The 1,153,433-nt window shown below is 49.5% G+C and overlaps 7 protein-coding genes and 1 non-coding gene across 29 annotated transcripts in view; 4 read left to right on the plus strand and 4 right to left on the minus strand.

The window, feature by feature from the left end:
• Positions 1-25,464: 25,464 nt before the first annotated feature.
• KCNK9 (potassium two pore domain channel subfamily K member 9) lies at positions 25,465-117,492 on the minus strand. Its single transcript, XM_060128253.1, has 2 exons — positions 116,814-117,492; positions 25,465-26,306 (listed from the first exon to the last, which is right to left on the minus strand). Exons 1-2 carry the CDS (start codon positions 117,490-117,492, stop codon positions 25,465-25,467), a joined length of 1,521 nt encoding a protein of 506 aa, XP_059984236.1.
• A 27,762-nt stretch (positions 117,493-145,254) lies between these two features.
• Positions 145,255-671,895, minus strand: TRAPPC9 (trafficking protein particle complex subunit 9). Of its 6 annotated transcripts, none has more exons than XM_060127565.1 (24): positions 671,879-671,895; positions 643,913-644,506; positions 641,401-641,421; positions 635,067-635,212; positions 625,396-625,524; positions 615,643-615,669; positions 600,896-601,017; positions 596,963-597,088; positions 587,952-588,168; positions 579,684-579,827; positions 545,244-545,370; positions 536,866-537,011; positions 529,322-529,407; positions 526,054-526,180; positions 522,348-522,480; positions 520,132-520,295; positions 506,443-506,595; positions 475,242-475,366; positions 347,756-347,898; positions 328,367-328,477; positions 264,833-264,986; positions 252,005-252,095; positions 146,689-146,909; positions 145,255-146,031 (listed from the first exon to the last, which is right to left on the minus strand). In XM_060127565.1, the coding sequence occupies exons 2-24, from the start codon at positions 644,494-644,496 to the stop codon at positions 145,864-145,866; spliced, it is 3,465 nt and encodes a 1,154-aa protein (XP_059983548.1). In that variant the 5' UTR covers positions 644,497-644,506; positions 671,879-671,895; the 3' UTR covers positions 145,255-145,863. The 6 variants fall into 6 exon arrangements, with proteins under 6 accessions (XP_059983548.1, XP_059983549.1, XP_059983550.1 ...); XM_060127566.1 differs by lacking the exon at positions 671,879-671,895 and adding an exon at positions 652,341-652,468; XM_060127567.1 differs by lacking the exon at positions 671,879-671,895 and adding an exon at positions 649,011-649,130.
• Positions 576,777-577,039, plus strand: LOC132508290 (protein CEBPZOS-like). The gene has a single exon (XM_060128312.1). It carries the CDS (start codon positions 576,797-576,799, stop codon positions 577,037-577,039), a length of 243 nt encoding a protein of 80 aa, XP_059984295.1. The 5' UTR covers positions 576,777-576,796.
• A 17,234-nt stretch (positions 671,896-689,129) lies between the features above and the next one.
• On the plus strand, positions 689,130-692,845 carry CHRAC1 (chromatin accessibility complex subunit 1). 2 transcript variants are annotated; one of them, XM_060128249.1, is made up of 4 exons: positions 689,130-689,381; positions 691,080-691,206; positions 691,787-691,942; positions 692,609-692,845. In XM_060128249.1, exons 1-3 carry the CDS (start codon positions 689,235-689,237, stop codon positions 691,909-691,911), a joined length of 399 nt encoding a protein of 132 aa, XP_059984232.1. In that variant the 5' UTR covers positions 689,130-689,234; the 3' UTR covers positions 691,912-691,942; positions 692,609-692,845. The 2 variants fall into 2 exon arrangements, with proteins under 2 accessions (XP_059984232.1, XP_059984231.1); XM_060128248.1 differs by lacking the exon at positions 692,609-692,845 and having other exon boundaries at positions 689,131-689,381; positions 691,787-692,458.
• Positions 692,846-708,119: 15,274 nt separating this feature from the next.
• AGO2 (argonaute RISC catalytic component 2) lies at positions 708,120-805,433 on the minus strand. 2 transcript variants are annotated; one of them, XM_060127347.1, is made up of 21 exons: positions 805,351-805,433; positions 754,521-754,716; positions 742,485-742,605; positions 734,618-734,799; positions 732,860-732,996; positions 732,248-732,382; positions 731,407-731,494; positions 729,934-730,081; positions 729,016-729,135; positions 728,754-728,876; positions 725,009-725,142; positions 723,373-723,557; positions 721,989-722,148; positions 719,670-719,760; positions 719,190-719,264; positions 718,900-719,094; positions 716,514-716,648; positions 711,352-711,453; positions 709,401-709,451; positions 709,142-709,272; positions 708,120-708,686 (listed from the first exon to the last, which is right to left on the minus strand). In XM_060127347.1, the coding sequence occupies exons 1-21, from the start codon at positions 805,388-805,390 to the stop codon at positions 708,578-708,580; spliced, it is 2,658 nt and encodes an 885-aa protein (XP_059983330.1). In that variant the 5' UTR covers positions 805,391-805,433; the 3' UTR covers positions 708,120-708,577. The 2 variants fall into 2 exon arrangements, with proteins under 2 accessions (XP_059983330.1, XP_059983331.1); XM_060127348.1 differs by lacking the exons at positions 709,401-709,451; positions 719,190-719,264 and having other exon boundaries at positions 709,142-709,341.
• Positions 805,434-830,343: 24,910 nt separating this feature from the next.
• On the minus strand, positions 830,344-1,081,356 carry PTK2 (protein tyrosine kinase 2). Of its 9 annotated transcripts, XM_060127768.1 has the most exons (34): positions 1,081,229-1,081,356; positions 1,050,740-1,050,836; positions 1,026,652-1,026,896; positions 997,723-997,949; positions 989,160-989,326; positions 975,840-975,927; positions 962,896-962,975; positions 960,565-960,627; positions 946,757-946,811; positions 938,265-938,405; positions 937,669-937,746; positions 931,528-931,635; positions 929,716-929,833; positions 924,324-924,354; positions 920,552-920,604; positions 901,153-901,209; positions 899,757-899,777; positions 898,667-898,764; positions 893,478-893,562; positions 889,109-889,209; positions 887,358-887,473; positions 886,404-886,504; positions 883,456-883,545; positions 880,696-880,900; positions 867,982-868,093; positions 861,749-861,835; positions 860,138-860,275; positions 859,295-859,426; positions 847,572-847,634; positions 841,914-841,953; positions 841,472-841,578; positions 836,139-836,294; positions 834,370-834,450; positions 830,344-831,589 (listed from the first exon to the last, which is right to left on the minus strand). In XM_060127768.1, the coding sequence occupies exons 4-34, from the start codon at positions 997,915-997,917 to the stop codon at positions 831,377-831,379; spliced, it is 3,180 nt and encodes a 1,059-aa protein (XP_059983751.1). In that variant the 5' UTR covers positions 997,918-997,949; positions 1,026,652-1,026,896; positions 1,050,740-1,050,836; positions 1,081,229-1,081,356; the 3' UTR covers positions 830,344-831,376. The 9 variants fall into 9 exon arrangements, with proteins under 9 accessions (XP_059983751.1, XP_059983750.1, XP_059983753.1 ...); XM_060127767.1 differs by lacking the exon at positions 1,026,652-1,026,896; XM_060127770.1 differs by lacking the exons at positions 960,565-960,627; positions 1,026,652-1,026,896.
• On the plus strand, positions 955,254-955,360 carry LOC132508442 (U6 spliceosomal RNA). The gene has a single exon (XR_009536581.1). It is a non-coding gene; the product is annotated as a U6 spliceosomal RNA (small nuclear RNA).
• A 70,460-nt stretch (positions 1,081,357-1,151,816) lies between the features above and the next one.
• Positions 1,151,817-1,153,433, plus strand: part of DENND3 (DENN domain containing 3) — a 60,606-nt gene continuing 58,989 nt past the window's right edge. For all 7 annotated transcript variants that reach the window (XR_009536547.1, XM_060128487.1, XM_060128488.1 and 4 more), the window contains exon 1: positions 1,151,817-1,151,974. Coding sequence is in view for 6 of the 7 variants with exons in the window: in XM_060128487.1 (XP_059984470.1) it covers positions 1,151,873-1,151,974 (102 nt within the window). In the remaining variant the exon portion in view is untranslated. The remainder of the gene's footprint in view (positions 1,151,975-1,153,433) is intronic.

A 1,153,433-nucleotide genomic window follows, 5' to 3' on the forward strand; every position in this document is an offset into this window, starting at 1 on the left:
AAAGTCCTCAATTAAGCGGGCAGGTACTAAGTGTTCATACACAGGCTGGTCCCTTCTCAGCTTCGGGCAGCCCAGCCTTGCATTCCGGGGTGGGTGGGGAGGTGGTGAACAAATGTCTCCATCTAGAGACAAGGATGACTGTTCACATGGGCCAGGCTGGGCCCTCCTCTACACCTGCCTCATAAGGTGGTTGTGAGAGTATTTCTCCCGTTTTGCTGTGACTGGGCCGGGCCCCAGAACCAGGATGAGGGTTCTGCACTCTCATGCTGCCTGATCCCCTCTGCTTTCCAGGGCTTCTAGGGGCATATGGAGAGAAAGAGCAAAGTAATAAAAATCAAGGCTCCCGCTGCTTCTCTGCTTACACTGAGAGCTTAAAATAATAATAATATTGATGATAATAATAACCCTGTGCTTTCACCCTCGCCAACGAGTGGCCACACAGCGTCCAGGATTACACACACCCTGACTTCCTTGGGGAGCTGAGGAATGAGTGAGCGTCCCTGGACAGATGGGGAGGCCGCCTGACCTTCTCGCGGGTCACAGGGGCTTCCCATGCCCACTGGCTGCCTCTGCCGTTTTCACCATCCTCGGGTCTGAGGAACAGCTGGGCATCCAGGAATTGGGGCTGCGGTTTGCCTACAAGATCAGGAGGCCTTCCTGAAAACTGCAAAGGGCCAGTGAGGTGGATCTGAGAGGCAAGAAAATCTCTTCCTGGCTGGTATTTCCAGGGCCTCCGTGAAAGCTGTCTTGAATGTGGGTGTTGGTCAGCCTGAGGGGAAAGGCTCGCACTGTGAGGTAGGACCATCTGACGAGCAGGAACTAACCCCCTTGCTCTCAGTGAAAGGTCCTTCAGCCTTTGTACAGTGCTGTCCCAGTCCTGAAAATGGGAACGTGCAGGGCCTTGGAGAGCCTTGCCCTCGCCCTCAGCTGGGCAACCAGGGAAGAGAGGATTGTGAGGCTAGCTCCTGTTGCCTCCTGTCTCCTCCATCCCCACGAGACAGGGAGATGTAGCCCGAGCTCTCCCTTCAAGAAAGAACTTGCCGTTCAGCTGTCAGTAATGCTGTTCCCCGGCAGCTTCCAGCTCTTCGTGTTTTTAGAGTCCATCTCAGCTTTTGATCTGTGTCTACACTCTTCCCAGGCAGCCACTGGGACTGAACAACACGGGGGGTGTGAGGGGGCGGGTCCCAGGGCCTGGCCATTTCTGTCCAACACAGATTCCTCTAAGGAGCCATCTTTGCTCTGGAGCTCGTGGTCGAGCTGACCGAGGCTTTGTCAGATCTACTCATGATCTGATGGCTTCCTCTACCCAGGGCTGCTTCCTCGCTGCTTTATGTCGCACACATCATCCCCCACAACCTCTTGCAATCCTCTCTTTGTCTTGTGGTCAGCTTCCGGAAGTCTCCATCCACACAGCCCCTTAGCCAGTGCTGTCTCGGGTGTGTCTGAGGAAGAGGCTGCCCCCTGCAGGCCTCCATCTCCCCGTGTGGAAGTGAAGGCGTTGGCCTTGCAGAGCTCCGGGTCTCTTAGCTTGGCCATCACTGAACTTAGCCTCATTAGGAGGCCGTATTTAGAAAGCTTTACTCATCGTGTGCTGACATCATATCATTGGCTTTAGCACTCCAGGACGACTTCAGCCCTCAGGCACAAACCGTTCCTGCTGTTTTCTCTTTTGGACACACTTTTAAAGCCCCTCGGTTGACCCTTCTCTTCCTCCACAAGCCTCCATGGTCTTGGTTCCCATCCAGGGGGCAAAACCTATATCACCATGGATTTGTGAGAAACGCACAGAGTTCCCCAGAGTTAATCTCTTCCTCTGGACAAAGAGAGACAAGTCACACAGCTGGCTGCGGTCGGATATGGGCAAGAGAAGTGTCTCCTGAGGCTCTTGTACCTGAAACATGGTCTGTCCTAAAGAGGACACACTGTGCAAACATATCTGATTTCATTCTCTCTAAATCTCCACTAAAACTGCAGAAAAGGGAATTTTTTTTTTTTTGGATTTTTTTTTTTTTTTGGATTCTGTACTTCAACAGCAAGACCTTTTTTTCTTCATCTTTATTGGAGTATAATTGCTTTACAATGGTGTGTTAGTTTCTGCTTTATAACAAAGTGAATCAGCTATACATATACATATGTTCCCATATCTCTTCCCTCTTGCGTCTGCCTCCCTCCCACCCTCCCTATACGCCCCCCCCAGGTGGTCACAGAGCACCGAGCTGATCTCCCTGTGCTATGCGGCTGCTTCCCACTAGCTATCTACCTTACGTTTGGTAGTGTATATATGTCCATGCCACTCTCTCATTTTGTCACAGCTTACCCTTCCCCCTCCCCATATCCTCAAGTTCATTCTCTAGGAGGTCTGTGTCTTTATTCCTGTCTTACCCCTAGGTTCTTCATGACATTATTTTTCCCTTAAATTCCATATATATATGTGTTAGCATACGGTATTTGTCTTTCTCTTTCTGACTTACTTCACTCTGTATGGCAGACTTTAGGTCCATCCACCTCATTACAAATAGCTCCATTTCGTTTCTTTTTATGGCTGAGTAATATTCCATTGTATATATGTGCCACATCTTCTTTATCCATTCATCCGATGATGGACACTTAGGTTGCTTCCATCTCCTGGCTATTGTAAGTAGAGCTGCAATGAACATTTCGGTACATGACTCTTTTTGAATTATGGTTTTCTCAGGGTATATGCCCAGTAGTGGGATTGCTGGGTCATATGGTAGTTCTATTTGTAGTTTTTTAAGGAACCTCCATACTGTTCTCCATAGTGGCTATACCAATTAGAAAAGGGAATTTTCAACCTCATATCCAGAAGAACAGGAAGAAAAGAGTAGTACACAGCAACAAATTTCAGTAACAGGAAAGCAGACAGGATAGTTGTACTTATTATCTCAGCCTCTCTGAGAAATTCAAGTACTAATCAGGCCGTGGGGAAAGCCAAGAGCCAACTGGATGTACAGAGTCCTCAGAAGGCTCAGGAATTGATGGTACCAGGTACTTGCAGAGGTGGAGGGTGAAACAGGAGGCTAAAATAAGGAGCATTCAATGATAGCAATTTAGAAGCAGCCTTAGAAACCCCTCTCACCCCACCCCGCTTCAGGGTTTCCCCTGGCTTTAAAGACTAAAAGGGATCACCAAGTTCCCTGCGTATCAGTCCTTACACATCATCATGAAATTAAAGAACAACAGAGATGAAGAAGATTGTATACTTTACTTCCAGGAAAAACAAACTGGCATCAAAGGACCAGATATTAGAATGTCTTTAGACTTTCCAACGTCAACACTAGGAGACAGAATTCTAACGCAATACCTTTAAGAATCTGAAGGAAAATCATTTCCAAACCAAAATTCTATTCCTTTTCAAACTATTAATCAAATATAATGGTAAAATAAAGACAGGTTTTTACAGAAAAGTTCTTCCAAGAATTTACCCCCCAAGCAAACTTTTTGCAGAAAGCTCCTGGAAGATATGCTCCAACAAAACAATGGAGTACATGGGGGAAGTGGGATAGAGGAAGCAAGAGATGAAAAACATAAAATGATGAAAGATCCAGGATGACTGCTGTGTACCAAGCCGTTAGTCTGGACTGGAAAAGAGTAAATCAGGGACAAAGTTTTGATAACTGCCATTACCAAGAGACCTACTGCCAACATTAGTAAGATCCAGGACACACTTTGTCTGAGTATTTATACTATATCATCACATATGATAGTTTTGCTTGGTATAGAATTCTGAGTTGTAGTCATTTTCCTTCAGAACTTTATGATGACATATACAGAGCAAGTGTAGCTTAAATTTAAATGTTATAGACACTACTGTGCAAATACTTGCCGAATCTTTTCTTTCTTTCCAAACAAAAGCTGATGGCTGGCTAACCCAGTGCTTTGTGTTCTCAAAACACTTGTGCAATCAGCTTCATTATAAAAGTTATTTTTAAAAGGTATTCTCATTAACCAGTATGTGAATTTTGTGATCTACGGCTTTAACCAAATTTTAAGATAAAATCAAAGAAACTTGGGGCTTATGATGATACATTTCTACCAAAATCAAGCACATGAGATTTGCAATCCAACAATTGCCCAAAAGGAAAAAAAAAAAGAAAAGATTGGTATCTAAGAAGACACCTGAACTCCTAAAGAAGTCAGATACCCAAAAAAAGTTTGGATTTTTGACTCTGTCTACAGACAAGAAGAGCCTACCCCTTCTCTCCATTTTTATGATCGCTGAATTGAAGACCTAAAGAAATTAGTCTTATCCCACTGGGATTATCTCTGCAGCCTCCTTAGCTGCTTAAGATTATTTAAGCTTTCTGTGCCCCAGTTTCCTCCTACGTCAATTGTGGATAATAATAGTATCCACCTCATAGAGTGGTGACCATTAAATGAGATGACGTATGTAAGGCACTTAGAAGAGTGCTTGGCACGCAGTAAGTGCTATAGAAGTGTTTGCTCTGCAAGAGGTTCTGGAGTGGATGAAGCAAGAGAGGAAAACCCACTTTCTGTAGAGGATGATTCCCCAAATGTCTACATTTCTTTTCCAAGAGGAAGTAGTACTTTATTCATTTAAATCAGCAAACACTTATTGAGAGCCTGCTGTGTGATAGGTACCCTGATGCTGGGCCCTGAGGACACAGCAATGACAATGTTGTAGATTCTGCTCTCAGAGCTGGGGGAGGCATATTTAGTTGTCCAATTATTCGGTTACTGTCTTCTTGCAACTTTTCACAAGTGCTATGAAAGGAAAGTCCAGGGCATTATGAGAGTACAAGAGGAACCTGAAGTCTATGTTGAGGGGGCAGAGGAGGTATGGCCAAGGAAGCCATCTCTGAGGCCTGAAGGATGAGTAGGAATTGACCAAGCCCCAGGAGGGGGGCCTTCCATGCAGACCAAAGAGTGAGGCCCAGGCCGTGAGTCAGGAGAACACAAGGTGCCCTGAGCATGCCAGGAGAAGGCGACTGTAACTGGAGGGCAGGGAGCAGGGAGAAGGCTGGGCAGGACTTTCGGGGTCTTGTAGTCCAGGGCAAATAAGTCAGACAACGGCCTCCCTCTGCCCAGAACCTATTCATGGCTTCTCATTGGCTTAGGACAACAGTAGCCTACTGGTGGGGCGTTGTCATCAACTAGGGAAGGTGGACACGAGTGTTGAGAGGCTCCGAATTGATTCAGAACAGACGGTGATCAGTGGCTTCCTTCTGAGATTTGACACATCCATGATGGGTGGGATCAGAGTTTGACAAATGCCTCGAAGTCACCCCCAGGCCTCAGGGCCTGGACCTCCGAAGAGGGGTGTCTCCACTTGACACTGTTCTAATTGCTCTGGTCCAGCTGGAGACAATGGGAGGGTGACAGGCACAGGGCAAGCCCTGGAACGACTGGTCTGGTTCAGTGCTGTCTGCTCGGCTCCTAAGGAGGCCCGGCAAGGAGGAAGCACTCTATGGGTGGTTTGCTGAGCCAGGGAGGGTGGGCACCAGGCTCATCAGCGAGGGGAGGGATGCCCAGGCAGAGGGAACATGTGTAAACGAAGGTGACGCAGCCCCATCCCCTGCCTGTCATCACTGATCCAGCACAAACTTCTCATCCTTCCCTGTCCGGACTTTAAGAGGCGGTGGCCTGTAAGTTGACATTGTCATTACAGCAATTAAGCGTGCCTAGGGGAATATAGACCCCACAGTGAGAGGTACAGAGGAGAAGCTTATCCCATTTTCTTTTAATTATTATTAAATACTCAGTAATTGTGCTGGACCCTGGGGTTCCGGCTGCCAAGCAGTTAGACCCAGCCAGGCCTCAAGGAGAACCGCTGAAGGAAGTGACACTTCCAGGCTGCGAGCGCCCCGGTGAGGCAGGATGGACGGAGGGCCTGCCGAGCTGCCCCTTTCCCTCTGTGCCTCGGTCTCCGCACGTTGAGCTGCTCTCACCTCCTCCGTGGAGCCCAGACTAGGGTTCCTGGGGATGAGTCTGGGCATCTCCCTGAATAGCGATGCCAGTGAGAGTCGTGCAAGGCAAAAGAGGGGTAACTTCACTCTGGGGTGACCACCGGTCCCCATATGCCTGGGACTGGGGGTGTCCGAGAAGAAGGGGACATTTAACGTTAAAGCCAGGAATGTCCCCGGCAAATCGGAATGACTTTGGCACCCTGCTTCTCCCTCACACATCCAGGGGGCCAGACTCAGCTGATCAAAGGCTCCTAAAGCATGTTGTCCTTTTGCAGAGGTTGGAGTGGCCCTGCCCTCCCCCTGCCTCAATTCCTGCAGACACCTTCCATCACCCAAGGTGGGCTGCCAGCTAGCAGTTCCCAGATCTACCGGTTTGTCGGGGCTCCAGCAGGAGACAGATGGGGTGCCCAGAGGTTTCCTTGGAGGGAGTGTAATGAAGGGACTATCGGTAAAGATGAGGGCAGGGTCAGGGGAACCAGGAAGGGATGGTGAGGCCCCAGCGGTCTGAGAGCTATGGGAAACCTTTGCCACTCTGCGGCCTGGAAGGGTCTGGGAAAAAGGAGGTGGGTGTGTTGCCAGGTCCAGAGAGAGATGGGCCACTGCTGGTGCCGTGGCAAGGCAGGGAGGAGTCCAGGTCAGTGTATGTCCTAATCTCTCTCTTCCCACCCTCCCATCTCCTACCAGTGTCTCCCATTGACCAAGTCCAGCGAGAAGCCAGAGGGATCCTGGATGATGCAGTTCACGGGGTCAGCCTCCCGGGGCACAGAGCAGGGAAGGGGTGGGCAGAGAATAGGTCTGGAGAATGTCCAGCACATCATCTGTAAGGAAGTTATCCCCAATCCGAGGCTTGAAGCTTGAGTTCAGGAGCCCCGGGGCCAAACCAGACACTTCTTCCAACAATGCCACGTATCCAAGAGGCATAGCCTCGGAGTCACACAGGCCTCAGTTCAGCTCCTCACCTTACCTGCGGTCTCTGCGTCTTCAATGACGGCGCAAGGGTAATAATGTCGCTCTACGGGGAGGCACCAAGGGCTGGGGGAGAAGACAGGTAGAGCACGCGGTGGGGGCTGCCGCCTGTTTGAAGGAGGAGGCGAGAACGAGTGAACACAGAGTATTTCCTCGCTCTTATCAGGTTGAGTTTAACCCCCTCGCAGCACTCTTCTGTGTGAAGCGTCAGCATAGCACCTGATTTAAAATATGCCTTTCTTTGATTTCTGGATCCTACAGACCTTAGACTCGGGTTAAGGAACCTCTCTGGTCCATGAGGATCAGAACGGCACCTGCCAGATATGCTCATTGAGAGGATTAACTAGGTACTTAGGATATGCCTGGCACACAGTGAGATTCCGGCTGGCTACAGTTACGTTTTTGTCATTATCGCTAGTATTAGGCTTAAATAAGATAAGCACTTATAAATCACGTAGTAAGTTCCCCCAAAGGCCCACTGGCCCCACTTTAGAGAGGAGCCACTTGTCACGGTCTTCTTGTGTGTCCAACGGTCCCCAGTTTCTCAGCCAAACATTAATCTAGGTGCTGCGGGGAAGGTATTTTTGTCGATGTGAATAAGGCCGTAATCGGTTGACTTCAAGCAAGAAAGGTCACCCTAGATCATCCGGGTGGGCCTCGTTTGGTCCGCTGAAAGGCCTTTAAAGCAGAGCTGAGGCCTCCCTGGTAAAGAAGAAAATCCCACCTGCAGAGGGCAGCTCCCGCCGGTGCTGGAGAAGTCCAGCCTGCCCTTCCTGGTGGCCTGCCCTGTGGGCTCCAGACTTCCTGAGCCGGACCCCGCAATCACGTAGACCAGCTCCTCGCAGTAACATCTCCTGGTTCCGCTTCTCTGGGCCATCCCTGCCCGACTGCAGCACTGAGCCTTTGAGAGCTTAAGGGACTTGCCTGGGGCTTGCTCAGCACGAAGTGGAGACCCAGGCCCCTCTGACCCCAAGCTCTATGCTTTGCCTTTAACTGTGGAAGGCCATGTGGCCCAGGGTGGGCCCTGGCCTCCAGGACTCAGGGATGAGTGGGTCTTGGTTATACCCCCATCAGCCCCTGTGCCTCATACCTCACTCCGCCTCGTGCCCAGCATTGCCACCAGAACTCCACGCGAGCAGCTGACGTTTGTCTCAAAAATGAAAGGAAGAGCTGCTTGCTGGCAGGACAGGGTGGAAGTGGGCAGCCCTGAACTGGGGGGGGGCAGCCAAGGCCCCTGCACCCACTCAAAGAAGTCCCTCCCCCTCAACTGCTCATACTTCTTTCAAGATACCACCCACCCACCCCACCCCCTTTAAAAAACCATCTATTCCTGGTGCTGCACTGGGGCATTGCCATGGCAACAGGGCAACTCGGGAGGCTCAGTAAGCCGGCTTGCTTCTCTGATGGTTCTGTGGGGACCTCACGGTTCGCAGAGCAGCTGCACAAGCCAGCACCATCTGCTTTGAGCGGTGAATACACACCCTCCCTTCCTAGGCCCCTTCAGTGAGCTTGCCTCACATCGAGCCCAGGGGCCAAGGACCCTGGCAGAGGGGCCATAGAAGGGTTGGCTGAGAAATGCAGAAAACCAGGGTCCTGTTCTAGTGCTGAAGCTAGGAGCGGGGCAGGCTGTATGGGCCGAGAGCATGGGAGGTGTGTTCCTCCAGGTAAAAATCAACCCTGTTACCCCGTGAAGGAGAACACTGGGTGGGCGGTGCTCCCTAGGAGAGCAGTAGAGGAAAGATCCCACGTAAGCAGTGTCCTGTCCCTTTAGTCCAGAGCTGGGTTGGAGCTGGCCATCCTGAACCCTGGGATATTAGAGGGCAGCTGGACCACTGGGGGTAGGAGTAAGGGTGAGGCTCACCAGGTTGTGCTTCTGTGTCCAAGCAAAGGAAGGAGAGATTTTGTCTTCCATGTCTTCCTGTGCCCACTGCATCTCAGTGTAACAGACATGTCACATGGGCTGGGGAAGCATTATTCCCATCTTGCAGGAAACCCCTGGTCCTCTCCACAGTCCTCCCCCACCTCCTCCCCCATCCATTCCCCCACTGCCAATCTCAGCCTGTTCGCCTTTCTCTCAGCAGATAATAGGTTCTGGTTCTGAAGGAGACACGGCCACACAATCCTGGACAGATGACCAGTCACAATCCTCATGTCCTCATTGCTCATATACTAAGCAATTGCTTTCCTTTCCTGGACAACAGAAGTTAACTTCCCCAGGATCTTTGCCTGGGCAGAGATGTGCACCCAGCTCTCAGGATGAGAGGATCCCCAAGGTGATGTTCTGTCCACTTAGGCTGAGTCGTCTGGGGGTAGCAATCAGGTAGTGTATGCAGCTGGCAGAGTCTGCCGGACTACAGGATAGATAGCATACTCACATTGGGTGATTTGAGAACAGTTTAATGAAGGGACCATTTGCAAAAACTTAGAGTATAAAGAAACCGTAAAGGGTAGTGCGGTACAAGAAGCTAATAATGTCAGGGCGCCATCACCCCTTGTGCCAGGGTAAGAGGGGCAGTTCCGAGCCTGGAAGCAGAGGCTGTGCAGAGGAGGCTACCAGGGAGAGGCTGGGACCCTTGCTTAGGCGACACCCAGAGCCCAGGGTCTCCACGACTCAAACGGAGGGAAGACGTGCTCCCCCTCCCTTTCCTCAGACCTCCTGACTTTGTGTCAGAGCTCCCCATTGGCCAAATCTAAGTGGAAGCCACCCAGCTTTGTTTCCATGGACACAGCAGAGTGGATAAAGGTGGAGAGAGACTTGGAGGGGAAAATAGACGATTCCCAGCACAGCATTTGTCTTGGGACACTAGAGTCAAATCCAAGCTCTCACTGGCTCACTGAAAGTGATTAGCTTGTACCATCAGCCAGTAGAAAGGGCAAGGGTAGATCTGGTCTCAGGTATAACTTGATTCAAGACTTAAGTGCTCTTAGGCTCTGTGAGATGTGTCAGCCCACCTGCTTCAAGAGGCCACAGACACAGCTCTTCCCTACCAAGTCCTGCTGGGGAAAAAAAGGGAGGGCTCCCACTGGCTGATTTGGGTCACGTGGTCATCCCTGGAGCAATCACCGTGGTGGCCCAAGGGACATGGTGCTGTAATTAGCCCAGCCTGGATGACAGACCACACCTGTGGCTGAGAGCAAGGTCTGTTACCAGTGCTGGGACCCTGCCATTGCTGAGTGTGACTGCCCAATGATGCAGCCCAGAACTTGAAACAACGAACACAGGATGACTTGGGGGACCCGCTGTGAGACAGACTTGATCTCATTGATCACCTGACCTATATAGGCTCCTACTCTGACGGGGCCACCACGGTGACGTTTTGGGTCTCCTGGAATTAGTGTCAGCTCAGAGCCAGCGTCCAGGTATCCCCCCAAAAGTCTGATTATTTCCCTTTCCCCGCGGCACGGTCACCCTGGTAAACAGCCATGGGTCCTCTCAGAGAAGGCTGGGAGAAAGATTAATAATACACACTTTTGGCGATGTGCCCGGGTCCATCCTCAAGGGCACCCGACCTCCCCTTCATTCAAAGGGTTCTGAGTCAGTAATCTGGCTCACGTCTGGACAATTACCAGAAGAAGGAGCAAAAGGGGGCAGGCACCAGACGCATAGATACACTGGAAGCCCCTTTTCGTAGTAGACACACAGCCCACGGTAGACAAATAGTCAAAGGGAATGTGTGTGGAATGCATACAGCGGAACCAAAAACAATAACCACGAAATCAGGGTCTCGGAACAGTGCTGTACACAGCTAGCTTTTATTATGAGCATTGAATATATTATCTCAGTAGGTGCCTTGACTCGGGGGGTGATGTTAATAATCATAATTCCTCAAAAGAGCCCTGTTTTACACACAGGAAACCTGTGGTATAGTAAGCTACCTAAGCATTGCTACCTAAGGCTGTGGGTGCTGAGCTGGGAGGCTGGCCCCAGAGCTCCCACCCTCCCTGCCACTGTGCCCAGCCCTGCAGGTGGGCCAGGGGAGAGAGCCCTGCATCCTCAGCTGTTTGGGTTTTGGTTTTCAATGCAATTCTTGGTCTGCCTGAGGCTGAGTTGATCGGAGCTGCTAAGACAGTTGGACGTGACAGCTGGACATGACAAAGATCCTTCTGAAGTCTCAAAAATGGGACTGGGATTGGAGGGGCTTACGCTTAACTCAGATAAGTCAGACCCTGACGTGGAATTGATTTCAGTGCATGCAGCTGTCTCCAGGAAGATGTTGTGGGCTGATCGTTAACTCATAGATATTCTTGACTGTTACCGAGCCAAACTTGGGTCCACTTGCCTGCAGGCAGTAAAGTCAATCTACTGACACTGGGTTGTGGTGAAGGAAGTTGCAGCATTTATTGCAGGGTGCCAGGCAAGGAGAATGCACAGCTCGTGCTCAACTCCCTGATGGCTTTCAGGGAAGGGGGTTTTAAGGCAATGTGAGGGAGGGGCTGCAGGGTTCATGATCAGCTCGTGCACAATTCTCAGGTTGGCGGGCATCAAGGTGAAGTTCCAAGTATCATCAGGTCTCTGGTTTCAATGGTCTGGGGTCTGTGTGCTTGTGGTCAGCAGTTGTCATCTGGTGGGGGTCTGGTTCCTATAAAAAACAACTTAGGAATGTGTGTCAGGCCTTTATCTATATCTTTCAGAGAACTGGGAGTTTGGCCACTCTGCTGCGTGACGTATTTATAGTCTAAATTGTTACCAGTTTCCCGGCCCAACAGCTATTCTCGGTTTCTACATCTTCACATTTCTAATCATTAACTCTTGAGCCAGCCTTTGAGACTCAGGGGAGCCCTGAGAGACTAAAGCAAAAGCCTTTTATGTCCCAGGACAGGGACATGGCGGACTGTATACGGTTTCAACGGTTAACCATAAACTCGGCAGAGGAACTTGGTTTTGGGGGACTCGGTTTCATTATGAACCAAACATGTGCCGGGCACCACAGGCCTGAGAAACCAGTGTCCCAAGGGGTGCGGCTCCGTCAGGATATAGGCTGTGGATAGACCGAACCCCAGCATCTTAGCGGTTTAAAGGTATTTTTCCCCCTCACTTTCTGTGTCCGCTGTGGGCCAGCTGGGGACTCTATGCCCCACCTCTTCACTTCAGGACCTGGACTCAGCAGCCTCTATCTTAAAACCTGACTGTCAGCATGACGTTCTGGAGGGTCTCACGTCGGACAATTGATGCTCTATCCAAGAAGGGACCAATGTCACTTCACTCAGGATTCATTGGCCAGAACTAGTCTCATGATTCCACCCACCCAGGGGACCAGGAGCATGGGAAGCGGGAAGAACGGGTGCACCAGTGCATGTGGGGTGGGGTTCTGACTGTTGTAAACAGGTGCGCTGGGGAGCGAGGACCCCTTTACCCATCATGCTCGGGCGTCGCTGGGCCATCAGAGCTCTGGGTTTCTTCATATAGCAAAGGCTATGAGGCGCTGCGGTGTGGTGGCTTGTCAGTCTCCAGGGTGGGGACACGGGATACGGCAACGCACATAACCTGTGTTGGCGGGTGGGGCTGGGGACAAGCATTCCATGGAATGTGTTTTGGGAGAAGCTATGCGTTATTACGTGAGAAGGACTCAGCAGATGACTAGGCAGAGCACAGAGGAGTTTTTAGGGCAGTGAAACTGCTCTGTATGACACTCTAATGGTAGACACATGTCATTACACGTTTGCCGGAACCCACAGAATGTGCAACACCAACAGTGAACCCTACTGTAAACTATGGGCTCCGTTACTGTACCACGTGGTTAGATTTTCACCAAGTTTGTTGGGTATGTCTGTGAAGGCCTGGCACTGAACACAGGTATACACAACGTTCACTTTGGGGGGGTCCGTGAAGAGGACCCCAGGGGGAAGTGCAGATATACTCCAGTGCAGCTGAAACCAAAGTGACAAAGAGGCCTGTGAGTCCTGATTGGGGGCGACAGGCCACAGCATGAAGAGCACGCTGGGCAGTGGTGCCCAGGCACAGCCAGGAGGCCAGCAGGGCTGCAAGGGGGTCAGGGGAGCAGTTCTGGGAGGGCCTTGTCAGCTGGGGTGGATGGGAACAGGGAGGGTGGAGCAGGGAAAGTGACCTGACCTTATTTACACTCTAGAAGGATTGTTTTAAGTCACTGTGTGTTGTCAGGATTCAGAGATCCTACAGCCAGAAAGGGTGACTTGTTTTGTATGTGAGTTATGCCTCACTAACCCTGAGTTTAAAATGCAAAAGCATGCATTGGCTTCTGTATTGAAAGCAGATGGGAGGAAAGGGGGAGGGGAGGTGGGGGGCGGTGGAGGGCTGACGCAGTAATGCAGGCGAGACCTGGTACTGTGGACCCAGGGCGGGTTGGTGGAGGTGAAAAGGAGTCAGATTCCGGATAAATGTTGAAGGTAGAACCAACGGGACTTTCTGAGGGCTCGGATTTGGGGTGGAAAAGAGAAGTCAAGGATAATTCCAGAGTTCTTTGGCCTGACCAGCTAGAAGGACGGCACTGACTTACTGAGATGAGAAGCCCTTCAAGAGAAGCAGGGGTCTGGGGAGGTGGGGGGAGGGAGGTGATCAGGAGTTCACGTTGGACCCGCGAAGTTGGAGATGCCCGTTAGAAACCCAAGTGAACACGTGTCACAGGCAGGTGGATGTACAGACCGGAGATTTTTAATGAAGGGTTGCTGGATGGAAGGGCGGGAGGTGGGGAAGAAAGGGAGGAAGGCGAGAGGGGGCGGGAAGAGGGAGAGAGGGAAGGGGAGAAGGAGGGAGGGGGGAGAGCAGGAAGAATCCACACCCGACTGTTGTCCCGTCCGAGACCTCCCGTGCTCTCAGCAGCCTGGCCGGCTGACACTAGATGGAGGTCTGTCGCCGCACACCGAGACTCATGGATCAGAGCGAGACCTTCGTCTCTAAAATGTCAACACAGATTGTAAATCCTCTTCCAGATGCTGCCTGTGATCTTCTTGGGAACCTCCCAGAGGCAGGACGAGGAGACCCAGCCTAAAGAGGCTCTCTGTGGGGCGACAGTGCCAGGGACAACGGCCTGGGCTCCCTGACCTCCCCTGGGGGCGGGGCGGGACGCTGCATCTGGCCCTTAACCCTACGTGCTGGGTTCCAGCAGTGTCTTCGCTGATGCGTGATGTTCAGGTGGGGCTGGGGTGGTACAGAGCGAGGAGGGGAACCACCGTCAGGGGCAGCTGGCCTGGGCTGGCCGGGCTGATGACCTCTCTGAACCCTCCCAAAGGTGGACGTCCACGAAGGATGGACAAAATAAAGCCCCCTCGGACCCGTGAACTGAGCTTTAGCCCTTGCTGCTATTGTGAGAAACCCCGGCTCAGGTGAGAACACTGAGTGGTGAAAACAGTACCAAGCTCGGAGGTCGTGGGAAGATGAAACGAGTCCGTATCTGGAGAAGAGCTTAGGACAGGGGTCTGCAAACTGCGGCCTCCAGGCCACACCCGGCCCCCGGTGTCTGCGTGGCCCACCAGCTAAGAATGAGTTTTACATTATTAAACGGTGCAGGGGGTGGATACCAAGGACGAAGGATATTTTGTGACCCACGAAATGGCTGTGAAATTCAAATTTCAGTCTCCATAAATACAGGTGTATTGGACACAGCTGCGCCCGTTCATTTCCGTATTATCTCTGGCTGCTCTCCTGCTATAGCAGCAGAGTTGGGGTATGGCATTAAGTCTAAAATAGGTACCGTCTGGCTCTTCATTGTCAACGTTGTCTAACCCCTGGCTTAGAAGACCCGACTCCTGAAACAAGGTGTCCTATCGAGGAACAAACTGCGGTGATGTGATGTTGATCATTGAGAGTCAAGGTTCTTCCCAGGGTCAGGCCTCTTCCCCGTATGAGCCTCTGTTCTGGGGGAGCAGAGCAGGCAGCAGGTACCCCATGAATGAGCGCACTTACGACAGGACCGGTAGAGAGGAGGCTGGCTTCCGTGGGGCTCCACCTGTGGCCATGATGCGCTTTGGCCCAGAATCTCCCCTTAACCTCAGAGTTGGGGCAGCACGGAGAAGACCACGGTCCTCCAGGTGTCCCACCCCAGCAGCATCAGGACCCCTGAGGCCTTGTTAGAAACGCACAGTCGTGGCCCCGCCCTGGACCCACAGTGAGGATGGGGCTGGCAATCTGTGTTTTCAGGAGCCTTCTAGATGCGGGCAAAATCGGAGAATACCACCCCTTCAGGAAGCTCCGACACTGGCACCCCCAGAGTTCCGTGGTGCCCAGGCCTCTGGAACATGAGTGAAGTCAGACGCCCCTAACCTTTCAGCAGCTACCGTGGGTTGCCGGAAGCAGAGTTTACGTTTGACGCAGAGATGACAGAGCATCTTTTATCTGCCTGTTTCTGCTTTTTTCCACACACACGCAGAGACAGGTAGAAAAGGGCAAAAGGGGTTGTCTCATGTTTCGAACTCAAATTCCTCAGCCAGAAAAACAAAAATTGGCCAATCCGGGGGGTCTCGGTTGATCTGAAGTCCTTGCTGAGGTTTTTAGGGGCAAGGCTTCTTAGCGGGCCTGCCTGCAGTGAGGAAGACCAATGACAATTCTGACTCTGTCCACCTTGCTTGAGAAAGTTTTCCAAATGTGGCTTAAGGCGGGAGAGCCTGGACAAAAACACCTCGTAATTCCCCTTTTTCTTAGTGAAGGAAGACCAAAACACATTTGCAAACGTGCCATAGAGATTTTAATGAAAAAATTAGAAAAGTGCATTATTTTACAACACTACAGTAAATGATTTTCTTTTTTCTGTAAAGACATTGTAAAATATATACAGGGTTGCTTAGTGCATTCGTTACAAAAGAAAGATGCAATCCCTTGCATAAATTACATATTTTACATGGGCTGGATGTCTACTTGGACTTGTAAACATTGGTGATACAGTTTTGTTTTGTTTTTGTTTTTCATTTTTCAGATAAGCTGCGATAGTAAATACCTCTGATATTCATTTGATGGTTGTCTCATTCTGTTAAACTTCAGAACGGCATTCTAAGGCCATTTGTGAAGGCGCCCTCTCCACGGGTGGAGAAGGCCAGAGAAGATAAACAAAAGGAAAACGAACAGGAACAGTAGGCTTCTTTGAAACTGGTTCACTGTGGTCCAGTTGGGATCACGTCTGGTGCGGCTTCCCACCCAAGGTCTGATGCCTTGACCACAGTTGGGCCTGCCATCCAATCCCAAACGCCCACCAACGTGGGAAGGGAGAGCCCTGCTAGGGGGTCGGGACAAACCGTTCCATCCTCCTGGCCTGTGGCCAGGCTGACCCAGCTTCTGCTAGAAACTTCCTGATCTCCATCACTCCTCGGGAATGTTCTGGAGGCCTTCCAGCAGCAGCATCGCCATCAGAACAAACCCAGGTCCTTTTAGCATGCAGTCATGAAAGTGTCCAGCAATGCCAAGAAGAAAGAAAAAACTCCAGAGACCCAAAGATACCCGGTCAGTGCATACACGCGCGCGCCCCAGATGAATAAGTGAGTATCACACCTTTGTGCCCCCAACTCCCAGAATGAACTCCCTGTGCATATAGGCCAATCATTTTAACGGGTGTGAGTTTGAACCTAATTCAAGCTTAACTTCTTCTATGCCTAGGGTCACAAATGACACTTTTTAAATGTTTAATGTTTGAGGTACAAGGATACACAGTTGGCTAAGTTAAAAAGTGTACATGGTAGAGGGAGTATCAGCAATTTCCTGGCCTGCTGGGAATAGACTAGAAATTCTTCCTTCTTGTTAAGCGGTTCAGTGACTTAAAATCTCATCCTCTTTGACATCTTTCCTGTGTCTCCTCTGTTTGTTTAATTACAAGCCTTCTGATCAACATTATGGACAAGCGAGAGAGCCTCAGACCTTCCAGGTGGGGTTAGTCTGTTTTCCTATTTAAATTTCACTCAGTAAGGCCAACAGCATCACCTAATCCAATGCATTTTCTGTTCCGTGGAGATTTCTGATAAAGCACAGGGTGGACTGAGGTGGCCTCTGGAGGTCCCTTCCAGCCCCAGACGCCTGTCAAAATGCTATTTGTGGGCTGAATAAACAAATATGTAATTAGCCTTTTTCAGGACCATGTTCTTCTCTGAGGAGCCATCAAATTATAGAGAAATCTGGTTAATTGTGGGTTCTGCTTCATTGGATTCCCACTAATCGTGTTTTGCCTTTCATTCGATTTTTATTTTTCTACCCAACTTCTAAAATTCAGCTCAAGAAAGTGCAGCAATAGCTGAGCCAGGTTCTGATTCCAGGAAGTGCTCATCTGACTCTGTTTCTAGAACTTGTGCATCTTGGGAGCATGTGATCCAGTGGAATTTTAGCCTTATGAGGCCACAGAACTTGACCGTCCAGTTCACCACAATGGCCTCTCACTGAGGTTGACGGCAGATGCCCAAAAGCTCTATAAATAATCGCTGGATAAGTGAATCAATCAGCAGGGAGTACTGCTCAGAGGGGGCCCTGCAGAGCCACTGTTGCAGCTCACATCAGTAGCTGCTTTGATCTCTCAGGTTAAGGAAAGGTAGGACTTCCCCAAGGTTTGTCAGGCAAAGGGGGGACTTTGGTTCACTGGGCAATGCCCGCCCCACCCCCCATTGCCAAGCATTTGGTCCACGTGGGACTGAGCAGGGCCACAAAGGAGAACCCGTCAACAGAAGGGTCAGAGGAGCTGGGTAAAGACATGATTCTTTGGTGCGAGGAGGGTTATAGAACAACTCTACCTGGAAAATGTGACGTTCCCCAGGGGGAAGGAGCTGGCCCCGCTCAGGAACCCTATGCTTGGGAGGACTTGGCCATCCCGCCTCCAAAGCCCCCCCCACCCAAGGAAATGTCAACCAAGAGCATGGAACATAATGACACTGATCTCCTGTCATCTTCACCAGCATCTGCCTCTCCCCTGGCCATTCCATCCTTTGTCGGAGAGGAAGTGACTTGTCCAAGGCCACTTGGCCCGATTACAAAGAGGAAGGAAAGAAAGCCGTTGCCCGGGTGGGTGCTTACGAAGGCCCTGAGGCCTCCACCCCCCAATGCTCAGGAGCTGGAAGGGGCAAAGCTGAGGTTTTATGTTTGTAGTGGTCGAGGCTTATAGCTAAACTTCACAAGACCTCCCTCTTCAAGATCAAGAGCTGCTCTCTGGATGGTAGGGGTCCCCAGGCAACTCGACTGGAGCCTCCAAGAGGCTGAAGTTAGGATCCAAGAGTGATGGGATGATGTGGAGAATAAAAACTCTCCAAGTAAAAAGTTACCTTGCCCTCAAGTGCGTCCTCTTCTCCTCTCTCCATCCCTGATTCCTGGTCACAGGCAGTCACAAAATCTGTTGCTCCCAGAGTCTCAGGAAACAGCGAATTCTTCACGCCAAGGAAGCCCAAGAATTATACATTTTCCTTTTAGTGGTTTCATGCTAATCTTTGCTCAAGCTGTTGGAAGTCTGCACCAGAACAAGCCCCCAGGATGCTTAAATGAAAGACAAAGTAGATCTTATCCAGAAATATTCCCATATGCAAATTAGACCTAACGTCCAGAAGAAGGAAGAAAACCTCCACCTGAAGAATAGGACGCCACAGGATTCAAAGTGGGTGAGACTCCAGGATCTAGTTTCAGACTTTTGTAATCAGAGGAGAACCCAGTAGGGATATCAGGATGGACAGCTCCTCCATCAGAGCCCAAGGCTCAGGCTCTGGGTGTTAGAGCGAAGGACCTTGAAATAAAATGTGTGGGCACTGGGGAGCCATGGAAGGTTCTTGAGCAGGAGAGTAGCCTGGATGACTTAAGGTGTGACCAGCTTGTGAACGGCCTTGACAGCTCACTGACTCATCTTTCAGGTGTGGCTCTGTGTTAGGGAAGCCACGGAGCACTGGGTGAAATCTCTGCTCCCTGCCCCTTCCCACGCCTGGGCCTCTGCCCATGCAACAGTGCCCACTTGCTCCTTCAAGGCTCTCCTCAAAGATTACCAAAAGCCAATTCCTCCCTGAAGCCCTGCCTGCGTTCCTCCACCAGACTGATCACCTCTTTCCACAGCTGGACTTAGTCAAGTGCCCGGGAGTAAGCTTGCAGGAGCCTTGGACCGGCCTTTAGGAGAAATGCAAGCAGTGTTAAGAACTCTGGCTCGGCACTCTGCTCAGAACAGGCGCCCGATGTTGCCACATGCTGTTCTTGTAGGCACCCTGTGCAGTGGGGTTTATCTGAAATCTCCAACTCTAAAGGCTGGAACACGGAGGCTCAGAGAGGCAAAACCACCACCTGCCTGTGAACGGCAGAAGCCGGTCCCAGGTGTGCAGGCAGCTTTATTCCCTCACGCTGCTCTGCAGAGAAAGAAGAGCCTGCCCTGCCCTGTCTCAGGGCCCCAGAGCGAGCGCTGGGCAGGTGCAGAGCCGAGGCCGGGGATCCTGTCCCTCGCCGTGTGTGCCCCACACCGCTCAGCCTCTACCGGAAGTACTCCCCTGAGAAAACGGTGCTGCTCTGGCTCCTACTGACACTCGCATCAAGGGCTCACTCACTCCAGGGCAAAATGTCACAAGCGTGCCGCTGGCGTCTGAAGACGTACCGATCACCTGCTCTATGGGAAATGCCCAGCTGTGGACAGCTTGTGGCCCTGTTGCACGTGGCCCACCCAACTCTGCCAGGCAAATGCCTCTGAATCGCCAACGGTGGGGTGATGGTTTTCATCCCGTGGATGTGCATCGGTTTCCAGGGATGGAACAAAGTCTGGCAGTGACGTTAAGACGTGCCTTGATGACAGTGACGAGTGGCCATTTAGGGAAGATGCTGGAAGTCTGATTGTCCTTATGCCCTGCTGTGGGCGCTGCCCAGAACCTATAGCTCCTGTGGCCAGGTCACTGGAGGTTTGCTTCCCAGTGTATTTGTCCATGATAGAAAGAAGGACTGGGGACCCCAGAGGAGGACATCATTGAGTGCCTCATGGAACAAATAGTCAGAAGGAGCTTTTAAAGTATGCTCCCGTCTCCACCTCCGTGCTGGAGAGCGGCAGGGATACCTTCCAGGTAGCGGGAACAGAATGGGCAAAGGCTCAGAGGCGGGAATCTGTATGGACATATTTTCTTGATCAAAATTAAAGGGACCGTGCCTCAGCCAGTGGGTTGCTCTGTGTTACCAGAACTGAGAAGCCATGCTATAGAACTTGCCAGTGCAAACACACATCTCAAACAGAGATGAGAAGCAACTGGGTGCCGAGTACCCCACCGGCGTACGGGCATCCTTCCAACCACTCTACTGGGCTACACTTGCTACCCTTCACAACCCATGAAAGAATGTCTTGGCGCTTTATGTCTATTTATAGCTGCGTCATCCCCACAGGTGTTTAGGGGAAAGATTGCTGACTCTCAGCAGAGAAGAGAGATCCATGTGAGAAGTTAGAAACCGCAGAGCCTTGCTCGGCTTTGGTGACGAGACCCAGCATCCAGGGGCTCCTGGACGCCTTTCCTACAGCTTCAGTTCGTGTCTCCGGCAAAGGAGAACAGCACTTAATATGCCTTATTTATCTACGACGAAAGAGGTTATCACAGAGGTCTCCAGAGAGTCAAATTTCTCAAACGCGTTAATCGTAACAATATCACCTTTAATTCCTTAACCTGAGGAAACAGAGGCAGGTCGTGGGCCCGCCCACAACAGAACTGGCTCAGACAACAAAGTGGCAACGTCATGACAAACAAAAACGGAGAAAACATCCTAGACTGGGGGAGTCTGGGGTGAGCAGACAAGCAATGTGGGATGCAATCTTGGATTGTCTCTCAGATTCACAGAAAGGCCCTGGAGGACATTTTTGGGACGATGTAAGAAATGTGAATATGGGTTGCACGTAAGAAATGTGAATATGGGTTGCGTCTTAGACAATGTCATTGTATGACTGCTAAACTTAAGGGTGATAACAGCACTGTTACCAAAGAGAAGGCTTTTCTTCCTGGGAGAGAAACAATTTTTCCCTTTGGCCGAACCACCTAAAAGTTGCAGACGTCACTTCATTCTCCAAATGCCCCTGGGTATGAATGTCGGGATGGGGGGGTGGGTGGTTTAAGCAAATGTGGCAAAGTTCTGAAGGCTGGTGAGTCTGGGTGAAAGGGATATGGAAGTTTTCTGTAAATCTGGAATTTTCACAACAGAAAGTTGGGGCGATAGGGAGGAATCATGGTAATAGGTTTCCCTCCCCACCCCCCCCCAAAACAGCAACCTCTACTAAGGTGTGCTCAAGAAATAGCCACATAAAATGGGTGTATGCCCAGGGCCTTGGGGAACCCAGCACGCACGGGGCCTTGGTTTGCACGATGACCACCCTTCTTGATGCCTCTGCCTACTCACTCGCCATCTTCCCAGCTCCCAGGATGCTGCCAAGCGAAATGATTTTGGGTTTTCAGTGTTGTGGCCCAACCCTCAAATGTGCCCAGTGGCCAGAACATCAGGCCAGATGTCTCCATCGGTCAAGTTGACTTGGCGCTAAATGCTCACAGATTCAGCCCACATTGGCCCATTGTGTGGATGAGGAAGCTACAGAGGAGCCCAGAGAAGCTGGAGGTGAGAACCGGGTCCCCGTCCTGCCAAACTTTCCTTGCTGGGATCCTTCCGGGGTCCCACACAAACCATGACTCTGTAAGAAACACACGTCAGCCACTCCCAGGCAGCAGGCCTGCATGTGACAGACCCCACATCCCACCCCTTTCAGGGTGAAGATACAATTCATCGGAGTGTTGGACAGGTGATGCCGCCCGTCCCACCAAGAGAACGGACATAGTCCGGCACAGGCCTCAGACCCCACGCCTCTGTGGATGCCCTTAACGGGTACCCTAATTAGGGCCTATTATTTAAGAAGAAGTTTACCTAAAGAAATAGGGCCGAAAACCTCAGCGATGGGTGGTTTTCCTTCTTTAATCATTTTTACCTCTCTCACCTTCCCCTCCAAACTCAGTGTGCACAACGAATGCCTCCAAACCATTCTTCCCTCCAGGTTCAAACCGCTAGTGACCAGGAATCGCTAGGAATCAAGGCTTTCAGATCTGGAGGCAAAGAAAAATGACCTGCCTGGGCTTATCTGCAGGTTTCCAAGTCACCATCCAGATATTCTCCCAGCCGAGGCCCCGAGTGCAGAGACCAAACGACGGTGCACCGAGATTAACCAGTCAACTCACCCTTTCCCACAGATGGGTTTTGACGAGCACCTGCACAGCCAGGCCTCCTGGGCGGCGGTCTGCATCCATCTGCTTCCTCTGCTGGAAGGATGAGGGACCCAGTGGGGATTCCTGGGCTGCAAGTGATCTGCTGTGATCATTCCAAAGTGCAGGTACCCTCCTCCCAATTGGTGATGCACAGTGGAGCACAACAGATGCTTCAGAGAGTATTTAAATTTAGAGCACCAGGCAGCCTATGTTTAAGAGGCTGCTGCCCGAGTTTCAGGACAGAGTGGTGTGGATGGAAAGAAGTGCTCCGATCCCAGCTCTGGGGCTAACTGGGTATCTCAAAAGCCAAACAGGTTGGTTCACTCCTATGTAAAGAATCTAGTAGACCAATGGCATGACAGCACCTTCCACCCAGGATGGATGTCATAAAGATCAAAATGGGATGGTCTCTAGAAAGCATGGCACTCAGCTGCTGGGCTAATCGGTACCACTGCCTACCTTCCTTTTGTCTTTGATGGAGGGGATGGGTTGAGATCTCCTAGTTGGAAAGCATTCAAGTGAGAGTCCAAAATTTCTTTGAGTATCTATGTGGCATGTTGATTTCTAGACCCCCACCAGGGACCACGTGGCAGGCCAACCTCCTGTGATGCTGGTGGAACGTGGCTCTTCTTCAGCTCATTCTAACAGAAGTTGGGGCCCAAATTCAAACAACCTGGTGAGATTTCTTCCCCCTCCCTGAGTGGGTGTGGTCAACTGGAAGAAAGGTGTGGGAAACCTGGGCTGCAAGAAAGAAATCATCAGATGTGAAGGGGGAAGAGAGACCTGGGTCCGAGATGCTGAAAAGTCCAGCAACGAGGACTGTTTGGAGGGTGTGACAGCAATGACGAAGCAGCAGGATAAACAAGTGGGAAGACCTAAGTTCTGGCTGTGGGGCCTCAGAGTCATGTCCAGCCTTTCTGGACCTCGATTTCCTTTCCTGAAGATGAGGGACCTCAGCAAGGTGACCCAGACTAAGCTTCCCCCTGGCTTTTGAGGATTCCAATGCTGATGGGGTGGGCCAAGCTCTAGGTGGAGACGCCCCAGGCCTGCTTTATCAAGAGACGAGAACCCCGGAGAACTCCTGACTCAGTGCCCCCATCAGAGCACCTCACTGCATGCACCTAGAGGACTCCTTGGCCAGACAGCATGGTAGGGAAGAGCTCGAGCATCTGAGAAAAAGAAGGACATCACAAGGGAAGCAAACCGAGGTTCCCCTCCACCCTCGAACGCTCTGAGCATAAACAAGGATGTTTACCTTTGGAACAGAAGACTCGGTACGTGTCCTTCAGGGGCTGAGCTGGTAGCAAAGGGCAGGGGGTGGGGGGGCAGCTAGGATATGGAACCAAGAGAAGTTCCAAGTTGCTTCAGACACTTAAGTTGGTGGTCATCCCGCAAACAGGAAAGACTTCATCTTACCATCCTTAATCCTACAAAGAAGAGTCAGCTCTGTGGGAAGAGAGATTATGGGATGTTTTCTAAACTTCCCTGCGAAGGGAGGAGCTCCCTGTCACTGGAAGCATTCAAGCAGAAGTAGGTCACTTTATGACCACTGTACACGGTGAGGGGACCAGTTCTGAGTGAAGGGTTGAACCCGTGTACCTCTAACTGACTCTAAAAGCCTGGTACACTTAGCTGTGGAGAAAGAGATGCAGGTTCCCTCATCTGAGGGCTGAATGAGGGTGCCATAGTGTGGTGGGGTCACAGTTCCTTGGACCCTTTTGGGGTCCGGACCGAGACTAATGTCTCAGTTCTAGCAAAGACCAGCTCTCTGACGTTGAGCAAATCACTCACCCTCTCAGTACCTCTCTCTCTTTTATAGATCAAAGATTATCCGCGCCTGAGCAGCCCAGCCAAAGCCCATTGCTGTCCAAGAGCTGGAAGAATTTGAAAAAGGGAAGTGAGGATGGCTGATTTTTAGAAATGGCCGAGACAGTGATGAGGGAAATGAAGGTCCCCCCCGTGAATCTGCAGGTGAGACTTTGCTTTATTCCTGTCGTGGAAAGGGCCTCCAATGTGCTATGTTCTATAGCCCCCCCCCCAAGGATGTTAGCAGGCCTTCCCTTTGGGGTCATCCCCTATTGAGAGTGGGGAGGAATTTCTCCATTATTCAGAAAAAAAATCACCCCCTGAGACTGACAAGTTCCCAGCAGGCCAAGACGCAGCTCCTTGCCTCCAAACTCTTCCTGAGACCAACATCAACATTCCCTTATTTACAAATCAAATGCAGTTAGAGACAATCTTTCTTAAAATACATTATATATATTCTTTAAAATGAGGAATGCCCTGTCGTTTTTCATTAGGAAAAGAAACCACGTCCACTTACCAATACCCATTCTCACCCAAGCATCCCGAACTGTAATTCTTACTCGTGTAGGTAGATGCTACACAAATCATCATCATCACACAAATGAGAGAGAATAAGATACTCTGTGGTTGCAACAGTTTTCCAGTTTCCCCAACACGTCCAGTTACACGGAAAATCGTTGGAACTAGAGGTGGTGAAATTAAAAATGTCTCTGATAAATTAATATTATTGGCTTTTGATTATTCCATTGCTAGTTTTGTTTTCTTGTGTTGATAACGCATACCAGTTTAACAAAGTGCATGCTTGTTTAAAAAATTTTTGAACTGGCAAGCTAAAATGATCCGTGTCGGCTTGCCCACCCACCCCCTAAAAAGAAGTTAATATAATTTAGAATCTAGCGTTTTAAAAATGTGGTCATGACGTATCTGGGATAAAGATTGCTTGTGGAACATGCATGATTTGGCAAGATGATAAATCAGACACCTCGTGGGTTTTGTTTGTTTTCCCGTTTTGTTTGGAAGCGGCCGAAAGCAGGCTATTAACAAAATTGTGTGACGGAAAAGAAGGATGAATACCTGATACTTTCCATTCTGTCACATCAGCAGCACACTGGTGTGTGCACTCATTCACACACACTCAGACCACACACATTCGGCCACCCACTGCTTGGGGAGGAAAAGAGAAAGGAGTTGGGTCAGAGACACCACTGTGGGTGGGCACTCGAGGCTCTCAGCCGCGTGTGCAACTTTGGGTCAGGTATCCTCTGGGCTCTGTCTCCTTGTCTGGGTCTCACACCTGTCCTGGGAAAGCCACCCCAGAGGTGGGGCGGGCTGGGGAGAAATGTAAGGCATACTTTGCTGGGAAGAAGGAAGAAATCCATGCTTCATGCTCAGATGCGAGTTTCACAGGAAGACGGGCCTTTCCTTTTTTCCCTTTGGCCTGCTCTGTCTCGCTGGGAAGGTGGGGAAGAAATGAAACCAAGAAAGAGGGAAGGAGAGAAAGAAAAAATGATGACGATAACCATAACAATAAAGGATATAACCATAATCAATAAATAAGACAAGGGGGGCCAATGCGACTTAACGTCAGCTATGACAAATGACTTGTTTGTGTTTCCCTCCCCAGACCCTAGATGGACTTCCGCCGTCTCATCAGCCTGTGGTTGTCGGTAAAGCTGTGTAACCCGGGAGAAACGGAGCTAATAGGGGACGGGAAGAGGCTGTTTTTTAATGTGCTTGGTGAGATCTCCTCGATCTTGTAAGAGATGGGGTGGAAGTACTGGGGGGCGAGCTTGGTGCTGAAGGAGTTCTGCTGCGCCGCCGAGCGGCCACCGTATTCCTGCGGGCGGTAGCAGGTGCAGGAGCACACGGACTGTAGGTCCGCCGCGTCCGCCTTGTACCGGGGCCGGCCCTGCCGCGCCTCCTCGGGGATGTGGATGGCCATGCTGTTGCGGTTGCCGGCGAGGGACGCCCGCTCCTCGGCGTCCCGCCGCTCGTCCTCGCTGTTCATGGTCAGGAACCTGAGGACCACCAGGTTGAGGAAGGCCCCTATGACCGTCAGCCCCACCAGGATATACATAAAGCTAAAGGCCACGTAGAGCGGCTTCCTCTGCAGGGCGCCCTTGGTCTGCAGGGCCACGTAGTCCCCAAAGCCAATGGTAGTCAACGTGATGAAGCAGTAGTAGTAGGCGTGGAAGAAGCTCCACTCCTCGCACTGGGAGAAGGCGGCCGCCCCGATGCACAGCGTCCCCATGCAGGAGAAGAAGCCCACGGTCACCATGTTCTCCATGGACACCTCCGTGTTGCGCATGCCACAGCACCTCTTGATGCGCTTCAGCAGGTAGCGCACGAACGTGTTCATCCGCTCGCCCAGGCTCTGGAACATGACCAGCGTCAGCGGGATGCCCAGCACCGCGTAGAACATGCAGAAGGCCTTGCCCGCGTCCGTGCCCGGAGCAGCGTGCCCGTAACCTGCGGGAGGAGGTGAGAGGACAGGGAGACGGAGTCAGCTGGGGTCTCCTGCGGTTCGGGGGGGGGGGTGTGGATGTGGGCGCGGCCGTGGGGATGGAGCTGGGGGCGGGGCCAGCGCCTGAGGGGTGGGGTGAAGAACAGGGAAGAATCAGTGAAGAAATAGCCTTTGAAGTTTCGGGGGGGGGATGTCTGGGGCATTTGGTCACAAGAGGAGCTTGGGGGTCATTGCACTGTTCTTCCAGTAACACGGTTTTCTCAAAGAAAAGCAGCATATTCACTCGTAACATTTTGCAGAAAACTCCAAAAGTAGCCAGCCCAAGGGAGAAAATTCAATATCCCAACATCCCAACATGGGTCAACATTAAGAGTGAAGAGTCAGAGAACGCTAACTGGGTTTTTTGGTGGTGGTTCTTGTTTTTGACTGCCATGATTCTATTCTTAGACACATGCGTGGTCCAAGGCCAGGTAGAGCAGACAGGTGGGCGGACAGCCAGGGAGGTGTGGATCCCGGCACCTCCCCCGCTGGGAGCTGCCCCGGGAGGTGGGGACACCACGGAAGGTAAGAGGGGTGCACAGGTGGGAGGGGATGATGGATTCCCTAGAGTCCTTTCTGCGTGTGCTGGGGAAGGGGAGAAAGAACCCCGGTTTCCACGTTCTCAACGGTGGTGCCAGGAAGCTCAGCATGGAGCAAATCGACTTGCCTTCTGCCCCAGGCTCCCCGTGCCCCCAGCTCAGGCATCGGGGACCCACCAGCCCACGGCCAGTCCGTGTGGACTCCTTGTCATACATCACCTCCTTCTACCCTCGTGACGACCCTAGAAAACAGGCGTGATGCATCTGACACCACTGGCAAGGAAACCGAGTCAGTTACTTAATAGCAGGGGAGCCTGGTTTCTTCAGAGTTGGTGGATGAAAACTCTGGGTTCCAATCCCCAAAATGAGACTTTTTTTTAAAAGCAGACGTCTTGAATTGAGAGAGGTCATTGCAGGGTGGAGCATAAACACCACGAGGGCAAAGATTTTTACCTGTTTTGTCCCCTGCTGTATCCTCACACCTAGAGAAACACCGAGCACATAAAATATCGCTTTAACAAAGGACAGAATAAATTTATGCCACTGTGTGAATGTGGCCTTGTCAGAATCGACGGAACGAGTAATCCTTAGCGACCTCATGTGTGTAAGCGCTTTTGAAACTCTTCACGCAGCTGCACAGACCATCACTTCGTTGATCCCCTGCATCGACTATGCAAGACCGAGCCTGTATTTCCTCACATTCAAATGAGGACAGTGGTGCTGCAAAGGTGAGTTACCTGCCGGTGTCACCTGGCTGGTCAGTGATCGTGTCAGAGCCAGGACAGGGTCTGCACAACATGGCAGAAGAAACCTAAGACTAGTTCAAGTTCCGGGACTAATCCTGCCCAGAAAAATACCAGGATCATGGGCGGTATTTGGACTGAGCACTTGGAGGAGGCGCGTGGCCTTCCAACGTCTCAAATCCTGCCCCGTCACAAAAGGCTTCCCTGGTGCTCCCCGAGCCACACGCTCATGGTCATTTAACCAGCCCCAGACAACCTCTCCCAATCTGTTACGTGGGAGGATGATAATTTTGAGGTGGGGATGTTGTGCAGGTCCGCTGAGGTCAGAGAGCAGCTGGCCTAGGACTCAGGAGAGACCTGCACCCCGCCCACTGCATCCCCCAGGAAGACAACTGACTGCCCTAGCCCGGGCCTCTCTCCCAGAGACTCATCACTGCCGTTCAGCCTGCCCGCCTTTCCCCTGGCATGAACTTGTGCCACGTCCTGCCTGCCCCGGGGGCCCCACTTTCACAGCAGAGATGACATCACACGTTTGTATCCTCTCTGGCCCTCAGTCCCACTGAGCCAGTGCACAGCCCTGACCCCTCAGCAACCCCATAGTCCTTACGAAAGAGGAGAAATGGCAGGTCAGTGTTGGAGTTGGGCCAGAAAGGACAGAACAGTGAAACAGCAAGAAGGAGAGAACAACAGGCATATCAATGGAAATGATCCAACCTGAAGAGACGAATAAAGATCAGAAATTAATAAATTTTAAAAACCTCAGAGACATGTAGGACAGTGTCACCAGGTGTCCTAGAAGAAAGAGAATGAGACCAAAAAAATTGCAGAAATAATAACCAAAATTAACCAAATTTGGTGGAAGACAAATTTACAGATTCAAGAAACTCGGTAAGCCTCAAGCAAGATAAATACAACGAAAACCACACGTCGGAATCAAGCAACGAAACACCACACGTCGGAGTCAAGCTGCTGAACACCAGAGAGGGAAGAGCTTGAAAGCACCAGAGAGAAACCGCGTATCACATACAGGAAAACAACTATTTGAACAGCACTTACTTCCAATCGTAAACAACAGGGGCCAGGAAACAGTGGATAACATCTTTAAAGAGCTTTTTAAAAAGACCGTAACCCAGAACTGTCTATCCAGGGAAAGTATTCTTTAAGAATGAAGGCAAAAATCAAAACTACAATGAGATATCATCTCACACCAGCCAGAATGGCCATCATCAAGAAATCTAGAAACAATAAATGCTGGAGAGGGTGTGGAGAAAAGGGAACCCTCTTGCACTGCTGGTGGGAATGTGAATTGGTACAGCCACTATGGAGAACAGTATGGAAGTTCCTTAAAAAACTACAAATAGGAGACTTCTGGGAAGATGGAGGAAGAGTAAGACGTGGAGATCACCTTCCTCCCCACAGATACAGCAGAAATACATCTACACGTGGAACAACTCCTACAGAACACCTACTGAACGCTGGCAGAAGACCTCAGACCTCCCAAAAGGCAAGAAACTCCCCAGGTACCTGCATAGGGCAAAAGAAAAAAGAATAAACAGAGACAAAAGGATAGGGACGGGACCTGCACCAGCGGGAGGGAGCTGTGAAGGAGGAAAGGTTTCCACACACTAGGAAGCCCCCTCGTGGACGGAGACTACGAGTGGCGGAGGGGGGAGCTTTGGGGCCACAGAGGAGAGCGCAGCCACAGGGGTGCGGAGGGCAAAGCGGGGAGATTCCTGCACAGAGGATCAGTGCCGACCGGCACTCACCAGTCCGAGAGGCTTGTCTGCTCCCCCGCCGGGGCGGGCGGGGCTGGGAGCTGAGGATCAGGCTTCAGTCGGAGGAGCGCAGGGAGAGGACTGGGGTTGGCGGCGTGAACACAGCCTGCAGGGGGTTAGTGCGCCACGGCTGGCCGGGAGGGAGTCCGGGGAAAAGTCTGGAGCTGCCGAAGAGGCAAGAGACTTTTTCTTTCCTCTCTGTTTCCTGGTGCGCGAGGAGAGGGGATTACGAGCACTGCTTAAAGGAGCTCCAGAGACAAGCGCGAGCCGCGGCTAACAGCGCGGACCCCAGAGACGCTAAGGCTGCTGCTGCCGCCACCAAGAAGCCTGTGTGTCACCACAGGTCACTATCCACACCCCCCTTCCAGAAGCCTGTGCAGCCCGCCACTGCCAGGGTCCCGGGATCCAGGGACAACTTCCCCGGGAGAACGCACGGCGCGCCGCACACTGGTGCAATGTCACGCCGGCCTCTGCCGCCGCAGGCCCGCCCCGCCCTCCGTGCCCCAGCCTGAGTACGCCAGAGCCCCCGAATCAGCGGCTCCTTTAAGCCCCTCCTGTCTGAGTGAAGAACAGACACCCTCCGGCAACCTACACACAGAGGCGGGGCCAAATCCAAAGCTGAGCCCCTGGGAGCTGTGAGAACAAAGAAGAGAAAGGGAAATCTCTCCCAGCAGCCTCAGGAGCAGCGGATTAAATCTCCACAATCAACTTGATGTACCTGCATCTGTGGAATACCTGAATAGACAATGAATCATCCCAAATTAAGGAGGTGGACTTTGAGACCGTGTGGATGAAAGGCTCTTGGTGCTGCAGCCAGGAGTCAGTGCTGTGCCTCTGAGGTGGGAGAGCCAACTTCAGGACACTAGTCCACAAGAGACCTCCCAGCTCCACATAATATCAAACAGCGAAAATCTCCCAGAGAGCTCCATCTCAACACCAGCACCCAGCTTCACTCAACGACCAGCAAGCTACAGTGCTGGACACCCTATGCCAAACAACTAGCCAGACAGGAACACAACCCCACCCATTAGCAGAGAGGCTGCCTAAAATCATAATAAGCCCACAGACACCCCAAAACACACCACCAGACGGGGACCTGCCCACCAGAAAGACAAGATCCAGCCTCATCCACCACAACACAGGCACCAGTTCCCTCCACCAGGAAGCCTACACAACCCACTGAACCAACCTTACCCACTGGGGGCAGACACCAAAAACAACGGGAACTACGAACCTGCAGCCTGCGAAAAGGAGACCCCAAACACAGTAAGATAAGCAAAATGAGAAGACAGAAAAACACACAGCAGATGAAGGAGCAAGATAAAAACCCACCAGACCTAACAAATGAAGAGGAAATAGGCAGTCTACCTGAAAAAGAATTCAGAATAATGATAGGAAAGATGATCCAAAATCTTGGAAATAGAATAGACAAAATGCAAGAAACATTTAACAAGGACCTAGAAGAACTACAGATGAAACAAGCAACGATGAACAACACAATAAATGAAATTAAAAATACTCTAGAAGGGATCAATAGCAGAATAACTGAGGCAGAAGAACGGATAAGTGACCTGGAAGATAAAATAGTGGAAATAACTACTACAAAGCAGAACAAAGAATGAAAAGAACTGAGGACAGTCTCAGAGACCTCTGGGACAACATTAAACGCACCAACATTCGAATTATAGGGGTTCCAGAAGAAGAGAAAAAGAAAGGGACTGAGAAAATATTTGAAGAGATTATAGTTGAAAACTTCCCTAATATGGGAAAGGAAATAATCAAGTCCAAGAAGCACAGAGAGTCCCATACAGGATAAATCCAAGGAGAAATACGCCAAGACACATATTAATCAAACTGTCAAAAATTAAATACAAAGAAAACATATTAAAAGCAGCAAGGGAGAAACAACAACTAACACACAAGGGAATCCCCATAAGGTTAACAGCTGATCTTTCAGCAGAAACTCTGAAAGCCAGAAGGGACTTAAAGTGATGAAGGAGAAAAACCTGCAACCAAGATTACTCTACCCAGCAAGGATCTCATTCAGATTTGATGGAGAAATTAAAACCTTTACAGACAAGCAAAAGCTGAGAGAGTTCACCACCAAACCACCTTTACAACAACTACTAAACGAACTTCTCTAGGCAAGAAACACAAGAGAAGGAAAAGACCTACAATAACAAACCCAAAACAATTAAGAAAATGGGAATAGGAACATACGTATCGATAATTACCTTAAATGTAAATGGACTAAATGCTCCCACCAAAAGACACAGATTGGCTGAATGGATACAAAAACAAGACGCATATATTTGCTGTCTACAAGAGACCCACTTCAGACCTAGAGACACATACAGACTGAAAGTGAGGGGATGGAAAAAGATATTTCATGCAAATGGAAACCAAAAGAAAGCTGGAGTAGCAATTCTCATATCAGACAAAATAGACTTTAAAATAAAGACTATTAAAAGAGACAAAGAAGGACACTACATAATGATCAAGGGATCGATCCAAGAAGAAGACATAACAATTGTAAATATTTATGCCCCCAACATAGGAGCACCTCAATACATAAGGCAAATACTAACAGCCATAAAAGGGGAAATCAACAGTAACACATTCATAGTAGGGGACTTTAACACCCCACTTTCACCAATGGACAGGTCATCCAAAATGAAAATAAATAAGGAGACACAAGCTTTAAATGATACATTAAACAAGATGGACTTAATTGATATTTATAGGACATTCCATCCAAAAACAACAGAATACACATTTTTCTCTAGTGCTCATGGAGCATTCTCCAGGATAGATCATATCTTGGGTCACAAATCAAGCCTTGGTAAATTTAAGAAAATTGAAATTGTATCAAGTATCTTTTCCGACCACAATGCTGAGACTAGATATCAATTACAGGAAAAGATCTGTAAAAAATACAAACACATGGAGGCTAAACAATACACTACTAAATAACGAAGTGATCACTGAAGAAATCAAAGAGAAAATAAAAAATACCTAGAAACAAATGACAATGGGGACACAATAACCCAAAATGTAAGGGATGCAGCAAAAGCAGTTCTAAGAGGGAGGTTTATGGCAATACAATCCCAGCTTAAGAAACAGGAAACATCTCGAATAAACAACCTAACCTTGCACCTAAAGCAATTAGAGAAAGAAGGACAAAACAACCCCAAAGTTAGCTGAAGGAAAGAAATCATAAAAATCATATCAGAAATAAATGAAAAAGAAATGAAGGAAACGATCGCAAAGATCAATAAAACTAAAAGCTGGTTCTTTGAGAAGATAAACAAAATTGATAAACCATTAGCCAGACTCATCAAGAAAAAAAGGGAGAAGACTCAAATCAATAGAATTAGAAATGAAAAAGGAGAAGTAACGACTGACACTGCAGAAATACAAAAGATCATGAGAGATTACTACAAGCAACTCTATGCCAATAAAATGGACAACCTGGAAGAAATGGACAAATTCTTAGAAAGGCACAACCTGCCAAGACTGAATCAGGAAGAAATAGAAAATATGAACAGACCAATCACAAGCACTGAAATTGAAACTGTGATTAAAAATCTTCCAACAAACAAAAGCCCAGGACCAGAAGGCTTCACAGGCGAATTCTATCAAACATTTAGAGAAGAGCTAAAACCTATCCTTCTCAAACTCTTCCAAAATATAGCAGAGGGAGGAACACTCCCAAACTCATTCTATGAGGCCACCATCACCCTGATACCAAAACCAGACAAGGATGTCACAAAGAAAGAAAACTACAGGCCAATATCACTGATGAACATAGATGCAAAAATCCGCAACAAAATACTAGCAAACAGAACCCAACAGCACATTAAACGGATCATACACCATGATCAAGTGGGGTTTATTCCAGGAACGCAAGGATTCCTCAATATACGCAAATCAATCAACGTGATACACCATATTAACAAATTGAAGGAGAAAAACCATATGATCATCTCAACTTTCGACAAAATTCAACACCCATTTATGATAAAAAACCCTGCAGAAAGTAGGCACAGAGGGAACTTTCCTCAACATAATAAAGGCCGTATATGACAAACCCACAGCCAACATTGTCTTCAATGGTGAAAAACTGAAAGCATTTCCACTAAGATCAGGAACAAGACAAGGTTGCCCACTCTCGCCACTCTTATTCAACATGGTTTTGGAAGTTTTAGCCACAGCAATCAGAGAACAAAAGGAAATAAAAGGAATCCAAATCGGAAAAGAAGAAGTAAAGCTGTCACTGTTTGCAGATGACATGATACTATACATAGAGAATCCTAAAGATGCCACCAGAAAACTACTAGAGCTAATCAATGAATTTGGTAAAGTAGCAGAATACAAAATTAATGCACAGAAATCTCTGGCATTCCTATACACTAATGATGAAAAATCTGAAAGTGAAATCAAGAAAACACTCCCATTTACCATTGCAACAAAAAAGAATAAAATATCTAGGAATAAACCTACCTAAGGAGACAAAAGACCTGTACGCAGAAAATTATAAGACACTGATGAAAGAAATTAAAGATGATACAAATAGATATACCATGTTCTGGGATCGGAAGAATCAACATTGTGAAAATGACTCTACTACCCAAAGCAATCTACAGATTCAATGCAATCCCTATCAAACTACCACTGGCATTTTTCACAGAACTAGAACAAAAAATTTCACAATTTGTCTGGAAACACAAAAGACCCCGAATAGCCAAAGCAATCTTGAGAACGAAAAACGGAGCTGGAGGAATCAGGCTCCCTGACTTCAGACTATACTACAAAGCCACAGTCATCAGGACGGTATGGTACTGGCACAGAAGCAGAAAGATAGATCAATGGAACAGGATAGAAAGCCCAGAGATAAACCCACGCACATACGGTCACCTTATCTTTGATAAAGGAGGCAGGAATGTACAGTGGAGAAAGGACAGCCTCTTCAATAAGTGGTGCTGGGAAAACTGGACAGCTACATGTAAAAGTATGAGATTAGATCACTCCCTAACACCATACACAAAAATAAGCTCAAAATGGATTAAAGACCTAAATGTAAGGCCAGAAACTATCAAACTCCTAGAGGAAAACATAGGCAGGACACTCTATGACATAAATCACAGCAAGATCCTTTTTGACCCACCTCCTAGAGAAATGGAAATAAAGACAAAAATAAACAAATGGGACCTAATGAAACTTCAAAGCTTTTGCACAGCAAAGGAAACCATATACAAAACGAAAAGACAACCCTCAGAATGGGAGAAAATATTTGCAAATGAAGCAACTGACAAAGGATTAATCTCCAAAATTTATAAGCAGCTCATGCAGCTTAATAACAAAAAAAAACCCAATCCAAAAATGGGCAGAAGACCTAAATAGACATTTCTCCAAAGAAGATATACAGACTGTCAACAAACACATGAAAGAATGCTCAACATCACTAATCATTAGAGAAATGCAAATCAAAACTACAATGAGATATCGTCTCACACGAGTCAGAATGGCCATCATCAAAAAATCTAGAAACAATAAATGCTGGAGAGGGTGTGGAGAAAAGGGAACCCTCTTGCACTGTTGGTGGGAAGGTAAATTGATACAGCCACTGTGGAGAACAGAATGGAGGTTCCTTAAAAAACTACAAATAGAACTACCATATGACCCAGCAATCCCACTACTGGGCATATACCCTGAGAAAACCATAATTCAAAAAGAGTCATGTACCAAAGTGCTCATTGCAGCCCTATTTACAATAGCCCGGAGATGGAAACAACCTCAGTGTCCATCATCAGATGAATGGATAAAGAAGATGTGGCACATATATACAACGGAATATTACTCAGCCATAAAAAGAAACAAAATTGAGCTATTTGTAATGAGGTGGATGGACCTAGAGTCTGTCATACAGAGTGAAGTAAGTCAGAAAGAGAAAGACAAATACCGTGTGCTAACACATATATATGGAATTTAAGGAAAAACAAATGTCATGAAGAACCTAGGGGTAAGACAGGAATAAAGGCGCAGACCTCCTAGAGAATGAACTTGAGGATATGGGGAGGGGGAAGGGTAAGCTGGGACGAAGTGAGAGAGTGGCATGGACATATAAACACTACCAAACGTAAAACAGATAGCTAGTGGGAAGCAGCCGCATAGCACAGGGAGATCAGCTCGGTGCTCTGTGACCACCTAGAGGGGTGGGATAGGGAGGGTGGGAGGGAGGGAGACGCAAGAGGGAAGAGATATGGGAACATATGTATATGTATAACTGATTCACTTTGTTATTAAGCAGAAACTAACACACCATGTAAAGCAATTATACTCCAATAAAGATGTGAAAAAAAAAAAAGAATGAAGGCAAAATCCACTTTCAGACTAAAACCTTGTTTCCTGCTGCTCTGCATAGCATGATTACTAAGGAAGTTCTTCTGCCTGGAGGGAAATGGCACCAGATGGAGACTTAGGTCTTCAGGAAAGAATGAAGTGCATCTTGGTAAACAAGTGGGTTTATATTTATACAAAGTGCAGGGGTGGGAATCCCGCGACATCGCCATATAGCTCACCTGTGTGGCTGATATAAAACCCAGATGGATGCTGGAAGACAGTAGATTGCTGGCAACTTAATAAGGCGGTAAATTAGCTAACGGTTCCGGATGGGATATATTTACTGGAGGAAACCAGCACAGCATTTGCTGGCTCAAACCCAGGTGCTCAGGCCCCCCTCCTGTAAAGTAAAAATGATCAGAAGTGGTGTCCCTTCACAGGGCCTGGATGGCAGGATGCCCGTGTATCCTGTCCCGGGGTTGTGTCAATTCTCCCGCGGCCCATCATACTACAGAAAGAACTCCATCATTTTGACATCCCACAGTATATCTCACTGATCTGTTACAGCAATGACATCCCTTAGCAAGACGCGTGCACAAGAGAGTGTGGGCCGGTAACACCCCCAAAGTTCAGGACCTTCCAAAGTTCAGGCCCTAGAATAAGTCTCCTAGGGCCCCAGTGGTCCAGGGCACAGGACCATTACCACTGCAGCGAGAAAGAAGCTGCCCGACCTGCAGAGCCTTTCAGGAAGACGGAGGCCTGACCGGGTGTCTTCAGTTTCCCCATCTAGATGCACCCATCTCCACCCTGCTCTCCACTGGGGAGGCTAAGTCTGCATAAGCCACCTCAAGGGGTTCTTGGCCCTCTGGTGTCCAGCTGAGTTCATCCAAGGCACAGTCCCAGCAGGAGGTCAGAGGAACGGAGGAAGAGGAGGACCTTGGTAATGAGCTACATCTGCCAGCAGGCTCACGCCACGGAGCAACTCTACAAGTGCTAGCAGCTACATCCCAGGCATGTTGACCGACAGCTCTCCACAGTTGCTCATCCCAGGCTACCACACCTTTCCTTGTTGCTTTTCCTCCAACCTACCCACCCTCCCACACTATAAATAGCCATTAATTAACTGTTCACGTTGAGAGTGCCACCTCCTGCCAAGACCCTGGCTGATACACCACGTGTATTCTCCACTGCATCTGCTTCCCAGGTCTCCTTATGATGCAACGCGGTGGGCACTGCATGCAAACGGGTCAACGCGTATCAAGTCTACGTATAGAATATTCATAAAGTATCGATGGAACACACAGACATAGCATGGATGCTTTATACAGATACACATGGTATATATACGCTTGGAACTTTGTGAAAGATGGATGTGTTGGGTAGAGTAACTGCACGTGGATGTGAAACGTGGGCAAAAGCCACATACCATATATGTATTAGACGAACACACAAAGCATCTACGGTCTACCCACCGCACACCCAGAGTCACACACTTTGTGCAGCATGTGCATGTGCACGGAAAGTGCACTCAAGACACAGGATGTGTGCACCACATGTGTGCACAGGCTGCAGGGATTGTACGTACCCATATCTCAGTAGCATCCATGATATCTACAGATAACAGATATACGCAGTGGAGAACATACAAAATACACATGTGCCAGACACACGAGAGAAGACAGCTTCTCCTTCCCAAGAGGAGAATGGAATTAATAGACAGAAATCTGTTGTATTTCTATAACAACGAAAGATCAGAAAGAGAAATTAAGGAAACAGCCCCATTGACCAGCACATCAAAGAGAATAAAATACCTAGGGATAAACCTACCTAAGGAGGCAAAAGACCTACTACACTCTGAAAACTATAAGATGCTGGTGAAAGAAACTGAAGACGACACAAACAGATGGAAAGATATACCATGTTCTTGGAATGGAAGACTCAATATTGTTAAAATGACTGTACTACCCAAGGCAATCTACAGATTCAGTGCAATCTCTGTTAAATTACCAATGGTATTTTTTAGAGAACTAGCACACAAAAAAATTTTAATTTGTATACAAACACAAAAGACCCCGAATAGCCAAAGCAATACTGAGAGAGAAAAATGGAGCTGGAGGAATCAGGTTTCCTGACTTCAGACTATACTACAAAGCTACAGTAATCAAAACAGTATGGTACTGACACAAAAACAGAAATATAGATCAATGGAACAGCATAGCAAGCCTGTTATAAAGAGGAGAACAAGCTACAAATCTTCAGTGCTCTCAGAGAACCTGTGTGACAACTCAGATCCTAGAAGACTGTGGGTGGTTTTTTTTTTTTTTTTTTATCTGTGAGTGAATGAAGGCAGCCTGGCCTTCCTGGGCTGGGAGCCGGATTTATGTATCTACTCGTATGTTATCCACTGAGACTCATCCAGAGCCTTGACTATGCACCATGACCTGTTTCTGGCACAGGGGATCCACGGGGGCTTTTCATCTTCCCCCGAGATCTCCAGAGGGGCACCAGCCAGCCAGTGCTCAGAGCCCCACCCAGTGCCTGGACAAGGGGACCTTAGGTGGAGGGCATGGGTGTCGCAATGCCACCGAGGACTCCCAGGCTGGTGCCTGTTCTCCTGGGTTGCCTCCCACCCCACCTGTGAGGACCAGTCCCTTGAGCTCAGAGCCACATCCCTGTCCAGGTTTTTCCCTTTAAGATCCTGGGCTCCCCCTACCCCCCATCTTCCCAGGCACTGGGAGCCAGTTTCTCCTCCACCGACAAAACCTCAGGAATCCCACCTAGGACCATACTGCTCATCCTTCCATCATCATAAACAATTCATCCTTTTGGCAAAGACACATCTAAAATTGATTTATACGGGGCTCAGGAGGTGTGCTTGGGGGTGCAGAAGATATGCTGAAACCTCTGGGCTGCTGCTCTGTGACCTCAGCAGAGTTATTCAGTTCCCTGGACAGATGTGAGAAATGAGGCTGGAAAGGGGAGATCAGACCAGCTCATGGCCACTCTGCAAGAGACAGGGTCATCCTTCCCCAGCCCCACAGGAGCCCAGCAGTGACCAACATGAGCATCACCCAGACCTCCACAAACTGGGGAACGTGAAGGCCACCAGCCACCAGATGCGAAGCTCCCTACACACAGGGGACACAGTGACTCACACTGTCCCTCTGCACCCAGCCCTGCCGCCCCCTTTCTGCTGACTCTTCCACGTGTGCAGAGCCAGAGACTCAGACTTGCTCGTGGCCCCGATGGGCTGCTCAGGTGGCCACAAGGGGCCAGGCCCCTGGGTGTGAGGCCAGCCATGGGGACCACTGACATGGATGGCGACTGCGGTGACAGCCTGAAAAGCCACCCCCAGTGTGCACAAACGGCAGCTGCGGCTCCAACACTGTGCTCCCTGGGCCAGGGTTCTCTTTGTCAGCAGGTGGCAGGGCCCAGGACCAGCCTCAGGGCAGAGGCAGGGGGACATATGGGCTTCTGCTTAGCGCCTGAGCCCAGGACCCTGGCTTCCCCACCAGAAGCGCTAAGGGCAGGGCAGGTGGACCTATGCAGTGAAGGAGTTTAGCAGAACAGAAAGGAAGACCGCAAGCCCAGCCCCACATCCCAGCCCGTGCACGTGCACCCACGCGCTAAGCCCAGGGGTAGGGATGGAGCGTTCTAAGAGCTGCAAGGCTGTTTGTTAAGAGGAATGCACAAAGTCAGCCTTGCAAAGGACCTCCACGTCGCCCAGCCAACCTCCCCACCCAGAAAGGGCTGCAGAGCCCAGCTCCACACCACAGGCCAGCATGGCCGTCCTAACCTACAAATCCCAAAAGGGGATAGAACTGTTCAAATAACAAGCCCCACCTTGAAAAGCTGATCTGGACTCCTAAGCACCCTAGAACGACACCTCGGTTTCCTCATCTGTGAAATGGGGCCAAGGACAGGGAGCATAGACAGAGATGCAATGGGAACTGACCTCTTATCAGGTCACCAAGTCCCTGCTATGGACTAAATGTTTGTCCCCCACAAATTCATATGTTGAAGCCCTACCCCCCCAGTGAGATGACATTTGGAGGTCATCCCTCCCTCCTTCCCTCCCTTCCACTGCCTTCTTGCCAGACTCTGAGCTCCCAGGAGGGCAGAGCCCACCCCTGGCTCACCCCTGTGGACCCCAGAGCCCAGCACGGAACAGGCACTCAGAATTCAGAGGGCAGCCTCACCATGCATACGACCTCCGTCTTCCAGGCCTGCCTTGAAGTCCTAGCCCATCCCCAAGCCCAGCACGGCTGAGGGCAGCTTTGCCCAACACACTGCATCATCTGGCCCGATTTTCATGGCCCCTTTACTATACTTAGTGGGTCTCTTTGATCTGTCTTGGGAGAGGCTTTGCGGAAGAGAGGCCTGCATCTCTGGACTGCAGCTGGCTAACAAATAAAACAAATGAATAGGCTCTGTCTTCCCGGAGGGGAATGAGGCAGGGAAGGAGGGTAATAAAACTAATCATTTCTATTGGGTTGGGGGCTCCCCAAAGAGCCAGCTGCAGCTACAAGGCAGCGCTCCCTGTGCTCCCCCAGCTCCTACTAGATTTCCCAGAAGCTGACAACCGCCAGGTCCGAGAAGTTCCCAGGCCCAGCTCCTGCCCTGGGCAGCATTTCATTAAGGTGTCATGGGTGTCCAGCGGGCTGTCCTCACCGTGAGAAGTAAATCAGGCGACTGGGTAGTGTGGGTCGTAGACCAGCCTCACTCCTGACACTCTGGGACTGTCCATGGCTCCTTCCTTTTCCCTGGGAATCTAGGCCTATGAATAGTTGGCCGTAAAAGCCCTTTCCAGACTCCCACAGCACTTCACAGTTTGCAAAGCTTCTCCCACTGTGGAGCGCCCCTCCCTGAAGCCTGCCCTGATCCCTGCGCCAGAAACAACCAACCCAGCTTTGAATTCGCCTCCAGGACACTTCAGCGGGCGGACAAGGTTGGCCCCGGCATCAGGACAACCTGGGTTGGAGCCCTGACTCCGCCCCTTAGGGACCATGGGTGCCCAGGCCTCCTCACTCTCTTCAGTCAAGTTCACAGTGATCCCACCCTCCCAGGGATCCTCTGCTGCTCACTGCGCAGAAGCAGCTATCAAGGCCAGGTGCCAGTGGTCACGGGCATCTCTTCCAGCCCAGAGGCCGCCCGGCCCAGGCAAGGAGATGGCCACCCCGGCCTTTGGGCATCAGGAATTTGCTGCTGGACGACAATGAAATATTTATAAAGGACACGCAAGGATTTTGTGCCTGTAGGAATTAAAATAGGCACAAATTCCATGAGAGAATGACTCAAGGTGGCTTTGTGGAGAGAGGTGCCGGAGAAGGGGGCTGCCCTCGGCCCCCCGTGCCTTCTGGCTGGCTCCGCCACTTCAGCCTGCAACAAGCATCCCACTCATCCGCCCTCCAACCGTGCTGGCCCGGCTCCGACCCCCGCATGGGCTCTGCATGATTTTAAGACCCAGGTGTCTGCAGACACCAAAAGGGAAAATGATTCATGGGCCCCGTGGGGCATGGGGAGTGGGGGTGAGGGTGGGCAGGAAGGGTCCTCCAGCGGTTCCTGGATGGAAATCAGTAAGTCCCAAGGACTACATCTGGCTCCATCTCCTACTCTACCAACCATGACCTTGGGAAAGCCACCTAGACTCTAAGCCTTTACTCTCTTCTGTAGAGGGGAGTGAGGAACGAGGAGTCCCTTCCAGTTAGTTCCACGGCACTCTACAGTCTGCAAAGCTTTTCTGCATTCATTCTTTCATCTGAAAGGGCCACCCCTTGTGGCAGCCCCAGGTCAAGCCACCCTTCTCACATTATAACCGAACCTGAATTTCTCCCGGGTCCCACCACGGGGGCTTGGGCTAATGTGCAGGACTGCCGTTCAGCCCCCAAGAGGGGATGATGCTTCCTGTGGGCTCCGATTGGGTCTCCAGCCAAGCCCTGAACCAATGAGCCTTTTGTTCTTTCCTGCCAGACTTGAAGGGGCCAGGGTGTGATGTCCGGAGCCTCTGAAGTCATTTCACCACCATGAGGATGAGCCCAACCATGCAGGAGACTATCCTGAGAAACGGGGGCTATTGTTCCATCCCCAGGTCCGAGCCCAGTCTCCAGTCAGCCCTTCTCAGGCACTCCCGTCTGTGTCCCAGTAATCTGGCTTCAGCCAGTGCTCTGATTGCAGTGGCTTAACACAACATGTCCTACACCTCAGCACGGCTACAAATAATGAAGAGCAGTTTGGGAAGGATAACAGCACTTTGCAGTTCACACCCCTGCACCTCACACGGTTTCTCTTACGGCCACTAGGTCTGTCTGAGGGGAAGTGGGCAGGTGAGGCCAACCAGGCCTGCGGGCAGCCGGCGGCCAACTGGAGACCCACGTCCCCGAAAGAGCAGCTGCTCCCCGAGCCCAGCGACCGGGGCTGCAGGCCAGGGCGACCCAATGTCCTGCTTTTTAAAGAGAAGCTGGAAACACCGGATATTGAAAATGTGGGATCTAACTGGTATCTAATGAAACATTTTAAAACGTGGCACAGGCCAAACACAGTAAGAGAAAACTGACCATCTGTTTGTCCAACGGAGAAGTCACGATGCTCAAGGACTGGAGGGGAGGGAGGACAGGACAGAAGGGACTTGAGGAGAGAGAGGGCGGGGGCAGCAGAGGGGGCAGTGAGAGGGCAGCCAGGCCCGTGGCTCCCCACCCCCGAGCCCCATCTCACCCCCCCCATTCACCTTCCCCCATCACAGTGAGGTCCCTGCTGCAAGTCATCTGTTTGTTCCATTTCACAGACGCACAAATAAAGGCCACAGACGCGCCTGCCCCGCTCAGAGCACCAAGCAGAGCCACGGCCAGGTGAGCGTGACCATCTTGGGCACCATCCCCAAGGGGACTCAGCCCACAGGACCATGACCCCATCTCACAGATGAGAACCCTGAGGCTTTCTGTCCAGGGCCGGGGCTTCCAAGGCCTGAGCCCCGGCCCCTCTCAGAGGCGCCTGGAGGCCTGGTGAGTTGCTCAGTCACCAGTTTGGCACTGTGATCCCTGGAAGAAAACCTGGCAGATTTGGTGTTTTATTTAGTGACAGAGCAATTCCCTCATTAATTTCCCAAAACGTTCCCTTGTGGTTTCGCTTCATTGTTTCGATATGTCTTAAGAGGGAAAGAAGACCTAAAAATACAGTTTTAAAAATATGCAAGCTCACGAGGCGCAGGTTTCTAACAACAGCTCCTGACAGGTCTTTCTCTTCTGTCTGGAGGGAGGCCTCCTGTGAGGACGCCCTGGGGAGAGCCCGGTGAGCCCCTTCCTGGGAGGGCTGGGAAGGCCGGGGTGCGGGGTGTCGGGTGAGGCCGGGGCCTGCTCGGCCTCAGGGACCTTCCCACTCATATCAACCTGGCGCCACTCCCCCCGCTTGTGCTAAATGGACACGGCATCTCTCGCCTGGTCTGTGCTATCACTCAGGAGCACCTGGCAGACGAGACGGTGGGGGCTCCTAGAAACCCTGGTCCAGACTGCAGGTGGGCCTCTTCCCAGCTCTGGGCTGCACCTCCCTGGGCCCTGTTTCCTTTGTGCTATGAGGATCCAGTCACATGTCGTTATCCCTATCTTAACGGAGGAGGAAACTGAGCCTGGGCAGCCCCGTGTGCTTCTCCTTTGGTCCCACAAAGACCTCGGGAGGCTGGCATCAGGAGACCCCTCAGATGGAGGCAGAGCTGCATCCCAGGGGTCCCTGAGGGTGCTGAGAATGACGCCCACCGCAGACGGTGGTGACCACCCAGAAGTCAGCGGGTAAGTAAAAGGCAAGACTTTACAGTTTGCTCAAGAATGTTCTCTACTCTTAGCGCTGACCAAAGCAACAAAACATACTTCCTTTAAAAACTCCTTTTAGCAACTCTACTCCTAGTTATATAGCCGAAAGAATTTTAAATAGGTATTCAAATACTCATACACGCATGTTCATAGCAGCGCTATTCACAACAGCCAAAAGGTGGCGACGGCCCAAATGTCCATCAGTGGATGAATGGATTAGCAAAATGTGGTGTGGGACCTAATTAAACTCAAAAGCTTTTGCACAGCAAAGGAAAATATAAACAAAATGAAAAGACAACCTACGGAATGGGAGAAACCATTTGCAAATTATTCAACCAACAAGGGATTAATTGCCAAAATACACAAACAGCTCATACGGCTCAATATCAAAAAAAAGAACCCAATCAAAACATGGGCAGAAGATCTAAATAGACATGTCTCCAAAGAAGACATACAGATGGCCAACAGGCACATGAAAAGATGCTCAACGTCGCTAATTATCAGAGAAATGCAAATCAAAATTACAATGAAGTATCACCTCACGCTGGTCAAAATGGCCATCATCAAAAAGTCTACAAATTATAAATTCTGGAGAGGGTGTGGAGAGAAGGCAGCCCTCTTGCACTGTTGGTGGGAATGTAAATTGGTGCAACCACTATGGAAAACAGTATGGAGGTTCCTTAGAAAACTAAAAATAGAACTACCATACGACCCAGCAATCCCACTCCTGGGGGAAACTGTCATTCAAAAAGATACATGCACCCTTACGTTCATTGCAGCACTATTTACAATAGCCAAGACATGGAAGCAACCTAAATGTCCATTGACAGAGGAATGGATAAAGAAGATGTGGTATATTGATGCAATGGAATATTACTCAGCCATAAAAAGAATGAAATAATACCATTTGCAGCAACACTGATGGACCTAAAGGTGATCATACTAAGTGAAGTAATTTAGACAAAGACAAATATCATGATATCACTTATACACAGAATCTAAAACAATGATAAAAATGAACCTGTTTACAAAACAGAAATAGACTCACAGACACCGAAAACAAATTTATGGTTACCAAAGGGGGAAGGGGTGTCAGGGGAGGGATAAATTAAGAATTTGGGATTAAAATATACACACTACTATATATAAAATAGATTACCAACAAGGACCTACTGTATAGCGCAGGGAACTATATTCAGTATCTTGTAATAACCTATAATGGAAAAGAATCTAAAAAAGAATATATATATGCATATATATACCTCTATATAAAATCTGAATCACTTTGCTGTACACCCGAAACTAACACAACATTGTAAATCAACTATACTTCAATAAAAATTAAAAAAAAATAACATAAATGAACGAACCAAATGAAAACAAGCACACAGATACTGAGAACCAGGGTAGTGGTTACCAGGGTGATGGAGGTCAGGGGAGGGCGAAATGGGTAAAGGGGGTCCACAGTGTGGGGAGAGATGGAAACTAAACTTTCAGGGGTGAGCATGCTGTGCTGTGTCCAGAAGTAGAACTATAACACTGTACACATGAAACATATAATGCTATAAACCAATTAAAAACAACTAAATAATTTTAAAAAAAGAAAAGCTGGTGCATGTATACAATGGAACGTTACTCCCATAAAAGAGAAGGAAACCTTGCCATTTGTGACAACATAAATAGACATTACGCTAAGTAAAATGAGTCTGAGAAAGACAAATACTGTATTATCTCATTTATATATAGAATCATAAAAAAAATCAAGCTCATAGAGAAAAGATTGACAGCTGCTGGAGGCGGGACTCGGGGACGGTGGGCAAAATGGGTGCAGGGGGTCAAAGGAGCAAACTTCCAGGTGTAAAATAAATAAGTCCTGGGGACATATGTACAGCACAGCGACGGTAGTTCATAACACTCTATTGCATACTTGAAAGTTGCTAAGAGAACAGATCTTAAAAGTTCTCACCACAAGAAAAAAAACTAACTGTGTGTGGTAATGGATGTTAACCAGATGTACTGTGGTGATCATTTCACAATACAAACAAAAATAAAATCGTTATGTCATACATCTGAAACTACTATGTTTTAGTTCAATTAAATCTCAATAATTTTTTTTTTTTTTTTTTTTTTTTTTTTTTTGCGGTACGCGGGCCTCTCACCGTTGTGGCCTCTCCCGTTGCGGACCACAGGCTCCGGACGCGCAGGCTCAGCGGCCATGGCTCACGGGGCCCAGCCGCTCCGCGGCACGTGGGATCTTCCAGGACCGGGGCACGAACCCGTGTCCCCCGCATTGGCAGGCAGACTCTCAACCACTGCGCCACCAGGGAAGCCCAAAAAATGCTTTTAAAAGGAAGGAATCTCTGACACATATTACGATGTGGCTGAGCCTCGAAAACATTATTCAAAGAGAAAGAAACCAGACACAACAGGTAACACTGTATGATTCCATTTGTATGAAATATACAGAATGGGCACGTCTACAGAAACAGAAAGCAGGTTAGGGCTTCCCGGAGCTGGGCGAGGGGACGACACGGCAACTGCTCGATGAGTCGGGGGTTTCCTTTTGGGGTGATGGAAATGTCCTGGAACTAGACTGAAGTGGTGGTTTGCAAACATTATTGATGCACGAAATACCACTGAACTGTACACTTGAAAATGGCTAAGTTTACATTATGCCTATTGTACCTCAAGAAGTGGGGGGAAAAACATTATTTTTAAAGCCAAACGCTTCCCATTTTCCAGGGGTCCCGGCTCTGACCCGAACAGGAGAGACATCAGGAACAGGACTGGGACAAGGCATACCCAGACCCCAGACCCTCAAATATCTCAAGCTTGGACCCTCAGAGGCATGGAGCCTCACTGCTGGAAGAGGTTAGAGGCCCTCCATCCGCCAAGTAAGTTTGCTCTTGCAGAGGGTCATATAAAATGTGGCCAGTAAGGAGTTTAAGGGGCTGAGATGATGGTTAAAGCCTACAGCTCTCAGTATTTTCAGGCCCACTTGCTAAAGAGCCTCGGACCGCCAGTCAGCGACCAAAATGCAAGGGCGCCCTCTGGCGGGCACACGGACAACTGCAGAGCCGGAACTCGGCCGCATGGGCCACCAGCCCTGGGTTCCCCTGGGACAGCATTCAGAACCAGGGAGTCAGGGAAAAGCCATTCATCTTTTTTTTTTTTTTTTTACAGAGGACGTGTGTCGTGTGGTGAACTTCTTCTCATAAGTTACCACCAACCAACGGCATCACTGACGAAACATAATAATAGATGATGGTGGTCACAACCACCGTCTACAGAGGGCATGCACTGCACCAGGGACCGAGCTAGCATGTTTCACGTTCCTCAACTCATTCGCTCTGCAGGGAGAGGGAACGCCCTTTGCGTAGTGAGTGGTGTTCTCTCGGGGGGCACGGATGAGAAGCCCCAGAGTCAGACGGAGCTGGTGCCCATCCTAACTCCCTGCTCTCAGCCAGCCACATACTGAAGAAGAGGTGTTTTCCTTCTGTCTCCTCCAGCCCTTTGCAAGAAAATCCTCCTCTCTCTCCCATTCTACTCTCCTTCCCTCTCTGCACAGTCCATAACGCCCCCCTTCCCAAAACAAAAACTGCAAGGAAATCTGGGGAAACAAACTTAAAAATTAAGTTCATAAGAAAAATTATATAAAATCGGGCTGACTTCTGAAAAGTCTAGGGTGGAATAAGACAATTTTAAGACAGGCTTAATACCCAAGAATACCCACTCATTCGGTAATCATTGATACTTGTATTTTTAAAGAAGTAAAACCAAGTCACAACTATTTAAACTGCTGCTTTGTTTCTGTTTGAGGTGGAGACGGTCCTTCAGGGCCTGGAGGGCAGGAGACGGAGGGAGCAGGTGAATTCATGGAGGAAAGATCCGTGGGGGCCGAACAGAGGGAGCCCTGGATGCCAAGGTACTCTGCCTCTGAGTGCCAGCTCCCCAAAGCCCCCAGCCCCCCAGGTGCGGCCTGCCCTTCCCTCCCGGAAGCTTCTGCCCCCTCTCAGGGCCCGGCTCAAAGGCCACCTCCTCCAGGGAGGCCCTCTTCTCCTCACCCCCAAATCCCAAAGGCGTTCTGGGCACACAGGGACCTAAGAGACACGGCGTTAGGTGGCCTGTCTTCAAGCCTGGCTCCCCTCTCACTGAAAGGAGCATGACTCACGCCGCTGAGGGCAAAGACACGCTGCTTTCACGGCTGAAAATGCTAAAATGCGCACGCCTCTGCCTCTGGGACACACGATGAGCTGAAGTGAAGGTAAAAGGTAGACAGCTCGGCTTCCCAAACCACCCGTGTGCTCACGGGGATTGGCCGCCCCGGGGTCTTGTTCCAGGGCAGGGGGCCCGGGCCTGGGACTCTGCATTTCTCTCCAGCTCCCTGGATCCTCCCACCACTAGGGAGGGACCTGAAGGGAAGCAGGGGCCTGTCGCAGCTGAGGGGGTCAGCGCCCGGCCTCAGGGGATGTCACCGGCCTGGTCCCAAGTGCACGGTGATGGTTAGAACTGAGCTCGCGTCGCGCACACGACCCGGCACCCACCGGGGGTCTGACGGCAGCAGACTTGCTCCACGTGGCGAGAGAGACTCATTTGCTCAGGCAGCGGCAAAAGCAGGGGGGCTCTAGCCGAGAGCGCTGGTGCCCACCCAGATGTGGGCCCTCTCCTGCTCTGCACACGGCGGGCCACACGGCTCTCGGGCCTCCTGCAGGGCTCCAGGCCTGGCCCGTAAACCCGGCCTCGGGACTCCCGTTCTCTCTCCTCCTTCCTCTTCCCCGCTCTGCCTGAACAGGGAGCCGGCCTGGGACCTCGGGGAGGATGGAACCTTCCGCTGTTCGGAGCCCGGGTTCCTGAATGACCGTGCACGACAGAGGCCCTGCTGATCCCCGGTGACTGTGACACGAGGGGTAAAGGAGCTGGGGTCGCACGAAGCCGGGGATGAGGGGAGGTGCTTGCTGCGCCCCCCCCCCACCCCCCCGCTCACAACAAGCACTTGTAGAGATCAGGGTTTACCAGCACAGGGGCCACACTCAAGGGGCAGGTACGTACAGGCCGTCATCACCGACCCTGCTGTCCAACAGGATCCCCCAGACTCGGGTGCAGACACGGATGACCCCTTCTGTACCTGTTTCCACATCTGCCAGGGGCAGGGGCGGCCGTGTCCATTTCACAGGTGAGAAAACTTGGTCTCCGGGACATGATTAGCTGTGTGACCTTAGGGTCATCCCATATGTAGTGGGGCGAGGCGTGGGACATGGCCGTGACTACACAGTGCAGCCTGCTGTACGATGCTGACAGCCCCCGTGCATGTGTATGCAAATACAAATACACGCATGCACACAAGACATACAGATACCTATGCCCACACACACGCACACAGAGATACACACACATGCAGACACCACATGCACACGTATGTGTGCGCGCACCGGCATACACAGATACATAGGTACAGAGATGCACATGTAGACACACACCACATGCACACACACGTGTGCACACACAGATAAGAGACGTACACATATATGCCCCCACACGCACACAAGCAGAGACGTACACAGATATATATGCACACACATATGCCCACACATGCACACGCACACATGCACCTCTGCGGCCCAAGACACTCTGGAGAACAAGAGAAAAGAAGCAAGATAAAGCTGAGGAACACAACAAGCCCCTCACTCCTTCTCCAGTTATTAACAGTGAACGTGCGTTACACTGAGCCTTACAAAAACCGAGGGGCAATGCTCGGCGCACAGCCTCTGTCCTCGGTCCTTGTTGGAAAATGGAGTCATAACAGCTCCAGCCTCGTGGAGGGGGGAGGATTCAAGGATTCCAGCCAAGTCACTTGCCCAAGGACACACAGCTAATATGCGGGCCACCGCGGCCGCCATACAACCACCCGGTGTTCACCTCCTTTACAAAAGGCTGCAGCCAGCACCTGCGGGAAGATGCGCACGCGCGGCCCGGACCACAGCTCTCCCAGACCCTCGCTCGCACAACGGCAGCCCGAGGTGTCTGCAGGTCGAGTGGAAACAGCCCGGTGCGAGCCACACCAGCTCGGCCTGCTTGCTCGTCTGTGGGACTCTGGGAACGTGCTCCAGCACCTGGCGCCCAGGTCTGTCCTGGAGGCGATATAAACCCGCGCCTCCCCCTTGAATGCTGCGAGCATTCAAGAAGGTGACAGACACAAAACACCGGCACTGGCCTCCCTAAGGGCAGGGGCCTCTCCCTGGACCCTTCTGGCCTGTGATTTTTGCCTTTTGGTTTCCAAGACACCCTGCAAACGTTGTAAATGAGCTTGTCCCAGGTGCACATGAGTCTCCCTTCTTCTACTTTATGCCCAGGGACTTTGCACGTGCTGTGCTGCCAGCCATGGATGCCGGCACCCTCCTCAGCCCCACCTTGCCTACAGGTTCACCCCTGGGCCCTCAGCCTCAGGCTGGGATGGCTCAGCGGAGGGACCCAGTGCGGAGCCAAGGTGCCCCTGCCTTGTGGCTCCCTTAGTCTGGTGGCCTCAAGGGACCGGGTAAGTGCCAGTCCCGAGGGAGCAGGACTTGTCCCAGAGGTCAATGGGAGGAGACCTGAGGAAGGGGAGAGCACGTGGGCAGCCCCAGCCAGTTACTGCTCTGCAGGGTCACAGCCCAGGGGGCCTGACCTCCTTCGCAGAAAGGGAGGCGTCCAGATGCACGGACCGAACGTTTGCAAAGCCCTGCCTCATAGATGTCTTCTCTACCCTCTTGGCAAGGAGGCGCTGGTGTCTGGGTGCCCGGGGTCTGCCAGGTGCCCTCCCTGGAGCCCTCACTCCCCTCGGCCCGAGGGTTGCAGGGGAGGCACGTCCACCGTCACTAGCCCTGCAGGACGGCACCATCTCTCCGGTATCTCGAGGTTTCCCACTCCCTCCCACCCCCTGGAGGGGCTGGCTCACCCGTGCTGACCATCTGTCCTCCCCACACCAGCAGGAACACCTCAAGGGCAGCCTCTGACTTTTTTTCTGAAGCCCCAGGACCAAGCCTGGCATGACGAACGGCCAGACAAGGGAGGTCTCCTCTGGTGCGTCTCTTTCAGGTATGATTCCACTCGGGACCTACACTGGGTGTCAGTGGCATCCTTGGGTGAAGGCAGATGATACAGACATAAATTGGCCGAGGCATGCCTCTCGTGGTGTTCACAGGAATCGCGTTTTACCGAGGACCTTGTAGGAGGGGCGCTGCCTGGGGCACAGGGCTGGTCGGTGGATGAACAGGAATCACCTGTAACGCTGGCCGGGGAGGCAGGGGCAGCCTCGCTCTGCTCCCTGACTCAGGTCACCATCCGATCATTCCCCTGCGGCATACAGAGCCCTGGAAGAGGGGGCTGGGCGGCCAGGCTGTGGGCAGAGTTGGGGGCAGGCAGTGTCCCTCACACAGCTCTCTAAAGCCCATCTTATTCACGGCCATAAGTATCCCCAGTGTCTGGTACACAGGACCTCAATAAAACATTTGTGAAACGAATGAATAAGTGAACAAATACAAACCGTCGAGTATATAACATGTCAGCCATGTGCCGGCCACTGTTCTGAACACCCACAGGAGGTACAGTTACTACACCCATATTTTAAACAAGCAAACTGAGGCTCGGGGCCGGTAACTAGCACAGGGTCACCCAGCTGACAACATGGCAAAGGGGGAATTCAAACCCAGAACCCCCTCCCTCAAACCTGTCCCCGAGGCCACCTTGCTGCCAGGGTGGGGTCAGATCGTCCATATACGACAAAGCAGCGCCCCCTGTCCCATGGGGAGGTACAGGGCAGGGCCTTGGGAAGGAGGCCAGGGCAGGAGGAGGGAAGGCCGCCAAGAGGCAGGTGGGGAGTGGCGACATGGACGAGAGCAAGGTTGAGGGCTCTGACATCAGGGCCAAATGGCTCGAAAGTCTCCAAGGGTGACACCTGCCTTTATGTGAACAGACTGCCGCAGTGCAGGGTGGGAGCATCTCCTTCCTTCCTGCCACAGCGGGTGAAATGCCTGTGTCTTTCATCTCTGCACTCCCAGTGCCTGGGACATATAGGCACTTATTTCATCCCTTCATTCATCCAGCAGGTAACTACTGAGCACCCCCCATGTGCTGGGCACTGGGAAGGCCAAGAGAGTGATGACAGCAATGATGGGGATGATGACGGGAAGGAAGAGGAGGAGGGTGGTGACGAGGCTGAGGAGGAGGATGACGACAGCAGTGATATGATGACAAGGACGACAAGGACGACAAGGATGACGGTGACAACGGGGCTGCTCTGTGTCGGGCACTGTTCCAAAGGCTGTAAGTCGGTGGCATCACAGAAGGCACAGCAGCCACTAGGGTGTTGTGAAGGATGTGAGACAGAAGGGCTCTCGGATAAGCCTACTGTAGCCTCAGTTCACACTGTCACTTCCCCAGGACCTCACATGCCAAGCCCCCCACCCGGCCCCTGGCGGTCAATGAGGAAGCCAGCCCTGGGCTCAGCATGTGAGAAGGGCAGGGTACCCGCCTACCCACCCACCCACGCATCCCCACGGAGAAGAGCCTGCCCAGAACCTCCAGCCCTGCTGCAGGAAGCGTTTACAAACAGAAGCTGGCCTCAATTCATCTCTCCAGAGCCACGGAGCCCTTTTAATTAGAGAGCCTGCCCAGCTGTCTGTGGATGAGGGATGGCCCTTGGACCGTGAGAGCGGCCCCGTATCAGTCTTGTTAGTGGCTTGGTGTCCTGGAGCTGCTTGTGCAGGCCTGGAGACCCAGCCTCAGCCAGGGAGCCAGGCCGGAGAGGACCGCCCCATCCTCCTGCCTACACGGCCGTGCGGTCCTGCCAGGATGGGCTCCACCCCACTCAGCCCCCAGGGGAAATAAGGACGGGCTCCGCTTCCGAGGCTGCCCTGGGTGAGGTCCCCTTCTGACTGCACCGCACCCCTCTGGAGATCCCCAGATGCTGGCCACAGGGAGAGGTGGCCTTCGAGGGACAGGCCTGGGAAGAGCAGTGGGTACAGGTTACAGGAAGAGTGCTGGCCTCTCTGGGACCCAGTTTCCCCTCTGCCACATGGAACGAGGTTGGTCCTGCTGCCTGGGGTGTCTGCGAGGGCTCCGTGGGGTAACCTGAACTCTGATCAGACAGGGCCAGGTATATAGAAATTGGGGCATTACCACTAAAAACAAGGCAACGTCGCCATCTGTTACTGACCTTCCTGAGGACACCGCAGTTGGCGTGACATGACATTGAAGACACACAGTAGGCCCTCAACAAATGTTAGTGGAAACCCAACCCCCTTCCCATGCCCACCGTTCCCCCAATCAAAACCTGTCCCCAGAACACTATTCCTCCAGGACAGTCTGCTGGAAGAGCCAGGTGGGTATTGCAGCAGGAAAGCTGTCCAACCTTTTGCCTATAGGATGGAGGTGACATTCGGGGAGCCCTGCACTGGCTGCTCTAAAGTTGGACTTGCAGTGCTCACGCGGGTCATGTGACTGATCAAGTCACTTAGCCTCTCTGAGCCTCCATTTCCTCATCTGTCAAAGGGAAAGGAACCCCCCAAATGGGGGGTGGACATGGTGCGTGATTCCTGCCCAGGGCCAGGTACACACAAGTCCCAACGGTGGGTCATCTTCTCCCCCAGCCAGCCCTGGGCCACCCCCACGTGGCTTTCTGCAAAATCCCACATCCCGTCCTCTTGAGGCACCAACCATTCAGGTACTCCCCAGCCCAGTGTTCTGCAAAGCATGGCCACAGACCATTCATGGGACTCCCTAGTGCAATGGTCAAAATGCAGATTCTTGGCCCCGACCCATGGAATCAGGACCCTGGGAGCAGGCCCTGGAATCTACCTTACAGAACTACCCAAACCGGGTTCTGAGAGCCCCAGCCCTAACCTGAGCCGGGCGCTGGGTTTGGTGCCCATTTCTGAGCCTGGTGTGAGGTGGGAAGTTGGATGGATCTCCAAGGGTTTGGATGGACGCTCGCAGGGCCCCCAAAGGCAGTTGCCCACTGTTTTAGGCTTCTCTGTACCAGTCCCACAGGGAGAAAATCCTGCCCACCCAGAGCACTGCCCTTAATACCCTTCCCGAAAAAGCCAAGGGTGACAGTCACTGGGGTAGACTCTCTCCTGAATCTGTCACCATCAATTCCCATCACCATCTGATGCTGGAGCATCAGACACCACCAGCAAGGGGAGCAGGTTGGCATCTGAGTGGGATTGCACTGCATTCGTAATCACTCTGTCATGACTATGAGAGAAGACCCGGGTCCCGGCGCCACCTCCTCCGTGTCTCAGCCATGTGACCTTGGGCAAGTCACCTAACCTTGCAGAGGTCAAACACTGAGATGCAGAACAAGAGATGGAAAAATCCCCACCGACCTAATCCTCCTTATCTCCTGGACTTCCAGCCACTTCTGTTTTGTACTTTTGAGATCTTTCCATTTTGTAAATTGCTAATTGTAGGAATAATACGTGCTTACCGAAGAGCATTGCAAAGTTAAAAACTAAAAGTCTACAGAAGCAGGAAAGAATTACCCACAATCCCACCACTCAAGAGGCAGCCCTGTGAACATTTTGTTATATTTCCTCCAGCCTTTTCCTAAATACAGTTTCCATGGCTGAGAGCAAACTGTATATAAGCAATTATGTAGCTTTCTTTCTTCCACTTATAAGAAAATGCTTATGCCACTATATTGCCAATAAAAATTTTCATCAACATTGTTTTTAATTCTTCATAAATTTCAAGTAGACGTGCCATAATTTCTTCCCCTAAATAGGCTAAATACGGAAGCCACTGATCTCCAGTTTGTCTCTGTTGCTAATAACCATTTGTGTTTTAGCCAAAAACACACTGTTTCCGGCCCTTGGTATTTTACTCACACCACATTAAACAGACCAGAAACCAAAGAAATGCCTGAACCTGGGCTGAGCACGGCAAGAGATTCAAAGCTGAAAAGGATCCCTCACTGTCCCCTTTCCCGAGGGCAGCGTCTAATGAGAACCTTCTTCCCACGGCATGCCCATCTTCTAGGAACAATCACCCCCATTTTCCTGGATGAAGACACATGCTTAGAGAGGTCAAGTGATCTTCCCCAGGTCATAGAGCTAGTATGACCCAAAGTTCCAGCTATTCTCATGCTGATGGTCACAGCCAGGGCTGGAGACATCCAGGCTGGGATGAACAGGGCCGGCCCTCTGCCCCAAGGTAGGGCCAATTCCTGAGCCTCTCACCCGGCCAGATCTAGAGTCTCCCTTTTCCCCTCACTGTGGCCCTTTCCTTTCAGCAGAGGTGGATCCCACCTACTGCTGATGAACCCAAACCGTAATGTGCTTTCTGAGGTCACAGAACTTCACTGCTGGACAGCCAGCTTCCAGAACGGCAGAGTAAGGACCTCCAAAAATCTGCTCCGCCAGAAAAACAATGAGAGCCCTGGGAAAAGTGTCAAAATCAACTTTTTCAAATTCTGGAAATTAACAAAAGGCTTTCAATAATCCAAGATGTTTATTCAAGAAAAGTGACTAAATTGCAGTAAGAAAGGAAAGCTTTATGGTATTTTAACTTTTCCTAGTCCCATCTCCCTGTCCCCAGCTCCGTGGTAGCCTTGAAAACCAATAGCCCAGCAATCGTGACAGCTGTGAAAACAGCATCCCAGCAGCCGTGGGAGGGGGCAGAGGAGGGTTGGCGCTCCCGATAAAACCTATGCCCAGAGAACTGCCACTATTTGACCTGTCTGGCAGCTTCCTGAAAGGTTCCATTCCCATGGCTAGTCTTTATTTGACCTGACTCAGAGCCTGCTCCGTGAGAAACCATATACCCAGGGCATTTGCTGAAAACAGTCAGGGGCAAATTCTTTAACAGTGCAGCTGCCTGAAGTGGAGATACCAGTTGGGGCTAACAAGAGGCTGACCAAAAAGTTAAAAAACTGGGGAATGGAAGACTTTGAAAAGCTCTGACATGTTCCTGGGAATCTAGAAGGTACACATTACCAGGGAACACTTTAGATGGCCCTAATCCCCCACTTCTGGATGACCATGAGACTCTACCCAAGCAGGAAGTGAAGGCTAAGATGAAGCGGGAAACTGCCTGCCAGAGCACTGTGTACCCCAACCCACACGTAGATTCCCTCAGCAAAGACGCGGAGACTTATCTGCTCAAGGCATCTAAGGAAATCTCCATCCAACAATTAGATGACCACTAAGCTAACCAGGCAGAGACTTCATGGCCGCATGTGACAAAGGATATAGACTTTACAGAATTCATCCAGGAAAGTTGCTAAGCCAGCAAACAGCAGCATCAAAACAACAACAAAAAATAACAACATTAAATCCTGGAGGTTAAGGAGCAATTTGATTTCCAGAGTTTCCATATTATATCATTGTAAACATCTAGTTTTCAACAGAAAATTCCAAGACACACAAAGACACAGGACAGTATGGCCCATACACAGGGAAAAAAAAGGGGGGAGCAGTCAGTAGACACTGTCTCTGAGGAAGCCAGAGATTAGTAGTGATGCTAAATCGGGTTTTATAAATATGTTCAAAGATTAAAAGAAACCATGTCTAAAGAAATAAAGGAAAGCATGAGAATGATGTCTCACTAAATAGTAAAGAGATAGAAATTATTCTTTAATAAAAATTCTGGGATTGAAAAGTACAATAAGTGAAATGAAAAGTCCTCCAGAGGGTCCAACATCAAATATGAACTGACAGAAGAAAAAAACAGTGAACCTGAAGACAGATTAATTGAGATTACCAAGTCTGAGGAACAGAAACAAAAATGGAGAAAAGATAAACAGAGCCCTCAGAGACCCATGAGACTGTAATAAAAGATCTACCATTTATTTCATTATGGTCCTGGAAGGAAAAGAGAAAAAAGGGCAGAAAGAATATACAAAGAAATAATGACCCAAATCTACCAAAATTTGATGAAAACATTAATCTGCACATCAAAGAAGACTAACACATTCCAAATAGGACAAACTCAAAGAGATCCACACCTAGACACATAATAGTTAAGCTATTGAGTCATAAACAAGGATAGCCTCTTGAAAGAAGCAAGAGAAGAATAACCCAAAATGTACAGGGAATCTTCAATAAGATCACAACTGACTTCTCTTCTGACACCACGGAGGCCAGAAGGCTCTGGTGACATGTTCAAAGTGTTGAAAGACAAAGACTGTTAAGCAAAAATTATATACCCAGCAAAACTACCCTTCAAAAACAAAGGAGAAATTTAGACATTCCCAGATAAACAAAAACTCAAAGAAGTCATTGCTAGCAGACCTACCCTACAAGGAATATTAAAAGAAGTCCTTCAGGATTAAATGAAAGGACATTTGACAGTAACTCAAATCCACAGAAAGAAATAAAGAATGCCAGTAAAGTTAACAACTTTATATAGGTAAATATATGAGTACATATGTGTTTTATTTGTAACCCTTTTCTTCTCCTATCTGAGTTAAGACCATTGAATAAAACAATAATAATAAAACAGTGTCGAAAGGTTTATAATGTGTAAAGATGTAATTTTTTTTTTTTTTTGGCCAGGCTGCACAGCTTGCGGGATCTTAGTTCCTCGACCAGAGATTGAACCCAGGCCCTTGGCAGTGAAAGTGCTAAGTCCTAACCACTGGACCTCCAGGAAATTCCCAAAGATGTAATTTTTTTTACAATAATAGTGCAAAGGAAGAGAGAGGGAATGGAGCTATAGTGAAGCAGTTTTTATATACCATTGAAATTAAGTGAGTATCCATCAAAACTAGACTTTTTAAAGTTAAGATGTTAATTATAATCCCCAGGGAAATTTAAGAAAATAAATAAAAAAATATATATAGTAAAAGAAACAAAAAAATCAAAATTATATACTAGAAGATATCTATTTAAACACAGTAATGGAGGAATCAAGGCACAAAAAAGCATATATACAGAAGTAGCAAAACGATAGACTTAAACCCTACGTTATCAATAACTACATTAAATGTAAATTTACTACGTACTACGATTAACAGGTAGAAATTGGCAGAATGGACAAAAAACAAAAACACGATCCAACTATAGGCTGTCTATGAAAGACACACTTTAGATTCAAGGACACAAACAGGTTTAAAGCAAAAGGATGGAAAATATAGATCATGCAAACTTGACGAAAGAGCTGGAGTGTGGCTATACTATCAGACCAAATAAACTTTAAGACAAAAATTGTTAATAGAGACAAAGAAGGACATTTTAGAAGCATAAAAGGTTCAATCTATCAGGAAGGCATCATAATTATAAACATATATTTACCTAATAACAGAGGCCGAAAATGCATGAAACAGAACTTCACTGATGTAAGGACGGGTTCAATTTTTTTCCCAGTCCACTGCCATCAACCACACCCTGTCCCATCAACCCTTCATGATACCTGGGGAAGATTCCAAAACTGTCCAGTCCCTTTCAGTTATTCAAATCTCAAGAAAGTCTACAGTGCCATCTCAAACTCAATTTAAATCTTGTCTCCTCCTCTACTTCCAGTGCAGAATGGAGCTGGGATCCAGACTGGGAACAGGGAGAAATGGAAGGGGACCCACAGCCTGGCAAAGACACCTGCTCCCATCCCCTCGTAGACTCAGTCTTGTGTGAGTGGCAGAGCAGGGAGGGAGTCAGCTCCCTCCCGTGGCCTCAGCTGTCTCCGACGACGTATTCTGGGCACTTGCTCCCATGCTAACTGCACCCAAATATCAAAGCCCAGTATTCACGTGGAGCTCTACGATTGATAGACGCATACCATATGTGCTGCTAATTAACATAAGTGAGAGGGGCACGGAGAGGATGAAACCTGAGCTTTGAAGCCTAGTAGCCAGCTGTGCCACCTTGGGCACATTACTTCATCTTTCCGAGCTCCACTTCTCTCATAAAATATTAGCTGCTAATATGCACTGAACACTTTTTCCATGCCAAGTGATGCTAAGTGGATAAGCCCACTAACTCTCATCACGGTCCCCTAGCAGGTCCTAGTGCTACCCCCATTCTGTAGAAGCAGAAATGGAGGCACAGGGAAGGTGGAGGACCTTACCAGAGGCCAGGCCACCAGCAAGTAGCAACGCTGGGGTTTGACCCCAGGCGGCGTGACGACACACGTTTGTTCATTTTGCCGGTGTGTCTGGCACCATGCCTGGCATATAGTAGTTGACCAATAAATGCTAGCTACTCTCCCTTCTCTGTCCGAAAGTACCAACGAACCCCAAGGCCACGGGGTGAATAAACGTCCTGTGCCAAGCAACTGGGAAGGATGAGAACCCAGTTACAGAGCAGTTTGCCCTGTGTTGGCCTGTGGCTCCACCCCCAACAGTTCTGAGTATGTGGAACCTGGGCCTGGCCACGTGGCTCATTTTAGCCAAAGGGACAGTAGAAAATGCGACGCAAGGAAGGCTAGGAGGGCTTCCCTGGTGGCGCAGTGGTTGAGAGTCCGCCTGCCGATGCAGGGGACATGGGTTCGTGCCCCGGTCCGGGAAGATCCCACATGCTGTGGAGCGGCTGGGCCCGTGAGCCATGGCCGCTGAGCCTGCGCGTCCGGAGCCTGTGCTCCGCAACGGGAGAGGCCACAATAGTGAGAGGCCTGCGTACCGCAGAAAAAAAAAAAAAAAAAAAAAAAAAGGCTAGGAAAGTGCTTCTGCTTCAGGGCTGGCCTCTCTGACTGCTTTTGAAGCCCAGCCTCCGTGTGTGTGACAAGACCCCCAGCTTCCCTACGGGAGTGAGACCACATGGAACAGCCAGCCCAGCTGAGTCCCCCAAACCAACCAGCCCCCGGCTCGCCGGCACCACACCAGCAAGCTGTGGCCAGACCGCAGGGCTGCCCAGCTGGGCCTCAGACATAACCTCTCTGAGGTCAGCGTCCACATCTGCAAGAAGAGGTAAGGACCCCAGCTCTGCCCCATCCATCCCAGAGATGGCATCAGCGGACAGGCTGCCTGTACCAGGGCTGAGTGGCGGCCTCATGCCTCACCTGCTCCCTGCACGAGCCCCCAGCGGGTCACGAAGCCTCTGAGCCCGCTAACCGCACCTCCACCCATCCCGAGCCCAGCGTCCTCCTGCTCCTCTGGGCAAGGCGCAGATGGTGGGGCCTCCTGTGCTCGGCACGCCCCCCAGCCCCAGAAGAGCGGTCAAACCAGCCGAGCTCGGCGAACGCTGAGGAGTGGGCCCCAGGCACTGTGCTCAGCTCCACACGGCACAGAGAGGCTGTGTGCAGCTTAAATGAAATAACGCCCATGGCCTTCGCATCTGCAAAGCATCCCTGCCTGAGCACGTCAGCAACCGAGCTGGTGACTTGAACCCTAGTCTGTCCCTAACCCACCTCCTTAAATGTCTTTCTCCTTTGCTCTACCCCAGAGTACCCGCCAAGCTCCTGCTATGCTGTACACCTCCCACTCCCAGAACAAGTCAGGTTGTTGACAGCCACTGGGATGATGGACGGGCTAGTACCCCAGCCTGTGACACCTCACACCTCTTTCTCCAAGACGGCAGTCAGGGCTCATCTGTGGGGCCCTAATAAACTGGTTTGGGGTCCTTCCCGTGCTCCTACAGTCCCGTGCTGGCCACGGTCAGAACCCTCAGTCAGAGGATGTATTTCTTCAATGCCGTTCATCCTGGTCACAGACCTGCACCCAGAGCCACTTGGAGCTCACCAGGGCCTCCTCGAACCATGAGCCCATCTGCCCTCGGGGCTGCCGAGGACAGCCTTGGACAGGGACCCTGAACCCTGCGGGGCTGGGTCTGTGGATAGAATGCAGGGGTGTCCGAAACTTGGATGTGGAAAAATACACCATCTTCAATCTCACCACCCTCTGGCTGAAATTTAGCAATTCCTTCTATGACACTCATGAACAACAAACCGAAGAGGGGTCAGTAGTGGCTATTGCTGTGACGTCAACAGAAATGCGACGTGATTCCCTCCCATGTGTGCAGTTGGGGACATTCTGAGACGTCGCAGACATGCATCACCGCTGGGGGCTCATGGTAGTCGGCTGGACCCACCATGGTCCCCGTTACTGAACGCGTCGGTCAGAAAGCACACTTATCAGTGGGTCACCCACCTTAAAAAATTAGCTTCATACCTCTGTTTCAGTTTTACTGGTTTCTAGAGAGGATGAAGGGCGATGACTAGGGAACCGCCCTGCCCAGGGCCTGACACCAGGTAGGGGCTCTGTCTCTCCTGGTGGTTTGGGGCACCCTGTGACCTGTACTTTTGGGGGTGGCGGTGGATGCCTGGACCACCCTGCAGGTAGAGTTCACCCACTCCCTGAAGCTGCACCCCAGCCCCACCCCAGGGTGCCCTCGGGGCACAGGACACTCAGGGCACTTCCCTCTCCATCTTCTGTCTCCTATAACTACCCAGCTTTCCCCAGCCTGTGGCAGAAAGGCCACCCGTCAGCATGCCGAGCTCGGCACGGACCACACAGCCTGCTGCAGATTACCCGAGGGACACTGGGCCCTGGCATCCTCAGACCGCCTCAGCCTCCAGGAAATGGGCATCGTGACCTTTCTTCTCCTGGAGGTGGAGTGGCACGTGAGGGTCACCCCAAATAACGGTGTCCTCACCCACTCTGACCCACACCTACCTCTCCAGCCTGCCCCCGGCTGCACACCCAATTCTAATACACCACGTTACCCCTTCGTCCGTGAGCAGGCGGAAGCCCTCCTCACCAGCAGCCTTGCCCCTGCCATGCCCTCTGTCTGGTCTGACCCCCTATCATAGGACAAGCTGACCTTGGCCGCCCATCCATCGCAACTTTCCTGATGCCGCTTCTGCCCAGTGCCCAACCTCTGCGCCCTGTCAGGGCCATGATCCCCTGGTGATATGCTTCTCTCCCCTCCTCGCCCATCCCCCCAGCCAGCCCACACCTGACCAGGAGCTCCCTGAGGGCAAGGCCTGTGCTGCAGGAGATGAGAGATGAGAACTCTGGAGGGGCCCACTGGAGGAGCTGTCCCGCTGGCAGGGCTCACCCTGTGCAACGAACAGGTCTCCTCCCAGACTCTGCCAGACAGATGTCCACTTCCGCTCTGCAGCAGGGACCAGCCATAGCCCGGTGAGGTAGTGAGGTGCCCGTGGCTGAGAGTATGAAGCCAGGGCTGGACCACCACGCACCCAAGGTGGCTCAGAATGGACCCCTGCATCAGAGAAGGAATGCTGAGGTGTCCTTACTCCAGCTCAGGTGCTCCTATAACCCCAAGTGACATCCATGGCTCGGGGACAGCCCTTTCCCCACCTAAAATTGAAATCAACTAAATCCCATCCCCCACCAAGAGCAGGTTTTAGTGCAAATTTAGCGGCTCCTTCAGAGACAGCCGCCCAGACTCAGGAGATGTTAAGTATGTGGCTGGAACCAGAGGTCCTTGAACAAAGGCGATTCAAGCCCTGCTGAAAAAATTGGGAACAGCACCAAAACAATTAAATTGATTGAAAAAGAAGAGCTCGAATTCACTCGTTTGCTGTAATCAAAACCAATAAACAATTTTAGTGAGCTTAAAAGCATGTTTTTTTAAGTCTGAGTTTGGTTTCTTTCTGTTTTTTTTTTTAAGTGAGGCTCTTATAGAATGCCATGGGTGTGAACTAGCCCCCAGCCTTGTGAAGTGACAAGTGACTTTGCAAGTCAACGTGCCCTCCCTGGGCTCCACTGGGATCTCTCCCCACCTGGCTTAGCCTGGTGGCCAAAAGGCCCGGAGCACAGACAATTCTCGACAGGTCGCCCCCCAGAAGGGACCCTGGGAGAAGCTCCTTTCTCTGGGTAGAACCCACCCCCTCACAAGGCTTTGAGGAGCGAGGGTGAGGTCGGCAGCCCCAAGCTGGATCCCACACCTGAGGGACACAGGACGGGGGGCTGGGGGTGAGAGCAGAGAACATTCCAGAACCCGGACCCCAGAGGCCAAGGGGTGGTTTCTGAATCTGTTGTGTGATGGTGATGCCAACCCCCCCGAGCTCCAATTGCTCCCCCCAACGTGAGATCACCAAGTAGGACGCCTCCTCCAGCCTCCTTCCTTGCCGTACCCACTCCCCAAAGAGAAAAGCTAAGCCCCTGGAGTGGCACCCCCAGGTGGGCAGAGGGCGCCGGCCAGCTGGCTCCGGGCCCTGGGTGAGTATGTAATCCACGCCGGGACACCAGGATCCTCTCTGTCCGGTAGGAGAGCAGGTTTGGGGGTCGATGGCTGATGAGCGTGAGCTGTGTACTGTGGTCAGAAAACGGACAACTACCATCCCCCCGCCCTGCTTAAATACCCCTGGGGACGCCCCAGACACTCCAACCAAGCCCAGAGCCCTAATAGTCGAGACCTCTCCCAACCCGCCCCAAACTCGTCTAGGCCTCCAAGAGCCCCCCTACGCCCTCGGCCTCATCCCTCTACCTGTCATCCTTGCAGCAGGCGAGCCGGCTTGCCAAGGTCACAGGTGTTCTCATCGGGCAAGTGGAGAGCCTAACGCCCCCTCATCCCACCCTGTCACTGTCCCGCAAAGCAGGGACTTGCCGCCGGCGCCATGGTCAGCAAACAGTTCAGAATCCACGGAACCAGCCACGCTGGATCCCCTCCACCTCTGTGTCTCCAAGCTGCTCCCGTTCCACAAAGCCCCCCCTTACAGGAAGTCCTCCTGATATTCTAACAGGAAGCACTTTGGAGAAGGTGGGGGAGAAGCATCCCTTCCCTCACTCATTCATCTCACAGCTGAACACCCACCCTGTGCGGGTTTCATGGGAGCCCAGAGAGCTTGTGGTGGACAAGTCGGGCTGATCAGGGAAGAGCCAGGGCCCCCCACTCCGGAAGCCAGGTTCAAGGTCCACCCTGGTCAGTCCCTGGGCTGTGGGAGGAGATGAGGAGACCCTGGGAGCCGGCAGGAGATGTCCCTCACCCGGACCAGGGTCCAGAGAGGCCCCCCGGAGGAGAGGACTTCAAACCTGTCCCCCTGCAGGACTCAGCTGCAGCTGGACAAAACCCTGTACATGGAGGGGCGGAAAAGAGTGGGGAACTGGGTCCCGGACAGAAGGACTGCCTGAGCCAAAACCTGGGTGAGACCAAGCGGGTGCTTCTAAGAAAGGCCCTAGAGAGCCGGGGCAGGGAGCGGGGGGCAGGGGCCACACCCTGTGCCCCCTGAGCCGGGAGCCTAGGGAGGGAGATCCCTGGAGGAGAGGGCTCGCGTGGGGAGCCGGGGCTCCAGGGGCTGAGAGGGCCTAGCAGGGAGGAGGGACACAGGGGCCCTGAGAATTCTGACAACACCTCCACCTGGCACCGCGCATCGTGCAGCAGGCAGAAAGGTGAGCCTGGCCTCCAGCTCTCCGGGCCTGGGGTGTTCTCGGCATCAACACGGGCCCCAGCCGGGTGGTGGCTGTGGTCCCCACCCTCCCATGGCATCTTCGCTCGCGAGCTAGTAGCTGCTGCTGAAGTAACGGTAATCCCGGCTTTAATACTCTTGCCATTAGGAAGGGCCAGGGCCGTGCAAAGCGTTCTGCAAGTAAAGGGATTTGGGGGGACTGTGGGGTGTGGGTACTATCATTACCCTTATTATCCTGTCTGACCGACGAGGGACAGAGTGGGGGGAGCGAACCGGCATCTCCTGCTTGCAGGTAGCAGGGCCAACAGACCCAGCCAGGCTGAAACCCATGTGGCCAGAAATGTATTTAACGCAGTGTAGCAGCAGCCAGCGTGTGGAGCTGGGTCTCAGAGCAGGCTCTCCTGGCAGCGCGGCTCCCTCTCTCTATCCTACTATTTGATTCCCTTCTATTCTAGTCTGTGTTTTAATATGCTGGCTGTGACCCACTAACTTGATTTCATGACCCATTAATGGATCACAGCCCACGGTTCAGACGATATTCCCGGGCAGGGTTTTGCAGCCTGAGGCGGGCGGGGTGGGCTTGGGAGCGAGCGGCTGACACTCAGGGGGGTCCAGACGCTCAGACTCCCATTCGTCCGTGGGCATCACTGCCCCTGATTCGGAGCTGAGGCCACAGGCTCGGGAGGCCTGCTCCGCGGCCCCAGGGGGCACAGGGTGCCTACCTGGGCCCATACCAGGCGGGAGGAGGCTGCAGAAACAGAAGGCTGGCACCAGACTGAAACACGAGGCTGCTTCCCTCCCCACACCGGGGGCCGTTTTGTCATCTCAGCATTAAGAACGTGGAGTGGGAACCATGGGCCGTGGCTCCCCAAGCAGGGGCTCCCCCTGAGGGCTCCAGAGGGTCCCAGGGAAGCATTCCACAGGTGCCCATGGGCCCTGAGCATCAAGGTTGAGCGGAAGATTGATGCTGTGTGACTTCAGGTGTCTCACTCACCCTCTCTGGGCTCCTGTGGAACCACCTACCTGAAGAGGTCAGGATTCTTTCACCTTCCAAAGGCTGGGGCTGCCCCGTAAGCCCAAGGCCCGTCCCACTCAAGGATTTGGCTGCAGAGGGCAGAAGCCCCTTCCCCTCCCCACCCAGGCCCACCTGCCCTCAGCACTGGAAAGGGCAGGGGTCATCAGAGTCCAGCCTGGGCGGTCAGGAGGTTGGCAAAGCCAGGCAGTGGAAGAGCTGGGAGCCTCCCCAGCTCTGGGCTTCCCTGTCTGTAAATCAAGGCCTGAACTGCCCCCCGCACAGGGTGTGTTAAACGTTACAAGAGACGGTATCTCAGAAAACACTGAACTCGTGTGATGCCCAGAGCAGGTGCTCCGGGGAAGCCAGTCCTCTGCCCTCCTGACCATCCCCCAGCCTCCTGGCACCTGGGACCCGCCACCGCCAGCCTGGTCCACGTTTGTCTCGGGGACAGCTTCAGCCAGACACTCTCTCACATCACCTGGAGCCAATTAGGTATCCATTCTGAGCACCTGCTTTTGAAGCCCCGAGGGGTATATGGGGGAATTTGTTACCACTGCCTGGGGCCTCCCACCCCTCCACCCACTCCCCAGCCTCCCCCAGCGACAGCAAGCGGGGCCTTCTGAGCCTCAGACCAGATGCTGCCCTACCCCTGCAGGAGACCCCAAAGACTCCCCCAACACTGCTTAGCCCCCCACTGCCTTAGGCTGGCGCCCCAAATGCTCACAGCTCTCACCCACCTGCCCCTCCTGGCACTCAGAGCTCCCAGGAAAAACCTGCCGCTTCCCCACTGCCCCCCGACACCTCCACCTCGTGGCCCTGCTGCTCACCACAGCACCCCTCCTGCCCCCTTCTCAGGTTGGAACCGGACCCAGTGCTCAAGGCCCAGGTGGATGTCACCTCCCCTGGGAAGCCCTGCCTGGGCCCAGCAAGCAGGAGGACCCCCGGGGCCAGCACCTATCGGGAAAGGCTGTGAGCATGGCACGTCGGCAGCCCCGCTGAGATGCAGCCCTATGGTACACACGCCTTGTGGCCTCTCCCCTGCCGGCCCTGTGCGGGCTCCTGCAGATGTACAGTGCTGGTTCGATTTGCAAAGACCAAGACCAATAACAAGAGACATTTCGCCAAATTCATCAGTTTCTGAATCTCTTCCAGTAACCTGTGGAGAAGACGGGTGACCATGTGCAGATGAGGGGGCAGTGGCATCTGAACTTCTGTTACTAATAGCACAACAGGGATTCTAGTGACCAGGTCAACACGGAAGGAGGTCTCTAGTGGCTGGCCACAGGGCTCTATCTCGGACTTGACCTGAGCAATATTTTTCATTAATGACTCAGATAATGACCCAGAAGAAGGCTCCCACACAGAGCAATGAGGGACGGCCCACTGTAAGTGGATGGGTGTCCTCAAGGACGGTACCATGGCTTCGTGTCAAGCGGTATCTGAGACATGGGAATAATAGGTATTCCAGGGATATTTGCTAACTGACTGAATGAATGGTATTTTGGATGGTAGTTCTGGCCGTCTTTCCAGCATTTTAAAATCTTGACCCTAACAAGATAAAATAAATCGTGATAAACAAGAATTCCCAGAAATGGGCTCTAAGTTTATGGCGCAAACATAGACTTGACATTAACGGGTAACTCTTAGTTGAATACAGTAAACTGACGTGACCGCCCCAAAAGAGATCTCTGACATCTCTAACAGGGGGACCCTGGCTCACTGCCCTGAAACTGGTCACCAGCCCTAACACATCCACATAGCAGGTGTGCTATGCATGTAAAGGAGAATCGGTTCCTCTGTGCACTGGGCACACAGGCCCCTAACCAAGCATCCCCTCCCACCCTCTGCTGGCAGTAGGATTCTCTGCAAGTCTAGGTTCAAAGGCACGAGAAGGGGTGCTAGGGCTGTGCCCCGGTGAGCGTGCGTTTTCGAGGGGGCACTAACACAGTGGGATGGGCCCAGGGACAGAAGTCTGAAGGGGGGGTCCCGGTCTCCCCAAACCCACAGCCCCGAGAAGCTGGCGGGAGGTCTAAGGAAAAAGCTCATCTGTGTAATCACCTTCATTCATTCACTCAGGAAATATTTACTGAGCGCTTAACCGATAGGCACAGCTGTAGTCATTTGGATTCTTTTGTGGGGAGAGGAGGAAGGGAGACAGACAATGATTACCGAACACAATAAATAAGTAAATGATACAACAGGAGAGAGGGTGGTAAGGGCACATGTCACTGTCTTCTGCAGCAACCCCCATGGCTATGGGACAGCCGTGCAAAGGCCCCGAGACACGGGCATGCTGGCCACTGGAGGACAGCAGAGGGGCCAGGGTGGCTGGGGAGAGGGAGGAGGGAATGACAGGGGCGGTCACAGGGACCCGACGGGCAGGGCTGTGGACCATTTTAAGGGCTTTGGTTTTTCCTCCAAGAGACACAGGAAGGTCTAGAAGGTTCTGAACCCACAGTGTTCTGCGCTGGCTTCCGCTCTAAAAGGTAGGTCTCCAAGTCCTACCTTTGCCCCCTCTCCAGAGGCTACCGCAGAATATAAAATGGGGCGGCCATGTACAAATAGTTTGGTGGTTCCTTAAATCTAGAATGACCACGTGAGCCAGCAATTGCCCTCCTAAGTGTGTATGCCAAAGAACTGCCCACAGAACTCAGACAAACACATGTTCATAAGCGATGCTATTCACAACAGCCAAAAGGTGGAGACAACCCAAGTGTCCATCACACGAGTGTGTATGTCCTCAGGATGGCACACTGCTCAGCCGTGGACACACACTACAGAGAATGAAGATCTGACACAGGCTGCAACGTGGATGAACCTCGAAAACATTCTGCTGAGGGAAAGGAGCCAGACTTCGCACTAGATGATTCCACAAATTTCCAGAATAGGCAAAGCCATAGGAACAGAAAGCAGATGACAGGCACACCTCAGAGGGACTGTGGGTTGGGTTCCAAACCACTGTAACAAAGCAAATATGGCAATAAAGCCAGTCACAGGAACTTTCTGGTTTCCCAGTGCATGTAAAAGTTATGTTTATATTATACTGTCATCTATTAAATGTGCAATAGCATTATATCTAACAAAATGGACGTACCTTAATTTTAAAATACTTTGTTGGACTTCCCTGATGGTGCAGTGGTTAAGAATCCACCTGCCAATGCAGGGGACACAGGTTCGAGCCCTGGTCTGGGAAGATCCCACATGCCACAGAGCAACTAAGCCTGTGCGCCACAACTACTGAGCCTGCGCTCTAGAGCCTGCGAGCCACAACTGCTGAGCCCACATGCCACAACTACTGAAGCCTGCGCACCTAGAGCCCGTGCACCGCAACGAAGAGTAGCCCCCGCTCGCTACAACGAGAGAAAGGCTGCGTGCAGCAGTGAAGACCCAATTCAGCCAAAAAATAAATTAATTTAATTAAATTACTAAAAAGAAAAAAATCCAAAAGTGTTTAATAAAAATAAAATACTTTGTTGCAAAAAACAAATGGTCAGTTATCATAGAAACGCCAAAGATCGCTGATCACAGATCACCGTAACAAATATAACAATGAAAACGACTGAAATATTACGAGAATTACCGAAACGTGACACAGAGACACGAAGTGAGCCAATGCTGTTGGAAAAAATAGCACCAACAGGCTTGCCTGACGCAGGGCTGTCACAAACCTTCAACATGCAACAACCAGTATCTGCGAAGCACAGTGAAACAAGTTATGCCCGTCTGATGGTTTCGACAGCTGGGAGGAGTGGGGATGGAGTTAGTGTTTAATGGGTATGGGGTGTCCTTCTGGGAGGATGAAAATGTTTTGGAACCAGACAGAGGTGACGGTTACATGACACAACACCGAATGTATCAAATGCCACTGAATTGTACACTTTACAGTTACTGATTTTATGGGATGTATTTTACCTTAATTGGAGATGGGGGCCACACAAGCCCGACTCAAGATGGTAGCGGCTGCAGTGTCGACTCCCACTTGGGGCTCCTGCCTCCTACACCCTCCCCCCACAAGGGGGAGGCCACTAGCTCAGCACACAACTTCAAGAACTCGCTGTCACCAGCCAGTGACCATAAACATCCGTTGGCATCAGCCCATCCAGAGCAGCCGTGTTTCAACCCAGAGCCTGGTGCAAACGGGGTTACCCAGTGAAAAGCACATGCTGGCCTGCAGGTAGGTAAGGACAGGGCACCTGCCCCCAGGGAGCCACCCCCGGGCTATGCGTGGATGGGAGAGACAGACGCCCCACGGGCTGCCCCACTGGCCGGAGCTCTGTCCTGGGGACTGGGCTGGGGGCGGCTGCTGCCCCGCCCATCTTTCCCAGTTTCAATCTCCACCTCACGTCTCCCCTGTGGCAGGAAGTCATCTGCCTATAAGAGGGAAGGAGCCTCCCGAAGCCTAAGGACTTCTTTCCGTGGGTTTTCATAATTCACTTCTGTGAAATGCGCCCCCCGCCCCCCCCCAAAATAATCAAAGACGACTGAGCTGCTCTTTGCCCTCCAAGAAGTGCTCTCTTCCCTTCCACACCCCGCATTTCAGGTCCTTCAACTGCAGATGGGGTCCAATTGCTCACTTGCACTGAAGATGGATGTGCTCCGGTTAAATTCTCCTTTTTCACTGTAACTCAGCTGGTGGAAAATGACAGGATTTTCAAGTAGACACGATCTGGAAAATTGGCCGGAGTGGCGTGTCAGAAGCGTGTGTTTAATTATGCAAACGCTGGCGCTGGGGGCGCAGGAGGCCTGTGATGAGCTCGCTGTTGGATTTGGGGGTTGGCAGCAAGTGGACATCGTGGGTGTAGAAAGAGGGTGGGCTCAGCCAAAACAGAGTCACAGGTAGGCCAGATCCACTCCCCAACGCGTCCCACGCACAGGCCACGCTCCCGGGGTTCCGGCCGTGGACTCTGCATCCCACCCTGGTCTAACTCCCACTCCCATCCTCCTCCTGCACTGTGCCCAAGGGGGCACCCCCTGCTTAAGTACCTTTGATGGCTCCCCAGCACCTGCAAGGCAACCAGGGTCTGGTTCCAGGGCTGCGCTGCCTGGCTTCCAATCCCAGCCCTTCCACTTCTCAGCTGTGTGACCCTGGACAAACTACTTAACCACTCTGCCTCGGTCACTCATTAAGAGAAAATTCACTGAGCATCTAGCATGTTCTAAGATCTGGGGATACAGCAGAGAACAAAGCAGCGCTGACAGGCAGTAAAATAAAGTCTCCCCACCAGCACGGAGGATCCGAAGAAGCTGAGCGGAAACTCTCCGTTCACTGGGGGAAGAGGTAGTGTGGGGAGGGCCCCTCTATTTCACCTTACGAAAGGCAGTGAGAGAGCAAGCCAGACAGATACCTGAGGGGCAGCGAGAACAGCATGTACAAAGGCCCTGGGGCAGAAGCAGCCAACCCAGGCAAATTAAGGTCCCGAGGCCATGGGAGGAGCTTGACTCAAAACTCCATAGTAAGGTAGAGAGCTAGTGGGAAGCAGCCGCATAGCACAGGGAGATCAGCTCGGTGCTTTGTGACCGCCTGGAGGGGTGGGATAGGGAGGGTGGGAGGGAGATGCAAGAGGGAAGAGATATGGAAACAAATGTATATGTATAACTGATTCACTTTGTTATAAAGCAGAAACTAACACACCATTGTAAAGCAATTATACTCCAATAAAGATGTAAAAAAAAAAAAAAAAAACAAACTCCCCACGGCTTCTCATTTCACCCAGAATAAGCTGCAGAGTCCTGAATCTGAGTTCACTTTTCAGTGGATCATTCTGGCTACGGTGTGAAGCGTAGCCTGTTGAGGGCAAAGGTGGGGCACCTTTGGTTAATCATGTCTCCCCCATGGCAGCTCTATGAGTACCAGTAACTCCCCCCACCCCGCCAGCCCAGCCTCAAGTCTCACAGTGAGCCCTGAAGCAGCCCGGCGCACACACCGCTGGTTAATTCAGCGCTTATTACGATTGTTAACAGGGCACCGAAGAGCCCGAGGGTAGGCAGCGGAGGCAGACGCTGCCTTAGGACAGGGGAAGGGGCTGAGCCGAGGTGGCCCTGTGCCCACCCCCCCCCCGTCCTCCCCACTGAGAGGCGACCCCCAGGAGGGAGGGGAAGGAGGGTGAACAGAGGATCCACGTCCCCTCCCCACCTCAGGTCCTTGCCATCTGACCATAGCAGGAAGGGACTGGCTTTGGACTGGATACAGACGGAAAGTTTGCAACTGGCCCAGAGTGAATGTCAACAACCAGAAGTCCCTGGGAAAGGCAACACTCTGCCCAAGATGTGGGTGAGGGGTGGCCTGCACCCAGTGAGGGGCGCAGCCCGGCCATAGCTGGTGCTGTCGCAGGGGAGGAACGAAGCGGCCTCCCATCAGCCCTCAACGGGCTGGGCCCAGAGACTCACCGAGACTCCCCCAGCCCCTCGTCCCCTCGCAAGTGATGCTGGGTGGGGGCCTTTGGAGCCCCAGCCAACCGCAAGAACATCTGCTCCTACTAATATCGAGAGTTCCAGAATTTCTGGGTGAACGCAAAAACAAGAACGTTAGGCTGCGGGTCAAGAGAACGCGTTTTAAATTCCATTCCACTTCTTCCTGGCTGCAAGGCCAAGGCTGGATGACCCCTGAGCCGTTCACCAAACGTTCGAGGAGGGGCTGGAGCCAGAGGGAGGCCTGGAGGGGGTGTGAATGCGGGATAATCTGCAATGGCAACTCAGCCTCTATCAACGGGTACCAACGACCACAGAGTCAGAGACACAGGCATCTGGTCCACCTCCGGGATCAACACCACACCATACACCCCACACACCCAGTCTGGGGTCCTGGGGCAGGGGGGCTTCCAATCACAGCCCAATCCCACCCTCCGCCCGAGCCTTTCCCTGGAGTTGCATGTAAGGATGCTGTCTCTGCTCCGGCTCATGCTGCGGTTTGAGCCCCACTCATCCTCTGCGTCCTCCCCCTTCAGTGAGAAACACCTGGGCTCCTCTCTTAGCTCTGACAGCATCACCTGAGCCCTCAGAGCCCCAACCAACGCACCTAAAATCCGTTCTATGCCTGAACTTCCCCATCTTGTGAACCCCCCATGTCACCAGTTTGAGTCTCAAATGTCCTTACTCTCAACCCCCCGTGACCTGGGTAACAGGATCCCAGCTTTCTGCAAAATTAAATGAAATGGTAGGATAGGCGGACACAGGCGAGTGGCCAGCAGATGAAAAACACCCACAGCAGAGGTTCCACACGGCGCCGAGCCCTCCCAGTAGACCAGCGACAAAACCACCCAGGATCAGACACACAGGATGTTTCAGACCTGATTCAAAGGCACCACCACGCTGGAGTCATCCACAGCTCGCCTGGCTTCAAGCCCTACACGCACTTCTCAGCCCACGACGGCTCCAGGGCTCTGCGTCCTCGTTTGTGAGAAAATGGGCGCTTCTCCACTTAAATGCATTTAAGGACCGACACCTGAGCAACCTGGGCGTGGCGAGCTGACCACTTGCAGGTGGGGCGGCCGATTTCGGAGAACCACCCTCCCTACCTGGTCCCTCGGCTGTCTCAGGGGCTCAGGGTTCAAGCCCCTGTCCTGCCACTGGCCTGCTGCCTGCATCAGCACCCCTCCCTGTAAAAAGCTGGGGGAGGCGTCCTCTGATAGGCAGCAGGTGAGGGGCGGGAAGAGGTGGAGGCTGCCGGCCCTGGAGTCCTCCAAAGGCACGATTCTCGTGCCGGGAGCTGGGGGTTAATTAAATGGTTATTTGTTCTGCCTTCCAAATGGGGGAAATACGCACCCTAAAGAGCTTTCAGGAGAAAAAGTGCTGCGTGATGATTATTTAATATTTTATGGGTCCATAAATACACCAAGCGCTGTCAGCCGCTGGCTGCCGGGAGCACCCGTCAGCAGGTGGCATGCTCTGGGCGCCCCTGACACCCGGCTCCCGGTTGGCAGCAGCCCAGGGTCCCTCTGAGTTCAAAGCCGCCGAGACCAGGCAGGGGCTCCCAACCCCGGATGCATCCTCACCCGCCCTCCTGGAGTCGGAACTTGGCATCCTGGGGGTAGGGGTGGTACCATGTGTGCCATGGTAGCAGTTTGCTGCTGCTCCCTGGGGGCTACGCAGGGGCCCTCCTTCCACACGTGGAAGATGGGGGTGCAGAAGCGCTGGCCTGCCTGTGCCCTGCCGCCCAGTGTTCGCCGCAGGAAGCCATGGAGAACCATCACACGAGCCACCAGCCCTGTCGGCCTCTGATCCCAGACCCGTTTCCAAGCAGCTGAGACCACTCTTCTAGAAAGTATTTCATGATGAGAGATCACAAATACCTGGCCAGGAATAAGAAATGTTTGGACATACTTTATACACATCGGCTTTACCTTAACATAATAAAAAAGAGCACCTGAAACGTCTGCTTTCTTGGTGCTACATGTGCTTTGAATCAAATTGAGGCCTCCCACCCCGAGACCCTGCCTGATCTAGTCCCCCTGCCCCTCCCCCCGCAGATGACCCTCCTTCCAGCCTCAGGGTCCACGGTTCTGGTGGTCTCCATTCAGAACCCCCCACCAGAGACCTACTCTTCCTCCTGCTCTCTCCAGAGATTTCTGGGGTGGGGCTGGGGCCCCCGTGGGAATGTGAGCCCCTGGGGGCAGAGCCATCCCACTGCCTCTCGGACCCCGCAGGGCCCGGCTTCCCCTTGTCCACTACATGCAAACACTTGTTCGGCAGACACTCAAAACGCAACTCAGAGGACACAAGGGAAAGTGCTTTTAAAATCCATAGATTGCTCTACAAACACAAGGCGGTATTATCGGCTCAGAAAAAATCCGCCTTCCACGCTGTCCAGAGGCCCACAAGCTCCCTCCTCCCCACGCCAGCCCGGCTCAGCTCCCGGCAGCACCCTCCCGAGAATGTCTGCTCCATGCTGCCCAAGGCCTCACGGCCCCCAAGTCCCCCAACCCCAGAGCCTCAGAGCAGAAGTGGCAGGCTCTGATCCCCACATTCCTTTCAGCCAGGAGGAAGTGGAGGCTCAGAATGGGCAAGTGGGTGCTCGAAGGTCACACAGCAAGTCAGTGCCCACGCCAGGACGCTGGGCCCCACGCCCAAGGCCTTGTCCACTCAATTTCTTCAGGAACAGAGCTTTCCAGGTTAACACACCTGATGAGAAAAAGGAAGATGCTTTCACTTAAGAAAAAGAAAACTCTAAGTCCAAGCATAACCTAGGAATCGCTGAGGTTTATCTGAATTTTCAGCTTGTACGGCCAGGGAAAGCTCGGGGAGGGCTTTTAACACTTACTTGTAAAACATAAAGCACCAAATCGCTTGGGTGCCCCAGTGTCAGCTGCCCCGCCCCCTTCATCTGGGGACAGCTCTGTCTGATCAAAGAAGACAGTTTCTCAATAGGAAGCTGGCCTTGGAGTACGTGCCCATGTGTCCAGGCCCATCCAGGTGTGCCATGGACTATATCAGACGGCCAGACAGATAGACGCTCTCCAGCCCTCAGGGCCCCTCCCCCTCTCCCTCGCTGAGCTGCAGACCCTCTGGCTCCCTGACAACAAGCCCCTCCCACCTCGGGGCCTCACTGGCTCCTCACTCAGCTGAGTGTGCTGGGCAGAGACACCTGGACTCTGCCTGGGTGGAAGCTGGGGCACCATCCCTCCAGGAGCCTTTCATTTTGGCCCCCAGTGGTTTCCTCACACAGTACCTGGTTCAAATCTTCCAGACCCCTCAGGATACTGTAAGGTCCAAAAACATAAGCACTAAATGCCAGGTTAGTTGTTTAATCATGGCCTCTAGTGGGGAAGGCGGGCGGCAATAGTGTGTCCTGTTTACCATTCTATCCTGGAGCCTCGTACAAGACAAAGCACAGATATGGAGCACCTGTGGTATCTGCTGAAAAAGGATGGATGGGTGGGTGGGTGGGTGGGTGGATGGATGGATGGATGGATGGATAGATGGGTGGGTGATTGGACAGGTGAATGGATGGATGGATGGATAGATGGATGGACAGATGGGTCAGTGATTGGATACATGGATGGATGGATGGATGGGTGATTGGATGGATAGATGGGTAGGTGATTGGATAGGTGAGTGATTGGATAGATGGATGGATGGATGGATAACTGTTTCAATGAAGAGATGGTTCATATGGACAAATGGGTGGATGGGTGGGTGCATGGTTGGGGGATGAATGGGGTGGTAGATAAATGGGTGGATAGGTGAATGCGTAAGAGGATGGTTTCTTGCAAATGGACAGGTCAGTGGGTGGATGGGTGGACGCACGAGCAGATGGCAGAGCTGGAAATAAAACTCTGGTGTGGCAGGATCTGAGTTCCCTGCTTTTTCAACCCTCCCCTCCTCCACTCCTTTTCTCTCAGACACTGCTTGGGGACAAGATGACAGTGACAAGTGATGGGGGCGAGGCTGCAGACCCATGTGGCCTCCAGTTGTCAGGAAGTCTGACAGCCCATCTCGCTGAGAGCCAGGCCCTCCTTCCCTTCCCCATCCCTCGCTCAGCCCTCACTTGGTGTCCAGGGGAGGAGAGGCAGAACTCTGCCACCTCTTGTAATCACAAGGAGCAAACAAAACAAAACACTCCTTCCCCGCTCGTTCCCAAAATAGCCGCTCTCGCCACCCAGACACGCTGGCTGGCTGGCTCTCCCTCATTCAAACCTGACTAGGCAGATTTTCTAGAGCCCTGAGCTGGGGATGGGGGAGGGAAGGGGCAGGAGAGGCTGGACTCCCACCAGGTCTAGAAGGGAAGCAGGAAGCTGACTGGTGTCAAGCCCTGTGCTGTGGTGTCACGACATGGAGAGTCCCCAGTCCACCCTGCCAGGAAGGCACTGTGACCCCCATTTCTCATACAAGTAAACTGAGGCCCAGAGAAGGGAAGTAACTGCTCAAACTCGCATAAGCAGGTGTGGCTAATTCCACCAGCCTGTTTCCCCCACACCCTGAGCCTCCCCATCCAGGGGCTCTGCCAGAGAGTTGGAGGGGAGAAAGCAGATGTGGCAGGCCAACGCAGGGTAATCAGGGAGGGCTTCCTGGAGGAGAAGGCAGGATTCAGAAGAGGATTTCAACCTACAGCAAATGAAAGGTAGAGCAACACTGGGGGGACCTTGGGAAAGTTCCTGGAGCCCTGTTAGCCTCAGCTTCCTCATCTGTGTAATGGGAACAAGAACCCATCAGGGAGGGAGGTGGAGTGAGGTTCAAATCAGCTAAAGAGTTAGGGCCGCCCTCTGATGGGCACTGAGCCACATGGCTCGGTGGACATTCAGGTGACTCAGGGCCCCTCTGCTCCACTCTTCTCACAGGCACAGCGAGGGAGGTTCGGAGGGGCCAAGGTCAGGGGCCGCTGATGCCCCCAGGTGCAGGTGAATGAACCCCACTGGGGCTCTGACCTAAGCTGAGAGGCAGTTGTCAGCTCTCCCGGCCGCCAGCCTGGCCCTCAAGAGCGCAGGAAGCAAAGTGGGAGCAGCCTGAGAGGGGAGCTGGAAGTGGCTCGGCCCCAGGCCCTGACCTTCCAGCCTCCCCCAGTGCACACCTCCCTGCCACGCCTGCTGTCCAGAGGCAACAAGCACGTTCTCACCTCTGGGCCTCCGCCCACGCTCTTCCTCCTGGCCAAAGCACCCTTCCCTATTCTCCTTGGTATGCTCCCCCCACACCGACATCTCAGGTGGGACCACACTGACTTCTCCCTCACCATCTCAGGCTGGTTCTCCCCAAGGGGCTCCCAGCCCCGAGGAGCACACAGATAAGCAAGCGGCCGGGTGCACGGAGCCTTGTCAGATGGCCTGTCCTCCAGGAAGCCTCCACCCTCCTTGCCCTCACCTTCCCGGAAACAGCTGATCACTTCCTCCTTTAAGCCAAACTTTGGCGGGGCTCAAACTCACACAATGTTCCATCTACTGCCACAGAGATTTCCTGAATAATCATGATCATTTCCCAGACCCGTCACTTCTCTTGGGCTCCACGCACTGGCCAGGTACAGGCCACCATCATCTCTCACCTGGACACAGGCCACAACCTCCTCACGGCCTCCCCATCCCTGGCACAAGGGACGGAACATCCAGTGGCCAGAGTGGTCCTCTCCGACACAAATCGGATCATGCCCTAGCCCTGCTCGACCCCCCCCCAGTGCCAGGGCTCTACCCCACCCCGACCCACCCCTGCACAGTCTGTGCTTCCCCCTTCCAGCCCCATCTTCCTGCAGCCTTCCTGGACTCAGGATCCATTCTAAACCCACCACTTTGCCCCTCCACACCACTGCAGGTGCTGTGTGCTCCAAGGAACAGCCGTCTCCATCCTGCTAGGTCCTCCCGACTAAGTCCTGCTGCTCCCCAGGGCTCAGCTCCAACGTCGCCACCTCCAGGAAGCCTGCCCTTGTGTTCCCAGGGAAGCCAGGCTGCACTGAGCAGCAGAAAGGCAGGCACTGGTTTGAGCTAGGACTGAACTCAGGCATCCTGGTGCGCCTAACCTGCTGTGCGACCTCAGGCAGGTCGCTGAGCCTCTCTGAGTGTAATCCTCTTAGGAGTCTAACCAGGAAACGAGAACCCACTTGAAAAATTTAGAACAGAGGGAATTCCACCCAGTCATGGGGGTGACAAGAAAACTGAAGCAGCCCAGAGTGGGGACCAGAAGCTGCCACCAGGCTTGGGCAGTGAGAGCAGGCAGGCCAGCGTCAGGTCATTGGCCAGAGCAGGAGCCATGGCACTGTCCTCCAGTGGAGCCGCTGCCAGGGATGCGGGGGAAAGGAGGGTGCAGTGTGCACCCTCTCATCACCCTGCCGTTTGAACTTCTGCCGCTGCCTGCCCTGGGCTAAAGTCCCCCAGACCAGAGCACAAGGGAGCCTGGGAACGAGTTCCCTGCCGTCCGCCGCAGGAGAAGGGGGCAAGTGGGTCTGCAAGCACAGCCCTTCTCCCACCTGCCAAGCAGAGCTGACGGCATGGTCACGGCTAGCAAGGCCAAGGCCGTGTTCCAGGAGCTCTGCGTGACTTAGCTTCCGTCTCCCCGCAGAGTCCCAGGCTTGTCAGGGCCCTGGACCAGCCCTCTACGTTCCCGCTGACTCGGGCGCTGTCCGAGGTGCTGAGACCCCCAAGTTCAGAGGGTAACACAGCGTGGAGAGAACTAATGTTTTCTGGGGGGTTGTGGAGGGGACGGTCCTGGGAAGCTCTCCGAGGGGACAAGATCAGAAGTGATTTGAAAGTAAAAATTAAAATCCTGAGGCAGGGCAAGTTACCGAGGGAGGCATTCCCGGGGGCGAGGAACAGCACGTGAAAAGACACTGGGGGCCCCGTGGGTGCCAAATGAGTTCATAGGCCAGAAAGTGCTTGTGCCCCAAGGCACCCCATGTGGATGGGGGCCCTGACTGTCATGGGGGACTGGCCCAAGGCCCCCCACCTCCTAGGGACACAGCTGCAGGCTAGGTTTTCCTTACTGGTCCCAGGGGTCCCCCTTCAAATTTCTGAAGCAAAGCTCATGCCTAGGATTGAGGGCACAGGCTGGGTTTCTCTCCTCTCTGCCCTCTGCCTCAGGCACATTGATTAAAAATGGAGAATGCTGCCCTGTCCTACCCTCTGGCACTGGGCCCCAAGCCCCTGGAAGCTCAGACCTGACCCCGGTGCCAGGTTCGAGGTACCCGCCTGCTGCCTATCCAACAGCAGTGGCTAAGTGATCAGCAAGGGGAGAGGGTGGCCTCCTTCCCTGGGGGCCTGGTTCTCAAAGGTTCCCCCTCCTCTTTTTATTATTATTCCCCTATTTCTTCTCAAGTTCTGGAGAGCTGGAATTTGAACCTGGGGGTGGGGTTCAAAACTGAGAGCCTGGGCAAATGACACAAACAGACAATGTCCTGAGGAAAGAAAACCCACAAATAACCACTCAACATAGGAAAAGATACTCAACCTCACGCTCAAGCTACACCAAGCTACCGTTTCCCACTAATAGGTTGCTCGTGGGCAGGCACAATAGTACAACCCCATGGAGGGGAATTTCTACATCTACCAAGTTTACAAATGCATTTGCAATTCCACTTCTGCACATTTATCCTAAGGTACACCTGCATACGTATGCAATGATGTTGGTAAAAAGTTATTCATTCACGAGTTGTTTCCAGTCCTTTTCTATCAGGAAGAGAACATCAATTAGTAGAGGCCTCACTGAATTCTGGTATATTCGCAAAATGGAATAGTATGCCTATGTCAAAAAAAAAAAAGAAAGAAAGAGGAAGTTATGTACTGGTATGCAAAGATCTCCGGGATTTATTATTACGAAAAAGCAAGAGACAGAACAGTGATCGAGATGCTGCCTTTTGTGTAAGAAAGGGGGGATAATAATAGATATTTGTGTCTCCATCAGAAACACAAGATATTAATAAAAGTGATTCCTACTTTATTAGTAAGAACATGGAAAAACAGATGCAGATGGGATGAAAAGAACAGGATGGGAGTGAGTTACTTCGATGAACACCTGCGTACCGTGGCTTAATATCAGAACGATGGAAACGTATCAATGTTACCTGCTGGATCAAATAGCTGGTCAGAGTGGTTTTATTTATTTTTATGTGACCCTGGGCGAGTAACACATTTCTGAAGGTGCTAGTGTTAGCAATAAAACTGAGCCTTAGCCTCTCTGTAATATTATTATATGGATGAAACGTGAGAATCTCTAAAAGCACTTAGACCACCAAATCGCAGGTAGCAATCACTTGGTAATAACAACTGACAAGGAAGCACGGGGCTATTATGACCCAACTCCTCCATAGAAAGCACAAGAATGACTGGGTGAAACGTACCTATTGGATATATTTTTCACTCAGTTAACAGACGCTTATTGATTATCAATGATACACGCCGCTTGCCATTAAGGGGCTCAGCGCGCGAGACAGTCGCTCACACCCAGGCTGTTCTGAGACTTTCTGTGTCTGTGACCATCCCCATATTCCAGATGGAAAAACTAAGGCTTAGAGAGGTCAATCCATCTGCCTAAGGAGGTCTCAGAGCCAGTCAGTAAAAGGAGCCCAGTTCCCTCAGCTTCAAAACCCCCATTGCTGCCCCACTGCCGGGGGGGGGGGCATCCTCAACCCCCAGCTCCCAACAAGCACTAGAACCTTCCATGCATCTTTGGTAGAAATGCAATGAAAATGCTCAGCTCCAAATAACTTTCCTGGGGCCCCAGTTAGAACGTGGCCGAGCCGGGGCCGAGGGCGGTGGATGACAGAGCCCCAACCATGCCCGGGCCTCCAGCCACACAGCAGGGACCACTCATGCCACAAACATGCCCTGAGCGCCTACTATGTGCCAGGCCTGTTCTAGCCACTGTGCACAGGGAGTTGGGGACAGCCTCTCTCCCACTGGAATGTGAGCTCCCTGAGGAGGGGAGGTGACCATTTAGTTTGTGAGACAGAGTGAGGCAGGGCCAGGGCACCGGTGATAACACAGGAGGGGTGTCAGGGCTAGGAGAGAGCGGGGCCAGGCAGCCAGGTGGGCTTTGAGCAGATCTCGGAGGACGTAGAGGTGTCCAAGGGGGCAGCCTCTCTGCTGGAGGAAGATGAAGTCCCAGGGAGCAGGGTGACCGAATTCCTGCTCTCCTCCTGCTTCCTGCAGGGAGTACAAGGCGGGGCAGGGGACCTAAGGCCTTGTGGTCCACTGTGAGGACTTGACTCAAACCTTCCAGAAGTTTCCATCTCCTTCCAAATGGAAGCTGGAACCATGCAATCAGACCCCGTCTTTAGCGGATCTCCCTCAGTCTAGCTGTGGTGTGGGGGATGGAAGGGCCAGCGGGGCAGATGCAGGGTGCGGGGAGGCCAGGCTAGCATCAGTGGCCTGTCCGGGGTGTGGCCAAGGTGACAGGAGGAGGGCTGGATGCTGGGTCGCTTCCGCAGGTGGACCACAAGCCTGGGTGTTGGGTTGAACGGAGCCGAGTTTTCTAGCCTGAACGACTGGAAGGAGGGAGGACCCAACACCCGGGCAAGGAGGGAGCTGCTGGAGGCAGTGGGTGGGGCAATTATGAGGATGACTGCTAACAGCACTCCCATTTTGCAGATAAGGAAACCGAGGCACACAGAGGTTAGACTTGCCCTTTGCAGAACCAGGGCTCAGCAACAGCCCCCCCGGCAGGCTGCTGCCTCAGCACGCAGGCCTGGCGGGCGCCCCCAGACGTAGGCACAGCCGCTTTCCTTCACGGGGAAACTGAGGCTCAGAGTGGCGATAGGCCAGCTCCCCAGGTCTTCCCTGGGACTGAGGCCTGGGCCCCACCGCCCAGGCAGGCTGAGCCCACAGACTCCAGACCCCTGGGAGCCCCCCCCCACCACCCTGCTTCCCCGTTGCCATGACAATCACCTTATAATTCCTCACTGCCCAAGTGGCAGGGTGGACACAGCGTCTGGAGTATCCCAGCCGAGGCTACCAGGGCCTCAGCTGGGATACTTTGCCAGTATCCTTTGCCCTCCTCCAGCGCCGGCCCAGGGCCTGCCGTGCTCTGAGCCCCCTCTCTCCCCACTGCTGGGGCTCTGGACCACGGAGCTGTCCCACTCCCTGTGGGCCTGTCTGGTGTCCTCCTTTCTTCAGGCCGGCCCGGGGCCTCCCCAGTCCCTTGGCTCCTGAGTTCCCACTGCGGGCAGGAAGGCGTGAGTGGGGAGGCTGGTGGTCCCCCCTCCCAGCCCAGGGCTCAGCAAGTGAAGCCAGGAGGAGGACTCGGAGGGGACAGAGGCACAGGTGTGGCCGAGTGACACAGGCACGCGGTCAGGGATGGCCTTACCCTGAGTCTCCAACCAAGGCAGGCCCAGGGGGCTGTGTGCACACGTCTGGCCTACGGCCTCGGCCAGTGCCCCCCACCCACCCCAAGCCCTGCTCACCCAGCTGCTCCTGGCCTTGAGGAAGGGTCAAGCTCGGGTGGCCGTAACTGGGCACCATCGTTCCAGCGACTCAATATCTCACGAGGGCCTACGCTGAGCCGGACACGGTGGGCACGGACTCGCTGGCGCAGTGGGAGGAGAGGGGGCCAGGGGACCAACCGCAGGCCGGGACTGGACCACAGGGACGGGGCGCCACGGCAATAGGTTGGGAGCCAGCACGGGTGGGGTGACCCCTCGGTGTGAGGAGTTTAAAAGGAAGCTCCCCTGCCCCCAGCTTCTCACCAGGCTGGCCCCGCCTCCCCACGCCCAGGGGTCTTCGGCAGTTCTACCTGAGGGGTTTGGAGGATGTCTCCTTCCCAAAACAAGGATGGGCAGACCCCAGTACCAGCACAGTTCTACACAAAGTACTCAGGCGGACGCAAACTATTATATAGAGAATAGATAAACAAAGTCCTACTGTATAGCGCAGGGAACTATAGTCAATATCCGGGGATAAACCATAACGGAAAAGAATATGAAAAAGAATATATATATGTATAACTGAATCACTTTGCTGAACAGCAGGAATTAACACAACACTGGAAGTCAACTACACGTCAATAAAATTTAAACAACAACAACAACAACAAAGTAATCAGGATGACGTCTGCTCTGTGTATCGGCTTCTTACGGCGGCTGTAACGATTGCCACAAACCTGGTGGCTTAAGACGGCACAAATGTACTTGTTTGCAGTTTGCGAGGTCAGATGCTGAACAGCGTCTCGTTAGACTAAAGCCAAGGCGCCAGCAGGACTGCACTCCTTCTGGAGGCTGTCAGATGCCATGGGTCCTTCCTCCACTTTCCAAGCCTCTTCCCACCTCTCCCTCTCTCACCTCTGCTCGCATCACGACGTGCCGTCTGTGACTCTGGGCCTCTGTCTCGCTCTTTCAAGGACCCCGATTACACAGGGCCCTGGACAATCAGGACACTCTCCCGTCTCAGGGTCAGCTGGCTAGCAACCTCGGCCCCACCTGCTGCCTTAATTCTCCCTGCTGTGCGAGGGAACATATTCACAGGTGTGTGGACGTTTCTGGGAGAGGGGCACATTCTGCAACTGCCAGGTGCCCATCCCGCCTGGAACAGTTCACAGGAGGTCCCCCGGAGCTTGGATCCTTCCCCCCACCCCTCCCCTAACAGCCTGCCCTTTTGTGACATGGGACGAGGAGGTGCAAAGGGGGGTGAGGGGCACTACCCCAAGATGGACTGCAGAACAACTGAGGCAGGAGGACCCCCAGCCCACCATCCAGACCAGGCTTCTCGAACCTGAACGTGCACAGTCCCCTGGCGGGGAGGGGGATGGGGGTCTCATCAGAAGGCAGCCTTGGGTGCCGAAGGTCTGGCTGACACTCACCTGTCCGCCCAGCTGCCAGTGAGACCAGCGCTGCCGGCCCCAGACGACACCGAGCGCGGCCAAGTGGCAGGATTTTGGCTCTACCCCACGTCATCGGAGCTGGGCTCGTCAGTGCCCACGTTCTACTCCATCACCACCACACCTGGGACGCACTAAGCGGTCGTAACCCAAAGCTGAATCTTGCAAGGGAAGAACCGGGGACCCACCTGGGACCTGATCCCAGCTACCTGGCTGCCAGCCGTGCACCGTGGGGCAGTTAGGCCTCCCTAGTCTAGAGCAGAGAAAACTGGGGGCCGATAACAGTAACTAATAGGAACAGAGGTGCAAATCCTGCTTTTACCAAGTACTGCCTGCGGGACCAGAGGCAAGGTCCTAATAACCCTGAGCCTTGGTTTCCCTACGTGTAAAATGGGAATAAACCCTGCTGCGTAGGGTGGTTAAAACAATATGCAGTAGTACCTTAAGCCCTGCTACATGCCCTTTCTATGAAGTGCGAAATAAATGTATACACGTGAGTACCTACCTCTTGGGTGTTAGCAGGTTTGAACGGGTCAGCTCCTCGCTGGCAACCTCTACAAGCTGGATCATCCCATTTTACAGATGAGGAAACTGATGCAAGGGAGGCCCCATTCACCAGCCAGCTCTGGAGGCCGACGAGCGGCACAGCCGGCCCTTGAACCCGGCAGCCGGCCCGAGTCTGTGCTCTGAGCCACAGCAGCACTGCATACAGCAGGTGCTCAAAAGGCTCCACAGAAAAGCCCAGATGCACATCAGACTGTACCTGATGACTGAAAGCCCACCACCTCTTCACTAACATGCAGTGTGGTTTTTATTTCTTCCCACTTAGGTCTCCTCCACCTGTTTTTCGACCTTCAGCCACGTGCCTCCTTGGGCATTGACGCCCGTGGCCTTGCCCTGGCCTGGAGGGCTGGGTCTCGCCCTTGAGCAAAGCCCCCCCCTCACCTCCATCCACGGCAGCATCACTGTGGCTGCATCTGAGGCTGGCGCAACCCCCCCCCCGCCCCAGCCCAGCACCCGACGGCTCGATGGTCGAGGGCCCAGTGGGGACGCGTGGCCTGGCTCAGGCCAAGGCCGCACAGCCGCAGAGGCGCCTGAGTGAGATGGGAGTCAGGCCCCAGGCCTACGTTCCACAAGCAGCCCTGCGACGTGAGAGAGAACACAGCACACACCCGGCACGCGATGGTTCCCGCACTGCTGATGCGGAGACCGAGGACTTTCAGACACGATGAATCTACAGCAGAGGGGGAAGCACCCACCGACGGAACACCCACCTCCAAACCTTAAAACACCTCTAGGCAGCCTGTCCACACCAGTTAAAACACCTCTAGGCAGCCTGTCCACACCAGCAACACGCCACAGCTCCTGAAAGGTCTCCAACGGGTCAGGCGAGAGGCGAGGAGACACGGCTGGGGTCCGGCTGTGCAGCCTCTCACTAGGACTCGGCTCTCCGTCCTACACGGGGTGAGTCAGCGGCCAGAGGTGCGGGAGGAGCCCAGCCAAGGGCGATGGAAGCTCCCAGAACGAGGGCCACACTGTACCCCATGTGGGACATGTGTTCTCTCTCTGAATTCTCGCCAGGACCCCAGAGGCCGGGGCCCCCGTACACACCCCACGACTGGGAAAAGCCGAGGCCTCCGAGGCCAAGGGCTCGTCCAAGGTTCTGTGCTAAGCGTTCAGGGCAGCCTGACTCCAAAGCCAAGGCCAGGACCTTGGAGAGAGCTGCTCCCTTCGGACGCCGCCCCTGGAGAGTGTCCACTGACTTAAAAAAATAAACGAATAAAGGTTCCATCTTTAGGATGTCTTCCCAGTTCGGCTGGGGTCTCCGTGGGCATCTGGAAGGGGAGAGGGGCCGGGCGGGGAGAGGCCTGGCTCAGCAGAGCCTGTACCAGAGACCCACAGACAATGGCGGCGGATGGAGAACCCATTTCGCGGTTGCGACCCTCATCTTTTCCTGATCATGGAAAAGAAATGAAGAGAGAGAAGAGATGAGAGGGGCAGGGAGAGGAGGGCGGAGACGAGGAGGAAAGGAAGAGAGAAACAGGTCCAGGGGCGCCCAGCGCGGCTTGGGTGGCACCATCCTCCTTGCTTCACGGAACTGTCAGTTTTCCAGGAGAGAGGGGGGCGGGCGGACAGGTGCTGGGCCACGGGGTAAAACGTGTCCCTCACCCCTCTCAGCCTGTTGTCTCGCGAGCCACCGGCTGCCCGTCCATTCCCTGCAGGCAACACCGAGGACACACAGAGGGTCCTGCCCACAAGGCCCCCGGCCAGGGGTGGCCGAGACCAGCCAGCACTCAGACCCTGGCTCTCCCCACGCCGGCCCGGGCCTGCGGATAAATCAAAGAGGCCCGGGCTTCCCTGGCGGCGCAGTGGTTGAGAGTCCGCGGGCCGATGCAGGGGACGCGGGTTCGTGCCCCGGTCCGGGAAGATCCCACATGCCGCGGAGCGGCTGGGCCCGTGAGCCATGGCTGCTGAGCCTGCGCGTCCGGAGCCTGTGCTCCGCAATGGGAGAGGCCACGACAGTGAGAGGCCCGCGTACCGCAAAAAAATAAAAACAAAGAGGCCCCGCGGGGCCGGCAGCCCTCCTGCCCATCACGTCCCCCCACCCATGCCTGCGCCAGGCTGATGGACGACACACACCCGCTGGACAATGCGCCAGCCGAGGCGGTCCCAATGCCAACCCGCGGCAGCCGCCTGGGCCACCGGGTTCCTCCTCAGGAGCCTGGGCTGGGGTCGGGGGCATGGGGACAGCGCCACCTCTGGATCACACGGGGCGGCAGGTGGCGCCGGGCGGGAGTCGATGGCCATGGGGCCCTGAGCACGATCCTAACGTAACCTCTCCGGCTCCACAGCCCCGAAGGGAGCCAGGAGGCCCAGAGAGCTCTGGAGGTGTCGCCCAGGGAGACAACGCGACCACATTCAGCCTGCGCCCCGCCTGCGTGGATCCCGAGACACTGGCTCCGCTCCGGAACCTCCATTAAAAGGATTTTCCACCAAGGCCCAGGCGACCTGTGAGCAGCTGTTCAGGGAAACCACTCCCTTGGGGACGCTTCACGGCCCTCCCCGCTCATCCCCCTGCCCGGAGCCAACGCAAGCGCCTCCTCCATCGCCCTCAACGTCCCTCTGCATCTCTGCCTGCAGCCCTCCTGGTGGCCTCCCTGGCGCCGTAACCTGAGCGGGACAAGAATTCAGCCCAGGTCCCAGGAGCGGCAGCACGTGGACCGACCGAGGCAGGCGACGCGGGCCCGGGTCCCTGGCCTCCGCCCAGCATCACCCCGAAGCTGCCTACACCCCTTCCCCAAGGCAGGGCTGCGACTGGCATCAACTGAAAACAGTTCTGGCCCCCAAAATCACAGCTGAACTGCCTTCTCAGGCACAAGAACGTCCACTGGTGCTCAGAGCCCCCTTCCTGGGTTCTGGGCAAGGTAGGACCCAAAGACAGGCTCACAGGGGGGCAGGATCACGTGAAGGGCCGCCAGCCACCGGCTGGGGAGGCCGAGGGAGCGTGGGAGCCACGAAGCCCTGCCGCCTGCAAGGCACATCCCACCTGCCTCGACGCCCTTCCCCTCTTCGGGAATCGCTAGGCTAACGGATGAAGCCTTTGTCAGGACAACCCCCAGCCCACTATTCCCACCCGAAGGGGGGCTGCTCAGAGACCCCAGACACACCACATCCCTCAGTCTGACACCTCTGACCCACCATGCCGGAACTTTTTTTTAGCAATTACGCCAATCACTCACCTGGACCCCATTTCCTCTCCTCCCTAAACGACCTGCAGGAGACTCAAGGGGCCCTGAAAGTGGCAAAGGAGGGCACTGGCTCCCCCGCCCCGTTCATGCCCACCCCCACTCTGTCATCCGTACAAAACCCTGTCCCTTTGTAAAATCAATCCCCAAAACCACGGGCCCCAGAGAGTGAAGTGATTCACTCCCAGGTAGGTCCTGCTGACGTGTGCGGCTCCCCTGTGACCTCGCCCTGCCCAGGGATGGAGAGAATGAAGACCCAGATGCCACCCGGCCAGAGGCACCATCCACGCATTTCCTTAGAAAGGCCAGCGCCCGACACCACGAGGGACCCGGTACCATGAGATTTCACCTAAAGGAAGATCCAGAGAGGTGAACTGCGTTATCCCCGTTGCAAAGATGAGAAGCCCGAGGCTCTCGGTCACGTGCATAATTGCCGTGTAAGCAAGGAGGGCTTAGCAACTCTGGGGGAGGGGGAGGGGTGTCCCGCACAGTGCAGAGCCCCATATGTCAGCCGCCGTCCACGCCCTCCAGCAAGGACCCCCCAGCACGGGCTCCACCTTCACAACCCAGGCAGCTCTTGTGAGGATGGAGCAGAGTGGGTTGTAGATGACGACACTGCAATTGTCCTCACAGGACTGCATCCTAAGGGGACAACTGGACAAGTGTACAAAGGACTGTGAACAAGACAGTCAACACAGCGTTCCTTATAACAGCAAAACTTGATCTGAATCTCCAACACCGGAGAGCAGTTCATTATGACTTATTACGATTCCACCGCACAGATGGACCATGAAAGCAGGGCTAGAGATGTCCACGATTATACTTATGTCCATGAGAGTAGGTTCTGGATATACTAAATGGCAAACACCAAAGGTCCAGGAAAGTCAGTGTAGTACAATCCTGTTTCTTGCAAAATAAATAAAAATAAGAATAAGAACGGGAAACAGATGCCGGCTGCATACATATTTGAAAAGTGTGGACCAATACACTAGAAACCGTAGATTCAGCAGGTGGGAAATCAGACCTTTTTCCTCACCTGTACTTTCTAACGTTGCTTTACAATGACCATGTATTGCTGACCTGATTATAATGTTTTGCTTTTTAAAGTTAGAAACACCCGCAACAGGACACGTTTGGGCGGCCTGACCTCCCACTGAGAATCTCCCCAGCTCCAGGATTGGATGATGGCCCCGGGGACGTCCCCATCACCGAGCAGGGGCTCTGTGGCCGCATCATCTTGAGCCCGGCCCCCGCCCAGCCACGTGGAGCCGGCGTGCGAGCGTCCCCTGCTCATCCCGTGGGCTTCCTTCCTGGACCCACGTTTGCTTTCATCACAACATCACTAAGAGATCCGATAAGAGCAGCAGCTGGCCCGCACGCGTGCAGGCAGGTCACCTGCCAGGCCCCTCCTGGGACCAGAGGCAGCAAAGAGAGCCCACGTGCAGAGGATGTCTGGGATCCAGGTGGCCTGACCCCAAAGACAGGCTGTCCACGGTCAGCACGTCCCTCCCTCCCCTTCCTGGCTCATCCCTCCTAGGGGTCACCCTCCCAGACCCCCTCTGGCCGACGTCCTCAGGTCTTTGCTCTGTAGCCCCAGCGGCAGGACCCCGAAGCCGGCCCAGGGGAGGTGACAGGCCGCCAGAAGCTCCCGCAGGCAAGAGGCCTGGCCAGCATGGAGCCCCTTCCTGAGGCCTCTCGCTTCATCCATTCTCTTATTCACAAGTATTTATTCACGGTTCCCTTGTGCTAGGCACACCGCGGGGATGGCGGGAGGGGCACAGCCCCCGGCTTTCCCCTTGGGGCCCGCAGCCCAGCGGGAGAGGCAGACGTTGAGTGAATACACTCTCCGCTCACAGTTCAAGCTCTGATGCATGATGAATGCCATGCAGGGGAGGCCGGGGGCCCCGGGAGCCAACAGTGGGCGAGACCCCGCATCAGGCCAGGCCGCAGCTGACGCTTCTGCCCTCCTCCCAGCCGCTCATCACAGTACCGGCCACAGCCAGTCCCTCACCCCCAGCCGGGCTCCCATCGAATTCCCAGAGCCTGGGGATGACTCCCTCCTGGGTTCCTCATCTGTCCCACACGGCACGGGCCCCGCCCACTGATGCCCCGGCTGGCCAGAGGCTGGGGGAGGGACGCCACGTCGCGTCCTCTGAAGGGGGTCCTCGCAAGGCCCCTGCCCCACTGTTACTAATTGCTCAGACCGTGCTCTGGGCAATGCCACAGCCAGAAACAAACCCGGCCCAACCTACTGGCCAGTCAAAACCCGCTCACTTGGGAAAAACATAGAAAAACCAACAGCCAACACCAGGCGGTAATAAAAATCATGCTACAAAATGGTCTCAAAATAGATCCCAATACACAATTCCCATGGCAACTGCCCCACGCCTGAGGGCTGCCTCCGGAGGAGTATGGCCATGGGGCAGGTGGGCTCAGGCGCTCCGGGACACGGCACACCTCGGGGGCCGAGGGCCCGGCCCCCTTTCCAGTCCTGTGTCTTCTCCAGTGACAGGGTGAGTTAGGAGCTTGGGGCTCCAGCAACAGCCTAGAACGTGTGGACTGGGACGGGCCACAGGAGAAGCTGCCCAAGCCTGCAGGACCTTCACAGCTCCTCCCTGAGCCCAGGTCCCCAGCACCACCTCCCACGAGGCAAGGTGCCAGGCCCCACAGGGTGGGAGAGGTGGGCAGCGGCCAGTCCAGCCGGGCGACACGACAGGAGGGAGAAATAAACAAACAGCCATGGGTCCAGCCACAGAGTCCCCGCCTCAGCCCCTGCAGAATGGAGTGTGGGCCCAGAGAGTGACAGCGAGGAAGCCCTGGGTCCTCGGCTTCAGGACCTAATCCCCCCTGAACGGCCAAACCAACACCCAGGAGACACGAGCCCAAAGCCTTGCCTGAAAGAGGCAGCAAGGCGATCGGCGGTTGCTTCGAGCTGGTGGAAGGGGGACGGGGTGACGGTTAAAGGGCACAGGGTTTCTTTTTGAGGCGATGAATGGCTCTAAAAGTGACCGTGGACAGTTGCACAATCTGTAAATATGCTGAAAACCAGGGAGTTGTACACCTTGAATGAGGAAATTGTACCGTCTATGAACTGTATATCTCAATAAAGCTGCTACAAAGAAGAAAGGAAACCCCGCCAGACCTGTGTCAGCATCAGGAGGGGCACCTTAGCAGGACCTGGCCGATGCCAGGGAGCAGCGGGGACACCAAACGTTCCACCGATCACCTCGACAGTCAATGTCTCACTTGACAGCCCTGATAATCTGACCTGCTAAACGCCAGTAGCCCACTTTTCAGGTGGGGACAGTGGGGTTACGAGAGGTTCCGGAGCTCACCAGGGCCGCAGAGCTGGCAAACACAGGCTGGAGAGAGAACTCGTGGAGACAAGCGAAAAGCCAGCCGTCCATGTTTGAGACAGTGGGCTAAACACCTCTGCAGGTTGTGAAGATACCACCCAGGAGGCGGCCCAGCCTCCCATTTCCTTCTGTGGTGGTGGGACCTCAGGGTCCCACAGAGAGAAGAGAACCCATTCCAGCATGACACTGAGTGCACAGCCCACCCAGTGCCCCAGCTTCCCCCAAGGCTGGATTTGGGGCGCCCTCCTCCCAAAGCTGGGCCCCACTGCTCCAGCCCAAGGCAGCTCTGCCCTCCCTGCCGCCTCAGCCGTCTGGGCTGTCTTTGGATCCTTCCAGCTCTAGACCACTGTGCCCACCAGGGAGACAAAACCCCAAGCTTGTTTCCCACGGCCCGTTTGGGGTGTGTTATGTGCTGAATGTTTGTGTCTCCCCAATGTCCATATGTTGAAACCCTAGCACCCAAAGCAATGGTATTTGGAGGTGGGGCCTTTGGGAGGTAACTGATTATAGATGGGGTCATGGGGGTGGAGCCCCATGATGGGATTCACGTCCTTATAGGAAGAGGAAGGGACCAGAGCTCTCTCTCTCCAACACAGAAGGATACAGCGGGGAGGCGGCCATCTGCAAAGCAGGAAGGAGGCCCTCACCCAACCAGGCTGGCACCCTGATCTGACTTCCCAGCCTCCAGAGCTGTGAGAAATAAATTTCTGTTGTTTAAGCCACCCAGCTTGAGGCATTTTGTTATGGTCACTGAGCTGACCAAGACAGGCTGCCAGGGCCAGGTGGACAGACAGCAGTGCCCCCAGTACTATGTCTGTGAGGCAGGGGACACGGCGCTCCCATTTCCCGGATGAGAAGGCTGATGTTTTTTCTCATACAAAGCACACAGCTGTGGAGCAGGGAGCCAGGACTCGAACCCAGGACCTCATGCCCCAGCGCCCAGCTCTGCCCAGAAACCTGTGCCACCCCCCCACCCGGCCAGACGGCCTCCCTCCCCCACTTCTGCTCTGCTTGAGGCCCTCCTTCGCCGACATGTTTATGGGAATAACGACACTGTGACGGGACCCGTGCGGTCAGGGTCACAAGAGCTCAGACACCCGGTGGCCCTGAGGCCAAGCAGCAGATGGGGATTCAGCACAGGGCGGGGCCTTCAGAGGCCCCTGTGCACGGAACGCGCTTCCCTGAAAGCCACACCCAAGGGCCATGTCCCCTGGCATGTCAACCCAGAGACGCGCTCTTCCTCCCCCCAGAGGCTTCCCCACGCTGGGTGCTCGTGTGCACTCCTGGCCCGGTGACACAGATGCCGTGTGGAGCACCAGAAATGGCACTGGCCACGGAGTCAGACACACTGGGATTCAAATCCCGGCTCCACGCTATTTGAGTGAGCTATAGGAAAATTACTTCATCTCCCGGAGCCCCGGGTGTCCACCAGCCCCAAAGGGAGCAGAGGTGGAAGGACTGAATGAGGTAATAATGTTCACGGCGGGGCCTGCTCGGGGCACGGGCACTGCCTCAACTGGAAACGAACACCAAAACCCTCAGGGACTGGGGGATGAGGGGAGACATCCCATGATCCCCTGCACGCCTTTCCACGCACCCCATCCCCTGGGCTTCCTGTCTCCCCCAAATGTGCTGGGCTCTCTCAGCCCTCACCCAAGCTGCCCCCCTGCCTGGAGGGCCTGTCTCCCCTCCCTACTCCCAGGCATCTTCCATGGCCCGGGCCAGCCTCAGCTTCTCCCAGAAGCCTCTTGGGACAGACCCGCTGGGGCTCGCCAAAGCTGGCAAACCTCACACACTTCCTCCCGCACACAGCTGGACTACATCTCCCAGACTTCTTTGCAGCTAGGCAGGATCACATGACTGTGTGCTGGCCAATGGGATGTGGGCAGGCATGAAACACACCAATTCCAGCCCTGTCTCTGCACACACCTCCAAGCTCTCTTTCCCCATTGGCTAGCTGAACGGAGAGCACTCCAAGGACCTAGAAGAAGGCACAGTCACAAGATGGAAGAAGCCTGGGGCCCTGAGTGACCTGGTGGAGCAGAGTCTCTAACCTGCATTAACTTGAGCAAAATAAACTTGTACTGTGCTAAGTCACTGGGACCTGGGGGTGTCTGTTACAGCAGTCAGCCTATGCTGACGAATACACAGCCCCGACTCCTCCTCAACAACAAACGTGTCCAGTCGTGGCTCCCTCCTCAAGCCCCCTCCTGGCCCTCGGTCCTCTGCACCACCACTAGCCAGGCTCTTGTCTGTCTCCCACGCTGGTCTATGACCAAGGTACAACCTGTCACTTCCTCATTTCCATTTCCCTAGCTGGGGCTGGTGCAGAGTGGGCAACCATAACTTTTGCCTGATGAAGACACCAGAATTCCTCAGAATAGGACCACCTGGAAAATAAGAAGTTTGTTCCCAGAGGGCCTTCCAGCTTAGCCTGTGCCTGATTCTCCAAGTGTGAGCAATGACTGTGGATCAGCCTCGTGTAGGCACCGTCCTAAGCTCTTCCCAAGTACATGCTCACTTTACCCTTCCCAAAACCGAGGTAAGTCACTTGTCCACGGCCCATGGCAGGCAGGTTGCAAGAACTGGATAAAAGCCAGGCCGTGGGGCCCCGGCATGTACATGCTTCCCCCAGACGCAGGCCAGCATTGTGTTTGTCCCCCCTCCGGCCCCACCTCCTGCTGAGGACACAGATCCAGGCCATGACAGTCTGGCCCGAGGGTCAATCGTCCCCAGGGCCGCCCTCGTGAGCTGCTCACCCTCAGATCAGCTGAGTGCAAATTCCAGGCACTCAGGGCAAAGGAGTCAAGAGGGACAGACACTGTCCCCCAGCTGAGCGGAAGTGAGGCATCAGAGAGGGACAGTGGCCCGCGAGAGTGGGCCTCCCTGCCCAGGAGCCTACTTGGGCTTGAGAAAGAGGAACCTATCCCAGGGGCCCGGAGACCAAAGGGAACCAGAAGGGACAATGCACTCCACACATGAGGTGCCTCACAGACGCCACCATCCCTTGCGAGGTGGGCCCACATGTCACTAGCACTTCTCACCAACACAGGGAGGCCACGTTGCTGAAACACCGCCATTCTCCCCACCAGCTGGGACACAGCCACTCCCTCACTTGCCATGCTGTACTCCACTGCCCTATCCCTCACATCTACCAGCTGAAGGCTGATGCTGGGCAGCGGGCCCTGCAGCAGCTGTGCCGGGTGTCAGATGCTTTCCCTGTCACCTCTGGGTGTGCGAACCCCATGTGGCAGATGGGGAGACCGAGGCCGAGACACTGAGTCACGCCGGGGAGGAGGGACAGCACTGGGCTCACGAGCAGGCCTGCCTAACCCCAGGGCCTGTGGCTCTGTGCACAGCACTTGTCCTGCAGGCTACTCTGACCCCGAATGCCAAGAAGTGTTCGTCACCCAGCCCGCCTGGCCTGCTGGTTTGTTCAAACCCCAAGAGACAGCTCGGGGTCAAGAGAGAACATAATTCCTCTAAACACTGAGCACTCAGCAAAGGGGGAAACGTGGGTCGCAACCACTGACAAGAAGAGAACCAAGCGGGATGCTCCGAAGTCCAGCGCATTACCTGGCGCCCCAGCCCGAAGGCCCAGCGCCCTGGCCAGCCCAGGGCCGCCCAGCTGCCCCCCTGGCTTGGCCTGGAGCCTCCTGGACTCGAGCGCCCAACCTTCCTCCCCAGGCTCTGCAGGGCCGCAACAACTCCTGGGAAGTTCTGGAAGCGGGATTCCGCCCAAATGTGGGCCCCCCTCTTTCAGGTGGAAGGATTTCACAGGGTCGCGGAGAGGCCTCTCCTGGCAGGTATGCCTCTCGGGCCTCCCCTCTTGGATTCAGAATTTGAACCCACCTCCCCTCTGTGGGCTGAGAGCGCCGAGGTCTCTGCCCCTCTGGAACCACCGCCCCGTGTTCCCCCGGGCTCTCCGGACACCCCTCTCCACGTCACTTCAAAGTGCGTCTGGATCTTAGTCTGCAGCCAGCTTGGCCCTTCCACAGGGGCCTCCAGCTCTGCTGGGATGAGGCTCCGGGGAGCAGGGTCCTCACATACCCGGGACGTCCTCTGGTGTCCACAAGGGCGTCCGAGCCCGCTGTTGGGAAGGTCACTGGTTCAGCTGCACGGCCACTTCCAACGCCACACAGACACTATTCCCTTTGGGAGTCTGGGGCCTGCTGGCTTGGGGGCTTCGTGGCCGGGCTGAGGGCCATCACTGGGCCTTTAGGGACATATGGGCTCCCGTTCGGGACCCAGGGCCTTGCTCTAAGATGCAGCAATGAACAGCCTCTCCCCAGGCATTAAGTGGGCAAGAAAGCTGAACCCTCCCTCACGGGGCATGGCCACACCCCGCGTTACGTTCACACAGAGGCAGAGACGCGGCAGCTACTGCAGAGGCCCGGGTCCACACTGACCTGAACGACTACCCCTGACGCATTTGCAAGTTTCTTCTTTTTAAGCCCATTTCAGAGTAGTAAGCGTTCAATTTGCACGTGGGTTGGCCACTCCATACCGTACCCCCTTTCTCCTCATTGAGAGAACCCCAGTTTTACTTGGAACAGCCATGGGCCCAGCTAGAAACACCAGGGGTGGGCACGGGCCCCTGATCTGCCCAGTGACAGCGGAAGCGCCTGCCGACAGGGCTCTGGGGGAGCCCGTGTCCCCGATACACAAGGGCAGCCCCAACAGACATCCGCTTTCACTCCTCCCCTTACTCCTACCAAGGAGGCAGGATAAAAGCTGCTCGCTAAGATGGGGGGCACAGGGGGCCAGAGGGCCTGGGTCGTGATGACTTCCCCAAGGAGCTAGTCTGTTGACACCCAAACTTCCTGTTCTAGGGAAAATCCCAAACTGGTTAAGCTGCTGTGGTCAGATTTTTTTTTTTTTTTTTTTTTTGCGGTACGCGGGCCTCTCACTGCTGTGGCCTCTCCCGTTGCGGAGCACAGGCTCCGGACGCACAGGCTCAGCAGCCATGGCTCACGGGCCCAGTCGCTCCGCGGCATGTGGGATCTTCCCGGACTGGGGCACGAACCCGCGGACTCTCAACCACTGCGCCACCAGGGAAGCCCTGTGGTCAGATTTTTACAAGAAGTCAACCCATTCCTCACTGACACAGGTAGCAATCATTCAACCCAGGATCTCTGGGTACACACATGCCTGGATAAGACTGAGGGACTGTCAGCAGGAACCAGCCAAAGTCACCAAGAGCTCACCACGCACCAGCCTTTTCTCCATTAGTCCTCACACTGGCGGTCCCATTTTACAGATGCGAAAACTGCTCAGAGAGGTCACTGAACTCGCCCAAGGTCATACAGCCTGTGAGGGTACAGGTCAGGATCTGAACCCAGGTCTTTTCCGAGACGCCCAGTTTCCTCCTTCACAGAAGGGGAGGTTGAAGCCAGAGCCGGGAAGCAGCTCCACACCTGGGGGCAGAGCAGGACTCCGGGCGGACTCACTCGTTAGCAAGCAAGCACTGAGTTAGGATATGGGGACAAGGATGAAACAAGGACAGAGGCCGCAGCCCCACCACCTTCCCACCTCCGCTCTGGCCCTGGAACCCACACTTCGCCCGCAGCCGGAGCTCAGCCTCGCTTTGAGCCATGTCACAGCTGTTATTATTCACCAAGTGATGCACTGACCCCCGCGGGGCGAGCCTGGGGCACATGGCCTGGGGGCCCGCAGCTCCTGGGTCCTGTCCTCCGAGCCACCTGGGCCCACCCATGCCTGCGGGGACTTGGGGAGTCGCGCCCGAGGCCAGCAGGAGCTGGCAGAGACTCTTCCGGCTGGCACAGCCTCTGCCCAGGGCCAGCCAAGTGCGGGCTCCTGACCTGGCCTGGGCCAGCAGCGGCAGAGGTGGAGGGACCGGAAGTTCCAGTGCCCAATCCTGCAGGGGTGTCACAGGGGGCAGGGCAGGTCCCAGCTTCAGGAAGGAGCCTTCCCCTTCAGCTGCCCACCCTGACCTCCTGCTTCACTGGCCTCAGGAATCAGCAAGGGCCTCGTCCGGGGCCTGCAATGGCAGCTCCTGAGGCCAGCTGGGCCCTGCATACCTCCAAGGGGCTAGAGTTGGACAGCACTGAGGGCCACCTCGGGGACAGTCCTCGGGCTGGGGGAGGGGCAGAAGGGAGGGATCCTCCCCGTGGAGGAAGCTGCCCTCCTGTCACTTCAGCATCTCAGGTCTGCCTCTCCCCTTCCCTGAGGCCACCACCCTACCCAGAGCCTCCCTCTGCACCCAGAAGGCATGAAGGCTGCAGCCCACCGCTCCCCCCTCTCCCCTCCACACCCTGCAGCCCACCCTTCCCCTGCAGCCAGAGGTCCTTCTCAAGTGCACCTTGCAACCCCTTGCACTCAAGCGCATGCAGTGGTTTATTTAGCCGAGGTAGTGTCTGGAAGTTAGTTAGGTGAGCTCTCACTGTGTGCCGGGCTTGGCACTTGTACTCTCTCTCTGAATCTACACACAGCCCTTGGAGGCTGACACTCACGACCCCTACTCTGGAGTTGAGAAAACGAGGGCACAGAGAGGTTAAGTAACGTGGGCAAGAAAGCCACACACTAGCAAATGGCTAGGCCAGGATTTGAGCCCCACTGGCCCAATTCTCCAATTCCAGAGCTCTGCCACCTCCCTCAACTCTCCCAGGTCTCACCCATCCAGCCCAGGGCACTCGCTCTGGCCTCATCCCCAGCCTTCTTTCAGTCCCTCTCCTGCCACAGGGCCTTTGCACATGCCACGCGGTTCCCTTGTCCTGGGCAAGTAACTTCTCCCTACGTCAAGTCTCAGTTTAAATGGCACTACCGGGGGACGCTGTCCCTGACCCCCTAATCGGAGTTTAGTCGCCAGCATTCACTCTCATAGCGCCCACTTCTTGCCCTTCACAGCACATCCCACGACTTGGAGCTTCAGATTTGTGTCTTCCTTGTTTAACAACTATCTCCCGGAGCAGACATGTGGCTTTCGTGTCTGTTTCATTCGCCTCTGAGCCAACCGCATCAGGCAGAGTCCAGCACATCAACATCATCATCACAGCGTCCACTGTCCATCCATTACGGACCACATTCCAGGTACCAGGCCAAGCACTTTACCCGCTTTATCTCACTTAATTCTCAGAAAACCTCTCAGAAGCAGACACCTGTCTACCCATTTTACACATGAAAACACTGAGCTGCTCAAGAGAAAGGCCAGGACAAGCACTGGCAAAGCCTGAGTCCACAGTGGTTCTAACCAGGGAGCAGGGCTCCTCTCACCAGCAAGCTGCTTCACGCATGCGCATTGGATGAAGAGACAGCAGGGCAGCCTGGAGGGATGTGGGCCAGAGGGACCAGCCTGAGCCAAGGTGGGAAGCAGGAGGCACAGACCACAGTGTGAAGGAGAGAGGATGCTGGCAGAGATGGGTAGAGTCGTGGGGGGAGGTCCACACATCTCCGAGGTTTGGACTTGACCCTGCAGACTTCCCAGAGCCCCTGAGGGTTTGGGGGCGGGACAAGGGCCACAGGCTTTAGGAAGCTCACCCCACACCACAGGGGACAGCAGGCTGACTGCTCCCTTTGCTGGAAGGTACTAGAGTCCCAGAGGCTTCCGTAGTGAGGCCAGTGGTGGGTTGATCCTACGTCAGGGGGTGGGGCACTGGCCACCTGCAGTGGACGCCTGGACCCAGCACCCTACTTAGAGAGGTCTGCACGTGGACCAGTGCACAGAGTGACGCTGTGGAGAAATTTAACTGACTGGCAGCTTGCCTGGCCCGTGGTCAGAGCCGCACTCAGGGCTCAAGCCACCTGGAAAAGTGGCCCAGCCTCAGGTGGATGAGGGAAGGCCCCCTTCCTTCCCATGGCCTGCTCATCCAAAAGCTCCCAGCAACCCCAAGGGAACCAGACCAGGCCCTGCAGGTACCCTGGGATTTGGAGGAAAAGCTGCGAAATCAGCAGGCTCCTGAGTGAGCCAGGAGGGTGAGGGGTGCAGGGAGAACCCCACTCCCACGGAAAGCGGGGCTGCCCTCCCAACCGGACTGCCCACCACTTCGTGCAAACACCTGCCATTCAGATTCGTGGGCTGTGGTTTTTCCAGGATTTGCTTTTCTGAAAGACTTGGAGAATATTCTAGAACAATTAAATATGGCTCCTGTGGAAGCTGTTCCATTTCCATGCCTATATTCATTCAACAAACATTCTCCGAAGGCTTGCTCAGTGCCAGACACTGGCAGACACATGCCTCAGTCCCTGCTGGGGAGGCAGGGGGCAGGGGAGGAGTCAGACTTGGGAGGAGCTGGGCATGACACGGGGTGACAGGGGCTGAGATGGCGGGGGCCCCGGAGCTACAGGGACAACAGGAGGGACACCTAACCAGCCAGAGAGGAGCGGTCTTTAGTGGTTAGGGACTCCATCTACATGGCATAGGGTGCGGTGCTGAATGGGGCTGAGTGGTAGGCAACAGCTCAGACTGCAAGGGCCGTGGCGGGCAACGCCTGTGCGCTGCAGGCAGCTGGGAGCCATCGACAGCTTTGGAGCAGGGGAGTGACTCGATCTGATTTGATGGCCTGTGGCCAGCTCGGTGCCTATCAGCACAGGCCTTGAGCCATCGCAGAAATGCATGCATTGGGACAAGGCCGAGTGGGTAATGTGGTCTCAGTGCAGTGTTGCATAATGCCCCGTGGCCCCCCGCCAGCCCCTTAAAAACAAATGCTTAGGTCATCCCCAGAGCAGCCAAAAATCAGAGAGGGCTCCTCTGTGTGCCCAGAAAAGACTGAGGCTGAGCTGGAAAACAAAACCCAAAGGAAAAAACCCAGAACATTTCCGATGGCCGGGTCTCCTGGGTCTGGTGGGAGGCACGACTTCAGCCAGGGGCATCAGGCGCTGGGCGAGGGGACAGTAACAGGACAAGGTCCTGGCTGACGGCCAACGCCCCCTGGGTAGGAAGAAGCGAGTACAAGGTACCAACAGCACTTAACACCCCACCTTGTAAAGGTCACTGATGGGCCCTGCAAGATGTAAGACCAGGGCACCGGCCTGCCAGCATCTCCCCTGCCAGAGGGGTGGAGAGCAGGGGTCTGGACACCAGGCGTGAGCAGAAGGTAGCCAGGGAAAGCATCACCACCCGGGCCGCAGCTTCCTCTGCTCGCCTCTCCCACACGAGGTGATGCCCTGCCGCCAGCATTCCCCACCTCAGCTCCATCTCCTCTTCGGATGCCTTTGCCATGGGACTCTCGGGACACCCCGAGAAGCAAACAAAGCAGCCAGTGGCCTGCGTCGTCAGCAGCAGGTCCAAGGGTTTCCATCGCCAGCCGCCGGAGACCTCAGAGCCAACCTCGTCCGCGGACTCACTTCCCACTCCGGAGTTAAAGCCCAGACAGGGAAGGGAAACCTGCCCGAGGGGCCGGAGCTGACCACGCGGCTCCAGATCACACGCCAGGCCGTGTGGTAGGTGACCACGGCCGAGGCTCAGAGAGCTGCCCGTTACCAGCGGTGGGCAGGCGGGACCTGCAAGGCCTCTGAACAGGCTGCCAGGAGGCCCCTGCTACCCCAGAAGTCTGGGCTTCCGGTTCCCTAGGCCTTCAGGCACGTGTGAAATCGGGCACGCAGCCACACCCCCTTCTCCATCGTCTTCCAATGACTGGTCTAAGTGTGGCCACAGGATCCACCCCTGGCCAATGAGGGAGAAGCAAAAGTTGCTGGGTGGGGCTTCCAGGCAAGGTTGTTCAAAGGGCAATCTCAGCTGGCATACCCTTCTGACCTTTAGCCCACCCTTCTTCTTCCTGCCTGGAACATAGATATGATCAACATGGGTATAGATGACAAGACGTAAAGAAGACCAAGCAGGAAAATCAAAGGAACTGGGAGCCCAGATGGCCCTGGACAGAGCACCACAGAGACTAGCACGGTCACTCCCTGATGTTCCACCCAGACATCCCCCGGGAACTCCACGTCCTCCGGTTGTCTCCAGGTCAGCCACATCTCAACACAGCCCACATCGATGCTCGTGACACCAACACATTACTCAGCGAGCCCTTCTTGTGCAATTTAGTGCCAAACACTCTACAATAGCAGTTATAACATTTGACATGTTTTCTTTTTGTCCTTTATCCTAGGAAACTCCATGTAAATTTGAACTTCTATCATGGCCATCATGAGAGTTAATATACGTGAAACACACGCACACAGCCCAGATTCCTGGACCTTTGTACCTTATTTTTAGGCATTCGGTTATAAGCAATATCAAAATCTTTCTAGAAGAGAGAGGGTAAAAATAAGCTCAAAACATGTGTGTATACATATACACACACACACACACACACACATATAACAAATGCTAATAAAAGAAAGCAGGCACAGGGCTTCCCGGGTGGCGCAGTGGCTGGGAGTCCGCCTGCCGACGCAGGGGACACCGGTTCGTGCCCCGGTCCGGGAGGATCCCACATGCCGTGGAGCGGCTGGGCCCGTGAGCCATGGCCGCTGAGCCTGCGCGTCCGGAGCCTGTGCTCCGCAACGGGAGAGGCCACAGCAGTGAGAGGCCCGCGTACCACAAAAAAAAAGAAAGCAGGCACAGAAATAATATCAGGAAAAAAAGAACCCAAAAGGCAAAAAATATCAAACACAATAAAAAAAAGCATGTTTTATAAAGGCAAGCTTATCTCCACACCAAGAAGGAACGAGAAACACAAACCTTTATGCATCTAACCAGATAGCTTCAAAATACATAAAACTAAAATTGACAGAAATACAAGGAGAAAGTGACAAACCACAGTGATGAAGGACTGAAAGAGACACTAACAATCTCTTTCAAAAATAATGTAGACCTAATAATAATGACAATCAGATGATTATAAGGCAAGGGCACAAGCAGAGATGTCTACAGAGCTACAGGCAGCTGAAGGAAATGAGTGAGGTGACCTGATGTGATGGTGGGGACTGTGGCAAACCGGACAGAGCACGTGCTCCATTAAAGGCATGAGAATTAACAAAATAATGATCATTTAAAACAGTATAGAAGCACAGGTGTGCAGGCTGATTTAGCCAATAATCACTAGTTTCAACCCTTGAAAGGCTGTGAACAACATAATAAACAAGTTTGACTTAGATTTATACAGAACTTCATGCACAACAAAGAGATAAGTTCTTTTCAAATATACATGGAACGCTACAAAGAGTAATCATTGAGCTACAAAGAAAAATTATAGTAAATCTTAGAATATAGAAATTATACTTTAGAAATGTGCCTACAGACAGTGAACACTCAATAAACATTAGCTCTCTTAAACTTTCGGAATGCAATAGCTAACAATTTTCTCAACAACTTGAGGGTGATTATTATTATTATTTATTATTCCTATTATTCCTATCATTATCCTCAATTTTATAGATGGGAAAAGCCCAAGGTCACAGTTAGCAAGTGCCCAAGAAAGAATAATACCCAGGCAGTCTGGCTCCAAAGCTTATAACCAACTATGCTAACTTTATGTGTGTGTCTGTGTGTGTGCATAATTTTAAAACACATACACACACTTCAAATAATTCTTGGATTAAAGAAAATACTAATTTTTAAGTTATTTACAAATAAGTGATAATGAGAGACCTATGGGATATAGCCAAAGTGGCATGCAGAGGAACATGTATAGCCTTTGATACATTTATTTAAGAAACACAAACTGTCAGTGTGTGAAGGGCAGAAAAGAAAAATAAAACTAAAGAATGTAAAGTAAGTATTTAATAAATACAAAAGCAAAAATCAGTAAGATAGATAACCTTACTATACTATAATAAAACCAAGAGCTGGTTCTTTTGAAAGATCAATATATGTTGGCAACTAATTCAAAATATTTTCAAGCAACGTAACGGCCAAAGGGAACTTGTGAGCAGGCCAGAGCCTGCATAGGAGCCAATTTATCCTCTTCTACACAGCAACCTGCTGGCAGCTGTTACCTGGAAGTGGGGCTAAGGGGCTAGACTGTGACGAGAGACTTCCACTTTTACTTTATGTTTTGTTCAAATATATACTAAGGTAGAGATTAGAAGTATAATAAAACCCCAAACACAAATAATCAAACTTCAGTAATTAACAACCTATGGCCAATCTCATTTCATCTAAACCTCCATCCACTTCCCCTGCAATTCAGATAATTTTGAAGCAAATCCCAGACATATCATCTCATCTCTAAACCTTTCAGTATATATCTCTAAAAGATAAGGACTCATTTATTATATATAACCATGATAAAATAATCACACCAAACACTTAACATTAGTATGTATGTGTTTCATTACAGAAGTACTACATGCTACCTGTTAGAAAATTCAATTAAGAAGTTTAAAAGAAGCACAGTAGACCTCATATACCCCAAAACATGCTGAAGGATCACCCGGAGTGTACAAATGGGGACACTGAGGCTGAGACCAGTGAAGGGGTTTGCCCACCGTCTCCCAGCCAGTAAGAGCTGGAGCAGGGATTTGAGCCCGGGCCTCTTGATGACACATCCCAGGCTGGGTCCGCTCTACCGTGGCAGCCTTTTGACCCAACATATAACCAGATTTTGAAAATAATGATAGGATAATTAATACATCGGGGCAACAGCAGCTCCTTGGCCGTAAGGATATACGCTCACACTCTTACATGTGATAGGGCAGAGACCAATGTTTATGGAGGGAATTCTGCACGACAGGCCTGGATAGGTACTTTCATTTCCATTGTTCTGCTCTTAGCAGTCCTAGGAAGATACTATGGGCTGAATTGTGTCCCCCAAATTCATATGTTGAAGTCCCAACCCCCCACCTCAGAATGGGACCAAATTTGGAGATGGGGGTATTTAAAGTGGTGATTAAGTTAACATGAGGTTGGTAGGGTGGCCCTAATCCAGTGTGACTGATGTCCTTATAAGAAGAGATTAGGGGCTTCCCTGGTGGCGCAGTGGTTGAGAGTCCCCCTGCCGATGCAGGGGACGCGGGTTCGTGCCCCGGTCTGGGAAGATCCCACATGCCACGGAGCGGCTGGACCCGTGAGCCATGGCCGCTGAGCCTGTGCGTCCGGAGCCTGTGCTCCGCAACGGGAGAGGCCACAACAGTGAGAGGCCCGCGTACCGCAAAAAAAAAAAAAAAAAAGAAGAGATTAGGACACAGACGCCCATAGAGGGACAACCACGTGAAGACACAGAGGAAGCAAACCTGCCAACACCTTGATCTCAGACTACTGGCCTCCAGAATTGCAAAAATATAAAGTTCTGGTGTTTAAGCTACCCAGTCCATGGTGCTTTGTTATGGCGGCCTGAGCTCGATACAGAGGTAGATGGTACACTGTCTATTTCACAGATAAGAGAACGGCACATCTTAGAGCTATGAAATGGGCAGCATTTGAACCCAGATGAGAGTCCAGAGCTATGCTCTCTCCACTGCGCCAGGCAGCTAAGCACGGAGAGCAGGAAAGGCTCAGCAAGGGGCGTGGACAAACTGTTGGTCAGCCAAGAGGATGAGCAGACTGCACCCCTGCCTTGGCCTCATCGTGGGCAGGTGTATCTCCTGCCCTTACGCTCTGGACTTTGTCATGTGACTTGCCTCAGACAACAGTTACGTGGAAGAAATGACAGCACGGTAGCAGGGTCATGGCATAAGACACTTCACTTGCTTTCACTGCCCTCTTGCACCTCTGCCATCACCAAGAGGAAAACACACAGTGGCTTGGAACAGAGCTGCCCCGTCAGCTTCAGACCAGCAATGAGAAAAAAGCTGCCCAGCTGAGTGCTCTGGAGCGGTCAAGCCCATGTGAGCCACAGTCTGTGAACAATAATAAATGGTCATTGTTTTAAGCCTCTATATTTGTAGGTGATTTGTTACACGTCACTAGCTAACTGATATAGAAGGTCAAAAGAAGCAGTATATAATGAAACAGTAACAAGCACAGGCTCTGAAGTCAGACAGCCTGGGTGTAACTCCTGACTCTGACGTTATTTTGCTGTGTAACCTTGGGAAAATTGCTTGCCCTCTCTGATCTTCCATAGCCACATCTGTAAAATGGGAATACATGAAAATATCTATCTGATAGGGTTGTTGAGAGGATGCAGTTAATTGAGATGGTTATCTGTAGAAAAACAAAACCCCATGAGTGATAGCTCTATTGTTGTGACAGGGACTAGAGATTAAGCTTGTCCTGGGCTGCTCTGGTCAGCCTGACCAAGATGACAGACCTTTCGTCTTCTTTTGTTTTAACATCAGTCCCACATCTGCCTTTCCCTACTAATTTAGTGAGGCAGTGAGCTCCCTGTCACTGGAGGGTCAAGCAACGATGCCATCCTGAAAGGGTAGAACCAGATGACCTTTGAATCCTGTCAGACAATAATCGCCGAGGCAGATCTTCTGCCCTGTATCCAACCCATGATCCCAGGAAGGTGAACAGTGGAATAAAGAATAGAAAGTTGGGCTTGAGGGCAGAAGACCTGGGTTCAAGTCCCAAACGCCACTGTGTGACCTTGGGAAGCCACTGGACGTGTCTGGCCTCGCTGGCATAACAGAGTTAATCCTAACCATGCCTATTTCACAGGGTTGTTATGTGGATGAGACATGGTAGTGGATGGGACCCTGCTTTGTGAACTAGATAACAGCAGGGACAAACGATCCGTATCCATAGAGTCCTCTATAGAGATGTCACTCCAGGCATATTGAGGGAAAAGCCCTCCACCTCTGAAGTCACATCTTTCGCTAGCTTGGGGTGGGCAGGTACATGGCAGGGATACTGCCATTGCCCATTCTATACCCATGGCACACATGACTAATCGATCACAGCACTCCTCCCCACTGGAGCTGCTTCTCAGCTCAGAGTCCCAGTGACGAAGCCAACTGGCTGGACCAGAACTGATGAGGCAAAACCCCCGGTCCTGGGAGCCAGACCAAGGCCCACTGGCTCCCCTGCCTCCACCTGGTTCCGGGGTCTCCAGGAGATTGTGGGTTCCAGGTGTCAACTGCCCCCACAAGACTCCCTTGGACTAGCTGAGTCTGGGATGAGGATGGGTTTTCACAGCTGTGGACACCGTCCCTCTAACCCCACCTGACCTGGTCCAGGCCACATAAAGATTGCTAAGAGGATGTTCTAAAATAGTAAGAACATCCAAAAAATGTCTTCAACACTGCTGAGGGCTGCTGAAATTGCAGTGAGACTAGAAGCCCTGCACCATATGCTGTTGTTTACAAGACAACACACAACACTGCCAGGTGCTCATGGCCTCTGACCTGGGAATCCCACCACCACAGCAAACCCTTAAGTAATAACCCAGCAGAATCTACACACACACACACACACACACACACACACACACACACACACACACACACACACACACACACACACACACACACACACACACACACACACACACACACATTCAATAAAGCACTACCTATAATTGGCAAAAAAAAAAAAAGGAAAGACATTAAAACACTATAAATAGAGAAGTGGTTAAATAGATGATCATACATTCATTTAGTGGATATGGAGCTGTGAAAATATATTTCCCTTAAGACTGCGGAAACACAAGGTAATGTTTGGTATAAACTTAAAGAGAAAAAGACTCTGAAATGCCTAGACACCATGGGGGCCTACCAATACCTATCTCTACTCCTTCCCCACCTTCAGAACCCATTTGGCTTGAAAAGCAACATGCTACATATCTTGCAGATAGAGTTGGCCATAAGACAAAGTCCTGGCCGATGACGTGTAAGTAGAAGTCCTTAGGTGGACCATACAGGCAAGCTGTTTAGAAAGGAGCAGGCTCAGCTGATACATGCCTTTGTCTTTTGTTCTTTTTTCCTGCCAGGAAAGGATGCCAGAGGTGATGCTGGAGTTAGGGTAGCCATCTTGGAACCATGAGGCACCAGCCTGAGAACTAAAGCCAAGCTAAGACGGCCGAGCAGAAAGATAGAAGGAGCCTGAGTCTCTGAAGGCATCGTGGAGCCACCTGTCAGCCCATCTACCTGCCCCAGACTCCTTCATTGCTGTTTGGTCACTGTTACCCGGGTTCTCTGCTACCGGCAGCTGAACTAAGTCCCTTACAGATTCATCCTGATGAAAGGATAAAAACAGTGAGCACAGTTGGGCAACGAGGAGAGCGGGAACATGAAAAGCTAAAGCCATTCCTGCATGTGACCACGAGCCCACAGGGGAGTGGTGGGGACTGTTCTCCCCTTTATAAAACGACCTCTGCCACGGCTCACTTCTCCCCCTCTTCCGTGATGCAGGAGCTACTCTGTGAACCAGCACACACGGGGCATCCACTGCGTCGGCGCTCGAATCTCTCTGGCCTAAACACTTGTCCCAAATGGATGCTAGACCAACTGTGCTAACTGCCAGGGCCCCTCAGCACTGGGGGCGCAAAGAGGTCTTTATCTCCCCGGAAATGGCGCTCACACTGGGAAACCCTTCATTACGACCAGACTCAAAGGGAACATTCCCCCGCAGCCTGCAGCAGCCCTGGGCGAGGCCCCTTCCTGGGGCGCAGACGAGACTCGTGGTTAGAGCCCAGCCAGGCCAGCCCTGCATCACGAGCAGTCATCTCCCACCAGAGTCCAAGAGAGAAAAGGTCCCGACACTGTAGGTGCAGCCTGTGGGACACCGAGCTGCCTCCAGACGTACCTGGGGCCTCGCCGCTGGGCTGGAGCAGGAACCACACCCTCCGTGCTCCCTGACACACAACAACGCTGCCTAGAGCTTCTGCGTGAGGTGGGGAAGCCAAGCGCCCTCCTACGGTTCCCCCCAACACCTCCAAGCTCACCCCACCTGCCCAGAGTGAGCGAGCTCGCCTCAGCCCCACCTGGGCTCCCACCCCCCATCCACATGGGACTGTGCCTGAAAGCTCAACGCCAGAGTCACCTCCCTCCCGACGTGTGGCTGTGAGGCCTCCTCTGGGCAGGAGGAGGGGGCAGGGAGAGGGAAGGGACCCACCTCCCAGGCACTGACTGCGCACACGCACACGCCACACCGCTCGGCCCCCTCTGGCCATGATTCGGAAGGTGGCTTTTTCTCCCAGTCTGCAGAAGAGGCTCCGGGAAGGGAAGTCACCAGGCCAGGGGACATTCCGCACTTCGGGGAATATCTGGCAACGTCTAGAGACATTTTTATTTGTCACTACTGGGTGGGGGAGGGGGGTTGCCACTGGCAACCAGAGGATGGAGACCAGGGAGGCTGCTCCGTGTCCTGCGATGCACAGGACGGTCCCCACTGCAAAGAGGTATCCAGCCCCTAATATCAGTGGTGCACGGGGAGAACCCTGCCCCAGCCCGAGGTCACCCGGTGACCAGAGCCGGGGCCCTGCGTACAGCCCGCGATCTCTGCAGCCCTCACGCCAGGATCCTCACTGTGGGCCATGAGCAATCATGGTCTCCTGCCCGCAGAAGTGGGGACACTGCCAGTGGGCACCACGGAAGTACCTAATGGAACCCCCAAGAGTCAGCAGGTAGGTCCTCACCAAGCTCCCCTGTGCGCAAAGGTGTGGGAGAGGGACAGCAAGGGGGGCAGGCGTGCGCACGGGGAAGGTCCAGGGAGCAGCTGTGCCCAGCCTGGACACCTCAGGGCTGCAGCTCCCAAAGTGGCTGCCGGCGCCTGGCTCTGCCCCTCACTCCCAGCAGGCCTCACCCGCCCCTGAAACCCACAGCACCCCAGATGTGTGCCACCCTGCACGCCTCCAACAAATGGCCAACAGGGACCAAAGACACCACTGCCGCGTGCTTCACGTTTACTGACATTTTGGTCCCTGAGTATAACATCTTGTTCCTGACGGGCCATCGGGGGGTCAATCATCAAACACCTTCTGGGGCCCGGTATGTGCCAGGCGCTCGGGACACTGGGATAAAAGGCCTGACCCCAGCGCTCAAGCGCCTTTCATGTGAGCAGACCTAGCACAGTGCAGGCCCCTGCTGTCACCTACTGACCAGCGTCCAGAGGACAGACACGAGTAGTCTCAGCATCTTGTGAGTGCACGGGGCCAGGCTGGGTGGAGGGGACAGCACGGGCAAGGTCCCAGGTGGGAACTGCCCGGCAGTGGTGTCCCAGGGGGCGTGGGGAGAGGTGGAGGGAGGTCTGGGGGCCCACAGGGCGGGAGGGACAGGCAGGGCGCAACAGGGCGGAGGGCTGGGTGCCATGACAACACACTGAGCGCCTCAGCCCCGGGCAAACGCCTGGTGATGCTGCCCGCTGGGAGCCTCTCGCCTTCCTGTACCTCACGTCTAGCAGGGCTGGTGACAGCCCAAGGCTGTTTCACAGGTGGGTGTCTCTTCCCGCCAGGTGCCGGACAGACTCACACGAGCCCATCACTAGCGATGGCCTTGGGGACCGAGATCACACATCTAAGGCGTGGGAGTGAGAAGCTGCCCATTGGCAAGACGGTCCCTAACCTGCTGTCCTCCCTGAAAACCAATAGCTGAAGTTCAAAAGGCCAGGCTTCTGCCTGCACCTGCCCAGTGGCCCCAAACCACTCAGCTCAACGTCCCCCCAGCTCTCAGGGCCGAGCGCGTACCCTGGCCGCCGGCAGGTGCCCTGAGCGGCCCTGGGGACTCAGTTGCCCCCTGTGGAGGCTGTGGAACAAACACATGCCCGGGGCACCCTGCAGGAGGCGTGGTGGGCCTGGCTCTGACCCGAGAAGTTGGGGGCGCAGGGGTGTCGGAGGCAGAGGAAGATGGTGGCATGGGCTTCAGAAAGGTCGCCGTGGCTGCAGGGTGCAAGGCGGCCTCCCGGAAAGCCGTATTTTCTCAACAGGCCTGGGTTGAGAAAACCTGCTGCCCAGGGTTGGACCCCACGGCTCCAGAGGCCCCCCGAGGCCCCCAGCCTGGCATCCCACCACGGGAGCCTCCTTCCGCTGGATGTCAGAAGCTTTTCCATCTCCGGGGCTGCTCTCTGAGTACAGAGTGGGCATGGGGCAGCCCCCCAACGAGGGTCAGGGCCACGGCACCCAGCAGGGGCGGGGGCTGGAGACAGGCAAGGGATGGGATGTCCCCCGGGGGGGAGGGCGGGAGAGCAGGGCTGGGAAGCTGCAAATGACGACTCTCCAATTTGCCAGGAGCCGGCGGAGTGCAAGGAGGAGCGAGGCACCTGGCAGCCGCCGTGGACGCGGCAGAGCCCCGGGGCGGGACAGGAGGCCTCCCACGGCTGTTCTGCACGTTCTCTGATGCTCGAGAGCCACCAAGCCCTACGCCCCCACGTCACAGATGAGAAAAAAGCCCCAGGCTAAAGGGACGTGCCTAGGATCAGGCCTCCAGCACAGGCAGACGTGAGCAGTCCTGCCCACGGCTACGGGACCGCCGGTGATCTGCCTGCCGCCCGCGGCCCCGAGTCCCTTGGACTCAGGCTCTGGAGGCAAGCGGCACCATGACCCGCTCCTGCGGATACAAGACCAAGGCCAGAGGTAGGGCCTGGCCCCGGCCCCCTCCGCTCTCCATGCGCCCAGCCCAGCACGCCCCTTGCCACCCAAGGGCACCTGCACCCTCACGCCAGCCACAGCTCATCCACAGCGCCATCCTTCACCTCACTGCCACCCAGTGCTCTTCCCAGGGCTGGGGACACGACGAGGGTGAGGGCAGTTCAGGGCAAGCCCACCGCACGGGGCAGCCCTGCCTTTGAGCAGCTGTTTCCCGGCCAGGCCTGTCATCGCTCAGGACCCCAGGAAGGAGCACGGTGGCGGAGGTGGCTGAGGGCTACAGCCAGTCATCAGCTGGGGACCCCCTGCTTCTCCCGGGCCCAGGGACAGACATCTCACAGCATCCTGGCAAGCCGGGCCAATGCATTCACAGACGCTCCTAAATTTTCTCATTTTCCCCTGCTGCAAATTTTTCCATCAACCATCCCTTCTTCTCTGGGTCCACAACACAGAGCTGCTTTGCGCTCCAAGATCAACGTCAGGGCCTGGATTCACCCCAGTCCAAGACAGAGAATAAGAGAAGTTCACATGAGCCAGAGGCTCGAAACGTGTCAATGCAGGGAGGGGGCTGCCCAGAAATGCTGGGGTACTGACTGGGAGCGTGAACAAAAGTACAGTGCAGACCAGCGGAGGTGAGAAAATTCTCTGCTCTCCCTGCGTGATCAGACCCGACTGGGAGAGCACACTGAGTGCACCAGAGCTGCTCAGAGGAGAGCGGCCAGCTTACAAAGGTGTTATCAACAGAAACGCAGGGGCCCTGGGGCCATCTCCAAATCCCCAAGACTGTTACAGGACAGGAAGTGAACCACGCTCTGCTCAGCCCTTCTGCTGGAGAACTGTAAGCCACAGGGTGGTTGCCTGCAGCTTAGAAGGGAGAACCTTCTACAGACGGAGGTCCCAGAGTTGGGACAGGCAGAAGGGAACTTTGAACAAAATCCCTTAAGGAAATGAACACCAGACCCCGCCCCCTCTCCCCGCCCATGGGTGGCCTGGAGGAGGATATCCGCGGGGTGGAGGGGAAGGATTCTCAACCAGACTCTCTCGTCCCAGATTCCACTGCCCATGGACTCTTTTTTTTTTTTGGCTGCATCGAGTCTATGTTGCTGCACACGGGCTTTCTCTAGTTGCGGTGAGCAGGAGCTACTCTTCGTTGCAGTGTGTGGGCTTCTCATTGCGGTAGCTTCTCTTGTCGTGGAGCACGGGCTCTAGGCGCACGGGCTTCAGTAGTTGTGGCTCACAGGCTCAGTAGTTGTGACTCGTGGGCTCTAGAGCGCAGGCTCAGTAGTTGCGGCGCACGGGCTTAGTTGCTCCACAGCATATGGGATCTTCCCTGACGAGGCATCGAACCCGTGTCCCCTGCATTGGTAGGCGGATTCTTAACCACTGCGCCACCGGGGAATTCCAGGGTCCTTGCCTCCTAACTCCCTCCCAGAGCACTGCCAAGACCAGGCGTTACATTCATCTCCTCCGGCATTTTCCCTGGTCCTCTGGCGCGGCTGGTGTGAAGACAGTGCGGGGCTGCTCTGTGTTCTGACTCACAGAGGCAGGTGCCCGGGGCTGCCCACCTGTCCATCCTAGCTCCCCAAGCCCATCCCACCCTGGACCACTCCACACACATCCCACTCCAGACTCACCTGCACTCTATGTAATGAGTTCCCTCTCCTTTCCTGGGCCTGGGCCCCCGAGTTCCACTTTCTAAATGGAGACCTTCAGGCCGCTCCTCAGGTGACCACCATAGAGACTGGCCAGCCCTTTAAGAGAAGACCCCCCCCCAAGTACACACACCCCCTTCCACATGGAAGCCCACAGGTCAGAACTTCACACAATAACCTCAACGTTCATCTAAGCACACACACTGCATCACATGTGAAGTGATGAGCTCCCTGTCACTAGAGGCGTTCAAGAAAAGGCTGGCTGATGAGGCAGGATCGTGGGTGCTGGTAATGTTCTGTTTCTTGATCTGAGTGCTGGTTGCATGGCAGGGTTCGTTTATCGGAATCACTGAGCAATACACTTGTGACACGTGCGCTTCTCCACACGAACATTCTACTTTCTGAAAAATTAGAAGTGACTGGGATCGGCTGACCATTTGGCAGGAAGGAGATGAGGCTGGAACAACGTGAAAATCGCCTGCCATCGAGGCGTTAACACTCACTGAGCCCTGCCAGGGGTGCCGTGCACCCACCCTAACCTGCCCATGGGAGGAACTGGGTAACATCCCACTGACGGAGGAAGGACGAACAATGCACGGAGCCAAGTGAGTGCTCTGAGCAACGAGGAGTGAGCGACTGAGCAAGTGGACGACAGCAGAGAGGGAAGAATGGACGGATGCGGGGACGTGTGGAGCCTGACATACACGCGCAGGGAGGGCTGGCTGAGCAGCAGTGTGGGGGATGGATGGGTGCAGGTGCGAACGCAGGTCCACAGGGGAAGACATGTACACGGAAGCCTGGCTCACCTCCCGCTCTGACCTCCCCGGACTCAGCAGATGAAAGTCCAGGCCATCCGGAGAGAGCAGGTGAAGGCAACAGATGTCTGCACACGGGGTCTCCTGTGATCCGCGCCGTCTCAGAGCCCTCAGCGGGGTGTCTCATACGCCTCGGGAGAGCCGTCTCTCTCAGGTCACCCCGAGTCAAGTAACCCACCCCTTTGCCTCCCCCAGGACATCTATAAATAGGCCGTGCTTGCTGGAGGGCCAGGGCCACGTCGAGCAAGGCCAGGTCCGGGCAGGCCTGGGAGGAGCTGAACACGGCACCTTGTGCTCCTGCACCCGACCAGCTGCCATACTGAAAGTCACAAGGAGACCCCAGCCCTCCCGTCCAGCCCACGGTGTGCTGGGCGGCCGGGTCCTTCACCTGGGCCTGGCTGAGCAGCTTCCCTGAAGCGTGAAGGCAAAGGGAGAAGCAGAAAGACACAGATGGAACATTCCACAGGCCCATCCCTGGCTCCTGGGTGGAATCCATCTTTGGAGCCTGCGGTAAGGAGATCCCGACTGCAGAGTTCCAGGCCCTCGGCCTCAGTGGGCACTGCCTCCTCTGGGCCTCAGTTTCCCCATCTGTAAATCGGGGCAACACCTCCTCCCGCCTTGGGGGTGACGTGAGTGCGCGTGCGTAGAAGTGGTGCTTCCATCCTCGGTCCTTCTGGAGGTGACCACTCTGTGCGGGGCTCTGTGCGGGTCCCGCCGGTGCCGGGAGGAGACATGGTTCCTCCAGGGGCAGAACAAATGGCAGAAACGATGCTGGAGCTGGGGGAGGTGCGGAGGGCAGGGGGCACAGCTCGGGGGCAGTGAGGGGCAGAGGGTAAGCCGCGCCCAGCCCCTGGGCTGTCTGCCGGTGGCTCGGGAAGGGTTAACTGAGCTTAGCTGTCCCCACGCTTCACGCTGGACTGCACCCAACTGTTTGGGTTTCCAGCTCCCCTCCTGCCTCAAGGCCAGGCCTTATCTTGTCATCTAGACGGTCCCCAGAGCCCCAGAGGCAGCACAGGCCAGGGAGGGTCTGGCACGCAGCGAGAGTGTAAACCGTGGATCGAAACCTGCACCCCAGGGCGCGAGAGGAGGACATGGGACACGCTTTCCACTTGGTGAGAAGTCTGTTCAAGGTCCCGCGGATGAGCGAGAAAAGGGGTGCCCCACTGCATTCTGGGGCGGGGGACCTTGAGCAGGGAGCCCGCAGGAGCGCAGACCTTCTGGGACTGTGCCCCACCCCGAGCCGGTGCCCTGGAGCGGCCACCCCGCCTTCAGCCGGGCCCAAAGGGCCTGACGTCAGTCTGTTCCTCCTCCAAACAGCAGCAAAAACAAAACGCAGGGCCCTTCCTTCCCTCCTTCCCCTGTGAGGCCCAGGTTTTAAATCGGCCTCTTAGATCCTCCAAATGAGATCTGAATTCTAAGCACAGTTTCCTCTTTAATGATCCCGAAGGTGGTAACTACTTAGAACACAGATGTTAGAGTCGAAAGAGAAGTGTCTGGAGATTCCCGCTGTTGTCAGAAGTAGTCGCTGATGGCGGGACACAATTTTGGCCTCAAGCGCCTCCTGTAGGAAGAGCCCCCGCGTGCTGGGGGTTCCTTCCCACCCAGGCCTTAGCCCTGAGCAGAGCAATTCGGAGCAGGCGCTCTACAGCCCCTGGCCGTGGGGACTCCTGACTGCCACCACTCCTACCAACAGCTCAGGAAGGCAGGTGGGAGGGTTTCCAACCCGCCTGCTAATCAGATGGGCACGGCAGGGGATGCAGAAGGAGTTTTCATCTTGAACACGATGGAGAGTTCCGAAGGCCTCGGGCTCGCCAAATTTAGAACGCAACAATACCATCTCCTGGGCAGCAGCTACAAGTGGCACAGACATCAGAAGCAGCGAGCGGGGACGGACGGCACCCAGAACTGGAGCAGCGATGGGAGTGAATCTGCCTTCTTGGAGCCGGTGGGACCTGTGCTCGTCCCTCCTTAGGACAAAGGTGCCTGTGCCCGGGCTCCCGGGAGAGCTGGCCGGCGGTCAGTGTGAGAGTCCGACAAAGGCTCTGACGAAAACGGCGGCCACAGGTCCAAGGCAGAGTGGTAATTATACATGTTCTTAAAATCCCGTTCACGAGTGCGCTACTAACTGCATCCGGGAAGCAGCGTACATTAGCAGAGGGAGTGAGGGTGGTTCCCGCCCCACCTTGGAGACCCGAGCTCAGAGTTGAAGCATGCACACTCAAGAAACCGCTCAAGGTTAGATTAAAAAGAAGAGCGCCCCTGAAGACGCACCCGACTCATTACCATCACTGTCGGATAGGAGGCGCTTCCTTGGAGGGCCTGGCTTGGGGCTGGGTTTTGGTCTAGGCCTAGGAGCACCTTAATTTGCATTTATATTAAAATAGAAGAAAACAAACAGAATTAACTAGATAGGTGCTTGGTTTCCCGTAAATTGGAGCTCTTCAGAGCTAAACAGCTTCCTAGGGCAGAGTCAGGCTTAGCTGATGTCAAAATTCATGGATTCTCACCTACGAAGTGCACACAGCGCTGTACCAGGCGGCTGCAGGCACGAGGGATCCCACTGGCCCTTCAGAGTCACCCTGGCGGGAGGTTACGGCGTCACGCCCCTTCTACAGGTGGGGAAACAGGCTGGGAGTCAGCACACCACCCTGCCCTTCATGGAACCCAGGTTCCAAGCCCGGTCAGCGGGCTCCAGGTTCAGCATCTTTCCACCACAGGGCGGCTGAGTTAGGACAGTCTTTTCTTCCTAGCCTTACACATATATTCCACCCTCTCTTTCCGGAAAATCTGTTGAAAACTCAACAAAAGAAGTGAGGAATAAGCCAGCACGGTCATCGGCTGCCCCTCCACACGCTCCACCTGGCCACCCTGCTTTGCCCCTCCCTCTTTGGAGCCCTAACCATTAGAGGCATATGCCCAGAACTGCCAATCAGAATCAATAAACGCAATCGATAAGAACCTTATCAGGTAAACGGAACATCTCTAGGTTTGATTTTAACTCCAACCGTCTCTTCAACGTTGCAGTTCAACTCTTGGGACCGGCCAAAGGTTTCCTGTGCTCACTTCACTACTGGTGGCCAGCACGCTCGCAGCTTTCATCTGAGTTGGGTCTACGTCACTCAAGGCACTTTAGGGAACGATGAGTGCTTCCCCTCCCCAGGGGTGGTCAGTTTTGGAGGCATATCCCCGGCTCTCCCGCAAGCAGGCCCCTGCCCCGCAGGATGGACGCCCTGTGCATGTGTGTCACGGCCACAGCTCACACTGGAAGTGTGAAGAACAGGAACGATGGTTATGACTGGCTGGCCCTCTCAGGAGCTGGAAGCACAGGGTGGGAAAGGAAGGACTCTACTGTGTTTTGGCCCCTGGGCCAAGGACGTGTGGCAAGAGGAGCAAAGCTGGTTCCACAGACAACAGAAGGACAATTTCCTCCTGAAAACATAAAAACCTACACCAATGAATTAAACATTTCAAACAAGATGACTCTCTTAAAAACTCTTTTCAACCAAGAAGGAAAGACAAGCCGTCCTGTGCTGGTGCTTCCTGTTGCATATGGCACTGAGAAATCCTGTTTTTTCGGCACGCAGAGCTTTCCAGAGAGAGAAAAATATCAAGGGGAAAATCAGAGAAGGAGGTCCAGAGAAGTCAGGCAGGAGGGACGGAGAGAAGGATGGGGAAGACGAGGCCTCTTCTCAGGGCACAGGGGCACAGAGAACTGGAGGGGAGCAAACTAGAGGTGGCCCCGAGCCAATACAGTGGCCCTGACAGGTCCACGGAGGTGGCCATGAGAGGCCGGGTGCCGCGCTGGGACAAGGTGCACACCACAGAGACACCACCCTGCCTCCTGCGGCGTGGGGAGGGCAGCCCCAAATCCACTGGGATGAAGTGACCTGCTCTATTTCCCACAGGTCTCCAAGGGTGATGGACGCAAGTTGCCTGAACCCCTTGGCCTCAGTGGGGGTCCTGCCCTAGGTGCCCACCAGAGGCTGCTTCACGGGCAGCACCTTCGGGCTCAGACCCACAGGAATCCCCAGGGTGTACCAACTGGACTCTCTCCCTGGACCGGAGCTGAACTTCCCCGGCTTCTGGGCAATACGCACACGTGCCTTACCCACCGGCACAGCCTGGGGGTGGGCTGGTCCTGCCCCCCCACGGGCTCTCCACCGCGCTCCTAGAGCCTCTCACCAGGCCGCCACCGCCCCGCCCCCGCCCCCATCACCAAAGAGCAAACCCTCTCCTCCCAGGGGCCTGGCACGACCAGGTTCCAGCATGGAAGAAGAGGAGCCAGGAGTCAGGAGAACTGAAACCTGGGCTCGGAGGAGGCTGGAGGCTGGCGAGGGTCAGCGCCTGCCTCGCTCCGAGAGCCGTCCGCGGCCACCTGAGTCGGTCTCCGCGCCGCAGGTGCCAGGCCAGCCCTCTCCAACTCCCGGAGAGGTAGTAAGTGTAAGGCTTGGAGGCCCGCGCAGCCCAGCCCGCGCCGGGGCGGTGGGTGGGTGGGTGTCTGCTGTGGGATTATTCTTAGCGCTCCACTCTCTTTGCAAAAGTGGCGCCTCCGCCCTCCAGGCTCCGGCACGCTCGCTCCGGGCTCGCACGCCCGGCCCAGACACCGGCGCGGAGGAGGGCACCGGGTGGGGTCCGCGAGGGGTGAGACGGCGCGGAGGCGCAGGAGAGGCGGGGGCTCCCGGAGAGGAGGGGGCGCTGCGGGAGGGGCCCCGGCGACAGGCTGCGTTTAACCCTCGGCGCCCCGCACCCAGCCCTGCGCCGCGCGCTCAGCCGCCTCCCCGGACTCCTCCCGGGACGCGGGGAGCCGGGCGGCGGCGCGCCCAGCCCTTACCTATGGTGGTGATGACCGTGATGGCAAAGTAGAAGGAGCCGGCGAATTTCCACTGGACGCCAGCGCGGTGCGGCTCCGACTGCAGGATCACCAGCTCCAGCTGCCGGTAGTCCTCGCTGCTTATGTTGTACTTGCCCTTGATCCGGACCTCCTCCGCTTTGAGTTTTTCCTCCTCGCGCATCTCGTGGTCCGACTCGAGGGCGTCGAAGACGGCGGCGCCCACCAGCAGGTAGGTGAAGGTGCAGACGATGAGGGACAGAGTCCGCACGTTCTGCCTCTTCATGGCCGCCAGCAAGGAGCCGGCGCGGGGGGCATGTCCCGCAGGCTCGCAGCCGCGCGCGTCCCACTGCAGCGCCCGGCGGCCGCCGCCGCCTCCTCCGCCGCCGCCGCCGCCGCCTCCAAGTTGTAAGCGGCGGCGGCAGCAGCAGCAGCAGCAGCAGCAGCAGCAGCAGCGGGGAGGCGGGGGGCGGGGAGGCTGGGGGGGCCCCCCTCCGCCGGGGCCGCCACAGCCGCCGCCACCGCGAGGCGGCTGGCGGGGCAGGGGCGGCGCGGGCCCGGGCTCGGGCGAGAAGGCGGACAGGCACAGGAGGCTGCTCGAGCGCCGGGGCCAGGCGTCCGGGAGCCCCGCCACCCTGCGCCAGACCCGGCCGAAACAGCCCGCCCCACTGCGCAGGGCCATGCACGGCGGCCCCGCCGGGCACCGCGCGGGCCTCGCTGCCCTCCGCACCCCGCCCCCAGCTCCCGCCGGAAAAGCAGGGGCGGGAGCGGGAGCCGGAGCGCGGACGCCGGGGCCCGCGCCCCTCCGGGTCGGCTCCGGGGAGGCGGCACCCAGCTAGGAGACCACAGGTCCGCACGCGCCCCGCGGGACCTCCTGCCCCTTTTACCCCTCCGCGTTCCCCTTTGAGGGGGGTGAAAAAGTTTGCGAAGTGGCGGCGTCTCCGGAGTCCCCAGCGAGCGGGGAGGGGGCCGAGCAGGTGCAGCGGTTGGGGCGGCCGGGTGCCCGAAGGTCCGAGCGCGCTGCGTCCACCCAGGCGAGCCGGGACGCGGCGGGGTCCCAGCCAGGCGTCGGCCGGTCCACGAAGTTTGCTCGGCTCAGCCCCCGAGGCGCGGGAGCGGGGCGCGGCCCCCGGGTGGCAGGGCCCGCGGCGGAGCGGCCTCGGGGGCGGCCGGGAAACGGCGCGGCGGCGGTCGCCCAGCCCGCTCCTCCGGGGGCGGCGGGCGCGGCGGAGGCGGCGGCGGGAGGGGTCCCGCGGGCCTCGCGGAGATGCGGGGTGGGCGCGGGCGCATGAGCCGCGCGGGGGTCGGGGCCCTCCGGCGTCCGGGCGTCCGGGGAGGCGGCCGCAGCGCCGCTCTGCCTGGAGCGCTGCGTGCGTGCGCGCCGGAGGGAGCCCGAGTGTGTGTGCGTGTGTCTGTGCGTATGTGTGCCTGTGTGTATGTGTGCGTGTGTGTGTGTGTATGCGCGCGCGGGAGCGCGCGGGTGTGTGCGCGCGGGCGGGCGTGTGTGTGTGTGTGTGTGTGTGTGTGTGTGTGTGCGCGCGCGCGCGCGCGCGGCAGCCCCTCTCCAGCGGGAGGGCCACGGGGGGCGGGGGCCGGGCTAAGCCAAGGCCCGGCCTCCCTCCCTCCCTCCCTTCTTCCCTCCCTTCTTCCCTCCCTCCCGCAGCCTCCCGGGCGCGCCACCTCCCGCCTGGTCACCAGCCAGCTGGCGAGGCTGCCGCGGCGGCTCCCGCTGCAGACCGAGCGCGGCGCAGGGCGCACGGGAAGGGAGCTCGGGAGGGGCGGCCGGTGCAGCCGGGGAGGGGGCGGAGGCGGGCCGAGGACTGGGTGTCGCCCGAGAGGGGGTGGGGGGCGGAGCCACCAGCAGGTTTTGGCGGGGGATGGGAGGATAAATGAGGCTGCTTGGGCCGTTCTAGGCCAGCTCCCCGAGAGCACATGCAACCACGAGAGGCGGAGAGTTTGAGGGACCCGGGGTTAGGAGAAGAAACGGGATGCAGCCCAGCCGGAGAAGGCAGACAGGCAGCTTAAGGGAGAGGGGAAATCCGGCGGAGGGTGGGAGCACGAGGGGAGGGTCGGTGGGCTCCCGGGAGCGCGGCGGCGCACGCGGCTCCCCCAGGGTCGGCCACCTGGCCCGGGCGCGGGTGCATGTCACTGGCCTGGGGCGTCTCCTCGTCGCGTGCTGGGGTCCCAAGGGCCGCGTCAGACCCGGAGAGCATCGCCGGCCGGTTGGCCCAGCACCGGCCGACCTGGAAGGGCGCTGACGATGGCAGGAACCGCCACTCTTGGGATCGGGGCCGCTGGGGAGGGCGCCGCATTCCCCTTTCCCTGTCTGCTTCCTGTTGCTTTTCCGAGAAACACTCCTTGGTTCCCCGAGGTTGGGCGCGGGGTGCACCCAGAACTCAACCCTGACCCTCCCCCCTGCTCCCCGCACCGCGCGACGGCGCCTCTCGGGACCAGCCTGGGGAGGAAACCTGAGGCTCGGCCTGGCCGTAGCTATTCCCTGAGTCCAGACAGGGGTCCTCGCTCGGCTATACCCCCTTTCTATTTCAGCCTCCTTTGCCCTCTTCCCCCCATCTCCCTTCAGGTCGTCGAGGGGGTTTCCCTCAACCATCGGCCCCTTTAACTGCCTCTTGAGCAATGGAGCACGAAAGGGGCAAGCGCAAGTGGCGGAGACCCCCGGGCTCCACTTCCCTGGGTCAGGCGATCTCCCTTGGACCCCAGCCAAGAAAGAGATGGAGACCTGGGGAAAGGGGCGCCCTCCCCCGCTGGCGGCGGGCTGAAAAACGGGGCAGAAGCTAGCCATGGACTATGAGGCGGGTAGGCCAGGGAATTATACTCAACCCTCGCGCAGCTCGCTCCGGGAGCCCTGATCCCTCTGGGTCGCCCCCTCGGGCCGTGCTTGGGCTCCCCGCCCACAGGATTCTGTCTGGGTCGATCGAGTCTAGGGACCCACGGAGGCTCCCCGGCGGGGATGCTCTCCATCACATTTTGGGGACTCGCGGGTGCTTGCGCCCGGGGCGCACGAGGGAAGGGGGCCCCCCGCTGTGGGCGACGTCTGGGCCGCCCGGTCTCCACTGGGTCTGAGCTCGCCCGCGGGGGCGGGGAGCCCCACCCCTAGCAGCCGCTCTCCCCAGAATTCATTTTGGAAACCGAGGCCCCCGCGCTCGGCGAATGAGCCTGGCCGCCCGGTGAGTCACCGCGAGCGGGCGACAAGGATTCCCAGCAGCTGGTAATTAATTGCGCCGTGGCTCGGCCCACGACGGAACCCCAGTCGGGCCTCCCGCCGCCCTGCAGCGGCGCCACCCCTGAGTCACAGCCGTCGGGCCTACGCCGTCCGGAAGCAGCCTGCCCGCCTGGACGCCACCAGGGGGCACTGGACTCCGACCCACAGGTCGCCCCGCTTTGAGTCAACGCCTCGTAGGAAGGTCCAGGCTGTCCCCGCCGGCAGGTGCGGGAGCGGGGCATGGGGTGCTCTCCACCCACAGATTCCAAGCTTTGTAGGGAGCCACTTTTATTCAGTTTACATACAACCTTTCAGGAAAGCGGAGCAGCTTTGCGGATTGGAAGGGACCTCAGAGATAAACTAGTCCAAACCGCTTGTTTTACAGATGGGAACACTTCCAACGGGAGAGGATCACGTGCCCAGGGACACAGGCAATTCGGATCCAGAACCAGCACTGAACCTCCTCCTGGCTTCTGTCCTGCGTTCCTTCAAGGACCCAGCTGCCTTCTGACCCCAAGTTCACAGTGCCACGAATAGCCACAGACCACTCCCAAACGCCGTTTCTTCCTTTACCTCCCCCCCGCCCCCCCCCCGACATATGGCCTTTGGACTCAAGAGAAACAAGCCTGGGAGCCGGGCCTCTGGGGGGTTCTTGGTCGGGGAGGGGGGTAAAAGGAGGGTTTCCTGGTCTGTCCATGCAGCACCCACACTCCTCTCCTCACCCTACACTCTCCTTCCATGGTCTTGACCTGCAGGTGGAAGTGAACTTGAAGCAGAGCCTGGGTCTTGACATCTTCCCTGTGTCCCCAGCACTCATCCCCAAGGCAGGTGCTCAGCTAGCACTGCGGGTTGCTGCCGCATGACAGTCCAGAAAGCGGTTAGGCTGGTGGCAGTGCGTCTGGGGAGACCACCTTCCCTCTCTGCCCCTGTGGTCTGGGAGCACCAACTCCAGCTCAGCATAGAGGTGGATTCAGAGCTCAGGTGTGGCCAATCAGAGCCAGGTTTCCCCCAGCCACGGTGATTGGCTGGGCGTGGCTCACCTCTCAACCAATGAGAACCCTGGGAAAGAATTTCTTTGAGGAGGCGTGGGAGGGAGGCAGGTACTGAGACTGCAGGTTCTTTACACACAGTGGGCGTGTCCGTAGCCCCTGGGGCTAAGAATCACTACCCAGAGAGGCCGACCAGCTTATGCGGGCCCCTCAGTGAGTCAGTGGATCTCACTCCCAGTCTAGTGCTGCTTCTACATCAGCCCTATGTGTCTGTGAAAGACTCAGCTGCGGGCGGGAAGCAGGGAGGTACCGTGCTCTAGGCCAGCCACCCAGTGCAGCACGTCACACCTCTGTGCCTTTGCTCACGCCGTTCCCTCTGCCTGTATACCTTTCCCTGTCCTCTTCAGGCTCCCGTCTCCTCATCTTTCAAGATTCAGCTCTCCAGAAGCTTCCCCTGTGCCCAGCCTGGATGAGGCGCCTGTGTCTCTGCACATACTTCTATCCTGTGACCCCTTTGGTGCCAGTCACACCTCCCCTGCCAGACTGTGAGCTCCTTGAGGGCAGGGGCCATGCCGGCCTCAACTTGGTCATGCAGGACCTTCCACACAGTAGGTGCACAATAAATGTTTGTTAAAAACTAAAGAGCAGAGTTGAGTTCACGTGCCAGTGCGTCTGAAGTCATCACCCCAAGTGAGATCTCTCAAAGGAAGGCAGGAAGAGGTAGATGTAGAAGAGTGAAAGAAAAAAAAATAGCTGTGCAGATGGCAAAGGTGGTTGCCTGCCAGGACCCGGAGAGTCTCTGAGGTTTAGGCCTTGACTCTGATGTCCCTGGGGGTCGAGTGCAATGAAGAAGGAGGAGAAAGAACACGAAACGCAGAGGTGGAAGAGAGGGCAGAAAGCAACAAGAGCTCAGACAGTGGAAGGAGTGAGGAGTGAGCCTGGAGAGGGGAGTGGGTCCAAGGGTGAGCTCACCAATATTGGCACACAGGCTGCCTTCTCTTGGCCTGGGCCCACAGCAGACATTGCTAATCAATCCCAGCCCTGTCTTTGGTCGAGATCTGTTACAGCCTGAGAATCTTGAACACAGGGGTCCACACAGGGCTCATCCTGGGCTCAGTGCTCACCTGTTTCCTTTCAAGGCCATCACCAACCTGGCCCCAGCTGAGATGGCACTGTGAGAGGACGTAGGGAGCCGTGAGCAAGTGGCACCGTGATGGTGGTGTATGGCGCCCTGGTGGGCTGGTCCTGAGTGAGCCTTTCTTGAGCACCTGCTGGGTGTTCAGCCTGAGCTGGGAATTGAGCATTCATGATGACTCTGTGAGGCCATCATCATCCCCTTGGCCGATGATGAAGCCAAGGCTCTAAGCTTAGGACAGTGACCATGACTGCAGATCCTTTGTGGGGTGGGGTGGGGTGGGAGCTGGGGGGCTGCGTCCTCCTCTCCAGGCACAGGCTACCAGGCTGGACCAGTGTGATGGCGAAAAGGCTGCGAAGGAAGAGGGAGAGTCAGCCCAGTCCCTGGTACACAGGAGGTGCTAAAAGTTGTTTCATTGGCTCCATGATTAAATCCCAAATATGCTAAGGCTGGTCCCAGGGCTGATGTGGTGAGAGTCAGGGGAGGGGAGCAGGAAAATGGCCCAGGGCTCCCAAGACACGAGAGGCAGAGCCAACGCCAGAAAAGGGAAACTGAGGCTGGCCAGGCTCAGTCTGTCCAGAGGATTCCAGAATGTCATGTCAGGGGCAGGGGAAGTAGTTCATAGGGTGGACAGTCAGAGCCTGTGACCTGGGGCTGCTGGACCTGCACCTGCCCCAAAAGTCCATCATCAGGTGATGTGAGGACACAGAGCCCCAGATGGGTGGGCTCCTCCCTGAGATGTGAAGCCCAAGGGGGGTCTTACTTGGAATTTCTGAGCCCCAGAGTTCTCCTTGTGCGGTGATGTCTCCAATTGTGACCACGTGGGCAAAGACGCCTGGGAGATTCACACTCTAAACTGTTGCAGGAACGATCGGTGTGCAGGTTCGAGGCTCAGGGAGGATCTGATCTGCCCCCGGAGTTAGAGGACTCTTAAGAGTAGGAAGTTCATCTAGCAGGGGAGGAGCCAGCCAGCCCTCTCTGGGACTCAGGGTGACATGCGAATGAGGGCAGAGGCAAGGCCAGGGGCCCCTCCTTCGAGCCAAGGGCGGCCCCCAACCCCACCCCCCCCAACACACACACAAGCCCCCGCTTTACTGCAGGAAATATGATCAGTGGATTTCAGGCTTCTTAATGCACAGCCTGAACCACTGCCCAGCTCCACACCTGCTCCATAAATAGCTCCATCGTGTTCCCCACGGAGCCCCAGTGCTGCCAGGATCAATCAGGCCATCGGCAGAGGCTTCACCAGCTGACAGCTCCTGAGGGGGGTTGCTGGAGGGGCACGAACCCTGTGCCCAGCAGGAGGGTCTCATTAACCGAGGCCGGAGCGTCAGGGCCAACCCCTGATGGAGGCTGTTCGAAAACCAGGCCCAGGAGATGGGAGGGCAGCATGTCCACACCCACAGCGGGACTCCTGGGCAGTGGGGAGGGCATCCTGCCCCCAGCCTCCGCTTCTGGGTACGCGGGGCTTGGCAGAGCAGAGGCTCCTGGGCGTTTGCTGACTAGATTAATGAAATGGATTCAAGAACGACGTACCGGTGGCCAGGAAATGGCACTGGTGACCTTTCTCTCAGTCACCTCCTCACCACCCAGTGCGTAAAATAATTAGACACCCATAGAGAGGGGACATTTGTTGAACCCAGCTCTTCTCCTTCGTAATACTAATGCTGACGTAAATAAGAATAATTAAAAATAAAAAATCTTCCGCTCTTAAAAACAAACAATAGCTTACGGAGAACGCTCTAAATGTGGGACGTGGGGAAGCTTGCGCTCGGGTGTGAGACGGGATGCCCCGCGGTTGTTGATGTGGCTGTGGACAGGAACACCTGGAAGTTGTCCAGCACGGGCACGGGGCAGAGCCGGGGCGTGGAGGCTGCTCTGCGGACCCCCCCCCCCGGTCCGAAGCAGCGTGTCCCTAAAGCGCACACGGGGTGTGACCAGGCTCTCCATCACCATCAGATCAGTTCTCCCAGACGGACCCCGACTGGCATTCGGGCTGTGGGATAAGTACCGGCTTCTGAGTCAGGCGGCCGGGATCCAAATCCCAAGCTTGTCGTTTCCACCCGGCGTGACCGTGGGCGAGTGGGCGACCCGCTCCGTGCCTCTGCCCCCCACCCCACCGGTTGGTTGGCAAGGGCCGAAGAGGGCTCTCCATCCATCTGGATGAAGCGCGGGGAGGCGTGTGCGGCTCGCCGGCGGAGGCCTGGCCCGCAGGCGGGGCCACGCGGTGCGGGAGCTCATCCCGCCCGCCCCGCGGAGGACACGCTGCCCTCCTCCCTCCACCTCCCTGGCCGGGGAGTCAGCTTCCTCCAGTGGGAGCTAACTTTAGTCCAGTCACATGGCGCCATCGTTGTCCCCGTGCCGAGAGTTTACAGATCCCCGCGGAAGGTGTTTAAATATTTTCCCTTTTCAGAAGCCTGGTTCTCGCCTCTGCCATGTTCACCTTTGTGCGGCAGAAGGTATTTCTGCAAATGCAGCCGCGGTGGCAGCGAGACAGGCATCCCTGTACACACTGCTGCTATTCTGGGACTCGCAGGTGTATCGTTTGTATAATCGCGGGCCTGTCACCTCCCGGCGGAGGGAAGAGAGGGTGGGGTGCTTCCAGAGGCTCCTGTTCCATGGGAGCCTTCCCCTGGAAACCCTTCTGGCCCAGGTGGGGTCTGGGCCTGGCCCACGTGCCCCGGTGCGAACAGCCCCTGTTCCGGTCCAGGCCTCGAGATTCCTAGGACAGGGCCTGTCCGACCTGTCTGTGTCCCCAGCACAGAGTAGGGATCAGGAAACATCCACTGAGCTGATGGGAGCTCTGCAAGGGTCTGGGGCTTCAGAGGGGCTTTCTCTGCCCCTGAAACATCACCTGCCAGGCTCGGGGCCGCCGTGCCAGGCAGGGGCTGGGAGTTTGTGACACAAGATAGATGGGAGATGGCCATGGCAGGTCTGGAGCTGGAGACCCGTGGGTCACAGGGGCTGCGGGAGCCCAGACCAGTGTAGACGGTGGGACCCCAAAGGGCTTCCTGGCCAGTCCCCAGGCCGTGGGATGGGCTGATCCCAGCTCTCTGGTTGCTATGGGCGTGGAGAAGGCACAGCCACACTCTGAGGATGCACGCATTGTAGGGCCCCATCCGGGGTTTAAGTCTCTTCCCACAGGGCCGGAAGGTACACTGGCAGTTAGGTCTCCTTCCTCGTTCGATGAATAAGGAGACGGCAGCCCGGAGAAGTCCAGGGACTTATGGGAGGTCACAGAGTCATCATCGTCTGCAGAGCTGGGACACCATCCACCTCCCAGGCCCCCGAGCCCAGGTCCAGGGCCCCCCAGAGGGTCTCCAGGGAGTCCACATAGCTTGGCAATCCAGCCCTTGCCTCGAGGAGTATTGGGGGGCCAGCTGTCTCTGCTGTCACGGAGCAATCGTCCTGCTGGGAAAGTGAACAGTAAACCGGTTAACCATCAGGGAAAAGCCAGAGACAGGTGATTGCAGGAAGATGAGAAACACGGGACGGTGAAAAGTGTACTGGGCAGAGAGAGATTTGAGGTGGAGTGGTCAGGGATGGCCAGCCCGTGGAGATGACACTGGAGCTGAGACTTGAATGACACGTTTGGGCCCAGGAAAGGGTGTCTAAGCAGAGGAACAGCCTGTGCAAGGGCCCTGGGGTCAGGGGAGGGGCGCTGGCCTATTCAGGGAAGAGCCAGAAGGCAAATGCGGCTGGGATGTTGGCCCAGAGGAAGTTGGCACAAGATGAGGTCAGAGGTCAGGGCTCCGAGCCCCCCCAGGAGGACGGGAGGCAGGGCCAGATCACGGAGGTTCTCGCAGCCCACGGGAGGAAGATGGATTTCACTTACGCATTCATGGAAGTCCACGCGTGCATTGTGTGGGGAGGGAGAGAAGGCACATCCGCTTCATTGGACAGTGTGGGGCACCCACATCCTGTAGAATCAGCACCACAGGGCACCTGGGGAGCTCTCCAACCTGGAAGAAGAAGGGTCCCCAAGAAATGGGTGGTCAATTAAAACAATGACGACTCCAACTCTGATGACTGTGAAGGGGCTGGGCCTGCAGTGCACACAGCCCACGGCCCCAGCCTCCCAGAGGCCACTGCTGAGCGTCTCTTGTCGGGGCCGGGGTCCACTCACAGGGGACCAGGTGCCCCGGGGGTGAGTTGGGTGAAATCACTGCAGCTTCCGATGCTGTCTGGTCTCCAACGACCTAGGACAGGCCTGGTGGACAAGGTGCGATTTCCGCAGCAACAGGAAGAGTCCCCAGTTCCTCAAATCCCTCCCACACCTCCACTCAGATGCCTAAAATCTCTTTAATGGTGGCAGGTTGAATTACTGACTCTTTATAATCATTGTACCCTTTTAATTTATTTATTCTTGATCACAAACAATACTTTTTGCGTAAAATATGAAAAGTAGAGAGAAATATAAAGAAACAAAATCCTAAGGATTTTCCCCAGGGAAGTTAGCACCATTTCAGCAATGGGGCCGGCCCTGGGCAACACGGACTTTTACACCCTAAAGTCCACGGATGCTGATGTAAGACCTTCCTTAAGGGTCAAGTGCAAGGGAGCAGGTGAGAATGCAAAGGGGATGGATGTTCAAGAAGGTTCGAGGATACGGTTAGAGAGGAGGATGCCCAGGAGAAGGCTGAGCTGAGAAGGACCACATCACAGGTTGCACTCCTGTTTTTCTCACACTCCATTGCCGCTGTGCAGCTTGGATGGAGCCAGGCAGAGATTCCATCCCTTGAGTATGTGACAACCGTGCAGTTCCAACACAGCGCAAGTGAACAGCCCCGGATCAAGGCCGGCTGGAGCATGGGTGCATCAGGACCACGATGCTAGGGGTGGAGGAGGGCTGGAGGGGACACCTCGTGTGAGGTGGCGGCCCATAATGGTCAAGGACTCAGTCTGCGTGTGCACTAGGGCCGACCTGGCTCAGATCTGGGCACCGACTTCCTGGGTGAACCCCTGGACTTCAAGCCTCAGGCCCGTCCCTTGCAGAATGGGTGGAATGAGGGCTCCTGGCTGATTGGATGGTGGTGAGGGTGAAAAGCCAGGTACCACACTGGCATAGTCTCTGAGCTTGGGGTGGAGGCAGTGCAGACAGGTGGGCTTTGGAATCAGATGGTCCTGAGTTTGAATCCTGGCTCCACCATATACTGGCTGATTGACCTTGGGCCTGTCACTTCACCCAAGTCTCAATTTCCTCATCTGTGAAATGCGGACGCGGTGTGTTTTGTACTTAGCAGAGTGCCTGGCACAGGTAAGCACTGAAGGAAGGTGAGCTGGTTGTGTTTGTCTCTGTCCCTAGCTTTGAACCTCACTCTCTCATGAGCTCCTGTTGCTTCTCCAAATGCAGGGGCACCGGAGACTCCTGCACAACAGTCCTGAGATTTTGAACCCAGCAGAGCAGGGGCAGGAGCGGGAGAGTTGGAACATCGGAAAGAGGAAGGGAAAGTGGAGGACCAGAGAGAAGGATGGAGAGACTGGGGGATCAGAGCGAAGAAGGAGAGATGCAGGAACCAAAGAGGAGGGAGAATGTGGGGTGCAGACGAGGTAGAAGCGGGCAGCGATGACGGGTGGGGATGAGACGATCAGGGTAAGTTTCCCTGACTCTGGTGCTGGTGCACACCTCCTTGGTGCTCCCACCCAAAGTCTCTCTCTCCCAGACTATGTCTTAGAATCTGAGACCAGAGTAGAGATACAGGTCTTCATTCTTTCTTGAATGTCTGTTAAGCATGTACTCGGCCAGTTCCTGGTCCAGGCCCTGGAGGCTGCAAAGGTGAGGTCAGGATGCTTACACACCACAGACCGATGTACTGTGTACATGTTGGCTCCCACGATCCTTCATCAGCAGTAGTGTCCACAATTCAGTCCCCAATGCACCCCACACCCCTTTCTCTCCTGTGCAGCCCGTGCTTGGCCATACTGACCTGTGTTCTGGCCTGCACCTCAGCTACCATGGAAAGGAAGCGTCAGGCCAGACTCGGGGGCCAGGCCTCACTTCACCTCCTGTCTATTTGCCTTTTCTGAGCAGTATCCTTTTGGCAGCTAAATTTAACTGAGTATTTGGTTTCCACCCTACCATCCTTCCTTCCCTCCCTCTTTCACTTGGGTCAGATCACGGTGTGATGGCTCTCCCAGCTCCCTCCCCGTTTCCTCTCTTAAGTGTCCTCCCTAGTAAATTTCTTGTGTGTTTAGTTGCATCTCAACATGTGCTTCTTGGAGGACCCAGATCAACACAGGGGCACTCAGCTATCAGATCTGAGCCTCCAAAGAGCTGACAAAGAAAAATCATGGCATCTAGGGGGGCCCAGAGCCAGACACGACGGGGAGAGTTGTACCTGGAGAGTGAGAGCACCCCGCATCCTATCGGTTTCTGAATCAGTCAGGATGGGATAGATTATACAGCATGTCATGGACTGAATGTCTGTGTCCCCCACGTTCATATGTTGAAACCCTCAGTGTGATGGCATTCGGTGGTGGGGCCTTCGGGGGGTGATCACGTTTAGATGAGGTCATGAGAGTGTGGCCCCGTAATGGGATTAGGGTTCTTATAGTAAGAGGAAGAGATCAGAGCCCTCTCTCTCTCACTATCTCTCGGCCACGTGAGGACACAGTGAGAAAGGGCATCTGCAAACCAGGAAGAGGGCTCTTGCCAGGAGCCGGATCTGCCAGCGCCCAGTCTTGGACACTCCAGCCTCCAGAACCATGAGAAATAAATGTCTGTTGTTGGTCACCCCCCATCCCCACCACTGTCTGCAGCATTTTGTCGCAGCAGCCTGTGCTGACTGAGACATAGCAGAACCAGAACATTGTTTAAATAAAAAACTCAGTGGCTCAAATTACAAAGGCTTATTTCCTGCCCATGTTGAGTTGATAGTAGCTCTGTTCACTGGCCCCCTGAGACCTAGGCTGACAGATGCTCCCTTTCCCTAGGCTTCCACCATCCCAGACAGGGAGATGGAACCTGACAGATTTCACCGTGGTCCCAAAAGCTTCTGCCCAGAAACATCCTCCACCACTTCTGGATGCACTGTGTTGGCCAAAGCAGGCCACATGGCCAAGCCTGGGGTCTTCTGTCCACCCTCATACCTGGCAAAGACCTTCACCCAAGAATCCTGTCCCTAGGCAAGTTCCCACTCACCCGTCAAGGCAAAAGGAAGATTCTGAGAGTACACTTCCCAAATTCTCTTCTATCCCCTTCATCCTTCATTTGAAGAAAAGACTCAAGAGAAGACCCAAACCTGAAAATAAAGAAGACAGAACAGAGCCAATGAAATGAAGAACGATGAAAAGGGAAAGATGTAATGGTGAGCAGTGGAACTTGCTATGTGGTAAATTGAATAAAAATGAATAAGGATAGACCTGTCCCAGACTGTATCATCTAAGTGCTAAGTAAGGGTTCCTAAAATTGAAGGTCCGTACTGAAAGGAAAAATTGTAATGATAGTCTATTTATAAAAGTCATAGCTCAGCAACAGCTACAAGTTATGGCCAGGAAGGACAATTATAAACTTTGCAAGGATCTCATCTTGGAGGGGGAGGGGAAAGGAAGAAAATAAAAGATGTCTAGAAGTGTCATCTTATTGGACTGGGGAGGAATAATCAGGGGAAAAATAGAATATCTTATTGTGTGGAATAGGTGGTATCTTACTTTCAAAGTAGAGAGATCTGGGAAACAGGGAAGAGAGAATGGCTATCCGTGCAATGGAAGGGGTCTTAGGGTCTGTCTGCTTGGGCGATCATAACAAAATACCACAGTCTGGGGGGCTTACACAACTCACATTTGTTTCTCACAGTTCTGGAGGCTGGAAGTCCAACACAACATTGTAAAGCAATTATACTCCAGTAAAGATGTTCAAAAAAAGACATTACAAATAATAATAAAATAAAATAAGTTGCTGGGAAAATAGCTACAAGGATAAAGCAAATGAAAATAAAGTAGGACGGGTAGATAGTAATCTCAAAAAGGTTTAAAATATTTATATGTGATAAATTAGAATGTTATACAATGAAGTGCTATACAGTCATAAGCCTGTATTTAAAAAGAAAAAAAGAGTTAAATATGTAAGCAAAACCTATCAGGAAAGGAAAGAGAACTGGATAAAAGTATAATTATAGTGAGAGACCATTGCACGATCTCCGTAAGAAATGGACAAGAGTATTAGAAATTAAGAAACTGTTAGAAGTTAAGAGGCAATCAAATTTATTGCATGGCCATTGATTGGATCCTAGTTTGAGCAAATCAGATTTTTAAAAGCTGTCTTAGGGACAATTAGGGAAATTTGAATATGGATGGAGTTTTAGAAGATTATAGAACCTCACTGTTATTTTCTCAGGTGCAGTAATGGTATCATGGTTAAGTAGGGAAGCATCCTTCTTTAGTAAAGAGATAAACTGAAGTATCTAGGGGTGAAATGCCATGAAGCCTATAATTTAATTCTAAATACCTCAGTAAAAAACAAACATAGCAAAATGTACACAGCTACTGAATCTTGATGATGGATGTATAGTATACGTTATCTCTCTGCTTCTATGTATATCTGAAATTCAAAAACAACAAAGTAATAACACCAGAACTGAATAATGCAACCAATAACTGTGAACATATATATAATATAGTTATATATATATATATATTTTTTTTTTTTTAAAAAAAAAATAGTGAATCCCTTTTTATGTGCCCAAATGTCACCGAGGAAAATCAGTATATAATAGGCTGACAATAAAACATTACCAAATTCAAGAACCCAAGAATGAAGTTTTCACAGGCCTCATGCTCCAGCCATATTCAACACACGTAGTAATTAATAATAAAATGGGAGCCAAACACTTTACTTACAAATTTAAAACATTCATGCATAACTCTCGGATCAAAGAGAAAAATCAAGGAAGAAGTTATATATCATCTGGAAAACACAGAAAAAGAAAATGCTTCATGTTAAAACATGGAGTAAAGATAACAGCTTAGAAACACACCACCTAAATGCCTTCATTCGTAGGGGCAAAGGCTAAACATAACATCATTTTTAGTACTTGTCTCAAGCCATTAGGAAAAGAAACAGCAAAAGAAACAAGAAAAGGGGAATTCATAAAGAACTGAAACTGATGAAATAGAAAAAAACATTTAAACAGTGGGAAGAATATGTAAATGCAAAAGCTTATCCTTTGAAATGGCTAATAAAATAGAAAAAACCCTCGTGAGTCCAATTATGGAGAATGAAGAGAGACAGTAAAATTAGACAAGATTAGCAGTAAGAAGGCAGACATACCAACATAACTACAGATACAGCAGAGATAAAACTAATTATGAGAGAATATTACACGCAACTCTGTGATAACAAATTGAAAACCTCAGGGAAATGGATGATTTCCTAGTAAATTACCAAAATCAGTCCAAGAAAAAATGGAAAATTTTAATAGACCAATTACCATAGAAGAGATTAGAAGGTGACTGGAGATCTATCAGTGAAAAGACAGCAGAATCAGACAGGCTCACAGCTGAGTTTTATCTAATTTCTAAAGAATGAATCATTTTAATACTGTTGAAACTATTTGAGGCCATAGAAAAGGATAGGAGAGAAATGCCCTTATTCATTCTATGCATCTAGAATATCTTTAATACAAAATAAGGGGAACTATAGACTGATGGCACACGTATAGGTGAAAATTTCTAAATAAAATACTAGTAAATAGAATCTAGCGACTAATCAAGAGAACAATATATTACCCTTCAGGTTCAATGTGGGAAAGCAGTGTGTGGTTGAGGACCCTTAGCCTTGGAGACATTTTGTAGGCATATTTTCACCCCTCTTCTCTGAGCGTCTCTTGGCATGACAAAAAGTAAGGACATATTAGGCAACGATCAGGGGCCTCTAATGAACCAGACTGGACAAAGCTAAGACATCGACATCTAAGGGAGCCTTAGTATCTGTTAGCAATGCCAAGATTTTATACGGAAATTTTGTGGGGTTTATTTCCAGAACAGCCTCTAGTTGTTTCAGCATCTTTGAAATGTTCCAAAGAACCAATTTTTTTTTTCTATATGAAATCCACTGAGGGAGAGGGAATTTTCTAGGTTTTAAATGCACACCAGAGCACAAGATCTAATATTACTGAATTCTCGCAGCAACTCTGTGGGGAGTTGATATGACTGACACTGAGGCTTGGAGAGGTGAAGAGACTTCCGAGGGCACTCAGATGATGCAGGCAGGGTCAGATCTCAACCCTGCTGAGACTGACTGCGAAGCCCAAGCCTTCAATGGCATGTGTGAAAGCCACATGTGGAAGGCCCCTGGCGACTTCTTGGTTCAGGGAGGAGTTTCAGTCCATTTAGCCAAAGCCAGGAGCAATGGAATGAAGACCAGATTAGGTATCAGGAGACCTGGGTTCTGTTTCATCCTCTGCCTCCTGGGCCATGACTTTGAAGGCCTCTGCCCTTCTGCAACATTCTGAATTCCTACATAGCTGGTCTCAGAAGGGCCAGCCGTGGGTTGCTGTCCGTGGTGCTGAAGGTGCTCTTGTCCGAGGGCTCCCACTTCACCTATTTTCAGAGGAGCTGGTCTGGGCGGCTGCCAGGAACACACTGTGATTAATCAGCAGGTTTGAAATGGCAAACTAAAGGTGGAAGGAAAGAATTTCTTTATTGGTTTGCTGAATCTGTGCCAAAGGAGCTTTTTCTTTTTCTTTTTTTCTTTTTTTACCGAAAGCCATGTCTTTGACAATTCTCATCACCTGGGCCTGAACTGAACATCTCAATTTTTGGACAGAGGCATAGAACTAAGTTTTCACTGCCCAGGTGAATAAATGGGACATTACCTGATTCCCAGAGCCCCGTTTCCCCTCTCAGGTCCCACGAGAGTTCTGAGGGAATCCAGAGGGAATCTATGCTAAATTTTGTGTCAGTTACTCACTTGTTTGTCTCTATTGTCTTTTTTTTTTTTTTTGTAACAACTTGGTATGTATCCTTAACAAATACACTGATTTGCTTTTTGGACTTCAAGTAATTAGAATCATATTGCATGTGCTTTTCTGTTGTCTTTCTTCCATCAACGTTATGTTTTGGAAGTGGGTCCACATTGTTGCATATTCATCATTGTATACTATTCTGCTATGTGAATATGCTGAAACGGATCGGTACATTCCATTCTTCTATGGAATGTGAACTTATGTCCTTTTTTTCCCTGCTACGAACAATTCTGCTGTAAACATTCTAGCACACAGCTCATGTTACACAAGCTACTGTACATTCATCACGTTATGTACATGACAGGAGAATCGTTGGGTCTTCGGGTAGGACCAGTTCAACCTCACTAGGTGTGGTAGAAACTTCTGGTGCTCATTCTTCCCTCCTCCCTAAAAGAGACATGCCTCGTTTGCAGTCAGGCGAGGCCATTTCCAGGGTGAATAATCTCATTACGGTGTAAGACCCTCTTCATATTTCTCCCAGTTGGTGACTTGTCTCTCCACTTTCTTTATGGCCTTTTGATGAATGGAAGTTCTTAGTTTTAATATAGTGAAATTGATCATTTTTATGGCTTGTGCTTTCTGTGTCTTATTTAGATATCTATCCCTACCCCAAGATCGTAAGATATCTTTAATGTCTTCTAAATATTTTATACTTTGCCTTTCACATTTAGGTCTTAACCTAGAATAATTTTTACATATGGTGTGTAGCAGGGCCCAGTATCTCTTTCCCTATGGCTACTCATTTACTTTCTGAGCACTATTTAAGGAAAAGTCCATCCCCTTCCCACTGGCATGTGACAGCAATATTTCATACATCATATGTCCCTATATGCACAGGTCTGTTTCTGGGCTTTCCATTGACCCATTTTTCTATTCCACAGTGTGTACTTGTTTAGCTTTATAATACATTTTGGCTTATTCTTCAAGAGTATGTTGGCTATTATTGGGCCTTTGCATTTATATATGAATTTTAGAATCACCTTGCCAAGCTTCACCGCCCCACAAAAAAATTAAGATTTTTACTGGTGTTGCATTGAACCTATAGATCAATTTAGTGAGAAGTTACATCTTTATGAAAGAGAGTCTTCCAACCATTTACTTAGATCTCCTTTAATGTCTTCCAATAAATTTTTACAATTTCCTCCATAACGGTCTTACACATTAAAGATTTATTCCTGGATTCTGTGTTTGTTTCCTTTTTTTAAAATTTTATTTATTCATTTTTGGCTGCATAGGGTCTTCATTGCTGCACAAGGGCTTTTCTCTAGTTGCGGCGAGCGGGGACTACCCCTCGTTGCAGTGCGTGGGCTTCTCATTGCGGTGGCTTCTCTTGTTGCAGAGCACAGGCTCTAGGCACACGGGCTTCAGCAGCTGTGGCACACGGGCTCAGTAGTTGTGGCTCACGGGCTCTAGAGCGCAGGCTCAGCAGGTGTGGCTCACAGGCTTAGTTGCTCCGTGGCATGTGGGATCTTCCCCGGCCAGGGCTCGAACCCATATCCCCTGCATTGGCAGGCGGATTCTTAACCACTGTGCCACCAGGGAAGCCCCTGTTTCCTATTGTTTCTGTAACAAGTCACTACAAACTTGGTGGCTTAAACAGCACAAACTGATTATCTTACAGTTCTTGAAGTCAGAGTGCAAAATGAGTCTTGCTGAGTAAAAGTCAAGGTGTGGGCAGGGCTTTGTTCTTGCGCAGGCTCTGGAGGGAGACTCTGTTTCCTTGTCTTTCCAGCTCCTAGAGGTTGAGGCACCTCTTGACTCACGGCCCCTTCCTCCATCTTCAAAGCCAGCAACATCGGGCTAGATTCTTCTCATGCTGCCATCTCTCGGGTTCTCTTTTGTTTCTCTCTTTCCCTTTTAAGAAACCTTGTGAATATATTGGACCCACATGGATAATCCAGGATAATCTCCCTATTTTAAAGTCAGGTGATTAGCAACTTCAATTTTATCTGTACCCATAATTACTCTTTGCCATGAACCCATCATTTTCACAAGTTCTGGGAATTAGGACGTGGACATCTTTGGAATGTCATTATTCTGCCTACCACAGATTCTTTATATTTTTCGTAGTTCTATAAATGGTAATGTTTATGATTGTATTTTCTAGCTGGTTTTTGTTGTGGTACCAAAATGCTGTGGATTTTCTATATTGATTTTGTATCCAACAACACTGCTTAAGCACTTACTAATTCTGATAAACCTGAATATTCTTTAGGACTTTTTAGTGTAATTGATGATATAATGTGCAAATAATGACAGTTTTGTTTCTTCCTTTCCAGGCCTTATGCGTTTTATTTGCTCTTGTATCTAAGTTTCTGTGCTGGCATGGACCAATTATACAATGTTGAATAAAAGTGGAGACAATGAGCATCCTTGTTTTATTCCTGATCTTAAAGAGAGTGCTTACATTTCAACATTCAGAATAATGTTTTCTGTACCACAGTGTTCATTGCAGCTCTATTTACAATAGCCAGGACATGGAAGCAATCTAAGTGTCCATCAACAGATGAATGGATAAAGATGTGGCACATATATACAATGGAATATTACTCAGCCATAAAAAGGAATGAAATTGAGTTATTTGTAGTGATGTGGATGGACCTAGAGTCTGTCATACAGAGTGAAGTAAGTCAGAAAGAGAAAAACAAATACTGTATGCTAACACATATATATGGAATTTAAAAAAAAAGGGTCATGAAGAACCTAGGGGCAAGATGGGAGTAAAGATACAGACCTACTAGAGAATGGACTTGAGTACACGGGAGGGGGAAGGGTAAGCTGGGACAAAGTGAGAGAGTGGCATGGACATATATACACTACCAAATGTAAAATACATAGCTAGTGGGAAGCAGCTGCATAGCACAGGGAGATCAGCTCGGTGCTTTGTGACCACCTAGAGGGGTGGGATAGGAGGGTGGGAGGCAGGGAGACGCAAGAGGGAAGAGATATGGGAATATATGTATATTCCCATCAGTGTATAGGTGATTCACTTTGTTATAAAACAGAAACTAACACAGTGTAGTTATACACTACACTAAATCAGTGTATAGCTGATTTACTTTGTTATAAAACAGAAACTAACACATCATTGTAAAGCAATTATACTCCAATAAAGATGTTAAAAAAATAAAAAATAAAACAAGTACCCTAAAAAAAAGAATAATGTTTTCTGTATGTATACTTTTAATAGATATCCTTTTATTAGGTTAAGGAAACTCTTCTAGACCTAGATTACTAAGAGGTTTTTGCGGGGTTTTGGAGTTTTTTTGAAAGTCATAAGAGGATGTTGACTCTTCTCAAAGACTTTCCCCACATCTGTAAGAATGATATGATTTTTCTTCTTTAATTTGTTAGAGGGGTGGATTCATTACTACCTTTTCCAATTTAAAACCAACCTTGTATTCTCTGAATAAATACAGCTTGATCATAGCATTTCTTTTTTGCTGTGAAAAATAATTTTTATTTTATTTTTTTAACATCTTTATTGGAGTATAATTGCTTTACAATGTTGTGTTAGTTTCTGCTGTATAACAAAATGAATCAGTTATATGTATACATATATCCCCATATCCCCTCACTCTTGCGTCTCCCTCCCACCCTCCCTATCCCACCCCTCTAGGTGGTCACAAAGCACTGAGCTGATCTCCCTGTGCTATGCAGCTGCTTCCCACTAGCTATCTGTTTTACATTTGGTAGTGTATATAGGTCGATGCTACTTTTACTTTGTCCCAGCTTCCTCTTACCCCTCCCCGCATCCTCAAGTCCATTCTCTACGTCTGCGTCTTTATTCCTGTCCTGTCCCTAGTTTCAACACAACCATTTTTTTTTTTAAGATCCCATTATATGTGTCAGCATACAGTATTTGTTTTTCTCTTTCTGACTTACTTCACTCTGTATGACAGACTCTAGGTCCATCCACCTCACTACAAATAACTCAATTTCATTTCTTTTTATGACTGAGTAATATTCCATTGTATATATGTGCCACATCTTCTTTATCCATTCATCCGTCAATGGACACTTAGGTTGCTTCCATGTCCTGGCTATCGTAAATAGTGCTGCAATGAACATTGTGGTACATGTCTCTTTTGGAATTATGGTTTTCTCAGGATATATGCCCAGTAGTGGGATTGCTGGGTCGTATGGTAATTCTATTTTTAGTTTTTTGTTTTTTTTTTTTATTTTTTTATTTTTTGCGGTACGTGGGCCTCTCACCGCTGCGGCCTCTCCCGCTGTGGAGCACAGGCTCCGGACGCGCAGTCTCAGCGGCCATGGCTCACGGGCCCAGCCGCTCCGCGGCATGCGGGATGCTCCCGGACCGGGGCACGAACCCGCGTCCCCTGCATCGGCAGGCGGACTCCCAACCACTGCGCCACCAGGGAAGCCCTATTTTTAGTTTTTTAAGGAACCTCCATACTGTTCTCCATAGCGGCTGTACCAATTTACATTCCCACCAACAGGGCAAGAGGGTTCCCTTTTCACCACACCCTCTCCAGCATCTATTGTTTGCAGATTTTTTGATGATGGCCATTCTGAGAGGTGTGATGTGATACCTTGTGGTTTGGGGGTTATTTTTTTTTTTGACATCTTTATTGGAGTATAATTGCTTTACAGTTTTGTGTTAGTTTCTGCTGTGTAACAAAGGGAATCGGCTATATGCATACATATATCCCCACATCCCCTCTCTCTTGCGTCTCCCTCTCACCTTCCTTATCCCACCCCTCTAGGTGGTCGCAAAGCACCGAGCTGATCTCCCTGATGAATGGATAGAGAAGATGTGGCACATATATACAATGGAATATTACTCAGCCTCATTGTGGTTTTGATTTGCATTTTTCTCTAACGATTAGTGATGCTGATCACCCTTTCAAAATGAAGCAACTGACAAAGGATTAATCTCCAAAATATACGAGCAGCTCATGCCGCTCAATATCAAAAAAACAAACAACCCCATCCAAAAATGGGCAGAAGACCTAAACAGACATTTCTCCAAAGAAGACACACAGATTGCCAGCAAACACTTGATGATGGTATTCTTTTACACGTTATCACTGAATCTGTTTGCTAACATTTAGATTCAAATTTTTTGCATCTACGTTGATGCAAAATTTTAGGATTTAGCCTAAAATTTTCTTTTCTTCTGCTGTGTTTGTTAGATCTTGATATCAAGGTTATACCAGCCTCATAAAATATACCTGAGTGTTTCACCTCTTTTCCCATGTTCAGAAATATTTTGTGTAGCATTAGAATTTTTTGTTCCTTGAATTAGAATTCACTGGTAAAAAACCATCTGGGCCTGGGGTTTTCTTTTTGAAAAGATTTTTAACTACAGATTTGATTGCTTTAATGGTTTTAGGATTATTCATCCTATTTATTACCAGAAATTTTAACTATTATATTTACTAGAAAACGTATATTTCATTTACATTTTCAAGTTTATTGTTACGAATTTCTTCATCATTTCCTCTTATAACAGTCTCCTATTATTGTCTGCAGTATCCGACGTCCCCTCTTTACTTGTAGTGTGGCTATCTGTGCCTTTTCTTTTTTCTTTATTAATCTACTCAGAGGTTTCTCAATTTTATTAGCCTTTTCAAGAAACAACCTTTGGCTTTTTGTTACTGTGTGTCTCTTTCCTATTTTATTAATTTACAATCTTATCTTTATTATATTCTTCTGTTTTCTTTGATTTCTTATGCCATCTTTTTTAGCTCCTGGAGATGGTGCTTTGTTCATTAACTTTCCCACTTTCTTCTTTTGAATATAAGCATTTAAGTTTATAAAACCTTCTTCTAAATATTGATTTATGTGCATCACACAAGTTCCGATATACTTTTATTAATTGTTCAATTTCAGTATTTCCTACTTTCCATGGTTACTTCCTCTCTCAACTCTGAGTTACCTATAAGTGTTTACTAGATTCCAAATACATGAAAATTTTATCATCATCTTTTTCTCATTTCTAAGTTAAGAATATTGGGTTCAGATAATGCATCTGTAGGATAACAGTCCTTCAACTACTCACTGGGCCATAAAGCAAATCTTTAACATATGCCCGTGATAAAAATGACTTTCTAAGCTGCTGAGTATTCTATATAAATCCATTAAATCAAATTTAATGACGGAATTTTACAAATCTTGTATGTCTTTAACAATTTTTGTCTTCTCGATCTTTTAGTTACTGTGAGAGGTTTATTTCTCCTTTTAGTTCTACCAAGTTCTTCTTTATGTATTGAAGGCAGTATTATTGGTTGCATACATATTTGGAGTTATTATAGGCTTCCTGATGTTATTACTTTTATCATGATGTTATTGTTTTTATTTCTTAATTTATTTTTTGCTTTAGACTTACTTTTAATTAGGATTTTTCTGGTACATTTTTTCCAACACTTCATTTCAACCTACTATATCCTTAGGTTGTAGTGTCTCTTGTAAGTATCATAAACATGATTTTGTGGGTTTTCTCTAGTCTTCTATGTGGGATATTTAGCTTAATTTACTCTAAGTATGATATGCTTTATATCTACAACTCATTTTATAACCACTTCTAGGTGTTACTTAATTGCTCTGTGCCTCATTTTTTTCACCTGTAATATGGGGATAATACCACTATGGTTGTCATTTTCTTCTATTTGTTCTGTCATTACCATTTATTTCTTTGGTCATTTTCTTTCCTTTCTTTCCTACTTTTTGATTGAATAATTAACTTTCCTTATTCCATTTTTTTGGAGCATCTAGATTAGAAGTTGTTCATGTTATTTCTCATTTTCTTAGTGCTTATCCCAGAAATGGACACCTCCATAAACAAAGCACCAAAGTTTAAGTCTAAATTACTCAATATCTTTACCCTCCTCCTGAACCTTTAAAATTGAAATTGAAGCATTTTAGAATACTTTAATTCCAATCATCCCCTTACCAACACTTATGTGTTATTTTGCTATATGTCAATTCTGTTTTAATAATTATTACTATACAGTAAATGTTTGTTTAGATTTACCCGCATGTGTACCACTCAGTCTGTTGTTACTTCTTCCTCGCATCTCTGACTTTCTATCTGGCATCAATTTCTTTCTGCCTGAGATTCATTCTTCAGAACTCCCTTCCATGAGGTTTTGGGGGTGGAACCCCTGTTTTTTGTTTATATGAAAATATAATCATTTCATCTACTGAAAAAGATTTGCATCACTCAGCACATTCTCTGAGACTATACCACCGACTTCTGGACTTTGTTTTTGCCGATGGAAAGTCAGCTGTCAATCAATTTGCCACTTCGTTGAAGGTAATCTGTCTTTGCTTTCCAGCTCCTTTTAAATCATCCCTTTGTATCTGGTCCTTGAAATTGTATTATGACGTGTCTATTGTGTCTTTTAAGTGTTATGCTACTTGGAATTTATCAGGCTTGTTAAAATATGTGGACTTTTGTCTTTATCAGTTCTGAGAAGTTCTCAGTCATTATCCCTTCGAATACTGCCTTTTCTCTATTCTCTTTACCCACTTCTCCAGGAACTTGATTAGATGTATGAGAGAGTGTCTCACTCTGTCCTCTGTGTTTAAGTCTCATATTTTTTGGTCTTTCTGGGCTGCATTTTTTCCCTTAACATCTTCAGCTCTATCTTTCATTCACTGGTGCTCCCCCAAGCTGGGTTTAATCTGCTTTTCAACCTGTTTGTTAAGTATTTAATTTCAGCTCTATTTTCCAATTATGGGAGTTCCACGTGATTATTTTATGATGTTCTAGGTCTTTACCCATTTTAATCTTCTTCTTCGTTTCTCAAAACATATAAAGCACACGTATCTTGTAGTCTATGTCTGATAAAGCCAATGTCCGATTCCTTTTCAAGCCCAAGTTTGCTGCTTCTGTTTCTTCTGGCTCTCACACATGATGCATGGTTTCCTTGTGTATTTAATGACTTTCTTTCTTTTGAAACTCTGAATTATTCATTTTCCTTGTAGAAACCCTTGGAGCTTGGGACAAGAGTAGATTCCTCCAGAAAGGATGCATTTACTTCTGTAAGACGTCTGGTATGTGGTGGTAGGGGTGTGTATATTTAGGGTCATTTTCAAATTAATGAATGACTTGAAGTTTGGGGGTGGATTTCAGGGAGTGTGCCTTGGGACTGCAGATTCAAGGGAGGGCCAATGTGGGTTGGAATCAAAGGGTTGAGACAGAGAAGTTTTATTTCCACTCTCTAAGTATGGTAGGCCTCCCAAGTTATTGGGGAGTGGCCTTCTATTAGACTTCCCACCTGATGGGTCCTAGGATTTGTCTTCCTCCTTCCTGTTTTGTGAGACTGCAAAAAACTGATGCTCCTGCTTTGGCAAAAACCCTCAAAATGAAAGTTGGCATCCGTTCACTGCTTGCCTTTTTGGATTCTGCCTACACAGGTACTGGACTATTTCTTACTCCCCTGCCAGCTTTGTGGATGCACTCACAAATGTGTTTTTACATAATTACCATCATTTTTAGTTATTTTCAATAGGAGCTTAGTCTGGGCTCCTACTCCTTCATGTTGACACCCTCTTTTGATCTTTACTTATTATTTGTCGTAATCCCTTAAGACATTGCTCAGCGGCCCCAGGAGCCAGGTGATCACATGCACCTCACTCTCTTCTCTGCTTACTGGGACCAGGCTGGCTCTTAAGACATCTAATGACAGTGGCTTCTGGGCTCACAGGCCTCATCCGACACCGGCATCTTTTGAAACCATCCACAGTTCCAGCTTTTGCTTGACTACAAAGAGTCACAGAGCTCACTCCTTTGTCAGACAATCCCTTTACCATTTGAGCATTTGTGTTAGAAATACCTGCCTTGTATTATTTCATGTTACCTAATAAATTAACCTGTGCAGGGGTCTAATGGGAAACAGCAATATCCCTTGTTAAGCTTCCCAGGGGAATGGTGGAATTCCAGGCACACGCCGGGGATGTGGATGGGAGCACACGGGCGACGGGAGGGGTACGAGGAGGGAACCAGTATTCACGAGGAGTTGCCCTCATGTGTAGGAATGTTGAGGAGATCAAACCAAACTCTTAGCGTAAACTGCCCATGAAATAAGTATTTTTATCTCCATTTATTCGGATGAAAAGAAATCGAGTCTTAAGTGACATGTCTGAGGTCGCAGAGTTGACCTGTGGCTGGGTTGGAGTTCAGTTCCTCAGACCCCCTCCCATGGATCTGGGCTCTGCTTGGTGAATTTCGGATGACAAGAGTGTGATGGCTGGGTGATTACGGGGTCATTGCAGGCCTGTCCTGGCCAAAGGGAACAGTGTCAGGAGGCAAAACCAAGCCAGCTCAGCTAGTGAAATGAAAAGGACAGTCTATTCTGGGCTTAGCCTCCTCTGGCCTTGGGAGGGAGGAGGGTTCCAGACACAGCAGCTGTAGGACTGTTGTGCTCAGGAGCCGACAGCACGGGACCTGAAGGACCAGGACGCTGAGCTGTCACCCAGACACCTGCGCCTGGGTTCTCTGCCTCGACCACACACCTCCACGCTGGAACCATCCAGCCATGCCAACGCCAACAGTAACACCCCTGCTCTACACGGCTCCTGGGCTCCCGCTGACCCTTCGAGAAAGCTCCAAATGCTCACAGCCCACACAGGGCTGTCCTTGGGCCGGATGCAGTTCATCTCCTCTACCGTGGGGGGCACTCGGGACACAGGCCTCATGTGGGTCACCTTTCAGGGTGCCTGGGTTAGTTCCAACACCCCCTCCCCCAAGAAGCCCTTTGAGACTTCTCTCTCGGTGCATTCAGTAACTTCTCTGGCAACTGTTGTATTTGTTTTGGAAACTATAAAACACATGGGGTTCCCATGACCCCCTCCTCAGGTTTGATAATTTGCTAGAACAGCTCACAGAACTCAGGAAAACACTTTACTTACGGCTTATGCTGACCAGTTGATTATAAATGACGTTATAAAGGATACAGACGAATGGCCAGATGAAGAGGTGCCCAGGGTGAGGTCCGGGAGGATCCTGGGTGCAGGAACTTCTGTCCCCGTGGAGTTGGGATGCACGACCTCCAGCTTGTGGGTGTGTTCACCAACCAGGAAGCTCTCCACACCCCACAGCTGAGGGAATTCTACGGGGGCTTCATCTTGTAGGCATGATCAATTAACTCAATTTCCAGTCCCTCTCCGCTCCCCGGAGGATGAGGGTGGGAGAGAGAGGCCCAAGCTTCTAGTCATGCTGGGCCTTTCTGGCGACCAGCCCCCATCCTGAAGCCGTCTAGGAGCCCACCCAGAGCCGCCTTTTTTCGAACAAAAGATGCTCCTGTCACCCAGGAAATTCCAAGGGATGAAACAGCTCTGTCAGGAACTGAGGGCAGAGACCAAATACCTACTGTGTTACACTCAACCAGTCCCAGAAAACGGCTGTGGACGAGCCCTCACTCCCAGCCCCCAAGATTCCTTGCAATGTCCAGCATCCCCGGGGCTCCCAAGGCTGGCATCTGACCTGTTCAGGTCCGAGAACAGCTGGCATGGCAGGACGGAACCCCCGAGGGGTGGGGGACACACAGGCCAGCTCTCGCCGCTGGTAGGAGGAGTCTGAAGCTGTGTTCTCACTCCCCGCAAGTTCCCCGAGGATTTCAGCCCAGGGGCCCGAGAATGCTTCCGCCCCGGCTCGTCCCCGCCCCTGACCCCTCACTCCCCCGCGGGGGACCCCCCCATCTCCCAGATGAACTTGTGCTCAGATTCAGGGTTTGCTATGGGGCACTCAAACGAAGACCGTCCCTGGGCCAGCCTCTGCGAGGAACCAGGTGTGTGCGCCCTGGGCAGAAGGGAGGGCGGCTAAGGGCAGGGCTCTGGGAGAAGCAAGGTCCGCGAGGGTGGAGGCCGATGGAGTGGGGGGCACGGGCCACCCCAGGCCACGTGGCAGCTCGTGCAGTTTGAATAAGCACCCCCTGCCCAACCCAGGCGACACAGCCCCACGAGGGGCAAGACGGCTCTGGCCCTCGCTCGAAGCAGCCTGCACGGCCACGGGTGGCAGCCTGGCCCACGAGGCCTGGACTCGGGCCCTGAGAGCCTGCGAGGGACCTTACGCATCGTCAGGGAGGTGGAGTGTGGGAGAAGGCGGCTCCTCCCAGGTGTCTCCTGGGGTGACCCCGCCAGGGCAGCGGGATTCTGCGCAGCCGCCCCTGGCTCTGTGCTCCGGGCACCTGGAGACCCAGTCCCCCAGGCCCTGTGGTGGGGCAGTGCCCCAGGGCCCAGAGGGCTTGAGGACCACACAGCAGGGCGAAGTCCCGGCACTGGGAGGCGTGCCAGGAACACGTGCAGCCCATGTGAGGCGGGCCTGGGAAGTTCTTCGCTGCCCTGAGCCCAGAGCTTTCGTTGAGATGTTTTCTAATCGGGGTGTGCCGCTACGCATGGAAGGGCACCCACCTCTGAAGCCGTGGGGTTCCCACGGGCCATGCGGCCCAGGCCCACGGCAGCTCGCTCACTGCCCATCCTCCTCTGTCCCTGGGTGTGGGCTGGCCATATGCCTGCTGCCCGGGGGCCTCGTTTAAATGGGGTGACCCGGGAGCCTGGGACACGCCCGGCTTCACCGCACCCTGCTCTGTGCCTTGGGACCCCCGCCCTCTCTCTGGCCCCAGAACTCTGCTCAGCAGGTGGAGTTTACTAGACAGGGCCTGAGGATGCCTGGGCAGAGGTGGTCTGAACCTCCGGGGCTGGGAGTGAGGCTGCAGGGGGGCAGCAGGCTGGGCGACCCGGAGAGGAGGGAGCAGGGGCGAGGCAGCCCTCGCGGCGGGTGGGTCCGAGGGTGGCTGCAGGATGCCCACCTCCAATCTGCACCTCGACTTCTGGACACCTGTGTCACCCCCAAACATCTTCCCGAGTGTGCGTGGACCTCAGGAGAGAAAGTGAGAGGCCGAGATGGCCAGAGCCATTGCGGGGGCTGAGGACCATGGTGTAGGACTCGAGGCGGTGCTCTGAGAGGGGCGGCATAGAGGCCCAAAGAGCACACGCAGGGGAGGGGCCTGGGGGGGCCACAGGCACAGACAGACACAGGCCCAACCCTGCTGGCCACCAGCCGTGTGTGCTGCGTGGGGTCGTGCGAGTCCCTACCTGCGCCGGGGTCTGACGAGCTGGTGGGCGGCCCCCTGACCACACTGGACAAGCAGAGGCAGGGATGCAGGTGGACCAGCAGAGAAGTGAGGCAGGCCCTTTATTGGAGAATCTGTCAGCGACACGCAGACGCACGCAGGCCGTGGCCCCCCACAGCCCAGCCTGGAACCAGCCCAGGGGCCAGAACAGCTGGCAGAGGTGACCGTCTACCCACCGGGGGCAGGTGGCTCCTCCTGGGGTCAACCATGGTGCCACCTCTCCTGGCTGGGCTGCCTCGGGGCCCCGGGAAGAAGAGCCAGCCCTCGGGGGATTCCAACGGCCGAGGGGGCCGAGGGAGCTTCCCCAGACCCACCCCAGCTGTGCCCCTCCCTCACGCTCACCTCTTCTTCCTGCTGGCTGGGCTGTGAACCCCAGGTCACAGGGAACAGGTGCAGGGACCCAGGGCCACACTTTGGGGTTTGGTTAGCATTCACCCTAGCAGCGGCCTCTTGCAGGGGAGCCCTGATGGCCAGTGTGGGAAGGGGCCACAGTCTGCCAAGTCTGGGGGCCCCTGCAAAGCCCAGAGAGGACGGCGCAGGTAGGAGGGGAGGGGAGGGGTGGGAGGAGTGGACAGGAGTTGCAGCGAAGGCCTGTCCACTGCCCGGGGGGCCCTCTGGTCATCTCTCCCCGCGGGAACAGCGGCTCAGGCCTGGGCCCCCAGGGCGCGCACGTGCACGCTGGGCAGGCGGAACCAGGAGGGCGGCAGCCCCTTGCTGGAGCTGTCCTCGTGGAAGCGGATGCGGAGGAAGAAGTCGCCCGTGCAGAGGAACAGAAGGGCCCCAAGGCAGGCTGACTGGCCCGACGGCCGCACCTGAGGGGAGGAGGGGCATCAGCCAGGAGCAGCGCGGACCCCCAGAGCCTCTAGGAGAGCCCTGAACCTACCTAGATACGGAGGCGGGGGCGGGGGCGGGGGCGGGCGGGCCCCCAGGACTTGCTCCCGTGGCCCTCCAGGGCTTCCCTGCTGTGCTGCCCCGGCGAGTCACTGCACCTCTCCGGGCCTCAGCTCCTATCCTAGGATGGCGCTAATCACACTTCCCTCCCTGGGCCGTTTGGGGGTCAGGGAGTGTGGGGAGCGTTTGGGGCAAAGGCGCCATCTCAACAGGTAAGTGGAGCTTGAGGACTGTGCCTTGTGACCCCATCAGTCCCTCTGGGCCTGCGTGCAGCGACCGCGAGCAGGGAGGAGCCGGCCACGTGGGGCAGGGCAGCGGTGCCAGGGGCACAGAGATCTGACGCTGTCTTGCTGCTCCCCCGGCACACTCGTCTCAGCTCTTTAACAACCCTCGGGGCCAGTATCCCCATCCTAGCTCTGCTCCTGGGACTCAGGTACAGAGACGTGAACTTGTCTGAGGTCTCAGGGCGAGTCAGGGGAACAAGGGTCAACGCAGAGAGGCCGCCACGTCTACCAACCCCTAAGTCTGCCACTGGGGGAGGGGTGGGACAGGGGACAGTGACCGGGGGCTACACGCACCTTGTCCAGGTAGAAGGTGCCGGAGCCCACGAAGGAGACGGCATGGCGCAGGTCGTAGGTGTGCACGCCGTTCTGGTGGTCCTGGAAGGGCACCACGCCGAGGGCGAAGGGCCCCACGCTGCGCGGGCTCCGGTTGGTCAGCCTCACCTCCAGGCGCACGGGGTCGCCCACCCGGCAGGCCGCCGCCTCGCGGTCACAGGGCTGTCCGTCCACCAGCACATCTGCGAGGGACATGGGGCACGAGGCTGTCAGGGCACCGCCCAGCCGGCCTCCCTCCCTCCATTCATTCATTCGTTCCCCGCTCCTTCACCCACCAAGGCTGCCTCCTGGAAAACAGAGGAAGGGCCCCGGTTCCTGCTCTCCCGACGTGCAGGCCAGCGGAGACAGGCGTCGGGGCCGGAGCTGTACCCCAGGGGGGTCTGTGCCACGCTGGAGAGGCCGAGAGGGCCTCAGGGTCACTGGGGGGTCCTGAAGGGCCTCCTAGCTGCCCCCACCTGGAAGGGCTGAGCTCTGGCCTGGACCCCAGGGGCTCCTGCAGGTGGAGGCCAGCCAGGGGAGGGGCTGAGAACTGGCGGGGCCTGTGCACAGGCCGGGGCCGAGGAGCCGTGGCTGGGCCTCCGTTGAGCCACCTGCAGACCGCCCCGCCCAGACTGCCGCAGTGAGGGCCGGGGTGGCCCTGGGGCACCACGGAGGCGGGACGCTAGCTGGGGGAAGGTCTGGGGGTCACGGAGCAGGGCGCGCGCCCGCCAGGCAGGGAACAGGGAATGGGCAGCAGCAAGGGGGTGGGGTGATGGGGCAGGTCGACTGGAGAGGCTGTGCTGTGACCCCCACTCTTCTCAGACCACCAGACGTCCCAGCAGGACGGCGGGGTGGGTAGGCTGGGGGACCCGCCTTCAAGCATGGGTGCAAGGCAGAGGCTGCCATTTGAGAGTGACAAGTGTCCTTAAAAGAGGCAGAAGAGGAGAAAACTGACTCAGCGGGGAGCCCAGAGCCCAGAGGCAGCCCTCTGTCTGTGAAGACAGAGGCAGAGGCTGCAGTGATGCAGCCGCGGCTCCAGGAGCTGGGAGAGGCGGGGGATCCTCCCCCAGAGCGCTGCCCACACCTTGAATTCAGACCTCCAGCCTCCAGGACAGTGAGAGTCAGTCAAGCCCTGTTGCCTCGAGGCCCCCGGTCTGTGGTGATTTGCTACGGCAGTGCCGCATGCTGATACCGGCAGGAAGGGTCCTTCCTGACACCAGAAGGTCACCGGCTTGCTGATCCGGCCATGGAGGCCAGGGAAGGGGGTCCTAGACCTGCAGTGGGACTTCACACCACATGGTACTGGCCGTGGGGCTACCGAGCGCCGACCCTGAGCCCTGGCCTCGTCACATCTGCAGGCCCAGGAGTAATGATGTGACAGTGTCACCTGTGTACTTCCTCACGCCTGCCCGCCTTGCTGTTTAGGGACTCGTCACGTGTGTCTCAACCTTGACCCCGCCATTACCAGCATCCCGCAGTGGAGGCTAGTCGGGGACAGCCCCTGGGTCACTGCCACTGCTCCTGACACCAGGCAACTGCACGGAAGACCCTCCTGTCCAACAGCTATGGGGCCTCGGTGCCCACGGGAGGAGGCCAGCGCCTCACTGGGGTTCCTGGAAGGCACGGCTCTGGAGAGTGGCCAGCACTGGACGGGCCATGCAGACCCTCCCTCCAAGGCAGCAGCACATCCAGGACTCGGAGTGAAAGTGTGTGTGTGTGTGTGTGTGTGTGTGTGTGTGTGTGTGTGTGTGTGTGTGTGTGTGTGTGTGTGTGTGTGTGTGTGTGTGTGTGTGTGTGTGTGTGTGTGTGTGTGTGTGTGTGGAGAGGATGTATCAGGAACAAGAGACACTGGCTTCTGTCCTGGGCCTGTTTCAAACCTGAGAAGTGGGCGTAATGACAGTCCTGGGTCCCTCTCCTGCTCAGGCCAGGCCCCGGTGATGCGTGCTGAACAATGAACCCAGCCAGGCAAGTCTGAGCCTCATGTGGAGAGAGCAGGTGTAGGAGAGCCTCGGTTGATGGTTCCATTAAGGGGAAGACAGGATTCTCTGCAAATCAGCGGAGGGTGGCCGGCTCGCCGCATCTCCGCCCTCTCTGTTCTCCCTTGTAGAGAACCGCGTGGGCCACAGGCACTGGCCTATGGCTTACCTGCAGAGCAGCCCCCAGCTCACCTGGTGGTGTCCATTTAACCCTTCCCTGATGCCCAGCTCTACTTGGCCCCTGGGGCAATGAAGAGGGGAAATGAGGCTGTGGACACAGTTCCCAGTGGGACTCTTTCCTTGGCATTCTCTAAATGGGGGGAGGGGCATGTCCCGAGGTCAGGCCAGGGTGGCAGGGATGGGGGACGGAGCTGGCCCCTGGCTGAGCAGCAGGCCGGGCTGGGGTCTTGGCTCTGCCCTAACCCTGCATCCTGGAGGAGGCCCTTTGCCGAACTGAGCCTCCTTCACCTCATCTGCAAAACCGGGGTAATGACCCAGACGCAGACAGAGGACCCAGCCAGGCTGCCCTGCCCCAGTCTGGGGAGAGCTACTTGCTTCCTTGTCTGCCTCCCCAGGGAGGAGGGCGACCCTCAAGAGGGGCAGGACCCGCCTGTCTTGCTCTCTGATGTGTCTCCAGTCACAGGTGACACTGACTGTCATGGTTCATCCATGCTGGCTTTAGTACTGAAACTTCTGCGTCCCGGGAACCCCTCAGGCACGCTGGGACGGTTGGTCACGTCACACCCATGCCTGGCGCCCACAATAAGTGCCTGCCAAACTCACGACTTTCTGGGCTCAGCAGGCAGCTGTCTCCTCCCACCCTGCCGCTCCAGCACCTCCAGCCTGGGTCCGAGAGCACCAAACCTTCCCACGTCACTCACTGGGAGGAAACAGCAGAGGTCCGTTTTCTCTGAGAATATGACACGCTTCCTGAATTGAAAAGGATGCCAGGGCTGCCTCTCCTGGGACCCACGGGGTACTGTGCGAGAAATCTAGTGAAAATGCACCTGAGATAACAGTGTTGATGGTGACCGTGATGGCTGTGCTCAGGTCAGGGGTTGTAACTCCACTGGCACTAATGTCCCAGCATACCCCATTGCTGTAGTGAATTCGGTTCTGACTCTGGACCGGGGTAGCGGTGCCCCATGCCGGGGAGAGGGGACCCTTCTCGCGTGGAAGCCCTGCTGAGCAAGGCTGGAAGGAACAGCTGAGACCAGCCATCCACCAGGGAGTCACAGAACTCACCAGGAAGGAGCAGGGGAGAAATAATTAAAAATTTCTCAAAGGCAAGCTGTGCTGGAGCCGTTTCTAAATTGCCCAGAGGAAAGAGAACCACCTCGCGGCACTGCCGGGAGTTCAGCCGCCCTGCTCGTGCAGGGCTCAGCTCAGCTTCCCGCCCACCGTCCCTGGGGGCCCCCTGGCCCAGCCCCTCCGCCCTCAGGTGGGGAAGGTGGGCGCCGCGTCCACTCAGTCGCCAGGCCGGGGGGGCCCCTGTCAGGGACGGCGGGTTAGCACTCCCTCTGTGTCCGCAGCAGACTGGCCAGCTGCAGGAAGGGGTGGGCACACCAGTCCGAGTGTGTCCCGTGCACCTGGTGCCTCCCCGCCCCGAGAATTCCTCACCATCACCCGGGAGCCTTCCCGCGGCATCCAGGGTGGGCTCATTAAGACCCCCGCGGGAACCCCAGGTCTGATGTCCGGGTGTGCGGGGTCTAGTTGCTCCCCTTGGCCGCCAGGGTCGGCCCGTCAGGCCGCTGCCACTATGCACTTCCTGGGGTGGTGACCCCCCTGCCCACCTCCAGGCTGGGGTAGAGGGATTCCTGCTGCTGCGCACTTTTGAGTAGTTTCTCCTTGACTCCTCCCCGCTTGCCCTCTCCGAGCCTCAGTTTCCTCACCTTTAGAAGGGCTGATAGGAAAGCCCACCTCAAAGAGGTTTTGTGAGAACTGGAAACGCGCACGCAGAGGGGGCGGGGCACACAGCGGCCGCAGGGGGACGGCTGGATCATTGTCGCCATCACGCTCACATCACCCTGGGCAGTGGAGATGCGCGGGGCGGGCCAGGCCCCTGACCAGCTCTAATCCCCAGCCCAGGAGGACACTTTGCATTTATATAGCTTCTCCAGGGCCGCTCCTCACCCGCAGGCTGGCTGTGAATGCCGATGGGGAAAGAGGACCAGCACGGCGCTGAGGCGCTGGACAGAGAGGACCGAGGCAGCAGGACGAGCCCCTTCAGCCTCTCCGGGCCACTCTGTCCAGGAGGGGTGCAGACCCACAGGCAGCCCGCAGGTGGGCCACATGGCGACCTGGAATGCCCCAGCCTCCCGGGGAGGCAGGGAGGGGGGCCCCAGCCTGGAAGCCCACCTCCTGACCCCCAGGCTGCTGGGGGGCTGCACACGGGCAACCTTGACCTGGGGGCTCCTCGGGAGCGGTGGGCGGGAGGCACAGAACTCTGGCTCTGTGAGGTCTAGCCTTGTCCCCGAGAAGCTCCCGGAACCCTGAGTCTGTGCTGCCAGAGGGGGTGGTGTGGTAGACAGAATGACACCCCCAAAGATGTCCACATCCTAATACCTGGATCCCGTGCAGTGTGTTCCCGCACACGCTAAAGGGACTCTGCAGGTGACATTCAGTTAAGGACCTTGAGACGGCAAGTATCCTGGAGTATATGGGTGGGCCCAATGTCGTTACGAAGGTCCTTATAAGGGCAAGAGGGGGCAGGAGAGAGCCTGGAAGGCTGTGTGTCCATGGCGGCGGAGGGAGGCTGGGAGTTGCTGCATGGCTGGCTTTGAAGGCAGGACGGGGCCAAGGGGTGCAGGCGTCCCTGGAGCCCAGAAGGCGGGAACCGGGGTCTCCCCAGCCCCCAGCCTGCCGCCACCTCTTAGACTGGCCTACAGGACCGTGGGGTAGTAGCTCGTGTTGTTCTCAGCCACTAGGTTGGCGCTCACTTGTTAGAGTGGCTGCCGCTCGGCGACCAAAGAGCTGCCGCCGCCCCCCAGGCCCAAGGGGAGGGCGGGCAGAGCCCGGCCTGGACCTGGACCATGCACGCAGTCTGAACTCTAACTGTGTCCCTCATCTGGAAATGCAGTGAGTGTCACGTTCTCTGTGCAAAGTGCCAAAGGGAAGTGCTCAAAGGTTCGGTTCGTTTCTGCCCGACCTGCCCCCAAGACCCCAGTTTCTGAAACCCGAGGCCCGAGGCCAAGGCCACAGCACTCGTTATCTTAACGAGTGTCTGTGGAACATCCTGGATGTGGCCCTGCCCTCAAGCAGCTCCAGGTGGGAGGGACTCCTGGACAGGAAAGGTGGCCACCCTGCAGGACCGAGCAGGAGGGGCTCAGGACCCAGTGAGGGCCGCAGCCGGGCACTGGCTCCTCTGGGCAGCCCTGGCCTCCTCGCCCAGGTGTCCAGCGGGGTCTCACCCTTAACTTGGCCCAAACGAAACCCTCCCACTTTCTCCCGGAAACCCCGCCTCCCCAGGGTCTTCCGTACAGAAGCGGCCCTACCCGGCAGGCCTGCCTGGCGCCGGGAGGTCACACCGAGGTGTTCCCCGGGCACCCACACCCAGCCCCCCGGCCCGCCCGGAGGCCATCCCCATCTCCGCCCCGACCCACTCTATCTTAGCCCAGGCCAGCTCCCCACACGGCAGCCAACGGTTCACAGCGGCGTGAACCATGGTTTCACCTTGTCACGTCCTCGCTTGCCCCTTGCCCGGTCCCAGAATAAAAGGGAGTTTTGATCACATTACGGCCACTGACCTGGTCTCCAGGGCCCTGCACGGCCCTGAGCCAGGTTCCCCCATCCCCGCGCTCCTACCACGTTGCCTCCCTCCTCCCTGTTCCGCCAGCAGGCCCAGCGCATCCCTGCCCCAGGGCCTTTGCACCTGCTGTTCGCACCACCTTGGCCCCCTCCTCAGGGATGCTGCCTCTGACCACACGGTGAAGAGCCTTCCTGCCCCGTCACTCTTCCACTCTCTTCATTTTCTCGTGACCCTCAGCATCTTATCTGAAGTTCTTCTTTACCCATTTGTTTGTTAACCATTGTGTGTCTCTCCCTCCTCGCCCCAACACCCGGGCCAGGCAGGCACTCTTCTGGTTCATATTTGTTGAGTGAATGAGTGGATGAATGAAAGAGTAGGTGAGTGGGCTTTGGGGCAGGGGCACCTGGGCTCAAACCCCGGCCGTGCCCTGCCCCCTTCGGGCCCCCTGGGATCGAGGGGACTGGGCCACACCCCCAAAGCGCCCCTGCAGGGAGGACGTTAGGACCAAGCCGCCACCGCCCGGCTCTGGTCCTGACTCGCAGACCCGGCTTTCGTGGAGGACATTATTTATGCGGGATAATCTCATATCGTAAGAAATCTCCGGGGAGCGGATTAGTCTCTTTCCTCAAAGCGTTAAATTGGGCCACAGTCCATCTTCTCCCGCCGCCCCCGGCCCTGCTTCTCCTTCACTTTTAATACCAGCCAGAGTCACGGACTTAATTTTATCTGGCCCAGAACGGCTCCTGAAACGGCTGCCACGTTTATGCTATAGCACGTTGACAAGCTCTGGCAGGAGCCCATGCTATAAATAGAAGGCACGACGAGGGAAGGGCCTGCAGGGCCCAGGCTGGCGGGGAAGGCACTGGGGGAAGGCGGCCGGCGGTGCCAGCCTGCGCTCTGGCCAAGGGCAGCCACCGTGCGGACAGCGGGCGGGGCTTCGAGTGCGCTGAGAACGGGGCGGTGCCCGCACCCCAGGGCGCCACCAGGTCAGGTGGGTCTTCCGTTGCTCAGTCCCTCCCCCCCACCCTCTCAGGTGCCCGGCACAGGCCAAGCCCCTCCCCCCCACCCTCACGTGCTCCTGGAGGGCAGTGAGAACAGGGGAGGCTTTAGCGGGTTTTGAGCGGGGAGGCTGAGGTCCGGGAAGTGATGGGGCTGCCGGGGCCCGGGGCCGCTGGCCCGCCCCAGACGCTGCCCCAACAGAGTGCCCGTCGTCCAGGGCTTGGCATCGGCATGGCGGCTGGAGTCCTGCTTCTGGAGGGGGCGGCTCTGTCCTCCAGCCTAGGTCTCCCCTCTTGCTCCAGGAGGGGCTGCAACAGCTCCGCTTTCCCATGAGGGGCCGGTTTAGAGCCCCGCCTGGCCTCGCCAAGTGCCGCCCCTACTGCACGCTGCGCCTGGAGGGGGCCGGCCTTTCTTGGTGCCCAGGACACAGGCAGACACCGCCCTTGGGACCTGCCAACCTCTCGTGCCCATTGCACTCCAGAGGGTTCCGGGCCCACGTAAGCCCGGGAGCAGGTGGAGAGCGCAGTGGAAGGGGCCCGGCGTGGCCCTCTGCACCCAGGCGCCCCCCTCGCCCTCCCCCGCGGGCACCAGCCCGCTGCGCTTCTCACTGTTGTTAGTCTTGTGAGTGACAGGAGCTCCCAGTGGCACCCTGGCCACTGTTCTAAGGCTTCACAGGCACCGCCTCACGCAGTCCTCAGACCAACCCCATCAGACTGGCGCTGTCACTGCACCACTTTACAGGTGAACCTACCCCGGTGTGGAGAGGCTCGCGGCCGGCCCGAGGCGCCCAGCTAAGCGCCCGGCTCCCACCTGAACTCTGGGCACAGGGGCTGGTGTTATTTTTTAAACAGCTTTACCGTGATTTAGTTCACAAACCACACAGCTCACCTACGAAAGTGTACAATTCCATGGCTTTTCATAGATTCCCAGATCTGTGCAACCATCACCACGGGCAATGTGAGGGCATTTTCATCACGTCAAAAAGAAACCCCATACGCCTTCACCATCCCTGCCTCTCTCCCCGTCCCCCAGCCCTGAACAGCCACGAACCGAGTTTCTAGCTCTCCAGACGCCCCAGATCTGGACTTCCACATGAGTACCATCATATATATTCGGTCTTTAAGGACTGGCTTCCCTCCCTGAGCGTGACGCTGTCAAGGTTCTGCCCTGTGGGAGCCCGCACTTCCCTCCTCTTCACGCTGGAGTGATGTTCCGGCGTGTGGCCACACCACAGCTTGTCTTCATTTGTGGATGGGCCCTCGGGTGCTTCCACCCTTGTCTGGCGTAAGCAATGCTGCTGTGGACACTCCAGGACAAGTGTCTGTACGGACTCAGGTTTTCACTTCTCGAGGACACACACCTCAGGGCAGAACTGCCGGGTCGTGTGGGTCTGCGTTTGACCTGCTGAGGAACCCCCAGGCTGTGTTCTGAAGCAGCTGCGTTGTCTCACAGCCCTACTCGCAGCGTTCAGGTTCTCCACGTCCCTCCCAGCGCTTGTAGCGCCTGCCTTGCTCTGTCCCCGCCATCCTAGTGTGGGTGCGGTAGCGTCTCCCTGCTGTGCCCACGCCCGGCCAGGCAGCTGCGGCCCTCAGCGCCCCACAGGGTGGACGTGCGCCTCTGCCTGCCGGGACAGGAGTCTGCAAAGGCCCTTCTGTCCGGTCTTCTTTACTCATCCATCCCTCGCTGAGAACCTTCTGGAATCCCAAGCCCTTAACCCCACTCGTCCTCCTGGAGACTGCGGCTGGGCAGAGGGCTGGGGCATAGCGTGGGTTCCTCTCCCCTCGTGCATGGCAGAGAATAGGGGGCTGGGCGAGTCTGAGGCCAGCAGAGAGCATCAGGACCCAGACTTCAGAGGCGCAGGTGGGAGCAGGGCCTCTGAGGCCAAGACGAGGGCCGGGTAGAGAGCGGAGCCTGAGGACGAGCAGGTCACGGATGGGCCAGTGGTCAGGCCGGCCCTGCGGCGTCCACAGCCGTCTCTCTAGTCTGGTCCACGGAGTGGGAGGGCGTGAAGGTCAGGGGCGGGCAGATGGTCCTGGCACTTGGGAGACACTTGCCAAATGGCTGTGGACAGCCCAGCGGTTCTAAACCACTGTGGACTTTTCAAAAGGGACCTGCCTGGCGGCTCCCGGGAGTCTGGCCTCCTAGGTCGATTCTGACGTGTGTGTGTGTGTGTGTGTGTGTGTGTGTGTGTGTGCGCGTGCACGTGTGCATATCCCGGGCCACGGTCTCGCTCTGAGAGGCAATGGAAGACGGGTGAGGTGGGACTTTGGGTGGAGGCCGCACAGCACAGTTCCCTTGGGGCTGAAGGAAACACGGAAAAAATCAGCAGCCCCCCGGCCCAGCCAAGGTCACGCGCAAGTCGCTTTTCAGTGGCAAGGAGGGGTGAGTCGCGGACGGCCTGCTCGTCGCTTCTTCAGGACACAGCTCCCAGGGCCGGCAGTGGAAGGCTGCTTCCTCCCCGGAGCCCAAACCCCCAGCAAGGACACCCTCCCGGCCTCACCCCAGAGCTCCACCTTCCTTGCCTTTCATTTCTTTGATAAAACTGGACGACTAAGCAGACTTTGGGTCTAATTTTGGACAAAACATTTTCAAGACTTGGGAACAATGCGGTAGGAATTAATGAGGTGAAGCCTCCAAAACTGCCGGAGTGAGTCAAGTTTTCGAGGCTCTACCAAGCCTGCTTCAGCTGAAGCACATTTAAATTTCAAATTTCACAGGACACACATTTCTCCAGTTGACATGAATCTCGGGGGGCCTGAATTCTAGAGCCAAATTTGATTCAGGAGAGGCTAGGTTCGGGAATTTATCAAGGAGCTTTGTCACCCTTTAAATGAAGCAAAAAAGAAGCTCAAGTGGGAACAAAATACAACGGCTGAGGCTCGGGGATGCGGAGGAGAACCAAGGCCTGGGGCCCTGGCCCGGTGGTGCTGCCCGCTCCCCCCAGCGCTGGCTGTGCTCTGGGAGAAGGCACAGGCAGGTCCCGCAGAAAACCCTGTAATTCCCGACTAGCCAGTAGAAAGTGGTGAACTTTCTCTAATGCCAACGTAGCTAGTCGCTAGGTACACAACCAAGGCGGCAGGTTTTCCCTCGCTACCGACGAGAGCCAAGTAACTTGCCTTTTCTCTGTGGCTGTTAGGGAGCTCAGAGCCAAGAGTGTACCAACCTAAGGCACCACGCAGGCCCTCAGCGGCCGTATTTCAGTCTACACACACAGGCGCACACACACGCACGCGCACACGGACTCTCCTGCATGCCCACTCCTCCAAGTCTTGACCAACTGTGCCAAATACGGTTTCCCTTAGTCCAAATGTTTCAAATCTTATTTTGCTCCTTTATTGACAGAGAGTTTGCAAAAGAGGTCAGGAGCACGGAGATGCCCCGGAGGTGGGAGTGATGGTGTTCTGGGCGAGCGTGTTACACGCGAAGAGGCAGTGGGCATCTGGGGAGGTGGCATCAGGCCCCACAGCCGCCTCCCGCCTCCCCCCACCTTCCGAGCCTCCCGCACCGTGGGGGAGGGGGTCTTTCTGTCGGCCGCGCTGGCTCCGGCTGGGGGACACGAGCGGAGAGTGCCGGGCTGGGAGAAGGGCTGTTCCCGAGAGCTCGGCTCAGCTGCGCAGGCTCCACCGGGTCCCGGGCCGGGCGCGCATCAAGGTGGCACCGCACAACGCCTGAGCCCTGCTCCCAATGTGCTAAATGGCGCGCGTTTTTAACAGTTACTGAGGTAGATAATTAGTTCATAAGCCAGGATGCCTCTTCCCAGCATCCGGGGAGGGAGAACGCGCAAGACACACACGTGTAATTACCCTCAAGTCGAGAACAGCTCCTGAGGGGCCGTTTGTCTCTCTTGGGTAAATAATTTACTTTTACAACTTTTCATTAAAGATTTAAGGGAATTAGATTAAAATGAAGGAGAGCTGGAGTTGGAGGGGAGATGCGTGTGGCTTGGGGCTCACTCGTGGAATGTCCCCTAGCTTCCCGGGCACATCCCCCCGGCTGCCAGCACCTGTGGGGCGGGCGGGGACCAGGCCGGTGGAGGGGAGCCCCCGGCGGCTGCATCCTGTGGCCCTGTGGACTGTGCAAACCTGCTTCAACGACGGGGAGAGACGCACACGGCCAACACCACCCACCAGGTCAAGGGGTCCCCCTGCCCACGGTCGCCCTGGTTCTCGGGCCAGGCGAGCAGGGTGGCGGAGCTCAGACCAAGTCCAGGTTCCGGGAGAGCCCCTTGAGAAGCCGGAGCCTCTGCTTCCTCGCCTGCAAGGGGGTGATGCGGCCAGAGGGCTGGTGTGCAGAGCCGGGGCAGAGAAGTGCCCGACGAACGCGAGGGCTCACGACGGGGACCAGAGGCAGCGGTGCAGGCGGAGCTACAAGGTCGGTTCAGTTTGAAGAGACTGAGTTCGGGGCGGCCACATTCGAACCCGGGTCTCGCCTGAGGGTTCCGTGCTGGTGGCCGCCCTCTGCTGTCCTCTCCCTAGCAGTGTCCCCCTGCCCCAGGTCTCGAGGCCCCTCCACCCAGGGGCCCGCCCTGCTCTTCCCTCATGGAACACTTGAACTCGGGAGGTTCTGGTGGCAGAGGCTGGCCGCGTGTTCACCAGACCATTCCCTTGCCTCCCGGGCACACAGCCAGAGTGCAGTGCCCACAGTGCTGAGGCGTGAACACGGGACTGAGTCCCGGCCAGTGGACAGCAGCGGGGAAAATGACACCTCCCAGAGCTGGCCCCCACACACATCCCTCCTACAATCCCCCATCTGCCTGCTGACAGAACTAAAGGCGCTGAGAAGGGTCCGGGGGGAGCCGTGGGATAAGGGAAGCTCTGGGATGGGCAGGGCCCCAGGGTGGGCGGGGCCAGGGTCCCCCAGTGGGCTCCAGACAGGCCCCACCACCACCACCACGAGAACATAAAGTAAGGCTGCCGTGCTGGGCCCCTGAAACTTGGGGCTGTTTGTTAGGGCATTTAGCTATGACGTTTACCGGCCTCCAGGGCTCGTCTCTCCAAACTGCTCCCTTTCAGAAGCGACACTGGAACCCAATGAGGAGCTGACGTGCTCAGGACCATGGTGTGAATCAGCGGTGGCGTGGGCACTGGAGCCCGGGTGCCCTTCCCTTCCCAAAGGGACCGGAACTGCTTTTGCACGGGGAGCACCGTGCTTAGTGGAGACAATGCCTCTCTTAGGCCCTCTGCTTCAACCTTCTCTTTTTGGACAAGCACTTCAGACAACTGAAGATAAACCAGGAAAAAACGGAAGAATGAACGCTATGCCTGCTGGCTGGTAGCATTATGCAAAGACATCATTCTGAGAACAGCAGAGAATGTGAAATGACTTCTCTGTCTCCGAGCAGTGTCCCTACGTTCTCAATCTCTCCGTTCTCCTCTTCACTCAGGACTTTCTAAATAAAGATTGCTGCCCCCCAGGCAGCCCCTCCGCCGCTCCTGTGGCTCTGCGTCCAGGCAGGTCCTCACCACACAAGGCTGTCCCAGCCCCAGACCTTCTCACCCACAGGGTCAGATCACACGCTGGCACTGTTGGCACCAGGAGGATATGCAGGAACCTAAGGACCTTCCTTTCCCTAGATGAGGAAGCTGAGGGCCGGAGGGGAAGGAGCACGGGAGGCCCCAGCGGACACGCGAAGGGGCCGTGCAGTTGGTTTCATGCCGCTGGACCTTTGCACAGGCGGCTCATTGCCTGGGCCTGGGAGCCTGCCCTGTTCCGCCTGTCCAGCTCAGCCTCCCCTCCCCGGTGCCTCGGGGGCTGAACTCGGCATCCTGCATTTACCTGGGGTCCTGCCACCACCACGGACTCGGGAGGGCAGGACATGGGCACTCCTCCCTCCATCCCCTGGCGCTCAGCAGGGCCTGAGTACCTGGGGCGGCCCCCAGGATTTGCAGACCTTCTGCTGGCCGGTAGTGGGGCCAGGCCTAGGAGCCAGGGCTCTGGACTCCGGGGTCTGTCCAGGCAGGGAGACAACCAAGGAGAAGAAAAAGGGTTTCCAGAGAGAAAATGTAAAAGGATGTCGACATAGGATTGGGGCCCTCGACTGCTCCTCCAGAGTTTTCTAGACCGAATTGAAGGCCATCCGCCTCTCTCCTCTGCTCACTCTTCCCCAGCACCCTGTGACACCCCTCCCTCCATCCATCACCCGCTCACAGCCACACACAATGCCCCTCATACTCTCTGCCTTGCCAGCTCCTCTAGGCCTTTCCAAAACGCAGCTCGAGCAGCACCTCCTCCAGGAAGACTTCCTGCATCATACCCAGCCCCGCACAAGCCCCCTGTCATATCAGGTACAGCCTCATGCCGGAATTTTCCGTTGACAAAATGTCTCCCTGATTGAGGCGAGCTCTTCTGAGGGCAGGGCTCAGGGTTCACTCACTGAACTAACCGACGAACGAACAGGGCCCGACTATGGCTTGCTGTGTGACCTTAGGGAAATCACTTAACTTCTCTGAGCCTCTGCTTTCCCATCTATAACTCGAGAGGAACGAGCTGGATGATTTCAGAACAGGCTACTACTTCATGGTGCCCGTGCCTGGGCTCATCGCTCTAAGTCCATACTCACACTGCTCTTTCTACTGATCCAAGGTGGCACGTTGGCTCCCTCGGCGTCCTGACACCGTGCCAGGACCGTCCCCTCACCCCGCCACACACAGCCCAGGGCCTGACACCTGCCTGGTGCTCGGTCAACGTTTACCACGTCAAACAGACTCTTCAAGCGGTGGCAGCTGAAGCTTCCCGTAGACGTGGAGCACCCCAGAGCAGCTCAGATCACTCAGGAAGGACACGGGCCACGAGAGAAGCTTCCGAGCGGCCCACGCGCCCGAACCACGGGAGCCGGGCAGCTGGACAAACAGGCTGGAGATGAGCCCGCTGCCCTGCACTTAACCGGGGTCACTCCCGGCCATGAGAAAGGGCACCCTTTGAGCCCCCAGAGAGCGCTGCCCTGCCGAGACTTGGCCGCTGGCCCTTTGGAAGGATGCAGTAAGGGGGCCCCTCACGGCCCCTCTGCCCTGGGCGAGCGCCGCGCAGCAGGCTCCGCGGTGACGCTCACGCACGGGGTGGGGTGGGGCGGAGGCCCGCACAAACCCAGGACGGAGTGAGGAGCGGCCCCCGCTGCACCCACCCCGGGCGCAGGGCGTCGGATGCGGGAGGGCGGCGTCAGAGCAGAGCGGCCTCAGGGAAATGGGCCCCGGCTGTCCGTGCGGCGCGGGCTGTGCACTGGGCCCACAGACCCTCACCAGAGGTGGCCCTGCTGAATGAGGCCCCCGCCTGGGCTTGAGCGTCGCAGAGGCTCCAGGGGGCCCGACCCACACGAGAGTCCAGACTGTCCCGGGCTCGGGCGGGCTCCCTGCAAACGAGTGTGGACGGAGCAGCTCCTGGAGGACCGCCTGCCCAGGGCCCGTGCGAGTGCCCGTGTGCTGCCCTCCGTGCTGCCCTCTACCTGAGCTGCCCCTGGCACGGGGGACGGGTGCCCTCGTGCCGCTGCCTTTGCATTGGCTGGGTCCTCTGTTTGCAGAGGAAGAGCCCGGGGCGAGGCAGCAGCCCTGCACCGCACGGTGAGTGTGAAAGGCGCCGGGGCGGTGCCGGGCGCAGGCTGAGGGGCTGTCTGGGCAGCCCTGAGCCAGAAAAGAAGGCCCTTGCCCAGGGCTCCGCAGCTGGCTTGTGGCCTTCTGCTCTCGGGGACGGGCCTCTTGCCTCTCTGCAAGGACTGGTGGCTTCTCTAAATGTACTTTCCAGCCCGAGAGGGCCAGATCGAGGAGCCCTGGGATGAGTCCCCAGGGGCCACTCAAACCGCACGTGTCACCCAGGTGCCTGTCCCCTGCAACCCTCGGGCAGTGTGCCCCGGGGGGGGGGGCCTGTCCTAACACACGAGGTGTCTGCTGCATGTCATGCACTCCTGTCCTCCCAACCGACACAGAGCCAGCGAGAGAGAGCACTGACCCCAGAGCAAGCACGGAGAATCCTTCCAGGTCGACCTGGCTTCCCTAACTGAGCCTCCTGCAGAGACATCAAGACTGCCCCAGCTGTCCCTCGTCCTGTGACTGTACAGATGACACACCCGAGGCAGGTGCAGGTTTGGGGGGAACGCTCAGGAGGAAAGATGCACCGCGAGGGCCCAGGACTGGAGTCGGCACGAGGCGGGGAGGCTGGCTGACGGGGCCCTGGGGACGGGGGGCTGCCAGGCCACTAACTCGTGGGGCCCTCACCCAGCCTCAGTCTCTCACCGGTAAGATGAGACGGTGATGCCTGCCCGGCAGGGATGCTGAAAGACAGAAGGCGCAGGAGCGCTGCGATGTCCCTTGTGAGTGCGCTGTGCCGCGAGCTCGGGTGGCACACCCTCCCGGAAGCCCTCAGCTACGCCTGTACCCAGCCCGGACCCCCCTGCGCTGTCACTACCTGTCCCTGCTGCTCCCCCACGCGCTGGGAGCCCAGAGGGCAGGGGCTGAGGTCTATCTGTGTCTTGCCCAGTGGGTGTCTGTGAATGAATAGTGCGCGGGGTGAGCGGCGGTGGCCCCTTCTGTAGCGACACTGGGCCTTCCAGCTCCCAGCGACCCCGGGCACCCGCAGCGCCAGCACTGTGAACTCCCCTCCCCTGAGCACCTCCCACGCGCCTGCACTGTTCTCGGTGCTTGGCGCGCACGGGCCCGTTCCTCCTCCCCAGGGCCCTATGACAAAGGGTGTTACTGTCCCCACTTTGTGGACAAGGTACACAGAGCTCAGGTCCTTGCCTCAGCTGGGATTTGGCTGCAGAGCTCACACTCTTAACTGCTTCCTTCCACACGAGTTCCTTTGTCCCCTGCAGTAGCAGCAAGTGACATCGGCAGGATGGATGACCCCAGCGGACACGGAGAAGCCAAGCGCAGCTCCAGCCCGGGGGTCAAGGGCCCAGGGCCCCCTTGACGGGCCCCTGCCGCTCCACCAGGCAGTCCGGCCAGGCCGCTGCCTGCTCGCGGGCTGCAGAAGGCCGAGCGCGAGGGGCGGAGCCTCCTGAGGAAGGCCGCCCTGCTGCGCGCGGAGCCGATCCACGTGCCCTTTGAAACAAGCCCAGCCCGGCCCAGCCCAGGGGAAGGTTAAGGGCCGCCCACCCAGTCGGCCTACCTGGCTGCACATCTGAATCTCTGGCCCGATTCTGTCAGATGTTCGATGGAAATCACAGTGGAGTCCTCAGCCCTGAAGTGACCAGCAGCCAGAACTGGACAGAAGACATCCCCGCGAGGGTCCAGAGGCCAGGGATGCTCAGGGGACATGGACCTCTGCCTTGGCTCTCAGATAAACCCGGCCCTTCCGGAAACCACGTCTCCCGTAAGCATCCATGCTTCAGGTACCAGGGCCACGCCCTGGCCCTGACTCATTTCTCTGTCTCTGCACACTGCCCGCCTGCTTCCAACCCTAGCTTGTAACCACTGGCAACAGGGGCAGGCTCCCCCGTTCCACTTACTCAAGTTGGCGATGTTGGCTTCGTGGCCAAGGGTGGTGCCCACAGTTCCTAATCTGCCCACCTATCTGGGCTCCCGTGCCCCAGCCTCGGAACAGGGATCTAGATACTTCGTCTTCTGCCGCCACAAACTCAACCAACACTGGACGACACATCACCCATCCAACATCCATCCGTGTGTCTATCTACCCACGTGCTCACCTGTCCATCCATCCACGCATCTCCCATCCGCCACCTGCCCCTCCTTCCGCCCACCCCTGCCCCGCTCCCTCCCTCTGTTCGCTTTCCATGCAGTTTCTCCATTTTGCCTTTTCCCACTTTGCTACTTTGCCCTGTTCCTCCTTCATGGTGGGACAGCCCCGGTGCCTGCGGACTTCTCGGTCAGCCTTGGAGGCCTAAACCCACGAAAGTCTTCACCGCAAGCGTCTTCCATTCCTTCCAGATTTCCCCACACTTCCTGGGGGCCTTGACCAAACTTTCACTCAGCTGCCGGAGTTAAACAGGCCATCTGAAATGGTACCTCTGCCATTTATGAGCTGTTTGCCCCTTGGCAACCCACTTACTTCGTGAGCCCCAGAATCCTCCCTTGGAATATAGACTATGGTGACTGAAGATTAAAGGACACGGATACGTAAAGGGCCCGCCCTCGGCACATGGGGGAGTCAGACAACATCAGTCCCCTTTCCTCGCGCTGCGTTACGGCTTATAGGACGGTTCCTTGTGGGCCGGTCCATCTCCTCGGCTGGAGCACAATCATATGGTTTGCATGTCCCAACCCCATCTCCTGGCGCTTAGTAGGAATTCAGGAAATACTTGCTGCATTGAACTGGCTTCATCATGGCAAGTCTGAACCCTTGAACCTAGAACTGCAAGAAGAGAGATGCTCTGGAATACTCTCAGTTCATCCTGGCTAACCTGACCCTCAGCCACGACAGCCAAGGCTGCCTTGCGCTCTCTGGACCTTAGTTTCCTTCTCGGTAAAACAGAGCAGTCACACCAGAGACCTCCCCTTCGACTGCCTAGTCTCAGCCACCTAATCCGCAGCAAAGGCCACCAAGGACTGGTTGACGGCATAAACCCTGGATGTCCGCATCTGCCCTCAGTGGAGACAGGACTGACCCCTCCAGGGGTGCAGACGGTCTGCCACGGATGCTGTGATGCCTGCTCGGGGGGCCGCTCCTGGAGTGAGGCCTCAGGCCCCCCAGCCCTTCAGAGGCTGCCTCGCCCAAGGTCACAGCCCCTTTCCAGGGGGGCCCACATCCGGTGACCGGCTGACACAGGGCATCAAGCCCCAGGCCCCTTGTCCCAACGAGCCACCCCTGCTCCGGAGCTCCTTCACGGGGCCTGCGTCGCAGCCCGGCCTCCCCCTCCTCTCCCTCTCCCAGGGGCCCCAACCTGTGGCGCGAGCTGAACGGTACACCTCCCTCCCTGCTGAAGAGGCCTCCTGCTTCGGGTCAGAGAGACGTAAACCCTGGCTGCAGCACTTACAGAGCCGGATGAGGTTCCGAGCCTCCACTTTCCCATCTGCAAAATGAGCTTGAGCACTAAGCACAGACCGCGTGGCTGCAACGAGTCAATGAGATGAAGCCCGAGAGCTTCCTGGCACGTGGTGCTGCCACTGCCTGGGGTTCTGGGGAGGAGACTGAACCCGAGATGCTGCGCTCTCGAGCGGGGCCTCTTTCTGCCCCAACTCTGAGCGAACAGAGCTGCCGCTGCCCGTGACAGCAGCTGCGTTTACCAGGACCTTCCGTGGGCCCGGCCCTGTTCTAATCCTCACAGCTACCTTCTGCATTACAAGCCCTTACTGCCCTCATTCTACAGATGAGGAAACTGAGGTTCAGAGAAGTTGGTCACTTGTCCAGGCTGCACAGTAAGTGGCAGAGCTGGAGGCTGGACCCAGGCGTCTCTTTAACACCTTCGTAGCAGGCTGGGGCATGGGGAAGGGAAGGAAAGATGCGGGCTAGCGCTCACGGAGTATTTACGGTGTTCCTGGCGCTGCACTGGGCGTCTCCATGTCTGGGCCCATGGAAGCCACGCACAGTCATCTGAGCTGGGTTCTGTCTTCGTGAGGAAGGTGAGGGGTAGAGGCCGAAAGGCCAGCTGCAGGCTCGTGACTCCAGGCCCTTGACGGCCACCCTGGCAGTGCTGGGATGCTGACAGCAGGAACGCTGGGACAGCACACTCGGAACTTGGCCTTGCCGGCCAGCATCCCCCACTTCTGGCAAGAATCCTGCCCAGTCGGTTCAGCGAGAATCCCCGCCCCTGATGTCCGATCGCCTGGCCTGCCTTCAGCAAGAATCCGCCACCCTTGATGTCTCCTCTTAGTGACTTTCCACCCACTGACCCCTCACTCTGCTCGTTGGCTCCAAACCCCCAGCCGTCTTTGCTGCATTTACAGCAGAGTCTGACCTCTCTCTGCTACTGGACAGGCTTGACCCCTGTCACAACAGTCCTGAATAAAGTCCCCTTACTGTTTGAACAAGTGTCAGAATCATTTTTTGACAGCACAAAGCTTCCTGTCCCCACTGCAGACGCTGGTTGAAGGATTAATGCATGCTGTCCCCAGGCCTAGAGAGGACACGGAGCCACTCTGGGATGCTGGGAGGGGGTCCAGATCCCAGCCCAGCCTCTGCACGTGCAGGCCACCTGGACCTCCACGCTGCACGGGGCTGACCTCGGGTCCTCCTCACAACTTGAAGCCTGCACGCGTGTGCGCGTGGGCAGGTGTGTGGGGTGAGTTCACATAATCTGCTCCAGAGGCTTCTGAGGCTAAAGGAGGCCATGCCTGCGCGGGAAGGGCAGGGCCAGGGCTTGGGACTGGGGGTCAACATGGATCCTTTCCCCCTCTGTCCCTGCAGTACCAGATGGAGAGAGCAAAGAGCAGGGAAGGACGGAGATGATGGGGGCAGGAAGCCGGCCCAGGGAGGGCCCACCCTAGTGGGGGGGCTCGGGGGGCTGGGCGCCCTCTCCCCAGCCCCTCCCTCCCCAGGGTGATCTGTCTCAAGGCAGGCACGACAGTGGCCTTGTGCTCAGAAGGCTCCCACGGCCCAGCACCCAAAGGACACCAGCTTCTGGGCAAAGCTCCCAGGGTGCCCTTAGAGACCCCATAGGAAAGAGGGTTTCCTTCCTCACCCTGCAGGCCCCTGTGCCCCTGCTCCCTCCTCCGAGAAGCCCTCCTGGACCTGCGCAAGTAGAGCAGGAGCCCCCAAGGCCCCCTCCTCCCCATCTCTGGCCCTGTCTCTGAGCACAAAGCTCTAAGCCGTGACTTTCTTTCTCAGCACCAGGCAGGGCGTGGGCATCTCCAGGGTCGGCCAGGGCACCGTGAACACACACTGGGCCCAGCGACCCCCGGGCTGGGGGGGGGAAGCTCCTGACCCTCAGTCCCTGCTCAGACCTCCAGGTGGCCTTGATCAGTGCCTGTTGATGGAATGGACGAGCACACAAATCTCTTCCGGGTCACAGTGCTTTTCAACTTTTTGCTGGGATTCCTGCAGGTGTGGCCCGGCCACGGAAAGCAGCAGGTCTCTCCCTAGCCCCAGGCCCTGCATTTAAGTTTGCGGTGAGCAAGCTGCTCGTTCCCAGGCTGGGGCTCCTAAGAGAAGTCCTCTCGGTACAGTAAATAAACGGGGCTGAGCGCGCAGTAAAAGCCGGTGAGGGCCTCACTGGCTGTTTGCCCCGTGGTTTCTCATTAACGGAAAATAAAAAATTAAAGACAAAACGTCCCCAGAGATGCAGGAGAGGCAGGGGTGGGGATGGGGGACTTGCGGATGCCCCCTGGGGGCTGGGTCCCAACCACCCCACGGAACACAGTCACCTCCTTATACCCGCGCCAGGGTCCACAGCCGGGGTGGGGCACGGCTGGAGCAAGGCCAGGCCGGTGTGACGCCCCCAGACTCCACCCCTGCCCCCTCGCACCAGGCCATGTCCCTCCTCAACCTTCACTATCCACCAGCAAAGGCCCAGCGAGGCCGGGGGCGGGTCTGCTTGCTCCTTTGTCCCCGGGACCCAGGGAGGGTCTGGCCCAGCAGGGGCTCAGGAAATCCCTGCTGATGGGCAGCAACCTGGCCCTCCCTGCCCTGCAGCAGCGGGTGCACATCTGCCCGCCTGCCAGGGGCTCGCCAGGCTGCCACCTGCCCAGGGCCACTTACCCTCCCTAATCGGGCTCGGGAGACAGGCCGGGTTAGTGGAACAGCCTACTCTGTGGGGAGCTGCGGGGGGGGGGTGACAACCAGGAGATTTAATTAGACCTCTGAGCTCCTGCTGGTGTCCTCTGGGGCTCACACCTCACCTGCAGGGGTTGTCAGATCCCTGTCTCCCTGGGGGATCTCTGGTCTGGGAGCCGGCATGGGGGCGGGGAGGGGGCCCTTTGTGAGCTCTGGCTGAGCCTGAGAAACTCCACGTTCACTGGTTCAGCGAGTGGCATCAGCATCGCGAGGTCGGCACAGAAGAAACCCGGGTCACCTGCTCTCTCTCTCACCCCTCACCACCAGGGCCTGCGGCGTCTATGGCCGAAATCTCACTCCAACCGCCCCACGGGATGAGGGCCCAGAAGCTCAGGGGGTGGGTCCGGGGACCCCAGGTCTGGGTTCAAAGCCCCATGCCAGCCCTCACCAGATGGGTCCTGGACACGTGCCCCTGCGCTCGAGAGCGTGGATAGGCGCGCACGGCTCAGCCCCAGAACCCTGGCCCAGTCCCCAGGAGTGGGTGCCGCCCTCCACGGGGATCCCCGTGGTGCCTCTGCCCCGCCAGCTCCCACCCCGTCCACGCAGCAAACCTCTCTGCATCTTTCAACCCCCCTCGCGCCCCAGCGCTCCCCTCTTCTTCGCACGCGTCTGCCCTAGGTACCCCGGGAGCCCTGTCTCCCGTAGACGGTAGGTGGCGTCTCTCAGGGCCGGGCCCGCCGAAATCAGAGCCCGAGCCCCTCAACCCTGAACAGCAAGTCTGCGGACTCACAGCCCCTCAGCCCCAAAGCCCAGAGACAAGCAGCTCCCTGTGCTTCCCGGCTCAGCTCACTGTCTAAAGGGCCAGAGACCAGGAAGCAGTTGGGAAACGAATTCGCTCAGCACTGGGTGTTGGGGAGCCCTGGAGTCCGGGCCCTGGTGATCGGTCCGGGTGGTGGGGAGGGCACTCAGCAGAGCTCGCTGTGGGCTCTGGAGACCCTGGGGCTGACGTGCCAACTACCCTGGCGCTATTCCTAGTGTGGTGCGGTTCACTGTTCACTTCTGCTGCTCCAGGCGCCCGTTCGAAACTCGGGGGCACATCGTGCATGTTCCTTTAATCGTGCTGCAGAGAAGGTATAAATGTTGCCATTCTGCAGATGAGAAAGCTGAGGCTCAGGAAAGTTAAGGAAAGGCTGACATCACCAGGTACGCAGCCCTGGGTGGCCCCCACCTGCGTCTGTGCTCGGAACACCTTTGCTTAGTCCCGGTGGCCCATCAGACTCAGCACCCCTCTGGGAAGTCTGGGCTCCACGCTGGGCTCTCAATGCTCACCCGAACCCCAGACAGGGACACGGCTGCCATGTGCTCGCAGAACCCCCTCCTCTAGGCTGTAAGCCCCTCAGCCCGTCCCCTCTGAAGCCTGGCCTCCACACCAAGCTCCTTCCAGGAGCCCCCGTTCTGCTCAGCTCACACAGCCCGCCGCCTCCCTGGCAGCCCCACACGGGCGTGTGATGGACCTGCAGACATGAGCAGACGCTCCTCTGCACCCCCACCTGCACCCAGCCCCACTCCACGCCACCTTGAGAGGCCCCGATGATGGGGGGTAAGTGCAGCCCCCAGGCTGGGGTCAGGGCCGGGTGGGGTAAGTGCGGTGGGAGAGGAGGCCGTGCAGGGCGTGGACCCCTGGCAGGAGGACTCTGGGGGCGGCTTTCGGGGAAGCACGGAGGAGGTGACTTCCGGCCCAGTGAACGCTTGTGAGGGAGTCCGTGTGGGATCCTTGAACCGCCGAGTCGGGGAGGCTGGGGGTTACGTCAGCCTTTCTGCCCCACCCAGCACCCTCCCGGTTTGGCTGATGAGCCTCCTACCGTCACGTGAGAAGGAACACATACCTCACTGGGCCAAGAGCATCGCTTCCAGGAGAAAAATGGAAGTTTTAAAAGCAACTCGGAAGCCGATTGCCTGCCATGTTGTCTGCTTCATGAGCAGGAGAGCAATTCCAGTCACAGAGCAGCACCCGGGGCAGGGGACCAAGGTTCCGGACACGAGGGAGCTGGCCGCGGCGGCCTCTGCTGGTGAAGGCTGGGGAGAGACCCAGCCAGCCGGGCCCACCCACGTCCTGAGCTGTGGGACTCAGGACGGGAGCACGAGCGGCGACCGCCTACCACAGGGCCGGATATTCAGGAGCCGTAGACCAAGCTAACAAACAAGGACATAAGACACGTTTCATCCTCCCAGCGTGACAAACACACCTCCATCATGGCTGGGAGGCCGAGACCAAGTGTAGAATTGTGGCCCCTTGGAGTTCCGGGCTGGGATGCGATGCCGTGAGAGCACCTGGCGGTCCTCCTCCCTGCTCACCCTCACAGGGGATTCATTCCCTCCCATGCCTTCCACCACTTCTGGGGCTGGTGAGCCCCATTCTGAGTCCAGACCCATGGATCCCGGGCCTCTGGACCTCCGCCAGGTGACTTGCTGGCCAGCCCTCAATCCCCACCTGCTCTCTGGGTGGGGCCGCCCCTCGGCTCCACAGGGAGGCCCCGACAGTCACCCTGGCCCTGAACCCAGAGCTGCTGAGCTCCGCCCTCGCTCCCATGGTGCACGGCCCCTCTCCAGGGCCGGGGGCCACCACCCCTGTGGTTTCCAGCTCTAGGCCCTCCCTCCCCACCCTGCCTGTCTCCCCCTCCCTGCACCTTTGCTTCCTTTGCTTGTCTCCCCTTCCCACCTGCCCCCTCTGCCTATGCTCTGGTACCAAGTTCAGATGGAGGTTCCTGACTGATGGAAGCAGATTCCGCGGCGGGCACAAAGCCTCGAGGAGCCACAGACGGGAGGCTCCTGGCCGCACCCTGACACAACGCCAATCGGAAGGGGAGACCCAGGTCTGAACAGGCTGGGTTACGGCTGAGGACACCTCTGCGGTACCCCTACTGCACACAGGGCAGCCCCCTCGAGGGCTGGCTGGAGGGCCGTTGCTTTAGAGAACCCAGAAGAATGGTTGTAATGAGCACATTAGGATCTGGTATGCAAATCAAGGCGCTCAAAACAGTTTGTTCTCTTGAATAATTTAATCATCTCCACCACCATCTCCTTCTCCTTCTAAGCAGCCTGTATTTGCTTAGGAAGTGGGTGGGCAAGTCAGGACAGGGTCCCTGCGGCCAGAAGCCCCGGGGCGGCCCCTCTTCTCTGTGGGACTTGGCCTCCCCTGCAGGCCTGAGCTGCACCCCACCTGGAAAATGGGGATGAGAACCCCAGCCCCAGGCTCCTGGGGTCATGGGGCTGCACAGCTGGGGCGGACCCCTGAGCCCACCAGGGGCCATCCCAACACCTGGCTTTCTGAAAGCAGGACGGGTCTCAGTAACGGGACTGGCGGAAACTTTTCTTCGTTCCTTGATCAAATAGGAAAGAGAATAATATTTACTGAGGGCCTTGATCTGACACTAACGGGGCGTAGACCTGTGGCAATAGGCATATTTCAAACAACTCTTTTGTCTTCTCAGTAACCCTGTAAGCAAGGCTTGAGAGAGGGAAACAAATCAGGGCTCAGAGAGGTTAAGTAATTTGATTAAAGCCATCGAGTAGTGCTGGGATTGAAACATGGCTCTGTCTGAGCACACAGCTCATGATCTTTCACCAAAACCACACTAAGGCCTGGTCTCCCAGAAGAATGAGAAATATCGTGGATTCATCTAGGAAGATGACTCTTCACCGAAATGCCCTTACAGCGCCCTGAGGAAACAGAATCTGATGGAAGCTACAGCCTGTCTTCCCCACCAGAGAGCCCTTTAGGTCCATCCTTCCACGCATCCGTCCATCCAGCTCAGATGTTCTCACTGAGCACCCACAGGAAAGCAGCAAACAAATAAACACACATGCACACATGTGCACACACACGCGTGCATACACACACGTCTCAGTCGGTCGCGGGCGGTCCTGGGGCGTGAAGGATGAGGGCGGGATGGGAGGCTGTTTTATGTCGGCCGTCGCAGACGGTCCCTGCGAGGTGGCATTTAAGTCGAGCCCCAAAGGAGCCAGACAGACACCTGGAGAGCAAGTACCGGCAGAGCAAGCAGGTGCGGAGGCCTGAGGGACCAGGCAGAGACGTGCTGGGAGACCACTCGGGCTGCATCCGGGAGGTGAGGTGCTTGGCCTTTCCCTTGGGTGAGATGGAAAAGCCCCGGAGGGCCCTGGGCAGAGAGACCGGGCAGCTGGCCTCGGCTTTGCGGGCTCACTGGGGCTGCTGGGGAGCAGGCAGTGAAGAAGCGGGAGGTGAGTGAGTCGGGAGGCTCCCGCGGGCGGCCCGGGGAGAGGCAGGAGCAGTGGGGATGTCAGATGCGGTGCAGTCGGGCCCGGCCCCACGAGCCAGGAGCAATGAGGCCTTGGGTAGATGCCCAAGTTCTGGGAGCAGGAGGGAGGGAAAGCCAGGCAAAGTTGGCAAGACTCCATGGGAGGGAGGCGCTTCCGAAAGCTCAGCCCACCTCCGCAGGGTCCTGGACGCCCTGAAAGGACAGGCATGTTGTGTGTACTTATGTGAGTTTACACTTTCCAGAACAGATGGTTCGAAGCTTCCACTGGATCCTTGAGACACTCTGGGGCCCCAAGGGGTTAACAGCCAGTAACTTAAAGGATGGACTGGACCCAGGCAGGAGGAGGAGAGGTGAGGGAAAGAGTTTCTGAGTTAAGAGAGCGAGACAGGAAAAGAAAATGAAGGAGGGCTCAAGATTCGTTCATGGGTCAGAGTCCCCATCCAGTGCTGGCGGGAGAAATGGCGGATACTGAAGGCCCTGGGGAAGGGTGAGGGCAGGCCCTGTGTGCTGAGTCGGGGGAGATGCTGGGAGCTGCATGCAAGAGCTGCGGGCATGGGTACGAGAGGCACGTGTCCTCGAGATGCAAAGCCCACACCGATCTGCTTGAGAGTTACACCCAGAAGCGCTCTTTTCCCACAAGTGGATCTGTACCCACAGGATGAAGACGACCCGCCTGGATCACACTCCTCCCTGCGCTGCTCCCAGCAGGGACCCCAGCAGGGCCAGGAGTGGGAGACTCGCGTAGCCGGGCTCTGCGGCATCTGATCTGCAGCTTGGAAACTGCCAGTGGCCCCCTTTAAGGACACAGAACTCTTTATCCCCAAAAGGGTTACAAGTACGAAAATAATCACGGAGCAATTTTCATAGACACAACATCTAACGCACAAAGCAATTCAACAGCGGAATGTTTTGCTTTTTTCTTCTTTTTCACGAGGCCCCAGGGAACCTGCCAAATCCCTTTGGTCCCAAACATCAAGGAATAGCGATGGGAAAGAGGAGGAGCTTCCCTGCCTTACGGGGGGTGGGGCCGCGGGGCGGGGGGGCAGTTATCCCTGGGCAGGTGGCCTCTCAGGCTCTGCCCCCAGCTGTGAACAGGGGGGGCCAGAGTCCTAAGGGCCCCGCCCCGCCAGACTCCACCAGACTGGGATTGGCACCTGCAGCACTCCGGTGGCCCCTGGCTGGGCCAGGCCTCCTCCCCAGCCCACCTCTGAGCTCCCGTCCCCACGGTGAGCGTGACGGCTGTACGCTCGTGAGTCCCCAAAGTGACAACTTCTCCAAATGCAAACTAAATCCTTCCTTCAACAAATATGTACTGACTCCTGGACCAGGGCCTCTGGTATCAGACAGACACTCAAAACAGGGCTCTCACATTTACCAACAACTGGACTTTGGAGAGGTCAGGCCACTCTGGGGCACTTCCATTTCCTTCTCTGTGACATGCTTACCTGGCATCGTGTGGGGACTTGCAAGCTAGTCCCTGCAAAGGCACTCAACCCACAGTGTTTGTGCTTGGGGTCTCAGGGCTGGGGCTCTGCCTGGCCCAGCGTCCCCACCTGGCTCCTCCCAAGAGCACCTTCCCCAAGGGGAAAGGCCGAGCCTGTGTCACATCCTCGGGGAGGGTCCTCTTCTCCAGAAGGGCTTGCCTGGGCGTCCCACGCGCCCGCTGTTCAGCACTGTCACATGTCCTGAGTCCCTACTCCACGTGTGTGTCCCCTACACGACTGCAAGACCCCGGCACAAGCCTGCCAACAGTCACAGCACTGTCCCCACTGCTGCCGCCCCTCCTGAGGCCGCTGAGGACCACGGTGACGACCACGGTCTCAACTGCCTCTGGGGCTTTACACATCACCCGTCTCACTTCTCACAACAGCGGCACGAGGTGGGAAGGACGAGTCCTCAGATCACAGATGGAAGGCAGCCTCTGAGAGGCTCCAGGACCAAACCACACAGCGACACCTGCTCTGCCCGATTCCATAGCCCTGGTTTCCCCACTCCGGCCACGTGTTCTGAGGTGTGCGGTCAGTCAGCTCCACACAGGGAGAAATGCAAGGTGTCACGAGACGAAGGCTGGGCTGGACAGACGGACCCAGGTGGGAATTCGGGCAGGTGCGGGTGGGAGGACGGGGAGAAGCTTCCATATGGAGGCGACGCGGGAGCCGAGTGCAGAGGTGGGCAGGTGGTAGGAGCTGGCCGGGCCCAGATCCCGCACAGAGATGGGGACAGAGCAGACACGACGGGGCTTCATCCAAGAAGAAACGCAAGCAGCTGACGCGCACACAGCGAGAAGCCGAGCCTGGCCAGCGATCAAAGAAGCGAAGTGGAGGCCGCGGAGCCCTTCCTTGCTGACCCCGTGGGCTGGCACGGGCCTCTGTGGAAGAGGAACGCCGCTGCTGGCAAGGGGCAAGGGCAACGGGCATTTACACACACGGCTGGTCACCACCTAGAAGCTGTAATGTGGATGCAGGGCGACCTTGAAGTAAGTAGCAGACAGACACACTCTGACTCGGTGATTTCAGTTCTAGGAGGTTATCGGTGAGGGTGGATTTGGATAATAACACCGAGAAACCAGAAACTACCTCCAGCCCAAAACCAGAGGGGACGGGCTACATAGGTTAGGGGACACTGGAATAAAAGAACATCATGCAGCCGTGAAAAATCACGTTTTAGATGTACATTTGGTACGTACGGAAAGACAGGACTATGTACATTGAGGAAAAGTGTACTTATGTACCTATGTTTTCAGTTATATCTCATTTTTATAAAAGATGTACGCAAGAAATAATCTAGACAACTACAAACCTCCTTGTTAAGAGTTCACACCCCCGGATGATGGGATTGCTGCTAACAGGTAGCTTCTTTGTGTTCACCTATTATTGTTATTTCTCTACAACGAGCATACGTTTTTTGTTTAATCTGTCAATAAGGGTTATCTGAACAGAGAGCTCATAGCCCACTTTAATTCTTATCTTTGTACAATCTGTACTAAGTGTACGCCAATGTATGCCACATCTAGAGCTATGGGCTAAACTGTGTCTCCCCAAATTCATATATTGAAACTCTACCACCTGCAGAGCTCAGAATGTGACTTATCTGGAGAGACGGCCCTTAAGAGGTGATTAAATTAAAAGGGGGTCCTGAGGGTGGGCCCCAGTCCAGCATGACCAGTGGAAGTAAGCTATGCGCCAGTTGAAAAAACAGCAGGCGGCTGACGTCAGGGGCCAAACTGGACCCGGGGGCTTCTGGGCATCCTTCACCTGAGCCTCAGAGCCGCACAGGCCCCACTGAGGGTGGGAAGGTAACGGCGAGACTTCAACAGAGGCACGGCAGCAATCCTTATGTGCCCAGTCTTCTGAAATAGGGGCTTAAGTACATGCTTTCCAATAAAACATGCACAGCGAGAGAAAACTGAACTCTGCCCGGGCCACTGAGGACTGGACTGGGGGAGCTGGGAGGGACCTCGCTGACCACTTACACCCACTTCCTCCAGAAGTGGGGTGACTGGCTGGCAGGCGAGGAGGGCACACGTCTCCTGATTCGGACCCCAGGGCCCAGCGTGAGGACCACGGGACATTCGTGACGTGTGCACATGAGTGACCCCAGCCTGGGTGTGTGCACATGGCCGACCCCACCTGCCCCTGCAGCTTCAACATCCGGGCCAGGCGGGTCCCGGGACACAGTTCCCGCAGCCCCCTTGCTTGCCGAGAGCTGGGGTCTGGGAAGTCTGCCCCGGGCACGAGTCCAGACGGCTGCCCGGGTGGCTTGGGCAGGAAGATGACTCCGCTATTGGTGACAGCCCCGTCGGTGGAAACGTAATTATGCTGCAGCCTGGTCTGCAGGGACGGCAGGGGCCCTGGCTGCCCGAACGTTGCTAATGGCTATTGATTTGTCCTGCCAGTCTCTGAGGCCTATATATAGCCTGCTCATAAAATCACTTGGGATCCAAACGGAAAGTGACCGTTGATCAAGTCAAATGGCCCTCGTGCGTGTGCACGAGCACAGGTGAGCACGGCCGCGGGTAGGTCTGTGCACTCGGGCGACAGGGGAGAGGACTCGATGGGGCACCCTCGCGGGGCCTGGCATTGCGTGTATGTCACCTCCCCCCACGGGGACCCAGCCTGGCAAAGGGGCTTTGAGGACGTGGAGGCTCAGGGTTCAGTGACCTGCCCACAGGCTCCTGCCCTGCCAGGAAGTGGCTGAGGAGAAGAGTGGACAGCCAGTCTCTGGGAGGAGAAACTTGGCCCAGCCACTCCTGGCTCTAGAAGGGGGCCGGGGGCCCAGAGGGGCCTTGGTGTCCTTCGTGGGTGAAGGACAGGGATTGGGCACCCACGGGGGGCTCAGGAACTCAGAGCACGCGGCACAGTCCTTGCCCCCAGGAGCTATGGTCGTGCTGGAGAAGAAAGCGGATGTCGGGAAAGACAACCAGGCAGCCTAGGCCGGGGCCTCATGAGGGGTCCACCCGACAGTCCCCAAGCCCCTCCACTCCAGCCATCTCCATGGCCACCGCATCTCAGCCCCGTGCTCCCAGGGTCCTGTGAGCTCCGCTGGGATCTGTCCCACGTCCCGATGACGCTCGGGGGGTCCCAGGGCCACGGCCGAGCCCAAGTGAGTCTCTGCAGGGTGGCGTCGTGCAAGAGGTAGGGCCGGGGCTGGGGTGACCACGTCTCCTCCAGCCTGAAGTCTGCGTCCCCAGTATGGCACGCCCCAGGAGCCCTGTGGCTACGGGCCGGGGTCCGGCTCTGGATGGAGCGCCGGCTCCCTCAGCAGCGCCCACGCTCGCTCTGTGCCCACCCGGCAGGCAGCACGGTGAGGTTGGCCATGCCAGCCCGGGCCTGGCGCAGCCAGGTCCTTGCCTCTGTCTTTCCACGTGCTAGTGGCTTGCATAGGTTTTAACTAAAATCCAAAGTAAACGCTAGACAGTACTTAGTGCTAATTAAATGAAGATAAAGCTCCCCACGGCAGCCAGAGGCCCTGACTACAACTGGAGGCGTTTGTCCTGAGGGTAACTCGCCCCCTGGCATCCGGCAAAGCAGCAGATGGAGGCCGATGGGAATCAGAGACCCGAAAGGCATCATCCACCAGTGGGAAGTGGAGGCGGGGGTGGGACACGCTTCCCGCTCACGCACCCCTTTGCCCCGTGGTTGCCCTCTCCCAGCTCAGCCTTGCCAGTGCCCCCAGGTGCCCGTCACCACCCACCCGGCTGGATGCCCGCCCTCTCTGTGGACCTGTGACCATGGCAGCCCTGTCGCCTGCAACCAAACGATTAATGCATTCATTCTTCCGATTACCCTTCACTCAGCTCCCCCTACCTGTCAGGTAGTCTTCTAGAAAGGAAACAAATTTCTAGAAAGAAATAACATAGAAAGGCAAACCAAGGGCCTGCTTCCCTGAAGCACGGGTTCTCATGGGGAAGGAGGGCGGAAACACTGCGCTAGCACATCCCGCGTTGGTGAGGGATCAGCTCTAGGAAGGAGATGGGACGGGTGAGGTGGAGACGGACGTGGGCTGTGCTGGAAAGGGTGCTAGGGGAGGGCGGGCAGCTGCAGGACGGGCTGTAGGATGGGCTGCCGGATGGGCAGGCGAGGGCTCGCCTGGGCAGGCAGGACAGAGGAGGGCAAGAGGTGGCCGGAGAGGCCTGAGGGGGGCTGGAGGGAGATGGGAGGTGACGGGGGGTTTCAGCAGAAGAGTGACAGCCTGATGCACGGGTGTAGAGGGTCACCCGGCTGCCGTTGAGAAGAGATGGTGGCGGTGATGCGAAGAGGCCAGAGGAAGGCCTTAGAAGGGGTCAAGAGAAGCACGATGCCGGCGACCTGGACTTGGCGGGGGTGGGGGTGGGGTGACGACTGGGAAAGCTGCCAGCCTTGGGGCCGCACGTGTGTGCACGCGCGCATGTGAGCACGTGTGTTTGCAAACTGGGTGCCTCTCCCTCTTGCCTGCACAGGGCCCCATCCGGCGTGACCTTTGATGTCCACTCAAAGATGTCACCATCCAGCTGGGCACCGCCTCCCCCCTGGGCCGTCAGCAAGGCGGGTGCTTCCCCCCTCCCCGGGCCCTGACCTTGCCCACCCTGGGACAGTAATGCACTCCCCCGTCTCCCCGGGCCAGAAACAGGCAGAATGCTTCAGAACATTTACCGAAGGAACATGGTCTTCCTGTCAACCCCAGAGTAGCGGCTCACTACCATTAATTATTGAGAAGATTATTCCCGGTAAGGACACGGATGGCTCGGTAAGGGGAGGGGATTTGCCTGACTGACAAGTGAGGGGCAGAGCTGGGAAGTGACCTCAGCTGCTAGAGCCCAACCCCCATTCCCGTCCATGGCACACACTCTGGGGATCCTGGGAGCGACGGAGAACACGCAGTTAACAGCAGAGTCCGCTGGGCACGGAGGGAAACAACTCAATGGCATCGTGCGACCTTAGGGTAACGCTTGGTGAAGAAGCAGGTTGAAGGCTGTGATCCAAGGGCCAACAGGGGCTTTGTCCCTGACACACCCAAGGCCAGAGTGGGCCCAGAGGCATCTTGGTGGCCGCCGCACCTGGGGCTGGACTCCTGGGAGAGCTGGGATTCCCCCCATCCTACAGGGAGGGCCCCTTCCCACCCCTCAGCCCAGGAGTAGGGGGGTCGGTTCCCAGCTCTCTAGAGGAGCTCTCTCTTTGGTTCACTTTTCTAATAAAAGCGAGAGGCTAGAATATGGGTCTCTGGGGACCAGGATGGGGCCGCAATTATTCATTCACTTTGCGTCTTCCTTTCCTGTAAACATTTCCCCTTTTCACGAGCTGATAAATTTGCTTTTCCCAGAAACTTGAGAAGAGGGCCTTTGGCCCAGGCTGGGCACTGAGAATGTCACGCAGGCTAGAAATTACCAGCTGCCCTCCTGGGTGCTGGCAGGTCGAGGGCCGAGGTCACATCTTAGAGTGAGGGCGCGGCTGGCGCGGGCAGGGGGTCGCCCTGAGGGCAGTACGGCCCGGCCCCAGCCGGGTGTGAGCACAGCCTGGGCTGTGAGTCTGACAGGCTGGGTCCCCCTGCCCGCCTCGTGGGACCAGATGGAGCCCCAGTCAGGACCAAGCGCTCTGTCTTGCCCTCCATGGCTGTCTGTCATTCTGGCCCTGGCGCCTGGGCCTCGACACGGTGGGGCCCACGTGGAACATCCTCTGCATTCACGGCCCTGACATTCGGCTCCGCCTTTGGGGTCTACCCAAAGGCAAGTGTCTCCCTGACCCCTCCCTACCACAGTGTCTCGGCGACACGCACCCGACATGCAGCCACCCTGGCCCCTGCCCCCCGAGTTACGCTGCTCCGGTCCCCTGACACGCCCCCCCTCCCCCAACCAGGCACTCTCAGGGGACTTGGGCGTGTTTTGGCCACCAGCCTGGTCACTGCCTCACTGAGTACAAGAGGACCAGGCTGGGAAGCCTCGGCAGGACCACAGTCAGTTCAGGGGGGACTCGGGATCCAGGCGTATGTCCTCGGCTCCCAAGTGGAGTGCCCTCTACCCTACGAGGCTACTGGCCTGCACGCCCATGCCAGGCCCGGCCGGCCAGATGTCGGAGTACACGATCACTCAGCTGCGCGAGCACGTGGGGCCAGCAGGCCAAGCAGGGGAACTAAACTGCCAGGTAACGTCACCCCATTTTCGCAACACAGCGCTGACCAGACTGCCCCCTGTGGCCCAAGGAGAGGCGGGGCTGCTGGAAAGGATGGTGGCACGGAGGTAAGGACGCCAACACGGCTTGCTTACAGAAAGGGGACGCATAACCGCTTATTCGGGAAATAGGATCTTAATTACCAGATCGGTCACCTGATCAGGAAAGCGCTGCTGACCACGCAGCAGCCAGGGTTCCAGGCTGCCTTGCCCTCGGCTTCTCCCTGAACCCGGCCTCCAAAGTGGCTTCCGTCAGGCGGGCCTGTCTGCCCCATCCGTCTGCCTGTGTGCACGCACGCATACGTGGAAAGGCACGTGTCTGTGTCATGGAAAGGCACGTGCGGTGCTGCCTTCAACTAAAGTAACTATAAATTTTCCATAAAGAAATGACCATAAAGTTCCTTTAGGGAAACCAGAAATGATTTGGTTTTGGTTTTGGTTTTGGCAATAAAACCAGAAGTCCCTCATGCCTTGGAATCCTCATGAAATGACGACACAATAACGTCTTCTTAAACCACAGATCCGGTATGCCTTGGGCCCTCTGCAGCTCCTGCAACGCCAACCCCCAGCCTGCACGTGACCCCCACCAGCCTCGCCGCTGAGCCCTGTATGCTCTGCTTCCGCCACCTGAACATGCCGCCGCGATCCTTCCCCTTCCAACGCCCCCGCCTTGACCATCTTTCAAAATTCAGTTCCCCCGCCACCTTTTCTGGGAAAGGTCCTCTTTCCCCCCATGGTCGAAAGCAGCACCTTCACCTTTTCTCGGGATTTCTGTCTCAGCGTTCAGCAGACTGTTTTCAGATTGTACATCTACTACTCAGCCTACGTGCTCCTTGGGGCTGCGCCGAGATGGTCTGGCAGATGCCAGGCACTTAGTTAATGTCAGCTGAATGAATGATGGAAGGCTTTATGCTGCTGAAGCTTTCCCAAGGGAGTTGTTAAAAGTGGTTCCAAATAAGCTCCACAGGTGTGCCTGTTTTCTTCCTGGGTCCTCCTCCCGGCCTTGCAGGGACCAGGCAAACATTTCCTGAATGAGCAAATGAATGATTTTCTCCTTGATAATAACAAATAAGTTATCCACGCTGGCCATGAGACTTCTTACATATTAACGTGCACTTTGGTGAAACAAAATCACATGAAAACAGCTAGAGTGAAAGAGACTTTCGCTTCCAGCCAAGGAACGACAGGGACAAGTTTACCCTCCCCCAGCACAACGCGGCACAACAAAAACTGGACAGAAGGCATGAAACCATGGTTTTCAACACGCTGATCATTAAGCAACAAAGTACAGTGGCCCCTGAGAGATGAAGTGAGCCTACGATACCTCAGCTTACTGCCTGGAGAGGTTTCTGGGTCAGGACACAGGGAATGGGGACCTTAGGGGGACCCTGAAGATCCTGTGAGTTGAGAAGACGGAGCTGAGAGTCCAGGGAGGTGAAGGCAGCTGGAGCTTATCGGACAGAACGCTGGCGAGAAGACAGCAAGGGCAAGCGAGAGACTGCGGAGGTCCAGGGGGGCCCCTAAGGAGTCAGCGACATCCCGAAAGTACCCGAGGCTGGGGAAAGGAGCACCTAAAAGGCTCGTAGGGAAAAGTGTCTGTTGCTCACATAGACCCAGGAACAAGACCTGTTCCCACCTGTCAGACAACAAAACGTCAGAATTCGTAAGGTGTTAGCCTGGTTGGAAAGTCCTTGCCTTCGTAGCGGGGGAAAATTAGCCCCAGACTAAACGTTGTTCTGGTCTTGCCTAAAAGGTCTTGAGAGCAAAAACCTAGATGATATAACCTTCTCTAAGTAATAAAACTGTGTCCCAGCATCTCAAGAGTATTTATATCCTGCATCCGAAAAGGCAAAATTGATCATGTTTGCCACCCAATGGAAGATTACTAGGCATTCAAAGAAGCAGAGAAGTATGACTCACAATGAGAAGAAAAAAACCCCAACAATCCAAACACGTCCAGAACTAACACCAGAATTAGCAAATGAGGACATTAAAACAATTGTAATAATCCCAGATGTTCAAAAAGTTAAGCAATGACATGGAAGGTACAAGAGACCCAATTCAAACTTCTATCGATGAAATGTACAATATCTGAGATGAAAATATACAGGATGGACTTCACAGCAGACTACACGGCAGAAGAAAGAAATAAGTGTACTTGTAGGCACAGCAATAGAAAAGATCCAAACTGAAATATGCAGATTAAGAAGTTTACAGAAAGAAGAGCATTGGTAAGTTCTTGGAAAATTTCAAGTGGCCAAACCTATCCGCAGTTGGCGTCCCCTGAAGGAGAGGAGCATATGGAGGGACACAGCAGAAGCAAATGAGAAACAATGGCCAGTTTCTTCCCAAAACTGATAAAAACGATGAACTCCAAGACCCAAGAAGCCAAACAAGCACAAGCACAAGAAACAGGAAGCAAACGACACCAAGGCGCACTATAATCGTACTGCTCAAGCCCAGTGATAAAGAGAAGAATTCTTAAAAGCAGCCAGAGAACAAATGCTACATCTAGAGGAACAAAGGTAAGGATGACAGTGGTTTCTCACCAGAAACAATGTAAAGGAGGAGACGCTGCAGCAACATCTTAAATGCTGGATGGGGTGGCACGCAGAACTGCTAAACTAGAATTCGAAACCAGGTAGAAAACAACTTTTTCAAAAACTAAGGTGAAGGCCAAGACTTTCTCAGAAAAACAGAGAGCAGAAAGAATTTAGCAGAAACAGACCTGCATTTTCAGAACGCGAAAACAAAGTCTTCCAAGTACAAAGAAAATAACACCAGATGGAGACGTGGACTGATAAGAAACAAAGGCACAGGAAAAGGTAACTACATGGGTAAATAGATAAGATTTTGTTTCTATTGAAAACTCTATAAAACAATAAAAATGTTTTGTGGAGTTTATAATTTATATACAAATAGGATGCATGATAATAGTGGTGTTAAAACTCAGAGAGGAGAATTGGCACTATGCTATTATAAGGTCCTTGAAGTATATATAAAGTTTATAATGTCACTTTAAGATAAGCTAAAGATGTATACTATAAACCCTAAACCAGCCACTAACATAATACAGTAAAAGGGTCATAGTTTTAGCCAAAAGAGGAGGAAAACCGTCTTTGTTCACAGACGACACGATCATCTATGCAGAAAATCCAAAAAAACCAACCAAAAAACCTCCTGGAACCAAATGACTATAGCTAGGTTGGAGGATACAAGGTAAACATACAAAAGTCAATTAGCACCCCCCAAACATGAAATACTTAGATAGAAATCTAACAAAATATGTTTAAGATCTATGTGGGGAAATGAACAAAACTCTGATGAAAGTAAACAAAGTAATAATAAATATATAGAGAGATATTCCATGTTTGTGAATAGACTCAATATTGTCAAGATGTCAGTTTTTCCCAACCTGATTTATAGAGTCACTGCAATCAAAATCCCAGAAGGTAATTTTGTGGACACTGGCAAACTGATTCTAAAGTTTATACCGAGTGGCAAAAACAAACAAAAAACCCAAAGACAGAATAGCCAACACAATACTGAAGGAAAAGAACAAATCTGAAGAATTGACACTACCTGACTTCAAGACTTACTAAAAGCTACAGTAATTAAGACAGTGTAGTATCAGTGAAGGAACAGACAAACAGATCAATGAAAAGACTAGAGAGCCCAGAAATAGATCCAGGTAAATATAGTCCACCAATCTTTGACAAAGGAACAAAAGCAATACAATGGAGAAAAGACAGTCTTTTCAACAAATGGTGCAGGAACAACTGGACATCCATCCACATGCCAAAAAAAAAAAAAGGATCTAGGCACAGACCTTATACCCTTCACAGAAATTCGATTAAAATGGATCATGTAAATACAAAATGTAAAACTATACAATTTCTAGAAGATAACATAAGAGAAAAATCTAGATGACCTTGGGTATGGTGATAAATTTTAAAATACATCAAAGGCACTATCCATAAGATAAAGAATTGGTAAGCTGGAATGCATTAAAATGAAAAACTCCTCTCTGCAGAAGACACCATCAAGGGAATGAGAAGACAAAACCTGGGATAAAATATTTGCAGAACACATATCTGGTAGAAGACTGTTATCTAAAATATACAAAGAACTCTTAAAACTCAATGATAAGAAAACAAACAACTCAAAAAACATGCAAAAGACCTGAACCGACATCTCACCAAAGAAGACAACATTTGGCAAATAAGCATATAAAAAGATGCTCAACGTCATATGTCATTAGGGAATTGCAATTTAAAACAAGATACAGCTACATACCTGTTAAAACACCCAAATTCTAAAGCCCTGACAACACCAAATGATGACGAGAATATGGAGCGACTGGAATGCTCACTCACTGCTGATAGGAATGCAAAATGGACAATCATTTTGGAGGACAGTTTGGTGAATTCTTACAAAAGTAAACTCTTACCATATGATCCAATAATCATGCCCTTTGTTATTTACCCAAATGATGTGAAAACGTATGTGCAAAGAAAACCTGCATGTGGGTGTTTACAGCAGCTTTATTCACAAGTGCCAAAACTTGGAAGGAAACAAGATGCCCTTTAGTGGGTGAATGCATAAATTGTGGGACATCCAGACAACGGAATATCATTCAGCACTGAAAAGAAATGAGCTATCATGCCATGAAAAGATACGGGGGACACTTAAATGGTTATTACTAAGTGAAAGGAGCCAATCTGAAAAGGCTACATACCATATGATTCCAACTACATGACGTTCTGGAAAAGGCAGAACTATGGAGATGGTAAAAAGATCAGTAGTTGTCACGAGTCTTGGGGGAGGTGAACAGGTGGAGCACAGAAGATTTTTAGGGCACTGAAACTACTCTTTCCGTAGGATACTCTAACAGCAGATATACGTCATTATACATTTGCCACAATCCACAGAATGAACCACACCAAAACTGAATCCTAATGTAAACTGTAGATTCTGGGTAATACTCAAGTGTCAGCGTGGGTTCATTGATTGTGACGAATGTACCACTCTGGTGGGGGATATTGACAATGGGGAAGACTGTGGGATGGTGGGTATATAGGAACTCTCTGGACTTTCCACTCAATGTTGCTGTGAACCTAAAACTGTTGTAAAAAATAAAATCTACTTTTAAAAACGGAATCATAAAAATACTTAACAAATCCAAAGGAAGTCAGTAAAATAGGAAAATGGAACAAAGAACGGTTGGAATAGACAGACAGCAAACAGAATACCACAGGCTTAAGGCTAAACTTAATAATAATCACATTAAATGTTAATAGACTAAATGTAAATGGACCCAAATAAAAGGCAGAGATTGCCAGGATAAAAGCAAAATAAAACCAAACTAAACAAGACCTAACCATATGTTGCTTAAAAGAAATGTGCTTTAAATACAAAGAAACAGATACACTGAAATTGAAAGTATGGAAAAAGGTATATCATGAAATCACTAATGGAAAAGCGGCTGGGGTGGCTATGTTAATATCAGTGCAAGTGATATTATGAAGTTATGAATGTTATTTCACAGTTATAAAGGGGTCAATTCATGAAAAGGACATAAGAATCCTAAATGTTTATGTATTGATACCTAGTAACAGAGCTTCAGAGTTTGTAAAGTAAAATCTGATAGAGCTGCCAATAGAAACAGCAAAATCCACAATTACAGGTGTGTATTTCAACACCTCTTTCTCAATAATTGACACAACAAGTGAACAGAAAATCAGCCGAGGCATAAAAGACTTGACCAACACTGTCAATAACTTGACCTAATTAACATTTCTAGAGCACACTGCCCAAACGGAACATACATTACTTTCAGGTGCACATGAAATATTTATCAATACAGACCATATTCCCAACTGTAAGTTTAAGAAGACTGTCATACAAAGTATATTCTCTGACAACAATGGTATTATATTAGCATTTAATAACAGAAAGAGATCTGGAAAATCCCCAACTATTTAGAAACTAAACAACACACTTCCAAATAACCCTCAGGTCAAGAAAGAAATTAAATGGGAAATTAGAAATTATTTTGAACTGAGTGAAAATGGAAACATAGCAAAATTTGTGAGATGTCCATAAAGCAATGCTTACTGGAAATTTATAGCACTAAACACCTATTAGAGGAAAAGAAAAATCTCAAATTTAGGATTTCAGCTTCCACACTAAGAAATTAGAAACAGGAGAACAAATTAAGTCCAAAGTAAAAAAAAAAAAAAAAAAAAAAGGAAGGAAACAGACAGCAAAGTGGAAATCCATGAAATGGAAAACAGGAAATCAATGGAGAAAATCGATGAAACCACAAGCTGGTTCTTTGAGAAGCTGAATAGAATTAGTAAACCTCTAGCCACACTGATCAGGAGAAAAACAGAGAAAATGCAAATGATCAGTATCAGGATTGAGAAGGGTGAAGAGATGAACAAACACCTATCACGTGACCCAACAGCTCCACTCCTAGGCCGTGACGCCACATAAATGAGAGCACACGTCCGTACAAAGACTTTCACAGGAATGGCTGTGGCCGCTTTCTTTTTAACAGCTCCAAGCTGGAAGCAAACCAAGTGTCTATGAAGTGAGCAGATAAGGAGTACACGTAAGTGCATCTGATGGGACGCCGCCCAGCCACAAAAACGAGCAAGCTACCGATGTACACAACATGGACGAATCTCGACACGGTTATCCTGGATGAAAGAAGCCAGTCTCAGGGAGTACGCAGTGCAAGAGTCCACTTGTATGAAACTAACCTACAGTGACAGAAAGCAGATCAGCGATGGGAGGGCCGGTGAGGGGCGGGGGGGCCAGAGACGAGGCGTTCTACGGAGCAAGAGGCAACTCGGGGGGACGATGGCTCCACCAGCGCATACGCTTGTACACGTTAGATATGTTTAGTTTGCTGTGTGTCAACTAGACCTCAACAAAGCTGCTCAGGGCTTCCCTGGTGGCGCAGTGGTTGAGAGTCCGCCTGCCGATGCAGGGGACGCGGGTTCATGCCCCGGTCCGGGAAGATCCCACATGCCGCGGAGCAGCTGGGCCCGTGAGCCATGGCCGCTGAGCCTGCGCGTCCGGAGCCTGTGCTCCGCAACGGGAGAGGCTGCAACAGTGAGAGGCCCGTGTACCGCAAAATAAACAAACAAACAAACAAAAAAAACAAAACAACAAAAAAACAAAGCTGCTTAAAATCCGGAAACTGACTCAACCAGGGCGCACTGGAAGGCCACGGCTCTTCCGTGCAGAGCACTGAAGTGACGGGGTGAGTACAGTCACAGCCTGGGGGAACGTCTAGTCACTGCTTAATGGAAGTTTGAGGAGGAAAACTCTGGTTCAGAGTGATTGAGCTGCTTCACGTCTGTGTTACAGCCCACGCAGAGAGGGGAGAGGGGTACCAGCCATTGGCTGGGCCCCGCCGGGCACGTGGCTGCCAGGAGCGTCTTCCATCTCATCACAGCCCCAAAGCAGAGCTACTGGGCCCGCTCTGACGATGAGGACCTTGGTTCTGAGCCGACTTCTTCCCGGCGGTCTCACTGTCAACCCCCAAGACAGGAAAGGGCCTTGCTGAAAACTGCAGTGTGGGTGGATCAGGTCAAAGACGCCGATACGTGTCTAAGTTTTTTTCTAAACCTTGACCAGGTTAACATCTAAGAATTGGTGACTGTTTAATGTCCACTTTAAATTTATTTTTCAAATCAATTCCGTTGTGTTTCAAGCTGTGAATCTAACACTTCCCTGCCTGTTTGCGCCTGCGCCAGTTCCCGCCCAGGGACCTCTGTATGTTGGCCGGGCCCCACAGGAAAGCTGCTCTGAGGTGTGACTGGGAGTGACCTGTGACCCCGTGGCTGGGCCTTAAGGTTGGCTGGTAACGTGGGGATGACACCCGGACGCTGCCTCGCTCCCAGGGCTACTGTCAGCCCCACAGTAGCAGGGAGCAGACGAGCTCTGGAAGGCACAGAGGGCTGCTCAGAAGTGAGAGGGGGACCCACCTGCAGTGGGCACTGCCCCCATCCCCACGGGGTTCCCCTTTGCTGCCAACCCACTCCCAGGTGCAACACAGGGCACTGGACTCAGAGCCAGGCAGCCCAGTTCCAGCCGGGCCCAGCCCTCCCGGCCGTGTGACCCGACAAGCCGCTCCCCGTCCTTGAGCCGCACTGTGGTGATGTATGCGTGGGCACCAGACAGGACAGCGCCACCCGACCTCAGACGCAGGTGCCCCTCACCGAGCCTGGTGGGCAGAGGAGCCTCCGCAAACGCCCCCTCCCCCCAGCCCCTCCTGCAGGGCCCACCCCACCCCCTGTGGCCACCGGGCGTGCTGCAGGAGGGCCGGGGTGGTGGGTTAATTTAAAATTTAACTTGCTTTGCTTTTCCCACCGGGAAAAGATGTGGGAACAGGTTTCTAAAAATAGCCTGGCCTGTCAGAACTGTTAACCATCAGGCTGGGCAGAGACGCCGGGCTGCTGGGGAAGGAGCGGCGAGGACTCCCAGCTCCAGGCCTCCCGCTGCCGGCCAGTGGGCAGCGCGCTGTCCTGGGGCCGAGACCACCCCTCGGGGAGGCCGGGGGGACCTGCCGCGGGCGCTTCCAGACAACCACCACCGTGGAGGTGACAGCAAGTACCACCCGAGTCAAACGCTCCCCCTGTGCTGCCCGGCCAGGGACGCACGCTTTACGCGCTCTCCCTCGCTCCCCCTCACAGGCCTACAAGGACCCCACCTTCATCGGAGCAGACAGAGGCTCAGAGACACTGGGGGCAGGCTGGAACCCAGCTGGACCGAGGCAGAGTGACCGCAAACCCAGCCCGTCTGTGAGGTCTGTGGCCACTGGTAGCGATGCCTCCCGTGTACCAGGGTCCCTGGAGCTTGTGGAAATGGGTTCTGGCTCCCCCCAAAGGTCCTGGGGTGCCTGTGGACACTCCAGCCTGGGCCTAGGCTCCGTCTGCTACCCGCCTTCCTTTCTGGGGAAAGAACAGACCCGGCAGAGAGGGGAGTGGGAAGAGAGGGAAGGAAACCCAGGGCGGCTTCAAACCGCTGAGCCTAGAGGCAGAGCTCACGGCCCACGGCACCCGCCCAACACAAGGTCAACCCACCACGTTTCTGAGCAGACAAACCCACAGATCGCACCCAGGCTGCCTGCCTCCTGGGGGCGCTGACCCTGGGCTCTGCAAGGGACACAACTAGATCTGGGGGCCCCCATGCCAGCAGTCTTGGGTCAGAGCAGAGGGATTTGGAAGAGAAGTCCAAGCGAAGGGCGCCTTGTTTTAAAAGAGCCAAAAGGCAAACACCTGAGTGTCTCTAATACGAGAAACTGTCCATACACGAAGATGCAAATAAAGCCCGGGAGTCAGGAGAGCGGCGCGGCTAAGATCGTCAGCGTGGACATTGATCCAAACGTCGCGAGATGGTCAAGGTGCGCCAGAAGCACGGAGTCCGCGGCTCTCACCTGGGAAAGCGCAGGGCTCGCTTGAGCACTGGTTCCCCACACCCCCTCCTCTCTCCCCTCCAGGTGGGCGCCTCAGCTGGAGGGGAGACCCACGGAGGTGAGAGCCCAGGACCGTAGGAGCGCTGCGCCGTCCTCAGGGAGCTGGGGTGCTCTGGGTGAGGTCACAGTCTCCCCCGCCCGCCCCCCAGGCTGGCTGGGGGCCGGCGGAGGTGGCCGGGCTGCGCGCGCTGCCCAAGTCCACGGGGCCCTCACCTGACCTGCCCTCACACACTTGTTCACACTTGGCCTCATCATCGCCAGGCTGCTTGAATTTTAGCCCAGCTGAGCCCCACTTCAAAGCGGGGGAGGCTGTGTGTCTCACTGAGGGCTTCCTAGAGGCCCCACACTTTGTGTCTGTCATCTCACGTGACCTGGGAGCACGCCTGCGTGATCAGGATCCTCGGTGGCCGGAGACGGAGGCGAGAGGTGAGTCAGTACCGTGCCACAGCTCACCCAGCTTGGGGGCAGGGCGGTGCTGGGGGTGATGGCCCCGGAGCCCAGGGCACCCAGACCTCCCCCTTTTGACCGTCCACGTGGCCTCCTGCCCCGGCCGGACACAGCACATGCTCCTGGCTATTTGCTCCCTGGTGTCCGGGGCTGGGATAAAAGGCAAGCACACCTCTGACCCTGAACCACAGGGAGGCAGGCGATGGTGGGTGGCAGAGGTTAGCAAAACGGAGAGAACCGTGTTGATGGGGGAGGACGGAAAGGTAGCCTTGTTGAGGGAGAGCTCGTCCATTTTGCTAACGGGCCTCAACTGGAACACTGAAGCGGGTAATCTGATTAAGGAGGGCTTGGCCCGGGCCGTCCCCGCTTCCTCCCCTCGGCGCCCCTCCCGCTGCAGGCAGCACATTTGGTATGGATCATCTTTCTCGGTAATGGGGTTATTCGGGGCCTGGCCGGGCTGGGGAACATTACGACGTGTCGCCACTGAACTGGGACAGCAGGTGCTTGTCGATGCATCTGTGGAAAATGCTCGCAGCACAATCTCTGCATCAGGACACACACGGGCAAGGACACTGGGAAATTGAATCTTATTACTAATTAATGGCTTTAATGCCTATGATTAGGCCTCAAACACACTCTATTTTCCCAAAGATAAGGTTAGCCCTGTTTGAACCAGGAACCCAAGAGCTCTGCTAACGCTGACGCGAGAGAGCTCAGCTCCGCTAATCAAATTCAGACGTTCCGAATCGACCGCCTAGATTTTCAAAACTGTGACCTGAGAATAAATGACACCAGGAGGCCTGCTTTGTTCTCCAGCAAGAGGTGCCACGTGGGGAGAGCGAAGGAGCCGGGGAGGGGGTGCAAAGGCCCGGGAGCCAAGACTCACTGAGCGCCACCGGTGGACAGGCCCCACCGCCAGGGCGCGGGGAGCACAGAGCGAGGGTTCTAGACACGGGACGGCTCTGCCTGCCCCCACCCTGGGACATGCTAACGTCTAGAGACAGTTCCGGTTGTCGCACCTGGGGGAGGCGTGCCGTGGGCATCCGGTGCGTGGAGGCCACAGTGCGCGGGATGGCCGACAAAGACACGCATGGCTCCATACGTCCACAGCGCCCCGGTGGGCAGCCCTCGCCACAGGAGATGGACACGGGGCTTGGAGGAGGGCAGCAACACACCCTGCGAGAAAGGGGCCTCAAACCTTCGGGGGCTGCCCGCCAGTGTGTCCAGCAGGCCAGCCACAGGCACCCTCTGCAAGCTGCGTGCGTGCACACCCACAGGCACACGCGCTCACGTGTGGTGACGTGCATGTGTCGGACAGACAGCAAGGTGCCACGGCCCTGAGCAGAGCAGCGGTCTGCTGGCAGGAACCTGGACGCGGGGCCTGGCCACAGCGGCCCTGCTTCTCCTGTGAAGATGCCCCACTCCAGACCCCCAAGGGAGCAAGTGCTCGGCACACCGGCACCCACTTGGGAGGTGCAGGACCTCCATGGATGCAGGCCTGGGCCCCACCTCCCGCTGCACAGTGCCCTGCAGAGCGGACATCCAAAGGCCAACGAGGGTGGGCCGCTGCCGGTACCACCTCTGAGGCAAAGTCACACTGTTTGGTGGGACTTTAAATTCTATTCGTCCAGAGTCGACAATCAACAGCAGTTGAATAAAACCATCATTCACGGGAAAGCAGAGCGACAAAGGGCTTCCTTGGGCCGTTGTGTGTCAGGGGGACAGGAGCTGGCTGTTGGCAGGGCAGCTCTGGGCAGTCTCAGAGCCAACAGGACAGGCTTGCTGGCCAAATGACTCACTGGGTCTGGCTCTGCAGTGTGCGGCACGCCCAGCCGGGGGTCCAAGGCAGCCAGGCTGTCAGGGGCGAAGGAGCCAGGTTCAAAACCAGCCTGTGCCACTTACTAGGCTGTGTGCCCTGGGCGAGACGCTTAACTCCTCTGAGCCTCGGTTTCCTCCCCTTTTAAAATGGGTCAAAATCCCCACCTCCTAAGGAAGTGGGGCGATGGCCCAGGGGGCCCAGCACAGAGGGAGCATCTCCTGGACGGTGACTCTCCCGGCCCAGAGCTGGTTCCAGGGCAGAGGAGCTTTCTAAAGGCCAACTCGACTCTGCTCCATCCCTACCACGTCCATCCGCGTGGTGCCCGCCTCGGCAGAGCGCCCCGGGGCCCAGGCGGTGGCATCACCTGACTGCCGCCCAGCCAGCCCCCTCTGCTGCCGAGCGTGCCACTCTATGGCTGGTCCCATCAGACAGGGTCCACGCGCTGGATTCCTGGAGGGAAGAGACCGCACTCCCGCTCAGGGCTGCAGACGGCAGAGGGTCAGCTTGCGTCTAGGGAGGCGGCAGCCAAGGGGAGGGGCCTCAAGCTCGGGAGCCACAGAGATGGGGCTCAGAGACTGGTTTGGGAGCCCCGCCTCCGCTGGCAGCAGGCCCTGCCCTCCCTGGCTGCCCGCAGCTCCCACCAGCATGGCTGCCACGGGGCTCTCACCACCCAGGGCGTCCCCAAACTACTGCATGACCCAGGCAGTGTTGCCCAAGGTTGCTGTCAGACAGGCAGACAGGAAAAGAGGGTTCCACGGCCAAAGGGCGACACCCGTAACACGGGGGACCTCTCAGAGCCACGACTGTGCGGAGGGGCAGCGTGTCCCCACGAGGGGCTCGGTCGACGTGCAGCATCCCAAACACAGCTCTCCAGGCCGGGCCCGCCCGGGGGATGCGCTTTGGGACCGCCCGGTGTGAAACCTGACTGAAGACCGTGCGCTCCCCAGGAGCAGGACAACGAGCCAGCAGTCCTCCGCGGCCCCGGAGCTCGCCCACGGCCTACAGACCGCCCCTGCCCCCTATTCTCCGGCAGGGCTGGAGCCGCAGAGGACATGCTCATGCACATCGCTGGGTGGATGCTGCTTCTGCCTGGGGGCTCCCCTGGCTGAGCCTCGGGTGGGTCTGGCAGGGACAGGTGCTAAATAGAGACCCGCAAACCGACTGCAACCCCGCGTTCCAAACAAGCAGCAGCGCTTGCTGGGAATTCATCACACTTTAAAGCTGTTCATGTGACAGAGGCCGCATCCATCCCGAGAGGGATCTGACCTCAGGCGCGTGGCCCGAGAAAGCAATCGTTCCTTTCCTAAGCCTGGGCGAAGACAGCAAGGGAATAAAAAGACAGGAACCAGGATTTATGAAGCCCTTACTATGTGCTGAGCACGTCTCACACCCTAACTCCTTTAGTCCTCTCAGAGCTCTGGGAAGACAGAACCGGCTGGGTTCTTGGTGGGAGACGTGAGATGCTCTATGGACAGGCACAGAACTTGATTCTTTGCACCGTGTTGGGCTCTTTATACCCGAGACTCAGGGCCCGGCCCAGGTCCCCACGGGCCATGGTGAAACAGGGATGGGGGCCCAGGTGTCCTGGCTCCAGTGCAGAGCCTATTCTTCTTTGCCATGTTTGCATGCTGCCCGTGGCTCCACCCACCCAACACGTGCGGCAGGAGAAAGGCCACGGCTGACAAGCTGGAAGAGCGAGGCTGCCACCCTGTGTCGGCCGTGACCTCCCCGTGGGCCCTTCAGCGAGACGCCAGGCTTCTCCTGGACACAGAGATCTCAAAACACCACCTAGGAGATGGGGGAGTTGGCCAGATCCTCCCCGACCCTTCTAGCTTGAGTAGCCATGTTTTCATGATTCAGACACAGCTTTCCCCTGGGGCTCACTTGGCTTCATGGCCAGGCAATGCGGCTGATAGGATCCGTGATCAACGCTGGGTAGGAGTGTGGTGGAGGCGGTGGGAGAGGTGAAGCCACCAGCAAGTGGACACTCTGATGATCACTTACAAGCACCTGAAAGCATCCTTTTCAATTACGTGGAAAACAATCCACGACTAACCTGAAACCCAGAGTGCACAAGTGAGGTGTCGGGAAGCGATCAGAGATCACGATGCTCGCCCAGCCGGGGAGACGCAAGAGGTGGGAAGCAGGCCTCTGGAATTGAAAACGAGCCAAGCATGAGCCAGTTAGCAGCTTGAGAACCCTCCGCAAAACAGCACGGGGAGGGAACAGGGGCCCCGGCATGTGATGCTCAGGGTCACCAGCCATGGTGAAGTCACTGAGCAAACCCAACACAGGAGAAGGCGGTGGGGTTCAAACTGCATCAGTAAGAGCCTGACACCCTCAGTACAAGCAGAGATGGGTGGGGGAGGAGGCCTGCTCAGGACGCTCCCTCTCCTTTCCGCGCTGCTCACGGCGACATTCACAGAGTCAGCTCGTGAGCAGAGCCCTGGGCTTCTCTGGGTGCTCAGAGCCCAGCTCTGCACTGTTGGGGCATTGCCACAGGTCACTCAGCGATGCTGGGGCTCAGGGAGAGGAGTCAACCTCAGTCACCTGGTAGGTCTGTTCCAGCCCCGGGGCCCCAATTCTGAGACACATGCCCAGGAGCTGGGTGACAGCAGTTACTTCCCAGACTGTTCCCATCCTCCCCCCACCCCTCCCCCGGCCAGGCAGTCTCCATAGATTTGCCTATTCTGGACATCTCATATGAATGGAATTAGACAACAGGTGAGCACGTGTGTCTGGCCGCTTTCATTCAGCACGATGTCCTCCAGGTTCTCCCGTGTTGCAGCATCGATCAGGACTCCATTCCTCTTCACGGCTGAGTAATATTCCCTTGCATGGATGATCCACGTTTATTGGTATCTGTTCATAAGCTGACCGACATTTGTGTTGTCTCCAGTTTTTGGCTGTTATGAAAATGCTGCTGTGAACATTCGTGTACAAGTTTTTGTGTGAACATGTTTTCACTCCCCTTGGGTATATACATCTCAGAGTGGAACTGCTGGGTCATCCAGTAACCTTATGTTTAACTCTTTGGGGAACTGCCAGACTGCTTTCCGAAGCAGCCGCACCACTTTACACTCCTACCTGCAGTGCATCTGGGTTCCAACTCCCCCACGTCGTTGTCAACACTGGCTATCCTAGTGCGTGAGAAGTGGCATCTTATCGTGGTTTTGGCTTGCGTTTCCCAAATGACTAACGAATGATGTTGGAAATCTTTTCGTGTGCTGTTGGCCATTTGATCTCTTTGAAGAAATGTCTACTCTAGTCCTTTGTCTATTTTTAAACTGGCTTACCTATCCTTTCTATTGCTGAATTGTAAGAGTTCTTTATACACTCTGGATACCAGTCCCTTATTTGCACATATTTTCTTCCATTCCGTGGCTTCTCTTTTCACTTTCTTGATAGAGTCCTGAAGAGCACGCAAGTTTTTAATTTTGATGAAGTGCAAGTTATCTTTTCTTGTTGTTGTTATTGTTGTACTCTTGGTGTCCTATCTAGGAAGAGATCGCCAAATCTAAGGTCATAAAGATTTACCCCTACGTTTTCTTCTAAGTGTTTTATAGTTTTAGCTTTTATTTTTAGGTATTCGACTCCTTTGGAATTAATCCTGACGTATGGTGTGAAGCAGGGGTCCAATTTCATTCTTTTGCTTATGGATATCCAGTTGTCCCAGCAACATTTGTGGAAAACACAGTTGACCCTTGAACAGTACGGGTTTGAATCCACTCACGTGTGGCTTTTCTTCAGTAAATAGGTGCTACGGTACCACGTGACCCGAGGCTGGTTGAATCCACAGAGGCGGAAGCGTGGATATGGAGGGCCAACTATGAGGTTTTATGCTGATTTTGGGCTGCGCAGGGGTTTCTTGCCCCAACTTTTGTGTTGTTCAAGGGTCAACTAGACTGTTCTTTCTTTATTGAACTGTCTTGGCACCCTTGCTGAAAATTAATTCATTAATGTGAAGGTTTATTTCTGAACACTCAATTTGATTTCATTGATCTGTATGTCCATTCTTATGCCAGCGGCACACTGTCTTGACTGCTGTAATGTTATAATAAGCTTGAAATTGGGAAGTGTGAGTTGTCCAACTTTGTTCCGTTTTTTTTTTCCTTCTTTGAGATTATTTTGGCTATTCTGGGTCCCTTGACCTAGAATTTGAATTCTAGGATCAGCTTGTCAATTTCTGCCAAGAGACCACCTGGGACTTTTTTTTTTTTTTTTTTTTTTTTTTTTTGCGGTACGCGGGCCTCTCACTGTTGTGGCCTCTCCCGTTGCGGAGCACAGGCCCCGGACGCGGAGGCTCAGCGGCCATGGCTCACGGGCCCAGCCTCTCCGCGGCACGTGGGATCCTCCCGGACGGGGGCACGAACCCGCATCCCCTGCATCGGCAGGCGGACTCTCAGTCACTGTGCCACCAGGGAAGCCCAGCATCTGGGATTTTGAAAGGGATTGTGTTGAATCTGTTGGGGAGTACTGATTCAACAAAATTAAGTCTTCTGATCTATGAATAAAGGATTTCTTTCTAAAGATTTAGGTTTTTAAACATTTTAATTTCTTTCAAGGATATTTTGTAATTTTCAGCATATAAATCATACACTTCTCATGTTAGGTTTATTCCTAATATTTTATTCTTTGTGCTGCTATTGTAGATGGAGTGGTGCTCTTCATTTCACTTTGAGGTTGTTCATTGCTAGTGTATAGAAATATAATTGATATATCAATCGTGCGTGGAAACAGAGACTTTCAATCAGAGCTAGGATTTAGAAATATTACCTTATCATCCTAAAGAGAAGCTTCTGCAGATACAGGAGACCGGAAGAGGGCTGCTGTGCTAACCCAGGAGAAGACGAGGACCTGAACTGTAGCGGTAGACGCTTCTCACTGTTTGGTTGGTTGGTTTCTTCAAAGAGAGGGGTGGTAGGGAGGCCTGGAGGGGCGCTGCCCAAGGTGTGGCGTCATCAGGATCTGTGCTCCGGCAAGGGTATAATTAGCTCTGATGCACGGGAGCCTGTGTGAGCTGCCGCAAATGTTATCTTCCGAAACTCTGGATCCTGGCCGTCCCTTCAATCAGCCAATGTGGAAACACATAATGGGATCCCAGCAATACTGCTTGGAAGAGTTTCCTGCAGCTGCTTGAACAAATTACCGCAAACCGAGTGGCTTAAAACAATGGAAATTTATTCTCCTACACCTCTGGAGCCAGAGGTCTGAAATCGGTATCGCTGGGCCGAAGGCAAGGTGCTGGCAGAGCCGCGCCCTCCAGAGGCGCTCGCGGAGGTTCTGTTCCGTGTTTTCTCCGGCTTTGGGTGGCTGCTGGCAATCCTTGGCTTGTAGCCACTCTGCTCCAGTCTCTGCCTATGGGGTCACGTGGCCTTCTCTTCTGCATGTCACCTCTTCTTTGGCCTCCCTCTTATAACAACACACATGACGACATTTAGGGCCTATGCGTATTATCCAGGATAATCTCAAGTTCCCTAAATTACATCTACAAAGACCCCCTTTCGGCCATGTACAGTCACAGTGACGAGTTCCCGGGGACTAGAACTTGGATCTCTTTTGGAGAGTTGTTGTTTTTTTTTTTCCCTGGCTGCGCTGCTTGGCTTGCGGGACCTTAGTTCCCCAACCAGGGGGGGATTGAAACCAGGCCGCAGCAGCGAACGCACCGAGTCCTAACCACTGCGCCGCCAGAGAGTTCCCTGGAGAGCCGTTTCTCAGCTACTCCCTGCTGTGTGCGCGGACAGGTGGGATCCTCATAACCACGTCCATCAGATGCGGAGCCTCAGTCTGCTGGAACCGCCCCCCTCACTGGCTTCCAAAAGGGTCCATTTCCCCACAGTTGCCGTTTCTGTCCAGTCTCAGGGGGCTCTATCAGAACCTGTGCTCCTTGTCCCGTGTCGGCACCATGGCAGCTCCACCCTGTCTCCCACCATCCACACTGAGGCCCTGGACGAGGGACCCGGGGGGCTCCTGTGGGCTCTTCCTTACAGCAGCAGGCAGAGCCTCCTGCAGGGACTGGCAGTGGACGGGGCGGGGCCAGGCAGCCTCTGAAGGCCCTGCAGTTCCATGCGCTGGGGCTCAGGCAGTCACCTGTCAAACGTTTACTGAGACTGGCTCTGTGCGGGACACAGGGACACCCTCAAGGTACAATCCCACTTATTCAGCACCCTCCGCCACCTGCACCCTTATGGGCCGTGGAGCCTCAAGCATGTCACTCGTCACCTCTATACCTCTGTTCTCTCGTGGCCACCTGCTCCACTGTCTGTGGACTGGGTGGTCGGTGCCGAGTGGCAAGAGTGTGCCCGAGGCCTTCAGGGAGCTCTTGTGCTTACACGGGGCTTCTGGGAAAATCCTCCCATTTCATCCCCACAACATCCGTCCTTGCAGCCAAGAGTACCTCTTCCGGAAGGCCTGACCGGTGACGCTCTCTGGGCTCCCGGGGCCCCTGAGCGCCGTTTCGCTGTCTCTCTCTTCCTCTCTCCCTCCCAGCCGCATCCGACTGTCCCGCACTCGGAGGCCCCAACCTGGCGCACACGGTAGGCCCTCAGCAACAGCGGGCTGAGCTTTCTCAACACCGCGCCCCAAAGCCCCTTCTTCCTCTCTTAGAGACGTGCTGAAGGAGAATTACAGTCAAAGCCCGAACACTAACCCATCCTCAGAGGCCCCCAGTGGCCGGCCTGCTCCCCAGCCCCCGTGACTCTGCTCCAGCCCCAGGGTCCCCTGCTGGTCCCTGGACGTGGTTGGCTGTTTCCACCCAGACACCTGGCACTGCGTCCTCCTCGGCCTTGAATGTCCCTCCTGTAACATCCCCTGGCTTGGCCCCCCTCCCTTGGGGCCTTTGTGGGTGTCACCCCTCAGCGAGGCCCTCCCTGCCCACCCGCCCCCGGCCCCTGCCTGGCTCTTGGCACCAGCCAGCGTTTGTCTTGGGCCATCTTCCCCGATGGAAAGTGGGCTCCGGAGGGCGGAGCTGTGCCTGCCGTGCTCCCTGCTCTACCCCTGGCATGCAGTAGGTGTTTAATACACAGCAAAAGAATGCATTAAATGACTCCAAGAACGGAAGATGTATCCGTCCTCGGTGCGTGGGGACGCGTGCAGGGAGTGACTCGCAGTCAGGGCTGGCTCCCTGGCTGGAGGATGATGGCGGGATTTACTACCGAGATGAACGCTCAGGGCGTCGTTGTTTTCACTGAAAGAACAGAGCATAAAAGCAACGCTGTCAGATGAGTAAGGCTCACACTTAGAAATCATGCCGTCTTATCTCTGAGAGGCCAGATCAGCACAGGACCAGGAGGAGGGACTCCGCTCACTGGGTGGGTGTCGGGGAGGCAGGCCCCCTCCTCGCCTGGCTGTGTGCCCAGATGGCCCCTCCCGCCCGGGCCTTGGTCGCGCTGGTAACACTGGGGGCACGGCCACTTTCCTTCCGCTCAGCGCCTGGCCCCCAGTGGGCACGGAATGTGCAGGCAGCCGAGTCCTTCCCCTTCTGTGAAGTCACCCTCTGGCAGGGTTGGCACCACGACGGCCTGGAATAATCCAAATAACTAACAAACGCCACACCCTGCCATCCCAGGGGGTAAGGTTTGTTACTCATGTAACAGAGGTCCAGGGGCAGAGTCTGTTACTTATGCCTGTATCAACACACACACACCGTCGACACACCGTCCACCGAGCTTCGAAAAGGTCTGAAGGCAGTCTCATCAGCTCAGGAGTGGGCACCTGACACACGTTTGCTAAAATGTGTGTGGTCTAAAGGCAGAAGCAACCCAGGTGTCCACGGAAGGATGGACGCACAAAGTGCAGTGTGTCCGTACAAGGGAATATCATTCAGCCTTAGAAGGGTTAGAAGCCTAGAAGCCTTAGACGCTGGCTATGATGTGGATGAACCTTAAAGACCACAGGCTAAGTGAGATATAAGCCAGTCTCAAAAGGACAAACACTGTATGACTCCACTTACTAAGGTCCCTAAAGTAGAACGGGGCTCACCAGGGGCTCGGGGGAGGGGGAACGGGGAGTCGTTTCATGGAAACGGTTTCAATTTTACAATATGAAAAGTTCTGCAGATGGACGGCGGTGACGGTTGCACAAAAAAGTGAACGCGCTTAATGCCACAGAATTCAATGAGATTGCATGCACAAGGTTCCGGATGTTCTCACAGGGGGCGCAGGAGGCCGGGCTGCCGTGTCTGGCTGGCGTAGTGAAGAGGCCGTAAGAGGCAGGCACATCCCCACGTGGCTGGGACACCAGGAGCGCGTGGATGCCGTGCACGGGGCGGGGGGCGCTTCTGCGGGGCGTCCCCCACCCGGCCTGGGCTGTGCCCACCGTCAGGTGAATGAGGCAGGGGTGCGATGGCGCCGTGAGCTGTGACAAGCTCTGTGGGGATGGCGTAGGGGTCCGAGCCAGGAGGCGGTGTCCTCCCCCAGAAAGCACCATGGAGTCAGGAGTCCTGGTTCCCAAATGCACAGCCACCAGCTGTGGCCAAGGGACCCACCAGGAATCCACGCTAGCTACCCCGTCAGCTGTGCTGCGTTACCTCCTTTCCTCCGTTCTGTCCTGTGTCCTGAAACTTTTCAAGTGCCGACTGGCTAAGAAACGGGATTTGGGAGCGTGCAAGCAGGAAGCGGCAGTTCTGCCTTTGAACACCAGCATCTCAGCAGCCTCCCAACCCAGCACCGGCCTGCAGAACCCAGCGGCAACCCCCAGAGGCCCGCGGACGTGCCTCATGGACACCTCTCCGCCAAGCCCTGGGCCTCTGCTGGGACCCTCTGTACCCCACAGTCTGGCTGAGACTCACGTGGGTTTGCTGGGCGCCCACCCTGCCGGGCGCTGATTCTCCCACCGGGCACAGATGCACAAACCGGAGCACGACTGCCCAGCTCACCCCAGGAGCGCAGGGATGCCCTCCTGCTGGCTTCTGGGCACGCCTCCTGTGGGCCAGCCCTGGGTGAGGCTTTAGGGCTTGACGGGACCAGCGGGCAGGGGACTGGCCCTCAGGAAGGGGTGGAGGGAACAGGGAGAGGGGCTGTTGTTGGGAGAAGAGGGTGATATGAGATCCTGGTCACGTGAGGGGCCGCTGGGCAGCCGCAGGACATCAAGTGTGGTCAGAGGGATGCCCCTCCCCGCCCCGGCTCTCACCCCTCCCCAGCCAGGCCTCGGGCGGCCCCTGGCCCTCAGACTCAGTTTCTTCACCTTTAAAATGGGGATGGCCTCATATCACTCACAGGATTGCTGTGAAGAAGAAATATAACAGTAATATGTAAGCTATCAAATCCTGTAAGATGCTTACATTAGCCGCATGGAGGGAGACTGAGGAACAGTCTTCTTTACAGGCAACATGCCAACTAGTATTTATTTCTGATGATGATGGGAATATATTAGAAACAGAACATCCTGTTTGGAAAAAAATGACTATCTTTGCCTCTAGAGTGAGGACCTGTTCTCTGATTTGGGAACCGAAGCGTTGCACTCTGAGTGTTAGAAGGGTTTAGAACGCGGAGCGTGTCTGTGTATCTGTCTCTGTGTTGTGCGAGTGTCTGAGTGTTGTGTCTGTGTATCTGTGCGAGTATGAGTGTCTGAGCGTTGCTGTGTGTGTTTGTGTATCTGTCTGTTCTGTGTGTGTGTGTGACAGTCTGCATGGTGTTGTGTGTTTGCGCACCTGTGTTGCGTGAGGGTGCGTGTCTCTGCGTGCGTGTGTGCTGCTAGGGCCCTTCCCAGGCTCTCACCAAGGTCGTGGCCTCTTAGAAGGCAGCGTCAGAAGGAAACTTGAGCCCACCTAGCCCGTACTCTGCCCGTGACCCCTACCCCTCGTGCAGAGACCAACTCCGCTGCCCCGGGGGAGGTGGCCAGGGCACCCCATCTGTGCTGGACCACACGCAGGGCCAGTGCGTAGCCACCTTGCCCAGGAGCCCACCCCGAGGCGGTGCCAACGCAGGGGACCCTCAGGCCCCACAGATCCTCTCTGAGAGGGCCCTCGGACCGGAGCACGTGGCCTATGCCCTCTAGCGGCCCACAGTCACACGCGAGGCCCCCCCCGATACAGCTGAGCACCCACCCTTCCCAGGGGCCATCCTCGTGACCTGCACACTCAACCCGTTGACAAAGGCTAATTCCCCTCCACGTTCACTGGTGGAAGGTTTTCCAAAGAACTTCAAGCCCTTTCTCCTCAGAGGAGACGTTTCAAGGCCCACCGAGCATCTGGGAGGCCGGGCCCGTCTCTCCAGGTGTGTGCAACGCCCTTCGGCTCCAGTCCCCCATCTTGGAACCGCAGCTCCCCTTCACCCCTCGCCCGGGGGCACGCACCTCAGTGGGGATTTTTACCTCAGTCGCTTGGGCAACAACCTGAAGTAAATGCCATCCAAACGTGGTCTCAATGATCAGTGGGTTCACCTTCTATGAAGCCAAGATGTGCCGTGTGCCTTTCCCCGGGGAGCCCCAGTCAGCAAACGAGCACCGCCAGCCCCCGGGGGCAGCAGCGGCTCGCACACGTGTGCTCCACACACACCCCGAGTCCTCAGACCACCCCTCGTGCAGGGCGGGAGCCTGAAGTGCAACCAGCAAAGGTGTCGACCAGCCCCACCGGCCGGGCGGCAGAAGAGCTGGGTCGCCAGCCAGGTCCTCTGACTGCCTGCCTGTGCCCATCTGGAGCAGTAGCGCTCCCGGCGTGTCTCATGCAGGAACTCACGCATCACGCACCGAACATCCCTGTAGGTCCTCGCCCCGTCCAGGGAGGGCTCCTCTCATGCTGGGGGCCCAGAGGCACCTCCTAACTGGGTACACACTTGGGTAGGTGGTTGAGTCAGGCCAAGGCTCTCTCCCTGCCTCCTTCAAGCTGTCGAACCCCCACTGAACCCTCCAGAGAAGCCCCCAGGCCTCGCCAGGTGGGCAGGGTTCCCGGCTCTCAGCCCAGATGCAGAGCAGACGCCCCCCCAACAAAGGTGTGCGTTCCCTTGGGAGTTTCTGCGGGTCTGGGGAACGTGGAGCTGGTGGGAGTAGCAGTGCTCGTGCCGCCTTCCTGCCCGAATGTGTGTAAACTCCAGGCCATGCAGAGGCCTGGAGAACGAACGTTCCACGGAGACTGAGGTGGGCCCCACACGACTGGGTGAAGCGGCCCCGGCAGGGCTCCTGTCTCCCAGCTCTTCTCTGTCTGATGCCCGGGAAAGCCTGTGATCGCAAGCAGGCTGCGGACAGCCCGCAGCAGGTGCGCAGCAGAACTGCTGGGTGGAGGACGTGCCGGCACAGGGTCGGTGGCTCGTGCGGGTGGGGGCTGAGCTCCATGGCTTTGCCCTCATGGGCTGGGATCGCCCCACGCACAGGCGGGTGTCACGAGTCTCATTTTACACAAGAGGAGGGCAAGACACAGCAAGTTTAAGGAGCTCAGCTAAGGTCGCAGAGCCCGAGGGTGGTAAAGGCAGGGTTCTGCCTGACCCTTAAAAAAAGTTATTGTTTTTGAACATCTTTGAGACCTACGTCACACACAACACAATTAGCCCCTTTAAGGTGAATAATTCCAGAGTGTTTAGTACGTTCACAGTGTGCGACCATCACCACCCTCTAACTCCAGAGCACCTCATCACCCAAACAGGAACCCTGCGCCCACTAGCTGTCACTCCCACCCCCTCCCCCCCGAAAACCACTGATCTACCTTCTGCCTCTACGGAGTTCCCTATTCTGGACGTTTCACATAAATGGAACCAGACAATATATAACTTTTTACATCTGGCTTCTTTCACTTTGCATTATATGTTAAACACTCATCCACATTTCAGCATATATCAGTACTCTGTTCCTTTTACTGGTGAGCAATGTTCCATCGTACGGAGACCCTGAGTCGCTGAGCCATCCGCCGGTGGACACCTAGCTTGGTTGTTTCCACTTTCACCTGTTACAACTCATGCACGGGTTTGGCTGGTCCTTCGTATGTTTTCATTTCTCTTTGCCAAGGAGAGGATGTGCCTGCTTTAGACCCCTGTGTTCTTGTACCCAACCTAGTTCAAAACAAGAATAAATCTCTATAGACTACAATATCTCATCACTAAAAACATCTAACTTGATAACCCTCTGAGAACAGGGAGACAAATGCAAAGCCCAGATAATCTACTTAACTTGTCCCACTTAGCATTTACCCCCAAAGCAAAAAAGTGCTACCTCGGATTGTACAGAAGCCGCTTCTAAAATTGACTTTACAGCACAGTCTTCTCCAAAGGCGGACTCAGCACTTCGCCCCGCGGTGCATCAGCAACATTTGGACGAAACGGGCACAGGGAGGGGAGCGAGGCCGTACCGTAAGCGTGCCTGAAGGCCGGCGGTGTCGGGGCGGGAGCTGAGAAGCTGCGCTGAACGCCCCAAGAGCCAGCGGGCGATGTCCTGCTCCAGAAGGGAGGCTGGCTGTGAAATCGGCCGGTGCTGATGAGACAGGCAGGCGGAGGCCGCTCTGGGGAATGAATCCTGGGCCGTCGCCTTACGCTTCTGTCTCTTCCCCACTGTGACGCCCTTCCACTGTCTTGGGCAAATCTGAGTTCGCCTGCGGGCACCCGGTATCCTGACAAACCAGCCTGCCTGCCGTTCCAGCCCTGTGTCCTCATTTCCCCACTGGGGCTTCCCTCCTCTGTCACCAGCATCACCCCCACTAGCACGCTCATCCCCGAAACCACAACGGCCCCCAGCACACAGCAGCCCTGACTACCTCCTCCACAAGCACGGCACAGCCACAGACACGCAGCTCGACACACTTCGTGCCAGCCCCAGGGCTGACCGAGCACTTTCCCCCACAGACACCACCGAGCATCCTCCCAATTCCTCCCGCCTTCCCCCCCCCCGCCCGACTCCCCCGAGCACTCCCAGAGCAGAGGTTGCCGCAGGTGCGACGGACACCTGAGCACACCTGCCCTGGGTGCAGAGTCACTGGGGAACTGGAAAGACAGGGGTGGTGGGAGGGTCTGTGTAGATGGGCTGAGGAATACAAGTGATTGTCTGTTGCCTCCTGAAACCCACGGAAAGGACGGCGATGGAACGGATATGGCGTGAGGCCACGAGGAAAGAGGCCATGACAGCTGGGGGAAGAGGGCGGTCATCCCGGGGAGAAATGAAGAGTAATGGACAGAGCCCCGCAGAGGCCGAGGACAAAGGAGCAGCTGCTGGGAGGTGAGGGGTCAGGAGGACCGGCAGGAACCGGCCAGTGAACAACGCCCTGGGATAATGCAACCTCGGGCCCAGCGGCAGGGGCGCTGCTCTGGGAGCTGCGGAACATTCGAATGAGAGCCTAGAGTCTGGATCCTTAGGGGAGCTCTGTCCCCTGCGGTGCCTGTTGTCGCTGGTCTGAACTATGAAGTGGGACCAAAATGAGCTCCTCTCCCCGCTAGCTGGGGGAGTGGGGAAGGAAGCGCCGCAGGCCTGCCGCGTCCGGCTGCACAGACCCTTGCTGGGTGGTGGCACCGCGGGAGAGCGGGTCCCTGGCAGGCGGCCGTCTCCCCTCCTCTGGCCTCACTCCTGCCGTCTTCTCTGTCTCTGCTGCTCAACAAGAGGAGTGCAGCTTGGCGAGGACAGAAAAGCAGCGGGTGGGGACTCACGCCAACGAGCTCTCCCACCTGTCTGACCTGGGGTAAATCGACCTTGGGGCCTCAGCGGGAGCTGAGCTTGACGTCCACGTTCAGTTCCCAGGTCTCGGTCCAGGCAGACGTGAAACGGAGGCTCAGACACTCACTTTTCCAGGGTTTTCTGCTAACAAGTAGCAGAGTTATTACTACAAGTAGTAGACTCTGAATCCACATCTGAATTTAAACTCCACTCCCCCCAAACTCTGCTGCTGGCCTAGAAAAACAGAGAACGGTCACTGAGAACTCCGAGCGTTCCTACGCGGGACACGTGGAAAGGTGCAGGAGACAGCCAGAAAGCGGCCACTGCTTCTGCAGGAGAGCAGCTGCGGGGGTGCGGCCGGGCCACTTGCGCCGCAGAACCCCACGTGCTCCGGGTGCCACTGGCGGCTCTCACACCTCTCGGCCTGGGGCGGCTTCAAAACCAGGGTCAGGCTGGCAAAAGCTGTGCTGCCAACTGGCTTTATCTTCCTGCCAACAGAAGGGGGAGGCAGCTGTGATCGGAGGAAGAGCGTCCACAGCCGTGCTTCCAGCCCTTGGACGGCCCCTCAGGTTCCAGGGTCCTCGCTCTCCCAGCGCAGAGGCAAATATTATCACCCCGTGTCAGGGACGAGACTGGAGCGCAGAGGAGGTAAGCACTTGCTCAAGGTCACACAGCTGACCCCAGATTCAAATGCTCTCCATCTCTAGATCACCAAGACTACCCAGTACTCCACTCACGGTCGACACCCACTCACCTGCTAGACGTCCCCGGGCCGGGTGCTGGCTGCCTGCCGGAAGCCCCCCACGCCCCTGCCGAGAGAAGGCCGCGCTGGGCATCCCCAAGGGAGCTGCCAGCAGGAGACACACGGGGAGGGCAGCGGTGGACCCCGTTCTCATTAACCACCACTCCTGTCCCTCACTGAGCTGCCTCAGACGCCCTTCGAGACAAGACGGAGAAACAGGCCAGGGAGGCTCCAGGACATGGGCCAGGTGATGCCGGTGGGCGGCCCAGCCTGGGTTCCCGACCACTGGCCAAGCTGGCAAGAACGGTCACGGCTGGAGTCTGTCTGCTGCACGAGTTGTGGGGCACTCGGGGCAGACCTGCTGACCAGGGAAGCTTCCAGAAGGAGGGGACGCCGAGCCCTGGAAAGCAGGTCTGACAGACGGGAGGATTCGCTCCAGCAACAAGGGGCACCGTCCAGAGCTGTGGGGCTGGCCATGCAGAGGCAGAGGCAGAGGCAGAGACGGGGGAGCAGAGGAGGGGAAGGTCGGGGGCCTCGGGGAGGGAGGACGGAAGGCTGCAGGTCTGAACGGGACCGTCCCATTCCATCTGCCACACGCAGACCAGAGCCGCGCTGGACTCACTGCCGGCACGCACGGAGCTCTAAGATCCGGCCCCGGCGGTGGGCCTGAGATCCCCACAGGCAGACGGGGGGATCCCGACAACGTGCTGCATTAATCAATGTCGAATCTGTGTCACAGTTTTATTTTTCTTCTGCCAGTTGTACTAGTATAGGCTGAGCGACCCACACCCACTGTTTACACACGCGTGCAGGGATTACTCGCATTTCATGGACGAGGCTATGGGGTTGGGGACTTCAGGTGACTTGCCCTCGGCTAGAAAGAGACTGACCCCAGGTTTTTCCAGTTCTGAAGCTTTACAGCACTTCCCGTCTCTGGGCGCCAGGCCCGCAGACTGAGGAGCGGCAGGACCCTGCCCTCGGGGTGGAGGGTGATTAGAAGCTGAGGGTAAGTGGTGTGCTGGGCAACGTTTAACCATCTGCTGTTTGGAAAAACAAAACTGACTTGTCACTGGCCAATTTCCCTGGTGTAAATACTTCCACCTGACTGATTTGTAGCTACGAACGTGAAGTTAGTTGAATTCACAAAATTCCTGAAGGTGTGAGTGGGTCCACGGGCACGCGGGCACAGCCCGTCTTCTACTGCCACTTGGCGACGTCCCAGTCACTCTATGAGGGTCGGCCCCCTACACCGACATCCCGAGGAAGCCGCCCCTGCCCTCCTCGGGCACAGCCCCTCAACCCCTTGAACCCGTCTCAATCACAGCACTTATTCCCGAGCACCATCACTGTTCCTGGGGAGCCCCCCCCCAAGACAGAGACCACCTCATTAGGGCACAGAGGTGACATCTGGAAGGCAGCACTTCGGAGACAACCGTAAATAAATTCCACTTATGACTACAGATGCAAGAACTATAGATAAAATATTAGCAAGTCAAATCAAGCAGTGTGTCACCATGACCAAGCATGGTTTATCCTAAGGGTGGGTCACACCAAGAAATCTATCAGCCTAACTCACCACAACATTTAAAAGGGGAAAAAATGAGGATTACATTAATAAATGCCAAAAGTCATTTGATAGAAAAAAATTTAGAGAACTTCGCCCCCCCAAAATCCTCTTAAAACAGAAGAAAACTATTTAAATTATAAGAACTGTTTTTATAATAAAGAAAATATTTTACATATTCAAATATATACATATATGAATCTGTTACATTTCTAATTAGAATGTTAACTTTTAACTGGACAAAAATGCTCTTAAAGTTCATACAGACATACACCTAAGAAAAGTGTAAAAGAAGAATAGGGAGAAGGGGGCATGCTTTGCCAGATATTAAAACTTATCCTAAAGTTACTATGATAGAAGGGCATGGCATTAGTGCAGAAACGGACAAATCTTTTCAATACTACAGATAAGAGAATCCAGAAGTAGATCCATGTTTACAAAGGAACTAAATATATTACATAGATGGCACGCTAGTTCAGGAAACGGATGGTTTTCAAAAATAAATTGGTTCTGGCATAACCGACTAAACATCTCTAGGACAAGCCGGGATCCACCTCGTTCTATATGCACAAATAAATTCCAGTTGGATTAACATTTTAAATGAGAAAAAGAAATGGAAAGCACATGTATATAATAGGAAGTGGGGGAGGCATTCCTAAGAGGACACTGAACCTCAGGAAAATAAAGGGACTCTTTCTGGCAAAAGCCACGAAGGCAAAGTCACAAGAAACAACAGTCGAGGAAAAGGTACCCGCGGCACATCCAGCAGACAGTCAGTTCTCACGGCCAGGTTACAGCTTCCTATGCATGGGTAAGAAAGAGACACAGGATCTCGAATAGGAGAAGGGGTGGAGGGAGTACACAGGGAATTCAGGGGGAGGAATCTACAGGATCAGTAAATAGAGGAGATCCCCAACCTCGCCATTTGTCTGGGAAAGGCAAATCAGAGCAACAATGGTGTGCTCTGCCCATCAGAGTACAGACGGAAGCCATCAGGCTGAAGCAGCAGGACGTGGGCAGGTGGGCATGTGACCTCCTACAGCAGTGCCCTCTGCGCAAGGGGGCTGGGGTGCAGATAACATGTCCAGTACGTGGTTCTTAGAGGGGTCTAACAACAGTAGGATCCCACCTGGGGAGAACAAACACATTTCATATATAAACGTGTGTGTATGCGGCTACATGAGCCTGGAGAAACGTGTAAAAGGACATAAACATCTATATCAGGGCGCTGGTACTGGGTGTCTCCTCAGAGGATAGGAATGGAGAAGGTAGGCAGGTGAATACATTTCATACTATTCAGTAGTATTTCACTAGTAAAAGTGAACAGGGATTACTTACATAATTTAAAGAATCTAATAAATGGTTTTTAAGTGCTTTCTACATTGAAAGCCAATCCCAACGCCCAGGCTTGTCATTGGTCCAAGCGTGATCATTGCTTACAGGGCCTGGGAGCTCGTTAAGGCTTCCGAGTAGAGAGATCAAGGATGCTCGGCGCTGTGGTAGCCTGGTTAAATAGGAATCAGAGGCAGCGGCTGGAGCCCTCCCCGCGGAGCTCGAGGGACAGCACGGATGGCGGCGCCGTGCCCGGCTATTGGCTGGGCCCAAATTGCCCCTCGCTCGGGGAATGAGTCGAGCGGGGCTGAGCAATCAGGCCGAGAGACCTGAGAGCTCTTCCCCGGCACCGGGCTCTGACTCCTGCCCCCTCGTCAACGTGGCTCTATCAGGGGCCACGTGTGCCGCCAGAGCCCCAGGCAGGATGCGGGTCGTGGGACGTGGGACGCAGGAGACCAAGACCCCAACACCGCCGTAACACACACACTCAGCTGCCGGCAGCTCTGCAGCCTTGAGGCTCCGGACAGGCCAGTTCATCAGTTCAACTAAAAATCCATGCCTGGAGCTGATCTGGGCCAGACCCGTGCTGGGCCCTGGGGATGCAGAGGTGACTTCTTCCGCCTATTCATAATCCAGGCCAAGCACTGGGTCCCGAGGAAACAGCCATGGGGAGACACAGGGACCCTGCCCCCCAGAGGCTCCCGAGTCGTGGGGGTCAGTGACACACAGGGAGCTGAGCTCGACGGCTTTCTCAGGGCAGCCCTCCCACCCGTGAAACAAGAGGGTTGAGCGCAAGCACTCGTGTGCCCAGAGGGACACCAGGTGCTGGACCCGCGGGGAAAGCAGACCCCGGCCTGTCCGGCCCAGAGCCCGGGGGAGGAGAGGGGCCCTGGCGACCCCGTTGGTGTACCTCTACAAACCGAGCAGTGCTGGAAGGGCGCTGTCAGGGGATGCGTCCGGGGGCCAGGCTCCACGTGGGTGTTAGGGAAGGCCGCCCCGCAGAGGAGGCGTGTGAACCGGGAACTGTAAGGCGGGGCCGGGGCTCTGCCACGACCCCACGGGGAGAAGGCGCGCGAAGCCCTGGTGACAGAAACGTGCTCAAGGCCTCTTTCCCTCTGGCTTGGTCTGCCGGGGCTGCTGGAGCAACACGGGCCGGGGGGCTCACGCGACGGACATTTGTTTCTCACGGTTCTGGAGGGTGAAGTCCAGGGTTGAGGGGCCGGCAGGGTTGAGGTCTGGTGAGGGCTCGCCCCGCGGCTTGCAGATGTCAGGGACCCTCACTGGGGAACCGGGAATTCAGCTCCAGGCCCAGGGCGCAGCTCCCCATCCCAGACAGGCACTTTGAACACTGGTCGTGGGGTGCTTTTATCTTTTGTTTCTAAGCAAAACTCAGCTGTTAAGCTGCAAGTGAGGCCAAGTGTCCCCACCTGGGTCGCCTGGGCTGAGGCGGGAGTGCGGGGCACTGGGATGGGTCAGCCCACGAGAAGGGACTAGAAAGATGTTACTGAGGGCTGGGGTCTCGGAAGGACCAGAGGCAGGACCCGCAGCCTGCAGGGCCCGGCAGGGCGGGCAGCTCGGCCTTCCTACGTGCAGCCTCCCCTCCGGGGCCCACGGCCCAGCTGGGTCCAGAAGCTCACTCCCTCCCGAAAGGAGGCGCGACGGCGGGGGGCGTGGCTGGTGCGGGTGGCACCGAGTCCCTTGAGGCCGCTGTCCCGGCCAGGCGTCACTCAGGGCAGTGCTGCACAGGTGTCCCTGGACGTGCTGGCAGGATGGACGTGGGCCGTGAAGGCAGAGCTGCAGGAGCTGGGAGGGGCTGCACAGGCACCTCTGAAACTCTGTCCCCGGAATCTCTGCCCTTGATCCCTATGGGATCAATTAACGTTCCCATGAAAATGGAAATTTAATTTCCATAATAAGTTCTGAGGAAAAGGTCACTTCCACCCCCAGGAGACTGCGTTTCTTGGCCTGTTTTCAGCTCGGCATTCTGCAGGACAGGGCTGCTGACACGCGCCCCGTGGAGGGTCCTGGGGAGCCAAGTGAAGGGCAGCTGCAGCTCCAAGACCGTGAGATGGAATCGGGTTTCAAGGCTGAAGGGCTCCCTCCCTCCCACACTCTGCAGTCTGAGTACTGATTGTGCAAGCTCCAGCCCACCTCAGGGAGGGGTGGTCCTCAGGGAGGGGTGGTTCTCAGGGAGGGGTGGTCCTCAGGGAGGCATGGCTGGGGATGTGGCAGCCTGGACACTGGGTTGAAAGGATGAGACAAGAGGTGGAAAGGGAGAGTTAGAGACCGTCGGGTCCAGAGAAGGTGGGCGGGGCTTCTCATGGGTCCGGGGCGGTGCTGGGTTAGAAGGACACACGGCAGAGGGCCTGCCAGAGTCGGGGGCGGGGACTGTGGGCAGGGGGACGGAGGAGGACAAGGCTTTGGACTTGCAGGTCCGGAACTCAGAGAGGCTGGGGGGAAAGGGCAGTGTGGGCCGCCAGATTAGGGGCCAGGCAGGACACAGGACTGCTTTAAACAGTCTCATTTTTATGCAAAGCAAGGTTGTGGCAGAGAAGGCACTGACGTTGTCAATTTAGTGAAGGAAACTGAGGCTCCAAAGGTTCAGTCACTTGCTGGAGGGGTCTCGGCCCGGCTCTGGCCCCAGGGCCCAGGCTCGGCTACGCCTGCAGGAGCCTCTGTGACGGCTCCGACGTGCCCATCGGGTTTCTGCCAGTGGCCCTTTGTCGTCCTGGCTACACCTCAGAGGTGCCCGCGCTGGCATCCTTCCTTCAGGCTGGCACGGGCGTCCCCCGACCCAGTAACAGGTTATGAAAGGGGTGAGGGCAGGGTCACTGGGACTCCAGAGCTTCTGGGGCAAGTCTCTCTCTGCCCCACCAGACTCCCTGGTCTCCTCAGGTGGAATCTGCTGTTGCGTGAGCGCATTTCCTAATCAAAGTGCAGAACAGCCTCTTTCTTCCTTGGGCTTCCTGTGAAAATAGCAGCATTTACATGATAACATCTGACTGCCAGCCAGCTCGAAGGCCGTGTTTAATACTCGAGGTCTGACACCGCACGGAGACGAGGTGCTCAAGATACTAGGATGCGAGTAGTTGGCGAGACCTGCCGTGCCTGCCCGCGGGCCGCTGCCGGTCAGTTCTGGGATGCGGGGTTGGCGGGGCGCCCCGGGGAGGCCGGAACGGGCCTGGCGCTCTGACCTCACCGTTTACGTCGGACTTCCTTGGTCCTCAGCTTTGCCATCTTGAACTTGAGCTCTAGGCTAAGGGCGGGCCTGATGCTCTGGGGAAACGTTCCTAAGTGAGGCCAACCGGAGTGAGCAAAGGGGTCCGTCCCCTGCTTGGAGCGCCCACCAGGCTCCATTCAGTGTTCACGACTCTGCCCAGGCGGCCTCCTCTAGTCTGTCCCTCCCTCCCTCTGGGAGGCAGGATTCTGCTCACGCTTGTGCAGCCCTCTCTTGAGTCCGGCAAGAACCTGTGGATGTGTTATCTGGCAAAAGGGAGGTGTTGTAAGTGGGCCTGACCTAATCAGGGAGCCCTTTGAAGCAGAGAATTTTCTCCAGCTGAGCTCAGAAGAGGACGTCAGAGCTTCAAAACATGAAAAGGATTCAGGACACCACTGCAGGTTTGGGATGGAGGGGGCACATGTCAAGAAATGGGGGCAGCCTTAGGAGCTGACAGTGACCCCTGCTGACTGCCAGCAAGGAAACGGGGACCTCAGTCCTACAGCCACGAGGACCTGAATTCTGCCAACAACAAGAAAGAGCGTGGAAGCAGACTTTTCCCCAGAGCCCCCAGGGGAGAATTCCACCCAACGAACACCTTGGTTTTAGCCTGGTGACACCCCGAGTAGAGAACTTTCCTGAAGCTCCCTTGGCTGACCTCTCCTTAGCTTTCAAGATTCTGCCAATAGCAGGTATCTTCTTCAGAGAATTCTCCTACTGTTTGGTGAGCACGGAGTGCTCCTGGGCAGGCTGCTGACCCCTCCCCTTCCCATCTCAGACCCTCTCTCCTCGGCGATCCTCAGCCTCCACTACTCTGGCTTAGAAACAGAGGTCAGCCATGCACATGCCCAGCAGAGCAAAGAATTCTCCTCCTTACACGAAGCGGAAACTCCCCCAAACAGGCACTATTCTTCTCCTGGCACACGTGCATCTAAGGCAGCAGAAACCCTGGACAGTCCATGCTACAAATGCGTGCCTAGGGAAGAGCCCCACGGACAGCAGAGGGCTGTGTGGGGAATAACTGGGCTGAGAACCTATGACGGAGGACTGACGGTGCTCACTACGTACCACGCACATTGAGAGCGCGAGGTGGCTCCTTTACGAAGATGGAGAGCAAAAGCCTTGGCGCACGTGGGGATCCACCAGCCACCTGGCCAGCCCCGGGGACCGCCTGGAGCAGCAGCCACTCTCGTCACCCCCACCTCCAGTTGAGGGAGTAGGAGTCAGAGAGGTCTGCTGGTCTGGCTGAGCCAGGAGTCGGTAGCACAGCCTGAACTTGGACTCAGGTCCGCAGGCTACAAAGTGCCATGTTTTCCACCCATCCCTGGTGTGGCCAGTTCCACACACGGAGGTCTCCCGTCAGCCTGTGCAGCGGAAGCTCGAGGCAGGTCACATCGGGCACAGGCTTGGCCATCAGCATCCCTATTTGAAGACGTGAAACCGCAGCTCTGACAATGTAAGTCTCAGGCCCGAGGAGCGGCGCTGCTGCGTGGGCTGGCTCTACCGGGGTCCAGGCCCAGTGATGGCCCGCCAGCCCAGCAGTCGTTTCATTAGGGCCTTTCCATTCCAGGTGCTGTGGGCTCTTTATTCCAGGTTGGCTCACCTGGACAGGGTGACGCTGAGGGGAGGGTTTCAAAGACAAATGTGCCCCCTGTGAAGAGGGGTCTACCCTCTAGTCTGCGGCGTTGAGGCTATTCTGCGGACGGGGGTTTGCTGACGTGAAGGTGACCCGTGAGCACCTATCTCCCCTCTTTGAGCCCTACGCTCACTAGAGCACCGTTTTTTTTTTTGTTTTAAACTGGTTGTGGGTGGGGCAAGTCTTCACCCACCTGACCAGTCCCCTGGCCTCCTCACCCCCTACAACCAGAGCGGCTGCTGATTTGTTTCATATGTTGGGTTGCAAACACACTGCATTTGATTAGCAGACTTTGAAAGCACCGAGCAGAATCCTGCAGGCCCTTCCCGGCTCTGCACGCCAGGGCTCTGTGATAAGCGTCCTTATCAGACTCTCTCTCCTGCGGTTGATGCTGTTTGCTGGGCGCTGTCTGTCTGTCTCTCTGTATGTATCCACCCACCCATCCATCTATGCATGTATTGTACATCCACGAAACGTCCTAACTCGTAACCCTGGGGACAGAGTGGAAGGCAGCACGAGAGGCCCAACACAGCAGCAGCCCTGCTGCTGTGGGCTGATCGAGTCCCAGCTGACAGCAGGTAAGAGGCACTGTGGCCACATCTGCTTGCTTTAATTAAGGAGAAGATTGATAAGAAGTGTCAGAGTGAAATGAAGAGACTCTAAGCCTCACTGGTCTGCTGAGACATAAGAAGCTGAAGATTAAAAATACAATAAAAGTTTCCCCAGAAAGCCTACAGAAGTAGTGACGGGGAGGATGGAGCTCATGGGGCAGCAGAAAAAGCCAGGCGATACGCAAGAATTTACCCCACTCCCCAGTGTCCAGCAGGGGAGGTGGCCTGATCTCGCCAGTCACTTGGACAAATTGTATTTATTCTGGGGTAAATGGTACTCTTCACCAAGGGAAAAGCGCTCCTGGACAAAGAAACGCTCGCCCTTCTCAGACACTGGAAGATGTTCTGATTCTGATTCCCCTGGGCTGGACGTGCACCTGCTCCTGTAATCTTCCCCAGGTCCAGACACGCCAGAGGCCGCCAGGCCCCTCCTACAGACAGACTTGGAGGGGCTCAGAGTTCGGACCAGGCCCAGGCCCAGGCCCCAGCCCCAGGCCGTCTGATCCCAGAGCTGCTCCATTCACTTGGACGGTCGAGATGCTGCAGCCTGCAGGACGTACGACCTAGCTAAGGACTGAAAACTCACAATTCATCTGGGTGCCGGAAGAGAGAGAAGCTGGGCTTCCTGAAAGCCTGGAACATTCTGCTGAATTCCCCTGAGTGGAGACCAAGGCTCTGAGAAATCTCAGCACACCTGTCATTTGTTCTGAGAAGGAACAAATGCTCTTTGAGGAGGGTGCTTCTAACTGGAGGTGTTTTATTTTGAAAACTAAAGAACACGATCATCTAAAATCCCCGACGTTTGCTCCTGTTACTAAAAACAGGAGGTTGTGGTTCAGCCCCACCGAACCCAGGGAGTCAGAGAGTCAGAAAGGCTGATGGGAACTGCTTCTTCTGCCTCTGTGTTTTTTTTTTTTTTTTTCCTCCTTAAAAAGAAAAACAATGATGAGGACTCAGAGCCTGGAGACCCGGGTTCAAGTCCAGATTCAGCCGTGAGACCTTGACCAAGGAGCAAAGACGGTGGAGGCCACGGCGGGGCCCTGGGTGTCTACCCAACAGTGGGGTTTGGACAGGGAACCAGTGAGAAAGTGGACAGAAAAAATACTCTGTAAACTTTAAAGCCCAAGACAACACATCTGCGAAGAACAGAAAGGCTGGTCAAGGTCGCCAGCCAGACCACGGTCCTTGTTATCACGGTCTAAGTGTACAGTGTCCCGCTGGCAGTGACAGTGAGAAGGGCTGTATCACACTCTGCCTTCATGGAGCCCCGAGACAGCCCCGAGGTCGGCAGGGGAAGAAGGGGGTCCCGTCGCCATTTCCAGACGAGGATGCCAAGGCGTGCCAGGAGAGCCGGATGCCGGTGCCGCTCCTGGGCGTGCGGCTGCCCAGACCCCTCCCGAGGGCCCCATGGCACCAGGTGGGTCTTCCAAGGGGTCTCCGGGTGCTCGCATCTGCTCAACCTGCCCTCCCGTTTAGCCCTTATCATACTTGGTTGACAGCCTACGTACTTGGTAGCTTTTCTTCTCTGCTGGGCTGGGAGCTCTGTGAGCACAGCGACCACATCTGCAGAGACGAGCGCGTGGGCAAGGCGGAGTCCTCCGGCGCACGGGGCGGCGCTGGGGGCCAAGCCTGAGGGCCTGTGCTACGGAAGGCTCCTTCCCGCAGCTGCTCGGAGACGCTCCGGAAGAGCCTCCTTTGCCTTCTGCCGCTGGACCTGGTGGCCTCAGAGACCTCCCGGTGCCAGTGTCGTGACCGGCATGAGCCAGCCTAGTTCCTTTTGGGGGCGGGGACCCTGCAGAACCAGACTGCTGGCCGCGATGACAGACGTGTCACCACCACCTAGGCATCCACAGCAATTTCTGCCTGGTAGCTGCTGCCGGGCTGGAGACCACTGGACGTTCTCGGCCCCATCAAAGGCATTGGTACGGCTGCCTCTGACCGATGGTTCCTTTAGACGAGGCTTGACGTCCAGGGGTTGCCTGAGAACCTGATCATCAGTTTTCTTCCTGTTATTCCTCCCCCGCTTCCAGCCCTGCTATGGGGAGATCAGAACCTTTACGAGCTGAAGGGTGGGCGGGTGGGCGGGCAGCTGCAGACCCGGGTCAGCCAGCCTTGTAGCGACAGGGGAGCTGACACACCAGGCTGGTAAGAATACACACTGCCAGGTTCTCTGAGGGCAGCTTCTCCCATACTGGGAGGCCCGTTCAGTACCATCATCTACCAAATAGTGCCAAATGCACCACAAGATGGGCGGTCCACCCCGGCCTTTGTTCAAGCTGTTACCTTGGCCTCAAGACGCTCTGGCATCCTCACCTGCCTGCCACTCCCGCAAGCAAGGCCTCGGGGACTGGCTCTCTCACGCATCCAGCAAACACGGAGCACCTGCAACCTGCCCAACACTGCACCTGATGTTGGGGACGTTATCAGGGGATGTGAGCATCATGGTCTTGGCCTCCTGAGACACCAGGCCAGGCAGTGAGTGCATCTAGAGCAGGGCTTGGGCAGGGCGCGTCCCAGGCACCCCGGGGGCCGGGGACAGCTCTCAACAAGCGGTGCCCACACTGAGGGACTGAGGGACCAGACAGACCCCACCGCAGGGATGAGGAGCTGACGCCGGGGCGAGGATCCACGGAGGGACCGAGGCCCTGTGCTGACGGGATTCACGTCTGTGTCCACTTGAAAGTGACCCATCAGAGAGGAGGCGGAGCCCCTCACACTAGTCCCTCACTCTGCACACCCACCCTCAGCTGCACCCTGCGGGCTGCGCTCCACGGGGGGCCTTCCCACTCCTCGGTCCTGCGGGTCCCCCTGCAATGCCACTTCCCCCAGGAAGCCGCCAGCTCTGTTGGGTGTCTCCCCTGTCTGGTGAACACGATAAGGAGGGAAGGAAGGACCGTCCCAGGACGGCACACGGCCAGCCTGTGCTCTGGGAGAGGGAGGGGTGCCTTCCGGAGATGGGAGGTGCCAGCCCCGTGCCAGGCCTGGAGACACGGGGTAAAAGCAGACGGCCTCTCCCTCCCGGGGCCCACAGGGCAGCGCCCTGTGCTGTCTCCAACGGACTCCACTTTCTGAGAAACTCGGGCACCCAAGACAGTGCGGCCATCAGCAATTACTTTGCTTCTGTAGTGACTGTCCCCAGGGTGGCTGTTTGCCATCAAAAGCAAGGGAAATGGAATTCTCAGCTGGTCTGGGCCACCTGAGCCCAGAGACAGACATGCACACACCACGGACCTCGGAAGTGCTGGGAATGGCTCCCAGCCCCCATTCCTCGCCTGGAGGACCTCGGGCCAGGGGACCGTGTACTACTTACTACACACTCAGGGCTTGGCAAACAGCACCAGATAAATATTTGTTGAACGAATAATCGAGAGAATGCTGGTCATCATTTACCAGGTGTTTTAATGCCATCTAATGTGGTAGTCATGGCACCAGGGCAAACCTGAATGCAGATTCTTAAAACTGATGTGACAACCTGGCGCGGCTCCCCAAGCACGCCTGAGGGGCCTGGGTGTTGCTGGCCGACCTGGGAATCCCTGAGGGCCCTTCTGGTGCAAGGCTGCAGGGCCCTAGAGCAAGCGGCGGAGCCAGCTGCGAACTGAAAACGACCCTCCTGCCCTTGGTCTTGGGCCAAGAGTGCCCTTGGGGCAGGAATTCGCAGCAACTACCGATCCTGGCTGACCTCGGCCTGGCCGTGCGCGGGGTCCTCAGGCCCTCCTGACACCTGCTTTCTGCTGAAGGACCCCAGGTCACCTCCTGCTCTGTCTGAGGTCTTCCACTGGCTGTGGTTGTGCTCCAGACAAGGGGGGTGACCCTGGGGGAGTCACCTGATTTCTCTAGGCCTGTAGCATGGGGACAGGCCCCTGGCAAGGCTGTGAGACAACGGTGCCCTCCTCTGGCGCCCACGGGGCCAGCGCCCTCGTGCCCTCAGCCTCTAACCCAGAGGCATGGCTGGCACACCAGGCTCCTCATCCAGGGTGCGGTCCTGGGGCCTCGGTCAGCGGGGCGTCAGAGAAACACAAGTGAACCTTACCCAGAGCCCAGGACACCCGCAGATGAATTCAAATTCAACTACCGCTTCCTGGGTGTCTTCTAAGCCCCAGGTGCCACACTGTGCTTTGAAAAGACCGGCCTGATACCAAGCTGGCCAGGCTGTAGCCTCTCTGGACAGCTGCGGGGAGAGCTACTTTCCTGGCTACTGAAAAAGCGCTCCTGCTTGGCCTTGGGGCACCTCCTTCTTCCCGCTTTTAAGTGCTCCCGCCTGAGCCTGGGGCGTCTTGCCTGGGGGAAGCTGCTTTATACTCTGCTGCTAGCCAGCTCTGTCCTGAGAGAAGCCCTCCAGCCAGGCCTCCACCTGGCGAGCAGGGAGCGCTGGAGGGGACAGCAAACCCACCTGCCGCTCTGTCAGAGCAGACGCCCACCCCCAGACACAGCCTCACTGCAGCCTTGACAAATAAAACACGGTCAGCGGGCAACCCATCACGCTGGTAAATGGAATCAACCGTTTCTCTTGCTTTCCTGCCCAGGGCCGTGATCACAGCTCCCCCTGCACCAAGAGGTGGGAGGGGACCGGCAGGGGTGCGCTCGGGACGCAGGGCTGACCCCTGCGAGGGGGCAGTGGGTGCTGGCTCGGCCCCACCGCAGTAGGGTCCTCAGCACACAGCACAGAGAGGCACCACCACCACCACCTCCGTCCTGTAGTGCACAGTCCTGCCCGTCTACGGTTTTCAAAGTGCTCGTCCCTCTGCTCTGGGGACGCAGCCTAGTCAGCTGGGTGATGCTCTGTAATCTACAGTTAGCATCCCCGTGGAGTGCCTGCCGGGGCCGGGACCTGGGAGAGGCCGCATCTAATCTAACGTCCTATAACCCGGCAGGTGAGTGCGAGCGTTTTTGTTTGGCCACTGTCAATAAAGCCATACCTCCGAGCTTCCTGTGAATTTTGGCCAGTGGAATGAAAAGAGTGGAAGTCTCCTTGAAGGGGGCCGGCAGTGCCTCCTTCCCTCCCCTCGCCCTTCCCGCCGGCCGAAATCCCCTGAAATCCACAGCAGCAACGGTCGGCACTACCGCGGCCACACAGGATGGGGTGGCGGGGGTCCAGGCCCCTGGCACTGAGCGCGTCACACCAGCTTTGGCCCGCCTGCCACCAGGTTTTTGCGTGACTGAGACGTGTGAACTTTACCTAAGCCGCTCTCATTTTGGGGCTTCTGCTACGGTAGCCGAACCTCAGACTACGGGACACAACCTGCAATTTCTGTGTGTCACAGACGCGGCTCCATTTCTCTAGGGCTCGCCGGCTGGGGTGCGGGCCAGCTGAGTCAGCCCCCGAGGGGCAGGCCGGGGCGAGGAGCGCTGGGACGAGGGCACACCAAGGACCAGGGGATGGGGAAGGCTTCATGGAAGAGGCAACGGCAGCTCAAAGGGCAAGCAGGGAAGGCAGGGAAAGCGGTGGGCGGAGGCACGGCAACCACATCACCTACTTAGGTAGGACCTGACCAACAGAGAGACCTCGAGGGAGTGGCTGTGATGGGCCCTGAGAGTCAGAAGGAAAGTTCAGGAAAGTTTCTGAAGGCCTGAAGCTGGAGGAGACCGGGAGGAGTCCTGTACAAGTCCCAGCAAGTAGGGATGAGACCCTGGGCCCCCCCACAGAAGCCAACCATCAATCCTCAACTGAACGGAGCTCTTAGTTACACCCCCGTGACAGCAGCCAGCACCTCAGGAGGGTGGTGACGGGATGACGCTCGTTGGCCTCTGCAGCCGTGTTTCCGATCAACGGCCCAGCTCCAGGCCCCACCAAATTCTCACCAGCCTGCAAACCTCGGGCTTCAAGCCCCACGACTCTGGTGGGATGAGGTGAACCACATCCTAGATCAGCAGAGTAGGTGCAATGAACACATGACCGTGGGAACACAGTGAATAACAAAGACAAACGTTTACACAGCACTTTAAAGAAATTAACTCTCTTACACACACATCATTACAATGGTCTTGGAGAGAAAATGTAACTGTCTCACTGAGTTCTAGTTAATCTGGGTTAGGACACAATTCCAGACACACTGGAAGCTGGCTGATGCGTTCAGACATCTGAGAGACTCCAGGCTACCAAGCCCCAAGGGCCCTCGTGGACAGGCTCCGAGCAGCACGCGGACGGGGCGCTTTCCTAGCTCCCCTTCCACTCGGTCCTTGATGCTACTTCCTGTTGGGGAGGCCACGGGTGAGCACAGCGGGTTAGAAAGCTGAGTACACGATGCAGTCTGTTAGTCCGATACAACGTCAAATCTATATCATGTTTATCAGATTATCAAATTCATTAAGGAACTATCGAAACTATCTGGTCAGGTTAATCAAAACATTCATGGTTTCACTCACTCAATGATTACTTCTTAACAGACGACTCTGTGCTAGCATCTGGGCCTGCCGCTGCCCCTGCCCGGCGGGTCCCCAGATGCCGGCCACTGCGGGCGCACAGGACGACGAAGCCGCCCCGACCAGGAAGGAAGACGCTGCAGACCTTTCAGAGTGGGCCAGAGAGGGCCCCTCAGGAACAAATGCGCCTCTTTTCCAAAACCAAGGCTTCTGCCAAGAAAGCTGAATGTGGCTCGTGGTGAACAGAAGAAAAAAAAAAGCAGTTTCTGAGAAGGAGAAACACACGCACTACAAACACTCTTCCATGAACACCCAAAGCGCTGAGGTGAGAAAAGAACGGAACCAGTGTTCATCCTGGACGAGGAATGGAATCAACGGACCAATTCCGTTGAATGACACAGACACGGCATCCTGCAGCCAGTGGTCGTGTTCACTCAGACCTGTGTTATCCTTCAATACAAATGCAAAGAAGTGAAATGGCGGCTTCGGACTACCTCGGGGACGAGCGTGAGTGAGCACCTGTGCTCCCCTCAAAGGCGTCGGGGAGAGGAGCACGTTTAAAGACCCCTCCAAGAGAAAAGACCACCACCGACAAAGCACTGCCCCTCCTGACCCACCAGCGTGGGCCCCTGTCACCAAGCAGGGGCCTGGACTTCGGTCTCCAGGAAGCGAACAAGGTCCCCCATGGAGAGTTTCAGCCACTCCACAGGGCCTGCCCAGGAAGCTCTCGGGCAGGTCACTCCATGGAAATGGCTTTCTCAAGAGACTTTGAGGGAGGAGGCAGAGAACAGAAACAGGCGATGAGAACAGAGCAGCTGACAGCGTGCTCGACAGCTGGACCCCTGGGGCGCCAGCCAAACCGCCACTGCACCGCCGGCGAGCAGCCCCGGCCCGCGCAGGCATCATGTGAGGGACGGGTGCCGCACCCACTGCGCGAGCTGCCCGTCAGCCCTCCCAGGAGACATCATCATCGGGCCTCCCCGATCTGAAGCCCACGTTGCCTCTAACGATGGAGAAGGTAAGTGAAACGCCTGTACGCGTGCACACAGCCCCACATACACCAGAGGGCCACTGACACGCTGACCGATTACCTAGTAAATAACCTGGGGAAGAAAATCCCCCACTGACGTTAGAGAAGTAGGATGTGCTGTATGGAACACACACACACACACACACACGCACGTATCTCTTCAAAAGCCACATGTCACACGCGCCTGAAGTCGGATCTCTTTCTATACGTAGACACAGAAGTGTATAGACTCAGCCCTCCCCACATAAACACGTACGTGTGTTTATACAGCTCCAAGCCCCTGAAATAGAGATCTACGTGCTTAGGTGAATCAGAGGTTCAGGAGCGTCCAGACCCAGGTGCCCGTGCTCCAGACTAACCACTCGCCGAGCCACTTTCTTCTCCTTCAGTAGCCTTCCCTTGGCTCAGCGAGCGCCCCTCCCACTCTGACGGGGGACTTGAGGGCACACCTGCCCCCGGCCCCCGTCTCCAGCAGGAGGTTCTGGGGTGGCCTCTTTTCCTCTGCCCTTGTCTAGGATCCCTGAGGAAAAGACAGATCTCCTGGGGCCCCCAAGGGCACACTCAAGGGGCCACACGCGGATCACAGAGCAAACGGGAAGCAGACGATGCAGGGCCACGCCGGGGATGCTGCCCCCATGGCGGGAAGGGCTTCACCGCGGACCAGGAGCGTCGGCGACCTTCGCCGCTGGCCAGCCTTGCCTGCTCTGGTATCAGAGAAGCGCGTCAGGAGCCAGGAAGGGACGGGCGTGTCAAGCTGTCTCCTCTAACCCTGCTCTGATCCAGCTCTGCAGCTTCACTGTGCTCCTCGTTAAGCATTTCTTAATAACTACGAGGGAACTGCCAAGTAATTGTTCTAATCATATAATACAAACACATTATTTGCCATAGTAAATAGACACTATAGTCCCAGTTATATATTACGGTATACAGCATTCAGTAACCTGATAACACCTTACGGAAAAACCCAAACGAACTTTTTGGCCAACCCAACACAACAGTGAATACGATCGTGGTCACATCGTATGAATATTCATATTCATTCATATTCATCGTATGAATATTCATCGTATGAATATTTTTGAGCGTGTTCCATACGAGGAGGCCCGCTGAGGGCCCCTCACCCTCCGCCTCGCTGAACCCTCACGCTGCCCTGTGAGGTGGGCCCTACCTGCTCCTGGAACAGGCCAGGAGGTGAAGGAGCTTCCTCAGGGTCCCCCGTCGGGAGCCCCGCTGAGCCCATCTGCGTCAAGGGCCAGTTCTGCCGGAGCGCCTGGCTCCGCCCCGGCTCAGCGCCAGCAACCCCTGACCTCTGGGGGAGGGGGCCTGGGAAGGTCTGCAGCCCGCGGCCTGAGGGCCTGTGCACCCTTCCCCTCCTCGCCCACAAGTGCCCGGGCCTCCAACGGTTTTCCCTCCGCTTCCCGCTTCCGGTACCAGCTGCCCAGTGACCCCAGAGCCCAGTTATTTGGAGCCTGAACCCCTGGAGGCTCGACCGTTGACACAGTGCTCCAGCCTCCATCACCCCATCTGGTACACATCACACGTGGGGAAGATGGAAGAACAACTAGAGTTTCTGAGCGCTCACTCTGTGCCAATTACAGTGGTGACCACCTCACATTCACGACGCACGCAGGGGGGGCAGGTCTCACGAGGCACAGCCAAGTCTGGACCCTGGGGCTCCTGACTCCCAGGGGCTCCTCCCTGCAGCCCCCAGAAGCAGTACCCTGAGGAGCGCTGCCGCTGTCCTGCTGAGAAACGGGGTTACTTGTGACAACGTTTTCATCACAAGTCACCAGAACTGTCAAAGAAAAGAAAGAGCGAGACTCTAATATACCTCCCAAACCCATCTGCAAAAGCTGGGCCGTGAGAGTTACCGTTGGAAGGGATGTAAGTCACACAAGGAAGGCTTTCTGGTCTGTCAGTGAGTTGGGCAACCAGCTCCCCCACGCATGCACAGAGGCACACAGCCACCTGCCCGTCCATTAGGCATGCGCTCTCCATCCTTTCCACCCACCAGCTGTCCAGTCACTTCGCTCTTCACCCACCCGCTCACCCAACTGTGCCTCGGCCCACCCAAGCATTTACCACGCAGCTGTGCACTCGTCTCTCCCTGCCCAAAGGCCCATCTACCTCTCCAACCATCAGCTATCGAAGTCCTGTCACACGCCAAGAACCATGGCAGCTACGGGAGCACCAAGGTGAATAAGATATCCTCCCTCCTTCAAAGGGCTCTCAGTCGCAAGGAGGACACCAGCACGTAAAAGCAAACTGCGGAAGCTCCTCCATCCACACGTTTCACTTTACGAACATTCACGAGAATAAGGGAAGCTAAATAACGGAGAGAATGCACGTCAGCTCAGCCGCCAACCAACAGATGATGTACTGGGTCACTTACATGGTGTTACTGTGGGACAGGCTAGTGAACAGACTTTCAGGGGTCTAACCTGTTGGTAAGTAGAGGAACTTCCACACAACAACGCACTAGGTCCTAAAGGGAGGTAGGAACAAGGTACCATGGGAGCTGGGAGCACATTGTACCAGGGTAAGAGAATATTGTACCTTATCTGAAATTGGTCTGATTCAAACCTAAGTCAGTGTGATTCAAAAGCTCATACCCGTCCCATGTTACCATCTGCTTTCAATAGGAACAGAAGCTCAGGCCCAAAGCAACTCAGAAAGTACAAATGCTGACCCCCAAATGCTACCAGCTGCTCCCCCCATCTTGATTCCAGGAGCTGTGTGAAGGTAGCTCGAGACTTCTCTGGCGGTCCACTGGTTAAGACTTCGCCTTCCGATGCAGGGGGTGTGGGTTCGATCCCTGGTCGGGGAGCTAAGATCCCATATGCCTCGCGGCCAAAAAACCAAAAGAGAAGACAGAAGCAGTAGTGTCACAAATTCAATAAAAACTTTAAAAAATGGTCCACATCAAAAAAAATCTTAAAAAAGAAAAAAAAAAGAAGGCAGATTTCCTGAAAATGTGTCCTGGGACGGCTCCGCAGAAGGTCCCCGGGCTCCGGTCTGGCCAGATGCCACTGCTGGGTCTCCAGAGGAAGCAGAGCATGAAGAGGGTCCTGGTTGCGTTACCGAAGACACGGTGACGCAACCTGGGAAGCGTGGAGAGCGCTAGAAAACTGAACCTGAATGTTCAACGAGCAAACCAATTAGGAAAGGAAAGGACTTCCTATGGACTCATTGGAAATACTCAAACTTAATGATTTTGGAGCATATGTAGTGGCTGCAGAAAATAATTTTACTGTGAACATTTTGGGGAGACTGTGCGGTGGCATGAGGAAGAGCTCTCCAAGGTCAGGAGGCTGCAAACAGTCGGGCTGCCCTCCGTGCGTGTGAAGCCGGTGAAGGAGAGAGGATGCTGGTTTGGGTTACCAAGCACAGCTGGCATCCTGGAGGCCCTCCTGGGGGAGAGCGCGCTGCTGAGCGCCCAGGAAACAGAACACCTGGTCCCTGAGATCTGACCCCAAACCAGCACAAACCAAAGAAAACCGTACACTTCCTCCCCGGGCTCGGGCGCGCAGCTCTGCGCGGTTATAAGGGTTGCCACGCGCCGGCAGCAGCTCCGCTTGACGGCCGTGTGGCTTTGATTACTGAGACGAAAAGGTGAGTTCATCGTCCTTCACTGAACAGGTTGGGACACAATCTCTCAAAACGTGGGTGGACCCTGGGGGGAGGGATCCTCGGAGGCGGGGCAGCAGAGAAACGGCTGTCTGCAGGCCCCTGCCCACGCCCACCTTCCGAGCAGCTGTGAGAGATGCTGACCAGGCCACACGTGCTCTTAGCTCCAAAGCGTTCTCTGTGGCTTCCTTCCCAGGAATGGTTCCGACCTAGGCATCTTGTGGAATGTTCCGAGGTGACGCTCCTGTCCCGTCAGCACCTCGAAGTGCCGTCCTCCGTCCTGGGAAGGCCTGCCCGTCACAGCTGTGTGGTCAGCGAGCCCCACACTCAGCACCCCCCAGCAGAGCCCCCCGTGGCAGGCATGTGGATGGGCAGGGGCCTCTTCCAGGCAACAGGAACGCGCGGTCTTCCCGAGCAGCCCGGGTCCCCTCGGGGTGATCAGCAGGGGGCAGTCTAGGGATCAGCGCACCGTCACTCAGAAGCACCTTCCAAATCTCCTCCACTGCGGAAAGAGCTAAGAAGGCGTCCCTGTGCTTCCCTCCCGACATCCACCACGGGCCGTGGATTCCGTGACTCAGGAGTCTGTCTGCCCCACCATTAGGAGAGCTGGGACAAAAGGGACAGACCCTGGTTCACGCCGAGCACAAGGCAGGGGGTTCACGGAACGCTTGCTGAATCAACGAGCGAGCAAACAGATGAATGAACAGCGAGCAAATGAATAGGGCTCCAACCACTGGTCTCCCCAAGGGTGCAAGTCAGTTCTAAAGCCGTGGGACTGTGACTGTTTCCTCCGGGTCAGGACCAGGAGAAGGCAGGGCCAGCCCAAAGGGCGAGGAGCAGACCTGGAGAACAGCTAAGGGTGGAGGCTGGAACTCGGCATAGAGCGCTGACTCTGGGGACCCGGGGCAGAGCCTGGGGACAGGCGCCCTCAGTGGTTAGGGCGCGTGGTGGCAAGGTGATGGCCAACCGACAGCGGTAACCTTCGAGAGGAGGCAGAGGGGTCTTGTTTTGGTTTTCTTATTTTTACTTGTAAATAAATATGGAGATGTTTCATATTTTAATATTACACATGCCACCTAATTATTGTAATTGTATGTAATTATTACATATATACAGACTATATACAACTATACAATGAACGTGCAAAATGTGCAGCTATTATTTGGGATTTTGTTTTGATTTTTGTTTTGTTTTAATTCTCAGGGCAAATGGTCTCACTGCAATAAAACAACAGAACGAGGAAAACGAACGCCTCTGACCATGCTGTGGCTTTGAGCGTTCTGGGGTGGAAGGCTCATCGCTTCCTACCAGCTTATCAGATCCCTGGAGGGTCCTGTGAGGCTCACCGTGCTCAGAAATCTCCGCAGGTTGAGCTCTTCCAACACCTGAAACCTCTCTCCACCCTCCTGACGACTGTGCAACGTCCAGCACCTTCTCTTTCTCAGGCCCCGTCAGACTCGACAGGGCCGGCTCTGCTCCCCGGAGCCTCAGGTCTCGGACGCCGCCCTCAATGACGTTTCTAGTTCCAGAAAGAGGCTAGGAGCTCAGCGCAGTCTAGGCCTGGCTGGGGTCCCGTTCCATCTGGGCAGTGACTCGACCCTCAGCGATGTGGGCTGTGCCCAGGTGGGAGTGCTTCCGGCGCACCTACCCTTGGTGGTGGGGGCACCTGGCACAGCGGCCAGCGTACAGGATGCCCGGAGTAAAGGGCAGCCTAGCCAGGCACCAAGACTCAAACCTGGCTCCTCCACCTCCCGGCTGTGTGGCTCTGGAAGAGGAACGTAACCTCTCTGAGCCTCGGTGGGACGAGAGTCACAGGGATCACAGCAGCTCCTTCGCGAGGAGGGCTTGGCGTAACGCCCGGCACACAGTCAGGTCGTAACAAGCGCTACTCTAATGAACTGCTCTCTCCTTTCTCTCTCCTGCTCAAATCTCTCAGGAGACTCGCTGGCAGTGGCGGGTCTTGAAAGAGCCCAGCAAAGGGGGCACCGAGTGGGCACTGAGGCCGGTGCTGGGCACCCTGGGACCCTCACTGGGAAGCACGCTGGCCTCCCCCTTCCCCCTGCAAATCACACCGACCTGGCTCCCGCCCTTGCCAGCGGGGCCCCCGGGCTCTGGATAGGCTCCTGGCCCCCTCCGCTGGGCGAGATCATCTTCAGATGCGGGTGGCACGGTGTTCTGAGGTGGGAGCGTCAATTATTAAACCAGTATTTGTTCATGTCTCCGGGAGGCGGGAGACTTTGCCTCCTCCACAAACATGCCTGGAAGACCACTGGGCCCCCGCGGTTACCCTGCAACCAGGAGCTGATCAAAAGACAAACAAACAATCAGGCCCAGAGATTCTGAATCGGGACCATGAAGCCACTGGGCATGGAGGCGAGCAGACAGCGGTTCAGTACTGGCTCTCCTCGGAACCTGGGAAGCAGGCGCTGGACTTTCCAGGCCTAAGAATCCTGCTGAGAATCCCAAGCTGGGACTGCAGGGCCCCTGGGTCACCGGGTGGCCAGCCCTGGCGGGATCTGCATCCCAGCTCTGCTGCCTCGCCAAGTCTTGTCACTTCCCTGAGCCTCGGGTTTGGCAACTTCAAATGACAGCGGCGTCCCCGAAGCTGCGAGTCCCGTGGGGATCCAGGACAGTGAAGGGCAGGGTCCGCAGCTCGGCTTATCCGAATCATCCTGTTGGCTGTCCGTTACACACGCAGACTTGGGCTCTGCGCCTGACCTTCTACATAAGGAGCCTTAGGAGACACGGGGTCAGTGATTCTGAACTGGCCAACCCAGTATCTTGCACCCTCCCTGCGGCAACGGCTGATGAGAAGCCCCGTCAGGTGCGGGGCACCCAGAAGCCGCCCTGAAAACAGCACTCGCCTTCCGGAAGGCCCAGCTTGACCCTGTGCCTTGGGGCCACCAGCGGATGCACGGTTTACACAGCCTGCAAGACGGGCAATTCCCGCGGGTGACCTCCAAGCCTCCCCTGCACATCACCGGGCCCAGCCAGCACAGCCTCCTACAGAACCAGGGAACTGGGAGGTGGTGTGCTTGGTGGAAGAGCAACAGAACCGGGTCCAAACACGCTGTCTGACTTGACCCCAGCTCCCCAAGTCCCCGTCCTTCAGTCTTTTCCCCAGTAACATGGGAATGGTTTCTCCATCTCCCTGGGTTACATCAAAGATGAAACGAGACAGTGACTGCGAAGAGTAGTGACTCAGTTCGGACTCAGGACATGCAGTGGCCCCTTCCCTCTCTCAGCGGTGACCTCATCCATCCTCACTCCAGCGTGGGAATCCCCTCCACCATACCCTTGGCACCACAAAGATTTGGGACTTTGGGGAGGTCTGTGGGAAGAGGGGTGTGCAGACACTGGGCAGGGCTGCAGGTCGGGTCGGCGGGGGTTGGGGAGGAGTCTTACCTTGGGGGCAGCTATGTGCCTAGTGCCTCATCTCAACGTGCCTTTTCCAATAGTCACCTCTACCCGGAACGTTCTCAGGACCAACGCCAAGCCTCCCAGGGGCCTGTGTCCCAAAGCCATCTCTGCTCCCCCAGGAGACAGACCTCAGAGAGCCCTGGGTGCCCCCCTTCCTCCTCTGCCCCCCGACTCTGGGACCAGGAGGCAGGGAAGTGAGCCCACAACTCCTGACGGCAGCCTGAGCTCTAGCAAGAGAGGCTGTGCAGCCAGGGCTCCTCCAGAGGCTCACCGCGGCCTCCCCAGGGCTCCCCTGTAACGCAGGCCAGCAGCAAAGCACCGGACGTGGGGGTGGGGGCGGGCGGGCCTGTTTTCTCAACAGCGACTGCATTAACCGTGTCTGAGCACGGTCTCCATTTGTAAATGTGACAGGCTTGCTTTCAGAATTAACTTCTTCCCGTGTCAAAACCTGGCGCTGCCCGAAAGGACTGACGGAGGAAAGGGGAGGCGGTCGAGGGGAAGTGCAGGCAGAGCCAGCCAAGGTGGAAGAGAGCGCCCTCACCCACGCACGCATTCACCCGTCTGTTCCTTCACTCATCTTTCATTCACATGTTCTCCGAGCTCCGAGCACTGTCACGGATCTGGCGCGGTGCTCGGCGTGGGGTCACAAGTGACTCAGCCACACCTCTGCTCTCCAGGAGGGCTCGCAGCCTGTGAGAGGAGGCGGGAAGGGCAGTGGAAAGTCAGGCAAGATGCTCTGGAGCCCAGGGTAGGGGCAGCCAGCTCAGACGGGGATGCAGTGCCTGTGCTGCGTTTTCAAAGAGTAGCAGGAAGGCGCACGGGGCAGAAGGAAAAGGCACGGAGGGGTGATCATCCGAGGTTTCGGACACGGGTCAGCATGGCAAAGGGGCGAGGCCGGACGCCAGCAGGGGTGACCAGGCCTGAAGGCCCTGATGGGGCGGAGTCTGTATTCTTTTTTTTTGCGGTACGCGGGCCTGTCACTGTTGTGGCCTCTCCCGTGGCGGAGCACAGGCTCCAGACGCGCAGGCCCAGCGGCCATGGCTCACGGGCCCAGCCGCTCCGTGGCATGTGGGATCTTCCCGGACCGGGGCACGAACCTGCGTCCCCTGCATCGGCAGGCGGACTCTCAACCACTGCGCCACCAGGGAAGCCCGAGGAGTCTGTATTCTGAGCACAACGGGGGCCCGGTGGGCATTTGAAGCTGCCGGGGCCTTAGTCACGGAAGCAGGGTGAGAAACACCACTGCTGCCCGTGTCTCCACAGAGAACTTGCACACAACCTCAGACTGCATCCTGACCATGGCCCTACCGGATGGTGCCCACTTTTCCTCCATTTGTCAGCTGAGGAGACTGAAGGCCACATGGTGGGCGAGCAGGGCAGTGGGGACCCCAACCTGCCTGCCTATGCCGGTCCAGGGCCTGGGCCTCTCACGGCCACACACAGCAACAGGCCAGCCAGAGAAGCCATGGGGCCTGGCAGCCGCTCCCCGCAAGAGTCAGGAGCCGGCATGGGGTCCCTTCGGCTGGCTGCCACCTCCCAGGCAGAGGTGAAGCCCTTCTCCCACCAGGAAGAACTGCCGTGGGGGCGTGAGCTCCTCCCTAGCAGCTGCCCCGAAGCCCGCGGCGGGTGGAGGGAGCCACAGAGAAAGGCACCACGGACCCAAGTGGCCTGGCCCGTGGACCCCCCCGCCTTTCAAACGCCATCAACCGGCCACTGAACAGGCAGCTGTCCTGAGGACAGGAGGCCTTGCCCGCTGAGGAGAATGGCTCGAAAAAAGGCTACTTTTAAGTGAACCCACTTACAAATGGGACCAAATTGTCATGGCAAATGGTGAAAATAAGGTAAAACGGAGGCTTTACTTTGGAAATAAAATGAAAAGAAGTATGAAAACAAGCTCACTTCAGGTTGTGCTTAACACAAGCCAGGTTATATTTGCCAGAGGTACTAAGTCTTTGAAAGAGCAAAGGAACAGCCAGGTTGTGACCGTCTTTTCCTGCCCTTTTCTGAGAGCGCGCACGAGAGCGCAGCGCGCCCGCTGGTTCACTCCACACGGCGGCGGCAGCGCAGGAGGGGCATCTCTGTGCACCTCCTGGAGGGCCCCGCGCTGGCCCAGTCACCCCCTACCCTTAGCTCTCAGCTCTGCCCCCAGGTCCTCCTTGGCCCAGGGCTCGGGGTCCAAAGGAAGCTCTCCTGGATCATTTCACCAACTTCAGGAAATTCTGCACCTTCTCCAGGATTTGTGATGGACTCTGTAGTTGCTCTTCATTTTCTCTGCGCTCTCCTGTCAGGTGTTATGGACAGTAGGCAGCCGGGCGGGTGCAGGGACTCCACAGGAGGAGACAAGTGCCCGTGTGGGGCGGGGGGAGGGCGTATGGGGGAACCCACTGTACTGAGGTCAGCCCGTTCGTGTGACCCCTGGGACAGCCCTGTATCTGCAGGGCGTGGACACTGACGAGTCAGGAAGATCAGTGGTCCTGCCAAGGCCAGAGCCGGCCCTTGGGGCCTAGAGCCAGGGGGCGGGAACGCTGGGCACCCAGCCCGCGCCTCCATCAGCCCCGCAGCCTCACCCTGCGGACCCGCCTCACCGGCCCACCCAGGCCCTGCTCATCCCGCTGCCTCCGGCCTGAAACCTTTCCCTCTGCTCTCGCGGGCTGAAATCCTACCGCTACTTTCAGCCCTCTCTCACGCGCCACTTCTTCCACGAGTTCTCCCCGCTCAGCCCCAGACAAGGCACTGCTTGGTGCTCTCAGCACCGCGTGAGAACGCCCGGGTCGGGTCGGGAGCTTCTCCCCCACCCCGTGCCCCGATCGCTGGCCCGAGTCAAACTCAAGAGGTGACGCTAACTTGAACCGACGCCCAGGTGGCCCACGTGGCTGCGTGGCCTGACGTCCAAGCCCTGGCTCAGGGCTCACGGGCACCTTCAGCCGCCAGCTCCCCATCATCAAGCCCGTCCCGCGCTTCCAGGCTTAGACGTGGCCGTCAATGCTCTCACCGTCCCCGTGACCCACAGAGACATTCAGTGGAAAGCAGGGCTTTCTGCTGCTTACTAAGCAAAGCCGGATTTCTGCAGAATAAAGTTCACGCTTCCAGAAATAGAAAAGGCATGTGGGTGATAACGTGCCATAGCTTCAGAAAGCAGGGAAATTAACGCTTCCTCCTAATGACAGCTTGGCAGGTTCCGCGTCTGAGAAAGAGAATGACCGAGGGCGATTCTGCTCCCCGGCTGGTGGCAGCGCTGCCTGTGGCGGTCAGCCTCGCACCCACAGGAAGGGTCCGGATGCCGGCGCCGCCCCCAGGCAGCCAGCAAGACGCGTGGGACGGAGGGGAGCCCGGCTGGGGCCTGGGCCCAAGACCCAGAGGACACGGGAGACACGTGTGCGGGATGCGCTCCCAGAGCTCACGCAGGGAGCTCTGAGGTCCGCGGCGGGAGCGGGTGACCGCTGAGCTGCGCCCTGAAGGACGGACTAAGTTTTCCAGGTGGAGCAAAGGGAGGCGGGAGGGGACCCCGCGTCAGTGCTTTCACTAGAGACACCCCGCCCCCGTAGGGCCACAAGACCCTCTGAAAAGCTGACGAAAACTACAGACCCCGCTCCCAGAGAGACGAATCCCCACATACAGTGTGTGTAATTTTGCGCCGTTTGAGGACAACTCACCGCCAGCCCCGGCTGACATACTTGCTCAGCGGAATGCGAGTGGCTGAGGACAAGGCCTTTTGCAGTCCCTGTGCCTCCAGAGTCTAGGCCGCACCCGGTGCACGCCACGGCGCTGAGCAGATGCTTGCTGAGTGAACAAACAACCGAACCGGTGACGCCGCCGACGCCCCGCCAGGCTGTGCGTGGGCATTAACCGAGCGCACATGGCTGGAGACAAAGGTCCGCGTCTTCCTTGAGCGCAGAACAAGCTCACGAAGCGCCCTCCCTGCAGACCCAGGTCCTGATGAGACTGTCACAGGCTCCCAGGAGTGGGGGAAGGCAACATGGCCCAGGCAGCCGGCCTGCTCCTATGCCAGGCGCTTGGGTGGCCCGACGACGCTCGCCACAGGCCTCTGTGCTTCAGGAGAGTGGCTGCCCCAGCTCTACTCGCACAAAAGGCCAGCGTGGGGCCGGCGCTGGGGGCGCCCGGGGAGGATGCCCAGGGTGAGATGCAGGCCGCGACATTCCCCCTGTGGGTCCTCAAAAGCTCCAATGGATTTTTAACAAAACTCAGCCACGGTAATTCAAACCAACCTATCCCACACCAAATACTGCCATCAGAACACAATGTCAACTCAGGACAGCCCTGCCTTCCCCACCCCTGGCCGTTCGTTCATTTCACAGACATCAGGGCGACCTCTGAGCTCCAATTTTCTGTAGCTGTCTCCATGTCCAGAAGACCCCGTGCTTCCAAGTCTGCAGTGAACCTTCCAGTGCTCAGGCTGCCTGTAACACCCGGAAGCACCAGGTCCCACGTCAGCCCCGAGCCCTGACTTGCACTTCAGAAACCACGGACAGTGACAGTCTGTGTCCAGAGCCACAGGCGTCGCAGAGAGGGGCTGGGAGCCAAATGACAGGGGGGATTCTGACCTCAGGAAGATTACGTCGGAGGATGAAACACCCACATGAATAACTACCACCCCAAATGAAAGATGTCGGTCTCTCAGGGGAGAGGGGTAAGGTGCTGTGAGCAGGAACCACGGAACCATGTGGGAGGAGCCTGGTGCAAAGAACACCGGCATGACGGGCGCAGGGACAGGAAGAGAGGGGCTCACAGAGCACGGCACCGCCTCGTCATCCGAGCGCTCTGGGGCACGTGTCCACTGGGACCCCTCCCCCTCCTCCGGGCTCCTGTCACCAGCTCGCCGCTTCCCTAGTCCCTTCTGCCCACACCTGCCCCGTGCTCCATCTTGGAGCCCCATATCTGGGCTGACCTCTGTCCTCGGAACCACACGTCCACCCGCCTGCTGAACGCCAGCTGTGTCCAGGTCTCCCTGACTGTAAACACCGCTGAAAAGTCTGCACTGACCTGTCCGCATTCCCCCTAAGGTTTCAGGTTTGGGGAAGAAGGAGAATTGGGAACTGGAGGCACGGATGTTCACAGCCCCCTGGAAACACGATCCACGGCAAACGCCTCTGCTCCAGGCCCCTCTCCTGCTCCCCGGTCCTTCCCGGCCCTGCCCACACACTCCTGGCAGCTTGGATGGACGGCGGAGAAGCTTCTGTCTGTCAGGCGTGGCACTCAACAGCCTCAGCTCCTGCTGGGACCGCCTCCCTCCCCCTTCCCTACATTACCCTCCCTCCCTCTCCTCCTCCTGCCTTAACTCAGCGTATGAGTCATGAGTTCTGACTGCGGCCAAGCTCCTTCCGTGCCCTGTACTACAGGTAAACTCTTCCGTACTCTTCAAACTTCCAGCACCCACGACACAACCGCCCCAATCCTATCCTGTGACATGATCTCCCCTCCCGTTTCACAAGGAAAATGGGCCACAAGTGGGACCCCTGTGTCTTCCTGCTACGAAACATACGCCCCACCACATCTGGACCCTCCAGGTGCCCCTCAGCGTCCGGGCTCCAGGCACGCAGCCCATGGAAAGCGCAGCGTATCCTTAGGCCCGCACTGCTGCCGCCTCTTCTACTGGTCTCTGCCCGGACGTTACCTCCTCCGGCCCCCCCACCAGGAAACCCAACCCCTACTGCCCTCCCGCCCTCCCCACGATCGCCCACAGGCCTTGGTGCTATCGCACTGCCGAGCTACGTGAGCGACAGGCAGGTAAGGGAGGGTCTGTCTCTCCACAAGAGGGTCAGCTCCCCGAAGCCAGGCTCTGAGCCGCTCCTGTGCCTTGCCGTGTCCCGAGCACACGGAGGTTCCAACAGTCCTCACGACATGCTAAAGGTCCTCTGCTAGGCTGGGACATGAGCTCAGGACACCTGAGGCCCAGCTCCTCCCATCACGCCAGGCTACACCCACGGCCTTCAGCGTCTTCGACCAGCCCATGCCCCTGGACCCCATTCCAGGCCCAGAGCTGGGTTCACAGTACGCGCCCAGGAAGCGAGTGCTGACTGATCCAGTCCCTGGCATGGCGGGCGGCCTCTCTCCAGGCCTCTGGCAGAGCCGCAGGTTCCTGCTGCGGGGTCTGCCCGCCCCCCATCTGCCGCCCCCACCCTGCTTAGAGCCCCCACAAGGCTGCAATAAGATAAACACCACAGGCTGCAGATCCCGGGAACCACGTGGCCACGGCAGAGCGGGCATCTTGCAGGCTGGCAGGAAGTGGCTCTCTGACACCTTCCCAGGGCTGCACTCCGGGACTTCCTGTCAAGCCACATATGCTGTCAGGAAGAGCTGGTTTCCACGCGTGTCTGGAGTGGCCGCTTCTGCCCACTCCGAACCAGAGGAGGGGATGTGCTTTGGGTCCTACGGAACCTACACGCTGGGGGATCGGGAGCTGACGCTTTGAGCCTCAGAGCCCTGGCCTCCTGTGTGACAGAACGAAGGGATCGCGTCTACTTCGCTGCCCCGCCCTCAGCTGCCTTGTTATGATGCAATTCTGCCCCACCCTCGAGAAATCAGGGTTCTTCCGCAAGAACCAGCGCACTTTGGGTGGACAGGGGCGAAACACCTGCAGGAAGTGGTCGGCTCTTAACAAAAGGGGCCGTAAAGCCTCGTTCGAGTGTGTATTTTTCATTAGGTCCCCAGGGGCTCTCGACATGATGGCTAAGCTTGGCCGATCCGTTTGCTCGATACACCTCCTTATTGTTGAGAAGGTATCGCACCACACACTCCTGCTCGACAGATGCTGGGGATACATGTGCCATTTAACCTTCCGCTCAGTCACATAAACTGGGACTGTGTGTGGTCCCTTTACAGATCCAGAGACTAAAGTTCTGCAAGGAAAAGCATCGGACCCAAGGAAGAGGAGGACCCAGGGCCCACGGCCCCGAAGCCCGTGTTCTTCCTGATCTGCTGTGATCTTGGCAGACGGGGCGGTGCCCTGCATTTTTCTATTCCACCAGGATTTTTGTATTTTCCACCACCGAGGGAGATCCGGTGAACTCGCTTCAAGCTAAGGGGCTGATCCTCTGACAAACTGACATCTCCAAGAGTGAAGGTCAACTCGCTGGTTTCTTCCAGCTGTTGGACTGGATCAACCGTCCAGGGACGAATCACCAGGCAAGGCCTCGGGGAGAAGGATGTTGTCAGGGGCCGCCTGGAAAAGGTCAGCAGCTGAGTCTTGGAAGCTGCCTTGTCAGGCTCAAGGTCTGGCTTCAAAGTGGCCCGAAGGCCAGCACCTTTTAAAGGACAGCTTCCTTTGTCGATTCCTCAGATGGGAAGGAGTTATTTTCCCCCAGAACCTCTTAGCACTGCAGCCCAAGCTGACCCACATTTGCTTCCAGACCTCTTTTCCTTGCTAAGAAATGACACAGCTTAATTTCAAACACTCTCCCTTAAGCGTCTGCTCTGTGCTCACTTAGCACATTCTGAATAATGTGGGTAAGACACAAAAATGGCGGGTATAGTAGAGCGAGGCCAACAGCCCTGTCTGGTGGCGGCTGAGGGAGAGGGACAGACAAGGAGGAGGCAAACCTGGTTCTGGTCCTGCAAACACAGGACCCCACGCGGGAGGCCAGGTGACCTGGGAGGCCACATCCACGCTCCCATGACCTCTGCCCCTGAGGGCGTCACCTCAGTCACGGCCCATGCACACTCGGGACCTCACTCCACCCTCAGCCCGGCCCGGGGAAGGCCTGTCGGAGGGAGAAGGGAGCACTCGGGGGCAGAATCACTTATCCAGGGTCACGCAGGCCCACAGCTGAAGCCAGAGCTCCTGTGCCCAGACACGTGCCCTGCACTGCTGATGGCTCCTGGGCTGCGGTGGGACGGGCTCAGACACCAGCGCCTGTGAGCCACGTGGACTGGACGGAGACCCAATCAGGCCGCCTGACCTGCCCGGCCTCCGGTCTGCTCAGCTGTACGGAGGGACCAGTGGAGAGCTCCGGGCGAGGCCGTCGGTGTGGGGCATCCAGCTGTCCCACCACCAGGGAAAGGCACCTCCTCCTCTTTGCTGGCCGATGGACGGGGTACGAGGCCTGCGGGGATGGTGAGCCCAGGGCCCAGATCCGGCCCTACTTCCTGATGCTTGATCTTGGGCGAGCTGTCAGAACCATGAGCTGTTTGTCCACCCACCGAAGGGAAACGCCTGTGCCCCTGGGTGGTCCCCTAATGCCGGGCCTCGAGCGCACAGGGAAGGCCAGTGCCTGCTCCCTCCCACCCTGCGCCTCCTGACCACCCCACCCATCGGGGAGGACCAAGCTCTGCGTGACCCCACCGTCCCTCCGGCCTCCTGAGATGCAACCGCATGCAGAGTGGCCCCTTCTTCCCGCCCGGCCTTCCTTCCACAGTCGGGTGTGCTGAGCAGACCTAACTCAGTCCGATCTGGGCTGGGACGCCCCTGAGCAGGGACAGGCCGCCAGGGGCCTCCCCCGCTGACAGCACCAGAAGCACGGAAGCCGGCAGCACAGGTCTAGGGCCCCTCCTCTGGCCGGGAAGCCAGAAACCTCACCTGAAGCCTAGACCTTTATCTCAGCAGACACTTCCAAAAACACAGATAAAAAGTCATGTGGCTCATCTTCTCCATGAGAAAAAGCCACAGGAATTGGCTGAATTTAATGCAAAGTGGGAGAATAAATAAATGAGATGCTTTCCAAGGTCGCTTTCAGCTCTTGCTGAGACCTGGGCCCAGCCCAACGCCTGGAGTGCCAACCCAGTGAAGGCGGGCAGGGCAAGGCGATCCTTCATTCATGCCTCCCGCAGCAGGCCTGTTCTGAGTGGACCCTCCACTGGCACGTCTAGGGAGGATGCTTTTGCCTTTGAGAAAGGCTGAGATGGCAAACCTGTCAACCTGGGGAAGGCCGAGGCAGCCACTCCACCACTAGCACATGCACGCCGCATGCACTGGCTCATTTGCAGCTCTGGTTTCAATGCTGCAGCTAAAAATACGTGCGCCGCCAATGAGACGAGGAGGGGCCTGCCAGCACGGGCAGCGAGCAGCTTTCTCCCTGTGGCAGGCTGGAAACTGAATCCAGGATGTGGGGAAACAGCGATATTCCCAGGATTGCCAGGAAGCCCAGTGGGTCCCCGCCAGGATTCAGGCATCGGAGGCCCTGGGGACAGCACCGCCTGCCAAGGGGGGTCGAAACGCCACCCAGGTCACCCATCCGTCCGGGCACAGCCCCAGCAGGCCACACACAGCCCCCTGTCTGCACCGGGCACAGGCCTTAGTTCCCTAAAAGTTGCCTTGTGGAGCCAAGGGAGAACGGCGGGCTGACGTTGTTATGGGTTGGCTGCGGGCCCTCACAGCCACCGCCCAGGCCTCAGGTCAAGAGAGTCACTAGGGTCACGAAGCTGGAACTCCAGCCCAGGGCAGCTGCCTCCCAAGTCCACAGGGAGGTGGAGGCGAGTGAGCTGGAACCGCGGGTCTCCTCCCTGGCTCCCCCCGCCTCCCGGCTCAGCGTGAAGACGGCCCAAGCACGCTGACCACTCACTGGCTCTTCTCTGGTGGAACTGGGCGTCCCCCACCCCCCAAGTCCAGATCTCGGCAGGTGCCCTTACTCCCTCCCTGCAGAAGATGCACTGCTGTCACCAGGCCTGATGCCCAGGTACAAGGTCTCAGGGGAGGAGCTGCAGGGAGTCGATGAGCACAGCAGAGGGAGTCAGAGGCCTGGATTTGATGTCCTGGGCGGAAGACCTTGGGCAAGTCACTTAGCCTGGCTGTGTGCCCCAGGGCTCTCCTCTGTAGAGCAGGGACAGTGACGCTATGACCCCAGCAGGGCCTTCCCAAGGCTCTGATGCAACACGGACATGCAAGCACTTTGTAAACTGAAAACTCCAGCATCTTCTCAAATGAATCAGGGGAAATAAGAAAAGCTGATCCTGTATCTGTACTCAAAGAGCTTCTATCCCAGATGGCGAGACAGAGGGTACTTTAAGAAGAATATAAGGCACCACCAGCCCAAGGGCACAGCGCTGGCATGGCCAACATACACAGGAGCACAGCACACGCACACGGGCCGGCACTCGCTGTGTTTGTGCCAAGGGTAGCCAGTGCAGGGGAAAGATGACGTGGCCGGGCAGTATGGGGACAGTTCCACAAGGGAACCTGAGCCTTGGAGGAAAAGCGGAGGAAAGGCAGGCAAGGCTGCTTAGATGGGCCACCACGGGAGTGGACGTGACCCCCTGGGGACTCCCACAGCGCCCCCCCACCCGGATGGGGAGCGGCCTGCGAGGCACCCTGCGCGACGTGAGGAAGCCGCGGGGTGAGTGGAGGGAGGAGTCTGCACCTCAGATGCTGGTGTCCCGGCTTTGTCCCGGGTGACACAGGCCGGCAGGATGAGCTGGGACAGGGAAGGGCCACTGCTATTAGGACATCTTTGGCCCGCAGCCAGAACGCGGTGGTTGGAGGGGAAGGAGGAGGGGCGGTGGCGGTGGCAGTCCAGCAGGGAGGCCTCTGCCATGGGCGGCAGATGGTGAGAGACGGGGCTGGGATGTGGGGGAGCTGCTGCCCCCAGCCAGCCTGGGCCCGAGTCCGGGGGGAGCCTGCGGCAGCCACGGCCACCCCGCCCAGCAGTGACGTGAACTATCAGGTAGACGGCCTTCACCAGCCAGAGCGCTGAGCTGCCTCGGCTCCGATTAACAGAGCAGCGGACGCCAGGGGCTCAGCAAGGTCCTGTCTAACGGCCTCCGCTAGCCGTGCTCCCGACGGCTCGCCTGGCTGCAGACTCAGTCAGAAGACGCATCCTCCTCCTGAGTGGGCTTCCCGGCCGGAAGCCCCAGGGGCTGGCTCGCCCAAGGAGCCGTTTCCCCAGCTGGTACCCGAGGCTCTTTGCTGTGCTGTCTGTCCCTGGACGAGGCGTCAAGAAAAACAAGAGACCCCATTCACCAGCACCGTGAGTCCCAGCTGAGGCACATCCAGACCCCCATTCCACGACTCTTCTCTCTAAGCACAACTTATGTTTGAGAAGGGCGTAGCATCCAGAGAGCAAATTTCCTGCGAGACGGAAGCCCTGGGGTTAAAGTTTTTATCTTGCAAAGAAACAATGGGAAAACCAGAGAAAGACTGAAACCTCCACCCCTTGTTTTTAGCATGTTGCATACCTTGAAATCACTTTCTTACTTAAGAGACGGAAAACACCTACAACAGTGTGACAGAAGCTGAGTCCTGTGGTCGATTCAAGCACCAGCTCTGTGACTTTCTGGCCGGGAGACTCACTGCTGTCTCTGCAGAGCCCCGTCTCCGGCTCTGTGAGGTGAGGGTCCTCCACCTGCTCCGGGGCCCCGGGAGGCGGGGGCGGGCAAGGCAGGCAGTGTTTGTAGGGCAGATGGCAGAGGGCGTGCTGTGGGCAAGCCCTGCAGAGCTCTGAGCGCCTCCAGGCTCACACAGTGGGTCTTCCCACAGCACCAGAAAGATCCCTGATGCTCTTTTCCTGACCCTAGAGGTGAAATCTCAGCAAACAGAAAGGGCCTGGGACCACCCAGTCCAGCAGAACCCACCCCTGCAGCCTGGATTGAGGTGGGTCACTTTCGCACCGGGGCTGTCCCACACGCTGGGACAAAGTGCTTTATGTCAGCAGTTGTTCAACTGCAGTGAAGTGCCTGTCATTACACGAGCCAGCGGAGGGCCCGTGGGTACCAGCATCCTAGGACGCCGATCGTCAACAGGTCCAGGAGCGACGGAGTAAGCGCTGCAGGAAACGCGTGTGAGCTCCGCCTGGAAGCTCACGTGAAACTCTGGGACTAAGAAGCTCGCAGAGACCTGCACTTGACCTACATCTGCACTAATTAGCACCCGTTCAAACCAGCCGTCTAGAAGCTCCCAATTTCACTTTCCACTGTGATTAGGAGAGAACTCAAGCAGGCCCAGCCCGAGGACAGGAGCATCGTCACGATTAAGGCTCCTCAGTGCTGCGGATGACGAGGAGGTTTGAGAAGCTTCTCTCAGAACCCAGAGCCAGAGGCACCTTTACGAACGGACAGAGATGTTTTCCCCAGTGGAAGTCTTCTGGCCCATCTATCTTTGTCCAGTAGGAACACACCCTTTCTCCCCAACAAGCCCGTGAACTCCTTCGGGAAACAGACTGTTTCTCATTCATTCATTCATTCATTCACAGAACAGACGTTTGCTGAAGGCTTAGTATTTACCAGTCACTCAACAAGCGTTTGCCTTGTGCCTCCTCTGGGTCACATAAGGAACAGGCCCTGGAGACAGGGAGATGGACGTTAACTTGGACCTCGTCCCCGTGAGTTCATGGAGCATGAGAGACAGGCACAGATCCTCATAGGGGAATCGGAAAGAGCCAGCATGGGGATGGAGGACAGAGGGGAGAACGGGGCCCAGAGAGTAAGAACAGGGAACCAGCCAGGAAAGGGTGTGAAGAGACAGCGGGGAAGGGAGTGCCACGGGCAAAGGCAGGGCCTCATGTCGGGCACCCCTCCTGGAAAATTCAGTTCCGAAGCCACGGGGTGGGGGCAGGGGGGACCTGGGGGACCAGGGGGATGAGGGAGGGGTTGGGGCAGGGGGGTATGGGAGACCAGAAAGGGAGTGGGGACAGGGGGGCATGGGGACCAGGGAGAGGGCAAAGGGCATCTGCACAGCAGAGCCACCCCATGTGGGATCCGCCCCATGCAGTGTGAGAGGTTGACATGCTGAGAGTGGGGGAGGGTTGGGGCAGAGATGGAAGACTGGTTACAGTGGGGGGATTGACAAATTGGTAATTACATTAGAGATAACAAAAGCCAATCTCCCAATGCCAAGGAAGTGAGGTACAACTGAGGAAAGGGGACAAAACCTGAAGGAACTTTGCCATGTTGGACTGGAATTAGAGGTAGCAGAGAGAACTGGTAGCTGTCAATACGCATAGAAAGAGACGCTGAGCGTGCGTGTGTGTATTTATAGTTATATGTACATGTATATTCCCTGGCTGTGTTCTCTGAGGCTAGGGAGTAGCAACGCCCCCCCACCCCAGTAGGAATGACCATTCTCACATCTGCATCTTGGTTTCTAAATAATGATCTTCACTAAAGGGAACCAAGACTTCTTGGGGAAAATGGATGCTGTCACAGCTGTAGTTCATGATGAATCTGGGATACCTAGCACCAGAAAGCAAGGAAGTGTCCAGGGAACGACGGAGACGTGTCGAGAGACACAGAAGTCAGCCTGAAAGAGCTCCCACTGTGCATCAAAATAAATAACGACAGTCACATACTTTAACCCACTGAGCAAAAGAGGAAATGACGAATCCACTCAGAGTAAACGAACAAAGGAAAGTTTAAGGAGGAATCGGTATTTACAAAGTTTCAAAGCACCTTCCCACAGAATACTTAGTGATTACCAAGAGAAACAAAGAAACCTGATCGCAGAGAAGGCTGGCAGACACCACCTTGTCAAGTGATCGAGGTGGACACCACTGGTAGTGGAACAAACAGAACTCACGAGCCACCTGACAGGTGCAAGAAGGACACAGCACTGCCTCTGTGACTACTGACAGAGACACAGGTACTGAATCTAATCATGAGGACACATCACCCAAATGCCCCAAATTGAGGGGCATTCCACCAATGGCTGGTTGGTAACATCTGGAAGCACCAAGGTAAAAAAAGTCAAAGAGAGACTGAGGAATTGTTGCAGATCGACTGAGACCAGAGACATGAAACAACTGAAGGCAACAGTGGTTCTGAACCACGTCTAGATCCTTTAGGAACCAAGGACACTATTGGGATGACTGGCAAAACTTGAATGGGTCTCAGTACTGGATGGTAGAACGGACGCTAATTTCCTGATTTTGATGGCTGTGTTGTGGTTAAGTAAGAGATTGTCCTTGTTTGTAGGAAATACACAGAATTTGGGACGATGGTGCAGTGACTCTAAAATGGCTCAGAAAAAATTCTAACCACTATACGTGCAACTTTCCTGCAAGTCTGTGAGTAATAACACGATAACTTCCTTCTTTCTTTCCTTTTGCTTATCTTTACTTCTAAAAGACTATGGTACTGTGGAATTTCTGGTTAGAAGTCAGCAGACCCAGGCTTCCAATCCAGCTGTAGGCCACTAGCTCATTATATGATTCTGGGAGGCACAATAATGGGGAAAACGTGGATTTTCGAATCATAGTGACCATGCGCTAGTCTTCACTCTGCCACTCACAGGCTGAATAACCCTGCATACGCTTTGCATTTCCCTCCCCTAAAGCACAAGAATAACACTACCTACTTCAGAGACAGACTGTGAAGGTTACGTTATTAATTCCTTCCACAAATATGTATTCAACTGTCACTAAAATGTTCCGGTAACAGTTCCAGGTTCTGAGAATACAGGGAAGAGCAGATTCTTTCTCTGTGGAGCTTACACTCTAGCAGGGGTGGAGAGACAAATAAGAAAAAAACCTGTATATGTAATGAACTTTCAGAGAATAAGAAGAATTGTGAAGAAAACTAAAGCAGGTAAGGCCTTAGAAGGTGATGTGGGGATGGGGAGGTCAGACAAGAGAAGCAGGAGAGAGCTTAGAAAGGAAAAGGAAGAAAAAATAAAATCATCACACAAAATAAAACCGAGATGACACAGATCACAAAAGTCAAGATAAAAAGCATAACAGAATACATGACAGAAATAAGACCAAACATATGTGCCATATCAAGGAATGTAACTGGTCTAAACCCACTTATTAATGAAAAAGACAATGAAGTTAGATCACAAACAAAACTCAACTCTATGCTTCATCTAAGAGAACCACATAGGGGGAAAAAAAAATTCTCAAATGTTTAAAACAAAACAAGAGGCAAAGGTACATCAGCCAAACCAAAAGAAAGGAGGGATGAGAGCTACAGTATCAGACCAGATTGAAATAAGGGCAAAGGACATTAGAGGAGCCACAGAAAGGCACTTTACATGGTAAAAGGCACAACAAAGTGAGAATAATTATGACATCTATGCACCAAAGACCATCAGCCTTCACACTGCATGTATTACAGGACAGACAGTATCACATCGATGGACAGAAGTCCATCAGGGTGAAGAGGACCCATGTTAGCAGTAATTGTAATTCACTTCTCAAAGTCCATGGGTAGATCAAATAAGTAAGGATCTTAAAAAACCTAAGCAAATTAATAAGGTATAGCTAAGTGATACATTTCAACTCAACACACTTAAAACAAGGAATACACCTTCCTTTTAAATGTCCATGGAGTAGTCATAAAGAAAAAAAAACCCAAAAAACAGAAACTAACCACAAAGAAATCTCAGTAAATTCTAAGTGGTGAGAATAGTACTAAAGTGATTCCACTGCTGTTACATTAGAAAGTCATAACAAAATGAGAACAAACAAAAAAGCAAAAAACTATGTTTTAAACAACTCTTAGGATAAAGATGAAACAAACTAGAATCGCAGAATGCCTAAAAATATCAAACATGAAAAATGTAAATGCCAGAATGTGGTTAAAGCAGTAATCATAGGAAAATTCATAGTCCCATAAAACTATACCAATAATAGGACAATCCAAATGAATGAATTAAATGCCCAACCCAGTAAGTGAGGGAAAAAATAATATAATAAGCCCAAATAAGGCAGAAAGGAGAAATTAATAATGATAGAAGAATCACGGAATAAGAAAAGAGAAGGGAGATAGAATTAATGAAGAAAGTAGATCATGTGTTAGCTCACTTAAACAAGAAAAAGAAGAGGAAGCAAACTTATATAAAAGAGGAAGCAAAAACAGGGGAAAAACCCTCCGTTAAAGAGGCAGTTAAATACCTATATAAGTTTTCTTTTTTAAAAAAAAGAGCTATACAAGCTCTTTCTGAAGTCATACAAATAAATATGAAAGATGTGTAATGGGCATAGGGCTGATTTTACAAGATAAAAAAATTCTACAGATCTTTGGCATAATACTACAAATACACTTACCACTACTGAACTGTACACTTAAAAATGGTTAAGATGGCAAATTTGTATTATGTGCTTTGACCACAATATTTAAATAAACAAACGAATGAATGTAAGAAAACGACATTGAAGAGGATTACCCAAGCAAATATTAAAATATATTGTAAACCCATAATATACTTACAAGGGTGATACTGGCCCATGGATAGATTAATGGAAGAGAATCCCAAGATTTTCCTAAACATATGAGAAAATGGTATTGCTTATTAGTGAAGATAGATCATTTATTAAGTGATTTGGGGATAACTAGATAGCTTTCTGGAAAAAGAAAAGGTGGATCCATGCCTCACTCTTCACACCTTAATAAATTCCAGATAAATAAAAGATTTAAATGTTAAAACAGCCGAGCCCATGAAAGCATTAAGAGAATTTTTTTTAAATGTACTCTAAATGGGGAAAGTCTGAGTATGGTACAAAAACAAAGTTTTTGTTTGTTTGTTTGTTTTTAAAGAGATTGTTAAATTTAAATAAGTATCTTCCAGCTTGACTCACTCCTGGGAGGACGGGCATACTTACAAGGGTATTTGCTGCAACCACATTTATAATAGCAAAAGATTACTAAGGGCCCATCAAAAGATACAGATAAATAAATTACGATACATCTTACGCTGTGGTTGAGAAGACTGTACCAGCTCTGCGTGCAACACGGAATGGGGCTGAACCCAGCCTATGTCATTACGTAAGAAGGGAAAGTGGCAGGAAGCTCTCCTGTGGTACCCAAGGAGGAAAATACACAGTTTGTGCACGTTTTATCTTCACAAAATAAGCAAATCACACAAACACTGACCGCATGCCACACAGAGGATCCATTTTGGGGCAGTAGTCCTTCCCATCATGGAAAGCCTCTCGGCCCCCTTTGTAGAAAGAGGAGGACGAAGCATCTCCCATGGCCTTTACTGGAGGCCCAGAGTAACAATGAACACCCACAGCAGAGCTGGTGGGAATCGGCCAGCTCCCAGGCTGGGCAGGACCCCCTTCTCCACAGCACCCTCACGCCACTGCTTCCAGGTCCACCTGTCACCTTCCCTCCGAGGAAAGGGGCCCCGAGGCAGTCGCAGGCGTGGGCCTCCCTGGGCGCCCACGACCCCTGTCCCCGAGGCCAGAGGCTGCAGGTCTGGTATGTGCACCTGCTCCCCCCAGGCCAAGTCCCTCTCAATCGGATGCAGGAAGCTTACTGAGCACTTCCTTTAACCTGCCCACACGGAACTCCCAGTCTCGGGAGCAAGACAGACAAGTGAACAGGCAAAGACAACGTGGGGTGGGAACTCGAGAGGCGAAGGCTTCCTGCCGGGACGGGAGGATGTCTAAGCAGAGCGCTGAAGGGTCCAGCACAGTGATTTCAGGTGGAGGAGCTGGGGACTGAGGGAAACTCAATCCACCTGGTTTACATGCTGTCCTTTGTCCTTGAGCTTTCTCCAGGGACCTGGCTCAGAGAGACATACCCTCTGGCCCAGGATCAGAACCCCTGTTCTGACTCTTGGGCCCCAGAAGCAAACTCCAACTCAGGCTGCCTGGGTTCCTGGCACGGGGGTAGGACAAGGGCAGGGCTGGGCCTCACTCAGCCTGGCCCCTCACGCCTGGGGTGGAGCTGGCCCTCCTGGCTGCTGCGTCACAGAGGATCCAGGGTGACCCGTGGTGAATTCGTTTTCTCCTTGCCAGGGGGAGCGTGGATCAGTATGGCCGCCCTGGAGGCCAAGCTGGCCACAAGCGTGCAACACCTTCACAAAGCACCAGTAACCCTGCCCTGGACACTGGCCCTCCGGGACTGACCCGGGGGCAGAAGGGCAGATGCCAAGAATGTCCACCTTAGTCTTATGAATGGAAAAACTGGAAACCATTAATAGCCAGCCAGAAGGGATTGCCTAAGTGTACCTGGGCACGTCACCACGGAAGTCATGTGCATTTAAGTCATGTGGAAGGAGGACGTCTAAGGACTAGGACTTGGACGGCCTTGACCCTGTGAGGAGGATGGCCTTCATCCACCGATTCTTCCACGCGGTCAGCAAACATCGAGACCCGGCGGGTGCGGTCAATGCGGTCTGTTCCCAGGGTGCTCACTGGGAGTGGCGGACACCATCTACAGGCCACGAGAACTTGAGGAGGGGACACAAAGGAGGACGTGCAGCTCGGTGGTGGGATGTGACAGCATGGAGGTGTGGGCAGCAAGCAAGGCTTCCCAGGAGGACCGAAGAAGGAAAGACAGGACCAGGAGAAATCACGGGGCACATGGAAACAGGCCTGGAAGAGAGGGCAACTTCCTGGCAGAAGGGAGAGCAGCGGAGGGAGCCCAGGGTGCACACCTCGGGGAGGATGGCGCTGGGAGAGCCCAGAGAGACGGGGGACGGAGGCTGGAGGGGCAGGCGTGCTGGTCGGGGAGGGACTTCTAAACCTCATTAAGGACACTCCCGTCCATCCTCAGTGATAATGGGAGCCAAGGAATTGTTTCAAGTGTTTAAGAGTGACATCATCGGGGTCACGTTTGGGAGGGTCACTTGGGCTGCAGGGAGGACCCCAGGTCGCAGGAAGCAGATTGGGAGCAGGAATAGCAGTTTGGGGGACCAGTCATGGAATCTTTTCACTCAGCAGTTTCTTCCATAAAACATAGAATAATGCTTATTCCAGCAGGTAGTTATGAAGAATAAACGAGCTGACAGAGTTACTGGACACGCTGCATGCAGTAAGTGCTCCCCAAATGCAGCTATTCTTTTGGGAAAGATTATCACAATAAAGCAGGCTCCCAAAAGTGCTTTTAAAACTAGAATGCTTGGGACCAAATAGAAGAATGGGGGGCAGGGTCGAGCGGGTGGTGGGAGGGGAGAGGAGAGAGGAGAGGTGCTGCAGAAGGGCAGGAACAGGCTCTGGGGCGCCGGAGGGCCCAGCACAGCCGAGGCTCTCGGGGCTCCAGACAGACAGCGGTGCCTGCCTTCAGTGGCTGCGAGGAGGGGGAAGGCAGCTCACAGAACAGGCCTGGCACGGAGGGGCCCAGGGCAGGGCTGCCACCCCCCAACGAAAGGGCAGGAGGGGACTGGCTGGTCCCACAGGGTCATTCCCTGGCGGGGGATCATGGCCTGGGGCTTTTTCTTTGTATGGGTTTTTGTGTTGTTGTTGTTTTGTTTTTGTTTTTAGTTATTTCTGAGATACACATTTTAAAGTAATAACTAGAATTATGACTTATAACATTATACCAGAACATATAAGATATTTAGAAATTTCATGTAATGTCTGAAACATTTATATTAACATATTTCCATACAAATAACCCAAAGAAAGTTTAGTATTAGTTGTTTTGTTTGCTTGTTTGTTTATACAGCAGGTTCTTATTAGTCCTCCATCTTATACACATCAGTGTATACACGTCAATCCCAATCTCCCAATTCAGCACACCAGCATCCACCCCGCCGCGTTTTCCCCCCTTGGTGTCCATACATTTTAGATGGGCTTTTTGTTTTCAGCTTTTTTCCTTCCTTTTTTATATCCTGTATAAATTATTTTTCCTTTTTTTTTAAATCAATTTACATACACATATATATATTTGGCAAAGGTGCCAAAGGGACAGTGACTCAGCCCCTTGGCTTCCCTGCACCCATTGCCAGGCCAGCTGGGCCTCAGACCAGATGGCCATTCACCACAGCTGGGCCTCAGGGCGGGGTCCTCAGACCAGGCTGACCAGCCCCTGTGACTCACCAAAACCACCCGATTCACCTGGCCCAGCAGACCCAGCCTGGTCCGTGGGCCTGAGTGCTAACCCTGGCCCGGGAGCAGCTGTCTGGAGACGTAGCCTGTGGGGGAGAAATCCACAGCCCAGCGCCATTGCTAAGCTCCCTGGGAAGGAGGCGGGTGCCCACGGGCAGCTCACCTGCCAGGGAGGCCTGCGCCACACGCATCCAAGATACAAGTATTGCCATCGGTCCTCACGAATCTCACGCTAGAAACAAACGAACCGTCTCCCCGACCAAGGCCTCCATGTCACCCAGTTTGATGAAATGACACTTTGCCGCACTTGGGCCGCGTCTCCCCGCAGAGTCCCAGGAGGGCGGGATGCAGCCCGACCACAGGCACAGGACAGTCTGGCTGCCTGGCGCGCCGGGATCCAGACTCCAGAACGGAGCTGGCGGGGTGCACAAGGGGCCACTGAGGTAGCGGAGCAACGTGCAGACGGGATGAACCCATAGCGCCTTCCAGGTGGTTCTGTCCCCAGGGAGGCCCGTGAGCGCCGTTGGTGCCGCGGGCTGTGTGTCTCATCCCAAGCACAGTGCTGGCTCCTTTGAGACTGACCAGGTGGTCAGTGTCGGGGTCCAGGGCTGCCTCTGGCCTCCACATCCAGGACACCCGCCAAGCTTCCACCTGGCAAGCGCACCAGGCTACATGGGGATGTCTGCTGACCGACCTGGGCCCCCTGCCTGCATCGGACCAGGAGTGTCTGGAAGGCTGGGATCAAGTCTAACTTACCTCTGTGTCCCCAGCACCTGGGACAGTGTCTGGTGCAGATGGACAAATCCATCAATCCAAGAACCTACGTATTCCACATAACTTGAAGCAACAAAAACCCCATGAGTCTGTTTCCTAATTTGTAAAAGGGGGACAGTAATCATGACCTCAAGACTTGTGCGGCTCGGACGAACCACACGGAGAGCTTGGCGTCGTGCTCCCCAAATGTGAGGGTGGGCAGTGGGTGACCTCACACAAGGCATCACGCGGCCGCTGCTTCCCTGACAGGCGTTACCCTCGTGCCTACAAGTGCTGCCCACACATCACAGCTCGGCCCTGGACCTGGGGGTTTGCTCGGTGATGATCTGGAGGCTGTGCACTGAAAGCATCCCCTCCAAGATGGAGCCAACACCTGACTGGTATTCACTGGCTGTGGATGAAGGACAGGACAGACCAGGCACCACGAAGCTATGAAGAGAAAGCTTCAGCTGTCAGCTGAAGAAGGGAGAAGGGGCACAGCCGTGGGACGATCAAATCATCATGGGAAACGGCTTAGCCCATTAGTCACCACCACCCAGTATCCATGGAAACGACTGGAACTGGACCTCGAAGCAGGCCGTCAGGAAGCCCACTGGGCTCTGCCACCCTCCCAGCCTCGTCTTCCCACCCGGAGGTGCAGCCTCCCCAGCTCGCAGTTTTGCTCCCGGATGGACAGAGACAGGAGGCAGCCGACTCGGGGTCCCGTCCCAGGCCCCTCCCCAGCCCTGCCGTGGCTCTGTCCTGTCCGGTCCTGCCTTGCCTTGGGATGCTCCGCAGAAAGAACGCATGCAGTCCTGGATCCACCCCAGAATCTAGCTTCCTTTCCTCCTCGACCACCACACAGCATCAGTCCTGGTGGTCCCCACCGCCCCAGGCCCACATCCCCGCTGAGAGGGAAGGAACGCGCTCTCGCAAGGTCACAGGCATCTCTTCAAACCTTCGCCCAGGATTTGGGGCCCTCAGCATCTCCAGTTTACAAATAAGAAACCTAGGCCCAGAGAACTTGCTGACTCGTCCACAGAAGTTGCCCCATGAGGAAGCAGCAGACAGGACTGAGACCCGTGGTGGGTTTGTGCCATTCACAGGTCTGCCCGTGGCACGTGATGCAATCACCATCACGCAGCAAACCTGACGGCTGTGCTCTCTGCCGCCACCCCCTAGAGTATTAACAATTTCAGGGTATCCTTGCTGAGGGAATGACCCCAAAACACAGAGAAAGCTCTACGTACAGCCAATGCAAGTAACTTACGTAACAACAAACACCTCCAAAAAACAGAAACAGCCAAACACCAGAGCAGGTACTAAGTTATCTTGTATCCATTTGATGAAATTACGGTGAGGACTTAAACAGCATGTGTTAAGACATGTCTATAACATGGGAAATACTTATGTTTTGTCAAGTATAAAAAAGGACACAGAAGCACTACAGTATGATCATCTCTATGAACAAAATTTAAGTTGGGGGACAGGAAAAAGACTTAGAAATGCACACAAATGAAATGAAGTAGAGACTGTTCTGGGGGGGACGGATGTGGGAAAAGGGTAATTTTTCTCTATCCAACTTTTCTGATTTCCCCCTGGCTTTCTACAGTGAGAATATATTGCTTTCATGAAGTGAGCTAGTGGAAAGGTCAAGAGTCCAGGGTGTGGAAAGCTGCCTTTGAAGAACCAGGAGGACAGCCCAAGTTATGGGGTGAGGAGCTGGTGGCTCCAAGATGTCGGCTCCACTGCAGAGGGGACAGTGAGGGTGGGAGGTGACGTGTGCTGAGGCCAGGGATGAAGACCCCACCCCACGCACGGTGGGCCGGGGAGGCCAGCCTGGGGCAGGAGGGAAGCAGACGAAACTCACCGCCTTCCCTCACGGGCCACTACCCTGGAACTGCGTTCACAAGAGGGTGAGAAAGTCACCCAAGAAACCCAGACTCCCACAATGCCCATGTCATGATCAATGACCAAGAGTCACACAGTCACTTGACAGAACAGCTCAAGAGCCTTAAATACGTGCACGTCTTTTGACTTGATAACTCTAAAGCTAGGAAACTGATCTAAGTCAGGAAAGTCTACCTAAGGATGTTCCTTGGAAGCAGCCAGATATGGTAATAGTTAAATTAATCATGACACTCTGAACAGGAAAATACTACGCACTGTTTCTGGAGACCGTGGATGCCTCAAGGACAGGAACTGGGCTGCCGGGGATGCTGCTGGGAGCCCAAAAGCGCAGCCCCGAGCTGCCTGGCACCGCGGACACTGCCAGTGAGACCTCCTGGCAGAAACGCCTTTCAGGTCCTGGTATTATTGTTTAAAACGTCATGCATCTTCTCCAGGATAAAATCTTTTAATACCTGCATTATTTGCCAACACACTGGTATGCATGTGACACACGACAAGGAAAACACCTGCAAGGAGACCAGTGCAAATCCAGCAAGGGCCTCTGACCTCTCCCAATGTACCCTCCCCACCCCCAATCTCTGGAATGAGTCAGACCCTCCAGGGCTCACTCCCAGACTGCTGAGGCCTTGGGGAATTTCTTCTGACTGACATGATGCCTTAATGCAAGTTTTGTGTCACTGTGTTTCCTCGGGCTGGTTGGGGCTGGGAGTCTGATCCTCCTCAGCTGCCACGTAACGGTGGCAGTAGCTGGCTGAGCCCGGGTCATCAAGAGACAAGACATTCCAAACTAGGAAAGCGAGGGACACCCCCAGAGGTGCAAGCAGTGACACATTCCGCAGAAACACCGCCCGCCTCCTTCCACTCGGGCTGGACCAGCGAGGCGGCGGCTTCCACGGAAGGAGCCCCCGGTGCAGCACACAGTCCACTCACGGCTGCCGTGTCAGCGCCCCTCACAGGACTCCCGACAACCTTCACGGGCGGGAGTAGGGAGGCCAGCAGAGTGGGCGGCTCCCGGGCAGCGCGAGGGGCTCTCACAAACTGAAGGGGAAGTGCAGGAACGCCAGGAGGAAGGCCTGTTCTCTTCAGACCCCTGGGATAATTTTCCTGTGTCTCTAGCATGCCAAAGGGGGAGGCCAAGCTAATTAATTAAGCAGATGAAATACCAGATACTAATTTACAATGGTTTCTGGGGTAAAGAGAAGAAGGTACACGTACAAGATTGTTTGCATCTGACCCAACATAGAATACATGATGGAATCATTTCCAGAGGATAATAAAGACTCCCACTTCAACAAAAATTCTACATTTAGTTTGTTTCTCAACAACATTGTTTCGCCGCTATTTAGGAAGGCAGAGACTGGGGTGAGAGTTCCAGGTGCAACGGGCAGCGAACGTTCAAATGCCTTTTTCGAAGTGCCACCTCAGGGCGATCGCTCACGGGCTGAGCGCCAGGCTGAGTTAGGGTGTTTACCAAACAAACTGTCCGAGCTAGTCCGGGAGAGACGAGCTAACCGCAGCCTCGCTCCCGCGCACCACCCTCATCACGAGAGATGCAGAAACATCTGCAGAAGACACGCCCATGCGGACACCAAGTGCCCCCACGGAGGACGGCAGACTCCGCAGCGAATGGACCCCGAGGGCCCCTCCACGTCACTGCCACACCTGTGCTCAGAGGGCAGCGAGCCCGTTCACGAGGCTGTGCCCGGGCAGAGCTCGGTAGACACGCAGAGGCCGGCCCGGCGGTGAGCTTCCCTCCCCCCCACGGCTCTCTGTGACGTCCGCACACACTGCCAAGCGCGAGCCTGCGCATTCTGAGAAAAGGAGCGCGTGCCCCCGAGGTGACGAGCGGTACTCACCCCACAGGAGAGGGGCCAGCTGCAGATGCTCCAGGACCAGCTGGCTCAGGAGTCCTTCCACACTCGCCTCACCTGTGCGCTTCAGAGAGGGGTGAGCCGCGTTAAGGAAAACTCCGCTGCCTCCGACTCCCGGGCCAGGGGGAGAAGTTCTAGAAGTTTCTCCACAGACTCCCAGACGGGAAACCTCCCACGGCAGGTGACCACAGACTCCCAGACTCCCAGACGGGAAACCTCCCACGGCAGGTGACCGTCCCCCTGCTCTCCAGGGATGGTCTAACCAACCACAAGATATCACCTGAGTGTGTGGGAAACAGGTAAATGTGGCAAGGGCCTCTCCCCCCTCCCCCTCCCCTCCCCCAGATCTGGTAAATTGAGCTGTTATGTGAAGAAGGGAAATCCGCTGGGATAATTTCAATCCAACAGCTATTCTTGCTGGGGGAAATAAAGAGGGAAGGTTGTTTTTCCTTAAAAGGATGCAAACTGTGGCTGACCAATACAACCAAGTGCGTCTCTCTACACGTGTCGGTTTCATGCCAGTTTCACGTCTGCCCTGTTATACATCTTGATGTAATTACACATATTATTACAAACGGACTCACAAGAGTTCATAATCGAGGAAGTCATATGGCCTCTCAGCAAGTATCGGTGGATGAAGAAATTAGGTTTAGAAATGCAGAAAACAGACGTCTCCAAGGTGCTAATGTTAAACAGCCAGTGTGGTCCTCAGAGAGAGATCTATAAACCTCTCTCCCTTTACCTACATACATTAAAGCCCCAGTACTTAGGTTGCAATCAAAAGGGAAGAACGTCATTCCTGACATTCTCTAGTGACTGAGGAAGTGGGGGAAAATCCCATTACTTTCTTTCGTTAGCAAGTTAATTGCATTCAACAAACACAGAGTGTGTCTGAAACAAGACAGGCACGGCGAGAAGCACTGAGGACACTGAAATGACTGGACGTGAACCTTGAACTTGAGAGGCTCACATTCCAACGAAGATGACAATATAGGAACAGACCATTGCACTTGCCCAGCCTGAGGACAGCCGGGTCGGGATAAAGCCACACAGGCAGAGTGGAATGGGCTGGGGTAGGGAGCGAGGGGTGCTGAGGCCCCGAGGGAATGCAGACCAGAGCTCCCGGGTCCCTCCTGCCAGAGAGGGACACCCAGCCCTCAGACAGCCCAGCCGAGCATCCGCGGAGAGCTGTTCAGACAAGAGGGCTGCTCAGGAGAGCCAGCTGGCCGCACGCGGCAACGGGCCTCAGGCAGGGCACAGGCCAAGCTGCTGGCGTCCAGGACGCTCAGGAGCACTGCCCACCTGCCTCTCCAGCCCCGGGTCCTACTTTGGCTGCCTTGGCCCTGTTTCAATTCTTCCAAAACACAGCGTGCTCTCTCAGAACTCCATACCCTCCACCTTCTGTGCTCTGCCTGGAAATGCTTTTCCCTGCCCTCTTCCCCCTCCTCACTGTACTCATACTTTAACCCTTACCGCAGACCTCACTTCCTCCAGGAAGGCCTCTCTGAACTGTCTCTGCTCCGAAGGCTCCCGGCATCCCCTCGGCAGCCCTCACTAGATGTGTGTGTCTTCCATCGTCTGGCTTCATCACTCGCCTGTCCGCTGGGCGAGGGCAGAGCCCTCATTCTGGGGCCTGGAACAGTGTCTGGATCGTCGCGGCCGCTCCATGAACACTGGCTGGTGACTAAATGAATGCTGGCATGAGCCAACATCCCAGGTGAGTGGTGCAGGGGCCACATGTGTGTGTGTTTCTTTCTGTTTTCTTTCCTGACTCTCTCTGGGGGTTATTTTCACTTGTATGAAATTAAGACTTCAGAATATGGCATATTACTCCCTCTTGTTAAAAAAAAAAAAATCATGCCAGGCTTTTGAGGCTGATTGCACCCTGGTGCTTGAAGAACAGAAAGAGTGCCTAACAAACGTGGCCAGGATGAGGAGCCTTTGAAATGATTAGTGAGAAGAGCAAGTTAGGATGTGAGTAACTTCAAAGTTGCCAAATGGCACTGGGGCTTTGGAAACCATTCCAATAGCATATTTCCGTATTCGGACATGAGCCATAAAATTATACAGCTGAGCTAGTAAAGCTAATTACCTGCACGCACATCCCCTCCCCTTCAGCCCCACGAGCCACCAGAGCAGTCTTGTGTCTGAGCCTGGACACAGGAATGCAACCCTGGCTGACCAGTCAGCTATGCAGATGCTCTATCAGCCACTTTTAGAGCCCAGGTTACAATGTTATAGTGAGGACAGTGGACATGGCAGCGGCTCCTCTTTCCTAAACACATGGACTCTGGCGTTGGGGGCAAGAGGTCAACAGAGAATGATGAGGAGGACAATAATTCCTATCATTATTTCTGCTAGAAGGAGTATTTCCAAAGCGAGTCTCATGAGAGAGGCTGTGTGCTAAGTGTTTAACATGTATCTTCTCAATTTAATACTATTTTCAAATTGAGTATGTGGTGGGTTTAAAATAGGGACTGTTATTTCCATTGCAGAGATTTTTAAAACTCAGGCCCATGGGGATAACAAGAAAGCAGACACGGCTAGGAAGTGGCAGGATTGAGGCCGTCTGACCCTGGAGCCCACACTGCAGCCCACACTTTCAGACACTTTACTATGAACACAGTATCGATTCCTCACAATAAACCTGGAAGCCAGGACCCGTGATCCCCACTGGACAAACGAGGATCCTCTGTGCACAGGGCCGGGGCCTGGCCAGGACCCCAGCACTGTCAGGGGCAGAGCCACCGCCCGCTCCCAGCATGGCGCGTGGTGGCCAGCCCCTTTCCTCCAGCCCTGAGGGAGGCCCACGGGGAGCTCTCCGTGGTGCTGAAATACCTGTCTCCCCCAGCTTCAAGCCCTTCCTAGTCACCTGGGACGCAGCAATTAAGTTTCCAGGTCAGCCGATGGGTTCTTGCCCCCAAGATATACTCCTGTCCCTTAGGAGGGCAGGGGTGGTGACACTGCAGCAGGGGGAATGTAGACCACTGTGGGTGCCAACCAGGCTTTGCAAGTCTCCTAGCCACACCCTCAAGTAATGATCATCAACAACCCCTGTGCGCCTGGAACGTAAGAAAACTCAAGTGCCCAGCTCAGTGCATCCAACTCACATTCGTTCTGCCTCTGGAGCCTCCCACAGGCAGCTTCTGGCTCCCCGCAAGGAGCCACGCATCCCTCTCACAGCGCCCCCTGCGCCTGCCACTTCCTGCCTCAGAGCCACGGCTGAGCTCCCTGGAGCCACCGCACTTCACTCACGCCTCTCAGAGGTGGCGAGCCTCGCAGTGCGGGCTGGCCCTTGCTCACTGCCATCCCCGGCTCAAACCTGCCGGGCTGATGAGCGGCCGGCTCTGCCGTCACGACTGCTTGGCCGCTCATTTTTGCAAACCAGTAAGACAGACTTCAGAGGGCTGCTTGTGGCTCCAAACCCAGGAGAGTAAGGGACGGTGCCCCTGGTCAGTGGCACTGCGCCTGGCACACAGGAGGTGCTCCATCAATGCTCAGGGCTTCTCACTGAGCACCTACTTGCCTAAGGGGCATCTCACACAGTGCTCACAGCAACCTCGGGTTGAGGAAACCCCTTCGGGGATGTTAAGCCACACAGCCAGGAAGGGAGGATCCAATTTAGCCCTTCAGCTCCAGGTGCAGAGCTCCTCCCTGCCAGGGGGTGGGCCTGGATTCACATCAGGGTATCAATACCTACAGCGTGGGCTGTGGTAGCTACTGGGGACGAGAAGACCCACCAGGTGAGATCCTTCCTACTTTTAAGAAGCCCAGCCTATTGTGCAAGGATGATACCGTAGTATTATTAGTCACCCATCGTTGTTAATTACATTTAATTAATCAATATTTGTGCGGAGCTTTTTTGTTTACAAATGTTTTCCTGCACATTGTCTCAGTTAATCTTCTACGAGTCTTGGGAACCATGGATATTTGCTTCCAAATCTTAAAAACAACGCCAGATGCTAGGAAAATGCAGAAAGTTAATAAAATACCTTCCCTTTCATTTTCTGCTAGCCCGTTAGCGGTGAAATATTCAGTCATGCACTGCAATCAAAGGACCATTTAAAACCACGGAGCAGTTTTTGAGATCCTGCCTGTGTGTATGGGACTGAAGTTTACCAGGACCCAGCCTGATGCTCTGGAAGAAATGACTGTTCAGTCAGCTCTTCCCTTGGGGAACATGCAGCCTGGCGGGTGGCAGGCCTGGGTCCTCTCACAGGAGAGTGCAGCGCCGTGCTCTGAACACCCGGTTGTTATCAGCGGTCTACTGAGACCCAGCCCGTGAGAGCTGCTGATGCAGATGTTTCTAAACGGGCCCCCAGGTGAGCGTTCCGGAGTGCGGAGCTCGTTGGGGAGCAGGCCTGCACCTTGGCACCACCCCCGCCAGGAAGGTGGGTTGTCTGCGCCCCCCGTGCCAGCTCTGGAGTGATAACCCCGGGCGCAGGGACTTAGCCCAGCCCCACTTCAGCTCAAATCAATTAGCAGATTGTCACAACCAGAAATCACGCTAATGGAAAGGCTGCTTTAGGTGATTAATGAGCCTCTTTCCCATGGCTCTGTCCTCCGATTTGCTGCATGAACTTTGAGAATGCTGATGCTGGGCTGTTCTCATCCCAGCAGGGCCGCCAGTGTCTGGGCTCAGCTCCCTGGACAGCGCCACGAACTGCCAGGGAGAGTCTGCACGCGGTTCGGGGCTGCAGGTCTTGCGGGGGGAGAACAGTCGAGTCAGAGGATGGAGGGCAGGCAACATGGAGACAGCCCTGTGGGGCAGGTGTGCCAATCAGCAGCGTGCCCGAGGAACGCGACGTCTCTTTGGCTTCATCTGAAAAATGGGGGTAACTTGAAGGCCCTGGCAGAGACCAGATGCTCTTCTGCTCTTTTGCCCAACACAGAGCTAATAAGAGCACAGACTCTGAAGCCAGGCAGCTGGATGAGAACCCAAGCTCTGCCACTTACTAGCTGGGTGACCTGGAACAAGTTAGGTGAACTCACAGGACCTCAGGTTTCTCATCTGTGGACTGTGGATAAAAACTACTTCACAGGGTTTTTGTAAAAACGGAGTAAATCTAGGTAAATTGCTCAGAACAGTGCTGGCATCTAGTAAGTGCCATAAGGTGTTAGCTGTTACTTAAGCTCTGTAATTTTATGATTCTATTATATAAGATACACATGCTCACAATAATTGTCATGCCGGAAGTACACAGAATGTGTAAAAGCCCAGCGTGCACCCAACCACATGAACACACCGCACGTTGACTCGTGTGCATGTGCGCGCTCTCTCTCTCTCTCTCTCACACACACACACACACACACACACACACACACACACACACACACACACACACACACACACACACAGATTGGGAACTTTGCTTTGCACGCTAGGGAAAGTCCTTCCCCACTCTCGTGAGCCGGCGAAACCTGAAATCTACGCTCTGTGAGCCAAACCCTGATTCCATTCAGAGTAACTTCAAGGTATACATATTTGGGTTCGGGGGAGTCAAGAATCAAATATGTGTCCCTCCCACCTCACTCCCTCCGTCCCCTGAAGGCTAAAGGGCCAGGGCAACTTTACATCGAGGGTCGGGAGCAACGCTTCTCTTGGGCTGGCATGGCTTCCCCACTATGAGGATTAAAGGCCTAACCAAGTGATTATCCACAGCTATAAACACTCACTCCCTAAAGACAAATACAAGATGCAACCCTGCACGTTACTGAAGATGATCAAGGAATCAGCTGTACCGATAAAGGGAGCTACTTGTATTAAAATTCATTTAGATAGAACTCTCTCTCCTAACATGACTATCAGAAAAACCTAGTGCACTGTTTTAAAGGAGTCTTATCTAAAAATACTTAACTTCTCTCAGGGAATGAGAAGACGGAGCTCCATCAGAAGCATCTGTGAGAGTTAGCCAGCAGCCAGTTAGAGAGGCTGAGAGGCCATCTCAGGCAATCCGGTGCAAACAGCGAACGCTCTGCCTCAGTCTCTAAAGGGAGGAGGGCTTGGCTATCGGCAAATTCTCCTCACTGGCGGGGATGCGGTCTCGGAAGCTGAGAAGCCAGGTGTGGCCGTATGCCAGGTGGCCTGTCCTGGTGGTGACCAACCAAACTGAGGACGTCGTGCCTAGAGTCTTACAGGGTTGACCCCAAGTACAGACTGATGACAGACGTCACAGCCGCTGCTGCGCTTCTGGAATTTATAGAGGGCCACTGGTGTCTGTGAGGGCAAACACGGCACCATCAGCGGCACGGCCCGGGTCAGCCCTGGGAAGGCAGCCCCTCGGGGGCGCAGCCGTGCTCTCAAGAGAACGGCCACACTCCCCTTCCCAGTTATTAAGGACTCTGTGCCCTCTGTGTCCCCCGAAGACATTCCAGCCCCCACTCCGGGCTGCTGATTCTTCGGCACCTAAGGCCCACTGTACCACTGGGGTCCTTGAGCCTCTGCCTCACCCTCAAAGCAGCCAGATGGTTACAAACGATCTCCAGACAGAAGGCGGGAGACGCGTGCTTACCAGACCAGACCACCTGGCAGAGACTCAGCCCAGATGGTCCAGGCCGCCAGCTTCGTGGGGATCAGCTGAGCTGGGCACCCAGTCCTTGTCGGGAAACCTATATGGGGTTGGATTCTAACAGGTCAGCAAGCATCTCAGCAAACCCTGAAATGCTCTCTGAAGAGAGATTTGCAACAAAAACGAGGAAAGCGAGAAGGGGCGCTGACAACAAGCTTGCTCCTAGCGTCTCCCGCATCTGTTTCCACCGCAGACAGCCTGCGCAGGGCTGCCCCCTGGAAATGGAGACGGGCTTCCACTCAGACGAATCTTGCTGGTTGCAAACTCCCTTCCTACGTTCATCACAGCACTCAGCGTAGTGCAACCAAGCTGGTGACCATCGGCTGCGTCAATCAAATGGAAACCACTGAGTCACCAAAAGGTTCCAGTAGCTACATGGAAGGATTCCAGGCAGCACCGGGGCAGGGAAGAGAGCACGCGCTCGGGCCCCATCGGGCAGAGTCCACACCCCATCTTGCTCACCGCAGTGTCCCCGGCGCTGGGCGCAAACCGCAGCACATCGCAGGTCATCAGGAAATAGCTGCTGACACCACCTGACCTCAAGAACAGCACAGCCTGGCAAGGGAGACAGTCCTGGGAAGAAAACAAACTTTCCTGTGCTCTGTAAGCAGTATTCCAAACGAGAGTTAAGCACTGAGAATTGCAGGACCCCAGAGGAGGGGCAGTTCCAGCCAGGGCCAGATGGCAGAGGGGGCAGAGAGGGCTCCGTGGAAGATGGAACACGTGAGGCCAACCATAAAGGACGACCCGCACCTGCTTCAATGCTGATGCTTGTTCCTCCGTCTCTGAATTACCGTGGAAAGTGAAAACAGATATGGTCAGCTTCCATACGTCCCCAAACCAGACGCTCTGGGTGATTGTCAGAACTGCCAACCCAGCCCCTTTCAGGCAGGCCCCAGCAGAGGTGGAGGTGAGGACGCCAGGGGACAGTCGTGGGGGAGGTCTGGCCCAGCGTCCCTTGTCCAGGAGAAGCCTCACCTGAGGCCGGGTCGCCTGAGCAGCGCCGGGTCTTCCAGCAGGAAGCGTGTCCCCTGGTACTGACACACCCTAGGGTCAGGGGCCGTGACGGCACCACGAGGGTGAGGCCTCACTTCAGGTTGACTTCAGTCAACAGGAAAATAACACGCGTTCTGGGATCCTGGCTCTCCAGCTCCCAGCACCATCTCAGGTGAGTTACTTAATTTCCAAAATTTACTTATTTACTTCTTCTTTTTTTTTTTTTAAGGTTAGGTCATACAGTTTTTTGTTTTTTTTAAAACATCTTTTTTGGGGTATAATTGCTTTACAATGGTGTGTTAATTTCTGCTTTATAACAACTTATTTACTTCTTAAAAAGGGGTAGGTATTACCTGTTTTGTAGGTTTGAGGGAAAGTGCTAATATCCCGTCTGGCACCTGGTACGGGATCAGAAGGGCAGATACAACTGTTAGAACTGACCCTAGCGGCAACCGGCAACCCGGACCAGGGGTCGTCATGGTGCTGAACGGATGGAGACACGGGCCTGACAGGTCACCACCTCCCTGCTGGACGCAGGAGACAGCAGAGCCAGGCCTTCGGAGCCAGGGCTCCGGCCCCCAACGATGCAGCATCTTTGGTCCCAGCCCAAAGGCAAATGCAGACGGTCACTGGGTCACATGCGGGGGCTACTACCTGCTACTGACAGAGTTCCGGGAGAGTTGGCTGTATTAAGGTTTCCCAATTTCAGTAACAATGGTCCAACAGTGGCAGCTGGAGGGAAGAAGAAGGTTCAAAGAAGAAGAACGGAAAGCAAGGGCGTGTTTATCCGGAAAGCGCGGACAGGCCTCTCTGTGCAGGCCGCCCCGCCCGCCCCCAGGAGCCCCACCGACATCACCCCCAGGCAAGCTCCTCCCGCGAGATGGACGCACTCAGGAAGACATTCCCTTTCAAAGTCACCAGGCTGAGGTGGCACAAGGGACAGGCAAGGGAGGAGGGCGGGCTTCAGGACAGGTCTCTGTGAGGAGTCCTTCGTCCTGGGCGGAATAAGGATCGAAGCGCAAGGACAGGAGAGCCCCAGGTGTGACGGGGGCAAGCCTGATGGCGGGGAGGGCGCTGGTCCTGCAGGCGCCACGCGACGGGGCTCCTCGTGGTACCGTCACCTCCCCCCACTACACTGGGAGGGACGGGAAACAGAGGGGTTAGGCTGAGACCCAGCGGCTGGCGGGGAGGGGTGAGGCGGGGGCAGAGCGCCTGCCGGTCCCACGTCCAGCTCCGCTGCCCGGCATCCCTTCCCCAGCCCCGCAGACAACACACTAAGTAACTGACACACAGGAGCCGTGCAAGCGGCGGTTTTCACAGCAGTGATGATGATGGAAGTGATAAACAGAAAAGAGACAGGTATCGTAAATCTAAGGGAAACAAGCAGTATTCAGTTCATGAGCTCATTTGGCGGGGCCAGCGTGTAAACCCCACCTCAGAACCAGTGAGCGCCAGGGCTGAAAACACCACTAGGCCCCTGGTGCTCACTGCCCCTGGATGGCCAGGTGCCCTCCCCCACCTCCCCCACATGAGGTCACCCTGTCCCTGCAGAGGTGGGTCTCCTGACCCACCAGGCAGCCTGCGGGGACCCGTGGACTGTGTTGGCTCTCGGCCAGTTACCAGGCTCCTTATAATAAAGCCCGCCCTTTATTATAAGGGGGGGGAGGGCTTACAAGGCGGGGGAGGGACGGACTGGGAGTGTGGGGTTACTAGATGCAAACTGTTACATACAGAATGGACAGACGACAAGGTCCTACTGTGCAGCACAGGGAGCTATACTCAATATCCTGGGGTAAACCATAGTGGAAAAGAATATACAAAAGAATGAATATACGTGTATAACTGAGTCACTTTGCTGTACAGCAGAAATTAACACAACATTGTGAATCAACTACACTAAAATGAAATATAAATTAAAAAGTAAAAATAAAAATAAAGTCTGCCCTGCATCTTTCACAGAGTGGCGGGGGAGGTCAGACGAGAGGAGGGACCTGAAAGCTCGGCTGGGTTGTACTGGGAGGGACAGATCTTCACGGCCTGCAGGGAGGCTGGGCTCTGCTGGAGAGCCCTGGAGGTCGATGCTCACAGGCTGCTGCGGGCAGGACCTGAAGGAGGAGGCCCCTCGTCTTCAGGAAGGGAGGGGAGGAGGGAAGGGGGCAAGGAGGCAGGCAGGGCAGCCCGACTGCTCCGCACAGCCTGAGAGACGCCTGGCCGCTGCTGCCCCAGACTGCATTCTGTACAACCAGTCACAGGGGACGACTCAGGTCCCCAGTGTGTGTCAGGAATGTGCTTAGAATACTCCAGCCCTGCCGGTCCTTACCGCAGGAAAGCTGTCTCAGCCCTCCCGGGCTGCACCGTGAGTGTCCGTCTCTGCGTCTGCCCCTCCCGCAGACTGGGGGCGTCTCCAGGGCTCAGCACACGGAAACAGCATACGTACAGGCTGTTAGCCAGGTGCAGAGTAGGTCTGGAGCTCCCGGTGTCCCTGCCACGTATCTGGATGTTGCAGATATGACCCAGACAGGTGTGCACACACCTACCGCAAGAGCCACAGTTTCCTTTAAAACACGTCTGTCCAGCCTTACGTGCCACATACGGGCCATTTTTATTACTACGGTGGGTGTCAAACTAGGCTCAAATTTTTTATGAAGTCTAAATATTGAGAAAATATTAAAATGCATAATGAAATAATTAGCCAATTCAATCTTTGGTCTTTCCATCTGCTTGAATTTAGATTTACAATAGCAAAAGTCTGCTATCCATCCCATGCCAGATGTCATTACCAGGTAGGAGGGGAAGTGGGGAGAGAGGGGATGTCCTTAATGCTAATTCTCTTCACTCAAATTCGCCTCTGGGGACAGTCTTCCAATCCCTAAACTAGGAGACAGGTGTGTCTGGCACATGGTAGGCATTCAATAAGGATTTGCAGCATGAATTATTAATCGAACCCAAAACAGGGAAGTCAGCTTCTTGAAAGAATCAAGGCTAAAACGAGAGAAACCCAAAGACATTTTAGTACGTTTTCAATAGTTTACAAAGCACGTTCAGAGTTTTGATGGTCAATATAACCCCGTTAGAAGGCAAGGACTGTGGGCTCAAGCAGGCCGGGGGCTTCAGTGCTGGCTCCTCCCCGTTCCTCTGCAGGAACTCAGAGGCAGCTGCATCAGTAAGACGTGGTGAGAAACGCCCTGGGAGCTGTTGAGCGGTGCCGAGGACCATGTGGGACCCCTGGGGGCAGCACCCAGGAAATGACACTCGCAGGTGCTGCCGTGCGCCCTGGCTCCCAGTGAGGCCCAGTCTCCGTGAAACTTGGGGAGGCAGGGCCCCCCCAGTCCCAGAATGAGACCCCGCAGAAGGATGAACCCTTCCCACCGGGTGCCCGAGCACAGTGCCCCTCCTCCACGGGTGCCAGCCAGGCCTGCCTGGCTCTGCACGAGCCCCTGCACGAAGCCAAGGCTCCAGGACCCAGCGTGGCTCCACGCAGGAGGTGCGGAGCCTCCGCAACCCAAGGCCCAGAAAGGACCCTCCTGGCTCGTGCCAGGACGTAGACGCCAGGACTGAGCGCTAATGGCCTCCTTTTACGACCGCCCGCCCCCCGCCCCCTCCCCACCCCAGGATATGAGCACCTTCACCACGCTCCCCATGGGGACCTGGCCTGGCGGGGAAGCGCTTTGCCGCCGGCCACCCCCCCTGGGTGCGTCCTTGGCCGCACCACTTCCTGGCTGGACTCAGGGTTAGTCAGCTCACCCTGCCGAGATCCCGTTTCCCCAGCGGACCGTGAGAGGCGCCGACCAGAGAGGTGTGAACAGTTGACAGAGGTGACGGATGCAGCGAGCCTGGGGCGCGGCGTGGGTGCCACCTTCCTCCGTGCTACGACACTCTGCTCACTCAAGCAGCGCCGGCTGACTATACCCTGACTCTGCTGAGAAGTGGGGTCACCGAGGGAAGGGCACCTCCCGCGGCCCCCCACCTTTTCACTTCTCTCTGTACAGAAGACAAACGCCTAGCTCCACCATGCATGCCAGGTTCCCTCCGTGAGCCCCTGAGCGCTCTAGTCTCTGGCGTCTGGTTCTCAAAGCCTTCCATCTACAGCGCTTTATCTGTCACAAGCCCCTCGGAGACAGGGGTCTTGTCTACCAAGCCCAGATTCACGTTAGCTGGTGCAAAGGAACTTGCCTCGGTCCTGGAAGCTGTGCCTCCTGCAGCCTAAGGTTGCTTCCAGAATCCAGGGCGACGAGCCCACACAACAGCCTGTGACTATCCCACTTCCGCAGAACCAGTGTGTGAACAAGGTAATCAACAGACATTCCCATCAGAGTTGCCTCTTCCTGGGAGGCACCCTGAGCGAGCCATCCTCTCGCACCGTGCGAACTGTGGGGCATCTCCCACCCCTGTCCCCTTGATAAACTTCTACTCACCCTTAAAAAGCCCACCGTGGCGACACCCCCTCTGTGAAGCCGCCCCTGACTGCCCTACCGCCGGCAGCTTCATCCTCTGAACCTCACAGCAGTTGGCATAACGCTCTGTCCCTGCTCCCCAGCCGTCCGTTTAATCCTCAGATGACGCACACGCTCTTTGGGACCGGGCAACCCCATGAAGCCCCGCCTGCGCACTGCAGTCCCTCAGGCCACTTGCCGCATACCCAACCCAAGGCAGGCACCGAGTAAAGACTGCTGGAAAAAACACGTCAATAGATAAGTGAACCTGAGTTTTCTCCAGAGCCCCACTCACCCAGCCGAGCATCTACCACGAGCCAGGCACTGATCGGAAACTCAAGGCAGGGCCACTCATTTCATGAAACCATCTTTTTTGTGCAGTCCTCCTAACGCCCCCACCCCAGGCTTTGCAAAATGGCATCTGCGTGCCTTGCTGAGCTGTACAGCCTGATTTCAGTTTCCCCAACAATCATATCCTGTGTTCAGCTGTCAGTATGTGGAACCTCCCGACCCCAAGCCCAGCGTTGATAGGTGGCCGTTAGAACCGGTCACTAACATAGATCTCAACGCTGACAGGAAACACGTGATCCAAGTGAGAGCAGCTCCGGCCCCAAGGAGGCCTTTCCTCATCCTGAACCTGTACTTCACTCGTGGGGCCCTGGGCGTGGTGGAAGGGTGAGAAAATGCCCACTCTTTGGTCCGTATCTCCCTGCCATGCCGTTTGTGAGTTATCTGTGGCTAGCGCTCAACAGCTGACCCCTCTGGGGTCCTCCTCAGGGATCCGCAGGTCAGGGTGGGCACCGGGAAAAGGATATGATGGTCCAGTGGATGTCCAGCTTGCTGTTGATCTCCAGGCCTCGGGCTTCCTGCCTCTCCTCCTCCAGCTCCTTGGAATTTGCAAACTGCCCCTTCTCCCCAGGGGATTCTGGGAAACTCTCAAAGTTGAACTTGTCCACTTGAATAGCCATTCTAAGAGAAGGGCGAAACAGAGCAGAGAATTAATCAGGAGGGCAATTTCTTCTGTGGGCTGCTGGAAAAGCAGCCCATGCCAGCATGAGACAGGATAATGAATCATTATCGTTAGTAATTCATAACCGATTCACTCCAAGAAAATGAAATAATTGACTCCCAGGGTAGTACCAGCTTCAGAGCTGGCTCAACACCGTTTAGCACGGAAGACACAGTCAGAATGTCCAACCCCAGAAGGAAATCTGAATTCTGGAATAGGGTAAGGCAGAGAGGAAGCAAGGGAAAAATCACAGAGGGGCGACCTGGTAACCACTTACCCCTGGGCCCCCAAAAGCCAGGGGGAACTGCAGCCTCGTCATCAGAGCCCTGCCTGCCGCGCTGCACTTCACCCTTGGCCAGATGGACTTGCTCACACACGCCGAGTGCTCCGCCAGTCGCACAGCTCCCCACCTGCCCACTTCCAGCCCCTGAGCCCAGGACCCCACCCTCCCTTCAGGTCTCGGCGCAAGTACAACATCCTCTACAGAGCCTCCCACACTGCTGCTGTGTCCCGCACTCGCAACCTTCTGGCAGTTTCCAGAACACACCAGGCTCTTCCTCCCTTAGTCTTTGTGCCCACAGCTCCCCACATGGGAATGTTCTTCTCCTGACCCTTGGCACAGCTGGAGGCTTTCATCCTTTAGATTTGAGCTTAAGAAAGGCCTTCCCAGCCCACCTCTCCACAGCAGCTTTCCATCTCATCCCTCCCCTCACCCCATTCTCCACTGCGGCATTCAACCTATTTCTGCAATAGCATTTACCATGAGCTGTAAATATTTACTTCTGGATTTGTTAACTGTCTATCAATCCTACCAAAATTCAGCTCCTTGAGGGCAGAGATCCTCTTGTCTTGTTTACCAGTGTTTCCCAGGCCTGGAAAAAAGCCTGCCGGGCACACTGGAGTAACCGGTTCAGAGAAGAAATGAATGAGTGAATTAAGATCCTTCCCTGGATCTAGGGGAAGACGACGGAACAGTAAGACGCGATCACCTTCCTCCCCACAGATACATCAGAAATACATCTACACGTGGAACAACTCCTACAGAACACCTACTGAACGCTGGCAGAAGACCTCAGACCTCCCAAAAGGCAAGAAACTCCCCACGTACCTGGGTAGGGAAAAAGAAAAAAGAATAAACAGAGACAAAAGGATAGGGACGGGCCCTGCACCAGTGGGAGGGAGCCGTGAAGGAGGAAAGGTTTCCACACACTAGAAGCCCCTTCGCGGGCGGAGACTGCAGGTGGCGGAGGGGGAAGCTTCGGAGCCGCGGAGGAGAGCGCAGCAACAGGGGTGAGGAGGGCAAAGCAGAGAGATTCCCGCACAGAGGATCAGGGCCGACCTGCACTCACCAGCCCGAGAGGCTTGTCTGCTCCCCCGCCGGGGCAGGCGGGGCTGGGAGCTGAGGCTCGGGCTTCCGCTGGAGTGCCGGGAGAGGACTGGGGTTGGCGGCGTGAACACAGCCTGCAGGGGGCTAGTGCGCCACAGCTAGCCGAGAGGGAGTCCGGGAAGAAGTCTGGACCTGCCGAAGAGGCAAGAGACTTTTTCTTCCCTCTTTGTTTCCTGGTGCACGAGGAGAGGGGATTGAGAGCGCTGCTTAAAGGAGCTCCAGAGACGGGCGTGAGCCGCGGCTAAAAGCGCACACCCCAGAGACAGGCATGGGACACTAGGGCTGCTGCTGCCGCCACCAAGAAGCCTGTGTGCGAGCACAGGTCACTCTCCACACCTCCCTTCTGGGGAGCCTGTGCAGCCCGCCACCGCCAGGGTCCCGGGAACCAGGGACAACTTCCCCGGGAGAACGCACGGCGCGCCTCAGGCTGGTGCAACGTCACGCCGGCCTCTGCCGCCGCAAGCACGCCCCGCACTCCGTGCCCCTCCCTCCCCCCCACCCCCCGGCACCTGAGTGAGCCAGAGCCCGCGAATCAGCGGCTCCTTTAACCCCGTCCTGTCTGAGCGAAGAACAGACGCCCTCCAGCGACCCACATGCAGAGGCGGGGCCAAATCCAAAGCTGAGCCCCGGGAGCTGTGAGAACAAAGAAGAGAAAGGGAAATCTCTCCCAGCAGCCTCAGGAGCAGCAGATTAATCCCCACAATCAACCTGATGTACCCTTCATCTGTGGAATACCTGAATAGACAACGAATCATCCCAAATTGAGGAGGTGGACTTTGAGAGCAAGCTTTATTATTTTTCCCCTTTTCCTCTTTTTGTGAGTGTGTATGTGTATGCTTCTGTGTGACATTTTGTCTGTATAGCTTTGCTTTCACCATTTGTCCTAGGGTTCTATCCGTCCGTTGTTTTTTTTTTTTTACTTTTTAAAACATCTTTTTCTTAATAATTATTTTTTTATTTTAATAACTTTATTTTCTTTTATCTTCTTCCTTCCTCCCTTCCTTCCTTCCCTTCCTTCCTTCCCTTTCTCTCTCTCTCTCTTTCCCTCCCAGCTCCAGGTAATATCAAACGGCGAAAATCTCCCACAGATCTCCCTCTCAACACCAGCACCCAGCTTCACTCAACGACCAGCAAGCTACAGTGCTGAACACCCTATGCCAAACAACTAGCAAGACAGGAACACAACCCCACCCATTAGCAGAGAGGCTGCCTAAAATCATAATAAGTCCACAGACACGCCAAAGCACATCACCAGACGTGGACCTGCCCACCAGAAACACCAGATCCAGCCTCATCCACCAGAACACAGGAACTAGTCCCCTCCACCAGGAAGCCTACACAACCCACTGAACCAACCTTAGCCACTGGGGACAGACAGCAAAAACAATGGGAACTACAAACCTGCAGCCTGCAAAAAGGAGACCCCCAAACACAGTAAGATAAGCAAAATGAGAAGACAGAAAAACACACAGCAGATGAAGGAGCAAGATAAAAACCCACCAGACCTAACAAATGAAGAGGAAATAGGCAGTCTACCTGACAAAGAATTCAGAATAATGATAGGAAAGATGATCCAAAATCTTGGAAATAGAATAGACAAAATGCAAGAAACATTTAACAAGGACCTAGAAGAACTAAAGATGAAACAAGCAACGATGAACAACACAATAAATGAAATTAAAAATACTCTAAAAGGGATCAATAGCAGAATAACTGAGGCAGAAGAATGGATAAGTGACCTGGAGGATAAAATAGTGGAAATAACTACTGCAGAGCAGAATAAAGAAAAAGGAATGAAAAGAATGGAGGACAGTCTCAGAGACCTCTGGGACAACATCAAACACACCAACATTCGAATTATAGGGGTTCCAGAAGAGAAAAAGAAAGACACTGAGAAAATATTTGAAGAGATTATAGTTGAAAACTTCCCTAATATGGGAAAATAAATAGTTAATCAAGTCCAGGAAGCACAGAGAGTCCCATACAGGATAAATCCAAGGAGAAACACATCAAGACTCATATTAATCAAACTGTCAAAAATTAAATACAAAGAAAACATATTAAAAGCAGCAAGGGAAAAACAACAAATAACACACAAGGGAATCCCCATAAGGTTAACAGCTGATCTCTCAGCAGAAACCCTACAAGCCAGAAGGGAGTGGCAGGACATACTGAAAGTGATGAAGGAGAAGAACCTGCAGCCAAGACTACTCTACCCAGCAAGGATCTCATTCAGATTTGATGGAGAAATTAAAACCCTTACAGACAAGCAAAAGCTGAGAAAGTTCAGCACCACCAAACCAGCTTTACCACAAATGCTAAAGGATCTTCTCTAGGCAAGAAACACAAGAGAAGGAAAAGACCTACAATAACAAACCCAAAACAATTAAGAAAATGAGAATAGGAACCTACATACAGATAATTACCTTAAATGTAAATGGATTAAATACTCCCACCAAAAGACACAGACTGGCTGAATGGATACAAAAAAAGACCCATATATATGCTGTCTACAAGAGACCCACTTCAGACCTAGAGATACATACAGACTGAAAGTGAGGGGATGGAAAAAGATATTCCATGAAAATCGAAACCAAAAGAAAGCTGGAGTAGCAATTCTCATATCATACAAAATAGACATTAAAATAAAGACTATTTGAAGAGAAAAGAAGGACACTACATAATCATCAAGGGATCGATCCAAGAAGAAGATAAAACAATTGTAAATATTTATGCACCCACCACAGGAGCACCTCAATACATAAGGCAAATACTAACAGCCATAAAAGGGGAAATCGACTGTAAAACATTCATAGTAGAGGACTTTAACACTTTCACCAATGGACAGATCATCCAAAATGAAAATAAATAAGGAAACACAAGCTGTAAATGATACATTAAACAAAATGGACTTAATTGATATTTATAGGACATTCCATCCAAAAATAACAGAATACACATTTTCCTCAAGTGCTCATGGAACATTCTCCAGGATAGATCATATCTTGGGTCACAAATCAAGCCTTGGTAAATTTAAGAAAATTGAAATGGTATCAAGTATCTTTTCTGACCACAACGCTATGAAACTAGATATCAATTACAGGAAAAGATCTGTAAAAAATACAAACACATGGAGGCTAAACAATACACTACTTAATAACAAAGTGATCACTGAAGAAATCAAAGAGGAAATAAAAAAATACCTAGAAACAAATGACAATGGAGACATGACAACCCAAAACCTATGGGATGCAGCAAAAGCAGTTCTAAGAGGGAAGTTTATAGCAATACAATCCAACCTTAAGAAACAGGAAACATCTCAAATAAACAACCTAAACTTGCACCTAAAGCAATTAGAGAAAGAAGAACAAAAAACCCCCAAAGTTAGCAGAAGGAAAGAAATCATAAAGATCAGATCAGAAATAAATGAAAAAGAAATGAAGGAAACGATAGCAAAGATCAATAAAACTAAAAGCTGGTTCTCTGAGGAGATAAACAAAATTGATAAACCATTAGCCAGACTCATCAAGAAAAAAAAGGGAGAAGACTCAAATCAATAGAATTGGAAATGAAAAAGGAGAAGTAACGACTGACACTGCAGAAATACAAAAGATCATGAGAGATTACTACAAGCAACTCTATGCCAATAAAATGGACAACGTGGAAGAAATGGACAAATTCTTAGAAATGCATAACCTGCCAAGACTGAATCAGGAAGAAATAGAAAATATGAACAGACCAATCACAAGCACTGAAATTGAAACTGTGATTAAAAATCTTCCAACAAACAAAAGCCCAGGACCAGAGGGCTTCACAGGCGAATTCTATCAAACATTTAGAGAAGAGCTAACACCTATCCTTCTCAAACTCTTCCAAAATATAGCAGAGGGAGGAACACTCCCAAACTCACTCTACGAGGCCACCCATCACCCTGATACCAAAACCAGACAAGGATGTCACAAAGAAAGAAAACTACAGGCCAATATCACTGATGAACATAGATGCAAAAATCCTCAACAAAATACTAGCAAACAGAATCCAACAGCACATTAAAAGGACCATACACCATGATCAAATGGGGTTTATTCCAGGAACGCAAGGATTCTTCAATATACGCAAATAAATCAACGTGATACACCATATTAACAAATTGAAGGAGAAAAACCATATGGTCATCTCAATAGATGCAGAGAAAGCTTTCGACAAAGTTCAACACCCATTTATGATAAAAACCCTGCAGAAAGCAGGCACAGAGGGAACTTTCCTCAACATAATAAAGGCCATATATGACAAACCCACAGCCAACATCATCCTCAATGGTGAAAAACTGAAACCATTTCCACTAAGATCAGGAACAAGACAAGGTTGCCCACTCTCACCACTAACATTCAACATAGTTCTGGAAGTTTTAGCCACAGCAATCAGAGAAGAAAAGGAAATAAAAGGAATCCAAATCAGAAAAGAAGAAGTAAAGCTGTCACTGTTTGCAGATGACATGATACTATACATAGAGAATCCTAAAGATGCTACCAGAAATCTACTAGAGCTAATCAATGAATTTGGTAAAGCAGCAGGATACAAAATTAATGCACAGAAATCTCTGGCATTCCTATACACTAATGATGAAAAATCTGAAAGTGAAATCAAGAAAACACTACCATTTACCATTGCAACAAAAAGAATAAAATATCTAGGAATAAACCTACCTAAAAAGACAAAAGACCTGTATGCAGAAAACTATAAGACACTGATGAAAGAAATTAAAGATGATACAAATAGATGGAGAGATATACCATGTTCTTGGATTGGAAGAATCAACATTGTGAAAATGACTCTACTACCCAAAGCAATCTACAGATTCAATGCAATCCCTATCAAACTACCACTGGCATTTTTCACAGAACTAGAACAAAAAATTTCACAATTTGTCTGGAAACACAAAAGACCCCGAGTAGCCAAAGCAATCATGAGAACGAAAAACGGAGCTGGAGGAATCAGGCTCCCTGACTTCAGGCTATACTGCAAAGCTACAGTAACCAAGACAGTATGGTACTGGCACAAAAACAGAAACATAGAGCAATGGAACAGGATAGAAAGCCCAGAGATAAACCCACGCACATATGGTCACCTTATGTTTGATAAAGGAGGCAGGAATGTACAGTGGAGAAAGGACACTTCAATAAGTGGTGCTGGGAAAACTGGACAGGTACATGTAAAAGTATGAGATTAGATCACTCTCTAACACCATACACAAAAATAAGCTCAAAAGGGATTAAAGACCTAAATGTAAGGCCAGAAACTATCAAACTCTTAGAGGAAAACATAGGCAGAACACTCTATGACATAAATCACAGCAAGATCCTTTTTGACCCACCTCCTAGAGAAATGGAAATAAAAACAAAAATAAACAAATGGGACCTAATGAAACTTCAAAGCTTTTGCACAGCAAAGGAAACCATAAACAAGACCAAAAGACAACCCTCAGAATGGGAGAAAATATTTGCAAATGAAGCAACTGACAAAGGATTCATCTCTAAAATTTACAAGCAGCTCATGCAGCTCAATAACAAAAAAACAAACAACCCAATCCAAAAATGGGCAGAAGACCTAAATAGACATTTCTCCAAAGAAGATATACAGACTGCCAACAAACACATGAAAGAATGCTCAACATCATTAATCATTAGAGAAATGCAAATCAAAACTACAATGAGATATCACCTCACACCAGTCAGAATGGCCATCATCAAAAAATCTAGAAATAATAAATGCTGGAGAGGGTGTGGAGAAAAGGGAACACTCTTGCACTGCTGGTGGGAATGTGAATTGGTACAGCCACTATGGCGAACAGTATGGAGGTTCCTTAAAAAGCTACAAATAGAACTACCATGTGACCCAGCAATCCCACTACTGGACATATACCCTGATAAAACCATAATTCAAAAAGAGTCATGTACCAAAATGTTTATTGCAGCTCTATTTACAATAGCCAGGGGATGGAAACAACCTAAGTGTCCATCATCGGATGAATGGATAAAGAAGATGTGGCACATATATACAATGGAATATTACTCAGCCATAAAAAGAAATGAAATTGAGCTATTTGTAATGAGGTGGATGGACCTAGAGTCTGTCATACATAGTGAAGTAAGTCAGAAAGAGAAAGACAACTACCGTATGCTAATACATATATATATGGAATTTAAGAAAAACAAATGTCATGAAGAACCTAAGGGTAAGACAGGAATAAAGACACAGACCTACTAGAGAATGGACTTGACGATATGGGGAGCGGGAAGGGTAAGCTGTGACAAAGTGAGAGAGTGGCATGGACATATATACACTACCAAACGTAAAATAGATCGCTAGTGGGAAGCAGCCGCATAGCACAGGGAGATCAGCTCGGTGCTTTGTGACCACCTAGAGGGGTGGGATAGGGAGGGTGGGAGGGAGGGAGACGCAAGAGGGAAGAGATATGTGAACACATGTATATGTATAACTGATGCACTTTGTTATAAAGCAGAAACTAACACACCATTGTAAAGCAATTATGCTCCAACTAAAAAAAATAAAAAGATCCTTCCCTAACACCCCAGGCCAACGTTTATCTCCCGCCCACCGCCACTGTTGCCCAGCCCGCACACCTGTATCCACGTTCAACTGAGTCCCCAGGTGCTACAGCCCCTGGTCTCTAGAAGGCAGGAGGGCTCTAGCTAACCACCTGCAGCTGGCCTCCAACTCCCACTCCCATGCCCCTGACAGGCGCATAGCCAGGGGCTGTGTCTTACTGATGCTGGAAATCCTACCTCTTGGCATGAAATCAGGCATACAGCAGGTACTCCACAAAAATGTGTTACATGGATGGATAAAGAAAGGGGGGGAGAAAGGGGGGCTCCTTCGTGTCAGGCCCTGAAGATGACTGTCACTCAACGCATAAAAGTAGGCATTTTCTTTTATTTCACAGTCTGTGCTGTGGCCAAAATATTCCGCTGAGCCTCAGCACGCTCTAATTGGCCTTTGGAGCTTCTTCTTTAACAACCAGGAACTGGTATTCAGGGTGTATAAACATAAGATTAAACCCAAGGAAGAGGTCTTGAGAGCTTGGGAAGGACTACTGAAACATTGGTAAATCCACAGCATTTGGCCAGGAGCGTGACGTTTGAGGGTCAGCTACTGAAGAGTCAGAGGCACTTCTGTGTAAGCGCAGAAACAGTGCATTTCATAGCAAGGACCACTTTCGACAAATTACATTTACTGTTCTTTTCGGATTATACAAGTAGATAGGCTCACTGTAAAAAGCTGGAAAATAGAGAAAAGCACTCGAAAGAAAAAGCACTCAATCTTATACTCTAAGGTTGATCTATTAATTCTATAGTCTTTTTTCTAAGCACTCGTATTTTAATGTAGTTTAAATCATTATATAAGCATACATACAAGTCATTATATAAGTATTAAATATATGTGACCACACATACATATACACACAATTTTAAGACTTGCTTTCCTCTCTTAATATAGGATGAGCAATTTCGCACCATTATAAATTAGTCTGGGGCTTCCCTGGTGGCACAGTGGTTGAGAATCCGCCTGCCAATGCAGGGGACAGGGGTTCGAGCCCTGGTCTGGGGAGATCCCACATGCCACGGAGCAACTGGGCCCATGAGCCACAATTACTGAGCCTGCGCGTCTGGAACCTGTGCTCCGCAACAAGAGAGGCCGCAACAGTAAGAGGCCCACGCACCGCGATGAAGAGTGGGCCCCGCTCGCCGCAACTAGAGAAAGCCCTCGCACAGAAACAAAGACCCAACACAGCCATAAATAAAATTAATTAATTAATTTAAAAAAAATTAGTCTGCAGAATATTCTATCATATGGCTGTATCATAATTTACTGAACAATTCCCCTATTTCTCATACTTTCAGGTATTTTCCATTCTTTAAAAACTTACTGGTGAAAAAAATCGTAACAACCATCTTTGTGCTTAAATTTGTTCTCTGCATTTATGACTGTCTGTTAGACTCCATTCTAGAGGCGGAATTACTGATTTGAGGGTGTGAAAACCTTTGAGGTTTGGAGGCAGAGGACCAAGTTCCTTCCCAGAGACTTCTTCCTGAGGTACACTACCCCGAGCAGTGCGGGGGGCACGCCTCTGTCTGCACTCTTGCCAATACTGACGATGATCAATTTTTAATCTGTGCTAGTAAGAGGCAAAATGCTGCCTCGCTGATGCTTTAATTTGCAGGTCTGTCTGAATTACTCCTGAGGCTGCACATTTTTTCAGGAGCTTATTAGCCATTTATCTTTCTTCCCCTGTGAGTGCAGCCAGAGTGCTTCTAATTTCCCACCCGGCAGAAGCGCTTCCTACTTCCAAGCTAGCCCGGAGCAAACTAGTGCTCTCTTCAAACAAAAGGTCAGAATATTTCGTAAGTTTCACTAAAAAGGCCAAATTCAGCTCATCGTCTGATAACTCAAAAAGAACTAATAACTGTCACCTGTCAGATGGGTGTGGACACATCCTAATACCCAGCTCTCTTCTGGTCGAATGCAAAAAGGGAGAGAGGCCCGGCTCTCAGCAGCCTTAGGGTCAGAACACACACTGGACACTGGACACCAGGATTATATTTGTGTGACCGTCTTCGGTGGGGGGGGGGGCTCTTTCAAACAATTTCTGACTGCATAAGCGTCATACTATATGACCCATCTCCACCCTTCAGTAAAGTGTAGCCAGGTGTGCCCACAGAACAGGAGAGGAAAAAAAATGCAATGCAACGAACACTTATCGCATACCCAGCCCTGGGCTAGGTATTTTCAATACACATTCATCTTTTTTCCTACTGTGGCCTGAGGATGAGTGTGATTTGCTTCCTTTTACAGATGCAATGACGCTCTGTGGGCATAAGCCACCTGCCCAGTGTCACAGAGCTGGCAGTCCCGTCAAGAGCCGGCCGCTCAGACTCAGCGCTGCTCTGGTTTTTGCTGTATCTGGCTCTCCATTGCTTAGGCAGTGTACCTAAAAGGTAATGGTTTTTGCTCGTGCTTTTTTCAGAGCCGGCGTGGGACACAGACCCGGTGACCGCGGGCCTGCCATCCACAAGAACCAGCGCACCCCCAAACGTACAACAGCCCTCCTGCCCCAGCAGCCCCAGGTCGCGTGCTGCCAGCAGATGTCCCAAAGGCAGTGTCCCTCCTCTCCCACAGATGACGAAATCGAGGCACCAGAAGTTGAGTGGCTCACCTAGGGGCACCCTGCTTAAAATCCTGCAGCCACGGTGGCAACTCCAGGACCCGAGGACTACCCCCCCGCAAACCCCAGAGGAGCACTGGCCACCTCTACGTCTCTATCTACGTGGGCCTGGGGCACAGTCCTGAGCCCTGCCGCCCACCTCCTTCCTCTCCTCCAGGAAGGGCCCGGCAGCAAGGCCAGGAAACGTTTCCCAGAGCCGAGTCCTTACACGTGAGCTCTCCGCCCGCCGTGACACGCACACCGGTCCCAAGGGCCAGCACTGTCAGAGGGGGAGTCACAGCCTGGTGCCCTGAGAGGCACCCTTGCTCCAGGTGCACCCGCAGACGTGCCAAGGGGCCCCCTGGCTGGGGGCAGCAGTGCTCCCTGGTGACGCAGCAGGTCCAGAGCCCATCACAAAGCAGCTGCTCGAAGAGGAGGCGGCCCCACGGCCGTCAGGGCCACTTAGGGAGGAACTGAAGCGGAGCTGCTGGGAGCCCCTTGTGGAGAGGAGGACGGGAAACCCAGGAGGAGGACGGGAAACCCAGGAGGAGGACGGGAAACCCAGAGCCACCCAGGGGAGGCGGGGAGGGAGGGAGGGAGGGAGGAAGACCATCTACTGCAGCGGCCCCCGGAGGGGAGGGAGCTGAGGCCCCGGACGGCAGCCCACGTCCACCCCATGGGCATCGAGGCGGCAGAGGGCACAGAGCAGGGAGCCCCGGCTTGAGAGCAGACCACCTGGGCTGGACCCCCAGGTCTGCCCCGACTTGAACATGACCTTGGCCGTGGCCCTCCACTTCCCTGAGCACCTCTGCGGAATGCGGTCAGCAGTAGTGACCTAGAGGGCGGGCGAGGGGTCAGCGTTCTTACTCGGTGCTAGTGACCACGCCATCAGAGGTCAGCTCCGCCACAAGGCTCGGTCACAGCACAAACCCTCTTGGAAGGGTGGCACTGCCTCACGGTGCAAAACCCTGCACCCAAACTGGGGCTAATAAGCCCCGTCTTGTAAGATTTTGTGCAGATTAAGTAAGACGGTCCGCAAGTGCCCAGCACACCGTAGCATCCTACAGACAGTGGCCACTGTCATGATTATCAATCCCACCTTACATGTGGGGAGACTAAGGGGCTGGGAAGTTAAGGAAATAACCTGAGCTGCTCACGGAAGAGCTGAGATTCGGACCTGAATGAAGTTCTGATGCTGACCCAGCGCCCTAGCGAATTCCCCAGCCTCCTAACCGTACAGCCCCACCACCATTCAATTCTCTTCATCTTTGCCGCATCGGAGTGAAATAGAATTAATACTGCTATTGAATGCCAATTTTCACGTTTAATTTTATGGCCAAATGTGACAATAATAGTCAAGAGTTGGCACTAAAAAAAGGTGCTGTGATTTTTGAAGAGTCTATAAAAAAGCGGTGGTTTTTAAAATACCGTATCATATGATTCAGCCTTTGAACAGCTGATAACCTCGCCAGGGAAGTCATAATGATGACATTTAAATACAAATCAAGGAGTCGGATTTAGAAGGACTATCCACATATAATTAAATTGAACTTTCATTGGGAGATAATTGATAGTTATACGACGGTATTCTAAATTTATGTGGCGCATCCTTCGGGAGTCTATTTGACTATGCAGAATGCCAGCCTACTTCTCTGTTTTATAATGAAGTACAATCCAAGTGAAAGGGAAGCGGCCAACCTTCCAGAGTCATCCATCCTGAATGAGAAGAACTTTTGGCAGACAAGAAAACGGCATCAACACTGACAACCTGGATCACATCCAAGAAGATCATTTTCACCTTAAGCCTCATAGATCAGTTATGGTTTTTTAAAAAAAACACCTTCCTTATTATTGTTTTTAATTGAAGAGAACTGTATTCTAAAAATCAAAGCACCATCAGGGATCGCACCAAACACAAGAGTGGCAGCACCCGTGGCCACGGGGGGCCCAGCATGTGCCTCACCACCACCACCTACGTCCGTCCCCACGGCAGCCCTGGCGGGATCACACACACGTGCTGCCCAAGGCCACAGGGAAGGCAAACGGGGCAGAGGACTCTTAACCAGGCCTGGACGGCCCAAAGCCCGCGGCAGGCGAAGACGTGGGTCCGGAGAGGTGTCCCTGCTCCCCGCGCTCTGGGCACACGCAGGGCTGGTGCAGCTGAAGGACAGAGCGCTCGGCAGGGTCAGTGCAGCTCAGACACGAGCACAGGCCTGGGAGCCAGGGCTCCACCCTCTAGCTGGTACCACGCAGAGGCTGGGATCCACCTGGAGGGGAGAAAGCTGAGGAGATGCCAGCTTCAGACAGACCCCAGCCTCTCTTGATCGCCGAGTCTGCCTCTGAGGTTCCAGCCTGTCTGAATCTCCAGTTCCTCATCTGTGAGTTGGAGGCTGTCCAGGGCCCACCGACCTCCTGCCTGGGTCTCTGTGAGTTCAGCGAAGGCCAAGGGTGGGGACTGGAGTGGGGACCATGGCCTCTTGCTGCCGAGACAGCTTCTCGGAAGAATGACCGCGTGGTGTGATCATGGGCGAGGGACCAGCTGGTTCCGCAGGAGAAGAGGACCAGGGACCCCACGTGACATCCCCCGTCACACTCCCCCATACACGTGCTCCCCCGTCGTCCACACGCGGGGACCCCAGGGCACTGCCCCATCTTACAGACGGGCAAGCTGAGGGCAAACAGTCCTCCTCCCCCAAGGACCTGCCCTCCTGGGGCCCCTCGCCTGTCCTCACCGCTTCCTCCAGGCAGCTAACTCCCCTCGCCGGCTCCAAGACCCAGCCTCCCTGCGAAGCCTCCCTGCCTCCCATGCTGCCTTTCAGGCCGGCTGGGGCACCCCTGTGTCACTGTGCCCCCATCGTCCCCAGCGTCCTGCCCTCCTCCTCCCCGAGGGCGGCCAGGGCTCTGCCGACCCATCTCCGGGCCAGGGCTGCTTCCGCCACAGCCACATGTGCAGCCCCCGAATCACCCCCGAAACGCCGACACCGCCTGTATAAAACTGATACGAGTTTATTCTGTATTAGAGAAAAAGAAACAAAGCAATGCTTCTCATGTCCAGAGGCGCTGGCTCTGAAGCATCGGAGTGTCCCCTTCCATCTCAGCCAACGCTTCTGCGGAAGCACAACCCCGTACCTTGCGTTTCTGTACACGAACAATTGTTTTGGGACCCGTTAAGTACCTTTCTCGGCGCAGAAAATAGTGCTTAATTAATAAAATGAGATTTACTCCTAACGTCATTGAGCGGCCAGCTGATGCCCCTGAAACTGCGGGAAGCAGAGTGAGGGCTGGATCCCGGCTTTCTGGGGCCACTTTTCATTGACTTCTCTCTGCTAGGCCTCCTGCGGGGGGGGCCCTTGCCATCTCGACAGGACTGGCCGGCCTGCTGGATCCCTGCCACAGGGTTTGGCAGAGGCAGGGACAGCCGGGGCCTCTGTAGTGCGGTGGAAAGGGGCGGGATGGCAGGCCAGTGGGCTGGGGTTCAAGCGCGACTCTGCTCCTGATGGGACGTGGGATCCAGGGCGGGTCACCTGACTTCAGGGCACCCTCTGGGATGGAGAACTGTGTGGAGGAATGAGCACGGGCTTTTTGCAGCCACAGAGACCTGGATTCTAAATCCACGCTTGGTCACCTAGGAGCTTGGTGGCCGGAGGCTGTGCAAAGCAGTTAGGCCATGTGAACAGGGAGCACAGTACAGTTTCCTGTCCTCTGGGGTGTGTGCTGTGACCAGGAAGGTGGGCTGTAAGGTCCCTCTGGCAGCCCAGTTACCTGTGATGATTAAGAACTCACATGGGAACTGGGTATCTGACATGGGGGTTAGTCAGGATTGTGGGGAATTTGGACCACCTGGCATATAATTGGTGATCAAAATTACAGCTATTACTTTGTGGGGGGGAGGTAAAAAAAAAGCTCTAGAGTGGACTGAGATCAAAACAGGAAAGCATTTACAATGGCGTTTATGAAGTAAAAAACGCCAGGTAGATGCTAGGTACTTCATTTCTTCTTTTCACTGTCCTGTCATCACAGAGAATATTACACCAAGGCTGACGCGAAAGCACCTGAGCCTCTCGCTGTGTCCTCAGCCCTGCATCCTCCACAGCTCCCCCCCCTGCTCCCAGAGGCCCAGCACAGGACAGGCTGGCGGGGAGACCCCACCAGCTCCTGCCCGTCTACCCTCATCTCCTTTCTCCCTCTCCTTCCACAGCAGGACTCACAGGGCCCCAGCACAGGACGAGCTTGGCTGAAGCAGGGCCTTCCCTCCCCAGTGAGCACCAGAAACCATTCCAGCAGTTCCCTGGGTTTGCTGCGTCTCTAAGGGGCAGCTTGGGGTTTTCTGCAACGCTCCTCAATGACTGCTCTGGGGAAGTCTGTACGAAGATCAAAATAGCTATCAGATGCTCTCCCGGTTTTCTGCTATTCTTTTAGTCTGAAAGACCTGGCTTCTGCCTAGGCCTGCCTCTCACCAGCTGTGTCTTTGGCGAGTTGCCCACCGGGAGCCTCCGTCCTGGGCCGGCGCGGGGGCCCTTCCGGGGGGGACACGCAAGTTAACCCAGGTAAGGGTCCGGCCACGGTGCAGCTGGTGCCTCATCAGGGTTGGTCCCCGCCTGCTTCCAACCATTAGGAAACGAGCTACTTTCAAGTGGCAGGTGGACCCACTCTGCCTGGCATGAGTGAGTGAGTCCCCGCTTCTCCCCGAAGGCCGTGCTCCACGCGGGTGGGCTGGGAAAGCCACCGAGGCGCTCAGATCAGAGCAGCAGCCTCTGCCGTGGCAGGTGGGCCGTGGCCGCCATGCATCCTTCAGTGAGAAGCGGGTGCGTTAACACACGGGCGGGCACCTCCGGCTCCTTTGAGTCCTCCCAGAGTAACGTGCTGGCCAGGGAGGGAGATCTAAGGCAGCAGCGTCCCCATCGTGGAGCCTGCTTCACTCCCATCACCCTGCAGAAGACGTGGCTGCATCGTGGGGCGGCCGCTACCTAAGGGTGAGGGCACCGGCCCGGGTCCCGGCTGGCAACCCCATCACCCTGACGAAGTCGGGATCCTGCACAGCAGCTGCAGGTCAGTGACTGCGCCCGAGGGACACGAGCTGATGGGACACTTCACTGTCGTCCCCTAGTCACCTTGCTCCACACGTTGGCCGGCCAACGTGCCAGGGTGGGATGTGCTGTGAGCAACATTAGGGTTCAGCGGGGTGCTGGCCGGGCTAGACTGAGGAGGGAACCTGGGACCAGCCACCTGGGACCAGCGCGACGCTACTCAGCGGTCGGCACGACGCAGGCCCCGCGCTTAGCATTCAGGGACATGGGCGAACCCGAAGCAGTCCCCATCTCCCCGTGGGAGACGGACCTCGGGCAGACGGGCTGTGAGGTTTGTGATGAGCTGTGACAAGTGCTATGCCACAGGGATGCTCGGGTGCTACTCGGCGTAGAAGGGGACGACCCGTCCTGTCCACCGTCCCTGAAGCTGCTCGGGCTGGGGGTCGGGGGTGAGGTGAGGAGGGAACACCCCAGGTACGGGAACATCACAAGTGGCAGAGCACGATGTGATGGAGCGTGAACGCTGGCTCGGCTCCGGGAACGCCAGTCCGACTGCTCTGAGGGGCCTGGGAGGGACGAGGCCAGAGGGGTAAGCAGGGGCGGACCACGGAGGCTCCCATGGCCTCATCAGGGTGCGTGCACATCCCCTGTTCGCTATGGCCGAGTAGATGGCCACACCGCCAGGCAGGTGGACCCACGCTGCAAGGAGTGTCAAAGGCTAGTTTTAAGAACAAAGGAAAAATTTTTAAAAAATAGTACAAAGAGGAGAGACTGAAGGAGGCAGAGGAAAAGGCAACTACAGAGGGAGAGAACGATTACTGAGTATTTGCAGTTAGCACACACGCCCTCCTTCAAATGCAAGGTCTTACTGTCTTCACAAAGCAGGTGAGGAAACCAAGGCACAGGTGATGGTGTGGCCACCAAGCGCCAGGCCTTCCTGGACACAAACATCCTTCCACAGAGCCCAGGTGGGGATGGCAGCCCGGAGCAGCTTCCGCCCTGTGCCGCCCTGGCCCCTGGCAGCCACAGGCCTCCTGTGCACATAGGAGCATCCACGGGTGAGGCGCTGGCTCCTCCCTCCTGTCCAGGTGACGCCCTAGGAGGGAGGCTGCCGGGAAGCCAAAGCCCAGGGCCTGGGTCCAGGGTTCCAAACTGAGAAGGCAACCTTCCTCGTTGCATCCCCTGGGGTCGCACAAGGGGGGTGGGCAGGGAGCTGCTGCGGTTTGGGGGAGGGGGTTCAAACCCACTCCACTCGGCACACACGGGGCGGAGCCAGGATGCTCACAGGTTCAACCCCAGGCCCGGGGAGATGAAGAGAAAGAGGGAAACAAACTGGAACATCGCTGGCAGATTTTTTCCTGGCAGATGCTGTTAAAGAAAGGACGTGAGAGAAATACGTGCAAGTATTTTTGACATCTGGGTTTAAGACAGACCACGGCAGTTTCCCTCATCAAGCTAATCAGAAGCAAAAGAACCCACAGAGTTCAATAACCGAAAATAGCTTTGGTAGAACAGTTACAGACGGATCAGACAGTTCAAACGATCGGAATGGAGCGCAAGGATCCTGGTACATTGCCAGTGTCAAAGGTAAGTGAAAATATCCTGCATTTGCGGAAGGACAATAACACTTCAATTATCCTCCGCAGAAATTAAAGTTCCCTTGTATAAAAATGCCCCTGTTAAGTGGAGCTGAACCTACAAAACATTACCGTGTTGTATCAGTCTTTCTGGACAGAAATATTTCTACGTTGGGATACAGATTTCCCACCTTCCACAGGACGCATACCTGCTTCTACCTAACTAGGAGATCGAGGAAGGGAGGGTCTCAGGTAGGGGACGGGGCATCTGGCACTGAATCTGCATCTGGTGGGGGTGGTCCCCTCGCCGAGACCTTGCTCACAGCCAGGTTCCTTGCTGGGTTCTCTACAATCACGTCTCTTAATTCTCACAACCACCCCGGCGATAAATGTTATCACAATCAGTGTCCGAATCCTCTAGAAGAGGAAACCTCAGAGCCGTGTGTGGCCCTGGGGGGCAGGGGAGTGGGGCGCTCTGGAAGGCGGACGTGGCCCTATGTCCTTGGAGCAAAGCCTCCTCCCATCACAGCGTGTCCAGAAAGGGTCAGAGGCGCCCTGCAGACGCCAACCAGTCTCCAGGGTGGAGTCCAAAGGCAGGTGAGTCACCTCTGCTGGACTCTGTTCTCTCACCAGCAGACAGGGTAACCCCCAGAGAGCGTCCTGAACACTGTGACCTCAGTTTGTCATCTGTAAAATGAGCACATGATCTAGCTAAAAAAAGGTGATCTGTGGATTAATTTGGACAGTGTATTCTTAATAAGAAAGCCTTTTAGAACTCCTAGTTCTTTCATTGCCATTGTTATTACACGATACATTCCCACCAGCACCTAGCGCTCCATACATCCAAAACCAGAAGCATACCACCTCCCAGCTGCTCCCCTCCAGGCCCATCTCACTCCCGCATCACCCCACACACCTGGCCTGCGATCCCCCTTCCCTTTGCCCTCCAGGCCTGGGCAGCAGGCTGTGTGGACTGACCCCGCCCCGTCCCCACGCCCTAGTTCAGGCCTCCTGCCCCCTTCTGCGCGGGCCACCTGACGGCAACGTCAGTCTAACTCCCAGCCTCTCCCCTCTCTGCCCTCTGCACCCTGTGTGCAGAACTCGATCACAGTGTATACAAACTGCCCTGGTTCTAAAGGGCTCCTGCCGCCCGGAGAACAGAACTGGGGACGAGGGTGATGATGCCTAGGAAAAGTGGATGCAAAATCCCAGGGACCTCACTGTCCTGCTAAGTGGCTTCCTAGAGCTTCTAGAGCTTTCTTTAGACAAAGGGGCCAAGGAGGTTTAGCAGAAGGAAGGCAGCAGCCGGGGGGGAAGGCTGGAGGGGGGAAGAGACCGATGACGAGCCCGTGTGAAGGCTAGTGCAGTGGCCCCAACCCAAACCAAAACCACCATCAGAAGAAGAAAATTTCTAAGGTATGGAATTCTCAAAGGGATTTACAAATTGGAAATTGCCCAGTGACCATCTGTGTGCAAATAACATTAGTGTAACCATCAGCAAATAGTGTACATACAGATATACTTATAAGCACAGAAATAGAATTAAGGGAGATTCCCTTGGAAAATAAAAATTAGAATACGTTTCCAGAAGGTCAAAATTCTTTCCAAGAGGCCTAAGTGCCAGGGAGGAAGTCAGTTTTTACAGTGAGAATCCCTACCACGTACGAGGCCTTTCCCTGCACCAGGTGCTGTGCTCGAGCCTTTCCGTCCCATCATCGCTCAGGGCTCACCGCAGACGCGGCCGCCTGCTGTGCTGAGCACTCTGAGACCCAGCTCTCATCTAACCCCCGTGAAGCCCCTGAGTGTAGCCTGTCATTCCCGTCTGTACTGACGGGGAAACTGAGGCTCCTAAGCCACCCCCGGGCTCCAGAGGGACACAGTCAGGGAGCAAAGGTGGAGGCCCCGAGTGCGAGGAAGTCGGCGGGATGCTGGGGGCGGGAGGAAGTGGGGGCCTTGGCCTTCATTCCAGAGGTACCTACACGGGTCCTCACGTCAACAACCGGCTCTTCTGATAAACCTCTTCACATGACCGCCCCAGAGCCGTTCACCAAGACGGTAGTCTCCACGTGCCGCCCGACACCAGCGAAGGGAGCCCGCGTGGATGGGGCCGCACCAGCCTCCGTGACCCGCCCCGCCAGTCTCCAGCCCCCTCCTGCCGCCGGCACCACGAAGCCCTTACTGTCCCCATGCCGCGTCCACGCTGCACTCAGCACTCTGCGCCTCCGGCCTCTCACCCGGCTCGGCTCACCCTCGACCCACCTCCCCTCAGCCCCCTGTGCTTCCAGCAGCCGCCCTGGTAAAGCACACACTGAAGACCTCCCGCCCCACCTGACAGTGCTCGGAGGACAGAGACGCGGCCTGCCTGTCCTCGCCGTCCTGGCGCCTGGCACAAGGCCTGGCACGCAGTCGGGGCTGAAGAAAGTGGACGCTGAACTGAGAGCCACCCCACAAGCCTTTCGTGCGGCTGCAGCGTCACCCGCCCGGAAGGAACCCCGAGCTGACGGATTTGAAGGCAGCTGAATGCCTCCCTTTTATTAACAAGATGCTCCAATCACACTAAGTCAGCTGCCGTTAGTAAACAGGTGCTTCTACACCTAATTGCACATTTCATCGACTCTAAGTTAAATGTCCTACTTCCTAACGTCAATGAGGAAAGCAGACAGGGACAGGAAGGGGTCAGATGTCCCGAGCGTGCCCAGCTTGGGAGACGCGGCACAGGGGTACGCGGCCCAGCCTCTCACCCCCCGGAGTCAGGGCAGGGGACGGATGGGGCCAGGGCTGCGGAGACGCAGAGACCTGGGCTCGCATCCTTGCTCTGCCCCAAGTCTGGGCCATCTCGGGAAGTCATCTGGCTTTCTGAAGCATTTTCTGGCTGTAAAAATAAGGATAAGGAGGCTAACCTCAGAGTATAGTCGTGAGGTTTAAAAGGCCTCGGGCCACGTGCTGAGCACTGAGGATGCACTCCAAGGGCGGGGCTACCTGGAATCATATCCCACCATGGACATCACCCACCCTGGCACTGATCCGGCCACAGGGAGCAGAAGAACCAGGCGGGCACGGAGCACGCAAACTCCTTAGGAGGCACGCGAACCCCCAAGGCCTGGGCCCGCGCACCTCCGGGCCTCAGCTGTCCCGACTCACCCGCGTGCCTCCTGCCCCAGGGCCTGCAGCGCTCGGGCTGCTGGGCCTTGACTCCGCCTCGGGGATCAGCCCTGTGAAGGCTACTCTGGCCTGTTCCCGCCTCCGCCTCACGGGAAGTGCAGGCTCCCTGCCCTGAACACTGTGCCCACTATTTAATAGGTGGTTAACCACACTCATGACCGTGGTGGCTTCACACACACACACACACACACACACACACACACACACACACACACACACGACTATGAACTCACAGAGTGAATTCACTATGGATTCTTACCCATCTTTCACAGACCTACAACTTTGGTGTTCAACAAGACCTGGCTGCATGAATTACTGAAAACTGCCTTTGGTAACCTGAGTGACGCGATGAGAATGAGGGGCCAGCTTTGTTCTGTGGGGCCCCAGGGGGTAGGACAGAGGGACTAAAGTCATGCAGAGCCCTCTGTACCCCTGTGTGACAGCCCACCCCTCCCACTGACCGTGAGGAAAAGTCTAGACCCGCACAAAGGCAGCCCCCTGAGCTCTCTGGGAGGAGAGCACAGCGGGAGGTGGGACGGGAGTAACTCAGACTAGCCCCCCCCACCCCCCCGCGGGCTGGGCCTCCACATCCCGTCTCACTTCTCCATGGAGTGGCCTGGGGCGCCCCCAGTAGACAGCATCAGGCAGCAGCCCCCGTGGATGCAAGTCGGATAGAAACGCCATCTTTCTGGCCAGGAAAGCCAGGAAAGGGAGTCCCTGGAGGTGGCAGAGCGGGTGTGTGTGTGTGTGTGTGTGTGTGTGTGTGTCTGTGTGTGTCTGTGTGTGTGTGTGTGTGTGTGTGTGTGTGTGTGTGTGTCTGTGTGTGTCTGTGTGTGTCTGTGCATCTCAGGGCACGGGCCCCAGGAACAGACCTGGAATTTGACCCTCCGCACCCGCACGCCGGCCTCAGATTCCGTTCGCCCCCGAGCTGTGGGCGCACAGGACAGGCACCAGCTCGCAGGGCTGCCTGGCTGGGACCCCAAGCAGACAGGCATCTCAGCCTGACCCCGAGCGGCCCAGGGCGCCGCCGCTGGCCTCTCTCCTCAACCCCACATCCAGTGAGGTCACGTCGGGAGCTGGACTCTGGCCGCAGGGGAAGTATCTGCACCACAGAATTTGGCAAACGCTACAATCCAGGGTGAGTTGTTAACAACCTAGCAGGTCACGCTGGACAGACCCAAACCAGTGAAGCAGAGGCTTGGGGAACTGAGCTGAAGGAAGAGAGATCTCGACTTCCAGCCCAGGAAGGCGAGGCAGGATTTACGACTGGAACCTCACTGGACAGGCTGCCTGCCAAAACAAAACCGTCAGTGCTCTCCAGAGGCTCACAAAAAATAACCCTCAGAGTCTACGAGAAATAATGCTCGCAGTGTCCAAGAGCAAGGTAAAATGCCTGCCATGCAAGAAAACAGGAAGTGCGACCAGTCCTCAGGAACCAGCGATGCCAAGCCCACGACACTCCACACGCCAGAGCCACCCGCCCACAAGCCGACAGGCTTAAAACCTAGAGTCACCGGAACACAGCACGACACCTGAGACACGAGCGGAGCTAAGGGGCCTTAAATAACTCCATGACACAGCCAGTCTCAAACCCGGTGCTGGTCTCACATTTGAGGAAAAAGACAAACAATCAAAACCTGCTCGGCCCCTCCACACCTCGGGCAGCCACTGGACCTCGCTCTGCTTTCCTCCTCCTAAAGCCTCAGCCCGCCTGCTTCTCTTTCCAGATTTGCAGGTTTCCGCGGCCCTGCATAATTCCGCTGATCTTCTCAAACCGTGCTTCTGCACGTGGCCTGCAGCTTCGGGAACACAAAGCCACGGCCTGACACGCGGGGAGCAGGAGGCGGGGGTCGGAGGTGCCCCTTCCTGTAACCGCGGCCCCAGCAAGGCTGCGGGGGTCAGCAGAGGGGGTTTAAGAGCGCGCCGAGCCAAGCAGGGGGCTCCAGGACCCTCTCACCGCCTTTCCAGCCTCATTTCCAGCCTAGCGCTCTCTGCTTCACCCACTCCAACCTCCTCGAGGGTCCAAACCACGGCACACTCACTTGTAACATGGGGTAATAACGGCCTCCTCACGGGGGAGGGTTTCCCCAGCCCTGGGAGCAGAACTCGACTCCGACGGCCACGGAGGTAAACGAGGCCGCGAGCGGTCCCGTGTCTCCATACCTCTCCAGTGCGCACAGGCGACGTGAACAAACACTTAGCATGGTGGGTGGCACGGAACAGGTGCTGGACAAGCACAACTTCACTCCCCTAATATTCTAGGACCACCTGGACGTCACAGACGCGGTAGGGGAAGGGACGGTACTCACGGAGGGCGGGCCCCACAGAGCCTGCTGCCCTAACACGCGTTCGCCCTCCACTCCGACTCCTGGGATGGGCCAAGCATGAGGGGCGGGGGCAGGAGCCGCAGCCCACCTGGAGCTGACATCACCAGGAGCAGGACGGAGCTCAGGTGAGCAGTGGCGAGGACAGCTAAGAGCTCCCCCAAAGCTCTCTCCGGCAACCGCAGCTACAGCGGGCCGGGTGGATGCGGGCTGGAATCAGACTGGGAAGCAGGCAGCTAATGACCAGGTCGAAGCTTTGGAAAGAGCTCCTGCTTTGCCTTCAAGCAGCACACACAGTGCAGGGCTTTAAGGGAGCACTAGAGCTATTTACACCCTCCTTTCTCCAGCCAAGACATTAAAAGGACAAAAAGGTAAGACTAGAGCTATTCATACCCTCCTTTCTCCAGCCAAGACATTAAAAGGACAAAAAGGTAACAGTGACAAGATTCACATTCAAAGACAATTTCAACTCTTCTAGACCCGTCAAATTCAGTAAGAGGCATTTCCATCTTTGGCCCCATGGAGGAGGGAACTTAGATTTCGTTTTCAGTCAGCCATGGTGAGTGGCGGCCCCTGAGAGACCCCGACATCCCTGGGAGAGGCTCAGAGAGGAAGCAGGAGCGAAGGAGGCCACACAGGGTTACGCTGAGATGAAACCACTGTGGAGACAGCGGCAGTGCTCACCGGACGGCAGGCACATGCCCCCCTTGCACAGATGCAGAGACTGAGGCGCGGGCAGGATAAAGCCCTGCTGGAATCAGCCCTGGGGCGCCGAGCCTGCTCCCTCCACGGCTCCGCTGTCCTGCACAGGAAGCAAGCCCGAGGCCCCGACCCTCACCGTCCCACCTCCCGGGCGGCGCCAGCGGGGTGAGGGCAAGAGTTGGAAGCCCACGTCTACAACTACAAGCATGAGACGACTGGAAGCCACCTCGACCTCGTGGGCTCAGCCTTCTGACCTGACCGTGAGGGTTTCGGTCACAGGCTAACTGCCACGTACCGGACGCCGGCTGCACTAGGTCAGCTTTGCCCCCAAACCTCACAGCCCCGGGCAGCCACGCCCCCCACTCCACAGAGGACGACGCCGAGGACCTCAGGGGTTACCGGCAGGGCAAACGCACACAACGGCAGTTTCCAAACACGAGGCTTCACGAGTGGAACCACGTGTGGCTTGAACCCCAGGAAGAAGGATGGACGCTCCTCTGCGGGTCTGGCTCGCCCCTCGAACACACAGCTGCCCCCAGAACCCCGTTTTCAGCATGTGGAATTTTACATCTGAAAGGGGACAAGCACATCCCTCTCTCTGCACAGATTAAATGAACCCAAGCCCCAGCTTCCACGAGGCTGCACACAGCCCCAGGCCTGAGCCCTGGGCCCCAGGGTCCGGGTGGTGCCCTCGCCCCGAGTCTGCTCGTCTGGATGGGGCTGTGGGCTCAGCACAGGCCGCCAACGCAAGGAGCTCAGATCGCTATCGCTAATCTACCCTCCGTGGTAAGACTGAGGCTCTGACCATCCTGTCTCATCACAGAGTTGCTAAGGATCACACGTCCCAAGAAGCAGAGGAGGAAGGGAAACATGAAGGCAACGATGAGAACCGAAACCTGCTTCACCCGGAAAATATGATTGCGATTTATCGCTCCACAGCAGCTGACGACGGCCCGTCAGAGAAACTCTGCTGAAAATAAAGAAAAAAATCACCCGGACTTGTTTTGCCACATATCCAAATTAGAAAATGCTACTCTCCGGATGATTTATGCTTCCATTTTTTCCTTTCTTCACAGAGAATTTGTCAAGCGTTACAGGAGCACCTAAGAGCAGCGATGTGATTCAAAATGAAAGAAAAGGCTGAAGAAGGTTGGATGCACAGCTTGAGTCTGGGGCAACCCCGGAGTCAGTGGCCTGGAGCTCAGAAGCACTGCCTGGACACGCAAGAGGCACGGGAGCCAGATGCGCAGCTCCAAGGGCGGCGGCCCCGGGCCTTCGTAGGGGGCCTTGCACACCACCAGGCCTGGCTACTGGCCCCGTGCACGGTGACACATCCATGCTGGGCCAGGGGCTTCGAGGACCACGGTGTGGCCGGCCAGTCCTCTTTCCCAGACACGAGCACAGGTGAGGCTGGGCGCTCTGATTCCTGCAGTGGGAAAGGCGTGGGAGGCAGTATCCCCGAGCCTCGGCCGACCTCCCCTCCACGTGTGATGTGAGCACATGGCAAGCCTGACTCTGATTCGGTGATGTTTCGGGGTAGTTTGTTACCACAGCACAATCCCGTGAACGCTGCCCAGCCCTTCTCCCCGGAACGCCTGTGCACTCTGCCACAGCAGATGAACGCTGAGCTTCAGGGTGCGGTGCAAAGGCCACCACTCCTGGAAAGCTTTCCTGATTCCCCAGCCAGGAGCCATCTTTCTCCTCTCAAGACCCCCAGCCCCTCGTCTGTCCCCCTGTGAACTTTATCACTTTTTTCCCCTGCATTACGGTTCTCATGACCCAGGTTTCCTTCTCCCGCTGTAGGAGAATTTCCCTGAGGACATGCCCCAGCTAAGACTGCTCTGACTCTCACATCTTCTGTCTGAAACAGGGACTCCACAACCATCACCGCAGACACTCACCGCACGCTGCTGGCTTGTCAAGACGCTCAGGTCCCTCACATGTAAGACTCAGGAATCCCCAGACGCTGCCCTGCTGAGACTGGACCCGGCAGAGGCCAGGAGAGCCACAGGCTAACACACCACCTGGCACCTGGCACCGGGCCTCGCCAGTCCTGCTAGAGGAAGATTCAGAGACGTGCAATCCAAAGCGCTTCCTAGGTCACTGTTGAGGATGCAGTATATTTACTCATTGGTAAAATGTATCCTAAGGTCCAGCCCTGTAAACAGCACTGGACCACACAGCAGAAACACGAAGACAGATTAAACGCAGCCACACACGCAGGAGCGAACGGTTAGTGGGGAGGCAGACAGGTACTTGCAGACGCGCAACAGATGCGGTAACAGAGCTGAGCGCCAGACCCCACCTCCCAGAGGTGGAGGGGAGCCCCTTGGCCGGCAGGAAGATCAGGGCACCCCCAGGACGAGCTCGGGGAGGCGAGCCTGTGGCACCCACGGGACTCACGGCACTTCGGCAAGTGACAGTGTGAGCGCAGAGCGGCAGGGGCCCGCTCGGGTGGGAAGGTGGGAGAGGCTCAGATGACACCGTGCTGTGTGCCCAGCAGGGAGCTGCTTTAATACACTGGGTGTATGGGTATTGTGAGACCATGAAAACGTGTGCTCCTGAAGGGTAACAAAACAAGCCCTTGTGATGCTGTGGCGGAAGGGGAGGCTACAAGAGAGCGGCCACAACACAGTCCTGGTTTTGTGTCAGTAAACTAGACACAACCATCACTGTGGACGAGGATGCGGGTGGTGAGGGTGTCATCTCTGGGAGGCGGGATGAGTGCAATTTAAAAATCATCTTCTTGAGACTTTTCTAAAATGAACATGTGTTCGTTTTGTAGGGAGTAAGGGTAAGGGATGCTATCTCAAAGAGCAAAAGAAAACCCTGTTCTCGGGAAGCTGGACGGCAGGGTGAGAGCAGCAGCGGGTGGGATGACAGCAGAGGGGACGAGCCCCCGAGCGCGGTGACGGGGTGACGGCGACGGTGCAGGCCGGGGGCTTGCATGAGGGCCACGGTCGAAGCAAACAGGACCCCTGTGTGCAAACGAGTGGGGACAAGCATCGTCCACGTGGGAAACTGCACACGGTCGGGTTGGGAGAGGAGAAAAAGGAGGCAATGCTGGGACAGATCCGGGCAGACGGGAAGGGCTGTGGCCGAAAACACTCGGAAGGCAGAGTGTGAGGTGGAAACGTTAACATAAATGTCACATTTTATTCCCACTGCCGCTACACTTTCTAAGTGACCACGGCGTGGGGCGATGGAGCCTCTGACCACAGGGGACAGAGCCAGCGCTGCAGTCAGCACTGCGGCCCGGCATCTGACTCAGTGCCCGTGCGGATCAGAAAGCAGACAAGGCGAAGATACGTTCGGAAGATGCATGAAGAAAGGTAGGCTTCCTGGGCCTTTGTGCATCTTTGGGGATTTGAAAACAGAAATCAACCTTGCGGAAGATCGATTCAGCCAGAAATATCTTTCAGCAGTCGGGCTGCAGGTTGAAAATGCCACAGCCATTTAAAAAACGAAAAGGAGAAAGTCCTCCACAATGTGGAATTGGCAATTAGGGCAACAAAGGAATTCCTGAATGAAAACAATAAAGCAGGAGCCCTTCCCCCACCTCATGCGCCTGCAAGTCTTTCTCTGGGGAGCTGAGCAAAGCTGCCCCCCAAGCCTCGATCCAGTGGTCCCTCCACGGAAATCCTAGGAGAACGCCAAAGAGGGGCTGGTCATTTGAAACAGTCTGTTTTTATGGGAGAGCTCTTAAATATGCAACCCCTTGAGACATGTAGTGTTGTCCCGCCTTACTTTTTGGAGGCCAAAGGAGAAATACTGCAGTTGAGTAAGGTATCCTGTGTCCCAGACCTCCCTCCCTCCCCCCACAGCCTCTTTTTTCTTTTTAATTTTTTTTTTTTTTTTTTGCGGTACACGGGCCTCTCACTGTTGTGGCCTCTCCCGTTGCGGAGCACAGGCTCCGGATGCGCAGGCTCAGCGGCCATGGCTCACGGGCCCAACCGCTCCGCGGCATGTGGGATCTTCCTGGACCAGGGCACGAACCCGTGTCCCCTGCATCGGCAGGCGGACCCCCAACCACTGCGCCACCAGGGAAGCCCCTTTTCTTTTTAATTTTATTGAAGTGTAGTTGATTTACAGTGTTGTGTTAATGTCTGCTGTACAGCAAAGTAACTCAGTTATACACGTGTATGTATTCTTTCTTTATATTCTTTTCCACGATGGTTTATCATAGGATACTGTCTACAGCTCCCTGTGCCCCACCCACAGTAGGACCCTGTTGTCCATCCTGCAGATAACAGTTTGCGTCTGCTCACCCCAAACTCCCACTGCATCCTCCCCACCCCTTGGCAAACCTCCAGCCTCTAGGTACAGGTAAGGAGCATCCCCCATCCTCTGGGCCCTGGAACAAGAGAGGCCAATCAAACATGGTCTCTATGCTCAAAGGACTGGGGAGAGAGACGGAGGGACAGGCGGGCAGTTGACGATGCCACACTGTGGAGGGGACGAGTCCTGGGAGCCGGAGAATGAGCAAAGCCCAGATGAAGGCCTGGAAGAGGTCACGCCTGGGCTGGGCACTGCGGAGGGACAGCACACACAGCTGAGTGAGTGCAGCCCAGGGGGAAGTGGGGAGGGATGTGCTAGGACAGCCCGGGGGCCAGGCGGGAGCGGCCACAGGAGCAGGGGGCCGAACAGGAGGCCAGATGGGGCTGCCAGGAAGTGTGTGCCAGCCAAGACCCTCACCCAGCTTCCCAGGCCCCTTCCTAGGGTGGGTCTGCCCTGCCCACCCCCGGAGGCTTCCTAGGGTGGGTCTGCCCTGCCCACCCCCGGAGGCTTCCTAGGGTGGGTCTGCCCTGCCCACCCCCGGAGGCTTCCTAGGGTGGGTCTGCCCTGCCCACCCCCGGAGGCTTCCTAGGGTGGGTCTGCCCTGCCCACCCCCGGAGGCTTCCTAGGGTGGGTCTGCCCTGCCCACCCCCGGAGGCTTCCTAGGGTGGGTCTGCCTAGGGTGGGTCTGCCCTGCCCACCCCCGGAGGTTTCCTAGGGTGGGTCTGCCTAGGGTGGGTCTGCCCTGCCCACCCCCGGAGGCTTCCTAGGGTGGGTCTGCCCTGCCCACCCCCGGAGGCTTCCTAGGGTGGGTCTGCCCTGCCCACCCCCGGAGGCTTCCTAGGGTGGGTCTGCCCTGCCCACCCCCGGAGGCTTCCTAGGGTGGGTCTGCCTAGGGTGGGTCTGCCCTGCCCACCCCCGGAGGCTTCCTAGGGTGGGTCTGCCTAGGGTGGGTCTGCCCTGCCCACCCCCGGAGGCTTCCTAGGGTGGGTCTGCCCTGCCCACCCCCGGAGGCTTCCTAGGGTGGGTCTGCCTAGGGTGGGTCTGCCCTGCCCACCCCCGGAGGCTTCCTAGGGTGGGTCTTCCCTGCCCACCCCCGGAGGCTTCCTAGGGTGGGTCTGCCCTGCCCACCCCCGGAGGCTTCTCCTCAGGCTCGGGGTCTGCAGGGGTAGGGAGGACAGAGGCCCACTAACTCGGGCTGGTGTGGGAGCCCCCGGCCGTCTGTCCCATGTCACCCCAACCTTACGGGGCCACTGTCCCCACAGTGGCCCCTAGCGGGCCAGTGCTCACACACTCTGATTCCAGACCAGTCTGATCACATCTAGTAACTGTTCAATCAGCATTGCCAACATATTTTCAAGTCCTAAATCCTGGAACTGGAAAGAAACCTCTAAGTTCAGTGCGGCAACGACGATGCCCCAGGGCCCAGGAGGCAGGGTCACAGCAAGGGGCGGACTGAGGGTGGTGACCCCCTCCCCTGCGAGGAGCTGGCAGGAAACTCGTCACAGGAGCGGGGCAGCGGCCGACAGGTGGCCTTCAAGACGTGGCTCCCGCCGTGCTGCCTGATCTCCCGACTTGTCAGGAGAGTCAGAAACTAGACTGAATCTAAAATGTCCACATTTTTTAAACGGTGGCTCGGGATTTTTTAACACGAGGCAGGCCAAATGGATCTGTGAGCTGGACTGGGCCTGCTGGTCCCCACCTCGGACTCTGACGGGGTGCTTGGTGGGCAGGTGACCCCCTTTGATGATCCACCGCAGGCTCCAGCAAAGCACGGGGAGCCCGGTTACTGACCGGAGGTCTCTCCTTTCTGAACAGCTCTGTCAGTCGTGTTTTTCTTAATGCGTCTCCTCTGCCACCTCTCTGTGTGTCGACACCAATCACTGGGCAGAGAGACGGGGAAGAAACCAAAGCTAAAGTTTAACTGGGGAGCTGCCTGCCATTTTCTACTCCAACCAATATTATCACCTTCATCACCTTCATTTTACATTCCATACTGTGAAAATCTCATAGCGCCAGATGGAAGGACAGGAAACACTGTAATGAAATGGGGGGAAAAATAAAAAAATAAAAATGTGAATGAATCCGACGATGCAGAAGGAGAGCCCAGACTCAGAGGAACTGCGGGCCCGCGTTCCGATGAGCTAAGGGGGCTGTGGTCTGCCCTGCCGCGTCAGGGCGCATGGCTGGAGGAGACGCGGTAGGACCACACTCCATCCAGGCCTCCACACCAAGGGCAGGAGAGGCAGCTCCGCTGTCACCCAAGGAGCCAGGACCACACCAGCCCAGGGGCGTGGCGAGCACCTCGACAAGGCCCCTCCCCTCCTCAGCCTCACAGCTCTAGAGAGCCTCTTGCCTCTAGGCTGCGGGGTGCTCAGAGGCACTTGCTCCGTGCTACGTCCACGGAGGCTGCGTCCCAGCTGAGCAGCCAAAGGAACCACGGAGGGGCCAAGGCTGTGGCTGTCCCCAAGCATCCCCAAAAGGCAAGTGTGCAGGCAGGGTGTTCACGGCAGCAAATGAAGGGGCCCTGGGGTGGCACTTCCCAGCCCTGTCCTCACCAAGAGATGACAGAGGTGGCACTCATCACTGGTTGTCTGGCAGGCCCAGCCTACTTGGCAGGGGAGCAGCGAAAGGGAACATCTGTCTGGGCCTCAGCCCCGGAGGGCACTGCAACAGGTTGCGGAGGCCAGCACAGTGCCCGGGGGCAGCGGGGGGTGCTATCAGTTTGTCCCCAGGGGGTGGAAAGGGGCATCCCCCGTGTCCCTCAGCCCCGCTCAGGGGGCTGCCAGCTGAGACAGGACATGCATTGGGGTCCCAGGGATAGACACCCTGTCTCTGGCAGGGTGAAGATGGAGGCGTCAGAGCAGGGGTAGATCATCAGGCTGGTGGTCCCTAATGTGACCAACTGTGACCACTTCCGTGAATGTCACAGGGCAGACTGGCCGAGCGGAAGGCAGATGGTGGCAGAACGCGGCTCTGCAGCACCAGGCCGGACTGTGCCCACCCGGGCTCAGGGCGTGGGCGTCTCTGGCCCACCTGGGCTCAGGGCATGGGTCTGCCAGACGCTTAGCAAACCTCTTCCCAAAGCAAAGCGGAGAAAATGCCAGAGCAGACCTGAAGGCGCATTTCCTTGGCTTCAAGGAAGCAATCTGAAGACCTGCGTGCAGGAAGCACAGGGGCAGGTGGGAGGCACCAAGAGCAGGGGCTTCAGAAGCAGACACAGCCGGGTTTGAGCCCAACTCCCCACCACGGCACTTAAACACTGTGCCTCGGGTTCCTCATCTGTTATTAATTAAAGACCAGCCTCCCGGATGCATAAACAGTAAAGAGGGCTGAGGACACTGCGTGGTGGCGACAGTGCTGGCCATCCCTCCCCCAGTCCTTAGAGGGTGGTCCTATCTGTTCACCCAACTCTGGGGCTTCCCCCATTATGCCATCCTATCTTCCTGGGGTCAATTAAGGGATGAACAAACAATAGTTACCATTTATTGACTGCTTAGAAAGTGACCAAAAAGGACCCTATTTGGATCACTGCATTTGGGTAACTAATTGTTCATTGGGAAACACGAAATTTTAAAGAAGAGAAAAGTTCTAGCATGTCTCAGTAAGCCCCAACTGCTCCTATAGATAACAACTATAAATTCCGGACAAAATATTTTTAAAGACAACAATCTGAAACCACTGGAAGGTGAAGGAAAACAGGCAAACACTGAGAAGAATAGCCACTGGAAGAAGGAAAAAACATGGATTTGACCCTTTCTTTATGGCTTTTGGCCTGAGGATGAGCCCAGGTCAGCACCACATAGAAGCTAAAGCTCTGGTAGAGAACCTACATCTTTCTTGGCCAACGAATCCGAAGACAGAGCACAGGGAAACCACAGCAGCTGGAAAGTGAAGCAGGGGATGCAGGAAAGGACAAAGCCAAAGAGTGTATATAGACTCTGCCCAAATCTTTGGCTGACTCCTGAAACAGATGTGCATGGAGCAGACTCAATGCAGTCCAGCCAGCTATAAAAGAAAATGCTAAGATTTGAGATGACCAGAAGATGGAGTTTTCAATTTGAGGCCAACAAAGATAAACACTTGCTATAAAATAAAAACAAGAGATTCTCTTCAGAGACTAGAACAGAATCCAGAGACTCCAAAACATAACATTACAATGTCCAGAATACAATCTAAAATTAGTTGGCTTTTGATGAACCAAAAAGTGTGACACATTCTCAAGAGAAAACACAATCAATAAACTGATATCCATCTTAAGATGCAAATATTGCAATCAACAGACAAGGATTTTTAAAAGTTTTAAAAATTATACTTGAGAATATTAAGGAAAATACCATGGCAATAAATGCACAGATAGGAAAACTCAGCAAAGAAATAAAAATTTCAAAAGAGAACCAAGTAGAAAAGCTGAAACTGAAAAGTATCTTTAATAAAAAGAAGCAATCCAATCTTAAGAAGAAAAATAAAGAATGAAAAAAAAAAAAGACTAGAGCTTCAGGGACCTTGAAACAGTATCAAAAATTCTAACATACTTGTTCTTAGAGCCCCAAAGGGAGAAGAGAGAGAGAATAAGGTATAGGAGGGGGAGGGGGAGGGGAGGGGAGGGGGAGGGGAGGGGAGGGGGAGGGGAGGGGAGGGGAGGGGAGGGGAGGGGAGGGGGAGGGGGGAGGGGAGGGGAGGGGAGGGGGAGGGGAGGGGAGGGGAGGGGAGGGGAGGGGGAGGGGAGGGGAGGGGAGGGGAGGGGAGGGGGAGGGGGAGGGGAGGGGGAGGGGAGGGGAGGAGAGGGGAGGGGGAGGAGAGGGGAGGGGGAGGGGGAGGGGGAGGGGAGGGGAGGGGGAGAGAAATAATGATCAAAAAATTTCCTAATTTGGCAAAATACATAAATCTACAGATTCAAGAATCTCAGTGAAGCCCAAGCAGGACAAATGCAAAGAAACCCACATCTAAGCGTGTCGTAACCAAACAGCTAAAGAGCAAGGATAAAGAGAATCTTGGAATCAGCCAGAGAGAAACAACACAAAAACATACAGAGAAACACCAATTTAAACCACTACTGGTTTCTCATCATAAATTATGGAAGCCAGAACACAGTGCTGAACAACACTTTTAAAGTACAGAAAGAAAAGAGCTGTCAGCCATAGTTCTATACCCAGTGAAAACATCCTTCAGGAATGAAACAAATAAAAACATTTTAGATGAAGGAAAACTAAGAAACTGTCACCTCTTCTGCAAGAAATGCTAAAGCAAGGGCTTCCCTGGTGGCGCAGTGGTTGAGAGTCCGCCTGCCAATGTAGGGAACTGGGTTCGTGCCCCGGTCCGGGAAGATGCCACATGCCGCGGAGTGGCTGGGCCCGTGAGCCATGGCCGCTGGGCCTGCGCGCCTGGAGCCTGTGCTCCGCAACAGGAGAGGCCACGGCAGTGAGAGGCCCGCGTACTGGAAAAAAAAAAAAAAAAAAAGAAATGCTAAAGCAAGTTCTTGAGGTTAAAGGGAGACAGTACCAGATGGAACTGGTTATTCTGGGAAAAGTGAGCATCATCAGAAATACTAAATGCTCGGGCAACTATTAAATACTTTTTCCTCTTATTTCTTTTAAATACATAGGACTTCTTAAAGTTAAAAAAATGTTAACAATGTCATGTGGGTAACAGTGTATATAAATCTAATATCAATGACAAGGATAGCATAAAGGACAGAGGTGGGGCAAATGAACCCATATGGGTTCACTTTATATGAAATGATACAATCTTAACTTTAAGTAGATCATGAAAAATTAAGATTCTATATTTTAATCCCTAGATTACACTAAAAAATATAAAGAGGTATAGGTAAAATGTCCACAGATCCATTTAATTTATATGTGTGTGTGCATATATAGAGAGAGATAAAACTCAGAGATTGTTATAGGAGACAAAAACGCAAAATCCAACTGTATGTTGTCTAGGAGGGATGCAATTTAAATATAAATACATAGTAGGTTCAAGTAAATGGATTGAAAAACCTCCCCATGCAAACAGTGTGGTTATATGACCATACTGGAGTGGTTATATTACTATCACATAAAATACACTTCAAGACAAAGAGTATTACCAGAGATAAAGAGGAAAGTCCATAATGGTATGAAGTGAATCCATGAGCAGTGCATCATCATCATAAGTGTGCATGATAACAGAGCTTCCAAATACATGAAACAAAAACTGTCTACAATTAAAAGGGGTCACAGACAATTCCACGATCATAACTGGACATTTTAAGATCTCTCAGAATTGATCAAACAATTAGACAAAAAAAAAAGAAAAAAAATAAGTGAAGAAATAAGTGAGTTGAACAGTACTATCAACCACTCACTACAGCAAACAACTTCAGCGTATGCGTTCAGCATACACATTTTTTCAAGTGCACAACTACATTCACCAAGATGAACCGTATGTTGAGCCATGAAACAAGTCTCAGTATATTTTAAATGACTGAAATCACACAGAGTATATACTAAACCCTAGTTAATGATATATGTGCCAAGGTTTTTAGGGGAAAATGTACTAATGTGTGCAATTTACTTGAAAATGCATGAACAAAATATGAATTAACAGATGTGTAAAAAGGTAAAAATGTAAATATATATGCAATAAAGTATAGCAAAATATTAATGATAGAATCTAGGTGGTGGGTATACCAGTACTCACTGTAAAATTCTTTTAACTTTTCTATATATTTGAAATTTTTCATAATAAAAATTGAAAAAATTCAATTATTTTTTAAATGGAAGTCTCAGAATACTTAAGACACTACTGTACATTGTAACTCACTAAGAGGGGGAAATGGCTATGTAGTATTTCCCCAACTTATCCATCTCAAGAACCACCCCCACCCCATACCTTTTTTTTTTTTTTTTTTTTTTTTGCGGTACGCAGGCCTCTCACTGTCGTGGCCTCTCCCGCTGCGGAGCACAGGCTCCGGACGCGCAGGCTCAGCGGCTGTGGCTCATGGGCCCAGCCGCTCCGCGGCATGTGGGATCCTCCCGGACCGGGGCACGAACCCGCGTCCCCTGCATCGGCAGGCGGACTCCCAACCACTGCGCCACCAGGGAAGCCCCCCATACCCTTTAAGGATGATCTCAAGGGAACAGGAGGCCAAAGATTCTACTGGTATAGCAGAATAGGCCCAACCAAAATTTGTGTCAGGTAGACCTGATCTTTATTCCAATTCCACTGAATCCTCACTGTGGAATTACTTCATCGTTCTGAGCCTCAGTTTCATCATCTGTAAAATGGGGCCAATACTTGCATCGACTTGAGGGATTATTTGGGGGCTAAATGGGACCAGGGATGTGAAAAGCCTACCTCAATGTCCGGCATTTAGTAGGTAGTTGATAGTTATTACTGACCATCTCCCTCCCCTTCCTGAGCCAGGAGCGCCATGCCTGGACTCATCTTGCCTTCACCAAAATCCCATGAAATCATTATTTTTCTTCTTACTGCAGAAGCAGCAGCAGCAGCTCAGGGGGTTTAAGTGACTTGACAAGCCAAACAGTTACATAAGTGACATAATCATGGAAGGCTAAAGTAGAATAAACAAAACTGGACCCAAAGTGGTGAGACTTTACAGGCGTCCGGCAGCTGGGATTATGTGAGGGCTCTCCCTAGGAACAGTGAACAAAGAGTGCGCCAAGATACCAGAACGGGGGGAGCAATGTGCCAAGAAAGTGGAACACGAGGAAATAAAAGGAGAGTCGTGAACATTCAGGCGTGCCTACATTGAGGACAAGATGTTACAAGACAGGCCAGGACACTGGAGAGGGGCCGTGGGCAGCTGAGGCAGTGGACATCCACCGCACAGGGCGATGGTGGCAGTAAGGACATCACCTTTGCTGTTCACTGAGCACCTCCTGTGAACCAGACCCTGTGCTGAGAGCATCAGATATAATATCACATCAGTTCTGTCAACCCTAACGAGTACACTCTGTTGCTAACCATGCTGTGGAGATGAGGAAACTGAAGGTTGAGGTCAATTAACTTGTCAAGGTCCCACTGCTTCTCTGTGTGTGGCCCCCCAGGTCCCTTGGCCTCCCATGTGCTCCTCCATCACTGCATTGAGCACCTGGAGTAAAGGACGTATCTGAGTCCTCCTTACTCCCCCCCATCTGCTTCTCCTGTTGCTTGGTGCCAGGGGAGGCACTGGTTAACGTGGAGAGAGCAGGCGAGGGAGGGGCTCTCCTTGCTTGGCACACATCCCGAACCCACCCCCACGCCCCAGCACCTGCCTTCTTCTCATATGTTTGACTCCATGTGGATTCTTGTTACTCGAGTATTTGTGCAGAACCTCCTTGGCCCAAGGGCCTCTGCCCGACCTGTGTCTCCATCCTCCACCGTGAGGCCTCGTGCAGCCAGCACCTCACAGGTATTGTCTGAGGTCAGGACAGGCCACTTCTGTGGACAAGGACCAAGACCCGTGTGCCTGGTGCAGCTCTGTTCAGCTCGCTGGAGCCTCACCTTGTGAACAGTGCAGAAGACGGGAGCATCACTTCACTTACCCGATGCTCCAGGAGCCCTGGAAGGGGAAGGGTCTGAATTCCGGGCATTCTGTAGAGGGATCTCAAGGGAGGTAAAGGTCATGTCAGAGCACTGCAGGGTTAGGAGAGAAGAAACAGGTCTCTGGGCATCGTCACCTGCTGTGGAGGAGCCGCCCAGGATGGCAAGTGTCCTGCCATGGGAGAGTGCCCTGGGGGCAGCACAGGGAAGCCCGAGGGCAGGGCCGGGGTGAGGGGGGCTGGCACAGAGGCCTGGCGAGAAACGGGTGTAGTTTAGTCAGGAGCTCGGGCAGAGGGTGCTGTGCTGCCCCAGAGGGTACTTCCTCGAGAACCCTTCTCACCAGTGGCCACAGGAGGGTCGGACCAGTAAGTACAGATAGGACTCAGGATCATGGCCATCAAACCGGAGCGGAGCCAGATGATCTGGGAGGCGTCCGAGCATCACCAGAACCTGTCCCTGGTGGGCTCCGGCGCCAATGGCTCCCATGAGCCACTCTGGACACAGAAACTGGGTTACACGTGGCAGTGAAGAAGCTAACCACACCATTTCAGTCTCTCAGTCATGCCTAAAGGACTCACAGAGAACTGCGGTTTACTTAAACACATGAAACATGAAAATGTAAGTTATTCGTTCAAGGAAGAATGAATTCTGCTCTTGAATAGGCTGGGGAAAAGAAACCCCGAAGACGTGGTCCTCCCCATCAGCCTCATCGCCCCACCCCCTGGCACAGCCTTCACATCCTTCCAGGTCTCTCTACAGAACGCAGGGGCCGGTGCCTGATTCAGCTGAGGCCCGCCCTCTGTGCCCAGCTCACCGGTGACAGGGGGCCCGGGGCCAGGGGGGTCACACGGTACTGTGGTGGCCCTGACATCCCCACACTGGAACCTGCAGGCTGGCCGTGTCCGCACGCGGCCCAGGCTCAGAGGCTGGCGTCAGGGCATGGGGGGTGGTCCCTCACCCTGGGAGGAAAGCACCCTGTCTTCAGGTCTGCACAGGCTGGGCACAGCGGGCTGTGACAAGTCACTGCAGGATCGCCTCCTCTTCTAGTCAGCCCAGGAAAGGTGTGCGGGGTTCTGAGCTAAAAGAGCCAGTGGACGGGACGCAGGGGAAATGGAAGGGCACTTCTGGCGCGAGCCTCTGAGTGTGAGAAGACGGCAACGGGAGCCTGCTTTCCCAGAGAGCAAACTCGCTCCGACCGAGGGCGCCAGTGCGCCCTGCACACACACCGTCCTGTAACACTCAAATTTAAGTCAGAAGACTCCCCTCACGGGGGCTAAAAATAGCACACACAAGTCCAATTAGTCCCAACAGCAACCAGCAACTCTGGTTGCCACAGAAACAGCACAGCTAGGACAGTGCGTGGGCAAGAAGGGCTCGGCCCCTCTACCTGCAAGGTCCCCGGGGACTCAGGCCACCCCGGGTGCCGGACTGGGGGAGGGGCACTAAGACTGTCTTGACAGATGCTCCCTCCAGACACCTGTCCCAGGTGAACAGCGTATGACCTAATGCTTTAACATCGAAGTCAGCCTTTCCTTCTAAAAATAACTGAGGAGGTCATGGGGTGTAGGGGAGCAAGCACTCGGAGCCCGGCGGACGGGGTCACGGACCTCCTCCACAGTGAGCGCGAGCGCCTAGGCAGACGGTTCCTCAGAAACAAACGCATATCGTGTGCCCATGGGCCGTGCCCTGCAGGGCTGCTCCCCCTCGCCCTCCAGCTGTGCCCACTCTGAGAGAAGACGAAGAGGGAGCGTCAGGTGCCTGGTGTCAGCTGCATCTCAGAGCAGCTCAATCCCAGCCACACGGCCCCCTCGCGCACCTTCTAGGCTGGATGGAGAAGCCCGACAGGCACCGCAAACCTCTCTGGTCCTCGTGGGCTGAACCATCTGCAGGCAGAGCCAGCCTGGCACCCAAGGGCCAGCCACCCACGCCACCCACAGGTCCCAGTGCCTCCTATCGTCCCCTCCAAAGGCCCTGCGTTCCAATCAAAGCGACCTATTTTCCCCGCCGAACCCGATGCTTTCCCCAATATTCCAGCTCCATCCACAGCCCTGCCAGGGGAGTCCTAAGAACACACAGGTCCTCGATGGCAGGTGGCGGCCGACCACGGACTCGAGACAGCTGTGGTGGGGAGTAGAGCAGGCCCGTGGCCGCCGAAGCTCCCCGCAGGCCAAAGTGGGGCTCACGAACAGCCGCAGGTTGGCAGGGACCCCATCACGGGGAGAGCAGAGCAGGCGGGAGGAAGGCAACCAAGAGGGGATGCCCGAGGCAGAGGGAGGAAGAGTGGCCATCGCGGGCCCGCATGGCTCCCTCCCCGTCCCAGAAGCTTCCCCACGACGCCCGCTTCCTGCCCGTAAATCTCTTGAGCCGGCGTGGGCGTGCCTGTGCGATACCCACGTAGCCCTGTGACTGAGCAGCCCCCTTTGTTTAAACTCCGTGACCCCCTCTCCTGCACCCCCTCCACGTGGTGAAACCTGGCCACTCCACGAGCCTGAGCCCCGATGCCGCCACGCGGCTCCCGCGAGGGCCTCGCTCTCAGCACTTCACGGCTCTCCCCGCGGAACCCAGAGTCCCTGCCAACACCTGTTTCTAGGCAGCTGTCACTCTCTCTGCTGCTTGTGTCTTGTTTTGTCTCCTCTCCTGGACAGCAGGCTTTACGGGGGCAGGGCCAACTTCTGAACAACCTCTGACAGCCCCAATAGCACCCCGCAGCCCACAGTTCAACCCGTCTGAAGGAAAGAGATGTGGACCCCTCTTTAAAAGTGCTGCCCCACTAGGGACACACGGGTTCTGAGGCCCCCGTGCCTGCAGGGGCAGTCACACAGCCACAGACGGCGGTTCTAGACGGCAGGGAATGCTCCGCACACAGACTCACCTTCCCGGGAAGTGGGCAGCGGCAGGGTAACCGTCCTCGTCCCTAAGGAAGGGCCCTCTCCCCTCTGCAAGGACGCACGGAGCAGTCTGGACACCACGACCACTGCCCTGGGAGCACGTGCCTGACGGAAAAGACGAGCCGACCGCGGGTGACCAGCCCGTAAGGGCCCCAACAGGCCAGACGCCGGGTCTGAGTGACAGATGGGGGTGGCTCCCAGCTGAGGCACCTGCTGGGTAGGTGACCAAGAGCAAACCACTGAGCCGCCATCACCGCACCTGTAGGAGGAGGCCAGGTCACGGCTGTCACGAGCGCCGGGTGACCTGTCCGCCAGGAACGCCTGGCCCAAGGCCGCCGACACACGCCAAGGGCTTTAAACACCACTTCCCCCGGCGTTCGTTGAGCGCTTCCTGTGTGTCAGGGACTCTCGGCTGCCACGAGTTCCACACATCCACGGCCTTTGGGCAGAGCTTGCGAACAGGTCGTCTTCCCCATTTCATGGCAGATAAAACTGAGGGTCTGAGAGTTAGTGATTTTCCTCTAAGCCCCACAGCTGGCAAGAGGTGAAGCCAAGCCTGGGGCCTAGAACCGTCTGGCAGTAAAGCCGGCCTGCCCTCTCACAGGACGCCACCACCAATGGCCGTTGTTCCACAGCCAGCACCCCTGGCCGCCTGGCCCCCTGGGCACTGCAAGCTTACTACAGGCACAAACAAAGGAGAATGGGAAGGCCGACCAGAGCGTCCACAGACCAGCACCACCGAGAGAAACCGCACCTCACGGGGGGAGCCCGGTCACAGCCACGACTGCAGTGGAGACAGCCCCCAGCCAATAAACAAGTACTGGCCGTCAGGTGGCCTCCCCCAACACCAACTCGCGCGGGCTGCCTTGCAGAGGGGAAGGGATGCAGGAGCTGGCTCGGGACCCCTTGTGGATCTCGCCCCAGCAAGACGCGGGGCTTCAAAAGGACAGCGAGGCCACGTGGCCATCACTGCAGACCCCCCGAGGCCTGGGGTCCCAGCCTAGCCCCAAGCTAAGCCACAACCCAAGACCCTCGCCTGTGGATGAAGGGCAGGGGCTGTGGGGTGATGGAGCTGAGGAGATGGTGGTGGAAGGGGACCCGGATCGAGCACACGTAAGGCGCTCCAGCAGACACGCATATACGTTAGCTCATGCACGACTCACAACAAACTGTTTCCAGATGTGGAAATCGTGACGTCCGGGGCTGTCTTGCCCAAGACCAGTGGCAAATGAGCGCCGGGGCTGGGATTCAAATATCACTCTGGCTGGCCCCGTCGCCTGTGATGAGCAAGCCGCCGGCACCGGAGGCCCGTGACCCACCCCGTCCCCTGAGGAGGCCCCTCTGACCACCACCGAGCTCCTGAGGGTCTGGACACCCACGTGGTGAGACGCTCCATGAGGCTCCCATCAGGGCGAGTCTGCCTGCTGACGCCATCCGAGGGGTGAACTTGGCCCCTGAGCCCACTTTCATCCTGCGGGCAGAGGCCTCTACCTCTGCACCTGTTCTGAACCTGCCTCCTGCCCTTGGGATTCTCCCGCCCATCCCACATACGCCTCTAAACCTGACCGGGCCAGCTCCACACACCACCTGTGTCTGTGGCCTCCCCGAAGGCCAGACGACGTCACGGCCACTGTCCGCGGCACCAGAAAAGCCAGGTGTCAACTGACTGCCTCTTTCTAACGCATTCCCTTACTGCCCAGTGGCCCTGAACCTCAGCTTCCTCAACCGGGAGTCGAGGACACCAGCTTCCATGCAGGGCTGTGGAGAGGACGGCAACGGTGCGGGACCCACAGCACTGGCCTGGGCCTGGGGCCCAGCCTGTCACTCCTGCTTGTCCCTGCTGCATGACTGCATGTCCCGGGGGCTCAGCGGCAAGGGCACCCATCCCCAGTGATGCCCTGAGGTGGGCAGGAGGGAGGAGGTGCACAGGCTGCCTGGAGGCTTAACCCCTAACTTTTTAAGATCTGCCTTCTGGGTCCAACTGCTCCCAAAACCAAGTTCTATAAAACAAGCCAAGAGCAGCAAAACACCTCCTTTTATAAGCCCTTCTGAGTCAGAGACCAGCAAGAAAAGCAAAAACAAAAACACAAGCAAGGCAGATTACGGGACATCAGATTCTAGTAGTGAATGTCCGTCTCCTTCCTAACATAATTTAAGATGACATTTAAGTAGTAACAGAGCAGCAGGAACACATTGAAACCCAGAACAGACGAACACGGGAGCGCACACACTTGCAGCCCACAGACTTCCACTATGTGCCCGCTGTGTGGGGCCGGGAGCAGGTGTGGGAACAGTTTCTGAACTTAAGGACTGTATGGCCAACGGGGTTCATTCGCTATCAGGAGTGGAAGAAACTGTCATTTTAACACTAACAGAATAGAAGTTACAGATGTTCCATGAGCTGGAGAAGCAGAAGCAAAAGCACAGAGGTATAAAAGCATAAGCTGTATGTCTCATTCCTTCATTCATTCAACAAACATATACTGAGGACCAAATACGTGCTGAACGAGCTCCAGATATATGAAGATTACAAAGAACTTTTCAAATTCCCTACGTCAAGAAGTTTAGGGCCTGGTACAGGTGGCAAACATGGAAACAAATGGATAGAATGTAAAAGGTTACATCTAAAACACAAAAATGCTCACAAGTTATGGGAGAATGAAGTAATGCACTGTGTCTGGGACTGTCAGGCAGGGCCCCTCAGAAGAAAGACTTCATGGAATGTAGGAAGGAAGATGAACTCGCCGGTGAGGGGAGGGCATGTGCTATGGGCAGAAGGAACACACGTTTGTGTGTGTGTGTGTGCGCGTGTGTGTGTGCGCGCGCGTGCGTGCGTGCGCGCATGCACGCGTGCACGCACGCACGCGTGCACGCACGTGTGTGTGAACGGGATGCACTGTGGTGTGTCTAGGATGCAAAACGCAAGGGGGCAAACACACGTATACGAACGAATGAACAAGGAAAGAATCGAGGAAGATGATGTAATAAGAGATGAAGCCAGGGGACCCTTCCAGCCTGTACCCCAACATCTGGCATCGATCCGCCCCCTAGCAGCCGGCAAGTTCTCAAGAGCAGAGACGGGATCTTCTGTTACTGAGTCCATAAGAGCACCTCGTATCCTCTTAACACCTGTCTGAGGAACAGACAGGAGGAGGGAAGGAAGGTGGGGAGCTCGTGAGCCACACGAAGGCGTTTAGACTTCACTGCACGTGCAGAGAGGCTCTACACGATGACCCTGAAACGGGAGGGCAGAGCCGGCGGAGGAGCATCCCGTGAAGCCAACAGAAGGAAGGAGGCTGAAGGTGAGCGTGTGGTCCGGCCGGAGGGCTGGAGACAGAGCACGTCCCAGAGGCCAGAGTGGCGGCGAGGGGTGAGGCAGGGTGCTGGCCACCAGGTGCAGGGCCGTACAGAGACCGCTGAAGAAAGCCGCCTACGCACACCAAAGGGGCTGGCGGGAGCCGCCGCTGGCTAAGCAACCCTCGACGCTTCAGGAGATGACACACAGGAAGCCAGTCAACATGGCTACGACGCCCTGGGGTGCTGGAGACGCGGCTTCGGTGGCTGCAAACGCAAGTGAAAACGACCCCACAGCTGCCAAGGGGGAGGGAGCGGAGTGAAAGAGCGAGATCACCAGCTGCACGGGGCGCGCATCGCAGCACTGCAGCCTCCCCTCAAGGGAGCACTGACCCCAACGCTGCTTCTCTAGACACGCTTGATTTTCTTTGGGGGCCGGGAACGGGCGGCCTGGGTCTCCGACAAAGACTCCCAGAGCGGGGCTTCCCTGGTGGCGCAGTGGTTGAGAGTCCGCCTGCCGATGCAGGGGACACGGGTTCGTGCCCCGGTCCGGGAAGATCCCACATGCCGTGGAGCAACTAGGTCCGTGAGCCATGGCTGCTGAGCCTGTGCGTCCGGAGCCTGTGCTCCACAACGGGAGAGGCCACAACAGTGAGAGGCCCGCATACCACAAAAAAAAAAAAAAAAAAAAGACTCCCAGAGCGGAGGCGAACTGGCCTCCCTGGCAAGACGGCGAACTCCGGAAGGTGCCTGGGTGGACAAGGGGGGCTGAGATGAGGGGGCAAGCGTCAAGTTCAGATCTGCCCCAGAGAGCACGAGACCACCACGTCCCCAGAGACACCCAGCGCTCCTGGTGGACAAAAAGTGAGCAGTCTGAATGCACACACCCAACAATAAAATGGGTAGGCGAACACCATGGCTTTGGAAAACTGAAGCGCACCTGGTCATGCAATGTGGTGAGGATTTAAAAAAAAATGACTTGTATATATTTCGAATAATATTATTACATGCACATCATAAACACTGAAAAACAGAAGGAAAAGATTCCCCCACGACTCTCTTCCCGTGCACACTCTGTTGCATTCCCTTCCAGTCACATGAACTTGCCGTGCTTGTCTTACTTAAGCGTGTTAGTTGATTTGTACACATTGTGTATCACACTACAAATACCAGTTTATGTCCTGTCTCTTCCACACATTAAGCGGTGGACATGTATCCACGCGGCAGGCATGAAATTCAGCTCCTCTGCAGTCTGGGCCTGGAGCGGGGGTGATCGGTCCTGATCCTGGGAAATGGACTTCAGATTCTCCCAGCCTCGTGGAAGCATCGGTGGCTGCCCACCAGCTGGTGAACAGGCAGACACAGAGCCAGGGGGTCAGGTACAGTGACTGGGGCCAGGAGGATCCACAATCCCAAGGGACGGCCCAAGAGCTTCGGCAAGCACCTGGGCGGGGCTCCCCAACACCCCCGCCCCGGGTCTCAGCAGCAGCTCGGGGACATCCCAGCCTCGCGGACCACGGCGCCAGGGCCACCTGCTCCAGACGTGGCGTTTGCTTTACTCTCATCTAAGCAGCGTGTCTCCCTTGCCTGTGTCTGCTGGCATCACAATCCTCGTTGTGACAACGGAGCTCGGCATTACAAACTCTATAAAAACACAATCTCTGATGGCTGCAAACAGTCAATTATACAAATGTACCGTAATTCACTAATCATGCCCTATGGTCGGACATATTGGTTTCTAAAAATCACATAGAAATAAACACCCTTGTGTTCAACCCTCACTCTGTAGTTTAGATTTATTTTCATCAGGACAGCTTCCCAGGAGGGACTCGCTCACTGGCTCAAAAGCTTTCAAGGCTCTTTGTTATAGATTCTCAAATGGCTCTGCAGTGAGGCTGCAGCACAAAGGTGCGTTTATGCTCATGGAAACCCTAACACTTCATGGCAGAAGATCCAGACGTGGAAGGGAGAGGGACCCACGAGACCTGAGGCCCATTCCTCTAAAAGCTCATAAATCCCCGTGGACCACAGGGGGCCATGCCCACCAGGGGACAAAGAGGAAATGGGAAAAAAAGCTGACCCTGACCAACGTCCTCAAAGCCCACGTTGTGAGGCACAACCTCCAGCAACGTGAGGACCGGCAGAAGCATCTGGAAGCTTCAGATGCCGGGAAGGTGCCAGGAGTGCTTGGAGCCACAAAGACCTGGGTGTGAAACCCCCCTCCCAGAGCAACCAGCTGATCTCAGACTTCCGCCTCCAGGACTATGAGAAAGAAATTTCTATCGTTCCAAGCTACCCAGTCTGTCGTACTTTGTTACGGCAGCCCGAAGACACCAGGGTAATCTCCCCATCTCAAGGTCCTTAACTCAATCACATCTGCAGAGTTCCTTCTGCCACGTAAGGGAACACATCCACAGGTTCCGGGGATTGGAACGTGGACGTCTCTTAGGCGGGGGGCATTGTCCTGCCTACAGCCCTTGTTAACCCCTTGGTACTGCCCTGGACCCTAGGGAGAGAGACAATGAGGAATGCATGGCCGCTGGTGAGTGGAGCGTCACCACTCACTGGGGAGAGACACCCGTAGACACAGTCATGGCAGAGTGGAGTCTAACAGCAGGGCAGGTGCCAGGAACTGTGGGACACAGAGAAGAAGGAAGTGTCTCAGCAGGTCTCCGGCAGAGAGGATGCTAGACTGGGTCTGGGAGAATGCACACATTCTCCAGGTGGACCGAAGAGAGGAATCTGTTCCCTCAGGGAAAGGGCGCAGTGCAGAGCACCGGCCTACACTTGATTCTGAGGGTGCTTCCTCTCTCAGACACCCTGACTCAACCCCCTGCTAGGAAGCCACAGCCTGGGATCTAGAAGCCAGGACGCCCAGTCTAGCCTGGCTCTCCCTCCAGGCAGCTGTGAGATCCTGAAAAGGCCACTTTGCCTTCTTGCTGGCCTCAGGGTCCCCACCGGTAATGAGCGGTCAGGGCTCTGACGATCTCAAAGACCCCCCTTCCAACTTCAAGGTTCCAAAGTTTGATGGAGTTAAGAGGTATTTTTCAGAACAATCATTACAAATATTCAGAAGAACCGCATCTCCAAAATAATATTAAGAATAGTTTTTAAAGAAAACACGAAGAGATTAAATAAGGTAAACAAACATGGCAAGAGTGTGTAACTTCAAGCACTCAGCAAATTCTGGGAAAAATAATGTTCGACAGAGGCTAGATTTTTAATTTCCCTAAAATACGAAACATCTCTACCAAGGAACTTTGACCCCAGTGCTATTAATAGGCGCACCTGAGAAGACTATTCAGTGAAAGCAGCGGGGGAAAGCTGTCCCTAAAATTATCCCAACAGCAACTGACTTCCTCCCCGGGACCGAGCACAGACGGAAGCACCACGTCATACTGATGCAAGGAAAGCAGGGCAGGGTGAGGGCGCTCAGCGCCCCTGCCCCCCAGGGCCGTGTCTGTTCTGAGCTGCCCAGGCTGGCGGTAACTGTCAGTCTGTCCACCTTCATTCCCCAGATCTGGGCTCCCTCCCGCACCACCTGTAACTGCAGTGCACAGTGTACGGCTTATTCGTCTGCAGACCCTCAGCACCTAGCACAGGGCCTCCGACATTCGGGCCTTTGGAAAGGGTTGTTAAGAATATTCTTGTGTGGTCTGAAATATGCCTTTTGTAGTTGCAATACTGGCTTGTCTGCTTCCTGAGGTTACAGATGCTCCCCACATGACACCCTTGAAAATTGCCTTTTGTCAGGCAAAACACCTGGGGGAAGCATCAGGTCCTCTCGTCCACCCGCCACCCTGTCTCCTGTGAACAGACTGGGGTCTGCACACACCTCTTGGGCACAGAGCTGGGAATACGGACTGACAAGGTGGTCCTCAGGTTCTGTTTAGCAGAAACAGTGCCTTTTTTATCGTCAGAACTACTTATCAAGAACAAAGGTTCCCAAAGCAAAGCAGCTTCACCTCCTGGTCGCAGGACACCCCTCTCAAGGTGTCCATTAGCATTCAGGAGCCATAACCTCTGCTTCCCTCTTCCAGAAACATCTCCAAAACACAAGAAGCAAACACAAACAATGCAATTACTTATAAAAAATAGAGAAGAGTCCCGGAGGGAGCAAGGAAGATACATGTTAAGTAGGGAGTCTGCTGTGTGCTGAATGCAGAACAGGTTCGCAAGAGATAATTAACTGGAAATAAAAGAATTCCCTCTAACCTAACCAGCAATACACAGCCATGGAGGAAGCAAGGCAGACAGGTGTCCTGGGGGCCGTGCAGCCTCCATCATGAGGCTTTCCAGAACAACACCCCGAGTTCTCTCCGAGGGAGGTTTTTAAAGAGAAAAAAGGTCCTTGGTACATATCAATTCTGAAAAAAACCAAAAACCAAAAAACCCCCCAAAACCAACTTTAAACAGGATGCTAGTATGAGGTGATGACGACAGCTGATTTCAACCAATACCAAGGAGCACTTCCTCCAGGCTAGGCCCTGCATAAGAGGAGAGGGTTCCTGGGCAGGGGGGATGAGGTCCTGTCTCGTCCTAGAGGGGAGCTGGACACAGGGAGAGGCCGTGCCATGCGACCCCAGAGCGGGTGCCCCGAATTCCAGTCCTCGCTCGGCCTCGTGGGAGTGCGGGGTGGGACACTTGAGGACTCTGGCCCCTCCCACCCGAATCTCTCTGACGGGGGATGGGGCAGCCACGGTCTCAGTCTCGCGCTTTACTGGATAGGTTCAGGCTGCCCACTCTTCCAATTGCTGAGGCTCAGTAAGCAAGTCTGTAAAGCTGGCAGCACGGTGCCCGGCGCGTGCCGGGTGTCACACACATCAGTCCCTTTCTGGTCTCGTGTAACAAAACCTGAGAGCAGAGATTGGGCTTCCAGCCAGAGTCTGACAGGTGCTCAATAAACCCCAGTTAAAACAACAAGGGATTCACTTCCACGCCTAGCACACATGTGCATCACACCAGGCTAAGTGGGTATGTCCGTGAGCCCTCCTCCACACAGCACCAGCACAGTGCTTAGGACACGATGGGTATTCCAGTAATGCCTTCTGAACGAATGTAGGAAAGAACAAAAGAATGCAGAGTCAACTGTAACGTTATATGTTCATACAGGAAAAAAGCAACCATCCTCTAAAGATGGCAAAAAGTGAAAGATGAAGACCCAAAGAAGTATGGTAGTTTCCCTTTAAATGCAAAGAAAGTACTTGGACTCCAGCACTGTCCACATCTTGGTGTCCTTCCTACAGGATTGCCCACCCTCGCCTCTTTGATCTCGGGCTGCCCTGTGACTTCTCTGACCAACAGAATGTGCAGGCAGCGACCCGGGCCCCACCCAAGCAGGATGCTCCTGAGCGATCATGTGGCCTGTACCCTTCCCTTTTCCTCTGCCCCAAACCAGGATGTCTCCAGAGGACATGGGTCACGAATGAGAGCAAAATGGAACAGAGCTAAACCAACCTGTGATACACACAAAACGTGAGCAAGAAACAAATCTTCCTGCGGCACTAAGTAACTAAGGTTCTGGGGCTTCTGTTACTGCGGAGAAACTCAGCCCAAACTGAATGATAGAGAAAGTGATTCAATCCAGTTCCTACTGGGCCAGGCACTAGGCCAGGAGCCAGCACTGCGATAATGAGAACATGATCCCTGCCCAGAGTGGGCTCCCAGGGCAGAGAGAGACACGCAAGCAAATAAGGACACCCCAGCATGAGATGTAGGGGACGCGTGGATAAAAGGCAGGAGGAGTGGGGAAGCCCTAAGTCCCCGAGGATCAGGAGATAATGCGGCCGACGGGGTCGGGCGGGGCGCTGCACACAGAGAACGGGACGCCCCAAGCCCGCACCTTGCTATGTGTCATTTTACTTCAGCACTGTTTCTTCTCTCTTTTTCTTTTTCCTATTGCTATGGGACAGTACTTGGAAACTGGATGATGAAAGAGGTAAAAAAAGTATGCATTATTTTTGGCTTTTTAAAATGCACAATGATTCCAGTAAAACTAAACAAGCTCTTAGCATACGATCCAGCTGCCATGCCCCTTGGTGTTTACCCAAAGGGGCTGAAAACTTACATCCACACAAAATCCTGCACATGGGTACTTAGAGCAGCTTTATTCACGACGGCCAAAACTTGGAAGCAACCAAGACATCCGCCAGGAAGTAAACAGATAAACTGTGGTACTTCCAGTGGAATATTATTCAGTGCGACAAAGAAAGGAGCTATCAAGCCATGAAAAGACACGGAGGAGCCTTCAGTGCATATCACTAAATAACAGAAGTCAGCCTGAAAAGGCTACATCCTGTATGCTTCCAACTGTATGACATTCTGGAAAACACAAAACTAAGGAGACAGTAAAACGATCAGTGATGACCAGGGGCCAGAGGTGAGGGAAGGATGCACAGGCGGAGCACGGGGGATTTTATGATGATGGACGCACGTCACTATACGCGTCATTGTCCAAACCCACAGAATATACAACAGCAAGAATGAAAAGAAAACAAAAAACACTTTCCCTGATAAAAAGCTGGTGTAGGCGGATGGAGGGTACACAATGACATACACACGCGCTCTCTTTTTTTTTTATAAATATATGTATATACATTTAACGGAGAAACTCGCAGCCTTTGCCCCATGGCCTACACAATTCCCACAGCTCTCAGGTGCCTGTTTTCTGACTATGTGCCCCCTGGTCACTAACAAGCCCTGGAAACAGGCTCCTACTATCAGCAGTCTTAAGCTCTTTCCCAGGATGCGATGGATGCCCGGCCTTCCGTGAATCTCAGGGATTTCCAAGACGACCCTGATGTCAGGGGGGAGGACACAGCAGAAGGAGGCAACTGGACTTGGCCTCTGGAATCGGGCAGCTGGTGGACAACTGATACATTCCTGAAGGGAGGCGTGGTCTGCTCCCTGTACAGCCTCACCTTACAGGGCCTTTGCCTCTTTCCCTTCAGGATGCCCCGTGACTGACACAGCAGGGTACCCCACGCACCTCCGAGGTGACACAAGGGGACTGGCATGTCTGGAGCAGCTGCAGGTACATAAGAGCTACTCGCTCAGCCTTCTCAACCCCTCCCCAGGCAGGTACCGCCATCAGCCCAGGTGTGCCGATGTCAACACCGACGCCAAGGCAGGGTAAGCAACTTGCCCGAGATCGCGCCACAGGCAGAGGTCAAGGAGGGAGGACCTGGCCCAGGTCTCTGCAACCCTGAAGGCATGGCTTTTCCACTAGTTCTGAAGTGGAGAGATTCTCAGCTACGGCTGCACTTCACACAAACCCCCGGAGCTGTAACAGTATTTTGAATATAGTAAGGATAACGTTCATAGTTTTATGCGTGTGTGCAGGTGTGTGTAAGTACACCTGAGCACGAGTATATGCACGGTGCACATACTGTGTGCATATAATACCTATGCAATATATTCATTCTTAAGTTGAAAGATAGGGAAGGCAACTGATAAGATGGCCCTGAGTGGGCGGATGCCCGCTATTGTGCTAAAATGCTCCGCGTCACGGCCTCGGGACTGATACGCGGTGATGGCGCCCCTCCTGCGCAGGTCTGTCATGTAGCCTTGCCCTTGATCTGTCTCATCGTCCAGTCGTTGGCCCTTCCCTCCCAACACACTCTGGGGTCCTCCAAGCCACTGTCCTGTAACACCTGCCTCTCTGGTGCCTGGAGAGGCTCCTGGGAAGCTCTCGACTCACAGGCAGAATGAGCCAGGGAGCCGACAGGAGGGAGCTCACCGCAGCAGGCCTCTCACGAGCCCACTTCAAACCCTGGCTCGGACACCCACGGGCAGTGTCACCTCGGGTGGGTCACCTGATCCCGCTGAGCCTGTCTCCTCAACGGGCACGCAAAGATGACAGAAGGGTGGGGGGATGACACGAGAGGCCCAGAGGCCTCCTGCTGACGGGGAGGGCTAGAAAGCGTGACCGTGTAGAATGCAGAGACGTCAGCAAGTGGTCCAGGAGGAAGCCTCGGACGCCCCCTTCCCTCCAAGGCCAGGGGCACAGGCGCTCACGCGCTGGAAGCCGAGGGGAGCTCCTCTGCCAGCGCGGGTTTTACTGTGTCCATCGTGGGCAGGTTCCAGCGGCTAACGGGTCCTTTGAGTCAATGTACCTTCGTGGAGACCTTCTGAACTGACACAGATTCAACGACTCCATCATGTCAACACCCACTTCCTTTCAGTTTTGCCACCAGTGGTTCTAATACTCTGCTGTGAGGCTGCCTTGTTATCCAAGTTCCAGCCCAATTTCACCGCGGAAGTGCTCCCTTCTGTGAAAGACGCTAGGTAAGGCCGTCCGAGAAAGGACGCAGCGGTTCTTCTGGGCCATCGGTCAGTCTGCTGATAAGCACGCCGTGGACTAGACTCCCAGCCCAGAGGAGGGGCCCTGGACTGGCCTCAGCCCTGCCGACCCCTGCAGGCTTGGGCCCTGGGACCAGCCTGCCCAGCTTCGGGCTGCCCCACACTGCTGGCCGGGACGAGGATCCCGACCCTCCTTTCACTTCTCCTCCCACGGTGGGATCTGCGTCCCATTCCCAGGCCCAAAGGCGGTGTGTGGGGTTGAACGGGAAGAGCTTCCTTAAGCTGGGGAACAGAGGTGCTAGCGGGGCCCAAACAAGAGGGCAGCCCCCGGAGCCCCTCAGGGGCCCAAGCAGGCTCTCTGAGCTTCGCCGGCTGCGAGCCCGATCAGGCCCAGGAGAACCGCGTGCCAGCAGCTTGAGGTCCCTTGTGGCCCCAGAGAGAGGCGCCGGTCCCGGGAGACGGGGAAGAGCACGCCTCTGCCCCACCTTTTCCCCAAGGTCTCGCTCCTGGGAGGGAGGAGAATAAAGCGGTGAAGTCTTCCAGGTGTCCTGCAGCTTGCAGTCAGCTCCACTGCTATCTCCTCACAGGACCCAACTGAGACCCCAGTTTGCTGGCAGCCTGAATGACAAGCCCAAGGGCACGAGCTAGGCATTGGCAGAGACGCAACTAGAAGCCAGACCTTCGGCTCCCAATGCTGCGCTCTTTGCCCAAGGTCACAGCGTGGCATTTCTGGTGCAGCAGGAAGTGGGCTGCCCCTGCGAGGACAGCAGCTTTGCGGCCATAGCCTCTGTGCCCTCAGAACCTCCCCACCCCGCCCTGGCCATGCATCTGCTGGCCAAGCAAATGGCAACACCACCCCCAGCTGCCCAAACTAGAAACTTCCCTTTCCTTCTCCACAACCCACATCCGCCAACTCTCTAGCCTTCCTCCCTCCTGAGGGTCTCCGGATCCCGACTCTTCTCTCTGCTCCAAAGGGCGCCCCCAGGCGCAGCCACCGTGACCTACCTGAGACCACCCAGGCTCTCACCAGCTGTCACCCCTTCCAGACACTTCCTAAAAGGTCAAGCTGACACTCTCCTGCCTCGAGCTCTCTTGTGACCAACCCTTCCCCTCCAAAGACGTGGCTTTGACTATGGCTCTCACAGGAGGATTTCAGCCCAGGGTGAAGCTGTCATTTATCCTGACGGTGAAAACGGGGAAAACCCAAAAGACAAAGACATCTTCAAATGTATCCCTCATTAAAAATGTATTAAGACTCATTGGCCTCCAAGGTCCGCTAAGATCTGGCCCAGACTGTCCACTCATGACCTCCCCCTACACTCGGGCCACAGGAAACACCCAGCTCTCCCATCCTGAGCTGCAGTGAGCTGTTCGTCAAATGGGAAAAATAACCCTCGCCCTGGAAAAACGCAAACATTTACAAGCTCAAGTTAGTTTCAGAGGAAGCAGCATAACGTATGACAAATACACACAGATGCCGCTCGGGCTAACATGTGCCGCAAAGTCCCAGACGTCCTGAACTCTACTTCCCCTCCTCTCCCCACCAGCCCCTGAAACCAGTTCCCGTGGACAGCCAGGATGCTGCCACTCCCGTGTGGGCCGCAGCCTGGTCCTGCCAGACCTGGAGCCACTCAGCTCCAGGGCTGCGTCAGCTACCAGAGGTGGACACGAGGTTTCCCAATCCCGCTGGGCCTCTGAGAGCCCTAAGCGGCACCAGCGCTACCCCGATGTCTCCCCGTGGGCAGCTGCTGAGAACAATGGACCTTAATCATCTGACGGGCCGGACGCTTTAGAGCGGAGAGACACAGGAAGCGGCTTCGCTTCTTCATCTGTTCATTTTCCAAACCTCAGACAGAAAATGCTTGTGTGCTTCATTTTGAGCTTATGAAAAAGAGTTAGAGAATTTCTTAATGTCTACTCATCCGCTGGGGATGAAAAGGCATGCATTTGGGGTGTAAGGTTAGATGAAAGGAAAAGATCTAATAATCATGGCTCCATCACAGAAAGTAGATAAGCAGACACCAGTGCCTTCTGATGGAGATTCTTTGCAAAAAAAAGAGAAAACTATCACTGAATATGATCAAGCCTCTAGAGCTTACTACCAATTTAATAAGGAATAAAGAAAAAGAAGTCAGTCAGAGGAGCAAGGTCACCACCACCACAGGCACCCAACTGGCCAAATCCCCAACTGGGGGACCTGATTTAGTCAATGAACAATTGTGAGAAAAAAGAGATGCACAGGGAGCCTACAGATTAAAAATGGACGTGAGACTTATCAACCTCTTGAATTCTGATTCCAAAAAATGCTTCAAAAACATGGCACCGTGGGCTTCCCTGGTGGCGCAGTGGTTGAGAGTCCGCCTGCCGATGCAGGGGACGCGGGTTCGTGCCCCGGTCCGGGAAGATCCCACATGCCGTGGAGCGGCTGGGCCCGTGAGCCATGGCCGCTGAGCCTGCGCGTCCGGAGCCTGTGCTCCGCAACGGGAGGGGCCGCGGCGGTGAGAGGCCCGCGTACCGCAAAAAAAAAAAAAAAAAAAAAAAAAAAAAATAAGAAAAAACAAAACATGACACCGAGATCATTGGAAATTTAAACATTGATATTGAGGAACTGCTCATTTTAAAACATGATATGGCATTGCAGTTATGTTTTTTAAAAGAACTCCAATGTTGACTATTAAAATATTTGCAGATGAAACGATACGTCGTCTTGGATTTGCTTCAAAATAACACAGGAAATGGGGCAGTTGGTGAGGGAGAGATGAAAAAGATTGGCCATGAGTCACTAGTTATAGAAGCTGGGTGAGAAGTCCTGTGACGGCACCTCTTGTATATATCTGAATTCTCCACATAAAGTTTTTAAGTAAAAGAATGAATAACGACACACCCCTTCCCTTCGGCACCTTCACTGAAGTGGCCCAGTGCCGAGGTGGGCATGGCTGGGCTTCTTCCCCCCGCCCATCTGACAGATGAGGTGTCAGCATCAGAGAGTGTGAAGGACCAGCCAAGGGCACGACCAAGGACCAGCAGAGCTGGGGTTGCAGCGCACGTCTCGGCTCGGTCCAGGGCACTCTCCTCTTCCCACCGGATAAGATGAGACCCTTTCCCTAACATGTGGGCAGACACCTTTGGGGGCCCTGAGAGGTCTGCACATGGGGCTCCACGGCCAGACTCCAATCCCCACGAAGGGAAAGATGAGTTCCCAGAATTTCTAGCTGCAGACCAACCGGAGCACCGTGGCTGGGGGAGACTGGGCTTGGGAGTGTGAGGGATAAGCACCAAAGAGAACACAAGACCCGTGTCACGACCCGCCACCTCTTCCTGGTGAACGGAACCAGGAGGATAATCACCACCGTGTCCCCCGATGGGGTCAGCTTAAAGCCTGCCTGAGTCAGGCTGTGAGTGGAGGCGCCCTGAGGAGGCCCCCTAAGGAGGAGGGGAACACTTGTGATGACACTCAGCACGCCCACTGCTAACTCCCTCACTCATGCACATTACCTGAGCACCTGCTGTGTGCCTGACAGTGGATCAAGGTGGTAGAGGGATGGATGTTCAGAGCTGAGCAGCACACACACACTGCCCTCAAGGAACCCCCAGTCGAGCCCCGTGGTCCCCGCACAGGGCCACACGCTAGAGTCGCCAGGTGAGATTTACAGGTCCCGATGCCCAGGTGGCACCCAACCAATCAGATCAGGATGCGGTGGGGTGGGGGGAGCCCCGTAATAACAATTTGAGGCAAAGTTTGGGAACCTCTAGTCTGGCAAGAGCGAGACGCGAGGTAGAAAATAACAAACACCATCCAAGAGTCCATGGACACACAGAGGAGCAAGACACGGCTCCAGGGGGAGATCGGGGAGGACCCGGTGGGGCGGCTCTATCAAGGCTTGAAGTCCCGCAGTGCTGACCCTGCAGGCCACGTTCTGCTCTCCCATCTGTGCCAAAGGTCGAGGGACCACAGGGGGACGGCCTTGCTCTCTCCGGGCCTTCCTGTCACTTCCCAGGGGTGGTCATCTGCCTGAGATTCCGGGCAGATTCCGGTCTCCCCCGAGACCCCGGGCATTCCGCCAACCCCCAGCTCCCAACTGCAATGATGCCGGCCCATAACCTCGGCCCCCAGACCCAGGGGCGGCAGGTCTGCTACAGCGGACGCCTCAGTGTCGCCCTCTACCCTTCCAGTTACCTGGTTACCAGTTCCCTGGTCAGGCCTCGTTAACAAGTCCTCATAGTAAGTCCTCCCTGTGAAGTGGCTGGGTGGCCTCTGGCTCCTGACAGAGGAGGACCTTCTGTCCCCACGTCAGACACCGCCCAGAAGCCTGGGCAATGCGGCTCCAAGTCATAACTAAGCACTTGAGCAGAACTCCGCAGTCATCTCCCCAGAAAGGAAGCACAAGACCCCCAGCGCACGCCCTTCCCTAGGCCTGGCGGCTCGGACGGTGGGAGCCGTTCTCACAGCTGAAAATAACACGACCTGCCCGTCATGGGGCACCTGCCGGGGGTCACGTGCAGTGCTAGGCACACAGCCTGGACTAACTTTAGGACTTATAACGACCTGCAGGACACGCATCGGCATCCCCACTTTACTTGAAAGCTCGACAAGGCCAGGCGACTTACCCAGACCGCCGAGCCAGCCAGTGGCCGAGCGAGACCGGGCCTGGGCTCTGTGTGGCCCCAGGTCTGCGCCCGCTAGGCCCGTGTCCACGGGGTGGGCGCCTGAACACCAGCCTGCAGCCAGGGCGTGGGTGCAGGGGGCACCACCTCCTGCCCCAGGGAGGCTCCAGTCGCTCAGGACAACAGAGGCCACACAGAGCTGCCCGGCGTGTGGAGCCCAAGCGAGTGACCTGGTTTTTCTCCTCTCACGAAGAGGAGAGACTCTCTCCTGTCATCGGAGTCCGCAAACTGCAGCACCTTCCAGGTATCGAATCTCTGCCACCTGGATGCTTCTCCAGGCTGAGCTCTGACCCCTCTTCTTGCTGCCTACGAATCATTAGGGGATCCTACTGATTCTGGCGCCATCGGGTTTCTCTTAGGAGACTTGCAAAACCGCTAACTGGAAGGGATGCAGAGTGGGGTGGCGGAGACGCTGTGGCCAGGGAGCGAGGCGCCCGGCACCAGCGTCATTCTGCCCGGGGCCTGTGAAGCAAACCCGAGCCTCAGTTTCCCCATCGGGCAGCTGAAAGGACAAGAACACACCAAGGTGCTTTCTCCTGGTTTCCATAAGTTTACTTTCTGAAGGACTCTCCCACTTTCCTCCCAGCCTGAAAAAGGAACAAAGAAAATCCACAAAGTCTTCTGACTCAGAACGGCTGCAGGAGAGACCACCGGGCTGGGGGCACAGGCTTGTTGACTGCAGGGGACAGGGCAGGCCACCCGTGGAAGGAGGCCATGCGCAAATTCCAGCTGCGGTTACACAGCAAAGGGCAACAACACCGGGCTCCTAACAAGGGCTTCCTTGCATGATTCCGTGAAGCGTTCGACAGAACTAAACGAGAGAGAGACACGGAGACAGTTGGTAGGAGGAGCTAGACATTTAGGGCTGGGGCTGTTCTGGGCTCGGGTAAACACCAGAGGTTGGCCTGCGCAGAAATCACCGCTGACACACTCACTGTTCCCAGGGAGGGCACCTGCACACAGGTGAACAATCGCGGGGGTAGAGGACGCACAGGCTGCTCCCCAAACCCCTCTGCGGGGAGTTACAGGAGACCAAAGTCAAAATGAGAGGAGGACAGGACCTCAGTGGTCACCTGGCTGGTCACCTCTCTGAGCCTCAGTTTCTTCACCTGCTAAATAGGGATGATGGTCATGATAGCGACCTCAAAAGACACGTTGAAGACAGAACACGCAGCCCAGCAAGTAACCGATCACAAGTCATCGCTTATCACGTGATCACTTCTTTTGCTCGTTCATTCCTACAGGAAACATTGTCTGAGCCTCTCAAAGGACCAGGGAAGAAGTTAAAACCTAGAGGAGGGAAAAGGCTTATCTAAAGCCACTCAGGAGGCAGAAGAAGAAAAGCTAAACCGGAAATAAACTGCGGGCTGAATGCAGTGCTGCGCCACAGGCTGGACCCCTCGGACCATCAAGAGAACCCTAGAAACACAACCACAATGCCGTGGGGCACCCAGGCCTTCCCACTGCCGCCCCAGAGCCCTGCCAGGATCCTCCAGATGGGAGGGTCTGGCCCTCCCCAAGGCCTGGACGGCGTCAAGGGGAAAGTCTCAGAGCGCCGAAGTTGTACTTGCTCTAGAGCCCGTCCCTGCCCCTCTGGCGTGACAGCCATTCTAGGACCCGTGCGGTGCACCATCCAGACACTGGACAGGGCTGACCTGTTCTCAGTCAGCCAACGGCGAGGCTCCCCAGCGAGGAGACGCCTGGACCAGACGTGCCAGGCCTGCCAAGCAGGCAGTGGCTCCTTGTGAGTGAGGGCAGGACAAGGCGGGGTAGCCTGAAGCACGGGATGAGACGGCATCTGTTACTGTAAATTAAGAGAGATTTGTGCATAAATGAGGGTTGTCGTGAAATTTAATTTTAATGGTTTGATAATTAAGCAAAAACACAATAATTATCATACCTTAATTTTCCCAGTACATTTGCTGCTGGCGACACTGTATTTTCTTAAGGAAGTTCATGCTGTTTCACTCAGAAAAGCGTTCTACTGTTTCTGGTCATCTTTTGAAACTGGAGGAGGGGGGATGCCCAGTTCTGGGGACATAGCCTAAAGAAGTGTAGGTAACTCCCGTGGAGGGGTATGGTGGCGACTGCGCAGCCCTGGGTTCCAGTTACAACGAACTGCGTGGCCCTTGGCAAGTTCGAGCTCTCTTACACATAAGCAGAGATGGGCACGATGCCCACAGCTTGAGGATGAGGATTAAAGGCAGAGATGCTTGTGAAAGTGGGTTCTTCTTTACACCACCCCTCGGGTAAAAATGAATGTTACTACAGGCATCTAGCTGCAAGTCTGGAGGACATTCTCAATGTCACGACCGATGGCGTGGAGCCCCAGGAAAGGCAATCAGCACAGACCAAGCGTCACAAATTGTGTATGGCAAAAGTGAAGTTAACTAATGGTGCTTAATTACAGAACTGATGCATCAACCAGGCCACAGAAAGAGAGATGAGTCACCGATTTCCAAAGGACCTTTCACAGAAAAGATGAGGAAGGTGAAAAGGTACTTGCTACATCCATTTGCTGAAACGTTGTATCTTAAATTATAAGATGACATAGATATCCCTAGGAAATACGGGTATAGGAGTGGTATTTCCAGTTTAAAAACTCGAATGTGCAGCCTGTGAAGAGGCCCTTCACGCCACCCCATGCACACGCCCCTTTCCAGGGTGTGCTGCCCCTTCACCCGGGCTGCTCTCCCTTGCACTCCAGCTCTACCTCACTCCTACTCAGTGTCCTGTTCTGTATTAGCACCACTTCCTCCAGAAAGCCTTCCCAGCCCCAAGCTGGGTTTCTTCCTCTCAGCTTTGGATTCTCCTCAGCCTGTGCGACAATCCCTGCCTTTTTTCCACACCAAACGTAAGTGCAGTGAGGACACAGTGAGGACCTTACTCACTATGCTATCTCCTGGCAGGGCGTGGTACTCGCTCGCCACTCGGGAGGTGCTTGTTGAAGGAATGAATGAAAGCCTTCTGAGCCAGACACCCAGCCTGCTCCCCCGCCTCCCCGACTCCTGCCGGCCTGTACACTTGACAATGGACTTCAGCGCTAGTCACAGCTTACCTAAGGCTGCACAGAGCAGAAAGAGGAGAAAACAGAACCTGCTTCCCCCCACCCCCTCCAGCCCATCTGTTTTTTTTAACATCTTTATTGGAGTATAATTGCTTTGCAATGATGTGTTGGTTTCTGCTTTATAACAAAGTGAATCAGTTATACGTATACATACATCCTCATATCCCCTCCCTCTTGCGTCTCCCTCCCACCCTCCCTATCCCACCCCCCTAGGTGGTCATAAAGCACCGAGCTGATCTCCTTGCGCTATGCGGCTGCTTCCCACTAGCTATCTATTTTACGCTTGGTAGTGTATATATGTCCATGCCACTCTCTTTGTCCCAGCTTACCCTTCCCCCTCCCCGTATCCTCAAGTCCATTCTCTAGCAGGTCTGTGTTTTTGTTCCCATCTTGCCCCTAGGTTCTTCATGACCATTTTTTTTGTTTGTTTTTTAGATTCCATACATAGGTGTTAGCATCTCCAGCCCATCTTAAATCACCATTCCAAGCTCAGCCGTGGCGTCATTCAGACCTGGGTCCCACCAAGTGCCTTTGACCTCTGTACTCAGTCTGCTTGTCTATAACATGCGGACAGAATCTCCTATGTGAGGGTACTAGGAGGAGTGAGTGCCTGACCTGCAAACACACGGGGCTCAGAAACTGTGACTCCAAGGACACGTTTCTCTTGTACTTGGCACGCCTTTCTAACCGGAGGGAGGGGGAGACAGATGCAGGCTCCCAACAGTCTAATTGGAGTTGGTCCCTCTCCTGGACTGCAGGTCACCCTTAAAAGGATGTCAAATGCCTTGTGACCCAGGATGCCAGGGCTCTGAGAAGAGCAGCATCACAGCTACGTGGATTCCAGGAATACGGCTTTTCACTGAGGGTGAGGCTGTGTCACCCTGGCAGAACCCGTGGTTCATCTGCCCACTCCCCAGGGAGCAGTGGGAAGGTGGCCTGCCACGCACTGGGAGATAAAGCCAGAGTCTGAGGGCCACCGCTGCCCTCACCACCGGGGAGAGCTGGCCCGCCCTGCTCTCCTCAGAGTGGCCGAGCCTGGCCGAGGGCAGCCCTCATGAGCGCCTAGGGAAGCCTGAGGTGTGTGTGTGGGGTGCCGGGTGACAGCCTTCGGGGGTTGAGCTCGGGACTCCGGGAGGGCACTGGGCTCCAAGGAGACAGAACCTGGAGGTACGGGGACAGCAGCCCAGGACTCAAGGGGCTTCCACCTTGAGTCCACCTTGAGCTCAAGGTCCACCCACCACAGCTTCCTCCCCCAGACCTGCTACGTTAGACCAAAGACCTGGGCCCTCTCCACGGAGGCAGAGCGTGTGTCCAAACCAGGCAAAGCTGGAGAGGTCTGGAAAGGGAAGTGCAGTGACTCCCTGCATCCCCGCGAACGCTGGGATGCCCGGTGGTCACCCCTGGGTTAGCGGGGGCAGTGGGAGCAGAGCCAAAGTTGACTCCTCAGACAAAACGGAGCATCACAACCTCCGGTTTACCCCCCACCCAAAACAGCAGGAGGTCCCATCAGGCAGGAGTGGCAGGGCCGCCCCGGCCGGGGAGTGTCGTCAACTCCCGGCCATGAGGGGTCCTTGCTTACTCATCCTGTGGCTCCTGGAGCCTGACGCAGGCACCGCGGAGCAAGTTCTCAAAGCATCAATATTTATCGAATGAATATTTTATGAATGAATAAAGAATGCGTGAGTTAGATGCATCAAGAAACGAGAATTTAAGCAAAAAGCTTAACAAGGAAGAAGCCGGAAGCACAAGACTGAACTGTGCTTATTTGCGAACGGGGTTGTTAACATCGCTGACTTCTGTGGCTGACAGTGAGTCAAGCTTAGAACAAGCTCAGCAGTTTGTAATTTTTTTAAAGCAGGATTTATGTTGGTGTCATGAGACGACCAGAAGGATGTCCTCTGGGATCCCAGGCTACATCAAAACACCTAGACGAGGCAGACAAGGCATGGGGCAGACGGTCTCCTTCACAACTTGGGGACCAGCACGGGGCCCAGGGACGCAGCAGCAGCCCAGGAAAGAGCCTGTCCTCACGCCCCGGAGCCAGAACACTCAGCACGGCCGCCACGGCCTCCGTGCACGAGCATGTGAGCCCTGCACACGCCCACACAGCAAGAACCCCCTAGAACAAGGAGCTCTTGAGAGGGAGTGTTTCCTTCCTCTCAAGGGTTAGGCCATAAACGCCCTCCCAGCATCAGCCCCAGACAGCAAATACGACTGTGCATTTATATGTCATCATCATCGATAATGACATTAAACAGCCACACCCTGGAAGCAATCTCGTGGTGGATCAGCGTGGAGAGGGATAAACGGTGCATTCACGAACGAATCACGAAGAGCAGTCAGAAGGCAAAAGCCTGATTCACAGTCGACTCCAGAGCACAGTGCTGATTTAAAGTTATAAAGACACGCAGAAAACGACGTACGATATGGAACCACTAATGACATTAAAAAAAAACTGAATACAGTGCTTGTTGTGCCTATAAATAAATACAATAAAGCAGTAAAGTGTGGAGTGGATGATGCCATGGCCTCCGAGACACACAGACTCTGGGAGGAGGAAGAGAAAGGAAGGTGGGGGCGGGGGGCCGGGGGCGGGGCTGTCAGGCTTCGCTGCTTTATTTATTTATTTATTTATTTTTGGCTGTGTTGGGTCTTCGTATCTGTGCGAGGGCTTTCTCTAGTTGTGGCAAGCGGGGGCCACTCTTCATCGCGGTGCACGGGCCTCTCACTATCGTGGCCTCTCTTGTTGCGGAGCACAGGCTCCAGACGTGCAGGCTCAGTGGCCACGGCTCACGGGCCTAGCCGCTCCGCGGCATGTGGGATCTTCCCAGACCAGGGCACGAACCTGCGTCCCCTGCATCGGCAGGCGGACTCCCAACCACTGCGCCACCAGGGAAGCCCTTCGCTGCTTTTTCAGTTGCTTATTTTTTTCCAACATTTTCTTACGAGTTGAAAGAATTCCTCGGAGAATACTCTATATACCCACTGGTATATTCTATAATTAACATTTTATTCTATTTGCTTTATCAACTCAGTCTGTCCATGTTCCCATCCCTCCACCCATCCAGGAATCTAGTTTTTTAGGCATTTCAAAGACTAGTGCAGATATCATACACCACCCCCAAGTCCTTCAACAGGCAGAGTTTAACATCTGCTTACAGTTTTTCTTTTGATACAAAATCGACTCTCAGAGAAATGCACAAATCTTAAGTACACGTTGGCTAAATTTTAACAATGGCAAGCACCTGTGGAACCCACACCCAAATGTCAAGCTATACAACACGGCCATCACCTAGAAAATCCCTTTGTGCCCCTTCCTGGTCAAAGCCCATCCCAACCTCTCCAGAAGCAACCGATTCTCTGTTTCCACCGTCACAGAAGAGTTTTGCTGGTTCTGGGATCTCAAATGAACGGAACCACACGGTACATTCTATTTTGGGTCAGGCTCCCCGCACTCAGCATAAGGTTCCTGAGATTCTCCCATGGTGATGTATTAGGAGTTTATCAGTTTTTGTTGTTGAGTAACATCCCATTAGGAAAATGCCACCACTTGTTAATTCATTCTCCTGTAACAGACACCTGAGCTCTATTTTTTGGCTTGGAACATTCTTTATAGGTCTTTTTGTGAACATATGTTTTTAAATTTTTCTTGAATAAATAACTAGAGTTGGAACTGCTGGGCAGAGTACGTGTATGTTTAGTTTTGTAAGAAACTGCAGCAGCCTCTTCAAAAGTGGTTGCACTGTTTCACATTCCCACCCAGGCATGAACCTTCCAGCTGCTTCATGTTCCTTATGGACACCTGACATTGTCAGTCTGTCATTTTAAGCATTCTCATGAGTGTGTAGTGCTCTCTCATTGCGATTTAAATTTGCATTCCCTCCTCCCCACTGACCAATGGTGTTAACGTCCACTATTTTTTTTTAACATTTTATTTCCTTGAGGGAGAGAGAGAGAGAGAGAGAGAGAGAAGACAGAAAGATAGAAGGAGACAGAGACAGAGAGGGAGACAGAGAGGGAGAGATCTCGAGCAAATATAGCAAAACGCTGAAACCTGAGATATGGTATGCTAGTATCTAAATTATTTTCTGTATGTTTCAAGTATTTTGCAATTACAAATAAACATGATATTTCGCTCTATCTTACTCCACCTATACCCCCACCTATAAGGGTGTGGCCCTAACATCCAAGCTGCGCTTGGGGGCACGGCTCCTGGTCTGGAGAGAGGCCCAGAGGAGTGGGAGTGGGCCAGGCCCTGGGGAAGCGATCCCCACCACAGCAAAGAGCTTCTTTCCAGAGTCACCGAGCTCGACCTGCCTCCGGACCTGCCCCTGTGGCCCCGGCTCTGCTCTTGGTCAGCTCTTACTTCCACCTTGGCTCCCTGCTCACCTCTGCTGGACCAGGGCACGTCCTGCGGCTGACCCTGGCCAGGGCCCACCGGGGCCACCTCTCTTTGCCCTCCAAAGGCTGAGCTCGGGTGACAGAGCACCTCTTCCAGGCACCTCTGCCTGGCCTGTCTCCTGTGACATTAATCTCTCCAAGGAACTTCCCATTGACATTGATATGCGTCCCTCAGATCAACACCCAGTGACCCCAGGTACAGCTTTCTTAAGAATTTAGAAGTGAAAGGTCTTGCCCAGATGTCTGGGCGTCCTCAGACATGGTGCCTGAAAGCATCTGTAGCTGAGGTGCTGCTTCCTTGGACGGACACCATTCATTTCTACCTTGACTTTACACTTGGCTCCAATTTGCAACCACGACCGATCCTGTCACTGAACTTGAATAAGGGCTGTGATGCCTCTGAAAGGGGGACCAGACTGCCCACCCTCTAAGGTCTCGAGGCTGGACTGTTTCAGCACCTCCCAAGCAGGGTGATGAGAGCAGGGCCAGGGAGCACGTGGGGCCGTGACGACACTCACCGTTGGCACTCGCCGGCGTGCAGGACGAGCTCTTCATTGCTCCGGGCGCTGACTGTCAGCTCGTGCTCCGTGGAGTTGAAGACGTCCAGGAGCAGGTGGCACTGCCGGGCACTGCGGTGCAAAGACAAAACCAAGTTCAGCATCTTCTGGCAGCCAAAGAGGAGGGTGACTCCGCTTCCCCCAACCCCCGAAGATTTTATACCACTGGAGGACACGAGAAGTACGATTTATCAAAATGTCATGTACCCCGGGACACAAAGGCTTACGAAGAAGATGCATTCTGAACTAATTGTGAATTCTACACAATGGGTTTGGACAGGAGGTCCTCCTTGGTCCTGGGACACATGCTTACAATCCAGCTCTGCCCTTTACACACTGAGTGACCTTGGGAAGGTAACTTGAGTTCTCCAAGTCTCACACGTGTGACCGCTAGGACGCGTGACCCAGTGGGAAAGCACTCGGCATACAGTGTCATTCAATAAGTGACCACGTCATGGCCCTGGATTTCTACGGGTGCCAGGCCAGGTGCTGGGCAGGGGTCCACAGAGAGCCGTACCCATGCTGTCCGTGCACATGTCCACCGAGAGTCCTCATGGGGGCCACCCCTCACTCCCCCAGAACTGTGGGTGACACCTGGGGTCACTCACCACCCACCTGAAACCTCCTTTCCCTGGCCTTCTCTACCGCAGACAGTAAAACTGCAGTAACCAAGTTCCCGCCGCCCCCTTCCCCAAGGGGAGCGCCATGGAACGAAGTTCCAGCCAATAACCGGCTTCTGGAGACTTTTCATCCCAAACAAGAAGACAAGTCCTTGAGAGGGGAAGGCGCCACCCTTCCACCTCCTGACTCCCTTTGCTTCCTCCCCGGGGAGGAGCAGGACGCCAGGAAGCTCAGGGACTCTAGGGGGCGATGGGGACGAACGCCACGGCTGTGGAGGGCAGAGTGGGGCCCTGGGAAATGATGGCACAGACCCATTAGCTACATGTGAAAAACAAAATTCCAGCCACGTACGCTTCGTTTGTGCTAGCTGCCATTTGTCAGGTCCCCATTACGGTCCAGTGCTTGCCTAAAACTAACACAGCATCTCAAACACCAAGTGTCGCAGCTGGCTCATGACAGCTGATGGATAAGCGTCCGCTCATCAAAACGGGACAACCGGGCCTAAGACAGGAGCAAACAGCAACAGAGGCAGCAGCCATCCTCCTTCCTGGAGGAACAGGGTAAGGAGATTTTCAGAGAAGAAAAAAAAAAAAAGCCTCAGAAAAGGATCTTTGCTCTGGTCTCTTTCAGCTGAGCATTTCTTCAAAACATGACCTTCCATAGGGCATCTGAATTCTCAGGTGTGTTTCCCAAAGTGTGACAAGGGAAGATTTCGCTGGTTGTTAAGCAAAGGGGAGACAGGACTCACACCCACACGTGCCGGCTGCCTGCATTGCTTATTTCATACAAAAGCCCTGCAAGGTTGTCCTCCTGAGATCCACTGATGGAGAGGAGAGGAGAGGAGAGGAGAGGAGAGGAGAGGAGAGGGAGGCTCAGGAGATGACGAAAAGTGCTGGTGATGACCGAGAGTCAAGACATAGAGCTAGAAATCCGGTAGTGCTCACAGCGGATGAAGACGCATATTCCAACCCAAACTGCGTCCCCTGTTCTTTCCAGAGAAGGGAACCGAGGTGGAGAGGGCGCAGTGACGTGTCCAGGGGTTCACACACGCACACACGCGCGCTCACATACACAAAGACTGACAGCATCCTAAGGCCACTGGGCATCTGTGAGATACCAGATTTTCAAAACACACACGTGCACTTACTCTCAAGGGAGATGATAAAAGTAGCAGCCTGATCGTCCCGCTACGCGCTACGAGGCGTCGCACGCCACGTCTTGAGCTGATTCTGGGTTCTGTGGGTCGGGGTGTCCTCCCCAGAGGTTCAGCACTTGGAAAAACATTCATTAGCTCTGACAGCTGCCTCCGAGAGGCCTCTTCACTCAGCTCACAGGAAAATGAGCTTTCGAGAATGAAGATCTATTCTGCCTTTGTCATAACTTGATGAAATCTTTAATCACAGCAAAACCTCTCATCAGAAAAGGAAATTCATAAAACATTTATCAGAGGCGGAAAATTGAAGTGATATTTAAAAGCAGGAGAGAAAAGATTCAAATACATGCTGTTTTCACCCACGGAATACAGTTGTTAGAAAACTGCACAGGAATGAACAACGTCGGAATGTAATACTTTTTTGTCCTCTGTTTTTTCTGACTCACTGTCTGAGTATGGGGGCGCTTGATCCAGTGTTTCTGTTCCTCCTAATTGCTGGCAGGATGAGATGCTGGTGGATCTTTGCTTTCTACCTATTATTCATAAATTAATTCCCTTTCCCAAACTGCAGTAGCACTGTGTGCCCACCATCGTGTCATTTACTCTGTTATCTTTCCATACCTCTTTGGATGATTCTGTTAAGTTTTAATCCGTGTTTGATCATATAATTTACTTTTAATTCTTATTTGCTTTTTGGTTTTATTTTTGGTTTTTTTGGTTTTTCTGGATCCATCTTTCTGAAGTACAGGGAAGCCCAGGAAAGCTTCCTAGAAGAACCGAGATCAGAGTAAGGCTTCAGATCCATCTGCCTGGTCGGGGGGCGGGAGCGGCGGGGCGGGGAGTGCCCAGCAGCAGGAAAGAATCTGGAGTAAAGTTGGAGGGAGGAGATGAGGCCACCAGGTGGAAAGGAGAGGCACAGCCCAGGCACAGCGAACAGTGCGTGTGAAGCCACGTCTATATAGTTAGTACGCACTATTTCCTATCTAGAATTAGGACAATTAATTTATTAATTCATGTAACAAATATAAATATCTACTGAGTACCTGTTGTGTGGCAGGTACTATTCTAAGCACTTGGGATATGGAAGTGAACAGGAGAAGCAGGATCTCTGCTTTCACGGAACTCACACTCTCGTGAGGGGACAGGGCTAGGAAAGATAAGAGGAATTAAAAGTGAAAAAGATTTAGTCATATTTGGTAAAATGAGGAAAAATAGGTTCGAAAAGGTTGCTAAATACAGGGTTAAGACACACATCCACACACAAAATCAATTCCTATATATCAACTAAAAACAAGTACAAAATATAATTTTTAAGAAAATATATTTACAATAGTAATGTACCTAGAAAAAATCTAACCAAATATATGCAGGATGTTTATGAAAAAAATGCTAAAGTTTTATGAAATGATATTAAAGGGGATGAATAGATGCAGAGATGTATTACGTTCAAGGATAGAAAAACTCAGTATTTTTAAATAACTCATTTCTTTCCAAATGTATATAAATTTAATGCAACTCAATAAAAAAATCCCAACATTGTTCTGGTGTTGGTCAAACTTGATACACTGATTCTAAAATTTATATCTAAGATCAAAGGGCCAAGAACATGCAAAACAACAACGAGGAAAATTTTTGGAAGAGACTTGGCCAGCTAGATATCAAGAGTTGTCATAAAACTGTAAAAATGAAGGCAGTGGGGCAATGATAAACACATCAATGAAGGAAAAAACAGCCCAGAAGCAGATCCATGAATATAATAAGGTAATGGATATATGACCAAAGTAGCAGTGTTGATTATTAAGAAGGAGATTCAATAAACAGTGCTGGACAAATGGTTATGCAGATAGAAAGAAAATGATATCCCTACATCACACCATAAACAAAAATAAGTTCCAAACAGACTGAATAGATAAATGTAAAAAGCAATATTTAAAATCCTGTAGAAGAAAATACAGGTGAACAACTTCTGACCTGAAAGAGAGAAAGATTTCTCAAATGAGTTACAAGACATACAAAATATAAAGAGATCTCCAACCAGGGCACCAGAATGCACAATGAGAAAAGGACAGTCTCCTCAATAAATGATGTTGGATAAAATGGATAGTCACACGGAGAGGAATGAAACTGGACCGTTACCGCACACCATATACAAAAATCAACTCAAAATGGATTAAAGACTTAAATGTAGGATCTGAAACTGTAAAACGACTAGAAGAAAACAGGGGAAAACCTTCTTGGCATAGGTCTGGGCAATGACTTTTTGGAAATAACCCCAAAAGCACCGGCAACAAAAGCAAAAACAGATTAAGGGGGGTTGTAGCAAACTAAAAGTTTCTGCAAAGCAAAGGAAACAATCAACAGAGTGAAAAGGCAACTTACAAAATGAGAAAAAATATTTGGATACAGTAGGTCTCAAAAGGGGTTAATACCCAAAATACATAAGAAACACAAACAACTCAATAGCAATAGCAATCATCATCATCATCCAATTAAAAAGTTGGCAAGGGCTTCCCTGGTGGCGCAGTGGTTGAGAGTCCGCCTGCCGATGCAGGGGACATGGGTGCGTGCCCCGGTCCAGGAGGATCCCACATGCCACGGAGCGGCTGGGCCCGTGAGCCATGGCCGCTGAGCCTGCACGTCCAGAGCCTGTGCTCCACAACGGGAGAGGCCACAACAGTGAGAGGCCCGCGTACCGCAAAAAAAAAAAAAAAAAAAAAAAAAAAAGTTGGCAAAAGACCTGAATAGACATTTCTCAAGAGAAGACGTGCAGATGGCCAACAGCTATATGAAAAGGTGCTTAACATCACTAATCATCGTGGAAATACAAACCAAAACCACAATAAGATATCACCTCACACCTGTTAGAATGGCTATTAAAGAGACCAATAAGTGTTGGTGAGGATGTGGAGAAAAGGGAACTCTCGTGCACCTGTGGGAATGTAAATAGGTGCGGCCATTACAGAACAGTGTATACCTTCCTCAAAAAATTAGTAATAGAACTACCCTAGGACCCGGCAATCTCACTTCTGGGTATATATCCAAAGGAAATGAAATAAGTATCTCAAAGAGGTAAGTGCACTCCCATATTCACTGCAGCATTATTCATAATAGCCAAAATATGGGAAAACCTAAGTGTCCATTGACATAAAAAAACTCGTCTCTCTCTCTCTCTCCTTCTCTCTCTCTCCCCCTTTCACACACACACACACACACACACACACACACACACACACACACACACACACACACACACACACACACCATAATATTATTCAGCCATGAGAAAAAAGAAAAATCCCACCATTTCTGACATGGATGAACCCAGAGAACATTATGCTAAGTGAAATGAGCCAGACACGGAAAGACAAATACTGCATGATCTCACTTACACGTACAATCTCAATTAGTTGAACTCATAACAGCAGAGCGCAGAATGGTGGTTAACCAGAGGTAGAGGGGTGGGGGAAAGGGGGAGAGGTTGGTCAAAGGATACAAAGTTTCAGTTACACAGGATGAGTAAATCCTGGAGATTTAATATTCAGCATGGTGACTGTAGTTAAGAATACTGCATTGTATACTTAAAATTTGCAAAGAGATTAGATCTTAAGTGTTCTCACTATGCACTCACAAGGTAACTAGGACAGGTTACAGATACATTAATGAGCTTGAAATGTGAAATGAAATGAAATGTGACATGACTGTGTTAACCATTTCACAATGTATATATCACACTGTACACCTTAAATATATACAATTTTACCTCAATCAAGCTGGAAAAATATATAACGGAAAAGACTGAAATGTTTGGCTGCACTGAAATGAAGCACTTTTGTACAAGGAAAAACATCAAAGTCAAAGCAAAGAAAAGCTAGCTGTGAAAAGGTGTTTGCAACACATAAACCTGACAAAGGATTAGAATTCTGAATTAATAAAGAACTCCTGTAAATCAATAAGAAAGAAATGATCCAATGGAAAATTGAGCAAAGAACAAGACTGGACCATTTAAAGCAGAGGAAATCCAATGGCCAATATATAGGAACAGAGTCTCAATACAACTAGTAGTCAGAGGAATGGAGAGAAAACCCTCAGGTATGACTTCCCACCCAACCTATTGGAAATGTTTAAAATGTGCTCTAAGACCAAGTGTTGGCCAAGATGTAGATGAGCAAGAATCATGGGAATCCTCATTCAGTGCTGCTAAGGGTGTAAACTGGTACAACTCCTTCACAGGGCAGGTTGGCACAACCTGGCCAAGTGGTAGATGAGAACCCTTTGATCTAATGACTCAACTTGTAGGCATGTATCTTGGACCAACTCTCAGAGTTCAGCACAAGGATGCTTCCTAAAATGTGCATTGCAGCCTCATTTATAAAATCAAAGAACTGCTTTTAACGAAGCGCAGCCAACTGGAGAGCAGATAAATAAATCTGTAACCGTCATACACTGGAAACCTGGATATAAGCGAAGATGAATTAAGAACTACAAACCTCACCACAGGTTAAGTCTCATGTTAATAAGGTTGAGTGAATAGCAAGTTGCAGGAGATAGTTACATATTTATATCAAGTTTAAAATATTTAAAAATACTCTATATTGCTTATAATAATCAACTGTAGGGTAGTAGTCACTCCTGGTGAGAGAGGAAGAGAATAGGGTCACAGGGGAGCACACAGAGTTTTAACAGTTTCATTTTTCTTTCTTTAAATTAGAAAAATAGATGCAAAAACAGCAAAACGTAAAAATTTGACAAATCTCGGTGGCTGAATAGATTAGCATCCCCTTGACTTTTCTTTATATGCTGCTTATAAGATGTAAGACATGTTTTATAAGAGGTATTTTTAAAGTCACTTAGAATGTTGTCTTAGCCGGGGTTCCCCCGGGAAAGCAGAGCCTGAGAAGAGGGCTGGAGTGGAGCAGGTGTTTGGGAAGGGGATGCTGAGGGGAGCAGGGCGGGGGCACGGGGTGCGGCGAGAACGCAGTACCACGGTGCCTTACTGAGCTGGCTACCATGTGGACCGCTGGCGCTCACCCTGCTGGTCCCTCTGAAGAGTCACGGACTGTGCCTTGAAGTGTGCACCTCAGGCAGAGGAGAGGGGATTACCTCTCCACCAGCCCCCGCCCTCCCTGGTCAAGCTCCCCCAGAAAGGGGGCAATTCCCCAACTCCCCACACTGTGCGGCATGTGCACCTGTGCTGCGGCCCCGGAGAAGGCTTTCAGACCCTCCAGAACTCGAGAGCTACGCAGCACAGCTGAGGTGAGGTGCTGTCAAGTTACCCCTGCATAAATCGGGCTGCCACAGAGATGGCTGGTGTAAAACGCGGGCTAGGACTTGAGGCAGAGAACAAGACGCGTGGCTAACAAATTTTTTTTTTAATTAAGTGCATCTCCTGAAATCATAAACAGAGATTAAAAACTGACTTCAGATGTGACGGCAAAGGAGGGCCTCTCTGATGAAACAGCATTTCATTTCAGACCCACACAACAAGAAGGCAATCATGTGAAGGTCTTGGAGGACTGCTTTCCAGAGAAAGCAGTTAAGGCCAAATCTTAAGGCATGGTGTCATCAAGGGACAGAACGAGCCAGGAGGAGAGCGGTATGAAATTAATGACAGAGGAAAGGTCGTGACAGAAAGTTTGGATTTTATTCTAAGTATGATGGGAAGCTATCTTTAGAGTCTTAAGCAGATGAGCGACATGAATTGGTTCATGTTTTTAAAAAAATGACGAGTTCCTATTCTGGAAAGATGCCGTAAGTACAAATAATCCACTGCGTCTCCCCTACTGAACCCAACTATAAATCATACACATAATGCATGGAGCAGCTATTGGAAGATTCGAAGAGTAAACTATAGAAGATGGATTTGGGGAGGAGATCTGAAACCGAAGTTTCTGTGAACTTCAGAGCGAGTTTCCATTTCCCTCAGTCCTACCTGTCCTAAAAGGCGGCTCAGAGGCACCCATCAGGTACAGACAGGCAGAGCTCCGCGAGCTGCCTCTGTGCCAGGTCCAAGGCGTGGGAGAGGGCACCATGAAGGTGTGTTGGGGGGTCCTGTGGGCTTTTTCTTTTTTTCCTTTTTCTCCTCCGTTTCTCCCAGCCCAGCCCCTGGGCAGCACTGCTATGTGACAGTGCCACGATGGGTCATGGCTGCACAGCATATACAACTCCGAGGCCAGGAAACCATCTCTCTGACCCAAGGGACTGAGGTCCCATAAGCACAGGGCCAGTCCCCATCACTTTATTTCCCTCTCTGTCCTCTGACCAATTAGTCCCACACAGAGACACACAGAGGAAGAACTCAAACCTTGGCTTTGTTGTGGGCAGACAGCGAAGGAAGGCGACTATGGAAAGGAGAGAGATGAAGAGCGCCATTTGCTAAAGTGGTACCTGACCTGGGCTCACTGTGGAGCAAGCACGAGGGGATGGATCCTGAGCAGTAAACCACGGGCTTCGGTAACTGAGCTCCAAAGAAGAACACTGGGCGGCACACAGGACTGATCCAAGGAGAACCACAGACTCTAAAACCAGAACTGCAGCACAGCCCACAGAAGGCACTACGGGACCATGGTGTGGACCACCCACCAGAACAGAAATATCAGCATTCTCCGCAGGATCCAAACAAGACCCCAGCACCTCACAGCACTGTAGTTGAAATGTCCAGAATATAGTCTATAACCACTCAGCATAAGAAGAACCCAGGAAAAAGCCAACTTGCAAAGGAAAGTAAAATCAACAGACAACAACCTCAAGATGAAAGTCTTAACAGAAAAAGACTTTAAATATGTTCCGCAAAGTAAGGGCAAACACACTTGAAACAGATGAAAAGATAAAATTTCAGCAAAGAAATAGAAGATATAAAGAGGAAGCAAAGAGACACTTTAGAAAAGAAAAAACTGAAGAATCCACCAGGTAGTGAATTATCTGAGTAATTGAGGGAACGAGTAGACATAAAATGAGAAAGGATATAAAACAAACAATAAAACAATATAAAACAAACAAGGATATAAAACAAACAACTGATGCTTAGTGAACATTCCCCCTCCCCCAAAAGTAGGATATCCATACTTCCCAAGTTATATGCAACATCTACCAAAATAAACCATTTCTAGGCCAGATAAAAACCTCTAGCAACTTTAAAAGAGTAAAAATCACACAAGTATTTTTTTGAACCACACAGGAATTAAACTAATATATTTGAAGACAGATTAATAATTGATCCAATGGAAACAGCTGAGAGAAAAAAACGGGATTAAAAACAATCTTCTGAGACAAGAAAGGCTCTGAAAGTCATGTCATAGGAGTTTGAGACACAAAATAAAACGCACACACAGCTGCTGAAGAAATAATGGCTGAAAATTCCCCAAATTTGGCAAATAACGTAAACTTACAGATTCAGGAAGCTCAGCAAACGCCAAGCAGTATAAATTTTTAAAAATCTAGGCCCAGAAACATCCTAAGCAAACTAAACTTTCAAAAGCAAGAGGAAAGAAGCCACCTGAAAGCAGCCTGAGCAAATAAGGCTCTGGTACAAGGGAAACGATTCCAAGTCTGAAGATTGCTTATCAGAACACCAGTTTTGTTGCTTAACGGGTATATAACATCTTAATGGGTATATAATATCACTTACTTATAATAAGTAAGTCATTTCATTTCTCTGAGTCTCAGTTTCCCCAACGAGGACAAGAATGCCTATGTCATGGAATTATTAGGAGGCTCCAATGGGAAAAAAAAGTGCAAGTGCTTTGTAAAACTACAAGCGGAATATTACATAAATCTGAGGGGTGGCGATTATTATTAGCTTGGTTGCAGTCAGTGGAGCAGCAAAAGGGAAAGCACACAGCCCGCCAACAAAGCAATCCCAGCTAATTACTCAACACTGACTCAGCTAAAAGTGACTATGAGGAATTCCCACGCCAAGGTCTGAGTCTGTCTAAAAACCATGGCATCATGCCCAGAAAGTTAAGTGGGGCTCTTTCTCCCCGAGTCTGGCCGAATTCTCCCAGCCCCTGCAGGGTCCAAACATCACCGTTCCATCCATCCTAGGGGCGCGGTAAAGTGAGTGAAGACACAGCCAGACCGGTAGTGATGGCCACATACACCTTTGGCCAAACCCATGTGGTCTTTTAAAGTTCCATAAGCCTGCCTGTTATCAATCAGCCTTCTTTCCTGAAAAATTAGTAGTCAGTTTCAGGATGGAGAGCTTTCTTGTAAGTCTTAAGAAAGCCAGGGAGCTTATTCAATCTAAAATGACAAAAAAATAATGGAACAAACAATCAGAATGTTCTTCGGGTGATATTATCTCGTCTTCACCTCTGCCACACAGGTTACGGAGCTTCTAAATCTTACTGAAGACTCTGACAGTAGATTTACTGTCCATTAGAACTGGGTTTCCCAAAGTGTGATGTGAGGACCACCTGAAACAGATCCCCTGGCTCTGCAGGGGACAACGGATCAGCGCCTCGGAGGTGTCACACCCAGGGCTCTGGTGTCCTCCGGGCCTGGGGTTGGAAGAAGCTGAGTCTTACTGGTGAGAAAGACAAGTGGGTGGCGGTGGCACAGAGACACAGGAGACAAGCAGGGGAGGCTTCTGGAAGGAAGCGGCTCCTGCATTCGCTGAGGGACCAAAGGCTTGAGAGCAGGCCTGCAGGCGGACAGAGCAGAGCATGGAGCAGACAGGGCTGGAGCAGCACGGACTGTGCGGGGAGCTTGCAGGAGTCTCCTCGGAGTGAGGAGGCGCGTGGGGCGGGGACAAGAAAAGGCAAGGCAGACAGGCTGGGTCAGATTGTGCAAAGCCTTGTGTGCCGAGCTCTGGAACCGAAACATGACTTACAGACGACAGGGACTCGTGGAAGGACCCTAAAGGAGGGACAAACTCATGCTTGTGTTTTAGAACAAACACTTCAGCAGCTATTTGGGGAAAGAACTGGAAAGAGAAAACGAAAGCAAGAGACTTCGAAAGGCTATAGCAACTGTCCAAGAAAGGGAGGGAGAGGCTGGCCCAAGGGACAAAGGTGACACGCCTGATTCAATGCAGAGTTACTGAGGTGGAAAGGACAGATCTGGTGACCGACTGAAATGTGGGTACAGTGCCCTGTGGACGGCTGACACACACCCTGGCCTCTGACGGGTCTTGGGGGGCTGCACATAATGAAGGCAGGAAGGGCCTCTGTTTCTGATTTTTTAATGAGTAAGTTTTAAAATAATGTTATAAAATGTTCCCTTTAGATGAAACAAGTTGGAATGGCTAGAATCCTAAAGACATACAGGATAACAAGCATCGGCGAGGATGTGCAGAATTGGAACCTTCAAGCGCTGCTTGAAGGTTTGGGTGGGAACGTAAGATGGTGCAGCCGAGCTGGAAGATGGTCAGGCAGCTCCTGTAAATGGTTACACAGTTACACATGATCTGATAATTCCACTCCTAGGTATATACCCAAGAGAAATGAACGCTGGCCCACACAAAAACTGGTATGTGGATGTTCATAACAGCATTATTCCCAACAGCCAAAAAGTGGAATCAACCCATCAACTAATGAATGGACAAACAAAATGTAGCATACCCACACAGTGAAATATTATTCAGCATAAAAAGAAATGCCATACTGACACTTCCTTGTGGGTGAACACTGACAACATTACGCTAAGTGAAAGAAGCCAGTCGCATTTTGTATGATTCAACTTACGTGAAATATCTAGAACAGGCAAATCTAGAGACAGAAAGTAGATTTGTGGCCGTGTAGGGGAGGCGGAGGGGGGACTGCTAATGGGTACAGGGCTTCAACCGGGAGAATGAAAAGTTCTAAAATTAGATGGTGGCGATGATTGAACAACTCTGTGACTATACTAAAAACACTAAATTATACAGCTTAAGTGGGTGAATTGTGTGGTATGCAAACAATGTTTCCACACAGCTTGCGTGTACATGCAGCGAGAGTGCCCGGGGGTGGTGGAGGTGAGGTCAACACGCTCCCGGCTCAGCCACAGCACCGCGTCACCTCACCAGGGCGCAGCGCTCAGCGCCACCGTGGTCTTGACGAACACATCATTTACTCTCTGTTGTACTGTCTACTTTGCACTCATAATGGACCACAGGTACGAGAAAAGAACCACGAAGACCACATGTTAAAAGGGGCACAAAAATGAACACCAAGACACCTGTGCCTCAAAATCCAAGGTTAAAAAGGTAACATAAAATGACAACTATGTCATATTTGGCTTTTCATTTTCTGGGACTGAAGACAAGCCCAATTCAAAACGGACGGAAAAGTACTTAAAAATAACTTGAAATCATGGTTCAATGTAGCATCGTTTGCAATTAACTCTATAATGATTAAAACTTTGAAAATGCCAAATGCAAAAATTCTAAATAGAAGGTCACAAAAAACTCTGGCCAATTGTTGATGATAGACAATCTACCTTTTAACATACCATGTCAATCCCTAAATCAAGTATGACATGGGCCTTTTTAATTGGTATTTATAAATCATACTTCTTAATTAGTGTATATTACTTGTTAAGTAGGACAATCTTTAAATCTGTCTTTAAATAATGAATATTGACAGCATTCTTAAATGTACATTAACACATAACATTCAATAATGTAATAGTTCAAAATAAAATACAGATCACTTAAAATTATTGATTGTAATACTTTAATAATATGTATGGTTGAGACATAAAATAGGTCCCTTCAAGGTACAGCCGTGTGAGTGAAGACAGAAAAATGGGAGGTGATTCACCACCTGGGCGGCTCCTAACTGGTGACACTGGGGACCAGAGGGTGCTAACTGCTGTGTCAACCTAAATGACATGTCCAGCTGCTCCTGCCATGGGAGGTGGGGTCCCAGCTCCTGCCTGTGCAGATCTACACCATGTTAACACTTGGAAAGACGATGAAAAGCGTGCTCGTCATTTCAGGGAACACAAGCCAACAGGAGCAGGAAGGGATGAAGCAAATGCGTTAAGTCATTACGCTCCTTCCACCAGAGATTCGATGAATGGGTTAGAGAGAGATGGGAGCCCTGGGGCAGACCCAGCCCCCTCCCATCACAGAAGCAGGTCTCGTCCGCATCCCCTCCTCTGTCCTCCCCAGGGTGCCCCTCACAGCCCAGCCTCAGTGAGGGCTCTGGAGAGGGTGAAGCTGCTGGGCGGGCGAGGGCTTCCCTCTGAGTAACACAGCCCTGGTCTTCGTACCAGCCACCCAGACGTGAGTCCCCAGCTGGGCTGTCCCTGTGCCACTTCCACACGGAAGAGGGGGAGTCCCTGACCTTGCCCTTGACAACCGCCGTTTCTCAGTTTTCTACCTGTGTCAGGCACTGTATTAGACGCTCTGTGTATTGATGCATTCTTTAAACCCTACCGCAGCCCTGCAAGATCAGTGTTCTCTCCCTTTCAAGATGAAGAAAAATGATGCTTAAAGAAACAGGAACGACTTACTCAAGACCACAGGGCAAAAAAGTGGGAGGATCAGAATCTGAAATTGGATACAGGACAGGTACACTGGGCTCTGAAACCTGTGCTCGTTAAAATTCTAAAGTGTTGTTAAATTTAAAACCAATTTAAATCAACACAGCAACGTGAAAAGGATCAACCGTGATGAAATCCGACATTGAAACTGCCTTTGTTACATGTCTGTGAGCAGAGGCTCCCTACGGCGTGGAGCGGTCCCACTCCACGGGGGGAAATGGAATTTTTCTTCTAAATGTCTGGGGAGAAGCGCCACGGCGTGTCCGGTTGTATGATTTTTATTCAGAATGTGACAACTCCCACACCTTACGCCCTGCTCAGGGGAGTGTATTTTCCACAGAGCTCAGAGTAGCAATGTATAAGATCGGACCACTTACTTTAGCAGCCTAGAAGGAAGTTGCTCCTGAGGTGAGGGAGGCCAGGCACTCAGACAGGGCGGCGTGGCCCAATCCATTTCAATCTGGTCCCTAACAACATTACCAGGCAGCTTGGTGTGAAAAGTGAATTTTAATGGTAATTGATCTCCTAAATAAAAGTCAGCTGAAAGCTAGGTACACCCCTGAAGGAAGGAGAATGGTTAAAAAAAAAAAAAAAGCAATGAGAATTCCACCTCCCATCTATATTGTGCTTTGGCTTTGAGAAAACACTGGGCCCTCTATTGTTTAATTTGATTCTCTTACGCCCCATGAGGTGAGCAGAGCCGGTGATCACTCCAGTGAGGGACAGGAGGGCTGAAGCTGCGAGAGATACAGAGATGCTTGCAAAGACACAGGGGGCCAAGAGAAACCCAGGTCTCTGGAATGCCAGTTCAGCGTATGTGTGGCAGGAAGCATGGGTTTTGGTGCCAAGAAGGCCAGAATTCAAATCGAATCTCTTTTTCTCATTAATGTCCAACCAGAGTGAGTTATTTAACATCTCCATACAGCAATGCTGACTTCAAAGGGCTCTCTGGAGTTTAAATCCCACCCACTTTTGGTCTCTTGGGTATTTATTTTTAGGACTCCCTGGCATATGTCGGATACAGACCTTTGTTGCATAAGCGCATCGTAAATATCTTCTCCCAATGGAGCTTACTTTTCCACGAGCTGAAGTTTTTAATTTTGATAAAAACCCTCTTATCAACTTTTTATTTTACGGTTAGTAGTTTCTCACTCCATCTGAGAAATCTTTGCTTCATGGAAAACTTTTAATTAAGAATTAAAACTAACTAATTAAAACTAAAAATTAAACTCTTCAACTGAGATGACTACCTCAGGGATTCTATTTTCTCTTGTACCAACTTTAGTAATTCATGTCTTTCCAACTTTTTTCCATTTCATTTAAGTTGTCAAATTCATTGGAATATGATTTCTCACAGTACACTCTTATTATTCTTCTACTGTCTGCAGAATTTAGCCATGCCCCCCTCTTTCATTCTCATTATTAGTAATTTGTGTGTTCACTCTCTTTTTTAAAATTCTGACCATCCTGGCTATAGTTTACTAATTTCATTAATCTTTTCAAAGAATCGATTTTGGGTTCCATTTAGTTTACATATTATTTTTTCATTTTCTATTTCATTCCTATCCACTATTATTATTTTCTTTTACTTCACTCTTTATTATTTATTTTCACTCTTCACTCTTTATTATTTATTTTCTTTTACTTCGGTTTATTCTGGGTACAGTTTGCTCTTCTTTATCTTACATAGACACTTATACCACTGATTTTAAGCCATTCAACCTCTAGCATAAGCATTTAGTGCTCTATGATATCAGTTAGCTGGAGTTGTTTACTAGTCCTGTGCAAGCTTTCTATATCTTTCCGTTTCTTTCTATATTTTCCTTGTTCTATCAAAAACTGAGAGACGAGTGCTGAAATACCCAACTATAATTATCTGTTTTCCATCTCTCCCTTCAGATGTCGGTTTTATTTTGAAGTTATGTTTCTAAGTGCATTTGCATTTAGGACCGTCGGGTACTCTTGATGACCCTTCCATCATTACAAATTATCTGCTTACTCTCTCTCTTTTTCTCCTGAAAGTCTACTTATTTGATAATATATCCATGCCATCTTTCTTATGATTACTGTTAACATGGCATGCCTTTTTCCCCCCATCTTTTTGCTTTTAAACTGTGCATATTTAATGTGAGTTTCTTATAGAAAACGCAGAGAGTTGGCTCTTGTATTTTTATACAGTATGACAATTTCCACGCTTTTTCTCACCACATATATATCCAGTTCTTCCATCATCATTTGTTGGAAAGATTTTCATTCCACATAAAATTGTTTTCATACCTTGCTGGTCACATGATCAATTGATCATACATGAGTGAGTCTGTTTCTGGACCATCTATTATGGTCCGTTGATCTCTCTATCTTTACAACAATAGCATTCTCTCTTGATTACTGTAACTTTATGTTAAGTCTTAAAGTCGTATAGCTTAAGTCCTCCAACTTTGTTTTTTTTGTCAAGTCATATGCTTATTCCATTGGCAATAATCTGTTCCACTGTGAAATAATTTTAAAAACACTTTGTCAACTTCCACCCCCCCCCAAAAAAAAAGTCCTGTTGGGATTTTAATTGGGATTGCATTGAACTTATAATCAAATTTGGGGAAACTGGTGTCCTAGCAGTAACTGACACTTCCAATCAATAAACATGGTATCTCTCCCCAACTATTTAAGTCTTTCATCCGTACGTCACATCATGCACAAAACTTCATTTGAGACAGATTCTGGGAAAAACTTTAACTATAAACCTCCTCAAAGAAAAAGTGGCAGAGTATCTCTGTAACTCCGGGGGGCAAAGATTTTAAATGTAGCATTTAGTTCAGTTACATTTAATGTAATTCTTGGTACAGTGGGTTTAAATCTACCACACTGCTATTTGTTTCTATTTAACTATATGTTCTTTTCTCCTCCTTTCTTGCCACCTCTTTCCCCCTTTGGGGGGTTATTTTTTAGTGTTCTGTTTTATCTCTCCTGGTATACTATCCATACCTTAAGTCATTGCTCAAGGCTTTACAACATGGGCCTCTAACATCACATTCTAACTTCAAATAATATAACATTTTGCATATAAAAATGTCCATTTCTCCCTCTTTTTCCATTTGTGTGACTTTTTTTTTACATATTCTACTTCTTTATATGACATGCACTACAAAATTAAATGCTATTATTTCTTTCTTAGACAGTCAGTAGTCTTTTAAAGAAATCAAAAAGCGAGGATAAAAAATCTCATACCTAACCTCTCACTTTATTTCCGGGACTCATCATTCCTTAATGTACATTCGAGTTTCCGTCTGGTATTGTCTCTGCCTGATGAGCTTTTACCAGGCTGATAAAACACAAGGACTGTGTTCTCTGTCCATCTCTGATCCCAGTGGGTGCTTCACATAGCAGCCAAAACATTGGAGGTGTTGGTATAAAGGTTTACAGTCTGCTAAGTGCTTTATTAGACATACAAAGAATGTACAGGGGAACCCACAGAAGGACCCCCACTCTGCCTAGTCATGGTCAGGAAAATTTTATAAAAACGTAACATATATCAATGGCAAACAGACATTTTCCAAAAGGTTAAGTGAAGGAATGATAGTTTAAGAAAAAGAACAGTTTTAGAAAAGGAGGTATGCAAAGGCACACTGGAGTAAGCTGTCCTGACACGTCCTGGTGATGGTGAGAAGCAAAGTGTCTTTCACATGAAGTGTGGAGGGACTGGGGACAAACAGCTGAAGAGGAACACCTAGATCAAAAATTTAAGTACCTTGAATACCAGAGTGGGGACTTTGAACTTTATCCCGCAGGCACTGGGGGAGTCTTTAAGCCGGACGGTGACGTGGGAACGTTCATGTGTGTCTACAGGACGATGCCGGAGCAGGGTTAGAGGCAGGGGGACTGAGTAGACGAGTATTTCTAGAGTCCCAAGGAAAGACGGCAAAGACGTGCAGTGGAATGCGGGGACATCAGCTCAACCCACAGGATTTGGGGCTCAGTTAGACTTAGCAGGAAAGGAAAGGGAGGATTAGAGGAAATCAAATCTCAAGCCCCAGAGCAGGGATCCAAAAGAAAGAGAGTGAGGTCAACAGGCGGGTAACCGGGCGCCAAACAGCACGTCAGCTAACCACCAACTCTTCTGAGCGTACATTTGCACCAAACCACAAGGCAACATTTTTCTCATCTTAAACCGTCATTAAGAACTGCAGGGGCCATGACATGGAAGCCAGATATCAATAAGGCGAAAATAATCCAACTCAGTGACAACCTGTGCGGCTTCTAAGACCTATTTATATGAGCAGTGGCAGCAGGAGGTGAGGGGATGAAAAAGAACGCACACCAGGAGTGGACCAAAGCACAGGAAGGGCCTGAAAAACTCTAACGGCACCTGGCAGGCATCCTTGCCAAAGCTTCCCGCCGGCAAGTGCTTTGACGCTTTATACAAATTCAAAACAGAGGCAAGCGTTGGCAAGAAAGACCATTACTCTGTGGGTTGAAAAAGTGATAGATGATGAATGTGATCAAAATGTGCTTGGGCTGAAAAGCCCAAGCAACGACATTAATTCTTGCTGAAGCCATTCTCCAATGGCTGGGGAGAACGGCAGTCTTTCCTATGAAAGTCTTTCCTACCCTTACTTTTGGGGGCTGTATCACTGTAAAGAGAGTTTTATATCAACAGTAACATCCCTCTATTATACTCTGTGGACTATAGAGCCCACTGGTGGAGGGGAGAGGGATGTTGCATGTGATGTTCTCTCCCCCACAGTCAAGGATAGACAGGTAAGTATAGCCTTAACTCCATTAAAAATAAGTAATACTGGGACTTCCCTGGTGGCACAGTGGTTAAGAATCTGCCTGCCAATGCAGGGGACACGGGTTCGAGCCCTGGTCCGGAAAGATCCCACAGGCCGCGGAGCAACTAAACCCGTGTGCCACAACTACTGAGGCTGAGCTCTAGAGCCCGCGAGCCACAACTACTGAGCCCACATGCCACAACTACTGAAGCCCACGCACCTAGAGCCTGTGCTCCGCCACAAGAGAAGACACCGCGATGAGAAGCCCGCGCACCGCAACAAAGAGTAGCCCCCGCTCTCCGAAACTTGAGAAAGCCTGCGCGCAGCGGCAAAGATCCAATGCCGCCAAAAATAAATAAATTTATTAAAAAAGAAAAAAAAGTAATACGAGCCCACTCTATCCTACCCCGAGATGTAATGTGCCCCTGGACGTGAGAATGTGGACATGCCCAGGGGTGATCAGGACCTGCCTTCCAAGGGCGGCTCCCACCTGGGCAGGAATCTGACCCCAGAGGGTCTCCATTTGGCTGGAGCCCCACCCAGTGCTTCGGACCCCACTGCTCCCAGTTCATCACAGGTCAAATTCGGGGGTGAGGGACTGTCATTGTCCCACCTAAGGGAGGAATAACCTCTAGTATCTCTGACCACTTCTGGGTTTGAAGTAGACAAACTGGTTTCTTTCTCCTTAAAGGAAGACTAGGCCTGGAGAAGTAATCAAGAGAGAAAGCCTCTTGCAAGTAGGGTGCTCTGGGCAGAAATGACCCCACGCTCCAGATGGCTGGGAGCTCCGCAAAGATGGGGCTGAGACGCTGGGCAGCCTGGCCCTGCCTGCACAGTCCTCCTGGGGCGCCCGAAGTGACACAGACAGATGTGCTGGACGCCTCCAGAAGTCTCCAAGACAGGGAGCCATCGGCTGAGCCCCTGCTAACAGGAGAGCTGAACCAGACTGGAGTGAGCTCCAGGCTCAGGACAACGGGCGGGAGCCCTGTCCTGCACGGTGACCACCAGAGGCAAGCATACCGCGCCACCAACAGTATTACTACAGCGCGTGAAAGGTATGAAGTCCAGGCACTCCCGTCTCAATGAAGCGGCATCGCTCTACACTGCCTGTCTTCGCGCCGCCAACAGTATCACTACAGCGCATGAAAGGTACGAAGTCCAGGCACTCCCGTCTCAATGAAGCGGCATCGCTCTACACTGCCTGTCTTCCTGAAGAAGACCTGGGGAGGCTAAATAACTCAGCACAGTGGACAGGGGGACCACAACGAACACCAAGGTCAGAATTCCAAACACAGCGCCCTCAGACTCTAGAACACGGCAGTCAAAGAGCAGAGGTGCATTTACCTGGTTGCCGGCAGCGTACTGACTCGTGTGAAGAATACAGATGGCTCAACCTCTACGTGCAGCCCCAGCGAGAGGTTCCTGTAATATCCTTCAATGTGGCCCGGGCCTCCGGAGTATTTGAAATTCAGGATAGCTTCCAGGGTCTAAAAAGATGTAAAAAATGGTAAGTTAGTACTCTCTGTTGCCCGCCATTCCCCCAGGCAGCGGACTTCACTCAGGTAAGGCTGAAGATTATCCCAACTGGTACGTTATTACCACGGGCAACTCTCACCCAGGGCTGGCACCTGGCACCTGACATCTGGTACCATCTTTCTTCCCATGATGCCCTGTATCTAACACCTACAATTCTCAGCCTGGAAACACGAATGGAAAGGAGCTCCAGAATTACTCTGTGATGGGATATAGCATTTGGGAGAGAAAAACACATTTCAATCAGCATCACTTAAACACACAGATCAGGTTGAGGGGGGAGGAGGGACTCCCATCAAGGAGCTAGAACGTGGCTCCCAGGCTAACAGCGAGTAAGGCTGACAAGCTACAAACTCATGACACTTCCTTGAACCCACAGAGATAAGGTCACAGGGCAACCACATAGCCAGAAGGCCAAGGAGGAACAAGGTCCTTCCAGGAGGGACAGGGTGGGGACACATCTCACCAGGGGCAGAGGCAGCCACCATACAAGCTGGCAGGAAGGAATCAGCTCAGACGTTAATGAATTGCTAAAGGCTGAGTAGGGGCTCTATTGATAGTGAGGACTCTCCAGGCCCAAGGACAGTTCCCACCCACTCCGGGTCTTCTCCGAGGACCTCCCTGGGGGCTTACACAAAGGACTGGCAGGGGCAGGAGTGCAGGGGAGCCTCCCTGGTGGTACAGGCCTGGCAGAAGGGGTCAGGAGCCACCATAGGAAGAACAAGAAACAGAAACCCCAGCTCCAATCCCCTACCCCCATCCCGACCCCATCCAGACCCTTCTCTCCTCTAAAGCAAAATCTTGAGCTTCCGGAGGAGGGGGAGCCAATGCCAAGGGCACAAAGACAGGGGTAAACATCCGTTCTAGTGAGGGGAGGGCAGACGCTGCTGGGAGGGCCAGGAGCCGGTCCCAAGCCAGGATCCTAAAGCAATGCCACTAGAGACAGAGGCAGGAAACCCATTCATACACACTGCCCACCACTATACCAGGCAGGGGATGGCTACTCCTGGGGGAAGGGCAGGAACGCCGAGAGCCCACACGCAGGATCCAGGGGCACGGCTCCGACCTAGGACTGAGGCAGCACGAGGACAGCAAGAGGGCCCCAGCTGCTCCTGGCACAGACCTAGCAGGCACCCAGTAAGAAGCCTCTGGGGGTGGCGTGAAGGTGTGGAGAGACCCCGGCCAGGTGCTGGTGGGCAGGGAGGGCTCAGGGCTGAGGATGGAGGACCATTATGGGAAAAACCCCTGGTACCTACCTCAGCAGCCCCGACTTTCTTCCCCTTCCCCCAGCACAATTCGGAGCCTGTGCTGCACCAAGGGTAACCATAGCAACAGGAAATCTCAAACCCAGCTCAACTTCTCACTAAAATGACTCAGCCTTCCCCGGTGAGGTCCTAAACCACAGGCGTCAGCACACTATGGCCCAAGGGCCAGATCTGGCCCGCAGCCTGGTTCTGTATGCCCTGGAGCTGAGAACAGTTTTCACATTTTTAAAAGGTTGTAAAACAAAACAAACGACAAAACCAAAGAAGAATACGCGACAGAGACCCTAGGCAGCCAGCAAAGCTAAAATATTTACTATACGGTCCCTCACATAAAAAGTTTACCGATAAAACACTAAGAAGAAAACAGGAGGAAATCTTCATGACCTTGGATTAGGAATGGTTTCGCAGACATGACACCAAAAGCACAAGCAACAAGAGACAACACGCTGGTGTCTTGGAAACCCAAGGAGGGAGGAGCTCTGGGATGAAGGCCCAGAATGCCCATTGCTGCAGCCAATCCACGTAAAAAGGGTCTGAGAAAGCGGCCATCACACTAATGGCGATGAACTGGTCACTAATGACCCTAGTGGAAGCCTTTTCCAGAAAGGGAAGAGTGAGGGTGAGCTCAGAGCATTGTCTGGGGCTGACAGTGCCGGACGGGAGCCTCAAAACCACGTGTTCAAGGTGGGGACTCAAGCACATTCCCACCTGCAAGAGCCAAGAGAAGCCACACTTGCCAACGGCAGAGCAGGTGCCTGCCCACCTGTCCTCCTGCTCTCCTCCCTACGCTTCAAGAGTCACACTTCAATAAGCCTTCCAGGCAAGACACGGCATTTAGCCCTCAGTCATTGCTTTCACTGACCGGTTTCCCCTCTCCAGAAGAGAGGCAGCCACAGCTACACAATTATTTAGAACTAAAGAAAACCACCTGTGTATGCATGCTGTCAGAGGCCATCCTAGGTGGAGAGTGGTTTTCCTCTGGGAAGGCCAGAGTACAGAAATTCCAGAGACAGGCAAGGCAGCCTGGCGTAGTGTTTCACCATTCTCAGCCTCGGTTTCTCAAGTGTTAAGTGGGGACAATAATTAACACCTATCTCACTGGACTTTAATGAAGATTCAGTGAGAAAACGAAGTAGCAGGACATATATGCACTCACTAAGTAGGTTCCTTTCTCCTTCTGCGACGTCACCACCTGACACCCTAAGGCAACACGGCTTAAAACAGGAGGAAATGTGAAACGTGTTTCAATGCCATTTGTTTATTTATTTATTTTTTATTTATTTATTTTTTGCGGTACGCGGACCTCTCACTGCTGTGGCCTCTCCCGTTGCAGAGCACAGGCTCCGGACGTGCAGGCTCAGCGGCCATGGCTCACGGGCCTAGCAGCTCCGTACATGTGGGATCTTCCCGGACCGGGGCACAAACCTGTGTCCCCTGCATCGGCAGGAGGACTCTCAACCACTGCGCCACCAGGGAAGCCCTCAGTGCCATTTATTTTATTTAACATTTTTCGTATCGTGGTAAAATACTCATAACATAAAATTTATCATTTTAACCATTGTTAAGCGTATGGTTTTGTGCATTAAGTACTTTCACATTGTTGTATAACCATCACCACCATCCATTTCCAGAATTTTTCATCTTCCCAAACTGAAACTCTATGCAAATTACACAAAACAAATCTACTCCCCTCTCCCCCAGCTCCTGGCACCCACCATCTACTTTCTGTCTCCATGGATTTGACTAATCCAGATACCTCATGTAAGTGGAATCATTGCATTTTTGTCCTGTTGTGACTAGCTTATTTCCTCAGCATAGTGTTTCCAAGGTTCATCTGTGCTATAGCTTATATCAGAACTTAATTCCTTTTTAAGGCTGAATAATATTCCACTGAATGGATATACCACATGTTGTTTATCCACTCACCTGTCAACGAGCACTTACGTTGCTTCTACTTTTTGGCTATTGTGAATAATGCTGCTATGAACATGGGTGTACAAATATCTGTTTGAGACCCTGCTTTCAATTCCTTTGGGCATATCCCCAGAAGTGGAACTGCTAGATCACATGATAATTCTGTACCTAATCTCTTTAAGGAATCACTATACCATTTTCCACAATGGCTGCACCATTTCACATTGCTACCAGCAATGCACAAGGATTCCAATCTCTCTACATCCTCAACAATACTTGTTTTTTTTTCCTGTTTGCTTGGTCTGTTTTTTAATAATCACCATCCTAATGGGGGTGAAGTGGTATCTCATTTTGGTTTTGATGTGCATTCGCCTAACGACTAATGATGTTGAGTATCTTTTTATATGCTTACTGGCCATTTGTACACATCTTCGTTGGAGAAATGTCTATTCAAGTTCCTCAGTCCCATTTTAAAAGCTCATTGTTCCAACTCACCTCCCACCACTCCTCAAGACCTATATGTTTACAGGGTCCCTTGAACTTTGGTCCTACTAATTCTCTCAACCTGTATAAATGTTACTCCTACTTCATGGCCTCTCAAAAGCCATGCCTTCTCCAGTAAGATGGCTATACTGCCTTACTTTAAAAGGACTCCGTGAAATACAGATTTTTAAAAAATACTCAAGGATCATATTTTGGTTTCACCAAAGTCCCAGATTTTCCCATAGCATAAAGCACTGTACCGTCATCTCAAAAGGATTGCCAATTTTATACTTCTGAAAACCCTTGTTTGTGAGCAGAAGGTAAGACCCCCTCATACACACATCCAAATAAACCTTTCTGGAACGACTTTCTCAGTCCAGCTGGCTCTCATCTGTTTGGTCTATTCTTTCATTCCTCTTTTCAGTCACTTCCCGGGTACTTTCTGAGTGCCAGGATCTGTGCTTAGAACAATGAATACAGTCTGGTCCCTGATCCCAGAAAGCTCACTAAATGTTGTGTCAATGAATGTCTGAGTAAATTAACTGATAAATAAGCAAATAAAACCAATCCATCACCCAACACATACATGGCAGCTTCCACAAATTGCAAGCATGGTGGTCAAGGAAATAAACAGGTTCTCAATTATGGCCTTGAAAAGCCAAAATCTGTGAAGTAATAAAAATGTCACACTGTCTTTTTTGTTTTTTAAGGTAAACTTAAAAGTTGTCTCCAGGTAGTGATAGAGTAGAAATCACCTGGGAAATGAACAAAAAATACACAGAGATAGATAACTGTCAAGTACCATATAACAAAGAAGAAATAGTCTGTGTTTCTATCTTCTTGGAATTGGCTCTTTATTTACTCTAGAGAAGCAAGGAAAAGATATAATTATGGGGGAAAATATGTAATTTATGAAAATCAAGCACAGAAAAGATTTTCTAAAATTGAGTATTACTGCCTTTCTTCCTTGATTAAAAAAAAAAAAAAACCTCAGTCCCCCAAAATTAGAATATCTTAATAAAGCCATAAAGTGGGGTGATAAAAGACAAAGGATGTCCAAGCTTTATTTCATCAAAATATAAGGAGAAACAATGCAGTACTCTGCCATAAGACTTTCCCTTCTTAGAACATGCGATGGTCTTTACTTTGAGGGAAGACTATTATAAAAATCAGAAATGGGCAAAGAATTAGAGAAAAGTTACTTTCTAGGTATACTATCAATATAATTTATTATTTGAGCTAAAATGAAAGGTCTTTCAAGAGCTACCTTTTATTGGGCACCTACTAAGTGTCAAATGCAATGCTAAGTTGTCTTCACATATGGGCTCTAATGTTATGAGCCCTACAAGGAAAGTCCAGTTTTCGCAAACAAGCAGTTAGGTGACTGGCCTATGCCACACACCCAGGGAGTAGCACATCCAGGGTTCAAATGCAGAGCTGCATGGCTGCACAGCCCTCTCTCTTTCATGTATGCAAACTGCTCAGAACAGCATTCATTCATTCATTCATCCACCCACTCATTCACTCACTGACCCCGAATGAATGTCTACTAAGTGTAAGGGACTATGGCAGATGACACAATGCCACCCCTGAGGGCTTGCTCAGGTCTAGTCAAAGACACAAGCCCCTAGATATCTAAGACAGTTGTGATATATTACATCAGAGAGGAGCGTCCTAGTATATACAAGGATACAGGGGAAAAAAGCCCGTGTGTGTCAGGTGTAGAGTTGGATAGGAAGAGCAAACAACCCAGCAAGGAAGGGAGGACTGGGCAATTATTAAATAGAAATCGGACAAATAATGGGAGAAAAAAATCAATTAAGCTAAAACCTATTTTGTGAAAATATCAATAAAAGTGACAATCCTCTAAGTTAGGCTGATCAAGGAAAAAAGAAGTGAGAAACTAATTACTAACATCAGGAACGAAAACGAGTATCTGTACAGATCGTGCTCACATGAAAAAGACGGTAAAGAAAGAGTGTAGACAATTCAGTGGCAATAGATTCAACAACTCAGGTAAAATGGGCACGTTACCAACGGAACCAACAAGAAATAGAAAACCTGAAGAGCCTCCTGCTAAGTGAAGACATTGGATTCATAAACTAAAACACCCTTCTAGTAGGAATGGATCTGAGCAACACCAACCATCAAAACAGCTCCTCCTCAAGAAGCCCAGAAGTCCCCTGGTGACTGAGAAGGGTCAGGACATGAGGTCCAGATGGAGGAAGATGTGTCTGGGGACTGTTAAAAGGCCAAAAGTCTGATTTCTGGTACCAAGAAAAGCAGCCGTTTCATCTTTTTTGTTGTGAGCACATGTTCACATCATTTGACCATTCTTTTTTTTAATTGACCTGTCAGGTTTTTTCTTCCAGATATCTAGGAGGTTTTATATATTGAGGAAATTACTCCTTGCCTGATATAAGCTGCAAATATTTTTTCACATTTGGATAGTATCTTTGGGTTTATTTACGATGTTCTTCGCCTTGCAGAAATGTTTAATTTTTTTGCAGTTAATGCATCAGTCTTCTTTTTTATGTCCCTTGCACCTTTTTCATGGCTCCTGAATCATGGTTAGAAACACTCTCCACACTCCAAGGTTATAAAATATTATTCTCCCCTGTTTTCCTCTATGATTTTAAGGTTTATCTTTTAAACTTTTAACTTCAATATTATCTCAAAGTGACAGAAAATTTGAAAGGAAAGTACAAAAACCACCCCGTTACCCAACTCAACAACTTTTCACATCTTCTCTCATTTTTAAATTCCCTCTCTTCAGATAGAGACAGAAGATAGATAGATACATAGATAGATAGATAGATAATGAAATAATGACGATAATGGTGTCTGCAAGTTCTGTTCCTATTTTTCCATTAGTAATTAACAAGCAATTTGTGTGGAGATGCTTTGAGAGGTGATAAATACCTTATTCCTCATTAAACTCTCACTCACTAGCTTTAGCATCCATTGACAATTTTCTAACAACACAATTTTCTTTTGCTACTAAGATGCTCTTGCTTCAAGGCTTTTCCAGTGAACAAACCTGAGAAATATGTGTCTGTACATACATACATACATACATATATATTGGCACCTTGCTGTAGATAGATATGGATATAAGTATATATATAAGATACAGAAATAAACAGGGAGTTCAGAGTGATACCTCAAGTTCCAAATTTACACCACAAGATTCATTCTCATTTTCCCACACCTGTGACAACCTTCTCTAATGTGAGAAACGTAGGGTGCATCGTGCACCCTCCTCCACAGGACACAAGTCAGTGCCTGTTGTCCCCATCTCAGCCGAGGGCCCACAGGGAGAGGACTCCTGGCGTTCCACCATTAGACCTGGCACCTGCCCTTCATGGGTATGGGCGGGACAGAGAGCTCAAGTCCACCCTAAGACTCCGGGCCCAATGCCAAGTGCACTATAAGATCCCATCCAACGTTAAATCCGCGACAACAGGTCTGCCTTTGATCTCATCAGACTCACACCGTGGCACCTTCGTTAAGCGCCTAATGGCATTCCAACCTCGAGTGTGGAACCGTAGTCAGGTCCCTTCGCTGTGCGCTGCCTCTTTGATAGGCCTGGGCCCACATGGTCTGTTAACCTGGGCTGGAAGCATGGACACTCATTCTTTCAGATGGCTGAGATGAAATTACGGCTTTACGCCAGAGACGTACAAGAATCAGAGGCTGCCGAAGCCCGACGAGGCTACTCAGGATACAAGGCAGTGACCACTGCAAAGCCCGCGTGTCACGAGGCTCTGCTTTCCCTGGAACTGGGCTGCTCCTGATTTAATTTATTTCTGCTGATGTTTTCAGTTATTCAACAACCCTTCTAGCCTGTGGCCTTTGCCCCTTTCTCACTCCAGCAAACGTCCTTCTCTAAACAGAAGACAAACTTTCTGACGCTTGGCCAGCCATGGCACTTCTAGGTCCCCGGAGCAGGTGACCCTGGTAAATCCCACCCCCCTCGGAACCTCCACCCTTTATCTTCACAGTGGGAGGCAATTTAACAGCTGCTTTACAGAATTCTTTTCCAGCTCAGCTGGTACAACAGGCCAAGACCAGAGCCGCCTGTCCTGCCCAGACCTCAGGAGTCCCACGCCCAGGATGAAAGCTGAGCAGCTGAGACTGAGGGGCGCCCTTGTAAGCCCTCTGTTGGGCTTCTGTCCCCGACAGCAAAGGCTGACTCTGGCGCCTAGAATTTCTTCTTCTGGTCTATAATCTGCTCTCCCATTTTGAGATCCTCCAGAACATCTCGGCCAACAGGAAAAGAGGTTAAGGAAATAAAACTGCATTTTAATGGCCATCTATTACTATACATTGAATTCCACTTTCTTTATGCATCGTGTAGTTTAAGCCTCAAAATCCTTCAGAGAAGAGCTCATTAGCCCCATTTTGCAGGTGAGGGAAGGAGGCTTAAGGAAGATTAAGCAGCATGTCCCAGACCACCCCTCTGCGGAGAGAGCGTGTTCTCCGTTCTCCTGTTTCCACGTGAAGGACTTTCCCCGAGGACTCTCTCCCTCACTCTTCCATGCCCTGGTTCACATGGAAAACACTGGCTACCCCAACTCCCACTGGCCACCCTGAGGCCTGAGAGACCAATACCGGGGTTCTCTGGTTGGATTTTATAGCCCACCTCTGCCCGGCACCTCTCCTCACTGAGGAGCTCTGCCCCAGAACTCGCGTCAGTCCCCAGGAGAGCTCGTTTCAACACAGTGCTGGGCCCCACAGCAGCGTTTCTGATTTGCAGGTCCAGACGGGGCCCGAGAATTTGCACTTCTAAGGAGAGCCCAGGATGCTGAAGCTACTGGTCCAGAGACCACACTCTGAGAGCCACCACGTGCAGATGGGGAGAGGAGGACAGCCTCCCTGACTGGTGAGATGGGAAAGGATGGGTCTTGTGGGCTCTACCCCTTCCCTGTCCTCCACTGGCCCTGCAGGCTGGCCCGAGTCCTAGAGCCGGCCCTGCGGGTGAGAATCACGGACTTCAGCTCTGCCCTTGATTGTGTGGACACGCTAATTCCACGGTGAGGCGCTGGGGAGCCCACGTGGCCACAGCCAGGCCGGCCCTCCCACCTAGCTTCTCCGGGTTGGTGAGCTGACCATGCCACTCCTGCACACACCTCTCTGATGTTCCAAACTTAGATTGTGCAAGCAGGGTGCTAGCTGGGCTCCTCTCAAACCCTGTTACCCGTGTGAAGACAGCCTGGGGCTGACAGTCTAACACCACCCACCTTCCACGGTTCCTCGGCAGGCCAGGGAAAGCCACCACCCCGACTGTCCAAGAGACGTCCACTGAGCCCCGTCCCGGGCTGTCCACCATGCCGCACGCCCTGCCGAGAGCATGAGGAGGGGGTCAGACTGTTCCGGAAGAGGCTGGAGACAAGAGGAAACCAGGCTGACCCTTTGCCAGTGTGACGTTGGACCCCAGCTGCATGAAGGCAGGAAAGATGGGACGCGGACCAGTGGAGACAAGCAGGGCACCCTGGCAGGCCAGCCGCCGAGCTCTGGCCAGAGCTCCCTCAGGGCCTGGGACTGAGTGCTGGGCCACAAGCAGCTGAACCACAATGACAGAAACAAGTCACAACAGACCCAGACATGGCTTTACACTTAGCCACTGACTCTGAAGACCTCACCTCTCAAGGCCATTGGCCGACAGAGCCTCCCACGTGCTGATAATAAAACTGTGGCTTGAGATGTAGAGAACAAATGTATGGGCACCAAGGGGGGTAAGTGGCGGGGTGGGGTGGGGGTGGGATGAATTGGGAGATTGGGACTGACGTGTAGACACTGATGTGTATAAAATGGATGACTAATAAGAACCTGCTGTATAGAAAAATAAATACAATTTAAAAATTCAAAAAAAGAAAAAAGAAACTGTGGCTTGGACTTGTGATTGGTCCAGCCAGTCGCAAAGCTTGTCCAAGGCAGAATTTAATGCCACACCTGCCCAACTCCTAACTCCCTGTAATAGACAGCCATGGCACCGCTGTAGAAACAGTCATTATAACCCACTTAAATTCAGGCCCAGCCCTGAGAGTCCCTCCAGGCACGGCGGTGCCCCCAGGGCTGGCTCACAGCCTGGCACGCTGCCCAATGGAGGAGTTCAATCATCGCTTACCAATTAAATAAATAAATGAATGAAAGGAGTACCTTCAGCATTGATATAAAGAGCTTTCAGAGGATTACAGCTTCCTAGCCTCTGGGAGAATAAATCTCTATTATGAATGGAAACCTTATAGTCCCGCAGATGCTTTTTTTTCTTAATGCACAGCTGCATAAGAGAAAATTATCCCTTGTGTGCTAAATATGCCTTTCTAATTACACTCACCTAAGACACATACACTCTAAAGGCTAAGAATAGCTAAATAATATAAATTACAAAGGAGTAACATTCTGTGTCAGCTGAAAACATTAAGCCAGAGGTAAGCCAGGATTAGTGAACAGTCAATAAGTCATCGCAAAGGATCATTAGTATTAAAAACAAAACAGATGCACAACGAGGGCAGAGAACTTCCTCCCCAAATGGGAGCCAAGCCGCCGCCAAGGCGTTTGGTTTCCTGCCTCCCTTGAGTCCTTGCCTCTGGCCACCCTGCCGGGGGCACGGCTGAGGAAGAGAAAGGTGGCAGCCGGGAGCCCGAGGACCCGTGCGCGGTCAGACGCCGCCGTGCACTTGCTGGCTGGGTGCCCGGGGCAGGCGGCCTCGCTCCAGCTTTGGGCTCCTCTGCACGATGACACGATGAGGGCCCCCTCCCTGCTGGGCGGCTGTGAGCAATGAGCGAGAAAACGAACAAGGGCGGTGGGTTTAACAAGCCTCAGCTCCCTCTGCTTCCTCAGGGAGGACACCTCCCTCCTGACAAAGATGAAGGCGGACGCTCGCGGCCTCTTGGGGAGATGAAACCAACGGTCCAAGCGCAAGGACGCCGCCCGCTCAACCGCCACACAGCCAGGAGCCCCAGATCCACTGTGTTCCTTGACTCCTTCCTTTCTCCAAATAGTCGCTCTGACTCAGTGTTATTCTACTTCACCAAGAAAAGTGAAAAGCAGTTATCACCAAGATGACGATTTGAATGTATTGATAGTTAATATTCTAGCAGTACTGGCTTTCCAGACATGAGTTGTCCTTTTCAAAAGAATGGTAGAATTGCAATGAGAAGCAAAAGGAATTCGGGGACTGTTTTTACATGAAATGTGGGGCGGGATCCAGACTGCATTATGAGGCAAGCCCACCTTCTACCTAAGGAACACCCGGATAAGAAGCCCCCAGGGTTGGGAGGGGAGACTAAAGAGACGGGTGTGGGCAGGCTGAGAGCCATGCTGCCCCCCACTCCTCCTCACAGGGAGGGTGAGAGGGAACTTCCCCCGATGCCTCACAGCCACTGAACCCCACAGCATATTTAGAGTCTCAGAGTACCTCCCACCAATATTTATATTTAGTTTTCAATAAGAGGAAAACTAGCAACTTTTGAGCAGAGACCTGACAGGTACCTCCTTAGCCACGGGATCAAAGTTGCCATCGTCAGGAACGAGACATAAAGGCACCAGTGCCTCCTGGGTGATGCCTTTAGAAAGGCACACATTGCTCTGAGCTGTTCCTGCCCAAAATGCGTAACACCCGTTTAATCACCAAGAAATATCAGACAGTCCCAAATTGAGGGACACTCTAAAAAAAATAGCTGGCCGGTACCCTTCTCACGTGTCAAGACCATGGGAGACAACGACGGACTGAGGACCATCCCGATGAGAGGGGATGAAGGATGCCTGACTACCAGACGCACTGCCCCGTCCTGCACCGAATCCTGACCCAGAAAATGGAAGCTAGAGAAGTGGCCGGAAAACCACAACAGGGTTACGAGCTACGAGCATTGTATTAAGGTTACTCTCCTGGCTCACTAACTTTACCGTGGTTATGCAGGACATTAGCACTTGGAGAAGCCAGGGGAAGGGTAGGAATAAATTCTCTGTACTCTTTTGGCACCTTTTTTGTAAATCTGAAATTGGTTCAAAAGACAAAGTTGAAAATGTTTAACGGTGAGCAGGGAGCAGCTGCGGCAGCAGCTGTGATACACTGAGCACCTTCTTAGTGCAGACAACACACGGATGGCGGGGCCCACGCCAGCCTGTGCACTCCCACCTGCAGCCTACTGTGCCCACTTCACAGATGAGGAGACTGAGGCAGATGGAGGAAGGTCCCACAGGTGCCGAGCGGTGGATCGGGGTTAGGGGGACGGGGAGGTGAGAGGCGCCCACACCAGTAACACCACAGGCTGGCTTTGCCATCACAGGTGAATGACGGTGGCCCAGGGCCTCTGCCTGCACAGCCCTCAGGAGGAAAGCTCCTGGAGCACTTCCCCAGGTGAGGCCGCGCGCTGAGGGAGGCGGGAGGGCGCTGGGAGCCGCAGGCAGGGAAAGGCCTGAGCACCTGTCCTGCCTGGGCCCATTCACGAGCCCCTCGCCTCTCGGTTCTCACCTTCAAAGGGAATCCTGGGGGTCTCTTCACCCTGGCCAGAGAGCGCTGGCACCAGCTCAAATGTGGCCACAAAAATGACGAAAGAGTCATCCATTCAGTCCGCAGTGACGCTGAAAGCTTAAGGTCCCCAGGAGTGCAGAGAACACTGAGACTGGACCTGGGCAGAGCAGAGCTGGGAAGGAGACGACCCCCTGAGCATCTGCGTGATGTGAAGCCCACCCACCTGCTGCAAGGTTACGCACATGCTTTCACTTGATTATCATGAAGTCTTACTAGATTTGTATTACATTTGCTTTTTATAGATGAGAAGAGAGATCTGCAAAGGTCAAGGCACGAAGTCCTTGCAGCTGGAGCTGGAAACAACCTCTGCCCCAGCAGCGCCAGGTGTGTCTCCATTGCACCAGATTTCCCCTAGGGACACACAAACAACCACAACCGTCTGCTGGGCGCTCACATCTAGCCCCCCTCGTTTAGACTGAGAGAATTCTCTTACCGAAAAATAATTTCTCTAAATGCTGTCGGGTACAAACATCATCTCAAGCAGGAGGCTGGGTCAGAAGGAGCACAGCGAAGCAAACAGCACAACCGCTCAGATACTCGGGACACTTAAATACGGTCAGAGGCGGCGGGCCCCACACCCACACACCACGCGAATGCGGCACACCAGCTTCTCAACCGCTCTGGCCTCCGCTTCCCCTGGTGGAGAGGTGGGCCTGGCATGCTGGGCCGGCGGCGTCACGTCTAGGAGCCCACGTGCGGGAGCAGCAAGCCTAGCCCGGCGCCTGGGAAGAGCGCAGCGAACCACAGCGGGGGCAGGGGGCTGGGGTGGAGGGAGCCAGCAAGCGAGTCTCCCCCCGACCCTCCGCGTCCAGGGCAGCGTCGCGTCTCCTGGAGCGGCCACGTCCATGGCCCACAGGCCGTGGGCGGCCTCACATCACACTGTGTGTCAGCTTTTGTCTTCCTAAGCACAGCGCATACGGGAAATTCTTGGCAAATGTGGCAGCTCACAGGGCACGTCTAGTCCAGTCTCCGGGATGCTGTCCCTGCTTGGTTGTAGAAGATTCCTGGGTCAGCCCTTAAATGAGCTGAGATCAAAATCAGTGTCAATGGAAAATTAATTTCCTTTCCCCCAGTCACTTCTCAGAATCTTTAATATATAAGGTGCCGGGGAGGGGTGGGCTGGTGCACTCTGATGTCACTTTATGGCTGGTTCCAAATGCCCTGTAAACATTCTCAGGGCTCAGTGTCAACTCAAGGGCATATAAATGCGAATATTAACCCACTGCTGAAACCTCCTTGCAACTCCCTCCCGACTTTCCTCTTTCCCTGTATCAGGACGCTGCCCTCACCTCTCTGAGCCCCATCTTCCTGGCTTCCTCCATGAAGGCTTCCTCATCCCTTCAACCATCCATGTATCCATCCATCCATCCATCCATCCATCCATCCATCTATTCATTCGTTCGTTTGTTCATTCAGCATCTCCTGCTCACTAGACACCTCTGGCTCCGGGCCAGCTGTGCACCAGGATACAGGGCTGGAAAGGCAGGGCCTGAAACCACAAGTTCTCACAGAAGGGTAGGAGAAGACGCCACAGAGACAGAGACAAGCCAGGCAGGAAGGGCCCTGGGGAAACACGCGAGACGGCAACGGGTCTCCACGAAGGGCTGGGGGGGGAAGCAGACGGTGTGGGGGAAAGACTTGTCAGGCAAACGGAACTGCATTTGGCAAAGCAAGCAAACATGGGATGCCCCGATCGGGGAGTCGCTTGTCATAGCGGGCGGGCTTCTGGCCAGAGCAGAAAGAGCGACAGACGGAAAAAGAGGGAGGAACTGAGATGGAGAGGCAGGCGGAGGCCAGATTACGAAGGGCCTTCGAGGCAGTAGCTCTCAAACTCTGCTGCAGACCGAATACTCCCAGACATTGTGTGGGCAGTGGTGCCGTTTCTTAAATCTATGGCGGCGAAGCACCATCTCCAGAAGACAGATTATACCCATCCAAGTGTCAAGTTCAAAGAGTTCTGACAAATATACACTCGGATAATTGACACAGCAAAAAAGATAAAGCTTGTCCATCATCGCCCCTCCAAAGTTCCTCTCTGCCCCTGTCGGGCAGTTCACAGTGCTCCCAGCCCTCAGGAAAACAGAGATCTGCTCTCTACCACCCTAGATGGGTTTGCTTATTCTAGAATTCACACAAGTGGAATCACACAGTATGTACTTTCTGTGTCTGGCGGCGTAATGAAACCCATTCCTGTTTCTACGTGCGTTGCAGCTTGTTCCTTGTTATCGCCAAGAGTACTCCACAATCCTACAACCATTGATTTATGTGCTGTTGGACACAGGGGTTATTTCCCGTTTGGGGTTGTCCTGAACAAATGCGATGAACACTCATGTGTAAGTCTTGCGGAGATACAAGTTTTCATTTCTCCTGGGTAAGTACCGAGTGAGAAGACTGCTTCCTTGCACGGGAACTACAGGTTTAACTTGCAAAGAAACCACCAACAGTCCTGCAAAGTGGATGGACCATTTTACGCTGTCCCCGGCAGCACACGTGTCTCATTTCCTCCACTCCTCGCTGACTATCCAGGGCAGCAGTTGTGCAGGTGTGTCTCATGGTGGTTTCGCCTTTAATTCCCCCGAAAATTTATGATCGTCCTCACCTTTTCACAGGTGTGTTGGCCATTCATATACCTTCTTTTGGTGGGCCAAATTTTTGCACCCTTTTTAACTGGGTGGTTTTATTAAGTTATATAATGTATTTATGTATTCTACAAACAACTCCAATGGTATTTTCAGCAATAAAAGTTCCCATTTGTTCTTTTTCTCTTGTTTCTTTCCTCATTCTGTCTCTATGTTTCATTAAATCCTTGAGCACAGCTCTAATAACTGTGGCCACATCGGGGTATGCCGACACGCTCACAGCCTAATCATTTCCGAGTCTGTTGCAAGGCACCGACTCTTCTCCATGTGATGCTTCCTGTGTTTCTCCTTCTTTTCAGGTGTTGGTGGGTTTCGTGTTGAGACCCGGAGGTCTGCGTCTCTCTCGTCTTCCTTCCAAGAGTGTCGGAGCCGGTTTCGGCTGGCGGTGAAGGAGCTCAGCCTGCTCTTTCCCAGGCTTGTTTTTCAGCTCTCTCGGGCAAGTCTCGAGCTGGGTTGGCCCGAGGCGTGAGGGGTGGCCCTCACCTGGCGGTGGCTCCGCCTGAGAAGCCGCAGGTGTTCATCATGACTGCCCCCAGCCACGTGAGAGTGAGCCCGTGGCGCCGTGCAGCTCACAGCCCTGGTGGTTCTTGTCCTGGCTCCCGGGGGTCTCTGCCTCCATGGGGAAGGCTTAGGGTTCAGCAGTGAGCTGAAGGTGACCCCTATGCAGATCTGGAGCTCTCTCTTTGCTAGATCCTTTCCTGGTCCTCTGCCCCGCAGTTTCAGCCACCTCAGCCTTCCTAAACACTGACCTGCATCCCCTCAGCTCAGCAAAGCTGCCATATTCCTGGCTTGAGTTCCTGCTACCCACACCTTGGCAGGACGCCAAGGCAATCAGAGGGCTCACCTCATTGTTTCTCTTCCTTCAGGGGTCACACAGTGCTGTGCTGGTTTTTTGTCGTCTTTCTGTGGTCCGACAACTATTATTTAAATCCTTTCTTCCCCAATTTCCTAGCGGTTTACAGCAGGAGGGCAAGCCTGCCACCAATTAACTCCATCATGGCAGAAGCTGGCGTTCACCTGGCGAGCCTTTGGAACGACAAAGTCAATGCACAGGCCACATTCCAGACCAACTGAATCAGAATTTACGGGACGGTCCCAGGGTCGGTAGTTTTTAAGGTCACCAGGTGGTGCCAATGTTGAGCCAGTCTGAGAAACAGGGCCTTGCAAGGGAGAGGTCGCATGGTACAGGCCAACGCTTGTCGGTCACATTAAAACTGCCTGGGAGACTGTACAAAGCCCACCTCAGATTCTGATTTGGTCAGCCTGGCATGAGACGCGGGCATTTTTGTTTTTTAATATCCCCGGATGATTCAGATCTGATTTGAAGCCAGAATGGAGAACCAGATCTGTGGGCACTGGGGAGCCATCGGAAGATTTCAAAAACCGCGAGGCTGCCATCCGGTCGCATTAGGCAGTTGGTGTAATCCCTCGATTCACAAACGTCCCCAAGCTCCGCGACGGGGCAAGTCGCCCACAGGAACACGGTCCGACAGCCTGTTTCGGCCGCCCTCTCGGCGCTGGGCCGCAGCTTCAATCCTGACCCCTAGTCCACACAGTCGCCCTCCGAGGAGCTGCGGCTGTGGACACAGACAGGGCTGGTCTCTGCCCTCAAGGAGCCCGCGGTCGGTGGGGGGGGCGGAATCGGAGAAGCAAACGGACGCAGCAGATGAGCACAGTGCTTGGGGCGCTCCGAGAGGGGCTGGTGGCACGCTGGGGAGCCAGTCTGGGAAGCCGCCCCAGAAGACGGGTGTCTGAGCTGGGTTCTCAAGGATCAGGTGGCGTCAGCAGGATGAAGGAAGTGGAAGCGTTCGGCACGTGCTCTCAGTCTAAAGCGAGAGGAGTACGAGGCTGACTAGACCAGGAGCCTGGGTGGGAGGGCAGGAGGGCCGGGAAGAGGGCGGTGGCCAGGGGCCATGCCGTGGGGACACGGACCTCACCTGTGCACTGCCCCGGCCCCAACATACACGCGTGGGTGCCCAGTACACAGAGGTACTCAGTGAACACTCACAACGGTGCCTGGCACGCAGCAGTGCTCAGTGAACATCTGAGGAATGAATGGAGGGTCTTCGAGGCTCTTCCTAATTTGGCCTCATGTACGCCCCACGGCCCAGCCATAACATAACAAGGTACTTCTCCAAGTCAGCAAACATGGTATTTTTGACTCACACTCTTTCGTACGTGTGGCCCTCTGGCTTATCATGCACTCACCTATCCATCTAGTAAATTCTGACAGACCCTTCATGAGTCAGTTACAGTGACTTAACTCTGGGAAACTACCCTACCCGGCCAGAGGAGGTACAGGAAAAATGTCTGTTGAATGGGTGGATGAACACAGAACAAGCAGAGTGGCCATAAAGGACACTTAAATTTTGATACTGGATAAAAATGATGCCTGAGTAGTATTTAGGCTGTTCAGTGCATACTTTCTTCATAAAAGAATTATCTCATCAGGACGCTGAACTAACAATAACTAAAAACATTTCTGCTTTCAAAGAATTATCTCACATCTCCGTAAGAGGAAGCAACCGGAGGGTGGGGTGTTACCCTTTGGGTTACCCTCACACGCCCTGCCCTCAAGGCACACCCCGGCATCCTGCTCCACGTTCACGCTTCTGCACCTCTATTAATGCCATGTCCTTCTTTTCTACCAGCCAAAATTCTACTCTTTTTTGAGGAGAAATGGCAGTCCTTCAGTGAGGCCTTTCCTGGGGAAAATGAATTCCTGTTTCTCTGTGTATTTCAGTCACCGTTTCTCTAGTGTGGTTTTGTGGTTTTGTGGTTTTGTGCACATCCTAACAGCAGACCTCTCTATGACATAATCCAACAGCCCGTTTTCCCAACTCAGCTGATATATCTGGCAGGAGTAACAAATTCCTGTGCCAAGTACACACTAAACCACATGACCCTTTCCTAAAAGACAGCATCTCATCGTGTTTGCACAATAATGGGTTGTGTGAAATGGTCAGCATTTCTTTTAGTTTATCCCATTCTACAAAGTAACATTTATTGATCTATACCTAGAATTCTGTGTAATATGAGTTGGAGATTTCAATTATAATGGCAAAATAAGAAGTAAGGGCAGAAAAATACGGAGGGACAAGAAGACATTTTTGCATTGATGAAAAAAAGTGAAGGCTCACAGAAAACAAGACACAGGATGAGAGGCTACCTGTGGCAGAGGGCTCTCCACGCAGGCTTCCCGAGCTCCTGGAGGCCAAGAGCCACGTCTGACTTGTCAGTTTCCTCTGTGCTCAGCATAGGGTCTCAGCAAAATGAGAGAGTTGAAAGATCACAGGAAAACTGACATGCACGTCCTAGGGGCCTGAACACTGGACGGTTAAAAGGATGGCAGCAAGCTAGGTGAGAAGAGAAACTGTAGACGCTTGTCCTGCAGTTTTGCAAACACTGCCCCATGTATTTTGGCAACAACTTGAACCCCGGGCAACAGGATCTATACAAAGTGTTTCAGTGGGACTGGTTTGGACATCAGGTTATGGTCTGGATGTGCCTGCTGGTACGTGGAAGACGCCCCGCTTTCTGCAGGGCTGTAAAGGCCTGTACCCGTAGGAGCCCACTGAAATGTCTGCCGTGGAACCTAAAGTGATGGCACATCTTCCCCACACAGGAGGGAATGATCCCATTAGTCTACACAACTGTCATCTCTCCCTTCTAATGTGCACAACCTTGTGCCAAGGCAGTGGTTGGTGATTTCAGCAGTTAGATATCGTCCCCCTGTGATAAAAAGAAAGAAGTGGCGTGCGAATGGTTAACACACCTTGAATTAATGCTCCTTGCCTCCTGGCCCACTTGCCTTGCTTTTTGATTACTTAACTTGTGGCTCCTTTTCAAATAGAGAAAGCCAGTGTAAAACGAAAGCACTCATTGAGCGATGGTCTGATACAGGGGGCAGCTCAGAGACAGAGTCAACTGGGTGTACTGGGAAGGCAGGATCATTTTTTAAGCCACAAGAGACCTGGGCCTAGGCGAGGACAGACTGAAGAGGCAGGAATGGTCTCAGACGGCTGTGAGCTCCTCGATGTGGTGACCTCGCTGTGTTCAGTGTGATGCCCCGTGGTCGCACAGAGAACACGTGCTGACCTGCAGGGAGCTAAGCTGAACTCGTATGGGCTGGGGCGAGACCCACGAGTTTCCGAAAACAGGTGGTCTCCTTGAGAAAATTACCACCAGAATGGGTGGTCAATGTAAATGGAATGAATCCATGAGTCATTATGTGCACGGTGCAATTCTCAACTAAATTACCAAGGATTTACTTAACACCTACTATGTGCAGAGCCCATGTAAAACCAACATCTAGGGAACAGTCACTTTGTTGTTTTTTTTAAAGTGTGAAAAGCAGACAGAGATCAAAACTCCCTGGTACCGACACAAGGGAACAGAGAACCTAAGGGAGCCATGACAGGGGCAGGCGACACCCGACGCCTTCCCACACGGGCTTGCCTGATGACAGGCTGCTCTGTCGTCTCCATGGAGCGCTTGCAAGAAAGCTATCAGAGAAAGAAAGGCACCTGCGCGGGCCATCCAAGCCACCTGGTGACAGGCACCCTCTTCACGGCTCCAGGTGGAAGTCTGGGGAATATGTATCTAGAAGGACAGGTAAGAGGAACCTTGAATAGTGTAAAAATATTTCTTCTCCTTGAAGCATTTTAGTCTCACAACCTTTCAACAGAATGGAGGAGTCATTCAGAAAAAAACAGTGGCTTAGGAAAGACCTTTTTCTTCTAAGTTTTTTCACTGTCAAATTTGGCTCTTGTCAATAGACCTCCCATCTGATTTCCCTCAAATTCCGTGAGAAAACTACTGTCCGCAGTCCACTGAGGTGAGGACAGGGCAAGGCCTGTGGGTTAACGTAAAGCAATGGGAAGAGCTAGAAGGCCGCGTGCAGGGCATCCTTCCCAATGTCTTCATTTTGCAGATGAAAATCCGGAAAAAAAAGAGTCTTCACCAAGGTCACAGAGTAAGTAAATGGACGGTATCAGTACATTAAAGGAGGTGAGTATAAAATGCAAAAGTTCTCTGTTCTTTCAATAAGCAGATGCTATTGACACAGACCAATCCGAGCCCATGCAGAGAAAGGACAGAATCAGTGAGAAGCCTGAAGCCATGTGATAACAGGAAACGCTGACACGAAGGAAGGAGGGAATTCCAGGGAAGCTTGGTCGCCATCTTCAAAGCTCTCAAGGATGTGGAAAGAGGAGGGAGGCATGGATCACACTGACCAAGTAGCAGAACCAGGATCCACATATAGAATGTCTAAGAAGGCGTATTTGTGTGCACATATGGGAGAGCTTTCTCATCAGGCAAGTAAAAGGTGTGTTTATGCACTCCTTCATTTATTTTTTTGGTTGCCTGTACTTGGCACTTACCAATATTACGTGTGTGTGTGTGTGTGTGTGTGTGTGTGTGTGTGTGTGTGTGTGTGTGTGTGTGTGTGTGTACCACCTTGTATGGGAATTGTCAGCCTCCTTCTATGTCTGAGCTCCTTGCAAGCAAGGATTGTGACAGATTCATCTTTAAACCTCCAGTGCTGCACTTGGCACTCAGTCATAGCACAGAGCTGTCTGGGAAAGTAGGCAAGGCTTCATGGAGAAATGACATTTGAGCCATTTAAGAAAGAAATGGTGGCATCTCAGGGGAGGGAGAGAGGACAGGTGGCTTTCCAGGCAAGAGAAACAGCACAAGTGAAGGCACACAGCCTGTGCCCTGTTCTCTGCTGGCTGAGGGCAGCCCTGCAGTCACAGACACCAAATGCAACCAAAAGGAGCCTACGCAAACCCCCGCGGGGACTGCAAGAGATGCTGCGGGCACCGCACATCACGGCAAAGCCTGCTGAGCAGGTGCACAAGGGACAGAGAATTTTATATTTGGAAGAGACTTCCACTGGGAAATTTTACATAATTATAAATTAAATAATTTTCACTTTCAAGGACATTTCCATCGACAATATTCCTCACTCAAAAGAACATGTCAACCTCAGCTGACCTAATGGAACCAGGCTAATGGATAAAACGAGAATGGGTGATCAGCTGTATTATGAAACTCTTGAATCAAAACACCTTAATTAGTCCATTTGTATTTTGCAGGCAGCCATCAAAGCCTAATCAGTTTACCGCAAACAGCGCTGCTCTGGACACTTGTTCGATCCTTCATAACAAATAGCGACGCTGCGTCTGGCACAGCAATACCGCGTTGCCTAGTAAATTAAATCAGCGAGTATTAACTACCTGAATTATGCATGAACCTTTCCACTGTCAATGTAAATATGATTATTTTATCTGTGTTACTATATTAAGTGATTCATCCTTGAATTTCCCTTGCATTCACAATATATTGAGGATTAAAAAAACACTAGAAGGAAAACAAGACTTTAAAATGATGTCAGAAAATATTCCTTTCTGAAGTGCACAAGCCAACTGGCCATTGCAGAGTCCGGGCCCAGCACACACGGAATGCCTGCCAGCCCCTAGCTTTGAATATCGTTGCGCCTATGAAGATAGAGCCCGCGATTCCCCTCCTGAAGCCACTGGGCTCACTTAACTTTTAAAGAATGTGAGCATAACAGCAGAATCACTTAATTGTACAGAAGAAATAAAAATGCAGCCCAATCTTGCTATTCTACCAGCAGCACCCAGTACAGCACTGGTGCAGAGGGCCCAGAATCCAAAGTCGGACCTCCGTCAGGGCTCACTGCCTACACAGCCAGGGCACAACTCAGGGCCTCAGCCCATTCCTCCGAAAAGAAAGGATCGTGCCACCCACCTTGAAGGGCTGGGGTGAGTATATCTGGTGGACGTGGGTAGAGCACCAGCCTCGGCAAAGCGGTCTGAAATGGCCTCACTATTACTCTCCCGTGGTTAGTCCCCTCTGGGCCGTGTCCACACACACACAACTTATAAACGGACATAACCTCAGTGAACTTCGGTAACTCACATGCATCTACCTTCTAATGCCCATATCATATACCATTACCTAAATGGACCACAAACCACCAAAAACGTCCCCTGTCGGTGGGCGTTCAAGTTGTTCTCACATTTGCTAATACAGATAAAGCTTGGGACAACATCTTCGTGCACGCCTTTTCCCACAGTTCTGAATTATATGAAGAGAGAGGCAAAAGACAGGGTCATCACCATAGCACAGACTATATGTACTGACATGCGGCCTTCTTCTTAAGAGATTGTACCAACTTACACTGACAACAGAAACATGTTAATATACCAGTCTCCACATACTGTTGCCAGCACTGAACCTAACATTTTAAAGACTATACATACACACGTGCATACATACAAAATACATATACACACCTAATGCATACATCATACACATACACACGCATACGTATATACATGCCTAAAGTGTGTGCATATGCACATGCCTGATATATACATATACACATGCATGAATAATCCATGCATCATACATACGTAGGCACATACATAATACACACAGACATACGTATGTAATGATGGCTCAAAGATATGTGAGTTTTTCTTTGAATAATCGGAACAATTAGTAATTACAAGGAGACTTCAAAAAGATGGGCGGGCCTCGGTGGCAAACGCGCTGGAGAAACGTGAACAGAGCTCCTGCCCCAGAGCAGGTCTCAGTGCACGGGCTCCGTAGGGGCCACAGCTTCCACACCAGCTGCCTTGCCCATATGATCCCACTTAATCCTCACAACCATCCTAAAACGCAAGTAAGGATTTTCTTCCTCCAGTTGACAGATGAAGCAACTGAGGCTCAGATGAATGGTGCAGCTTTTCTAAGCTGATACAGTTACTAAGTGATTGAGCCAGATTCCAACTCATGATTTTTGAAAAGAACAACAAAGTGATTCAATGGGAAAAGCAGAATCCTTTTTCACTGACGCACTCGGTATAGTTAAGACATCAGTTTTCCCCAAATTTATCTATAGATGCCTGCAACAGTCACAGTTCCGGCAGGATACTTGGTAGGAATCAATGAGTTGATTCTAAAAGTGATATGGAAAGGCAAAGGAATGAGAACAGAAAAACATTTTGAGAAAGGAGTTGGAAGACTCACACTACCTGGTTTCCAGACTTAAAGCTGCTATAATCAAGACACATGGCGAAAGAGACACATAAATCAACAAAACAGAAGAGAGTCCAGAAACAGACCCACACCCGTCAGCCAACTGCTTTTCAACAAAGGTGTAGAGGCAATTCAACAGCGAAAGAAAAGCCTTTTAAACAAACGTTGCTAGAGCGACTGGACATTCATACACTGACCGGTCTGTCAGTCTCAACTCATCCCTTCCATAAGAAGAGAAAATAAAACCAAAATTAATCATGGTGCTCACATAAAACCTAGAGCTCCAAAAGTTTCAGAAGAAAACATGAGAGAAAATGTTTGCTACCTTGGATTAGGCAAAGGTTTGTTGAATTCAGCCCCAAAATCATGATCCACAAAAGAAAACAAAATCGGTAAATTTTACTCCATCAAAATATTAGACTTCTAATCTTTAAAAGACACTTAAGAAAATTAAAAACACCAAATAACAGAAGGGAAGATGGTATTTATAAAGCACACATCTGGTAAAGGTTTTGTGTCCAAAAGTACATAAAAAACTCTCAGAACTCAATAATATGAAAATAGGCAACCTACTTCTTACCAAAGAAGACATACTGGTGGTAAATAAGCAAATGACAACGTGTTTAACGTTATTAGTAACTGGGAAATACAAATTAAAACCACGCACCCATTAGAATCGCTGGAAAACGAACAGAACTTGGAAGACTGAGGGCTGGCAAGGGTGCAGAGCCCCGAGAGCTCTCGTTTGCTGCTGGCGGGAATGCCAGAATGGTGCGGCCGCTGGAAACCAGGTGGGCAATTTCTCATAAAGGATAAACATGCGCTTGCCATGTGACCCAGCAGCCCCACTCCTAGGTACTTCCCCACGAGAAATGAAAACATGTGCACACAAAAACTATAAGAGAAAGTTTATAAGCAGCTTTATTCATAACTACCAGAAACCGGAAACAAACCAAATGTTCTTCAGCTGGTGATGGCTAAGCAAACTGTAGTACATCCAGACAATGGAACGCTATTCTTCAAGCAAAAGGACCAGATTACCAATACACTCAACACCATGAATGAATCTCAAACGCATCACGCCATGTGAAAGAAGCCTGACGGCAAAGGCTACATACTTTATGATTCCATGTGCTCAGGAAACATTCAGGAAAAACAAAACCGATCAGTGGTTGCCAAGGGTGTGGCACAGGGAGCAGGCCTGCCTACAAGGGAGCATGAGGGGACGTTTTAGGGAAAAGGGACTGTTCTGCACCTTAATTTTGGTGGTGATGGTTACATATATCATTTTGTCAAAACTCCTAAGGCAGGCAGAGGAATTACCGTGCAGAAAACTGAGAGGCAGTAAGACTGAAGGCCAGGGGAAGGGAAACCCGGAGAGACAGGAGACAAGTCCAGTGACAGCCTCGGATGGGGAGAGAAAAGCCCGACCTGTGCAATTATCGTGGTCCTTACAGAAACACACAGTTTTCATCAGAAAAGTGAATGTTTTATCCTCATCTGTCACGGAGTTAAAATAACTAGATACGAAGCATGTGAAAACCCAGAAACACTGGTCGAAACACTGACACAGAATGTCTTCAAAGCATGCGGTTTCTCTCCATTTAATTGGAAACTGCTCTCAGAGAAAGAAAAACACTGTCCCGCAATCAGCCTACAGTCAAGAAGAACCTATTCCAAAGCGTTTCCTTACTGCTTTCTCTGCTTTCAAATCTCTCTACATGGTCACTTGCAAAAGTACAAAGTTTTATGGAATTTTAAAACAATTTTTCACAATTATATTTAGCAAAAGGCAAGAAGAAAACTGCAAAAGTGCTAGACCCTTCACGGCAGTGGCTCCCTGGACGCCGTGGGGAAGACGCCACTCGTACTCAGGCTGCATGGCACAAAACTGGCCAGTTCGACCCCCACCCAGGCCCTCCAGCACTCTGTCACCCCCCCACCCCAAATCTCGGCCATGGCGGGGAAGGAGGGGTGACAGCAGCCGTGGATGGGGGCGAGGTCTCAGTGGGGGAAGGGCTGGGGTCACGGAGGGCTTGGAGGTGGGACAACGGCTGGCGCGAGGTTTCAATGACAGGAGAGAGCTTCCTGGGTGGGGAGAGGCAATTCCCCCAGGAATGGTCGCCACCTGGGCAAAGCCCCGAATCACAGGACACGGTGGTGTGATCCAGCAACTGAGCCCCCGTTAAGAGGAGGCAGCTCAGGGTGGAAAGCGTGCAGCCCCCCGCGGAGCCCGTCTAGGAGTGGAGAGGACGGCCCTCCAGGCACATGCGAGACAGAGCCCCAGGTTCCGAAGCCGGGCCCCAAACCAGATGAGCTACCACACCCCGGCCCCCGGCAGTCAGCAGGAGGCCTGCCCCACGATCGCTCAGGACACTCCAAACACTCAAGTCAGCGCCACGGTCCCCGGAGCAACCGTCCAGCTCTTCAGCCTTGGACGCCAAAAAGTGACAAAAAAGAACCTGAGAAGAGTTCAGGCTGTGTGTGGCCAAACCTGATTCAAATCCTGGTTCTGCTCCTTACGAGGCGTGTGAATTTGGCAAATTCTTTAACCTCAGGAGCCCCAGAGAAGTGAGGGAGACCCAGCGTGAAGGAGAGTCCAGGGGGCGGCAGCCTGTGTGCGGGGACCTCAGATCACAGGCTGTCCCCGAGACCAGGGGACCGAGGATACACCACCTCGCCCCTTTATCATGACAGGTAACCACAAAGCCTACACACACATCGCAGCACAAAGGTACCACTTTCATCTGGTCAGATGTTGTTGCACGTGTCAAACTTTTGCTTTAAGAAGCCTCTCCCTGTAATGATCAATTCTATTTCACCAAAAGGCCAAATTCCCAGAAATGGAAGTGCTGCCGGACAATCCATGAAAATAAAGTACATAAATGGTCCAAAATAAGGGTTTTGACAATGAGCCAGCCCTCAGTGGTGCCAAGCACGGGTCCTTAATAGTTCTCCTTGTCACTCCACACTCAGCGTTGGCGAGATTTGAAACCACGCTAGTTAACTTGCCTTCCACGTGCAATTCAGAACAGACAGGCTGAAAAATACAAAAGAATACAAACAACCAGGAAGGCTGACTGTGATTTCCGGTGCGGTGGCCGGAGATAGATGAGTTATGTGCGTGTGACTGTCGACTCTGCCAAGAGTCCTACGTCCCCCCACAAAACAGGCACCAAACAAGAAAGTCCAAGGTGCTCCACAACCATCACCTCCTGAGGTCCTCACGTTGGGCCAGGGGGAAGGTATTGCAATGGGCCCACTGTGTCCACGGTCACATCCCAGACTCCTGTGCGCTTCCAGCCGGGAAAGCCGCTTCCTCCAGGAAGGCACCTGTTGGCTCTGCGGGTGTGACTGGGGGTTTCTCAGAGAAGGTAACCGCGCAGCAAGATTAACATCGAGATGGAACTGCCCCTCGCCGTCTGTTCCCAAATGCCTCTCCAGCGGACGGACGGACCGCTTGCCTCCCCCGGGGCACAGCCCCCCGCGCTGCTGCTCCCACCTGCCGCTCCCCTGACACCCACATGGCCAGCTATTCAATCCTCCCCCCTCAAAGCCCGCTTAAGTGCCCTCCTCTGAGAAGACTGCCCGGACCTCCTCTCCCCTATTCTGGGTTCACTCCGACACGGTCAAGGTGAAGAAGAAAATCAACGCGTTCAAAAATGCACGCTTGATGCTGCTGTAAGATATTCTACATAAAGACACAAATCAGGGAAAACTCCTTCCTGGGCGTCCCGCCTCCACCCCTTTTTTTTTTTTTTTTTGGTTTGGGAAAGATGGCCATACGCACGTGTTCAGTCAATGTTCTATTATAATGAAAATAAATGTAAAGTTGTCCACTACAAACATCCTAAGTGGTCGGGGTCATAAACGTATCATTAGACCGGCCAGACCAGCTGCCTATCCCCCAGTCCGCGCACATCTCCCTGCTTCTCTCCATCCTTGACATCCAAGCCAAGGCCTGGCCCCGAGGAGGAACTCCATCAATGTTTCTTACAGCGCTTACTGAATTTACCAGGTATCCGGCAACAGCTCTGCCTCTCCCCAGGGACCACAGGCGCCACTGTTCACCCTGTACTGCTCAGGGCCCAGCTTTCTCTAACGCACAGCACGTCCTCACAACGAGCCCAGAAACTAAACGAAACTGAAGAATGCTTAACAAGGGAAAGATGCTGTCAGTGGAAGGAAAAGCTTTAAAATCCGGTGACCCATTTCTCCCTTACCTGAAATTTGAGTTTATATCCAGCTCACATGAAAGCCTCCTGTTTCTGTTATCAGACCCAACAGCTACACGAACACCGCGTGTTCCTATGACCCGGTCCCAGGAGCAATCTTTTTCTCAGGATTCAAAGGAAGAAAGAATCTAACACGTCACATTAGACAGCAGTGTGTCTTCTCTGGATGAAAGACGTCCTGAATGAACCAGGGCATCACTGTTTTCCTCCACACAGGGCTGCCTCAATGGAGGCGGCTCCCAGGCTGCGTGGTGACAAGATGCCCTGAAAGCTCTGGCAGAGAGAGCATTCTGATTTGCCGAATAATGAAGGCAGGTGAGACCAAGAGGAGAGCGTTACAGGGCTTGATGCTTTCATGCATTTTAACAACCTAATTAACATTAAGGTGGTGACAGATACACAAAAGAAAGGGGGTTAAGAAGTTAAGGATTATAAACTGTTCTACTTGAACATACTGCTTTGAATAGGCCAGTGCTTGACAAACTGTTATTAACTTCATTTTTTTCCAGTCTGACGTTCAAATTAACTTTTCTGCTAGAAATAAAGCTTTTGCAAAAGACTGTTAAAAGGAAAAGAAAGAATGCACTTGTTAAACAAATCAAAATGCTCTGATTTGCTTTGAGATCACATGAGCGCAGGTCCAAATATGTTTCAGTTAAGCTCACATTGGTTTGAGGTCATAACAACGAGAACGTCCACTGCTACGGAGCATGGGGTACGGTAGGCAGCCTCCCATACAGCTGGTGCTGATAAAGTGGGACAGTCCTGCTGGAAAGCAATTTGACAGCAGATAACAAGGAACTGTCAAACGTTCACATCTTTTGACAAAGCAATTCTACTTCTGGGAATCTCTCCTAAGAATATGATCTGGAATTCGGAAAAAATCTTTCCAAGGAGATAAATATTTATCACAACAGTGTCTATTAAATTAACAATACAAGGTAACCACAAGTTTGGCAAACTTACGGTTACCAAAAGGGGAAAGGGAGGGAGGGGTAAATTAGAAGTTTGGGATTAACAGATACACACCCCTACATATAAAACAGATAAACAACAAGGTCCTACTGGACAGACAGCACAGGGAACTACACTCAATATCTTGTAATAACCTATAATGGAAAAGAATCTGAAATAGAATATATATATGTATAACTGAATCACTTTGCTATACACCGGAAACTAACACAATATCGTAAACCAATTATACTTCAATTTAAAAAATTAACAATAAAAAGGTCAGTACCTAAACATCCAACACTTGGAAAAAATATTTAGAATATTCTGGTAACACTGTGCAATAGAGTATCATATAGCCATTAAAATGACAATGACAATGCTGTTGACTGAAAGGTACTAACTGAGCGGAGAAGCCAGGATACAAAAACCTCCATAAACCTTGGCAAATGGAAAGAGCAAGCACCACAGCATGTGACGGGCAGGGGCTCACATCTGACCTCTGCCGTTTACTAGCCATGCCAGCTTAGTGTCCAGCCTCTCAAACTTACCTGATCGTCAGATTCCACATGTGTAAAATGGGGAAGAGTAAACCCTCCCTGCGAGTTGTTCTAATGAAAAGCTTAGAACAGCATCTGTCATATAGTAGGCACTTGATAAATGGTGGCTGTGATTGTTACAATAGTGCGTAGGAAAGAGAATAAAAACGGTGATGGAAGCAAATTTTCCTGAGGATGAGGGAAAACTGCATCACTCAGAGATTGCTGGGGGGATATGAAATGGAACAGCCGCTCTGGAAAACATTTTGACAGTTTTTTTTTTTTTTTTTTTTTTGCTGGTAAACTAAACATGCCATGACCACATTCCCCAGCAACTGCACTCCTGCTTATTTTCCCCGGAGAAATGAAGACCTATGCTCACACAGAAACCCGTACATGAAATTTTCTGTCAGCTTTATTCATAATAGCCCCAAACTGGAAACAAGCTACACATCCTTCAGTGGGTAAATGGTTAAACTAACAGTGGTACATCCATTCTACGGAATAATAGTCAGCCATGAAAAGGAGTGAACTACTGAACGAACCCAGCAACGTGGGATGACTCTGCACAGAATTATGTGAGTGAAAAAAGCCAACCCAAGAGGCCTGTATGGTGTATTTATATGACACTCTTGAAATGGAGAACAGAATAGTGGATTCTAGGGGTTAAGGAAAAGCTGGTGGGTGTGGCTCTAAAAGGACACCATGAGGCATTCTCGGGGTGATGGACCTGTTGTCTCCTGACTGTACCATGATGCCAGTATCCAGGCTGTGATACTGTACCACAGTTCTGCAATATGTCACCCCTGGGGGAGGCTGGGTGAAGGATGCACGGATCGCTTTGTACTACTTCCTACAACTGCATGTGAATCTACAGCTGTCTCAAGATAAAAAGTTTAATTTAAAAAAAAAAACAGTGATTGACTCTGGGCAGTAGAACCATGATTGATTTTTTCCTCCAACATTTTACTCTTTTTAACATTTTCTAGAGTAAACTTGTTATGCTATTATAATGAAAACAAATCCCCATAAACATAAAACTGTCCACTAAAAACTTTAAATGGATAAGGTAAAAGCAGTATCGTTGGTGCCCTTGCTTTCAGACCCCCTCTGATTTAGCAGCTTTAATCCCGTGTGGTGGCTACTCGGTGGGGAGCTTGCTGAGATCATGCTCCTCTCCTGTTGTCTAGAAGCCTCCCAAGTGGCCTGCAGCACTGCATCCAAGCCATGAATGCCTGGTCCGACCTACCTTTCCCAAAGGCCAACATGAAAATCCGATGTATCTCATCACCAGGGCTGACCCTGCCTTCTGAGCTCTACTGGGGCTGCTCCCTGCCTGTTCAGCGGGACTGGGTCCCCATAAGGCTCCAGCTGGTGCCCAGGGTCCAGGGAACTCTGGCCTGTTCTCAGCCAGACGACCTGCTCCCCTGCTGAGCACACTGGATCTGGGCGACACCCTCCCCATCTTGGAGCGCTCACCAAGCATGCTTCAGTGCCAAGTGCGGTGCTAAGCCCTCTATTAGGGTCGTTACTCCTATTTGATAGACAGGAAACAGACACCTGGAGAGGTTCTGTCATTTGCCCGGATGACAGGGCTGGGGTCAGGCCAGGGCTGGGGTCAGGCCCGGGCTGGGCTCTAAAGGCCGTGCTCTCGATCTCCTCACTGCGCTGGCTCTGCATCGGCAGGACCTGCAGCTGAGTCATCCACAAAATATGGACACCGGACAGAGAGAGACATGGAGAGACTGAGCCATGTTTCCCTTTAAAGGCCTGCGACTTCTAGAAGATGGGGCTCCCCCGTCTGGTGGCGCTGGTGCTGGCTCAGAACAATCAGGCCCGCGATGAAGCCTCTTCCACAACCCACACACCCACCTCTAGTGGGCGACGCCAGCCGTGACTGTTTACACCTCAGGTTCCCTCTGCATATTTTGTTTGCAGAAAGGATGCTGCTGTTTAGATTTTCTTTAAGTACGAAACCCACTAGGACTGTACCATTAGTACAAAATACAAATTTCAACTTCTACCTTCAACGTTCTAAGAAAATCTCTCTTTAAATAAACCATCCTTTCTCTTCCACGCAGAAGGTCTTTATGTTGTAAAGTGAGAATCACTGAGTCCCTTGAATGCAAGCACCAGGGCAGCTCCATGGGCTCACCCGGCCAAGCACTCCGTGGATGCAGACGTGCCCAGGGAAGCACAGGGCTTCTGATTTCACTGGGTGACAACTCTGCTCTGTTTCAAAGCAAACACCTCTCTCCTGTTTCTGGTCCACTTAGAGAGGAAAGGGGTAGGTCCTTCACCACGAGGCCCCACTGAGACCCACCCCGAGCCGCACAGCGGAGAGGAGAGCGCTGCTCTGGGTAACGATGACCTCGACTGGCGCTCTCCACGTGGGAGCCCAGCCTGTCTCTGTCAATGAACCGCCTTTTATTCCTCTGATTCACTGTTAAAAATAAACATTTCTTTTTCAAAGTGCTACCAGAACTCTCTCCCAAAGCTGCTGCATTACAGCTCCCTCCCCGCACCGCCCTGGGAAGTGCTGCAGTGTCTGGAAGAGGAGGCCGCCCAGGCTCACAGGGGCAACCCTCAGACTCCAGTTTCACCCATGACGCCCCCGCTGCCAGAAGCATGAGATGACCTGCCAGGCTGCAGAGCTCCCCTCTGCTTTTAGACTAAACGGATGCAGCCAAACTCAGCCGTGACCTAACCACGGCTTAGACGGACGATGTGTTAGAGAGGTAGCTGGTAAGGGGGCCGAGGGGGGCACGCAGACTCTCAGGTGCGCTCGCGTCAGGCAAGCGCAACAGGGGCTCAGAGTGTGGGGGGCAAGGGGGAGGGAAGGTGGGAGAGAAGAGAGGAAGAGAAGGCAAGAGAGAGTGCTTAGAGCTGGGGGAGAGAAGACGGGGGAGAAAGACAAAGGGAGACAGAGTGAAGAGCAGAGAGGCCGAGAGTGACGTGTCTTCCCACCAATAACCCCTCTGCCCCTGCACTGCAACCCTCAGCTGCCCTGCCCTCTCTTAGGAGGGCAGAGGCATCCCGGTGGCTCTTGGAGACCACACTCCCCGCGTGTGCGTGTCAGCCCCCGTGGCCTCCTGCAGCGTTTCGCCCGCATCACTCGTCTCTCTCCTCTGCTCCCCCTTCCTTCCATGCCAGCTTCTCTGTCGGAAGCTAGAAAGGCACTGGCCCAGCCCTAAGCCACGGGCTTTCCAGAGCAGAGACTTCTCAGGTTTAGAAAGGCCATGGGGTACACACACCACTTACTAGGCAGCACCCTGTAACCAGACACGATAAGTCCGCAGGAAAATCCGCAAATAGTCGGCTACTGAGTGAAGGAAAGACAGGCGTTAAATGGTCTCACACGAATTCAGGGCAGGTTTCACGAGCCAATAGGTTGGAGCCCTCTGCACGAAAACACCTCTCTCTGCGCCCTTTCTGGGTGTCGGAGCGGCGGGTCAAGGGCCGTGAGCCTGCCCGCGTTCAGCTCCTTCCTGACGCCTCTGCAGGGATACGGTGGGGATAAAACTGCCGCGACCTCAAAGCAGGGGGGGAATGAGGCGACCTCCTGAGACCCCCTCTCGGGTGGACCCACACTGAGCCACACGAGGCTGTACAGGGAGCGCCCTCAAGCTGACACAATTTCACTCTACTTGGGCCGCGGTGGTTTTCTTTAGGTTAATACAGCTAATCCCAAGTGGGGCCGACGACCCTCTGAAACACAGTGAGGGAACGACCACCAGGACCGAGCCCACAGCATCCCTCCAAGCCCCGTCTCAGCCCCCCAGGTGTCTGGTCCGCTCGGAGCGAGGCGCAGCAGACAGCCCCCCCCAGGGAGCCCACAGCCAGGCATTGCAGCGGCCCAGCTCTGCTGCCAGGCTGCTCCCCACCAGCTGCTCACGGGGGCGGGCCCTGAAGGCGGTGTGGGTGGGGAGGGGAAGGGCGCGTGTACACAAAACCCCCTTGTGCGGCGCAGTAGCCCACTGGCCTCTGAGAGCCGGGCCGGTGAGGCTCTGCCCAGAGCTGCCAGCTCCCCCAGTGCTGAGGGGATGGAGTCCCGGAGCCTGAGAAGCTGAGCCAGGCTTCAAGGCTGGACAGAAGACAGCACGGAGGGAGAAGGAACAAAGCATGAATATACAGGGATAAGTCATTAACGCTGAAATGCCAGGTAAGAGCCGACGTTCCTTCGGACTGAAGACCAGGCACCGCGGTGAAGCACCTAGTGGCGGCCCAGGTGCCCGGCCCCCGCCCTCGGCCCCGGCGCCCCCTCTCCTGTCACTCGCCCTGCAACCCCTGTGAGTCTGTCCACTTGTCAGCGCCCCGTCACGTGTGACAGCCCTGCCGGCTTCACAACCCTGGGGCCAATGCTGAACAAACGGCGTGGAAGGGGAGACGGCAGCACGGACCAGCGAGGCCAAGTGGGGCGGAGGGCGCCCGCGGCACCGAGCAGATAGAGGCAGACGGTCTGCCGGGGCTTCTCACCGAGTTTGCTCAAAGGAGGCCCCTTTTAGCATCACTCGCCTCTGGGCAGCCACTCTGCTGCCTCTGCTTTTTGGGCGCCGAAATATTACTACCAACTGTGTCACCTGCAGAAACCAGCAGGCTTCCTTTGGGAGACGACGGAACATCGCATTATAAAGTTATGGGCAGAGTTACTATTGGGGGAGAAAATTAACTGCCGTGATGTAGATAAGCGTAGAGATGAAAGACGTGAGGCAGGCCGCAGCGAAGCAGGGCACGAGGGGCCTCTGAAGTCGGCTTCAAAGGGTTCTGATCTGCTGTCCCGCCCGCTGCGGTTCAGTTACAAAAATAACAGAGAATTACACACTGCTCTCAGCCCGGGACTGCTTGACCCGCAGTCTCTCCTTCTCTGTCAGTGGCCCTCCACAGCCTCGGGACAGAGGCCGACCCCCCCCCCAGCATGGCTTTCAAGGCCTTCGGAGGTCTGGCCCGTCCTGGCCCACAGACCCGCCTCCTGCCAGCCCCACAAGCTACCCTACGACTCAGACCCACGACCCTGAGCCGGCCTCCGCGCAGCCCGCCTGCCAGGGCTCGGCCCTCTCCTCCGTCCAGTGGGGCCTCCCCGCTCCGGCCTCCTGCCCCTCAGCAAAGCCCCCAAGACTCATCAGATGCTTCTTTACCACGTTAATAACGGGAGCACTGTTCATCGAGCACCTAACCGGTGTCAGAGGCCCTGCTACCAGCAGTCCCTCCGCCACCGACTATCCAGTACTTGATCCGCTAAAGCATCCCTATCTCCTTCCACAAGCGAGTACCGCACACCCTCCGGGAGGCTGGGCACCCCCCACCACGGTATCACGAGCACGTCCCTTTCCCACCCCACCCCACCCCAACCCAAAGAGACCACTGCCTTCCTTTCAGCAAAGGAGGGGTGACGAAGAGCAAATACCCCAAAATGGGATCATCTCTGGCTGCTGGAAACAATGGTGACTTTGCAACGTATTTCTATCTTTTTCATGTTTTTGGTTTTGTATATGAACATCGAGTGTAAGGGATTTAGAGTCAAAAGTTCTTGGTTCTGCCACTTAGCAGTCATGGGAACTCGGGTAGATTACTGAAACTCCTAAGCCTTATGTCCCTAATCTGTTAAATGGGATTAGGACACTTAGATCATCAGGAATCAACTTAGGCGGTGTGTGTACAGTACTCATTGCATTGCCTGTGCGGCACCTGTCGGGTGATTACCGCTGCTTTCATCATGGAGACGATGAGCTTTTCCAAATGTCCTCCGGCTCACCCTTCTCTCTCATCAGCCCACATGCAAGCCATGCCCAGACCCTGCAAACCCCGGCCGTCTGAACCTCCCGAGTCTGGGCGAGGAGCGTGCCCCGCTGCCCCTGTGGCAGCACCTCTCACATGCCCCGGCACAGATCCGTGTCCTTCTCACTCCCCGAGGTAGAGTCTGGGCAGGAAGTCGCTCCGGGGCCCCGTGAGCTCAGCCCACGTTCCTCACCGGCACGTCACTGTCACCTGAAGAACAAGCCCAGCAGCCAGTAGCCAGGCTTCGGACGGAAGAACTAAAGCCACACAGACTTGGGAGGCCGACCCCACCTGCTCATCGGGCAGATATGGACGCCGCACCCTCCAGAGACAAAGGCGCCTGCCCAACGTTGCCTGGCAGTGACCCGAAGCCTGCAGTCGGAGTCCCAACCGGGACGGCCACCCCCTGTCCAGACCCTCAGCCATCCTCACCGTGCCGGCTTTCCTCCACACCCCCCAGCCCGGAGTCCATGTCTGTACAGACCACGAAGCCAGCCAGCACAGGCTCCACACTGACCCTGGCTTCGGCGCGGCCCCTCATGCGTAGCCCAGCTGCTCGCCCCCGCTCCCACCACCGGGCACGTTCTGGTCCGTCATCTCCGGGCCAGGTCACCCTGTGGACCGGCCTGTCACTCCCCACCACACTGTCCAGCTGGGAGGACCACGGTGACCCGAGAGCCGTGACTGGGCGTGTTTGCTACATGCAGGGGGCGGCCGCCCAGCACCGCTAGGCCTGGCCCGGGCCCCGGGGTGTCATCTCTGCTACACAGAGGACACGTGGGGCTCGGCCTCCACCAGCAGTGGACAGGGCTCGGGCAAGGACACGGTATGGGCAGGTCAGGCCGGCTCCGAGGCCACGCGCCCTCACTCCAGGCCTGGAGCCAGCGTTCCCCTCCCAGCTCCCACCACGACCACATCCGAGAGGTGCAAAGGAAGGGCTGCTCCGGCGGACGCCTGCCCAGAGCCACCCAGCTCGGCTGTGCACCCTCCGTCCCCACGCCTGGCGTGTGCTGGTGACCTGACAGGCGTGTAGGAAGGGAAGGGAACTCCTCAAGAACAAGACCTCGTCTTTACCACATCTGCATCTCTTCCAGCTCTGAGCACCGTGCCTGGAAGGCGCGTTGGCCGTGCGGCACAACGGGCGAGGCCAGGGCAGAGAACAGCAAGGCAGCCGACAGAAGCGCAAGGCTCTTCCAGCTGCTCTGCAGGGCACCTGTCGGAAATCTGACGACTGGCTGTCATTCTGAAATAGCTACATTAATGAGAAGGTGAATCTTTATCAAGCAACAGTTTCCAAATAGAGAAAGAGGGAACAGAGATGAAAGGAAAGGAGAGAGGCAGGAGGGAGGGGGGCCACTCCTGATGAGCTCGGCGTCCCCTTAAGGCCTCCAGACAGGCCCCCAAGAAACCCCACGGCACTTCTTCCCCGGCATGGAAGAAGACAAGACAAACACAAAAGAACTTCCAGACACTCATCAGGAGGAAGGGTATGATATGCCAAACGAAGACTCGCTGCCCCCCATTCCCAAGAAACGTAACTTCAAGCAAGGAGAGCAAAACAGTGAACAACAGACGTAACAGATAAGCATGTCATACAGCACATGGGCGACTGAAAGTGCGTGGAAGGAAGAGACAGTGGGGCAAAGCAGGGGGTGGGCCGCGGGGGCAGGGGGCAGGAGGAGAGGGGCGTGAAGGCTCAGGATACGCCTTGTTCACGGAGAAGCTTACATTTCAGCAAAGACTTGAGGAGGTGAGGGCATTAGCCATGTGGATGCCCAGGGGAAGAGCATTTCAGAAAAAGGGAACAGCCTGTGTGAGGGCAGCAAGGCAGAAGTGTGCCTGCCTCGTTCCTTCGACAGCAAAAACAAGCTGGGCTGGGGCTGGGGGGAGGAGGTCATGGATAACCTTTCAGGCAATGGTGAGCTCTGGATTTTACTCTGAGAAGCTAGGGAGCCACTAAAGAGAAGTGATGCACCTCACTCAGGCACCAGGTGACAGGACCCCTCAAGACAGACCACAGGGAGAAAAGCTAGAAACACGGAGATAGGTTAGGAAACCACTGTGACGATGCAAGTGAGAGCTAATGGTGCTTTCAACAGTGGAATAGGAGGGAAGTACCAGAAACTGGGGGGGGGGGGGGAGGGGGAGAGAGAGAGAGAGAGACAGACAGAGAGAGAGAGACAGAGACAGAGAGATGGGGGGGGAGAGAGAGAGAGAGACAGAGACAGAGAGACAGAGACAGAGAGAGGGAGAGAGGGGGAGGGGGGAGGGGGAGGGGGAGAGGGAGGGGGAGAGAGAGAGAGAGAGAGGGAGGGGGGAGAGAGAGAGAGAGAGAGAGAATTTACTCAAGGATTGAGTATGAAGTTCAAGAGAAAAAGTCAAGAAAGACTCCAAAGTGTTTGGTCTGAGCAACAGGACGGATGGAGCTGCCATCCGCTAAGACGTGTGCAGAGCCGGTTTGAAGGGAAGGTCACTTCCAAGTACGTGGAGTTTAGGATGCCTAGGAGATGTCCAGCAGAGGGGCTGAGAAGGCAAGGGAATGTGAGTGTCTGCAGTGTGGGCGAGGTCACCAAAGGAGTGGGTGTGGACGGAGCAGAGGACCGGGACGGGGTTGGAACTTTCCTACGCTAAGAGGTCAAGGTCGAGCGGGGACCCAGCGTCTCCCGTCCCTCTCTGCTCCTTCACTGTCTTTCAAACACACACTCTTGGTTCGGTTTGGGTTCTTTCCTGCCCACTTCACCGAGGGAGGCTGGAAGGAGAGGAACTGGAGGCGCGAGTGGAGCCATCTTTTAGGGGCAGTTGCAAAGGGAGGGGGCGGAGAGCACAGGCGAGGACTCGGGGTGCCGGGCCGGGTCCACCTCTGAGGCCGTCTCCAACCCCCTCGCTCCCGTGCGCCTCTCTGTCCACCTGCAGACGTGGCCTGGGCTGGACAGCGGCCTCCACGTGCCCACGGCTCCCGTGTTCATGGAGTGACCGTCCTGGACGTGTCCCAGGAGCCAGGACTGTATCTGACTTGCCAGGGTGGAGCGCGATCCCCACATACACAGCCAGGAAAGAAATGAAGCAAAGCTGCAAGCCAGGCTCCACGGCCGAAGGGGCCCGGCCGAGCCCCTGCTGCCCCAGCCCACCTCGAAGAGAGGGAGCGAGGTGATGAGAGGCAGGGAGTCGGCACAGCAGCGGCAGAGGAGGGTGAGCCGCGAGAAGAGCCATTAGGAACGCTCCTTCTGCAGAGGCTTTGCTAACGGCACCATGGGGGCAATTATTCACCTCCCTGTGCCTCAGTTTCCCCCTCTGTAGACCAGGACTGGCACCAGGACTCACCTCAGAGACTTGTGAGGGCCCAGGAGGGACACAGTAAGGCTGGGGCCCTCCCCAGGGGACGTCTGGCCGTATCTGGAGACAATCGGGCTGTCACAACTGACTGGCGGGGTTGGCTCCCGGCAAGTGGAGGGTGGAAGACAGGACGCTGGGAAGTGGCCCCTGCAGCCACCTAGCAGCAAACCTCAGGGGGCTGCTGTGGAGAAAGCCTCACGTGAAGCGTCAGTGCCTCGCCGCTACCAGGAAGCAGTAAGAAAGAGCCGGCACAATGTTGCTAACGGCGCCCAGAGCTGCGAGCTCAGCCTGAGATGTGCTCCGACCGCTCTTCTTCTACAGATGAAGGTCCTGAGGCTCCCAAAGGCGCCATGACTTGCCAAGTAAGTGGCAGAGCCAGCCCACTGCCCACTATTGCGCCCCCGTCCGGGAGGGGAAGGCAGTGCACGCCAGCACCCACTGCCCACTATTCCGCCCCCCGTCTGGGAGGGGAAGGCAGTGCACACCGTCCGGGAGGGGAAGGCGGTGCACGCCAGCATCTGACTCCTCAGCTGCAGAAATGGGCGCTTTTCAGCACGTGAATGGCGCGCTCTGAGTGAATCATGTATTAGCTTTGCATCTCTGAATTCCGGCACTGGACCATCCCTTCGCTCCATTAGGCTCCTTCCTTCTCTCAACGTTTACTTAGCACTTCTCCTGTGTACCGAGCACTGTACTGAGCTGGAGACACGGGGATGAAGTTGTCTAGGGAAGGCCGCTCTGTAAACAAAGAATGACAGTCTAATACAAATGCAATGCCAGAGCTAGAATCATACAGGCGTAGGGCCCGGGGGCCAGAGAAAGGGCCCAAGCTTCCTCTCTGAACCGGTCTCAAAGACTGAGGAGTTTCCTAGGCAGACAAAGGAGGGAGCAGACTCCAGGAAGGGGGTGAGCAGGAAGCAGCATGGGGGACCCTCAGGAACAAAGGTGACTTAGACCCTGGGATCCCTGAGACACTCACCACCTAGTGGACAGTCGGATACACAGATGAGCGCTCAGGATAGGTCACACCAAGGATAGGCAAGACGGATGACAGCAGGACGGGAGGAGACAAGAACCAGCTATGGAAAAAGAGGGACAAGGCCAAGGGTTTTTGGCCCTGGTGACCGAAACACAGTGTTTCTGAGGCCGGAGGATGACAGCATTGGCTCCAGGTGCCATGAGAGGGGCTGTCCCCTCCACCCAGCCCACCTGACACAGGTTACCTCTTAAACATCTCTCTCGTGATTAGCGTGCTTCCCAGAGTCACCCCAGAGAAGCGAAGCCTCCCCGCCTGTCTCTAACCCTCTTGGGCAGAGTGATGAGCTGTCATGGGCATGCTGGCCGACTCTGCCCCAACCTAGTAAGCCAGTACCCTGTGCACACCCACACCCCAGGGCTCCAACTCCCTGGCCTCCAACTCAGCCTGAATAGGCATGTGCACAGTTCCTCTGATGCCCGCCACGCATGGCCAGCACCCATGCGACACGAAGGGCGACGCAGCCTGGTCAGGGCTCCAGGCCCCGAGGCTCCACGCAGGTTGACGCGGACCCAGACGCAGTCCCGCCTCGCCTCCTCTGCACCCCTTACCCGGTGCCTCCCCTTTGCCAACTCAAGACCACGAAGTCGAAGCCTTCGGCTCCTGTTTCCTTACTCTGTTTTGCTAGCACCGCATTATAATTAGCAGGGTCACCCAGAGGCTCCATCTCAAGGCTGTGCTGAAACAGCGCCTGGCGTGTAATCAATGAGCTACAAACGTGCTAAACTGTCGCGCAGATTGGTCATGTACTCTCAACAGTCAGCTCTTTCCCTGCAACGTCAGCTAACTGTACTGAATCCATTTCCCTGTCCTGTTCCTGGGTGTGATTCCCACGCTGATCAGCCCAGTCCTTCCTGTTCTTGGTACAAGCTCTCCCTTCTTTGGAACTATTCGGTTTCCCTAACTTACAGAGAGAACACAGCTACACTTCACAGAGATACAGGCTCGGAAGAGACACAGAGCTGGGTACATACACGCTCTCTCCATGCCTGTCCACCTCCTGGAACCTGCTCCCTCCACCTCTCCCCACCCACCTGGTCAATGCACCATCCTCCTCCAACACTTCACTGCGACGGTCCCTCCTCATCTCTCATCTCTCTCTCCAGGCCTTCCCCATGCCACCTCTGTCCTCCAGTCCGTCTCAGCCACATAACCCGCCAGGAAGGAGCCAGACGGCACGTGATCTGAGGCAGAGGCCCCCTCGAGGGGATCTCCCCATGGACAGAGAGCCAGCAGGCGGCATCCCCTGAGGGCTGGGTTGCCCGTGACATCGGACACGTGCGGCACAAGGGCACGTCCCTCACCTCCCTTTGGAAGCAGGAACGAAGGGAAAGAGCAATGGAAAGTCCAAGCCGAGTTCAGTCACCAAGCGGGATGCAGATTTTGCAACGATGAAGTTTTTTTAATGTCTCCTGCTCAGATCAAAAAGAAACACACGTGACAAAGTTCTGGGTGATGAATCACACGGGGCTCCGCTCCACCTTCAGAACAAAGGAAAGGTCAGCGGCGCTTCCATGAGAGCCTCTCGGCCCCCAGACAAGGGTCGAGCTGCCTGCGGAGCCAAGGCTCCGGCTCCCACAAAGTGAGCACCAGGTTTGCATTTGGGGGCCAGGCAGTATTCATAGAGAAGGCTGGAACAGCTGCTGATAGAGACAGGTGCCTGGGAAATTGATCTGACACAAATCAGAAGAATTTCCCAACCGTCACACCTAGAAGAGCAGACAAGACGCCTGAACGGGGGCTTCTGGGTCCTCACCATGTCTGTTTGCGCCATGTCTGTCCTGCAGAAAGGCAGCCAAGGTAGGCCTCGCCGCGATGCCTACAGGTGAGTGATGCCAGGACTCAAGTCGCAGGGCGAGCTGGGCTGGGATCGCTACTCAAAGCAACCGTAAGTGGAAAGAGCCAGAGAATCACTGTGAGCTACCTCCTTGGGAAGTTGTGAGATGGAACGAAGAGCCCAGGCTTTGGAGCAAGAGAAAACTGTGACCTCCAATTTTCCCCTTACTAGCTGGATGACCTCGGAAAAGTCATCTCACCTCTCTGAGACTCCGTTTCCTCCTATGAAAAAAAAGATGACAATGCCTACTGCCTAAGGGCTGTTATAAGAATTAAATGAGATAATCTATATAAAAAGCTTGGATCCTGCCAGCCTCCAAGGAGACTCTCAAGAAATAGATCCCTTTCCCCTCTCCCTCCTTGAGTGCTACTTCTCTTTCTCTCCCCAGCAACTCATCTGCCTGGCATGTAGTCCAGTCTTAATAAACACTTGCAAAAGTTCTGATCGGTTTCATAGGTGCCTCTGTCCAAAACAGTTGTTATCCTGAACTCCATGGGGTCCAAGATCCTCCTGACATCATAAGGGAGATATTCCTCGTGTGTAGTTTTGTTTTGTTTTTGAGGAAATGATCCATGGCTTTTCTTAGAGATGCAAAGGCACCCCTGACCTGGACTAGAGAAGGACCCCCGCACACAGGCACTGACGCCGCCATCAGGCAGTCGTTCCTCCCTCTACTCAAGTCCTCAGGCCCGGGTTCAGTTCAACCACCTCCTCTGAAGTATCCCAGCAATTCCCGCCTGTACAAGTCCTCAGTGACTACGGACTCCCAGACACAGAGAGGCGGGACTGGAGGGCCCCTCCGGCGGCCGTTCCCAGCTTCACTCAAATATTCCACTCGGCTCTGTGGCTCCTACGGTGGACACACAGTGCTGCCCGCTGAGGCCACAACAGCAGGTAGAACGGCGCCATCCCCGGGCTCAAGGTGATTTGCCGTAACCCAGTGATGATCACACATTACAAGGGAAGCTCGGGTTCTACCGGAGCACCCAGGGGGTCGGAATCATCGGAGGCCAACGGCATGGTGGGAGGGGCTCTCAGTTCAGGGAACTGACAACTTAGCTGACGCTGGAGAATTAAGGAGGGAACCAAGGGCAAAGGGCGGGCGGGGAGAGGAAGGGCCCCGCAGGCAGGAGGCAAGCGCTCGCCAGGGTTCACAGGCGAGAGAAATGGGATCATTTCATGCCGGCCAGGCCACGCAGTCGCCCGGAGAACAGATGAAGCCGCCAGGTGAGACGTGCTGCCGGACAGGTAAGTGTGTGGACTGTGCAGCACGTGGCCGGAGGAGACGTGAGAGTGCGCGGGGGGCGGGGGGGTGACCGGGCTCCTCGCGGCAGCGCGGGTACAGAACCTGTGCAGACAAGTTGAGACTGAGACACGCCCGAGCTCTTCATCTCGCCCGAGCTCTTCATCTCGCCCACGGTCTAGTCCAGAAAGGGCCAGTGTGAGGCACTCGGTTTTCAAAACAGGAAGAAAAAGAAACATATATGTGCCCGTACGTGTGTATGTATGTATAAATAAGACATCGTCTGGGTAAATTCTGAACTTAATGATGAATCACTGATTCACAAACCTACAAGGATGAATCGGGAAAAGGGAGGGTAAGGAGTTCATCCAGCCCAGCCCTCTATTTCCAAGCAGGGAAACCATACCCTGGAGAGGAGAAATAACCAACTATACAATTATCAAATTAGATGCTTGGTTACTGGCAAAACCAGAATTCAAACCCAGTCTGCACATTCCCAGCCCTGAATTTCCCGGGGGCACAGCCCTCTGGGATTCTGCCTGCACCCCTGACGGCTTCTCATGGTCAATGGGCAGTGCTCCCTCAGTTTTCATGAGCTATTTTGGTCTTGAGCCTCTGGAGAGAGACAGCGCCGGCCCAGAGAACGGGCTTCAGCACATGTATGGGTTCGACTCGACAGCGTTTTCCGCTTGCACATCCCGCCCCCCACCTAGAACACACGGCCCCCCAGCCCCGCCCCTCAGCTTCCCAAGTGCACGTGCAGGAAGGCGGGCTCAGGGAGCAAGCCTGGGGGAACAGCGGTTCTCAGCCTCTCCCCACCTTAGGACATCATCTTCCTGGCCGTGGCTTTTGTCTGTTTTGTTCTGCTGTGTCCCCAGGGCCTAGAACGACGCCCGGCTCACAGCAGACCCTCCACAAACACGTGTGGAGTTAACGAAGCCCCAGATTTCCGCGGACTTCTGCCTCCACAGCAGCTCCACCTTCAGCTGCTCTGTGTTCGGGGATTCTCACTTGACACAACGTCCTACCGCTAAGAACACATTTAAAGCAACTATTGAGAGGGTAGGGTTCTTTCCTTTTCCTTATTTCCAGAAGCCTTTATACTTACTGAAAGAAAGCACAATAGAAAAGGAGTTTCCAAAAACCAAAACAGAGGTAATTTATAACAACCCAAAATACTTTACTTTCCCTTTCCAGTTCTGAAGCGAATGTGATTCCAAAAATGCCTCGAGATATGTGTTCAAATTTTACAAAAATTATGTGCTGAAAGGGACACATCACCAGCAGAGGGGAGGCGAGGTCAGCCAAGTCCCTGACTGTCCGAGGGCCGCACAGACACAAGGCTGAGGGCCCTCCCTGGGGAGCCCCGAGGACGGCCTGAGGGGCTCCAGGCCAGCTCTGCGAGGGGACAATGGGAGTAGACAGGGCCTGTCTCGGACAACCTGGGGCGTGTGGTCACTCTAGTAATACCAGCTGGAGCTCATTCAGTACAAGCTACCACGCATCCACATAGGGGACGGTGATCACCTGTTCAGGGGCCGGGTCAGGGTCTAGCGAGATGCGCTGCCACTAGAAAACTGCTACTGAGAAAACAGGCCCCGTGGTACAATGGAGCCAACACATCCGGGTGTGAACTCCAGACCTGCCACCTAGTCGCGGTGTAACCTTGAGTCCAGGCGGTGCGACTTCCCTCACAGGGCTACAGATTATAGAAGAAAAGGTGGTGGGACTCCGTCTGGACTCCAGCCTGTGTGCACAGAGGGCGGCAGGCATGGTGAGAAGCCACTGAGAGGCCCGCTGGGCCCCCAACTCCACATCATACATCCTGAGGGAGGCGGGGCAACTGATCCAAGCTCCCCACAGCGCGTCTCCTCGGGAGCCAGTCCAAACCTCTCCCCCGACGGCACAGAAGCAGAAGACAGACACAGCCACACGTCCACCCTGCCGGTCTGCCCCGGGTCTCACAGGTACGGAGGAAGGTCTCTCTGGGTTGGGTGGACTTGACATCAGAGCCTTGGGAAAGTCCTTATACAGAAGCCCTTCATGCCCAAAATGCTCTGGGGAGCCTCCAGGTCCACTGCCCACCCTGCCGCGCCCCACGTGGTGGGTCCACACGACAGCTGCGGCCGCCCCACGCCCCAAGCTTCCAGCTGGGCTCAGGGATGGGAGGCGCCAGCAGGAGATGAGCGGGCGGAGGGAGTGAGGCCAGAGACCCCTGCCTGCCGGGCTCCTGCCGTCCCGTCCTGCAGGAAGAGCCCAGAGCCCTCACGCAGCGGGCAGTTCTTCGCTGTGGCTTCCTCTCCTGGCCCCTCCGCCTGGAGCGTTCAAGGCTCCCGCCGCCGCCGGCCCCTGCCCTGCCACTCACTCACACGAGCACAGAGGCTCCCTTTATTCCACCCCCACCCCCCCAGTTACCCAAGGGTACCGCCTGCCTCTCGTGGGGACCCTGAGGACACATCCATCCGTCGGGAGCCCCTTTCCTTTGCATTTACAATCAGGCCCGGTCTGGGCTTACCCTGCACCAGGCACCTGTGAGCAAGGTGACCTGCAGGACCTCCTCCTGGTCCCTTGCACAGGTGGGGAACTGAGCACCAGAGGGGTCAGCAAGCTCGAGGCCACCGCCTTCAAAAGGGCCGCCCCAGCTCTTCGTTCCCCCGGCCTGCCTCAGTCCAGGCTGGGCTCCAGGGCCAAGTCCCAGCCCCGTTCCTGCCCGGCTGCTGCCTCAGAGATTTCAGAGAGGAGGGGCGCGGGGGAGCCTAGAGGACAGCTTGCCCCCCTCCCAACCCCAGGGCGGCGCCTAGGATACACAGGCCCTCAGCAGCAGCGGAACTGACCCGATGCGATGCGGGAGAGGAACACAGCCACAGGCCCCGAGACACACCTGACCAGCCACGTTCACGTTCCCTCAGGACAGGCACTCCCTAAAGGTCACAAACGTATGCATGAGGACAACATGGAAACTTACTTCAAAACTGCAGTAAAACAGAAGAAGGAAGGAAACTGACGATAGTATCTGTGAAGCCCTGATAAGAACAAAGGCAAGGTGCTCTGTCCTGAAAGTGACCCATTTGACAGACGGATACACAGAAACAGTGAGCAGACAAGACTCCTTAAAATATTTATGACTTTAAGTGGCTGAAAAGCAGCACGCTTCCCCCGGCGCACACGCAGGACACTTCATCATGGGGACACTTTAATAAGGTGCCTTCCGCAGGGGCGGAGAGCACGGGGGACTCGGTGGTGCTGCATGAAACATTCACAGCTTTCTCTAGAAAGAACATTTGTGGGTGGTCCTTACCTTCCTCAAGTTGGCCATTTTTATAAACAGAGAAGTAATAATAAAACTGACGTGGCCACAGGAAGCTCTGGCTGGTTCTGCCTCGCAGGCATGAGGGAATGGAGAATTCTGGATGGTGGCATAGCTGCCACACTCAGCCTCACGCCCGGCTCTGAGCTACGCACCCTCCACACATCATCTTTAATCCTCTCAACAGGCCCTGGGCTGCCCCCGTCTTTACGTGCGGAACCGCACTCAGAGCTGCGGGGGTGCAGCTGTTCCCCCTACCCCAGTCCTCCCGTTCACAGGCGCAGACATCCTGCCTCGAGGCCCCGCCGTGGCAGGTGCCGAGCCACAGCTCACCCCCAGGGGTGTCTCACCCTAAGGCCTCCTCTTTTCTACCACGTTCTGCTGTAGCTTAGACACATCCTCAGTGTTTATGTTCCTCTTGTGTTGACATGTAATAAAACCACGTTCTGCTGTAGCTTAGACACATCCTCAGTGTTTATGTTCCTCTTGTGTTGACATGTAATAAAACATATTCTTCCACGTAATTTTTCACTCACCTGTTCATCATTTACTAGTCATTTATTCATGCAGTATTTACTGAGCAGCCAGTAAACGTTATATACGTATATACAAGGCCACTGCAGGACGGGGAGTAAGCCCAGTGTCACCTGGGGAGCAGAGAGGAGGACGGGAAAGGCAACACCATGGCCTGACACTGAGTTATGAACCACGGAGACATGATGACACACAGCACGTGGCCCCTGCCCGGAAGGAGCTTGGTCTCAGGAACAAAGAGGCAAAAGCAGCGGCATCCCGGGCAGCGTGTGCCGTGGCAGGTGGAGGCGGACGCTACTCCCGGCCTGCGCGGGACGGAGGGCACTTCCAGCTGGGCATCAGGATAGCGCCAGGGGCGAGCGGCATGGAAGGTGGGCCTCTGAGGACGCACGGGGTCGGAACAGTGCTGGTTTGGGGTGTGCCCGTAGAGAGGACCGCTGCGCTGAGCCTGGATGTCGGGGGATTCTCCAGGCGGCCGGGGTCCGCAGCTGAGCCGGCCCCACACGCGTGTTCAGCGCCTCCTCTGAGAGCCTGCTGCCGAGAAGATCTGTTGCTTCTCCACCCTCAACCTTGAAGTAACTTCCCAACATGTGTATGGCTCTCAGACAAGTCATCCCACCCTAGAAATGGTGGCGGCGGCTCCACAGAGGAACGCCGGCAGGGCCCTCGTCACCAAGAGAGTCCTGTGGGCATCGAGTGGAGAAGGAAGGTTGGCCTGTTCGGTACAGACCCCACTCACTGCCCCCCGGGAGCTCTGACGGTAGGAAGCACACATTTGTTTTCTGTGCCGTAAGTCGTCACAAAGAGGCAGGGTCCTTGGAGGAGGCCTCGAGGATAAGTTCAGCTCAGGACGGGGTGGCTTCGCAAGGCCATGTGGCTGGTAGGAGCAAGCCAAACCTCTATTTCCGACTTTACTGGTAACGTAGGGGCTATCTTCATCTCCTGACTCATTTCTACCTTTGAATGCGCTTCAACCCAGACCCCACACCAGAGCCCATGCTTTCCACCACATCCTCAAGTCAGGCCCCTCATCTGCAGAATTGCTGGTTCATTTGCAAACTGGCTGATTTGGGCATATGGACCACAGGAGTTGCCCTAAAGTCTCTGGGCAGTAACCATCCCTTCCGACATCCCTCCCCAGGCCCTCCCCCGAGCACCATGGCACCCTCATGGTCCACCGCTGGTACTGCTGCTAAGTCGTGTGAATCCTCCCCGGAATGCATCCTCCTTTGGAGCAAGGGCTGCATTTCGTTCCTGTTCACATCCCGTCACCTGGCCCAGCATTGGCTTCAGAAGGACATTCTCCTCGGCCATGTGTGGAGCAAACTGAATGCTGCCTCAGGTCGTGCATCCAGCAAGCATGCGTGTCCGAAACGAGCCCAGCACTGGGTTCATAAGGATGAAAGTGATGAAAAGATTAAAAAACTCTTTCCAAAAAAGAAGATATTCTGAACACCAGCAGCTGACACTGCAAAAGGCACATGGTCCTTTAGGGCCACATAGCCTAAAGTAGAAATCTGTTATCATAGTGTCATTAATTTGACGATCCTCATTGACAAAAATCTGAGTTAAGCTTGATCAAAAAGATGACCTTAATGCAGTCATTCTTGGCACTCACGGTAAGCTCTTCAATCCCAGCACAGGCTGCAATCATAACGGGACCATCCGTCACCGATGCAATCGTTTCATGATTGCTTTTACACACTGGGTCATTACATTCAAGACTTAAAGACCAAGGAGGAAGAAAGCGGTGAAGTGTCGTGATTAGGAGAGCAAGTAAGAGGCGCAGGGACAGGAAAGCATACGGGAGGGGACTGGAGAACTGTGCCCCCCACAAAGACTTCGTGGATACAGAAAAAGCTTCTGGAACAGGAGGGAAGTAAAAGTAGTCAAGAGGCAAGAAGAAGGGAGGGAATTGCTGATGATCCAGAAATAAGGCTGTTTTCCAGGCGAGGCGACCACATATACATAGAACTTGAAGAAAAAGATGCAATATCCATCCACTGAATGTAATCCACTCGGTTACACTCAGCCACGAGTCTTCTGACCGCCTCCTGGGAGCTAGACTCGCACGAGGGGTGGAGGGAAAGAGAAGAATGAGAGGCTAGCTCCTGACACTCTAACCAAGGGCACAGATGTGAAAGTAACTAACCACAACACGGTGGAGCACTAATAGTAGCCTTAAAAAGCAGCTATACTCCAATAAAGATCCATTAAAAAAAAAAAAAGTACAGGGACTGCACAGAGAAGGGACTAGTTAACCATCTTAGAAAAGGAGTCTAGAAAAAACGGACGTGTGGACATGGCAGGGGCGGGGGGTGGCGGTGGGGATGAATTGGGAGGTTGGGATTGACATGTATACACTACCACGTGTAAAACAGACAGCTAGTGGGCACCTGCCGTAGAGCACAGGGAGCTCAGCTCTGTGCTCTGTGGTGACCTAGAGGTTGGGATTGGGGGGCGGGGAGGGGGGGGGAGGGAGGGAGGTCCAAGAGGGAGGGGATATATGTATACATATAGCTGATTCACTTCATTGTACAGCAGAAACTAACACAACACTGTAAAGCGACTATACATCCCCCAGTAAAATAAATAAATAAATAAAATATTTTTTAAAAATTTTTAATTAAAAAAAAAAGAAAGAAAAGCAGCCTGGAGAGGAGAGCATCAAGTTTTCAAAGGTGGGTTTAAAAACCAGTCCCACGCTTCTGGGCTGCGGGGTCATGGGGCGCGCTGCCCCCTCAGCCCCGCCTCCTTCGGAGGACACCCTTGGAGGGACGGGGGCAGTGGGGCTGGGTGAGGCAGCGCCTGGACATGTCTACAAGCCACCCCACCCCAGGCACCGACGGGGTGTTCATGAAACGTGTGATTATGAATATTATTGGGGGGAAGGAAAGACCACAGAGCAGGGAGAACTGGAGCTGGAATCCGAAGGAGCCCCCGGGGTGCACGAGGTGGGGGAAGGTGGTTCCAGGCAGAGCGGCAGGAAGCGCCAGGCCACGCCAGGCCATGAGCGGTGACAAGACACCATGAGTTAGGGGACGGCCCGCTGTGCAGTGGATGTGGTCAAGGGCGGGTGAAGAGGCAGAGGCAGGCAGAACGCACGCACCCCGGGTGAAGGAAGTGGGCTTTTGTTCCAAGGGCCGTGAGGAATAATGAAAGGGTTTAGAGCAGGGGTGAGGTACAGCCCTGTCTGCCTTTTAGAAAGACCACGCCGGCCACGACGCAAAGTGGAGAGGGTTCACTCTGCACCTGTCGGAGGAAACTGGCCAACTTTCAGAGGCAGGAAATTCACACCTAAAAGTGAGTGTCACCCCCCTGGGGGCAGGTTAGCCTAAATACATATGACCTGTTCTCTCTCTCCTTGTGCGAATTTCAGGACAATCCAGTTAAGCAGCCAACTAAACCCCCGTTCTCCTTGCTTTGAGAGCAGAATTGTACTGAACCCCAGGGAGCCCATGAGTCATTGGTTTGGCGTTGTCATTACTTTACTGACGCTGATGCCTGTAATTTACAAATCTGGGGAGCCATTACAGAGTCGCAGCTCTCTCTCAGGCACTAAAAATTGATTCATCACGCTCCTGTTCTTTAAAGACAATAATGCCTGCTGTGACTGTGAGGATAAGTTACCCCAGGCTGTGCTCAGATCCGGGGTGCACCCTTCTGGCAGCAGGTGACGAGCGTGCTGGCTCTCAGGGGAAGGGCTGCTGGCTGATGCGGACTCAGTCTGCCAGGATACAAAATGTGAGTTGGTGGGCTGGGGGGGGAGTGTGCTCAAAGGCTCCTGGGGTGCCCTGGAGGTAGGACAGGCCGAGGGGGACTGTGCAGGCGGGGCTAGGGCTCTCCCACGTCACTCAGATGCTGCCAGAGTCCACGTAAGGAGAAGGGGGTGGGTTGTGCTCTTGCCAGAAGCTGTAACGTGCCCTCGCTCTACATTGTGAGGCAGCGTGGGGAGAAGGGGGTCTCTGGAGCCTGAGAGTCTTACTAACTTAACTTACACAGGTTAACTTACTCACTCAGACTCAGTCTTCTCATCTGTAGTGGCGAGAGAGAACGTGTTCTTGTAAGATGGCATAAGGGTCAGATGAGATGAGGCACACGAAGTGCCTGGCACATATAGCCGGAACACCGTGGCAGCTTTATTTAGGGCCGAGCAGCGAAAAGCATAACCCTACAGGAAGTGAAACAGCCTCCAACGTGCCGCTTAACAGGACTCAGCGAGTAGCAAAGGTAGGCTTGATACCTTTCCTCTTAAAAGGAATTTGGAAAATAGATTCTGATTCAGCACTATATTTGTCCTAAGAGATACAACATCAAATGCACATTGTCTACAAAGTAAAAAATAGATTCCTCCCAAGCTTTTGATCTACAAAGGCCAACTGTGCGTGCGCTGGTGGGTAATTCATCTCTGTGACTCAGCTACAGTATTTACCTGAAATCACTGGCAATTTGAAATCACAGCTGCATAATAATTTCAGTGCTTACAAAATTCATAAAAACCTATTTTCCCACAAAAATTCCACGAGATGGTGACTATTAATCCCATTTTACAAATTAGGAACCAAGATTTGCTGGGGGTGAAGCCCTGTGTGGCGCACTGAGGTGCTCCCCCTCTTCCAAGGAGCAGGACCCTGATGGCTGAAGTGTCCCCGGAATAGCAGGGTAGCCAGGAGTGGGCACCGGACACGAAGTTCAAGGTCGAGCCAACACAAAGCTTCAGTACAGGCAAAGCCAGATTTCTACCAGGCTTCTGGAGAGTGACCAAAGAAACACACACATCCTACCTCAGAATCCAGGCAGCACCTGACACTGAAGGAGATTAGTAAGTGGTAGGTGAATGAATTTCCTTCATTACAACTGTTACAGCCTCCGAAGGGGTCCTGGGACCCCAGCTCAGCAGGCCAAGGATTCGATCACCTCCAATACCTTCATCAATACTGTCTGCGGTCTCTGCCCGGCCCACCATCGCCCCTTTCTTGGGAATCTGTATTCCTGTCCATGGGCAAGGCCACCAGTAGTCATGCTTGTCAGTAACAGGCTTGCACCCCACTGGCCCCAGGTGACAGGACCAGGGGAAGACACGTGAGAGAAGCTGGCCCAAGAAGATGCCTCCTCCTAGAATTACGGAGTCGGGGCTGAGAGAATCATCAGTCAGGGCTGCTGGTGTCACCTGTGGCCGTGTTAGACGTCTACTGCGGGGAACCGTGGGTTTAGAGAAGCAGAGGAGCCGGTGAAGAGAGAAAGACCAAGGAGGGACAAGAGACCACCGAGAAAGCAAGAGCGAGGGATGGGGCCCGCTGGAGCCGAAAGCCCGGCAGGCTGGTCTCAGAGCTTTCCAGCCTGGGGTCCCACCTGCAGCCCAGCTCCGCAGTGTGCCTGCCCTGGATGCCGGGAGACACCAAGTCTGTCCCCCAGTGCTTTCCCTCTTTTGCTCAGAACGGCTTGAGAGCGATTTATGCTAACTAGAATCAAGAGTCTTAATTTAGACAAGCCCCTTCCAGGTGCAGCCACACCAAAGCCGTCTAAGTTTAAGGGGCTCCAGGAGACCCAGGGGGGCACAGCTGTGTTGGAAGATACAGGGGAGGAGCGGGGAGCCAGAGCACAAAGGCGGGGGGCGGGGGGGCAAGGGCAAAAAGGAGGCCAGCCCAGCAATGCCGGCGCTGTCAGCCTGCAGCCTGCGAGCACGTGGCAGGAGGGCTGTCATTTGGAATGAGTTTAGGAAACCAGGGCTAATTTTATCCACAGCCTAAGAAAGCTGATCGGGATGATGAATTGGCTGAGCAAAAATGCAAACGTGATACGGCAAAACAGGAGTCCTTTCAGGATTCACCCCTAGGATGCCTGTCCTCAGTCCCTCTCCACCCTGGGTCCCCCCAGGCTGGGCACTCTCAGCGCCCCGCCCAGAGCGGCCCCCAGCCCGCCCGCTGGCTGCCATGTCCTGGCTTCTTCACGTACAGCCCACCCGACCCCTAGGGTCCAGCTCCGACACAGTAACTTAAATGAACGTAATCCCTTCAGGTACTGTCACGTCATTTGATCACCACACAGACACATCTCGGTAGGTATGAATATTCCCCGTCTTAGATGTTAAGAACTGCAGTAAGAAGAGGTCAGTACCTTCTCCAGGGTAGCTCGGCTGAGAAATAAATCAGTGTTTAACCAGGTCTTCTGACTTCAAATCCATTCACCTCATGCCATGAGGCCTCCCAAATGTCACGTCCTTCCATGTTCGTTTAAGCGGGATGGGAACTCCCCCCCTTCCTCTCAGCGGGGCTCCCGCAGAACTGATGTCCCTGCCCTGCCGGCTCTACCTGCACCTCTTGCCCCACACCCATCTCAGCAACCTGTGTGAGATTTTCAGTTCCACCCAGCTTCATTGCACTGCTTTTCTTCCATCACTCACTCGTTCATCCTTTTCATTAATCCGATCAGAATGGATGGAGACACGATTCCTTGGCTCGAGCCTTATTCAGCCTCCTTGATGCCTCGTTTCATGTAATGAATACTCAGTAAACGTTCGGGAAGTGGGTGAAGATCAACGTGAATCTGTTTCCCAAGGAAACCCCCGGGTTTTCGGTACGTGGATGTGCGGCCCTGGTCTAGGTGCTATGACAGGTTCCACACGAGGAGGCAACATGGCCCAACCTTGAACTGGGTAACATCCACACACACCCACAAAACAGAAATTAAGGCAAATTTGGACTCCCAAGATGCTCCCTCCAACTCAAAATATGGTGTAATGTCTTTTCCTTATTTACCAGAAAAATAAGCACAGCCAGACCTAAGCTCAAAGTGATGAATGAAGCAGGGACTCTGCCAGCTCCTCTCTTCAGTAACTGGAAAAAGAGATCGTTAGCACTGCCCTGATTTGCAAGCTTCTGAGTTAATTAATACGATATAGCGTGCCTCTCCCAGAAAAGAATGCCAAATAGATTTTGCTTTTAAGATTTTCAGTTCTACCCAGCTTCACTGCGCTACTTTTCTTCCATCACTCACTCATTCATCCTTTTCATTAATCCGATCAAAATTAAGGGAGCACACGCTAACAAATACTGGGCAAGGTTCTGAGCGTACAAAGCAGCAAATTTTTTAGAAGTCAAGTAACTACACAACACATGGAATCCTGGAAGAGGGGTCTACATGGCACTGCATGGTAAAGCGAAGAGCGTGAGCTGTCCCCGAGGACATCGGGGAGGCTGCCACTGAGGAGGAAGCCTTGCCTCGCGCCTTGGAGGGCACCAGAGGGCACCCAAGGTGTTGTGGGACCTTGGGACACAAGAGGAGTGGTGTCGAGAGACAGGCTGCAGAAGAAAGAACGGGAAAGATCGAGAGGGCTTGGCTATCCAAGGAGCTCGGGGTTCGTTCCAGAGGCCCTGGGGAAGCCACAGGCAGATCTTCATTGAAGGAGGATACCCTGGTAACTGGCCGGGCCTGACCAAAGGCAGGGAAGGCCACCATGGGCGGTGTCGCAGTGGCCCAGGAAGAAGTGGCAGGGCCCTGGGAGGAGCAGCAACGGCAGCACAGGATGGATTCAAGGGAGATGCCCCAGTTTTCTTGCCAATGTTCTATTTATAGGCACACTGTGAAGTTATCACCAAAGGCAAAACTGTGTGCCTATCCTCCTGTAGACTCGACTGTAAGTCCTCTGATGGAAAACCAAGGGCTTCACTTCGGCCAATACTTCCTTAGGCCTCCTCTGTAGAGCTCTGTGCTCCCTCCAGCAGGGGCTAAAGTAATAAGTAAGACGAGGTCCTCTGTCGGTATGACAGCCCCAGATGGGACGCTTCAGGTGGCTCCCATGACCCCACCTTCTGGTGCTCGTACTCCGTGCGGTCCCCTCCCCGTGAACGGGGGTGGGACCCGTGAGCTGCTTCTGGCCGAGGGAACACGGCAGAGGTGACAGGCTGTGTGTGATCACGTCACAGGAGACTGGCTCTCGTCTTGCTGGAGGCTCTCCCCCCCCACCACCACCATGCTGCCTCTGAGGAAGCAGGCAGCCCTTTGGAGAACCCCCACGTGGCAGAGACCTGCAGGGCAGCCTCTAGAAGCTGAAGGTAGTCTCCACCTGACAGCCAGCTAAAAATGGAAGCTCCCTGTCCTACAACCTCAAGGAACTGGACTGTGCCAACCACCTGAGGGAGTGTGCAAATGACCCAACCCCAGCAGAGCCCCAGATGAGACTGCAGCTCTGGCCAACGCCTGTACTTCAGCCTTGGGAGGACCCGGCTAAGCCAGGCTCCGACTCCTGGCCCACAGAAACTGTGTCATAATAAATATATGCTGCTGTAAGCCGCTAAGTCTGTGGTATGTTGTCACAAGTAAGAGGTAACTAATAGAAACAGTATGGATAAACAAAAATCTTAGAATTAGGGAGACCTAAGTCAGTTCCCAGATCTGCTACGTATCAGCTCTGTGACTTGGGACAAGACACTTAAGCTCCCTGAGCCTCACTTTCCTTTCTAGGAGAAATAATGCCTACGTGCTAGGGTTTCCGTGAGAATTAAAGTTTTTAGGAAGTGTATGACTAGATCAGACACAAAGAGGAACTCAATCAACTATCACTCCAGGCCTCTCCTGTACCTGCAAGACCAGGTGCTGAGTAGGAAGAGACAGACGGAACACCGCCCCTCCCCGCAAGTGCCAGAGGAGGGGGCCGGCCCCCGGGGACAGCACACAGCCCAGCACAGGCGCAGCCGCTACTGGAGCCGCGTGGAGGGGCAGCTGAGCTGGCCTGGAAGGACAGGACCGGTTTTGGGGGCCGCCTTCTGCAGCCCGGCAAGCCCAGCGTCACTCAACAGTCTGCACACGCGGCATGCTTGCTGCACGCACACCTGGAAAAGGTGTCCTGAGCCCTGTAGCATTCTTCTTCCGTCTTACATACCGGGCAAGACTCACCCACAACCACCGGCCTGACCTCCCCTTGTACATCAGCCCAGTATCTAAAAGTTAGGGCCTCCGCAAATGAATTTTTTCATTTTCCCGAAAATTCTGACCCCCCCACAGGCCCCCCTCCACCCGGTCACCGCTTGCCAGCCCCTGTCCCTACCCCCACCCCTGGTGCCGCCGCACATCTGGCTGCCTGCCCCGAAATGGACTGCAGACCCCCGCGTCCCCCCGCTGCTGCCGTCACCCAAAGCACCCCAACCCCTGCCCGAACTCGAGGCTGGCCTTCCTGCAGCTCCATTTGCCCTCTTCAACTTCTCCATGCTACAGCCAAAGCGGCTATTTTATTTTTTTTAAGTAAAATTGCAAATTCGACTTCCCTGCTTAAAAACCCTTCCCTGCCGTCCACAGTCTCCTAGTCAAACCCAGGCCCCGACCCCACGTCCGACGGGGCCCTGTGCGACCTGGTCCCGCTGGCTCTGGACCCTTGGCATCCGCTTCTCCCTGTCCTCCCCAGTGCTCAGCCAGACCCCCTCCTCACCGTGTCGCCCCAGGTTTGGTGCCTTCCCCCACCGCACTGTGCACAGCTGGGCTGCCCACCTCCTGCGGGGCCGCCTCACGGTGGCCTCCCACGGGCCCTCGCCGCACCCCACCACGCCACTGTTTCGGTCATCACTCCTCACGTACTTCTGTTATCACTCATCAAAAAGTATAATTCCACATACATTTACTACTGATGTATTCTTTTTGTCCTCCCAACAAGACCACAAGCTTCACAAGAATAAGAATGATGTCTGTGTGTTGCCTGCTGTATGCCAGGGGCTAATGCAGGGCCTGGCCGCCAAACGACATGGAAAGGCATTTGCTAACTGAACGGAAGGCGTCCGCTCTTGCGAGGGATGTAACGTACCCTGGGAAAGCGGGTCAATGAGGAGAGGCTAGGTCACCCCGTGACCACCCCCTACCCAAACCTCAGGGGCTTCCAACAGTGTCCTACGGGGCAGGCTCTGGTCAGTCTGCACGCTGGACCTTGGCTGAAGCGCTGTCCTGCCCAGAACACTGCTTACCCCCACGCGGAGGCACAAGCAGGAGGCCACGCCCCACGATGGCTCTTTCAACTGCCGCTCAGAAGCAGCGCGCGCCCTGTACTAGACTCCTGTGACCGCTGTGACAGATGACCACAGACTCAGCGGCTTGAAACGACACACACTAATGAACCTGGCAGAGGTCGGAAGTCCCAAGGTCAAGGTGTTGGCAGGGCTGCACTCCTTCTGCAGCTCCAGGGGGACTCTGGCTCCGTGCCAGTTTCAGCTTCCAGAGCCACCTGCGCTCCTTGGCTCAGGGCCCCATCTTGGCGTTACCCCGACCTCTCATTTGCATCGCCACATCTCGTCTTCCTGAGCCTCCCGCCTCCCTCTGACAAGGGCCCAGCGGGACAACCCCGGGTAACCTCCGATCTCGGGCTCCCTAACTAACCACATGTGCCAGGCCCCCTGCTGTGTGAGGCCGCATATCGCAGGGCCTGGGGGTTAGGACGTGGGCAGCAGTGTCTCTGCGGAGACACTACTCCATTTACCACAAAGCCCCTTCCATTCACACGGGCCAAAACAAATCCCAAGACCAAGCCTGCCATCCACAGGGTGGGCGATCTCTTGGAGAAAACTGTCTCGTTATTTGGCTCTAGGGAATACACAGTTTTATATTTTGCAGAGCTGGAAGGGAAGGTGTTCAGAATCCTCAGGTTTGAATCTTGTCATTTTTAGAGCAAAAGTACCCTGAAGGCAGCTCTGGATAAAAGGTGGAGGCATCGCCGCTCCGCAGCGGGGCGGCCTTAGATAAATCCTGACACTGTTACTCGCACCACTGGATGACAGTGTCCCTTTGCCGGTTCCTGACGGGGGCTGGGAGGGCCGTGAAGCAGGAACAGGAGTGCGAGGCCGGGGCAGGTGCTGACAAGGGGGTCAGGCCAGGCAGAGCCCAGGGCAGGACACCACGCTCCCTGAGGCTGAACGGGCAGCCGCCCAGAGGGTCCAGAGCGGGGATCACAGGGCTGGGCTGCTGCTCTGAAAGCTCCCTCTAGAGGCTGTGAGGGATGCACAGGAGAGGGGGTGGACTGGAGGCGAGGGAGCCGCGCAGGAGACCAGGGCGCTGGCCCGGGAAGAAACGAAGTGAGCCCACCCCCAGGACTGCAGCAGAGACCCGATGACCCAAACAGACTGGAGGGAGACCACGCCTCATGCATACAGAGCTCCAGAGAAGGCAGACATAACCTGCGCTTCACAAAGGTGGCCATGGTCTGCGGATGAGAGTGACGAGTGGCAGGCGGGGCCGTGGGACCCGGGGCTGCGGGCAGGAGAAATTATTCTAAATCTGGGTGGCAGTGGTGGTTTCAGGGGTGTATGCCTCTGTCAAAAGTCATCCTCTGGACTCCTCAACCAGCATTTTACTGTATTGTATGTAAATTACACCGCAGTGAAGGAGACCTAAAAGAGCCGGCCGGGAAGACATGGAGGCTATCAGCCGGGGGAAGAGGAGAGAAATGAGAGCCTCCCTGGGCTCCAGGTCAGGTGTGAGCCAGGAGAAGGTGGGTGAAGGGAGAAGGCTCACAGAAGAGGGAAAACAGTGGGTCCCAGCTGGAGCATTTTAAGCATGAGACACAGTCTGCGGCCACCAGACAAGTGAAAACTTACCAGAGTCTATTTCAGAACTGGACTTGCGAGGCACCAGGTTCCAAACAAGTAAATTAAGTAATCAAGCCCCGACCTGCGTGGAGGGGGGTCTCTCAGAGAATATCAGCACCCCGCAAGCCAAGCTAAGCAGACACTCATAGAAACGTGACGTTTTATAAATATATAAAAGCTCCAAGATAGGGTCCAATTTAGTCTGGGGTTGAATACAAGAAGCACAATGATTCCCAAATTAAATGACATCATCCGTCAAAATAGCAGCCTTCTCGTTTGAATTACAGCAGCGTGGAATTTTAAATGAAAAGGCACCGTTTAATTAGGACAATGCATTTAGCCAGAGCAGTAGCGGTGAGGAGAAGTGGCTCAGCCGGGCTAACTTTGCCAAACCCCCGTCGCCCAGCCGACAACTGCCAGGATGTGAGGGACGCCCTGCAGACTTGGGGGCCCGGCTCCGTGCCACACGGCGCACAGACCAGATGGCAGGCGGGCCGAGCCGGGTCTGCAGCTGAGCCCCCTTTCCCCTGAGCCACGTTGGTGCCTCCCTAACAAGTACATCTGGAACCACCAGTCCTTTATTCGTAAACCATGGGAGAGGTACACCCCTTTCCAACAGGCTGTGAGGATGAAAGATGGTACCGTGCAAAAAAAAAAAAAAAAAAAAAAAACCACAACTGTTTTAGTATGCTGCTTTTCTCAAAGCAGATGTCAGAGTCGTTTCCTTCGGAACAAACGAGGGTCTAGACAGAAGCTCCTTGAGGGCATGTACTGAGTCAGCGTGGCTGGCTTCCCGGCGTGCTGGACAGGGGCTCAATACGTGTGTATCTGTGCATTAACAACGAACAAGCAAACGAATGAAAAGGATCCTGAGCATACACATACACAACGAAATATAATACAAAGTGAAGAAGCAGAATTAAAATGATTTTCAGTGAGCTAGTTACCGGAAGGAAAAGCTCAATTCCGTAATGACATGCCATACCCTATACAAGGCATCATTGCATCATCACACAGCTCTCTCCAATCAGACAGTAAACCTCTCGAGGCCAGTGGCCACGTTTTATGCGTGACCATATCCCCAGCAGACAGACTAGTACCTGGTATACAGCAGGCACTCAATAAACATCCAATGAGCTAAATAAACTGAACAGTCTTCTGGCCTCAATTTAAAGAGCCATTTTAACAATGTGAGGTTTTAAGCCACAGATTTCACTGATGATAAAAAATATATTCCAGAAATTATTTCCTTTCATCAGTGAACATTTAAAGGAGACAGTTCTTGGTGGCAAAGGCAATCCCATCATGGGAAAGACCCACCATGTCCACAAGTGTTGCTCCTACACATAAACTAGCAAAAGTCTAAAACTATGATCGTAAAAGTCTAAGTTTACCAATATCTGTCTGTTGCTTCGCCAGATTCTTGCCAAAAATGAAGGCCCTGAATGAGAGATAAGGCAGTTTCACTAGAGTAGCCTGAAGTCATAAATGCTAAAGCCCAAATTTACCTTTATTATGAAAGAATAGGCAATACTGCATTTTTTGCAGGGTGAGTAATAAACCAAAAAAGATAGCATCTACCCAACATACTAAAATGATTCAGTGAAGATTTAAATTGACTTTTTAGCCAAAAATAAAGACGGGACAGACCATGACATACAGAAAAGGTTAGAGTTCACCATCTGTTTAATTTGTTTTTATCAACATCAAAGGCAAGAAATGCTCATCTTACTCTCCTATGGCTATCTAGTCACTGCTTATTTCCAACCACCACAGTATAGTTCAGTTGAGATTATGCTTGATACTGAGACGGCCTAAGTATGGCTCCATTTACTTTGAAACAGGGGGAAAAAAGGGTTTTCACGGAAACCACTCACAGCTCCAGCATTAGCACGCTATCCACAAGGAGATGGCTGGCACTCAGAGTGATCGTGGTGGGCCTTCTGTCACCCTGAGCCCAACCAGAATGGGTGGTTGGGATGTAGGAAACAGTGAATAAGGGTCTGAGGCTGCACAGCTGAACACCAAGGATGGGCACACGGGCTAGTAACCTCAGAGCTGAGGGGTGCTACGGAAGCATCTCAGGGAACGTGTGCCTCCACCCATGCTCCTCTCATCACAAGTCTGGAGCCTCTGCATCCAGAAGGATGAGAAACTTGAAAGTTGGGGGAGGCAAAATCATTTTCTCTGAAAGCGGTGACAGAAGGGAACTGGCACTAATGGAAGGTGACTGCGGTCACACACTGTGAACCCTCAGAACCACCCTGCGAGGCAGGGGCCATCAGCATTCCACTTTACACAAGACGACGCTGAGGCTCAAGGAGATGGTGTGACTCACCAAAGGGGCCAACATGATTTAGCCAACAAATGGCAGAGCTTAGATTTGGGGACAGGTCTGAAATCCGTCGCCCTTTCCCCCGTCCACGCTGCCTCCACCAAGTCCTTCTGATGATGAGTCAGCGCTGTCCTGTGAAATCTGCACCCAGGGGACTGGCTGGCTCTGGAAGCAGGCAACTTCACAGCCACCTAGCTCCCCATTCAAAAGCCTCCTCTGCGTAGATCTCCGCCTCTCTGCCAGCAAGGTGGATTTTCAGTTAACAGAAGGCAAAGCCCTCCTTCCTAAGTCACCTCTAAACCTTATTCAAATTCTCTGCTTGAGCCAGTTTCATTAGCAGCAGCAGCAGCAGCAAGTGGCATCCCATCTCCCTCTGAGCAGTACGGCCCTGACGTTACCGGGTGAGGAAGGGAGATTGGGTGTGGGGTGACTGAGCCCAAAAAGGCAGCAAGCTCGGTGGCACCAACTAAGGTGCGCCCAGTGTAAGGAGTAAGAGCCCAAAGGCGATGAGGAGGACATCCGTGGGTGGGGCCGGCCCGCGGGGACAAGGGGCTCTAGGTGGAGGGGTGGTCTGTCCTGGTCGGTGGAGCCCAGCAGCCCCGTGTGAAGGGCCATGTTGGGACAGGAGGGGATCCCAGTGGAGGGCAAAGTGGGCTGGGGCATCTGAACAGGGGCTGAGGGGGGCGTTTACAAAGGGTGTCCCCACACCTGGGTGTGAAGCAGTCTGGGGGATGGAGCCTGAGCAGGGTGAGAAGGATGCCCACAGGAGGGACGGGGACGGCCTGGCACAGGGCGCAAGAACCCAAATGGGGTGCGGAGATCCCACACGGGGACTGAACAATGAGTAAATATGCAAAGGACAACGAGAGCCAGACTTCTCCCGGAGAGAAAAAGAAGTTACAAATACGGAGAGAGAAAACTGGAATAAAGCCAGCAATACTGCCAAGAACTCATGTTTCTCAATAGAGAGAGAGAAATCATAATAGACGTAAGTGTGTATATAAGCACACATGTGTACATATATAACCTGCCCACTGAGAGGGCCTCAAAGCAGTGACACGCCAATAGCTTTGGGCACCCTTTGCTCTCAAATCTTGGCTTCTAAGGAACCAGGGCTCCTGGAGAAATAGTCGATTACAGAGCTGGAACAAAGAGAGCACAACATGAGCTTGGAATATCTTATGCCAGAAAGCAAGTAAGCACTCAAAAACTGATGGACATGTGTCAAAAAATCAAAGGCATCTCGAAGGGGCTCCCACTGGTCAAATCTGAGAAAATGTGGGCATCAAACTGAACAGTGACGGTAATGGGTTAGACCACATGGAGCAGAATGAGACCGTGAGCTCACACTGGTGCGAATAAATGAGGGAGTAGATCGGGTGAGATGAGGAACAGGGTCCTTACACAGACTCACAGGACCTCCCTGCAAAGCACCCATGAGCTTCAGGGTAGCTCCCCAGTGGAGAATTCTGGCAGGCATCACCTGAACCAACTATTCGTGATGAACAACATGAGAATTGGGACAAAGAGAAATCGTGAGCCACCGACGGATACAGTGAGAACACAGCACCATTTTTGTGACGTTGCTGCCAAAGACACACAACCTGAATCTAATCAGGGGGAAACAGCAAACCCAAATGGAGGGACAGCCCACGAAATCACTGCATTATACTCTCTTAAAATATCGAGGTCATGAAACTCAAAGACAGTCTAAGGAAAACCAACCCAGACGGCAAGAGGGAAGGAGACCCTGAAGACACAAGTGCTCCAAAGCAGGACCCTCTGTCATAAAGGCCACTACTGGGACAGCTGGCAAAATGGGAATGGGGTCTAAGGACGGGCTGGGGGTTTCCTTATTCTGATGATTATACTGTGGTTATATAAAGAATGTCTTTGTTTGCGGGAAATACATAGTCAAGAATTTAGGGGTGATGGCATCAGGTTGACAAGTAACTCTGAAAAAAAAGTTCTTTGTACTAGAAACTTCTATTAGATTGTGACTGTTTCAAAATAAAAACTACACAAACAATTTGTCAAGCAGAGTAAATGCTCATCATTAAAATTTTATAAAACAGGAAAGAAAATTAAAATAGCCTATTATTCCATCACTAAGGTAACAGCTATGAATTCCATATGCAGCTTTTCAGTCTTTTTTCTATGCATAGATTTTTTAATAAACTGAAATTATACTGTAAAAATATTTTATAATGTACCAATACTTCTTCAACTTTCTCAGTGGCTGCATATTCTTCCATTAGAAAGTTGTTCAATAATTCACTTAATCAATCCTCTATTATACCACACTCAGATTGTTTCCAATTTTTCCTTTGTTATAAATATAACACTGCAATAACCCTCTTTGCACGCAAAGCCTTTTGCGTATTGGATTTTTTTCTCCTTAGGGTATATTAGAAGTGGAATCATTGGGTAATAGGATATAGACTTTTTAAAGGCTCTTGATACACGGAGGACCGCCAAACTGCCCCACAGAAACATTATACTGAGCTACACTACACAAAGTATATTGACAGCATCTGCTAAAAACGGCTTTGGATTTTCACACAATCACCATCTGCCCAGCGCTTAGCTACTCAGAAGGCCTAGACACACATAGCTCATCTGGCCTCTGCAACAATGCTCCGAGGAAGGAAAGAAATTAGTGTTAACCTCTAACTACATATTGAGAAAGTCAAGCTCGGTGGGTCAAGTGATTTTGTCTAGGCCCCAAAGCTTGCAAGGGTTGGAGCTGCGCAGGACTTGCACTCTCTACAGTGGAAATCTGCTGCCCTTTTGTCCTAGCCAACTTTGTCTCCTAGCCAACTGACTTCTTCTCCCAGCAATCACACCCAAGAACTGCTCCTTCACAGAAATCTTTAGGGAACAAAGTCTTGAGGTTGGGTTGCCCAGACTTAGTTGGTCCTCTCCATCCAGACATTCCAGGGGTCACAGATAACCACTCACCTGCACACATGTTCAGTAGCATCTCATGACCCGGACTTTGGCAATGGAGTCTGAGATTTGACATCAAAAGCATAAACAAAATAAATAAATAAATAAAAGCTCTTGTGCATCAAAGGACTTATCAAGAAAGTGAAAAGACGACCTACAGAATGGGAGAAAATATTTGAAAATCATATCTGATAAGGGCTTAATGTTCAGAATATATAAAGAACTCCTACAACTCAAGAAAAGCCAACCCAATTAAAAAATGGCCGAAGGACTTAGCTATTTCTCCAAAGAAGATAAAAGCACATGAAAAGATGATCAACATTGTTAGCCATTCGGGAAATACAAACCAAAACCACAGAGATACCACTTTACACCTACTAGGATGGCTATAACAACAAAAAATAATAATGACAATAACAAACATTGGTGAGGATGTGGAGAAAGTGGAACCCTTGTGTGTTGCTGGTGGGAATTAAAAGTGCTGCAACCAATGTGGGAAACAATCTGGTACTACTTCAAAAAACATGTATCTATATAAACACACACACATTCAGCACAATACAATTTTTCAAACAGAATTCTAAATAGCTGCTGCACTTGGGGTGGGAGCGGCAGGCAGGGTAAGCAGTGCGGTGGGTAGGGTGGGGCGTCTGGGAAGGCAGGGGAGGAGTCTTTCATTCTGCAAGCAAGGGTTTTAAGGAGAAGAGTGACAGAATCGGCTGTTTTGGAAAGATACATCATGATAATAAAACAAAAGTGACAAACTACTACATTTCAATCAGGAAAACTATAAATTACTGCAGGGGGGAGATGGGGGCGAAGAAAAGGAGATAGATCACTTTCTCTGCCTTCCTATCTGTGATGTTTCTATAATGTGGAGAGGAAGGCAATTACGCTCATCACGCCCTAAAGAGACAGGGGGGTGGGTGGCTAGGAGGCCAGCGGGGCAGGGCTGGAAGGGAGAATAGGGGGAGGGAACTGGTCTGCATAAATCAGGTTCCCACCAGAGAAGGCAAAGCTGCGCAAAACCAGGTGACCAGTGGGAGCCCACACAGGAGGACAGGGCAAAGCAGGGCTGCCTGGCAGGCTGGGCAGGATGGACCCTGGGCTCAGTGCCTGCGCCGAGTTCCATCGCGGCTTCCTACTGTACACTGATTGCTCAGTGCCTTCAGGCAAGGATCTGTGAGGCACTTTGGGAAGGACCAAGATGAATCACAACTCTAATCCTGGGCTCCAGGAACTTAAAGCCAAGGGTCTGGGCGGCCAGGGCTTCAGGAAGAAGTAGTATCTGAGTTGAGTCTAGAAGGGTGGGTAGGACCCCGAGGTGCAGATGAAAGGGAGCATTAGAAGCGGCAGGAAGCACACACACAGCCAGGGAGGTGGCAGAGCACCGGGTCCATACTCGGATTCGGGGTATGGCAGTGCAGAGTGCAGGGTCCACGCTAGGATCTCGGTGGTGGCTGTATGGACGCGGGGACCACACACGGATCCAGACACAGCGGAACATCTTCTGGGCGCCTCCTGCAAACAGACCTGCTTCACCCCAGGCTACCCAGAGCGCTGTCCACGCACCAGAAGCACCGGGATCCCCTGGGAGCCTGTTAGAAATGCAGTCTCCAGCCTTGGCCACACCCCTGACCTGCTGAATCTTCTGCTTTGAACAGGACCCTCAGAGGATTCATGCTCAGTAACATCTGGGAAGAACCTGCTTCACTGCATTATCTCTTTTAGCTCCTGTGAAGTAGGTATTGGCAACTCCACTTTGAATATGAAAAATGGAGGCTTACTGATATTATGTATTTTGTCCAAGATAGCAAATAAGTTGACTTTCAAATCCACATATGTCTGATTCTGAAATCTGTGCTTTAAGCATATCCCATGGTGTCACCAAATCTCCCTGAAATACTGGCATATACATGGCACTGTGACTGTCACATTCTTAAGGCAATAGTTAAAATAGCGGCTAATGCTTGGGCAGCACAGACCGATTCAGGAGGCACCGTTTCTCCAGTTGGACACACAACCTCTCTCTGCTATTTTAAGAACGCTTGGGAGAGGCCAAAAGGACGCCACACACCCTAAAGGCCCTTTCTAGAACCATGCCTTTGCCAGCTCTGTTATCTGCCTGACATTCTCTCAGTGCATCTCCAGGCTCCTCTATGCTCTTGTTCGAATTAATGGTAGTTTTCAGTTCAGGTCCAGATTGATTCCAGAGGGTGAGAGACCAGCTTCTCCCCTGTAGCTGACGCTGCCCTGAATGAGAACAGCAGCTCAGAACAATAAGTACATCCTGCCTTGTCCACTAAGAGTCTAAACAAGCAGAAATATAGAATGACAGGAATGTAGCTAGTATGCTCTGCCTTAATGAGAAAGATAAAACAAAAAACAAAACAATTCAGAGAAAAAATAGTGGGAGGGGGTATTGGCTTCAGACACAGCAGCAGAATCAACCCTGACCCAGGTGGGTGGTGATGGCTGTAGCACAGGGCACAGGGCCAGGTGCAATGTCTGAAGATGCAGAACACAGGTCGGCACACAGGCCTTTCTGGACCACACAGGAGCCCAGCGTGCTGACTCCCAGACAGAGCCTCGATGGCATCACAGACCAGGAGCGGCCATGCAGGACACCTGGGGACAGGAGTCAGGGACAGAGGTCAGGCACAGGAGTCCATGGCGCACACACTCTAGAGAGGAGGGCAGCCAAAGAAAGGGCTCCAGAAGCAAAGGACAGCGCAGCTAGAGCATCCCTCAACTCTTGGATTCAACAGGCACAGGGGTCTGAGGGAAGATGGTAAGTCAAGGCTCGGTGGGTGCCCGTGGCCCCTGTTCCCTCACTGGGGAGGTCTGGCCCCGCCTTTCCTGGCGCACCCCGACCCACACGTGAGGCCCATTCAGATTCTGTGATGCTTTCCTTAACACCCTCCCAGGGACGGTAGGTACTCTCCCCTCCTTGTACCAGTTTTACCTTTACACCACGCTGTGCTCCAAACAATTTTCTCACAAAAACAGCTACAGAGCTTAGAATCCAGCATTTCTACTCTGAGGTTTATATCCAGCAAAAAACATGTAAATATGTGCGCCAAAAAGACACAAGAAACTCCATCCAGCATTCTTACATAATAGCACCGAACAGGAAAAAACCCAAAGGCCCATTAACGGTAGAATGAATAAGTCACGGTATATTCATACACGAGGATGCTACACCCCAGCGAAAAACGGATAAACTACTGTCACAGCAACGTGGATGAACCTCACCAGCATGATGCAGAGGAAAAGCCAGATACCAAGAAAAACGCGTATTGTACGAAGTCATTTATGTCAAGTTCACAAACAGGCCGAACAATCTACGGTATGAGGCTCTGGGATAGTGGTGACTTTGGGGGAGAAGGGGGTGGGGACTGAGCAGGGGCCCCATGACGAGGACCTCCCTGGGAGCTGCTGGTCTTCCACTTCTGATCCGAGAAGTGGCTACATGAAAGGATTCAATGTTACCCACATTGAACTCACAGTTATACAAGGGTATTCACTATTTCATTAAGCTGCTTTATGATTCGTACATTTTTCTCACCTTAAGTTTTAATTCAATAAAAGCTTCATGTAAAAAAAAAAAATAGGGCTTCCCTGGTGGCGCAGTGGTTGAGGGTCCGCCTGCCGATGCAGGGGACACGGGTTCGTGCCCCGGTCCGGGAAGATCCCACATGCTGCAGAGCGGCTGGGCCCATGAGCCGTGGCCGCTGAGCCTGCGTGTCTGGAGCCTGTGCTCCGCAATGGGAGAGGTCACAACAGCGAGAGGCCCGCGTACCACAAAAACAACCAACTACCATTTACTGAGCAAATATCATGGAACAGTGGGGGGGTCAGGCAGAGTGCCCACGTGCATGATCTCACCGAGCGTCGCCACCAGCCCTGCCAGGTCGGTACCATGGTCGTCTTCCAGACGGGCACCTGCAGCTCAGAGCCACTGTGATGGGTGGCCTCCAGCACTCAGCAACCAAAATTTAAACCAAGGGATTTTTCACAGTAAAGGCTGTTTGATAGTTTCACTAGACTGCGGCCACCAGTCAGCATCTGTCTATCCAATGACCTCACTAACTAGACCATGAGTTCTCTGACAGACCGTAACCTGCCTCCTGTTCTGCTCTGTGATGTCCTCAGTACCCAGAACAGGCCAGATGGTGCAGTGAAGAAGTGGGGACCACATAACAGCCAAGACTGATGGAGCGCTAAGTCAGGGGCAGGCACTGTGCTGAGAGCTTTTCCTAGAGTATCTCATTTAATCCTCATCATGACTCTGACGTCAATACTAATACCACCTCAACTTTACTGACAATGAAATGCAGGGGGTGAAGACACATATGCTTGGATGTATGAATGAAAGAATGAATGAAATGTAAGGGCTCCTGCATTCCCCAGGACCCCAGGCAATAACCACGGCCCTGAGAACACAGTGGTCCGGGGCATCTTCCAAAGTTTGTAGCCGCTTCAGCCCTCGGGTTGCTGCTTGCTCCAGTGAATAGTTCCCTGTTACGGCGTATTTTCAACTAATGTAGAAATTGGTTCCACCTTCTCCTCTTTTGAAGTTTTAAATGCCAGAGAAGCCCCGCCAGCCACGAGGGCGTTCCGTGTAGGACATGCCATGAACAAAGGCTTCTTCATGCCCCAACCAACGTTGCCAGCTACCTCCCTTCAAACTAGGTAAGCCGGTAAGCCGGTGAGCCCCCAAACCACCCTACAAGGAAGGCACGCGTGAGCTTATTCTAAATCCACCTTGAAATGGTAATCAAGCTGACACCAAGAAAGGATTGATAGTGTAGTCTCTTAACCAAGTATATGGCATTTTTAAAATGGAATCTTTACTCAGAAATCCGCTTCTCAAGTACGTGCTGTCAGAAAGCGCCAGATTGTTTCTGAAATTTGTTTGACATTTTGGTTACTTCCTAGGCAACTGACACCAAGCAATCTAGGCAAAATCCTTTAAGAGAGAGAACAGAAACCCATCTCAGCGCACACAGCTTTTTTCTTTCTTTCTTTAAATAAAAGATTTTTGAGAAGACGATGCTGTATTTTCTATTTTCTAGAAGCTTCTCCAGAGGTCTGTAATCCATGGCTGCCGTGCACCAGCATGTTCAATGATGAGACACACTGGGCAGCACGCTTCTTTCTCCTTGTGGTTAACAAAAAACATACTGCAGAGTCTGACTCGTGTGACTGATTTACAAATAAAAGTGAGTAAGTAGGGTCCACTGCATTATGTTTCAAAGTCAGTGTCCACGGAAAGCCCAGCATTTCCTCAGCTTCTGGGAATTCAGTTTTCTGGGATGCTTTCAGGTGTGGCTGATGAAAATTCCTGCGTTACTAATATTCCTAAGTTTCAGTTTCCTCATTCCAGAGAATAAGGATAGTATCTGTCATGCTTATTCTCAAATACAGATGAAAAGAGAGAACGAATGTGAAAGTGCCTGGTACATCCCAGAGTCTCTGCACCAAGTCAGGGGCTCCTCACGATTTAAACCACACGGACATGTGCCACCTCCCTCCTGGCTCCGGGCACCCACACTGGGTTGTGCTCCCTTCCCTGGCCCATTCCTGCCAGCGAGCTGTCGGTTCCAAGACTCAGCTCTCTGCCTCTCGTGTGTCCCCTCCAAACATGTGTGCAACGTTCCCTGGAAGCTGGTCTCACTCCAACACACACAATTCAATTTATGAAAAGGTAAAACACACAAATCAATGTTAGATACTGTTAAGTGAACGATACATTTTTAGTGGAAGTATAGAGAGATGCATAGGACTGTGGTTTCCCTCCATGAAAGGGGGGAGGCTCTGGCTGGGTCCTCATACACATGGACTTCAAAGGCATCAAAACAATCCACCCCTTGGCTGGACGGTAGATATACAATTGCTCATTACATTACTCTTTATACCTTTTGGTATATCTCAAGTAGTTCCTAATAATTTTTTTAAAATTTTTTTAAAATTTTTTTAAAACCCACTCCACCAAAACACCGTCCGGCATTTCTTAGTTTTATTCCAGGCTTCCAAATTTCATTTCACCTTTGACTTATTCAGCTAAATTGTTCCCTCCAGAGATGCGTGTCTTCCAATTAAGTCGTGAGTTCTAACTAGCGAGGATCATCTCTCTTTTCCTATTGGTATGTGTAGCTTTGTGTCCACTTAACACCTTGCGTCCCACTGTGCCCAGCGTTTAACCAGAGCGTAGAAATGTGAATGAAAGACAATTCACTTCCACAAACGATGCTCTTATATGCCAATTAAGAAAATTCAGTGCATTTCAGAATTCCGCAGCAATGCCTCACATCCCACTATCTTTCTGCCTCCAGAATCGTGCCACATTATTCACGTAGCTGTCTTCATAAAGCAGGAGGCAGACCAAGCCAACTTCTGTCCTCAGTCAATAGCAATCCCTCCGCTTGGCACTCTCTGTCTCCCTCGGTCCCGCCAAGGGTATCTTTCCCGCCTCAACTCCCACTAGATTGCTTCCAAAGATTCACTTAGGCTACAACCACTGCCCCTACAGGCCAAGAATTGTCGCACATTTCCCCCCAGCCAAGAATTTTTCTCCACCTCTGCTAATCATAATTAATCCTTGAGGATCAGCCCAAATGTCAGCTGTTCTGTTTCTATGGAGCATTTCTGTCCTTTTTGTAACACTGATTCTGTTCTTCACTCCGGAGTAACTAACTGCTTGCTTCCTCTTCCAACTATAAGCTACTTGTGGGTGGGAGAGGCAGCCCCATATCTAACACAGCACAATGAGGGTTGGTTAAAAATGGGGGGAATAAGTCTACTCACCGGATTGTATCTCTATGTACTTTGAACCCAGTGACCTATGAAACCTTCCAGGTAAATCAGGACTGGACTTATATCCCAATGGATGCCAGTCTTAGAGCTTGTTGTAGTGGTGTTCCAGTTAATGAATGAATATTAATAAAGAGACACGTGCATTGTTTAAACCAATAAGTTGCAAAGTTAGAGAAATGACAGGTAGTGAAGCAGGAACAATGTATCTTAAGGGACTGAGTCTTCTTTCTCTACACATGTGAGTCTGTATTCAAATTTAAAAGATGATTTTAGGGACTTCCCTGGTGGCACAGTGGTTAAGAATCTGCCTGGCGATGCAGGGGACACTGGTTCGAGCCCTGGTCCGGGAGGATCCCACATGCCGCAGAGCCACTAAGCCCGTGCGCCACAACTACTGAGCCTGTGCTCTAGAGCAGGCGAGCCACAACTACTGAGCCCGCGTGCCACAACTAGTGAAGCCTGCGCGCCTAGAGTCCGTGCACCGCGACAAGAGAAGCCACCGCAACAAGAAGCCCGTGCACTGCAACAAAGACCCAATGCAGCCAAAAATAAAAGAAATAAAAAATTCTAAAAAAAAGATGATTTTAGCACCCCAGTGCTCAGCAATAGCTACAAAGCTAACTTTATTGTTCTAGTATTTTTAAGGGCAAGGGAGGAGCCTCTACTAATATTGATCACTCATGCTGCCCATTCATTTACCGAGTTTATTCACTGCTTAAGCATAAAATGCACTCAATTTTTGTTTCCGTTTCAGAGACCATGTATGCATTCAAAGGCTACTGAGCGCCCTGGGGAACAAAGCGCACCCACTGACAGACTCTTCCCAGCTAAAGGGTTAACGGTAGCCATGGCGACCACCTCCAGGAACAGCATCATCTGCAGCAGCATTCATGCTGGGCCGTCCACAGAACGGTTATAAATATACCTATTAGCAGCCTGAGCTGAATCTTTAAGCAGCGCTGTTGGGAGAAGGGATACCTAAAAATAGCTCCACACGATTGCATTTGAAGACGTGTCCTCAGAAACACTGCATCTCGTGCACATATTCACACACGCACAGAATGAGTTTCAATTTTCTTTTTCCCAAGTGCCAAGAAGTGAACACTGGAGGAACACAATAGACTATGTGACACTTTATGACCTTTGTCTTTCACTGTAACATTCCAAACCGCAGCCCCTAAAGCGGAAAGGGGGCTCCAGCTTCACCAGCTGACTGGAGGCACTGCCCAAGCACCCTGCGCAGCAGGGCGGCTCCCCAGCGGGCCGCACAGGCCACTCGCACCGGGAAGGCCGTTCCTACAATGATCCACAACGCAGGAGGACGGGCAGCGTGAATAGGGCCATCCCGTCCTTACCCCTAGTCCACCCCAGGTCAGAGGCCACGTCCATGCAGTCTTCTCTAATTTCTGCTACTTCTATCTGGAGGGACATCTTACCCACATGGCTCCTAAAATACGGGTCATTTTCCACATAGGAGCAGGGAGCTCAGAGCCAGACTGCTGCAGGCTTGAATTTCAGCTCAGCCACATTGCTAGTTTACTTGCATAAATAAATCAACCTCTCCAAACCTTCATTTCTTCATTTATAAAGAGGGATTATGAAATGCCTAAACCAGAGATTTAAGGAATAAATCAGAGAGCAAAAGAGAGACGCCCGGCACCTGGGGGCACTCAACTTGCAAGTTCTTCTCCTGTGTTCCTCACTCTCTTACCTACTCCCACAGACTACAACCCTCCGGAAGGCAGGGACCGCGTCACCCCAGCTCTGCATCCACGTAGCCTGGTGCCCCATGTAGGGGCAGCTGCTTGGGGAGCAAACGAACGAGTGACTGTAGCTCCGTCCTGGCCCCGAGGACACAAGCACAGAATCGCACCGCCACCCAGCTAATTACCCTCTGCTGCCACCTGTCGCAACTCCTCAGCCACCCATCAGTCAAAGGGAAGAGATGAGACCATGTTCTAGCTACAGTCCTAAGGACGTGGGCAGCAGAATGTATATGGCTGGGAAAAGACCTACTTAGACAAAGAGGGGAGCGCCAACATATGCCACTGCCCTCAAAGAGCAACTCGGGCCCCAGCAGGGAGCTCTAGACCTGAGGGCCCCACGCCCCAGGCCCCTCAACCAACGGGGACCCACGCAAGGCTCTCAGTCTAGCGGGTTTGGCTTACCTTGTGCAAAAGCCTCCCTCTCTCCTCTCTCAGAAGGAGACACGGGACCTGCCTCACAGGGGTGTGGTGAAGCTATCTGAGATACAGCAGCACAGAAAGCACTGGGTCTTCTTCCCCCGCTCCTTGGGCTGTACCCCTAAAACCCTTCTCTCTGGCTGGGCTCAGCCCAAGAAGGACAGGCTGCAGACCCAAGGGCAGAGAGAGAGGGGCCTGGGTGTCTCCCTAGCCCAGTGGGGCTAGGACCCCCGTGCCCAGAGCCTTGTCCAGCCATGCTTCCATGGCTGTAGCTCTCAGAAGGCTCTGGTTACACCATTCGGTCCCCACAGGCCTAGAGGGGCTGGCAGCTCCCACTGTTGTCAGCTGCTGAGGGCCTTGCCCGCACACAAATGCCGCCTGTTGCTCCGCCCCACTAGGACCCTGACCCCCAGAGGCGCTGGCCTTTGTTTCCCTACCGCCTGCCCCTTAGAGGAAGAGAGATGTCTAGGATTTGGGGGGCTCTCTGAAAATTACAAACTCTGTGTAAGTTTGCCCATCTCTACTCCTCTATAAAAAAGAAGAATCTTAAAATCCCTTCAACCAACCGCAATCCCCCGACTGGGAAGAAAATACAGCGAGTTCTGGTCATTTTCCTTTTTATGATGGGATCCTAAGGGGAGACATAAACGATAAAGAAGAAAGTCTTCTAAAACCTCAAAACCAAACTAACTCACTAAGGGAATTCAGAGGTGAGTGTAGGATTTGCAGAGCTCACCTTGAAGCCGCGGTCGAGTTTGGCAGGAACACATGTGTGACGCTGAGCAGTAGCTCCTGGTGAACAGGCCCCGATCGTGCGTACTGTGCCTACAGGTGTGCTTTATGTGTACGTACGCGGACGCGCACACATGCACTCCCAGACACGCCCCTCCAATTTGTACCTCCAGAACAAGCTAACCAAACGGCCATCCCAACAGGCACTGGAAGGACAAACACCCGTGAGGGGGCGGGACAGGGGTGCGGTCAGGGGTTTTCTTGTATTCTGTACTAACTCTACGTCTGCTTTCGTCAGAAGGAGGGCGGGCAGGCAGGCCGACTGGCAATATGGTAAAAATGTTAAGAACCCATGAGCTGAGGGGAACAGTAAAGGATATACAGTCATCATCCATGCATTCAAACCCACGGGGCTACGAGAAATCTTCACATTTTGCCATATTCACTTACAGGTGAAGCCCCCCAGTGCCCCGCCTTCCTCCTCAGAGGTAACCACTACCTTGAAGTTGGTGTGTGTTCTGCACATATATTTTTACATGCTTACTACATGTATGTAGATACAGTATTGTTCTGCATGTTTTTAAACATGATGGAAATGTAATCATACTCACTTTATTCTGAAACTTACTGTTTTCACTCAATATATGATCATGTCCAGACTTAAACATGCTGATAAATGTAGATTTAGTTCATTGTAACCACTGTGTGGTATTTCAGTACATGAATTTAACACATTTTATTTAACAGCCCCCTATCAATGGACATTCGGGTGGTTGCTAATTTTCACTATTCAGACAGTGCTGCAGGGAACCCTGTGCTTGCCTCCTTGCTCAAGAGCTTCTCTGATGTATCGTCCAAGGAGTGGGGATTACGGGTCAAAAATACACGCAGCCTCAACCTCATTAAAAATGCCAAATGGTTGTACAGATTTATACTTTGGCCAATGCTGTACGAGAGTTCCTCTTTTGCTACGTCCTTACAGTTTCTGGTATTAAAGAATTTGTTTTTATTTTCCCAATCTGATGGGTACATTTTACAACTGTGAAACTATAGCTGTCCCACCCACCCATACATCTGTCCCTCCAGTCACTTACTCAACAGATATTTAAACTGTCATACGCCAAGCATTTTGCTAAAAACACTGAAGACACAGTTAAAAGACAGACAAAATCACTGCCCTTTTGGAGGAGCAGGCAATACACAGAAATAAAACAGATGATGGGGCTTCCCTGTTGGCGCAGTGGTTAAGAATCCACCTGCCAATGCAGGGGACACGGGTTCAAGCCCTGGTCCGGGAAGATCCCACATGCCACGGAGCAACTAAGCCCATGCGTCACAACTACTGAGCCTGCGCTCTAGAGCCCGCGAGCCACAACTACTGAAGCCCCCGCACCTAGAGCCCATGCTCCACAAGAGAAGCCACCGCAATGAGAAACCCGCGCACCGCAACGAAGAGTAGCCCCCGCTCGCCGCAACTAGAGAAAGCCCGTGTGCAGCAACGAAGACCCAATGCAGCCAAGAGTAAAATAAATAAAATAAGAATAAATTTAAAAATAAAAGAGATGATGAATGGAACGTCAGGAGGGTCCTGAGTGCTACGGAGAACACTAAAGCAGGACCACAGGGTAGAGGGTGAGGGAGCTGCTACTGATGCATTTCCCTGGCTAGTATTTACAAAAGCATCATTAAGAATCTAATCACAGGGTTGGACACCGGCAGCATGACCCTCGCCAGCTCAGGCTTCCTCTCCTGGGAAGGGCCGGCTCACCCCCACTGCCCATTTCTCTGGCTTCTTATTGATTCCCACATCCATGGAAATCCCTCCTCCAGTCTGGGGACCGCTCCTCTGTTGGTGGTGTGTGCTGGTCACACCTCCCTTTCTGTGGATCCTTTCCCTCTCTGTGTTTTTAACTCTTTCTTTACTTGCAGTATATCATACATACTAAAAGATGCAAAACATGTAACGACATGTGACTTAGCTTTAAATTTTGTTCATATAGTCTCCTTTACAGAATTTTGTATAAGTTCAATATAATCGAACTGGTCAGTCTTTTCCTCTATGGTCTGTGCTTTATATTCCAAGACTAAGAAACGCTCCCTAAAATGGTAAAGTCGTAAACATGTTGCTCTTTCATACTTGTGTCTTTATCCTACCTGATGCCAATTTTGTTTATCAGATTCCAATTCTCTTTCTTTCTCCACATGATTAACCCAATGTTCCAGCATCATTTATGAAAAGGTTCTGACATTTTCCCATTGATTTATGATGACCCCGGTCATTCCATATTCCATCAACTCTAAAATTCTTATCAGAACGTTTTTATAAAACTGTGTTAGGTCTGCCATCTGGCTGGCAACAATTATAAAACATCATAGATTGTAGGATGAATTTGTATTTCAGAGATAAAACAAAGGTGCTTCTTAGAATTAATGAAACTGGGCGTGTCAATTTTCCCTATACCTATGGACCTGATTTGGACCTTTCTATCCCCTTTTACAAAACATGTCTACCTGTCCCTGCGCAATTTATCAGACTGTTTTACTTACTCTGGGTTTATAAGCCTTAGTACCTCACAGGGCAAGATTCCACGACTTGCTCACATGCTTCAACTGTCTTGGCTATTCCTGGCTCATTCTTCCTCCATAGGAATTCTAACATTAGCTTGTCGGGTTGATTTTAAAACTAGGAATTTTTCTAGGGATGATATATAACACAGATAAACCTGGAAGTAAGTTGACATCTTCACAATATTGAGTCTTTCCATCCACGAACATGGAACACAGTGCATGGTTTCATCAGGTGTGCTTTTTTTTTTTTTTGCGGTATGCGGGCCTCTCACTGTTGTGGCCTCTCCCGTTGCGGAGCAGAGGCTCCGGACGCGCAGGCTCAGCGGCCATGGCTCACGGACCCAGCCGCTCCGCGGCATGTGGGATCTTCCCGGACCGGGGCACGAGCCCGCGCCCCCTGCATCGGCAGGCGGACTCTCAGCCACTGCGCCACCAGGGAAGCCCTTTTTATTCCTTTTATACCCGGCAGAATTTGATTTGCTAATGTTTTATTTTGGTTTTTTGCATTGTGCTAAAACCCTAGCCACCCATGAAACTTTGGGACCCAGAACACACCTAACTGCTTCATATTTTTTGATTTGTATTTTTTAAAATGTTTACCTTATATTTTAACTCACAGAGGTATTTTTGATTTCTCCTTTCAGTTTTTTTCTGTTATTGCCTAAGCTCTTTTTCTGGCAAGAATGAATCAAAGCAGGACCTGACCAGACCTGGAATTCCACACCAATTCCCTGTCTGCAAGTCCATCTTCACTGTCTCTCCTTTGCTAAACCTTTACCTAAATTCAGTACTTATTCCCTTAAATGGCACAAATATATTAAAGGTCCTGGTAGGGTATCTGGCAAATAACAGAATTGATTCAATCCAATTAATAAATTGCTAAATGTTCAATACACTAGTTGAACTTTCAAAACAAACTTTCTTCAAGAACAGAGAATTTGGAAATGTTACATATTTAAGGAATTTATGAGGATATACTTAGTAAATTCTTCACCAGCTACTCAATTCTTCTACGTGCTGGACCTCCTAAATCCCTTCTCTGCTTCACACAACGCTGAACACACAGGGGAAGCTGTGTGGCACGAGACGCGTGTGCCCTTTGCTACAGCAGGCACCTGTCTGCCCGCCCCTACCACAGCAGGTTCCAAGGGTTTGGTGAAGGGCTAAATTCTACATTCAACCTCCAAGAATGCATGTCGATGGTCACTGTGCTTCCAGGGGCGGGGGGAGGGGAGATGTGCTCATGTGCATATATACATATGCACATTTTCCCCCTCAACTTACAGTCAAGCCAATGTAAGGATCCCCATTAAAAAAGCATGCTCCTAGGGACTCCCCTGGTGGCCCGGTGGTAAAGAATCTGCCTTCCAATGCAGGGGACGCGGGTTCAATCCCTGGTCGGGGGACTGAGATCCCACATGCCGCGGGGTAGCTAAGCCTGCGCACCACAACTACTGATCCCGAGCGCCTCAGCTAGAGAGAGAAAACCCGCACGACACAATTAGAGAGAAGCACGAGCGCGGCAACGAAGAGACTGCGCACAGCAACAAAAGATCCCGCGTGCCGCAACTAAGACCCAACGCAGCCAAAAAAAATTTAAAAAAAGGAAAATAAATATTTTAAAAAGCACACTCTTAGAAACCAACTCTATTTAAAATTATTTTTTTAAAGACCAGCCCTGTGGCATTGTGGCATTAATTTGAGCTTTTAAGTGTTACCTCCACCTTAATAACATGGCTCTTGCCAGCCTCTCTCCTATATTACATGCCCCTTCTACTTTATAATGAATAGTCACTAACCAGCTTCTCGTAGTTTCTCACACAGCAGGCTCTGAAACCACTTGCCCTGTCATTAATACACTCCATAACCTTGGGCAAGTTGTTTAATAACTACAGGGCTCAGTTTTCTTACAGGAAGAAAAGTGGGGATAAAAGCACTCATGTTGCAGTATAATTTTGGTAACTAAATGCAATAGAGTATGTGAAATTACCTGTTACGTAACACAGGTGCTCAGTAAAGACAAGTTTCCTCCCATTTCTACTCAAACATCCACGTCCTCTTTTCTCTCTGTATGACTGCCTCCCTGTCCCCCTTTCTGGGGTCCATGCTTTACTCTACCTTCAGCAGTGGACAGCTAACCGCCCACTTTAGGATGAACCTAAGCAGAAAATCCAATAAAGCATAAATGCTCCACAGGCAACAGCTGTCTACATCAGAATCCCTCCCCTACGCCAGCCACAATGCCACGTCCCTCTTATTCACTGTATTCGTAAATGAATTCTTTCCTTTTGTGGGGGCAGCACATATGGTCTCAGCAGACATACAGAAGTCCACGTCTCATCTAATGTCTTGGTTGATGCCTTACTCTAGGCCTGAGATAGCAAGGCATCATCAATAATTAGAGGAGGCACACAGTTGGTTGGGCTAACACTGTCAAGATAAGCTGGCTGTGTCAGAAAAACAGCGCTTCCTTCATCGTAAAAGAGTCATAATATTTATTTATAGCTGGGTAACTTCATGGCAGGAAGATGGGAAATCAAAGAATAAAGCAGAACTTACTAACATTATCAGAGTTATTTTTATCTTAAGCGTGAACATCACTCTCAGGCTCTGGCCTAAATCAGCATAATTACAATGATCGATGAGACAGACAGAAAGACAGCTCAATCACCAACAACGCCTCCTGCTTTTAAAAAGCATTTCATATGTATTATTTCACTTGATTCTCAAGCCACAGCGAGTTCATTTCCAGAAGAGGACAGTGAAGCTGGAACAGGCACAGTGACACCATCATCTAGGAAAAGCACACAGAGTCAGTGCCCAGGCCCCCAGGGCCAGACACACGCCTTGTGCACAGCACCATGGGCTCAGGGGCTGCGGGAGGGAAGCACACACAGCCTCTTGTATAGAACATTCACTACAGAAGAAAAGCAGCCGTGTATTCGTTCACTTCATCAGGAAATATTTATCGAGATACTACTTTGTGCCAGGTGCTGGCTCAGGTCCCAGGGGCACGCAATGAACAAGACAGCCAAAGCCCTGCCCTTGGGCTTTGGCTTAGGGGAGCCTATCCTCAAGTGGTCGTACAAACGAGCCGTGAGGCCCAGAGCCAGGGGAGTGTGTGCGGGGAGGGGAGAAAACAACCAGACCGCTGGAGGGGGTCAGAGACACCTGCACACTTAGCACTGACACACTCAGACCATCTTAATAAAAATGACGCCCTTGTGATGTTGTCATGATGCTGTCCCTTCTCCATTCATAGCCATCAACCGCATTTTCACTTGACTTTCACACCTGGATTCTGGACTCCACTTTATTACCCTGAATTCTCTTCTAAAACAAGTTTTCTGCTGTCAGAGAAAAGAATCCCCAGTTTTTGTCATGGACCCACTACCTGGGAAGAAACTTGAGGATGGTCCCTTTAGCATCTCCTTCATACTGCCCAGGGTCCTTCCAATGTATCACGATGCCACAAACTGTCCACAAGGAGGCTCAGGATGGCAGGACGACAGGGTGTCTGCCACCCCACCGTCCCAACCTGCCTCGCCGTAAACCTTGTGTCCACACTGACTCAGACCCCGTGGGGTTCCTCCAGAAGGCTTTCCTTTCAGGCCTGTACCTTCCAACAATCTTGCAGCAATTCAGAGAACACTTCAGGCAATTCAATGAGTGATTCATATCCAAAAATACTTATGCCCACCTTGCAACAGAAGGCCTGGAGAGGTTCTGGGAACCAGTATGTTCATAGTTCTGAGCACGAGATGAATGACGGAACGAGCAAGATGAATATTCTCATTTTGAGCTCAGTTTTCCTATTCATTGTGGCAATCTGATCGTGCTTTATGAGGACTGCAAATTGTTCATTTACAGCCACGTTCTCTTGATCATGTTTCCAGAAGGAGCTGACCCATTTGGGAGTGGTTTTCTAGTTAAGTTCACAGTCTCCAAAACACAAAAAGTGCACAGGTAAGTCTTTTACATTTCAGTCTGTACTTTGCTGGGCTAAACCAGTTGTCTGGTGAAGCTAAATAAGGTAATATATATGAAAACACTTCCCAGGAGGCAGGAACTATTATTATCATTATTATTCCACTCCTGAGAGTAATGGTACCGTCAACCTCTTATCTCGTCCCCACTGCTCTGGTCTCCCTGCAAACGAAGACTAGTGGGGGCCCCCGGCATGGTCAGTGTATCCCAGACGGCCAGCCAATCCCAAACAGACCAGGAAGGTCAAGACCAAGTGCAGGCTCCTTGGGCTCTTAAACAGGATTAAGAGTATTATTCTCTCAGATTAGTGCCTGGGCTTCACATTGCTTATTTGTGAAGCGGGGATAAAGTATCCACACACAGGGTTGCTGGGTTGATTAAAATGTATCTAAGTCATCTTCTTCCAAGGTGCCGGGCAAACAGTTATTAATTCCCTGCTCATCTCATCCAGGTTTTTGCTCAACTTGACCCAGTATGTGAAGCACAAATATGAACCCCGAGAGGCCTGAGGAAACTACATGAGAGGACTCTATGTAACACACACACATATATACACACACACACACACGTATAATACTACACACACACACATAAGTATGCATGTATCTACGTAGGTATGCATGTATAACGCTACAGACTCCAACTGGATGACCGGGGGAAGCAGGAGAGCCCACCACGCCATGACACGCGGTACGTGTGGCAGGACGTGTGTGAGGAAGACGTGCCCAGGCAGAGCGGGAGTGATGCACACACACTGCGGCTCAGCATGTACCAGGCACTACTGCCAAGCTCTCCATTCTGCTACCTCACTTTAATCATCATAACGACCTCATGTGAACCGATGATTATCGTGGCCCTCACTTTATAGATGAGGGAAATGAAGCCCAAGAGTTCCTGGGGTGGATGCAGCCGGATCAAAGGAACCGGCGCCCAAATCACCAGTGGCCACAGGTGCTAACTGGGACCAGGAGAGGAGACATCAAGACAGAGACTGAGACCGACTGGCTGGTAACCAAACCCCAGCCGTCCCCACAGGAAGAAGAGGGTAGAAGGGGTGCAGAGATTGTCGTGGGGCCCTGGAGCCAAGAGAAAGGCCCCAGGGCGTGGCTGGGGCGCTGTGGTGCCTCGCCTTCCGCACTGTCTCCTATAGGCTTTTCCCATCAGTGACTTAAGTAAGAACAGAATAAGCAAGTTTATCTCAATCCCTTGGACACCACGGTCTCTAGGGAGAGCAAACACAAGAGACAGCAGAGCTGAAATTCTAAGCGACTTCTAGTGGCTTACATATGGCATCAAAAGCAGTGAGATGACGTGCAGCAAAGGTTCATCGACCTCCCACCTCTAGGCTGCAAGGAATCAACTGCACGGGGACAGATAAGCGGAGGTGGAGATTGAGGTGGGATGACGGGACGGAGGAGGGCCAGGACACCCAACAGGGGATGGACACGCCCTCAGGCCACGTTAACCCACACAGGAGCCCCTGCACAGAGGGCTAGTTGATCTCAGGCGCTCGGAGCTGGCGGACAGGCTGGATTCCACCAGCTGGTGGATAATCCCTCCTACTGAGCACCCTTCCTTCCTCTCCGGACGAGTCCGCTAAGGCTGCCAAAATAAAGTGACAAAACGGGTGTGACTGAAACGGCAGAAATATATTGTCTCCCAGTTCTGGAGGCTGCAGGTCTGTGAACAAGGTGTGGGTAGGGCTGGCTCCTCCCACGCCCTCTCCTTGGCCCAGAGGTGGCCACCTGCAGGTTCACATGCAGACAGTAGTTATGTCTTCCGATCCAAGAACACGGGACGTCTTTCCCCTCACCTAGGTCTTCTGTAACTTCTCTCAATGATGTTTTACAGTGTTCAGTACACAAGTCTTAACACTTCTTTACGGTAAGTTTATTCCTAATTATTTTATTATTTTTAATAGCATTATTAAAAGAATTATTTTCTCAATATCCTGCAACTTTGCTGAACTCATTTATTAGTTCTAATAGTGTTTTAGTGAATGACTTACATGGGATTATGTCATCTGCCGGCAGAGGTAGTTTTACTTCCTCTTTTCTAAACTGGAGGCCTTGCACTTCATTCCCTAGCCCAATTATCTGGCTCAAGCTTCCTGTACAACGTTGAACAGGAACGGCAAGAGCGTCTCCTTCCTGGCCTCGGGGAGCGCCCTGACTTGCACCATCAAGAAGGCCCCGGCAGTGAGCTTTCACAGCCGCCCTTCACCCGCCTGGGGGTGCTCACTCTCTTCCTCATGGGGGTTGTTTTGTTTGGGGGGTTGTTGTTTCATATGGCGAAGGCTTCCTCACAATCTCATCTGCGCATCCCTTCTCCCCACAGATGTCAGGGTGATCTTCCTAAAACGCGGAGCTCATCCAATCACAGCCTCTATCTCAGACTCCAGCGCTTTCGGGAGCTCCGAGCCCCGCACGGCTCCACCCTCGTTTCTTACCACTTGCGCTGTGCTCTTTGCCTCTGGCAACAAGCTGATGGAGATTTTACCTGACACCCTCTGCTGCTTCTTCCCTCCAGGACTTTGCTCTCCCTTCCTTCTGTTTGGAACGCAATTTCTATGACCACCCATTTCCCCTGCAATTCTTTTAAAACTTTGTTTTATTGCATCTTAGAAACCTTCTGTAAGCAGAGCCTAGGTGGGCTCCCTTTATTCCACACCGACAATCTCTATGTGCCTGTGCATCCTTACAGCCACCACATTACGACTGCATGTTTATGGGCCTGTCTTCCCCAACAGACAATCAACCCTTTAAAGCACCATCTCCGCCTTACTGACCTCTGTCCCACCAGCATATGACCCGGAGCTCAGCACAGGGCGGGTAACGTGCAGCCTTGGGGGATGAATGAATGAATGATTCATTAAGCCCATCCTCAACTTTCCTGGCAGAGTGGCTTTTCTAAAGTGCAAATTTGATCATATACTCACTTGCTAAAATCCCTTCAATAGCTGCTGATACCCGGCAGGATGAAGTCCAAACTTCCTTGTGGCATAAAAGATTCTCCTGGACCTGCCCCAGCCCCACATCTCTCCATTCCTATCTTCCGCTACACACCCCACTCCCTAAACCCCCCAAAACCATTACGACCCCCTAACACCAGAGCTCTTTCAAGCCTCCCCACATTTGCCGGGTCATACCCTGCACGCCGGACTGCCCTGAATGTCCTTCTCCACTGCTCACCTGGAAACCAGCCAACCCCTTTTTCAAGAGTCAGCTCAAACATCGCCTCCGAGCTCTAGATCTGTTTACACAGCTGTCTACTTTGCTTGGCTATTTCAAAGGCACCCACACTCCCCGAATCTGAGCGTGAACCCATGACCAGGTCCGCCCTGCCTCTGCCAAGGAAGAGAACTCCTTTCCTGTCCCACGTTTTCCCGCTCGGCCACAACTCCACTGTCAGTCCAAACGCCCATCTCAGAAACCCCATCTCCTCTCTTCATATCCTCCACCACCAAGTGCCAGCCTTTTTGTTTGCAAATATCTCTGAAATCCATCCATTTCTCTCTGGCTCTATGCCATCACCTTATCCAAGCCATCATTGTGTTTCTCTTGGACTAGTGTTAACAGTGTCCTGATTGACCCGTTTCCACGCTGGCCTCCCCTCCAACACCGCTCCCCAAGCTTGAGCCGGGGTGCAGATCTTAAATCTCACTCCCCTGTCCCTCCCCCTCCTGCAGTCCTCCAAAGGCTTCCACTACCCTGATAAACCTCACCACGGCCCACGGGCTGCACAGCCAGCTTCCCCTGACCACCACTCCACCCCCTCGCCCTGTTTCCCCTGCTTTCAACATTCACTCCACCCCCATCCCTCTGCCAAGCTCCCACTCATCCTTTGGATCTCAGCACCTCCTCAGGAAAATCTTGTCCGACACCCTTGTCTAGGTCAGTCTATGACCTCATAGAATCACATTCCTTTTCTTCATAGCTTTTGTCCCAGTTATTTGAATCGGAGGGCTATTGTACAGACTATAAACCCGGTGAGAGAAGGACCGTGTCATTATGCCCTGTGGTCCAGCACACACTGGCTCAGAGAAGGCACGCACTGAGTATCTGCTACGTGAGTAAATGTACATGAAATCTTTACTCATCGCAACCCTCAGGTAGAAATGACCTCCTCCCGCCTTTAGGCTCCCTGTTCCTCGTGGGAAGGCTAGCACAGCACCGGGCTACGCTATTAAACCGCTGTGCTGTTAGGATTCTGTATTGATGTGTCTCCCCCTGCTGGACTGTGCGTTCCATGTGGTAGGAAGCTCTTTCATTACAATCCCTGACACTTAACTGATGCTCAAGAAATATCTCGTGATGGAAGGGCTCACTCCTTGGACGGGTAGACCTGGGTGCTACGATTTAAAAGGGCAAAAGTTCTCACTGGTAACACGAGGGCAAGGAGATCTAGATGGGTTTCCAAATGGGGACTGTTTAGCTCAAGGATACAAAGCTTCAGAAAAGGGAGAGCCCCTTTCCTGCTAGGAGTCTCTAAGGTGGAGGCCCCAGAAGGCCGGGGCTGGGACCTGTGGGGGGCAATGTAAGGAAGCACCTGAGCTCCCGCCACTGGGCGTGACCACACAGAGAGCTCACAGCCACTGCTCACATGCTGCAGGAAAAAAGCCCTGTACTTGGTCGAGACTGGACTGAAATTCTTTCTTTTAATTCAATTTATTTAATTTAAAATAAATTAATTTAATTTTAAATATTTGCTGGACACCTATTACATGAATGCTAGGAACAAGGGAAACAGATACAGAGGAGACCCACCCAGCACCCCCAGGGCGCCTGCAGATGACTGTTCAGACGGCTTCTGGCCCTTGGAGCCCAAGAAATAACAATGAATTAAAAGGACGGTCCAATTTGTTTTAATGAGTAACCTTCGTCCAAAAAGATAAATTTCTGTGGATCTATTGACACGTGACCCCTGAGTGTCAATGCCCAAAAAAGCAGGCTAGCTAAACCAATTGAGTGTATACTTTGGTTCTTGCGACAGTTGCCAAATTGATTGGCAACGCTTAACAGGAACAGGGGCTATGTTCTAATAATAACAACAAAAGACATCTCGCTTTTTTTTTTGGAGATACTTGCAAGCCTTGAAAATGGCTTATCTGAGAGCCAGCACTTTGCAAGTTCAAGGGCATACCTTGGAAACCACAGCAGGCAATGCCTTTGCTCGTGGCCTACAAGGAACGTGTGGAGAGGTGAAAAGCACCGGGGCTGGGAATGAGGGAGCCCGGGTCTCCTCTCCCGCTAGCTGTGTGCCAAGTACTGTGCTCCTGAACTTGAAAGCAGGGACCTACTTAATGTGAGTGTACAGCTCAACAACGACCCCTCAGGAAGGTCAAGTGACTTCCCCAGATTCATTATTTATTTAACTATTCAACAAATGCTGAGAGAGCACCTACTACCACCAGGCACTGAAGTGAATCGTAGAGTCCCTGCCCTCAGTGGAGCTGCCCTCCCAGCGGTGACACCAGGAGGCAGGGGAGCAAGTCCCCCACCCACTCTATTTAACACAGAAAGCAGCAGGTGTCTTCCCCGCAAAGGTTTGCCTCCTATCAGCCTCCACATCATGTCCACAAGGAAGGCATACTAGGCAAGAGAAAAGAGTCTGCCCATTAGATAAAGCAGAATTCCATGGATAATGCCAGAAGTTCTTCTGAATCTCATCCTAGCCACTCAGCTCAAGTAGAGAGGGAAATCAGGTCTCCCACTCTGCAACTCCAAAGAAAATCAAGCATTACATGTTAAAAAAAAAAACAACAACAAATAAACCCAAGTCAAACTATCGATACTATTTCTAAAATAATCCTCTTTTCAGGTCTGGGTGCCCACGGCCAGCAGTGCAGCTCAGCACTTCGCTGAGAAAGGGCAGCCCTGTGTGGTGAGACAGAGCAATTGCAATGCTGTACGTTGCCCAGAGGCCTCGTTAACTTCTAACAAGTGAGTTTCCTGGCCTCTGTTCTAGAAACTGCTACCCTATTTAATAGTCAAGGAAGAGGAACAGATACCAGGGAACCAGACTATCCCGAGCTTTGAAACAAGAGCAAGTACTATCACCACAAACGCAAGTTAGGAGCAGCCATCAGTCACTGAGTGCTCAGGATGTGCGGTTTTATGCGTCCAGGGCCTAAATCACTGTCTGATTTGGTCATACGTGGCTATTATCGTCGCATTTTACAGGTGAGGAAGTTGAGGCCCGGAGGAGTTAATGACTTGCTGAAAGGTCTCATAGCTAATAACTGAGGATCCCTAGAGTTCCCTGGAACCCAGATGGGCCTCATCGGAAGCAGCAGGCCTAACCCTCCCTCCACTCTTTCCTTTCATGACACAGAATAAAGTATCGTGTGCAGGCTTCACGGAGCCCTGGCTGTGCTCCAAGCACCCTGCAAGCATGATCTCCACTCTGCACCACACTCAGAGTAAGTCTCATCCTAATCTCACAGACGTAGAAGCTGCGGCTGTGAGAGGCAAAGTGGCTTGCCCACGACGACACAGCTGGCAAGGAGCAGAGTCAGGACCCACCCCTGTCCCGCTGCTCCAGACGTAACTGTTCATTCAGCTACTTCATGCAGCCACAACAGAGACTCGAAAGCGGGCTCAAGCTCTAAACCCGAGAGAAGCAAGGCCGATGGGCAGAGACAGGGAGAAGGGGGATGCAGACGTGAGTCCGGCTGGAACAGGCCACCAGGGTGTCCAGAGCAACCCCACAATGCAGAGACACCAACAAAGGAAGCCTGATTCCTGACACGACAGCCTCCCAAGGCCAAGTCTGAGAGCTCCGGCAGCACGGAGTTCAGAGGGGCCTTTCCCTGGAGACGCCGCCCTCTGCACCACTGCGGCCCTCCTTCTCTGCACAGGGCTGCCCACCAGCCCTCACTAGCCCTCTGTTATGACGCCAGCCCCAGCGTATGACACTGTCTACCTGCCCCAAGCTCATGGCCTGCCGCTAAGTACAAACTGCTCATTATTCTCCACTGTACCTAGAGGATCCACGTGAAACTGACAGTGATCAAAATGTTCTGTTTGCTGGTGCGGGAAAAACCCAAATGAAAGATGCAGAACAGCCCAGCCCGCCGCCGGCCTCACCTGCCACCACGCGAGGCTCTAGTGATCCATCGCCCGCCCTCACCCCGGCCGCATGAGAGCCCTCGGAGCTCCCCTGACCAGCCTGCCGTTTTCAGTCCTCTGTGCTTTTTCAGACGCTGTTTCCTCTGAGCGGAAGGCTTTTCCATGCACTCCAACCTAGTCTGTGATTGGTTTTTATTACTGGGCTCCTTCTTAGTCTGAGTTCCACAGAGACAGGACTGATCTCGTGCTCTGTCTTCCCAGTACTAACCCACTGCATAAGGCGCAGCGGGTGTTCAATAAATATTTAACGAATGAATAAAAGAATAAACTCTATGTAGTGGGGCCACCACTTCAAAATAATTCAGTTGTGGGAGGAGGGTAGAATCAAAAGCGTGAAGTTCTGCGGCTGGACAGGGTGACGGTGGTACAACAACGTGAATGTACTTCAAGCCTCTGACCTGTACACTTAAAGTGATTAAAATGGTCAATTTTATGTTCCATATATTTTACCACAATTTTATAAACTAAATAATTATTTTTAAAGAACAGGGTCCATGCTCTGCACTCTCTCAGCTCACCAGAGCTGCCTGCTCCCAGCAGTGAGGAAGGGCTGAGGGACAAGGAAGGTGTGCTGTCCCCGCCAGAGCTGCAGCCCCCCACCCAGGACCCTCAGCAGGTAGCGTCTCCCACCTGCACACCAGGTGGATCGATTTCACAACGAAGGGAAAAATCAAATCATTCCAGCATCTAACTTAGGCTGTGAGCTCCTTAAAGAGATGGACTAACCTCCTCCAATGCCCAGGACCCCATGCAGAGTCCTGCACCCAGGAAGTGTTCAATCAAGGACAGCAGCCGCCAGACATAGAGCAGAGACAGCGTGTCAAGTTCCCTGGACGCTACTGTTGCTGTTTCCCAGTAAGGAGAAGCAAATCCAAGACGGATGCCGCCTCAGTGCTGCATGACCCGACAAATGAACGAGGCACTGAATGAATGGCTTCAGTACGAAATGGAGAGGGCCGGCAGCAGGGCCAGGGGCGTTTACAAAGCTGCCCTGCACGTCCTACATGGAAGCCCACACCCTGGGAATCGAGTCTTAAAATCACATCAATCTGACTATTCTTATATAGTACTTCAATATTTTCCAATAATTCATTGCCTCTGTTTTGATAAATTGCATCTTAAAGGGAAAATCAACAGTAGAGGGAGAAGGAGATGGGGAAAGGAGAGAGAGACAGAGCTCAGAATACAATTACCAGTTCAGACATCAAGGAATGGATAGGTCAATGCAAGAGCCTGTTAGCTCCGGACCCAGGAGGAGACTTGTGAAAAGAGGACGGACTTAGAAATCATATTTAAAAGAAGATTCCAGAATAATTAACAAATAAAAAGAAATTTTTTGAGAAACTAAAACTATCTCACCTAATAAAGTTATCTCAAATTAAAAAAGAGCTGCTAACTTAAATCTTGAGTGAAGATAAGATATGTAGAACTGGGACTTCCCTGGTGGCGCACTGGTTAAGAATCCTCCTGCCAATGCAGGGTACACGGGCTTGATCCCTGGTCCCGGAAGATCCCACATGCCGCGGAGGAACTAAGCCTGTGCGCCACAACTACTGAGCCTGTGCTCTAGAGCCCGTGAGCCAGAACTACTGCTCCCACTGTGCGCTGCAAATACTGAAGCCCACTCGCCTAGAGCCCGTGCTCCGCAACAAGAGAAGCCACCACAATAAGAAGCCCGTGCACCGCAACAAAGAGTAGCCCCTGCTCGCCGCAACTACAGAAAGCCCAAGTGTAGCAACTAAGACCCAATGCAGCCAAAAAAAGATATGTAGAACTGAAAAGAGTAAAATCATTGTGTCTTTCATTGAGTATGTGAGACAAGTGGGGAAAAGCAGACACCACCAGGCAGCTCCCACCAGCCCGGGGTTCTAGGCAGTGGGGACACAAGATGCACAAGACTCCCTTCTCAGTCCTGACTCATTTCTCATTAAGTTTCACAACCAAACTTCATAAAAGTAACTCCACTTGCTGCTTCCTTCATCCCAGTGACTCCACGACCCTTCACAGGCTGGCTTCTTCCCACATTCGCTATCGAAACCTCTCCATCACTTCCTGAAGTTGTCCACACCGCCCATGTTGCCAAATTCAGGGGATATTTTCCACATTCTTCCTATCAGACCTCCTTGCTATCAATTGTTTCACCTGTTTTGACGACCTTTGGTTTCTGTGACCCACCCTTCCTCCTGCTGCCTCTTCATTGTCTTCCGTGAACATCCATCCATCTTATCATCCCTAGGACATTGCTGGTGCAGACCCTGGCACGGCCCAGCTCTTCTGCCCCAGGGTCACACCCTGAGCGGTGGCCGCAACGCCACGGCACCCTTTCCTCCGCCTGCACTCACTGCCAGGCCTCCATCTCTGGCTCAGACCTGTCCCCTGAGGCCTGGACTCGTTTGCACAACACGCTTCTGTGCTCCAGGCACAGGGGTCAGGCCTCAGGGTGTCCAGGTGCAACTCCTGTGCTTAACATGCTTCCCAAACCCCTCCCCACTCAGCCAGGCGCTGGCATCACCTCCACTCAACAGGCGGAGCGAGAGCCACTTGTGCTTAATCTCCCAGCTACAACACTTGCTATTCAAGCTTATCTGAACCCAAAAGCCACACACACTGTCTCCACTTGAGACAAAAATGCAGGCCACTGAACCAACCAAACACAAGTACTGGCCGTCAGCTGCCTTTATTTTCACAAGGATACCAGGTCACCCAAGACAGACTCATCTAAGTGACAGCTCCTCATCTTAAAAACAAAACTTACACTCAGGTTCAGGGGATGAATATACCAAATTTACGTCAATGGCAATGACACACCCACATACAGCAGTCCCCACCCCCATTTATTTGTTGTTTCAATTACCCGCGGTCAGCCTCAGTCCAAAAATATTAAATGGAAAATTCGAGAAGTAAACAATACATAAGTTTTAAATCACACGCTGCTCTGAGGAGCATGATGAAATCTCGCACATCCCACTGCGCCCCACCACGGGTATCATCCCTTTGTCCAGCGCATCTTGCCCGTTAGTGGCTTAGTAGCCGTCCTGGGTGTCAGACGGACCACCGCTATAGCAGTGCTCGTGTTCAAGTGACCCTTGTTTTACTTAATAATGACCCCAAAGTGCAGGAGTGGTGATGTTGGCAATTCAGACACACCAGAGAGACGCCGTAAAGTGCTTTCTTTAAGTAAAAAGGTGAAAGTTCTCTGTTTACAAATAAATCATATGCTGAGGCCGCTAAGATCTACAGTAAGGCTGAATCTTGTAGCCATGAAATTGTGAAGAAGGAAAAAAGAATTAGTCCCAAAAATCATTTTCCATGTTTTGATAACAGCCACACCAGTGGGCATGAGGTGGCACCTCACTGTGGGTTTTTTTTTTTACAAATGTATTTATTTATTTTATATTTTATTTTTGGCTGTGTTGGGTTTTCGTTGCCGCATGCGGGCTTTCTCTAGTTGCGGCGAGCGGGGACTACTCTCCGTTGCGGTGCGCGGGCTTCTCATTGTGGTGGCTTGTCTTATTGCTGAGCATGGGCTCTAGGCGCACAGGCTTCAGTAGTTGTGGCACTCGGGCTCAGTAGTTGTGGCTCGTGGGCTCTAGAGCGCAGGCTCAGTAGTTGTGGCGCACGGGCTTAGTTGCTCCCTGGCATGTGGGATCTTCCCGGACCAGGACTCGAACCCGTATCCCCTGCATCGGCAGGCGGACTCTTAACCACTGCGCCACCAGGGAAGTCCCTCTCGCCATGGTTTTGATTTGCACTCAATAACTATTTTTGATTACAAGTCTCATCAATATTCACTTTAAAACACTCGCAAGTAATGCTATTTTTACTTACTTAAAAACGAATGAGTTTTCCCAGGTTGTGCAGGGACGTGCAGCTCTGAGCCGTGTCTCGCGCCGTGCTGCCCTCCTTCTTTGCCGGCTCACCTGCCCACCTCCTCCGGGGACTGTGAGCACGGGTATCTCCAGTGTCTGGTAGTTCATTCAACAGGTGTTGACTGAAAGCCTCTTTTTAATGTTCCAGGCACCACTCGAGACACTCGGGGCACAGCAGTGAACAAGACCTCGTCCTCACCCCGGTAAAACTTACATTCTGGTGAAGGAGACCCATGATGAAATGTTCCAACATAACAGGTAGAGTCCAGGGCTCTGCAGAAAAAGCATGCGGGGGCAGAGGGTGCAGCAGGAGAGAGACGCACCCGTGGGCCGGCTGGCCTGGCCCCAGGCCGGGTCCCCCACACGCTTTCCCCTCGGGCAGCACCTCCCCTCCTGGTCCTTAATCCATCTGTCCCGGCTTTACAGGGAGGACCAGACATGAGAGCAAGAAACGCCACACAGAGGAACACGCACTCCACCCCGAAGGCAGCGAGGAGCGTCAAGGAGCCCTCGGAACTCTTAGCAGCAGCTGCTCCTGCAGCATTTCCAGGGGCCCCTGGTCTGAGGTGAACAGCACCGCCCATGGGTGCATGTCCATGCTGGCAAAGGAGTGCTAAGATCAGCACTTGGGAAACCTTTTCAGCAGAATAACAAAAGGAGCAGTAGAGAACATGATTCTGGAAGTACACGGGAACAAAGCAACGAAGGAGACGAACCCAACAGATTTGAAAACAAAAATGGCTCAAATATCTTATATAACTTTTTATCATCCTGAAAGCAATAAAGTTACTATATGAATTCTCTTTGATGTTTTAACAAATAGAAGCCCTATCAGAATACTGGGATTTTTTCTTTTTTATTGTAGTATAGCTGACGTACAACTCTATTAGTTTCAGGGGTACCGTATAGTGATTCAACATTGATGACATTATGAACTGATTGCCAGGATAAGACTAGTAACCATATGTCAACACACAAAGTTATTACAACATTACTGACTACAGTCCCCATGTCATACATTACATCCTCATGACTGATTTATTTTACAGCTAGAAGTTTCTACCTCTTAAACCCCTTCACCTATGTTGCCCACTCCCCGATCCCCCCCCTCTGGTAACCACCTGTTTCTTCTCTGTATCTAGGAGTCTGTTTCTGTTCTGTTTGCTCACTTGTTTTCTTTTTTAGATTCCACATATAAGTGAAATCACACGGTATTTGTCCCTTGGCAGTGGGGTAGGGACAGTAGGAGCTGCACCGTGACTGTCCTCTACTTCACTCGTCTAAGAACCATCGTCTTTCATTTGTGTTCGATGCCAGGCGAGGCGCTCTATGTATCATCATGTCACTCTACGAAAGGAGACATCGTTATGCCTATTCTCTAGATGAGGAAACCGAGTTCACAGAAGCGAAATAACCTACCTAAAGCCACTCAGCTAATAAACAGAATAGCCCCGGCAGGAAGCCAGGCATGTCTGGCTCCAAGTCCACGCCCTCTGCTTTCTGACCCACTGAAATTTTTGCGGACCATCTGACACGTGCCAGGGGGTGTGGGAAAATGGTAGGGAAAATCCTCGCCCCCAGGAACTCAAAATCCAATTACAGAAACCTACAGACATCAAACTTTGATGCACGGTAGAATGAGTTTACAGAGGCTCCAGGAACATACCTAGAGTGGGGGAAAGAGCCCCGGGACAAATCTGTTAACAGTCAGGGACCTTGGAAAAGCAGACCCAGAAGGAATCTCTGAAGGACAGCAGGGGTACACGGGCTGCTTTACAGCCCAACATCCATTCATTCCTCTTCTGAAAATGAAGCCCCCATTTTCCTTGGAGAATCATCCAGCCCCGGAGCCGAATGCACGTGCCCTGCTGGGAAGGACCCGTCCCCAGCCGTGGCCCACGCCAGCCTCCGCTAATCTGGGGCACGTGACTGGGTGCCGGGAGGCAGGTACAAGATTTCTCGGCCAACAAAGCGAAGTGCACGTTCTTTCCCTCATCTTGACACAGGCCCAGCGTGAGGTCAGCCACGTTTCTGCCCCATAGAAGCAAAGAATGGTGCCAATTTGCAGGAAACAGAAGAGGGAGTTAAGAGATGAAGGCTAAACTTGAAAATAAAGCTACACCAATGCTTTTCCATGCAATGAGCCGATTAATTACCTCTTGAGAAAACCACTTAGAGCTGGGTTTCTGCCATCAACAGCATCAAGAATCCTGCTCCAGAAATCCGGACTCGGAATGAGTACACGGCCACTGGAGAGACAGCTGCAGAGAGAGCAGGACCAGTGGGAGCAAACCCCTCCTGGGCACACGAGGCACACACACACACACACACCCCTCCTGGGCACACAAGGTGTAAACACACACACGAGGGAGCATGCACACTGCCTCCCTACACCTCCTAAAGGACAAGCTGTCCTGACCGGTGCACAGCTGCAGCATGGACTGGATGGCCGTGCTGGCAGGTGAGTCACACTGCATCCTTCTACTCTTTGTGCGTGTCTGTTGCCACCAGGAACACAGCTGGGAGAGTGGAACGCACCAGGGTCCACGCTACAGACCCAGGCATTTGTTCCCCAGCCCCTCCACAGAGCTGGGGCCAGAACGGAGTAGGGAAAGCACAGAAAGGACGGGAGCCCAACTGAGGCCTCCAGCTAACCAGGCTCTGGGCCCCAAGCCTGTCTGCACCAGAGTTCAATCCTGTGGCTTACGGGGTCTTCCCACAGCCACTGGTGGGCTCCCTGAGCCCCGTCTGGACCTTCGTGCTTACACAGCCTGCTCGGGACCTCAGGCAGGGAGGGAGAGGTGATTAGCAGGCCATCTGGGCATTCTGGGCCTCTGGCTATACAATCAAAATGCCTTCCTCAATCTCAACATTCTTACACAGAAATATTACAGGAACAAATAAAATTGTATCACTAACAGTAGACATAAATAGGTAGCTGGTAGTATATATAGGAGAGGGAAAATACTCTTTTAAAAGAATAAAGAAAAATTACTAAAGACTGTAACATTACTCATTTATTCATCCATCCACTGAAAACACTGAATTTTTACCATCTATATATATATATATATGAAATTAAGTAGGCAACTGCTGAAGATGAATTCCTCTGGAGGAATAGATCTAAAAACCTTTACTCATAAGTCATTGAAGGTGATTGTGATTATCTGTGCTTACAGCTGTGTCCTGTTAAATCGTTTAAGAGTTATAAATTGCGAGGACCATAAATAGCCAGACATAAAAGTAACCCCCAGAGTCACAGCACATAAAAGAGCTGAGGTCCTCGCCAGGAAGGCTCTCCCACCCCCTCATGATGCCCCTCACACAAACTCCTGACCCTGGCGATGCCTGGAAGTGCCTCTGGGGGGACAGAGGGATCCCAGCAGCTGCAGGCGTGAGCTGGGACATCACCTGTGCTGTGTCCTGGTGCAGGAAGCAATATCTGTACCTTGTAATATACTAAAAGTGAGATTTTGGTGTGGAGTACGACCACACCAAACCAAGACACTCCGTGCCAAGGATCAAAGATGCAGAACGTAAAGCCTCTGTCTTCAAGAGGAGGCTGCTTTAGTCGGGAGGACAGAAAATTAACAAAAATGACAACTGCTGCAGGTGCCATATGGAAAAGGCTCAAATCCAGACTTAGAGAAAGGCTGGGTGACTACCTGAAGGGCAAGTGAACGAATAATGGGAACTCAATGCAGTAACTGCTGTGGGAGAAACAAAGGAGGAAGTGTTTCCTTGTTCAGGAATGGAAGGGCAAGTTGAGGAAGTGACATTGGGCTGGGCCTGGAAGCATGAGTCCATCCGAAAAATTGCAAAACACAGCAGAGCATTCTGAGATGAGAGGATTCCATGAAGAAGAGAGGAAAAGACAGCCACCAGAGATAATGCTGAGAGACCAGAATCATATCAGATTGAAAAAAGACCTCTGATGCCAGTTTGAACTATCGTTGGCAGACAATGGAAGGAGATTTAAGAAAGGAATAAGCTAATCAGATTTTAGTTTTATAAGAGATACAATAATAATAACAGCAGTTGACATTTTCTGGGCACTTAGCTAAATGCTTAGCACTGTGCTGTTTTCCATGAGTTTAGGAAGTCTCCTGCCTATGGTAAGTGTGCAACAAAGTGAGCTCCTACCATTGTTACAGCCAATCCCCTTAAAAAACCTACAAGGAAAGTACTATCGTTCCCAATTCTACAGACAACTAAACTGAGATTAACATTACAGGCCAAGGTCTACAGCTACAAAGTAGTTGGGTCCAGCAATCTGACTGCAGAAACTGCCTCCAAACCACTATGCCTGCTGGAAGTGGGTCAGAGAATGGACCAGAAAGGAGAACCTAAAGCCAGGGTGGGGGCAGCTAAAAGGCTCACAATTGTTAGAGCCAAAGATCATGGGGCCCTGACGTGTGAGAGAGCAGAGAGGGACACACTGAGAAGTCACTTCCCACCCTGGACAAGCAAGGATAATGTGACATTCTATGGAGTCTGCAGTCTTATTATATTTACACCATCAACTAATCGATGAGACTTTTGATTAATACTTTACAATTAATTGCAAGAAAGGAGGGAAGTGGGAGGAAACAGAACCACGAACTAGAACCCTTGGGTTAGAGCCATCTCCTGTTTAGGCCTCTCCCTGTCTTATAAAAATCAGTGATTAAAATGTCTTAGTCAGAGCACAGACCTTCTGGTCTTCCACTCACCTGCAGTAGGAGAACTGCTTGTCTGCGAGCATTTGCTAACTCTGGTCCAGGGTGTGTCTGTAGATCAGGGCTTAAACTCAGCTAGCTCCTCGCTGAGAATATACACGAGGAAGATACGTTTGAATGAGGCAGAAGAGTATATGGTGGGCCAGAAGACAGAACGTGCTCCAAACCCTGGCTCTGTTGCTTACTCATGTGAAATTGGTAAGGGGCTCAGCATCTCTGAGCCTCTGATGGTAACAGCATCTGTGAGATGGAGTTATGGGGAGCATTAGATACAATGACAAATACGAGGCGCCTAGCACAGCAGATGACGTGGGAGGAGCCCAGTAAATGCAGCCCGCTGTTATAATTATTATTCAAAAGACGTGAGTGGGGATGGGGTGCAACGGCGGGCAAGACAAGAGAAGGGGAGAAAATGTTTAGCTCAGGGATTTTTTTAAATTGAGGTGTTAATTCACATGCCATACAATTCGCCCTTCAAAAGTGCTGTACAAAAAACTAAAACAAAAAGCGCCGTACAATTCAGGGGCTTTTAGCGTATTCACAGAATTGTGCAACCATCACCACTATCTAATTTCAGGGTACTGTCACCACCCCCAAAAGAAATCCTGTACCCATGAAGCAGTCCCCCCAGATTGCCTCTCCCTTCCCCAAACCCCTGACAACCACAAATCTGTCTCTAAGGATTTGCCTAGTCTGGATACTGCCTAGAAATGAAATCATACAACATGGGACCTTCTGTGACTAGCTTCTTTCACTTAGCAAATATTTTCAAGATTCATCATGTCACAGCATGCATCAGAACTTCATTTCTCTCATGGCTGAGTAATATTCCATCGCATGGACACCCAACAGTTCGGTTCTCTGCTCATCAGCTGATGGACATCTGGGTTGTCTCCACTATTCGGCTATCATGAACAACGCTGCTGTGAACATTTGGGGACAAGTCTCTGTGCAGATGCATGTTTCCAATTCTCTTGGGCATGTACCTTGGGGTGGAACTGCTGGGTCGTACGATAACTTTATGTTTGGTTTTCTGAGGAACTGCCAAACCGTTTTCCAGTGCAGCTAGGGGTTGGTTTTGACTGTAATCTAAAGTCAGTGACATTTTTAAATCTCTTTAGAATTTAACAGAAGAAGAAAAACGTGGCAGTAGTAGTTCTGGCGCTGCCTGGTTTCAATCATCAAATCTCAGAGTCCACCCAACACGATTAATTTCCAGCAGATATAACCACTTTCCACACGCCTGTGGAAAAACAGCGCGCAGCTAGCGAGAATCAGCCAACCAAAGGGTGCCAAAGAAAACTGATCCAACAGTTTCCAAAATAACTGGTTTTTGAATTATGAATTTCTATTATGCTGAGAGTAAGGGATTTTTTTCCTTGAGGGAAAGGGAGCAAACAGAAATTGGCACCAGAGTTGTCACGAGTGGTTTTTAGGCTTATAAAGCATAATTAATTCATTTCTTATGCAATTAAGCGAGCAATAATGCTGCTCAACTTAAATGCCTGGCTAGACTCTGAAGGTAAGTTGGTTCCAGCATATCTCCTACTTTAAATCCATCACCCAAACAGAAGAAACTGATGTTAAAGAGATTAGAAAATTTAAGGTTCGCATCTCCAAAGTAAATTCCACTTGCTGGCAAGACCAATTCTAAGAAACAGAGAGGTAACTGGAGTCTTAAATACATGCACAATAGTTGAAGATCTATATGTGAAAAAACAGAATCAAATGACTTCCCTGGGTTTTAATCATGACACGGCCATTAAACAACTGAAGGAACTTAAACAAATATTTAACTCATTTGACTTCGGCCTTTTAGTGAGAATATACTTCGCGATAGTGTGCAACCATGCTACTATAACTTCTGGAATGTATTGATGATTCTTCACTTGCACAACAAACATACTACAGATGGGAAATAATAAGTGAAAGGCATTTAGCACTATCGTTGGCACATGGGAGGCATTCAATAAACTAACCCTATTATACTAGATACACACTTCAATGAAGCAGTGAGTACCTACGCCGAACACTGTCGGGCTACGCTCTGGAGGTACACGCATAAAAGTCCTTCCTTGCTCTGAAGAAGCTGAACGCCTGGTGGGGGAGGCAGGAAAGGAGGCAATTACAACTCAGTGTGAGCTGAGTGGTTCCATAAATAAAAATGCAGGGTGCTACCGAGCACAACAGCGGGATGAATGGCGAGGAAACAAAGTCAAAGACGACTCCTCTGAGCGCAGCAAAGTTGTTCTAATCAATTTTACGGAGAATAATTAACATGCAATACAACGCTGCCACATTAAGTAGACAGAACTACAGCTTTAATAAATGAATTTACTGGTGTAACCACCAGCACGAGTGACACGGAGGATATTTCCACGTCTCCTCAAAGCTCTCGTCTCCTCCCTGTCAATGCCAGGGTCTGTCCCACCCACAGTCCTCAGCAACCAAAGATCCGCTTCCTGCCATTACAGCTTAGTTTCCCACATCTCCGAATTCCCTAATCATACAGTATGCGTTCTTGTGTTTGGCTTCATCAGCAGAGGGTTTCTGACATTCATCTGTCTTGCTGGGCCTATCGGTAGTTTATACCTCTTGTAGTCAAGTGATAGGTCCATTGTACAGATACGTCAGTTTGTTCATTCATTTACCTGATCACGGACAGTTGTGTTTTTCCCAGCTTGGGGCTATTATGAATAGAGCTGCTCTGAACACAGTCAAGTCTCTGTGCAGACCTATGTTTTCACTTTTCGAGGGTAAATACCTAGAAGTAGAATTGCCGAGTCCTAAAGGTAACTTTGTAAGAAATGGCTAAATCGTTCTCCGAAGTACTTGTAACTAGTTTACATTCTCATTAACAATGGAGGAGAGTTCCAGCTCCCCTACATCCTCACCAACACTGGGAATAATCAATTTTCTTCATTTCAGCCATCTAATAGGTGTATAATGGTATCTCATCATGGTTCTAGTTGGCATTTCCCTACTGACAAATGACACTGAGCTTCCCGTGTGCTCATTTGCCATCCATGTATCTTCTTTGATGAATTAGCGGGTCAGCCTCTTGCCTATTTTAAAATCAGGTTCTTTGTCTCCTTATTGTTGAGTTGTAAAAGTTTTTTAATATATTCTGGATACAGGTGCTTTAACAGATGTATGTTTTGCAAATACTTACTCCAAGGCTAAAGCTTGTGTTTCCATTTCCATAAAAGTGACTTTTGAAGAGTATGAGTTTTTGATTTTCACAAAGTCTAATTTATAATTTTGTCCTTTACATTTCATGCTTTGTGTCCTAAGAAATTTTTGCACACCCCAAGACCAAGATTTTTCTCCAGTGTTTTCTTCGATGAACTTTACCACTTTACCATTTATATTCCAGGTCCATGATCCATTTCGATTTAATTTTTATCCATGTGTGGGGGAAGTTACTTTTTTGCTTACTGATAATTAATTGTTCCAGCATCATTTGTTGAAAAAGTTTATCCTTTCCCCCTTTCAATTACCTTGGCACATTGATCCAAAATCAATTGAATTTACATATATACATAGGTCTATTGCTAGACTCATTTCGTTCCCATTAATCTATGCATTTATCCTTATGCCAACACCACGCTGTCTTGATTATTACAGCTTTGTTGTCTGGGGTGTGTCAGGTCCAACGCACTTCCACATAGATTTCAGAATCCAGTTATCAATTTCTTCGTAAAATAAGCCTGCTGGATCTTATTCTAAAGATCAATTTGGAAAGAACTGTGATCTTAATACTAGGTATTACTGCCCACGAATACGCACAGCTCAATATCTTTCTATTTGAGTGTTTTTCTGAAAGAAAATAAATCTTACAGTTTTCAATGTGCGGTTCTTACACATCTTTTCTTAAATACATTCCTAGGTATATGATTTTTTTTGTGGCTTTTGTAAATGGTATGCTATTTTTAATTTCATTTTCTGAATGCCTAACAATATATAGAAATAAAATTGATTTTTGTATATTGACTTTGTATCCTATTACCCTGTTAAATTAACTATTCTAGTATACCTTCTATAAATTCCTTAGGATTTTCTGTGTACGTAAAAATGTTTCAGGGAAATAAAGGGTTTTATTTCCTCATTTCCAGTCTATGGACTTTTAGTTCTTCTTCACTCTTTATGGCACAAGCTAGACTTTTCAGTACAATGTTAGATAAAAGCAGTAAGAATAAGCATTCCTGCCTCCTTACTAACCTGAGGAGGAAAACATTCACCATTTTGTATCACATTAAGGACAGATTTTTCTGTGGATGCCCATTAGCAAATTGAACAAGAGTCCATCATTTTTAACATCCAGCTTACTGGGTGTTTTTGTACCATAAATGTGTGATTTTTATAAATGCTCTTTCAATATTTCTATTGGTATGATCATGGTTTTTATTCTGTTAATATAGTGAATTAAACTAATTGGTTGGATATGTAATTAACCTTGCATTCTTAGAATAAATCCCACCAGATCATGATTACCTATTTTATATATTGCTGGATTTTTTATCTTTTAATAAGTATATCACTGGATTCTATTTGCTAATAATTTTAAGGGTTCTGTATGTGTGTTCACGAAGGGTATTAGTCTGTAGTTTTCTTGTAATGTCTTTGTCTGATTTGGGTATCAGGATAATGCTATTCTCATAAAATAAATTGGGAAGTGTTCCCTCCTCTAATTTTCTGAGAGAGTTTTTGGAAAAATTGCTATTTCTTCATTACAATGTGATAAAATTGACCAGTGATGATGCCTGGCCAACATTTTCTTTGGGGGAATATTTTAAAACAATGAATTGACTTTCTTTAATAGGCAGAGCCTATTTAAGTATTCTGTTTTATCTTGAACCAGTTTTGGTAGTGTGTCTTTCAAGAAATTTTTCCATTTCATCTAAATTATCAAATTCAGTTGCATGAAGATATACATTAAAATCCTTTATTATCCTAGTAATGTCTGTAGGGAAAACTGATGTCCCACTCTCATTCCCGATACTGATAATTTATGTTCTATTTCTTGATCAGTCTGGCTAGAGGTTTATGAATTTTATTGATCTTTTCAAAGAACAAGCTCTTGGTTTCATTGGTTTTTCTCTATTGTTTGTCTTTAATTTCACTGATTTCTAGTCTTTACTTTCTCCCTTCTGGTTACTCTGGCTTTAATTCATTCTTCTTTTCTTCTCTTTTAGTTTCTTCAGATATAGTTCATTAATCAAACAATTTTCCTTTCCTAATGGGGGCTACAAGTTTCCCTAAAGGCAATCCTTTAGGTACATCCAGAAATTATGATATACTGTGTTTTTATTTTTACTCAATTCGCCATGTTTTCAAATCCCCCTTGTAATTACTTCATGTAACTCAGGGGTTATTTAGAAATGTGTTACTTAATTTCCAAATGTTGGGGTTAATCAAGACATCTTATTGTTATTTATTTCTAATTTAATTTTGTTGCCAGAGAACATGCTTTGTATGATTTAAATATTTTTAAATTTGAGACTTGATTTATGGCCCTGCATAAAGTCTACCTTGCTAAATGTTCAACATGTACTTGAAAAGAATGTGAATTATTTTGTTGCTGCGTGGAATGAGCTATAAACATCAGCTCGATCAAGTTGGTTGCATTATTGAAGTCTTGTATATCTTTATTGATATTCTTTCTAGTTGATCTATCAGTTACCAAGATAGGAGTGGTAGAATCTCCAAGTTTAATTATGGATTTGTCCATTTATCATTTTAATTTTGTCAGTTCTTTGCTTCCTATATTTAGAAGCTCTGTTATTAGGTGCCTACACGTTTAGAAATGTTACATCTTCCTAAAGAATTTACCCATTCATTATGAAATGTCCCTCTTTATTCCTGATAACATTCTTGGTCTACATTGTCTTATTAATATAGTTGTTCCTGCTTTCTTATAAGTGTTTTCATGGTATATCTCCTGCAATCCTTTCATATTTACTCTGTTTTTATATTTTAAATGAATCTTCTGTAAGAAGCACATAGCTTGGTCTCTTTTTTGTTGTCCAATATGGCAGTCTCTACCATTAAACTGAAATTTTTCGACTCTTTATATTTAATGTAATTATGGATGTGATTGGGTTTAGTTCTACCATCTTGCTATTTGTCTCGTCTCTTTTTTGTTCCTTTTCTTCTCTTTTCCTGCTATATTTTAGGATTGAATATTTTTCTTAGGGTTCTATTTTGTCTTCATTATTGACTTATCTATAACTCTTTGTACTGTTTAGTTTTGCTGTGTGGTTTTTCTATGGTTACAATGTGCATCCTGAACTTACCATAATCCATCTTCAAATAATATTATGTATTTGTATACACAGTGTAAGAATTTACCACCATACATTCCCATTTCTCCCTTCCACTCTACTTCTGTCATATTTTATATATGTTTTGAAACATATATAACAAAAACAGACGTTTTTGTTTAAAACGTGGTTAATATTCTTTTAAGGAAATTTTTAAATTCCTAGGAATAAGCATTTCATATTTACTGTTACATTTACCAATATTTCTACTCTTTCCAACACATTTCAAGATCTGAATCATTGATTTCTTCCACCTTAAGAACTTCCTTTAAGCACTCTTGCAGAGCAAGTCTTAAATAGAGATAAGCTCTCTCAACATTTGTCTCTGCATCTTTATTTCATCTTCTTTCTTTGAAGATATTTTTGCTGGATATAAAATCCTAAGTTAACAGTTATTTTCTTTTGCCAAGTGAAAGATAAAATTCCACTGTCTCTGGCTGCATTCTTTTCTGACGATCATTACTTAATGTCTACATTAAGTACACTACAAAATGTCTACTATCATTACTTTTGTTTCCATGGAATGTATGTTTTTTCTCCAACTGCCTTAAAGATTCCTCTCAGCACAATCAGGTGACAGCAATTTGATTACGATATGATTTTCTTTGTGTTTATCCTGTGTTTGTTAAGCTTCTTGGATCTGAGGATTTATCATTCTCATTAAGCTTGAAAACTAAAAACTTGACGTACTTGTTCGATCAAGGGCTCAGTGCTTCTTAAGCTAATTGTCACTCATAATCTCTGAATATTCTTCTCTCCAGGATTTTTCCCTGTTCTCTATTCCTGGAACTCCTACTGGATGTATATTGGAGACTCTTAACTCCTCTTTCACATTTTCCATTTTTCTTATGGGGACACATTCTGGGAGGTTCCTTAAGATCTATCTTCCAATTTACTTATTCTCTCTTCAGCCTTCAGTTGCATCTAGTTCCCTCTGTGCTTTGGTTTTTTGTTTTTTTTACTTCAATAGTTATGTTCTTTTAATTTTAAAATTTTCATAATATGTATTTGGTTCTTTTGCAAATCTGCCTGCTTTCGTTTCATACTTGTGCTTTCATTTCTTCCAATAACATCCTGTTCATTTCAAACAGGACTATTTAAAAGTCTTTCAAATTGATACAGCCACTATGGAGAACAGTATGGAGAGTCCTTAAAAAACTAAAAATAGAACTACCATACGACCTAGCAATCTCCCTACTGGGCATATACCCTGAGAAAACCATACTTCAAAAGGACACATGTATCCCAGTGTTCACTGCAGCACCATTGACAATAGCCAGGACATGGAAACAACCTAAATGTCCAAAGAAAAAGTATTCAAAAGATGAGACAGTAACTTTGGAAGACACTGTTCTGACTGGAAACTGTAGGGCTACAGACAGAAGGAACCGCACAGGAACTCTAGCTGGGAGTACTGTTTCTCACGAGTATGAGTTAACAATTCTGAAACTGCTTTAACTGCTTTACACCTATACTGGGGCCAAACAAATCAGTAAATGGTAGTGTGGCCAGATGTTTCACTGCTGGGGAGGGAAGCTGCAGATAAACAAGAAGAAAGCTAGAACAAACTCAGTGGGGCTGGGTTAAGTCAGACATTGGTAAGAACTCTTTTTTAACTTAAATAGATGTTACCTTAAACAGCTGGATAAATACATAAGTAATTACGGACATATGCAGATATGTGGGTGGCTCCACACACACATTTCCTTGCTCTGTTGGCTGAAGGGGCCTAGAAGCAAGGCCATGCCAGGGGAGATCCTCCTTACAGAGGATTCCAGATCATTTCTAGAGCGACTCCCCCAACAGAAGGTGGAGCTTAATTCCCACCCTGCCTTCCCCCCACTCCACCCCTAGATCATCGGCTGCACTCGGTGACTTGCTTCCAGAGAATTGAGTATGGAGACTATCCTGGCAAACGCTACAGCAGCCAGGCGACCGAGGTCAACATCATCAGTGACACATGCAACGAGACGGGCCAGTCAACTCTGTCTCATTATAAGAAAAAGATCAAAGGAACCCAAATTAAGGAACAGTCTACAAAATATCTGACCAGCACTCCTCAAAACTGTCAAGGTCGGGCTTCCCTGGTGGCGCAGTGGTTGAGAGTCCGCCTGCCGATGCAGGGGACGCGGGTTCGTGCCCCGGTCCGGGAAGATCCCACATGCCACGGAGCGGCTGGGCCCGTGAGCCATGGCCGCTGAGCCTGCGTGTCAGGAGCCTGTGCTCCGCAACGGGAGAGGCCACAGCAGTGAGAGGCCCGCGTACCGCAAAAAAAAAAAAAAAAAAAAAAAAAAAAAACTGTCAAGGTCATGCAAAACAAGGAAAGATTGAGAAATGGTCACAAACTGGAGGAGAACTGAGAACTAAGTTTCATTAGGCTCCTGTCTCCCACTCTCTAGGTAAACACTGCTGACCAACAATCGGGCTTGATGTAAAACAAAACTGCTCCTGGATTCCTGTAAGGATGCCTCCCGTGGATTTTCTTTTTTCCCCATGAACACTCACTTGATATCTGACAAATCTTATTTTACACCTCTTCCAGAAAATATACCAGACTTAGTTTCCATTCACTTGTTCAATGCCCACTGTGGATACTGTTACAGAGGATCTCTGATTCCCCAGAACAGTTCTAATTTCAAACATTGTATCTCGTCATTTATACATTCTGTCAGATGACGGGTCTTGGTATTTATTGTGAAAATACAGTCATACTTTGAGTCATTTGGATGCTGGTGACATTTTTCCTCATTGCATTTGACTCCCACTCAAGAGCTTATCCAAGGGGAAGAAGAGAAAAAAGGCAGCAGCCATGGATGGGGTGAGGCTCAGGGGACGATGGCCTCGCGTGGTGAGGGCACACATCCCCCAGGGACACCAGCACGCAGGCCCACAGCAGAGCTCTGGGTCCAGTGGGAGTCCACACACCTAACCCAACATGACACCACCAGAGCTGGTGGAGCGGGGAGGGCACTGAGGACAAAACACTGGGGGTAAAGACTGTGGACTCAGACAAGCCTGGTGTGGGCCAGCCTGCAATGACACGATTTATCAGCTGTATCAACTGTTGGGAAGCGTGTGCTCTAAGCCTCAGTTTCCCCATTTCAAGTGGAGATACTGACAGATTACAGGTTGTTGGCAAGATGTCAAGAGCGCATTCTGTGTGACGCACGTAGCACCATCTTTGCTGGATTAATTTTCCACTGCTGCCTAACAAATTCCCACAGCCTTAGCAGCTAATAGTTCCCCAGCGGAAACGACAATTTGAACAAGTTTCAAAGAGGGTACCTTTTCTCCACTGAGCTCCTAGGCGTTTGGAAACGTCAGAGAGCTGGTTTGTACCGGCTGCCAGAGCACGCCAAAACACTGACGTGTCTCGGTTCTTCCGTTCTCTATTGTTGCCATAAGAAATTCTAAATTTCACTTGTATTCTCACTTTTAAGCTAACTCCTAGTGAGATGCAAACTGGTGTCCTGAGCCACACAGCTGAGAGAGACTCCGCTAGTGTGGGAGCAGCATTTCTTCACACACACACAAACACACACACCCGTCTAGTGCTCTGGGCGCCGAGAGTTGCCCAGCAGAGTGAGCACGGATGCTGTCTTCTGGGAGAGTTTTTAAATGAAATGGAATTACCGAGAGAGGTGAGGTGAGCAAAGGGATAAGGCTGCATATGAGACAGAGTTGCCACTGAGTTTCAGAGTAATAAGAGTAGGCTGAGCACGTCCTACTTCTAAGTGCCAGGCTCAGCGCTGCTCTCCATTTAACTCACAGTCATCCTACCAGACTGGTGCTACTGCTGTCCCCCTTTTATAGATGAGAAGACAGAGACACAGAGACTAAGTAACTTGCCCTAGGTGGCACAGCTAATAAGTTACAGAGCCAAAGGCCATGCTCCTAACCACTGCTTCTCTGTAGCCCAATGAGGTTTGTATTAATAACAAATAGAATAACAACTAATTACATTTGGTGGGACCTTAAACTAAAAGTTCTCTCATATCACTTCATTCTCAAAACTATACCAGGAGGAAAAAAGAAGGGAAGATATTATGATTCCCCTACTGAAGTTTAAAGAAACAGAGAGGTAAAGTAGTATGTCTAAGATCACAAAGCATAAGGAACAAGACCTGTACCCATACCAGCTTTCGACCCCCAAAACCCTACTCTTTCCACTCTATCAAATTTAATTAATTTAATTTAATTAATGTCTGAAATGTACGCCCCCCCTTGACCTCAGGGTTCTGGTCTGGAACTCAAAGCTGACGCCACCATCAGCCAATACCACAGCTCTCCTCCGCCTCCCTTCTCTGGTCTGCATTCTGGTGACCTGTGTGTCTGTCTGCCTCCCCTACAAGACTGTCAGCTCTCAAAGGGCCAGAAACACACCTCATCATCTTTGTCTTCCCCTGTGGCAGCCAGTGCAGCACCTGGGAAGGTAGACATAGATTTTGGTGTCAGACATGCTTGCCAAGGAGAAGAAATGATATTCCAGTTGCTTGCGTGTTTAGGGAACGACGTGGAATAAGGTGGGAGCAGGTAACTGGTCCAAATGAAAGAGTGAATTCAGACTGGGAGCAGTGACAACTGACTAGTCCAATCAAGGCTAAACACAGACAGGCTGAGTGGAGAGCCCACTGGGCACAGAGTCTGGGATGTGAGTGTCCCCTCTGTCACCGCCCGACAGAACCGCTCCAGGGGGTCATTCAACTCCCTCAGTCCCATTTTCCCAAAGAATAAAACAGGTCCAATCCCCCGGCTCTGCGACAACTCCCTGTAACAAAAAGCAATCAATCTTTCAACGATTATGAGTCATGTCAAAAGGGCACAAGAAAGCTATCACTGGCCAAAGCTGTGACAAGTGGAGCAACCAGAATAACGATTTTAAGGGATCAAAACACACCGAATCAATAAAAACCCGAGACTATAATGGGACTCAAAAAAGAAGAGGGAAAAGAGCCCTAATTTCTCACCATTTGAAGTTTTTAAACAGTTCCTTAATGCAAAGTTAGAAATTAAAAGGAAAAAGAGCATTGTTTCTGTTTTTCTAGTAGGTGTTGTAATTCTGGGTAATCAAACAGCCCCAGCAGTTGAGCTATAAGTGCTACTTTATGGGAGAAGGCCACTTTATAAATGCAGAAGACATAATAGACATAGAAAATCATTTCATAAAATTTTAATGACACTTGAATCAGGCAATCCGGATTATCAACTGATTTAAAAAACATTAGATGCATTATTGATGTCTCTGTAATACTGCTAAAGTACTGACATGTGGAATCGTCTCTAGTTGCAAGGGGAAAAGCACAGTGGGCTCAGACCATCACCACCCTATCCAACAGTCAATCTTAACCTCACTGATGATGGGACAGCTAGACATCAGGCATCTTTAATGTGATGAAACGAGAATACCAACTTCATCTCTTAAGTATTCTAGCCAAAACCTTTCATCTGAATCCATCAAGTCTTTACATACAATCTGCAGTTTAAGTGAAATCAGTGGATGAAGAAACAAATAACACTGTGAGGCAGAAACTAGGGAGATCCAGAAGATAAGACATTCTACAGGACAACTGGCCTGGTCTCCCCAAGTTAGAGTCAAAAAACAAAAACACAAAAAAACAAAGGATGGTGCTAGATTAAAACAAACTTAAGTGGCACACTGCCCAGATGCGATGAGTGGTCCTAGATCATATACTGATTCCGACTAAACTTTTTGTTGTTGGTGGTTTTTTTTTGGGGGGGGGGGGGGTTGTTTTCATTTTTGTTTTTTTTTTTTAACATCTTTATTGGAGTATAATTGCTTTACAATGGTGTGTTAGTTTCTGCTGTATAACAAAGTGAATCAGCTATACGTATACATATATCCACATATCCCCTCCCTCTTGTGTCTCCCACTCTCCCTATCCCACCCCTCTAGGCGGACTAGTTGTCATAATAGAATTTGGGGGTCAAATGGGAGAAATTTTAGTATCATCTGCATATTCAAGGCAATAAAAATTTACTGAAATATAAAATTGAAGAGCACTAACTGAACAAAGCAAGTTATAAAACAATATTTACAGTACTATTTCGATCTAGGGGACCCAGAATGAACATTCACTCTGGTTTCCTGGTGGTAACCTCTGGGCAGTGGGAAAGTGAAATTTCACTTTCATTTTTGCTTGTGCAAACTGTATTATTGAATCAGTTTTCGCTGGTACTGCTTCTCTAATGATAACGTATATCTGTCAGTCTGAAATGTCCCCGTGTTCCAATGACCTCCCAGCGCTGGTCAGCACTGTGTTGCAGAGCAGCAACAGTGCTAAACGCTCACACCTCTGTGAGGGCCCATCACAAATCGTGCCAATGACTTTGGACTTCGTTTGAAGAATGTTAGGCTCTCAATCAGTGCTTGGGGGAAGGCTGAGCCACCAGGTGAGAGCAAGGCAGAGTCAAAGAAACAGACAAGCCCATTTGGAAAAGACCAAAGGATTCGGCTGGAGGCAAGAAGGGCTCAGCTAAGGTGGTGGGTGCTTGTGGTCATGAAAAGACCACACAGGCCTAAGAGACATTGATCAAGAAGACTCTGTAGGACTTCCTGGCCACTGGGTACTGGGGGTAATGGAAGCATCACTTACAAGGCCAGGGTATTAAGCTTCAAAGACTAAGAACAAAAAGGAAAATCAGAAGACCTCTATCACACACAAAGTAGAAATGACAGGAGGTACACAAAGGAAATTACAGTGTCCAGTAGTGTCAAGTCTGGTGAAAAGACAGAAGAGGAATGAGGGCAGTGAAAAGAAATTAGATTCCATTAACAGAAAAAAAATTCAGAGAATCCCAGAGAAAGCTATTTCATCAACATGCTGAGAATTTAAGCCAGAGGCTAGAAGGTTAAGTTCAGGGAGAAGAAACTGGACAAAACTAATGAACAGGAAGAGCTTGCTTAAAGAAATCAAAAATCATCTATGGAGATGTCAGCTTAACCAAAAAAGAAAGAAAGGAAAAGAGAGACGTCAGTATGCAGGAAACCCAAACCAGATGCAGAAGTGAGATCCCACTGAGGAGCAATCCTGGGGTCTGTCACCTACGACTCTAACGTCGAAACTATCCGGCCTAGAAATTCTTAGTGTCACCAGGGGTTAAATCAGACATCACTGGTACTCAGAAGGCACAAAGCTCATCATAACCATGAGTAAGTCACTTGAAAAGCAAAAGCTGTATCACACAACACACGAAGTCACAGCCTGAAGGCTCCAGCAAATACGCTCGTTTATTTTTAGCCCTGCAAGAAAACAAACCCAGACCGTGCGAGCAAGCAAGAGGGGAAACATTCGTCACTAAAAGCGTCATTTAGAAAGACAGTGCTATGTAAATATCATTAATACAGAATATTGTTCAAACGCCATGATCAGAGGAAGTCTAAGATTAAGAACTTCAACGTAAATAAATTCTAAGACTGCCACTTCACGGCCTACTTGGAGAACAGATTTTAAACCATGAATGCACTCTACGTCCTATCTTAAAAATCAGAGAGAACAACTCCAACAGCTTTGGGAGAATACAGATGAGTAAAAGGAGGCCCAGCCCAGGAGTCCTGACCGATCCTGGCTGATGGCCATCCTGCCCAGCAGTTCTGGTAGGTCTGGACAACATGCTCCCTTTCCTCCTACATGCTCCATCTCAGGTGGGAAGTCACCCTCTACCCAAACCTCGCAGCCAGTCTTGTGATTTCACCTCACGCTCTCAAAACTGATTCTTATCACAGAGCCTCTGAAACACAGGCACCTTCCTGCACGCCCCCACTTCCTCTGATGTCAGACCTTCATCATCTCCCTTACTGACTATTTCAGGGCGCAGGTGCTTCACATCATCTGTCAGATTTATTCTTAAGTATTTCAAATGTTTCCAGGCTAAAAAGGATGCTACAGTAAGACTAGGTGGGGCTTATCCCAAGAACACAAGGTTGCTTTAACATTCTAAATCCTATCGGTATAAGTCACTATATTAACAAACTATAAAAGAAAAACCATATGTTCAACTCAAAGCACATACAAAGAGGCATTTGAGAAAGTCCTGATTTTTTTAAAACTCTCAACAAAATGGGAATAAGAAGGGTCAGAACGGTGAAGTAACAGTCCTCTCAGTTATGGAGCCGCTTTTAAAGGCAGGCAAGGCCTTTTCTACAGCATCTCATAACTATTTTTAAGTATCTAGTCTTGTACTCTGTTCATTGCTTCCTTTTCTCACAACTTCCTTCAGGGGCTGTTATTTACGTTTATATATATATATATACACCTTATGCCTATTCTGAGATGGACATCAGATAATTCTCCACACACTGACTTCCTTGGCAGAGCAAGGAACAAAACCTAGAACGTGCAAGTCTTGGTTTACAAAGCCAGCAATTTCAGGTTGAGGCCGGTCACAGTGATACTGTTGGCTCCCTTACGGTCTCAAAGTGGTTCCCACTGCCGACGTTAGACAGGCTGGATGTTTCAAGAGGCCTCAGGACTCCTCACCGCGCCGTCTCATCTGAACTTCTCCTAGCTCATCTTTTATTGCCATACTTTAGCAGAATTGCTCCACACATGTAAAAGAAGCTAATTCCTCCTTGCTGTTGCCTAGGCTGGTCCCTCAGCTTCAAATGGCTTTTTCCCACTCAAGAAGAATGCTCGAGGGAGAGGACTGGGGTTGGCTGCACGAACACAGCCTGAAGGGGGCTAGTGAGCCACAGCTAGCCAAGAGGGAGTCCGGGAAAAAGTCTGGACCTGCCTAAGAGGCAAGAGACCGTTATTTCAGGGTGCGCGAGGAGAGGGGACTCAGAGCACCGCCTAAACGATCTCCAGAGACGGGCGCGAGCCACACCTATCAGCGTGAACACCAGAGATGGGCATGAAACGCTAAGGCTGCTGCTGCCGCCACCAAGAAGACTGTGTGCGAGCACAGGTCACTCTCCACACCTCTCCTCCTGGAAGCCTGTGCAGCCCGCCACTGCCAGGGTCCCATGATCCAGGGACAACTTCCCCGGAACGAACGGCGCGCCTCAGGCTGGTGCCATGTCACGCCGGCCTCTGCCGCCACAGGCTCGCCCCACACTCCGTGCCCCTCCCTCCCCCCACTGGTCTGAGTGAGCCAGAGCCCCCTAATCAGCGGCTCCTTTAACCCCTTCCTGTCTGGGCGGGAACAGAAAACCTCAGGTGACCTACACGCAGAGGAGGGGCCAAACCCAAAGCTGAACCCCGGGAGCTGTGCGAACAAAGAGAAAGGGAAATCTCTCCCAGCAGCCTCAGGAGCAGCGGATTAAAGCTCCACAATAAACTTGATGTGCTCTGCATCTCTGGAATACCTGAATAGACAATGAATCATCCCAAAATTGAGGTGGTGGACTTCGGGAGCAACTGTAGACTTGGGGTTTGCTTTCTGCATCTTATTTTTTTCTGGTTTTATGTTTATCTTCATTTAGTATTTAGAGCTTATTATCATTGGTACATTTCTTTATTGATTTGGTTGCTCTCTTCCTTTTATATATATTTTTTTTCCATTTTCTTTTTGTGAGTGTGTATGTGTATGCTTCTTTGTGTGATTTTGTTTGTATAGCATTACTTTTACTATTTCTCCTAGGGTTCTGTCTGTCTGTTCTTTTCGTTTTCTTTTTTTTTCTTTTTTAGTATAGTTTTTAGCACTTGTTATCATTGGGGGATTTGTTCTTTGATTTGGTTGCTCTCTTCTTTCTTTCTTTTCTTTTCTATTACTTTATCTTTTTATTTTTAATATTTTTTTTATTTTAATAACATACATTCATTCATTCATTCATATATCTTCCTCCCTTTTCTTCTGAGCCGAGTGGCTGACAGGGTCTTGGTGCTCCGGCCGTGTGTCAGGCCTGAGCCTCTGAGGTGGGAGAGCCGAGTTCAGTACACTGGTCCACCAGAGACCTCCCAGCTCCACGAAATCTCAAATGGTAAAAGCTCTCCCAGAGGTCTCCATCTCAACGATAAGACCCAGCTCCACTCAACGACCAGCAAGCTACAGTGCTGGACACACCAGGCCAAACAGCTAGCAAGACAAGAACACACTCCTACCCATTTCTGAAAGGTTGCCTAAAATCATGATAAGGTCACAGACACCCCAAAACACACCACTGGACATGGTCCTGCCCAACAGAAAGACAAGATCTAGCCTCATCCACCAAAACAGACACCAGTTCCCTCCACCAGGAAGCCTACACAACCCACTGAACCAACCTTACCCACTGGGGGCAGACACTAAAAAACAATGGGAACTACGAACCTGCAGACTGCGAAAAGGAGACCCCAAACACAGTAAGTTAAGCAACATGAGAAGATAGATAAACACACAGCAGATGAAAGAGCAAACTAAAAACCCACCAGACCTAACAAATGAAGAGGAAATAGGCAGCCTACCTGAAAAGGAATTCAGAGTAATGACAGTAAAGATGATCCAAAATCTTGGAAACAGAATGGAGAAAATACAAGATACGTTTAACAAGGACCTAGAAAAACCAAAGAGCAAACAAACAATGATGAACAACACAATAAATGAAATTTAAAATTCTCTAGAAGGAGTCAATAGCAGAATAACTGAGGCAGAAGAACGGATAAGTGACCTGGAAGATAAAATAGTGGAAATAATTACCGCAGAGTGGAATAAAGAGAAAAGAATGTAAAGAATTGAGGACAGTCTCGGAGACCTCAGGGACAACACTAAATGCACCAACATTCAAACTATATGGGTCCCAGAAAAAGAAGAGAAAAATAAAGGGACTGAGAAAATATTTGAAGAGATTACAGTTGACAACTTCCCTAATATAAGAAAGGAAATAGTGAGTCAAGTCCAGGAAGCACAGAGAGTCCCATACAGGATAAATCCAAGGAGAAACATGCCAAGACGCACATGAACCAAACTATCAAAAATTAAATACAAAGAAAAAATATTAAAAGCAGCAATGGAAAAGCAACAAATAACATACAAGGGAATACCCATAAGGTTAACAGCTGCTTTTTCAGCAGAAACTCTGCAAGCCAGAAGGGAGTGGCAGGACATATTTAAAGTGATGAAAGGGAAAAACCTACAACCTAGATGACTCTACCCAGCAAGGATCTCATTCAGGTTCGATGGAGAAATTAAAACCTTCACAGACAAGCTAAAGCTAAGAGAATTCACCACCACCAAACCAGCTTTACAAAAATGCTTAAAGGAACTTCTCTAGGCAGGAAACACAAGAGAAGGAAAAAGACCTGCAATAACAAAAGCAAAACAAATAAGAAAATGGTAATGGGAACATACATATCAATAACTACCTTAAATGTAAATAGACTAAATGTTCCAACCAAAAGACATAGACTGGCTGAATGGATACGAAATCAAGACCCGTATATCTGCTGTCTACAAGAGACCCACTTCAGACCTAGGGACACATACAGACTGAAAGTGAGGGAATGGAAAAAGATAATCCATGCAAATGGAGATCAGAAGAAAGCTGGAGTAGCAATACTCATATCAGATAAAATATACTTTAAAATAAAGAATGTTACAAGAGACAAGGAAGGACACTACATAATGATCAAGGGATCAATCCAAGAAGAAGAGATAACAGTTGTAGATATTTACGCACCCAACATAGGAGCACCTCAATACATAAGGCAAATGCTAACAGCCATAAAAGGGGAAAGCAACAGTAACACAATCATAGTAGGGGACTCGAACACACCACTTTCACCAACGGACATATCATCAAAAATGAAAATAAATAAGGAAACACGAGCTTTAAGTGACACATTAAACAAGATGGACTTAACTGCTATTTATAGCACATTCCATCCAAAAACAACAGAATACACTTTCTTCTCAAGTGCTCATGGAACATTCTCCAGGATAGCTCATATCTTGGGTCACATATCAAGCCTTGGTAAATTCAAGAAAATTGAAATCATATCAAGAATCTTTTCTGACAACAAGACTGTGAGACTAGTTATCAATTACAGGAAAAAATCTGTAAAAAATACAAACAATACACTACCAAATAACCAAGACATCAGTGAAGAAATCAAAGAGGAAATCAAAAAATACCTAGAAACAGATGACAATGAAAACACGACAACCCAAAACCTATGGGATGCAGCAACAGCAGTTCTAAGAGGGAAGTTTATAGCAATGCAATCCTACCTCAAGAAACAAGAAACACCTCAAACAACCTAACCTTATACCTAAAGCAATTAGAGAAAGATGAATAAAAAAACCCAAAGTTAGCAGAAGGAAAGAAATCTTAAAGATCAGATAGGAAATCAATGAAAAAGAAATGAAGGAACCAATAGCAAAGATCAATAAAACTAAAAGCTGGTTCTTAGACAAGATAAACAAAATTGATAAACCATTAGCCAGACTCATCAAGACAAAAAGGAAGAAGACTCAAATCAATAGAATTAGAAATGAAAAAGGAGAAGTAACAACCAACACTGCAGAAATACAAGGGATCATGAGAGATTACTACAAGCAACTACATGCCAATAAAATGGACAACTTGGAAGAAATGGTCAAATTCTTAGAAAAGCACAACCTTCTCAGACTGAACCAGGAAGAAACAGAAAATATAAACAGACCAATCACAAGCACTGAAATTGAGACTGTGACTAAAAATCTTCCAACAAACAAAAGCCCAGGACCAGATGGCTTCACAGGCGAATTCTATCTAACATTTAGAGAAGACCTAACACCTATCCTTCTCAAGCCCTTCCAAATATAACAGAGGGAGGAACACTCCCAAACTCACTCTACGAGGCCACCCATCACCCTGATACCAAAACCAGACAAAGATGTCACAAAAAAAGAAAACTACAGGCCAATATCACTGATGAACATAGATGCAAAATCCTCAACACAATACTAGCTAACAGAATCCAACAGCACATTAAAAGGATCATACACCATGATCAAGTGGGGTTTAACCCAGGAATGCAAAGATTCTTCAATATACTCAAATCAGTCAATGTGATACACCATATTAACAAATTGAAGGAGAAAAACCACATGAACATTTCAATAGATGCAGAAAAAGCTTTCAACAATATTCAACACCCATTTATGACAGAAACCCTCCAGAAAGCAGGCATACAGGGAACTTTCCTCAACATAATAAAGGCCATATATGACAAACCCACAGCCAACATCGTTCTCAATGGTGAAAAACTGAAACCATTTCCACTAAGATCAGGAACAAGACAAGGTTGCCCACTCTCACCACTAACATTCAACATAGTTCTGGAAGTTTTAGCCACAGCAATCAGAGAAGAAAAAGAAATAAAAGGAATCCAAATCAGAAAAGAAGAAGTAAAGCTGTCACTGTTTGCAGATTTCATGATACTATACATACAGAATTCTAAAGATGCTACCAGAAAACTACTAGAGCTAATCAATGAACCTGGTACAGTAGCAGGATACAAAGTTAACGCACAGAAATCTCTTGCATTCCTATACACTAATGATGAAAAATCTGAAAGTGAAATTAAGAAAACACTCTCATTTACCACTGCAACAAAAAGAATAAAATATCTAGGAATAAACCTACCTAAGGAGACAAAAGACCTGTATGCAGAAAATTATAAGACACTGTTGAAAGAAATTAAAGATGATAGAAATAGATGGAGAGATATACCATGTTCTTGGATTGGAAGAATCAACATTGTGAAAATGACTATACTACCAAAGCAATGTACAGGTTCACTGCAATCCCTACCAAACTACCAGTAGCATTTTTCACAGAACTAGAACAAAAAATTTCACAATCTATATGGAAACACAAATACCCCGAATAGCCAAAGCAATCTTGAGAAAGAAAAAGGGAGCTGGAGGAATCACACTCCCTGACTTCAGACTATACTACAAAGCTACAGTAATCAAGACACTATGGTACTGGCACAAAAACAGAAAGATAGATCAATGGAACAGGATAGAAAGCCCAGAGATAAACCCACGCACATACGGTCCCCTTATATTTGATAAACGAGGCAAGAACACACAATGGAGAAAAGATAGCCTCTTCAATAAGTGGTGCTGGAAAAACGGGACAGCTACATGTAAAAGAATGAAATTAGAACACTCCCTAACACCATACACAAAAATAAACTCAAAATGGATTAAAGACCTAAATGGAAGGCCAGACACTATAAAACTCTTAGAGGAAAACATAGGCTGAACACTCTATGACATAAATCCCAGCAAGATCCTTTTGAGCCACCTCCTAGAGAAATGGAAATAAAAACAAACAAATGGGACCTAATGAAACTTAAAAGCTTTTGCACAGCAAAGGAAACCATGAACAAGACGAAAAGACAACCCTCCGAATGGGAAAACATATTTTCAAACAAAGAAACTGAAAAAGGATTAATCTCCAAAATATACAAGCAGCTCATGCAGCTCAATATCAAAAAAAATAAACAACCCAATCCAAAAATGGGTAGAAGACCTAAATAGACATTTCTCCAAAGAAGATATACAGACTGCCAACAAACACATGAAAGGATGCTCAACATCACTAATCATTAGAGAAATGGGAATCAAAACTACAATGAGGTATTACCTCACATCGGTCAGAATGGCCATCATCTAAAAATCTACAAATGGGCTTCCCTGGTGGCGCAGTGGTTGAGAGTCCGCCTGCCGATGCAGAGGACACGGGTTCGTGCCCCGGTCCGGGAAGATCCCACATGCCATGGAGCGGCTGGGCCCATGAGCCATGGCCGCTGAGCCTGCGCGTCCGGAGCCTGTGCTCTGCAACGGGAGAGGCCGCAACAGTGAGAGGCCCGCGTACTGCAAAAAAAGAAAAAAAAAAATCTACAAACAATAAATGTTGGAGAGGGTGTGGAGAAAAGGGAACCCTCTTAGACTGTTGGTGGGAATGTAAATGGATACAGCCACTATGGAGAACAGTATGGAGGTTCCTTAAAAACTAAAAATAGAACTACCATATGACCTAGCAATCCTACTACTGGGCATATACCCTGAGAAAACCATAATTCAAAAAGAGACATGTACCACAATGTTCATTGCAGCTCTGTTTACAATAGCCAGGATATGGAAACAACCTAAGTGTCCATCGACAGATGAATGGATAAAGAAGATGTGGCACATATATACAATGGAATATTCCTCAGCCATAAAAAGAAACGAAATTGAGTTATTTGTAGTGAGGTGGATGGACCTAGAGACTGTCATACAGAGTGAAGTAAGTCAGAAAGAGAAAAACAAATACTGTATGCTAACACATATATATGGAATCTTAAAAAAAAAGGTTCTGAAGAACCTAGGACAGGAATAAAGATGCAGACGTAGAGAATGGACTTGAGGACACGGGGAGGGGGAAGGGGAAGCTGGGACGAAGTGAGAGAGTGGCATGGACTTATATATATGACCAAATGTAAAACAGATAGCTAGTGGGAAGCAGCCGCATAGCGCAGGGAGATCAGCTCGGTGCTTTGTGACCACCTAGAGGGGTGGGGTAGGGACGGGGGTGGGGGAGGGAGACGCAAGAGGGAGGGGATATGAGGATGTATGCATATGTAGAGCTGATTCACTTTGTTATACAGCAGAAACTAACACACCATTGTAAAGCAATTATACTCCAATATAGATGTTAAAAAATAAAGAAGAAGAAGGCTCCTCCTTCTGCCCGCCTCCTCCACAGCTTTCTGTGTTTCTCCCAGTCTAACGGTCATCGATTGGGCACCCAGCATGCGCTAGATATCCTGTAGAGCGTGGATAAGGAAATGTGAGTGTTTTCTGCCTTCGTGGAGCTTGGGATCACATGGGGTGATAGACAAGCCTACTGCCGACAACGCCATACAAGCAATGTAGAGATGACAGAGGGATGTGCCAACCAGAGGGCAGAGGGAGCTGGGGGGTCTCCACACTTGGGTTCTGTGACCTGCTTCACCCTCAGAACTCCCCTGAGGACTAAGGATGATCTCTCATTCACAGATGAAGTGAAGTAACCCACCCACTGAGACAACGCTGAGGTTTATCCATGGCTGTTTGATGACAAGTAATTGTTTCCCCCATTTTGCTTGTTTCAATAGTGTAGATGTTTCCGGGTTGGGAGAGGGGGCAGGATTCTTTTGTTTAATGTGGCCCCTATTTAAACAGTTTGGGGCTTTTTAGGGACTGATGAGATCAGGTAAATCTGTATGGCAGGACATTTTGTAAAATGACTCTTGGACCCCATATGTCTGTGGTGCGAAATTTCCATTTCCTTACCCAAAGCAAACATATTGGCTTTCTGTCAGTCGTTCTGAAAAGCTGATCTAACTCAATTTTCCTGTTTGGCAAGAATGCAATGAAAGTACCCATTTTCCTCTGCTGTCTGCCTGGGAATCCGTGAGTCCTGCTGGTGAACCAACAGGCACTCTCATGACGGGCCAGGGTGCTCAAAGGTTTGAGGGCTTCTGTGACCCCCACACGGTGGCACCATGAGGCTCATCCCATGGAAGGGCCCTGGGCTGCAGCAGGGCTGGCGGGTTTATGGGCTCCTAGACAGGTGTCTCTTGACTTTCCCCAAAATATGCGTTTGAATGCCTCGATTTAATTTTAACAGTATGTTTATGTTAAGATTTTACCACAAATGTTTATGAAAATGCCTTCCCAGGAATCCAGGTGCTATAGATCAGTCACTGAGGTACCTCAAACTGAGCTACTTAGAGAGCTTCCCATGTGCTAACCTAAGAGTTACATCACAGGGCGTGAGGCACAGCAGGAAGGTCCAGAACTGCTTACAGTGCCGTCCTACAGACAGTAAAAGACGTTAAACAAATCGAAAACATCTCCTACCCTAAGGCAGTGGTCCTCAAAGCATGGTGCCCACAGCCAGCTGCAGCAGCTGCAAACCTGTTAGAAATGCACTCCCAGCCCCGGCCCAGACCTGCCGAATTAGAAATCGAGGATGGGGCCCAGCGCGCTGTTTTAACAAGCCCCCAGGTGATTCGGATGCATGCTACTGTGTACCAACCAACGTGATAAGGTCCTGCTGTGATCAAACGTAGCATATGATTAATAGGAAAGGAATGAGAGCACAGAGCAACCCTTTAGAAGCCATTTCCTTTTCTTTCTTGTTCAGTATTCAACACTTACCGGGAGCCTGCGATGTGCCTGCCCTGGTACCAAGTGCTGAAAAGGCAAAGATTAGTAAGGTATCATCCTTAGCTTGGACCAACTCACACCCTGCTGGGAAGAAAACTGGCTTATATAATAGTTATGGCAGCTGTGGTGATGTTCTAAGTCATGTCCTACCTCAATACAGGAAACCATCTGACACAGACTGTGTGTGTGCACATGCATCTCAGACTGCCATGGTGCCTCTGCAGAAAGGCCTGTGCCGATGGGGCAAGCAGGCCCCATCCTCTTCCTTCCTTGACCTTCCCGCACAGCACCTCTCACCAGTTGACATGTGTGTGCTTACTGTTCGTCTCCTCTGCCGGAAGGTGAGCTCCAGGACGTCGTCCTGCCCTCTGTTACAGCCCCAGCTCCCAGAACTGGGCGCTGAACAGTTACTCACCAGGGGCTTCTCGAATGGGTGGAGTGGATGAAATGTTACAGGGGTTCAGGTAAACAGTGACCATCATGGTGGACAAAAGCCTTCACCGTGTCATGGAACCTCAAGGAGCATTCTTCTGGCCCCTCTCCCTGATATCTGTTTAGAATTCCACATGCAGTGGACTCTCCACTTCTCTTACTGCTACATTTCTTACTAAGTTTTGAAATTGTTGAGCAGATTAAAGGATTCTTTTGATGCCTTTATGCTTAAACTTTGTAGAGTTTAAACTGTCTCTGTAACTATTCCTGGGACAGATTAGAAATAATTTGGAACTGAATTGGATTTGCCATTTTGTAAGCTTTCTTATCTACCAGGGCTAATAGCAGACGCTTTCCTCCTTACAATAGCCCAGGAGGAAGGCTTATGATCTGCATTTCACAGATTGAAAACTGAGGGTCAGATAGGCGAAAAGCTTATATTCGCTGCTCTATAAATACGGCTTGAATCAATAGAGGATGTTTTGTATTCCATAATAAGTTTGGAAACTTATAAAGTATATAGAGAGGGGAAGCATGACATTGTGGAAACAATACAAGCTTTGGATTTAGCCATAACTGGGTTTGAATTTTAGCTTCTACTTTGAAACCGCTTGACCTTGGGCATGTTGCTTAATCTTTCTGAGCTGTTCAGTAACTCCCACCCAAATACTGGGAAGTTGCAGTCATGAGGGACGTAACCTGTAAATACTGTTTAAAAAGTTCGATCTCTCTGCTGCCACGTTCCAAGCCTCCCTGGCCAGCACAGTCTCCAGCCTGGGCCGCCCACCTGCTTGCCATCCTTGAGCGTGTGAATGATCAATGAACAAATGGTCTAATACATTTTCTCCTCCAAGCTAATGAGAACCTTCACTCTGCTGCCCCGAGGCACCAAAAGGCTCATGAAACCATTTTCCCCTAATAACACAGCTTGATTAAGAAAATATGCTATTCCATGACATAGGTTTTTTTGTTTTTAACTCAAATACATTTACTGTTAAGTTTTCTTAGCAGATTCTTCCAGTCAGTCCATTTATAAATACAACTATTAAAACGTAAAAGCATGTAAGAACTTCATGAATATCCTATGGTTCTTTACTGTAAAGGTTAAAGTAAAATAAAATATTTAACAGGGCATAAGACAGCATCTGAATGTTGTCGGGCTTCTGAAGAATCTGAAAACTAGACTTTACTCTGAGTGAGAAGAAACTTACTCCACTGCCTTGCTTTGCCTCACTGATGGAGAGAACCTCTTTAGAGAAAGGAGAATTCCTGTGGAAAGGGAATATCTGACCTAGCTATCTGGAATATCTGGGTCCAGAAAGATTTCCCAAAGGCCGAGCACTGTGCCAGGAGGCACGGACCAGGCCACGGCCATGAGGAGCTCACAGCTATGGAGAACTCGGGGACATGAGCACAGGGCCACCACTGACAGCTTGGCAGACAAGGTAACATCAGGGCGTGGCCCTGGAGGAGGACCAGAGAACATGCCAGGAATCAAAGGAACTGAGAGAGAACCTCCAATCAAAGTGAACAGCCAGCGCCAATGAAGAGTACAGTGAGAGGGTACACCTGGGGAGCCAGGGTGCGTGGTCCGGTGTGGCTGCCCTTAGGGAAAGCACAACCTGTTTTTCACCTTTAAGTTCAAAGGGGGCTGTAGCAGTTTTGTGGGTGCACTTCATCAGATTGAGGAAGTTCCCTTCTATTTCTAAGTCTGCTGAGTTTTTATTAGACATAGATATTGTACTTTGTCAGATGCTTTTTCTTCATCTACTGAGATGCTTATATCATTTTCTTTTTTTAGTTTGTTGATATGAAGAATTACATTTGCTGGTTTTCTGATGTTAAACCAACCTTGCATTCCTCAGATAAATGCCATTCAGCCAATATTATGGTAAAAAAATTCCCTTAAAATTTTCCTATCTATGTTCAGGAGTCTTTGTTTTTGTTTTTATAATCTTTGTCTGGTTTTGATATCAGGGTAATGCTGACCTCATAGAACGAATTAGCAGTATTCCTTCTTTCTCAAGTTTCCTGCAAGAAAAGCTTACATAAAATTTGTATTATTCCTCCCTTTATGTTTGGTAAGCTGCATGGGTGAGCCACCTGGGCCTGGATTTTCTCTATGGGATGGTTTTAACAAAAAATTCCGTTTCCTTAATGGATATAAGGCTATTGAGATTATCTACTTCCTTCTATGAGTAAGCTTTAATACTTTGAGTCTTTCAATGAATTTGTCGCCATTAAAAAGAATGAAATAATGCCATTTGCAGCAACATGGATGGATCTAGAGATTATCATATTTAGCTCAGTAAGTCAGAAAGAGAAAGACAACCACCATGATATCATTTATATGTGGAATCTAAAATATGACACAAATAAACATACCTACAAAACAAAAACAGACTCACAGATATAGAGAACAGACCTGTGGTTGCCAAGGGGATGAGGGTGGGGAGAAAGGACTGGGAGTGTGGGATTAGCAGATGCAAACCATTACATATAGGATGGATGAGCAAAGTTCTACTGTAGAGCACAGGGAATTACAGTCAATATTCTGTGATTAACCATAATTGAAAAGAATATGAAAAAATATGTATGTAAAACCGAGTCACTTTGCTGTACAGCAGAAATTAACACAACATTGTAAATCAACTATACTTCAATAAAAATTTTTTTAAAAAGGAATTTGTCCATTTCACCTCAGTTTTCAAATTTATTGGCATAAAGTTGTTCATGATATATCCGTTATGCATTTAATATGTGTAGAACCTGTAGTGATGCCACCTTTTTCATTCCTAATATTTTTAATTTGTGTCTTTTCTCTATGATCCATCTGACTAGAAGCTGGTAGACTTCACTGATTTTTCTCAAAGAATAAGCTTTTGGTTTGTCAATATCGGGTTTTTTTGTTTCCAGTTTCACTGATTTCTGTTCTGGTCTTTATTATTTCCTTTTCTACTCTAGGTTTAACTTCCACATTTTTTTCTACTTTCTTCAAGTTGAAGCCGAGGTTTATTGATTGAAGGCTATTCTTCTATTCTGACATAGGCATTAAGTATTATAAATTTCCCCAAACTACTGCTTTAGTGGCATCCCACAAATGATATATTGTGCTTTCATTTTCACTCATTTCAAAATTCTTTCTAATTTTTTATTTCTTCTTTGACCCATGAGTTAATTATAAGTCTCATTTTGTTTCCAAATGTCTGAGGGTTTTTCAAAGATCTTTGTTATTGGCTTCTAATTTAATTTTATTACTGTCAGAATATACTTTATAAAATGAGAATCCTTGGGGCTTCCCTGGTGGCGCAGTGGTTGAGAGTCCGCCTGCCGATGTAGGGAATGCGGGTTCGTGCCCCGGTCCGGGAGGATCCCACATGCCGCAGAGTGGCTGGGCCCATGAGCCATGGCCGCTGAGCCTGCGCGTCCGGAGCCTGTGCTCCGCAACGGGAGAGGCCGCAACAGTGAGATGCCCGCGTATCGCAAAAAAAAAAATGAGAATCCTTTTAAATTTGAGATTTGTTTTGTGGCCCTCTGTATCAGTCAGGCCTCTCCAGAGAAACAGAACCACAAACCAATAGGGCACGTGTGTTGGCAATATTTGTGTGGACACATGTGCAAAGAGATCTATTTTAAGGAACTAGCCAGTGTGACTGTGGTGCTGGCAAGTTTGAGATTTGCAGGGCAGGCTGATGGGCTGGAAACTCAGTCAGGAGCTACGTCACAGCCCTGAGGCAGAATTCCTTCTCCATTTTTGGAGAAAGGGATTTTGGAAATTTCTCCCCCCAAAATTCTCAATTTTTGCTCAAAGGCCTTCAGCGGTTGGATGAGGCCTACCCATATTATGAAGAACAACCTCTTTAACTTAACTGGTGGTAAATGTTAATCACATCTCCAAAATCACTTTACAGCAACATCTAAACTTGTGTTTGACCAAACAACTGGGCACCACAGCCTAGCCTGCCCCGAGGACACACAAAATCTAACCATCACAGCCCCAATATGGTCTACTTTGGTAATTGTTCTATGCGCACCTGAAAAGAACATGTACTCTGTACCTAACTGTTGTTGAGCAGAGTGCTCTATAAATGTTGATTACATCAAATTGATTGACAGAGAAGATCTGAACAATACTATCTCTACTCATTTCTGTCTACTTTTTCCAACAATTACTGAAGGATATGGAACTCTCTCAATTTATTTATGTCTTCTTGCCATTCTACCAGTTTTTGCTTCATGTATCTTGAAGCTCTTATTAGGTACATAAATATTTATGGCTTACATTTTCTTGAGGAATTGAGCCCTTTACCATTATGAAAAGACCTTTTTATCCTTGGTAATATTCTTCGCTCTGAAGTTTACTTTTCTCTGTTCTCCATAAGGCCACTCCAGATTTTTCATTAGTGTAAGCATGGTATACCTTCCTCCATCCATTTAGTTTCAACCTATTTTTGTCTTTATATTTAAATTTCATTACTTGGAGGTAGCTAGAGTTGGGTCTTGCTTTTTTATCCAATCTGACATTCTCTACCTGCAATTAGAGTATTTAGACTACTTACTTTCGATCTGATTACTGATATGGTTAAGTTTATCACCCATCATCTTGCTATGTCTTCTATCTGTCCCATTTTCCTTTGTTTCCTTTGTCCTCCCTTTATTCCTTCTTTTGGACTAACTGAATATTATTTATGCTTCAACTTCTACCTCCTTCGTTGGCTTATTTGCTATAACTTTTTTTTTTAATGGTTGTAGGGAACTTCCTTAATAGGATAAAGGGCAGGTATAAAAACTCTACAGCTACCATCACACTTAATGATGAAAGACTGAATGGTCTATCTCTACAATCATGAACAAGGCTAGTACAATAAAGCAGGGAAAGGAATAAGTTAGCCTGCTTGGAAAGGAAGAAGTAAATCTTTCTATTCACAGACAATCTGAACATCTACTTAGAGAAGTCTTGTTGGATTTAAGATTGACTACTTAATTTTGAAGATTCCTGAGTTTTTTCATAGGTGCATGTATTAGTGAACACAGTCATCATCTATAATTTTGACACAACAGGCACGCAGGAGAGGGAAGACAACCCCGGCACGGCCACGCGACAGGACGCAGGCAGCCATGTGGCGCATCTGGGACGGGCAGGCAGGGTCCAGGCTGGGTGGGCAACACCGGCTGGACGAGACGAGGCCTGGCCTCTGCCTGCTCTGTAACCAGGGGACGCCTTCACCACACCCTGCAACTCATCCGTTCATGCAACCCCCAGTTCTGTTCCTCCTCCCCAGCTTGTGTATAGTTTTTAATAAAACACCTGCCCAAGTATTATTTCAATAGATCTTCACTAACAACCTGTGAGAAAGGACTTTCTCCCCAACTTGCAGGTGATCAAACTGGGGCTCGGGTGTTTTGAGTGGTTGAGGCCCCTGGATGGACTGTGTAGGTGTCAGAGCAGCAGGGAGATGGCAGGACATGCAGAGGCAGGGGCACCTACAGCCTCAGCTCGAGCCCCCACCATCCGGAAAGCGGCCGACATGACACTGGTTCCCATGGGAGGTGCCCGTGGACGGAGCTGTTACCCTGATGGCCGAGGCTGTTGGGCCTGTTCCCTGATGTTTTTAAAGGCAAGGTGTTGTTGACAAGGGTGGGCACATACCAGCAAGCTCCCCAGAACCACATGTGCACAGAGCCCAGGGCAGGCCCGGCTGCCCCGCCTCCTGGTGAACTTCGGTTTTGCTGGGATTTCCAAGTGCTCCTCAGCAGGCTACCAGCGGGTGTGATGCCTTTACAGAGCACTGCTGTCGATGGAGGGAAACTGGGGTGTATTTAGCAGCCAGACACGGCGGGGGCCTCGGCTGGGTTTAGCTCTGGCTGTGGGGCAGGCCCTCCAGCCTCTCTGAGTGCTTTACGCTCCAGGCCCGAGTAGGACAGGGCCCCATGCAGCTCCCATCTTTCTGGGTAGTCTGGCCCTGGAGGCTGTAAATTGGATGCCTCCATCAGGCAAAGCTGCAGGGAGCCTCGAGCGGGACACAGCACAGCCAACAGGCGAGAGGCCTCCCGTCCGTCCATGCGTGCCCATTTCTGCAGCCCCAGCCCAGGACAGGCGGTCCCCAAGCTAAGCCCCTCCCGGGCAGGCTCTCAATGCAGCCCTGCCACGTTCCAGGCACGCGGCCACATTTCGTGCACACAGTATTAACTCAGAAGGCAGGGCCGAGCCTTGCTGTCACTGGGGAGCTGGCTCAGCAGCGCCAAGAAACTGGTCGAGAGACTCCAGATCGGCCACCCAGTGTCCATCCTAGCCGGGGCTGCTCCCCCGTAACAGCCAGCGGGGCTCATTCACCAAGTCTCATTTCTCTCCCAAAATACAGGAATCAAGTCCCAGTCCATTACCAGTTCTTGATTTGATCAGCTTTGTTTCTCCTCCCTGCCCAGCTCTTCTATTATTTAAGCCTCCCAACAACCCCATGAAGGGAGCGTGATTACTCCATTTTACGGCTGGAGAAACTGAGGGTCAGAGAGGCCCTACTGCAGAGTCTAACTTACAGGAATATTATGTCTAATGTGCACTCACTTCACACAATCTGTTTTCAATCCTAGAAGATGTTCAGGGTGTGCAGAAAAGCCGGGAATAAATGCAGACAGACATGCCGCAAACCAAACGGGGGAAGGAATCTTTCTGGGAAATCCGAAGAAACACATGTTATCTTTTCCCACTTCTTGAGGGGCTCCCCAGAAGCCACTTTCACTGAATTACTTGTTTCCATGACTACACCATTCCTCAGCGAGGTTTACAGGTTTAGCACATTCCCAATTAAAGCCGTTCCTGCTCTGGGGAGAAGGCTGATGTAATAGGCTCAGCAGTGCCAGGAGGCTCCCACATGACAGCACCAGAAGCACAGGAGCCGCTCACAGACGCCACTCCCGTGCCGAACCTCACAAGTTCAACTGAACCACGAGGACGCATCTGGACGACCAGGGAGAGGTGCGACATTTCACAGGTTTGGACTCACTGCACCCCTCGCCAACAGACCTCAGACAAACTGGGTGACTTCCTCTCGGCACAAAGGCTCCCACGAGGTCAGCACATCCACCCGACAGCATTCCTGACGGCTCTAAAAGGAGACTGGTGTGTGTGGATGTGGATAAAAGAGAATCATGGGCTTCCCTGGTGGCACAGTGGTAAAGAATCCACCTGTCAATGCACAGGACACGGGTTCAAAGCCTGGTCCGGGAAGATCCCACATGCCGCGGAGCAACTAAGCCTGTGCGCCACAACTACTGAGCCTGCGCTCTAGAGCCCGCAAGCCACAACTACTGAGCCCACGTGCTACAACTACTGAGCCCACGCACCTAGAGCCCGTGCTCCACAACAGGAGAAGCCACCGCAGTGAGAAGCCCGCGCACCGCGACAAAGAGTAGCCCCCGCTCGCCGCCAAATAGAGAAAGCCCGTGTGCAGCAACGAAGACCCAACGCAGCCAAAAATAAATCAATTAAATACATAAATAAAAAGAAAATCGTGCCACAGCTGCACCAACAGCAGACGGAGAGGGGGAGGCCACAAGGCCAACTGCAGAGGCAAAGGTAACGATGCTGAGGGGCCTGACCCAGGAGGAGGAACACCTGAGATGGCAGGGAAGTACCATCCGGGGCCTGGAAGGAAGCCCCTTTCCCAGCTTCTCCTCCGCGGCTCCCTGCCAACAATCACCCCAACAGCATCTACGCTTGCGGAACCTCTACGCCTTTGCTCCCTCTGGTGGGACTTTTCTTCCACATCCCAGGGCCCTTGGCCAGCACTACAGCCCTGACGCACAGCCATCAAGCTTCTGTATCTGAGTGACGGAGACTCCCAGCTATGCCACCTTCCTCTTTCCCACAGGGCCCTAGATGGAGAAGACTCTCCCCCGAAACCCAGCTCCTCAGCACTTCAGCCCACCGACGCGACCTCTATCAACCCAGGTTGGCGCGTTCCCTCCGCCACGGCCTCATGGCAGACGGCGTCCAGGTCCTTCCACCGTCATCTTGTTTGCGTCAAGCACAGCCCCGATGGCTCACAATTTGTTGTCTCACTGACTCACAGCCAGTTTGGCCAAGCTCTTCTGATGGGTCTAATCAGTCAGTGACCCTGTTAAACGCCAAGAATGTAAGCAGTGCCCCAAAAGGCTGGGCCCGAACACACGCCTATTGAAGTCATTCTTGGCGACTTTGCTGCCTGCTCCCCAGTCACAGCTGCTGGGACCTCTCGTCCCCTCGCTCTACACATGCTCCCTGGGCAGGCGCGTCCCAGCCAAGCTTTCCAGGTGCCGACAAGTCGCTGACCACCGAGAGCTCTGCCCCGACTGCCCTCGTGCTCTGAGGAGACAGCTCATCTCTGCTCAGGCTCCAGGCCCAAGGCACCTGTGCACCAACACTCACTCGTGACTTATATATTCATTCCGGCTGCCCTGGTGCTCAAAGACTAACAAGTGGAAGGAGTCGCCTAAGGATTAAGACAAGTCTACGGGATAAACATCTGAACTGAGAATAATGATGCGATAGATAAACTTTTTAAATGAACGAGAAATAGCAGGCGACATTCTACTTTCATCAGTACAGTCCTAGATTCAACCCACAAATTCCCGAAACTTCAGGAAATTAAGAGTCCACCACCACACGAGGCACTCAAGCTTCAGTGTAACTGCTTCCCGAACCTCACACAGAAGGAGAAATACTGAGAAACCAGCTTTCCGCAAACACAGATCTGTTATCAAATACACGCTTCCTTTCCTTTCTGAAAAATACTCAGAACTTTGCCTCCGAAAGGCTCGGCAGAAACCCAGAGCGCCAAGCCCCTTGGCGGGCTGCCCCGTGGGGGCCGACTCACCTTCACGTGACCCAGGTCCCCAGGCCGGCTGCCCTCAGCTGGGTTCACGGGCTTGCTCTCCACCCGGGGCCTCACGACCTGGCGGAAGGGGCTGCACAGCGGAAAGCCACTCACACTGATGCTGTCTGAAAGATGAGAATAAAATTGTAAGTGAGAAGTTAACCGGATTTTTTTTTTTAATGTAGGAGATTTTATTCAAAAATCGCTAATATCTGGAGTAATGCTCCCGTGTGTGATCACTACTCTACCTCGTGTTAACTACAACCGCCCGGTGAATCTCCCGGGAACGTAGAGTCACACCTACCACAGGTCAAAGTCGAGGACGTACCACTTCTGAAACACGCCAGGTGCCTACCATCGTCAGGAGGCACAGCCGCAGCACCACGTCACCTGCACCCGCCCCCAGCTTCCTGTGCTCAGACAGCGCCAAGCCGCCTTTACCTTCCAGCCTTTGTACGAGCTGCTCCCTCAGCCTCCGTTCACGCGGTGGTTTCACCGTGCCACTTGAACTTAGTCTAAAAGCCCATTCGTCTTCCAATTTCAGGAGGCCACTACTGTGTCCAGGACTGTATGTAAACCTCTGTAGAGCACTCCCTGCCACCTGTTCTTTTTCTTACCTGGTGATCTCACCTGTCAGTCTAATCCAGGACTCCTCCTAAGTCCTTTATCTCACACCCCACATCCAATCCGAAAGGAGCTCTTGTTAGCTCTCAGAGTATTTCCAGAAATGGCTTTCAAGGCCACCAGCCTGGTCTGGTCGCCATCAGCCCCTCCAGGACTAAGAACAAGGCCTCCTGGCTGCCCCCACACACACATGCCGCTCTGGATCGTTTCCATCCACAGAAATGTAAATCAGGTCACGCCCCTCCCAGGATGCCTCCTGTTTCTCAAGGGCCCTTTGCACAGCACAATGGCTGCATGAGGTTGAAGAAAAATGCATATTCAGACTGTAAAAACTGCTGACAACAGTGTAAGTATCTTCTGCACCCCAAAAGAAACTGACTCAATTATCAACTAGAACCACTTCTAAATTAGATGGAGGTGCCCACCAATTATGAAGAAACATTTGTTAGGAACATCGCCATGAAAGGTTAATTTTATTTATTTGTTTATTTATTTTTGGCTGTGTTGGGTCTTCGTTGCTGCGCACGGGCTTTCTCTAGTTGCCTCGAGCGGGGGCTACTCTTCATTGCGGTGCGCAGGCTTCTCATTGCAGTGGCTTCTCTTGCTGTGGAGCACGGGTTCTAGGCATACGGGCTTCAGTAGTTGTGGCTCACGGGCTCTAGAGCGCAGGCTCGGTCATTGTGGCGCACGGGCTTAGCTGCTCCGCGGCATGTGGGATCTTCCCGGACCAGGGCTCGAACCCGTATCTCCTGCATTGGCAGGTGGATTCTTATCTACTGCACCACCAGGGAAGTCCCAAAAGCTAATTTTTAAATGACTTGCATTAAGCAGAGAAAATGCAAACCCAAAATACAATTCCAGATGGTGGCTACAGGACAGTTTATGCATCCCTCAGAATCCCAACAGAAAGTCAACCGAGCAGCAGAGGGCCACACCAAAACTCAGTTACAAGTAAACCAGGCGCCCACGCATCATCGAACAGGCAAGCAGGGGAGTACAAACCCCCAACGGTCCCACGAGCGAATGCACTTCAGGAGCTCCTACTTCTGACAACAGCAGGTAGACAATTCAGACCAACCCAGCTGAGAACAACTCGAGAACGCAGACAAGGCACTGGAGGGCTAACAAGGCACGAGGAACTCCAGGACCACGATCCGGCAGAAGAAGGAGATACAGGGACACAGGCCTGCCATTAAACCTCCCCAGAGGTGCCTGAAGCTCCCTGAAGAACTGACCAAGAGGCTAAGAATCTGAGCAGAGCCTTTCACACTCAGGTGGGAAAGCAGTGACATTCTGTGTCCCCTAAAAAGAGTGGATGGTAAGCCCTAGAAGCTTTGGGTGGGACCCGAAAGGACGACACACTAAGTGAAGGATAGACTGGAAATAAAGCGGCCGCCCAGGGACCGGCACCCAACTGTGAATCAGGTCAGTACCTGCAACCGGACTGAGGCAATTCTCCTGCCTAAACACATTCCCTGTCGCCCCTACTCTGTCCTGTGTCTTCTCACCGTTGTGCACCTCTGACAACCACCTCTGTGGACCCTAATATCCCCAACTCTTCACCATGCAGCCACCCTTCCTCCGAGTCCGGGCACCTCGTCTACACTGAGACCCGCGATCACTACAGCTGGCCCCGTACCCAGGAAGACAGGCTGCGAGGCAGGGCCGGGTGGGGACTCAGACGGGTCAGGGCTTATGAAGTGTTTGCCACAAGACCTGGTACCTGGCAAACATTCGGCAAAAACAGCTATTGTTATTATAGCAACCTATATGCACGTCCCAGATTCCTTCCATGACTATGAACTCATTGAGGGCAGAATTCTTATCAATGTCACTCTCACACACCCCCCACAGTAGCTGGCACAGGCTCTAGCAAATCATAAACCCACAGTAAACGTTAAGTAAATGAATAAATCACAGGGTCAGATTTGGTAGTTTACACGCCACGGTCAACGAAAATTCCATCACCCCAAAGTCACGTTCAATAATCAACTCAATTCACTCACGGTTAACTGAACTTTCATCATGTGTCTCTGTGCAAAGACCCATTTGCAAAAGTCAGTCCAAAGCTGTGAGATTTGAATGGGTTTTTCTCTCCCTTTTCTCATTCTCCCAGCATCATGGGCATAATCTGTAAAACCTCTCCACTATACCACAGTACCTGCTGTGAGGGAACTAGTATTATGAACACAGACATTTGCAAAACACAAACTCCACACTCTTCAGCTAGAAACTAGGTCACCCCTGCTGAGTTAAGGCAGGTGCCCAACTGATTTTAAGTGCCACCTCTCGTTCCCCCAAGTACTTCACTCTTCCCTAGAGAAAGTTTCCATCATTAGCATATTATGCAAATGCTGCTAGCTCCCAAAGGTCTGAGGTCCTTTTCTGCCTTGGAAATACTGATCCTGTTTTACACTTGTAACAGTGCTCAAGGCCTCCTTTCTGCAGGGGTCCAGAGGCTCCGGGCTGTAGTGGGAAATGTCCTGAGCAGCGGCTTGGTCTGTCCTCCTTCCTTGCAGAACAGCTCCTGCCCCACCCCAGGTTGTTCTGGCGGGATCAGGGGTGGCTCTAATCCAGCCGTGGTGAGAGATGGAAATGTCCCATCAACAGTGGTTGATCCACAGGACGAACAGGAGACCCCAGACGGGTCTCGTTGAGTCTTTCTGAGATTTGATCTGTGAAGGGTGGAGCAGGTGGGGTGCATCTTCCTTTGAATCATATGTTCTCAAGATAGAGGTTTGGGTCTTCCTGCAAGCCATCCTCCCACCACACTGCAAGAGTGAGTGAGTCACACAACCTTGTGAGCTCAGTTTTCTTGACTCTAAAATGGGGACCAGCTCAAGGGAATCAGTGAAAAGTACAAATCTGCAGTGTCTTGGAACTGGAGGGATCTAGGATTGTGGGCACTTACCAAAAAAGGCTAAAAACTACATCTGAAATTTGCCTCCTTTTCTGACAACGACTTCAAAGCCTCAAAGAAACCTCAGAAACCTGTAATCTTCAAGCTCAGGGAAAAAATATACATTAAAACAGCTACTCTCCGGCTTCTTTATAGATTAAAGAATTCTGCCCCCTAATCCAATTGAGAATGGAAAAGACAAGCTATGTATAAATTATAAATGGGGACAGAAGATCAGCAGCTCTGTCCCCATGGGAGACAGAGGGGTGGGAGGGAGAAGCCAGCCTTGGGAAGGCCGGAAGCTGCATAAGGACAGCGCTGGAGAGGAGGAGGCCGCCGCACAGGGTGGCGAGAGGCTGGACGGAGCCAGTGGAGCAAGCAGGGAAGAGGCCGCTCCCAGCTGGGCGGATGGAGGGCAGCAAATTCTGTTCAACCATTTCGGCCAATTTTCCTGCCAACACAGGCTACCACAAATAGAACAGAGAACAGATTGGGATGACAAGCAATAGGAAGACAAGACCAAAAAAGTTACAAACAGACGAAGGCAGCCTCGTAGGAAGACCGCAGAGTTGAGTGGATTTAGGAGGACAGAGGGTATTTAAGAATGGGACGAGCCTGGTAGATCATCATGAATCAAAGTGAGCTTTTAGAGAGAATTTCACAGTTGCTGTTTACAGTGCTCAATTTTTCTATTAAGAGCATCTCTGTGGGCAATTCAGAAATACAATTTTATATGCTAAAATAGTACGTGTCTCTCGAAGTCAGCTTCATCACAGCCACAGTGACAACTGGTAGAAATGACAGCTGAAAGTGGGATGTGTGTGGTGGGAAGAAAAAGCACAGTCGCAATAAAAATACTGCAACTAAGAAGGGCTGGAGGCTGCGTGTTCACTGCGGGCTCAGCACAGCACTGGGCGCTTAGGACACGTCACGTAGCTGCTCGTCACGCCCTGCCAGGCGGGCACGATTTTATCCGTTCTATAGATGAGGAAGCCGAGGTCCCGAGAAGGTAAGTAACTTGGTAGTTCATCAGAGGCACAGCCAGAACTAGAAGTCGGTACGGTCGGATTTGTGACGACCCAGCAAAGCTGGTACAAACAACATGCTTCAGCCCTGACGTGAGCTTATGAAACCTCCCCATCCAGGCTGCTCTGCAGTGCACCATCCCACGAAACCCACCACGAGGCCCCTCACAATGGCTTAGCATCTGTCTCCAGTGAGGGGGCCACTCCAGAAATGTGTCCATTTTTGTGCACTTTCAAAAGAGACACAAATGCTGAAGGCTGAATACACACTTTCTCACTGGTGACAGGTATATGAAATAAACCAAACTGGAATAAAATGCATTTACAAAGGCCAAAGGAGACAACCATCTCCCAGTGGGAGTCGGTCGGGGTCTGGTGCTCCAGGTAGAATATATTTCAAAGGCCAAAGGAGACAACCATCTCCCAGTGGGAGTCGGTCAGGGTATGGTGCTCCAGGTAGAATATATTTTGAAGATGTTTTTTCAATTATTCATAAAGTCCCTGGGTGCCAAAGAGCCCATCTGGTTATCATTACATATCCTCAAGAAAACCAAAGAAGTAGAAGCATTTGGCTCAGAAATTAGACAATACTCATCCTCAATTTCCATAGAGAAAGTGGTGTGTTTATTCATTCAGAAACTTTGGGATATGCTTAGGAAGAAAAAATAATTCATGTAGAAACAGTGGCCTTCATATACCATTCAAACGGAAACAGCCCTCCCTCCATCCCCCTGGCCTTCCCTCCTGCTCAAGTAGGGGGAAGCAGCACCCCTCCTGCGGGGCCCAATCAGCGCCTCACTGCTCTCGCCCCACGAACGGCCTCCCGGGATGTCTGCAGCCTCTCCCTCCTCCGCGCATGCTCATTCCAGGCACCCTCACCCAGTACCAGGGCTTCTCACTTTAACATCGTTACAGAGACACAATTAGCATATCATAACCTGCAGATGTTTAAACTGTACAACTGGAGGAGTTCTGACATTCCTAAAACAAGCAACACAATTGAGACGACGAACATATCCACCTGCTGCCAGGTTCCCCGTGCACCCTCGCACATCCTCACCGCCACCCTCCTGGCCAGATACCCACTGCTGGCACCAGACGTGGTGCGTTTTCCAAAAGTTAACACATTATACATATTGTACATTAAGCTACGCTCCTCTGTCAGGCTTCTTTCACTCAGCATACTTATCTCGGAATCATCCTGAGTTATTGTGCATATCAACGGTTCACTCCTTTCTATCGCTCAATAGTATTCCAGTGAGTGGATATAACACAATTTGTTTTTCCACTCACCTACTGATGAACACGTAGGTTGTTTCTGGTTATTACAAAAATAAAGCTGCTCTGAACATCTGTGTACAAGTCCTTGTATGGACATATGCTGTCAGTTCTCCTGGTTCAATATCCAGGAATAAGTTGGCTGGGTCATATGCTAAGTGTATATTTGATTTTCCAAGAAAGTTATTAATGAGTTGTTAATATGCTTGCAAACAAAAAAAAGGAATAAATAAGGAAGATGAGCCTATCAAAAACTGAGCAGGCAATTTAAGAACAAATATCACCTCTTTGGGGGTTTTTTGGTTGTTTTTTGTTTTGTTTGGCAGCATCACATGGCTTGGGGGATCTTAGTTCCCCGACCAGGGACTGAACCTGGGCCACGGCAGTGAAAGAGCTAACCACTGGACCGCCAGGGAACTCCCAAAATATCACCTCTTGAAGTGAAAAACAAACTGGATAATTTAAACACTCCTTAAAGAGCCAAACAGAAAATTAGGCAAAAAGAAAAAGTTAGTGAATTGGAAAAAAGAGGAGTGGAAATTATCTAGAATGTGGCACATGGAGAAAGATGAGGAATGTGAAAGAACATTAGAGGCCATGGAAGAGTGAGAGGCTACACAGGTGAACAGGAGTTAGGGAAGCAGGTGAGAGAAAACTGGGGAAAGCTGGTATCTGAAGAGAGACAGACTGAACATTTTTCATAATGGAAAAATGTGAATCCTCAAATTCAAAAAGCGCAAAAAAGCTCTACGGGACCAATAAAAGGAAACGCAAACCTAGAAATGACACAGTAAACCTGCAGAATACCGAAAAATAAGAAAAAGTTATTTTTGAAAACATACAGGGGATTGATATATATACACTAATATGTATAAAATAGATAACTAATAAGAACCTGCTGTATAAAAAAATAAATAAAATTCAAAAATTCTAAAAAAAAAAAACCATACAGGGACATGTCCACACAAAAACGTGTACACAGATTCTCACAACAGCATTAATCATAGCAGCCAGAATGGAAACAATTCAAAGATCCGTCAACTGACGAACCGATAAACAAAAACCGTCTGTCCATACAATACTACTCATCCTCAAAAAGGAATGAGGGGCTGACACAGGTTGCAACACCAATGACCCCTGAAACATCATGCTAAGCAGAAGAAGCCCGACACAGAAGGCCACAGATTGTATGATTCCATTTATATGAAATGTTCAGAATAGGTAAATCCACAGAGAAAGAAAGTAGATTTCTAGTGACCAGGGGAGGGGAGGATGGTGAATGGCTCCTAATGGGTTTGCGGTTTCTTTCTGGGATGATAAAAATGTTTTGATTTTGGTTGATTGCACAACTCTGAATATACTAAAAGTTACTAAATTGTACACTTTAAATGGGTGAATTTATGGTATGTGAATTGTATCAATTTTTTTTTAATTAAAGGATATAAACACTTGGGGGGGGAGAAAAATGGAGATTGTATCCAAAGGAACAATAATTACACCAAGAGCTAACTTCAACAGCAATGGAAGCCATTCGACAGTATGAATTCATCTTCAAAGTATTTGAGAAAATTTAACTGCTAATCTAGAAATATGTACACAGCAGAACTTCCTATTCTTAGAAATAACTGGTGACATAAAGACATTTCAGAACAAAAGCTGAGCAAACTTACCACCAACACATCCTCACTAAAGGAACTCAACAAGAAAAGGAACCCTCATACACTGTTGGTGGGAGTGTAAATTGGTGCAATCACTATGGAAAACAGTACAAGGTTCCTAAAAATATAGCTACCATATGATCCAGCAATTCCACTCTCCTGGGTATATATCCAGAAGACACGAAAACACTAATTCAAAAAGATACATGCACCCTGATGTTCTTAAGCAGCGCTACTCACAACAGCCAAGACATGGAAGCAACCCAAGTGCCCATCAACAGACAAATGGATAAAGAAGATGTGGTGCATACACACAATGGAATATTACTCAGTCATAAAGAAGAATGAAATTCTGCCATGAAGCCTATACTATGAACGAGGCAGCATCACACAGACAAAGTGTTGTGAAGTTGCAGCCCTAAAATCTGAGAGTAGGATCTCCTTCTGGTGTCCCAGGTGAGAGAAGAAACAAAGGTCTAGTTCCACAACGCTGTGCGCACAAGGCACACTTTCTCACAGTCACGTCCAGCTGTCACCTCCAAGGCTAAGTGTGAAATCCACACTTTTTCACAGCAGACAAGGTGTTCAACACGCTACAGGAGCCAGTGTCCAGTGAGATCTTGTTTGGGAGCCTGTTACTGATGATCACCTTTGCCGAAAAGCGACACCATTTGAGTCACTGGCCACACAGGAAGCCAACTACAGTGGACTTTTAAACCATCTGACGGTCCTCTTAGCTTCAGGACATTACCGAGTTTCTCCCCCTCTAAAGATGGGTAAGAAAAAAAGAAACAAGTGAAACCGAAGCAGGTGACACTTGGCCAAAGGATCTCAGGGACCCCTGGCGACAGAGCCCTGAAATGGGAGCACAAAGGCGGCACTTTCTTTTCTTTGGAAATCGTCAAAGGAAGCGAAGGATTAAGGTACTTGAGGACACACTGTAGAGCACAGGGAGTATCAATATCCTGTGATAAACCATGATGGAAAAGAACATGAACAAGATAGATATATATATGTATATGTATGTATAACTGAATCACCTTGCTGTACGGCAGAAATTAACAAGTCAACTATACTTCAATAAAAACTTTTTTAACAAAAGAGATGTGAGGACATGTGTTCAAATCCCAGATGTGCTCCCTTTGTCTGTCCAGAACCGATGTGCTTAAAGGAGCACTGGACGTGGAGACAAAAGCCTGGCCCTGCCCCTTGCCCGCCCCCAGCCTTGGGAAAGACTGATCACTGATCAACAGGAAAGGTCCCAGCAGCGCTGATAAATGCTGCTCTCACGTTTCCACTCTGGATCTTACACATCTTTTATATCTTGTTTACATGTAGTATTCCATCTCTACTTAAAGAGAAACACAAATAAATGAACATCAATTCTCCAAAGAAAGCCACAGAAATAGCTCAATTAGCATATGTTATTTTAGGATAAAATCAGTAAAACAAAACCAGAGTACTGCCAATTTGAAACTGGAAATAGGATGCCTTTTCCACAAGATAACAAAGGGAGAGCGATGGTCCCAGGCCAAGTAATTTAGAAACAAGAAATTCAAAGTACAGTCTGAATGTCTGAGCCCTCTTCACAGCTGTCCTCAAGCACTGCACATCCCTAAAAGACTGGGAAAGTCGTTATTTCTTCATTAAAGAGTCAGCCAAATCAGAGAAATCACAGAGCTGACAGTTTCAAGTCAGAACACTAATTTTAGGAATTATCTAAAGAAAAAGTTCAAGCCAGCATCATCCCCCAAAACTTTCCTCTCCAACAAATTCGTTGTTGATACTTATGGGGCAAACTCTCTTAAGGAATAACTGTTAGAATCTCCCTCCCTCCCTCTCTCTCCCTCTCCCTCTCCCTCTCCCTCCCTCCCTCTCTCTCCCTCTCCCTCTCCCTCTCCCTCTCTCTCTCTCTCTCTCTCTCTCACACACACACACACACACACACACTTTTCAAAAACTAAGTTACCGGAACTTGCTTTCTGCCAGTTTTTACACATGCATGAAAAACAAATTTCCCCACCCCTCCCTCTTTCATCCTCCAAGGTCCCACTCTTTCTGTAAATTTTACTTCCATCATCACCTCCAAAGACAAGCCTTCCCCCACTCCCTCTGATACAGTCATAGTATCATGTACCTCTCCTACCTAGCACTTAGCAAAGCTGTACTTTTTCATTTATTTGTGAAAAAATTCATTTCACTTATTTTATCAATTATTAAATTGCCCATCTCTCCCACTAGACTTGCGTGGTCTAACAGAGTGGCCGCAAGATAGTGCGCCTTTAAAGTAATTAAAATCAAATAATACTTGATCTTTAGATGCACCATCCACATCACAAGTGATCAAAGCCACATGTGACCCACGGTCACCCTACTGGACGGCTCAGAACAGGAACTGCCCTATCACAGAGTTCTGATGGACAGCACTGCACTGGACACTAAGCTCCTTGAGGGCAGGGACTGCGTCTCATTTTACTCAGGACAATCCCAAGAGAAGTACAGTACAGACACACCTCGTTTTACTGTACTTCGCAGATACTGCACTTTTTACAAATTGAAGGTTTGTGGCAGCCCTGTGTGAAGCAAGTCTATCGGCGCCATTTTTCTAACAGCATTTGCTCACTTGGTGTCTCTGTCTCACATTTCAGTAATTCTCACAGTATTTCAGTATTTTTGATTATTATATTTGTTATGGTGATCTGTGATCAGTGATATTTGATGTGACTATTGTAGTTGTTTTGGCATTTTTTAGCGATGAAGTATTTTTAATTAAGGTATGTGCATTGCTTTTTTCAGACATAATGCTACTGCACACTTAATATACTACAGTATAGTGTAAACAACTTTTATAAGCACTGGGAAACAAAAAATCATGACTCGATTTACTGCAATATTCACTTTATTGTGGTTGTGTGGAACTGAACCCACAGTATCTCTGAGGTATGCCTGTACCTGGAATAAAGCAGACAGTCCACAAGTATCTGTGAAGGGGGTGTGGGGGGAAGTACACACCGTGACTGCTAACTCTACTACACCACACACCGCATGGTAAAACCCAGAAGAAAGAAATTATTTAAGTCCTGTTACCTGATTAAAACAGAATACTAGTAATTAGTTACACTTCCATAACTTAAAATTGTATGACATAACTTCAAATATTCTATAATATCCACTCCCATTCAAATACTTACAAGTACCTAATATACACACACAAAATTAGCTCAAAAACTATAGACTAAAACAGGTAACTAAAATGGTTTTACAGGTGAATTCTACCAAACGTTTAAAAAATTAACGCCAATCCTTCTCAAACTCTTCCAGAAATTAAGGAAGAGGGAACAGTCCCACGCTCATTTTCCCAGGTTAGCATTACCCCAGTACCAAAGCCAGACAAGGAAACTACAAGAAAACTACGCATCAATATCCCTGATGAATACAGATGCAAAAATCCTCAACAAAGTATCAGCACATCAAATTCAACAATACATTGAGAGCATCATATACCAGGATCAAGTGGGATTTACCCCTGGGATGCAAGAATGGCTCAACATACACAAATCAATAAATGTGATACACACATATTAACAGAATAAAGGATAAAAATGATATGGTCATCTCGATAGATGCAGAAAAAGCATTTGACAAAATGCAAAATCTTTTCATGATAAAAACCCTCAACTAATTGGGTGTTGAAGGAACATACCTCAACATAATAATGGCTATATATGACAAGCCCACAGCTAACATACTCAATTGGTGAAAGGCTGAAAACTTTTCCTCTAAGATCAGGAACAAGACAAGGGTGCCCACTCTTACCACTATTCAACATAGTACTGAAAATCCTAGCCAGAGCAATCAAGCAAGAAAAAGATATTAAAAGGTATCCAAATCAGAGAGGAAGAAGTAAATTATCTTTATTTGCAGATTATATGATCTTATACAGAATCCTAGACTCAACCAAAAACTGTAAGATCTAATCAATAAATTCAGTAAAGTTTCAGGATATAACATTAACATACAGAAATCAGTTGCTTTCCTACACACCAACAACAAAATATCTGAAACATAATAAAGAAAGCAATCCCATTACAATAGCATCAAAAACATAAGGTAGTTAGGAATTTAACCAAGGAAATGAAAGAACTGATGAACACTAAACTACAAGACTTTGATGAAAGACATTGAAGAAGACACAAAAATGGAGAGGTATCTTGTATTTGTGGATCAGAAGAATATTGTTAAAATGTCCATATTACCCAAAGCCATCTATAGATTCAATGCAATCCCTATCAAAATTCCAATGGCGTTTTTCACAGAAATAGTGAAAGCAATTCTGAAATTCATATGGAGTCACAAAGACCCCAATAGCCAAAGCAATCCTAAGCCAAAAGGACAAAGCTGGAGGTATCATACTGAATACTTCCAGATATCAAATTATACTACAAAGCCATAGTAATCAAAATAGTATACAGTAATCAAAACAGCATAAAAATAGACACACAGACCAATGGAAAATAGAGAGCCCATAAATAAACCGCTGCATATGCGGTCAACTCATCTTTGACAAGAGAGCCAAGAATATTCAATGGGAAAAGGCAGCCTCTTAAATAAATGGTGCTGGGAAAACTAGATAACCACATGCAGAAAAATAAATCTGGACCCCTATCATAAATCACTCACAAAAATTAACTCAGAAGATTAAAGACTTAAACATAGGACCTGAAACTGAGAAACTCCTGGAAGAAAACATAGGAGAAAAGCTCCTTGACACTGGTCTTGGCAACAATTTTTTGGATCTGACACCAAAAGCATGAGCAACAGAAACAAAAATACAAGTGGGGCTATATCAAACTGAAATGATTCTGCACAGCCAAAGAAACAATCAAGAGTATGAAAAGCCAACCTACAGAATGGGAGCAAATATTTGTAAATCATCTATTTGATAAGGGATTAATATCAAAATGTATAAAGAATTCATACAACTCAATAAAAAAAATCTGATTTCAAAATAGGCATAGGAACCGAGTAAGATACTTTTCCAAAGATGACATACAAATGGCCAAAAGCTACATGAAAAGGTGCTCAACCATCACTAATCATCAGGGAAATGCAAACCAAAACCACAATGAGATAACATCTCACATACTTTAGAATGGCTGTTCTCAAAAAGACAAGAGGTAAGTGTAGGCAACGATGAGGAGACAAAGAAAAAAGTGCACCCTTGTGCACTGTTGATGGGGATGTAAATTGGTGCAGTCACTGTGGAAGCAGTGTGGAGATTCCTCAAAAAATAAAAAATAGAACTACCATATCATTCAGCAATCCCACTTCTGAGTACATATCCAAAGGAAATGAAAAAAAGGATCTCAAAGAGATACCTGCACTCCATATTTTTACAGCATTATTCACAATAGCCAAGATGAGGAAACAACCTAAGCATATCTCTACAGATGAACAGACACAGAAGATGTGATATATACATATATACACACAATGGAATATAATTCCATGAGAAAGAAGAAAATCCTGCCGTTTGCAACAACACGGACGGACCCTGAGGGCATTATGCTAAGTGAAATAAGTCAGAGAAAGATAAATACTATATGATATCACTTATATGTGGAATCTAAAAAAGATATACCTGTAGAAACAGAGAGAGAATGGTGGTTACCAGGGGCCGAGAGGCAGGCAAAATGGGGAGATGTTGGTCACAGTGTACAAACTTGCAGTTAGAAGAGGAGCATGTTCTGGGGACCTAGTGCACAACATTGTGATTATAGTTAACAACACTGTATTATATATTTGAAAGTTGCTAAGAGAGTAGACCTTAAGTGTTTTCACCACAAAAAAGCAACAGTAATTAAGTGATGTGATGGTGGTCTTAGCTAAGGTGATAATCATTTTGCAATATACAAATGTATCAAATAAACACAATGTACACCTTAAACTTATACAATGTTCTATGTCAATTATCTCAATAAAGCTGCAAAACAGATAACTAACGATGCTGCACACCTTTCATCTCTTACTGTTTGGATATACACTTTTGTGAGGGGTCTGTTAAAATATTTTCATTTTTTACTGGGCAACATCATTAGTTATCTGGGAAAAGCCAATAAGAACACAATGAGGGTTACACATGAACAAGAACAGCTAAAATTTAAAGACTGACCCTACCGATCAGTGGTGACGGTCTGGAGCACCAGAGGACTGGTGTGCCTGCAGATGGTGTGTGTAAATCAAAATAAGCAGGTTGAAAACCTGGATGACTGTAGAGCTATCAAAGCTCAACATACACCACATAACCTATGATCCAGTAAAGCCACTTCTGGGCACACACCCAACGAAAATGTGGGCTGATGTCCACCAAATACTTGTACAAGAAAGTTTATTATTCATAATAGCCAAAAAGCAGAAACAACCCGAATGTCCATCACGAGTAGATTGGATAAGCTGTGGTATTTTCACACGGTGGACTATCCCCCACCAATAAAAAGGAACAAACAAATGCAACACACAACAACGTGCGTGAATCTCAGGTATAATGCTGAGTGGGAAAAAAGACACACAGGACTTCGGATCTCCAGAACTGTAAGAGAATACATTTGTGCTGTTTAAAGCAAAAAAAAAAAAAAAAAAAAAAAAGACACAAAAGAGCATATACTGTATTTATTTCTTCTATATGAAAGACAAGAACAGGCAAAACTAATCTATGATGATCAATGTCATAATTACTTACCTTGATGCAGGGTCATCAAAAGTGAGAGGACAGGAGAGGACTGGTGGGGTGCTGGAAAAATCACCCCCATCTGGGTCTGGGTGGTGGGTGCAAGGGTGAATATGAATATACAAATAAATTCGGAGGCGGAGTCAAGACGGCAGTGCAGGAAGATGCGGAGATAGAATCTCCCCACAACTAGGGCACCTGTCGGGCACTGGTAGGGGACTGTGACGCCCAAGGAGGCAGGAGGAACCCCAAAGTGAACCGGTAGGATGTAGGGGGACTGAGGCGGGGGAGGAGAAGTGGAGGCCAGACAGGATCGGCACCCCTGAGGCCAGGGAGATCAGGAAAGGCAGGCGGGAGGGACTCTCCAGGAAGAGCGGGAGAGGAGTGGAGGGCGATCGCCTGGCCCACTGGGGCCGGGGAGCCTGCTGAGCTCCCAGGCTGGTCCCCTGCTCTCCAGAGCCCCCTCCAGGCCACGTAGGTCCTTGGGGGCACAGGAGGGAGGCTGGGGAGATCAGGAGAGGCAGGCGGGAGGGACTCTCCAGGAAGAGCGGGAGAGGAGCAGAGGGTGATTGCCCTGCCCACTCGGGCACGGGGCGCCTGCTGGGCTCCCAGGTGAGGTCCCCTGCCCTCTAAGACCAGGGGTGGGGGGCACGCCTGGACCCCTTCTGTTCCCTGATCCTAAGTCCCACCCCCATAGCCCCCAGGGCCTTTCCAGCCTTGTTAGGAAAGGGTCATCAACAGGGAGAGGACAGGAGAAGAATGGTGGGGTGCTGGAAAAATCACCCCCATCTGGGTCTGGGTGGTGGGTGCAAGGGTGAATATGAATATACAAATAAATTCGGAGGCGGAGTGGAATGGTCCTGAGCATTAGCCCCGCCCACCGCCCAAACATCACCCTTGCTTAGGCCCCGTCCTCCACCGCCAAGGACTTCCGCCCCCCCACCCCCGCTTTTTTTTTTCTTTTCCCTCCTCCTCTTTTATACTAGTATGGTACTTATGTACCTTCTGGTTGTTGATTCATCTATATTTTTATTTTCTTCCTAACATATCTGTTAGTCTCCTAGTCTAATTTTATTTTTTACTTTATTGTTTTTTTTGTTTGTTTGTTTGTTTTTGCTTTTTTTGCCGCCCCAGGCAGCTTGCGGGATCTTGCTTCACGAACCCAGGGTCAGGCTGAAGCTCCTGCATGTGAGAGCTCCAAGTCCGAACCACTGGACCAACAGAGAGCCTCAGGCTGCAGGGAATATTCATTGGAGTGACGTCACACGGAATTCCTCATCTCAGCACTAAGACCCTCTTCTACCCACCAAAACCCAGCTCTACCCAATAGCCTACAACTCCAGGGTTGGAAGCCTCAGGCCAAACAACCAGTAAGACAGGAACAGACTCTCACTCATTAAAAAAAAAAAGAAAAAGAGAGAGACAGCAAAAAATTCTCTCACAGATGAAGGAGTAAGATAAAAACCTAGAAGTCCAAATAAATGAAGAGGAAATAGGCAATTTACCTGAAGAAGAATTCAGAGTAATTATAGTAAAGATGATCCAGAATCTCGGAAATAGAATGGAGGCAGGGACTGAAAAAATACAAGAAATGTTAACAAAGATCTAGAAGAACTAAAGAACAAACAAACAGAGAGGAACAACACAATAACTGAAATGAAAAATACACTATAAGGAATCAATAACAGAATAACTGAGGCAGAAGAACGAATAAGTGAGCTGGAAGACAAAATGGTGGAAAGGAGCAGAATAAAGAAAAAAGAATGAAAATAATTGAGGACAGTCTCAGAGACCTCGGGAGCAACATTAAATGCAACAACATTAGAATTATAGGGGTCCCAGAAGAAGAAGAAAAAAAGAAAGGGTCTGAGAAAATATTTGAAGAGACTATACTTGAAAACTTCCCTAACACGGGAAAGGAAATAGTCACCCAAGTCCAGGAAGCACAGAGAGTCCCATACAGGATAAACCCTAGGAAAAACACATCAAGACACATATTAATCAAACTAACAAAAATTAAGTTCAAAGAAAACATATTAAAAGCAGCAAGGGAAAAACAAGAAATAACACACAAAGGAATCCCCATAAGGTTATCAGCTGATTTCTCGGCGGAAACTCTGCAGGCTAGAAGAGAGTGGCAGAATATACTTAAAGTAATGAAAGAGAAAAGCATACAACCAAGATTACTCTACCCAGCAAGGGTCTCATTCAGATTCAGTGAAGTCAAAAGCTTTTCAGACAAGCAAAAGCTAAGAGAATTCAGCACCACCATACCAGCTTTACAACAAATGCTGAAGAAACTTCTCTAAGAGGCAAACACAAGAGAAGAAAAAGACCCACAAAAACAAACCCAAGGGCTTCCCTGGTGGAGCAGTGGTTGGGGGTCCACCTGCCGATGCAGGGGACGTGGGTTCGTGCCCCGGTCTGGGAGGATCCCGCATGCTGCGGAGCGGCTGGGCCCGTGAGCCATGGCCGCTGGGCCTGCACGTCCGGAGCCTGTGCTCCGCAACGGGAGAGGCCATAACAGTGAGAGGCCCACATACCACAAAAAAAAAAAAAAAAACAATTAAGAAAATGGTAACAGGAACATACATATTGGTAATAACCTTGAATGAAAACGGATTAAATGCCCCAACCAAAAAGACACAGACAGACTGGCTAAAAGGATACAAAAACAAGACCCATATATATATACTGTCTGCAAGAGACCCACTTCAGACCTAGGGACATTTACAGACTGCAAGTGAAGGGATGGAAAAAGATACTGCATGGAAGTGGAAATCAAAAGAAAGCTGGAGTAGCAATCCTCGTATCAGATAAAATAGACTTTAAAATAAACACTGTTACAAGAGATAAGGAGGGATACTACATAATGATAAAAGGATCAATCTAAGAAGAAGATATAACAATTATAAATGTTTATGGACCCAACATAGGAGCACCTCAATACATAAGGCTAATGCTAACAACCATGAAAGGAGAAATCAACAGTTAACACAATAATAGTGGGGACTTTAACACCCCACTTACACCAATGGACAGATTATACAAACAGAAAATAAATAAGGAAACACCAGCTTTAAGTGACACAATAGACCAGATAGATCTAATTGATATTTATAGAACATTCCATCCAAAAGTGGCAGAATACACTTTCTTCTCAAGTGTGCACAGAACATTCTACAGGATAGATCACATCTTAGGTCACAAATCAAGCCTCAGAAAATTTAAGAAAACTGAAATCGTATCAAGCATCTTTTCTGACCACAGCACTATGAGACTGGAAATCGATTACAGGAAAAAAAAAAACTGTAGAAAACACAAATACATGGAGGCTAAACAGTGTGCTACTAAATAACCAAGAGATCAATGAAGAAATCAAAGAAGAAATTAAAAAATACATAGAAACAAATGACAATGAAAACACAACAACCCAAAACCTATGGCACGCAGCAAAAGCAGTTCTAAGAGGGAAGTTTATAGCAGTACAATCTCACCTCAAGAAACAAGAAAAATCTCAAATAAACAGTCTAGCCCCACACTTAAAACAACTAGAGAAAGAAGAACAAAGAAAACCCAAAGTCAGTAGAAGGAAAGAAATCATAAAAATCAGAGCAGAAATAAATGAAATAGAAATGAAGAGAACAATAGCAAAGATCAATAAAATGAAAAGCTGGTTCTTTGAGAAGATAAACAAAATTGATAAACCCTTAGCCAGACTCATCAAGAAAAAAAGGGAGAGGACACAAATCAATAAAATTAGAAATGAAAAAGGAGAAATCACAACTGACACTGTGGAAATACAAAAGATTTTAAGAGACTACTACAAAACAACTATATGCCTATATAATGGACAACCATGAAGAAATGGACAAAATTTTGGAAAGGTACAATTTTCCAAGACTGAACCAGGAAGAATTAGAAAACATAAACAGACCTATCACAAGCAATGAAATTGAAACCGTAATTAAAAATCTTCCAGAAAACAGAAGTCCAGGATCAGATGGCTTCACAGGTGAATTCTATCAAACATTTAGAGAAGAGCTAACACCTATCCTTCTCAAACTCTTCCAAAATATAGCAGAGGGAGGAACACTCCCAAATTCATTCTATGAGGCCACCATCACCCTGATACCAAAACCAGAAAAACATACCACAAAAAAAGAAAGTTATAGACCAATATCACTGATGAACACAGATGCAAAAATCCTGAACAAAACAGTAGCAAACAGAACCCAAGAGCACATTAAGAGGATCATACACCATGATCAAGTGGGATTTATCCCAGGGATGCAAGGATTCTTCAATATACGCAAATCAATCAATGTGATACACCACATTAACAAATTAAGGAATAAAAACCATATGATCATCTCAATAGATGCAGAAAAATCTTTTGACAAAATTCAACACCTATTTATGATAAAAACTCTCCAGAAAATGGGGATAGAGGGCACCTACCTCAACATAATAAAGGCCATATATGACAAACCCACAGCAAGTATCATACTCAACGGTGAAAAACTGAAAGCATTTCCACTAAGATCAGGAAGAAGACAAGGATGTCCACTCTCACCACTCTTATTCAACATAGTTTTGGAAGTCCCAGCCACAGCAATCAGAGAAGAGAAAGAAATAAAAGGAATACAAATTGGAAAAGAATAAGTAAAACTGTACTGTTTGCTGATAACATGATACTATACACAGAAAATCCTAAAGATGCCACCAGAAAACTACCAGAGCTAATCAATGAATTTTGTAAGGCTGCAGGATACAAAATTAATGCACAAAAATCTCTGGCATTCCTATACACCAACAATGAAAAATCAGAAAGAGAAATTAAGGAAACACTCCCATTTACCATTGAAACAAAAAGAATAAAATACCTAGGAATAAACCTGCCTAAGGAGGCGAAAGACCTGTACTTAGAAAACTAAAACACTGATGAAAGAAATCAAAGATGACATAAAGAGATGGTGAAATACACCATGTTCTTGGATTGGAAGAATCAATATTGTGAAAATGACTATACTACCCAAAGCAATCTACAGATTCAGTGCAATCCCTATCAAACTACCAATGGCATTCTTCACAGAATTAGAACAAAAAATCTTACAATTTATATGGAAACAAAGAAGACCCCAAATAGCGAAAGCAATCTTGAGAAAGAAAAACGGAGTTGGAGAAATCAGGCTCCCTGACTTCAACGGTACAGGATAGAAAGCCCAGAGATAAACCCACACACATATGGGAACCTAATTTACGACAAAGGAGGCAAGAACATACAATGGAGAAAAGACAGCCTCTTCAATAAGTGGTGCTGGGAAAACTGGAAGCTACATGTAAAAGAATGAAATTAGAACACTTCCTAACACCATACACAAAAATAAACTCCAAATGGATTAAAGACTTAAATGTAAGAACAGACACTATAAAACTTTTAGACAAAAACATAGGAAAAACACTCTTTGACATAAACCACAGCAAGATCTTTTTTGACCCACCTCTTAGAGTAACAGAAATAAAAACAAAAATAAACAAATGGGATTTAATTAAACTTAAAAGCTTTTACACAGCAAAGGAAACCATAAACAAGACAAAAAGACAACCCTCAGAATGGGAGAAAATATTTGCAAATGAAACAACAAAGGATTAGTCTCCAAAACATACAAACAGCTCATGGGGCTCAATATCAAAAAACAAAGAAACAATCCAGTTAAAAAGTGGGCAGAAGACCTAAATAGACATTTCACCAAGGAAGACATACAGACGGCCAAGAGGCACATGAAAAGATGCTCAACATCACTAATTATTAGAGAAATGCAAATCAAAACTACAATGCGGTATCACCTCACACCAGTCAGAATGGCCATCATCAAAAAATCTAGAAACAATAAATGCTGGAAAGGGTGTGCTGAAAAGGGAACCCTGCTACACTGTTGGTAGGAATGTAAATTGATACAACCACTATGGAGAACAGTATGGAGGTTACTTAAAAAACTAAAAATAGAACTACCATACGATCCAGCAATCCCACTACTGGGCATATACCCTGAGAAAACCGTAATTCAAAAAGAGACATATACCAAAATGTTCACTGCAGCTCTATTTACAATAGCCAGGACATGGAACCAACCTAAATGTCCATTGACAGATGAATGGATAAAGAAGATGTGGCACATATATACAGTGGAATATTACTCAGCCATAAAAAGAAACAAAATTGAATTATTTATAGTGAGGTGGATGGACCTAGAGCCTGTCATACAGAGTGAAGTTAAGTCAGAAAGAGAAAAACGAATACCGTTCGCTAACACATATATATGGAATCTAAAGAAAAAAAAGGGTACTGATAAACCTAGTTGCAGGGCAGGAATAAAGAGGTAGACATAGAAAATGGACTTAAGAACATGGGTTGGGAGGGCGAGGCTGGGGCAAAGTGAGAGTAGCATCAACATATATACGCTACCGAATGTAAAATAGTTGGCTGGTGGGAAGCAGCAGCACAGCACAGGGAGACCAGCTCGGTGCTTTGCAATGACCCAGAGGGGTGGGGTAGGGTGGAGGGGAGGGAGGCTCAAGAGGGAGGGGATATGGGGACATGTGTAGGCATATGGCTGATTCACTTTGTTGTCCAACAGAAACTAACACAGTATTGTGAAGCAATTATACTCCAATAAAGATCTGTTAAATAAATAAAAATAAATTCACCAAGCTGTACACGACTGTGCTCATGACTGCATGTAAGTTATACTTCCATTGAAAAGGACTCAAAAATACCATTTATAATAAACATACCTAGGAATAACTCTAGAAGAATACTATAAGACCATCACAGAAAAATTAGAAAATGTTATTGAAAGACATGAAAGAAGACAAATATATGAAGAGGCAATATTCATAGTTATGAATACTAAGTCTCATAAAAGTATCCATCTTCTCCCAAATTGACCCACAGGTTCAATGCAGTCCCAGTCGATATTCTAACAGGCTACCATGAGGAACATGACAAACTGATTCTAAAATTTAAGACCAAAGGACAGAAAATATCCAAACAGCTCCTGAACAGTCATCTAAAGGGTGATGCAATATCCCACCAGATTGCAAAGCTTCTCAGAGGAAACAGAAAATAAGCAGCCATTGTGTCTGCCTGAGGAAGGCCAGGAGACTCAGAGAATACGTTTTTTAGGGAGAAAAACAGTCTATGTCAGTGGTTCCCACACTCCAATGCTTATAGGAATCACTTGGGACACTTTAGGACACCCTGACACCCAGGTCACACCCCATGCCTATGAAATCACAAGGTCTGGGGTGGAAGCCAGGCAGAGCTTTTAAAGATCCCCAGCTGATGCCAATGTGCAGCAGAGTTTGAATCTATCGGCCTACACTCAAAGGCAAGAGGCCTAAGAGGGCGTATGGCAAGTCAGAAATACAAGTCATTCAGTATTTCTGGAATACAAACCAAATGAGGGAGAAGAGACAGGTGGGCAAGCAGGCCACGCAGGCGGGCCAGGGCAAGACCACAAAAGCCAGACTTGAGGCTTTATCTGAGGGCGACGGAAAGCCCTTGGAAGGTGCACGGCAGAAGGAGGACATAACAGATTCTGCTCTGGAGAGAGGACTGCAGGGAAAATATGGAAGACGGCGAAGAGGGTGCAAAATGAGCTGCTGGGAGACCAGTCAGAAGGCTCCCAGCTCATGGTCCGGATGAGAAATTATCAGGGCTTTAAGCCGAGCAGTGATGGTGGATGTGTAGAGACTTAGAAAACAAAATTGATAAGACTTGGTGCAATCGCGAGCATGAGCTCGAAGTATACCAGCCTGCGGCGATCCACAGAAATCACCCCTTTCTCTCTGCAGCGGGAAAACCTTCTTAAATCACCTCAACTGAACACCTACCTAATTTCTTCCCAGTGAGTCACCACCAGCTTGACTGGAAAGGCAGTGATGCGACCAGTGAGATCAATGATCCAGAAGACCTCAGCCCTGGTTGCCTGCAATAGGATCACCTGTTGCTGATGAATGACAAACACCTGGATTTTCATTCGCTCCTGGTGGCTTAGCAAGTTATTTTCCAACCTGAATTTAAATCAGAGCTGAGTCAACCATCCCACCTGCAGACTAACAGGGACCACGGGATCAGCGCCCCTCCACAGGTTATTAGATGGCCGGGCAAGAACTCAGCTTTCTGTCTCACTCAGATATGCTCCCGAGAGCCCCAGGAAGCAGAAGCAGCCTGACCTTTCCCTCAGCTGAGCCACCGTGCTGTGAAATTACGGTCTGTGAGTCAGAAGGCTGGTGGGTGATGCAGGCTAAATATAACGATGGGCAGGCTGGCAGGTGCACCATTAACCTTTCCTTCAGAACAAAAGCAGATAACCCACTGAACACAAGAGCAGTGTGCAGTCTGACAAACGGCCAACACGGTCCAAAAGTGACTGGAGGGCTGATTTAAAATAAAGGATGTGGGCTTCTGATCACCGCTTAGAAATGCTGAGATTTGAGAAAAGCACTGCTTCCATCCTTAAGAAAAAAGCTGAATAAACTGGAAATTAACTTTTCCTGAACTGATCAGAGAAGTGAAGTCACAGGGGAAACTAACCTGAAATCTGTGGACAGGCACCTACAGGGAGAAGTAGGACCCCAGCACACGTGCCTATGTGGGTTCTGAAAGCCAGGCAAAAGGTTCAGCTAGACGCTGCTAATGAACTGCTAAACGTCTGGCACCGGCTATGAGAGCAGGAAGTCTCCCTGGGGGCTGCTGTCCGCGCCACGCAGGCTTCTCCCCCAGGAAAAGGATCCTGAGGGCTCCTCTTGGGGCCGGTTGGGAGGGGACCAGAGCCACTGCCCCACACCAGCCCCTCCCCTCTCCCTATGGGGTCCAAGCCTTCATCTGCAGGGGAAGAGCACAGACTGCAGCACGAGGACAGGGATGGAAGCCCCCCACAGCTGGGGGAGGGGAACGGCGGCCACCAAGCAAACCTCCCCCCAGCTTCACCTGCCGCTTTTTCCCCAGAACCGAGAGCCTTCGGAGCACACGGTCGGATCCGCGGACCAGGAGTACAGAGAAGAGGTCTGGCCAGGGGGTGGGGTGCGGGAGACAGTCACTGACTCCATGTGGAAGATGAGAAAGTTGTGAGAGAGCGAACTTAGAAGGAAAGAAGACGAGGATCTCGGCTGGAGCCCTGAGCAAGTCCACTCTGTAATGGTCAAGAGGGAAAGGAGGAAGCAGCAAATGGAACTGACCAAGAGCTGCCATGAGGAAGAAGGAAAAGCAAGGTGAGGAGGGAGGAGCCGCCTCCAGGCTGGGAGCTGGAATTAAAAGACAAAGATGGGGACTTCCCTGGCGGTCCAGTGGTTAAGACTCCGCACTTCCAGTGCAGGGCGTCTGGGTTCAATCCCCGGCTGGGGAACTAAAATCCCACCTGCCACACAGCGCGGCCAAAAAAAAAAAAAAAGACAAAGATGTCCCTGGCCCTGCCCTCAGGATGGGGGTGCTATAGTGAGAAAGACCAAAAATGCAGACAGTTTCAGCAGCTAGGAGCTGGTACAGCCGAGGGGAACCACAGAGCTGGGGGTACAGAGCCCAAACCCGGAGGTCACCATCCAGCCACTTCTCAGGGTTAGGGAGAGAACCTCAGCACCTCCATCACATGCCCAGACACGGGGGCCACTCAGTACAGCTTCGTCTCCTTCCAGCCTCCATACCCTGTAGCCTCAGAAAAAAACCCAGGTTTCAAGAAAATCTTCTTTAAAATCACATGTTTATGAAAGCCTCAGGCATGTAGGAATTATAAAGAAAAAGAGAAATCTTCTGACATTAAGATTCCAACCACCTTTGTCTTTGGTTTCTGGGTAATTCAGGATGAGTCACTGTTCCTTAAAAAGTAAGACGGAGTTTCCCAAAAATTAGTATTTCCTTTTGAAGAGAGCGGCAGACCGGGGCAAAGACACTCAGCGATGCCCTGGTTTCAGGCACAGTCATCGGGGAGAGAGACAAGGCAGGAAAGGGAACACGGAAGATTCCACAGCGACGACTCTCACATAAAACCAATCCCAGGCCACAATGATAAGCCGAAGCATCTCTTATCATCAAATTATGAAGAAGTAAAACATAACGAAATGCCAATTGTAAACATGGCTTTTTTTTAACCCAAATCTCCAACTCTGGACAAAGAAACTGAAATGATTCGAACTTCCCACAGGCAGAGTTTGTCTTTAGCTTAACAAACAAGAGACATTTCAGGCAAGAAGCATTTCCGTGGGGAGCAGAATAAATTCCAATAGCTCACCAAATGCTGGACCAGCTCCTAAATCCTGTGCTACAAACACCGGAGGCCTCCAGCGACAGCCGCGGGGAAGAGCGGGAAGGACGCCCTCCAGGTAGAGACGCAGCGGCCGGTCTTCTGAATCCCTTCCTCTCCTGCCCACCTGGCTCTCTCCTGCTCAAGACCTGCGTGCCTCACCCTTGAACCCTCACACCTGTCACCTATCGCACCAGGTGAATCTCGGGCTACCCCTCCAATCTGCCTACCCACCTTCTCCCAACATTCTCCATCACATCAACCTTTTTTCAAAAATCTTTCAGGGACTCTCCAGTATCTTCCAATGAAGTCTGAGTTACTCCCCTGGAGTTTCAGGCCTTCCACAGCTGCCTGAACCTACCATTCTAACCAGGCTGCCCTCCTTCTCCTGAATACCCAACCCCACCGCCTCCATCCCTGCCCACTGCGTTCAGCTCACGCCGCAGCCAGGCGCTGTTCGAGGACCCCGCGGCCAGCAGCCAGCACCTGGCTGTCCCCACCCAGACGGCTCTCCCCTCCCTGAACTCAGGGTCAGGACCACTCAATCTGTCTTCACAACATTCCTTTCATCCCCTCAACTCCATAAATATTTACTAGGATCTTCTCTGAGCCAGGCCCTGTGCTGGGTATTGGGAGTAGAGAGACGTGACGTGAAACTGTGACAGCATTCAGAGGTGTCGAGGGGACACACGGGCCATGAGCGAGCACGAGGGAGGGGCCGTGAGGAAGTGATAAAGAGAGGAAGTGATAAGGTGGGGATCGGCAGGCCACGAAGGATGGACAGACACTGCCAGCGGAGAGCAACAGCGTCGCAGGCCCAAAACACTGTTTCAGAATGGCTGTGAGAGGTGGCAGCGTCCCACAGCTAGAAACCATCCCCACCATCCATCTCCAGGGCTTCATCCCTTTTATTCTCTTGTCATTTACTCGTTGAAGAAACCACGTTGTTTGCAGAGTTAACCGCAGTCTGAAATGGAGTAGCTTCACGGGTTTCTCTGTCGGCAGGATTCCTGTGAGCTGGCAATGAGAGCTGGAGAGTTGATCAGACTCAGGTGTGATGCGGGGGCAACACTAACTCACGGGAGGTGTGTGTTCTCCCGTCAGGAAGGACATAATGCCTGCCTGTCTCTTGTTTTGCTGGGTAGATGCTCATGGTCTCAACCCATAATCTATTAGGAGCTGCAAAGTGGAGGGTTTCTAATTCTATCGTCCCTTCTCAAGCGTTAGCAGGCATACTTCCATAAAGAGAAGCTGTCCTCACCAGCTCTTAGGTTGTCCAACCGCACATCTACATGGAAGGCAGAATGCTCACTACCTATCATCTTTAAAATAATGAATTGGTTCCCCATCACTCGCCAAAGGTTGGCAATTCTTTCTAACGGCACTAAGCACCCAAGGCTGAAACGCAGGTATCGCCCCTGCTGGTGCTCAGACCGCCAGCGGCAGCCTCTTCACGTTGGGTCCTCCTAACACAGCTTTAGTAAATCCACTCTGACAGCTTCCCTGCTGTAGGTTTCACAGGATGTTCCCAGATCACCTCACTACAGACAGTTCCTGCTCCAGACCTGCAAGTGGCCACTTCTCCAAGAAGCCCTGGTTTCTTTCAACACCATGATGTGGGCGCTAGGAATGCTCACTGCTGCTGGGTTTCCAGGCCTTGGAGTAGATAGATAGACAGATAGATCTTTAAATATCCCATAATTTCTTACTGATATCTTTTATTTAAATTCCAAACTACAAGGTTTTTACTTCATCTCTATCATCTTACATCAGTTATCTCTTCCAAATGAGAACCCTCGTTCAGGACCAGATTCAGATGCTAGAATTAGATTATCACAGAATTGATCATTTACTTAATTCCACATTCACACACAGTTTCAGCATACCAACACTATCTCTGCCACAACAATCACTGAAAACAGTTTAAAATCGCTTTTGCAGAGAGTGGCATCATCATCGTGGCAGAATAAGAGTTTTCTGCCATCTTCTCCCCCCAAGAACGCCAATTTGGACCATCACCCACACACGAGAGGGCCTCGGTGGAGGTCCAGGGGTCCAACAGAGAAGGCCCAGCACACAAAACTCTGAGACTGGACGCACTGAAGAGGGTCGGGGACACCGCCTGACTCTACCCACGTCACCCTCCCCGAAGGCGGCAGCTCAGTGCCCAGAGAGACAGAGTCAGCCCAGGGCTCCTCCCAGGGGGCGGTGCACGTGGGAGCGAGGACCGTACTTCCTCAGCTGTGCGGGACGAGTACCGAGACACCCGATTCTCTCTTGCCCCAGCCAGGATCCTGAGGTCCCAAAAATGTCTTCAGGGTCTTTTTTTAATCCGGCATACGATTAAGGATTGCACATAGCATTTGATTGTTAGATCTCTTCCATGTCCTCTAATCCAGAATAGTCCTCCCACCTGTCTTTACAAAATGGAATCATCTACTTTATAGAGTTGTTGGGAAGGTTAAATAGAAATAATGCAAATAAAGTCGCTGGTCCAGACCTGATATGCAGCATCTGACAATGCTCAACAAATATTAATTCTCTTCCATCTGTCTACAGCCCACACTGGATCCAGTGTCCTGCTTTGCATGATAGCTACATTTATTTCTGTAAGGTTTTTAAATGGCATCTGGTTTCAGTAACCATAGTTAATGTCAGTCCCTGCCTAAAAAGCCAATCGGGTCCACAGGGGTCCCCGGCTGGAGGTTCTGAAACTGTCAGACCAAGTGCCACCCGTGGGGCATCTCCCAGTTGCAAGAGGCCACAAATGAGCCTCTGCCACTGAGTGTACAGCTGTCTCCAAATAAGGGCTAAACCACAGGCTCCAGGTTGCTCAGACTGAACTACACAGAGCAACGCATTCATTATCCACCGACCAGACTCTGCAGAAGTCCTTTGTGGGCCTTGGTGTCCAACTTTTTCTTTCCTCTACAGAGCTTGCCCGGGTGTGGACATTAAGATTCTGTGTCTCAATCTCTACGATTTGCTATGTAAATGACCAGCCGGAGTGTCTATTAACCATTATCAATAGAGAGGGCGTCTCACTTAGAATACTGTATTTGCCAGACCACTAGATACATTAATGCAAATTTATGTAAAAGTCTATTACTTTAACACACTATAAAAAAGTATATTCTGGGACTTCCCTGGCAGTCCAGTGGTTAGAACTTCGCCTTCCAATGCAGGCGGGTTCGATCCCTGGACCCCTGGTTGGGGAGCTAGGATCTCACATGCCTCGTGGCCAAAGAGCCGAAACATAGAACAAAAGCAATATTGTAACAAATTGAGTAAAGACTTTAAAAAATGGTCCACATCAAAAACAAAAACAAAAACTCTAAAAAAAAAGTATATTCTGATTCTGTTCTACTATAAATGCCATAAACTATGATACTGTATTACAAAAAAACACATGTATCAGTACAAAAATAAATAAAGAGGGCATCTAATTTTTATTTATTTATTTATTTATTTATGGCTGCATTGGGTCTTCGTTGCTGCAGGCAGGCTTTCTCTAGTTGCAGCGAGCGGGGGCTACTCTTCGTTGCGGTGCGCGGGCTTCTCATTGCGGTGGCTCCTCCTGTTGTGGAGCACGGGCTCTAGGTGCGCGGGCTTCCGTAGTTGCGGCTCACAGGCTCTAGAGCGCAGGCTCAGTAGCTGTGGCGCATGGGCTTAGTTGCTCTGCGGCATGTGGGATCTTCCTGAACCACGGCTCCTATCCGTGTCCCTTAATTGGCAGGCAGATTCTTAACCACTGCACCACCAGGGAAGCCCAAGAGGGCATCTAATTAATTATAACCATGCTCTACTGCACACCTGTGCTATATCTAACTGACAGGAACCTAGGCCAGCCTTACATTTACAAACCACTTGGTAAACCTACTTCGAGCTCTCTTTGGTTTTATTTTAAAAGAGAAAAGAAGGTATTTTCAGACTATAAATCCCAAGTTGCAATTTTACTTTCAGCACAGAGGGCAGAGACAACCCTCCAGAGCTCTGTAACTAAAGGCAGAAACATAACAAAGTATGTCCACATTGCACACGTAAACTCAAGGAGCCACCAAAACAAAAGCAGCTTCAGCCTCCACCGGGAGGCCTTCCATCTTCTCCCTCTCAGGAGCAGCCTGCCCCAAATGTCAGCAGCACAAGTAACGATCAGCTTTCCTTCACGTCTCACGTCCAGATGGTCTCAGCTAGGCATCCACTTGCCCAGACATACCCCCGGGACAACAACTCATCAAGCATTCCCTGGACAGGTGTCAGGCACCACTGATTCTGCTAAACTCCCTTCCTGGGAAAAAGAAAAGTCAGAAACTCTGTCTGTAACCCTCTGTCTACTTATAGAAAGATGCAGTCCAGTGGTACAAAGCCATTTAGAGACAGAAAAGAATATCCATTTCATCTGATACTTTTTGAGTTCTGGTATAATGTTAAATCCACGTGATATTTTCCATTTCTAGTGTGTCCAACAGTAAACTTATTTTCCTACCTGCATTAATAATATAAAAGAAAAATTTAATGGTTATTTAAACACTCCAGAGAGTACAGGAGAAGAAATTTCATGGAGCGTGCTATGGACTTAGAGTAGGTGTCCCCCCAGAATCCCTGTGTTGAAGCCCTAACCCCAATGTGACAGCACTAGGAGGCGGGGCCTTTGGGAGGTCATTAGGGTCAGACGAGGTCAGGAGGGAGGAGCCTCCACACCGAGGGGGGAGGGGAAGAGGAGCTCATCCACTCCCCTCCCTCCAGGTACACCGTCTAGGTAATGTGAATACAGGACCTCCTGAGTAAGACAGATGAGGTCCTTCTCCCTGTGAAACTTCTAAGGTAAAGGACGGAGGCAGCAGGACAGGAAAAACCAAACAAGACACTTCCAGGGAACAGGAGCTGTCCATAATGTGGGGGGACCCGACAAGAATGACAGTGGGCAGGGCGTGCTGGCCCAGCCGACGCGGTCCGGGTAGCCTCTCCACCAGGGAGACAACTGAAATGAGATCTGAATAATCAGGTCTGCGTCCACACGTATGTCCATCTAGTCTCTGGAGGTGAATCCCACTGCATCACTGGCCAGAGATCTCCGGGCCTCGGTACCTGCTGCTCCTTGAAAGACCTGTGGAGCACAGGCTTTTTTCTTCTTCTAGGATACTCCCCAGTTCAGGCCCAAGTCACACACCAGCTCTGGGAGGCCCTCCCTGCAGGACCCTACTGACAAAGTGAGCTGCATCTCAGTTACACCCGAGTCTCAGGGTGTTCCAATCACATATTTATTTTTCTGGCTGACCCTCTGGGCAACAACAGGCCACAGAGTAGTTACGAGGACAGACTCTGGAGTCAGGCTGCCTGGCTTCACAACCCAGCTTTGCCACTTCCTAGCTGTGTGACCTTGGAAAAACTGCACAACCTCTCTATGCCTTACTGTCCCTATTTGTAAAACAGAGCTATTAATAGCACCTATTTCATAGGGCTGCTGTGAGGGTTCAGCAAGTTGATCTATGCACACCTCTTAAATGTTAGCTGCTGTTATTACTACTGCCCAGGGGACAGACCTTGACTCACCCATCTCTGTTTTCCAAGAGCCCGGTCAAGTGCTTGTCTCTAATAAGAGGTGGTTAAATGTCTTGTAATGGGGGTGGGGGGGGGATATAACTAACACTTGTTGACCCCTTACCATGTTCCAGGTGAAGGGCAAATCCTCACAACAACTGTAGAAATGGGTATTACTGTCATCTTATCAGATTAAGGCACAAAGAAGTCAAAGTCACATAGTTGCTAAGTTCTAGTAACAGAATCCGTTGACCGTCTCCAATAACACCCTTTGACTGAATGTGGCCCCCCAAATTCATATGGTGAAGCCCTAACCTCCACTGTGACTATAATTGAAGACAGGGCCCGTGAGGAGGTAACAAAAGTTAAATGAGGCCACAGGGTGGGGCCTTAGTCTGATAAAACTGGCGTCCTTCTAAGAAGGGGAAGAGACACCAGGCTCGCTCTGCCGCGTGAGGACACGGTGAGAAGGCAGCTGTGTGCAGGCCAGGAAAGGGCCCTCACCAGAACCTGGCCATGCTGGCGCCTTGATCTCAGACTTCCAGCCTCCACAACTATGAGAAAAGAAGTTTGTAATTGTAGCCATACTGTCTGTGGTATTCTCTTGTGGCAGCCTGAGCTAACTAACACACCCCACGATGACTCCCAATGAAAGTATGAATGCATGCTGTATCATCGGACATAATTAATCTATGGAATCTTACCCCTAATCAGCTAGTCCTAATGTTATAACAAAAATAAATTCTCATTTTTCTCCACACTCCATTTCCTTATAGAAATCGTTAGACTTTGAAGGAGAACTTCATAATCACAGCTAATTAGATGTCTAAGGGATCACAGCAGTTATGCTTGAAGAAAAATGCAGTCATTCCTACATTCCACTAATTTAGGATGACCTCCTGGCAAATGAGCACAAAATAGTAAAGAGTGTGAATTAAGAAATCGTTCAACTGAAAAGTACTTTTATCACTTTCCCTGTGCACAGTAACTCACTCATTAAGTACGTGCCCAGGAGAAGTCTCAAGCCGCTAGAGCTAATGAACGACAAGCACGTTACCGAGAGAGCAGCGGGGCTCGAGGCAAGGTGATCGCTACCATGTGACTGGGGACCGCGACGTGCTGATCAAAACTGGGGAGGAACTTACCGTCACTGAGGTCTTGGAGGAGATTCTCTTGGCAAGAGAAATCCAGCTTCACTTTGATGCTGACGGTGAAAGTGGCCACCTTTCCAGGTTGCAAGGGAAACTGGGCAAGGGTTTCTTCTAGTTTCCAGCTCAGGAAGTCACCATATAATTTTTCTACAATGACAGTAATAAAGGTGATAATGAGGATGCAACTGAGGCAGCAGGAGACTTAACTAACCCGGGAGAAAATTTGGATGCACCTTCAGAAGCAAAGAAAGATGCAAACCATTTAAAATGTGATGGATCTGGGCTTCTCTGGTGGTGCGGTGGTTGAGAGTCCGCCTGCCGGTGCAGGGGACACGGGTTCATGCCCCGGTCCAGGAGGATCCTACATGCCACGGAGCGGCTGGGCCCGTGAGCCATGGCCGCTGAGCCTGTGCTCCGCAACGGGAGAGGCCCGCATACCGCAAAAAAAAAAAAAGAAAAAAAAAGAAAAAAAAGTGATGGATCAAAGTACCAGAGAATTCCAGAATCACAGCTGTTCCAAGGCCTGTTTCTATGAGCACTGCCCCCATGAAGCAGCTTTCTCTCCCCAACAAGAGCCATGCACTCTTGTTCTCATGAACAGAGTCAGAGCTCAACCAGTACTTTCTATGTTCTATCGCCTTAAAGAGAAACAGATCCACGTTTAGTGGGAGAGAGACACTCTTCAGGAAACAGGAACACAAAATCAGAAAGGGCCTTTTGGGGGGCAGGGGTGCATCCTTAGCTCTGCGGAGTCAGACGGCCTTGGGTTTGACGCCTTTTTGACTCTGACCACCTAGAGCTGGATGGGGAGTGATGATTCGTCCATGTCAACATTTCTTTGTGTATGAAGTAGGGGTGACAACTCCTACATCACACGGCTGTTTTACAGATTAAACTAAGTGGTGTCTGTAAAGCACTGTATACACTAAAGCTGAAATGTGCTGAGAGGAGGAAGGAGCCCAGGAAGGAGATGGGGTGGGGGTGGGGGGGCACCGGTTGTGTCAAATGGAAGCAGCTGTGTCACCTGTGTGGCTCCCCCTCCTGCCAGACGATCCCTGCTTCATTACAGACCGGGAGGAACGGGTGTTTAAGGCCTAGGATCAAGTCCAATATTACCACTGCCTTGACATGTGGTGAAACCAGGAGGGCCTGGAACAACCTCACTGCAAGTTCTCCTCCTGACTCTGCTCCCGGGGATACGGTCCCCTGACAAACAACCCTCCTATCCTGGGGACCAGACGAAGCTCCCGCTTAGCCCTGAGGGCGGGTTTCAGTTCCCTGCCAGCCAAGCACAGCCCCCTGTGGGAACCAGGGGACACCCCACCTTGTTGACAATACAAAGCCTGCCTCCCTGCAGCCTCTGGTTTCCCTCTGTTCCCTGCATGGCGGGCTGTGATCCCATCCATCCAGCATCGGGCACTACGTGTGTGTCCATCCTCCTGGCCCTGGGGCGGGAATCCCTCCACACCAGCGAGGTGAACGGGAGGGCTTCCCGCTGTACTTCTCAGTCCCCTAATCCGCCTCGCTAATCCCCCCTCCTGCTGTCCCTCAGTCCCAGACAGGGGAGCAACCTGCTGCTGTTCCCGCCTCTGGGTTCCCTTACCACCTCCCTTTAAACAAACCGACTCTCTGTGCTAAATCCCCTCCGTCGGAATAAGGCAACGGACACCTAGAGAGAGTAACCTGCCCATGGTCCAAAACGAGGGAAAAGTGCCAGAGCTCTAGATCCAAATGATTCTAGAGCCATGACACTCACCTCCTGCGCGAAGGCCATCAAGGTGGGGTTAGAAAATAAAGTCACCCTCTTGGGACCCAGAAACCAACATTGCACGAGTCCAGTGGAAGACAGGGAGCTTGATCGAGGTCCATATTGAAGAAGAAAGACCTGTGAGGTTCGCTAACTGCAAGAACACGAGGCCAAACTGTGCTATAAACGCAAAGTAAGTTCATGTCTTCCTGTCCAGGGTGTGCTCCCTCCAGAACTGGCTGAGTTCCACTCAGAACACGTCTAATAGAGCACACTTATCCTCAGGGTATCCTTAAATAGGAACAGATCAGGGGAGGCGTCCTTGAGAGGTGTTTAGAAGCCACATCACATTCATTTATTCACTTAGTTATTCATTGAACACCAGACACTTTCCACATGTGAGTTATCTCACTTAATCCTCACAATAACCCAGCGGAGTTGTGGTCATTTATTCCCCTTGGAAACCAAGGAAGTGCACGTCCTTGCTGGAGGTCATCCAGCTGGGAAGTAGAGGACCTGGCATACAACAAGTGCTCAATTAAGTGTCCGGTGCACAGCAGCATCACCAATTCCACTAGTTTACAGGGTGTTCAGATTTTTTAGTAGACTGATATTACTACATTATTTCAGAATGATCTAAACACAGAGGGGCAGCTGGGAAAAGGGTGATGGGACTGCTGAGAGTGCTGGTTCCTGGGAGGTAAGATTTCAGGACAACGTGAACGATTAATCACTGCAGGCCGGGACACTTGGGCACCTGACAGCAAGCACAGATCCAGGGAAAACCTCCGGGAGAGACTGCTAATCAGACCAGACCTGAAGATGAGGAGAGGCCAGGCAGGTTAAAGAGCAGTGGGACCCGTGGGGTTGACTCTGGACTTGGCGTGTATGTGTCTACACACTCTCCTGTGCATGTGACGCATTTAATGGACATTACACTCAAAACTCCTCACATACACGCTCTTATCACCCTCCTCCTATAGAATGAATACTGTACGGAACACACAGATTCTAGATGTTTGCTGGCGACGATTTTGAGTATGCGGCAGGAGCCTCGTCTGATTAAGTTTTACAAACTGACCTGACCTCTAGTCCTGCTGGATATGTTACTCTCTGGGTATTTTGCCAGCATCCGACTCCACAACGGAAGTTACTGCCTTCCCTCCCAAAGCACTAATGGTACCAAAATCCTCTCGATGACCCAGTAACTCACATTCTATAAGTATGTGTGAACCAGGTTAATACATTCTTTGTCTTTATTTTTCAATCCCACAGACTAACTTGGGATAGAAGGGTATATGACATACCAGGCAACATGAAGCCAGGGCAGAAAACCGTTCGGGCCCTGCTTCCTGGAAGCCCCAGGACTATAGCAGTGCGTGCTAACTTCTTTAACCAGCCTCTCCATCTGCCACAGCAGCTCTGGCCAACCTTCCTATGAAATGGCAATACCGGCCAAGATACTGAGGCCCCGCAAAGGCCCCCCCCCCTCAAAGCTTCTATTGGGCCACTTCTGAAACCCAGGCGCCAAGACCCGGGCTCTCATTCAGTTCTGTTCCCATGGACGGGCAGAAACTAGGTGAGGGCTCTCAGCGCATCTCCTGCTGCACCATCATACGTGGGTCCTGACAGGACTGAAATGCCTTGGGAAGAACAGTCCGGGTTCACCCCTGCCTTTCCTCCTCCCCTTCCCCACGTTCACCCGCTGTGCCCCTACTACCACCCACACGTGCTGCCTCTTCTGCCGGGAGTGCCTGGCCCACCAACCCCATGCGACCTCCTCCCAGCTCTCCTCTGCTTCTGTCCTCACCCAAACGTGCAGGCGGGGTGTGGCATGAACGCTGCAGGAGACATTGAAGAAACTGAGTCTTTTTTCCCCAAGACACTTGTACACTTTGACCATGCTAAGAAGGAAAAAAAACGCTTTTTTATGAGATTTATTTTTTAAGTTTTGCCCTGTATTGCCACAAAGTGTTTGTGTGTGTGAGGTTTTTTTAAGAATTACATAAAAATGCCATAACACAAGCAACTCGAAAAAAGACTAGAAAACTTGGCAGGGAGGGTAACTCTTACTGTTAACTCCTTCATGGGCCTTCAGCGGGCTCCTTAGCGAGCCCCTTGGGTCCTGACAGTCAATCAGCTAACAGGTTCCCCTGGGTGGCCAGGGACAGAGGAGCCAGCAAGCTCCCCACTGTCAGAGCTGCCCACGGCCTCCCAGGCTGCTTCTCACCATCTCACCTCTTCTGCTTTCGTTTGCTGTGGGATGAGCAGGGTTTAATGCCAGAACACCCTTGCTCATCTGGGGATCGTTAAATTTCACCATTCCAGGAAAAAGTTGAGCGCAAAGAGAAAGCTAAGATGGCTTCTGAACAGCTCAAGGAGAGATGAACCCAGGAAACGTGGACCCAGGCACCTGCCTGCCTCAGGCGCAGCGGGAGTTTGTGTATTTCAAGTCGGCCCCGCCCACGCTGAGTGCTGGCTTCCCAGCCCCACAGACACTCCCCCTGTGCAGCTATCACGAAGCAGAAGCAGCAGCTCATTTCCCCACTTAAAGGGAAGGGAACTTAGCAGGTACCCATCACCCACCACGTGCCAGGCACTGTGCTGGGCACCCCAGAGGCACTACCAGTCCTTCTGGAATCACCAGATGAGAGCAGGGCTGGGCCAGGGGTGCCCAGGCTGCAACGCTAACCCACAAGCACTCAGCGGCCTGCTCAGGGCAGCCACGCAGGGGTCACTAACAGCAAGGGGCTGGGAGCCAAACCCATCCGACTCCAAAACCCATCTCTCAAGTCACCGGCTGAAGAGAGGCCGTGCTACCACCTGCCCTGACAGAGGGAACAGCAGAGCAACAGGAAAGGGTCAAGGGCGGCACGCAAGCCGCGTGGAACCGCGCTGGCTGCTCCCGCTACGTGCGCAGGCAAACGGCACAGCTCAAGAAGAGACCTGAAAAATGCCACCCAACCCCCGCCCCCAGCCCCAGAAAAGGCCAGTAGCTAAATAAGGTTCAAAGCCCTGCGTTCAGTAACCCACTGCCTCCAAGCTTAGGGTATACTCAGAAAGGGCGCTAGCTGCACTGCTTATTTCTGTGTTAAAGTTCCGTGGCTTAAGAGTGACACATTCAGACAACAGGCAAGTCCACCCATGGGGAACAGCTTATTCACCTTCTGCAGCCAAACCACTAAGGTATTTAGAGGAATTCACAGCGCACAGACTCTCCTCCAGCTGCAGCAGGACAGAAAACCGAATAGCTTCATTGTCGGATTTAATATGTTTTTACGCCTCAAAAGTGGACCTTTCTGGTTCTTTCCTTCATTACTGTGCTACAAAATGGAAAGTCCAGAGGGGCTTTTCAAAATCCTATATAATGATAAGCTATCAGGAATAACAAGATAAACATAAACCAAGAGAGTAGCATATGTCACTAATTTTCCCCCCTGTGGAATTCGGTTTCGGAAATAATAGTCATCATTTTAAGGCTAGAGTTTAGTTTCATGCAGTCAAGTCATACTGGTTATGTGACACGGACACTACCAGAGGAGTCATTACTGCTGCTGACCTTCAACATCTGAGGACCTTTCATGCGTGCTTCTAATTGCAGAGACTTTGCCACAATGCTGATGAGAGCAGGAAGCAGCAGGGAACGGCACCTCAGTCAAAACACTTATGAGCTGTTCATTATACCCACAAGGAGCCGTTGCTTTTTGTCAAAAAATTAAGCGGGAAGTATAAAGAAATTAAGGGATGTGTATATGTATTTATGTACACAGGTATGTGTATATTTGTGTTTGTACACACACTCACGGGTATCTCAGAAGATTTATTGAAAAGCAAATACAATAAATTCATGTCAATTTGGGCTTAATTATAATAAAATTTATGATTACTTAAGTAAAGGCAGAAGTTTGGCTCTGTGACAACCTAAAAATAGAGACGTGCTCACAAAGAGACTGCAATTAGAATCACTCCATGACATGGGCGGGTGATCCCTGTCCTGATGGGGTGGATTGTAAATACTCAGCTCCAGGTCAGGAGCTTGTGATGGGGGAACACACGTGCCCCACAAGTGCCCAGATGGCAGTTCAGACCCCTGAGAGGCCCACAAAGGTCTGTGTGTCTCTGAAGTGTCCCTGATCCCTACCATATACTGCAAATGCAAAAGGATTATTTTTCTTTTTTTTTTAACATCTTTATTGGAATATAATTGCTTTACAATGGTGTGTTAATTTCTGCTGTATAACAAAGTGAATCAGCTATACGTATACATATATCCCCATACCTCCTCCCTCTTATGTCTCCCTCCCACCCTCCCTACCCCATTCCTCTAGGTGGTCACAAAGCACCGAGCTGATCTCCCTGTGCTATGCGGCTGCTTCCCACTAGCCATCTATTTTACATTTGGTAGTATATATATGTCCACGCCACTCTCTCACTTCGTCCCAGCTTCCCCTTCCCCCTTCCCAGGTCCTCAAATCCATTCTCTACATCTGCATCTCTGTCCTGCCCCTAGGTTCTTCAGAACCTTTTTTTATTATTATTATTCCACATATATGTGTTAGCATACGGTATTTGTTTTTCTTTTTCTGACTTACTTCACTCCGTGAGTCTGTAAGAGCAGGGATTAGAACAAGACAGGAAAGCAAGGAAGATGGAGGAGAAAAACACAACAGGGAGACAGCCTCATCCACCAGAGGGCAGACAGCAGAAGCAAGAAGAACTACAATCCTGCAGCCTGTGGAACAAAAACCACATTCACAGAAAGATAGACAAGATGAAAAGGCAGAGGGCTATGTACCAGATGAAGGAACAAGATAAAACCCCAGAAAAACAACCAAACAAAGTGGAGATAGGCAACCTTCCAGAAAAAGAATTCAGAATGATAGTGAAGATGATCCAGGACCTCGGAAAAAGAATGGAGGCAAAGATCAAGCAGATGCAAGAAATGTTTAACAAAGACCTAGAAGAATTAAAGAACAAACAAACAGAGATGAACAATACAATTACTGAAATTAAAAATACACTAGAAGGAAATCAATAGCAGAATAACTGAGGCAAAAGAACGGATAAGTGACCTGGAAGACAGAATGGTGGAATTCACTGCTATGAATGAAAAGAAATGAAGACAGCTTAAGAGACCTCTGGGACAACATTAAACGTAACAACATTCGCATTATAGGGGTCTCAGAAGGAGAAGAGAGAGAGAAAGGACCCGAGAAAATATTTGAAGAGATTATCGTTGAAAACTTCCCTAACATGGGAAAGGAAATAGCCACCCAAGTCCAGGAAGCAAACAGAGTCCCATACAGGATGAACCCAAGGAGAAACATGCTGAGACACACAGTAATCAAACTGGCAAAAATTAAAGACAAAGAAAAATTATTGAAAGCAGCAAGGGAAAAACAACAAATAACATACAAGGGAACTCCCATAAGGTTAACAGCTGATTTCTCAGCAGAAACTCTACAAGCCAGAAGGGAGTGGCATGACATATTTAAAGTGATGAAATGGAAGAACCTACAACCAAGATTACTCTACCCGGCAAGGATCTCATTCAGATTCGATGGAGAAATCAAAAGTTTTACAGACAAGCAAAAGCTAAGAGAATTCAGCACCACCAAACCAGCTCTACAACAAAAGCTAAAGGAACTCTCTAAGTGGGAAACACAAGAGAAGAAAAGGACCTACGAAAACAAACCCAAAACAATTAAGAAAATGGTCATAGGAACATACAAATCAGTAATTACCTTAAACATGAATGGATTAAATGCTCCAACCAAAAGACACAGGCTTGCTGAATGGATACAAAAACAAGAGCCATATATATGCTGTCTACAAGAGACCCACTTCACACCTAGGGACACATACAGACTGGAAGTGAGGGGATGGAAAAAGATATTCCATGCAAATGGAAATCAAAAGAAAGCTGGAGTAGCAATACTCATATCAGATAAAATAGACTTTAAAATAAAGAATGTTACAAGAGACAAGGAAGGACACTACATAATGATCAAGGGATCAATCCAAGAAGAAGATATAACAATTATAAATATATATGCTCCCAACATGGAGCACCTCAATACATAAGGCAACTGCTAACAGCTATAAAAGAGGAAATCGACAGTAACACAATAATAGTGGGGGACTTTGACACCTCACTTACACCAATGGACAGATCATCCAAAATGAAAATAAATAAGGAAACAGAAGCTTTAAATGACACAATAGACCAGATAGAGCTAATTGATATTTATAGGACATTCCATCCAAAAACAGCAGATTACACTTTCTTCTCAAGTGTGCACAGAACATTCTCCAGGATAGATCACATCTTGGGTCACAAATCAAGCCTCAGTAAATTTAAGAAAATTGAAATCATATCAAGCATCTTTTCTGACCACAATGCTATGAGATTAGAAATGAATTACAGGGAAAAAAACGTAAAAAACACAAACACATGGTGGCTAAACAATACGTTACTAAATAACCAAGAGATCACTGAAGAAATCAAAGAGGAAATCAGAAAATACCTAGAGACAAATGACAATGAAAACACAACAATCCAAAACCTATGGGATGCAGCAAAAGCAGTTCTAAGAGGGAAGTTTATAGCAATACAAGCCTACCTCAAGAAACAAGTCTTAAATAAACAATCTAACCTTACACCTAAAGGAACTAGAGAAAGAAGAATAAAAAAAATCCAAAGTTAGCAGAAGGAAGGAAATCATAAAGATCAGAGAAGAAATAAATGAAATAGAAACAAAGAAAACAATAGCAAAGATCAATAAAACGAAAAGCTGGTTCTTTGACAAGATAAACAAAATTGATAAACCATTAGCCAGACTCATCAAGAGGGAGAGGACTCAAATCAATAAAATTAGAAATGAAAAAGAAGTTAAAACAGACACCGCAGAAATACAAAGCATCCTAAGAGACTACTACAAGCAACTCTATGCCAATAAAATGGACAACCTGGAAGAAATGGACAAATTCTTAGAAAGGTATAACCTTCCAAGACTGAACCAGGATGAAACAGAAAATATGAACAGATGGATCACAAGTAATGAAATTGAAACTGTGATTAAAAATCTTCCAACAGGGTCTTCCCTGGTGGTGCAGTGTTTGAGAGTCCGCCTGCTGATGCAGGGGACACGGGTTCGTGTCCCAGTCCGGGAAGATCCCACATGCCGCGGAGCGGCTGGGCCCGTGAGCCACGGCCGCTGAGCCTGCGCGTCCGGAGCCTGTGATCCGCAACGGGAGAGGCCACAGCAGTGAGAGGCCCGCATACCGCAAAAAAAAAAAAATCTTCCAACAAACAAAAGTCCAGGACCAGATGGCTTCACAGGTGAACTCTATCAAACATTTAGAGCAGAGCTAACCCCCATCTTTCTCAAACCCTTCCAAAAAACTGCAGAGGAAGGAACAGTCCCAAACTCATTGTATGAGGCCACCATCACCCTGATACCAAAACCAGAAAAAGATGCTACAAAAAAAGAAAATTACAGATCAATATCACTGATGAATATAGACACAAAAATCCTCAACAAAATACTAACAAACAGAATCCAACAACACATTAAAAGGATCATACACCATGATCAAGTGGGATTTATCCCAGGGATGCAAGGATTCTTTAATATACGCAAACCGATCAATGTGATATACCATATGAACAAACTGAAGAATAAAAACCATATGATCATCTCAACAGATGCAGAAAAAGCTTTTGACAAAATTCAACACCAATTTATGATAAAAACTCTCCAGAAAGTGGGCATAGAGGGAACCTACCTCAACATAATAGAGGCCATATATGACAAACCCACAGCAAACATCATTAAAAAAAAAAAAAACACAACAGGAAACTTTTCTTTATCTGAAGAAAAGGGGGTCAATCAGAGGGGAGTGAGGGCATGACCAGAGAACTGCAAGGGCCCCTGACAGGTGGCAGGAAGAGGAGGGGAAGACGTGGGGCTCGCAGGCAGGCCTCCCACGTGGCCAAGGCCCCGCGCACGCAGACCACCTGCAGGCAGAAACACCGAGAGCAGTCAGCACCCTCGGAGCAGGCAAGACGTGGGCACTTCATGCTCAGGGTCGTCCTTAGCGCTCCTGTGTCCTGCATTAACGCGCCAGCCGCGCAACAACCTGTGTGGCGGGAACTCTCGCCGGGTTCACTCAGCACCTCCTCGTGACAAGCACTGTTCTTAGTTCCCGGGCCCCGGCGCTGCAGCAGCGAGGTAAACAGACCACCCCTACCCCAGAAAGGCCTCTTACAGGTGTCGTTTTTACCTAATGAGAAAAAACTACCTGAAATACCACTCAGCTGGCATGTGGTGAGTGCTAGAAAGTAAAAGTTATTATTACTGCTGAGACATAAAATAACCCCAACAGCGCTACAAAGAAAATAATACGGACCCCGGAGGAGGCAGCGTTTAATTCCCTGTGGAAGAGCTTCACAAGGAGCTCACTCGTGTTCCCGGTTTAAGACATTTTCCCGTCTTCACACTCATAGTACATCATTTATTGATTCTGACAGCTTTTTGGTCCTGTAGAATATAAGTGACAGGAATTATTCCCTTTGTATATTTTGGAAGCAGATGGTTTATTTTCATTACTTTAATTCCACATGTAAATGTATGGCAGCTCGGGATGAGAATTAAAAAAGAATGACAGCTTTAATTTTTCACTTGCAAACGTGTTGTTTTGAATGGCCAGCCCGTGCTATACATGATAGAACCAGCTGTGATCCCAGATACGTCATTTAACCTCTTCGGCCTTCACCTTCCCTATCCATAGAGTGAGGGTAATAATACTTGACCCCCTGCCCTCGAAGAGGCTAAACTGAGAGCTGGGCGAGAAGGTGACTGCTGACAGTGTTGGAAGGACCCAGCCCCGGAGGCTTCTCCAGGGATTCTGCCTGGTTCCCATGAGCGTTTCCAACCTCCCACATCGCTGCCAGTAAACGATGAGCGAGGGCTGACCAGGTAAATACGGAGAGTGGCCACCTCTCAGGTTGAGCAGGGATTGGCTGGAAAGGGCCATGAGAGGATTTTCTGAGGTGATGAGAATGGTCTGTGATATATCTTGATAAGAGTTTGGGTGAGACACACGTACTTGTCAAAACTTATCAAATGGTAACTTAAGGTTTGTGTATTTCACCCCATATACATCTTACCAAAGAAAAGTAAACAAACTTGAAGTCTAATTAATGATATGCATGCTAAAGTATTAATGGGTAAAATGCACAGAAATCTACAACTTATTTTGAACGACGCAAAAAAACCAAGATAGATCAATGGATGGATAGGAGGCTGGATAGCCAAACATTATAGAATAGACGGTGGGTTTGCAGTGTTCACTGTAAAATTCTCTCCGCTTTTCTGTATGTTGGAATATTTTTATAATGAAAGGTTCGAGAGGGAGGGAATGGCTGATACAAAGAATAAGTTCCGTAAGAGTTCAAAAGCGTAAGAACACCAAAGGTAGGGGAACGCACTCGCTGCCTTTGAGAGACTCGCACCTGGTTGGAGGGAGACCAGACCACAAGCAATGACAACTCGGAATGAAAGGGGCTCCTCAGAAGTCACCCGGGCCTCTGAGACGACAAAGGGGGGGCCCCAGTCACCCAGTCTAGGAAGGCTTCCCAGAGTGACCACGAAGCAGAAACCCCAGGATACGTTAACTGCAGAAGAGGAGGCAAAGGCAGGAACAGAAGTTAGCAAGTCGGCTCCTAGTGAGAGGAGATGGTTTATCCTCAAGTTTAGAGAGACAGCACAAACGTCCAGGAAACTGAAACTAGCTCCTAACGGTCAACGTGATGAGAGTTTAAGGGGAGAGGTGGCTGAGGCTGAAGCTTGGGGCAGAGGCCAGGGATACGGGGCCTGGGGCGCAGGGACAGCAGGGGTTTCCAAAGGAGAACCCTGAGGAGCTGTGCTTCGGAAAGAAGCAAGTTTGTAATGAATAATGGACACGTGGTTACCATTTGGGTTTATTTGAGAAAAGGAAGAGATATTTTCCAGTTGCTAAGCTGTGAAGGCAAGGTAAATCACAGGAGATGTGAAAATTTTTACCATTATGTACTCTGCAATTTTCTGTCATTCAATGTTCGCTTGTTCAAACATCAACCAACCCCTTTAACCACTTAATTGACTTCAGAATACCAGATGAAGGTATTTCATGTCAGGGAGGCATTTTCTACCTAATCCATATGTGTTTGCTCCTGAAAATAGGAGAGAAAGGGAAGAAAGGATGTGATTAAGGTAGGATCATCAAAATTCCCCAAAGACTCAGAGACACAAACGCAATGACCATAAAAGAAAAGAATGATTAGGTGAACCATACTAAAATGAAGCACTTGTGTTTATCCAAGGACATGGCTGAGAGAGTGTAAAGGCAGCGGGTAGAGTAGGAGGGGATATTCACACCACACAGTTCCAGCAAAGAACTTACACTCAGGATCAAAGACACCCTGCAAGTCAGGAGAGAGGGGCAGACAGACAGCGAGAGAGACAGACACACAGACAGAGAGAAACAGAGACAGAGAGAAGGCAGAACACCCACCGGGAAAAAAGGACAAAGCACTGGTACGACAAAGGACCTGAGTATCCAAAACCACGTGAAAGGTGTTCAGCTTCGCTGGTCATCAGGGAAATACAAATTAAACCCTGGTGTAAGAGCATTACACCCCACCTCCCTACCGTGGATAAAATGACTACGATGCCACAGGGCAGAGGGGACTTGGGGCAGCCGTCACTCTCACACGATGACTGTGTAAATGGACTTTGGAAAAGTAGTTCTGAAGCCGAATGCCTGTGGCCCCATGGCTCAGCATCCGATCCTGGAGACCCTCACGGAGATGGCAGCCTCGGCCCACCAGTGCCAGGAGCCCCGGGACAGCAGCGTCCTCAGCAGCGCCCAGGTGCGCCCAAGCTCCCACTGGATGCCGGGCTCACCTCGCTCCTATGTCAAAGGCATGTAAACACCCCGAAATCCCACCAGCTTGCTCTCCCTGTTTTGTCTTTGTCTTTGGTCTCCCCAGACAGTATAATTTCTCTACCTTTATTAAATGACCTGATTTTACTTCCACTTACTACTCTCGATGCCCTCCCCCCAACACACACACACAATATATCCCCCCTTTGATCAGTACCATTCACTAACCACGAGCAGACCAGGTCCTCTGCCGCATGCTGCCTCACTTAATTCTTAGAACAACTTTTCATGGTAAGGACCACCTCCCCTGCTTACTCAGGAGGAAGCTGAGGCATGTGAAGGACAAAGAGCAAGTAAACAGTGAAGCCAAAGTTTAACACAGGTCTTATGACACCCAAGCTACGTGTGCCTTAGAACTAGGAAACAGAATCTGTCTTTAAGAGGGAGTGCACAGGCTCTAAGTGTTGAACCCACGGAAAACACTGGGCTGGCTGGATGGATCCTAGATGGTAATGCTTCTGAACCTGCAAATGCTTCTCTTCATTCATTCATTCCAGGATACGCTTCCCGAGATCTGATCGTTGTTAAGAGCACAGGGGATACGAAGGTGCATCCTGTGCTCCATTCTCTTCCTTTGCGCGCTCTTCACGCGTGATTAGGACAAAAATTTCACAGTGGTGTCAAATTAAAGGTGCAAGAGGGCTTCCCTGGTGGCACAGTGGTTGAGAGTCCGCCTGCCGATGCAGGGGACACGGGTTCGTGCCCCGGTCCGGGAAGATCCCACATGCCGCGGAGCGGCTGGGCCCATGAGCCATGGCCGCTGAGCCTGCGCGTCCGGAGCCTGTGCTCCGCAACGGGAGAGGCCACAACAGTGAGAGGCCCGCGTACCAAAAAAAAAAAAAAACTGGAAGAAATTTTTAGGCTTTCTGAACGCTGTTATCTAATGTGTCTCTTCTGCAAATAAAAAAGATAAACATTTCTGGGTCAAACCTACTTAAATTCCCTACCTTTGGTGGTGAGAATTTTTGAGGTGACTTCCAGTTTCTCCAGTGGTTCCATCCCAATATTTTCCAGTTTCACAACAAGGTGCTGAGTTTCTCCGTTGTAAAGCTGGACTGACACATTAGTGGATATTTCATCACCAGAGGAAGGTTGCAGTGAATGTGCAGACCTAAAATAATAGTAATAATTATAATAAATTTTAGAAACACAGAAAAAAACAAAGGAAACCAATGGTATTTTAGAATTATTCACATCACCACACTTAAACATTTCAGAAACAGGGACTAGGGAGCCTTGGCTTTAACATGGAATCAGCACCCAGCGTCCAAGAACTCAAGGGCAAATTGCCACGTGATAAGCGCTGTCTACATGCAGACGCGCCCTGGGTCACTGACCTGTCATCCACGTGATCGCTCTCACTGGGCCTTACTTTCTCAAGCGTGTGTGAAGCAAAAAAAATTCTGCATGATTGGATTATGGTGAGGACAAAAGTGAAACAATGAATTAATTCAAATGATCCGTGAGCATGCTGCACTCTTTGAAAATTTTTTTAAATCTCATGCTCAGAAATGGCCTGGGAAAATCCACTGATTTAAGAAGAAAACTTAAATGAACGATTCCAAATGATAACGTGGGAAGTGGAGGAAAATGAAGAAAAATGAAAAGTACATACAACAGCCTCCACATCACAGGTAAAATCGACGAGCAACGCCGGCAACTCCTGACGGGACCCAGGGCAGCTGGCGGGTCCTCGGCACTGGTCAGCTGGGGCCCTGGACCAGAGGCCCCGAGCCTCGCCTGACACTCCCTTGAGGCTCCGGCACTACAGCCCTGGTCTGAAGCTCCAGCCCGAGTCCTACTGACTGTCACTCAATCCACAACGCTCATTACCCTGGTGTCTCCTTCCCAACCCACAGGCAGCAAACCCACTTCCGGGCAAGGAGGGACCAGTGACCACAGGGAAAAGGCTCTAGAGGCACAGTGGGGATGAAAGCCAGCCAACAACGAGGCAGGTACGTGTGCGGGAGGTGGGGTTAAAAAGCGCATCCAAACCACATTTTCCGAAAATAACAGCGTAAAGAATCAACGTGAATCCCTTTGCATTTTATACCTGAAAGTTGTTCATGAGTCAAGAAATAAACTTTCTCTGTCAAGAAAGGAAAAGCGACTCCCGTCCTCTCTATAAATGACTTCTTCCCACAGTTTAGCAGGCAGTCCTTCTCTCCTTCTCAAGTGAAAGCTGTTTGTAGTCAATTTGAATTTGCAGAGAAGGTGTTTAGGAAAACTAAAACACAGCCTGCACAAATCACTCTGCCTCTCAAGCAAAGAGGATGCCAGCCCCTCTGGTACGGTGGGAAAAGAAGGAGGGAGAAAGCGGAGAACCATGCAGCCTGGCCGCAGGCCTGGCCCGGACACAGGCGCTGACTGTCCCAAAGCACAGCGTCCCACCCATCAGAGCCCTGAGCTGGGATGAGACGAGGCTGGCACTGAGAAGGGGCCCATCAAGTAAGTGACTGAGCTTTTGAAACATTTCAGAAAATACCAAGATACATTTTATAAAAACAGCCCAAAGGATAAACATTAAAGCATTATTCATATGAGCAAAAATTGAGACAATCCCAAATTCCAAAAGCAAAGAAATGAATGGTGATGAGATTCTGAGATACCTTTATGATGTAATTTTTTAAGCAATTAAAATAGAAACGTTTAGCTAATGTTATACGTTTATGCAAGAAGTAATCTATGATAGTATATAAAATGTAGTATGATCTCAACTATTCAAACATTTTTTTTCATGGATAAACAGTGGAAGGAAACACCAGAAAGCATTAATAGTAATTCACTCTGAGGTTTCCCTTTCTTCTTTATGTTTTCCTATAATGCTAAAGGAAAAAAAAAAAAAAAAAGACTATTTTTTAGAAGATAAGACTTTTTCTTAAGTTCTCTAAAACCTCAACTGTTTCTCACCAAAATAACAATTCCAAAGCCTAATTTCACATTTTGTTCTGACCCTGGTAAGAAACACTTCAACTATATTCCAGTTTGCTGCAAGCAGAGCACACTGCCTACTGGTTAACTCGAAGAAACCCTTCGCCTCTATTCTGGTCGTAACGATCACAGGTTAACTCAGACTCTTGGGGCCCCTGCAGAAGGTGTACCGAACAGCACTCCTAGGTGCCCCTCTTGTCAGCAAGCAGACCCAGGGCTGCGCGTGCTCTACCTGGGCAGAGAGGTGCTGATCTGCAGTCTGGGCAGAGCAGGGATGACTTCCACCGTGGAGCCGCTGGTCTTTATTCCCGGGAGATTGTCCAGCAAACAGTCGCTAAAGACACCAAAGACCGTGGTGTGGTAACCTGGGGACAAAACGCAAAGCTTCACCACCTGAAAAGGCTTCATGAGACACCCACGCCTCAAGGCAGCCCCGGGGTGACAGGAACGCAGGGTCCCTTTCCGACCTGAGTTGAGATTTAGGCCCCGTCGCCTGCCAGGCTCGCCCACAGCTCCCACGCTCAACCCCAAGACCCTCAGTTTCCTTGAGCAGAGGTGCGAACAGAACCTGCGTGCCCACTTCACAAGGCTGGCTGCGTCCAAGCGACAGTGCATAAACTATAGATCTCACAGAGCTTAATAATTAGTGTCTCATCCCTTTACCAAGTTGCTTTTCAAATTTATCCATCTCTAAAATGAAAATGATAGTTTGTATTCCTTTCCAGGACATAATGTAACTTAATAAGTATTTGAAAAAGATGATTCAAAATCTTCTGTTGAGAGACGAAAGTTCAAGAGTCAGTTACTGTTTTTATAGCTGTCATGTGATAACGGCAGATCTGCTCGATGTGTACAAGTACTACACTGTAAGATTAGCAAAATTTCCATGGAAAAAAAAACCCTCCATGGGTTAGATAAGCACTTGAAATTGTTTAAGCAAAGCTTTAAAATGGCTTTTGAAATTCTGAGATAATTATTATAAACAACATTCACTGTGTAACAAAATCAAATAATACGCGATGGCTAAATGCCTAGGGTGACAATTTTTCTGCGTTCGTACTAAGTGGCTACATACCCAACAAGAGGCAAGCTAGCACCTGCACAGCCTCACCAATGCTCCCCTAACCTCCCGCCAGTTCCAACTGGCCCTCAACGTAAAATAACTCCAATTCACGGCACCCGCATTTCCTTTTTTAAGTATGTTCCTTCTAAGCCGCCTTTAAATTAACTTGCGAACCTTTCCCTCCCCAGAACCCGCAGCCGGCGCCCCGTCATGCTGCTCTTTCTACGAAACCTGAGAGGATGTGGCTTTGTCTACGAGGCAACCTTTGTTTGCAGCTTCTTAATTAAAACCAATCATTTTCCTTTTCTCACCCACTGCTGAAGGTGACTGCAAATAAACTGAAAATCTGATGACAATCCTGTGTGTTATGTCCAGTGATACTTCACACATAAGGCTCCCCAAACAACGGACACCAACTAGTCTGTCCCAGCGACCTCTTGTCACCGAGGCTTCACTACTCATCCGTGGACGTATTGGTCCTCGGCCGTGTGTCACTCTGAGTCAAGCCTTTCGGTCCTGGCTACTTCCTCTCTCATCTGTCTCCTCTGCTCTATTCCCAGCCACAGCTGGGGTCCGATGTCTGACATCTTCTCCCTGGGCTACGGCTGGAGCTTCCTAGTTGGTCTCCTTTCTCCAGTCCTGCCCGCCTGCAGCCCGTTCTCCAACGTAGCAGCCTGGAGCAGCTCTGAACCGCCCGTCAGACCATATCTCTCCTCTCTTCAAATAACGCAGCAGCCCACACTGCCCTCAGCAAGACTTATGAGGCCCTCTGGGTCGGCCCTCTGTCTGCCTTCCCAGCCTCATCACTACACCCCTCTGCCTTAGACCAGTTAATTCTGAGCCCCCCTCCAGCTCCCTCTGCACCCTGTTCTCTCTTACCACCAGGTAAGTAAGAGCCTGGACCAGATGTTCTTCCTGCCTGGATCCCCCTTACTCTCCATCCCACTCGTTCGGATAACCCCTAGTTCGCCTTCAAACCTCAGGGTCACTCGTCAGGAGAAGTCCTTCTCCGCCCACCTCCCGTTCTGGGTCACCCCTCCCCCACTGCCCACAAGCCAGGGCTCTGCCCATCTCAGCACTGCCTGCAACACACCCTCACCTAGGATGCTGTTGCCCCTCTGCTCGAGAGAGAGAGCACCTTTCCCAGTGAATGTTTGTTCTTTCAGCCACCAAATAGCTAAGAGCTACTAGTAACGTGCCAGGTGTGAGGATACAGCCAGGCTGGCAAGGAAAAGGCCAAAAAGCCACCGCGATCAATGACGTGAAGGAGGGGCCCGAGCCAGCGGAGGGGAGCTGAGGACGATCTCCAGGGGGAAGGGAAGGCTGCGCGAGGCACTGGAGAGGGCCCGAGCCAGCGGAGGGGAGCTGAGGACGATCTCCAGGGGGAAGGGAAGGCTGCGCGAGGCACTGGAGGGCCCGAGCCAGCGGAGGGGAGCTGAGGACGATCTCCAGGGGGAAGGGAAGGCTGCGCGAGGCACTGGAGAGGCACCAGGGTCACAAGTCTGGAGGCACACCAACAGAAGGAAAGCGTGGCGTGTTTCCGGGACAGGAGTCGTATGAGCCGGCAGAGACGAGCAGGGCCCAATCACACAGGGCTCCACAGCCCTGGTAAGGCATGGAGCCCTGATGGAAAGCGCATGGTGAAGGTGCTAAGACTTCCAGTCCAGAGATGACATGACCAGACTTGCCCTGTGGAAAGGTCACGTGGCTGCAATATGGAAAGAGTGAGGGCAGAAACACCAGTCCTGATGCTTCTGTGACAAACTCTAGAAGAGGGTCCTGTTCCGTCAGACCAGAGCGGCTGTGGAGGTGGAGAGGGTGCGGATGACACGGTCAGTGTTGTAGGGGGCAGTGAGGAGGAGACAGGAGAAGGCAAGGATGACTCCCAGTGCCCGGGCAGGGCAACTGGCCAGACGGCAACGCCCTCACTGGGACAGGACCACGGCAGGAGGGGGAGCTTGGGGGATGAGGTGATGGGCTCCGGCTGGGACATGTTGTATGTGACGTGCCCACGAGACAGCCAAGAAGATGAGTGGGAAGCGGCTGGATGTGCAGGTCCAGGAAAGGGGTCTGGACGGGAGACGTGGCCCTGGGAATCAGCAGCATGGAGATGGGACCTGAAGCCAGGAAAGTAGATGACTCTGATGGGGCTGCCGAGAGACAGCAGGTGGAGAAAGGAGGGGAGGAGAGAGGAAGGGCGGGAGGGGGTGGGAGAGGGAGGAGAGGCAAGGGGAAGCAGGAGGGAGGGAGGGAAGGACAGAGCTGGGTGCAGATTGAAGGGTCGGGCTGAAGAAGAAGTGTCTGCAGAAGACACTGCCCCAGATGACAGGCAGAAGAGGCAGCAGAGACGCGAGGGTGACCAGGCGAGCGCACCCAGGAAGGAGGCAGGCAGCGGTGCCCAAGGCTGCTGAGCAGTGGAGCTGGACAAAATCTGAAATGTAGGCACCGGATTTAGCCGGAAAAATACTGCCAGTGGCCTCAGTGACAGCAGTTTTTGTGAGGTGACGGCTGGATGTGCAGGATGCGGTGGGTTAGAGAACCAGCACAGAGGTGGAAGAGTGGATTCAGCGTGTCCAGACAGCTCTCTGAAGAGGTCTGCTCGGAAGGAGAGACAGCAGATGAAGCCACAGAGAGAGGAAATCGTGGGCTCGGGGTGCGGGGGGGCAGGGGGTTTAACTGCAGTGGGAGAACCTTGGAGCGTGTTTGCAGGCTCCGGGGAAGACAGACAGGAGCGCGGGGGGTGCCCTCCACATCCCGCACGCTCTACATGGTTCATGGCGTGTCCCAAAGCACCGCCATCCATCCGTGACCTGTTAACGGGCGAAGACCGGAATGCCGGGCAGCACAGGAACCAGCAGCCCCCGAACCTGCTTACCATTCACAGCAATCGTCCCCGTCGTCTGCGGGACCCCAACAAGCGTCACTGGGTAAAGACCAGACTCAGCCGGGAGGGAGAGCGCCGCGGGGAGAGATTCAAACTCAACTCCACTCGTGAGCAGCCCCTGGAGCAGGTGACAGAGGACGGCAATGAGCACGGCCCTAACCCAATCCCAAAGCCACTGCTCTTGGTCGGTCCCGATCGGCCCCCAAGCATCGTGCCTCGCCCACAGGAGAGCCCCGGGACTCTCAGAAGGAAAAGGCTCATAAGCGGCTCTTATAAAAGTCCACAGGGAATTGTAGAGATGTCCTCAAAGTGCGATGAACACAAAACAATCTCAAAGTGGACAGCACTGTGGGTGCCTGAACAACAATTCCATCTTTAATATTAGCCCCGCTTGATGTATTTTTAATATTTGTTCTGCTTTCTTGTTTTACCAAGTTGGAATGTAAATGAAAAGAAAAAATAAAATATTTTATTTAGAAACAAAATGAAAAACGTGAAGTGTGGAAATAGATCATCAGTTAATATCCTTCCACCAGTGCCTCTGTGAATTACCAGTTCATCTCACTAAGCACCCGGCCGTATGCTTGACGGCGAACGAGACAGGCTCCCTGGCCTCCAGGAGCTGCCCCACGATTGCAGGACCTCTCCGCGCTCAGGACCTTCTCCTCAACACTGTAACAGAGGCCCCATCCAGCACAACAGCCAAGAGAAGAAAGAAACGGCATGAAAACAATTATTCACACACACAAAAACTGTGGAACCTACGAGGAAAACTGAACTAACAAGGGCACTTAGCCAAGTAACAAAGTCAGTATTAAAAAAGCAAAAGTATTTCTATAATCTAGCACTAAACGAAACATATTAGAAAATAAAATATTACAAATACCATTAACAAGAGACCAAAAACATCCCTTATCTTGGAATAAGTCTAATGAGTGGTCTGTGAGATTCCCGCGCTGAAATCTACAGAAGATGGCTGAGATACATTAAAGAAGACCTAAATGTAGGAGGGATCCTGGATTCTTCCCAGGGGGGTTGTTTTCTGCAGTGCTATGGTCGAAGCAATCCTGAACCTCTTTTAGGTCTATCCCAGGAGCAAGCAGATGAGAAGCGTGCTAATGTTGCTGTGCGCCCAGGTTCTCCCACTGGAGGGAAGGACGCTGATGTAGAAGGCAGGAAGGCGAGAAGGACCCTACGGAGACGGACTAGAATTGGAGGGATGGCTGTGAAGTCAGACGTGTGAAGTCTGTGTCTGTACTGCGTATATGCATGTCTAAGGGCACACGTATATGTATGTACACACACGTGCAGGTATATGCATGTAGGTACGTGTGTAAGCACGTGTCTATGTGTGCATGCATGCAGACTTTTCCTAACCCTGTCTACAGAAAGTACCCAGAAGCAAAGGCTCTCCAATAACAATGAGCACACCTGCGCCCAGAGTCTGAGCAAAAGCATGAAATGATCTAACCATGTGTGAAACAGATGTAGTGGCCAAGAATGGAAGCAGAGAAACCAATTAGATGGCTATTGTCTCCAGGCAAAATATATTGGCATTTGATTTCTTTTTAAAATAGCTAAAGCAAATACGGCCAACTGTGAGCATTTGCTAAATGTGAATGGTGGATGTACAAGGGCTTATTATTCCCTGTAACATTTCATATGCTTGAAATATTCCATAATTTAATTTTTAAATTCTGAACATGATTTGTGGGCTAGTAGTAACTTATTTTATTCTTTGTTCTTCCTCATTTTTTATAAAAAGCACATATTACTTTTCAGCCAGATGTAAATGAAAGCTTCTTTTTAAGACTAAAAATATGTATAAGAAAGAATAGCAAGCATATGATACTTTAAGCACTTTGGGGGAAATTCTCTAAACAACTATTATTCCTGGTTTAGGCCAAGAGACAGAAAGTCACTAAAGGGCCTGACCAAGAGCTAAACCCTAAGGTTGGCACATTCTTGTGCAACCGGAGGAGGAGGGAACACTCATCCTTACAGGTCATTCTTGGAGTGACCTCAGGGTGGTAAGCTTAATATTCAGCTGAATTTCTAAGAGCTCCAACAGATTTGGGAAAACCACGTCTCACGCCGGAGGCCTAAACATCATCTTCAATAACTCCCAGTCTGCCTCTGAGCTCCCACTCACCCTGTGTCCTCAGTGGGGCCTCCCCTAACTCTCCACGCAGCTCCTGCAGCCCCTCATGCACCCCACCACGGCTCTGACCAAGGTCACGGCAGAGGCCAGGCCTGACGCGTGGCACGGGCCCTCAGCAGGACACCTGTACGGACAGCCCACCTCCCACCCTGAAAATGAGTCATAAAACCCCAAAGGAAGGCATCGCCCAGCTCAGCACCATCCTTCACACAATGCTGAAAATTTACAAAGTGGTTCTATACAATAGTAAGCATAGAGAAGACTTGAGGACTGGAATCCACCGATGGCGGAGGGCTCCGCTCTGGAAACACTAGGTCTAGCTTGGTGAGCCGTATGAATCTCCTTCCCGCTCACTGCAGAATTAGGGGAGCAGTTCCAATGGACAGCACTGCAAAAGGTGAGCCTCTAACGCCGTACACAAACACAGAAACAGAACATCAGATTTCAAACCCAAGGGAAACTTCGCATTAGCAGTGTAGCCGTTTATTCTCTTACGAATAGAGAGCTCGCTCTTCCCTTAGGCCTTGATCATCTTATCATCTTGTAGCAGTGCAGTAACAGTGATATTGAGTGGTGGGCTCAATACAGGGTTTGTAACCTTGCTAATCTCATGTAAATTTCAATATAATTATTTCAAATCTTATATGCAATCAACTAAGCTCTGTGTATGTTCAAATCCGAGATGTCTTTGTTCACTGACTCACACGTCTCACTGCGTACCAAGCACTAAAGACATGGGAATGTCAAGATGTAGTCTTCACTCACAAGAAGATTATAATCTTTGGCAAAACAAATATTAAAAACAGACATAGGGTTTCCCTGGTGGCGCAGTGGTTGAGAGTCCGCCTGCCGATGCAGGGGACACGGGTTCATGCTCCGGTCCGGGAAGATCCCACATGCCGTGGAGCGGCTGGGCCCGTGAGCCATGGCCGCTGAGCCTGCGCGTCCAGAGCCTGTGCTCCGCAACGGGAGAGGCCACAACAGTGAAAAAAACAGACATAGATTGTAGGCAGTATGCCTGAGATATTAAGTAAAAAACTTATTTTAATGGTAAGTTGATGTCTAGCCCAAAAGGGTCAAATGATTCATGATACATACCATGTTTTCAACTCGGAGTTCAAACGGCATTGGGTTATATACCATCAGCTGAACTTCACACACGTCTCCTTGAACCCACTGGAAATCTAGAAATACATACACACAGAAGAGTCCACGTTTTAGCTGGTGTTTCTGCACGTTTCACATGGTTTCAGATTACTCCCTGGCAATTTATTTTTCCAATGAAGCAGTGGGCACTGCGATCATCCTGAGATACACAGTTTAAAGCTATTTTACTGCTACCTTTCTGCAATGCAAAGCACATCATCCCTGCCACTTGGATGCCTTGTGACTGATGCTTCCCTCCCTCAGTGCCAAGCGCAGCTGCACGAAACTGGAATCAATCCAGACAGCACTATTCTTGGTGTAGAGCCATACGTCACACAGACCTTTGCGGGCCCAGGGGCTGGTCCTTAGGAAGGTGGCACTGTAGTCAATTTTAAGTGGCACATAGCGTGGTTTCTCTTTCCCCTCCCTAAGTTTGTGAGAGAAGACAGTGGCTTCTCCTCCCTGTCCACTCCCAGGTCAGCTGCAGTCCAACATCTACGGGAGGCAGAATTCTGAGATAACCGCCAAGACTCCCGGCCCCTGGTGTACATGCTGTGTCACCCTCTACCCCTGAGTGTGGAGACGACGATAGGCTATGTTATATAACAAAGGGGAAGGGGGCTTCCATATGTGATGAAGGCCCCCAAGCAGTAGGCTTTGACTTAATCAATGGGAGATTATCCTAGGAGAGCCTGGCCTACTCAGGTGAGCCCTTGGAAGGGAACATACCCATCCTGAGTGAAAAGATTCAGAGCATGAGAGGATGCACGGAGGAGGCCATGTGGCCAGGACCCAAGAACGGCTGCTATGAGCTGAAAGTGGTCCAGCTGACAGCCAGCAAGAGAACAGAGACATCAGTCCTACAACCACAAGGAATGGATGAAGAACCTAAGGGAGACTGGAAACAGATCCTTCCCAGTTGAGCCTCCAGATGAGAACACAGCCCCACCTGACACCTGGATTTCAGCCTGCAAGACTCTGAGCAGAGGACCTAGCTAACACATGCTGGACTCAAGACAGTAACAGTGAGAAAATAAACTTGTGTTCTTTAAGCCACTAAATTGGTGGTCATCTGTTACACACAAAAGAAAAGTAATACAGTCCCCATCCCCACTCCACTGCCCTCTCCTCCCCTTAAGAGTCTCCATTAGGCAAACTGGAAGGGGCTTCAGAACCAAGTAACACGTGTTGGGCAGGAGGTACTGTCCAGCCCTTGGAAGGCTGTCTCTTACTCTTCATAATGACCTGGTGAGGTAGATATTACAATCCCACTGTTACAAGGCAGGTACTCAAGGTCCAAAGAGGTTAATAAATGTGCTGGGAATCAGACAGCCAGTAAGTGGGGCAGCAGGGATTCAAGCCCAGGTCTTTGAACTCAGAGAAGTATCTAGACTGGACAGTGGTGGTTAAAGGGTTTTTTCTACAGTAGACACTAAGATTTACCGATTAGAATTCTTCAGCTTTCACAGGCTTTCATAAAGACACCATTTTTCCCAAACACTTCACACCAGGTCCCCTGCACAGAGACTAAGACAGGTTGCACCAAACCTATGGCATCCTGAAATTGCATGCAGTGAAGAAGGAGCCCACCAGGTGAGTTAGTTTTCAAAATGCTTGCACAAGCAGGTACCCATTTGAGCCTCTTGACAATACAGTGAAGCAGTCAGCAGAGCACGTATCACCCCCATTCACCAACAAGGAACACTGAACCGTCCACCATCGATGGCCCTAATGAATGAGGCAGCCGAGTCCAATCTCCGTGTGCCTGGCCCCAAAGCCTCTGCTGCTCCCAGGCTGCTGCTCTCCCCCCGTTGGCTCCAGAAACCCACCTCTCTTCACCCAGCCTCAGGCTGAGAACCTCTGCGGGAGGGAGGGGTCACAGAAGTCCTTCTGCAGAGACACGGTGCTCCCACCCCCATCTTCAGCGGCATCACTGAGCCCATCACTGCCTCAGCAGCCAGCACCCCAGCCCTTCCTCACTGCCAATGAAAATGTCATTTGTTTTAACAGCTTGCTATGCCTGATAACGAAGGAACTGTTTGTCTTCTCTACCACGGTCAAATAACCATCATTTCAAAATTCATTTTCCTGGGGTTCTGAAAGGAATCGTTTATACTTGCACAGTCCTAGTCACTAAAGGTTAAACCTAAGATAAATCCCTGATTACAGGAATAGTTATTTGTCTGAGAGGAGATCATCTCCTTCCTAAGCCTTAGTGTGTCAAAGCACACGGTGGGGGCTTCCCTGGTGGCGCAGTGGTTGCGAGTCCGCCTGCCGATGCAGGGGACACAGATTCATGCCCCGGTCCAGGAAGATCCCACATGCCGCGGAGCGGCTGGGCCCGTGAGCCATGGCTGCTGAGCCTGTGCGTCCGGAGCCTGTGCTCCGCAACGGGAGAGGCCAAAGCAGTGAGAGGCCCGCATATTGCCAAAAAAAACCCAAAAAACAAAAAGAAGCACACGGTGGGGCCCCTTCCTCGATATTTTGTCCCAGAAACCACAGGAAGGAACAGCATCGAAGGCTATGAAACACCCTCTGTATCGGGCCCGCTGCACACTGTATTGCACAGCCCCCATGTGTGTTCTTAGCCGTGGACAAACAACATCTTTCGGTGGCTTCTGTTGACAAGCTCCTCTCTTTTCACCACACTGGCTGGACCCATCTGGCGGGTGACGCTCCTGATTCCTCACGGCGTCCCCAGCACCTTGGACAGTGCACACAGCGCTGCTCACAGCCTTCTGAGAAAGGCTGCTGGATGCTTCAGAACATTATCTCACTTGACCCTCAGAAGAATCCTCCTCGTGAGCTTCTGGCGCCCGGTCTCTGTAGACGGCACAACTGCAGCCCAGGGAGGCCCGGCGGCAGCCCAAGGCCATCTGACAGCTCCGGCCTGGCCAGGCCACCAAGTCTCCTCCGGGGCAGCTGTCGAGCCGGGCGAGAAGCCCAGCTCCACCACCAAGTCCTGGCACAAATTAGGCTCAGGACATGTACAGCCATCACCTCGGCGCGGAGTCTAACTCGGACGACAGAGATGCTAGCAACACACAGATGGAAAGACTGATAAATTATTCCAAGAGAGCGTGGAAAATGGTCGTCTCAGGAACTGCCTCAAGGGTTTCTTCTTCTCTAATATTCTGTGCCCCTTGCTGTGATAACTCCCCCAATTATAAGGTTCATTTATAGAGATTGGGATTCTAGGTTAAAGACGTGCGATTCTTCAAACCTCCAGGCAGGTTCTCGCTGATGAGTCTGTTGCTAAAAAGATATTAGAAGCCACAGAATATAAATTACATGTTCGTACCCATGGGTCTTCAACAAACAACATGCATCTTGGCTGAAGTTTCTGTTATATCCCCAGAAGTCTTGCATCATCCACTGGATTTGTCCTCAGCCCAGATGAACAGGTGCTTCTTTCTCACTGTTATGAGGAGCCGTATTTAAAGGAAAAGGTCCCTGGGCTTTGAGTCACAAACCATGGACATAGCCTGAGCTCTGTCCTTACTAGCTACCTGACCTAGGGCAGGAATTTACAATCACTCGGTTGTAATGTTCTCATCTGTAAGTTGGGAACACAACACTTGCAGCATCACACGGTCATGAGAATCGCTGGATAAGGTGGAAGCCCTCTGCAGCAGATGCAGGGTGTTCTTTTCATAGAAGGAAGCCTCAGCAGTTTCTGAAGATCAGAGAGGAAGAAAATCAAGAGGAAAGGCCAGCTGCAAGGGCAGTGACCCTGCAGCCACACTGTGCCAGGCTCGGGGCCACATTCTGCTTAACGCTGTCCCTGTCTCCAATTTCCTCATGATTTTTGAACAAGGGGGCCCCACAAATCATGCAGCTGGTCCTGGGAAGGAGTCTCACTCTTCCAGTCCCCCAAATCGTCTCTGGAAGTTTCTCTAAACAAAATGGGTGAAAGTTTCCTAAAATGTCCTTTAGGGGAGAAAGCTTATCATCAACCCTAACGAGATCCAAAAAGACCAGCCAGAGACTCCTAGGAGGTCCAAGAGACAAGCCTCATTAACTCTGTAATGACAGGTCCAGGTCCACCCAGGGGAAAAGGGGCCCAGAAAGTGACCTGCCCACCATCAAGAAACAGTGGGACTCGGACTGGAACAAGCCCCAGCCCCCCACACCTCCAAAGAGATCAAAGGAGGCACCCGCACTGGCAGACGCGCACTGCTCGCCAACATGCGCTGGAGCAGCCCGGGACCCGGCCTCCCTGCTCAACCACGATGTCCCCCCGGCTCCCCTGCTCCCAGACTCCCCAGCATGCTCTCCAGAGCAGAGAAACAGTAGGGAGGCTGCGGCTGTCTTTCAAAATCGACAGACTGAAATGAGAATGTCAAAGCAGGTCAGTGCTTTGTGACCACCTAGAGGGGTGGGATAGGGAGCGTGGGAGGGAGGGAGACGCAAGAGGGAAGAGATATGGGAACATATGTATATGTATAACTGATTCACTTTGTTATAAAGCAGAAACTAACGCACCATTGTAAAGCAATTATACTCCAATAAAGATGTTAAAAAAAAAAGACTTGCCTTCACACAACAGAGTGCCTGCGGGGGGCGGGCCTGCCCCCCTGACAACCAGGAAACAGTTGCAGCTGGTCACTCGTTCTTTTTCACGGACATTTACTGCTCGCCCTTTGCTGGACCATGGAGAGGGGGCCACAGCCCCTGCCACTGCCACCACCGCAGCCCAGGCTGCCACAGCTGTGGTCACCCTGCACCACCACCACCGCCACCACCCAGGGGACCCCAGGAGTGGAATGGCCCCTGCCCTCCTGCACCTTCACCCCCACCGGGGAGACCCTCATGGCAGCCGGCTGGCAGGGAAGTCAGGGAAACGTTCAGCCCAAGCAGCACAGGGGGAATGGCGGGTAGGGGTCAGAGGACTAAGAGGCAGTACCTGACCTCCGATATACATCTGTGTACACTGATTTGTTTCACCCTTACAATGCCTGATAAGTGATAGGGGCAGCCACGCCTACGTGATGGATGTGAGAACAAAAGAGCAAAATCATTTCCCAGGATGCAAATGGAAAACGTTCAAACAATATCTGTCGTTTTAAATATATTTAGTTACTACCTGTCACTTGCCTCTAACTTCTACGTACACCTCACGACAGCAAGGACCACGCCTGCACTTCTCACCGTTAGAACCCACAGGGCTGGGCTGCCACATGCCTCACACACAGGGAAACTCGGGGAGTTCACTGACGGATGAGAGAAGGAACCAATGAACCGATGAAGGACTGAACCAAGAGACACGCACGCGCGCACGCACGCACGTCGAGGCTGTAGCGTGCTATATGCTTAGGGCTTCTGCTTTCAGAAATGTACCAGAATTTACAATCAGATGCTATTTTTTAAGGGCATCACCCCATATTTCTTCCTTTATTTTCTTGTTTTAACTAGAGCCCTCCGAGCCACACCTTAGAAGCCCACCTGCTCGTCTGGGCCAGCTCTGCTTCCTGAGCCCCCGGGAGGCCTTCCTAAGTCTCAGCTCGTCCCATACATATGATCTCCCCAAACTCAACAGGTGAGTCCCAGGTGCTGCTGGCGGCGGACCTAGTTTCAGAGCGGTAGGATATTCAACTTCCCGGGTATTACACTGCCTTGCTGTCGAAGCTGACCTGGAGGATGCGGGAGGTGGGCAGCTGTGTGTTATCATTGACTGAGGCCCATGCCAGGCGTGCTGCACACATTAGGGAAAGCTGGAGGGCCCTGGTTAGAACAGCACACTTGATCTGAAAAATTGGGAGTTTCTCATTTCTCTGAGTTTGCTTCTTCATCTGGAAAAGGGAGGTAAAAATTACTTCCTCCAAAACTACTAGGAAAACTAACTGAGCTAAAATGTGACAGCATTATACAAAGCACAACTTGAATCAAAGAAATGGTGAGCATTACCAGAAAGCACAGGGTCGCTTTAGCACTCCTGCCCTCACTATGCCCTCTGCCTTAGGGAACAGCTTAGAAACACTCATTTTTCAAGGTGTTCAGGGGTTTAATACTTGTGAATGAGGTTTTTTATGAGATCTTTATAGACTCCAAGAAACTCTCCTGCTGGCGTGAATGTAAGGAATCTCCACCGAGGCTATGGGCTGTGCGTCGTGCCTGGCCTTGAGCTCCACGGTACGGGGCAAAGGCTCTGCTGTGCAGTTACCCATCCTGAATCTCAGCTTCCTTGTCTGTAAAATGGGGTCACACCATCCACCCCACTCCTTCATTCACTCCACACTGTTCTAGCAGGGGGAGACGGGGAGGACAGGAACATAAACAGAGGGACGCATCTAGGTGCTGTGAAGGGCAACCGGCAGTGAGGGGAGAGTGGGGAGAAGTGGCCCATGAGGTGCGGGTCAGAGGCAGCCTCTCTGAGCGGGGCCCGCAGAGTGAGCGAGGTGGGCAGGGGGTGAGCTCTAGGCAGAGGCGCAGCGAGCCCTGAGACTGGAACGAGACAGCACGTCCAAAGAACAGAAAGCAGCCGTGTGGCTGGAGCCGAGGGCCACGAGTGGGAAGGTGGGAGGTGAGCGGGAAAGGCAGAAAGAGCGTGGCTGGCGCTGTCAGGAGAGCCCGCCGCCCGGCTACGGGGCGTGACAGGACACGTGCATCCTGGGAAGAAGGGCCTCATGAGGTCAGGACGCCTTCGCCTACATCAGGGCTAAGAAGTTAAAGGAGGAAAAAGGACAGAAGGAGAAGCGAGCGCTGACTTGCAAAAGCTTCGCACGACTTCTACCGAAACCCCAACCAGTGACGGGCCTCTCAGTCCTTTAACTCTGTCACTGCGACTTGCAGGCACCACGATCTCAAAATGCGAGGGGCCCGAGGAGGGGAAAGCTGGCCAGGAATGAGGCCTGCAGCACGGCCAGGCTTTGGGAAGGACACGGAGGGAGCCCTGGGGTCCGCGGTGAGGAAGGAGAGGTGTGGCCGTGGGCTGGGACATGGCCGGGGAGCCGAGCACACAGAAGGGCACACTGGAGATTCTCAGGAACGCGTGTTCCGCTCCCGGTCAACCCCGAGACCATCTCATCTCCCCTTGCTGAGTCACCAGGCATCTCGGAAGTGGCGATCGTTAGTGCGCTACAAAACAAGCGCTGTCAGCGTTCAAAGGGGAAAATGCTACGAGGTCCTTATGCCCCAGTCAGTCCTGAACATAAGTCAACCTTTAATCTCCTTTGATGATTCCAAAGGTACTCCAGGCCTTGGGAAATCACCCTAATCTCCTAGTACCTCTCTTCTGTAGTTTACATAAGTCTCAGATAACAGAGGTCTTCTGGTTTCTAGAACTTCCACAAAAACTGCCTTTTACGAAATAGATATCAAAAAGTCAGGTCTATAGGCAATGCCCTGGCTAAGGCAGCAAACTGAATAAACCTGGATGAGGGTATATACACACGTGCACGAATGAACTGCAGTCAAGTCTCAAGCTTTAAAATCTAGACGAGCCACCAGGAGCTGGGCAGCAGAGCACAGCCAGCAAGCCAGCATGGGCGGCCTACCTATTTTCCTGTTCCGCTCCTCCCCGCGGTTGTGTGCGATGATCGGTGAGTAGATGAAGGGGCTCTTGGCCGACACGCTCTGGCCCAGCAAGCTTTTCATTTTCTGTGGCCGGAGGCTGGCAGGAAGGTTCAACAGTTTCACATGCCTGTGGTTCCAAAGGGAACAAAAATACTTCAGCTGCCTGTTCGCTTGGGTTCAGCGTAAATACGACCAGGTATCGGATGTTAGAACGACAGTAAATCAAGCAGCAGATAAACTGAGGGGAGGAAAAGTACTCAATTTCACAGAACAAAGCGGAAGAAGGCTGCACACAACCGCTCCAGACCATCTCAGGGAGAGAAGACGTCCACGCCGGGCAGCAGCCACGCCCCTGGGCCACTGCCCTGCGGCCAGAGGGGCCGCTGGAAACTGGTGACAGCAGGAGACGGTACACCCTTCAACCCCAGCACCTGTGACCTCCCTTGGGAGCAGCTGGGCAAGACAGGGCTCAGGGTCTGGAAAGCCCTGAGGCCTGAGGCTGAAGGGACAGGGTTGGGGAAGGGCTGGAAGGTGGGCGGGACCCTTACTGCTCCTCCCTCCCCATCTGCAGCCCCTTTGCAGGAGGTAAGGCCGGAGGGTGGCGAGGGGAAACAGCGCACGTCCCTCAAGGGAGACAAACCACTTGAAGCGGTGCGCTGGCCTCCAGCTCTCTCCCTTCCTCTGTAAGGCCGCAGGTGGACGTGGCGTGGATCACTGAGTAACCTCAGGGAGGCCAGCCACCCTGGAGAACTCACTGCCCAAATGGTATCAGACTCTGTGTGAGTGGGACTTAAATCTGGGTTGCAGTGAGGGCTAATTTTTCTGAGATTTTAGGGATAATTTCTCTGCCACAGCACAGCCTAACCTATAACTGACTATATCTATATCTACATCTATACCTATATCTATATCTATATCTATCTATCTATCTATCTATCTATCTATCTATCTATCTATCTATCTATCTATCTATCTATATATACCCTATAGAGACCCCTCACGGAATCCACAAAATCACGCCTTTCTCAGCTGAAGGACTCCCAGCCATCTAGGGCAACCCTACCCGGCACACAGGCAACCCCAACTCACTCAACCGTCACTGACAGCTCCCCGAGCCCGGCCCCGGGAGAGTGAGGGTCACGCGCGTGACTCCCACCTATGCCCACAACGATGCAAGGAAGCAGACGGTGCTTGCACACCAAAGCCCTTCAACAAGGGTTGTATCTTGCACACCTTCTCTGACTCTTCTTGTCGTTGCAGACCCCTCCGGCATGCTCTTCTCTTGCGGGATCAGAATCACTTTGTTTTCTATTTGTTGCAGTTCAGTTGTGAGCTTTCCAAGGACAGGGGTACCCAGGGCCCCATTTGCCTCTCCAGTACTGGTGCAATACTTCAATGCAGAGCTCTCGATAAATGTTGCATGAATAAACTCCCAAAAGCTGGATTTCAACCTCAGCTTCCAAATCTTCCAAAACCGTATATTTAAGGCTAAGCAGTTTATCCCTAACAGTTGCAAATCCCAGCCCTTTGTGCACATTCAAAAAATACCAGCTGCGCTGCACTGGGACGAGGGTGGGCAAGCCTTCACACTGGCCGAGATGCCACGTCTGATGTGCATCTAACACCCACCACATCCAACCCAGGGGGATTCGCCTGCTCCTGAGAAGCAGCTTCAACAGACACAGACCTGACTGCAGTCTGAAGGACCTACCAGCTGGGCAACGGGCACAGATGGCTTCATCTCCCTGGACCTCAACCCTCTCACTTATCAAATAGGAAAAATAATCGGCACCTGATAATGCTCTGCAGAAGGAGGACACCTCCTTTCCCCGGTTCCATGTTTCCATGAGGAGGGACATCCTTAGGGTCGTGGTCCTAACCTCGCTCTTGCCCACCCTCACTCCTCCCAAGGGAGGTGGTGAATTTGGAAGGAGAACCAGCGTGTGCACCTCTCAGGCCCTGCCGAGAGCACGTATTCAGTCCTGCTCTCTGCACGGACGGAACAGAGCCTGTCTCACGAAAAAGCACACCGTCACCCGGCTCTGCCAGAGGCTGGGGCACAGGTGGACAGCCCTGAGCCACTGCCATCCACCTGAGACAGACGCTTCTTTCTGCTGATTCCAAACTCAGGCAGAGAAGGGGAGTGGTCTGAAGCAGAAACCTTCGTACCTTCGCAGGGTACTTTGAGGACTGAGTTAACATGCGTCAAGCACCTGTAATAGTGCCTGTCACCTAGCAGGTGCACAAAAGCCTTTCTCTTTCCTCCCTAAAACAACACTCGTTTACAGGCACAGAGAGCCAAGTCCCTGCTCAAAGGTCACAACACCGCACCGGGACAAAGAAGCGAAGTGTTGGTCCCAGTGATGTTAGAGCAGCCTGGGAACCTTAGACCAGCACCGTCCACTCGAGCCTTTAAGTTTACTCATCTGTAAAATGATACCATTTTCTTGCAACACAAATAGCATTCTACTCTGTGCCACCGTCGCCACCTAAAAATGAGATGTCATCTGTGATTCTAGGAATCATGTACACAAGCACAGAAATTCCAGATCACATAAAAGCTTACTAAAATATGCAGAGGAATTCTGAGGGCGTGGTCAGCCAGAAAAGTAACCCGACAAGCAGTCATGGCATTCATTTATAACTCAAAATCTAGCATCAAATGTCTGTTTATAAAATGTACCCAGAAAAACAATCATTCAAGGCACCTGACCTAGAGGAAATATAATTCATTTAGCATAAATTTCTGTGGAACTAATAATATTATATCTGGTTTATGAAGCTGCCAACAGTAAAGCAGAATTCCAGGGATGAAGTGTCCAAACCAAGGATTATTTTTAGGGATTCCACTTGGAAACAGTTGACATTTTAAAATCTGACTTCTCAGTATACCGTGGCTAATTAGGACCATGCAAAGCAGTGGTGGAACACTAATTAGGAAAGTGATATAAAACATATTGGTGGGAAGAATGACACAGGAAAAAACAGCTCACTTTTTCTTTCTTGGTTTTTAATTCCTCAAGCTTATTCACAGGGGAGACATATCTAAGAACCTCCCGGGGCTTCCCTGGTGGCGCAGTGGTTAAGAATCCACCTGCCAACACAGGGGACACGGGTTCGAGCCCTGGTCCGGGAAGATCCCACATGCCGTGGAGCAACTAAGCCCATGCGCCACAACCACTGAGCCTGTGCTCTAGAGCCCGCAAGCCACAACTACTGAGCCCACGCGCCACAACTACTGAAGCCCGCGCGCCTAGAGCCCACGCTCTGCAACAAGAGAAGCCACCGCAATGAGAAGCCCGCACACCACAACAAAGAGTAGCCCCTGCTCGCCACAACTAGAGAAAGCCCACGTGCAGTGACGAAGACCCAATGCAGCCAAAAATAAATAAAATAAAATAAAATAAATAAATTTATTAAAAAAAAAAAGAACCTCCTGGATATCTCTGTACAGATGGGCAATGGCCAAAACTGGCCACACCTTCCACATTTGGAACAACGTGAGGTCATCCACTGTCTCAAGTCCGGGCATGACGGAGACAGCTGGAGAGGACCCACTACGCCAGCCAGGGCAGTGGTGCAAGGCTTCCCGCTCGGACTCCCCATTGACACCACACATTTCTCATTTTCTTCGAGAAGCTCAGGTTTGAGGAATTTGTAAGGAGGTTATGGGCCTGGCGATTACATCAAGTGAGACAGAAGATTCAGGACGTGGCTGTGAACCTGGTGAGATCACGGAGCCGCATCCTGATGGGCATCCGGGAGGCTGGCCTTGCCCTGCTTCACAAACCAAGAAAAACTGCCCTGATAGCGTGGCCTCTAAGCCCCTTTTTGAATAAACACCTGAAATCCTTCCTCAAATACAATTAACTTAAAAGCTGGAGTTTTAAAAGTACCAGGGCCACTCAAAACGACTCCAAGCTCATCCTGACTGGAGGGTTTCGATCCTTATCAATTAAAGCAGCCTCATCCACCCTGGCTCTCTGCCAGGCTGAAGCTCAAGGTCAGCTCATCAAAGAAACAATCAGTTCATCCCCACCCCACCCCCGTCTCACCCCAAATTAAAGACCCACTGGTTTCCTGTAAATGGCATCTAAACTCTACCCCAATTTCTTCTTTAATAATTCACAACTTGTAGCGTGTGAACAATCTACAGGATTATTAGTGGCTTTTGCGTACATTATTGTTTTTGTGAATTCTGTAAGGAGTAACATGAACTTCCCTCTGCTTTAACTCTGGACAGTAGTAACGGATATGGGTTTGGCAGTCTCCTGGCACATGGGATCTTGGCATGTTGACCATCACTGAGTCCCTGGCCCTTAGCATTGAGCCAAGCACATCTTAGGCACTCTATAAATATCTGATTAGTTGAATTTCAGAACAGAATTAAAACAGGGATCTATATTGGCCCTTTTTTAAATTAAATTGCACACAACTTTTGGGTGAACCCAGTTCATGCTCCCATGCTACACAGAACAAGTAAATATTTTCCTATAAATTGATGAAATGCCTTTATTGTCAAAAACAAGGAAAGTCCTCACCAGAAAAAAAAGGCTCCACTCATCTCTTCCAAAACCAGAAGTATAAATATGAGGCACCACTAACATTAAATTAGCTCATGTCTAACAATTCTATTCAGCAAGTCTGATCATTTACTCATGAATATGGACATTTTTCAGGAGCTTCGGTCTTCAAAGCCCTTCCTATAGCTACAGGGGGTGTCTTGCAATGACTGACTTGAATTTTTGTTTTGAATTAAACTGACTTAAACATTAAGTCCATGTTTTCCAGGCATAGGTCCTTGAAACATTTGGTTAGAACATCAAAATAATCCCAGACTAGTTTTCTAAGAAAAAACATTGGCCGGGTCCATGGGTACTGTGTCAGCCCTCTCCAGAGAGAGACGAGGAACACTGATTGTGTGACAGAGCAACAATCCCACACGCAGTGTGAACACAACCATTCCACACAAAGTCACCTACCCTGCTCCAGGTCCTGACTGAACACCAGTAATATGGGTCTGCCACCCTCAGTCAGCATCACAGAGCACCTACCATCACCCTTTTTTTTCTCCTGAGAATATAACTTTGAATTCGCTGCTGCCTGACTCTTGCCAAAAGCTGACTTACGAGAAATCACCTTCATGAAGGAGTGCTTGATGTATAAACAGTCCGTCCATTACACTACGTATGGCTGGGACAGTCCAGACTGCTGTATTAGACTGCTCGTCTTAGCTCAGGCTGCTCTAACAGAATACCATCGTCCAGGCATCTTAAACAACAATACTCATCTCTCACAGTCTGGAGGCTGAAGTCTGAGACCAGTGTGCCGGCATGATCGGGTTCTGCTGAGGGCCCTCTCCCTGGCTCACAGACATGGTCACTGCATCCTCATGTGGAGAAGAGAAAGAGCTCTGGTCCCTTCATCTCCTTATAAGGGCACTAATCCCATCATGGGGGCCCCATCCTCGTGACCCCATCTAAACCTAATCAGCCCCCAAAGGCCTCACCTCCAAATATCATCCCACTGGGGTCAGGTCATTGGCAGATGAATTTTGGGGGGACACAGTCCACAGCAGAGCTGCATGTTTGGACCACACTGCTCTGTCCTCTGGGAGAGCTGGGTGTACCCAACCCCCTCTGGCATCAAGCCTGTAGTTTGCACTGAGGAATGTCACGAACAAAACAACCATGAGAACCTGCTTCAGATTTTTGTAGGGATATTTTTGAGGACATTATTCAATATGTTCCCTTTAAGAGAACCCACAAGAGGGGTTTCCACAAGCCTCCTTACTGTGAAGAGGTGTATTTCTCCAGTGTGACTGGTTTGTGTCTGCTTGTGAGACAGAGAGTTTTGTAACCAATCACATTTGCCCCTATACCCATTGTTAGTTAATTATTGACACATGATTAACAGAATCATGCTTTTCCCCCATCTCCAGCCATTATGTAGGACCCTTACTTACCTTTCACTCTGGTGACTTTATTTTTAACATAACATTTCTATGAGCTGCCTCAAATGTTTTATGAAAACACGGCAAAATGTGTACCTGCATCACAATTACTTGAAACCATTCTGGGGCGAGCCCAGTTCATGCTAGACTAAGATCTGAAGGGCAAGCTTATTTGTTGATGAGAATAGATGGGAAAGAAGCTTCCTTCCCCTTTCTCTCCTGCCCCAGCAATTCAGCCCTGAGTCCATTACAGAGGGCAAAGCCAGGTACGCATCTGAGCAGGCGACAGGGCAGAGGGCATGCTGGCCGGAGTGGGGCAAGAGGGGCCTGGGGGGCTGGGGCAGCAGCACAGCCTGGCCATCAGAGCTCCCCATGGGGAGGGAGGTCAACCTGATAACCACTGGTAACCAGCAGGGGAACTGACCAAATGAGTAACCATACTGAGGCTAATGGGAGACAGGTTTCCCCCAGTCTGAGAAGGGAGTTACAGATTTCAGAAAAGTAGAAGGATCCCCTAAGATGTTGGGTGGAACTGGAGGTATCAGTATGAACTCACGGTTTCCAATACACAGAAATAGATGCAGAAATAACCATGGACATGAACATGCAGTGAGTAACGTATGTATATAAACAGATATTGCCTAGTTCTATCCACTGCGAGCAGCAACACCCCAATGGTAAGGAGCACACACAGCACCCAGATCTTAACTTAAATTCCATTCTCCACTGAAAGGACCAGGGCTCTTGGAAGAAATGGCTAACGCAGGGCTGGGAGCAGGGACTCAGATCTGAGTCCACAACCCCAACAGAGGCAGTGGAGAGCAAAGGGCATTTGTGGAGGCTCCTGAAAGAAAGAAGCTTCGTCTTTCCCCCACAGGTGTTGCCTCTCTCTTCTCCCGGACACTGCAGGATGAGGAGCTGCGGCTGCCCCCATGATGCCACCCGGGGCCTGAGACTAAAGCCTCACTGCAGAGGGCACAGCTGAGAGGGGAGAGAAGACAGGTTCTGATGAGGTGGCCTGAAGCCTGGCCCCAGCCCTGCCCGAATCCCTCTCCTGGACTTTGTAGGTGTGTGTGCCATAAATTCCCTTTTGCCTAAGATAGTCTGGGTCAAGTATTCTGCCAACTGCTATGCAAAGAATTCTGATGGGTAGACCTGTTCATTCACCAAACACACATGAGCACCCAAGGGCTACAAAGACAAAGAAAGCCCTCTTCAGGTAGCCCTCAGTCAAAAAGAACAAAGATGTATCGTATAATCAAGTTCTGTAAATGAAACAGAAGAAAGACATAAGAGATACTGCTGGCTGGCTAACCCAGCACCATTTCTAACCCCCTTCTCCTTATCCCACCTACAGTACAGAGACTGGGAGAGTTAAACATGTATTTCCTCAGCCTCTCTTACAACTAGCGGTGCCACGAGATGCACTCCTGGTCAAGGAGACTGGGGCAGAAGCCTACTATGAATCCGTCCAGATCATTTTTGCTTTCCTAGTAAACAAAAGATAGGTTCCCTGGCCCTGCCCCTTCTTCCTTCATCCTGTCTTGGATGTTGATGTGTTATCTGGAGCTGCAGCAGCTATTTGGTCATCAGGAGGTAAAGAAGGAGTTGCAGAGAGGCCACCTGTCTCCAAGTTCTTAATAAATAAGAAAAATCACCTCTTATTTGTGATCCACTGCTAGGTTTTCTACTCTTTGCATTGAAATAATTGGTAATTTCTACAGAAGGTGTAATTATTTCTATCTGGGTGGCTCTAGAAAAAGGCTTTATGGAGGAGATAATCCTTGAACTAAATCTTGAAAGATGCCTGAACGTCACCAGGCAGAGCAAGGGAGGGAAAGGCGCTGCAGGCAGAAGGTGGAGCCTGAGCAGAGGAATGAAACCCCCCCGCACATTCTGCCTACTCAGTGATTCCAGAAGGGCGTGCAGGGCTGGGGGTCCAGGAAGGGGCTCACAGTCAGTCTGGAGACAGAGCAGGCCGCAGATGGTCTTGTAAGCCACTCAAAGCAAGCGAGGTGCAGGCGCCCCCCCGGGCCCGTGCGCAGGGGTGAACAGTCTAGGAAAGTGGGCCCTACCGGATGCGGGTAAGTGCGAGCGCCACAAGGCCTGGTTGGCCTCCACTGCACAGAGGGCCACGTCTCGGCCATGGAACCGGGCAGACACGGGTTTGCGGGGCTCTGCTGGCAGACAAGCACGTGACCATGGCAGTTCTCCGATGGCCCTGGCCTGATTCTCTGGTCTATAAAACACACTTCACAGGCGATGGCTGCGACTTAACGAGATGACAGACCAGATACACAGCCAACCCAAACCAGGAACTCTTCTAAAGATCTGCATCCCTGATCAGACCAAAGACAGACGCTGGGAGCGAAGCTCACCTTCCGCACCCCGGCCAGCCTGTCCTACCTGACGATGGGAAGTTTGGTGAAGGGCACCGGGGGCAGTGTGAGGCCATCGGGGAGGGTGATGAGCTCCATGGTTCCGGGACACTTGGAGGTATAGTTCTCCAGGCTTTGCGTCACATCCTTTTTTTCTGATGAGAAAATAAAAACAAAATAAAGGTTAATTAAACCAAAGAAAAGGGGGAGTGGGGGGGGTTGTTTTGCTCTATTTTATTTTTTTGAGCAAAAATAAAATTCTTAACCCAAATACTTAACAGTCCAGTGAGTCCAGTCTTCTGAGAGAAATAAAGGGGCAGTGACCAAAAGAGACAAAAAGAAAATAGCAGCTTTATTCAATTTACTTAAATAATCACTAGCAGCTGCTCCATTTAAGGGCCTGTGGATAAAAAGGAAATTAAGTCACCATCTTCTAGGAGATTTCATTTTCCAAGATAATAAATCCTTATCAAATTCCAAGAAGGTCAATGGGCAGGCAGGACTGGAGAATATTTTATTACTTAATAAATATTTTTCCAGCAATTACTAGGTACCAAGCAAAATGCCAGGCCCTGTCCCCAAGGAGTGTACAGTCCATCTGTATAACAGATATTTAAGCAAATAATTACAAACCAGTATTTTTATGTAAAAGTAGAGCTTTGTGAGATAAGGCTGGTTTTCTCCACCCCATCCCTGTCCCTTTCACTAGGAGGGAGGAGAAGAGGATGCAGGTAATAGTGAATAATGTTTGCTTATCACCCATGACGCACCCTAGACACGTGCTCACGGGCTCTGTAACACTCCGGAGCTCAAGGGCGCTTCCTGCTGGAAAACTCGAAGTAACTCGGAAAGGCAGGCATCACTGTGCCCATTTTGCAAACGAGAAAACCGAGCCCAACTGAAGTTAAAGTCGTGTCAAAAATCCCGTGTGTGGCCCTCAGCCTGTGATCTCCACACTCCCACACTGTTTGGAAGAATTAAGGAGTCAGGGATCGGGGGTTCACTCCTGGCCTGTTTCCTGTCACTGCTGGCAGGGAGGGTGGAGGACCTGGAGAGAAGAGGGACAGAGCGGCACAGCCATGGGGGCGAGACTCTGGGCCATGAAGTTAGACCAGGTTCCAGTACATGGCTTGGTCTTTCCCCATCTGTGGTGTGACCACCTGATGGGAAACCTTAACCTCCCATCTAAAGAATTTCTAAGGGTGAATTAAAAACAGTGGCTGGTGGACATGAGACTGAGCTCAGAGGAACGATGGCACTGTCACCACTGTCATACCGGTGCCTGCAGGGAATTCGAGGACGTCACAGAGAGTGGTGCAGGGCTGCGCGGTGAGGCTGCCGGCTCCACTGACCGGCGACCATACAAAACAAGATCCAGGCAGAGAATGACTAGATCTCAGGCACATACATTAATGGGTTAACTGTGCCACAGGGCTTTTCTGTGTCTAAGCATCATTCCTTAGAGAACAGGGGGGCAGAAAAGCAACCAGAATTAATCTAGATACGACACAGTAATGTTAATTTGCAGCATGAACAAAATTCTTTAAATAATCAAATCATCTTCAATTTACAGGTGACAAATCTCCCAAGGGGCTCCCGCTGATAACATATAAGTGACCTAATTTGCCTAATGTTGGGTAGAGCACTCGTGGTTTAGGTACCTTATTATAAGGCTGAATTATGCCCTCCCAGTAAACCCTGCTGAAATGAAGAAAGGAATGAACCTATTAATGATGCCCGGTGCCACCTGCAAAGTTACCCAAGAAGGAACAGTACCCGGGGTGTTCTGCTCAGCTGGCTGCACAGAACAGGACGGACACGCAGGGACGCACTGCAGGATCTCCTTCTGAGAATCTCCCGTGTCTGTACTTCAGCCTCTTCTTCTGGGCACTGTTCCCTGGAAGACTTTCCCATGTGGGGTATAAGACTGGCTGTGGAAGCCAGGTGAAGCGGTCAACGCCCCATATGCATTTAGTCCCCTCGGTTTCAACAGGGCCCTGCTCTCCAGCTGTGCCTGTGACTCCAGCACATATGCTTTCTTTTTACTCCGTCAAGCGAAATACTAATCTTCTGCGGAGACGGCAGAGGGACAGCCACCTGCTTCCGGAGCAGAGAAGGAGATCTGGGGACACGATCAACTCATGAGATGCTTTACAGCTAATTCTCCCACCGTCACGGCCCTCGTCACATCACCCCCAGAGCACCGCTGCCTTCTGGGGCCTCTTCCCTGCCTTCCCACTACCTGACAACTTCACTGTCACTTTAGTGGGGTTTCCAGGGTTAAATGCTTATGTTCAATTGTCAGTGTGGTCCATCCGTTAGAAAGTTCTCATCAACCTTCCTCCTGACAGAGCTGAGCACCTGCTGTATGTTGTTGCCCAGATCTATTTTTATCAAGGATTCTAAAGTGGTAATTTTTTAATTCTCTAATTAAAAAGGATTTTCCCTCATCAACCGTTTGGTGATCCTGAGACAGACGACACAGAAAGGAGGGCTGACAAATGAGTCTGTCCCTTCATTTACTGGAGAGAGAACTGGTGTCCCTACCACCTCCAAAGATGACCAGTAAGTCGTATATGACTCAGTATCACTATGCACTGGTGGATTTTTATTTGGTATTTGGTATTTCAGTTGGTATTTGGTATTTCAGTTGGCTTCCATCACATTCTTTTTGGATGTTCAAACTGTCCCATGTTCGGCAGCCCTTGCAGGTTGGTTCCTATGTCTTTAGAGAAGGCCCAAGATTGTCAACAGCTTGCTATCTTTCTAGCTCATTTCCAGCCTCAGGTCTAGAATCTATTTTCCAAGGAGCGCAGGATCCTTTCAGTGTTTAGAGATAGGAATCTGGAGGCTGGGTGCTCAACGCCACCAGATTCTCCTTGTCTCTCTAGGTCTTGACAAAACACAGGTCCACTTACCAAATTTTTTAAGTGGTGAGACTGTGATTTTTTCTTTAAATTTTGTTTAAGTTCTGACAGCTAAAAATCAAGGTCATTGGACTACAAGTTCCTTAAAGGGAAAGCATCTTGTCACCTTTTTTGGTTTTCCCCTAATTTGTCAAGAGTATTTAGATGACAAAAGGTGTTAAAGAGCTATGTGTTAGTCGGCTGGCCTCATTTATCCAAAGAGGTAGGACAGAATCAATCTGTGGGCAAGAGTAAAATAAAATAATAAAATGAGAGAAACAGCCATTGATTCACCAACAGAAGCCAGGCTGTGCAGGCTGACCACCTCCTCACCTTTTCTTTGTGCACCTTACCGCGGTGGGAACCACAAAGGAGCTCTGGGTGCTACGTGTCGATACTAAGGACCGTGGCCCCCACCGAGGTGATTCTTCTCCAGGTATTTTCTACTTCAACAAGCAGCTGAAATAATCATGTGATGCATTCCACCACTCACTACTACTCGTATCACTTTTTCTTCACTCATCAAGTTACTGTTTTCCTTCCTCTTCGTTTAACCTTCCCTGACTTTACTCATTCAAGCCCTCATCCACTCAGCTTTCATCAAACACCTATGAGGCGCCCACAGCATTGAGCACCAGGGACACAGAAGCACGACAGGCTCTACTTTTGGGGTGTCCCAAGTTGAAAGAGCACACAATGTCAAAAGAGGACATTACGGCTCCTTATCAGTGACTTTACAGAGGCAGGATCAAAGTCTGGGAGAAGAGCACACGAGACATGTAATTTGGCCAAAGAAGGTTTTATAGAAGAGGCAACATCTGGTCTTTGCCAAGGGTCCTGGGACTCAGAGCAAAAACAATGAGTGCGTTATTTGGACGTTTTGCTATGTTTTAAGGAAAATATGACAAAAATACGGACAGAGGATGAATAATGACATATCATTATAAGCTGTACATACACAAGAGAACTTGACGGAGAAGCTGTCTGAGGCACGTGCGAGAGGGAATCGGCTAAGGCTGGTAACGTCTGTGGACATCAAGGGCTGAATGGTGCGGCAGCACGGGGACCTGCATGGGAACGGCGACGGGACTGCCGCAGGCGAGGACGGTACAGGCTCTGCGGTACACTGACTGTCAAATCTTGATACTTCACACAGGTCTACAATGCGGGACCTTCTCTGGAACACAGGACTCCTCAGAGGCTTGTGACAGTTGCTGTAGAAATTTCACTACTGACAACAGATGATGAATACACAGTTGCTGGGCAGAAAAGGAGGCTTCGTGTCCAAGGGAAGAAATGTAGAAACACTCAGACAAAGAATGACAGACTAAGCTCAGGTCTGCTGCAGGCAGTTTTCACTTCTACAGCACGTCCACAGGGGCCAGCACTGTTCTTAGCACAAAGCGCTGCAGAAATACTTGCAGTCCTTACCCACAATTACGCATACTGGACATTAGGGACATTAGGGATCGTGAAGATTATGATTCTCCACTCACAAATGGTGTATGTGATGCCATTTTACTAAGACATAAGTGAGCTTCAGGAAGAGGCAGAGATTAGCTCAAAGCTACAAAACTAGTAGTCTGGGAAGGTGGGGATCACCCTCAATCCGGGATCTCTGTAACACTACACCTGTTCATCCGACAGCACCTCACTGCCAGTGAAAAAGTTAATCTCCACTACAAACACCACTGTGACAACTTCCACTCCTGGAGTAGCTCACAGCAAACAACACTGCCACCAAGAACTAAAAGAGCCACAACAAAAGTATTACAGAAGAGGAGGGGCACTGGAGAGTTGTCAAGGCAACAAAGATTTGAGAGTCCAGAGGGAAGGGGCACTCATGAAGATGAACCCCCTTCCTGCATCCACTTTGTCCCTGGGAGCGTGTGTGGATTCTAGGCATGGAGAGAACCACCGCCAAGAGGCTGAGCAGCCAGGAGAGCCCGCGGCTTCCTCATGGGGCAGGGAGAGCAACCGCATGTCACCGAGCCAGCGGGCCCGGAGCCAGGTGCCCGGGAGGAGCCGCGTCCCCGGACTCGCTGCACGGGTTCCCCTGGGGCTTTTTCCAGTCAGCTCTGCAGGCCTGAAGGCTGCCAAATCCATCTGAAAGTGACTCCGAAGAGAGGGCAGGTCAAACGGAAAGGGTGACACCAGATGGCCTTGCCACACCACGGGGACAGCTGCATGAGGTATAAAGGGGGCCTTTTCAAAATCCATCAGAAGGGGAACGTAAATGAACTAAATCCTGGAGAGCGGCAAGCCTTCCCAGGAGAGAAGACCCACAGCTGCTTTCGTCCCTGGCAGAGCAGTAGGAGGAAATGGGGAGTCAGACAAAGAGGAAGGGAAGGAGAAAAGAGCTGAACTGTTCACAAACTACTCCCAACTGCCCATGGTGGGGACAATGGATTCCAACTCACAGGAACCCAGCCACCAAGCAAGTCTACACACTCATCCTTTCCCTGGGCCTTCGCAGAGGGTGTAGCACACTGCAGGCTGGGGGCTGAGAGGAAGACCCCCTCCTGAGGTTCTCAGAACCTTCCCCAGATGTAAGGCAGCTGCCCGCAGAAATCTGGGCAAGCCAGAAGAGCTGAGAGGTGCACTGAGGCGCAATGCACTTTCTCCAAGTAAAAGCAGAGAGGCCTGCTGAGCCCGGGGCAGGAGAACGAGAGGGACCCCTTCCTCCAAGGCCAAGGCCATCAAAGGCCGGAGCAGGACAGAGAAGCTGAAAGAAATCCCTCCAAGGCTCTAGGGATGTTCACTGCGTGCAAGAAAGTGGCCTACAGAAAGCTGGGGCAGGGCGGAGAGGAAGCACACAGAATGCAGAAAGCCAGAAGTGGGACTGGAGACCAAAGAGAGCCCCACTAAACCCACCAACCGTGCCGCCTGGCTTAGAGCAGAGAACGATGGCCTGTGGTGGGAAAGCCGGCAGCTGGCTGTAAAGCACAGACGGAACCCCACAGTCTCCCCTGCACCCACAGCCCACGCCCCGTAAAAGGTCTAATCCTGACCCCACCCTCCAAATGCCATGAGCTATCAGCGAGCCACAGCAAAGCCTACCCCCAGCTCAGCTACACATCAGACTGGCAAGGATCCGACAGTGAAGCCGACACAAGAGGCAGCACCTTCTTCTAAGGGTCAGTATTATTCACCTCACTCTCCACTGTTCTTTAATACACCAAGTACAAAAAGGGAAGTAGTATAATATTACTTGAAGGTAGACTGTGGTCAGAGATGCACACTGTAATCTCTAGAGCAAGTAAGAAAAAAATAGAGATGTGGCTTTAAAGTCAATAGAGAAGACAAAATAGAACACAGGAAATATTTTATTCTCCTAAATAAAGGCAGAAAAGGAGAAAGAGAAGGGCTTGGAGTGACAGGTGGAGGACAGGGTCATTGACCAAGATGCAAACCCAGGATAAGAGAAAAGTCAGGGGTCCTCTGATCTGAAGACAGTGGTTTAGACATGTCGAATGTGAAGCATGCAGGTACTACCCAGAAGGATGAAAAGACCCAGAAAGCTGTTGGACGATGATTAGGAAAGTAGACTCAGAACAAGACGGAATCCCAAGTACCACAAAAATCAGCAAAGATAACATTTCCCAGGTGAAGTGTAAAGGTGACAGGAGAAAAACAGAGGGTCTGAGGACAACGCCCTGGGGAACACAGAGGTCAAGCGCACTGAGAAAAGAAGAACTAGTAAATGGGTTTGAAAAGAAACAATCCCAGAAGCTCAGGATGAGGCTCAAGAAGCCAAAAGATGAGTTTTTCTGGAAAGAAGAGAAATGGAGGTGAAAGGGATAGAAAGGTCAATTAGGATGAGACTAAAAACCCATCGCCACATGTGGGAGTTACATGCTCATCTGCTACCTTCAAAAGAAACTAGTGGGTGCAGGAACCCAACAGCAGCAAATTAAGAATCAGGCGGGAAGTGAGTAGGCGATGGCTGGTCCCCTGGGCAGTGAGTTAAAGCACCGACAGGCAGCAGCATAAAAGCCAGGTACGTGTCCAAGGGGGCTTCCCCTGCATTGTCCCACTCAGCGGTACCACTTACCCAGTAAGCAACATGCTACCCCTAGCCCTACTGTAGGGATAAGAACACTTAGGAGCCAAGATCCCAGACCTCTCTTTTTTTTTAATGTTTTAATGAATTATTAAAGAATTATCATTTCTTTCTGTGATAGTGGTGTTGGTTTTTTGGGGCTCTGTTATTTATTTATTTACTTATTTAGCTGTGCTGGGTCTTAGTTGCTGTGTGTGGGATCTAGTTCCCTGACCAGGGATCGAACCCAGGCCCCCTGCATTGGGAGCACAGAGTCTTAACTACTGGACCACCAGGGAAGTCCCCCAGATCTCTTTTCTGAGGTCACGTTGCCAGTGAGCAGGCTGAGATTTCAAGTCCGGGGTCCTCATACCTAGTTCTGTTTCCACCATTCAGAGTGACTTCCTTGGGCATCACTGTGCCCATTTTACAGATAGGGAATTTGAGGCTTGGAATGGTCACGCGAACTCTCCTGGGGTCATGCCAGTAATAAGTGGCTAAATTATATTCATACTCAGAGCTATGAGCTCAAACTTTTTGCTTTTTCCATTTCATTGTGCTGCCCACCCAGATTGCCTCAATATGTAAAAATACAGAAGAAAACACAGATATCTTGAAACGTCATATCCAGCAAGTTGAGCACCTGACAAGCAAGAAAAATCAACCTGGCTTTTCTTCACTCTGCAAATACATCCAGGCAGCATAATGGTCCAACTACGAAGGTTGAAAGAGTCACGTGCCACCACCACAAAGATGAATGATCTTGCCAAACCAGCAGATACAGAATAAGCCCTGTCATGTACCAAGAAAACAGGCCTCTCCGTAACAGGAGGCTGATTGAATCAGATAAACCGGCACTGAGCCACAGTAACTGCTTCCCATCAGTGTTGCTTTATACTTGTTTTTCACTTAATTTACATAGTGACAGGTCGGAGGCCCGGAGAAGCAATCATTCAAGTAGACAAGGAGACTAAATATTTTCCCTTGTTCTTTTCAAGTATATAAACACGCTCTACCAAAACGAAAGGCAATGATGTTAAGCCATCATCTTTTACTTAACCATCTATTTAAAACGCTACCTAGAAAAATTTTAAATATCTCTAGAGATCTCAATATAACTCCCAGAAGGGAAAATGATCTTAAGAATAGACACTTAATAAATAATTAGAAAGAATCTGCACATCCAATTATGAAGTAATGGTTGGATAAGCCATGGTGCAGAAACATAATGCAAATTTATGCAATCATTGAAAACGGCATTTATAAAGAGTCTGCAGTAATATGAAAAATGTCTTACAATACATGGAAAATCAGAATTCAAGATAATATTTTTGAAATAAATGAAATTTCAAAAATCAATCCAATTTGTTTTAAATAGAAAATGAAACAAAAGAAATACACTAAAACGTTAACAGTGTGTGTGTTTGCCCATGTAGGATTATACACCATTTTTTCCTTTCTGCTTATACATTTCAAGACTTCTAAAAGGAACATACATTATTTGTATAATAACAATTATTCCAAAACTACTCAAAAGTGAGTTTTCAGGAAGTTTTCTAAAGAAAAATCAGGGCTTATTTATCAACATTACACAGGAGTGAAGAAAGTAGCACCCTACAACATCAATCAGGAGCTTTTGAGGTTCCCCAATCTGACAGAGGTGTCTACTGTAGGGACATGTACAGCCCTCCCCAGCCCCACAGCTGCCCTTGGCAATGCTTAGAAACCAGAGCAGCAGCAGCGGCCAACATTTAACGAGGACTTACTACACGCCAGGCACTGTGCGCAGCACCCTCCACGTCTTATCTCATTAAATCATCCGAAAACCTAAAGGAAGAGGTGCCCCTGCTCTCCCTGTATTACAGGTTAGCAAACTGAAGCTTAGAAAGGTTTTATTCTAGCTCAGTGTGCCTTCCACTTCCACCAGGCTCTCATTTGTAATCAGTTGCCAGGCTCAGCCAGTTCCCTTTCTTCTAAAACTATTTCGTATTTCACTCAACCTTCCTTTAACAGATATCGAGTATCTGCCCTATAAAAGGAAAAGCCCAGCCTTAAAGCACTCAGCGGGATCCCCACATCTTCAAGGACAACAAGATCTCCTAACTCCTCAGCCTCCTTCTACAACTGGTGGGGTCTCAACAAATACATACTAAGAAATAATTTAGGAAAGGTAATGTTAAGTTAATTCAGTTCGGCATTTATTGACTATCTTCTTGGTAAAAGCATTGTCCAAAATGACAAAAGATGAAAGGTGTATAAGTAAGACATAGTCTGATCCCCAAGGAGCCTGCAATCTAGTGAGGGAACAAGATGGCGAAATTGATCTCAGGACATAATGTAATGGTGCTTAATTGAGAACTAAGCAAGGTAATGAGGAGGTGAAGAGGAAAGAATTATTACCCTCTTAATAACATGGGAAACAGGAAAAGTACAAGGAGAGAGCAAGCTACCATAGAACAGCATGAAAAAACATATGATATTAGAAGTCCCAATATATATGAAATACAGATTATGTAGATAGAGAAAGTATGAAATTAGGCTAAAAAGATGGTTTGAATCAAACCTGAGCATCCTTGAGATGGAGTTGAGAATTTACTAGACGGAGGACAGTCAGTCACTGCAAGTTTCTTAAGGGGCAGAAGGATGTGATTTAGTTTGTGCTTCAGGGAGATAATTCTGGTTCCAGTGTGAAGAATGGATCAAAGGAGCAAAGGAAGGAATAGGACATGATGCTAGGAGTCTACTGCACCAATCCAAGAAACAGGTGTTGAAAATCTAGCTTTTATATACAGAATGGATAAATAAAAAGGTCCTACTGTAGAGCACAGAGAACTACATTCAATATCCTATGATAAACTACGACAGAAAAGAATATTAAAAAAAGAATGCATATATATATGTATAACTGAATCCCTTTGCTGCACAGCAGAAATTAACACAACACGGTATATCAACTATATTTCAACTTTAAAAAACATTGATTAAAAAACACAGTACAGGAATTTCCTGTCCTTACTTCAACTGCCCACATTGTCTTCAAGCTTGCGGGATCTTGGTTCCCAGGCCAGAGGTCGGGCCCAAGCTCCTGTGGTGGGAGCTCCAAGTCCAAACCGCTGGACTAACAGGGAAACTCAGACCCCAGGGAATATCAACTGGAGTGAGGCCTCCCAGAGGACCTCATCTCAGCACCAAGACCCAGCTCTATCCAAATGCCTGCAAACTCCAGTACTGGACGTCTCAGGCAAAAAAACCAGTAAAACAGGAATACAGCACCACCCATCCGAAAAAAAAAGAAAAAGAAACGACAAAAAAATATATTACAAAGGAGCAAGTTAAAACCTGCAAGACCAAATAAATGAAGATGAAATAGGCAACCTACCTGAAAAAGAATTCACAGTAATGATAGTGAAGATGATCCAAAATCTCGGAAAAAGAATGGAGAAAATACAAGAAACATTTAACAAGGATCTAGAAGAAATAAAGAGCAAACAAACAATGATGAACAACACAATTACTGAAATCAAAAATACTCTAGAAGGAATCAATAACAGAATAAATGAGGCAGAAGAACAGATAAGTGAGCTGGAAGATAAAATGGTGGAAATAACGGCCAGAGAGCAGAATAAAGAAAAAAGGATGAAAAGAATTGAGGACAGTCTCAGAGACCTCTGGGACAACATTAAATGCACCAACATTCGAATTATAGGAGTCCCAGAAGAAGAAGAGAAAAAGAAAGGGTCTGAGAAAATATTTGAAGAGATTACAGTCGAAAACTTCCCTAGCATGGGAAAAGAAATAGTCAGTCAAGTCCAGGAAGCACAGCGAGCACCATACAGGATAAACACAACGAGAAACACGCCGAAACACATATTAATCAAACTATCAAAAATTAAACAAAAAAAGTAATTAAAAGAAGCAAGGGAAAAGCAACAAATAACATACAACGGAATACACATAAGGTTAACAGCTGATTTTTCAGCAGAAACTCTGCAAGCCAGAAAGGAGTGGAAGGACATATTTAAAGTGATGAAAGGGAAAAATCTACAACCAAGGTTACTCTACCCAGCAAGGATCTCATTCAGATTCGACGGAGAAATTAAAACCTTTACAGACAAACAAAAGCTAAGAGAACTCAGCACCACCAAACCAGCTTTACAACAAATGCTAAAGGAACTTCTCTAGGCTGGAAACACAAGGGAACGAAAAGACCTACAATAACAAACCCAAAACAATTAAGAAACTGGTAATGGGAACATACATATCAATAACTACCTTAAAGGTAAATGGATTAAATGCTCCAACCAAAAGACATACACTGGGTGAATGGATACAAAAACAAGACCCATATATATGCTGTCTACAAGAGACCCACTTCAGACCTAGGGACACATACAGACTGAAAGTGAGGGAATGGAAAAAGATATTCCATGCAAATGGAAATCAAAAGAAACCTGGGGTAGCAATTCTCATCAGACAAAATATACTTTAAAATAAAGACTATTACAAGAGACAAAGAAGGACACTACATAATGATCAAGGGATCGATCCAAGAAGAAGATATAACAATTGTAAATATTTATGCACCCAACATAGGAGCACCTCAATACATAAGGCAAATGCTAACAGCCATAAAAGGGGAAAGCAACAGGAACACAATCATAGTAGGAGACTTCAACACCCCACTTTCACCAATGGACAGATCATCCAAACTGAAAATATATAAGGAAACACAAGCTTTAAATGACACATTAAACAAGATAGACTTAATTGATATGTATAGGACATCCCATGCAAAAACAGCAGATTACACTTTCTCCTCAAGTGCTCATGGAACTTTCTCCAGGATAGACCATATCTTGGGTCATAAATCAAGCCTTGGTAAATTTAAGAAAATTGAAATTGTATGAAGTATCTTTTCTGACCACAAGTCTATGAGATTAGATATCAATTACAGGAAAAAAAACTGTAAAAAAATACAAACACATGGAGGTTAAACAATACACTACTAAGTAACCAGGAGATCACTGAAGACATCAAAGAGGAAATCAAAAAATACCTACAAACAAATGACAATGAAAACATGACGACCCAAAACCTGTGGGATGCAGCAAAAACAGTTCTAAGAGGGAAGTTTATAGCCATATAATCCTACTTCAAGAAACAAGAAACATCTCAAATAAACAACCTAAACTTGCACCTAAAGCAATTAGAGAAAGAAGAACAAAAAGAACCCAAAGTTAGCAGAAGGAAAGAAATCATAAAGATCAGATCAGAAATAAATGAAAAAGAAATGAAGGAAACAATAGCAAAGATCAATAAAACTAAAAGCTCATTCTTAGAGTAGATAAACAAAATTGATAAACCATTAGCCAGACTCATCAAGGAAAAAAGGGAGAAGACGCAAATCAACAGAATTAGAAATGAAAAAGGAGAAGTAACGACTGACACTGCAGAAATACAAAGGATCATGAGAGATTACTACAAGCAACTATATGCCAATAAAATGGACAACCTGGAAGAAATGGACACATTCTTAGAAAAGCACAACCTTCCAAGACTGAACCAGGACGAAACAGAAAATATAAACAGACCAATCACAAACACTGAAATTGAAACTGTGATTTAAAACCTTCTAACAAACAAAAGCCCAGGACCAGATGGCTTCACAGGTGAATTCTATCAAACATTTAGAGAAGCGCTAATACCTATCCTTCTCAAGCCCTTCCAAAATATAGCAGGAGGAACATGCCCAAGCTCATTCTATGAAGCCACCATCACCCTGATACCAAAACCAGAAAAGATGTCACAAAAAAAGAAAACTAGAGGCCAATATTACTGACGAACATAGATGCAAAACTCCTCCACAAAATACTAGCAGACAGAACCCAACAGCAATTTAAAAGGATCATACACCATGATCAAGTGGGGTTTATCCCAGGAATGCAAGGATTCTTCAAAATACACAAATCAATCAATGTGATACACCATGTTAACAACTGAAGGATAAAAACCATATGATCATCTTAATAGAGGCAGATTAAGCTTCTGACAAAATTCAACACCCATTTATGATAAAAACTCTCCTGAAAGTAGGCATAGAGAGAACTTACCTCAACTTAATAGAGGCCATATATGACAAACCCACAGCCAACATCGTTCTCAATGGTGAAAAACTGAAACCATTTTCTCTGAGATCAGGAACAAGACAAGGTTGCCCACTCTCACCACTATTATTCAACATAGTTTTGGAAGTTTTAGCCACAGCAATCAGAGAAGAAAAAGAAAGAAAAGGAATCCAAATCGGAAAAGAAGTAAAGCTGTCACTGTTTGCAGATGACATGATACTATACCTAGGGAATCCTAAAGATGCCACCAGAAAACTGCTACAGCTAATCAATGAATTTGGTAGAGTACCAGGATACAAAAATAATGCACAGAAATCGCTTGCATTCCTATACACTAATGATGAATAATTTGAAAGAGAAGTTAAGGAAACACTCCCATTTACCATTACAACAAAAAGAATAAAATACCTAGGAATAAACCTACCTAAGGAGACAAAAGACCTGGATGCAGAAAACTATAAGACACTGATGAAAGAAATTAAAGATGATACAAACAGATGGAGAAATACACCATGTTCTTGGATTGGAAGAATCAACCTTGTGGAAATGACTATACATCCCAAAGCAATCTACAGATTCAGTGCAATCCCTATCAAACTACCAATGGCATTTCTCACAGAACTAGAACGGAAAATTGCACAATTTGTACAGAAACACAAAAGACCCCATATAGCCAAAGCAATCTTGAGAAAGAAAACGGGAGCTGGAGGAATCAGGCTCCCAGACTTCAGACTATACTACAAAGCTACATTAATCAAAACAGTATGGTACTGGCACAAAAACAGAAATATAGATCAATGGAACAGGATAGAAAGCCCAGAGATAAGCCCACGCATGTATGGTCACCTTATCTTTGATAAAGGAGGCAAAAATATACAATGGAGAAAAGATAGCCTCTTCAGTAAGTGGTGCTGGGAAAACTAGAAAGCTACATGTAAACGAATGAAATTAGAACACTTCCTAACACCATACACAAAAATAAACTCAAAATGGATTAAAGACCTAAATGGAAGGCCAGACACTATAAAACTCTTAGAGGAAAACATAGGCAGAACACTGTATGACATAAATCACAGCAAGATCCTTTTTGACCCACCTCCTAGAGAATTGGAAATAAAAACAAAAGTAAACAAATGGGACCTAATGAAACTTCAAAGCTTTTGCACAGCAAAGGAAACCATAAACAAAACGAAAAGACAATCCTCAGAATGGGAGAAAATATTTGCAAAAGAAGCAACTGACAAAGGATTAATCTCCAAAATATACAAGCAGCTCATGCAGCTCAATATCAAAAAAACAAACAACCCCATCCAAAAATGGGCAGAAGACCTAAATAGACAGTCCTCCAAAGAAGATATACAGACTGCCAACAAACACTTGAAAGGATGCTCAACATCACTAATCATTAGAGAAATGCAAATCAAAACTACAATGAGGTAGCACCTCACACCACTCAGAATGGCCATTATCAAAAAATCTACAAACAACAAATGCTGGAGAGGGTGTGGAGAAAAGGGAACCCTCTTGCACTGTTGGTGGGAATGTAAATTGATACAGCCAGTATGGAGAACAGTATAAAGGTTCCTTAAAAAACTAAAGATAGAACTACCATATGGCCCAGCAATCCCACTACTGGGCATATACCCTGAGAAAACCATAATTCAAAAAGAGTCATGTACCACAATGTTCACTGCAGCTCTATTTACCATTGCCAGGACATGGAAGCAAGCTAAATGTCCATTGACAGATGAATGGATAAAGAAGATGTGGCACATATATACAATGGAATATTACTCAGCCATAAAAAGAAACGAAATGGAGCTATTTGTAGTGAGGTGGATGGACCTAGAGTGTGTCATACAGAGTGAGGTAAGTCAGAAAGAGAAAAACAAATACTGTATGCTAACACCTATATATGGAATCTAAAAAAAAAAAAAAAAAGGTTCTGATGAACCTAAGGGCAGGACAGGAATAAAGACGCAGACGTAGAGAATCGACTTGAAGACACGGGGAGGGGGAAGGGTAAGCTGGGACGAAGTGAGACAGTGTCATTGACATATATACACTACCAAATGTAAAACAGATAGCTAGTGGGAAGCAGCCGCATAGCACAGGGAGATCAGCTCGGTGCTTCGTGACCACCTAGAACGGTGGGATAAGGAGGGTGGGAGGGAGACGCAACAGGGAGGGGATATGGGGATATATGTATACATATAGCTGATTCACTTTGTTATATGGCAGAAACTAACACAACAGTGTAAAGCAATTATACTCCAATAAAGATGCTAAAGAAAAAAAAAAAGCAGACTTGTGTAAATAAATACTATTTTAGAAAAGGACCCATTCAGAATGAGTCTGAATCAACTCAGTTTATCCCAGTATATCTTGCAAATCTTAGACCACTGAGGGAATTACTGAAATCAGCTTGGAAAAGCGAGCTGTTTTCAAGGAGATAAAGGTTGTAAAAATTCTATTAATTAAATTTTTATTTAAGATACTTCTGTAGCCTTTGGCATGAATCGAATGATTTTCTCCTTAAAATCTAACCTACTCAACCACCTAGAGGGGTGGGATACGGAGGGTGAGAGGGAGACCCAAGAGGGAGGGGATATGGAGATATATGTATGTATATGTATAGCTGATTCACTTTGTGATACAGCAGAAACTAACACACCATTGTAAAGCAATTATACTTTAATAAAGATGTTAAAAAAAAATCTAACCTACTCACTAGGCAGCATTTTTGCATCTATGGCCATTATTCTGTCTGAGGCTTATTTTATTTTTATGTGAAAACTTTTCTGCAATTAAAACTATTTTTCTAAAAAGAACACAAAAAGCAGTACCGGCCAAACAATAAGAGATGTAAAAGAAATAAACAAATGGACATTAGAAATTAAAAAGAAGGAAGGAAGGGAGGGAGGGAGGGAGGGAGGGAGGAAGGAAGAAAGGAGGGAGGGAAGGAGGGAAGGAAGGAAGGAAGGAAGGAGGGAGGGAAGTCTGAACCAGGACAGTGATGGCGGAAGGGGGAGGAGGAATCCCATGGGAGAAAAGCTCAAGCATTAGAACGGATACGGAATACACCCAAGCAATTCACAGGATATAGGAGAAGGAGGACAATTGGAGGATGACTCCAAAAGCTTCAAGCCTCCAAGAGTAAGAAAACAGTAACACCCTCAAGGGAAAGAATTAATTCAACTGAGGGTCCTAGGCCATTCAAAGGACACATCCAGCCTTCACTTAGAAATTGAAGCTCAGAAGTCAGGACCGAATGTGTAACTGTGTGAAATCAATAGCAAATTTTTATTTGAATACAAGTACATACTGAATACAACAAGAGCTTAACTCTTAAAGCCCCACCACAAATCTTCACAGAATTTTTTTAAATGTACACCCTCATTGATGCACTTTGTAATTTCTAGTTTTTAATAACCTTGTTTTTCATAACTCAAATAATTACCTTTGGGGTAACATTAATTTCATAATTTTTTAAGCCAAAGTTTCTTTTCCAGCTGCTCTGGTTTCTTCCCCAAGGAGAAGTATGTGCATGAAATAAATGCACTTCCATATCACAGCATTTAAACTAAAAAAAAAAAACCTTTTTGATCTTATGACATACCAGTCACAAGTTACAGCCCAACAAAAGACTTCCTTTTACAGATACTCCTAACGCTGGCAGCTGCAGCTGCAGTGCAGTGAGGCTCCTGGCCCCAGGCTCCTCTGGCTCCCCGCTGTCTGCTCTGCAGCACACGAGGGCTGATGTGGAACTGCAGGCAGAGAATGGGAACGCGACAACAAGGAGCACCGGCAGTGTTTGGAAAATGCATCACTTCTCGGATTTCCTGCCCTCCCTCGGCTCCAGGACACAGTGAAGCGAGAGTGTGAGGGTCCATCCCATCAGGATGAAACGCCCAGGAGAGCACCTTTCCCAGGCCAAGGCTCAATCTACTCTGACACTGACAGTGGCAAATTTCTAATGCATTTTCTTTGGGCTGAGCAGCAAAGTAATGAGCTGGCGATAAAATGAAGGAGAAACTGAATAAATTAAATCTAACATTTTCTATCTCATCCAATCTTTGTCTTTCAAATAAATGACAACTGTATCTAAGTTGGTAGATAACCCTGGTACAGAGACAAACCAGAAGTGTGATGTCTGATGTCCCAATGCAACCTTTGGCGGGTCTGGCTCCTTGTCACAGTGCAGGGCAGCAAGATCAACCGTCAATGCGTGCACTCAGGCAACAGAAGGTGATCGAGGCCAGCGGCGGACAAGAGCATGGACTCCAGAGCCAGATGGCCAGGGCCCAAGTCCCAGCTCCTCCAAATACCACATAGCAGACCTTAGGCATTCTAGCTAATTTCCTTATGCATCAATCGTCTCACTGTAAAATAAGCCTAAGAACAGTAGCTACCCGTTTGGGGCAACTGTGAGGATTAGGGCAATTCACCCCTGTAAGGGCACAGAGTACAGAAAGTGCACGCCCATGATTATCACACACTCTCAGGACCCAGAAACCCTTGTTAAGGCAAAGCCCGGTCATGTGTCTGCACCTTGAAGGTGCTGAAACTGAGGAAAGATACAAGAGGCAGACACTCTAAAAAAACAAATACTGGCTGGGCAAGTGAGAAAATGAATTAATCTAGCTTTGGAAGTCCGGGATCGCAACATATGAGCACCAGCTCAAATGCGAAGATGAGGACTGTTCCATCTGGAAAGCAGAACTGAGAACTCAGACTGGGGATCAGGCCATCAGAGATGTGGGAACACATAAGAGAGGAGGGAGCGTGGACTGGAGCCTCACACACCTGCATCTGAACCTCCCTCTGCCCCACCTCCCGCTGGACAGGTTTGTGCCCGTGACACCTGCCTTCCCCACCACCACCACCCTGCACCTGGGCCTGCTTCCTCAGCAGCACAGGGGCTGCTTGGGTCCCAGGAGGGGCTGTGAGCACGAGGCACATGGTCATCAGCCAACATGCAGGGCGCTGCTGGTGATGCTGTTAACTTGTCTCGCTAGAGTCTAAAACATCAGAACAAAGGGGGCTTGAGGTAAGCAATAAGGAAGGAGTCAACACTAACTGCCTTCCTGTAATGCCAGGTGCTCTGCTGGGTATGGAGCGTGGCTCGTTCCATCATTGAATCACCCCCACTTTAGAGATGAACAAACTCAGTCTCAGAGCAGGTGAGGAGCTGTTACTGCTCGTGCCCCCCCTCTGCTGCCACGCCGGTCCCATCTCGTCTTCTCTCTGCGAGTGGGAGAGCCCAGCCACAGCCGAGCATCCCTCCCCCGCGCAGCTTTCGGCATCTTAAGTTTCCCGACCAGGGACTGAACCCGGGCCACGGCAGTGAAAGCGCCAAGTCCTAACCACTGGACCGCCAGGGAATTCCCTCTGTGTAGTTGTTTTATTTCCTCCAAATCCATCTACAGCCACATCAAACACCACCCTTCTCCCCACACCCACAGAGCTGTCCCTTCTCCCACTGTTGGGGTTATTCATGCAGACAGCAGAACCTTGACATCAGGAGAAACAGGCCCCTGGACCTCTGTACCTTCCCTAGTGCCACTAAAATTACCCCGCTATGTGCATAAAACATGACTGATACGTCAAGAGAGCCGTGGAATGGACACAGGGGCAATTAGAGAGGAGCACAGACTCGCCGATGTGCAGGGGCCGCAGTCGGCCAGGGCCGGCCATCAGCCACGTGAGCCCAGGTGGGCACCAACCATCCAACAGCCCGGCCTCGGCACAGCTTCAAGTTGCCTACGTAACACAGACCCCGGGGATGCTCACAGGCAGAAAAAGCCAAGGCGCCGGGGGCTGGTGCTCTGTCCCCTGGCGTCGGTATTCTGTGGGCTGCGTCCAGGGTCTCCTCCCTGAAAGCTGGGGGCTATCTGTAGAGGTCATCACCCAGAGAAGAGCTAAACCCTGCACGTCCTACCAAGGGTCTCTGCATTCATTTTGCTAAGGAATATGCCATTTCTTCCACTAAAATAGTTCTCTGCCACTGAGAGGCTGCTTGATAAATATTAATGTGAATTTATCTCAATCTCTTTTTAAAAATGAGATCCAGAAAAGCCTGAACTGGTGCCTTCTTTTTCTCTCTCAGATCAGTGAAGCAGGATACCAGTAGGACGGCTGCACGGGCCGAACAGCTTGATTCCGTCCACGTGCGACACATGTAAATGAAGCTAACAAATGCGGAGCACAGGTCACAAGGGACACTGGGGAAGTCTGCAAGTGACTCATTTCAAACGAGCCCATTCCATTTAAATCCCATTGCCGATTCTAAAAGAGAAGTAAGGGTGTAACAGCCTGTGAGCTATTTGACCTTTTTGTGGGTCATAAAAATCAGTTTAGTCTCTCTCTCTCTCTCTCTCTCTCTCTCACACCTCTTCCTCTTCCTCTTCTTTCTCTTCCTCTTTCTCTGCTACGTGAGGACACAAGAAAGCAGCCATCTGCCAGCCAAGAAGAGCGCCCTCACCAGAGCCCAACCACGCTGGCACCTTGACCCCACACTTCCAGCCTCTAGAACGTGCTTAGAACTTTATGGCATTTATGATATTGTCAATGGAAAATATGTCTAAAGTTATCACTGGACAAAGAAGACAAAAACAGCTCTGCCATTTAAAGTTTATAGAAAAATACGCGGGCCTCTCACTGCCGTGGCCTCTCCCGCTGCGGAGCGCAGGCTCCGGGCGCGCAGGCCCAGCGGCCATGGCTCACGGGCCCAGCCGCTCCGCGATACGTGGGATCTTCCCGGACCGGGGCACGAACCCACGTCCCCTGCATCGGCAGGCGGACTCTCAACCACTGCACCACCAGGGAAGCCCTGAATGTGGATCTTGATGTTTGAATATGTTTTAACCTTGCATGATGTCTATACTAACAATGTATGGGTTGCTTGATAAATAAATACTTTTTTAAAAAAATCAGTTTAGTGGGTAGCGAGCAGCATCCCACAGGATGGGACGGGACAGGACGGGATGGGACGGGACGGGGTGGGGTGGGGTGGGGTGGGGTGGGGTGGGATGGAACATACTCCACGTTACGGGCTAAACTGTGTCTCCCCACCCCCCACACTTATATTGTTGAAGTCCTAATACCCAGTACCTCAGAAGACGACTACATCTGGAGAGACGGCCTTTAAGGAAGTAGTTAAGGTCAAATGAGCTCATAGGCGTGGACCCTGATCCAATATGACCAGTGTCCTTATAAGAAAAGGAGATTAGGACACAGCAACACACACACAGAGGGACGACCGCGTGAAGACACAGGGAGAAGGTGGTCATCTGCCAGCCAAGGAGAGGCCTCAGGAAGAACCAGCCCTGCCGACACCTTGATCTTAGACTTCCAGCCTCCAGGACTGGGAGACAATAAATGTCTGTTGTTGAGGCCCCCCAGGCTGTGGTATTTTTGTTACGGTGGCCCAAGCTGACCAATAGGGGACACCACACACAGTGAGAATGGGTGTCGCTTCATGAAACGTGTGTTTTTTCACACGCAGTGTACTTCCTACTATGGGCCATGATCGAGAAGTTTGAGGGCCACTGTTATAAGGGCTCCAGGTCAGCTGTCCTCTCCAGTGCTCAGCAAGTTACTGGAGCACATCTTCAACTCCTCACTTGACATGACAGAAAGTATTAATAGATTCAAAATTCTCAATCAATTCTGAGATGCAATACCTAATACAGAGCTAATGTGATAAATGAATATACACGTATGAGTGGTCATTCGGTCTCACTGCTTCATTTTTTACCAAAGAGGAAAGTGAAGGCCAGGGATCAGAGAAGTGATTGGCCCGAGGTCACACCTGGGAAGCCCGACCACCACCCCCCACCCCCACTCCTCGTGCTGATTCCTATCCGGAAATCTACGCCAAACCCACGGTCCTGGTCCAGGTAGTGTGCACACCCTTTCCCAGTTGCTTCAAATTTCAGACTCAATACTTCCATGTGAAAACCGTACTGCTCCATTTTGGCTTGAATTTAATACTCAGAAATTCCTCTTCTCTTACTCTGACATATGCCAGATACAGAGAAACCTATATTTTAATCATTCTAGTCATCCTTAGCAATAAATAAGTACCTGCCAAGATAACCATTTTTTAGAGGAAATTGGTCCGATTAGAGTCAGACACAGCCAAAAGGTTCCCCCCATCTGTTCCCACCGAACTATGAAAATCCTGCAGAGAAACTCTCTTTTTATAACTTTAACAGGTTACTCTGCTGCTAAAACTTCTGATAACATCCACCAAAAGCTCTTTAAGCTGGAAAGAACTGTATAGCATTATGGGGAGAAACACTGACTTTTCAAGTAGGTGAAGTTAAGGAAGATGCTAATTTTATTGAGCTTCTACTATTGCAGGCAGGATGCCAAGTGACTGCTACACGTTATTTCTGATAATCCTCCAGACACTATCAGACATTATCTTCTTAATCTTACAGTTGAAAGCAGGCTTAGTAACGTAAGTAAATTCTCAAAGGCTACATTTAATGAGTAGAAGACACAGGAGGCAAACCCAGGTCTGCCTCAATCCAAGGATCGTAACCCATACGTTTCTCTGCACTGTTCTCCTTGCTGGAACAACGTTGTACTGTCTCCATTCTACACACAGAGCAGCCCAGGCCAGGGACACCGGCATCTTGTCCAAGGCCATTCAACTACCCCATGAATGATACACATACCATCAAAATAGAAAACTGTACGGTTCTCCAGTTTAAGACCTGCATATGTTGAAACGCTTCGGAAGTCAGAAACAAATCAATATAAACAATAAGAATTACAATGTGTTGAGCATATATTAGGCTTCCAGCTCTTTACATACAGCGCCTCAACTCCCGACACCAGCACAGCAAGGTAGACATAATCCTCACCTTCCTGATGAGGAAATAATGCAGAGAAAACAAGCAATTCGATTGAACAAGCACGTATTGAGCCCCTATGAGCCAGACTTTATGCTAGGCTGGGGTTTGGGGGGTAAAAAAAAAGTCTTAATTCCAGCTGTCCAGCCTTCACACATAGATTGCTATAGATAAATATCTGCTTTGGGAAGATCACTTTATAGTCTGTGTGGAAGAGAGATGAGAAAGGATGACCTGGGAGACAAGGTGCGTCCTTAGAATGTGTCACCATATCCTGCACCAGAAATGGCAGCCTGCCCGAGAGAGTGGCAGGCTGGCACTCCGTGCAGCAGATGGTGGGCAAGTGAGCAGCAAAGCAGGCCCCACTCCACTGCTGAATAGCGTGCACCATCTAGACCACGGTGTCCCACAAGACTAAATCCTTCGAGAAGGTGCGGAGTGCCCCTTTTGATACCACCCCAGGATGCTCTACTTTGGCTCACCTACGACTTGGCAAATTAGTATTTTCCCATAACTAGTAAATGCAGTTAATATATTGGGGATTTTGACATACTGATAGTTTTTCTTCACCTCATTATTTTATGTGTGTGGTTGCTCTACTGAGAATGCATTTTATTAGCAGGTACTTATTATGTTGCCCTACACAGCATTTATCTCGTCAACACACAACTTAAAGGAAGTCAAAAGCTTCCCTTCATTTCTGCTGGGTTTTTGTTCAACCTCTTCTACTTCTGAACAAACAAAAGGGACTGTATAAATTGCGACAGAGACAAATGACAGCTCTTTACTGAAGAGCTCCCACCAGGACTCTGCAAGGTAACAATTCATGTGCTCAGACCGCCTCCTCCTCCACCCAGGTGAAAAATGGAACATATTAACTCAAAACTCCAGAAGAAACAACGTATACCACCTGGGGATAAAATGCAATGGGGAAAGAGCATGTCTGGAATGGAAAGCAAGAAGCAGAATAATACATATGCCTTCACAATATAAAAACTATGGCCTTGGGCTTCCCTGGTGGCACAGTGGTTGGAGAGTCCGCCTGCCGATGCAGGGGACACGGGTTCGTGCCCCAGTCCGGGAAGATCCCACATGCCGCGGAGCGGCTGAGCCCGTGAGAAATGGCCGCTGAGCCTGCGCATCCGGTGCCTATGCTCCGCAATGGGAGAGGCCACAACAGTGAGAGGCCCGCGTACAGCAAAAAAAAAAAAACAAAAAAAAAAAACTATGGCCTTCATCTTTGGGCAGGGTTCATGCTGCAGCTCTTTATGCTTTGCTATGAAGCCAAAGGACAAAAGTTCAAATCTAGGCCTGTACGTTCTTCATAGCGGGAACAAGACACAACACACAGGGCTTTAAACCCAAACCCTGCATATTTTCAAGTTGGTCCATATTGTAGGAGACTTTCAATTTTTATAGCCATGTTATTTTACCCATAATGTCTGATACCAAAATCTAGTAAAATAAGGCATTCTTATTTTCAATGCCATTTTACAATTTACTGAAATTCAAAAAAATGTGAAGAACAGATATTTTAAAACCCAGGATTATAAAAGATGGCCAGAAAAGTAATTTTAATTCACAATAGTCTAGAACTACGGTAAGTGAAAGTGCAGGGCGGTGGGGCACGCGGAGGAGGTGTGTCCATCTGTCCAGTCCGTCCTGTGCCCGACGCTTTGCCGCCCTGTGTCACCACGTCAACGCCCTCATAGGTGGCTGTCGGGCTGATACACAGGGCATCAGCACCCTCAGATTCCACGTCAGCCTCAGGGTCCTTCTTTCCAATAAAAACGTGACAGCACATCTCTAACTAAATGTGACATAACTTGTATCGCTTTACGTGAGCTTTCACACGAATAACTGTAGAATCCATAAGAAATCTAACTGGCCCACAACTCACGGACCTGCTACCCACGAGCAGGGGCACTAAAGAAGGCAGGAACCCCTCTGAGCGCAGCCAGGGCAGCAGCGGTGACTATGCATTTTACTCCAAACCCAGTGAATGGTGGCTTCGGAGGGGAAGAAGGGAGGCTGCTTTCCAGAAAGAGGCAAAGACCCTGAAATGGCCCCAGTGAAAAACTCCCCACCAACAACTTGTTCTTATCAAAGCCCGTTTCTCAGCCCACGGAGCACACCTCCTGCACTGGCCTCCCCAGGTCCTTGTGAAATGCAAGTTCTTGGGTCCAGGGCGGGGCTCTGGAACTGGGCCTGTAAATTCTGAGTTAACTGTTGGCTGCGCGTTACTTTCTTTCAAAATGTATTTCCCCCAGGGCTAAGCCTTATCTGAACCAAAGAACCAAATCCACACCCAGCTGAGTGATGGGGGCGGGGGTGGTTTCAGGCTGCCCCTCTAAGCGCAGAGGTGGGGAGAAGGGGCCGGATGGGGATGTTTGGGAGGTAAAACCCGGAGGACTGCCTGAGGAGGACTTAGATATGGGGTCTGATGGGGGGAAAGGGGATGGAGACTGACTTCACCGTCTGTGGTCTGAGCAGCTGGACGGAGAATGGTACCACGTGCTGAGACGGGGCAGGGAAGGATGGGTAGGCAGTCAGGCGTTCCGGTCGGGAGCTCCGTATGAGAAATAAATACAAGAGCCATGTGTGCAGAGAGTTCTTGGAGACGTGGGCCTGTGAGTTCACCAGGAGCAAACACAGACGGAGAATATAAGGATGGTGTTGACTGGACCCTCAAAGTGGATGACGAAGCCACCAGGACACAGACAGTGGCGGCGCTGCAGGACAGGGTGAGCCAGGAGCGGGGAGAAGTGACCAGAGCGCGTCAGTGGCCACAGCCAAAGGAGAAGCACACCTGCTGTGAGGAGCTGGGGGTTCCAAGGAGGACTGCCTGGAAGTAGCAATAGGGAAGGACTTCTCTGCCACCTCTAGGCCCCGAGGCACTTGGGGTGCAGCAGGAAAAAACAGCAGCATCTTGAGGGGTGGCCGGGGAAGCAGCGCCTAGGGGAATGAGCTGGCCCCTCCCCACTGTGGCTCCGTGGGAGCACCCCCGGCATCCTGAGCAGGACGGCGCTTTCTGTGCTTTAGTTACCTGCGTTAGACCTGCATTTAGCGGCCTCGTTCCTTCCTGCGAAACACAAATGACACCCCTTGGTCAAGGTTCTACCAGAAACATTCCCACACATTTGCAAACTCTGTGGTAAAGAGTCACTACCTTAGTACAAGGTTAATGGAACATTCAGGGAAAAAAAGAGGCTGAGATGAAACAGGGGACTTTGCTATGACAGACCATGAGTTCCTGAGGTCACAGCGGAAGGTCATGAGAGCAGGAAGGGATGGGAAACGAGCCCTGATTGGAAGTACAGACGCCAACAGAGAGGAGTCTGAAGGCGATGGGCGACCTGCAGGCCTGGACCTCGGATAAGGTCGAGATGCAGAGGCTGAGTGATGAAGGGTGCTCTGGGAGACGAAGTAGGTAGCAGCTGAAGCCCAGGGGCACTGGGCACACCTGGCGGAGGCGCAGACTCAAAGGGACAACCCAAAGGGACTCGAAGGGGCTGGGAGTGTAAAGGAAACAAAAGCAGGACGTGATAATCCCGGCATTTGAACCCAGGGTCTCCCCCCCTCCAAAAATGATGCTCAGAGATAAAAGGTAGATGGTAGCGAACATAAATTTACCATTCTACTTAAGGAAGCCCCAAAACCTAAAAATCCCTGCAGGTTGTTTTAGGTGAGGGTTAGGGATTGGGGTGGAAGGTAACAAGCTTTGGCTTCTTCCATTTTAGCTGGTTTCTGAGTCCAAAATACCCGACCCAGCTTCTCCAGTTCCTCCCGAAACCCCTCCATCCTCTGTCCCTCCTTCTTTCCTTCCCCTAGATGAAGAAGGAGGTGACGTGTGACAACCGTGCAGATAAGCCTCCCTTTACCCCGCCCACAGGACTGGCACCAAGGGCCTCCTCACCCCACCCAGTCTCTCTTGTTGGCTGCATCTCCCGCCATCCCCTAGCCCCACGCTTTGCGGGCATCCTGTTACACTAAACACTGCTCGGCCAAAAGACACCGGGAGCATTCGTAACTCCTCGCACCTCGCTCCCCGCCGGCACAGCTGCCGCAATGCCCCGCCCCACAGCCTTGCCGCCGCTGTCCCTCGGCCTCCAGCTCAACCCAAAAGTCACCTCTGGTACTGCATGGACCCAGCATCGTGTCCAAGTCACGGAGATGATCAATAAACACTTCCAGAAAGGAGATAAGGAGAGCTCCCCAATGCCGTCGTTTACCCCTCCCTTGTCCTTCATCGTCTGCACAGTATTCCTAGAACCCTTAAAATACACCTTCAGGAGCCTTAAGGGTCTACTGCAATTGCACTCACAACTCAAAAACCTATCTACTTTACATGTAAAAACCAAAATTTTTAAAGGAATTGGCAATCCTATTTTTTCTTATTCTCTTCACAGTACAATCCACTCTCGTTCAAAAAGCATCACGTAATCTCAGACGAACAGTTTTCAAAGAGAGAAGGAAGAAGCGGGGGAGGAAACGGAGGAATTATTCCTGTCTAGCCCATCTAAATGTATAACTACGGGCTCATCAAAGAGAAATCAAAACAAAAAGTTGTTCCCAGTACTAAAACAAGAAGTAAAATGTCAACTATGATAGCAAGGAAAGCAAAAATAAAATAGGAATGCTTTTTCTCAATGGGAACTCATCTCCCGCTTCCTGAAAGGGGACGTGCACTTCAAACCATGAAGTCAAATCTTCACCAGTGTGTGCGTTTAGCTAAGCTGAATCCACACTTCCCAGAAGCCCCTTCCCTGCATACTCTGAGCCAGCGTGCATGGGGACCTGGAAGGCACAGGCACGCCCGCCGACACTGCTGGGGTGGGGGGGCGGAGGCAGCATCCCTCCCCCAGCTCCTCTAGCCCCCCCCCCAGGCCCTCTGCTTCAGCTTCTCCAGCTCCTGGGCCAGGTGGCCGCTCCTCCAGGGGCTCCCATCATCGAAACTGGGGGCTGGGAGGTGCTGAGAAACCAGCACGGTTCCTGTCCATCCCCGTGGGGTGGGGTCCAGCTCAGCCTCACAAGTTCCTGCTCGTCTGTGATTCCTCCCCACCCACCTCCCCTTCCCAACCGCCTCTCCGACTGCCTGCCTGAGGGCTTCAGGATCCAGCAGCGTACACAGAAGCAACTGCTCCACATACCGTGCAGCCAGCTCCCACACTGCGTACAGTCAAACCCCGGTCATAAAGCACGCGTGCATGTATGTACCTGTGTGCGTAATGGCAGAGAACCTCTCCCTGATGCAGGCTGCTCAGTGCCCTACTTCTGACTAGGCCCTGTCCTCACCCCGCCCAGTCCAGCTGTAGCAAGGATCCCACTTAATTAGGTGAGCGAGAGTCCCCCCACCCCTGATATCCGATCACCCTCAATATCTGATCAAGTTCCTCACACCACCCCACCCCCGCCTTGACATCTAAGTCCTTGGCTTGCCCTCAGCGAGAAGGCCAAGTTGTGGCCTTGCTTGCCCTCAGCGAGAAGGCCAAGTTGTGGCCTTGCTTGCCCTCAGCGAGAAGGCCAAGTTGTGGCCTTGCTTGCCCTCAGCGAGAAGGCCAAGGCCAAGGCCAAGGCCAAGTTGTGAGGCCAGCTGTGCCAGAATCCCCCAGCCCGGCGTCTCCCTGAGTAATTTTCTGTCCACTCCCCACTCCCTTTGCTGTTGGCTCTGAATCCCCACTTGTCCTTGTATTCGGAGGGAGCCCAGTCTCTCTCCCCTACTGCAACAGAGCTGACCCTACTGCAACTGTCTGGAACAGTCTTCCTTGCCATGTTAACAAGTGTCGGGACAATTCCTCTTTAATGGTATGCGTGTATTACGTATGCATGCTTGCATTTAGAACCCTAACTGAACTGCAGTTTTCACAGCTTTGTCATTGTTTTCAAAGCGGTAATTCTTCCTTTTCCATAAACAAGGTCCTCTGTGCACCAAAGGCTGCCTTGAAGCTGTTTCCAAGCTCAGCGAGTGTTTTTCCCTCGGATGAAATACACACATATCACCACCCCACTGCCAGGGGGCAGCAGCACCGTGCCGAAACGCATTTGCCATCAGCAGCTTGAACGGCCACGTGGAAGCAGGCAGTCATTTGGCAGTTAAACGAAAACGTCTCTGTCAAGAGGGGTCAGGGCAAATGGCTCCCCTTCCCCCATATTAGGAGCTGAGAGGCTAGGGGTCCAGGCTCGTTCTGCCACTGGCTGTGGGGCTGGGACGGGCCACTTCACCAGGCAGGACCTCCGTGTTCACCCCTGCAACGGGCCTCACGCGGCTGTGGCCTTCTGCAGCCGGGCAGCCCGGGAACACAGGGGTGCCGGGGAGGAACGCCAGGACGCCGTCCTCCGGGCATCCATTCCCACTTTACGGATGAGATGCGTTACCTGACAGGAACTGCCACGCCCGAAGCAGCAGAAGACCCAGGTCTGGACTGAGCCGCATCCCTCAGCCCAAGCACAGCTGCACCTTCTCTTTCATTCATGCAAGCCCTGCCCTAAACACTCCTTCCCTTCACCTCCCCCCACCTGTGTCCCACACACCTGCTGAGTACCTGCTCACTCTCCAGGGCCCATCTCAAGCACCTGCTGCCTCCTGATGAGCGCTTCTTCAGCCCTCCCTGGGAGACTCCATCTCTTCCTTCTTCTGGGTTTTCCTTAACCCTAAATCCATGCAAGTAAATCATCTGGCCAGAGGTTCCGACAAGGAGTGACGGGTGGGTGAGCAGGAGGGATCAATCACCTCATAATTCCTATCAGCCATTCCACATCACTTTTAAAGTATGAACAAACACCATGGTAAAATGTTACTTAAATGCACCTTCAAAACAAGTGTCCTAGCACTGCACTCCAACGTCCCCTCCAAAACCTCCCTCCCAGAGTACTTCCTGAGCGGTCACTGATCACTGCCACCATCACTCACTCATTCCACAAATATTTCCGGCACACCTACGGCTATTTTAGATGCTACAAAGGTACAGTGAGGGGCTTCCCTGGCGGCGCAGTGGTTGAGAGTCCGCCTGCCGATGCAGGGGACACGAGTTCGTGCCCCGGTCCGGGAGGATCCCACATGCTGCGGAACGGCTGGGCCCGTGAGCCATGGCCGCTGAGCCTGTGCGTCCAGAGCCTGTGCTCCGCAACGGGAGAAGCCACAACAGTGAGAGGCCCGCGTACCGCAAAAAAAAAAAAAAAAAAGGTACAGTGATCCAAGCAGAGTCACTGCTTTCTTAGAAAGCATGTTCTAGTTAGGGAGGCCCTAGGGCTCTAGGGATTGGATTATGGTGTGCTTGCTGGGATGGAGAAGACCACACAAGGAAGAGTCCGCTCCACTCCTAGACTCTTCTCCACACGACCCAGTGTGGTCACCAGCAGTTCCTGGGGCTTCACGCTTCTCCCGGCAGAAAAGAGGAAACCCCTCTCTTCCCAGTCAGCTCGGCCCCTCGTCCCATAACTTAGCCTTGCTGTCCCTGAGGGGCCCGACTCTCCTAGAGGGGGATTTATCAAGAGAGGAAGTGGAGGGTCAGCCATAAAAACTGCCCGCCCTGAAGAAAAGTCGGGACATGACCAGAAGACGCTGTGAGGGCGGGGATGGGGAGGCCACCTGCACAAACCCACCCCAGAGCTGAAGGCGGGACGGCTGGCAAGAGTGTAGCCGACGTCCTGAGACAAGAAAACACCAAAAAGCAAAAATCCTGACGTATTCAAGAAACCAAAGGATGGCCAATGTGGGTCAAATGTAGAGCGCTTCATACTCTCTGTTAAATTCACATATGTTGGTCTGAGCTAATCCTCTGTAATGTTAAATGTATTTCTCAGAGTTCCAGCAACAGTTTCAAGTTTCGTATTATGCTAAAGAGATCTATCATAAAATGTTTAAAACAGATTTTCCTGCTACTTTCAGCTTTAGTTCAAAAACAAGTGAAGCACTTTCAGGAGGTGTCTTAACTCTTTCAAACCCGCTGTACACAATCCAGGTATGTTACGGGCACAAGATACATTTCATAGTATGAGTATCTCTCATAGTAACTGACAGACTTTGGGCAAAGGACTTCATTAGCATCTCAAAGCGTGACAGACCTCAGCACAGTGGTCTGATGCTATCTGCCTCCCAAGAAATGAGAAACAAATGAGACAAGCTACAGGGAAACAGTCAGAAGACTGTAAAAGAGTCTCACATGAAAGAGATACAATTAGTAAACAGGAACACAGAACAAATATCCAAGCTTGCAACTTACCCAGAAAATACAAATTAAAACAATAAGGCAACGTTTTCTACATACTGAATGAGCAGCACTGCTGCCAGAGGTATAATTAGAACAATCCTTTCAGAAGGCAATTTCCAATATGTTTCAACAGCAATAAAAGTGTTCAGAATGGCTGACCCAGTAATCCCTCTCCTGACAAAATCTCTCTCCTGCTCGAAAAGCCAAAGCGCTGAAGAGGCTCACCATAGCCTTCCCAGTAACAGTGAAAATAAACCAAGAAAAGAAAGAGTATTTATTATTAATGCATTCAACAGGATGTGAGTACTGAAGTGTGCCACTAACCAGCCACAGTGGCTTTAACTAGCCACTAATAGGGTTTCTTTTCAAAGTGATGCATGTTTTAAATTGACTGTGGTTAACAGGTGCACATATCTGTGAATACACTAAAAAACTGAAGGGCACATTTTAAACTGTGGTCTGCGAACTAAGTCTCAATAAAGTTACTTTTAAAAAAGGAAAAGCATTTATTATTAATGCGTTCAGCCCTATGTGGATGCCAGCACAAGCCACTAGGTGACAGGGACAAGAAAAACAGCAAGTCAGACAGACACCTTCAGAGAGCTTGCAGCCTGAGTGCGGAGCCTGTCAATCAATTGAGCGATCGAAATATAGTGGGTGAAAGTGCTCGATGGGTAAGCACATACTCCAGTGGGAATGTTCCAAAGGAACACAAGGTAGTCTTGAGGGACCAAGAAAGGCTTTGTAGAAAACAACAGAAGTGGTTATCTACACTGAGATCTGAAGGATGAACAAATGTTAGCCAAAAGAAGGAAGGAAAGTGGAAAGGAAGAAGGGATGAGGGAGAGGAAGAGAATGAGAAATCCAGGTGGACACACCACACTTTCTTTATCCATCCATCAGTGAATGGACATTGATGGACGCCGCTTTCACTTTTTGGCTATTATGCGTGATGCCACTAGGAACACTCATGTGCAAGTTTTTATGTGGGTGTATGTCTTCAAACCTCTTGAGTATATACCTAGGAGTGGAATTGCAGGATCGTATTGCACTACTGTTGATCATCCACTTTCCTTCCCAAAATCCCAGACAACAGAATCACACAAATCACTGTATCTAACATTCCCCAAATAAAGCAAACCCTCTTAATTCCACCAGAACTGGAGAAAGTCCTCCTACCTGAAGCTATTCCTTCTGCTCAGTCTTGTCTGGCAAACACCAATTTGTTCTTCAAGGTCAAGGTCACCTCCTTCATGGAACATTACCCAAACCATTCTTCCACCTCTGAAAAGAACTGTCAATTCCCCCATGATGCTCCCACATCCATCATTTACTATGGACTCCTCTATAGGCTTAACCGTGGCATCCTCCCCACACCCTATTCTTTTCATGTAAACAGTTGGTCCCAGCAGCCCCGCGAGTACGTGCCTCAGGATGGCCTGTACTCTGGATCCACTGGCAAAGAAGATCTTTAAAGGAGTTTTACTAGCTGAACTTGTGGGCATTTTTGGAGCATATTTTTTGTTTAAAAAGATGAACACAAGCCAAGGTTTCAGGCAAACAATGAGCAAGAAATTCCCCTTCATCTTGGAAGTTCATTACAAATCCACTGAACACTCTGGAATGTACAGAATCAGAGAGCAAGATGCAGAAAAGTGGCTGAACAGCAAAAATTAGGAATTTGCCCATTGATCAAGGTTTGCCCTATTTCATAGTGTCAGGCAAGACTAAAATTCCAAAGTTGACATGGATGGATTTTAGAATATTTAAGGTTAAATGTAAATTCTCATTAAGTCAGAGGTTTTATTCTTTGGACTAACTGAAGAAATTGAAGGAAGGTTTGTTTATTATGTTATAAATGCAGTTTTGTTTACTACTCAAAATAAAGTGGTTCTCCTTTAAAAAAAAAATCTCCCCTATAATTCTGAATTGATAAATCTTTCAAAGTAGATAAAATAGTAAAACACCTATTTTTAACATTTATTACATTTCTTTTCCATTATAGTTTATTACAAGATATTGAGTATATAGTGCCCTGCGCTATACAGTGGGACATTGTTGTCTATCTAATTTATTCCCCTCTCCTTTCCCTTTTGGTAACCGTAGGTTAGTTTTCTATTGTCTATGAGTCTGTTTCTGTTTTGTAAATAAGTTCATTAATATTTATTACATTTTTAACTCACACATTTAAAATCCCATTATCTAAAAATATATTAACTAGAAATACTGCTTTTATCCATTGTCACTTTACCTGAAACAATATTCAAACCCTACATCAATGTCTCTGATACTACTAGAGCCACTTTGGAATAAAATTCATCATAAAAAAAAACAAAAAGCAATTGGCCCCAGAACCCACCTTGTGAGTTCCCGCGCACTGACACACACCGGGCGGGGGCACCTATGAGGAGGGGCAGGCAAGACCCCCAGTCTGTGCTGCCTCCATCTGCAAACACCCAGACGGGTTCCCGTCCAAGGACAAGGCTACTCCTCTCTTCCGTATTTCATTTCAATGCGGTGATATTTAGAAATGTTAGTTATCAACTCTGTGAATGGTACCATGAGCTCCCCAGGAGAAAGGTCACCCAATCAATTAAAATACTATCATTAAAATAATAACAAGCTGCCACACAATCTGTAATATCCTAGTTGTACAAATGAGAAAATGAAGGCCCAGGAAGAACTTAATTACTGATCTGAGGTTATGGTAATTAGAGGTTGGGGTGAGTGGAGGGAACCCTTGGTCCTCCTGACTTCAGTCCTCTTCTCAGAAGACTCCAATTAACCAAATACCATTACACACAGGCCCTTATGAGGCAGCGGTTTGTTCAACAGGGTCAAATATCCCAAGTTTCTCTCCTTCTAGACCCAGCGTCTTCGGATCACTAATTAATATGACCTTAAATAACCACCAAGTTCCTTCTCTCCTGGGGCTTCTGCAGGGAAGACAGGCCGACTAAACAGGCACCAGCTCTGTCGGTGCAACGTGAGAAGTGCGTGAGGGGAGAGACCGAACAGCAGGAGGACGACGGGTCCCCTGGGACTTGTGACAGGCAGCCTAGAGGAAGTGCAGAGCCAGGGGAGATGGCTGACAAGGTGCAGGCAAGGGGTGAGGGCAAAGGCCCGCTGCGGGAAGAAGATGTGTATTTGCGAGAAAAAAGTCCAGGACGAGGCCGGTGAGACAGGGGGAGGTGGAAGCAGCTGAGGGAAGGGATGTGCTCCCCTCCCTGGGAGCAGCTGCGTCAGCCCCTGGGTGTGTGATTACAGAGACCCAGCTCCTCTCCACACAGCGCGGCCATCCCAGTGCCAGAGGCCCCGCTGAGGCCTCACCCCCCAAGGCTCTGGGCGGCGTCCTCTCCAGACAGTGCCCTCCACAGGGGGACAGGGACCTCGCCACGAGAACCTGTACGACCTTTCGGTGAGGGGGCAGAAGGCCGGCCTGCGGGATGATGCAGGACGGCTCCAGGGTCACCCCAGCCCGGAGCTCCCGGGGGCCGCCCAGGCCCCTGCAGATTCTGCCCCGAGGCCCAGCTTCCCTCTGCCCAACCCGACCTGCCTCCTTCTCTTCCCCTCAGTGGGTGTCGATCCCAAGAGCACTTCTAATAAACGCCCCGCACTTGCATCACATCCAAGAGTGCTTCCCAGGGGACCCACAGCACATGCTAACCCGGCGGGAGGGACAGGCAGACAGGGCGCTGGGACACAGGCAGCGGAGGGCTGATTTCCAAGGACCTGTGCGGCACCCAGGCAGCAGGAGAACACCTGGGGCTCAGGGTGGGGCCTGGGCTGGAGATAAACGGATTGTGACTGAAACCCAAAAAACACGTGACACCCAGGAACTGTGTGAGAAGAGAAGGTGACGGAGGCAAGGACCTGGAAGAACGTTGCCCTGATGTGTGGGCAAAGACATGCACGATCCCTCAGAAAGTCAAGACAGACGCTGCCCACGAGGGGAGCAGTGACCAAAAGGGGCACAGAGGTGTTTGGGGTTCTGGTCTTGTGTCCGATCTGGGTGCTGGGTACCACGTGGTCACTTCGTGAAAACTCACTGAGCAGTGTGCTTGTGAACCGTGCACTTCTGCATATAAGTGTTACACGTTGACACTTACATTTTATAAAACGTAGGCAAAGGCAAGGGGAGCCCATGCCGGAGGCTGAGAGCAGCGAGAAGGGCCAGTAGTGTGTGTTGAGAGGGGCCCAGGGAGGTGAGGGCACGGAGGACGTCACCCACCCGATCCTGGGCCGGTGTTGACGGGGGCCAGCACCAGGAGTGCACTCATTCGTCTTTCCTGGGAGAAAACTGGAGTTTGAATCCACTCACCTTGATCTGACAAGAAATCCAGCATGGTCTGTAGCAGGAAGGACAAGTGCCTGACAGAGAGAGCAGGGTTCCCCATCCTCCGGGACGCGTAGACCAGCTCGTGAAGCAGACGCATCTGGACGGCAGCCCAGCCTCGGTGCGTGCCTGCGACAGAAGACACAGCGCATCAGAGCAGGGCTTCAGGGGCGCACTGGCAACAGGGCCGACACGTGAGCCCGCTGGAGCCATGTCTAATGTGTAAAACTCGTGATTTCAAGGTAACGCCTCAACCACCACGCTCAAAGCGCAACCAAAGCATTTCCCCTGTGTTTATCCTGGGGAAGCACACTCACATGATGCGTCTGTTCACATGGTTTTTTGGTTTTTTATGTTTTTAAAAAATGCTTTATATTATATGGGGTTGGCCAAAAAGTTCGTTCGGGTTTTTCCACAAGATGTTAGAGAAAAACCCAAACGAACTTTTTGGCCAACCCAATATTCTCTCTCTTCTGCAAAGACACAATTTTTAAAATAACCCACTTTGAAATACTTATAATAAGGTTATAACAAAATATTATGTTTTCAGTGGCATGTATTTGAATTACAGCATACTTTTTTTTTCAAGAAAATACTATTTGATGAGCCTTCATTATCAACAACCAAGGCCATAAACTTAAAAAGCACAGCATTTCTCTGAAGTATAAGAACAGAAAAGCAGAAAGCTAAGGTAGAAGAAAGGTTACCAACAAAACTGTGGCTGCTCCCTCCAAAACAACTTAGCGTGTCTGAAATTAGAGGTGGAAGAAATCGGTTGCACAGCCATCGAGAAGTATTTTTTTAAGATCACAGGATTTTAGAGTTGTTTATTCCAAGTCCCTTTTGGCAACAGTTACTGCTTTTAAATATTTTCCACCTTAAAATTCTTCATGAAGATGTGGAAACAGGGCTCAAAAACAGTTACGACCCAGTGCTGTGTGCCCAGGGGCCCCGGGGGGTTGGTTGAAAGGTTGGGCGAAAGGATTTAAGACTCTGACCAAAGCATTCCTCCTCTCGTAGGCCTACTGACCGTCTCTCCCACTGCCTACCCTACAAGGCTGGCAAGTCCCTTTTGTGAATTTCCACTGACTCCTGCACAAATCTTGTCCCCTAGGCGTTATCCGGCACATACAGTGAGGCACCTGTAAGCTTGGGTCTTTGTTTCTTCCATCAGTCCTTAATTTCCTTGGGAGCCAGGATGGTGTCTTATTCACCCAAATATCCTTACTGCCTAGTAAGATGCCTAATACAGAGCTGGTCCTTAACAGGCTCGTGGGTCAAGTTGAAAGCATGATGAAAGAAAAAGCCCCTATTTTTCAGACATGCCTACTTAAGCATATAGGGTAAAATGACATGATTTCTGGGATTTGCTGTAAAATATTTCAACAAAGAACAAATAAAAGAAAAAGAAAGGTCTGAATAAAGCCAGATATGGCAAAATCTTATTAATTATTTCATCTGGGTGATGGGCTATTGTACTATTCTCTCTGATTTGTGTATATTTAAATTATTTCATAGTAATTTTTAAACTGTTAACTGAATAACAATTACTAATAATTATGAATTGAAATTCTTAGAGCTGATCAAACCTACCCACACACAAAAACCTTGATATCCTACCAGTTTTATCTTACAGAAATCTTTTCATACAATGACAGGAGAGGAAGGAATGACAAGTCCCTGCAGTATTTCCACGATGTCAAAAGACCAAAGGCCAAAACAAAATAAGAGATTCTGAAAAGGATGATAAGGCTGAAATCAACGTCATGACTAACCCAGCCCAGAATTCTAAATGACCTGACCTAACTAATCTCCACCCCACCATACCAAGAATGGGGCACATATCACTCTGCAGATTTTTTTTTAATAGACAAGGATCCAGTTCCTACCACAGGCAATTTCGGTAAGACTGAGTATAAATTTTCTTAACACCAAATAGTGTACAAATCATAATTTCTATGCGATTCAAACTGCTCGTCCTATAAAATATGAATCTTTTTATTCTTAGACAGATTTGCAGTATATGAGCCGGTGATAAAATTTTCAACACTCTTGTATTCAGAAAGTTCAGCAATGTGAGAGTTTATTATCTCAACTACTGCCTTTTACCAAACTTACGTGCCTTACCACTCTCTTTCATAAGAGTTCCTGGGGAAAATTTAATCTCTCATTCAGAAAAAGGCTAAGCAAAAGGTAGGATAAAAAAATCTTCATATATAGGAACACAAGTAAGATTAAAGTGATGATAAGCAGCCCGTTACGCTAGCAAATACACGCAGTGCACTTCTGTGCTCCCACCTCGACTTTCCATAACCAGCTAGGGAAAATGTTCACTTCCAGAAACAGAGAGAAATACATTTCAGGTCCTGAGAATACAATTTCCCTTTTATTCACAGGTACGGGGATTTAGTAGAATTCCATTTAATTCTCTGAGAAATGTTGAAAGTAGTCCAGAGCAACAGTGGAGATGGGATTTAAAGTAACTTTTATTTCTTGTTAAAAATACAGCCAGCTGACATTTATCACTTTTACCTTATTTGATCTCTTACCTTACCTCCCCACCTCTTTCACAAAATGATGGTGAATGTCCCCTCCCAAAACAGAAGGCTAAGTAAAAAGTACCAAATCACATGGAGGTGTGCTTATTTGTTTCATTTTTCAAAAGAAACATGTTTCATCCATGCGATTTAAAAATTAAGATCAAGAAACAAACTCTGTTCGATAAATGGCAATGAGCACATGCCACGTAGCTGCTCCTCAGGTGTGGACACGCGTTCACGTATTTGCAGGCACGCCTGCTGTATGCCAGCAAGGGGGACACAGGGACAGGCAGGGTCTCTGCTCTCACGGGGCACACAGCCTGCTGGGCTGGCGGGGGGAGAAGTGCTAAATCATTGCCCCGTTTTTTTAAGGTACTTACACATTATGGGAAATGCTGTTTAGAAAGAACAGGAGTACGTGAAAGAGAGAAATAAAAGGACTGCATTTAGGTGGAGAGACGACGGGGGACCTCTAGAAGAGCTGACACGCAGCGGAGACCTGAAGGATGCCTGGGGTGCAGCGGTGAACGGCAGGGAAGAGCATTCCTGTGGAAGCAATAGCCGGCAGGAGACCCGGCAGTGGACACCTGGATGGCGTGTGCACAACTGGCCCAGCACGGAAAGAAAAGGCTAAGGCCAGCCCAGTGTAACTGCATAGAGCCCAGGAGGCTTGCATTTACTCTGGAGCCAGCCTGCAGTTATGTTCCAGGGATACAAAAGGGGTCACTGGAAAGCACCTGCGATCTCTCCAGAAGTCTGTCAGAAGCACACTAACAGGGATCCCGGTCCCACGCACATGGAAACTCAATCCCCCTTCCCAGCTCTCTGCAGAGCAACAGTGTGACCGCTAGAAAAACTCCTTCCCAGACACTAACTCACCCCACGAAATCTGTCCCGAAGACGGCCTAACGGAGCCTGTACGCTCAACTGTCCCCTCCACAGGCCTGGAGGTCTCGTCTCGTCTCTCACACCAGCAACTCTCAGCCTTTCAAATGTAAACCCCGAAAGCTTCTAGGGCGTGTCCAGCTATTCTGCCCTTAACTTCAAACACTGGTACCAGGGCCAAGGCAGGGGGCCATCCCACCAGCACGCATTCCTTCCCAATGGGGCCAGGCCTGAAGCACTGGCCCGCAGGGCACTTTATTCCAGCCTCCACGTGGCCTCAGAGGGACAGATGGAATTAGACCTCACCTGACAGTATCTGCTGAGCACTGTCCTAGCACATTCTGGGGACTGACTCACTCAGTCCTTATAACAACCTTCCCGTGACACAGTAAAAGTACCTCCCTGTACAGATGAGGGACAGAGGACTTGACGGGGGCCATGCAGCCAGTCGGTAATGGTGTCACCCTCTCACTAGCTGTTCGACCTGAGGAATAGCATTTAACCTCCCCAAGCCTCTATGCCCTCAAGTGCGGTACAGGGCCCACTGCACCCGCTCACCAAGCCGTGAGAAATGATGGTACACGTATGAAACCGTTCTCCCTGAGGCCACAAGCAGCGTAAGGCAAGTGCAAGTGCAAGGTGTGCTGGGAGAGAGACCGTGTGGAGCAGACGGGGCGCTCCATCACCTGACCCTCCAGCCCTGGGCCAGGACACAGCTGGGCCTGGGCAGCAGGCTCTGGGTTCCAGGCCTCGCCCACACCCAGGACAGCGTCCTCGTGCAGGCAACACTCTCAGGCACTGACCCTACCAGGCAAGGAAGCTGCTCTATATTTGTCACTTAAAATACTGGGAAATATAAGGACAACTTTTTAAAGAAATGAAGACATCCCTGACTTCAAAATGTACTATAAAGCTACAAAAATCAAGGCAGTGTGGTAACGGAAAAACAAACAAACAACACAGAATGGACACCACCAAGAATAAATCCTAACGTAAACCATGGATTCTGGGTGACGCTGTGTCAGTGCAGATTCATCCGTTGTAACAAATGCACCACCCTGGCAGGGATGTTGATGAGGAAGGAGGCTGGGGGGGGTGATGCGGGGGACGGGGGTATGTGGGAAATGGCTAAGCTCAATTTTGCTGTGAACCTAAAACTGCTCTAATGAAGTCTACTTAAAAAATAATAAGATCACACAGGGGAAAGTGTGGTGGTAGGAGGGACGTGATAAAATCCATTATCACATGATTTACATTTAGAAGAAGAATAAGCACCATCCGAGCTCCTAGGTAAATGGGTGAACTGGTGAAACCACTTCCCGTGACTCACATGTGGACACACGTGGACACCCTGTCGCGCCAGTGCCACCGCGCGACACCCAGGGGCTCCTTTGCTGTTGTTCACCTTCCGCCATTAAGCGCTGAGTGGAGACGAGAAGGGAAGCCGCCAGCTGTGTCAGAAGAGCCTTTCAGCTCCCGGCACCTCCACCCTGAGAGCAGACCCCAGGCACGCAGCGCCCCTCCGAGAGTGCTGTCCGGTTTGCACTCTCTGCCCTCTCCTCCAAGAAGCGGACGGCTGCTCACAACTAGACTGCAGAGCAGCTACAGAGCCCGGGAATTCAGCAAGGGCCTCCCCGGAACGCGGCCGCTCACTCCATGGAGACGAGCAAAGTAAACGCAGACCAGCGAGGATCCGGGAGCCAAGCTCCCCTGCACGCCCCGTGGTCTCTCCACTGCTTTCCTCACTTGGCTGCGTCCCGGGAGAGCTCCCTGTGCAACAACAGACGCAAGGGTGATGGCAAGTGTGACCTGCATCCCGAATCCCTCATCCTGGCTCGGCCTGACCGTGGCGCCCCAAATCCAGCACCTCCCGAATCACGCATCACACCTGTCCTCTCTTTCCCTAACTGTCCTCTGCCCTCCAGGGTCACCTGGACCTACAGCCTCCCTCTCAGGATCCCTGTCCTGACTCCATTAGCAATGAGAGCTTCCAGCAGAAACACCACCAAGTGAAGCCCACCCTCCCCTCTGGATCTCAGTTTCCTGTCTGTGAAGAGGGGGAAGGAGCTAGATCAGTCTTCTCAGAATCATGTGAGACTTTTCCAAACATATATGCTCGGGCCTCACTGCACAAACCCTCCCTCCCCGCCCCCCGCAAGAGGTGACAGGCTGGGAGCCCAGGGCAAACGGGTCACGCAGAAGGCCAGCCAAGGGATCCCATCTGCAGGGACGGGGCCCACCAGAAGGTTCTCATTTCTGGCTGTGAGTCCCTTTAGCCCTCAGGCTCCAAGATGACTTTCAGTTAAACACCACATGGTCTCGGCGTTTCAGAACACGAAGGACAGTCCTGTGACCACAGCTGGGGCAAGGCTGTCCAGAGAGAGTAGAAGCAGCCCTTAGAGGCCAGTTAGAGGCCCACAAGAGATGCCAGGAAGAAATTAAAATGGTCTCTGGGAAGCACCTGACTGCCACTGCCCTGAGGTTCTTGGCTGCAGAAGAGAGACACTGGGGCTGAAATCACAGGCCGCCAGTATTAATTTACCCAGAACTCACAGTCCGCCCAAAAGCGCCAGTCGTGAAACAAGTGCTCAGCAAACCTTACGTTCCATCCCATCTCTTGGGGGAACACAGAGGAAAAAGGAATTAGAGAAAGGAAGAGCAGATGACATGGCAGATGAAAAAAATGTGTCGTGATTTCTGTTTGGGTGAGATGGTGAAAGATCTGGAAGAAAGTGTCACTGAATGAATTCAGACGTGGCTTAGTGTCCATGCATTTACCCTCACCATGTGGCACGGTGTCCAGCACAAAGTAAGAAGCAAGAAACGTTTGCTAATAGCAAGACCTTCTAGAGAGGGTCCCCAGTTCTACCCTTGACCCCTTGCACTTAATACCATCACCAACGGCTGGGACAGAAGACAGGGACAGAGTTCAGGTTCAAAATCACTCCATCAACAGTACGAGCCCCATCACCGATGCTATCCAGCAGAGACAAACGTCAAGCCCCTTGTTTAACTTTTTAAAAAGATCAACAGCAAGGGCACAGGATGAGGAAGACCAGGCAAGGTCATGTGACCAGGCTCTATTATGTGAGATGGCTTTAGAAAGGGAACGCTACGTAAACAGGAGAAGTATGCAGACCGCTCCTATCAGCACTGGGCCCACCAATCCTCCCCCTGTGGCTGCAGAGAGGCAGGACATGTAAAGCCCAAAGTCCACGCTGCCCCGCTCCTATCAACACCTCCTGAGCACGTGTGCTCACATGCCAAGCCCCCAGCGGCAGGTCTCTGGCTTCTACAGGAGGCGGGGGCTAATGAAGGGCTGTGTCCTGTCTCAGCTTCCCTCCACTCCTCAAAGGCCACCTGCCGTGCTGCTCACTCAGTCTCCCTCTGCTCTTCCAAACCCCAGGTCCCGCCTTTTAAATGATTTTGGAAAACACTCTGGAAAACATTTTTTAAGTAATTTGGGCCCCCCGAAGTGATTTCAGATATCGCTGTGCTCTGAGCCAGGGCTGTGGCAAACTACGGTCCGCACACCGAATCCGGCCCCACCCGCACCATAAGTAAAGATCTGTCGGCGGACATTTCATCCCTGGCTGTTCTCACACCTCAGCAGCAGAGCCGAGGAGCTGCAGCAGAGGCCGGAGGGCTCCCAGAGCCGGAAATGTTTACTCCCTGGCCCCTGGACAGAAAAAGTTTGCCAACTCCTTGCTCTACGCTAATCAGAATTCATCCTGAGCGTACAATTCTATCAAATGTTAAGTGATGCTTTGGGGAGAAGGTCAGAATGGGGAGAAGTCCAGACAGAGTAATTCATCAAGAACCACCTAGGCAACGGAGACAGAGGAGAGGAAGGCTCTGGAAGGACCCGAGAGCTCTCTGCAAATACCTGGAAGGTCGACACATGCTAGAACTGCTTGTTTGTACGCTGGAGGGCAGGAGTTGTCCTCTTCCCACTGCTCCACTCGCTCACCTCACACATCCCATGGCACCAGGCAAGAGCGCGACAAATCATTACTGAGGAGGTGGACACAAACGGAAAGCGGACACACCGTCCCCAGGAGGTAAGGCAAGCAGGAAGGGGATTCGTGGTTCTTTCATGGAGAGACCCAGTAATCAGAACTACCCAACAGCAGAACAGACTCATCACTCGGACCATGGGCCCCTCAGGCCGGCACACATGACCACAGAAAACACGCGCCAGAGGACTGTCTTTGCCCTGGTGGGACAGGAACGTAGACGGCCCCTCAGTTCTCTCCCCGTCTAGCAGGCCAGGCCTGCTGGCTCTGGACGTGAGCTGGAGGAAAATGCTCTGCATGTCCTGCCTAAAACGGCCATCAACCATTTTTTTTCGCCTGCGAATCACCCTTTGCCTGACACTGGGCATCACACTTGTGTGCACTTGTTATTAGACTCAGAGCTATGTTTAACACATACTACCCTGCATTAACATTGCAGGATAAGGATTTATCACCAAATGCACACCTGTACTTGTACACATATACCCCAGGACTTATTCTAGATTGGTTGATTTTTGCAAATTGGCTAAATCACATGAGGTAAGTAGGATTCATTAGGTATTTAAGATGTTTCAAGGAGGACACACGTCAGTGAGCTCAGGGGAGATTTCCAACCAGCACGCAGATTTAAGAATGCCAGCCCGCATGCAGAGCACCGCTACGTTCTGTTGTGATCTATCAAAAGTACCCAAGTGCAGGAGAGCTTAGTCACCTTTGCATGCCAGCAGCAGTCATCGTGTCCGACAGGCAGAGCAGGGCCCATTAATTGGACGCACCATTAATTGGACTGAAGCAACTTTCAGCTCTAGTACCTTTGTTGAAGTCTTGCGGATCCAGCGACAGACTGTAGCCAGGAAGCGTCTCGAGGAGGAGTTTGTAGCAGGCCCTCCAGCCAGGCTCTGAGATGCTTGGGGCCACGCACTGCATGGCAGCCACGCGCTTGAAGAAGGCGGACTTGCGGTGGAAGCCAATCAACTCGTAGAGCTCAGAGAGGATGCTGTACCGCTGGATCTTCTCCTCCTCGGAGAGCTGAAGCACACAGAGGAAAGTAAAAAGCATGTGAAAGAATCTTACAAGTGCAAAAGGAAACACAAAAAAGCTTTTTCATAAAACAGAGGCCCAATGAAACATGAAGGAAAAGGGAAGCTGAGTTAGTGCACTGACAGGGCAGGATCCAGAGAAGCACCGACATGGAAGCTCCAAGGCCCTCTCTGAGCCCCACCTCTCCAAGCTCACCCTGTCCTTTTGCTAAGAAGGCCCATATTCTCTGGAACAAAGGTGTTTGCTACCTAGCACATAAGATGCAGAGAAGGGAAAGAGAAAGGGAAAGACACTGGAATCTGGGCAGGGATTTTCATCAAATACATTAACTTCTCAAAACACAAAATATATAGAACCAGGTAACCAGGTAACTAGACAAAGAACTGTTAATAATAACCACACCTAACTTGGACTTAAATTAAGACTTCATGGCTTACAAAAATTTTTCTTTCATCTACAACCTAACCGTATTTTCCCAACCACCCCATGATGTAGTAATAACAACTTCTGTTTAATCACGACTACAGGCCAGCAATGTAACTACTAGGTAACAGCTCAGAATTTTTAAAAGCCGTGTCTGTGATATAGTCTGTGTACACATTTATTTCCTTTTGGCTTCATTCTAAACGAGGATCTAAATCAATTTTTTAAACACAACAACAATAACAACAAAAAAACAAAAGCGAGGGTCAAAAATGGGGATTTAATACTTAAATGAAACAAGGGGCAGGCGAAGTCACAAAAATGCACGCCATGAGGCAGGGGTAATTAACAGAGGCCGACTATAGATTCAGCTCCAACATCCCTGGCAGCTGAAGCAAAAAGTAGAAGAGGATGAGCTACAGGAGCCATAACGCCTGTGGGATAAACATCTGTGTCAGCTGCTGGTACGTCCCATGCGGAAAATCCAAAACATCCTCCTCACCATCGAGCATCCTTCTCAGACCCCTCATGTTAAGTGCAACAAGCACATGCCCGCAGCCCGTGCCCCGGCCTCTGCCTTGCCCTTCCCGCCAGCCCTCTCCCTCTCATCACTGTACTGGGCTGCAAACCCAGGCCTGAAGCGCCAGATTACGGAGGCAGCCCCACACCTTGGCTTGGCGGGCAGCTCACCCAGCTGGGGCCCCCTGGATCTGCCCATTTCTCTGCTGCATTGGCTTCCCACCAAGAGAGATTCCTTCCTACGCTGGTCCCCACAAAACTCCTCTCTCCTAAATGCAAGGACGTCAAGCCATATTCCAGACTCCTGTTCAACCAGCAAGTTTTCAGTTCCCTCTCTCTTTTTCCTTCTCCAATAAAGAACTTGACCTTCCTCCCTCCCCATCCAACCGTTTTCTTTGTGAGAGCTCTGCGTTCCCCACACACCATCCTGAAAGCCGGGCACCCTGCCGGCTAGGACCGAGATGTCTCCGTCTAACCTGGGCTGCATCCTTACACTTTCCCCCTTCTATCTCAGAAAGCCTTTCCTGAATCTCCCATCCCTCTGATTCTGAGTTTAAATCGACAAAGTTCTGAGGTTACTATTATTATGTGCATATCTACCGGGCTTTTGCTAGGTTCCCTTAGCAACAAGCTTCATTAAGGAACTGCATCAGGAAGTTTAAAGAGGCTATTCTTATATCTGAGTGGAGTAGCCCGCAGGAAATGTAAATGGCTTTGAAGAGAAAATTAACCAGGGACAAAGAGGCCGCAGGTTCTAACCAACAGTGTGTCATGAGCCAAAACGTTATCAAATGGCTCAGTCATTCCTGAACATCAGATCTGCAGGAGGTGCCGGGTGCTGGGTTGAATATACATTGGTCCTAGAGCATGCTCCCACAGCTGGTAAAGTGCTGGGCTTTTCTCTAGTTTTCCAAACAATTCCTTACGACCTCTTTCTCTTATGGTCACTTACATTTCCTACTAATGAAGAAAATTAATTTCAGTCATCTGGGTTGTTTGCGGGGAAGCTACACGACGCAGTTCACAGAGCTCAGACTTTGGAGCCATGGTGAACTAGGTCTGAAGACCAGTGGTAGCATTTACAAGGTAATCACGGGCACGCAGCAAACACCCCAGCCTCGATTTCCTCACCTCTAAAACTGGGTTCAATAAAACCAGTGAGCACAGTTGCCGTGATGATTATGGCCACAACCTGTTTACCCCTAGGTAAGTGCCGGCAACGAGCTGGCTGCTTAATTAGTCGTAAGTATCATCAGCGGGTTTTAGTTTACCTGAGAACAGATGCTTTGCCGTTTTGTCTGTGGTAACAGAACGTATTTTACTGAGATTAATACCACCAGAGCAGCACCGACTAGAAACTTCCCCAGCTCTGCAGGGCAAGGCATGTTCTTTTCCTCTACAGAGCTGATCACATTTTCTAGTCATCTGTTTTCACATTTATCTATTTAGCACCTGTGTCCCCCTCCGGACATTCTGCTCAAGCAGCGCAGGACCCTGTCTGTTTGGCTGCATTGCTGAATATTCTCGGGCTACAAGACAGTGGACCCAGGGCCTAGCACCCGGCCTCCAGGACAGAACGTAGAGAGGGGAAAACCCAAACAAGCATGCTTTAAACGAGGCCCCTACACCCGAAATTATGGTCTGACTTGGGACAAATTACTAAATCTTCTTTACCCTGAGGCTCCCCTTCTATCAACAGGAATGAACGCACTTAGCACACAGAGTTACAAAGGTAGAAGGAAACAACCAAATTCACAACCTAGTCAAGTGTCTGCTAGCGGTCCAACAAACACGAGCTGCCTTTATTGCTCTGACACGTCACCGGTGGGGCTTTCTAAGTGCCAAGCAGTGTGTGAAGTGCTCTACGTGTGTTATAATACTATTTATTGATACAACTTACAACAAATCCAGGAAGAAGTGAATATTATCATTCCCATTTTACAGATTCACAAACAGGCTAAGGGAGGTTACATTCCAGTCCAAGGTCACACGGAGGGGAAGTGGCGGTTGAAACCTGAATCTGGGCTGCCAAGGTTCACGTTCCTTCTCTCTCACTTCTACCTGACCTGTGAAATCTACGTGCCTGTGAAATCTATGTGTTCGACAGACAAATCTGCAGACAGCCAGCTGTTAAATGCAATGCGTGCAGCCGCTTGTCAGTGCTAATTACCATAAACTACTCTTGTAAACAACGAAAGACAAGACAGGTGATCCATGTTCCCGCTCACAAAGAGAAGTTCTGCCTTGAACGCTCCTGCAACGTGCACAAACCCTTCCCAATACCACTAGATCCAAACGTATTCTTTTTCATTTTTTTACATTTGCACAGGGCTTCTTAAGGCAGAAGCCACCTGCAATAATTCCATCTTGGTTCCTTTCAAAGTTTCCAGATTAGCCAAAATCAGTCCCAGAACAGACACAACTCATCAGTTCTACAATGGAACACACTTGACCAAGAACCAAAACCTTGTCCTGGTTCAGAAAAACTATAGATCTCTCTTTGTTACTGTCATTATAAAATCCCACCAGTGACTATTTGAATTATGGTTTTCTCAGAGTATATGCCCAGTAGTGGGATTGCTGGGTCATATGGTAATTCTATTTTTAGTTTTTTTGTTTGTTTGTTTTTTGCGGTACGCAGGCCTCTCACTGTTGTGGCCTCTCCCGTTGCGGAGCACAGGCTCTGGACACGCAGGCTCAGCGGCCATGGCTCACAGGCCCAGCCGCTCCACGGCATGTGGGATCTTCCCGGACCGGGGCACAAACCCGTGTCCCCTGCATCGGCAGGCGGACTCTCAACCACTGCGCCACCAGGGAAGCCCTATTTTTAGTTTTTTAAGGAACCTCCATACTGTTAGTTTTTTAAGGAATTCTTAGTTATTTAAGGAACCTCCATACTGTTCTCCATAGTGGCTGTATCAATTTACATCCCCACCAACAGTGCAAGAGGGTTCCCTTTTCTCCACACCCTCTCCAGCATTTGTTGTTTGTAGATTTGCTGATTATGCCCATTCTAACCAGTGTGAGGTGATATCTCATTGTCGTTTTGATTTGCATTTCTCTGATGATGAGTGATGTTGAGCATCTTTTCATGTGCTTCTTGGCTATCTGTATGTCTTCTTTGGTGAAATGTCTATTTAGGTCTTCTGCCCATTGTGTGTGTGTGTGTGTGTGTGTGTGTGTGTGTGTGTGTGTGTGTGTGTGTGTGTGTGTGTGTGTGTGTGTGTGTGTGTGTGTGTGTGTGTGTGTGTGTGTGTGTGTGTGTGTGTGTGTGTGTTACGCGGGCCTCTCACTGTTGTGGCCTCTCCCATTGCGGAGCACAGGCTCCGGACGCGCAGGCTCAGCGGCCATGGCTCACGGGCCCAGCCGCTCCGCGGCATGTGGGATCTTCCCAGACCGGGGCACGAACCCGTGTCCCCTGCATCGGCAGGCGGACTCTCAACCACTGCGCCACCAGGGAAGCCCTGCCCATTTTTTGATTGGATTGTTTTTTCGATATTAAGCTCCATAAGCTGTTTGTATATTTTGGAGATTAATCCTTTGTCCATTGTTTCATTTGCAAATATTTTCTCCCATTCTGAGGGCTGTCTTTTTGTCTTGTTTATGGTTTCCTTTGCTGTGCATAAGCTTTTAAGTTTAATTAGGTCTAATTTGTTTATTTTTATTTTCATTACTCTAGGAGGTGGGTCAAAAAAGATTTTGCTGTGGTTTATGTCAAAGAGTGTTTTTCCTATGTTTTCCTCTAAGAGTTTTATAGTGTCCGGTCTTACATTTAGGTCTTCAATCCATTTTGAGTTTATTTTTGTGTGTGGTGTTAGGGAGTGTCCTAATTTCATTCTTTCACATGTAGCTTCCAGTTTTCCCAGCACCACTTACTGAAGAGGGAAGCAGCAGCACAGCACAGGGAGATCAGCTTGCTGCTTTGCGAGGACCTAGAGGGGTGGGATAGGGAGGGTGGGAGGGAGGCTCAAGAGGGAGGGGATATGGGGATATATGTAGGCATATGGCTGACTCACTTTGCTGTACAACAGAAACTGACACAGTGTTGTGGAGCAATTACACTCCAATAAAGATCTATTAAAGGGCTTCCCTGGTGGCGCAGTGGTTGAGAGAGTGCCTGCCGATGCAGGGGACATGAGTTCGTGCCCCGGTCCAGGAAGATCCCACATGCCGCAGAGTGGCTGGGCCCGTGAGCCACGGCTGCTGAGCCTGCGTGTCCAGAGCCTGTGCTCTGCAATGGGAGAGGCCACAATAGTGAGAGGCCCACGTACCACAAAAAAAAAAGATCTATTAAAAAATAATAAAATTTAAAAAAAATTTTAATTTAAAAATTAAAATTAAAAAAAAGAAAACTCCCACCAGAACTCATTTTGCTGTCTGCTCAGCTGGCAACCAGACACGGAGATGAGTCAACTCCAGCAGAGCATCGAGTTGAGGAGAACTCTAAAGGCCCACACCCGCTGCAGCAAGGCGGGCCCCTTACCCTCTGCACGGCTCTGCTGACCCCTAGTGTTCTACGAAGACCAGGCCAACAGAGAAGGGGCTGTTCCCAAAAGCTGCAAATTCCCACACATTAAATAAACGCATCTGATCTTATAAAATACGTTGTATATATACCCACCTGTGAAAACAGCTTCACCAAAAGCCCAAATGTTCAACATTAATTTGCAAAGCCAACTCCGGTCCATAAGGGCGAGCAAGTCTTAGGACACTGAGTCTTCCAAGTCCCTCCCACACCCAACCCTCCACCAAACTGCCTGCAGTTCTTCAGCATGCTTTTAAATGCATCCCCCCACCCCCCAGATGTCCCTCCACACCCTCTGGCCTGAGTATAAGAGCGGCTACTGGGTAACTGCAGGGCAACACTAGACAGGACTAGACACAGAGAATCTGAACTAAACTACTCCTGATCACCATGAGTTCGTTATTCCATCATTTTACAGATGAAAATATCGAGAGATATGGAGGATTATGCTGAAGGTCACGCAGCTAATAAGTGGCAAAGCGGGGTCTGCACACAGGCCCACGACTCTGCTCCTCACTCCAGCATGACGCCCCAGCTGGATCCCCACACCCACAGGGTTCTCTCGTGCCTGCCTGACAGGTCCACGTTTCTTTGCTTTGACTCACGACCTATAACAGGTCTGCCTTTTAAGCACCTTTTCCATCCACTGTCCCTCGGCAACAAAACCGCTCAGGCCACCAAACGACTTCCGGCTCCCCAAGCCCTCCATGCTCGAGCCAGGTCACGCCTTCGCACCTGGTCCCTGCTCAGAGGCTCTTCAGCCCCTGTAGGTGGATTGTTTCTGCTCTCTGCAGGGAAACCCCTCTGGGGAGCCCTCCTCTCACCCTCAGCACAGTAGTCCCCGGGCCGCATCCCGAGCTGTCCCACTAGATCTGCATGTGCCCAGGGCTGCTCTTTGGACCAGCAGCCTAAGAGCCAGGGACTACGCCCTGGTCATCCCTGCAAACGTACTGCCCAGCTCAGAGCTCACACCCAGCAGGTCACCCGGAAATCGTGGTGAGTGATGGATCCAACCCAGATGTCTGTGCATTTGCCAGCACTGCTGACGGCTGGTTTCCACCCTTCGCTCAGTTTCCCATAAAACTGAAGTTTCACCGTCAAGTGGTGGGTTTTCACTTTTCCTGCCCATCTTTACCAGAAACGCCAAGGGAAACCAAAACACCTTTTCTCAACCCTTTCCTGATGACGCATTCCCGTCCGTGATACCGCCGTGCTCAGCAGCTTTGAGTCCACGTAGTGTTGTTTCCCTTACACTAAATGGCTCCAAACGTTGTGGGATTTTTTTCTCGTTTTGGTTTGTTTGTACTCGGTTTATTCGCTTGATTCTGCTTTTGTCTCTCCCTTCAGTGTTAGGCTGGCAGCTGCCACTTCTCACTCCCTTCAGCTGCCCCCCTCCCAGTGTCCCGGGGGTGCAGTAACAACCTTCACAGAAGAGGAAACCAAGGCACGGAGAGGCTAACTTACCCAAGGGGCTAAGCCAGATTCAGGCCCCAGCAGTGTGTGTTCCGAGTCCCTGTGCTAAACTCTTATGCTAGAATAGCTAACTTTTTATAGATTGTGGTTATAAACATATGAGGTATCAAAACATGTATGAGCAGCATACACATCAACGCTGAGACCTTCATTAACGCCACTGCTTTATTTCTATTTTAAAAATTAAGAACCTCTGGGCTTCCCTGCTGGCGCAGTGGTTGAGAGTCCGCCTGCCAATGCAGGGGACACAGGTTCGAGCCCTGGTCCAGGAAGATCCCACATGCCGCAGAGCAAACTAAGCCTGTGCGCCACAACTACTGAGCCTGCGGCTCTAGAGCCGGCATGCCACAACTACTGAAGCCCGCATGCCTAGAGCCCGTGCTCTGCAACAAGAGAAGCCACCGCAATGAGGAGCCCGCACAACGCAATGAAGAGTAGCCTCTGCTCGCCACAACTAGAGAAAGCCCGCGTGCAGCGATGAAGACCCAACGCAGCCAAAAATAAATTAATTAAAAAAAAATTAAGAACCTCTGCAGTCAATATGGCAAAATGTTAATACGTTAAACCTAGATGATAGAGGTATGTGTGCCTTATTACTCATTCTCTCTTATATGTTCAAAATACAAAATGATTGTAAAGTCTCTCTCCCGTCCCCTCCACCCACTACCCTCTCTCTCACCTGAGCCTCCCAGACCCACATATTTTACAATCTTTTCATTATATCCACAACTGAATCCACCAGCGTTGCCCCCAAACTCCCTCTGCAGCTTTCCCTTCTCCGAGCACAGCATGACCATCATTTATTTACCTAATTAATCAAGCCAGAAACCTGGGCGTTATTCTGTCTGCCCTCACATACATCATTAATCCCTTCCTTTTCACCCCCTAAACACGTCTTCGATCTGTTGGCTTTCTTCCATTGACCGTCCCACCACCACTCAGGTGAAGCCGCCTACACTGCCCACCTGGACTCCTCAAGAGTCTCCCACCTGGCCTCCCTCACCATGCTTACCCTACTCCACACAAAGGGGATCCCATCATTCCTGTGCTTTTAAGACCTTTCTTTTAAAAACCACTGTTCTTAGAATAAACTCCAAGTTCTTCACCTGGTGAATGTCTATCTTTGCCACGAAACTGTCAGCTTAATGAGAGAAGACTCTGCCTTCTCCACCTCTACGCCCCCTCCCGGCACAATGCCATGCTCAGTAAAGATCTGCTCGATTACAGTAACCGGTATTGTAACCCTAGTCCTGGGTCCTTAACCAAACTGCTTCACTTTTGAGTCCTGGTTGCCCTGGCCATAAAAATCCAAGGTAGATTAGAAAGATTGTAGACGTTTGGCTAGATTATTGATTTGGGGATTTTGCAGTAGCAACCTGCAACTAAATGTTCTAATGGCTTTGTCTTATTAAAAACACATCCAGATTCAAGTAATATTTGTGGAATGCCTTAGGTGTAAAAGGAGCTGTACAAAGTACTTTCACACACTTCGTGTTTTATAACATGAACAACCCAGATAGGGTCACAAATGGAATAGCTTCACAAGTGACAAATGTCAGGTGATAAGGCATTAAGCTTGTCCAAGGTCGCAAAGCTGGTGAGAGCAAAGTCGTTTCTCCAATCAAAATAAACTTTGAAAGAACAGAATTCTGAATTTTGAGGGTAAAAGACCATAATACAAAGAGGTAAAACAACTCCCTTAATCAAAGTTTCGAGTTCTGACTCCAGAGTTTTAACCGTGCCATACTGAATGCTAGCACAGCAAAATCAGATGGTCTTTTGGTGAATAAGCTCCAGGAAAACCGCGTTAATTCTTCCACTCATAGGAGGACACACACCCACCTGTCGAAGGTTGATGTAGACTGCATTCTGGAGAAATTCCGAAGCTTCCATGCTCCGCTTCTGAATGGCGAGGACACGGACGGCCTTGACACACGCTTCTAACTCAATCACCCCAGCGTTCTTATACTGCAGGGTCAAAAGAGAAGAGGAGAGGTGTTTGTGTCAGGTCGTGCAGGCGGTACCACAGGGACTCAGTGACACTGAGCAGCACGTCCCCACCCAAGGGGGGGACTTTGTGTTTGAGAAAGTCTATCCCTTAAGGGGGCAGAAGGGGTTGGTGGGATTGAGTGAACCTATAAATGCCCATATAGATACGTTTGCGTTCATTCAAATAATACAACCAACAGTCGCTGGATATTCTACAAAATTTCAAAACGTTATCAATGGAAACTTTGCTATTCACTTCCACTTAATCTCCTGCTCGAAAACATTCTTAGACTCTCTCACACCTGCAGCTTTGATGCAGTAGTTGCCAATTCATGTTACTTTGTTACAAAAGTTCTAGCTCCTTGTATCACTGTATCTGTCCTCTCTTGGCACGTTTGATGTCTTTCTGCTTATCTCTCTGAGTTACCTGTTCCTGCTTCTCAGATCCTGAGAGGAAGGACAAATGAAGATACATGAACAGAAAAGGTACTGTGGGCTTCACACAGCCACTCAGTAATGATCCCGGCGAGAACTTCTCCAATCTCATCTTCACCTCTCAAGGTTCTGCACGAGGTGACATCCAGCCAGGAGAGCTGGTCTTGCCCACGTGAAAGCTGTGTGGCTCAGACGTGAGGACAGGCCCAGAAGCTGGCTCTGGAGCCCAGGCCCCCATGCTCTGTGCCTTCCTCTTTCCCGAGGCCCCAGCTCGAAGCCCTCCATGCTCCCTGTTCTTCTGCCCTTTTTATTTTTTTTTCCTAATTACCCTGAGCTGGAGTGGTTTTCATCTGATGTATCTGAAAAGACTTCCTGCAGCTGGGGAAGAGGCTTCTGAGGTAAATTCATGTATTCTGGTGCCTGAAGAGCGCCCGAGGCTGACAGACCCCCGACCAACACTCACCGAGGCATTAAACGTGCTGTGGAGTCAGCCACCCCCCAGCAAGTGTTTGCTGAGACCCCAAGGCCTGCCTGGCATAACCACTCATGAAAATGCAGTCTGCCCACTTATCAATTATTAAGAGGCAAAAATATCCAATTGCCCATGTTTCTTACTAAAATTATTTGTAAGGTGGGAAAAGAAATTACTGCGCCAGAAAGAGCAGGTCTCCACTGTTTCCTCATTTCCAATATGTAACAGGCGCGGAATTTGTGATATATTACATGTAATTTATCAAAGACAGCACAAAAAGAAACTATACTTACCTAACTACCAATACTGAAGTCGAAGTCTATCAATTTTATATACCATTTAACGACACAACACAAAGAATCTAACAGGGACTTGATTTCAGTGAAATATAATTATTTCCTTTCCTTCAAAATTCTTAAAATAACTTCTACTGAAGCGAAAATAGAAGTCAACTCATTTTTTTCACATATTTTGGTTATAGTTAAATATTTTAAATATTACAATGAAATTTAAATTGCAATCATAAAAAACTGTTCATATATTAGCAGAAAGATATACAGAATCAATGGGAATCAGGAAAAGAACGGACATTTACTAAAAGTCTACTACATACCTAGTCTTTTACAAGCATTCTCCTGGAACATAAGCTCTCTGATGCAGGGGCCCCCATTTTCACTGCTGAGTCCCTAGTAATCATCTACCAAGGCACCAGCATAGAACTATGTAATCAATATTTTAGAAATAAATGAGGGAATTATCTCATTCAATTCTAAAACAAACCCCTAAAAGGAATACGGAACTTATTTACAGATAAAGAAAACAGGGTCCCAAAAAGTAAAGTTTCTTGCCCAAGGTCACAAAGCTAGTAATTGGTAAAGGCAGGATTTGAACTCAGGTCTGTCTGACTCCAAAACTAAGGTGGAAATCTCATTCCATTAGGAAGGGTCCAGCACCACAGACAACCCTCCTATCTTTGTTCAGATCTAGCCTTATATAGCCTTAGCATCCCATACGTAGGGAACTCGAGGACAAACTATAACAGTAAGGATTTTATAGCCAGTAATTTCTTAGGTCTTATTTACAAAGTGTCAGCAGATCAGCAGAAAAGCTCTGTAAGAAGGTATTTCTAAGAATAAAACCAAAGAGAAAACCCATAAGGAAAAGATTTACTATATTAAAAACACTTTTGACCACAACCAAAATGAAAAACCTCATAAACAAAACAAAAGGCAAGCAACATCAGGAAAAAGATTTGCAATATATGTCAATGACAGAAAAGAAGCTAATATCCATGATTTACAAAGAGCTATCACAAAGCAATAAGAAATGCTCCCTAATTTAAATGTATGCAAAGGACAAAAACGGATAATTCATTTTAAAAATGCAATTGGCTGATACATGAACAATGTTCAATACCTCACTGGTCATCAAATGCAAACTAAAACAACGAAAAATTACTTTCGCTCATCATATTGGCAAATATTTTAAAAGGACAGTGTCTGTTTGTGAGAGAACAAACTGTTATAAAGCTTTTTGGAGGACGATACAGCAATGTATATGTAAACTCTAAAAAATATATGCACACTTTTTGACTCAAGTCCACTTCTGGGAATTGTTTCCTTTTAAAAAAAAAAATCAGTCCAAAAAGATTTATCCATCACGGCATTTATCACAGCACTGTTTACAACGGTGGAAAGAAAAATTGAAGGAAAATAATATTCAGTAATAGAGAATTGGTTAAATGAGTAATTCTACATCTTTTCATTCCCTGTTGGAGAAGGAATTTGGAGAGTAACTTGAAAGTAACCTATGATAAATGTAAATGTCATATCCAGTGACTAAATTTCCAGAAATCTTAACTAAAAGAATACTCATACAAGAACAAAAGAATATATGTACAAGAATGTTCAAACATTTTTTTCTAAGAGTGAAAAAGTGAAGATTCAATAACGCAGAAAAACGCATAATTTGCCAAATGAAAAATGTAGGTCTCCACACAGTAAAGAAGTACAGAACGCTCACCATTTTATGATATAGATGATATACATCGACAAAAAGAACAGAAAATAGATACTAAAAATGTTACCTCCAGGCTTCCCTGGTGGTGCAGTGGTTAAGAATCTGCCCACCAATGTAGGGGACATGGGTTCGAGCCCTGGTCCGGGAAGATCCCACATGCCATGGAGCAACTAAACCCATGCGCCACAACTACTGAGCCTACGCTCTAGAGCCTGCAAGCCACAACTACTGAGCCCGTGTGCCATAACCACTGAAGCCCACGCGCCTGGAGCCTGTGCTCTGCAACAAGAGAAGCCACCGCAATGAGAAGCCCACGCACTGCAACAAAGAGTAGCCCCCACTTGCCGCAACTAGAGAAAGCCTGCACGCAGCAACGAAGACCCAACACAGACAAAAATAAATTAATTAATTAATTAATTAATTTTTTTTTAAAAATGTTATCTCTGAGGACTTCCCTGGCAGTCCCGTGGTTGAGACTCCGTGCTTCCACTGCAATGGGGGGACGCAGGTTCGATTCCTGGTCGGGGAATTAGGATCCCGCATGCCGTGCGGCATGGCCAAAAAATTTAAAAAGTTTTTAAATAAAAAATTAAAAAAAAATTTTTTAAACGTTATCCCTGAGTAGCAGGGCTATGATAGCCTCTTTTTCTCCTATTTTCAGACTTATTAAATTAAATATACATGATTTTTAATCAACAAAAACCATTTTTAGGCATATAGTATTATGCATTGGGGACTACTACATGAATACTTACAGAAACAAATACTTAGGAGATACTGCAGCAGCATTACACAGTGTAAAACAGGAACTTCTGATTAAAACAACACAGTCACATAAAGGATCTACAGGGTACAATCACCTTGCTGTAATAGGAAATGGCCTCCTTGTATTTGTCAATTATGTCTTCAGGACTAAGGCAGTTCTTAGCCCGTCCAATCTCAGCGCTGGTATCTGGATTGATGCCATTAGTGGTGAGGGCACCTGCAAACCGAGAGAAAGAAAAGAAATAATCTTTTGCTTTTTCCGTCTTGTTTCTTTGTTATTTTAAAAGAAGGGCACAAATAAGATAAAGCTTGAATATTCCCAACTGAAATTTAAATAATGAAACCATTTTTAAAGTCTTCACAGCTTATACACTCCCTATAATAGTCTTACCATCAAAGCATTGTATTAAATGTTAATTAACTCAGAATAAGTTTTCCTCCCTGTTGAAACTTTTTATTAAAGAACATGAAATGCATTATATAAAAGTAACATGTCTATAATAACTAGCTTAGTTGCCTTGACAGCAATGCAGTCAGTGTGCATTATCTCCCAGCACTAAGCTCTTCTCTTAACGCTACAAGAAACCAGACTGCACCCTCAAATGGAGATAAACTATGTGAAAGTATTTTCTGAACTATACAGCACAAAAACACATAGCTTACAAATACTGGCGTCCTTTCTGAGGCTGTCATTTTCTGTTTCTGGCCAACCCCTGTCAATAAGCAGAACCACCTAATTCCCCAGCCATCAAACTCACAGGGGCAAGAGCTCTGGAGACATGTCCGTTTATAGAATGTAACCAACTACACATAAAACTCTGACAAGAAAAAGATGAAATACTCTTTGATTTCAGAGAACACTCAAAAAATACTCTCGTTAGCCTCATAGCAGGAAAAGCCGGGCTTCTCCTAAGCCACTTGTTTATTTCAGGGACACTGAGCAAATCCAGCAAATTCTGTTCCCCTCATGTCTACTGGGAGACTCAGGCACACATGTGCTGTTATCTTATAACTCACGGGGCAAAGGGTGTGTCTCACATGGCCCGCAACCTTCATGCAAGCTCATTGCCTCGACTTGCTGTCTAAACTTGGTCCCATTTTCTCACCTGCTCTCTTGGTATTTTGTTATTCTGTATGCTGCCTCAAATGCTTTTTGGAACAGGACAGAAGAATGAGTGGATAGATAAATGGACAGATGGACAGGTGAAAGATGGGCAGACGGACAGAGAGACTCTAAGCAAAGAGGAACAAAGAACATTTCCTATGCAAAAGCCTCTTCTAGTCAAGGAAGAAAGAACCATAACAGAGAACTGGGAAGAGACAGGTGGCTTAGGATTTTGTGTTTCTACAGATTTTGTGAAAATCACAGCAAGAGATAAGAGGGTAGAACTATAAATAATAAAAGAAAAGGGCATGCATGCCTGAAAAAAATCTAAAATATTTACTTTCTAAAGAATAGATTCAAATCAGCAAGGCCCAATGACACAATCCTTGGGTCCTTACAGAACTGAGAAGTCTACTTCCAAGCCACAAGGCAACTCTTTGGAGCACTGAGAATCTACACTGGGTGGTCATAAGGCCATCAGAGCAAAAACTATGTTATTCTGCACTAACGAGGAATCAGAACCTATGTGGGGACATCCACGCGTGTCCTCATTTACAACCCATGGCAGCGTTATGCAGCGGGGGGGACTCCTAGTGAGCCCCGTTTCTGCAGGGGAGGAAACAGGTCCTCAATAGGCTGAGCACTCCTACTAGCTCTCCAGTAGTAGGAGCTGGATATACACATATACAAAGCCGTTTACTCCAGAGCAGGATTTGAACCCAGGCCTGTATTTTTTTTTTTTTTTTTTTTTTTGCGGTACACAGGCCTCTCACTGCCGTGGCCTCTCCCGTCACGGAGCACAGGCTCCAGACGCGCAGGCCCAGCGGCCATGGCTCACGGGCCCAGCCGCTCTGCGGCACGTGGGATCCTCCCAGACCGGGGCACGAACCCGCGTCCCCCGCATCGGCAGGCGGACTCTCAACCACTGCGCCACCAGGGAAGCCCCGGACCTGTATTTTTAACCACAGTACTATCCTGCTTTGTGTGTTTTTCATGTTTACAATACCTTTGTTTCTGGCATGAAATAATATTTAATAGATGATAGGTTATCTTGATTTATCTCATTAGCTCTAATAATTTGTCTTCATATTGTTGAAGTTTACTCTTTTCCCTTGGGGAATGGAAGGGAAAGAGTGGGAATCAGAATGAGGTGGGCTCTTCATTCTTCCTATGGTACCTCACCTCATCCAAGAAGCCCCCAACCAGGGAGAAGGAACAAATTTTCCCTCCATATTTAAAAAAAAAAAAGACACCACTGATAATGGGCGTTCCCTTAATGATTTACTTAACTCCAGTACAGAGGCCGGGGGGAAAAAGCATATGCAGAAACCGGGAAGAATATAACCTGTAAGAAGGTAAAAAGAGCATAGCTCATGGGAGAGCTTAGTGGGTCAGACTGATTTAATTTCACTCAATAAAAGAATAACACACTCTAAAAATACTAGTATGCAATGGATTTGATCTTTCTTGACACCTATAAAGTTTTGACAGCCCACATGTAACATTATTGTGAACCAGTGAAACAAGGAGTCTATAGACAGGAAAAATCAATGCCACAGGCAGGCTGAAACCCAGGCTACAGGAAAGGAAAAGAAAGAGCATAGTTAAGAAGTGGGGAAAAGCTGGAAAAAAAAAATCATCACAAGGGCTCCCCAGTATCAGTCCAACAACAGTTTAATAATTCATTCAAGAGAAAGTTACTGAGTTCCTATTATGTGCAAGACAGTATAGGAGGCACAAGCTAGAAAGTCAACAAAAGTAAAATGAAGCAGAAATAAGAGGGAATGGGACTGCCCTGGTGGCACAGTGGTTAGGAATCCGTCTGCCAATGCAGGGGGCACAGGTTCGAGCCCTGGTCTAGGAAGATCCCACATGCCATGGAGCAACTAAGCCCGTGAGCCACAACTACTGAAGCCCACACGCCTAAGAGCCCGTGCTCCACAACAGGAGAAGCCACTGCGATGAGAAGCCTCAGCTCGCCGCAACTTAGAGAAAGCCCACACTCAGCAACAAGGACCCAATGCAGCCAAAAATAAATTTAATTAATTTTAAAAAAATAAAAAAGAAATAAGAGGGAATAAAACAGAGACAAATGATGCAGGAGAAAGAACGGCAAAACCATAAAAAGAGGAGAATAACAAGGGTAGCCCCCACTCACTGCAACTAGACAAAGCCCTCAAGCAGCAATGAAGAGCCAACGAGGCCAAAAATAAATAAATAAACAAAAAAAATTTTAATTAATATTAAAAAATAACAAAAGATAAATAGAATTGTAAAGTTAGAACATTGTTGAAAAGCTGTAAAAATACTCCAAAAAACAGATCAAAACATATACATGTAGGAAGGCTGCCCCCCTGTCATATATAAATGCAAACTTATTTTTGTTCATTCATGGGCACTAAATTACTTTATCCAAAGCATAATATATATTTTTTTATTTATTTATTTATTTTTGGCTGTGTTGGGTCTTCGTTTCTATGCGTGGGCCTTCTCTAGTTGCGGCGAGCGGGGGCCACTCTTCATCGCGGTGCGTGGGCCTCTCACTGTCCCGGCCTCTCTTGTTGTGGAGCACAAGCTCCAGATGCACAGACTCAGTAGTTGTGGCTCATGGGCCTAGTTGCTCCACGGCATGTGGGATCTTCCCAGACCAGGGCTCGAACCCGTGTCCCCTGCATTGGCAGGCAGATTCTCAACCACTGCGCCACCAGGGAAGCCCCAAAGCACAATATTTTAATTAAAACAAATAATCAATATTACACTTCTCCTGTCAAATCTAGTTCATAAATTTACTCTGCTATGTAACCATAACGTGTCTAAGCTAAAATTAATGAAAATACCTTTGTATGGTTTGTGGAACTCTTCTCAAAATTCCAGGCTTTTAAAATAAATCTGAGCAGTATTTCTATACTGTCTTTTTTCTTGTGAAGCAACAGATACTGCTGTCAAAATTCTGTCATTATAATGATCCATGAGCATCATGCTCTAACTAATCTGCCAGACAATAAGGCACTATCTTGACACTGTGACCAAACAAAATGAAATATAAGGAAGACAATGACCCTATTCTGGAAAATTTACAACCTATGTCAACACTGGGGTTTTTCTTTCATTGGTTAGCAAAATAAAATAAATCATATACTTTCTTAGAGCATTCGGTAGCCATGACTCTTCTTTTAGTGTAATGACCAGAAAAGAGTTAAGTATGACTTTTTTAGGTCAATTAGCAACAATCATTACTGGAAGGTAAGTAATGCGGTATTAACTGGTAGCAATGCTTCCGCCTACATTAGACCTAAAATAAAACTACACTGAGTTCTGAAAGTATTATAAAGGAAGAGATGAGGTCCCTAATGAGAAATCAAAGAAGTAAAGGCTTTTTAATTAACCATTCCTACAGAAAGGAATAGACTATGGTAGTTAAGAGAACAGACCTGGAGACAAATGTGTGGGTGTGAATTCCCACATCACCGCTAACTAGCTGTACCCATGACAAGTCAATGAACTTTTCTGCATCTCAGTTTCCTCATCTACAGACTGGGGATAACAACAGTACCTATCTCCTAGAACTGTTGTAAGAATTAAATTGCTTTTAAAATACCTCAGATCTTAGATATGACACCAAAAGCACAGGCAACAAAGAAAAGATAGATAAAGTGGACTTCATCAAAACTTAAAACTTCTATGCTTCAAAGGACACCATCAACAAAGTGAAAAAAACAACACACAGAATAGAAGAAAATTTTTGTAAACCATATATCTGATAAGGAACTTGTATCTACAATATAAAAAGAAATCTTACAACTCAACAATAAAAAGACAAATAACTCAATTAAAAATGGATAAAGGATCTAAAAAGACCTTTCAGTGATCCAGAAAGGATCTCATTCAGATTCGACCGAGAAATTAAACCCTTTACAGACAATCAAAAGTTAAGAGAATTCAGCACCACCAAACCAGCTTTACAATAAATGCTAAAGGAACTTCTCAAGGCAGAAAACACAAAAGAAGGAAAACACCTACAGTAACAAACCCGAAATAATTAAGAAAATGGTAAGAGGAACATACATATAGATAATTACCTTAAATGTAAATGGATTAAATGCTCCAACCAAAAGACATAGACTGGCTGAATGGATACAAAAACAAGACCAGTACATATGCTGTCTACAAGACACCAACGTCAGACCTAGGGACACATACGCACTGAAAGTGAGGGGATGGAAAAAGATATTCCATGCAACTGGAAATCAAAAGAAAGCTGGAGGGCTTCCCTGGTGGCGCAGTGGTTGAGAGTCCACCTGCCAATGCAGGGGACACGAGTTCGTGCCCCGGTCCGGGAAGATCCCACATGCCGTGGAGCAGCTGGGCTCATGAGCCATGGCCGCTGAGCCTGCGCGTCCGGAGCCTGTGTTCTGCAACGGGAGAGGCCACAACAGTGAGAGGCCCGCGTACCACAAAAAAAAAAAAAAAGAAAGACTATTACAAAAGAGACAAAAAGAACACTGCATAATGATCAAGGGATCAATCCAAGAAGAAGATATAACAATTGTAAATATTTATGCACCCAACATAGGAGCACCTCAATACATAAGGCAAATGCTAACAGCCATAAAAGGGGAAAGCAACAGTAACACAACAGTAGGGGACTTTTAGCACCCCATTTTCACCAATGGACAGATCATCCAAAATGAAAATAAATAAGGAAACACAAGCTTTAAATGACACATTAAACAAGATGGACTTGGCTTCCCTGGTGGCACAGTGGTTGAGAGTCCGCCTGCTGATACAGGGGACGCGGGTTCCTGCCCCAGTCCAGGAGGATCCCACATGCCACAGAGTGGCTGGGTGCGGGAGCCATGGCCGTTGGGCCTGCACGTCCGGAGGCTGTGCTCCGCAGCAGGAGAGGCCGCGTCAGTGAGAGGCCCGCATACCACAAAAAAAAAAAAAAAAAAAACCAAGATGGACTTAATTGATACTTATAGGACATTCCATCCAAAAACAACAAAATACACTTTCTTCTCAAGTGCTCATAGAAAACTCTCCAGGCTGGATCATATCTTGGGTCACAAATCAAGCCTTGGTAAATTTAAGAAAATTGAACTCGTATCAAGTATCTTTTCCAACCACAACACTATGACACTAGACATCAATTACAGGAAAAAAAATCTGTAAAAAATACAAACACATGGAGGCTAAACAATACACTACTAAATAACCAAGAGATCACTGAAGAAATCAAAGAGGAAATCCAAAAATACCTAGAAACAAATGACAATGAAAACACGATGACCCAAAACCTATGGGATGCTGCAAAAGCAGTTCTAAGAGGGAAGTTTATAGCAATACAATCCTACCTCAGGAAACAAGAAACATCTCAAATAAACAAACTAACCTTACACCTAAAGCAATTACAGAAAGAAGAACAAAAAAACCCCAAAGTTAGCAGAAGGAAAGAAATCATAAAGATCAGATTAGAAATAAATGAAAAAGAAATGAAGGAAACAATAGCAAAGATCAATAAAACTAAAAGCTGGTTCTCTGAGTAGAAAAACAAAATTGATAAACCATTAGCCAAACTCATCAAGAAAAAAAGGGAGAAGACTCAAATCAACAGAATTAGAAATGAAAGAGGAGCAGTAACAACTGACACTGCAGAAATACAAAGGATCATAAGAGATTACTACAAGCAACTATATGCCAATAAAATGGACAACCTGGAAGAAATGGACACATTCTTAGAAAAGCACAACCTTCCGAGACTGAACCAGGAAGAAATAGAAAATATAAACAGACCAATCACAGGCACTGAAATTGAAACTGTGATTAAAAATCTTCCAACAAGGGGCTTCCCTAGTGGCGCAGTGGTTGAGAGTCTGCCTGCCGATGCAGGGGACACGGGTTTGTGCCCCGGTCCGGGAAGATCCCACATGCTGCGGAGCAGCTAGGCCCATAAGCCATGGCTGCTGAGCCTGCGCATCCGGAGCCTGTACTCCACTACAGGAGAAGCCACAACAGTAACAGGCCCACATACTGCAAAAAAAAGAAATATCTTCCAAAAAAAAAGCCCAGGACCAGATGGCTTCACAGGTGAATTCTATCAAACATTTAGAGAAGAGCTAACACCTATCCTTCTCAAACTCTTACAAAATATAGCAGAGGGAGGAACATACCCAAACCCATTCTATGAAGCCACCATTACCCTGATACCAAAACCAGACAAAGATGTCACAAAAAAAGAAAACTACAGGCCAATATCTCTGATGAACATAGATGCAAAACTCCCCAACAAAATACCAGGAAAGAGAATCCAACAGCACATTAAAAGGATCATACACCATGATCAAGTGGGGTTTATCCCAGGAATGCAAGGATTCTTCAATACACGCAAATCAATCAATGTGATACACCATATTAACATATAGAAGGATAAAAACCATATCATCTCAATAGATGCAGAAAAAGCTTTTGACAAAATTCTACACCTATTTATGATAAAAACTCTCCAGAAAGTAGGCATAGAGGGAACCTACCTCAACATAATAGAGGCCATATATGACAAATCCACAGCCAACACCGTTCTCCATGGTGAAAAACTGAAACCATTTCCTCTAAGATCAGGAACAAGACAAGGTTGCCCACTCTCACCACTGTTATTCAACATAGTTTTGGAAGTTTTAGCCACAGCAATCAGAGAAGAAAAAGAAATAAAAGGAATCCAAATCAGAAAAGAAGTAAAACTGTCACTGTTTGCAGATGACATGATACTATACATAGAAAATCATAAAGATGCCACCAGAAAACTACTAGAGCTAATCAATGAATTTGGTATAGTAGTAGGATACAAAATTAATGCACAGAAATCATTTGCATTCCTATACACTAATGATGAAAAATCTGAAAGAGAAGTTAAGGAAACACTCCCATTTACCACTGCAACAAGAAGAATAAAATACCTAGGAATAAACCTACCTAAGGAGACAAAAGATCTACATGCAGAAAACTATAAGACACTGATGAAAGAAATTAAAGATGATACAAACAGATGGAGAGATATACCATGTTCTTGGATTGGAAGAATCAACCTTGTGGAAATGACTATACATCCCAAAGCAATCTACAGATTCACTGCAATCCCTATCAAACTACCAATGGCATTTCTCACAGAACTAGAACAGAAAATTGCACAATTTGTATGGAAACACAGAAGACCCCGAATAGCCAAAGCAATCTTGAGAAAGGAAAACAGAGCTGGAGGAATCAGGCTCCCAGACTTCAGACTATACTACAAAGCTACATTAATCAAGACAGTATGGTACAGAAACAGAAATATAGATCAATGGAAAAGGATAGAAAGCCCAGAGATAAACCCACGCACATATGGTCACCTTATCTTTGATAAAGGAGGCAAGAATATACAATGGAGAAAAGACAGCCTCTTCAATAAGTGGGGCTGGGAAAACTGGACAGCTACATGTAAAAGAATGAAATTCGAACATTCCCTAACACCATACACAAAAATAAATTCAAAATGGATTAAAGACCTAAGTGTAAGGTCAGACACTATAAAACTCTTAGAGGAAAACACAGGCAGAACACTCTATGACATAAATCACAGCAAGATCCTTTTTGGCCCACCTCCTAGAGAAATGGAAATAAAAACAAAAAATGGGACCTAATGAAACTTAAAAGCTTTTGCACAGCAAAGGAAACCATAAACAAAACGAAAAGACAATCCTCAGAATGGTGTAAATATTTGCAAACGAGGCAACTGACAAAGGATTAATCGCCAAAATATACAAGCAGCTCATGCAGCCCAATATCAAAAAAAAAACAACCCCATCCAAAAATGGGAAGAAGACCTAAATAGACATTTCTCCAAAGAAGATATACAGATTGTCAACAAACACATGAAAAGATGCTCAACATCACTAATCATTAGAGTAATGGGAATCAAAACTACAATGAGGTAGCACCTCACACCGGTCAGAATGGCCGTCATCAAAAAATCTACAAACAATAAATGCTGGAGAGGGTGTGGAGAAAAGGGAACCCTCTTGCACTGTTGGTGGGAATGTAAATTGATACAGCCACTATGGAAAACAGTATGGAGGTTCCTTAAAGAACTAAAAATAGAACTACCATATGACCCAGCATTCCCACTACTGGGCATATACCCTGAGAAAACCATAATTCAAAAAGAGTCATGTACCACAATGTGCATTGCAGCTCTATTTACAATAGACAGGACATGGAAGCAACCTAAGTGTCCATTGACAGATGAATGGATAAAGAACGTGTGGCACATATATACAATGGAATATTACTCAACCATAAAAAGAAATGAAATTGAGTTATCCGTAGTGAGGTGGATGGACCTAGAGTCTGTCATACAGAGTGAAGTAAGTCAGAAAGAGAAAAAGAAATACTATATGCTAACACATATATATGGAATCAAAAAAAAAAAAAACAGAAAAAGGTTCTGAAGAACCTAGGGGCAGGACAGGAATAAAGACGCAGATATAGAGAATGGACTTGAGGACTCAAGGAGGGGGAAGGGTAAGCTGGGACAAAGTACGAGAGTGGCACTGACATATATACACTACCAAATGTAAGTGGGGAGCAGCTGTATAGCACAGGGAGATCAGCTCAGTGCTTTGTGTCCAACTAGAGGGGTTGGATAGGGAGGGTGGGAGGGAGACACAAGACGGAGTAGATATGGGGATATACGTATGCACTTAGCTGATTTCCTTTGTTATACAGAGGAAACTAACACACCATTGTAAAGCAATTATACTCCAATAAAGATATTTTTTAAAAAATGGATAGAGGATGTGAAAAGACATTTTTCAAGGAAATTGTACAAATGGCCTATAAGCACAGTGAAAAAGATGCTCAAGGGCTTCCGTGGTGGTGCAGTGCTTAAGAATCTGCCTGGCAGTGCAGGGGACACGGGTTCAAGCCCTGGTCCGGGAAGATTCCACATGCTGCAGAGCAACTAAGCCTGTGCACCACAGCTACTGAGCCTGCACTCTGGAGTCCCTGAGCCACAACTACTGAGCCTGTGTGCCACAACTACTGAAGCCCACACACCTAGAGCCCGTGCTCTGCAACAAGAGAAGCCACCACAATGAGAAGCTCGCTCACAGCAACAAAGAGTAGCCCCCTCTCGCCACAGCTAGAAAAAGCCTGCAGGCAGCAACGAAGACCCAACGCAGCCAGAAATAAATAAATAAATAAAATAATTTTTTAAAAAAGAAAAAGGGGGCTTCCCTGGTGGCGCAGTGGTTGAGAGTCCACCTGCCAATGCAGGGGACATGGGTTCGTGCCCCGGTCCGGGAAGATCTCACTTGCCACAGAGTGGCTGGGCCCGTGAGCCATGGCCACTGAGCCTGCGCGTCCGGAGCCTGTGCTCCGCTACAGAAGAGGCCACAAGTGAGAGGCCTGTGTACCAGAAAAAAAGAAAAAAAAGAAAAAGATGCTCATTATCAATAGCTATAAGGGAAATCAAATCAAAACTACAAGGACGCGGAGAAAACCATAATTTGAAAAGATACACACACCCCTATTGTTCATTGCTGCAGTATTTACAATAGCCCGGACATGGAAGCAACCTAAATGTCCCTCAACAGAGAATGGATAAAGAAGAGATGGTACAGGGCTTCCCTGGTGGCGCAGTGGTCGAGAGTCCGCCTGCCAATGCAGGGGACACGGGTTCATGCCCTGGTCCGGGAAGATCCCACGTGCCGTGGAGCGGTTGGGCCTGTGAGCCATGGCCGCTGAGCCTGCACATCCGGAGCCTGTGCTCCGCAACAGGAGAGGCCATGACAGTGAGAGGCCCGCGTACCGAAAAAAAAAAAAAGAGAGATGGTACATACAGACAATGGAATATTACTCAGCCGTAAAAAAAGATTGTAATAATGCCATTTGCAGCCACGTGGATGGATCTAGAGACTGTGATACTGAGTAAAGTCAGACACAGAAAGACAAATATCATATGATATTGCTTATATGTGGAATCTAAAAAAAGGGTACAAATGAACTTATTTACAAAACAGAAGTAGAGTCACAGATGTAGAAAACAAACTTATGGTTACCAGGGAATGTGGGGGGAGGGATAAATTGGGAGACTGGGATTGACATATACACACTACTATATATATAAAATAGATAACTAAAAAGAACCTACTGTGTAGCACAGGGAACTATACTCAATACTCCGTAATGGCCTATATGGGAAAAGAATCTTAAAAAAAGAGTGGGTATATGCATATGGGTAACTGATTCACTTTGCTGTACACCCGAAACTAACACAACATTGTAAATCAACTATAATCCAATAAAAATTTTTAAAAAAGAAAAAAATATATACATTATGGCAAACTTTTATGATATTTTAACATTAGTAAATATACACAAATACAAATAAAAATTCTATTTCCATTTTAAAAGACAACAAAAAAAACTACAAGGAGAAACCACTTCACCCTCACTGGAACAGCTATAATCAAAAAGATGGTAACACCCTGACCTGGGGCTCCAGGAGCCCCGAGGGCGGTTGCATGAGGCTGGCTGGGAGGGAAGACTTGGCCTGGCTCTGTCCCACTCCACTCTGAGCCTCCTCGTCGACTGGGTTTAGATGGCTCCCGCAAAGAAGGCTGGCAAGAAGAAGGGCCAGTCTGCCGTCAACGAGGTGACGACCAGAAAATACACTCTCAACGTTCACCAAGAGCGTCCCTGGAGTGGGTTTCAAGAAGCGTGCCCCTCGGGCACTCAAAGAAATCCGGAAATTTGCCATGAAGGAGATGGGAACTCCAGATGTGCGCGTCGACACCAGGCTCCACAAAGCTGTCTGCGCCAAAGGAATAAGGGATGTCCCGTATTGTATCCATGTGCAGCTGTCCAGAAACATAAGGAAGATGAAGACGCACCAGACAAGCTCTGTACGTTGGTTACCATGTACCTGCCACCATTATCAAAAACCTAAAGACAGTTAATGTGGATGAGAACTAACTGCTGATTGTTAAGCAAAGTTATAGAACTGCCAAAACAAAAGAAAAGTGAATAACAAGCATTGATGAGGACATAGAGAAACTGGAACTCTCATACACTGCTGCTGAGGAAGTAAAACAGCACAACCGCTTTGGAAAACAATCTGGCAGTTCCTCAAATAGTTAAACATTTAGTTACCGTATGACCCTGTAATCCTAATTCCTAGGCATATACATGAGAGAACTGAAAACATACGTCCACATAAAAACATATACGAATGTTAACAGCACCATTACTCATAACAGCCAAAAAGTAGAAACAACCCAAATGTCCATCAGCTGAAGAAGGGGTAAACAAAAAGTGGTCTATCCATATGGTGAAATATTATTCAGCAAAAACAAAACGTGAAGTACTGATCCGTGATACAACACGGACAAACCTTGAAAACATTATGCTAAGTGAAAGAAGTCGGTCATAAAAGACTACAAGCTGTATGACTCCATTTATACGAAATGCCCAGAACAGGCAAATCCAGAGACAGAAGAGTGGTTGCCTGGGGCTGGGGGAGGATGGGGGAAATGGGTGGTGACTGATAATCTGTACGGGGCTTCTTGCTGGGGTGATGAAAATGTCCAAGATTGATGGTGATACACAACTCTGGTCATAGAGTAAAAACCTCTGTATATTTTAATGGGTAAGTTGTATTAAAACTGTTAAGAAAAAAAAGCACCTCGGACCAGTGCCTTCACGTAGTAAGTGCAAATTGCTAATTTTCATTATAGGAAGAAGAAACTCCTGTCAACATTAAAATGGGAAAAGCAAATTTGAGTTAACTGAAATTGGACAAAAGATCACTTCACTTGAAACAGCTGTTGAATGTACATGCAACATTCAGAAATGACAAGAAACAACAGTGTGACACGAAGAAGCATTCTGTTTCAAATGCCCATCAAGGGCTCGGAAGCTGAGCTGCTAGAAGTGATTGGAGAAGCTCTTCCGGAGACGGTCAAACTCCTCCTTCTGGCCTTTGAAATGGTTGTGGGGAAAGCAGGCAGCAAAAACTCTGAAACAGTTTCCTTCAAATAATTTATCCATTTAAAGTTCAAAAATAAAATGAAAGTGATACAATTTCGTGCTGGGTTTTCTATAGAGCCGAACAATTTTGCCACCCCCGAGAGAACACTAGCAGAGCCTAAGGAGAGTCACAGCACACTGCTCCCAGGAGTCGTGAAGTGATTCCCCACCAACACATGTGCCAGGGTTTAAAGGGCAGAGAAGAAGAGACTAATGTCTGAAAGGCAGATGAGACATTGGCAAGTGAAGAGAAGGCTGCGGCCAGTCCTGGGACGAGCCCTGTGAGCAGAGGCTAGAAGGGCTCCAGGTGAACTGGTTGGGGGGGGGGGGTGCGGGCGGACAGAATCTCAACTCTCTCCTTGCTCTCCCTCGGGGAAGAAGATAGAGTTTGCATGCTTCTCACTTGGAACCGTAATAGAGGGCGTCCTGGGATGCCAAACCCTGGCTCTGCGTCCTTTCCTGCCAGTCTCACCCTCTCCCTGAACAGAAGCCCCACAGAACCACCCTGACTTCACTCCCAGCACTCGAAACTCAATTTCAGCTCTATACAACCTTATTTTGAAAAGTTTCAGAAATAAAAAATATTATATTCTTTTTTTAATCTCAACATATGACTGATTTTTCTGACAGCTCTAAGCTACTTCTACTTGGTAGAAGCACCTAATTCTCCTGCAAGGGAATCCCGTACTTTCCATCAGGCATAACTAGCCAGTCTGGGCTCGTTAACTTCTATTGCTCAAATACCAATACATCTAACACTGATTTCATCGTTCATCAGTTTTGGATGGGAGGTGAGGGAGTATCATTCAGTTCCTCAGCCCACCCTCAACTGCTTTCTCATCAGCAACTCAGGTCTCCTAAAAACAAAGCAAAACATTTGTTTTCCTTCCTCTAGGAAGGAAAACACTTTCCACAAGCTCCATCAGGAAACGTCAGCCTAGAGAAAGAATGCAACACAAATGTTAAAACAAAAATCTACAAACCTGAAGCAATTTCATTTCAAACTCAAGATACACAATGAGATGAAAGTAAACGTGTTGGTCACAAAGCATGTGTAAGCATGACCATCTGATTTCCATCCTTCAAAGGAAGGGAGGGTTTTCATTTTTTATTATTATTCTTTGTCATTGTCCGATTAAGGCAGAAAACAGTAGAGCTCATTACAAAATAATTAAGCACTGCAATAAAAGAGTTTTTTGCTGTATGAATTACAGAAGGCATTAAGAGGGGAAAGGAAAACCCACCTCTGTGAAAAATGCAAAATGTCTTTCCCTGTTAAGAACACACATACAAAATGCAACAGAGAATTCAAATTCACACTGAGAGGAGCATAAGCCACAGCATCAGAGCAGAGTCGTTACTATGAGTAAATTCGAAATTAACTGGACAGGCATGCTCAATGCATTCAGAGAATTTTAAAAGCACACTGCAAATCATCCACTTAACCATGCTAGAGGAAGAATTTCCCTCTTCGACAAACAACATAAATCAATAGGGTGCCCCATGAAACAAGGAACAAACAACAATCAGGTTTGTAACAGTTCTGATTTAAAGTTACTTAAATCAGTATGTTCCAAAGATCGTAATCCAGAAATTTTAACCATTCATTCACACCACCATGAAACAAGCACTTAAAAAAATAACCAAAAGAAACTAAGCACATAGATCATGTACCTGGATCAATGAGAACTTCTTGTGCCCCTGGAAGAAAGAACAGATTATGGTCTTTTATTTGAAAAACAAAACTACTTTTAAAAATAACTGCTAAATCACATTTCATAATTCACATAGCCTCAAAAAATATGAGACACTTGTATCTGATCAGAAAAGCAATTCTGAGCAACAGTATGTTACAATTCAGTGCCTTTATGCTTTAGAAGGAAAAAAAGAGAAGAAAAACTATTTCTCATATCCTGCACAAACTGCAAAGTGCTTCCCTATCTCTCTCCCTTCCCACTTTCCAAGCTTATACTCCCTAACTCTTCTGAAACAAGTATGAGAATTTCTTATTCCCACAAATAAGCCAAGTGCCAGAAGAATATCAATTTATTTGTATAAATATACGCCCACACCTTAGCCTGAAGAAGAAAGGTATCAGAAGGCTATATGGAACTTATTTCTCCTTCCTAAAATCACACGCGCGTGCGCACACACACCCACACACACACACATTCACACAGACACAGACACACATACACACTGATTTACTGGACATTTCACAAGCTAAGGATTTCCAACTTCTAGAAGGTAGCTCTGTAGTTAGTTTACAACACAAAACACTTAACTTCATTATTATCAAGAAGCTTTTGAAAGCCTTGATCATCTATTAAACCATGCAAATATCAACGAGACCCAATTAGCCTTCTCTATAGAATGTAATTTCCCATGATGGCAAAACACACCCTAAGAGGAACTGGGTTCAAGAGTCCTGCTTATCATTAGCTATGATCTTTTTTTTTTTTTTTTTTTTTTTTTTGCGGTACGCGGGCCTCTCACTGTTGTGGCCTCTCCCGTTGCGGAGCACAGGCTCCGGACGTGCAGGCTCAGCGGCCATGGCTCACGGGCCCAGCCGCTCCGCGGCATGTGGGATCTTCCCGGACCGGGGCATGAACCCACGTCCCCTGCATCGGCAGGCGGACTCTCAACCACTGCGCCACCTGGGAAGCCCAGCTATGATCATTTTTAAACATGTTAACAAGATTCAGAAAGGTATGTCCCAATAACATATATTCTTACTGAAATAGCATGTTTTCAATCGTCCATAGAGAATAGGTCCCATGATGCTACTTAAGAGCTACTCTGTGTACTGCAATCTCCATTTTTACATGCAGACTAAAACTCACTGCCATCTAGAAGCCACGATTATACTAAAGAACAGGTGCTTCCTACTGGATACTGACTACATGCCAAACACAATGCTTGACAACCATCATGTGTGATTGTCAGGGCAACCCTACGAGGTAGATGAGGATGAGAAAGCCTGCGGGGCGGATGCGGAGCCAGGGATGCGGCACCATCACACACTCCACAACATGCCCACGACGAGTGCTGACGGATCTGCACTGAGGGGACACTGAGCTGTGTGGAACCTTGGGGGATGTGAGATTTCCAGATAGTGCTAAAAACATCCTGTTCAGTGAAAAACCTGGTCAAATATGTTATACTGTGCCTCGTCCTTTGAATAGGGAACATGAATGAGACTTTTTCGATGCCTCAGAGTCATAATCACAATCATCAATTACTCGACCTCTTAGGGCGTCCAGGGATGAACCGGGCCCCATGCTAAGTACACTGAGATTGCAGAGCTTTTAAGGTTGTTTAATGAAGCTTGTAAAAATCTTTCTGTCTCAAGCCTCACACAGGCGGTCAACTATCACTTCTCACTGGTGTGGATGTATTAATACCACCTGAAACGATCCTTTTCTGCCTATTAAGCTAATCCATCTAATCCAGTCTTTTCGACCAGCAAAGAACAAGCTCAACCACAACAAATGGACAGCTTTTACCAAATGAACTTTAACGTCTAATTGGACTCCCTGGAAGCCCTTTCCTTTTATTAAACCCACTTCTAGGTACGCAACAGTCTACTGACCAGTCGACTTTGCTATCTGATTATCTGGCCTACTCAGAAGGCTTCTCACCTCATTGTGTGTGTGAGGGGGTGGGGAGATAATAATTGGTGCTGTCTGAAGAAATCACAGTGAGAAAAAGGAGCACCCTCCAGCCAGGTCTCCACAGACAGGAGTACCTCAATGTGCTCAGAAATGATATCATCAGCATCATCAGCCTCCAATGGACTGATTTCACATTAACCAAATTCATAAGAGATTGGTGTAAGAAAGTCAGAGGCTGGGACTTCCCTTCCACGCTCCCAATACAGAGGGCACGGGTTCGATCCCTGGTCGGGGAACTAAGATCATGCATGCCGCAGGGTGTGACCAAAAGAAAAGAAAAAAGAAACAGAGGTTTAACTTATTAATGTAACAGGAGACATAAAATTATCGATCAGACTAAAATATCGGAGTTCAACAATCAGCATATTTTCTCTCCAACGACCCAATCATGGGCAGGAGGCCACATGGCAAGCATGGACAGATGCAGAGCAAGAGGGATTTCCTAGATTAACTTATGGACTAAATTTCTGTTACAGGGACAGACCTGCTGCCTAGACCACAATGAATGCTGGTCACGGTGCATGGACGGTGGCCGAGGCACAGCTGTGAACACTTGTGTAACTCTCCCTTTCCCACCCTTTCCAGGCCGATGAATGGACAGATGTACAAGAGATCCACAGACAGGCTGATACCTCTAAAAACCCAAAGCCCATCTCCCTTCCCACTTTCCAAGCTTATACTCCCTAACTCTTCTGAAACAAGTATGAGAATTTCTTATTCCCACAAATAAGCCAAGTGACAGAAGAATATCAATTTATTTGTATAAATATACGCCCACACCTTAGCCTGAAGAAGAAAGGTATCAGAAGGCTATATGGAACTTATTTCTCCTTCCTAAAATCACACGCGCGTGCGCACACACACCCACACACACACACATTCACACAGACACAGACACACATACACACTGATTTACTGGACATTTCACACGCTAAGGATTTCCAACTTCTAGAAGGTAGCTCTGTAGTTAGTTTACAACACAAAACACTTAACTTCATTATTATCAAGAAGCTTTTGAAAGCCTTGATCATCTATTAAACCATGCAAATATCAACGAGACCCAATTAGCCTTCTCTATAGAATGTAATTTCCCATGATGGCAAAACACACCCTAAGAGGAACTGGGTTCAAGAGTCCTGCTTATCATTAGCTATGACTGCCAGGGTTTAAATACCAGCTCTGCCACTTACTAGCTCTGTGACCTTGGTCAAATTACTTACCCTCTCTGTGCCTCAATTTCCACATCTGTAAAGTTGGGAAAATAATCAAACCTACCTCACTTGGCTGTTGTGAGGATCAAAGGATTAAATTAGTTTCTGCAAAGTGCCTAGAAAAGTATGCAGCACATTTTAGGTGCCCAACAAATGTTAACTATGAAGCATGCCCCGCCTGTCTCCCTTCTAATCATCTTTAATGTTTCCTTGCTAGTTTAAGTCACAGAGGACATCCTTATTTCCCTATTTATAAACTCCTGGGGAGCACCCTTCTGTTCCACTCCACGACCTGTTCAAACTGAGGGAGGGGACGCTTCCTCCCCACTCCTCTGGGCCATGAGGAGGGCTTCTCCCTCAACACTCCTGACCCCTGGCCCACGGCTAGCCCTCCTCGCACAAATGGAGTGAGGAGTGGGCTCAGGGAGTCTGGGAGACAAGTGGGGCACGGGAAACCATTCTTCCCCCCCGGGTGCTGGCCACCCTCAGGAAGCACCCAGGATGCTCAGCGTTGTGACATGACAGCCCTGAGCATGACGGAGACAGGTCCCCTCATAGGAAGGCCCACTGTGGCCCAGAACTGCCTGCGACTGCGTGAGTCTCTCTAGTTCCGGGATACAGTATTAAGACACCCATTTCCCTGAAGCCCTAAAGTTCACGGAGAATGTGGCTTTACCAGTAACAAAGGAGACGTTTAGCTCCCGCTGCCTACTCTCTCGTCTCATCTCTCAGTTGGCTGGTGGAGAAAAGAAGAGTGTAATTACTGGGCCCACTTAAGCCCCAACATATACTAATTAGCCAAAAATTCTGTGGCTTAACGTTCAGGGTGACTGTATACCAGCCCTAATTCTGAGGCTGCTGCTAAATTATGAGTACAGGAAGTACTGAACCTCTTCAAATATTTTACTCATTTCTTAATTGGATCTTTTGTCATAAAACCAGCTTTTTCTATTTTAATTCCTTAGTAATTGCTAAAGACTATATAAAATGATGGCTTCATACAAAACAATAGCTAAGGGTTTGAGCTCTTTTGAGATAACCACTGTGCTAAACACTTTACATAATTTCTGATTCTCACAATTCTACAAAGCAGATATTAGCGTCCCTATTTTACAGACAAGGGAAAAACTCAGAAAGAACTGACTCAAGTTCGCATGGCTAAGTGGTAGCATGTGCGTTCAAAGCCAAGTCAAAAAACTACGCTCCTTCATACAGCAACCAAATCACCTCCCACTAATTAACGCACAGCAGTGGGTTCAATACTCAGGGAGTTCAATACGTTTTTCAGCTTTAAGGTGCTCCAGGGACCACTTCTATCTGTTTTATAAAATCATGGCTCACTGGTTTCTAATACTGGAAGAAAAGTACAATTTCACCATTGTTTGCACAGCAAGTCTGAAATTTTCACACTGAGATGACAGAATAAAAATAAGATATAACTAGAATAATTTGTCCAGGTATCCAGACATAATGGACATTGTGCTATCCTGAAGCACTAAACAAAGAAGTCAAATTAAAGGAACGTGGGCTAAGTCGTCTTCCACAAACAGGAAAATTAAGACTTTTAAAAGGTGCAACAGCGCCACCTATGGCCCAAAAGGCTGTCCAGGTTGCTGTAAAAGACACAACACATAAATTGCCTGTATAATAAGAAACGATCAGTAAGGTTTTTAAAAATAGGATGCTCAGAGCCTATAACTAAAAGCTTATCTAGCTCATAACTGAATTCTGCTTCAGGGAAGGGAGTGGTATTCAGTATGTAATCTGAAATTGTTAACACTCCTGAATATAAACAAAAGACATGGGCTCATGGAAACTAATCTTAGAAGAAGGAATCCAGTCCAGTCTCTTCATTTTACAGACAGGGAGACTGAGACCCAGGATCCATCCTTCTAGCAATCAGCAGCAAAGCTCTCCTAGTCCTTTTGTTTTACACTAGCTAGCTGTACTAGCTCTATATTCATAAAAGTCATGTCTTCATGTTTCCAACATTAGATAATCTGTGTCTTGCAAAATACTTCCCAAAGAGCATTTAACTACAAATCATACAATTTTCTTGAAATACAAAACACTTATTTATATATTAAAATAAAGAGGGAGGGGATATGGCGATATACGTATACATATAGCTGATTCACTTTGTTATGCAGCAGAAACTAACACAACATTGTAAAGCAATTATACTCCGATAAAGATGTTAAAAAATAAAAAATTTTAAAATTTAAAAGTAATTTAAAAATAATAAATAAATAAAATAGCATGAGCTCCACTTTTTTTTTTTTTTGCAGTATGCAGGCCTCTCACTGTTGTGGCCTCTCCCGTTGCAGAGCACAGGCTCCAGACACGCAGGCTCAGCGGCCATGGCTCACAGGCCCAGCCACTCCGTGGCATGTGGGATCTTCCCAGACCGGGGCACAAACCCGCGTCCCCTGCATCGGCAGGTGGACTCAACCACTGCGCCACCAGGGAAGCCCTGAGCTCCACTTCTATTCCCTCTATAAAGGAAAAGTGACAGATGTCAAATCAACGTTTTGATTATTTACCTCCCCCAGCAGCAGAAATACCTCAATCAAAAAAAAAGCAGCATTCTCTTAGCATCAACAAGGCAATTCCTTAAAAGATACCATTCCGTTTTTATGTTGTAAGAGGACACATGACCCACCGCCATGATGATGCTCAGATCTGGATTGTGTAAACTGTCAACACGTCATTAAATGTACAGCTCTCTTGTCTCAAAAAACTCATATAACTGTGCCTTGACTTCTAACAGGCAGAATTGTTCTCAGAGCTTTCTGAGATGCTCTTCCCAGGTTTTATAAAATCCTCAAATTTGGCTTGAATAAAATTCTCCATTTTCTTTCTTAAAAAATAAATAAATAAAACCTATTAAGGGTACAGGAAAAAAATCAAAACTTTCTTCAATCACAAAAGAGATAAGCTTATTCTCTGCAAATAATCAATACTGATTTTTCTAAACGTAAAGGCTGTGGTCAAATTCCTAGCAATTTAAAGGTTCTAGTGGATGATTACAAGCCAATATGATTTCTGAGTTGTAAAAATATACGTTCTGTACAAACAATCTTCAAGTTCTTCAGCTGAAGACACTTTAGATAGTCCCTATCTTACTAGGATGACACTCTCATCAAAACTTCATACTGCACTAAAAAAAGTAACCGAATCCTTATCGCTTTAAGTCATATTCATATATATCACATGTATATACACACTGAATATGCATCATAAATAAACCACCCTCTTCAGTATTCAGAGCTGATCCTTCTAAACTATCTGTCATTGTGACAGCAAATTTTTACTGAGAATCTCTTGGGTGCTTTGTGCAAGGTATCTAACTCAGTCAGACTAGGTAAATAACATTATTCAAATTTCACAAATGAGGAAATATATACTTAAACCATAAAAACCAACTTAACATATTCATCATAAGGAAAGAAAAGAGTAGAGATTTTTATTTTCTCTCAATTTTCAGTGGCTTGATCTTTTCTTCCGTACTGAAGACTACATAAAAGCAGTTCAGTCTCTACAACTTTTTCTCTCGACAAGCCTCACTAGAGAAGAACAAGCGGTAAGTCATTAGCAATGGTTGGATCTTCAAAGCTCACTTCTCTTTTGCACTGTAATCATTTTTTATGGAGTTTTTTAGTGCTTCCAGAGTTAAAATAAAAAATACTAACTCTATAGGTCATTAGCTGAGAATAAAACATTTGTGAAAATGTACAATGTTAATCTATGCCACTCTGTCTCGTATTCTCACTGATACCTCTTCTTTTATGGCCTCATCAGGTTGAGATCACTAAAATCAGTCACTTATGAACTCATAGGAGTTTGGGAAACCAGTCAACGGGAGGCTGATTAGAGGAGCAATTAAGGATGCCTACTGTGCAGTCACCCCAGCCTGGCTCCAGCCCCGAGTCTGCCGCTGCCAGTTGCGTGATTTGGGGCAAGTTACCCCATCTCTTTAAACCTCAATCCCTCACCTGCAAGAAGGAGTTACTGATAACTACCCTCAAATACCTGCTATGAGGTAAAACGTAAGGAAAGCATTTAGCACAGCCTGGCCTAGGGTAGATGCCAAATCATTCATAGCTATTTCAATAATTAGGGATGATAACGCTTACTATTAATAAATTAAGCTAGTCCAAAAAGTACCAATAACCATAAAGGAGAAACATTTGTAAGTCAACAAGCATTTCCTTTTGGATTGATTGCAGAATGTCCTATTGATTTTTTAATAAACCAAGTTTTGAATAACCTTGAATACTCTGAATACTAAGAAAGTGTAGTTTTTTTAAAAAAATTTAAACAAAAGGAGAATTAAAGCAAAAAGACATAGGGAGTACAGAATTCTTTTTTGAAACTAAATTCAGTTTTAAGAGAGGGGAAAATTCCCTTTTTTCAGAGGAAATCTTGAAAACTACGTAAAGGGGATCTGAGATATCTAGAGTCTTTTAACAGTATTCATGAATTCATATTACCAAGTCTTAAAACTACTTGACAATCAACAATAATAATACTGATAACAGTAATGGCTGCTAACATTTATCCAGCACCGGCTGGGACTGTTGTAGGTCCTTTATATGTGTATCTCATGCAGCCTTCACAAGAACCCTCCAAGGTAAGTACAGTTATTATCTCCCCCACTTCACAAATAAGGAAATTGAGGCACAGAGAGATTAAACTTGCTCCAGGTCACATGGGCATTAAATGACATCTGTAGCCTGCTATTTTGCTGGTGAAAAAGGAACCTGAGATATAAATTCAAGGGAGAATGTTAAATAATCCGTTTGTCTGGTCTTCACCTCAAAGAGTAGATACCATAAATTCCTGATGTGAGATGAGGCTGCCACTGCAAACTGACTAATCTTGAAATTGATATCCAAGATGAAGCAACATATATACTCATGATAGCAAATCCGTTCATGGCTCGGGACCCTTTAATGCCTGAAAGGCGGTAAAATCATTTCCAATCTAAATGCCATCAGCGCTGCTCTTTCAGCTCTCATCCAAGCTTCACTGGATGTTCTTCTCCACAGACTGTCTTCAACAGTAAAAAGTTCTCAAGTGTTTCACACTACGCACAGCTAAATAAAGCCACTTCTCTACTGCAGACGGAGCCCTTTTTCAGGCCTAAAACTTGCTTTGCCTATCTTCAGCAAAGGCAGAAAGTGAAGCATCGCCCTACAAAGGCTCCAGAGTCTCACTAAGCCCATGAGTAGAACAGTCTCAACATTTTATAACTCTTCAAGTAGCAGGGAAAGAATAAAACAAAACCACCTTCAACAAAAGGCCCCCAGAGAGAGAGCAGACTTCCTTCTAAGGAGAAGATAAACAGCTGTCACCTGTGTGTTGGATATTTTAGCACTTGGGCCGCTGGAGCAAGGGGACAAGAGGACTTGAAATGCTGGAATCTCATAGCAGAGACAGCAGTTACAACAACACGGGATAAACACAGGTGGTGAGCACCGACGGGAGGCATCTCAAGTCAAAACTGAAGCCCAGGAGAGCAGGGAGCAGAGATATCCCAGTCTGAGGACTTTCTCTATCACTTCTCAGCCTGCTTTACTTTCCTCTCCAATAACTGAGACCCCACTAAAACCGTTAGGAACGGTCTGCTGAAGGAAGATAAAACATCTTCAAGGACCACCAGAGATTCATCTAAGCAGTTCTACAAAGAATGCACCCAGATTCAGACTGAGTGGCTACACTGACTGGCGCATAGAGGTGGTCTCTGCAGTCTTTGCTGGTGACGGGGATGGTATAATTCAGGGGAAAAAGACATTGAAGGCATTTCCGCATCCAATACACATCAACGGCCGTGGGCCTTCTCTTTGGGGGGAAAAAATCCGTAAAAATCTCATGGTTCAAAAAACACCTAGTAGTTTTGTGTATAGCCTTGATCTCTGCATTCTTTGCTATTATCTTTGTGACCTATGCGGTATGACAACCACATCCTGAACATTTAAGGCAAATTCACTTATTAAGGGTCAAAAGGGTCAAGTTCATTCAACAAGCATTTGTGGTTCTGCTCCTCCAAAGATGCATTTTTACTCTTCACAGGTGCTAACAAACATGAGGAAATCAAACTTCACGCATTAAGAGAACTTCATCAACCAGAAAAAGAAGAAACAGCTCCCCGGGCCCTGAATTAGCTGTTAAAATTGACATCTGGGACTAACTTCACCAAACACACAGAAATTATGACAAGGGCCCAGACAGAGAACTTCAAAGACAGCCTACCATGAAATTTTATGCAACTGGTCCAGAAATCAACCCATCATTGTAATCCATTAATATCATTTGATAAGACTCAATAAGATCAATACATATTCAATAGAATCAGAAGACAACGTCTCACGTGCAGGATTTCTTTTTTTTTTTTTTTACGTGCAGGATTTCTGACTCAACGGATTTTATATTTTATTTAAACATTACTCAACCTTCACTCAGAGGGAACAGTAATAGATTACTCCTGCTTGCTTAAAGACTGTAACTGAGTCTAGGATGGAGGCAAGAGCAGAGCTTACCTGGTCGATGTCTGTTGGCTGCTTCAGCAGGAAGTGAGCTACCCTGGACCCTTCGAGCTCCAGTTTTACCACCAGTTCCACCAGGATAGTGATAGATGACAGAAGCTGAACATAACCCTTCAAGGGCAGCTGGGCATTAAAATAAAAGTTCAATTAATAAAGTTAGTGGCCCATCCTTAGCAAAAATTGCAGTGACTAAGAATGATCTGAACGGCTTGATGATGTGGAAATGCCAATTTTTCCACAAAACAGAGATCAAACCTACAGATCACTGGTTTTGTTACAAACAGGAACATGGCCCCTACTATGTTTTGCAGGCCCGTGTCAAAGCTGGCAGCGCAGAAAACTCTCGCGACGCTCAACGTTTCTCTGAGGGGCTGAGCACATGTGAGACAGGCTGTTCATTCATTCATTTAACCAACAGTTTAGTTCACACTGTGTGGCAGGCTCTGTGCCAGATGCTGACACTGCAGACAGATGAAGCAGCGCCCTGGATCGAAAATACTTTTAAAATCATACCACTGGAAGAAGGACCAGAATACCTATCCCCATCACTCACCCGGAATGCATCTATCCCATTTCGAGCAAACCTAGCAGGCCTGTCTCCTTCTCAAAGGCAGCCACACTGAGTTGCGGCAACTTTTCATTCTTCTATCACTGGCAGTTAAACCCTAAGAACCTTGGGCTATGCTACTCGCCTCACAAGTCGTACTGCAGTGTTCATCTTTACCCAGTAGCTCAGTGGTTCTCAAACTTTTTGGTCTTAGAACTCCTTCACGCTGAAAAATCACTAAGGACCACAATAAAGAGCGCTTTTTTTGTGCAGGTTACATCTACAGATATTTACCATGCTCGAAAATAGAACTAGAAGAGGATTTAAATATTTATGTGTTCCTTCCTTTTAAAACAATAATAAGCCCATAACATGTTAACTTTTTTTTAATATCTTTATTGGAGTATAATTGCTCCACAATGTTGCATTAGTTTCTGCTGACTAACAAAGTGAATCGGCTATATGCATACGTATATCCCCATACCCCCTCCCTCTTGCGTCTCCCTCCCACTCTCCCTATCCCACCCCTCTAGGTGGTCACAAAGCACCTAGCTGATCTCCCTGTGCTATGCGGCTGCTTCCCACTAGCTGTCTATTTTACATTTGGTAGCGTATATATGTCAATGCTATTCTCTCACTTCACCCCAGCTTACCCTTCCCCCTCTACGTGTCCTCAAGTCTACTCTCTACGTCTGAGTTTTTATCCTGTCCTGCCCCTAGGTTCATAAGAACCACTTTTTTTTAAGATTCCATATATATATTAACATATCGTATTTTTTTTTCTCTTTCTGACTTACTTCACTGTCTATGACAGACTCTAGGTTCCTCCACCTAACTACAAATAACTCAATTTCATTTCTTTTTATGGTTGACTAATATTCCATTGTATATATGTGCCACACCTGCTTTATCCATTCATCCGTCAAAGGAAAGTTAGGTTGCTTCCATGTCCTGGTTATTGTAAACAGTGCTGTAATGAACACTGTGGTACATGACTCTTTTTGAATTATGGTTTTCTCAGGGTATATGCCCAGTAGTGGGATTACTGGGTCGTATGGTAGTTCCATTTTTAGTTCTTTAAGGAACCTCCATACTGTTCTCCATAGTGGCTGCATCAATTTACATTCCCACCAACAGTGCAAGAGGGTTCCCTTTTCTCCACACCCTCTCCAGCATTTATTGTTTGTAGATTTTTGATGATGGCCATTATGACCGGTGTGAGGTGATACCTCATTGTAGTTTTGATTCCTATTTCTCTAATGATTAGTGATGTTGAGCATGCTTTCATGTGTTTGCTGGCAATCTGTATATCTTCTTTGGAGAAATGTCTATTTAGGTCTTCTGCCCATTTTTGGATGGGGTAGTTTGTTTTTTTGATATTGAGCTGCATGAGTTGCTTGTATATTTTGGAGATTAATCCTTTGTCAGTTGCTTCATTTATTAATATTTTCTCCCATTCTGAGGATTGTCTTTTCATCTTCTTTATGGTTTCCTTTGCTGTGCAAAAGCTTTTAAGTTTCATTAGGTCCCATTTGTTTACTTTTGTTTTTATTTCCATTTCTCTAGGAGATGGGCCAAAAAGGATCTTGCTGTGATTATGTCATAAGGTGTTCTGCCTATGTTTTCCTCTAAGAATTTCATAGTATCTGGCCTTACATTTAGGTCTTTAATCCATTTTGAGTTTATTTTTTTGTATGGTGTTAGGGAGTGTTCGAATTTCATCCTTTTACATGTAGCTGTCCAGTTTTCCCAGCACCACTTATTGAAGAGGCTGTCTTTTCTCCACTGTATATTCTTGCCTCCTTTATCAAAGATAAGGTGACCATATGTGTTGGGTTTATCTCTGGGCTTTCTATCCTGTTCCATTGATCTATATTTCTGTTTCTGTGCCAGTACCATACTGTCTTGATTAATGTAGCTTTGTAGTATAGTCTGAGGTCTGGGAGCCTGATTCCTCCAGCTCTGTTTTCCTTTCTCAAGATTGCTTTGGCTATTCGGGGTCTTTTGTGTTTCCATACAAATTGTGTAATTTTTTGTTCTAGTTCTGTGACAAATGCCATTGGTAGTTTGATAGGGATTGCAGTGAATCTGTAGATTGCTTTGGGATGTATAGTCATTTTCACAATGTTGATTCTTCCAACCCAAGAACATGGTATATCTCTCCATCTGTTTGTGTCATCTTTAATTTCTTTCATCAGTGTCTTATAGTTTTCTGCATACAGGTCTTTTGTCTCCTTAGGTAGGTTTATTCCTAGGTATTTTATTCTTCTTGTTGCAATGGTAAATGGGAGTGTTTCCTTAACTTCTCTTTCAGACTTTTCATCATTAGTGTGTAGGAATGCAAGTGATTTCTGTGCATTAATTTTGTATCCTACTACTCTACCAAATTCATTCATTAGCTCTAGTAGTTTTCTGGTAGCATCTTTAGGATTCTCTATGTATAGTATCATGTCATCTGCAAACAGTGACAGTTTTACTTCTTCTTTTCCAATTTGGATTCCTTTTCTTTCTTTTTCTTCTCTGATTGCTGTGGCTAAAACTTCCAAAACTATGTTGAATAACAGTGGTGAGAGTGGGTAACCTTGCCTTGTTCCTGATCTTAGAGGAAATGGTTTCAGTTTTTCACCATTGACAACAATATTGGCTGTGGGTTTGTCATATACGGCCTCTATTATGTTGAGGTAGGTTCCCTCTATGCCTACTTTCTGGAGAACTTTTATAATAAATCGGTGTTGAATTTTGTCAAAAGCTTTTTCTGCATCTACTGAGATGATCGTATGGTTTTTATCCTTCTATATGTTAATATGGTGTATCACATTGATTGATTTGCGTGTATTGAAGAATCCTTGCATTCCTGGGATAAACCCCACTTGATCATGGTGTATGATCCTTTTAATGTGCTGTTGGATTCTCTTTCCTGGTATTTTGTTGAGGAGTTTTGCATCTATGTTCATCAGAGATATTGGCCTGTAGTTTTTTTGTGTGTGACATCTTTGTCTGGTTTTGGTACCAGGGTGATGCTGGCCTCATAGAATGAGTTTGGACATGTTCCTCCCTCGGCTATATTTTGTAAGAGTTTGAGAAGGATAGGTGTTAGCTCTTCCCTAAATGTTTGATAGAATTAGCCTGTGAAGCCATCTGGTCCTGAGCTTTTGTTTGTTGGAAGATTTTTAATCACGGTTTCAATTTCAGTGTTTGTGATTGGTCTGTTTATACTTTCTGTTTCTTTTGGTTCAGTCTCAGAAGGTTGTGCTTTTCTAAGAATGTGTCCATTTCTTCCAGGTTGTCCATTTATTGGCGTATAGTTGCTTGTAGTAATCTCTCATGATCCTTTGTATTTCTGCAGTGTCAGTTGTTACTTCTCCTTTTTCATTTCTATTTCTGTTGATTTGAGTCTTCTTCCTTTTTTCCTTGATGAGTCTGGCTAATGGTTTATCAATTTTGTTTATCTTCTCTAAGAACCAGCTTTTAGTTTTATTGGTCTTTGCTATTGTTTCCTTCATTTCTTTTTCATTTATTTCTAATCTGATCTTTATGATTTCTTTCCTTCTGCTAACTTTGGTTTTTTGTTCTTCTTTCTCTAATTCTATAGGTGTAAGGTTAGTTTGTTTGAGATTTTTCTTGTTTCCTGAGGTAGGATTGCATTGCTATAAACTTCCCTCTTAGAACTGATTTTGCTGCATCCCATAGGTTTTGGGTCGTTGTGTTTTCATTGTCATTTGTTTCTAGGTACTTTTTGATTTCCTCTTTGATTTCTTCAGTGATCTATTGGTTATTTAGTAGCATATTATTTAGCCTCCATGTGTTTGTATTTTTTACAGTTTTTTCCTGTAATTGATATCTAGTCTCAGAGCATTGTGGTTGGAAAAGATACTTGATATGATTTCAATTTTCTTAAGTTTACCAAGGCTTGATTTATGACCCAAGATATGGTCTATCCTGGAGAATGTTCCATGAGCACTTGAGAAGAAAGTGTATTTTGCTGTTTTTGGATGGAATGTCCTATAAATATCAATTAAATCCATCTGGTTTAATGTGTCGTTTAAAGCTTGTGTTTCCTTATTTATTTTCATTTGGATGATCTGTCCATTGGTGAAAGTGGGGTGTTAAAGTCCCCTACTATGATTGTGTTACTGTTGATTTCCCTATGGCTGTTAGCATTTGCCTTATGTATTGAGGTGCTCCTATGTTGGGTGAATAAATATTTACAATTGTTATATCTTCTTCGTGGATTGATCATTATGTAGTGTCCCTCTTTGTCTCCTGTAATAGTCTTTCTTTTAAAGTCTATTTTGTCTGATATGAGAACTGCTACTCCAGCTTTCTTTTGATTTCCATTTGCACAGAGTATCTTTTTCCATCCCCTCACTTTCAGTCTGTATGTGTCCCTAGCTCTGAAGTGGGTCTCTTGTAGACAGCATATGTATGGGTCTTGTTTTTGTATCCATTCAGCCAGTCTACGTCTTTTGGTTGGAGCATTTAATCCATTTACATTTAAGGTAATTATCTATATGTATGTTCCTATTACCATTTTCTTAATTGTTTTGGGTTTGTTATTGTAGGTCTTTTCGTTCCCTTGTGTTTCCAGCCTAGAGAAGTTCCTTTAGCATTTGTTGTAAAGCTGGTTTGGTGGTGCTGAGTTCTCTTAGCTTTTGCTTATCTGTAAAGGTTTTAATTTCTCTGTCATATATGAATGAGATCCTTGCTGGGCAGAGTAATCTTGGTTGTAGGTTTTTCCCTTTCATCACTTTAAATATGTCCTGCCACTCCCTTTTGACTTTCAGAGTTTCTGCTGAAAAATCAGCTGTTAATGTTATGGGTATTCCCTTGTATGTTATTTGTTGCTTTTCCCTTGCTGCTTTTAATATTTTTTCTTTGTATTTAATTTTTGATAGTTTGATTAATACATGTCTTGGCATGTTTCTCTTTGCATTTATCCTGTATGGTACTCTCTGTGCTTCCTGGACTTGAATCACTATTTGCTTTCCCATGTTAGGGAAGTTTTCAACTATAATCTCTTCAAGTATTTTCTCAGACCCTTTCTTTTTCTCTTCTTCTTCTGGGACTCCTATAATTCGAATGTTGGTGTGTTTAATGTCGTCCCAGAGGTCTCTGAGACTGTCCTCTTTTCATTCTTTTTTCTTTTTTCTGCTCCCTGGCAGTATTTCCACCATTTTACCTTCCAGCTCACTTATCCGTTCTTCTGCCTCAGTTATTCTGCTATTGATTCCTTGTAGAGTATTTTTAATTTCAGTAATTGTGTTGTTCATCACTGTTTGTTTGCTCTTTAGTTCTTCTAGATTCTTGTTATTTGTTTCTTGTATTTTCTCCATTCTGCTCCAAGATTTTGGATCATCTTTACTATCATTAGTCTGAATTCTTTTTCAGGTAGCTTGCCTATTTCGTCTTCATTTATTTGGTCTTGTAGGTTTTTACCTTGCTCCTTGGTCTGTAACATATTTTTTTGTCGTTTCTTTTTTTTTTTTTTGATGGGTGGTGCTGTATTCCTGTCTTCCTGGTTGTTTGGCCTGAGACATCCAGCACTGGAGTTTGCAGGCAGTTGGACAGGGCCGGGTCCTGGTGCTGAGATGAGGACCTCCAGGAGGCCTCACTCCAATTGATATTTCCTGGGGTCTGAGGTTCTCTGTTAGCCCAGTGGTTTGGACTCGGAGCTCCCACCACATGAGCTCGGGCCCAACCTCCAGCCTGGGAACCAAGATCCTGCAATTTTCGTGGCGCAATTAAAAAAAAAACAGAAAGAAAGAAAAAAAGGAGCAGTACAATATCAAAGAATAAAAAACAAAATAAAATTAGAAAGATAAAAAACATATTAGGAAAAATAAAACTATAATTGAAACAACTGCAACAAAGTAAAATGAAACCACACACAGAAAAAAGAAGAAAAAAAAGAGGGGGAACAAGCCAAAAGGAGAGAAAAATAACAAAGTATAAAGAATAAAATAAAATTAGAAAAACAAAAGATTTGGAAAAATAAAAATATAAAAGAATCAACAACAATGAATCAACAAGGTGAAACAGAACCCCAATCTAAAAGAGGAAAAAAAATAACTCTTGGCTCTGGGGGTGGCGTTTAGGTGGCGGTGGAACTTAGGCAGGGGCGGGGTTTAGGGTGGGGCGGGACCTAGGCGGGTTGGGGGTTGACGTTCAAGCGTGGGGCAGGGCCTCTGCTTAGGACCTGCCAGAAGGGGAGCGGCAGCACGTGGAAAGGAAGGTCTCTGGAGCTGGGGTTCCAGGAGTTTGGAGGTGGGGCCCTGAGTGAGGGTGTGTGGGTGGGGATTAGGCCCAGCACGGTTGGAGGGGGTCTCCGAGTGTAGAGGTGAGGCCCTGGGTGGAGGTGTAGGGGCGGGGCTTGGGCTCTGCGCCACAGGAGGGAGGCTCCGAGGGCAGAGGATTGGGCCTGGGAGCCCAACAGGCTTCCGGATGGACAGGGTGAGCACTGGCCGCGTTCCTTTCCGTTCCTTTGTGCCCCTTCCCCACTGTCTCCCCAAAGGTCTCCCCCGTCCCCACTGGACCCCTAACCGTGGATGGGTCCCACTGGGTGTAGGAACTCCTCCCCTTCCCCAGCCGCCCCTCAGCAGTGCCGTCCCAGAGGTCCGGCCTTTACTTTTGCTCCCCCTTCCCTCCCTCCCACTCCCTCAGGACCCATGTGGCTGGAGGGGGCCTTGGTGGGCAGAGGATCAGGCCCGGGATCTCAGCAGGTTCCCAGGGGCCCAAGTGGGCAGGGGAAACCTGGCCACGCTCCCTTTTGATCCTCTGCCCTCCCAATGGTTCCCCAATTTCCCCCTTTGGGCGTGGGATCCCTTCCCCTCCCCCAGCCACCCCTCAGGGGCTCCAGTCCCGTCCCACCTCCACTTCTCCTCCTCCTTCACTCCCCCCACACCCCACATCCTACCCAGTTGCTAGAGGTTCCTCCCGTCCCCTTAGGTGTCCGTGGTCCCCCACCGGTGCCTCGTAGGTGCCCAAGTTGTGAGGAGATGCAAATTCCACGTCCTCCTAGTATGCCATCTTGACCATATTAAATTTTTTAAGGGATTTTTTTTGGTTTTTTTTTTTTGGCTGCGTTGGGTTTTTGTTGCTGTGTGCAGGCTTTTCTCTAGTTGTGGCAAGCAGGGGCTACTCTTCATTGTGGTGCACAGCCTTCTCATTGCTGTGGCTTCTCTTGTTGCAGAGCACAGGCTCTAGACACAAGGGCTTCAGCAGTTGTGGAACGTGGGCTCAGTAGTTGTGGCTCGCGGGCCCTAGAACGCAGGTTCAGTAGTTGTGGTGCACGGGCTTAGTTGCTCCATGGCATGTGGGATCTTCCCGGACCAGGGCTCGAACCCGTGTTCCCTGCATTGGCAGGTGTATTCTCAATCACTGCGCCACCAGGGAAGTCCCGACCATGTTAAATTTTTATGAACAACAACTACGTTTCAGAACAACAACAATATGGTGGAAGAGGGGCACTGTTTGCATTTTTACAATTTTACATGAAATTTCTTTCATGTCTGGCTCGAGACAAGTGTACTGGATTCTCACACCTGCTTCTGCCCTCAATCTGCTGTGATGTCACACGTCCTGGAGCCCCCCGGAAACCCCACTGTGCGTTTCTGAGGGACCAAGAGTGAAATAAGCTGGCAGCACCCGGCACCACCCACTCCACCCAGCCTTCACAGGAACCCGACCTGCCCATTATCACTGGGTGGGTCAGGTGCCCGGTGGCATTCTTCCCGGATAAGCACCTAACCTTCAGCTCTACTCCACCAGTCCACAGCAAGTCATTATAGACCTCTCCTTCAAGAAAACAAAGTAAAACTCCTATTCACCTTTCCCCTCCTACTTAACCCTTTATCTGTTTCTTGTTTCTTTGCATCTATTCCTTCTCTTTCTCACTTTTATCTCCCTATCCTCTTTAAGAAGCCAAATTATGAAATTTAAGTCCATTTTAAGAATTTATATTTTGTGTGTCCTATAGGACGCTGTTGATCTTCCACTGAAGAACCTGGTTACTTCATTCTGACTTGTATTTGCCACAGTGGCTGACGGGCCCTCTGACTGAGCTGTCAACCTCTTCCGGGAAAGGACCCTGTTTCAGCCCTCACTCACGCCACATTTATTTAACAAGCACTCACAGAACATCTACAATATACTAGATGATGGACACACACAGACCACGCCTCCCACTCCCACCTCCAGGACATAGCCCCTGAAGGAGAAAAACATGCAAACAGGCAGTTCCAGCACAGAGGGTAAACTCCACGCAGACAGGATTCTGTACAAGACCTGCGGGCGCCCACTGCGTGGAGGGGTCAGAAGAGGCTGTCCTTTGAAGCAGGTTTTCTTTTTTTTTAAGTTTTTTTAATTGAGATATGATTCACATACCGCAAAACTCACCCACTTAAAAGTGTACGATTCGGGAGCTTTTGTATATTGACAGCTGTGCAACCCTTACCACTATCTAATTCCAGAACCTTTTCATCACCCCAAAGAAACCCCATGCCCATCAGCAGTCCCTCCCCATCCCCCCCTCTGCCCAGCCCCAGTAATCTGCTCTTTGCCTCTAGATTTGCCTATTCTGGACATTTCAGATAATCAGAATCATATAATATGTGGCCTTTTGTGTATGATTCCTTTCACTTGACATGATGCTATCAGGGTTTGTCCATGTTGTAGTGGTATCAGTATCTCATTTGTTTTTATGTCTGAATAATGTTCCACTATATGGAGAAACATTTTGTTCATCCATTCATCAACTGACCTATGGATGAGGTTTTGAAGAATGAGTGTAAGAGGTGACTATCATGGGGAATGGCATTCTAAGCAGAGGGCAAGATGTGCTTTTCAAAAAAAAAAAAAACAGAGCAACAAGGCAATTCAGTGTGTTTTTGAGGAAAGTGCATGCTTGCTTCAGCAGGACTGCAGTGCAGGGCTGGGTGGGAAAGTGGCAGGAGATAAGGTGAGGCAGTTACCCCGGAAGACTCCCCACTGCAACCAGCTCAGCTGATGGCTTCCCCTCCCTCTCCATATGTTTTTAGAGCCACTGTTTCTAGGTTTTCTCTTATTTCAAGTAGCAGTTGCTGTAATTACATATGTGATCATCTTCATCAGATAACCTTACCTCCAAGCCACAGAAAGTCATTCACTGCGCGAAGCAGGTCCACGGACATATGGTAATGGACCAGGGAGTCCTGCAGCATCCCGGCCTGCAGGCACAAATCCCCCACATGCTTCCGCATGCGCCCTTGGCACCGCTTCTTGTAATGTCTATAAAGTAAAATGCACAGAAATGTATCATTGCTAATGCCCGACTTCTGCCCCAAAAGCACACTGGCTAAGCACTTTTCAATTCCCTCGCTACAAAAAAAAATGCTAAGAAGGCAACCTTAGGCTCCACAATTGAAAGCCAGCCACCATCATTGCCAGTTTATGAGCAAAGTTATTTTTTAAACCTAATAGGATACACGTATTTCACATGGATAATATTAGAGCAGCCTTTCTCTTTTCAAATTTTCCAATCACAACATTAGCACAAGAAAGTTTATGTTTCAGCTTTTTAAAAAAATCAATTATCTTCCACTTTCTTAACCTCAAACCTATTATTATTTTATAAAGAGAGCTATGCTGCATATTATAAGCCAACTGTTTGGCTTTTGCAAACAAGACCTTTATCGTCACTATTTCAGAGCAAGCTTTAATGATACTCTGAGAGGTGGGGCCTGGGACCCTCGCTAACAGCTCTTTAAATATTGGCAAGGATGTGCTATTAAATAATGCAAAAGCTTCTAACTCTGTATCAACTCAGAAACCAAAGAAACTACACCAAAATCCTGCTTTATCATTTTTAAATATTCCTATTCTTTTGAATATTAAATTTCTTAAAAGATAAGAGTTTTCAAGAAAAACAGCAGCTGTATTAAATTTCCTCTAACCAAGAAAGCAATCTTATCAAGAAAGAAAACCCCTATGCTAATCCAAAAGATGTGAAGTTTCTAGCTAAATGAATGTACAGATCTCAATACAAACTTAAATCCCATCAGATCTAACTCTGGAATGTAGCTTTTCTGTTCCAAATGTTCGCTGAACTAAGACCATCACGTAACACAGAGAAGGAGAGAAGAGGAAAGTCGGCTTGTCCTCTATCTGTTTTCTTCCCAGCCACAAGGCACTGCTAGGATGGCCCCCGCCAACAAGCCCTCCCTGTAAGAAAATACTGCATCTAAACTGCCCCACCATCCCCAAGCACACCCTACCATCTCTCCCCAACTGGTCACCTCAACAGCCCTCTAATGGTCTTCTAATGACCCGCCCACCCTGTACCACCCTCCCCTTCATCCCTGCTACACACACTCTCTCTCTCTCTCTCTCTCTCTCTCTCTCTCTCTCTCTCTCTCCCTCCCTCCCTCCCTCCCTCCCTCCCTCTCTCCCTCTCTCCCTCCCTCCCTCCCTCCCTCCCTCTCTCCCTCTCCCTCCCTCCCTCCCTCCCTCCCTCTCTCTCTCTCCCTCCCTCCCTCCCACTCCCTCCCTCCCTCCCTCCCTCCCTCCCTCTCTCCCTCCCTCTCTCTCTCTCTCTCTCTCCCTCCCTCCCTCCCTCTCTCTCTCTCTCTCTCTCCCTCCCTCCCTCCCTCCCTCCCTCTCTCCCTCTCTCTCTCTCTCTCTCTCCCTCCCTCCCTCCCTCCCTCTCTCTCTCTCTCTCTCTCTCCTTCCTCCCTCCCTCCCTCCCTCCCTCCCTCTCTCCCTCCCTCCCTCCCTCCCTCTCTCCCTCTCTCCCTCTCTCTCTCTCTCTCTCTCCCTCCCTCCCTCCCTCCCCCTCTCTATCTCTCTCTCTCTCTCTCTCCCTCCCTCCCTCCCTCCCTCCCTCCCTCCCTCCCTCTCTCTCTCTCTCTCTCTCTCTCTCTCTCTCTCTCTCACACACACACACACACACACACACACACACACACTGCCAGAGTGGCCTTCCCAAAGCACAAATCTCATTAGGTCACTCCCTCACTTCAAAGCCTTCAAAGTTTCCCCAGTACAGTTCTAGCCCCCACCCCCCCGCACTGCCTCCTGCGTTCCCCAGCCTTACCACAGTACCAAGGCCCCCAGTGACCACAGGGGCCACCTGACCCTTCGGTCTAGCTACTTCCCACCCACCTTAGGGCTCATTTCAACTCAGTTTCTCATGGAAGCCTTCCCTGCCTCCAACCTCTGCACCTGTGGGCCTCTCCCTCCCAAAGGTGGGCAGTGCTTGGCCTGCTTTCTTGCCGTGTCCTCCTGCTCTAACCAGAAAAGAATTCAGCGTCCAAATGCACATTTTCCTCCTCCATGACCACGACTGTGGACTTTTAATACGTGGCTCAGTTTACAAATACCACCATGATGTTGACTCAATAGATTTTGAATTAGACTTTTTTTCAGTAGACTCTACTCCTATCCTGTTAGACTAAAATTTGCTTTAAAGCATCCTGTCTTAACTCTCCAAAAAAAGTAAATTATTACATCTTCGTATGAACTTACAAAGGTGCACATCTACTGTAGCAAAATATAGCCCAGAACATTTTCAAAAATAAAAAGTGCAACCACTGTGATCAGAAACAGTTGGTTTTGAAAATACAGGATTTTTACAAAAAGGAGGCAGCTAAATATGCTCATAGTTTTTCATATTAAGGTCATACGATTCAACAAAACAATATAAAATATTCGAAATTATATAAAAATAGAATGAACCCTAATACTTGGGAGAAAATCTCCAAAATACCATACAAACAAAATTCTATCACAGATTTATATAAATTAAAGTATTTAACTCTCGAAGTACTATATGTCCCAAGGCTGGGTCATCTCAAGATTATGAGCAATTCTGTTCCAATCCTTTGAAAACACAGTAAGAAACAGATAAAGGAATTAAGTCAATTTGATTTGTAGTTAGCTAAACTACAAAATACTTTAAAATATTTTAAGCCAATTTTGGAATTTAGAATATAAGCTTTCTCATCAAAATTCTTTTTCCAAAAAGACATGGATCCTTCTTTCACGGATCATTTGAAAATGGTAATGTCACGTTTTTTAAGTCTCTCTAAAAGTTCAGAGTTCTTATATATACATTATTAGAATAGTCACATTGTGTGACCATTGAATATGTTTATGGATAAGGAAAAAAAACATACAAGCAAACAGTATAACAAAGAAAAATACAACATGAAGCCACAGTGGCAAATAAATGTAACATTAACACAAAATGTAAATATTCAAAATATGCCATAATTTGTTGTAAATTTCAAAACTAATGGTGAATTTCAAAGCCATGAGCAATAGAACTTAGCCAAAAATGTGAATATGCTCTAAATACTTCAAAGAGTTATTTCATTATTCTTACAAGTTATAACCACTGGGTTAAAGGAACTGGAAATAAGGATTGCTAGAAAAATTAAAAACCCGATAACCCCTAAGTCATAATGGCCTCAAATCAATCATACCTAAATCACAGGCAAAGACCTGCCAGCCTCCCCAGATAAAGGGAAAGGCATCCTTTCTAGAAGCTGTGCAAAAACACCTAACACACAGCCGCAAGCACTGTCACAGAAGGCGTTCACACTGCACTTTACACTAAGGACAATTCAACTACAGATATATGTTGTATTATTCTCATGACTTCTGATCAGATAAAAGAAGAAAATGTTTCATATGTGTGCAATTTGGGTACTATTTATGTGGCTTGTGGGAAAAAAGGGCTTGCTATATTCTAATCCAAAAACCAATTTACATGCAAAGAATGTATATATTCAAATCCAAAGAAAAACCAGAGCTGCTCAACAACAGTTTGCAATTAAAAGCCAAAGGAACTTGGATAAAGGTAATCTCTCTTTTTTTTTCTTTTTGGTATTATATAGTTTTAAAGGTATTTGCATAATTAAGTGATAGCTACAGCCCATGATTTTGCACTAGCATATTATGGACTGAGGAAACCTAGATTACGTGCATCACGCATAAACGCTGACAGGCGTCCCTTTGGTGGAGCTGAAGTTCCAAAGTAGACAACTTTATATTGTAAGACAGCTCTGAATAGAAAATAAGAAATGCAATGTTCTGTACTCAATTTCAGATGGTATATGGGCCATTAACTGATTCTGCATCTTGTCTTATGAAATCTTCCAATAAATCATCAATGTCGATTTCCTCCCTCTGAACTGTTTTATGCTAACGTTGGATATTTAACCTTCACTCCATAGAGAAAGCCCAGGCCTACCCTGCAGCATAGTTACATTCTGCTGAGGAAAGCAGATCAAGGGAGGGCTGGACAGTTTCCATTACAAGTTCGGAAGTTTCTAAGTCTGATGTTGCACCTGTGCGTCATTTGCAAGCATGTCATCATTGGAGTGAAATGAAGACCTTCAACACAGGGATGTAAAACACGCTGATGCTTCCTAACCATCAGACAAGTCTGAGCTTCATGACATAGACCTGCAGCACTTAAGTCAGAGCCTTTTTCGAAAGGCTCCAAAACTGATCCACTTTACCATTCCAGATGTAACAGGGAGGTAACAGAATTAGTAGTGAGAACACATCCTTGAAAGCCTGACAGGGCCATGCTTGAATCCTGCTACAGCATTTGCTAGCCCTGTGATGCTGGGCTAATGACTTAACCTCTCTGAGAAGGCTTCCCACTCTGGAAAAGGGGGCTGCTACCACCTACCTCAGATGGCATCGATGTGGCATGAATGAAATATGTAGGTGGGGAGGCTGACTGGTGCCTGATACAGAGCCTTGCTAGTTTCCCTCCCCCACGCTTCTCCCCTTATAAACTTGCATATTCCCCCTAATAAGTATCAAGCCCCTGGGATAGACTGTCCTATTTTTTGTATCCACCAGTGTAGTGCCTTACCCTTAGAAGGATCAAAACAGAACTGCTTCCTGCATAGTAACTATCAATGTTCTTAAGAGATTTGGATTTTTTTAAGTCTATTTTGAGGGGAAAGACTATTCCAGAACTATCCAACAGTCCTTCCACACGTCAGCCCCTCCTCCCAATGCTCATCCCCTCCGCCCTCAGATCCCCTGTCTGATCTGCCTTGTGTCCGTGGGGAAGATAGTCCACTGGACCGCAGGGCTCCACACCACCCCAGGTCTTCCTCCCTCCCTGAAAGAAGACCCCATCTTCTCCCCACTCCCACACCACTTCAACTCCAGCTTCTGAGTCTAGGGAGCCATGGGAAAGGCCCTGCACCCAGGGCACAGCCCAGCCATCACAGGATCCCACCCTATGTTTTCCAACCCAGATGGCCTCAACTTCTTGCACTTGCTACACTTACTTCTGTTTTGTCCCCCCGCCCCAGAATGAGATGGACCCTTGCAGAAAGTCTGGCCTATTTCGATGAAAGATGAAGGGTCCACATTTGGACCAGAGCATTAAAGGAGAAACAAGCCCTCCTGGCCAGCACGGTGGTGTGGCAAAACCCTTCCCCGGGGTGAGATGAACCCGGGGAAGAACGCGAGGTCCCAGGTCAGCCAAAGCATCTCCCTTCACAGCTGACCTTGGGCGATGGAGGTGCAAACTAATGACATGCCCATCAGTGGCAGACATTAGCCTCAACAAATAAAGAATCAGCTATTTCTTGCCAACGTGGGTTATAAGTAAAGGCTGGTGCAGGTAGGGCCTATACATCTGCTAAGGTAAACCACAGACCTGGCTCTGAACGCTTACTGGCTAAAGCAGAGAGGAAGCCATGATCACTTAGAGAGGCCCTTGTGTCCACCAGATCCAAACGAACTAGCTATCTAGGAGAAGGACATATTTTTCTGATACCTAGAAAACCTGCCCTCAGAAAGGGGGCAAAAGACTGGCATAGATTTTAGACTAGCCTCTGCCCCTTTATGACGGAAAGTTGCTCAGACAAAGTAAAGTAAATGGCATGGTCAAGGCGAAAGCAAAAGTAAATCTGGTGTCCGCTCCTCCAACAGCGTCCCTCCACGGCCAGCAGACCCCCAAGCCGGTCACCTCTTCACCGGTGACCACTGGCCAGTAAGCACCACCATGCACATCGCCAGCGACAGCCAAGAACCGCAGGCCTAATGCGTTCATTTAAAAGCCAGAATCAAGCAAGGTGCGGCAGACTTTGACTTCCAAGTTAAAATATCCCGTGAAAACCCCTCGGCCGGCAGCCGCCTAAATCAATTAGCAACTCACTTCCTCAAAACAAACAAACAAAAATTAGTAAGGGCTCATTTGTCACCAAATATAAGGAAGACCAAACAGGTTCCCCAAAGCAAGTGTTTGAATAGCTATCAAACATCAGTGGGCTATGTGCTAAAAAAAGCGAAAATTCGAAAAAATTAGAAAATAAAATGATGACCAGGATAATACATGGATCAAAGCAGCAGTTAAGTTTTTGTTTTTTTAAGCGATGAAGGCGGTAAGAAGGCAGCACAGAGGGAAATCTAGCTATTATCAATGTAACGTGTTCACAGCCTACCTTTTCAGACCCAATAACATACTCACAGGGCGGTATGAGAGAAAAAGAACAAAGGAAAAGAAAAGAAAGAGGAACAAGCAAAAATTAGAAACACACCAGAACAAAAATAACTTTGACAGCATGGTCAAGAATTGACGTGGGCTTTCATGAGGCCAGGGGCACACGTGGACGTTCAGTAAAGCCCACCCACACCTACGCCCCTGGGAAGGCTGGGGCCTCAGGTTGGCGGCACCTGCCGTGGAGCCTGTCAGCGCCTCAAACCAAACCTCCACCTACATCTAGACGTTTCCTTTCGAGCCACAAAATGCAATCTCATTTCAGGTTGGACACTTTTTATCACCCCTACCGAGAGCCGCAGGAGAGTTAGGCTCTGTCCCTGCACCTAAGTGTTGTTTTAAAAATTAGATAACTGAGACTAGTGAAAGCAACAAGGGATGAACAGTGACTGGAGTAGAATGTGTGTGAGTTGAGGTCACTGGCATCATCATCTCACTGAAGTGCATATGATGGCTGAGTGTTTATGGTACCGCGAGAACAGAATGGGCCCACCAGGAGGGAGGTTTCATTCACTCTGCATAAACCCTTGGGAATAGGGTCAGCCACCATGCACCAAGCACAGTATCCTGAAACTAGCTATTCCTGCCCAATTGTGAGCGCAGATTTCAAAAGGCAAAAACAAACTGGCATTCCCTGGTGGGTCTGCAACCTCAAAGCCAAGAAGCTGATGAGCAGAAATGTCACCAGTGCCTCGTCTGGCAAGGATAAGGCACTGGTCACGGGGTCAGGGCAGGGTTCCTGGCTTCAGCCACTCACCCACCAGTCTGTCCAGGGAGGGGAAGGCAGTCCCTGCCGACGCCGCAGGCACTGTGATGCTGTGTGCCCGTGAGGCCCCACCTTGTGAGGGATGATCACCAGGGCATGCACCCCACCTGACGCCCGGGGCTCAGCAGGAGGCAACAGGTGCGGTGAGGAGCTGGCCGGGAGCGGGCCTGGTGCTGGCAGCTCCGCCCCTCCGCGGTGCCTGGGCTCCTAACCCTTGCCACCTCGGCTCCAAGGGGAGAAGGGGAGTGCTGGCATGTAGATCACAGGGTCATGCGAAAACTAAGTACGGATCGTGGGTACGACATGCCTTGCCCTCTCCTTAGACCACACAGATGTGTCCGGGTGAGGAAATGAAAATTCCTCCAGACCCTGCCAGGCACCACCTGCAGGAGTGGCTCGGGGACTCTGTGCCTCTCACTCGTAGGGCTGCCTGGACTTTTTCCCTCAATTCTGTGACATCTTCTCCTCTAACTTATCAACAACCAGAAAGTCGGGTCTGACCTTAGGTAAGTTCAGGAAACCCTGAGCACCTGCTCTGCAGCGGGCACTGCGGCACCCACACCATGTCCCCCATCCTCACCTGGGAGACCATCGTGCGACCTGTACAGAGCGGGGAGGACAGACTCAGGGCCCAGGGCCCAAGGCCAGGAGTGACACAGCTACCCGTGCTCTCCCCAGCAAAGGGGACCACGTCTCGGCAAAGGCATGCGTCTCGTCCTCTCCTGCAGGAGGGACACCGCACTGGCCACACAGGGAAACTGAGCAGAGGGCAGAGAGGGGAAGCAGACGGCCCAGCAGAGCTCGTCTGCAATTCTGGTGACTTAATCACAGGGACAAAGTGAGGACTGAACTTTCCCTGCTCTGTCTGACGCTCCCTGAGACACAGAAACCATGAACACACCTTCCTCTGCATGGGGCGCTCTTTCGGAAGCCCCCATGGCATTTCTGATACCCTAAGCATAAGCGGGGGCTCCGGCGCTGCCGTGGCGTGGCCCTCTGGCAGGAGGAGGACCTGAGCCCTGCAGGCGCCCGGGGACTGGGAGGCAGGAGGCACGGCCCGACCCCCAGCTCAGCTAGCACCTCACTGGGCCGCCTCTCCGCGTTCAGCACCTCATCTGCACATTGAAGGGATGAGGCTGAATAACAGTCTTCACACTGTGCCGGAGGGCAGCGCCGTCCAACAGGAAGACAGTGTGCCACGTAAAAAGTCTTCTAGTTTGCACATTTTAAACAGTGAGAACCAAACACTCGCAGCAGATTTGAATAACGTGTTTTATTTAATCTAACACATGTAAAGTGTTATTTCAACATGTAATCAATAAAAAAGAAATACTGAGATAGTTTACATTCTTTTCCCTAGACTAGGTCTCAGCATCTGACGTGCATTTTACCCACAGCACGTCCCGGCTCAGACCAGCCTCCTCCACAGTCTTAGTGACAGTGGCTACCCTACTGGACAGCGCTCCAGGGGGACCCACCAGGGCTCCCAGCTGAAAAGGGGCAGTAAGTGTCCACACGAACCCTAAAAGGATTTCCCTGAACCAAAGGCTGTCCCATTTTTAAGTCTGAAAACCAGTGGACTGCACCCTTTTCCCCCCGCTCCCTTGCTTCTACGCTCCCACTTGCTTCTCCCTTTCTGGAGGTCGGGAAGCAGCCCACGCTGAGGAGCCTGGGCTCCAGGGAGACTTACCTACTATCTGTGTCCAGTCCCACGAAGTCCTTCTTCTCGAATGGGACGCAGAGGAGCGGGATCTTGTCCCCGGACTTGTCCGTGGCCCTGTCCAGACGCTTGGACTCAAGCACAATGAACAGCGACTCGATGAAGTCCTCAATCCTCTTCTCCACCGTCCCGCAGTCCTCATAGCCGGGGTAGAAGGCCACATCGGTGCGCGGCTGCTCGGCTATCTCCCCCTGCAGCCCGAAGACGAAGAGCCGCGAGTCGTAGAGCGTGGAGCCGTAGATCTCCTTCTGCACGTGGAACTTCTCGAAAGTCTGCGGCCAGTCCTTGGCCGAGAAGCAGTCTGTGATGGTGATGAGGCCCACGACCTTGCGGTGGGTCTGGAAGTCGCCCCACTCGTTGTTCTCGGGCGGGTAGTGGTGCCGATAGCGGATATAGAGCACGCGCTGCGAGTCGCGCACGCTGATCTGGCTAACGGACGAGATCCTCTTGTAGATCTTGAAGAAGTTCTCCTCCGAGACGATCCCCACGGGCTGGACCACCACGAGGAGAGTCTGGTGGTCCTCAGCACACTGCATGTAGTCAGGGACACTCATGGTGAAGACCCTGCCCAGAGAGAAAAAGAGGCTTTGAGGCGCACCGGGTTTTGCAGGCTGCCGGCGCACTCGGGGATGCGGTGATGCTGGCGTCCACCAGCTGGAAGGCAGGGTAAGCCCCAAGCAAAGCTGTGGGGAACAGTTTGTCCTCGGAGTTCTGCATATGGCTATCACAGCTCTTATCACAATCCCCTGCTCTTGGACCAGGCTTGGAGCTCCTGCAGAAAAGGGGCCATCTCTTGTTTTCTGTTTCCAACTCCTGGCCAGGCGCCAGGCACTGATGTGGAGTCAGTGCTCAGAAAGCTGAATAAATGACTGAACAACGGAAGGAACTGCTTCCCCAGCCCCTCAGCAGAACAGAATGAAAAGAACCACAGTGGAATCAGATGGTCTGGACTTGAACTCCAGTCCACTTGAGCTCCTGAACTGAAAAATAATGGCGATAATAAAACTTGCTTGCTAAGAAGATATCTGGATTGAGGAAGGCTGCAAATGCGAAGTGCCAGGCATACTGCCTGACGTAGAAGGGGAGGCTCTACACGGTTACTATCCCTCCTTTACGAACTGTGCTTCCTTGGAGGAGTTTTAATAACCTCTCTGAGTGAATTTTGTGAGATATAAAAAGAAAGCAACATCAACACTACTCCGATAAAAATTTAAAAAGAAAGAAAGAAAACATTACCTGATTCTCAGTACTGTTGAAGAATTCAATTAGATAACCCATAGGAAAGCATCTGGCCCGTAGGAGTTAATAAATGTTTGCTGAATGAATGAACAAACAAGCAAATGAATGCTGCCCCCTTCCACAGACTATCATAATGGCACTGCCCAGAAATGTGAAGCCCACGTTCCACCCCTGACTCTACACTAACAACGTCAGTGACCTGGGGCAGGCCTGTGTGCTTCTTTAAACCCCAGTTTTATCATGAATTAAAATGTGGATAATAACACAAACCTCAGAGGGTTAGTGAGTCAATATTCTGGTTTTAATATGGTACCATAACTTTGCAAGACAGTACCATTAAGGGAAACTGGGCAAAGGGTCCATAAGTTCTCTCAATATTATCCCTTACAACTGCATGGGAATCTACATTAGATCTCAAAATAGATCTCTTTAAAGCCTATTGAGATTAAATGAGCTCATTGTATCAAATAAGGAATACACCATACAAGTAGGGAAACGCCTAGCCCGTGAGATACACTCAGTAAATCTTTCCACTGACCTCACTGGTCTCTCCTACTTCAGAGTACAGGGGTGAGTACTCACGGCCAGAGGCCGCTGTACTGTGAAGCTAACAGAGCTAGTGGCCCCCACTTGCAAGAGCCCCTTCCATGGCCCTATATCTAATTTTGTCTTTGTAATTGTGTTTTCTTTTTCTTGACTAGGAACTCCAAATTGCATAGCCTTCGGTTCACCAGAACCTGACTACAGAGATCATGACAGCAGCCCTCCCAGATGAAACAATAAAAATAAAAGGCCATTTCCACTAGACCTCTGAGTAAGTCCAATGGCAGGGATTTCATCCTGGGCTGAGAGGAAGAGGACTGGGGAGGGAGGTGGGAGCAATTTGGGGCACGCAGATACTGGGGCCACCTACCCCATGCTGGACTTCAGAGTCAACCCTCACCCTCCAGGAGCTTCACAACACACCTGGACAGAGCAGCAGGAAAAAGATTTTTTTTTTTTTTTTTTAAGAAAACTCTGACCCGCTAACTGGTCTTGTTTCTACCCAGGACACAAAAAGCTTATGTGTATATTATCTCATGAAAACCTCTAAATAATATCACCCCAACTTTACACATGAAGAAACTGAGGGAAAGAGAAGTCGGTCACATTGTGCAAGATCACAGAGAGGCCACATCAGCTGCAGTATTGAAAGGCAGGCGCTCCCGCACCCCCACCCCAGCCCCTGCCCCGGCACTCACACTGCAAAGTGTGATACACTGGCCCCCGGCCCCTCCCTGCAATAGTTCTCTGCGGAGTCTTTTCTGCACCTCCTGGAAAGAACCAAAAGCACATCAACTTTCAACAAAGAGGGATGTCACCCCTTGGGGGACGTATCAAAATCTTAAGCATTGGGGTGGGTGGGGAGGGAGATTTGAGAGTTTTCTATTTCTAAAAGGTGGCAAAGATATTGAAAAACCCTTATCTAGTCTAAGCCTTCATTGTGCAGAGAAGAAGACGGAGGCCCAGAGTAGATGAGGAAAGGCCCTTATAAACAAATTTTGCTTCAGTGCAGCACCGAGCAAGCCCTGGACACTGCTGAATGGGTGCAGGATCTGTGCGGCCCAGGAGAACAAGTGTTAGAAAAAAGAGAAAAATCGTACAAGGTCCTCTCTCTACAATACCGTACAATCACGTTTCATCAAGTTTTTCCGTATTTGTGCATCCAAAATTAAGGTGGGCTAAATCAAGGTATAATAGGTCGTAGAAATCAGGAAGTTTGAACCGTAATGGAAATTCCAACCTCTACTGTGTCTTTTCCCAATTCAAGCATGTGCTCAGTGGGCACTCCCTGCACCTGGCCCAGAGTTCTCCCAGACACAGATCTTTATTAACATGTCACACATCACACACAGGCCCACCAGAAGAAAAACACCTACAGATAAGATGGAACCAATGCAAGTGAAAGCGGCCAACCAGCATGTATCATTCGCAAAAAGGATGCTGCTCCCATCAGCAGTAGGCGGCGGAGAACTCACTGCAAGCACCACGTGCATCGGGTTGGCTCCAGCACTGGCTGTCACTCTTTGTGACCATAAGTGAGTCACGTAGCTTCACTGAGGTTAGTTTTCTCTTTTGTGCAAGGCTACGGTTGAAACTAATGATATATAAAACCTCATCATTCACATCCCCAACATCTAGTGAGGACTTCCCACGTGCCAGGCTCTGTAGAGAGGAAAAGGTAGGGTCCCAGATATATCCATGGGTAGAAAAAGTTTATATCATAAAGATGTTCATTCTCCCCATTTTGATATATAGATTCAACACAATTCTGATTAGAATTACTATCAGATTTTTCATGGAATGTAACAAGTTAGTTTATGGTCAATAGCCAAGAAACTCCTGAGGAATGACCAATGGGGAAGGGCATTTGTCCCACCAGACATAACTGCTAATGGAACATAGGGTTTCTTTGTGGGGTGATGAAATGTTCTAAAATTGATTGTGGTGATGGTTGTACAGCTCTGTGAATACATTAAAAACCACTGAACTGTATATTTAAATGGTTGAACTGTATAGCATGTGAATTATATTTCAGTAAATCTGTAGGGAAAAAAAAAACCTACAGTCAGCACAGTATTGGCACAGGGATAGAGAGAAAAAATGGAAATGTCATCAAGCCCAGAACCAGACCCACACATGCATGGCAATTTGAAATACAGCTGAGGTGCCACTCTAGGACAGTAGGAAAGGACAGGCTCTCCAACAGTAGTACTGGATTACTCATGGTAATCCATGAGTAAGAAAAAGATGCATAACCCAATCAGAAAACGGACAAACAGACATCTTTGAAGAGGAAACTCAAGTAGCCAAGATGTGTACAGTAAGATGCTGCACCTCAATGGCGATCAGGAGACAGCAAATTAAAACCACAGGAATAGACCATTTCATACCCACCAGATTGACCCAAAAAAAAAAAATTATTGTGGTAACATATACATAACACAGAACTTACCTTTTTAAATGTAGAGTTCTACGGCATTAAGTATACTTACACTGCTGTGCAACCATCTCCAGAACTTTTTCACCTTCACCACTGAAGCTCTGTCCCCATGAAACACTAACTGCCCATCCCCCCACCCCTGGCACGCCCCCATCTACTTTCTGTCTCTAGGAATCTGACCACGCTAGACACGTCACATAAGTGGAATCATATGCTATTTGTCCTTTTGTGCTGGCTTATTTCACTTAGCAGAATGTCTTCAAGGTTCGTCCATGTTGTAGCATGCATCAGAATCTCCTTCTTGTTTAATGCTGAATAATATTTCATTGTGTATATATATATATATATACCACATTTTATTTATTCATTCATTGAAGGTCATTTGGGTTGTTCCTAGCTTTGGCTACTATGAATAATACTATTATGAACATGGGTATAAAGATAAAATGTTTTAAGTATAAAAACACCACGTGTCTGCAAAGATGCAGACCAAAGGTAACTCTCCTGTTGGACAGGTGGCACGTATTCTGGCATGTGGCTGGCAGGTTCACAGAAGCAAGAACTGAAGAGAACGCAAATGTCCACCGTCAGGAGAATGGGTAACTAAACTGTGGTCGTTGAACACAATGAAATACTTTAGAACAGTGAAAATGAATGACCTAGAGAGACATTGCAGGAACAAAGATGAATCTCAAAAACATGATGGGCAAATAAAGCAAGTTGTGGATTGATACAAGCAGCACCATTCCATTCATGTAAAGTTCAAAAACAGGCAACACTTAAACAGTATCTTGTTTACACATATGGCAAAATTATAAAGAAAAAGTAAATTTGGATAGTGGTTACCTGGGTGGCAAAGAGGAATGCAGTTCGAAAGGGAAGCAGTGGGCTTCAGAAGCAGTAGTTATGTTCTGTCTCTTAAGCTAGATGGTAGATCCAGCGGTGCTTGTTTTGCCATTCTTTAAACTGTACATACATGTTAAACATTTAACATAAGAGTTAAAAAAGGAAGAAGGGGGACTTCCCTGGCGGTTAAGACTTCACCTTCCAATGCAGGGGGTGCGGGTTCCATCCCTGGTCAGGGAGCTATGATCCCACATGCCTGGCAGCCAAGGAACCAAAACATAACACAGAAGCAATATTGTAACAAATTCAATAAAGACTTTAAAAGTGGTCCACATTGGGCTTCCCTGGTGGCGCAGTGGTTGAGAGTCCGCCTGCCGATGCAGGGGACATGGGTTCGTGCCCCGGTCCAGAAAGATCCCACATGCCACGGAGCGGCTGGGCCCATGAGCCATGGCCGCTGGGCCTGGGCGTCCGGAGCCTGTGCTCTGCAACGGGAGAGGCCACAGCAGGGAGAGGCCTGCGTACCACAAAAAAAAAAAAAAAAAAAAAAAAGGAAGAAGGTCGAACTTCAAAATTACGGTGCATTTTTCAGCAGGTTGGCTAGTTTCAGGGCCTGGCCCCCACCCTTCTCATCTATCAGGAGATTATGCTACTGCCCCTGCCAACACCCCTCTTCTATAAGCAAAAAAGTTGATGCACAAAAAAGGCAAGTGTGTTACAGGTGCACAGGTGGCCTGTGGGTCTGACACAGGTTGAGGACAGGAGGTGTTCAATTTCTCTACTCTGAAGTAAAATGAGAAAAATATGAACAATGTATATTAAGCTTCCCATAAAACTAAAGTAAGTTTAGTAAGTGCTTTATAAATATTAACTACTATTGTTATCATTTATTTTTAGGTTATGAACTGTCTCGTCTTTTGCTGTTAAAAGTCTTTTTTTTTTTTTTTTAATTGACTGCGCCCCACGGCTTGTAGGATCTTAGTTCCCTGACCAGGGACCGAACCCGGGCCACCGCAGTGAAAGCACAGAGTCCTAACCACTGGACTGCCAGGGAATTCCCAAACATTCTTGCTTTTATAAAACAATGGCGGGGCGGGGGAGATGGCGCTTGTTCTTCCATTATTCTATCTGGGCAAAAATAAAAATTGACAAGCCTATGATTGGCCCTCCAGCTTTTTAGCACTTACCAATCTATGAAATCTAAACAATGAAGTCACCCTGGACTAAAAGACCCCTCTGGGTCCCTTCCAGTTCCAACTAGGCCCTGAAAAGCAGACCAGCAATCAACTCCATGCCACAGCTCAGTAAACCTTACAACCTCAGGCAAGGGTTTTTCCCTGAGGCAGCTCAGTATTAGCAAACTTCTTGTTCACTTTTGCCCCAGATTCAAAATATGCAAGTACCACGGGGGGCAATTTGTCTCATATATAAGGTAGGAAAAGGGCTGCACTGGGCACTTTACAACTTATCATAGTTAGACTTCACAACAATCCTAAGAAACAAGCATTCCCATTTTCAACCTTACAGATGAGGAACCAGGCTCAGTCAGCTGCTCAAGGTCTCCTAATCTGTAAGGGGTAAACTGGAGCCAGGTTCCAAGAGTCCATGCTTTTCCACTACTTTCTTCAAGGGAGAAAGAATCTGATGAAATAAGCCCTGGCACTGAGCCACCTCTGGTGTCTGAGACTAATCTAATACAAAGATTAAAACATCAAGAATATATTTCTTCAACTTGGTAGTTCCTCAAAAAGTTAAACATAGAGTTACCATATAAACAGCCATTCTACTCCTAGGTATATACCAAAGAGATTTGAAAATACGTGTCCACACAAAAACTAGTATGCGAACATTCATAGCAGTATTATTCCTAAGAGCCAAAAAGTGGAAACAACGCAAGTGTCCATCACCTGATAAATGCATAAACAAAATATGATCTATCCATAACAATAGAATATTACTTAGCCATAAAAAGGAACAAAGTACTGACCCTACTACAACATGGGTGGACCTTGAAAACGTTATGCTAAGTGAAAGAAGCCAGGCACAAAAGGCCACATACTGTATGATTCCATTTACATGAAGTGCCCCAAATATGCAACTCCTTAGAGACAGAAAGTAGATCTGTGGCTCCCCGGGCTGCAGGAGGGGAGACCGCCAACGGGTATGGAATTTCTTTTTGAAGTGAGGAAAATGTTCTGGAATAATAATGGTTGCACAACTGTGAATATACTAAAAACCACTGAAATGTACAATTTAAACGGGTGGACTTCATCGTATGTGAACATTATCTCAATAACGCTGTTATTTGATAAAATATTTCTTGACAACTATTTTTCCTTCTATACTATTGGACTGTCCCACAGTTTAAGAAAAACAAAACAAAAAACCTTGCCAGGACATCTTTAGGACTGCAATATTCCTGGTTCTCCAATATCATGCCTCTAGTGCTGCTATTTCGTGTTAAGGAATACTATCTGGGCTGGACTAGGAAACGACAATTAACTACGTTTTAAAAATCGCCAGTCGCGTTTAAACTGGGGCGGGGAGAGGATGGAGGATGTCACAGCCTCATACCCTCAACTCATCTTTAACTAAACCGAGCCCTGCTTTCAACACTGTAATCCCTCTCTCTATAAAAACACGTGAAATCCATAAGAACCCCATCCGAACACCAGAAAACTCCGTGTTAAAGGGCATTCACGTGGGGCAAATGAGCCGGGGGAGGAGACCAAGGCAGGCACTGTGCTCTCTCTTCCCGAGACTTGGCCGGGAGAAGCCGGACTTTGCAATTCGGGGAGCTCATCCCCGGGAATCAGCGCCTGCCGCCGCCGAGCGGGATCTGAGACACTTTGAAACGAAAAGAGGAGGAGAAGGAAAAAAGAGAAGAGGGCCTCCCGGGACCGCGGGGTGGGGAAGGCGGCCGGGGGTGCGGGCTGCAGCGCCGCCCGGAGGCCGGCCCCAGCCGGGTCCCGAGACCCGCTGGCCCGGGGTCAAAGGGCCGAGCAGAGGGAGGCCGGGCGGAGGGGGCCCGCGGGCGGAAGAGGGGAAGGGGACGACAGCCGAGAGCTAAGGAGAGCTAGGGCCGGGCCCGAGAGGCGGCAGGTGCGGGCCGGGCCCTCGGCAGGTGCGGACGCGGCCGTGGACAGGTGTGGCCGGGCTCCGGTAAGGGTAACGGGGCTGGGGCAAGTGGCCCGAGCAGGTGTGGGCAGAGGCGAGCCCCTCGGCGGGACACACGCTGGCTGGCGCCCTCGAGCGCCGTGACACACGGACAGCCCTCCCGCAGCCGACCCAACACCCTGCCTGCCCGGGAGCCCCCCACCTTGCACTTACACAGCCGGACCCCCGGGCCCGGAGCCAACGGCCTGGCGGGCGGCAGGGCCGAGTAGCCTCTTCGGACGCTACCCCGGCTCAGAGCGGGAGCTTCCGACCAGCGGCTGAGCCGGCACCGCCCCTGCGCATGCGCAGGGCCCGTCCCGGGCCGGGGATCCGCTCCCGGTTTTGGAAGAGACGCCGGGGAAGCGAGGGAAGGAGGAGGGGGAGGAGAGGAGTGATGAAAAGTGGAGGGAGCTAGATGGTCGCAGGGAGGGACAGGGAGGAGGAAGGAGACGGAGGGACCCAGAGGGAGAAAAGGGGAAGGAGAGCCGCTGAGAAGGAAAGAAAAGCTTTGGCTCCTGGGGCCGCGCACCCCCAAGGAGATGCCACTCCTGCCTCCGCGAGCCTTTCCAAGCCCTCAAGGCGCGCAGCTCAAATTTCACCTCCCTGGTGCAGCCCTCCAGCCCAGGCCTTTGCAAAACCACCACGGGATCACACTCCTTGCCCTCGCGCCGAGCCGGGCTTCGTGTCGCGCAGCCGCAGGCGTTGTCGCCAGTGCTCTGAACTACCTTGGGGAGAGTATAAGTTCCCCTTTTACAGGCTGAGAAACTGAGGCCGCCTGTCTCCAGGGCATGCCTTATGTGCAAGGCCACAGGGGCTGGGCGGGGCCGGGAAGTAGAAGGTCAGAGCCTGAGCCCCAAGCAGACTGCCCGAGGGCTGGTGCTTGGTCCCCATTCCTCCTTGGAAACCCACTCCTGACTCTGGGCGTCCCGTCTAGGGCTCCGAATAGGCCCCCTGGTGTGGGACAGCTGTCCTTAGTTCCAGAGCCCAGCTTGCTAGGTAGGGGCAGAAGGGGTTATCCAGCTTAAAAATAAAGAAATAAAACTTAAAAAGGAATTCACATACATAGGTTGGAATGTGCATAGCATGTTTGAAAAATACACAAGTAATTGTCAACAGTGGCATCTCCAGAGAGGGTTGAGAGAACAGAGGATGAGGGAGACCTTCTTTCCCTTGTGTATTTTTGTGTTCTGTTTTAATTTTTTTACCATATGCATGTTATTTCTCTCTAAATAAGAAAAAAAAGTGTAATGGTGGACAGGAATAGTTCGGCCAATACAGCAGCCATGGAAAAAACTGAGCCATCACTTTTACTTTACTCCAGCATTTATTGACTCTCTGCTCTGTGACCAGTGGTGTTTTATGACTTTACTATTTATATATTTTTTATAAAATAATAATACGCTATCCCTCATACCTGCCCTGGGCCAGTGGAAAAGCAAATGAGTTTTTATTGAATTGTTTTCCAAAGAGTAGGAATGAATTACAAACAGAACACATCTTCAGGGCAAAACAGGTGGAACGGATTTCCAGCACACAAGACAGCCAGGAAGGATTTTCAACACAGGTGCCCAGAGGCTAAGAGAGAACGCTTCCAGGACCCTACAAAAAGCCGCCCAAGGTGGCTTCTCCATGGCGCTGAGAGTACAGGTTGACAATTACAGAACACAGAAAACAGACATTAAAAGAGGCCACCCTTTATGGAGGTCTAAGTGCCAGGAATAGAGCTCCCTGTTTAGCACATGATGTCTTCATAAGATCGATACAAGGTAGCTATTCTTAGCGCTGAGGTCCAGAAAGAACACTCCACTTGGCACACAAGTGGCTGGTGCTATTTAGGATTCAAATCCCAGGCTGTCTGACTGTGTCGCCTGCGCTCTTTCCATAGTCCTTTGTTCTCATTCTCTCTATAAATGGATAAGAGAAGCAATTTGGAAAGCAAGATTGAAAGCTGGCAAAAGGAAACATTGTTATTTTTGTACAATGTTTCTGTTTACAATGTACTCACATTAATTTATTTTATTGTCCCAGCAAATCTGTGGGGGAGGGAGAGAGGAGACTACTCTGCATTCTGACCAATGAGAAAACTGAGGCTCAGAGAATGTAAAGGCTAGCCACAGCCCCCCAGCCATCAGAGGGAGGTGTCCAGACTTGTCCCAGGTATATCTTGCTTCTGGATTTATGTTGCTTACATAGTTTTAACGTTTCCTGAGCATCTCCTCTGAATGCTGAGAATTCAACGAATATACTAAACCTGCTCTCAAGGAGTTTTAGACACTTAAAGTTGGATTGGAAGGAACATCTAAAATCATCAAGTCCAACCTCACACCCACACCAGAACCCCTCTATAAAAAATCCTAACAGAGGTGGAAAGTTTCATACAATGATACAGAGCCCTGTTAGAAAGTTCTCTCATAAGGCAAATCTACTTCCCTGAAACATCCAATCATGCATGCAATCTCAAAGATGAAGACCAATGCCCAAAGAGGCTTGGTGGGGTTGAGAATTACCGCTGAAACCAGTCAAAAGTGCAGGTCAGAGCATAAACTCCATTACTCACTAACTATATAACTTAAATATCTTCACACATAAAATGGGAATAATCACTTCCATAAGGTCACTCTCAGGATTAATAAAAGCAAGTATGAGAAACCACTTTGAGACAGAGTGGGATAGATCTAAGTTCCGTTTCAATTCTTTCAAGTGCTACTTGTATGGCCTTGGGATAGGGTGATCATATATCCTGATTTGCCTCGGACAATCCCAGTTTATGCCTGTTGTCCTGGCTAAAAGTGTTCTGGTTGGGTCATATGATCACCCCACTTTGGGCAAAGCCCATCACCTCTTAGGATTTCTGATCCACCAACAGTATTATAAAGGTTTCCTTACTCCTTTCCATGTTGTAGGGCTCTCTTCTACCATGCAGTCCACTTGGATACTTCTCCATAGGGCCATGTCTCACCCGGGCTTTCTAGTGCCCAAGCCAATAGGGAACAGATTTGCTTATTTATCACCATGAAGAGCCAGCCACTTGAGCAGGGCTTTCACATCTATTCCCTCAAAATAACAAAATCCTGGTAGCTACCATTTACCCAGCAGGTAAAGTACAATGTGCTTGGTACACATTTCTCATATAATCTCACAATGGCCCTATAAGGTAGGTTGTTCTAATGGAGGGGACTAAGCAGTAACACTCCTTTTTTCTCTTCCTGAGTGTGGAGCAATTGAGAAATAAGACAAAAGAATCAGACAATGGATATTTACAAGTCAATTTTATTAACAATATGTCAGTTGAAGAGGGTGCTTTAGATCTGGAGCCAAAAGTTTGGTTTAGGTTTACTAAATCCTTCACCTTAGAATTAGCCAGCCTTGAGAACCCTCCTACATTGGTGGGAATGTAAGATGGTATAGCCACTGTGGAAAACAGTATGAGGGTTCCTCAGAAAACTAAAAATAGAATTACCATATGATCTAGCAATCCCACTCCTGAGCATATATCCAGACAAAACTATAATTCAAAAAGAGGGCTTCCCTAGTAGTGCAGTGGTTAAGATTACGCCTGCCGATGCAGGGGACATGGGTTCAAGCCCTGGTCCGGGAAGATCCCACATGCCACGGAGCAACTAAGCCCTTGCGCCACTGTAGTGGAATAACTGAGGACATGGAAAGGAGACGTGACCCATGAGCCGCATCCCCACCCCAGCAAACTGGGGGCTGGCGAATAAGCCGGAACTGCAAACAGTCCTGATTGCTTTAGCGCCCCCCCCCCGCCCCCGGCAAACCGAGGCCCTGCGAATAAGCACTGAGTGCTTTGGGCACTGATCCATGAGATGTCCTCGGTATAATCAGAATGGTGGGAACGCAAGGCAATGTCCTTGTGCTACTTCAGTATAATCAGAATAATGGAAACACAAGGCAATGTCCTTGTGCTGCTTTTGCGCTCAAGGACGAAGCACGGCATGTCTTCAAGAAAGCATATGTTGCTGCTTTGGCATTTTTGGAATGTTAAGAAAACAAGTCTTAAAATGTAAACATAGATAATGCTTAAATAAAAGCTACCACAGCAGGACAGACGGCGCTGTTTTGCCCGAGCAAGCGGCAGCCCTCTACTGCTGTGTTTCGGCACAATTCATCTCGGGTGATGAGCTTACTTTCGGCCCTGTCATAAGAAAACTGCAACACGCCACAACTACTAAGCCTTTGCTCTAGAGTCCGTGAGCCACAACTACGGAGCCTGCGTGCCACAACTACTGAAGCCCGCGCGCCTAGAGCCCATGCTCCGCAATAAGAGAAGCCACTGCAATGAGAAGCCCGCGCACCGCAACGAAGAGTAGCCCCTGCTCACTGCAACTAGAAAAAGCCCCCGCACAGCAACGAAGACCCAATGCAGCCAAAAATAAATTAATTAAAAAAAAAAGATACACACACCCCTATGCTCATAACAGCACTATTCACAATAGCCAAGACATGGAAACAACCTAAATGTCCATCAACAGGTGAATGGATAAAGAAGATGTGGTACATATATACAATGGAATATTACTCAGCCACAGAAAAGAATGAAATAACATGACTTGCAGCAACATGGATGCAACTAGAGATGATCATACTAAGTGAAGTCAGAAAGACAAATACCATATCACTTATAAGTGGAATCTAAAACGTGACACAAATGAACCTATCTATGAAACAGAAACAGAATCACAGACATAGAGAACAGACTGGTGGTTACCAAGGGGGAGGGGGTTTAGGGGAGGGATGGAGTGGGAGGTTGGGGTTAGCAGATGTAAGCTTCTATATACAGAATGGATAAACAACAAGGTCCTACAGTATAGCACAGAGAGCTATATTCAATATCTTATAATAAACCATAATAGAAAAGAATATTTTAAGTATATATGTATAACTGAATCACTTTGCTGTACAGCAGTAATTAACACAACATTGTAAATCAACTATGTGTACTTCAATTAAAAAAAAAAATTAGCCAGACCTGAGTATCAGCCAGTGCTGGACACAGGCCTCCCTGCAATGGCCCAGAGTCATACAGGTTAATCAGGGTCAAAGCAGGGATTCAACTCCAAGATAACCAACAAAGCTCATTTTAAACCTCACAACCCCTCCTAAAATAACTATACTCTTCTTTCAGAGGTGAATGTCAAGTGGTGGAAGTGCCTCAGTAATTGAGCGGCTAACCAGAATTCCACCTCAGACCTTCCAGTGTTCAGCGGCTGCTTTCAGGGATGGGGACCCTTAAGGAAAGGTGCCTGCAGTAAGAGAGGCCGGGTGTCACCTCCCTGTGCAAGAAGTACACCACACTAGGCTTGAATGGAGAGGAGACGCGATAAGATTGCACAGGAAGAAAGGAGGGGACACCGCAGAGTGTCAACCAAATCGTGGGATCCGAATCCCCAGCGCTTAGCACAAGCTCAGACTCCGCGTACTCTCCGAGAAGGCTGAGTGAGTCTATCCATTCAATGAGTGAGTGAATGAATGAAACCCCAGAGCCCGCCGCAGGGGTCCACGGCGGCTCCACAGCCGAGCTTCCTAGTGACCAATCAACGCCTTCGCTCGCCCACCCCGCCCCCCGCTGCCCCGCCCCCTCGATTCCCTCCGGCGGCCCTGAAATCCCGGAACACAGGATCCCCGAGACTGCCTCGGTGCGAGTGCGCATGCTCTAGGTCTGGCAGCGACGAGACGCCCTCTCCCCGCTGCGCTCACGGAACGGATTTGAAAGCGATTGGTTGGGGGACGGAGACTAAGCTCCACCTGCCTCCCTACCAGCTCCTCCCGCAGAACCGAAAAATAATTTTTGCCAACACCATCCCCAGCACAGCGCCCCAACTAGACGAAGAGAAATAGCCCCAACCTCAACCACTCCACAGGCCGGCGGCGACTGGCGGCGAGGGGCCGGAAGTGACGCACGAGTGCGAGCGGAAGGATGGAGGCCCGGCTGTTGTTGCCCTGGAAACCGAGCCGTGCACCTGCTTCCCGATTGCATCAGCAGCCCGCAGGCGTCGGAGTGAAGATGGCGAGCAGCAAGCAGGCGGGGCAGTCGCCGCGAGGGGACGCTACGGGGCAGGAAGGGACCTAGGGCCTGCCTCGTGCGCACTCCTTCATTAGCCCCAGCCATGTGCCAGGCATAGTGGACCCCGGCCCGGGGGAGAATCGGACCTGCACGATCTCCCCCTCCAGCACTGGTCCTCCTGGGAAGTCCTACCGCACCTACTCATCTCCGTTTTCTAGCCCCAGCTTCCCCACCTCAAAGCAAACCAAATGCTGTCTTCTCATTTTCCCCTGAGCCGTGCCTTTCCACGCTTTCCTGTCTTTTCTATATTGTTCCTTCAGTCCAGAATGCCCTCCATCTAGCACATCCCTGCACCATGAAACTGCACTCCTTTCAAACAATCTTCCTAGGCAGCGTTGGTCTGTGATAGACCTGTGGGTGATTAATGCTTTTTCTTCTTTTAACTTTTCTATATATTTCTTCTCCTTTAAAAAACATACAGGAGCTTCCCTGGTGGCGCAGTGGTTAAGAATCCACCTGCCAATGCAGGGGACACGGGTTCGAGCCCTGGTCCAGGAAGATCCCACATGCCGTGGAGCAGCTAAGCCCCTGCGCCACAACTACTGAGCCTGTGCTCTAGAGCCTGCGTGCCACAACTACTGAAGCCTGCGTCCCTGGAGCCCGTGCTCCGCAACAAAAGCCACCGCAATGAAAAGTCCGCGCACCACAACAAAGAGAAGCCCCCGCTCACCGCAACTAGAGAAAGCCCGCGTGCAGCAACGAAGACCCAACGCAGCCAAAACTAAATTAATTAAATAAATTAATTTTAAAATCATAATAATAAAATAAAAAGCATACATACATTGTTTTCATAATGAAAAATAATAAATCATTTTAAAAGAGACCAGTTCTTTGTCATTAAAGAGCTTGTTACTTTTGGAAACACTTTTTTGGGTTAACTTTTTTATATGTAATTTCAAACACAGAAAAACAGCACGAAGAACTGTAACAAGAACTCTTATACACACTTTATCCATGTTCACCAATTACTTACATTTTTGCCTCATTGGTTTTATCATTCTCTAGGTAAATAGTTCCCAATTGTGCACATCATAGCTATTTTTCCCCTGTCCAGGATTACAGGTTACAGTTGTCATATGTTTTTTAGTTTCCTTTTATCTGGAACAGTTTCTCAGTCTTTGTCTTTCATGACTTTAATATGTAAGAAGAATACAGTTCAGTTATTTTGTAGAACGTTCCTCATTCTGAGTTTGTCTAATGCTTTCTCATGATTAGATTCAGGTTATGTGTTTTTTGCAAAACAGACCACAGAAGTGATGTAAGTCCTTAGTGTATCATCTCAGGAGACACATGAGGTTGGTTTGTCTGGTTTGTGATGTTAACTTTGTTCCCTTGGTTAATGTGCAGTCTGCCGAGTTTCTCCACTATAAAGTTACTATTTTTTCCCATTGTAATTAATAAGTAACTTGTGGGTCTTTTGAAGATACTTTGAAATTGCATAAATAACCTATTCTTCATCAAACTTTCACCAGTGAATTTAACATCCACAGATATCTCAAGAATGATTACCTAACAGCCTAGTCACGATTGTAACTTACTATTTACTACATTTCAAACAATGCACATGCAAGAGGTTTCCAGTTTCATGGAGTATAATCAGAAGCACTAGGTTAATTTGCCATCCAGATTATTCTTTTCCTGCCAGCATCTACCTCAGTGCCTGCCACATATTAGCAGTAAATTTTTAGAATTAACAAAGGAAAAACATCCCCAAACACAGACACACACACACAAACACCCCAAGAAACAAAGACTGAAAAATTATAAGTTCTCACCAATGCATTGTGGCCACTTGTAGAGCCAGAAACTTGTAACTGTAAGTTATAGTATATCCAATTTATTAAAATTGGATCTTACATCTCAAATTTAAGTTTAAATGGGAAAAAAATTCAAAAAGGGAAAGAAAAATCCTGAGAAGGGTAACATATGGGTAGCTGCAATCCCATGTGTGACCACCAGATGCCGGAACAAGCTAAGGAGCTACTATGGGAAAACATCCGTGTCTGGTGTAAATTAGGATGGCCTCAACAGTTCTCACCAAGACCTGGGATTTTGTCACTTTGTCAGGTGAGCCTGGGTCAGTCAGTTCTGGGCAAATTCAGAGTAGACTGATATGAGAAAGGAATTCACAAAAGAGATTTAGCTAAATTGGCAGTGACTTAATTCTTGAGAATTCAATTTATGTATATGACACTACATTGTATGCCTTATATGTTACATATAAGGTAATAAATAATAATCCAATTGGAAATATGTTATATATTACATACCAAGTAATTATAATTCAAGTTATATTATTCTTTTTTTTTGTGTGTGTGTGTGTGATACGAGGGCCTCTCACTGCTGTGGCCTCTCCCGTTGCGGAGCACAGGCTCCAGACGCGCAGGCTCAGCAGCCATGGCTCACGGGCCCAGCCGCTCCGCGGCATGTGGGATCTTCCCGGACCGGGGCACGAACCCGTGTGCCCTGCATCGGCAGGCGGATTCTCAACCACTGCGCCACCAGGGAAGCCCAAGTTATATTATTCTTTATGACCTGCGGGCCTCTCACTGTTGTGGCCTCTCCCGTTGCGGAGCACAGGCTCCGGACGCGCAGGCTCAGCGGCACTGCGCCAACCAAGAAAGCCCTCAGTCTTTCCTTTTAAAAATTAGCTTTAGGGCTTCCCTGGTGGCGCAGTGGTTGAGAGTCCGCCTGCCGATGCAGGGGACACGGATTCGTGCCCCGGTCCGGGAAGATCCCACATGCTGCGGAGCGGCTGGGCCCGTGAGCCGTGGCCGCTGAGCCTGCGCCTCCGGAGCCTGTGCTCCACAACGGGAGAGGCCACAACAGTGAGAGGCCCGCGTACCGCAAAAAAAAAAAAAAAAAAATTAGCTTTAATGCTGTAATATTTGACACACAGAAGTCATAAATAGGGCTTCCCTGGTGACGCAGTCGTTGGGACTCTGCCTGCCGATGCAGGGGACACGGGTTTGCGCCTCGGTCCGGGAAGGTCCCCCATGCCGCGGAGCGGCTGGGCCCGTGAGCCATGGCCGCTGAGCCTGCGCGTCCGGAGCCTGTGCTCCGCAACGGGAGAGGCCACATCAGTGAGAGGCCCGCGTACGGCAAAAAAAAAAAAAAAAAAATTGGAACAGCTGTGAAAGTTGAACGGAGCCTGATGATCAGGTGGTAATAATGTACCGATGTTAATTTCCCACTTTGGATGGCTGCCTGTGGGGCTACAAGGGAAGGTCCTCGTTTGTGGAAAATCCACACTCAGCTAGGGGTGTTGGGGCAGCCACTTACGCTAAAGCAGTTAAGGAACATAAAGTATTTGTACTGTACTTGAAAATTAAGTTTGCAGTTGTTTAAAAATTATCAAAAAGAGAATTCCAAAAGAATTCAAAGCCGTTAAAAACACACCACGATTTCCTGGCCTGACTCAAAGGTACTGAATGAGAACACTGGAGGTGTGGCCTTGAAATGTGTTTGTGAAAACACAGCCAGATTCGGAAAGCAGCTACTCCCGCGGCCCGGGAAGAAGAACAGCCTGTATGTGCAGACCAATTTCCTTTCATCCGTTCATCCAGACAGTCACTGGGGGCAGCTCATAAAAAAACTGTTCCACACAAGTTGACTGGTTAAAATCAGCCTCCACCCATCTCTGACCTGTTTGTTTTCCATTCCTGACATTAAACTAGAGACTCTCTCCCGTTTTTTTTTTTTGTCTTTTTGTTGTTTTTTAAATTTATTTTTGACCGCATCGGGTCTCTGTTGCTGCATGCGGGCTCTCTCTAGTTGCGGCGAACAGCGACGGGAGGGCAGGAGGGAGATACTCTTTGTTGCAGTGAGCGGGCCTCCCACTGCAGTGGCCTCTCCCGTTGCAGAGCACAGGCCCCAGGCGCGCGGGCTTCAGCAGTTGCAGCACACAGGCTCAGCAGCTGTGGCTCGCAGGCGCTAGAGCGCAAGCTCAGCAGTTGTGGCACACGGGCCCAGCCACTCCACGGCATGTGGGATCTTCCCAGACCAGGGCCCAAACCCATGTCCCCCGCATTGGCAGGCGGATTCTCAACCACTGTGCCACCAGGGAAACCCTGTTTTGTTTTTTATTAATTGATTAATTTATTTTCAGCTGGGTTGGGTCTTCGTTGCTACGTACGGGCTTTCTCTAGTTGTGGCGAGCGGGGGCTACTCTTCGTTGTGGTGCGCGGTCTTCTCATTGCGGTGGCTTTTCTTGTTGCAGAGCACAGGCTATAGGCGCGGGCTTCAGTAGTTGTGGCACGTGGGCTCAGTAGTTGTGGCGCACGGGCTTAGTTGCTCCGTGGCATGTGGGATCGTCCCGGACCAGGGCTTGAACCCGTGTCCCCTGCATTGGCAGGCGGATTCTTAACCACTGCACCACGAGGGAAGTCCCTGTCTCCCATTAAAAAAAAAGGACTACCTTTAACAAGAAAACTAAGAACTTCTTGAAAAGTGTTCATTTCAGTGCACTTCCCAAATCAGCTCTGGGGCACCTGGCCTCCATTTGGTATCTGTCAGGAAAGCAGGACTTCTGGGAGCCTCAGCCTGTTCCAGGGCCACACTCTCAGTATTTTACAGTCCCCTTTGCTCTGACTATTAAGACACAGCCCCAGGTTACAGAAGCTCTGGTCCATGGTGGGGGACCTGCAGGGGGCCTCCTCCCCCCCATCATGACCCACAGGCAACCTGACGGAGCTCTGATCTGCTCAGCACAAGGACTGCTGCCTGTTTTCTTTTCTGCCTGGATCCATCACTGCTCCAGCTTCCCCTAGACTTTATGCACCCACACAACCCCCAAAAGACACTTTGGGAAGTCCTGGGAAGGCCACCTTCAATAGGAGCATACAGAGGCTTCAAAAATTGCTTCCTATGGGCTTCCCTGGTGGCGCAGTGGTTGAGAGTCTGCCTGCTGATGCAGGGGACACGGGTTCGTGCCCCAGTCCGGGAAGATCCCACATGCCGCGGAGCGGCTGGGCCCGTGAGCCATGGCAGCTGCGCCTGCGTGTCTGGAGCCTGTGCTCCGCAGCGGGAGAGGCCACAACACTGAGAGGCCCACGTATCGCAAAAAAAAAAAAATTGCTTCCTATGGTTTCAGGCAACTCTGAACATACTAAAAGCCAATGCATTGTGCTCTTCAAATGGGTGAAATGTGTGCCATGTGACTTACAGCTCAATAAAGTTGTTTAAAAAAATTGCTCCCTGCCTGCCAGTCCAGCCTCACCCTCTGCGATCCCACCCTCATGCCGTGGTTCAGCCTGGCTGCACTGCTACCGTTTTCTGAACATCATTCTTCCCATGCCTCTGAGTTTTGCAGATACTCTGCTCTTTCTCTCCCCTACCATGCCCATCTGGCAAATTTCTACTCTTCGAATTTTAATTTCAGTCCTTCATCTTCTGCGAAGCCACCCTGACTCCCCAAGCAGAGGAATTTCCTTTGTCCTCGGGGCTTCCTCAACCCCCTCTGCATCTCTCTGTCCTGAGACTTTCTACCCCATTCTCGTATCTGACCCACTCACGGTTCTATGAGTTTCAACTCCAACACAGGGACGGGGACGGGGTAAGGACTTCAATGGAAGGCTGTTATATGAGTAAAAAGAGAAATGATAATGGAATATGGGCCGCAGCCCAGGAAAGCAAGCTTGGATCAGAACCCTGGGCTGGCAAGGATACCATAACGGGGCTTCCCTGGTAGCGCAGTGGTTAAGAATCCGCCTGCCAATGCAGGGGACACAGGTTCGAGCCCTGGTCCGGGAAGATCCCACATGCCACAGAGCAACTAAGCCCGTGCGCCACAACTAATAAGCCTGCGCTCTGGAGCCCAGGAGCAACAACTACTGAAGCCCACATGCCTAGAGCCCGTGCTCCGCAACAAGAGAAGCCACCGCAATGAGAAGCCCGCTTGCCGCAACTAGAGAAAGCCCGTGCGCAGCAACGAAGACCCAACTCAGCCAAAAATAAATTAATTAATTTAAAAAAAAAAAAGGATAACATAATGATCCCAGGGGCCTCAAGGAATAAGTAGCGTGCTACAAAGGAGGCAGTCTTTAATGTAAAGCTCCTTTATTGCATTGTCCTAATAATAGCTACCATTTCTGGAGCACTTAAAATATGACAGACACTGTTCTAAGGACTATACGTACTGTCTCATTGCTTTAAGGAACTCATTTTCCCCACCGAAAGTCCCAATGTCCACACGTAGTCTTTCCTAAAACTGATCCACCTCAGACTCCATATGCAGTGAAGCACAGAATCTCGTTTCCCCCCTAAGGGAGAGTCTGTGAGAGCCAAGAGGGAAACTGCAGATAATATCGAAAGTGGAGATATTAATTTCACCACACAACAAATTTCACGGCAAAGCCCCATGCCTTAACTGTGTATCTACTTAAAATTATGTAAAAGTATAATTTTGAAAAGGTGAAAAACAAATGTAGGGAGAAGAACAGTATCCAGGTTGACCCTCCTGCCGTGAACAACTAGAAAACTGGGAGGAGAAAGAAAACGGTTTTCAGACATTGGACAACAGCCAGCTCAGGACCGTGTCCTGATGGAAGAGAAACCAATGAGGTCACAGCTCTGGGGCCACTTGAGCTTTGTGTCGGGAGTCCAGGTCTGATCCATGGCAGAGAGAGGTCACTCAAAGACCAGCAGTGTCACTGAGTTGAGCGGACGGGAAATGGAAAGGAGAGAGCCAGGGGCAGCCAACCCACAAAGCTGTGTGTGAGCTCCTGGGCTCCCCACCCACGTGTGCACGTGGAAAGGAGGGGAAAAAAATCTTCCTCTACCCACGTTAGGTTCCCCAGCTGGGGCCCTCTACATAACAAAAGACAGAGTAAGGAGAGAAACATTGCTAGTGGGAATGTCACATGGGATAAACACTCTGGAATAAGGTTTGACAGTTCCCACTCCACACACATCCATGCACTATATGACCCAGCAATTCCCCTCTGAGGAAGTAGGACAGAACTGTATGTCCATGAATGTTCACAGCGGTTCATTCATAATTGTCACAAAGAGGAAATAACCCTTTTTCCACCAGCAGAGAGATGGGAATACTAGAGAGCACTGAACAGGGACCCGCTCTGACACTCTCCTAGACCTGCCGGTAAAGGAAAGTCTGGCACAGAAGAGTAAGTGGCTTCATCTCTAGGAGGCTCTAGAAAAGGCAAATCTAATCAAGCGTTGCCTGGGGCCCAGACGGGAGCTGACTCGGAAGGGGCACCGAGATTCGTTGGGTTGATGGTGGTCGACGGTGGTTGGGTTGATACTCTGACTGTGGCAGTGGTTTCACAGGTATATACATTTAGCAAACCTCACTGAATTCTGCTTCTAAAATGGGCAGTTAGTGTATGCAATAATGTATTCAATAAAATTGATAACAAATATATAAAATGAACCCGTATTAAACTCAACTCCTTAATGAAGGAAACAGCAGGCTAATAAAGCTGTTTCCAAAAAAAAAAAAAAAAAAAAGCTATGAGAGAAGCAAATATATTATTCCCTGAAAGAAATAAGACTGTAAAATGAATACAAAATAAAGCTATGAGTCTTGGAATGTAATCTTCTCATTTGCATCTCTCTAGGATAATATTCATTTGCTTTGCTATAGCTCAAGAATCTTGCATCATAATCAGTTTTCTAGAATATAATGCCTACACTTACAACTTTATAAAACCCCCAGATTACACCACCAGACTAACCCTGCAAAACACTCAGCAGGACACAGTAATCTCTCTGCCTCATATCTAAAATTTGGACATTTTTTCCTTACAATTAGAATCCTCGACATGTGTAAAAAGCATGCTGGGAAAAAACAATCTTCTATGAAGCTCTTCCTCCGTTTTTACTGTTCTCAGCAATGAGAAAGGATTTGTGAGTATTTTCACTTTCCTGCAGCTCAGTCTATAACTCAGTTGCATATTTTATATGATTTCAACGAGGGAGGAAGAGATCAAAAGTTTCCTTTTGAAAAAAACAAAGATTTCCTTTTGCTTTTGACAAATCAATGTTACATTTGGACATACATACTTTTACCTTACAAAAATTTTCAAGACCATTATTCAGATTCACAAGATGATTATTTTCATTACCATTTCCCAAAATATCATTGGGTATTGTAAATGTATACTAATTTTTTTTACCTTGGCAAAGGTAAACTGGAATTAACAATACTTCCATTTTCCCAGCCTCTTCTGAGCATGTTGGGTTAAACGAGGTGCCTCTAAGCAAAAGAGTAACAAGTATATTTAAGCGTCATGTGCTAATTCTTGGTATTACTGCCTTGAATTTTGAACTTTTAGCATACTGCCCAGAAATTAAGAACATGAATGATTCTAACAACTTGGTAACAAATCATTTTGCAAATTAACTGTTTCAGTTGCTTTCTTTCAGCAAAATCAAAGGAAGACCTGCTGAGTTGTTAGTTGAAAATCACTCAAAATGATTTTTGATCTTATATCACCATCTGATTTTTGTTATAAAAGTTTGGAGAATTGAGAGACACTGCTATAACAAAATTTTCTCTATTCCCATCTACATTAATGTGAACAAGAGTCTCAGCACTTACACACAAGAGCTAAAACTCAGGATACGTTTGGTGCATAATCTCTCCCATTCAAGCAAACAATAAATATCAATATTTGTAGGTCCATAAAATAACTTAAAAGTATCTATTTCAATAAGAGATATATTTCCAATAAAATTTACCTTTATATTAATTTAATAATTATCAAAATAGATAATATATTTATTAAAAAATTTTTTTTTGCGGTATGCGGGCCTCTCACTGTTGTGGCCTCTCTCGTTGCAGAGCACAGGCTCCAGATGCGCAGGCTCATAGGCCATGGCTCACGGGCCCAACCGCTCCGCGGCATGTGGGATCCTCCCGGACTGGGGCACGAACCCATGTCCCCTGCATCGGCAGGCGGACTCTCAACCACTGCGCCACCAGGGAAGCCCTAGATAATATATTTATGATGTTTTAGTCAATTGTGTGGCTCAGAGACGTGTGGCCACTGGGAAGGCCCGGTCTCCCAAGGGAGGCTGTCTACCCTCAAAGCAGCCCCCATGTCAGGCTGCAAGGGTGCACCCCTGCTGTAAGCCAGGCCACGCTGCTGCTTTGTGGTCTGCCAGGGTTTGTGCAGGAGGGCTGGAGCTCCAGGGCCCAGACGCCTCGAGCATTTCTCCTGGATGGAGATTCTAAGTAGGGCCAAACTCCCAGCCCCTCCATCGCCAGGCTGATGCAGTTTTTTAAAAAAACACCAGCTTTTTGCAGAATTTTGCTACATTATCAGATTTGGATGCCAGCCCCCGAGAGCTCTCGTAAGTACTGCTCCTCCTTCCAGCTGAGGTTGTGATGTCAGCCCTGGGAACAGCGTGTACTGGAAATAAATTGCCTTTTAGAGGGACATGTCTGAGCCAGAGCAGTCAGGAAAAAGTGGGTCAGCATTTGTTGTTTTTTTTTTCTTTTTAAACAAGTACACATATCCAGAGCTTTATTTTGGGCACAGAGCCAAGTGAAGTTGGCCTTTGCAGGGCTCTACCGTCCTGCCTGCCTTCCAGCTGGAGACCACGGAAAGTGATCCTGCACGTTGATTCAGGAGAACAGGGCTGGCGGCCCCACGCTTGTGGATCAACTCAAGGCCAAGATGAGAACCAACCCTCACTCCAGTGGATAGGGAGTTTGAGGAGAGTATCATTTTCCATTGCTGCCATAACGAATTACAACAAGTTTACAGGCTTAATACAAAGTTATTAGCTCACAGTTCACAGTAGTTGGAAGTCCAGTCCGTTTTCCCAGCTCATCTGAGTTGCTGGCAGAATTCAGTTCCTTGCGGTCGTAGGACTGAGGCCCCCATTTTCTTGTGGGCTGTTGGCCGGGACCGAAGTCCGACTTCCAGAGGCTCCTTCCTCCAGCGGCAAAGCCAGCAATGCCTGCTTGAGGCCCTCTCTCGTGAGTCTCTCCTGCCTCTTCTTCTGTCCTCCAGGTTCTCCGACAGACTCTCTGTCTTCTTCTTCCTCTTCTAAGGGCTCAGTGTGATTATAATTGGCCCACCCGGGGCTTCCCTGGTGGCGCAGTGGTTGAAAGTCCGCCTGCCGATGCAGGGGACGTGGGTTTGTGCCCGGTCCGGGAGGATCCCTTGTGCCACGGAGCGGCTGGGCCCGTGAGCCATGGCCGCTGAGCCTGCGCGTTGGGAGCCTGTGCTCCGCAACAGGAGAGGCCACAACAGTGAGAGGCTTGTGTACCACAAAAAAAAAAAAAAATTGGCCCACCCGGATAGGATAATCCTGGATAATCTCTGCAACTCACGACCTGTAACTTTATCATGGCTGCAAAGTCCCTTTTGTCGTGTAAAGTAGCGTATTCACAGGCAAATGTGAATGGGGACCATTGTTTGGCCCACCGAAGGAAGAAGCAGACTCAGTGACAGCATGACAGCCACCATCAGGGAGCTTGTTTGGACTGTCCCTGTTTTCTCCTGACCCCTACCCCGCCTTGCACGCACACATTACCTCCAGGAGGCTGTGCTCGGAGGTCGGAAGCAGTGTGCCCAGGGTCCCAGAGCCGGTTAGAGGCAGAGCCCAGGGCTGTCGGGTTTCAAGGACCAGAGGGGTTATGTCAGCCTACAGTTAGACAGTGAGGCCCACACAACCCACCCCAGAGCCAGCAGTGGGCTGGGGTGTACGATTGGCCAACAACCTGTCCCTGTCACTGTCACCGCTACCTGATGGCCAGCTCCCGCTCAGGCTCTGAAAGTTCCAGGTCCTGACCTAGAACCAGGACACTTCAGGTGGGGACAGCAGGGGTTCTGGAGTCTCCACCAGCCTCCAGTGCTGGCTCTGCCACCTACCTGCTGGGTGATTTCTACTCTCCATACAACGGAGCTGATGACACCACCGCCTCATAGAGCTGTCAGGAGGGCAAACGAGGGAAAGCAGAGCTTGGCAAGTAGTGGCGACTACGTACGGGTTAGCTGTTACTGTTATTTTTTTAGAGCTCAGAGTCAGCAAGAACTGTGCCTGAGTCCCAGCTTGCTCGCTAGCGTGTGTGACTCGGGCGCGTGACCCCAGCTGTCTGAGCCTCCCTGCTTCATGTGTAACGCTGACCTCAGGGGCTGCGTGGAGATGTCATGCCTTAGGGCCTGAACAGGAGGGGCTCCTGCTACTGCCCAACCTTCTTCTCCCCACCTGCTAACAAGGCTGATTTTATCTCATCACGTGCACTTTGACTAAGTCACTCTCACCTCTGTGATCAACACAATAAGCAATTCCCGGGGATCCACTAAGTGCTGGGGCCTGTGTTGAGCTCTGCAAGGAGGCCTAATTAATCAGGCCCAGGCCTTGCCGCCCAGGAAGGGAGCAGAGGGACATTTAGTCACCTCTAATCCCTGAGGCCAGTGCTGTATCGGGGGCTTAACAGAGGCTCATAGGGGGTGCAGAAAGGACAACCAAGGAGGCAGTGTTGGCCCTTGGTGGGTGAAGAGTGTGGGTGGGGGAGGAGCAACAGAGGAGAAGACACAGCAGCATTAAAACAAGGAGAGGGCTTCCCTGGTGGCGCAGTGGTTGAGAGTCCGCCTGCTGATGCAGGGGACACGGGTTCGTGCCCCGGTCTGGGAGGATCCCACATGCCGCGGAGCAGCTGGGCCCGTGAGCCATGGCCTCTAAGCCTGCGCGTCTGGAGTCTGTGCTCCGCAATGGGAGAGGCCACAACAGTGAGAGGCCCGCGTACAGAAAAAAAAAAAAAAAAACCAAAACCAATAAACGAAATCAAAAACAAAGAGAACATGTTACTTCCTCCCAGCCACTGGGAGTGAGATTTGCTTCTCCGGTAGGAGAGACCCCTGATGGTGTACAGGGTGCTCAGGACTTTCTGGAGGGATGCTCTCTGCTACAAAGAACAGAAAAGCCTAGGAACTGGCTTTCACGGTCAGGACCTCCACTACGTCACATTACAGAAGTCGGGAGCAGGCCAGTTATTTCAGGGGCCTCCCGTCTTTGTGCTTGGCTTCTCTTTGTGTGACCAGTGTCCCTCATGGCTGCAAGAATGGTCGCAGCAGCTCCAGGCCTCACACCCTTATGTATCAAACCCAGAGACAGGAAAAAGGGATTGTTCTGTCTCGGACCTCTTTTTTTTAAATGGAGATATGATTCGCATAAATACAATGTACCATTTTAAAGTGTACAGTTCAGTAGTGTTTAGTATATAACCGTTTCTAAATGTACAATTCAGTGGCACTAAGTATATTCACACTGTTGTGCAACCATCACCAACGTCCATATCCAGAACTCTTTTCATCTTGCAATACTGAAACTCTATACTCATTAAACAATAACTCCCCATTCCTCCTCCCCCTTAGCCCCTGGCAAACACCACTACTTGTGTCTATGATCTTGATGACAGGCACACCTTTTTTTTTATTGTGCTTCTCTTTATTACGCTTTGCAGATGTTGCATTTTTTACAAGTTGAAGGTTTGGGGCAACCCTGCACAGAGCAAGTCTATTGGCACCATTTTTTCAACAGCATTTGCTTACTATGTGTCTTTGTGCCCCATTTTGGTAATTCTCGAAATATTTCAAACTTTTTCATTACTATATACGTTATGGCGATCTGTGATCAGTGATCTTTGGTGTTACTATCGTAATTGTTTTGGGGCACCACGAACCACTCCCATATAAGATGGTAAACTTAGTCGGTTGTTGAAATGACAACAAAGAACTTAGAATATGACATAAACTCAGTTGATAAAGCAGTGGCAGGGTCTGAGAGGACTGACTCCAATTTTGAAAGAAGTTCTGTGGGGAAAAAGCTATCAAGCAGCACTGCTTGCTACGAAGAAATCATTTGTGAAAGAGTCAGTCAATGCAGTGAACTTCTTTGTTGTCTTATTTTAAGAAATTGTCATGGCCACACCCCAGCCTTCAGCAACCACCACCACGATCAGTAAGCAGCCGTCAGCACCCAAGCAAGACCCTCCACCAGCAAAAAAGTTTATGACTTGCTGAAGGCTTAGATCATAGTTAGCACTTTTAGCAATAAAGCATTTCTAAATTAAGATATATACCTTTTTTTTTACATAATGCTATTGCACACTCAATAGACTTTTACAGTACAGTGTAAACATAACGTTTACATGCACCGGGAAACCAAAAAGTTTGTGTGACTCGCGTTGTTGCCATATCTGCCTGATTGCAGTGGTCCACAACTGAACCGACAGCATCTCTGTGGTCTGCCTCTAAGTTCTCCTTCCGCCTTTAAAGACCCTTGTGATTACATTGGGCACATGGATAATACAGGATGATCTCCCTACATTAGTGTCAGTTGACGAGCAACCCTAATTTAATCTGCAACTTTAATTGCCCTTTGCCACACAACCTCACATATTCACAGGTTCCTGGGATTAGGCTGGAGCCCTTCGAAGCCTGGGTCTGGGAGGATTTATGCTCTTATTTTTTCACTCCTGAAATAAATCTACTTTAGTCGATATCTTCAATATAGATTCAGGAGAGAACACTCAAAAAAGTGTTATTTCCACAGAAAATTAATAGCTAAGCCTGGGCCCTGTGTTCTTCTGTCTCAGTGTTGAGGTTTTTTTTCAGCAAAAAAAAGATGCAGAAAGAACAAGAAGACTCACCTAGTAGAAAGAATCCAGTCTTCGGAGTCAGCGAACCCTGAATTGGAAACTTAACTCCGCCTCTTCTGTGTTACATGACTCCAGGCAAGCTGTAGGGCTGCTCTGAGCCTTTGTGTCACCATCTAGAAAGTAGGGCTGAGACAGCTGGTGAGAGAGAGAGAGGATCGTTGTTCTGGAGGTGACACCGTGGTAGGTGGCACACCAACTGAGCATGAGTAAGTGCTGGGCACCTGGGGGATGGGGGTGGCTACACAACTGTCTCTCCACTAACTACGTGTGATCCTCATTTTACAGGTGAGCACGCAGAAGCAACAGAGTTAAGGAACGTGCCCAAGGAGGTGGCGGGACATGGCCAGCTGCAGGGTAGGCAAGTGGCTCCCGTTTGGCAGTGAGGGAGACGTCACCATCTCACAGAAGGGCCCTGGAGTAGGGCTTGGCAACTTCACTACCAGACCACCACTGCTTCCTTTTGCTTTATAATACAGTTGACACTCATTACTGGTGGTAGTTTTTTAAGTCACCGTTAACACTGAATTAGCAAATCCTGGGCCATTGCTCCTCTGGAACATACAGGGCTAGGCTCCTGCGAACCCCTGGTCACATTTTCATAACCACCGTACATAACTTTGTCTTATGTGTGTTTCAGTTTAAAGACCTTTTTTTTTAATTCACGGAACATATTTCATTTGTCTTTTAAAAACATGTATATTTATTTGGCTGTGCTGGGTCTTAGCTGCGGCACGCAGGATCTTCGTTGCATTGTGCAGGATCCTTAGTGGCGGCACGCAGGATCTAGTTCCCTGACCAGGGATCAAGCCCAGGCCCCGTGCATTGGGAGCACAGAGTCTTAACCACTAGACCACCAGGGAAGTCCCTAAAAACATATTTTTTAAGCCATGATGCAAAATTACTAGAAGTTAATATTACATGACTGTAAATGTGCAAATTTTTCTTTTTTTTTTGCGGTACGTGGGCCTCTCACTGTTGTGGCCTCTCCCATTGCGGAGCACAGGCTCCAGATGCGCAGACGCAGTGGCCATGGCTCACGGGCCCAGCCGCTCCACGGCATGTGGGATCTTCCCGGACTGGGGCACGAACCCGTGTCCCCTGCATTGGCAGGCGGACTCTCAACCACTGCATCACCAGGGAAGCCCAAATTTTTCTTTTTTTAAAAAAAATTTTAAACTATCATTTTTAAAATTAGTTAATTAATTTATTCTTGGCTGCATTGGGTCTTCGTTGCTGCGTGTGGGCTTTCTCTAGTTGCGGCGAGCAGGGTCTACTCTTCATTGCGGTGCGCGGGCTCCTCGTTGCTGTGGCTTCTCTTGTTGCGGAGCATGGGCTCTAGGTGCTTCAGTAGTTGTGGCACTTGGGCTCAGTAGTTGTGGCTCACGGTCTCTAGAGCGCAGGCTCAGGAGTTGTTGCGCATGGGCTTAGTTGCTCCGCGGCATGTGGGATTTTCCCAGACCAGGGCTCAAACCTGTGACCCCTGCATTGGCAGGTGGATTCTTAACCACTGCCCCACCAGGGAAGCCCCAAATTTTTCTTTTTTATTAATTATTATTATTTTTTAATTGGAGTATAGTTGGTTAACAAGGTTGTGTTAATTACTGCTGTACAGCAAAGTGATTCAGTTATACATATATATACATTTTTTAACATTCTTTTCTATTATGGTTTATCATAGGATATTGAATATAATTTTCTGTGATATACAGTAGTAAAGACATTTTCTTTAATATGTCTTGTTGATTCCTTAATATTGAACTCACAAAGAAACTTGGGATAGCCATGGAAAATTATTTCCCCGAAGCTTTTTCTACCCGAAGTTTGCAGCTAATATGGTTATAATCACAGTGCGTGTATGACGTCATAGCCTGCTCTTGTTTAACAAAAGCATTTCTCATGCTGTTGCCAGTTATGTATAAATATCATTTTCAAAATCTTTATGTAAAGTTTTTTATTCCTGACATTAATAACTCCATTCTCTCCCCCACTTTACAACCCTAGAAAGAAAATTCAGCCAGACTAATGACAAGAGATAGTGGAGGGCAGGGGACAAGTGTGCCTGATTCTGTGTGTATGCATCTCATTTAAAAAAAAATAGATTTATTTATTTATTTACTTATTTATTTTTGGCTGCACTGGGTCTTTGCTGCTGCATGCGGGCTCTCCCTAGTTGTGGTGAGCGGGGGCCACTCTTCGTTGTGGTGAGTGGGCTTCTCATTGTGGTGCCTTCTCTTGTTGCGGAGCATGGGCTCTAAGCATGCGTGGGCTTCAGTAGTTGCGGCATGCAGGCTCAGTAGTTGTGGTTCATGGGCTCTAGAGCGCAGGATCAGTAGTTGTGGCGCACAGACTCAGCTGTTCCTCAGCATGTGGGATCTTCCCAGACCAGGGCTCGAACAAGTGTCCCCTGCATTGGCAGGCGGACTCTCACCCACTGCGCCACCAGGGAAGCCCTGCATCTCATTTTTAATGACTATACTTGATCCCATCAGGGTTATGCCACTGTGTGCTTAACCAAATGCCTATCATTGGACAGCTGAATTGTCCCATTTTTACTGTTATAAATAACACTGCAATGAACATCTTTGTGCATAATGATCTTTCCAAATTTCGGGTGATTTCCTTAGAGACATTCCCAGGGGCAGAATTCTTGGGTCAAAGGCAAAGGCCCTCGAAGGCCTCAGATACATATGCCAGAGAACGGTTCAGTAAGTCGGCACAGTTGCACCCTCCGCGGTGTGTGTCTGAGAGCCCTTCCATACAAGCCACATTCGTTAAGAAGTCACTGCTTCAAAAAAAAAAAAAAAGAAGTCACTGCTTCATCTCATCATCCTTATTAACCAGACTCTTTGAAAATCGCCCCAAGAGCTTCCGATCAGCAGGTGCTCCCACAGGGTCGCCACACTGAGCTGACACAATTCCAGGCTGAAGGGAGGTCTGTGGCATTTCACGGGGTTCACAGCCCCTGTGCTGCAGCTCAAGCCTCCTTCAGACCCCGTGGGAAGATGGGCAAACCTGATGACACAAGTGCTCGAGATGCTGACGTGGCCCTTCCCTAACTCTACATGGAGGCAACAGTGCCTTCTTTGCCCCAGACTGGCTTTTCCTGAATGCGCCCGCTATGCCAGCTGGAGTTCCCTGAATGTTTGCTCGTGTCTTGAAATTAAGGCAAAATCTCTCAAGAGAGATTTTCTTACACACACACACAAACTTATTGCTCGAAAGACAAAAGACCTCTTAAAAAAAAAATTAAGGATTCCCCTAAAGGCTAAACATCTTGTCATATAAGAAACATAAACTAATTGGCGTGCATTCTAGGCAAACCAATCTAGCCCTGACACATATCTGGAATCTGTCTCTTGTTGTGGGATGCTGGCTCACTCCCAGTCTGTAAAATGACATGAAACAAGCTTTCCGATGGTTCCTTTTTCCTTCCTAGATGAGAAAGGGTCAAGGTGGTTGGTTCGTGCTATGGCAACAATATTATTTGTCACCCTCGTTAGGACACTTTTGAGAGTGAAAGGAAAGTTTGTTAATTACTACTCTGGCTCAAAAGATGTAAACCAGGACCTTCGCTGCAAACCAGGACACATGCAAACACTCATCTGGTTAATCACAGGGCGAAATGCATGAATGGATGGCTGGTTAGACATTGATCTACTGCAGGCTCGGTGCCAGGCACGGGGGAGGTGTCTTTTCACGCTGGCTCGCTGGAGACGCACACCAGCCGCCAAATGGGGGCTGTTCTTTCACGGCTGGGGAGGGGGGTGGGCAGAGAGCCAAAGCAACTGGCCCAGTGCCACACACACAAGCAACCCCTGCCCCTCCGCCGGGAAGTAATGAAACTGGGCACCCAAATGAGCAGCAGGACAAAAAGTGCTCCCAGCCAGGGCCGGGGCCCCTGAGGACCCTGTGCTGTGAGGCATGCAGACCCCGGAACAGGTTGCTGGGTCTGAGGCCGAGAGCTTTGTAGACACCTCCGCCTGGGCAGAGTTCAGTTCCCGGGAGCTGGGGCGGAAGGCTCACAGTGGAGGCAGATCTGTGACATGAAAGCTCCACGCAACCTTCACTGAGGGAGAACCCCCCCACACTCCCCCTCCCCGCGCCAGCTCTCAGCGGGACAGACCCCAGGCTCCTGCCTCCTGGCCCCCCAGGGCCCGCCTACAAACCAAGCCACTCCAGGTTTCCAGCCTGCCCTTAACCCAGACCCAGGAAAGTGCTGGGTTCTGATGAGAAACACAAAAGGAGACAGACAAAAGGGGTGTTAGTGACCCAGGAGAGAATGAGCAGGGCCGCCTGGATAGGCATCTGGCCATGTGGGCAACACATGCGTGCCCTGGGGGACCTGACTCCCCCCAGTTATTTCTGAGCCTAATCGCTGGCGGGTGGAATGAAGAGTTATATAGTTTGTGAATCAAGAGGTAAATTGTGTAAGCCCAAGGGAGGGCATGGGCCATGGGGATAAGGGTAAGATTTCTACACCAGAGCTGGACCCTGAACCCTTTTGCACCGCCTCCCAGCTCCGACCATCGGGAATCTGGGCCCAGGGCCCTCCCTCCCTAACCACAGCTGCAAGTCCTGCCCGTCCTCTCCAACGTGGGCGCTAGCGCAGCCGGCCTCGGGAGCACGATTCCTAGTTGGATCTTCCGCCTGGAGTTTACTTGGCACCCCCGCCTTCATATGGGCTGTTCCTTCTGCCCAGAGGGCCTTTCCCTCTCTGCGTGGCTGGGGAACTCCTTCCTGCTTGTCCTTCAAGGCCCAGCTCCAGGCGGAAGGTCTGGAGGGGCAGTGGCCGAAATCGGGGTGAGGCAGGGTGGTGGCTGTACACACGAGGTCTCACCTCATTTTCCTTTTACAGAACTGCTTCCTCTCATTTTCCTCTATACTCAAGAAGTGTCGCTTTTGAGGAAGAAAAGGATTACTTGTAATGATGACGATGAGGATGCCAAGTGGGGCTTCCCTGGCGGTCCCGTGGTTAGGACGCCACGCTTCCACTGCGGGGGCCACGGGTTCCATCCCAGTCGGGAAACCAAGATCCCGCATGGTACCGGGCAGCCAAAAAAAAAAGGATGCCAAGTCCCAGGTCAGATTCATCTCTACTGTGAAACTCACCTTGCCCCACCAGGCGTCTCGGCCTCTTACTTCTCAGGGCCCCCTGTGCCTTTTCTTCAGGAGGCTGATCATGGTTCGTGACTGCGTGCATTTCTGCTGTTACTTGAATGACGTCTCTCACCCCCACTGGCTCCATTAGAGCAGGGACAGTGTCTTTCCTTTTTTAAAAAAAATCAACTTCATCGTGATATAATTTCATATGATAAAAGACATCTATTTTAAGTGTAGTTTAATGAGTTCTGGCAAACGTATACACACTTGTAACCAACCATCACAAGCAAGATACACAACGTTTCCACCATGCTCCCTGCGGCCAGCCCTGTCCCCACCCTGGCAGGCAACCAAGGGTCTGTTTTCTGTCCCTATAAATTCGTTTTGCCTGGTCTGGAATTTCACATGGGTGGAGTCACGCAGTATGTCCTCTGCTGGGTCTGGCTTCTTTTCTGTAGCGTAATGCTTTTGAGCTTCAGCCAGGTTGCTGCGTGGCTCAGTGGTTCTTTGTTTATTGCTGAGTCCCTTGTACGGATGAGCCACCATTTGTTACACTCCATCTGTTTGTGGGCATTTGGGTTGGTTCCATCTTTAGTCATTATGAATAAAGCTGATATGGACATTCAGGAACAATCATCTGTGTGGACATATGCATTTGTTTCTTTGGATAAATATTGGGACTGGAACTGTTGGGTCACGTGTAATAATATGGCTAACTTTTTAAGAGCTGCCAACCTGTTTTCCAAAGTGTCTGTACCATATTACTTCGTCAGCAGTATCGTGGGAGAGCGGCGGTCGCTAAACATTCTCTCCAACACTGGGAACCACCCGACCGGGCCTCCTCTTGCAGAGTGCACATCCTCAGCCCCTGGCCCAATGCTGCCCACCAAGGGGACTCAATCGATCACTACGGAATGCATGAGTGAATGCACTTTGCTTTGTTATTTTGTTATCATTTTCAAACCAATGTTTATTCCACTGCTCTGGGTGGTTTTAAAATTTATTTATTTATTTTTGGCTGCGTGAGGTCTTCGTTGCTGCACGGGCTTTCTCTAGTTGCTGCCAGCGGGGGCTACTCTTAATTGCGGTGCGCGGGCTTCTCATTGCGGTGGCTTCTTTTGTTGCGGAGCACGGGCTCTAGGTGCACGGGCTTCAGTAGTTGTGGCTCACGGGCTTAGTTGCTCCCCAGCATGTGGGATCTTCCTGGACCAGGGCTTGAACCCGTGTCCCCTGCATTGGCAGGCAGGTTCTTAACCACTGTGCCACCAGGGAAAAAACACTCACGCTGGGTGTTTTTTAATCTTTTGTTATTTTTAATAATTACACAAATAATACATGCTCAGGGTATAGAAATTAGAACAGTAGTGAAAAAATAATTTTAAAATTACCCCTTAATCTCTCCATCCAGAGACCCATGTTCCAGGCTCAATATTGGGCACTGGGAAAACAAAGATGAATAAAGCACACTGACTGTCTGCAGGGGTTCCACAGGCTCCAGCTGCCTGGACAGGGGCCACACATGGGGTCAGCCAGAGGAGGGGGGCACACAGGGGAGGCAGTGAGGAAACCCTTCAAGGGGGTGGAGAGGCATGAAGAAGGGACATGCGGGGGGCCTGGTGGACAGTGGTGGCCAGAAGTGGGCTCATAGGTGTCTGGGACTTCCCAACCCCAAGGCTAAGAAGGATGCTGCCCGGTTGGTCCCGCTGCCCCGCTGCCTCCTCAAATGCTGTGCGCCTCCGTGCAGCCACAGGGCACCGGCCCAGGACGCAGAGTCATGGAGGAGGCCGGCCCCTGGGTGGGCCCCTGGGTGTGTCCATGCTTGGGCACAATCTCCCCAGGAGGTCACAGCCACCTTTGCGGACTCCTCCTCCGGGTCCCAAGCGCTGAATAACCAGGTTGGCTGGCTCCTTGGACCTCCCTTCTCCACCTACTCTCTTTCCTTGGTCGCCTGACCAGCCTCTGGGCTCTACACATCATCCATCCAGTACTGACACTCATATTTCTCTTCCCAGCCCTGCAGTCTCCCCTGTGCCCCGAGCTTGGGCATCCGTGGTATAGCTGCCTGTCTTCCCATCTGGCGTCTCCCAGCCATCTGTGCCCCTGAAGGAACTCCTGACACCCCTGGTTCCCAAAGCTGTTCTTTCTCCATTCTTTCCATCCCAGAAATGGACACCACCGTTTGCTCTAGTCCACAACCAAGGAATCATTCTTGATTCCTTTTTCCCTCCTACCCACAACCAATCTACCACTAAATCCTATTGATTTCACCATCCAAACACTTCCCAAAGCCCTCCAGGTTTCTGTATGTCCAATGCTACCATGCCATTCAGAAACACCAGCAATTCTTGTCTGAACTGCCTCTTAACTGCTTCCATGATTACTACACCCCCAAGTTAAAATCATGCATCAGCCAATGACTTGTTTTTGTAGAAACAAAAATTCATCCCACGATTCATATGGAATCTCAAGGGACCTGAATAAAAATAATCTTTAAAAAGAAGAACAGGGCTTCCCTGGTGGCGCAGTGGTTGGGAGTCCGCCTGCCGATGCAGGGGACACGGGTTCGTGCCCCGATCCAGGAAGATCCCACATGCCGCGGAGCGGCTGGGCCCGTGAACCATGGCCGCTGAGCCTGCACGTCCCGAGCCTGTGCTCCGCAATGGGAGAGGCCACAACAGTGAGAAGCCCGCATACCGCAAAAAAAAAAAAAAAAGAATAGAATAGAGAGTCCAGGAATAAACCCTTGCATACAAGGTCAAATGATTTTCAGCAGAAGTACCAAGACCACTCAATGGTGAAAGGACAGTCTTTTCAGCAAATGATGTTGGGAAAACTGAACATCCACCTGCAAAAAGAATGAGGTTGAATTCACCTTATACACAAAAACTAACTCAAAATGGATCTAAGACCACAACTTAAGAGTTAAAACTATAAAACTCTTAGAAGAAACAGGAAAAAGCTTCATAGCATTGTATTTGGCAATGATTTATTGGCTATGACACCAAAAGCAGAAGTGACAAAAGTGAAAAATAAATATGTTGGACTACATCAAACTTAAAAATTTGTGTGCATCAAGGAACACAATCAAGAGTGAAAAGGCAGGCGTGGAATGGGAGAGAATATTTGCAAATCATGTATCTGATAAGGGGTTAATATCTAGAATAAAGAACTACAACTCAAATACAAAAAACAAACAACTGATTAAAATATGGGCAAAGGACTTAAATAGACTTTTCTCCAAAGAAAATGTACAAATGAGGGGATATACGTATACAAATAGCTGATTCACTTTGCTGTACAGTGGAAACTAACGTAACATTTTAAAGCAACTATACTCCAATAAAATTAAAAAAAGAAAAAGAAAATATACAAATGGCCAATAAGCCTGTGAAAAGATACTCCACCTCACTAATTATGGAAATGCAAATCCAACCACAATGAGATACTACTTCACACCGACTAGGAGAGCTATTATCAAAGCCAAACAAACAAAAATGTTGGCTAGGGTGTGGAGAAACTGGAACCCTTATCCATGGCTGGTGGGAACATGAATATTGTGCAGCCACTGTGGAAAAAACTACGGATGTTCCTCAAAAAATTAAACACAGAATTACCATACGATCCAGCAACTTCACTTCTGGGTCTGTGTGTGTGTGTGCGTGTGTGTGTGTGTGTGTATATATATATATATATATATACATATCCAACAGTTAAAAGCAGAGAGTGGAACAGATCTTTGTACACCCATGTTCACAGCAGCATTAGTCACAATAGTCAAAAGGCACCAGCAACCCAAGCACCCATGGATGGATGGATAAACCAAATGTGGTCCATCCATAAAATGGAATATTATTTAGACTTAAAAAGGAAGGAAGGACTTCCCTGGTGGCGGAGTCGTTAAGACTCTGCCTACCAACGCAGGGGACACGGGTTTGAGCCCTGCTCCAGGAAGATCCCACATGCCGTGGAGCAACTAAGCCCGTGTGCCACAACTACTGAGCGCAGCTCTGGAGCCCGTGAGCCACAACTGCTGAGGCCACGTGCCACAGCTCCTGAAGCCCACACACCTAGGGCCCATGCTCCGCAACAAGAGAAGCCACTGCACTGCAACAAAGAGTAGCCCCCACTCGCTGCAACTAGAGAAAGCCCATGCGTAGCAACGAAGACCCAATGTGGCCAAAAATAAATTAATTAATTAAATAAATTAAAAAGAAATCCTTCTAAAAAAAAAAGGAAGGAAGTTCTGACATGTGCTACAACATGATGAACCTTGAGGTCATTATGCTCAGTGAGCTAAGCCAGTCACAAGAGGACAAATGCTGTGTGATTCCACTTATATGAGCGACCTGGAGTAAAGTTCATAGAGACAGAAGGTAGGAGGGTGGGGCCCGGGGCTGGGGGAGGGGAGGGGGGGTTAGTGTTTCATGGGGCCAGAGTTTCACTTTGGGAAGATGAAAAAGTTCTGGAGGTGGATGGTGGTGATGGCCGCACTGCAGTGTGAATGTACTTAATGCTACTGAACTGTTCACTTAAAAATGGTTCAAAAGATAAATTTTGTTATATTTTGCCATAATAAAAAATTTATCCAAAAAAATCATGTATCAGCTCTCATCTGTCACTTTTCCACTGAAAACTCTCCAATGACTTCCCACTACTCCAAGCTGGACCCTGAGGCTCTGTACAGTGTGGCTCCCGGAAACCTTTCCCCTTGGCCCAGATTGCTCCCCCCACCAGATGCCAGCCCCTCCCCTTCCACTCCCCACATGAAAATCTCTGCAAGCTGCCTGCCTGCCGGCAGCCATCACCACGGTGGGCTCTGGGTTGCCCACATTATCCCTGTATTCCGGCCATTATCTATAATGACAACCTGGCATAATTATATTTTTACAATTTGTATAACTACATTCTATTGAGCTAAATGATCATTATTATCATTATAAAATACTTATTAAGCACTTCTAGCCATGCAAATCTAATAAGAGGTAGCCTCAGCTCTTAAAAATCTCCCTTCCGAATTCCATTCCAAATTCATTTCAACTTTGGTTATTCCTCCTTCCTGGAGAAGGAACAGGGAACTTCTATGTTTTCTGCCTGGGGCTTTATATGCATATAAACTTTATACCGTATAAGCTTCTCAGTGATGCTGGGGAGCAGATGTGATTAGCCTCATCTTACAGATGAGAAACAAGAGAGTCAGACTGCGGGAGCTAGTCATTTAGTAATTTAGGTCTTTGTGATGGCAAAGCCTTTACCACTCCCCTCATGTAATGTGACAGCTTGGCTTATTAGGAAGGGCTTCTTTTTTTTGGCCTTATCTACATCTTACATGCTAAACACTGTGCCAGCCCAGTGGGATAAACACACAAGTAAACAGATCTTTCTAAAACAACGTCCTAAGTCGGGGGTCACAAACTCAAATGTTCACAGGAGCCAAGCAGGCAGTGGAAATGGTGAAGCAGACAGGTGAGTGATAGAGAGTGGTGGGGACGGTGGCCAACCCAAGAGCACGTGACTCATCTAACAACGACAGCCAGCTTTGCCATGAGGCAATGTGGGGTCATGTTTTCTGCCCCTCCCACTCTTCCAGTTAGATTTATAAGTGAAATCTCCAGAATTTTAAATGTTGGCAACTTTGGCACAGTACTGGTCATTGTCTAACCTACAACCATTCCCTGCCTCAAACCTCACCTCCCACCCCCTCAATTTTTGTCAGTAGGGATCAGATACCCTTTGATCTCAGGAAGATAGCCCCAGGGGATAAATCTTAATTGGTATAAAGCAATCCTAGCAGTCTCATTCCCTTTGGCCAGTAATTGGTCTCAGGTCCCAATTCTGACAAATGAGATGTAAGGGGAAGGCTGCTAAGGAGATCTCCCCTTCCTTAGTAAAAAGACAAAGGCTTGAGACCTAATGAGGAAAGAGCCTTTTGCCTACGGCCCTTTCCCCTTGTTCCTGTCTAATGCAGTGATGAAGTCCGGAACAGCAGTGGCCTTTTTGGAACCATGAGGCAATAAGCATGAGGCCTAAAACCAACATGCCAAGAATGACAGAGCAGAAAGATGAAAGACCCAAGGTCTTTGATGGCATCCTTGCTGCATCAGCACCAGATGCGGCCATGGCCACTATACATAAGCTCAATAGAGCAAGCGCTGGGTAGTGCCAGAGGGTGGCTGGAGAAAGAGAACAAATGACGTGTACAAGAGAGGCATCCTGCCGCTTGTTTATTAAAGGCCTCCCGTGTAGGAGCCCTTTGGTGAGTATGGACATGGGCTACACCTCCCCTCACATCTCTCCTCATTCTGAGAAGTTCATCCACAAACCCCTTCCCCAGACCTTTTTGTCTTTAAGCCTCCAGTCTTGTTCTTTCCAAGTTCCCAGACCATCTGATAGCTGCCGCCCCTGCACTGCTGTAGATCCTGGGCCTCTGGCTTTCTCTCCGCCCAGGCAGGTGGCCTTCTGGGGGAAGCCCTTCACCTCTGTCTTTCGGGCACACTGGGGGAAGCTGTTTTGCATGGCATTCCACGTCTGCGTGGTGCCAGCATATTTACAAAGCAGCCTATGAACTGGGTCTGCGTTTTCCTTCTTCACTCTTCTGCCCACAGAGAGTCCACTGAGGCCATTGTTGTGGGGTGTGGGGGGATGGAGCAGGTGCCCTGGGAGTCTCAGCCACCTGTTCATGTGACTTACTTGTGCTTCTGGGACCTGCGCAAGGCTGATAGCATCGTCCACATCGACCTCCCTGCGATGGTGGAGTGTGGCATGTGGCTCAGGGGAGCACGTCACACCCAGCTCAGCTCACACACTCACGTGGGGTCTGGCATTTGGTCTCTACCAGTGTCCAGCAGAAAATCTGGAGCTGTGGTTCAAATGGAGAATAGTTATTTGCAGAAGATATATCTTTGCTCCAAGCCCCTGAGAGTCTGTGCTATGACTCTGTTATTGGGATCTGCCAGAACTTCTTACCAAAGACACCCTGGCCTAGAACTGCAGAGTTATCTCGTGAATGGGTCAGAGCAGCACACTGAGATGATGTTCAAGTAGTCTTTAAAAGTCAGAGAGCCACCAGCGCAGGTCACTCCAAACCTCACTCCACCGGCTTAGCTAAGCAAGCTGATCAAGCCCCTCCTAGCTGCTGGAGCGAACACACACCGAATCCAGGATCTCTGGTAAATCGGCTATATGGATAAATTCAGCCCAAACCTACATTAAACTCTGTCCACCTGGACTGGTGCCGTTAGAATCCATTCACCTCACACTCCCCAAGTTTCTGATGATAAATGCATGAACATGCTGCAATTCTTTCACTGTGTGAACATCTCCTAAATCGGGCTTTGCTGTTGCTTCCCTGGGGCATGCTGGGATCTGACTCCGGTTATGGACTGGAGTTAATGAGGGGGTGAGTCTTGAGAAGACTCAGCATCCCTGTTGCCAGGTAAGCACAGATGAGCTCATTAATAGGACTTCAAGCAGGAGAAGACTGATCTCAGGCAGGCAGGGGGCTATTTCCACTGACAAAGAGGCTCAGAGGGATGGGGGGTTAAATGTTTGCTTGTATCCTCCCAACCATCCCTTTTCTAATTCTCAGGACCCCTCTCTTCCCAATAAAGAGCCTAACTTCACAGAAAAGCCCAGGTGAAGCTGTGAATTCAAGTTCTGTCATAATTATGCCTCAGGTAGGATTAAAGGCAGGTGTGACCTTTAGCCCCATTAGCCCTGAGGCTACAAAAGATAAGGAACGGCTTAGGGCTTGATCTGAGAATTTATAGTCCGAGCTTTCAATTTTCTTTCTGAAATCTCTCCCAGCCTCACGAGAAGCCCATCCCACAAGGCTCCACCGACTTGGGGCAGCCTTGTCTTCAGCGAGCCGTCCACCCAGGCAATGGCAGGTGACAACTTAAGTGACTGTTTGGCCAGGGCATGCTGCCAGGGAGGTCATCCCTGCACCAGCACAATCAGATCAGATAACCAGCCCCAGATTCCCATTTTCGTGGGTCTGTTTCCTGGGACCAAGTACATGTGTTTCAACATTCAACCAGGAAAGCAGAAACTTCTTTAGATAGTTCAAACAGAGAGAGATTTAACGCCGAGAATTGACTTCAAGGGTGTGGAAGAGCTGCAGGAGCACGAGGGGGCCGGTGCTGACGTGCTGCTCAGAGATCAGGACGCTGCTACTACTCCTGGCTGGGGGCTGGGCCCACACTCCCCGCAGACGCCCCCCACCCAGTGCGGATGACTCACTGTAGCCACACTCCCCCACCGCCCCCATCCCCACCTCCCCCCCACCTGCTGCCAATGCCTTCACACAACCGTAAAACGATGTCTCCTCCTCCATCCACAACTGCACTCTCTCACCTGGGTCTCCCACTGGCAGAATCTAACCAGAAGCCAGCTGGCGGAAGATTCTGGGAAGTGTAGATACCCGCCTCCCAGCACCCCGGGTACAGATACAGCAGGGAACAAGGAAGGTAGCAGAAGCAATGGGCACACCTGAGATGTCGTGAGGGTAAGTGGGCTGATGGATAGGTGCACCAACCACAGGATGATCGGCTAACTCACCGTGATTTTTCTAGTGCAGGGAAGCTCTGACGATCATAGATTCCTTCATTCTCCCACTGTCTTAGGTTCGAAGCTTCTTTTCTTTGAATGCTGAGCATTTCCCCCCTTTTCTGCAGGTTTGTCTTTGCCGCACTCCTTACTTCTCAAAATGATTAATGACCAGATGCCCTGGCAGTTCCGCAACCTGAGCCTCTCACCCTCCTTGTCTCCTTGAATTCTTCTGGCTCTTTTCTGAGCCTTCCTCTTCTGTCCTCTTTCCTAAACTTAACCCATCCTGCTCTCAAACATGCCAGAAGAGAATGACAAACCTGATCAAACCTGATCAGTAACCTGCTAGAGAAGCAAAACATCTAGAGACTGAAAAACGTCAGCTTGCTTCTCGTGTGGACCCAAGGACCCTCTTGCACAGCTAGCTTATGGAGGAAAGGCACTCCTCTGCTTTGGAGCTGAATCCTGGAGGCTGAAGCAGCACCTTCTATCTCTGCTCTGCACAGGGCATGGTGCCATTCAGTCATCCCTCGGCAAGCGGGATGAGCTTTTATGTTAGATCCACTCCCTTGCTTCAAGCCTCTTGTGGCTTTCCATTGCTCTGAGAACGAAAGCCAAGCTTCTCACCGGCCTGCCCGAGCGGGTGGCGCCCAGCTTGCTCATCACATCTCCAGTGCTCTCTGCCTCACTCACTAAGCTCCAGACACACTGGCCTTTTTGCTCCTCAGATTTGCCCAGGCGTCTTCCTTCTCAGGTGTTTTCCCACAGGCTATTCTGTTCAGAGTGCTCATCTTATCCCAGCCCTTCTGCATGTCCTCCAGATCTGACCTTAAATCTCACTTTTCAGAGAGGCCGTCTTATCACTCTCACACTGGTCTGTTTCCTCATAGCACTTACCACAGGAGGTGTTATTTTTCTTGTCTTGCTTGTACTTGAAACTACGCTCCGTGACAGCAAGGACCATAGCTGTCTTGCTCGCTGCCTGTACCTTTCCTTTGTGCCTAGAAGTGCCTGACACGTACTGGGTGCTACTGGACCAAGACCTGAGGTCACAACGGTGAAGAAGACACTGTCCCTGCGTTCTTGGCCTTCACCTTCTAGTGACAAAGCACACAGCAGGTGCTAAGACGACTGGGTCATCACGGCTAAAGGTAGATGGGAAAACTTTTCTGGCACTACAAACGTCAGCAATCTGGGTCATCTGGGCTCTCTGGCCTTCGCTCCTCTCCTCAGGAAGGCTGAAGAGCAGTGATTTTCAGAACCCACTAAACTTGCAGAAACACGCTGTGCAAGTACGCATTTTATATTTTGTAATCATTACCTAAGCGATGGACAAAATGGAAATCAGAAAGGTTAAACAAGATCTATTTTTAATTTTCCAGACTCCTTTCATATGAACTTTGAAATCAAAGTTGACTGGAGTGACAGGACCTTGCAGCAGGAACCCTGAGACTTTACAGAGTAGTTTAGGCTTTTGCAGGGTGCTGTACAGTTGACAAAGAGCTTTCTCATTCTCAGCTCCTTTGATGCTCCCTGATGACCTGTGAGGGAGGCAGTGCTGGATGGATGGGGGGACGACTTTAATCTTCATGTGCCAGGCATGTTCACACCTTTTAACAAACCCGAGACAGGTGCGACTCTCCTGTCTCATCTTTGCAAATGAGGAAACAGCGGTTCAGAGAGAGTACTTGCTTTGCCCGGGGTCACGCTGTTGTGAATGGTGGGACAATTTTATTCCACCTCCTAGCAGTATTCAATCCAGCTGATCAGTTTCTCCTTTCAAAAGAACTTTCTTCGACTGACTTTATGGACACACGATCTCTTGGTTTTCCTCTTACTCAATGGCCACTTCCTCCCAGTTTCTTTTGCTGGATTTTCCTTCTCCTCTCCATCTCAGAATGCTGCAGTACCCCAGTTCGTGGTCCTTAGATCTTTCTACTTTATCCACACTCTCCTCCCAGGTGCTTTCATTCAGGTCCTTGGTTTTAATTCCCACCTAGACAAGGGTGGCTTGTAATTCACTGCTCCAGCCTGAACTCCAGACTGGAATAGCCAATTCGCTCCTCAACATTGTCACGAGGGTTCACAGGCAATTGAGACTTAACTTGCTCCAAAATACGCCTCTGCTAAATTTGCTCCTCCCGCAGGGTTCCCCATCTCAGTAACAGCACTACCATCCTTTCACTCATACTCCACATCACATTAGCAAGACCCTGATTAAATAAAATTTCTATTTTAGGGAAGGACAAGGAAAAAAAATTCATCATAAAATTCTGTTTGTTTGGGCCTCGTCCCTCTCTCCCTAATGTGCTGTATGCATCTGCGTTAGCGCTACGCGTTAGCGCTCCTCAAAGATGGCAGTGCCTGCTCAACCATAAAGATCAATTTTTTTTTCTTTCTTCTGACGCTAGCAACGTAACTTCTTACAAGAACATTGTTCTTTCCCAGCTCTGTAGGGGGTCATGGTGACTTGCTGCCCGCTTTGTACGTGCTTACCTGGTCTATGTATCCTTGGTGAACTTTAAGTGAAACATCAGTACGTCATTTTGATGTACGATCCTTTGTCTCAAAAATGTACAGACTATACCTTCGACTTCTAACGGGAGGAAGAGCTCTCAGAACTTTCTGAGAATCTGCTTCCCAGGTGATAATCCTCAGTTTGGCTCGAATAAAATCCCTTTTCTTCTTAATTTGATAGTTAATTGAATTTTCGTCGACAACCGTTGGCTCTACAAATTAGATCCCCAATCCTACCCTACTTCTACCACCTCCACTGTAGTCTAACCCATCGTCTGCCTCCATCCCCGTTACAGCTTCCTAACTGCACTCTCTGCTAGCCTCCGTTCTCACCCCTCTCCGGTCTATTCACACACGGCAACCTGAGTATTCCTTGTAAAACTTAAGTGGGACCACCTTACTCTTCCCCAGGCCTCCCAACTCTCTGGGAAAGAATTCCATGACGTACAAGGCCATATCTGGTCTGGCCCATGGCTACTTCTCATCATTCTTCTCCTAGCTCATTTCGCCGTAGCCACACTGGCATCCAATTCATCACCTGCAATCACCTTCTACTCTACAATCTCTTTGCTTCCACCCTTACAACCTCCCTATCCTCACGACTCCCCTCTGGTCTATTCACACTCAGCAGCCAGAGGGATCTTTCTAAAACTTAAGACACAGCCCATCATCCCTCTGATGCTTCCCATTTTTCTTAGAATAAAATCCAACAGGACCTAGTCCCTGGCTACCTCTCAGACTTCACCTAGCACACCTGGTCCACACAGCGGTCATTTTGAGCTTCTTGAAAGGCCTTTGCCTGTCGCTCCTTTCCCCCGGCAAAGCGCTTTCTCATAAACAGGGCTCTTTTCTCTCTTCGCTGCCCAGCCTTCTCCTTTACTGACCCGGTTTCTATCTTCTTACACTGCTTTGTTTTCCTTCATGGTACTTCTCAGCATCACACAGGTAGAACCCCCACCCACGGTCGCCCCCCACCCCCGCCCCGCCGAATCTGCTGGCCGCCCTTCCGCTCCATCTGCACAGCCTCGGGGTCGCGCGGCATCACGGGGCTTGTAGTCCGTCCCGCGGCCGCGCCTCCCGACACTACAACTCCCACGGGGCAGCGGGACGCCGCTCCCGCACCGACCGTGTAGGCCGGCCACCTCGCGGCGGGTAGGGGCTGCCGCTGCGGGGGCGGGGCGCAGAGATGGCGGACGTGGTCGTGGGCAAGGAGAAGTGCGGCGAGCAGCGGCTAGTGTCGCTGCCCCTGTCCCGCATCCGGGTCATCATGAAGAGCTCCCCCGAGGTGTCCAGCATCAACCAGGAGGCGCTGGTGCTCACGGCCAAGGCCACGGTGAGGCGGGCAGCGCGGGGAGGAGTGAGGAGCGTGGGGCGGCGGTGGGGCCCACCCGGAACCATCGCGCCCCGCCGGGCCCCGCGGAGCTGCCCAGTCCCTTTCGCGTGCGCGCGCGCGCCCTTTTGAGAGCCGCCTCACTCCCCTCCCACGCCGCGCGCGCCCCAGCTCCCGCGCGCGCTCTTCGCCCCGCCCATCCGGCGCCTCGCGCGCCCGTCTCCCCGCCCACTCCGCTCCCGCCCGCCCACTCCGCTCCCGCCCTCCCTCGCGCGCCCGTCTCCCCGCCCACCCCGCTCCCGCCCTCCCTCGCGCGCCCGTCGCCACGCCCACTCCGCTCCCGCCCTCCCTCGCGCGCTGGTCGCCACGCCCACCCCGCTCCCCACCTTCCTCGCGCGGGTTTGGCCTGGGCGGTAGCGTGGAGGCGCGCGGGCCGCCTTTGGTGTCTCCCCCTCCTTTCCAGTCACCGTACTCCGGGCCCCAAAGCCTCTCCTTTTGTCGCTTCCGGCCTGTTTCGCGGCTTTGGGCCCCAGCTCCTCAAAACGGCTCATTGAGAGGGCTGGCGGCTCCCTCAGGAGGTACGGCCCGGCCCAGCCGCTCGCCCACCCTCTCCCAGTCTCCTGGGCCAGAATTCAAGTAATTTCGGGGACCTCAGTTTTAGCCCCCTCCTAGGTCCAGATAGATGATTTTGTCTCTTAATTTGGTCTAGGTAGGCCAGACCTTCCTGTTCTTATCCTGGGCCAGGTTTCTGCTGCAGAGTCTCCCTCACTTGCTTTAACTTCCCTTCGAGTCTGTTTCCCAGGCCGGCTAGTTCGGTAGACGGTAGACGGTGTCCGGTGCGGTGAGTTGGTCAGAGCTAAGGGAGGGGGGGATCACATGGTCTTGGGATAGCTGTACAGTTTCGTTCTGTAGGTCTTAAGGAATTAAGAGATTTGCAGGCACTTCTTATTCCCTTCTTGACTAACTTCGATGGAGTTAAAGTAGAACAGAGAGGGGCTCAGCTCAGGTGGGCTGCCCTCGGAAAGGTGTCCGGGCAGAATGGCAAGCTGACCATTTTTTACCTTTAAGCTAGTGACTGTTACATTTGTCGGCGGGCCACCTTAGACACAGTGTAGTCAAATACAAGACTAAAAGTCTGTTCCTGGCATAGAATTTTTGGATGGTCTCTTGCCAACCCTTCTAACTAGAGATTGGGCATTACACAAACACGATTCCTTGTTGTATGGCTTTTAAATATTTTTCATAAGTTAGAAATCTAAAATAAACTTTCGAGGGCTTCCCTGGTGGCGCAGTGGTTGAGAGTCCGCCTGCCGATGCAGGGGACACGGGTTCGTGCCCCGGTCCGGGAGGATCCCACATGCCACGGAGCGGCTGGGCCCATGAACCATGGCCGCTGAGCCTGCGCGTCCGGAGCCTGTGCTCCGCAACGGGAGAGGCCACAACAGTGAGAGGCCCGCGTACCGCAAACAAACAAACAAACAAATAAATAAAATAAACTTTCGGGAAATTCCTGCTGCCCTGCCAGTTTTAATTCAGCCTTGCTTTCTTTGCGACCTCGTATGTCTCCTTTCTCCAGTGATTTTCTGCAATCGATGAACCAAGATAATCTGAAATCATCTAAACTTAATGTAATTAAAAAGCAAGGTCTGTGGTAAATTTTCAAAGCACACCTTTCATCTTAACTTTCTCATTTTGTTTTAGGAACTCTTTGTTCAATATCTCGCCACCTATTCCTACAGACACGGCAGTGGAAAAGAAAAGAAAGCACTCACTTACAGTGATTTATCAGATACCGCAGAGGAATCGGAAACGTTTCAGTTTCTTGCAGGTACTTAGCCTTTGAAACATCCTGGTTAAAAAACACCTTTTTCCCTGCTTTTTTTCTGCTTTCACTGAAAATGACATTTTGCTGCTGTCTCCAGGTGTCAGAGTTTACCTGGCATGGGGCGAGAGTTTTAGTTTTGTTCAGTGGAGCGTGTTTGTAATGCAGTTCACCTAGAGCAGGAATTAAGTTGGCACCTGCACGGGGCTGTCTGGGTGGGTGTGGGAGCCGGGCAGCCCACCCCCTCAGACTCGTCCTTACTTGGCGGGGGAAGCAGAAACCCATAGTTGTTGCTGTGGAACAGGCTGTGTGCACCACAGCTAAAAAAGAGCGTCCGGTGACCCTTGGGGCCAGCCGCTGTGTCAGGTGGGCCGGGCGGGGCTGCTCCCAGGGGGTGCAGCACAGAGCAGAGTGTGGTTTGCAGCCACTGGAATAGATACAGGTGTTGAGCCTTCGTCCAGAGGCAGTGCTGGTTTCCTGCTATGTAGTCGGAATTTTGACTTGTCTTGGAAGCCGTTTTAGAGGTCATAGCAGGAACTAGCACGTTTGAAATTTGCATTGCTGATGTTAGCTTTATGTTTTTAAGATATATTACCAAAGAAGATTTTAGCTAGTAAATATCTGAAAACGCTTAAAGAGAAGAGGGAAGAAGAGGAGGAGGAGGAGAATGACAACAACGATGAGACTGATGACGATGAAGCAGAATCCTAAAGCAGAAAGAAGTGCTTTAGAGATCAGCCTGGTGAGGACCCTCATGGATCAGCACCTTTGCTCTGGAGCAGGCATTAGTCTGTTCACGCTTCGGAGACTTCACGTACATGATGTTCTTTCCTGGCTGAGACCAAGCATAATGTACCTCTGCCATAAATAGCCCAAAGGAAAGGAACACAGACAGCAGCTTCTCTTCCCCAGGCCCACACTGCAGCTGGAGTGGGAGAGGACCAAGAAGGGGCTGCGTACCGTGAGACACAGCCAGCCTGCAGCTGTAAGCTATAGAGGCAAAGACAACTTTGCTTAACTTTCTAGTTTACAGATAGATTTTGAAGAACTTCTAAATATCAGTGTGTAAATTCACATATGTATATTTTGAAATTCGTTCTTGTGAACAGCTAGATCCTGTTTTAGCTAAATGTGTAGTCTCTGGGTAGTATGTTACATTTGAATTTTCGTATTTGAAGAAAATTTATGGCTTTGTATATGTCCAAATACTGCATTTTTTTTAACTGTAAAGAAATAAATTTTTCTTTTTTAAAAGCTGTATATATTTTTATAGTGAAATGTTTTATGAAACTAGTTTTAGAACCCTCTATTATTCTAATGCCCTTCTTATTATCTGGAAACATTTGTGAAATTTTAAAATGAGTACTTTCTTCTTTTTATTTTTCCTTTTTATTGGCGGCGCCGTGAGGCATGTGGGATCTTAGCTATCCAACCAGGGATCGAACCCACGCTCCCTGCAGTGGAAGCACAGAGTCTTAACCACTGGACCACCGGGGAGGTCCAAAAATTAGCACTTTCTAATACTTTTATTCCTGGAGAAAAATTTCAAGTCAAATTATTAAATCAAATACAGTAAGAAATATTACCTCTGTGTAAGCACGTTTTTCTTAAAAAATTATAAAGCATTTTGTATATTGAAGATCTCGTTTTACTGTTCCTTTCTTTACACCCATAGTAGTTGTTTTTACTGTCCACAAGAGAAAACCATAAGCCCTATTTTTTTCACATAGGGTAAATTTTGGCTTTTGCCTTTTTTTTTTTCCAATTGAGTTCGAATTTTCATCCAGTAGAATCGCCCTTTAATGTCCATTCTGTTGGCTGTGTAAGCAATCAATATATAGAACAGTTCCATCACCCCAAACATTCCTCTGTGTACCCTTGCAGTTAGTTCCTTCCCTCATCCCCAGGCAATCAATCACTGATGTTTTCTGTCCCTCTTGTTTTTAAAATTTATTTTAAAATATTTTAAAATCCACTTTTTGGTGTACAGTTCTGAGTTTTGACAGATGCAGAGTCATGTAACCACCACCACAATTAAGATACCACAGTTCTGTCACCTCCCCCAAATTCCCTCATGGTTAAACTCCTTCCTACCCTTTACCTTGGCAGCCACTGATCTAGCTATTCTCTGCCCCCAGAGGAGGAGTCAGCAGACATTTTCTGGAAAGGGCCATGTGGAAAATACTTGAAGTTTTATGGGCTACATAATCTGTCACAACTAGTCAACTCTGCTGTTGTAGTTCAAAAGCAGCCACAGTCAACACATACAGGAATGAGCGTGGCTGTACGTCAAGAAAACTTTATTTCTGGAAACTGAAATTTAAATTTTATATAATTTTAATGTGTCATGAAATCTTTTGCCTTGTTTTCAACCATTTCAGAATGTAAAAGCCATTATTAGCTTATAGGCCATACAGAAACACAGCAGGCCACATTTGACCCACAGACCATGGTTTGCCCACCCATCTTTCCAAAGCGTCATATAAATGGAATCACATAGTAGTAGCCTTTGAATCTGACTTTTTTATATTTAGCATAGTGCATTTGAGATTCATCCATGTTGTTGCAGGTATTGGCAGTCTGTTCTTTTTTATTGCTGAGTAGCATTCCTTTGTATGGATATACCATTTGTTTATCCATTCCACAGGTGAATGGATAATTCCCAATTTGGGTTGTTTCCTGTTTTTTCTTTTTCTCTCTTTTTTTCCTTTTAAAAATCTCAAAAATTTTTCTTGTTTCCGGTTTTGATGATTACAGATAAAGCCCTATAAGCCTTTGGTACAGGTTTTGTGTGACCATACGACTTACTTCACTTCGGTGGAATTGCATACTTCATTTTACCAGAAACCACCAAACTGTGTTCTAAAGTGTCTGTACTATTTTGCATTCCCACCAGCAGTGAACCAGAGCTTCAGCTGCTCTGCATCCTCTGCAAGACTCGGCATCAGTTTTTATTGCTTTAATTTTAGCCATTTTAGTGGGTGTTGGTTTTAATTTGCATTTTTCTAATGACAAATAATGTTGAACATCTTTTCATTTGCTTGTTTACTGTCTATATATTTTCTTTGAACTGTCCAGATCTTTTGCTCATCTTTTTACTGGGTTATTTTCTTTTTGTTGGGGTTTCAGAGTTTTATATGTTCTGAATACAAGTCCTTTGCTAGATTATGTGATTTGCAAATATTTCCTACCTGCCTGTGGCTTGTCTTTTCATTCTCTTAACAGCATTGTTCAAAGAACAGAAATTATTTTTTTGAGAAATTCTTAATTTTGAGGAAGTCCATTTTATCACTTTGTTCCTTTGGGGATCATGCTTTTCTTGTTGTATATAAAAACTTGTCACCAAACCCAGAGTCACAAAGATCTCCTGTGTCAGTGTCTTTCAAATGCCGCACTGCCTTCAGTACCTCTGCCTATAATAACGTGATGCTGTTTAAAAAATGCCCAGGAAAAATGGTTTTTGTGTGTAACCAGCTGAAACATCCTTAACCTGTCATAAGCCCTTCAGATCCAATTATGTAGGGAGCGTTCATCCTTCTCAGTTCCTTCTTAAACCGCATGCTAGTCTAGTACAGTAGCTTCCTAACTGGTTTCCTCACCATCTTTACAGCCTGTTTCCTCTTCCCATCTTGCATGCTGCTATCAGATCATCAAAACAATTTTATGAAGATTAATCTTTTTTTCCTGGTAAGAAGCGTTAAAAACAGCTGATATTGGAGTAGCCATTGGGGGCTGAGCCTCTTCTGTGTGCATTGTGCACTTTCATCTAAACTTCACGACTTGCAAAGTATCCATATTTTGCAAAGAAGAGAATGAAAGCTCAGGTTAAGGAACTAGTCCAAGGCACACCTAGGAAGTGGTGGAACTGGGATTCAAATCCCAGACTACACTCTTCACTGGAGCTTAAACAGTGTGGTTTTCTCTGCACTGTCAACGGGGTCAATTCTTAACTTGGCAGTCGAGGCCCTGGACACTGGTCTTACTCTGCTTTGTATCCTACTGTTTTCCTACATTAACCTTCCATTCCTGCTGAGATGGGCTCCTTGTCCTCTGTGGCGCGTAAAGATCCCTTGTACGTCCTCTGATCAAGGAGCTGTTTTCTTTTGTGAAATCTTTTCCTAATTCACATAACGTCACATCATCGTACGCTGTTTTTACACTTAGGTTTTCACAGTCAGATCATGACTGCTCTGGCCATCCACTGAATGATAGTGAGATAACGGGAATGTAACAACGTAAGGCCATATTTATTAAGTAAGGATACTGTAGGTCTCTCAGCAGTTTGTGTGTATTCTTTCAGTTTCAGCTAGCATGTCCCAAGGCCTGTGGGCACCAAGATGCTTTGTGGTTTTGGATACCAAGAAGTAAGAAGTACTAGGTCCTGTATACATTAAGGGGAAAAGAAAAAAAGAGAGAACTACATCTTGATTTTATTAGGGGAAAAAAAAAGCCTGGAACAGAATACACCAGAGTGCTAAGAGTAACTACCTCTCAGTGTTGTGATTACAGATAATTTACAGTTTCTATCTTTATGTTTATCTGAATTTTTACATTGTCTGTAATGAACACATTCTCTATTTTACTTATTTACCTTTGGCTGCGTTGGGTCTTTGTTGCTGCGCGCGGGCTTTCTCTAGTTGCGGTGAGCAGGGGCTACTCTTCGTTGTGGTGTGCGTGCTTCCCATTGTGGTGGCTTCTCGTAGCAGAGCACGGGCTCTAGGTGCGTGGGCTTCAGTAGTTGTGGCACGCAGGCTCAGTAGTTGTGGCTCGCGGGCTCTAGAGCGCAGGCTCAGTAGTTGTGGCGCACGGGCTTAGTTGCTCCGCGGCATGTGGGATCTTCCCGAACCAGGGCTTGAACCTGTGTCCCCTGCGTTGGCAGGCGGATTCTTAACCACTGCGCCACCAGGGAAGCCCTATTCTTTTCTTAAAAACATTTTGCGTAAAAATCAGAAAATAGCTTTGGCTGTTTCAAAACAAAACAAGAACTTTGGCCTGCTTTAGCAACAATGTGCATCCTAGGGATTTTCCGCTATTTTTTTGGTTTTCTTAACCCAACCCTCCTTTCCTTTCCCAACACCACATATTCTTTCAGTACAGACAGAAGTCAAACACCGCCCAGAGGGAGGTCACCAGGCCCAGAACCCCAGATATGGTCATCTTTGATTCCCATGCAACATGGAGCTCAGGGCTTTGCACTCGATTGGGGTTTAGCTGAATGACTTCTTTTCTTCTTCTTATGGCTGCTAGAGTAGGAACACCCAGCTCATCCTAGGTACCACATTTGTTCTTCAATTCATTCCTGATGCTTTTATCCCCAGACCCCGAATTCTCAGGGGCCCAACGTATGGAATAAGGCTCTAGACTTCTATCACCAAAGGCGTGCTTCCACCTCAGAAGCCTGGAACCTTAACCCGTATGGAAGGAAGTCCCCAAATAAATATGTGAGTAAACAGAAGATCTCTGGGCGAGGCAGCTGTAAATACGAGGAATTTTATTTTATTTTTTGCTGACATACTATGAGGCAAAACAAAATTGACACCATACAAAATAACTTTATAAAATATCATTCACATCATATTGTATCAGATTTACAGCATTCTGTGCATGTTAAGGGTTATGTAAGGAGGTGAAAAAAACACTATGCCAAACTTTTTAGTATTAGTTTATATACACACAGTAAGAAACAAAACAAGTAACTGTTACGTTTTCCATGAATTTATTGCAAAAATAGTGCAAACTACTTAACCTAGTAAGCTGTAAAACAAACTCTAAAGGACCCAGCTAAGCTTAAACACGACAATAGATGCTCAGTGTCTCAGCCTTTAGCTTTCTTCACCAGTTTAATCTTTGTCAATCAAGACCACTCCCCGTCTGTTCAGTCTGGGGTGAGTGCTGGGGAACAGAGAAGTGTGAAGACCGGCTCTTCAGAGCCCAGATGGATCCGGCTGCCTAGTGCCAGCAATACCTTTAGGATCATGCTACTTACTCAATGGCAATTTTGTGAGGTCTGTGTTGAAAACATTAAGATGCTATGATGTTTAAGTCTGACCTTAGAAATAAGTCGTCCAACCTCTTGATGATATGGAGAAAAGAATTAAGAAAGCAGCATGAACAGAAAGGATTGGGAACATTATTGTCTGCTTATAAACATGGTATCCTTTTTCTCAGGTGTATTTGGGTATAAAGTATTAATCTCCTGGTGGGCAACCTTTGAACCAGATATTGCAGTACGTTAAAAAAAAAAAAAAAAAAAGATACTGTATCCCTACAAGAGTAACTTTAAAATCTCTTTTAACAGTCTACTGGGGTCCAAAAAGCATATATCTAAACAAAATCATAAGAGCAGAACAAAATGCTACGTATAAAAGCTAAAGAAACAAAATGCAGCATATTCAGGTTCTTTTTCTTGAGGTACCTATATAAATTTAATCACCTGCCCCAAAGTACTCTTGTTAGGTAAAAAACAAAATGCTTACTGGTGAGCCAATTGTAGGGCATTTATTATTATTGAGAAAGTGCAACAACGCTGATCTTTACATGCAGCATACTAAAGGATGATTTACTCTTTACAAAATATAGCTTAAGTATTGACCTGATGGAATTTTAAAAATTAAAAACATTTAACTAGAATCATCCCAATTTTTTTGAGATCCTGAAGCGAAAAGCCTCCCAAATCAACTTTCAAAGTTATGCCACTAAGGAATGTTGGTTCTCTTGTAAAATTCAGAGATCTCTTTAAAATAGTAAAACTATATACTACAGGAAAGATCCCTAATTTTTATTTCTTATTGGTATAAAATCAAATTCTTAAGACTCCAAAATATTGTGTTACCTCCAAAGAATTAAGTTAAAAAAGATTGCCATAGTAGGAAAAGTCTAGACTTGTAAACTGCCAAATATAAAAGCATGGAAAGTCATCGATCTACCCGATTTTCTCACCTGCCAGAAAGCTTTCCTAACTTACAGAAACCCTGGGGCTGCTGCTGCAGGCAGCACCCCTCCCCTCCCCCCCTTCCACGGCCAGCGGCCCTCCCTTCCTCTGTCTATGGTCACCAACACCCACACCAGGAGGGTGGGAGAGATGAAATCAACAATAGTCCATTCGCTGCTTATGAAATAAACTTATAAAATACGCCAGAGGAAGGCCGGGAGGGCACGTGTGGTGAAAAAGCAATGACAAGAGTGTTTGTGAGTTGTTTTTGGTCGCCCCTTCATTGGCACAGAAAATGAAGTGATAGCTACAAATATATGCGTAGAAGAGTCTGCAATTTGCTTGTAAAATGTCAAATTTGCTCTTGGACATAATTCTATGTTTCTTTTCACAAGAGGGCAGTTGGGATTCCAGTATACGTTGGTGTTTAGTTGGCTGGGGTGATCTATCAAATTCCATGGCCAATTGGGCTTTTTCTCCCCATGTACAATATAAAATATTTAATTTCATACTGATTTTTTCAATGCATTAGGATTCAACACAAAAGGCACAAAATAAATAGATATTATTAAATAAACGGAAATTACGATTTCAAGCTTTGTGTGGAGTTATAGTTCACTGTTTTGTTACTTTTTCCAATTCAATTTGACAGACTTAGTAAATAGCACCCAACTGTTTAACTGAGGTAGATCCACATTGTAAAGAAAGCTGGGTCCCCTCCATTTTATGTCTAAATTTAAGATGCTTTTACAAAAACAAAAATCCATTTAATCATATGCAGAAGCAATGACAGGTGGCACTACCGGAAGAAAGCTTAGAACATGAGCAGGTCTGCAAGGTTTGTGCCTAAATCATGCTCTTCATCAGCCATAAATACATCTCAGGCTGAAGGAAAAAAATCAAACATTTCAAAATAACCCTGAAAGAGTCTCAAGACTTTCAGAACAGGTCTTTTTGACTGACTGCCACAGAAATGCACAATGGTCCATTTTCATCAAGCAATGGCAACAGCCAAGCCAGACCAGAAACAGAGCGAGAGAGAGCGAGAGAGAGCGAGAGAGAGCGAGAGAGAGCGAGAGAGCGAGAGAGAGAGAGCGCGAGACAGAGCTGTATCACTGAAAGTTTCCCTTTATAACTCTGGAGAAAAGACTTGTTGAGTTATGATATAGCATCTTGATCTGAACAGTTTAAACTCATTCTGCCTAATATTTTTGCATACTGTGAAACTTACAAATTTAACATCTGATTAAGGCTTAAAGTGGCATTACCACCTACCATCATGCAAGCATTGGACATCCTCAAAACACACAGAATGGTATTAAACTAAAGACAAGGACAGGAAGCCTCAGATTTGTATTTAGCAGGTACTATAATTTTATATTTAATTTTACAATTCATGTAAGCAAATGAAAAGTTATACAGAGAGGCCAATGTATATAAATACTAGTTTATACAGGAACTGTCAATGTACACAACAGCACTGCACGGCTTCTATACTGCAAGCACAAGACATCGTCACGTAGACCCACCGCACAGGTAAACGAGTCCGCAGACAGTACGCACAGTACCACCTGAAGTGAGGCCCTTTAGCTGCTCAGCTTCTTAGAAAACAGTAAACTTTAAATGGTCATAATACATTTTGATTCAAAATGTCTTCTAAAATTTTTTTTGTGGGAGAAAATTAAGAAGGGGCAAGATCTACCTATGGAACTTTTGAATTCATTTTTGTTTTTTTCAATTATTTTATAAAAATAAAATAAAACTAGAAAAGTCGATAAAACTCAGGGTTAAAACCCCTCAATACATATTAGGTAAGTAATCTGAAGTGTACCAGAGGTAAGAAAAAATCTGGATTTAGACACTACATTCTTGTATTTAATGAATAATTAGCCACTTTGCTGCACAGAAACTTACAATTATTCCCTTAAAACTTTTTAAAAAGTAAAAACTCACTTGCCGCTACAGTTACAAAACATGAATTTATACCTTCAACAACTACATGTAAAATCCACTATCAAACTCAGGAGGCGAATTTCAGTTCAGTGCTAAACCGCAGACTTCCACGGTTTTAGTCGCGTGTCTATTTGGCTTTGAAGAGGAGCCCACGTCATCGCTGTGTTACGGCCCCCCAACGCCGCCCGCAGCCCCCCTGGTGCCTGGTGCCTCTGCCTTTCAGAACAGAGGATATGGGGGAGACGGAAGGGCCAAGAGCTGCCACCTTGAAGGCTTTTCTAGACAGTTTAAAATAAGTAACACTGGGCTATTTCCCCCGCTTAAAACCATCCACTGACAGAGAAGGGTGGCTTTTAACTAGACCGTCGGCCAAGAAAACTGCTCAACTCAATACCTGGCTTGGAAAAGTCAGAGCTAAAACCCGCATCTTCGAGACATCAAAACCCGAGTCCTCCGTGCACAGCTCCAGGTGACACCACTCCCGAGGAAGCAGTTTCCCAGCACGTCACAAAACAACAACAACGCGGGGCACTCCGACAACTGAAATGGCACCTGACGTCTGAGGACTTCCCACGCATTTTACAAAGACAGGACTCCGATTCCAATTCCTTTTTGAAAACAATCTAGTTCCATTACGCTCAACATTCTCATTGAGTGACCTTGAGAACAAACCCCCCAGGTTCGCCGGCGGTCACGGTCAGCACCCGACTAGGAGCGGGGTCCTGTGGACGGACGTGCTCAGGGCCTGGGAGGAGCCACGCGGCCAGAACCCGGCGATTTCCCGCAGGAGCCAGTGCCCAGGAGCCGAGGAGCGGTGCGGCTTCCAAGGCAGAGCGCCGGTGCCTGGGCGTGCGCCGGGCCAGGCTTCCTTCCCAACAACGCAGCCGCACCGTGGTTTCGAAAGGACACTGAGGACTGGACTTGGAAGGCACGGAGGCTGAGACGGGGTCTCCAGAACACGTTCAGTCTGGCACCCCTGGCCTCTGGAGGCCAGGGGAGGCCTGGGCACCGCCTGCCCCCTGGGTCAGAGGGGCTGCCCTCTCCCACCCCGCAGCATCGTTTCCAGCATCTCCAGAGTCCAGAGGAGCCCTGGGCCCCCCAGTTCCGTCCAGCGGGGCCGGGCAGCCCATCCGCATCGCACCCCCCCCAGCCCGGTAGGTGGTGGTGGGCGGCGAGGGGGCACATTCCTAGCATCAACTCATGGTTCTGAGGACCTTGAAGATTCCGGAAGTACCGAATGAGGTTGGCCTGAACATGGAGCTCCTGGAGACACTTGGGGGGGGGGGAGTCAATATTTGGTGTTGTAGCTTTAACTCTGAACTACTTGAGGCCAAGGAAGTTGTAACTAGGAGATCATTCAGCCTCCTCCAACCGCCTAAAGAAGGGGGGTGAGGTGAGGACCCAAGCCTACAGTCACACCACCAAGGGCGTTTAAAGATCTAACGCACCTGAATTTTTCACATCAACCAATAAGACAGAAAAGTATTAACAAAAGCACCAGTAATCTTCAGTTCCCTCATCTTTAATGATCTTTCATGAACGCAAAGATGCTGGGGGAGGCCCACGTTGGGACGCTGGGGACATGAGTGCAGAAAGCAGGTGGGAGATCTGAGTCAACGGCTGACATCACTAAAGCGAGGAGCCGGCCGCCGCGCAGCGGCCCCCGAAAAGCCCTGTATGGGTTTCTGGCTGAAAATGAGGCCACTTCAGCGGAGCCCAGCAACCCCAGAAGCAGGTCAGCAGAGGTAGCGGACGCTCCCCAGTGTCCACGCTTCTCAGGGTGGTCTGTGTCTATAGGACAGCACGACTGCAGAATTACACGTTCTTAGACTGCAAAGGACACTTGGTGCTTTCGGAATTAAAGCGCAGCACGCGGCGTTGAAGGCCAGGACTTCCTCGTAATGGCACACCTGGAACCTCTCTGGGCCAAAGTCAAGGTCTGATGAGCGCCCAGAAGAGAGCGGAGCCGCCTCCTCACACCCAGATGCCTGCAACTGCAACACCGCCCAACTGTCCCTCCAGAACTCAGGAGCAAACCAGAGCAAGTGATCGGGAGCAAAAGCTCACCTTCTGAAGACGAGAGAACACGAGGAACCTAAAGAAAAGACGCGAAGGAGCAGGGGGGCGACACTGACCAACCCACAGCAGCGTGCGAGCAGATGAGATTTCTGACAGCAAAGTGGTTCACGACACGTGAGGCCGAGCTCTCCCAGGCCAGTCTTCCCGCAGGCTGGCATCCTGGTCCAGGGCGCCAGCAGCAGGAACCCCTACTTCAAGACGCTGCCGCCCTGGACCCTGTGCTCCTTTCAAGCAAAGGGCCTTGGATTTGAACAGAACCTTTTGCTTTCAAACCTTAGCTCACTTTAAAGTATAGAGTGATTAGTAACTCAAGGCTCCCAAGTCAAAGGTCAACGACATCTGCACTGCATTTTGAAACCATGCAGCTACTGAAGTACTATTTGCACAAGAGTCGGTGTTTAAGCACCTTTGTGATTTTACAGAGTGTACAAAAAGGGAGAAGGGAGTAGAAGGAGACACTTTCAACCCATTCATAAGTAAAGCAGAAAAAAGAAGTGCTTCCTTATGTCAAATAGGAAAGTGAAAAGCCAGGACAGTGGGTCGCTTCCAGGTCCCACCACACACGGCCCTGCACCTGAGGACGGTGCAGAAAGGCCCTTGTGTTTCCTTCCTGCTGGCCACTGAGAGTCCTAACATCTCGGAGCCGGGCAGCCCTGAGGAGTCCCTGGTCCACCCTGGACACGCAGAGAGGGAGGAGGGGACTGCCCGTGGGTCACAGTATGGCACACAAATTTTCAAGCCAGAACTGAACAGAGAGATGTTCACAATTCAGTTGATTCAGGCAACATTTTGGCTATTTTCAGTGTGGATAGCTACACTTAAAAGCAAACATGAATCTATTGAGAATTCAGAGGTAGCCTTTATCTGCGTTTATTTATTTATTTTTAAACTAAAAGGTATTAGAAACCACCTTCTGTAGTGATATGGCTAAGCCAATACATTCACTTTAGACAATAAAATGGCAAAAGATCCAAAAAAGCACTAAGTGAGGGCACCGAGGTGGCATCGACGCGACACTAACACACACTCAGATGGCTGGTTTGGGTGGAAAAGCTCCTTTGTGTGTCTGATACTGTGTAACCTGATCACAGACAGAACTACACACTGTGGACTGGAGCACACACTTCTCATCTGGCCGAATCACGAGGCCTAAAGGAACAGCCTGCCTTTCAGGTCTGCCTGGCACCTATGGGTTAAGCCACAAATGACAGTTTTGACATAACAGCGACCTCATGGCTTTCAAATGACGGGTGACCAAAGAGAAGCAAGGGAGGCCCTGACTCTCTAGTAACATTGGCCGTTCAGATGCTTCCTATCCAAGCTGTCAAATGCTGGAGGGAGCTAGCAGCAAATGCTTTAGGGAGTCATGGCAAATAACGAGGAATTAAACAGACCAGAAGCATTCAAAGGATTTACAATTAATCCTCTTAGAATTAAATCTCAGACCGCAAGGAGAGAGCACACTCTTCTTCCAATACACTGCAAACTTCCTTCCAGAAAAAGACAGCAACGAGGCTAATCTGTCCTTCATGAATGGTCAACACACACACATACACATGGCTGTAGAGGGGGAAGGGCAGCGGCCAGCCCACACGGCTCTAACACATAATACTGAAAAACGTGGCAGGATCACTAAAACAAAGCAACGCATTGTATTACATCATTTCTGCTATCCTAAATCTATTTACAATCATTTCAAACAAGTACAGCAGATGCAAAGTTGGACATAATAAAAAGGAAGCTGTCAAAAAATCAGTGCAATTATTTCGAGTTGAAAATTTTCCTTACAAAAGAAGTCAGCATGTGTGTGTAACACGGACAGCCCGATTACGAAGTCGCGCGTGCACTGTGTCTACACTGAGAAACGCCACAGCAGCCGAAACTGCTGGCACGGCAGCTAGAGAGAATATTCTTGGGTACTTTGGGGAGGGCTTAAAATACAAAGTATTTGCGTTCTGAAAGTGAGGCGCATGAACACTGAGGAAGTTTCTATTCATTGTACATTCCTTTTCTCATGAGCGTGAGAGATGAGTTAAAGAGAGGTCACAGGGAAATTTCTATGGCTTGTCTGGGCCACCGGGATCGTCCACTCTCTGGATTATGTCAACGGCTAAAGCTCCTCCTAATGGAACTGCCTTAGGTGTAGGAAAATGCCCATGAAAAATCCTCTGAACTGCCCAACAGATCAAAGTCCCACTCAAGGACTCCATCCAGATCCTGACGGGTGGCTCCATGAAACAGCCTAGTGCTTCCACGGCGCCAAGCAACGAAGAGAAGCCGCCCCAGCCTCCAGAGGCCTCCTCGAGACAGTCTGGTGTCCCAACTGCACAACGCTTGGCCGGTCTACCCTTAACATATTGTATCAAATATATAATCTGACTGAAAAACTGCCTTGTAAAAATAAAATTTAAGTCACCCTGCAGATCAATGTTAAATTACATTGCTGCGTATATAAGAAAAACAATTCATCCAGAAAAATTACATTTGTGGCTTTCAAAAATAAATCATCCAGCAAACTTGCAGGTAAACATTAGGTAATTTATAAAAGTTGGGGAAGAGAATTTCTATCATATTCATCAGGTACCACATGCACTGGAATATCCGTATCAGCCAAATGAAACCAGAGCAGAAAGGAAACAATAAATAGCAACATTTGCATTTAACAATAAAAATAACATACAATATAACATCGACACCCACCCGCCCACAACCCTGCTGCAGGAATTGAACTTCAACTGTCTCTTCTAATGAGCACACGCCGGGGTAAACATCACAACAGCACTGCTTACGGCCAGACTCACACAGCACGGAAATCACTCCACTTCCAACAAGTCCCTCCTGGGGAAGCCAGCGCAGTGGCCAGGGATCGCTCGTGGTTCTAGAGTGCAAACATCCATGCACGGGAGTGTGAGGACACTACCAAAAAGCAACACAATCTTGAAAAGAGAAAGCAGACCCTAAAGTGTAGTATCAAGTGTATATGTGAAGTCTTCTCAAAACAGAAAACCAAAACCAAAATAAAACAATCCCTTTCTAAAAGTATAGGTATGCCCAGCTTTACAACATTTATCTGAACTAGGAACATCTGAGCTTATTATAATAAGTACACAAACAGCAGGATGGAATCTCAGCAGGGCCAAAGGGCTCTCCTACAAAACGGCGACTTGAAGCAGCTCCCCCGGGTTTCTTTCATCGCTTAGCTATTAGGGTGAGAGCTTGTCGAACGTAATAGGAAGCGGTGAAGGGATGGGAATATGTTAACTTTTCTTACGGTGAATATTTTAAAATATATTAGGAAGAGTACCAGGATAAGGGTCTAATTGGGAGACCTCTTCTGAAGAGATAAACCCCAGTTTTTCTTTGAAATTAATCCAGATTTCTACTTCATAATTTTCACATTCAGTTTGCTTAAAGCAAGGCACACCTTACTTAGTGGGGTCAGGCAAAGCCGGCGAGTGGACACCTCTGCAATTTGCACAGCCCCGCACAGGCCTCAGGAAACCTGTCAAACGCAGGCAGAGGCCGGAGGTGCCCGGAGCCCTTCTCCGGCAGCCACGAGGTTGCCCTGGGCGGGCGTGACCCACACAGAACGGGCAGGGCCCCTCTTGGCTTCCACGTGAACAGGGCTTGGACTTATTCTACTGCACCTTGAGGTTTTACGCTGTCTCAAAATTTATCCTAATAATGGGGGGGGGGGGAATTGGTAGAAATTTGGGAAAACAGTTCTTTACCTGAGAAATTGTAACTACAGCCATTTGAATTCTGAACCATCAGACATGTACAAAGGTATGCAGCTAACCCAGCTGGAGACATTTGCTTTATGAATGCTTTTAAGTAGTAAAAGTTTTATAAAACAAGCGCAGGGCTGTAACAAGTACCTTTCTCAAAGTACTCTGGCCCTCTAGAAAGAAAACTTTTCCTTCAAAAGGATTTTTCAAGAATTTAGGTCTCATTTTCTGCCAGCCTGTGATCCTGCCCAGTGTATTCGCTTAGAAAACGTTTCCCTGCATTGCTGGGGAGTCCCTCCCTGCTGGGCCCTCAGTGCTTGAGGGAGCACACTCTCCAGAAGGCTCTAGATTAGAGGTTCTCGGACTCCAGGCAGCCCTGGACCCCCAGCTGATGGTTCAAAACGCAGATGCCCAGCCGCCACCCCAGAGGCCACAGCGAGCACAGGAGTCACAGCGTTTTTACGGCCAACGCCCCGACCACCGAGATCCTGTTGCAAGTGGTAGAAACATATCTTCGAGACACACGGTTCTAGATGATCCTAAAAATGACTGAAAACTAACCTAAGTTCAGATTTTAAAAGTGTATTAGTGAAAAGGTTCCCTCCTTAGCTTGAACGCTCCCGGTAACTTAAGCCACGAGTGTACTGGTGTCCTTCCGAACAGGAGAAGGTGCCACTTGCTAACAAAGTGACAGGGAATTGCAACATTTTTAGAGCAGAGGCTTCTGTCATTTAAAAAGACAAAAAAAAAAGATACAGCAAGAAGAGACTAATGCCATTAATAAGACACCCACATGCACACACACGCGCACACGCACACACGCACGCGCACACACACACACACCACTCTTGAGTATATATTGTCACAAATAATAGTCACCCCTTTGTCGTTGCCGCCAAAATCCAGGCCGAGTGTCCATGACAGCGCTTCCCCGCCCCCGCGGAGCCCTCACACAAGACCGAGGCGGGCGCTGACCCCAGCACGAGGCACCCTGGTTGGGACCCTCACTCCACCACAGTGCCAGAGGTAATGTCAGGCCGGGATGGGAGGGCCGTCAGCAGGGCCAGAGGAAACCTACAGAGCACGAAGCAGCACTAGGGAAAGGCTCATCTCCTTCCTAGAATCTCTGTACTGAACGTGGATTGGATTCTCAGAAAACCGCCTACAAGGACAAAAAGCCCACTGCGCACAAACGGAGCCCTCTGCTGTCAGCCCTGTCGAGCTGTCCACGGTATCATTCTTAGTGCAACGGATTCTAGATTGGCAAACCCACGTCCGGGGCCCAGCACGCAAATCCTAGCAGAAGGGTCTGCCTCTGCTGCTGGCTTCGCCATCAGCCATCCTCCCGAGGGCTGGGCTCCTTCGCGGAACGCGGGCCTCGCAGCCCGCAGAGCGCCACCACCGACAGCCTTCTCTGTGTTTCAGTGCATAGATCCTATGACGCTTGTCTAACAAACCACACGCAGAGAGAAGTGCACGCTGATACGCAGACTCATTCCCAGGAGTGGAAGGATACATACATTCCATTTGTGCTTAATTGGCTGAGCGACACACGGGGATGAGGCGGGGAGGGGAGTGACTGCTGGAAGCACACTCCGTCCTCCTGAGGGTCCAGGCTGCGCGGTCTACACGAGGGGGTGGGCCGCGGGCACTGAGTCAATTGCATACTCCTGTACTTAAGCACTGAGAAACCACAAGGGTGGTCCAGGCTCCAGGCTCCAAAACACTCTTGATATGCTAAACAGATCACAAAAGCACCCCGTAGTCAGTAAAATGAAAAACAGCATCTATCTATCACATTAATACTGCAAACCAGATATATATACTTTTCTCTTACATTAAAGACATAACAGTGAAAAAGGATTGTACTGTATTTATCACCACAGACCCGTATTCTTTAGAAACTTTGGAAAATAAATGTCACAGTCCTATAGGACAAATCTTATGATTAGACTGTCGGCATATTGTCTTTTTTCTTTTTTTAAATAAATTTTTATTAAAATGGCACTTGTCTGCCAATCCCTCTGGACCTATAAATGTTGTAAACACACACGGCCCACCTTCTGCCACCCCTCCTTCCTTCGGGCTGAGTGAAAGGCGGGCAGTGGCAGAACGAGAGACACCAGGGCGCCTCGCCTGGCCCCTGCCCTCGGATCCCGGACAGCTGGTGGGAGCCAGGTCAGGAGCACACAGGTGTCACTCTGAAATAAACTTTAGTGACAGCATCAGAATGTTCAAGGCTTTAAAACCACAATGTGTTTTATGTTGCTTTCACTCTCACAGAACGTTCACAGCTAGTTTGAGCCCATCAATTTCATATAGAATCATGTGTTAAAAACAAGTAAATCGAACGACCAAATAAATTAAAAATGTTTTAAAGCCCTGAGTTCATAGACTGGTTTTAGGAGATTTTTAGGAAACACGGGACTCTATTTTCATAAGCAGCTTATAAGATTTTGGCAAACCATATTTCCTACGACAATGGGGTCTCATACAGGTCTGCAGTTCAAAATCCAAGTTTGAAATCTGGGACGGAAGGCATTCTGGAAAGTGGAGAATCTACTAAAATCAATGGCGTTTCATGTTCGATGCTGGCTGTCACGGAAGGGCTGGGCATTTGTTGGTCTGAGTGTAGCTGGTCTCATGTGAATCCAACTCGGTACACAATCGTAAACACTAAAACATGTCAAGCAAAGTACATGGTGCGCAGCGTGTCCTGATGGACCTGGACTGCCTTTGCCAACGCCTGGTGGTCTCGTCCGTTACTCTGCCCGGAGGTATGGCTTCCTTCAGCACTGTGGGGGTGGGGGACAGAGAGAGAGAGAGAGAGAGAGAGAGAAAGAGAGAGAGAGGGAGGGAGGGAGGGAGGGAGGGAGGGAAGGAGGGAGGGAGAGAGGGAGGGAGGGAGGGAGGGAGGGAGAGAGAGAGAGAGAGAGGGATAGGGATAGGGAGGGAGGGAGAGAGAGAGAGAGAGGGGAGGGAGAGGGGGAGAGAGAGAGAGAGAGAGAGAGAGAGAGCGCAGCCTTTAACGCACCATGAGGCAGCACACTGATAGCTAAGTTAGGACCACGCACCAGCCATCTGGGGAGGCAGCCACACAGCTAACAAATGGCGGTGAAGATGCTAGCTTTTGGGTGTCTGTGTCACGGTCGGCTCCAGCCACTGGGACCCCACTGCTTCCCATTCCAGAAAAGCAGATGCCAAAGCCTGTTGCAGAAACGACCCCAGCCAGGAAGGGCGTGCCACTCACCTATCGTGCTCTTTATCCACCAGGTGGTACCTGGCCCGGAAGGCCACCAGGTGAGCATAGTATGCTGGCGCCGGGATGGACACGGAGCGCGTGCAGCGCACGTAGGTGTGACACAGCTGGTAGGTGAGAATCTGCAGCTCATCGGAAGAGAAACGATTGTCATCCCAAAGCACGTGATAGTGGGAAGGCCTGCTTGTTCCCTAAAAGCAGATCAGAGGGTCAGAGAGGTAAACATGCAAGAGAGAAGTCCAGAACTCACCTGCAAAGGGTGCTGCCGAGAGAAGCTGTGCTTCCACCCCACGGTAGAATCCTTCACAGAGGATACAGTGGGAGGACGTTCAGTGGCAAGAAGGTATTTATATTATCCTACTATGTATCATTATAAACGGGCATCAGAGCCACATATTCTATGACCCCCTACTGGTAAAATAACAGACTATACACACAATTATTTGTGTAGAGAAAACTCATAGGAAAGATATAATACAGAGATGGTTGTTTGGAGGATAATGTCATTTGTACATACTAGGTTTTCTACAATGCTTTATTTATAAAGGCAAGAAGAAATCTCTAATAAGTTACATATTAACGCCTTTAAAATGGGAGTTTGCACATATATTTATTTTGTGCGGTGTGGAATCTTTCAAAACTGAAGGAGGTGGGGTTGGTCGCCTGGCCCATGCCTGCCGGGGCTCAGGTGCCGGCAGAGCCGCTGCACTGCTCGCCGGGGCACCCATGACCCGTCAGCCAGGAGCGCGCTTGAGGGAAGGGCCTTTCTCTGGCTTCTCCCCACCTGCCTTCCCTGCCACTCAACCCAAGCCAGCCAACAAGCAGGCCCTTCCTGACTCTCTGTCTGTGTTCAGGCCCCCGGAGACTGGTGAGCGGCAGACGCTCTTATCCTCTGATGAAGCACACATTCTGCGCCCCACTTTCAGCATTTAATCGGTGGCTGTCACGGGGGCCTGCGGGCAGTGGGGTATTTTGTATCAGAGGGTGTGCCGAGGACATGGCAACCACAGCAGAGCAGGACCCCTTGAGGCCCATTTTGTCAAAGCACTTAAACGTCTCCAGTGCGAGATTTCCCCCATTAGAAAGTGCCTGTGCAGAAAATGCAGGGAGGCAGGTTTACCCCTTAAACAAACCAGAGGCCCCGGGGCGGGGGGGAGAGGGCTCCACCCACCAGGAGGGAAGCCGGGCTGGCCTGCACAGAAAGAGCGCCCGCCCAACACGGAAGCCATCGCGGGGACAGACGTGCCCGGGAAACACTGCGAAGCCTCCGTCCTCTCTGAGCCACGTTCCTCTTCTTCCTTTTTAACAACCTTTAAAAATGTACACACGGCTCAGCCCTCAGGCTGCACCCTGACAGGCTGCAGGCTGGGTGCGGCCCACAGGCCAGTTTGCCAAGTCCTGTTCTAGAGCCACGGTGACGTGAAGGACGTGCAGGTGTATTTCCCGTGGCAGAAGTACAAAGTTTACGGCAAGCCCTCCAAGTTTAAGTTCAAATCCCTTGGGGATGGATATCTAAGTCCTCACTTATAACTTGAAACACCCAAAAGCCCCTCTGTGGTGAAGCAGGACGGGCACCCGGAGCTAAGTCCCTCCTGTCCCAAGGGGTACAGCCTCGCAGATGCTGGTGGCTCAGCTCTGACAACAGGTGCGCTGGACGTGGCACCTCTGAGGTGGCAGCATCCTCTCAGAATCACTTGTGGCAAAGCTGTGGGTCTCTTCGCCGGGAGGGACAAGGAATGCCACGTGCTGACCTTCCCCGCACACCAGTGCCCGTGCGTGGCGGGCACGCAAGGCTGACCCCGCCGCTCCGTCACCTCTCATACCCCATCCAGCTCGCCGAACTCCAAGCACACAGGGACGCCACTTGTCCCCGCCAGCCTGCCTGGCCCTCACGCTCACTGCTCCTTCTTCCTGGACCTCATCTCGGCTAAAATGGGAACCCACTCCCGGCCCAGCACAGCACCCCAGTGGGTCCTCCATCCGCAACACCTGATGGTTCTCGGCCTCCACGGTTCACTGGTCAACCGCCTGCGTCCCCTTGGGATGGACTGGCGCCCCATCCGTGCTGTTCACCACCACATCCCCAGTGCCCACGGGAGCACCTGGCACAAGGTTTGTGCTCTGCAGGTGTTTGCCGAATGTGTGGACGACACCCCAGAGACACCAACCAAGACTGTGCAAAGTGGACCCTCTGTCCTTACCTGGATGCCAGCATGACTACACAGGTAGAAGTCAAACTCGGTCGGGTGGGTGATTTTTGTGTCCACGGTCGTCCCTGCTGGAATGTTTCCGCTCTTCCCCACCTTCAGCAACACAGGAGCCCATTAGACACGCCCAGGGGACAACAGGGCAAAGCAAGCAGGCAAGCAGGCAAGACGCAGCCGCACTGCCTTCTGCTCTGACGTCTTTAAATTGGCCAATACATTTGCTCAGTGCCATGGCATTAAAATTTAACATATACTAACAACTGAAATCAAATTAATTCCTGTTCTCTTTGGGCTGGGGTTATTTTTCGCCATCTCATAAAGGCCCCTGAGGGAAATGCAGAGTCTTCCCTTCACTGAAGCATGTGCGTGGGCCACGTGAAGGGTCTTCATTATTGTTGAGGCCACGATGGAAACTGTCACCGACATAACAAATCTAAGACCAGACGACGGACACGTGACAGCCGTCACCTGCCCATGTGCGCCTGCGTGTGCGCGCGCGCACACACACACACACACACACACACACACACACAAACACACAAACACACACACACACACACACACACACACACACACACACACACTACTCAAGGCAGAAGAGCTAGAAAACCCTGACAGCTGTCAAGAACTTCCCCACTCTACCAGGGGTTCAATCACCACCACCAGGGAGGGCGGGTTGCTCCACCAGAGGCCATCCAAGGAGCTGGGGTGTGGGAGGGACTACAAATTCTACCAAACCACTTAACTCTCAGTTTACACTCTAGCATCGAAAAACCACCAAACATCCAGCTACGCTACTGAAACAGCAAAACTCCCAATCAGTCACGAAGTCACTGATTGATTTTTTTTTTTTTTACTCGTGCAATTTCAAATATACATACAAAAAAGAGAATCTCCAGTGTAACCCCTCTGCACCTGCAGATGTGTGTGTGTTTTTACTTCTTCTCAACCTTTTTTTATACCTTCAGATTATTTATTTGTGTATTTATTTGTTCATTTATTTATAGCTGCGTTGGGTCTTTGTTGCTGCATGCGGGCTTTCTCTAGTTGTGGTGAGCGGGGGCTACTCTTTGTTGCAGCGCGTGGGCTTCTCACTGCGGTGGCTTCTCTTGTTGCGGAGCACGGGCCCTAGTCATGCAGGCTCAGTAGTTGCGGCGCACGAGCTTAGTTGCTTCGTAGTATGTGGGATCTTCCTGGACCAGGGATCGAACCCGTGTCCCCTGCATTGGCAGGCAGGATTCTTAACCACTGCACCACCAGGGAAGTCCCAGATTTTTAAAATAAGTAAAATATTTGAAAAGAGTGCCTACATTTGTATCCCTTCCATGCGGCAGTCTCAAATCTAGACTTTATTATTCCTACACATACTTTTATTCTCTGCTACACATTTAGGTCTCCGTTAGCACTATATTGTGTTACTTTGCAGATTTTAAAACTGTAGGGGCTTCCCTGGTGGTGCAGTGGTTAAGAATCTGCCTGCCAATGCAGGGGACATGAGTTTGAGCGCTGGTCTGGGAAGATCCCACATGCCACGGAGCAACGAAGCCCATGTGCCACAACTACTGAGCCTGCACTCTAGAGCCACAACTACTGAAGCCCGTGCACCTAGAGCCCGTGCTCTACAACAAGAGAAGCCACTGCAATGAGAAGCCGGCGCGCCAAAACGAGGAGTAGCCTCTGCTCACCGCAACTAGAGAAAGCCCATGCGTAGCAACGAAGACCCAGTGAGCCAAAAATAAATAAGTAAAATAAATACATAAATTTATTAAAAAAACAAAACTGTATACATGTATCCTATGTTTTGCTACTTTCTGTTTTTGCTCTGTATTACAATTTTGAGATGTAGTCATTTGGTAGATATAGTTTATTATTTTTCATTGCTGTATAAGTGCCAATATATAAATACATTACCACCTTTTCTCCTGTTAACAGATTAATTTTTTGCTATTATAAACAATACTGCCAGAATATTCTTACAGAATACATGTCTTCTTGTACACAAGTGTGTGAGTTCCTCCAGGGTAGATCTCTAGAATTGCCAAACAGCGTTCCAAGTTGGTTACCCATTTGTATTCCCATCTGAAGTGTAGGAGAGTCCTCTTCATAATAATGCCTTTACTCTGTGCTAAGTGCTCTGCGTGTTAGCTCCGCGAACCCTCCCAACATCCTCAGAAGGTGGTCCAGGGGGTAGAGGGGCTGACAGCTTGTGGTCACGTAGCCAGGATGCTGAGGGGGTGGATTGGAGCCAGGTTATCCGGCTCCAGACCCTTTGCTCCTCATCACGGCACCCACATCCTTGACATTTGGTATTTATCAGGCTAACCTCATAATGTGAGTCCCCCCGACTTTTCCCGTTCTCTGAAATACTTTATACAAGATCATTCTTCGAAGGTCTGGTAAAGCTTGCCTGTAAAAATCTCTGGACTAACTTCATAAAATAAGCTAAGTAGTTTTCCCCCTTTTTCCTATGCTCTGTCACACTTTAAGGTAATCTATTCCTGAAGCCTTAGTAAAGCTTGCCTGTAAAGCTCTCTGGGCCTGATGCCTTTTGGAACAATGACTGGACTATCTTACTCAGCTGATTTTGGTAACTTATGTAATTCTACAAACAAGTGTTTGTTTCTTCTCAGTTTTCCAATGTGTTGTCATGAAGTTGTTATCATTCCATTATGATTCAAATAACACACACTCCCTCTGCAGCCATTGTTCCCCTTCTGTTCCCAACGTAATTACAAGTGTTCTTTTTGTTGAGTCTTGCTGGGTTTATCTATCTTCAGAGAAGTACCTCTTGCTTGCGTTAATATGCTCTATTGCTTCTTCATTTTCTAGTTCACGATTTTCTATTCTGAGAGAGAAAGTGGGGTGCTGGAATAAGCTGACTTTGAGCCCTCCCGACTCCTGGCAAGAGAAGCCTGCAGGCTGAGGTGGCAAGGGGCCTATGCACACCAACTCCTCAGCTTTCCCTTGACCACTGGGACTGACATCCTTCCTGTAGCTTCAGACTTATTCATGGCTCTCTTTCTTGTCTCACAACAAAAACACCTATGTCTATACTCTTACCTGTAAATGCCTGCTTTAGTGCACTGCACAAGGTTTGATATGAAATTCTCGTTTTTGTTCATTTCTAATCATTTCACAATTGATTATTCTCTTTACATTTTTAATGCAGTGCTTTCTTTCTTTTTTTTTTTTTTAAATAAATACATTTATTTATTTATTTTTGGCTGCACTGGGTCTTTGTTGCTGTGTGTGGGCTTTCTCCAGTTGCAGCAAGCGGGGGCTACTCTTCATTGCAGTGTGAGGGCTTCTCATCGCGGTGGCTTCTCTTGTTGCGGGGCACGGGCTCTAGGCATGCGGGCTTCAGTAGTTGTGGCACGTGGGCTCAGCTGCTCCGCGGCATGTGGGATCTTCCCGGACCAGGGCTCGAACCCGTGTCCCCTGCATTGGCAGGCAGATTCTTAACCACTGCGCCACCAGGGAAGCCCTGCAGTGGGCTTGAAATCAAAATTTTAAGTTTTCTTACGCTTTTTCCTACGTAACAGAAAATGTGGTTTGGGGACTTCCCTGGTGGCGCAGTGGTTAAGAATCTGCCTGCCAATGCAGGGGACACGGGTTCGAGCCCTGGTCCGGGAAGATCCCACATGCCGTCAAGCAACTAAGCCCATGCACCACAACTACTGAGCCTACACTCTAGAACCCACAAGCCACAACTACTGAGCCCAAGCGCCGCAGCTACTGAAGCCCACGTGCCCTAGAGCCCGTGCACTGCAACTATCGAGCCCACGTGCCCTAGAGCCCGTGCACTGCAACTACTGAGCTCACATGCCACAATTACTGAAGCCTGAGCACTCTAGGGCCCGTGCTCCACAACAAGAGAAGCCACCGCAATGAGAAACCCGCGCACCGCAACGAAGAGTAGCCTCCGCTCGCCGCAACTAGAGAAAGCCTGCGTGCAGCAACGAAGACCCAGCGCAGCCCCCCCCCAAATAAATTATTTTTTTTTAAAAAATGTGGTTTGTAGAATACTGAGGTTTGGCAATCTCCTGAGACCTCTTTTGTGACCTGGGACAACGCCAGCTCCTGTAAGCCCTCAGCGTGAGCTCAGCTGTCACAGGCAGAGTTCTGTCTGTCAGGTCTGGCTCATTCCTTTCTTCCCATTTTCAGTTTCTACTAACTTGTCCCTGTTTCACTTTCTGATGGTGGTCTGTTAAAACAGACCTCTTTGACGGTGTGTTTGTCAATTTCTCCTTAAAATTCTGCCTGTTTTTGCTTTACTTTTTTTCTTTACATATTTTTAGGTCATGGCGTGAGGTACATCCACGTCACAGCTGTTCTGTCTTCTCGGTGATCATGACAAAGTACCCCTTTTCCTCGCTATTGACTCTCAATTTGCATTTTGTCTTCCATTTAGGCAAGAAGCATTTTCGGTGCTGTGGTGCCACTGTGGCGTTAGTGGGCTGCACCACGTGGACACTAACGCCCGGCTTCCAGCCCCGCTGGCGGACAGTCTGATGGAATGTCCTTCCCTTCTGGGAGGTCTTTTATCTCATGCAGTTACTTTGACGCTGTGCAGTTTTAGGACAATGTGTCTAGGTATGGATTTATTTTTATTTATCCTGTTGGGAACAGGAGAGGCCTTTTAACCTAAGGGTTCTGATCTTTCTCCAACTGTGGACAATTCTCAGCAGTTACCACTACAAGTCTTAAGTCTCCTGCATGCTCGTGGTTCTTGTTCTGGAGCAGCCAGGAGAGGGATGAGGAGCTTGGACACCGCTGTCTGTCAGTGTTCTCCAGACCAGACCCCTGAGTGAGCTCCCCAGGCCCTCTTCCAGCACTCCAACCACCCCGTGGGCTCCCCACTTTACTGCATTCTCCCGCGTTCTTTACACTATGCTGTCTATGACCATGGTTGCTAACTGGCCCTGAAACCTCACCTTTGGTAATTTCCTTATCGGATAAATGACATCTGCCTGGACCTATCCTGGACCTGTGGGGTTTGCAGGTTCAAACTTCTCACCAAACTGAGGAGAGCCCTTCTCCAACGTCTCAGGCTGCGTCGCCACGAAGGGCCGGGTCTCCCAAGAGCCTGGGAGGTGGTGCAGGGCGTGAGACCCGTGTCCCTCGAGGCTGCACAGCCCAGGGTCGAGGACACTCACCCGCTCGTTCTTGTCGGTGCAGAACAGCCGAGTGTGGTGCCTCTTCTGGACCACTATGAACGTGATCCCCGGCTGGTAGTCTTTTTCTAGCTTAATGCATGCCTCTCGGATAGCCAGTAACTCGTGGTGAAGAACCTATGGAAAGAAAGAAGAACACTTTTTTTTTTTTCCGCGGTACATGGGCCTCTCACTGTCATGGCCTCTCCCGTTGCGGAGCACAGGCTCCGGACGCGCAGGCTCAGCGGCCGTGGCTCACGGGCCCAGCCGCTCCGCGGCATGTGGGATCTTCCCGGACCGGGGCACGAATCCGCGTCCCCTGCGTTGGCAGGCGGACTCTCAACCACTGCGCCACCAGGGGAGCCCAAGGAGAACACTTTTGAGGATCATTATTATGTTTTCAGGCCTCTCGCTATCTTGGAATGAATCCCTTAATCACGTGTATGTTTGATACATGTTTACGTTAAGGCTTGTAGTTCCACTAGCTTGCTGTTACCTGTGTGATTCTGTCTCTCTGAGCCTGTTTCTTCAATAATATCATGGAGCAAACGATACCCAGGTTTCGTGGTTAAATGTTTTAGGTTAGATAACGGAGAAACAGGCTGAGCGCAGGCTCTGGAATGTTCTAAGTGCTACCACCCACCGTGGACATGAGACACTGTGGGAAACACACACATGAACAGATCAATCCAACAGCTTATTTTTGGATTGGAGAAGATGGAGAGAATCTAGTAAAAAACAAAACAAAACAAAAAAACCCAAAAACCCACTGGCTTAGGAGCTGGACCTGAGGTCAAATCCTAGCTCTACCACTAAGCAACCGTGTGGCTCTGGAAAGCCACGCACCCTGTCTGATCCCCAGTTTTTTCAGTTTTAAAATGGGAACATCCCACCTTGCAAGCTTGCAGTGAAGACTAAAGTCACCTGCGAAGCGCCAGGAGTTAGGGTACAAGGATGCTGGCGCTGCCTCTGCTCCCCCACCTGTGGCAGAGATGAACAGGCACCCAGCCCGGCACGGGGGCTGACGGCTGCCACAGGGACCAACACCTCAGGTTTCAGCAACTGCCCTTGTCAAATATTGTGCTGCGATGTGTCTCAAAAATATGTCTTGGGTTCTGGGTCCAGAAACCCCATTGTGGTGATTCTGTAAGATGTGGAGTGCGTTCACCGAGAGAGAAAAACGGAGGATGACACAAACCCTCTTCTGTAGTAAGAATGCCCATGACAGAGGGTGAACGGGTGCTCAGAAGAGGGGAGAACATCTCCCAACGGAGGGAACCAGACGGTTTTGTATAAGAGGGGCTTCGAGGCCGGCTGGCACAAGCTGGATCTGGACCCGAGAGGCGGCACAGGAACCCCCAACCCAGGTTCCCACAGAAGCTCTGAATCAGGGGCCCTGGCCAAGAGCTACCAGACGGTCAAGGAACCTCAAGCCACCCCCTCGCCCGCTGTGGCCTCAGCTGCCCCTACTTTGGACCAGGAAGGCACTGGCACCCGCGCCTGGTCACGTGCCACCCCACCTGCCTAGCAGGGTGGCCTGGGGCCTTGGGACACACTGGAGTGCCTCTTAGGATGTCTTTCTGTCCGGGTGGGTCTCCTGCAGCATCGGATACTTCTGCCTTCCCCGCTACTGTCTCTCGACGAAGCGTGCACTGGAGACGCGGCAGGGGTGGAGGTGGCATTAGCCCTGGCCAAGCATGGACACACGCAGGGCATCAATCCCCCGAGTTCCAGGGTCGGACGGATCCGCCGCTGCCCACACTCCCCTCGGCTTGGAGGTGCTGCGGGTGGCTTTCACCTGGAGCACAGCAACAACCCCCTTTGGTCCTCACCTGCCCCTCCTCCAGTGCCCCGGTGTCCAAGAGGCTCCCCTGCCTTCCAGACGCTTCCTCAAGGCGATGCCCCACACGCCACCTAAGGTGCCGCCTCTCCCTCCACGTCCAAACAGTGGCTGCGTCCTACTGACTATTTCCAAAGGGCTCCCACCTACCCTCCGCCCGGCCACTTTCCTCACCCTGCTCTGCGCTCTCCTCACTCCGGCCCGCCCCCTCCTTTGCAGACAGAGGTGACCCCCAAGCCACAGTGGTGTCCCTGCCCCACAGAGACCCCCCACAGCCTACAAGGCAAAACGTGGAGCCGGGAAGGGCCCCTGGCTGGCGTGTTCTGGACCGGGTCCGCCTGGACAGGCCTCTCCGCCCCACCTGCAGCAGGCCCCTGACAACCCCAAGTCCATCACTACCGCCCACACGGGGACCAGATAAACCTGGGGGCAAAACAAAAACCCACCCCACCGTCTTCATTAGCGAACCCAAGGAGCCGTCCTGCCGAGAAACAGGTGAGTTTAAGACACCGAGAAGAGGGCAGGGAAAACGCGGGGGAGACGGCCGACCTGCTGGAACTGCCCCTCGGAGACACCGTCTCGGTAGAAGATGATGCGGGTGGGCTTGAAGCGTGTGGACTTGTAGAACTGGATGAGAAGCTCGCGCACCATGGCCGCCAGGTCCTGGATGATCTCCTGCCGGTGCTGCTGGACGCGCACGGTGGCGCAGTAGCGGTTCGGGTGGGCGTCCATGCTGCCCACGACCTGCGGGGCAACACGGGTCAGCAGGAGCCCCGAGGGCCCCCGCTCTAGGGGTGAAGGGGGTCCAGGAGAGGGCTCGTCACATGCAAACCCACCACCTTTACGATTCTTCTGAATGCGTGGCTGTAGCATTTATAAACGTGTTCCAAAGAGTAAAGGTTTTCCCGAGGGACCTAATAAGAAAATCAACAATTGTTCTGAACCCCTAATTCTGCTTGTGATTAGATGTGGCTGAATTACATCAGCCCAGAGAAGGTACCTGGCGACAGTGACAGTGACAGTGTTCCTAATTCCTTCAAGCACACTGTTTTCCCAAAGCCATGTGCGCCTCTACACACGACACTCCAAGATTCCGACCCCTAAGAGTGACGGGTGTCCCAAAGGCAAGCTGGCCTGAAACCAATCGCCTGCAGGTGCCGCCCAGAGGGAACCAGACAGCGAGTGCCAGGGACATGACCCCACGGGGCCGCCCTGCTGCACTGTTGATGCTGCTCAGACAAGGAAAGGGCCAAGAAGCATGGAGATGCCGATCACGCAGGAACACAGACCAACGGGACCCGGCAGGAGGTGATACTCACGGCGGCGATGGACGGCTTCTTCCCATCCCCGGCAGGGGGGTGTGTGACATCCGCCCCCAGAAAGATGACGGGCTGCTGGAACACCGGAGGCCTGTGAGGGGATGCGGGAGCGTCAGAGGCCAAGGCTCGGGGACACTGCCCGGACCTCTCCGGGTGCTGGCACCAGCGTTACTCCGTGCGCTAAGGGTACGGTGGCCGTGTCTGTAAGGGCTCCTTAGCTTTCAGTCGCATGTACAGAAACCTTACGGGTGAAAAGATGCTTGGTGTGAGATCTGCTTCAGAATAAGGCGGTGGGGGAGAGGGTGTAGGTGGAGTGTAGACTGAATGAGAGGGCTGAGGTGCCGACAGCTGCTGTGGCTGGGCTCAGGGACATGAGGGTTCTACCCACGTAGACGGCTGAAAATTCCAAGATAATTATACGTACAAAGAGTCCCACGGTTTGTTACCCAACCCTGGACCTGCAGCCGCGCTGCAGGGTGCCCAGGAGCACCCTTGTTCTCTACCCGTTAGAGGCCAGCCCCCGTCCCGACACCCCTGCATCTCCTCCAGACATGACCACACACTCCCAGGGCTGCGACACCGCCCCAGGTGAGAAGTACTGCTCTAAGCTCTCTCCCTGGGTCTTCTGAGCGCCGGCTGCACCCCAGCGGTCACGACCCTGAAGCGCCAGCGTTGGGGGCACGGCTCTCGAGCCGGCCGGCGGGTCCTAGTCTCACCGGCTGTGCGCCCTGGAGCTTCCTCTCTCTGTGCCTCACTCGCCTCTTTTCCCTGACGGCCTGTGCTCTCCCGCCCACCCTGCGCCTGCCCCCCACCCCCACCCCCACCCCGTGGCTCTTCCCTGCTGCCCCCTCCCCCAATCCTGGATGGGTCCCGGGAGCAACGCAGCACAACACATGCAGTTATGACTCACACCTTACACCAGCAGAACCACACCTGCCTCCGGACTCCACTCTCTTCCCACAGCTCCCTCACTTCCCTTGCTCGCCTTGTGGCAAAGCTCCCGGAATTAGCCGATCCCTTTACTGCCTCCCAAGCAGGCCTCGTGCTGCCATGGCAACGAGACTCCTCTTTGCAAGGTCACCGACGACCTGCACAACGACCTGCACACGTCCCCCAGTCCCATGGTGGAGCCTCGGACCTCATCGCACTTGGCCGGTTGGCACCGAGTGACACGGCCACGCACTGGCTCTTCCCCCGACCCCACCAGGCCCCAGTGCTGCCTTTCCAACCCCGGACTCCCCAGGCCGAGGGCTTGGATGTCCTTCCTATCTACACCCTGCCCTGGGGCTTCTCTCCAGCCTAGAGGCCTTAAATACCACCTCCACGTGAGGATCCCTGAACAAACCCCACCAACACCAGGCCTCTGTTTCCCCTCCCCCCCCCACCCCCAGTGTCTCCCCTGGGAGGCTGACGCACAGCCCAGCTTCCTCATCCACTGCTGCCTAACCGCCCCAGAGGCGCAGGCTCGGACTCACTCTCGAGTCTCCTCTTCCATTCACAGACCATCCCGCCCCAGCCGTGCCCCAGCACCTCTCCTGGGACAACGCAGGAGGGCCCGGTCCCCACTCCACCCGGAGCTGGAGTCGCCTTTTAGAACGAGGTCACCGGAGCTACACCTCCACTCGTGAACCTCCCTCCCATGGATGCGCTCCCCCGGAGGGAGGGCCAGGCCCCCCAGCAGCCCTCTGCCCCTCAGTCTCTCAGTGGAACACCTGCCGCACTCCTGGCAGGCTGTACCACAGGGCCCTTGCACGGCCTGTGCCCTCTGGACTGCTCTCCTCCCAGGCGCCCACGTGATCCCGCCCCCTCCAGTGGCTGCAGTCTGCTTAGTGCCACCTCCCCTGTGAAACCCTCACCCTTCTGAGCTCCTGTCCCTTCCGCTGTGTCACTGTTGCTCACCTGGGAAGTGCGTTTCTGGACCCTCTCACCGGGGCCTGCGCTGGAAGGCTAGGGCTTCTGCACACAGTAGGCGCTCAATAAACACAGAACCTGCCGCTGAGTGAACTGAGCGAGTCCAACGACCCCTCGTGGCAGAGCCACCCCCGCTCAGGGCAGCCATCACATCTCACGTGTGGGACCCCCGGCCCCGGACGGGGTAAGAAGTCCCTTCTCCTCGGGCCCCTGCACCCAGTCCTCAGTGGCCTGCAGATGGCCCTGGTCCCCTGGACCGAGAGTATCCGAGACCCGCGTCCTACTCGCTTCCTTCACCCCACTGTCCAGGGAAGCGGACGCCGGCCCCGGCGGGGCCCCACCCCCACCCCCAGCTGGAGAGTCGCGCACCAGCTGCCCCGCGCACACGCGGCGGAAGGCCGGCCTCACCTCCCCTGGGGCAGCAGGATGTTGTTCACGCCGCCCAGTTTGACGTTGATCTTCAGGCAGAGATTGGACAGGGTCTGCGGCGTGGTCCTCTGCACGTTCTTCATCTGCACACACTGCGTGGCCATCCCCAGCACCGTGTCTCCTACACGCTTGACCTCGGCTGCGGAGGGAACGGTGCGCTCAGGACGGCTCCCCTGGCGCCTCCCCTCCGCCCGCCCCACGTGCAGCCAAGCCCGTGGAAGAAGGGGTCAGAGCCCGGGTTCCAGCTCTGCTCCACGCCGCCCAGGCCTGCGCTAGCTGCGGGGCGTGTGTCCCGCTCACTCAGAGGCCGGGCGGGTGCAGCCCAGTCCTGTCAGGAGCGTTTCTGCGACTGATCCAGGCCTGCAGGGCGGTGTGGGCAGAGCCAGACTGGAAGACAGGGCTTGCATTCCGAAGGCCACCCTCCGTCACGGTGCTCAGGATTGCAAGCAAGCCAATGCCCGAGTCGTTAAAAATATAAACACTGGCATCCTCACACCCTCGGCAAACGCAGATCCGACATCCAAGACCTCTCTGGGCCCACACCCCCTCTACTCCCGGGTTCTTTCGTGAAGCAACTGGTCAGCCGCTCCCTGGGCGGGCCTGGGAGAAGATGCGTGCGTAGCATGGGAATTCCGAGGGCTTTCTCTTTCCTCCTTTTCCTGGACACGGAGCAAGTGCTCCGTCGCTGCCCGGACGGGGGATCCCGTCAGCGACACCGACACACCTGTTCCCTTTGCCCTGGGGCACCCACACACCTCCCGTGCTGGGGCCTCTGGTCCCCAGAGGGCTTCCGGCAGACGCACCCGGCACCCACCTCCCCATGCCACCGCCACCTGTCTACACCACCAGCGCCCCAGAGCTTCCCAACCCAGGGCCTGGGACTCCATCACAGGGGCCTGGTAACTTTCAGCCATGTGAAAGTGCAACCGCCCTTCTGGCAGAAAGGACTCTGATCAGCTTCCAGAGGATTCTGAGGCGGGCACAGCTCACAAGTGGAGAAGTGAGTCCCAGGCCGGAGCTGAGGACGGCGCCCCGAGTGGGTGACTGCGTGTGCGCCGCCTGGCTGCTCCTCCATCCAGCTGACGTCTGCGTCGGGCGGCGCAGTAGGTAACCGCACACGTGTCGAGTCCTGTGCCACCGCAGGACGCCGGCCTCCGGGAACCGCGGCCCCGGACAAGACTACCAAGGGCGGCCCTGGGCACGTGCGCGGCCGCAATCAGAAGCCACCCGGTCTTTCCTAGCTCTCGAGTGAGCCAGAGACAGGCAGCTCCTCGGTGCGGTAGAGACACGGAGGGCTGAGGCGGCACCGCACACCCACAGCGCCACCGGCAGCGGCCAGAGGCCGTGCGCGCGCGAGGCCTACCGTAGACGGGGGTTTTTCCGGGCAGGATGACCACCACCAGCTGCAGGCCGGCGTACGTGTTCTTCAGGTGCCTGAACATGGGCTCCACGCTATCTGCGCCCTGGGCGTATTTACAGAAGCACGGCTGGCCCTGGATCGGCATTCCTGCGTCTCTCGAGATCTTTCTGAGCTGCTCCGTGAAGGACCTGAAGGAGGAGGAGGTTCGTTACGTGAAGCACCGAGAGCGCCGATGATTCCGACCAACCGGAAGCCCTGGGGAAAGGGCACAGTCCTAACAGCTCCAGACCCCAAACCGTCTTCGTCGGATCCAAATCCGAGCTGAAGCCCTGGACAAGGCCGTTTCAACATGGTAACAAACAAAGGCGGCCGTTCGTGCTAACCGTGCAGGTTACTGTAAAGTCACGATGACACAGGAGACTTCAAGTCGGGGCCACGCTGCCCCTCACCGGCTGTGACACTCCCAGGGCAGCGTCAAGTGCTGTCCTTTGAAAGCCGTGTGTGAGCAGCCGCCGCCCACTTTCCTGCGGATGCCGAGCATTGTCAGGGTGAGGAAAACTGTGAGCTCACTGTCCCCTTGGATTTCCCCCCAGTTATTCCTGTGTGTGCAACTTGGACTCGGATGACATAATCACGGGAGAAAACCAAACAGCCCCCAGTTAGAGTAGCACCGACAGCTGCGGCCGACAGGCCCTGTGAAATCACAGGCGGGGCTGGGGAGACAGAGCCACGGCTCCTATTTTAAGCTCAGGAATAGAAACACCACCGCCTTTTACCATAAAGTCAGGACACTCCGACCCGCTGCAGCCAGTTAGCGCTCGACCTCCAGCACACACCTACGCCCACACGTGCACGTACCCTGGGGCCATCTGGCTCCAGGAAAAGTGAAATGGGGGCCATGGACAGGACACGGAGAGGGGAGGCACCCCGAGGTCGGACTCTAACCCACTCTGTCCCCCGACATCCCGCGCTCCCAGCTTCTCCGCTGGTGGCGTGGAGGAGAGGCCCCGCCCCTCCCCAGAGTCCTGAGAGCCACCGCTCTCTGGAGCCAGGGAGCCGCTCTCTGCTGCAACGCCCACTGCTACCTTACCCGCTACCTTACCCGCTTTGCAGGCCCCCTGCTCCCACCCCAGGGAGGCAGGAGACAAAAGCCCTCCCCTCCCTGCTGGGCGCCCCTGCTCCCACCCCAGGGAGGCAGGAGACAAAAGCCCTCCCCTCCCTGCTGGGCGCCCCTGCTCCCACCCCAGGGAGGCAGGAGACAAAAGCCCTCCTCTCCCTGCTGGGTCTGTTTGGCACAGAAGCGTGAGCATGTTTATGGGGCCGCTTTCAAAGGGTCTGACACTGGGCCCGGCTGGGCTGAGACAATCTCCTCCCTTGCCTCCACTTTGCACACTTACTCTTCACTTGCTGTTTTGTTTCTTACAGAACCTGCCCCACCTCTTCACACTCGCTCCAACAGCGAGTCTGAGAAGCAAAGCAGCACCGGGGTCCCCCACTTCCCGGCCCGGCCACCCCAGGCAGTGCCCTTCCACGGGGAAAGGCTGCCAACCCCTGCCCTCCAAACGGAGCCCACGACCTGCCCAGCCTGACGCAGCGGGCCTTCCCCGTGGCCCCCTCCCCCCGCCCCTGGGGGCCTTACTTGAGGTGCACCTCCGTGCACTGCCGCTGGGGGGCGAAGCACGCAATGGCCCACACCTTGATCTCAATGCCCGTGTGGAACTGCTTGTTCCTCATGTCCCAGACGCCCTGGACAGGGGTGGCAATCGCTTTATTCTGCAAACGGCGAGAAGTTTAGAGTAAGAAGAAAACGGAAAACATATTCCTCTGACCTTGGATTTTGTTACTGTCCCTACTGCTGTTGGTCCCCTGACCAGATGGCAGCTCCTGAGGCTGAGAAGGGAACCTTTGTGTAGACTCCCCATCTCTGAGCCGCCTGGCACCGCAGGGGTCCCACAGGTGTGTGCAGGATGGATGGATGGATGGACGGACAGAGGATGGATGGAGGGGTGAGAGGTGGAGGGAGGATGGAGGGGTGAAGAAGTAGATTGTGGGGAGCAGGGGGCTGCCCGGAAGGCTGAGCAGGGAGGGCCCAGAGCTCCATCCAATGTCACGGGTCGCCTGGAGGAAAAGAAGTGCTTCACGACGTTACGGGAAGGCTTCTTGTCTTATAAACAGGCTTCCGTTCATTCTACCTCATCCGTTATCAGCGGGGCAGCCAGGGAAGGAAGGGAAGGGAAGGGAAGGGAAGGGAAGGGAAGCAAGGTATTTCTTCCCAGTCCTGTGCCCGGAGCAGACAGGCCAGCTAGGACCGAGCCCACCGCTTCCCCGGCTCCACGCGCCGCTGCCTGCAGTTGTGTAAGCCATTCCCATTTCGGAAGGAAGACAACAGCAGATGACGCATCCACTCGATTGTGTCATCTCTCAACCAGAAACGACCAGGTCTCAACACTCGCTGAAGGAATCTCTGACCTGCCTTCACGTGATTCTGGAGCACAGGGGACAGTCAGGAAGGGACGCTGTGACTGGAGCTGTGCTGGCTGGACCCTTGTGGGCCCTACAGAGAAAGCGCGAGTCCCACAGGCTGGGCCTGAGTCAGAGAGAAGGCTTTGGCACTGGCCTCCTTTTTTAGCCAGGGCCGGGTGGAGGGGGCAGAGCTGCCATCCCAGGCCAGCGGGCAGCAGGCCCTGAAGGACAGGGCTGTGTCTGAGTTGCTGTCATTTACTCTGCAAAAGTGTTTTTTAATGAAAAACACTTTTTTCCTACTAAAATAATATAAGCATATTGTAAAAATCAAATATTACACAAATGAATGTTTTTGTTTCCTATATTTTCTAAACCACTACCCAGCTCCTGTGAGCCTCCTTCTATAAGACAGAGCCACCACCAAGTGTAGTAGTGTTCCAGACTCAGTAAGTAAACACACACACACACACGCACGCACGCACGCGCGCACGCACAGTTTGCACTGCAGAGCACTCTTACTATCGGAGCGTTTCTCAGCCTCAGCCCTGCAGTGGGCACGTGGCTGCCGTGTGGCTGGAGGGTGCCGGCAGCTGCTGCCCATCAGATGCCAGTCCAGACGTTGCCGGATGTCCCTGGGGGACATTTAATGTTTTGTCTAACAGGACAATGGGTAGGGCAGGTGATGAGAAGTGTTCGCTCCCATTACAATGTTTAAAACATCTGGAAAAATTCATTCATTTAGAAGCATTTAAAGTTTGGATCCTTACAATTCTAACATTCTTGCAAGGTTAGATTACAAGAGCTGCTTTGTTTTCCAGATGACTCCTGTCTTTACTAAAAGCTGGAAAGACGCTGGATATGCAATCTTGGTTTCACTATGTAAGTCTCACTACCTCGGGCATCTCCTCACTGACCTGTGAAAGGGAATCCACCTCTCCCTCCTAGGGCCACAGGGAGGGTTAAGAAGGTGCTGTGTCTGCAGCGTCTGAGCTCCCAGGTGCACAAGTGGGCTGAGAAGGAGCCAGGAGGCCTTGCTCAGAAGGCACCCTGCAGAGAACGGGGAGCAGCCCCCATGCCCACTGGCTAGGGTGGGGCTCCCCCCACAAAGGAATACCACGCAACGGTCAAAAACGACAAGCCAGAGGTCACACACATTCCAAGATCTCCATGGGATCGAAGAGAAAATATTAAGTAAAAAAAGGCAAGGCACAAACGTGTACTTAATATGCAGCTATTTGCACAAGAAGGGGTGAAAAAAATATGTGAATAATCCCTGGAGCGATTTTACAAGGAGAATTGCCTCCTGGGAAAGTAACCAGGATCTGGGGAGAAAGAGATTTTGCTCCCTATAATTCTTTGTATCTTTTGAACTTTGAAACACTTAAAAAAATAGAACTTATATTTTAAAATAAGAAAGGAAAAAGTCCTGCAAACAAAACTGAAGGGGGGCTTCCCTGGTGGCGCAGTGGTTGAGAGTCCGCCTGCTGATGCAGGGGACACGGGTTCGTGCCCCGGTCCGGGAAGATCCCACATGCCGCGGAGCGGCTGGGCCCAGTGAGCCATGGCCGCTGAGCCTGCGCATCTGGAGCCTGTGCTCCGCAACGGGAGAGGCCACAACAGTGAGAGGCCCGCGTACCGCAAAAAAAAAGAAAAAAAAACTGAAGGGACTTCCCTGGTGGTGCAGTGGTTAAGAATCCTCCTGCCAATGCAGGGGACACGGGTTCGAGCCCCGGTCCGGGAAGATCCCACATGCCGCAGAGCAACTAAGCCCGTGCGCCACGACTACTGAGCCTGCGCTCTAGAGCCCGCGAGCCACAACTACTGAAGCCTGCATGCTCTAGGGCCTGCATGCCGCAACTACTGAACCCGCATGCTGCAACTACTGAAGCCCATGTGCCTAGAGCCCGTGCTCTGCAACAAGAGAAGCCACCGCAATGAGAAGCCTGTGCACCGCAATGAAGAGTACCCTCCACTCGCCGCAACTAGAGAAAGCCCGCGCGCAGCAACGAAGAGCCAACGCAGCCGAAAAAACAAAACAAAAAAACAAAACTAAAGCTTGCCAGAGGCGCTGAGGACTGGAGTCCCACCCCATCAGGTAAAAAGGTGTCAAGTCATGTAGAACACAGGCTCCCACAGGTGCTCACTGACCCACAAAAGCCATGACCTTTGTTCTCGTTCTCTCTCTCTCTCTCTCTCTCTCTCTCTCACTCTCTATCGTGCGCGCGCGCTCGCTCGCTCGCTCTTTTTCTTGGCTGTGCCCCGCGGCTTGTAGGACCTTAGTTCCCTGACCAGGGATTGAACCCAGGCCCCGGCAGTAAAAGCGCCAAGCCCTAACCACTGGACGGCCAGGGGATTCCCAAAGCTGTGACCCTGGAAGCTGAGCCCCACCACCTGCGCTGCAGCTACGGGGGAGGTGCCAGGAGGAAAGGAGAGAAGAACTTCACGTGAGTTCTAAGGGGCTCAAGGGTCAGGACCGTACTGACCAGAACCAGAGGTCAAATGGGCAAGAACCAACAGACAGAACTGTGCCCGTGACTAAACTGATGTACTTGCTCCCACATACCTCCAAAACAAAAGTTAGAAAGCAGAAAAGCGGCATGAACTTCTGGAGAGCAACTCGTCACTGGCAGAGTACCCATCATACAAAGAATGATGCTTTTAAAATTTTGATGAGATAATAAAGTTTACCTTTTGAAAAGGAAAGGGGTGATTCAGAAAACTTTAAAAGGGTTAAGGAAACCAGTCCTTTATGAAGGCCCATGGCTGTTACAGGTTCACACTGGGTCAGGAAGAATCCTTTACCTTGACCACGGTCTACACCTGAGGATGTGTGCGTGTGGGTCAGGTGCTGCCGCTCCAACATCGACGTTCAGACACACACTCCCAACGCCCACAAACAGCCCACCCAGCCGTCTACCTACCCGGCCCCCGTAGAGGATGGAGGGCGGCTGGAGGACCCGCCCGGTCACGTCGGTCATCTCGTCTCTGACCATGATTCCAAACTCACGGACATACGGGTCTGTGTTAAAACTGGCACTTCTCATCTTGAAAAGGGAAGAAGGAAAGGCACAGAGTCAGGGGTGGACTTTGCTTCCTTCCAGAAGCCCAGTCTGTCCAAAGCATCGGGGGGCCTTGCCCTGGGCACCCTGAGCTGGCGTCCCCACCCGAGGATGTGACGCTCACCAATTTGCTAATCTCTTCCTGCCGATCGGGGGCTGACCTGGCAGTCGCTCTGATCATGGTTGAGGTCTGATTGTCGGTCAGCTTTTTTATACATCTCTGTCCCGCCACTATGTTACAGACCTATGAAGAAACGCAAGAACCGGGTGTCAGCAGCGGGCTGGGAAGCGGGCACGGGTCTGAGGCCAAGCGCGAGAGCTGGCGCCCAGCTCTGCCCGTGACACACCTGTTCCTCACGGGTGAGCTGTGAGGCGCCACACAGACGCCAGTGTGGAGGCTGTTCCTGAGACCCACTAGGAACCGCACACGGGCGGAGGCCCTCCGGCCCAAGGCAGAAACCACCCGAGGAGACCCAGCACAACAGAAGCGCGAGCCGGGAACCGCGCCGCTGAAAGCAGTACCACCCAGCAGCGGGCTGGGGTTGGCCTGTGTCCTCACCCTGGGTTGTGCGGACCCCCGTCCTCAGACACGGGGCTGTAGTACAGAGCTGCGGGGGATGGGAAGGAAGTCTGCCTCCTGCACCCAGCACAGGCAAAACCAGACCAGGGGCCAGGTGTTCCAGTAACTGGACAAATACCGAGAATTTAAAACACTACCAGAAAAGACTTAAAAACTTGTGTCCTAGTTTCAGCATTTGATCTTTTCCCAGGCAAGGATTCTTCAAACCAGAAGTGATTCCTGAGCACGTTTTACTGGGTGCCAGGGGCCTGCTGGGCACACACGTATGGTCTCGACCTTCACACGAATCCTGTAAGTTACCAAACCCATCTTACTAGTGCAGAAACTGAGGCTGGACCACATCTGTTAACCTGTCCCAGGTCCCCCAGTGGCAGGAATAACAAGGTTTGGGCCCGGGGGGCCAGCGGGACCCCTGCCCCGGAAGTTCTCCCAGCCCACAGACATGGAGGGAGGGGGACTTGCCTCTAGGGGAAGGTAGGTGTGTTTCTGCTCCTGTCCGACTTGTAAACATGGGAGGTGAGGGTAGCGCAGAACCAGCTTGTGCCTATCCTTAAAGTACTGGGCCACCGTGCACTCCACCGTCTGCCCGCTCTCCTGCTGCAGCGGGAACCTGGGGAAGAAAGAGGCGGCTCAGCCCCGGAGCTTCCCAGGCCCCCAGGGGATGGGTGACCAAGACCCACGTGCCCGCTCACACAGGGATGCTTTGTGGGTCTGCCTTCTTAGGGCTGAAGAAGGTGGAGGGTGATTCAAAGCACCTCCCTGGGGGTCAAAACCAAATCATGCCCTCTGGCTTATCTGAACATTCCCAAGTCCCTAAACTTTCGTTTTATCTCTGGAGTCAGGGAAGTGAAAAGCATCCGCACAATATGCAATATGCAATACATATTACAATATGCAACAATCACAAACGACACATACACCTGGAGTACACGGAAAGGACTCAGGACAAACGACACATACATCTGGAGTACACGGAAAGGACTCAGGGCAAACGAAGACAAATCCAGAAAGAACAGCCTGTGCACGTTCCAGCTGACCTCGCACTGACTCTGAAAGTCGGTTACCGGCTGAGCGCTCCAAAGTGTCCGCCCCAGAAAACCTGAGGCCTTCCAGAACAGGACAGTGAAAGGGACAAGCTGGGGCTGCTCAGGCCTCCGCAGCCACATGTGGTGGGCTGAGGCAGGAGAGGCCCACTTGCAGGGGCGGGAGAGCACAGTGGCATCCTGCACTCACGGGGGGGGGGGGGCAGCCCCCATGCAGGATGGGGCCGAGGGCGCTGGGCACAGGGGTAGGGGACCTCTGCCGACTCCTTCGCTCTGCCCGGTGGGAGGAGGTCATGGGGACAAAGACACAGGCTCATCTTGCCCCCCCACTGCTGCACAGGACCCTGGGCGTCTTGGTATAACCAGTACCCAGAGACACACCAGGCACTTCCCACGGAGCGACCGCGAGAGAAACTAACGAGTCCTCACTGGACCCAGGAGGCCTCAAGGTGGGGTGAGGGGGCCACACAACCTCAGACAGCACTGCATCCGTGCACCAGGACGCTTACTACACGGACCTGGACCCCAGGCTGTCTGTGAAGTGACGGGAGCTCAAGACAGAGGCCGCAGCATCGGCCTGGGCCGGGCCACGCTTGTGGATCCAGGCAGCGCCAACCGATCCCCACTCCCTCCCTGGACCCCACTCAGCACGGAGGACTGGAAAATGAACCAAAAAGACCTTCCCTCGCCCGTCATATTCAAGAAGGAAAACTGACAGTGAGCCCCTCCCCCCGCCCCATACAGGGGGAATTTCATTATTTTATTTCACAAGGTGAAGTGTGCTTTCGGAATTTTATAACTAGAATGAAAATCCTTTGCAGACGTGATTGCTGCAGAGTTTGGACATCTGAGTGACAGTGAAGGTCAGAGCTGGTAAGCGTTTGACAGTTACGTTTGGTGGCTGGCGGGCCGCCGGGTCACGTTGCAGACGCGGTACTTCCTCTTCATCTGCCCGCAGTGCGTTATCTCCACCTTTAGACCTGAGAACACACAGCAGCTGGGTTTCAGCATCAAGACTCGCCCGGGCCTGCAGCGCACACCCCACTGTCAGCCCATCAGCTTTCAGGGGAACCTCACCCACAGACCCACGGCGAGGGCCTTCTGGGTGACCCTCGCGCTGGGCCATCTCACCCCCAGGGACGCCCCCTGCCCCAGGGATGCCCGGGCCAGAGGCAGGGTGTGTCCTCAAAGACGAGGGGCGACGTGGGCTCGGCTGAGGGCGGGGCGTCAGCCGCCATGGCCTTCTGTGCTTCCTTCGGGGTTATTTTTAGCAATGAGCACTGCTGCCGGCCTTTGAACACCCCCAGGAAGGACAGGTGCAGAGGGGCCGAGCCTACAGGGCCTGCCAGCTCTCCGACGACGGGCAGAAGGACACAGCCAGGTCACTGAACCCTGGACTGAGTTTTCTTGAGTGGAACCCAGGCTCGGTTAAATGACAAGGAATCAACGTTCCGGAACGTCCCGAGAAAACTGATTACACTTGTGCTGCAGCTGCCTGGCCCTCATATCTGCACTCGGACACTGCCGGGCCACCCCACGCAGAAAGTCATCATTTAGAAATCGTTCCTGCTCTGGGAAGCGGGTGTCCTTGTCCTGCGCTGATGTGTCTCTGAGGGCTGGCTCCTCCGCCGCCCCCTGCCCCTTCCCCTCGGAAACACGAATGAACAAGAACTTGGGAAACTCAGGGCCATGCAGGTCGCGTCCCTCATCCACCGCGGCGGGCAGCTAGTTACCTTTGATTTCTTTGGTAAACTTGACCCTTTGGGAATCTGTCAGAGGTTTTTGTTGTTCTTCAATACTTTTAAAATCCAAAACTTCACACACAAACTCGATTACTGGCTGTGCCTTATAAAATGCTGTTGCCGAGACTACAGGCGGGAAGAGAAGAGACAAAAGCCGAGACGTGACCGGGCCTGCCTGGCCAGGCCACCCCCGCAGCCGGCCGGCTCCCCCTGCTGCCCCTGCTTGTGGACTCCGAGGGGCAGTGGAGGGGTTGGCAGAGGCTGAAGTCACCCTCTGAGGAAAATGCCACGGTGTAAAAACAAAACCCATCAGCCGGTGATAACCGCAGGCCTGGGCTTTCTGGCACTTTCTGACCCCCTTCTGGTCTCGGGCTCCCTGAAGTTTACTGTTCCCACGTGGGGTCCAACACAGAGGGGCAGCCGGGAACCCCCTCCCGGCCCCCTGAGCCACAGGCTGTGTCTGTGGAGGGGGCCCCGCGGAGGCTCTGATGGTCAAGCGTGAGCGCCACTACCTCCGTGCACGAGCAGTGCGGCGCGCCGGGCGCGTGTGGAGGGGCCTCGCAGCCCCCCTCACCCCCCGATGGTGGCCGGGGCTCTGCTTACCGTCGATATTCAGCATCATCTTCCAAAGAGAAGGCCGGACGGACTGATGGAAGCCAAACCACACCTCTCGTCCCCCGCCCAGCGGGTTGGAGCAGCCCTCGGACGCCGTGAAGAAGGAGCGGCCCACGGGGGTGTACCTGGAACGGGAGCCTTGTCTAGGTAGGCCGGCGGGCACACACCCCGCAGACGCGCAAGCCGTCCGCCTGTGTCCACGGCCAACACGCGGGGCACACGCAGGAGAACTTCCTCCCGCGAGCCGAGGACACAGGGGTCTGGTTACACCTCGTGTTCCCCACGCGATCCTCCCACCACGATGCCTCGCCCGCAGCCCTCGGGTCTGCACACAGCACTTCACCTCCTTCTAGGATGGGGCGGGCAGGGGTGCAGGTGCAGGCGACCACAGTCAGCCAGCCAGACCGGTCCCGCCCGGGCCTCGGGGCGTCTGGCACGGAGGGCCGAGGACCTCGCGGAGACCAAGCACCCAGGCCCCGTTCCCTTTCCACCCGGCTCCTCTATGGGGGGGGGAGCGGGAGCTGCAGAGCTCGGACCTTGTCTCGGGGGACAGTGAGGTCCACGTGAGGGAACACCCATGCCCTCCCAGGGGGAGTGACTGAAGGTGCTCAGAGACGGAGGCCACCGCACTCTCCAGGGCAGCGGCCGCGGCATCAGCGAGGGAGGGTCCCCGAGGGAAGACCCTGTCGCCTACAGGCCGAGCCGCCAACCAGGACACACACACTCTGCTTCCCCCAGCCTTTCTCTATTTCCCCCAAATGAAAGACTTTCCTCCTGATTATAAAAGTAACATGGTGATTAATGCAAAGGAATGCAGAACAAAAAAAACATAGTAATTCCCGCCACTCTTTTCAAAAATGGATTCAACATTTTGGCAGCAACCCTTAAGAGCGAGGGTCTTTTGCACCCACCCGCCTTCCTCACATCAACAGTTCCAAGCAGTGACAGACTACCTGCAGGGGCCCGGGGACCCTGCCAGGAGTGACAGCCTGCCCTGTGTTTCGAGAACACCAGGGTCCCCTTTAAATACAACATGGCCCTTCAAGGAGATTCCTCTTACACTTAAAACACCCCTGCCCTCAAACCTTAGAGTTCTGGTCGGTATTGGGAGAGTTCAGTACGGAGGTTCGTTCCAGTTTCAGGTTCTCCTCCTCTCACTTAATTGTTCAGAGTTCCTGAGGCCCTACTGTGCACGCCACCCGGGGAAGGAAGAGGCGTCCCACACTGGAAACCCGAGCGGTGGGTGTGGCTCGCACACAGCTGTCGCATGGGGAGCTGGTGTGGCCCTGCGCCTTCATCTGGTCAATCACGAGCCACCAAAGTGTCCTCCTACCCTCTGCCTCAACAAGTTCAAGTGTGGTGATCAGTGAAAGGAATCCCACAGAATAAAGCGAAGTGTGTGGGCGTGGGCGCTCCCACGGTCCCGAGAGGCCCCTCCTCGAGGCGGAGGCCAGGCAAGCACAGAGGCTGGAACAGGGCTCCTGAGCGCGAGGGCGACTGAGAAGCAGGACCGAGCCCGCACGCTGGGTGGAGCGGCCGCTGCACCGAGAGACAGGCAGGACCTCTGTGTGCTTGGCTGCGAGCTCCGGCCATTTCTTTTTACATGACAGTTTTTCCCGAGCTGGCGTTGCTACTGCTTTCATCGTATAAACCCCTACGGCCGTCCCCACCCTGTCCCCGAGAACCGGCACCTGCTCAGACAGAGGATTCAGGCTTCTCGTTTCCCACCTCATGGACGGTCCTCACCTCATGGACGGCAGATGCCTCATAACCACGTCGAGGGCTTGGATCGTCTCGAAGGGGACGCTGGGCAGCCGCCCCGAAAGTGCATCGTGTAATGCCTGTAAGCTGACGCAGGACACCCACTTGATGGACACCTTGAAGATGCGGTCCTTCCCTTCTCCTGGCAACGTGACCTCCAGCTCCACCTGGGAGGGGATCCAGAGCACACAGTTACTCACGCTTCCCTCTGAAGAAGCTACAGGGAGGTCAAGGGTGGTGGGTCAGCTTCCAGAACCCCGAGGTTAGGGGAATTCAGCCGGTCCTTCATCCAAGCCCAGGAGAGGGCACGCTCAGCCCCTCCTCCAGCAGCCAGTGACTGAAGCGCAACGGGAGTCCTTCCCGCCACGGGTGTCTAGTGCTTCCCTAGCCCGATCCTGCACACGGTGGCAGCCGGGAGAAGGCGTCCTGAAGCCGCACGGCAGCTGCTCAGCTGGGGTCTGGGTCGGCCTCTCTGAGGAGGGCACCCCAGGAAGAGGAAAGCAGGGCGCAGGCACAAGCCTAGGCTGCTCCTGGGACAGAGGAAAGGGGCGTGGGCAGCTCACTGGGGGTCCTGGGGAGTTACTCTTTCTCCAGTGGGACTGAGAAAACCGCAGTGGCTCTGGGGGTTCCTGTTTTCTGGGTCCCTTAAGAGTCCATAAGCTAGTTTTGCAGTGAATAAATCATGAAGAAAAGCCTTCTCAGAACAGACATGAGGTAAAACGGAACAAAACGCTACAACAGCCTAGACGGGCGTGCGTCCCCCAATTCCCTCGACGCTACAACAGCCTAGACGGGCGTGCGTCCCCCAATTCCCTCGACGCTACAACAGCCTAGACGGGCGTGCGTCCCCCAATTCCCTCGACGCTACAACAGCCTAGACGGGCGTGCGTCCCCCAATTCCCTCGACGCTACAACAGCCTAGACGGGCGTGCGTCCCCCAATTCCCTCGACGCTACAACAGCCTAGACGGGCGTGCGTCCCCCAATCCCCTCAACGCTACAACAGCCTAGACGGGCGTGCGTCCCCCAATTCCCTCGACGTTACAATAAAACGTGGGCAGATCACAGGCACTGAATGAAGCGTGTGGGCAGTGGGCACAAGCCAGGCTCTTCCCCAGGCAAACAAGCCCTGATGCTGTTCCAAGGGCTGTCTATGCCCATCTGTGCAACAGGAAAGTGCTGCGGTACCAGCATCGCCAGGTACAAGATGGTGGAGAAAGTACCTTCAGCTACCACAAGACCAATCAGAATTCCCTGGGAAGAAATTAAAATTCTCAGCAAGACCTCAGAATATTTACACAGTAGCACTCAGTGTTTATAACAGCCCTTTCCAACAGAACTTTCTGTGGTAATGGAAACAGTCTTTTCTTGAGCTGACCAGGACAGAAGCCACGGGCCACTTGTGACCACTGAGCACTTGAAACGTGGCTGGTGGGAGTTGCAGAACTAAACTTTTAGCTTCATTAACTTCTAGTAGATTTGAGTGCACACAGCCGCGTGCAGCCAGTGGCGGGTGTTCAGGACAATGGTCCAAGGTGCGCCCTCTGGAGCCAACCCTCGATGAACAGCAAATCCACTTCTCTCCCCACCTCCCAGTATGTCCTTCGCCCCTCACCACGCCCACCCACCCTGCTCCATGCGATGCCCAGACACACCTTTACCCAGTGCCTTCACTCCACCACTGAAACGGTAACTTATTATTTGGCGACTGACTAATGCACCCTGAGCATCACACACACAGCTGATGACTGAAGCAATTCTGATATTTGCTGGTAATACTTCCCTGTGTTTATGGAACATCTATTGGTAGGGCACAGACTATATACTTTATCCTTAAACACCCAAAAATCCCAGCAAGGGAGACTTGTTCACCATGCGTTATACAAAAAACACAGACCCTCAGACTGACAGTCCGGCCCAAGGCCACACAACCATGAAAGGGCAGACGTGGGACTGGGAGCCAGCTGGGCTGATGTCAAAGGCCCTTCCACTCACCACGTGATGACCCGGGGCGGGGCGGGGCGGGGGCGAGAGGTCCTGGCACCAGCCTCGCTCATTCATTCACGCCCTCCTTCCCCCTCTCACCTGACAGCCTGTGCTCAGCTCCTCTGCTCACTCTGCACTCGCAGGGGCTCCCTCCCTCCTGCAATTGCCACAGCCCATCCAGACATCACCAGAGCAGCAACCAGACTGCACCAAAGCCCCCTGCACACCTGTGTCCTAGGTGTGCTCCAGCACAGGCCCACACACCAAGCCTGACGGCCCCAAAATGGAAACGGCCCAAGGTCCATCGAAGGGAGAACAGAGCAGGGAAAAAGGAACACGTTCTTCACAATGGATGGATTTCAAGCATCTAATACTGAATAAAAGCGGCAAGCCACAGGGGCACACTGCAGTATGACTCGCCTCAGGGCAAAACATGTTAAAGATGCACACACAGCTGATAAAACCAGTCAAGGAAGGGTCCATTTAACCCAGGTCATCAGGATGGTGGCCATGGGGGAGGGTGCGGGGGAGGGCTTGAGCGTGGACCAGCAGAGACCTGCTCGCGCGTCAGCAGAGGGGGTAAGCACTTCCGCCTATTCAGACATGGTGCACCAAGGACACGGCTAACAGGTGGGTGGAGACCGCACGCTAGTTTCCTTCTCACACACCAACGTGTACAGGGGGCACTTCACGCCTACCGCACACGTCTCCACCCAGCAGCACCTGGTGCATCTAAAGAAGAATTCTGTGAACCGGAGCTAATTCGACGCTTGTCAATGTCATTCTTTAAAAATGCCTCTATAATCCAACTGAGTGGGATTCAGAGGGGCATATTTTCCTTTAGCAAAAGGTACTCCTATTTTTATTTTATTTATTTTAAAACACCCTTCCTTTATTTATTTATTTATTTCTGTAATTTATTTATTTTTGGCTGCGTTGGGTCTTCGTTGCTGTGTGTGGGCTTTCTCTAGTTGTGGCGAGCAGGGGCTACTCTTCATTGCGGTGCGCGGGCCTCTCATTGTGGTGGCTTCTCTTGTTGTGGAGCACGGGCTCTAGGCGCGCGGGCTTCAGTAGTTGTGGCACGTGGGCTCAGTAGTTGTGGCTCGCGGGCTCTAGAGCACAGGCTAAGTAGTTGTGGTGCGCAGGCTTAGTTGCTCCATGGCATGTGGGATCTTCCTGGACCAGGGCTCGAACCCGTGTCCCCTGCATTGGCAGGTGGATTCTTAACCACTGTACCACCACGAAGTCCTCTATTTTTTTTTTTTTTTTTTTTTTTTTTTTTGCGGTACGTGGGCCTCTCTCACTGTTGTGGCCTCTCCCGTTGTGGAGCACAGGCCCTGGACGCACAGGCTCAGCGGCCATGGCTCACGGGCCCAGCCGCTCCGCGGCATGTGGGATCTTCCCGGACCGGGGCACGAACCCATGTCCCCTGCATCGGCAGGCGGACTCTCAACCACTGCGCCACCAGGGAAGCCCGAAGTCCTCTATTTTTAAACAGATTCTAGACCAGCCTCCTCTTGGCCCCCATAAAAAGGGAACAGAATAAGCTCCAGGCTCTACAACATTCTCTGTCAGTCACGTCTCAAGAGGCCAACTGGTACAGGCATCTAATATCTTAGGGATGATGGAGATTTCAACAGAAATGTCACTCCAGGGGCAGGGTGGCACCGGGCTTCAGCTGTGACACGAGCCCAAGAGCAGTCCTCATGTCCGTCTGGGCTGCTGGCCACTGGACGCGCTCCACACACCAAGACACTCCAACCTCTGAGCACCCTGTAGCTCTGGTCCCAACCACGCAGCACCCAAGGGCAGTGTGCGGGCTCCCAGCTCTGTAACCTCTGTGGCTCCCTTGGGTGCCGTCTGTAATACGGGACAGGAGGGCAGCCCACGCGCCACACAGATGCCTGTGCCAACCAAGGATGCCGGCAGCCCAGAAGCTGCGACACAGGAAGGCGACCACTGCCAGCTTTTGAATATGGACAACGTTAGCAGGGACGCCACCCCAGGCCTGGAAAACGGTGAGGCAGATGTGAGAGTCAATGTCTCCAGGCAGACCACAGCCACACACTCAGTCCCTTCTGTCTGAATGCCACCAGGGCGACAGACGAGAACTGGGACAGGAAGAGTCCCGCTTGGTGCCGCCGTGCAGCTCGGAAGCAGCACCGACAAGAGCAAGGAGAGGCGTGCGCGGCCAGGGAGCGGCAGCCACGGCGCCCAGCGGGCTTTGCTTGTCCAGATGTGGCTGCCATCCATCCCTCAGGGAGGAGTGACAGTGCTGGCAGGGCCTCGGGGTTGCCAGGCTCCATGCGCACAGGGCGCTGGGAGCGCAGGTCTTCTGTGACCGGCACAGCAACAGATCCCGTCAACGAGCAGCCCGTCCTCAGATGACCCGGGACAAAGCGTTGGGAGACGGCCGGGAATTCAGTGACGGCGGCAGGAGAACGACAGGTCCAGGGAGGGCCTGCGCGGCTGAGGAGCCGTGCTTGCCGAGCACCTCGACCCGCCAACAGGCCAAAGCTCGCTGACAGATGCCGCAGGCCTGGGCCTCCCTGGTGGCGCAGCGGCTAGGAACCCGCCTGCCAATGCAGGGGACACGGGTTCGAGCCCTGGTCCGGGAAGATCCCACATGCCGCGGAGCAGCTAAGCCCGTGCGTCACAACTACTGAGCCTGTGCCCTAGAGCCCGCCAGCCACAACTACTGAAACCCACGTGCCTACAGCCCGTGCTCCGCAATAAGAGAAGCCACCGCAATGAGAAGCCTGCGCACCAGGACGAAGAGTTAGCCCCGCTTGCCGTGGCTAGAGAAAGCCCATGCGCAGCAATGAAGACCCAACGCAGCCATAAACAAACAAACAAACAAACAAATAAATAAATAAAATTTATTATTAAAAAGAAACTGCCACAGGTTCACTGGAGGGACCCTCAGTCCGAAGGCAGCAGGACTGCCTGAGGGGCAAACGAGGCCGGGCAGACCCTCCACCTGTGGGCTCGCCAAGGAGGCCCCAAGGACGGCTCCCTGGCCCCCACGGCCTCTGCCCTCCCCTCCTGCCCCTCCTCAGACCTGCGACCCTCCAAGTGCAGAGGCCTCACCACCCTGCTCAGACTCTCCAGCCCGTCACCCCAGGTCAGCAGTGGCCAGCGGGGCACAGGCAGCCCGGCTCGCAGTCCGGGGCGTGGTGCAGGGGGAGAAGGGGCGCCGTGGACTCTGAAGGCTGGAACGCCTTCCACGCAGGGTCTGCTACCCATCCGAGTTCGTGCCTGGCCTCACGGGGCGCTTCCTTCTCAGGAGACGCTCACACCTTCCCTGAATAAACGCATAGAGGCTGTAGGTCCAGGAAGCTGCAGACCCGCTGGGGGAGGGCTGGACCCAGCAACAAGGCCAACAAATGACACACACTCCCCTTTGCAACTCATGTCACGCTCCTGCTGCAGAGGGTCCAGAAGTGAAACCCCAGACCGTGAACGGCCCTCACAGACTCCTCGGTCTCCGCGTGGGTAGGGAAGGGCTGGCCTGGTGCACCGGGTCTTCCAGACACGACAGGGCTGGGATCAAGGGGCGCGCGCGTGTGCGCGCACGTGTGCGTGTGCGTGTGCGTGTGCGTGTGGCGGGGGGGTCGCTAGTAGGAGAGAGCAGGAGTAGATCGCAAACAGCTGCCTTCCCTGAGTAAGGGCCCGGGGCCACAGCCTGTGCACAGACCTGTGCAGAGCCACCTGCGGCCCCCGGGCAGCCGCTAGCAGACACAGGGTTTCCGGGACATTAAAGGATGTCTTCTCTTACTACAAAAGTGCCCATGACACAAAGAAAAGTACTGTATAGAAAAGAGAGCAAACGTAAAATGAAAAAAAAAAAAAAGGATGACACTTTGCTCCAAGATGTGAACATACGGAAATAGAAAAGGTTAACATCTTACATTAGCTCTCAAACAGAAGAGATTAATTTCTGCATCTCACGAATATTTGACAGAACCTTAAAGACAACTGGAAGGAGGGGTCTGGAATCTGGAGACCCATGCTAACCAAACGCTGTGGCCTTGGCTAGGTCCTCTCAGCTCACCTGAAAAAAGGATGAGGATGGGTGGGACTCAATTTAAGAGACACTGATGCCCACTGAGTCTTGGCAATACGTACGAAGGGCTGCTGTGGGCATCAGGGCGTCCACACGGACATGGGTCAAGACGATAGATGCGAACCCTTGGACCAGCAACAGCACCTATTAGCATCTGCTAAGTGTGGACTGTGTCCCAGGTGTTCTACAGGCATCACCAGGAGAGCGGCTTAGAGATGCAGACACCCCAGACCCTGAACCAGAACCAGCACTTAGCAGAGGCCCCAGGGCTGCAGGAGGCACACTGAAGGTGGAGAAGCTTTTCTTGGGGTGTGCTCACCCATTCAATTGTCACAAGGCCCCTGGGAGGTAGTGTCTATACCATCTCCCCATTTTATAGGGGTGGCAGGTGAGCAGCTTACCCAAGGTCCCACCACGAGTTAAGGGCGAAGCCAGGCCTCGGATCAGACTTATTATTATCCTAGAACCCGTGTTAACGTCCACAACGATGTGTCTCAAATTTGAACACCATACATCCTCCCCACCCCTTCTGAAGGAAAAATACTCCTTAGCCCCTCCTAGTATCTAATTATAAATATGTACAGACAAAACTGTGAATAAACTCCTTATGCTTTTCTTTCTTATAGAACTTTAAACAAAAACAAATGTGCAAATTAAACACAAAACTCTATAACTCATACATTTCAAATGGAGAGCATGTTAATTAGCAAGGGGTGACTGCTCAGCTGACAGGCACTGGGTCCTGGGGCTCCTCCAAATTCAAAACCATGTCAATCCCCCCCCACCCCCCCCCCCCCACCAGCCAGGCAGGGCTGGGCCGAGCACCACTGTTATCTCCTAGAATCACAGCAAGGCCCTGCGGGGACAGAGCCCTTATCACCACTGGCCTGCCCTTGGCCCTAACGACTCCTCCTATCTGAGCGTCACACTTCATCACACTTCCCAGCCAGCCCCGCTGCTGTGGCCATTCAGACGGATCGTCATTAAAATGCAAGAGCAAACACACGTCTGTAGAGAACTTGCAGGAGACCCTCTAAGCTCTGAGCTGTCTTCCCTCTCGGGGACCCTGGGGCTAAGAAGCTAATTGCGTAGGTCATTCTTGAAGGGAATCAGATTCTACAGTCTTGTTGGGATAACTGTTAAATTACGAGCCTGGGTTTTTTTTTAAAGTACGGGTAAAAATGATTTCCAAGCCGTCCTTGGTCCTCCTCTCTTATAAACAAGGCCCATCATCCCAGAGCAGCCCATTGGTTGAAAGATAAGCCAAGAAGTAAGAGCTTCTGGGCAGAAATTTCACTGCTTTTTAAATAAAACCACGGTAAGGACAAAGACAACAAGGAAAGGCTTAAACCAACCGCTACTCCCAGGCTGACTAATTATGAGCATCAGTTCAGATGAATCACTGGCTACGGCTGAACGAAGGCTGTGTGTTTTACCGCCTTTGTCCCACACACACTCACCTGTGCAAACATACTTCTCCGTAGGTCTTTACAGCCCCGCCTTGTCATCCAGGCTCCTGTCTGGTGCTGGTTTGGGGCATGTGTGTGCACGTGTGTGCTTTACATTTAAAAGTTTAGTGGTTTCAAGAAGTTCTCAACGTCTTTCTCTGCACTTAGACAACTTAACCCTCTGCCACTGAAAACCACGGCACATGGAAGGCAGTTTCTGTGGATCTCACGATGAAGCACATGACCAATTAGCGGCTCTTTACTCCTGGGTGAAGTGGTTCAGTGTGTGACAAGAGGACAACGGACTTTACTTCTCGCACACTGCTCGATCCAACCCACCTCTGTGAGCTCACCTTATCCCTCCCAATTGGAAGGGGCATCGCTGTGTAGAGATTCTTCCTTCCATCAAACACTGGTTTCCGATCCCCAAAGATCTGTGTTTTAAAGTGCTGAACCATATGTTCCACTATTTCCCTGAAACAAGACAGAATTCGAGCAAAACATCAATAAAATCAGGGAAATGGCACACAAGGACGACATTCTTCTGACACTGGTTTTTAAGCAATTTTATAAGCCCCGTGGCTCCTTTTAAAAACGTGACTTTCAACTTCCTTGTATAAGAAATCAAACTAGAACCTTCCGTGGGTTTACGCTCACTCATTTAGTGACTCAAGCATGGGAGAAGCCCCTCCCCGCCCAGCACTGCGCACGCTGCATCCACGGAAGACTAGCGGACGGGGCTCCTGCTCCGGAAGCTGCTGGACAGGCTGCCACGTGCGACCTGCACACAGAGTGTCCCCCACCCCGCCGACACCGCGGGCTGGCTCGGCCGGGTCCTCGGGCTCCTGCGGTTCGCTGTACAGCTCGCCCTGGGTACCGCTGCCCTTTCAGTCTGGGCTCCGGCACGAAGACCCTGAACGTGCAGTGGAGGTTTGCTACTGTAAGCGACGAAGATTCTGGGGCTGTCTGCTCCTCGGGCGTGAACGGGAGCGGCAGGAACCCGGCGAGCACGAAGCAGCTGTTCTCTGTGGGGCTCCGAGGACCAAGCAGACCAGTGGCCCTACCTCGCCCCGTTTTGCCTATCTGTCCACGGCTCAGCAGAGAAACGCACCACGATGACCAGGGACAGCTCAGCTCTCCTGCGGGCCCCAAGGCCCAGGGGCGTGCCAGGCCCACCGGCCACCCTCTCCGTACTTCTGTGCTTCAAGGGAGCCCCACCCGGAACATCTCTGTCAGCGTGTCCCATGAACTCACCCGACTCTGATAAAGTACACACAGGAAAAGCTGTGGTGCCTGCCTGGTCCCCAAAGGTCCTCGTAAGGGAAACATGCAAAGGACTGGTAGCAAACAGACTGTTAGAGGCTCAAAATCTCAGTCATTATCAGGAAACAGCAGCTCATGGGATGTGGTAAAGAGGGAGATGGATTCTGACAGCAGGGAAAGGGGAGGTGGGCAGAGGAGGGGGACGCACATCTGAGCTCAGCCTTGTTGCCGTAAGGGTATTTCTCTGGGACACAGCCTTGGTCATCTTTCAGGACGCAAGAACCAGAAATTCATTCCATTCTTTTCCTTGAATGAGAAAAGCAGGCCTAAGAAGGGTTTGCTTATTCAAACTGGCTTTGCCCAGCTGACTTTCAACTGTGCTAGTTGCAGGAGGTGGGTCTCCGGGGACCCAGCTAATCCTGCCCCAACACCCACCGCTTGGGGAGCCCCTGGGGCAGACGGAGCCTCTGCTTTGCTGGCTTCACCAAGAAGGCACCAACTGGGAGGTCACAGCCCTAGCAGGACAAGGACAGCCCTAGGTGCAGCTCTGACCTCCATCCCCGCCGCCCCTGACCAGTAGCCAGGGTGCAGTCTCACCTGCTGCTGCACACACTACTCTGGGCCACCCAACACAAGGTGGCCCCTTCCTCCACGCTGTCTCCAGACCACTCCCCCCCAAGCTTCAAGGACCCCATCTTCTTGGTCAAGACTTCACAGTCAACTCAAGTTCCAGATGGCTCCACTGGGGAGTCCCGCCCTCATTCAAAGAACAAATCCGCCAACTGAACTCAAATTTATCATGAACAGAATTAGGAGGGCACTCGCCCCAACTCATTTTATGAGGCTAGAAAAACTTTTATCTCAAAACGCAACAAGGTGATCGCGGGACAATCTCACTTATAAACACAGATGCAGAACAAAATAAGAGGAAGCCCCACCCTCCACTGCTCCTCTCTCCCCAAGACTGGAGCAGATCAGCCAAAGCAATGTGGTCCTTCCTAAAGGGACCAGTAAAGTACATTGCAATGAGAAACGGACTTCCCCACAGTTCAGTGTGTAGGTAATAAGGGATAGGGGACAACTAGTTCCAAGTGGCATACACAACTCTTTTATTTGGGAGTTGGAAACACCATAAGAAACAAACCAACCAACTGATATACCATATTCATGGACAGGAATATTCAATTCTGCAAACAAATCCATTCCTTCAAGCCCAATGAAAACCCAGAGGGGTTAATTTTTATCTGATGGGATTTAATAAACTAATTCTAAAATGTATTTGGAAATAACGAAGGATAAAGGCTGGTAAGCATACTCTTGAAAAGGTACCTGGTGGACGTAAAAGCTACCATGACAGAGACAGTGTGGTGCTAAAGGAACAGACAAGCAGAACTCAGGAAAGCATCGAGGGCCCAGAAAAAGACCCACGGACATACAGACGTTCCATTGATGACAGAAGGAGAAGAGAGAGGACAAAGAATACTTCTCAATACCTTGTGCTGAGGCAACTAGGTATCTAGTATTCAAAGCAATAAATGGAGCCCACACGACACAAAACGTTTATCCACGCTAACACTTACTGTTCTCAGCTGAATTCAACTGTTGGCATGGTGACTCCACTTACACACCAAACTATAGGTGGGAGTCACGTCTTACCCAGGACCATCCAGCACCTGGCAGTTTGGCACACCAGGCGCTCAGTAAATATTTGTTCAAAGAAGGAGGCTGTTCAGTCATGACCTCTGGAGTTACCCTGAGGGACTACGAAGCAATCCTGCTCGGGTGACTAATGGTACACAACCCTGACCACCACATGGACTAAGAGAAAGCATCCTCATTACCCACACCATGTCCCTGTGCCTCGATGGCCTGCTTGATCACCTTGTATCATCTTTTGCAAAACATTAGTAGGGATCATTGCTTAATTTTTATGACCTGATAGCAACTAATTCTAAAATGTGAAGGTCCCTTCCCTCTATCAGCCCAGGCGGACTCCCAGAGGCTGGCCAGTGCCTTCCTGTCGTTCTCTCTCTGTTTTAACTGTGGTAAAATACAGATAACATAAAATTTGTCATCAGTCATTTTTACATGTACAGTTCAGGGGCATCAAGTACATCCACATTGTTGTAAAATCATTACCACCATCCATGCCCAGAACTACTTCTTATTCCCCAAGAGAAGCTCCGTTCCCATTAAACAGTAACTCTCCTCACCCCCCCCCCACCCCTTTCTAGGCTCAAGGGCTTTTTTGGACCAGATTCTCCCCAGCGACTGCTGAGAGATATCTGAGCAGAACCACCTGGGCACATGTCATTCCTCAAGTGTCTGTGTTTAGTTCTTTCTTCATATCAAGTTTGACCACTGGAAAGCAAAGTTCCTGTACTACATCAGTTTGGCTCCCTGGACAAACACCTTTCCTGAACCTAATTCTCAAGCTATGATCCTGACCTCACTCAAAAGGCAACAGCCCCCAGATACTATCTGTACACATTCTAGAGACTCATTATGTGCTCAGTACCTTACAGAATGATCCACATATTAAAACGTAGAGTGAAGATGACAATGGCAAACGTGTTGGCACCTACTCTCTGCCAGGCTGCACACGGAACAACTCATTCAGTCCTCACAGTAACCTAGGAGGTCAACACCACCTCCATTTTACACACAAGGACACAGAGGCACAAGCCACACACTGCAGTGTCAGTGGCCAGATGTGAAACTGCCTCGTGGTTAACGGGACATGTCTGCTAATCCAGAGAGTCTGAAACACTCCCTGGCAGCTTGTCTGCCTTGTTACCAAAATTCTGAGAAGTTTTCTCTTTTAAAAAAATGCATTCTTGTAATTTAAAAAACCCCAACAGACAAAAGTCCAAGACCAAATGACTTCACAGATGAATTCTACCAAACATCTGAAGAAAAGTTAAACCTATTCTTTTCAAACTATTCCAGAAAACTGAAGAGGAAAGAGTGCTTTCCGAACTCATCTGATGAGGCCAGCATCACCATGATACCAAAACCAGACAAGGACATCACAAAAAACAGAAAATTACAGGCCGATATCTGATAAACATAGATGCAAAAATCCTCAACAAAATGTAAGCAAATCAAATTCAGTAATACATTAGAAAGATCATACACCATAAAGTGGGATTTGTATCAGAGATGCAAGCATGTTTCGATATCTGCAAATCAATCTATGTGATATACCACATTAATGAACTGAAGAATAAAAATCATCATTACCTCAATAAATGCAGAAAAAGCGTTTGATAAAATTCAACATCTATTTATGATTAAAAACTCTCAACAAAGTGGGTATAGAGGAAACATACCTCACCATGACAAAGGCCATAATATGACAAACGGCCAACATCACACTCAATGGTGAACAGCTGAAAGCATTTCCTCTGAGAAGAGAAACAAGAAGACAAGGATGTCCACTCCTGCCACTTTGATACAACATAGTTTTGGAAGTCCCAGCCACAGCAATCAGATGAGAAAAAGAAACAAAAGGAATGCAAAGTGGAAAGGAAGAAGTAAAACTGTCACTGTTTGCAGATGACATGACACTATATATAGAAAATCTTAATGACGCCACCAAAAACCTATTAGAACTAATACATGAATTAGGTAAAGGGGCAGGATACAAAATTAATATACAGAAATCTATTGCATTTCTATACACTAAAAACGAACTATCACAAAGAGAAATTAAGGAAACAATCCCATCAAAAAGAGTAAAATACCTAGGAATAAATCTTACCAAGGAGGTAAAAGACCTGTACTCAGAAAACTATAAGACACTGATGAAAGAAACTGAAGATGACACAAACAGGTGGAAAGACACATTCATGGATTGGAAGAATTAATATTGCTAAAATGACCATACTACCCAAGGCACTCTACAGATTCAGTGCAGTCCCTATCAAAAAACCAATGGCATTTTTCAGAGAACTAGAATAAATAACTCTAAAATTTATATGAAAATGCAACAGGCCCCAAACAGTCGAAACAATCTTAAGAACAAAGCTGGAGGTATCATGCGCCCTGATTTCTAACTATACTACAAAGCTAAAGTAATCAAAACGGTATGGCACTGGCACAGAAACAGACACACAGATCAATGGAACAGAATAGAGCCCAGAAATAAACCCAACTTACACAATCAATTAATCTATGACAAGGGAGGCAAGAATATACAGTGGGGAAAAGACAGCCTCTTCAAAAAACAAGGTTAGGAAAACTGGACAGCTACATGTAAAATCATCAAACTGGACTACTTTTTTTACAAGAATACACTCAAAATGGATTAAAAACTTATATTTAAGACCTGAAACCATAAAACTCCCAGAAGAAAACATCAGCAGTATGCTCTTTGACATCATCTTAGCAGTATTTTTTTGGATCTGTCTTCTTAAGCAAGGGAAACAAAAGCAAAAATAAACAAATGGGACTACTTCCAACGAAAGAACTTTTCACAGCAAAGGAAACTATCAACAAAATGAAAAGGCCACCTACTGAATAGGAGAAGGTATTTGCAAACAATATATCTGATAAAGGGTTAACATCCAAAATATACAAAGAACTCATACAACTCAACATCAAAAAGCCAAACAACCCGATTAAAAATAGGCAGAGCACCTGAGTAGACATTTTTCCAAAGAAGATATACAGACGGCCAGACACATGAAAAGATGCTGAACATCACTAATCATAAGGGAAATGCAAAACAAAACAATGAGATATAACCTCATGCCTATCAGAATGGCTGACAACAAATAAAAAGTGTTGGCAAGGATGTGGAAAAAAAGGGAACCCTTGTGCCCTGCTGGGGGGAATGTAAATTGGTGCAGCCACTATGGAAAACAGTATGGAGGTTCCTCAAAAAGTTAAAAACTACCATACAATCTAACAATTCCACTTCTGGATATCTTTCTGAAGTAAACAAAAACACTAATTAGATACACAATATAAAAGATACGTGCACCCCTATGTTAATGGCCGCATTATTTACAATAGCCAAGATATGAAAGCAAACTAAGTGTCCACTAATAGATGAATGGATAAGATGTAGTGTGTGTGTGTGCGTGTATGTGTGTGTGTGTGTGTGTGTGTATATATACACACACACACATACATACATGCACGCACACGCACACGCACACACATACCTACATACATACACTGGAGTATTACTCAACCGTAAGAATGAACAAAATCTTGCCATTTTCAACAACATGGATGGACCTAGAAGGTATTATGCTAAGTGAAAGAAGTCAGACAAATACTGTATGATTTCACTTAACAAGCAAAAAAACATAACAAAACAGAGAGACTCACAGACATAGAGAACAAACAGGTGGTTGCAGGGGGGATGAGTGAAATAGGTGAGGGAGATTAAGAGGTATACAAACTTCCAGTTATAAAATAAATAGGTCACTGAACATGTTTTAATGTATTCTTCTGGTAATTTCTAATCACACAGATTTTTTTCGTTAATACATTCTCACTGTGAATTTCCAACACGGATAGTGCTCCAAGTCCGCCTGACCTCCTCTTCATTTCAGTTCTCTTCTCAGAAGCACCCTTATTGTTTTTAAACCTATGCATTGATATAAATACACAGGTACATAAAATAAATACAGTGTATTATGTTTTAAACACACATGGCTCTGGAGCTTGCCGTTTTCCCAGGATGCGTGTTTAACACCTTTCCTCGACACTATATACAAAGTGGCAGCAAGTCTAGAAATAGAAATGTTATCGTATCATGTACTGTAACGTGATGTTAACAAGCCACGTAGTTGTCTATGTTTCCGGACGTGGCATTCATACTGTGAAGCTCCATTCCATTGCTGTCCATCGTTTCACAGTATTCCACAGTATATTTACTTAACCATCCTCACTGGCTGACACAGAAATGACTTCTCTTCTCTCTCGCTTTTCGCCATCACAATATTAGACATCCTTGTACATATCTCTCTTTGGGATAAACACTTAGAAGTAGAATTGGTGGGTCAAAGGTATATGGGGCATTATTTGTATTTACATGTATACACAAAACCACCTTCTGAGAAGTCTGGACCAGCGTACATCTCCCCCGGTGGACAGTGCCCATAACAGCAGGCTGCCAATGTCACAGCCGTGCTGCCCCGCCCAGCTCTTCCCAAGCACAGCGTGAGCAGGCGTGCGGTGCCCTCCTAGGGCCACCTGACAGAGCGCAGGAGGAACAAGGGGGAAAGTGCAGACAAAAGGTGAGGAGCACACCTCCTTCCTTCCGGTAGCCCATCCCGCGCTTCCGAGCACGGCACCACTACTTCTGACCCGTTGGCAAGGTTTCCTGGCGCTGGCTGTAAGGCCCGCACAGCCTAGACCAGCTCTGGGCACCGGCTGTCGTGTGTGACCAACTGCAGCCACGATGGTACTGGAGGCATCCTGAGAAGAGGGACCTTGCCTTATACTGGAACCCCTCCCACAGAAGCCACTGAGAACGGTGATCGAGACTAAGGGCACACCGGGCCGGGATTCACGACTCATTAGAACGTCCGTAGATGGCATTTTCCTCTCAGTCTTGAATGAAGCCTCAGGGTTGAATTTATTAAATATCTACCATGTGCCCTGCACAAGGTTTTGGGAACTCAGAATTAAGGCACTGCTTTAACAGAGGCTGCAGTGTGGAAGCAGACGGGGTGTAGAGGACTGTCTGGACAGGGTCAGTGGCAGGGGACAGTCTGCGGCCGGAGCTGCCTGCTCTTCCGCCTCCCCTTCCCCTCCGGGTCCCCTCTTCCAGCTCTGCCCCGATACTGTCGATCACTGCTCTGACTCTCCCCTCCCAACGAGGGACAGGAACCATGTCTACCTTGTCCCCCACCGTACGCCCGCCGGCACAGTGCCTATCACACAGCGGAGGTTTCATAAATGTCGGCCGGTTGGTAGTGTGGCTGCCGAGAGGGACCGAGTCAAGGTTTTAGCACGTGGGTTTTGCCAGCACAAAAACCTTACTTCCAACATTTTTCTAAGCTATTATGAATGATTATAATTTTGAGATTGGACCTTAGGCCAAAGTCCATCAGAATAGTCAAATGAAGAACCCTGAAGGTTCACACGTTTAACTACGCAGCAACTCTCAGGCTGGCTCAAAACCCAGGGGAGCAGCACGGCATGCCAGTCTGCGGGCTGGCCTTGCCACAAAATGCACCTCAACACCCTTAAATATTTAAGGGCTGGGTTTTTTTCTTTAGATGATGTTCAGCTTGGTGTTGGCTAACCTTGGTTTTTTCTCTAGAAATATGAAAATTTAGTTAAAGTGGGATGAAGTCTTTTCCCATGAAGGTGTCCGCTTACCTCATTATGGCCTATGCTTCTCGCTCTGTTTCTCTCTCTCAATTCCTTTGCCTACCTATGCTATTTTACTTTCTTGGAAAGGTTTAAATATAGTATCAAATTAGCCTGGCACCTCAGGTAACTTGAAGATAACTTACTCTTCTGGCTGCCTTTCATGGCGCCCCCCTTTTAATATACATACCCTTGCAGATTTTGTAACAACCAAATAAAATTCTAGCAATAAATTGAAAAAAAAGATTACAGCCCATCTTTGCTACTTTCTGTTTCACGAGGCAATTTCTAAACACTGGGTATCTTTAGAACCTTACAGTCATAACTACAACAGGACTGTGGGAACACAGTCAGGTGAAAACATTGCATTTTAGTCACCATCAGCCTTTTTCTGTTGCCAGAAGACAAAGCCTTAGTCATGCCTATTTTCATAAAAGAAAGCTTCCTGCACACTGTGGTTGATGGCATAATAAGAGCCCACTGCCACCATGCCAATCAAAGCCCAGAAAATGTGCTTTTTCATGCCTTCATTCCAGCTCTAAGAGTATATCCAAATCACAGATCCTCACAGGATTTTGTCCCAAGGAAACTCAAAATCAAACAAGCCCATTCATTGAGCGTCTCAGAGCATATAAGGCATATTAAAAGATCTCAGAAGACCTTTAGTAAATAAAGCTGTTTAAACCAGCTGTGCCCAGAGTTTTGGTCCACAAACACATTTTTTAGTAAGCACATAGTTAAAGGACCCCATTTTACTGTCAAGTATTGTTTCTTTGGAGACATGTCTTTTGGGGATAAATACTCAGAAGTAGCATCAGTGGGTCAAAGGGTATATACTATTTTTATTTTAACATATACATCAAGCCACCTTCTAAAAAGTCTGGACCAATGTATATTGGCCACACTGAGTGAATCCAACTGTTTAGTTTTACAAATAAGGGAAATGAATCCCCAAACATTCTTTCTCATACCAAGACTGTGATCAGGAAAAAATGTACAGCAAAGAGCACTCTATAGGGCACCAGCACAAACTGGGCAACCAATCTGACTTATTATCAAACTGCAACTCAGAATTCTGTTTCTGACCATGACAAAGTAAGCAGACTTCTCCTCCTGCCCTAAAAAAACTAAAGAAACTAGAGAAAACCTGAGAGCTGTTTTTGACAGTGGAAAACAGGCAGCTTAGGACTGTGACTACCGAGGGAAGGAAAACAAACATTCACTCTGCTGGGAACAATTTCCAAATCACAAAACGGAGAAGGAGCATAAGAGAGCAACAGTCTTGTTGTGCTGCAGAGATGGGGGCAGAAGAGGTAGGATTTTGTAGGGGAGGGTACCAGAGAAGACAGCAAAAGCCAGACTCCCTCAACGTAACATACATAATGTTCAATGAACAAAAAATTCACTATGCATGTGAATAAGCAAGGAAAGGTGACATGTGATCTAAGGGAAAACCTGCCAATAGAAACAGACCCTGAAATGACCCATCTGTTGTAATTAGCAGACACGGGCTGCTATCATAAATATGCTATTACTATAAATGCATTCAAAGTCATCAAGAAAAAAGAAGGCAGCTATGAATGAACAGATGAGAAATCTCAGCAGAAATGTAAACTATGAAAAAGAACCAAATACCAATTCTAGAAAAAGTACACTATATAAATGAAAAAATTTTTGGATGGTTACCACAGAATATTGGATATTACCAAAAAAAGGTGTGTGTCTGGGGCGGGAGAGATAAAGTGATCTTAAAGAGAGATCAATAAAGATTACCCAAACTGAGGAAAGAGGGAGAACAATTTTTTTTTTTTAAATCACAATCACAAGACAGTATCAAATGGTCTAACATACACATAACTGCAATCCTGGAAGTAGAGGAGGGAATGGGACAGGAAAAAAATGTAAAGAAATGACTGCCAGCATTTCACCCAAATAACATGAAAGACATAAACATTAAGGATCCCAAGACGGAAAAATACAAAGAAAACTCCAGCTAGGCATATCAGAGGCAAACTGGTGAAAAGCAAAATTAACTAGAAAGTAACTGAAAGAAAAAAGATAGATATGGGAGAACTACAAACAACAACAACAAACAGGTTTCATCAGAAACAATGAGGATTAAAAGACGACGTAATAACATCTTTAAGTTGCTAGGGAAAAAACTGTCAATTTAAAATTCTACATCCAGCAAAAAACATTTCAAAAATGAGGAGAAAATAAACATATTTGCAGATTTTAAAAAATGGTGGGAGAATTCATCACTGGCAGGTTTGTACAATGAGAAAGGATAAAAGATATTCTTCAGGCTGAGGGGGAAACGATGCAAGTATAAACACAGATCAACAGAAAGAAATAAAGAGAACTAGATATGGTTAATATGTGGGTAAATAGACTATTTTCTTTTCTTAATTTCTTTAAAATAACAGCACTGTACCATGGGGTTTATAACATACATAGGAGTAAAACACATGCCAACAGTAGCAAAAGGAATTATACTAAAACTATAATTGTTCAAAAAAAAAAATTGACAAGTGTTTTTGTAACCTTCAGGAAGTCAAAGGTTTCTTAGAACACACAATATAATAACCACTTTCAGGGACTTCCCTGGTGGCGGAGTGGTTAAGAATCCGCCTGCCAATGCAGGGGACACAGGTTCGAGCCCTGGTCCGGGAAGATCACACATGCCGTGGAACAACTAAGCCTGCGCACCACAACTACTGAGCCTGCGCTCTGGAGCCCGTGAGCCATAACTGCTGAAGCCCACGTGCCACAACTACCCAAAGCCCGCGTGCCTACAGCCTGTGCTCCGCAACAAGAGAAGCCACCGCAATGAGAAGCCCGCGCACAGCGAGGAAGAGTAGCCCCCCCTCGCCGCAACTAGAGAAAGTCCGTGCGCAGCAACGAAGACCCAATGCAGCCAAAAATAAATAAATAAGCAAACAAATTTAAAAGAAGAAAGTCAAACAACTCATTGGAAAAAAAAAAAAAGGAAATAATGCATGAAAAGGTGCTCAACTCATTGGTTACCAAGAAATGAAATTAAACCACAATAAGAAACCATTACACGCTCACCGAAACAGCAAAAATCAACAAGACGAACCATATCAAGTGCTGACAAGGATGTGGAGCAGCGGGAACTCTCGCTGCCAACGGGAGCGCGAGGCGGTACGAGCGCGCCGGGAAACCACTCGGCAGAGTCTCCTACGGCTGAACCTACACTACCCTCTGATCCAGCTACTGCACTCCCAGGTATTTATCTAAGAGAAATGAAAACGTGTGTTCACAAAAGACTTGAACAAGCAGTTCACAGCAGCTTCATTCGTAACAGCAAAGCCCAGAGCGCCTAAGCACCTAATGAGAGAATGAGTAAATGAACCATGAAATAACTGTATCGTAACACATTCCTCTGCAACAAAAATGAGAAGCTATTAACACACACAGTGGTACAGGTCAACCTCAAAAACATGCTGAGAGAAGCAGGATGACGGGGCAGCTCTCAGCTCTCATGGCCCCGTGGGCCGTGCGAGTCCATCTACACAGGCAGGAAACGAGCCTCAGCACTGGTGGTGGGGGGCGGGGGTACGAGGCAACTTTCAGGGGTGATGGGCGTGGCTAAACATTCGTCAAAACTCACTGAGCAGCACACTTACAATGCGTATTTCTTTGTATCTCAATACAAGAACACTTAAAAAAAAATGCAACGGAAGCTTTCTGGGGAGAAAAGGTCAGAAGGATCTGCTGAGAATCGGAGAGGGTTGATTCGTTTTAAAATAAAGGACAAAACAGAATACCTGTTAACTCTTCTTGGGCATTTCTCTGGCTTGATATCCAATTCATAATGATAGATGTCAATTTTTGGAATGTCCATTTCAAAGAAGTTGGCCTGTAACTTGATCGTTCTCCCGGAGGTCCCGAAGTCGGGTCTGGGTGGAGGCTTGAAGGCATACCCTTGGACGGGTGGCGGTGGCGGTGGAGGAGGGGCAAGCACTGGAAACGGCAAAGAGAACCCTGTTACCCAGGGCCCACGCTGAGAGGAGGCTGGCGCCTGCCCCCGGCACGCTGCCCTCCCCACCCCGCTGGACTCCGCCATCCCAGGCCCGCCGGCACTGCCACCCCCTCCTTCCCCCCCCCGAAACTGATGCCCCACCCCGCCCGGGCCACCTCATCGCAGAGCGCCCCAGTGCCAGGCTCAAGGTCCCCCAGAGCGCACCCCTCCTCGGCCACTCGGCCGCGACACTGCACCTCGCCCTCCTTGCTCAAAGGTTTCCCTCCCCGGTCCCCTCCTCACTCACCGACCCTCTTCACTTCTGACAGCCTCACAGTTCCAGCCCTGCACCCGCAGTTCAAAGTCCTTCCCCCAGGCCTGCGCCTCCACCGGTGAGGCTGTGGTCTACTCCACTGTCAAGACCCTTCTCACACATTCTTCACGTCCAGTTGCTCAACAGTGCTCATCGTTTTACCCGCTTTTCTCTCTAACTCCTCCTTTCCTATCCATCTCTCTCTGCCTCAGCTCGGGTTCCCATTTCATCCTAGTGGGGGCTCGGCTTCCAGGCCCCTCACCCACTTTCCACACATTCTGATCTCACCCTGGCCAGATACCTTCGTGGCCCCCCAGCACGTGGCCCCGACATTTAGGCACTCACGTCTCGGCCTTATCTTCTGCAGCTCTAAGAACCCTCCCCACCAAGAACCAGCCTCACACTTCAGAGCCCTGCACATGCCAGCTCCTGCCCAAGAATCCCAAAGAATCCGTTCACTCCTGTAGCCCTCGCGTGTCCAGCTCACTTCATTGGCATTTCCAGGACGAGTCTGCCGCACCGTGCTGTCATCACACTTGGCTCTCTGCCTGGCTGGCTGGACCACGAGCAGCCTGAGGATCAAGGTCTAAGCGAGCACCTGACGCACACGAGCCCAGAAACACTGGATCCAGCCTTGGGAAAGCCCAAGCTCGGACAGGCAAAGGAAGGTTGCCAAAGTCGCTCACAAAGTGTCCTCTGCCGCGGACCACCTAAGTCACGCAGGAAGGTGTGTGCAACATCAAGAGTCAAGAACGTGGGCTTCCCTGGTGGCGCAGTGGTTGAAAGTCCGCCTGCCGATGCAGGGGACACGGGTTTGTGCCCCAGTCCGGGAGGATCCCACGTGCCGCGGAGCAGCTGGGCCGGTGAGCCATGGCCGCTGAGCCTGCGCGTCCGGAGCCTGTGCTCCGCAATGGGAGGGGCCACAGCAGCGAGAAGCCCGCGTAGCCTCCCAACACCAACACTCACACACAGACCTTGACACTGTGCCCCCGAGTACCACTTCCTACACCACAGTCCCTCTTCCAGGGACTTCCGACAGCTGTGCTTGCGTCAACATGGTAGTCAACTACCCCTGCCATCTCTCTCCTGGAAGCCAAGACTCAACACCCCCTTCTCTGCAACAGACCAACCTTTCCACAAAGAAGTCTCAGCAGTAAAGCCAATTCGTTACTTAAAAGTGCTTTATAATATACCTCCTTGGTTACCATGCTTGCCACGTACACTTCTGTTCTCTTTCTGTGCATATGAGAGATTAAAGATGGGGCAGTGTGAATTGTTAGCAAATGAGACAAAGCCAAAGGGGTGAGACTCATATGGAATTAAAGGGACCCAGACCGTCATGTCATGACAGTGTCCCCCCTCCATGACTCTTAAATCCATTAACTTAATCTAGGAGTGCTTCCCCCCCACCCCCAACAGTTAAAAAAAACAAAAACAAAACAAAACAAAAAAACACTTTGTCCCAACTCGAATTTTCAGTAATTCCATTAATAAAATTCAAAGTCGTTTTAGGAAAAGAACCAACGAAAAAAATTTCCGATTAACAGTATACCTTTAATTTTCGCTCAAATATCTTTGTTTCAAAAAAGTTCTCATTTTAAAAAAAATTCCATGTACTGCAATCCCTACTGACATTCACTGGAAACAAAAGTACTTACTCTACAAAAAATAATAGCAGCTGTTCTTACCGTATTTCTGACATAGTAAAACTCAGGGAGTCTTTGAATTACTTGTTTTATACTTTGGTTTCTTTCTATGAGAAAACAAACATGCTCTAAAGGTTATTAATCTCATTGAGCTAAACCATCTGGAGACCTTTGGGTCTCTCTCCACTAAGCTACTATGACTTCATAGATGACATATTCGCAGCCTTTCACAACAGCCCATCCCTTCAACAAGCACGCCTGGGTGCCCTTTACGTGCTGGGTAGCATGCCAGAGACCAGAGATACAAAAATAAACAGAGTTCTCAAGCCGCTCACACATCACCTCCCAGGAGTGTCTGAGTGCAGGACACCCAGTGGATTACCGTGTCTACTTCTCCAGAGTCAGCTGGTCACACGGGGTCCTCGCACTGAGGGTCCTGACCACGCCAAGGAGCGGACACCACTTGCTCCCTGGGGACAGATGCAGACTCTCTGCACTCAGCACTGAGTGCCCACTGACACGAGGTCCCTGTTCTCAGGTGGACTCCCACCCGGCAAGAGGAATCTTGTGAATGTAGAGTCAAGGTTAGACCTTCGTGTCCCAGGAAATGTCCAGCCACAGAGCCACAGAAATCTGGCCCAGGAACCGGGCACGAGCCACACTGAAGGGAGTCCCAGCTACAAAGCGCTTTCACAGTTTTCTTTCTTGCCGTTGATTTACAATATCATGTAAGCTTCACGTGTAAAGCACAGTGATTCAGTTTTATACATACATATATACATTATACACACACACATATTTATACACATGTATGTTCTTTTTCAGAATCTTTTCCCTTATAGGTTATTATATAATACTGAGTATAGTTCCCTGTGCTATACGGTAGGTCCCTTCTGGTTCACATTTCCTAATTGCGCCTCACAGCTACGGAGCAAAGGGGTCGCCTGTGAACTGTGAAGCTGTCCAAGGCCCAGAGAGTAGTAACACAGCTGGCGTGCCCACTCCATCCCACTCCCCAGGCTGCCCCCGCCCCCGCCCGCCAGCTGTCAGCCCCCAGCCTTACCTACCTCTCAGCAAGGCAGGGTCAGGCCTGGGGCCCACCTCTCAGGCTGAGCCTACGCCTCCTATACCCCCAACACCCACCACTTGGACACAATAAGCCGCGGGAAAGAAGGAGAACAGTTCACCAGTTTGCGTCACTAACCTGTATTAATAAAAGCAATGGGGAAAATGCAATGGTAAATTATTTATAAAATATATAATTTCATAAGATATTTCTTCCTTGCTTCTAGATTTTAATAATGAAAATACCGACAGTTCGTGGGGAGCGTATGGAATATAGAGTCACAAGTTAAAGCCCTGTAAGCAGAGGGAACAGGGTGAGGACCTGTGTGGCTTTTTTTTTTCTTTTAATATAGAGTTATTGATTGATTGATTTAGGTTGCATTGGGTCTTACTTGCTGCGTGTGGGCTTTCTCTAGTTGCGGCAAGCGGGCTTCTCATTGCAGTGGCTTCTCTTGTTGCAGAGCACGGGCTCTAGGCATGCGGGCTTCAGTAGTTGTGGCGCATGGGTTCCAGAGCGCAGGCTCGGTAGTTGTGGCGCACGGACTTAGTCGCTCCGCGGCACGTGGGATCTTCCCGGACCAGGGCTTGAACCCGTGTCTCCTGCATTGGCAGGCGGATTCTTAACCACTGCGCCACCAGGGAAGCCCAGGACCTGTGTTTCATACCTTTGGGAAGGAAACTCTCCCACCGAGGGTCATGAAAACTGCGCCAGGCCTCAGTCCTGAGACACCTTGGATCTGTTTTTCTGACGCGTAGGGAGTCCCAAGTGTAAACTGCCGGAACAAGCAGGAAGATCCACACACAAAGCTCCGGAGAGGAAGCAGTGGAGCAGTGGAAGCGCAGAGCTCCACCCGTGCTGGGGAAGGGACGCGGGACAGGAGGGGAGAGGGAGGAGGTGTCAGCTCTTGGCCCCGAGGCTGAAAGGAGGGACGAACGGGCACACGCGCGCGCGCATGTGACACAGGGGAACCGAAAATCCAGCCCACATCACCTAGAGTTGAGCTCTCCAGGGGCTCCCCTCAAACGGCCCGCGGCCCCTCGCACTGCAGCAGGAATGGGGGCTGCCACGCACAGGTGCACCGGACGGGCGGGGCGTCGGAGGGAAAGGGTGAGGAGGGGACGTGGGGAGAGCCCAGAGCACAAGCTCCCTGCTCGGCCTTCTTACCCTGGGCTCCCAGGAGCGCGTGCCACCAACACCTACAAGCAAATGGAAGCCCGAGGCCCAGCCCAAGACGAGGCAGCGTCTGGGGAGGAGTTCACGGAGCTGGCGTTAAGCCAACTGGCTGTGGCGCCGGCCGCCTGCTCAGCGGGGACCCAGCCCCAAGTGCCTACCCACCTTCAGGTGCCACCTCATCTCCCCCGCTCCTGCCATGCTGGCAGGCCGAGCGAGCGCCCCCCAGCTTCCGAGCTCTCTCACATCTCCTCCCCTCTTCACGGAGAAATTCAGGTCTGACCTTCCTGTGAGAACGGCCGGCAGCCCCACCGCCTCGCTGCTCCCAACCCCAGGCAGCCCGCACAGCACATTTCCCATCCAGCGACTCATCCAACAGTTTTGTTTGGAATGGATTTCCCGCGGTTAGGCTTGCCTCTGCACGGGGCAAAACCTTTGGGATCGGGAAGGCAAACGCTTCTTTCTCATCCAGCAACACTGGCTGTCACGGCGGGCAAGGACTCGTCCACAGCAACTACCAGCACAGCCCCAGCGCTTCAGTGACTCGGCCACCAGCCCCCGTTCCTGACCAGAGTGCTGCGGGCAGGAGTCCCCGAGCCTGAGAACCCAGCACAGCGTCAGGGACAAAGCAGGCACGAGGGTTTGCCGAGTTGCTGCCGAGGTGTGTTTAAAATTTCCATCGTTAGAGCCACAGCTCAATCAGTGAAAGGGAAACATGTAGTGAATGAGTAATCGACTTCCTGTATGAGTAACCGGCTCATAGAAACCAGAAAGCTTTCAAGAGATTCCACGGGAGGCGAGCCTGTCATTGCACTGGGCGTCCTGCAGAAACCCACGCCCAAGGTCTGGACTGTCGCTGGCCTGTCAGAGGAAGAGGAAGGTCCCAGAGCAGGGCTGTGGGACACCTGCCCTCACCATCTCTTGGCAGCCCCTGGCCAGCGCTGCTCGCCCGTCCCAGAGCCCCCCCCCCCCACCGAGCGAGGGATGGAGACACACGGACGCAAACCCACACACTCACCCCTCCTCTCTCCCACCCGGAACTGGGGACGCAGGTCACACACCCGAGGAGCCAAGGAGATCCCCTGAGACCGCTGCCTACATGCACCAGCACGGGCAGGGCCCCAAGACACGAGGCGACCTCACGGCAGCTAAGACCCCCTCCAAGAAAAGGAAGTTTGGCCTCCTTCCGAATGTGCCAGGTACCCAAGAGCTTGTGGCGGGGCCATTCTTCACCGACTAGATCATGGGGCCCGCCCTAAAGCAGCACCTGTGGGTGACTTCCACTCAAGGAAGCCGTCTCGTTTCCTTACCCATGATGGTAGACGCGGGCGACCGGGTGAATCTTTCCTACACTGCCGTCTTCTCTCTGATTATCACCCTTATTACAGAAGATGTAGAAAAATACAAAGAAAATTTAAATCATCTGTTATGCCAGAAGTTGACTAACAGGCAAAGCTGGGACTCAGACACAGGTCCTGTTGTCATCAGAGCATGTGAGGTTTGCCACCAAAGCGGAGCTGCCTCAAGTCCTTCTGAGAGAGTAGACAAGGTTTAAATCAAACAGGGGACTTCCCTGGTGGTCCAGTGGTTAAGAATCCACTTTCCAATGCAGGGGACGCAGGTTCAATCCCTGGTTGGGGAACTAAGATCCCACATGCCACGGAGCAGCTAAGCCCATGCGTTCTAGGGCCCACTCCCCTCAACTAGAGAGCCCACACGCTGCAACTACTGAGCCCATGCACCACAGCTAGAGAGAAGCCCGCGCACTGCGACAAAGAGCCTGCGCGCCACAACTAAGACCCCACGCAGCCAAATAAATAAATAAATATATATTTTAAAATACACTCGGGGGACTTCCCTCGTGGTGCAGTGGTTAAGAACCCACCTGCCAATGCAGCAGACACGGGTTCCAGCCCTGGTCTGGGAAGATCCCCACATGCCGCAGAGCAACTAAGCCCGTGCGCCACAACTACTGAGCCCGCGTGCCACAACTACTGAGCCTGTGCACTCCGGAGCCCGTGCGCCACAACTAGAGAGAAGCCCGTGCGCCGCAACTAGAGAAGCTGCGCGCTACAACGAAAGATCCCACGTGCCGCAACTAAGACCCGACGCAGCCAAATAAATATTTAAAAACAAACAAAATTAATAAGAGAGATGCACTAACAGTGCATAATAATCTAGCCTCACCAAGTTCATTCAATTAGCATTTCAGAGCATAATCATAGCTGCCACTTACTGAGGTCTGTGTACCAGACAAGCAGAAAACACAGGGCTGTCTTGTCACGTGGCAGCGGTCACAGACGCCACAATGTACGTTTAAAACCTGAAGCTACTTCAAAATCATGATGTTCATTAGACCTGCTGCTGGACCTTGTTATTAAAGGTGGTAAAGGACCCATTTGTTACTCTGTCACCCTTTTGGTTTGGTATTTTGATAACTATTTCAATACAACCAGTTTTCTTTGTCATCCTATGTATTTTGTTCTTTGCTTTAAAAAACATTATTCTGGAAAGGGATCCATCCACAAGCGTCACCAGACTGACAAAGAGGCTCATGACTGCACACTTTTGGGAACCACCTGCTCTAGGGGCACAGGGTGGCCTCATCTCTAAGCAGAGAGGAGAGTGTTTCGGCTGCTGATAACGTCACAAAACCTCCGTGGTCTCTGTGGCGGTGTGGAGGGTGGGCAGGTCTGACGTCCCTCCACCAGGAACAGCCCTGCAGACAGCACCACACCCTGCAGGCCCACAGGGGCTCTGTCTCCATGGCTGCCCTGAGATCACCCATCCCTGACGTGATGTGAGCTCACGATTTACCGGCTGCCATGACAACAGGCTCTCCAGGCTTCTTCTGCTCATCACACGGGCCCGCCTACCACGCGGCTGAGTTGGGAATCAGAAATCAGACATCCTGATAAGGCCTGACAGCAGTGCCCCAGGGCCCACGGCTCTACCCGCGCTGGGCACCTAGGGTCATGGGAGCGGATCCTGGGAAGAAGCAAGGCAAAAACTCCCTGATGACCAGTGTGGAAATCAAGCTGTCCCAGGGTGAGCAAGGGGACAAGCATAGTTGTTCAGAGAAGCTCTTCATTCCAAATGCTGTTTTCTAAGTACTTAGGCACATGGAACTGAACTTTCAAAAAACTGCAAACCACATTAGGTCAGGCACCCGGATCTGGAATCCGCTTGGCCTCCGCCCCTGCCCCTTCACCCCAGCTTTCACGGCGCATCTGCTGTTACAAGCACAAACGCAAAGGTCTGGGTGCCAGCTTATACCATCTGGCCGAGAACAGCATTCCTGACCACGGTCGACTTGAAATAAATCACAGAACCTGAAGGCTGGAGTCACCTTGGACAATCTTGGAGGCCCAGAGGAGACAGCAACTCACCCCCACCTGCTCTAAGCCATCAACTGTGAGCCGGATCTGGGCAGGTCTGGGGGCCTGGTCTCGGGGAGGCCCAGGAAGCAGCACAAAGGTACCAAGCAGCAAGCACCAGGACTGCCCAGAAGGGGCCCAGGGCTGCCGGCCACGGCCCGGCCCGGCCCCGCCCCTTCCACCACATCTTACTACCCAGAGCTGCCGGCCCCGGCCCCGGCCCCGCCCCGGCCCCGCCCCGGCCCCGTCCCTTCCACCACATCACACTATGAGTTATCTGACGTTCAAAAACAAAAAGATCTGCGTGACTGTTCGCTCCTGGGTGACTGAAATGTTCCTTAAGAAAAGCCCAAATGACGTTCCTGTCTGCACTCACTGGCTGTTCCGTGCTGCTTGAACTTGGGCCACAGCCTTGCTGGGAGGCTGGAGGGTGGGGCACTCCTCCAGGAAGTGAGCCCAGCACACCAGCACCCACGTCTCAGTGGGGCTGGGATCAAAGATTTGCCACCCAGATACCAGGAGGCCATTGTAAAGCTCTTTCCAGAATCTCAAAGTAAGCGTCTGTATTCAAAGCCATGCATCCCCTATTCTCCTTTTAGAATTCTGTTTTCATTATATTGGGTATCACAGCCAGAAACTATGAAGGCAAAAGAAAGTGATAAAAACAGCTCAGGGCTGTCCAGCCCTTCCACGCCACGCCTGGGGCCAAGCCGGTGTGGACATCAGCTCCCTGATGCTTCGCTGTGTGGAGGATGGGTGGCGTGTCAGGCTCCCCGGGCCAGGCCTGGGGCTGTGTGTCTCCTCATAGGCTAGAAGAGCTCGTCAGGCACAGACCAGAAAGCAGGTGCCGACAGACCAGCACTCTCCCGCTGAAACCAGGACACACGGTTACCACGGACCAAATCCACCTGCTGCCTACACAGGCAGGGCTCGCTTGTGGCCACCGAAACTGACTGAACTGCATTAAACAATCCCAGCAGCCTCTTTGCTGAAGTGAGTGGAAGCAGTGTCAGGACGAAGCACTAAGAATGCAGACAGGCACGCCTGCTGTCAGCTGGAGATCAAGGCAAACATGACCGCAGCGTTAGACCCAGGCGACCGACAGCCAACTGTGAGCAGGGAAACAAACCAAACCCAGTTGAGTTCCCGGAGAAAGGGACCGTCTGACCAGACACAAGGACCCAGGAACGCTCGCCCACACGCACGTCCGGCCCGAGTGCCCTGCCAGGTGGAGCTGGGATGGAACCCAGGCCGAGACACAGACGCCTCCGCCTGGCCCGGGCCTCGCTCCTGCTGCCCCGCGAGCTCAGAGTCAGCTCGGGGCAGGGAGGACCCAGGCCCGGTCACTGCAGGAGGACTTGCTCTCAGCAGCGTCTGGTGCCACCAGCGTTCCGATGGGATAGTCAACGTCAGCCCAGAGCGCAGGGGCTCTGGGGACACCCCACAGCACGAGGCTGACCATCAAGCCCGCTGACGCCCCCAGGCCTGCAGGTCCCAGCCCGGGCGTGAGCCCCCATCCCCCAAGCCCACAGCAGCCCAGAGGACTTTCTTCCTCCTCGTGCCCTCGGGCAGGCTTGCACAGCAACTCCTCTAGATGAAGAGGAAGGGCGGGCTGGGCGGAGCCCGGGGACACAGTGGCAGCCTCCCCAGACCGGGGAGGGGATAGGGACAGGCCCTGCAAGGAAGGCAGCCAGCCGTGGTCTGCAGACCTGTTCTCTGTAAATGTGTCACCCTCGCGCGGGCCACCGTTCCTGTAAGCCTTTCACGTCTTCCGCTCTCGGTGGAAATTCCCACCTGGTTCTTGGTAACATGCAAAGAGAGGGCCCCGAAGGCGGCCTGAACAGGGAGCTGTGACCCCAGGGGCAGATGCGCCCAGGTGAGAGCCGGCCCCAAAGGCCCCAAAACCCTGAAGATATTCAGCCTTCTCCCAGGGAGCATGCAGCTTGCACGGGAAGAGGCCACAAGCCAGACGGACCACTGAGGATTCATTACAAGACAAGCACCCAGCTACCCTCGTATCAGTGACTAATATTAGTCTCTATTTTTGTTGCAAATTCAAAGAACTTTGTCTATGATGGGGTTTTTTTTTTTAAATAAATTTACTTATTTATTTATTTATTTTTGGCTGTGTTGGGTCTTCGTTGCTACGCGCGTGCTTTTTCTAGTTGCGGCGAGCGGGGGCTGCTCTTCGTTGCGGTGCGCGGGCTTCTCATTGCGGTGGCTTCTTTTGTTGCGGAGCATGGGCTCTAGGCACACGGGCTTCAGTAATTGTGGCACGTGGGCTCAGTAGTTGTGGCGCACAGGCTTAGTTGCTCCACGGCATGTGGGATCTTCCCAGACCAGGGCTTGAACCCGTGTCCCCTGCATTGGCAGGTGGGTTCCTAGCTGCTGCGCCACCAGGGAAGTCCTACAATGGGTTTTTAAGTGGGCTTTTGTGGTTAACCTGAAACTCCCATCAGCATTAAAAACACAATCTTCTTTGAGGAACAGTCCCCAAAGCCACCCCTGTGATGTGTGAAAAGAAAACTTTTTTTTTTTTTTTTTTTTTTTGCTTGCGGTACGTGGGCCTCTCACTGCTGTGGCCTCTCCCATTGCGGAGCACAGGCTCCGGACGCGCAGGCTCAGCGGCCATGGCTCACGGGCCCAGCCGCTCCGCGGCATGTGGGATCTTCCCAGACCGGGGCACGAACCCGTGTCCCCTGCAACGGCAGGCGGACTCTCAACCACTGCGCCACCAGGGAAGCCCCAGAAAACTTTTTTTCTCATAGAAAATGTTTTAATGAACTTTCCCTCTTAAGTTAAAAATGCCCCCTCTGGTTCACCATCTGTCTTTACTCAACGATATCAGAAATACTATAATTAACACGAGGAAGGATTAAAGAAATACTTGTAAAATACAAATTACCTCCTACAGAAATGTCCCCCAAATGGCTCATATGACATTATTGTGGACTAGGGGTTCTTTGAAGCGTTTGTCAGAAAGTTTGGAAGCGCTTTACAAAAAAGCCCCGTGAAAACAGGAAAGCTATCATACGTGCATTTCTCCCACACATTTCTCTGCAGCACTTACTAGTTCTGATTTTACAGTTATCTTGTGACTTTCTGATTAGTAACTGCCTTTCCCACCAACATAAGCATCACCAGGGCAGAGGTTAGGTCTGGTTTGGTGCAACTGTTTAATGAATGACTGAACAAACGAGTGCACAGATGAAAAAAGAATAGCTCAGTGTCACACCCACTGTTGGGAGATATGCCTATACTGATTTATAACTCAATGCCAAGTGTTTTGTGGCAAAAACGTGAGGCATTCACGCGAGGACTACCATTCCGCCTTTGGTGAGCAGCCTTGCCCCCTTCCAACTCAAGAGGCCGGCACTGACCAAGCACCTGCTACGCTCCGGGCACGAGATTTCAGGTGCCTCCTCGTCGTTCTCACGTCCACCCTCTCGGACACTGTCTTCACTCCACAGGTGAGGAACCAGGGCGGCAGAGAGGGCACCATGCCCGCCAACCGCAGTGCTGACGCCAAAGCAATCCCCGCTGAGCCCTCCGCCAAAGCAATCCCTCGACTCCTCCAGCCTCCCTTACGGAGAGTTCACATGACATCTCTCATACTTCAGGAAAGTCTTTTTCTCCAAAGAACCCAGATCCTTTTCATCACCCCAAACATTCAGGAATCTAACCTATCATCCCTCTAAAGCAGCTGGGAAAGTTCAGAAAACCCAGTTTAGTGCCCTTTTACATTAACTACTTCATCCTAGGTACCTGGAACACCTCTCAGTACCTACAGAAAATGGGTGATTTCTCTTTGTAATACGTATATTATTATTCTGAGCTCCCATAATAATTCAGGAAGTAACAGCCACCACTAGTGCACCAGGCACGTACACTGTGTATCACGTGTATCATCTCGTCTAGTCCTCACCCTGGGTAAGGCAAACAGGATCCCGCTTTACAGACGGGAAACCGAGGTGACCAGAAGGTGAGTGACAGGCAAAGCCGGGACTCGGACACAGGTCTTGCTGCCCTCACGGCACGAGAGCTTTGCTAGCAAGCCGAACTGCACAGCGCTCAGTGCCCTCCCCAAGATCCGCATGGCCAGCCCCACGCCGAGCACCTCCACACCCCGGCTCCGACTCCACTCACTGGGCATCACCTGAGTACCCTCGACTCCCCTGTTCTCGGGGTGCCCACCTTCAGAAGGGGGCGGGCAGAAACATCAGAGAGAGGCCGGAAGCAGGCCGCTATGACAGGTCAGGGTGGGCGAAGGTGGCATGTCCATGAGTGGGACAGGAGGACAAGAACAGCTTTCTGAATATTAAAAAATTAAGGAGAGCTTCCTTACATTTTATTAAAAATAAATTCCAGGGCTTCCCTGGTGGCGCAGTGGTTAAGAACCTGCCTGCCAACGCAGGGGACACGGGTTCGAGCCCTGGTCCAGGAAGATCCCACATGCCGCGGAGCAATTGAGCCCGCGCACCACAACTACTGAGCCTGCGCTCTAGAGCCCGCAAGCCACAACTACTGAAGCCCGCGCGCCTAGAGCCCGCGCTCCACAGCAAGAGAAGCCACCACAACGAGAAGCCCATGCACCGCAACCAAGAGTAACCTCAGCTCACCGCAACTAGAGAAAGCCCACGCGCAGCAACAGAGACCCAGCGCAGCCAGAAATAAATAAACAAATACATTTATTTAAAAAAAATTCCAAATGGATACAAACCATAAATAAACATTTTTAAGTGAAACAAAAACATCCAAAGAAATATATTAAAATTGAATAACTTTTATAATTATGGGGTGGGAGCCAAAAGTAGAGGCCGTAAGAGGCGAGCCTGAGTACATGAGATCTTTTAAGACTTCTCTAAGCACTGGATAAACTCAGAAAATTTTGACATAATAAACTCACAAACCTAAAAATATAAACCTGGATACAGAGTTTAAATTTCTGAGGATTAAAAACTCCAACTGCAAAATGGGCAACATCTATGAATGGAGAGTGTGCGTAGGAGACCCCAGTAGCCAACAAACGTAGAAGATACATCCAGCCTTTACACAAAGAAATCCCCACCCCCCCCCCAAAAAAAAACCGTAAGTAATTTTTTGCCCATCTGGTATTTATAAGAGCTTGGGGGAAAATATCACTCTTATCCAAACTAGGTGGTTTTGAAGGTATGTTTCAGAAATCTTTTAAAATCATGTTCCTTTTGATCTAGTAACTCAACGTCCAGGTGTTTATCCTAAAATACCCAGGTACCTATACCTAAGGGCATTTATCGTAGTATATCATAATAAAAGACTGACAATGACAAAAACGTCCATCAGTAGAGAGCTGGTTAAATAAAACATTACAGTAATTTCCTGACACAACACATCTACAATCGTTACATGGAAGGATGTCCAAGTGGGAGAAAGTTCCAAAACAGCGTTTGATGCAATCACATTTGTCCTCTATTTACACACGTGCGCGTACACACGCACACACACGCTTGGTGTATGAATGGGAGAACTCAAGGAAGGATTAGAAAAATATTAACAGTGAATATTCCCAAATGGTCATACTATGATTGGTCCTCTTTCCGCCTCTGTATTTTTCAAGTGGGCATATGATAGCTAGTATTGGAAAAATAATAATAAGGCCAATTTGTTAAAAACCTACAAGATATAGGCATAGTCATTACCCCCATTTAATAGATAACCAGATTTAATCAGATAACACTGATTTTAAAACTTGCCTAATTCAGGATTTGTGGCAGGCCTGTTAAGACTTCCGTCTGCATTTTACAGATGAACAGAGTGAGATGAGAAGGTCAAGCCCCTCGCCCGTGGCAGGCAGCAGGCACCCAGCTCTACCTCCTGGAAGACAGGGCAGCCTCCGCCTCCCTCTGCAGCCAGGACGGCTGGAAGGACCCTAGGTGCCGGGCAGTGCCTGGGGACCCGCCAAAGGGCACCCCACTGCCAGGGCAGGGTGTAAACCTAGGTGTCCTCGCCCCAAGCTCACCACGCGCTTCTGCACTGTTGCCTGCACACGTGTTATATGAAACACAAGATTAAAGCCACAGTTTGGGTTTTACAGCCCAGATAAGGGGAACCCATACTGGAACTGCACACGAGAAAAAAAGCAGCTCAGACGCTGTTTCTGCCCATTTCGGAATGTGGCCCTCGGCACACGGGGCGGGCCTGCTCCCACCCAGAGCTCTGACTCAGGCTGGAGTCCCCCTTCTCCTTCCACACACACTGAATCATCTTCTGAGGTGGCAAGAAACCACCGCCTTGTACGTGCAAGCACTAGGGGAGCCCGACGCCGGAGGGCCCACTCTGGGGGAGCGAGTCTGCACTGATGCTGGGCGAGGTCCCCGCGAGAAGCCCACGACTCACTGGGGCAGTGACGCCAAGCGGCAGGGGGCCACCCGTGGACATATGGACGGCATTTCTTTCTTTTTTTTTTAATGGAAAAGAAAACCCAAAACAGAGGGCGCGCCTCACCTATTCAGGGCAGGTACCACTCCGTTAACTACTTGAGCGCCATCTGCACACACGCAGGTGAGCAGCAGAGGAGCGGGGCTGGCGGCCTTGCCCCACCCCCACCCCCCCACAACAGCTTTTCAGGCGGTAAAGGCTTGGCCGCTAACGGGCTTCCGAGCCAGGACCTTCTCCCTGGGAACTACCTGCTGACTTCAAGCCGTAAGTTGAATTTCGGTAATGGACTAAGGGTAAATTAGCATCCACGTAGCTCCAGCTAATGCAAACCCGCTAAAACCTGACCTATCAGTATTACCTGTGAGGCCTGATGAATTTTTAGAGAAAGAGAATCAGGAAGAAGAAAAACGACATCAAGAATGAGAAACAACCATTTTAGTTCTGTCCCACAGGGCTGCTGAGGGAAGTCTTAGCCTTTCGCCTGCCTTGAAAAGAGTAAATGTCTATTTCTACCAGCTGGGCTGCTGCTGACACGCTGACACACACACACACACACACACACACACACACACACACACACACACACACACACACACACACACACCCCCGTGTCACTCAGAATCAAGGTGCCATGTCATCTGCCCGTCTGGGGAACTGACAGGTGACCCTGGAGGCCCAGGCTGCAGGGCGTCCGTCCACCACTGAGTGAATTATTCTATGTGGTCCAGCACAAGATGACGAGGGGAGGAAGAAGGAACAAGATGGGGCAGCACGGACCGGCCCAGGTGTCCACAACGCAGCTCAGCCCCCAATGCGGCAACACCAGCGGGAGAGGGACGAATTCCAGGCTTTCCACATCTGACCCTTATGGGAACAGAGCGCCCGTCCCTGCCTGAAGGATGACTTCGGGGGGTGATGGCCAGATGTTTTGAAGCCACTGCACGAAAAGAACTATCTTGGACCAAGCAAGGCAGCAGGACTCAACCATTCAGAAGTGTGGGTTGGTCCCCAGAGGTGTGACATTCCAAAGCAGCTCCTTCTAATCAACTGCTGAAATCTTCACGGGAGTGACTTTACATTTCCTCCTGTTGAACCTACTATCTTAAAATCATTTTACCCAAGACGAGGCTCAGCCCTTCCTCATTCCCCGCTCAGCTCCGCTTCCCTTGCTCTGAGCGTTCCTCACCCTCTCTGTGAGCTGTTCCTCACTTCCTCCCTGAAAACAGGAAATCCTGCAGACAGACCTCCTGGACCCACGAGCCCGCCTTACTGAACGTCTCCCCACGGCTCTGCTGTTGCTGTTTGCTCAACTAGAGGAATGCGATAATAACCCAACACTTTCCCCAACTGACCTCTCCGCTTGTGATGTTTCTACCGCACTGTGTATGCGCCCACTGCCAGGGTCCATTCTACCTTGTGCTTTGGCAGTTCGCAGGCCAAGATATCTGTCTTCCCACAACCCTGAGGCTGACTCGTGTCACCACCCCAGCACGTTGTTGGGCCTGGCAGGTCGTCAATGCTGGGTGAGCGCTCACTGAACCGTAGTTCAGCATCTGTAACGATGCCCGTAATCCCACTGGCAAGCCTGTATCTGAACAAGTGCACTGCATTCATTTGCCCAACCAGTGCTAAGAATTCTGTAAAGTGGTCTATCACTGGCTCCATTTCGTAGACAGAGTGGGCTGAAATTAACGATTAGGGTCCCGCAGTTAGAAGGCAGGTGTGCTGGGCCTCGAAGCAAAAGCCTGCAGGATTCTGAGCTCCACATCTTCAGTGACAGTGCAGCCCCCAAAGCCAGCCAGGAGCAAAGGGGACGCAGCTGTGCAGCCAGCGGGGGGCGCTGCGTCTGCCCAGGGCTCTGGAGGTCCACGACCCAAGACACTTCACACACACATAAAAGAGGCCCTAGAGCTTCTAGCCATTTTGAAGCCATTTCTTTAAACTAGGTGGCATGTATACAGACGTTCTTTATATGGCTTGTAAGTTTTTACTTGTTTGAAAACAAGATCCTCTCATGATTTAGAAAATAAAAACAAAACAGACAAGAGCCCCTTCCAACTTAGCATAAGGGACTTCCTGGACCTGATAAAGATCATCTAATAAAAACCTCCTGAAAACATCACTCACACAGCAAAGCATTTCTTCTGAGGACAGAACCAAACAGCGAGGCTTGGAATCACCACTTGAACAGATCTGAGCGAGGGCGGTAACAAAAGAAAAAGAAAATATGCAACGTGACTGGAAATGAAGACACAAAACTGCCACGCACAGACGACATGACCACCTACATAAAGTTAAGGCGGAATCCACACATGCTGTCAGAACTAAAAAGAACTCGACAGGCTTGCTGAAAACAAGATTCCAGATATCCATTGCATCCCCGTATGTGAGCGACTACTAATTAGGAAAGTTAGGTCACAAAGACGCCACTTACAAACAACAACATCAAACTGTAAGGTACGAAAGAGGCGCAGGTATAAAACGGACTTGAAAGACAGCTCGGCGAAGCAGCACTGCCCTCGGCGAGAGCCTCCGCCAGGGGCCTCGGGGTTAGGTACCCGCTCCACTCAGAGCCCTGCGGCACACGCCACAGCCGCCTCAAAGATCCCAGAAGCGTGCGCTCGCTCAGAGGAAAAGGAAACCAGATTCTGGGTGGCTGGCTCACGTTCGAACACAGGTGCCCTGTGTAACCCTCTACGAATAATTCTGCTGAGCACGACAAGGTTATTCCCAGGAATACCTTCCAGGGCCTGGACCACTGGCACCTCACACTTTTCCAGAACACTCACGACATCTCTGCAAGGCAGGGGTTATCACCACTGTGCAGAAGAGGCCGAGACTGACAGGTGCGGTGACCTGCCCGAGGTCACACAGCACAGGCGGGCCCTGGACTCCTCCAGCCAACCCGGCTGAGTGGGGACCGGGCAGGGGGCTTCTGGAAGGGTGAGGAGTTACTAGCTGCTACAACGTGGGCTGATGTGTAGCTGAGCACATGGGGTCAGTGGTTCCCACACGCTGTCACTGAGGAATTCTTGGCATTTGATGGCCACCTCCAACAACACAGTCAACTGTTGCCATGCTGCTTGAGTTTCAAGTTTTTTGGAAGGACAACACATTAGTGGTTTTAAAACTGCCCAAATCCTTCAACATTTTGAGAGACGGGGTCCACGCCCCCTTCCCTTGAGTCCGGACAGGCTTGTGATGGCTTGGACCAGCAGTGGGGTGCGAAGGGGAAATGACACCAGGGACTTGTGAGCTGGGTCACAACGACCAGGCACTTCCACCCCCTCTCTGGAAACGTCTGCTCTCCAGACACGTCCTCCTGACACACTTCCTCGGGGAACCCAGCCTGGGCCACGTGAGAGGCCCCCGCGGGCAGCCCAGCTGAGGCCGGCCTTCAAGTCACCCCAGCCCAGGCGCCAGATGAGAGTGGAGACGTCCCCAGACGGTTCCAGCCCGGAGCCACCGCGCTCCCTCCCAGCCACGGCCTCGTGGGGCAGAGACACTGCAGCCTCCATGCCCGGTCCAGACCCCTACCCAGCGAATCCACGGGCAGCAACAGGCAACAGGCACAAACACCAATTTCTGAACAGTGCCACCCGCTCCTCAGTCCTGTCGTGGCACGCAAGCAACACGAGCATCTTCAAAGAAACACACGTGGAGCTGAGGCAGGTTCCGAGGTGGCGGGGGCGGGGGGGTCCTTTGTCGGTCATGTTCCCGTTCAAGGAAGCGGGGATGGTGGTCAACGGCACAAGTCTGGGCTCCGGGTGCCCAGAGCCCAGTCAGCCCGACACTAGGAGGGGCTGGAGGCAGCAGGCCTTGCGATGACTGAGAGCTGGGCAAGGACGTCTCTGAGGGCAGAGAGCAAACCACAAAGTTGGTCATCTCGGAGAAAGCGGGTTCTCCTGGGATCCAGGACTGTGCAACGCTGGTCTGACCGGAGCCCCGTGGGGGACAGAAAAAATCTTCTCATTGGGCCCACGGTCCCTCTGTGACGCCAGCCTCCCAGGACCCCTCCGCGCACTCCCACGGCCCACTCCTGCCCACACCTGTCCACCTCCTTCCTGCCCCCCTGCCCCCAGCTCCCCGCTCTTCGCAGAGGGAATACCAGCCATCAGGAGGGAGCTCCCGAGGCCCACCGCCCCCCCAACCCCTCCTCCTCTCCGCGCCACGATTCCCCCTCTGCCCGCTCACTCCCAGCAGCACACACGCACGCTGCGATGACTCCCGTCTTAAACAAGACAGAGAGAGGAAAGATCTTCTAAGACACTGGAGAGAAAAACACAGATCAGCTATAAAGCAACCACAGACAGCTGACTTCGACAGCAACAATGTATGGCCAAAAAAGAGGAAGCATATCGACTGGCTAAAAGAGAGCAACTCTCAACCTGTAAACGTGCACTCAGAAACTTTCCCTGAAGAATGAGAACAAAGATGTTCGCAGACAGCGAGCCCTCAACAGACTTGAGGAACAAAGCAATCTCGGGCTCCCGCCCACCCCCTCCAGCTACCCGTCAGCCGGTTGCACCTGCTCCTTCCTCCTGATTTTCCCCAGTCAGGCCTGTGCCCCGAGGCAGCCTGCTTGCCCCGACAGCCCATCGCTCCTCCCGCATCACGTCTCTGCTTCCTCCAGCTTCCCTTCCCTCCTCCCCAGCTGTTCCTCCTCGGTCCCCGGCCAGTTCCACCCACCTTCCCCTCCTGCCCTCTCAGCCCTGCGCGCCAGCTCTGCCCCACATGTCCAGCCACAGCACAGCCCGGTGATCACGCCTGGCCGCGCACTGCCAGCCCCCTGACCTCCACGGGGCTCTTCTCTGGCTCACGTGTCCCGCGAGCCCCCTGCTGCCCTCTCAACACCTCCGCCGGGACGCCCAACAGACACCCCGGGTCCGGCGCATCCCAGCCCACCCCACCCTCCCCAGGACCCTCTGCTGACCCCCAAGCCCCTCTGCACTGGCTCCTCTGAACCCGCTAACAGGGCCACCAAGGCCCTGCATCATTGACGCCTCCCACGCCGGTGTCCTCGGCTCAGGCCGAAGTGCTGGTGTCACCCGACTCTGTCCCTCACACCTCACACCTAGCCGGCGACTGAATCCGACTGCCCTCCGCCTTTCAACACCTGTACCGTGCAGACTCCTTCAGCTCCACCACCTCCACCGTTGGCACACAGGTCCAAGCCGTCATATCTCCTGGTGAGTGACCCCACAATTCCTAACGGGTCCCCTCTGTGTCCACACAGCAGCCAGAGACTGGAGGGCAAACGACGTCACTGTTCAAACCCCCGGCGGCCCCGCTATCTCAGTCAGAGTAACAGCGGAGTCCTGCCACTGCCCCGACCTCTCTCGCATCTCCTACTGCTCCCCTCTTTGCCCGACAAGCTCCCACCCCAGGGCCTTTGCACCTGCCACTTCTTCTGCTCAAAACCCGCTTTCCTCAGAGATCCGTGTGGCTTGCTCGCCTGCTTCCCTCTTTCAGGCCTTTGTTTACGTGTCACCTTCTTAGAAGAGACCACTGCCGACCGCCTGGTTAAAAACGGCATCTGCCCTTCCGCCACCTCCTGCTCCATAGCATCTGCTGCCTGGTATGTTCCGCATCGAGTCCTCCCTGCACCAGGCAAACCCGACGAGGGCAGCGTGCACTGCTCTACCCCAGCAGTTAGAGCAACACCCGGCAAAGAGCACGCTGACGGGTGTGAGTGGCTGTGATGAACGAGCTCAGGTAGAGTCTAATTTTCTTTGCGCTCCCTCACCACGGCAAAGTCTGCTGGCTGTCTGCCGTGGTCTGGTTGCTTGTTCCTCTATGGCAAGTGGGCATGTGCTGCCCAGCTACACGGTTTGTGCAGGCGACGGTGGGTTAGGTGTGTGTAGGCAGGAGGTAGGCTACGGGCAGACCCTTGGAGACCCCACAAACCTCCCCTCCAGGCCCCTCGCCTTCAGGGTGGAGATGCACTCAGCCTTGCTCTCAGGATGCTCCCGGACAGGGCATGAACCCCACACACCCCTGGAAATTTAGACAGAGGAAAAATAAACCTCCATGAGTTTGGATTCCTACAGGAGCCGTTAGGTTTAGATCTACTTAAGAGCTTCATGTGCCCCAACTAACGCATCCTTCTGTAGTCACTATGTTTTTCTACAATGAACACGAGTCTTTTTATTTTTAACAGAATAAAATAGAGGTTAAAAATAAACATTAGAAAGGAAAAACTTCAGCCTCTCTTTATGATATCTTTTTTGAGATAAACACGGTTTCTTGTTACACATCAAACTATTCCCAGCCTGGATATCTACAGGGTCATGTCTGCAACACTGCCATTGTAAAGGAAAAAACTACTTCCTCTCCTCAGTGATATATTTAGAAACCAAGCGCTTCAACTCAGATTTTGTTATAAGAATACTCCCATGTTTATTTTTAACTATAGTCATGATACTTCGAAAAGAAATGTTACTTTAAATGTTAATAAAACAAGGCACACATTGAATAGCAAATATCATGGTGCTATTACCAAACAAACAGATCCCAGAATGTTCCTTATACCAAGACAAACATCTGAAAAGACTAAATAAAATAAGCTTTAGCTTTAAGATGTAAAATTTCCTTGCACACTTCAGCAAGGCTCCGGTGGCCGATACCCATGGCTCAATCCAATTCAACTGAGCATTAATTTGACTGTAATCCCCACACTTGGAATGAAAGCAACTCCCCGAGGGGATACTTAAAAGCAAATTTACCAAACGACAGAAATCGGAAAATTCCCCAAATCTGTACAACTGGAGGGCAAACAACGTCCAGATATTTGAAACGTCACTTCTAAAGAGTGGCATCCCGTAGAGGTACAATGTTCTTTGAGTCAGAATAATTAATTAGGAGCACATTGTCTGAAACTCAAGCAGCTCAAACCCCAGGACTGTTGGGCCTCTTCAGTCAATTCTTCTATAAGAGAAACAAGCCCACAATTGAAAATAAATAGAAATGTGTTTCTGAGTTTTTCAGAAGACTGAAAAAAAATTTAACGGTACTTGCCCACATCTTGGATTGTGGATGGTGCCAGATGCGGAGCGCTGACTGTTATCTTGAAATGACATAATCGTGGCATTTTCCCGTCCACACCAGGCCCCACCACTAGCCAGAGCTCTATGCATGCCCAGTGCCCTCTGCAGCCTGGTGAAGACAAGAGTCGGGGTCTCCTGCACCCTGGTGGGTCTCACTGAGCTTAAGGTAGAACCACAAATGTCATTTCTGGTTGGTCATGATTCAACCAAAAAGGCATCCCTCAGAGTGAAGTCTGCTGCCGCCTTCAAGCTCAACGCCAAGTTTGGAAATCTAGGATCATGAATACGCATGAAATGATCAAAAGCCCAGTTTTTTTTTTTTTACCTTATTAAAATTCACATAACATAAAATTTACCATCCTAACCATTTTAAAGCGTACAATTCAGTGGCTTTTAGTACATTCACAATGTTGAGCAACCTTTGCCACTGTGTTTCCAGAACGTTTTCATCACCCCAAGAAGAAACCCTCCCCGCTCCCTCCTACCCTCAGCCCCCGCGACCACTGGTCGCTCTGCCTCCCTCCCTTCCCCTGCCCCGGGCATTTCTTACAGGATGGACGCAGCCCCGGCGCAGCTCGTCTCCACAAGGAGCTCTGCAGATAGGGCTGATGGCCAGTATCTGGGGTCCCTCCCACCTCAGGTGCACGGCCCGCCATCAACTTTCCACAACGACATGGGCTTTCAAAGGAGTTTGTGTGTTTCTGCCACTCACTCTTCCAGGACCCTGCCTTCCGGGGTGGGGTGGGGGAAATGAGACGCAGCGGGGAGCAGCGCTGAAGATGCCAGCTGTCCAGGCCCATGAGGGGACCAGCCAAGGTGGCAAAGCTGCCCAGCCAGCCTGCGGTGGCCCAGGCGCACCCAGCGGGCCTGGAGGCTCAGGCCAAGGGGAGATGCTGTTTGAATTGAAGCCAGAGCTTGGGGGAGCGCTAGGCAAATGATACAATGGAAAACATCCCTAAAACATGAGCGGCCAACGCATGCCCTGCACTGTGGGAAAGGTCCGAAGCAGCCTCGGCCTCTGCTGGGCAGGTAGCTGGGAGTTAACTCTCAAGAACCTGAAAATCACACAGGCAAAAATGTTTAGGTACGGTAGAATTAACAGCTAATTCTGTGCACAAATACTGATTCACACACACCAACAGTAAACGTGCCTTTGGGAAATCTGAGCGCTTACTGTATACGTCATGATACGAAGGAGGGGCCATTCCTCAAGAGTCAGTGTTGTGACCCTGTTTCTAGAGGGAGTCCCCATCTTTCAGAGACACACACTGAATGATGTGTGGATAAATGATGCGATGTGGGATTTCTTTCAAAATGTACCAGTAAGACAGGCCGCATGTTGGTACTTCTTGAGGCTGAGTGATGAACACACAGGGACCACTAGACTTTCCTTTTATACATGTTAGGAAGTTAAAAGTACCTTTAAAGTTTGAAAGACATTACAGCAAATGCGGGGATGATCACAGTGGATGGGATTCCCAGAGGAAAGAAGTGAGTGGGGCTGAGGCCAGCTGCAGAAGCAGCACTCCAGGCAGGGAAGACCCCCTCCCAGGCGGGGACGCACGAGGGCCAGGCCACCGCTCTGAACCAGAGGGCACACGTGCCTGGAACCGCACGCGATGGTGTGGGCAAGCACACGGGCGTTCTCCCGGGAAGGGTGAGGAGCGCTCGTCGGTGGTGCTGGAGCTGCTGCGTGAGGGCGGTGGGCTCTGAGTCAGCCGTGACCCCGGGGCCAGCCGACCGGCTGACGGCAGCCTTGCACACGGGTCCAGGCTCACAGGCCCTCCAGCAGCTTCCTCCTGACTGCAGGCGCAACCAGGGAGATGAATGACCACAAACACGGCTGACGAAGCTAAGTGAAGGGAACTTTTCCAGAAAGGAGGGGAAAGCTACAAGCCTGCTCAGAGGCCTCAGAGTCAGCCCAGGAGCAAAGCGAGGATGGGCAAGTTAAGAGCCCTCGTGCAGGGAAAACCGCCAGGCTTGCAGAAGTCCCCAGCAAAGGGACATGTCAATCAACTCCTGCAAAATGAAGCAGAGTGTCAAAAATAACTGTCTTCCCCACTCTGTCTAATACTCCGTGCCTTCAAGTTGTGAAATATACTAAATATGACCAATATTATAAACAAATTATGCAGAATATGTTTCATGCTTATAACTCAGTCATGATCACTGAGTTTGACTTAAAAAACCTTACATCTGGGACTTCCCTGGCGGTCCAGTGGTTAAGACCCTGCACTTCCACTGCAGGGGGCACAGGTCCAATCCCTGGTCGGGGAACTAAGATCCACATGCTTCACAGTGCGGCCAAAAGAACAGAACAAAAACAAACAAAAACCTTACAGCTCAGAAAGGTTTACTAAAAATTAGGTAAGATTTCCCCATAATAATATACACAGAGGAAGAACGCTGTTCTTCAGAACATCAACTACATTTTAATTCGCCCGAAGGAAGCAGGTAGATTCTAATCCCTAAGGAAGGGGCTCAGTGAGACACACGAGCAGGCACCTGTAGCTCCCAACTGCCGCCCTCCCTTCCCACAAGGCAAACGGGGATCAATGGCGACGTTCTCCAAAAGCCAACGCTCTCAGCACAGCGTGGAAGATGAGCCAGGTGGGCCTGAGTGTCCCCTGATAAAAGAGTCCCACACATTTCAATTCTGGTGAGGCTCGAAGGCACAGCAAATGAAGAATTTTATAATCTAAAACTTTAATATTTGGAAACAACCCCAAGTTTCCATCAACAAATGAATGGATAAAACGAAATGTGGTCTATCCCTACAGTGAAATATTATTCAGCCATAAAGAGGAATGCAGTACTGACACCCGCTACAACCTGGATGAACCTTGAGAACACTGTTAGCCAAAGGAGGCCAGATAACAAAAGCCCACCTCGCGTATAATTCCATTCACACGAAGCATCCAGAACAGGCAGCTACACCGCGACAGCAAGAGGGGAGGCTGCCAGCAGCTGGGAGAGTGCAGAACGGACAGGGACAGCCATGGGTACAGGGTTTCTCTTCAGGTGATGAAAAGTTCTGGAACTAGGTAAGAGATAGTGGTTTGCAAACACTGTGAATGTACTTAAGGCCCCGAAAAGTAGACTTTAAAATGGTAAATTTGATGTCACATGTATTTTATGCACCTACCTGCATATATACAAATATATACATACATACACATACACGCCACACTTCACGGATGTATCTTCTCGGCCCTGGGCTCCCGAGCCCCATGGAGAGGAACTGGGGCCTCCCCTGGAGAACATGTACATATATACAAATATATACATACATACACATACACGCCACACTTCACGGATGTATCTTCTCGGCACTGGGCTCCCGAGCCCCATGGAGGGGAACTGGGGCCTCCTCTGGAGAACACACTCACTGCATGAACTATCAGCACCAGCAGATTCTTCAGATCTTCAGCAACAACACATGAAAATACTGTGGTGAACAGGGAGACCAGCCCGGTGCTCTGTGACCACCTAGAGGGGTGGCATAGGGAGGGAGGGAGGGAGGGAGACGCAAGAGGGAGGAGATATGGGGATATGTGTATACGTATAGCTGATTCACTTTGTGATACAGCAGAAACTAACACACCATGGTAAAGCAATTATACTCCAATAGAGATGTAAAAAAATAAAATAAAATAAAAATACAGTGGTAATTTGAGGCTTCATGAGCTATATCTTGAGAAAATAAAGCTGTTGTGTTTTTTTGAACATTAGTGTCATACAAGACAGAGACAACCAATCAGAACACGGGTTTTGACACGTTCCTTTGACAATACTGATACACCACCTCTGTTCTCACTCAGCCGCGCCCACTGGTAAGGCCCCGCCACTCTCCAGTGCTACACCACCAGCTCCTGGGCACGCCGGCCGTATCCCCTTTCGTCCTCCTCTGCACAATCGTCAGTGGAGACCCCAACAGACGGTCTCTCTCCCCCATCCTGGGAGTTGCTCAGGTCCGGCAGGTTGCCCGCAGGCCGGGCGGGCACAGCATAGGTGGAGGGAAGGTCATGGCCGGTGGCATACAGCGTGCCATTTGGAAACCTCACCCGAGCAGAGCCGCTTGCAGCTACCCAAGCGGGCACGGGTGCCAGGAAAGCCACCAAGCCCTGCACTCTCGGCCAGTGGAGCTCCTGTGCTTTGGGGCCAGCGATCTATCAGACCTAAAAAACGCCAGGAGCACTAAATGCTGAAGGGGTTAGATGGAAGCAGTAAGGGAGGGGCTTCTCTGCCAGGATTTTGCTCTCCAATCGCTCCAGAGAGTGACACCAGGGTCACCTGCTGGGTCACAGAACAGAGGGCTCTTGACGTCTGAACACCTAAACGGGCACTTTGCAGTGGCCTCAAGGAGCGTCCCCCCATGCAGGATCAGCACAGCAGAGGAGCCCTGTCCACTGCCAGCTCTGTCCGTCCACCTGCCCGTCCATCCATCCAGTGTCCAGTGCCCCTCCTGCCCACCCGGCACCTCCCACTGCACCGGGACCTCCCTGCGGGTCCCACCAACACCACCTCCAGGGACTGACACCTATTAACCATGTGCCGGCCAACGGGACCGTGAGCTCCCTGATGGGCTGGCTGGTCACGGACCACCCGAAGGGAAGGAGACAGACGCTGGGGAACAAGCCGAGTGCCTGTGGGCCGTGGGGGAACACCAAGGCATTCTGACTTAGCTATTCGGCAGGGTTTCACAGGAAAGCCGTTTTGAGCAGATCCTGGGAAGAAGGAGTTTCCACCCACAGGAAAGGGAGCCGGGACCCACGCGGCCAGAAGTGCAGGGCAGGGGGGCGGGCAAGGACCCGGTCCTGACCCGCTCCAGGGTTTAGAACGCGTTCTATAAATAGCTGGCAACCTTTGATTGTGTCCAGGTAGGCAGCGTGGCCACAGGAGGGCCCCGGCCGCAGCCCCGCAGGACCGCGCCGTGCTCAGGCCTCGGCGCGCAGGTTCTTCCTCAGCTGCACGCTCCCGCTCCGGCAGGAACCCGCTGTCCAGAGTCCTGCCCTAACCCAGCGCGGCATACATGCTACCCACTGATTGTCTGCCCATCTCCCCCAACCAGATCCTAAGCTCCCTGAGAGTAGGAACCATCTGCTTTGGCCCACTTTCTCTTTAGCATCTAGGACAGGGCCCAGCACCAGAGCAGTACTCCACACACGGAAGGAAGGCAGGTACAGAGACAGCAGTCAGGAGCGCAGGGGGCAGCGGGGGTGACGGCGCTGGTCCCGACAATAGATGGGGCTTCTGTCCCTGTCCCTGGGCCCGGGCTGTGACAAGACAGCAGGGAAGTCAGCACAACTCTTTACCAACAATTTTTCACACACGGGGAAGTGACTGCCTGCTCGTCAGGAATCAATTAGAATACCTTCCTCTATGTAGGTCACACCATTCACTCATATATTTTTCTAGAGCAGGTCAGAAGCTACGAGCAAAAGCCCCTAAAAACCACTCGAAGATGCAGCCAAGCGATGGTGCTTCACACAAGCACCCCTGGCAACAAATCCCCAAGAGGGCCCCAGGCTGTTTCCTGGGGAGGGAGGGGGGATACACTTTATTTTAAAATACAGTAGTGATAAAGAACAAGCAGGACAGGTGGCAGGGAAGGGGGCAGGGTCTTTCTCTAGGCCCACAGAAACGCTTTAAACTCCGTCTGGATGCCAGCCAGGAATGGAAGCACTTCCAGACTGATAACCTCAGAAGAAAATCCCAACTCAACGTGTGCTCAGATTATCGGAAAATTCCATCAGCATCTGCTGGCGAAGACAGAGGCTTTCTTCACAGGACAACTTTTATAAACACCTCACAAAAAGCACAAATAGAATTCAGCAAACTAAAGACGCCACTCACTTAAGTTGCCTATTTTCAAAAAGAGCTCTGAGATCTGAGGGAGAGCCACACTCCTTCACCAAGAACCCAAAAGAAAGCACTGACCCCATTTCCTTCCGCAGCAGAGACGAGGGTCCCTTTTCCGTCCCACAGTCAATCCTATGGCTTCCCACCTACACCTGCTCCAAGAAACAGGCCATCCAGGTCTGTTCCAGCCCCAAACCCCTCCTGCAGTCCCAGATGGGCCACACAAACAAGAATTCAAACTCCAAATCGGACTGTCTTCTTGGGTAGTTTAATAAAACATGCTTGTAAATCATGATACAATTTAATTAAAGCGGAACATCTTTCTAACACACGGTGGCATTAAGTATTCACACACAGATCGTTTGGTAGATTGAAACAGAACAGAACTCAGGATTCTCCTGATTCAGCAGTTCTCCACGAGCGGTCCTGGGAACTCCTGGGGGGTCCTAAGACCCTTTGAGGGGATTCCCAAGGTCAAAACTACGTCCATCTAATACTGAGATGTCATTCGCCCTTTCTGTGCTGACAACTGCACTGATGGTTCAACGGCAGGTAAAACCGCCAGGTGCCTCAGCACCGAGCAAGGCAGCGGCGCCGACCTGTGCTCTTCCCGGGCCCATCACAGAATGCGGAAAACCCAGTTTACCTGGAAATGTCCTTAACAAGGCAGTAGAATGTGTTCATGAAACACTGACTCTCAGGCCTTCTCACTACCTGTGTGAGAAGCAGGAAATGTTCGTATCCCAAGGTACGATAGAATGCCGAGGAACGGCGATTGTGTCAGTGTGAGCTGTGAGCTGACCTCCTTTTCCAACTGGAGACTGGAGCTGGGAGTTGGGCAGACACCGTCTCAAAACTGAACCAAGTGGGCTTGCCCCTCCAAGAACACGGCTGCCAGTATTTGTGGCGATGATAAAATTCAAGCTTTAACGTGACAATTAGAATTGTGGAGAACTTGTGCTCGCCGCCACGAGCTTAAAGCCTCCAAATACCTAGACGTGTGGCGAGAGCAGCAGTGATGCGATGTCCCCCGGTGTGACTCTTCCCTGTGTTTGAAAGACCTGAAAACTCTGCAAACCAATGTCCTCCAATGACGACACGGGACGTCACAAAGTCACCTGGCTACAGATCGATTCACGCCGCAACGGGTGCGGTTCCGGACCCTGCACGGCAGCTAGCTTGTAAGAAACTACGACTTGTTGCGTTCTGGAGTGGTGGCAAAGAAGAACACCCACAACCTGCAAAGGCCTCTAACACTCCTCCCTTTCAGCCACAGATCAGCGTAGGCCAGTTTCTTCGTATACTTCAACCAAAGCACCATATCCCAGCAGACTGAATGCAGAAACCAACTGCTGCTTTTACTAAGCCAAACCTAAAGGAGAGTCACAAAAATGTGAAACCCACTCTTCTCATTACAGCGTTTTTAGTTCTAAACAATTCTTTCATAAGAATATGATATATTAATAGACATCAGATTTCTTGTCAGTACATTAAATATTCGTCATTACAGCACATTAAGTATTTTTTAACCCCCTCAATTTTACGATCTTATACAGTGTATAACCCACATAAACAAAGGGTCTGTGGGGACCTTGGTAATTTGAGAATATAAAGAGGTCCTGACACAAAAAGGTTCCAGAACCGCTGCCTGATTTATCACTTTATGGGTGTGGCTGGCCATCCAGAGTGCTTCCGCCTTGCATTTCTCCAGGAATAAGGGCAAGGGTGGCAAATGCCAGTGACCCAAAGGAAACTCTGAATAGCAAAGGAGGTATTGCAGACATTTCTGATCTGGTTCCCAACAGGTAAGAACAGCAACAAGAGGAGCTGGGTGGTCTGACCATCCCCGGTGACCGTGCTCTCTTGCCACCATCTGGTGGCTCGCCTGACCAGTCGACCAGAGACGGCTTCACCACCAGTGCTGTGTCCTGCTGGTACGAGAGGTGAGCAATTCAAGACTGCACTCCACAGCCACGCTCTCTAGGAAACTACCCACCAAAACGGGAAACGGACACATACAGAAAATGTCACCAGAATAAACAGAGTCAATCCCTAGGAAACATGGCAGTAGCCCGCACGTGTTCCAAAGGAGCTGAAAGGATCCACAGCAGACCTCAATGGTTAAGTGCTTTCCAACTGTCTTTGCATTAACACAGTTTTCTCCCGATACCCACAACCAGGGATGCGGAGGAAGGTGGGCACGCAAAGTCTGCGTAAATACTGAGCTCTCAGGACCCTGTAATACAAGGACGAGTGTACCGTGCACCTTCTGTGCAGGTGTGGCAAATCCTCACTTCACCTCCAAGTGCATCCAGTTACTTCAGTTTAAACAACTACTTGTCAAGTGCTCAAGTCAGAGACAGCAAACACCATTCACTTCAAAATACATAAAATTTCACCAGGGACAAGATGTGAGCAAACAGGTGCTCTTCACCGTCACTTTCAGTGAGCAAACAGCATCATCAACGGCCACCATGCTGGAGGGTCACGGACTGGTACTCACTCCTCACCAGCCCTGGGATCTCCATAGGCTACAAAACTGAAGAGGAGAGGGGAAATCACCTGAGGGCTCTCCAAGTCCACAACATGCTTTCCTTTGCCTATTTTCCAGTTTAATCTTAAAAAAAAAAAAGCAACAACAACCCACACCTCCTCCCCCATCTCCCCCACTGCTGCACTAACACGCCACACGATGGAACCGGCTCTCAAGGTGGCGACACGCTACAATTACACAGACTAAGGGGTGACGGTGACGGCCGTCTCACAAGCCAAGGGGAGCACCCACACAGCCGTGGCTCCCCGAGCCACCTCCCCAAGTGAAGCCCGTTTCATTCTCATGTAAAAAGGGGGGAAATGGTACAGGGATCCAGGAGCTGGGCTTTAACAAGGCCCTTCATCCTATCGCCCCATTCTGGTCATCATCCTTCACAAAAGCATGTGAAAATGATCAGACGTCAGTGAGTGGTAAGAAAATGCCTGGGATGTCAGCAAAGGACGGTTAATGGAAATCCCCTCCTGGGGCAAACTGGAGGGCACCATGGCCCGAAACACTCAGAAATCCATGGTTTTAAAGAAAGCAAAGGTAAAACTCAGTCAGTATTCACTAATTCAAAACAGCGTCCCTCCCCCCACCAAAATCAACTGAATGTTCTTTAATCAAAACACTGGAAAATCCAAACCCACTTAAGCTAAGTCAATTTTTCCCTTTTATTTCGTAACGAAGTTTGTGCTACTACAAAGAATTCCCTTACAAAGTCCTGCACATTTGCATAATAATGGCAAAGCCAGTCAGCTACCCTCCCATGCGTTCATCAACCCCAGCAAGTTTCACCCACTTGTCTGGGCACTGGGGGTCCAGGTTCTAGGACCGCAGGTGGCTGCCCAGGTCCAAATCGGGGATCCAGTACTTCCCGCTGTGTGCCCTGCACTCTGTGCCTCAGTTTCCTCACTTCCATAATGGGGGGTGTGACAGGTCCCGCTAAGGTCAAGCCCGAATACGAAAAGCACCCTCTGAAAACTTAAAAGCTTTTGCACAGCAAAGGAAAACATAAACAAGACGAAAAGACAACCCTCAGAATGGGAGAAAATATTTGCAAATGAAGCAACTGACAAAGGATTAATCTCCAAAATTTACAAGCAGCTCATGCAACTCAATATCAGAAAAACAAAAACCCAATCCAAACATGGGCAGAAGACCTAAATAGACATTTCTCCAAAGAAGATATACAGATTGCCAACAAACACATGAAAGGATGCTCAACATCACTAACCATTAGAGAAATGCAAATCAAAACTACAATGAGGTAGCACCTCACACCAGTCAGAATGGCCATCATCCAAAAATCCACAGACAATAAATGCTGGAGAGGGTGTGGAGAAAAGGGAACCCTCTTGCATTGTTGGTGGGAATGTAAGTTGATGCAGCCACTATGGAGAACAATATGGAGGTTCCTTAAAAAACTAAAAATAGAACTACCATACGACCCAGCAATCCCTCTCCTGGACATATACCCTGAGAAAACCATAATTCAAAAAGAGTCATGTGGGCTTCCCTGGTGGCGCAGTTGTTGAGAGTCCGCCTGCCGATGCAGGGGACGCGGGTTCGTGCACCGGTCCGGGAGGATCCCACATGCCGCGGAGCAGCTGGGCCCGTGAGCCATGGCCGCTGAGCCTGCGTGTCCGGAGCCTGTGCTCCACAATGGGAGAGGCCACAACAGTGAGAGGCCCGCATACCACAAAAAAAAAAAAAAAAAGAGTCATGTACCACAATGCTCATTGCAGCTCTATTTACAATAGCCAGGACATGGAAGCAACCTAAGTGTCCATCAACAGATGAATGGATAAAGAAGATGTGGCACATATATACAATGGGATATTACTCAGCCATAAAAAGAAATGAAATTGAGTTATTTGTAGTGAGGTGGATGGACCTAGAGTCTGTCATACAGAGTGAAGTAAGTCAGAAAGAGAAAAACAAATACCGTATGCTAACACGTATAGATGGTATCTAAAAAAAAAAAAAAAAATGGTTATGAAGAACCATTGCAGGACCGGAACAAAGACGCAGACGTAAAGAATGGACTTGAGGACACGGGGAGGGGGAAGGGTAAGCTGGGATGAAGTGAGAGAGTGGCATGGACATATACACACTACCAAATGTAAAATAGATAGCTAGTGGGAAGCAGCCGCATAGCACAGGGAGGGAGACCAGCTCGGTGCTTTGTGACCACCTAGAGGGGTGGGATAGGGAGGGAGGGAGGAGATATGGGGATGCATGTATATGTATAACTGATTCACTTTGTTATACAGCAGAAACTAACACAACATTGTAAAGCAATTATACTCCAATAAAGATGTTAAAAAAAAAAAGCACCCTCAGAGTGGCACGCAGCCAGCAGGACGCCCACTGAGCTGCTACTGCCATCACTGAACTGACCTCCTGCACCCTGCAGTCTTCATACACCTGCCAGCTGAAGCCACTTCCCAAGTCTCAAACTTCACGTGTGTGATTCTCATTAATGCCCTCCTCACACACGGACCTGTAGCCACTCCCTGCAGGTCACTGCCATTCACTCATTCATTGCTTTCAGCACAGTCCACAATTAACTGCTTCCTAAGTCCTGTAATCATGCTGTAAATAGCACTTTTAGCTGTAAGGACACAGGTATTGATTGGCTAAATGCAAACATTTAAAACAAACCACTTTTAAAGTAAGCAAAAAATGGGACTTCCCTGGCGGTCCAGTGGGTAGGACTCCGCGTTCTCAATGCAGGGGGCCCGCGTTCGATCCCGGGTCAGGGAACAACCCAGGTTAGATCACGCAGCATGCCACAACTAAGAAGTCCGCGTGCCACAACAAAGATCCCGTGTGCCGCAACAAAGACCCAGCGCAGCCAAAATAAATAAATAAATGTTTAAAAATGAAACAAAATAAGCAAAAATGTAATAAAGTGGATGGAGACAGGGCACCACGCAGGACTCAGGTCCTACTGGCCCAGGAGCAGCCAGCCAGGGGTCAGCTGCCACCAGATGTCTACACCTGCTCCTAGGCTCCAGGGCCCACAGGTGGCCCTTCGCTGCTGCCCTGGCCCCAGGGAGTCTGCCGAGCGCACGGCCCAGCTTTCACCAGCTGAAACAGCCTGTCTGAGCGGTGGCAGAGCCAAAATGAAGAGGGGGCCTCTCCACTAGTGGCCAACAGCTGACACTTTAGGGTCAGAATAAAAGGGCGCCACACATCAGGTCAGAAATAGTAGTTTCTGTGGACTGTGGCATGGTTTGGGGAGATAAACACAAGTTAAATGAAATTTTAACACGCTCAGAGTGGTTTTGCTAGTTTAAAAAGCTGGACGAGCTTCTTGGAAGTGTCGGTTTTCCAGCTCTCCACACAGCTTTGTTACACGCAGAGATGTTCCCCTTCCGGGCACCACACATCCCATCCATGCAGTTGCCTGTTTCAAATTAAAACACACTATTGAGTTACAGCACTAACGGGTCTGCTTTGTTTCTTCTGGGGCTTTGTTTAGAAATAACTTTGACAATGTCCAAGCAAACAACTTGGACCAAAGACCAGACGGTCACTTAGAAGAAAAAGAAAAAGCTGTTCCCATTCGAAGAAGGGTTTTTCATGAGAAACATATGCTACATCACTCATCTATATCAATTTGTAGCCTCTAATCTCTAAACCAAAGCTCACCCCCAGTGGACGCACCTTTCTGGAATATAATGGAAGATCCTGTGGACTGACAGACGTGCTGCCACTCAGGGCACGCTCAGTGGAGTACTGGGGGCACTACAGAGGGTTTGCACCGGGAGGTCCACGTCCTTGCACAGGCACCCCTGTGACCAAGCCCTGCACAACTTCTCTGCCCCGTGGCCCAGGCCAGAGAGGAGCCTCCCCAAGACGTCCCCAAGCCCGCACCTGCCTCACGCAGCCCTCGCCAGCCCCAGACAGCACGGGCACAAACGTGCCTCGAAGTGTAGTTCTCGGATGCCCCTAAGAAGGGCACACCCCTTAAAGAAGCCACAACATGTCTTCCACCCGCTAAAATCATCGCTGTAATAATAACATGCACTGAGCACGCCCTGGGCATCAGCAGGCACTTTCCATGTTAACTCATTTTTTACCTTCACAATAAAATGACTGTTAATATGATCATTGTAACAACAAGTTATATTAATTATTATGTAATTAACAATCACAGAACATTGATAATTACAATGAATAAGTAAAATCAGCATTTATTATATCTCTATATTATATATAAAATACATCATGCTGACAAATGTCCTGATACCTCTGACACATAATTTGACATTGTTATTAGTTATAATAAAAATTGGTACTATCACCACCCCCATTTTACAGGCACCAGCAGTAACGTGGCAAGTGAGGTGATGCTGTGAACCCAGGACGCAGCTGCAGAGCCCCTGTCCAGTTCCCTTGGGCTCCCCCAGAAGGGGAGCTCCCCAGGGGGTGGAGCAGCTCCATTCTTTTCTGTTCTCAGCCTTGGGATATGGCGTCCACCCAGAGTGTGCTCAGCAGGTGTCCCGGAGCCCACCTTATGCATGAAGTTGACTTATTAGCACAGGGCATGTGTAATTAACACCTAGGGAATAGACATGCCTTGGCACTAACCGTTTCTATCTAAGTGCCTGTGTGTTTTTAGTAAGCAGCCTGTCTCCTCCCCCACCCTACACACACACACAGACACACACAGACACAGACACACACACACACACACACACACACCCTCCACCAAATGGACAAGCTAATCTCCACTAGCAACAGTGTTGCGCATGCGGTCACGAGATGTGGTCCTGCCCTCTGGCAGCTTAGGGTCAGTGAGAGACAGGACACCAAGCCATCCCTCAACACTTTACTGGGGACAGTAAAAAAGTGCTCTGAAGGAGGAGTGTGAGCTCTGAGTACACGTAAGGATGATAGTGAAACCAGCAGCTACAGGAGTACTCGAGCCAGTTAAGCCACCGAACCTTCACAATGACTCTCTGAGGGAATTACTGGCACGTCATCGTCCTCTCTGTCTCGCACCTCGGTCTCATGCCCGTTTGGTATGACGGGCATGAGAACTGTCACACAGCTGGGTGGCACCTAACCAGGAATCAGGCCACAGCTGCCCGTGCTCATTACCTGTGTCCCGTGGGAGACCACCACCTGACACAAGCGTGCTGCCATCATTATTTACTTTAAACACTGTTGTAAACATACCCCCCCCAACAAATAAATAGCACTCAGAAATGCTCAAGATATTGGTGAAAAGAAACAACATAGGGCTTCCCTGGTGGCGCAGTGGTTTAGAGTCCGCCTGCCGATGCAGGGGACGCGGGTTCGTGCCCCGGTCCGGGAAGATCCCACATGCCGCGGAGCGGCTGGGTCCGTGAGCCATGGCCGCTGAGCCTGCGCGTCTGGAGCCTGTGCTCCGCAACGGGAGAGGCCACAGCAGTGAGAGGCCCGCGTACCGCAAAAAAAATAAATAAATAAAAAATAAAAAACCCACTAATGCAATGTAGCATATGCTGCACAGCTCTCAGTAACTGTTAGAGAAGGGAGGACAGAGCAGAGCAGGCGCCCTAAGACGGCGTGCTAACCCCACCCAAGGCGGTGGACGAGAAGCGAGGGAGGAACTTCGGAAGCTAACATCCTGACTGAGTACTCCATGGCCAAATGCTGGGGGCCATGCACAGATCAGTTCTCCAGTGAGCAGGCTTGTTTCTCCCAGGGGCCGGGTAGTCATTCTAAAACTACTTTCTGTGTATGCTAGGTCTGAACAAATAAGCAAATCCATTGTGGATAATGAGACCCAGACTTCTCACTACCTGATGAAGAAGTTATAAATAAGGAAAGAAGAAAGCAAGAACAAACCATGTGATATTGGATTGGAATCAGAAATGCAAGTGTGAACTCATGGCTTCTAATACATACACAGAGAGATAAATACAGATGTGTATGTACACGCACGTGAGTACAAATACATGTATTATCTTGTGTACGCTGAGAGAACCAGAAGCGAGGGCACCCCAGGGGGCTAGGAGCACACTCAGCAAGCAGGTCTCAGCTTCTCACACCATTTCTCCAAGAAAAAGAACCAGGGCTCCTCGACGCAATGAACTGGGGCAGGAAAAATACAAGAAGAGACTGCAGTATCCTGTAGGTCCAGAAGGGAAATAATTAGAAAATGGTGGGGTGTGTTGAAAAGGTGGAAGTACCAGCCTGAAAGAGCTCCACGTCCAGGTCACAAAAGACAAGGAAAGAACGAGGAAGTGTCACAGACTGGAGAAAGTGAGGGGACGTGCACGGTAGGCCCCCGAGGCTGGACAGAGGCCCAGAACTGGACAGGGGGTGTCCGGGAGACAGACATTAGTCAGACTAACAGCCAAATCTGCGTAAGATCTTTAGGTGACGTAACAGTGCTACGCCAATGTCAACCTCCTGGTTTGCGTAACCGTCCTCTAATTATATAAGATGATAACACTGAGGGGAGCTGGTACGGGAACGCTTGTAGTACTCTTTTGGCTACTTTCCTCTAAGTCTAAAATTATTTCAAAATAAGTGAATCCTTACGAGTGCAATGACACGATACTTCAAGTACCGGAGGGTGGGGGAGCAGGAGAGACAGGTGAGCGAGGCGCCCGGAACGGCCGGGCGGAGTGATGGCTGCGCGGAGTGACGGCCGCACGTGGGCTCCCTGTACCGCTCCCTCTGCTTTCATGTGCATTTGAGATTTTCTTCACTAAAAAGTCCCTTCAAATTGTTTTCAAAGTCTGCAAAATTCAACTTAAATCTGCCCACTTCTACTAGTACGCTGCATCACCACCCATCCAAGCCCCAAATAAATCTGACACCTTCCGGACCCTCTGCTCTCCCTAGACCACACCTGCCCCATCCTCCGCCGGCAGGACCTCTCCAGCGGGACACTGCTGCACATTTCCAAGCCACTTCCCATCTCTTCTCCACCCGGCAGCCAGGGGCTCCTCAGAAACATATGAGGCACGCGTGCATCTCTCACACCTGCTCCCCAGGGTACTGGATTAAAAGCGCTGTGCTCAGGGAGGCCTCTGCCCCCGGGCCCATGCAGCCCCATCCCAGGTGCAGCCCGATCCCAGGCCCCCAACAGGACAGGGTCCCCGCCGCCACATTCCACATTCGCTCTGGAATTTGCCCCCTCCCGCCTGCACTAAAACACCCGCCATCTCGCATGGATTTGTGGTGACCATGCATTGCACGTCTGTGTTCACGACTCGGTCAGTGAGCTCCGGGGGCAGGAGCGACCTGGGTTTGCACCCATCATCGTTCCCCGAGCACTGAGCAGACGCCTAGCACACAGTGGGCCCTCAGTATTTACTCAGAGTGAGCATTTTTTTTGGCGGTACGCGGGCCTCTCACTGCTGCGGCCTCTCCCGTTGCGGAGCACAGGCTCCGGACGCGCAGGCTCAGCGGCCACGGCTCACGGGCCCAGCCGCTCCGCGGCATGTGGGATCTTCCCGGACCGGGGCACGAACCCGTGTCCCCTGCACTGGCAGGCGGACTCTCAACCACTGCGCCACCAGGGAAGCCCCAGAGTGAGCATTTTTGACATTAGACACACAGGCCTGATCTGGGTATTGGACTCTCATATTCTTTCCCACCCTGTTGAAGTCTGTTTAGCTTTACTGTGTTTATCTAATTGTCCAGGTTCCAAACGTACTCTAAACTCTAGCACAAAGAAATGGATATGCCTTAGAGCTATTAGGTAGATCTTGGCAAAACACGCTTAAATCTAATATCTTTTTCCACTTTGGTAACAGAATATGCCAGATATGATATATTACATTAAGAACTTCACTTTCTAAAAGGCTGTGATGACAATAATCAGTGTGGGTGAGGGCGTGGAGAGACAAGCCGCTGCTGGTAAAAATGTAAAGTGGTGCAGCCACCATGGAAACAGTTCAGCAGCTCTTCACAAAGTGACAGAGTGAAACCCAGCAATTCCACTCCTAGGTATGCGCCCAAGAGAAATGAAGACATATGCCACACACCATAGACGAACATGGGGTATACGAATGTTCACAGCAGCGCTATTCACAACAGCCAAAAGGTAGAAACCACTCAAATGCCCATCAACAACAGAATGAATGGATAAACAAACTGCGACATAGCCACATAATGGGTTATTCAACCATAAAGAAAAATGAAGTGCTGACACACACTAGGACACAAATCTTGAAAACATTATGCTCAGTGAAAAAAGCCAGACGTAAAAGGTCATATATTTTATGATTCTATTTACATGAAATATCCAGATGAAGCCAATCCACAGACAGAATGCAGACTGGTGGCTGCCAGGGAGGGAGGGAGGGAGTGGGGAACGGGGAGTGACTCCTTAATGGGTACAGGATTTTCTTTTGGGGTGATGAAAATGTTTTGGCACTAGATAGAGGTGATGGTCGCCTGATGCTGAATGTACTAAATGCCACTGAATTGTTCACTTTAAAATGGTTTATGTTATGTGAATTTCGTCTCAATTAAAAAAGAAAAAAGAGGCTGTGACATTTTGAAAACACCGCCTCTCTGAAACACCTATCTTTTTTCTCTCCCTTTGTTGACGTGCAGACACACTTGGAATAGACCACACAAGTAACAGAAGCAGGGGAAAGCGCTGTAGGTTTGCCTCAAAGGAGGCCTGGGACCTGAACCAGGGGAATAAAACCCCACCTCACAGCAGCAGCCTGAGCATGCCCTACCTGAAAGATGACTCTGCAAGATTCTTTAACAACCATCATTCTACGACATGGACTTAAGTACACCTATTTTGATAAAAACATGCAAAAATAAAATATAAACCGCTCTTCAAATAGATGTTTGTGGGAACGACACCAGGTACCATCGGATAGCTTAGTAGGGTGTGTCTCATCCTTAAAGTACGTTGTGCTGGGATGGCAACTCGCCGGCCAGCCAGAAGGGCACCACCCGCGCCCACTGCCCCCGTGGCAGACACTGATAAACCCATCTGGGCGCCCTCCCCCTCCTCCGATAAGCCCAGACTGGGGCTCAGCCTCTTTCTCAACACGATGCTCCAGGCACCCAGGACGCCCACCATCTCCGGTGAGATGCTTCCCTGATGGAATGAGATCCAAATCCCTCAAAAAGTCAACCTAGTTCTTTGTTTCTCTTCTAAAGACAAAAGAAAAAAAAATTACCACCCAGAGTTCCTACAGTTTTATAACCAAATTTCTCACCATCTATTTACATCACAGCATTTATTTATTTATTTATTTAAATGTATTTATTTTACTTATTTATTTTTGGCTGCGTTGGGTCTTTGTTGCTGCGCCCAGGCTTTCTCTAGTTGCGGCGAGCAGGGGCTACTCTTTGTTGCGGTGCGCGGGCTTCTCATTGCGGTGGCTTCTCTTGTTATGGAGCACGGGCTCTAGGCGCGCGGGCTTCGGTAGTTGTGGCATGAGGGCTCAGTAGTTGTGGCGCACGGGCTTAGCTGCCGCACGGCATGTGGGATCTTCTCAGACCAGGGATCGAACCCATGTCTCCTGCATTGGCAGGTGGAGTCTAACCACTGCACCACCAGGGAAGCCCACAGCATTTATTTTTCAGAGAATTTTCACCCAAGACATGCATTTTCCCCTTAACTCACCCCTAGAATGCCATCATTGAGAGAAAGTGGCTCGCCAGCCCTGTATCACAGGACCCCAGCACCTGGTGAGGCCACAACTCTCAGCTCGGTCCCAAGTCCCATCGCAGCACCACACCTGCCCAGCCCTGCCCTGTGCACTTGCATGCATTAATGTGCTTTATCCTCACAGGAAGGGAGGCACTTCTCCCCACTTTACAGGTGAAGACACTGGCTACAAACAGGCGCGGGTGCTCTCGGGCTCCCCACTCCGCGTGCCCAGGCAGCTTCTAGCTGGAGCCTCCTTCCAGGCCTGCCTCCTGGGGGCACAGCTTTGGACAAGGTCTAAGGAAGCCAAGAGGGAGGCAGCTGGCCCCTAACGGCCAGAGCAGCAGTGCGGCTCAGGGTTGCCCGCGCTGAACCTACCCACACTGAGGGCCAATTCACTCACAGGAGGGCGGTGGAGAGGTTGCAGGGTGCTGCGGAAGACTTCACTGCAGGCCCTTTGAGAGGTCACGCGTTTACCTTCCCACGGACATCCACTACCTATCTAAGTAGGTCAGTTGGCAAGTGGCCTCGTGGTCCACTTCCCTCCACACTGCCCGACAGTCAGCACCCTGGACTCCAGGCGGAGCTGGAGAGAACCACAGGGCGCCAGGGGTAAGGGAGGGCCAAGCGAGAAGAGGCGCCACGCCGGGCTGGGGGCAGGGCTTTCCAGACGCGCACACAAGTTTCAACTCAATTGATTTAGCTTTTAAACAATAAAGAATTGAACGTAATAAGGATTTATCGAGTAAAAAGCAAACACTACGGTAGACACTGGAAAGACAAAAGATAACCAAGATGGTCCTGGGCGGCAAGCAAATGGGGTTTACAACAGAATGAAGGAAACAGGCCCCCACCAGGCAAAATGCACTGGGTGCTATAAAGATGCAAAGTGAATGCCATGGATTTTTCCCACCGGATTTCTTAGGATCGCCTGAAATTTAGCATATCTACAAAAGAAAGCTTACCCCTGCAGCTCCTTCCCTACCTGGGGTCCGCCTCGCTGACGCCAGCAGGTCAGCTGGGGGGAGTGGTTTTCACCTCCCGCCCCAGACACAGGCCTCCCTGCTCTCTCCACTCTCCTCCCCTCAGCACTGACCTGCCACCAACAGGGAACCCTACCACGTCCCCACCACACATAGGTGAAGACTCCTGTCACCGGCCAGACCACCCCGGCCTGTCACACACCTGCCAAATACTCAGAGGGTCCCCGTTACCTGCAGAAGAGAAAAAAGCCCCACCCTCAGCTCACCTTCCGGGTACCCACAGCATCACCTCCAAACCCCCGACATCACGCTCAGCGCCCGCCTACCCGGACCGGCCTCTCTTCTCAACAGGTGGTCCTGCCTTCATGCTGTTCACCGACATTCCTCTGCCTTCACGACAGATCCAGACCCAACAGCTGCCCAGGGGAAGTTTTTCTTGTGGATAACAGAGCATCAGCGCTGTACAAACCCTAATGAATTAGTGGAACCTAATGATTACCGCTCGACAGCGACTAGTATTCACACCAAAAAAAAGCAACAAAGCCCAGAAAAGTAGAACCTGCATCAGATCAAGCCTTTGGGTCTGACCACTAATTTGCAGGAAATCCACACAGGACAGACAAACATGCTGAATTACACCAAGAAGATGCAATCAGCGAAATCTAGCTGGTGGGGAAACGAGACAGCACACACAAGCCAGCTTCTTCAACCCACCAACAGTTAGCAGTGGGAAAGAAGACGGCGAAAACTAGAGATTAAGAGAAAGGTTGTTTAGGGGAGACCAGCCCGGTGCTCTGTGACCACCTAGAGGGGTGGGATAGGGAGGGTGGGAGGGAGACGCAAGAGGGAGGAGAGATGGGGACATATGTATAGCTGATTCACTTTGTTATGAAGCAGAAACTAACACACCATTGTAAAGCAATTATACTCCAATAAAGATGTAAAAAAAAAGAGTGGTTGTTTAGGTCTGGTGGGGGGGGCAGGGATGAAGAGTCACAGCTAAGGGGTACAGCCTTTCTTTGGGGGGAGGGGACAAAAATGTCCCAAATTAGGTTGTGGGGATGGCTGCACAAGTCTGTGAAGGCACTAAAGCACGCGGAGCTTTACGCTTTAAATGGTGAATTGTGTGGTACGTGAGCTACATCTCAATAAAGCTCTTATTTTAAGACGATACTGAAGGCTCACATCAGCCAATCACAATGTGGGCCTTACCTGGATCCCGACTCAATGAGTTGTTAACAGTCCATGACACGTGAGAAACTGAGCAGATCTGGACTAACTGTGTGGTCCAGGACACTGGTAACTAGGGGCTATGTGAGGGGGGAGGGGGAGGAAAAGAGACATCCTTCTCTCACAGAGGTATCTTCAGACACACTGTAAATTAAATGAGATGACTGGGGTCTGCATCAAGACAAGGAGCAGGGGGGACTTCCCTGGTGGTCCAGTGGGTAAGACCCCAAGCTCCCCACGCAGGGGGCCCAGGTTTGATCCCTGGTCGGGGAACTAGATCCCGCATGAACGCCGCAACTAAGAGTTCGCATGTCGCAACTAAAGATCCCGCGTGCCGAAGATCCCATGTGCCTCGACTAAGGCCTGACGCAGCCAAAATAAGTAAGTTAATATTAAAAAAAAAAAAAAAAGACGAGCTGCAGGGACTGCCCTGGCGGTCCAGCAGTTAAGACTCCGCGCTTCCACGGCAGGGGCGCAGGTCCGACCCCTGGTCGGGGAAAAGATTCCTCATGCCGCGCAGTGCGGCCAAACGTAAAAAAAGACAAGCGCGAGGGGCAGGGCTGTGCCTGGGGCTCCCGATGAAACACGGCTGTCTGTGGGGACCGGCGGGGGCAGGACACAGGCTCTTCCCTCCGCCATAAAAACTCTGCCTGCTGACGCCCTCCTCTGCCCAGCCCCTCCTGGGCTCAAAGTCCCGCCAAAGGCTCCAAGCTCAGCAAGACCTCCCTCCCTCCCCTTCTTCTGGTCCAAGTTGCTCCAAGGTGCCTTCTCAATGCGCCTGCACTGACCACCACGCGGCAGGGCCGCGATCCCGCTCACCTGGCTTCTCCATCACAGGTGCCCAGGCGCACTTTACAACCACGTGACTTGTACACGACTTGTTTCGATTCTCCATCTCCCCTCGCATATGCTCTGACTGTTCACCCCCAAAAGCTTTCCATGCCTCCAGCTCAAGGTTAAGTTGTAATTCCCAGTCTTGGCACTGAGACGCCCTCCAAGTCTAACATGATGTTCTTGTGGTGAGGCACGTGTGTTCACACTGAACACACCGCACACTTGTTAAAACAGCAGCCCACAGCGGGAACAAAAGGGCCCCAGCGATGCCCCCGCCCGCGGGCACCTGTCGAATCGCAGGTAGAAAAGTGTCTCCTGGTTCACCCAGCTGTTCCAGCTCATCACCTGGAGACAGAATCTGGCGCTGCCCCGGCACCACCCCCACCACGCGACACGCAAGGTGGGCCCCCACTGCACAGCGCAGCTGGGTCTGTTCTAAACGACTCTGCCAGGAACGTGAGCTCCGAGCATCAAGGCCAACCTTTCACTTCCCTGGTACTGAGCCGTACAGGGCAGCCGTGGATACAAAGCACCTGGTAAATGGTATTTATCAGGGGTGTGGTCTGTGAAATGTATTCTATCCCTCACGGCTTACAGAGTGAAGAGCCAGAGGTCAGCCAGGAGGTCAAGGAGGGGGGCGCTCATCTGACGGAGAGAAGCCACTGTGCGTGGAGTAAACAGCGAAGATAAAGTGACCGAGGGACACGATAACTCATAGGCACTTCCTGGGGCCACGCACAGAGGGAAGCGACAGCAATCTGCCCGTGTTCTATCATCTGATCAGAGCACCTCCGCCGTCAGGTGTTCATTCTCTGTACGAGAAGGAGCCTGAGGTTCAGAGAGGCTGAGTGAATGCCCAGCCACACAGCCAGGATCCAAGTGAGGTCGGCCTGACCTGGAGCCCGTGGTCTGGGTTTGCACCACAGTGAGAGGAGGTCTGCTGGCAAGTCACGGCGACACCTAGCTCCTGCGAGCTCCAGACTCTCTGACACCCCAGTTTTTGTCCAATGTTATCCTTTTTATCGCTCTGCATCTTCCTTTGCCTTCTCTCCACTTTTCACTTGTACTTCTCTGTTAGTTCCTTTGTTCCTACAAAAAACAAATGATGCCACCTCCTGCTACCCGTAAGGCCAGGAGAAGTCCTCGGTTTTCTCTCGCTCTGCTCAGCCCGCCACATGGATGGGACCATGCTCCACAAGAGTAGCGGCAAGGACTCTGAGAACACAAGTGCCGCTGGGACAGGAGCCTCGGTCACGGTCCCTGAGACTCAGAGGCAGCACCAGCTACAGAGCACCCCAGTCACGCCAAACACCCTGCCACGGTCGCGTCTTGCATGAGCTCGGTTAAAGCAGGGGTTTGAGAAACTGGTGAGCAAGTGCCCAGCGCAGGGGCCTCCCACTCTCCAGGTTCACACACGAACGGCACAACGCACACCCACCGACCCCTGGGCCACGAGAACGGGCCCGCCGGGTTCAAGCTCCTCCACCGGCATCCATGTGGCGTCGTAAGAATCTACTCTCAATGGCTGTATTATTTAACTTGGAGTCAAAGCTGACGAAACATCTCAAATGACTCAGACCTACGAACCTCGGCATTTTGACCTTTTATGTGCAACTCTCTAAGTACTACAGCTCAGAGCTGAGACACCCAGAAATAACGTGGAAAACCACAAAAATAGTGCCCCTCGAGTGACTGCCCAGGAGGCAGTAGGGAGCGTCAAGATGGGCTTCAGCCGCAACGAGACAGACTCAGGTGATGAGCTGGCTGGCGTCAGCCCGGCTACAGCTCTGTTCGTTTGGTGCTGTGGGTTCTTAAAGACGGATGCAGAACAATTTTCACTGAGAATTCACTTAAGTCCCCAGGAGTCCCCTTCTGACCCAATTCTAAGTGAAGCTGCAGACAAGCTGTATTCAAAGCAACATGGAACCGTAACTACAGCCACTGAAAAGGAGTGGTCTTCATTCAATCAGACCTCTAAGCTCGCTCAGGAAGGGAACCAGAGGTAAACTAAAGTTAACTTCTTACAGTGCATCGCAAGGGCCTCTTCAGAACACCCACACTCCCACCCAGAACCCCTCCCCCTCCACCGGCGGCCCCACTCTCTCGGGGGCTGCCCTCCAAGGTGTGTTTCCAGCATAAGCTGCTCCCTGGGGCTGCACTCGCTCTTTTCTGCTTCCTCCCCCCGCCCTCTCTCCCAACACCAATGGGTCTCAAGCTCCTCCTAAAAAGCAAGCACCTGGGACATTTGCAAAATGTAATTTCCTGGGTCTTCAGGGGCAGAGATGCGGAAAAGGCTTCAGGTGATTCTGCGACCAGCTGCGGGGGTGGGCACCAGGCTGCATTCTCCCAGGGCCCCAGCTGTGGGTAGGCCCGTGAACCCATGTCCCCCTGAGCCCAAGACCCTGTCCTCCACCTCCAGCGCACGCCTCAGCCTTCCAGAACCTCAAACTCCACGTGTCCACGTGCCACGCACGATTCCCCTCCCTGGAGCCTGCTGGTCCTTCTGTGGTAACAAAGCTAGATGCGACGGCACCTCCTTGTTCAAACATTCAACAAGTGGGGTCAGGAAGGCGAGGACTCGGCCAGCTCCCCACTCCCCCCTCGTGGGCTCTTGCTCTGGGCAGGCCCCTAATTCTCCCCACGAGGAGGCAGGACCAGACCACTGTGCAGACTCTCGCCCACCCTCGGCTGAGACGAAGGTCCAGCACATCTCATTTCATGCTCACAACAACCCTGAGGTTGGTGCCGTCCCCTCCCCCGCCCCCCATTTTTGAAGTGCAAAGGCCGAGGCTTAGAAAAGATATACAACCGCCAAAGTCACGGAGCTGGTGAGGCGTGGTCTGGAGTCCAGATACTACTGGATGCCGCCGCTAAGTGGAGTCTACCTGGTAAGTGCAGACACCGAGATGCAAAGCCTGGCCAGGGCCAGAGTGCCGGCCGCTGGCTGCTCATACTGACGGGGTACCCACCCCTGTACCCACGGCCATCCCACCCAGACGGGGTCACTGTCTTAGGCCCTGACTGCCCACCCTTCGGTCACACCTGCCCCCACGCTGCTCTGCCAGGGCCGCCTCTCCCGCCTGCAGGGCTGCTGGAATTACCTTCCCGGGACCCATGCGATCACATGACACTCCACACGCCACCAAAGCAGATGGCGCCTTTCCTGGGGGGACGTGCCACCTCCCCTGCCACCTGCCCACCGGCCGCTGGGCCTTCACACCCTCTGTTCCCAGGGCCCACTAGCTCCTTCCTCAGCTCCAGTCACATCAGAGGTCCACAGAGGAACAAATGCACCACAGGACGAAGACGTGGAAACCTAAGGCAGCCGGGCCCAGACAAGGAACCTGAGGCCCAGGACGGGGACAGGGCTGGAGCCCATGACCAGGCTCCCTGCCTGTCCACTGCTCGAGCCATGACCTTGAGAAAAGTGAGAGAAAGGCGAGAAAGGTGGGGTTTCAAGTTCTCAGCAGGCAGGGCTGGGCCGTCTCCTCCACCTGCAGTGAACCACAGGAGGGGGACGCAGCGCACCCCTGCGGCACAAAGCAGCGGCCCTCTGAGACGGCGTCTGTGACCTTCAGGTTGTATGAGGATTTTAGTAGTAAGTGGGAAGCACTGAGGCGTCAGACAAGTGAGCAATGCTGAAGCCCTTTGTTTCTGAGCCTGTCTACGAGGCTAAGATTCAAGGAATGTTGTTAGGGAGACATCCACCCTGATTGGCCACCATCCGTGCACACCTGTCGTCCCAGGGAAGTTATTAAGAGTGCCCTGTTTCACTTGCACAAGTTCCCAGTTTAGAGGATAAACTGTAGCGTCGCCAAGGGTACAGCTCTGTCCAAAGATAAATTAGGAGGGCACAGCTGCCTGGTCACAAAGAGTGAGGACGTTTCAGGGTTTTAAATTTTGAGGGAAAAAAATGCAGACAAAAAATTAGAATGGTAAATACTTAATGACCTTTTCACTGCCTAGAGTGAAAAAGGACAGGCCTGTAACCCCAGCACCAAACCCCGGCCTGGGAGGCAAGGGCGCTGGCAGCGGGCCATCGACAGAGGCGGCTAAGCTGGGGGTGAGTCACAAAGTCGAGAGAAATGACTGGGAGCAAACAGAAGGGCGCTGAGAGCCGTCTCCCTACCACACACTGGGGAAGGAGGGGTCCACCGAGTCGGATGAGGAGAGAAGCTGCACGAGAGGCACGAGCACCAGGCTCGTTTTCCACGTCACACCGTGGTCCTTCCGCTGACAGAGCCCCACGTAAAAAGTGGATTCCACTGCACTGAAAGTTAAAGATGCAAAGCTACCTGTCCCAAAACATCGCTGAAGATAAGTGCGTCTGAATTAAACTTACGAGCAACTGGATCTCATCAGCCTTCCCCATAGAAACACAGGGACCTGAACAATTAAAGAAAACTGGGGGGAAAGATATGCATCCCCTGAAGAAGAGATCTTAAGGACCTCATTGTCTTACGGGGTGGGGGTGGGGGGCTAGCTGTAGAGTCGAGATTAAAGAGCCTCAAAAGCATAAAACCAAATCCGTGTGTGAACTTTTAATAAAATTCAGGATCCAAAACAACCGGGAAGTAAACACACTTCTGCGATGAGAAAAATTGATTACGGACTGTTAAGTGTGACAATGGCACTGAGTTGTAAATGTCCCCATCCTTCAGACATGGTACTTAAGTATTCAGGGTGAAACGACAGATCTGGAACTCACTCAAGAGTATTTCCGCGAAGAAGGAGAAAGGGGCAGATTTGAAGCAAATGTGGAAAATCTTGATAGTTGTTGAAGCTGGTGATGGAGAAATGGGAGCCGTATTATACCACTCAGTCTACTCATGTGTACTTTAAATTAATTCACAATAGAAACTATTTTAAACGTCAAGTGATACATTCTGAGTGTTCACAAAACAAGAGGGCAGCAGACTACCCAGCCACGCCCTCCGGCCTGACACAGCTTCACCCGGGCAAAGGGCCGGCTGCTGCTTGGCAACAGTGCACTGTTATTGGAAGAGCGGTCATATCTTCACTGAGATAACTGAGGGAGAAGAAGCGGGGTGCAGGAGGAGTTAACTGACACTAGAAACCACAGTGAAATTTGGTAATTCTCAGAGTTGTAATCCTTAGATGTCGCTGAAGTTACTTTGTAGCAAAGCTGTGAGGAATGGAACCCACAGGAGTCTGAGCACGTGAAACCGACAGAAACAACCCCCTTGGAGCATGCAACATTGAGACTCCATTTAAGGTCTTTAAGTGGTTACAAAAAAAAATTGACTGATCATCTGTGAAGGTTCAGGGTCACTGGGGAGTCCACCCATTCTAAACCACTAACTCTTTGGGATAGTTAAAAAAAAAAAAAAACCTAAGAAATAGTAACATACCTAACTTTAGAGTCCACATACCAATTCACATATGTAATAGCATTTGTAACGGGCATAACGCAGGCTTACTGTGGACTCTATTTTTTATATTAACTTACTTAGTAAGTCACTTAATAATTGTATTAAAATGGAAGTAGCAAAACTATTTGTAATTTTTTCTACAATCCAGATCAAATGTCTTTTTATTATTCTAAATTAGGAAATACATTAAAAAGAGTTGCATTGAAGAGACTCTATTCCAAAAATTCCTCTTAAAAATTAAAAACCTCAGTGTGTAGAATAAAATTAAACAGCACCACAGCCTTATAATGACAGCACGCGTGCATAGCCTGAAATTTGGTTTCATTCCCATCCTGCCATTGGTTAAGAGCTACCCATTTATTTTTTCAACCAAAGCTGTCCGAGTTCAGGGCAGGTTTATCTGTGAACCGAGAACAAGGGGCCCTCTCCCCACCAGGCCACAATGCAGAGGCCCACATCAGAGCATGATTTTTCCAAGAGCCGTTAAGGACCTGAAATGAGCCTGGAGATCCAGAGAACTAAAGCTTTTTTGAAAATGAAATAGACCAGAAAATATCCCAGTGCAGAGCACACAGCATGGGTTAGCTGTGCTTCCTGAGCTCGAGTTTCAATTACACCCGAACACGCGAGGACATGGGTCCAGTCTACATGTAACAGGTGTTTCTTATTGAGGGTCAAGGTCAAAAGGACTGAGAGCCACTTCTTTAAGGAGAATGTATGGAGAGTCAGCGGAGATCAGACAGATCGTCCTAATGCTCGCTGGCCATATGACCTTCGCAAGGCTCTTAACCTCTCTGAGCCTCTGTTGTCCATCTTCAAAATGACCACCACCAACTTAGCAAGCTGTCCGATGGATTAGTTAACGTCAGACACAACACAAAGGTTTGACCTTCCTCAAGGTTCTTCGCTTTTTCTGGGCCTTCAACTTTTAAACTGAAAATGTGAAAAAAATGTAGAGTGTAGTGGCTAACACTTGCTGGGCTCCTCTACAGGGATCAGCGGGGAGATTCTCACTCACGGAGGTGAGGGCCGACCCTGCCATGTCACGGGTGGGCGCTGCCCATCCGGGGCTTCCCGGAGCCAAGTCTGCTCCCAGGACCCTGACTACAGAGCCCCCGGCCCTTCCCCACCGGGGCTGAGTCACCTTCCAGATTACGGTTAAAACCATTACGCCTAAAACCATTCTTCCATCAAACTGCTGAGGGCCCGTAAGGATTTAAAAGTTGGTCAGGCTCAGCCTTGGAGAACCTTTCTAACTAAGTGACATCAAAAAAAAGTATTCACAAGGCAGAGAGCTGTTTGTGAACAGACACAGCAATGGGGGAAAACGTCAAGGGACCCAAATGGATCAGGAGAGCCCGGAACAGGTCGGGCCAGGGCCCCATCAGCAGGAGGCCAGGGAGGGCTTAGGGCCCCTGGGAGAAGGCAACAGTATGCCGAGCCGGCAGGGCCTGCAGCCCGCTGGAACCTGGTGGACAAAGGGGACGGGAAATGCCCTGTCCAAGTGGCAGGGCCAGCGGGAAATTTAGGAGCCACGTGCCTGGCGGGAAACGGAGAGAGCTTCACAACACTTCACCATTTTCTTGGCCCAGCAAGTTAATCGCCCTTCTACTCTACATCAAAAAAAAAAAAAGTTAAAAAAAAAAACGTGTTACTGCTTTAAGTTTTTTAGAACTTTTCTAAAGAAAGAGAGGCTGACTAGTAAGAAGGGATGCTAAGGAAATCAGCACATCTCCTTACCTTCCTCTAGTAAACTGCAAAAGGCAAATTAGTACTTGAATAAGGAGCCGGTGTGTCTGGAATGAAAATGAGACGCACGCAGTTTTAGGGTGCCGCTTCCTATCCCTCTCAGTCTACGGCCCTAACTACCGCACGAACTGGCCAAAATTCAGCATTTCCAGACTTTCCTTCAGAGAAGGGGCCGCAGAAGTACTGGCAAAAAGAAAAACGAAACTGAGAGCGCTCCAGGCTCGCCGCGGCTCGATCTGCGCCGAGCAGCAGCGCTCCTCCCCGTGCCGCCCGCGCCCCGAGCTCGGCGCCCCCGGACCGGGCCTCAACGCCCTCTGGCGCTTAGAGCCCGACCCGGGCCTCGGCCCCCGGCCCCGCCAGCCCCGTCGGCCCCGCCAGCCCCGCGCGGCGCAAGGGCCCAGGCGCCTGGCGCAGGAGGCCGGGCCAGGCGGGCGCCCGGGCCTCGGGCCTACACGCGGGCCGCCCGGCCCAGTTCCCGCTCCGGCCCGGTCCCAGCCCACCGGACCGCGGCGGGAACGCAGCGCGGGGAGGGCCCAGGCCGCGCGGGGCGCCCCGACGACTCGGGCCCGAGGAGGCCAGGGCTGCGTGTCCGCCGCGGGGCCGAGGAAACGGCCGGCGGCCCCGATCCCCGGCCTCCCGGCCCGCCAGCCCCGATCCCCCGGCGCCCGCCCGCTGCCCGCGCCGCGCTCGCGCCCAGCCCGCCAACCGCCGCCGGCGCCGCGGGGAGGAGCGCGCGAGCGGCCGGGCCGGCGCCCCGAGCGCGAGGACTCACCGGGGCCGGCTCCCGAGTACATGGTGGTGCCGCCGAGGGGCTCCGGGGCCGAGGGGCGGCCGCGCGCGCGCCACGGGCCCCGACGCCGCGAGCCGCGAGGGAGCCGCCGGCCGCACGATCCGCCCCGGCGCGGCCGCCAAACAGGTTTACCCGACGCGGCCGGGGCGGCGGGCGGAGGCGGCGGGCGGGCGGGCGGGCGGGCGGGGGAGGGGCGAGGGAGAGCGGGCGGGGGAAGGGGGAGGGAGGCCGGGAGGAGGGCGGGGGAGGAGGGAGGGGCCGGGGGAGGGGAGGCGGGGCGGGTCCGCGCGGCGGCGGCGGCGGCGGCGGCGGCGGCGCCGGCGGCGGGGTGGGTGGGGGGGCGGGCAGGGGATCGGGGCGCGGGTGCGGGCGCGGGGTTGGGGGGGGCCTTGGGGGCGGCCCTCGCAGCCACTCAGAAGAGCGACGTCTCCTCCGACTGGGCGGAGCGGGCCGCGCGGCGCTGCCACCGGAGGCCGGGAAGAAAGAAAAGAAAACACACCCCTTGTTTCCCCGCCGCCGAGCCCGTTCTGGCTGCTCGAGGGCCGGACCCTTCCCCACCCTTAGCCCCCGCCGGACCGGGTGAACTTGGGCACCGTGTTGACGTGGTCGTGTCGCGTCCTGGCGCCCCGGCATCTCCGCCAGGCTTTTTTAAGTTATTAACGAAACAGGAATGTCGCGAAGGTTCCTCCCGACCCGGAGCTTGAACTTGAACGCGCCCCGGTCCTCGCTCACTACCACACCGCCACCTCCCGGCCGAGAACCCAGATAATCCACCTAAAGAACTTTAGTTTTTGGTCAATTTTAGCTGCTGTCAGTGATCAGATCAAAATAACACGCCCCATTCCAGTCCTCGGGGCCTCCCCAGTTTCTTGACGTTGGGTCCTTATCCAACCCCCTCATGCTCCTCCGTGACTCTCGGTATTTGCCCCACTTGTGCGGAAACGTCTCCCTCCAGCCCAAATCCTCCTCCATGGATCAAGTCCCCTGGGATCCAGCTGTTTTCTGGAGCCTTTTCCAGGGAGGCGAGCCAGAGGCCAACTCCTTTCTCCCCTAATTGGTGGGCGATTAGCAACCAGAAGGTGAAATACAATCCAAAATTGCTCACTGTCTTTTAAACATATTTGCCTGCTCATTCCTTCATCCTATAAGCAGGTATTTATCTGCACACTGGGTGCGAGTAACTCTGTGTTCCTCCGGCCTAGGATGGTAGGAGGATGAACGGGAGTCTTGCTTGCAAGCATCCAATAGGTTTATTTCTAGTCTCTGCAGTCCTCAAGGACATTCTTAAATAAATGCAGGAGAACCAGCCTGTCCTCCAGAGAGAAGCTTAAAAGGACTTCGATCTTCACCAAGTCACTGATATGAACAGGAGTTGGTCTCATGGCATCAGCCTCAGAGACGCCCATCCATCCCTCTCCAATTCTCTGCCCCCCACCTCCACCCTCACCGGGGGCTGGACCACCTCTCCACCTTACACTCATGCTGTGGGAACACAAATCCGCACTTGATCCTAGGCTGCTACTCAGCCGTGATGTGTGTTTAGGAACCCAGGAAGTCCGGGAAGAAGGCACACCAGGGTGGGACTGGGTACCACCCAGATGTCCATCAGTCTTAGAATAGGTGGTGAGAGCCACATATACCCATAAAGTGGAATCTAGCGATGAAAAGGAACACCCTTCATCAAAGTACAACAACGTGGAATCTCTACAAGGTTGAGTGAAAGAAGCCGGAAGCCATACTGCATGAGTCCATGTATAAAATTTCTAAAACAGGCAAAACTGAACTACATTTTTTAGGGAGACATCATTTAGTAGTAAAAAGCTGAAGAGGAAAAAAGGTGGCTACCTAACAGTCAGAATGGTGGGTGGGTACTGCTGGGTATAGGGGTGCTGTGTGACCACGGAGAGGCCTGGGTTTTGGGGCACGAGCCTCCTTCCCATGACAGAGCTGTTCCTTCTGCAAGTCTCTTAAGCTGCACATTTTTAAAAAATATACTTTTCTGTACCTTTGCTACATTTCACCATAAAGACATTTTAAAATCATAATCATAAATGGTATCCCTCTGTTTAGGACCCTCCACGCCCGAGGGCTGCTCTGCGTCCGCCCGGCCCCCTCCCTCACACAGCCACCGCGCTATTTTCCGCCCCAAATCACTGAATCACTCGGAGGCCTCACGGCTCTGCTGCGTGCTCCTGTAATCTCGAGCCTCAGAGAGCGCCCTGAAGGCGCTCTAATTGCCGCCTCCCTTCAGCTCGCCTTCTGCTTCTTTGATGCTCGCGTTGGGTAACTTTGTTGCAAGGGCTCCTTTGCAAGTCTGGCCAGATACTGTCTACCCAGCGCTTCCTTGCGTTGCTTCTCTGCAGAGACAGCTCTAGCCTAAGCCCCGCCTCCCCGCCCTCCCTCACCAGGGATCCTCCTTCGCCCGCGTCTCCCAGGCATCACCCTCCACTGCTAGTGTCGAGGAATCCCGCCCCCTTTCTGCGCGCCCCGCCTTGTCCCCCACGAGCTCCAGGACCTCCACGTCAAGCCACGTACGTCTCCTCTCCCCTCCTCCCAACCCGCTCTTTCACCGGTGTCCCAAGCACTGCCCACATTTACCATCCACCGAAGAAAAGCCCAGGCCCCTCTGCCCTGTGCCTCTTCCCCAAGGAGTGAGTTCACTTAACCCACTTAATCCAGTCCACTCAGTTCTCTGGGAAATGCCTCTAGAACCTTCTCCAGCCCTTCACTGCTCTGCTTCTCCAGGCCTTCATCCAACACTTGGGTGTTGACCACATGGGGAGGACTGCTGGGTCTTCTGGGGCCCAGTCTTTCTCTCGGATACAATTCATTGCTCTGTATTTGGATCCCATACAGGTCCCTCTGCTCTGCTAAGCCCGCAGGGCTGTAAGCACAGCCAGGGACCCCACAGGTTTGCATGTCGGGCGCACCGGATCCAGAGCAGTAACCCTGCAGGAAAGGCAAAGGACACTCGGGAAAACACACAGCTCGCTGCTGTGGTCATCGGGCCCACAAAGCGCTCAATGTTGGGGGCCCTTTGTCTCTTCAAGACTAAAATGTGCGCACTGAAATAAAACAGTTTCCAAAAACATGTTCTGCATGTGATAAACGAGGGGTTAGGAGGTCAAATAAGCTGGGAAGCATTGAGTTAAACGACAGTGAACAGTTTTTGGCTGCAGACCTTCTCAGAACCTTTAACACAGTATTAACAGTTATGATGCTAGTGACTTCCCTGGTGGTCCCGTGGTTAGGACTCTGTGCTTCCACTGCAGGGGGCTCAGGTTCCATACCTGCGTGGGCAGCCAAAAAATTTAAAAAAAAAAAAAAAGAGTTGTGATTCTACAAAGAGGAAGGAGGGAAACAGACTGGTTGTGTCCCAGCCCACTTGACCACAGAACCCTTTTATCACAGGGTATCTCCAGGTTCCAGGTTCCGTGAAGCACACTTTGGGAAACACTGCGGTAGAGCTCTTCTATGATGCCTTCCAGCTCTAAGATTCTCTGAATAAAAATATTGGCTGTTTTCCTGAATTAAAAACTCAAGAGCATGGTTGTGAGTTGACAAAAGCCCATATGTTCCTGATACGTTCTCTCATATCAGGAACAAACGACACTCCTAAGCAACTTCTTCACACTGAACCCAACATTAAATGCAAACCACTTAGTTTGAATACATAAATAACTGTCATTTGTGCACCCAACAGAGGCTAAGTGGAGAATCCTGAAGATGCAAGCGACCAGGGCCACCTCCTTGCACCACCCTGGAGGTGTTGACACCACTGTGCACAGAGGCTGTCATCCACTGGAACAGGGAAGTGCAGGGGAGGGGGCATCTAACGTATGTCCAGGAGACACAGTTTACTCTAGGGTGTGTTCCTTCCTCCGTATAATAAGGAAAGAATAGCCAATATGCCACTGACACTGAAAAATTAACTCAAAATGTATGAAGGATTTAAATGTAAACATAAAGCTATAAAATTTTTAAAATAATAGGAGATGAGCTTCCCTGGTGGCTCAGTGGTTGAGAGTCCACCTGCCGATGCAGGGGACACGGGTTCGTGCCCCCGTCCGGGAAGATCCCACATGCCACGGAGCGGCTGGGCCCGTGAGCCATGGCCGCTGAGCCTGCGCGTCCGGAGCCTGTGCTCCGCAACGGGAGAGGCCACAACAGTGAGAGGCCCGCGTAACACAAAATAATAATAATAATAATAATAGGAGAAAATCTCTGGGTTCTAGGGCTACTAGGCAAACAGTTCTAAGGGACAATCCATAAAAATAAAAGTGGAAAAAAAAAGTGGATACCCTGGACATCATCAAAATTAAAGCTTTTGCTCTGTGAAAGCCTCCGTTAAATGCATAAAAAGATAAGCTATAGAGTAGGAGAAAATATTTGCATACCGCATATCTGACAAAGGACTAGTATCTAGAATATAAAAAGAACTCTCAAAATTCAACTGTAAAAGAGCAAAAAATCTGTTCAGAACATGGGCAATAGACACGGAGAGACGTTTCACTATAGAGAAGAGGCCGATGGCAAACAGGCACATGAAAAGATGTTCAACATCACCGATCATTAGAGAAACGCAAATTCAAACCACAATAAGATAACAACACACACCTATAAGAATGGCTCAAATAAAAAACAGTGACAGCAACAAAGCTAAGGAGAATGTGGAGGAACTAGATCACTCTTGCTTTGCTGGTGGGCACGTCCAATGGTACAGCCTTTAGGGAAAACAGTTTGGGAGTTTCTCAAAACACCAAACATATAGCTACCACATGACCCAGCAATCGTACTCCTGGGCATCTCTCCCAGAGAAGTGACGACTCGTGTTTACACATAAATCTGTACATGAATATTTATAGCAGCTTTATTTGTATAACCCCAAACTGGAAACAACCCAAATGTCCTTCAGTGGGTGAATGGTTAAACCAACGGGGGTTGGTCCACACCGTGGAATACTCCTCAGTAGTAAAAAGGAGCAAACTATTGAGATACGCAACCACTTGGATGAATCTCAAGGATTGTGCAGAGGGAGAAGCAGCCAATTCCTAAAGGTTACATATTGTGTGATTGCATTTATATGCCACCCCTGAAATGACAAAGTAATAGAAGTGAAGAACAGATTAGTGGTTGCCAGAGGCTGAAAGGGGGTGGATGGGAGGGAAGACGGTGGGCTATGAAAAGATGCCACGAAGGGCCCTCCTGGTGGTAGAAAAGTTCTGTATCTTGACCTTATCAATGTTGTTGGGGTTTTTTTTTCAATTTTTATTGATTGATTGATTGATTTGGGGCTGCATTGGGTCTTCGTTGCTGTGCGCGGGCTTTCTCTAGTTGCGGCAAGCAGGGGCTACTCTTCGTTGCGGTGCGTGGGCTTCTCATTGCGGTGGCTTCTCGTTGCAGAGCATGGGCTCTAGGCGCGTGGGCTTCAGTAGTTGCAGCACGTGGGCTCAGTAGTTGTGGCTCACGGGCTCTAGAGCGCAGGCTCGGTATTTGTGGCACACGGGCTTAGCTGCTCCGCGGCATGTGGGATCTTCCCGGACCAGGGGTCGAACCCGTGTCCCTTGCATTGGCAGGCGGATTCTTAACCACTGCACCACCAGGGAAGTCCCGACCTTATCAATGTTGATATCCTGGTTGTGATATTGTATGGTAGTTTTCCAATATATTGCCATTGGGGAGAATGGATAAAGGGTACCTGGGATCCCTCCATTTTATTTCTTACTTAACTGCATGTGAATCTACAATTATCTCAAAACAAACAGGTTAATAATACTAAAAAAAAAAAAAACCAAAACAGTCTCGTGTGTTTTGAACCACACCCCCCAAACAGACACACACACCCTAGGACAGAATTATTAGATTAATGCCAATGTACCTTGCAAGAAATGTCTCTTTACTGCCTGGAGAAGTCAGGTCCCAGGCTTAAAACTCTAAGAAACAGTTCCTAGGACATTCAAAACTGCTTTCCGGGGAGTTACAACACAATCCAACCTCCCAACCAGGTCACTTACCTCTGAAGCTACGTAAGTGAGGAGACTCACCTGTGTGGTTGCCCTCAGGTTCATGCACGAGGGCTGTAGCTCAACCAGCGACCCCTGTACTTTCCATGTTCTCTGTGAATCCCACCCCCGTCCACCGCTCCAGTAGACAGTTCCATTGCCACCATCAGGGACCGTCAGAAAAAAATATTAGGAACAGATGTGCACTGGGAACGTGCCACCTGTTTGTTTGTTTCCTTCATCTGTCACTGAAATAGTAAATGTACACTTTGGATATCTCATGGGATTACCCATCAAAAGCGAACTGTTGGTAATCTGAAAAGAAGAGCTGAAACACCCCCGGGATGCCGTGTTCTCCTGGAAGAACTAAGTTAGCAGCCGAGTTGCTCGGTGACTCAGGTGACATGTGGCACGTGCCTTTACACATAGCATCCCAAGGTGTTACGCGGTGTTAGTATCCTGTGCAGGCTGTATTCTCACGACTGCTGCCTTTATTGGGGGCCACAGAAGCAGCCAAAAGACATCCTCCTCATCCGACCAGAGGAGAGAAGGTTGGCAGTGACGGGAGCCATCCAGACCCCTGTCCACCCCCCAGCCCCCAGCTCCATCCACCCCACAGAGCCTGGAGGTGAGCCATCAGAAAGGCCATGGAGGTGACCACGTGGTGTTGTGGTGACATGGTGACAGCCACGTCTTTCAGATCTGCCACCACCATCCTCTACCAGCCTGATGGCCTGGCCCCTAGCGGGATGGGGTAGAGGGGCCTGCACGTCGCATTCTGTCCTCTGTGAGCTCGTCTGAATACTGGCTACACCTTCTGCTTTTCCAGGCAAGGATAAGTCCTTTTCGGTTCTATTAACTGTTTCTCCTCAAACTGCTGCATTTTCCACACAGGCATTGATCTCCACCTTTCAGGCTGGCACGCTCACTCGATGACCCTTAAACTTAACTCAAGGTCCGTTTCCTCCTTGAAGGAACTGGGGTCCTACCTGCAAGGTGTGGGTGGCCTTGCCTCCCCTCTTCCCAGCCTGGGGACAGCCCAGGTCTCTGGAGCACAGGGTGAGGACCATCCCGCCCCCACCAAGCACGTGCCAACGCCACGAAGAACTTGTTTATGTTGTAAGGTCAAGAGTTACAAACTCATCCAAATATATGTTCCTCATAGTTCTTGGGGGTGAATGTGGATGTGGTGTATGCAACTTGTAGCATTTCCTGGAGTCAAAAGAAATAAAGGCTATTTTTCACATAGGGAGAAACCATTAAGTAAACATTATACTATTTATGAAAGGAATAAAGCACATAAAGTGTAAACAAGTATTCATTTTTAACTCTCCACAATGATCCCTTTCTGTCCTTTTTATCATCGAGCATGATGTTCCTTTGAAATAATTTACCGATGAACTATCATTCAGCAAGGTTTTTGTCTATAAGGTCAATATTTTTAAATTAACCATAATTCTATATACTAGTGACAATTAAAAATTAAATGTAAAGAGTAAAACATCAAAAATCTAAGAATTCATGTAATAAAAGATGTGCAAAACACATCAGAAATCTGTAAGGCATTACCGAGCAATTTAATAAGGCCTAAATAAATGGAGGAAGAGACTCACTAGTGTAAAGATGTCACTTGTCCCCAAACTGATCTATAGATTCAACGCAATCCCAATACATTTGTTTGTTTTTGTGGGGTGGCTGCAGGGGATGGGATTCGACAAGCTTCCTTTACAATCTGTATGGAAATACAAAGGGCAAAAGTAGCTGAGACGCTCTTGAGAAGAAGAACCAGGTGGCACAGCTTGCTCTGCCGGATCAGGACTTACTATGAAGCCACAGTAATTAAGACAGAATGGCATTGCCTGTCCGCAGACAGAGACCAATGGAAGAGAAGAGAGAGGCCAGAACGTGACCCCACGTACGCAGGCACTTGACTTATGAAGAAGGACCTCAGAGCAGTGGGCAAAGGACGGGCTTCCTCCTAAATAGTGCTGGGACAATTAGGTATCCATATGGGAAAAATGCCTCAAAACTCAATTCCAGGGAGATTCTAGACTAAACGTGAAAGGTCAAACAATAACAACTTTATAAGACAATACAGGAGGGCTCCCCTGGTGGCGCAGTGGTTAAGAATCTGCCTGCCAATGCAGGGGACGCGGGTTTGAGCCCTGGTCCGGGAAGATCCCACATGCCGCAGAGCAACTAAGCCCCTGTGCCGCAACTACTGAGTCTAGGGCTCTAGAGCCGCGAGCCACAACTATTGAGCCCACGTGCCACAACTACTGAGCCCGTGTGCCTAGAGCCTGTGCTTCATAACGAGAAGCCACCACAATGAGAAGCCTGCACACCACAACGAAGAGTACCCCCGCTCGCCACAAGTAGAGAAAGCCTGCGTGCAGCAACAAAGACCCAACGCAGCCAAAAAAAAAAGACAAAAGAGACGATATAGGAGACTGTTTTCATGACCTTGAGGTAGGGAAAGATTTCTTAAATAAGGCAAAAGAACACTACCATGAAGAAAAATGATGAAATATTGAACTTCATTAAATCAAGCACTTCTTTTCATCAGAAGACACCATAAGCGTGCCCCTTATTTGGAATTGATTTTTTAAAAACTAAAAAAAAACATGAGATTATTAGGAAAATTTGAATTCTGACTGGATACTTGATGATATTAAGGGATAATTATTAAAATTTTAAAGCTGTGATAATCGTGTTTCGATTATGTCAATAAAAAAGGAGGCCTTATCTTTTTTCTTTCTTCTTTTGTTTTTTTGGCCACACGGCACGGCTCACGGGATCTTAGTTCCCCAACCGGGGATTGAACCCGGGCTGTGGCAGTGAAAGTACCAAGTCCTAACCACCAGACCTCCAGGAAGTTCCCCTAATATTTTGTGTAAGTCCCTCTCCGTCACCTACCAACCCTTCCCCATGACCGTGGATACTGCCTCTCCAGCGCCTTGGAGCGTCCAGCTCCCCCAGGCCCTGCCCTTCCTGCTGCAGCTGGCTCCCCTTGGCCCACTCTAGTCTACTCGCCTCTCTTTTCAAAGCACGTTAGGTGCTGTCACTTCTTGAAAAACGTCCCCGCCATCCTGTTGCTCGTGGGGTAGAGACACAGCCTGGTGTGGCCTGCGTCCTTGGGAACAGCCCTGCCCTTCCGTCCCTGCTGAGCCTAGGGCTGAGGGCTGTTAGGAGAGCAAAGCCACAGGTAAACCCAGGTGTCCACACTGGAGGGAGTCAGAGACCAACATGCTTGTCTTCTGCCCACACCCAGAACATCACCTGCCCTTTTGAATGGCATCGCGCGAGGGGCGTTGAGGAAGACAGGAAGGACAGCTAGCACTTATGCTGCGCTTGGGTTTCTGTCCCATAAACACCATCCTGGTGAAGCTAGATGGCCTCACTTCTCTGAAGAGGCAGGGGGTGGAGCCTCGCTGCTCTGGGATGGGTCCTGTGTCCCCCGCACCTGCTGGGGTTAGCGTGCCGTCCCCACTGGGACAACCCGGGCTGGGTGTGGTCAGACGTGAGGGTACACATGTCTCATTCCTACTAGGGGGTGTGGTACTCCAGCGGGTGCTCTGTAATGGTGCCCCAACACCCATCCGAGGTCCTCTGTTTCAAGATCCTGTCCTTTCCCCATGGCCGAGCACACAGAGGGCGATCAGAGCTGGGACACATCCGGATCCAGTGCAGTCACAGCAGAGAACGACGTGAATCCATCTGGGGCGGAGGGGGCTGCCGCTTCCATCCTCTTACTGGGCTCTCAAGTTGAGAAGCGAAGAGTCTCGTGCTATGTTTCTTCCAAAGGCAGAGCTGAGAGTGGCTCCGGGAGAGGAATAACCTCCTGCCCCCCCAGGATCGTGTGGACCGTGAACACTGGCATCGTGAGCTTCCTCCGGCCCAAGTGCCTGTTCTCAGCACTGCACGTGTATTTCCTCATTCATTCCTCAGGCTACAGATGGGAAACAGGCAGGGGACCACACAGCCCGTGAGCACAGAGCCCGGCTTTGAACCCGCGCAGCTTGGTCCCAACCTCGACACCAGCCACCTCCCAACAGGCGCAGGGGGGCTGTCACACCAAGGTTCCACAGCTGATCTCTTGGTTTCTTCTGACTGTGAAGTTCACTGATGCACTTGGCATTGCTGGTCCCCAGTTTTGTTCACATACTCCCTAAAGTAATTTAAAATATGTTTTATCTCCCTCACACATTAAGTTGACACCTAAAATATTTCATAAGTTTAAATAGCTACAAAGAATACAATTTCTGGCATACTGTAAATATTGACACTTAAAGATAAAACTGTCATATCACTTTAAAATGTAACCAGATGGAGTATAAATACCATATCGATTGGATATCCAACACGATCCATGACAAGCAGTACACGATGAACCTCTAATGCTTAGACACATCTTTCTGTTACCCACAGAAATCATCTTTTCCTCTGACTGCTGCCAGGTATTTATCCTAAAATAATATTTTTACATTTGAAAGTTTTATGGATCACTCTACAACATACTTCCCTACAACAAAAATGCGTAAATAAATTGAAATTTTGAAAATTTGTTTTATTTCCTGCGATGCTCTAAGTGTTAAGAATAATTCTTCTGGATTTATCACTATGATTATCAGTTCACAATTGAGCAAAACACAAATATATGACACATTTGGAGGAATAATTCTCAGCCATGAAAAGTACACTTCTGTTGGAAATGCATCTTTTAATATTCATTCTTTTTTTAAATAAATTTATTTATTTAGTTTTGGCTGCGTTGGGGCTTCCTCGCTGCGCGCGGGCTTTCTCTAGTTGCGGCGATCAGGGGGCTACTCTTTGTTGTGGTGCACGGGCTTCTCATTGCGGTGGCTTCTCCTTGCGGAGCACGGGCTCTAGGTGCGCAGGCTTCAGTAGTTGTGGCACGCGGGCTTCAGTAGTTGTGGCTCGCAGGCTCTAGAGCGCAGGCTCAGCAGTTGCAGAGCATGGGCTCAGTTGCTCCACGTCATGTGGGATCTTCCCGGACCAGGGCTCGAACCCGTGTCCCCTGCATTGGCAGGCGGATTCTTAACCACTGCGCCACCAGGAAAGCCCAGAAATGCGTCTTTTAAAATAAGGAATGGGGGCCCGGGAAGGACTGCTGGCCGGATTGAGACAAGGCTCGTTTCTGGAGATGTCAGTGCCGAGGGCCGTGTTCACATCAGTGGTGGTGGGAATGGAAGGGGCTGTGTCACTGCAGCACGGCAGCTCTGACCCTTCCTAGTGACGTGCCGAAGTCGCATAGTGACCTCCCCTGACAATTACGTGTGACGACCGAAGGCTGAAGGCTGACCCTTCAACGAGCTCTGCCTTCAGGGTGAGGAAAGTCCCATGCTGGAAATCACCTGGCTTTCACAAGGATCTTTTATGACCCCAATAGAGTCTGCAAGAAAGGCGTGGTGGATCCGATCGCTGCCCAAAAGTCATGGCTCCTGCCTCTTCTCCCACTGGAAGAAGCCCGCTGGGCTCAACCATGTGACTTGTGTAGGCCACTAGGATGTCAGCAGAGCTGCCCCAAGAGGCCTTAGGTGCCGTTGTGGGGCTGGGCCCGGGACCTGGCCCCCTCCCCAAGGCCCACACATGTCACCGAGAGGAACCTTCCTCGTCCTGGACCCTGGGTGACCGGGGAGCCTCCAGTCCAAGCGTAGCTGGGTCAGCCGGCTGCCAGCTGGTGCACAGAAGCACAGTGAAATGAGTAAGCGACGTTACACCGCGAAAGCTGATTCAAAACCCCAAGGGGCTTTTTTTAAAAAGGGAAATTGACAAACTGATTTCACTTATGTTTTTTCTTGGCCGTGTGGCTTGTGGGGTCTTAGTTCCCCAACCAGGAACTGAACTAGCACCCTCAGCAGTGAAAACGCAGAGTCCTAACCACTGGAATTCCCTCAAAATTTATGTATAACTGCAAATGAGTTAGAAGAGCCAAAAAGAAAATATCTTGAAAAAAGAACAAAGTTAGATGACTCACACCGGCAACTTCAAGACTGATTATAAAGTGACAGTCATCAAGGTGGTGTGGTCTGGGCAGAAAAGTACTTCCCTGAGATTGATGTCTAATATTCTTTCACTTAGAGGCACCAAGTTTAACTCAAGGTTTAAGGGGTATAAAATATTGTTCATTCATTTATACCTCTGCCAATAAAATGTTTTTAAAATGAAAGTTTTTATCACTTCTTTAAATAAATTTTTTTGTCAAACTCTTAGAGCCACAGACTTAGTTTATTCAATTTATGCAAAAATATGGCATAGAATCTGATTTGTAGAGCCTCTCTTCCTTGTCAAACCTCTCAGCCAGAGACGCTCCTGTCAGAAGGTGACTTCGTTTTACAATTCAAATGTGAATACGTGTTTCCAGGAATTTTATAGAATCCACTTAGAACTAAATCAAGGAATGCATTTTGTAAGACAGATTATTAAAAGCAGTCAAAATTAAACTAAAGGTCTAAAGTAATTAATGCATCTATATTACAATGTGTTTCAAGAGCAAGAAAATAAATAGATATGCTCTTTAACATTACTTAATTTATAATAATACAGTTTAGCATGTGCCCAGCATGATAAGGCACTTATGGAGCAAGGGGCTTGATGGGAAGCACGGTATTCCTTTGGTAAATATGTGTGAATGTGTGCACTGATGTGTGTTTTTTGGCTTTTGAGATTAATGAAATGAGAATCAAGTATAAAAATCAGAAATAATTCCACTCATTTTTGTTAAACATCACAATTGGATTTTCTTAATGAATTTAAAGAGAAAGGCATATACTGCTTAAAAACAATCACTCTGACAGCTCACATGTCATATTTACTTTCTGTTGTTGGGAGTGGGAAATACTAAGCATTTGAGAAGATGAAGTAAGATGAGGATTGATCAAAATTAGAGTCCTTGAAATGATTTAATAAAATGGGTTTTAACTACCTCACTGATTAATGCTCATCCATGGTGAAAGAGACTGTGCGGAAGTTTCATCTGGGTTTTATCCAATGTAGCTTGGAAACTGGGATAGTTCCAGAAAACACTCCAGTTCGATTTCACAGAACTGTCATGGTCACCGTCACTGTTTCAGCTCTGTGAAGGGTCTTTCTCTCTCCACCTAATGACAGGCCATCCAGGATGAGTCCTGAGGTTAGCAAAAAAAGAGAATTGCTGCATATATCTAAAAATGTATTTTTGGCATTTACTATTTCTTATCAATGTCTTTGCTTTGCTCTCATGAGACTCCATGGCCGCTCTTGTCTTTGATGCATACTGGGGACACAAGGGGAACAGTCTAGGTCACCCCGCCCCCAGCCTCACTCCCCGAATTCAGAACATCCCAACAGCCAACACGCCCAGAGCCTGAGCCCCAGGGCACACGGTCCTGGCCTGGCCATGGAGCTCCCAAGCTCAGGTCCAGGACTGAGGTGGACTTCGGACAGGTGAGGGGCCTTCCTTCCTCACAGGGAGAAACATCTGGAGAAGTGGGGCCTCTGGAAAGGGACCCTCGGGGCTCTTCATGCTCCCTGGTGATTTGGGGACCCAGGGGCTCCTCCCCAGCTTGGAGACCAAGGTTCATCCGCGCTCTGGGACTCAGACCGACTGACCTGGAGACGCTGGACGGGGCTCCGAGTCAGGAACCGCCGGAGCCACGCATGCGAGATGCAGGCTTCTGATCCATTCCTGCATCGCTGCTGGAAGGGAACGTGGTCCGTGTCCTCCACATAAGACGTAGAAAGGGCACTTGTGTGTTACAACGACTGGCACCTCGGGAAATGTAAACGGTAAGTTTCGGCCTATAACTTTATGCACAGGATAGGAAAGGGCTGGGACAGCTACGCCGAGTGGTTCCAAGATGGTACAGGACAGATGAGGGGCCTGGTCAGGGCCGCTTAGATGGGTCAGTTCCCTAATGAGTTCCTATGGGACACTAAGGATTGTTAGCAGCAGTCCCCTACATTTGTTTTCCTTTTTCATTGTGGTAAAATGCACGTAACACACAACGCACATAACATAAAAGCTACCACTTTAAAGTATGTGGTTCAGTGGCATTAAGTATTTGGTTGGCCAAAATGTTTGTTCGTTTTTTTCCTGAAAGATGGCTCTACCAGCACTTAGTTGTCTTTAACTTTATTCGAAACAATTTTGTTAGATTGTATGTGACAGCTGTCATACCAGCATGCATTTTAAAAAACCTTATCAAAATTGATGAATTTTTGTGTAATTGAACGTGGAAGAAAAAAGCAACATTTTTGGCATATTATGCTTTATTATTTCAAGAAAGGTAAAAATGCAACCGAAACGCAAAAGAAGATTTGTGCAGTGAATAGAGGAGGTGCTGTAACGGATCGAATGTGTCAAAAGTGAAGTTTCGTGCTGGAGACTTCTCACTGGACGATGTTCCACGGTCGGGTAGACCAGTTGAACTTGATAGCCATCAAATAGAGACATTAATTGAGAACAGTCAACATTATACCACGAGGGAGATAGCCGACATACTCAAAATATGCAAATCAAGTGTTGAAAATCATTTGTACCAGCTTGGTTATGTTAATCGTTCTGATGTTTGGGTTCCACATAAGTGGCAAAAAAAACTCCTTGACTGTATTTCCCCATGCGATTCTCTACTTAAATGTAACGAAACATTTGTTTTTTTAAAACAAATTGTGGGGATTTCCCTGGTGGCACAGTGGTTAAGACTCTGCCTGCCGATGCAGGGGACACGGGTTCGAGCCCTGATCCGGGAAGATCCCACATGCCGTGGAGCAACGAAGCCCATGTGCCACAACTACTGAGCCTGCACTCTAGAGCCCATGAGCCACAACTACTGAACCTGCGCTCTAGAGCCCGTGAGCCACAACTACTGAGCCCACGTGCCACAGCTACTGAAGCCCGTGTGCCTAGAGCCCGTGCTCCGCAACAAGAGAAGCCACGACAATGAGAAGCCCACACACCGAAATGAAGAGTAGCTCCAGCTCGTCGAAACTAGAGAAAGCCCACGAGCAGCAACGAAGACCCAACGCCGCCATAAATAAATACAAAATAAAATAAAACAAATTGTGACGGGCGATGAAAAGTGGATACTGTACAATAATGTGGAACGGAAGAGCTTGTGGGGCAAGCGAAATGAACCACCACCACCCACATCAAAGGCTCGTCTTCATCCAGAGAAGGTGATGTTGTGTATACGGTGGGAATGGAGTCCTCTACTATGAGCTCCTTCTGGAAAACCAAACAATTAATTCCAACAAGTACTGCTCCCAATTAGACCAACTGAAAGCAGCACTTGACAAAAAGCATCCAGAATTAGTCAGCAGAAAACGATAATCTTCCATCAGGATAACGCAAGATCGCTTGTTTCTTTGATGACCAGGCAAAAACTGCTAGATTGGCTGGGAAGTTCTGATTCATCTGCCGTATTCACCAGACATTGCATCTTCGAATTTCCATTTATTTACGTCTTTACAAAATTCTCTTAATGGAAAAAATGTCAGTTCCCTGGGAGACTGTAAAAGGCACCTGGAACAGTTCTTTGCTGAAAAAGATAAAGTTTGGGGAAGATGGAATTATGAAGTTGCCTGGAAAATGGCAGAAGGTAGTGGAACAAAATGGTGAATACGTTGTTCAATAAAGTTCTTGGTGAAAATGAAAAATGTGCCTTTTACTTTTACTTTAAAACCGAAGGAACTTTTTGGCCAAACCAGTACATTCATAAAGTTGTGCTATCACCACATCTGCTCTAGTCCCAGACTTGACGTGTCATCACCCCAGACAGAAAGCCTGTACTCGGCAGCTCCCCGCACCAGCCCCGGCAACCACCGCTCTGCGCTCTGTGCCTGTGGCTTTGCTACTCGGCACAGCTCGTGCACATGGAGTCATGCAGTGTGTGGCCTTGTGTGTCTGGCTCCTTGCACTGAGCATAATTTTGATCCCCTGCATTTTGAGGTTCCCTTTATCTAGGGTAACATGCCCATTGCTGGCTTCCAGGTGCAACTGTGGCAGAAGTGAAGGTGGGTCCCAGCACCCGAAGCCCATCACCCTGTCACAAGCCCAGGAACCCAGCTCTCCGGCTCTCCCCTCCAGCAAGGCCGAGGGCACCATCCTGGGGCTGGGACCAGCTGGGCCCCAGCTCTGCGGTCTCTCTCTCTGGCCTCCTTGAGGGTAAACATTGGCGAACGATCCAGGCTGAGTGCTTGGGTCTCTTTCAGCCCAAGGAGCCGGGATTCCCATCATTTCTTATTAAGGTGTCGGTTACTAACAAGACCTCGTGTGCTAGGCGTCAGGGACGTTCCTGCTTTGACGTGGCTCAAAAAGTTACAAAGCAAGGTTTCCGTCTCTGAGAGTGGAACCCGGGCCCAGTGAGAGCGGGGTGGCCTGCTCCGTGTCCACAGTCATGGTGAGGCTAGGCCTGGCCTGGTCTCGCCCGGAGGAGCCAGGACCCAAGTCTGGTCCTGTCTGCCCAGTGCACTGGAGTCTCCAGGTGGCTAAGCCCCCCATCTTCGAGCAGTGCGCGCTGCATATGACACTCACCTCTCCAGACGCGACCCTGACCCCGCGGGACCCCAGAAGCCAGGCAGGGATGGAGCCCCATACATGAAACGACGAGCTGTGAGCAGTAGAGGAAGGGGAGGGGGAGAATGTGTGCCCCACAGGCCCCAGGAGGGCCCCTTCCCCTGCCCCGAGATGCCCGCCACTTAGGGGGGTCCTAGAGAAAGACCTCTGGGAGCAGGGCCAGCGTGGGGAGAGGCACGGCAGCAGCCTCCACAGCCTCCAGGAGACGGCATCTCAGGACCACCGGAAGGGAAGGGTTCTGGGAAGATGTTCACAGTGAGACCAGGAAAGACCTGACACACTGAGTTTAAAAAATTAAGATCCCAAGTAGGAGTTCTGAAGCTGAGGAATATCCTAAAAGTAATGGAAGAATAAGGAAACAGAAAAATCAATGCTGTTTTTGACCTTAAAGAACTTAAAAGAAAACGTGTGGGACTTTGAATTCCAATAAAATGTTCCATCAGGAGCAGAGAAGGTGCAAAAGAAACAAAACACAACAAGTACAACACAGCACCGCTTAGATACAGACGGTGAGCTGCTGGTGCCTTACCACTGGCACTGGGTTTGCAGTAACTAAGCACGTGTGTGTTTGGGGGTGATCCCCCCCACCCCGTTTCCTGTGACTCACTCAGTGGCAGCAGATTTGTAATAATTTCCTGGGAAGTTACTCATTAGCTGATTTCTCCAGATTACTTTCCACGGTTGGGCAACCAACTAGCCAGTGTCCAAGAGAGAAACCGGGAGTTAGAGCTGTTCCGGCTGAGACCCGGGGAGGCTGGGGTCTGCAGACGCCCCCGAGGGAGGGCCCGCTTGCCCAGTGCTCCTCCCTGATGGATCGGGGCACGTTGTCGGAGGGCTGTGAGGCCAGGTGAGGGCGAGACGGGAAGATGAAGGACAGAGATGGGGTCCCTTTTGAGAGTATCTGAGAGTGTCCCAGATACAGTGTCCCAGGAGCACTGGGGACCTTGAGGGTTTGGGGGAGGAGAGGTTTGGTCCCTCTGGGGCAGGGCCTGGAGGAGGCGGGACAGAGGGAAGGGCTGGGCTGCGCTCTCCCTCACCAAGGGCGAGGGCTGGTCCAAGGGCAACTCGAGGGGCAGAGGAGCCCAGGGGAGGGGCTCATGGCACAGGTGGGACAAGGCGGCTGGAGGAGGAAGAGGAGAGGGGTCTGTGTCGGGGGAGTTGGACTCCCAGACCCTGCTAGGTGGGCCTCTTTGGAATTTGCAAAGTCACCCCCAAGTAGAGTTAGCTTTGGACCTGTGCTGCACCTGGGAGCCGGGCTGCGGGTGCGGGAGAACTAATGCCCGGTCACACTGTGACACCAGTACACCTTGCCCCACCCCCACCCCCCACGCCGCCTGGGCACGCCCACGACGCCGCCCTCCAGCCCACGACCAAGAACACAGCAGCAGCTGAACGTGTCGGGCTGTTGCTCGCTGCAACGAGGGAGAACACACGTCCTGAGGAACCAAGGGGGCGTCTTTAGAAAAGACTTAACATGTGTGCATTAGAGTCCTGGCCCCACTGGCTGAGAACAACACACATGCTTCCTCCTACAGCTGAAGCTGGAAGTCTGAACTTAGTCTTGCTGGACTAAAGGTGAGGCTGGCAGGGCCGGCCCCTTCTGGAGGCCCTAGGAGAGAATTCACTCCTCGACTCTTTCAGCTTTTGGAGTTGGCCCACATTCCTTGGCTTGTGGGTGCATCACTCCAATGTCTGCCTTCATTGTCACACTGCCTTCTCCCCTTCTGCAGACAAACGTTCCCTCTTGTAAGGGTCCCCTGAGTTACACCAGGCCCATCCCGACAGTCCAGGGTAATAGCCCCATAATATCCTTAACTTGATCGCACGAAAAGTCCCATTTGCCATAAAAGGGAGCACTCACAGGTTCTAGGGATCAGGACGTGAACATCTTTGGGGCCGTCACTCAGCCCAGCACAACAGAACCTGGGATGGGTTGAGGTCATTTGGGGGAGGGCTGAGCAAGTGGGGTCTGCTCCGCATTAGACGCTCTTGGGAAGCGGGGGTAGCTTTGTGACTGGGCATCTTATCGGCCTTGTTGGGAGGGAGGGGAAGTCGTGGGTGGTAAAGCCGTAGGAATCGCTCAGGTCAGCAGGGGGCAGGTGGGGGGAATGGTCGGCCACTTTTGCTGTTTGGACAACTCATGGTTTTTGTCTTGGTCCATCACAGTCACAGACTGACCTGTGTGATGTCCACATCCTGTGAAATTGCTGGGGTTCAGCAGAACACAGGCCGTGCTGTGAGGGCCACGCCAGCTCCCAGATGTCAGGGGCTGCCCTGCTCCAGGCTTCCACATCCAGTCTAAGCTGGGGGAGGAGAAACATTTCAAACTGGATAAGAGTTTGGATTTTGATTATCAACTGGAATGAACTGGCTTATGTCATTCTGGTCTGGCTGGACTTTCCAACAGCAGACCAGAGGGGCCACAGATGTACTATTTTCTTACCTGCTTTGCTCACTCCTGGGCCCCCAGGGCTTAGGACAGGGCTAGGAAAAGGGAAGACGGCAAGTGTTGGCAAGGCTGTGGAGAAACTGGAATTCTTATACGTTGCTAATGAAAATGTAAAATAGTGCAGCCACTTCAGAAAGTACTCTGGCAGGTTCTCAAATGGTTAAACATGGAATTAGCATATGACCCAGAAACTCCATTCCTAGGTATATACCCAAGATAAATAAAAATATAAGTCTGCACAAAAACTCATACACAAATTTCCGTAGGAGCGTTATTCATACATAGAACCAAACAGCAGCAACAACCCAAATGTCCATCAACTGATGAGACTTTGTGGTCTATCTCTACGATGGAATATTACTTAGTGATTTAAAAAGGAAAGAAGTAGGGGGCTTCCCTGGTGGCGCAGTGGTTGAGAGTCTGCCTGCTAATGCAGGGGACACGGGTTCGAGCCCTGGTTTGGGAGGATCCCACATGCTGTGGAGCAACTAGGCCCGTGAGCCATGGCTGCTGAGCGTGCGCATCTGGAGCCTGTGCTCCACAACAAGAGAGGCTGCGATAGTGAGAGGCCCACGCACCGCGATGAAGAGTGGCCCCCGCTTGCCGCAACTAGAGAAAGCCCTCGCACAGAAACGGAAGACCCAACACAGCCATAAATTAAAAAAAAAAAAAAAAATTAAAAAGGAAAGAAGTACTGAAACATACTACAACACGGACGACCCCTGACAACATTATGACACTGAGGACCACACGTTGTGTGATTCCATTTGTATGGAAAGATCCAGAAGAGGCAAATCCCTGGAGCCAGAAAGTGGAGTCGTGATTGCCAGGGGCTGGGGGTGGAGGGGGATGGGTAAGGGGTGCAGGGTTTCTTTCGGAAGCAATGAAGTGTTCTGAAGTTGACTGTGGTGATGGCTGGCCACAAGGCAAAGGCTGGCAGGTTCAGATGACCCGGAATGTTCTAGGCCCGTGTGGCTGAGGTAGAGGGGGACAGAGAGCCATGGTAGGGAACTGGCAGGTCTGGGCATGCTAGGCCCTGGAGGAGTCTGAATTCTAATATTTTATTTTAAGTGCCAGGAAGCCTTTAGAGGTTATGAGCGGGGTAGGGGTGGTGTGTGTGTGTGAGAGAGAGACACAGTCTGATTATAATTTTAAAAGATAAACACACTCTACTGGCCAGTGAGCTAAGAATGTTTTTACATTTTTAAAGGGTTGTCAAAACAGAAAAAAAAAGATAATGCGACGGGGATCATATCCAACCTGCAAAGCCTGAAATACTGTCTGGCTTTTTATCGAAAAAGTTTGCTGACCTTCGCATGTCTTCAGAGAAAACCAAAGGCGGAGCCGTCAGTTCTTTCTTGGGTGAAAGAAGGATCTGGGGGAGGGATTGAGAGTGAGGCTTTGCCCTGGATGAGATGCTGTTGGGAGGGGCTAGTTTTGTGATTGGGCCTAGAAGGAGGGGTACCGAGAGCCGGAATGAAGCTGCGCGGTGCAGACCACCCAGGACCTGCTGTCACCTGTCCCCACTTACATGTCCCCTGGACTCCTGCAGACACGTGGGTGACCATTCATCCCCCTACATAAGTAGGTACCTAATGTTTTTTAATAAGACATTTGATACTTTTTATTATCGTGGTAAAAAACACACAACACAAAATCAACCATTTTTAAAGTGTACAGTTCAGTGGCATTAAGTACATTCACCATGTTGTACAGCCATCATCATTACCTAGTTCCAGAATCTTCCGTCACCCCAGATAGCAATGCTGCATCCATTAAGCAGTCGCTCCCTCTTCCTCCTCAGCCCCTGGCAACCACTGACCTGCTTTCTGTCTTTAGGGATGTGCCTATTCTGGACACTTCCTATAAATAGAATGTAAAGGAAAAAACTTTGGTTTTACTTTACATTGCTTACAACACTTTACTCACAATATTTCCCTTCTGACACTTCTGGTCCCTCAACGTGTGGGTGTTTTCCCCACACCAAGCAATTCTGCAACACCAGCTGGTACCCTGCAATGTAACGCCGTCCTGACCCCATCTACCAGGAGACAGCATCAGACCCCCCAGGCGAAGGGCTCAGCCACAGGCTGTCCTGTTGTCCAGTGCCAATGGCACCATCACCTGTGCTACCGCTGCCATAGACTGACCCTCCCCTCAGGTCCCATGAATTTGCTAGCGCAGCTCACAGAACTCAGGAAAACATTTAACTTATTAGATTTCATGATTATTAAAAGAACAGTTTATTACAAGAACAGAACTCAGGGACATCCAGAAGGAAGAGATGTGCAGGGCAAGGTGTGTGGGAAGGGGTGTGGAGCGGCCATGCCCCGGGCGTGCCCCAGCACCTACGCGCGCCCACCAACCCGGAAGCTCGGACCCTGTCTGTGTGGGTTTTTATGGAGGTACCACTGCGTAGGCACGACTGATCAAAGTCCCAACCCTGTAGTCACGGGCAGTTCCTCTAGCGACCAGCCCCAGCCCCCAAACTCTCCTCATTAACATAAAATCAGGTGCCACTGAAAGGGGCTTGTTAAGAACTAATTCCGAAGGACGCCGGCGTCTCTCTCGTCTCCCAGGAAATCCCAAGGTTTCTGAGAGCTCTGTACCAGGAATGGGAGGACACCAAATTTCTGTTTCTTATTATAAATCACAAAACCACGTGGAATCACACAATCTGTGGCCTTTTGTGTCTGGCTGGTTTCACAACCTAATGTTTTCAAGGGCCATCCGTGTTGTAGCGTGCGTCGGTACTTCATTTCTTTTTATGGCTGAATAATATTCCACGGTGTGGACACACCACATTCTGTTTATTCACTTGCTGAATTTCCTAATTATCTTTAACAGTTTTTCTGGAGTTTTCAGGATTTTCCATGTATAAGATCACATCACCTGTGAACAGAAGTAGCTTTACTTCTCTCTTTCCAATGTGGAGGCCCTTAATTTACTTTCTTGCCTAACTGCTCTGGCAGGAACTTCCAGTCCTACGTTGAATGTTAAGTGGTGAATCTGGCATCTTTGTCTTGTTCCTAATCTTGGGGCAATTAAAAATTTTTTTGACTTGGCTGTATTTTCTAATGTTCTTCAGTGTATGTGCACCACTTGCACACTTGTGCAATAAAAAAAGACGAATTTTTAAAAAGAAGTCAATGCCTAAAAATGTTTGGGTAAATTTAAAGCACATTCTTCCCCCAGAGGGGAAAATAACTGGAAAGACTGTTTTTGTTGTCAAATTCATCAAGATAACAAACTAAAGTCAAGTATGATTTAAAAGTTTTAAAAGATGTGCAGCCCTCATTGGTGGTACACAGACCTGGTCAGACCTGGGCTGAGAGGATGGCAGTCAGCCCCACCCAGCAAGGGGAGCCCCAAATAGAGAGACTGAGCCCGACTGCCCTGAGGGTGGCAGACAGTGTCCGGCACCTGCACTCGGTTTCGGCTGCTGTGTCCTGCCCTCTGCTGCATGAACGGACAGCACGAGGGGCTGGCTGGGGCCGGAGTTTGGGGTGCATCACTCCAGGATGGGGCAGGTGAACAGAGACAGAAAAGGGCTGGACCCACCAAGGACACAGTGTAAATGACTGCATTTCTATGTACGGAGCCACCAACAATTGAACAATTTCATCTGCAGCAATGAATGGACCTAGAGGTTATCGTACTAAGTGAAGTAAGTCAGATAAAGAAAAGTATCACATGATATCACTTACATGTGGAATCCAAAAAAATGAAGACTTAGAAAACAAATTTACGGTTACCAAAGGGGAAAGTGTGTGTGTGTGGGGATAAATCAGGAGATTAGGATGAACAGATACACACACTGCTATATATAAAATAGATAAACAACAAGGACCTACTGTAGAGCACACAGAACTGTACTCGTTATCTTGTAATAACCTATAATGGAAGAGAATGTAAAAAAAGAATATATATATTTACATATATATAACTGAATCACTTTGCTGTACCCCTGAAACAATGTAAATCAACTACAATTCAATTAAAAAAATAGAATAGAAAATAGTATATGTCACACCTAGGTTAAGCAAAAAATAAATAAATAAAATTAAAAAAGAAAAATTTAAAACATAATGGCATCAAAAACACAGAACAGGAATACAGCTAACAAAAGATGTTTAAGACCTTTATTTACACTGAAAACAGCATGGCATTACTAAAATTAAAGATATAAAGAAATAGAGGTATATTAAGTTCATGTTTTTAAGACTCAACATTCTGAAGATATTTCTTCTCCCCAAACTGACCTATAAAGCCAATGAAGTTCCAATCACAACAATCCCTCCACCAATTTTTCAGATAAAATTACACTGAGGTGCAGTTAAGAAAATGAACAGCCATGCCCCAGACTGGGAGAAAATGTGTGGGAAACAAGTATCTGACAAAGACTAGTATCTGGGACACAGAGGGAATTCCTATCTACCCAACACAGTGATAAACAGCCCAATTTTATTTTATTTAATTAATTAACCAATTAATTTATTTTGGCCATGCCACATGGCTTGAGGGATCTTAGTTCCCTGACCAGGGATCGAACCTGTGCCCTCGGCAATGGAAGCGCCGAGTCTTAACCACTGGACCGCCAGGGAATTCCCAAACAGCCCAATTTTAAACAGGGCAAAACATGTGAGCAGAGACTTCCCGGGAAAGATATATAAATGGCCAGTAAGTATAGGAAAAGACACTCAATATCACTGTACATTAAGAAACACAAAATGAGATGGAACACATATTCACTAGAAAGTCTAAAATTATAAAAGAAGACTGACAGTGCCGAATACTGGTGAGAATGTGGAGCAGCAGGAAGGCTTATGTGCTGTTGGCTGGAGGGTAAAATGGTACAACTACATCGGAAAACGGCTGGGCAGTTCTTAATAAAGTTGAACACTTACCATAAGTTCCAGAAAGTGTGCTCATAGTTGTTCGCCCACGAGAAACGGAAACACGTGTACTTGTACACAAATGTCCACGGCGGCTTCATTCATGATAACCAGATTGAAAACAGCTCAAATGTCCCATCCACCAACAGGTGACAGGTGAACTGGCTGTGAGACCACGGAGTATCATCAGAAATAAAGAACAAATCCTGATGACGCAACAACACGGATATTCCAAAACATCACCGAGTCAAAGAAGCCAGAAACAGAAGAGCGCATGCAGCAGTTCCAGAAGCAACCTGGCGTGTGAGACCAGACCTACGGCGCAGGAGACCAGGCCAGCGGCTGCCTCGGCAGGTGTGGGGACTGATGGGGAACTGGACGCACACGTCTGAAGAAAGTCATCCAGCCGTTCACTCAGCAGGTCCTTACTCTGTGTGAATTACATCTCAGTAAAGTTGATAAAAGGCAAGCAGGGTGGCTGTAACCCTTCTGGGGAAGCAGTGGCTAGGAGGGGCCCCAGGCAGACTTTTGGGGTGCTGGTGCTGTCCTGTCCCTGAGGCTGGGTGCCAGTGACATGAGTGTGCTCCTTTGTGAAAAATTCAGAAAGCTCAACGTTCATGTGCCCTTTTCTCTATTTAAATTACTCTTTAATTAAAATACTGTTAAAATATATGGAGCTGGAGAAAGACAGAAGGTGAGGTTGTGAGCAGGCTCGTATTCACCTTCTTTACTGCTTCTCCTGGCCAACGTGGACAGGGTCGAACGCCTCAGTGGGTAGCTGTCGTCTGCAGAACGATGTGGCGGAGCCACGGATGGCCCTTCTGACGGCCCCGGGGCCACCAAGCCGGCCAGCCAACACCATCTGCTATCCGTCTCCACCCGTTCTCACAACCAAAATGCCCTTCCCTCTGACTTACAGGACGTTTCCAGACTTACCTGCAGTTCTTGGTACTGGAGGGAAAGTCAGAGCAGGAGGCAGAGGACATGCGCTGCGGCCGTGGCCCACAGCCCCGCAGTCGACCCCCTGGGAGCGTGTGAAGCGCTTCATCATTCACACCGCTCGTTTTATTTAACCTCACGGTCACCATCCTAAAGACGACGAAGCGGAGACTGGAGAGCCCGAGAGAAACCCAGAAGGGCGATGTCCCCGAGCTTCTCTTCAGACGAAGAGGACGCCAGGCAGCCCAGAGGGGAGTGACTCTGCCGCACACGGGGACGTGCGTCTTCCTGCAGGACATGCTCGAGTCCCTCCACTGGGGGCTGCGCCCCGGCTCTTCTCCCTCCAGGTTCCCAGTGCTGCAGACCCCCATCCTGCACACCAGAGGCTTAGCGAGATGAGGGGGGGTCTGGGGTCTGTCCTGCTGACAGTTCCCTTAAGAGAACAGGTTCCCCGAGGCTGGACAGGTGGCGGTGACACCAAGCCTGTGGAGGGAAGTCCTTCAGGGACAACATCACCCTAGCTCGGTTTCTGCATTTAACCATGAAGATGGAACAAAAAGGTTAACTTATGAGGAGTGTTCTCGACTTGTCGACAAGACAAAGAATAAAAGAAACTAATCGTTATCGAGAGCTTTCCTGTATGTTACTTTATCTGACAAGTCACCTGAGAAATTTCAAATGATCTGAAGGAACAGAACCAACAGAAAGGATATTACACCAAGCACTTTACTGGTAACACCTTTTTAATAGGTCAAAGTAACTGTACAGTTCATTATATTCTTCCTGAGAATAATTTATTTCCCCCAACAAACTAAAGAGAGGGCATATTTTTCAAAATTATTTAACAGAATGGATGGTAAAACTGGACACCAAAAGGAAACCAAATCTCTGTTTCGCCCAATTCCTTCCTGGGAAGACAGACGCAATGAAGGGTTAGTTAACTCCAGTGGCTGTGAAATAGTCAACATGGCTTTAATCTTTCTTTATAAATTATATAAAAATGGAAAGCAGGGATGGTCCCAGAACTTCTTCTCAATGCGGCTCGGAGGTGCTCCGGCACAAAGCATCTCTGCTTCCAAGAGAAATAACAGCGCTACAAAAAACCGGCACATTATTCTGGTGGAAAAAGACAGAAGTTTTTAGTGTGTTCTACAGCTAGTTTCCAACCAAATGCTTCACATACTCACATGAAAGTAAAAGGCAGGAAAGACAAGAGGGTTGTAGTTTTTTTCTGAAATTACTCAAGTCTTCAAAATATAGCTTTTATATTCTTTCTTTGTAAAGTGGTATTAGCATATTGCAACTGAACAGTGTTCTAACGACAAAAATTCCAGCCTGGGTAGTAAGTCTGCGGTTGGCAAAGGGATTCTCAGCCCCTTGGGTTTCCTGGAATCCTCCACTTCCTCCTGTCTTCTTCCAAGGACCAGTCCGGCCAGTTCAGGAACCAGTGCATCACTGCCCTGGCCGCTTCCACGAAAGCATATCCTGTTGTGAACAAAATCTGTTCTTCACGATTCTTTAAAAGCTTCTCATGTACAATTTTTATTCTCAGAAAAATGCCACATTTTGGATCCCGGACTTTTCTGAACACCATGATTAAAGAACCAAAACCAAAACAACCCACATCAAAATGCGGTTAAACTTATATGAGATTTTCAACCAGCCTCGGCCAGAGTGTTGGCGCTGTGAGTGCTGGCGCCCACGGCCGGCCAGAGCCTCGCTGCTGGTGGCGGCGGAGGGGGGAGCAGGCCCCGGCGCTCAGTGTGGCCTCGTCTGCCCCAGGGCCTTCAGTCTGGCCTGGTCGATGACATCGAGCAGGTTCTTGGCGTCCACAGCCAGGGCGTGTGCGGCCGTCAGCATCTGCTTCTTGTACTCCTGCTGCAGGCTGGTCATGACATACTGCTGGGCCAGCTTCATCTTGTTGATGAGCTCCCCCAAGTCGGAGTTCAGCAGCTTCTGGGCCATCTCAATCTGCAAGGACAAGAGGGTCAGGAGCGCCTCCTGCAGCCAACACTCAGGGCATTCTTAGGCGCTTTTCTTAGGTGCCTCCAGGAGAAGAAACTTTCTTCCTTCCCCTTAAACAAGGCAGACCCTGGTCTCCACCTCCAGGCCCACACGCTTTCTACTGCACCTGCTTCAAGACCTTCCTCTGCTATGCAGGAGATGGTTCAAGGGTGTCACCAGACGCTTGCTCCACTCTGACGTATACTCTAGACCCTTCCAAATGGATCAGAGGTGGGAAGTGCGGTCAGGGCTGGTGGAAGGAGCCATAGAGCTGGAGAGCTTTGCTTGGGGTGTCTCGCGATCCCTCCAACCTGTGTACTTAACCAGTGGCGATCTAGCCACGTGCTCTTTCTACAATCAGCGAGCACTTACTGTACACAAGGCCCTTGGAGTTGTGGACGCAAGAGTGACCCAATGTGTCTGTGTTCACAGGCCAGTGTGGGAGAAGCACGCACAGAGCTGCCCATCACACACGGGAAAATCACGCCACAGAAATGGACCCGGAGAGGAGCAGTTCACTCCTTCTGAGAGGGGTGGAGAGACTCCACACAGGAGAACTCGCCTGCATCCAGCCAAGACTGCACAAGCTGGCCGGCCTCCACCGTGAAGGGCCTCGTCAGCCACCCACGTTCACCTTGGTCCTGCTCAACCTAGCAACGGGGAGGCCTAAGGAACTTTAGGAAGGGGAATAACATAGTCTAGAGAGGGCTCTGGTGGCAGTGTGCAACGTAAACGGAAGGGCAGGGAGAGCCCAGAGGTGGAGTAAGCAGCTGAGAGGCTGCTGTGATACCTCAGGGAAGAGGGGATGTGGCCGTGAGGATGGCGAAGCAAGGCCCGACCTGAGACTTGTGAGTGACACAGGCTGTCTGCACGTGTGTACGTGTGCGTGCACGCGCGTGTGGTTCGTGCTGGGCACGGTGGTGAGTGCATGCTGGTCCCACTGACCCTGTAAGCAGAATGTGCTACAGGGGCAGACGTCCCGCAGACAGCTAGTGCCTGGGGCACACGGAGTGGGCTCGCTCACAGCACAGAGGGTGAGGGCCTCAAACATCTGGATCTGTGGGCGTAGGGAGCCCTGCCAAGGAGAAAAGGCATCTGTAAAACGCAAGTCCGGGGAGCACCTTGGGGGCGGCCACCATCGGGACGGCAAAGAAAGGCTGCGGGTGGGGCCGGCAAGGCTCTGTAACTCCAGGGGTCTCGCCAAGGGGTCAGGGCAGTGGGGGCATGGCCCCCGGTGACCGCTGGGCGGGGTCAGGGACGGCTGGGTCCAGAGGGCGGGAGGGGAGCAGGGGCACAGGAAGGCGCACACGGTGTGCAGAAGAGCCAGGTACACAGAGAGATCGTCTCAGCCGTTACCAGCTAAAGCAGGAAGTTAGAAACGGTCCCGCCAAAATATCCAGCCGTTAGGGTGCCACTCGCTTTGCGTCTGGCGCCTGGAGCGTCTCCATTTGGGGCAAAATCCTTGCTCACTGTGGAAAACCAATTAGATTTCTAATAAAGCAGATAAACTAGCTAACCTCTGAACTGGAGAGAAGTATTCAGTTACACGGTGACACCAGTCAGAGGCATTTTCCAGAAGGATTTAAGTGGTGCCACTCACAGGACCAGCCGCAGGAGCTGAGCCCGACCGCCCCGCGGGTCCAGACGCCCTGCTGGACGTGCCGCCCTCGGACTCGGCCTCCGAGGAGGACGCGGCCTCACCGCAGACGTGAAACCTCAGCCTGACCAGGAGGAAACATCAGCCTTTAGAGAACACCCCTCAGCTCCACGTCAGGGAGGCTCTGGAACACAGGGGGCCTACACTCTGTCGCAGAAGACAGCGCGGGGCTGAGGAGCTGTCCCAGGAGAGAGGCACACAGACACGCTGAGCGGTGTCAGGGGCCACGTGAGCCCCAGGCTGTCTCCAGCCAGAGGGAGAAGCATTACTGGGGTGACTGGTGAACCCAGACCACCACCTGCTGAGAGATGAGCACACTGGCCAGTGTTAAATTCCAGGATGTGGTGACCGTGCAGGGTAAGAGTATGGCCCGTTATTCGAAAACACAAACGCTAATGCTAAAGGTAAGAGGGCGAGATGCGCACAACCAGCCCCCAGGTGGCTCTGGAGAAGTAAAGCCTGCGCGCGCAGAGAGAGGACGCAAAGGGCTCAGACGGGGAAGGCGGCGCAATCAGGGCGAGGGTGCTTGCAAGTTCTTGGTGCTGTTCTCAGAGCTTTTCCTCAAGTTTGAAATCATTTCACAGTAAAAACTAAGAAAACGAAAACAAACAGATTGCCTGCTGGGGGAAGGACAGATCACGCACCCTGTGAGAGAAAGCAGGAAAGTGGACGCTGGAGCTGGAAGGGCGAGGCGTGGGAAGTGAGCTGGGCTGGGTGCAGACCCCAACGCTAAGCCTATTTACTGGCTACAAGGAATGTTTATATCGCTGCTTTAAGTGGAAAACCAAGGTCACTTGCAAACTCGAAATTTTCCAGAGGTATTCGAGGAAGGAGGGCAGGATGCCACAGCCTCCGTCCTCGCTCTGGAGGGTTCCAAGCAGCAGCAGCCCCAATCCTGCGCTCCCCACCTGTCCTCACGGACGCCCCGTCCTTCAGGTCGGGACCCCACACGCGGTGCGGTGGCTCCACACAGCTCTGAAGATGGACGGCCAGTCGCCGGCGTCCCGACCTGGGGCCCGGCCAGGAGGTCACGCCTGCAGAGCACGCGCTGTGCTCCCCCCGCCACACTGCCCTCTGGATGAGGCCCTACCTCTCGGTGGGTGCTGGCGGGCAGGACGGGAATGGTCTCATCCACAGTGGCCAACAGCGTCCTCAGGGCCAAGCCGACTTCCTAACAGACAGGAACACACCCAGTGTTAGGACGCACGTCAAGGAGTTTCATGCCAGCAATGACAGTGTTTCCTTCCAGTTACATGGTTTTTCATTTCCTTTTCACCACTTTCGGGAAAATTTCTTTTTCTCTTTTTTTTTTTTTTTTTTAGGAAAATTTCTGTATTTCTTTTCCACAGTGCTGAGCCTGATCTCATTAAGTTATGAGGCAATTTCCCCCAGATTCAGATCTCTCTGATCTACTCATGCTCTACTGTCTGGGGAACAGGGGAATGGAGGCTCATGTATGAAAAGCCGCCCGGACGCCCAGGGAAGGCGGCGCTGGGGCTGCGTGTGCTCTGTGACTCTCTTCCCTCCCCAGTGCTTTCCAAAGCCTCGTGGGCCACCAAAAAGGATGTTACTGCTACCACGTGTGGGAACGACAGGTGGCAGTCTGCTACGGAGGCCATTCTGACCCCGGAGCTTCGTCCACTATGTACACGGAGCACAACAGCCCTCCCCCTGCCACTCGGAGCTTAAAGGGACCAGCTGTGGTTAAAAACGATATGACGTTAGAGTTAAAATGCCTGTCGCTGTCATTCTTATGAGGGTCAACTACGTAATGACTCAGATGCCAAGTTATACATGCAGTAGGTATAAGACCAGTAAGGACATGCTAGTTATTGACACTGGATCAACAAAAAGAGTGTCGTTTTGCCAAAGTAATACGGTTAAAAAAGCAGCTTCTAGAAAACCACCATAAAAAGTCTTATCATGTACAAAATTCTGGTTGCTTTTGTATATTGTTGAGTTTATTAGTATTTTTTAAAAACCCGTCTGTGGTTCATGCAAGTTCACCCTTAAGAGCTTTGGTTATAAGTGTTATGGGAGTATAGCCTAAAGACGGAACCAGAATGGATTAACTGTGCTGCCCATAAAACATCACAGCTTCCAAGCAGCTGCCCCACACTGATGGTTTGAAAGAAGCTGTCCCAGAGACTGCTCATTGGTACCAAAAATGGGGCTCAATGCTGCAACCCAAAGACAAAAAGCCAAACAACCCTATTAAAAAGTGGGCAAGCGACTTGAACAGACATTTCTCCAAAGACGACACACAAATGGCCAACACAAAAAAGCACACGAAGAGATGTTCAACCTCACTACTCATCAGGGAAATGCAAATCAAAAGCCCAGTGAGATACCACTTCACACATATAAGGATGGCTACTATCGAGAAAAAACAAAACCGAAAATAAAAAGTGTTAGTGAGGATGGAGAAAAACTAGATAGAACCCTTGTGCACTGCTGGTGGGAATGTAAATTGCTGCAGCCATTGTGGGAAACAGCATGGTGTGTCCTCAAAAAATTAGGACTAGAACTAGCATACGATCCAGCAATTCCACTTCTGAGTTAATGCCCAAAAGACTGAAAGCAGGGTCTCCAAGTATCATCTGTCTTGGCACTTTAACACTGTAATTACCTCCCCTAAGTCACAATGGCATCAGACTGTAAGTACTCTTCTGCACCTTTTCTCACTCAAGATCATATGTATGAGCAGTAGTTATTGACAGACTCTGTTGCTCAGGACATTCCAGGGTCAAGGTCGGGAATGGCAGTGATCCCCATGCGATGCAGACCTTCTGAAGAGTCAGGCTGGACCCGAAGGGCACAGGGAATGTCTCCTGCTTCACGTGAGGGGGCTGAGCTCACCTTCACCATGGGGACATACTCCTCTGGCGGGGCTGGCTGGATCTTGCTGGACATCTCGATGACCGCTCTCACCAGGCCCGTCACGTTCTCGTACACCCTGTCATTGGACCGGTCCAGGTTGGCAGTGGGAGGGGGGCTGATTTCCTGGGGCTGAAGCTGCCAACACAGAAGCCGGTTATCTTTCTATCCTCCAGCAGATGGCGTCATATCACTGCAACTAGGTTAGAAAGGGTCTTTAAAAGAGATCAAAGCAGATCACATAACTGATCTTGTCTTAGGGGACATAGTTCAGCTTGAGGATGACCGCAAGGCAATTCATCCAAGTGACAAATAAATAAGGCACCTTTTTTTCTAACTTTGAGCTCAGTTAAAGGAAATGAGATGGAATCACACATATTATACTAAAAGCCCCGGATTCATTCAGAGAAGTGATTCATCGTCCCCCCAGAATCATTCACCAAAAGAGAAGAATCCAGATATTTCACACCTCTCTGAGGATTTAGAGACAGCTGGCTAAGGGGTCAAGTGTTCTACATTGAGACTATAAGAATTGCCACTTAGTTTGAATTTTGCAGTAAAACCTGTATGGCTCAGCTTAGTTGCCTTCAAACCACCTAATGGAAACGTGTGTTCCTTTTATGGTTATAAAAAGTGGGCAAATGCAAGTCTTCTTTACATGGACACCACCTGCTTCCAGAATGCTGCTGAGGTGGGAGCTGTGCGGGTGCAGCTCTGTTGGTGGGGGGCGGGCACTGCCCCCTCACCTGCAGCTGTGATGGGGGTGAAATGAAGGAACATATGTAAAACGGCCCGTCTCAGGGCCTGGGCACAGAGAGACTTCAACAGATGTTATCCAAGACAACATGTGAGCCCTGAAGGCTGCACAAGGGCCTCTAGGGAACCTTCAGCGTATTTAAAAAGTCGAACTGGCCACCCCAGGCACAAAAAGGACTGCGTATGGCCACTCTGAGAAGACTGAATGCCGGCACCCACTGAGACTGCCAGTGCTCAGTCTCTAACTCTGGGTGCCCATCCCTAAGCCATGAGACACAAGGGACGAGAACGTCCCATCACTGCACAGATGCTCACGTCTCACTCTTGGGCAAATATAAATGCTGCTTTTGGTGACAAACCAAGCAAAAGCGCCCTCCCCAGGCTTCCCGATTCCTGGTCCAGAGTCGCACGCAGAGCGGGGTGTGATAGAGAGCTGGACAGACACACAGATACCATGTGCTTACCCTCCACGGCTATTGTCGAACGGAAGGTGAGGACAAGTTAAAGGAATTTATCAGAGAAAGGGAAAAAAGAAAAACAATATTAATAAAGGCAGCAGACAAAACCCCCGTAAAAAACACACGAGCAGAACAAGAGGAGTGAGCTTCCGCCTGTCAGCTCTGTCAGCGGCCATCAAAGTGCAGCCGCTGGGCCGTCTGTTCAGGGCACCCGCATACTCAGTAGGGGTCTGCCATGCACCATGCTCGTTTTCACAAATAAATGAGGAAAACAACATGCAAAGCCCGAGAATGACAATCTGGCAGCCATGCAAGAATCCAAAGAATTAAGGGTCTTTAAAAAGAAAGAAAGCGTATCTATGCTTGTATTCACAGAAAGCTGCCCACTGGACATCTGAGTGATTCTGGAGAAACTGCACACCCTCACTCCCTGGGCCTGGCCCCAACATCCAGCATCCCTGGAAATGGCCTTCGACCTAGCCAGCCTGCTGTAATGCAGATGCCTGGCTTGAGGCTGTGTTTAAAGATATCAGGAGCTTATTCTAAAAACAAAAACAAAACGAAAACATAAAACCCTTCACTTGAACCAGTTCTTATGGTTGGGTTCCCTTACTTTAAACTTAGAAACTTTAATGTTTTTTTTTTTCTCTACAGTTTAAACCAAGCCTATTCTACTGTAACATAATAGGCAAAGTTAACTGAGAGAAATATGGATTTCTTGACCTTTCCTTAGAATTGTCTGAAAAAAGTATACCCTTTGGTATAGAAGTTTAGCAGAGCCCTAAGTTCTGAGGTCCAACCCTCCACACTGTGTATTTTCTGTGCACTAGAAAAAGGGAGGTTATTCATAGCAGCATCACTTCCAAGAGAAGCCGTGTCAGCATTTTATCTTCTGCACTGAGATGCTGAATGGGGCAGGAGGGCCAGTTCAGTTCAAAGGGGATCAACGTAAAAGGCCGCATTGCCTCAGGAGGCATGCCAGCTGGGGCTCCATCAGGAAGAACTACAGTTCTTGACTCCAGGAGGCGAGGGTGTTTGTTCCAACCTGCTCAAAGCTTCTGCTCTCTTGTGCTCACCCTTCACCCAACTGTCACAGAAATGCTGGCACAAGGCTTCCAGGGGCCATTCACAGGGACCCTCCCAAAGCACCAGCCTGGTGTGCAGAGACAGCTTCACTGGCTTCCTACTTCTGGAGCTTGACCACTTGGAGGCCCCTTGGCAGGCAGTTAGACACACCACTGCCCGCAGAGATACAGCCAATCCCAACCACTTGGGGTGGGGGGGTTCCTCAAAAACTCCGATCATTCAGAGCCGAAACATAAAGCCACCAGAGAAACTGAGACTGATCTCTGGCTATGAGCTGGACGAATTACTTCAGTTACACCCAGGTAAAGGTAAGCATTTCTGTATTAAAAGAGTACTGTTCTTTCAGGCTGGATTTGATAACCTCTACCAAACAGACATGTCACGAAGAAGCAGAGACATATACTTCACACTTACTAATTATTCAAAAATGTTTACTGATTGTATTTTTTTTTTTTTTTTTTTTTGGCCGTGTTGGGTCTTCATTGCTGTGCGCAGGCTTTTCTCTAGTTGCAGCGAGTGGGGGCTACTTTTCGTTGCAGTGCGCGGGTTTCTCACTGTGGTGGCTTCTCTTGTTGTGGAGCACAGGCTCTAGGCATACGGGCTTCAGTAGTTGCAGCATGCAGGCTCAGCAGTTGTGGCTCACGGGCTCTAGAGTGCAGCTCAGTAGTTGTGGCGCACGGGCTTAGCTGCTCTGCGGCATGTGGGATCTTCCCGGACCAGGGATCGAACCCGTGTCCCCTGCATTGGCAGGTGGATTCTTAACCACTGTGCCACCTGGGAAGTCCCCTGAGTGTATTTTTAAAAAAATATTTATTTATTTATTTGGCTGCGTGGGGTCTTAATTGCGGTGCACAGGCTCTTTGTTGCAGCGCACGGGCTTCTCTCTAGTTGTGGTGCACAGGCTCACCAGTTGCGGTGCACGGGCTCTAGAGCATGGGCTTAGTTGCCCTGCAGCATGTGGGATCTCAGTTCCCCTACCAGGGATCGAACCCGCGTCCCTGCATTGGAAGGCAGATTCTTAACCACTGGACTGCCAGGGAAGTCCCCTCCTGAGTGTACTTTAAGTAAGCACACTTAAAAGATTCCTTTCCATAAAGATTTCTACTTGCTCAATATCCTACAATAAGGGTATTTCCCAATTATATTTATTCAAATGTAAAAAATGAATATAGGTCAGAATTCTAAGCCGGTATCTGATCCGCTTTTAAAGTTGGCTTTTCACTGCAATACAAGCCCTTTTCAAAGGTTCTTCTTTTGCTTATGAAAAATGAAAAAAAGTTCATTAACCCAATTTCTCTTTCCTTTTAAAATTTATGTCAAGAAACCACACTGGGAAAGAAACCACACTGGGACACACTGTGTCCTCCGTTGCTCCTCTGTGGTGCTAGTGGAGCTGCAAGGAGGCTTCTTGGGCCTGGAGGCCCAGAAGCTGGGGGAGCCAAGCCCCAGGCAGCCCCCAGGACCAGCACCCTGGTTTCCAGGAGCTGACGGCCTGACGCTTGGTGCAGGGGTGCCTCTGGCACCGTGGTTCCTGTGTTAGGCTCCGCAGGGAGCAGGCTGGACCCAGACGGCACCAGCTGCTTCACTACTGGTCACCGCCCTCCAGCTGTAGGCTGGCTCGCAACTGGAGATGACATTTTCTCTGCCTGGGGACAACCTCTCTGATTCGCTAAGGTGGCAATACATCTGCTTCTATCCAGGAATCAGCCGCTTGGCTTTGGGGGTAAACCTGGAGCAGCAGCACATATGTGTGTGCGGAAAGCCAAGTCTGCCACTAAATGCTGGTTCAGCTATGGGGAGGCCGTAACCTCAAACACGCCCTTTAACCTCTGGGAACTGTAGCGGCCTCATGTGACAGGTGGGAACAATAATAAGCCCACCAATTCCGCGAGGCTGATGTGAGGATTTGAAATACATGGGGCAGGTTCTGCCACAGCAGGTGGCACTCAATGAATGGTGGTTATTAGTGAAGCAAAGTTTATCTTAACTGATCCCATAGCTATTGAATTCTAAGATGTACCTTTTTCTATGCACCACGAAGAAGGGAAAAAAATGCCAGTTAAATCAACACACCCTCTTGATTTTAGAGATATTAAAATGTGAAGACAGGGACTTCCCTGGTCGCGCAGTGGTTAAGAATCTGCCTGCCAATGCAGGGGACACGGGTTCCATCCCTGGTCTGGGAAGATCCCACATGCCACGGAGCAACTAAGCCTGTGAGCCACAACTACTAAGCCTGCACTCTAGAGCCCGTGAGCCACAACTACTGAGCCTGCGTGCCACAATTACTGAAGCCCACACGCCTAGAGCCCATGCTCCGCAACAAGAGAAGCCACCGCAATGAGAAGCCTGCACACAGCAATGAAGAGTAGCCCCTGCTCGCCGAAACTAGAGAAAGCCCGCGCGCAGCATCGAAGACCCAATGCAGCCAAAGATAAATAAATAAATAAATAAATAAAATAAAATGTGAAGACAAAGTGTATCAGAATTGAGAAGTAGGACATACTTTGAGAGATAACTGACCCAATGGAGAGTAGAGGGTATCCCTCTCCTTAAAAGGGCACACAGAAGAGGAGGTTGTGGTCCCCAGCACATGCTGCTTTACACACGCTGGCCCCAGATGGCAAAGGATGGAAGTCGCCCACTAGGCCACACTGACACACTCAGAGACAGTGAGCCTACAGAAGGCCTTGCTTTCCCCAGGCGTCCTGGTTTGATTCATTTGTAAAACCAGAAGCCATCCCAGCACTTTTATCTCAAAGAAACATTCTGTCTGATAAGAGGAAAATGTCTTCAGAAAGTTAAGATCTGACTGAGGCCCTAGAATCTATCACATGAGAGAAAAACAGAAAAGAGAATTTTCCAGTAAAGTCTGTCCTGACTCAGAGGAGTCTGGAGCCGACCAAGGAGCCCCCCAATCCCACCGAGCCCCAACCCCACTGCACATCGCAGGGTCATCGCCCAGAGTGAAAGGCTCCGTGGGGTCCTGGGCTGCGCACAGGCCTGGGCGCTCACCTTGACACCCTCGTTGTAATTGTCCCCGGGGCTGCCGAGGCTGGCGAGGCTGCTCAGGTGCCCAGGGGCTCCGGGACGCGGTGGTTTCTTTGGTGGAGCTGCAGGATCTGGTAAAGGAATGAGTCCCATTACTTAACGTACATTAATGAAGAGAATGGAGACAACCCCCAAACAAACAAACACGGATTCATGTTATTACAACAGAAGCTAATCTCAGAGAGGGCTCCCTACAGAGGTGTTTCTGCTGCATTAGAGCAGTAAAGTCTGTTTTCCAACATTCTAGTCGTGGGCTGAATTTGGTAAACATCATACTTGCTATGGTCTGTAGGGGGAAGAGTGTTAACACAACATGAAGTTTTTCAAAACTAAGAAACTATACATCAAAACCCCCTCCCTCCAAATTATACAAATTTTGTGACACTCGATTCATTTCTTCATTTACCTGGTTTGCCCACAGGCTGATATATGTGCTGGTTTCCAGTCTGTGGGAAAAGAAAAAGCCAGGTCAATGCAGCAGGGCGCACAACAGGATAACGGCCTCCCCTTCCCACCCTCTCCACCCACCCCCTTGACCCCTGGGCTAAACGCTGGGGTCAAAGACCAACAAGACGGGGGAGGGGCCAGCCTTCAAGGCCTCAGGTGGGGACAGGGGATTAGATTAGGCTAATAAGCAAATAATGCCAATGGGGTATGGGATAAGGACTGCCATAGGAGGAATCACGATTGGAACACGGTCAGGGGTGGTCACACCAATTTCAAATTTTCTTTAAAGAAATTATGCCCATGGAGGTCTCCAGTTCAACTTCATGGGTGTGAAATCTGTCCTGTGTCCGGAAACTCTCCCCCACCCCCTCCTTCTCTGATTACAAGAAGGAGTGCCATCAGGGACAATGACAACGAGAAGAGGCTTCCGAGCACTGGGATGTCTACGTTGTCACTCTCACCTGAAGAACCTGGTGTGACACCTCCATCTGTTCTGGACCAGCCACAGGCCAAGCCAGGAAGCCAAACCAGCCCAGGCACAGGGAAAAAGGCAGGTTCACATAGGACCAGCCCTAGTCTAGGGTGCCACGCCTGCAGCTATGATTAGAGCCACTTATCCTAGGCTGACTGAATGAAAAGAAGTATCTTCAAACTATATCCTACTTTTGAAAAGAGGGACTTTCCTTGCTTATTTTAAAACAATAAACTGGCTAAAACACACATACTTCAAGGTGCTTTACTTTTACTGAGTAGACATCCACTTCTTTAAAATAAAGGACCATGAGACGGCACACAGTCACAACTGCTCCTTGCCCAGGATCACAGCTGCTTCCAACAGGCCACTGAACGCTCCCGATTTTAAAGACTAGAAAAACCCTCTGAGCGGGAAGGTGTGAGGAACAGGCTTCCTTGACACAGTGGGAAGTGGGCCAAAACCTTGCAAAGAGACAGGCTGTGGCTGTGCTGTGTTGTGCTCACTGACCAGCAGTAAAAAGACTTAAAGAATTTCCTGATACTCAGGGAACAAGAAAGTGCGATAATTAGAAAATCCTATTCTCAGAACTTTCTGGATCAGTTCAACAGATGTTATGTATGTCCCTGTGCGCAGAGGCTGATGGGCTGGGCAGTGGGCCGGGCCGGGCTCTGGTTCTGCTGCGTGTGCAGTGCTGGCCTTGGAGGAGTGAGTCACTCACCGGTTTGAGGCTTTGGTTTTCCCATTTGAACGCGGAGGCTAGTGACACTTACCCCCTATGGGGGAGTTGTCACAAAATGAACATGCTGCCAACTTGAATATTATTTTGAAAATCTAAATAGTTTTTATTTTTACTTTTTATGCACACAGACAGGATCAATTTCCATGAGGCAGTGACTAGTGTCTATTAACTAGCCCAGACCTACTGACAGTCTACACTGCTTTCCAGCCAAACGCTTCTCCCTGAAACTGGGGCCCATTTTCAAAAGTGTTAAGTTGGAGCACTTGGAGAAGTGGGCCAAACCATACAGTTATCTTAGCAAAGCACAGAAGCAGAAGAGCCAGCAACCGTCAGTGTGTGTTATGAGCCCCACAGCTTAACCCAGACCCTGGAGGGGAGAGGCCTGCAGAGCAGGCTGGCGCCTGGTCACGCTCTGAGTGCCCTGTCCGGCGTCCGGCATGGGGACCAGTGACCTTGGGCAAGTTTCCTACGAGCCTCAGTTGACTCATTTGTGGCGTGTGGATGGCACGGCGCCTGACCTGACAGGAGTGCTGAGGACTTATGAGGTGACAGGAGGGAAGCACCCAGCGCAGCACCTGCTCCATCAGGACTAAGCGCTCCTACTGTCACCCAGGCCTGGTGTGTGGCAAGTACTATGAGATCACAAGCGGCCCCGTCATGAGTCGTCTGTTTCACAAAGTGTTTCTCAATAATCCTTCTGTCTCATCATTCATTCATTCATTCATTCACTCCACATACGTTCTGGGTACCTTCTACATGCCACATCTTGTAACAGGATTTTCCTTTTCTAAAAAATGTTCCTATTAGTGATGTTATAAATAGCTGGTTCCTTGAATAGGGTTTACTTTCATGCTTATTCTCACTCTTTCCTCTTAACAATTTGGGACCAACTGCTCAATACGTTATCATTTTATTAACTGAAGAAGTCTTGGGCTTCCCTGGTGGCGCAGTGGTTGAGAGTCTGCCTGCCGATGCAGGGCACACTGGTTCGCACCCCGGTCTGGGAAGATCCCACATGCCGCGGAGTGGCTGGGCCCGTGAGCCATGGCAGCTGAGCCTGCGCGTCCGGAGCCTGTGCTCCGCAACGGGAGAGGCCACAACAGTGAGAGGCCCGTGTATCGCAAAAAAAAAACAAAAAAAAGAAGTCTTGATGCACACTGTAAGTTACAGGTGTACAGTATAGTGTTTCACAATTTTTAAAGGTTATGCTCCATTTGTAGTTATTATAAAATATTGGCTATATTCACTGTGTTCTACAATACGTCCTTGCGGCTGATTTTTTTTGGCTGCACCGTGCGACTTGCGGGATCTTAGTTTCCTGATGAGGGATTGAACCCAGGCCCTAGCAGTGAAAGCGCCAAGTTCTAACCACTGCATCGCCAGGGAATTCCCACTGTAGCTGATTTTATACAAAACAGTTTATACCTCTTACTCTCCTACCCTTGTATTGCCCCTCTCCACTGTTAACCACTAGTTTGTCCTCTATATCTGAGTCTTTTCGTTATATGCAGTAGTTTGTAAGTGACACTATACAATATTTGTTTTCTGACTTATTCACTTAGCATAATACCCTCCAAGTCCATCCATGTTGCTGCAAATGACAAAACTTCATTTTTTATGGCTAAGTAGTATTCCATTGTATATATACACCACAGCTTCTTTATCCATTCATCTGTTGATGAACTTGGGTTGCTTCCATATCTTGGCAATTATAAATAATGCTGCTATGAACACTGGAGTGCATGTATCTTTTCAAATTAATGTTTCTGGTTTTTTTCGGATATATGCCCAGGAGTGGGATTGCTAAATCATATGGTAGTTCTATTTTTAGTTTTTTGAGACCTCCATACTGTTTTCCACAGTGGCTTCACCAACTTACATTCCCATCAGTGTACAAGGGTTCCCCTTTCTCCACATCCTCACCAACATTTGTTATTTGTGTTCTTTTCGATAATGGCCATTCTGACCAGTCTGAGGTGATATCTTACTGGGCTTTTGATTTGCATTTCTCTGATGATTAGCCATGTTGAGCATCTTTTCATGTGTCTGTTGGCCATCTGTATTTCCTCTTTGGAAAAATGTCTATTCAGGTCTTCTGCCCATTTCTTAATTGGGTTGCTTTGTTTTTTTTGACACTGAGTTGTATGAGCTGTTTATATATTTTGTATATTAACCCCATATCGGTCATATCACCTGCAAATATTTTCTCCCATTCAGTAGGTTGTCTTTCATTTTGTCAATGGTTTCCTTTGCTGTGCAAAAGCTTTTAAGTTTAATTTGGTCCCATTTCTTTATATTTGCTTTTATTTCCTTTGTTTTAGGAGACAGATCAAAAAAATATTGCTATGATTTATGTCAAAGAGTGTTCTGCCTATGTTTTCCTCTAAGAGTTTTATGGTTTCTGGTGTTATATTTAGGTCTCTTAAAAATCTTTAAAAACTTTAGAAATTTTTTTGTTTCCTTTTGTTTCCGATCTTAAAGTCTTTAATCCATTTTCAGTTTATTTTTGCATATGGTGTTGGAGAATGTTCTAATTTCATTCTTTACGTGTAGCTATCCAGTTGTCCCAGCACCACTTACTGAAGAGACTGTCTTTTCTCCATTGTATATTCTTGCCTCCTCTGTCATACCTTAATTGATCATAAGTGCGTGGGTTTATTTCCAGGCTCTCTATTCTGTTCCATTGATCTATATGTCTGTTTTTGTGCCAGTACCTTACTGTTTTGATTACTATAGCTTTGTAGTATAGTCTGAGGTCAGGGAGAGTGATTCTTTCAGCTCTGTTCTTCTTTCTCAAGATTGTTGTGGCTATTTGGGTTCTTTTGTGTTTTCATACATATTTTAAAATTATTTGTTCTAGTTTTATAAAACATGGTATTAGTATTTTGATAGGGAGTGCATTGAATCTGTAGATTGCCTTGGGTAGTACGGTCATTTTAACAACGTTACTGCTTCCGATCCAAGAACACAGTATATCTTTCCATCCATTTGTGTCCTCTTCAATTTCTTTCATCAGTGTCTTCTACTTTTCCAAGAACAGGGCTTCTACTTCTTTAGGTAGGTTTAATCCTAGGTGTTTTATTCTTTTTGATGTGATGGTAAATGGGATTGTTTCCTTAACAGGAAACAATGAACAATAGTTCATTCTTAATCTACAGATATGTAACAGATTTCTGTATATTAATTTTGTATCTTGTAACTTTACCGAATTCACTGATGAGCTCTAGTAGTTTTCTGGTGGCATTTTTAGAATTTTCTATGTAAGTATCATGTCATCTGCAAACGGTGACAGTTTTACTTCTTCCTTTCCAATTTGGATTCCTTTTCTTTCTTTTTCTTGTCTGACTGCTGTGGCTAGGACTTCCAATACTATGTTGAATAAAAGTGATGGGAGTCAGCATCCTTGTCTTGTTCCTGATCTTAGAGGGAATGCTTTCAGCTACATGTCATCTTTCCAATATAAAGAGTGAGCACTGCATGTGGAGATGTTAACCGGGGAACAGTGTGATTTTGCACTTGTGGACTAAGGAATGCCTAATATTCTGTCTGTAGAGCCCATTGTGCCAGCATATCTTATGGGAAATGCCAAACCTTCACATGCTGGCAACTGAACACGTCTTCTAGGGGCCAGATATTAGGGGGAGCTGGATCTTAGAGCACAGACTAGGGAAAACTATGCACCTCGGAGCTGGATGACGACACAGTCTAATGTGTGTATGTATGTGTATCCACGTGTGTCTAGAAATGAAATGGTTTATTTCTACTCATAAACCTTATTAGGGTGGATGGAGAGTTATCTCCCTAAGTCCGTTACCCAGCAAGTGCACGTTTCCCCTTTTTACTGGGGATTTCTTTAAGTTTTAAAGAAATCTGCATTTATTTTAACCAGATATCTGCTAATGGAAATCATAACAATTTAAAATACTCTCCCCTGAAGACCAGGGAATATTTCTAGTGGGCTTTAAATATATTTGGAATAATGATAATAAGCTAGGTCTTTAAAGAGAATTTCAGTCATTTCCCCCTACAACACCCAGCAGAAAAAAATCTTGCTTGAACAAGTTTTCTGTGACTGACTGTGGAAACTTTCATAAAACACGAAACAAGAGTATAAAAATTTAGCAGATGACAACTTGCTGTAGCAACAATTTGTGTACGTATTTCTTTAGGACACAGAGAGTTCAGCTTACTATTGAAAAGAGTGTATTAGTAATGGGGTAGAAATTTTTCTACCTAAACATGCATGTTGGGCTGCGTACTGTAAGTTTTAATAATCTTGGCTAAAACGTTGATTTTAGTTATAGAATGAATTATTGTGTTCCATATGACAAACGCTAGCAAGCTTGGATATCCCAGGACACAAAGTGGTCCAGATCCTGATGAGAACGTGGGCGGCTGCTTACCGGGCCCTGAGGACCTCCATCCTCCCTGTCGATGCTGCCTCGAGAGAGCCGCACGTCAGGTTTCTAGAGAAACGAAAGCAAACCGAACAGTTTCATTCTTGGTTTGAAAATCACTGACATATTTCTGTACTAAGTTTCTTCCTTTTGTAACACAATTGTCCTCTGAACAAGAAGAGTTAAAAGTTCCCCAGTTTCACAAAATTCTCAAAGCCCAGTGGTGACAAGCCCAGGTCAGCTGCCCCAGCAAAGCCCCTTTCTCCGCACATGTGTATAGCTAACAGGACTGGCACCTGTGCCCTGACCCCATATGACACATGAAGGTGTGCACTCCACCTCTCCTCCTAGCAGCAAAGCGAGTTTTCTTCACCTAGAAAATCCCCACCCCAGGAGGAGGCACCAATGCCCGCTTCCTGGCACGTTAAGGCTTATATGTACTTGGCTGTCTTGCCAAAGCAGCAAATGGTCCAGTGACAAGTTTTCCCCCGGCACTGCATCCAGAATACAGAAACCAAACAGAAATCTTGACTTCATATAAGTAAGAGTAAATGAATTTCACTAACATAAGATTAACAAAGTAGGCCACATGCTGTCAAGGTGTGGAGCTTGGTAGGTTTTCTCCTCGTGAAAGCAATGCTGTGAGGCAGCCCCAGCCTGCCCCACGATGGCATGGATTTCACGGAGTCCCCAGGAAGCCACACCGACTCCTGCCCCCTGCCCCCGCCAGGCACGCTGGCTGACCGCTCATCTCTTAGACTCTGCCAGTCTGCTGTATCTTACAGGCCCTCTATTTGGCAGAGATCAGGCAGTCACAACTTCCTTGTTAGGCAAAGAACGTCTTGACATCTGATTCGTCGTACTTTCTACACCTGAGGAGGGCCCAATGCTGAGGACACCAACCGCAAGCACCTGTCGGGGGTGTTGATGGAGAAACGAGCTTCGTCTCTTTCTTTTAAATGTGTGTTTTCAAAAGTGAAACCATGTCATATAATTCCATAACCTTCATATAATATTATACAGTGGAAATTGGTAAAAACGTTAGAATACTGTATAATATTCCAGAGCATGAATGTTGTCACACACAGAGAAAGGTGGAAACAGCCTGGGCTCTGGCAGTAGCCGTCGGGGTTCAGGTCAGCCTCCGCCCTTGCCAGCTGTGTGACCCAGGCCTCAACTTCTTCATCTCTAAGATGGGGCAATAACAGCACCTGCCATGCACTACCCCAATCCTTGTCAGGATTAAACGAGTTAATATTGGCAAAGTACTGAGTCACCCATGTACGTGTCAAGTAGAATAAACAGTTATCCTGCTGTTTGTTGAACATTTGGGCCATTTTCAAAATTTCAACTGTATAAGTAGGCTGTGGGTAAACATCTTTGTACACAAATCTTTGACTAAATTCCTGATTAGTTCCTGGGGACAGATTTCTAAGAACTGAATTACTGAGTCACAGGGTTTAAACATCTGAGAAATTGAGCGTATCAGCCGCCACGCTGGTCCTGCCTTGGTCCGCGATGGACTTGCCGCAGCGCTGCTGGACTTCACTTAGAACTTGCAGTCAATCAATAAACAAAATGCCCCTCCCCCTTCCTTAAGTAGTAGAACGTCTCTGTTTCGTCTCACAGATGCTAAGCTGCCTTGGACAAGGTTCACCTCTCCTAACCCATTTCCTCACCCACACAGTTATTATAAGGATTAAGTAAGTGCTTGGCACAGAAATGTGCACATATGAGATGGTCAGTAAATATGTGCTGAAGGAATGCATTAATAAAAATGCAAAGGAGAAAAGATTTTACAGAGGAGGAACGTGAAGCTTAGAAAGGCAGAACCGGTTGCTACAGGCGACACGAGCTGGATTCAATCAGGCAACAAATATTTAGTATCTTCTATGTGCGGAAAATATTTTATTTACGTTTTTACTTAAACAAAAGCTGTTCATATATTGTTTGCTTATAGAGTAAGGTGCTGGGTTTCATGTATTTACATGAATTATCTATTTTTACTTTCATATAAAATACATGAAATGGCTTATTTTTCTTTATGCACAACAACTCCCCAATGATATACTTTTCCAAAGACAGAGTTTCAATCTTTTTTTTTTTTTTTTTTTTTTTTTTGTGGTACACGGGCCTCTCACTGTTGTGGCCTCTCCCGTTGCGGAGCACAGGCTCCGGACGCGCAGGCTCAGCGGCCATGGCTCACGGGCCCAGCTGCTCTGTGGCATGTGGGATCTTCCCGGACCGGGGCACGAACCCGTGTCCCCTGCATCAGCAGGCGGCCTCTCAACCACGGCGCCACCAGGGAAGCCCCAGCGTTTCTATCTTAAAGGAGGCCTATCTATGTAAAGTCCACTTGTGTTCCATGAATAGAAATATTTAAGCGTTTTCCTCATATAGTCGACAGAGCCTGTCTGCATAAAAGTGTCATGCTGGGAACTAAAGAGCGATCTAGCCAAAGACAGCCTGTCAAAAAGAAGAGATTCTATTATTGTTTCTGCTACTGGGTGAAGCTAAATTCTCCTGTTTTCCCCTTACAGAATATTCTAGATCTCTAGCCCTCTGGGGCCCACAACCAGCTGCCCCAGTACCCAGCCCCTCTTATCAGCAGGCTGGCAGCCACTGCACAAGGCAGGGCCAGGCAGCCAACAGGGCTGGGCCAGCCTCACCTACCAGCTGCCCACGGTAGCTGGCCCAGCCACAGCAGAAGGACCCACACAACCCACACATGGGACAAAAGCATACAGCTCTGGTGACCAAAGGGGAGGGTGCTGCTGAGTTCCACAGGATGTCTCTTACATAAGGCCACTTCTCCAAGATTGAAAAAATGTAACTGACCCTTCCTAATACACAGAGATAAACACAGACAATTAGGCAAAATGAGGAGACAGAGGAATTCCAAATAAAAGAATAAGACAAAACCCCAGAAGAAGAACTAAGCAAAGTGGAGATATGCAATCTACCGAAGAAAGAGTGCAAGGTAATGATCATAAAGACGGTCAACAAACTTGCGAGAAGAATGGGTGAACACAGTGAGAGTTTAACAAAGAGTTAGAAAATACAAAGAAGCACCCAACAGAGCTGAAGAATTCAATAACTGAAAAAATACACTAGAAGGAATCAACAGTAGACTGGATACAGAGGAATGGGGAATGGATCAGTGAACTGGAAGGCAGAGCGGTGGAAATCATCCAAGATAAACAGAAAAAAGAAAAAAAAAAGAGGATAGTTTGAGACCTCTGGGACAACATCAAGCATACTAACATTCAAATTATAGGGGTCCCAAAAGGAGAAAAGAGAAAGGGGTGGAGACCTTATTTGAAAAATACCATAGCTGAAAACTTCCCTAACATGGGAAGGGAAAGAGACATCCAAGTCGAAGTACAGAGAATCCCAAACAAGATGAACCCAAAGAGGTCCACACTAGATACATAATTAAAATGGCAAAAACTAAAGATAAAGAGAGAATCTTAAAGCCAGTAAGAGAGAAGCAACTTGTTATGTACAAGAGAACTGCCATAAGACTATCAGTTGACTTTTCAACAGAAACTTTGCAGAGGCCAGGAGTGGAACCATACATTCAAAATAATGAAAGGAAAACACCTACAACCAAGAATACTCTACCCAGCAAGGCTATCATTCAGCTTTGAAGGAGAGATAAAGAGTTTAACAGACAAGCAAAAGTTACGTAAAAGAGTTCAGCACCACAAAACTGGCTTTACAAGAAATGTTAAAGGGACTTCTCTAATCAAAAAAGAAAAGACCATAACTAGAAATATACAAATTATGAAAGGAATTCCCTGGTGGCACAGTGGTTAAGAATCCGCCTGCCAGTGCAGAGGACACGGGTTTGAGCCCTGGTCCAGGAAGATCCCCACGGAGCAACTAAGCCCACGTGGCACAACTACTGAGCCTGCGCTCTAGAGCCCATGAGCCACAACTACTGAGCGCACGTGTCACAACTACTGAAGCCTGAGTGCCTGGAGCCCATGCTCCGCAACAAGAGAAGCTACCACAGTGAGCCTGCACACTGCAAGGAAGAATAGCTCCCGCTTGCCTCAACTAGAGAAAGCCCGCGCAACAACGAAGACCCAATGCAGCCAAAAAAATAAATAAATAAAAGTAATAAAGTTTCCTTTTAAAAAAAAAGTATTAAAACGAACAAATAGGGGCTTCCCTGGTGGCGCTGTGGTTGAGAGTCCGCCTGCCGACGCAGGGGACACAGGTTCGTGCCCCGGTCCAGGAAGATCCCACGTGCCGCGGAGCGGCTAGGCCCGTGAGCTATGGCCACTGAGCCTGTGCGTCCAGAGCCTGTGCTCTGCAACAGGAGAGGCCACAACAGTGACAGGCCCGCGTACTGCAAAAAAATAAATAAATTAAAAAAAAAAATAGAACTATCATATAATCCAGTAATTCTAGTTCCAGGTATTTTTCTGAAGAAAACCAAAAAACTGCTTTGAAAAGATATATGCACCCCTACGTTCACTGCAGCATTATTTACCATAGCCAAGATATGGAAGCAACCTAACTTCCCACTTATAGAGGAATGGATAAAGAAGATGTGGTACATATACACACAATGGAATATTAGTTGGCCGTAAAAAAAGAATGAAATCTTGCCATTTGCAACAACACAGAGGGTATCATGCAAAGTGAAGTCAGTCAATCGGAGAAAGACAAATACTGTATGATTTCACTTATATGTAGAATCTAAAAAAACAAAAAACAAATAACCTCCCCAAAACCAAATGAACAAACAGAACAGAAACGGACTCACAGATACAGAGAACAGGTGGTTGCCAGAGGGGAGGGGTGGGGGGGATGAGTGAAATAGGTGAGGGAGATTAAGAGGGACAAACTTCCAGTTATAAAATAAATGGGTCAATGAGATGTAATGTACAGTGTGGGAAATGGATTGGCTAATACTGTAATAACTTCGTATGGTGACAGATGTAACCAGACCTACACTGATGATCATTCTGTAATATATAAAAATACTGAATCCCTGTGTTGTACACCTGAAACTAATACAATATTCTAAGTCAATTACACTTCAAAACAAAATATTCTGGATCTGAAGATAGTAATACTAAAGACAGAAAGGAGGCAAAGGCAATTTCTATCTAAAATCTTACAGAAATGGATAATAGACATAAAGAATGTCTGGGCCTATTTGATTCTTTTCCCCATCAGGTATGCATTTTCTTTCTTTTTTTCAAATTCAGGTATAACTTGTATACAACACAGCCCACAGTTCTTAAGTGTAAAGGTCAGTACCCCTGCCTAACACGCTACCCCAATCAAGACACACAGCAGATAACCCGCAGGCTCAGTTCGCCAAAGGGACCCCTCCTCTGACTTCCAGCCCAGACGACTGTTTCTGAACTTCATACAAATGGGTCCCGTAAGAAGCACTCTTGTGTGTCTGACATCTTTTGTGAACACGGTGTCTAAGATTCAGCCCTGTGGTTGTGTGTAGCAGTTTGTTCGTTCTTACTGTTGTGCAACATGGCCTTGTTGCATCCGTTCTGCTGTTAACGGGCAGGTGGGTTATCTCCAGTTCTTTTCCATGTGGGCATGCGTATTCCCTTCTCTTAGGCAACAGATGGGGGCTGAAGGCGCCGCTTTCGGTTTTGGGGACACAGTAACCAACCGTTCAGGCTTGATCTCTAGTCCCATGTTGCTATCACTCTAGAAAACTTCAAACCTAAGGCTTTCAACTCAAAGTCCTTTCCCCTTGCACTACACATTGTCTTCAAATCTGGACTGTGGAATACACATGGAAGGGATGTGGCCTGGCTGAGAGCAGAGTCCCCGTCTTGGACTCTCTGACCCCATCTTGATGTTCACCTTTCATTCCTGCTGACTGGCTCTGCTGCGAGAGGGAAAACAGCTCAAACATTCATTTCCTTTCTCAGGACACAAAGCAGGCTTTATATACTCAAAACTTTCTCATTTTAAAATTAAAATCCTATCTTCAGCACAGCCCTGCATTAGAAAATGACTGTGTGCATGGCAATAAAAATAAACAAGTAACACAGTTACTCTCTCTTTAAGCAGCACCCAATAGGAAAGAAAGTCCTCTCAATGGACTGAGGTTCTAGTCAAGGCTGCCAGCTCTCTCTCTGGCCAGTTTGCAAGAGAGCTTTTACAGCTGTGGATTCACAGGCACAGAGGCAACTCAGAAACCACTCGGGCTGCACTGAGATCACAGAAGTGGGTGGGGACACCACAAAGACCCTGCGCTGTAGGTCACAGCTGTGTGCCCCAGGGCAAGAGCCTGCCTTATGTGTGCTGATGGAGGGATGCTCCACTCGACTCTCCAAAGTGCTCGATAAAAAGTAGCCTCATACAATGATGTAAGTCCTAAAACAGGAGGCTTCAATAAACAGCTATCGATTCTGATCTGTCAGAAAAAATCTGGGAATCGCTACTGACAAAGCAACTTTAATTTTTCCAGTAAGAACATGACTCTTCCACCCGGGTACAAGGTGACCTCACGGAAGGGAGTGGCAGGGCTGCTCCCAGCACAGTCCGAGGACCAGGGCGGGTCAGGAATGACTTGCTGTTACCAGGTCGTGATGAGACAGAAACAGAGGATGAGCATCTTTAGAAATTTCTAGAGCAATCTGAAATAGTAATTTTTAGGTCTGTTGGAGCTCATAATAAAAGTCTGTACACCTTTTTAAAAATTTCCTTTTTCTAGTAACTGCTTCTTATTTTATTTCACTAGAGTATCAGGTCTACAGTGGTTTAGGAAAAAAAAAATAGAAACGGGTCCTCCTTCACTGACAGCTTGAGAAGCCTGCACTGGGAAGCACCTGGGCCTAAAAGGCTCCATGTCCTGCATGCAGATTCTGCCTCCTCGGGGAAACACGGCGGTCAGACACGGCCAGGGCCTTGTTAGCCAGCTGCTGAAAATAGCCTACCTAAGGGAGCCCTAACAACAGCAAAAATGAATTAAGGGGAAAAAAACCCCCCAAAAGACAAACAACGAATTAAGGTTCACTGATAACAAATAAATCCAGTGAAAGGGTGTCCAGCTCCTGCGTGATACCAGCGACGCTCCTTTGCAGACTCCCTTCGACACTGGCTAAAATCTCTCACCCCATCTATGACACTCAGCTCGGGTTGGGAGCCGCCTGCAGGTACTCTGGGCGATGTGTACAATCTAGGATTCTAGATTCTCATCAATGCAGCGCTCCTGCCTGCTACAGAGAACAAACTGAACGAGAGATTAAAAGCCCTTGGAAAAATTAATGGTGTATTCCTTACCCCTTCCACTGTCTATGCGTTATACATTTAATCCTCCACTCAACCCTACAGAAAAGCATTCTTGCATTCTACAGAGGAAATTATAATTATCTTACAGATTAACAAATCGCAGCATAGAGAGGTTAAACAACTCACATAGGGCCGCGGTAACTAGGATTTTGAAGCCTCCCCTACCTGACCCCAGAGCCTAGGCTCCTGCACTCGGTGTGCCCTCAACCTGGCATGTTCTTCAGCTGCTCAGCCTGCCCTGATGGCCCTGCATGCTGGGCCTCCCCTGCGCTCCGTCCGCTCTGTCACAACCAGGGCTGACCTACAGGGGCTGCGTCTCAAGGACAGGAAGGATGGAGGGCCCCAGGTGGTCATCCTGTGGCGGCCACTGGGAGGTTTTAAGTCAGAGAAGGCCAGGATCAGACCCGAGGTGTAGAAATGTCACCGCGGCTGCGGCACGAAACACAGCTTGGAGGGGACAGGATCTCAGAGATGCCATGTACGACGCCCCAGCCTTGACATTTACTTGCCCTCACCTCCTCACCTTCCCTCCCCTGGCAGCGGCGCTGTGGCTCGCTCACCCAGTTGCTCACGCCGAGGCCGGGCCCGTCCTGACGGCTCACTTGCTCTCAGCCCCCCACCTACACCGGCTGCCTGACCAACGGCCAACGCAGATGGGGCAGGGATTATTCGACTGAGGACATCAACACTGTTCTGATCTTGAAACCATTAACAATGACAATAATAACTCACTCTTGCTTATGAAGATCGATAGGAAATTCTAATAAAACATCACAAACAAAAGACACCAGGACCTTCAAAGGATCATCAACCACGACTTAGTGGGGACTTCTCTCTGGAATGAGGGTCCAGCATAAAACCAAGCAAAATGCTTCATGTAATTCATCACGTTAAGCCTTTTAAAAGCTTTAAAAAGGTTATTTTAAAAATAGAGAGCCAGCATTACACTTAATGGAGAAAACTATTATGGACATTATCTTTAAAAATAAAAGCAGGATGGGCTTCCCTGGTGGCGCAGTGGTTGAGAGTCCGCCTGCTAATAATGCAGGGGACAGGGATTTGAGCCCTGGTCTGGGAAGATCCCACATGCCGCGGAGCAACTAGGCCCGTGAGCCACAACTGCTGAGCCTGAGCGTCTGGAGCCTGTGCTCCACAACAAGAGAGGCCGCGATAGTGAGAAGCCCGCGCACTGCAATGAAGAGTGGCCCCCGCTTGCCACAACTAGAGAAAGCCCTCGCACAGAAACGAAGACCCAACACAGCCAAAAATAAATAAATAAACAAATGTGGGGTTTAAAAAAATAAAAATAAAAAAATAAAAGCAGGCAAGAACCTGTTTAATACAAAGTTGGCAAGAGATGCTTCAGGGGCAATATGAGATACATAACTGAAAATGAAGAAAGAAAATGTTTTTTAAAAAGTGATAACCGTGCATGAATAGAAAAAATCCAAGGGAATCAGTCAGAAAAATTTCATGTGATAAATATTGTTACATACAAGATAATTTCCTAAAAATCAACTGCATATGCATATACGGAAATAACAACTAAAAAGTTCAATGAAAATGAGATACCATTATCAGTGACGGGAAGCTCTAAATGAATGGGCAGTAATTTAATAAGGGAAGATATGGACTTAGAGAAAATTATAAAGTTACATGGGAGAAATAAAAGGGATCAGGAACAAATGGAAATGTCCCAGGCTGAGGAGACAGGTACACTGAGGCTGTCACAGGACACAGCACTGACTGGACTCCCCGGGGGGAGTTCATTATACGACTTCATTAGTGGATTTTCAACGTGGCATGGAAGCCATCTGGAGTGACAGAAATGTCACACGTATGGAGAATGGGTTATATGGACTTAATGTATTTATCAAAACTCACCAAACTGTACGCTTAAGACCTGCGCAGTCCACTGTATGTAAATTATCTCAATTAAAACGGACAACCCCTACGGCTGATGAGCCGGCAGTTTCTGATTCAGAGTACCTGACATCGCTGGGAAGATGGAGCCTGGGCCTGGGCCGATCACCTTCCCCACCAGCAAGCTCTTCCCAAGGCATGAGCACACTTCCTGAGCCTGTCTGCCCTGCAAATTCCAATCTATCTCGAGGCCTGGGCGCCAACATCATCCCGACCCCGAGTGGCACCCCCAGGCCCCCCTCCTGCTCTCGCCGCCGGCTGCGCTCTGTCAGAGCAGCTCACGGCCGCGGCCTCCTCCACTCTCAGGGTGATCATACACCAGACACTGGTATTTACGTATACTAACTCGAGTTTGAAGAGTCTGTAACACTGCCTTTTTAAAATACAAATCAATGCGGGAAAGTAGGCTATCTAGACAAAAGGTTAAAATGTAGGGCTAGGGAACAGCAGCTGTATTCTTGGAACTGATATAATATCCAAATAGATTTGCTCAGATTAGTATAGTAAATAATAATAACCAATTTTTGCCGCTTGCCTTATAATCTCAAGATACGCTTTGATTTAAATAATTTAGAATTTTGATATGATGAAACTTTTGTTCAAAAGTGAATGGTTCACAGCGCCCAGCGATATTTCGTATACGTTACAGTAAATGCACGTGCAGAGGAGCACTAGTCCGTGGGGGTGCTGAGCCGTGTGCAGCCGGGCACTCCAGCTGGCAGAGTGGCGGGCACCAAAGACCCCGGCTCGGCCAACGCTACCCAGTGGTCTCGGGCAATTTCCTCATCTCTAACACGAGGGTAATAAAGGATAGGTACACTGTCCTTTATCCTCGTTTCCAAAATCTAAAATGTACTAAAAGACTGGTAAGTTTGTTTGTTTTTTTAAGCTTGAAGGAAACTAATTTTGTGGCAAAACCTGACCTGACCTGATGTGAGGGCTGTCTTTACACCTGGTAATGTGAACACCTGTGTTTTGCTGTAAGAGCGTTAGTGCTTTTAACTCTGTATGCTATTGGAATACTTATATAATATACAGCATGTGCGTCATATTTCATTAATTTTCTTTCTTTTTTTTTTTTTTTTTGGCCGCACTGCAAGGCTTATGAGATCTTAGTTCCCCGACCAGGGATTGAATCTGGTCCCCGGCAGTGAAAGCGCTGAGTCCTAACCACTGGACCGCCAGGGGATTCCCTTCATTAACTTCCTAAAGCAAAAAAATAGTGTAGCACACAGAACCCTCAAGAGTTTCGGATAAAATATTTTGGACCTGTCTCTTCCCCACAGGGTGGTTATAAAGACTGAATGACTTTCTGTATGAGGAATATGTAGGATGGTGAGCGACACGTGGTAAGCACTTTGTGCGATCTTAACCATTAAGCTGCGACAGGGCTGTGAGCATTAGTCCTGTCCGGCAGTTAAATGAGTGTGGGGTGTGTGTGATGTCTGCAGGCTCCATTTTAGAAGAAAAAGAACAGAAAGGAGAGAAAGTACCTCCACCTAGTGTGACTTGCTCCCAGGCCCCCGTTCGCGCCGAGACGGCCCTCACCCCCCTGCAGCGGGGGCAGCGGCCACCCGGGAGGTTAAAACGTGCCTCACCGAACTTGTGCACAGCTTGCTTTGTTTAATTTGAAACTACAGTTTTCAAAAAGAAAGCCCCATATAAAGAATGAAATCAGGATCACAGGTGATGAACCGCTGTCTCGTAAAACCACTGGTTGTTGATATAATGTTTCTGTGCCTGTAGGACTTCCAGAGATGCGTGAACAGCGTTGTATCCCCTCATCAGTGTCTGGTCCCTCAGCACAGAGGGTGACGTAGAGGTGGTCTCGGGATGTTTATGGTCAAAGAGTGAGGGACCAGCTCTGGACCAGCCAGGTACGGGCTTTGCGGAAGCACTCTGAGTCCTGGCTCCGTCCAGGCCTTCTTCTCTTCAGGCTACTTCAGGAAGGCTGAAGTAACTGCGCAGGGTGACAGGGGAGGGGTCCTAAGGCTGAGGACCACGTGACACACACAGGCCACTCTGTCACCGCTCCTCTATCCCCAGGGACTTCTGAGGGGCTGTCGACAAGAGCTGTCCCAGGAAGACATTTGCTGCCCACAACCCCAGAGGCATGTGGCAGGAGGTCTGCGTCTCTCAGACCTCGAACCAGAGGAGCCCAGGAAGGCAAGCCCGGGCCCCCCGGGCCCCCCGGGCCATCTAGTCATGTGCCCTGCAGTAGCGAGAGGCAGTGTCTTATGTGCAAGCTGACACTTCAGTGGGAGTCGTTTCTGTGTAAACGTGGCAGTAACACAAAACCACAGAAACGGTTCTACATCTGAGCCCATGATTCTACTACAGACCTCCTAGAAATTTATCCGGAAAAAGTAATTCAAGAAAAGCGAACGACCCACTATTGCAAGTTTTAGGAAGCAGATGGAAAACAAAGGCTCCTGCTTTGGAACAGATGAGGTTTGCCATCATCTGCAGTAGAGCCAACTCCAGAGGCTTAGGGATGCAAGGACTTTCTGAGACTCAGTTACCAGAAACCTCTCCTCCTTCTCCAGCCAGCGCTGGTCCTCTTCCATCTCCTGCTGCTGCCGGATCAGCCGCTCCTCCATCAGGTGGGTCGGCAACACCTGCCCGATGCCACGCAGGTCCAGTGTTGCAGAGTCCTGGAGGAGGAGTGAAAAGGTCCACTCTCAGAAGTCTGTGTGTGAGGCTCTTACTTTTCTTTCTGTGTGTCTTTCCAAACAATTAAGCAGAACAGCAAGCGTGGTGGAAGTAGGGTCTCTTCTACTCTGCCGGCGGGAGCAACTTTTCTGGGGGTTACAAGTTACTGTGCGTGAAACAGCTTTAAAACGCATACAATGGTTCACTTGCAGGGACCTACTCTAAATAAGTAATCCAAGATATGGGGCAGAGAATGCATCATTAGTTAGAGCGAAAAAGTGGAAACAATCTGGACGTAAAATAATGGGAGGAGGATTAAATACGACACACGCATAGTACAGAGTATAAAGCACGTGCACTCCAAGGAAAAGAGCTTAAGAGCAGACAACTACAGATGTTCTTGGATTCAAAGAAATGATTTTTAATATTATAGGAGTGGTTCTTGGTTTTACCAAGAAAATTCAGTAAAAATTCACACGGTCCGCAGAGCTGGAGGCTGTCTGTTCCTTGGCCTCATGTAGGCCCTGCTTTTCAAATGAATGGGCTAATGATGGCAGCATCTCTCCATCGTTTAGTGAAGATTCTCAGACCCAGAGAGCATCTGATCTTAGAGTGAGGGCATCTAAATTGAGAAATCTTAGGATTTAGAAATCCTGTACCTTGGGCACAGCCTCATCAGTTAACAAAGCAAAGCCCAAGAACATCCAATTTACCTCCACGTTGGGCTGCCACATCGATATCTCCTGTGGTCTGTGATTCCACGAATCCGTTTGGTCCAAAAGAGATGCCTGACCTGGGTAGATGCTGCCAGCCACGGCTGTGATTCCATGTGAGCCAGGGTAGCCAGAGACCTGCGGGTGAGTGAAGCGGCCAGGTCAGGGTCTGACGCAGTACGACTTCTGCACAGTTCTGCTTTCCACGTGAAAGGAAGTAACTGAGATTACAGAGAATATGTGGCAGCAGAATACGGCCCCTCAAGCTTGTCCACGCCCTAATCCCTGGGACCTGTGTGCATATGGTAGCTTACATGCCAAAGGGACTGTGCAGATGTGATTATCAATTAGGAATCATTAGGTGGGGAGATTAACCTGGACGATCTGAGTGGACCCAACGTGATCATAAGCGTCCCTAAAAATGCAAGAGGGAAGCAGAGGGGAGAGAAAGGGGGTGTGGCTACTGAAGAACAGTCAGAGAGACACCTGGGCTTTGAAGTGGAGGCACGGGCCACGAGCCAAGGAACGCAGGTGCCTCTAGAAGCCGGTAAAGGCGAGGAAATGGACTCAACTGCAGCCTCGAGAAAGGCGGCCTGTTATGGCCACAGTCGACAGCTAGTGCAAACAGACACTAGGAAACCAGAAATTCTTCACTTTGGAATTCTACACTTATTACAGTGCTGAGAGCAGACCATCCTCGGATGTGAAAACAATGGGCCATAAACATGGTTAAGCCATCTCTCTACAAGTCCCTTTCCTGCCCAACTCACTACTACTCCACCAGCAAAGAACAAACAAGACCCTCAAATGCTTGTCCTCTAGTGAACCAGCGTGGATGGTGACAGAAGGCAGGCCTTCACAGTCTACCAATGATCTCAAAGGCAGAGAAAAACATTGAGCTGGACATGGAGAAAAATTTCAAGGCAGAAGGAAAGTGAGAGGAATTTCTTTACATGGTTCTCCCTCCATCAAGAGAAAGAGAGACAAGGCATCAGTATCTGTTTCCCTAACTCATTAGGCTGGTTCTGGGCAGCCAGGGCTGGCAGCTACTTTTCAAATGAGATAAAGCACAGCCACATCCATATTCCAAATCCCCTTCAGCAACGCTTTCAAGCATCTGTTAGGTCTCTAGGCACTGATTCATACCAAAACCCCATACTGACGATATGTAATTACTAAACTTTCAAATAAGATGTACAGGTAGTTCTCACACCTTATTTGAATGAAAATATTTCAATAAAAAACTCTACTAAACATAAAATGCTGTATCAGCGACTATTTCTGGTCAGAAGAGATATATCACTGCCAGAGAACTTCTAGGAATATTCACAACAAAGAGATTTCAAATGATCTAAGGCAGTTTCCTATATGACACCAACGACGTGAAAGGATCAAGCGAGCATTTCAAGCTGAGAAGGCCTACAGGAAATGTCCCATAGCTGTTCCTATTTACAAGGTAAGGGAACGTGGGGCTTGGGAGAGAATCATTCATTTGTTCGATGAAAAAAAATGAACGTTTTAATTTATAAATATATACAATGTATCCTTCCCCACCCCCAAATGTGCTGAAGAATAAAATAACACATCTTTTGACAGTAATGAACGGTATACCTGGTAGTGATTGGTCTGTACCATGTGCTGTGGGCTGGGATGAAACCCTTCGCTGGACCTCGGACTAGGATAACCAGGTCTGCTGGGCTGTGAACAAATCAACAGAGCATCACATGAATAAGTATCCTGATTATTTTGGTAAATCCGCATTTTATTAAAAAGAATAGAAAAAGATAATTTTCTATAAGAGCTTAGCTGGAAAGAATGATAAAGGGTGTGAAGACATTTCCATGGGGTCTTTTCAACAAATAATGCTGGGACAACAGGATATCCACATGCGAAAAATGAAGCTGGACCCCCCTCTTCCTCACAACATACACAGAAATTAACTCAAACGTGAGAGCTAAAACGATAAAACTCTTAGAAGAAAACGCAGGAGTAAATCTTTGTGACCCTCTGGGTTAGGCATGGTTTCTTAGGACGCCGAAAGCTCAGTCAACAAAAGAAAAGAGAAGATAAACTGGACTTCGTCAAAATTAAAAGTTTTGTGTTGCAAATGACAACATCAAGAAAGTGAAAAGACAACCCGTGAATGGAAGAAAGTATCTGCAAAGCATCTATCTGATAAGATTCATATCCAGGATATAGAAAGAACTCTTACAACTTCAACAAGAAAGTGGCAAATAATCTAAGTAAACAGTGCGCAAAAGATCTGAGTAGACCCAAAGAAGATACACCAATGGCCAATAAGCACATAAGAAGATGCTCAATACCATTCAGCATCACGGAAATGCAAACCTGGAGGCTTTCCTTTCTGCTCCTCACCGGCTGGGAGCCCGTGGGTGAACCAGCCGGATCCTATTTCCTCATCTAAAGAACTGGGTTGACTTGGAGGGGCCCTGAAGTCACTTCCAGCTCTAAAATCCTCATTGTTTGACACGTGAATTTAAAGTTCAGAGCAAAAAGAACGGTCTAGTCTGAAACGGAAGATGAAGTCAATAAAGTCTCCTAAACCTGAGGGATTTAACAAAGTGGAAACTCAGGGCTCTCCGGGCGAATAAAGACCAGACTTGAAGGAAATAGACTTGGGGCCCAGCGAGCCCAGGGGAGGAAGTGCCTGTGTCGCTTTCCCGTGGACACAGGTGGTCCTGGATGAACACACACTTCACTTTGGCTAAGTTCTGAGTGAGTCTGAGTCTCGAAGCAGTGTCACCCCCCTCTGCCTGGAATGCGTGCCGCCTCCTGTCCCGGGTCTCCCGTGTCACCCCTCCCTCTCCCTCCTGACACAGAAGCATATCCCCTGCTCTCCTCCGAGCACGTGGACTGCAGCTACCCCTGCACTTGCTCCCGCCCTGCTGTGCGGGCCTGTTAAGCCTGAGGGTGGGAAGGCTCCCCCACCCCTTCAGCCCTGTCGCATTTCAGCCCCCGGGTGCAGTCTACTCCAAACTTAACGAAATGTGAGGACGGACCCCCAAGACCCCCCGAAAGAGGGAAGGGCATGAAGGTGGAGTCACGGGCTTTGCTTGTGTGCTAGGGTGGCAATTTTGTTCCATGAAGCCCTTAGGGACTACTCTTCAGATTTATATTTTTAAAGGTTTCACTTGAACAAGTGGTTAGGAAGAGGCAAAAATGTCTGACTATCTCTGTCCTCTGACATTTCAGTGGCAACGGCCATTTGAAAGGTGTGCGTTAATATGTATGCATTACAATGGTCGTGTGGCAAAGGCCTCCTGGAGTCCAAGCATGGGAGGGTGCAGACCCAGGAATTAGGACAGTATTCACAGCTATCTGACAGGTGGACAGTTGTGTCTGCTGGCTTACATTTTGGAGGTGGCAGGTTAAGTAACACAGGCAAAAATAAAAACTTTTACTCAAAAAAAAACCCAAAAAACAAAACTTTTACTCAATGTGTCCTACGTGTAGAGCTAGGTGTCGTATGTACAATCTGAGAAGTCTGAGAGCAATGGTACAAGGAAGTATTATCACCTCATTTTACAGAGGATAAAACAGAGGCTCAGAGAGGTCAGGTGATGCAAACAGGCTGCACAGCTGGTAATGGCAGAACTGCCCGCCTCCAGAGTCTGCTGTGCTGTGCTGCTACTCTATGACAAGCACACTGTGACTCACCAAATAAAAGGGGAATTACAAAAGGAAAGATCAAAGACGGCAAAATCTCCACAGAACATCCTCCAGTGGCTCAAATACTTACATGGGTAGCAAACGGTAACACTTGTAAGGTTCCACTTCAGAATAAAGATAACAGATAAAAATATGAAAACATGTCTTACAGAAGACGAAACTACTGCACCAAGAATACCACAAAATGGAACTCTGTTAGCCACCCGCTGCGGAGAGCACGGACGTACTGCTAACAGTTCTGTTTTCCTTCTCTACAAGTACGGACTCAGCGTGGCGGCCAAGAGGGCAGGCCAGGAAATGGCCAGTGCCGGGCCGGGGCAACTTGCCCACTGTGCCTTCAAGAATGAGGTGGGGACAGGGCTGCCACAAAGATCGAATGAGCTGAGCTGGGCTGAGGTATCCAGACGTGTCACCTGCTATTAATTACAAGGTTTAGCAGGCTGATTGCATCTCCTCCTCAAAGAGAGAAACTTGGATTTTCATGAAGCAAACGATGGAGCTGGGGGAGTTTTTGTCGAAAGCCTCCCAAGTGAGGAAGAAGAAAAAGGAAAACCCAACACATCCTACACTCGTGGTCCTCAGCTGGATGGCAGTGCCCCCGATGGGGGGCCCAGGGTACCGAGAGGGCGCTTCTGCTGCCTGCAGGGCCCGGCACTGAGGGTGGCAGGCAGGTGGGAGGGACGGCGGGGCTGCACAGCAGGGCCTGTGCCACGTTCAGGTCTTTCTCCACCTTACACAGGTAAAACAACAACAAGGAGCCCCGTAGTCTGAACCGAGAACCAACTCCGTCTGACATACAAACACAAATGGTATTTTGCATAGTTTATCAGACACTGAACTTTCCAGAAGAGCAACTACTGTGAATACTGATGGACAATTTTACTTTGTTTCGTTTGAACTTTACCAAGATTCTTCACCCTTCTAGAAAATCACATCATCAAGACGAATGAGATCCACAGTCAGTTGTGGCTGCAGGGTCTGCGTGTATAGCTGCTGTATCCAGGGCGAGCCTACCACACACAGGTGTGGGCACCTGGCTCCTCCACCGCACCTCCCAGTGTAATTATACCCGAGTATTTTATACAGGTGTGTGTGTAATGCTATTAGAAGTTACTTTTATTTCTCTTGTACAGTTTGCAGTCTCTTGGCTGTGTTGGTATCTTGAAATTAAGTCATTTTATAACCTATGTATTTTATTTCAGGATTAGTAAACGGGGCATTATAAAATATTTTTTTATATAAATGGAATGCTGGGTCTGATCAGGGCTGAGAAACACTATGCTGAGGCAGCTATTCTCAGGACGCCTTTACGTTCTCAGAAATTACTGAGGACTCCACAAGCCTTTACTTATCTGGAATATATCTACCAATATTTACATTATTAGAAATGAAAACATCGAGCATCTGCATATATATACTAATGTAGGTGATCTTTTACCCATTAAATTTTTTTTTTTTTTTTTTGGCCACACTGCGCAGCTTGTGGGATCTTAGTGGGGTCTCAGTTCCCTGACCAGAGATTGAGCCTGGGCCCTTGGCAATGGAAGACCTGAGTCCTAACCACTGGACTGCCAGGGAATTCCCTCTATCCATTAAAATTTTAATCTGGGGACTTCCCTGGTGGCGCAGTGGTTAAGAATCCACCTGCCAATGCAGGCGACACGGGTTTGAGCCCTTGTCCGGGAAGATCCCACGTGCCGCGGAGCAACTAAGCCCGTGCGCCACAACTACTGAGCCTGCGCTCTAGAGCCTGCAAGTCACAACTACTGAGCCCACATGCCGCATCTACTGAAGCCCATGCGCCTAGAGTCCGTGCTCCACAACAAGAGAAGCCACCGCAATGTAAAGCCTGCACACCGCAAGGAAGAGTAGCCCCTGCTCGCCACAACTAGAGAAAGCCCGCACACAGCAAGGAAGACCAATGCAGCCAAAAATAAATTCATTAAAAAAAATTTTTTTAAAATCTGGGGGCTGCCAACCTTTTAATTCGGGATCAAAGAGTAAATATTTTATTTATTTGGTTGCGTCGTGCAGCTTGTGGGATCTTAGTTCCCTGACCAGGGATTGAACCTGCACCCTCAGCAGTGAAAGCCGAGGGGGTTCTCAGTCCTCAGTTAGGGGAAAGTCCTAACCACTGGACCGCCAGGGAATTCCCAAAGAGTAAATATTTTCATCTTTTTGAGCCATACTGTAACGGAACCACTCAAGTCCGTCTGTGTAGGGGGTACCCAGCCATGGACAACACACAAGCCAAGGGGGCAGTTCATGCAATAAAATGTTCATCAACAGAAACAGGCAGTGGGGTATAGTCTGCTGACCCACTCTGAAGGGTAGAACCATCTCTGACTACAGAAAAGAGCCTTAAAATATACACGTTGAAAACATCCTAAAGAAAGAAATGTGAGGATATTTAAAAATTTAAGCAGAACTCACCTTTGCTCTGTAAACAAAGAAGCCTAACCACTCCATCTCCGCCCATGAACTCAATATCACAGCCTTCAAAACTCAGCCACATGAAAATTATTAAAAACCATACAGATTGAGATACGTAATCTTGTTTAGATGAAAAGGGTTAATTCTGTGAGTTTCAGGGGAATGCTGTGCACAGCATTAGCACATCATTTGTGCCAATCACCAACTATGTAGAGCTCCTTACACTCCTGTGACTAAAAACAGTGCTGTGAATGCATCATCTCATTTGGTCTTCACAACACCCCTAAGAGGTGGGGAACACTAGTACCCTCACTTCACAGATGAGGAAAGTGAGGCTGGGAACAGGCAGGTAATCCACCTGGTCATCAGAGCCACCTGTGAACAGATCCACCTGGTTTCCAGGCCTGAGAAATTAACTTCAAGGCTCTCCGGTGCTGCACCCTTCCACAGTAGTCAGTGAGGAAGCGGGCACACCCGTGTACAAGGTGGAGGCCGCAGATGCTGGGGTGCACAGCTTTTCGGGGGGTAGCTCGGGACGTTGGTGTTGTAACACGAGGAGAAACAGAGAAACGTTGTGGTCTCAGCACGAACCAGCCCATAGTAACACCGACAGAACGGAGCACAGGCCCTCCTCCTTCTCTGGGCCTCAGTTTTCCCACTGGTGGAGGAAGCCAGACTACAGAACCCTTCACCTCTAAAATTCTGAGGAACAGGGTCAGTCACCTGTTTTCACTTTCAATGTGTAATAATATTTACTGTAATAGTTTAAAACAATGGCCGAGAAAACAGATTTCAGGCATCATGATAAAAAAAATGGGTACAATATTTAAATAGCACTTTTTGTGAACAGATTTCTGAACATTTTTCAAAAAGACAATGAAGTAAGGAATTGTCATAGTTCCTGTAATATATTTTTAGCTAATCAAATATCAAGTAGCAGGTAACTATTAACTGCAAAAAAGTCTATCATCTATTTACCATCCAGAAAATGATCTGAACTGGATTATTCATGGCAAGTAAGCCACTGTGTGAAAATACTATCCTGTCAAAAGCAAAAGGAGAACAAAGAATCCTGATCTGAGGAGAGTGTTTAAGGGCCAACTGTGTCCAGCTCCAGCCCAGCTGAACAAGAGGGGAAGGCTCTGGCCGCCTGCGGAAGGCCAGGAGGACGCAGGGCAGGGCTGGGGTGCTGCTGGCAGACCTCCCCACGCTGACAACCCAGCCACCGCCACAGATGAGGAAAGGCAGAAAATGTGCACCAGGTTCTCAGCAAAACCAAACCAAACCAAACCCAAAAGGAACCGGGTCAGGTGGAAGCTGACTCCTTTCAAAATAAAGCAAAACGTAAAGCATTCTCGGCTTGGTTATAGTCTGTCTGGTCATCAGGAAGGTCCCTGACACCAGCAGAGAGAAACCTCCCCAAGCCGGGCGTGCTCAGTTAAGTCTGATGATGGGGGCGGTGGTGGGGGGTGGGGGGGATTGGAAGGTCAGGCCTAATCCAATCACTCATGATTTCGAACAGCTCAGAGCTGCAACGCAAATTAGGGAACCGGGTGCACGTTGGGGTGGTATGCGGCGGGGCGAACAAGGAACAGAAGTTGCAGTGATTCCTCTTAGAATAACCCGCTATTTGGTTTTCTCCCCACAGGCAGCTGCTGCCTACAGCATAAACCGCACAAGTTAGCAGGCATGATGCCAGACGGGCTGGGGGCCTTTGCTACCTTGGGTGGTGCTTCGTCGGACCCTCCAGAGTCCCAGGACACTGTGACCTGCCTTCTGGACTCCATCCTCATCCGTTCTTCTTGCTGGACCTTCTCTTCCTCCAGGATTGTGCTAGAGAGACAACACAGTATGTAAGGAGAGCTGACACGGGGGGAGCTCGCACACACCAGACCCCACCCTGACGACCCGAGGAGCCCCGCGGGAAAGAGGATCGGGTTTCTAACTTCACAAAAGGATTCCAGAATGGCCTTGATGCAAGGGGCACAGCCTCAGGTAAGGGAAGGGCAGCTGGCAACACAAGGAGGAGCTGGGAAACCAAAGGGGGGCCAGGATGGATGATCTGAACGCGTTTCCTTTAAGCAGCAGAGTTCCCCTGAGCAAATCCCGAGCAGCGCTCCACACAGCACAGACCCAGCCCTCACAGTGCCACCACAGCAGCACAACAACCGACCAAACAGCCATGCGGCCCAAAGCTCCCCACACTGCTCACGACCTCCTACCAACTTTCACTTTAACCAGCACTTTGCCTCATCAGGAAGGAAGGAAATGCAACAGTATCTACAAGCACTTCTGAAACTCCTGCCGGCTTGAAACTGGCAGCTCCACACCGGCTCACGCGGCTACTTACCCGCCGGGCCGCTCAGGGCTCTGCACCTGGGCTCTGGGCCATCGCGGGAGCGGCCACCGCCCTCTGCTGCCCGCCCGCCCGCCGCCCCGCCGCGTCCTGGGCTTCCCAGTCCCAGCCTCCTGGTGGAGGGCAGCAGAGAACCTCCCAGCGCCAGCAGCTCATGAGAGAGTGAGGTCAGCGGCCCCAGAGCCTTTCTTTCTAATCTGGGAATCCGGCTCGGCTCGACTGTTTCCAGGAGACATTCCTGCTGCCTGGAGGCGAGGGCAGGCTGTTTCTCACGCAGCTGCACTCATGCAATTTACAGCAGCGGAGGACACACAGAATTCAACTCGTAACTGCCCTGAGTCAGCAAGCCCTTACTACAGATGGGAGTTTTGTTTTGTTTTGTTTTTTAAGGAAAGGGAACGTTTCCCTCCATGACCACATTAGCACTTTAAAGAAAAGCAACCCCCTCCTCAAAATATGATTTCGTTTTTCTTCTCACTCCGTCTAGACGGTCATGGCTGAGTGAATAGCACAACACTTTAACAACAGTGCAGGCTCTGGCGGCACCCTCGAGGCTGGCCAGATGCACGCTGAGCCAACGCTGTCGGGAACCTGGCCCCAGGTCCCACGATTCACAGGTCAAGTGCGTGCGACAGCCTGTTTGCTTGGCCTTTGCCCACAATGGGCTGAGAGCTGCCGCTTTCCACGCGCCCAGAACTAGCACAGACCCCGGACCACAGTCTGCCTTAGTGATGACAGAAGAGTGAAGCCACCATCAGCCGAGCACGTGCACTGGCTGGTGAGGAAGACCGGTCACCACCCCCCCGTGCCTCACAGGGGACGGGTGCAGGCTGCCGGGAGGGTGGCCGCTGGGAGCAGGGGTTCAGACAGACCCCTGGCCTGAGAGAGGGCTGCCTCCGATTAGGAGCTTTTCAGCGCCCCGCTCTCAATCACCTTGCCCTCAAAACAAGTAACAGACTCCAAGTCAGAATTTCCCAAAATTGCGTAGTTTTAAACAACTGAGAAGTCCATAACAATCAGGAAAAAAATCAAGTAAAAAAAATCGTCCTTATTTCTAACTTCTTCAAATCATTAAAATAAAGGCAAGCTATGAGGCGGCCACGCGTGACAGGTTCTTTAAGGCAATGGGACTTATTTTAAATAGGTCTCACGAAGGCAATTTATTTCACATGGGCTGTTTTGTGAACTGGGCCACCCTGACCTGAAGGTTACTGCTCCCCGCAAACACCTCCAGATAGGTCATGGGAGGGCCCTTGCATAAGGAGACCCTCTTGGGCTCCACCTGCCCTGACGCTCCGCCCACACTCACTGTCCTCTGACCCACTGATTCACTGTCTGAAGACTCCCTCTCGGCCCTTCATCACCTGCTACCACTGAACACGGAACGCAGGGGTAACCGGGAAGCGAGTTCCTCAGTATCATACCAAAAACTAACATGTCAAAACGCTGTGGAGAAAGCATAACTTGTTGCTCACAGTAGTGCAGAACATAAATAACTCCTGGAGTATCTGTTTTTACGATGGGAAGGCTCTTCCATAGATGGTGTAAGAGTGCCCATGGAGACAGTTCTGAACTTTCCTCTTTACAGCTGCTGAGGAACCCAGAGCAAAACACTGGAATGTGCAGAGTGTCAAGGAGGTCAAATTTAAACATATTTTCCCAAAGTCCAAGTATTTTTAGTAGCAATACATTCTGTTTGAAAGCTTTTAGCTGCCTAATGTGAACTGGCAATGAGCCCTCATGCTTCTTCCTGGGATGGTGGTTTCTAAGTCTCAAACTCACCAGAGAAAAGACTATAAGAGCTCATAAGACTTTTCATTTAACAAACGTTAGAACATGTAAGAATCATTCTTTGTTTATCCACGAGCCCCATCTAGGAAGAGAACTGGGAAGAGGGGAAAGGAGTATTTATTTAACGTTAGTTTTATTTTTTATCACTACTTCCCTCACTTCAGGAGAAAAAGTCATCAAAGTAATCAGTTCACACAGTAAAGGACAAAAACACTTGCAAGCACGCGTTGGCCCTTCCGGCCTGTGGCACTCCCTGTGGAACCCGGTCTCCCGGGCTCCGCAAGCTGACGGAGAGGGCTCCTTAGATTTCCGTTCTGGAGCAACAAGGTGTGATCTTACTTCTAAGGTATTTTCATGGAGAGCAATGAAGTGGTCTAATAGCGTCTTCGTTTCCAGTACCAAGCTAAGATTCGGAAGAAAATCTCCAACACGGACAAGACTTAGGGTAGACAGGGGCGATCAGTCCAAGTGGGTGACCAGCTGTTCCCGCTGTCCCAGCAGAAAGGGCACCAGCTATGAGCAGCGCCTTCTGAGCTGGGCAGCTGGGCCCATTTCAACTTGTGTCCTCCTTCATAAATGAGGATGATACTGCCTGTCCTATCCACTGTTAGGATGGAGAAATAAAGTAGGTGAAAAAAACCAGTAAGACTTTTAAGTAAATGCTATCTAGTTCTGGACTTTTACCTGCCTTATTTTTTTTAAATGTATTTCATTTCTGTAGCATTTTTTCCTGAGAATGATTATAGTAATACTATTCTTTTCTTCGAAACTACATTTCTTCTATGCTTGAAAAACTTTTTTAAAAAAGATTGGACTTTGATCACCTAAACATAATAATTTTATGATGACATCACAAAATTTGCTTTGGACAGAAAATCAGTCTGGATTCATAGCTACTTAGGCTAATTTGAAAAACATCCAGAGAAAGAGCAGCAAGAAACTGGATGAACAAAAAAGCCACGAGGGAAATGGCTTGTTCTGGCAAGTTCATGGGAATGCCAGCTTTGAAACACGATCTCTTCTAAGTACCCAACATCGCCTCACCACAAAGGAATGGAGCTGACCCTTCAACAACCCCCCTTGGTAACTCTGTAGAAAACAAGGCTTGAGACAAAGCTGGGACGGCACCTCTGCAGTGGGCAGTGACCAGTGTTGCAGCACACGCCTCCCTCCTTCTTCTCTTATAAACACGCACAGCAGACCGAACATATCGCTTCACGAATACAAAACTGCATCTCTCTTTACTTATTACGTATCTCAAACTGCAGGAAATAACGCACTTCTGTTTGGTTATGGTGTTACACATCTCAAAATTATTTGAAAAAAAGTGATTTCTACTAAAATCTTACTTTAGAACGGTGACCTCTTTGTATTTCTGGCAAGTTCGAGAAGCTCCTATTTGACCAATCCTCTTGCAGACAGCAACTATGGACTAGGACAGAAGAAACAGCCCTGTGACAGCACAAAGCAGTTAGGCTCTGGAGGAAGCTGCCACTGGGAGGAAAGGAACGGCACTGGGTGAGTCCCCAGTTTAATGGCCACTAGCCAGAAAGACAGCCCCAGTCTTACTGGTTTGAAGAGCCAGAGGACTGAATTTGGGTCACCACAGCTGGTGGAAAGTGAGGGGGGAAATCCCAGGAAGAAGAAAGCCACGGAGGGGTACCTCAAATTCTGAGTATAAATTCTGCCTGAATCACTAGCTGACCCCTATACTATGCACATACAGGGCAGGCTCCAGGCAGCCCAGCTGAGGCTGAACTTAGCTGAATCGGGATTCGAGCTCACAGAATGGAGGGAGTTTGCAATGTGAGACCTGCCAAGTTAGCTGCCTGCTAAAACCAACCAACCAACCAACCAACCACTCTTCAGAGGAATAATACTGAATCCAGAGTTTCTGCAACCTATCAGTCACAATGTCCACAACATAATCTAAAATCACTTGATGTACAAATAAACATTAAAATGTAATCCATTTTCAAGAGGAAAAGAAATCTAAAGGAAGCTGACTCCAATGGTGACTCAGAAGTTGTAATTAGCAAGCAAGGACTTTGAAGAGCTATTATTATATTCAAAGACATAAAGGAAAATTTGGTCATAGTTAATGAAAAGATAGGAAACACCAGCAGAGAAACTAAAGGTATAAAAAAGAGCCAAATGAAAATTCCTAATGAAAAATAAAATATCTGAAATAAAATCTCCACAGGATTGGACGATCAGTGGGATGGAGATGAGAGAAGAGTCAGGAAAATTGAAGATAAATCAATAAAAATTATCCAATCTGAAGAACTTAGAGAAAAAAGACTGGGGGAAAACAGAAAAAGAACAGAGCCCCTGGAACCTGAAGGACACTATCAAAAGATTTAACATACATGGAACTGGAGTTTTAGAAGAGAGAAAATGGAGCAGAAAAAATATCTGAAGAAATAATGGTCAAGGACATACATTTACAGATTCAAGAGGTTCAGTGAAGCCCAAATATGATCAATACAACAAAAACCACACCCAAGCACATCCTCGTTATAAACTGCTGAAAACCAAAGATAAAATCATGGAAGAAGCCAGAAAAAATGACACTTTACATACAGAAGAGTAATAATTTAAAAGGCCAGTGACTTCTCATTAGAAATAACAGAGGCCAGAAGATAACAAAAGAAAGCTTTAAGGTGCTGAAAGAAAGAAAGAAAAAAAAGAAAAAGAAAAATGCTGTCAACTCAGAGTTCTATATCCAGTGTAATGAAGTTCAATTCATTTTCAGATTAAAAAAAAAAAAAACCCAAAACTAATCAACAGGCCCACACCACAAGAAATGTTAAAGAAGTTCTTCAGACAGATGGGAAAAACAAATGGAAGAAAGATCTTTAGGGAAGAATAAAGAGCACTGTATGGGGTTAAATATAAAAGATTTTCCCCTTACTTTCCTAAGAATACTATTAAAAACATAAAGTGTAATCTTATTTTATGAGGTTACTGTCATATATGAATATAATACACACGACATCTAGAACAAAAAGGACTAAGGTGGTGGTAAATGAAGTTTCCACATTTTAAGTGAAATACAATTATTAACTCTAAGTAGATGGTGCAAAGTTAAAGATGTATAATGTAATACTTGAGGCAATCACCAAAAATACAATGCAAAAGGTATTTCTAAAATGCAAATTTGGGGAGTTGAGAGGAAGAGGTGCAGAAGGTAAGCCAGTGGCTTCTCAGCGCCAAACTCTCTTCACTGAGAACCGACCCGCTGCCACGGGGGCTGCTGCTCCCTCCCATCTAAGCTCAGGTGCCCAGAGACTGGGCTGAGACGGAGCCAGCGCTGCTTCACTCGTTCCCTGCATCCCTGCATCAACCTTGGCGCCATGTCCCTCTGTAATCTGAAGAGGGATGGGCCACCTACAGCCTCTGGTCCTTCACTGTCCAGAGGGGAGGACAGACATTCATGTCTACTCCACTCTTCCCCCATGTTTTCAGGGATAATAACCCTGGAGACAAAATTTAGGGAAGGGGAATGAAGAACAACTAGAGGGAGAAGGAAAATGGTGCCAGAAACAGGACTGAAGGGAAGGAATTACAGCAGCTACCGGATGAGTCTGAGGATTTCACTGTGGGTTCTGAGGGCAACCTTCAAATAGTAAATATGTGAATTACAGCTGAAGTGTGAACTTCATCTAGTCAAAGTCCTCTCTTACAAATAAGACAAGGGAGGGGAAGTGAGCAGAGCGTGGGGAGGTACAGGGGGTGGAGGCAGCCAGCAACCCATTCAGTGGGGGGCGGCATACGGTGGTAAAGAGACCGAGAAAAGCAGTGGTCCTGGACTTCGGAGAAAAGGGCCCAGGGTCTTGGATCCACCCTTTGTTAGCTGCACAATCCGGGCAAGTCATAGGGTTTTTCTGAGCCTCAAGTTCCTGAAGTGAAAAGGGCAACAGTATCTCACCCTTAAGAATTATTGTGAAATCAGTAAGGTAATCAGGTGAAAATGACCTGTGAAGCCATGTAAGTATAAAGGACTAATTTTTATGAAATTTAAGTTTAAATCTCGCTGGAAATTTTTTTACTTCACATAAAACCAAATTCTGGAGGTGAAGCTAAAGTAGAGATGCACCTGTAAAGGTCTGAACATCTGTGTGCGGGGGGGGGGGTGGGGTCCAACGAAGGGCAAGAGCTACCCGCAGGTAAGAAACAGTTATGACATAAATTTTAGTGGAAACAATTTAAATTTTACATTAAATTCCCATGGAATTTAGATTTACTATTTACTTTTTATTACCGGGAAGACTAAGGTCCCAAACCAAACAAACATTTTAAGATGTAAATACAGGGGTAACTGAGAAACAGGTTACTCTTCTAGATGACACCAAGACCCAATAGGACGGCAGTGAGAAGGAAAATGCCGACATGATGACTAAGGAGGAATTTAGACACCACCTTTGAAAGGAATTTGGGGAGAAGATACAAAACCACTTTAAAAGCACAGCGAAGAAGCACAAGTAACCTCATGTTATTAATCAAATCTAGAGTTTTTAATCTAGAGTTCACATTTTAGGATAAATGAAGAATCACAAAGGACTCAAAAAAAAAAAAACCTGTACAAGATGTCCATAAGACATCTACAAAATGTCAAAAAGATGTGCCTTGCATTTTGGTATCTGGATAATAATAGCTACCCTTTTTACATTTGAAGAACCAGTTTTGTTTTTTTTTTAAACAGTAACTGATCACTTTCTGTACCTAAGACCTCCAGGTCCCTTGCGGATCTTCAGAAAAAGCTTTGTTTCTACTGCTACTACCAGAGCAGCCACAAGTGTGTGTACCCACCACGAGCATGAAAACTAAATGCATTTTAGATGATTTTATTTAATCCTGAAAACTAGAGGACAGGTAGGATTTGTGATTCTGCTCTCCCAGGGAGGATAAGTCACTCACCCAAGGTCAACTTAGGTCAAAGAGATTTCTCAACGGCCAGCTTTGTATGATAAAGTTAAGAAGCAAACACGATGATATCAGGTTATAATAACAAGCAAACAACATCCACAACTCCCCCCAGACCCAAGCCGGAGACAAGGCTACGTATTACGGGTACAGGACGAGTACACAGCAGGCAAGTGCGGACGCCGGCCGACGCACACTGGCGTGGCTTGTACCCCTCGAGAGACTCAGCCTCGCCGAAAACTTCCACAACTGCTTGCCACTAACTCTGGGATTACAGAGGGCCACAGCAGCCAAATGCAACACACTCAAGATGTGACAGCAAAACAGTGATAACACGTGGAAACTATGTCACCCATCAAAACCCTTGGGTGGGGGCCTCTGTGCCGAAGCCAGAGACACTGCCATTCTGTTGGGGGACTTTCTCTGGTTGACACTCAAGCAAATGTAAGAGAACCAGCTGCAGGAATTCCTTGTAACAGTATGGTATTTTTCCCTTTTCTTTCTTCTTTTTCTAACTGAACGATATTAACAACTTGCCCACTAGTTGAAATCATAATCAGAGCACTTACTAACGTCTAGCCATGGCTCAGACAAAGCGTAGGGCGTGACAGTTGACAGCTTGTGTCCTGGACTCAGATGAGCTTGCCTTGAATCCCAGCTCTGTGACCCCAGCACTCAACTGCCTAACCTCAGTTTCCGTTTCCCCATTTGTAAACTGATGACGACAATATTACCTACATCTCCCAGGACCGTGAAGATTCAGATGAAATAATGTGTGAAAGTTCACGGCACAGGTGTGGCAGCAGAAAGCAGTCAGTCAGTGCTGGTTTTCAATGCTGTAATTTCTGAGGTTGACGGCAGAGGATGGAGACTGGCTCCCAGTGAGCATGCTTTTGGTCCAAAGGGCTTCCTAAAGCGCTCAGGGTCAGAGGGCCTTCCAGGCAGACACTTACTAAGTCAGTGATCTTTAGAATAGAAAACCTCAGGTAAATTGTTTACATACCACTTAGGTTACGTTTTCTTTCTCTAGCCTACCCTTCATATGTGAAAATGGCATGCTTAGAAACAAGGATCGATTTCCGAAGGCTCTAAAAAACTATGGCTGGAGCGACAGGAGCTTTCGCCACTGCTGGAGACACCGCATTGGTGCATCCACTCTGGAAAACAGGCGCTATCAGTACATAAAGCTAAAGCCGCGCCCACCTGCGGATGCCTGAATACGCATCCACCAGACATTCCTGTACACATGCTCACCCAATGACACTTCTGTTATGTCCCTACAGCAGCAGTCTTGAGAGCCCCAAGATGAAAAGCATCTGAATTTCCACCAATAGTAGAAGGGATAAACTATGGTATATACACAAATGGGACACATACAGCAACGAGAGTGAAGTCCAACTACCTGAGTAACGTGGGTGATCTCACACTAAACGCTGAGCAAAATAAACCATGAACAAAAAAGTACATACTGCATTACAGCGTTTACATAAAGTCCAAAACCAGGCAGAACCAGTCTATGGTGAGTGGTTATCCCTGGAGGGGGAACAGTAATTGGAAAAGGGGCCTCTCGTGGGTCTCTGGGGTGAAGGCAGTGCTGTTTTCTTGTTCTAGATGCTGGTTACCGGAATGGGCCCAATTTGTGAAAATTCAGTGAGCTGTTTACTTCTTGGCATGTTTATATGTTCACATCTTTGCATGTCAATAAAAAGTTAGAAAAATACAAAAATTAGGGTACAAAATTTAAATCAAAATTTTATTTATGACCCTCATTTGTCTAAAAGGGATTTAATAGGCCACACGTTAACTTAAAATGTTCCCCTGAGATAAAACTGACAATCTTTTCCTATAATGGCACAAACACCTTAATGACAGAGCACTGCTGGGAAACGCTATCTTTGAACATAAACTCCAAAGGGGCAAATACTCAAGGGGTTTTACTGCGGTCTCCTCGCCACAGTATCTACCAAAGAATTAACTGACCAGCTAGGGATTAAATGACTTTTCATTCAAAAAATATTTAGTGCACTCTTATAACCTGTCAGTCACACAGTATGAAATGCTAGAGCTCATGTTATGAGAAATTTCCTATTGAGAAATTTCTCACACTTGCTACTAGGCTGCCCAGAGGTTAATCTCATTCTCCTCAATGAGGCACATCCATGAATAAGGACACAGGATGGCAGGAGGACAGGCCCTGTGGTCACAGACACCGACCCATCCCAGTACAACCCTCTGCCTAACAAGAGTCACCGAGAGCCACTTTTCTTCACTTACGATACAGTAGAAACAAGACGCGGTCCAGCCAAAGATGAGTGGAGCCCACAATAAACTGAGTCTATCTGCAGCATTTTCTCTTTAGATAGACAAGGAGAATGGGATGTGGGAACCTTTTTAGGTGCCCTGGGGTAAGGGCTATCCAAAATTTATTACTTTGTTAAAATCTTGGATATAATAACCATTTTTAAAAACTCAATAAAGAACGTGTTTGATTACTTGTGATACACTGTTACATATAGGTGTCCAAGCAGCTAGTATATTATAAAGTTACGTTTTATTTGGCTTATTTGGTAGCCATGTTCTACATGTTCCAAATACAAAGTTAAACTCCATTTCCGACTAATACAAAACAGACAGAACAAACTAATGGTCAATAATCTGTACTAATTGTTCACAAGAAAGCATCTATAAATAGGTACATGATGTTTTTATACGTGTATGTGTGTAAAATAATTATATTTAGTTCTAAGCCTTCACCTGGGACAGTTTTTGGAGCTGCTCCACCTTAATGCAACAGTCCTCCGGCCAGTGTCAGCATGAGTTTTGTGAGAGCTAAGCGTGAACTCAGCAGCTGTCTGGTCCTCACGGGGTCCAGCTCCTGGCCTGGGGGTGTGGGCAACACCGAGGTGAGTATGACGATCCCTGTCCTCAAGGAGCTTCAGTCTAGTAGGGGATGAGACGTACTAGACTGTGAGCTCCTCGAGGGCAGGAAAAGTGTTGGGTTCTCTTGCCCAGTGACCAGCACCAGGCCCAGCTACGTGGTGCTCAGTGTTTGTGGAGCTGACTGGACCGGGATGTGGCCATCTGCGGCCCACAGGGCGGGCACGGCCAGAAGAAGCAAGAGTTCTGGACAGCCCACGGGCAGAGCAGGGAAAGAGGCTGAGGAAGACAGTAGGGCTGATTTCAGCAGGTGCAGAGGAGGCCTTCCTGGCGGAGGCGTGTGGTCAGTTTGGCCACAGTGTGAGAAAGGGATGGAAAGACACTGGCCGTAACTCAAGGAGCCTTAAGTGCTACTCTGGAAGCCTCAAACTAACACCGGGGGTGCCAGGAACCCACTGAAAGTTGTCTTGAGCAAGGGAGTTACTCTCCCACTTCGACATGTTTGGTAAGACTGACTGATGAAGTATGCGGGCCGGGGGCGGGGTGGCGAGGAGAGCTGGGAGGAGGGAGTGGGTCTGAAGACCCTGAGGTGAGGATGCTCCGGCTGGCCAGCTGGCACAGGCGGGCGAGGAGTTACTGATGGCTCCCAGAGGCAGGTGGAGACAAAGGCCCCACTGTAACCTACACAAGCTGAGGGGCAAGAGGCGGGCAAGAGGAGACGGTAATGGCTTTGCTTCAGGATAAACACTATGTCCTCCAACTGAAGACACAGGTCTGGGACTTGTGGGAAAAGGCAGGACTGAAGCTGAAGACAGACGGAGGTGGGGAGCGAAGCCACAGGAACAGTTAAGACAACCAACCAAGGAGAAGTACTGAGCGGAGGGGAGGAGGCTGCGGAGAGAAGCCGGCGGATACCCAGAGTAAGGGGGAAGAACGCGCCGGGGAGGCGGGCAGGTGGAACTGGTATCAGAGGGGGGGTTTCATGGACAGAATGTATCAGATTCTGAGCAAAGGTCAAGGAGGAACAAAAAAATGTATGAGCAAAACATGAAATGAAGCATGTTCGAAAACCAGCTCCAACAGGGACAGCAGGTATAACTAAGCTGCATGAGAATTAAGAACCTGGAGAGCTCCAGCCTGAAGAAAGCTGTCTTGAAAGACCTGAGGGGCCGGCCGTCACGCGCGAGGCCCCGGAAGCGGGCCCGGAGGGGGAGCGTCAGTGGTGTCACCGTGCGGCCAATGGTGCCGACCCCCACCTCCTCGGCCGGACTTCAGATGCTGGGGGCAGGACTGTGTTTTGCTCACTGCTGGGCCAACAGAACCTAGCTTAGAACAAAGGAGACACTTAGCAAAACAGCTGCTGACTGGAGGAATCTCTCCCACTTCTCACTAAGGCCCTGCTCCTTCCCAGAAACATTCTCTTTGGAGGAAACTGGTCAGCCGGGCAGGTGGCGCTGCCGGAGAGGAGGTGAGGCTGAGAGGGTTCAAGCGCTGGGGGATAGGGGTGGGCTAGAGGAGCTGCCAGGGGCTTTTGGACCCTGACATTTGGTAATTTTTATGAAAAATGATGAGAATATAGCAAATAACAAAACTCAAATAAAATCAGGGGAGTACTCCAAACATGAAACAGCACATTAAACCATGGCGTTGGCTGGTTGGTTACGTATTATACTAAAATATCTTGTTGATTAAAGTATTAAGTCTCAATCTAGACTTTAGTTCGACAAGTGTTTACTGAGCACTGACCAGGTGCTGGTCCTAAGCTCTGCCCCAGGCCTCCAGAAATGAGCAAGACGGGATGAGGGCCACCTGTCGAGGCCTCTGAGTCTGGCCAGTAGCAGGTCAGCTCTGTGCAGACCCTGTGGGGCGGCCCAGCACACTAAGAAGTCCGTGTGTTCCTGCCAGGGGACTGGGGGCTGCTGGAGGTTTGGGTCTAATGGCGTCTGGCACGAAGTAGGAGTCACAAGACGGCAGCTGAACAGGTAACGTGGATGCTGAGCTATAACAACAGAGCGCTGAAGAGGTACCATAGGAGGGGCTATCTCTTTGGGGGTGGGGCAGATGAGGCAGGCTTCCTGCAGGAGGCAACCCTGAGCTGGGCTCCGAAGACTGAAGAGAAGCGCCCTGCGGGCAAGCGGGGGAAGGCAGAGGCGCCGGGTGCCTCTGGAGCAGAGGAAGGGATGGTGGTGTGAGGCGAGACTGGGGAGTGGGCGGGGACTAGACCACCCAGAGCCTGTGGGCTGTGCCACGTTGGTCAGCAGTCAGGGCAGAGACACCTGATCACAATTTGAAGTTTATTAAGACCTGAAGACATAATCTTCTTAAGGCTCTAACAATGTATAAATAAATACAAATCCATAAAGAAGTAATTACGTTTGCCCAAGAAACAGGTTTGCCGTACTGATAAAATGACCTGCCAGGGAGAAGCAGCGGAGGCCTGCCCGCCCCGCCCCCGGCCCCGCCCCAGCCCCGCCCCCCATCCTACCTGAGCTGAGCTTTGAGCTCAGTGAAGCGGGGCCGCCGGCTGGGGTCGTAGGCCCAGCACTTGGTCATGAGGCTGTAGAGGGTGGGAGGGCAGTTCGGAGGCATGGGCAACCTCTCCCCGTTCTCAATGCGACCAATCACATCATTGTTCTTCACGCCTTGAAAGGGCTTCACACCGTGCATCAGTATCTCCCACATACACACACCTGTGAGGCGGGGACGAAAACACAACAGTAAACTTAGCAGCAGGAGTGCGACTCCCACGTTTCAGGAATAACTTCATAGTTCGTACGACAGAACCTCCTGTGTGATTACGGGCACATCAGCCAAATAAAGCCGCATTCAGTTAGCTCTGTTACCAAGTAAGAACAGGAATACTAATTTAGTATGATGCGAATAATGAAACAGTACTATCAAGAAAAAACCCATTACTTTTCTAAGAGGTTTATTTCTCTAAAAACTTCTCCATTAGAAAATGGCCCACCAGCTACAGTGATATTTCATAGCATAGTTTAGTGAACCAATTCAAAAAAAAGCTGAATGCATTTTAGATTTCCCTCCACTTTAGTCCAACCTGCTTATCATCACAGCAGCTGGCTTGAAGCTTAACAAAGAAAACCCAGCAACTTAAGTCTTATGCTTTCAGAATACTCAGATTCCTCTACAGGTTCCCATCACTTGGCACTCTGGCCACTCAGATCTGCACCTGAGCACGCTCCTTCGTGACTTGGCTTGTGCTGAATTCTAGATTCGATGCCTTTCATTTTCTTCTCCACCAGTTCTCTTCTTCCAGGTCCCTTTGTGAGTTTCCTGTGCTGCCTGCCCTGCCCCCTGGGAAGCTCCCGTCTAACCCACCGCAAGCGTGCCCCGTACACCGGGTCCTGGGGGCAGAGGGGCTGTGACTGTCTTTCTGTATCTTCAGCACCTAAGATGCTGTGTGCCTCAGAGGAGGAAGGCATATACCATTATGCCATTATATCACATTAATGTGAGTTAGATCTGAAATTAGCCAAAAGTCCAACAACTTCAAAGTAAAGAGTATATGACAAAAATAATGCCTTAGTTCTGCTTTTCTCACCAGAAATTATGAGAACATCATTAGTAATAACAACACTGGGTATCATTTCTTGAGACCTTCATATGTCTCCGGCACCTTTCCTTGAAGTTTACACTATCTTTAATTCTCACACCTTACATTTCTTTAAAAACTGTATTTTATCAAATCTGAGGTGCCACTGATTATGAGACACTATTATTTTATATTACCAAAAAGGGGGGGATATGCTGCCCACTAAGTTGTAATGGGATCCTTTGTTACCTCTTAGAATTATTTTATTCTTACCAAAGAGCGGTTTTAAACTCATTCGGACAAGAAAGTAGCACCAATATGAACGAAACAGTCTACATGCGTGTAGGTGAGGACCCACATGACTAACACACCCCCGACTAACACCAACTGTGAAATGCCACTGATTGGTGACAAATCCTACTTCCAGAAATGTGGAAAAAAAGGCATCTTAGACTCTTCGAAATGTGAAATCCTCTTGAGAGGACAAGTAACCTGCTCTACGGGTCACAAAGCTGACAGGTGAGGTCTTGGGATCTGAAGCCAATTGGACTCCAGCGCCTTCTCCAATCATGTCACACCACTTCCTGTTTTACTGAATTCCTTCCTTTACCTAATATCAGTTAGGGCACTAAATGGTTACTGAAAGTCAACAGCAAGGAAGCAGAAGAAAAAATGAGAACACGTACTTCATGTATATAAAGTTATTTTTATTTATAGGAAAAAGAAGGTGCATAAACTTAACAGGGCATCTCCAGGGAAGCAGTTTAAAATCCGGCAGAGAAAATATGCACACAGGACTATTCACAAGACCTACACGTGAGTGTCTGGACACAGAGAGGAAGCGCTGGGAAAGCAGAGAAAGGGAGTCTATGCCTGGACGGCACACCTGCTACCTGGGGCTTCATGGCAGAGCGGATATTCCACGTGAATGAAGAAACTCTTTCCAACCTCTTCCTGAAGGTTAAAAAGAGTTTCAACCGGAGGAGAAGGTGTCAGGATGAGGTGTCCAGAAAGAAGGAGTAACACCAGGAAAGTGGGGCGGGGATGGAGTGTCATCCACACCAAAAAGGTGAGTGATTTAAAAATCCGGATAAGGTAGTAGAAGTTAAGTACTGCAGAGTGAACGACAGCCACACTCTCGCTCCACTGGGGGCTCTGCAAGAACGCAGTGCAGGAGGACGACGACAGGGACGGACTTGGAGCAGGAAGGAGGGGACACAGTGGACACCAGAGCAGCAGCAGCTACAGAACATGAAGGGTCACGCTTCCAAGACTTGAGACAAGTCAGGAAGGGGTCAGATTCCAGAACAGAGATGAAGGGCAATCTTAGACATGCTGGATCTGGGGGCCATCGCAGAACCGCACGGACAGGTTAACCATTTACGTCACTCACATAAAAGGAATGTCTGAGGCTGTGGAGACAGGAGAGAAGGGAGGACACAGCACCTCCCTGAGAGGGAGGCAGGCGGAGTGAGAAGGGGCTAGGGGCAGGACCTTGGGCCCCTCGGGCCACGCCTGGGCGCACGGCACACGCCCATGTCTGAGGAACCGGGGAGGGCGCAGGCGAGCAGTGAGGGAGGCCAGGCAAGGGAAGGCAAACCAACCTACAGACTCTGACAACACACAGAGCCCAATCCCTCTCAGAGAATACGTGAACTGTAATTCTAACACGAAAAGTTTTCAAATACTCACCAAACATCCATACGTCACTAGCTGAGGTAAAACGGCGAAAATTGATTGACTCTGGAGCCATCCATTTAATAGGCAATTTTCCTTTGGAAGCTAGAAGATTAATTTTAGAAAGTAAAACTTCCCTGTCACCTGCTCAGGAATCTAACAGTTAGAGCTAGCTGAGATTTTTAGTACCAAAATCTTTGGGAGAACTGCCTTGCACTCCCTGACGCTGGGTCGTCTGGGGGTGACAGAGGAGAGGCAGGGAGCAGGGGAGGAGGGCGGCCCGGTTACCGGGAGGCATCAGCTCCCAGCTCAGTTGTGCCGGCTTCATCTACAGGCTGGAGGCCTGGCTTTAGAAACGGCCTGGTAGCCACACACGGTCAATTCTCATTCACGGTGGTTACTCTATAAGGTCGCTTTGAACCCCGAACCACTGCTCCCGGGAGAAATGTGTACGTACATATCCGTACCTCACACAGATTATAACCGTAAGTCCTACAAACTTATCCTGGTAGGTTCTGACTTCTTTGGAAAATGAGGTATGGATGTGCTGCTGACCTGCCTGAGGCCCTGCTCCCCGCCCCCCGGCCCCGCACGCAGGGGCCACAGCTGGGGTTCCAGCCTGCCCGACTGGCCCAGAGCCAGAGGTGCTGCCCCCCACTCGCTGTCCACCAGCCCAAACGGACACTTTGTCGCTGCCCTGGGCACATCCACGCCTGACTATGAAGGCATCGGAGTGTGGATTCGGGAAGTTGCATGTCTCAGCAAGCAGACGAGCGTGCAAACACAGAATCCACAAAGTGTGAGGACGGGCTGTGCCACCACCAGGACGTGAAGGGCGGGAGGGCGACAGAGCGCAAAGGACACTCTCCGAAAGCCTGGCACTGGCTCTCTTTAGAGGCCTAAGATCCTTCTTCTGTGCCACCTCCCTCAACATTCTTTCACCAGATACCAGCCCTCAGGGAGTCCTAATTCCAAAAGGCAGAAACAGTTTCTCAAATCCAGCGGAAGTGAGAGGGTGTGGCAGGGGGAGGGGCGGGGGGAGGAGGGGCTGCCGGCGCCAGGCGGGGACAGGCCCTGATCCAGAGGGCCCCGGAGCAGGGTGCTAGGGTGCCGGGCTCTCTTCTATAAGGAAGGGTGCTCTCAAGACTTTTAATCGGAAGACAATCACATTTGTTTCATTAATTTTCTTCCACTTAACTTCATGCACCTTCATGACAACCGAGGTCAAAGCCTCTGATTCCCTCACAACAAATGACTCTCCAGCTGTGCTCCAGGCGAGGAACCCCTAACCCCGAGGGGCTGTCCTCCTGAAGCCTGGCAGGATCTAGACTTAGTGACCTCTCTGAGACAACAATGTGTGCACTCGTCAGTTGCCCACGTTAAGTGCTGTCTAGATGATGTAGAGTCTTGGCCACCGTGCTGTTTGGAGTTTAGCCCTTTAGTGGAATTCTAGGGTTTGGACTAGTCAGGATGTGAGGTAATAGGAAATGTATTTTAAAAGAGTGAAGAGGTGGCTTGGTCGTTTTTAAATTAAATGACTACATAACCAAAATGAATAAACAACCAGACTTTTCCTTCCACATAAAAAGGATCAGGCTGTAGTATACAGAAAGCATTTGGACGGAGAACTGCAATCAGCTACAGTATAAAATGAAAAAGACTAATTCTGTACGTAAGATTAGGGCTCATCTTGCGACAATACAAAAGTCAAACTGAGCAAGAAACTGGCCTTTGTAAAATGGTGGTAATAACTAGAAAATATACTAAAAGCGTAATATGGACTTATAATCCAAACCTTAGCTGAAGTACCAGGAATATGAAAATTAGTAATAATTTGAAGAACCAAGTCAATCTGATTCCAAGATTGGGAAAACTGAAGAAAAAATCCCTTCAGCTAGAGTCCAGCTCCAAAGCTAAAGGAACAAAGTCTCTGGAGTCAGCAGACTGCAGATCTGTAAGTCAGGCGGCGTGCACTGAGCCAGGGCACCCACCACTCTGCGGGGAGGTTAGCCAGCTGTGTCTACGAAGTGGAGGACATCCCGGCTGATTCCAGCTGTTGGCTGCTAGAAATAAAGCTACAATGAACAAACACCAGTTTTGTGTAAATGTGGTTTTTATTTCTCTGGGAGAAATGCCTAGGTGTGTAATAGCTAGGTCATATGGGAGGTGCATGTTTAGTTTTCTAAGAATCTGCCAAACTCTTTTCCAGAGCAGCTGTACCATTTTACATCTGCACAAGCAATTTACGTTCTCTGTGTCTGCCAGCATTTTGTGTTGTCACTACCGTTACCTTAGCCATCCTGACAGGTGTGCACGATACCACCCCGTGGGCTCACTCTGCATTTCCCTGGTGGGTAATGTGCTTATGTGCCATCTGAATACCCCCTGCGGTGGAGTCTCTCTTCATATCTTCTGCCCACTTTCTATCTGTGTCCTTTCTTTTTTTACTGCTGAGTTTTGAGAGTTCTATCTGTAGTCTAGATACCGGTCCTTTGTTAGACATGTGGTTGGCAAATACTTCCTCCCACTCTGTAGTTTGTCTTTTCATCCTTCTGCCTGGGTCTTTTGCAGAACAAAACTTTTAAATTTTGATGAGGAAGACGCTATCAATTTTTCCCTTTTATGTATGTTTTTGGTGTCAAGCCTAAGGACCCTTTGCCTGGCCCTAGATCCGAAAACTTTACTCCTATGTTTTTTCCTAGAAGTCTCATAGTTTTATGTCTTATATTTAAGTCTATGATCCATTTGAGTTAATGGCGAGTGAGTTCAGGTTGAGGGTCATTTCTTGGCCAGGGATGAACAACTGCTCCAGCACCTTTGTTGAGAAGGCTGTCCTTCCTCCACGGACCTGACTGTATACCACTGTCAAAAATCAGCTGAGCATATTAGAATGTACCTTTTTCAGAATTAAAAATCATTAAAGATCCTGAGCCTGTTTCTGATTTACTGCTCTGACTTCTTACCTTTGTAGTAAGTACTGTCTTCCATATATCGGGATAATCCGAAGTCTCCTAATTTTACACAATCGTTTGAGGACACCAGAACATTCCGAGCAGCAATGTCCCTGATAAGGAAGAATTGGGGACGATACAGTTTAATACAAAGGAAAACCCCCACAAACTCATCTATATTATATAAAGACATACAGGTACTCTGAAAGACAGCCTATATACAATACAAACCAGAGCTTTACTATACACTGAAAAAGAGAGACACTCTTATTATTTTACTTCAAATATATTCCTTTTGGCAGATACTTACTCATTAATATGGTGACTATTACTTTGAATGATGGTGAAGAATATTCTCAAATAATGAAACCACTTATTAGTTTTCATGCAATCATATTGCCGGCTGCATTAACTGATAGACAGTATACACGACCAGGGTGTGTAACTCTACGGTTACTAAAAAACCTCATTAATGAAAGTCAAATGATCTCTGGAACACTTGTGAACGATTTTGCTGATGCAGTCCGTTTCAGTGCCGGATAACAAAACTCTAACACAATGCAAGGCAAATAAGTTGTAAGGGCTTTAACTTGTATTCAAATGAGAGACCCAGATTATGAATAGAAATTCTGCAGAAGGCCAACAGATGTCACTCCTGGCGCTATGGTGTCCTGGAAAGTCCCAGGACAATATCTGTTTTAGGTCCATAGTGCCACGTAGAGGCTGTCAGTAGTATTTGTGGAAGGAATAATGGACCTGTTACATACTCCATGTGAGGAAAAACCCCTCAAATCCATGTGTTCCCACGCCAGGGCACCACACTCGGCCGGGATACGCACAGCAGGACATTTAGTGCCGTCCGTGTACGAGAGTTGGGGGAACGAAAGGTCTCAGGGCACAGTGAGAACCTCTCCCCACCTCCTTCCTGCTCAGAGGCAGCTCACCAGCTTCACACCCGGGTCTCACCTGTGCACAAATCTTTTGCTCTCTAGGTACGCAAGGGCTGTGCTAAGCTGATAGGCATAGAGGATCAGAGACGCTAGATCCAAACTGTACTTCCTTACTTGCAGAAATGACCTCAGCTTTTTGAACAGTGACCAAAAAAGAAAAAAGAGAAAGAGTTAGTGTCAGAGACTAAAAATCAACAGCAGAAGAGCTATGTTCAAAAACAATGCTGATCATTTCCAAATGCATTTTTATGAAAATGGCTTCAATTCTACCCTAATAAAAAAAGCATAATGAAAGAAACATATCAGCTCAGAAATTATGGTTAATCATTCTTTACTTGAGATCCAATTGCAAAATTGGAATCTTCATGATTCTAGACACATTTCTGAAAAAATACGGAAAGATGCTTCCAGGGAATGAATAAAGGCACAGTATAAAATACTGCCAGATAATGAGAGCTGGAGAACAAAAAGCTCCAGTTACCGTTCAAACAAGCCTCCTCCACAGCCATGGTCAGTCCACCTCCCTCAGACCTCCCCATGCCCCAGGCAGACCTGAGCACAAGGGGGTGAAAAGGAAGGGGAGGCAAGAGGTTCTCCCTCTGCCCCCAGGAGGTTCTCGGTGAAGAAGGATAAAACGGTCCCATGTTGGGTATTTACGCACTAGGCTTACTGGTCCTTACTACCGCTATCATGACTAATTCAGCTAAATACTAATAATACAGCAAAGAAGGCTGATGAATTTAACACTCCAATCCTACAAAATCTCCTACACGAAGGAGAAATATTGATGATTTAAGCCAGAAGAATTAGCAAACTCTCCAAAAAAAAAAAAAGCAGAAAAATAATGTGAACCAAAAAAATCCGTCAACACTCCATTTTATTTGGCAAGGCATGGTAGAGGAAGGAAAGACACCGGAGAGGCCCTCAGATATTTCACTCGCCAACTCTGTTACCCAAGCTGAAGAGGACAGCAGTGGGAGACGCCAGGCAGTGGCCTGTCCTCGGAAGGCAGGGCTGACGCCGTCACGAAGAGGATGACGGGCCCAAAGCACCCTCGGGTTCCTGATAACAGAAAACCCCAATTTTCATTAAAAGCAAGACTGTTTGGTGTCCTTCAAAAAAGAAGTAACGTGTATAATGTGTCAGAAGGTTAAACTACTAGGTTTCAGTGCCACAGAGTCATGTGTAGACATCTCGAAAGTTGCCGTGTTTGCCCCAAGCAGAGGCCCACAGAGCAGCCTGGGGACACAAACAGAGGCTGTGTGGCTCAGCAGACCCGGGTGGGACCAGCGTCCAGGCGGTGGTGATACACCGACTCAAGAGCTTCTGTGATCCAGACAGAGTCAAATAAGGACATCGGCCCACAGTCTGTTACTCATGTTTTAAAAAGAAACTGTGACTAACATGAGTTGGTCTGAAAGACACTGAAAAGTGAATGCCCAAAAAGATGAAGCAACTGTTCTCATCTACGTAAATTCAGCCTTAATTTACCCAAACTCCACTAATGTCACTTCTTTCACTCTCAAATCCCTGGGCTTGTTCTTCAGACAACAGCAACAGAGAGGGAAAAAAGAACCGCTTGGTCACCTGTTGCTTCCAGTCCTGACAAATCCTTTGGATGGGAAGACACTGCTGCCAGCACTGAGTTAGGGGATTACTTGGGAACTTACTGATGCAGACGTTCTACTCATATTCACTAGGGTGTATGTCGCACACTTCCCCGAGGGGGCAGGCGGAGCGGGCGGGAGGCGGAGGTGGGGCAGGTACCTCTCCGAGCGTGCACAGCTCCATGATGATCCAGACGGGGTTCTCTGTGATGACTCCGATCAGCTTCACAATGTGAGGGTGGTCAAACTGACGCATCGTTACTGGGGGAAAACAGTGGTCCACGGTCAGTCTTTTGAAGATATTTCAGTTTCCTTTAGACTAGTTCAAATAAGACTCAAGGCATTTTAATGGGGAACTCCTTGGTGGTCCAGTGGTTAGGACTCGGTGCTTTCCCTGCCAGGGCCCAGGTTCAATCCCTGGTAGGGGAACTAAGATCCCACAAGCTGTGTGGCACAGCCAAAAAGTAAGAATAAAAAAAACTCAAGGCTAATGATGTGGCAACTGGGAATTCAATTCCACCAGTCAGGTCAGCTCACAAGTCGCCATAAAATGGCACAAAAAAAGCAGACCACGTGAGGCACAAGATGCCACTGCAGTGAACTTGGGAGCAACTTTACAGGGGGACCTACTGTGAGAGCTAAGGGTTAAGAAAACCTCCTCTTATTTTCCACGGACAAATCTGACCTGGGGCTAACTTTCTAGGTTTTCCTTTGGAAATCTCATGAAGTTGGAATGTGTGATTCATTTTCTAAGCAATACCCTTCATGGTAAAAACCACCCCTGACTGGTAAGTTGCTGATGAGGTAGCAAGAGCTCCCCTGAGCGTGGGTGTGGCTGGGTGTCCCCTGCAGAGCCCCGGAGCCCACAGTGGCGGGTTTGTGAGGGCTTCTACTTTGGACCCGGGTGGCTCCTCAGTCCACCATTGTGGCCTCATCCCCTCACAGTACCTGATCACTATCAGGGCTAAGCAAACGAGTTCCCGGACTGCTGTGAGGACTTCCCTACAGGAGAAATGCTGGCCTGCTATTCCCAGTCCTGTACTCCCCTCAAAGAAAGTCTGATGCCAGATATGGCCTGTGGCCGTCACGTGAGTGTGACTGCCTCACTGAGCCCAAGATGACCAAAAGGCCCTGCACATATACACACATACCTATGTGTGGGTGTGTATTTTTAAGTGTGTATACATTTCTAACATCTAATATCAGGGCTAAGAAGCTCACCTGCACAGTACACTGACTAGGATTAGTGAGAAGCAGGACAACCTTCACAGAACTCCAGAGCCTCAAAACGGGAAGTGACTTTACATGTGACCTACTGCAGTGGTCCCCAAAGTACCTGGACTTCATAGACTATTGAAATGAAGAAAACTTTTTAAAATTTTGGGGACCAATACAGGGTTGATTTTTGTTTGTTTGTTTGTTTTTGGTTTTGCGGTACGCGGGCCTCTCACTGCTGTGGCCTCTCCCGTTGCGGAGCACAGGCTCTGGACACGCAGGCTCAGGGGCCATGGCTCACGGGCCCAACCGCTCTGCGGCATGTGGGATCTTCCCGGGCTGGGGCACGAACCCGCGTCCCCTGCATCAGCGGGCGGACTCTCAACCACCGCGCCACCAGGGAAGCCCTGGGGTTGATTTTTATGATGCCAAGCAAGGACATCAGAATCACAGCAGGAGCAAATATCTTTTAGTATATCCATTTTAGTATGGAGCCCAGTGTGGACTGCAACTCAGTGCTGGATACGTCTGGAGTAGACAGGCCTCTCACTGTTTTTACTCTAGACACCCTACAGCCGTCCCTCAGTATCCACAGGGGATTGGTTCCAGAACCCCCAGGGGGAAACCAAAATCTGCAGATGCTCAAGTCCTTCTGAAAGATGGCAGAGTATTTGCACGTAACCTACGCACATCCTCTTTATACTTTAAACCATCTCTAGATTACTTGTAATACCTAATACAATGTAAACGCTATGTAAATAGATATCAGAGCGCAGCAAATTCAAGTTTTTGCTTTGTGGAACTTTCTGGAATTTTTTTTCCAAATATTTTCAAGCGAAGTTGGTTGAATCTGCAGATGCAGAACTTGCGGATATGGAGGACTGTATATCCTACCAATGCACCCAAGGATTACACTGGCTTCTTGCAAAGTCACCCCACACTCACTTGAGAGAACTGAAACCCTTAAGGTATTTTCTCCCCCTCAATTTTGCCTACATATTCCAAGAATAGGACCTGGTAGTTAAAAACAAACAAACAAACAAGCAACCCCCCCACATAAACACCTGGCACAAAATCCAAAACGTATCACTGAGTTTCATCCTGTCAATGCAGTTCATCGCTTACATATAATGGGATATTATCACTGTGTTTCATCCTGTCAATTCAGTTCATCACTTACGTATAATGTGATATTATCACTGAATTTCGTCCTGTCAATTCAGTTCATCACTTACGTATAATGTGATATTATCACTGAGTTTCATCCTGTCAATGCAGTTCATCACTTACGTAGAATGTGATATTTCTGGATAAACATTCAGGAACCCAGTATATTCACTCATTTTCAATTGACTTACCATCATTTTTGGTTTTATGTTACCCTTTACAGAAGTAATTATTAAAAATACTACACAGTACAGGGCTAAGAGGAGAATCTTGTGGTCACTAGGAGACTCTATCCCTGCTGAACTAAAACCCAATAGGTGTAGCGGTTTGACCTGTTATTCATCCACCCGGGGCAAGGGGCTCAGGCTATAGGGGCGGCTGTTTGCTTTTCACAAACGAAATTTCACTGGAACAGAGTCTTGCTCAGCCCTTTACGTGCTGTCTGTGGCTCTTTCACACCCTGATGGCAGAGCTGAGCAGTTGTGCCAAGAGACCATCTGGCCTGCAGAGCCTAAGATATTTACTATGTGGTCCTTTATAGAAAAAGTTTACTTCCCCTCTTATGTATAGAGCCTGTCAAAGCCCCACAGGATTTTAGGTATACTACATCCATCATGTTTCTCTGAAATAACAGCCTTTCAAAAAGAGAACAAGGTTAGTTTGAACTGACTACTCCTGTGAAACTCTAAAGTTGATTTCTGTAATGGTGATTCCAAAGCCCTACAGAAGTCACGATACAGTAACTGTTCATAAAAATTTTAAAGAGAAGCCATTTAAAAAATGTGCATTTTTGAAAATATATAATGCACTTTACCACAAAAGGTAAGGCGGACAGGCTGTTAGGTAATGATGGCTGATATATATTCTGTGTTTTCTTGGCCTAGATGCCCTGAAGAAAGAAGTCATCACCAGGCCTTGTCTTGTACTTAAGTCAAAGATCCAGGGACAGGACTAGGATTTGCTGCGACTTAACTGATGAACTCACAATATGACTCATCCATGACTTGTGACTTACTGGACTACTGGGTGGTAAATGTTTCTGAAATTCAATGTACATGTGATGAAGGGCACCAAGACTCATTCACACGACCAGTGGCTACTGAGTGCCTTCTATGAGTTAAGCCCTGTGCTGTCTCTGGGTCTGAGCGGTGAGCAGAAGAGAGACGTTCCTTGCCCCACTGGGGCTTAAAGTCTAGAGGGAGACAGAGACAAGAGTAACTTTTAAACAGTGTGTGTGCGTGCGTGTGCGTGTGCATGTGTGTGCGTGCGTGTGCGCGTGTGTATGTATATATTTATTTGTTTGTTTGTTTGTTTTGGCTGCACCTGGTCTTAGTTGCAGCATGCGGGATCTTTGTTGTGGCATGCAGGATCTTTTTTTTTTTTAGTGGCGGCATGAGGACTCCTAGTTGCAGCACGCATGTGGGATCTAGTTCCCGGATCAGGGATGGAACCCGGGTCCCCTGCACTGGGAGCGCAGAGTCTTACCCACTGGACCGCCAGGGAAATCCCTAGACAATGCATATTTAATTATGGACACTTAGGAAGGGAAAGAGCAGGGCCCTGTGACAAAGCCTCCTAAGGAGACACTATTAAAGTATGTGGTCAGAAGGGACAAGCCGAACGGAAGCAGGAAGACGACCCAGTTTGAGGGCAGGAGGAAAAAGAGCCTGATGAGTGCAAACGGGCAGGACCGGATCCTGGCTCTCTGAGGGTCTGCACTCAGGAGAGAGGACCCATCACACACAGCTCTCCACAGCAGCCCCCTCGGGACGGGCAGGGTTTCCTCTCCCGCACTCATCCGTGGGCTCCATCCCGCAGGGACTGTGTCTGTCCCGCCCACCTCCAGCTCCAGGGCCTGCTGGCATCTCTATATATCTGCCCAATGCCAGGGTGAAGGTGGCTATGGTGCAAGGTACCGGAGGACGAAGGGACAGGAAATCAATATGCCTTTACATCCCAAACATGACAGCTGACCTGGGAAACTCTGTAGACACGTGCCTCTACAACACAGATACTAATTGCATGGCAGGGTAATAAATGTAGTTGTCTCATTAAAAGTCAAAACATTATTTTTCTTACATCTTCAGAGACAGTTTGGATTTCACAGAAAGTCAAATGGAGTTCCACAGACATTTCTAGAAACTTACAGGCTTCTTGAAGGAATTTCTCTCTCACGCTGTCCGAAGTACAGTTTTTACACGTTTTAATTGCAACCGCCAAAGCTGGATTCTCCTGTGACAGGGACACATGCAACAAGAGGGTCTCTATGTTAATCAATGGGCATGTTGAGGACAGGCTGTTTATTCTGCAACTCTGGATTCTGGATCAGACAGAACCAGAATTGTACAATCTCAAGAGTGAGAGGAACAGTTAAAATCCTCTGTAGAAAAACCCCAGAAAACAGACGTGCATGTAAAACGCTGCAGGCGATTCGTCTGTTCCACAGACATTTCCTCTCCGTAGTGCCAGGCACTCCTGTAGGGGCTTAGGCTGCACCAGTGAACAAGGGCCGGCGACCCCTGTGCTACTCCAGCTGACATCCCAGAGGAGGATACAGACAAACACGGTGAACGAGACATCCATCGTGGACTGGAGCGTGTTAGAAGGTAACCTCCCCGAGAGGAGAGGGGAAGAGAGGGGATGAGAACAAAGAACTGCTGGACGAGAGGGGATGCCGGCCAGGGGTGGAGAGAGGGGTCAGACCCTGTGGCTTCTACCCTAAGTGAGAGGCCCCCCGGAAGGGGAGGTGAGGAAAGGTGCCACGGAGGCGGGGGGGGGAGGGGGGGCAGGAAGACAGCGGGCTGGGCGTCGGGGAGGGTGAGTTCGGGTTTCTGGTGAGAGAAGGGGGAGATCAGAAGCCCAGCTCTGGACAAGACAGGCTTGAGATGTCGGTGGGATGGCAGCTTGCTGGCACAGAGGCCCATGTGTTAAACGTCTGAGTTTGGGGCCTTCTGAGAGTCGCTAGCAACCCAGGACACCTCAATGCAACTACTCTGCTCTGAATGACTTAGTCTGTCCTCTGTAACTACACAGCAAACTTCCAGGACCAGCACCATGAATTCTACCTCTATGTGCATAAGGCTGATGGGTATACCTGAGAAATGACACAAAACGCCCATTTTACAGGAGATCTGAGTAACAACAGAAACTTCTGTAAGACCATAAGTCATCATCAATCCTGTCAATTCAACTCAAATATTGAACATGGTGCTTTATTAAGACAGTAAAGAAACGCAAGGAAAATACTGCTCTCTGAAAATGCATAGTTTCGAGTGGGTGCTAAGCCTGAGATTCCACAGGCCGCATGTCTACAAAGGGGTGTACGTGAGCAGACCAGGTGGCTCAGCCATCAGTCCATGGACTAGGCCCGGTGACTAGTGGCCCAAGGCTGCAGAGGCCTGGGGGGTGCCGAGCTGTCAGAGCGGCTGGTCACAGAGACCTGATGCTGGAGAAGAAGATGTCAGTCCACAGCACGCAAGACCAGAACTGAGCACAGGGTTTTCTAAAAGCCTTTAAAAGGGGGCAGATGCGAACACATCTCGGTAACTGCTCACGACACAATTTTCATTACCTTCTTTAAAACACAAGCAGAGTTTAGGGGGACAGAGCAGTTCTTCAATGTTGAATGAAAATGCCACCCTGGTGTCCACGAGGCCGAGGTGAGAGGCAGGTGATGAGGCTCTGAGTTAGTAACAGCTAGCAGACACTCAAAAGGTCTTAACAAGTGAGTCTAGAGAAGGACTGCTCTGGGATGAATTAAGAGAAAATAGATTTAAAGCATGGTTTTTAAGACTAGGATAATAATGATGCGAGCGTGCGCAGATGACCAGCGATGCTCAAATTATAAAAATGAACCTGATAACCGGGCCTAAGAAAAAAAGAAAAGTGTGTGCTGGGAGCCTTCAGATACGCCTCGTGCCCATGACTCTGAGAATGAGGGCTGCCCTGCCGCCCCGTGCGCCGCCCCTGCACCCGGCCCAGTGCCCCTCTGCTCGCTTCTCCTCGTCGTCCTCCTTCCCCGCTCAGCTCCACCTGGGGTCCCTGTACTGGAGCTCCGCCCTGTCTGGCACACTCCCCACAGGGAGCTCAGGGACTGCCCCTCCTTGTTCACGTGTCAGCGTCTCACGGGAAGAGGGCCCTGACCTCCCCAAGCCCAGGCTTTGTTTTTCTCGGAGCACAGATTCCCCACTTGATACTCAGTGTGTTTGCTTTTGCCGGTCCCCTCGTGCCTCAGATAGAATTTAAGGTCTGTGAGAGCAGGAACCCTGACTGTTTTGTTCATTACAACGTCCCCACCGCCGAGCTGCCACTTGGGGGACGATTGACAAATAACTGCTAAAAGAATTCACTGAATCTCAAATAACGTAACCAGTGCTGGGTTCTTGCCCATGAAATCTATGCTGAGTTACATTTGACCAATTATTAAGAATCCCTGATAAAATATTACATCTTACAGAACACTAAAGAGCATAATCTGGAAAAAGGATTTTTAACGGAAACCTAGAGGAATGAATTGGCTATAAAATTAGATTCCCAAATGAAAAACAAAATAAACAAGCATTCACATACGATGTGTATCAGAAAGACATTCAACAAAAAAGGTGAGCACTGATATTTTCCTGGAGGCTGGGATTCACTCAACAAATACTTAGTAAACACTATGGATATTGAAAAAAATTTTTCTCTTGTATTTTTACAACTAAAATGAATTACTTATAAGTGATTGAAATAAAGTCTATCAGCCCTGCTGTTAGCTGTGTGATCCTGGTAAGTCCCTGTACTCCAGGAACTTCAGAATGCTTGCTTGTTAAGAATTCTAGAGATGTAAGGAAGCTCAGAGACCACTGGGTTCAAGTCCAATACTTTAGATCAAGAAGCCTCACCTCCCTTACATCTCACAGTCAGGTAGATCCAGCTCTAAGATTTAGGTCTTCTGATCAAATTTAGATCCAGGGCTCTTTCTAATGCATTTTGCCTCAAGAGCAGAGTTAAGAGAATTAAGAAGATAAACAATACAGATACAGTTAAAAAAAAAAACAAAAAACTGGAAAAAGAGATAATGGATAAAAATATATAATAAATGATATAGTTTTATATAAGTATAAGGGTAAAAACTTTCAAAACTGAACTTTAAAAAACAGAATCTCTAACAACAATTATCTATTTTCCTCGAAGGAAAGACTTACAGTCCTCCGGTTATAAAAGTAATGATCAGTGTATCCCTAGCGCATGTGTAAAGGATGTGGAAAATTGACAGATAAGGAGACACAGGGGGGAAAATTGCCATTTGCAGTCCATATCGGGGGTCACAAAAGGTCAATCATCTGTGCTATTATATCCCTACTAAAGCCATCTCTGTTCACTGTCATTATTCTAGTTAAAAATAGTTTCTTGAACATGCATGTACTGTTATTTTAAACTGTCATTGAAAAATTACTGATCTAATAAAAAAAGACATACAACAGCAAGCGTTGGTCGGGGTGTGGAGAAATGGGCAGCCTCACACATTGCTGCTAGGAACTGAAACTGGGGCAGTTTCTTTGGAAAAAAGCTTAGCAGGTCGGCAGAAAGTTAAACAGTGGCTAGATGACCCAGCAATTCCACTCCTAGACACACATACTCAAGAGAACCGAAAACTATGTTCACACAAAAACTTGTACACGAGTGTTCATAGCAGCATTGTGCATAACAGCCAAAAAGTGGTAATAACCCAAATGACCATCAACTGATGACTGGCGAAACAAAAAGTGGTCTATCCATACAATGGGATGTTATTTGGCCATAAAAAGAAATGAAGTACTGACACAGGCTACCACGTGGATGAACCTGACAACATTATGCTAATGGAAAGAAACCAATCATACAAGGCCACACACTGTATGATTTCACTTATATGAAATGTCCAGAACAGGCAACTCTAGAGAAAGAGAAAGCAAACTGGTGATTGGCAAGGGCTGGGGAGAGGGTGGAATGGGAAGCGACTGCTAACAGGTATGGGGCTTCTTTTGTCTTTTTTTCTTTTAAACTGAAGTATAGTTGATTTATAATAGTATATCAGTTTAAGGTGTACAACATAGTGATTCAAAATTTTTATAGATTATATTCCATTTAAAGTTATTATAAAAAAGGTTATCATACAATATTGACTATATTCCCTGTGCTGTACAATATACTCTTGTTGCTTATTTATTCTATACATAGTAGCTTGCACCTCTTAATCCCGTACCTATCGTGCCCCTCCCCCCATCCACTTTCCCCACTGGTAACCACTAGTTTGTTCTTTATGTCTATGAGTCTGTTTCTGTTTTGTTACATTGGTTCATTTATTTTTTAGATTCCACATATAAGTGATAACATAACAGTATTTGTCTTTCTCTGTTTGACTCATTTCACTAAGCATAATACCCTCCAGGTCCATCCATGGTGTTGCAAATGGCAAAGTTTCATTCTTTATTACGGCTGGATAATATTCCATTGTATACATATACATACCACATCTTCTTTATCCACTCATCTGTTGATGGACACTTAGGATGCTTCCATGTCTTGGCTATTGTAAATAATACTACTATGAACACTGGGGTGCGTGTATCTTTTCAAATTAGTGTTTTTGTTTTCTTTGGATACATACCCGGGAGTGGAACTTGCTGGATCATATGGTAGTTCTATTTTTACTTTTTTGAAGAACCTCCATACTGTTCTCCACAGTGGCTGCACCAATTTACATTCCTACCATCAGTGTACAAGGCTTCCCTCTTCTCCACATCCTCGCCAAGGTATGGGGTTTCTTTTGAGGTAAAGAAAATGTTCCAAAATTGACTGTGGTGATGGCCGTACAACTCTGTGAATATACTAAAAAACCACTGAACTGTGCACTTTAACAGAGTGAATTTCATAGTATGCGAACTGTATCTCAATGAGATGATTCTTAAATAAATCATTAAAAAAAATTCACTGATCTCTTTTGGAGGGCAACTTGGGGCAAATTAATGTTCTGTTCTTGAGAATGCAGGTAATTGGGAATGCTGGCTAACTGCTGTTGACTTTGCATCTGTTTGTTATCTATTTGTCAACCGCACCCAAGGGAACAATCATCTGTGGAATCCATTACTGATGACAGAGGCTGGATGAAAGACTAAAACGAATAGAAGACCCAGCTCTCAGGAGCTAATTTTGCCAGTTTTTGGTTTCTGAAAATAGCAAGTGAGTCGACATGCGTGATAAGCTTTATGAAGGACAACTGCAAACACCCTGAAGAACTAAGGACCCGTGAAGACGAACAGGAGCAGCCTACACGTAAGCAGGAGCGGCTCGGCTGCTGTCTGACAGGACTCACCGGGCTCGTGTAAGCGCCTTGGTGCACGTCTCCGAACTGGCCCTCTCCGATGCACCGTCCCAGTTCTATTCTTTCTCTCTGAATCTCATAGTCCCTGGCTGCAAAACATGATCCACACACCAGAAGATACTTCAGTGCAACATCCCCAGTGTAGAAAACACTGGACACACCTCATGTCATAATCATCCATGAGTAAAAACTTCATCGGTGGCACATCATTCTATGAAAATGCTTTAAACAGAGTGGAATTCTCTTAAACAGTATTTTTAAAGGAATTTATGTACCTGTTACAGCACTGCTTGAATTACCAAAATGAGGAGTTTTATACAAGGTAGATTTTTTTCATAGTTTTGAATGTCTGATTTAGCTGATTATCTATTTGATGGTTTTCTAAATAATTGCTCCAAGTTTATGTATGTTTAATTAATATGAGCTATTAGTTCAGGTATTAATATATGAAGGCTAAAAAACAGTTATTTAAAGCAATTATTTTACAAGTAACTAAAGTCTGTAAATATGGAGGGAACAAAAAATTGTCTCATGAGTAGCTTTATAAGTTTAAGAGTTTTCCACTTTATTATGATCCTATCTATATTATTCACGGAGCTAAAAGAGTTTAAAGAGGGAGCTTCTAAAACCTGATTTCAAAATCAGATGACTTGGAATCAAAGTTGAACGTATCACATAATAAATTACAAGTATTTTATATTTTTGAGAGCATGTGCCTCAAATTAATGTATTAAATTGTTATGATTTATACAAAACCAATTATTTAGCAGGCTGTTGAGACACATGGAAAGAAAATACCCACTAGGAACCTAGTGGATGATTCTAATCCAATTAACTGCTTGGTATTTTGATTTCTTCTAATTTGTCAAATTATAAATCATACAGAAAATTCAACCCAAATTTTAGAAGGTTATTTTCCTCTTTAAAATCACTTTAGCTAGTAGTTCCATTGATTTAACAGCATGAGTAAACCAATGAAAAAATTTTAAAATAAAAGTTAACTGAAAACTGAAACATCCCGTTATCATTCCATCGGTTGCAATTGCAAGCAAATGCAGTTATTTTAAAGGAATCCTGTTACCTTCATCTATTCCATAGCTTTCTGTATTGCAATTAAGAGAGAAAAAAATTGAAGACCTTGCTTAGAAATAACTAATAGCAATTAGGTTAACAACAACAAACTCGGAGAGTACGTTTCAATATTTACTTTCTTAAATATTTTGACTATCAACACGGGTCAAAAAAGAGGACCAAACACCAAACGCAAGTAATATCCTCAAGTTAACTCAGTGTGATATACCACGCTTTACATTTCTATCCCATAAATTCCTGTATGATAACCGCATTTGTGGGGTTTGGATAAAAGTTAGCTATGTTGGACATTTACCACTCAACTATGAAAATATACGAATAAAAATGTGGATACTCTGCAGGAATGTACAAATGGCTAACTGGCTAACCAAAACTTTAAACCTAAATTTAAACATTCTTCCAAATTGCTACTGCAAGTCAAAGTAAACACATTTAAGTTTTTCAGCTCTTGCCTCTTTCAAATCACTAATCTGGGAGCTCTTGAAAGGAGGGGTCCACCCAGGATAATGTTTGCCTGAGAGGGCTGGGCTGTTTCTCTTTATTTTGGTAACTCTCCTCAATGTATATGGTAAATCTATTGAGAACCACTTTTAAAATATTTACACAACAGGGTAAAGCACCTGAAACATTTATTTTCCAAATACATGGAGCTCTACTGAAACCAGGACATCAGATGTTGAATTATCAGGCCTCTGAGGCTGTAAGGTGGACTCCTAATTGGGCCTCTTTAAGAGGTAGGGTTAACTTTTTTTTTTAACCTGAGTGAAATTCCAAGGTTGTCTCCAACTCAAGAGCTGTGACTATATACACCCCACCACAAGGGCTGGGGCTCCCAGACTCTCTTCACCAGCAAGCTGCACAGCGGAGAGAAGCAGAGGGTGACACTGCTAGGCTGCTGTGGGGGGTGGTCAGTGAAGAGCCCTTCTCTCCCCACACCTCCAACTCGGAGCTGGACGGACTGGACCTGGACGGACTGGACGCGGGCTGCTCTTTGTAATTGCTTAGTCAAGGGCAATAAAAAAATGAAAGCTCAAAGGGGAAATGCAATTCATTAAATGTGTGTATTCAAAGAGCTGTATATATGTGTGAGTATACATATTTAACTTCAAATACTAATTTCCTACAGAGAGGGAATGCTCTAATCATTAAAGGTTATATTATCATAGAGCCAGAAAACAAGATTACAAAAACCCCATAAGTGAACTGACTTATTATAGATATTTGAGTTTCAGGCTTCTGACCTGGCAGTGGGCACATACAATACAGAATTCTAAAGGCTGAAAAGAATATTTCTGTTACTAACTCAATAAGGTCTTAAAAGTAGTTCTAAAAGGACAATAAATACCTAAACTGTTTAAACACGAGATATTTAAAAGTCTACTCACTCGAGGGCATGGTGTAGGTATCTTCCTCGTCGATAATCTCAGCATAGTCATCTGTTTCTGTAGGAAAGGAAACAGAGGTGAAATATTCAACCCCCGGCCTTTAATATAACTTGAAAAGGCAAAATGATCTGCCTAAACCCCCTACCATGCTGACATTATTCTTAAAACACTATTACTCCATTTTTGCTCACACATGAGTCATTTATGGAAATAAAAGTGACATCATGGTCCAACATGTCATAATACACAGACCTGTTCCTCAGAGAGCAAAGAGACTAACAGAGAAAGCCCTTGTGGAAAACATAAAGACATGAAACAACTGTTTGCACGATTCAAGCCCACCAAGCGGTACTGACTGCAAAGCTCTCCCTCAACTACACCAAATACACGTTTAAAACCACACCGCTGTCTACCAGGATTTCTCCAAACAAGACCGGTACCTCCAGAACACAGCTTAGATTTCATTCATAGTTAGACTCCACAGCACAGTCTAGATGTTCTCCTTTAGAAAACAAAACGGCAGGCTGACTTTTGAGGAGATTAACTGGGCTAACTTACTTCATTTGTTCAGAGTGAAAGCAACCCAGGAATTTCTCTCCTGTAACTTTTCACTCAGATATTTAAACAGTATGCATTAATGTCAAAAGGGTAAAAGATGTGCCAAAGAGAATAAAATCAGAACAGCACATTGAAATGAGTTCTTTTCAGACGTAATGTCAAGGAGTTCCAATGTTTCCACTAATTCCTTTCAGTAATGCAGCAACTTAAAGACCCACCACCATATTAGTGGGGGGAAAACCCCTTTTGTAGAAAACACCCACTCACTTGGATAACAATTACACTGAAAAATCACTCAGCTCTTGTCTGTCTTCCTCTTTCTGGAAAGAGGAAAACCTTTAGTAGCTCTATGCACAAGGGTTTAGGCTGATGGGCCAGGAAAGGAGGGGCAGTACTTCCTGATTTATCATCTGAAGAGAGATCGTTTTCCAAATTTAACCCCAGAGAAACTAAAAGCTAAAGAACTAAAAGTTCTTTCTTCTGTGCTGCCATTATTACTCCATTCAGATATTAAAATTATAGAAACAAAGAAAATAGAGACTACATATAGTTTACGGTCTCTAGATATCAACTGTTCTACATACTGCTACGGTAACGACTGAGACCCAATCTAAGAGCAACTGGAAGAATTCATTTCTTGCTTTCTTCTTTTTTTTTTTTTGCGGTACGCGGGCCTCTCACTGTTGTGGCCTCTCCCGTTGCGGAGCGCAGGCTCCGGACGCGCAGGCTCAGCGGCCATGGCTCACGGGCCCAGCCGCTCCGCAGCATGTGGGATCCTCCCAGACCAGGGCACGAATCCGTGTCCCCTGCATCGGCAGGCGGACTCTCAACCACTGCGCCACCAGGGAAGCCCTCTTCTTCTTTTTTTTAAAATTTATTTATTTAGTTTTGGCTGCGTTGGGTCTTCGCTGCTGCGCACGGGCTTTCTCTAGCCGCGGCGAGCGGGGGCTACTCTTCATTGCGGTGCACGGGCTTCTCACTGCAGTGGCTTCTCTTGTTGCGGAGCATGGGCTCTACGTGCGCGGGCTTCAGCAGTTGTGGCCTGCAGGCTCTAGAGCACAGGCTCAGTAGTTGTGGCGCACAGGCTTAGTTGCTCCGCAGCATGTGGGATCTTCCTGGACCACAGCTCGAACCCGTGTCCCCTGCATTGGCAGGTGGATTCTCAACCACTGAGCCACCAGGGAAGCCCAAGAATTCATTTCTTAATTCGTAATCATCATTAAAAGTGATTAAAGTAAAAACAAATTCGACTGGCAGAATGTAAAGTCAATAAATCGGTTCTCCTTTAGAGATTTAGCAAATGTTACCTATTTGTGAGTCCTGTATGCCAGGTGGATAATTTATATTATTCTTACATGTTTATAGGTAATACTACTTTCAGAATTAAAGAAAAAAATTATTTAATCTACCCCAAACCTTATATTCTTTATTCCTAAATTTCTCCCTCCTATCCTGTTCCCAGTGACTACCAGGAAGAGTGAGTGATGGTTCCTAGGCCGGGAGCCTTGCTTTTGTGTAAGGTGAGATGCAATTTGGGGATGGAGGTGGTGTTAAGGCAGAGGCAAGGAAAGGGCTAAGCGGGGGAATGTGCCGGGGCTAAGGCCCCACAGACGGACACTCAGCCACTCACTCTGTCTGCAGTCGGACAAGCTCCCCTCACGCCCCTCCCTCAGAGCACATGCAACTAAGGCTCAATTTCCTGCAACCACAGACCCACCCTTGCTGCCCCCTTTCACACAAAGCACACACCCTTAAAGGCCAAACACATTAGCTGACCCTGAGGGACCGGATTCTGGCAGTGAAACTGCCCAGATCTCTTGCCTCTGCCGCCCTGCTACCAGATTTGCTCCGGAATCTTCAACACCCCCTGCACCTGGCTCTCAGCTCTACTAAGGAGATATCGGGGACCCATCGACTCCGCGGGCACCAAAGTTTCCCAAGGCTGTTGGGGTCACTGACCACCTGTCCCTCCGTCTCTGTGGGTAATGGTATCTGCCACCTGAGTGTCACCTGTTCAGAGACCCATCCTCACCCCCATCACTCTCGATCACGTTGCCTGACATGTTTTGCTCAGGGCCCATCACTACCAACCCTCTGGCAGTCCTCTGGTTCCTCGTCAACCGTGTACCCCCATCCAGAGCAGAGCCCCCAGGGCAGTGGGCCCTGCTGTATGTACCTTGTTTACTGCTGTGTTCTCAGCTTCCAACCCAGGGCCGGCCGGCCCGGGAGGCACCCAGTAACCACTTGCTGAACGAAAGGGAGGAGTGCCCTTCAACAGTGCAGGAAGGGACGGCACTCCCCGTGACCCAGAGGCGAGGAAGCCAGGCCAGCCACAGCTGCATGTCTGGGCGCTGCTCCACCCCAGGAGCCGCTGAACCTGTCTGCGCTTCAGCTGTGCCCTCACGTGCCCAATGAGAGCACGGCCACCTGGTGGGGCCGTCGTGAGGATTACAGAGATGCACGTGAAGTTGTGGTGCAGCCCTGCACAGGACAGGTGACAAACAGGTGGGAGGCTCCTTGGTTCCCTCCTTCTGAGGCCTCTGGAAGGAGCCTTCCTGGTGGGACTGTAAGCGCTTCCCAGACGGCCTCTTCTTATAAAACTCTCAGCAGGGATACCAACTCTGAACCAGCTTCAAGGAGTAAGAATAAAATGGCTCATGTGTCAGAGGCTAACACACAAAAGTGACGTGGGAAAAACCAAGTTGCATGCACTTGCATTAATTCACACAATCACAAGAGAAAGTCTGCAGTTTTTTTCTTTCAGTGCTGTGTGAATTCTACAAAAAAACTTTGGGGATTATCCAAGCTCCCTGGGCCTTACTCATGACGACACGTGGGTGTGGCTATGGGTACCGCGACGTCATGTGAACTTTTGCTGCTGTGTTCTCGAGTTGGTTCTTATGCAGAAAGGTCAACACTATTGAAGGTACGTGGACCTACAAAGGTTTTACCGTAACCTTCTATATAGGGCTTTCCAAGTGGGGATACTCGGCATATTTCTCTAAGAATTCTTGATACTGATTTGGTTCTATCTTCCCTTTTTCCTTCCTGGTTTTTAGGATTATGGGACAGTATGACACTGAGATGAAAGGTACGTTTACATACTCTGGGCCCCTGAAAAACTGGAATCCACCCTGAAACCACCTGGCCCCCAAAATAATGACATAAAAGAAGGAAAATATAAAGGAAAAGGAAACAGGTTCAAAGATCTCGTCACAAATACAGACAAGCAGGTCTGCACTCTCCACTTGACCAGGACGACAGCTAACGGAGCGCTCGCCCTAACGCCAGACACCGTCACAAACAACTACACATATCGCCATTTAATCCTCAGGGGCATCGTACATGGTGGTACTGTTATCATCATCCCCGTTTCCCAGGCAGGAAGCTGGGAGACCCAGAGGCACCCTGAGTTTCTCACAGTCCCCAGCCACTCAGCGCTCCAGCAGAGCTCCTGGGCCGCCGTGTTCTGGGCTTCGTTCTTTACTATCTCCCAATACGTTTCTGGGGACTTTTATTTGTGAGACCAGATACCTGATGCTTCGAAACCTCGGAGTATTCCCCTAAGGATGTTCTGGGACTTCACCCCCAATATGGGCATCCCTGGAAGGCTTAACTGGGCCTGTGCACTTGGTAGACAATTCTAGGACCATGAGTCAAATATTTCAAAGTAAACATTTTGAAAAATGGACAGAGACTTCTGAAACCTTGGATAACACTGTAATTTGAAAGGTTTGGTATCACAATACGTGGTAAAATAAAAATGAGGGGAAGACACGTTAAAAGGGCAGAAACCGACAGCTCAGAAATTAGGAGAGAAAGGTACAAAGTTCTCGTTTTAAAACAAAGGAAAAGAGGCCTAGTGAAGTCACTACTGAAACCAGTGACACACGCCTGTCACGCTCCGTCACGCAAAGAGCCTGAAGCCTCCGGAGTCACCGTGAAGGGGTCAGTTTCGAGCTGGAGAGGGACAGAGCAGTGGACGCTCGGCTGTAAACAAAAGGAAGTGCACCGGAGCCTGCAGGACCACAAAGCTCTCAGGAGCCAACCACTCCCCGAGGGGAAGAGGGGGGCCAGGTGATTCCCTCTCCACCTCCTCCACCTGCCCTTCAGGGCCTGACACCGAGCGCTTCTGACGACAGCCTCTGGTCGGCGCCCTGCTGCCCTCAGGAGGCCTGATGAGGCACCACCCCCAGGGCAACACATGCAGTCACGGGATTGCTCAGCAGTTCAGTGGGACCAAGCACCAGCACAGCTTCTCACCACACCTGCACACGTGACCCTGCCGTGAGCCCTGGAGGTGGCGACCAGCTTGTGGGGGCCAGGGGCAGGAGGGCTTTCAGGAAGCCAGGAAGGGCTCCGCTGTGCTCTGTGACCTGCACCGGGGTCGGCCAGCTTTTTCTGCAAAAGGTCTGACAGTATGTATCTTAGACTTCACGGCTCACAAAGTCTCCACTGCAACCACTTAACTCTGCTGTTGAGATTGCAGGGGTGGGCAGACACGTCATGAGTGAACGTGTCACTATGTTCCAGCAAAACTTTACTGATGGACACAGAAATTTGAATTTCACATAGTTTTGATGCCAGGTACTATTCTTTGATTTCACCCCCAACCATTAAGAACTGTAATAACGGTTCTTAGTTCCAGGAGCAATACAAAAACAGAGGTGAGCCGTATTTGGCCCACAGGCCTTAGTTTGTGGAAGTCTCAGCTTATTCACCTGTAAAATGGGGATAATACTACTCACCCTAATTCAAATGTGGGGAAAAGGCACGATGTTTTCTTTAGATAAATAATGTGCTAATAACCACTCGTTAATACACGTTTGTTGACATTTTTATGCTTTCACAGTAGTCCGCACAACAACCATGAAGGCCTGTTACAGATGAAGACTCCAGAGATGAAGTGCTTTGCTCAAGGTCACCCAACTGGCCAGCTGGTGATGGGACGGGGCGAGGCTGGAGCCTGGGACCTGACCACTCACCCAGCAGCCCTGGACTGGTCACCCGTGTCCTCACCCGCACGACAGCGAGGAGAACACCAATCATGTTCTGAACCCCTGCCGGGAGACTCGCTGGTGAAGGACACGCACGCACATCGGGGGCGCCCACCCAGTAACCACCAAGGAGTCGGCCTGGAAACGAGGCTTGGAGCTGGAAGTCCCAGGAGGCAAGGCGCCTTCCAAGTCACGTTTAGGCCAGACGTCTGACTGCAAGCACTTTGCTCATATGGTGCTCAAGTCGTCGACCAGACACACACGCAAGCACAGACGGACTCTTCAGTGAAAGCGTTATTTCATTTAACCGTGAGGAAAAATGCAACCTCCTTTAATTTTAGTTTATAAACCTCACTCCGTATCGTAAGAGCACAAAGCTTCGTGCAGGCAGTACACAAAGGAAATGGAAAACAAGACACTACACGTGCTTCTAAATTTCTGGTTTATGAGAATGACAACCTCAGCTGCCTGAGAAATACTCATCATCACTCCTGCTGGTAGTTCTCTAATTATTTTAGGCTGTTTGACTCTCAAACATCACTTTTCTTTCTTTCCTTTCCACTACCTCACTCCCAAACTAAAAACGACTATTACGTATGTGTGGAGGAGTGTGCAAATTTCTCCCATTTACTGCTGAATGATACCATTTCGACAACTTTTCTTCACCTCTAGAATTCGCTATGAACAGATACGACTTGAATTTACTACTGAGATGTGGTAAAGAAACTGACAGTTACCCTTCCCGTGTCAAAGCCCTAAATAATTCTGAAGAGATCACTGACTCACACCACGGTTTCTTCATACTTGTTTTGTTGGATCAAAGCCACATTTTGCCTTTCATTAAATACTGAATGATATTTATATCCATAAATAATTATATTAGTAACACAAACATGAAAATAAATATTACCGTCCCCACTAATTTCATCTGCAGATCCGGGTGGCATGCAAAGAAAGGGGGAGGAGAGAGAGGGGGGAGGGGGAGGAGAGGGGGGGAGAGAGGGAAAACGCTATTAAAATGACAAGCAAATCAAAGTGTAAGGAAAACACAAAAATTACCCCCCCAGTCTAATTCAAAAGATAAAAGAAGATCATAGGAGTTAGCATGTTTACTTAAGGGCATTAATGCGAGTTTTCAGCGGTCCACACGTCACCCCAAGTAAATAGCAGTTTAAGTGCGTTTCTGCCGCATTAAGCAAAACTGATTGGATTGCTCCTCACAGTTAAATGTTAAAAAATGACTCTACTTGCCTCGAAAGGAATTTGTATCCTCTTGGAAATGAAAACTATGGGTCATTGACGTGTACCCCACACAATAAGCAGGGAACAGCCCTCAGCAAGCCTCTGCAGGATTCCAGCCTCTCCAAAGAAGCTCAAGGAGTACAGCACCTGAGGCTCTGCGGCGAGCTTCCACTTACAGTTATACAGTGTTTGTAGAAGTGACTCTTCCAATTGTTACAGATAATCTTCCCTTTGCTGGAAAGCTCCCCCCCTTGGCCTCTGCTCTGCAGCACCCTGAGTATCTGCCCCCGAGGCAGGAAAGGCAGACCCCTGGGGCTCACTTGGACCATCCTTCTCCATTAATCTCATGCCAGGTCAGGAAACCCACGAGGCAAAGGTACCTGCCGGCCCCTTTGGTAAAACACTAAGATCCCACAGGGGAAGCCAGGAAGCGACTTCTAGCCCTGTCACGCATTTAAAAACCAGCAAACAGGCAACAGTCTTCCATGAGGAGAGCGGCCCACAGCACCGCTGCCGGCAGTGGACAGCACTCACGGACCCCCAGGACAGGCACTCCCGCTCAGGGTAATCTACAAGCATCTGGTTAGGCTGCTGCCTGGGGCGCTGTGGTTAGTAAGAGTCTGTGCAAAGATGAGTGCAGTACCCGCAGAAGGAGGTTCGTGGGAACAGAAGACCAAAGGGAGAAAGCGCCTAGCTTTCTTAACTTTATGTTGGCAGTGACTGACTCCTTTATAAAGAGGCAGGAGGAGGAAAGAGAAAAACAAACACATTTTAATACAAGAGCAAACTTACATTTTAAGGCATATCAATAAAAACAAATACAAGATTGCAATGCTTTTATGTGACTACTGGCACACTTGATTTCTTAATATAACTGAGTTTTAAGAAACATATTAATATTTTAAAATGCACTTTTCCCTCTTAGGAAAGATTAGCACTAGACACAGAAAGTTTTAGCAAGACATAGAGAGTCAGCCAGCTAAGTCTTTACAAAGCCAGCCAAGTAAAGGTACAGATACCTTTAAAATAACAAAACTGAAACAAAATGAAATGAGACAAACAACAAAGACCAATAGATAATTCAAGATTCTTGTGAACATCTAACATTCAACCACAAAGAAAAACATTGCAGAAAACTAGCAGATCCTGATTTGTGAAAGAGCTTTATAAGCACTTTCCCCCAAATCATCAGCAAAGACACAGACCTTAAGTGTACACCTTAAATAAACTGCCTTAACATAAAAAACATAAGGACATCTGAATACATAGGTTGCAAAGCCCCTCCCCCGCCTACCAGCATCCTTTGTTCATTCACTCTCATTCATGTGCTGCAAACTCACTTGAAAGTCAACTCTCTCTGTATGAGGCACTTGCTGGATGAACAAGCACCCAGGACAGTAGAACAGAGAAGAAACAACTGCAGTACGCTAAGGGCAAGAGCAGACAAGTCAAACTAGAGTCAAAACAAGGGATGTACAGCCCTTTAAAATGCAGCGGTGACACCATGTGACAGAAAAGATGCAGTGGGCATGCACAACTTAACTGCAGATCCACAGGGTCCCATCAAGAAAGGTAAGGATTCCAGGTGTGGGCCCAGGGAGAGCAGGGTCAGGATGAAGACAGCAACAACTTACGGCCATCAGTTAGGAACAGAAATGAGAAGAACTGAAACAGACAACGTGGTCACGCTCCCACGGGGTGTGCTGTTATCCCAACAATGTGCACTGCTCCATCTTCCCCCCTTAGCACACACTCAATTTCCTGTGTGATGACTCCAGAGGGCAGCTCCCTGTGTTTTATCGGTTAAGAACACGAAAACAGTGCCCTGTGCCAGGCGGGATGGAATTCCGGATGGGGTGGAGGGGCAACAGCTATAGGGGTCATTGAGATGAAACAAGAACACGGACTGTGGATAAGATAAGAGCATTCTATCAGAGTCAAATTCCCTGGTTTTGGTAAAGACACTGTGACTGTGTAAGAGGATGTCCTTGGTCTTAGGAAATGCACACTGAAACATTTATAAGTAAAGGGGCATACCATGTCTGCAACTTGCTTTCAAATGTTTCAAAAAAAAAAAGAAGAAGACGACACACAAATGGCCAACAGGCACATGAAAAGATGCTCAACATTGCTAATTACTAGAGAAATGCAAATCAAAACTACAGTGAGGTATATTACCTCACGCTGGCTAGAATGGCCATCACCAAAAAGTCTATAAATACTAAACGCTGGAGAAGGTGTGGAGAAAAAGGAACCCTCCCCCTACACTGCTGGTGGGAATGTAAATTGTTACAGCCACTATGGAGAACAGTGTGGCGATTCCTTAAAAAAATAAAATACAGGGCTTCCCTGGTGGCGCAGTGGTTGAGAGTACGCCTGCCAATGCAGGGGACGCGGGTTCGTGCCCCGGTCTGGGAAGATCCCACGTGCCGCAGAGCGGCTGGGCCCGTGAGCCATGGCCCCTGAGCCTGCGCGTCCGGAGCCTGCGCTCCGCAACGGGAGAGGCCACAACAGTGAGAGGCCTGCGTAACGCAAAAAAATAAATAAATAAAAATAAAATAAAATACAGAACAACCATATGATCCAGCAATCCCACTCCTGGGCATATATCTGGAGAAAACTCTAATTCGAAAAGAGACACACATCCCAATGTTCATAGCAGCACTATTCACAATAGCCAAGACATGGAATCAACCCAAATGTCCATCGACAGAGAAATGGATAAAGAAGATGTGGTACATATACATACAATGGAATATTACTCAACCATAAAAAAGAATGAAATAATGCCATTTGCGGCACCATGGATGGACCCAGAGATTATCATACTACACGAAGCAAGTCAGACAAAGAAAGACAAATATTGTATGATATCACTTATATGTGGGATCTAAAAAATAATACAAATGAATCTACGTACAAAACAAATAGACTCAGACACAGAAAACAAACTTATGATTATCAAAGGGGGACGTGGGGAGATAAGTTCGGAGTACAGGATGCCCAGATACACACTGCTACATATAGAATAGATAAGCCACAAGGACCTACTGCACAGCACAGCAATTATACTCGCTTTTTGTAATAACCTATAATGGAAAATAATCTGCAAAAAAACCCCTGAATCACTTTGTTTTACACCCGAAACTAACACAATATTGTAAATCTACTATACTTCAATTTTAAAAAAGAAAAAAAAAAGTAGAGGGAAGGAGTAAGCAAGTGGGCCAAAATAGAGACATAGTGAATTTGAGTAAAGAACATATGAGACTTCACTTTACTATTCTTACAACCATCCTCTATGTGTGAAATTATGGAAAAATAAAATATACAAAAATCTCTATTTGGATTCAGATTCTGGCTCCACTACTTACCCCATGACATTAGAAAAGTTACCCAACTTCTGTTTCTGTTTTCCTATTTGTAAAATGAGGCAGTAACAGAAGCTTCCTCAAGTAAAGAGATGCAGAGAGGATTCCATGAACTCCCAGGGCACCCAGCACAGGATAACCGCTCCAAAAGCGCAAAGCTATTCCTACCTGTCAATGTTTTATCTTATTTCTAAACTAAGGTAATGACTATTCTTCATATTAACTTAAAAAGCAAATACTTTTTTTTTAAAAGCAAATACTTTTTAAAAAATATAGCATAACTTTTTTTGAGTAATAACAAGAATATTATCCACACCATTAAAAAAAGTGTTAGGACCCTTCCTTTATTTTATCCAAGATGACTACTTTAATTATGTTTGTAAACACCTACCACGAGCTAACAGCACACTGTATACGTGCTGGGGCTACAGCACTGAAACAGCCCCCCCCCCCATTCTTCCCTTGTTGAGCTTACATTCTGGGTTGGGGAAAAGACGATTAAGTGAGTCAACCGTGTGGTACATCAACATGTAAGTGCTATGGAGAAAAAACTCAGAGCAGACGCAGGACAGGGAGTGCTTTCCTGTAGGGCTGCACCTCTAAATATGGAAGGAGTCGTTTGCTAAAAGCTTTCCAGAGCAGAGGTGAGCCTGGGGCACTGGCCAAGGAGCAGCAGGGAGGTCTGGCGGGGACAGAGGGAGGGGGAGGGCATGGCAAACGTACTTCTCAGTCACCCATTTCTCAGGGCAACTGAACAGCTGATGAGCGGAGGCTGTCTTTAGAAGTGTAACAGCAGGGCTTCCCTGGTGGCGCAGTGGTGAAGAATCCACCCGGCAATGCAGGGGACACGGGTTCGAGCCCTGGTCTGGGAAGATCCCACATGCCGTGGAGCAACTAAGCCTGTGCGCCACAACTACCGGGTCTGTGCTCTGGAGCCTGCGAGCCACAACTACTCAGCCCACAAGCCACAACTACGGAAGCCCGCGCGCCTAGAGCCCGTGCTCTGCAACAAGAGAAGCCACCACAATGAGAAGCCCGTGCACCGCAATGAAGAGTAGCCCCTGCTCGCCGCAACTAGAGAAAGCCCGTGAGCAGCAACAAAGACCCAACGCAGCCAAAAAAAAAAGAAGTGTAACAGCGAAATAAACGAAGATGACATGAATGCACCCGTGGCCATGCTGTGGCCCCGAATGAAATTCCTGCACAAACATCAGTAGCTCCAAAGCCACGAGGTGAAACACAGACTCTCTGAACCTACGGATCGGCTTAACGTCACTGAGACAGCAGCCAGATGTCACACAGCACCTATACGTGGGCTCGTAAAAACAAAATCTTTGAGTTCGAATCCGACCAAACTCCTCTCAATCCTAACGACCAGGCTGTAGGTAAGTCAGGAATACAGGGGCTGGAGGGGGACCCGCTCAACACAGCACCACGGAGCGGCACTTGGCCAGGCCGAGTGTGGGGCACAGCGTACAGGACACGATTTCCTCAACAGATAAACTGCGATCAAGAAAAAAAGAAGGGGGGCGGCAGTGCACAGAGACAGGAGGAGACAGGAGACACAGCCAAGTTCACCCAGCCCTGCTTGTCTGACCCCAGACTGGACGACACCAAGTGTGAAAATGCCTTAACCAGGGAATCTGAGCACTGACCGGACAGCTGGTATTAAGGAACTACTGTGAACGTTCTTACAGTGTAGTAATGTTGTTTTTAAAAAGTCTTTATCTTTTAGAAATGTTTACAGAGGAATATGCCTTCAAGGCGCTTGAGACCATCTGTGGGGAGTGTGTGTCTGTGTGGCTGGGGACAGAGGTGAGGTGTGGCTGGTTTTCTGCTGCTGAACCTGGGTGATGAGCCTGGAAGATCGCTACCCAATCTACTCTCTCTGCTTCTGTGTGCGTCTGGAGCCTTCCATGACGAAGAGTTAAAAAGCTAAGAATTCAAAAGCATGACGATATCCACCCATTCACATGGCCTCTTGCTTGTAAAAATATCAAATGCCTTTTATCTTGACTCATGCAGTTTGATTTTAACAAATTCCACAATATGGTGAAGCCATGACATGCTACTAGAAACCCGTGAGGTCAAATTCCAGAATTTATATTTTAAAAGTTTCAAGCTTTCCTTTAAAATTTTTCTCTGTGAAGGGGGAAAAAAGAAAACTGGGTCTTCAGATGTTAGCAATATCTGTTTTTATGTTTAACAAGATGATACTTGGGCTTCTTGTAGTAATAAGTTTTAAGAAGATTATTAAAGTTTATTTATTGATGTGTTAATAAGTTTAGCAAGAGGATTAAGATGGTTCATCAGCTAAATAAACCCAAACACTGGCCATCGTGAAGCACACTTTCATACAGACAAAAATGCACCCTTGCTCAAAGTGCTCTAGTGAGGGAAGCGCCGCGCTGTCCCTTGCTATGCGGAGGCTATTAGGAGGGGGTGGTCACGCTCTAGTCTGGACGCCAAGTTCACAGGACTAAGAGGACGGATCCATGTGGCCTGGAAAGAGTTTCCAGAAGTAAACATCCTCTTTAAATTTCTGTTGTGCTCATGACTGCTCCAATCTCACTCGGGCTCTTTTTCATCTGCAAGTGTCTCAGGCTACTCCCCCCGGGGGTCCTACAAGTGTCTGCCTGTCTCCAGGCTTGCAGCTGAGAGGTTCAGTCCAATTCCAGGGTGAGGAACAGGAAGCCATCTGGCTCCAGGTCCTTCTTGGGTGTTATTCTACAACACATGACGTAGATGCTTCAGCACCCATGCGACTCCAGAGTATTCTTCTCAACTCCCTTAGGAGCCAGAGAGGTGAGGGACATCATCAAGGAGCACCCTCAAATCTCCAAAGAGGCAAAGAGAGTTCAGATGCTGTGACAATGGTGCGAGAAGGGGGGCTAGGATGAAGGAAGTAGCACGGCGGGGGTGGTGGTGGGGTGGTGGTGATGGTGTATTTTCATGATCACTTCCTTGTTCACGTGCAACACGATCAACCGCCCTGCCCCTACCCGGTCAGAGACGGCTGGCTGAACGTCTCTCCTAACGCCAGACTGACTACAGAACGCTAGTCGTGGCTGATGGAATTAAAAGAATTTCCAGTAAGCCAGGTACTATGAACATGTCAAACCCCCAATACGTACGACTCGGTGCACGTAAAAATCACCAGCAGCATTAATTTGATTAAATCATTTCATAAAGCATATAATTTACAAAACTTAACTTCACATGTACTAGGCGACAATACTCTATTAGGGCACTTAAAAAAAATCTCTAAAAGCTTTCGTTTAAATCAAGCTTTCAGCGCAGACAGAGACTACCTTCTAAATCAGCATTATCAAAAGTGAAACTAGGATGTAAACCAGACAAGAGAAACTCTTTCGAACTTCAATACAGGACAGACTTGTGGATTCCAACAGAACAGTCAGAAATGAGTCAGGACTATGCTATTCCTGATAAATGGGAGAAAACTACCCTGAAATCAGACTCAGACTCTGCCAAAACTACTCCTCCCTTCTACACACGAACATCTCAAGCTTTCCAATGACTCAGTGTGGTCTAATGGAAAGGCGATGGGTTTGGAGCCCAGATCTGGGTTTCCATCAGGCTCTCGGCCACTGCTAGCTACGTGAGCCAGGCCTCGTCACCTCAGCCCATCTATAAAGTGGAAACATGAGGAAGACTGTCCCGAGGTTCAAACAAGTCAGTGCTTGTGAACATGCCTGGCATAATCTCTGAGCCTCGTTCACATGTAAATAACTATCAGTACTTATATTTACAAAGCAGTGGCAGGGCAATGAATGAATAACAGACCTAGTGTTTCAGAGACTGTGAGAAAAAAAGGGGGAAAAATGCAAATAATTATTATGGACTATACATATACCACTTTATATTTTATAGAACTTTACAGTTTACAAACTACTTTTGCATATATAAAGAAACTGCTTGATAATAGAAATGCACAGTTTTCCCTAGAAAGAGTTACTTCCCATTTTCACTGTACAAACAGAATGCTTAAATAAATGCAATTAAACTATCCTGACTCTTAGAGTAAAATATTCCAAAATCAGTCTATTGGACCCATCCTAAATAGGCCGGTAAGCCCCCAGAGTGGGGCCACTTGGGTGGTCAGCCTGTATTCAGTAGAACCCAACTTTACCCAGACATTCAAGGAACCTCCCTCAGTACTTGTGAATGAGTTGGTCTTGTCATCTCTTCTTTAAACCCTGCACTCAGAGGCTTGGGAATTGCATTTATGTATGTTGAAGCTGATTAGCTGACATGACCGCTTTCTTTCAACAAATAAAACATGAAACTTCAATCTCAAAAAAAAAATTAAAGTAACTGCTTTAGAATTTGTAATGAAGCAGCTTAACGCAAGTAACATTTATTTTGCTAAGTTTATTTTCGTTTAGAACAATTTTTAGTCACTAACTTGAGAAACCTAAAGGTAATCTTAAACAACTGGAATGATGTTGCATGATTAACTAAACCAGAAGAATCTGTTATAGAGTAAAAAACCATTTTTTTAAATTTATACTGAAATTTATACTGAAAAATTATACTGAAATTTATACTGAAAAAGTATTATCACAAAGTGGTGCATTTGATCATCAACGAAGGGCTCAGCAGACACAATCAAACCAAACATTTCTAACGAAAGAAAGAGGTCATTGCACTGGTTGTCATGACAGACACACAAGAGAGAAAATCGCCTTCTGATCTCCGTCCCAGTACTACAACCCAGACGTGTGACAAGAGCCATGTGCACAGTGCAGTGGCCGTCACGCGCTACCTGTGTTTCTGTTACACTTAAGGCCCTACTGCTTGATTAAGGGCCTGGTTATTAAAAAACGAAACAGAACCCTGAAACCCAAAAACCAACCAAACAAAAACCAAAGTTTAAACCTTTGAAATATTTAAAATTCAGCTTTATTCGTTGATTTTCCTCAGAAATACCTATATTCCTGGGGTATCTTCACCCACACGAACGTGGCTCGAGCACGCCTCCCCCCCGCCCCGACCCTGGCACCCCTCTCTCTGACCACTTACAGACCCCTTGTCTGTAGTACAAGCAACGGCCTCTCCACTATAGTTCTAACTGAGCTCCAGAACGTGTGCTTACACGTTTCCTAAAAACTTACACTGAAGCTAAAAAAATTACTCTAGGCCCTCAGAGAAATGTGCCCAAGGAAATGCGCTATTCTGCTAGATATTTTTGTAAATCTGTTAACCTTATACTTATTTTTATAGAGAAATTTTGTCTAGGTTTCAGAGATAAACTCTGCATGTATTCAACATCAACTGTAACAGTGCCCCTACTGGAGATGATCTGATAACTACATTTCCTCCTACAGTGAAATTGGAAGGAGGGCCTGGTACCCTGTCATCATGAGCTGAGAACTGTCTGAAGGCATCTAGACCCCCATTCTTCCTGCTTGCTGGCCTCCATGCCCCTTACCCAAAACCACCTAGGAGTGCGTCCAGAACAGTTCACAGTGACCAGCTCACAGCAAGCGCCTGAGAGTCCAACAACTCTCAAGGTCACTGCTCGCTCTGGGGGGTCCCTGCCTTTCCTCCTCCTGTTTCCACGCGTGGAGTGCATTCCTCCAAGTCCCAGCACCTCCCCGTACCTTGCTCGGGCATCCAATTCATTTAAAGACAATCACTAAGCACTATGTCCCAGACAATAAACGACAAATAAAACACGTCTTTGCCTATGATGGGGTCAGGGTCTAGTGGACAAGAAGGTTTCTAAAATCATTACATCTATTTAAAGACTATCCACAATAGTGAGACATATGGTGGGCTAGAGAACTCCGAGGAAGAAGAGTCCTGGAGTAGCCAGGGAAGGCTTCTAGGAGGTGGCGGCATCTGAAGCCAGCCTTGAAGATCAGGTAAGAACTTTTCAGTTATGAATGTAAATAGGGGAATCAGACAAGTCCCACCTTCTCCATCTTCCGAAGTGATTCTTCATCTGTACCTGGGGTAACCTTCCTTACATTGCTATTGAAAGGCAATATAGCCTAGAGGACAATAATGACCTGAGTTCAATCCTAGCTCCATTATTTCCAAGTTGTGTGACACTGAACAAGTGTGTTCACCTTTCTGAATTTCTTTCCTCCTATCTGTGAAATGGGGAGACAACAAAGACCTCGTGAGATCGTCGTAGGGATTAACGAGATAATACCTAACGCTGTGCACAGCACGCTGAGAACCTAATAGAGACCCGTCCCCTCTTAGCTGTGTGTGACCTCGCCTGCCCTGCTGTCTGCCACTCTGGCTGGCACTGGGTTTGCCAAGTCCCTGCTTCAGCGCTCGCTGTTGCGCACTGTGTGCGTTCAGTCACCTGCTCAGAGAGACTCCTCTTGACCCCAGCTTTAAACAGTCCCACCCCTCGCTCTCCATTTGCCGGCTTTATTTTAACTCAGCGGCCGTCTGTCTCCTCCACAGAACTCCAGCTCCACAAGGGGAGGGCCTGGCTTTGTTCACTATCGCACCCCAGCATCTGGAACAGTGCCTGGCATGCAGCAGGGACTCAGATGTATCTGTGGACGGAATTACCGTAAAACGGGAAACGTAAAACTGGAGTAGTATCCACTGTGCAGGGTTTGCTGGGGCCAAACGAGATGGACCCTGACAGAAAAACAAGTCGTCACGGCCGGCACACAGACGGAGCCTCAGCCACCGCCCACCAGCCTGGAGACAGATCAGCTTGCAGCGGGGGACAGACGCAGCGCTCTGCAGGGTCCGGGGTGGGGTGGTGGTCTCCCCTCAGTGTCAGTGCCACACCCACGCGATGCCGGGTTTCCAGGCTGCTAGGTAAGGAAGAACCCCGGGGTTTAGCAACAGTACCGGCTTTCTTGGTGTCAACTTGATAACTTATGGGCAACGTGCAAGACACAGCTCCTGGCTGGCCAGGCTGCTGAGATGTTCTTCTCTAGTCTTTGTGGAAGACACAAATAAAGCACACTGTGAGTCCACTTCCACAAAAGGGAGCAAGCCACAGGCGGGCTGACGAAGGGTCAACAGGAATCTAGGAAGTCAGGCCCGTCACTGAATACCCACAAGACGCGGAGAGTTCTTCCTGGCCTGTCTCGGTGAACCACCAAAGCGGTGGTCACGTGTGAAACGCATCACTGACTCTAAAGAACGGAAGACCTTGACAAGTGACAATGCTGTTGACGTGCTGGACGGTGGAGCAGCTCAAGCAGAAGGACAGAGGGAAGGGGGCGGGGCGGAGGGCTGGACGCCCGACTTTGTTTGGCTGAAGAGCAATGTGGGGGACGGCTGGCAAGGCAGGCCGTGTACAGACCACGGGAGGCCTCTGGGGGCTGAGCTGAGGGGCCGAAACTTCTCTGACGGACTGTGAGTCATTCCTGGAGCTCCTGCCCAGGGAAGTGCCTATTTAAATTCAGTAAAGGTGGTAGCCATCAGGCAGCTACTGTGGAGAAGGGGCAGAAGCATGAACTTCTAGCCAAGGGCTAACCAGGGAGAAGCAAGGAAGGCGGACTCAGAAAGGAGGGGTTGGCCGGGAGAGGTGATACCGGCAGGTGCTGTGAGGAGCAGCTGTGAAAAACCTCCTCTGAAGACGCCAGGAAATGGAAGGAACAAGACCTGAAGCTTCTGCGAGGCCTGCTGTGTTTTCATCACTAGCTGGAGTCACGATGCGCACAACAGGGCGCGTCAGCTCTGCATCACGCGGAGCAGCTGTGAAGCACGCATGCGGCAGCCATGGTGGTGAGGGCCACCAGTGCCTCCCGGGCCTCACTCCCAAGCCTGCTTCCCGTCTGGCAAGGAGAGGGCCAGAGCACTTACGAATTGCTCAAAGCTGGCTCAATCTCGCCTCTTCCATGGAACACGCCACAGAACAGCCTTTGATGCCCAGCGACTGACAGGGTCCTTCACCACCTCGCCGCTCCGGCACGGGGTGGCCCCTCTCGCCCCGCCAGAGGGCCTGCTCTCTGCCTGCTCCACCTCCTGCTCCGCCACAGACGGGACATGAGCGCGCTTGGCGGCCCCGTGTCACCGCGGGGGTTCGGAGAGCCCAGTGGAGGCGGTGTGTGTGCCGGCAACCCTGCAGCCCGCCGGGCATCTGGCACTGCCCAGCAGTACCAGCTCCAGCCTTAACACCACTCTCCCCCATCAGGAAGGGATCAGTTTCCTGCGCCGCAGTGCTCCGGCCCACACACACCTGCCCCACGCGGTTCATCACTGGGGCATCTTTGCTAAGCGTATGGATACAAGCACAGATATTTCTTGAGAAGGGGGCTGTGAGAAGTTTGAGGACAATAAAAAAAACTATGCAATTCTATTTGTACACTGGAACACTAGAAAATAATTCAGTCATCAACGAGGCAAAAGCACAAAACTAAATTTTAGGTAAAAATTAACTCAAGGTAAATTAAACTAACAGGAATTAGATTTCTTCTAAGTCAGATTGTCAGATACTAGAGTTTTAGGAAGCTATATTTTAGAAATGTGACACACATAAGAACATATGTGTGTGTATGGATATACATGTATACGCATACATGTATAAATATACACATATAGTATATGTATCAATATTTTAAGATACCACACCTGGGTCCACAGAAGATGCTTTTTGTTTTTTCCCCACCTTTCCTCTATTTTTCACATTTTTAAATGGGGAAAAAAGGCACATGTACTTTGAAAACATACCAAGGAAAGCACACCACACTCATCACACCAGCAAATAGTTAAGATAATGCTTATGTCAACATCTTAACTATATTTTTAAAAAAACAATATTCAAACACTGTTTTATGTTAATTGTTAAAGACAAAAGCTGTTTAAAAAAGTTTCACATTTCCTGAACTTCAAAAAATAATAAATACACAAAGTATATTATGTTAATTTCTGCTGCATTACAAAGATAAATTATAATTGCAGTTTCAAAAGTAAAAATTTTCACTCTAAATATAATTAACATGGAATTAAAACTGAAAAATAACTTGGAATTCTATACAATCCTGTGAGTAATCTAGTATTATACACGTATGTCTCATATTAAAAGAATCAGTGAGCTATATTTAAACCTATTTCATGATGGTAAAATTATGCAAATTTTTAAAATTATTAACAATTTTAATGTTTAATTTTTGTAAGCTATTCTAAAAAGAAGTAATCCTAATAAAAATGAGCAGATGTCTAACACATGGCGATTTCCTACCACCGTGGTGGGCCCCTCTGCCTGACGCCCGTGTGGCCTCTTACCTGACACAGAGACGGCGTGGGTCCGAATGCCCTGCTTCTCGCTGTTGGCCAGCCTGGAACAGAGGTGCAAAGCCGTGAGTGCCATGCTCTTCAGACCACACTGCCAGCATTCATTCAAACCGTGAGTTGCCCAGAATGAGGACGACTGTGCCATTTCCCAGGGACACTGCACAGTCTAGAGGGGTGATTTTGTAAAACACTGGATTCTACCACCTGAGGCCCTTAAAGTCACCAGACTGCTTTAATGTTTTAAAGACCAGAAATTAAGACAGAGAAGTGAAGGAACGCTGAACTATAACATGACTGAATGTGGTGTACGTGGCTTAGATTAACTTTAATTTAGATGCTGGACTGCAAGGGAGTGGCCGAAGTTATACCACAGAGAGAACGATGCCTGGGACTGAGATGCGAATGTGAAACACTGTTACACGACTGGCTCTGCTTCAATTTCGGGCATGTCCAAGAGCAGGCAGCACATGGACATATATTGTTATTATTTACAGACTGAAACAAGGTAAGCTTAACGCATCCGGTTATTTGTTTCATGAAACAGCTCGACAACGTTAGTGTTCTACATACACACCCACATAAAATAACATTTTGGTCAAAGGTTTCAGTGACATTTAAAAAAATCCAAGTATAGTTCAGTTTAACATTTTTGGAAAAGCGTAAAGCAGAGAAAAAAGGAACCCTATAGTCTTTATTTATTTTTTAAAATATTTTTGTTGCATTTCTTTAATTAATTTATTTATTTTTAAATCAATTTATTTATTTATTTATTTTTGGCTGCTTTGGTTTTTCGTTGCTGTGCACGGCTTTCTCTAGTTGCGGTGAGCAGGGGCTACTCTTTGCTGCGGTGCACAGGCTTCTCATGGTCGTGGCTTCTTTTATTGTGGAGCACGGGCTCTAGGTGTGTGGGCTTCAGTAGTTGTGGCACGTAGGCTCAGTAGTTGTGGCTCGTGGGCTCTAGAGCACAGGCTCAGTAGTTGTGGCACATGGGCTTAGGTGTTCCGCGGCATGTGGGATCTTCCCGGACCGGGGCTCCAACCCGTGTCGCCTGCATTGGCAGGTGGATTCTTAACCACTGTGCCACCAGGGAAGCCCAGAACCCTATAGTCTTTAGATGTCAAAGTCACTTTGCTCTTTTTATAAAAGAAAACTTTTCCTGCTACATAAGCCTTTACTCTAGAAGTACTAAATAAGAATTTTTCCTAGTATATCGAATTTATATTAGGTAATACTGGAGCTTAAAATAGTATATCCCCATTGAGAACTAGAAATATTCAATATGCAACTGCATAACCTCTATAACTAAGGGTTACAGCACAAAGCCATAGCCCTGAGTTCCTTTTATGGAATTCTCTAAATATGTGAAATGGTATCTTTATTATAAAAGTTTAACCAAAGTTGTTTTCTAACAAATCACCAGTTCCTCTTCTATTGCAGCTCCACGACTTATTCTCACCATCTCTGAACTACATTTATCAGGAGGTCACAGGTGCACACATTCATAATAAGCAGGTTACATCATCTGCCTCTGTATCCTGCTGATAGGACACCGGGGTCTTCCTGGGCTGCGGGCTGGGATGCTACTTCAAACCAACTTACAACTGCAGGGATATCTGCACTTCTCTGATCAGTGGCAATAATAGGTCTGCTGCTCTATGATTTGTGGAAATTCTGCTCTTTTAAAGTTTGCTTTATTTGTTCAGTTTTTCTAGGATTTGCTAGCACTTCTAGCCGACTCCCTTCTTCCTGACTTTTTTATCTGTGTTTATGATTCCAGTGTGTTTTGATCCTCAAAGTCATCTCTTAAGACTTCCCACAATTGAAGATACTCTGAGCATTAGTTCCTTGCCTGATATGGGACATTAACAAATATCTATTAAATACCGTTGAGTTTGTGAAACACAAGGCCTAAAAGCTAAGAGAAAGCTGGTCTCGCCCATCCCTCCACTCGCCTGCCCAGCTGCTGGGTACCTCCCGTGTGCCACATGCGGCCCAGGGTCGGGTCTACCACGTCACGTGACCCTGGCCGTCAACGAGGCCACAGGGTGAGCAGCAGAGAGGTAACTGTTTAATGTGAGATAAGTTACAGGAAAACACACAGGGCTGCTCCTGGGACTGGGGTGGTGGGAGGTTTCCAGAGGCAGGGATGCAGGATAAGATTTGAGCAGGCCCCTGCTGAGGACAAGGCCGGAGGGAAGGAAGGACTCCAGGAACTGAAGGCAGTTCAATGTGAACGAAGAGTGAGCACGAGGAACGGGAGGTGAGGCTGGAGGAGCCGGCAGGGACCGTCGTGCAGCCTCCCGCCGGCTGGCTGAAGGATGTGGGCCTGAATCTAAGAGCAGCAGCGGTCACGCAAGGGGTTCGAGAGGAAAGGTCCCTTCTGCTGTTGTAGAGAATGGACAGGACGGTAGGCAACATGGGACAGGCAAAGATGGGTAGGAGGTGTGCAGGAAAATGGGAACCCAGAAGACCTGAGGCTGCTGTCCTTTGAGCTGGGCCCTTGGCTGGTGTTTAGGAGGGCTCCCACCAACCCCTAACTAGTAAGTGTGGTTCACTGTCCTTAGACTGTTTGTACAAGTAATATGGTTCGTGCTGAACTCTTGCCTTCCTTCTGGGAGTCTGGAATTTGGGTACACGCCAAGCAAAGTGTGCATACGTGACCAGGCCCCCATAAAAGCTGGGGCACCGAGTCTCTAACTAGCTTCCCTGGTAGACAACACTCCACGGCATCACAACTCATTCCCGAGGATCAGGTGCGCCGTACCTGAGTCCCTGAGAGAGGGCTCTTGGGAACCTGTCCCTGGCTCCCTCGGGACTTCATGCCATTGCTCTCGGCCTGGCCAGTTTTGTTCTGCGTTCCCTGGCAGCCATACCTCACAGCTGAGAGTACGGTTACGTGCTGAGTCCTGGGAGTTCTTTCTAGAGAATCACTGAATGGGGCAGTCTTGGGGACCTCGACACAGGAGTCTACTGGAGGAGCCCGGACAGGTGATAACAGCTAAAAACCGGGGAGGGATGGTGGGAATGTCAAGTGGATGGATCTGATAGTTAGGAAGCAGAAAGGAAGGAACTGGCGGCAGACCGGTGATAGAGGAGAGAGAGTGACAGAACAGAGGTGATGCCCAGGTTCCACCCTCTCTGTCCCTATATGCAGTGGCGTCTCAGGTGCTGTATTCTCTGCAGGTGCATTGGGTTCTCTTCAAATCTCTCTCTGAGTGCTCAGCACACAGCTGTAATTGTTTATTTACCTCTATATCTGAATGTCTAGATTGTAACTTTCACTTGGTCCCCAATTCCTAGCACAATGGCTGAGAACAGAGAAGCTTTGGCATTCTTTTCCTTGTACAGATTGAAACATCTACTATGAAATTCATGACATAAACAAATTTAAAAATTAACATAAATTACATATCTTTAATTTTCTCACTTGTAAAATAGCCAGAATGGTATCTATTTTCAGGTTCTTATAAATATTGTCACTGACTATAAAGTGACTGTTTGACAACAGACCTCCCTCATACGATCTCACTGCTATTCTTGAGCTCCCTGCTGAACTTAAAGGGAAAATTCACTGTACACTTTTGATTAAACCTAACTACATGATTTAAAATTGATCTGATTTCTTTCTGGAAACATTGGTTTTCTAGTTTCCTAATCATATACGTAGAAATTTGATTACTCAGGCAAATGGATAGTAAAGCATAGTGAGTTCCTCCCAGTTTCTAATGCACAGGAATCACAAGACACACAAAGCAGTACTTACTTTGGTATCGATGGCAAAGCCCGTTCACCTTCTGGGGAAAAAACAGAAAGAGAGAGATGAGATTCCTTCTTTCCTTTTGAAAAGATTATGTATAGAAATCAGAGAAAGAAGATGAGTCTTATTTCAGAATTTTAGCAATAACACTTTAAAATGAAGTTGGTATACTGCCTATCTATCTTAGGTTTCCATGGCTTTATTTTTAGTATTTGTGACAAATACACACTGCCTGCAGGTGCAGACTATATAAAAGGTATTACCAATCAAAACCAAATGCTAAGGGATAAACTGATGAAAGATATTCTTCCCAGGAGACTCTAGAAGATGAAGATTTTCTCATAATCAAAGCCAACATTCTTTACCAAAGACCGAACGTCCTGCGGCAACACCAAAACCTGTGCAGGACTGTGCTCCGCAACAAGAGAGGCCGCGATAGTGAGAGGCCCACGCACCGCGACGAAGAGTGGCCCCCGCTTGCCACAACTAGAGAAAGCCCTCACACAGAAACGAAGACCCAACACAGCAAAAATAAATAAATTAATAAACTTCTACCCCCAACATCTTCTTTAAAAAACAAAAAACAAACCTGTGCAGGACACACAGAAATCCAAAGGAAACAAACCCACAGGTTGTGTTCCTGGAGGAACAGGGGCAGCCAAGGGGCCCAGCAGCCTCAGAGGCGTGGCCTGAAGTGTCCTGTGGACTCGACTTCGGGAGGTGCTGAGGCCCCCATGACGGTGGCAGACTCCCCCGTCATGGCTGGGCTCTGGCCAGCGCATCACAGGGAAGCTCTGCTCAGTGGCTGGGGAGATGTGCTCCCTCCCCTTCATTAGTGAACCAGGAAGCATGGAGCCCCCTGGTTTAATCTCTTTTATCTGGATGAATCTGGTGGTAAACCCATCCCACCAGTCCCCTCGCTCCCCAGGCCGCGGATTACCCTTGTCCAGGTCTCCTGTCCCTCCTCCTATCCCCCCGGTCCCTGTCCCATATGGCCCTGAACACAGCACGATGCCTTCATACACTCCATCTCTTGAAAGATTCTCTTCCTTCTGGTGGAAGCATCATCCGTCAATCTTTCAAAGCTCAATTCAAGCTCAACCTCCTCAAAGGAGCCCTTCCTGGAACACCCCAAGTGGCTCTGGATGGCCTTCCTGTGCTTCTGCTGCATTAGCAGAGCGCTTCCCACGTATCAGACAACTTCGAAGGTCAGACGACCCGCCCACAGGCCACCCCCCACACTGGCAGAGGAGCCGGCACTCACAGCCACTGCATAATACCCAATACACTGCAGAAACTTCATCCAAATTTCCTCACTATGACTTTCTGACATCCGAATTTCAAGCAAAATAACCACGTTATACCATGAAGACCAAACTTAGAATAACTGGAAAATCCTATCATTAGTTTATTACCCCATGGATGCTACCACCACCACCTTACCCACACTCAACACTGTCAATTAATCATATGGGCTTTCAAATGACATGTCAGTGTGATTTCTAGCTGTTTTACTCTCTCTGTTGAAATTTCTACTTCCTTGGAGAGAAAAAGGAACCAGATTATGAACTATTTGGTTAATACAGACTTTATAAGAAGCTGGGCAGGAGTAGGAAGAAGGCTGAAAATGAGGTGATTAACAACTGAAGGAGCGTAAGAGAGTCAATTTTCAGGAAACAAGAACGTAGCAGAACATTGAGAGAAATGGCAACAGACGCGATAAGCAGCAGCATTATAAAAATCCCTAAGCGCTCACCAACTAAAATGCCCAACGCTAGGAGCTAACTTTTGACACTGCTTTAAATTTATAAGTTGAATTAGTAACATTTATAACATTTATAACATTTCATAGTAACATGAATTAGTAACATATGCTTTCTCATGGCATTCATGTGGTCTCTTATTTCTCAGCATAAGTTCCTTAGGATTAAGGATGCATCTTTGTATTAAACCACATTTTTATTTTCATTTTTAGAACTGAGGCTTTTAATTTCTGAATAAAAATTTTTATCTATTGTTTTTTAATAATCAATACAGATTCACTGTAACAAATCTAAATCATAAAGGTCTATAATGTAGACCAAAAAAAAGTAGACAAGTTGAAGCCCCCCACCCCCCACCTTCACATACAATTCCACCTTCCGTAGGGGTATTCACTGTCCACATTTAACTTTCCAGACTACCAGACTCCTTGTATGCTTATAAACACACGCAGGTTTGGCTATACACACACACGTGCATGTAGGTTTCAGCACGGAAATAGGGCCAGCTCGTCTTTTCAAACAGCTGCACGGCATCTCACACTCCCTTATTTATTAGCTACTAGCTCCACCCCCGTAGACACCGGGGTCGCTGCACATTTTGTGCTACCGAAGACAGTGCAGCAGGGGCGCCGCATCAGTGGTCCTGCGCGGCTGTTTCCAGGAGGGGTCGGCAGTACCAGGAGCAACCGAAAGCACTGTCCCAACTCATGCCGACACAGTAGAGTGTGGAGGGCACCTTGCAACAGCCCCACCAAGAATGGGTATCACGGTCTTTCCACCCATCTAACAACAGGTTAACAGACACAGAATGCTATCTGTCACTGTCTGTGTCCGTAAGCTTACCGGACAGTGTATGTCCGTTCTTCTACGGGTGCCCATTTTTACCCTCTTATTCAATGAGCTAGAAGAACACTTGAAAAATAAGAGATTTTAATTCTTTTTTGCATGTATTACAGATGTTTCCCCTTCTGTGCCACGGCTTTAAAAAGCATTTCTTTTACTAGTAGAAGCGCTTTCGTACTTATGTACTGATGAACTCTACAGATTTGCTCTCTGTGCCTTCCGGGTTTTGTGTCAGGCTTGGGAGCAGCCCCACCCTCACAATGTGCAGTATTTACCATCATCCTCCGTACAGAAACCCTCCTTGAGAACGATGAAATCATGACCCTGATTCGCACAATTCTTTCCTCTGAGGAGAATTTTACTAAGATCGAAAAATTGCTACTGAGCTTTCTTGCTTTAAGGAAAGGTCAGATAACGCCCCACGATAAGTGCCAAGGTCACACAGCGACTCTACTGGAACCTGGTTCAGGGCATCGGACTTGTGACTCTTAGTTTTCTGCCCCAATGATACCACCTTTAAAAGCACTTTCTAAATTCAAAGCAATTATGGTGGATCACAGAGTTAACAAAGTGCATCTGGGCACATCAGACCTCAGGTGTAGAACTTACACGTCACTATAACTGTTAACACTCGCAAACGTGTACATGGCTCCTTACCATTAAGTAGTTTATAGTCTAGAGAGGACAAATGGGTACGTACATAATCGTTACTTAAAGTACATACCAGGAAAATGGTACATTAGAGTTGTGGAAACATGTTTCACATTTATTTGAAATTTAAAAAAAACTAAATTAAAAAATGCACATGTGCTCTCGTCCACGTATTTCTGACTATAATCCATTAAAACATCTGACTTAAAATATTATTTCAGTTAGGCAATATAACCTCACTTTAGGTATCTATTATAAAACAGTCATGTAATAAGTACATATGCTGTGATTTAGAATAAAGTAAATAAATTATCAGACTCAATTATTAATTCTATAAAGACAACATAAAATTGGTAACAACCAATGCCCTACTAGGTTTTTATGAGAAGCATTTTCATTTATGCTGTTTTCATATGAATGAAGAATTTAATGCATCTCATTTCATGAGATTTGATATCAAAATGTTTCTCCCTAGAGGGGAAAAAAAGCCATTTAAAAACCAACACAGGAAGATGTTAAAGCTTCAAACATTTAATGCCTAATGTATGAATGTTATTTTTTTGTGTACCAACAAATTAATGAAGAACATTTTGGTAAATCAGGATGAAATTAAAAAATTATTCACTAAAAAGAAGATAGGCGATACGGCACATTTAACATTTTTCATAGAATACTATCTTTATATGAAGCAACTGTCCCAAAACATTTAAATAATGTTTGCAAGGTACATACCCCCATTTAAAGCACAATATGAAAACTCAAAGCTCATGGATGCAAAAATCTTAACTGAGAGTAGCCTTTAGATATTTCTAAAAGCAACTTCATTACATAAAAAAAGCTATGACAAATACACACTATATTTTAGGAAAAAAATAAATGAAGAGGCTTTATTGGTCTGATCATAGTGGGAAAACATATTTGCTAGATTAGCCACATCCTGGAATCCATGCACTTACTGGCCTTTTGGTTCATGGCTTTATAGATACCGTTTTCAGAGCACAACACCCTGACACTAACTTTTAAACAAAGCTTCCAATGATACCTCTGCTTCACACCCTCCCTCAACGCCCTCCACCTGCTGTCAGCACAGAGAACTCGACTGCTGGGCAGGCAGGGCCCTCTGCTGTGTCTACACTTGGAGCTCAGGGCTTTGTCATCTGCTTCCCTTGTGTGTCTCCACATACGCTTCCCCATTCGCTCACTGCTCAGTCGTCCCCAACTCCCTCCAGGGATCGTCCTACCCACAGAGGGGAATGCTGGCAGGGATCCTGTGTCCACCTGCCACAGAGCTGGCTGCCTGCTTGATGGGGACTACTGTGGACCCCCCTACCACGCTACAAAGTAGGTACCATTCTTCCGTTATGGACGAGGAATCCCCAGCCAAGGCTCATCCAGCGTGTCAAGATCACACTGACACTAGCCAGCAGCGTTGCAACGACAGCAACACTGAAGTTCCTGACGCTGCACATGCCAGCACGGCCCCAAGCCACCCACACACGGGGCCGTCCCCCCACGACTACACAAGACAGGGACCACTCTTCGTGTCTTGTGGGACGGAACTGAGGCACAGAAAGTTAAGTACTTTGCAGGCGGCATGCACTCATGATTTGAATCCACAGGTCAATACAATTCCAAAGTCCAGTTTTTTCCTGCTTTATTTCAGAAACCCAAATCCTCTGAAACACCCCATCTTACTGCCTTGTGAAAGGCTAAAGAGACACAGTCGTGTTTCTAAGGTTCATCACATCATGCTTAGAACTACTACTCTCAGCTTTTGAGATCTGTGAGAAAAAATAGGAAAGAGACTTTATTTATCATGAGTTACAAGAGACTTAAAAAAAACGACCCAGAACATAATCCCAAAAGTTTATTTAAAAATGCTAATGGTAACCTAGAAAATACATTAAGTATGTTGCTCAAAACAAAAGGGTCTAAACACAATGTTTCCTTTAAGCTCTGTCCAAACCCAGCTCTTAGGCTGTGAGCTGGATCACTTCCCTAGAAAAGCAAGAATACAGATCCACTGGGCTGAATTATTCATCCACTCTTCACTTTCACAGAGCAATCTAAAAGGACTACAGGCTGTGGGGTGAGCTCGGCTAACGATTCAGAGGGAGCGCTGGAACAGAAGGAGAGCTCACCTTTCTGAGGCCTGATGATGAAAGACTGCGTGGCCCCGTGCACCAGCCGGCAGTACCCATCTATCAGGTCGGCCATGTTCTCGGCAATGGTCAGGGACGGTGCTGTCACCGTCAGAGGCTGGACAGGGGAGAAGACCCAGAGAGAGCTGTTATTGTTCTTTCCAGTAATCAAAGGGACAGCTGCACTATGACATCAGATCTCTAGATGCACTTGAACACAGAGTGGGAGCGAAACAAGATCTGTCATAAGGTTTGAGTGAAAAAGGAAGTTTGATATTTAAGGATGTTATTCCTAGAATATGTGACAGAAGGCAAACCCAGGCAAAAAAAGAAAAATCACTTAAACCGAGACTCCCTTTCTAGAACAAAAAGAGGTGAAAAAACCACTTCCTTTCAGAATGTCTGGTCCCTTAGGCACGCTCTGATTAAGAAAAGAATTTAGAAAATTAGTAAGCTAAAGTAGAGCTTATTTTAGAAACTAGAGAAATGTGGAGTAAATTTTTATCAACCATCCATCGTAATTTTTCTGACATTAAAGAAAATTAGTGGAATTTCATTATTTTGAGCACGCACAGCATGTTCTGCTCCAGAGCTCAGAAACCACACTTTTCAAGTTAAACATGCAATTATGATAAATTTCCTAAAAACCTATCATTAAATGTTATCCAGGAGATCATCAAAGCTGTATTTTACTTTCAAACACAAGTATGTCCTAACTCATGTAGTCTACATAACCTCCTTCCAAAGGGACAACTTATCTCACCTGCAGTATCCTAAATATTATTTGAGGGTAGCAAACAGAAAGGAGGACAGCCTGAAAATCATGGTGCAAACAAGAAATTACTGAGATATTTTCAGGAAATTTCAATTTGCAATACGGTTTCAATATTTCACGGCATCATTTGTTTAGTTCTGAGAATCCACTGCCTGGAGCCTAGAAATGCCGCGATCCCAAGGCAGCAGGAGCAAGAAGGCGTGAGGAGCACCGAAAACAAACCATCCCCGCAGGGGCCGCAGCAGAGCAGAGCCCAGGTGTGCGAGTGGGGCCAGGTGAGCCCCCAGAACGGGCTTCACCCACGAGTAAGCCTGCGTGTGCCGCCAGGTGGTGCAGACTCTTGGGTATGTGAGTATTCTCTGCCCGTCTTTCAGAAAGGTCACCTTATGCAGTGTTTGCCAAATGTTCATTTCTCGTGCCAGGCCTGCCTTTACTTTCCACACCACGTGCTGATTAAGAAGAGGCTCCGGGTCCAGACTGTCTGGGATGAACTCCATGTCTACCGCCTACTAGGACCGTGGCCACCATCCTGTGCTTGGTTCCCTCACCTACAGACTGGGGGTCACCAAAGTATCTCAAAGTGCCTCTTCCGCTGGGTTCTGAGGATGCCGTGTGTTGCCCTTGGCTTCTGTGTTAAGTGTCGGACAGTGGGGACATATGTGGCACGAAGTACCAGCTGCTGCCGCGGTTATTTTCCTAATTATTACCCCCCAGAGAATGTCACATACTGCACAGTCTGGGAAATAACACTGTAACACAGTTTACAGAATTTATATAATTCTAAGAGGCTGATTTTCTTGGTAATTCATGATAATCTCCCAGCATCTCCACAATAAGGCTCCATTAATTTTTAAACCTGTTTTCTATTCTTGAGGGCATTTAATCATTACTATTCGTAATGTAACGCTTATTACATTAGAGAAAGCTGTGATTCTGATGACCCGTGAATACTTCACCTGCAACCAGAAACAATCATCATTTCTACAACAGCGCTTTATTTTCGTCTTCCCATCGTGACGCACGTGAGCCCTCCTTACCTCAGGCGCTCCTGCAATCTTCAGCTGCAGCGTCCCTTTCCTGTCCTTGTCTTCGCTGTTTGAATACTGAATGGTCTGCACTTGATTGAAGTCGGCCAGGTGTGTGGGCTTTGGGAAGAAAAGGCAAACGCTCTGGACCACAGATGCAAGACTCATGTGAACTATTCTGTGCAGTCCTCACGGTCCCAAGCCCACCTCATCCTCCTAAGGACACCTCCCTAGACGGGATGTCTGAGGAAACCAACTGTCCATGTTGCCTGGGGGGCCATTCTCCCTCTGAGGAGCAGTCATGGACCTGCTAGGGCCACCTGCTCACTTCACGGTCAGGGATGTGTCTGCTCTCTGTGCTCCTGACGGCCGAGGGGCACTCCATCCTCAGGAGCTGCACAAGTGGTCACCAGTCCCACACGACACATGACAGAGAAAGGAAGAAGGGAGTCCCCGACCTGACTCACCCTCTGGCCTGGGGGGAACCGTGTGAAATTCTTGGCCTAAGGGAACATTCTGCTCCACTTCTCACAGAGAGAGGGACCTGTTCCCACTCCCAATGCACCCTGAGCTAGAACAAGTCTCTGAAACGTTCTGAAGTTCCAGAGTGTAACAGTGCTAGGGAGACGCTGGGTATCCAAAGGGCCCTTCCCACACAGACAGGCCAAGAGAGACACTGTTCATTTTCCCAAGAGGAGTAAACTCTTTTTTCTTATGCAGACAAAACATGCCCATCCGTCTTTCATCCTCTACCATTTCATGACAACGACCGGTTCGCGTGAGACGATTCCTATAGGTTTATCCAAAACAATTGGCCTAGTTAGGACCTCTTTCTCTTAGAACATCACAGGTATCAGCCCCTCCCTGCCAAGTGCCCCACTCAGCACAGATTATGCCACTGGGACTGAGCCGGAATTACGGTTCAGAAGGGGACTCCTACCCCGCGCCCCTTCACAGGGAAGCGTCTCTGCAGCACTGCTCTCAGGCACTGCTGTCAGGCCCCCCACACGGATACCCACGGGCAGTCCTCCATCACCTGGGCAGCACACAGCACGGCCCCCACGCCTGGCCCTCTCTTGGCCTCTGCCCTCATGGGCTTTCCTCCTCCCTCCGTGGCTCTCTTTCCATTTCCTGGCTTCTCCCCTACTCAACCCACAAACGTTCAGGTGCTACAGGGGTCTGTGCTGGGCCCCGTCCTTCTCGCCAGCTGTGCACGGCCTGCCCGGTGAACACCAGCCAGTCCTGTGGCACAAGTACCATCTCCAGTCCTGAGCTCAGACTCAAGTATCCCACTCCCTACGTGACATCCTCGCGTGGACACTGGAGAGAGACTGACCGCACACCCAGCACAGTCACGGGGAACCCCCCCTCAAAACACCTTCCCCCTCCAGTCTTCCTCACTTCAACAAAAGCCATCACCATTCAACCTGGTTCCTGAGTGGAAATATGAAGGCATGATTACTGACTCCCCTCCTTCCCTTACCCCACATCCAGCCCAGCTCCCAACACCCAGAATCCATGCGTTTTCCCTCCATCCCCACGGCCACCACTCCAGTACAAGCCACTGTCTTGCACGGTGCTCAGAATTCGTCCTGAAATTGTTTCCCAGCCAGTATCCCTTCATCCGTGTTCATCCTCTACACAGACAGCCCCCGGAAGCCAGGGAGGTATTTTAAAATGTAAATCTGGTCCTATTAAGTCCCCTGTAAAAACGGTACAATGCTAGCCCAAAGGAATCAAACACCCACATGATCTGACCTCTGCCTGCCTCTCTGACCTAATTCCCCACCAGGACCTCATCTTGATGGGATGTGCTCTGGTCTCACTGGGGCAGGGCCATTCCCTTTGGTCAGTTTTCAGCTGACCAAAGAATGAGGAACATGAATGAGGACCAGGGCTGTGAGAGGCCATATAATGTGCAGGAAATTCCCACATGGTGAAAAACTGTCTTGCGTCCTGAATGGCTTTCAAATATCCTGGTATTTATGCATGCTGGTGAAAAATCTGATTCTAGAACCCACATCTATTTTAAAACACAAAGTATGCTCCGCATGGAATTTTCCAGGAATGCAACTTAGGTGTAATTCAGGGAATATTACACTTGCCTGTCTTTGGAATGTTACTATGAGCTGCCCACCATTGTGGAAAAGGACATCACCGAGGGCGATGCTAGTCTGATGTTTGAGCTACTGGCACAAGGTACATACACTGTCATAGAGGAGGCCTGAGGCTCCTCCTAACACACTGGGAACCAAACATCATTAAGTCAGTGGTGACACATGAAATGAGAAATATCTCAATTAGTTTCAGTAAATGGCTATATTAAAATATTCCCATTACTGGCATCTTACAATTTAAAAAAATTTCCAAAGCACAAAAAGAAAGTTGAGTTATGGAAATTATTGTATTTAACTTATTTTTTATTCCTTCTTTTAACCCATTGTTTTTCTGCCTCATTCTGACATTATCCCTCAAGGTCGGCCACATAAAAAGAATAAATTTTAAAGAAGTACTTAAAGGGAACGGCAGAAGAAAAGAATAAAAATAAGCAAAAGATATTAGGAAAAGGAAATCTGTGAAGATAAATACTGAAATTAATGAAGACAAATAGATTAATGCTATAACCCTACCCGCTAAGCCTGTCCTTCAAAAGCAGCTGAAATAAATCCTTTGCAAATCTGAAAAGAAGAGACAAATCCAAACAGACAAGCTTAGGACTGAGAAAGGATATAGAAATAAAGTTACTGGAAAGATCGTAAGGGTATCACGAGATGCAACTCCATGGCAACAATTTAAAAATGTAGAAAAGCAGATGAGACGCTAACAGTATGAATTACCAAAACTGACACAAGAACTGGAAAACCTGAATAGATCTATTACTACTGGAGAGGTTGAAAAAACGGTTAAACACCCACCATTGAAAAAGGCACCACGTGGTTACATAGATTGATTCTATCCGCCTTCACAGAATACACAACTCTACCTTGACTTAAAATATTTCAGGCCACAAAATGATGAAAAGTCCCCTAATTCGCCTGATAAAATTAGTGTAACTTCTAACATCATGTCCTCGTAGAGCTAATATAAAAAGAAAAGACTAGACTGATTTCACTTATAAATAGCTGCAAAAATTCTATATATTAGCAAATATAATAAATCACTATTTCCAAAGAATAATATAGCATAACCAGTAGGAGCTATTAAATGGCTCAATATCAGCACAGCTAATCAAGATAATATACACTAATAACAAATTAAAAGAGAAAACACCAGGATCATATCATTAGGGCTGAAAAAGCCTTCAGTTAAATTTAGTAGCCACTCCTAATAAAAATGCTAAGCAAAGAAAGGCATAATTTAAAAACATGAAAGATACTTCACTAAAGGGACTTTACTGGTGGCGCAGTGGATAACACTCTGCACCCCCAATGCAGGGGGCTCGGGTTCGATCCCTGGTCAGGGAACTAGATCTCACGTGCATGCTGCAACTAAGAGTTCACATGCTGCAACTAAGGAGCCCATGTGCTGCAATTAAGACCCCACACAACCAAATAAATAAATATATTTCTTTTAAAAGATACATTACTAAAACCCAACATCAAAAATTATCCTGAATGATGACACACTTTTTTTTTGTTTGTTTGTTTTTTGCAGTATGTGGGCCTCTCACTGTTGTGGCCTCTCCCGTTGCGGAGCACAGGCTCCGGACACGCAGGCTCAGCGGCCATGGCTCATGGGCCCAGCCACTCCGTGGCATGTGGGATCTTCCCGGACCGGGGCACGAACCCGTGTCCCCTGCATTGGCGGGCGGACTCTCAACCACTGCGCCACCAGGGAAGTCCGACACACTTTTAACTGATAAATTAAAACCTAAAACAAGATAGGGATATCCTCTACCACCCGTTTTTAAACATGATCTTCAAGGTGCCTGTGAATATGAGAACAGGAAAGAACTGCACAGATTAGAGAAAAAAAGTTAAAACTATTCCTTTTTTTTGCTGATTACATGATTATATACCTATAAAATCTAAGATTCTAATAAAAATGACTTATTAAATGAACAAGGTTGCTGAATACATGATAAACAACAATCAAGTATATTCTGCTATGCTCACAGTATGAATTTTAAATTGGAAATGGCCAAAAAAAATTTTCCCAATAAGGCCAAAAACTCTATAATACTTATGAATTAGCTTAATACAAAAAAATCTATACGAGGGCTTCCCTGGTGGCGCAGTGGTTGAGAGTCCGCCTGCCCATGCAGGAGACACGGGTTCGTGGCCCAGTCCGGGAAGATCCCACATGCCGCGGAGCGGCTGGGCCCGTGAGCCATGGCCGCTGAGCCTGCGCGTCCGGAGCCTGTGCTCTGCAACGGGAGAAGCCACAACAGTGAGAGACCCGCATAAAAAAAAACTATACAAAAAAGACTATGACATCTTATTGAAGGATGTAAAAGAAGTCCTGAACGGGCTTCTCTGGTGGCACAGTAGTTAAGAGTCCACCCGTGCCAATGCAGGGGACATGGGTTCAAGCCCTGGTCCAGGAAGATCCCACATGCCGTGGAGCAACTAAGCCCGTGTGCCACAACTACGGAGTCTGAGCTCTACAGCCCATGCTCCGCAACAAGACAAGCCACCACAATGAGAAACCCGCACACTGCAATGAAGAGTAGCCCCCGCTCACCGCAACTAGAGAAAGCCTGCACGCAGCAAAGAAGACCCAATGCAGCCAAAAATAAATAAATAAATAAGTAAATTAAAAAAAAAAAAAAGAAGTCCTGAACAAATAGAAAGACATACCATATTCTTGGACAGATAACTAACTAATATCTCCTTTCACAAATTAACAAACAAGTTGGAATCCCAACAGAATTTTCTGCTAATTCTATAAATTTGGTTTTGAAAGATTAAATAGCCAGTAACAGCCAGGAAAGTGTACAAAAGAAAAACGATCCATGCAGAGAGTGTACAAACAAAAGATAACACAGGGATGCAGCATCCACTAGAGCAGTCCCCTTGGACCAGAACAGAGGATCCAGAACTAGATCACAAAGATGGCAGACACTCAGTTCAGAGGTGAAAGATACGATTACTGTGCTGACACGGCTGGCTGCTCACTGGGATACCAACAAGAAGGACAACAGGGGACAATGACAGCAGCCAGCATCCTCTAAGTGCTTCCTCTGTGCAAGGCCTTCATCTCAACACTGCACACTCAGTACCCACTTCATTCTCCTACCACCCCTCTTAGGTAGTTGTGATTATTATTGCCATTTTGCTGACGAGGAAACACAAGCCAGCTGTGAAGAAATGGACTCAAAGTCACACGGCCAGCATGAGGGTGACCCACTGGGAACGCAGCTGTGCACTCCAGAGCCCATCCTCCGGACACACCGCAGGCCCACCTTGTACCATACACAAAATTCCACACGGGTTAAATGCGAAAGGACAAAGAAAACCTGGCAAGAGAATACAAGAGACTACAAATCAAAGAGAAGACAGATAACGTCACAGAGCTTGCTGAAGAGGTCGTGCCACTTTATACCCTCACAGAGTGTATGAAACGTCCAGCTGTTGCACATGCCTGCCAACACCTGGAATTACTCATCTCTTTCACCTCAGCCATTCTGGTAGGTGTGTAACAGTATCACACTGTGCATTTATCTGATGACTATGGGGCTGAACGTTGCTTCACTTACGTCTTAACTATTCGGACATCCTCTATTGGGGTGGCTGCCCTTTTCTTAGTGATATTTTTGATCCTGGAAAGAGCCAGAGGAGGCTGTTTCAAAGGACATGATACAAGTACAAATATACTTAAATTAGATGTAGAAGTGAATGAAGAAATTAGTATCTAAAACTTCTCCAGATGAACTGTAACACCCCCATTCAGATCTCACCAACATATGTGCCATTTGTGTGATTCCCTTCCTTCCCGACTAAAGAATTTCAAAAACTTTCGACCTAGGCTGTCTCTTCCTCTTATTCCCTTGAGCAATAAACGCTGTGAAACGGAAAGCTTTAATGGCAGAATGATGTCTTTTCCAAGAGGATCCTCATTTCCTTATTTTGATTCCCCTTTGTCCACAATCAGGTCCGAAAGGAGGTGTGTTCCACACAGGCCGCTCCCAAGACTTGTCCAAAGCGCACTTACGTTGCAGCCCTTGTCTGTGAGGTAACTGATCCCTTCTTCGGGGCCAATCGCCAGCTCCACCGAAATAATCCAGCTTGACTTGAAGGTGAAACGGGTGACGGCAAAGGTACCAGAAGGAAAAAGATATTTTAGATAAAGAACCATGGACACATTAAAGGACCAAAGGGGGGCTGCACTAGCTTGCTACTGATCTTTATAACCAAATAACACAAAATATTTACAGCTTCACGGTGCAGCATCTGCTGAGCCTAAGCAGAGACAGACAGACTGCGCTCGTTCCAGTGGGTCTCAAGCCAATGGTTTCTTTGGGAAGATTATATGAATAGATAAACTAGCCCTTAGTGAACAGTTAATCAATGAATCGCTGGGCTGGAATAAAAAAAAAATCTTAGGCATGCTATTAAAAAAGGATGGTTTTAGTCTCACGTTGACACATTTTCTTTTTGTATTTTTCCCACTGTAAAATGATAAAATATTCTCATGTTGTTAAAAATGCGACAAATTAGATTTCAATCAGAAATTTAGATATACATGGATAAGAAAAAGCAAAAGAAATCACACCTAGTCCCACCCTATTTCCAAGTCCCCATACTTACACCAAGGGCACACTTGAAGCATTCTTTATCAAATCTGTACACTGGGGAGAGGATCTCAAAGAATTTCAAAATACTTTCTTCTCTATTAAGGTTGGCAAACTGTCTAAATGTTTGCTGAATCAATTTTCTTAGTGTTTTGGCCTGCATGATAAAATTACAAACATCTTTTTAGAGCCAACAATGAGTAAAGACCACAGCAATAACAGCCAACACCAAGGAACATTTCTTGTCCAGCCACCACTTAATACCACCTACATTCACCAAATGTTGTATTTATCAGAGCTTTGTTTCTTTTATTTAAAAAAACATAGTAAAATACACATAAAATACACCATCGCAACCATTCTAAAGTATACAGTTCAGCAGTACCAAGCTTTATTTCTTAAACAGAAATTGATAAAGCAATAATTGGCTTATTAGAACATGTGGTAAACAGTTAGGCATTAAAAATATAAGGGCTATATTCACATGTGACCTGAAGTCGGCAAAGGAGTGGACATAAAGGCACTCACACATCCCAACCTGGGAGGGGAAGTCGACACACCCTTTCTGAAGGCAATTTGGCAATAAGAAATCAAAAACTTTAAAACCACAACCTTTGAGAAATTATTCTTTAGGAATGATGAAAGAACTGTGCAAAGACGCAGCAACAAGGAGGTTCAGCACGGAAGCGTGTAGAGTACCCCACAACCGGCCATGCACACTGCAGTGTGTCTGCTACCCAGATGTCCTAAGACTGCTGTGCACATCCCATTTACTGACATGAAAATCCGTATCACAGTGCTACATGAAAAAATAAGACAAGGCAATCTGTTGTAGTGTAGAAGTCTTCAAAAGGAGAGCACGGGATATGGGCCTCACACAGCCTGGCACACGCACCAACGCACAGTGAAGACAAACCAGCCATGCCTCTCTTCTCTGTGTAGTGGGATCACAGGTGGTCTCTGGGTGACTTTTCATTTATGTGAGTTTTCTATTTATAAACCATGAGCATCTGGATGGTAGAGGGTGGTGAGCCCACAGTCCATGGTGTGTCAGAGAGAGGAGTGTGGCCTGAGGGGGCCAGCGGGCAAAGGATGTGTGATGGATGAGGTCTGGGGAAGGGTACAAGAGGGTGCAGGCCACAGGACGCAACTGGGTCCACCCTGGTGAGATGCAAAGCCCTGGGGCGGCCTGGAATAGGCATACTGTGATCCGACATAGATTTTGGCAGGAATACTCTGGCCGCTACGTTGGGAACAGTATGAAGGGAGCAGGAGAGATCCAGTGAGATGCCAACAAAATAATCCAGGCGAGAGGTGATGGGACCCAGGCACTGCTGCACAAGTGCAGAAGCAGAAAGGAGTGAGAAGTAGTCAGATTTCAGATTTGTTTTGAAAACAGAATCAACAGGATGTACTGAGAGGTAAGAGTTACCACTGAACTGAAATGGCCAAGACCAGGAGAAGCAAGGCGGCGGAGGGTCTTAGAGAATACCAGGGGCCACCTGAGCCTCGGTGTGAGATGCACACAGACAGGAAGCAAAGCCAGGAGACTGGAGACAGGACCAGGGTGGGATCTGGAGGGGCAGGGACAGGACCTCATCCCATGGCGGCCTGCAAATCTCAGCAGTCAGGGAAGTGGGAGCAGGTGAATCAGCAGGGGGTGGCATACTCTGGTGGGTCAGGGCAGTGACAGCCTGCCTGGAGTGGCCTGAAGGTGCCAGTGTGGTCAAAGGATATCTGGATCTGGGACACGGCAGAGTGAGCTGGACCGCTAGGAGCAGTGGTCAGCGTGGGATCCAGTTCCAGAGGGGCTGCGGTTACTGGAGATGAAGACCAGGGTGCGAGGCGGTGGGGGGCAGAGAGCGGGCCCTAGATAACCTAGGGCTGGTGACTTTTATTTCACAAGCTGGCTCTGCTCCTGCAGAGAAGGTGTGGGGGAGAACGGAAGCAGGAAGACCGGCGCCGGGCACGCATGGCCACCTGGGTGATGCTCGAGATGGCAGGAAAAGCGGGAAGTCGACACAACTCGAGCTTTGGGTGGAACAAGCGGGCAAACAGAAGGGGCGGGGCTCCGGGAAGATCAAGTCCCGTTAATTCTGAACGTGCCTGAGATCCTCAAGTCTCCCGAGCTGAACCACTGAGCATAAAGCTGGGTACAGACCCGAGCTCAGGAGACAGCAGGGCTGGGTCAGAACCTCACGGTCTCCAGCCGACGTGATTACAGGCATGGGGCCTGATGACTCCCACAAATACAGTGGCCGCAGGAAAGAAGTGCGGGCCAAAGCCTGCTTGGTAGGCCAACATTGGTTTTAACCAGGGCTGGGGTTCTGACAGGTGAGCCAAGTGTGGAACTACAGGCAATTGGAAGAGAATCAGTTATGGTTTTAGATCACAGGAACTAAAGTGAAGAGAAGCAAAATGGGTTCAAGGGCAAGGTTTGACTATCAGATGTCACCTACATCATGAGTGGTTGGCCTTGGACACTCTGTAAAAGAAAAGTCTGGGACGCGTGGTTTGGGGAAGAGCCGTCCAAGCTCTGGCCACGAGCCCAGAGACTGAAAAAGGCCACTCTCGCCACAGCTGAGACGGCATTTAACAGCTGTTCTGACTCCAGGCTTTGCAAACACTCTCTGCGTCTCCTCTTGAGCATTAGACCCACACATATGCACGTGCCCACCTGAGCTTTCCACCTGAAATTCCCAGACACCTGAACCTGGCAAGCCACCAAGAGAACTTGTGACTTTCTTCCAGGCCTGGACCTCCTCATCTCAGCAAATCTCCCAGCTGCTTAGAGACAGAAACCTAGGCGGCAACCTTGACCTCTTTCGCCCACCTCTCAAAACCCACTGCACTGCCACGTCCTCAAAGTGCTTTTCCAAAAGCCACGTTCTTTTCTCTAAGCTTCCCACGCAGCAGCCCCACTCTTGCTTTGATTTCTGTGATGGTCCCCCGTGGATACAGAATTCTGGTAGAAGAGAGACTAGTGAAAAACAAGGAAATGGAAATATCTGTGATGTGAGCATTATACGTAGTTAGTTAGTTCTTTGTTAAGTGTGTAGAAATAACTCTCACGTAACAGGTAAATATGCGCACGTGTAAAGATGAAACGCAACACCTTATGGTCCCTGCTGATTCTCATTCTCCTGCTGACCCCATGGCACAGTCGCTCCCAATTCCACGTCTCCTTCCCTCACTGTGGTCCCCTGACCCCCAGCACCTGTGGAATGGGTCAACTAAACTGTGCACCTGACCATTCAACCTGCCGGAAAACTTCTGAGCAACTGGGCAAATAGGTTTGAAAATAGTAACTGTGCAGTGCTAGCAGACAGACAGCCTGAGCTACAGGTTCACGCCTCTGTGCCATCCAGCTGACTGTCAGTTTTCCGCGTGCTGCTCTGCCCGGCCCCTCCCGAGGCCTACACGTCACCTGGCTAAGACAGGAAGTCACACTCATGGGCAGCGGCTGCAGGAGCTGAAGGAGGGAGCGCGCCCATTCAGGGCTGGCTTCCTGAGGACACAGAGCCACACCCCGGCTCCCCGCCAAGCGAGAGTGGGTGCACCTGTCCGGGAGTGAGTGCCCGAGCTTTCTCGGGGTCTCTACTCCAATGTGGCCACCCAAGAGGACTGAGATTTCCGGCCTGCAGCAGCCAGTGTTGGGCAGGAACTACAAAACCCTCGCTATCTGAAAGGAGCCCCAGATTCGTTTCTAAGAAAGATGCCTCAGACAGCATCAGTTCTTTCTCCCTTCTCAGTAAGGAAAAAAATTCCACAAAATCTGACTCCCTAGAATCTCTTGATATTAATCAATACACTTCCCTGTTTATAGGGTTTCAACATCAGCTTTGTGTTTGCCCAGACTTAGGAAACAAGGCATCTATCAACCAATGCTAGTCAATCTTAAACCAATTCATATACAGAGAGAAAGCCACTCAAAGTGAGGCAGTATGACCAGGATGAATCGTCGGACATTGCTGCTACTCAGCCTCTGAACAACAAAAATAACTGCATATTAATCAACCTAATATGTATCAGATGCTGCTAGCAACAATGGACTCCGAGGGCTTCCTGGATGAAAAAGTTATAATGTAGTGCTAAAGAAAACATGCAAGAAAAGAGTGACAGGCTCAGAAACATTAACTGAGGAATTATCTCCCCACCTACCAAATGCTAAACATAGATACGTTAACAGTGCATGCAAAGTGTGTTTTTTAACTGAGCTATAACTGACGTATAACGTTGTATTAGTTTCAGGTGTACAATATAATGATTCAATATTTGTATATATTGTGAAATGATCGCCACAGTAAGTCTAGTTAACACCCATCACCTCACATAGTGACACATTTCTTTTTCTTGTGATGAGAACTTTTAAGACGTACCCTCTTAGCAACTTTCAAATATGCAAAACAGTGTTAATAACTACAGTCACCATGCTGTACATCACATCCCTGGGACTTACTTATAACCGGAGTCTGTAGCTTTTGAGCCCTGCACCCATTTCACCCACTCCAACCTCCAGCAACCATAACCTGTTCTCTGTATCTATGAGCTTTTTTTCTTTTCATATAAGTGAGGTCACAGTATTTGTCTCTCTCTGTCTGACTTATTTTACTGAGCACAATGTCCTCAAGGCCCATCCACATTGCTGCAAATGGCAAGATTTCCTTCTTTTTATGGCAAAGTAACATTCCAGTGTGTGTGTGTGTGTGTGTGTGTGTGTGTGTCTGTCTGTGTCTGTGTGTGTCTGTGTGTGTGTGTGTGTGTGTGTGTGTGTGTGTGTACGTCTGAAGCGTGCTTTTTTCCCACCCTCCTTACAGGAGCCCAGACCAGACGGCCACTTCTGTGCTGACCCCAGGCTTCATTCTCCCTGGCACAGAGCAGATGCCAGGAGCTGGCTGCTGAATGACTGCTGAGCCAGGCACTTCCGTGCTAACCACAGGGATGGGAATGACTAAACTAAGTGCTCCTGATAGGACCCTAAGAAACCATTCTATTACCTTGAAGTACAGAAACTTCAAAAAACTGGTAACTATTGATCTTGCAACATTTCTAGTTCTGAAATTAGATTTCTACTGTGAATTATACTCAAATAAGTTGAAATTTGGCTATTTTATTTGCAACGTAATTTGAGATTTACAGAAGAGCTGCAAAGACAGTACGGAATTCCTGCCCTTCGCCCAGTGCCCACCTCCCCCCATCACCTGCCCCGGAAGTTAACATCTCACACGACACTGAAACATCCGTTAAAATTAAGAAACCAACATTAGTACAAGAGTACACGCTAGCTGCGGACTTTACTCAGGGCCCCTAGTTTGCCCACTGACGCCCTCTCACTGCTCCAGGACCCCACACTGCATTTACTCATGTCTCCCCATCGCCCAGCTGTCAATTTTGTAGACTATCCTCAGGTTGGGATTGACTTGTTACTTTTGCTGGTACAGTGTTTTTAAAAATGTGCCTCTGGCACTACTGAGATCAAAGAGTCAGAAAATTTAAATATCCTGTAAATTATTCTTAGTAATCGGGCACATATACGCCAACCCTGTTTTGCCATCAATCAATCATAGCTTAAGTTCCATCAAATATAAGGTAACCTTTCAACCCTTCAACGTGAGCATTAACTACAAATGATCTTCTAGAAGTCTAGATATGAAGGGAAAAAGGCATATAAAACAAAATGGCCTTTGGAAAAGCAAATACCAATTGGTCTAGCCATTCTATAGGGCTAGTCCGGGAGAAACAAGAAGCTGATGTGAATTTCTTGTTAGTTGAAGTTTCATTGGCAATAGTTTTGAAGAGGAGACTGTCTGAACACAACCTAATTTGTACTGTAGCTGTTACATACCTATGGGTATATGTTTATGTCAGTCATACCCACAAGAGTCTGACGGCAATCAGTTGAAAGAATTTACAGAGAAGGTGAAAAATTTTTGGCATAAGGATATGAGCTACTGATTAAGCTATTTAAGAAGCCAAATATACATTATTTGTTTTACAAAAGTATACTGATTTCCTTTACATTAGAAAGCGTGTGAGAAATGAAACACTAGACAAATCTGTACCTAAGAAACAGAAGCTAGAAGTCAATTCTGTTCTCCCTGCTCGCATCAAAATCAGCAGCAACTGAACCTTTCAGAAAACACAAGTGCTATCTGTTTGGCTCGCGAAGTTTTCTCAAGCTCCTGAGGGTCAATTCCTTCCCCTCCACTACCCGTGCACACACGAGGCTCGGCCACCACTGCCTCTGGGGCTGACACTGCTCACCTTGATCACCTTAATCACCTCCAAGCCTTCTTGGCTGGAGTGTTGCTGCTTTTGATCTGTCCTCCATGCTGCTGTCAGGTTTATGTTCTAAAGTCCAAAAGGTGACCATGTCCCTCCCCTGCCATGAACACCCAGGGCCCCTACGTGCTCTCATCTGAATACTGACGTCCACACAGGCGACCACAGTGTCTGAGCTCTAGTCACAGGGCTGACCTGACTACCCGGTGGAGCTCAAACAGCAGCAGAAGCGCATCAGGGTCGGCAGCAGGGTGAGGATGAGGAAGGCCAGTCAGGCTGGGTCCTGAGGGACAGCCTGAAAGACACCTGGAGGGGACAAGTCCTGTGCAGGAATGGGGACGTTTCTGGAGTGACAGCAGGGTCAGAGCGGGCTGCCCAGGGAAACGAGCTTCTCCAGCCTTCCGGTTCTTCTACCTTGTGAAGGAGTATCATCACCTGCGCTATTCTCATGCCTCCTTCCACACGGTACCCTCTACCTGGAAAGTGCCTCCTCTAAGTCCAGTCATCTTTCAAGTGGCCCTTAAACTTATTCATTCATTTTTTCACTTAAATAAGATTTAGCGAATGTTACTGTGTGCCCGGGATTATGCCAAACACAGGGTTTAGGGCAGAGAACACAGCAGATGTCATCTTTGTCCTCGTGGATCTTAAAATATAGTGGAAGCAGGCAGACAAAATGCAAACAAGTAAATATCTAGTAATTAAAACCTGAGAAAGTAAAATTAAAAATTAAGACCCTGAGCAGGGCCCTAAGGTGGAGGATGTTTCTGCAGCCCCCTAGGGAGGTGAGCAGTCTGTACGGGAGAGGACGCCGAGGCTGAGCTTTAGAAGAGCCGGCGATGGGGGACCTCCCCGGGGCCTTCTCACCTCGGCTACACTCACACCATGGCACCTGTGACGTGGACCTGGGGTGGCTTGTTTGGAGTATGAGGATCCTTTTTAAATACAGAATAACTTCTTGGGCTCCCAAATGCCAGCAGTCATACCTCCTGTGATAACTGCTTATCTACAAACAGCTCTAAGGAGACTTCGCAGTAATTCTCAGGCCACCCTGGGACTAATGTTTGAGCACTGATGGTGCTACTGATGTGATATAGCCATTTTCGTATCCTTTCCTGCTTTCTACTTTTACACTGGGTGGTGCACTTCTCTGTCCAGTGATGGGGTAAATGCCCTGAGGAACGGTGTCTTACACTTGTGAGCGTCTCCCCCTGGGTCCACCCAGCAAAGGGCAGGCCGACGCACAGGGTGGGCTTCTGCGCCCACGCCAGGGCCTCACTCTCCAGGTCAAACTGAGTCCCAAGTGATTCAAGGTGATCGGGTCACAACTTTCACCAAGGCAGTCTGGCTTCCGAGCCAGTTTTTGAACCACTGTGTTCTGTCTTATCCCACTTGGGCCTCAGTGAGTGGGATGGTCTTCCACACAGGTGCTCTAGTGTGGAACATGTCCTCTGTGATAGAAAGTCAGAGCAGTAACAGCCACAGTCTATAAACTGCACTGTGACAGGTACTTGTGGTAGTAGTTTATACACATACACACACCGATCTGCTGAACAGCCACACCAACCCTACAAAATATTATTTTCTTCGTTGTGGAAATAAGAAACCAGGTCCAAAACCATGAAGCTAGGAAATGGCAGAGCTCAGCTGAGCTGGACTCTATCTTGATCCAAAGCTGCGTCCTCACACCACACTGGACCATGTTCTGGATGGGCTGGGGAACCACACCTCGGGTCCCCGGTGTCCCCTCCCCTGCAGTGGGAGCTACAGGCAGAGACAGGAACTGGTGTCCTGCAAGAGTTACTAACGGGGAGGAGTGCCCTTGGTTGAAACAGAGCAGACAGACCTCCAGAACACACTTCTACGCGTGCACGCGCACGCATGCGCGCACACACGCTACAGCTGCCACTATGGCTCTTTTACGTGCCGCTTCTTTACTTTCGTGTGTCAAAATACCCGAGACCGTAAAGACTTAGGTGACGAGGACCGCTGTGAACGCAACCTTCTTGGTGTTGTACTTGGTCGGATGCACTCACAATCAAGAAGCGAAACCATGGTTTTCTGGCAGAATGCTACACCTTTAAAAATCTACTTGCCATCAGTATGACTAGAATAACTGTCAGCTTTTTATATTATGACTTTTACACGTAAAGGAGAAAACCGCATACCACGGGGGAGGGGTCTGCCTAACACGTCACCTATTATGATAAAGCAGACGCTAATTACCTTGACTGAGTCCAGTAAACTCCTAGGAAAAAATCGCTTCAAACCAACATCTTTTCTGAAATACAAAAAGAAGTGTATTAACAAATAACACCACCAAATCGATGAATAACATGACATTGTCACAAGAACATAAAAGCAGTTTAAATTATTTACCCTTCCACATGTTATTCTAGAAGGAAATAAGTATAATAAAGCTCCAATGTACCCGCACAGTCATGGAACAGGTGGGACAAGTAATTTTCTAGATCTGTGCAGGAAACACCGATACAAGCTGGTTTCGGTAGAAAGTCTTTTTTTTTTAAGCCTTACTATTGCAAACCCTCTAAAATATTGCCTGTTTGTAAATTACAACAGTGAACAAACTGTTCTTCTTTGAGCATTGTTTGAAGGTTAGCCTTATAAACCTCGATTCCAACTGGGTAATGCACTGTATTTGTATAGAAAGTAGACTGGCCTGATTAGGGAAAGATCTGGGATACAGCAGGGAAGTTTAAATACCTTAGATTAATCCTAAAGGTTGACTGTTTTTAAAAATAAACTTTTTGATTAACATTAATCAATGTTTATAATCTCAGTTTCACACAGGAAACAAAACAAAAAAAGAGAAATTAAGTGAGTGGCCTAAGGTCAAAAAGCTGAATGTGTGGAAATGCTGAAAATCCCAGTCATTTTCTTTAGACCAAGCTACAAAATCAATCGTTAGTAACAAGAGCCTCAAAGCATTCCCGCCAAGAAAACCGATGGAAAGAACGGCTCACTCTCATTTTCTACTTACTTTGGGTACTAAGTGAGCCAGGCTTTTGGCCACTAGAGGGCAATCGTGCGCTAGTAAGATGAAATAAAGCCTCTAGACATGAAAGATTATCAGGAGACACATGGAAAATATAAAAGGATCAAGAAAGAGAAAAGCGAAATAAAGGTACCTTTTCAGGATTACATAAAAAAAATGAACATAAAGTATATTAAAAAAATAAAGCAGGGATGACTTCTTCACACATAATTGTAAGTTAGCAAGTATTACCAATGAAACCATAGAAAACATGTCAGAGTTTATATGGTTGACTCTAGATCCAAACATTTTAATCCCCTATTCCATACTCTACTAGTTAGTACCTAAACCGACGAACTCCTTGCTAAATCCTGGTCTCAGTTCTCATATTCTTTTTTACTCTGTGGCGATGATGATGACACTGTTCACTACTCCTGTACACAATCCTTCCTCAGCTCCTATGACACACTGTTTTCTGGATTTATTTATCAGCAAATTCATGTAACTCCTGGCTTTCCATTTATTTTTCTAACCACTTTTGTTTATAACTTCCCTTCCTTATCTTTTCAGATATGAACAGGGAAAAGTGTCCACCCAAGTTCTTCCACTTTTTGTTGCCTCCTAAAAAGACAGGAACTTTGCATTTTAAGGATTTGGGTGCTAATCACTACGGGAAGTAGCAAAATAAGCACATAAAAGATAAACCAACACCCTAGAATCTTAGAGGCATTATTCCTGAGCACTTTCTTCCCTATCTGCCTTTGCAGGCAGCTGTTCCATAATATAAAGAACTTATTTTCACAGAGGGAGCTCTGCACTGGAATCCTGGCTTTGCCGCAGGAGGATTTGGCTACGCCTTCATGCCTGTCAACCTCAGTGACCCACGTGTAAAATAGGGATGCTAATCCCTGCTGCCAACAGCGGTGCTAGACAGTGAGAATGTGTTAAGTCCCTAGAACTCTACACGGGTAGTTCCCCTTCCCCCGGAAACACCCGGGATGCCCCTCCTGTCTGGCAAGAGTCTGGTCTACAGGCCTGACTAGCCGTCATCATGAGCAGAGGGAGGCGTGACCTGATGGTGCCAAGAGCAGACATGCTGTAGGGAGGAGGGGAGGACACAGGCTGGAAGGCAGGTATGAGGGAGGCTCTGCTGAGAGCCCGGAGGAGGGCGGTGGGAGGGAGGGTGGGCAGCAGAGGCTCGGGGATGCTCTGGACGCAGAGCCAGCAGCGCTGAATGAAAGGTGACAAGGGAAGGCCGAGGCACCAGGAAGAGGAAGGCCGGGGGCCCGGGCGTGCCTCCTGGGACTTCTGCTTCTGGAGAGGGGTCGAGCAGGGTGCACGAGACCTCCTGGTGGAGATCTCAAGGAGGCAGCTGGCCACGGAAGTCTTTGGATGGGGGGCAGGGAACACCAGGGCCAGGGATGCCCTCTTCCCCACGGTGAGACCATCAGCTGCCACTACTCAACACAGCTCTGCGGCTATCGGTTGGCCAAAAAGTTCGTTCGGGTTTTTCCATAAGATATTACAGAAAACCCAAACGAACATTTTGGCCAACCCAGTATTTTTCTTAGAGTCCAATGGAAAGTAGAAAATTTATCACACTCATTTTTGTCACAAATGGAAAAATTAAAGATGGACCAAGGGGGTTGAATTTTTCTGTGTGAAAATAAAGCCTATTACTAGGTGTTACTTTTACTTCCAAGGTGAGAACAACTCCATTCAAGGGAAAAAAGCTAAGGCCAACTAATGTTTAGCAAGTATGCAGTTTAGTTTTTCCAACTACTTTTGAGTAATAATGAGTCTGTAACACCTGCCCATACATTAGAACCCTTTAAAATGGGACACATGGCAAGTGAGAAAATAAAAATGAGGATAAAGTACACAGAATCGCTGGGAGAATTCCACACCACCACCACCCCGCTCCACACATTCTGATTTAACTTTACCAAGAAGCCCATCTACGAGGCTTGGCGGTGGAGGACACTGGGAAACAGCCCAGGCGCTGCGCTCACGGTTTTAGGGAAAGCCTCCTGAGACATCTGCATTCAGCACTCTCCAAGAAGCCTGGCAGGGCCACAGAGGCTGTCCCGTTTCACACGTGGCCACCTCCCTCCAGCCCGTGTCGGGCACTGGCTTATGATGAGCTGTCTGATGGGCAGCAGGCTAGCTCTCAGCTTTATGTGACATAAAACTCACTTGAACCCAAAGTCTGTACAGCCATGAGGTAAGATGAACAAAACAGTAAACACTACTGATGTAGCACAAACAAAATAAAACTACTGGCCTTTATAATGAGGCAATTCTTTACTATGTAAATAATTATCAAAGGGTAGATCCTAAATACAGGTAAACTCATTTGACTAAAACTAGCTTTCATGAAACTTTTAGGACACAGCCACCCCCCAATTCCCAAACCCCAGTATCAGGCTGTCAGATTTCCCACGTGAGCCCAAAGGAACCTTCTGAACCCACACGTGCAGTTAACGAGATATTAGTATTAGGTGAGAACGCACTGTCCACAAGAGTAGCCCCACGAAGGATTCACACTTAAATTAGCTAAGATTCAGTTAACAATCTAGCTCCCAGCTGCACCGGCTCCACTTCAGGTGCTCAGAGCCACGGGGGCTAAGGGCGCCCGCGCTGGCTGGGCGAACAGGACACTTCACAGCCTAGGGCGCTGCGGTGGTGGCGTGGGCTTACAGCAAGGAAATCTCGGCCTCGGCCTCGGCTCCCTGGCCCCCAGGGCTCCTCAGAGAGGGCGGTGGGCCCGGCCACACAGCCCCACAGGGACAACCACGACCGCCCGGGACTCCGGGAGGCCCGCTCAGCAAGACCACCGCGGATCCCGCAGGAGGGAGTGGGGGCCAGACAGGAGCCTGGGCTGGGGCTGCCCGTGCACGGGAGCAGATCTCCCAGTAACTCTTCCTCCGACTTTTCTCTAAGATGCAACTCACTCTGATTTGAAGCTTCAAAGAAAGCAAGCCTGTTGTACTCCCCCGCTTCCCCACACTGGGCATCACGTTAGATATGGGTGGGGGAGGGGGAGAGGGGAGTCACTGCCCTGCGGTCTCTTCCTCGGGTGAGACCCTGACGCGAGCTGTGCAAGCACGTGACAGGCACCATGAGACAGCACGCTCTCAGAGCCCAGAAAGTTACTCGTTGAGATCTGGGGTGTCTGGGGCTTAAAACTGTATTTGTGATCAATTTTAAACCAGAATTTTCTGAGTTAACGTTTAATTTACCTCTGTCCTTCTAATGAAACGTTCAGACCACTGCTGGCTGATGAGGCTGTCTTGCTCTTTCCCTTCTGTCCAACCTCGGAGCTCTGCCCCCTCCCATGACTGCGCCATCCTCCTGCTCCCCTGACCACACTTGCCGTCGCTGTCGATGGTCCAGGCAGCAGGCGCCGCTCCCCGCATCAGGGGGAAGAGGTGCCGCCCAGCAGTCCACACCCCGCACCAGCTCCCCGATGGATCTCTCTAGAGTGCACTCGGTCTGCCTAGCTACTCCCAGCCTGGGGGCCTTGTCCTGCGCACACATGCGTTCACGCCCAAAACCCATGACACAGCAGGCCTTGGGAGGCCTGAGGCTTGAATAGCTTTATTTACATACATTAAGCTTCTTATAAGTGAATTCTCAGGCCAAGTATAAACTTATCTCTCCTTCCGCACTACTTCTGAGAAGATACAGACCTTGTCTGTTGGCTTTAACTAATTAATACTTTGTGGACATAACTCTCATAAATTTAAAGCCCCAGCAAAAAAGGCAACCAAAAACGACTTTAAAATAAAACTATAATGCACGTTTTCATACAGTATCCCTATCTTATCCTCGCCCCAAAACTCTCAAGAATTGAGTATCATTAAGAGTATCACTGAGGTCCTTTAACCTCTCAAATGATACCTTAAGCCTCTTAAAAACTGATAAAACTTAAAATTCTCTAACTTCAATGGAAATTGCTGTTTGCTTCTTAATGATCCTCTCTCTCCTTCAACCTGAGTAATGAGAAGTCATCTTTTGGCCAGGTACACCAGGTGGTGCTGCCTTCCTCTCCTGGAGCCAGGTGTGGCCATGTGACACTGTTTCAGCCAATGTCCCTCTCAGGGAAAGCACTACCTGCACATATGTGTCCTTAAAGGGGGCTGGGAGAGAGAGAAAAGGTCCATCTCTTCCTCCTTGTGACAGGCAAGGTCAACCAGCCATCTTAGGCTACCAGGTGGCAGCTACGGATGATGGTGGCAAGATTCAAGGGGCCTAGTGCCCTGGTGATGAGAAGCACTGATTGCCTAGCACTTATTTTATGTGAAAGAGAAAGTACCTTCTATCTTAGTTAAGCCACTGTCAATCAATTCATGCCAAATCTGTGAGCATTCCCTTCACTGAATTATTACAGGCAGCTAAAAAAAGCACTAGATTATTACTGACAATAAAGACAATTTTTAAAAATGAATGAAAACAATGCACAATTAGAATTAACCTCAGCTAATTTTATATCACAAATTTATTCACTGAGGAAGTACCGATGGAATACCTAATAAACATCAGACACTTTGCTAAGTGCTGGAAATACCAGGAGGTCCCTACATCGATACAGCTTACTCTAGTAGAGAAGAGACACAGTTACACAAACAACTACAGCAAAATACATTAAATGCAAAGATGATTAAAAATGAATTTCTAAAAAAAGCAAACCACTTAATAAGGAAATGAGCAGAACTGAAGATATGTGATTCATTTAAAATAATTTCACAGTATAATTCTGTACGTTGAAGAAGAATCATTGGTACATAAGTTTCTTCCTTCTACAGTATCACAAAAGGAACCATAATTTTAACACTGTGTTATTAGCTTATTTTGGTTCCATCTGTCATTGTCAGCAACGCAGTTTTTAAGCTTGATAACAAAACATTTTTCTTAACACATCTCATCTGACTCCTGTCTCTGATTTACAGGAGGCGTAAATAAAAGAGCCACCCAAGTACACTCCAGAGTGCGCCCTGCAGGGTAAGACCCCGGGAGGCCACATGCTGGGCCTGCGGCTGGATATTCACGGCCAGTACTTCCCCTCTGCCTACAGAAGAGGCACCTTGGTCCTACCAGGGTTGGAGAGACATAGAGAAAAGAGACTAATTAACTCTTTAGTTGGTTTAAAGAAAAAATGCAAACGTTTTTAGATAGTGCTTTTCCCACCCTCCGAAGTTGGGCCTGATTATTTATTGCATAATTGAAAATAGTTATTTTGAAATGTGGTAAAGCTGAAGGAGTTTTCTTTAGTACATTATAAATTACAGAGACTGTCCATACATTTTCTGGCAAAACTAAGCAACTATATGGACTATTTCACAGTTTTTCTCCTTACTGGCAAGAAAAACCAGAACCCTAAAATAAACTAACAAGAAACATTCTGCATTGATGTATAATTCTTTTCCATACTGAGAAAATATTTACACTTCTAAGTGGCTCTAGGCTACTAGCAGAAACCAGTAGGAAAGGGCAATGCTGACCCCCCCGGAGGCCCTGGCTGCCGGTCCCCGGGCAGGACAGCCTCAGTGTGCTTGGAGAACCACTTCCCAGCCATACCTCGTCCACAGCCCTGGGTGGGCCTTTTCAACAGCTGCGGTGGAAGACAGAACCCAGGGAACAGTACTGAGAAAATACCACGATTAAACTAGAATTGCGAAGGAGTAAAGAATCTTCACCTTCCAAGAACAAGGTGAAATAAAGAAAACTACAAGATGACAGGAGCAGAATTTTACCACCGAAGACACATATAAAAGAATTTCTAAACAATATACTTTAAGAAAAAGGGAACTGCTATCAGAAGACAGGCTGAGCTACAACAATGAATGTTTAACCAACACAGTAATAAACAAGTAGGTCTGTAGGACCCCACCCTATACACCCAAAGTGCTGGAGGTGAAGAGGGCTGACCCAATGCCGCCCGCAGGTGGGGATGCTGGACCTGGACTGAGCTGGGACCTGAGGGAGGGCGAGTTGTGCCATTCACTCCCTGGCTCTTGTCAGATGCCCACTCCGGAGGCCCACTCAGCAGTCTTGGGCCACCAGGCTTTGATTCAAGCCACTCGGGAGCTTCAGGAAGTCAGAGGAACAGCAGATTGAGACAGCCCAGAAACCCCAGGGTCACTGTCAGATACAGAGCACAGAACAGCTGGCATGAAAAGCTTGACGAAATAAACGGCACAATCACATACGTGAGCAACAGAGATTACCAGGAATGGAGAGCGTATTACACAACACAGGAAACTGAATTTCTGGAAGTGAAAATTGTAAGTGGTGAAGTGAAAAACCGAATGGACAGGGTATGTCAAGAAGACACTACTTAAAAGGGAATTAAGGATTTAGAAGAAAAATCTAAAGAAATCACACACACACTGCCACAAGAAATAGAGATGAAAGATGTTAAGAGATATAAAGGCTGAAAAAACATGCAGTTGACAATTAAAGAGATAATGGCATATATTTTCCAGGTGAAAAACATGAATCCACAGAATCAGGAAAATACATCTTGTTCCAAGTTGGGCTTATAAAAAAGAAACCCAAGTCTAAGTAAGACATGGTGAAACTAGAGAAGACCAAAAACAGGAGATTCTTCAACTTTTTGTATGTTTATAGTTTCTTTCTAATAAATGACTGGAGAAAAATGATCTTACACTAGTCCACAGAGAAAGTCTCAACAAAAGCCAAAGAAGCTCTTATCACAGAGACCATACTCTCTGATCATAATGCAATTAAGCTAGAAGTTAATTTTAAAAAGAAAGTCAGGGCTTCCCTAGTGGTGCAGTGGTTAAGAATCCGCCTGCCAATGCAGGTGACTCGGGTTTGAGCCCTGGTCCAGGAAAATCCCACATGCTGCAGAGCAACTAAGCCCGTGAGCCACAACTGAGCCTGCACTCTAGAGCCCATGAGCCACAACTACTGAAGCCCGCACGCCTAGAGCCCGTGCTCCGCAACAAGAGAAGCCAACGCAATGAGAAGCCTGCGCACCGCAACTAAGGGTAGGCCCCGCTTGCCACAACTAGAGAAAGCCTGTGCACAGCAACAGAGACGCAACTCAGCCATTAATTAATTTTTTTAAAAAGTCAAAAAATATCCACACATTTGGAAATGTAAAAATAGAAATAAATGCACAAAACTTTTAGAACAAACATTAGGTCTTGAAACGCAAAACCAGAATGAAAATAATGGACAGATTTTACCACGTTAAAAAAGAAAAACTTCTGTATGATGAAAAGCTATATAATCATAGTTAAAAGACAAACTGGGGACTTCCCTGGAATCCACCTGCCAACGCAAGGGTCATGGGTTCGATCCCTGGTCTGGGAAGATCCCACATGCCGCAGAGCAACTAAGCTCATGCACCGCAACTACTGAGCCTGCGCTCTAGAGCCCGCGAGCCACAACTACTGAGCCCGCGTGCTGCAACTACTAAAGCCTAGGCACCTAGAGCCCGTGCTCTGCAACAAGAAAAGCCACTGCGGGGCTTCCCTGGTGGCGCAGTGGTTGAGAGTCCGCCTGCTAATGCAGGGGACACGGGTTCGTGCCCCGGTCTGGGAGGATCCCACATGCTGCGGAGCAGCTGGGCCCATGAGCCATGGCCGCTGAGCCTGTGCGTCCGGAGCCTGTGCTCCACAACGGGAGAGGCCACAGCAGTGAGAGGCCCGCGTACCGCCAAAAAAAAAAAAGAAACAAAAAAGAAAAGCCACTGCAGTGCTCACTTCGGCAGCACATATACTAAAATTGGAAAGATACAGAGAAGAGTAGCGTGGCCCCTGCACAAGGATGACACGCAAATTTGTGAAGCGTTCCATGTTTCTAAGCAGCCGCATAGCACAGGGAGATCAGCTCCGTGCTTTGTGACCACCTAGAGGGGTGGGATAGGGAGGGTGGGAGGGAGACGCAAGAGGGAGGAGATATGGGGAAATATATATACGTATAGTTGATTCACTTTGTTATAAAGCAGAAACTAACACAGCATTGTAAAGCAATTATACTCCAATAAAGATGTTAAAAAAAAAAAAAGCCACCTCAATGAGAAGCCTGCACACTGCAACAGAGAGTAGCCCCGGCTCACCGCAACTAGAGAAAGCCTGCGCACAGCAACAAAGGCCAAACGCACCCAAAAATAAATAAAAATTTAAAATAAATAAATAAAAGACAAATTGGGAGAGAATATATACAACAAATATTACGAACCATGGGTTAGTATGACAAAGATCTCAATGAGAAAAAAACATACACATAATGGAAAACAGAAGAAAAGTACAATTTACAAAAGGAATATAAAACGGCCCCCAAATGGGAAGGTGTTTCAAGTCTCTCCTCTGGATAATGATCCCAATGATAATTACGGGCAACATTTATTCAGTGCTGGGCACTATATTAAGCTCTTGACATGATTCTCTCTCTTAACTCCCCACATCAACCCAGTATGTAGGTAGGTATCACCATGGTCCCTACTTTACAGATTTGGAAACAGAAACCCAGGGCTTTACTGATCCAGGACAGTAAGTGGAAGAGCCAGCCAACAGGGGAGCAACCTGCTGCAAGAGCCCCCTCCATCGCCCCACTTCTCACACTGAGATGAGGTAGTGAGTTCACACAACTCACGCCATTATGAAGGACCCCAAACCAGCACAGTAACAGCCGGGAACTGGAAGTCTCTCATCCTGCCCCTTCTTTTCCTTAACCATCATGTTTACTTAATTTAAATATCTTACATATAGAATAACTACTACACAACGGCCATTTGTGGAATAACAGATAGTTCCGGTTTTCATCAGTATCCTCTAAGGAGGCCTCTAATTGACAAAATCACGCTGTGCTCCTTTGTTCTGGCTGCAGGTGGCAACAGTCACTGGCCCTAATTCATGTCTGGTGATTCCCACACTTTCCATGCCACTGACCCCACAGACACGCTGAAGTTCTGGAGGCCCTGATTAACACTCCAGTGGGCCCTCTTCCACATATCTGTTCTCCTGCCGCCTCGATTTCTGTAATTTTTAGAAATAAGCCAAATTCACACCAACTTTAATGCAATTTTTGACTCTGATATCAAACACATCTTGAACTTAACGCTCCTCTCTCCAAATATAGCTCCAAATCCATCTTGATGGATACCTGCTTCTTCATTTTCTTTCTTTTTACAGACTTTTCTTGTTGCCAAAAACATCCAAATGTATTATCCACGGAGATTTCCCCCAGGTACCTGTTCTCTTCATTCCCATGACACCTCTGGCTCTCATCCAGCTGCCATGGCTCAGTTACCCTTCCCGTTCCGACGTGGGCCTCTCACAAAGACAGGCTGGGACACAGTCCACATCACAGTGGCCCTGAGGACAACTCTCTGACAGCCAGGCACGCTACAATGCAAGCCACTGACCTGGCCCTCCTTCTCCAACTTCGCACAATGATTCACCTTTTTAGATCATCTCTAAGTGCCTGCTGGCTTTTTCCTCTCCAATTCTCTTGTTTTTTTTTTTTTTTTTTTAAGAAATGGAAAATTTTATTCGAGCCAAATTGGAGGATTATAACCCGGGAAGAGCATCTCAGAAAGCTTTGAGAACTGTTCCCAAGATAAACTTTTTATTTTAGAATAGTTTTAGGTTTACAGAAAAGTTGCAAAGATAGTACAGTTCCTTGAATAGCCCACACCTGGCTTTCCCTTGCATTACTATGGCACCTCTGCCGTAACTAATCAATCGGTTCTGATACATCATTACTAACAGGCCCTACACTTTCAGATCTCATCAGTGTTTTCCCTAATGTCACTTTTCTGTTTCACAGGATCCAATTTAATCGTCACATCTCCTTAGGTTCCTCTTGGCTTGTGTCAGTTTCTCAGACTTGCCTTGTTTTTAAAGATCTTGACAGTTTTGAGTAGTACTGGTTTGGTAATTTGTAAAACGTCCCTCAAATGAGAATTACCTGTTTTTCGCAAGTCTGGATTGGGTTTTTAGGTTTTGGGGAAGCAGACCACAGAGATGAAGTGTCATTCTCAACAGATCACACCAAGGACACACATGCCAAAAACAGAACTGTTGGTGTTGATGCTGACCGTGACCACCTGGCTGAGGTAGCGCCTGTCAGATGGCTCCACCGTCAGGTTACTTCCACACCCTTCCACACTCTATTCTTTAGACACACGTCACTAAGCGGAGCCCACAGTATAGGTGGGATTTTATGATCTGCCTCCTCAGGCTGTGTCCATATAAATTACTTAGAATTCTTCTCTGTGGGAGATTTATCACTTCTCCATATATTTATTTATTCAATTATTCATATTCACATAGGCCCATGGATATTTATTTCATACTCTGGGCTATAACCCAAAACTAAGTCATTCATTGTTGCCCAAATGCCCTACCTTTGGTCACTGGGACTCCAATTTGATGCTCTGACACAGCCCCACCACCTGCTTTTCTGAGCGCTTGCTCCTTTCCAGCTCTACAAGATGCTCTAGGCCCATATATCTCCCCCTGCCCCTCGGATCAGGAGTCCTGCTTCCTCTCATTGAAGAATGATATTAGAAACCAACATCTAGGCACTGGGTACCATCAGAGATTTTTTTTAAAGCTGTGGTTTTAGTGATTTTATAACACAGAAAGTAAACCAACATTTGTTTCCTTTTTCGTTTAAATAACACAAATGTTCCTTCAGAACTGAACACGTCCCAACCCACTTATCCTCCTTCCCTCCAAACACGAAATTGTTTCTGTGACTGACATGACCACTGGCCCAGGACAGAAAACCGAGAATCCCCAGATGCCTCCTTGGCCTCCTTCACCCCAATCCAACCAGGCAGCCAGTCCGCAGACCCTGACTCTGGTAAACTCCCACCTCCACTGCTCCTGCTATGGAGTCCACGTCAGAGACTCATTCTTCCTCCAGGAGAAAGGAAAGATGCAACAGTTTCTGGGTTCCCTACTTCCATTTTTAACTTTCTTTAATACCACTCCAATTTGGGAATATGGAATTCTCCATCACAAAGCTCCTCCTGTCACGGACCTGGTTCACCGAGTCATCACGACCTAATCGTCTGGAGGCCGTGTCAACGCCTGGAGCTGTTTACAACACACATCGCCGCCCTCCCCGACGGGCAAGGTGTTCTACCCGCAGTAAACTGACCGTCCACGTTTCTGTGTCTTGGGAAATGCTGCGCTCTCTCCCGGGACTGGCTGGTTCCGGAGCAGCAGCCTCCACCTGCCCACGTTCCTTCTCCACCACTCAGGCTAGACAGCATCTCCCATCAGACCTCAGACATGGAGTACCACCCCACACACACCCTCTAGAAGCTTCTACTTCAGTTCCTACTATATTATTTTACAACTCTGCTTACTGTCTGAGAGTCTCCCTTCCAGCTGTAAGCTTCCTGAGGGTGAAAACTTTGGATTATCCACTTCTGCATCTCTAGCACTTAGCTGCCAAGGGCTCAGCAGATGCTCAATAATCTTTGTTAAATGAACGAATAAACAAAGAAACGAACGGATATTTTTCAAAAACCTCCATTTGAAATGAGAACAAACCTAGCATGTACCTGACACAAGACCTTCAATGATTCCTCTGATGCTAGTCATTTGTATTTTAAGCAGTAGGAAGAGTCTTTCAGGCTGAGGAATGTGGCAATTTTAAACAAAAACCTAAACCACAGTGAATGTTAGTTTTTTTTGTTTTTTTTTTAAATGTTATTAATGATACTGTTGCTTCTATGCTGCCAACTGAAGGGCAGGGAAAATTCTACTTAAAATCATTCTGGCTACTAAGATATCCCAATTGATCTCTAAAAGTTTTCATTCAACTCTAACAACTCCGTGTTTTATCCTTATTCAATCTGTTAAGAGGCACAACATTATGTGATGGATGTGTCCATAAACACACAACCACAAATATTTAGTGAGTGCCTTGTACGCTGCACACTGTCATGAAACTTACATTATGCTAATACAGTAGGTCCAGAAATCAAGGGATGAATCCGCGCCACAATGAGACAGGCTGCCCGGGGCGCTACCTCACTTGTCACAATTAGGACAAAGGAGGCTTGTGTGATTGCAAAATAACTATCACGTCTACCACCAGTTATTAGTGCAAATGGTCGGACCTGCTCCATAACTAATTCCCCCAAATATTTACTTCTACTTTTATTTTCAAATGACCATACCTCCCCTGTAAAATCTTGTTTTCAAAATGGTGGGATATTATACTTTCACAGTGTGATAGCAGTTGGGCTGACCTGGAAAGTCAAATAAAACCCAAAGCCATGTCAAGTCTCTATTATTGCAGGGTACTTATGGACAACCTTTTACTTCACTGTAGTAACATCTTCCAAATAGCGCAAGAATTTCAGTAATAATATGGCCAGGAAAAGTGCTGGCAAAAAGTTGCACCATTGCTAATGAAAATAAAACTGGAAATAACAAATATCAGTGATTTTTTTGCTGAATTAATTATCAACAGATAAAGTGCAGAACTTTCAGCCTCCCAAGACATAAGCCCCACTCTGTCTTATATGCATTTTAAATACTCTAACGTAACAGTCTAACGACTGTTAACTTCACTATTGGAAAAATATTCAGTTATCCTAAATTTTCTGATACATGAGCAACAAATAACTCCCATCTTTCCACTTTTTTTTAACTAAGGGAAAAAAAAACCCTAATAAACTTATAAAGAGAATATAAATAATAACAATTTCATAGTTCAATATAAATTAGAAGTGAAACTCCATCCCAATATGGTTAAATCTACAGAGACAGAAGAGTTTATTATTTATGTGTTAACATGCCAAAGAATATTAACCCTAAGACATTTATCAACAAATTTAAATGTCTGCTAACATAATTAACGTCACCAAGAATTCATTTCTTAATAAAACTTTCCTCTTCCGGATATAAAAGTTTTAGAAACAGTAGTGTTTCAGATTTAATATTAAGTTTTAAGTAAAGATAAACCAGTAAAATCTACAGTTTGAAAAGTGACTTAGCTCTGAATGCTTGCAGGCAGCGCCTGGACGTGCCGCACTTACTCTAATACTTCATAGTTAGACTTCTTCTCCAGGGCGTTGCCCCGCATCTCCCAGTACGACCGCCTAAAAGCAGAGAAGATACACACTCATAGATTGGTATTGGGAATGTCTGCGATGTTAAATGATTAAAAACCGTGAAAGGGGGGTATCTAACTACTACGCGGCTAAGCCACAAACATTCTGATAAACAACAAATAAAGAACCAATTTGATTCGCAGCATTTTTCCTGCATCCTAATGCAGCATAAATCAGTTAACACAGACCGTATCTCTATTGAACAATCTCACGTTCCCTTTTGATGTGAAGCAGGTCTGGCTCTTTGCAAAATGAGAAACCAGATTCCAGCTGTAAAAGAGATCAGCTACATTCGCTACTTGTACTTGGCCTTTCCTCAAGGGACAGTGCCAGGAACCCCAGGCTGCCCCTGTGGCCGGTGCGCACCCCACCTGCTCCTGGGAAGACCCACAGTTACTAAGGAAACAGTATGGGACCTGAAGCAGAATCATCGCAGTGGGCTAGTCCAGGTAACAGGCGCCAGGCGCAGCGGAGAAGTGCTGCCTATCTCGCTGAGTGTTCACAGTCTGAATTTTACTTCTTATTCCAAGTTACATGTTCAAGCAATTTCAGGTCTTACTGGAACCAAGTCCTTTCTCTGCAAAATCTGCCCCAAGTGGGTGGGATTCTCTGCGTGTACACAGTTATCTCACAAAGGGACAAGGTCTAGCTCGAGCTGCTTTGGAACACACAGATATTACAAATCACCTGAAGTGATTTCCCAGGAGACTGCGTAATCAACAAGACTGTTTCAAACTTGTCTGTAATAACATGAATACTGGTTTTGCTTTTTAAATTTGTTTGACTTTTTCTCTGGCCTACTTAAAATCGAAAGTACTAGATTTCGACAAAAAATTTCCAAGGGCCCAAAAAGGATCACTTAATGTGTTCTCCTCTTTTCTATTCATGTGGGGGAGGAGTTTGGGAGGGGCAGCTGGGCGGGTGACTACTCTGTCAAGTTTTTCCTTCAGAGTTCAAAAATCAGTGACCTCAAACAGGGGAGAGGAGGAGAAGGATAAACGTAACATGGAGAGGCCAGAGTGGGAGGGGAACCCAGAGAGGCACGCATGCCATTCACGTAGGGCCTAATGCTCCTGGACCCCTCTTCCAAGTAATACATCACAGCATTGTCTGTGGGAAGGAAAGCGCGCCAAGTTTGCTTCCCAAGCAAAAACTGTAAAGGCCAGGAACGGGAAGAGACCAGTGAGAGATGGCTTTTTTTTTTTTTACTGGGATATATAATTAAGGTTGAAAACAAATTTTAATGAAGAGTTGAGAGTTATACTTAATGATCTTTGGGTCCTTGTAGGAACCGTTATTTGATAGCCTTATATAATATAAAAAACAGTGCTCTCTTGGGAAAATTATCACTGTTTTGAGTACACGTAATCAAATTTTAGCTAATTTAACCAACACATCTTAAACTAGCAGCCTGGGGTAAATTTTTTTTTTTTTGGCTGCGTTGGGTCTTCGTTGTTGCCCACAGGCTTTCTCTAGTTGTGGCGAGTGGGGGTTACTCTTTGTTGCGGTGTGCGGGCTTCTCACTGCGGTGGCTTCTCTTGTGGAGCATGGGCTCTAGGCGCGCAGGCTTCAGTAGTTGTGGCTCACGGGCTCTAGAACGCAGGCTCAGCAGTTGTGGCACACGGGCTTAGTTGCTCCGTGGCATGTAGGATCTTCCCAGACCAGGGCTCGAACCCGTGTCCCCTGCACTGGCAGGTGGATTCTTAACCACTGTGCCACCAGGGAAGCCCCGAGCCGGGGTAAATTTTAATTAAATTATACCTGACAAAGGTAAAATATTTCTTTCACTCCAAGTTTTAAATGGTGGCACAGAATATATGACAAATGGTGACAAATGTTATCAGAAATAAGAAATACATTCTCAGTTTCCCATCCCCCATAATGGCAGCCATTAGACATAAATGGCTATTTATGTTCAGATGCTGCACATCTGAGCACTCAGCATCCAGCTTGGCTAGTGGCTGGCACATGGGATCTCACAGATACTGAACATTTCCTTCATCACAGGAGGTTCTATTGGGGAGCTCAGCCTTAGACTTGCTTACATACTTGTACTCTTATAAATCATTCAATTCTAAATGTAATATTTTAAAAGATTCTAAAATTAGCAATGTCAACATAATTCAGAGTATCATCAAAGTTTACTCATTTTATTCAGTATTTTATTGATAATCTTTATCAGGAAAGAAAAATACCTAGAAAAAATAACAGAAAACACTGTTGAATGAAGACCTCAATGTCTAGTTACCACCTTACCGTATTTCTAGACAACCCAACTTCAAAGCAATGTCCTGGTCCACTTGATCAGCGATCTCCAACATATAATCGCTCTTCACCTACAGTAAAAAGGAATGGGTAAAATAATGTTGCTGTAAGAGAATATGTTTTAAACTTAGTCATTAAGTAAATGTTTACTGGGTGCCATTTACATGCTTTACACACACTGTGTCAATAATCACGCTAGATGCTGGGTATAAAATGAGTAATACCAAAGAATAAAGAGTCAAACAGTCTTCCTTTGTGAAGAACATATATGATCTATGAGCACTTAAACATCATGTGAATCACAATAACGTCAAGCTGCTTTCTACCCTCCATGTTGTCAAAGAACATATATGATCTATGAGCACTTAAACATCATGTGAATCACAATAACGTCAAGCTGCTTTCTACCCTCCATGTTGTCAAAGGGAAAACAAGAAGGGAGATCTCCATTTCCAGGCAAACTTGCGGTGGCTATATTTTCTGAACTCGAACTACAGTCCCAGCACCATTTTTTGGACCTCAATGCAAAGGCAAAGAAAACTAATGTTATTTCAAAATCCATTTAATCCTGCAACTGGTGTGATTCCACCTAACCATCGACTATAAGTGATTCATCTGCAAAGTGCCAACATGCTTGAAGTGTGATATAGAGAAGGATCTAATGAATTGTACAAAGGCCTTCCAACCAATAACTGTGAGGGACTGATACCAGTATCTCAGAGCACTCATCAGTGTGAAGATGTTTTCAAAGATGAAATATGTAAAATCTCACAGCTTAGCATCAAGAGATCAAGATCTGCAATTGATTTTGATGACAAGGAGCATTCATTCTGAACTTCGATTAAGTGAAATGTTACTCCTCCCCCAAAAAGGAACTTCTGTTCCTCTCATTAGTAGACCTTTATTACAAAAAAACCGCACTCAATTATTATATTATGAATTTCACCAATACAGAACTCCGTGGAAATCTGTCTTGTCTCTTGTTATATAAGTATTTCATAATACCCTCCCCTCCATTTGGCCTCTTGGTCCTCAACCCTAAAATATTTACTCTCTGGTCCTTCACAAAAAAAGTATGCTGACCTCTGCCCTAGGAAAAACTCCACAGATCCTGTTCTATTGCTACCTAGCCTGTCAGTTCGCTCGTTCAAAAGATTTCTAGTCCCAAGTTAACTACTTTGCCAACCTTATAGTGATAGTTCATAACCTTCCCTTGAAAAGACCCCCCAAACCTCCCAACCTCCTTCTTCCCGTTATTTTAATTCCCTGGCAAGACCAGCAAATACTGAAACCAACCACCCACCTCCTTCTCCACGCTTACTGCTGAGCAACTGGAGAAACTCTGCTCTGTGCTTCGCTTTACGTTCACGAAGACAAACCTCAAACGATCGCCTGAGGCTGCTTGGAAATTCGGCAATGCCTGCCTAGGAAGCTTGGCAACACACTGATTCACACTTTCTCCAGTCAACCAGCCACATCTCTTTCTTACAGAGAAAAGTCTTCAGACGGGCATGCCCTCTTTAACGTACCAGAACCTATAACCTGAGGGGCATGTGTGCTCACCTACTCACTCCTCTCAGGACGGAGGCGATGCCTGCTCAGCCAGCAGTGATCTATTTCTGACCTAAACGCCATTTCCTCTGAAACCTTTGCTCTATTTTCTGCATTAGCACCTCTACCTAGGTGGTCCATAAACACTTGACTGACTGAAGACTGAGTAAATGAATGAAAGAATAAAGTCATCAAACTATGGTTTGGATACCTCTGTGTGTAAATGTTATTGTCCATAAGAGTTACAAGCAATAGTAATTTCTATTCCTTAAATATAGCAGGCATTTAAGACTGATTCAATAGAACTGAATTATCCAACCCACTAAATTAAGTAAACAGCTTTGATTCTAGAATCACTCTGTTTACACTTCAATTGGCTCTTTCTCCTCTATAGCAAAAAATCAATCCAAATTTTAAAACTAACTTTTTTGCATCATAAGTAGGTTTATTACTAAACACAAAAATGGACAGATGAATCAAGACTGTATTTATGTGAGTTAGAGAAACACCACAGTTGTTCTGACTGAAGCATTCAGTGGATCTTAGCTTATGGTTTGGTGCAGACTTTGAAGCAACCAGAGCAGAACAGCAATTACATGTTGAGGAAAATGCATTATTACAAAACTATCTTAAGATTAGTTACTATAATCTTTAAACACTATTCAAAGGTGGAAAAATGTAATCACATGCTTTATTCAGTCATCAAAACCAAATTCATATTAGTTGCAAAAATGAAAAAAAAGAGAAAATTAACAATGATCTTTATGGAAAATCCCTTTAGTTATGAACGTGACTTAAAAGTTCTGCGAGTTGTTTTTTCTTACAGTAACAATCTACTACTCTTGACTCAGAGCTGTATGACTATGGCCTGAGGTCCATTCACTGTGTGCACTGATCCATGTTTTCTGCCAAGTGTGTGGATCCACCATGGAACCAGCCATCTCAGCAGACCCTCCCCTCCTCCTTCCCCCACCCTGTGGCAGCTGCCCTCTGTGAGGACAGAGAGCAACCCCCCCGCAAGGTCCCTGTCACCCAGGCTCCAGAGGGGCTGTTCTCTGAACCACTGTGCACATCACGTCCTGATGTTGGGCTCATGCAATTTTCTTCAAAATGTAGGGTTTTTAACACTCAGTGTTCATTTTTTTATAAAACATTTCTAACTTTCATGCTTTCATTTGTGAAATAAATGCAATTTATTGAACATTTAAGTGTGCGTATGTATAGCTATATAGTTGCTTACAGTAAATATACTCACATTGCCATGTCAGACAGATTTATACATAGCTCTCATTTACTATTCGCAGCGTCACTGTGAGTTGGACCCTACTCTAATCCCCAGTTAAGAGCCTTAGAAAGAACCTTAGAAGAATGAAGGTGAGAGCAGGAACTACTTATTATTCCAGGGGTCAGGTATTCTGCTGTTTTAGATACATTATTTATAGTCTGTTCAATAACTCTTCAAGATAGGCCTTAGTCCTATTTTATACATAAAAAACAGAAAGCTTACTCAAAATTAATGTACTCAAGGTCACACAGCAAGCGTTAAAGTTAAAACTCAAAAACCCATCCACTGACCCCCATAACTCAAGCTTCAGTGTGTTCCTATACCTTCTTGTGAACTCTCAGAAAGTGTAGGCATTCTCCACTAGAAGGAAGATTAATGACCAGTAAGGACCACAGCTCATAACCCTGGTAGCCCCAGGGTCTAACATGATGGCTTCACGTGCATGTCTTAGTTTGTTTTACCACTGTCATTGTGTTATATTCTTTTTTATACCATGGATTACTACTGTTTATTAACTCCAAATCCAGCAAATTTCCAAGTCTTTCAAGCAAATATCTCTGAATGTTGTTCTTTGTTTTATTAAATTAATTTGTTTCCATATGGATGTCAATTTCCTGCTTAAAAAACAGGATGTATCTGGACTTCCTTCTGTGGGCAAGTATCATATTTACATTCATGAGTTTTTTCACCTTATTCTGCAACAGAACTAAAGCACAGGTTTTAATATAAAAACCACTCACATCTCTAATAAAAGTACTAACCCTAACTTGCTCCATAATTCATTCCACATGCCAAGTCAATGCTTTGGCTGCCACATGAGATCTTTTGCCTCGTTTTGGTCTCTTCTGAATATTCTGTCAGCTACATGAATTTATCAAACAGACCTGAAAGTCTTCGATAGTGTGTGTAAAGAAAATGGGGCTGAGGGCAGACAAATGTGTATATAACCATCTACATCATACACCACCTGAGTGATCCGAGGCAGTCGGCCAAGTTGGCTCAACTGTCAGGCACTCCTCCTTGAGTTCTGTGAGAGCAAAGAGTGGAGTGTTTGTATGCAGAAGGAACCCAATGGCAGTTCTCAATTAAAACAAACTCCTTGGGCTTCCCTGGTGGCGCAGTGGTTGAGAGTCCACCTGCCAATGCAGGGGACACGGGTTCGTGCCCCGGTCCGGGAAGATCCCACATGCCGCGGAGCGGCTGGGCCCGTGAGCCATGGCCGCTGAGCCTGCGTGTCCGGAGGCTATGCTCCGCATTGGGAGAGGCCACAACAGTGAGAGGACCGCGTACCGCAAAAAAAAAAAAAGGAGATGACCAAGGCTAGAAAACCTGTACGACAATAAGTGTTTCCATTGTTTCTTTTTTCTTGTCCATATATAATGCAAAAGCAACCACAAATATACTAGGGGTACCTGAAGAATCATATCAGTTTTTAAGAAGATCTAATGCTGAGAGTGCACGCGCACACACACAAACCAATGTGATTTCTCAAATTCCAAAGGCATACAGTTCCTTTGTTTCTTGGATTTTTTTGACATCTTCTAATAAATCTCATCCAAATTTTTGAACATCAGGGCATTAGCATTAAAACTCAATCATCACTAATAAGTCATTCGAGAGAATCAATTAGGCACCTAAAACCCATGTCTTACTGTGTTGTGGACACAATGGTGAAGGCAGACTTTACGTCTGCCCTCACTGAACGGCACACTCTATTAGTGGGGGCAACAGAAAATAACAGGGGAATACAACGTGCACACAACAGACCCGTGACTGCCAGGGGTTAGGAGAGGGGCAGGCTGTGACCAAGTAGCACCAGGGAGCTCTCTGTGTTGGTGAGACAGTTCTGTGTCTTCATTACAGTAGTAGTCACATGCATCTGTACCTATGATAAAACTGCATAGAACTACACACACACTCTTACACACAAACACAGGAGTGCACGTAAAAACTGGTGAAATCTGAACATGATCTGTAGTCTGCCTAGTAGTATTGTGTCAATGTCAATTTCTCTATTTTTATATTGTACTAAATCATGATTGTAATGGAAACTGCTCAACTATACACATCTGTCAGAACTCACTGAGCTGTACACTGAAGTTAGTGATTCTTTTTTTTTTTTTTTTTTTTTTTTGCGGTACGCAGGCCTCTCACTGTTGTGGCCTCTCCTGTTGTGGAGCACAGGCTCCGGACGCACAGGCTCAGCGGCCATGGCTCATGGGCCCAGCCGCTCCGCGGCATGTGGGATCTTCCCAGACCGCGGCACGAACCCATGTCCCCTGCATCAGCGGGCGGACTCTCAACCACTGCGCCACCAGGGAAGCCCTAGTGATTCTTATTGTATGTAAAATTACACCTCAGTAAAACTAATTTTAAAATATTTTTAAAAATCGGATGTTAAATGAGAAATGTACAGGTGTCACGGAAGGCTTTACATAGAAAACACCACTTAAAATTAAGAGTTAATCACAGACATAGAAAACAATCTTATGGTTACCAAAGGGGAAAGGGAGGGGGGAGGCATAAATTAGGAGTTTGGGATTAGCAGATACAAACTACTACATACAAAATAAACAACAAAGTCCTACTGTATAGCACAAGGAACTATATTCAATATCTTGTAATAAACCACAATGGAAAAGAATATGAAAAAGAATATATATATATATATATATATATATATATATATATATATATCTGTAACTGAATCACGGTGCTGTACAGCAGAAACTAACCCAACACTGTAAATCAACTATACTTCAATTTTTTTAAAAGAGTTACTGAATGAATAGAAATGATCTAAGTCCAGGAAAGGAAAGAGGAGTCATGCAGAAAAGTGCTAACTCAGCAGGCCTGGGTTGCTCAAACCCTACACATTCCCAAGATTATGACTGGCTCTTGGCCTCCTGGAACCTGAACTCCTGGAATGTTCTGATAAGAGTGCCTTTGCCCACCTGAAGCCTCGGGCCACACCATCCCAGTCTGACTGGAGAATTTGTATGTACAATGTGATTATGACGAACACCTGCTTCCTTCCTGGGGCCTGGAGCCTACCTGAGGTCACACAGGTGTTGTACGCCCAGGAGATGGAGCCTGATAAAATCCTTCAACGCCCAAGCTCAGCAGGGTCCCAGGCTGGCGAACCTCTGCACCTGTTTTCACACATCACGTGCTGCGCCATGGGACTCCCCTGGGAGGGACCCGGGGAAGCTTCCACTTAATTTCCTCTGGACATCACGCCGCAGACCCCTTCCCTTTGCTGCCTTTCCTCTGTATCCTTTTGCTATAATAAACGAAAACCAGAAATATAACAGCCTCTGAGCCCTGTAAATCCTCTGGTGAACGGCTGACCTTGAGGGCGGTGCTGGGGATCCTGAGACGGCAGGATTTCTACCAAAGAAAGAATCTGTCCAAGGCCCTGAGGTAGACCAAAGGCAAACTGAAAATAGCAGCAGGGAAGAGTGACCGTGAGAGACTGACCATTTCTGCCTCCCATTTCTAAAGTCTTTTACAGAGAAGGATGAACAAAAAACTATGGGTTGAACAGTATAAATATGACAGAGTTTACCTAAGTCCTCAATAACCATACAACTTTTTGAATCACCGAAACCATACAGGAGTGGAAAAGGAGAAAAAAAATGTACATTATTAAATCTATTAAAGAAGTACAGAAAATGTATCTTCTAACGAATCAGACTTAGACCTATATTTAATTTTAACTTCTTTATGGAAAAGGACAGCTAATAATTCTCACACTGAAAATGTCAGGTTTTAAACTAAACTTTCCCACTTGGAGCTTCCATTTCAAAATGTTTTAACTGACAGAAAGCTTTATGGCCAAGAAACTACAGTTAAAGAAATCATTTCTGATAATACAATTATCTAAATAAAAACATGTAAAAATAAAAAATTGGAGTAAAATAACAGAAAGATTGACCAACAAAATATAAGTGTGCCCTGGCCCCTCACACGTCTCTGCAGTTTAGGTTCCAAACCATAAAGTTAGGGTGCTGGACTCAATGTCTTCTTCAGCTTCCCACTGGAACTTTTTTTGTCAAATAAACCAAGAATTATGTTACAGTTAACATTTTTTGAGAGCAGACCAATGGATATACTCATTTTAAACCTTAATATATTTGTAGGAGAAAACAATGACAACCTCATGTCTGACACAGGCATCTCTGAGGCTGAAAATGTCAGTGGTACCAAATGGGTCCTACACAAGTTCAGCATCATCGATGCACATTTAGTTAATACGACAACTTCTTGACTAAACATGGACAGAGCCCTTCAAACTAATGGCCACTACTACTTGCAAAAGGTTGCCAATCAAATACACCTTTAACAAATCCGAGAGATAAAGAAGAATAAAATGTTATATGGCAAAGGCAAAATTCAACTTCAAGGCAAAACACACTTTTCTTGCTTTACAATAAGCCATTAGCTTTGGCATCAAAAATTATTTTTTTAGACACCTGCTCTACAGTGAATAGGGTTATAACAAGATTCTAGTTTATTTTTAGAGTGTGCTGATTAATATCTTTCAGAATATTCTGAAATGGGTCAAAAACATTTAGTGAGTCATTTGTGGCATGTCACACTGGTAGTCACATTTAGGACATCTTTGAATGAAACTACGTGCATCCACAGAACCTTCTCCCACCAGGAACCCAACGCTCAATACACCCACTGACGTGCTGTTTTCCTCATGACTCCATCCAAACAAGGGGCATGATGAGCAGTGCGCATGGGTGAAATTTCAAAGTAAGGAATAATAAAATTAAGGTAGTTTATTATAAGTTTTCTTTCTCTTTCATGGGATGGAACTAGTATAGAGGAAATCGAAACATAATTCTTTTGCTTCTATCCTGATAAGAGAACCAAAGTAATAAAAATACTGATTCTTCCAGAACAGAAACAACAGATAACACTCAGGAGTATGCACTACTGCCCGGGTAGACCCTCAAGATCCCCGCACATGAAGGTCAACAAAACACTAGGCTCATAACAAACATGCGAGAAAACAAGCCGCTGTGAATAAGAGTCAGGGGGTCACCACCAACAGCTGTAAAGCCCACGGACTCCAGATGTTACAATTTGGATTCAGAATAGAGACATCAACCCCATCGGAAATGATTAAAAAAAAAAAAAGAGGGGACAGAAAAATTAGTTAACAATAAGGGCCACAAAAGATGGCCTGGCAGACTGAAGAACGGGGGGTGGGGGGAGAGATAAAACTTGAAAAATAAATAAAAATCCAACAAATGCACTAGACATCAAATTGGCCACAGCTGAGGAGGGTTGGTGATCTGAAAGATTTCTGTGAATCCAGATCTCAGGGAGACAGGAGTTGAGAACAAAAAAGAGGCGTCAATAGATACAGTCTGAGAAGTTCTGATGGAGATCTCAACTGAAATCTCAGGAGGAATAACTAAGAAGGAAGAAAAGGCAGTATCTGAGCAGACGCCAAGGAAGACATCTCCAGGACCTATTAAAATGACAGGAACCCAGAGGTCCTGGCCACACAACACAGATCAAGCAGGAAAAATAAGTGGGAATCCCACCTAGTTTGTAATAAAACTGCAAAACACTGAGGACAAGTAAGGATCTTAAAGCCACCCAGAGAGAGGAGACAGATGAATAGACTACGACAGCTATTTCTCAACAGCAGCCACAGGGATCATACACAGCAGAGAACACCGCCGAAGTTCTGAGGGAGAACGACTCCCATGTGGTTCTGAACCAGAACCGCGGTTCTCCCAGCAACACCATCCTTCAAGCAGAAAGAGAACAGAGACGCGGGAGCTGCGAACAGCACAATGAACAATCTCAAACTGATGGCTATCTACCGAGCTCACTGCACAGCCAGAGCAGACACGTTCACTCAAGCAAAGCTGAACCCCTGGCAAAATCTCAACATGCAAGACGATGAAACAAGTCCAAAGAGTCTGAACAACGAGTTCAAATGAACCACAGTCTCTAACCACAGTGCAAATTAGTGTGGAAATGAACCAAAAGGGATAAAATTTTAAAGCCCTATGTGATCACTTCCATTTCTACCAACATAGTGGACCCAATGTCCTGGCCACAGTGCTCATTGAAAACAACTAAAAGTGCTGAATAAAATATTTTTTAAAGTCTTCTGAAAAGCTTCTATGAGCTGAATAACAAACGAACAAAACCAAACCAAAAAACCTACTCAGACTAATGATGGAATGCAGAGGGCTCAGGGGAGAGCTAGAGTCAGCTTCTGTCCTAAGGCCAGAACTGAGACGGGCACACGTATGCTGTAAAATGTGACAACCAGCAAACAAAAGTAAGAGAATGATAAATACACAATTCAGGACCATGGCTGTCTGCCTGGAGTGAAGGGGTTGGGATGGGGGGGTGTCACAGGGACATGGGGCCAGGAAACATCAGGCATGTTCTCTTCCTCTAGGCAGTGGGATCACAGGTATTCATTTTATTATTAAGTATCACACCTTACTAAAGAACACATGTATCAGATGAAAGAACACATGTATCAGATGTTACAGAATCTAAACATGTCATCAAAACCTGAGCCCCTTAAAAGTGGATCAATTTAGCTTGGAATTCAGTGAAATCAGATGTATGCATATGTGTATGCATCTTAACATATTTGCATCAAAAATTAAATAACTTTAAAATTAAATAATGGGTGTCATCAAATTCTGAGGCTCTTATAAAATAATTTCTCTCAGAATTTGGTGAAAATTTCCACACACAAGTTCTTACAGATATTTCAGCTGCATTCTCAGTTCAAAAGACTTTGGCTATAAATAGCTGAAGGGCCAATTTTTTATTTATACTTTTTTTTTGGCATGTTTGTTTAAATAGGAGGAAGTTCTGAATTCCTAACTGATTTTTCAACACTGAAATTAAATCTGTTCCCAAGTTGGGTACTGCCTGGGTAGGATTGGATCACCTCTAATAGTTCTAGAAACAAAGAAATTCTAGTTCTAGAACTTCCATGCACAGACCAGGATAGACTCTGCACTGAAAGATTATCACAAGAAGTCAAATAAATATAAAATTACTTGCCAAAGCAGCAATGCAAAAATCATACTATTTCTAAAACTTTGTCAGATGAGGGTAAAATAAATGTACATTTTTCTCACATAAATGGAACTATATTACACGCTTTATTTTTTATATGGCCTGTTTTAAACAGTAGCATTTAACATCACAACTTCCATACCCATGAACAGAGCCGCAGTTCACTAGTTATAGGCCTGGATAAGCAGTAACACCGGCCATCAACACGGGAAAGAGGTGTTACTATGACCACACTTCTATTTCCCTTAAATTACAAGTACTTGGTAGGATATTATAAAAGCATACACAAAATGAAAGTAATTATTAGGACAGATAATTTAAGTGACGTTTTAGAATATTTTCTGGACTTTCTAAAACTGTAACATAAGATTTAACAATTTTAAAATATTTAAAAGGGGACAGGCTGAAGAAGAGAAGTTCTAGAAATGGATGAAACCAGAAGGTGGGGTGGAGGGGCTGGAAGGTTTGCATACAGAGCACATGGGAAGGAAGAGGTGTGTCCCATCCCACAGTGTGCGGCTCACATTTGTATTGGGACACCCAAGTGGAAACGCTGAATCCTCTAAAGCCTGGCACTGTGTACAGACTGAATTCCATGTGTCACTGGGCAGGTATATGGTAGACAATCAGACCTCACTTACTCAACATAAAGACCCTATGCAGGAGGTGTTATATACCTACACGTGAAGAAACTAAGGGAGGCACCTGGAGTCACAGAGCTGTGAGATGCAGAACAGGCACAGTATGCGGGCTAACGACACCTCACACCTCTCAGGCTTTATAGAGGCCACTCACCCGAATCACAGACTGCAGTAAGATACGTCCTATTAGTAAGAGGAAATGTGGGATACACCGGTACGTGTGCTAGCTTTTAATCATATACACAGAAGCAAGGTCTTCCGAAAGGAAAAAGTAGGACAACCTAGTAAGAGTGTGAAAGGAACATAAAAGTTGCCAACTTTTAGGTTAGCCTAGAAATTATAAAAAGGAATAACTGAGAGCTATTTAGGCCCGTCTCATGCATCCTGGAAATCAATGTCACTAAAGGAGTCATGGATATAGATATAGATACCAGTGATACAGATCATCTACGAGAGAGAAGAATACAATATAAATACATCCGTTAACTAAACTCTGTCACCTCCTTCACCAAAATATGAAGCTGGGCAGACGGCTAGAGGGCCAGACGCAGCGACGCAGAAGAGAGGCAGCCTGTAAACTGAAACCGCTCCGTAATGAGTAGGCCTCACACATGCTCAGCTGGAGTCCAGGACTCAGAGTCCAGAACAGGACTCTGCTTCGTTGAACGCAACTCCCTCTCCCATTCGACTCCGTATTATTATAAATCTTCAAAAGTTCCCACAAGTACCTCACCTAACACCTTACATTTCCTATATGACTTCTACTTCACGGACAAGAAAACATCTCAAGAGCTGGATGCTGCTCTCACAGGTTGGATCTTAAAAGCAGGAATATCCACTTACCTCAACAGAGAAATGAAACCATGTACCTTGCCCTCCTACCGAATCCCGCCCACCTTTTCTCCTTCCTGACACTGAGTGACTGGGTTGACGCCGTCAGCCTCTTCTTCATTTTCATGCTCCAGTTCGTTCAGTCTCTAGTCCTAGCAAATCCATCCACTAAATTTGCTTCCTACCACACCGTTGGACCTCCCAGCTTTCTAGCTTCCTGCCCAAATGGGTGACAAGCCCCCACTAGGTTACAGCCTTTTCAAGACCCAATCCATCCCTGGTACAGACATCACATCAGGGTGGTCTTATTTAAAAAAAAATTCTGATCATGACATTTGCTAATTAAATTCTATAAATGCTCCCAATTATCTGCAGGAGAAAACCTAAAACCCTCTCTTTACATGATGTGGTCCCATCTCTCTCACCCGTTTCCTTTCAAATCATTTTAGCTCAGATTTAAATGCACCATGTTTTCTCAAGTACCTCTCTTCCTCACCTAGAGAGTTGGAGACTCCTTAAAGCAGGGGTCCGCAACCCCTAGGCCGTGGACTGGTACCGGCCCACGGCCTGTTAGGAACTGGGCCGCACAGCAGGAGGTGAGCGGCAGGAGGGCGCGAAGCTTCACCTGCCGCTCCCCATCGCTCCCCGTCCCTCACATCACCGCCTGAACTATCACCCTCCCCACTCCATGGAAAAACTGTCCTCCACGAAACCCGTCTCTGGTGCCAAAAATGTTGGGGACCACTGCATTAAAGGACAGTTTGCAGGGGAGCCGCCTGGACCCCAAACCTCCCCTGTGTTAGCACCTCTGCCCAGGCATGGCCACACCATTTGCGCTTACAAACAGCACAGGATTGAACACAAAGATGCTGTTTACAGGCAATCCACTAGACTGAGGAATTTAGAAGTACAGATTATGTCATTAATTTCTGCATTCTTGACCCCGAATAGACATTTAATGAATAATTTTATTAAAATAAAAAATTTCCCAGCGTATTTAATTGCAAAATTGTATGTACAAATGTCTCGCTGATATTCATTAGACTTTTTTTGAACTCTTCACAAATACTTACAAGTAACATTTATTTGACTGGAAAACTGTTTTGGTTCATTTATGCCACAAGTATTTATTGTCTAACTAATACGGGGTAAAAAGAAAGCTCCTTTTAGTGTAAAAAAGTCAATTCTGCTTTGTTGTGCAAAGTGCTATTGAGATTACACGGGTATAGTTGGCTCTGAATAAACATCTGACAAATTTGTTGATATTCAGGCATAATTACACTTGAATTAAAGACAGAACAATGGTTGTGTCACTGAGGACTTCCTGTCTCTACTTAAAAGAAGTATCTTTTAAGATTTGCCCAAGCATACAAAAATTCAGCGTCAACAATTCATAATTTCTCACTAATTATAAGAATCTCACTGCCCTACGGTGACAAATTTATATTCTCCCAAATGTTAGGTTTAATCTAATTCTAAAATAAAAACATGAAATAAATAGGATTCAAAGAAACAAAGAAAAAAAGTGTTATTAAAGCATCCTCCTGTACCTGTTGATAGAAGAAATTCAGAGTTGGCTTGTCTTCAGTAAACTGGTTTAGAAATCCTTTTGGCAAATAACGAATTCTCAATTCATATCTAAAAAATAATTAACAAAATCAAGCAATCAGAAATAAGTCATTTTCTCAATTCACAGTCTACAAAATTATTTTGAGTATAGCACTGCCAATTACTCTGAAATATTATTTTAAAAATAAGTTAAAATATAATCAATTAATCCGTCAATGTAAATGTTTTCTTTTTCAGCACAAAAACGTGCATGTGAGTATGCTACAGCTCGAGGATTCTGCAGGAGACAGAGCCTAATGTGAGAGGCCCAGAGGGCGCCCAGAAGTCCCTCCAGCCCCACTGCCCAGGGGCAGCACCACCTTCCACTCCCCAGAGGTGAGCTCTGCATGCCTGGAGGTACAAAGGATGTACTCCCGTGTGTCTGGCTTCCTTCATTCACCAATATGCTCGTGAGACTCCTCCCTATCGAGTAACTGCAGTAACTCATAGCTGACAGTCCTGCACTGTATAATAAACCACAATCATTCATCCACATTACTGTGATGCCGTTTGAGTAGTTTCCAACTTGGGGCTATTAAGAATAATGCTACGAGCACTCTTTATATTCCTCTAAAAAAGTAATTTTGCTCAGGAAGCCAAACTTCAAGAATGGTCAAAACAAACGAATTTCACCAGAATGCTCTCTCTGTGCCTCATTCTGTGTATGTGTGTGTCCACCCATATGAACACTCACATGCATGCCTTTTGGTGAACATATGTACACAGCTCTGCTGGATGCAGACCAGGAGCATCATCACTGGATCCTAACGAACACACACATTAGGCAGCGCAGATGTGACCAAAGAGTAAGGTAAAGAGCTGTACCAATGTACACTCCCACAAGCAGCACGGGGCGCTCTGGTTCCACTATTCCTCACCTCTACTTGGTACTTCTAACCTTTTCATTTTAGGACCTCTGATATTTACAGCAAGAGTACACAGTGGTTTTAATTAGTACTTCCTTGATGAGTAACACAAATGGGCACTTCTTCATTTGATAATTGACCATTTTTGGTTATCTTCTTTTGTGAAGTGTCTGTTAAAGCTTTTGTCCCTTTTTTACTGAGTCGTCCCCCCACCCCCACCCCACCACTGATTTGTAGGTATTCTTTTTTTTTTTCAGTACGTGGGCCTCTCACCATTGTGGCCTCTCCCGTTGCGGAGCACAGGCTCCAGACGCGCAGGCTCAGCGGCCATGGCTCACGGGCCCAGCCGCTCTGCGGCACGTGGGATCTTCCCAGACCGGGGCACGAACCTGTGTCCCCTGCATCGGCAGGCGGACTCTCAACCACTGCACCAGGGAAGCCCTGTAGGTATTCTTTACATGTTCTGGACGTAAGGCCTTTGTTAGACTTAGTGAATATCCTCTCCCACTCTATGGCTTGCCTTTCACTATTTTAATGGTACCTTTTAAAAATTATTTTTAAAATCTTTTTATTTTAACAGTATCTTTTGAGGAAGAAAGTTTGTGATTTTTATGCAGTCCTATTTATTCCTTTTCTTTTTAATAAATTATCTTAGTTTTTTGTTTATAAAATATTTGCCTACACAAAGGTTATAAAGAATTTTTTCTACAATTTTCATAAACTGATCTTTTAAAAATGTATTAGGCTCACAAGGAAAACAACGCAAAGTAATCAGTACAATTCTTTTGGTTCAATTAAGGTAGAAAAAATGCAAGATACACATACACAAGTTCTGCTGAGATTTTTAAGTGTCCGTCTTATTAAAAGACACAACTGCCAAACAATGAGGTTCCACTGTACTTCTGCTCTCTGAAGGAGTTCCAATAACTCACTGCAGATATTTTACACTGTGCAACTACTTGTAGAAGCACAACAGGTTTCCTTTATTTTGAGTTTAGGACTTACCAGGCACCTTATATGAACCATTTCTCTTAATCAACATAATAATCAAAGAACAAAAGTGTACTTATTTACATTCAGCAGACCAGGTGAACAACGCTGGCAAAAGCAAGCAACCGGTTCCCAGGCTGGAAGCTCCAGGATCAAACAGGCTGCAGGAGGCTTTGGTATTAACGTTACTCCATTTTAATGGTTTAAAAAAAAAAAAACTGGTCCAAAAGTCAAACATTTGGCAGCCTGGCTCCACCTCCACGCTCTTAGCATCCAGCATCCTGATGATGACATCAACTAACGTTTAGGGACTACTCAGGATATGACAGAAATGGTGATCAGCATTTTAACCAGATGACTTCTTTTCATCAGCAACAACCCCACAGAAGCAGAGAGAATGTGGGCTCTGGATCAACACCGCCTGCGCCTGAATTCTGGCTCCATCACTCGTTCACTGTCTGCCATCACCTCTCTGTGCCTCAATTTCCTCATCAGGACGCCAGGAGAAGTGAATGAGCTGTCACTGCACACCATCACAACCATCTTGACGGTTTATCTACTACCTCATCAGTCATTACTCAACGAAGATTTACTTTGGCACTAACCATCTACAGGCACAATTCGAGAGGCTGGGAAGACATTAGTGAGTAAAACAGGCACGAAGTACCAGCCTTCAAAGAGTCTCTACTTTTGTGATGGAAGCCAGACAGCAAACATGTAAGTATCTTTGAGGTGGTAGGTAATGTGATAAAGGCAAATAAGGGGAGTAACAAGTGATGAAGTACTATTTTATAAAGGGAGCTGGTGAAGGTCACTCTGACTCAGTGATACCTGAAGGAAGATCTAAAGGAAGGGAGTTATGTGCGGGGGGTGGGGGGGGTGGGGGGGTGGGGGGTGGGAAATGTGTAAAGGCCCTGAGGCCAGAGGGTGCTTGGGGGCAAATGCAGCTATAGCTACTGACCGAGGGCAGTGAGTAACAGGGCTTCCGGGGGGCGTGGGAACAGGAGCCTGCAGATCTCACAGGACCCTCTGCTCATCATGGTGGTGGTGCTCAACCCAGTGAGAAAGGAAGCACCAGGGGCACCATGGCCAGCGCAGTAACATCACATTACTGAGGCCTAGCCAGGTGGTACTAGGTAGGGCAGACAACAGGCACCAAAGGGAGGCCAGGAGGGGACTGGCCAGAAATAGTGACCAGGTTACTATTTCACCCAATTTTTATAGATGGGGAAGAAACGAATTTTGGGAATTAGGTAATTTTGCCAAGGTGCCACAGCTATTAGGAGGCAGACCTGGGATTCCACTTCAACATGCCTGAATGCCCAGAGGCAGAATGAAACTAAGAGAAGGCACCTGTGCTTAGAAACAGAGAGGAATGTAAGTTGATCTTGGTCACGGGGGTGGGCAAGGTCTTTAGATCGTACCTGCTTCAGCCCACTACCGTCTAGCATATTCCCCCTGACAACCCTACGGAAACTTTGCTCAAGGCCTCCCACTTTAATTCCAGTCCAAACACCTCACCCCAGTCTTTAAACCGCAGCACCTGAAGCCCACAGCCTATCCGCCCGCTCGCACCAGCATCGCCACTCCCTTCTCCTCCGTGAAACTCACCGTCTTCCTCATACTTCTGCTGCTCTTCTAAGAGCCTGGCTGTGTCCTGACACATTTCCACGTCTCTGCTCTAGGCCACTCCATGGATTTCTGAGCAGCAGCTAACTACAACATGCCCCAAATAAAATCATCCTTTTGCTTCTACTAAGTAATATATTAACATTAATGCCACCAACAACTAACTTCCTCAGTCTTACCTCCAACTATGAGCACCAAGATACCCACATGCTAACGGACTACTGATGGGGAGGGGCAGGAAATGTTTTTGAAAAGTTGAGCTGGATGAAGATCTCATAACCCTGATAGGAGAAGGATTAGCTGGTCAGACTGTGAGTAGTGAAATAAACAAAAGTACAATTTCACAGAACTACACAGATGACCCTCATAAACAATGTGGTGTGGACAGCTCTCTCTTACAATAGACTTCCAATTTAAAAACCCTAGAAGGAAGGGTAGAAACAGAAACTCACCATTTGGCAAAAATTACAGTAATGAATACTGCAAAAAAGAATCACCAATGATGCTGAGATTAGTGGGTGAAAATACAATGAGAAACAGAGTATATGCACAGTCTCTGTACTTCCCCAGAAGATATTACTTAACTACAAAGGGGAAAATAATAACTTTATAACAGAGAAACCTGGCCACCACCTTACATCAAACGATCCAAGTTAAAACCGCCAGTAAAATGAGTCATAGCATCATCGAAGACTTCCTGCTAAAATGCAGTGAGAAAACCAACACCTTGGCTGTGGTGCTCTTCCCCAAATGCATAAGCTCAATATAATCATGGGAAGAAAAAAAAAACCAGACAAACCCAAATTGGGGAACACGGTACAACCAGCCAGTGTTCTTCAAAAGGGTCAAGGTCATCCAAGACAAAGACAGCCTGAGGACTTGCCCCAGATTAGAGAAGGCAACAGGACACTGAGACACATGGTGCTCTGATCTGGATCCTGGGCCAGGGACAACTGTGAGAAGGGACAACTGTGAAATTTGATGACGTCTGTAGATTAGTTAATAGTATTGTATCAATGTTAAGTTCCTGGTTTCAATATCTGGACTATGTTTAAGTAAGATTTTAACATTTAGCGAAGCTGACTGAAGGGTACACAGGATTTCTGTGTACTATTTTTGCAACTTTTGATACATATTGAGAATAAAAAGAAATTCTCACATACCTAAGACTGACTATTCTGTAGCTGTAATAACAAATAACCACCAGAACGAGTTTTAAACCAGCCTGGTCAATAAACATCAGTCTTGTATAGCCACAGACCGGCCAGAAATCTGTTCATCTTTGTGCTGTCAGTGTCTGGTGCAGGAGCATCCAATAAATGTTCAATTAATAAATCAGCAAATTTGGAAGTCCATCCTGTTTTTTAAAGGGGTCACTTCCAAACTTGTCAGAATGTTCCTCTATTTACTCTTACTGCTTTAAATCTTCTAAAGAACTCTTGTTGAATTCAGTGTTATAATGAAAGACTAGCTTTTCAAATTAAGGTATACGCACACGGAATGTCATTTCAAGATAACATAGAAAACTATCAGAATACAATCTAAAACTTCCTAAGCTATCATTAGTCATTTTCTTTTGTCATCTTTGAAAAGGGAAACCTTTCCTCTACATAAAAGACTTTTTTTTTTCCTGCAAAGGTCTGGAAAAAAAAAAAATCAACCCTTTGCAGAGCGAGGAGAGGAGCTGCTCAACAGCCGTGAGCAGGAGAATGTGAACCACATCTGATAACGATGAAAAGGACTTTCTTTTTCACTTGCTCTGCAGAAGCCCCACAATTCTCTCTCAAATGCCAAGAGAGCCTCCTCTCAGACCTGGCTCTCAAAGCCCTGAATCCTACACCAAAAGGACTGGGCCATTTAATATCTGATTAACCTGCTCAGAAGTCAGACCAGTCCATGTAGGTGATTCCAGATAACCAAAATTTAGTTATCAAAATTTAACTAGAATTTAATTATCTAGGTGCAAAACTTTAAAGTTTAAATGTTTGGTAGAAATCTCTCAAAACTGCATGATACCTTTTGCTACGCTATAAACTAGGTATGGTACTGTAATTCAAACTTTTTTGGCTGACTCAAGATCCTAGCAAACACCATCTACCTAACCGAGATCTCCCAGGACCCCAGGGACAGATGAGCAAGTGCCTGGTCCCTGAAAGACTGGGAAGGAAGCAGGGCCCATGCCTGTGCATGCAGCGCAGTGGCCTCGGGCTCTGCCTCAGGACCCGAGGATTCCACACAAGTCCCTGAGGGCCCTTAAGAGGACGGGAGGGGGCAGGGTGCTCTCCTCACAGAGGCTCTAGACAGCGCACCTCCCCCATCCTTTATTTACATGTTCAATATTGTCTTACCCATCTGATGTGTTCCCAACAATATTCTCAGGTTTATTTTTCTTTTTACTTTGTAAAAGTATATCATGCTGTATGTCATCTCCTGGGACTTTTTGTTTTTTAACTGAGGTAAAATTCACATAAAAAGTAACCATTTTAGGGAATTCCCTGGCGGTCCAGTGGTCAGGACTCCAGGCTCTCACTGCCAGAGCCCGGGTTCAATCCCTGCTTGGGGAACTAAGATCCTGCAAGCCGCGTGGCGCACCACCCCACCCCACAAAAGTAACCACTTTGATGCGTGCAACTCAATGGTGTTGCTATTTAGTGCATTCACACAGGTATCCTGGGACTGCCTTTTGTCACACGATGGTATCTGTCTAAGATTTATCCACACTGTTGCAAGTCCTGATCATTCATTTTGACTAGTGTAACATTCCACTGTGAATATTCTGCAACTGACTTAACCATCACTGGTTATTCTACGAACGTTCTTGGGTCTCTAGCCTAGTAGAGAAATGCAAGAGTCTCTCGAGGACAGAACTTGAAGTGGAACAGCAGGATAGAAGGGCATGTCATGAGGATGCTATGCCATTTTCCCAATTTTTTTTTAGCAATTTACATTCTCCCCAGCAGGGCAGGCAAGATCCTGTCAGATCCATAACCTCTCCTGCTATTAATTCTGTCAGACAACTTACTTTTTGCCAACCAGACAGTGTAAGATGGAATCTAATGGCCTAGATTCGTACTTCCCTGAGCACTGAGAAAGACGATAGTGTCTTCCTGTGATTACTAGTCAAAATTGTCTTCTCTTTTATGAAAATAGCTCAAGTCTCATGCCAATTTGAGACTTCATATTGATCAGTAGAATATCTTCTCCTAGTTGCAACTTGTTTCTGCACTTTTTTTTTTTTTTTTTTTGGCCGTACCTCACAGCTTGTGGGATCTTAGTTCCCTGACCAGGGACTGAACCCGCGCCCTCAGTAGTGAAAGCACAGAGTCCTAACCACCAGACCGCCAGGGAATTACCATTTCTGCAGTTTTGAAAAAACATCTTTTGATAAACAGAATGTTTTCACCTCATTAAAGTCAAATTTATTATTCTCCTCTTTCAGAGTGAATGTTTTTGGAGTATTAAGAAAACCTTCCTACTCTAGAGCCAAAGACACAATCAACTATACTTTCCATTAAGCTTTCTCTCTTTTTTTTTTAAAACTTAATCCATCTCAGATGGATTTCTGTGTATTGTTCAAGGTAGGATCTAATTTTGTTGTTATTCTTCCTACGAGGATAGCCATTTATCAAATCAGCCCTTCCTTTCCCCAATGACACGTCATGACATCTCTGTAAGGCCATCCTGCCTGAGACAGTTACGACCAAATGTGTGTGCTGCAGCTGCTTATCGAGGTTTTAGAAGAACTAAGACTCCATTAAACAAGTTTAGATCTCAGGTTTATTTAACAATATGAAGAGATAGATATTATAGCAGATACTGCAAAAAAGAAAAATCTATGTTCAAAAACCCCACAGGAATGGAAACTAATATCCAATTATTCTGATGAATCTGGGTACTTTCATTTGAATATTAACATCCTACTTCTCAAAACTAAGCCAGAGCTGCAGTTACCCTCACATGTCCACCCATGGACTGAGGAGGTCTCAATGTTCTGTTTCTTGTAGTCACATACCTAACACAGGAATAAAGAAAGAGCTGGTGCATGGACCCAGTTTCTACTCTGCCACTCATTTAAGCTGTGTGACCACGGGCAGGTTATGAAGCCTCTCAGGCAATGTCTGACACACAGCAAGAAGCGTGTTAATATGAAGACTGTTACTAACGTAAACTAGTCCTGTTCAGTTCCTAGTTGATAATTTCATTATCACTGATTCAACTTCCACTTAAAATATTTTGTACTGGGTGCCTACTATATACCTGGCACATCCAGAACCGAGCAGTGAATACAACGGAGTCCCTGAGGGACAGAGACTGTACCAGGCGGGCAGTGGGCTCTGTAGACAGAAAGGCTGGAAAAGGCCCTGGGGAGGAGGTGACAGTGGAGCACCTCAAGCCAGGCCGGAAATGGCAGACGAGTACACACAGCAGTTGAGCATCAAGTTCAAAAGCACCAGGAACAATCTGCTTGGTTTGTTCAAGAGCCAGTAAGAGCGCCAGTGTGGCCAAGGTCAAGCAAGTGAAAAGTTGGAAAAGATAAAGGCAGAAAGAGAAGTGAGAAGAAGGGTTACTGTATTCAACAAGCAAGAAGGCTGGCAACAGAGAAGAGACCATCAAATGAGACCCTACCCTGAGTATCTAAGAAAACAGAAAACTAAGATTTCAAAGGGACCAGAGTCGCTCAAATGGAGGAAGGGGAGGAGCAGCAGACGGAGACGAGGACCCAGAAGTAAAATCACAAACTCAAGAGTGGGTTCCAGGGGTGACGGGGGGCTCCCGGGGTGACGGGGGCTCCAGGGGTGACGGGGGGCTCCAGGGGTGATGGGGGGGCTGACGGGGGGGCTCCCAGGCTGACAAGGGTCTCCAGGGGTGACAGGGGGCTCCCGGGCTGATGGGGGGCTCCCAGGGTGATGGGGGCTCCAGGGGTGATGGGGGGCTCCCGGGGTGACGGGGGCTCCCAGGAGTTTCTGAGCAGGGACGACCTACACATTTCCTCGGATGTTTACAGTTTAAAAGATTTGTTAGCAAATTCGGTGAGCTCTACCTTAAACATATCTCGGTACAGCTGCTTCTCATTCCTTCAAGTACTACTCCCCACAGCCATCGTCTTCTGTGACTTTTTCCTGGGTTACTGCAATAACCTGTCCATTGGTTTCCTGCATTTATCCAATAAAGAGTGAATTTAATGCCAAAGGCAGGTCTAAGGTGGGCAGAAACAGGAAGAGAGGTCACTGGAGCAGCCCCAAACGTCAAGGCTAAGCAGGAGAAGACAGACCGTGATGGCCAGTAAAAGAGGAGGAAGACCTTCACCAGAAGAGTCTGGTATCCAAGAGGCTAGATGAAGGAAGCACGCTCAGTATCCACAGGGGAGCTGCTCCAGGACCCCCGCAGACACCCAAATCCTCGTGTGCTCATGTCAACTGGCGCAGCCTGCGTCCGTAAGAGGCACACAGCCTCCTGTATACTTGAAAGCATCGCTGGCTGCTTATCAGAGTACCTTATACAATGTAGGTGTTATGTAAATAGACGCGGGCACAGCAAATTCAAGTTTTGCTTTTTGGAACTTTCTGGAAGTTCCCCCCCCCAGAATTTTGTATTGGCGGTTGGTTGAATCCACGGCTGCGGAACCAGGGAACCTGCGGATGCTGAGGGCCAGCTGTATTTAGACAGGAGGAAGTGACTGCGGCCGTGAGCTACTGCAGAGAGTGGACTGGACGGCGAAGGGACAGACCCCATCAAAGCCAGGCCCTCAGCAGGCTGGGCCTTTTCCTTTGAACCATAAATTATTATGATTATTTTTAAATAAATTTATTTATTTTATTATTTTATTTATTTATTGTTTCTGGCTGCGTTGGGTCTTTGTTGCTGCGCGTGGGCTTTTCTCTGGTTGCAGCGAGCGGGGGCTACTCTTCGTTGCGGCGCGCGGGCTTCTCCTTGTGGTGGCTTCTCTTGTTGTGAAGCACAGCCTCCATGTGTGCAGGCTCAGCAGTTGTGGCATGTGGGATCAGTAGTTGTGGCTCGCGGGCTCTAGAGCACAGGCTCAGTAGTTGCAGCACACGGGCTTAGCTGCTCCGCGGCATGTGGGATCTTTCCAGACCAGGGCTCGAACCCGTGTCCCCTGCACTGGCAGGCAGATTCTGAACCACTGCGCCACCAGGGAAGCCCAAACCGTAAATTATGTAGAGATGTGTTTTTAAATTGCTCAATATACTGCTGCGTGCAGGATCCTATAGTTCTACATTAGAAAAAATAGATACATAATTTTAAAACTAGTGTTTACTTACTATTGTTTGCGCTCTTCCTTTTAATTATTAGGAGAGGTCAGTTTTATTCCTTTAATACTAGTTTTGCTTTATACATTTTGAGGAATGTCTAGGAATTTAGAAGTTTAAGAGTTATATCTATTTCTATACTTATTAAATTCTTGATGAAATGAGCCTTTTATTGTTATGTAGTTGCCCTCTACATCCATAATAATTCTTGTTTGCCTGAAAATTTTTTGCACAGGATACTAATAGCATAATACTCATCTTTTTTTTTTCCTGGTTATTATTTGTCTGGTATACTTGTACTCATGTTTTATGTGAGAGTTATTCAAATTGAAAATCAGGACTCATTAGTAGGTAGGAAAATTCTTTTTACTATTTATTAATTTATTTTACTTAAGTAGAACAAAACAGAATGACATTGAAGAGAAAACCCTTAGACTTTAGTGTAAATAATAAGGCTGAGTATGTTTTGTGAAATATGTAGGTCCGTTATTTACAAATAGCTCTGAGATACACAAACAGGTATACGTGCACTAAATCTCAAGGCAAAACAGATTTCTTCCTTAAGTCGAAGAAAAATGTTTGAACATCACTGTTTTGGATACAGCCTATAAATAGCAGAGAGCTAGAATTTTAATCACACTCTAATACCCTCTGACCATTCACCGTTGGTATACCTGCATCTTATTCGTGATTTCTATTTACCGTTTCCCGTGCCTTTTCTCTATCTCTTTCCTTCTCTTTGATCCCTATGTTTCTCTAATACCTACTTACCCAACTACGGTTTAAGTTATATTTCTAATGTTTGAGCTTTTACCCTCGTATTGAAGTTATATTTCTAATGTTTGAGCTGTTACCCTCATATTTAGCCGATATCTGTTCTTGAGGGAATTTAACTGTGCAAATACAGGCTGCCAGTTATATTTTCCCACCACTTTGAACGTATAATCCCCCCATTGTCTTGGCATCAATCATGCTGTAAGAAGTCTCAATTTTTCTGCTTGCTTTTAACATCCTCTCTTTTTCTTTTGTACAACACTATTTTACTATAATTTGTCGAAGTATGCGTTTAGTTTTATTCGCCCTGTTTGAGATTTTTTGTTAATCCTGCATTTAAGGATGCACATCACTCACTGATTCTAGAAAGTTCTCAGCTATTTTCTCTTCAGATTATTTCCTCTTCCTCATTCTTTTTTTTTTTTTTTTTGCGGTATGCGGGCTTCCCACTGTTGTGGCTTCTCCCGTTGCAGAGCACAGGCTCCGGATGCGCAGGCTCAGCGGCTATGGCTCCCGGGCCCAGTCGCTCTGCGGCATGTGGGATCTTCCCGGACCGGGGCACGAACCCGTGTCCCCTGCATCGGCAGGCAGACTCTCAACAACTGCGCCACCAGGGAAGCCCCCCCTCATTCTTTTTATTCTCTTCTTCAGAATTCCTGTTAAAAAAGGGCTGACCTTCTCATTCTCCATGTTACATAAACCTGCTTTCATAATTTCCATCTGTTCATCTCTGTACTACGTTTTGGGCAAATTTTCTCAGATCCACCTTCCTGTTTACTAAGTTTTCATCTATGTCTAATCTGCTGCTTTATCTATCCAATGATTTCCAGAACTTCTGTTTTGTTCTGTCTCAAATCTGCTTGGTTGCTTCACAGCCTCCTGTTCCCCACTGGCGCTTTAGAGCAATCTGCATTAACCCTCACACTCTGGACGATGCCACGCATGTATCAGTGGTATCTCTGATCACATTTTCTTCTCTCATCGCCTCTACCGACGATCCATGCACCTTCACTCATCCTCTAAGCCTAGCTACACTCTCAGAGTTTTGAAATCACATTATTCCCCTTGGGACAGGCATGTTGATTTTAAAAACCCATACTGTGAAGTCAGATAGCTAAATCCAAATCAAAACTGTGTCACAAACTATCTATGTGAATGCAGCTTAAATCAATTTTGTTGTGCCTCTGTTTTCATCTGTAAGATAAGGATAACAAGTCTTTACCTCCTCGGGTTTCGGTAAATGAAATATACAGTTTACAAACTGCAAACAAATAAATCATAAATAGCACACAGCTGGCACAGTGCCTGGCTCTTAACAGCCACTCGATGATGACAATACATCAATGTCATCATCTTCATCAGTATTAGCAGTAGCATCTTCATCACCCTTCATTTGAAGAGGGTCAGCCAAATCTTCCTTACTTTTGAGGATCCAAGCTCCACTAAAAAAAACAGCCTACTCAATTTTACTTGAAATTAGGTCAAATAAGTTGGCTTAAAAGAACAAAAGCAAAGCTTGTATACACAGGGATCTACATTCAACACTTTACTGAGCACTAAAACTATTGCTATAATGAAGGCTGCCTCTGACATGTCTGCATGAATTCAGAAGGTAATGAAGTTGTGCTGATTAAAAACACCTAGAGGTATTTTCAAGTAACCTTTAGATATTCTTAGGTTTTAAACACTTATTTAATTAATTGACCAAATAGATGGAAGTCAAATCTTTGCTAGCCAGTGATGAAAAGTAACCAAACTATATTCTCACGGACTATTTTGTTAGCTCAGTTTCAGCTATTCGCTAAATTTGAAAATACGACTATATTTCTTTGATAAACCGTAATTGGGTCAAGATTTTATTCAACTAAAGATTTACTCACCTAAACATGTTTGTTTTTCTTTTTAATCTTTCTAATCTTCTCAACTTAGATCCCTGAACTGAAAGTTACTGACATTTGAATGCTCTCTTCACTCTACAACGATCTTTACTTCCGCAGCATTATCTATAAAAACGGGAACCAGTGTGGAAGAACCCCGTTCTATAAGTTATACTTCTCTCAAACGTGTTTTTAGATGTATAATTTCCTACAAACATCTTGGTTTACTTAAATGTGAAAAAAATTATTAGGAGAGAACCAGGAAAAGGACAATTTATAGGGAGTTCTTTTAACTGACCTTGAATGGTTTTAGTTTCATTAAGGTCAGTATGACTCACTAAGAGATTACTTCCTAATTTCAATGTTATGTGTGAACATCCAAGAGACGCTGACTGTCTTCGGTGGGCTGTGGATTACTGTACTGGGCACAATAAAGCGAGCTCTGCAGCCCATTAATAAGGTAATTGGGTGTGGTCTCCTCCAGGCACAGGGAGCCCTGCTGCACGAAAGGGTGCCAGCAGAACAGGAAGTGAAAGGACTAGGGCTTGAGTCCTCCTCAGAGCAGAGGCTGGACAGAGCAGCACAGACAAGAGAAGTGGGAGGAGCGACAGGTCATCACAAAAGCATGAGATCAGTCAGACGCCTCAGCAAGTCCAGGTCAGCGGTGCCCCAAGACAGACTACACAGGAGTGCAGAAGAGATCAGTAGTTAATAATTACCGGCCAACTCTATTTATACAGGAGTCCCAATGACAATCAGTGTGAAAATTAAGCATAGATAATCATCCTCTTGTGCGTGTCTCTAATATGCAAAACAAATCAAGTTCGAGTCACCCCAAAGTAGGTTTGTAATCTTACTTCCACTCCTCTGGTGGGTGTGCAAGTTCATACTTCTCCCTCACATTGGAGACACCCATATCCAAATGGAGCCAGTGAACCTCCTCTGACCGCAGGTGACTGAGGCGAAATCCATAGCAGGCCACGTGCTTTACTTTGTGACTGTCCACTATCTTCTGAATGATGCCCTAAAACATACCCCCCACAAAAACGACTGTTATAAACAAAAAACTGCATGCTAAAAATTAATGCAATGTTCATTTCTTTTAGTTAATTATCAGAAATCTTTGGTAAAAGAGTATCAATTTAAATAAATCACTTAATTTTACTTAGAAATCTTTTTTCACAAAAAGTATTTTTATGAGCAAAGAAAAGTTTTTTAAAAACCACAAAAAGAGGCACTTCCCCTTTCTTTATTGATTTCTGCAGCTCCACCTCTGCGTCACCCCAACTCATCAGAGCACACGGCCACACCTCAGGTGGCTTCCTAAGAATGAGACCTGTGGAAGGTTATATACCTTCTGAACCAACGATATTGTTGAGAACAGGCTGCAACCCTAATATCATTTTTAAAAAACACACATTTAGGAACATATAATTAAGGCCATGTTTCTGATAGTACTGATGACATATGAAAAGATACTTAAAGTTAGGCCTAGCCACCTGCTCTTTGCTCTCTATAAGTTAACATGCAGCAATTCACAACAGCCCCCAACCTAACTTTTCTAACACGTGTGCCCCATGAGTTCAGAGGAGATGAAGGTGACCTTTGAAGGAGGGCATCAGGGAAGGCTCCCTAGAGAAGGCGTTTACCCTGGGGCTGTGGAAAAGAAAGTGTTATTAGAACTGATTCTTGCCCTGTGCCCACAGAGATGTGTAAGTCAGGCGTCTATGTTTGTAAATGGGTAGCACACGTGGAAGACACCTTGGGAATACGATGGAGACCATCTGCCACCCTTAACGTGAGCCGGTGCTAATCACCATCCACTGCAATCTTCTCAATATTTTAGGACATTAATAAGGTTTTTTTTAATGATTCTGAGATTAACATGAAAATGTCTATCATGGAAAATCAGAACTATCTACTAGAGAAAAACATCATTGGTTTTTAAAGACTAGCAATTAACTGAAGCTAACACATAACTTATAATGTAAGACACATCTTAAAAGTTCTGCACACACTAGTATTTACTATGGCACAATGCTGTTGATAACACAATTAAGGATGTCCCCAGCACTACCCATAAAAACAGATAAATAATAACATGTACTATATTCAAAAACTGTCAAGGACCCAGCGAGTCCACACCACGGGCAGGACGTGTGCCGCACTCCTGTACCTGCACATGCCGACCACCCTTCCTGACTCCTCAATCCCCAGGACAAGGCTGTGCATCGAGCCCAGGAGAGCGGCAGAGGAAGGATGGAGGGAGGGAGCAAACGTGGCACCAGAGAGAAAGCATGAAAAAGAACCCGGCTGGAAGAGCTGACAACAGCTTCAGGAAGATGAACTCTTACTGGGACAGGAGGCATGTCTGCAGCCTACAGAACTCGGGGACGGGGTGGCGGGGTGGTGGTGGTGGTGGCGTATTGGGGTGGTACCTGGAATGAGCATAAAACGTTTTTTCTGGCTTCTGGATTCAAGGCCTGAATTTCTGACAGGGCCGCCGTGAGTGACAGTGCAGGCTGAACACCACCCAAGGGCATCCTGCCAGGGGATGGTGGGAGCCCAGATCCAGCCCCAAGCTCGCCTGCAAATCTTGTGCTCTGGGGTGCGGGATCTGCCTACAGGAAGGGCCATCTTTTCTGCTAATTCTCTGAAAGGCGACTTGTGCAGCTTTCTCCTTGCCAACATCCAAATCCCTGAGCTGCAAAGGACAGGCGCTGGCGCCTCTTTCAAACTCCCACAAAAGCGCCTTTGTCTCTCGCCCCCGCTCTGCCAGCTCACTCCCGAGAGCACACAGGCTCTAGTTACCCTGCTCATCTCCCCTTGATTCCGATTCCACATCACCCCCAGATCTTTGTGTCTTGGTCTGTCTACCCCTCCACGCCCAGATGTAGAGTGTAAGGCAGGGCACAACCATTCCTTATACTTGTATTTGCCATCAACACCCCGGGAAAAACCCCATCTTCGCTGGGTGCCTGCCCTGATGACCCCTCGCACAGCACAGGTGACCCTCATGTCCTCTGACTCACGGGCACACTCAGGAGCCCACCTGCAGAGAAGCAGTATCAATTAGAGGGGCTTAGTCCAAAAACATGGTGATGATTAGGGGGAAGGCAGGTTCCTAGCCTTTAAGTCTTGTGGAATAGACAGAATTTTAGTCAGTTCACTTGATCGCACTGCCAGAAGACACTGGAATAATTTCAAGTCTGGGTTTGCGTAACCAGAGTCCCCAAACTGTACGACCTGGTACCTAAACCAGGTTGCAATTTCACTCTCCACTAAACAATTAAGCAATAAACACAGGCATTCCCTTTTATTTCACTTCTTGCTTTTCCATGATGCTTCCATACTGAGTTCCGTCCCAGTCTCATTCTCTAATACTCTCATAAATGCCACTTCGGACTTAGTCTGGATAGCAGCCAAGGTTATGAGTGGACGAGGTGCTTAAATATTTGATGCTAAATGTACATAAGTACTCAGTAAAAAGTACTGATAATTTTGAGAACCAACTATTTGGTTCTGAATAACTGAACAAATAACTTTGAGAACTAAATTTTTAGTGAGAAATGCAAACTCAACACTACCATATGGAAACATTACCACTTCCATACACACAAACATTCCATACACACAAACATTACCATTCCACACACATACACACACATTAGTATATGTGTATATTATTTCCGGAATATGTACATTTAGAAAAGGGACTGTCTCTAGGGAGCTAAGAGGACATGGGTTCATAATATGCCACTGATGGTATCCAAATTAAACTTAAATTTCTCCTCCTGGCTTTAAAGGTTCATGACAATCTAGTCCTACAATACACAAAGCAACACTTAGCTACTCTGAAAACTCCTTTTATTCATTTATATCACAGCCCAGGCCTTAGAAATTACACTTTTCCTGATTAAATTCTCATGTTAGATATTCACAGTAAAGGACTCTTCTCAAACTTGGAAATAAAAGAAGCCAGTGTCTGCATCGTGCTTGTATTTCATCAGGAACATAGCAATTCAGCCATTTTACTACTGGGAGATAGTTATTTTCTTTTTTGTTTCCTTGTTTTGGGGGAAAGGGAGGTGGAAACGCAAGTAATCCTGCCAGGAGCATCTTTCTAGCTGTTGTCATACATACGTACAGGCACTGCTTAGAAACAGACATGCGGGGTCAAGAGCTACTTAAAATATGACATTTTGGTAAGTACATCCAAACTGTGCACCAACAAAACTATACCGATTACACTTGACACATAATGTGACAGACTGTTCCTCATCTCATACCAATAATGGATGAAATCCATCTTACAATGTTTATCAATGTGATGCACCAAACGGGGATGGGGTGGGGGTGGGGGGCGGGGGCGGGGGTTGCTGTTATAATTTACGTTTCCCTGATTGCTGACTAGTGAGATGAGGCTGTAATTGTGTTTGTTTCTGAAAGTTCTTGTTATGACTTTGCTTGGTTCGACCTGGCCACTTATCTTTTAGACAGCGCTTTGAACAGAAGTGACCTTCTCCCGCGTGGAGAGCACTCGTACGGCCGCGTCCTTGACGTCCGTTCACTCGTGAATGTGCGCCCCTCAACTGCTCAGCAGCCACCTAAAGGCCCGCTGCATGCCTGGTGCTAGCGACCCAATGACGATGAGATGCGATCGTGACCCTGACAAGTCTTAGAGCTGAGCAGGAAGAGGACGTGATAATGAATGCATGCGGGAGAGTAAGTCATCTGTGCGGAAGGTAAGGCAGGGGACAAGATGATAATGGACATTTCATATTGTTAGCTATCTCCTCACAGGCAGTTTGCAACATTTCTCCATTTATCACAAGAGCAGGTATCTGAGGTCACACGTATTGCTCTTAACACTGTTCACCTCTTCACTCCCTCCTAAGAACTGACTTGTCTCTTATCCTGTCCAGGGCTTCTTCTTCTCAGTGAGCTCTCTTTCAGATACTCTTTACATTTAGGAATCAATGGGTTCCCACCATTCTTCTCTGATCGCACCTGTAGAGGTAGGAGCCTAGCATCATTCAGTTACCAAAACAAGATGTGGAAATCCAGTCCTGCTCTCCGACAGCCAGGGCACCATCTCCTGCTCTTGGTTCAGCAGCAGACGAGGGGCCCACCTAACAGTCCTCAAGACAAAGCGTGCACTTCTGTCTCGACAATCTACAGTCACTCTTAGTTTCTCATTGCTACTGTAACAAATGACCACAAACTTAGGGGCTCAGAATAACACAAATGTGTGACTTGCCAGTTGTGTAGATCACAAGTTTGAAATGGGTATCACTGGGCTAAAACAAAGGCATCAGCAAGCGTGTGCTGCTTGCTGGAAGCTCAGGATGGGTAACAAGGAGCCAGGTCCTGTAGGTCCTTGGGGGCCACTGGGGGAATGAATGTGGCTTTTCTCTGAGAGAAATGGGGAGCTACTGGGGGTTTTGAGCAAATTACTGATTAGAAGACCAGCATGTTAGAGAAACAGGTCCAGGAAGCAGAACGTAAAAGTGGGTGACCGGTAAGATGGAAGGTCACAGGGCAAGATGGGGAGAGGAATGGGCTAGGGGCTCCTGAAGGACTTGAATATTCACTCCAAATAGAGAGGAAGGCATTGGAAGGTTCCGAGTGGAAGAGTGATGTGCTCTGGCTCTCATGTTAACAGGACCGTTCTGGCTGCTGGGTTGTGATGTCAGTTAGGAGACCATGTGGCTCCGAGAAAGGTGTGCAGCTGAGGTCCCAGGAGGTGGGGGATTCCAGGTACACTCTGAGGACAACGTGGACAGGATTAGCTAATGCATTGGATGCACGGTATAAGCAAAAGGAGTAAAAGATGATGCCAAGGGCCCTACTTAACTAAAAGAAGGGGAGACCCTTCCTCTGAAGCGCTGATGGTTCTTTTGGAGAAAGAAAGGCAAAGACAGAGAAGAGAGGGACAGATGCAGCTGGGCGGCATTAGGTCTTAAACTGAAAATGAAACAAGTCAGAACGGGGTACAGTTGTGGACTAGGCAAGAGCGTGGGATGAAACCACAGCCACGGCTTTAAGAGCCTCTGAAGACGTTTGAGGCCAGCAAGGGAGCCAGCCTCTCGCACCCCACTACAGTGCTTCCCTCTGGGTCCACACTTCTTCATGCTCTGTGATGTCATCTAGCTGTGTTTTCAAAGAGAGCCTATGGTATGAACTTCCTACCTCCTTATTTCTCTACAGATACCTTCACTCCATGTTTTTATGATTGATACTGTACTTGGTATAGACTCCAGAGGTACAAGCTGTTCCCCAGAGCCTCTGAGGACACTGCTCCAATGTTATCCTGCATCTGGCATCGCAGATTAAAGTCTGATGTAAATGTTCTTTTCCCTGAGTAGGAGACTTCTCTGGTAGAATCTGGATCTTCTCTATGCCCTTATTATTCTGAAGTGTCACTACAATGTTTCTAGATGACAAATCTTATTCAGTATTGTCCACCACGGGTTAATATTGGCTCTTCTGCACTGACCCCACACTTATCTCCAGAGCTGCCTGAAGCATGATACTGACACTCAGCTATGGCCAAGATAAGTGAGGTTTGAGACCATGGGCTACTGATTTGGGGGCAGGACACCACTAGCCCGCACCACTGTTTAGTAATTATAACTGGATTTCCAACTTGCACCTGACTTTGGTGGCACTTGGGCAGTTACACAGGGCAAGGCTGGCTACGGAGATGGAACGTGCCTCTGTGCCCATCTCACAGATCCCACCACAAGGAGGCCTTAGCCCTCCTCACACCTGGGTGCTGCACACGTGGCCCGTGATGGCTGGGAGCACCCAAGGCCACGAGGCCTATGCCTGAGGTGTCCAAAGCCCTTCAATGAGTACCGTGTTCCTACTGCTGCTGTATATACTCTACCTATTCCCAGTGGAGTTCTGTGACTCCTTTCAGCATCCTCTATACAATTAATGTATAATTAGCACAAATATGTAATAGGAGTGAAATCTATTAAAGCATGAGAAATAAAACCTCTGTAATGAATTATAACAAGAATCCAGGTTTTTCCTGGTGAAAATAAACCTTTCAACTCCTCCAAAGGTTTGGTTCTTCTGAGTCAAGCAGTCTCTCAGATAATTACTTTCTATAGAGCACAGCTGTCCAGCAGAAATATAATGCAAGCTACATATGTTGTTTTAAAATTTCTAGCGGTCACTTTAAAAAAGTGTAAAAAGAAACAGGTGAATTCAATTTTAATGATATATTTTCTTTAACCTAGCATGCCAAAAACAAAATTATAACAAATTCCTGATGAGATTTTACATTCTTTTTCATACTAAATCTCTGAAATCCCGTTGTATTTTTACACTTACAAAACATCAATTCAGACTAGCTACATTCAAGTATTCAGCAGTTGCACACAGCCACCACATCGGGCAGTGCAGCAACAGAGTCTGAGACTCAATCTAATTATTCATCAACTCTGGATAAAAATAAGCTACCTCCTTTCAGAAAATGGTTGATTTTTAGATCCATCCATTAATTAACTTACATGAAAATACTGCATTTTCAAATGTTACAGCAGTAGAAGGAAGTGGGTTATGAATAATACCCACCTGCCATCACAGTGACCCAGCACTATGTTGATTTCATGCTACTCCAGGAGAGGGCTGGGTTCAAGCAATGCCAATAGAGGTTTCTCTGCCTCATGTTGAAAACTCAATCATCAGCTGCTAAGACTTGCTAAATTCCAGACATTTATCAATTACTGTGAAATAAAACAACTTGCTCTTTGGCCACACAGATTTGCTCGTGTTGATCTTCATAAAAGTTTAACAAATATGTTCTCATAACTTATGTATTTGTATCTGGTTTAAATTTTTCTTCACAATATGAATGTTCTGACGTCTGGTAAGATTTTAACATTGGCTAAAGGTGGACACGTGTCAGTGATCACTGGTTCTCTTCGTGGTATGATTCCTCTCATGTGCAGCACCTATGATACTAAAACCATGGCACATCTGTCACGGAGTCCTTCCCAGGTGGATTTCTGATATAATAAATTCTGAACATTTGCTAATTCTTGTCAAATTCATAATCTTTGAAAGGCTCCCCTCCTGCACAAATGCTCTGAAGTTTATTAAGGCCGATGCGATGGTTTAAAGAATTTCCTCTCTCATTGTATCCGAAATTTATAAAAACTAGAACATACCCTAACAGCCTTCCCATAAACGTTACCTTACAAGGTTTCTCTCCAGTGACTGTGTTTATAAGGTTAAATATAAAACAGAACTATAGAAAAACTAGAAAAAGCCAGCAAGCTTCATGGAAAGCTTGTAAAAAGAGACTACTATATTTTAAGTATAGCACATGAAGAGATACTAACACATGTTTCAATTCTGAGTGAATGATTCTCCTTTTAATAACTAGTCCGTTTGAATAGTCAGTATTACAGTATCACAAGAGGTAGCAGAATATTATATATAATGCACATGTAACATGTAGCCTTAAATCTAAATTCTACCAGTCCCTTTACTGTACTTAAAAACCCTTAAGGCAAATAAGCCAAAGAGTACAAATTACTTTGTTTCTTTATTACTGAAAGCAGGGGAGATACATCTGATGGTCCTACTCGCTGGACACTTGTCCTCCTTAAAGATGAATAGGGACTAAGTGAAAGAGCAGGAAGGAGGAGGGGTTTCTTCAACACATGATCAAAGTAAACATCCTGAAAATTTACATTTTGAACTCAGGTTTCTGAGATCACGGTGCTCACTCCTCACTCTCAGCAACCTCTGCCTACACTGTGCTCCCCTCACAATTCTTTACCGCCCACTCTCATCAGCACCCAGAGGAAAGTGTGTCCAGCCACCTCTCACAGTCACACGCAGTGACATCCCTGTCGGCCCTCGTCATCTGCAACACCCCGGGAAGCACTGCCTGCACCGCACTGCAATTAAGGCCATGGGCATCTTGCCCACAACAGACTGGAAGCTGTATGACCAGGACCTTTAATATCCCCAGAACCTTGCCAAGTGTCTGGTATATAGAAGATATACATATATTTTTTTTAAGAATCTATCCTACCTGGAGTCATGAAAATACCTTCAAAATTACACTTTCTAGAAAATAATTTATTTCAACAGTATTAGAGGCTATTTTAATTCCTTTGTTTCCTTGTATATGTCAAAGAATTTTTTTAAAAACAGGAGAGAAAAACAAGTCAATGGCCTTATATGAATAATATGATGCAGTTACTATTTTTCTAAGAAATTTTACATAAATTAAAACTCTGGTCCGTCACATATTAACTCAATAAATACTATAGAGAAAAGTTAACATCTCTGAAATATGGGAATAAAAATTATTACTCTGCCTTTTTTTGGTATGTGCCATTACCATTTAACCTACATATACACTGAGGATGTGTCCTAGGAAAATGTACTTACCCTGACGTCAGTAGCGTCTCCATGCCTGATAATACTGGCCCAAGTGGTTGGCTCACTGTTGCTTTCAAAATAATGAAAGACCTTCAACACTCGCTCCATGGCCCCAGGGGAACGTTCCACACCGGTACCCAGGTGAGTCTTGGTACTTGAATTCGGTGTGTGATTCAAGTTTGGGTCAAGGTAGGCAGCTGCCATTATTTGGCTAGATGCTAGGTATCTGTCATATTCTGTAAAAGGAAAAAAAATTTCTCAGTGTACAATATTTGAAAGCTACTGATTAAAATGTGTTTTGCTGATACTGACATAACAACACTGTTCTTTATTCTCTCCCTATTTTGTTACATGCAGAAGTTGAGCCTGAAGAGAACTGGGACCTAATCTACCAAGATAATCACTGTATTCCATCCCCCACCCCCTGCCACCCCCAGACCCAGAGCAGTACCTGATTCACAATAGAATAATAAATATCAGTTAAACAAACTATTAAAAGGCCAGGAACCCTATCTCAGCTCCATCAAAAGTCACTGTGTTGGGGCTTCCCTGGTGGCGCAGTGGTTGAGAGTCCATGGCTGCTGGGCCTGCGCGTCCGGAGCCTGTGCTCCGCAATGGAGGCCCGCGTACCGCACAAAAAAAAAAAAAAAAAAAAATCACTGTGTTATCTGTAAACAACATAACACCACCCTCCTTTTAAATCACAGCCTTTAAATTTGTGAGAAAATCTCACTGGAGAGCCAAATATGTTAATTTTGCTGCCTACTTTTGAAAACTTTTATGTGAGATACAAGTTCTTTCTTCATACACTGAAAATTCAGTCACAAATGAAAACAAAACAAAACCAAAAAACACATATGACTAAGTTTTTTAAAGTGTGATAGGGGACTCCCCTGGTGGCTCTGTGGTTAAGAATCTACCTGCCCATGCAGGGGACACAGGTTCGAGCCTTGGTCCAGGAAGATCCCACATGCCACAGACCAACTAGGCCCATGCGCCACAACTACTGAGCCTGCGCTCTAGAGCCCACAAGCCACAACTACTGAGCCCGCGAGCCACAACTACTGAAGCCCACGCGCCTAGAGCCCGTGCTCCACAACAAGAGAAGCCACCGCAAGGAGAAGCCCGTGCACTGCAATGAAGAGTAGCCCCGCTTGCCGCAATCACAGAAAGCCCACGTGCAGCAACAAAGACCCAACGCAGCCAAAAATAAATAGATGAATAAATTTATTTAAAATAAATAAATAAAGTGTGATAGGAGGACGTCCATTTGAATGTGAGGGAATAGCTCGGGCAAGACCACAACTCCCACTGAGAAAACTCAGAGAAGCCGGATTAGAAAACAACCCAGATGTGTGGCGCCCAAGACAGCAGGAGATGGAGAAGGAACAGGTCCTCAACAGCTGCCTTTCCCTAAAGGGCGTCTGCCAATTCTGGGCATTCAAGACCCTGAAGAGCTAAGGAAAAGGCACACACACACACACACACACGCACACACACACACGCGCGCACACACACACACACACACACACACACACACACACACGGTGCTATCTGTCCTTTGACGACAGCCACCAGTCCTGAAACCAAGCCCAGTGGGCACCTCCGAAAGCAGAGGGAAGTTGAAGACACACAGAGGAGACAAGGGGCACAGCTGATTATATACACCCTCCTACCTTTCGGCAGCATACAGATGATCTGAACAGCATGATGAATAAACGATCTAACTGACATATAACATACTACACCCAACAGCAACTCATCTTTGCAGGTGAAATAGTTACTAAAATTGACCACGTGCTAGGTGAAAGCACAAGATCCAATAAATATCAAAGGACTAAAATTCCTGAGAGTATATATGCTCTGTGTTGTGTCTAGCATTAAGGTGGACTCCAACAAAAAGGTAACTAGCGGGGCTTCCCTGGTGGCTCAGTGGTTGAGAGTCCGCCTGCTGATGCAGGGGACACGGGTTCGTGCCCCGGTCCGGGAAGATCCCACATGCCACGGAGCGGCTCAGCCCGTGAGCCATGGCCGCTGAGCCTGCACGTCCAGAGCCTGTGCTCTGCAACGGGAGAGGCCACGGCAGTGAGAGGCCCGCGTACCGCAGAAAAAAAAAAAAAAAAAAAGGTAACTAGCAAATTCCCAACTGTCTGGAAATTGAGCAATGTATTTCAAGTAACTTATTAGCCAAACAAGGAACTCAAACCCTCAAAGGGTTTCTAGGGCACTGAAAATACTCCGTATGTCACTATAATGATGGATATGAGTCCTTATACGTTTGTCCAAACCCACAGAATGTACAACGCCAAGAGTGAACCGCCATGGGAATGACGGACTTTGGGTGATCACGATGTGTCGTTACAGGCTCATCAACTGTAACGCATGTTCCGCTCTGGTGGGGATGCTGACAATGGGGAGGCTGTGCATGTACCAGAGCAGGAGGCACGTGGGAAACCTCTGTACCTTCCCCTAAATTTTGCTCTGAACTTAGAACTGCTTTAGGAAAAATAAAGTCTTAATTTTAAAAAAGCAATCAATGTAATTCACCATATTTTCAGAAAGGAGAACCAGAGTTATCTTAATATATGCAGAAAAAGCAACTGATAAAGTTTACCAAACACTCACTCATAGTAAAAACTCTTAGCAAGACAGAAATAGGAAAATACTTCCTTAATCTAATGAAAGTATCTACATTAAACTTAAATTAATACTGCTGGAAAAGAGTCCCTCCCCCCCGTCCCGCCCCCCAAGACTGGGATAAGTCAAGAATGCCCAGCATCACCATCCCTAACTTGACAGTGTTCCAGAAGTCTTAGCCAGGTTCCACAGGCAAAAAAGGGAGGTAAAAACACAGGGTATGAAGGAAAGAATAAAACCATCATTACTACATGACTATGTATAAAGAAAATTTGTAAGAATCTATAGATAAACTAATGGAATTAATAAATGAATTTAGCAAGGTTGCTGGATCATAAAAAATCAGCTGTACTTCTGATATCTTAGTTATCTCTTTCGCTCTTCAAATGAGATGATAAGGATGAATAAATATATTATCAATTGCTTCCTGAAAAGAAACACCACTCCTCCGGAGTGGTCAGAAGAAATGATATACTAGTGATGAAGTGACGGAAAATCACTACAGTTGACCCTTTAACAACACCCGTTTGAACTGCCCAGGTCCACTTATATGCACATATTTTTTCAACAGTAAATAAACGCTACAGTACCACACCATCCCTGGCTGGCTGAATCCCCAGCAGCGGAACCGCAGATACAGGGGAACCCTTACACAGGGGGCTGACCACAAGTTATATGCAGATTTTCGACTGCGCGGAGGGCTGGCACCCTGGGGCCCACGCTGCTCAAGGGTCAGCAGGACACATAATAGTGAGCGTGTCAAGGGAGGAGCTAAACCAGAAACAACACACAATCTGGATATACCTCTGTGACTAAGCATCAATGGCAAAATCCTTCATAAACCTTCAAAAAGTAGGCCTAAACATTCTTTAAAAGATAAACCATTGCTGTAATGTCACCAGAGCGAAGCAGTTTTCCTAAAACAGAATGTGTCAAAGTCCGATCTGTGCTATAAATTCTCAAACTGGCAACATCTCCGCCAGCGAGCCTTCCTTGACCCTTCTGGACAGTTTCGTGTGTGTGTGTCAGTTAACCACCACCCACTCCCCTAGTGGTGGCGTTCCAAGTCTGTCTTTATGATGGGCTTGCAGATTCTGAGAGCCTGGCATCTGGGTCACAAAACCGTGGATTAGTCAGTTTGTGGGACGGTGTCCACTACGGAATGAAAAGTCCCAAGCGTTGCTCTCTGCTACACTGACTATTCTGTTTCCAAACAATTAACAGAATTCTCTGTTGTTCGTGTGGTTCTCTATTTGTTTTTGACCCATGGCTAAAGCTGTACCATTGGGGCTGCCAACTCTCTGTGTCTCTAAGTGACAAAGGCTCTTCCCCCTCTTTTACCAGAGAGGTAGGCTTTTATAGATTCTGTAATTGTAGCCCTCTGTAATCTGTGGCCAGTTGTATTTTCTAGAACTTTCAAGATTAACAAGTCATAGGCATCGGCTACTTATGCATACTATAGAATATCTTTTCCAAAAAACTATCAAAGACGTGGAAATGAAAAGATTTTTAAAGTTGGCTTCTTTACGTGGTTTAGACCCCTACTCTTCCAGCCATCTGTGGTAAAGGACCACAGACCTGTCACAGACCAACACTTTTGTAAAATACAATAAAGAGGAATTTCTAGAAAAATGAAATTTCAAAATAAAAGCATACAAAAGCTAAGCACGAAACTTCTATCATCAGAGTCAGTGAACATAAATTACTGTCAAGTTGCTATAGAGGTTTCTAGATGCTTACACCAAATTCTACCCTTACTTTGTCCTACACTGTTAACAGTTCCAGCACCAACCCCAGTCTGCTGGCCACAGTTGGCCGAGTCCAGGCTCAGTCACCAGGCTGCCTGGTACAGCAAGAGGCCAGTGCACTGGAATGGGAAATGGGAAAGCAGATGGCCTGTCAGTGGTGGCCGCCGACCTTCCAGCTTCAGGTCTCCCTTTCATTCACATACTAACTTCAGTGCCTAACTTCTTTTCCTGGGACAAGTAGGGCAGTCCCAAGGCAGGTGAGAGGAAACAGGTACTGACAAACCTTGGCACTGAGCCCAAGGCTCAGCCCACAATCCGATATAAATGCTCCATAAAACAGCACACACAGAAGAGGGAGAAAAGTACAAGGATCACAACCATCATCTTACTCCAGAGCTGCCTAGTTTATACTCGCTGTACATACTGAGATCCCACCAGGACAGTAACCTCATCACGCTTGAAACAAGCCGGCCCTTTAATAAAACCTGAGATGCTTGCCAGAATATGAGAGTAGAAACAAAGAATGCAAATTGATACAGCTACAGTTTTTAAAAAATTAAGACATCAACAGGTTTGAAGAGTTTTTAAGAATCTGATAATGACCCTAAAGTAAATCCTTAAACAAACTAGACTAGTGTGAAAGTTTTCTTCTCCTTAATTTTGTTCTTTTACACAAGATTTGGGTTTATTTTCACATAAAATATCTAACCTGAATATCCTAAATGTCCTATAGTGATTTTACTAGACAGAGAAGCCAACATTAAATTACTTAAATGTTTAATATTATAATAGCCATGTGTGGCTGTTTATATTTTCCAAACTCCCCCTCTCCCAATTCTCTTCTTCCAGTGTGACTTTGATACTCCTTTCAAGAGGCGGAGTCTACCTTCCTTCCCCTTGAATCTGGGTGGGCTTCAGACTAGGCTAAGATACATCCTAAGCTAAGTCCTAAAAGGCAACACCAAAACAAGAAAGAAAGGAACCTAGGTTCCCATGGCTCTCTTGGGATGCTCACTCACAAACCTGACCACCATGCTGTACAGAAGTTCAAGCAACCCAAGAGGATCTGAGCTCCAAGAACCACAGCCTGAGCTAAGCTTCCAGCTGACGGGCAGCGTCAACTTCCGAGCCCTGGGGCAGACCCACCTGAGTAGACCCACTGGCTTCCAGTCGTGCTGCCTCGGCCAACACCGCACAGAAAGAGATGAGCTGTCCCTGTCGAGCCCTGCCCAGACTGCACATCTGAGCACTACGAATAACTCGTGTCATCTGAAGCCACTAAGTGTTGGGATGACTTGTTTTCATCAATAGACAACTGACAGAGCATATATTCAACTAACGTGAGCAGAGGTGGTTCTCGCTTCGAGTGGGAGCGTGGGACATCAAATGACTACCAAAAGCCATCTGAACAGTGTTTGCCTTCTTCTCATTGTTAAACTAAAGATACAGAGTGAGCATCTTTTCAATGCCTTGACAAAATGTCACATTCCTTCCTAAGTTTGGGTCACCTTCCTTTTACATTTTATCCTCTGTACTTTCAGTGTCATGAAATACCTCTGAAAGTTCCTCTAATGCGAACTTTTTTGCCCTGTCACTTCTTCAGTGACATCTTTTTTTTGTCACAACTATTTTCTTCATTTATGTCAAGGAGACCACCTTTACTAAGTTCTTTTGGCTGCACATCTAGCATGTCTGGCTCAACAGCAAAGTCAACATTCCTAGAGTCGGCTACTTTTTCTGTAACTCCACTTACGTTCAATTAGAATCTTGCAAAGTTATTTCCGCAGTGTAGTAAAAGTTTCTGCCATACTGCACACCTATCACTCTGTTACTTCCTGCCAGGATGCCTGAATTTGTTCATTTGCTCTATCTCCAATTGTAGCATTAACAGCCTGTCCAAAGTCTGTCTATAGGTTTTAAAAGTTGAAACCACTCCTTGGTCCACTGGCTGAATGATGAGATCACAGTTGCTGGTTCACACCACAGCTCCATGCACACCTACCTCTCTGGCTCATTTTGTTACACAGTTACCATGTTACTATCAATATTTTCAAATCTTCACTTACACCCAGTTTTACTTCCAGTGTTTTTCACTTTTTGTTTCAATTCTATATTTCATCCTCCTTGGCCAATTTCCTCCTTTGATTAGCTATTTTTGTAAAATGTCACATGGATTTATCACTGGCAAAGAGGCAACACAACTACACACTCTGCTGTCTGTGTATAAACTGAACAACAGATGTGCACTGACCAGTCACCAACAGACTTTGAGAGAAGTGACATGACTGGTCACGGATTATAATTCACACCTGTTATTTATGTAGTCATTTGTAAAATGGGTTTGTACTTTATGCATTTACTCATAGTTCATATACGTGGTAACCAAACTCTGAATCACTCTGTTGAGGAACTAGTACTTTTAACTGAGATGGAGTTGAAGAGTGATGGTTGCACAAACTTGTGTACACAGTTGCCCACTGAACAACACGGGGATTGGAGCACCAATTGGAGCACCCTGCATACTTGAATATGCATGTGTAACTTCTGACTCCCCTAAAACTTAACTGATAATAGCCCACTGTTGACTAGAAGCCTTACCGGTAACATAAACAACACATATTTTGTATGTTACATGTACATATATTTTATGCATTTGTGACATACCTTTTTCTTAATTTTTTCAATATTTCTAGGCTACAGAATTCATTTGTGAATTTTTTCAAATTGTCACAAATCTACAAAAAATTTTTCCAATATATTTACTGAAAAAATTTTGCGTGTAAGTGGACCTGCACAGTTCAAATCAGCGTTGTTCAAGGTCAACTGTAAACTTAAAAACACTGAATGGTACACTCCAAAATGGTAAATTTCCTCAATTTTTAAAATTGATTTTTTTTTAAGTACATTTTTCCATGGCTCCAAATTTTTAAAAACCAACAATGCTAACAGTTGGCAATGATGTAGAACAGCCTAGAGCTTTGATACAACTGCTGGCGGGGGTGTGATATGATACAGGCATTCTGGGAAACTGTTTCTACTACAGGTGAAAAGATATATACAGTATTACCAGCCATTCCACTCTTAAGTATATGCCGAAAAGAAACACACGCACATCTTCACCATGCAATATTCATGGCAGCGTTATTCGTAATAGTTCAAAACCGGGAAAACCCACACAGCCATCAATAAAATAAACTGTGGTGTATTCCTAAATGGAAAGCCATACAGCAATGAAAAACGATGACCAAGTACTACATGCAACAACGCGAATGAATCTCACAGATGTTATGACAGGCAAAACAACACACAAAATTCAAAAACAAGCAAAACCGAGTCATGGTGATAGAAATCAACTCTGGTTTCTTTTTCAGGGATACTGACTACAAGGGGCCAGGAGGGAGGCTGCTGGGAGCTGGTAACATTCTAAACACCGGTATGGAAGGTGGCAGTAAAAACTGCAGCAGGCTACGTATGATTTGTGCACTTTACAGTATGGATGCTATACTTCAGTTATACATCTTTAAGACTCTTATCCAACAACTGATCAACCAAAAGCAACACGCAATGCCAGAGCGCACTGGCTAAAATTAATTGCCTGAGCCAGTTACCAATCCAGCAAAGAAGCAATTCACACAGGCACATTTTATAAATGCCAACTGTTCTTGATTTCTGCCTCTGCCGCTCTTTTAATTGTACATGCACGTGCTATTCTGCAAAACAAGTAAAATGTGTGATGCCTGCAAATATGAAATTACTATTAATTTATCATCTTCTATGAAAGGAGCTCTTAACTGCATTTATGATATATGGACATACACATGCACATGTATGCATACTGATGACAGATGTCTTTAAGAATCTATTGGAAAACATGGACATGTCCTCCAGAAAATGCAAAGACATTAATAAGCACAAATTTTTGTATATGACTGCAAGTTCATTTTCCCCTAAAACTCATACAGGGACCCCAGCTTTAAGATCAACAGTCCAGCCGCTACCAACATTCATTACAAATAATCTAAATTGTCACTTACTTAGTGGCTCTAATGCAAAGCACAAACATACATTATCTCATTTCATTTCATTTTCACCACGACTGTTAGAGGTGGTGGTACTAGCTCCGTTAGGCAGGTATAAAAATCTGAGATGAAAGACACTCTATATTCCAGGTTGGATTGCGACTGAGTGAGACTGAAGCTCTGAAAAACTCTTTCAGTCCAGGTACACTGTACATCTAAACACCAAGGGGCCCATCAAGTCCAGCCTAACGACGTTCTCTGCCCCTAAAATCCTAAAGCTCAGTGAAGCAGTCCACTTTCTCAGCATGCATGCACACACACAACTGTGCACTGCTGCAGTCCCAATGACACTAGCAAGCTCTAAATGTAGACGATGAATAAAAGAATGAAAGGAAGAACGCCGTCTAAAGCAGATTCCACTCCTGCACACGGAATCTCAGGGAGAAAGCTTGTGGATCCACCACATCTTGTCACGGATACTTCTGCAGCTTCTCTGGGGCTGACTGGCCATGGGCGGAGTCCATAATAGGAGGAAGGCAATTTCCCTATCTTTCCTGCTGTCATTCAATAAGCAGCTACTATGATGAAAAAGAACAGATGGCAGTGTGGCTGGATGGAATGCGTGCCTGGGTGAACCTGGGCCACATGGCACAACCCCCCACAGGTCTCCTGGGAAGGGCAACACTAAGGACTATCTCCCTGGAGCCAGGCTGACTCCTCATTACTACTGAACACCTTAATCATGATAGACTTTCGCAAACACTTCTTTGTTACTAAATGTATCAATAAATCCCCCAGATGAAAGAAACATGGTTAAAGTATTTTTCTGTAATATTATTTTATAATTAAATATTTAAAGATGTAAATTGAAACAGAATTTATCAAAGCAGATGTTCAAAATCAATGTAGAAAACCTACATTAAATAATTTCTTCAGCACTTCAGTGCTTATAAGTTTATATCCAAATGTACCTCATATAGCATCAAAAAGATGTGCTTATTTAGGAAAAGACTAACTCAAGAGGAGTCCTTCAAACAGCAGGAAAACCATGACACTCCGATGGTTCCACTCACTCATCCGATTCATCTCATCCACACAGCAACCCTACACGGTAAGTCGCCTCATTTACACTAGTGGACACCGAGGTGCTGAGAGGTTAGGCGACCGCCCAGACCACACAGCTGCATGGCTACGAGTTCACCTCCACACCAGATACTTGCCAGTCCAAGAATGAGCCACCGGCCCGCAGCACAGCACCACGGGGAGTGTGCAAGCCGCCCCAGCACAAACCTACCCAACCCCAACCAAGATCACCACGTGAGCCCTATGCAAGTTTAGTCTGGTAGGTTACCTGCATCACAACTACCAAGCTATATTATAATTTTCTTTAGTATATCATTTACTTTCCACCAATCAATTCAACCTCTTCCAACCCCGCAATGTATTAGAGAAGAGTACGTATAAGGCATTCTCCCAGCAATCAGGACACGCTGATAACAGGACCTCATGAGAAAAGCCACCACAGACAACTGCACTAAGAACTCAACGCTGGAGACTTCCCTGGTGGCGCAGTGGTTAAGAATTCGCCGGCCAATGCTGGGTTCAGGGTTCAGGGGTTCAGGCCCTGGAACACGGGTTCAGGCCCTGGTCTGCGAAGATCTCACATGCTGCGGAGCAACTAAGCCCATGCGCCACAACTACTGAGCCCACGTGAGCCCGCATGCCACAACTACTGAAGCCTGTGTGCCTAGAGCCCGTGCTCCGCAACAAGCCATGCCACCATGACGAGAAGCCTGCGCACCACAGCGAAGAGTAGCCCCTGCTCGCCGCGCGCAGAAACGAAGACCCAATGCAGCCAAAAATTAATTAATTGAAAAAAAAAAGATAAAAAAACCAGTGCTGGGGGTGGCGGGGGCATGGTGAGGAAAGAAAAGGTCCAGCTCAGACTCGCGACATGGTCAGGGTTCCGATATAAGGTGAGTTACAAGCTGGGATCCTGAGAATGGGTATCAAAACTTAGACCCAACAAAAGATATGGTCGCTGGGTTTCCCTGGTGGCACAGTGGTTGAGAGTCTGCCTGCCGATGCAGGGGACACGGGTTCGTGCCCCGGTCCGGGGGGATCCCACATGCCGCGGAGCGGCTGGGCCCGTGAGCCATGGCCGCTGGGCCTGCGCGTCCGGAGCCTGTGCTCCGCAGCGGGAGAGGCCACAGCAGTGAGAGGCCCGCGTACCGCAAAAAACAAAACAAAACAAAAAAAGATATGGTCGCTGCTGCAGGTGAGAGTGCTCCAGGGAGTCAGTGCAAAGCCAACGTGCCTTTAATTCCATCCACAGGGAAGCAGGCCAAGGCCCAGCTGCAGAGGCAGGTTCAGAGCCTGCCTGGTGTTAGATATGCACCTGGGCAGCAATTCAGCCCATCCAGACCAATCAGAAGGTTTCTGTTATAATCCAGACAGGATAAATGGCCTGAGGAGAAAAAAGATTTGAAAGCTATAAAAAAAATCCAAGAGAACAGGATTGATCAACTTGCGTATGCAAGACTACAGGAGGGTCGGCAGCCATTTTTCTGGCTTGGGCAGCTAAGTGGGAAAGTGATACCATTCCACTGAGATAAGGAACACAGCAGGGGCAGATGCTGTTTGTTGGTGGAAGGGGGATGGGCAGGAAGTAAAAGGATCAATTCAGTTTGGTATTTGTTACTGGAACAACTCAGGTCTAAATGCCTGAACTGAAGCCAGATGAAGGAGGCACTCCAGTTACAGGGAGGGGAAGCAGGGAGCCCTGACTTCTGTACGTTTACTTTGGAAAGGGGAGTAAGCCTCGGGCCACCACAGTTGCTCTCAGGCTGGGGATGGGAGGGGGCGGGGCACGACACACATGACTGACATTTTGATTTGGGTTCTTTGAAGCCTTTTAAAATACATATATAATTTCTCAGCTACAAATGAATCTTTGTACTCCTAAGGAGGAGAAGTAAATTTACCTTTGGGAAAATACTGCCACTCTTTGGGGGTGGGCACTGTGCAAAATGAAAACAGCATAATGGCAAGGACTCCCAATGTGGCGTTAAACTGCTATGCATCAAAAAGAGTGATTTTCCTAATATGCAGAGATTGATTTGGGCTGTCTGATTTGGAACTAATTATCGTAAAGGCCGCTCATGACACAGGAAGGTATGAATTAGACCGGGGGCTCGCAGGGGTTTATTTAAGTAATTATTCATGCGGCATTTACCATGCCAGGACTATTCTAAGCACTTAAACGTGAAATCATTTAATCCCCATAACAACCTTATTTTCCCTGCTGTCCGGGAAGAAAGAAGCCCAAGGCCCAAAGCCACAGGCCAAGTGCATGGGCCTCAGCAGGCAGGGAAGCTGCAGAGGCCACGCCCTTGCTCAGCAAGCCCTGCTGCCCTCCACTCCGGTTGGCTGTCTCTGGTGTGTGTGGGGGCGGGGGGTGTCGCTGCATGGCAACACGCACCAAGTGACCATTCTCCATCCTTGCAGTTGCCACCGTGCTGTCCTGGCCTCAGCTGTGAGCCAGCTGCAAGGTGTTATTGCTACTGCCCACTCTTTCACAGCCAGCCAGCCTCATCCATTTGTTCATGCCTGTCCCTGTAGGCCACACCTCCCTTAGAGTAATTAATTCTAACGGCATTTATTGAGCCAACTACTAACTAGTATGGATTAAAAAAAGATATAATCCTAACCTGAAGAGCGTTCAGCCTAGTTAGGAGAGAGCTACACACACACACATACACATAAACTCACATGTGTGGTTATTTAATTACAACTGTAACAAGTACTATTTAAAAATTACAATTAGAGTAACAGCAGTAAAGAAAAAGCCCCAAGTCATCGGAGGTGGCGGGAGGAGGGGGGAGCCCGAGAGGCGGCCCCAGGGGCGGGCTTCAACATTTGAGAAGCTTCGATCCAGAAACCCTTCTCCTTTGGTTCAGAAAATGTTCTTGCATCATTTCTTTGATGATTTTATCCTTTTTCTCTTTCTGCAACTTTTACTAGTTGGATACTGAACCTTCTGAATTCATCACCCTACTTTCTTTCTTTTCTCCCCCATTTGTCTTTCCTTTCCATGTTCTGAGAGAGACCATCCACGTTACTTCCCAATGCTGCTGCTGAGTTTGTTTCTGCTTTCTTACTTTTAATTTTCTTGTTCTTGAATGTACTTTTTAAAAGAGTTGTTTGTCTTTCACGGAGGCGACATGTCCTCTTAGCACTCTGGAAACCTGACACTGGAACTTCTATTGTGTTCTTTCAGCTTCCTTCTCTTGCTGTTTCATCTCTGTAGACTGTTTTCTGCTTGTTTCTCCGTTCTGGTCTCCCATTGAAAGCAGAGGCTCTTTAAATACCTGGCTGTCTGTCAGGGACCCTGTGCTGAGCAGGGAAGCAGCCACTCGGCCAGAGATGCCCGAAGGTCAGGACCTGCCTTTCCCTTGGACCAGCGCCTCCAGAAGAGAACGCCTCCACCTCCTGACAGAATTCCGGGAAGCCAGGAGAAAGAAAGCATGGCTAATTGCACTGAATCCCCAGTTCTGAGTGCAAGAGTACGTTCAACATACTACGTTTCACCAGAAATTTTCCACGGTAAAGTTTTTAAAACAATGTATACAGAAGCCAGCCCACATAGGGGAGAATAAATTATGACAAGAGCAATGCAGCAGCAATGGCTGTGGAGACCTGCCCTGGTCAGGCACAGCCCTCAGAAGCGAGACTGAATTCTCTCTCCCTTAAACTGCTCACCTACTTTCTATGGGCAAGACCCTGGAGGTTACAAACAGCTCAAACCTCACCTAAATCACACAAATAACCCTTTACAAGAAGCAGCCCAGTATGATCTCAGGGCTGTAACTGAAGACAAGTGGAAATCCAACAGAAGAAGCTGGTCTCAGGGAAGAGCTCAGGCAGGACCTCTGGGCAAGATCCTGATGAAGGAGTAGCACACGTCGTCTGGTAACAACACAGCCAGAAAAATACTGCAGGGGCCGGTGCCCACTCACAGCTCTGGGGCTCTCAGTCGCGCCAGGCTCTGTGAAGTGGGAGTCACAGTACCCCCCCTATGGGGGGAGAGGATAAGCATACAGTGCTCAGCAAGACATACGAACCCAAGTCAGCATGCAGCAGGCAACAGCTGTACAGAAGGAGAGCTCTGAGCCGGATTGTTCTCCAGGTGGAAACCCTGCAACACCCTCCCGTTTAACTCATACTTCAAAAGTCCCATCTCTGTCCCCAGTCAGCATCATCCCTGTTCCTAGTGGGCACACTGCTGCACGACCGCACACAGCTTCATGAATCCTTGCCCAAAAAGGAAACAACAGATTCCCATTCTTACCGTGATAATAACTGGTATATTTGAAATGTATTGTTAAATCCAATAACCAAATTAAGCACAGTGTTCCTTTAGATTTTCCCCCTAAACCTTGTCCTATAAAACAACTATGCATTTTTTACACTGAAAACATGGCACCGGTATACCATTCCATCGTGAATCTCCACAAAGCTGAAAGAAGAAGAACAGTCAACAGTTCAGGACTATTATCTTCTCAATGAAATTCTGTCAACTTTACAAAGCAGTAAGATTTTCACAGTAAAAAAAAATTAATATTAAGGTACGATACTCTGGCAGAATTTTGTTTCTCTTAAAAAAAAAAAAGTTAACAAAACAGACCTCGGGGGAGATCAACAGGCTGGCCTCACCCTGGTTAACAGATCCTGTGTTTGTCCTTGGTTTTCTCAGTAAGACAGACTGTACACATCTTTCAGTAGAGGAAGGATTTTTCTGGCTGTGCTGTATATCATACAAACGGATGCATAAGAGAACACTTTCTAACTTGTTTTATGAGAACTCTGATATGAAAAACTAACAAAAAGATTACAAGAAAAAAAAATTACAGACCGATGTCCCTCATGAAAATAGACACAAATACCCTAAACAGAATCCTACATCTTCAATCTCGCAATGCATAAATAGGGTAACGGATAACCCATCACCATCAGGTGGGATTCATCTTAGGAATGCAAAGTTGGTTTAACAATCAAAATGTAATTCATATTATCACATCAACAGATACAGAAAAAGAGCCTGACAAAATTCAACACTCTCTAATGATTTAAAAAAAAAAAAACCTCTCAGAAAACCAGGAATTAAAAGGGAAGTTTTTTGATTTGATAAAGGATATCTTAAAAACAAAAAAAACAAAACTGAGCTAAATCCTATTTAACATTGAGTACTTTCTTCTTAGGGTCGGAACAAGACAAGGACATCCCTTCTTGCCATTTCTACTCAACCCTGGGATGAAGGTCCAAGTTGAGGCAGGCAAAAAGGTAGGACGAAGAAACAAAAGATATCGAGATTGTAGAGAAGGCTTCCCTGGTGGCGCAGTGGCTGAGAGTCCGCCTGCCGATGCAGGGGACACGGGTTCGTGCCCCGGTCCGGGACGATCCCACATGCCGCGGAGCGGCTGGGCCCGTGAGCCATGGCCGCTGAGCCTGTGCTCCGCAACGGGAGAGGCCACAACAGTGAGAGGCCTGCGTACCGCAAAAAAAAAAAAAAAAAAAAAAAAAGATTGTAGAGAAAAATAGTTTTTATTTACAGATTACATGATTATAGTTTTTTAGGACTGTCTACTTGTGCAAATAAATGACCAGAACTAATAAGTGAATTTATAGTAAGGCCACAAGATAAGCTAACAAGATAATCTATTTCTGCATACTAGGCCAACAACTGGAAAATTAAACTTCAAAACCAAATAGCATCAAAAAGAGTCCAGACCACCACACTAAGATCTACTGTACACTAGTGTATGATACTGGATAGATACACCAGAAATCTCAATACTGTTCACAGGGCATTCTCCCAAATTGATCTACAGCTTCAACACAGCCCCATCAAAACAGAATAGAAAAAAAAAAAAAAAATTAACTTCAAAAACTGCTGTAACTGGTAAAACTTCCTATCCGTAAGTCTGCAAATTCAACTGAACACTGGGATAACAGGCAAAAAACCAAAAAACAAAAGAATTCACCGACATCTGAGAATAAGAACACAAAAAAATGAACCAAAGCTATATGAACCACAGAATAAACCAGTCTGTCTTTTTACTCGAAGAAAAAATTTACTGCCATTGGTTTCTTTTCAACAAATTCCTACAAAATACTTAAAATATGACTCAATTTATACAACCTTTCAGGAAGAAAGGAATAAAAACACAAATGTATGTAAGTTAAAGAAGTTAAAGACGATAATACCTATATACCTAATCATAAACCTAAATTATGTGAGCTACATGTCAATAATATTACATAAATTTACACAAATATTACTTAAATGCAAAACAAAAATATTCAGTGATAATTTTTTTTTAATATTTATTTATTTAGGCTGCACCAGGTCTTAGTTGCAGCATGTGGACTCTTAGTTGCAGCATGCATGCGGGATCTAGTTCCCTGACCAGGGATTGAAACCGGGCCCCCTGCATTGGGAGCGTGGAGTCTTACCCACTGGACCACCAAGGAAGTCCCTAATTATTTTAGCTTTTTCTCTTTAACTGAAAACTGACCAAGTTATGAAACAGAGAAAACTGTTGAATTTACAATAAATTCCTTACAGTTTAAACAATTACAGACGAATCTGAAATTAAAGATTTGTGAACACTATTTTTAAAAATCAGTATCACTAACCATTAAAGCACTAGAAAGAACTCAACAGTTTTTAAATTTTCCCAAAAAAGCCTCCATCACCCTTCTCATTGGCTTCCAGAGACTTAGACCTCTATTGCTGCAGGCAGACAAGATGACTCACTCCATTAAGGCGTTCATCTGTTCACAACAGTAGTCTGCCATACACGAGGCACTGGACACAGCAGTGAGCAAGGGCAGACTGGCTCCTTGCCTCCTAGGTGTGCATTTCACTGCAGGAGAGCAAGCGAGCCCAAGAGGTGAACCACGGACAGTTCGTGAGCTGGTGAGGAGAGCAAGAGAGAAGGGAAAGCAGAGGAGCAGGGAGGATGGTGGTGGCAGGAGGAGGGTCCCATTTCACCAGGGGGACCAAGGAGGACACACTCATACAGCTTATTGTCCAAACCAGGAGACCCAGCGGGGGAGTCGTGGGTGGGTGGCAAGTGTCAAGACGGATAAACTGGGGCACTCACTTTCCCTACCTGGCTGACAAGGGCATATCTGAGCAAAAACCCCACGTCCAACTAGAGCTCTAGAACTGCGTGTGGAGAGAACCCTGGGGAGAACTAGCGGCCTCTTCCCCAAATACAATGAGGACGAGTGAAAGAATCAGAGAGAAAGGTATCTGAATCCCCACACTACCGGCTCTGTGGGTGAGGGAAGGGATGCTAACAAGATTCGAAACAGGAGAGAAAAGGGAGTTCCCGGTGACCCCGCACAGTGAGCTGCTCTCCTTATCTCTGTTCAAGCGCTGCCTAGCTGTCCTCTCCTTCTCCTCTACAGTGACAGAGACACCTGTTACTTTCATATTCTTGATTTATCATAAACTCATGTACTCGATATGCTGCTGCATGTGAGGGATACAAACACACTGCACTAACATTTACCCACGGTTAACTCACTATGATGTGAGGAAAGGGACCAGCGCCATGAGGAGATAATCAAGGAATCCGAGCTGGAGTGGCTGCGGTCACAGAGGGAACTGTGACAGGACAGGGTGTCCCGGGTGGAGGGAAAAGCATCCACCACCTGAGGAAGAGTTCAAGGAACTGACAGATGATGGTGAGGGACTGAGGCAGACAAGGTGTGCCTCCCGTGCGGCGGATGAGGCTCCCGGGGAGAGGGAAGACGGCGCCCAGTCCATGCACAGGGGCCTGACTAGGCCTGGCACCCACCTGGGGAGTCCCGGTCTTCGGAGGCAGGGGGAGTCTCAGAAAGAAGAGCCCCACCCCTCCCCCTCGAAGAAACAGGGTGGAGGGCAAGGCTTCCCTGCTCGCCCTCCCCATTGGCCTCAATGCAACTCAAACTGCAGTCAGTGGGAAAGCCCACATCCTCTGGGACACGCCAACACCTTCGGGTCTCAGCGCCTTCACGTGCAGAACCCCTAGAGCACAGAGCACCCTCCACACCCTCTCGGCCTGAATCGAAATGGCCCAGACTACCAGTTCAGCCTTCTTTTCACTCAGCAAACAACTGAGTGCTGACAATATGTCCGACCAGAGGGATTTACAAAGTAAGAAGGCCTGTAGGAAGTTGACAACCAGGTAACTGGAGACAAGCAAGTAAGCAGAGCTGAGGGAGTCGCCAGCTATGCCAGTGTGTGCAGCGCCCAGCCCTGTGGGCCGGTGATAGACAGAGGGCCACGGGTGGGGCAGAGTCCTGAAGGCTTCACATGTGAAAAAGAAGGAAAGTTCCACACAGGAGCAACAAAAGCGTAAGGGACAGGCGGGGCACAACCCAGCAGGGTCCTCTCAGAAAGCTAGGTGCACGCAGTGCTGCGAGGCTGGAGCCTGCAGGAGCTGGGGAGGGGGAGACAGGATGGAGGGGAGGTGGGCAGTGCCTGAGGACACCACTGCAGCATGAGGGCAGGCGGAGGGTGAACGGAAACTCAGCTCAGCGTTCACTGTGGCTGCTATGTGGAGGCGCCATGACCTGCTGCCCGGGCTGTGCACTCACAAAACTCAGTCACCCCTCTGGAGAGCACTGGATTTCTTTTACTGTAAATTTACAGGTATCTAGACAGCCACATAAGTATAACTATGAAATGTTTATATGCTTACATAATAATATATTTTTAATCTGTCTCCCCCACGAGTCAATTAGCTCCTCAAGCTGTCAGATCGGATGGCCGTGATCCCACAGGCGTGGCAGAGGGCAGCTATCAGACCCTGGAGCCTGACCCAGACCCATCTGTTGAGAGAACTGAATGTAGCATGTGTGCTGCTACAAGAGGAAACCCAAAGACCAATTCACTCCTTTTGTTGAGCAAGTTTTAAGGGTTAGTTAACTCTATACAGAATTTGTTCATTCATTAGGTAATATATTTCTGCCAATTACTTGTCAAGCAGGAAAAAACCTGACATAATCCCTGACTTTGTTAAGTTTACCATCTAGCAAAGAAGAGATCAAACAAGCGCAATATACCATGATAAATAACAGTATATGTTGTGCAAGACAGAAGAAAAGGCTCAAGGAGGGAACACCAGAGAGAAACTGGTTTAGCTGAGACCTAAAGGTGCAGGAGTCAGCTGGGCAGAGAAGGGAGACAAGAGGCAACTGCAGGTGCAGAAGGCCTAAGAGGAAAGACTTTGGGTGTCCCAGGCACTGAAAAGTCAAAATGAGCAAGAGGCCAAGGGCCCAAAGCTGGGGACAGTGGACAGAAGCCAGATCAGGCGAAGCCCTGCAGGCCATGTTAAGGATTTGCAATTCCATCAGATTCTAATGAGAAGCCACTGGCGAGTTTGAAAAAGAATAACATCAGATTTATGTTTTTACAAAATCACTCCAGCAGGTGTGTGAAGGATGAACATGTGAGGAAACAGGAAGACCAACAGGAAGCAACTCCCATAGCCCAGAGGGGGCGAGAAGGTGAGGAATTCAAGACCGATTTTGGAGACAGAATCATCAGGATAAAAAGATGGATCCCTTATACATGGAAGAAGGCGTCAAAGAGGCATCCTGGGTCTGTGGCATGAACAACTGAGTGGATGGGGGTCTGACATGTTTATTAAGACACGGGATTTGGGGAGGAACCGATTTCAGGGGTAACAAGTAAGAGGCTCCTCTCTGGTTGATATCAGATGCTTATGAAAAATACAAATGTAGGTATCAAGAGGCAGCTGACCCCTGGAGTCGGACACACAGAAGAGAAGATGCACAGAGACAGATGGATGGATGGATGGATGGATGGATGGATGGATGGATGGATGGATGGAGTTTAAAATACTGATACAGAAAAAGCATGACTTCAACCACAGGATCCAGAATCACACAAATGAACTATTAATAGTATATTCAAACTCAATCTACCACTGAAAGACACAGAAAAAAATCTACAACACATTTATTCCTAACAACCAAATCTGACACCTCTCAATCCTTCCCCGTCTTTCAAAAAGATGAAACAAACAATGCACACACTGATATAATCAAAGAACTTTCCAGGCAGGGCTTTCTGCACTTAGTAGCCTTGTAGCCAATTAACAGCACGGTAAACATTTACACTTACTTCAATATCCTGAATTAAAACTGTCTTTAAGCCTAGGAAATTATGATATAGTTGAACACAATTTATAACACAGTGCTCTTAAATATGTTAAAATACAATCTTCAGCAGGTGGAATCTAAGGTGGGTTCTTTAAACTAAATTCATCAGTACAATAAACTTTATTACAGAAAAGACTCCAGAGTGTTTTAAGGATAAAGTTTTCACTTCAAAGTACACAAATATAGGTCTGTTCTATTATTTTTAGCCTGTTCTAGTAAGTATTTTACATGTCTTCTTAAATTGGGCCATGGCTGTTTTTTGAGGTTAATGTGACTGATAAAATCAAATGTGAGGTTTAGAATGTCTAACTGCAAAGAGAGATTTGGATATATATTCTTTGGATTTGAGCTTTTTACTTTGTCTCTATCTAAAAGGAGTAATTTTATACTTTAAAATAACCAATTCAGCCAATTTCTGCACAGCAACATCTTTGTCTTTATCACACAGCAAAAATTAATCAGGATAAACACCTAAGGGCTAGACAGTAAGCGGAGAAGGCAGAGGGGACCTGTCCTGAGATGGTGCCTGTGTGCTCACCGGGCAGTGGGCTCAGCCCCAGAAGGGGACAGGGTGCAAACTCCCCATAATTGTCAGAATCTGCTCCTGAAGAATCCATCTGGGGAGACAGCCTGTTCCAGCCCTACACGCAGACTGACTCTGACCTTGACACCATCCCTACCTTCTCCCTCTTCTACACATGGGAGCTCTGCCCTCATGCCCAAGCCCACCTCTATCAAAATGATATTTCAGTTAAAAACGCCTCTACTCATTTGCTCTGCAGTCAGCAAACATAATGGAAAAATAAGTGGCTTCAATCAATTGCTTTGGGACGAACAAAAACTCTACAATCTCTCTTCCAAAGTTCATAGTTCTAAAGTCACTTTGAAGTTTTAAAAAACTTAGTAGCTGATTATTTAATATCACATTGCCACTGGATTCATATATCTTGAATCTAGCCTAGACGTTGTGAGTGAAATCAGAGCCTTATTGTTAAGGATAAGTGCTAACAGAGAGGTATCATTTGCTATCACACAATGCAAGTGGCATTATATAAATGAATCCCAGCAAGTCTGGGAAAAGATCAAAATTTTCAACAAGTACAGAACTCTTCGCCACTGAGCACTGACCATGTTCAATTATACTACACAGTCCTGAGGTGAGAACCTGCAATTTAAGAAGTTCCCAAACCCAACATCCTTTAAAACTCAAGAGTTTGAATTAACTGCAAAATCTTTACTCTTAATATCTAATTATGTAATAAAATGACAGTCTTTGTTTAGTCATACTAAAGGATTCTAATATCACATGTTTTAAAAATGTTTAAAAGCCTAGAAAAGAATTAATAGATAATGACAACAACTCAAATGAAAACCAGTTTAATCTTGTGCTAACACATCAATATCCTGGTGGTACTAACATTTTTAACCTGAACACTAAATTTAATCAGTCTGAAGCTTTACTTATAATACTGCAGCTCTTTACGCAGTGCAGATTCCTCCTTTTAAAAATCTTTCCTAAGTGAAGTAAGATGATATTTAAATATATATTTTTAATAATAAATATTTTTATTAAATTCTTCATTAAGGACTTTATCTCCCAGGTTAAATATTCAACTCACTACTATTTTAAGCAAAACAGCCTACCTGTCTTGGTCTTATTCATACATGAATTATATGGCATTTTTAACTTCTAAACACACTCCCCAAATACCATCCTGAGTGTTACAATGAAATGCTATATTTTATATTTTTATTTTTATATAACTAAAACCCCTAACAACATTACAGAGGAAAATTGTTTATTCACAGCATTGCTGACCCTTAGTGATAAGCCCACCTTACAGTAACAAGGAATTTCCAATTAAATACACAGTCTTTACAGTGAGGAAAGGAAACCAATTTTTGAAATAAGAAAATCTGTTACTCTTTTTTCCTGCAGTCCTATTTAAGCTTAGTCTCTTTACTCTTTAAAAACTTCTGCCTCACAGAATGGGTAGGACGTCTTGATTAAAACTCAAAACAATACATGCAACTTCAAGAGACATAAGACAGAGCATAAAGAGTTTACTCATTTAAATGCATTTCCAAAAAAATAATTTTATTTACTTTTTGAAACACTCTCTAATTGGTTTTATGCAATAGTTGCAAACCCATACCAGGTACTTTCCCTTTTTCCTTAAATTTAATTGTGACTCTCTTTGAAATAAGTTCTGACAAACTCTTATCCACCTTCTTAGCGCAAAAGCAAGAAATCTAAATAAAATTTAAACCGAATAGATTTTTAATCTACTTATACCTTTAGCCCAACACACTGGAAATGGACTACAGCCGCTCTTCTCCATACAGACAGCACCTGTGGGTCCCGGGGCCCCTCGGCCCGTCACTTCCAACAACATAAAGTCAGTCCTAGAAAGACCAAGCCAGGAGTCTGCACAAGTCCCCGTTCATCGCTCCTACAGGATTTGCTTCGATCCACAAGCAAGACTAAGCTTCCCCACCGCGCTCCTTTTTTCAGAGCTTGAAGCAAAATTTGGGAGGTGTTCCCTCTGTAATGTTTTCCAGCAGCTTGAAGAATGCCTCTCAGTTACAGAATCTTCTCAAGCTTCCGCAACCTGAAACACAGACCTTCCTGGCCAGATTAAGCTACTGAACAGAAAGAAACCAGCAAGTAACGTGACCCCAAGGGTCTGTGTTCCTAGATTCATTCAGGGAAAGAGAGCGAGAAGGAGGGGAGGGAGGACACAGGGTGGAGAAAAAGGCGGCCGGTAGCCAGAACCTTATTAATATGCTAATCTCACCCTTCTGTTCAATTCATCTGGCAGACTTCTGTTTACGAAACTGACAGACGATTCTAGAATTGGGTAAGCTGTAAATCAAGTCTGACCCAGATCATGTCTGTAGGTGCCTGCTCAAACCATTGTTGTTTTTCAAAGTCGTGCTTTTGGCATTTTACCAGCCTAATTCTGACCTACAGTTAAAATAATTACCTTGATGAAATAAGAATAATTCTGAAAATAAAATCCTGATCAACACTAAAAACAAGTCTGTAAAAAATGTCCATAGGAGCCCAAGTATTTTTGAGGTAAAATATTTTTCTAGATTGATACTTGAAAAGTTTGTAAATTTATAGAAAGTATCTAGAAAACACATAAAAACAAGAATTTGAGGTTGCCAGATACTTTCAAAATTAGCTTTAGGGAATATTGAGGGATCCAAGATGCATTTCTTTTTTTAGCTTCAAAATATAAGTGAATAATAAACTCATACTGAAGAAGCAGGACAGAAAAATACCCTAATCATCTGTACTAGCAACTTTTTTAAGATGCAAAGCTACTTACTTTCTCCATTCAAACTGAGAGATAATCAAGGTTGTCTAAAAAATTTAGCTCTTTGAACACATTCCACACTTATTATCTTAGCAGTAAGACAGTAAGTAACTAGGTTCCTGGAGCCTTTGCCTGGGCAGTTTAGCCCTCCTAATATATGGGTGATTTTGTTAGTAGTAAATCCCGTAAACTAATAAAAAAAAATCAAGTACTTTACTTAAATCCTGTAAGCTAATAAAAAATTAAGTACTTTACTTAACTGTGAATTCACTAACTTCTGAAAACAAGAGCTGAACAAAGGCTGTGGCCTCAGGGCAGCGTGTTCAGTTTCTAACAGCTCCCCTAGATGATGCTTTGTCCTGCAGGCTTTACCTTCAGTTTCCTAATTGCAGGCAGAGCTCAAGTGACCCCTCATATGCCCCAGTGAAAACACATCATTCACCACAGAGAACTCTGACCTCAGGCAACACTGGTAAGAAAGGGGGCTCCAGAAAACACAGGCAAGCAAGCCAGAAAAAGAACAGAAGAAACAAGCAGACAGACCCAGCAGAATTCATGAACACCAACCACCCCAGCTTCCCCCATTACTGAGGAGAGCCCAGGACAGAAAGGAACATCAGTGGGCAAGTCTGGTACCTGGTTCAGCCCCATGACAACGGCTTGGTGCTTAATCTGAAACCATCAGCTAACAGACTGTATAAACGACCCAAGCAAACTGTGAGTCTCTCTTGGAACCTATGACTCTCAAAAATTAAAAATTCAAGGCTACCTTGTCACCAACCATATTCTACACACCAGATACTGGTACATCTCATTTTCACATCTTCTAAGCAAAATCAGTGCCACCACATCTTTTAAAGATGAGTAAAGACAGGGCCATTCAACCGGCAGAGGCACAGTGTCACTGAGCCAGCCGTATCCGGGAAGCAGGGGTCTTCACGAACAGCCCAGAAGGCCACAGCAGCAGCTGTGAAGAAAAGCTAGCGGGTGTGGGGGTGGGTGGGTGGCTGGAGCTGATGCAGGGCAGTGGAGGCAGGGCAGTGGAGGCAGGGACGAGGGGCAAACTGGGAGCTTTCTAGGATGGAAAAAGTGAGTGGGGGAGAAGCCCAGTTTCCAAATGAAGTGAACCAGTGGATGGCAGCTTTCTCTCCCATCCACCAAGCTAATTTATATTTTATTTCAATACCCAAATGTCACCTCCTGGTGAGCAAGGTCCTGAAAGCTGGAAAGATACAGAGAAGCATAAACTTCTCCAGGAAACAGGGAACAGTGGCTGCCTGATGAAGCAGAGCCCAGATGGAAGCAGCAGCTACAAGAAAGTTAAGAACCACTGCGGCGACTGAAAAGAAAGAGCAGCCGGTGTGAGAGCAGGAGAGGACGCAGGTGCTCTGCGAACAGCAGAAAAGCACCTGCGGACCAGCACTGTGCCAGGTGCTTTCACACATAAAACAACCGAGTTTAACCCTTAACACAATCCCACCAAAGCACTTCCTTCCCCTTTTCTACAGAAGAGGATCCTGAGGTTCAGAGGTGGAGTGATCTGTCTCAGGCCTAAGTTTGGTGATATAACTACTATTTTCTTTCTGCTAAATATTAAAACAACTTATGCTTTTAAATTCCTAATCCAGTGACATCTTGAAAAGAATGGGAACACAAGTGAAAAAAGTAAGCAATCCCTTTATGCTCTGATTCATGACATTCTATATATTAATATAAAAAGCTCTTTGGTACTTAAACAACCTCTTTATAGTATCAGTCTAGCTAAGAGCAACTCTGGTAAGTCCCACTTAACAAGTAAACTCTTAATTAAAATTTACTTTAAATAGAAAGATTACTGTTTGCTCAGGCCCCAAGCCTTGGTCACCTCGACTTCTTTTTCTGTCTCTTAGATCAAAGCATTCCATCAGCGAAACCCACCATCCCTGCCTTCAGACTACACCTGGGCCGTGACCTCCCCCCCGCCCACTGCCATCTGGCACCCACAGGCCTCCCCACCGCCCAGCCCCCTGTTTTTTGTCTCGCTGCTCCACAATCAATTCTCAAGCCAGCAGCTGCAACTGACCCTTTCTTTCAAAACATCAATCACACCATTTCACTCCTTTGCTAAAACTCACCAAACGTTCCCCAACTCCCCTGAACAGGTGACCTGCACACCAAGGATGGTCTGCAAATCCCTGTGCCAGGAGACTCCCCTACCATCTACACCCCCATCTCCTCACCACCACCATCCCCGCCCCCGGGCTTTCTCAGCTCCAACCACACTGAGCTCCCTGTTGCCCTTTGCCCACACGAGCCACGCATGACACCTCAGGGCCTTTACACTGCCTGCCTCTCCCTCTAGGCTGGACACTCCTGCCCCAGATATAACCACAAGGCTCACTCCCTTTCCTCCGAGCCTTTGCTCAAATGTCACTTACTCCACGAGGCCTATCCTGACCGCCTCATCTAAAATTGCACAGCCCATACCCTAACCCAGCTTCACCTCCTCACAGCACGACCCCGTCTACAACACCACGTGCCTTATTCTGCACCTCGTCCACTGTCTGGCTGCCCCACTGCAATGCACTCTCCATGGCGGGAAGGACGTCATCGGTTCTGCACACCATCTCCAGGGCCTCACTGCTAAAACGGACAGTAAAATGTACAGGCCGTATTCCACACATTCTTCTAAGCCCTGTAGGTAATGAGGACATGGCAAAGGGAAGTTCTATTATTTTAGAGGCCACGACCATAGAGAAAGCATCAGAGATTCTAGGTATCAGGACCTGACACTAAGCTCCGCGACAGCGTGGCGTGCCTCAGTCTTGGGCACTGCTTCACCTCCAGGACCCAGCACAGGGGCTTGAAAAACATTTACTGCATGAATACGTGAATTACACATGTTGTAAACCTTGCTTTTCTTCCCCCATAAGAATGGAAAAAGAAAAATTGATATAAATTCTACAAAAAACCATGTGGAATGCCCTTCCTCATCCCACATAAAAGATAAATCACACAACTGTAGTATTCTGATACTCCAATCAGAACTTCCACTGCAGATTTTAGTAGAGCAATAGTGAAACTAATGTGTGAGATTAGACGGCTAGCAAACAATGCCATAAGCAAGATCAGTGAGCAGAAAAACCCTTCATACACCGTATAATTTTGTCCAATCCGGCTTCCCTACAGAAACCTGGCCTTAAATAAGAAAGTCACTGGGAAAGAACTATTAAGAAACAAACTGCTTGTAAATGTCACAAAAGCAGCTCACAAAGATACAACTCTGACTTTCACAGTTCTCAGACGGTTATCATGGTTTTACTGGTTTGCCTTAAGTTAGTACCAAAACTTTAGGGCAGTACTTCTTACAAGAGTAAAGCACTGGTAAATGCTTTTATGTCAACCAACAGGAGGAATGTAAAAGAAAACTATAATTCACATTATACACACACAATTCAAAATTTACCTTCATTAATCAAAAGTTAAAGACTGAAATAAAATCAAAACTTTCACAATATGGTGCCTCCACTGGCAACTGATAGTTACAACATACCCTAACTTCCGTAGCCGGGTATCCTGTTCTAAGTTTACTTCCAGTAAGACTCATAGAATTACCATTTCTGTGTCATTGCGTCTCACTGTTTCCACCACAAACACAGAAAAAATTTTTCTGAAAATTTTAGTATCAATAAAAATTATGACTTGGTAAGAACTAAAGAAATTCAAGCTTAACAATGGCTATAATCACCTTCTGAAGACAGACAATAGGTCGCAAAACACAAAATATTCCGAAAGGTGATGGTATTGGTATTACTTGCTTTCCCTGCCAACTTTCATAACAATTACCATACCTCCCTTCCATTATTCTGGAGGAACTCTGGGGAAGCTGAGGAAGGCACTGAATTTGCAACTGGAAGACGCAAAGGAGCCCCAGTTCTATCCGTAAGACAAAGAAAGAATCATTTCACCATCCTGAACCTCAGTCTGTTCACCTGTAAAACAAGGACAATGACAATACCTATCACCTATTGAACAGTGATGACGTGTCAATCACAAAAGAGCAGAACAGCAACACTAACGATAATGAAAATATAATGATAATGATGATGCCAAGTTAACGCTTACTACGCACCCAGCCCTGTTCTAAGTACTTTTATCCCACGATAGAGGCAGACTCTATTACCCCCACTGCACAGATGAAGAAACTGGAGCACAGAGAGATAACTTGTTCCAGGTCACAGAGCTTCTAAGGTGCAAAGCTGGAACTCAAACTCAGCCAGCCAGGCTCCACAGTCTGTGTTCCTCATTAATTTGCTGAGTGCTTTACACCTATTTTCTCAATTAGTACTTACAACAACCAATGAGGTAGATGATATTATAATCCACATGTGACATGTGAACAAACTGAGGAACAGAGAGATTAAGTAACATACCTAACATCAAGCTAGTCGGTCAGCGGCAGAGCTGGGATATGCACGGGCACTCGGACACCAGCCAGACCACACACTTCAACCACCACCTACAGTGATGCTACCTGCAGAGACTGCAAAGCTTTCCAGAGAGAGTCAGAAAGCAGGCCCCACCCAACCTACAGAGGATGACTGAGTCACAGTGAGGACCAAAGGGACAAGAAAGGAAGGGAAGAAACACGCCCACGGAAAGAACGCAAGACAGACGGGCCACTCTCTCCCCTACACAACATCCCATCACAGTCCCTGGTGTCAGCAATCCTGCCAAAAACAAATTCAGATAAGATGCTGGACATGCAGCTGGTACCTGAGAGATGCATCAAAACCACCAGGAGATAAACATACCACTGGATTAAGCCACACTGAGATATATGAAACAGAAGGAAAATGCCTTCTAGAAAGTCAGAAGGGCTTCCCTGGTGGTGCAGTGGTTAAGAATCTGCCTGCCAATGCAGGGGACACAGGTTCCAGCCCTGCTCCAGGAAGATCCCACAGGCCGTGGAGCAACTAAGCCCGTGCACCACAACTGCTGAGCCTGTGCTCTAGAGCCCATGAGCCACAACTACTGAGCCCACGTGCCACATCTACTGAAGCCCGCACACTCTAGAGCCTGTGCTCCACAACAAGAGAAGCCGCGTGCCGTAATGAAGAGTAGCCCCGCTCGCTGCGACTAGAGAAAGCCTGCACGCAGCAACGAAGACCCAACACAGCCAAAAATAATAAATAAATTCAAAAAATAAAAAAATTAAAAGGCAGAAAATTTTGAACTTATTATTAATCTAAACAATACTCAGGACTTCCCTGGTGGTGCAGTGGATAAGACTCTGCACTCCCAATCCAGGCGGCCTGGGTTTGATCCTTGGTCAGGGAACTAGATCCCACATGCATGCTGCAACTAAAAGTTCACATGCCACAACTAAGGAGTCTGCATGCTGCAACTAAGGAGTCCTGGAGCTGCAACTAAGGAGTCCACCTGCCACAACTAAGACCCAGCGCAACCAAATTAATTAATTAATTAATTAACTTTAAAAAACAATGCTAAACTAGAATATTTCCAGAGACACTAATTCATGGCCATTTCTTGTTTATTTTGCCATATAAAAGAGCAGCGCTAAATTCCAGGTTTAAAAACTGTTGGGAGGTTACTCGCCATTAAGTTTAAGAGGGAAAAAAAGCGTCCTGAAATGTGTAAGAAGAATGCTTCCTTAGTTTTTCAAATATAGTGAGTGGTAGAGGTATAGTAACATAGGATGGGACAAGACACCAAAATTTTCAACCTAACTACATATGTTATAGAGGGGGATTCTGTTTATATTAAGCAAAATGACACAAATATCAAAAGGCAATCGAGTATTTATTTTAATGTTGCAACTGTTCAAATCAACTTTGAAACTTTTACTGTACTGGGCATGCATATACATATCCAACTTACCTCATCATTTCCTCACCATACCCTATAAATCCAATTTATCCACAGTTTACCCTATAAATCCAGTTTATCCACAGTTTGACCACTCACCTTATTTAGCAAATAGCGACAGTAGGACTGGCTCCCCGAATTAGGTAACTGAAGCGGAGAGAACCTCTGGAGTCTTGCTAGAAATCAGGCCATGTGGTTGCAGGTTGCAAGCAGCTATAGCTGGAAGGGGCGCTGGTGCCAGGGGGACCCCTGGTGGTGAATGAGTCTCTTCTGCAACCTACATTCCTCAGCTATAAAGAGGGAGACGTCAACCATCTACATTTTAAATTATCCCTCGCTGTGGCCTGGAAAAGGAAAGTGTTTCTACAACGTGACTCTATACTCCATTTTCAAGAAACACTAGAAACACCCAGTATGGATCCAGTCCTTTCTTCAATCATATTCTGAGTAAGAGGCACAAATAAGATGGCTTTTCTTCCCAAACACAGCTGCGTAGTGGTTGGTTTTCTTTGTCAATCGGCCTCCTCTATGATTTTGCTCTTGTCACACTGGTATCAACAGACATTATTCTAACTTAGCAAAAATTTACAGAGTCACTTTTCCAACTCTACCTAAAAATTTTTATCATTAAAAAACGTTATTGGGGGCTTTCTTGGTGGCGCAGTGGTTAAGAATCCGCCTGCCAATGCAGGGGACATGGGTTTGAGCCCTGGTCCGGGAGGATCCCACATGCCGCGGAGCAGCTAGGCCCGTGCGCCACAACTGCTGAGCCTGTGCTCTAGAGCCTGTGAGCCACAACTACTGAGCCCACATGCCACAACTACTGAAGCCCACGCGCCTAGAGCCGGTGCTCCGCAACAAGAGGAGCCACCGCAGTGAGAAGCCCGCGCACCGCAACAAAGAGTAGCCCCCGCTCGCCGCAACTAGAGAAGGCCCGTGCACGGCAACAAAGACCCAGTGCAGCCAAAAATAAATAAAATAAATAAATTTATTAAAAACAAACAAAAATGTTATTAGGGACTTCTCTGGTGGTCCAGTGGTAAAGAATCCGCCTTCCAATGCAGGAGACAGGGGTTCGATCCCTGGTCAGGGAACTAAGATCCCACATGCCATGGGGCAACTAAGCCTGCACGCCACAAACTACTGAGCCCAAACGCCTCAACTGGAGCCCGTGCACCATTTGCAGCAACATGGATGTGACTAGAGATTATCATACTAAGTGAAGTAAGTCAGAAAGAGAAAGACAAATACCGTATGATATCACTTATACGTGGAATCTAAAATATGGCACAAATGAACCTATCGATGAAACAAGACTCACATATAGAGAACAGACTTGAGGTTGCCGCCAAGGGGGATGGGGAGAGGGAGAGGATGGACTGGGAGCTTGGGGTTGGTAGACGCAAACTATTACATTTAGAATGGATAAACAAGGGCTTCCCTGGTGGCGCAGTGGTTAGGAATCCGCCTGCCAATGCAGGGGACACGGGTTCGAGCCCTGGTCCAGGAAGATCTCACATGCCACGGAGCAACTAAGCCTGTGCGCCACAACTACTGACCTGCGCTCTAGAGCCCGCGAGACGCAACTACTAAGCCCACGTGCCACAACTACTGAAGCCCGTGTGCCTAGAGCCCGTGCTCCACAAGAGAAGCCACCACAATGAGAAGCCCACGCACCGCAACGAAGAGTAGCCCCCGCTTGCAGCAACTAGAGAAAGCCTGCGCGCAGCAACAAAGACCCCACACAGCCAAAAATAAATAAATAAATAAAATAAATTGGTAAAACCAACACTTAAAAAAAAAAAAGAATGGATAAACCATAAGGTCCTAATGTATATATAGCACAGGGAACTATATTCAATATCCTGTGATAAACCATAATGGAAAAGAATATTGAAAAAAGAATGTCTCTATGTGTATAACTGAGTCACTGTGCTGGACAGCAGAGATTGGCACAACATTGTAAATCAACTATACTTCAATTTTTAAAAGTTATTAAAACCAACCTCATGCCTATTAGGATGATTACTATTTTTTTTTTTAAATATGAAAATAACAAGTGCTGGTGAAGATGTGGAGAAACTGGAACCCTTGCATACCATTGATGGGAAAGTAAAATGGTGCAACTGTTACAGAAAAGAGTATGGAGGTTCCTCAAAAAAATCAAAAATAGAACTACCATACGATCCGGCAATTCCACTGCGGGAATTCCACACCCAAAAGAACTGAAAGCAGGGTCTTGAAGAGATTTGCACACCTATGTTCACAGCAATTATTCACAATAGTGGAATGGTTGAAAGGATAAATAAAATGTGGTGTAAATTATAGTGGAATATTATTCAGCCTTTGAAAGGAAGGAAAGCCTGTCACATGTGAAATAAGCACAAATACTGTATGATTCCACTTACTTGAGGCACCTAAAGTAGTAAAGCTCGCAGGAACAGAAAGCAGAATGGTGGCTACCAGGAGCTGGGGAGAAGGGAAGGGGGGCACAAAGCTTCTGATTCGCAAGATAAGCCCTAGAGATCTGTTTCACAATTATGTGAATACACTTAACACCACTGACCTACACACTTAAAAACAGGTAAGATGGTAAATTTTATGTTCTGTGTTCTTTGTCTATCCCAATAAAAAACTTTTTAAAATGTTAAAACCACTTTAAAAGAGTGAATCTCACTTATATTTTACAACGGAACTGCAAATACGATATAATTATGTCTACTTTTACAGACAAGGGGGAAAGCCTTGAGACGTCAGAACGAGCTCGAAGTGCAAGAAGCAGTGAAAAGAGAGACAACAACCGGTCCTCGACTAGGCTGGATACTGGTCCGGCACTGCTGATACTGGTCCAGCACTGGACAAGGGGGCTTTATGTGGCTTAAAAAAATTAATCCCCTAATAAACTTTGAGATTATTACTAATATCACCATTTTCAAGAAAAAGGCAACAGGCTTAGAGAGGTAAAGGACTTGGGGTAAGATCAGACTTCGTAAAAGTCAAAGTCACATGTGACTCCAAAGCCCAAATCATTTCATCTTTTCCACACCGTTAAGCCTGAAAGCCCCATGTTGTCCTCTCTCTGACTTGGTTTTCTCATCAATTAAATGAAGTTTAAAATGGCATCTACTGTTCACAGTTGTTAGGAGAATTAAATCTCACAACACAAAGGGCTTTGAGAGTACAGCATTATCAGCGCATTACTCTGCATCTTCCGTGCTGGTGCAATGACTTAAACACCAGGGATCCAAAAATAACTGGGACAGAGCCCAGGCCACTGAGGAGCTCAGAGCTCACAGAGGACAAGCGCATAAGTCCCAGCACCCACAGTTCCGGCTCCTGGTAGACTGGTCTAAGAAACCCCCAGTAAATTTCCTGTACAGTTTGAGGCTTAAATGATTCATAGGTTTATCTGCAACATTGAAAAACTGGGGACATGCTCAAAAGAAGGGAAATTAGCAAATAAAGTTTGGAACATCAAAATGAGTCACTGGGCTTCCCTGGTGGCGCAGTGGTTGAGAGTCTGCCTGCCGATGCGGGGGACGCGGGTTCATGCCCCGGACTGGGAGGATCCCACATGCCATGGAGCGGCTGGGCCCGTGTGCCATGGCCGCTGGGCCTGCGCGTCCGGAGCCTGTGCTCCGCGGCGGGAGAGGCCGCAGCGGTGAGAGGCCCGCGTACCGCAAAAAAAAAAATGAGTCACTACACAAGCATTAAAAAATTGTGTTTGCAGAAAAGTTTTCATTCATACTGGAAAATACTCATTAATGCAAAAAAGCAACATGTACTATAAAGAGTTAAGGCAACTCCCAGTCTCAAAATGCAAGGATTTTCAAGATACATATTTTAAGTAATAAAAAAATATATGGAAGAGTATGTAAAATACATTTTGATATAAAGCAAAAGAAAGATCCATGCACATGCACCTCCTTGTACACACAGAGGACCTGTGGGTGGTTACACAAGTGGGAACAGTGATTCACATAGAGTTAGGACTCATTTCCCACCCATATGAATCCCACCAAATGTACCCTGTATATTTTAGTTAAAATAGTAAATGAACATAAAAAATAACTATTTTAGGGCTTCCCTGGTGGCGCAGTGGTTGAGAGGCCCGCGTGCCGCAAAACAAACAAACAAAAAAAACCTATTTTAAAGAACTGATATCTAGTACAGTTCCCAATATTTAGCAAGTAAACAATCTTTTCCAAATAACACACAAACAACACATCAAAGGAGAAACTGACAAAATGTTCAGAATAGAATAATTAAAAACAGAACATCGAAATCTTTAGGATGCAGCTAAAAGAGTGCTGGGTACGTAGAGGGAATTAACTTTAAGCACTTATATTTAAAAGCTAAAAACATGAGTTGTCTATGTTTTTACCTTAAGAAATAAGAAAAACATTAGCAAATTAAACCCAAAGTAAGTAGAAGTTAAGACAGAACAAGGAACAGTGCTGGGGCAAAAGGAAAAATGAGTAATAATGATCCTGTCTTCATTTAAGTTTGGTATCATCCATCAGGGATTTTTTGCATTAAATCCTGACTTCTAAAAATGCTGCATTAAAGTACTACTTATCTTAGGCTTCCCCGGTGGCGCAGTGGTTAAGAATATGCCTGCCAATGCAGTGGACATGGGTTCGAGCCCTGGTCCGGGAAGATCCCACATGCCACGGAGCAACTAAGCCCGTGCACCACAACTACTGAGACTGAGCTCTAGAGCCCATGAGCCACAACTACTGAGCCCACGTGCCACAACTACTTAAGTCTGCACGCCTAGAGCCCACGCACCGCAACGAAGAGCAGCCCCCGCTCGCTGCAACTAGAGAAAGCCCACGTGCAGCAAAGAAGACCCAACACAGCCAAAAAATTTAAAAACAAAAACGATTACTTATCTTGATTACTGAGATTTTGGGGTCCCTGAGACATGCCTCACCAGAGTCCTGCCCACACATACCCATCCCCACTCCACTGGCCCTGTCCACCTCAACCCCAAGGCTCCCCACACCCAGGCATCCAGGGCATATCACCTAGGGAGTTTGTGAAACTAGAAACATTTCTGCCCAAGGCACATCAAATACAATCACAATTTTAAAAGTTCCCTTCTGAGAACAACAAGCTATTTAACACTTCTTTTCAAGGACCAAAAACACAGTAACTAAACTGTCAAAGCGTATCTATTTTATTTGAAACAGTTGCAATGCATTTTTTACACTGGACCAGCAAACTCTTGAATTCATAAATGTCGGACCTGAAATGAAGGAGGCAAGCCCTAAAAATGTGTGAGCAAAATCCATGCTTGATTATGGCTATTTGCACCTCCTGTGATACAGCAGAAATCCTCCTTATTCTAGTCCAAAGATCCAGAATAACAGCGGCAACAGCTTAAAATCCACAAGCCACGCTGGCAGGGCCTGACGGCTAGAAAAGAGGAGAGAGTTTGTAAATAGCTAACTTATTCAAAGATTCCTCCTTCCCCTTTTTTTGAGATTTCTGAACCCAAGGCAGATCCAACAGTGGACAGTAGAACAGCATTTCCTCTAAAAAAAACAGGAAAAGTGGATAAAATACAATAATCAGAGAGTTGCTAGGGCAGTGAGAACAAGAGGGGCTAATACTTCAGAGTGTGAGGAACCACAAAGCTGAGCTGATCTACTGCAGCTACTGTGAACTTTGGTATTGATTTGCTAATCCTGCAAACAAGGAGGCTGAAACCCCGGGCTCTGCAACCACAGAAAACTGCTGCTGGAGGACAGAAAAGCAGGAGAGGTTCTGGCAGGCTAAAAACCTAAACGCAAATGTAGTATATTTCCTGCCAGCAATAAAAGGAAGGGTACTGACACAGGCTACAACATGGATGAAACCTGAAACATTATGCTAAGTAAAAGAAGCCCAACACAAAAGTACCTATCTATCTATCTATCTATCTATCTATTAAACACTATATGAAATTTTCAAATTAAATCCCACAAAAGTTCTAAAAACTTACCTTTACCTGCAGCTGTTCAATCCATTAAGACATGAGATACTCGCAAGAACAAAATTTTTTTAAAAACTTCCTAGAAACATAATCTTTTAGGGAAAAACTTCTTTCAGTTAATTAAAGCCATTATGTGGACTATTGTTCTTTGGGGATATGACCTCTGCATGCATCCTCAGCTAGTAAAGTTGTTCATTCAAAAACAGAAAACTAAACATCAAAAACAGATGAAGGGCTTCCCTGGTGGCGCAGTGGTTGAGAATCCGCCTGCCAATGCAGGGGACACGCATTCGTGCCCCGGTCTGGGAAGATCCCACATGCCGCAGAGCAGCTAGGCCCGTGAGCCACGGCCGCTGAGCCTGCGCGTCTGGAGCCTGTGCTCCGCAACGGGAGAGGCCACAGCAGTGAGAGGCCCGCGTACCGCAAAAAAAAAAAAAAAAATTATTTTACTTTCCATTATGTGATTGGGAGGAGAAGAGCCAAGAATCTGCAAAAATACTCTCAAGTATTTAAATTTTCTTTTTATAATCATTATTGCGTACTTTTATAGTTATTTCCTGGGGAAATTGTAATTTACTTCAGCTGTGGCTTTAAATATCTCCAAATCTGATTTTGCTGAAAACAAAGTTATGAAATGAATGTGTCTGTATAAAATGCATTTAAATTTATGAGAGAACATACGTTTATTTTTTGCTATAAATACATATACAGTCTGGATATAACTACAGGTGGCTTAAAGCATATTCCTTTTATTGGCATCCTTGAATTACCACCTAAGAACTACCTTTGAGTATAGGAATTTCCTAATGTTTATTTCCTAAACTTTTTATGGAAATCAAATATTATCTTTAAGTGAACAGAAATATGAATTAATCTAACAAGAAAAAAACAGAACACAAAAATAACAGCATTACCACCTGCAGAGTTTCCTGTAAAATGTAACTACACATTCCTAGTCTCAAAATATACCAAGTACACTTACACATGTTTCCATGTGACCTCAAAGGTACAATCTATACTTACTACAATATAACCTTTCCATACAGTAGTTGACTGAAATTACTTCTTCTTTTGAAAACTATACTCAGGACTATCTCATTCTTAATATTCTCAAACTTAGCTGATCTCCACCTCATTCTAACAGTTAGATAAGAGACAAAATACACTCTCCTCTCTGTGTACATCTATCACAATCTACAGTAAATCCATTTTTTGTCTCCCTTACACAGAGTTAGGCCAACACAAAGAAGGCACGGTCACTAAGTCTGCTACTGCAGCTAAGGAAACCCTCTGCGATGCACTGCCATTTGGGAGAATTCCTGACAGCAGCCACAGTATGTCCTACAGTAAAAACAGCCATCATGATTATTGTGTAAATGCCATGCAAACATTTGACCATGCTTTTTATCCTCCTCTTCCAGATAAAATCCACTTATGAACTGACTCCATTTACATAATCAGAATATTTTGCATAAAAAGCTACACCCCACCTTTTTCCCTGTTCAATCTTCTTACCTGAGTAAAAGTAAGGTGGGGTTTGGGAGCAAAGAAAAAGGAGGATACATTTTCTTTAATCTTCCAGAAGTATGCACCACACAGAAAATTCTCTTCAGTACCTAATAAATACAAGTCTCTACATCTAAAGATTTACTCTAAAAAGTCAAACTCAAGAGAGTCAATACATTTTTAATAATTAAAAAAATCTTTTATATATTCATGAATTCAACATTTTTCATTCAAGAAATTTATAACAGAAATTATGACAAAATTAAGCACACAAGTGATCAAAGTTTTCTCAAATACACCCCTGCTACTGACATATGTATGACACAATAAACTTCAGCCCTGAACGGTGAAAGCTCAGCTCCAAGACTAACCAAGTCTCATCTGCCCTCAGTCCACCAAAAGAGGGTAAATTTAGGATCGACAGTTTCCACATAAACACAACAGGCAGCCAACACTTCGTGTCCAGAACAAAACTATCACTTGAGGATGCCCAAATCTTTCCCATTTAGGTCTTAAGAAATAGTCTGGCCGACTCCCTCTTGTGAGAGCACGGCAACCACAACTAACTGCTGAACAATCATCGACAGGAAGACACTGGAACTCACCAAAAAAGATACCCCACATCCAAATACAAAGGAGAAGCCAAAATGAGATGGTAGGAGGGGTGAAATTACAATAAAATCAAACCCATAACTGCTGGGCGGGTGACTCACACACTGGAGAACACTTATACAACAGAAGTCCACCCACTGGAGTGAAGGTTCTGAGGCCCACGTCAAGCTTCCTGACCTGGGGGTCCGGCAACAGGAGGAGGAATTCCTAGAGAATCAGACTTTGAAGGCTAGTGGGATTTGACTACAGGACTTTGACAGGACTGAGGAAAACAGAGACTCCACTCTTGGAGGGCATACGCAAAGTAGTGTGTGCATCGGGACCCAGGGGAAGGAGCAGTGACCCCACTGGACACTGAACCAGACCTACCTGCTAGTGGTGGAGGGTCTCCTGCAGAGGCGGGGGGTGGCTGTGGCTCACCGTGGGGACAAGGACACTGGCAGCAGAAATTCTGGGAGGTACTCCTTAGCGTGAGCCCTCCCAGAGTCTGCCATCAGCCCCACCAAAGAGCTGGGTAGGCTCCAGTGTTGGGCCGCCTCAGGCCAAACAATCAACAGGGAGGGAACCCAGCCCCACCCATCAGCGGACAAGCGGATTAAAGTTTTACTGAGCTCTGCCCACCAGAGCAACACCCAGCTCTACTCACCACCATTCCCTCCCATCAGGAAACTTGCACAAGCCTCTTAGATAGCCTCATCCACCAGAGGGCAGACAGCAGAAGAAAGAAGAACTACAATCCTGCAGCCTGTGGAACAAAAACCACATTCACAGAAAGACAGACAAGATGAAAAGGCAGAGGGCTATGTACCAGATGAAGGAACAAGATAAAACCCCAGAAAAACAACTAAATGAAGTGGAGATAGGCAACCTTCCAGAAAAAGAATTCAGAATAATGATAGTGAATATGATCCAGGACCTCGGAAAAAGAATGGAGGCAAAGATCAAAAAGATGCAAGAAATGTTTAACAAAGACCTAGAAGAATTAAAGAACAAACAAACAGAGATGAACAATAACTGAAATGAAAAATACACTAGAAGGAATCAATAGTAGAATAACTGAGGCAGAAGAACGGATAAGTGACGTGGAAGACAGAATGGTGGAATTCACTGCCGCGGAACACAACAAAGAAAAAAGAATGAAAAGGAATGAAGACAGCCTAAGAAAACCCTGGGACAACATTAAACGCAACAACATTCGCATTATAGGGGTCCCAGAAGGAGAAGAGAGAGAGAAAGGACCAGAGAAAATATCTGAAGAGATTATAGTTGAAACCTTGCCTAACGTGGGAAAGGAAATAGCCACCCAAGTCCAGGAAGCGCAGAGAGTCCCAGGCAGAATACAGCCAAGGAGAAACATGCCAAGACATATAGTAATCAAACTGACAAAAATTAAAGACAAAGAAAAATTATTGAAAGCAACAAGAGAAAAATGACAAATAACATACAGGGGAACTCCCGTATGCTTAACAGCTGCTTTCTCAGCAGAAACTCTACAAGCCAGAAGGCAGTGGCATGATATACTTAAAGTGATGAAAGGGAAGAATCTACAATCAAGATTACTCTACCCAGCAAGGATCTCATTCAGATTCGACAGAGAAATCAAAAGCTTTACAGACAAGCAAAAGCTAAGAGAATTCCTCACCACCAAACCAGCTCTACAACAAATGCTAAAGGAACTTCTCTAAGTGGGAAACACAAGAGAAGAAAAGGACCTACAAAAACAAACCCATAACAATTAATAAAATGGTAATAGGAACATACATATTGATAATTACCTTAAAAGTGAATGGATTAAATGCTCCAACCAAAAGACACAGGCTCACTGAATGGATACAAAAACAAGACCCATGTATATGCTGTCTACAAGAGACCCACTTCAGACCTAGGGACACATACAGACTGAAAGTGAGGGGATGGAAAAAGATATTCCATACAAATGGAAATCAAAAGAAAGCTGGAGTAGCAATACTCATATCAGATAAAATAGACTTTAAAATAAAGAATGTTACAAGAGACAAAGAAGGACACTACATAATGATCAAGGGATCAATCCACGGAGAAGATATAACAATTATAAATATTTATACACCCAACATACGAGCACCTCAATACATAAGGCAACTGCTAACAGCTCTAAAAGAGGAAATCAACAGTAACACAATAATAGTGGGGGACTTTAACACCTCACTTACACCAATGGACATACCATCCTAGCAGAAAATTAACAAGGAAACACAAGCTTTAAATGACACAATAGACCAGATAGATTTAATTGATATTTATAGGACGTTCCATCCGAAAACAGCTGATTACACTTTCTTCTCAAGTGCACACGGAACATTCTCCAGGATAGATCACATCTTGGGTCACAAATCAAGCTTCAGTAAATTTAAGAAAATTGAAATCATATCAAGCATCTTTTCTGACCACAACACTATGAGATTAGAAATCAACTACAGGGAAAAAAATGAGAAAAACACAAACACATGGAGGCTAAACAATACGTTACTAAATAACCAAGAGATCACTGAAGAAATCAAAGAGGAAATCAAAAAATACCTAGAGACAAATGACAATGAAAACACAATCATCCAAAACCTATGGGATGCAGCAAAAGCAGTTCTAAGAGGGAAGTTTATAGCAATACAAGCCTACCTCAAGAAACAAGAAAAATCTCAAATAAACAATCTAATCTTACACCTAAAGGAACTAGAGAAAGAAGAACAAACAAAACCCAAAGTTAGAAGAAGGAAAGAAATCATAAAGATCAGAGCAGAAATAAATGAAATAGAAACAAAGAAAACAACAGCAAAGATCAATAAAACTAAAAGCTGGTTCTTTGAGAAGATAAACAAAATTTATAAACAAAATTAGCCAGACGCATCAAGAAAAAGAGGGATAGGACTCAAATCAATAAAATTAGAAATGAAAAAGGATGGCAGGGGGTGGGAGGGGTGGTGTGATGAATTGGGAGTTTGGGATTGACATATATACACTAGTATGTATAAAATGGATAACTAATAAGAATCTGCTGTATAAAAAAATAAATAAAATAAAATTCAAAAAGAAAAAGTCACTTAAAAAAAAAAGAAAAAGGAGAAGTTACAACAGACACCACAGAAATACAAAGCATCCTAAGAGACTACTACAAGCAACTCTATGCCAATAAAATGGACAACCTGGAAGAAATGGACAAATTCTTAGAAAGGTATAACCTCCCAAGACTAAACCAGGAAGAAACAGAAAATATGAACAGACCAATCACAAGTAATGAAATTGAAACTGTGATTAAAAATCTTCCAGCAGGGCTTCCCTGGTGGCGCAGTGGTTGAGAGTCCGCCTGCCAATGCAGGGGACACGGGTTCATGCCCCGGTCCAGGAAGATCCCACATGCCGCGGAGTGGCTGGGCCCATGAGCTGTGGCCGCTGAGCCTGGGCGTCCGGAGCCTGTGCTCCACAACGGGAGAGGCCACAACAGTGAGAGGCCTGCGTACTGCAAAAAAAAAAAAAAAAAATCTTCCAACAAACAAAAGTCCAGGACCAGGTGGCTTCACAGGTGAATTCTATCAAACATTTAGAGAATAGCTAACACCCTTCCTTCTCAAATTCTTCCAAAAAATTGCAGAGGAAGGAACACTCCCAAACTCATTCTATGAGGCCACCATCACCCTGATACCAAAACCAGACAAAGATACTACAAAAAAAGAAAATTACAGACCAATATCACTGATGAATATAGATGCAAAAATCCTCAATAAAATATACTAGCAGACAGAATTCAACAACACCTTAAAACGATCATACACCATGATGAAGTGATCATGATCATGATCCCAGGGATGAAAGGATTCTTCAATATACGCAAATCAATCAATGTGATATACCACATTAACAAATTGAAGAATAAAAACCATATGATCATCTCAAGTGACGCAGAAAAGCTTTTGACAAAATTCAACACCCATATATGATAAAAACTCTCCAGAAAGTGGGCATAGAGGGAACCTACCTCAACATAATAAAGGCCATGTACGACAAACACACAACAAACATCATTCTCAATGGTGAAAAACTGAAAGTATTTCCTCTAAGATCAGGAACAAGACATGGATGTCCACTCTCACCACTATTTTCAACATAGTTTTGGAAGTCCTAGCCACAGCAAGCAGAGAAGAAAAAGAAATAAAAGGAATACAAATTGGAAAAGAAGTAAAACTGTCACTGTTTGCGGATGACATGATACTGCACATAGAGAATCCTGAAGATGCCACCAGAAAGCTACTAGAGCTAATCAATGAATTTGGTAAAAGTTGCAGAATACAAAATTAATGCACAGTAATCTCTTGCATTCCTATACAGATCTCTTGCGTTCCTGATGAAAAATATGAAACAGAAACTAAGGAAACACTCCCATTTACCATTGCAACAAAAAGAATAAGATACCTAGGAATAAAGCTACCTAGGGAGACAAAAGACCTGTATGCAGAAAACTATAAGACACTGATGAAATAAATTACAGATGATACAAACAGATGGAGAGATATACCATGTTCTTGGATTGGAAGAATCAGTATTGTGAAAATGTCTATATTACCCAAAGCAATCTACAGATTCAATGCAATCCCTATCAAATTACCAATGGCATTTTTTACAGAACTAGAACAAAAAAATCTTAAAATCTGTATGGAGACACAAGAGACCCTGAATAGCCAAAGCAGTCTTGAGGGAAAAAAAACAGAGCTGGAGGAATCAGATTCCCTGACTTCAGACTATACTACAAAGCTACAGTAATCAAGACAATATGGTACTGGCACAAAAACAGAAAGATAGATCAACGGAACAGGATAGAAAGCCCAGAGAAAAACCCACGCACCTATGGTCAACTAATCTATGACAAAGGAGGCAAGGATATACAATGGAGAAAAGACAGTCTCTTCAATAAGTGGTGCTGGGAAAACTGGACAGCTACATGTAAAAGAATGAAATTACAACGATCCCTAACACCATACACAAAAATAAGCTCAAAATGGCTTAGAGACCTAAATGTAAGACTGGACACTATAAAACTCTTAGAGGAAAACAAAGGAAGAACATTCTTTGACATAAATCACAGCAAGATCTTTTTTGATCCATCTCCTAGAGTAATGGAAATAAAAACAAAAATAAACAAATGGGCTAATGAAACTTCAAAGCTTTTGAAAAGCAAAGGAAACTACAAAAAATACGAAAAGACAACCCTCAGAATGGGAGAAAGTATTTGCAAACGAATCAATGGACAGAGGATTAATCTCCAAAATATATAAACATCTCATACAGCTCAATAATAAAAAAACAAACAACCCAATCAAAAAATGGGCAGAAGACCTAAATAGACATTTCTCTAAAGAAGACATACAGATGGCCAAGAAGCACATGAAAAGCTGCTCAACATCACTAATTATTAGAGAAATGCAAATCAAAACGACAATGAGGGGCTTCCCTGGTGGCACAGTGGTTAAGAATCTGCCTGCCAATGCAGGGGACACAGGTTCAAGCCCTGCTCTGGGAATATTCCACATGCCATGGAGCAACTAAGCCCATGTGCCACAACTACCGAGCCTGCATTCTAGAGCCCATGAGCCACAATTACTGAAGCCCACGCACTTAGAGCCCATGCTCCGCAACAAGAGAAGCCACTGTAATGAGAACCCCGCACACAGCAACCAAGAGTAGCTCCCACTCGCCGCAACTAGAGAAAGCCTGTGCACAGCAATGAAGACCCAGTGCAGCCAGTGAAGGGAGGGTGGGAGGGAGGGAGACGCAAGAGGGAACAGATATGGGAACATATGTATATGTATAACTGACTCACTTTGTTATAAAGCAGAAACTAACACACCATTGTAAAGCAACTATACTCCAATAAAGATGTAAAAATAAATAAATACATAAATAAATACATAAATAAGTTCAAAAAATAAATAAAAATAAATTTAAAAAAATAATAAAACGACAATGAGGTATCACCTCACACCACTCAGAACGGACATCATCAGAAAATCTACAAACAACAAATACTAGAGAGGGTGTGGAGAAACGGGAACCCTCTTGCACTGTTGGTGGGAATGTAAATTGATACAGCCACTATGGAGAACAGCATGGAGGTTCCTTAGAAAACCAAAAACAGAATTAACATATGACCCAGCAATCCCACTACTGGGCATATACCCAGAGGAAACCATAATTCAGAAAGACACATGCGGGCTTCCCTGGTGGCGCAGTGGTTGGGAGTCCGCCTGCTGATGCAGGGGGCGCGGGTTTGTGCCCCGGTCCGAGAGGATCCCATGTGCCACAGAGCAGCTGGGCCCGTGGGCCGTGGCCACTGGGCCTGCGTGTCTGGAGCCTGTGCTCCGTGACGGGAGAGGCCACAACAGTGAGAGGCCCGCGTATCGAAAAAAAAAAAAAAGACACATGCACCCCAATGTTCACTGCAGCACTATTTACAATAGCCAGGACATGGAAGCAACCTAAATGCCTGTTGACAGACGAATGGATACAGAAGATGTGGTACATATATACAGTGGAATATTACTCAGCCATAAAAAGGAACAAAATTGGGTCATTTCTACAGATGTGGATGGACCTAGAGACGGTCATACGGAGTGAAGTAAGTCAGAAAGAGAACAACAAATATCGTATATTAACGCATATATATGGAACCTAGAAAAATGGTACAGATGAACCAGTTTGCAGGGCAGAAATAGAGACACAGACATAGACAACAAACGTATGGACACCAAGGGGGAAAAGCGGGGGGGAGGGGGGGCAGGGGTGGTGGTGGGATGAACTGGGAGATTGGGATTGACATATATACACTAATATGTGTAAAATAGATAACTAATAAGAACCTGTTGTATAAAAAAATAAATAAAAATTAAAAAAAAAAAGGAAATACTCTGGCCATGGTGCCTTTAAGTCACATTCACCCCTTGTTCTAGGGTATGTCCTATGTCATATGTCATACAGAGGTTATGAGCATATGTCATAAATACACCCAAACACCATCATTCTACGAGGCTATTGTATTTCAAAGCAGCTGTCACTAGTAGAGAGAAACTATGTAGTATGTACACATTTCTTCATTTCATGATATGTCACTTCACAAAGGCTTACGTAAAGAAAAATTATTTTAATACTTACACTGGGGCTTCCCTGGTTGCTCAGTGGTTAGGAGTTCCACCTGCCAATGCAGGGGACATGGGTTCAAGTGCTAATCCGGGAAGATCCCACATGCTGCAGAGCATCTAAGCCCATGCACCACAACTACTGAGCCCATGTGCCACAACTACTGAAACCTGCAGGCCTAGGGCCCATGCTGCGCAACAAGAGAAGCCACCTCAATGAGAAGCCCACACACCGCAACAAAGAGTAGCCCCCGCTTGCCGTAACTAGAGAAGGCCTGTGTGCAGGAACGAAGAACCGAAGCAGCCAAAAATAAATAAATACGATAAATTTATTTAAAAAAAAGAAATACACTGTACTATTAATCTCAGTTTCACAAATTAACAAAGATATTTTTTAAAGGGAGAGACTGAGTTACTAAAATGTACAACAAAAACTAGAAAAAGAGCCAAAAATGATTCCAAATCTCCAACCAATCATCTGCAACATCAGAGGGAAAAACTGACCTTCAGCAGTGCAGAGCAGAGGGCTGGGTCACAGCGGGCGCTCGGCAGTGTGCTGACCAACGAACAGCCCTCGAGCGTCTCCCTTCTCCTCCTGCTCACTCACCAGTCCCAGCTTCGCCCACTGCTCACTACACTACCCATCGCTGACAGTGGGCAAGTGACTGGAAGAAAATGACCTCTGCTTGAAGGAGTGGGGATTAACAGTTGTGTTTATGACAAACAACACAGCATTTGGTAAGACAGCCAAGAAATGCTACTTTGCATTAAACACAATGCAGAATAAACCAAATGTCTTATATTAGTATAATAAAATAAAATGAAAGTTTTGACAAAAGAAAGAATAGGCTTCTCTCTGTCAAAATGGAAATTACTTGAGATTTTGTAGGTAGTAAAATCAGTAGCTAAGCTAATATTAAAACAAGTACAATTTTATCATATTATTTACCAGAAAATTTAGAAGTACAGCACATGAGCTGTGTGCCATTAAAAAGCACTGACCAGGCTTCCCTGGTGGCGCACTGGTTGAGAGTCTGCCTGCCGATGCAGGGGACACAGGTTCGTGCCCCGGTCCGGGAGGATCCCACATGCCACGGAGCAGCTGGGCCCGTGGGACATGGCCGCTGGGCCTGCGCGTCCAGAGCCTGTGCTCCGCAACGGGAGAGGCCACAACAGTGAGAGGCCCGCATACCGCAAAAAACCACTGACCTAGGGATGTCCACTTCAGCCAGGAAAGGGTAACTAGTATGGAAAATGCCCTCCAATGGTAAACAAATAGAAAAATAGACACAATCCAGGAAACTTTTCAGATCTTGAGACAACAGGCAAGGCAGGCCTGTGATCCCCACTGAACCCTCTGTCTGACTGAAGGCAACCCTGGACAACAGTACAGGAAGGGGAATCGAAGCAGAGCACTGCAGCTTCAGTAAGTTGAGGAGAGAAAATTTCAAGTTCTGGGAAGCTGAGTCAAGCTGACAATTGCAAGGCAGAGTATCAGAGATGAAAAAGTTGTAGAAAATAAGTTTCAGAAATCTGCACAAAGAGCCAGAGGACGACAGGACAACAAGTTCATCAGCAAGCTGAAAGTAAACATCATCACCCAGCAAAAATTTCTTCAAAAATAAAGGTGTCTACCGAGAAAGAATGGATAGACAAGATATGATAGACTCATACAAGGAAATACTACTCAGCAATAAAAAGGAACGAATTACACAACAACATAGATGAATCTCAACTACACTGTGCTAAAAAATGCCTTACACAGTCATTCATACTATACAATTCTGTTGACATGAAATCCTACGACAGGCACAGGCAAAACTGATCTGAGGTGGAAGAAAAACAGCAGTTGTCTCGGGCTGGGCGGGCGGGGGAGGGTGCTGGGGCAGGGACTGTGAGCATGGAGGGACTTTCTGTGCCCCCCATTTCTTGTTTGTAAGAAAGGTTTCAGCCTCCTAGACCTTCCCTGAGTTCCAAAGGGCAGATTCCAACAGTTACTAATTAGAGGAGTGAGGGAATGCAGAAACAAAGGAAGAGCAGTCAAGAAATAACAGTGCAGGGGTTTCCCTGGTGGCGCAGTGGTTAAGAATCCACCTGCCACTGCAGGAGACACGGGTTCGACACCTGGTCCAGGAAGATCCCACATTTCCACGGAGCAACTGAGCATAATTAACTCTGTCTCGGGACTTCCCTGGTGGGCAGTGGTTAAGACTCTGCGCTCCCAATGCAGGGGGCCCGGGTTCAATCCCTGGTCAGAGAGCTGTATCTCACATGCATGCCACAACTAAGAGTTCGCATGCCACAACTAAGGAGCCAGCAAGACGCAACTAAGGAGAAAGCCCTTGAGCCGCAACTAAGGAGCCCGCCTGCTGCAACTAAGGAGCCCACCTGCTGCAACTAAGACCCAGTGCAACCAAATAGATAAATAAATAAATATTTTAAAAATAAAATAAATTTGTCCCATCAATCTGAGGAAACAGTTCATATTAATTTTTAAAGCTGGTAAAACTATTTTCTCCAGAGCTACAAGAGCTTGAACAACATGGAAGGAATCCTAAAATAATTTAACTTTTAAAACAACTTTTACTTATGCTAATTACATGACATCTGTAATATACAATTGTATTATACGAAGACAAGCCACGTTATAAAGCCTTTAGAGGTCATGAATAAATAAGCATACAAAAATCAGCCAAGGACTTCAAGGTAGTGTCTATGCTAAAATCTATTTCACTTAAACGTCCAGGATACCTCATCCAGAAAAGTAAAATTAAATCCAGCTTGAAAGAAAAGTTGAGCTGAAGTGTGTGCAATATCTATCTGTATGTATATACACAGAAGTCAACTATCTTTTTTTTTTTTTAAGTTTGGTGTATGATTTCCATACAGAAAAACCTCCAGTTCAGTGAGTCTGACAAACATACTCAGTTGTATGGCCATGGAAGATACGGCCTCTTTCCATCACCCCAAGAAGTGCTCTCATGCCCTTCTGTACACAGGTCTCTCCCACCCTCAGCCCTAGGCAACCACTCACCTCATTTTTATTCTCAGAGCTTTGCCTTTACCAAAATGTTGTATAAATGGAATCAAAGTTATATTCGCGCTTTGTGTTTTCACTTGGTAAAATGCTTTGGCGATTCACCCATTTTGCCGCCTATGTCAGTAGCTAATTCCTTCCTATTGCTGAATAGGATTCCACCGTAAGGGCGGACCACAACCTGCTCATCCATTGACCAGCTGTTGGGCATCCGAGTTGTTTGCCATTTTAAGTGATTATGAATAGAGCTGCTATAAACATTCATACACACGGACATAAATTTTCATCTCCCCTGGGTAAATACCTCCAAGTAGGATTACTGGACTGTATGATAAGTATATGCTCAACTTTATAAGAAACTGCCAAATCGTTTTCCAAAGTGGTTATAACACTTTGCGTTCCCACCAGCGAAGCAAGAGAGTTCTAACTGCTTCACAGCTTTGTCTCTGGGCACTGTCACCCTGTGTTGTCTTGTTCTGTTTTAATGCTATAGCCATTCTAATAGGATTGCAATGGTATCTCAATGTGGTTGTCATCTGCATTTCCCCAACGATTAATGATGCTGAGCATCTTTCTGTGTGCTTATTCTTATCCATATGAAGGGGATGAAAGGCCTAATCAAACCTTTTGGCCATTTTTTCAATTGAAGTTTTTATTGAGACATCTTTTTTTTTTAACTGAAGTATAGTTGCTGTACAATATTACATAAGTTACAGGTTACAATATAGTGATTCACAATTTTTTTTTAATTAATTAATTTATTTTATTTTTGGCTGTGTTGGGTCTTCATTGCTGCGCGCAGGCTTTCTCTAGTTACGGCGAGCAGGGGCTACTCTTCATTGCAGTGCGTGGACTTCTCTTGTTGCGGAGCATGGGCTCTAGGTGCGCGGGCTTCAGCAGTTGTGGCTCGCAGGCTCTAGAGCCCTAGACTCAGTAGTTGTGGCGCACGGGTTTAGCTGCTCTGTCGCATGTGGGATCTTCCCGGACAAGGGCTCAAACCCGTGTCCCCTGCATTCACAGGCAGATTCTTAACCACTGGGCCACCAGGGAAGCCCTGATTCACAATTTTTAAAGGTTATACTCCATTTACAGTTATTATAAAGCATTGGCTATATTCCCCATGTTGTACAATATATCCTTGTAGTTTATTTTATTAATAGTTTGTACGTCTTACTCCCCTACCCCTATACTGCCCCTCCCCAATCCCTCTCCCCAGTGGTAATCACTAGTTTGTTCTCTATATCAGTGAGGCTTTTTTGTTTTTGTTATATTCACTAGTTTGTTGTATTTTTTCAGGTTCCACATGTAAGTGATAACATACAGTATTGTCTTTCTTTGTCTGACTTATTTCACTTAGCATAATGCCCTCCAAGTCCATCCATGTCGCTGCAAGTGGCAAATTTTTGTTCTTTTTAGTGAGACATCTATCCTTTTTAATATACAGTTAATCAAAGAAGAAATGCTGAAAATTTGCATATTTTGATAAGCCACTTAGAATTCATGAGTAGACAAAAATCTAAAATGCTTCCTTACCATACCAATTCCCAACACCCTACTTGCCCCCCGCTAAAAAAAATATCTATGATATGCCAAAACAGGTAGAAAGAAAAAAAATCCCCTCCTCTCCTTACTCTGAATGTAAAAACCACAGGAAAAGTCGTCTCCCTACTTTTAGGGACAGGAATGGACCAATTTCCCTATTTTTACAAGTATTTGCTGAAACCACACTCTTTCCGTAGTATGAGCCAGGAACACATGATTGGCAACTACCTGCAGAGCTCTGCAGATACAGTGGTAACGCAAGTCAGCATGGGCGATACATACACGCTGAATACACGCATCGTGGTCGACACGTGGCTGACAGCACAGAAAGGAAGCACAGTGCTGCGGGCAGGTCTGCGGGCAGGTCCGCGGGCAGTTGAGCAGGCAGCACGACGCTCCTCGCTATGAAAGCACGACCCACATGCAGGAGCGCAAGGGCTAAGACTTACTGCAAAGGAACCTGAAAACTCGATAACCACCGTATGAAACCTTGGGCAAGTTTCTTAACATCTCTAAGACCCGTTTCTCATCTACAAAACATGAATAGTAACTGCTACCTTCCTGAATTACTATAAAAAATTAAATAATATTCTAACTCACACAACAACTGACACATAAATGGCAGCTATTATGATTATTACATTCACCCGAAGTTCCTGAATCACAATGTGAGACTGGAAAGATAAAGATGCACTCTTCAGACAGCTGTGCGTATGAAACTGGAGGCTCACACAGCAGGTAATGTGCACACACTGGACGCACTGAACTAAATGCAGGTGCAGGGTCCCGACCACGCATGAAAACTACCAGGTGTTTACATAAGAGGTGCCCTGGAGTTGGCAATCATGAAAGCCTCTGTGGACCTTATTTCTTACGATTTGCCTCAGCGTTTCAAATGCACTGACACTTCTTTGCAAAAGGATCTAATCTAATCACCCTTGGTCTCGCATGACCTCATCACGGACGGCTTATTTTCCTCCAAGATGCTACAGCTATGCCATACAAATTAGACTGGTGCGTACACACCTCAGTGACATTTTCCACCCACTCTGCTTGCCACATTCCCAGTGCAGCCAAATGTGGAACAGCTTCTGGACAGCTTCTTAAATGCCCTGTTCTTGCCTGACAAACGGAGCGCAGCTTCAGCACAGTCCGGCGCCAATGACTGGTTTGGACAGCCAGAGGCCAATTTTATTTTTTGTGACAGGTGCTCTATAAGGATTTTTTTCCATGAATCAATACATGAAATCAACAGTTTAAGATTATCACTTGGATTCAAGTGTCCTGATATCTCCTATGCTCAGGTTTTAGGACAACATTAAAAATTTACATCAGACGTTGAACAATCTGAATCACATTTCCCATGTAAACCTGTTTAAATCTCTTAAGGGTAGAGTCTGTAACTCAGTTAATATGTACAGTCTCTGTACAATCTAGGTCCATCTCTGTGCTTATTCTTGCACTTTCTCTACCTGGATTGCCCTTCCACAGCTACAGCCAGCCCTTCTTCTCTTCCCCTGCAGGCTCCCCCAGGAAGACAGTCGTCCCCTCCCTCTGCACTTCCCACCATACTTTTCTCCATCAACGTTTCTACCTTGTTTCCCTGCTCCTGCCCCATCTGCCCTATGTTCTTCAAGCCAGGCACCGTTCCCAGCAGGCAGGAGGAACATCTGTCCAGAGGAGGCAGGGAAAGGGCAGGTGTGCCCGGGGGTGAGACAGAATTAAAATACTTGATCAGCCTTACTTACAGAGCTAGTAGAGGAGGTGAGAACTCTTAGCCAGACTTAAGAATATTAAGCAAACAGGAAAAAAATGTGGCCATTAGAGGTCCAAGAAAGCAGGAAAACAAAAAGTTGAACAAAAAAGGAAACGTAATCACACTGAATTAACTGGCTCAACAGTGAGCAATGTTTACAAAGTCAAGAAAAATTAAAAACTAAATTATGGGTCTAAACAAAAATTGTGATTTAACTATATAGCAAAGTTGAAAATGTAACTTTTTCTAAAATTGATGCATCAGTGACTCCTGACTAGTACAGAAATATAGTTAGGAAACATGGATGCAAACGCTAAAAGAAACGTCTAAAGCAGAGGATTCCAGGGGCCTCCAGGAGGGGGGCACGAGATGCTTAAAAGATGTCTTTATTCCAAAATGGGGGTCTTCAGAGGGTCTCAAGGCAGCCTTCCTTCTGTCTACCACCTTCCCACAAACCATTAACCCTGAAAATGGTCTCCATACATATTTCAGCAACTCCGCTCCTCCAAAACTTTGCTTTGCTTTCTTAGGGTTGCGGTTGTAAACTCCTCCATCCCAAATCCCTGCCTTCTAGCCCAACACCCCAAAACACAGCAAGAACCAAGAGCCAGCTCTGGCAAAGCAGCTTCTGGAGCAGAGCCATTCTGCAGGGGCTCAGGTGGGCCAGGGGCTTATGATGGGGCACTCAGGTAGATCCAGGGGCCTGGACCTCAGCATCACAGCTCTGGACTCACTCTGGGGGAGGCCAGAATTACTCATGTGGTCTGACTGTTTGTCTGGAGCTGGGGGAAACAATTACAGGAACACTGGTTAGAAGGTTATTTTCCTAGGCTTATATATTTTCAAACACTGGGGGAGGAAAAAAAAAAAAAGAGCCAACGCAGAATCAGTAGATTATGTCTTGGTGCTAAAAGCTCCACGGAGCTGGGGCAGAGGCTCTTGGTCCATCAGGAGCTGGCCTGGTATCTCACCACCCTCCCGTCAGGCTTTTCTTCCACTGTGTATTATATCAAGAAGAAGATTTTTGAGTAACTTCTACTAAATACTGCCCCCTCATGTAACCGTCTTGTGCTGTACCAAGATGAGATATTTTTAAGCGCTAATGCTGCTGAAAAGCTACACTTGATATTCTGCCTCTTGTTTGGATCTACTAAGAGAACTTATTTTGTGCCAAGCATTAAATATTCCTTCATTCAGCATTTAGCAAAAACCACCTACAGGTCAAGCAGAAAAGATGCAGAGGTGAAATAAAATCTTTTTTATTTCGAAGACTCTAGGAAACAGACTTTCACCCAAATAAATGTTACAGTTACAGGAAGAAACATATAATCTGGACTGGGAGGAGGGAATGAAACAAGGCTGTCACCTCACGACCTGCAACACAATCACACCTGGCACAGCCATGCAGAAGAGGCTCCTCTGACAGCCAATAAAGAGCAGCAGGAATTGGAAAAACAGGAGTAAGACTTACGGGCCTTGCTAGGAAATTGAAACTGCATGACATAATTTCCCTTCCCTAATACCTAGCCTCCGTAGAAACAGAAGTGGCTTGGGAAGAAAGAGAACAAAGGAGGAAAGTGAGCTGACCTTCAGAAGGAAATGGAAAAACCACCAGGGCCCTGCCACTTGGACATCCAAGACAAGGACACTGGCCAAAGTGAAATTCAACACAGTTATAAACTGTCATGAATACTGAATCCATGAAGTCCAAGTTCATGAGGCTTTTACCGACACAACATATTGGTACAACAAAGTGCTTACCAATGCCAATACCCCAGGAGAGATGTATGAATCGTCTACCAACTGTCTGTCCTTGATTTACCACTAAACTAACCAGAAAGAGCAGTCTTTGGAAATGACAAACTGGGATAGAATCTCAAGTTTACAACTTCCCAGCGGTGGAGCATGAAACAAATTCCGAAGTTACAAATTACAAAGAGCCCAGTCTTCCTCTCATTAAAACGGGAAAACTCCCACGGAGTAACTGCTAACATTTCTGAGTGCTGAGCACCTTACACACCTCTCACCACCCTGGGAGGTGCTATCAAAACACCGTTTGTTGGATGGGAAAGCTAGGTTTAGGTAGCTAGTCAAGAGTTAGTAAGTAGCTAAGTTGCCATCTGAATCCAGAGCCTACGACAATCAGGTACCAGAGTAAAGGGCACAAGCTCTGAACCAGACTGAGTCTGAATCCCAGCTTTGCATTTACTAGCTTAGTAACTTTTAACCTCTCTGTACTTAAGTTATGCAAACGTGAAAGAGGGGAGAGGAGCAACCTCACTCACGGGGTTATTGTGAGGACCCATCAGCAGCTATAACTTGGTGTTTATAAGGCACCAGGCACTATTCTAAAGCATGCGATGTTACTGCTGTTGTTAATCATTATTATTACACTATCTCAGCAAAAATATATACATAGTATCTACACAGAGAAGGTACTACATAACTTCTGTTCTTTCTCTCACTTACTCTGCAAAATTCACTACCTTTTGTTAGTTTCTACTGTGTGTCAAAGAAACCCTAAGACAGGGGAAAGAAAAATCAAAGCAAAACAAAAAACCAAGACACAAGTGTGGCAAGAGAATCAGACTCACAGTTCAGAAGGCCACCATAACTCTGTGACGAAGTCAAACGATGATTTACAAATACTCCTAGTTTCTCTTTCCTCTTTCCATAGCGGTCAGAAAGAACCTGACAAGAAAAGACAACGTGCGTTTATAAAATCGTCTTCACTACCACTTCTTCAAAGCTCTATTGTGTTCATCCCCTCACAGTCAGCTTCAATACCTACCACGCATACCGTGCCAGACCTGGAATGAGGGATAAAAACATGTTATCAAGTCCCTGTCTTCAAACCTACATTCCAGTTAAGAAAATAATGTGGAAAACTGAAAACTATTAAACCATACCAAGAAGCATATATTAATGAGTCACAAAGTTAGTGAATAAGTTCAGGGTAAGATCACCAACAATATATACATCTATTTCATCCTCTCCCACCAAAATCACACTAAAGAGATATAAAAAAATTTTAAAAACAAAACATAGCTCAGGCAGAACTGAAAGGAGAAAAAGAAAGGGAATTCTGGAAGCTGTGAGAAAAGTTTCTCACATGGAAGATAAAAACCAAAACAAAATAAGAAAAAAAACTTGGAGGAAACGGAAACTATGAAAGACTGTAAGCATAGTAAATGACTCAGCAGGCCAAGAAAGCCAGATGCTAAGCCAGCAGTGGAAAAAACTAAGACCCAATTCCATTTACACATCGGTATCCCAGAAGACTCAGAACTGGCAGCACCCGTGCAGCCAACTGAGGGTGAGGAAGGTGGAGGCCTAAACACAGAGGAGCAGGTGAAGCTGCTTAAGCCACAGCCAGAACCTCAACACCATCTCTGACACAGACTGGACGGTCACTCCGTGGTCTCTGGACTGAAGTCCCCCTGTCCAGCTGCACTAACACAGGCGGACTTCATCAGCGTACATAACTCAACGGTGGATGCTTCAGCTTCCCACCACCCACCCACTCAGCCCCCAGAATTCTACAGATAAGAGTCTGGGGAATCTGTTCAGGCCAAGGAGAAAGACCTAAAGATACACTGGGGATTCCCCAACAAATGGTCCACCCAGAATATCCTGATGTAAAAGTCAAAAGGCCCAGTCCATGGCAGACGGAAGGACGGGGGTGGGAGGGTGGGAGGGAAGGAAGCAAGGAGGGAAATAACTTGAAAGAAACAGAAACTATACAATCAATAACCTAGAGATAAGAAGACACTGCAATCAATAAACAAAAACAGGATGTTCTATGAAATATTACTCAGCCATAAAAAGAAACGAAATTGAGCTCTTTGTAATAAGGTGGATAGACCTAGAGTCTGTCATACAGAGTGAAGTAAGTCAGAAAGAGAAAGACAAATACCGTATGCTAACACATATATATGGAATTTAAGGGAAAAAAATGTCTTGAAGAACCTAGGGGTAAGACAGGAATAAAGACACAGACCTACTAGAGAACGGACTTGAGGATATGGGGAGGGGGAAGGGTGAGCTGTGACAAAGAAAGAAAGAGGCATGGACATATATACACTACCAAACGTAAGGTAGATAGCTAGTAGGAAGCAGCCGCATAGCACAGGGAGAGCACAGGGAGATCAGCTCGTGCTTTGTGATAAGAGAGAAGAGATATGGGAACATATGTATATGTATAACTGATTCACTTTGTTATAAAGCAGAAACTAACACACCATTGTAAAGCAATTATACCCCAATAAAGATGTGTAAAAAAAAAAAAACAGGATGTTCTTTTAAAAGAACAAAAGAAGTACTCTTGGATATTAAAGAAGCTTAGCACAGAAATAAAAAACTAAAGAAGAAAGTTAAGTCAAATTGAAGACATTTCCCTGAAAGCAAAATAAAAAGGAAGGAAGAAAGGAAGGGAGGAAGGGAGGGAGGGAGGGAGGGAAGGTGGGAAGAAAAGTATACTGGAGTGAAAGTATAAGAAAATTACAGAACTTGTCTATAACACCCAAGTTGTGGATAACAAGACTTCCAGAAAGACAGAACAAGGAAACAGAAGGGAGAAAATCTTCAGCACAATAACTTGAAAACATTTTCCCATAGCTGAGGGATAAAAGTTACCAGAATGAAGGTCCCCACTAGACAAGCAGAACAGTAGATGAAAAGAGACCCACACTTCATGCCATTTAAAAAGACTTGGACAATTTTTTTAATTCCTACAAGCTTCTAAAGATGGAAAGAAAAAAGTTACATACAAAGAATAAAAAATTAGAATAAGCTTCTGAACTGAAAACCAGTAACATGGCGCACAGGAGGCAACGGAGCAGAGCGATGCCAACACAGAACTCCACACTGGCCACACCACCAATCACCTTCTCCATCACGCTCACTCTCCAACTTTCTGCCTCTTAAGCGTCCTACCTCAGGAAGCCACTGGAGCAAGTCCTCCACCAAAATGTGAGCATAACAAAGTAGGAGGAAGCCATGGACAAACACGAACGTCGATGCAGAGATGAGGGCATCTCCAGGGCGACAGTGAAAGGAGATTCCAGAACGGGAGCTGCGCGGCAGGACAGGACAGTCGGAGCAACGTGGCTCGTGAGAAAGGAATGTGGAAGTCTGCCACACCTGCCCAAAGACACTGGACCACCTTTCTAAAGTGATTCACCTCTGTATGGTGTGCGCCACCCAAACGAAGAAGTCAGTCAAGAAACACACACACAAGCGATACCACAAACATGAAACTCAACTCTGAAGAAAAGCCAAAGGATGAGAGCAAAGGAACGTCCAGGGGCAACACCACAGGAAAAGGCGTAAGGAGCAACCAGCTCAGAAAAGAAGAAAACAGAGATCTCCAGGAAATCGTATCCCAGAAAGAGAATGTGAAGTCTATGTGACTGACCTTGTGGAAGATTTACTAAAAGGCTATCGGAAAGTATGGGGAAAATAAGCAGCAGGCATAAAAAGAACTAAGAACACGGGATTCAGTGGTCAGAGGAAGGTGACTATCCATCACACTTACCCTGTGCGTCTCTCTACAACGTACTCACCTACTGTCCCATCACCAATGACTTGCTTCTCTCTGCCCCTCACTGGCCTGGAGACCTTGTAGAGGGCCATTTCTCAGCGATCACGTTCCCAAACCCAGTGTAATGCTTGCTACAGCAGTGCACATGAGAGCAAGGATCTTTCTGCGTTTATTCACGTACTGAGTACCTACTCTACATACCTGGCATGCTTCTAGCGAACTAGAAGTCAAAGACATACAGACTTTGCTTGGCCTTCAAGAGTCTAAACTATTTTTATTCCTGAGAAAACAAATATTTATTCTATATCCTCATCCTCCCCAAAAGATGAAAAGTTCACCAACGGCTTACAGAATTTCAACAGGCAAGTTATCACTAACGGATTGGTACCCCGAGACATGATGATGCTTTTTGACACGGCATGCATTATGTAATATGAAAAGTGTCAGCCTGGGCGTTAGGGAATCTGGCTTCTGCACGTTATGACATGAGGCCCTTATTGATCAAGCCCAATCTAACTCTCCAGAGTCCTAACATCTCTCAACATCGGTCTCCTAGGAATCCTACACTCCAGCAAAGGTAAGCTACTTCCAGTTTACAGAACACATGTGCCCTCCCTCACACCTCTATGCCATTTGCAGGTCCCTCCACCTGGATATTCCTGCCCTGGCTGAACCAGGATGCACACCTGGAGGGAGCCACGTCCCTCTCTCCTGCACTCCCCCAGCATCCCATCACTGACAGAGGGATCTCTGGAGTGACTGACACATGCCATGCATGGTACCGGGCACTGGAATACACATCAGTCAACAGGGGAGACATGGCCCTGTCCCCAAGGACCCTTGGGGTGTAGCTTCTGGTTTAACATGCTTACTAGAGTGAATGTTAAATCCTACCCGATCTGTCAGCCTCTCCCTCCACCCAAACAGCAAGATTCTAGGGACAATGGCAGCCTCTTTCAGCTCTGCAGCCTCAGGACCGACACACTATTAAATAAAACCAAAGCTAAGGTCAAAAAAACTCCAGTTAGTGGCAGGAGGTAAGTAACACGTGCTCTTTAGAGGCCCTCTGCCTTTTCTTTTCTTTTCTTTTCTTGTTTGTTTTTGACCTCTTTTCTATTAGAGGAGTACAAACCTGAAAACTCCATTCATTGAAATGCAAGTCTCTTACAACTGGCTTTCTTCTTGCTGTGAAAGGCAAAACACTCCCCAGGTCTGGTTTTTGTTCACCACTATATACCCAATAGTATACACTGTATCAAACACGTAGAGTACTTAATCAATAAACATGTACTCGATGCATGAGTGATAATGCCTGAATAAATGAATGGATACACTAGATTTTGAGTGCCTTATAACTGCTCTTTGCTTCATACTGTATTTTAAGGAGAATTCAAGTAAGTAACAACATTTCATTTTAAGCAACAGGAGGCCTGTTCACTTGTCATGTTAGCAGTGGGAGACTCAGTGCATGCTGAGTTCCAGCACTCCTGTCTATCACATGAGCCAATCTATCTTTATTAAGAACATGAAGCTATGCATTTTAACTATAAAACTGATAAAATATAAGCATAAAAATTTGAACTAGTTCAAATAGAGCAGAAAACTAGATACTTCCCAAACTGTATAGTTAAAATACATAAATAAAATCTTTTACTCCAGATAGATAAACAGAAACTAAGCTTGTCTCACTATACAATAAAATACACTGCCAGGTCCCTGAAGATATTTGTAAGATGGATACTCTCTACATTTTGGGCATGAATGGTGTGTTTTATGATGGGTATAAATAGACACCTGGGCTGCTCTGAACCCCTTTCCCTTTCTAACATGCAAACTAAAATTTCCCACCAGTCTCACACTCTAAATCTGTGCTTCACTAACAGGTAAAGTATTTCCTTCCATCACCTTGCTTACAGTGTTCCCATTTCAATGCACAATCCAACGTGGCCAGCTTTCTAACATCCATCTCTCAGTAAGTCTCAATAACAACCCTAACCATCATACAATGACAGCCTTTCTCCTAAGAGCTTTATAAGTACTAGCTCCTCACGCCTCTAGCTGGTTACTATTAGTGTTCCCATTTTACACAGAAGAAAGCTAAGTCTGAAAGAAATTAAGAAATTTTCAAGGTCACACAACAAGCAAGGGAGAGATCAGGGATTCAAACACTAGCTTAATAGCACTTTTAAAATCATGATGTTATCCTGTTTCCCAAATTAACCAGATAATATTACTGTTAAAACAATAAACATGATCTGGGCTTTCCAAAGCAAGCACAGCAGAAAAACTCTTCCTAAAGCTGAGTAACATTCAACATGACACACTGACAAATTATAAGTTATCTGGCTCGAATTAAGCATGTAGGCTGAACTCCTGGAGAAGAATTGGTCGTTTTATGCTAAGTGCTAAATAAGGCCGAAACCCACTATTTCTTAACCCATAACATCGTAACAATTTAAGTTAACTGTGACGGTCTCCAGTGTCCAAAATATACAACCATTTCACACAGGCTGCCCTTCCTCTAAGCTCAGTCTACCAACAGTTTTGTACGTAGGCAAGCTGCAACCTGTATTCTAAAAAATACTAGATCAGAAGTAACTTTCTGAAAAACCCAAAAATATATAAAGAATGTGAATATGATTATGAAAATCATCTGGGCAAACAAAAGCTTCTTTATGCTTCAAACTAATTTTCTAGCCAAAAATATTCTAATACTAGACTGTGGTGCTGCTCACAGGTTGGGATGCAGTGTCTCAGGCATCTCTGAGATGCTGGTACTAAACTAATGACTAAGTGAATACATTAACAAGAGAGAAGAGGTAAAGTTACTAAATTCAGAAAAAACAATATTAACAACAACACTAATAACAGATTGCCTATTATGCCTGCAGAGTAAATGATGAATATAAACTGCCTTCTAGTTCTTGGAGAAACTGATCAAACTAAATCGGAGAATGATTAAGATTAGCCTTCAGGAACTTCCCTGGCGGTCCAGTGGGTAAGACTCTGCGCTCCCAATGCAGGGGGCCCGGGTTCGATCCCTGGTGGGGGAACTAGATCCGGCATGCATGCTGCAACTAAGGCCCGGCGCAGCCTAAATAAATAAAAATAAATCTTTAAAAAAAAAGATTAGCCTTCAAATTCCCACGACAGAAATATCTACATTGTTAGGAACTGTATTTGTTGAACATCAGGTTGATTCTTTCCTTATTTATTTATATGACTAGCCATGTACGAACTATATTATACCACATTTGTAAGAGAGTTATGATAATCTCTACCTAACAGATGAGATAACAAGATTAGAGTTTAAGCAACCTCATCCCCATCACACAGGGAGGAAGGATCAGATCTGAGACTCAAAGTAAAATCTGTCCGAAGTCCATGCTCTTAACCACTGCTCTATTTTGCACTGTGAATAACATTCCCAGAAAATTCTACTGTGCAAAAGGCTTAAAAATATTAGCAAAACACTATTCTACTCAAATTAATTAATAGGCACAGTTAATATATTCAAGACAAGTCAACCCTTCAATCATACTCAAAAGAACTAATGGTTATTACGGTATATCTAAGGGTCATTTTGTCTACCTGAGAGAGACACCAAAAGAAGGACCTATGAACCAAATTCAAGAAGTAATTAGAAGGAGCATCTCCTGTAGGGACCAAGAGAGGTAACTGATCAAGGGACAGTCATTTGGACATTAATGGCCCAGATGAAACCAGAAACCATCATTACCTGCACAATGGAAGCAGTATGCAAGTGAGGGTCCCAGATCTAGGTAAGGAAGAGTAAAGACACTCTATCCTGTCTCTCCTGGAGACAGCAAAGTAAACCTGGATGGAGCAACTGCAGAAGCTATTTAATGAAAAGTACACAGTAGCAGGTGGATTAGGAAAGGAGACTGGAATTCAAACCACCACCAGATTAGCAGATTTAAATATGACAAAGAGCCCCTAACAAAATACCCTAAATGTGGAGGATGTGCTCCACATATATTCGGCATAGGAAGAGCCAGGCACACTTTGATTCCCATGGGAAAAGACAATCAAGGTAAGTCAATACTGAAATGAAACAGATGTTAGAATTAGCCCACAAAGCCTTTAAAGCAGCTATTATGCAAATAATCCCATAAACAAGCACACACCCAATATACTCAATATCACAAATTCTTTTTATCTCTTAAACCCACGGGCTTTGCCCCCCCACACACACACTCCATAGAAACTTCTCTATCCAAGATCACCAATAATCTCCAAACTGCTCGATCCAGTGGTCAGTACTCTGGCCTCACCTGAAAAGAGTCGGTCACTTCCTCTCCCCTCCTCTTGGCTCCCAGGATGCCGTCTTCCCCTGCGTTCTTCTCAGCTCACAGGTGCTTCCTCCTCTCTCTAACCAGTCAATTCCAGAGCCCCCAGGACTGTCTGTTCTCCTCTTAGCTGTGCTTACCTCCCAGGCAAGCTCACTCTGAATGCTGTCTCCTGCTAACTCTAAAATGCGTCTCTAGTTCAGACCCGCTGCCCAGCTGTTGTCCTGGACCGACTGCTGTCAACCCTGCATCGCAGCCACCACCTTCCACCTTCTCCTGTGCATCACAGAGAAGAAGCCAGAACTGGGTTTCCCAAAACCCCCTCCTGCCATGACTCAGGGCTGGAGGTAACTAATAAGAGGCACTTGTGCAAGACTGGTAAGACGAACGAGAAAAGTACTCTCAGGAGGTAGCTGTGGGCAGAAGCATAGCTGCAGGTCGATGCGTAGGGAGAAAAAAGAATTCACCAACTGTGGCAGCTAAGAGCTAGAGTGGCTTCCACAGAGAATTCCCAGTGGTTCCAGAGGGAGACCCCAGGAACCACCTGCTTCAACCACTGAGATCAGCAGCAGCGGCTCCAACTGTCCAGATCACTGCTGATTCCAGATGAACTCCTGGGACACACTCACTGTAATGGCTGCTTCCTTGACCTTCAACCCTGCCAGCCCTATAGCAACAGAAGTGATGGATTCTAGTTCCTATATTGAAAAAAAGTCTAGAGTGGCTTCTGTTTTCCTGACCAAACCGTGACAGATGCACTGTATGCTCTGAGCTGCTAGCCCACTCAGAGCAGTGAAACGTCGCCAAAGAGAGCGGCGTAAACTGCCCAGCAGACCCCTCGAAGCTCAGGCGTGGCCTTCCGACACGACCCTTCCGCACGCGTTCAATGCCCCCTCAGCCAACTGCTGAGGGTGTCATCCCTAACCCTTCCTCCCACGCTCCCCACCCAATCTGGTCGCCTTTTCCTGCAAAACACGCCCCGAAACTGCCCTTGGCGTCACATCCCCCAGCACCAGGCTGACCGGAGCCGAAAGATGACGGCAGCAGCCACACCCACTCACCACTGGCCTCCCTGCTCCCCGCCCTGGCCACCCCAGCGCCTGTTCCCAACGCCGCACGTGACTCGGACTCTCAATCAGACGCACCACTTCTCTGCTCAAGATCCTAGACAGTCCCTCAGTTTACACGGATGTTTGCACGGCCAAAGAAATGTGCTGAGAAAAAAACAAACCTGCTTAAGACTATCAGCCTTTCAGCAAGAACAGCTGCTCAAAGCGTTGAGGACATGGGAAACAACATCAATAATCAATTAAAGAACAAGGCAAATGATTCTGGGTGGCTTTCCTTGGCTGTTGATGCGTCAACAGATGGTTCCCACACTGCTCGGCTATTTATTCAAGGAGCCAGTGGTACTGAGGAACTGGCCTCCAGGAATAGTGTATGTGGAACTACAGGTGAGAATATTTTCAAAGAAATGGAGAAAACACTAATTTAGTACAACCTGAAGTGGAATACAAATGATGACAGTAAAAATACATGGGGAGGGACTTCGCTGGTGGTCCAGTGGCTAAGGCTCCGCACTCCCAATGCAGGGGGCCCAAGTTCGATCTCTGGTCAGGGAACTAGATCCCGCATGCATGCCGCAACCAAGAGTTCTCATGTCGCAACTAAAGATCCCATATACTGCAACTAAGACCCAGCACAGCCAAATAAATATTTTTTAAAAAATACATGGGAAGCAGAAGAAAAGGGCTGGTTGGACAAATTTACAAAGATTATGAAAATGTAAGCTATACATTTACAGCTTTTAAAACCTGTAAAGCTTTTTTTTTTTTTTTTTTTTTTTTTTTTGCGGTACGCGGGCCTCACCGTTGTGGCCTCTCCCATTGCCGAGCACAGGCTCCGGACGCGCAGGCTCAGCAGCCATGGCTCACGGGCCCAGCCGCTCCGTGGCATGTGGGATCTTCCTGCACCGGGGCACAAACCCGTGTCCCCTGCATCGGCAGGCGGACTCTCAACCACTGCACCACCAGGGAAGCCTTAAAACCTGTAAAGCTTTTAAACATAGTTATTTAAACTATGGTTATTCATTGTATTCTTCATCGGCACGTACTCTGTGCAAAGTATTTTAATCTGTTATGTGTTACTGAACCAGTAGCATCAACAGCGAACTTCACTGAAACATCCTGACTTGTCCTCCCATACAGCAGTTTAATGATTGGGGGAAGGTTTTGTTGTGACTTGTTGACCTCAGAGCCATGACTGAAATTTTTCTGAAAAAGACCTTCCTTCAATTATCACTGTTAATCGAAAAATTGTATTCAATGAAATTAGCTGTTGCTAAAGACTTGATAACATTTCTTAATGAATTCAACCTAAAATTACAAGGCACAAGAGTGCTTATATGAGAGACTTCTACTGCAGTAAAGTCATTTCAATGACAGCCAATGTTTGAATCACAAGTAACACCACGCTTCTTTACACTCTCTGCTATCAAAAGTTACGACGACAAGCGAGATTTCCATTCCCACACAAATTCACAGCAGTTACATTTCTGAGTTTAAGCTACAGAAGCATTTTTTGAACCTTGATGCAAGTATAATGAAAATTTACATATTTCAAAATCCATTTAACTATGCAGTTGAGGCCGCCCTCTAACCATCAACTGGAAGTGATTAATCTGCAATATAATGGCATGCTAAAAGGCAAATATCAAGAAGAACCTAATAGGATTCTATAAATGCCTTCCAAGCAATGAATATGCTCAATTAAAATGATATACTCCTGCACTGATATCAGGATCTGAGAGTACCTATCGGCATAAAGACATTTGCAAAGGTGAAACACATAAAACCTCCTGGGCACATCAGCATTAAGAGATGAATATCTGTAATTGACTCCAATGACAGGAAGCAGTAACTTCAAAACTCCAATTAAAGAAAGTGTTATCCCCTTCCTCCCCCAGAAGAGAATCCCATTCTTCTCATTAGTGGACCTGTATTATAAAAAAAATTATATTCAGTTATAATTTGAATTCTGTCCATGAAAAATTTGTAGAAATTCTGTGTTCTCCCTTTTTATAGAAGTATTTACATAATATCCTTGATTTTGCCTATTAGTCTGAAAAACCTAAGATATTTCCTTTTATGGAAACTGTGTGCCTTTACAGAAATGTTTGACAATCCGTTTTAGTCAACTAAATCCCCCTGTCTTCTACACACAGGTACAGTTAAGACATATTTGACCCATCTTCAACTTTCTCAGTTGATCTTTTTTGATTTATGTCTGCATTTTACATTTATTCCTGATAAATTTTAATTTTACCTTATTGATTTCAGCACTTCATTACAACCTGTCAAAATATTTTAAAATTCTGATCCTAAAAGTGAGCTGTCTCCCAGCATGACTCCTGATCTTTACTCAAGTCCCTTATAAAAACACTAGGACAGGTGTCAAGGATGACACACTTCTGGAGACATCTTTACTTTGGTGTAGAAATTCTGATTTTTCAGTTTTGTGGTGAATTATACTGCGTGTGGCTGCAACATATATCTATCTGAAGGCAATAATTCCTTGAACTCCATAGTAATGACAGAAATAATAATTAACCTCTCTAGGCTTTGTGCAGTAAAGCATGAACCTGGCCCAGGGAAAGGTCTTGCCCGCACACAGCTCCTGGGAAGTCACCTCTGAGCCCTCAGAACCTCCTGCCTGATTAGGCCGCCTTAATTTAGCTGGGGGCCTGAGGTCACACATTCCTAGGAAGAAACTACACTCATTTTTGGTGCTAGCAAATCCTACTTAAAGGTGACACCTGTCCATCTCTCACAGCCATGTGACTATTAAGAGATGCCTAACAGTATGTAAACTTCAGCTCTAACGTACAATAGCACGTTGAAAACATTCCAAGACGGTTGGAGTCCCACACACCTGGCCAGCCTTCTATGTACCAAAAACGTGTCTTGTTTTGTCTCTGGAGGGGAGGAAAGGCTGGGGATACAGTTCCACTTCGGAGGGGCTGCATGTGTTTGGGGTTTAGCTGGCAGTTTGGGATGTATTACATTTAAAGTAAAACCCCTGTGATGTGGGATGATTAGCTTAAACCTTTGCAGAGTGCCAGAAGTATACAATCTAAGAACAAGGAGCCACACCCCTGGGTGCTGGGCTCCCTTTAATAATCCAACAAGAGCCCTAGAGTTCTCTCTCCAGGGAAAAACAACACACATCTACACACAATTCTGCTTACAACTTAATTTCTGGGGCTCATGGACCTAGGAAACAATGTTTCCTCCTCAAAGCAACTGTGATCCCTAGTAAACTCAAGAGCAAAGAGAGCTTCATGAACTTGTCACCCCAGGAGAAATCTGGGAGCTGTCCCAGAGTTACCCTGGACCCCTCTCGCGGCCCTGCCGCGTCATTTGCCTGGTCAAGGCCTGGAGATTAACTCAGAAACGGGCTTCAAATCAGTCCCCTTCTCTCCCGTTCCTCAGTCATGCCCTTGATCAAGGCTTTCTTCATTTATCTGTACAACATAATTGTATGATTAAAAGAACATAAGCTGTGGAACTGGACCATCTGAACTCTGCCCGTCACCTTACTAGCAAGTGACACCGGGCAGCCGTTTCTTGAGTGACAAACGTGTGCTTCTTCCCCCTTCTCAACTGCTTTACTGTAACACCGCCCACGCTGATCCAGTCCAAACCTCCTCCAACCATACAAATCTGTTCTATATCAGAATCAAGTACAAACTGCTTTGATCCTGCCTATAACGCCAACTTCACCTCCTCCTCTACCCAACCTGTCCTGTACTCCAGATTTGACAGAGACATTCAGCTCCACAAACCCTAGCCCGTCACGCCTCCACACCATTGCAAAGGGCGGGTCCTGTCTTGAAGGCCCTTTCTGCTTCCCAATTTCCACTCGACTTCTACAGATCCTTTCAGACAGTTAGAACCTGCAGAGGCCACTGCATCTGGTCCACAACCAGTTTTTGTATGGTTCCTTGGCTAAGAATGCATTTTACTTTTGTAAAGGGTTAAAGAGGGAAAAAAAATATGTGACAGGCGATATGCGGCCTGCAAAGCCTGAAGTGTTCACCATCTGGCCTTTAACAGAGAAAGTCTGCCAACACCAGAGCTTGACCATCAATGGGGACACGCCCTCCCAGTCCTCAGAGCCCCTGCTGTGACACAGCCACTGACCTGAACCAGTCCCACTCCCCTCTTGTCTGTATCACCAGGGCTTAATACTGTATGAGGCACAAGACAGGTGTTTAATAAATGCTGAACAAATGAATGAACTGACTAGACGAGCTCAAAAACAAACCAGGGAAACACATAAGTGGAAAAGACTTAGCCTTTAGTAGTAAAACACTACGTAAGTCAGGTAAAGATCATGATCCTAGCACTTCACATTTGTCCAAGCTTTACACTGTAGCTGCATAAATACCCTCAATGGCTGCGATTATAAATACTAGACTTTATAGGTAAGGACACCGAGACTCACAGAACCTAAACAACTTGTCAAAAGTCACCTGACAAAAGGCAGAGAGGCAATATCTGAACCCAGGTCTTCTGCTTCCCAGATGAGATACTCTTTCTTTTAAAAAGACCTGCCTCCCCACACAAACCATGATGCCCAGACCCCTTCAATTACCAATACCTGAGATGTTAGGGGAGGGATAAAATTTAATTTCTGACTCATTATTTAATTTTGATAATTTTCAAGTCAATGCTACTTTTTGTAAACAAAACAAAAATGAAATGGATACACAAAATAAGCACTAGGCTAAAAGACCCTGGTATAACCACAAACTAAAATTTTCTTTCTTTCCTTTTCTTCAACCAGTCCTTAAGAAAGTAAAATTAAACAGCTTAATTAACAAATGCCACTGAAAGGAAGCAGCTGCAGGCACAGCATGAACCCCTGCCCATCGGCTAAGCTGAAACAAACTGGCAGTCGAGGCAGTCACCTGTCCTCAAGCTTCAGCTTGGACAGAACAGAGTCCAAGAGCTGAAAACGTACATTAACACCTCGACTTCAGGCAGGAAATAAAACAAGTATTTCCAGAGGCAGAAATGAAATATAAGAAACTCTATCAAATAAAAAAATTTAGTCTAATCTATTAATCTAATCTTTTTGCAAAACCAAGGTATAAATTATGCATAGCTGGAATTTAAGTACCTAGGTGTCCAGAAGTTTCTGAGTCAGGACCAAGATGTAGCCAAACTAAACTAGGATGTGGGTCTATTAAAGGTAGTATTAATTTCAAAGAAGTGGTTCCATACAGAACACATTTTCTTACTACAACCCCCTTTTAGAAATAAGTCACAACAAGGTACATGAAAAAAATTCACTCATTTGGAATTTATCAAACACTAAAATAAATCATAAGTCATCAAAGGAATTTTAATGGAAATTAGAAAATATAGGGAATTCCCTGATGGGCCAGTGGTTAGGACTCCATGCTTTCACTGCCGAGGGCCCGGGTTCAATCCCTGGTCAGGGAACTAACATCCTACCAGCCATGCAGAGTGGTCAAAAGAAAAGAAATATACCTAAATATTGAACATATTTATTGAATGGAACAATAAATGTTTTATGAATAAATAATAAAAATACCTCACATCAAATTGTAGCCCTTGGGCAAAGAAAGATTCCTTAAATGAGATGCCAAAAAAACTAATCATAAAGAAAAAGACTGGGGCTTCCCTGGTGGCGCAGTGGTTAAGAATCCTCCTGCCAATGCAGGGGACACGGGTTCGAGCCCTGGTCCAGGAAGATCCTACATGCCGCAGAGCAGCTAAGCCCGTGCGCCACAACTACTGAGCCTGCGCACTAGAGCCTGCGTGCCACAACTACTGAGCCCATGTGGCACAACTACTGAAGCCCACGTGCCTAGAGCCCGTGCTCTGCAACAAGAGAAGCCACCGCAGCGAGAAGCCGGCGCACTGCAATGAAGAGTAGCCCCCGCTCACCTCAACTAGAGAAAGCCTGCGCGCAGCAACGAAGACCCAACACAGCCAAAAATTAATTAATTTAAGAAAAAGCAAAAGACTGATAAAGTCAACGATATTAAAATTAAGAACTTAGTTCCAAGACACCTCAAAAGTAAAAAGACAAACCAGAAACTGGAAGAAAATATTCACAACTTATAATGACAAAGGATAGTAATCCACACGTAGAAAGAACACATACAAGTCAATAAGAAAAACATAAGAAATTAGGTCAATGTTTTCACAGGTCCTTCATAGAAGAGAGAAGAGATATGACCAATATATTAAAAGAGTATCAACAAAGTTAGTAATAAGAGAAATTCAATTTAAAGCCACAAGATATTATTACATAACCACCAGAATGGTAAAACTGAAAAAAAGACAAAATAAACTACTAGCAAGGATGCAGAGCAACCAGGAGTGGGATGTAAATTGGCAGGGGTACTCTAAAAGCAATCTGGCAGTAAGCAGTCAAGCTGAAGGCTGGCCAGCCCAGAACCGGCATCACACTCCCACGTGGGCAGGCTGGACACATCCACACACGTGGGCAGCCAAAGACGTGTCAGCAGCGCTTGCAAGAGCAAGGCGGCAAACCACACAAATGCCCATCAACTGGAGACAAGGTTACACAACAGTGAAAGTGAACGTACTGATCACTTACGGCACCTCCTACGGGTCTCAATCACAGTGCTGAGTGGGAAAAGGCAAGTCACATGTAGTGTGATTCCCTAATAGAAAGTTCAACACAGACAAAACTAACACAAAAATAAGAAATGATAAACGCAACATGCATTCAGTGACCGCTGTTTTAAATGCTGGGGATACAGTAGTGAACAGACATTTTGCCCTGAGATTTTCTGTCACAGCCAAGTGACAAAGAAAATAAAAGTGAGTAAAATACAAATGACACCAGGCCTTGAAGAAGGAGGCTGTAGCTAAGGGGGCTGAGGGCAGGATAGCTATGCAGGCTTCACGATGTGGGAGGCGGGCTGCGGTGGGCAGCAGGCGGGCCTTCAGAGTGGGGATGCTCCACTGCTGCAGCTGGGCCGTAGGTGCCAGGCTTGCTTTATTCTTCTCTACACCAGGGTGGCCCCATTGCTTGTTTTTGTACAGCCCATGAGCTAAGAAAGGTTTTTACACTGCATATGATTAAAGAAATTATTAAAAGAATAATAACATTTTGTTGCATGTGAAATTACATGAAATTCAAATTTCAGGGTTCAGAAATAAAGTTGTACTGGAACACAGACAACTCACTCCTTTAACACAGCTGCTTTTGTGCCAGAATGGCAGGGCTGAGTACTGGGGACAGAAGCTGTAGGTGGCCTGCAGAGCCCAAATTTGTCCTGTCTGGGCCAGTACGAGGAAGCTCACCTCTGCGGACTCGGGTACCTTCCTCTGGGAGATCAGAGCACTCTTGATCTACACCTTACACACATCTTACACATGTTCTTCTGTATCTCTTCAATGTTTAATAAAATCATTTTTTGAAAAAGACTAATACACTAAGTGTATTTCTCTAATGAACCTTGTTCTATTAAAGCTTCATGCTGCTTCTCCATCCTAATGACTAAGTTTTAAAAAACAAGATATGTACTGCTATCAGGAGCATTAAAGCAAGACAGCAAAGCAAACTACTGTTTATTTTGACTCAAGTACAAGAAAAACAGAAAGGGAGGGAGGGAAGGAAGGAAGGAAGGAAGGAAGGAAGGAAGGAAGGAAGGAGGGAGGGAGGGAGGAAGGAAGGAGGGAGGGAGGGAGGAAGAAAGTGACGGAGGGAGGGAGGAAGAAAGTGACGGAGGGAGAGAAGGAGGGAGGGAGGGAAGGAGGGAGGGAAAGAAGGAAGGAAGGAAGGAAGGAAGTAGGGAGGAGGGAGGGAGGGGGGAGTGGGGAGGGAGGAGGGAGGAGGGAGGAGGGAGGAGGGAGGAGGGAGGAGGGAGGAGGGAGGGAGGGAGGACTTTTCCACTCCAGTTTCCAAGGCTGTGGAGAGAACCACAGCCTTGCTTTAACACCCAGCTCATTAGGACTATTAGATGTTTCTGTGCATCACTGACTTAAAAAAGCAGTACAGTTACACCCGATCCCTTCCAGTCTTCTGAAAGAAATGTGTCATGAATTGTTATGTCACATTTTAGCAAGGGCCACAATATCTGGCCAACATTAGCATATATGTTCCCGATGCAAGTGCCTTCACATCTTTTAAAAATAAGCCAGTATCTCTGATTAGAGTTAATATTAATTAATGATGCCCATTAAAGGTGGTGATGAATACAGAGAGTTCATTACAACATTCTGTTTCTGCATATGTCTGAAAATTTCCACAAAGTTTTAAAATAAAATTGAAGATTCATATTTTAACTTTAATTATTAAGTATAATGCTCATGTAATAGAAACTCACACAATTCCCATTTATGCATGTTTCAGAATCCTTAGTATAAAACGGCTTTCCATCACCCTTACTACTGGCAACTTCTTTAAAAAATGCTTATTTAAAAATCTACATGAGGGGCTTCCCTGGTGGCACAGTGGTTAAGAATTGCCTGCCAATGCAGTGGACACGGGTTCGAGCCCTGGTCCGGGAAGATCCCACATGCTGCGGAGCAAATAAGCCCGTGCGCCACAACTACTGAGCCTGCGTTCTAGAGCCCGCGAGCCACAACTACTGAGCCTGCATGCTACAACTACTGAAGCCCACGTGCTACAACTGCTGAAGCCCACGTGCTACAACTACTGAAGCCTGCGCGCCTAGGGCCTGTGCTCCGCAACAAGAGAAGCCACCGCAATGAGAAGCCTGAGCATCGCAACCAAGAGTAGCCCCCACTCGCCACGACTAGAGAAAGCCCGTGCGCAGCAACGAAGACCCAACGCAGCCAAAAATAAATAAATTAAAAAACAAAATCTATGTGAAGACACAGCACTGCACCTTCTGACCCTAGCAGAAAGGAAGAGGCTGACAGCAACGAGCTGAGAAAGTCAAAGGACATTCACCCACAGGAAAACAAGCTGTATCAGCTGTGCCTCTACGTTCTGTGTATACAGCAGTAAATGAAAGAAATACCCCCATTCTCTTTGAGCTGCAATATTACAAAATGGGCAATGATGCAGGGAGGACCGAGAACTTTGAAAACTGGCAAACTTTTACTGTAAATGTTTACTTTTAATAGTTATTACCTTTTGTGAAATATCTCAAAAGGTCACACACTAGTGAACACCAGAACCTTACATGCTGCGTACCACCTCATTCTCTCATCAGCCTATGGTTCTATTATTTGGCCAATTTAAAGGACAAGGAAATGGAGTTAGAGAAGTTAACAAACTAGCCCAAGACCAGAGAGTCAGAGTCTGGCTCCAAGGCCATGCCCTTCACAACTGCACTGCCAGTGGTTATTCAACATTCCAACTAAGTAAGGCAACGTCATCTTATGACCCATACTTTGCAAACCAGTACCTTGCTACTCAAAGTGGGGCCCAGGGACCATCAGCACGGCACCACCTGAGAGCCTGGTAGAAATGCAAGATCTGATGCCCCACCCTAGACAGACTGAATTAGAACCTAAAACCTAACGAGCTCCCTGGGGGATGTGTGTGCCCGTTCAAGTTTGAGAAGCCCTGATACAGAGCACGCACACACTGGAGTTTGAGGTCGTTTATCAGTTCAACATACCCTGGTACAGTTGAATTAGCTTCCACCTCTTCTGCTTGCTCTCTGATCCCAAAATGAAGCAGAGGAGTGCTGGCAGGCGACTCCACAGGTGGCCACGAAGAGGACTGACATGACAAGCCCATGTCTGTGGCCCCAACCTCTCCCCTCCCCACCCTCAGTCCCAATTACCACCCTGTCTTTCGGACAGAGCCCCTGCAGCCAGGCTGCACTTACTGAGCCAGCTGAACCCTTCTTCCCAGAGCAGCAGGCTACAGACACGGCTAAGTGCGCATGCCCCGAGTTCCTTGAATCGCGCCCAGCATCCGGGGCGCCCTGCAGCAGAAAGGGGCAGCGGGGGCTGCTGCAGCACGTGCTCTTATCCTAATGCTCTGTGAGCTACAAAGAGAGCTTCCGACACAGCCCCAGCACTAATAATCCTCTTACCAATTCACAGCGAATAGTCAGTGAATGGATGGAATATCCTTTTGTGACATTTTCTTAAATCCGTGGTTTCTGCCACCTCTCTCGACGCTAGAATCCAACGTACGGTGCAGTAAACCAATCTCTGCACGTTCCCACCAACATGTAGCTTTGCCTGTGCTTTCCTTCCGCCTAGAACACTCTCCCCTCCTCCTCCCCCTCCCCGCCAGGCTCCTTCTGTTGACCCCTGGGATGGGGTGGCAGTGTCCTGCAGTCCCCCGCAGCTCTGCCCAGCACCTGCTAAACATGGCACTGCCGCTGCCTGGTCGCTGGACTACGACCCGCTCAAGGCAGGGACTCAGCGCATGCTGAGCGTTCTCCCCAAATGCCAGTTCCATCAGCAGATCTGTGAGCGCCCCGCGGTCTGCCCTCCCCATCCGCACCCTGACAGCCACAGCCTGCGACCCACACCCACCTCATGGAGAGCCTTCCCCAGAAGCCTTAAGGGGCTCAGCCATGTTTGGCTGCAGGCAGATTCCAGAAAATGGCCAACCTTAAGCAGCAAGGGCAGCTCCGTTAGCGGTTCTCCGGGGCAGACTCGCCGCCACGAGGCCCCGCAGAAGCTCTCCCCGCAGAGGCTCTCGGTCCAGCCAGCGCTGCCTAGCAGGACTTCCTGCAACCGTGAAAACCTTCTCCCCATCTGCACCGTCCAAGGGGGAGTCGCTAGTCACGTGTGGGTACTGAGCCCTGGAAACGGGGCTAGCCTGGCTGTTGGACAGAACTTTAAATCTGATTCCATTTTAACTTAAACGCGTGGCTAGTGGCTACTATAGGCGACGGCGGGTCCAGGTTTAGACTCTAGACACTGGAGTGAAATGAAAAAGAACTTTCCTTGGCTCCTTAACTGCAGGCTACGTTGTTTGGTCCAACCCTTCCCTGAAAAAGGCTTAAAAAGACGGATAGAATACTTTAAAAATCTTAAAAGCAACCAGAAAATGACAGGACAAGAAGGAAATAACAAAATTAAAGTGAACTCAGGAACCCAGAGAGAAACAAGCAGAGAAACCACCTCTGCACGGAAGTCATTTGACAATTCTGAAATTTTCGACTTTCCTTTTCACAACAGTGCAGGGAAAGAGGGACAGGAGTCAAAGCCGGGCCCCCCAAAGTGTCTAATCCTACCTCCCTAAGCAGGACCTCAAAAGCTACACAGCTCAGGATGAGAGTAAGCCAGCAGTGAATCAGCTCACCAAGAGAATGACAGCTCTGTGTGGTCCAGAACACCTCAAACCTTGGACTTGGTTTAAGGTGGTCCCAGACTGGCTGCAGCAGAAACAAATGCGCTCTGGAGGGAGCTACCTTCATTTAGGCCTCGAAAGAGCCCTCCCAGTAATGTGGACCCATATCCCACACCACAAACAAAAATTATCTCAAAATCAATCACAGACCTAAATGGAAAACCTAAAGCTATAAATGTTCTAGAGAGGGGAGGGGGAAACAGGAGAAAATCTTTGTGACCTAGGTTAGGCAACTATTTCTTAAATATGACACCAAAAAAGCACAATCCATAAAAGAACAAATTGATAAATGGGACATTATCAAAATTTGTAACTTCTGCTCTTCAAGACACTGTTAAGAGAATGCACAAAACAAGCCACAACATGGGAGGAAAGCATTGAGAGTATGTCACAAAGGACCTGTATCCAGAATATATAAAGAATCCACCCGTACGAAAAAGTTTTTTCATGGGCAAAAGATCTGAACACCAAATAAGATATACAGATGGCAAGTAGACATATAAAAAGATACTCAGTGTTATTAAGGCATTTGGGAAATGTAAGTTAAAACCACAATGAAATACCATGATACACCTGTTAGAATGGCAAAAACTTAAAAGACTAACCATCATGTTGCCCTGATGATACAGAGCAACTGGAACTCTCATACACTGCTGGTAGGAATGTCAAACGGTACAGCCACTTCAGAACACAGTTTGGCACTTTCTTAAAAAGCTACACAAATTCTGGGGGTTCCCTGGTGGCGCAGTGGTTGAGAGTCCGCCTGCTGATGCAGGGGACACGGGTTCGCGCCCCGGTCCAGGAAGATCCCACATGCCGCGGAGCAGCTGGGCCCGTGAGCCATGGCCGCTGAGGCTGCGCGTCCGGAGCCTGTGCTCCGCAACAGGAGAGGCCACAACAGTGAGAGGCCCGCGTACCGAAAATAAATAAATTAATTAATTAATTAAAAAAAAAAAAGCTACACAAATTCAAAAAGAGTCATGTATCACACTTCACTGCAGCACTATTTACAACATGTAAAGGACATGGAAGCAATTTAAGTGTCCATCGACAGACGAATGGATAAAGATATGGTACATATATAAAATGGAATATTATTCAGCCATAAAAAGAAATGAAATTATTTGTAGTGAGGTGGATGGACCTAGAGTCTGTCATACAGAGTGAAGTAAGTCAGAAAGAGAAAAACAAATACCGTATGCTAACACATATATATGGAATCTTAAAAAAAAAATGGTTCTGACGAACCTAGGGGCAGGACAGGAATAAAGATGCAGACGTAGAGAATGGACTCGAGGACGGGGGAGGGGTAAGGGTAAGCTGGGACGAAGTGAGAGAGTGGCACGGACATATATACGCTACCAACTGTAAAATAGATAGCTAGTGGGAAGCAGCTGCATAGCACGGGGAGACCAGCTCGGTGCTTTGTGTCCAGCTAGAAGGGTAGGTTAGGGAGGGGTGGAGAGAGACGCAAGAGGGAGGAGATATGGGGATATATGTATGCATAGAACTGATCCACTTTGTTATACAGCAGAAACTAACACAACATTGTAAAGCAATTATACTCCAATAAAGATGTTAAAAAAAAAAAAGCTGGGCTTCCCTGGTGGCGCAGTGGTTGAGAGTCCGCCTGCCGATGCAGGGGACGCGGGTTCATGCCCCGGTCCGGGAAGATCCCACATGCCGCGGAGCGGCTGGGCCTGTGAGCCACGGCCGCTGAGCCTGCACGTCCGGAGCCTGTGCTCTGCAATGGGAGAGGCCACGACAGTGAGAGGCCCGCGTACCGCAAAAAAAAAAAAAAAAAGCTATACAGACACCTACCATATGATCCAGCCATTACAATCCTAAACAACCATCCCCAGGAAAAAATAGAAGCCTGGGTCCACAAAAAGATTCGTACAAAAATATTCATATGCTTTATCCGTAATAACCCAAATCCAGAATCAATTCTCTACACGTTGATCTATACATTTAATGTCATCCCAAACAACAACCGGAAGAATTTTTTGGGAAGTTGCCAAGTGATCCTAAAACATATACAGATCTGCAAAGGGTTGAGGATAGCCAAGGCATACTTGAAGGAGAATCAAGTGGGAAGAGGTCCACGAGGAGATAAGACTTATCTACAATACTGTAGGCAGCTTAGTACCAGAGGGATCAAATAGAGTCCAGACACACACATATATATGGACCTTTCATTTACAACAAAAGTGTCACCACAGAGCACTGGGGGAAAGGAGCATTTATTCTTTTTAAGAAATGGTGTTGGGACAACTAAGATGTCCACATGTTAACGAAAGTGGATTCCTCCTTCACACTACACACCAAAACCAATTCCAAGAGAATTATAAAGGGGAAAGGCAAAATCATAAAGTATTTAGAAAATAACAGGAATTAAGTTCATTATCTCAGGGTAGGGAAAGACACAAAAAGCACCAACTATAAAGGAAAAGACTGATAAACTGCACTACATTAAACTTAAGAACTTCTCTTCATTCAAAAAAGAAAAAAACCAACCCACCAAGCTACTGAAACTGCATGACAAAGTAGGAAGAGGCAGTGGCAAAATACATAAGCAACAAAGGACCTGTGCTCTGAATATACAGAAGTCTACAAATAAATTTCTTTAAAACTAATAGAAAAATATGGGCACTTCACAAACCAGTGAATACAAATGGCCAGTAAATGTATAAAAAGATGTGCAACCTCATTATAACCAAGAAAAGGCTATTTAAAACCACAGGGCGGGGGGCATCCCTGGTGGCGCAGTGGTTAAGAATCCGCCTGCCAATGCAGGGGACACAGGTTCGAGCCCTGGTCCGGGAAGATCCCACATGCCGCGGAGCAACTAAGTCCGTGCGCCTCAACTACTGAGCCTGCGCTCTAGAGCCCATGAGCCACAACTACTGAAGCCCGCGTGCCTAGGGCCCGTGCTCCACAACAAGAGAAGCCACCGCAACGAGAAGCCCGTGCACCGCAACCAGAGAAAGCCTGCGCGCGGCAACGAAGACCCAACGCAGCCATAAATAAATAAATAAAATTTTTAAAAAATAAAATAAAACCACAAGGTGGTAATACTACTACAGAAATGACCCCAAGGCGCTGGGAGGGGAGACTGACAGGGGAACAGACACAGACGGGGATGCGCTGAAGCTGTAATCAGAGAGAAGGCTGCTCAGGGGATGCAGCCTAATGGTTAGGGAGGGCGGGGTCCCAGGAGAACCATCCACTGACATCCACTGAGAAGCTGCTCTGGGCCAGGCACACTCAAATGCACTTGCCCTCTGCATCCTCAGGTTCCGCATTCGAGGCTCAAAATATTGGGGGAAAATCCCAGCAAGTTCCAAATAGCAAAACTTGAACTTGCCACACTGGCAATTATTTACATAGCATTACACTGTGTTAGGTATTGTAAGTAATCTAGAGACGATTTAAAGTATACAGGAGGGTGTGCATTTAAAGGTATGTATGTAAATACTACGTCATTTTAGGTAAGGGACTTGAGCATCCAAGGAACTTGGTATCCGAGGAGGGTCCTGGAACCAATCCCCCACGAATACTGGTCAGACAGCTATACATTTAATGGGAGTCACATTAATGCGACCTTTAATTTCACTTGACCAACTTTAAGGAGAAAGAAATTGTTCCAAAGAGCTCCAAATGAGATCACATTACACCTAATTCCTTCTGCTTTTGACGAGTTCTTCGTCTCTACCTTTGTAACAACTTTCACACACTTAAAAGACCCCTTGGACTTCCCTGGTGGCGCAGTGGTTGAGAGTCCGCCTGCCGATGCAGGGGACACGGGTTCGTACCCCGGTCCGGGAAGATCCCACATGCCGCGGAGCGGCTGGGCCCGTGAGCCATGGCCGCTGAGCCTGCGCGTCCGGAGCCTGTGCTCCGCAACGGGAGAGGCCACAGCAGTGAAAGGCCCACGTACCGCCAAAAAAAAAAAGACCCCTTACCACAAAAGGCCCACAACAGCGTCATTTGCTTTAGTCTCTGTAATTCCAGGACCTCAGCATGAGAGACTCTTCTTCAATCATCAAACAATCACTGACTGACCATCTACTATGGCAGCATGAGGAAAAGATAATACAGAATCCTTGTCCGTCAGCTTATAATAAGTCTATTTACCAACAGATGCATCTAATTCTGCACAAGGCACATCGCCAATCCCATTTGGTGCACTAACTTTCACTTAGCCGCCTTCTTAGGAAAGAAAGGAAAGGACAAAAGGCAAAACGAAATTCATTAAACTTAGATATGAATGTAATGCTAGGCATAGAATCAATTCACACAATGCTGCTTCATTAGTCACCCCAAGACTTGGCAATCACCCTGACTCTAGTATAAAGCTAGCCAATTTTTCAGCACCAAAGCAAAACCACCAGGGAACGTGTGCCTTAAGCACTCACATGTACACGCTCTCCTGTTATCTGCCAAAAGCCACAAGTCCGGGAGCCACACAAACTGCCACTTCAACATAAGAGTTCATTTAAAATCCACGCCGAGATTCAATTAAAATAATTAAGTGGTCTCAGCAGAAAACAGTCAAACTCCCTACTCAACAAAAGGAGTTGTGAGGTCTTCTCAAGACTCTAAAAACCCTTAGGAACATGTTTAAGAGTCCTGACAGGAAGGCAACCTCATTAGCAAATCTAAGTGGTCAAAAAGACCATACACGTACCTCTGCCATTTATGACTGATGTCTGCCTGCTACAACTGGCGTTTCTTTTAAAACACTCTAAAGCAGTGGTCCACGAACATTAGCGTGCATCAAAAGCTCCTGACAGCAAGTTGAAACTGACCACCGGCCCCGCCCCCAGAGTCAGATTCAGCAGGTCAGAAGCGGGGCAGGAGCATTTGCACTTCTAACCTGTGGCTACTTTGAGAACCAATTCAACAACCTGAAGCTTCCTGGTCTCTGTGAGAGTGCCTGTTTCCCCACACCGTACAGCAAGACTAAGGGGGAACTCGCTGAGGAAGAACAAACTGCTCTTTTTTACCCAAATGTTGACTTTCCCCCAAGTAAAGGTAAGTGACCTGTCACGGCAAGGGAAAGCTGGCATGTTGTATATGTAATTGGCACTGCAGCCATACGAAAATGGGTTTTTGAAAATGGTTTCAGGGCATAATGGAAAACTCTTGTAAAGCAGCCAATGAATCCAGCTGATTAGTAAAAGACACGTTAGAGCTTCTGGACCAGTAATGAAGGAGCTTTTACAAGTCCCGCTCATTGTGTGTCACCTTGAGCAATTTTCTATGTCTGCAGAACTTAGGATGAGTCCTAAAGAACACAAGATCAATTATACAGGATCAGTTTCTAGAAAAAAAGAACAAAACTGTCAAGGGGCAGAGCAGTATTTTTTCCCTGGCCCGAGTCTGATGACAGTGGTAATCTAAAATAAAGCAGACAAAGGTGAAAACACGATAATCCAATTCTTCCCTGGTATCAAGTCCTATGTGGTTTTAAAGTGAGGTCCTTTACCAAGGCAAACAAAACGCAGACAGCTAACGGATGTAATAGCTGTTCTCCAATAATTAATAAGTCTGGGTTATTCTACTCAATAAATATTGTGTTAGGTACTGAAGATGGAAAAGTGTGTAAAACAAAGTTTCTGCCCTCATGGTGCTTAAATCCTCACGAGAAGACACACAAGCCACTAAAAACATGTAATGTGTAAAATCATTTAAGCTCTTCCTTTAGGCCAGCAAAGACAAATGCATGTTTTGGTCACCAGTAGACATGACGAGCACCTTGGACTACTTTCAATACAGAATATGGGGGCAGAAGGGAGATCCTAGGCACACACAGCACACAGACACGACCGTTTAGGTTCTTCTAAGCCTTGGTCTTGGTTCACCGGCCCCAAATAAAGGAGCAGAGTATATGCCGACTCTTAAAAGCAGAATGGGGCTTCCCTGGTGGCACAGTGGTTAAGAATCCATCTGCCAATGCAGGAGACACAGGTTCGAGCCCTGGTCCAGTAAGATCCCACATGCCGCGGAGCAACTAAGCCCGTGCGCCACAACTATTGAACCTGCATGCCACAACCACTGAAGCCCATGTGCCTAAAGCCCGTGCTCCGCAACAAGAGAAGCCACAGCAATAAGCCCACGCACCACAGTGAAGGGCAGCCCCTGCTTACTGCAACTAGAGAAAAGCCCACATGCAGCAACAAAGACCCAATGCAGCCAAAATTAAATTAATTTTAAAAATATATTTTAAAAAAAGCAGAATGGAAAATTCTAAGTTGGTGAGAGTAAGCACATTCATTTCAGAAACATTTATAGAGCAGCAATGTATCAGAGGTTGTAAATACTAGGATTACTACAAGGGGCTCATACCTGCGTGAGAAATGTGCAATTTGCTTTTCCCTTACATACTCCTTGCCTCCCACAAAACTGTCTTCAAACATCAACCCCTCAAAAAAGTCACCAATGAAAAAACTGTAAATGTGGAAGTTACTAAAGCACATCTTGACAAATAAGAAGTATCAATCACTGCATCATGCATTATATACTTTACCTAATTCTAAATTAATTTCAAATAATTAAACAATTTTGGTATATTAATTAAAATGTTTACCTATACTATGTTGGCCAGATCAGAACTTCATGATCTGAAAGCGTCAGATTCAAATAGAAAATACAATTATCTAAACTTTCCCAGACATGGTCATTACACTAGCACACTACTTATTCCTACTGCAGAGACTGGATTAAGATTTTACAGACTGCTGCTTTTCCAGCCAGGGAGGCCGCAGGCAGGCTATTAGGAGCTGGCACTGCAGAGTCCCTCGGGTCTGTCCAAGCCGTCCACCACTGTGGGCTGAGGACCCGGGCGAGCTACTCTAACTCGATGCTTGCAGGGTTTCATCTACAAAAGGAGAATACAGACAACAGTACAACTCAGTAGTTCTAGCGAGTAAAAAAGGAGATAAAGCACTATGGCACCCAGCTCAGGCCTGGCACATGGTGTTTAACAAATGCAGTTCTTCCCCTACCACTGGCAAATATTCAAATGTGTAACTTCAGTCATTCTTCTTGATGTGAAAAATGTGAAAAAGCTTATAATAAATAGCTATGTACATAAATAAGATTTAGGTAGGACTATTTTAATTAAGTACAAAGTTTGTAAGGAAACACCTTTGTGTCCTTAAAAATAGGTAAACTTTGTGGTGATGCTACTAGTATTTTTCTCTGAGGCTTCCAACTGCTAATGAGTGGGAATAGTGTCACTTGGGGAAACATTTATTTCCTACTATGTCTATAAATCATTTCCTTACTATTTATGCAAATCAGACTATAATTAACAGTTTTGCTAAAAATTCCATTTAAACTGAAAGTTTAACTATATATGTGTATCTGAATTTCATTTCCATCACAGAGCCTAGTAAAAAACAATACAACTGTTACAGATAGAAACAGAGGGGGCTCCTCTGCTGATTTACAATCAGAAACACATTTGTACAGTTCTGAATGATAAGATTTAGCACAATTCCTAGAAACTAATGCCAGAAACTGGTACATATGAATTTCATTTCTCTTGCACTGGGTTGCCTTTTGGTAGTCATGAAATGAAGAAGAAAAAGAACCCTGCCAAAATGTCAGTAGAGAGAAAAAGCAATAAAGGGCTCAAATAATCCACTACTAAACACTGTTTTACAGAAAAGAAGGAAAAAAACCATAACTTCTGAATGTATCTGGGTGAGCTAGAGAAACACAGGTGCACCCAAGGCAAGCTGGAGCTGCTCTCCATCCTTCTCCATTCCAGGGATCCTTCTAAAGGGTGATAAGCAACTTAACATTTGAATGCTTATTTGCATTCATAAACTTCTTGGAGTTTATTACTATTGACTCAAGTAAGGGCATTTACTCTGCCCAAATTTTTTAAGTTAACATTTTAAATACAGACATCAGTGAAAATTCTCAAAGATCCCCACAGTAATTTTTTCTAATTATTTAAGGGATTTCACTAACAGGAAACTAATGAAAATATGTTCTTAAACTAGAGCTTTACAGTAAAATAAAGTACTTCAGAAACTACACTTTTCTGATTTACTAGCAAAAAAAACTTATTTAAAAACTCATTTCACAAATATGATAAAAATAAGAGAACTTTTTACCAATGGCATTTTTTGCAGATCTAGAACAACAACAACAAAAATCTAAAAACGCGTGGAAACACGAAAGACCCCGAATAGTCAAAGAGATTTTGAGAAAGAAAAGGGAGTTGGAGGAATCAGGCTCCCTGACTTTAGACTATACTATAAAGCTACAATAATCAAAAGTAACAGAACTTTTTTTAATGCCACTGAAATTTAAAACAAGATTTATTTTATCTGAAAATGTCTAAACTGAAAATGTTTAATTTAAAAAAATTAAAGATTTACATACTGTATTAACAATTTGAATTGCATCTTTTGTTACCCTTAAGACAATTTTTAATTATTTTCTCAAAATTAAGACACATTAAAATATTGGAAAACAAGATTTCCATAAAACCTTTAGAGATATGAACTAAGATCCCACCTCACTATAACTCAAAATAACATGCAAAGATAGTAATTTTCAAAATTATCTTTTGCTACACGTAACACTTTATAGCACCGTAGACTATATATGTATATACAAAATATAACAATAATTTCTTCTTAGGAAGCTCATCAGTATTTTTTCTTAAAGGGAACAATTTAACGATACGATTTTGTTATTTAGACAATTTCTCCAACTTTCTAGTAAGAAAAGTTGTCTAGCTGAAGAACCCAGCTTTGAGAATTGGAACATTAATTTCTGTACTTTCCAACAAAGGGCATGGAGTGTTACAGAGAAGAGTTTAGCTAAAAATGTTTTAATGATCCTTACTGCCATTCCTAACTCCCGCTTTCCCCAGACACTTAGCAACCGCTGCACTAGTGGATCTAACACTCCTGATCACTCCTGATCTAACACACACTACTCACTTTCCGTGACAGACAGCCTCAGACGATCTCCTGTAGGAGTTGCAGCATTCTTTGCCCCACATCATAAATACTAAGTTTTGGATTCAATGTCTTTATTTAGCCAAGCACTTGCTTCTCAATGCATCACCTCTGAAAGATGTATAGTCCTTCTATTCAGTCCTTTCACGAAGTCTTATGGGGCCACGTTTACATGGGAACATGTATTTTAAACGATATTTTCCAGTGCTCGTTATTAAACTGGATTATTTGATAATGACCTGAAAGAAATTCTTCTGAGGAGAATCTATAATATTTGATCTTGCTGTTTCAGCAGCAGTTAGTACACAAGTGTTCAGAAGAGACTAATGGCAAGTTCAACTAGTTTTTCCCCTCCAAGAGTAGCCAAAAATATAAAACAATATACTCATAAAGATACTAAGACATACTATCTTTATGAATTGAAAGTTGAAACACAAACTTCCTTTAAAAGTTTCATGTGTTTAAATACTACAGGGTTTTAAACATTAACTCAATAGTACAACTGGACCAAAATATTATCTACACTGTACCTCAACAAAGTACGCTGAATGCTAATTTACTGTGAATCTTAAATCACTTCATCCACATACTTTCCTCCCACTTTTCAGAGGTTGTCAAAGACAGGACAACTAACCTGAGGGCTTGGCTGTGTCATTTCAATGAAAAGACTATTTTCATTACCCGTTTTACAAATACAGTATTAAAGGTGAGGCTCTGGTATTGCATTTTGAACAGTAATGGCCTGTTTTTCCAACCACGAAGATGTTTACATCCTAAGTAAGAATCCCAATGATGGTCATCTTAAATACAGACCCCCAAACTCTTACATCGCCTTCAACTTGACCGTATTTCAACCAGTTCCCATGAATACCACAATATTACTATTCTCTTGGTCTCACTGCCAAAAACCCAGCTGCAGGCTACCTAAGCAAGAATAAGACACTGTTGAAATGGCATTGGGCTACAAAATCCGGCAATCAAAGAAAACCAAGTAACAGCGTACACACACACACACACACACACACACACACACACACACACACACACACACACACACACACACACACACTCCTTTGAGAAAGAATGGGGTGCCAGGAAAGGACCCAGAGTGCTTCCAGCTTGCTCGGCGGGCGCCGCGGAGTTGGGGGCTGGGGCGAGAAGAGGAGGAAACTTGGGAAGCGCAACGAATCCTGCCAGGTCTTCAGGGCTGCCGCCGAGACAGCCTCCGGGCTGCACAAAACTTGAGCGCGGGCCGCGGGGGACGCAGCCGCCCCGCCGCCCCGCACGCGGGCTCGAGGCCCACCCTTCCCTGCCCCGCGGGCCGGCCGATCCCCCGGCGGCCCCGCGGATTCCCTCTTCCCCCTCCTTCCTCTCTCTCCCCTTTTGTTTTGGAGGCACTCGGCCCGCCCCGGCAGAGGCCGGCCGGCCTCCCCGAGGCCCCGGGCCTCCAGACCTTCGGACTCTCCGAGCCCCGAATCCCCCTGCCTCCCCATCTTCCCTGAGCTCCCCGGCCTCCCTGCGTCCCCCGAGCCCCCAGCCTCCCTGAGTCACCGGCCTCCTCGCATCCCCCAAAGCCCCCTGCTTCCCGGAGCCCCCGGCCTCCTCACGTCCCCCGGCCTCGAGACCCTCAGAGTCTCCTAGCCCCGAACCCCTCGGCCTCCAAGCGCCTCCCGCCCCCGAGCCCCCGGCCTCCTCGGGCCCCCGGCCTCCCCACGTCCCCGGCCTCCCGGGGCCGCGGCCGGCGCGGGAGGGGCCGGTCTCCTCCGCCGGGACTGGCCGGTCCGGCCCCGCTCGGCCCTCCACCCTCGGGCCGCGGCCCTGCCAACAACCAGCTCCGGGAGTCGGCCCGCCAGCCTGCCCGCACCCCGGCCCCGGCTCCGCACTCACTCGGACCGCGCTGGCGCCGGGAGACGAAGATAGACGACGACCGGGCGGCGCCGCGGATGATGGGCCGCGCTCCCTCCCACGCCTCACGCCGCGGGCGCACAGCAGTCCCGGCCCGGCGGCGGCGGCGGGCTCGCGCCCTCGGGGCCGTGCTGCGTCGGCGCGGGCCGCGCGTGCGCGGCGGCCTGCTGAGGCGCGCGCCTCCCTCCGCTGCGCGCGCCCGGCCGCGTCCCTGTTCCGAGCTTCCGCCTCCCGGGAGCACCGGGCATGCGCGCCGCGCGTCGCGGCCCGCGCATGCTCACCACGCCGCCAGGCTCTGCCCCTGGGATCGTACTCGGGACGCCAGGCCCGGGCTGCGGGCGGGTGGGGTCATCGCGCGGGCGTGGCTGCGGCCCCGAGTGGCGGCCGCGGGGAAGCTCTGCTCGGAGGCGGGTGCGGCGCCCCGCCAAGCGGACTTCCCGGGGGTCCCTCCGGCCGCACTCTGGGCCGGCGGGGTTGGACGGACTACGGGGAAGCCCTCGCACCCCTTTGCTGCCCCGAGCCCCATACCCTGCTCCTCTGGAGGCCCCCCCCACCCCGGTCAGCCGCCCTACAGCCCCGCCCCAGAGTCGGAAGCACGGATGTCCGGACGCGGTGTGTGCCCACGCCGGCCCGTGTCCTCTCCAGACCCACCAAAAGGGTGTCCCGGACCCCTCTGCAGATAGGGAAGCAGGCTCAGGGGTTTGTTCAGGGGCATCATAGCTAGCTACTGCTGGGCGGTACCAAGGTTTGATCTTCGAAGATGGTCTGGAAAGAGCTTTATAACGGCTTAGAGGTGGACACATTATCTACCTGAGCGCCAGCGGGGCACTGATCTGGGTCCATTAACCACCAAGGCGCGGTCCCCTAGGTGCTGAGGCTTGAGAAGGGAGAGGAGGATCCCAGAGGATCCCAGGCAGAGAGCGGCTGAGATGAGAGCCGGTTTTGACTGGAGCATGGGGTTGTGGGGTGGGGGTGGGGTGGGGTTCTGGGTAAAAAATGAGACGGCCAGGGCCCTCTGAAGTCGTGCTCAGGTGCCTGGCACTTATTCTTTAGGCAGCAGTGAGCCTTTGAGGGTTTTGCGTTTAAAAAAAAAAAAAAAATCACGGGCAACCTTGCGGTAGGAAATGAAACCAGAAGCAGAGCAACTTTCATTTTTCATGGTGTCACTTTGATTCTCACCACAAGGCGAGAGGCAGGATAAGCACACAGTTCTCCTTTTGAAAGGTGAACTCCCTGAAGCTCAGAGAGGTGACCTTCCGTTCCCTTCTCAGGAGCTATAATCGATGATAACAGAATCCGGTAAAATAAAGTGCTTTCGCTTAGCAAGAGCTTTACCATTTTTAAGTATTTTCTTTTATTATTCTTTCATGAAATACATACAGCTGGTGTTTTTAAACTACATTTAAGACTGTAAGGAATTGTGTCTCTCAATGTCAGCCCCAGGGCCTTTGCACTGGCTGTTTGCTCTACCTGGAAATCTTTCCCTCTGCTTGGACCTTCTTACTCCCTCACTTCCTTCAGGCTCAGATGTCACCTCATTAGATGTCAACTGATCGCTCTGTATGTAATAGGAACCACCAACTACCCTCCACCCTTTCACACACACTCCCCACCCCCTCATCTGCTCTGTTGTTGTCCAAAGCACCCATTGTCCACCATAGCCCTACACTGTGTGCTTGTTTATTTCTGCATTGTCTGCTCCCTCCACTAAAACATTAGATTCACTAGAGCAGGAACTTTGTTCACTTCGAGGTCCCTGGCACATAATAAAATATTTGTTGAGTGAGTGAATGAAGCTTTGGGTGATGTGAAGTAAGGAATTATTATTGAAAGTATAAGGAGGGAATGGGAGTCAGGGGAGAGGAGTGAAGGAACAAAAGGGGTTATATTAAGGATATCTTTGGGGGAGGGAACTGTGCTTAGTGTGGTAGGCTAAAAACAGGTACCAAGTCTTTGACACTCCTCCCAACAAGAGATGGAATCTACTTTTTCACCCGACATATTTGGACAGATCTTGTAACTTGCTTTGACCAATAAAATGTCTCAAGTGATGTACAACTTCTGAGCTGAAACCTCAAGAGGCCATGCAGTTTCCACCCTCTTAAACAAGCCTAAGCTAGCCTAGCGAGTGGCCACTGAGGCACCCTGGCCAACAGGCTGCCAACCGCCAGGCAGGTGAGTGAGGCTGCACTGGACCACCCAGACCCAGTCAAGCTTTCCGCTAACTGCAGCCACCTGCGACCCAGAGAGACCAGCAGAACTGTCTAGCTGGACTCAGCCCAAACTGCCAAATCAGAGAGTTATGAGCAAATAAAATAAAAGCTTGTGGTTGTAAGCCTCTCACTTTGGGGTAGTTTGTTACACAGCCATAGATAACTGATGCTTTGTTTCCTCAACTTTACCATGTTATGTTTAAACTTGATACTCCTGAAGGGCAGCTTTGATTGTTCTTTAGCTTAACAGAGGAAGAAAGTAGGGAAAGGGCGAGAGGAAGAAGTGATGCAAATGAGAAGGGCAAACAGATACAAAAGGAGAAAGGTGAAAGGTGAGGAGCGTGTTGTCTAACAAACCCTGCTTTTCCCTGGAGCATACCTGTGGTGCCGTAAGTGCTCAGCCTCGGGAGATGGAAGAGCGATGCAGCCGACCGAGACTCAAGTGCAGCTGTTCACCAGCATCTGACGATGATGGGCAGGTTGCATAATGTCGCTGAGATTCATTCCTCATCTGTAAAATGGGACTTATAAAAGCTGGGGAGGAAATGGACCATCCTGTAAAACACTCAGCAGAGTGCTTGGCGAAGTATACCCTCAGTAAGTTCTTGATTAGCTGCAGCATTACTGTACGGGTTACTAATCATCTTGCTCATGGAGGGCATACTCAAAGGACCACCCAGAGCAGAGTGTTACTGAAGGCTGATTGTACTCAGGCTCTGTTGGTCAGATCCTTTAGACACTGTCTCTAAACCTCAGAACTGCCCTGCCCCATATACACTGTGATCATCATCCCCATTTTATTGATGTGAAAACCGTGACTCAGAAAAAACGAAACAACGAGACAGACAGCAAGACTGGAATTTAAAGCCACAATGTGTCCAACTGCAAAGCCTGTGCTCCTCTCTCTCCCTGTGAGCCTCTGCTGCACTCAGGCCCCGTACAAAAAACAAAACACAGAACACCATTTGGCTCTCCCTTCCTGTGCTGCACCAGATGGGCCGAGCGCTGACCTTGCGTGGGAAGATTTCAGGAAGGGCTTCCTGTGTGTTGGCAAAGCAGCTGTACCAACCCTCAGAGCAGGTCCCCCTTGAAGAGCCCCTCGCCTGCCTCATTTGGAGAGGGCTTGCCCCCAGGAGGGACTTGCTCACGTGGTGAAGCAGAAACACACATTTAAGGCGGGGGGTGGATGCACGGTAATGAGAGCACAGAAGCTGATGACCGAGGCCCAGGTCACTGCCCACATTGTGCCACTGACCAGCCTGCCATCTGCCTAGAGAAACTGCAGTGAGAGAAAGTGGGACCCAAGAGACAGGTGCCCAGGCTACCTCTAGGTCCAGTAAGATGTGCCCCAAGGAGCTATGGGCCTGACACATCACCGGGGTTGCTGGCCCTCGAGTGTTAAGAATCAGAGACTACACAGGGACCAGTGAGCAGTAGCAGGGGAATTAGAAAGGAGGCCAAGAGACCTAGGTTCAAATCCCAGCTCCCACGCATGAAAGCCCGGTGGCCCTAAGCAGCCATTCAACCTCTGAGCCTCAACCCCTTCATCTGTAAAATGGGGGGGGGGGCGACAGCAAGAGCAGAAGGGAAGGGGTCAGTGGATGCCCCGAGGGAAGATGCCCAAAGGGGAAGCAGGCTAAGGGAGGGACGAGTGATCAGAAGACAGAGCTCCTCCTTCACGTTCTGGCCCACCTAAAGACCACATGGGCCACGACCACAGTGTGCAGTTTTCCTGGGAGGGAACGTTCTGGGCTCACAGGATAACTAGACAGTTTCTGCACGTTTTACTACATGCTTGAAATTTCACTTTCCATGGAACTTGATGCAGGGATGTGGGGCTATTAACGCCTACAAGGGTGGGTCACGCCCACCAGCAGGGCCTGCAATGGGCATGTCTCTCCAGTGGGGAAGTGGGAGCAATTCACCCCAGGTTGGGGAGCATCCCCAGCGGAAGCTAAGGGTGCCCCAGCCCCTCCAGCTCACACAGATCATCCCCCCAGACCCCACCAGGGTGTGCCAGGTCCCTCCGATACACAGAGCGCGAGCTGGACCTCTTCCAGGCCCCACCTCCACTCTGTGCCCCCCAGCCTCCCCCATGAGTGGAAGTGAGTGGACGCTGCCACAAGCAGTGGGCAAAGGATTGCACCTGTGGGGCTGTCCCGGGGATTCTGCTCCTGGGTCTGGGCCCCATGGTCACTTCCCAACCCCCAGCCCCCCACACACACATGCACATACACACACACACCCTACACACACATACACAGAATGGACATCCTTCCCCTGTATGGTGCTGAACAGGTGCAGGCCAGGGACACTCCCCGCACCCCTCCTGACCTGAGATACCCCTTTGGTCCGGAACTTGCAGCTAGGGCTCAAATCAGAGTCCATCCAGGGCTCCCACGTACCCTGCACCTGCTGCTGCCCCTGCACCAGCCTCCAGAGAGGAAAAGGGCCATGTTTCCTGGGAAATTCTGCCCCAAACTATTTATTATCTCATTTAATTTTCACAACCACCTTGGATAAATCCTATTAAGTGCATTTTACAGATGGGTAAACTGAGGCCAGAAAGTGATGACTACCCAGCTCAGGTCTACCCAGCAGGTAAGCAGCACAGGCAGGATTCAGATGAGCTTGTGCGGCTCCTAACGAAGTTGTGTTCTCAGCCACTGAGCTTCTTTGCCTCCTAAGGTTGTGTGTCCTTATGCCCAACACAAGGGCAACCAGGGGGAGTCCAAGTGAGGCCCACAAGCCTTCTCTCTGCAGTCAGGGGTTGGTCAGTACAGCCTCATTTAGAGAAGACCCCACAGCTGAAGGGTCTCCATCAGACCTGTTCTAGTTGTGGAATTGCCGAAAATCACTTTCTTGATCGTTTTCGTTGCTTTGATCAGCAGTAAATCCTCATCAAAGCAGCGTCCTCTTTGCAGATTTTGTGGGGGTCATGCTCGGCACAGAGGTCTGCTTGCTTTTTCCTCATTTGCAGTTTCTAAAATTTAAGCAAACTGCCGTTTTGGAGATTTCTCATGTTTTTCATCTTCTCAGCTTTTTTTTCTTCCTTTTCTGAGCTCCATTTCCATCATGACCTTGACTTGTACTAATTCTCAGTGATACGGAGCAGCGCTTCCCAAACTACCTGTAGGGTGAGACCAGCTCTTTTTTCTTGCAGTCCATTGTGGACTGATACGTGCAACAAAAATAAATAAATTATTAGAAATAAGTGAAATTTTAAAAAAGCAATGACATACAAAGTTCAAGCCCTGATTTTTTATTATTAGATTCAAAGAACATAAAACAGCTCTGTTAAATTGCTTTGAGCGCCTCTAAAACTCTTAATTCCTGAACTTATCTCCCCGTGAACTGGTAACAGTGTGCGGGCCAGCTGTGGTTGCACACACCATGCTGTCAGCAGCATTGGTGTAAAAGATTAAAAAGTAAAACGTGATTGCATTCAAAGTCACACAGTGGAATATGCTTTCACCAAAAAAGTATACCTTAAAGTCAATGTAAACAATAGAAAATTAATAGTTTCATGTATGTTTATAAAAGAATCATTTTGTTTCTGTTGTTTTATTTCTATTCCAAAGGTTCTATCAAATAAAAAGCTAAATACAAACTGTAATTGGATGGACCTAGAGATTATCATACTAAGTGAAGTAAGTCAGACTGAGAAATAAAAATGTGTGATATCCCTTATATGTGGAAGCTAAAAAAAAAAAGATACAAATGAAGTTATTAACAAAACAGAAATAGACTCACAGGCACAGAAAACAAACTTAAGTTTACCAAAGGGGAAAGGGGGAAGGGATAAATTAGGAGTTTGAGATTAACAGATACATACTACTGTATATAAAATAAATAACAAGAACCTACTGTATAGCACTGGGAACTGTATTCAATATCTTGCAATAACCTATAATGGAAAAGAACCTGAAAAAGAATATACATATATGCCCTGTTCTTCTAGTCGCCAATATAAACAGTTGGTGTCTCTCTTCACACGTGTTGCCTCTGCATCTGTATAATATGTATGATTTCTGCATGTATACATATCTACACATTTAGAGTAACAGGAATCGTGGAAAATGGCAAAATATTCTTAAACGTCCGTGTGCAACCGTTGTGAATACCATGCTGAGATAGGGACGATGACTGCACTACTCTGTCAGTATACTAAAAACCACTGAATTGTACTTTTTTACAAAAAAAAAGAGGGACTGACTCAGATTCTGAAACTTCAAATTCAGGCTGACGAGGCCTATCTCCACCTTGCAGCTCCAGGGTCTGGTCTGACACAGTTTTTCCCTTATGATGACAAAGTGGCCCGGTCCTCCCCCCTCAACAGACTCTGGAGAAGAGTCGGCCCCTTTTCCTCCAGTTTCAACCGAAGTCTCAGTGGCTCTGGCTGGCCAGGCTTTGCCGGGTCCCACGCCCGCCACAGAACCGAGGGTAAGTCAGCCTCACCCAAACCAAACCTACGGGTGGTGGGAAGGGAAGGGATGGTGAACAGCTAAAATCGCAGCTGTCCCCCCATCTCCCCTTTCCTCTGGTAATAGAACCCCACTTTCCCCTCAGGACATGCCCTGCCCACTTTTCACGTGGTCTGGGGATTACGGTCCCCTCCTTCCTGGGCAGGTGGCTGTCTCCCAGAACGTAACCCTGGTGTCCGACAGAGAGGGAAGCAGCCCCAGCTGAGGAGTACTCACAGCTGCCCTGCCTGCCGTTACTCTTTCAGCTCTGGGGCTGGGCTGCATCCGCCCCTTTCTGGCTCCCCTTACAGAAGCCCAGAGTTGACGTGTAAACTTATGGGCACACAGTAAGCCCTCAATTAATAATAGATATTAATATTATTATTTCTTCCCAAAGTGTCTTGGGACATTATTTCTTCTTTTTAATAGGCCTGATTTTTAGAACAGTTTTAGAGTTACACAACAGTCAAGACAATAGTACAGAGTTCCCATATACCCTGCACCCAATTTCCCCTAACATTAGCATCTTACATTAGTATGATATATTTGTTGTAATTAATTAACCAACACTGATGCATTGTTATTAACTGAAGTCCATAATTTATTCAGATTTCCTTTATTTTTCACCTAATGTCCTTTTTCTGTTCCAGGGTCCCACGTAGGAACCCACAAGGCATGTAGTTGTCAAGTCTCCTGACGCCATGTTGGAAGCTTGAAATCGGCCATGGTGGGAATATCCACACCACAGACATTGGCAAACACTACAAGTCAAGGTTCGCCCCCTTCCCGGGAGCCTGTCGTTGAATATTTACCAGCACACCACTCTCTGTGTGCACGCTGTCTCATTTGATGAGGTGACATAGTCAGTCTTATTTGGAAACAAATAAGACAGGGACATTCAAAACAAAGGTTCATTTTAGTCCAACAAAGCGAAATTCATTCTAAGCACCTATCAATTCTGTACCCACTTTCTGCTTTCTCTGATATGACTCTTCATGATCATGGCTACAATTTTTGAATATCTGTTAGATAGTAGGCATGTGAATCCGTACTCTCTTATTATCACTTTAAGTTAGATGTTACTATTCTCCCAGTTTATGGATGAGAAAACAGGCACAGAGAAGTTGAGAGACTGCCCAAGGTCAAATCTTTTGCTCCCTGCCACAGGGCCTCCTGTCTGGCTTGGTGTGTACCTGCTTCTTGCTAACCTGAAACAACCCAGAAGCCAGCAATTAAGTCATAGGACACGTTGCCACTTTCAATTACAATTGGTCTTCGTATCTACCTCTTCTGCTTTTTCTGAAATGTCATTTATTCTTTGGTTTTTGAGCTTTTTTCCTTTTCCTTTGCTCCTGCTTTGTGCTGTTGCATGTAACTGTGATGGTGATAACGGCATTTTCTTTAAAGTTATCGAGCCAAAGTCAGTGGTATTCTCTAACCTTCACCAGAGAATTCATACGTGTGACAACCCACAGGCACTGCACACACTTCAGCATCAGGGTTGGGAGGGGTTCACAAGCACCAGAGCAAAAACTAACCTGTAGGAGTAAGGCCTGCATCCACTCCCGGAAGACACACTTCACAGATGGCATCCCCTCGTTCTTAGCACAGCCTTGTCAACAGTATTGGTAGTTAGTGTGATCACCGTGAGCAGAGCTGAGGCCTGGCAAAGTCAGTGGTCACTGGGGCCATCAGCAAATTAGCTCCAGAGGCATGTGGGAGACAGGAGTTATGGGAGAAACCCAGCCAAGAATGAGGAGCACCTCATGCTGAATCCAGTGTTTGCTGAATGACTGAATGAAGATTCCCCTAACCACTCCCTTCTCCCCATGATTATGGACACAGTGTGTTACCTTTGGTGCTCTGACTTTGTATTTCTCGACTTGCCTAAGCTGTAAACTCCTTTGGAGAAGAAACACAGTGACTCGAGCTCCCTAAAATCAAATTCCTCTGTTTTTATAATGGAGATCATTGTCATAGCTGCCTCCTGGGTTTTTGGGTTTTTTTTTTTAATTGGAGTATAATTGATTTACAATGTTGTGTTAGTTTCTGCTGTACAGCAAAGTGATTCAGTTATACATATACATATATCCACTCTTTTTTAGATTCTTTTCCCGTATAGGTCATCACAGTATTGAGTAGAGTTCCCTGTGCTATGCGGTAGGTCCTTATTAGTTATCTATTTTATATATAGTAGTGTGTATATGTCCATCCCAACCTCCCAGTTTATCCCTCCCCGCCGCCACTTTCCTCCCTGGTAACCACAAGTTTGTTTTCTATGTCTGCAACTCTATTTCTGTTTTGTAAATAAGTTCATTCGTACAGTTTTTTTAGAGTTCACATATAAGCAATATCATCCTCGGGTTGTTGTAAAGAGTAGACGATATGTTTGTAGGAAAGAGCTGTCGGTTTCCTCATGGTACATCCCCCTTGCACGACACTCTTCTGATTTGAGGCACTTAAAATACCTGTTGGTAGCATGCAGGAATGCACAGTGTCAACAGCCATCATTCTTACTTTACTGTGTCCGTGGTTTGTAATTCACCCACAGCGTCTAGGACCCTGACCACATTCTGCAAATGGGCTTTGAGGATATGTTTCTACACAGAGAGGCTTGTTTCTAAATTGGCAGCCTGGAGCCACCTCCACAAGGGGCTAAGGAACTCTGGGCTCGCCTGGGTTGGTAATTACCGCCTCCACCTGGAAAAAACCCTGGTGACTCAGCTAGGTGGAAATGCCACCTATGCCTCGGGGACAGGAAGAGATCTGGGACCTTGGCCAGCTCCGACGAGGAGGCAGCGCTCCGGTTCCCAGCGGGATGTCAGCGTGGGGTCCCGTGTGCCTCTCAGGAAAGAGTGCGCAAATGGGAGCATCAGCTGTCTCTTCCACCCAGCGGCCCCTCTGCCCGCCTCAGCCTCGCACTCCTGGTCTGTCCAAGGACTTCCGTGAGCCCCCAGGGGGCTCCTCTAGCTCTGAAATCCTATGAATTCACTAAAGGGTGACATTTAGTCTGTGACAGGCATTAGCAGTCCCCCATGGGGAGCTCTCCAAGGGCAAGGACAGCCTTGTTCTCACACAAATCACAAAGCCAGTAAGAGTACTCCATAAATAAGCCATTTTGCCTGCTTGAAAACAATGCTTGAAGAAAATTCCCACACCTCCAATAGAGCGACTTGTGGCAGTGGGCAGATTTTGAGGACAAACAAATTGCAAGGCACTTGGTGTTACCATCCAGCTGAGGTCTTATGCAGATTAGACCAGAGCTCCAAATCAGCCTTCGAGAAGGCAGCCTTGACAAGACCATCTGGAACAAAGGATGCTGAATTAGGACCGTGGTGGGCCAAGGAGGCCATGAATGAGGGATTGTGGGAAAGGCTTTGATGTAAACCCAGCCAGAACTGTGTGCACTTGTCACCCAGGGAATCCGCCCCCTTTGATGCAAGTGGGCGGCCTGTATTTAAACATGTGGATTTGTTTGTATTTCTCAAGAGAACATAGAGTTTGAGAGCTGGAGGAATGTGTCACACTGTACCTCCTTTCTATTCACTGATATGCCAGGTCGAGGGGTCTCATTCAAATAAGCACAGTTGTTTGCCTTGAAGCATCAGGAAGCAGGAACTGTGACTTAGGAACACGCCATGCACCACTGTGACACCACCTTCTGTGTCATCCTTGAGGACGTGTCAGGCCTGTCAAACCTGGAGCAACTTCTGCATCCAGCTGTCTCCTTCCAATTGATAGGGGACGGGCTACAAATATTCGTTGAGCATCTACTATGTGCGAGACGCTAGGCCAAGTGCCTCGGAAGGACAAGGAAGTCAGGTGCCAGCAGTGCCCAGGGCCTGTGTGGACTCTGCAGAGGCACCTGCTGGCAGGGGGGCGGGTAGGGCTGTTGCTGGGGGCCCTCCACTCCCACCAGGCGGTCCTTGCACCTGGAACATTCTCTCTTCACGGCACCCCGTCCCCGGCTCCTCCCTCCACTCCAGCTCCCTCCACCCAACGCGTTACAAGTCCCTGTTGCTTTTACCGCCCAAATCTTTTCTCAGCCATCCTGCTGTTTTCATCCCTAGGTTTTGCCCACCTGGATCCCCAGGACCACCCTGGTTCCTGGCCTGGGTCTTTGCATCTTCCCCTGACACGAGGGCTAATTTATGTCTGTCTAGTACATTCTTTTTGTGCTAAAAGCACCCAGAGTCCGTTTCTGTTGCGTGTGCCCAAATGACCAGAACTGGCCCCCTCTCAGGCCCCCGGCCCGTGCAGTGCTGGTCTCCCTGCATGGCAGGCCCTCTCTAAGCTTGACCACCTGGCGAGTCACCGCGTCTCCTGGCAGATTCAGGGGTCCTTACTCTTCTCCTTGCCCTTCCTCCTGCTTCCATAGGACAGTGACAGTCACTCTGTGTCCAGGTCTCCAAGGCAGACGGCTCCTGGGACTCAGCCTGGTGGGCTCAGCGTGGGGGCTGTGCCTGTCAGGAGCCCAGCAGGGCCCCACAAGGACGCCCCTCCCCAGTCTGTGCCCAGACACACCTAAGGTAGGGCGGCAGCAGATAAACACCATCACCCTCATCACACCATCACATCACATCATGCCCCACGGAGCACCAGTGCCAAAGCATATTCTCCCAGAGGAAAGGCCCAGTCCTCGCTGCTGGGTGCCGGGTGCCAGGTTCCGAAGCCAGCGGCCTCCTCCCAGAACCACAGCCAAGCAGCCCTTTACAACTGTCCAGGTGGAGCCAGAGTCAGCGTGGCAAAGGGGAAAGAGTGCATCTCGACTCTGCTGCTTCCTGACTGTGTGACCTTGGACAGGTCACCTAAGGTTGCTGAGTCCCAGTTGCTTTATCTGAGAAATTAGTGACACTTTCTTGTAAGATTATTGTGAGGAGGGAGCAATGAAACACGTACAAGGTGCACAGTAGGTGTTTGATAAATGACAGCTGGGAGTGGTCCTTGGTAGATGGGAAAACACCCCACCATCCCCCTCCTGCCCCCCACACCCTCCATCGGGCATTTGAAAGAAGGGGCAAGGCGACTCTGGCCTCTCTGCAGCCTTTCTCATTGAATGGGGAGCGAGGAGACTGGGAATTGGCACTGAGCAGCCTGGGTTCCCACGCTCCTTCTCTGCCTGGCCCACCCTGCCCTCTGGTCACAGCCTTGGTTGAGGAGTGGACTCAGGGTTACAGGACAGGCCCTGGCAAACCTGGGGCGGGAAAAAAAAAAAAAAAAAAAAAAAAAAACCTGGGGCGGGGGCCAAGTGTAATCCGTACTGGGGTATATGACGGCGGCTGTGAGTCAAGCCTTCTACTCAAGTTCAGCCTTATTTACAATAAAGCTGCTATTTGAAACCCCAGTGTCTTTCTCATTTGGTTTTTTTTTTCAATTTAAATTTATTTATTTATTCATTTATTTTTGGCTGCGTTGGGTCTTCGTTGCCGCCTGCGGGCTTTCTCTAGTTGCGGTGCGCGGGCTTCTCACTGCGGTGGCTTCTCTTGTTACGGAGCGCGGGTTCTAGGCGCGCGGGCTTCAGTAGTTGTGGCTCGCGGGCTCCAGAGCGCAGGCTCAGTAGTTGTGGCGCACGGGCTTAGTTGCTCCGCAGCATGTGGGATCTTCCCAGACCAGGGCTCGAACCCGTGTCCCCTGCCTTGGCAGGCGGGTTCTTAACCACTGCGCCACCAGGGAAGTCCCTCTCACTTGGTCTTGAACTCAGGAGGGAAAGAGGAAGGTGTCACTGATTTAGCAAATACTTGGGTAGCATTGACATGTGCCAGGCCCTATTCTAAACACCTTACCAATCTTAACCTATTTATACCCCGTAACAGCCCTATGAGGTAGTTACTGTTGAATACTATTACCCCCATTTTAGCCCCATGCGGACACTGAGGGCCAGAGAGGGCAGCTGGCCGCAAGGCCCAGAGCTAAATGAGTGGCCGAGCCAGGGTTGAACTCAGGCGGCCCAGCTCCCGAGTCCCCGCTCCTCACCGCTGCTGCCTTATTTGTAGCTTCTGTCAATGGCTTCTGTCACATTCATTCACTCCACCAAGAATTTTGACCTGTAAAATATATTAGTCTTTATCCCTATTTTAAGACAAAGCAGAGGCTGGGAGGAAATAGATAAGGAACACGTGCTTCCTGGAGCTGTGGGTCCAGCAGACGCTGCCATCAGCGCCGATCAGGGTAACTGAGCAGGAGACGGGTGGGGCCTGAAAGGGGTCACAGGAGCGCGTGGAGGTGGTGCCCCCAACCCCCCAACCCCCACCCACCCCGGTCTGCATGCCTGGAGGTGGAAATTACTAACCGGACATCAAAATACATGAGCCACTGCGAACAAATCTAATAAACACATGGAAACACACCAAAAGAGGAAGGGGAAAAAATGTCGCTACAAACCAAAGGCAGGCAGGCAGTGTGAGCCAGCGGCCCTGGGACCGCGGTCGACCTTGAAGGTAGGCATATCTGAAAACGTGCACCTCAGTTTGGGACTTGGACCCATGTGGCCGGGACTTGAACCCGGCCAAAAACCGGACTGGGACTCGAACCCACGGTCTTTTAATTCGCATCACTCAGCTGGTGTCTGGACTTACTGAGGCTCAGGCGTTTTCTTTCTCAGTGCAGAAGGAATTCAGTGAGAGGAAAAGTAATAGGCAAGAAGTAGATTTATTAACATAAGATGCTTGTGAGAGATGCAAGCTGGCAGGTGAGGAGGCTCTGCCCCGAGGATTAAGTGGGCTACAATTTTATAATCAAAGGAGAGTGGGGGGAAGGGGAAAAGAACCGCCTTCTTCGAGTAGACATAGGGCTTATATCACTAGCTCCTCCTTTGTTTTGGGCAGGGGAGTGTCTGACCCTATGAGGTCAAACTAGGACCGTCATAGCACTTATTCCAAGTAGTAGAAGGTGGTAATATTTTTCTTTCACTTAATGACCTGGGGCATATCTCGTGCTTTTATTTATGGCTTTATAGTGAAGCAAGGCTTCTTCACTCCACGATGTTCCGATAGCTTTCTTGAGCGATCATTAACTTAACAGTGGTCTCCCAAAGTTTCCTAGGTTTCCCTCTCTACCTATAATCCCCTACTGGGACTTCTACAACTACCTGTATACTTTTCCTATTCTATCCCAATCACATCAGAAGTCCTAATGCACGTGGAGACAGATTAGCTATTCAGAAGCACGTGCTCCCTTTCCTCTTGAATAATTAATCTAAATTTAGTAAAAGGATGCATATGGTGGGGTGGGGGGGGTGGGGAATGGCAGCAGCCTCTGCAGCAAGAAGGAAGCTGTGCTGTGGCCTCGCCCACCAGGAAGGGGGATGGGCCTGGAGGGCAGAGCTGCGCAGGCTGGCCAGCTCCGCCACACCCTGGCTTTGTGACCTGGAACCTCCAAACCCCAGTTTCTCCGTCTGGGCCCAAGGGCCCGCTGGAGTGGGACCGCAGCTCTAGGTCAACACTGGCCATCACTGTGGCCTCACGCTGTTCCTTCAGACCTGGAGGGTGCGGCCCAGAGGGGCTGGTTCGAGATGGGTGGGATGGAATCCGGTCAGACCGGGTGGGGCATAGGAGGAGTATTTCCAACAGGGCCTCAGACCATGGTCCCCCTGGAGCCAGGGTGGCCCAAGGACAGGGTGGCGGCCCACAGTGAGCTGGACGAGCCCTCACAGAGGCCGCAGTGGGAGTCTCTGGGGACGGGCAGCCAGGCCCAGGCCCACCCTGACGGATGGGCAGGGCCACGGCCACAGGAGGCAGGCAGCCAGGCCCAGGCCCACCCTGTCTGGGCAGAAGGCTGGCTGAGGGCTGGCTTCCTGGGCGTGTGGCCGGCAGAGTTCCAGAGGGTTCCAGACTCAGAGGGGGGACCTAGGGCTGGGGTTTGATGCTCTTCGGTCACCATCTTGAAACCCTTAATAATTTTACCTTTGAATCTGTGTTTTGTAAGTGAAGTCCAGGGAAAAGAAGCACGCTCGAGGGCAGGGGCCTGGAGCCTCAGCTCACACATGGCCCCACCCCCTGTTACCTCACAGCCCCACTGCCACTGAGTGCCCTGGGCCCCTTCCAGCCTCATCCTTCCTGCCCCCTCCCTGGGATGGCCGCTGCCCTCCACCCCCCGAGGGTGGGGCCTGGTGGTGGCTGTCCCTGCCCTCAGCTGGCAGTACCACAGCATGCCCCTCTGATCCAAGTACCAGATGTATCCCAGTGCTGAGGGTACATCCTGTGGGGTTGGGGTGATGGCCCATGGGAAGGGGAGAGAGGCTTCCCGCCTCGGGCTGGAACACCACATTTTCCTTTGGCTGGGACCACACAGAGGAGCCGCGACCTTAAAGGCTGCTCTGCGCTGTCCCCAGCAGGAGGCGAGCCTCGCCCGGCCCCTTTGCCGCTCAGCGGGGCAAGAGCCTGGCCTGAAGACCAGGGAGCTCATCCCACAAAATTCTCAGCCTCTGCTCGGAGCCACCATCCACCGATCTCCATGCGCAGAAGGACGTCTCCCAGAGGATGTGCCGATTGCCTTAAATCTTCCAGGAAGAGCAGGGCCACGACGGGCTGAGAAAGGTGCTCTCTAGCCTGGAGGAACTTGTGCTAAGATTCCTACGCTTGGCGCCCTCCTGGCATTCAGGGAACGGGGCACTGGGCAGGACAAGAAATGAGGCTTCGTGGCAGGGATGAGCCGCCGACGGGGTGGAGGAGGACCGGGCCAGACTGAACGGCCTTGCACAGGAGCCACAGACGTTTGGATTTTATCTTTCTGGTCTTTCTCAAACTTTATCGGGCAGCCAAGAGCAGAGGCCAAAGTGGCTTTATTGAAGCAAGACATTTCCTTGAAGTTTCATAACGTTTCCTGACAAATATGTGAATGGTATTGCGTAAGAGAATCATGCTTTGTTTTATTATAAAAATATCTCAAAAGACGTCCATTGAGGGATGGAGTAATGCAGATGTTCCAGGGGAAAAAAACCTTCCTTTCTTATAGGAAACATTTCTTCCCATGGGGGAAGCCCAGAGGAAGGTAGGGGGAGGGTGATGAATGAATGATCGATACAGTTGAGAACTGATAGATCAGTGCAGTCATAAATAAGTGTTTTAAAATATGTATACAGGGCTTCCCTGGTGGTGCAGTGGTTGAGAGTCCGCCTGCCGATGCAGGGGACACGGATTCCTGCCCTGGTCCAGGAGGACCCCACGTGCCGCGGAACGGCTAGGCCGTGAGCCATGGCCGCTGAGTCTGCGCGTCCAGAGCCTGTGCTCCGCAACGGGAGAGGCCACAACAGTGAGAGGCCCACGTACCGCAAAAAAAAAAAAAAAAGTGGGACAAAGGGATTTACTGGTCCAAGAAGGGAGAGGTGACATCTGGCAGTGGTGATCTGGGAGGACCCCATGGAGGAGGTGGCCTCTGAGCTGAGATGGAAGAGTGGGGAGCATTCTGGGCAGAAGGCAGCCCATGAGCAAAGGTGCGGAGGTGGGGAATGTGAGGGCACTCTGGGGGAGTGAGGTGTGGACTGGGGCGTCAGGCAAGTAGAGGGGACATACAGACACGTCCATCATGGGGCCTGTACACCCTTCCCTGTCCCCGAGGGAAACTGTCGCAGGTGCCTGTCAAAGCCCCAGCTGGCGGGAACAGGGCAGGTGGGAAGCTCATGCTCAGGAACAAGCCTGTGGGCCGGCCATGCTGCCAGCCTGGCTGCACCTAGAGCTGCCCAAACAGGCCAGTTGGCCAGCTGGTCTGTCCCAGGAATTTGGGCTGGAGGGACGGAGACCGTGCTGGCGTTGGTGGTGGGAGCAGAGTTGAAAGGCTCCACACAAGCAGCGCTGAGGCACGAGGGGCAGGAGGATGAGGGAGACAAGCCGTGAGTCAGCGACAGGTGTAGGAAACCCGGCGGGAGAAGGTCAAAGCTGAGCTGGATGATGGCAGCAGGAGCCCTGGGGGGAGACAGAGGGACCCTGAGTGCCCCTGAGGGGGCAGGGGATCAAGGGAACGCCTGCTGCCCATGGTGGGGAGACAGTTCTGGAGAAGCCAGGCCCAAAGGCCAAAGGTTCTGTCCTTGCCTCAGCCTCCTGGCTTTCCCGTGGCCCATCCTGGTCCCAGTCCCTCGGCAGTCAGAGTTAAGGCCCTGGTCCTGGCAACCTGAGGCACCCCATGAGCAGACCAGGCCAGGAGGGAGGGCCGGGAGACCATGGGGCAGACCTCGCCCTGACAGGCCCCCCAGCTCCTTCCCTACAGACAAGGCCATCCCCGCTGCCCCCGGTGACCACCAACTCCCTCCTCGCTCATGCCTTTTGCTCCAGACCAGCCTCCACCCCCGGGAGTGTGAGTGGTATCCCTGGGGTTGAGCAGTGCTGGAGCCCTGCTCCCTCCAGACAGGGTGAGGGGTCGCTGGGTGCGCATGCGCCGTGCAGGGACCTCCGTGGACGCTTTAGAGCTGCCTTCTCTGAATAATTACACTAGCCCCATTTTACAGACTAGGAAGTCAGGCTAGGTGACTCTCCCAGGGTTGCGTGGCAGTAAATAAATCTCTCTCCAATGGACCTTCTCTGAAACCCTACCGTATTCCAGAACATACCAATTCACTACTTTATTTATCCAATATTATTAGTGCCTACGATGACCTGGTTATGGAGACCTACACACACGTTACATAGGCACTACTGGAGCTTATGTAGATGGTTTCAGACACTACAAAGTGCTATAAGAAAACACAACAGGGCCCTGTAATGGCGAAGGACTCTGGCAGGGGTAGATAGGGGGTCAGGAAAGGTCTCTCTCAAATGATAACTCTTTTGAGCAAAACCCAGACTATTGAGAATGAGCCAGCCACGTAAAACTTGGGGAAGAGAGCATTGCAGTCAGCTCGTTAAATATTTATTCATTTATTTATTAAAGGCACGTGTTAAATCAGCAGTATTTAACTCCTGGGTTACATTTACAGTGACTTCGAGACAGTGGTAGGAAGTGGCTATCAAAGGAGGGGCAGCAGAGAATCGCAGGAGGTGGGAGAAAAGGCATTCCATCTGATTCCCTGCCCCACCGGCCTGTGTGGCTGAGGTCCCACCATGCCTTGCAGCCACCCCTGCCCAATGCGCCCTCCGCCTCCATCCATCTCTTCTGGTTCATCGGCAGCCTAGGCATCGCCCCCCTTCCTCAGCTCTGTTAACACTGGTGCAGTCGCCCAGATCGACTCCCTCCCACACTCCTTGCCTCCTTTTTTCTCTCTGCACACAGACTTCCCACCACCTGATTCCGAGGCTCCGGGTGAGTGTTCCAGAAGCTGAGGAGATGCACGATTGTCTCCTGCCCACACACAGACGCCATGGCAACGGCAACTTCGTGAAGCCAGGCTGGAATTTGCCAACCCAGAGAGCAGACCATCTGTGAGGCCAAACCCTCCAAATGTTGCCCGATCTAAGTGCTCACATCCAGGGAACTTCTGCACGTAGCAGAGGTGACATTTGAGTGGCATAAGAATAAACAGTGGGCGCACGTGAAATCCCTTGAAAGTGTGCATTTACTGTCCCAATGTGACTGAGAAAAGGAAGCAACAGGGGCGAGGTTTGCACTAAGGGGCAAGGTAGGTTTTACTGATGGGAAATTTGGATCATCCACAAGGGGAGGGATTATCCATATAAAAAATTGGTCCAGTTAGTTTATCTCCACGATTCCATTTCCAAGCCCATCCATCTTCGACTTTCGTCTACTTTCCATGGAAGCAAAAATCTGTGTATATTTGAATCAAAGGCCCCAGTAAATTCAACCTTCTGGGGCTCGGGTTTCCATAGGCCTGCCCTTCGTTCTAGCAACAATAATAGTTTTCCTACAGAATAAGTAACATGTGCTGGGAACTCTGCTAAACCCTTCACATGTATTATTTCACTTACTCTTTGCAACAAACTTATGAGGAGGTACCACAATTATTTTCTCTTTAAAGATGAGAAAAGGTGCCGAGAGATGTTAAATCCCCGGCTCATCCAGCTGGTAGGAAGGTGAGAAGGAAGTGAGGCAGGTCCACCTGCTCCAGAGTGTGAACTCTTGACCTTCACTGTGGGGTCAAGGCAGCCTGACTGATGCACTGGTGCAAACGCCCATCAGAAGTTCTCTCGGGTGTGTTTCGAGGGCCTCTTATACCATGTGCTGTGGGGGACCCTGTAGTGGACGGGGGCGTCTAGCCGTCTTGGAATGTTGAAGTCCAGTCTAGCAGACCCTTAGACTGCATGCTGTAAGGTTTGGAGAGAGCATTCTGGGGATGGGAGTCGCTGGACGGTGCTAATGGCATAATTCCCAGCAGCGGCTGTTTGCTCTGCATCATGTCACCTGTCCTTTCACATGTGGCTCTCCAGGAGCCCAAGACCCAGCTCAGGACCTACTCGGGGGTCTCCCCCTTCGCCTTTCTCCAAGCCTGAGCCCTGCTCCAGCTGCCAGAGCAAGATGAGACAAAGTTGGGGGAAGGTGCCGGCTCCTGAGGCTCAATCAGCTTCTTGGGCAAAATGGGTGAGAGAACATTGGAAAGAGAACCCCACTCCTGTGTGTGACCTGTGAGTGCACTGTGACCCCAACCGCTGGGAAACATGGCCCCAGAGCAGAGGCCACCCAGACGTGAGAAGCACCTCGGAGGCCCCATCTGCAGCACCTGGAAACTGATTAGATATCAAGGTTTGGAGCAGGGGATTGAGAATGACCCTGAAGTTGGAGCCCAAGGGCCTGGTCCTGTCCAGATACCCCACCCGGGCCACCCCACCCAGGCCAGACACAGACCAGGGCCTGGGGTGGGGAAGGGTCTTGAATGTGAAGCTGGAAGCGGGTCTGCTGAGGGTCACCTCTGGGTGCCAAGAGTGGGTGGGGCAGCCAACCAGAGCCTCCTGGGGGAACTGGGACCCAGTAGCCATGAGCCCATGGCCAAGTCAAAACACAGGAGTTAAAGGTCCAAACTAGGAACTCAGAACTTGCTGGAAGCAGGACAGAGGGAGACAACCCAGGAAGGATTGTTTTCTCTCACCTGCTGCCTAAACCCCTAGGCTTTGAGGGGACAGTTTCTGGCTGTTGAAAGATTTGTTGAAGCCCTAACCCCAGGTACCTGTGAATGTGACTGTATTTGGAGATAGTGTAGTGTCTTTGCAGATGTAATCAAGTTACCTGATTAGTAACTTCTCTACGATGACTGGTGTCCTTGTAAGAAGAAGAGGAGGGTCACAGAGACACACAGGGAGAAGGTCATGTGACAACAGAGGCAGCAACTGGAGGGATGCGGCTGCAAAGCAAGGGACCCAGGGGCCGCATGGCTGCGACAGCCAGAAGCTGGGAGAGGCCTGGAAACACCATCCCCTAGAGCCTTCAGAGGGAGGAAATTTCTCTCCTTTTAAGCCTTGTTTGGGTTACTTTACTGTGGCAGCCGCAGGAAACCAACACATTCCCTGGGGGCCCTCATACCTGATTCCTCTCCCTACCCCAGGCCTCCCTGCTCAGCCCTGGCCCTTCCCTCTCTCTTTTCATCCCACAGCACCTGTGGGCCAGGCAGGCTAAGTCACACACACTGGTGCCCAAGGGCCTGGGGCTGTCCCACGCCTTTGCCCGTGCAGTTCCCTCTGCCTAAGCTGCCCTCTCCCTTGTCAGCTGGTGAACTCCTACTCATCCTTAAAAACCCAGATTGGAGGTCATGACTTCCAGGTAGAACAACCATTCCCTCCACGATTTCTCCTCTCTGCCCATCACTTTCTTCACGCTCATCATGCTGCAGCCGGTTTAATTGCTTCTAATTTTTCTCTGTATCCTCTCCCCACCTGCCTCTAAGCATGAGCATTGAGAGCAGGGATTATATCCAAGGCAGGGACTCAGTAATCCAGCTTGGTTGAAGGCACGGAGGCCTGGCTGGCTGGGTGGTCAGATGACAGAAAACCCAGGGAAGCGTCCACACTGCTAGCTGTGCATTCTGTGCTGTGCCCAGGTGTCAGCAAGGAGGCAGCTAGGGTGTTTGGGACCCGATGCTTTTACAGTCTGGGCAGGGGGGGTCCCTTTGGACAAAAAGAATACAGAAACAGGTACAGGGCTTTAGAGGGGTCTTTGGAAGTGAGGGGCCCTGGAGGGTAAGCTTCACTGGCAATGTGGCAAGTTCCCCTCTGCCGGGAGTTCTCCTGGGAGAAGCACAGTTGTGGGTTTAGGTGCAGGGAGGCACGCCCCGAGGGCTGCAAGGCCCGGGTCATCTCCCCACTTCCTCTTGCTCTGGCCGCTGACCGCAGACAGCACTTTCACCGTGATTACTTCCCCTCCAGACCGGCAGGTCTAAGGAGGCCAGGGAAGCGCTGGTCCCAGCTGGCAGCTCCCTCGGCTGCAGCTGTGTCAGCCTCCACCCAGCTTCTGTCAGCCTCCCCTCCTACTTTCCCAACCCTGTCCCCTGGCCACCAGGCTCCTGGTGATTTTCCCAGAGGTAGGACGTGCAGGGAAGGGAGCTGGAAGCAGGGTCAAGGCCACCTGTGTTCTGTCACTTGCTTGCAGGCAGGTGACCCAGGAGTGGGCTTTTTTTTTTTTTTTTTTTTTTTTTTCTGTATGAGGGCCTCTCCCGTTGTGGAGCACAGGCTCTGGACACGCAGGCTCAATGGCCGTGGCTCACGGGCCCAGCCGCTCCACAGCATGTGGGATCTTCCCGGACCGGGGCACGAACCCGCGTCCCCTGCATCGGCAGGCGGACTCTCAACCGCTGCGCCACCAGGGAAGCCCCAGGAGTGGGCTTTGGTGTCCATGGGGTATCCAATTCCAAAGCTGCCATAACAAACTACTATGAACTGGGGGCTCAGAGGGCAGGAATGTGTTCCCCCGCAGACCTGGAAGCCGGAATCCGAGACCAACTGTGGGCAGCCGCCCTCGGGCTCTGGGGTGGGCTCCTGGCCTGCGTCACTCCTGTCTCTGCCTGTCTTCACAGGCCTTCTTCCTTCTGTGTCTTCCCTCTTCCCGCAGGGACACCTATCGCTGGATCTAAGTCTCACCCCAAATCCAGCACGATCCCATCTTGCGATCCTTAACTTACATCTGCAAAGGCTTTTTCCAAATAAAGTCACGTTCACAGGGTCTGGGCGTTGGGACTTGAGCATATCTTTTGGGTAGGACACAGTTCAGCCCACTACATGTGGGGGCAGTGATCTGACCCAGCCTCGCGGAGGGGGAGGGGGCAGGGGCAGGAGAAGTGAGGCAGAGAAGCAGAAGGGCTGCCCTGCATCTGCAGGGGCAGAGTGAGGGGTTCAATCTCCCCCTCCCCCCAGCAGCAGCCCTCCTCCCCAGCGCCCACCAAGCACTCGGCTGCCTGCCCTGCCCCGCAGGGCTGCCCGTCTCTCCCCACGCCTGCCTCTCTGCACAGCAAGAAAGTGAGCTCCTCGTGGTGGGGCGCAGTGCAGTAGCAGCTGTGCTGGAGCTCCACCGCTCTCCCACACCATCCCCGCTTCCTTTGTAACTTCCTGGGCTCATCTCCGGGGCCCTCCCTCCTCTCCTCCTTGCTCCCCTGCCCTCGGGTGGGCTCCTCTTCCTGGCCTCTCCCCCTTTTCTTGCTCCAGGCCGAGGGTGATGGCCACCTGCTGAGCACCCTCTCGGGAGGACCCCCCAAATGGCAGTGAAGGGTGGCCAGAGGGCACCATTGCCCGAACCTCCGGCAAGGGCCACAGGATCACTAGGGTCTCGTGAGCCGGGGCTTGTCTCCCCTCTGCTGCCTCGACCTCAGCGAGGCACCTCGGCCCCCGTCTGTGCACCTGTCCCCAGCCCCAGCGGACCCTGCTGCCTAGCTGCCAGCTGAGTGGCCACCGCCTCCCGCCCCGGCCCCCGTCCGGATCCAGCCCCCCATCCCCTTGGCGCCTTCCTCACACCTGTTACCTAGGCAGCCTCTGCCCCTCCTCAGGGTTCCGTGGAGGCCAAGTGACTCCGCCGCCCTCCCCCTGGGCAGCGGGACCCCGAGTCCACAGCCGTCTTCCCTTCTGGCCCAGCCTGCCCGTGGCCCTGGGACGGGGGTCTCCTCCCAGGCTGGGGGCTGGGAGCTGGGAGCTGGGAGAGGGGCCCGCCCTTGCCCACAGCTGCCTGGCTCCTTCCTGGGTGGTTACCTGGAACGCAGGGGACAGAGCAAGGGCCCATCTGGTCCTGAGTCAGAACTTCAACAGCTTCTCATTTCCGGGCTCTTAATTGATTCAGAGCATGGACAGGAGGGGAGAGTAGTCACCACCGTCCACCACCCCTCTAGGGATTCACGGCCATTTCTTTTTATGTCTCTGCTTGTTTCTGTCTGTTTTCCCTGGGAGAGCGACGAGGTACACGAGGGTAGGCCTGGGTCTGGGTGCTTTGGGATCTCGAGTGCACAGCGATCGCCGTGAGATGGGAGGGAACGTGCGGCCAGGGCTCTGGCCACACAGCCCCTGAAAGGAGGGCTGGGACGCAAGAGCACGTCCCCCGACCCTCATGTCCTGACCCTGACCTCCAGGCTCAAGAGTAGGCGCTTCACGCAGGACGGGCGGGTCCTTAGAGGCCTGGGGAGCGTGCCGCCCACGGTGGCCTTTGGTGCCCAGGCCCAGGGGTGATGGTATCCAAGACTCCCCGCTGCTGCCTGTCCTTCCCAGCCCCTTCTCCAGCTGGCTCCAGCGGAAGCCCTCCCTCCCCTCCCTCGGGTATCACTTCCTGCAGAGGAAGCCTGCTTGTGTCGGTGGAGGTGCAAATCCGGCTGGCTGTGGGGAGGCCTCTTGGGGGCTATTGTTTGGCGCTTCCTTCTTGGCAGGGGGCCTGGGTTCCAGAGCTGCACCCAGGCTCCTAGCCTCCTCCGCTGCCCAGCCGTCCAGCCACCCAGGGTCTGGGCTCTCCCAGAGGCCCCCAGGTCAGGACTGCACTGCAGAAGCAGCCAGTCAGCTAGTCAGTCAACAAACACTGGCTGGGGACCCTGAGATAACCGGGGTTCCTGCCCTCACAGAGATAAAGGTGTGAGGGAAAACGCCGGGGCTAGACCACGCGGAACCACTCAGAACTACCCAGCAAGCCCACGCCCGCAGAGACTCCACACCCACAGACACCACTGTTGCTGTTGTTGTTTTAATGTGGAAAAATACAAATAACATGAAACTTACCTTCTTACCCCTTTTTAAGGTCACAGCTCAGTGGCATTAAGTACATTCACATTATCATGCTACCGTCCCACCCTCCATCTCCAGAACTCTGCATCTTCCCAAACTGAAGCTCTATCCCCATCAAGCACTCACTCCCCACCCCCTCGCCCAGCCCCCACCATCCTACTTTCTGTCTCCATGGATTTGTTTGCTCTGGGCACCTCGTCTAAGTGGGATCATACAGTATTTGTCCTTCTGTGACTCGTTTATCTCACGGAGCATACTGTCCTCAGGGTTCATTCGTGTTGCAGCAGGTGTCAGAATTTCCCTCCTTCTGAAGGCTGACTATCCCTCTATGTGGACGGACCTCGTCTGCTGATCCATTCATTGGCCCCTGAGCACTTGGGTCGTTTCCACCATTTGGCTGTTGTGGATAATGCTGCTATGAACACAGGGGTGCAAGTAACTTTGAGATTCTGCTTTCACTTCTATGTTCCCAGAAGTGGGATTGCTGGAATGGAGGGAGAGATGACAACAGAAACAAAGATGGAGAGAGACAGACAGACAGATGTATGATGGCCTTCCTGCTGCTCTGGGAGGTGCTGGTGAGAGAATAAGCTGAATATTAAAAATAGGCCTTAAGCTGGTAGACTTGGTGGAACCTGTTTAAGTAAGTAAATACCTCACAGGCTGGTGCAGGAATTAAACCAAATGTTGACAGCATCACCACAGTGCCTGACCTGAGAGGGCAACCAACGCACGTTTGTTTCTTCTCCATTCCTTCCTCAGGCTTCCACCACCTTGGGCATCCAGTCTGTGCTCCCAGGGCCAAGCCAGGGCCTGACACACAGCAGGTGCTCAAGCAATGTCTGTTGAATGAACAGGCAGCCTGGATCCTGACCAGCTCCAAATCATGATAGAGAGTGGCTGGATCCTGGTTGCCCACCCGGAGCAGCCCTGAGCCAGGCCTGGCTTTCCAGCTCTTGGTGGGTGCCGGGTGCAGAGAGGGAGAGGGAAGAGACAGAGACGGATGGAGAGAGACAGAGACTGAGAGAGAAAGAGAGGGAGAGGGAGAGAGAGACGGAGAGAGTCCCTGGGCTCACTCCGGGCTGCGGGCAGTGGGCCAGCACATCTTCCTCCAAATCCCCCGTGAGGCAGCCTTGGTGGGAAGGCTCTTTGGTTTCCACTCCCTCTCTTGTTGAGCTATGTAAAGGCCTCCCCTGTGCCTCGGGGCGGGAAACAAGGTGCCAAATGCTAAGGTGATGACACCATCTAAGGTGATGACACCGTGTTTGGCTCAAAGAAAACAACCTCTGAGAAGCCTGGCTGGTTCTCAAACCAGCACCAAGTCACCGAGTGTGGACTAGCTTGTGCTTAAGGTTGGTTTGGGCAGCTTCCAAGGGCAGTTCAAGTTGCTTTGGCTTAAGAGACATGCTCACGCGACTTCCCTGGTGGCGCAGTGGGTGAAGAATCCGCCTAACAATGCAGGGGACATGGGTACGAGCCCTGGTCTGGGAAGATCCCACATGCCACGGAACAACTAAGCCCGTGCGCCACAATTACTGAGCCTGTGCTCTAGAGCCTGCAAGCCACAGGTACTGAGCCCACAAGCTGCAACTACTGAAGCCTGCGTGCCTAGAGCCCATGCTCGGGAACAAGAGAAGCTGCCGCAATGAGAAGCCCGCACGCCACAACGAAGCGTAGCCCCTGCTCACCACAACTAGAGAAAGCCCATGCACAACAATGAAGAACCCAACGCAGCCAAAAATAAATATATAAATAGATTAATTTTTTTAAAAAAGAGACATGCTCATGCCTCTGTGTGTGTGCGTGTGTGAGTGTGAGCATGTGTGTATGTGTATATGTGACGTGTGTGTGTTGCTGTTTGTGTTTCAGAGTGAACGACAAGGCTCTGATCCCACAACCCTTACATGGACGTTGACAGTTTCCATTTGTACAGCAGTGTTTTTCTGTCTCCAAGTCTTTCCATATCGATTACCTCATCTGAGCCTCACACCCCCTCACAATCCACAGGAGGTGGATATTTTTATAGTTTTGTAGATGAAGAAACAGCTGCTTAAAGAGGGAACTCAAGGTCGCTGCGCTGGGACATGGTGGCCGGGACAAGAACACAAGCTCCAAGAGTCCGAGTCCTCCGCTCCTTCTTCCACACCCATGGAAACATCCTGCCAGCCTCTCGGCTAAGAAATAAGGGGGATACCCGTGCCTGCAAGATGGGCCCTGCCCCTGGAAGTTTGTCTTTCCTTGTGGGTGGTGGACAGGTGCACCTGATTCTCTGGAGAGACAATGAGGTAGGAGCCGTAGAGCCAACCCCGCGTGAAAAGGACACAGAGCACCAGATGGAATCTGCCAGGGGAATCCAGGAAGTCTTGCTGGAGGAGGTGTCCCATGAACTGTCTTTGTGCCAATTAAATTTTTCATCAGCTTCCCGTACCAGCAACTGACCTCTGGCTTAACCAGAAGAGGTTTATCTTTCTCACAAAACAAGAAGGAGGCAGGCCCGGGCTGGAGGGTGGTCGCGGGTGAGGAGCCCCTTGCTTCCTACTCTACCATCTTTAGAGCGTGGCATTTGTCCTCACATTTGCAAGACAGTGGCTCTGTCTCTAGGTTTTGGTTTTGCAGTCCAGGAAGGATGAAGGGGAATGGTAAAGGTCAAAAAGCCAAAGGTCAGCCAAGCCAGCGCTTCCTGTCAGGAAGAAACGGCACATGCACAGGAGCCCATGCAGTTGCCTTCCCAAGCAGGGTGATGGCCACCCCTTGCTGCAAAGGAGTTTTCACCCGGCACGTGGTCCCCAGGAGGATGCCAGAGCTCTCAGTGAGGCAGAGAGGAGGAGGGCGGTAGGAGAGGGCACAGAGCTGGGTCTGCGTCCGTCCTGCGAGCTGGGGAGGAGCTCAGCAGTCAGTACGTGGGTGAAGGTGGAGCGTGTGCAGGTGACTCCCTGGAAACTGGAGGTGGTCCACTGAGGTCAGGGGAAAGAGCATTGCTGTGTAGGCCTGTGCACGTGCATGTGTGTCTGTGCATGTGCTCACACTCAAGTGTGTGAGTGTACATGGTCGCGTGCTTGTGAGGACAAGGTGCCCATGACAGGGGGCGAGGGTGAAAAATGAGCTCAGTCGTGGGGTCCTTGAGAAGTTCAGATCAATGCCATTTGGAGGGCCTCTGACCATCGTGGCGAGTGACTGGTCAGGATCCCAGCAGCAGACTGGATAGGAGAGAGGAGCCTGGCGGGCAGGAGACTGGTGAAGGGGCCGTTAGGATAGGGCAGGTGAGAACCACAAAATAAGTGCCAATGATATTCTCAGCAATGTGGCCCCAGGCAGAAGGACCCGGGTGTGTCTCTGCAGCTGGGGCAGGATGGGGAGGCCGGCTAACTTGTTGACCAATCACTTCTCCCTCTGAGCCTTGTTCTCCTTCTATGTAAAGCACTCACAGGGAGAAAAAAGACAGAAGGGAGGGAGGAAGGAAGGGAGGGAGGGAGGGAGGGAGGAAGGAAGGAAGGGAGGGAGGGAGGAAGGGAGGGAGGGAGGGAGGGAGGAAGGAAGGAAGGGAGGGAGTTAAAATAGTAACAGAAGTTGAGCAGACTCGATTATGTTATCAATATTGGCCTTAAGAGATAAAGAGGGACATTTCAAAATAATACTAGGGTCATTCCAAGAGTAAGATGTAAAATCCTAAATTTGCACTCACTGATAATGTAGACTCAGAAGATATAAAGCAAAAAACTGACAACATAATGGGTTAAGGACTGGGGTATAGGAAAGAGGAACGGGCAACTAATTGCTGCTAGGAAGTTAACAGAGGCTTCATTGAGGAGGAGGTATTTGAGCTGGGTCCTCAAGGATGAGTAGGAGTTTTCTAGGTGGACATGGCAGCAGGAATAATAAGAACTGCTATTTCCTGATTCATTTACCTACACCACTTCGCTCAACTCCTACAACAATCCTGTGACGTGAGCTCGTTAAATCCCCAGCATTTGAATGAGGATTCTAAGGCTGAAAGAGGTGGCATAATTTGACTAAGATGATGAAGTGAGTGGTGAATCCAAAATTTGGACTCAGATCTGTCTGCTTCCAGAGCTGGGTGCTTTACCTCTAGGCAACTGTCTATGTCAGTCTACGTCTCACGGGTAGAGGCATCCCGTTTGTTTTAGTCACTTGTTTGACTCGAGTCTGAAGTATTTATTTGAGGAAGACAAGAAGTTGAGCAGCCTTGATTGGGTTATCAATTGTAACGTTCCCAATATATATTTTTTAAAGCTCTCAAAAAATGCGAACTTATAAATCTGTAATAGGTGGCTTCTTACCTGAGACATGGGTAAAACACACACCTCCCAGAATACTGATATGCCTCCTGTTACCGAGTGGCAGCATATATAATTGCAGGGAAAGTGTATGAGAAAATTTTACCAAGTGTGGTAACCAAAAACCTAAATAAAATGACTAAACTTTGGAACCTGGCATCAAGTTGTTCAATAAATATGAATAGATCATTGCCAAGTTGTCTGTTACTGCTTTTGTTTCACAATCTCCATGATTTCTTTTTTCCTTATTTTAAAAGTAAAATTGTTTTCTTTTACTTTTAGAAATTAAAGGAGAAAAAAAAGAAATAGCAATCATCCATGGTCTCAGTCCTCAGTTTCCACAATTAATTCTGGTTAACTCTTGATAAGTTTCCTTCCCACCTCACTTTTTAAGAAAAAAATCACATTAAAAAATAAGTGACAGGGCTTCCCTGGTGGCACAGTGGTTGAGAATCCGCCTGCCAATGCAGGGGACACAGGTTCGAACCCTGGTCCGGGAAGATCCCACATGCCGCGGAGCAACAGAGCCCATGAGCCACAACTACTGAGACTGTACTCTGGAGCGCACGAGCCACAACTGCTGAAGCCTGTGTGCCTGGAGCCCGTGCTCCACAACAGGAGAAGCCACGGCAATGAGAAGCCTGCGCACCGCAACAAGGAGTAACCCCCGCTCACGGCAACTAGAGAAAGCCTGCACGCAGCGACGAAGACCCAACACAGCCAAAAAAACAAAACAAAACAAAACAGAAGTGACACCTGTTCATTATAAAGAACTCAAAACACGCTGTAAATCCCAAAGATTGAAGTAAAAAAACAACCCAAATCCCATCAGCCAAAAATAACCATTAAAAAGGACTTCCCTAGAGAAATGCAAATCAAAACTACAATGAGGCATCTCCTCACACCTGCCAGAATGGCCATCATCAAAAAATCTACAACCAATAAATGCTGGAGAGGGTGTGGAGAAAAGGGAACCCTCTTGCCCTGTTGGTGGGGATGTAAGTTGATACAGCCACTATGGAGAACAGTATGGAGGTTCCTTAAAAAACTACAAATAGAACTACCATATGACCCAGCAATCCCACTACTAGGCATATACCCTGAGAAAACCATAATTCAAAAAGAGTCATGTACCACAATGTTCATTGCAGTCTTATTTACAATAGTCAGGACACGGAAGCAACCTAAGTGTCCATCGACAGAGGAATGGATAAAGAAGATGTGGCACATATATACAATGGAATATTACTCAGCCATAAAAAGAAACGAAATTGAGTTATTTGTAGTGAGGTGGATGGACCTAGAGTCTGTCATACAGAGTGAAGTAAGTCAGAAAGAGAAAAACAAATACCGAATACTAACGCCTATATATGGAATCTAAAGGGAGGGATGGTTCTGATGAACCTAGTGGTAAGACAGGAATAAAGACGCAGATGTAGAGAATGGACTTGAGGACACAGGGAGGGGGAAGGGTGGGCTGGGACGAAGTGAGAGAGTGGCATTGACATATACACACTACCAAGTGTGAAATAGATAGTTAGTGGGAAGCAGCCACATAGCACAGGGAGATCAGCTCGGTGCTTTGTGACCACTTAGAGGGGTGGGATAGAGAGGGTGGGAGGCAAATGTAAGAGGGAAGGGATATGGGGATATATGTATATGTATGGCTGATTCACTTTTTTGTGCAGCAGAAACTAACACAACATTGTAAAGCAATTATACTCCAATAAAGATGTTTTAAAAAATAAATAAAAAATCAGGGGATTCTTCTCTTAAAAAAAAAAGGGGGGGGACTTCCCTGGCAGTCCAGTGGTTAAGACTCTGCGCTTCCACTGCAGGGGGCACAGGTTTGATCTCTTGTTGGGGAACTAGGATCCTGTGTGCTGTGAGGCAAAAAAAAAAACAAAAAAACCCCCCAAAAACCGTTAACATTAGGTGAACATCACTTTGGACAGCTCTGCAAATACACAGAAAACCAGAAGGACGAGTAAGGGACAGATTGGTAGAAATGATTTTATAAAACCAGAAGAATCACATCTTGTTACTATTTTTAATCTAATTTTACTTGACTTTAACAGAAGAAAAAGAAAAGGGAGTTAATAGAATTGCTGAATTCATATTAATATTTCTTCTATAGGGAAGATATTTTCCCTATAATATCCCTCTAAATTTTTTTTTTTTTTTTTTTTCTGTACGCGGGCCTCTCACTGCTGCGGCCTCTCCCTCCGCAGAGCACAGGCTCCGGACGCGCAGGCTCAGCGGCCATGGCTCACGGGCCCAGACGCTCCGCGGCACGCGGGATCCTCCCGGACCGGGGCACGCAGGCGGACCCCCAACCACTGCGCCACCAGGGAAGCCCCCTCTAAATTTAAGAAAGGAAAGTGTGGTGTTATTAAAAGGTTGATGTCATTATGACTTTTTTCAAGGACATATTTTTATTTTTGTTTATAGACCCACTTCTCGATATGAAAGAAGAGTTAATTGGTCTAACCACAAGGGCACGAGCACAGAGCTCTGAAGATACTGAAGTCCTTCTGTGGCAGCTGGTCAATATGCGTGGTGGACTCTCTCCCCAGTGCTCTCCCTCTGTCCTGGGGCTACCCTGATTCCACTCCCAGAACCAACCCCAAACCCCATCTCCCCAGGATCCAGAGCTGCAGGGCAAATGGGGCTCTGGACCCTTCTCCCGGCCCCCCTTCAACACCCCGACCTCAACCCAACTAGTTTAGCATTCATTGTTTTCATCTGTTTCAAGGGAGTTGCAAACAGGTGGAAAACCACTCCTCCAGGTTAGCCTTGCAGCTTTGTACGGTCCTTGAGTTTCAGAGAATAGAGACCTTTCTGCCCAAGCCCACGTAGCTCACTCAGAAGTGGAAGCGCACGTCTGTAATCACGATGTAATTACCTTGCCTCCCAATTGGCAGCAGACACAGGCCTGCGGGTATGGAAACTCCCCTGTGAGCTGGCTCCAAACAGGATTAACAGAAGGTGCTGGCAGCCAGGAGCACGTGGAGGCGGCAGGAGGGGAGTGTGCTTTGCTCGGGCTCCACTCCGCCCTGGGCCTGGAGTCCAGGTCCTCACGCTCAGGATCTCCGATCCCGCGAGAGGTGTCATCCGCTTACAGACGAGGAAACTGAGGCTCAGAGAAGCTCTTCCTTGCCTGAGACCCTCACACGAGTCGGTGGGGCAGCCTGGATGTAAACCCAGGTCTGTCTTACGCCAGAATCCTTGCTTTTCTGGCCCCAGGCCCCAGAGGGCACCTGCACAGAGGGGGAAGGGCAGAGGTCAGGAGCAGCCCCAGGTGGGACCGGGGGCCGGGAGCTCAGACACACCTTCCTGCCACCTTTGAAAGACAAGCACTGGAAGGTGGTGGGTGTGTGAATCAGGGGCTTTGGCGAGACTGAGCCCCCGCCGGGTGCTAGCAGAGAGCGTGTGGCCCGAGAGCAGGGGGTCACCTTGCAGTCAGAGCGACCCGGGTTCAAGTCCCAGCTCTGCCCCTCATCCCTGGGGCCTCAGGTAGATCACTGTCCCCTGGGAGCCTTGGTTTCCCCCTCCATAATATGGCAGCAGTTAAGGGGTGTGCCCAGGACCCGCAACAGGGACCCAATCAGCAGCAAAGGTCATTTTCTGTGTTTGGAAACATGGTAAGTTGGGCTTCTATTTACCTTTTGTTCCCAAAGCTGTGTGTGCTTGTGTGTGAGTGTTGGGGTGGGGGTGTGTGTCCACCGCCCCGGCCCAGGTCAGCCATAACCGAGGGCGCAGCCAGAGAAGCAAGTCCCACTGGGATGGATAGATAGAAACACGTAACGTGCACACAGCACACACATGCACATGCGCACGGGACGGGTCACGGGTTGACCGATCAGCAGCAGGGGGAGGCTCATGTCCCGAGGCTGATGCTGGAGCCCTAAGACCGCAGGACAGGGAGTCAGGGAGGGATGATGGCTGAGATACAGACAAGAAAAGAACAAACCAGACCCATAAGGATGAGCGGGAGCTCTCAGGGTCAGGCGGTGGGGGGACCTCGGCTGTGTGGGCGCCCTGTAGAACCTGGAGCCCAGGAGTCAGACATGAGAATGGAGGGCCGGTGGCAGCCTGGCTGTGCCTCACACCAAGGGGGTGGCCAGCAGCTCAGCAGCCATGTGGGTGAACTCTGAAACCACTCCATCCCCCACCCGCCCGGGAAAGGCCTTTGGGGCCCATCCTGCAGAAGCATTCAGGGACGCGGGTTCTGGGAAACATAGGGCGGCCCAGCCCGGCTGACACATTTCAGAGCCACCCAGAGCTGCATAGGTGGGCCTGGGGCGGGGGGAGCTCCGGGCGGACACCTGCCGCACACGGAGACGGAGGAAGGATGGTCTGGAGGGGATGAAGGACGCTCAGTGCTGGGGACACAGCTGATGGGCACAGTGACGTGTGCGGCAGCCACCTATCCCTGCCCTGCTCCCAACCCAGACGCTGAGGTCAGGAGGATCCCAGCAGTGGGATGCCAGTCTTGGGGGTCCATCAGAACCAGCCAGGAACTTTTCAACCCTGGCCTGTGCATCAGAACCCAGAGCAAAAAGTCATGCCCTTGGTGAGCAAGCCCAAAGTCATAGCCCAAAGGAACACCTGTAAGCCCTTGCTCATCATCCAGGCACTTTGTGATTTTGGTTTCACCTCCAACCAGCCTGATCTCCTGACCCCCTCAGCCCCACACCCGTATTTCATTTACCCCAAACTCCCCCTGGCATCTGGGTCACATACCACATTGGTGCTCAACACTTTTCTTGCTGCCGGCAAAACCTTCCCACATGCTCCCCATCTAACGAACTCCTACTCACTCTCCAGGGCCCCACTCAAAGGTCACCTCCTCTGTGAAGCCCTCCCTGACTGCTCCCACAGCCACACTCCTATACCACATTCTTCCTCAGTACCAATCGCTCTGTTTTGTGGTGTCCTTGTGCCTGTCTCCCCATTAGACCAGTGGCTTTCGGGGGGCAGGGGCCTAACACAGAGTAGTGAAAGAACGAATGACCAAAGGAATGAATGCGTGGCCAGCTTTGGGTCTGGGGCCTAGCTTGTGGGATGTGCTTCCAAGGTAGGTTGAGGGCTGGCTGCAGGCATAGTCTCTGGAGATTTGTCATGACTGTCTCAAGGTACAGACGTTTCCAGGGAAGATAGACCCTTCAGGATCATCAGATGTTCATTTTCTTCTCGTTAAAAAAGAAAACCATATACTACACACTTTTGGTAAAAATTCAGATAATCATAGAACTGGGCAAAGTGAGCGTTGCACACGCATCCTCTCCTCCCCACCCCAGTTCCCGTTCTATCTTCAGAGGCGACCCCTGTTGGACCTATTTGTTTTCAGTGGAAAGTTTTGGGAGCCTAACTGGTCTGACTGGTTTTTCTCTCCATTTGAGCTGGGGCCCAGCTTGCAAAAGGGGCCTCCGAGGGGAACACGTAATGCCCATTTAGCATGACTTTGCCTCCCAGACCCTCAGCGCCTTCATCTGTAACTCCTCAAACTGACTTCCAGGGTGGTCGTGTGGGCTGACTGAGGCACTGGGTATAAACATCCAGCTCAGGCCTTGATAAATATTCATCTTTTACTCCCTTTCCCACCTCAAGCCCACCTGTGACCTGTGACAGGCTTGGAAGCAGCACGCCTGCATGTGCTCCAAGTCCTGAGAGGTGTTGATGAATGAGTGCCGTTTTAGAAGCCTCCGGAACCTGGTGTGAGCCTATCACCCGTTTATTGCTCCCTCTCTCCCTCCCTCCCTCCCTCCCTCCTTCCTTCCTTCCTGAGCACCCACTCTGGATCCTCAGAGAACAGAGCCGAGTGAGCTGGGACCAGGCAGGAACCTGTCATAGGCCAGGAAACTGAGAGGCCGCAAAGGGATGAGATCTGTGCTGGGAGGTGTGCGGGGCAAAGGCGAGCTGGAGCAGCATGCCTGGGTGCAGTGTGACTGTAGGAGGGTAACCCAGTGGACTTACATCTCGTCACTTCCCCCCACCCTCCTGTCTCCTCCCTCCCTTCTTTCCTCCCTTCCGTCTGTATTCACTGAGCATCTGCCTGACAGGGGCACAGGGGACACCCCAGGGATAAAAAGGCGAAGTTTGAAGTTTGTATCCCCAAGACCTCCCAGCCCCATGTGAGCGTCAGGCCCACTGACAACCCCAAGGGCAACAAGAAACTGGCTGTGATGGAGGCGGGTGTGGAATGCAGGGGGAGACCCCAAGACTCAGGGAAGTTTCTCAGTGGACTGAAGCTGGAGCTGGGCCCTGAAGGATGAGGAAAGGGTGTGCCAGGTAGAGGGAACTGCATGTGCCAAGGCACAGAGGCAGGAAAGAGCCCACCTGGTCTGGAAACTGCCCACAGCTCTCCCCTGTGGGCAGGTGATGGGGGGACTTGGTCCAGGGAGTGGGCCCAGGCTGGGCTGGGCTCCCGTGACTCACTTCCTGGACCCTCTGCCTCCTTGACCCCCTTGGCTCCTTGGCTGCTTTGGGAGGAAGTAGCCCAGGCCTCAGCTGACAAAAGGAGGCTTTGATGTTGGAGAAAGGGGGTGAGGAAGGAGGGGTGCTGGTGTGTATTTTTGGCCGCGTCTCAGGAATCTGCGCCTCCTCCATGGCAACCAGGCGGCAGCTGGGGGAGCTGCCTGCAAGGGTGGGAGCCTCTGCAGCTGCCTAGCTGAGGGTGGGCTGGGCTGGGGTGCAGACCTCTTGCTGTCACTCCCGGTCGGCCCCGCCCAGGGAGAGGAAGAGGGCAGCTCAGTGGTCTGGGCGGGCCGCTCCCACTCTCTGAGCTTCAGTTTTGGGGTCTAAAATATGGGGGTAACAATACAGTGTCCAGCCCAGGTCCCCTGGGAAGCAGACGCCCCTGCAGGGAGCATCCTGGGTGGCCCTCTCTGCAATCTGAACGTTGGGGGGGCCATCGCCATTGGGGAGTCCTTGAGCCACGTGGTCCCTCAGAGGTGGTTGAAGCTGCCCTGGCCTCCACACCGCCTGTGCTCAGTCGCCGCCCAGGAGCCCAGGGGAGACGGGGCCGCAGTGTGAACGCAGGGCTGGGTTTCAGGGTGGGCAGCCGGGTCCCAGTCCGCCACCCATAGCTGGAGGTCTCAGTGGGGGTCTCGTGGCTGCCCCGTGCACAAACCCGTCCCCCCAGCCAAAGTAGCAGGGCTTGCTGTTTCCAGAACTCAGGCAAAGCAGCTGAGGAGCTGGGAAGGGAGGTGGCTGAGCCCCGCGTCTGTGTCCTGGGGCTGCTGTACAAATGACCAAAACTGACCTATAAAAACGGAAATACATTCTCCCCCAGCTCTGGAGGCCAGAATCCGAAATCAAGAGGCCAGCAGGGCCATGGTCCCTCTGAGGCTCCGGGGGAGGGTCCTTCCTGCCTCTCCCAGCTCTGGTGGCTCCTCGTGTGCCCTGGCTGTGGCCCCATCTCTAGAGTCTGTGCCTCCGTCTCCATGTGGCCTCCTCCCGTGTCTCTGTCCCTCCCCTTCTGACAAGGACACCTGTCATTGGATTCGGCGCCCAGCCTATTCCAGACTGACCTCATCTTAACTAATGACATCTGCAAAGACTGTTTCCAAATACCATTACGTTCTGGGGTTCTGGGCGATCATGAATTTGGGGGGACACTCCAACCCATTACAAGCCCCATTTGGGCAGCCTGGGTGGGGGACCCAGGCCGATGTTAAGCGAGGGTCCTGGGGAGGGGCCCACAGGGTGGCGATCAGTGGTCCCAGAGAGTGGGCTGGGGTCTGTTTTTTCACGTGGCAGTGGGTCAGAGTCAGGGGAAAGCTGGCAGAAGGAAGGTGGGACTGAGCCAGGAGGGTCCCTCTCCCCACCTCCCCCCCCCGTCACACACATACACATACACACACACACACACACACACACACACACAAGGCAGTGTCATTTCCCCTTTTGCCCACCATGGCCCAGGACCTCCCTCCCCCTGTCCCTGGAGGCTCCTACCAGGCCCCAGCACCTGCCCTGTGACCCTGGGCCTCAGAAATGTGGGTGCCTTTCCTGGGCAGAAGGTGGGTGACATGGGGTGAGACTCCGTCTCAGCTGTGCCCTCACCGGACTGTGCTCCTGGAGCCTCAGTTACCTCTTCAGTGACATGGGGTAACACAAGGCTGTGAAGGGGTTGGGGGCTCTGCGGGGAGCTGAGGGGGATGGGGGGGCGACTCCAGCCCAGGAGCAGCTACGGTGGGAGCGCGCTCTGCCCAGGAAGAGCGCAGGGTGCACGAAGAGCGTGGGGTCGCCCAGCTCCCAGGGCTGAGCAGGCAGCGCCCTGGGTGCGGCCCATCGCCCTGGGGGTTCCCTGGGAAGCCGGCACCCTGGTCCCTGCCAGCTCGGCACCCTGCACACCGCGCACACGCATACACTCTTACCCTCACTCACACACTGACCCGCACGTGTAGACGCCCTCTCACACGCTCTCGCACACACGCTCACACACACAGCCATACACACTCACACTGAGCACTCCCTGGAGTCATTCAGCCAGACCCCCGGGCACGAGTGCAGAAACGGCCCCTTCCAGGGCGTCGAGCCTCCCCTCCCCTGGTCCCCTCCCCTGGTCCCCTCCCCTCCCCTGGTCCCCTCCCCTGGTCCCCTCCCCTCCCCTTCCTCTCCATCTGGGCCTCCTGCCCTGCTCCTGCCCCAGTTTCTGGGTTGTCCCCGTGGAACTCCGAGAACAGGCAGCTCGGGCCCACCCCACGGCCTCCTTCCCTCCCTCCCTGTTACGCTGGTGGCCAGCCTCCAAGATCCCTTCCAAAGACAGTGGGGAGACTGCTTTGTCGTGGTCACCAAGGCAGGGCCTGAGGCACCGACCTCACAGGGAGGCTGATCTCAGGGGGCCGGGATGGGGGAAGGACCACTTCTCTGATATTGGGGAGGCTGCTGTTGCAGGCGCGTGGGGCTCCGTCCGGCAGCAGCTCCCGAGGGGCCTGCGAAGTGCATCTCACGCCCAGCTGCCTGGGGAGCACCGGGGGCAGCATTTACCCACCAGCTCCTCCCCCAGCCCAGTGGTCAAGGGTGGCCACACAGGCATGACTGCCCTGAGCTTCCGCACTGGCATGCTTGGCTATGGAGCGGGTCCCCCGGGCCTCCTGCCGGAGGAAGGAGCAGGCTCCCAGCAGCCCCCACCCCCATGCTGCTGTGAAGCACGTCCTTGGACGAGCTCTAAGACACCAGGCTCGAGCACCCTCCCCAAGGAGGTGGATGGGTGTGAGTTCTGCTTTTACACAACTCTTAGCTGAAAGGATGTATTAAATTATTTTTATGGTAAAGAAAACTCTTTACCCATGGAAAAAATAGCCCAGTGAAGTTTTTAACAGTTCAGATTAGTTAAGTGATTTCAAATGCCTACTGTGGGGAAGGCACCTAAATGTCAACTTTTTTTTTTTTGGCCGCGCAACTTGTGGGATCTTAGTTCCCCGACCAGGGATCGAACCCAGGCCCTTAGCAGTGAAAGTGCAGAGTCCTAACCACTGGACTGCCAGGTAATTCCCCTAAATTTCATCTTGTGTACCCATTCTGACCTGTTGGTAATGGCCGCCTGGAGGGGTGGGTTAAGAAGGCTTCTGAGGCTGCGTCCAGGCTCAGTGGTCAAAGTGCTGCAGTCCACTGTAAATGACAGCCATGGACAAGGGCATGGGGGCCCCACGGCCATTCACACACTGGCAGGCTGGATAAAGGTCCCCAAGGATATCCAGGTCCTAATCCCTAAAACCTGTGACATAAGGGTGCACATGCCAGGTGGCCACCCGGCTCCCCAGAAGAGCCTTCAGTGCGTTGAGTCTGACCTGACCTTCAGGTCCCCTGTTGCACACGGGGGCTGTGAATGGAGATGCCCAAGCAGCCTATACATTTTCTAAAAATGTGTGTTTGGTGAAACATCCGTTGATGGCCTCATCTTTATACACAGAGTGAGGGCAGCTCCAGCCCCCGCTGAGCCTGGGCCACCCTGGATGGTCTGTTTCTGGGGTGCCACCACCTTGTTGGCGCCCTAGCCCTGCTCTCACACCTGTCAACAGTCCCTCTGCCAAAGTCCTTCCAGATAATCGGTTGCACGTGCCATCTGTTTCCTGCTGGGACCATGACAGATGTGGTTTGGAAAGGAGACGAGGGAAGCAGTGGAAGGGGTCTGGAGGGGCACCCTGTGCAGTCCCTGGTGGGCTGGCTGGGCTGCGGGGGATGATGGTGAGGCAGGGGCGGTGATGAGCAGAGCCCTCGGGGCAGGTGGGGCACGCACACGATCACCCTACACCCTGCGAGCAGCAGCTGCGGCCCGTTTACAGGTGAGGTCACTATGTGCGGTACAGAGAAGGCACATGAGGGGGGCGGGGCCCAAAATGGAACTCTGACCTGCCCGGGGCCGTGTCTCCTTTCCCTGTGACCGCTGAGTAAGTGCTTCCTCCCCTGTGGCCCTTGCTCTGATGGGCTTCACCCTCCCGGCCCCCAGCGCAGAGTGTGATCCTGCCTCAGCCACGGGAAAGAGCACAGTTAGATTAAAATGAACCATGTGTGCCTGGCCTAGCCATTAAAGGTTTAGAAATATTGGGGTCCAGGGTCAGAGCAAGGCCTTACCTTGGGCCCAGAAAGGGGATCCCCTACCCTGGCATCCAGGCGTCTGCTCTCTCCCGTCCCGTCCCGTCCCTCCCAGCCGGTGACCTTGGCGGGGCCATACTGTAGCGGGGTGTGGGCCTCGAGTGGAGAACGCCCGCTTCCCGCTCTATCTGTGGCTGAGATGACAAAACCATTATTTATTCTTCGGCTTCTGCCTGCCTGCTTCTCTGGCAGATTTTTTTCTTTGTTTTTTTTTTACCTTGAAAAGAAAATTGATTCAGGATTCTGCAAACCACCCAGCTGACTTCCTGCATTAACCTGACGAGAGATGGTGCCCTGGCCGGGCTGACGGGTCCCGGCTCCCTGATGGAGCCGCAGCGCCAGGCACAAGGAGAAGGACCACCTGTGCGGAAGGAGAGGAAGCCAGCAGGCAGAGAGATGCAGGCCGGGCGGACGACAGGGTCCCCATGGCCTCTACACCCTGATCTCGGGTTCCGGGCCAGCTGCCTGGCTGCTCTGGGAGGCACCCCTGCGGCCTCTCACTAAATCGCCCTTTGCCGACTTCTGTCGCTGGTCACCAAGAGAGGCCTGACCGAGGAGCCTGGTTACAGCAGCTGGAGGGTCCCGAGCCTTCTGCGGCTCCCTCCTGGAGATGACGCTGGCCTTCTCACTGGCCGTCCTGTGTCCCCTCCGGCCCCCTCCAGTCCCTCTCCACCCCAAGGCCACAGGGAAGGTTCGCAGCCCAAACCTGACCTCTTCACTCCCCTGTGTTCAGCCCTCCAGCTGTTCCCCTTGACAGGCTACTATGGCCTCTGCACCCTCCTTCCTGCACCTCTCCCCCGGGACAGCAATTCAGAATGACTTGCCCCTCTGCCCATACTCTCATGCCTCTGGGCCTCTATTCATGCAGTTCCATCTGATGGAACTCCTTTCCTTTCCTTTTCACCCCCTTGTTCATTATCACTACCTGGCCGAGAAGCCAGGGCAGCTCCTACCAAGTATAAGACAGGGCGGTGAGAGGGTGCTGTTGCCACATTACCTGGGTTCACATCCCAGCTCTGCCGCTTACTGTGGGATCTCAGGCAAGCTCCTAAGCCTCTCTGTGTCTTGGTTTCCTCATGTGAGACATGGGAGGATGATTGCTCCCATGGGCTGCTGGGAGGATGAAGTGCGTTAAGTGTGTGCTTGGACGTGGGCAGCTCTGCAAAGCACCAGGTGCCGTTACCATCAGAGCCCATGGCCTGTGGCCCTGGGAGACGCCTCCTGGATGGTGACCCCTGGGGGAAACACTGGCCTCATGCAGGTCTGTCCCCAGGGCCTGGTCCTGAGGCCAGCTGTGTCCTGGAGCTCTGCTGGGGGACCTGTCCGCTAGTGGCAAGGCAGAACGGGCCTCCCAGGGCCGTTCAGTGGCCACCTGACTCCAAAGCTGCCTTTCCACCTCCCATCCCCTCCCCACCCCCAAAAGGTAACCAGGTGTGATTTCCACCCAGTGCGGCCCACCTGCCTCCGGTCTCTCCGGATGCAGCAGGGGCTGATGCCCCCTGCTGGCCAGTGCCCATTACTGCGGAAGGTAGAGTCCTCACCAATGAACCAGGAACCCAGACAGGCACTGTCATCACCATTTCATAGGCAAGCACCAGGCCTTAGGGCCTCCAGGTCACTCAGCTAGAAAGTAGCAGAGCCTGGATTTGGAATCAGGACTGTCTCCCCAGCCGATATGCGTGGTCCCCATTTTCGCTACCCCAGGAGGCTCTGAGTCCCTCTGTCCTCCATTCTTTCTGCCAAACATGCCCATCCCTAAGGCCCCACCCACCTTGGAAATGCCCTTGAGTCACACCCCTTGGCTGGGCATGAACTCAGGCTGATCCAGGGCTGCTAGGAGCTCCCGGAGAGTGGGGGGCCCGGCTAGAGATAAGTGAGGTGCTCTCCTGCCTCTGGGGCCACATTCTGGTGAACAAGTCAGTGCAAAAGTCACTCAACAAATGCTTGTTGAATGAATATATGACTAAGTAAGTGTACTCAGCGACTGGCACAAGGCTGTCACTTTTCCAATTGGCAAACTCTTACTCATCTTTCAAAACCCTGTTCAGTGTCACCCCTTCCAGGAGGGAAGCCTCTTCCAAAACCCTTCAAGGAGGCCACCTAGCACATTTCACTCTAGGGCAAGATACTGGATACAAAGTGCTATGGGATGTTGGGTGTGGGGCAGACACTTGCAGAAACAGTTGTGGGAAGGAGGAGGAGGGAAGATGCTCAGGAAAGCCTTCTTGGAGGAAGAGGAGGCTTTTGAAACTGCCTGGAAAGAAGGTGTAGTATTGGGACAGGGCCAATATTGGAGGGAAATGATGCTGTGGAGGGACAGGATAAGGGTACTAGTAACTAGGGCTGCCCAAGAAAGTACCACAAACCAGGTGGCTTAGGACAACAGAAAATTACCTAGTCCAGAATCAAGGTGTTGCATGGCTGTGCTCTCTCTGAAGGCTCTGGGAGAGGATCCTTCCTGGCCTCTTCCCAGCTCCTGGATGTTGCCAGCGATCCTTCGCGTTCCTTGCCTTGGAGTCATCACTCCAGTCTCTGTTTCCATCTTCCTTCTCCTTCTCCTGTGCGTGTGTGTGTGTGTGTATGTCCAAATCCCCCCTTAGAAGGACAGTGGTCATTGAATTAGGGTCCACCCTATTCCAGTCTGACCTCATCTTAACTTGACTACATCTGCAAAGACCTTATTTCCAAATAAGGCCACATTCACAAGTACCAGGGGTTACGATGAATGTATCTTTTGAGGGGACACAATTCAACCCACAACAGTAAGTAAAGGTATGGAGGTTGGGGAGACTGTTCACATTTAGGAAGTAGAGAGTGGGGGTCAGTTTGAGGAGAGTCAAAGGAGAGAGAGCAGGTGAGTGAAGATGCTGGAGATGTAAGGGGGTCATCACAGAGGGGCCTGATGCCCTGGCTTGGGGCATGGGGGGAGGGGGGTCAGCTAGGAGCCTGGAGAGGTCAGACGGGGTCATACCAGCCCCTGGGCTTGAGCCCTGACTCAGGGGCAGGCTTCACGCTCATCCGTCACTTGCATCATCTCATCTAACCCTCATGACAGCCTCCTAGGTGGCTGCTCCAGGTTGCAGATGAGGAAAAGCTCAAGAGCCCACAGCTGGGAAGTGCTGAGCTGAGGTCTGAACCCGCTGAGCCTCCGGGCCAGTGTGCTGTGTCGCACAACTGCCCGGACAAGGTAAGGTTTTCACGTTTGATTTGTGGACCTGTGTCCTTTCACAACCTTTGCTTCTTCTTGGTTCACAGACCTGGAGATGTGGCTGGAGACGGTGACTTCTTTTAGTTCATATCTCATGACCTGGTTTCCGCTCCTTTGGAGGTGTCCCATGTGGGTGGATTATTTTTAAACCTTCTGCTTTGGGGGCGTTGGTTTGTCTCGCTGGCTGAATTTTGAAGGGGATTCAACAAACTGAGCAATGGCTCTGCTGCTTGGCAGTGAGGGAGCTGGCCTGGCTGGGCCCCCTACACACACTGGCTCGTTTAAGTCTCCCAGAGCCTCACAAGGTCAGAGAAACAGCCCCACGGAGCTCCTGGTACCAAGCGGCAAAGCAGGCTATGCACCAGGGTCTGCTTGATGCCCAAGTTCGTGCTCATGGGTCCTCATCCCTACAGATGGTTTGTGACCAGCTGAGACCAGCCGGCCAGAGGACTGTCCCCCTCCCCTCCTGTGAATATCCAGGGAGAGCTGCTCTGTCTGTGAAGCCTTCCAGGTGCCTGGGCTTCGCTATGGAAAACAGTATGCGAATTCCTCAAAAAAATTAAACATAGAACTACAGATCCCCCTTCTGTGTAAACACCCAAAATAATTAAAATCAGGAGCTCAAACAGATATTTGCACACCTGTTCATAGCATCGTTATTCACAATAGCCCAAAGGTGGAGACAACCCAATTGTCCACGGACCAATGAATGGATAAGCAGAGTTGGTCCATCCATACAAGGGGATATTAGTCAGCCTTAAAAAGGAGAGAAGGTCTGGCAGATGCTACAACATGATGAACCTTGAGGACATTATGCTCAGTGAGCTAAGCCAGTCACAAGAGGACAAACGCTGCGTGATTCCACTTATATGAGCGACCTGGAGTGAAGTTCATAGAGACAGAAGGTAGGAGGGTGGGGCCCGGGGCTGGGGGAGGGGAGGGGGGGTTAGTGTTTCATGGGGCCAGAGTTTCACTTTGGGAAGATGAAAAAGTTCTGGAGGTGGATGGTGGTGGTGGCCGCACTGCAGTGTGAATATACTTTTTTAAAATAACAATGTGAATATACTTAATGCCGCTGAACTGGTTACTTAAAAATGGTTAAAATAGTAGATTTCATGTTACGTGTATTTTACCCCCATAATAATGAAAAAAGATACTTGGGTTTCAAAAGCTCATCTTATGCTGACTTTTCCTGAGGCCAGCCACTGTGAAACCAGCCATCCCCACCAGCAGTGTGAGAGGCTCCCAAGGGCCGACACCTGCAGCTGTTATTTGGAGCCCTGACATATGGCCAGTGACCGAGAGGTGAAGGGGGACAAATGCCCTGCTCCCTAGCCTTGCGGGTGGGGAGGCTGTAACTTACCCCCAGGGTTAGGAGGTATCACTCACCCTCTAGAGTCCCCTGCAGGACCAGGCTTGGGCCCTCCTGTGACCTCACCTGAGAGCACTCTGCCACCCAGGGAGCCCTGGTGGGGACAGGAGCTAAGACCACTCGGCCCAGCTGGCTCCACTTACATGACTGCATGGCGTTCCGTTGTTTCCGCTGTGCTATTCCGACTCTGCTTGTTGATTCAATGATAACCTCGTACGTATCACCTAGCCCATGTGCCTATGGACACATTTATGAGAAATTCCTAGAAGTGGGATGGCAGGGTCAAAGGGTGCGTGCATTGGTGACTGTGAAAGCTGCTGCCGTCTTACCCTCCATAGAGGCTCGGAGGTTAACGCCCCAGAGCGGTTTGAGAAGACGAACAGGAGCTCAGGCGGGGACCCAGCCCGGCCCCTTCTCCCCACTGCCGCCAGGGGGCGCACATTCCCCCTGTAGGAAGGGCAGTGTTGGGAAGGGGAGGCCGGAGCCTGGCTTCTCAGAGCTGGAGAGAGGTACTTCGTTTTCACTTGGGGGAACTGGGGTACGGGGAGGAGAAGGGACTTTCCGTTGGTCCTGTTCACCTGCACTGTCCTCCCTCGGGATGTGAGGTCTCGGGACACTGTGCCCAGTCCAAGCGCTGTCCCTATCAGAAGAGTGAGCCCCCTCCAGGGCCCTGGGAAGTGGGCCCTGCTGTGCTCACTTTCGGCGGGTGCAGTGCTCACTGCTAAGTGACAGAGCTGAGGCCCGGCCCCGGGCTGCGGGGTCAAGACCTGTTCTTGGGATACTCCTGTCCTCCTGCTCTTAGGGCCAACTTCAGTGATGGCCCTTTTCAGGCGCCAGCTGCTGCAGGGGCTGGTCTTGCAGCCAATAAACAAGCACCAGCAAAGTCTTGCTTAACTCCGTGAGCAGCGGGGCAGGAAAAAGGGAAGAAAACGAGGCCGCCCACAGGGTGAGTGCCAAGTCTGGGGAGGACGGCCATCATTTTTCATAATAGCTGGAGGTCTGTGCCTTCACACCATTTTACAGATGAGCAAACCGAGGCTCCTGGAGGTGAAGTGAGCTGCCCTGGACCCCCGGAATCCCTTGCACCCCCACAGCCCAACACCACCGTGACCAGCTGCATTACCACCCCGTCTTCCTTCCTGAGTTGAACTGATTGCCCAGCAATGTGATAACCAGAGTGGAAATCAGAGAGAGAGAGATAAGAAAAGCCCCACCCCAGCCCCACTTCCGCTTGGTTCTTTCCGGGCCCTGTCCACATCTTGGCCACGTGTGGAGGTTACATTAGTCGTTGTGACCTTAGGGGAGATGCAGTGCTGCCTTCAGCCAAAAGTCCCTTCATTTCCCTGTGGCCACACCAGCTGTGCAGGTTTTGCAATAACTGCAGTTTTTTCTCACATTAGAAATTCTATATAATTATTGAAGACATTTTTTAATATTAAGCAAAAATAAAATCACCTATAATCCCACTGCCACTCAGTGATATAAATACTTAGTTCATTTATTTATTGATTCAGCATGTATTTAGTGAGGGCCTACTGTGTGCCAGGCATTGTCGGGTCCAGAGGGGGATGACAACGGACAAAACAAATGTGCATTTACAGAGAGGGGCTCTGGCATGAATTCATCCCACCTGACAGTGTGTCACGGTGTGGTTGCCTGAACTGGGGTATCTCAAAGTGGCACGCTCCCAAGCACCTCCCTCGTGGGTGTCATTTAGACAAGGGTAGGGAGGGGGTCCCACATGGCAGATTTCTCTGCCAAGTCCATTTAGGTGCAACCCCACATCTGACCCGGAGCCGAGGCCCAGCTGCCAGGGTGAGTCTGTGGTGTGTAGGCTCTGGTCCCCCACCCTGGGGCCCTCCCAACTTTGCCCATCCAAGGACACCTTCTTCTGCGGCCGGGCACCTCATCTTTGCACACAGTGGGCTGCTGGGCACACAGCAGGGCAGCCCCCTGCCCGGGCCTGCAGAGAGGGTGAGGGGCTGCCCAAGGCTCCTCTGCAGATATCAGAGGGCAGGAGGGAGGGGGTCAAAGGCCTTCGCCCAGGCTGCTTGGAAGGTGGCCAGGAAGGGGATGTGCGGTTACGATTATGATGGGGGAGGGGGAGGGACAGACGCAGCCCCAATCCCATGCAACTTTCCAAGGGAGGCATTCTGGTACTTCGCTTCACAGAGGCAGACGTGGAGCTGGGATCCCACCGTGTCCCGGCCACACGGTCTCCTCCCTCTGGGCTCAGGGTGCACCACTCAGGAGAATGAATGAATGCATGAATGAATGAGCAGGCCCTCGGTGGGCTCACCTCCTGTGCCGCAGCAGGAAGACGACTGGCTGCCAGGTCCACGTGCCCCGGTTTGGGAGGGGTGGCCGCTGGGCCGGAAGCCTGTTCTCTGCAACCCTGGTCACGTTACTCTACTTCCTCATCTGCCATGGCTGCCGGCTGAGGTTTCCTGGGTTCTCGGGGTGATTGAGTGAGACGGCCCTAAGGCCCTGAGCACAGTGCCTGACGATCGGCAGGTGCCCCACGAGTGCTTGTCCGCCCCAGTCCCCACTGTAGGGGGCCGTCCACGCCGCCCCTCCAGCCCGAGGCTGGTGGAGAGCTTGTGAGATGCCTTCACCAGGCGTGGCGGAGCTCGGAAAGATGAAGGAGGTGCAGGGCCTGCCTCAAGGGCCCGGGAGAGACGCCAAGCACGAGCAGGGGCACGTAGTACTGTCCCCTGGAGGGCCAATGCCAGCCCCAAGACCAAGTTCCTGAAACTGGCAACCTTCCCAACACACCCATGGACACACATGCACACACACACGCGCGCACAGGTATACACACACAGACATACATACATGCACACACGCAGGCAGCCAGACGTATGCACATATACGTGACATACCTGCACACACATAGACATACACACACACGCACAGATGTACCTACATGCAGACACATATGTATACACAGGTGCACATACAAGCAGGCATATATGTACACACAGAGACACATACATATACACACAGATACCAGTATGTACACACATACTTCTGTGCACATAGAAACACTCCTCTCTTCTGCTTTACTTTTTTGCTCTGCATGTATCACAATCTAACACACTGTTTATTTCACGTATTTATCGTGGACTCTGGGTCCTCTCTTTCCAGGTTCATAGGGTGGCTTGGCCACCATCTCGGTCAGCTCGGGCAGCTGTAACAGAATGCCACAGACCGGGCGGCTTCAACAACAACATTGATTTCGCCTGGTCCCGGAGGCTGGCGGTCCGAGGTCAGTGCCCGCGTGGCCAGGTTTGCTGAGGCCCTCTTCCTAGCTTGCAGAGTCATTGTTCTGTCCTCACAGGCCAGGCCAGCTCCGCTTCCTCTTCCATGGTGGAGGCTCTGCCTTCCTGACTTGCGACCTCCCCGAAGTCCCACGTCCTAATACCATTCCATGGGGGCTAGGGTTTCGGCATGGACTTTAGGGGGACACAGCAGGCAGGCCATAAGAGCCGTGCACCAGCTGCGTGACCCGGGGCAGTTACCACACTTCCGCCCCTCATCTCCCCAGCTGTCAAGTGGAGACACTAATGCATCCACAGTACGGTGCTGGGACAATGACAAGACTTACTATGAACATCCCACCTGTTAGCGTTAATACCGACTCTCCCTCTCCCGTTGTCTGTCTCCCCCATTAGGGCAGAGGCCCTCCTCCGCCGCTCTCCGATGCCACCTCGCCCAGGCAGTGTCCCCAAATAGCTGATGCACTAGCAGAATTTGCTGAATGAATGAGGCACCCCTGGCAGCCTGCCTGGGCTTGAATTTAGAGTGTGAGGGGCCCAGGTAGCCTCAGGTCCCCTCCCATCCAGCAGGAAAAATCAAACCTGGCTCAGGCTGGAGTGTAAACAGCAGGGATCCAGGGCCATGCCAGGCCTTAGGGAACCCGTTTGAGAGGTTCTTCCTCTTCCGGGTCCATGCGGAGGACCTCTCCGGAAAACTCTGGAAAGCTGAGCCCTGCAGCCCGCAGCCTCAATTCCACACCTGCCCCAGCTCCCTCCCTGGTAGCGGCAGGCACCTTGTCTTGGCCTCAGAGCCCCTGTGGCCTGTCCAGACCATACTGCCACATCTGGACCATCGAGGAGGCGGGGCTGTGTGTGGGGCACTCAGTGGACACGTGGCGGAAGCTGGGCTCCCGGATCAGAGAATCGCCGGGTCGGACTCCAGTGCCTCCACATTCTTGCTGGGTGATCCAGGCGAGTCGCTGGGCTTCTTGATCGTCGGATAGAGTAAGCCCACCCTTCTGTTTACGTTAGTGGGTTTTCCAGTTTTGCCAACATTTCCTGGAGGCTGCTCCACACTGCATGCTGCGTGTGGCTCTAGGGCTGAACACTGCCCGGGTGGTTCCTGACTGTCGGGCTTTTCTCAGTCCCTCTGGGGCCACTGCTCTGTCCTAGGCTCTGTCCCAGGTCCAGGCTGTGCGGTCTGCCTGGAGCTGGGCGTCTCATCTGTCCGGGCTGACATCTGCAGAGATGTCCCCATTCTGGTCATGCCTGGGCATTGATCCACATGTGGAATGGCCGTGTGCTCTGTGTTTGACATCAAGGCCCCTGTGGGCCTGCCCCCTGCTGTGCCACTCCTGGGCCCACAGGGACCCCCGCTCTGTCATACCCAGATGCAGAGCTGCCTCAGGCTTGGAGTGCAGGTGCAGTGCCCCCATCTGCCCTAGTTTCCTCCGGAGTTTCTGGGGCGCTGTCACTGGGGACCCAGCTGGGGGCGGGGCAGGGCAGGACTGGCCTTCCCTCCACTGGAGCATCGCTGTGGAGTGGGCTTGGAGTGTGGTGGGCAGACACGTCACCCACATATCCCTGCCGAGCCTGGAGGTGAGAAGCAGCCCTGATTCTTCTCTTCCACTCCCTGTGAGTCGCTCTGTCATCCCTGCCCCTGGCCAGGAGCTTTGAACACTCACCCCAGCTGTGGCCAGATCCGGGAAGGACTGTGGGTGGCAGGAAGTCTGGGGAAACCCACAGTGGTTAATATCTCAAGAATATCAGCCCATTCACAACACTGACTCTGACATGGCCAGAGAGACAAAGATGACGAGAGACGGCTCGGGCACTGTTCTCGAGGGTCCGAATGCCCCACCAAGGGGCCAGTCCCATTCCTTTTGGGGGTAGGGAGCCCCTGGAGCGCTGTGGCCACCACCTGGGTATTGGATGGGGGTGGGGTGATTTGGCGGTCCAGGGAGAAAGGGTGCAGACCCTAACTTGGGCAGTACCTGGCTGATGAGGTGTCTGGGCGCAGATTCAGCAGGTGAGCGGGGGCCGAGGCCTGGGCTATGGAATCAGGTGCCTCCCCTCCCCCCCATCCTGGCAGTCCCTGGCACGTGGTATGCACTTCGTAAGCTAGGGATGCCTGATGGCTCTCTAGGTGCCAGGTGCGGTGCCAGGTGCCCTCACAGCCCATGAAGTCATCTCAGGAGGCACATGCCAGCTGAGGGCCCTTGGCAAGTTGCTCCACCTTGGAGCCTGTCACGTGGTTTGATCACCCCGGCCTCGAAGGGTTACCAGGAGGAATAAATGGAAGGGGCCTCTGAACATGGCGGATAACTAGCTAGCAAAAGCAAAGAAGAACAGCGTTTATGACAAGACTTGGCTAAACACTGCCCCGTGAACCCCAAAGTACAAGTAGGTAGGGATAATTCTAGGGTTTTCAGGTTCTACCCAGGAAAGGGGGCTCTGGTCCCTCTGACCTCAGTTTACCTAAATCTATCTGGAGTTTCATCACCCACCCCACTTTCAGGGTGGGACTCAGCCTGGGGCACGAGTGGGCCAGGCCTTTCCAAAGGACCCCAGGCTTGCATGTCAGGCATCTGCATCTATACGGGAGGAAAAAGGACACAGCTGGGCAACTGATGGACCTGAGAGCAGGTGAGCCCCAAACGGCCACACGAATTCACCGGCAGCACATGCAGCCATCTGAGGACGCCAGCGGGAACCGCCAGGGGTCTCACTCACCCAAAAGCAGGTGAGTGCAAAGGGCTGCAGGGAGGTGTGAGGGCTCGGCCGCCTCGAACCTTCACAATGACCAGGGCACCCTCCAGCTCAGGGTCCACACTGGTAAGAAGCTGCTAGCACAAAATCGAGCAGGGTGGGACAGCAGAGACAAGAAAGAGAAGGTCCAGAGAAAGGCGAGGGCGGGGAGTAAAGCTCAGAAAGTGAGGGGCCACAAGACACGTGATGTGTCTTGGAGGAGCCAGGCTGAAGAGGGAGCTTGCGAATTAGCAAAGCTGTCCTGGGCCACAAAGCTTACAAACTTAGAAACCACCTAGTATCACACAAACACGAGCGAGATAAAAGCACTGAGATAAATCCCATACAGAGTTATATTTTTTAATTTTTAAAAATTTATTTTATTATTATTTTTGGCTGTGTTGGGTCTTCGTTGCTGTACGCGGGCTTTCTCTAGTTGCGGCGAGCGGGGGCTACTCTTTGTTGCGGTGCGCGGGCTTCTCATTGCGGTGGCTTCTCTTGTTGCGGAGCACGGGCTCTAGGCGCGTGGGCTTCAGTAATTGTGGCATGCAGGCTCAGTAGTTGTGGCTCACGGGCTCTAGAGTGCAGGCTTAGTAGTTGTGGCTCACAGGCTTAGTTGCTCCGTGGCATGTGGGATCTTCCCAGACCAGGGATGGAACCCGTGTCCCATGCATTGGCAGGCGGATTTTTAACCACTGTGCCACCAGGGAAGCCCCAGAGTTATTTTTAAAAAAGAGAATTAAGAGCAGAATAATATCCTTAGTAAACAATGAAAGCATTCCAGAAAGACATAACAGATCAAAGTTGTAACGTACTAGGTTTGTAGAATCTGAAAATGATACCGTACGCTAATGCATATGTAAGGAATTAAGAAAAGCGGTACTGATGAACCTAGTGGCAGGGCAGGAATAAAGACGTAGATGTAGATAGAGAACGGACTTGAGGGCACAGTGGGGGAAGGGGAAGCTGGGATGAAGTGAGAGAGTAGCGTTAACATATATACACTACCCAATGTAAAATGGATGGCTAGTGGGAAGCTGCTGCATAGCACAAGGAGATCAACTCAAAGCTTTGTGATGACCTAGAGGGATGGGATAGGGAGGGTGGGAGGGAGGCTCAAGAGGGAGGGGATATGGGGATATAGGTATACACATAGTTGATTCCCTTTGTTGTACAGCAGAAACTAACACAACATTGTAAAGAATTTATACTCCAATAAAGATGTGAAAAAAAGAAAAAGAAAACAAGTAACCTCCTAGCCAAAATGAACTAAAAGATGTTAAGGAAATAATAAGAGGTAGGAAAGAACAATGGAAATCAGAAATGGGAAAAACCAAGACACGAGGAGATAGAATGACAAAACTCAGGGAAGATTTCAAACAAAGGAAAAAATAATTTTCAGAAATAAAGACCACACTAGAAAGAACCCAGTAGATAAGGCCTTAAGAGAAATTAAAAAGTGAACTGGAGGAACATTTTTAAAATCAAAGAGACACAAAGGCACAGATAAAAAGCGTTCAAGAGAAAGCTAACCCCTTGCCTATTGAAGGTTGGCAAAGAAGGTCAAACACTTGTATAACATGAGTCCCTGGAGAAGATGGCCATGGCAGAGGAATAGACAGTTACCACTGTGATTCCAGAAAGCCCTCCTGAACCAGGAAGGTGTGGAGCTATAGGTTTAAAGAGCACACCACGTATTTGAGAATTTCCACCCAGAATAACCAATACCAAGATATGCTTCAGTAAAATTACCAAGCTTTAAAGAAAAAAAGAAAGAATCCTTCTGGAATCTACATAAAGAGAGCGAGAGACTTATGAGAAAACGAACATTTGATTGTCTTCAGACTTTGCAATAGCAATGCTTTCTGCTGGAAGAAAATGGAGAAACCTACGTAACACTCAAGAAAGAAAACGTGAGCTGAATACTGTACACCCAGCAAAACAGACTTTCAAATATAAAAGGCATAGGCAGTTAGCAGCCTGTAAGAAATCAGGGAATATCAGTGCCATGATCTGTGGGTCCTGAGGATTCTATTAGAGAATGAACTTCAGGCATCAGATGTAGAGCTGAGGCTGGGTGGATAGAGTACGGCACCTAAACATCGACTCAGGTGAGATATAAAACGTGGAGGAAGGATGGGGAGGGGGAGAACACGTGGAAAAATGTCATTGCTTTTCAGCAATCATATTTGTCTTGGTGATATTAGTAAGGTTGTCCAAGACTGTAGAGTGTGTGCGTGTGGGATAGAGCAAATGAATAATTGTGAGACACTGTAATTTGATTGATTGATTAATTGATTGTGTCCTTACAGCCAGAATTCTAAATGTGGAAGAAAAGAGATAATGGGTGTATATAGAAGAATTTAGTAGTAGTCCTGAATTTTTCACTGGAAATATCAATTTGCACTCATGAGGCATTTTATATTTAAAAGAAATATTGGTATATTTCCTAGCTCTATCCATGGAAAAAGCCAAAAAAAAAAAATTAACCCAGTAGAAATGAGAATCCCTGGAATCCACATTGTGGTCTTGAAATACAGTTTCCTACAAAAATAAACCAGGGCTGGGCTTCCCTACTGGCACAGTGGTTAAGAATCCACCTGCCAGGCTTCCCTGGTGGCGCAGTGGTTGAGAGTCCGCCTGCCGATGCAGGGGACACGGGTTCGTGCCCAGGTCTGGGAAGAACCCACATGCCGCGGAGCGGCTGGGCCCGTGAGCCATGGTTGCTGAGCCTGCACGTCCGGAGCCTGTGCTCCGCAGCGGGAGAGGCCACAGCAGTGAGAGGCCCGTGTACTGCAAAAAAAAAGAATCCACCTGCCAATGCAGGGACACGGTTTGAGCCCTTGTCCGCAAAGATCCCACATGCCGCGGAGCAACTAAGCCCCTGTGCCACAACTACTGAGTCTAGGGCTCTAGAGCCGCGAGCCACAACTATTGAGCCCGTGTGCCACAACTACTGAAGCCCGCGCACCTAGAGCCCATGCTCCGCAACAAGAGAAGCCACGACAATGAGAAGCCCACACACCGCAACGAAGAGTAGCCCCCTCTCGCCGCAGCTAGAGAAAGCCCATATGGAACAACGAAGACCCAATGCAGCCAAAAAAAAAAAAGTGAATAAACAAAATAAATTAATTTTTTTTTAATATTTTTTTAAAAAAATAAAGAAACCAGGGCTTTTTGGAGAAACGGCTGGTTCCAGGTCTGGGGCAGGAAATAAACAAGATGAGCCTGGACCATCTTGACACCCCACACAGAGAAAAATCTGCCAGGGACTAGGGTCCTGTAGAAAGGTCTCTGGATCCAACTTGTAGGGGTGTCCACTGGCGAAAGATGGGTCAAGTTGAGCCTGGAAAGGACAGTAATTGCAATTGATTAAAACTTTCAAATGTGTCTATATCCATGTGCTCATAGTGATATTAAACAAAAACCCTGAATGGTCAGCTGTGGAAGATGAAAGGGAGCCAGCTAATTATCCTAAAAACCGGTCCATAAAAGGAAAGACTGAAGTATTTCAAAAGGGCAAGATTAAACTATATTGTCTAGAGATGGATAAGGGTGATGAAAATATAAAACAAAATCTAGGTACTTCCCTGGTGATGCAGTGGTTAAGAATCTGCCTGCCAATGCAGAGGACACGAGTTCGAGCCCTGGTCCAGGAAGATCCCACATGCCGCGGAGCAACTAAGCCCGTGCGCCACCACTACTGAGCCTGTGATCTAGAGCCCGCGAGCCACAACTACTGAAGTCCACGCACCTAGAGCCCGTGCTCTGCAACAAGAGAAGCCACCGCGATGAGAGGCCCGCGCTCTGCAACGACGAGTAGCCCTCGCTTGCCACAACTAGAGAAAGCCCGCGCGCAGCAACGAAGACCCAACGCGGCCAAAGATAAATAGATAAATAAATAAATAAATAAATTTATAAAAAAATAAAAAACAAGTTATCAAACCACAAATCTAGATCATCTATGATTAAGCCAAAATGAGTGTTGGAGAAGACACTGCCGTGGGTGCTCACGTGAGGGTGATGTGGGCCAGGGGGCCCCGGAGATGGGGGTGGGCTGATGTAACCATAGTAACCACTGGCTGGCGGTTCTGATGACCTATGGCCACTTGTGTAGCAAACCACCCCAACCCACCGCCATGCTCTTGTGCTCTTGGACCCTCCTCTGGTGGGTTGAGAGTTTGGACTCAGCTCAGGGCGATGACTGGCCTCTGCTCCACGAAGCCCAGGGCCTCAGCTGGGGCCTTGGCTGGGATGACTCCAGTGATTGGGGGTGATCCAGGCAGCTGCAGGCTGGGGCCATCTGGAGGTTTCTTCACTCACCAGCCCCGTGCCCAGCTTGGATGGCTTGGAGACTGGGCTCAGCTGGACTGTCCCCTCCTGCGGCTCCCCCTGGAGGCTGGGCTTCCTCCCGACGTGGGTGTCTGCGTTCCAGGAGGGAGCCTCCCGAGGGGAAGCACGTGGAGGGCTACCGTAGTCAAGAACCAGACAGAAGCTGTGCGGCCTCTCGTGACCCCGCCTCGGGGTCCATGCAGTGTGACCTCCGTTGCATCGGTCAGAGTACCCACCAAGCAGCTAGATTCAGGAGGGGACACAGACCCCTGCCCTCAACGGGAGGAGTGTCAGATTTTTCAGTCACTTAAATAAACAAACATTTACTGAGCCCGTATTCTATGGGGGGCTCCATGTAAACGCATGACCCACCTCCTCCTGGGTAACGACCACTAAAACCTTTTGAAGTAGCTACAGGATTGGGCTCATCTTACGGAAGAGGAAATGAAAACACAGAGAGGTGAAAGAGAGCCCAGCCCAGAGCCAACAACCGGAAGAGGCCATGTCCAGACCCATGGCACCTCCCGCCTGAAAACCACCCATTTTTGCCAGTTGCACTCAGATTAAACTCAGCCTCCCCACGCTGACGGGTAAGGCCTTGCGTCATGTGGCCCCGCTTCATCCCCAACCTCATCTGGTCCCATTCTCCCTGCTCACTCCACTCTCCAGCCGCGCCGGACACAACCACCCGCGCACCCCGGCCCCATCTTCTGGTTTGGCCAGCAGTTTCCTCCTGCAATAACCCTCTTCCCAGATCTCGTCCTGGCTGCCCTCTTCTCATTGCTTACATTTCAACTCAAGGGTCCCCTGCCTTGGTCACTTTCCACTGCGGCCCAGAGCTTGACAAAAACAGAAATTAGTCCATCGCTGTATTTGTCTTATTGTTGGCCTCCACCCGCTAGAATGTAAGATCCGGGAGAGAGGAGACTGTGTCCTTCTCTGTATCTGCAGCACCCAGCCAGACCCAGCACACAGTAGGCGCCCAATAAGAAGAGCTGAGTGAACACCTGACTCAGCGCCCAGCCTCCTGACTGCTGTGGAATTCTGCATTTTGCCCCGCTTACCTCCATTCATTCTGTGTCTACTGTGTATCTGCAGAGTGGAAACGGATTTTTATTAATTACTGGAATCGGGTAGAACATGTACACTTTTGTTTTATTTTATTTATTTATTTTTTAAATGCAAGCCAACTTTTTTTTAATGTATTTTTTATATTGGAGTACAGCCAATTAACAATATGTGATAGTTTCAGGTGCACAGCAAAGCGACTCAGCCGTAAGTATACACGTATCCATTCTCCCCCAGACTCCCTTCCCATCCAGGCTGCCACATGACACCCAGCAGAGTTCCCTGTGCTATACGGTAGGTCCTTGTTGGTTATCTATCTTAAATACAGCAATGTGTAAGAGCATATACACTTTTAGAGCTAGTGGGGCCTTCAAGTTCCTTGTGTCCAGTTTTCACTCTGGTCCAAGCTGCTTCAACCTGCTCATTAGACAGGTGGAAAAACTGAGGCCGTGACCCGCCCGAGGCTAGGTAGCTGCTGAATGTTGGCTCCAGGACCGACGTGGAGTCCCCAGGGCCACCAGATTCACACCTTTCTCCTGTTCCCATATCCTGATGGGAAATGCAGTTCCTGAGAAGCCAGGGACCTTCCCAGGGTCACTCAGCTTGTAAGTGCAAAGCTGGGGCCAGAACCTGTCCCTTCTGGGTTCCTCCGAGGCCCCCAGGGCCTCCCGGACCCATCAGCAGCGCCTCCCAGCCTTGCCCCCTTGACTGCACTAAGGACCGCCCCAACGGAAGGCATGGTTTAATGGGGCCTGAGCTCCAGGAGCCATCCGCAGGGGCAGCCAGATCTGCTTTAAAGAGGAAAGAACACCCCACGAGAGGACCTCGGGCCCCACGCCAGCGTTTCCTGTTTCTGGGGCGCAGGCCAGGGGTGTGTGTGTGTGCCTTTCAGAGGTGCTCCCAGGGGATGGGCGGGACCCTGGCCTGCAGGTTCTGTACAAAGCAAGGAAGCGTGACGTCACCAGAAGGAGGTAAACAGAAGGACGCTTCCTCTTTTGCTTCCATGGGGCTCTTGCCTGATCCAGAAAGCTCTCAAACTACAGAAGAATTTCCCTCCCAGCCTGGACTGGGCTTCAGTTAGTTCTTCTGGAGTTGCCCCTTTGTGGAGAGGAGAGAGTTCAAACCAAACCAAACTGGTGAAAAGTCCTAGAATGAATTGTGCTACAATCCCAGAGGTGGGAACCGGGAGGGGTCTGATGCCAGTCCCACTGCCAACCCCACTTTACAGATGGGGAAGCTGAGTCCCAAAGAGTTCAAATTACTGCTGAACAGATGATTCGTTGCCACTGTGAACAGACAAACCCTCAGCACTGTGGCTTTCTGTGGGGGTGTCAGAAAACGCTACTCACCCTCAAGTTGCATCTGGGCTGGAGCAGGAGGGACACCAGGATTGGGAGAGCTGCAGTTCTGCCTTGGCTCTCTACTGGCAAGTCATCTTATCTCTCTGAACTCAGCTCCTTCCCTATATACTGGGACAATGATACCTGCCTCAGAGAGTCACTGTGAGAACTGAGACAATATATGTCACGATCCCAGCTTGGAGACTGGTTCACACTAGGTGCTCAATACTGCTTTCTATGAAATGGAGACAAGGATATAGCTTCTGCAGCCATCAGGATTACTTTAGGCAACACATACCAGAAAACCTCAAACAGCGGGACTTCCCTGGTGGTCCAGTGGTTAAGAATCTGCCTTCCAATGCAGGGAATGCGGGTTTGAGCCCCAGTTGGGGAACCAAGATCCCACAGGCCACGGAGCAACTAAGCCCGTACGCCACAATTAGAGAGTCTGCATGCTAGAGAGAAGACTGCACGCCGCAACGAAGCACCCGCATGCCACAACTAAGACCCGATGCAGCCAAATACATAAATAAATAAGTAAATATTTAAGGAAAAAACCACAAAACCTCAAATAACAGTGGCTAAAGCAAGATAAAAGTTTGTTTCTCTCTCTCACATTAGAAAAATCTGGAACTACACAGTCCAGTGTTGGTGTAGAACTCCACAGTTATCAGAGACCCAGGTGCCTTCTATCTTTCCGCTCTGCCATTCTTTTTTTTTTTTTTTTTTTTTTTTGTGGTACACGGGCCTCTCACTGCTGTGGCCTCTCCCGCTATGGAGCACAGGCTCCAGACGCGCAGGCTCAGCGGCCATGGCTCACGGGTCCAGCCGCTCCGCGGCATGTGGGATCCTCCCGGACCGGGGCACGAACCCGTGTCCCCTGCATCGGCAGGTGGACTCTCAACTACTGTGCCACCAGGGAAGCCCTCTGCCATTCTTATTACCTAGAGACCCAGCCATCACATCCCAGCTCTGGGGGAGCAGGAGGAAAGAGGGCAGTGCATAAGAACCCTCCTAGAAGCCTCACCCAATGGCTCCTCACTCACTCCTCTTTTCAAAGAAGGCTGGAAAGTGTCCTTTTTTCTGGCTGGACACATTGCCATCCCCAGTAATTGTGACTCACTATACTGTACACTTGTAAAGATTCTGCTAATAAGAAGGGAAAATGAATATTAGACAGGAGACCAACAGTGTCTTATGTACCCTCCTCACTGAGTGCTTTTGGAAAATAATGGTGCTCTATTAACTGTAATCATTAATCAAATATAAGGAACAGTTATCTGAATATCAGAAAAACATTAAAATAGATTTTTTAAAATGACTCCCTTTTCATGAAGATGGTTCTGAAAGCGAAGAAGGAAGCTCCTCACTGCCACCCCAAAGCCAACGCAAATGCTTGGAAGGCCAAGGAGGCAGTTCCGAAGGGCTGCACGGCCACAAAGAAAGGGAAGGTCCGCAGGGCACCCACCCTCACAGCCCAAGCATCCTTGCAAGAGCTCCTCCAGTAGCCACAGCCTTGAGCGCTCACCCCCTCGAGTTCCCCAGAGAAGACAGAGCGCTCCGTGTTCATCGTGGGTGCCTAGGCCTCCGACTCCAGGCCACAAGGCTGCAGAGGCGCTTGGTGACAGGGTGTGGCCAAGGCCAGCCCCCAATGGAGAGAGGAGCAAGCGTTTGGCTGGCTCTAGGCTGTGATACCTCAGATGTCACCAAAATTGGCATCATCTAATCTGAGTCCAGCTGGCTCATTCTAAATATATAGATTTTCACCATTTAGAAAAAAGACCCTAGCATATAGCCCATGTTTTATAATAGCTATTGATATAAATGAAGTATAACCTTTAAAAATTGCGACTCACTATTATGCACACTTGGAACTTATATAATATTGTACTGCAACTATACTTCAATTTTAAAAAATACAAACAAAAACGAGAGTTTGAGATCCTTAAAAAAAAAAGAGACCCTAACCAAATAGTTTGCAGGTGACTCAGAGCAGTGGCAAGGCCGGGATTTTAAAGTCCACCCTCGGCTCCGAGACTGTGACCTGTCCCTGTCTGTTGAGCGGAAGCCACGTGTGATGCCCCACATCCCCGTCCTCCCAACCCCAATGGTTACCGTCCTCCCAGGCCCTCCCTCGAGTCTCCCGACTGAGGGTCTCTCTGGCTGAAGGGGTGCTCTGGAATGCAGTGGGTGCCCAAACCAGTATCTGGTGGGTCAGGTTCCATTCAGTGCCAAGAGGCAAATACGGCAGCATCTTGTCGAGAGGGAACCTGGAGGTTCCCTGGACCTCCAGGAGGCATCATTTTGAGGATTCAAGGAGATTCCTTCAGGCTTTATCCTGAAAATTTTCATTGAGGGTCTGTCACGCTGGGGATACAGCCATGAACCAGAAACCCCAATTCCTGCCCTTAGGATCTTCTGGACGTGAAGACAGGTGACCAACAAAATACGGGAGTGATGGCTGGAGAGTTAGAGGGACACGTGCCAGGGAGGGAAACCACGGCAGGGAAATGGGATGTGGAGTGTGTGTCGATGTGGAGGTTGAAATTTCGGATCAGGCCGGTGCTAACGCAGGAACCGCATTTGCATGTGCAAACTCTCCAGGTGGGAGCATGCCTGGGGGGCTTGGGGAAGAGCCAGGAGGCCAGGGTGGTTGGAGCAGGGGAGTGAGGACAGATAGGGACCGGGGGCCGGGCCACTGGGGCTTGGGGACTCCGCTTCTGCTCTGGATGGGACAGGAGCGTCGCACAGTTCTGGGCCAGGAGGGCCCGGCTTGGCTTTCTCCAGAACCTCTCTGGCTGCTGCGCTGAATAGAAGGAGGGCAAGTTTTGCTTCTGTAGGGGGAGGGGCGTGTGACGCAAGAATGACCCACCAGCTTTGCTCCATCCTTTATTTGCAAAGCAGCTTTAAAGAGAAAGGAGGAGCCAAGTATTCATTCATGCATTTATTCTTTCATTCACTCAGGCATTCATGCAAGACCACCCCCCCCCCACACACACACACACCGCGCCCGGCAAGCCCCAAACCTGGCGTCTCAGGTGGGTCACACCGAAACCCACCCTATGGGGCACTCACAGTTCCTGAGGCCTGTGTGTGTGTGGTCAGGAAGGATGGGCCTGTGGGTGTGCAGAAGCGGGGCGGGACACACAGCTCTGAGCTCACTGGGGGCTTTTTCCGTGAATTGGCCGATACAAACTGCCCTCGGCAAGGTCCCCGGGCTATTCCCCCGATGGTCCTGCCTCTGAGCCAGGAAGGGCTCAGGAGCCTCACGGGCCTTTAGGATGGAGGTGTTCCTGGGAAGGAGGACTCTGGGTGCTAGATGTGGGTGAACCAGGACAGGCGGTCCCCCAGCCTCTGCTCACACAGCCGTACCCGAGGAGGACTTCCTTGAACCTCCCCTCTGCTTGGCGAGGCCCCTGTCTGTCCGGCAGCACCCCGGCGTGATCACTTAGCACATTATTTTGGAACAGAGTGTTTCTGTGTCTGTTGACTGAGCCAGCAGCTGAGCCCCTCAGTGGCAGAGACCCTGCCTCGCTCATCTTTGTGCCTCCAAGGTTTAGCCCCATGTCTGACTGCCTACCATCCCTGGACCCTGGACTTGGCATCTTGCCATCAGCGTCGCACACCAAAGCAGGCGTGCGAGGGATGCAGGGCACAGGTGAGCCAGGGCGCCTTCAGGAAGGAGGTGTGGGTGGGGCAGGTGGGGATAGAACGGTGGCATCGAAGGGCCTGGAGAACTAGCCGCTGCTGAAGCCATTCGAGTTCAGTGGGGGTTGGGGGCAAGTGGAGGGCGTGGGTTGGAGTTGAGACTGAACAAGACAGTCTGTGGGGGCCTGGAAGGCTGTGCTAAGGGGACTGCACCAGCGTAAGCCCTTAAGCAGGGAAGTGAATGATGACCCCGTCGTGCACTGCCTGGGGAGAGTGGCGGGGGGGTGGGGTGTCCAGGGCAGAGGAGGGACAGGGAGAGACGGGGGGGGGGGCAACGGTGTCCCCACCCATGCCTCCTGCTCAGCTGGGTCTGCCCTGAGGGCCATTTGCACAGGAGGAGGCCGCAGTGGGACCAGCCCCTCTGCCAGCGCAAGGCCGTCCAGTGGAGAAACTGCTGCTAGGGGCCTGGCTGGCTCCCTGGGGCTGCAGCATCGGCTCAGGAGTGTCAGGCCAAGGGCTGCCCGAGCTGGGTGCCTAGGGGTTCCACAAGGCCAGGCTAGTGAAGGAGGCACCTGGTGGTGGTCACCAGTAACATGGACAGGAGGCAGGTGGAGGACCTGCCCAAGGCCAGGGTAACAAAGATGCTCTGAGCTGAGGTGGTGGCGAGTGGGGGGACCAGGCTTTGGCTGCAGAAGCTCTGCCCTTCATTCCATGACACCCCGAGGTCTCACTGGGCCTCCCACAGACTCCCAGCTCCGCCCCACCAGTCCCAGCCCGCATTTTATGAAGTAGGCCTGACTGACGGGGCAGGTGGGTCCCAGCCCAGAGCGGATGTCGTGTCAACGGGAGGAGGTGACCAGCAAACCTTCTCCCCTCTCGTCACCAGCTGTCAGACGCCGACCAGCGCTGGCCCCAGGTTTCTCTTGCGTGAAATGGGATATTTGAGGGACTTCCCTGGCGGTCCAGTGGTTAAGACTCCACGCTTCCAATGCAGGGGGCACGGGTTTGATCCCTGGTTGGGGAACTAAGATCCCACATGCCACGTGGTGAGGTCAAAAAAAAAAAAAAGCGATAGGAATATTCGCTCTTACCTGGTGCAACGTGGTAAGGATCCAGTGATAACAGGTGTAGATAATTCTAAAACAACAAGTGGTGCTCTTATCATCTGCAGATATAGCTTCAAACACCAGCATTTTAAAAAGGGCTCTGCAAACAGACTGTGGTTGCCAAGGGAGAGGTGGGGTGGGGGAGGGATGGACTGGGAGTTTGGGGTTAGTAGATGCAAACTATTACATATAGAATGGATGGGTAACAAGGTCCTACAGTAGAGCACAGGGAACTATATTCAATATCCTATGACAAACCATAATGGAAAAGAATATGAAAAAGAATGCATATATGTGTATAACTGAGTCAGTCTGCGGTACAGCAGACATTAACACAGCCCTGTAAATCCACTATACTTCGACTGAAGAATAAATAAAAAAGAGCTCTGCTAAGTTTTGCAAGTTGTGAAGAAGCCAAGCGCTTCCTCCAGCCTAGATCGTTTATATGTTTCTCTGGGTGGTTTTTCTTTTTCCCCAATTAGAATCATCAGTTGAGCATTTGTTAAATACATCAGGTCTGAACAAGCCAGGATGCTCAGCTTTCGTGGTAAGGTGGCAAAAATCAGCGTGAGAATGAAATGCTTTTGGAAAAACTATAGCAGGTACAAAACTATACTTGGTACCTATCACCAATGGCTCCCAGCATGGTAACATGACAAGATAGCCTTTCTGACCAGTTTGGGGATTCAACAGACTTGGGGAGACATCACAGCATGAGACGCACTTGGTCTATTCAAGGAAAGCTTACTTTTCATAAACGAATTTTAGTCTAAAGAAAGATTTCACCTTAAGGGAAAGAGCAGAATTACACGTTGACTCGGCACCTTCATTTACATGTCTTTATAAAGACTTTAATAAAAATAGGTTCACAATGATTGTAAGAAAACCCTCATGGCACATACTAAACTGTAGGCGTCCTCTTTTTAAATCCTCCTCCTGTTTCTATGTCTGGTGGGATGTGATTGGGGTCCATGACCCAAGAGGCCACTGGGTGCTGGCCCTGTGTGGGTGCGTCACCCACCCCAGCTCAGGGGCCCCTCGTTCACCCTGTAGACAACCACTCTGTTTGACTTAGAGAAACAAAGTGGCATGAGACAGCCACTCAGGCAGGGAGAGACGTGGAGGGAACTTGCCCTGTGCCGGCCCGTCTCCGAGAAGGAAAAACTGACACTCACGCTGAGCAAGCCACCAGCACTCTCGGGGACCAGGGTGTGGAGCAGCACCCCCTCCCCCGGCAATGGGTCTGAGTCTTGCGCCCGCAGGACCTCGGAGCGTGGCCTGGGGCAGGTACCAGGCCCTCTACGGAGGTTTCCGGGGGGCAGGGACACGGCTGGCTTGTCTCTGCATTCCTGACACATAGTAGTTGCTCAATTAATATCAGTGTAAGTGCATGAGTGAATTTGTCTTCCAGATTTCCTTTTCAAAGCTCATTAAATACGGACTAGTGCTGTGCAAGAGAAATAGCATGCCGGCCACAGAGGTAAGCTTAGCAGCCACGTTAAACAAAGTGAAAAGAAACAGGTGACATTCAGTTTAATAATACGTTTATTTCGGGCTTCCCTGGTGGCGCAGTGGTTGAGAGTCCGCCTGCCGATGCAGGGGACACAGGTTCGTGCCCCGGTCTGGGAAGATCCCACATGTCGCGGAGCGGCTGGGCCCGTGAGCCTTGGCTGCTGAGCCTGCGTGTCCGGAGCCTGTGCTCCGCAACAGGAGAGGCCACAACAGTGAGAGGCCTGCCGTACCGCAAAAAAACATTTATTTAACTTGGCGCATCTAAGATATTATCATTTCAACACGGATCAATGTACAAATTAGTAAGGAGGTACTTTACATTCTTCTCTCGTGCTGTCTTTGAAATCTAGAGCAGGCTCCCTTCACACCCGCCCGTGGCAGTACTAGCCCTCGTTTGGCTGGTTTCCGAGTTGGGCAGCACAGGACTAGAATGACCCAGCGCCGAGTACCCAGTGGAGGAGGGACGAGGGCAGGGCCGGGCGTGGGTGCAACATCAGGACGGGGAGCTCACCACCTCGCAGGCTGGAGAGACAGGCGAGTGAGGGGCATGAGGTGATAGATGCACCAGGGCCGTGGGAGCAGGATGAGGCACACCTGGCCGAGTGGGGCTCCAGGCCTGGTGGCACCCCTGTCACTGGGGCCTCCCCGCTGCTCTCTGCTTCCAGCGCTCCACCTGGGGCCTGGCCTGAGGGCTCCCAGCAGCTGCTGAGTGATTTTTGCAGCAAGAACAGGACTGGCTTGTTCATTCACTGAAGCAGCGGGACCCCTCCCAGCCCAGAGGCAGGCGAGAGGCTGGCATCAGGGCGCATCCCTCTCTCTCCAGGGTCTCACTCGTGCAGGAGTGGGAAAGAGCTCCCAAAACAGAGCCCACCGCGGGGCGAGGGCCGTGTTTCAGGCAGTGACGCTGCGTTTTAAACTGGGTTTTAAACAAACCCACGCTCGGCCGACTCCCCCCAGGCCTTCCGGACCCTTTGGACCCTTGGAAGGAATTAATCTGTGGCCCCTGTCACTGCCCTCGATTGTCCACGCAGGAGCCGGGTGATGGGAGGGGCGGGGGGAGTTGCTAGACGTGGGAGCGGCTGCTTCCTTCCGTGAACAACTGTGTGGAGTTCTTGGAAGGGGTCCATGTGCTTGAAAAGGATGTCTCAGCGGGTCCAGGTGGGAGGGGGCCCGGGAATGGGGGCGGGGGAGACTCAGGTCTAGGGCCCTCCCTTGCCCTGGCCCCCCTCCACCATCTGGCTCTCAATGCCCCCCCAGGCTCACACACACACACACACACACACACACACACACACATACACACACACATACACACCAGGAAATGGGTGTTGGTGGCTCGGTTGGTGGCCAGCTGAGAGAGAAGCAAGGGGACTGGGTAGCAGCTGGGCCTCAGGCCTCTGCCCCTCCTTGACCCTGGGCTCAGCCTGGCTTTGGGTTTGGAGGCGAAGAGGGACGGAGGACGGACAGGAGAGCCCAGCTGCTGCTCTGACCTGAGCTGCTCTGGGGACCGGGAGACGTTTGTGATGCGGCCTGAGCCGCCCGTGCCCCCAGCCCCACTTCCTGGTGGGGCCGGGCAAGCGGACACCTCTGGGGGCGGCACACTTCTCTGTGGGTGGGCTCAGGACCACGCTGCTGGGCTGGTGGGAGGGAGTGGCCCTGCTCAGGACTGGCCTCCACGGCCTCCTTTAAGAGCCTCCCTGGACTAACCTCCTCTCTCGGAATGTGTTCTTTTGACGGGAAGGGGGTGTTTCCAGCTCTGAACTTTCACTGCCCCGGGGAGTTAAGAGTTGACTGGGTTTCGCCAAATGGTCTGAAAATCCCTTCTATTGATAACATTCCAGCGTGGGAGGCCCTGTTAACCGCCAAGCAAGAACCACCTGCAGAGCCAGCGGCCTTGGGCAGGTCCGCCTCAGGCAGGAGCCTGGGCGCTGGCGGCCGACCCCACCCGGGGAATGCATCTGCGTCCCCCCACTCACCGCTCTGTGCTCTTGGGTAAGGGGTTCCCCTTGCTGGGCCACGGGTCCTGATCTGCCAAATGGGGTGACACCTGGTCATGGGCTGGAGGGGTGATGGATAAGGAAACACACCTGTGCACACAAAGCATCCATTAGCTGCGTCATCAGCAGCCGGTGCGCCATTGCTACGGGCGGCCCCGCGCCTCCATCCGCCCTGGCCGGGCTCTGCAGCATGCAGAGGCTCCCAAGGAGGGAAGGTCGGAAGCAAAGTGGAGCGGGGTGTCGCCATTTACCGAGGATCCCCTTTGCCCTCACACCAGCCTCTGGGGTCTGCACTGCCATCGCCCTGCAGTTAGTGAAGGATGGAGCTGGGGCTGGTCTTGGGTCTTTCTGCCTCCACTGCTGGTGCCCCTTTCACTGGATGGGGTACAGGGCAGGACTCTTTCTCAGGACAAGTGCCCGCGTGAGAGGGGCTGAGCTGAGGCTCTGGAGCCAGGATCAGCTGAGAGGTTACAAGGTTGGAGCCCAAGAGCAGGCACAGGGGATGGGAGCCTCAAGGTCAGAGGGACACGATGAGGGCTCAAGAGGTGTGATGGGGTGGGGAGGGCTGCCGCCCAGCCTGGGTGCGAGAAGCAGGGAGGGAGGGCTTCCTGGAGGAGGGGGTACCTGAGCCAATGAAAGGTAAGTCAGAGTTATCCGGGGAGAAAAGGGGAGAGCACCTTCCAGGGCATCGGGAACAGAAGGTGCGGTGGGAAATAACCTTGAATAGCCTTGGGCTTCCCTCTTGGGCCCTCGAGCGAACTGGTACCTGACTTCCCCTTTCCCACCCACTTACTGTTAGCTCTCTATTTTTATTTGTCTTGATTCCCAGTCCGGATGAGTTAAGACAGTTCTCACATCTGCCCCCTTCCTCTAGCCCGAACACACAGCAGCAGCCGGACCACAGCTTCCTGTCTGTCTTCACCCAGAGGAGGAGCGTGGCCGCCCAGCCGTGTGGACCCTGACCCGGCACCTCCCTGTCTGCACAGCGGCTCTGCAGCCACAGGCGCCTACACAGGAGTGTATACAGGTTCCTGGCGCCTAGGCCAGCGTGTCCCAGGTCTCCCTTCTACCATCCTTCTCTTCCCGGAATTTTCTTTAAGGGAGACCCTTCTTGGGGGGCGGTTGAGTTTCAGAATGGGCATCCCCTTGGCCACCAGCACATCAGGACCCCTGAGACAGCCCACGAGGCGGTGGGCTAGCTTCCCTTTTTCCTTTTGAAGTCACACGTTTCATCCTCATTCTCATTCTCTCAGCCTTTTTCTAGCTCCAGGCCACCTTCTCAGGGATTAGGGTCTGGGATAGTTGGTTGGTATTTGAATTTGGAGAAGTATCTTCACTGCAATCGCATTATCTTAAGAGGGCCTGAGTCAGCCCTCTCCCATACCTGTCTGGCCCCATTTCTTTCCTGGTCAAAGTCCTCCGCCACTTGGCAGGATCCCCAGGATAGATGCCAGCTTTCCCGATCTGACCCTGCCCACCAACCCCAGGCATGTGTGGAGCCCACACCATGCGCTGGGTGCTGTTCCAGGGGTGCGGACAGAGCAGGGGGCACCAGACACACATCTCTCACCAGCTCCCACGGCTACAGGACCCAAGTGCTGGTTCGTGGGCCTCTGCACACACCATACTGTTCCCTCTGTGTAGCCTGCCGTGCTGTGCCGTGCCCTCTGTGCCTTTTCTTCCCGGAAAATGCCTCTTCACCCTTCGAGGTTAGTTTCAGGGGTTCTCCTCTTGCCTGAGTCTCCCTGGGTCACTCCCCCGATTCCACACACCCTCTGCTTCCTTCCCTCCACTGAACACACGTTTGCTGCGCTGGGAGCCCGGCGGGGGTGGGGTGGGGTTGGAGGTGCGGGGGTAGGTGGAGTCTATATTTTGTATTTTATTCTTTGTGTTCCCAGTTCTTATTACAGGACCAGGCACACAGTAGGTGCTCAATAAACAGAAATGAGGAAACTGAGGCTTGGGAGGTAAAGGGAGGTCCTAGGTCAGACAGCTAGTTAGAGGGGCTTGGATGTGGAATAGTTTACCTCTGATTTCTATGTGGTAAACATTCTTCCTTCCACATGCTGGTCCCCTCATTTCCTGGAGAAAACTGTTTATTCATACTCATGCTTTTCTTTGCTAACAGGTATGTGATTGTACTTTCCCAAGAAATGTTGAAGCTTGGCTTACATTTCTTTTTTGTTGTTGTTTGTTTGTTTTTTGCGGTACGCGGGCCTCTCACTGTTGTGGCCTCTCCCGTTGCGGAGCACAGGCTCCGGACGCGCAGGCTCAGCGGCCATGGCTCACGGGCCCAGCCGCTCCGCGGCATGTGGGATCCTACCGGACCGGGGCACGAACCCGTGTCCCCTGCATCGGCAGGCAGACTCTCAACCACTGTGCCACCAGGAAAGCCCTAGGTTAGTTTTTTGGGTTTTTTTGCTTGTTTGTTTGTTTTTGGCTTACATTTTTGTGTGGAGCACCAGCTAACCTCTACCTCAGAATCTCTGTGAGGCAAAAGAATTTAAACATTTTTTAAAACGTTGTAACCTGATAAAGCGCATCTGAAGGCTGCAGACTGCATCAGAGAGCCAGTGTCATATGCCCGCTGCGTGTGGATGTTTGTGTTATGTATGTGTGTCAACGTGACCCGGTCCCTACATGCCATCAAGTCGGGGGACAGGCCCTGTAGACAATTCCTGTAAACGATGATAGTAGAAGATAACACTGATTGCACCTGACCAGCGATGGTGGTCTATGTGACCCTGGACCCTCAGAACAAACTTGAGAAGCGGTACTATTATCATCCCCACTTTATAGTTGAGAAACCGAGGCCCGGAGAGATGAAGTAACTTGTCCAAGGTCAAATACTTAGCAAATATTGGAATCAGGATTTGCAGCAGACAATTGAGGATGAAGACGCTGTAATCCAGAGTAGAGGGCTCTGCCCTGCTTCCCACGGGGGCAGGAGACAGGGTAGGGCAGGTGCAGGCCAGAGCAGGGAAAGTGCATCCCAGGCAGCCTGCAGGGAAGCCTGAAAGTGCCACACACCTGCGGGATGCTGACGCGTCTGAGGAGTGCAGGAGGGGCCCAGGGAGAGGTGGGGCTGGAGCGCTCAGTTGGGACCCCAGGGATGAGAAAAGGCTGGTCTGTCCAGTTATAATGCCCACATGCTGTCATCTGGACACAAACCCTGCTACTGACCACCAGAACCCTTTCTCCCCTTCTTCAAGGGACAAAGAAGAACGCTGAATATCCCACACATTTGTCCCCTACTTTTGTTGTTGTTACTGTGAGGTTTTTTACTTGGAGACCATTTCACTTTCACATCAACCAACAAGTCCTCAATAAACTGGTTGCATTTGTGTATTTATATCTACATATAAAGGTATTACATCACATCACAGATGGTTCTGAAGCAGCATAGGAAAAAGTGTCGAGAAAGCTGTGCACCTGGGCACTAAACCATCTGGGGAGATGTGTGAAATAGAGCGGGGTCACAGTTTTTATTGAAAACTTTTTGGCCATTTGTGTACCTTCTTTGGAGAAACGTCTATTCAATCCTTTGTCCATTTTTTAATTGGGTTGTTTTGTTATTGTTGAGCTGTGGAATATTTATCCCTTATCAGATATATGATTTGCAAACATTTTCTCTTATTCTGTAGGTTGCCTTTTCACTTTCTTCAGAATGCCCTTTGTAGCAACAAAAGTTTTTAGTTTTGATGAATTCATCTACTTTTCTTTCATGGCCTGTGCTTTTGATGTCAGATGCAAGAAATCATTGTCAAATCCAATGTTATGAAGCTCCCTATATGTTTTTCAAAAAAATTCTGGTTAATACCTAAACCCCTGCTAAAATGCCCAAAGAAGTGTTGATAGACTGCAGTCCTCTAAAATGCCATTAAAAAATCATTTATTGAGGCGAAATTCCATTCCAGAAAATTAACCATTTCAAAGTAGTTTAGTGTCATTTAATAAATTCACAACGTTGTGCTCGTCCCCTATTTTTGCATCAGTACTTTATGGTTTACAAACTATTTTCATACCTATTTTCCCACTTGATCTGCACAGTAATCCTGAGAGCTGGACAGAACAGCAAACAAATTACACAGGCTGGGGCGGAAGAAGGGGAGGGGTAACCTACGCATGAAATTCTGTTGCAAGGCGGGCACCGTGTCAGCAGGTTCCATAACTGATCTGAGCTCTGCTTCCCCTGGCTCTAATGTGCAGCAGTGACACCCACCTGGGCGGCGGGCTCGTCAGCTAGGGTCTGCTCCTCCCTTCCCCCTCAAGTGCATCATCAGCCTCTACGTGACCCTTACACCACCTGGGATTTTTGTTTGTTTTTTTGTTTTGCGGTACGCGGGCCTCTCACTGCTGTGGCCTCTCCCGCTGCGGAGCACAGGCTCTGGACGCGCAGGCTCAGCGGCCATGGCTCACAGGCTCAGCCGCGGATCTTCCCGGACCGGGGCACGAACCCGCGTTCCCTGCATCGGCAGGTGGACTCTCAACCACTGCGCCACCGGGGAAGCCCCACCTGGGATTTTGATTGCACTTCTATCTCCAATCCATTAGCACTCTCAAGGGTGGGGCAAATCTTACTGCAGGCACTTTGGAAGTCCCTGCAGAATGAGTAACAGGGACTTATTAAAAAGCAAGAGCGCGGAGCTAGGAGCCCCTCTGAGATCACCTGGCCCCTACTCCAGTGTTAAGGATGAGGAAAGGGAGGCCTAGAAAAGGGGAATTCCATAGCCCCGCCCACAGCAGGCCCCAGACTTCCCACCTCAATCCTGGAGCTCCCTTCCTTAAACCCTTGCACCTCTCGGAGTAACAGGGACACCAGCTCCTGCCTGAACCTCACTGGGTCCTCACCGAGACAGCGGCCTAGTGTCTACCTCCTGCGTCCTGGCCACACCTGGCAGTGTTTGAACAAACAGGCAGCTGAAGCTCGGGGCGTTGAGGAGCTTGGCTGTCACACAGGGGGGCAGACGCCAGCCCAGGTCCCTGCAAGCCCAAGGCCTTGCTGCTCAAGCCTCCAGTGGCATCTGTGAGTCTCTCTCCTGGGCACTGCAGATTCTCAGGTGACAGACTCCACCCTGCCCTCTGCCAAGGCTGCCAACAACCAGGACAGCGTGGAGAGAGCTACACCATTAGGAGCAAAATCTGTCCTTTTGAAGTCAGTGGTTGCAACTACTGGTCCTGGCTCACCTATGAGAGCCAGGGATGCTGGGCAGCCTCCAGACCTGAGTGAGAACCAGCTGTGATTCATGATCGTTAGATGACTTAACAGTTAAACACAGGTCCCGTGTGAGTCAGGCTGCAGTCAGTGGGGGCCTCACCAGGCTGGAAAGGATGAAGGAATCCTTTGGCCTCCAGATCCACACCCCCCAACCCTGCTTTCATTTTGACCTTGCTTTGTAGTTATTGTTTGACATTATTATTAAGCATTTCAGATTTTAAAAAAAGAATCATAGAGTATTGGAACTAGGAAAGTTCCTTTGGTATCATTTCCAACGCGGTTGTATAGATACTGCCCAACGTCGGCTGGGAAGCAGAGCTAGCACTGGGCCGGCGTCCCCTCCAAGTTCTGTGCCACTGACCAGGAACGGAAACCAGCCTCTTGGCCCCAGCCTGTGGCTGGGGAGGCCCACGGTCTACCGGGATCAGGCCAGGCCTGCAGCTGGCCGGGGAAGGACCCTGTCCATCTTCGGACCCTCCTCAGTCCTGCGCTCCCCGCGTTCTAGTCTAGCGGCGCCCACCCCACCCTGTTTCCTGCTGAACTTTACTCAACCTCTTAGCAGACTTGGCCAGTCTTGGTTAACCGGGCATAGCTATTATGCCCGCCGGACTTTCCTGCCGTCCACGACCGGCCAACGCCACGGCCCTGCTCGCAGGAGGGCTTCCTGGAGTCGGCGGCGGCAGGGGGCGCCCCCGGCCTTAGTCCCTCCAAGGTTGGGCCCGGAGGCTTGCGAGAGCAGGTGATTCCGGCACCCTCGGCCCCGGAGGCTGGGCGCCCCCCTGGGCCACCTGAGGACCCCGCCCACCTCTTCCCCGGTTCGCCGAGGAGGGGGCTGCCGGCAAGGAAAGGTTGGGCCGACGGAGGGGGCTGGGCGCTCAGACGCCGCGCACGCGCCGGAGCCCGCCGGCCCGGTTCGGAAATGACGACCTCGCGCCGGGCCCCGAGCCCGGCCCCGCCAGGCCCCGCCCCTCTCCGTTCAGCCTCTTCAGGCCCCGCTGCCGCTCAGGCCCCGCCCCTCACGTCCCGCACAGCGGACGGCGCTCTCAGCAGACAGGCCGGCTGCAGCTAGCGCGGGCGCTGGGCCAGGAGGCGGGCGAAGTTGCGGCCGGGACGCGGGTTCGGGGCCGGGTGGCCCGAGGCGCCCGGGCGGGGTACGCCCAGCCGGCCGCGGCCGCAGAGCAGCCATGGCGGAGGCCGGCCCGCAGTACCTGGCGCTGCCCTCGGGGTTGCTGGAGCTGTGCGCGTTGCTGGGGGCCCCCCGGGACAGCCTCCGTGGCCCCGAGCAGGTAAGGCCCGGCGGGGACACAGACGCGGGCGGGGCGGCCGGGGAACGGGGTCGGGCCCAGCGCACCCCCCCGGGTGCGCATGGAGCCCCGGGCGTCCGCGGGGTGGGGAAGTTGCGCAGAGGTCCGGCCGGGCCGGCCACCTGCAGCCTCCTGGGGCGAGAGCAGCAGCTGTTCTCGCAGCCGCGGTGGAGTCGCGAGTGGCAGCCGGCTGGGGGCTCCCGCCCCTTCCCCTCCCCTCCCCTCCGGGAGCACCTCTCGGGTGACACCGCTGGAGTCGCACCGCGATGAAGTGTGATGGAGAAGCTCGCGTCCGTCGGGCCGCTTCCTAAGCGCTTCCTCCCGCTCGGCTTCTCTGTCTCAGGACGCCCACCTGGGTCAGGTGAAGACGCGGCTGGGCCGCCTGGGGTTCCGCGGCCTCCAGCACCGAATCCTTGTCCGCTATTAAATGATTTCACTCATTCCACAGATTCACGGTCTCCTAGGGGCCGGTGCTGTTCTAGGCACAGCATAAGGATATTTTCGGTGAGATGTAAGGACCGCCTTTATATGTTCTCAATTTAGTCGGTATGCGATGAAACGAGCTGTTTTTCACTGTGAAACACTTGCAGCCCGCCTCCACCTGTGCTCCGCTCTGCACCCTGGCAGCCAAAGTGGCAGGCTCGCGTCCCTTCCTCCGGGACCGCAGCTTGGGACATTCTCCTTTTTTCTTCCTTGTGTTCTCACTTCTTCTTAGTTCCGGAACCCTGGCTTTCTTTGGAGTGGGTCTGTGGCCCTCTCTTTCCCTTGGCCTAGATGTCTGGGACTCTATCATTTTTCTCTGGTTAGTGGTGGTGCTCGGTGTGTTCGGAGAGTTCCCGACTCTACTGCCTAGTTATCTGGACAGGTCCTTTCATCTGGTTCCAGACGACAGCAAGGAGAGGCAGAGAAAGCCATTTTGAGTATTTAAGGCTGCAGGGTTGACTGGGCATCACCAAGAGAAGCTAAATGTTGCAAAGTTAACCCGGATAACTGTCTGATAATGTCTTGGTGGTCTCTACGCCTTGGCTTTAGTATAAGGCCAATTTCGATGATTTCTGCATTTCCCTCCCCCTCTCACTCCGCGAACCCCCATCACATCTGGGTCCCCCTTTGGTCTCTGCCTCCTCTGACCCTGTGGATTGAGTTGAGTTGTCTCCCTGCCTCTCCGTGCCAAATGGCATTACCTCGTTTTCCTTCTGATAGGAAATGACCTGGTTTCAGTTTTGGTGTTCTCCACAGTTGGGCATCTTGCTTCTTGGGTGATCACAGCATGTCTATTCGTTGCCGTGATGAGAAGAGGATGAATCATCCGGAATATTTACAGTGGTACTTTCCTGAACTAAACAGACTGCGACATTTCCCAAGTCGAGTGGGCAGTCGGCCACTCCGCATTTTAGCCATCATCCTCTTTATTCTATACTCTGCTTCTGTTAGGGGTTCG

The sequence above is a fragment of the Lagenorhynchus albirostris genome, chromosome 17 (assembly GCF_949774975.1).
Source record: "Lagenorhynchus albirostris chromosome 17, mLagAlb1.1, whole genome shotgun sequence".
Lineage (NCBI taxonomy): Eukaryota > Metazoa > Chordata > Mammalia > Artiodactyla > Delphinidae > Lagenorhynchus > Lagenorhynchus albirostris.

Coding starts and splice junctions, on each gene's coding strand:
- KCNK9 (XM_060128253.1), bottom strand. CDS start 117,492: ATGGCCCTGCGCAGTGGGGCGGGCTGTTTCGGCCGGGTCTGGCGCAGG. Junction 26,307..116,813: donor CACGGTCATCACCACCATAG/GTAAGGGCTGGG, acceptor CTCCTCCCGCAG/GTTACGGGCACGCTGCTCCG.
- LOC132508290 (XM_060128312.1), top strand. CDS start 576,797: ATGGCCTGTACTCTGGATCCACTGGCAAAGAAGATCTTTAAAGGAGTT.
- TRAPPC9 (XM_060127565.1), bottom strand. CDS start 644,496: ATGAGTGTCCCTGACTACATGCAGTGTGCTGAGGACCACCAGACTCTC. Junction 625,525..635,066: donor TGACTTTCTGTGGCTTGGAG/GTAAGGTTATCT, acceptor TTTAATGCCCAG/CTGCCCTTGAAGGGTTATGT. Junction 526,181..529,321: donor AACTCCGAGTTGAAAACATG/GTATGTATCATG, acceptor CACCTGCTCCAG/GGGCTGCTCACGAGTGGAGT.
- CHRAC1 (XM_060128249.1), top strand. CDS start 689,235: ATGGCGGACGTGGTCGTGGGCAAGGAGAAGTGCGGCGAGCAGCGGCTA. Junction 689,382..691,079: donor TGCTCACGGCCAAGGCCACG/GTGAGGCGGGCA, acceptor ATTTTGTTTTAG/GAACTCTTTGTTCAATATCT. Junction 691,207..691,786: donor AACGTTTCAGTTTCTTGCAG/GTACTTAGCCTT, acceptor TATGTTTTTAAG/ATATATTACCAAAGAAGATT.
- AGO2 (XM_060127347.1), bottom strand. CDS start 805,390: ATGCCGGGGCGCCAGGACGCGACACGACCACGTCAACACG. Junction 728,877..729,015: donor AGGAAGAGATTAGCAAATTG/GTGAGCGTCACA, acceptor TCCCTTTTCAAG/ATGAGAAGTGCCAGTTTTAA. Junction 708,687..709,141: donor GTGGATAAAGAGCACGATAG/GTGAGTGGCACG, acceptor CCACCCCCACAG/TGCTGAAGGAAGCCATACCT.
- PTK2 (XM_060127767.1), bottom strand. CDS start 997,917: ATGGCAGCTGCCTACCTTGACCCAAACTTGAATCACACACCGAATTCA. Junction 975,928..989,159: donor CACCCACCAGAGGAGTGGAA/GTAAGATTACAA, acceptor ATTATTTTTTAG/ATATGAATTGAGAATTCGTT. Junction 836,295..841,471: donor ATTACAACGAGGGTGTCAAG/GTGAGCGCCCAG, acceptor CTGTGTTGGCAG/CTTCAGCCCCAGGAAATCAG.